The 1065000-nt window shown below is 39.6% G+C and overlaps 1 protein-coding gene and 1 pseudogene across 4 annotated transcripts; both read right to left on the reverse strand.

Annotated features, from left to right (window-relative positions):
* Window positions 1-1509: 1509 nt before the first annotated feature.
* On the reverse strand, window positions 1510-2462 carry LOC149152831 (thioredoxin-like protein YLS8; annotated as a pseudogene). Its single transcript, XR_016262469.1, has 2 exons — window positions 2198-2462; window positions 1510-2096 (listed from the first exon to the last, which is right to left on the reverse strand). The product of XR_016262469.1 is annotated as a thioredoxin-like protein YLS8 (transcript).
* Window positions 2463-403993: 401531 nt separating this feature from the next.
* Window positions 403994-923362, reverse strand: LOC149152832 (Leucine-rich repeat (LRR) family protein). Of its 3 annotated transcripts, XR_016262186.1 has the most exons (22): window positions 922769-923362; window positions 837627-837690; window positions 837285-837421; window positions 837038-837124; window positions 770909-770984; window positions 676223-676297; window positions 676017-676086; window positions 675787-675864; window positions 675530-675590; window positions 675168-675246; window positions 606199-606289; window positions 584835-584895; window positions 584668-584735; window positions 584253-584347; window positions 583978-584115; window positions 521137-521241; window positions 459562-459686; window positions 459341-459437; window positions 459099-459173; window positions 418966-419109; window positions 404417-404472; window positions 404191-404333 (listed from the first exon to the last, which is right to left on the reverse strand). XR_016262186.1 is itself a non-coding variant. In XM_089437807.1 (21 exons), the coding sequence occupies exons 1-21, from the start codon at window positions 922831-922833 to the stop codon at window positions 404261-404263; spliced, it is 1776 nt and encodes a 591-aa protein (XP_089293933.1). In that variant the 5' UTR covers window positions 922834-923360; the 3' UTR covers window positions 403994-404260. The 3 variants fall into 3 exon arrangements, 2 of the variants coding, with proteins under 2 accessions (XP_089293933.1, XP_089293934.1); XM_089437807.1 differs by lacking the exon at window positions 418966-419109 and having other exon boundaries at window positions 403994-404333; window positions 922769-923360; XM_089437808.1 differs by lacking the exons at window positions 418966-419109; window positions 837038-837124 and having other exon boundaries at window positions 403994-404333.
* Between the last annotated feature and the right edge of the window lie 141638 nt (window positions 923363-1065000).

The raw sequence follows: 1065000 nt of genomic DNA on the forward strand, positions 1-1065000 counted from the left end.
GGGAAGCTTCTTCAAACACAAGTTCAACACTACTCCATTCTAAGGGACCTTCCACATAAAGAACAAATCTAATAATGATAATCATCAAACCCAACTCTATATTAAACTCTGAACAACATCTTTATATAAAAGAAAAAGAAGAGTTACAAACAACGTGCAAGAGAGATGTTTAGTTCTTGATTGAGCTGAAAGGCTCATTCTACAGCCCAGTATGATGTGAGGGTGTCCATCCGTCATCAAAATTGAATTTTTGCTCATGTCAGCCCAATTAAAAAAATTTAAAAATCTATAAAAAAAAATTGAATAACTATACAAAACATTTAAATAATATCGGCTCATAAAAAAACTTGCAGGTGAAAAAAATTGGATCCCTTCCAGCTCATGTTAGATCCGTATTTAAGATGGATCTATGCTGGTTGTATGTACAGAGAACAATTATATGAAGATTAGGTGAAACCTGAAATACATAATTGATTAATTGGTTTGTATACCTTATGTGTTTCTTGTTAATTCTTACACTTTTACCCTTGTGCTGAATCCTAATATCTCAAGAGCATGAAAGAGAGAGGCATGTGGAAGAGGATCCAACATTGGCATCATAGCAACCTAGGGGCCCAGAAGACTAGAGGAAGATGAGATCAGAGATGTTGTTTAGGAGGTTTGTGCAGAGGCTTCCCTTCACTTACATCATTTTTCTTAAAATGGAGTCAATTATTTCAAAATGGTTAGCTGCTTGCCAACTTTTAGAACTTCTGGTCAAATTAACATATAGATTCAACTCTATGTTAAATGGGAAATTCAAATTATCCATTGATGCGGAATTCCTCTCCTACTGGTGCTGTTGATGGATCTGGGTATACTTGTATTTTTAGGGATGAAATGTGCATCACGCATGATGAAAAGTAGATTCGGCAAATCAGGTATGTCCTATAAAATAAGGAAATTGGATGATAATCAGACTCAACAGACACTTTCAAATTCCAATTCCCTTTGGATTTCGGTTAAACATTTCCAGAATTTGACATTGAACTTATACAGGGATGTATCATTAAATGTGAACAAGAACAAAAAAAAAAGCCATTTTCTACCGCCCAGAATCAATAGTCTATCTGTCTACATATCCAAGCTGGTAGAAATATGCCGAAGAGAGTTTACCTGCCCAACCTGTCGGACACAATGACTGAGGTAGATAATTTTGCCCTACTAAAAAAAGTGCTATTACAAATGCTGCCCAACCTGTCGGGCAGGATGATTGAGGTGGATAATTTTGCCCTACTGAAAAAGGTGTCATTACAATTTCCTCAGGATTTGTTCTAAATATTTCCAGAATTTAGATTGAACTTATACAAGATTGTATCATAAAATGTGAACAAGAACTTAAATAAAAAGCCATTTTATATCGCCGGGAAACCATGGCCTATCTCTCTACATATCCACGATAGTAGAAATATGCCATAGGGAGCTTAGTACTTATTATAATTTATCAGAATTTCGTGACCCAATGCATAATTGGATTATAAGCATAATAAACCATTACAACAAACAATAGTATGCTACACATTAAATAAAATTCTAGCAATGAACCATTTCATAGGCCAAACACAAATAACCAGACTATTTCAACAATTTATGTGTCTATAACAGCATATCTACTTAGCTTTACGGGTTCATTTTGACTCAGCGGGGTTCGGTCCCAAAGAAACCCGACCCGCTTTGTTCCATCCATCCATAAAATTAAAGAAAACCCAGTTCAGCATATGAAATAGAATACAATTGCTGCTCTCTGCCTAGTATCGGTACTTGGTAGAATAAACCTTTGGGGCAATGACCAGACCCCTGCCCTTCCTGGCCCCTCTGTACACGGTATCGACAATATCAATAAACTACTGCTTGTCCTTCATAGCCCAGTTGATCTTATTGTTGTTCCCCGTCCCCAAATCTATCATTATATGCTAATTGCGGAAGAAAAACATTACAGTAGACGGGTCATACAACTCGTACATCGTGTTGAAATCAGGCACCTCCGTTATGTCCACCAGGTATATCACTGCGAAATTCTTGATGGTTTCTGCAACAGATGACAGCACTTCGTCCATCTGCATTGAAAAATCATTCCAGCACTTATAATTAATTACAGCACAAGTTATTCGAACGCTGTGCACATGATATATTTAGAAAAAAAATAATAAGTACCCACCTGCATACATGTTTCGTCCCAGTCATGGCCGAAGCGAATGACAACGAGACGCTCCTCCTCGGCTAGAATGGCCTGATCCACTGCCCACCCGGAGTGCAAATGGGGTAGCAAGTACGACATTTTTGCCTCGCTCGATCCTCTGCCCGGCGTCCCTCTTTGAGCCGTTAGGGTATGCCCGCTCTAATTTTATAGACATGAAAGTAAAGTTTTCAGATTGGCCGACCAATGAATAGTGTTCGGAACTTTTGCTCGGGGTTAAATCGGCGAAGAGGCGAAGTTAGTTAAGACGGGGAAGCGCTAGAATGAAAGGAAGACCATTATGAGAGGATAACTTATAACACTCAGAGTATCAAAGGTATCGAGAAGGTTTTTATACCTTTCGTCTAACTCAACTAAAACTCAAAGGAAAGAGCTAACCAGCCATATATTGGGTATTTAATGCCCTCAGTAGCACGCGACTTAACGCGATAACACGAGAGCGGGCAAATTCGGCATTAAATAATATTTGCCCGCTCCCGTGTTATCGGGCTAAGCGGCGTGCTGCTCTGAGGGCATTAAATACCCAATGTATGGCTGGTTAGCTCCAGCCAAACTCAAACCCATCGCAATATTCCCTGAACAAGAGAGGGGGTGGCCGGAGGGGTGGGATTTTCAGCAATCTCAAAGGAATAATAGTCGAAAAGTATGTTTGAGGATTAGGAAGAAAGTTCAATAATCAAGTAGAGGTATATAGTTGTAGAGGTATATAGTTTTTACATGGGGCTCCTCTTAGCGCACAAGAGGGGAATTAGAGATATCTTAATTTTAGGAGATTATTTTCTTATCATAAGGCATTTGCGAGCAAGTTCCATTGCTCAGGGTAACAAGCTAAATCAAATGCTTCAACGAGCCCAAGGTATCCTCCTCTCATTCGCTAGCTCTCAGTCCTTTCATATCCTAAGGAACCTAAATTTGGAGGTTGATCTTCTAGCAAACAAGGCTTGTCAAATGAAAGAAGGTCAAACAGAAATTAATGGTGTCGAGGGTTTCTCCCCTATCCCCTAATGGTTATCATAAAATTGGATCTCATTTACAATTCCCTATCTAGTCCCATTCCCAAAAGGAAGAATAATAACATTACCCGTATTCCCCACATGATCTCCCCTTACCCCTCCAACTCTTTGCTCCACAAGTTATTGGAATCGAAGTATAGTACCTCTCCACTTAAGCACATAATCATCCCCTCCCTCTTCATCATGAAGTGGGGCGTTCTTAGTCATCCCCATATGACATTCATCTGGCTAAATTTGTACGAAAGTGTGGGAAAATTCTTGTCTTCCTCATCGATCAAGGCTCATCCCAAGCGACATCAATTTCTCTTCATGTGAATTCCCTCAACTGGCGAGTTGCATTTACTCCCTCTGGAAAAGATTAGACCGCTTAACTAATTGAGGTTCAGGATGAGCGCAGAAGGAGTCCCCTCAATCACCAGGCTGATGATGGAGGTGTATTGGGATCTGGTGGCTCGGATTCCATATTTCATCTCCACATGAGTGTAATGTCCCAAATATAAAATTTGCAGAAAATAGCTTCAGAAATTTAAGCTGTCAACACCATAAACAATTTGCACAAATTAAACCACAAAAATGGGAAATAGAATCTGCAACTGAATAATAGACAATATAAACATGCAAAAGATCTCAGCCTTATTTTATTAATATGTAAATAAGTTGGTACAAGAGCAGGAATATGGCTGAGATGATGGCCCCAAATAGATCTACAATAATGTCGCAACTAGCCTCCAAAACAAACTGAAAATCATTAAGTTGCAACTTATGAATCCTGAATGGATTCACCAAGGGAAGAGATGGGTGTTCGCCCACTCTCACTGAATCACCCAAGGGTTTCCATCCTGGGGCTATTGTTGAAGTAGAGATTTGTTTTCTCAAAACCTCACCACAAAGACAATACACAAAATCCAAGATGTCTCCAAATGACTTCCTCCTCCTCCTTTATAGATATGATGGATGGATCTCAAAGCACTTTATTTTATTTTATTATTATTATTCTAGAAGCTCTTCCATTGACTTTATCTTGAGTGACTTTTTAATTTTATTTTATTTCACTTAAGTCGTTTTTTAGTCTTTTCCTCCAATTAATTATTTTTCCTTAATTAGATGGCTAATTAAAGTCACTTTTAATTAAGAAAAATGGTAAATTGTCCACCATACTCTTTTCGGCCACTAGAAGTCACTTCTCAACATCTCATCCTACAGATATTCTCATTCCAGTTCCAACAAGCTATTACATTGAGGTATTCTATCAAATAATCTTCCCGGAATGCCACCTCGAGCAGAATTAATTAAGTTAGGGCCCATAATAATGCTAGTTTTTTAAAGTTGTCAGAATGCAACAAAACGAAAGACAAGTTGTGCAAATGATGGAATATGTCAAGCGAATGTCATCGGATCCCATAAAAACTCCTCAAAACTCCTCTGGGACCCCAATGATTTATACTCTTGCAGCCTGACCATCACATACCCTAGAAACCCATCTTGGTTGTACTATAGAAGAAATAAAAATGGTGACATGACAAATCCTCCCGCCCCAAGATTACTTGCCCTCAAGCAATCCACACGTGTCCATTGTAGATGCATTTGCAAACTATTACCAGGATCCCATATGAACCATTGGTCCACTTCATGCCTCCAAGCAATCCAAACATGACTGAATCACTCAATACCTAGATCCCAAGCCCATCGTTGACTCATCCTGCTACCAGTAGATCCGCCTAGTTCCCAATGCCACCATGGCCAATCATCGCCAAATCCCATGACCTTGATTGTGCTTTGTCTTTGGCCATAGATGATACTCCACCAATAGAATACCAACTCATCACCTTTCTTCAGTCCAATCCTTGGCATAGACCAAGGTCAACGCCACTATGTTAATGTTGTGACGGAATGCTGATGGACGACCAACTGGGGCATATAGTGTCCCCTATATCTAAGGGCCCCTATTATACCACACTCCTAACTAAGAATGACACTCCATCAATAGGATACCAACTCATGATCTCCCAATCTACCTCGTGGAAAGAATCAAATGCATGGATACCTATGTAGGGAACAAAACTACTATGATCTCCATGGTCCATGCTCAACTCATGTTGCTCTATCCCGTCCATCAACAAGATCTATCCAATAAATTCTACCCCTCTCCCTATAATGGGCCAAAGTGGGTGAGTTATGTTGCAAGCCTCGTCTATGTCCACTTCGAGCGCATTGCTGCCTAAAAATGTTGCAGCTTTACTAGCTGATGCAGCATCTATTTGCACCTCATCAATGGGTAGACCCAAATATGGATGCACCACCATATCCCTCATTTGACAAGGATCTCCATGCTCCTCCAGTCTACCAACCTCCTGCAAAACTATCATGTCAAACTCTAGCACCCCCTGACGATAAGTGTCTGCAAATAATACAACCATGTTGGTTGTCTGTGCTTTTTTTTGCTCCTCATCAATGCCTGGTGCAAAATATGGTTTCTCATCCTCCTCTATCATGGGATAAACATGAACTTCCAACTAGCACTCCACAAAATGCTCATCATGCATATTGTGCATATCATCCTCCTCAACCGACTCATGCTCCACCATATGTTGCTCATGTTAAACCGTCACTGGTGACTCATCACCTTGAATGTCTCCCATAGGATCCACTGACAACCCACCATACACACCAAAATATAAATATGGCCTGTTGTCAACAACTCCACATGACTGCTCAAGCTCCTCAGAGGCATCCTCATATGAACTCATGGACTCATCCTGGAGGTTAGAAAAACTCTTCTCATGCTCTACCCCTGTCATCTCCTTTGCATCACTCAAGCATGAGTGGTCAGGTCCCTAAGGTTCCTTGCAGATGAAGCAAAGACCCTTCCTCCTCAAGTCATTCCTGATGCATGGTTGGTCACCACTCATCCTCCGCAACTCATCTTGGGTCAATCGTCTCCTAAACAGACTAATGTTTTGCTTAACCAACCTTTCGACTAGTTCATAGCAGTAGGTGAGGCCAATTGTTCTCTCCTCCAAATGTTTAACAATATAGACTGCAACCTCTTGCAAATGGCATCATAACCTCCCATACAAGAGGAAAAAATGGATTGCATGTGTGTTATGACTGTGTCAAGATGATGTTTCCTAATATTGAAGAAGCATTGGAACATTTGCAAGATCAAGTTGTCACACTCCAGCGCAAACATGAGGTCATAAGATCTAACCAAGGCCATGACTTCTAGAATCTCAATCTTCTTTCCAAAGGTAGGACCCTCACTATTATCCAAATCCTGAAAATTTTCCACTATCAATCTGAAGACTCTCTTCATTATATCATCATTGTACTAAGGAGGTACAGGTGCGATCAACATCGTGATACTATTGAGACAAGAAGAAATTGGAAGTTTGACCCGTACAAAAGGATGCTCCAAAAACTTGTGTTTTACGAGAGTAAGCATAGCTAGTTTTAGAGCCCAAATCAAGCTCTTCCCATCTGACTGATGCACCTTGGAGAGGAGTGAAGCAATTTCTTCTAGTTTGAGAAGGGATTTTGTTGTAACCCCCATACATCTTAAATTTGTTCCAAGTGCATAAATTTTGGGCCCCAATTCATGTTTTTTTTGTGGTTGCTCTTGCTGTAGCAAAGTAAGTATCCCCTTAGAAAGGGATCTGTTGATTTTTGCTGCTAATTTATAAAGGGAATTTATGAAGTTTTGATCCATGTTTTAGCTAAAGAATGACAAGTACATCAAGCTATTTTATGCATGACTTTGACTGACAACAACAACAAAAGTACATAATAGTAGTTGACTCAATACAAAGGCCTCTCACTTCAAGAAATACTCAACAATTAGATAGAGGTTCATGGATGTGGTTGGTGAGGGCATTGGTGGTGTGACGATCTAGTGACTGAGCATCCACACACTTTCAAATCTCCACCAGCATTTGTGACAAGTTGGGTTGACATGGGAGCAGGTAGGCTTCACGAGTTGTTTGAGCATGTTAGTTGTGCATAGAGTCATAGGATGATCAATATACTTTGGTAGGAGTTTTTTAGAGGAAGTGGAATTGGCAGGGCACCAGATAGTGCCTTGTATGGAGCCGAGGGTTCTCCCCAGTTATGTGGGGCACAGTGGTCATGGAGGAGCAACACAGTGGTGGCATCGCCACTAGTACATAAGGGGATTCACCTCTTGTGTCTCTTAGGGAGGTTTTGGAGGCGAGTCCCATACAACAGAGGGTATGGTGATGCGATATTGGAGGCAGTGATACCAGTAGGGTGTCGGGCAATGCATGTTGTCTCAACTTTAGATCATGGCATCCAATGGTGTGTAGGAGCATGCAACGTCGAGCAGTGGTTTGCAAGTGAGCATGTAGATGCATGGCGGTGTGTTGTGGTGCATGGATTTGCACCATGGAGTGGGAGGAGCAACTTACACCACATCGAGTTTGCTAGTGGAGTGATAGATGCATTGACACATATGGGATTCCATATGGTACAGGGTGGTACGACAATGAGCATTGATATCTAGTGGTGCACAGAGTTGTGCCTCAAAGTTCAGTGCTATGCAGAGGAGTGCAGGGGTGCGTATTTATGTACAATAGAGCATGATGATGCACAACAGTTTGTTGGAGTGTTGCCACCAGAGAGATCTCCTAATGAGGACATCAGACACACCATTGGATTTGGCACACCCAAATTTGGAGAGAAAGTTCATCATGGGGCTGACCGTGAGCTTCCATTTATCACTCTCCAACATTACACACTAACACATGGGACTTGATTAGTGTCTCATGATTCTCTCATCACCAGCAACAAGACCCACAAGGCTCATTTGAGACAGTTGGACATGACAGAGTACATCAGGAGAGAGGCTTTCCAGCCGTGGCATATAGTGAGGGTGTGAGTTGGTAGGTGCAGGCTTATGGATCGTTCGATCTACTGCAGGGGTAACACGTGATCCACCCTTGAGCCCACATTTAGGGAGATGCATGTCACTTATTGGGCAAGACATTCTGAGATGTCTCAGGAGCATATATAGTGGTTGGTGGTGTTGACACCTAATCCTCAGCGGTTGGGTGTACCCGGAATGTGAACAGTCATCAAGAAGATGAACTGATCAGTCACATTCATGTATATAAACAATAGTTACCTAATGAAATAAATCAATCAGTTTTTTCTGCCAAGTCTGGAGTTACCCTGGCCTGACATGGTATCAGAGCACAGGTCCCAGATTCCTTTTTTTCTGGCGTGCCTTGTAACTCCTCTGTTCCATACTCTGCCATAACGCATCTGCCTGGCCTGAACGTTTGTCTGGCCTGTACGTTTGACTCTTTGCACGCATAAAGATTCCATGCTCCTGCGCAGGCCGATTTCTTCTGCCTAAACGGCTTTAATGCCCTCTGCGTGATAACGCTTTGCATACCCATCGAATATCAATGCTTTAGCATTGATCTCTTTGTTTTTACCGTTTACTGTATATGCATTAAGCCTAACCTGTGTGAAAGATTGGGATCCGCCAGAACATCACCGTCCGGAGCTGGAAATGTCAAGGACGAGACGTTCATCGAGTTACAAGTAGGAGTGAGACCCCAAACCATCACAGTATTCGCGCCCTAGCCCGAGAGCCATTACTCATCTTCTGAGCCCGAGAGCCATTGCTCATCTTCTGAGCCCGAGAGCCATTGCTCATCCTCTGGTTGCTATTCCAGGTTCAATCCTTGTGTGAATAGCATTGAACGTTGGCCACTCCGCATACGTTGTGTGAAGCATTGAACGCTGGCCTATTATTTGCGTGACTGTTTAACCTGGTATGTGTATTCCCACCCTGCTAAAAGTTGAGCGAACCACCTCGTCAGATTTTGCTGCATCTAAAGTTTTTCATGGTTTGACGTTAGCGTGTCAGCTACGCTTCTCCCTCCCAACTTTGTGTGCATTGTCACAAGAGAATGTCGGTCGCCGAACGCAAGAAGAAGCACTGATCCCGGAGTGAATTAACTGTGTGATTCGCCACAGGTCCCAGGATCTCTTCCGCCATGGATTTATGATTATGGGCCTGTTTTTTTTTTGGCCATCGAATGTTAGTTCTCATTCTGGTTGAGTCTGCACAAGTTTCTGAGAAGTGCATACATTTGGATTGTATACATGGACTCCTTTAGGACCGGCATTATGTGTGGATTTTGAAATCAATGTGTATTGCTACACACTCTTCAGGATAGTCAAATTCCTACTAATTTGTTAGTTTTTTTTTAAGGAATTTGAGAAGAAGGGACTTGTCTGGCTTGTCTACACATCGTTTGTTTCAGAGGATTATAGTTTTTAAGACTTGGAGATGCTGATGAAAGGATTTAAAATCATCAGCCTTTGATTTGAATGCCTATGATATTACACAGTTTTGTTCATTCAAGGCAGTTGTAATATTGCACAGTTTTTTTTTTATCATTTCAATGGTAATGTTGCTTTGAAAAGTTAAAGCATTAAAGTGATATTGAAGTGAGGAAGTTTTTTTTTTATCAGCAGAAGTATTTTTTACAGAATGCATTCAATCATCTCTATGGTAGGGATAGTTCTCACTGGCAAGGATAACTATCCTGAATGGTCCAGGATGATAAAACACACTCTCATCTTCAATGAGTTGTGGAAAGGAGTGTGTGTCGAAGAAGGAGACAATGACCCAGTGCAGCCTACATCAGACAAAGAGCTCGTCATTTGGGAAAACAAGAACAACAAAGCCTATGCATTAATCGCAGCATCTGTAAATGAAGAAGTAAGTCGCCATATTTCATCATATTCAACTGCCTTTGAAGCTTTTCAAAAGTTGAAAGAACTTTATGACTCACATTCTGCACTTGAAGTTGTTCAGCTCATGATTAAACTCTTCACTCTTGAACTGAAAAATAATGATCCTCTTGCTCTTGCATCTGAAGTAAAATCCATAATGCATGATATCAAATCCACTAAGGTTGAGCTGGATATCCCTCTTATTTCTTTTCTCAAGGCACTCTATCCTACTTACTCCAATTATCTTGAGTCTTTACAAGCAAATGGAAATCTTAAAGATATAACCTTTGATTCTCTTGTGAAAAAGTTTGCTGAAAGAGAGAAAGCCTTTGGAAAGAAGACAGTCCCTGAATCTTCTGAAGAGACTGTTTGCCTTGCTCATAAAGAAAAGCATCCTGCTCAAGATTCTACAAGAGGAAGAGGTGGACGAAGAGGAAGAGGAAGATATTTCAGAGGCAAGGGGGGCAGACATTCTCAAGGAGAAAAGGCAGATCTGCATTGCATTCGCTGCAAACGAAATGGATCACATGATGCTTCTACATGCAAGTTACCATGGGACAAAATTGAGCAGAAAAGAAACCAGCAGAAAGGTAAAACTGATGATACAGACAAAGGTAAAGCACCTGAATCCGCTCACTATATTGAGGCACAATGCAACATTGGAGTAAATGAAGATTTGTTTAATGCTTCACTTGCTTCTTCGAAAAATGATTGGTTGCTTGATTCAGGAGCAACCTGTCATTTGACTCATAGGAAATATTTTTTTGAAGATTTCACTGACAATGTTGATGGAGCAGTATACTTTGCAGATCAGTCAAAAATCAAGCCATCAGGGCTTGGCACAATCAGGCTTATACTGCCTGGTCTTCCAGACTTTCTTCTGGATCATGTTCTATATCTCCCACAGCTCAAGAGAAACTTGTTGTCCTTGGTCCACATCCGTCAGCAAGGTCACTCCATTCATATGTTTGATGGCAAGCTTGAGGTAAGAAAAGCATCTAACCACTCACTTGTCATGAGGGGAATAGAAGAAGAAAGACTTCTCAAACTCCAAGGAACCTCTGCTCATGCACAACATTTCTCATATATTTCTCATCATGAAGAAGGTACACTTCCATCAAGTTTATTATGGCATGCTAGATTTGGACATTTAAACTGTGACAGTCTCCGCTTATTGAAGAAAAATGGTGTTGCTGGTTTGCCTACAATTCCTAGAAAACATAAGCAATGTGATGCTTGCATTCTAGGAAAGCATAGCAAACAGTCCTTTCATGATTCACATTCAAGAGCACATAGGAAGCTTGAACTCATTCATTCAGATTTATTTGGTCCAATGCATGTTCATTCTGCAAATGGAAATAAATATATCATGACATTTATTGATGATTACACCAGAATGTGTTGGGTTTATTTATTGAAGAACAAATCCGATGCTTTTCAAACATTCAAGAATTTTCATAAATGGATTGAAAATGATGCACAATCTCATATTGGGTCTATTCGCACTGATAATGGAAAAGAATATACATCAAATGAATTTGACAACTATCTTCGCCAACATGGAATCAAACATCAAACAACTGTACCTTATAATCCCCAACAGAATGGTGTAGCAGAAAGAATGAATAGAACAATCTTGAATATGGTACGATCCATGCTTTTCTTCAAAAATGTAAAGATAATGTTTTGGGCTGATGTTGTTCTATGTGCTGCATATATAAAGAATAGATGTCCATCTAGTGCTATAAGAAACAAGACTCCTTATGAATTGTGGTATGGACATGTTCCTTCGGTAAAACATCTCAGGATCTTTGGTTCCACCTATTATGCTTTAATACCAAAGGTACATAGAAAAAAACTTGGTGCTAGAAGTCGTAAGTGTATCTTCCTGGGGTATTCAAACACCTCTAAAGCATACCGTCTCTATGATGAAGTAAATAAAAAGTTTGTTGTATCTAGAGATGTCATTTTTCTTGAATCATCCAAATCTGACAGTGTTGTTGAGCGACAACTTGATCGCTTGGATAGATTCACAAAAACGAAATCATTTCAAGAGTTTGATAATCAGATTCCACATCTTGAAGGGGGGATTCCTATACTAGATCAACATGTGGAATCTTCTTCTGAAGAACAATCTCCCCTGCATGAAAATCCAACACCGGATGATCCTTTAAGTGATGTAATTGATAGAATTGGGAGACTCAATCTTGATTCAGTCCCAACTCAATCAACAGAGCAGCCTGGACCATCTCAGAAAGGTCCCCCAAAGTGGCTGACAAAGACACTTGAAAGTGTTCATCCTGATGAAATTGGAAAAACAAGAACCAGAAATTCAAACCGACAAAATGGAGGTGATGTAGATGACTCTAATTCACCTGTTGATATGGATGTTACTTATGATTGTGAATTGAACTTGTCTACAGATTTTGAACCAACCTCCTTCAAAGAAGCTGCTTCTCATGATGAATGGAAAGAAGCGATGCAAAAGGAGTATGATGCCCTCATAAAGAATGGCACTTGGAAGCTGGTTGATCCTCCATTTGGAACCAAACCAATTGGCTGCAAGTGGGTCTACAAGAACAAATACAAAGCTGATGGCTCACTTGAAAAGCACAAAGCTAGGCTTGTGGCAAAAGGTTTTGCACAGAAGGGAGGGGTCGATTATGAGGAAACTTTTGCCCCCACAGCAAAATGGGCCACCATCCAGACACTCTTTGCACTAGCTGCTCAGAACAGTTGGAAAGTCCATCAAATGGATGTAAAAACTGCATTCTTGAATGGAGATCTAAAAGAGAATGTTTTTATGTCCCAGCCTGAAGGATTTGCTGTGAAAGGACATGAACATAAAGTATGCAAACTTGTGAAGTCCTTGTATGGCCTCAAACAAGAACCACGAGCCTGGTATGAAAAACTAACAGAGCATCTTCTGAAACTCAACTTCAATCATTTTGATCTTGATGATGCAACTTTATTTGTCAAGAAAGTTGGCAAAACAGTTGTATATCTTGTGGTATATGTAGATGATCTTTTAATGATAGGGAACAATGAAAGCTATATTGCATCCATAAAGAAAGAATTAGGAAAAAGTTTTGAAATGACTGATTTGGGCTATGTTCATTATTATCTTGGCATTGAAGTAACCCAACATCCAAAATCCATATTTCTTTCTCAAAAGAAATACATTGGAGATTTGTTAAACAAATTTGGCATGACAGAGTGCAATCCTCTTTCTACTCCAATGGAACAAAACTTAAAGCTCACATCTATTGAAGGAAAGGAATTTGAGGATGCAACAAAGTATAGACAGCTTGTAGGAAGTCTCATCTACCTCACTACTACCAGACCAAACATTTCATTTGTTGTTGGAATCCTCTCCAGGTTTATGCAAAAGCCTTGTGAGGGACATTGGTCTGCTGCAAAAAGAGTTCTAAGGTACTTGAAGGGAACTCAAGACCTTGGAATCAAGTATACACAGGTGGACGACTTCAGCTTGATTGGATACTCTGATTCAGACTTCGATGGAGACAAAGAAACTGGGGTATCTACTTCAGGATATGCTATGAGTCTTGGATCAGGAGATGTCTCCTGGAGATCACGCAAACAATTAGTTCCAGCAGATTCCACAACAGAAGCTGAATACGTAGCAGCAGCTGAAGCAACGAAAGAAATTGTGTGGCTTAGGAAAATTCTTGAAGATTTGCAGGTAAAACAAGTACAATCAACTCCACTCATGATTGATAACACCTCTGCAATAAAGTTGGCCAAGAACCCAAAGTTCCATGATCGTACTAAGCACATCAATACTAAATATCATCTGATCCGACATCATGTTGAGGCCAAAACAATCCATCTCCGTCATTGTTCCACAAATGAGCAAATTGCAGACATCTTCACCAAAGCGCTTGGAAGAGAAAAGCTTGAAAGATTCAGAACGATGCTTGGACTCACCAACATCCCTTCAGATTAAGGGGGGGAATTGTTGACACCTAATCCTCAGCGGTTGGGTGTACCCGGAATGTGAACAGTCATCAAGAAGATGAACTGATCAGTCACATTCATGTATATAAACAATAGTTACCTAATGAAATAAATCAATCAGTTTTTTCTGCCAACTCTGGAGTTACCCTGGCTTGACAGGTGGACCTAGCTTATAGGCAAACGTTTAGACTCCAGGAAGTTTTTGGCAGCACATACAGGAGGTAGGATAGAAGATCTCACATTATGGTATGACAGGTGCATGGCAGTCTTGCACGCACTAGACTGATTCAGGATGTATGGAGTACCTATATTGATTGCATGCAGGGACCCAAGATGGGGTATGAGTTGGTGCTAGCAGTTGTCAAGACTATGCCACAGTCGATATGGATATAGGCTCCAGGGATTTAATTGGATGATTAGTCACTTTATTTCGTGACGAGAAGGATTAAGGTAGAGAGTGACCCAGCTCACTCTTGGTTTGACATATGGGGGGGCACCAAGGCCTTAGTCGCATGGCAAGGTCGATTTTCCTTGTTACTGCTCTGGACCGAGATTGGCAGTAGATGGTTAGACATTGATATTATGGAGATGTTAGGGCAATATGAGCTTGGCCTTCACATATTTTTCACCATCAAGTTCCAAGAGAGGAGGATACAATCTGCGCACTATGGGAAGTTTTTCATAGTTATAGTGGCACGACGTTAACATGGTGTCAACCTTCTAAGACTGGCTTGGGATTCAAGCATCACACGATTTCGTGGTTCAACTACCCTCAAGAGTGATCTGGTTCCTATAGGGGGGATCATTCAGATCTTCCATTAGGTTTTATTGGTTTGTTGCTGGCATGGGGGACTTCACCAGCATGGTGGCATGATCAACAAGAGGAGATCAGGGGGAGCTCATGTGGGCGATAATTCATCTCCACAGGGGTTGGATTGTATCTTTAGGAGACTACTCCCAATGTACATGAGATTGACTACTTAGTAGGGAAGCTTCATGATGAATTGCTCAAGATTATTTATTATCTTGATGCTCTACTCATGGATAATATGCAGAGGGATTCCGGGCTTATACCTGGTTGGAAAATGGGTGGAGAAAGGGGTGTTTCACGTTGATTAAGATGGCTTGGGATCCTAGTATCGAGAGACTCATTTATGATAGGATAGTGCATGAGACAGGGATGACCCAATGGCACATTTGGGACCCTGGTATTGTTTACAATGACCATTTGGGCCAACAAATAGTGGGGGGCCACTTGTTGAGGCATTGCTTAAGGAAAAGCAATTTTTGGCGGGGAGGACTGCCATGTCCCAAATTAAAATTTTGTCAAGGGAATTCTTGATTTTATAATTTTGGTGATTAATATAGTATTAGATAAATAAAACTTAGGAGAAATAAGTTGTGGATATGTTAAAAATATTTTGGAGAAAAGGAAAAGGTTGGAACTTAGGAAAAGAAGAAAATTAAAGTGAAGATAAGTTGTGGAGATTACCAAAAAGGGAAATTGAGTCATGGGAAAAATCAAACCATGGTATCAAAGCATAGTGTGAGAGAAATCAAACCATGGTATGAGGAAGGGAAAGAAATAATAAAATGAAAATATAGAGCCTCATTTTGATCATATTCTATTTGGAATTTCATTTCAAAATTGAAGAGTTTTCTTGATATGCTTAGCCAAGTCAATCAGTGTTGTTTAGCACAAGAATTTCCAAGCAGAAATTCAACCCTCATTTTAGAGAACTTCAAGTGTCTCCCTAATGAGGTAATTTGGGGAGTCTAATTTAGGATTTCCATAGAGCTTTATTGCAAGTATTCACTCAGTTTTCCACTCCTTGGGCACAAAGGCAATTTGAGTTTCTCATTGGGGAATCAACTATTGTGAGTTGAAGTTCCGGCTATTTTGCAGGTGATTTTCCCTGTTGATTTTGGTGATTTTGTAGAGGATTTGCGAGGCAAATATCAGCATTATTTGTGGGCCTTAATTTCTATTTTTTGGGTTGTGCTGGGGTTTATTGGGTATTCTCTATGCAGCGGTTGAGCAGTAACGTTTTTCCGGATATTGGAGCTTATTTTGGCTAGTATTTTGAGGAAGGAATTTGTTGGGATTTGGAGGAGTTTCCCTTTGGGGAAATTTCACATTCTTGCAATAGTTCAATTTTTGTAGGTCACTATCAAACACTGAAGGGCCACACACTGATTCTGGGGTTTCAATGACTAGTGGATTCAACTTGAGAATTTTCTAGGTGATATTTGAGCTTGAAATCCTCATTCTTATAGCAAGACAAATTACTGGTTTAGCTGGGATTTTCGCACTATTTTTGGCATTCTAGGTCAGCTCAAATTAGCTCAAAAGATTTATGGGTTTTATTGGTTAGGGTGTGAGGAGCCTCTCTCTCTAATTTTTCATAAATTTTGGAGCAGTTTTGAGGGTTCATTTTACTGTTTGCCAACAACGACAATAACAACAAATTTCTGGCCAGTGTGTTTGGATAGATTGAGCCATTTCAGTTGGAGATTTCACTCAGTTTCTCATCTGGGTATTGCATGCTTGCAGTCACAAGCTCGGGTCCTATCTATTCACTCCATTATATTCAGTTCCAACTTTAAAATCAATAAAATGGCTCAGTTTTATGGATGTTATTCTATGGCTCTCTAACCTATTTCTATTTGTGTATATTTGTGCATGCATGTGTGAAATTCTTGGCTGCAATTTAGTACATGTTTTGATATTCATTCTATTTTCTAGTTTGGAACATTACCTTGGGGTTGTTTAAATTTTATCGCCGAGGTAAGTTTTATAAATAACCTTGGGGTCGTTTAAATTTTTACATTTTGTTGGTTGTTGACATGTCTGGTCAGAAGTTAGAAAGGGTATGGATTTTTAATCTCTCTGTGGTGAAGGCGGGTGCATCTTAGCTTAGGGAGACTCCTCTATTTTCTCTAGGGTGTGCCTCACCTTCAAGAAAAATTGGCTCAATGAAGAGAATTTCGATAGTTGAAGCAACTTTCTCAGACTCCAAACCACCTTAGGGTCAATTAAATTTCTCCATTTTGTTGGTTGTCGACAAGTTTGGCTGAAAGATAGTAAGGGTGTGGCTTTTTAATTTCTTTGTGGTGAAGGTGGGTGCATATTAGTCTAGCGAGACTCTCCTGTTTGGACTAGGCAGTGCCTCCCTTTTCAGAAAAATTGGCTCTGTGAAGAGAATCCTGACGGGTGAAGAGAATTCCTCCGACTTTGTTTGGGGATCAATTAAGACCCTCAGTCTCTCCCTTCAATTTTTTGTCTTTTCTCCGTGGCATTATTTCTCCATGGATATCAGTTCTTGGGGTCGTGGGCAAGCACACTCAGGCAAGGTGGCAAGAAGCAACTTCAAATTTTGGCTATAGAAAGGACTTATCCTAATTCTACATCCCCAGTCCCCTCTATCTGTAAACAATGCGACAAAGAGCATGCCAAATTGAGAGTGAAAATATATGACCTGCAGGTATTGTTGCATCAACAAAGTGAATCGACATGCGAGAATTTAGACACCATGGAAAATCAAAGCAAATAGATAGCCCGCTTAGAGGATGAGGTTGGGGCATTAAGAAGTATGATAGAGGACCTCCAGTTGTAGATGGCCAAGTCGAGCACCCCTCCAGAAGCAACGAGCTTGGGATTTGACTTAAACTGCCTAACTAATCTTAATATCTAATCTGCAATTGTAATGACTGGTTTCTACTGCATTTCCCTTCTGTCACAGTTTTGTCGTGTTTACACTAGTAGAATAACAAGAGTATTGTTACTTTTTATAGTTAGTAGTGACAACTGGGCATGGCTAGATAGTTTGCAAATGTCAAAATTGATGCCCATTGATGTAGTTGAAATGTAAATTCCTTGATTATTTGTCGTGTCAGGGCGTAGATTTAATAGACAAAATACTCATTATTGTTTATATATATATATATATATATATATATATATATATATATATATATATATATATATATATATATATATATATATATATATATATATATATATATATATATATAAGGTGAATTAGAGTACGCTCTCACCTGTGAAGGAAATGGGTTTAATTAGAAAAGAAACCCTTCCTTCGTAGTTACGAAATAAACGAAAGAAGATCATGGTAAACAAAACCTTCGTTACCTGAACCAGATGTGAAATCCTGAAGTCTCTTTAATTAACATTTCAACTCAATAAAATCAATATCAGGATACATTGAACATGTTGCGCAAACCACGTGCAAAAATATAAAGGAAATAACCATAGAAAGGAAAGAAGCCATAGAATTTCAATACTGAGTAATGAATACAAACTAGCACAACCACATTAATGCATGCGGTTGATATATGACGATATTAAGTAAGCACAAAAATATTAAATTGTCCAGGTGAGGCATCCCAGTTGGCAACACTCAAGTTAGCAAGGACATTGGTCCCCCGAGATTCTGAGTTCAAGTCCTCCCTAGGTGAAAGATGTAATCAAAGGTGAACAAAAGTGAACAATAAAAATATACAAAAAAAGCACAAACATATTAAATTAAATTATTAAAATAATATATTATATAAAACATTTACTTAAAATAAATTAAATTGTAACATTTATTAGATTAAACTATTATATATCATTTACTTAATTATGCCTATATTATATAACATTTACATTTATTAAACATTTATATAACATTATGCAGATACTATATAACATTTACTAAATTAACCATAAGTGCAATATTAAATAATAAGTGCAATTTAACCATAGATTGTGGAGGTGGAAGTAGATCTAGCCTCTACTTAATTTCAACGACACTTTTAGTAAAATTTGAAGATGGAAGTAGAAAATTGAAAGTTGAGGTAGGACTCTGCTTCGAAAGTGAAAGTGAAGATACTAATAACCTCATAAATTGCTAAAATACCTAGGTAATCTCTATATAAAGCTCACATTGTGCAATACATGTTGTTTGGAAAGCAAATCTTCTTACATATCAAAATATGGCTTGAAACCTACATGAATGTGTGGAAGAGCAATGGAATAGTAGTCTATGATGGGCCTTTCAAGGTGACATCACTTCACCCATTGGTTTCATACTCTTGCCTCGAGTGTACCTAGCAAAAAGGAAAAGGGGAGCTTGGATCAATGTGATAAACTCAAGTTGTCATGCCCAAAACTGCCAAAACTTGTCCAAACTGAATTCTTCCTCATTTGGGTCTAGATGGTGGTGTCATATTGCCACTAGGTTCATCATTCCTTAGGATTGTTTCTTCCAAGCTCATTTTCCTATAGAATATCATGATACTTACCCTTCATCATGTTTAGGCTTTCAACTATAAGAGAAAAGTATTAATGACTTGATTGTGGTTCTGTTGTAGCGGCTACAAGCACCCTCCAAAATTTTTCCTTAGCCTCGTTTTGGAGCCTCCCTACCAACCATCCTCAGCAACATGTCTTGCATCATCAAGCACATAGGCTTCAGTTGTTTCATAGAGTCTTGTCAGCTTGTGCAGGAAAGTTTGTTCCACCTCCTTCACACGTTGCTTTTGAGACTTAGTGTCAGTTTTTGGTTTGCTGGATGGACTACTTTTCCCAAGGCAGCATGCAAAAGAATTCTTAGATTTAGGGATCTATTTTAAGCAGCTGGAGGTTACATGCGAGGATCATTTCAGAAACCTCCCGCTAAGTGTCGCTTTTCCTAGATTTGTGGCATGCGCGTCATAACCTCAATTTTATAAAAAAATATGAACTGAATGTTGTAGAGCTCATTCCTCGCATCGATATTGCAGTGTTGACATCTCACATCGCATCTAGGAGTTGTCAGCACATTCAGCTCAACTGTTTTGGGGTAAGCCCGTTGCACATGTCTTGTGCTGTGTTTCTGTCACTTTTTGTGTTTCGGCTCGTGTGAATGTTGTCTTCTTGAGTTCTATGAACGCTTATTGTCGTTTTCATGCATGTTAGCTTGTACAAGCGTTGTTTCAGTTTTCGTTTGCATCTCACTGCTGTCGCGTGCATGACATTGTTTTTGCACCGACGGTTGTTGCCGCGGCGACCAGCTTCACACACATGCATGCGTCCCATTTTCAGAATCCTCACTTATTGTTTGCATGCATAATCATTCACTCTTGTTTGCACTCATCTCATCATGCATTCAGAATTCTCATGTTTTCAGTCACCCATCGGCTGGTCTGGGTTGCCTTGGCTCGGACTGTGCCTTGGCCGGCTAACACTGCACATTTACGGAAGCGAAGGCTCTGCCTTCCCTCCAAAAATTGCGCAAGCCTAGCCCAGCACTGACCTTGAGGCTTGCATTGCACAATTCTTGGAGGCAGTGTCTTGTTGGCCCCAGAAAATGCGCAACGCAGTTTGCTGGTTGCATGTCACTACTGACTGAAATTGCACAGTTTCAGTCCTCAGCAGGCTAGGTTGGACTGTGCATTGCGCAGTTCTATCAGTTAGTTAGCCTTCTGACAGCCCGAACTATGCCTTGCGCAGTTTTGGCAGTTAGTCTCATGACATCCCTGCGGAAATTGTGCAACCTTCACGATCAATCACACATGTATGTTGCAAGTCAATCCTCAAGTTTTTTTTGGTTTTCGACTGATAGATTGCTTGCCATGAGTGTTGCTATGTCTCCAAGCATCACAGGTGTTCGTCTGTCTCTTAGCAACACAACTACAATGGATTTTAGGAGAGCAGAGTCAAAGGGAATTGTTGAAATCACAACGGGGTTTGTAGCCAAGCAAGTGTCTATGAGCTTGCCTACCTATGAAGACATCAAGTTGTTCGTAGACAAGGACATCAAGATAATATGGCAGCATCATCAAAACAAGAAGCACCATCAGTAGCAGCAGAAGGCAACACACCTGCGCGTGACGAATACAAGAGGAAGGTTGTTGACAACACAGAGGTAGAGCAAAGCTGCGATTTCAAAGCATATCCACTCGTGATGAAAGCATCTTTGGAGATTGAAGCTATGAGGTGACAGCGCGACACAAAGATCACGCGAAGGCAGAGAGAGAAACATAGAAGGAGTTGCACGTGCTGAAGCAACAGCTCAAGGAAAAACAGGTTTGCACAGATGATAGAATGAGTTGTAGCAGGAATAGGTACAATAGGGGGCGCAACATGCACAAATGGACGAAATTGCGCCCGTACAAGTTATAGATCCAGCCCAACAGTTGGCACGGAGTAGACAAGGTGAGCAGTGCTATTGATCACATACAAGGGAATTCAGCATCATGCATGTTATTGTGCACACACATGCGATCCCACCCATTTGACACACTCACCGAGGTGAAGATAAGAAGCAAGTCTGACTGGAGCTAAACATATATTCCGAAAAGTTGATGCACATGGCCACCAGCACATGCTTGGAGATCAGCGCAAACACTATGCATTAGTATGTTGTCGGTCCAGTCGCACCCAAGATGACCATGTGCATGCTATCAGATGAGTTGGATAGAGGAGCCATATCAGTGTACTAGGACGCAATGGAGGCAAGAGTTCGCTTTCAGCAAGATGTCACCATTGAGCACGTGGACACCACAACGGACCACCAAGCTTGGCATCAGTTTGCCACGGTCGACCACCATGAGGATGTCGAAGAGTTGGTCATCCCACATATGTCTGAGTCTTAGTGATGTCTTGCATGGCTTGCTCAAGCCTATGTCATCCCACATGGGTACATGTGCATTGTAATGTAACATCTTGTAAAGTGGAAGTCCAAGTGTCGATAGTTGGACGTAACAGTCATGTAGTAGGTGAAGAGTCATGAGGGTAGGTGAAGAGTCACAAAGGGGAATGTCAAGGGTCAACCCACCCTTTGCTATAAATAGAACCTCATAACTCATTGTAGAGGCTTTTGGTCAGCCAAGCTTCCGATAGGATTATCTTGGAGAAAGCTTGGAGAGTATTGTAACGAGCCTTGGCTTCTCCACTCTGTAGAGCTAGTATATCTATTTGGAGGAGCAGGCGGTAATGAATGTAACATTTTGTTGTCGGAACTAGTGGTTGGTCATGGTTGTATTGTATGACTGGAACTTTCACTTCTTAATATAACAGAACCAACACATTTCATGCATATGTCGTATTGTATTTAAGTTATCTTGTTTACTCTAAATGATATATGTATTTGTTTTCTTACGCATGTGTGTATAGACTCTTTCTATATATGTATGTATGATCTTACTGAAATGTGTTTTTGGTTTAACCATTACTTTGGATTATCAACTTACTTTCTTTCCAGTTTGTGATGCATCTTTGCCCGTGTGCTCCCTCCTTAGCCACGTGCTTTCATAGGTTTTGAAGGGGCGAACTCACATCACCCTCTGTGTGTTAGTACCATTCATGCACCTTCCTTGACTTGCTGCATATGTCACACCCTTGCTACCAATAGGGACATCTTACTTGCCTCTACGCGCAACCGCAGTCAAGGCGATACCATATGACCCACTGTTGGGACTCCTACACCAAATGATATGAGGCCTAGTTGGGACTTCTTACCTGGGAGATCCCCTGACATGTTGGCGGGTCCAGCAGCATCAACTTTTTGATGCTAGAAGGAGGGCCAGATGATAATCTGAGCCCTCACATTTGTTTTGAATCTCTGCATATCTATAATGACTAACTACATATTTTCTCTTCTGGAGTGTATGTCCTATGGAAATGACTTCATTATCTCAGAAAAGCTCTTGGATAACTTGTCACATAAAAAAAACAACGATGGTGTTGTTGGGAAAAGTATCCAATACGGAATGACCCTATCCCACTCTAAGGGTGATAGTACCTCAGCAACAACTGAATGCAAAGCTATTCAAGATTACTTCTTTATGAGATGAGAGAGAGAAAAGAAGGATGATCTACTAACCGTTATCTTGCGCTAATAGTCGATCCAATCCTCACTCCTTGCTGCTTGCTCCTAGCTCTTTGCTCTTTCACCGGCCCAGCTACACAAAGATCCTGTAAAAGCACAAAGAAAGGAAACTACAAGAAGCATACATCCATAACTGATTCAAGGATTAGAATAAATCAAATATACAAGCATCAATTCGCCATAGAGACACATGCATATAGAAGAACCTCAAATACTTTATTAATAGAAGAAGTAAAGTTCTGAGAGTGTTACAACCATAATAGGCCTAATCCAGCAACACCTCCCAGCAGAAAGAAATCTCCTCTTCACCTCCTTCAAAGCAATCACCCAATAGTTCTATACACAAACCAACAACACTTCCTTACTTGCACAAAATTCCAACCTCCCTAGACCTCATGAGAGAGCTCTATATATAGGAGATTTGGAGAAAGGATGAGTCAGCTTGAGACTGACATGAAGCTGACTAGTGTCCTCTCCCACTTTAGTTAAACTTCAGTTCTTGAGTCCACTTGGAGATTCTTGCTTCCACTTGGAGATCAAGACCCTCTTACTCATCACAAGGCGAATTCCTTGACCCAAGTGTCAGTTTGGAAGCTTCCTGGGCAATTGACACTTTGCAGAATGACTGTGCCACTTGGCCAATCTCGCCCAGCGCAGGTAGCCTTCATTAGTTTTGACATTCAGTGCAGGTACAGAGTGGAGCAGTTGACATTCAGCGCAGATGCTCAATGGAGCAGTTGACATGATCCAAAAACAGCTTGTTTTTGAGTGTTTTCAGGTGGAGAACTGATTTTCAGTGCTGTGGTTTGCTGACCTTGTTCCTCTAAGGGTAAGAACAACATGTTTAGGGACTTTGGATCCCTCAGATTATTGACATTTCATGCTCCATGCTGTTAGGCACAAAAATGTCTATAACAGATGGAGGCTATGTAGCCTTCGTTAGGCACGTAGTCAGTGTTGTAGGCTCATGCGAAAGACATGGAATCTTTGAAGATTACATGACCTGTGCATTGTTCGTCTACACACTTTGAGGGCACCCAATGCACTGGTGTGCCACGCTGCCCGAAAAATCTATTCATTCTCTCTCTCATCTGGTCGCAAAGATAGACCGTGCTTTCAATCATTTTGACTATAAAGCACTCAACAAAGAAATTGTGGAATTACAAAAAGCACTCAATGAATACGTTGAATAGTTTTACACACGCTTTTGTAATCTTGCATACCAATAACCCGAAGATGAAATTGAATGGGGATTTCTCAATGGAAGGTTTGAGTATCTTCTTCACATATCCGAAAATCTGCAATTTTTGAAATCATCTGAACCCCGCTCAACGCACTTCGGTGATGGATCTGCGCAATCACATCCAGGCACAGTTGTTATCACAAGTGACTGTCTGACTTCACCTCATCATACAACTCCACCACTGCAGAGTGATGTGGGAGAACATGCACACACATCTGTTGAACTGTCACATCCTCCCACCCCACCTTCTCTTGATATCTGCGCATATTTGGCTTTGCAAGCCTGCTGGTTGTCACGTGGATTCATTCCCTCAACCTCCATCCCCATATTTTGTTGATCCTCCAGATTGTATTGTCTTGTGTTCTTCCATTTCGGACTCCTCACCTGTTGTGAACGAGGATCAAGTTGTTGACAGAGTTAGTGTTGTGCAGCCAACCTGCGCCATCATTCATGATGAGTGTGTGTGGGAATCTAAAGAAGAACCCGCAGTGAAGGATGACTCCCTTCCAACCACGCCTCATCTGCTTTATCTTAACATCCCTTGTGATTCTGCCACTACTAATTTCCCCTGTGAAAACTCATTTCCGGATGTTTCTACTTCAGATCATTCACAGGACACGTCGAATGTCATTCTGTCATTACATTGGGGAGAGGACACATTTTCCTCCAAAAATCTATCCAATCTGTCATATGTCATTTCTGAAAACATAGAGGGTGAACATCCTTGCTTCTCATCTACCCCTCTGCATGATTCATCAAATCATGAGGATGCCGACAAACATCCTGGATTTTCTAATCTTGGTTGTTGTGATCTCTCTACTTCTTCATCCAATCACGATGTTGATTCACTCATTGTTAATCCGTCTAAGCCACTGGTCTACGATGATCTATCTGTCGATGAAGAAGAAACCCCGCAAACTGTCAAGGCACTTCAGCTCGAGTTGATGGTTATTCAAGCCCTCGCTATCCTGAGGTTGGTTTCGCTTCTGATCAGGAAATTTATCAAACATGCAAGGTGTTAGTGTTAGTCTTTACAGCCTTCCTCCAGTGATCAAACATGCTCTTACAAAGTGATTTTAAGGTGTCAAAGTCAAATTTTGTCATTTCAGTGAGTCTTCAAACAAAATTTGGTCACTAGGCATTAGGTCTAGGGTTTGCTTTCACTCCTTTCAAAGTTGCCCAAATGACAGTCTATGTCACTATTCAGCTGAGTCTATCATCATTCAGAGGGTTTTCATCATCATGTCAAGTTCCATTGGGTCATTTTACACCTTGTTCATGCTTCAGTTGCGCCTAAGCAAGGTTCATTTCCCTCTCCTAGGGTTTTGAAGGCAATTTCTCTTGAATGGTCAAATCATTAGCAAAACTTGTATCCAGATGTTCATACACCTTCCCCTATCCTTCATGTACCTTCTTGTTACACAAAAATATCGTCACCATGATTATTTGCAGTCAGTATGGGTCTATCATCACTTGTACTGTCCTCCTAAGCAAGTCTCGGACCTCAGTTCTTCAAATCAAGCTTTGGAAATGAGAGAAAGACTTTAAAAATCAATGTAACTCTGGTTCTGCACTTTCTCTCATGGTCACCTGCGGCCCCGCACCTTCTGTGTGCAAAAGCTGCGGACCTGCCCGCTCTGTCCCTAACGGTGTAGGTGCGGACCCCTGTGAAAGTCAAAAGGCGCAAGTTTTATCTTATAAAACTCACTTTGGGTTAATTCTAGAGGTTTCTAGAAGGAATTTTGACGTGGATTGTTCGCTCTGAGGTGGTTCATGCATCCCAAAAGAGAAGGAGCTAATCCCTTGATGAGAGGAGCTATCCCTTTGAAGGAGGGCTTTATCCCTTTGAAGGAGGACCTAGTAACCTCCCTCCATTGCACTATAAATACAGGCATTGGGCTGGTTGCTAGGGAGGTTAGAAGCTGAACATTTTTTAGGGTAAATGCTGGTGAAATCAAGACTTCCTAGTTGAGCTTAAGAGGAGAGATCACACATCTTTTGGGCTTCATTGGGGAGTGAGTGAAACTTGTCAAAGTAGAGGAGACTTCTTGCTGGACCCTGGGAGGAGCTTGTACAACGTCAAGGCAAAGGTTGTAAAGTTCTTCTTCTTTTGAATTAATACAATCAAACTCATTTTTCTCAACAAGTATCTCATGTTATTTGTTTCATGGACTCCTTGACTTTCATGTTAAATATGTTTTATGCAATTAGATTTTCAGGTGCTATTTAATTTGTTTGCCTTGTTTGTGTTTGCAGATTCGGGAAAAGGAGCTCATTTGGATTGAAGAAGCGAGGGCATCCACAAGCTTGCGTTGGACCTAAGGTAGGCCCTAAAAACATTTGTTTGCTATTGTTTATTAAAGCATATTTAGAGAAAGATAGTGTCTGGTTGGTTTGCTTGTCATTAGGTCTTCTTTAGATTCTAGGAAGGTCTATCTTGTCCGCAAGATCGACTTATTCCGCGTGACAAAATGGCGACCCCGCTGGGGACTTGATTGTTTTCCTTGTTTTTACTTTGACCTGAGAAACTCTATTTATGTTTCTATTTTTGGCTTGTTGTGTGTAAAATTGGGTAGAGTTTGTAGATCCAGGGTTATTTCTCGTTTTTCATAGCTTTGGGAGAGGACCACACCCCAGCCGTTTGACACAGTGTGTACTTACCCGCAACTTGGCTTTTAGCACAGAGCGGGACCGCACCTGTGCCAACTGTAGGCCTGTGGACCCTGTCAAAATTTTGAAAACCCTAAAATTTTCTCTGTTAGTCAGCTTAGTTTGTCTTTAGAAATTGTTATCCACTGCCCAGACCTGCATATAACTTGTCAGAAGCTTTCCTTGGATTGATTTCGTTAGTGTTAGGGTTTTAGGTGAAATTCCTAGGAGTTTTGCTTGTTGGGTTTGTTTTTCATTTTGGTTGTGTAGTGGCTCTGAGCTTAGAAGCTATAGGGACTTCAGATCACCTTAGTGTCTACCAGCCTTCTTATGAGTCTGACCATTTATGAAATCTCCCCTTGTTTGAGGAATCCGCTTTGAGTTTTCTCTTTACAAAACTTCAAAAAGCTTGTGTTTGAGAGTTTGGATTTTCATTTTCAAAAAGAAAACGAAATTGGTTGTTCTTGACTGATTTGTGATTCTGCATAAATTAGTCCTTAGCTTGCATCTAGCTGAGTAAAACATCCTTAAAAAAGACTTTTAGTAGGCTTTGACTTCAAATAGGTTTTTATAGTTTGTAGCTCTCAAAGTTAGTCATTTTCATTAGTTTTGAGTGTTTTATTAAAAAATATAAAAAATCTCTTTTGAAAAAAAAAGTTTGTTTTTTGTAGTGATTGAGTGCTTTGAAACGAAAAGGGAATTTTTTGTGAAATAACTAGTTGTCTCGTTTTGAGTGCTTTGGAAAGGAAAAGCTCTTCTTTTAATTTGTTTAATTGAGAAAGATTTGTGTTTACAAAGTATTTGCATTCTCAAACTCTTTCTTAGTTTAGAAGTTCATCGAAGAGAAAAAGATTGTTTAGATCATCTTAGGTGCATTTTTAGTGATTTTGAGTCGAGTCTTCATACCACGAGTTTCATCTCCGCACCTTTGGACTTAAACAAAAACCACTAAAATTAACGCTTAAAGTAAAATTCACCTAGTAACATTTTTATTTCTAGGGCTCTGATACACCAACTTAGCTTAGGCTAGTGCCTTGGAGTAGGAGAGTAATTAACTCTCCAAGACAGTAAAAACAAACAAGTAGCTGTATCTTGTGGTAGGGAAGAAATCCAATTGTTGCATTTATGCTCTGGGAAAGCTCCTCTTAAAGGAGAAGCACGAGATCGTGTCCGAACCAGTGTGGGAATCAATCCTTCCTCATTGGGAACGACGCTAGATATTCACGTATTAAAAACGGTAAACCTCGGATTAACCATTGTCGAGGAGCCTGGGGTCACTTGTTGGTAAACCTTGGATTATGTCAAGGAGCCTTCAAGGGGATTGAGCTTGCTACTCTGCCCTTGCGTGTGTATCGGATCGTAGACTGTTCCCCCAGGTGTATTTGTCTCAGTTGGTAACCTTAGTGGCCATATTCTTTGGGACTCTTCCTAAGGTGACAGTGGTGGGAAGATCTCGCTGTACCTGGAGCAGATGTCGGCTAGACTCACTTGGATTTTCTGGGGGGTTCACTTCACTCAAGACGGTTAAGTGGAGGAACTTGTGCCAGTCTATTCATTAAGCAGGTTGCCGGGGTAACTGTTCCAACCGCCATTTCTGTACTGAACTCTGCGACGTTGGATTTCATCACCAACTAGTGTTTTCAGTCCGGAAAGTTACTGTTTGTGTGTGTTTGATCTCCTAGATTCTTTAGGCGTGTGATTCAAATTTGTTTGGTTCTTTAGAGACCTTAGGTGCTTTTTATTGAGATTTTACTTTTTTTGCGTATGAAGTAGTTAAAATTCTTTAACTGTGGCTGAATTACCAAGGCAGTCCCCTAGACTTCGGGGCCAATCTCCTGAGTTAGTAAACGTGGCTGAGTTACTGAGGAGGTCTCGTAGACTTCGGGGCCAACCTCTTGAGGAAGTACCGAGCCAGCTCGAAGGCTTGAAAGTCCTCGTAACTCCGAGAGATAGTAGAGTTGGGTCACCTGAGGAAGGAGAACCTTCTTTGATAGTACATCCTGACTTTCAAACGCCAGTAGCAGAGTATAATCCGCAGTCAGTGTCTGTTTCCAAAATTGCTGGTAGCTTTTCATCTACTAGTGATATAGGTGAAGAACCTGAAATATCCGAGCCTGAAAGTGAATTTGCTGCTACTCCGACATCGGGGTTTGTTTCTCCAACTTTTAGTGGTCCTGGTTCACCTAGGGTAGAAAGAGTAATCACCCAAGATCTTCCTTCTGGACTTATTTCTATTGAAGAACTTGCTCCGGAAGAAGAAGTAGGCATCCCTATCCCTGAAAATCAACCTGTTATTGAACTAAGGGAGCGTGAATCAATTTTTTACAGTCCTCCTAGGAGTAGTTCTTGGTATCTTTCTTTGACTAATTATTTAGAAAACTTAGGGTTAAGTTTTTCACCACCTCGTGCTCCTTATCACTCAACACCTAGAGGTTTTTATACTCGTGTCAATATGGCAGGACAATCATCCATGTTTACTCAATCGCTCGAATATTTTTTGTACGGAGGTCCTTATGTTCCCTCCGGGTATTAGTCACTTTCTGGTACTTTTTCGGGGAGCATCTCCTCAACCCATTGATCAAGGGTTATTAACTGGAAGCAATGGTACTAAGCCGTTGAGCGTAGAAGACATTCTTATGATGTCAGGTTCTATTCCCAATCCTCAACCTCAAGGTGGCCAGTTACCGCCTGGGGGGCAGCCTCAATTAACGCCTGGGGGCAACCTCAAGGTACACAATTTTCATCTGGGGGGCAACCTCAAGGACAGTACATACCTATGGGACAGTACGTTCCTCAAGGTCAACCCCAGACTCAATATGTACCCTAAGGTCAACCCCAGTATCAATTCATACCTCAAGGTCAACCCCAGTATCAGTATGTGCTTCAAGGGTATCAACCCCAAGGTCAATACTCGAACCAAGGTTTCCAACCACCCCAAGGTCAAACGTTTGTTCAAGGAACGGGAAATGTACCTTTCAATTATCAATCCTACCCTCAATCCGGTTATGTTCCTCAGTATTCTCAACCAGTTATGGGTCAGTACCCCGAAATGAATATAGTGTGGGATCCATCGCAAACCCAATAGGTGTTGCAGCCAAGTGTACAGTTGTCATCTCAAACTGGACAACCCTTAGTTTCTGGTACACCCCAGCAACCAGTCCAGTCTAACATTCAAACTTCTGTACCTTCGGTAGTTTCTCAACCTGGGCCTAGTACACCTCGTACTCCGCCTCAAACGACTGCTACAACTGCTGCAACATCTGTTCAATCTACCCCACCTACTTCTGGAGTATCGACAACTCCGGTTTCTACTATTCCTGTATCTACTCCTCAGACATCTTTACCACCGTCTGGATCTACGATTCAAACTTCGGTTCAGATGCCTGTAGGACAACCTGGTTTAAGTACGATTGTCACAAGTCAACCACAATTCACCTATCAACTGTACCAGGGATAGTACCAATTCGGTCCTGCTGTCCAGTAGCCAGTCTATCAGTATCAACCATATCTTGGGTACACTTATCAACAACCTCAACAACCCCAGTACGGTCCGGTTAATCCTGGTTTTCCGGGAGGATACAATATCCTGAACGCGATTCCTATTCCTAGTTATCCTGGATATCCTCCTCCTGGGGCTGGTCTCATGACCCAGAGTTTTAGGGATCCTAATCGGCAGTTACCGTTTATCGCAACTTTGGACTTACCTGACTTGTCGCGCCTAACGAACGATCCCATTAATTATCTTCCGTTTTGGCCGCCAATGCCGAATAAGTTGCCCAGTGACATTCCCAAGTTCGAAGGTAAATCAGGAGAGGACCCGTCGAACCATGTGATGACTTACCACCTCTGGTGTGCGTCTAACTCCATCAAAGATGATTCAATCTGTCTTAGACTTTTCCAGCGCACTCTAATTGGTCTCGCGGCCAAGTGGTACATTGAGTTACCGCGAGGCACTTTTTATAATTTTAGTCAGTTAGCTACCTCGTTTTTAACTCATTTTCAGTTTCCAGTCCGATATGACAATGGCACGGAATTGTTAACTTCACTAAAACAATTGACATCCACTTACATTTCAGATCATATTCATGAGTGGAGACGTCGACGACGTTTAGTGAAGGTATTTATTCCGGATCAAATCTTGGCTGAGTGGTTTGTAAAATCTTTGTTGCCAAAGATCACTGAAGATGTTGCTAAAGCCGGAGTTGTTATTGAGGAGCAAGTCATTGCTCAAGCATAGTACCTTGACTTTGTCTATACTCAGTTGGGTACGTTACACGAAAAGATCCCCGATCTTCCCAAGCAAAATCAAATCGCTGCAGCTCCTTCGGGATCTCATGCCGCTGATGGTATGATTGGTACGGTTAACACTAAAAGTAAGAAGAAGTCTTCCAAGAATTCTTCTCCCATTATAACCTTGCCTGATTCCCCAACAGGAGATTCTTCTGCAGATATTTCCGCCGATATTCACGTTGTAGAGTCATCTACAGCCAAATCAAAATCCGGTGGGAAGAAGAAAGGAAAGAAGAAGAATAAAACGGACAAAATTTCAAAGGAGAAACCTGAAAAGGTGGAATCCAATGATGAAAAGCGCAAACCTCGTTATCCTTGTCTCATTTGTGACGATGAACATTTTACAAGAGACTGCCCTCATCGTGCAGAGGTTGCGAAAATTGTCAAGGGTTCCCAAACTCCTGCTGTTTTGAAGGATCCTTTTCCGGCTCAAGACAGTAAGATGATAGGTTCATCCTCGAGTGCCAATGAAGAACCCATATTGATGATGTCCCATGTTAGGATTGCGACTCGATCGCAAGATTATGGTAGTAAAAGTCATGTTGATGGTAAAGAAGCAAAATCTTCTCATTCTAATCCATCAACCTCAGCTCCCGGTTCCAATCCACTACAGATCGAGAAACCTAATCCAGACTTTGTAATCAAACCGCCCGCCAAGGGTATACTTCGAAAGTTAGCTTTCAATCCACATGCGAGAGCGGCTTAGAATTATAACATTGTTGAGGATTTAACTATTTCACCCTTAGCAATGTCGGCTTTGGAAGTGCTGCAATCATGCCCAGCACAACGCAAATTACTTTTGTCAGCTATAGGAGCTGTTGATGTTCAGGACCCGAACCTAATAATTTTCGATCTAGAAAATAGTACACCTGCGTTTGCCTCATCAAATGGCTTTCCAAATTCCAGTGATAGTCAAAAACAGGCCTATTCATTGGACTGTAATTGATGAGGGAGCCTCTACATGTATTATGTCGATACAGTGTTGGAGATCGCTTGGTTCTCCTTCGCTAAATCAATCCCGACAATTCTAAAGGCATTTGATGGCCATGGGTTTCATCCTTTTGGCATTCTACAAGATTTGCCTATAGGGGTTGAAGGAAAAACCGTTAGTCTAGATGTGGAAGTGGTTGATGCCCCTCTAGATTACAACCTTCTCTTGGGTCGAAGTTGGTCGTACGCTATGACAGCGGTCGTTTCATCGGTCTTTCGAGTGATAAAGTTTCCACACAATGGAAAGATCGTAACTATAGACCAGCTGGCTTAATTTTCATCCGACCCAGCCTCTTCGGAGAGTATTCAGCATGTTGGTAAAACGACTATCCCATATAAGGATGTTGGAGTAGGATTAGTTAAAGATGTCGGTTTACTGGGAACTTTTCCTTTTCCTCCAATCAACGCATCGTCTTCATTTGCAACCATTCATATGATCACATCAGACACCATTATTTATGATGATCCTTGGATCGTCCCTTCTGAATCTGAGATAGACTCATTTGGTAATTCCATGCCTTTGAGTCCATATGAAATTGCCTATGAAGCCGTGCAGTCGTTTGCTGACTCGTGTTCAACCAAAAATGACTTAATGAATGTGGTCCGTGAGGAATCACTTTTCACATCAACTTCGGATTTAACTACGTTTTCTGAACTTGTTCACTCTGATGAGCAAATTCGTGAAATCCTATGTGTAGATGATTTACCTGAGGATGATTGTTTTGAAAATGATTTCTCATCAGTTTTTACAACTGAATATGTCAAGGAACCTCAGAATCCAATGAAGCATCCCGATTCAGAGTTAAATTTGGGAAACATTTCTTGAACTATTCCTATTGACATTTCGGTTAAGCCCAGAATTGTTGAGAACATTCATATAGGTACCTCGTGTACAAATGACAAAATTCAATTATATAAGGCCCTATTTCAAGAATTCCGCGACGTGTTTGCCTGGTCCTATGAGGAAATGCCAGGAATTGATCCCGCGATTGTTGTTCATGAGATCAAGACTTACCCGGACGCTAAACCCATCCGGCAACGTTTGCGTCAGATTCACCCACGAAAAGCAGCTGCAATTAAAGCAGAAGCCGAAAAACTGTTGAAAGCAGGTTTCATTTATCCGATCCCGTTAACGGATTGGGTATCGAATATTGTTCCGGTTAACAAAAAGCAGGGAACAATAAGAATATGCATCGACTATAGGGACATTAATCGAGCCTGTCCAAAGGACAATTACCCAACTCCCTATATCGATCAAATCATTGATGATTGTGTCGACAAAAAAATATTCTCCTTTATGGATGGTTTTTCCGGATACAATCAAATCAATATTCTACCTGCCGATCAAACAAAGACGGCTTTCATTTGTCCATGGGGGACATTTGCTTATTGTAAATTACCTTTTGGGCTTAAGAATGCCGGAGCAACTTTTCAAAGGGAGATGTCTTATGTGTTTCATGACATCAAGCACATTGTGCAACCTTATCTCGATGACTTGCCTGCTCATTCATTACATCGAGCTGATCACCTCGTCCATTTACGAGCAATCTTTATGAGGTGTAGGCATTATCGGATTTGGTTGAACCCACACAAATGTGTATTCTGTATAGAAACGGGTCGATTGCTGGGATTTGTAGTTTCGAAAGCCGGCATTCGCGTTGATCCCTCGAAGGTTGAAGCTATCATCAAATTGCCTCCTCCTTCGAGTCTTCGCCAACTCCAAAGTTTGCAGGGGAAAGCAAACTTTTTACGATGATTCATTCCTAACTACGCCAAGGTTACAAAGGGTTTTACCCGGTTGTTGAAATAGAACACTCAATTCTATTGGGATGAGATAGCTCAGAAATCTTTTGATGCACTCAAACACGCGTTGACCCATGCACCGTTGTTGCATCCTCCCAACTACAACCATGATTACTTCTTGTATCTCGCTCCTTCTCATTCCACCATTGGAATGGTCTTAGTTCAGTAAGATGAATCAGGAACTGAACATGTGATATATTACCTTAGTCGAACGTTAAATCCAACTGAGCTAAAATACTCACATGTGGAGAAATTGGCATTGGCAGCCATTCAAGTTGTCCAACGTTTTCGTCACTACATTCTACTACGTAAAACTACAGTCATTTCGGATTGCAACCCTATGATCTACATTTTGACCAAGCAATTGCTAGGGGGCAAGTACTCTAAATGGATCGTTATCCTGCAAGAGTTCGACTTGGAATTTGAGAAATCTAAGTCTAATAAATCTTTAATTTTTGCGGAGTTAATGTGTGACTTGCCGCGTGCTGACACAGAAACTGTGGCAGAGGAGCCCATTGCGGACGAATCCTTGTTTCTAATCAGCACTTTAGATCCGTGGTATGGGGATATCATCGTTTATCTCCAGACCCAATCCTTTCGGCCAGAAATTTCAAGGTCAGAACGTCGGAAGATTCGATTCCAGTCCCAACAATTCAGAATTATTGGAGATACTCTTTATCGCCGTGGGGCGGACTCTGTTTTTCGACGTTGCTTAACTCACGAGGAAGCTAAAAGGGTTCTAAATGACTGTCACTCTGGAGCGTGTGGCGGTCATATGTCTGGGTTTGCCACAGCCCAAAAGATATTGCGCGCTGGTTACTTCTGGCTGTCCTTGTTTAAAGATTGTATTACGGCGGTCCGAAAATGCCACAACTGCCAGATTTTTGATCGTAAGATGTGTGCTCCACCTGCTCCTCTCCACCCTATAATTTCCATTGGTCCTTTTGCCAAATGGGGTATAGATTTTATTACATGTAACCCTCACTCGTCCGGGGGGCATGCATATATCATCCTTGCGGTAGATTATTTTACTAAGTGGGCCGAGGTGATGCCTACATTTGAGGCAGACGGCAAGACAGCTGCAATTTTTGTGTTCAATCATATAATTGCTAGGTTTGGTGTCCCGCAAGCGATAATCACTGATCATGGGCGTCATTTTCGAAACGTTATGATGACTGAACTTACAAGCCAGTTTGGTTTACGTCACGATAGTTCAACCCCTTATTATCGACAAGCAAATGGTCTGGTTGAATCCATCAACAAAGTTTTAGTTATCATGATCCGACGAATCATTGGGATTCATCGGTCGAATTGGCACAACATGCTATTTTCAGCGCTTTTTGCGTACCGAACTTCAGTAAAAACATCAACAGGGTTCACTCCTTTCCAACTAGTTTATGGTTTGGAAGCCGTGTTACCCATTGAATGCGAAATCCCGTCACTGCAAATGGCCATCGAGTTACTTCCAGCCACTTCCAAAGAGGAAAAGCATTTGTTATACTTGGTTCAATTAGATGAGAAACGACGTGATGTTGCATTGGCGATCGAGACTCACGCAAAACGAATGAAAGCTCAGTATGATCGAAATGTGACCCCTCGAAATTTTTCGGAAGGAGATCTAGTCTTAGTTTATGATCAAGCTAATGATAAATTAGGCGCTGGAAAATTTGTTCCTATGTGGCATGGTTCCTATGTTGTCAAGCGAAAGCTAGCCAAAGGGGCTTATGAATTGGTAGACTTTGATGGGGACTCTTTGGGTAAACCTAGAAATGGCCTTTACTTGAAGAGGTATTATGCTTAAAAGAATGGGTATGGAGATTTTTAGTTAGGATAGTTTTTCTTTCTAGCTGGTGTGTTTTAGTTTAAACAATGTGCCTAGCTTAGAGAGTGTTTTTTCGTCATTATTCCTGCTTATCTTGGTTTTACTCTTGATATCGCAGATGTCGATGCCTCTCCAAACATACATTGGTTTCACTGATGGTGCTTGTCGTAATACACGGAACATCTCTTCCGCAGCTTGGGTTATCTATTCGCCCTCTGACGAGTTAGTATCTATGCATGGGGTAAGCCTCGGTCAAGCAACGAACAACATTGCCGAGTATAGTGCAGTGATTGAGTTATTATTTGAATCTATTTCATTTGGGATTCGGAGTTTGATAGTGAGGTTAGATTCTAAACTCGTTGTATTACAACTTAATAGAATGTATGCCATCAGAAATCCGGTGTTATTAAGATTATTTTTGAGAGTGTGTCTCTTGGAACGTGAATTTGATTATATTGAATATTAGCATATTCTAAGGTCTTTAAATACATTAGCAGATGCAATTGCTTCTCGAACGTTAAATAGGCATTTGCAATAATCATACATGTAAATTTAAAACCATTCCATAACATGATTTACAAGATAAGTCGGTAATAGTGATATATATATAGGAGTGTGTCAAAAATACATCGTCCTCGATCATAGGTTGAAAAACACCTTATGATCGGCAAAAATGATAAGTACAAAAAACAAAAATGTCATATGTGCCCACAATAGGCGATCATCCTATCACTGGTGATGATCTCTATAAGAAACCACTGCACGGGCCACCTTGCAAAGGAACCTCCTAAAGGGTCCCGGGACTCCAATCACATAGCGCTGAAGTCGACGAGGAATGTCGTCTATAGTGGTCTCAGGAATATCTCCTGTCAAGCGCTCGAGATGACCCTCCAACTCGGCCAAAACCTCTGCTGATTCGTCCTGTGGGGCTGGCGCGGGTGCAATTGGTTGTTTCCTCTCGAAAGGCCGGAGAGCGGCTGGTTGCTGTGGACCCACATCTACATTTTAAAATTTTTACTATCTGTTTTGAGACGATGGAAAAATAAAAAAATTAAAATAGGAAAAATGTTGAAAAGGATTTTACCTGACTCGTCCCACTGCTCTCCTGGTGGAAGAACCATGTCTGGGTCACCACGAAAATCTATCCCAGCGTAAGGGAGTTCCTGAATGGAAAAGACCTGGTTTTCCAGCCATTGGAAATAATAAGGTTTGAATCGAGCAACCTCTGTCCTCTCGTCCGGGTGACGGGCCATGACTGCGACCCATTGCATCAGTTTGGGCTCTTGAGGAAGCCCAGCTCCAACAGTAAGGTGCTGTGGGATCAACATAGGAACCCTCTCCAGGCCAAAACTCACGACCATCATAGGTTGAAAAACAACTTATGATCGGAAAAAATGATAAGTACAAAAAACAAAAATGTCATATGTGCCCACAATAGGCGATCATCCTATCATTGGTGATGATCTCTATAAGAAACCATTGCACGGGCCACCTTGCAAAGGAACCTCCTAAAGGGTCCCGAGACTCCAATCACATAGCGCTGAAGTCGATGAGGAATGTCGTCTATAGTGGTCTCAGGAATATCTCCTGTCAAGCGCTCGAGATGACCCTCCAACTCGGCCAAAACCTCTGCTGATTTGTCCTGTGGGGTTGGCGCGAGTGCAACTGGTTGTTTCCTCTCGAAAGGCCGGAGAGCGGCTGGTCGCTGTGGACCCACATCTGCATTTTAAAATTTTTACTATCAGTTTTGAGACGATGGAAAAATAAAAAAACTAAAATAGGAAAAATGTTGAAAAGGATTTTACCTAATTCGTCCCACTTCTTTCCTGGTGGAAGAACCATGTCTGGGTCACCACGAAAATCTATCCCAGCGTAAGGGAAGTCCTGAATGAAAAAGACCTGGTTTTCCAGCCATTGGAAATACTCAGGTTTGAATCGAGCAACCTCTGTCCTCTCGTCCGGGTGACGGGCCATGACTGCGACCCATCGCATCAGTTTGGGTTCTCGAGGAAGCCCAGCTCCAACAGTAAGGTGCTGTGGGATCAGCATAGGAACCCTCTCCAGGCTAAAACTCACGACCAAATCCCCATAACCAAAGGTCTTTAGTCGTCCGTTCTTGGCCCTGGTCAGTTGGCCTTTCACATTGGCCAACACAGCATCGCACCAGTTGAAAATGGTGCCTCGAAAGCAATCAATTGCCATACGCATCTGGGATCCGGTGGCAATATGTAATGCGGCAGCTCCGCAAAGTCTGGTAATAGTGAATGCAATCACCATGAGCTCAGGACGAGATATCATCTTTATGTCTATCCCTTTGTCTCTAGCCTGGCTGTTGCAGTACTCTAGCCGGAGGCTATCGACAGACTGGCCACCTGGCCTAGTCCCGTGCAGAGTCAAGTCTTCGCCTCTCTTAGGCAAACCAGTCAAGAAATAAATGTCCGCCGACTCGATTTCGAGCTGGTGGCCGTCAATGAAGAAGCACTGGTCCTGTATGCTCCATCTATCAACCAGCCACTGTAAGAAATCCACTTGAGCCCTCATGCCAGGAATGGCCCAGAATTTGTACAGTCCGCACGCCCTCAAAGCATCAAGTGAAGGCTGATGATTCCATGCGGCAGCATCCACGTCCTCATGCTCTCGTTCATGCCAATCTAGCATGATGTATTCTATGCATCAAGTATAAAGATTAATTAAATTGCTAGAAATTATTTTGATTGGTCCATTTTTGAGAATTTTTGGGTTCAAAACCCTTGCGGCGGGGTACGCACCCTCCAGGTTAGACACAGTGCATGGGACCGCACTTTGTCTACACGGAAGGTGCGGACCCCGAGCTTTTTCCCAATGGAGAAAAAGTCGGGGTCCGCAGGCCCGCAATGGTAAACCTGCGGGCCCCGCGCGCGGGTTTTGCGCCTAAAAACCCTCCCAAAAATGAAATGAAGGACTAAAACAAAAAACTAAACGGTTGAAAATGAAGAGTGGGATGATGTGGATTACCTGGAGAAGACCGCGTTCGATTCCGACAGTTGGATTTTCCGCAATCTTCACGGGAAGTTTTCTGAGCAAAAGCACTATTTTCTCACCCAAACTCAAATGGTAAAAATGAATTGACAAAGGCCCTTTTTATAAGTTTTTTGAGTAAATAAATTGCAAATTTGTTTATGTTTCACTTTGAAAAGGTATTTTTGCGACATTTTTATCCATCTCAAACAGGTATGAGTAATGTTTGTGTTTTTGTGCAGAATAAAGGATTATTCAGGCGAAATCTATCATTTTCGACGAAAAACATGTAGAGTCATCTTTAAGCTCTTTTTTGACTCCTAAAACATGAAAAGATTGCCGAGTGTTTCTTTCAAACTCGTTAAAACGGAATTAAAAGACGGTCCCCTTACAGCTCTTTTCCGACTGTAAAAACATGAAAAGATTGCTGGATTTTTGTCGTTTCAAATTCGATATTGGTTATAAAACGACGTGTCATTGATCGCTTTTTTACCTTTTCGGGTCAAGGGCTTGACGAAAAGTACTCCTTGGTTGTAAAAGATCAAGCGGTTCTCTCAAGTATTATTTTATACTTTTTCGGGCTTGGGAGACACAAATTTACGAAAAAGGTCAACCCTAGAGTCTTCTTAAGTTTTTTCAGACTCTCTAAAATTGAAAAACGTCGAGTTTCTCCTATACTAGACTCGTTAAAATTTCACAGTAAAGGGCCTGTTCAATTACAAACAGGAACGAACCACTCCTTCTTAGGGTTTGAATTTAAACTAAGTTGGACTCATCCGAAGGATGAGCTTATAATCAAGCAAATGTTATCCTCCTCAAGCTTGTCAAAAATAAAGAGGTACTTACCAGAAATGGTGGGGGAAAAGAGAGAAAAATGAGCCTGTTTGTCATACTTTGTAACCACTCTTGAACACGACACTTTCACTCCCCTGGGTTGGGAAATCCTTTGCCTAACAGTTGATCAAACCACATTGAAAGTCTTCAGCCGGTTTTTGGGTATTAACTTTGGGTCAATTATCACCAAACCATCTGTCGTGTCATTATGTGTTCAAGAGGTCACTGCCAATAAGCCATTCATTTGCAAAATATCTGTCATCCATCTTGACCATCCCTGAGTCAGTCCTTGCAACTAAATTTCTTCAACTTGATCTATGATTTCGTGTTGTGGGCTTGCCTACGACGGATCGCTTTCTATCGACATCAACTCATTATCTAGAAAGATGATCTAGTAATCGTCAGTACCTTGAGATCTGCATGCCTCAATGGCAGGTTTCTCGCCTTTGACGACAGTTTACATCATTGACTTTCGATCAAAGGATTCCGTGACATGTTCGACATCAACACATTTATTCGCATCTCATGGATTGTGCTGGGTACTTTGAGAGCCATTGACATCACTGGTGGTTTCTCTCACACTTGTTAACAGTTTACATCATTGACTGGTAATCAAGTGGTTTCTACCATGTTCGACATCAACACATTCATTCGCATGGATAGAATCGTACTGTTTCGGGAAGTAGAAATGAAGACCCTGGATCTAGTTTCCACAATCCACGCTGCAAGGAATTTTGTATTCATTATATAATGGACTATTCATAAACAGATGGCTGCATCCATACTGTGTCCACATTTGTCTATATTTGTGATGTTTTACAAGATCATTCCTGTATCAGAGCAGTAGTTAGTTTTTCTAGTCAGTTTTGATCTGAGCATGGGAATGCCTACCTCAGCGATGATATGATCTCATATATATATCTTGCATTGAATGTTTTTACAGGTTCCAACCGGGCTCTCCACAAGATGATCCTTGAAATGATAAAGTACTTCACTTTTCCTAAATGATAAGAAATCCTCATCTACTACAGACTTCACACTTTAGGGGGAAATCTGTTACACAAAAATATTGTCACCATGATTATTTGCAGTCAGTATGGGTCTATCATCACTTTTACTGTCCTCCTAAGCAAGTCTCAGACCTCAGTTCTTCAAATCAAGCTTTGGAAATGAGAGAAAGACTTTAAAAAGCAATGTAACTCTGGTTCCGCACTTTCTCTCATGGTCACCTGCGGTCCCGCACCTTCTGTGTGCAAAAGCTGCGGACCTGCCCGCTCTGTCCCTAACGGTGTAGGTGCGGACCCCTGTGAAAGTCAAAAGGCGCAAGTTTTATCTTGAAAAACTCACTTTGGGTTAATTCTAGAGGTTTCTAGAAGGAATTTTGACGTGGATTGTTCGCTCTGAGGTGGTTCATGCTTCCCAAAAGAGAAGGAGCTAATCCCTTGATGAGAGGAGCTATCCCTTTGAAGGAGGTCTTTATCCCTTTGAAGGAGGACCTAGTAACCTACTTCCATTGCACTATAAATACAGGCATTGGGTTGGTTGCTAGGGAGGTTAGAAGCTGAACATTTTTGAGGGTAAATGCTGGTGAAATCAGGACTTCCTAGTTGAGCTTAAGAGGAGAGATCACACATCTTTTGGGCTTCATTGGGGAGTGAGTGAAACTTGTCAAAGTAGAGGAGACTTCTTGCTGGACCCTGGGAGGAGCTTGTACAATGTCAAGGCAAAGGTTGTAATGTTCTTCTTCTTTTGAATTAATACAATCAAACTCATTTTTCTCAACAAGTATCTCATGTTATTTGTTTCATGGACTCCTTGACTTTCATGTTAAATATGTTTTATGCAATTGGCTTTTCAAGTGCTATTTAATTTGTTTGCCTTGTTTGTGTTTGCAGATTCGCGAAAAGGAGCTCATTTGGATTGAAGAAGCGAGGGCATCCACAAGCTTGTGTTGGACCTAAGGTAGGCCCTAAAAACACTTGTTTGCTATTGTTTATCAAAGCATATTTAGAGAAAGATAGTGTCTGGTTGGTTTGCTTGTCATTAGGTCTTCTTTAGATTCTAGGAAGGTCTATATTGTCCGCAAGATCGACTTATTCTGCGTGACACTTCTCAAACGCTTCCCATCACTGAGATCCCCCAAATTCCTCATTTTCGCACAAACCCTAGTTTCTTGCTACAACCTGGCAATTTTCTAGGTTGGGCTTGTGTTTTACCCTTTTGGACCCCTTCCCCTCACTCAATCTCTAAGATTCCACTTTCCCCTGCTTCCTAACATCCCTCCCTACTTCCCAAAATTTCCTCAAGAATTTAGAAGCCCCCTATCCCCTTCATTCCGCTTCATTTAGACAAATCTCTTGTTCCGCACATCGGGGTAGGTTTTACTCAAATGATGTTTCTGAGCCATAAAAGATGAATTGGGAAAACCGAGAGAGGTTTTGTCCAAATCAGGCCAAGGAAGAAAAACCTCCTTCACTTTTTACACAGGTGTCATGGTTTTAGAGAAATGTCAAAAATATCGTTGCCTCGGGAGAATTGATGCACCCCTGAAGTGACTTTAGGAAAATCAAGTTTTCTCTTAGCGTGGTTGGCAAAATGACTTGCTTGTTGAGTCAAACGCTAACTAGAGACAAATATCTTTCCAATGAGCTATCATGAGCTCAATTTGGAGTTGAGGAACACCTTCAAAGGTTGACTGTAACAGCACTCTGCCTTTGGGAAGCCTCATTTGGCACATTTTGACCAGTCTTGGAAGATTTGATTTTTGACAAGGCAAATGAACTCCAAATTGAAAAATTCCAATTTGTTTGGAAAGTAGACTCAAATAACTTTCCAACGAGCTATCCCGCGCTCGAATTTGACACCGGGAAGGCTTCCTAAAGTCTCCTACAAAAAGGTGATACACACAGAGAAGGCGCGTTACGCATTGGGCGCGCGCTACGCATTGGGCTTCATCAGCCTGTGTAAAATTACATGCGCGCTACGCATTGGGAGCGCGCTACCCATACAAACTCAGAGCCAAAATTTTTTTCTCCTTCGTCCAGATTCATGCCAAATTGCCTCCAACTACTTGCAAGTAGGTTCTTTATGTTTGCTCAGTGAATTTTAGACATGATTATGGTGCTTTGAAAGTGGAGAAACAAGTGTGAAATGTAAAACCCTATGTTTATTTCCAAATTCACTTCTTAGGGTTTGAAACAAATATTAGGAACTGTGTGGGTTAATATATGCCTATGCCATCTATTTTCAATGGTGTCCATGCTCATTATTAACCTTAGCCTCACACTCTCTTTTTGCCATTAAATCCCTGCTGTCATTATTATGGCCATTGTCATTTCCACCTCTTTTCTACACACTTGTCAAATCCCTTCATAATCAAAGGAATGACTGTTTTTTCATGCAAACTCATTTGAAAAAACTATTCTCATTGGGGGTTTCTTATGATACTTTGATGCACATGTTACACATTTGGAAATTGTGCCAAACTCTCATTCTTCATCTCATTGAAAGCCAAACAGACTTTGAAACACCATGAAGGTAGATAGACAATGACTTTACAACTGAAACTACATGCACCAAAAGGACACTAAAACGTTGAAAAAGGGAGGATAAACTTTGGATTTTGGCTGAGGCTTCGGTGGCTGAGCATGATACATGATGGAGGGTCTTCGCTTTTGTCATTTTGAAATTTTTGGCTTGCAAAATAGATTTTTCAGCCCAACGCGTAGCGTGTCGACACACTCGCTTATGATTGGGACACTTGCTGGAGGAAAACTTTATAGTTTTAGATTTTTCATGGTAAGTTATGCATGCTCTAGTATGGCCGAGGCATTTCATCAAGTTCTGGATGATCAAAAGGGTCAAATACACCATGAAAATCACCTTTCTGCCACCTTTTGCACCAGCAAGAAGAACTTGTGGGAGAATGAAATTTTGAAGGGGAAAATGAGATCCAAATTGGGAAATTCCACTTGGGCTGGATAGCAGACATCCAGGGCTTTCCAACCAGCTATTATGAGTTTGATTTCGATGTCGGGAAGCGCCCCAAAAATAGGCTGAAAAGTGCGCTACGCATAGAGCTCAGGTGCGCTACGCATAGAGGTTTTTGGTCAAATTTTCATCCTCCAGCTCAGGAATTCAGCCAGTTTTCACCAATTTCACCTTCTGATGTAGTATGTGACTTATTTTGATGTAATTTGATGTATATGATGTAACTTTGGCACTTATTTACCTATTCTAGATGATTCATTCACAAAATAGCAAAAATTTAATGTAATGAATAAGTTCCCCTTCTTTTAGAGGCAGGTTGTTTGGATGCCTAGTTTTCAGCTCTATGTTTGGAATGAGTTCAAATTGCTCCTAGAAGGAGGAGCTCGACCCCTAGAGGCTAGGAGATAGGTTGGAATGGTCTATATTATGTAGATTTTCAGTCAATAGCAAGGGTTGGACCTTTGGGAAAATTTTGGCACACTATTGTACATATTTTTCATATTTTGGCTAAGGAAAGATCAGAGGTTTTGCAGCACTTGTTGGGATTCTTGTGGCTTTCAGTTCTTGATGGTGTTATCTCTCAGTTTATTGTAAGTTCATTCATGTTTAATGTATGCCATTCCCTTCTTATGCTTCTGAAACTAAATGAATGAGTAAATAAGGTTGAATCCGTTGTTTACAGTGCTCTGCCTTTAAATTTGTTTAGTTTTACATGTTTTCGCCAGTTTGGAGAGGATCCATGTTCTCCCTTGCCCTCTTCAGCTCCTTTTCATTCTGATCCATCCATACACCTGATCAAAGGCATCAAGACTACTACCTACCTCGCCCCAACTCGAATTCTGCAAAGATCTGGCCTTATCCCCGCGCCCAAATTTATTTTTTCCCGTTTCTCCAACAAAAACCCAAAAAAATCTAAATCAAACTTTCCTATCTCTTTACTAGCCTAAAATCCGTATTAATTTTGAGTCATCTCAGCCCTTTTGAAGACCTTTTGCCGAGATAGACCCGGAGAGAGCCCTCTCCTGTCCTCGTAGGGCTAGCTACGAGGCTGAGCGTGGTTTGATTTGGCCTCGAGTTTTGCCCTCCTCAGCCTGAGGCAGATTTGAGCGCTAACAAAAGGCTCCTCATCACTCATCTGTATGCATTGAAGATCAATCTAACACTCGTATTTCACTTCCTCCACTCAAACTACACGATTCCATCGCTCATGCATTGGAGGAATCTTACACAACAAGAACACTTGTGCAACGTAAGTGGTCTACCTTTCTCACGTTTCCTTGCATGTCACAGTCAAGAGAATGCATACACTCAACATCTACACGTAGTGTAGCACAACACCATGGCAAGCCCACAGAGTGCATGACATGCGCTTTCACTCATTTTTGTTCTCTGGACACTTGTAAGCTCGAAGTGTGTACATCTTCATCGTTATGTCTTTCATGCTTGCTGGTTTGCGCAACTGCGATATTTCTGAACCATGCATTCACTAACATGGGTCGGCCAATGCGTCGATGGATGCATTGGAAGTATCACTTCACGTGAGATGACCCATGCACTGTTAGCTTAGGAGTAGGAGTAGTATTTGCTTTGAGTTGTTTTCTTGCATGCATGTTTGCTTCTTCCTTTGGTTGTTTTCTTGCTTGCTTGTTTGTTTTCTTACACGCTTTGCATATGCATTTTATTCTGCTTCTTGCTTTGCATTTTGTTTTGTTTGCTTTTTTTCGTTTGTAGGTTAGTTTCACATGGACCATGTGTGACTCTTGAAACAAGCCTGGGTAAAGTACAAGAGGACTTGTATAACTATTAACATTTGGTTATCTGTTGTCCACTCTCTCATGAAGAACTTGTTGCTTTCAATCCATGATACATCAATGGAAAATACGTACTCTTCGAAGTGAACCTTGGTGAAAACATAACGCTTGCACGTGAACTAGTATCACCTACTCTAGTCAGTTGTTTTTGGGTTAATCCTTGTCAGCTCAGTCAAGTAGAGTAAGGTGAGGGGGAAAACCTTAACAAGCACGTTAGAGGTATATATAAACTACTTCTCTGAAGGAACAACCTCTTATGTTCTTAATAAGTCAGGACCCCTCTTCCGCCTCTGAAATGAATAAGTGCTATGCACAATTATGAAAAAATGAAAAAAATGAAAATGTGAAAAAAGTTTGAAAAAAAAGAAAAATGAATAAGGCGAAAGAAGAGAAAGGCTTCTTGTGCAGAGAGGTGATACAAGTAACTCCGCTGGGGTACTGACCTGGCTTGCTGGCAGCAAAGCGATGCTTGTGTTCCTACGTGACTTTGTCAGGGTACTATTCATACTTGCTGGTAGTGGGGCAATAACAGAGATGAAACTTAAACTCTAACGACCAATACGCTTGTGCAACAATATACCCCTCATCCCCAATCGAAACACCTGTGTTGGCTTGGCTTGGAATGTGTGTCAACCGACCAAGAGCTTGACAGATGCTACATATTACAATCAAGCAAGTTTGGAAACCAAGATGAATAGAGAACTGAACAATACTTCTAGAGGTGTTAAACTTGCTTTTCACGAACAAGGTCCATTCGGAGAGCTAAAGTTTTACCATTGTGTCACCAAGTGTTGTAGCGTCTACAAGCACCCTCCAAAATTTTGCCTTAGCTTCGTTTTGGAGCCTCCCTACCAACCATCCCCAGAAACATGTCTTGCATCGTCAAGCACATAGGCTTCAACTATTTCATAGAGTCTTGTCAGCATGTGCATGCAAGTTTGTTCCACCTCCTTCACAGGATGCTTTCCAAATTTAGTGTTAGTTGCTGGTTGAGCAGCTCCCTCTGGCAATTACGCAATTCTAGAGGGGAACCAACTTTCCCTCCACATATTGTGCAAACTCAACTAGGCTCCAGAATTGCGCAATTCTTCCTAACAGTCTTCCTCTAAAAAATTGCGCAATTCATCCCATGACAACTGCTCAACCCAGAAATTGCGCAATGCAGTCAGACAAACTTCCTTGAGAAAATTGCGCAATCTGACCCAGGACAACTGCTCAACCCAAAAATTGCGCAATCTTAGGAGACAGTCAATTGTTCCTCCCATAAATTGTGCAATCCCTCTGGGACAGCCTGCTCTGCTCAGCCTAGGAACAACACAAATTTTCATCCAGGCTCGAAGACCGATGCATGTGCCTTTAAGTTGACCAGTTCCCTCCAGGACCGAGAAAAATTGATTTGCATGCATGGACTTCTTTTCTTAAGGCAGCATGCAAATACATCCCTAGATTTATGGATCTATTTTTAGAAGCTAGAGGTTACATGCAAGGATCATTTCAGAAACCTCCCGCTAAGTGTCTCTTTTCCTAGATTTGTGGCATGCACATCATAACCTTGATTTTATCAAAACTTATGAACTGGACGTTGCAGATCTCATTCATCACATTGATCTTGCAGCTCTGACATCCCACATCGCATCTAGGAGTCGTCGGCACATTCAGCTCAGTTGTTTTGGGGTAAGCCCACTTCGCATGTCTTTCACTGTGTTTCTGTCACTTTTTATGTTTCAACTCGTGTAAATGTTGTCTGCTTTATTTATGCGAATGCTTGTTATTGTTTGCATGCATATTAGCTTGTACAAGCGTCGTTTCAGTTTTCGTTCTCATCTCATTGCTTTCGCATGCATGACACTGTTTTTGTAGCGACGGTCGTCGTCGTGGCGACCCGCTTCACACACATGCATGCGTCCCATTTTCTGAATCCTGCACTTATTTTTTGCATGCATAATCATTCACTCTTGTTTGCACTCATCTCATCATGCATTCAGAATTCTCATGTTTTCAGTCACCAGTCAGCCGGTCTATACTGCCTTGGCCTGGACCGTGTTTTACCCAACTAGCACAACGCATTTTTGGAAGCGAAGGCTCTGCCTCCCCTCCATAAATTGCACAAGTATGACCCAACACTGACCTCGAGGCTTGCATTGCACAATTCTTGGAGGCAGTGTCTCGCTGGCCCCAGAAACTGCGCAATGCAGTTTGCTGGTTGCATTTCGCTGTTGATTGAAATTACACAGTTTTAGTCCTCAGTAGGCTAGGCTAGACTATGCATTTCGCAATTCCAGCAGTCAGTCAGCCTCCTGACAGCTCGGACTATGCCTTGCGCAATTTTGGTAGTAAGTCTCCCAACCTCCCGGCAGAAATTGCGCAACCTTCACGATCAATCACACAGGTATGTTGCAATTCAGTCCTCAAGTTTGTTTTGATTTTCGACTAATAGATTTCTTTCCATGAGTGTTGCTATGTATCCAGGCATCACAGGTTTTCGTCTGTCTCTCAGTAGCACAAGTACAATGGCTTTCAAGAGAGCAGAGTCAAAGGACATCGTTGAGAGCGTAGAAAATCTGTGATAGGTTAACCCGATATTGCAATATAAATCAAAGCATAATACTATGAACTACTTCTACTATCAATTTACGGAAGCTTAAAGTCAAAGCTGAACAATATGGCCAGAAGAAGAAGAATCAATGGCACAATATACATGAAAATACTTTGGGGAAAGTCTCAGATAAAAACCCCACACTATTGTATTATCATACATGGTGGAAATACATAGGAATTATACAAAGCCTTAGCTCTCACATCTAGCCAACTCTTAGTAAAATCCTCACAAATGCTCACAGGCAATATTGGCTTCTCTCCAGCCTTCCTCTCTGCCCTCCAAGCTCCTATTTCCTTGCACCGTTCCTTGTGGATGATTAGCCTATTACCAAGTTGAAAAACAAACCTTCAAAATTGCACAATCCTCAAGGATGAATCCTTGACTGCGTGCATGAGTTTTCTCCATGAGAAAACACATGCAACTGATAGTACACTATCCTTGAATGTTAATCTCAACTGGGTCTTTCTCATAATAGACATGCATGAGTTTCTGATGAGGGAATCTTCAGTTAACTGGAGTAGCACTAGTTGAGTGCATTAATGCATCAACTGACTGTGAACTCACTATTAGTTCCTCAGACAATTTGGAACTAATTTAACTGGACTTAACTCAGTAAACTGAGTTAACTAATTACAACTCAAATATAACTCAATCTTATCTCCTTAATTTAATGGATAACTCTTGCATGACTTCAGAAAGACTTCTAACTTGAATTTCTCCAACTAATTAATTTAAAATAAATTAATTAACTATTTCCAAGTAGCTATTAAGACTAAATTCGATTTAATTCACAATTTAATTCAAGGAGAAATTAAATTGGAATATTCTTGTTGCCATATTTCAACACTCCCTCTCAACAAGAAAGGGATTATCTGCCACCCTGTTCCTGCCTCTATGGAACTTGAATTTACACTTTGACATTGCCTTTGTCAAAATGTCAGCATCTTGCTCCTCTGTCGAAATATACTGCAGCAACATGATCCTCCTCGCTACACAGTCTTTGATATGATAATACTGGATGTCAATGTGCTTGGACCTATCATGAAATTTGGATTCTCAGAGAGTTTGATACAACTCTAATTATCACTGTTGGATCCATCCTCTGATCAAAAAAACCAACTAGGATTTTCTGCATCCGGATGGTCTCACATGCTGCCTGACTTGCAGCCATGTATTCTGCCTCTGCTGAGCTGAGTGCAACCAACCTCTGTTTCCTGCTGTACCAAGAAACTGTCGCTGACCCAAGGTTCAAAATCCCTTTTGTTGTGCTCTTCCGATCTGATGGACTCCCTGTCCAATCTGCATCAGTGAATCCCTGTCGCTGCACTCCCTCTGTCCGTCTGTACCATAATCCATACTGAGATGTGCCTCTGAGGTATCTCAATACATGCTTTGCCGCCTTCCAAAACATCTTGGTAGGTTGAACCATCACTTGACTCAGCTGGTTCACCGCATAGCACAAATCTGGTCGTGTGTTCATTAAGTACATCAGTGAACCCACAAGCTATCTGTACACAATAGCCTCTACCACTTCTCTTGAAGTAGCAACCTCCTTCCTCCAGTTACCTGCTAGAGGAGTTTGCATGGGTTTGCACTTCTCCATGTGGAATCTCCTAAGTATCTCGTTGGCATACTTGCCTTGAGACACAAACAACTCCCCATCCTTCTGCCACACTTCCATGCCAAGGAAGTAATGCATGAGACCCATGTCTTTCATCTCGAATTCTCTTGCAAGGTCCTCCTTGCAAGACACGATCAACTGATCATCACCAGTCAATATGAGATCATCAACATAAAGTATGATGATCAATAGCTTACCTTTCACCACGATGTGGTACAGGTTCGCATCTGCTTCACTCTTTGTGAAGCCCAACCCGGTGAAGTAGTTGTCTATCCTGGTGTACCAAGCACAAGGTGCTTGCTTCAGCCCATACAACTCTCTCTTGAGTCGGCACACATGCGACTCACGATTGAAGGTCTCAAAACCTTCTGGTTGCTCTATGTACACCTCTTCCTCAATCTGGCCATTGAGGAATGTAGTCTTCACATCCATCTGATGGATCTTCCAACCCATCTGTGCTGATAGTGCCAACATAGATCTGATAGATGAGTACCTTGTGACAGGAGAAAAAGTCTCATCATAGTCAATCCCCTCGACCTGTGAAAAGCCACGAGCAACAAATCTTGCCTTATGCTTCTCCACACTACCATCAACAACTTGTTTTACCTTGTAAAGCCAACAGGAACTCACAACTGACTTGTTCTCCGGTCTTGGAACCACGTCCCAAACACTATTACGAACTATGAAGTCATGTTCCTCCACCATAGCATCAACCCAAATTGGATGTTGCACTGCTTCCTCAAAGGAAGATGGCTTGGTCTCAACACATTCCCCAACAAGGGCCATGTATCCAGTGTACCTCTCAGGTGACCTCCTCTGTCTGCGCTGAGAAGATGGTGCTCCCACATTATCTCTCGCATCCTCTAACAATCTGTCAGCTTCTCTTATGTGCTTCCATCCATCTCTGGAAGACTCTGCTTGAGTGGATGTCTCCGCTCCTAAAACCTCTGCATGTGGTTGCTCCGAATCAATTTGAGGATCCTCCTCCTTAGGAACCAACAGTTCCTCCATAACCTATATTTGGAGCTCCCTCTCAAGGGAACCTTGCATGGCCTTCCGGTCATCAAACTTGAGACCTCTACGAACCACTCTCCTCCAATTGGTAGGCAAGTACACCCGATAGTTGTGAGGTGTATGAGTGTACCCCACAAATATCCCCAACTCTGTTGTCGGCTCAAGCTTCTTCCGTGCATCCTTTGTCACATGACAATATACCGATGAGCCAAAGATCCCGAAGTGACCCACATCTGGTCTCTTACCAGAGAAAGCTTTCTCTGGTGTCTTCATCCCAAGTATGTGATGCGAGCTTCTATTCTACAAATAGACTGCTGTGTTGCATGCCTCAGCCCACAAGTGAAGTGGTAGGCCTTGGTCATGCAACATTGCTCGTGCTGCCCCTATAATAGTTTTGTTCTTCCTCTCGTCCACCCCATTCTACTGTGGGTTATGCAGTGCCGTCAACTCTCGTTTAATTCCTTCCGCTGCACAAAAGTCCTTAAACTCTTCAGAGACATATTCTCCACTATTGTCTCTTCTCAAGGCCTTGATCTTCTTCCCTGACTCTTTCTCGACCAAAGCTTTGAACTCACAAAACTTTGTGAAAGTTTGGTCCTTCTTCCGCATGAAATAAATCCAGCATGGAGAATAGTCATCAATGAATATCACATAATACCTTTGCTTCGCCGTGGATGTCGTCGAGAATGGTCCACACAAATCAGTATGAACTCACTCTAAGATAGCCTCTGCTCGACTGTCTCGATCATGAAAGGAAGACTTGGTGTACTTTCCCAAGGTACAACCTTTGCATGTGTCAACTTGCTCAAGTTTACCTTTGGGAAGTCCTGTAGATATCTGTTGCATTATCTTCAAAGCCCCATGATGAAAATGACCCAACCGCCTGTGCCACAACTCGCCAATTTCTTGGCTTTGCACCAATTCTGCTTTCGTACTCAATGCTGCACAATCATCTACCTCTAGTTTATAGAGATTCTTCACCCGAATCCCTATCCTCTTGGTCTGACTCGTGGCTATGTGTCTTAGGAACGCCTTTCCTTTACTGAAGACAACATCGTAGCCTTTGTCCTCCAACATTGTAACTGATACCAAGTTCCTCTTTAGTCCAGGCACATACATCACATCTGTCAAGGTGAGAGGAGGTCCATGCTCCCTCTGAAAAGCAACCGTACCTACTCTTGGAACACTATACCTTTCGTCGTCACCCATCTCTATGCGCATCTTGAGGTCTTTCTCCTCCAAGGCACTGAATAAATTTTTATCACTGGTCATGTGGAATGAAGATCCACTGTCAAGATACCAGACACAACCCATCATTGATGACACCATGCATGTGATGAGGGTAAAGTCTGTTGAGTCTTGAAAATGTCATTCATTTCCATTACACTTTCACTATTATGTCCATTATATCACCTCCATTTCACCTCCATTTCACTACTATGTCACCACATTCATCCCACTTTCATTATCATTGGGCCACCTTTATGTTTTTCCAATATTTATTATTTCTAAGCCTTTTAAGTGAATTTGTGGTTAAACATTAGAAAATAATGTGCATATGCTTATACCTAACAAATGGGTTGAGATTGTTGACATGTGTAGGTTGAAAGGAGGCTTCTAGAAGACCCTTATGTGGCACTCTAAGGCCAAATTCGAATTTGGTTGGAAAGAATCATGAGATCATGAGGATATGTGTCACATCTCCTAATTGTATTGTAACTCTAAAAAGACATGTGTCTTATCAGTTCCTATTTTGATTAGGACTCTAGAGGTAGAGGGAGAGATTCATGGACTATCATTAATGAGATGGCTCTCATCTTTTTGTATAAATAGGAGATCTCTCTCCTTCATTTGCTAGTCTTTCCTTTAGTCTTTTCTTAGTCCTTTTAGCTTGTTAGTCCCATGGCTTTTGAAAGCTTTTGTACTTTGTACTTTTGAAGAAATTGAATAAAGCTTTGATGTTCTCAACATGGAAGGAGATGTGAAGTAGATGTCATGGAGCATATTAGGATGTAAGTAGAGTAGATTTCATTTTGTAAATATTGCTTTGTAGAATTTAAGGTAGATTAGATTTTCATTCATGCAATTTTAATTTATGCAAGTGTGTTTAATTTTGCTTTGATTTCATAGGTGGTAGGGGGCCCCTGCCTTGTACAGATGTCTTTGTTGTATTTGCTTTATCTCTAATGGTATTTTCAGTTGTCATATTCATAAGTTGCTGCCTTTATTTTATTTTTCTAGCTTGATTTCTAAGTTTAGTTTCTCAAGTTGTATGCTAACATATTGATAGTCTCCTTATCATAAGTTGTTCATCTTTATGAGATCAGAATACTAATAAATCACAGCTTGCTTTGAGTAGTTTTTGACTTATATCACTAACTCTTTCTTCACTTGTTACACATTACAATGTATGTTGGAAGCAGAATGTTGGAGAAAGGCAAAGTGGTGTTATAATTTGTCATCTTAGAGCTTGATTACTTTTTAGACTTATATCTAACTACTTTTTAATCGTGTTTCACATAGTACTATATGTTGGAAGCAGAGTGTTAGGAAGAGATGAACATTATAATTGGTCTTTAAAGTGGTTTTTCTTACCTTTTTATTGCAGCAGCATGAGTAGTGACTAGTGCCATTAGAAAGTGGTTTTTATGCTTTGCTTTCAGTTTCATTTCAAGTTATTTCTTTCAAGCTCTTTCTTTGCAAGTTTAGAAGGTAGTTAGAAACCACCAGTTACACACACTCACTCATTTAGAAACCACCATGCACACACAAATCACTCATTTGTTTATAAAACCATTACTATAAACAAAATAAACTATAAAACAACGAAGTAAGAAAAATGTTAACTAAGCACATATAGTGCACCACACTTCATCAGTTTACGATACCCGGATTGATAATTTATGTAGAGCAATTTAAGACGTTAAATTGACTAGACATTTTGGTGCCGTTGCCGGGGAAGTGTAATTAGGAGACCTTATTTCTTACATCTGAAAAAAAAGGTTAATAATTCTTGAGTATGCTCTCCTCTTGCACTTTGTGTGATCTAGAGGATCAGAAAAAGGATTGTTAAGTAAAAAAAAAATAATAATTCTTGAGTATGCTCTCCTCTTGCACTTTGTGTGATCTGGAGGATCAGAAAAAGAATTGTTAAAAAAAAAAGAAAAAAAATAAAAGGAGACAAAATAAACTTAAACATTTCAATTGATTCAAAAAAAAAAATAAAAAAAAATGATGAAAAAATAAAACTCAACTGCTTTGATAGGTTCAAATTGTCCAAAATTGTCTGGTTTTGCTTTGTAGTGGTCTTCAAAACACTGTATCCTGTTTAAATAAGGTTTTGCAACTTAGCTGCAGAAACTGCCCTGATTCCGCAGCTAGCTGACAATTCCGCAGCTGTTTCAAGGTTTAGCAGGTTACAGGCATCCAATGAAAAAACCAACCACATGGGCATCTCCAGAATTGTCCCGACATGGATCCTATCCTAGTCACCCAGCTCAGATCGATGAAAAACCAGCCTAGGACCTCAGTCAAAGTCTTGCTTTTAACATATTTTTCTTGAAGTATTTGCTACCTGAAATTGAAAATCATTAATCCTTTTTATAAAATTTTACAATTTCAGAGAAGAAAAAATGAGAAAAGCAATCTATGGCTGTCTCCATTCCTAGTTTTCATTGTGGCTTCAATAAAAAAATCTGCCTCCTTGATCAAGCTTTGGCCTGAAATAAACATGCAACATAAAAAAAATGCACTGTATATATGAGAAAAAAAGAGGACCGAATTGTGCAGTTTTGGAGGTTGGTTCCTGTATGAGGCATTCATCATTTAGTGGCATATTTTTGAGTTGATTTCACCCTTGGATAACTACATTATCAGTGAGAAACAGAGAGTTGCTTACATCCCTGTGCTTGTCCTTCAGCCATGACCAGTTTTCTAGCTCGGAGTAGCTTTTCCTGAAACCACAACCATCTGAACCTCTGCATTGACATTGTGTCTCCGCTTCCTTCAATTATCGGTTGCAGTTGTGTTGGCTGCAGAGCAGATTTACGTGAAATCCACCTAGCCACCCAATTCAAATGATTTTTAATCTTCTGAGTGTTTTCTGTTGCGAGCAATTCAATTTGATATACCCGATCACTATGTTGAATACTGCAACCAATTTGGTGGAGTCAGAGGCTTATGAAGACCAATCAGATTCACTTTTAAGAAAGTACGCAATGGAACAACCAATTTTGTGGTTCACATCTGTGATTGCTGGCATCGCTTTGTGTAAGATTTTTACGATATACTTCAAAGGCTACTGCTGCTAATCAGGATCCTAGCCTTCCTTCTGTGACTCCATTCAGGCCGAATGCAAATTCATAAAAGGCGGAACAGAGAATGTTAACTCAGGAAAAACGTAAACAGCCAGAAAAAAACGTCAAACTTCACACCTTCGATTCTCCCAAACAGAGACGAATTTAGAAAAACTAAAACATGGGTTTTTTTGCCAGGTGGGTTAATTAGATAACCCAGAAACCGTTTGAGGAAATTCGTGGCGGTCTGGGAGAAATTCTCGGTTCTTTGGAGCCTCTTTTTTGCCGCCGCGTGAAAAAATTGAGTTATTAACTGACAGTTTGATTAACTCCGCGTGCCTGAGGGAATGAATTCTAATTGGATTAATTACATGCTGGCATATAAAACCAATTACATGCCTTTGCACGCCTTCCCTCTTATTCAATTCAAACCTGTTTGGAGACGTGTTCCAATTGAACACGTCTCTCTTCCATTAAATTCCATGAAGTCGTTGTCGGTTAGATGTTGGGAGAAAATCATGTTTGACGGATCCCCTGCTTAAGGATAATACCCTGCAGGCCTTGACATCTCTGCGCTTGGCTCTTAAACATGTTGTGGAGACCCTCAAGTTTGGCCACGAGAGCAGCAAGCTGTTCATAGCAAGCCGCAGGCAAATTTCACAATGTAACTCCTCAGTTGGAGCAGGCTTTAAGTGAATTGGCTTATGTAGAACTTGAATTGTCAAATGAAGTTCGAGAACAGGTTGAACTTGTACATGCCGTCATTTGTAACCATCTTATAGCCACTTCACATGAATTTTTTTTGGTTATGGCTCTGCTACATATGGGCAACCTGTTTAGGGCTATCCTACTAAATTAATCTTGCATCAATATTATTGACGAAAAGCCATGTCCATAATGCCTGCCTCTTCACCATGTGCTGCTGCTTTTGCTGCCCTTGAGAGATATACTCTGTTGTTGCTGCCCTTGAGAGAGCAGAGAATGATGCAGTCATCTTCCCATACAAGAAATTCATGTCACAAAGAAAAAAAAAAAAAAAAAAAAAACAACAACAACAACAAAACATTAAGATTTGGACTCCAAAGGATCAAAATAATTTTGCTATGGACTTTTTGTCATATGATCCCCTGATATGATCTGAGGTTTTTGTTGTAATTACTACACTCTGTTTCAAGCCACTCCATTTCACAGTACTTTCTACACTTTGCACTTTCCGCAGCCAATACAACATTTCCGCAGCCAATACAACGTCTCCGCAGCCAATCCCAGATTCCGCAGCTGTTTTGTTAAACTCTAGGTTGTAGGTGTCATCAGGCAAAACAGGTCACATGGGTAGCTAGGAAACGTCAGTACATGGATGGTGTCCTATTCATTCGGTCAAATTTGATGAAAAAGACCCCGGTCAAAGGGAAGTCAAATTGGGTGTTATCACAAAGTCGCCACACTGAGTCGCTGCATGTCAAGAAAAAAAATAATAATTTTGAATCAATGAAATGAACAAGTTATTTTCTCACTTTTTTGAAGGTATTGATTAATTTTGGACTGATAATGAAAGATGAATGGCTAACTTTTTATTCAAGATTTTTAGCTACAGAGCTGTTCCCCAATTCCGCAGCCAGAAAAACCTCATTGTTCAAATCAGCCTATCTTTCTCATACAAAATCAGATTTTGATGATTTAATTACCATTGGAAAGATCTCAACAAGATCTATACAATGAGAAATATATCATTAGAGTTTGAAATGGAAAATAATGAAATAAATTGCTGAAAAGAAGCAACATCAACTTGAGGCACTAATTCCAAAGCAGGTATAAATTCCTTTGATTTTTCCTTTGAGAACTTGTTTCATTAATACAAATTCTTAGTTTTGTGTGTAAATATCATAACTAGAGAGATTGGCCACCTCTCTCCTTTGATAATTTTACATTCCATTGCAGAAGAAGTATTAGTTTTTTTGCAGGTTCCAGGAGGAAGGACAAATGACTACAAGGGAATGGTGTCTCTCTAAGAGACCAATTTGTTTCATAAGAGGATGATCAGCAACAAAGAGGAAATATGCTGATGTAAAATCAGATCCAAACACTTGAAAAACTTTCAGATACTATTGTCTCCATCACATCCATCACATCCATACTTCATAATAAACCATTCATCTCACTTTCTTCCATATCTTCCATTTTCATTCACATACACTTTCCATCTCTTTTTGTCCATTCATAACCCACAAATAAAAGCAAGAGGCCCATTCACATGCTTATTGCCATTGTCATTTCTGTTCTCCATTGCCATTTTCCATTTTCATTTTCCATTCCTTGTCATTTTCATTCCGCAAATAAGCCTTGCTTCAATGCAAATTATTGAGTCCATAGTCCTTTGAGTCTAATTTCTTTGTAAAAACACCTTGAGGCTTGCATGCCTTAATGGCAAGTCCTCATGCTGACAAACAATGGGAATACATAAATGTCCCTTGTTCGTTAGATCTTCTAGGTGACTCGACATCAGCAAATTCATTCGTACCTAGCAAGATGTGTTTGGGCATCTTGACTCTCATTGACATCAATGGTGAGAGTGCTCGTGTTGACTAGTGGCATCCATTAATGGCCACTAAGCCAACAATTTCCTACTATGTTCGACATCAGAACATCTTTTCACATAGTAGGAATTGTGCCAATGAGTTTTGAAGACATGAAGACTATTATTTTCAGCATTTTGGAGCAGATTCAGCAAGTTTTAGTAGAAGCAATAAAAAGTCATCTTATCTCTCTATCCATGACTCCTCTTGATCAGCCACTTGAAGAAGAAAATGATCAGAAGTTTTCAGCCACTACACATACAACTCATCCATTCCAAAGGGTAAGTGAAGGTACGACATTTTCTAACTTTTAACCATAGAATTCCATAAAAATCTAGAATGATAATTGTTGGAAAAACATTTCTCTTCCTCATTTCATAAAATTGCCAATACCATCAGTTGGGGGGGGGAATACATTCATATTCATATCTTGCCATGTCCATATCATATTCAAGAGCTCACATACTTCCAACATATATTAAATATTACATTGCTATTATGAGCATACAATGGCTTTTGAAAAAGTGCTTAAAGGATAAATTGGATACAAACAAAATCATGGTTGTCACACAAGAACCAACCATCATGCAATCCAATAAAGATATACTTTGCAACAATAATCAAAATATCATTATGCAAAGTTCAAAGATCAAAATAGAAGGCAACAAAAGAAAAAAAATGGTTGTAACACAAGAACCAACCATGTTGCAATTCAAGTGAAACACTTTGCAAAAATATGAAGTTATCAAATGATATCATGCAAAGTTAAGCCAAAGCTTAAGGATCAAAAGAGTTAATGTAATATATATTGCATGAGGACATGCAATAGCTTCAGTTGGGGGGTATGTTGAGTCTTGAAAATGTCATTCATTTCCATTACACTTTCACTATTATGTCCATTATATCACCTCCATTTCACTACTATGTCACCAAATTCATCCCACTTTCATTATCATTGGGCCACCTTTATGTTTTTCCAATATTTATTATTTCTAAGCCTTTTAAGTGAATTTGTGGTTAAACATTAGAAAATAATGTGCATATGCTTATACCTAACAAATGGGTTGAGATTGTTGACATGTGTAGGTTGAAAGGAGGCTTCTAGAAGACCCTTATGTGGCACTCTAAGGCCAAATTCGAATTTGGTTGGAAAGAATCATGGGATCATGAGGATATGTGTCACATCTCCTAATTGTATTGTAACTCTAAAAAGACATGTGTCTTATCAGTTCCTATTTTGATTAGGACTCTAGAGGTAGAGGGAGAGATTCATGGACTATCATTAATGAGATGGCTCTCATCTTTTTGTATAAATAGGAGATCTCTCTCCTTCATTTGCTAGTCTTTCCTTTAGTCTTTTCTTAGTCCTTTTAGCTTGTTAGTCCCATGGCTTTTGAAAGCTTTTGCACTTTGTACTTTTGAAGAAATTGAATAAAGCTTTGATGTTCTCAACATGGAAGGAGATGTGAAGTAGATGTCATGGAGCATATTAGGATGTAAGTAGAGTAGATTTCATTTTGTAAATATTGCTTTGTAGAATTTAAGGTAGATTAGATTTTCATTCATGCAATTTTAATTTATGCAAGTGTGTTTAATTTTGCTTTGATTTCATAGGTGGTAGGGGGCCCCTGCCTTGTACAGATGTCTTTGTTGTATTTGCTTTATCTCTAATGGTATTTTCAGTTGTCATATTCATAAGTTGCTGCCTTTATTTTATTTTTCTAGCTTGATTTCTAAGTTTAGTTTCTCAAGTTGTATGCTAACATATTGATGGTCTCCTTATCATAAGTTGTTCATCTTTATGAGATCAGAATACTAATAAATCACAGCTTGCTTTGAGTAGTTTTTGACTTATATCACTAACTCTTTCTTCACTTGTTACACATTACAATGTATGTTGGAAGCAGAATGTTGGAGAAAGGCAAAGTGGTGTTATAATTTGTCATCTTAGAGCTTGATTACTTTTTAGACTTATATCTAACTACTTCTTAATCGTGTTTCACATAGTACTATATGTTGGAAGCAGAGTGTTAGGAAGAGATGAACATTATAATTGGTCTTTAAAGTGGTTTTTCTTACCTTTTTATTGCAGCAGCATGAGTAGTGACTAGTGCCATTAGAAAGTGGTTTTTATGCTTTGCTTTCAGTTTCATTTCAAGTTATTTCTTTCAAGCTCTTTCTTTGCAAGTTTAGAAGGTAGTTAGAAACCACCAGTTACACACACTCACTCATTTAGAAACCACCATGCACACACAAATCACTCATTTGTTTATAAAACCATTACTATAAACAAAATAAACTATAAAACAACGAAGTAAGAAAAATGTTAACTAAGCACATATAGTGCACCACACTTCATCAGTTTACGATACCCGGATTGATAATTTATGTAGAGCAATTTAAGACGTTAAATTGACTAGACAAAGTCCATTTCGAACTGAGAGGCTAATGCCTCACCTTTCGATCCTTCTGAGGATCCCTTCTTGGACTTCTTCGATGGGCAATTAGTCGCATAATGTCCCATCTTATGACAATTAAAGCATCATAATTTAGACATGTCACCCTTCTTCTCTCCATGAGAAGAATTTGATTTGAAATGGGAAGCCTTCCCCTTCCCTTTCCTTGCCTTACTTGCTAAGGCTAGATTTTATTCATCATCATTCTTGGATGAAGAACCATCTCGTGTGCTCCTCCTGATCTCCTCCTGCATAAGATCTGACCACAGTCATTCCCAATCCGGCAGTTTCTCCCTTCCATTCACAAAGTTTTGGTAGCTATTCCAACTCTTTGGAAAGCCAAGGAGAGAAAGGCTCACCATATCATCATCGACAGTAGTTATTCCCACACTGCCAAGCTCATCCCTGTAGGTGGTGAGCTTGTTCAGATAGTGGAAATAGTACCACCCTTCTCCATCTTGATTCTTCGAAGCTTATCCTTGAGCACCAATTTCCTTTGGTCGCTACTGTTCTGGTAGAGGTCCTTCAATGTCTTCCACATTGAAAATGGAGTATCCTTCCCATGGAGACTCGAGACAGAACTCCCTCAAGGATGATCCTTCTCGCCTTCGCCACACACTTCTTCCACTCAGCCAACTCTTGTGCATTAGTTGAAGCTGGCTTTGGGATTTCTTGATCAATGAATTCCTTCAAGCCATTGTCTCTAATACAACTTCCATTCTACCTTTCCGTGCTATGTAATCTGAGCTACCTTCCAAGGCATACTCGAGTCTCAAGCCATAGAACACCACTGGGCAACCTTGAAGTATGATATGAATTTGATTTGCATCTGCAACCCGGAACTTCAAACTTCGAATTCTCTTCTCAGTATATTGTTCACAGCTCTGATACCATGTAGAAAATGTGTGATAGGTTAACCTGATAATGCAATATAAATCAAAGCAGAATACTATAACCTAGTTCTACTATCAATTTGCAGAAGCTTAAAGATCAAGCTAAACAATATAACCAGAAGAAGAAGAATCAATGGCACAATACACATGAAAATACTTTGGGGAAAGTCTCAGATAAAAACCCCACACTATTGTATTATCATACATGGTGGAAATACATAGGAATTATACAAAGCCTTAGCTCTCGTAGCTAGCCAACTCTCATTACAATCCTCACGGATGCTCACAAGCAATCTTGGCTTCTCTCCAACCTTCCTCTCTGCCCTCCAAGCTCCTATTTCCTTGTGATGTTCCTTGTGGATGATAAGCTTATTACCAAGTGGAAAAACAAATCTTCAAAACTGCGTAATCCTCAAGGATGAATCCTTGACTGCATGCATGAGTTTTCTCCATGAGAAAACACATGCAACTGATAGTACACTGTGCTTGAACATTAATCTCAACTGGGTATTTCTCATAATAGACATGCATGAGTTTCTAATGAGGGAATCTTTAGTTAACTGGAGTAGCACTAGTTGAGTGCATTAATACATCAACTGACTGTTAACTCACTATTAGTTCCTCAAACATTTTGGAACCAATTTAACTAGGTTTAATTTAGTAAACTGAGTTAACTAATTTCAACTCAAATATAACTCAATCTTATCTCCTTAATTTAAGGGATAACTCTTGCATGACTTCAGAAAGATTTCTAACTTGAATTTCTCCAACTAATTAATTTAAAATAAATTAATTAACTATTTCCAAGTAGCTGTTAAGATTAAATTCAATTTTAATTCACAATTTAATTCAAGGACAGATTAAATTGGAATATTCTTATTGCCATATTTGAACAGAGAGCACAACGAGGTTTGTAGCCAAGCAAGTGTCTATGAGCTTGCCTACCTATGAAGACATCAATTTGTTCATAGACAAGGACATCAAGATAATATGGCAACAACATCATAGTGAGCAACACCATCAACAACAACAGAAGGCAGCACACCCGCACGCGACGAATGCAAGAGGAAGGTTGTTGACAAAACAGAGGTGGAGCAAAGCTGCGAGTTCAAAGCAGTTCCGCTCATGATGAAAGCAGCTTTGGAGATTAAAGCTATGAGGGGATGGCGTGACATGAAGATCACACGAAGGCAGAGAGAGAAACAGAGAAGGAGTTGCATGTGCTGAAGTGGAAACTCAAGGAAGAAAAGGAGTTGCATAGACGAGAGAATGAGTTGCAATAGGAATAGGTACAACAAGGGGCGCAACATGCAAATATGGACGAAATTACGCTCGTACAAGTTATAGATCCATCCCAACAGCTGTCACGACGCATATAATGTGAGTAATGTTGTTGATCGCATGTAAGGGAATTCAACAGTATGCATGTCATTATGCGCATGCATGCGGTCCAACCCATTTGGCACACTCACCGAGGCGAAGACAAGAAGCAAGTCCAACTGGAGCTGAACATGTATTCCAACAAGTTGATGACCACAACCACCAACACATGCTTGGAGATCAGTGCAGACACTATGCATTAGTATGTTGTCAGTTCGGTCGCACCCAAGACGACCATGCACATGCTGTCAGATGAGTTTGACAGAGGATCCATATCAGTGTACTAGGACGCAACGAAGGCAAGAGTTCACTTTCAATAGGATGTCACCATTGAGCGTGCGGACACCACAACAGACCACAAAGCTTGGCATCAGTTCGCCATGGTCGACCACCATGAGGATGTCGAAGAGTTGGTCATCCCACATATGTCCGAGTCTTAGTGATGTCTTGCATGGCTTGCTCAAGCCTATGCCGTCCCACATGGGTACATGTGCATTGTAATGTAATGTCTTGTTAAGTGGAATTTTGAGTGTCGATAATTGGACGTAACAATCATGTAGTAGGTGAAGAGTCATGAGGGAAGGTGAAGATTCATAAAGGGGAATGTCAAGGGTCACCTCACTCTTTGCTATAAATATAACCTCATAACTCATTGTAAAGGCTTTTGGTCAACCAAGATTCCGATAGGAGTATATTAGAGAAAGCTTGGAGAGTATTGTAACGAGCCTTGGTTTCTCCACTGTGCAGAGCTAGTATATCTCTTTGGAGGAGCAGGTGGCAGTGACTGTAACGTTCTACTGTCAGATCTAGTGGTTGGTCATGGTTGTATTGTATGTCTGGAACTTTCACTTCTTAATATAACAGAGCCAACATGTGTCATGCATATGTCGTATTGTATTTTAGCTATCTTATTTACTCTAAATGATATATGTATCTGTTTGCTTACGCATGTGTGAATAAACTCTTTCTATATATGTATGTATGATGTTACTGAAATGTGTTGTTGGTTTAACCATCACTTTGGATTGTCAGCTTACTTGCTTTCCAGTTTGTGATGCATCTTTGCTCGTGTGCTCCCTTTTTAACAACGTGATTTCACAGGTTTCCAAGGGGCGCACTCAGATCACCCTCCGTGTGTTAGAATAGTTTATGCACCTTGCTTGACTTGCTGCATATGTCACACCCTTGCTACCAACAGGGAAATCTTACTTGCCTCCACGCGCAACCATGGTCAAGGTGATACCTTACGACCCACTGCTGGGACTCCTACACCAAACAGTCTGAGGTCTAGTTGCGACTTCTTAGCGGGGAGATCCCCTGACATGTTGGCGGGTCCAGTATTGTCAACAGGTTCCCTCTGAATCCCTGTTTTTCCTTATTCATTTATAAATCCAGGAGGTTATTTTCTCTTTCTACCTTTATTTTGGCCTTGAGCTTCTCATTAACTATATGCATCTCTTGTATTTGTTTTAACTGATCAACCCCAACTAACTCCTTATTTTGACTAGCTTTTCTCTATTCATCTTCTAGTTTCTCCATTGTTAGTGTGTGTGTCTATTGTCCTATGATAATATTTGCTTTGAGCTCTTCATATTTTGTAATATTTCTATCAAAATCACTTTATAGAGTTTCCATGTGTAATTATTGTTCGCTGAGAGCAAGGCTACATGATTTGTGGGTGTGGCTCAAGATCAACAAAAGGATTGGGTGTGGGTGTGGAAGCCATCTTAAATTTAGGAATTGATGGTGTTGAGAAATCAATGCATGTAGGAATTAGGGTTTGATTCCTCTTTTCCTGATAATTACTTGTGATTTATGTTGGCTTATTTTACTTATGTATTATGTTATCTTTCATCAATCAATTACCAAATTGAACTGTATTAAGATCACGAGAACATTGAACACAAGATATAAGCACTTAGCCAGGGAAAAACCCCTATCTAAGGAAAACCTAGTCCAACTCTTCCACTAGTAGATTCAAATAAAAATGAGACAATCCAAGACTTTTTGACCCTAACAAAGACCTCCTCCAATCACCAATTCATTACTTCCTTCAAGTAGATGATCTATGCCAAAACCTCCAAGAGTCATCTCTCCAAATACAACTTCAATCTACAATTTCATCCTCCCCACTATAGAATTTCAGACCTATAGTTACTTAAGAATTTTGGCCCTAGCTACTCATCTATAAACCCTAGAAAACTTCACACATGTGAGAGTGAGATGCCCAAGAACTATGATTTTGTCTTTACCAACATCTTTCTTCCTTCTCATTGCTCTTCGCTCTTCTTTTCTAGTCTTTAAGTTGCAGAACGAACTTGTGTGTAAGATGATGCCAAATAGGTCAAATTGCACTTCTATTTATATTGATTCTACTGGGTTGAATAGCCCTAATCTAGGGCGACTTCATCAGGGCAGGGCCAACTTGGTGTGGAGGTGATAAGTGACATTTTTTACTCAAAAATAATACTTTTTACATGATACAAAATCCCACGAAGGGTCTAATAATTGTGACAGTGACTCTTTTGAGTCTTGACAAAACCTAGAAGACTTGAATCAAGGATTTGATATAGAAAATAGATGTAAGAGCATGAAACCCATGCTTCAAAAATAATTTTTCTTTCATAATAAAATTTATTTTTATAAATATATTACATCATGACTCAAATACAATTATGAAGACCAACACTAGTCACATTCTTCAACACTCCCTCTTAACTAGGGAGGTATTCATAATTACATATATACATAGGTACATGGAACATCTCAAATGATATGATCTATGAAGAGTCACAACACACATAGTGCTACATATTAAATACTTGACCAAGGTATGTAGCTAGGTGGGACTAAGGTGTGTTTCAAGATTTTAGCCACTCTAGGTACCATAAGGCTTCAGTTCTAACACCAACCCAGAGATCTAGGTGTGTATCCAAGGTCTGAGCTCCAAGACCAATGCCACATGTCCTGCTTCGGGATCTAGACATAATTAAGGGGTGGCCAAATGTCCTCCCAAGCATCTTGTCACCCCAATATGCTTCTCTCTCCATATCTACTAAATTTGTAATGTCAACCAATCCAAGCATGCTTTTGAAATATTCGAACTTCTTATTTGGAAGAGACTTTGTCAACACATCAGCTACTTGTTCATTTTTTGGAATATATTATAGCTTCATGACCCCATCCTTCACCAAACTTCTAATGTCATGGTACTTGTTATTGATATGCTTCGTCTTGGCATGAAACACATGTTCTTCATACATCTTGATGTTGCTTTGACTATTACAATTTATCACTGTAGGATCAAGTGGCCCTCCAAGCAAATATGACAAGAGTTTTCTTAACCAAACTGCTTATTTTCCTACTTTACATGCAACAACATATTTGGCTTCAACACTACTTAAAGCAACATGATCTTATTTTCTACTCATCCACAAAATCATTGTGGATCCCAAACTAAAACAACCACTGATAGTACTTCTTCCATCTGTCTCACTGCCACCCCAATCAGAGTTGGTAAACCTAGTTAGTTTAACTTCCTTTCCATCATATTTCAGGCAATGATGAATTTTTCTATGTAGGTATCTCAAAATGTGCTTGGAAGCTATCCAATGGTCATGACGAGGCTCTAACTGAAATTGACTAAGAACGTTCACAACAAAACATATATCAGGTCTCGTGTTTACCAAGAACATCAAAGATCCCACCAACTTACAATAACTTATAGGATTAGTAAGACATCTTGATTACATACTTTCCTTCACCAAGATATATCTCACCAGGATTTTTCCAAACTTCCAAGCCCAAATAATAGTGCATAAGTCCCAGATCTTTCATTTCAAATTCAACTGCTAGCAACTTCTTACATTCTAGAGTTCTACGCTCCACACTTGTAATGAAAAAATCATCCACATATAAAGTATAATAACTAGTTCATCCTTCATTATATTGATGTAGAGGTTTGCATCAACAAAGCTTTTGAAAAATCCATTCCTTAAATTAAGATAGGAATCCATTCTTGCATATTCAAGCCATATAGAGCTTTCTTTAGTTTGCAAACATGAGTTTCCCTACTGTTTATCTCAAAGCCTTCTGGTTGTTCAATATATACTTCTTTATCAATGGCTCCATTTAGAAAGGTTATTTTAACATCCATTTGATGTATATTCCATCCCATAATCACAACTAGTGAAACTAAATATCTAATAGTAAAGTACTTGGTAGTGGGAACACATGTTTATTCATAATATATTCCTTCCTTTTGAGAGAAACCCCTTGAAACAAATATTGTTTTGTATTTGTCTATGCTTCCATCAATGACATGTTTTATCTTGTAAATCCATTTAGAAGTGACAACAAGTTTGTCACTAGATCTAGGAACAATTTCCCAAACCCCCTTTTTCATGACAGATTGGTATTCTTCCTTCATTGCTTTCTTCCATTCTTCTTGATTAGAAACTTCTTCAAATGTAGTTGGTTTCTCTTTGATTAAATTTTCCATGTATGTTGCACAACCTAAGTATATTTTTGGTATTTTTCTTTCTTTGAAAGTTCCTTTTGCTGCTTCATGTCCTTCAACATCTTCAAGTGTAGTTTTTAACCAATTTGGCCTCTTATTCGTTTAAGGAATGATAGCAAGTTGGATAGGTTCACTTGGTCCTTCTTCCTCTAGGTTTGTAGGTGACTCGTTATGTTGCTTTTTTTCTTCAAATAGTGGTACATCTTCTTCATCATAGTCGATGGGTATATCCTTGGATCTTTTGTAGGCATGATTTTCATCAAATATAACATATTTGCTAACTCCAGTTATTCTTTCTTCTTTGATGTATATTCTATAAGCCTTTGATGAAAGGTTATAACCAACGAAAATACCTTTTATACTTGTAGAGGCTAACTTCTTTTTCTTGTCTTTTGAAAGATGAATGTATGCAGGACATCCAAATATTTGGAGATGGTCTACACATGGCTTCTCCCCTAAGAATGCTTCTTTTGGTGTCATATTATCAAGGATTCTATGAGGACTTCTATTTTGTATGTACATTGTTGTCATGGTTGCTTCTCCCCATATAAATTTTGGTAGGTCTTTATTAATATCATAGTCCTCATGTATTATTCAATGGTTCTATTCTTCCTTTCTACTACTCCATTCTATTCGGGGTTGTATGGAATAATGAGCTACCTCTTAATGCTTGCTTCTTTGCAATATGCTATAAGTTATTTTGAAGTGTATTCACCTCCATTACCAGATCTTAGAGTTTTTATCTTTCTTTTGGTCAAGGTATCAACTTCATATCTAAAATCCTTGAACTTCTCAAATAGTTCATCCTTTTCCTTGAGAACACAGAGTCATGTCTTTCTAGAGTGATCATTAATGAAGGTGACACAATATTGGTGGCCTCCAAGAGATTTATTAGACATGGTCCCACTTACATCAGAATGAATTAGGTCTAATATCTCCTTAGACCTTGTATCACTACTTGTAAATGGTTTCTTAGTATTCTTTCCCAAGGCACACCCCTTGCATACTCCTTCATGGTCCTCTTTGATGTTGGGGAGAGAGGGTATTATCTTGTAGTGAATGTGTCCATATCTTCTATGCCAAAGTTCGTTGGGATTAATTTCCATATGAACAAGGGCTTGAGGAGATGGAGTTATAAATCTATATAATCTCCCTTCACGAATCCCAATAACCCTTGCCTTTTAAAAACTTGAATCATTTCCCCAAACCAAAACTCTACCATCTACAAAAGAAACTCTATCTCATTTATCTTCTAAACAAGAAATAGGAAGGAAATTCTTTTTCAAACCTGAGACATAGAGGATGTTGTTAAGGTGTACCTTTGCTTCACTTTTTAGCTTTAATGATGTAGATCCAAGGCCACTAACTGCATAGTTGTTGTTGTCTCCAAGTTCCATCGCATGTGATGATGATACTTTGATAGAGTATGAAGTTTTCCACTTACTCCTATCATGTGTCTTGAGGCTCCTCTATCAATAATCCATGCATTGTTATCATCAAGTGTACATGTAAGTGCAATCAAGAATCCTCCACTCTTGACTCTCCTAGATATATTGTAGATGATCCTTCCAACCAAGTTTCCTGCAATTTTTATGAGATTGAGTCCCATCTTCAAATAATTTTCCATTGAGAGAGTGATATTTTCTTCCAAGATTTCTTTTCTTTCCTTCAAATGATAGCTAACAAAGGGATCTTCAAATAGTCCTTCTTTCACCTTAGCTATGATAACCATATTGAGAAAACATTGCATGTAGGAATTAGGGTTTGATTCCTATTTTCTTGATAATTACTTGTGATTTATGTTGGATTATTTTACTTCTTTATTATGTTATACTTCATCAAGAAATTACCAAATTAAAATGTACGAATATCACGAGAATAAGGAACACACGATATAAGCACTTAGCCAGGGAAAAACCCATATGTAGGGGAAACGAGTCCAACTCTTCCACTATTAGATTCAAATAAAAATGAGACAATCCAAGACCTTTTTGAACCTAATAAAGACCTCCGCCATCACCAAGTCAACTCTTCCTTCATGTAGATGATCTCTGCCAAAAATCCTCCAAGTGTCAGCTCTCCAAATACAACTTCAATCCAAAATTTTGGCCTCCCAGCTATAGGATTTTGGACCTGTAGTTACTTCAAAATTTCAGCCCCAACTACTTGTCTAGAAACACTAGAAGACTTTGCACGTGTGAGAGAGAGATGCCCAAAAACTTTGATTTTGTCTTTCCCAACTTCTTTCTTCCTTCTCCTTGCTCTTCGCTCTTCTTTTCTAGTCTTCGAGTTGTATATCAAACTTGTGAGTGAGATGATGCCAAATAGTTCAAATCACACTTCTATTTATACTTCTTATGTTGGGTCGAATAACCCTAATCCAGGCCGAATTCATCAGGACAAGGCCGACTTGGTGTGGAGGTGACAAGTGACATTTTTGACTAAAAATAATTATTTTTACATGATACAAAAGCCCAAGAAGGGTCTAATAATTGTGACAATGACTCTTTTGACTCTTGACAAAACCTAGAAGCCTTCAATGGAGGCTTTGAACTAGAAAATAAATGTAAGAGCATGAAACCCATGCTTCAAAAAAAAAATTTCTTTCATAATAAAATTTCTTTTGATAAATATATTACATCATGACTCAAATACAATTATGAAGACTGACACTAGTTACATTCTTCAACACAAGGTGAGGTAACCCAATTTTTTATAAAATATGCAAAGAAAAGGTCAAATATTTTAGGGAAAAGACGAAAAATTCAAAATTATACATTCTCAACATGTAGATCCCAGATGCCATCATATCAAATGCCTTATTCTACAAAAAAAAATATAAATAAAAATTCTAAATTTAGAAATTATACATTCCATGATTCTAATAAAACCAGAAAACTCAGAATTTAGAATTCACAAATCTACATTGTAAAAGAATTATAAATTTGGAATTTCAAAATTCTACATTCTAAACCTTCATGATTCACAACCCATTAACTCAAAAATATGTGGAAATATATGAATATAATACTTTAAAATGTCAAAATTACTAGGATACCAATAAAAGTTACATAATATAGAGATCCTAAAAAATATTTTACTCGCATTAGACCACATACATCACAATAGACTTGATGTAGGAACAAGCCCGCCTGCCCTTCACATCCACATCCCCATAAAATGCAGCATAAAATATAGACTCAATCTCACACAACAAAAGAAGAAAGGCAACAAAATTTGCTTTATGATTCCCCCGTAGGGGAAATCTATATTAATCACACTTATGCACTCAACAACTTTACAAAATATTACAAATTTTCTCGTTATATACTATAAGGGAACTACAACTACCATAGTCAAACTTAGTAACTAATTCCTTAACAATATCCTAAAATCTCTTAAGAAATATCCACCAAATCCTCTACCTATATCCATGAATCTCTCCTCAAGATCTCCATGATTATCTCAACAATACTCATCCCTATTATCTCTCATTTCTTCCTCTCTTGTTGACATGTAGATTTCTAGATAAAACCCACATTATCACATTTCTCCATATAATTCATTAAGGGATACAACTGTACATTATTCTCTCTATTTCTTATCCCTACATAGACTTTTAGAATAAGTCTACATTATTAATACATTTTCATAATATCACTCACAAATATAAATCATTCCTTAATGTACCCTTTTTAATGAGTATTAAATTGGTCCCTTTTTTCCTTTCTCTTGTTGTCCTTTGGTATTCTCCATTTTTTCTTTTGTACCTGCAAACACAAACATAAGTTGATGTCTATACAAAAGAGTGTTCATCCACCGGAATACATGGGTCGCCAACCACTATATTAGTCGGTTCTCTAGGAAACTCCTTCTCGTACATGGTTCATCAACCATTTTTTGTGTCACAAATATCATTTACCTATACCTATTTTTCCCTTTTCCATCTCTATCATCATCTTTCACCTATGTTTCTGGCTCACCCATAAGCCTATTGTCGATGCTCATGCATCAGGACTAGATCTAGGATTTTCTTAGATATACTTTCATTGCTTGGAAAAGGTTTCTTGAAATTATTCCCAAGAAAACATAAGTTTACAAAATTCCTCATGTTCTACTTGAAAATTTGGAACACTTGAGACCATTTGTTTTAAAGAAGTTCAAGCACTATAATGAAGATGTTGATATCTAATATGCCAAATCTCACATGGATTAATTTCATTATGTACAGGTGCTTGAGCAGGTTGTTTCAAAAGTATATACAATCTTCCTTCATGAAATCCAATTACTCTAAAGGAATCTATAGTGGAGCCCTTGGGCCATAAAATAACTTTTCCATCAACAAATGCCACTCTATCTCCCTTATGTTCCAAGCATGAAATGGAAACCAATTTTTTTTTCAAACCTAGTACATTAATATGTTGTTGAGATGAACATTTTCACCTAATTCTAGCTCACTAGAAGTCTTCCCAATGTCTTTTATTGCATAACTGTTATTGAATCCAAGTTATACCTTTTGAGATTTCCTTATTTTCATTATGCTTGTGAGGTTCTCACGATCTCATGTCATGTGTCTTGAGGCATGACTGTCTACTAGCCATAAATCATTTTTGTCTACAATAGAATGTGTAAAAGAAGAGAAATAAAATAAATCTTTGTTACTTGGATCTTCAGTCTTAGGTTTCTTTGGAAGTTCATCCATGTTTGTTGTGATAGCATGCTTCTTTCCCTTTATTTTTCTATTATTTGATCTTTTAGGAAAATCACTTCTATAATGACCAAATCTATGACAATGATAGTATTGAACTTTTGACATGTCTCTCTTCCCTTGAGGAGCGAATCTTATTCCTTCATTTCTTCTATATGGAATCCAAAATTCTTTCTTTCTTTAGCCTTCTTGAAACGTGTTGCATAAGGTTGAGAGTCACCTATGTCAGATATCTGAATCTTTTCTTTCAATATGAGCCTTGACTCTCCTTGAGTACATGTAGTCCATAGTTCATCAAACTTTGGAGCTTCTTTTCTGGCACATATCCTTGACACAAATGAGTCCCACAATTCAAGTAAACCATTAAGTGCCATAGTCACTAGTTCCTTTTCAGAAATGATTTCATCAGTTGCTTGAAGTTGATCTCTCAATTGAGAAATCCTCATGAAATATGAGGCTATAGTGTCATTTCTTGTAATTCTAACATCACAAAGCTCATTCTTCAAACTCAATGCTTGACCAATATTATTGATAGTGTATAATAAAATTAGAGCACCATACATCTTCTTTGAAGAGTTAAGATTTGATACATATGGGATCATATGATCTCTAATGAAATATACAATGATACCTCTAGTTGTAATAAAATCTTTATGATTTTTTTTTTTTTTTTTTTTTTTTTTTTTTTTTTTTCAGGTTTAGTGACCTTGCCCTTCACAATACCGAAGAGATCATTATTGGAAAGGATAAGATCAATCCTTGTCTTCCAAGCCCTAAAATTTGTAACTCCTTCCAATTTGTTCTTAGAATTCATAAAGGAACCCATGATCACAGATAAGCAAGTAGATTGTAGATATATGTCTTCTTCAAGGGCGATCTCTTACCAAAGCTTCTTCAAGCTGAGTGATCTTAATGTCCTTTTTGTCACCAAAGCTTTGATACCATGTTGAATTTTTCAGTGCAATAGATACAAGCATAATTTTTTGAAATACTGCTAATTACTTCTAATGATATATATCTTCTTTTAACAATTGCAATTTATCATTAAGCAATTACACTTCAGATATTCAACCATAAAACCATAAGGAAAATAGAGATCACAATACATAAAGAGAACACAATATTTACCCTGGGAAAACCCACTTGGGGGAAAATCCCAATAACCTTTTCCTTAGAGAAATTATTTAGTTCAATGAGAGATACATCGAATGTTATTAGTCAACTATGAGATCACAGTGATCAACAAGCTATGGTCAAACCTAGTTAAGCAACCCTCTAGCCAAGTCAAGTCAAAATTCTACCCTTCAAACTTTGGCTCTCTCTGATCTGCCCTAGGAAAAATTTCAACCTCCAGAATATGCCTAGAAAATTGGATTGCCCAAAATATGTTTCCTAGAAACTGCCCAAAAACACACGTGTGAGCTAGAAGAGAGAGAAAATGAGTTAGAAAGAGAGAGGGAGAGATGATCTTCGTCCTTCTTTTCCTTCACTTGGATGACCAAAAATTGTCTTGCTTGTGTGTGATTGAATGTTTCCTTTGAGGAAGAGGTTGAATGCTTCTATATAGTGTTATGTCTTCACAAATGGATGTGTCTCTTCATTGGAGTCAACTTGACTTGAGGGAGGGCCAACTTATCTATTTTGGAGCCAAAATTTCAAAATTTTCTCTTCTAAATCCTACATGAAGAACACATCTTATAACAATGAAATTACATGTACATTATACATTACAAAGGATACGATATAAATTATGAAGACCAACCATATCTACAAAATTCAATAGGAGAGACCAAAAGTCAGCCAAAATAAGAGCAAGAGAGACCAAAGCAACAAATGAAAAACATAAGACCACTGAAAATAAAATAAAAAATAATAATAAGCAAAAAAAATGCTAAAAACCCTAAAATATAATCAAGAGACCAAAGAATAAAAAATAATATATTATATATAATATGTTAATAAAGTAATTAATATATAATAGTATAATAATAACTAAAATACATTATATTTCATATTAATAAATAATAATATTATTATTATGTAATATTAATAAAGTAAGTGTATAAGAATAAATAACTAATTACATATATTAATTAGAGGGAAACTCATATGATATGGTGGATATGAAAATAAAATCACGAATTATGGTAGGATATTGTATAGATATTATTATGGTAGATTAGGGGAAACTCATATGATATGGTGGATATGAAAATAAAATCACGAATTATGGTAGGATATTGTATAGATATTATTATGGTAGATTAGGATAGAAACTTATATAGTAATAATAATGATAGGATAAGATATTATGATAGTGAATTAATAATAATAGTATAGAAGTGTAGAATAGTAAAGATACATTAATATAAAGTATGAAGAGACAAAAAAAAAAAATAGAAGAATAATAATAGAGAGGAAAAAAAATCAAATACAATGATTAAGTAAGACAAGAAGGGCTGCACGATAGCTAGTCCTTGTTTTAAGCGTAGGAGCAGGTGGTTGAGGACTGCATGGTTGTCAGGTTTAGACACACGTCCTAGCAAGTCGGCAAGCAAGCCCTTGCTCGGTTTCTCTCGACCAGCCCACCAAGCGATCTAATTAATCCCATCTAGGCCGGCCAACTAGCTAGGATTTCCCTTATCAGATTTGCCCTGCCCCATTCAGTGGCTTAAAGCCTAAAGATAATACGTGTGAGCTTTAACTAGAAGCATGAAGCTAGGGCCAAAGGGCCATCTTGACCGGAAGGGCAAGAAAGAGAAGATTTAACTAGAAGCCTATCCCGCTAGAGCTTGAAGCTTGAAGCGGAAAAGTGGAAAAGTATCTGTCGGAGCGGAGCCTAGGCCCTAGACAAAGGAAGGGAATTAACAAATGAATTTAGTTATCGATTGCAATGCCCCTCGAGAAAGTGACCTTACCTTTAAAGGCAATTTGTATTTGTTTCATGGCCCACTCACAAGGTATAGAAACAATTATTTGTTGGGGGGGGTGTTACTATGTATCCTCCGCTTGTTGTTATACGCCCTTGCCCACCTAAACTAGTTAGTCCTGCCTGCCTCGAGTGAAAGGAAGGGTTCGAAGGAAGTTGCCCTTTGCTTCCATTCCACACTCAACTGTCATATTCGCTAACCACCTGAACCACCTGATGGCTCCTTAGCAATAGCTGGACGCAATGACTAGAACACCACAGAGACGTGGTTCAACATAACAAGAGATGTGGTTGAACATAACACATCATAATGCATGATCGTAATGTGGCTGAAGAGAAGGACAACGTTGACAGGTACCATTCTGTGTTAATCTTGTGTTTGGATAGCTGAGCGAAAAAGCTTAGAAGCTTGGTTAATAATTGCAGTAGCAACAAGCATGAGCCGAGGTTCCCTTCTATAGAACCATTGCAATTGAGCTGTTCAAACCCACGGCTAGGGAATTATAGGTATTTCTTAGTCGGGCTGAAGAATGAGCCTTAGGGAAAGCAAAATAACATCGGGCTTGAATGAACCTAGGGCCTTCCTTCCGAGCAATCTGTCTGCGACCTCCTTATCAGTAATGCACCACATCTCAAATGATCCTTCTCAGGTTGTATTGCTGTTGTGATGATGTTGCACAGAGGTGGCCAAGGGGTGCTGTCGAAAAGCTACTACAGAATCAAAGTTGATGTAGCGTATTAGATGGGCACTGGAGGAATTGAAACAAGGTTGCTACATTCTGTAGCAGACTTCAAACAACTTCTATGGCAATGGAAGGGATGGATCCAAAGCATGAAGACACTGCAAAACAGGGATGGAGTCGCTCGACCATAAGGGCCGCCATCGATTTCTCGCTCATCCATCATAAGGGTGAGGGCCTTCAATTGCTTAATAGAAGAGCATCTTTAGATACTATGAATGGTTGCACAATGATGAATTTGGATGCAAATTTAGTTTATAACTGGCGACCCTATCGATTTTTAATCTAGTCGGCAACTGATTGGATATGGAGTTTTTTCCAGGTCTTCCATGGGAAATAGGGCAAGAATGTCTGCTGAGAGTCTCTTAAAAATCCCACCGCAATCTCATGGACGTTTGCAGAGGCTGGGAGGCTGCAGTGAACAACCTTCAGTTCTATCGAGACAAGAGAAAGCTTGGAAGGTGCGAGCGAAAGAGGCTGCCCAGTTCTCACATAACAGGTTCGACTTGTTTGGGTTATTTTTCTTTCTTCACAAAGTAAGACTCAAACTATGTCTAATGCTCACTCTCCTGGGTTATCCCTATTCTCGTTCACTGTAATATCACTGAAAACTATGGTAGCACCGAAAGTGTCCATTGAACCTGTCTAGCGAGATCATCTATGTAATTAACTCAAGCTCAAAAATTCAAATTCAAGACTAAGATACAGAAATAGAGAAATTCATACCATTTTAACAATATCTGGATAATCTTTTTTGTGGCTTGAATTTTGTCCAGTCACCAGCCTAGCCATGAAAAATAGAACCGAAAAAGAGAACCAGGAACTCACCATGAAAAAAAACCATGAGCTTAGAATAAAACAAGGTTAGAGTGTAGACTAGGTCATTGTTCGTCTTCAGATTAGCTTCAGATATGGGAGTTTGAAAAGTGAAGGCCACCGAAGTTTTCCATGGCGGTGAAGGCCACCGAACACACGAAATTTTTATGGGTGTGTAGGTGGCAGTGGGATGGGTGTGTAGGTGGAAGTGGGATGGGTGTGCTACTGGCAGTAGGATGCAATGGAATTGGGAATAACAATGGAAGTGGGAATAAGAAGTATAAGCGTTGCTATCGAAATATTATAACTTAACATTTAATACTGTAGATTAATGTTAGCATTAGTCTGTTAACATTTCTCTACACTATGAACATATGACCAAAAAACACACATAATATATGGTCAGCCTCGAGAAGAGGCCAAATATGATGGCGAAATCTTTTGCGCCTAAAAATTTTGCTTAAACTTCGTTTATACGTGATGGGGAAGATGAACAAGCAGCTAGACAAATGTTTAGGATCGCTTTATCAATTACTATAGTCCCATGCCATTGCTAGATGGCAGGGACTAATAATAAGAAAAGGGGAAGAAATTAAACAAAACCAAAACAAATAAGAAGAAAATTGGGGTTTAATGCCCTAAAAACAAAGAGAAAAGTTAGGGTAAAACCCAAAAACAAGGAAATCCAAACTCTAAAATAATTAGAGAACAAACATTGACAAAAAAACAACAAATAAGCTCAAAGAGAATAAAAGAAGGAAACAAGGAGAAAAAAATTAAGAGAAAAAGTAAATGAGAAGGAATCAATTTTTAGGAAAGGTAAGAAGGAGCCAATTTTCATTAATATCTAAACCTCCAATTGATGTCACTAGGGTGCTTTCTGATGTATCTCTAGGGCCTCTCTGATTCTACATTTGAAATAATCATTTTCTTTAGCTACTATCTTCATGTTTTCCAAATCCATCTAGTGTTTGGTGTTGAGGGAGTGTTCATTTAGATCATAGCCTAGGTTGCTCAGTTTTACATTTTGGTTTTTAATTGTTTTGCTGATTTTTTTCAAACTTTGTGTGGACGTTGCCAAAACTATGATTTTATCACGAGTCTAATTTTCCAAATGAAAATCAAAACAAATATCCAACTGTTGTAATGCTTTTCTTTGAAACATGGAATATACATATTTTCTTTAAAAATGTATATACTTTGAGAACAAAATTTTCAAAAAAAATTATAATATACATAAATATACCTTAAGTAGTAATAATATATTTCATAATGAAAATAACAAATAAATAACAAGGTTTTATAACTCTTTACCCTCATCACTAGTTGTTCAATATCTAAGAAGGATTGTTAATCACTAAAATTATTTAAATATAACCATTTTTTTAAAACCAGGACGAGAATTTATGGAGAATCGGTAATTTTGAAAGATTTACTGCAACTATTACATTACATACAACTATTTATAATACCACAAACAGACCAATTACATGTCCCCAAAGAATTGAATCCACACAGTTGGGAAAACACATTGTTTACCAAACCAGTTGGGCTAAGATCCTTTGAAAAATATAAACATATATTTTATTTATTCTTTATGGATTCTTTTTTTGGTTTTCTATTTGGTTGGAATGTTTTATTATTAAGAAACACATTCTTTATAACAATGATCATGAAGATGAATATAATTTAATTGAAAAAATGAATTAGAATTAAAAGATTTATCTTTAAAGAAATATCCTTATATTCTAGATGATGAATATAGAATATAGAAATCATTATAAAAAGGATAGAATCCTTTACAAATATATACTCATTATGAACTCAACATGTTGTTGGAATCATGATTGTTGTTAGACCAAATTCTGTAGGCATTAGTCTCTGATGCAATCTCCAGATTTAGGATCCATAAGAGGCAGTTAGTCCATATCGTGAAACATATGGGGAGCAATGAACCCAATGTCCGACAATCTCACTCCCAACACGAGCCAGGTGATTTTTAAACTCGAGAATTGTGGCTTTGATACCACCTTTTGGAATCGTTATTGTCATTAGACCAAAACTTGCAGACATTAGTCTCCACTACAATCTCCAGAGTTAGGATCCACACGAGGCGGTTAGTCCATGTCGCGAAACACACAAGGAAAATTGAACCCAATATCCAACAATCTCCCCCCAGTGTGAGTTGCATGAATTTCAAGCTGTGTGAGTGTTGTCATTGATGCAAATGTCAGTCCTTGAACACTCTTAAAATTTGTCTAATTTTCATTGGTTGGAAGCTCCAAATGCCAAGAGGCTAGACGCCATGCACTTATTGAGGAAAATAGATGTAAAGAACAATAACTTTGCTTGCATGACCATCATCAATTGATAGTGCTCGTCATGCTGATTTCGACAATAAATTACATGCCACGTGGATCCTCTTGGTTGAGGAGATATGGCTTTTTGAAATAGAAACTCAAAAATCATGGTCAAGGTGCCCTGAACAAATAATCATTTTCCTTTTTAAATGTGCTATGTGAAGTTTAAGTAGTAAGTCTAAAAGTTTCTTCCATTGGTCACCTAATGCCACTTATTCATCATTTTATAAAAGGTCATTGACTTAGGTTTTATGGTTGATTTAATTTATGTTCAATTATATGGTGGACCACTTTGCACAAATTCAATTGGTTTAAATTTGTCGACCCTTCTCAAGGTTAACGCTCCGGTGTCAGGATGACCCCTCCAAAAGTCTCATGCAAATTCATATGCATGCCACTTAGGAGAAATTAGTAACTTATATGGCAAAGACATACTAATATACATGTTCCTTGTATTAAAAAATATATTAAAATCTTTGACCATTCAGATAAATCGTATTTGCCGGCCAACAATCTACTTTCTTGCTTTGTGCCGAGAAGTTATGGCTTCAATTTCAACAAAGGTATAAATAGTTGAATGTGTTTTGGATTGGTTTTTTTACAGTCAAGCTCATCTCATTCAAATGCAATGGATATATGTTCTAGTTGACAAAGGTCGAAATTTAGTCTGGCCTAAGTGTGTTAGCTGTGCATATATATATATTGCAAACAAAGTTTGATTTGACGGAGCTGCCTATGGCGAGATTGGATTTATGATTGGAAAGTTCTGAGTTTGAGCTACGTTGAGAAATTTTTATCAAAGCCAATACATTGAAATAGTGTGGATAATAAAATGTATACATGCTTTGTGGTGAACAACAATCGTGATTCTGAATTACTAATAGCCACCAGTTTCAGTTTTTGAATGTGGCATTGGCAAGCACAAGTGCATATGATTGACTAAAAAATGCCATTTGCTATCCTGCCATTTTATAATAGATTACATTCTAAATAAAAATCTATCTTCCATCTCTAAGAGCGCAAAAGTTTTTGGTACACGCGTACTCTCCAGGTGAGGAAGCGAGATTAGTTTGTCCAGATGATCAATGTTAGATCTGGTGTGTTCAATGTTATGAACTAGTGCAAGAATTTAATCCAATGTTGGATTAATGTGATGCGTCCTGGTGGTGAGTCACATTGTTGGATCTTTATTTTATTTTGGCTAATATAATCATGATTATGTGGATAGATTTGTCGATGTATTCTTTTGGCATAACTCTGGTGAATGGCTCACATAAACACATGTTTGGTTGAAAATGATCTTTTTCATTTGTTCGAGAGTGATCTCATGCTCTGTTTTGGTGAATGTGAAATGCCATCTGATATAACATTAATTTGAATTATTTTGATTGAGGTTGCCACTAGCGGGATTACATATATAATGATGGGAAAAAGTGATTATGATAATCAAATATATTGTTGAAGGTAATATTTCAGCAATATTGTTTATGTTGAGAATGTGTCGCAGGCCCAATTGAAGTTGTTGCAAAGAATTGTTGATGGTTGAAGGTGTGTAACAACATTTTGTAGATCATTGTGTGATAATAATATTGCTAAGGTTTTTCTAGAGCCTTAGTCTCAGGGTTTTGCTATGTTAATGGGAAAGTGATGGTTACTTCCTGAGCTATTTATTATTATTCAGAGTCGATGTTGGTGTGTGTTGTAGTTTGACAAACCCATGTATGTTATAAGAAGAATTGTTGAATATGTATGCTGTTGACCATTACTAGTGAGAATATTGAAGTTGGTTCCTATTGTTTGACACTGGATTTGAGAACAGTTGATTGTACTGCTACAAGACATAGTGAGGTTGTTGTTAGGATTTGACAGTGTTGGGCAATTAGAGTGAATCAATGCATGAATATATGTTGATGGTTTCATTATTGGTTTGAGATCCATTACGCTGATTGCTAGGGTTTGGTAGTATTTGTGTTATGGACATAAAGGATGATGTGGTTGCTAGTACAATTCTGAAGCATATTCTATTAATGTCAGGGTTTATCAAGTTATTGGAAAACTAATGAATGTTATGGTTTTCAATGTTTCTAACTTTCTTGTTGAACCAAGGGTATATGGTTGGATTTTTTTATGATACGTCGATATAGCTTGAGCAGAGGTTGACTAAAGTTTATGAAGCCAGGATTTGATGCACATAAGCATATTTGATTAAGCATAGATTGTATCACAATTTGTTTATGGTATTTTTTTATAGCACAAATGGATCTAGTATGAAAATTGTGAAACGTGGTCCTACATGGTGAATTGAAGGGTGGTAGGGTGGTGTTAGGGCGGGTTGGATGTTGTGCATGGGTTTGGAGCATTTTTCCAGTCGGAGCTAATTAAATCGCGGTGTTGGAGCATCCTTCCTGTTGGAAATGGTAAATCAAGGCGTTGGAGTGTCCTTCCCATAGCAACTGGAAAATTAGGGCGTTGGAGCATCCTTCTAGTTGGAGTTGGCAAATTAGGGCATCAGAGTGTCCTTCATGTTGGAGCTTATAAATCAGGAGGTTGGAGCCACCTTCAGTTGATGAGTTGATGCTGAAAATATTGGAAGTTGGAGCATCCTATTAATGTAAATTTTGAAGACCTATATAAAGAAGCGTTTGGTGGTTTTTCTCTCGGAAGGGTTTCCACCTAAAAATCTCTTGTATACTATCTTAGATGTTGTGCATTGTTGAATTGTGCTATTATTTTCTCATGTGATGTGATGCTAATTTATGCTTTTAATATATTTCTAATGTTTATCAATGCTCTGTGAAGTTAAAATTAACTAATTGAAGTGAAATACTAGTTCATCTTGTTAGAATCCTATAAATATAGTGATCAAGGCATGATTATCTAGCTATTTATCCCAATGGAATGTTGTAACATATTTTTCACATTCAACTTGTTTTTAGTTTTTGAAAAGAAAAGAGAAAAATTGATATATATATATATATATATATATATATATATATATATATATATATATATATAAAGAAAGAAAGAAAGAAAAATAGAGAAAAATGAAGAGAGGAATAAAAAAAAGTATTTAAAAAATATAAATGAAATAAAATCCTCAAAAGGACGCGCCAGCCAAAAAGTCGCCTAAATAGTTTTGTTTATTATCCTTAAATCTTGGTTAAATTAGCAAACAATGGTTTAAATAGTGAATAAAAAATTGACATGATGCTTTATCGTTTTGTAATAACATACTGGTGCTTTTGGACAATTGAGATTGTCCATGCCAAAATAAACGGCAGGGAACGAAGTTCGCCCCCCGACCTCTCGAAGGTTAATGAGGAGGGGGGGTCTGAAAAGTGGTTTGATTGAAACCACCAACGACCACGTGGTAGCCTCACAGGCATTTTGAGGGTCTCACCTCCCTTACTACTTACCGTTCAACCCCCCCCCGAAAAACATCTCCCGCTTCCACTTACTCCCGCTCTCGCTGACTGCTGCTCCATTCACAACACGCCACCACATCCATCCACGTCACCTCACCCCCTTATGTTACATTACCGCTTGCCAAATTTCCCACAAATATTCATATAGACGTTGTTCATTAACTCCCAACAATGTTTACAACTTTAATTGTGACACTCCAAAAATGGTAATTTTGTCGTTATTTTTCTTTCCTTTTCACTTTAAAAATCTCGCATTTCCCAACATTTCTCCCTTTTCTATTTCATTGTATCAGTGCAGGTCCACACCCAAAGATTGTTTCAGTGCACTAGTTCCTTCTGCAATCGCCATCCTCTTTAATTATCAATCAAGTACAAATCGAGTAATTTCCCTTGTGTTATCGGGAAAACTAGTGTCTATGCAGAACTGCTAGTCCCACTAAGGCTGGTAGCTACCTTAGAAACAAACAAACTAAAACTACTTTCATTTTCCTTTATGAGAAATAGATAAGAGGGGAATAAAGGAGACCAACCTCTGTCTTTCGCTTGGTTCCTTGCTTGATTCCTCTCCCTTCTGATAGATCCTTGCCACTAGCTTCCTCGTCTACCCAGCTTCAAAGAGCACTTGTAGAATCAAAGCAGCATAACACTATCCAAGAACATAGATCTATTATCATAAACAATATAGGACTAGATATATATTGACCACACAAATGCATATATCATCAATCATACAAGAATGTGGAGGAAAACTTGAATAACTTTATTGATAATCAAGAAATAGCAAAGAGGATTACAACCAATTGTTCTGACCCAGCATCATCTTCTCAGCAAGAAAGCCCTTCTTCACTCATGAAAATCTTAGATCACCCAACACTATGATATTGCACCAAGAAACCAGTAGCACTTTCTTACAAGATACAAAATTCCAGCCTCTGGATCTCTGGGATGAGGGATCCATATATAGATGTTTGCAAGGGGGGTGAGTCAGCTTTTGAGATTTGATTAGTGTCCTCTCTCTGATAGTTCTTGATTCCACTTGGAGATTGATGATCTCTTACTCATCCTTGGGCGAATGCAGAGAGGCAAGTGTCACAGGAGAAGTTTCTAGAAGATTCCATGATCCTCCACCTTGCAGATTGACCCTGCCATTTGTCCACTCTCACCCATCGCACCCCATAGAAGGGATTTTCAAGATGCATCGCACCTCCTGTGTGTATTTAGGTGGGATGCAATGCAGTTTGACCATGGAGCAGGTGAGATGGCCCAATTTTGACCAGTTCTGGGCAGTTTTTCATGGAGAACTTCTGGGAGAAGATGTAATCAGTTGACCTTGTTCTTTTAGAGGTTGGAACAACACTTTTAGGGACTTAAGAGCCCTTGGCTTATGGACATTTATGATTGGGGTTGCAGTGCCCAAAAATGTCTATAACGGTTGCCCCCTAAAGCATGAGGTCGTTAATCTGTTGATGTCGGGTGAAATGCTTTATCATGAGGATCTGAATTTCTTTCAAGCTGGAAGGCGACCTATAATAAGATACAATACAATACAATATCTTCATAATATTTTCATGATCTAGCTGACGCGGGCATTCCCATGCTCAGCTTTATAAATTCATTTTCATGTACATAAGACAGACAACCATCTGAGTGTAGACTGATGATTCTGGTAGAGCCATCATCCCTTAGGTTGGATGATTATCTATGCAGTAATGATGTACATTTGATGTCTTTATTTTCCTGAATATATATCACAACCCAGATGGATGAAACTAGATCTGGGGTCTTCAATCTCGTTCGATCTTCACTCAAAGTACAAGTCAATCCATGTGAGAGATGTTCTGGAGTCGAACATGGAAAGACATCGCCTGATTACCAGGCAATGATGTAAGCTGTTAACAGGCGCGAGAGGAATCAACGATAATGATGATGACCCTCAAGGTACTACAGTACAATTCACATGGTGTGAATAAGGGACTTGGCGTTGAACACCACGCAAAATATTTTGGTCGAAGGCCATTGATGTAAACCTGTCGCCGGAAGTGAGAAACTTGCCATTGAGGCATGCAAGCTTCAAAGTACTAAAGGGTTGTTCGTAGATCGACTTCTTGGATAATGAGCTGATGTCGACAAGAAGTGATCTGTCATAGAAGGGCCTTGGTGAATCCCACATCAATGACACGGAACGGAGCAAATGATTTTAATGGAGGTGAAAACGATCTGGTGATATAAGGTTCAGGGTGGCAGTCATGAAAGAATGGAGCATAAATGTATTGCAGTGGGTGAGACACAAGGGAATTCTTTGAGCGACTTCTCTTGAACATATCGGTGACACTGACATGATGGATCGGTAGCATTAACCCCAAATATGGATGGTGTGACGGAACCATGGTGATGTGACCAGTGAATGGAACAACCCAACCCGACTCGGATGCGGAGTGAAAGTGTCATGTTCAAGAGCGACTTGCTACCGATAAAGTTTCTTCAAGTTTTCTTCCCAATTTTTCCCCAGTCATTGCTGACCAATACCTTTTTATTTTTGTCAAGCTTGAGGAGGATAACATATGCTTGTTCTATAATTTTCCCTTCGGGAAAACCCATCGCTATGTTTAAATGAGCCTAGCAATAGTGAAACTCATTCTTGTCTGTATGGACAAGTTTGTCGCTATTCGGTTTTAACAAGTTTAACGACAAGGATAACTCGGTCCTTTTCAATTTTAGAGAGTTTGAAAAAGTGACGTAAAGAAGACTCCAATAATCCTTTTTCTTCATATGATCCCTTGAGTTCGAAAAAGTATAAAACAATACAAAAGGGATGAATTTTCGGTACTTTTAACGAGCCGAACAAAACAAGCGCTCGATCTTTTTGTGTAATAATCCCTCAAGTCCAAAAAGATTAAAATCTAAAGGAGGGATAGCACTTCCGGTCCCTTTAACGAGCTGGAGAGGCCAATTTCTCGGTAATCTTTTCATATTTTACGAGTCAGTTGAAAAGAGCTTAAAGGAGACTCGTTTTTTGAGGAACGAGTGATAAATTCGGGTAGCAGCTGATTCCAGGTATGGTTTGGAATTTTCCAATCACGGTAGTGTCACAAGGATGGCTAACAGGATCACTCTTTGCAGTTGTTCCTCAAAAAGGGTAAACAATCAAATGGAGGTGAATGATCGGCCAATATAGAGTGGAGGTGATGATGAGAACACAACCAAGGCTTCAAAGGCTGGTGATAATACATTCACGATGGTTATTTACCGGAAAATGGTTCATTTTTTAATGAGCTTAAACTCTGGGGGAACATTTGCTCATTGCTTATGTTTATTTTTTAACGAGCTTGAATTCTGTGTTAAAACTACTCGATAAAATGGTCATTGATTGTCTTGATTTTACCATTGACAACTTTGTTCTTTCAAAGGTTGTACTGCCTGTTCAATTGCTTCATCAAACTAGTTAGAAACGAACAATATATGTTTGAAAAATGAGTTAAAACACTAATATTTTACTTGAATTACGTGAAAAGTAATTTAAAAGTGCTTTTTACCTCTCATTTTACCATTTCATTTGAACTTTGGTTTGTTGGAGCTTTGGAGGTGCTTTCCCCTTTGATTTTCACTAGCTGATTCCGAGAGATTCTGTGGACGATTCTTGGCATCGTCTAGACTAGGTAGGAGCTAAACCTGAGCTCTTTAATTTCATCCTTTCCTTTTTGCATTATGAGCATGTTTTCTGGTTTTTCTGAGCCTCTGAGGTTTGAAAAACTCGCCCTGGCTCCATTGCACCTCTTCTACATCGAAAGGTGCGATGCATGCTGGCTTGACCATTGACCAGTCAGCATGCATCCCACTTAGAACACTGCTGGGGGTGCAATGGGCGCAAAGAGGGCCATTTATGCACAATTTTTATGGAAATTTTTGCCTGTTTTTCACCAAATCAGGATCTTGACTCTTCTCTTGTTTGTTTCAGAGATTCATTGGAGCAAAATGCCTGTTACATGGCGAGAACATGAGCATGAAGAAGAGGACATGCTTGCTTTACATGATCCGGTTACGGTAAATGCACTGCAGAACTGTGGCCTATTCAAGTTTTTCCGCATCTCTTGCATGAGGCAACAAATCAACCTGTTGCAATATTTTCTCGATGCATGGGATCCTACCACCCAGGTGTTCCAGATTAGGGGAAAATCTATCCCCTTGACTGTCATGGACATCTATTTTTTGACTGGCTTATTGAGGCGGGGTGCCCCTATCTCATTATCAGGTTTGGCCCGTGGGGGTGAATCTGTGAGAGATTACATTCGCAGGTATTGCAGAGAGGGATCTCAGTCGAGTAAGGACGTCAAGATCATTATCCGAGATGTCACTGATAGGTACCTGAGGACATTCTGTTCAATTTTGCTAGACTGGCTGGTAGTGCGGCACTTCACGTGACCAACAAGTCTTATATGCAGTACGCCTTGGAATGCCTTGAACCAAAGGTGTTCAACTGGTGTGATGCAGTACTCTCTGTGATGAAAGAACAACTGACCAAGGTGAAAAATGGAAGATTGAAGAACTTTGGATATGGTTCTATCTTGACAGCTTTCGCCTTGGAAAAGATCTCGCTGATGCAGCCGCAGTATGTTTAACTTGGTTTACCTCCACCGACTGAGCCACTGATGCAGAGATGGGTCAACCTTATGGCCAGACATGCTGGCCAGTCCCATATTTCCTTTTCTGATACCTTTTTCGAGTGGTTCAACCGTCAGGAGATGGTTTTTTTCGAGTATCCATATGCCGGTATGGATTTCCAGGGTGATCCGGATTTGGTACTGCCTGCTGGCGAGCAGTGGGGTGTCATCGGTAAATTCTCTAACCATATCTCTGTTTATCGTTTCTCTTTATAATGTTCTTGTGCTTTCTTCTATCAGGACTAATCAAAACTCATGTGCTCATGCAGATGTTGGACCAGTTCGACCAGTAGTACGCCTGAGAGTGCCAGCTGCCGCTCCAGCAGGAGAGGGTGCAGGAAGGGCTATCCTTCGTGACCTTGATGTGGTCGAGACTCTTTCAGCATTGCAGGATAAAGTCGAAGGCCTTACTCTTGGTATTCTGGACGTGAGGATCGACGCGCTGCCCCTGAGGCTGCAGCGACATACTGCTGGTGTGCCGAGTCGGTGGACTAGGCTTTTACGCATGATTGCATGGGCGGTGACTTGTTATCACCAACATCATTAGACTAGGGTGCTCCCTAGCGTTTTGAGTTTTGGGTCATTTGACCAATTTTGTCTTGGTTACAGAACATTATGTGTAAACCATAAACAATTATATATATATTTTTGATTTTTGGAGTTTTATTTTGGTTAAGTTACATGATCCTAATGCAAATACTGATGAAATGCTTCTTTTTATAAATGTTGCAAATGTCTATATAACACATAATTTGCCAATGAGTCTGTTAATGTGTTTAAGTTTCTGGAAATATGCTGATATTGAATAAAATCAAATTGTCTTTCCAAAATCTTGACCCTTAGGAACATGCGATAGATAGCTGGATTTCAGACGGAGTAGATACCGGTGAGTTGTAGTATGATGAGCTGTGAGTCTAGCCTAACGGCAAGTCGGCTTATGCCATGTGTGATGGCATCAGAGAGAAGTTCTATCAACGCACTATATTCAACGATGTTATTTGTTGACTGACCAATACATACCCCTCTGAAACTTACTAACTCGCCGCTTGGATAAAAAATGGCCCAGGTCGCAGAAGATAGGTTCCACGAACTACGACTCGCTCTGTCGGTATATCCAATGAAAGATTCCAATGGGTCCGACATCTGCAACAAATGTAAAAAGTGGATTACTTGACCAAAACAATTACTCTTAGCAAAAACAAAAATGTAACAAAAGCATATAGGTTACCACACTGAATCATGCGTAGTAATGCTTAAGGTACAACCCGTTACGGGGTTGCGCCAGTGGAATCCCGTCATAATCCATTAACTCGTAGGCACCTTTTGCTAACACTCGCTTAAAATATAGGGGCCCATCCATAAAGACTTGAACTTACCTGCTCCCAATTTATCGGATTCCTGGTCATAAAGTAAGACCAAGTCACCTTCTGAGAAGACACGGGGTTTGAAATTCTTGTCGAACTGCGCCTTGACTCGTTTCTTATGGGCTTCGTTAGCCAAAGCGGCATCACGACGGGTTTCATCCAATTGGATTAGTTCCAAGAAACGAGCCTCCTCTTCTGAAGTTCTGGGGAGAAGGTCGACTGCGAGTTTGAGGGACGAGATTTCACACTAAATTGGTAAGATTGCTTCTAGGCCATACACCAGTTGAAAAGGTGTAAACCCGGTTGCATTTCTTACCGATGTTCGGTATGCCCACAAGGCTGAGTACAGGATCAGGTGCCAACTCCTTTTGTGGACTCTAATCATCCTTTGCAGCATCTGCTTCAGGACTTTGTTGATTGCTTCAACTTGTCCATTGGCCTGCGGGTAATATGGAGTAGAGCTGTCGTGGGACAACCCTAATTTGGCAGCCAATTCGACCATCATGTGATTGCAAAAATGTGATCCATGATCTGTGACTATAGCCTGTGGAACGCCGAATCTGGCAACTACATGATTGAAAAAGAAAAGGGCAGCTGTTTCACCAGTGTTATCTAATGTAGGCATCGCCTCAGCCCATTTGGTAAAATAGTCTACTACGACTATGATATACCCATGCCCCCCGGTCGAGGTGGGGTTACATGTCATGAAATCAATGCCCCATTTGGCGAAAGGTCCAACAGAAACTATTGGTTGCAGAGGTGCGGGTGTTTTTCTGGTTTTGCTGTCGAAAATTTGACATGCATGGCAACTTCTGACTGCGGTTATGCAATCTTTGAACATTGTTGGCCAGAAGTATCCTGCTCGTAAATTTTTTTGCGCTGTAGTGTAGCCAGATTGATTCCCCCCACACACGCCTAAATGGCAATCATTCAGGACTTTTTCGGCCTCCTCGTGGGTGAGGCACCTCCTCAGAACTGTATCAACACCACGACGGTAAAGCGTATCACCGACAATCATGTAGTCTTTCGATTGGTATCGAATACATTTTTGTTTCGAGCGAGAGGTATTAAACCTATATTTTTGGGTTTGGAGATAGATGATTATATCTCCATACCACGGATTGCTTGAAGATATCAGAAACAAAGATTTATCCACGATGGTTTCTTCGGATGTTTCATCGTTGGACGACGATGGGAGATCGCATAGTAATTCCGCGAAAACCAGGGATTTCTTTGATTTGGATTTTACGAATTGCAGATCAAACTCTTGGAGAATTGCTATCCATTTTGAATATTCCCCCCCCCAGCAACTGTCGCGACAATATATAAGTCATGGGGTTGCAATCTGACAAAATGGTAGTTTTTCGAAAGAGGACATAGTGTCGAAATCTCTGTATCGCTTGAACAACTACAAGAGCCAACTTTTCAAAATAGGAATACTTGCTTTCTATATCATTTAAGTTCCTACTCAAATAATATATAGGATGTTCAATTCTGTTGTCTTCTTGAACTAAAACCATTGCGATGGTTGTATCCGCTGCAGCCAGATACAGGTTAAAGTATTTTTGATAATCAGGAGCGTACATTAATGATGCTTTGATTAGGGATTCTTTTAAAGCATCAAAGGAAGCTTGTGCGACCTGATCCCAGATGAAGGGTACTTCCTTTTTCAATAGACGTGTATAACCTTTAGCAAGTTCGGCATAATTTGGAATGAACCTCCTCAGAAAGTTTGCTTTCCCTTGGAGTTTTTGAATTTGAAGCAAATTTGAAGGTGGAGGCAAATTTATGATTGCTTGAACCTTACATGGGTCGAGACAAATCCCGTCTTTTGAGACTACAAAGCTAAGCAAACGACCAGAACTGACACAAAACACACATTTGTGTGGATTGAGTCATATCTTGTAGTGTCGGCAACTAGAAATATCGCTCTCAAATGCTACGGATGATCAGTCCGCTTTCGCGCATGAGCCGGAAGGTCGTCGAGATATGGTTGAACGATGTTTTTGATGTCATGGAAGGCATAATTCATTGCCCTCTGAAATGTTGCCCCTGCGTTCTTTAAACCAAAGGGTAATTTGCGATATGCAAATGTGCCCCACGGACAAATAAATGTAGTTTTTGACTGGTTCTGTGGGCGGATATTTATTTTATTATACCCAGAGAATCCATCCATAAACGAAAAGATTTCACATCCAGTGCATTCATCAATTATCTGGTCAATAAAGGGTGTAGGGTAGTTGTCTTTCGGACAAGCTTGATTTACATCCCTATAATCGACGCACACTCTAATTGTTCCTTGTTTTTTCATCACAGGAACAATGTTCGATACCCAATCGGTTAGAGGAATCGGGTAAATAAAACCAGCATGGAGAAGTTTCTCAACTTCTGCCTTGATAGCAGCGGCTTTCTTGGGGTGCACCTGCCGTAGCCATTGTCGTACCGGTTTGACATCTGGATACATCTTGATTTCGTGTTCAACTATACTCGAGTCAATGCCTGGCATTTCATCGTATGACCAAGCAAAGATATCTCTGGATTCGCGAAAAAGAGCGTTATATATTTCCAGCTCTGAAGGAGAACAACATTTTCCAACATAAATATTTTCTACAACATCCGTTTTGGTCGAGATATTCATGGCGATAGTCTCTTCAATATTGGACAAGTTTCGCTCGGAATCCACCGTGTTTACAATATTTGATAGGAAATCAAAAACTGAAGGATGATGAAGGTCATAAGGAGTATCTTCTTGACAATCCGAAATATGGGAACGATGGTGGTAATCTTCCCATGGTGCTCCTTCAATTATCATTGACTGAATAATTCCTTCGTCGGTGTAATGCACTTGCAACCAAGGATCTGAAGGGGTGCCATATTCCTTAGACCTATCTATCTAAATGCTCGATGAGCGTTGATTCGGGTCTGCCTCCCATGCAGAAAACATTGATTGCTACAATATTTCTATTGGGCTTGGAGGCAATACCTGCGGATGATCCATGTTAATATCGTTTTCTGAGATATTTTGAGTCGAAGATATCATATTGCAGGTTCCTACCGTCGCAACTTCTGCTAGATTGATTAGAGGCGGGAGGGCAAAAGTCCCCATTAATATAGGGTGTCGTAATAGGCCTACTCTGATATTTTGAAGCAAATGGGGGCTTCCATGGATCATCGAAATGCTTCCCGTAACTTGGGAACTATTCGGGAGAAAGTTTGTTGGTCAACGATTGTAATTCCTTCTTGAAAAGGAAATGAAATCTTCCTAAAGTAGGTCGACACAACCGCAGCCATAGCATATATACATGGTATTCCCAGTAGGATGTTGTAATCGAGGTTTCTGTCGATTACTTCGACATCTATTTCTACTGTTTCCCCCCCTAGTTCAACTTGCAAGTTACTTAGAATACCATATGGGGTATATGTTCGTCCATCAAATGCTTTTAATGTCGTCGAAGATCGTGACAAGGTTGGAGATCCTAAAGTTTTCCAGCAACTCATCGACATAATACATGTAGATGCCCCCTCATCAATAATTGTTCTATGAACAGTTTTGTTGAGGGCTTTCACCTGAATGAGGAAAGCTAGTTGAGCTGGTAACTGAGGATCATATCCTTTGTGATTAAAGGACACAAGATTAGAATCCTTTGGGTCTATCCCACCTATAGCTGATAATAAAGCCTGCTTTTGGGATGGGAAATTTTGTAGTACTTCAAGTGTCGACATAGCGGATGGCGATTGGGCCAGATCTTCCACTATGTTATAATGCTGTGCTGCTCTGGCACGAGGATTAAATGTCGACTTGTGTACTACTCCCTTTGGCGGTCTTATTGGTAGCTCTGGAATGATGGGCAGCGCAACTTCTGTCGAAGTTGTTGTCGAACTACTAGGTTGATCCTTATCCTTGTTGTTCGACAGCTGCGGTTTCCCATAATCTTTATTCCTTGTCGATATCAAAGCATCATTTTGCTGTTTCGAAACCGACAACATCAGTACTTGGGACGGGGAAGCATTTTCACTAGCAACCAGATTTGTTCCTGGATTTGGAAATAGATCAGTCAATACTGCCGAGGTTATTGAATTCTTGAAGAATCTTTTAAGCTCAACTTTATGTGGACAATCTCTTGTCCAATGATCCTCATCACATATTAAGCATGGAATTTTGGGTTCCTATCTCCAGGAGGGTTTGCATAAGAATTTTCAGGTGATGATTCCTCCTGTTTCTTTTTCTTCCCTTTGTTTTTCGTCTTGCCTCCTAGTTGCTTGGTTTCTTTGCCTTTGTCAGTCGAGACGGCATTTACTTCCGAGGAAAGAAGTTCTTCTTTTGCATTTTGACTGGAAATCTTACGGGCCTTTTTAGATGTAGCCTTTGTCGATTTTGTGTCTGTCATACCAATCACGCCATTGCCGGCATGAGAGTCATTATTCGATTTAGGAGGAGGAGGAACGGAAAATTCTGGTCTGGGAGTGTCAGGGATTTTATTGTAGAGCGTGCTAGACTGGGTATAAATCAAGTCTAAATATTGCGCACGAGCAATGACTTGCTCTTCAGTGACGACTCCTCCTTTTGACACATCTTATGTAATGGAAGGTAATAATGACTTAATAAACCATTCAGCTAAAAGCTGATCAGGAACATACGTTTTTACCATTCTACGATGACGTCGCCACTCATGAATATGAACGGATATGTGAGTGGTCATTGTTTACTTGAAATTGGTAAGAAGTTCTGTTCCTGTTTTGTACCTTATCGGTAACTGAAAATGGGTTAAAAAGGTTGTGGCTAGGGCACTGAAGTTGTCAAACGAAGCTCTGGGTAACTCGATATACCACTTTGCTGTCGGACCAACGAACGTCCTCTAAAAAAGGCGAAGCCTAATCGAATCATTGTTTAAGGTGTTTGATGAACACCATAGATGAAATGTCATCACATGATTTGACGGGTCTTCACCCGGATTTCCATTAAATTTAGGAATATCTGACGGAAGTTTATGCGGAATCGCTGGCCACCAAGGGGCGTAAGCAATTGGATCGTTCGTTAGCCGATTTAGATCTGGTAACTCTAAAGTTGCCACGAAGGGTAACTGTTGATTCAGGTTTGGCGAAGCATACCCACGATAGGATGGAATGGCCTAAGCAGTTGGTCTTTGCATACCAGCATAATGCATTTGATGCCGGTAACTTTGGTAAGGTTGATGGGCATAACCATTGTAGAATGGTTGATTTTGACAGTTTTGAATATACGGCTGCCCATTATTTCAAAATATTTGTTGCTCAGATCCTTGGTATACTTGTTGGAATTGCGGTTGTTGGTATTGCACCAGCCATGGTTGCGAAGCCATGTGCTGTTGTCCAATACTGACTGTTTGACCAAGATGAGGGGTAATTGTACCCGTTTGGGCCTATGTCATTCCACTAGTTGTCGATTGTGGTTGAGTCGCAGGGACAAGAGGCTGTTGCATTACAACCTGAGAAACCTGAGGTTGGCATACAACAGGCAACGCTTGTACTTGCGACATCGTCACAATAGCTGGAGTAGTTGGTATATTTGACATAGGTAAACATTGTTGCATCAAATATATAACTCTTGGTTGTTGAGGCAGTATTGGCACCCAACCGCTAGACGTAATTCCAACATAACCTGAATTTTGTTGTGAACTCTCATATGGTTGTCCTCCTGGAGGAGACAATGAAAGGGTATACTGCCCCCCATATGGCAGTAATCCAGTACTCAAAGGAATTGTTTGTCCTTGAGAACCGGACTGCCCAAATTGACACTCTAAAGGATCAATTTGCTAAGATTCAACATAAGAGTTCCCAGATACTATTCTGGATGAACAAACAGGAACAGACCATACTGTTGAAATAGTCCCTGAGTGGGCCCCTTCTAGCGATTGAGAGATAGTTGGGATAGATGGTATGCCGACGAACATTGTTGGAGTGACAACAGGAATTTCTACCATCGTTGTGTCGGATGAAACAGTTCTAGATGTCGACGGTTGTTCAGACATTTCTAGTCTATCCAAAAGATTGCCTAGCAATTCTACAGGAGCTTTCGATGACGATAGAATAATTTATGATGAAGAAGGATATAGAGTGACCCCGACTCCAAATCGCGATGGAGTACTAGATGGAGGATCCTCCACAATCTCTTCTATAACAATCAGACCAGGTGGAAGAGGTAGACCGTCAGGTGCGTAAAATATTTCTGGTGCTGAAGAAGGTATAGAATCTGCAACGACAAATGTTTGGGGAATAACACCTTCTGAATCAACTGTCGATGGAGCTGGTTCAGTAATACAAGTATTTACCTTCACACTAGGATCAGTTCTACTGTCCTTTGGTGGCTGCTGAACTTCTTCTGTAAAGGCAGGGATACTAGAAATGTTTGGAGTAACCAGAGTCTCCGATGGTGTTGGAACACTTGTTTTAACTTTACCAGGGGATTTGGAACCGGTTAAACGAGTTCGCTTTGTCCGTAACAATTTCTATTCTGGAGACAAAGACGGTTGACTCGTAAGCCTTCGTGAACGATGGGGTTTCAATTGACTTTCTTCCATGATTGCGGATTACTCGATCAACTAAAAATCAAGGGGAAGTATGTTTCTGAATTAGATGAATTTTAGATGCTTTGACACAACTTGATTTTTCAATTTTTAAGAGTCGAGAAAAAACAAAAGATGACTCTAGTCGCCTTCGATTTTTAATGAGCCTGAATTGACAAGTGCTCAGATGGACCTTTTCCTTTAAGGAGTATGAAAAGGAACGAAAGAGACTGCTCTGGAAATCTAGACAGAGGGATTACCAAACCAATTGCAAAACTGCAGAATACTTTTTACGGTACGAGAGTCAATCTTCCCGAATGCTGTGTTCAGTGCGTCATGATCGATAGGGCGGAAGACATGGCTTCCTATGGTTAAAGGATAAAGCCTATTGTGGTCTCCCAATATATACTCGACGGTACGTGGGAGCACAATTTCGTACTGGCACTTATCGTCTCAAAGTGGAGGAATCACCCAACCAACAATGAAAACAACAGTTACCAGGCTTTACGACACCGGAATACGTCTCTAGCCTAGACTTCTAGATGTTGTGCGTTAGGTTCCAAAGCGTTTTTAGATTCATTAAATTTATTTTACAGTTGATCTTGCTTAAGAAATTTGCCTTTCAGGTTCACCGCATGATGTAGATGTACAATTCCTAAAATGCAATCTAAGATGATAAACAGTCGTTTAATCTTCTTTTTGCAATGAAAATCCTAGCTACTAAGGAAAGAGAGATGACATGCATTCAACATAGAGCAGAGAGCACACACTATATGCACTATCCTAAATCAAACCAACAAACAATCTAAATGCAAATGCACGTGCATGTATTTGTTTTCAGCCTTCTTAATGTGTGAATGATAAAAGAAAGCTAAGCGCAAATCTGAATTATTTTTCAAAGCGACATTACTAGCAAGTTTCTTTTCAAGACAAAATGAGGACAATGATGACACTTTGCGATTTGGAATTGAAAACTTGCTTTCGACACTTGAAAAACTACTAATTCAAATCAAATACAAGAGTAACAATGTAATCAACTATCAAGATAAATTGGATTCTCTTCTATGACTGAAAACGACACTTGCGACACTTTCAAATCAAGAATCGACAGTATAATTACGCTACTTATTTGTAAAAGAGAACTGAAAATGGCTCAAAATACATAAAAACATTTACAGTTCTTTGCACAATGGAAGCAGAATAATGGCAAGGAAGGGGGTTTCAACAGAGGTGTACTGACTACAGGCAGGAAAACTCTTGAATAGAGCTGAAAAGAGTGAACACAGAAACCAAAATCTAGGAGCAGGAAAGGCCTTGTCTGATCAGCGCACCTGTAACACAGTGAAAAAGAGATGTAGCGCACCTACTACACTCGGGAAGTGCGATGCATCCAGAATTCACAGAAGAGACAGTGCACTAGACCAGAGACGAGACTTTAACTGGGTTTCGGGTCACAATTTGCAGCTCAGTTCAGGGATTTTAGGCCGAGCAAGTGGTGATCAGTAAATCAATCACAAGGGTAGATCTAAAGAGGTTACTAGAGCCACCACAAGGGCAATTAGAGAGCTTGTAAATCAATTGTTCATTTCATAAAAAAAACCGGAAGATAGACTGAAGCAACATTGATCTACTTTGCACTTGCATAGAAAATGCAGTTCGAAGGCTAGCTAGCTTAACTTCAGGCTCCGTCTGTGAGTTTATAAAGCAAACAAATGTAGATAAACAAACAATCTGTCCACTCCCCAGTGGAGTCGCCACTTTGTTATCAGGAAAACTAGTGTCTATGCAGAACTGCTAGTCCCACTAAGGCTGGTAGCTACCTTAGAAACAAACAAATTAAAACTACTTTCGTTTTCCTTTATGAGAAATAGATAAGAGGGGAATAAAGGAGACCAACCTTTGTCTTGCACTTGGTTCCTTGCTTGATTCCTCTCCCTTCTGATAGATCCTTGCCACTAGCTTCCTCGTCTACCCAGCTTCAAAGAGCACCTGTAGAATCAAAGCAGCATAACACTATCCAAGAACATAGATCTATTATCATAAACAATATAGGACCAGATATATATTGACCACACAAATGCATATATCATCAATCATACAAGAATGTGGAGGAAAAATTGAATAGCTTTATTGATAATCAATAAATAGCAAAGAGGATTACAACCAATTGTTCTGACCCAGCATCATCCTCTCAGCAAGAAAGCCCTTCTTCACCTCATGAAAAGCTTAGATCACCCAACACTATGATATTGCACCAAGAAACCAACAGCACTTCCTTACAAGATACAAAATTACAGCCTCTGGATCTCTCGGATGAGGGACCCATATATAGATGTTTGCAAGGGGGGTGAGTCAGCTTTTGAGATTTGATTAGTGTCCTCTCTCTGATAGTTCTTGATTCCACTTGGAGATTGATGATCTCTTACTCATCCTTGGGCGAATGTAGAGAGGCAAGTGTCACAGGAGAAGTTTCTAGAAGATTCCATGATCCTCCACCTTGCAGATTGACCCTGCCATTTGTCTACTCTCGCCCATCGCACCCCATAGAAGGGCTTTTCAAGATGCATCGCACCTCCTGTGTGTATTTAGGTGGGATGCAACGCACTTTGACCATGGAGTAGGTGAGATGGCCCAGTTTTGACTAGTTTTGGGTAGTTTTTCATGGAGAACTTCTGGGAGAAGATGTAACTAGTTGACCTTATTCTTTTAGAGGTTGGAACAACACTTTTAGGGACTTAAGAGCCCTTGGCTTGTGGGCATTTATGATTGGGGTTGCAGTGCCCAAAAATGTCTATAACACCTTGAGCCTCTTTAAAATACGAAATGTCATCACATAAGGGAAAAGCAAAATTTTCCATCGAGTGTCCTGTATTACCCTCTGTTCCCAATTTAAATGAGACGCCTTTGGCTGACACATAGTATAAGATAGCAGAAACTTGGTGTGAATTTGATTTATATGAGCTTCATAATTGGGCGAATCAAAAGTTTTTAGATAATGGTGATGATTTAAGTATCTTGGAATCATTTTTACCACAATTTACCTTTCCCTAGACTCATTTTTGCCCATAGTTCGTTACATGATGTCATCTTAGGTACCTCCCCATCCAGAAAGCGATAATTTCCCAAAATAATGAAATCTTATTCTCAATTACCCCAGAAGCTATCTGTTAAGCCCTTCAGATTAATTCCCAAACTTATTTACACTCATTTTCCACGGATGCACTCATGGAAATATACCAAAATTTTACCTTCCCCCAGCGAGCCTATACTTTTGAATGTTTTCTGCCCGAGAATTACGAATTGCCTAGAAATAATCCTCCATACTCTGCTTCTCTTTCCCCTTAAATGTCAAGGCAAGTTATTTCCATGATTACTTTCCTATTAGGTTATCCTACATACCAATGGGTAGATGAAGTAGTGTTAGGGTTTTTGTCAGTATTTTGAATTGGTCTGAAGCCATCAGTCATTTTCAACTATAGTCAATGCTTATCAGATGTTATTCATGAGCAATTTCTTAAATTTAAAGTTGAAGTTGCATTCAAACACCAGTCAATCCTAATATATTTGATGTTGTTTTATTAAGAAAATATGTTCAAGTTCTAGTTACAGAAGGTGGATGAATAGGGAATTCCACTATTAATCATTCATTGGACTTCCTTGGTGAGAAAGAATTCAGAGGATTATTCATTCAGTAATTTTATAGATCAGTTTTTACATGCGTCCTTGTGTCTTCTTAGCAACAATATTATACCAATAATTTCACAAGAGATAAACTTTTTTTTGCATCTTACAGAACAAGTTGAGGTTGGAGACTGGTATCTTTACGAGAATTATACAAAAATTCGAATCTATGGGTGTGAACTTCCTCCCTACAGATTCCCAGTATTTGTACCAGTGAGAATTTTTGCCTTGGAATACATTAGACATATGTTAAATATGGATGACCAACATTTGTATCAAGCAAAAATAAGGCACAATTTAAATTTAAGGCACATGTTGGGCCTTACATTGTAAATACCAGAGCAACATCAAAGGAAGTGGATGAATTACTAAAGCGAATTAAATTTAATCTAAGCTTCACATGGTCTTATGATCCATTAGGGATAATTTCAAGGCTAAGAGTCGAGCAAAAAACCACACCATATGCAAATAAACTTAGACCAGAAATAGAGTAGTATGCCAATCAGGAGAAGTGGACAGAGAACACACTACAGGAGAATGAAGAGAAAATTGTCAGTCAAACATCTCTACAAATTCCTATTCCAAAAGACAAGGAAGCCAAAAGAGTAAGGGAAAGTATGTCTCCTACAGATTTAGAATCTCAATATTTTCATGTTTTCAAGCGAAGAAAAAATACATATCCTAAGGCCAATACTATTATTGATGTTAAAAATGACAGAAGAGGAGTCACAAGAACAATCTATAGTTGTTTTGACATGTCTCCCTACCTCTTTCTCAAAAGTTGAATATATAACACAGTCACCGGTATCTTCTACATCCTAGATTGTAACACAACAAAACATTTTTGCGAGATATAGAGAGATTAAGAAGAAGAATGAAGCATTGAAGGCTACAACATATTCAGAGTTTTGGAAGCAAACTACTACTACTAAACACAAGTTATTTTATGCACTTGATACATAGAAGGGGCAGTTCCAATTGGCCTTCTTGGAACCTACAGTTCCAGTCCCCAAAAGTGTAGAAGACTACAAAGCCTCGGTATTTTCTTTTGATACCAAAAGGTTCATGCAATCGATCAAATTGATTTGCATAAACAGGTAGGTGAAATGATATATTCAACACTAACAAGTTCAGCCATGGTTGCCTCAAAACTGTAGGCCTCTTTGAATAATATGTATTCACAACTAAAGATAGAGCGAATGTCATCATTGGCCAAAAACACTAGAACCAAATCTTTAGAATATTTAGTGATTAAAATAGGATATGATGCTAGTACCATCAAAGTAGCTGAGGAGATGATTAAAAATAAAGATGCAGGTATTCAAGATCTGAGGAAATAACTCAAGCTTCCAACCATAGAGCACCCTTAGGCCAAAGAAATAACTAATCTGGAGATAGAGAAGGAAAAGTTGTTCAAATTAATAGTTGAACATAACATTCAAATTCAGAAAATGGAGACAAACATAGAGGCATTGTTAAAAGAAAAGGAATAATTAGAAGCTACAGGTACATCAGCATAACAAGAAGTACAACAAATAATAGAAACATCACTGCAGATTATTCTGAAAAGCTAGTCAAATATTTGGGAGAACTATCATTAACAAACAAGGAGAACCAGAAGTTAAGGGAAACACTAAAAAATATGGAGGAAAAAAAATCAAAGCTGATAATGCATATCTAGCAAAGGTGTAGAGAAACTTCAAACTGACTCAACAAATTGAAAAATATGAGAATCAGTCTTTAACAACTCAAATGTTGGCAGAGGCCAAGAAGAGCATATGGCATAATATAAATGCAAATATTACAGAGTTATGGTCATAAATTTAGATCATATTTGAGTAGGAGGAACTAGTGTAGAATGTCAGGGTAGCAGTTGAGCAAACAAAGATTGCGATTGAACATAGACCAACAAAATCACACAAAACTATTAAAATGTTGAATTCCAAAACTAAGGATGGGATTGAAGAACTCCACATTCAAGACACAATAGACACAATCATGGAAGTGAAGAGAGTCCTAGCAAAGAAGAACCTCATGATACAACTGGAGAACAAATTAAAATAATTAGAACTTCAAGTGAAAAGATTTAACAAAAAATTGGTTTATTGTAGGATAAAGGACTCCCAATCCTAAGAGCTTCTAATGGAAAATTGATTCCATTACAAGATTATCAAGATCGGTTGTGTAATATAGCTGCAGACACATTCGAGTTCATTAAAGTAAAAGGAATAATAAGTGGAGAAGATTTCATGGAAGGACTACAATATGATCTCTTCATTAAGCGTGAAATCCATCGTCTATTTCTAAACAAACCAACTTTTCAAACATATACAGAAGTAGATGAGAGATTTCAGAGTATGGTAAATTTCTCCATTCCTAGTGAAGAGACGAGATAAATTGCTGGAGCTCATTGAATAAGGGTAAACATAAATCCTATAGTTTGGGGAGCAGGCAAATGGAAGAAGTAGAAATCTAGCTACAATCAACAACAACTCTCCTTTAAGTGTGAATAGAACATCTGAATTGGTCAAGATTTCGTATTTTTTAGTTCTATTTTTGAAATATCTACATCTTCTGGTAGATATTAGTTTGTAATTAATTTGTTTTGAGGTCCTAATCAGTTTAAGAGGAATTCTGTAAATACTTTGTAAAGAGATTTAGAAAGGGTTGGATGATGTTTTCATTGTAAGTTGTGAACTTTATTTTTAAGCAATCAATCCATAAATACATAGGCAATATTGTTTCAGGATTCTTGTGTCAAATAAATGGTGATGTTTTGCTCTTTGTAAACTTGTTTTTCTTTCTATGTTTTCATATGAATGTTCTTCCTTGGTTGTTGCAAGAAGATTAAGCGCTGAATTTACTTGCAGTACTCTTCTTTGACTTGTTAAACAATATCAATGTTTTCCATCATAAATTAAATATAAAATTCATTTTAGTAGGCTTTATATTTAATTTATTCTCAACTCATATTCATCTTATTCATACTACACATACTTCACGAGATCTGGGAGTTTGCCTACCTCACCCTGTTTCAACTACTTTGTTTATTTGTGATTGATTACTGCAAATTTTATGACTCCATGCCCAAAGGAATTTTCTTTCATTCTACAACCAAAACTAAAAAAAAACCTATGATGACCTTTCATACCTAGCCTAAGATCTAAACATTAAGATTAAAATCATACACAGAGAGCCCTCTCTGAATCTGGAATGGCTAGATCCCAACTTTAAAAGTGGTTTGTGGTTACCTCAACAATTTCCCTTTTAGCCTAGGAAAATTATGGAGTGTTAAAATTCTGGCAACCATACGGGGGAAACTTCTATTCCTTGGTGAACTTTGATTTCAAAAGCTTAGACCTATTTCCTATGGGTGATAGTGAATTAGGAAACCTTTAGGTTGAATTCTTCACCCAGAAGTTGTGGTTTTTACCTAGCTGTGACAAGTTCCTTTTGAAATCTGGCTCCTAGAAATATTTATACAAGATCACATCCAAATCCTCCTAAAGTTGTGAATGATCTTGAGAGATTGATTAGGAAAAAGAACCTAGAAGAAGGTCGAGTGAGCAATCGTCCTTTGCTTTGATATCACTCACTCCCAGGAAGTTTTTTTACAGTTGAAGATTTTGAGTTTGATTTACCTTTAGAACATAGTCTTTTTAAAACTAAATAAAAAAGTTTTGTTCCTGAAACAGTTATTAATGAAGCCAAATTGAAACCATATATCTCAGAACAAAATCCTGTTTTTTATAATTTGATAAAGACATTTTACAACAGTTTGAAAAGCTTGAAGACTTGGGAACCCAATTGAATTAGGCTTCTCAATAGGCATTCATAATTCAATAGACTGTCATTTCTTCTTCTTCTCCATCATTGAATTCCCATTTGATTTCCCCTTTTTCTACTATCCCCATTACACCTCTCATTCATACTCCTTTTATAGAAACTCAACAGATCACAATCCCACCAACTTTTCCACCTCTAACATCAAGCATAGCTACAATTTCATCTACCTCTCATATTCTAATTATGGTATCCCGTTATGCCCCTTTATTTATGCAACAACCATTGAATGTTATGCCACTGAATTATTCAGAGCGTATACCTCAATTTGACGTCACTAGGCCTACTACAACTCAACAACACATTGATAAGATGAATGATTTTGCAGACCTAGAAGAAGTTGATGATGATGATGATGTTCGAATAAGATTATTTGCTTAAAGTTTGACAGGTGAAGTGAGAAAATGGTATAGGGGATTGGCAGTAGGTAGTATTGCTAATTTACAACAATTTCATCAAGTTTTTCTTTCTCATTGGGAGGTTAAAAATAATACACTTTAAATTCTTGCAGAATATGAAAGTTTAAGGAGAGCTCCAGGAGATTCAGTTCAATATTATTCAGATAGATTCAATAACCTTTACAATTCTATTCTAGCATAAATAAAGCCTCCACTAGGATTGGCCTTACTTCGATATCCAGATGGTTTTGACGCTGTTATGGCGTATCAGTTGAGAGAAAGAGATCCAACTAGTTTAGAGGAGATGAAAAAAATGTTGTTAATGTAAAGGCCAATCTGTTGGCCAAGAAATCTAAGTTGAGGTCTGAAAAAAGAGTGATTATTAAAGAAGAACCTTCCTCATCATCAGATGTAAGACTAGACACTTTGATTGAAACTATGGAGAGAATGATGGAAAGAATGACTTTGACATACAAAGCTGCACCAAAAGAACCACAAGGGGGTCCTTAGATTAGGAATCCAAATTTCAGAAGACAGTAGCCCCAAATCAAGTAGAGAGAACCAATAAATCTAGTAGAACAACAACAAATTAAACCTCCTCTTCAGCAGAATTATGCAAAAGAAGGACAAGATCCAATTGATGAACAAGAAACAAACCAGATTAATCTCTTTGGTGAAGGAGAAGAAGATGATATTTTCTTAACAAAGGAGGAACAAGATTTGCTTTTATTATCACAAAAAGACGGAATGCCTACAAAATCAGAGGATTAAAAAAAGGGCTATCAAAATGCCATTATTGAAGTGCATAAGCAATATAATTTGAGAAGTAAGAAAGTTGCAACAAACCCTCCTAAAAAGATCCAAATTGATACACCTTCTAAAAGTCAAGCAAAGGTTGATCCTCCAAAGAAAGTCCCTGAAAAACAAGATACAAATGTGCAAGTGGTAGAAAAGCCTCAACATTCTTTTAACATTGAAAATGAGTTGTCAAAGGTTAAAATTTTTGTTCCTCTAACTGAGTTAATGAAAAAGGATGTATATAGAAGTCAAATTATAAAAACATTAAAGATAGAAGAAGGAACAAATATTGTGAATACAAGTGATGACTAACCTAGATTACTATTTGGACTAGAAGTGGAGGGAAATTCACAAGATGGTAATGTGCCACCCTTTTATGTTAGTATTTACATTCATGATTTCATTTTACATAATGCTATGCTGGATTTGGGTGCTTCACACAATCTTATACCAAAAGTGATTATGGAGAAAATCAGATTATATATAACCATGCCATATAAAGATATTTTCTCTTTTGATTCAAGTAGAGTAATACATTTAGTTTTGATCAAGGATTTGTGTGTAACCCTTGCTCAATTCCCAGCAAAAAGTATAGTGATGGATGTTGTGGTGGTTGATATTCCTCCAAAATATGGAATGCTCTTATCAAGGTCTTGGGGAGAAAAGTTGTAGGGCATCTTGCAGATGGATATGACATATGCAACTATTCCTATTTCCAGGCAACAAAGGAGGTTGTACAGGGAGACAGTGATGAAATACATGGTAGGCAGCCAGGACAAACCCAATCATTATCCACTTTATTCAATACATTCGGACATGGATTCTTTCATTTTATATAATGACATATGTTTAGAAGAGGAAATGTCAGACATTGAAAGTCAATCAAAGAAAAAAGGAGATGTGAAGTCAAAGGTTGAAATTGAAGATGAAAATGATGAGGAAGTTTTATGGCATACGGATTTTGATGGGGCAGTCAACAAGGAAAGAGCATGGGTTTGTGTGTGGATCTTAGACACAAAATCAGGTAGATCAAAAAAGTATTCCTATAAGCTTTCTTTCTAATGCACCAATAATATGAGGCACTTATTTTGGGCCTACAACTATTGAAAATATCAGGAGCCAAAAGAATTTCAATCCATGGAGATTTAGAACTCATCATAAATCAAATCAAAGGTGAGTATTCAACTAAGCATCCTAGATTGAGGGCATACATAGATGTTGGCTTGGATTTTTTGCAGTGGTTTCCAGCGTATCAGTTGTGTTTGATTCCTAGAAATCAAAATGTGTTTGTTGATGCATTGACTACCTCAAAAAGTAAATGTAAAATTCCTTTCCACCCAACTAAAAAATATGAGATTGAGGTAAAACATAGACCTATTGTCCTAGATAACATAAATACTGGAAAGTGTTTGACAATGACAAACAGTCAGACAATTTTTTGCAATTAAAGGGGGAGTTTGAATATTTTCATATTGATGTAGAAAATAATGTTGATGATGATAGACAGGAAACTATTTTGAATTAGATCAGTGAGAACTCAGATGGCCATGAATCAGAGAATGAAATCCTATAGTTGAAGGACAATGTGATACCAAGAGGTTTGGTACCACTTGAAGAATTATTTGATTTCAATGATGTGGCTCAAAATCCCAAAATAAAACCTACTGGGATTCAGGGAGAGGATTGTAATATAGGTACTAATGACTGTTGAAAATGCAACAAGATGATGGAGCTTATTGAAAAGAAGTCGCCTTCACTAAGTGGGTTCGCAGGCTATTTTTGGCGCAAAGTCTATTTTTAGACTATGTCTATTTTTAGACATATGGATCATGGTCTATGAGTTGCAGGATGCTATTTATGGATGATTGGTCATGTTGGTAAAAATAGATGGACCTCTATTTTTATACATATGGGCGGAGTCTATTTTTAGACTGCTAGTCTAAAAATAGAACAGTCGAATATTATTAGCTCTTAATAATATTTGGACTATAAACATTATCTTATCCTCTTGCAGCACTTCAGTCCGAGCTACGGATGTGGCACATGCAATTGCCAGAAGGAAATACGCTTTTCCTATGGGTTAGTTGAGCTATTTCATGATGGACTTCAGTTAGAACTCAAGTGATTGAGTTTGGTGGAGTTGATTGAGGAGTTGATGGATTTGTGTTCAGTTTGACTTAGTTGAACTAGTTGTATTTAGTCTAACTGCCAAATACACTAGTGATGAGTGATGTGAATTAATTATTAATTAATTCACTAATTATTAACTCATAAATCAACTAAAGAATACATCAGTTAACTCAGTGCATGGACAGTTCAGTGGAGACAAGTGTTAAGGTGGGTGAAAGGGTGAGACTACTATCAGTTGTGACTATAGCTGTGCATGAGATTTGCACAATCATTGATTGAGATTTCCAATGAGGATTGCGTAGTACAAGCCAAGAGAATTCGAACTTGGATCTGATCTATTCTCAACTTGGATTGCGCAGTAGAGGCAGGCAAACAATGGAGGAGATTTGAACCTGTGACTTGTTCAGATCTGGGCTAGTTTGTGTGTAGCAGGTGGAGATAGTACTGAGCACTTGTGAGGAGTATTGTACTATGTATTGTTACATGTTCTCTATCATTATAATATACAGATAGTTGGGGGTTTTTAGCTGTATGCTTTCCCCATTACATACTGTGTTGATATGTGTGATTGATATTTCAATGTGCGCATGCGATTGTTTCTTAATTCTGCAAATTGATGATCAATGGTAGAGGAGGTTATGTATTATGCATGCATTCCACAAATAGTGTATAATCAGGATAATCTCTGTGAATAAGTGTTATATTATTCAAATTTCTACAATGACTGTGCAAATATTATGAAGCTTTCTAAGTCCTTACCTTTGGAAGAGAAGCGAAAATACATTGATTTATTGAGAGAGTACTGTGATGTTTTTTCATGGGGATACAAAGACTTGAAATCCTATGGCACAAGCATTATTCAACATACTATTCCTATCAAAGAATATCATAAACCTTTTAACTAGAAACTAAGGAGAGTGAACCCTGTTCTATTACCCTTAATTGAGAAAGAGGTAAGGAAGCTTTTCGATGCCAAAATTATTATACCTTTGATACTTTATAAATGGTTTTCAAATCTAGTACTAGTGAGGAAAAAGACTGGGTAAATAAGGTTATGTGTAGATTTAAGAACCTCAATAAATTTTCTCTCAAAGACAATTACCCCTTGGTAAAGATGGATCATATTCTGCAGAGGGTAGTTGGTTCTAACATAATTTCATTACTCGATGGTTTTTCTGGTTACAACCAGATTTTAGTGCATCTAGATGATTAAGACAAGACAACCTTCACAACACCATGGGGAACTTTCATGTATGTGAATATGCCTTTTGGGCTTATGAATGTAGGGGAAACTTTTTAGAGAGCAATGGACATTGCTTTTGCAGATGAAAAGGACAAATTTATTATGATATATCTGGATGACATCACTATATTTTCTAAAACTGATGAAGATTATTTGTTTCAATTAAAAATTGTCTTTGATAAATGTAGAAAATTTGGTATTTCCTTGAATCCTAAAAAGTCTATTTTTGGTCTGGAAGAAGGTAAACTGCTAGGTCATATAATTTCCAAGTTTGGTATCAGAATTTACCCAAGTAGAATTGAAGCTATCATAAAAATTGATCCCCCAAGAAATAAAAAGGAAGTACAATCTTTCATTAGTAGAATTAATTTTATGAGGAGGTTTATCCCAAATTTAGTTGAAATTTTACGAGTTGTCACCAACATGTTGAGAAAGGACAATGAAATAAAATGGAATGTTGAAGAAAAAGGTCATTCAGTGAGGTAAAGTCAAGCTTGACTCATGCTCTTGTTTAGCCAGTCCTGATTACACTAAGGATTTCATTATTTTTTCTTTTTCTTCAGAGCACATTATTGCAACAGTCCCAACGTAGAAGAACAAGGAGGGATATGAGTAGGCTATAGATTTTTTTGGTAGGGGGTTAAGAGATGCTTCTTTGAAATATAATATTATGGAAAAGCAAGATTTTGCCTTGGTAAAAGCCTTGAAAGATTTCAAAGTGTATATTTTACATTCTCACATAATTTCTTTTGTTCCTAGTGCAGTAGTAAAACACATCCTCACTCACAATGATCCAGAAGGAAAGAGAGGTAAGTGGATAGTTGTTATTTTAGAATATTATATTGAGGTTAAACCCACAAAAGTCATTAAGGGTCAGGGGTTGGCCAAATTGACGGTTGAATCAAATTTGCATATAGCGGACATCAATTTTATTACTGCTCTAGATGGTGAAGAAGAGTCCATCCAACATATATCAGAAAATTTTGTTACTTCCCCTTGGTATTCATAAATTGTTTATGTTTTACAACATTTGCTAGCTCCACCAGGTCTGACAAAGACTAAAGCAATATTTCTCAAATTAAAGGTTGTCAATTTTTGCATTTAGGATTAATATTTATATTGGAAGGATGATAGAGGAATACTATTAAATTGTTTATTAGAGGATGAATCAGATAAGATAATGGAAGAGTTTCATAAAGGTGACTATTGAGGGAATATTTTATTGAATACTACAACAAATAAAATCTTGAGAGATGGTTTCTACTGGCATACTTTGTTTGATGATGTTCACAAAAGGGTTTCTACTTGTCATCAATGTCATATTTTTGAAGGAAAAAACAAAATCTTACCTTTTCCTTTGAAGCCTATTTCAATAGAAGTACCTTTTCAGCAGGGGGTTTAGATTCGATTGGAGAGATTCATCCAAGTTCTTCGGCCCAAAACAAGTGGTTTTGATAGCCACAAATTACTTCACCAAATGGATAGAAGTAGTTCCAACTAGGCAGGCCACAAATTCAGTAATTATTCAATTCATGGAAGGTAATATTCTTTCTAGGTTTGGTTGTCCTCACAAAATCATCACTGATAATGTTGTTGCTTTTAAATCTAAAAAGATGGTAGATTTCTACAATAAATATCATATAGTTCTAGGACATTATACTGCCTATTATCCTCAAGGAAATGGGTTAGCAGAGTCTTCTAACAAGAGCTTGGTCAATATAATAAAGAAGTTGTTATAGGAAAATAAAAAATCTTGGCACAAAAAGTTGATAAATGCTCTATGGGTTGATAGGGTAGCACTAAGAAATCAATTGGAATGTCCCCTTTCCAATTGGTTTATGGAGTTGATGTAGTTTTCCCTACCTCCCTAGGAATTCTAGTATTGAAATTATTGCAGGAATTAGAAGTTAAAATAAATGATTTGCATACAAGGATAAATCAAATGGTACAATTACAACAAAACCAAGAAGAAGTCTACAACAACACCCAGATAATATAGGACAAGATCAAAAGAATTCATGATAGGAGGGTGAAAGGAGATGATTTTCAGCTTAATGACCTTGTTTTAAAATGGGATGCCAAAAATGAGGAAAAGGGAAAAGATGGAAAATTGTATAGTTTGTGGAAAGGCCCTTACAAGATTGAAGCTTTCCGTGGAACCAATGCATTTATGTTAAAGGATATAACAAGAGAAACACTTGTTGGAGGGCCTGTTAATGGTAGGTTACTCAAGCATTACTTCACCTAAGTTCAATTGGTTACAAACAAAACATTGTATATATCATTTTATCTTTTTAGATACTTCAGGTGTAGGTGGTTTCCCTCAGAAATTGAAGCCTAGAGTGAAGGCCTTAAGTTTCTAATGAGTTTTCTATGATATGTAAAGTTTCAATTGGTCAAGTCAGTTTCAGTTGATGGAAGGTCAAATAAAATCCCAATGGAAAAGGCTACTAGTTTACAGAGTTCTTGGCACCTCACAGGGAGGATGTCATCCCCATTGGAGCCGCTGTTAGAATCCTATAAATATAGTGATCAAGGTATGATTATCTAGCTATTTATCCCAATGGGATGTTGTAACTTATTTTTCACATTTTTTTTTTAAGTTTTTGAAAAGAAAAGAGAAAAATTGAAAATAGAAAGAAAAACAATTACACACACACACACACACACATATAAAGAAAGAAAAATAGAGAAAAATGAAGACACGAATAAAAGAAAAGTATTTACAAAAAAATATAAATGAAACAAAATCCTAAAAAGGGCACACCAGCCAAAAACCTACCTAAATCGTTTTGTTTATTATCCTTAAATCTTGGTTAAATTAGCAAAAGAATGGTTTAAATAGTGAATGAAAAATTGACATGATGTTTTGTCGTTTTGTAATAAAATACTAGTGCTTTTGGAAGAATGAGATCGTACCCACTATTATAGCATCCGTTATCACCCTTGTATACCCTATGCTCTGAGTCATGGCCTTGGGCAACCCTTTCCCTTCAGACTTGGTCCATTTACTAAAAACCATTATTTTAAATTCCATACGCGACTCTGCCCTTCAAAAAGCATGCGCACACATGGGTCCAGCTATACCCAACCTGCGTATATAATTTGAAATATTAAAAAAATATAAAATCCCTATTTTATGGGCGGGGTTTACGAGTTACACCGGAAGCCCACCTACAGGAGCCTGTGGCCTAACTGTATCCCAACTGAAACAACTGTTTTGGGGTGATATAAATACACCTCATGGGAAGGCCTAAGGGGAGAGAAAGATAGGATATTGATATTATATCCAATTGGTCCCTGATCAAGTTTGATTTATCCATGTGCCTCCTGCACTCCCAGCTATAGGAAACCCTTGTTTCCTCATAGAGATGTCCATCTCCTTTATATGGCATCTATGTGTATGCATTTGAAAGAGGATTGTTGAGGCTTGGGCTGGATGGATCCGGAGGAAGGTTTCACTTGGAGCCATGGTCGAATTAGGTTGTATTCTTCCACATTATTTGTAGACATCAATAAAGAAGCTTTGTCTTGTTCCTGATGTGATGATCTTTATGCTTTAACTCATGCTATGATCAAATTATGTATGATCTCATGTTTTATATCTATATAATTATATGATCTAACATTCATATCATGAACATGCTTTGAACTACTACTATTATATATTCTTTTATGGAATGAGTTGCAAGTTTTGAAGCATTGGAGGAAGTAGAGGGTTTGGACCCTACGGGAACATCCTCAAATGTAGGACCTACGGGTACTATCTCTTCATCCCACTTTAGTATTTTAAGCATTAGGACTGCTTGTTTTCTTTCTTCTTGTTGGTGTATGCCCTTCGATCTATTGGGGTTCTCAACCTAGAACCTAGGTTGTTTTATCCTGTAACAGAATTGGCGACTCAGCTAGGGAATACAATCTTGTATTTCCTTCTTTGGGTTGTTTCTCTCTTGATCTAGGCCTTCTTGTTTTGTTTCTTAGTTTTTCCAGTATCTTTGACTTATTTTCAATCTGGGAAAAAAGTCTGATCTTCTGGATTAGGTCTGAATTTTTACTTTTTCTTTGTTGGTTTTTGTATACATGGTTTTCAGTTCACATAGTCGCATACACACGCGCTTTTGTCCAAAGAAGCACACGTATATGCGGGTTTCCTTGAGTACAGTTGTGTATACACACATGTATGTCACTGAATAGTCATGTATGCTTGGTTTTGAATGGATTTTTCAGATTTTGAGTCCAGTAAAGGGTTTTGCTTGATTTTTATTGCTTCTGTTTAGTCATTAATTGTCTAGGAGAGTCTTGCTTCTTGTATATTTTTGTTTGCTATATCTCTTTGTGAAAAAACCTAGTCAACCTAGGGTTTGCTTTTTGGTGAAGTGTTAGTTTTTGTGTTTGGGTTCAAGGCTTCTTAGTGAAGTTCTTGGCTGTTATGAGCTTTTGGAACAGGGAATTAGTCTCAATTCACTTATAGCCCAGACTTTACATTTCTTTGCCTTGATTTATTGAAAGTTGACATATTTGGTTTTTGAGAAAGTCCTTCTTGCAATCTTAAAAAGTTTTTCTTGGTTTTCTTAAAATATTTCTTGTTTGCGGGAGTTTGTATGCTGCTGTTCAGATTAATTTGTTTGAGTTTGCAACCTCTTTTCACATTAATTCTTATCATGTTAATGATTCCTATGGCTTGTGAAATTTGAGGTTCTTTATGCTTGAATATTGATCTTGAAGTCTTTAGTAGTTTTTGTTTTCTCAAGAACTCTTTGTGCCCTTAAAAAGAAAAAAGATAAAAAATATTTTTGTTGCCTTTCTTTTTCTCTTTGGTTTTATTTATGGTCTTCTTATCATTTTGAGCAAGTGTGAAGTCTTTTCATTAGGTTGAATTTGCTTGATTTTGGGGAAAAGTTTTTGATTGAATTTGTTCCTCATTTTTGTCAAGTTTTGGCCTCTTGATCCTTTGAGAAACAAATTTTCTTGCTTTAAGAGAAATCTTTAGGATAGATGCATAGAAAGAATTTTTAGTCTTTTTGTAGATTTTGAGTGTGTGAGCATGTGTTTTGAAAAAGAAAAAAAAATTGTGCTTTCTTAGTTTGTTCGTAGAACCTTTTGTAGAAATCTCTTTCATCGAAGACAAAGAGTTGCATATGTGTGTAGCCAAGTTTTCTATTGGTTTTTTCTTGAATAAAATAAAATCATAAGTTGCACTTCCATTTTTCCTTGACTTAAGAACAACCATTAAATCAAGCGCTTAACCTAAAATGAACTAGAATTTTTTGATTTGTCATAATTACATCAACTAGTCTAGGTCATTTAGGGCCTTGGAATAGGTGTGTGGAGAGTTAACTCTCTAAGGCCACTCTAAATTTAAACATAGGAGTTGATTAAAAGAGTGAAATGCGGTGCCATTAAGTTGTCTGGGAAATCTTTTCTCTTCTTGGAGTTAAGCACGAGGGTGAGTGAAGGCAGGCAAGAGAGATACCCCCTCTCCTACTTGTTGGATCTCTACCAAAGATTGTTCTGTCTGGCTTCTGATACGAAATGGTGACCTTAGTTGCCATTCCTAGGGCCCACATAGGTGATTGCGGGGGGGAATACGCATGGTACCTGAGGCATACATTTTATCACTCTCATTAGTACTTATGGAGGGTGCCCTTGCGAAGATCGGGTACTTGCACAAATAAAGGCTTTTGTCTAGGGGTCAGCGTAACTATTTCTGTTACCTTCGTTGGTAGGTTTGGGCTGTAATTATCCCAAACTATCTTTGAAAGGTCCTTTACTTCACTTTCTTGTATTTTGGTGTCTGGTCCTCATCACCTAGAGCGGAAATACTTGGAAGTTTCTTGATTGGTTGCATCTTTAGGGACTTTATAGTGGAGTGCTCTTTGCTCTTTGTATTTAGTTGGCTTTAGGTGGATTTGTCTTGTCATTTTTGGACCTTAGATTCTGAGTGACTGACCAACCACTCCACTGGTCTTGAAAGGATTTTGATATTTCTTTTGAAAGTTGTGGAGTTTCCTCCTTAAGGGAAAAGGTTTGATTGTGCATCTCTCTTCCTTGGAAAGTCATTTGTACGATATCGTAAGGAAAGGATCTGTCTATAAGTTGGGTATGGCCAATATTCCTATGGAGGCTAATCAAGGGACCCTTGCAAAATGGGATCATTGTGCTTTTCCTTTCTTTGGAAACGTTGTTACCCCCTTGATGGCCACTTTGAATATTCCTCAATTGAATGTTGGAATACTAGTTTGGCTGTGGTCCACTCCAAATATTCCAAATTTTCTTGAAGCTTCTCAGCTGAATGCATTATTTAAAGGGCATCAAATGGGTGTTAATTGTTCATCTTTTTCAAAGGAGAAATCTAGGATTCCTCTTTCTCCTCCCTCTTATAATAAGATATCTAAAAATAAGAGAAAGAGGATGATGAAGAAGAAGAGTATTTCTATCCATGAATCATCACCAACCCCTGCAAGTCATGTTGGAGATGAGATTTCAGCCACTGTAAGTCATGTTGGTGGCATAAGTCTAGTCACTATAAGTCATATTAGCAATGGGTCACCACTTGTGTGCATCATATTTCTGTTGACTCACTTGCTTATGTGAGTAGGAATGGGGGCACAAGTCCTATCTCTCTTGGGAAAGAGTCACTAACCTGTGCGAGTCATGTTGGGGACTCTCCACCAACCACTACTAGTAATGTTGGCAGAATTGATGTTGATTAGAAACCTAGGCATAGAAGATTTAAACCAAATTTCCCTTGTAAGCTATGTTACACAGTAATTTGTCACCATCCCTGTTACTCCTCTTGTCGTACCTTGGAGGACTCATCCTGGGAGTTATAAGAAGTGACAAAGTCTAAAAACACTTGCATTATGTTCCCCTGAGTATGTACTTCATGTTCCCTGAAGACACCTTCTACAGATTATCCCTGAAAAGTCCTCTTTTTCCATTGGCGCAGGTCCACAGTATCTTACCCGCGCCAATCATGGAGATCCTCAAAAGAGGGCGCGACCATTGGCGCTCTGTCTTAGAGCAACAGTCGCGCCAACCAAGTTTGGTCATGCTTTTTGCCTTAACGCACGCCCGACTGTTGTTTCCTTCATTACATGGAGCTTTTTGAGGATAAAAAATCAGTCTTTTGTCGAGTTTTATCCTATCTCCATCTTTAATGGCTTTTGGGGATAATGTTAATCCACAATAGGTGTCCCGGTTCATCGTATCCTCCTCCCTTCTTCATCTATATAAGCTTGTCCTTATGCATTTGACAAGCTAGTGATACTAGTGATAATCGTTAGTCATGGAGTGTTAGATGTTGAGTTCTTGAGTTCTTGGAGGAATGCTAGGGAATGCTGGAGAGGTTATGCTGCCGGAGAGGAGATGCATTGCAAGACACATATAGTTACTCACCCAGCCAGGAGAGGTTCAACGTCATAACCATGGTTGTAACTTTTCCTGTTTATTATTAATTAATGAGCGACTGCTATTATAGTTCCAATCTCATTGTCTATTATGGTGATGTGTTGATTTATTTCCTTTCTGACTGAAATATAGTTGTGCCTTGGTAGATGTTATGTTGGTCTGTCTCTTCCTTTACATGTGCAGGTGTTTGTTTATGATCTGCTGGAGCGAGGGAGTGGGAATATCAACTCTGCTTCAATCATAGCGTTGGACTCCAGGTTGGTCTTCTTAATTCACCTTTGATGCATAACTAGGAACTTGCGTAGCAGCGTGGTTTGATTGTGGCTAGTTCTGTTTTAGGCTAGTGGGATCGCCTCTGTCCGCAGAGGGGATTTACCTGACCAACAATTTGGCGACTCCACTGGGGAGAAGCTATTTAGAATTTGTCTTGCATGTTAATTTTCTTCTGCTTGCTTGAGTGAATGAGCTTCCTGAGTTAGTTTTGAGTTTATTCTTTACTGTTTGACCCATCTGAGCACTGTCAACCCGACCTGAGGTCGTATCATTTATTTTTCTAGCCGGCAAGCTTAATTGGCGCGGTTATTTCTCTGACAGTCGCGCCAGTTGGCGCATGTTGCTCAAAAGCAACTCGCGCCAATCCTGTGGTAGCGCAAGTTGCAGGCTGATAGTCGCGCCAGCTCTGTAAATTTTGCCTGTGTGTGGGTGGAAAGCTCTTTCAGTCTCTTTTTATATCTCTTACAGCCTCTGGAAGTGTGTTGAACCTCTGCTTGACTGGTCTTAGCCTTTATCCTTCAGCTGTTTGCTTATTTCTATTGATTTTCGTCTCAGCCCTAGAACATCTAGTGACTTTGCATGTCTAGCCTTCTGTGGGAAGTTTCGATCTCTTGATTATCCAGTCAGCTTGTTGGTTGTGTTCTGCACCTATCCAATGATTTGTTAAAACTTGATCTTCTATACTCTGAGTGCTTCACTTCTAGCCTCTTTGGATTTCACTTGACTTCATTCGAACTTAGATTACATGGTTCAGTGAAAGTCTTTTGTGTTTTTCCTTGCTTGCATGGTTCATTTTGGTGTTTCAGAATTGGTTCTATTTCATTGAGTGAACTTGGATTGTGCATATCTCTTAAAATTTGTTTACATGCATCATGCCATCTTAAAGGAAAGAAAAACAAAAAATCTTTTGCATCATATTAGTTAGCATTTATTGTTATTTGTTGCTATTAAAAAGAAAAAGAAAAAATTTCATTTCTTGTTATTAGCTGCATTAGGATCTTTGTTGTTTGTTGAGTGATCACTTCGTTTGTGTAAAAATCTCAACCCTCCTGTAGATAGAATTCATCGAATCAAGTGATATAATTTTGGCATATAGTTTGCATTTAAGAAGTTTTTGAGATATCACATACGGTAGGACCAAAAACTGAAACATAATCAAAGATAAACTTTAAAATAAACTCAATGAACATAACAACGCATTGGAACATAACGCAAATACTCTAGAGGTCTAGTTTAGAGACGTGTTCCAGCGTCTTTAAACCTGGTAGTTTATCGTCGAGTGGTTGGGTGATTCCTCCACGGTGAAACGATAGGTGCCAATACGGACTGTGCTCCCACGTACCGTCGAGTATATATTGGGAGACCCCTATAGGAATAAAGCCTTTATCCATAGGAAGCCGTGTCAGCCGCCCTATGATTCGCAATGCAGTGAACACAGCATTCACGAAGATTGACCACCCGTACCCTAAAAAGTATTCTGTGGTTTTGCGAAAAGTTTGGCACACCCTCTACCTAGAATTCCAGAGCAGTCACTTTTGATCCTTTTCGGACTCCTTAAATGAAGAGGTGCCTGTGAGCGTCTTGTCACTTCGTGCTCATTAAATATTCGAAGGAGACTAGAGTCATCTTTTATCCTTTTCTCGACTCTTAAAAAATGAAAAGGTTAAGTTCAGTGTCTTAAAATTTATTGGCCACGATAACATCTACCCAATTAGATTTTGTTTGCGTTAGCTTGAGTAGGATTATTTCTCGTTCAATGGCAGCCTTCCCGGCGCCCACCGACCAAGGTGTTCCTCCTGATGGGAACCCTCGTCCATTTCCTTCTGTTGGAAATGTCGGTGTTCAGTATATCGCAACATTGTCTTTGCCTGGGTTGACCATTGGTTTACCCGTATGGTTGTTTTCAAACTCGGTGGTCTCAAGTGTGATGACTCCTGTTCCGCCACCACCTCCTCCACTCGAACAACACCATGTTGATTCTAAGGTGGACCCCTTCCCTTCTTCGCCCATTGCTGCATCATCATCGTCTACTTCGCCTGGTGAAACCTTGGATTTCAGTAACCAGGTGGCTAAGAAGAAGAAGAAGAAGACCAAAAAGAAGAAGTCTCCTAAGGGAAAGGTCGCATCTACCACGAAAATATCTGAAGTGGAACCACCTTCTGCTCCTCCGCGGAAGGCTAGGTCTCCTTGTCGATTATGCAAGGAGGACCATTTTCTTTCTGATTGTCTTGGTATTCCCCGGATCCTAGATATATGGTCCCGTGACCCGACTCACTCCTTGTCGTCGCCAATCGATGATACCTTGTCAGTTGGTAAGAGAAAAGGGAAGGTTCGTTTCCCTTGTCGACTTTGTGAAGGTAATCATCTCCTTCGCCTTTTTCCACTTATGGATGAAGCCTCCCGTCTTTTGGCAAGTCTGTCGGCTCCCTTACCCCAACTACCCGCTGGATATCAGCGTCTTTTTGCGACTGCAGATCATCTCTCCACTAACCAAGTGATCAAACATGATTCCTCTTTGGTCCAGTCCTCTCTTCCTGAACCTACCTGTGCTCCGCCTGCTCCAGACCAGTCCCTGGTCGGAACGAGTGTTGATTTACATTCATCATCTACACACCACTCTATCATCAAAGATGAACCATCTGAGTCCAAACCAAACGAAAGTCCACAGTTCCATATTACAGTTGACCCGGTCTTTCAAAAGGTCCAGATTACAAGTGACCCGATTTTGCCTACAGAGGTTCCATCTTTAGATGATCTTACACCTGAATCTAAACCAGACAAAAGTCAAAAGGTCCAGATTACAAGTGACCCGGTTTTGCTTTCAGAAATTCCAGCCTTAGATGATCTTACATCTGAATCCAAACCAGACAAAAGTCAAACGGTCCGGCTTACAAGTGACCCGGTTTTGCCTTCATAAGTTACCTCCTCAGATGATGTTATCACTGCAAAGAATGAAGATCCCACCGTCCAAATTCTATTCATCAACATAGACTCTAATGATCAAGTGAGCATCCCTCTCATTCCTTCGCACCAGGAAGAAAGTCCATCAGAATCATATCCGGCTGTCTATCTAGTCCCACCTCCAAGCAACCTAGTTGTTTCCTTCAATTGGGATCAACTAGTCAATCCTCGATTACCAGCCTCCATACCATTTCGAATTATAGTCCAAGTCTACCGCATGGTTATGGCCGGTACAATTATTGATGAGGGATCTCCTGTGAGTATCCTTTCTTCAACAGCTTGGGAAGCACTTGGTTCCCCACTGCTTCTGCCTGAGATGAGAAACCTTACAGGTTTCCATCGAGAAATCACTCGACCTTTAGGAATTCTTCCCAATGTACCTATCACATTAGAAGGGAAGACTATTCAAATGGGTGTCATGGTAGTCCAAGGTCCGTTAGATTACAATTTACTCCTTGGACGAGACTATGTTTATCGCATACGTGCTATTGTGTCCTCACTCTTTAGAGTGATGTGTTTTCCGCATGAAGGAAGAACGATCAAAGTCGTAGACCAACTTTCCTTCCCCGGTTCACACTTCACATATAGTCATCTACCATTCCTAAATGGTCTTATTTCCACAGGAAATTCCCCAGCATCCACCCCGTCATTCTGATGACGGCAGCTAACCCGGGTGCGTGACTGAAGCCCGGGGGGCATGCATCCTCCTTCAAAATCGAGTCTTTCCAAGTAAACCTTCATTCCATCCACTCCGTGAATGCCATGAAGCTTGGGGGGCATGTACCTCGATTTTGCATCTTCATGCTGGGGGCATGCAACAATTTTTTTTTTTTAACAAGCAAAGTTCTCCATGGTTCAAGCTTGTGTAAAAATGAACCCATACCTGATTTACATCCCGTGATTGCCTTTTATCTGCTAAATTCTGCTAGATGAGCCTTGGTTGTTTCATTCCATCGCCACCATCTCTTTGGCCGATCATATGCTTTCACTTGGTTGTTTCTCTTTTCCTAAGGAACCGCAGCGATGAGTGGTTTTATTAGCCAGCCTCTTAACCTTTACATGTTTCGAGTAAGTTCCACCATTACCGGAACCAGTTGCTACCCTTTATACCACTCGTTCCTTCAGGATGAGTCGCCTTTACACTCTTTTCTGACTCGTAAAATATGAAAAGATTGCCGAGTATTTTTCCTTTTTGACTCGTTAAAGAAAATAAAAATGGAGGTCCGCTTTCAGCTCTTTTCTGACCATTTAAAGAGGAAAAGATTGCCGAGTCGCTCCTCTTGACTCATTAAATGGTAATAAGGGGCGGTCGTTTTAAGTTCTTTTTGTCGACCGTTAAAACATAAAAAGATTACCAGGTTTTTGTCGTTTCAAACTCGTTAATGGTTACGAAACGACGTGGTTTTGACCACTTTTTTACTTTTTCGGGTCGAAATCACTAATTATGAAAAGTACTCCTCGATCGTAATGATCGGGCGGTTCTTTCGGGTATTATTTTATACTTTTTCGGGCCCGAGAGACACAACTTTACGAAAAAGGACATCCCTGGAGTTTCCTTTTCTGCTGTCTTTTCAAACTCTCTAAACATGAAAAGACGCCGAATTCTTCCTTTGTCAGACTCGTTAAAACTTAATGACATCAGATTTTGTCACAACACAAGCATATGCTATCCCCATCAAGCTTGTTAAAAATAACTGGGGTACTCGCCAGAAATGGCGGGGGGAAAAGAAAATTTTTGAACCATAATTATTACCGTGACGACAGTATGTCGCTCTTGAACATGGCACTTTTCTGCTTTCGCGTCCGGGGTGGGGATATCTCATCTCATATCTTTCGCTTGCTTCCATGGACTTGGGTACCTTATTTGACCTCTCATCCACTCATTGACTCGTCATTATGACCTTTGATACATTGATGTCAAATACTTCCGATTCCATTAATGTGCCGCCGATGTGTTCAAGAGAAGTTGACCTCTGCAAAGAAACAACCTCCCTCTGATAGTTCGCACAATCTTGATTCACAACATTATTTCTCTGTCTCGTGTCGATGATGTGGGAAACATTATGGCCCACCTTCGATCAAGGTCACTTCCTGTCGACTTCAACTCATTATCCAGGAAGTTGATCTAGAGACTCCTTTCCGGTGCCTTGGAGCCTGCATGCCTCAATGGCAGGTTCTTCGTGTTCGACGTGAGGTTTTCATCATTGGCCTCCGATCGAATGATTCTACGGACGTTCGACTTCAGATCATTAATTCACGCGCCGTAGATTGTACCTATAGTACCTTGAGGACCATTGTCATTATTGGTGGTACCTCTCACGTCTGTTAACAGTTTCCACTATTGACTGGTAATCAGACGATGTTCATGCATGTTCGACTTCAGCTCATATATTCACATGCTTGAACTTGTACTCTTGTTTGGGTCGAGATGGAGCGCAAGACCCTGGATTGTGTCTGTTGTAATCCAGGCGTGATTCTTGGTACTTGACTCATTCACTGGATGGCTGCGACCATACCTGAGTCAATTCATTGATCCTAACCAGATGGCTGCGTCCATACTATGGATCTAGATTATTTATGTACTCTCTTATGGATGGCTGCGACCATACCACGTACATCATGTAATTGAACTATCAGTCATGTCTCTTAATACAGATCCTCGGCGGCAGTAACTATATGTGTTCTTGTGTGTTCTTGTAAAGCATTTCACCCCTCTCCACCTCTCGGACTTCATGCTTTAGGGGGCATCTGTTACACAGTAATTTGTCACCATCCCTGTTACTCCTCTTGTCGTACCTTGGAGGACTCATCCCGGGAGTTATAAGAAGTGACAAAGTCTAAAAACACTTGCATTATGTTCCCCTGAGTATGTACTTCATGTTCCCTGAAGACACCTTCTACAGATTATCCCTGAAAAGTCCTCTTTTTCCATTGGCGCAGGTCCACAGTATCTTACCCACGCCAATCATGGAGATCCTCAAAAGAGGGCGCGACCATTGGCGCTCTGTCTTAGAGCAACAGTCGCGCCAACCAAGTTTGGTCATGCTTTTTGCCTTAACGCACGCCCGACTGTTGTTTCCTTCATTACATGGAGCTTTTTGAGGATAAAAAATCAGTCTTTTGTCGAGTTTTATCCTATCTCCATCTTTAATGGCTTTTGGGGATAATGTTAATCCACAATAGGTGTCCCGGTTCATCGTATCCTCCTCCCTTCTTCATCTATATAAGCTTGTCCTTATGCATTTGACAAGCTAGTGATAATCGTTAGTCATGGAGTGTTAGATGTTGAGTTCTTGAGTTCTTGGAGGAATGCTAGGGAATGCTGGAGAGGTTATGCTGCCGGAGAGGAGATGCATTGCAAGACACATATAGTTACTCGCCCAGCCAGGAGAGGTTCAACGTCAGAACCATGGTTGTAACTTTTCCTGTTTATTATTAATTAATGAGCGACTGCTATTATAGTTCCAATCTCATTGTCTATTATGGTGATGTGTTGATTTATTTCCTTTCTGACTGAAATATAGTTGTGCCTTGGTAGATGTTATGTTGGTCTGTCTCTTCCTTTGCATGTGCAGGTGTTCGTTTATGATCTGCTGGAGCGAGGGAGTGGGAATATCAACTCTGCTTCAATCATAGCGTTGGACTCCAGGTTGGTCTTCTTAATTCACCTTTGATGCATAACTAGGAACTTGCGTAGCAGCGTGGTTTGATTGTGGCTAGTTCTGTTTTAGGCTAGTGGGATCGCCTCTGTCCGCAGAGGGGATTTACCTGACCAACAAGCTATGTAAGGGAGACCATCTTACTCATTTGTGCCCTGGTATTTCAGTGGTACAAAGGTTATGGTTCGAGTCTGATGGTTCTTCTACTCCTGAATCTGTTATGATTTCTCAACAGTCTAATCAACCAATGGTTGATGAAGTGGTCTAGCCAGTGCAATCTCTGGCTGATTCCACTCCTCTTTTGAGGGGTGAAGTTCCTAACAACAAAGTCTTTTTGATTTCTACTATGAGTCTTCTAGTCTAGGGGGCATTCTGGTCTCTTCGAGTGTACCCCCTCCAAGTTCTAGGAGTGTATCCTTTGATTGGGATAATCTTGTCGAGCCTCATCTTCCTTCTGCTGCACCTTTCCAAATAAGGGTTAGAGTTAATTCCACAAACGTCTATCGATGTATGGTGGATGAAGGATCCTCTGCAAGTATTATATCCTCCTTGACTTGGAAAGATTTGGGTTCTCCAAAGTTTTTGGTCGCTGATAGGTAGTTGTTAACCTATGATAGAAGACCTGGTGAATCTATGGGTGTTCTTCCTCAATTGCCTATTACTTTAGATGGGAAGACTATCTTAATCGATATGATGGTGGTTGATCGCCCTTTAGACTTTAATATGCTACTTGAGAGTTATTTTGTTTATGCTATGAATGTTTTGATGTCTTACTCTTTCGAGTGATGTATTTTCCTCATAGGGGAAATATTGTCACTATTGATCAGCTTGCATCTGATAATCACCCCCCAATTCAAATTTACTACAAAATACCCCTTGGTATGTTCCAAGTGTTTAGGTAGACTCTACCCGGCCATGAGTCAACTATGTGGCATTATATCCTCAATGTTCAATTGCCTCTGAGAAGGATCCTTTGAAATATTATTTTCCTTCTTGAGACTTGGTCAGGAAAGTTGATCGAGTGATTTCTCCTATGGGGACATGGGACTCCTTAATTCCCTCTTTTCATCCTTCTAGTTCTCATGATTACTTGGAATTTGAGTTGCCTTCACGAGAGGAATTTTTGGAAGCCATGAGTTTTAACTACCAAACGAGTCCTTAACCTGAGCCTCGCAAGGGGTTTGTCTTGAAGAACTATTATGCGTAAGCCGCAAGGCTGCGTGGTTCCCTGTACCATATTGTACATATAAGGTAAGAATTTTAAAGTTTTGTATTTTATAAGACAAGCTTTTATCTAAAGTTTATATATGGGATGTATTAACTTCTTGTCTAGTGTTCCTTATTATTTCTACAAAACTTGGAAGGCTTCTCCTTTGTGCATTTTTATGGTTGATCCTCTCTAACAGGTATTGGTTCTCGAAACTGGCATATAGGTTAGGTTTTTCACCCGCATTGTGTATTTTTCAGTTTCCTTTTCCATTTTGGCCTTAGGATCGACCCCACCAAGATATGATGCAAAACCGCTTAGAAGTGTCATCACTTGTGTGGTAAATCCTTCCTTATCATGGGCACCCTAGATAGTACCTTGTTGTCACTTGACACCCATGCTGAAATTTTGTTCTTAGGCTCGAGAGTCCTCTTTAGTCCCTCCATGACTTTGCGATGAAGCCTCATTCCTCTTCTTCTTCACTATTTTTCTAGCTTTATACCCTAGAGGCTCCCACATGTTGAGTTGTACTGCTGCATTGCATGTTTACTATTTGTACCTTTTGGCCTTAAACCGTCTTCACTTGGACTCGTGTATAAGCCACTTTTTGACCATGTATTTTTGCAATCACTTAGCCTCTGCAACTTGACACCTTATTCCTGTGGAAAGAACACTCCTTTGAGTGTCATTGACCAATTTTGTAATTTTTTTTTTTAAATTTTAAATTTTAATTTTTTTTTAATTTTTAATTTAATTAATTAATTAATTAATTAATTTTTAGTTATTTATTTTATTTTTATTTATTTATTTATTTGTTTATTTATTTATTTATTTTATTTTATTATTTATTTTATTTTATTATTTATTATTTATTTATTTTTTATTATTATTATTATTTTTTTTCAGGTTTTTTTTTTAAATATGAAAAAGACAAAAAAATTATATATTTCAAAAAAGAGCGAGAATGGGACTTTACTTCCATAATTGATGGCAATCAGAGTCAGTTGTGTCTTCCTTGAACAAAGCACTCAAAGCAAATCTTTCCTCCATTGGGATGGGCTTTAATTTGACTTAGGAGAGTCATAACCTTGTCATTGAGTCAGTACACCTCCGGTTGGTTACCTCTTCCAATCATCTGGAGAGTTTGTTTATGCCTCCTACATTACAAACTTATCAAAGTTATCATATGCTGCCATACAGACACATTTGAGTTGTGATTTTGTTCAAGGGAAGTAAACTTGAGTTAGCCTTTTTACAGTGTCTGTTGACTCATTTTCAGTCAGCCATACCCGGTATGTCAGAGTTATGTTCAATATCACGTCAACTATTTGGTCCTTTTCTCATGCTAGTTAAGAAGGTCTGCATTGAATTCTTGTTGGCGGGTTTGCTCTTATCAACTTCCACAATTTTCTCTAAGAGTAGGCCTAGAGCCGCACCTTGGACCTATTTCCGTCATTGATAGGTGACCTTGTACTCAACATTGATTAGTATCATCGGTATTTAACTGAGTGGTTTCCATTGTGTTCAACGTCATCTTACATTATCACACATTGGGATTCGTGCAGTACTTGGGTTTCCATTTGGCCCTATTGGTGGATTCCTCGCCTCCATGTCAGCTTTCATTATTGGTTGGTTCAGAGGGTTTCTGTCATGTGCTAGCCACATCTTGTGTACGTCGAAAATGTGCTTCGATATGGTTACTTCATCTTTCTTTGTCTGATTCCTTCCAAATTATTGGCTTGCGGGTTACACTCGTGCTGGATTGATGTGGGATGCCTTAATTCCTTCCTTCCAACAGATCTTTTCCCATCGACTCCAACTCATTTCTCTGGGAATAAGGTCTAGAGTCCTTTTTCAGTACCTTAGGGTTTGCAGTCATCAGTGGCAGACTCCTTTGCTATCGACAATGAGAATACATCAATGTCTCCTGATTGATATATTCTCTCAAGTGTTCAACTTCAACTCATTTATTCGCACTTGTTAGATTGTATTGGGGTACCTTGACTCTCATCATCATTATCGGTGACTTGTGTCGTGTTTGTTAATGATATACATCAATGACCGGTAATCAAACGATTTCTCACATGGTCGACTTCAGCTCATTTATTCCCATAGTGTAGAAATGTACCATGGCGGTCGGTGAAGACCTCAGGTTGCATCAACATTTTTTGGTTCACTTGTCAGTTCCTCCAGTTTTCTGCCAGTGACACCATCCACCTTATATGTTGCAATTCATCACAAGAACATTTTATATGTTGGCACCCGAGTTGCATGGAGTACCATTATTCCACTTTTTGACTTGGTACTTTGAGGATCAGTTATGTGACATCAATGATCAAATATCTCCTTCAGCATCATTGATTAGTTATTTTATATGTGATATTGTGAGATGGCCTTGATATGTACTTTTATGGCTATGTTCAGATGATCCACTATGTATTTCTTAGTTTCCTTTGTACTTGTATATATATTGGATCCGCTCTACACTTGATATTCGGATATGCTTTACTATCTCTGAGCATGGGTATGCCCACCTTAGACATGAGCTTTCTTTCTGATCTCTTCCACTGGTTTGGCAAGCTGGTGGTGATATCCTCCCAAGTACTCGCATGATTCTTTCGATACAATTAATACATTTCACCCATCATGTACCCTTTCTAACCTCATATATTAGGGGGCATCTATTATAACATCATTTATCACCCTTGTATAATTGATGCTTTCAGTCATGGCCTTGGGCAACCCTTTCCCTTCAGACTTGGTCCATTTACTAAAAAACATTATTTTAAATTCCATACGTGACTCTGCCCTTCAAAAAGCATGTGCACACGCAGGTCCATCTATACCCAACCCGCGTATATAATTTGAAATATTAAAAAAATAAAAGACCCCTATTTTATTGGCGGGGTTTACAAGTTACATAGAAAGCCCACCTACAGGAGCCTGTGGTCTAACTGTATCCCAAATGAAATAATTTTTTTGGGGTGATATAAATACACCACATGGGAAGGCCTAAGGGGAGAGAAGGATATGATAATGATATTATATCCAATTGGTCCTTGATCAAGTCTGATTTATCCATGTGCCTCCTTAAATCCCAGCTATAGGAAACCCTTGTTTCCTCATAGATATGTCCATCTCCTTTATATGGCATCTATGTGTATGCATTTGTAATAGGATTGTTGAAGCTTGGGCTGGATAGATCAGGAGGAAGGTTTCACTTGGAGCCGTGGTAGAATAAGGTTGTATTCTGCCACAATATTTGCAGACATCAATAAAGAAGCTCTGTCTTGTTCTTGATGTGATTATCTTTATGCTTTAACTCATGTTATGATCTAATTATGTATGATCTCATGTTTTATACCTAGATGGTTACGTGATCTAACATTCATATCTTGAACATGCTTTGAATTACTGCTAGTAAATATGCTTTTCTGGAATGCGTTGCAGGTTTTGAAGCATTGGAGGAAGTAGAGGGTTTGGACCCTACGGGAACATCCTTAAATGTAGGACCTATGGGTACTATCTCTTAATCCCACTTTAGTAGTTTAAGCATTAGGACTGCTTGTTTGCTTGCTTCTTGTTGGTGTATGCCTTTTGATCTGTTGGGGTTCTCAACCTAGACCCTAAGGTATTTTATCCCGTAAAACCACCAAAATCAACAACAGAGAATGATTCTCAGGCCCCCCTACCTCCCGTAGTTTAATGAGGAGGGGGGGTTTGAAAAGCGGTTTGATTGAAACCACCAGCGGCCCCATGGTGGCCCCACAGGAATTTCGAGGGCCTCTCCTCCCTTACTGCTTACCATTGAACACCCCCCCCCTTCCACTTGCTCCCACTCTTGCTGACTCCCACTCCATTCATAGCACACCACCACATCCATCCACTTCACCTCACCCCCTTACATCACATTACCGTTTGCCAATTTTCCCACAAACATTCATATGGACATTGTTCATTAACTCCCGCCAACGTTTACACCTTTAATTCTGACACTCAAAAAACGATACTTTTGTTGTTATTTTTCTTTCCTTTTCACTTTAAAAATCCCGCATTGCCCAAAATTTCCCCCCTTTTCCATTTCATTGTATAAGTGCAGGTCCACGCCTAGAGATTTTTTCGGTGCACCAGTGCCCTCTGTAATTGCCATCCTCTTCTATTATCAATCAAGTACAAATCAGGTAATTTCCCTTGAGCCTCTTTACAATCTGAAATGTCATCACATAAGGGAAAATAAAAAAATTTCGTTGAGAGATGTCTTACCCTCTATTCCCAATTTAAATGAGCTTCCTTTGGTTGACATATAGTATAAGATAATGGAAACTCAGTGTGAATTTGATTTATATGAGCTTCATAATTGGGTGAATCAAATTTTTTTAGATAATAGTGATGATTTAAGTATCTGGGAATCATTTTTACCTCAGTTTACCTTTCCCCAGACTCATATTTTCCCAGAGTTTGTTACATGGTGTCATCTTAGGTACCTCCCCAGCCAAAAAGTGATAATTGCCCAAAATAATGAAATCCTATTCTCAATTACCCTAGAAGCTATCTGTCAAGCCCTTCAGATTAATTCCCAAACTTCTTTACACCCATTTTCCACTGATGCACTCATGGAAATATACCAAAAGCTTACCTTCCCCCAGTGAGCCCATATTTTTGAATGTTTTCTGCTTGAGAATTCCAAATTGCCTAGAAATAATCCCCCATACTCTACTTCTATTTTCCTTGAAATGTCAAGGAAAGTTATTTCCATGGTTACTTGCCTATTATGTTATCCCACATACCAATGGGTAGATTAAGTAGTGTTATGTTTTTGTCAGTATTTTCAATTGGTCATAAGACATCAGTCATTTTCAACTATAGTCAATACCTATCAGATGTTATTCATGAGAAATTTCTGAAATTTAAAGTTGAAGGTGCATTCAAACACCAGTCAATCCTAGTATATTTGATGTTATTCTATCAAGCAGATAGGTTCAAGTTCTAGTTACAGAAGGTGGATGAACAAGGAAGTCCACTATCAGTGATTCACTGGACTTCCTTGGTGAGAAATAATTCATAGGATTATTCATTTAGTAATTTTATAAATCAGTTTTTACATGTGCCTTTGTGTCTTCTTAGCAATAGTGTTATACCAATAATTTCACCAAAGATAAAAAAAAGTTTTGCATCTTACATAACAAGCTAAGGTTGGAGACTAGTATCTTTACCAGAATTATACAGAAATTCGAATCTATAGGTGTGAAATTCCTCCCTACAGATTGAAAATATTTGTATTAGTGAGAATTTTTTCCTTGGAATACATTAGACAAATGTTAAATATGTATGACCTAAATTTTGTATCAAGAAAAAAGAAGGCACAATTTAAATTGAAGGCACATGTTGGGCCTTACATTGTAAATACCAGAGCAAAAACAAAGGAAGTGGATGAATTAATAAAGAAAATGGAATCTAAGCTAAGATTCACATGGTCTTATGATCCATTCGGATAATTTCAAGACTAAGAGTCGAGCAGAAAACCACAACACATGCACATACACCTAGACCAGAAATAGAGCAGTATGCTAATTAGGAGCAATGGATAGGGAACACACTACAAGAGGCTAAAGAGAAAATTTTTAGTCAAACATCTCTACAAACTCCTATTCCAAAAGGCAAGGAAGCCAAAAGAGTAAGGTAAAGCATGTCTCATACAAATTTAGAATCTCCATATTTTCGTGTTTTCAAGCGTAGAAAAAAGACAGATCCTAAGGCCAAGACTATTATTGATGTTAAAAATGATACATAGACAACCATTCAAGAAGAATAATTGTAAGAGGAGGAGTCACAAGAAAAAACTACAGTTGTTTTGACAGGTCTCCCTACCTCTTTCTCAAATGTTGAAGATATAACACAATCACCTATATCTTCTACATCCCAGATTGCAACATAGCATAACATTGTTTGCAATATACAATGAGATTAAGAGTAAGAATGAAGAATTGAAGGCTACAACATATTCATAGTTTTGGAAGCAAACTGTTACTACTCAACACATGTTGTTTTCTGCACTTGACACTGAGAAGGGAAAGTTCCAATTGGGCTTCATGGAATCCACAGTTCCAATCCCCAAAAGTATAGAAGACTACAAAGCCTCAGTATTTTCTTTTGATACAAAAAAGGTTCATGCAATTGATCAAATTGATTTGCATAAACAAAGAGGTGAAATGATATATTCAACACTGAAAAATTCAACCTGGATGCCTCCAAACTGCAGGCCTCTTTGAATAATATGCATTCACAACTAAATATAGAGTGAATGTCATCCTTGGCCAAAGAAACTAGAACCAAATCTTTAGAATATTTAGTGATTAAACTTGGATACGATCTTAGTACCATCAAAGCAGCTGGGGAGATGATTAAAAATAAAGATGCAGATATTCAAGCTCTGAGGAAACAACACAAGCTTCCAACCACAAAGCATCCTCAAGCCAAAGAAATAACTAATCCGAAGATAGAAAAGGAAAATATGTTCAAATTAATAGTTGAACAGAACATTAAAATTCAAAAAATGGAGATGGACATGGAGGCATTGTTAAAAGAAAAGGAACAATTAGCAGCTACAGGTACATCAACACAACAGGAAGTACAAAAAACAACATAAACATCCACTACAAATTCTTTTGAAAATATAGTTAAAGATTTGGGAGAACTATCATTAACAAACAAGGAGAACGAGAACTTAATGGCAACATTGAAAAAGATGGAGGAAAGAAAATTAAAGTTGATAATGCATATCTAGCAGAGGTGTTGAGAAACTTCAAATTGACTCAACAAATTGAAAAATAAGAGAATCAATCTTTAACAACTCAAATGTTGTCAGAGGCCGAGCATAACATATTGCATAATATAAATGCAAATATTACAGAGTTATGGTCATTAATTTAGATCATATTTTGGCAGGAGAAACTAGTGCAGAATGCTAGGGCACCAGTTAAGCAAATGAAGTTTGATACTGAACATAGGCTAGCAGAAGCACACAAAATTATTAAAATGTTGAATTCCAAAACTAAGGATGAGCTTGAAGAACTCCACATTCAAGACAGAATAGGCACAATCATGGAAGTGAAGAGAGTCCTAACAAAGAAGAACCTCATGATACAACTGGAGAAAAAATGCAAAGAATTAGAACTTCAAGTGAAAAGATTTAACATAAAATTTGGTTTATTTCAAGATAAAGGACTCCCAGCCCTAAGAGCTTCTAATGGAAAATTGATTCCATTAGAAAATTATCAAGATCAGTTGTGTAATATAGCTGCAGACACATCCAAGTTCACTAAAGTAAGAGGAACAATAAGTGGAGAAGCTTTCATGGAAGGACTGCAATATGATCTCTTCATTCAACATGAAATCCATCATTTGTTTCTAAACAAACCAACTTTTCAAACATATATAGAAGTAGATGAGATATTTCAGATTATCATAAATTTCTCCATTCCTAGTGAAGAGTGGTGGGATAAATTGTTGGAGCTCATCGAATAAGGGTAAACATAAATCCTACAGATTGGGGAGCTAGAAAATGGAAGAAACATAAATGTAGCTACAATTAGCAACAACTCTCCTCAAAGTGTGAACAGAACATCCGAATTAGTCTAGATTTCCTATTACTTAGTTCTATTTTTGAAATATCGACATCTTCTGGTAGATATTATTTTGTAATTAGTTTGTTTTTAGGTCTGAATTAGTTTAAGAGGAACTTTATAAATATTTTGTAAAGAGATTTAGAAAGGGTTGGACTATGTAAAAGAGAATATATTTTAATTGTAAGTTGTGAACTTTATTTTTAAGCAATCAATTTAAGAAATACAGAGGCAAAATTGTTTCAGGATTCTTGTTTCAAATAAATGGTGATGTTTCCCTCTTTGTAAACTTGTTCTTCTTTCTAAGTTTTCATATGGATGTTCTTCCTTGGTTTTTGCAAGAAGATTAAGAGTTGAATTTACTTGCAGTACTCTGCTCTGGCTTGTTAAACAATCTCAATGTTTTCCATCTGAAATTAAATATAAAATTCATTTAAGTATGCTTTATATTTAATTTATTCTCACCTCATATTCATCTTATTCATACTGCACATGCTTCATGAGATCCAGGAGTTTTCCTAGCTCACCCTGTTTCAGCTACTTTGTTTATTTGTGATTGATTACTGCAGATTTTATGACTCCATTCCCAATGGACTTTTCTTTCATTCTACAACCAAAACTTAAAAAAACCCTATCATGACCTTTCATACCTAGCCTAAGATCTAAACAATAAGATTAAAATCATACAGAGGGAGCCCTTTGAAGCTGGAAGGGCTAGATCCTAGCTTTAAAAGTGGTTTGTGGTTACCTCTGCAATTTCATTTTCAGCCTAGGAAAACTACAAAGTGCTAACACATCCCCTTATCAGTATTTTGAAAAATTGGTATAAGAGCAGGTTCCTTTAGTTGCAGCCTAACATCTGGAAGACATATCTCAAAATTGTAGAGATGGGAAAGTCAAATAAGCACACATTCAAATGATCAAAGGAAGTATTTGGTATTGCAGTAGCCTCCAAATATATTATAGCTAATGAAGAGAGTCAAGTTGGTTATCCATCTCTTGAGTTCGATGAAGTAAAATATGAAATATGGGAATGTAGAAAGGAAGTCTACTTGAAAGCTCATGGAAGTGATGTTTAGCACTCTATTTTTTCTAGAGACACATCTACTAATGAATTTAGAAGGTACAATACAAAATCAATGAATGTAATTCTTAGTTCTCTTCCCAATTCTACAAAAGCCAATGTTGATCAATGCTCATTAGCCAAAATTATTTGGAAGAAACTCCATCATCTCTACTCAAAGAAGCATGCAGGTCAAGATGAATATGATGATGATGATTGTGAAGTATATGAAGAAGTAGCGGTAGAAATGGAGGGGAATTGATCAGGTCCTTATGCGATATTAATAATGCGAGGAAGTGAAATTAGGTACTTGAAGAAATGTTTCCCTTCTAATACTTCAAGTGTAGGAAGCTCAAAACAATGAGAAAAACTTGACAAGCTAGTTTGAGGAATTTGTAGCAGAAGTTGGTCAAAAGAGAAAGAAATTTGATGCATCTCTAGCATAAATAAATAAGATCAAAAAGGAAAGCGAAAGGTAGAAGGAAAATGCAAGATTTTAACAAAGCAACAAAAAAGGTCACCCTTCTAAAACTGCAAGTAGAGGAGGTAGAAGAAAGAAGAAAAATATTGAAAATACAGTTTTAGGAAGATGTTTCTTTAAAAAAAGACAAATTAATGTTTCCCTAACTGAAATATACAACCTTAGGAAATGGCAGAAGGAGAAATTGTTGGATAATGAAAGGAAGAATAATGTCATTACTCAATTAAAGATGAAACCAAAAAAGTAGATGAAGCCCCATGCAATGAAGGCACAAAATCCAAGCCCCCGCAAAGCAAGATTGACGAGAATCCTAAAAACAAGATCCTTCAAAGGCCAAATTAATGTCAACATAAGATTAAAGGTAATTTTTCTCCAAGAAGTAATAATGAAGTAATAAAGGACAACGATCAACAAAGGGTTGTACCTCCTCTAAGAAATAATGTTTATAGAAGATCACCAAGACAAGACATCTCATCTAGGTGCCTTAGTATGTTTAATTGTTATTGTTTCTCATGTTTAATGGATTGCAAACATTATCAAAACCATAGATGCAAGTTTGGAGGACCGTGGGGTAGATTTAAAAAGGACATTACCACCAGAAAGTATATGGAAATTGCTTTGTCATTCAAGTACCATACAGACTGCTTCAAATGCCATAACTATGGACATATATCTCATGACTACAAATGCAAGGAGAACTATAATATTAGGTACAAGAAGTTATGGAGAAGAAAAAAAAGCAAGAAGATCAAGTGAATAAAGAAATCTCAATAGCGATGTTCTCGGGATTTTTGAAGTAGCAAGGTCATGATCATGATGATCCAGATGCAGAGCTATTTCATGCATTATTTTGAAGAATTCAACTTGATGGAAACCTATCCCATGAATATTAAAGAGGGGGAGCCTAAGAAGTGGTGGTTGAATATCTATCCTACGACGATTTGACATATGAAAGAAGTGACTCAAGTCATCAGAGCAGTAGTCAACATTGTCGACAGATTAATTAGCTTGCGAAGTAGCAAAACTCAACCTTCAAGATTAAAATTTTCAAAAGGACTCGACGTTGATGCATATTGACAGGTAGATTCAGCTGCGGAAAGCATGAGAGGCATAACATGTCAGGGGGGTAGAATTTAAAAGAATAAAGATATATTGCATGAAGTCAAAGGAAGATATTCCATCACGGGGAGTAACTCTTTGCCACTGATGTCAAAGGGGGAGAGAAATTAGGAAAGGAAGATTGTTTTGGGAATATTTAGTGTTCTTGGACAAACGCCTAACCCTCTAGACTTAGTAGCAGGCCTAGAAATAACAGAAAAAGTAATCTCAACCTTTTCTATAATCAATAGATAAAACAAGAGAGAAGAGAAACCTACTTGTAGTTTTCGCTAGCTCCTTGTCTCCCTTGACCGATCTTGCTGCTCCTTTTCGTACTTAAGCCGCTTGTAAAGTACCTGTACAAAAACAGAAAAAAAAAACCCATCAAGGTAAATGATAATGATCTATTTCTTATAAATAACATGGAATTGAGAACATGATATACATATGAAAGCATTAGCATATAACACAAGCATAAGGAAAAAGTCTTGAAAACTTTATTATAAGAGGAAAGATTACAACCCATATGTGCTCAATATAGTGACACTCTTCCAATTCAATCCTTCTTCACCTCATGACAAGCAAGACACTCCAACAATATTACAATACTTGCACTCAATTCTAATCTCATATCACCAGCATCTCCTTACAACTCAATATTTTTCAGCCCCTGATCTCTTAGATGAGTGATCTTTATATAGGTGAGTGAAGGAGGTTATGCCATCAATGGTGATAATGAATGCCTTTATAAATTTAGAAATCAGTTCCATGGAAGAAGGGATAGGGGATTAATGTTTCCTAATTCCCTTCCTCATCCAAATCCAAACTCAAAGGAGTAGGTGGCATTGAGAAACTTCTAGAGGCTTCCAATGGATAAGGAATCTTCAAACCCTCATGGAAATTCGCTCAAATTCACCCAGCACAGGCCAAAGAGGGACCAAGTGCGCTGCAATGCACACTGACAGTGTATTGGCTGCACTGCAGTGCACCTTGGTAGTGTATCTACTTGCGCTGATCCACCCTGGTAGTGTATTGGGCTGCACTACAGTGCACCCTGCTAGTGTACTGGGCTGCACTACAGTGCACCCTAATGAAGGCCTACCTATGCTGATCTTCTTAGAGGCAGTTTTTGGATGTTTTCAGTGATGGAACTTCTTGGGAAGTGAGGCATTTTGATGTTTAAATTCTTTTAGGGCATGTAACAACTGCATTAGGGGTTGATGGGCCCTAATAATATCAATCTGCAACTTGGGGTTGATGTGCCCAAATGGATCTGTAACAGTTTCCCCCTAAAGCATGAAGTCTTAAAAATATATGTCGAGTGAAATGCTTTATCATGAGGAGAGGAGGTTTCGAAATGGAAGGTGACTTGCATCAATTACAATACATATATCATGATAATTTGATTTTTCTCATGAACAAGCTGAGGGAAGGCATACCCATGCTCAACTTATAAACTTTCATTACATGTACAAATATAGTCATCTACAGATATAGACCAATGAATGGTTGACCATGAATGTAAAGCCATTGTACATTCCTAAAAATATCGCAGTCCGGATGGATGAAACTGGATTCGGGGTCTTCAATCTTGTTCAATATTTTGCTCAAGTACAAGTCTAACCATGTGAATAGATTTTCTGAAGTCAAACATGGAAAGACATCGTCTGATTACCAGCCAATGATGTAAGCCATTAACAGACGCGAGAGGAATCACTGATAATGATAATGACCCTCAAGGTACTACAGTGCATTTTTCATGGTGTGAATAAATGATTTGATGTTGAACACCATACAAATTTTTTCGGTCGAAGGCCATTGATGTCAACCTATCGCCGAAAGCGAGAAACCTGCCATTGATGTATGCAAGCTTTAAGGTACTGAAGGGGTGTTTCTAAGTCAACTTCTTGGATGATGTGTTGATGTCGACAAGAAGCAAATCATTGCAGGAGGGCCTTGATGTATCCCACATCTCTAACATGAAACGAGATAAATGATTTTGGAGATGAAAAAATGATTGACGACACAAGGTTCAGGAATGGCGGTCATGAAAATGAAGGTTTACGGTATTGCAAAGGATGAAGTTTGAACTGAATGACTTCTCTTGAACATGTCGGCGACACTTAGATGAATTGGTAGCATGGACCCAAAACAAAAGTGATGGATGGTGTGATAGACCATGAGTATGATAACCGTCAAGCAGATAACCCAACCCAAATAGTCACGGAGATGAAGTGAAAGTGTCATGTTCAAGAGCGACTTGCTACCATAAAGTTTTCTCGACGTTTTCCCATTTCCCCAGTCATTGCTGACTAGTACCTCTTTATTTTAATCAAGCTTGAGGAGGATAACATATGCTTGTTGTATACTTTCACCCTTTGGGTGAATCCATTGCTATTTGATGCTTTAATGAGTCTAGCGAAGGTGAAACTCGGCCTTGTCTAGATGGACAAGTTTGTCGCTATTTGATGTTTTTAACGAGTTTAACGACAAAGACAACTCAGCCCTTTTCATTTTTAGAGAGTTTGAAAAGGGACGAAAAGGAAACTCAACCAGTTCTTTTTTCATAAAATAATATCTCAATTCCGAAAAAGCGTAAAATAATACAAGAGAGATATCTTTTCCAAACCGTTAACGAGCTGGAAAGGGCAAGCACTCGACAATCTTTTCATATTTAACGAGTCTAAAAAGAGCTTAAAGAGGACTCCATTTTGAGGAACGATTGGTGTCTAGGGTAGCAACTAGTTTCGATGATGTTGGAACTTCTCAAAACACGTTGATTTATGTGAAGAGACTGGGTAATAAGACCACTCATTGCAACTGTTCCTCAAAAAAAGGTAAAACAACCAAGTGAAAGCGTATGATCGCCCAAAGAGATGGTGGTGATGGAATGAAACAACCAAGGCTCATCTGATAGAAAAGGCCAATAGAATGGCAATCATAAGGGTTAAAAATGGAAATGAATTCATTTTTACACAAGCTTGAACCATAGGGAACTATGCTTGGATTCAGTTTCATGTTTACACAAGCTTGAAACGAAAAACTATGCTTGGATTTAGTTTCATTTTTACACAAGCTTAAAACGAAAAACTATGCTTGAGATTGGTTTACATGCCCCCAACATGATGAAAGGGAGAGTCCCCTGTAACTAGATGGAAGTCGCTGCGGTGACGCAGGATGGTTATCCAACACTTTTTTGGCTTCGTCCAGATAGGGACAAAGGTGAATGGGGTGATTCCCTTCACATAACCTACAAGAAAACTTAACTTTACACAAGACCAGGAACTATCCTCATGGGAGTTGTTCCATTTTTTTTAATGAGGTTGACACAATAAAAGAACTATCCTCATACTCCTTGTTTCATTTTTTAACGAGGTTGACACAAGACAAGGAACTATCCTTGTTGGCCTGTTTCATTTTTTAACGAGGTTGACACAGTAAAAGAAGTATCCTCATACCCTTGGTTTCATTTTTTAACGAGGTTGACACAGTAAAAGAACTATCCTCATAGACCCTTGTTTCATTTTTAACGAGGTTGACATAAGACAACGAACTATCCTTGGATTCAATCACAACTCATAAGAGGTCATGAAGGAGAGATCTGGTTCCAATGGCCCCAGTACATGATGTACAACATCACTGAATTGATCGTTAGTTGATGTAGGTATGGAATAGGTTGCCACATAATTAACCCGTGGTGGGGATGATACCATTGTTACAAAAGGACCATTTAAGGAAGATGGTTGACTAGGAGCCATATTTGGACCAGGAAATGAAAGCTAGTCAACGGTGACAATTTTGCCTTCATGCGGGAAACAAATCACTCGAAAGAGTGTTGAAACAATAGCTCCCATGTCATAAACATAGTCGCGCCCTAGAAGTAAATTGTAATCTAATGGGCCTTGGACTACCATCACGTTCAGATAAACAATTTTTACTCCCGAAGTAATAGGTAACTGAGGGAGGATCCCTAATGGTTGACTGGTTCCTCTATTAAAACCCAACAGATTATGTGTAACTGGCACAAGTGGCGGCGAATCGAATGCTTGCCAAACAATTGAGGAAAGGATACTCACTGATGCACCTTCATCTATAATAGTGCCTGATATCATATTACAAACTTGTACTATGATTCGGAAAGGAACATAAGAAGGAAGGTGGAATCCTACCAGTCGATTCCAATCAAAAGAAGTGACTAGACTACTTGGAGGGGGTACCGTAGAAACCCCTTGAGTTACGAAAGCGGGAGGATATTCCTCCTGTCTAGATGGAATAGGAGGACTGCCCTCAAGATTATTAGAATTTGAAGAAACAAAAAGAACTTGAGTGGTATCATATTCACTCTCTTCATGAAAGGTATGATTAGCTGAAGGTGAAATTGAGTCAACTGTTACCTTGACCTGTTGATTTGGGTCGGGTATAGACTCATAGGATTCACTTTCAGAGAGAGTGGGTTCGACCGATGATTGATTTTGGTCAGTCAATTCATCAACTAATGAAGGATTTAGGGAGAGTTTCATGTAACTAGATGGAAGTCGCTGCGGTGAAGCAGGACGGTTATCCAACACTCTTTTGGCTTCATTTATATAGGGAAAAAGGTGATTGGGGTGATTCCCTTCACATAACCTATAAGGAAACTTAACTTTACCCTTGTTTCCATGAACTTTACTACCACTAGTTGATGGTGTGTCAATAGCATGATCTCCAGAAGTTGATGACATAGGATGATGTGAACGGGAAGACCATTCTTCTAAGATCTAAGGAATATCAGGAGAATTTCAAAGAAGATGGTCTCCTACACAAAGTTTGCATGGATATCGAACTTTGTGAGGCTTGAAGGACGGTTTCTCATCAAATGTTGCATTCAAAGCAATGGTTGCTTGGTTGCCCCTTTGCTGAATTTGCTTCTTCTTCTTCTTCTTCCCTTTCTTCTTCTTCTTAGCCACCTGGTTACTAGTACCAATGCTTTCACCAGGTGAAGAGGAAGAAACAACCGAGGAAGAAGGCAAAGGGTTGACTTTAGGATCAACTGGAGGTTGATTTTGTCCAGTTGGAGGTGTACTCGATTGTAGAGAAATCATGACATTTTGAACTAAGGTTGAAAACAACCATACTGGAAAGCCAATGGTAAATCCCAGAAGGGACAATGTAGCCATATAAGGAGCACCAATATTTCCGAAAGGAGGAAAAGGACTAAGATTCCCATCAAAAGGAATTCCTTGATTGGTGGACTACGAATTTGTCACCATATGTTTCAACCTAAGATCAACTAAGGAGCAAGCGAGGAGGATGTTATCCGCTTTCAATTAATTTTATTTTAATCAAAGTAACATAACAAAACAAAAAAGGGATAATCTAGGCAAAAGGGTTTACCAAGCAACTGTGAACTGCAGAATACCTCCTAGTGAACCAAGAAGTACGGGCAGACAATCTCCCCGAATGCTGTGTTCGGTGTATCATAGTTGCAAGGCGGCCGAATTGGTTACTTAAGGATGGATAGCAACCTCGTGTTGTTCTCCCTTATATACCCGAAGGTACATAGAGGCCCAGTCTGTATAAGCGCTGTCTAATGAAAAACCGCACAGTGAGATCATTCCCATATACTTTACGTATTGTAACACCGCCCTATATACTCGAAGGTTTGTGGACGAGCTACGATATACTCACGTACGAGGAATGAGGTATCACACTCGGGATGTATTGTAGACAAGTTAGCGACAACTGCTTTGTTTTACGACGCCAGTACACGTCTCTAGCCTAGACCTCTAAATGTTTTTCGTTAGGTGACAATGCTCCATTAGGTAAATTCAGATAAATTTTAAGCTGATCTTCTTTAGAATTTGCCTTTCAAGGTTCACCACGTGATGTATGTTTGCAAATCCTAAAATGCAACTAACATGATAAGCATTCTTTCCATTGAATTTAACAATGAAATTCCTTAGCTAGTAGGGATAGAGCAATCAAGTCTTTGACAAAGAGCAAAGAGCACATCTAATGCAATTTCCTTAGCTATTCCTATCAAGCATTCAAAAAATTTAATATGCACAATGCAAGATGCATGTATTTCTTTTCAATTTCCCTTAATGTGAATGATTCAAAAAAGAAAACTAATGCACAAATGATCAGCAAGCTCTTTCATAAAAAATGACAATTTGCGACAATTTCTTTTCATGGAAAGAAAGACTCTACGACACTTTTGTTTTCAAAGAAATGAGGAATTACGACACTTTCAACGAAAAAACTAATCATATGCACACACAAACCAATTGATCTTTCATGAATGAATATTTGACAACAATTCAACTGTTGAAGGAAAAGACGACTTTACAACACTTTCTTTCGACAAAGATCAATCGACCAAAAACTAACTTTGACTATAGACTGATAATGACAAAGAAAACATTAAAGAAACATTAATCAATCCAATCAAAGTAGGGCTGGCTAAGGAGATGAAAAGACTATTTTAAGAGATAAGACATCATTGATATTTAGCAAGCAAGCAATCAGAAGAATTTTAGCAAAACTCAATCCAAAGGTGGAAATTTAACCTAAGGTTGATTGGTGCAGGTCAAAGAGGGGCTAACTGCGCTACAAAGCACCATCTCTCACTAAAACCTGCGCTAATTTCAATGATTTCAAGATTGATCAGCATAGGTCAAAGAGGGCTTATCTTCACTGATTAGCGCAGGACAAAGAGGGACAAACCGCGCTGATTAAAATATTCCAATTTTAATCAGCGTAGGTCAAAGAAAGCTTAACTGTGTTGTAGCGCACTGTCTCTAAGGCTAGCTGTAGCTGATTCCTGTGAGGCCACTCAAGAGTCATCTAACCTCAATTTTTTACCAAAATTCAATGCAAAAGGCTGAATTACAACAAGTAAAGTATGTCAATGTGTCTAAGGAGGTGGATAAGCTATTAGGAAAGGTGATTTCTCCCCAGCGGAGTCGCCAATTTGTTTCGGGAATATTTAGTGTTCTTGGACAAATGCCTAACCCTCTAGACTTAGTAGCAGGTCTAGAAACAACAGAAAAAGTAATCTCAACCTTTTCTATAATCAACAGATAAAACAAGAGAGAAGAGAAACCTACTTGTAGTTTTCGCTAGCTCCTTGTCTCCATTGACCGATCTTGCTGCTCCTTTCTGTACTTAAGCCGCTTGGAAAGTTCCTGTACAAACACAGAAACAAAAACCCATCAAGGCAAATGATAATGATCTATTGCTTATAAATAACATGGAATAGAGAACATGATATACATATGAAAGCATTAGCATATAACACAAGCATAAGGAAAAAGTCTTGAAAACTTTATTGATAAGAGGAAATATTACAACCCATATGTGCTCAATCTGGTGACACTCTTCCAATTCAATCCTTCTTCACCTCATGACAAGCAAGACACTCCAACACTATTACTATAATTGCACTCAATTCTAATCTCATATCACCAGCATCTCCTTACAACTCAATATTTTTCATCCCCTGATCTCTTAGATGAGTGATCTTTATATAGGTGAGTGAAGGAGGTTATGCCATCAATGGTGATAATGAATTCCTTTCTAAATTTAGAAATCAGTTCCATGGAAGAAGGGATAGGGGATTGATGTTTCCTAATTACCTTCCTCATCCAAATGTGAACTAAAAAAAGTAGGTGGCATTGAGAAACTTCTAGAGGCTTCCAATTGATAAGGAATCTTCAAACCCTCACGGAAATTTGCTCAAATTCACCCAGCGCAGGCCAAAGAGGGACCAAGTTCGCTGCAATGCACACTGATAGTGTATTGGATGCATTGCAATGCACCCTTGTAGTGTATCTACCTGCGTTTATCAACCCTGGTAGTGTACTGGGCTGCACTACAGTGCACCTTGTTAGTGTACTGGGTTGCATTACAGCACACCCTAATGAAGGCCTACCTACGCTGATCTTCTTAGAGGATGTTTTTGGATGTTTTCAGTGATGGAACTTCTTGGGAAGTGAGGCATTATGATGTTTAACTTCTTTTAGGGCATGTAACAACTGCATTAGGGGTTGATGGCCCTAATAGTATCGATCTGCAAGTTGGGGTTGATGCGCTCAAATGGATTTGTAACAAAGATCAAAGGCATGCAGTTAGGGGGAGAAATATTCATAGGGGGAGTATGTGTGTTTCCATCAATGAAAATGGGAAATATTGTTGAATGGTGTTACATTGATGCTAACGTCAGTTGTTGAATGCTCTTAATATTTTTCTAGTTTGCATTGATTAGAAGATCTAAATAACAAGAGGCCCTGGGAAGCCTGAGACGCCCCACACTTGTAGAGGAAAATGTGTTCAAAATTGGCAGTTGAGGGAGAAATTACCTTCATAGAGAAGCCAAACAAAACCTAAGGATACCCCTCTCGCACTTGAAAAATATACAATTTTCACATGGAAAAATATTATTTTTATTACTAGTCCAAGTCAATTTGAAAAGTACAAGTCAACCTAGAGAGAGAAATTAAACCTCCAAGATCACATATAAATTTATCTTCATTGTCTTCACTTGGAGGCATCACATCGCACATGAAATCATATTCTATTGGTGCACACAATTATGAAATTTTAGGACCGATTTCACATGTGCGAGGGAGAGAGAGGAGACTTCTGTTGATTGCGTTGACTCTTTGATTTTCAACCTTCTTTGACTAGAGTTGATTTTGACTTGCTTTGAAAGATTTCTGATATATTCTTGGCAGCCACATTGGCTAGGATGTTGACAAAATTCTTATAGGTGCTTTGACCATTTTTTATTTTAGATATGAGCAGGGTTTGACCGTAAGTCGACTTTGTGAGTTGATTGAATCTAAGGACATATTTCTGGATTGTTTTTATTGAGTTTGACTAATCAAGGAAGGTCAAGTTTATTATTGCTTTGGTCAAAATTTTATGAGAAAAATTACTTGTTGACTTTGACTAGTTAGGGATTTTGTCTTTGACCTAAATATTTGTGTCTCATTGATCTTTGCTATCTTCTATTATGCATACTATTTATAGTTATATCCACAATTTCTTACTATTAGTGGGTGATTGAAAATAATTTGGAAAAGTGTTTTCTAATGAAAGAAGAAATTGTTTAAGTGATTATTACAACATAAAACATTGTCAAAAATTAATATGGTATCAGAGTTGAGGTGAAGACAAGCCCAAGGAGACCAGATAAGTCACCCATTTGAAGAGATACTATTTGTTGTTGGAAGATCATTTGACTTGTCCAAGATGTCTACCTCATATTTCAAGATTGAGGAGAAGTTAAATGACTCCAACTTTTCTCCATGGTGGGCTAGGTTAGATCTGACTTTGGAAGAAAATGATGATATGGAATATGTTGAAGGAAAGGTACCCGAGCCTCCATAAAATGCAACTGCTACTTCCAAGTCCAAGTATAAGAAAAGTGAGATCAAAGATAATAAAATCATTATTTATTCTTTGAGAGATCATTTGATCACTTATGTTTCAAAATTAAATAAGTCCAAGGAAATGTATGATAAGATGATTGGGATGTATGAAGTCAACAACTTGATCCAAATTCTTTCTTTGAAGAATCAAATCAAGGACATCAATATGAAAAAGGGTGAGACATTCAAGTATTTTTCATGAGGATATCTCAAATCAAGGATCAAATTTTGTAGGTAGGTGAAATTATATCTGACAGAGAGATGGTGCTTAATACACTTGGAGACCTCCCTATGAATTGGGAGACATTTATGACAACCATTAGCAACAATGACAAGTTTCCCACTTTTGATGAGCTTTTAGGAAATCACATTCAAGAGGAGACCGAGATGATCTCTAAAGGAAGAATTCAAAAGCATGAAGGAGGAGAACCTATTGCATTTGTTGCTCAAGCCAAGAAGAAGAAAGAGAAAGGAAGGACCTCAAATTGGAAGTCAAGAAATCAAGGTCAAGGATTCAAGAACAAAAATCAAGGATTCAAAAACAACAATAAAGGATTCAAGAAGGATATGTCCAACATCTAATACTACAATTGTCACAAGCACATTAGTATGCTCGAGATTTTCTAGAAGAAATAAGTGCTCCAATTAACAATCGAAGAATGAAGAGAGGAGGACCCCTGACCCAAGAAGAGACTCGTCATCCTCCCAAGAGATCAAGGAATTCAAGGTATGAAAATAATGAAACAAAAGCTCAATCTAAATACTTTCTTTTTTATGCTCTTTCTAGTTCCTCTCCTACAAATTATTTTGATAGTTGGTTGGTAGATAGTGGGGCGTCTAGACATTTCATTAGTCATAGAGAATTCCTCCCAAATTTGATTGAAAGGGAGTCTGATTTGAAGATAATACTTGGATATAATTCTACAATTCTTCATATCTTGTGAAAGGGTTTAGATCTGTTTCTTTTCATTTGAATTATGGTCAAACTATACATCTACATGATGTATTATATGTGCTGGGATTGAAGAAGAACCTTGTCCCAATTTATGCCATGGAAGACAAGGGGATAAATCTTGCATTCATTAATGGGAACATCCTTAATTGGCCAAGGAGAACTAGTATGAGAGATGCCTTCATGCTTGGGACCATAAATGAAGGCCTGTAATAAGTTTGTGGGAGCCCTATGTGAACCTTGGTTCATGATGATTCAACTCAATGTGAGTTCTGGAACTGAAGATTCACACATCTTCACTATAAATCCTTTCCTAATGTAAGAAAGATGGTTTCTAGAATCCTTGAGATTCAAGTAAATCATGATGGATTTTGTCAAGGATGTGAAAGTGAAAAACATGTGAATGGATCATTCCCTTCTAGTAGAAGTGAGACTAGTGGAATATTTCAACTTATACATTCTAATCTATGTGGACCCATGTTGGTGACCGCTCTTGGTGACTACTTGTAATATATAATATTTGTAGATGAATTCTCTCACGAGACATGGATTTTATTTTAAATAATTAGGAGCAAGCATTTGACATGTTCAAGGAATTCAAGGCACTTGTGGAAAACAAATCGGAAAAAAAGATCATAATTTTGAGGACTGACAATGGAGGAGAATTCACTTCAAATGAATTCATTAAATTTTGCAAGGAAGATGGATTTAAGAAGGAGACCATAATACCTTATAACCCTGAACAAAATTTTGTAGCCGAAAGGAAGAACAAGAATATCATGGTAGTTTCCAGATCTATGTTGCATGATAAAAATCTGCCAAAGTTTATATGGGGAGAATATTCTAACAATGTTATCTATGTTCAAAATAGAACTCCTCACCGAGTCTTAGGTGACATGACTACTGAAGAATTCTTCACAGGTATGAATCCTGAAGTTGGAAACTTGAGGATCTTTGGCTGCCCCATTTACTTTCATGTGCCGAAGGAGAAGAGGACCAAGCTGGAAGTTTCATGAAATAAAGGTACTTTTGTTGGTTATTGTGAAAATTATAAATCTTATAGAATATATGTACTTGGTCAAAGGAATATAAATTTTAGCAGGGATGTGACATTTGATGAAGATGTTTCTCTTAGGAAAGTATGGGACATTCGCCCCCCCTTCCAATGTTGAGAGAAAGGATGATTCCATGGATGTACAAGAAGAGTCACCTGTGCCTGAGCCTAAACCTAAATTTTCTAATGATTCCATGGCACCCATGGATACCTTGGATCCCCTTCCATGTGATCCCCCCTCTACTAGAAAGAGACATTTATGGATCTGTGACACCTTACAAGATGATGAGAGACATGCTGTCGCAAGAGGAACATTCATGGAAAGAAAGAAGCCATGTCGATACCAGGGATACGTTGTGGCTATAAGCAACATTATATAGATTGAATCATGCTCATTTGAAGAAGTGGTAAAAGAAAAAATGTGGAAGGATGCTATGGCTAAATAATATGAGTCCATAATGAAGAATGATATGTGGGAAGTGGTTTTGAGACCTAAAGGGAAGTCTGTTGTGACTTCCAAATGGATATATAAAATTAAGCATGGTACGAATGGAAGTATCAAGAAGCAAGATTTGTTGCTAGAGGATTTTCCTAGAAAGAGGGGAGGACTATGATGAGATTTTTTCACTTGTTTCCCAATATAATACCATATGACCTATCATTTCTCTTACTGCTAGTCAAGGGTGGACCCTTCACTAGATGGATGTGAATAATGCATTTCTACATGGAATTCTCAAGGAAGAGGTATACTTGGAGAAACCATAGGGGTTTGAGGAGCGTGATAGGAAGACTCATGTTTGTAGGATCAAAAAGTCTCTTTATGGATTGAAGCAATCCCCTAGGGTTTGGTATGCCCACATTGACAACGATCTAATGAAGATTGGATTTACTACAAGCAATGATGATTTGAATCTATACTTCAAATTCATAGGTATGCCTTTGATTATGGTATTATTTGTTGATGATTTATTCTTTATAGGTGGAGAGCCTCTTATTCTCCAGTGTAAGAGGGAGATGGCCTAAGAGTTTGAGATGAAAGACCTTGGTTTTATGCATTACTTACTAGGTCTAGAGGTGTGGCAGAGACATGGTGAGATTTTCCTTTCTCAAGGGAAATATGTTATCAAGCTACTGGAAAGATTTGGGATGGTGGAGTGCAAGTCTATGGACACTCCGATGGAAATAAAATTCAAGAAGATATGTGTGAAGATATTGGTCCTGATTTCAAAAATCCTTCTAAATATCGTTCATTGATTGGGGCACTAATGTTCTTAGTGAACATTAGACCAGACATATGTTTTGTTGTCAACACCTTGAGTCAATTTATGGTGGATGCCTTACATGCACACTGGTTTTATACTAAGAATGTGCGGAGATACCTTCGTGGGATTATCAATAATGGATTGAGATACATTGTGAGAGACTTGAGAGTTCATGGATGCATTGATGTTGATTGGGATGGATCTGTTGTTAAGAGGAAGAGCACATTTGGGTTTTATTTTAGCTTGGCATTTGCCATGATATCTTGGATAAGTAGGAAGAAAAATTTTGTTTCCCTTAGTATGGTTAAGGATGAGTATAATACTGATAGCATGGTTAGTTATGAGGTAGTGTGGTTGGAAAGATCTTTGGAGAATTATTTAAGCAAGTAATGGATATGGCTGTGACATACTGCGACAATAATGGGGTTCGACTCTCATAGAATCCCATGTTCCACGACAAGTTCAAGCACATTGAGATCATATATCACTATATTTGGGATATAGTGTAGAGAGGATCTATATGGCTCCATCACATCTCGACTGATGAGCAGATAAATGACATTTTTACCAAGAATTTGTCGAAATGGAAGTTGTTGGTCTTCAAAGGGAAGCTTGGATTGGTAGAGGTGACCCTTCTGGGAAGGGATCAAAGTTGATCACGAACACTAAGCTCTGGGAGCTCCTGGGGTCATGCGGTACTCCTTTAGAGATATAGAGTTGAAAGATCCTTATCTTTTGATAAATTTGGTCTCCCCTAGTTAAGTCTAGGACTTGACATAGTACATACCCCATCATGCATCCTACCCATAAGACAGGCTTGTTGGGATTGCCACTCATCTAGCCAATGAGTGAGGAGACTTAGGTTGGAATATATTTACCCATGGTGGACGTGTCTAGTAAATTAATTTCCCTAAGTTTAGAATGCATGGTGTTCAACCACTTGATCATTAAGGATCAAGATGGGTGACATAGGGTTGGAATATCCTTTTCATTTTGATAAGTCTATCTCCCCTATTGTCAAAGATATAGGGTTCGAAGATATTTACCCTAGTGGTAAATTGAATCTCACTTATTATCTAGATGGATTGTCGATTGCCTGGTTGAACATGGGGTTGGAAGATCTTTGCCACATATGGAAAATCAAATCTCCCATATTATCCTTGATATAGGGTTCAAATATATTTACCCTAGTGGTAAATTGATCTCCCTGATGACGATTCTTCTTCTTTAGATTGAGACATTATTGTTCTGAGATGAGCATAACTGAGATGAAACATATGATGCAGTAGGAAATTCCTCCCTAGTTGAGAGGGAGTGTTGAAAATTTGCAGCTGACGGAGAAATCCCCTCCTTGGAGAAGCCTAAAAAACCCTAAGGATAACCCTCTTGAACTTGGAACAAATCAAATTTTCACATGGAAAAATATTATTTTTATTACTAGTCCAAGTCAACTTGAAAGGTACAAGTTGGCCTAGAGAGAGTAATTGATTTCAGGAAAAATATTGGGGGGGGGGGGGGTGAATTAGTATTTTAAAACTTGCTTGACCTTCTGATTTTCTATTCATATTTCAGTACACGACTTTAATGAAATAAACCTGCATATGTACGATAATGTTATGCGGACAACCAACGTATATTCAATTAACTATCTTTTCAATTAACTCTTCATCATTTTAACTTGAACCAATGTATTAGTCCTTCATTAGGTATTAATTAAACAGTAAAAAAGTGCAGTAAGAATAAAATAAAGCATCACACATAGTCAACACATATGAACACCAAGATTTTTAGGTGGAAACCCAATGTGGGAAAAAAACATAGTTGTTGTCATCTTTATCTTCTTAAGAAAAAAATTAATTACAATATTGTATTGCCGTAGAATTATACCAACACGTAGGCACCCACCTGCAAAAGGCTACAACCTTCTCTCATTCTTTAGCACCTACTAGAAGGGAGCTACAACACCCTTAACTTCAATTCCATGTGGATCACTTTTTAGAATGTTTTAGATTGGAACCACTTGATCAACCTATAAGCCACCTTTCATCAAATTTTCATAATGGAGCCATTACCATCATCAAATCACTAAATCGAATAAAACAAATCAATCACTGAATCTTATTGCAACCAATCAGTGTAAACTAGAATAGATCATGTGAATGTACTGTCAATCATTAATCCATACATTATTACTGGAACCAAATGATGCCACTACAAAACCTAATCAATAATATTCAAAAATATATGCATTATTGTTCTTAATCATATCCGTGTATATACACGCTTTCAATGAAGCATACCTGCGTACAAATCTCAAAAACATTGAACCCTCAAACTGAATCACTGCATTGGTGAAATCAATTACAAACACATATATCCTTCATCAAATATTTCTGAGCTACTTACAGATCATTCATACCAGTTCAATATTTCATTCACAAACCATTCAACTTCATCAACACTATCACATACAGATTATTATGAAGAAGACATTATCAACAAACATCAATAATCACATCAAGACTAATTAGACATCATTAACTGTACATACTTCAAAAACCCTAGCATATGTGTGCAACCCTTACAAAATACATTCACGTGTGTACATGCATTTCATGAAGCATATCCATGTACAGATCTGTTCATCCTGTAGAATCGATACACGATTATACAAAGGCAGACCCATGTATGTACGCGCATTTTTTGAGACAAACTTACGTATAGATATGTAGTTATTGAATCATTCCTTCATTGCACAACACAAATTTCCCAAATCTCGACAAACCTAGTAAGAAACATACGTTAGAACATTGTTATCACAAATCAAACCATAAGAAAATCATGTAGTCATTTTAGATCTACAAGATATGATCCCACATCACATTCCTTGTGCAACCTTATTTCAGATTAAACAATTCATCAATAGCGCATTACTTGCACACCAAACACTTTTCTATTCATCTTCTTATATAGTTTAGGCTTATCCAATACCACAGGTCAAATCCTTAGTAATGTTGATTGTATTATTAGACGGGAACAAATATCTAATGCCGCTCTCATTACTATGGGCCAATACCATAGTAAAGATCCCTAGTATTTACGATACCATGGTGTGGAAACTGTACGCGCTTTTTCTGCTCCATACCTCCATATGTACACATCTTTTCTTCACAAAACCTGCGTGTATTTATCAAAACACCACCTTCATAATTATTCTATCTTTGGATTGCTATGCCTTTGTCCAAACTCTATGTCACATGTGTACTAGCCTATAAAAACATCCCGTTAGCATCATGTTGACGAACTTCATCAAGTAGGTTTCCATCAAGGACAACAAATTTGTCATAATGCCAACAGTATCCCCCTTTGGAATTGATGGAAACCATTGTGGTGCTTGGTCACCAATCATTTGTAAATACCTATAGATATACCAAGATGCTCTCCAAGGAAGCTTTCTCTAAACACCAAGCTACTCTCCCCCTTTGGCATCAAGGGAAAAGGGTTGAATAATGCTAAATGAATAACGATATATCATGGAATTAAGTGTTGATGAATTCTAATAATTGAATGCAGACCATGCTCCCCCTTAGCACATGCCATATTTTATTAAGCTATACAAAGAAGTAACCAGACATGACCTTTCCTATCACCAACAATGGATATTGACCAAACTCCCAACGTAGTGGGGTTACATATTTGACTCATCACTACATCAAATCCCCAACATGGGATGACATACATAATTGACTTGACCCCAATAGTCCCTTCATGACCGAATATTATAATTATTACAACATAGGTCTTTACATGACCTTTACATCAAAAGACATATATGACATTTATAACCAAGACCAAATACCTCAATAATGAGGTAGCAATACTAGGATAGTCTTTAGTATTATATACCATATAGGATCTGTACTATAAGCATTGGACACCAACACCATGAAACTCATCAAAAAGTGAGTCAAGAACATGTTCTTCTTCAACAACATAATCAAGAAATCATAATGCCAATAATGTACTATAAGAAGCAAGGAAATATGCTCCCCCTGAACCTGTGCCAATTGTTCTCTGTAAGATCTTCTTATAGCAACTTATTAATCAGTAAGGACATCAAAGAAACTTCATCAATCAGTAAATTCATGTCATATTGTAGCAACTCATAAACCATTATAAGACAATACTATTTCTAAGTAGTATCCACTAATTGTAACCAACAAAATCAAAATAAGAAAGCCAAATAATAACTATCTAGAGCATATCAGAGCCTTTCCCTGATCTGTCCTATTGTTTCTTCATCTTCGGTAAACATATGCGACTATCTGTGTCAGAAATCACGTGTATATGCGACTATCCTTCATAAAATTTGCGTACAAACAGTAAACTACAATAAATTTTACTTTCAGCTCCCCGTGAACTTGAAGGATTGGTCAGAATGATTAACAAAGTGATGAAGTAGAGACTAATCCTAAATTATGTCTGAGATATTCAAAGGAATCACGTGGAAGAGGCTTTGTAAATATATCTGCAACTTGTTATTTGCTTTTGTAAGTTAGATAAATCTACTTACAAGAGAAAAGGTTATTATCTAAAGTACAATTCTAAGCGCAGAAGGATCATATTCAGGAAAAGAGAAAAACCTTCTAAGAAAGTTACTTTCTTTATCTTTGGAAAAGAAGGACATTTTGCTAATAATTGCAAAGAGAAGAAGAACAAAAAATAGGTAAATATCATGGATATATTCTCCAATATCCACAATCCCCAAGATTGGGATCTCATATCCCATTCAGATGGAGAATACTTTGAAATATCTAGCAGCTCGGCTTCTTCAGATGATGATTTACCTGAGGTCAGGAAGATAAGTTTAAATTCTGACTCTTCTGATTTTGATGAACCATTCATTCCTGATATTAAGATGCTTCATTTCAGTTCTTCAGATACATTGCAGGCACAAATAGAAAAGGTAAAAACTCAGCTGTCACAGCTGGATCCCACTCAGCTGATAGTGAAAAGAAGATTGACAGAAAAACTTGAAGGCTTAGAAAAACAATTGCCTTCAACCGGAAATAAAGTTGTTTTTAAGAATGAAGAATTTATCCATAAGGAGTTTGATTCAATGTTCCAGCCTATGAAGATCAAAGAAGATATCTATGATTTAGGTATGGAAGAAATCAATACTCTCAAAAAAGATATTGCAAAAATAGAATCATCAATACAACATACCAGAAATGAAATGATTCAGTTATCTTCCAGATTGCAATATTTACTTGCTGAATATGATGATTACAATTCTAAATTGGCAAACCTATTGCTGAAAGAAGTTTCAGAGGAAGAAATGCCTATGAAATCAAAGGATGTTGATTTGGTAAATATTTTAGGCATTGATGATAGAGTAGTTATTCCTATAAAAATTAAGTTGCCAAAAATAAAGGAATACACTCTTGATTCTCAGATAGACTCAGGCGCCATGAGCAATTGTTGTAAGTATGGAGCTATTCCTGCATATTATTGGCAGCCCACAAAGATTGCTTTTAGAGCTGTTAATAAAGAGCTAATGGAAATAAATCATGTAGCTCCTGATTTTCCGATATATTTAGGTGATTTTCCTGCATATGTCACCTTGTACAGTTATGATACAGGTTCTGATATTTTATTGGGCCAAGATTTTCTAAAAATATTTCTCCCAGTAACATTTGCAAAAGATTCTGTTATCGTGAATACCTATGAAGGTCCAACTACAATCCCAGCTAAAAGTGATTATAAAGTTAATGTTCAACCCAATGAAGAAGATCATCTCCAAAATAGTCTGCAAGATCTTTCAAAAATCCAAAAGATAATTAAGAATGCAGATCTACATGGTCAGAAAATCCTCCAAGGTATTTCTGAAAAACTTAGAGATGATTGTACAGTTAATAGACTAGATGCATTTTGGACCAGAGAGAAATATTTCGTAGCCTTGCCTTATAAAGAAGGATATTTTCCTTGTCCCCAAAAAGCAAGTGCTAATTATATGAGTCCTAAGGAGCAAGAATTGTGCAAGCAGGAAATTACTCAACTTTTAGCACAGAAGCTTATTGAACCATGCAAAAGTCCGTGGGCATGTCCAACATTTTATGTCAACAAGCACAATGAGCAGAAAAGAGGGAAAAAGAGGCTAGTTATCAACTACAAAGCTTTAAATGAAGCACTCATGCCAATAAGGTATCCCCTTCCAAACAAAGAACTCTTACTTGCTAAAATATCAAATGCAAATGTATTTAGTAAGTTTGATCTTAAGAGTGGATTTTGGAAAATTGGCATTCTCCAAGAAGATACATATAAAACAGCCTTTACAGTCCCACATGGTCAATATCAGTGGACAGTTATGCCATTTGGATTAAAAAATTCCCCATCAGAGTTTCAGAAGCGCATGGAAGATATTTTCGGGTAGGAAGAGTATATAATTGTATATATTGATGACCTTCTTGTGTATAGTAGAGATGTAAATACTCATAAGATTCATTTAGTAGAGATGTAAATACTCATAAGATTCATTTATAAAAGTTCTATAATCTGGTGTATAAGCATGGATTGGTCCTCTCAGACACAGAAGAAAAATTTTAGATTGGAAAAGTCAAAATTGATTACTTAGGTTTACACATTGAGCAAGGACATATTCAGCTTTTGCCTCATGTCCTCTTGAATCTTCTCAAATTTCCAGACATCATTCCAGATATCAAGACACTGCAAAGATTCTTAGGTTGCTTAAACTATATCAGACAGTTTTATGAAAAGCAATCTGATGATACCAAGATATTACAACAAAGACTCAAAAAACGAAAGGTTGAATGGAGTCAGCAAATGACAGTTGTAGTGAAAAATATCAAGAATAAAATCCAGGAATTGCCAAATTTAAAACTTCCAGACACTAATCTGCCTTTTATTCTTGAAACAGATGCTTCAGATCATACTTGGGCAGCAGCCTTATTGCAAAAACATGGCAGGAAAGAATTAGTGTGTGCATATGCTTCAGGATCCTTTGATGATACTGAAATCAAATATTCCTCTTCTCACAGAGAGATTCTAGCAGTAAAGAAAGGAATTAAAAGGTTTCATTTGTTTTTGAAAAGCGTCAAATTTATTGTAAGAACAGATCTTAAGCATATGAAAGGCATACTATCTAACAAAAGATTGCTTGAGCAAGGAAACATAAGGGTGTTGAGATGGGCACTCTGGTTAGAAGGATTTGATTTTGACATTGTTTACAAGTCTAGAGCAGAAAACTATGTAGCAGATATGCTCACCAGAGAAGGAGCTACAAATGTCAAAGAAATCAAAATGTTCAGACCTCTGCATTAAGGAGAAGCATCAATAAGCAAAAGTCCTAAAGAGTCCAGTCCAGTCATAGTATGTCATCAATGTAAATATGAGTTTTGTTGGGGTTGTTTTGTTTTAAGAGTCAAGTCATTACCTATAGAAGTTTTACAAATTGTGTTACAGAAATGGTTTGATTCAGAGTCATGCATGTTAGGATACGGTAGTGAATTTCCTTATAGAGATAGGCCTTGCAGAGTCTTTTATTCATTATCCCGTGAACCTGTTCCCATTTATTTTGGCTTTGTCCAAAGTACATATTGGACCTGGCAAGATTATTTTACAATTCATCAAAGGGCTAGGATACATGGTTATGTCAGAGTCATTTTTTATGCTACACAGGTAGATAGTGCTGTAAATTGGTGGAGTCCTTGGTTTAAATTGTTTTTGTTCAAATATATGCCTAGGGTTACTTGGATGTGTGATAGTGATTTTCCAGACACAATCAACACACTCGTTTGGGAAATCCACATTGCTGCACAAAATGATTATACTGTAGAGTTTGAATTCATTCATGAAGACACAGTAGTAGTCCAGAATGACAGCAATCACCACGAACTAGAATTTAATCTATTCATCAATTTTCGAGGAGAAATTTCTATGGATCCAAGGCACCAACCTTCAAACGTTTTCTCATTTCCTTTCTGCTGTTGTTTTCGAGAAGAAGCACCACCATGGTTAGATGATTCATTGGCACCAGAAATATTTGCTCCTGACATTGAGCAATTATTAGAAAGAGAACAGATAGACATATATGAACAAGATCATGGTGATTCTGATGAAGAATGGGATAATAGTGACTAATGTATATGATCAATCTTTTGATATCATATACACTTTATGTAAATATTTAAGTTTTCGTGGGTTTACTTAAAATATCCTCTTTGTAATTATAATTCGATGTCCTAGATTCTGACCATCTCATCTTTGGATTGCATTATCTTGCTTTTTAGACTGTGTTGGATTTGGTCCCCATATGGCTCTACCTTTTAAGGATGAGATAACAAGTGGTAGTACCCACTTGCCCAAATCCTTTTATTTTACGTACACATACTTTTACTATTTGTCCTTTCGATAAGACTTCTTGCATGATGTTCTTACCGAAAGTAGATTCTCTCTGTTTCAAGTTACCGGTAAAAGTTTTGACTGGTTAACTGGCTAGGATATTATAAATACTAGCTTTGTAAAGATGTAATTCATTCGAGAAATTAAGATCTGTGAGTATTGTGGAAGTTCTTGTGCTGTGTTCTCTAATCGAGTGCCTCTCCTGCTCTACATTTGCGGACTTTCAGTCTGATCTGCTTGCATCACGAGAATAACTCTAGTTTGCTCTCCAGCTTGGTATCAAAGCCATCTGGTTCTTTGTCCTTGAGCTATTTTTCTTATCTGGTTCTCCCATTTTGATTGTATAAGAGTTTGTGTATCTGTGTTGGAGTTATAAGTTGGCGGTAAGGCTTCTATCGAAGACGTTGAGGCGAAGGGTAGCCGTGTTTGTCATCTGGGAGCAAAAAAGCTTAAATCGTTTAGCCAGGTGCATACTTATATTTTCAAATGGTTGGTAATATGGATGGATATGAATTTATTTATGAAAAACCCGAAGATAGAAAATTAGCTAGACAAAAGAGATGGTCTTTTATGAATAAATATTTGAATAAGTCTATTGAAGAGAAATTATATGATGAAAAAGTGCTTGTTCAAGAATTCAAACCACAGCCAAATTGGACACTGCCAGAGATCAAAGTTAATAAGTTATATAGCCTTCCAGTGTTTCAGTTTAAAGCTGCACATTTTTTTAGATTTACTTCCACAAACATTCCTATTTCTACTGGACAAAAAGTTTATCAGTTTCCTTTGATTAATAAAGAAGATATTGAATGGGGAATTGAGCATGGATATAAATATATACATACTGGAATGGTTCAGTTCGGGATAAATCCTCTTGTTAGGCCAGGATTCAATACTTCATGCCTTACTTGTGTTTTGGATTCTAGGATGAATGATTTTCATGATGCCTTGCTAGGTGGTTTCCAGAGCCCTTTAAACAATGGCCCTGTTTGGTCTTCAGTCATTCCTAGATACCAAGTTGCTTTGAATGATCCATATATCAATGAATTCCTGAATGCATACATCCAGTTCAATGGGTTTAATGTAGCCCCACAATCATTAATTTCTCAGTTACATTCTTCAGTTTTCTTAAGATTTGTATCTACTACTATTCCACCTTTAAATTCGAAACTTAACAAAAGAGCAATGAAAGGGTGTGATAGTTGGACGCGGAAACATTGTTCCTCTTCAAGTGGGATTCTCAGAATGTACGCTTCCAGAGGAGTGGAATAGTACATACATCCCTCTATCTCAGAAGTACCCTTAGCTGAAAGTTGTAAAAGAACCTCAACAGTTATCTCTAATAAAACATTCTGATGGATCTTCAGGACTCAAGTTTACAAGTCCTAGTTTGACTAGATCTAAGTCTACATTGGCTAGAAATAAAGCTGTACTTCCTCCAGTTTATCCAGCACAACCAAAGATAACACCTAGAAGATCTTTATCCTCTAGATTGGATGATTGCCAGTTCTGTGTATCAACTCCTCCATCTTCCTCCTCTGCCTCAAAGTTCCAAATAGAAAAATCCCCTGAACATAATGGACAACACCAAGATTGTCAAGAATGTGTAAAACAATTGTTGCCAGATATTAAGAGTTTTACACTTCCAAGAGCTCAAAGTGAAATAATTGCCAAAGTAAATGAAAGGCATTTAGAACCGAGAAATTCCAGGAGAACATTTAAGAATGGTACATTAAAATCAGACTTCTAGTGGATTCAAATGAGGAATTTGACAGATCTAGAACAAAGTGAATCAAAGAAAATGTAGAATTTCACAAACTATCAGATAGTTTGTTTGTTACAAAATATTGATGATATAGCCAAAGATGTCCTTGAAATCAAAGAACATATTAAGAAATTACATGTTGGCTATAATGAAATATTAGGAGTACAAAATGAGCACAAGCAGTCATTGAATGATATATAGTCCATTATGGGGATAATTTCAAAATCCCTAGATCATCTGCAGAATGCTATTTTGAAATCTCATTCACCTCCCAGGTATAGAGAAGTTGATTTGACTAGCTCAAAGTTTTCTACAGCCTCAAGCTCTAATCAACCTCAACATGGTATTAGAAGCTTACTTTTCAAAGGAATAGAAAATGTCAGCATCCCAAAATTTGAAAAGATCAGTAAAGGAATACTTTTAGCTAAAGAAAAAACAGATTTGATGAAAGAAAGACTGAAAGGATTTCCCTCTGTTGAAAGTCTAAGATTACCAAAGAATTATGTTAGTCTTAAGACTTTGATAGAAAATGGCCAACCATCTACTCCTAAAATTCTGGCCATGTCAGGTGTTACTTCCAGGACACTAGGAGATCCGACCCAAGGGGAATCTAGTTCAAAAAGAGAAAGGACTAAATCCATTTTATTTCAAAATAAAGGAACCAAAAATCCTAATGATACATCTGCACATGAAGTAGCAGCAACTAGTCCATTTTCAATATAAAGAGAAAATTTGCAGTCGGTTAATGTCAGATTCGATAATCCTAGTACAAAAGGATATGGTAATACTTTATTGGTAAATATTGATTGTTTATCACATGATGAAGTTATTACTACTCTTCATAATTTACATGCATGGGCATTGCAAAGGAAAGTAGAAACAAAGGCACACTAGTCAAATATAGTCACACAAATTGTTTGGTCTTTCACTGGAATTTTGAAACAATGGTGGGAAAAGTTATCAGAAACAGACAAAAATCAGACAATTGAGCATATTGATGATCCATTAAAAGCATTATGTGATGCCTTAGCACACAAATTTTTAGGTGTTGCTCTTGAAGATTCTGCCCATCATTCTCAACTATTCTTGTCCCAGAGGTTATGCAATATAGATCATCTGCATGATTACTACTGTGTGATGCAAAAGTTGCTATACCAAGCATCTGATCCTCATAACGTTGCATATTTACGATACTATATTGCATCCATGCCAGGAAAGATTCCAGATTTGATTGATCATTATTTTCAATTAAATAAAATCCAGATTGAAAACATATCTTTTGCTGCTTTACATCAGTTGATTGTTACTATATTACAAAAGGAATGTGCTGCAGAAAAGGCAAAGAAAAATTTCAAGAAACAAATGCATTTCAGCACCAAATTATGTAACAATTTTGCAGAAACATATGACTTTGGATGTCACAGTAAGATGAAAAGAAAAGTTGCTAAGAAACATTGCTTTTGTAAGTCAGATAAATCTACTTACAAGAGAAAAGGTTATTATCCAAAGTACAATTCTAAGCGCAGAAGGATCGTATTCAGGAAAAGAGAAAAACCTTCTAAGAAAGTTACTTGCTTTATCTGTGGAAAAGAAGGACATTTTGCTAATAATTGCAAAGAGAAGAAGAACAAAAAACAGGTAAAGATCATGGATATATTCTCCAATATCCACAATCCCCAAGATTGGGATCTCATATCCCATTCGGATGGAGAATACTTTGAAATATCTAGCAGCTCAGATTCTTCAGATGATGATTTACCTGATGTCAGGAAGATAAGTTTAAATTCTGACTCTTCTGATTCTGATGAAACATTCATTCCTGATATTAAGATGCTTCATTTCAGTTCTTCAGATACATTGCAGGCACAAATAGAAAAGGTAAAAACTCAGCTGTCATAGCTCGGTCCCACTCAGTTGACAGTGAAAAGAAGATTGACAGAAAAACTTGAAGGCTTAGAAAAACAGCTGCCTTCAACCAGAAATAAAGTTGTTTTTAAGAATGAAGAATTTATCCATAAGGAGTTTGATTCAATGTTCCAGCCTTTGAAGATCAAAGAAGATATCTATGATTCGAATATGGAAGAAATCAGTACTCCCAAAAAAGAGATTGCAAAAATAGAATCATCAATACAACATAACAGAAATGAAATGATTCAGTTATCTTCCAGATTGCAATATTTACTTGATAAATATGATGATTACAATTCTAAATTGGCAAACCTAGTGTTGAAAGAAGTTTCAGAGGAAGAAATGCCTATGAATCAAAGGATGTTGATTTGGTAAATATTTTAGGCATTGATGATAGAGTAGTTGTTCCTATAAAAATTAAGTTGCCAAAAATAAAGGAATACACTCTTGATGCTCAGATAGACTCAGGCACCATGAGCAGTTGTTGTAGGTATGGAGCTATTCCTGCATATTATTGGCAGCCCACAAAGATTGCTTTTAGAGCTGTTAATAAAGAGCTAATGGAAATAAATCATATAGCTCCTGATTTTACGATATATTTAGGTGATGTTCCTTCATATGCCACCTTGTACAGGTATGATACAGGTTCTGATATTTTATTGGGCCAAGATTTTCTAAAAGGATTCTCCCAGTAACATTTGCAAAAGATTCCGTTGTCGTGACTACCTATGAAGGTCCAGTTACAATCATAGCTAAAAGTGATTATAAAGTTAATGTTCAGCCCAATGAAGAAGATCATCTCCAAAATAGTCTGCAAGATCTTTCAAAAGTCCAAAAGATAATTAAGAATGCCGATCTACATGGTTAGAAAATCCTCCAAGGTATTTTTGAAAAACTTAGAGATGATTGTACAACTAATAGACCAGATGCATTTTGGACCAGAGAGAAATATTTCGTAGCCTTGCCTTATAAAGAAGGATATGTTCCTTGTCCCCAAAAAGCAAGTGCTAATTATATGAGTCCTAAGGAGCAAGAATTGTGCAAGTAGGAAATTACTCAAATTTTAGCACAGAAGCTTATTGAGCCATGCAAAAGTCCGTGGGCATGTCCAACATTTTATGTCAACAAGCACAATGAGCAGAAAAAAGGGAAAAAGAGGCTAGTTATCAACTACAAAGCTTTAAATGAAGCACTCATGCCAATAAGGTATCCACTTCCAAACAAAGAATTCTTACTTCCTAAAATATCAAATATCAAATGTATTTAGTAAGTTTGATCTTAAGAGTGGATTTTGGCAAATTGGCATTCTCCAAGAAGATAGATATAAAACAGCCTTTACAGTCCCACATGGTCAATATCAGTGGACAGTTATGCCATTCAGATTAGAAAATGCCCCATCAGAGTTTTAGAAGCACATGGAAGATATTTTCGGGCAGGAAGAGTATATAATTGTATATATTGATGACCTTCTTGTGTATAGTAGAGATGTAAATACTCATAAGATTCATTTAGAAAAGTTCTATAATTTGGTGTACAAGCATGGCTTGTTCCTCTCAGAGACAGAAGAAAAATTCTAGATTGGAAAAGTCAAAATTGACTACTTAGGTTTACACATTGGGCAAGGAAATATTTAGCTTCAACCTCATGTCCTCTTGAATCTTCTCAAATTTCCAAACATCATTCTAGATATCAAGACACTGCAAAAATTCGTAGGTTGCTTAAACTATATCAGACAGTTTTATGAAAAGCAATCTGATGATACCAAGATATTACAACAAAGACTCAAAAAACGAAAGGTTGAATGGAGTCAGCAAATGATAGTTGCAGTGAAAAATATCAAGAATAAAATCCAGGAATTGCCAAATTTAAAACTTCCAGACACTAATCTGCCTTTTATTCTTGAAACAGATGCTTCAGATCATACTTGGGTAGCAGTCTTATTGCAAAAACATGGCAGGAAAGAATTAGTGTGTGCATATGCTTCAGGATCCTTTGATGATATTGAAATCAAATATCCCTCTTCTCACAGAGAGATTCTAGCAGTAAAGAAAGGAATCAAAAGGTTTCATTTGTTTTTGAAAAGCATCAAATTTGTTGTAAGAACAGATCTTAAGCATATGAAGGGCATACTATCTAACAAAAGATTGCTTGAGCAAGGAAACACAAGGGTGTTGAGATGGGCACTCTAGTTAGAAGGCTTTGATTTTGACATTGTTTACAAGTCTGGAGCAGAAAACTATGTAGCAGATATGCTCACCAGAGAAGGAGCTACAGATGTCAAAGAAATCAAAATGTTTAGACCTCTGCATGAAGGATAAGCATCAACAAGCAAAAGTCCTAAAGAGTCCAGTCCAGTCATAGTATGTCATCAATGTAAATATGAGTTTTGTTGGGATTGTTTTGTTTTAAGAGTCAAGTCATTACCTATAGAAGTTTTGCAAATTATGTTGCAGAAATGGTTTGATTCAGAGTCATGCATGTTAGCATACAGTAGTGAATTGCCTTATAGAGATAGGCCTTGGAGAGTCTTTTATGCATTATCCCGTGAACCTGTTCCCATATATTTTGGTTTTTTCCAAAGTACAGATTAGACCTGGCAAGATTATTTTACCATTCATCAAAGGGCTTGGATACATGGTTATGTCAGAGTCATTTTTTATGCTACACAGGTAGATAGTGCTGTAAATTGGTGGAGTCCTTGGTTTAAATTGTTTATGTTTAAATATATGCCTAGGGTCACTTGGATGTGTGAAAGTGATTTTCCAGACACGATCAACACACTTGTTTGGGAAATCCACATTGCTGCACAAAATGATTACACTGTAGAAAATACTGAAAGATGCTTACAATTAGAAATGGAAAGAAACCAGCTAGGGCGATGGTAGCTTATCTCTTAGAAGAGATGTGGCGGCTACATGCTTCTAAACTGTGTTACAATGAGGTTAGAAGACCTATTTATTGTTGAGAAAAAATGGAAAACCCTAAACATCCAAAAACCTAACCCTAGAAGATGAAATGCCAAACTGTGGGCCTCGTTTGGGTAAATTGGTACATCAACTTCCTAGGGTCGTAACTTTGGCATACGATCTTCGTTTGATGTGCATAATATCTCGTTAGAAAGATCTATTTGAGAACTACAACTTTGGGAAGAGCAACATTGGTCCATATGTTGCTCCCAATTTTCCAAAAAAATGTCGTTTAGAGCCTCAAAATGGCTCTGGAAGTTCAGGACCTGAAAAACTGCTAAAAATAGTAAATTGTGCTACAATTAAGGAAATTGAAAAGCTGAAAGAAACAATGGTGGGAGTCCAAGTGGACTTGGTGGGTGGCCACCAATATCCACCTGGATCATTCCTTCCCCCTTAGGAAGTAATGGTCCCCATTGCATTGAGTTCCTCCATGAGATGAGGAAACTTCTGTTGAACTTGGTCCCTGGTGAGCCACTTGCCCCGATGAAGGAGTTGGCCTGCTTTGACAACTCGATACAGTTGGATATTTTGTTGGTGAGTGTGCTTGATCTGTGTGTCCATGATCCGATCAGTTGCATCTTGTTCCATGCAATTTGGATTTAACTTTGTGGGTGTGAGCTGTTCTGCAATTTCGGTTGTGTCTAGTAATGGTGGAAAGTATGGCCGAAGGCAGTCCACATTGAACACTGGGTGCAGGCTAAGGAATGGGGGAATGCTGATCTCAAATTCATTGTCTCCCACAACCTTGGTAATGGTGTAAGGACCATATCGAAGTGGTCTGAGTTTCCGATAGGCTTCGGTAAGGCGTTCCTTTTGCAAATGCTACTAGACTTTGTCGCCCACCTGAAACTTGTGTGGCACTCAATGTTGATCATTTCTTTGCTTGTACTTGGCATCTAATTTCTCCAAAATGTCATGGACCTACTAGCTAATATGTTGGATGTGCTCAATGAAGCTGTTTGCCTTATCGGTTTCGGACTGGACATGAGCCGAATCTATTTGAGTAGCTGCAAATGGCATGGCCACATCAATGGGACATAGTGGCTGGAATCCCAAGCCCACCTGAAAAGGGTTGTGGCCAATCGAGCTGTGGAGAGCCCAGTTATAGCTGTGTTGAACATAGGGGAGGCTCTCGTCCCATGTGCGTGGATGCTTTGAGTTGTACATGTGCAGAATGTGTACAATCATCCTGTTGACAACCTCTGTTTGGCCATCAGTTTGAGGATGGAAGGCCGTGGATTTAGTGAGTTTGGTGTCCAGCATCGACCAGAGACTGGACCAAAATGTACTGAGGAACCTGCTATCCTGATTTGAGATGATAGACTGTGGGATCCCAAAGTGTACCCACACTCGTTCAAATAAGAGTTTAGTAGTGGCTTCTACTATGATATTCTTCTTGCAGGCCGCCATAATGGCCATCTTTGAGAACCTGTCGACGACCACAAAAACACAATGGTTTCCATGCTTAGTGGAAGGAAGGCTTGACATGTAAACCAAGGAGATGGATTCCCAAGGTCGACTAGGGGTAGGCAGCAGGGTATAGAGGCCTTGCTTCTTGATGGTCGGTTTGGCAATGGCATAGGCAGTGCATGATCTGATGTACTTCCTAACATCCTGTCGAAGATTCGGCCAATAGAAATACTTCTATAGTACTGCCACCATTTTCTTGACCCCAAAATGCCCAACAACCCGGCTGTAGTGTGCTTCCCAAATCATCTTGGCACGCTCGCATGAAGGAACACAAAGGTGACCCAGGTGGCATAACAGGGCATCTTGGAGGTGAAAATCTAGAACATGCTGAACCTCCAAGAGTGTCTAGTATGTGTGGGCGAATTCTGGGTCGCTTTTATAGAGAAGTGGCCATTCATAAGTCTCGTGCCCACAAGAGTTGAACACGGTGGTTAATGCCATGATCGGTGGTCGACTGAGGCAATCTGCGACATAATTGGTGCTGCCCTTCTTATACTTGATATTCAAATGTAACTATTGCAGGTATTTGGACCACTTCTGATGGCGAACATTCTACAATTCCCCTTGGGTCTGTATGAACTGGAGTGGTCGGTTGTCTGTGTGGATGACCGTTTCCTTCCCCAAAATGAAATGTTTCCATTGCCGGTAGGCCTGCATAATGGAATACATCTCTTTGTCATAAGTGGGATACTTCCGGACTGTGTCTGAAAGTGTCTCACTATGATATGCCACTGGATGCCTGTGTTGAGTAAGGACTGCCCCAATAGCATAGTCAGAGGCATCTGTCTTGACCTCAAATGGTTGTTGCAAGTCTGGTAATGCGAGCACTGGTGCTGAGCAGGGGAAATCTTTCAACTCTGTGAATGCCTTCTGTTGAGATTCAGACCAAAATAATTTTGCTTTCGCTCCTCCCTTGGTGACTTGACTCAAGGGCCAAGTGATATGAGAAAATCCCAACACGAACCTGTGGTAGAAGTTGGCAAGACCTAGAAAGTTGCGAAGCTCTGTTAGAGTGGTTGGAGAGGGCCAATCTCGAATGACTTGGATCTTGAATTAATCCACATGCACCCCCTGTCCATCAATAATGTATCTCAGCTACTGAACCTTGGTCATGCCAAAAGTGTATTTCTCCAAATTGGCACATAACTTGTGTTGCCGCAGTGTTTGGAGAACCTGTCGGATGTGGTGGAGGTGCTCTTCCCAGCTCTGGCTGAAGATTAGGATGTCATCCAAGTATACCACTACAAATGAGTTGGTGAATGGCCGCAAGATGTCATCCATTAGCCTCATGAAGGTTGCTGGAGCATTCGTCAATCCGAAAGGCATAACCAACCATTCAAAAAGGCCCTTCTTGGCTTTTAAGGCAGTCTTCCACACATTGGAGGGATCGATTAGTACCTGGTGATATCCTAATTTCAAATCGATCTTGCTGAAATATTTTCCCCCCTTCAATTGGTCCAGAAGGTCATCAATCCGTGGGATCAGGTACCTATTACGGACAATGATCTTGTTCAGTGCCTGATAGTCAATACAGAGTTTCCAAGTCCCATCCTTCTTCTGTACCAACACGATCAGGCTTCCACAAGGCGATGAACTCGGATGAATGTGACCTTTCTGTAGTAGATCCTAAATCTGCCTCTTGATTTCATTGTTATCCAAAACGGAGCACCGGTAGATTGGTCCATTGGGCAGCGACGCACCTGGGGTCAGATCGATGGAGTGCTTGACCTGACAGTGCAGAGGAACCCTTGCGGGGGAGGTGAAGATGTCCTTGTACTCCTCCACGACCTTGTCCATCTATAGTTTTCGTGCGAAGGGGCCTTGTCTGGAGGTTGTGGCCATCATCTTCTTCTTTCCTTGAGGGTGTATCATCAGGAAAACAAATTTCCCGGTTTTGGAAATGAGCTTACTGCATTGTTTTACAGTAACCAAAGAGATGGCGGTAGGCGGTGCTACCTCCGGTATCCTGTACAACTTATTTCCCAAAGTACTAATAACAACACGGGGCCTTGATTCATACACAACATGTCACTTCCACAAATATGGTTGTCCTAATAGTACATCACAAACTTCAAGGGGATCAATGTCAGACAATACCTCATCCGTGAATGGTTTGATGTTGTATGGAAGGCGACACTGCCGGCTCACGCGAAGATCCTGTCCTTGGTGAAGCAACCTGGTGGTGTACGGTTGTGGATGTGCTGTGGTTGGTAAGCCCAACCGCTTCATGACCTCTGCGAAAATGAGGTTATTTTGGCTCTCGCTATTGACAATGAACTGTAGCGGGGATCCCTTCACCCACATACAGGAGTGGAAGAGATGCCCCTCCTCCTCTGGATCTTCGGGTTCCTCCTTTTGGATCTTTGTGGTGGCAACGATGGCGTTGGGCTCCACATTGATAATCTACTTCCCTTTGTCATTCCCCTTGTCGGGTTCTGACTTAGAGTCGGAACATGCATATGATACTGAAACCTTTAGCTCAGCCACCAGTGGTTGCTTGGCCAGACACTCACTTGTGTTGTGAGTGGAGCTCTTATGGAACTCACACAATTTCCCCGTGTCCTTTTTCGGCTTTGCGACACTATTCTTTCCTTGCAGCTTTGGCGGGTTGTCTTGGGCCACCCCACCTTGGCTTTGTCCTTTGTTCTGCAGTTTGGGGGCACCTTTCGCTTGCTTCGAATTCGAAAATCCAAAGTCTCGCTTCTTCTGTTTAAACTTTTGCTCGACCTTGATGGCATATCAGTATGCCATGCTGAGCGAGGAGATGTTCAAGAATTCTATTTCTTCCTGGATGTACTTGTGCAGGAAACCGCAATATTTGAGTATCAAATGCTGCTCCGAATACTTGATACCCAACTTTGTACGAAGGGTATGGAAAATATTGGTAAACTCCAGCACATCTTGGTCCCTTCCCTGCTGCAGCGTGGTCCACTTTATGTATTGATCCTCATAGCTTCCGACAGGGTAGTAATGCTCCTTGATGGCATCCCGAAATGAATTCTAGGTGGGTGTGGTTGAAAATAGTGAGTCGATATTTTCATCCTTCTGCTTGTAGTAGGTTTCCCACTAGTCCTTGATGTGGGGGGCTGCTTTGAGAAGAGCGAAAACAAGCTTTTACCGACTCGAAAATTCATGAACAGAAAAACAACCCTCTAGCAGATTTAACCATTTATCTATGGCATCTGTGTCTATCTAACCCTCGAATATGGGGATTTCAAAATTAACTTGTACCTTAAAGGGCGTGGCATTTCCAGAGTAGCTGCTGGAAGCCGATGCGCCTCTAGGTAGTTGCTGAAGGATATGCGCAAATTTGTCCATCATTGTGTTCCTTTGTCGCTCGAGGGCTTCTTCGAGCAAAATTTTGATAGGATCTCCTGCCCCCTTGTCTTTCTTCTCATCCGCCATGGGAGGCCGTCGGGATTTGCGAGGCTGGTCTTGCAAAGGTTCGACCAGTTCAAGCCCTAACTCCTTATATCTCGGCCTCGTTGGGGACATGCAAAGAAAAACAAAGAAAGAAGCAGACTGCTCTGATACCATTGATCCAGATTTAAATAGGAACGCAACAAATTACAAAGATAACCATAAATACAGATATGCAGCAGAAATAATACTTCATTTCATTACTGTAAAATACTGAAATATGCTTACAAACAGAAATGGAAAGAAACTAGCTAGGGCGATGGTAACTTATCTCTGAGAAGAGATGTGGCGGCTACATGCCTCTGAACTGTGTTACAATGAGGCTCGAAGGCCTATTTATTGTTTAGAAACAATGGAAAACCCTAAACATCCAAAAACCTAACCCTAGAAGATGAAACACCAAACCGTGGGCCCCGTTTGGGTAAATTGGTACATCAACTTCCTGGGGTCGTAACTTTGGCATAAAATCTCCGTTTGACGCGCATAATATCTCGTTAGAAAGATCTATCCGAGAAATACAACTTGGGGAAGAGCAACATTGGTCCATATGTTGCTCCCAGTTTTCCCAAAAAACGTCGTTTAGGGCCTCAAAACAACTTCGGAAGTTCAGGACCCGAAAAGCTGCAAAAAATAGTAAATTGTGCTACAATTAAGGAAACTAAAAAGCTAAAAGAAACAATGGTGGGGGTCCAAGTGGACTTGGTGGGTGGACACCAATATCCACCTGGATCAAGACTTCTTCTAGGTCACCATTTAGAAATGTAGATTTAAGATCCATTTGATAGACTTTGAAATTATGAAAGCTTGAAAAGAAAGAAACATTCTTATGGCTTCAAGTCTTGCCATAGGTGCAAATGTTTCTTCAAAGTCTCTTCCTTCTTGTTGTGCATAGCCTTTGTATACAAGTGTTTCTTTGTTTCTAATTACCTCTCCATTTTCATTTAATTTGTTTTTGAATACCCATTTTGTCCCAATAACATTTTTATCATGAGGTCTTGGTACTAATTCCCATGTATGGTTCTTTTCTATTTGGTCAAGTTCTTCATCCATAGCCTTAACACAACATTCATATTTTCTAGCTTGATTTACATTTTGTGGTTCCATTGTGGATAGTAAGGCTAGATAAATAGGAGTTTCAACAAGAGTTCTTCTAGTTTGTACTCTTGCCTCCTTATCACCTAGAATTTGAGATTCTGGATGATTTTTCTAAACATACCTTGATGGAGTCTTTTCTGATGCTTATGTAATGTCACTTCTTTTGATGCTTCATTGATTCTTTCTCCAACATTCTTTTGGCTTTTTGTAGGAGTATCTTCGTCATTTGCTAGTGCTTCCTTTTTGGTACATGTGGATGCTTCATCAATCACAACATCAATGCATTCAAAAATATTTTGAATTATTTTATTGTAGCATTTGTATCATTTTCTTCTAGAGGAGTATCCAATGATAATTCCTTCGTCAACTCTAGCTTCAAACTTTCCAAGTTTATCATCATTATTCTTTATGTAACATTTCCTTCCAAAAACTATAAAATGATTAACAATTGGAGGTTTACCAAACCATAGTTCATGAGGAGTTTTGTCACTGTTTACCCGACCATGAGCTTTGTTCAAGATAATTACTGTTGTATGTGCTACTTCCCCCCAGAAGGTATGAGGTGTTCCAGATTCATCAAGCATGACACGTGCCATTTTTTGGATTGTTTTATTCATTCTTTTTGCCACTCTATTTTGTTGAGGAGTTTTAGCTATAGAAAACTTCCTCTTGATGCCATCTTGTTCACAAAATTCGAAAAAAACACCTAATATAAATTCTCCTCCTCTATTAGATCTAAGACATTTGATTTTCAAATCTAACTCATTTTCTACTAGGGCTTTGAAGACTTTAAATTTATCAAATGCTTCATCTTTATGCTTTAATAAGCCAATCCAACACATGAGAGTAAAATAATCAATGAATAACATGAAGTATTGTTCCCCTCGAGGAGACTTCTTTCTCATAGGACCACACAAATCAATATGAATAAGTTAAAGTGGCTTAATTGAAGTACCTTATTTGGCATTAAACTGCACCTTGGGCTGCTTACCAAATTGACATTATTTTCATATGGTACCTTCTGGTAGAGAGATGTTAGGAAAGTCGCGAACTTCTCCCATTCTGTTTGACTTTTATAGTTGACTGAAGCTTAGGTGTCCCAATATTTTGTGCAGAGCCAACTTTCTTCTTATTTTCTCAAGTAACAATGTTCTAAACTGCCTTCCAGGACATAGACATTACATGGAGTTCTCGTCCCTTTATTATGATTTTAACTGCATCGAGATTCTGAACCATACAGTTCTTTGATATGAAAATAACCTCATGCCCTTGGTAACACATATGACTAACACTCAACAAGTTATTTTTTAATCCATCAACAAAAAAAACATTCCCATCTTTAAATTTTTCTTTCAGCAAAACAATTCCTTTTCCTTTGATAGCAGCAGGTGAATTATTTCCAAAGGTTACGTTATTTTCTTTCTTTATTTCATTAAAGGACATAAACATACTTGTATCACCTATCATATGCTTTGAGCATCCACTCTCAATGTACCACATATTTTCTTTATCTCCTGCATATAAAGCTAGACCACAACTTTTAGATTCAATGGTCTTCTTTTTCCATACCTTAGATGTTGTTTCCTCGTGTTCATTTTGAGGTGTTGATTGCATTTTTCTAATGCATTAAGATTCTTTATACGCAAAGTTATTGAAAATAGAACATTAATTTTCATCTTGAAGAGGTGAGAAAGTATTGTAAGAGTATTTATTTACCCCAATCTCATTCTTTTTCTTTCTAGCTTCTCTAGTCATGATAGTGTAAGAAACACACTGAGTAGCCTTATGACCAAAATTATGACAAGTGAAGCATTAAACATTAAAGTAGAAGTTTCTAGGAGTATAGTACCTTCTTGTGTAGTTTTCCCTTTTATTTTAGTAAGGGAGATTTACTTGAGAAGTGTTTGATCCTTTATTCTTTTCTTGAAGGTTGGAGTTTTGTTGACTCCTTCCTTTTACTGCATTGAGATAGTTTCTTGTACCTGTTTCAGAACGATTTACAGTCTTTGATGATTTTCCAGTGTATCCATGACTTGTTTTTATGAGAGGAGAGCATTGCATTTTTATGATTTCATCTAAGGTTTCAGATCCTTTAGCAAACCTAAGATTTAGACCCTTTGTTTTCTCAATTTCCTTCCTTAGACTTACTATTTCTAGTTCTAACTTTTCATTATGCTTCTCCTTTTCTAGGATTTGTTTCTTTAGAGTTTCTTCTACTAGTTTAGCTTCTTCCAAACGAATTTTAAGCTGAATTATTTCTTCAATAAAATTATCCTTATCTTCTAGGGAATCCATAAAAACATCATCAGTCTCATCAATACATTTATCTTCAAATGCCATAAGTAATTGATATTCTTGATCAGACTCACCTTCTTCGTCATTTGAAATACCATCACTATCTTCGTGAGTGTAGAAGCTTCTTTTGTTTTTGATATTTCCTCTAAAATTTTATTTTTCTGAATTATTCCCTTTCTCATGATTTTCTTTATAAGGAAATTTGGTAGCATAGTGACCAACTCTTCCGCAAGAAAAACATTTGAAACGAAGCTTACCTCCGAATCTGCCAGTACCTAGTTGAAGTTTCTTCATGAAATTTGCCTCTTATTCATCTGATACGTAACATGGTTCCTTGGATTCCTCATTTTATTTTCCTTTAGAAGTAGCATTGGGTGCAACTTCTCTAAAATCTAAGGGATCCCCTTTATCATTTCATAGGCTGTTAGAATCCCATGAAATTTTTCAATAATAAGGTTCTTCAAATCCTGCATTTCTTCAATGGAAAATACTTTTGAATTGAATTTTGGAGTTAGAGTTCTTAATATTTTCTCAACCATAGATGATTCTTTTACTTCGTCACCAATATTTTTCATTGAATTAACGATCTCATCTACTCTAAGAAATAAACTTTCAATGCTTCCGTCATTATGCATTCTCAAAGTTTCATATTGAATTCTAAATGTTTGAAGTTTGGCACTCTTTACCTTGGGGTTGCCTTCATAACTTTGGATGATCTTATCCCATATAACCTTTGCTATATTTAGCTGCATGAATTTGACAAATTCTAATTCTTCCAATCTTCCTAACAGCACATTAACAACTTTTGCATTGGTCTCATAATTTTCTTTTCTGCTTCATCTGTGGGAATGGCAGATGGATATTGATACCCTCCTTCACAAATTCCCTAAACATCAGCTCCAAGTAGCTGTATGTAACCTCTTGTTATGACCTTCTAGAAAACCAAATTGGATCCATTAAACAATGGTGGCCAGATGGATTCTGCACCCTCTTGATTTCTCATCTTGATGAATATTCCTTCAAGCGATCAAGCTTTTTTTGAAGGGCCTACTCTGATTCCTATTGTTAGGAAAAATACTGGGGGGGTGAATCAATATTTTAAAACTTACTTGACCTTCTGATTTTCTGTTCATATTTCTATACGCGAATTTAATGAATTAAACCTATGTATGTACACTACTATTATGCAGACAACCAACGTAAATCCAGTTAACTATGTTTTCAATTACTTCTTCATCATTTTAACTTGAACCAGTGTATCAGTCCTGCATTAGGTATTAATTAAACAGTAAACAAGTGTAGTAAGACTATAATAAATAATCACACATAGCCAACACATATGAACACCATGATTTTTAGGTGGAAACCCAATGTGGAAAAAAGCCACCATTATTGTTGTCTCTGTCTTCTTCTTAAAAAAAAATTCTTTACAATATTGTATTGGTGCATAATTATACCAGCATGCAAGAACCCACCCGTAGAAGGCTACAACCTTCTCTCATTCTCCAGCACCTACTGGAAGAAAGCTACAAGCCCCTTAACTTCAATTCCTCATGGATCACTTTTCAAAATGTTTCAGATTGGATCCACCTAATCAACCTGTTGGCCACCTTTCATCAAATTTTCATACTGGACCCATTACCATCATCAAATCACTGAATCAAATAATTCATATCAATCACTGAATCTTATTTCAACCAATCAATTTAAACCAGAACAAATCATGCGAATGTACTGTCAATCATCAAACAATACATTGTTATTGAAACCAATTGGTGCCACTGCAAACCCTGATCAACAATGTGTCAAAATATATACGCTACTATTCTTAAGCATATTTACATATATACGCACTTTCAATGAAACATACATGTGTACATATCTTAAAAACACTGAACCCTCAAACTGAATCACTGCACTGTTGAAATCAATCACAAACACATATATCCTTCATCACAAATTTCTGAGCTACTTACAGATGATTCATACAAGTTCAATATTTCATTCACAAACCATTCAACTTCATCAACACTATCACATACAAATTATTATGAAGAAGACCTTATCAACAGACAATAGTAATAATAGAAAGACTAATTAGACATCATTAACTGCACATACTTCAAAAACCATATCATATGTATGTGACCCTTACAAAATGCATCTGCATGTGTACACACATTTCACGAAGCATATCCATGTACATATCTGTTCATCTTGTAGAATCAATACACGACTATACATAGGTAAACCTGCGTATGCATGTGCCTTTTTTGAGATAAACTTGTGTATATATATGTAATTATTGACTCATTCCTTCGCTGCACAACAAAACTTTAGTCAAACCCAAATATCGGCCAACCCATTAACAAACATACATTAGAACATTGTTATCAAAAACCAACCCATAAGAAAATCATGTAGTCATTTCAGATCTACAAGATCTTATCCCAAAACACATTTCTTGTGCCACCTTATTTCAGATTAAACAATTCATCAATATCCCATTACTTTCACAGCAAACACTTTCATCTTCATCTCCATATATAATTTAGGCCTTAGCCAATACCACAGGTCAAATCCTTAGTAATGCCGATGGTATTTTTATACATGATCAAATATTCATGGTCGCGCTCATTACTATGGGCCAATACAATGGTAAAGATCCCTGGTATTTAGGATACCATGGTGTGGAAACTATACGCGCGTTTTCTGCTCCATACTCGTGTATGTACATGAATTTGCTTCACAGAACCTGTGTGTATTTATCAAAACATCCTCTTCATCATTCTAGTGTCTTTGGATTGTTATGCCTTTGTTTAAACTCTCTGCCACACGTGTGCTAGCTTGTAAAAACATCCTGTTATCATCATGTTGACGAACTTCATCAAGTAGGTTTCCATCAAGGACAACACATTCTTCATAATGCCAACAATTGACCCTCCAAGATCACATATAAATTGACCTTCATTGACTTCACTTGGAGGAATCACATAACACATCAATTCATCTTCTATTGGTTTGTAAACTTCTGAAATTGCAGGGTCGATTTCACATGTACGAAGGAGAGAGAGGACTGTTCTTTTGACTATGGTGACTTTTTAATTTTTAGCCTTCTTTGACCAACATTGAATTGGGGTGACTTTGACTTGGTTTGGTTGATTTTCTGATAAAAAATTGCCTCATTCTTATGTGTTGTTTGCATGAAATGTCAATGTCTTTGAATTTGTTGCAACTCCACGTAAAGATTGTTCCAACTCCACCAAAATTATTGTTAAAAGAATACTTTTGAAGGTATTCTAGTTGTGGGAATTGAACATAATAATGATAAGTTGATCCTAGTAATCGTGGATTGAAACATCATAAGTTAGATCACTTGTTTTTCTTGTTCATGATTGGTTAATGGAGACATGTGTTTTAAGAAGGCCTTTCAAATGAAAAATGCAATTTTGACAAAATGGGAAAACCATTGTTTGAATTTTTTTAAGGTGATATTGGGAAAGAGTTATTGTCTTTTATAAGTAGAGTAAGCATAGAGGTGTTAACAAGTGGTGTTGATTACTATGCATTAAAAGGTGGAAGCATCAATATTTATTAACCTATGTGCTCTACACTATGTATTTTATGGGGAACTTAATAGATCAACACAAGAAGCATATTATAATAGCATGTATGTATACCCAACATATGTCGCAAATTCCCAAGAGAATATCAACATTGCCGCAGAAGAATCAATGTTGAACATAACAGAAAATGAATCAACGTTGCCACACAAGAACCAACATAGTTGCTCCACAAGAACCTATTATGGGAATAAGAGAAATGATTTAGGTCATCAACATTATTTTGGTAAAATCATTAATGGAGGGAAAATGGAAAGGCAACAATAAAATCATTCAAGGTAAAGGGTAGATTCTTGGCAGAGGTATTTGGTTGCGTCATACTTGGTTTTTTTTAAATAAACAAGAAAGTTTGATGCACTTATTCCTAACTGGTAGTCCTAAAGAAATGTGGACAAGATTTTTTTTTAGGGGTAGAATGAAAATGGTGAGAGTTCCATGGGAGATGGTGTTCATGAAACTAAGCAAAATAGAGTGAGGATGGAAAATTACATTCTGCTACAATTGTTGTCAATGAGATGTCTGGTACAATAATGCAGGTTGGGCGCTTTTGAAAAGTTAGATGACTCTTTATTGTCAACTCTATCTTGTTTGTATGAGGACATGCAATATTGCAGGTGTGGGGGAGACGTTGAGTCACCAAATTGTCACCCTTTTCACCATTCTAGACACCCATTTTTAATCATTTTACCCCACTTCGTTTCTTGTCTATTACCCATCTTGTCGTGTTTCTCAGTGAATGTGCCACAATAATATTATGAATGTTAAAGTAGTTAATTATCATTATTTTCCTTTATTTTTAATGAAATATAAAGGATTATTGTTGGTTTTACTAATGATGGTTTTCCTAGTGCTGTTCAAGTGGTTCCTGTGCACTTACTATAACCAACCTCATGCTTTGTTATAGACATTTTTGTGCCTTACAGCATGAAGCATGAAATGTCAATAATCTAAGGGATCCAAAGTCCCTAAACATGTTGTTCCTACCCCTAGAGGAACAAGGTCAGCAAACCACAGCACTAAATATCAGTTCTCCACCTGAAAACACTCAAAAACAAGCTAATTCTGGATCATGTCAACTGCTCCACTGAGCATCTGCGCTGAATGTTAACTGCTCCACTCTGTACCTGCGCTGAATGTCAAAAGCAATGAAGGCTACCTGCGCTGGGCGAGATTGGCCAATTGGCACAGTCATTCCTCAAGGTGTCAAATGCCCAGGAAGCTTCCAAAATGACACTTGGATCAAGGAATTCACCTTGTGATGAGTAAGAGGATCTAGATCTCCAAGTGGAAGCAAGAAACTCCAAGTGGACTCAAGAACTGAAGAATAACTGAAGTGGGAGAGGACACTAGTCAGCTTCATGCCAGCCTCAAGCTGACTCATCCTTTCTCCAAAACTCCTATATATAGAGCTCTCTCATGAGGTCTAAGGAGGCTGGAATCTTGTGAATGTAAGGAAGTGCTGTTGGTTTGAATATAGAACTATTGGGTGGTTTGATTGAAGGAGGTGAAGAGGAGATTTCTTTCTGCTGGGAGGTGTTGCTGGATTGGGCCTTTTATGGTTGTAACACTCTCAAAACTTTACTTCTTCCATTAATAAAGCATTTGAGGTTATTCTATATGCATGTGTCTCAATGGCTTTTTGATACTTGCGTATTTGATTTATTCTAATCCTTGAATCAGTTATGAATGTATGCTTCTTGTAGTTTCCCTCTCTTGCTATTTTGCAGGATCTTTGTGTAACTGGGCCAGTGAAAGAGCAAGGAGCTGGGAGCAAGCAGCAACGAGAGAAGATTGGATCAATCATTAGCGAAAGACAACGGTTAGTGGATCTCTTTCTCCCCTCTCTCACATCTCATAAAGAAGTAATCTTGAATAGCTTTGCATTCAGTTGTTGCTGAGGTACTATCACCCTTAGACTGGGATAGGGTCATTCCGTATTGGATACTTTTCCCCACAACAAATTGGCGACTCCGCTGGGGACCGTATCTTGTTGGTTGTTTGTGTTTTTTCTATTCATTTTATAAACACAGGTAGTGCCAAATCGAACTGCATTTGGATCTTTCAAATGCAAAGTAGAGGGCAGCTACTCTAGCTCAGTTTCTGGGCAAGTTTATGATTTGAAGAAGCTGATCCACAAGGACTCTAATAAGCTCTTAGTGATAGCTTTTCATCCTCCTTGTCATCCCTTAGTGTGTACTTGACTGATAGCTTCTGATTTGACCAAAAACTGTGAATTTTTGAGCAATCCGTGACCCGGAAACCAAGAGAAACGAAAGTTTCGTTCTTCAGTGCAGGATGTGTGAAGGCTGTCTGCATTTCAACGCAGTTCCCGAAGGGGCTACCTGCGCTGAAGGTCAAACTGCCTGTGTCCCACCTGCGCTGAACCAGTCTTGCCTTGTGCTACTGGGGTTTCCTGTTGTTTCTTGCCCTGTTTTCACTCTTGTTTTGCTGCCTGTTACCAGTCAATGTACCTATCTGAAACCAACTTTCCTTGCCACTATTCCGCCTCGGTTGTATAAAGAAACTGTGTTTGTTCTTTGTGTATTTCTTGTATCATTTACAGTTTCCCATAACGAAAGTGAACTAGTCTTGCTGTGGCCTCTTAGATCTAGACCTGTGAAAAAGTGTCGTTTTGATCCTAAGAGTTAGTTTGTTTGCTGTTCATAGCTGATTGAGCTTTTGCTTTCGTCATATGGTTTGAATTTATGTATTTCTAGTGTCGAAACAAGTAAATCTTAAGGTGTCTTTTGATTTTGGACAAGCTTGTTTGCTTTCACTTGAAATTGAATTTGAAATTATACAACAGCTTTCTTTTTGTGTCGCACAAACATTAAGGAAGAGAAAAGAAATACCTGCATTTTGCATTTTGCATGTAAGTTTGCTTGTTGATTTAGGAAAAAGTGCATTAGTGTGTGCTCTTTGATCTGTGTGAAAAGATTTTGTCTCTCTTTTCCCTCAGTAGTTAAGATTTTCATAAGTCGAAAAGATTGAAAAAGCTTGCTTCTCATCTTAGACTGCATTTAGGAATTTGTATCAAAACATCTCGTGGTGAACCTTGAAAGGCAAACTTTAAAAAGATCAACTTAAAATATATTGAATGAACCTAACAACGCTTTGAAACATAACACAAACACATAGAGGTCTAAGCTAGAGACGTGTTCCGGCGTCGTTAAACGTAGTGACTATCGATCTCGACGAAGGTGGGTGATTCCTCCTGAGAGTCGGTGGCACTAATACGGACTTGTGCTCCCACGTACCGTCACGTATATATTGGGAGACCCCTATAGGAACAAAGCCTTTATCCATAGGAAACCGTGTCGGCCGCCCTACTGATCGCAATGCAGTGAACACAGCATTCACGAAGATCGACCACCCGTACCGTAAAACGTATTCTGTGGTTTTGTGAAAGGTTTGGCACACCCTCTGCCTAGATCTCCAGAGAAGTTTCTTTTGGCCTTTTTCAAACTCTATAACTGAAAAAGTCCAACCGAGCATTTGTCACTTCGGGCTCGTTAATACATCGAAGGAGACTAGAGTCATCTTTAGCTTTTTCTCGACTCTTAAAAAGTGAAAAAGCAAGTTGTGTCTAAAAGCGTCTAATAAAATTCATTCAATTCGGAAACACAAATTTCCCCTTTTAATATTTTGGTTGATCGAGTAATCCGCAATCATGGAAGAAAGTCAATTGAAACCCCGTCGTTCGCGGAGGCTTACGAGTCAACCGTCTTTGTCTGAGGAATCGAAAACAGTACGGACAAAGCGAACTCGTTTAACCGGTTCAAAATCTCCTATAAAAGTTAGAACTAGTGTTCCAACTACATCTGAGGTTCCGGTTACTCCTAACATTTCTGGAAACCCTGCCTCTATAGAAGAAGCTCAACAGCCACAGAAGGACAGTAATACTGATCCTAGTTTGGGGGCAAATACTTGTGTAACTGAACCAGTTCCATCTGTAACCGGTCCAGAGAGTTTTGTTCCTCAAACAACTGTCGCTGTCGAAGCAACCACTTCTTCGGCACCAGAAATATTTTACGGACCTGACGGTCTTCCTCTTCCACCAGGTTTGATTGCGATAGAGGAAATTGCAGAGGATCCACAAGCAAGTACTCCAACTTATTTTGGAGTCGGGGTCACTCTTTTTCCTTCATCAGAAGTTAATCCACCACAAGTGGAAGTCCCTGTAGAATCGCTAGGAAATCTATTGGATAGACTTAAGATGTCTGAACAACCGTCATCATCTAGGACTGTGTCAAATGACACAGCGACAGCAGAAGTTCCTGCCGTCACTCCGACGATGTTTGCCGGCATACCAGCTGTCCCAACTAGCTCTCCACAGCTAGAAGGAGTCCACCAAGGGACTATTTCGACAGTATGGTCTATTCCAGTTTGTTCGTCCGGAGTAATATCCGGCAACTCTTATGTTGAAACTCGCCAAATTGATCCGTTTGGAGGTCAATCTGGGCCATCGACCCCTTTGAGTTCGGGATTGATACCGTATGGGGGGCAATATGCCCTTTCATTACCCCCTCTGGGAGGGTACCCATACGTGAGTTCGCAACAATATTCAGGTTATACTGGAATTGCATCAAGTAGTTGGGTACCTATGCTACCTCAACAACCAAGGGTTGTATATTCTATGCAACAGTGTGTACCTGTGACGAACATCCCAACCACACCGGCTATTGTAACAGTGTCACAAGTTCAAGCGATACCTGTTGCATGCCAACCTCAGATTTCTCAGGTTGTAATGCAACAGCCACTTGATCATGGGTCACAACCACAATCGCCAACTGGTGGGGCGACACAGGTCCAAACGGGTACAATTACCCCACACCTCGGTCCAACGGTTAGCATAGCACAACAGAACGTGGCGTCACAACCATGGCTTGTGCAATACCAACAACCGCAATTCCAGCAGGTGTACCAAGGTTCTGAGCAGCAGATCTTTGCGAATAGTGGACAACCGTATATCCAAAACGGTCAAAACCAACCACTTTACAGTGGTCAAGTCCACCAACCGTATCAGTCATACCAACATCAATTGCATTATGCTGGTATGCAAAGGCCCACTGCTCAAGCGATTCCATCGTACCCTGGTTACGCTTCGCCTAACCTGAATCAACAGTTACCATTCGTGGCAACTTTAGAGTTACCTGATTTACATCGGTTAACCAACGATCCGATTGCTTATGCCCCTTGGTGGCCAGCGATTCCTCATAAACTTCCATCTGACATTCCTAAATTCAATGGAAATCCAGGAGAAGACCCATTGAATCACGTGATGACTTTTCATCTGTGGTGTTCGTCGAACACCCTTAATGATGATTCGATAAGGCTTCGCCTTTTTCAGAGGACATTGACAGGTCCAGCAGCTAAATGGTACATTGAATTTCCAAGAGCCTCTTTCGACAATTTTAGTTCCCTAGCCACGACTTTCTTAACCCATTTTCAATTACCAATAAGGTACGAAACGGGAACATAAATATTAACCAACTTCAAACAGACAACTGCTACCCATATATCTGATCATATACATGAGTGGCGTCGTCGTCGTAGGATGGTGAAAACATATGTTCCCGATCAGCTATTAGCTGAATGGTTTATAAATTCGTTACTTTCGGCTATTACGGAAGATGTGGCCAAGGGGGGAGTCGTAACAGAGGAGCAAGTAATTGCTCGTGCACAGTATTTGGACTTAGTTTATACTCAGTCCGGCACACTCTATGACAAAATACCTGACGCCCCTAGACCGGAATTTTCAATTCCTCCCCCTCCTAAATCAAATAGTGACTCTCATGCCGGTGATGGCGTGATTGGCACAACAAACACGAAATCGATAAAGGCTTCGTCAAAGAAAGCCCGTAAGAATTCAGACCAAAATGCAAAAGAAGAAATTCTTGCTTCGGAAGTAAATGCCGTATCGGAAGATAAAGGCAAAGAAACCAATCAACCAGGAAGCAAGAAGAAGCAAAACAAAGGGAAGAAGAAGAAACAAGGTGAATCATCTCCTCGGAAAAATTCTTCAAACCCTCCTGGGAAAGGGAAACAAAATTATCCATGTCAAATATGTGATGATGAGGATCATTACACAAAGAATTGCCCATTCAAAGCTGAGTTAAAGAGGTTCTTTAAAAGTTCCCAAACCTCAGCTGTGTTAACTGATCCATTTCCCAACCCAGGTCAAAATCTGGTTGATAGTGGAAATGCTTCCCCGTCTCAAGTACTTATGTTGTCGGTTTCAAAACAGCAGAATGATGCTTTGATTTCGACAAGGAACAAAGATTATGGGAATCCTCAGCTGTCGAACGAAAAAGGTAAAGATCAACCAAGTAGTTCGACAACAACTTCGACAGAAGTTGTAACGCCCACCATTCCTGAATTAACAATAAAACCGCCAAAGGGTGTAGTACACAAGTCGACATTTAATCCTCGTGCCAGAGCGGCACAACATTATAATATAGTGGAAGATTTGGCCCAATCGCCATCCGCTATGTCGACTCTTGAAGTGCTGCAAAATTGTCCAACCCAAAGGCAGGCGTTGTTATCAGCAATTGGTGGGGTTGATCCCAAGGATTCCTTTGATCACAAAGGATATGATCCTCAGTTACCAGCTCAGCTAGCTTTCCTTATTCAAGTGAAAGCGCTCAACAAAACTGTTCACAGAACAATAATTGATGAGGGAGCCTCGACATGTATTATGTCGATGAGTTGCTGGAAAACTTTAGGATCTCCAACCTTGTCGCGATCTTCGACGACATTAAAACTTTCGACGGAAGGACTTATACCCCATACGGTATCCTTAATAATTTGAAAGTTGAACTAGGAGGAAAGACAGTAGAAATTGATGTTGAGGTCATTGATGGAAATCTTGACTATAACATCCTACTGGGTAGACCATGGATTTATGCCATGGCGACTGTCGTGTCGACTTATTTTAGGAAGATCGCATTCCCGTTTGAAGGAGGGATTACGATCGTCGACCAACAGAATTTCCTCCCTAATGGTTCACAAGTTAAAGGAAGCATTCCCATGATCCATGAGAGTAACCATTCAATTCAAGATATCGGAGTAGGATTATTGAAAGACCCCACATTGATGGGAACTTTCGCGCTACCACCTCCTATTTATATAGGAAATGTACCGTTTGTAGCAACCTGCAACATGATATCTTCCGCGAAGGTCGACATGGATCGTTCAATGGTTTTGCCCCCAAGCCCTTTAGAAATATTGTAGCAATCAATGTTTCAAGCATGGGAGGCGAGCCCAAATCAACGCTCGTCAAGCGTTTGGGTAGATCGGTCTAGAGAATATGGAACCCCATTAGATCCTTGGTCGAAAGTACATGGAACTGACGAAGGAATCTTACAATCAATGATGATTGAGGGGACACCATGGAATGATCACCACCATCGTTCCCTTCTTCTGGAATACGAAGAAGATACTCAAAGTGACCTTTATCACCCTTCAGTATTCGAATTCCTAACGAATACTGTAAATACGGTGGATTCCGAGCGAAACCTATCCAATATTGAAGAGACTATAGCCATAAATATCTCGACTAAAAAAGATGTTGTAGAGAATATTTATGTCGGCAAAGGTTGTTCCCCTTCAGAACTGGAAATATATAACGCTCTTTTTCGCGAATTTAGAGATGTCTTTGCTTGGTCATATGATGAAATGCCAGGCATTGACTCGAGCATCGTTGAACATGAAATTAAAATGTATCCTGATGTCAAACTAGTAAGACAACGGCTTCGGCAAGTGCACCCGAAGAAAGCCGCTACCATTAAGGCGGAAGTTGAAAAACTTCTCCATGCTGGATTCATCTACCCGGTTCCTCTAACCGATTGGGTATCGAATATTGTCCCTGTTATGAAAAAACAAGGGACGATTAGAGTGTGTGTTGATTATAGGGATGTAAACCAAGCTTGTCCGAAGGACAACTACCCTACGCCCTTCATCGACCAGATAATTGATGAATGCGCCGGATGTGAAATCTTTTCATTTATGGATGGATTTTCCGGGTATAATCAAATAAATATCCGCCCACAGGACCAGTCAAAGGCTGCATTTATTTGTCCGTGGGGCACATTCGCTTATCGAAAATTACCCTTTGGTTTAAAGAACGCAGGGGCGACGTTTCAGAGGGCAATGAATTATGCCTTCCATGACATCAAGAACATTGTTCAACCTTATCTCGACGATCTTCCGGCTCATTCGCGAAAGCGGACTGATCATCCGCAACATTTACGAGCGATATTTCTACGTTGCCGACACTACAAAATAAGACTCAATCCGCACAAAATGTGTGTTTTGCGTCGGTTCTGGTCGTTTACTTGGCTTTGTAGTCTCTAAGGATGGGATTCGTCTCGACCCCTGTAAGGTTCAGGCAATCATTAATTTGCCTCCACCTTCAAATTTGCTTCAGATTCAGAAACTCCAAGGGAAAGCGAACTTTCTGAGGAGGTTCATTCCAAATTACGCAGAACTTGCTAAGGGTTATACTCGTCTTTTGAAAAAGGATGTACCTTTTGTCTGGGACCAGGTGGCGCAAGCTTCCTTTGATGCTCTGAAAGATTGTCTAGTAAAAGCATCATTAATGTACGCCCCAGACTATCAAAGAGATTTTAACCTGTATCTGGCTGCAGCGGATACGACCATTGCAATGGTTTTAGTTCAAGAGGTCGATGGAATTGAACATCCTATCTATTATTTAAGTAAAAACTTAAACGATACAGAAAGAAAATATTCTTATGTTGAAAAACTAGCGCTTGCAGCTGTTCAAGTGATTCAAAGGTTTCGACATTATGTCCTCTTTCGGAAAACTACCATCTTGTCAGATTGCAACCCCATGACTTATATACTGTCGCGACAGTTGCTGGGGGGCAAATATTCAAAATGGATAGCAATCCTTCAAGAGTTTGATCTGGAATTTGTAAAATCCAAATCAAAGAAAGCTCTAGTTTTTGCAGAATTATTGTGTGATCTCCCATTGTCGTCCAACGATGAAACATCGGAAGAGTCAATCGTGGACGAAAGTTTGTTTCTGATATCTGTAAGCGATGAGTGGTATGGAGATATCATAGTTTATCTCCAAACCCAAAAGTTCAGGCCTAACACCTCTCGCTCCGAACAAAAGCGTATACGATACCAATCAAAAGACTACATGATCGTCGGTGATACACTTTACCGTCGTGGGGTCGATACAGTTCTGAGGAGGTGCCTTACCCATGAGGAGGCCGAAAAAGCCCTGAATGATTGTCATTCAGGCACGTGTGGGGGGCATCAGTCTGGATATGCAACAGCACAAAGAATCTTACGAGCAGGATACTTCTGGCCAACCATGTTCAAAGATTGCATAACTGCAGTCAGAAGTTGCCATGCTTGTCAAATTTTTGATAGCAAAACCAGACGACCACCCGCACCTTTGCAGCCGATAGTTGCTGTTGGGCCCTTCACCAAGTGGGGCATCGATTTCATGCAATGTAAGCCCACCTCGACCGGGGGGCATGGGTATATTATAGTCACTGTTGACTATTTTACCAAATGGGCCGAGGCGATGCCTACATTGGATAACACTGGTGAAACAGCTGCCCTTTTCTTTTTCAATCATGTAGTCGCCAGGTTCGGCGTACCACAGGCTATAGTGACATATCATGGGTCGCATTTTCGCAATCACATGATGGTCGAATTAGCTGCCAAGCTAGGGCTATCTCACGACAGCTCTACCCCGTATTATCCGCAAGCCAACGGACAAGTTGAAGCAATCAACAAGGTCCTGAAGCGTATGTTGCAAAGGATGATCGGTGTTCATAAAAGAAGGTGGCACCTAATCCTGTACTCAGCCTTATGGGCTTACCGAACGTCGGTAAAGAACACAACCGGGTTCACACCTTTTCAACTGGTGTATGGCCTGGAAGCAGTCTTGCCAATCCAGTGCGAAATTTCGTCGCTTAAACTCGCGATCGATCTTCTCCCCAGAACTTCAGAAGAAGAGGCTCGTCTCTTGGAACTAATCCAATTGGATGAAACCCGTCGTGATGCCGCTTTGGCTAACGAAGCTCATAAGAAACGAGTCAAGGCTCAGTTTGACAAAAATGTCAAACCCCGTGTCTTCTCAGAAGGTGATTTGGTCTTGCTTTATGACCAAGAATCCGATAAATTGGGAGCAGGTAAATTCAAGTCCTTATGGATGGGCCCCTATATTGTTAAAAGGGTGTTAGCAAAAGGAGCCTACGAGTTAATGGACTACGACGGAATTCCACTGGCGCAGCCCCGCAACGGGCTGTACCTCAAGCGTTACTATGCTTAAATAGTAACCTGCATGCTTTTGTTGTATTTTGTTTTCGCTAAAGTGTTTGTTCTGGTCGAGTGATCCACCTTTTCATTTGTTGCAGATGTCGAACCTTCTGGAGACATGTGTTGGATATGCCGACGGATCGAGTCGTAGTTCGCGGAACCTATCCTCCGCAGCCTAGGCCATTTTTGATCCAAGCGGCGAGTTAGTAAGTTTCAAAGGTGTATGTATTGGGCAATCAATGAATAACATCGCTGAGTATAGCGCGTTGATAGAACTACTCTCTGATGCCATCACACGTGGCATACGCCGACTAATTGTCAGGCTAGACTCACAGCTCGTAATACTACAACTCAATGGTATATATTCTGTTCGCAATCCAACTATTTATCGCATGTTCCTAAGGGTTAAGATCTTGGAAAGACGATTTGATTCAATTCAATATCAACATATTTCAAGAAACTTAAACACATTAACTGACTCATTAGCAAACTATGTGTTAGATAGACATTTGCAGCATTTATAAAAGGGACACATCATCAAAGATTGTATAAATGGATCACATAGATCAACCAGAATAAAACTCGAAAATCAAAATATATATAAGCTGTTTATATAAGTTTATACATAATGTTCTGTAACCAAGACAAAATTGGTCATATGACCTAAGACTCAAAAAGATGCTAGGGGGCACCCTAGCCTAGTGGTGCTCATGATAGTACGTCACGGCCTGTGCAATCATGCGCAAGAGACGAGTCCATCGTCTAGGGACACCAATAGTGTGCCGCTGCAGCTAACTCGTCAATCTGTACATCCGGAAGACCGCGAGTAAGGCTCTCAACCTGCTCCTGCACAGCTGTAAGGGTCTCAGTATCGTCAAGATTGCGAATAACAACTCTCCTAGCAGGCTCCACTGCCGGGGCAGCAACTGGCGATCTCGGACGAACTGCTGGACGAACAGGACCAATATCTGCATGCACCCAAGAGCACAATTAAAAGTCTTGATAGAATAAAGCACAACAACATTATGAAAAAGAACATTAAACAGTAATATGGTCAAGGAGTTTACCAATGGCGCCCCACTGTTTGCCATCCGGTAGCACCAAATCCGGATCACCTCGGAAATCCATACCCACATATGGATACTCGGAAAACGCCATCTCCTGGCGTTAGAACCACCTGAAGAAGGCCTCAGTAAAAGTAATCTGAGGTTGACCAGCATGCCTAGACATGTGGTCGACCCACCTCTGCATGCGTGGCTCGGTCGGAGAAGGCAGGTCGAGTATGATGTACTGAGGCTGCATCAGTGGGATTTTCTCCAAGGCGAAGGCAATCAGAATAGAACCAAATCCAAAGTTCTTCAGCTTCCCGTCCTTTACCTTGGTCAATTGACTTTTCATCTGAACAAGTACTGCATCACACCAGTTGAATACTTTCGGTTGGAGACACTCCAAGGCGTGCTGCATATAAGACCTGTTGGCAACATGTAGAGCTGCGCTGCCGGCCATCCTACCAATAGTGAACAGAATGGACCTGAGAGCCCGATCAGTAATCTCACGGATAACAATCTTGCCGTCTCTGCTCGGCTGAGAACCTTCCCTGCAATACTGGCGGACATAATCTCTGGTGGAATCAGTCCCCCTGGGCCGTACCTGACAAGGAAATGGGGGCACCTCGTCTTGACAGTCCAGTCAAGAAGTACATGTCCTCTATGGTCAAGGGGATGGCCTTTCCCCTAATCTAGAACACTTGGTTAACAGGATCCCAAGCATCAAGCATGTACTGCAGCAAAGAAATCTGTGCTCTCATGCTAGAGATACGGAAGAACTTCAGCAGGCCACAGTTTCGCAGCGCGTTCACCGTGACCGGATCATGGAGGGCAATCATGTCCTCCTCTTCATGTTCTCATTCTCGCCATGTAAGGGACATTTTGTTCAAAGTTCCCTGCAAAGCAAACAAGAGAAGGAGTAAGTTCCTGATTTTGATGAAAAACTGGCGGAAAAATCATCAAAAAATGACCTTGAAAACTCAGTTTTTGAGCCCAGCGCAGGCAGAGAGTCTCCCACTTGCGCTGAGGGTCAGGCTGCCTTAAGGCAGCTTGACCTTCAGCGCAGGTTTCGAAAGGGGAACCTGCGCTGAAACTAGGGCGATTTTGCAAAACCCCTGGGGCTCAGAAATACTGGGAAACAGGCCTAAAACAGAGAAATGAAACCATGAAAAGAAAGAGCTAGGGTTTAGCTCCTACCTGGTCCAGACGGCGCCGAAAATCGTCCGCAGAATCTCCCGGAATCAGCTGGTGAAAATCAAGGGGGAAGAGGCACCTCCAGAGCTCCAACAAACCAAATGCAAATGAAATGGTAAATGAGAGGTAAAAACACCTTTTAATGGCTTTTTACGTAGTTCAAAGTGAAACATTAGGGTTATAATCTCATTTTTATGCGAATATTATCCATTTCTAACAAAGTTTGTTGCAACAATTGAAAATGCAGTACTATACTTGAAAAGAGAAAAGCTAATAATGGTAAAGAATCAAAATTTGACCATAAAACCGAGCAGTTTTAGCACATAGTTCATGCTCGTTAAAAAATAAACATAAGATCGAGCAGTTTTACCACGGAATTTATGCTCGTTTAAAAATAGAAAAGCGTGAGCAAGAGTTTCCTCCAGAGTTTAAGCTCATTAAAAAATGAACCTACCCCGGTAAATAACCATTGTGATCATAAATTTATTAACCATAAAAAGCCTTGGTCGTGTTTTGCACCTGCCACCTCCATTCCATTTGGCCGATCGTTCACCCCCATATGATTGTTTACCTATTTTGAGGAACAGCTGCGAAGAGCGATTTCACCTAGCCATCCTTGTGACACTGCCGTGATTGGAAAATTCCAACCTGTACCTGGAATCTGTTGCTATCCCTGTTTATCACTCGTTCCTCAAAAGACGAGTCTTCTTTGAGCTCTTTTCATCTGACTCGTAAAATATGAAAAGTTTGCCGAGTTTTGGCCTTCCAGCTCGTTAAAGTGACCGGAAAAGCTATCCCTCCTCTAGATTTTAATCTTTTTGGACCTGAGGGATTATTACACAAAAAGATCGAGCGCTTGTTTTATTCGGCTCGTTAAAGTTATCGAAAACTCATCCCTTCTGTATTGTTTTATACTTTTTCGGACTTAAGGGATTAGATGAAGAAAAAGGAATTTTGGAGTTAACTTTCTGTACCTTTTCAGACTCTCTAAAAATGAAAAGGACCGAGTTTTCCTTGTCGTTAGACTCGTTAAAATGATTAAATAGCGACAAACTTGTCTTTAGACGAGAACGAGTTTCCCTATCGCTAAGCTCGTTAAAACATAGCGATGGGCTTGCCCGAAGGGCAGGTTATAGAACAAGCATATGTTATCCTCCTCAAGCTTGACAAAAATAAAGAGGTACTGGTCAGAAATGACTGGGGAAAAATTGGGAGAACCTCAAAGCTTTAATGGTAGCAAGTCGCTCTTGAACATGACACTTTGTCCTCCGTATCACATCGGGTTGGGTTGTTTCATTCACCGGTCTCACCACCATGGTCTTCGCCAAACCATCCACATTTGGGGTAATGCTACCGATCCATCACATCAGTGTCGTTATATGTTCAAGAGATGTTGTTCAGAAAGAGTCAACCGTGTCCCATCCACTGCCATACATTATCCTTCATCCACCCATGATCGCCACCCTGAATCATATCTCACAGATTGTTTTCACCTCCACTAAAATCATTAGCTCCGTTCCGTGTCACTGATGTGGGATTCATTAAGGCCCTCCTTTGACGGATCGCTTCTTGTCGACTTCAGCTCATTATCCAAGAAGTTGATCTAGGGACAAACCCCCCCAGTACTTTGAAGCTTGCATGCCTCAATGGCAAGTTTCTCACTTCCGGCGACAGGTATACATCAATGACCTTCGACCAGAAGATTTTGCGTGGTGTTCGACGCCAAGTCCTTTATTCACACCACGTGAATTGTACTGCAGTACCTTGAGGGTCATTATCATTATCAGTGATTCCTCTCGCGCTTGTTAACGGTTTACATTATTGACCGGTAATCAAGCGATGTCTTTCCATGTTCGACTTCAGCGCAATTCTCACATGGATCGACTTGTACTTAGAGTGAAGATCGAACGAGTTTGAAGACCCCGGATCTAGTTTCATCCATCCGGGCTGCGATATATATTCAGGAAATATAAAGACATTTGATATGTACATCATTGCAGCAGATGATCATCCTACTCAAAGGATGATAATTTCAGCAGAGAATTATCAGTCTACCATCGGACGATCGTCTGTTCTATGTACCAAAATGAATTTATAAAGCTGAGCATGGGAATTCCCGCCTCAGCTAGATCATGAAAGCAGAATGAAAAATAATGTATTGTATTGTATTTATTACAGGTCACCTCTCAGCGATTGAATGAACTTCGGATCCTCCTGATAAAGCATTTCACCCGATAAACGACCTCATACTTTAGGGGGCAACTGTTATAGACATTTTTGTGCCTGACAGCATGAAGCATGAAATGTCAATAATCTAAGGGATCCAAAGTCCCTAAACATGTTGTTCCTACCCCTAGAGGAACAAGGTCAGCGAACCACAGCACTAAATATCAGTTCTCCACCTGAAAACACTCAAAAACAAGCTAATTCTGGATCATGTCAACTGCTCCACTGAGCATCTGTACTGAATGTCAACTGCTCCACTCTGTACCTGCGCTGAATGTCAAAAGCAATGAAGGCTACCTGCACTGGGCGAGCTTGGCCAAGTGGCACAGTCATTCCTCAGGGTGTCAAATGCCCAGGAAGCTTCCAAAATGACACTTGGATCAAGGAATTCGCCTTGTGATGAGTAAGAGGATCTAGATCTCCAAGTGGAAGCAAGAAACTCCAAGTGGACTCAAGAACTGAAGAATAACTGAAGTGGGAGAGGACACTAGTCAGCTTCATGCCAGCCTCAAGCTGACTCATCCTTTCTCCAAAACTCCTATATATAGAGCTCTCTCATGAGGTCTAAGGAGGCTGGAATCTTGTGAATGTAAGGAAGTGTTGTTGGTTTGAATATAGAACTATTGGGTGGTTTGCTTGAAGGAGGTGAAGAGGAGATTTCTTTCTGCTGGGAGGTGTTGCTGGATTGGGCCTTTTATGGTTGTAACACTCTCAGAACTTTACTTCTTCCATTAATAAAGCATTTGAGGTTCTTCTATATGCATGTGTCTCAATGGCTTTTTGATACTTGCGTATTTGATTTATTCTAATCCTTGAATCAGTTATGAATGTATGCTTCTTGTAGTTTCCCTCTCTTGCTATTTTGCAGGATCTTTGTGTAGCTGGGCCAGTGAAAGAGCAAGGAGCTGGGAGCAAGCAGCAACGAGAGAAGATTGGATCAATCATTAGCGGAAGACAACGGTTAGTGGATCTCTTTCTCCCCTCTCTCACATCTCATAAAGAAGTAATCTTGAATAGCTTTGCATTCAGTTGTTGCTGAGGTACTATCACCCTTAGAGTGGGATAGGGTCATTCCGTATTGGATACTTTTCCCCACAACATGCTTGGCCTATCTACTTTTCTCTAGGGGAAATTCTAGAACGTGGGTTTGTTCCTAAGGATCTTGACATGAACTTATATTACCTAATTCATACCTAGGTCAAATCCATAAAGCTACATCTCTTATTCTCCAACTCAAATAATTTATGTAAGAAAGAATCAAATAACTAACTCCGGGTGGGATTTATGGATAAAGAAAGAAAAATATGGAAAATATGCGACATGGGTTTTTTTCATAACATCCTTAATTAGGTGACTCACGGTTGATTTCTCAAAAAAGTTTATGGATTTGGAGATACACACATTTCTTTTTGTTGATTTTTCAAGTGCAATAGATATAAGGAAAATATTTATGAAAAACTGGCGATTACTTCTAATGATGTTGGTCTTCTTTTAATTTTACCAGTATATCATTAAGTAATTATACTTTAGAATTTCAACCATAGAAAAATCAGTGGAATAATAGAGATAGCAACCCTGGGAAAATCCAGTAAGGGGAAAAACCCATCAACCTTTTTCAATAGATAATTTCTTCCATTCAATAAGAGACAGACCTCGACCTACTAGCCATCAACTAGGTCAAATTGACCTTCAACAAATATATGGTAAATCCCTCTAATTCAAACCTTCCAATATGATCCAACAACACTTCCTTCTGATCTGCCCTAGGGTGAATTTTGACCTCCTTGTTATTCCCAAAAACCCATAATTTCAGCCCCCTGCAGTTGCCCAAAATTTCGGCCCCTACAATAGAAAATGCCCAAAAAATATGTAAACCAAGAGAGAGAGATTCCTTCCACATGTGCTAGTTTAAGAGAGATCAAAATAGATGTATTTCGTCATTCTTTTCGTCCTCCTTGTCCTTCTTGTTTTCCCATAAGAAACTTGCTTGAGAGAGATGCAAATTGATACCTTAAGGAGGAGATTGAACTGGCTTTATATAGTGATTAGCTAGGTAGAATGGGTGTGACTCTGCTTGGGACGTCTTGATTTGGAGGGAGGTTGACTTGACAAACTTGGAGCCAAAAATTTCAATTTCAATTTTTCTTCTTTTAAAAGTCTAAAAGGACATGAATCAAAAATGTAATTTTTCTCTTGACTCTAGAATGAAGAGCATGCTTTACAATAATATATATAAATACATCAAGGGAAAAAAATATACATTATGAAGACCGGCCATAGTTACAAAATTCAACACTCCCTCTTAACTAGGGAGGTATTCCTAATGACTATATAGGTGTTCTTAAGTTGGCACATTTCTTTATGAAAAGGTTATAGAATCATCATCAAGGTCAACATCAAGAAGTTACCATAATATTCAGGTCACCAACAGTGACACATGGTACATATTTAACATCAACTAGTCACCTTGATTCTGGTCGGTTCACCATCATCCTGGTCAACAACTATGAATCATGGTGAAAACCTAGGGACACACTCAGTCCATTTTACTAATATTGTCCCAAGTCCAAAGGCCACAGTCTACTTGATTAAATATTCTAGGCCATGATGCTAAATGAGCTCACTCATCCTACATTGAGAGTAATCTAATCCCGATGCTGAAAGACAACTAGTCAAATAAGTGATACTAGGCCTGTAGGAACATTCTTCCTAATTTTGTCAACAAATATGACACGGGAAGAATGATTGTCCTCTGTTGATCCATTCTTCCTAATCTGGTCATACTTGACATAGGGATAATGATTTTCCATGATTATATCAAATCAACACTCCCTCTTGTTGAAATTGTAACTAGATTCAACCTTCATATTGTATATTTTTATCATGTTGTAAAGAATAAAAAATAATTTATTTAAGTCAAAATATTTTTTTTTATCATGTCCCATTTGAACATTTTAAAAGAAAGAAAATTGAAATTTTAAAAGTATGTTTTTATGTTTCCAAGTAGACCAAGTCAGCGCTCCAGAAGTCAAGTAGGCTCAACCTTTAGAGGAAACTTTTCAGATAAGGATACCAATATATATTGATGTTAATACTCCACCATTTGGCACCAATTCAAATCTCTCTTTTGTGGAAGAAATTTGGGTCTGTAGCATGCGAAATTTGAGGTTTGGAAGCACCCTACGAAGGTCTGAAATCAATGCGAATTTGAGGCACAATATGAGGCATACAAAGATATGTTATGAGACTCCACTTTTGAGGAAATGTGTGAAGTTTTTGTGGGTATATTTGTGGTATAGTGAAGGTTTCAGTAGAGGACAAAGTTTACACCATATCAAGGATTAATAGATGTCATCTCATGAATTTTTCTATGGACAGTTATGTGGCCATCTTATGGATATAGTTGTGAAAAAACTCATGTGGACAACTGTTGCTTGGTGGAGGGAAGACTTGGCACTTGGGTGACTTTCTTCTATACTGGTCAGTTTTTCAATCACTTGGATATCTCGTTTTTTGACAATGATTTTATAAGGAAAGGATTTTTGGGGTTTTCCCTAGGTAAAAATTGTCTCTTTTCTCTTGTGCATTGTGATATCTATTTTCTTGTACTTGAATGATTAAATTACTAAAGTATAATTTCTTAATGAAGGATAAGGAGAGGCTAAAAAGAACAATAATATCTTCACAAGTAATTATCAAGATCATAAATTCATCACTGCAATTGAATTTCCAACACCTCTCAATGAGAGGAGTAATCTCCACAAGAACAACTTGTCCCTAAAGTACAAAAACTTCTCTCTAGACAAAGGTTTCATCAAGATATCAGTTGTGTGCTCATCAAATGAGATGTACTCAAGCCTTAATACTCTTCTTTAAAACATGTCACAAATGTAGTGGTACTTGATCTTGATATGTTTCAACCTCTCATGGAACTTGAGATTCTATGAAAGCTTCACACAACTTTGATTGTCACAATATATCATTGTCGGTTCTAGCTCTTGGTCAAACAATCCCTTAAATAAATTTTGAAGCCACATTTCTCCAATACAAGCTTCATTGGTTGTGATATACTCTATGTTTGCAATCCTGAGTGCAATCGATCTATGCTTCTTTCTCATCCAAGATATCATAGCGGAGCTCAAACTAAATCATACCCCTGAAGTACCCTTTCTATCATCTGCACTCCTTGCCTAGTCAGAATATGCATATCCTTGAAGTTGTACATCAATGTTTGAAACATATCTCAAACCATAGTTCACAATACCACATAGATATCTCAAAATATGCTTTGCTAGAATCCAATTCTCATGTCTTGGTTTCAACTGGAACTAGCTCAATGTGTTTAAAGCAAAGAAAATGTTCGGCCTGGTGTTAACCAAATACATCAATGAACCAATCAACTGCCAGTACATAGATGGATCTACCAAGTTGGAGTCAAAGCCTCTCAAGTTATTCAATTTAGTTACCATGGGAGTTGACATGGGTTTACAGTCCATCATACCAAATCTCTGAAGGATATCAATGTCATACTTTCCTTGAAAAAGAAGACTTTTCCAGGATTCCAATACCTCTAGTCCTAAATAATAATTCATCAAACCAAGATCCTTCACGTTAAACTCAGAAGACAATTGCTTCTTACATTGAAATATGAGAGACTCAACCCCTATTAGAAACAAATCGTCAACATATAACAATAAAATCACAAGTACATACCTCACAACCTTGAAGTATAAGTTTGGATCAACATCACTCTTTGTAATCCAAGTCTCTTCAGGTAACTATCAATTTGAGCATACCAAGCTCTTAGAGATTGCTTGAGTCCATACAAGGCCTTTTTAACTTGCAAACGTGAGATTCATTTCAATGCACCTCAAACCCTTGAGGTTGTTCTATGTACACCTCTTCCTCAATTACAACATTAAGGAAAACAATATTTACACTGATTTGATGTAAGTTCCAACCCAATGAAGCAACAATATAAATAATGAATCTAATGGAGGCATATTTGAAAATTGGAGAAAAGGTCTCATCATAGTCTTCTCCCTCTTTTTGGGAGAATCATGTAGCCACAAATCATGCCTTCTATTTTTCAATGCTTCCATATACAACATTCTTAATCTTATATATCCACTTAGGAGTCACCACTGAGTTTCCTTGAGGTCTTGACACAATCTCCAAGACATCATTCTTCATGATGTATTGATATTCTTCATCCATGGCCTCCTTCCACACTTGTTGGCTAGTTGCTTCTTCATGAATGGAAGGTTATGAATTAATAAGGTTAGTCATAAGAGGTGGATAAATAGAAAACCTTTTAGGTTTCTTACTTTCACTAGATGTTCCATTTGGATTTGCATGTCCTTTTTCTTCTTCCAAGGTAGATCTAAGCCATGTTAGTCTCTTTCTGATTTCAAGAACAACTAGTTCTGCCAGTTCATAAGGCCCTTCTGGCTCTTTCAGACATTATGTAGAACTTGAACATTCTTCCTTAGAAGCCTCATGTTTTACTTCATCATGGAGTCCATGGAAACTTCCTTAGACTTATAATATGAAACCTTCTCATCAAAGGTGACAACTTGACTCACCTCAATCCTTTACTAGTCTGGAATGTAGATTCTATATGCCTTCGATGATTCACTATAACCGAAAAATATTCCTTTCTTTCCTGAAGGTAAAATATTCTTCCTTTTATCCTTAGGAACATGGATGTAAAAATGAAAACCAAATATTCTCATATGGCCACCCTCTGGCTTTCATCTAGTTAAAACTTCTTCATGAGTCACATCTTCTAGAATTCAATGAGGACTTATATTATGAATGTATACAACTATTAAGGATGCTTATCCCCATAAGAACATAGGTAATTATTGGTCATGCATCATAGCCTTGAAAAATTCTTCAAGGGACATGTTCTTTCTCCCACACCATTATTTTGAGGATTATAGAGAACAATAATATCCCTCTTAATCCAAGATTTCCTATAGAAATTGACAAGTTATTTCAAGGTGTATTCTCCTCCATTGTTAGATCTCAAAATCTTGATCTTCTTACTTGCCAAGTTTTTCACTCCAACTTTGAACTCTTGAAACTTGGTGAAGACTTCATCCCTGGTATTCATGAGATAGATCCATGTATTATGATAGAAGTCATCAATAAACGTCAAATAATATGAAAAAACTCCAAGTGATCTCACATGCATAGGAAAAAATATATCATAGTGAATCAAATCCAAAAGTTATTTAGATCTATTGTCACTACTTGGAAATGGCTTCTTGATATCATTTCCAAGTGCACAACCTTTGCATACACCTTTATGATCTATAAGTAATTTAGGAACACCTAAACTATTTGACTCAACTTAGGCAATGCTCTATAATGAAGGTGACCATATCTATTATGTTATAATTCACATGGATTAATTTCATTATGTACTAGAGCTTGAGTTGGTTGGCCCATGAGCCTATACAATCTTCCTTCATGAATTCCAAAACTCCAGCATCATTTATACTAGAGCCCTTGGACCATAAAAGTAATCTTCCATCTAAGAAATCTACTCTATATCCTTTATCTTCTAAGCATGAAATATAGACTAGATTATCTCTCAAACCTGGGACATATATTACATTGTTGCTAGATTCCAACTCAATGAATGCCTTTCCAACTACTTTGACTGCATAGTTGTGGTTTTCTCCAAGCTCTACTCTTTGAGATAGTATTCTTTCCATCATTGCTAGTGATATTTCCATGATATACTGCCATATGTCTTGAAGCACCACTATCCACAAGCCACGCAATAGAACCTATTAGAGTAGAAAAGTAAAATAAATATTTATAACCTCTAGATTTCTTTGGATGTTCATCATCAATGTGAGTTGTGGAAGCATGTTGTTTTCCTTTCTCCTTCTATCATTATATCTTTTAGGACGTTGGTTCTTATAGCGACTAAATATATTAAAGGATAACATTCAATTTTTGACATATCCTTCTTCCCTTATGTGTTGAGAAATTTAGGGTATAAAAATTATGTGATTTCTCTTCTAACGATAACTGTTTGTGAATATTTTTACTTATTTAGATTAGGATCTTAGATTTACTTAGATTATTATAGATTTCTTCTTCATCAAACAATTACCAATGCATAAAAAATAAACATACAAGATACAAAAAATGTAGGTGATCAACCAGGTCCAAAACCTCTCCAGTTTGAGAGGAAAACCCAAATGAATTCTTATTCTTATAGAGACTTCAATTGATGAATACCAAGACCAAGACCCTTGAACAAGATTCCTCCAAGACCAAGTCACCTTTATCATTAAGTTAGGGAAGCTTCTTCCTAGACTTCAATTTCAACCTCAACAACCCTCTTAGTGCAACTTCATCCTTCCTTACTGCAATTTGGATCACCTGCAATTTCTGCAACTTTTTTGACCTTCCCTTCAGAAACCCTAGGTCACATGCGAGAGGAGATCATGGAGAGATTTATCCTTATATGCATTCGCTATGCCTTCCTTGCTTTCTTAGTGAACTTTGGCCTTCAAAGTAGACCTTCTTGACACCAACCTTTGATACTTTTGGTGTGACTGTAATTCATCCTTTTTGCAGTAGATCAAAACCATAGGTCTCTTCACACATGTGAAGACAGGTAACCCAAAACTACCCCAAAAACTTCAATCCTTTTGTCTTATTTTTTCCTCCTTTATTTCACACTTACTTCCTCTTTTTGTTGCTTGAATTTAAAGTGTAGAGTGTGTCTTTGAAGGAGACTGAATGCTTCCTTATATAGGCTTCTTGATCATGATTTTAGGCTGACTTGACATTGACCCTAGGATGAATTGATCATATTGAACGAATATTGATTCATTGGAGGCCGACTTGTTGGAGGTGCTTGGACTTGGTCTTGGAGGATATTTAGACTCTTTACAATAACTCAAAGTACATATGTAACATGCCCAAATGGGCCTTTAATACATGACATTGACTCTCTAGACTTTATGAATTGATGAGCAACCCTAAAGGCTCCCAATGGGAGTGTTAACTAAAAATAAAATTCCTTGCTCATGAAACCCATGAGTCAAGCATTACAAAAATAATTTTATTTTCTTCTTTACATTAATTGCATAAAATCATAATTACAAATGCCATTATGAAGACTGAACCTAGTTACATTTTTCAACACTCCCTCTTAACTAGGGAGGTACTCATAATCTACATAAGGTACTTGGACATTCTCAATCTGAAGAATTATCATAAGAATAGTCAGATTGGTAACCCATCTATATAGTGTCATATCAACCATCATTGTCACATATCAAGGCCTTGACTAGCACCTCTATCTCTAGACAAGATCAGAGCTCAATTTTGGCAAGACCAATGATGTATAGACACCCTCAACATTATCTCTATCAGAACATACCCTACCTGGGTTCTCTCAGAGTATGTTCCACCAGGACTATTATTATCTTGGATTCAAATTCCTAAAAGAATATCGGTCCTCTACGACTACTCTTCTCTTAGATTCCCAACTCATCCTCAAAGAGTATCAGATGCCAGATATTTACCCAATCCTCCCTTTTATCTTCCCAAGTGAAGACAATAATGATGTGTTTATCTCTCCCTCTCAACATATGGAGCACATACCCATTCCTATAAAAGGAATGTTGTTATGCTCTTGACTTGTGAGAAGATGCCAGAATACCAAATATACGAAGAAACACAACCCAGAACACAGAACAAAATGAGAAATAACAACATGCATTTTATTATTCAGAGATGAAAGCAATGTTCACTTTCCTCTTCGAGGGGGAAACCTCCAATAGAGCAGGGCTCGATTACAAAATAAGACAAGGCGCTCCTCAATGGGGAGTATTTATTCTTTATATAGTATTCATACATGCAATACCATGGTTCTCTTAATACCATCTATCTAATACCATGGCCCGTTTGCAACTAACTGTGGTCCCTTTATTTAAATGCGGGTCAACCACTTACAATTATTAATATGGGTTTTATTGAATCTTTAACTAACTATAACTATGACTCGACCCTATTACATAAATAAGGGGGTTAGGCTTGGACCCTAACATGCACTTCCCATAAAAACAACCTTTTCCTCAAGGTTGAAGCTGCGGAAACTGCTGAAGAATAGTGGCTGGTTCCCTGGTCACATCTTCTGGAGAGGTGTCTTTCCACTTGACGAGGACTTCCTTGATCGTGCGGCCGTGTAGATGCCGTTCTCATGTGTTAAGGACCTGTTTAGGTTAGAGCCAGATTGAACCTTCTTCATCCAATTTAGGTAGACTGGTCTAAATTATGCAATTGTTCCCCACCACTTTCTTGAGGCATGATATATGGAAGACGGGATGGATTTTTGTAGTGGGTGGCAAGGCTAGCTTGTAGGCTACTTCTCCAATGCGCTGAAGTATTTGATAAGGTCCATAGAATTTTGGAGATAATTTCTGATGGCCCTTGTCTTTAAGTGATGTTTTCTTGTATGGTTGCAGCCTCAAGAATACCTAATCCACTTCTTGAAATATGCGCTCTGAACAATGTTGGTCTACCTGTTGCTTCATGCAATTCTAAGCTTGATGGAGATTATCTTTGAGATGGGCTAGCATGGTTGCATGATTTTGTAGGAGTTGATCCACTGCTTGCACCTTAGAGCATCCAGGGATATAAGAAGTGGGTGAAGGGGGGAGTTGACCATAAGCTGCTTCATATGGAGTCATCTTGGTGGTAGCATGATAGCTAGTATTATATCACCATTCAGCTAGAGGTAACCACTGTACCCATTGATGTTGCTTTTTTGAAGTGAAGCACCTGAGGTAGGTCTCTAGACATTTTTTTACTACTTCAGCTTGACCATCAGTTTGGGGATGATAGGAAGTACTTAGTTGGATTTGGGTGCCTTATAGCTTGAAAAGTTCCTCCTAAAAGTTACTAGTGAAGATCGGGTCACGATCAGATACAATGGAAGTGGGCATGCCATGTAGTTTGAAGATTTGGCCCATGAAATATTGATCCACCAAAGTGGGGGTAAATGGGTGGGATAGGGTGCAAAAATGAGCATACTTAGAAATTTTGTCCACAACCACCATGATGATTGACTTATAGCCTGACTTTGGAAAACCAGTAATGAAATCCATAGAAACATCCGTCTAGTTTGAGGCAGGGATGGGAAATGGTTGTAAAGTGCCTGGGGACTTGACTGTTTCTCCTTTGTGGTGCTGACAAATTATCACTTTCAACTACAAAAGTAAGAATGTCAGTTTTCATGCCTGTCCAAAAGAAGGAACGGCGAGTGCGAGCGTAAGTCATCTGAAAGCCTGCATGGCCTGCAGTGGGAGCTGAGTGTAAATATGCTAAAATGCATGTTTTGATGGTGGATGTTAGTGATATCACTACTCTATCCTTATAGTGAAGAATCTCATCCTTCCAAGAGTAGCCCACTGTGGAATTAGGATCTTATAAAAAGTTATTAATGAGTTGTTCGCTGTTGAAGGCCAAGGATCGACCTTCCTGCATTAAGACAGCTTCAATACCTGTGCCTGAAGCATCACATTCAATCACAAAAGATTTGGTGAAGTCGGACAATGCCAATACGAGAGTGCAACACATGACATGTTTGAGAGCCATAAACGCCTGTTGTGCTTCATCAGTCCAGAGGAATGAATTTTTCTTGAGAAGGTGAGTGAGGGGTCTAGAAATGTGACCATAATTGTGGAAAAAATTGTGATAGTAGCCAGTGAGACCTAAGAATCCTCTCAAACTCTTTAAGGTCTTTGGTTGGGGCCAATCCTGCATTGCTTGGATCTTTTTGGGATCCACACTGACACCTTCACGCCCCACAATGTGGCCCAAATACTCGACTTCTTCCATGCCAAAAGAGCACTGGGACAATTTGACAAATAATTTATGTTTCCAGAGTAGTTGCAAGAGCAAGTCTACATGCTGAAGATGTTTTTCCCAGGTGAGTTTGTAGATGAGAATGTCATCAAAGAAAACGAGGACAATTTTTTTGAGATATAGTTTGAGCAGGTGATTCATGAGGCTCTAAAAAGTGGATGGGGCATTACAAAGACCAAATGGCATGACCAGGAATGGCCTTCATGAGTTCAGAAAGCGGTCTTGGGAATGCCGACTTCTTTCATGCGTATTTGGTGATAGCTCGAGCGAAGATCTAGCTTAGTAAAGAATTGAGCACCATTTAGTTCATCGAGCAAATCATCAACAACCAGGATAGGGAATTTATCTTTGACCATAAGCTTGTTGAGGGCCCTAAAGTCTGGAAACATGCACCATTCCCCATCTTTCTTGAGCACCATGAGCACAAGTGATGAATAAGGACTGATGCTAGGACGAATGACACCAACTTCCACGAGTTCCTTGATGATTTTTTCAATTTCATTCTTTTTAGCGAGGGTATCTATATGGGTGCACATTCGGTGGTTGTGCCTCTGGGACCAAAGTGATGCTATGATCATGTTCCCCTCTAGAGGGTGGAAGCTCGTGAGGTTTGTCAAAGACCTGCGGGTGGCTGTTTAAGACCTATTGCATCTTAGGATGCATATGAAGAGTAGTGGGCTCGATGGCCTGGATGGAATTAAATTGGGCGATAACTCCATGATGGCCTTTTTTAAACATTTTTTCCATTCGATGCGCGCTGATGATAGAAGGAGTACCTTCCTAAAGTCCGTGGATGGTATGCATGTGGTCATTCTGCTTAAAGCTCATATATAACTCCTGGAAATCCATTGTGATTGGGCCTAGTGTGCGAAGCCATTCATCACCCAAGACAATTTCACAACCACCCTTGTTGATGGAAAACATGTGGGACTTTAGGTGGTAATCTCCCATCTGAAGTTTGATATTTTCACAGTGGCCTTCACATTTCATTGTCCCCCCATCAGCAATCTGGACCTGGAAATTAGAGACTGCTATGACAAAACAATGAACAACTTCTATGTTAACTTGTATTCTTTATGAAGCATAGTCTCTTAGAAGTTAGTTAGACAATGGTGTGATTTTAGCATTGAATTTTAGTATTTTTCCTTATTGCAGTAGACAAGCTTTCTCTTTCCCTCATCAGTAATCAAGCTTCTTATGAATCCATAGAAGTTTGGCTTGAAAATCCGCAGTGGTCTCTCGCCAGCTGAACAATGACAAAGGTCAGAACCATCACTTTTACTTGTGTATACAACATTGTCACCTCCAAGTTTGTACGAACCCTCGGTTGATAAAGTAAAGTTGGTAGCCCCAAGAGTTGTAACATTCATGCTACAATACTGGTGCTCATCACTTTTTGGCACCGTTTCCAGAGAGGTTTCTGAGTAATATGTGATTACTGCTTTCTTTCTTCCATTTCTTGTTTCTAATATTTTGCTATTAGTTTCAGTTTTGCAAGAGTAATTTAGTTGCTTTCTTTTCCATTCCGCATTCTTTGCTTTCCTTTCCATTCTGCAAGTAAGATTTCATTCAAATATTTAGTTTTCATTCAGTCAGTTAATTTTCATTCAGTCTGCAATTTCAATTCTGCAATCACTTTCTAAGTTTGAAAAAAATCAGAACAAAATTATAGTGGCCAATTTCTAGAAAAGTTAATCCTGCCCAACGTCCTGCGAGAATCGCCCCAGGGTATAGGAGCCACAAGCCTCCTGCACAATTGGTTAGATATGTCTGCGAAACCCTCAACTGCTGAATATGAGTTGGACTACAGCGGTGACAGAAACCCAACTGCTAGATCTGAATGGTACTGTGGTGGTAGACCCTTAACTGGTTGATCTGATTGTTGCGGTGGCGACAGAATCCCAACTGCTATATCTGATCTGGAAAACTAGATAATGGGAAATCTTCAGAGAGACAAGGGAACTATGGTCTCAAGGAGTTTCAGGTCCTATAGATTGCAATATACATAAGGGTCCAACAGTAGTACTTGGCCCAATATTTCAGGGCACTAACAAAGGAGGATCAACCGTACCCTTAATCGTACTACTCGACTACCCTATTGTACGCGCGAGTAATCTCCCCGAGTGCTATTCTCGGTGTATTATAGTAGCAAGATGACCGATGGTTTATCTACCATGAGGTTTCAGGTGAGCCTAAGGGGCTTCTCATATACCCAGAGGACACGTGGAAGACAGCCTGTGCGCGGTTCTGTCTAATTCGCTACTACTTGAAGGGGTACCCACAGGGGTTAGAAGGGAGTCCAAAAAGCATGACCACCTCTTGTATTTCCTATGTGCATGCCTCTCCAAATCCACAGGTTTATGTACTCAACGACAGATCCCGTGGTTTAAAGATGCCAGAACACATCTCTAGCCAAAAAAAATTCTGCTAAAAATGGAGATACCACCGGCCCTAGAAAGTGCTCTGATACCACTTGTTATGCTATTGACCTGTGAGAAGATGCCAGAATACCAAATATGTGAATAAATACAACCTAGAACACAGGAAAAAAATGAGAAATAACAACATGTATTTTATTATTTAGAGATGAAAGCAATGTTCACTTGCCTCTTCGAGGGGGCAACCTCCAATAGAGCAGGGCTTGATTACAAAATAAGACAAGACGCTCCTCAATGCAGAGTCTCTATCCTTTATATAGAATTTATACATGCAATACCATGGCTCAGTACCATGGTTCTCTTAATACCATGGCCCATTTGCAACTAATTGTTTTCCCTTTCTTTAAATGTGAGTCAACCACTTACAATGATTAATTTGGGCTTTATTGACTCATTAAATAACTATAACTATGGCTCAACCATATTACATAAATAAGGGGGTTAGGGTTGGACCCTAACAAATGTACCCAAGCTCCCTCTTAACTAGGGACTTGACCAAGCTCCCTTTTGACCAAGGAATTTGATGAGCCTCATCATTGGGTAACTATATGGACCTTAATTCACCTCCTATCTTAGTCAAATAAACTTTTCTCACAATTTATTACATGTTTTGATTATATTTTGTTTAATGAGATGAGTCAAAGTGAGATATTATGCCTAGTGGACTAATGTGCATTGAACGCAAGTTTGTGAGTGAAAATCAAGGATTTTGGAAAGATTAAAGGCTAAAACTCGAATGGGACAAGGAAGAGAGATTGTAGGAGGTAAATCCTCCTCATTTACTCCTCCCTCATTCGAATATTCCTCCATCATTCACACTAGCTCGGAGTAAAAGCAACTAAGTCATGAAGATAAAAAGGTAGCCGAGCAAGTGACAGTCAAAGAGTTAGTTTATCTCAAGTTTTGGAGCTGAGCCTCCCTAGATTTAAGGAAGTCATTGGGGACTTCAATTGTATAAATAAAGAGTCCTAGAGCCTCATTAAGATTCGATTTTTTGTTGTAAAAAACATTAGTTATTTCAGAGCTCAAGACTTGTGGAAGACATTGCTATGTAATTTTATTGATTCAGCACTGAGTTAACTCAGAGGGCTGAAGCTCTTGGGTTAGGGCCCAACCCTAGCAGCAAAGGCTCCTCTTATTGTATCTGTATGCTTAGATTGATTTCATAGATTCATGGTTAAATTGTCCTTAGAAGTATTTCATTGCAAGTGGTGTAGATTTGATTAGTTTGTTTATTAGTTTGCTTCCATTTGTGCTTTACTTCAGTAGTAGTTTAGAAGAGATAAAGGAACATCAAAAAGTTGTCAATAGGTGTTTTGGCCTCACTTCTTCCTTCAGGGATCATGATTTGAGGAAAGGACTCGTATGTAGCCCCAAGAAGACAAATTCTATTTTCTCATAGAATTTAGAGTTTTCCATACTTAAGCCAACATTTGATTAGTTTGCAAAAGTAGGATCTAGTTATCATTTCTTCCATATTTAGTCCTACAGTAGATCTCATCAATGATTCCATCTTATTCTGCAAGTTTTCCTCATGCATGAAGTAGACAACTAGCTCATTAAACTCTGTTTTCCTAGCTTATTGAAATTCTCCTTGTTTACATGATTTTTGGGAAAATATCAATGTTTGATGCAGTGCAGGTGTTCAAAAGTAAAGAGATATATCATATACAACAACCTCCTTCAAACTTCATCCATCCATGATCATTCCTTGCTTTCACTAAGACCCTCACCAATTTCATCATTTTATAAGGAAACTTCTCCAAGCATGTTGAGCAAATCCAACCATCTCCCAACCTTGGTTTTGAGTTCTGAGTGATCATAAGCATTTTCTTGCTTCATTCCATCCACCAAACACCTTCCCTAAGCCTTCCATCACCTTTAGCACCCATCATTTTTCTCTCGGCTATATCCTATAGAAATATAGGGAATCTTGTAGGTTTTTAGGACATCTTGTAGGTTTTCCTGTAGTGGCCTGTTTTAAGGCCGAATTGAGGGAAAATCCTCTAGGAAGCTAGACAAGGTCACCTAAGGGTTTTCCAAACCTTCCAACCATCCACCAACATTCCTAATCCACCTACCACATCACCAAAAGAGATTAACTTTCACACTTTTCCATAAAAAAGGACAAAAGGAAAAACATATTTATTTTCAGTCACTTACATGCCCAGTAGTAGCATGTTTGATGTTTTGAATTTACATGCTTAAGACAATAGAATTTCATACATGTTAACCTAACATTCTTTCTGAAACATAGTATCTTAGTAGTTAGTTAGAAAATGGTGTGATTTTAGCATTGAATTTCAGTATTTTTCCTTATTGTAGTAGACAAGCTTTCTCTTAGAGTAGATTTCTCTTTCTCTCATTAGTAATCAGGCTTCTTATGAATCCATAGAAGTATGGCTTGAAAAACCCCAGTGGTCTCTTGCCAGCTGAACAATGACAAAGGGAGGAACCATCACTTTTACTTGTGCATATAACATTGTCACCTCCAAGTTTGTATGAACCTCCGGCTGATAAAGTAAAGTTGGTACCCCCAGGAGTTGCAACATTCTTGCTGCAATACTGGTGCTCATCACTTTTTAGCATTGTTGCCGGGGAGGTGTCTAAGTAATATGTGATTACTGCTTTCTTTCTTCCATTTCTTGTTTCTGATATTCTGTTATTAGTTTTAGTTCTGCAAGAGTAATTTAGTTGCTTTCTTTTCTATTATGCATTCTTTGCTTTCCTTTCCATTCTACAAGTAAGATTTCATTCAAATAATTAGTTTTCGTTCAATCTGTTAATTTTCATTCAGTCTGCAATTTCAATTCTGCAATCACTTCAAAGTTTGAAAAAACTCAGAACAAGACAAAAACATTTTTTTCATTCCTTGTAGGAATAGGGATAACTTAGGGAAATTTTTGCCAAATACCCCCACTGCTTCAAATAGCCAACCTTCCCTCTTCTTCGGTGGCTGTGAATTGGAGGAACCCTTATGTGAGAAACCTGAAATATTTGAAGAACCTACAGGGGAAGAAGATGAAGGAGAACCCATTCCTACTGATCCAATGGTTGAAAATAGAAATGACAGAGGAAATAGAGAAAGAGTTGAGGGTGCCTTCCCCATAAGGGAAACCAATGGTGATAATAAGATGAAGAATATAAGATCCTTTGCCCTTCCCCATTTCCATGGCCTGACCACAGAAGATCCAGACACTTTCTTATTTGAATTTGTTGTCATATGTCAAACCTATGACTACACCAATGATGAGAAGAAGTTGAAACTATTCCCATCCACTCTCAAAGATGCAACTTTACGCTGGTTCATGGTTTACCTGGGGATAACATCACCACTTGGGCTCAGATGAAACAAGCCTTCAACAAAAAGTATCGAGACTACTGTAGGTCTAATGACACTAAAGAGGTAATTTTAGGATGACCTTAGGGCATGATGAATCCCTAGAGGATTATGAAGAAAGATTCCAGCTTAGCTAGAAAAGGGCAAGGTGCACACTTGACCCTGAGCCACTGAAGCTAGTCCTGCTTAGAGGAGTAAGGGAAGATCTTATGGATACCCTAAACTTGTTATCTGGAGGGGACATCTACTAGTTACCCTATGAGGATATCAATATTGTCTTTAAAAACCATTCTGGGGTAGTTAGAGAAAAGGGTAGGGGTGGTCAACCTATGGTGAGTCCATCCTCTTCCAATTCATCCATCAAGGGTGAAATTGAAAACATGCTGGAGGATTCCAAGAGTGAGATGCTGCAAACCCTCGCCCTACAGATGGACACTCTGCACATTAAGAGAAAACAAGAGGAAGTAGAGAGAGTCTTAGCCATTTCGTGCCCTAGATGCACCAAGAGGCACCCTAGGAATGAATGTCCATTGAATTCGATTGAAATCTGTTGACTCTGTGAAGAAAAGCACTCCACGAACAAGTTCCCTTCTCTACCTGGACTAAAAGCTATATATCAAGGAGATGAAGGGGTAACTGAACAACTCTGCTACATAAAACAAAGGAGACCTCATGGGCATAGGCGATACCAGCAGGGCATGCAAGGGTCATCCCATGCATATTACAACTCGAACGAGACCGCATCCATTCCCTCTTGGGGACCCCTGCTCATCCTTGCTGGTCTACACCTCCTCCTTGGTCCTTTGCACCTCAGTATCATTCCCAGCCAACCAGCCAGTCATTTCAACCATATGCTCCACCACAACCTTAGTGGAATGCACCGCCCTAGGGGTGGAGGCCCCCATACAACAATGTTGTAGCTTTATTGCCTTCACCACCTGCTCAACCACAACTTTTACACTCTACTCCACCTAAACAACCCTAGATTCCTGCCTAGCCAAATCTGAACCCGAAAAATAGACAGGCACAACAAGTATACAATGGAGAGACATCCTATCTAGCTTATGCTATGGAAATTCAGGAAATCAACCTGAGATCTGGGAGAGTACTCCCAGACAACCAACCTATACCTCCACCTAGGGAGGTTGAGGAAGAAAGAGAGGAAATCATGCCTAAAGTAAATCCACCACCCTTTCCTGAGAGATTAACCCAACCACTCCAGCCTACCCCAGAAGAGACTGAACTTCTAGGAGAATTGAAAAATCTATGTGTAAAAATTCCACTTCTCCAAGCTATAAAAGATGTGCCTATTTACAATAAGTTGATCAAGGAGAAGTGCTTCAAGCATCCAGGGAGGTGAAGAAGAGATACCCCTACCATTAATGTCATTGGACAACTGTCTGACTTAATGCTGGGGTAGGTAATCCGTCCAAAGTATTTGGACCCTGAAAGCCCTGTAGTAGATGTGCACATCAATGGAACCATTGTCCCACACAATTTGATTGATCTTTGGGCTACCATTAATGTGATGACCAAGGACACCATGCTCAAGCTCAACCTCCAGGGTTCATTGAGAAAGACCACAACAGTCTTGCAACTTGCAGACCGCTCCACAGTGACCCCTGAGGGGATTGTGGAGGATGTGATGGTCTCCATTGAATCTTGGGAATACCCTGTAGATTTCCTAGTTCTCCAACCTAAGGCCAAGCTTACTAGTTACCCTCTCATCCTTGGGAGGCCTTGGCTAGCCACTATCGATGCCTACATTAGCTGCAGGGCTGGAAATATGACTATCAAGAATGGGCATATGTCCAAGCAGTTAGTCCTATATCCTCCTACTCAGCCATCTCTAGAACATGACTTACCTTTATGGCTGGAAGAGGAGGAAGAAGATGAATTTTATTATTCCCAAATATATACCTTAGAAACAACCATGGGAGGGGGACAACTGGATGAAGATGATTTGGTTGAACACATAATCCAATTTCCAACTCCCAGTACATTGTCCTTAGAAGAAGTAGTAAAGGAAACCCAAAAAAACCATCAAATTGATCTGTGCTTAGCTAATTCCAACCCTATCTGTGTCAAAACCATAGAATTCAGCCCTGAGAGAACTTTGAAAATCAACCCATCTCTTTCTATTCACCAAGAAGAAAAGTTATGCAACATGCTAAAGGAACACCTGGATGCCTTTGCTTGGAGTTACAAAGAAATGATGGGAGTGCACCCCTCAGTGTGTACTCACCACATTTATATCAAAGAAGGGTGCAAACGAGTTCGACAACCCCAAAGGAGGATGAATCCAGCTCTCAGGATATAGTCAAAGAAGAACTGCAAAAACTACTAGATGCAGGATTCATTTACCTTATCTCAGATAATGAGTGGGTCTCTCCTTTGGTGTTGGTACCAAAGAAAAATGGTAAGTGGAGGATTTGTGTTGACTACATAGAGTTAAACAAAGCCACAAAGAAGGACCATTTCCCTCTACCTTTCATCAACCAAGTGCTAGATGGCCTGGAAGGTTAAAAGTTTTTCTCTTTCCTAGATGGATTCAACGGTTACAACCAAATCCAAATCAGCCTAGAAGGCCAGGATAAAACCACCTTCACTTGTCCTTGGGGTACTTTCGCCTATAGGGTCCTTCCCTTTGGCTTATGTAATGCTCTTGCCACTTTCCAGAGAGAAGTACTGAGTATCTTTGTTGAGTTAGTCCATGATGTAGTAGAGCTTTATATGGATGATTTTACACCTTATGGTTGTGATTTCTAGGAGGCTCTGTACAACTTAGGTACGGCGCTGAAAAAATGCATTGAAATGAACTTGTCTCTTAGTTCGGAAAAATGTGAGTTCTTGATGACTGCAGGGACTATGCTAGGTCATTCAATATCCCAGCAAGGACTGTAGGTGGACCCAAACAAAATAGCTATCATCCAAAGGGTCCCACCTCCACAAAAGCAGAGAGATGTCAGAAGTTTCCTAGGGTTAGCTGGATACTATCAAAGGTTTATAAAAGACTTCAGCAAGTTAGCTTCTCCTTTATTTGGGTTGTTGGCCAAAGACTTTGAGTTTGTATGGTCAAAACGCTGTTAAGAGGCCCTGGACACCCTAAAGGACAAGTTGACCACTGCACTGATTCTCTGAGGCCCAAATTGGGCCCTTCCTTTTCATATACATGTTGATGCCTCACACAAAGCCATAGGAGCAGCTCTAGGCCATATAGATGAAAAATTGCCTTATGCCATTTACTTTATTAGTAAGAATCTGTCAAAGGATGAATTGAACTACACATCGACTAAAAAGGAGCTCCTAGCTATTTTGCATTCATTGAACACATTTAGGAATTACATTACAGGTTATCAAACATTTGTACATACTTACCATGCTGCAATCAAATATTTAATGAATAAACCTGATGTGAACTCCAGGATTATTAGATGGTTACTTTTATTACAACAGTTTGATCTAACCATTGTTGATAAGTCTGGCAAGGAAAATGTTGTTGTAGATTTTTTGTCGAGATTAAATTTGCCTGCAAGTGAGGAAGGAATGGTTGATGATCAGTTACCAGATGAACACTTATTGACCATTTCAATTCTCTCTCCATGGTTTGCTGACATAGAAAACTATTTGGTATCTGCATAGTTCCCACCGAATTTGTCCTCCAAAGAGAAAAGCAAGATTGTGAGGAAGAGCACCCCATTCACTTGGATTGGGGGCAACCTCTTCAAACTAGGCATGGATCAAATTCTGAGAAGATGTGTCAGGGAAGAGGAAGTCTTTGACATCCTTCTGACCTGTCATGATGGGCCTTGTGGAGGTCACTTTATAGTAAAGAGGATAGCATTCAAGGTGTTACAAGCTCATTATTATTGGCCCACTCTTCATCAGGATGTGAAAAGATATACTAGTCAGTGTGATTGGTGCCAAAGGATGGGAAAGCCTACTCCAAAGGATGAAATGCCTCTGCAACCTCAAGTGAATTTCATGCCATTTGAAAAGTGGGGCATGGATTTCATTGGACCTATTGACCCTATTTCCAAGAAAAAGCATTACATCATTATGTGCACTAACTATCTGACTAAGTGGGCTGAAACCAAGGCAACCAAGGCAACAACAAAGGAGAAGGTGGCTGAGTTCTTAAGGGAAAATGATCTGAAATCACTCGTGAATGATCTCAGTTAATTAATGAAGGTATTACAGACCCATGTGCTGGGGTGTGTCTATGTTATTTTGAGCAACAGATCGATAAGATTGCGAAATACACAAACACTTGAATCAGTAAGAGAAACACAGTAAGAAAATATAAAAACACAACAAATTTAATAAGGAGTTCACCCAATCCTCCTAGTCTACATCTCCTGGTCCAGCCTTCAGTGGTGGCCTTTTCTATTGTGTCTTAAAGCAGAGATTTTACAATAAAGAGCTCAATTTGAGTCTCACTTAACAGATGATGATTAGTAGCGTGGTACTTGGATTCCCCAAGCCTCTAGAGTACATAGACTCTCCCTTACTGGATCTCGACCTCAACTAGTCTCAATGGTATGAGCCCAATTTGGTACTCAATACCGGACATGTATACATAGAGGAGTTGCTTGAACCTCTCAAACCCTCTCTGGAGTTCACAGACTCTCGGACTCTCTTTATCTCTGTTTACTCGATGCTGCCTTTGCTCTGCAGGTCAACTCAATTTTTTTATTTTTATTTTTCCTGTTCTTTGTTTGTTCGTTGCTTAAAGCCAATCTTCTCCCTGACTGTTCGTTTCCTCTTCCCGGTTCTTTGGATCGCCTGCCTCTGTTTGCTGGAATTCCCCTGCTCTACGTCGTCATTGTTGCGTAATGTTGTACATAGATGTGGCTGCTTGTTGCCTTACGGACTGAGTGTCAATTTTCTTTTGAACGGGTGTTATTGCCATTACTCCAAGATTTGCCCGCAAAACTGATCCTTCTGCCAGCTCATCGGTCATGCTGGACCTCAAATATTTATGTGCCTCAGTCTATTTTCAAATCGAACCCAGTCATCCATCAGGTTAATTCTCCACCGTTGATCTGGAGCCTCCAGATCCTATGGTCTTTGTCTATATCGCGCGGGTAAGTTGCTCGACCATTACTCACGCGATGTAAGCGGTTTTCTCTCTCATCCGCTAGACAAGCGTCGCTCGGTGTATTGCATCGCGCTGAACTCGGCCAAACCCTCTTACTGCTCGAAGTGCACGCGATATCCTACCAGTTTTGGGCGCGGGACCCGCCTTCTGACGTTTTCCACACGGTTTCCTGTTTTCCCTCGTGACCGAGTGCTTGGGGCTTTCCTTCTATGAGGTTTTTTTCCTACGCTACACAATTAGCACTTTGGAGACCGCGTATCAGAAACTTCCTCTGTTTCTGGATCTAGGATTTTGATTGCCAATTTGCGTCCATGCGCAGTCTCCATGGGCCAACAGTCAGCGCGCTTTGACCAAGGGTCCTCGTTGTTTCGTGCAGGCCACAATTGCCATTGTCCAAAGGTCATTTCTGATACTTGTTATTCATAAGATTTGATTTGACATAATTTTGAATCAGTCATGAGAAATGTTTAAGGATCCAATTTGGATCACGACCTTCCCACTGAAAAAGCTTTTGGACCACCAAAAGTTGGTTTTCAAGCATTGACTAAGTGAGGATATAACTGTCTAACTTGTCCAATCTCTATCCATTTTGCACTGCTTGGAACCCTTGAGTCCAATCTTGAGGTAATCAACATCTCCCCTGCGCGTCGTCCTCACCTTCCTGTCCAGAACTATGTCTTCCTGCAATTCATCCAGATATTCAGGTAATAGATCATCAATAATAGGCAATTGACTGTGCTCTTTGGGATCTTCAATTAATGAAGGTTCAAATAGTCTCAAGCTGTCTGCATTAACGACTGAGTAGATGTGCATGTAAGCTGGTAAATCAAGGTGAAAAACATTCTCACCAATTTTCTCAAGTATCTTGAAAGGTCCATACCTTATTGGCTTTAGCTTTTTACCTTCACCTTGCATTCTATCTTTGCTGATATACAGCCAGACTTGATCACCAACTTGGAAACTATGCTCCATCTGATGCTTGTCATGCCTTGCCTTGTATTTGGCTTGGCTCTTTTCCAGCTATTCCTGTACTTCCTAGTGAATCTCTTGGATTTTTTCAATGAACATGGTTGCCTTGTCCACATCACTGTGTCCATCAACTACTATGTCTTTACCAAAGACAAAATCCAAGGGAGACCTTGGTGTGAAACCAAAACAGGTCTCAAAAGGAGATCTTTGTGTAGAAGAATGTTTTGCTCGGTTGTAAGCATGCTGCACATAACACAAATGTTCATCCCAAAGTTTAGTATGCTTGCTGCAATAGCCTCTGAGCAACTAGATCACTGTCCCATTGACCACTTCTGTATGGCCATCTATCTGTGGATGAAAGGCTGTGCTTTTCTTCAGTCTGGTGTCCATCAGTTCCCACAGACTCAACCAAAACTTCCCAACAAATCGGGTGTCTCGATCAGATACAATGGAAGTGGGTAATCCAAAATGAACCCATACATGCTGAAAGAACAACTTTGCAGTTTGTTCAGCTGTAATCTGCTTGTTACAAGGTATCAAAATACACATTTTGCTGAACCTATCCACAAAAACATATAAACAGTCATGACCTTTCCTAGATTTAGGCAGTCCTCCAACAAATTCCATGGAAATACTTTCCCAAGGATGAGAAGGAACTAGCAGTGGAGTGTACAAGCCTAGTTTTCTATTGTTGGGCTTGCTTTTAGCACACATGGTACACCATCTTACATATCTAGAAACTGTCTCATTCATTTTTGGCCAATAACAAAATCTTTGCAGCTGTGCAACCGTTTTACTTACCCCAAAGTGACCTGATATTAGAGAAGTGTGTGCTTCCCGAATTATCATTACTCTTTCAGTTTGAAGAATACATAACTTCCCACAATGATACAAGAGTTGGTCCTTAATGTGATAATCCAATTCTTCTACTCGTTTTCCTTGACTTAAAGTTGCATATACATCTTTGAAATCTATATCTTGAGCATATTGTTCAATGTAGCTCTCATGTAGTACTAAATTATGCTGAAGTATAGTGGATGCATTTATAATAGGTCTAGACAACATATCTGCAACTTTATTGTGTATCCCCTTTTTATCTCTGATGACTAAATGAAATTGTTGTATAAAACCCATCCACCTATAGTGTCTTGATTGCTGCAACTTAGTTTGGGAGTGTAGATATTGAAGTGGTTTATGATTAATATGTATGATTGTCTCTTTGCCCATTAAGTAATGTTTCCACTTTTTCACACTCTTTACTAGTGCATACAATTCTTTATCATATGTTGGATAGTTAACTACTGTAGAATTAAATGTCTCAGAATGATAACATATGGGTTTACCATGCTGTATCAACACTGATCCCATGGCATAGTCATTGACATCTATTTGGATCTCAAATGGTCTTTGAAGATCTGGCAGTACTGGTGCTGTACTAATCTTTTCTTTCAAGGTGTCGAAGGTTTTCTGCTATTTGCCTCCCCACTGAAACACCTTGTTCAATCCTGTCAAAGCATGTAAGGGAGTTGCAATTAAGGAAAAGTTAGAAATGAACTTTCTCCAATATTGTGCTGCTCCTAAGAAACTTCTCACTTCTGTAGCAGATTTGGGTTTAGGCCAGTTTATAATGGCTGCAACTTTAGATGGATCTATCTTCAATTCACCACCCCCTACTATATGTCCCAAATAATTCAAATATGTTTTGCCAAATTCACATTTTGAGAGTTTAACATAAAGTTTTTCTCTTTTCAAAACATCTAGTGTCTGCTTAACATGCTTTAAATGTTCTTCCTATGTTTTGCTAAATATAAGAATGTCATCTAGATATACAGTAACAAAATCATCAAGAAAAGGTCTGAGTACATCATTCATTATTCTCATGAAAGTAGTAGGAGCATTATTTAAACCAAAAGGCATAACCAGCCACTCATACAATCCCTGCTTTGTTTTGAAAGTAATCTTCCATGCATCTTGTTCTGCAACTCTGACCTGATGATATCCACTATGCAAGTCTAACTTGGAAAAATAAACAGCTTCCTTTAACTGATCTAGTAGATCATCTATGCGAGGAAGGGGATAACGATTTTTAATCATTATCTTATTCAGTTCTCGGTAATCAATGCAAATTCTCCACGAGCCATCTTTCTTTCTCACCAAAATGTTTGGTGACCCACATGGTGATGTGCTAGGTCTGATGAACCCATTCTCGAGCAACTCCCTGCTTCTTGATTTCTGCATTCTCTAAAGCGGACAACCTGTACAACCCAATGTTAGGCAACGGAGTATCTTGCTACAAATTAATATCATGCACTATTTCCTTCTTGGGTGGCAGACCTTTAGGTTCTTGAAACAATTTATCATACTCTGAAACAACTTTTTCTAAATCAGCTTGCTATTTAGCATCACAACCCTGAAATACATTGGTTTTATCAGGTTTCTTTTCCTTTACGACCATCAATAAAAATTGTTTGCATGAATTTACAATTCGTTTCATCTGCCCTAAGTTTATGAGAGTATAATTATTCTTGAGCTTATGAGCTCTTACAAAGTATTCGATTCCATCTTTAACGAGTAGATACTTGTTCTCAGCTCTATAGAAAATAGCCTTTCTATCATACAAGTAAGGACTTCCTAAAACAATTCCACATATATCTAGAGGAATTATATCTAACTCAACCTCATTTACAAATGCTGACCCAAAAGAAAACTTTAGTTTACATTGTCTAGTCACTTGTAGTTTTGCTTTATCACTTAACCAACCTAATGGGTATGGTTTCTTGTGAGGTGTAGTCAGTAATCCCAACTTCTTTACAATTGCTTCAGAAATTAAATTTACTTGTGAGCCACTATCAAACAAAGTATCAATCTTTTAATGTTTGGAAACAACTTGAATATAGAAAAGCTCATGTCTTTTTCTCTCATTTTCTTCATCATTAATAGAGTGTGCAGAATTACTAGTAGATGCTTCAGAATTTTTACCTCTTATACCTGTGGTTGCAATGGTTGTTTCATCTCCTGAGTCCAACCCCAAATCTTTCTGAATAGCTGCAGCAGTCTTCTTCTTCTTGCCCTCGAACTTCTTAGGTCTTAGCTCTGGATGCAGAATCCAACAGTGCTCATCATCATGCCCATCCTTTTTATAGTGAGTGCGTGAAGACTTTGTCCGTTGTGTAGTATTGGCCTTCCTTTCTTTCCATTTTTGTTTTCTTTTCTCCTTATTCTTGCTTGCAATGGGTTTGGATGATCCCCCAACTTCTGGGTTCCCATTCTTTCCTCTAGCTTCTAGATGCGTAGCTTGAACAGATACCTCATCTATACTAGTGGGATTAAACATGAGGATAGTGTGCCTCATGTAGCTATGTAGACCCCCCTATGTACTTCAATAGAGTCTCAGGAAAGTCTAATGAAATTCCTAGAATCAAAGCTCTCTTCCTAAATTATTGAGTGTAACCCTATACACTTTTCCCTTTCAATTGGCGAAGAGTTTGCCAGCTCATTATGGCTTGCTGCATGTAAGCTAGTGGATAGAACTGTTTTTTGATTGCAGAAACAAATTCACTCCAAACATAAGAATCTTACCATGTTTATTCATGTCAGCTTGTGTCCTGCCTTCCCACCATACCAAGGCAGTGCCTCCGAGGTGTAGGCTGGCCAGCTGAATCTTACTCTTGTCTGAATTGATACTCTGCACTCTACAATACACATCAATTTTTCTGATCCAATTATCCAGCTTCTCTGCATTCAGCTCTCCATCATATATTGGTAAATCAAATTTAACATCTAATTTAATCAAAGATGCCTTCTTTTTATGTTCAGGGCTATTAGGAGGTGTGAGAAAGCTTTCTTCTTTCCCTTTGCCTTTTGAGTGGTCATGGAGGAGAGATTCTTCTTCTCCTTTATCTTCTTTGGAGCCTGATGAATCCTCATCTTTATGTTTCCTAAAGTCCTTATAAATTTCCTCTACCATGGACATCATGGCCATGAAACTATCTATAAATTAAGGGTTTGGCCCCAAGGGACTTTCTTTTGACATTTTCTTCCAAGGATAGACTCTTCCAATCTCTGGGCTAGTTTTGACCAGCTCTCCTTATCCTAATTTAAGCTTTGATCTAGTTAGCATTCAACAACAAAATCCAGCACAAGCTTGTCTAACCTTAAACAACCTAGGAGCTCTGATACCACTTGATTTGAAATCACTTGTGAATGATCTCAGTTAATTAATGAAGGTATTATAGACCCATGTGCTGGGGTGTGTCTATGTTATTTTAAGCAACGGATCGATAAGATTTCGAAATACACAGACACTTGAATTAGTAAGAGAAACACAGTAAGCAAATATAAAAACACAACAAATTTAATAAGGAGTTCACCCAATCCTCTTGGGCTACGTCTCCTGGTCCAGTCTTCAGTGGTGGCCTTTTCTATTGGGTCTTAAAGCAGAGATTTTATAATAAGGAGCTTAATTTGAGTCTCACTTAACAGATGATGATCAGTAGGGTGGTACTTGGATTCCCCAAGCCTCTAGAGTACACAGACTCCCCCTTACTGGATCTCAACCTGAACTGGTCTCAATGGTATGAACCCAATTTGGTACTCAATACTCGACAGTTATACATAGAGGAGTTGCTTGAACCTCTCAATCCCTCTCTGGAGTTCACGGACTCTCAGACTCTCTCTGTCTCTGTCTGATCGATGCTTCCTTTGCTCTGCAGGTCAGCTCGACTTCTCTGTTCTCTACAATTCGCTTCTTTCTCTACTTCTGTTTTTTTTTTTGTTCATGGCTTAAAGCCAATCTAATCCCTGACTGTTCATTTCCTCTTCCCGGCTCTCTGGATCACCTACCTTTATCCGTTGGAATTCCCCTGCTCTACGTTATCATCGCTACGTAACGCTGTACAAAGAGGTGGCCACTTGTCGCCTTACGAACTAAGTGTCAGTTTTCTTTTGAACGGTCGTTATTTCTGTTACTCCAAGATTTTCCCACGAAACTGATCCTTCTGCCAGCTCATCGGTCATGTCGAACCTCAAATCTTTATGTGCCCCAGTCTATTTTCTCGTCGAATTCGGTCATCCATTGGGTTAATTCTCCACCATTGATCTGGAGCCTCCAGATCCTATGGTCTCCATCTATATCACGCGGGTAAGTTGCTCGACCGTTACTCACGCGATGTAAGCGATTTTCTCTCCCATCCACTGGATACGCGTCGTCCGGTGTATGGCATCATGCTGAACTCGGCCAAACCCGCTTATCGCTCGAAGTGCACATGATATCCTGTCAGTTTTGGGTGCGGGACTGCCTTCTGACGTTTTCTGCACAGTTTCCTGTTTTCTCTCATGACCGAGCACTCGGGGCTTTCCTTCTCTGAGGGTTTTGTCCTGTTATACACAATTAGTGCTTTGCTCTTTGCGCTAATCGCGTATCATAAACTGCCTCTGTTTCTAGATCTGGGCTTCCAATTACCAATTTGCGTCCATGCACGGTCTTCATGGGCCAACGGTTAGCGTGCTTTGACCGAGGGTCCTCGTTGTTCCGTGTAGGCCAGAATTGCCTTTGTCCAGAGGTCATTTCTGATACTTGTTATTCATAAGATTTGATCTGGCATAATTTTGAAACAGTCATGAGAAATGTTTAAGGATCCAATTCGGATCAGAAAATGTCTTTTACAAGTTTGGGTACCCTAGAGAACTGGTCACTAATCAAGGCAGCCAGTTTACATCCAAAATGATTGAAGACTTGTTGAGCTAGCACAATATCAAGCATAAAACCTCCATTCCCTATCACCCACAAGCTAATGGGCAAGTGGAGATGATAAACAGAGCGCTGGAGGGCATTCTGACCAAAGTGGTTAGCATCGGAAGAAAATATTGGGCAGATAGACTAGTTGAAGCCACCTGGGCCTACAATACCACCTGGAAGACCACCACTAGATTCACACCTTATGAGTTGGTCTATGGGAAAAATGCCTTGTTTTCCATTGAATTTGAGTACAATACATTGAGGATGGAAACCCAACTAGATCTAGATCTCAATAGTGCACAAAAAGAGATATTTCTCCAGTTGAATGGGTTAGATGAGTTTAGAATGTAGACCCTCCTACACACAGAGGTAACTCAAATTTAGAGGAAGATCTGGCATGACAAGAAAATCAAGGACAAACAATTTCAAGAAGATGATTGGGCTTTGTTATATGATTCCAGTTATAAATACTTTAAGGGCAAGTTAAGGAATAGATGGTTAGGGCCTTATGTCATAGATAAATGTCATGATAATGGTTCAGTGTAGATGAGAACCATAGATGTAGAGGCCATTCCTTTACTTATTAATGGGCACTGATTGAAAGTTTACAAAAGGCCATTGTCAAAGCAAGAGTTCATTGATGGTACCAACAAAACAATGATGGTGGTGGAGCAAGTCTCAACTCCTACCTCATCAAGTCACTGAGAAAAAAGAAAAGAAAAAGAAAGAAAAATAAGGAAACTTAAGTGAAAACCTCCATGAGGCGCCTAAGCCCCACTGTTGGGTTGAAAACCTCTTGAGGCGGCCTAATGGTGTAAAAAAAAAAAGAGAAATAGAAAGATCTCTGGGTGAAAACCTCTCTTGAGGTGCCAAGGGCAAGTAGCTAGGATGAAAACCTCTTGGAGGCAGACTAGTTGTTTTTAAAAAAAAATAAAAAAGAGAAAAGAAAAATTATGAAAATATTGTTTGCAGGTCAGCAGGAGGACGATCAGAGCAACAATGGAGAATCAAAAGGGACCTATTCAACTCATTTATTTTATTTCTCCATTCATTATCCTTCATCATTCCACCATTCCTTTTATTTTTTCACTCATTTGCCTCAGTTTGCAAGGGTTCTGTGTTTTCTACAGGATTCCCTATAAACCTACAGGATCCCCTGAAAACCTACAGGATCCCCTGCAAAACTACAGGATGACCTTGTAGGAATTACAGTGGCTTGGGAATCCTAAAGGAAGTGAACCTAGAGCAAGGAAATGGCCTATTCATGTCAAAGAAATAAATTCCTACGTCACCATCTCATTACCATACCTCTCTCCACCATGATCACCCCTGCATTCATAAAAAAAATTCAGTTTCCAAAAAACCTACAGTTTTCAAGAAAAAACACAGAGAAAAAAATGAAGATAGAGAGCAAGGGGACAACACCTGAAGGTTATTTTTCATCATTCAAAAACCCCTAGACCTCCTCTCTACCCATGCTAATCATCCTCAGGTCCCAACAGTAGAATATGATTAAAATTTTTGAGGGAGAAGCAGCTACAGGACATCCTGTAGTAGCCTATCCCACAAAACAGAAATCATAGGTTGCAACAAGTTTCGAGCATGGAGATCCAAAGGTAGTGTTAGCGCTTGAAATTTCACCTCAGGCTGAGAAAGGTAAACCTCAAGGCAACATCAAACCACTTAGCCTCGTAGCTAGCCCTACGGGGCTGGAGAGGGCTCTCTCCGGTCTATCTCGGTGAAATCTTCAATGGATGAGATGACCAATAGGATAACACTGATTTTAGGCTAGTAAACTGATCAAAAAGGTTGATTTGGGGTTTTTAGGGTGTTTGGTGGCAAATTGAGGGGATGGCAATTTTGGGTGCGGGGATTGGACACAGTTTCTGCAGGGAGTTTTTTGGGGCAAGATAGGATACAGTATTGATGCCTTAGATTGAGGTGAATGGATGAGAAAGACAGGTGAGGAATTAAGGAGAGCAAACAATAACTTTGAATTCTCCTTAAACAATAGAAAACATTGAAATTAAACAAACTTAAAAGCAGAGCATGACAATCATGAATTCTACTTTAACACTTCATTTGTTTAATGTGCAGAAGGAAAAGAAAGGAAATGATTCACATAACACACTTACAAGTACATAGAGAAACACACCATCAATACATGTAACCACAAGAATCCCAAAAAGGACTGCAAAACCCTGGTCTTCCTTAGCCAAAAATTGCAGAGATACAGTGAATAATACAATGATAGCTTATCCCTCAAGAGTCCAACCTTCCAACCTCTGAAAATGACTAAGAAAATACATAATATAGGCAAGCTAACACCTTTCCTTGCCTCTAGGGGTCGAGCTCATCCTTCTAGGAGCTGTTTCAACCAATTCTAAACTGAGCACTAAAATTTAGGCAGTCAAAACAACTTGCCTCTATAAACTAGGAAACCAATTCATTCATTTAATTTTCACCTATTTCATGAATAAATCTTCTAGAAGAGGTAAATAAGTGTAAAAGTGTCATAAAAGTACATTAATTACATCAAAGAGGATAATAATCCACCCCAAAAAGTCAAACAAGGTCAAACTGCGTTTTTCTAAGCTGTACACTGGAATTTGGAGAAATTTGCCTGACGGGTCGCGCGCCTCTGCCTGACGGGTCGCGCGCCTCTGCCTGACGGGTCGCGCGCCTTTGGGACCACTTTTGGGGCACTTCCAGGTGTCCAAATTGAGCAAGAGTAGGCTTGTTGGAAAGGTCTGTGAGTCTACTTTCCAACCCAACTGGAATTTATGAATGTGGTGGTAATTATCCCCTCCAAAAGTGCAATCTCCCAAGACTACTTTCTGTGTCTCAAAAATGTGGCAGAAAGTCATTTTTTGCTTGTTTTTTGACTTCCTGGAGGCCCAAAACTTCATAAAATCTCTTGTCCATGGATGAGCATATGTAACTTCTCATGAAAAATCTGGAAATTCTGAGTTTTTGCAAAATGGAGTTGCCAAGATGAAGGGTCGCGCGAGGGGTGAGACCTGTTAATGGAGAAAACCTGTAAATTGCCTGAAAAAACCAAAATTTACCCAAAATGCTCAAAATTTCTTGGGATTTGTGCTGTGGCTAGGCTATTTAGTGCCTTGGTCCTTCAGTGAAGCCTCGGCCAAGATATGGAGGGGATCAGGCCTCTTTCTCCTTTTTTGTGCCTTGGCCAACCGCCTTCGGAACATCTTCATCTTTGCCTTGCACACGTGCATTCTTGCCCAATAATGGTTCTTCATGTTCCTCAACAATTTCTTCTCTTGGTTGGCCCTAGCCAACAGCCTCTCCAAGTGTGCATTTACCCGGATGAGCATGGACTCTTGCTCAGCGGGCAATAGATCACCGGGTCTTCTCCAGTTCAAATTGCGGTCACTACGAATCCTCCACAACTCATCAAGAGCTTGTTCATCCTCCAACTGTTTGTTGTGCTGCTCCAGGTATGAGATTGTCCATTGTGCCCCCTCTAATCTCCTCTGCAAGGCATCATTTTCAGCTCTAAGGTGCTGAATGATCTCCTTTGACTCTCGGCTAGGAGAACTGACATCAAGATCAATAAGCTCTATATCCGGAACACCTGATGGTCCCTCATCAATCTTGGGCTGTTTGTCCCTCCCTGGTACCTGTGCTGCTGAAGAAAGTAAGGCCCCTTCCACCTGAGGTGGAGATAACACTCGCTGAGCCGATGAAGAAGGTGAGACCCCTTCCACATGTTGTGGAGAAAGTACTCGCCGAGCTGCTGCAAATAAGGCCCTCTGGCCTCTCTGATAAGTAACCAAAGCTGAGGAGCTGACATGTCTAGTGACGGGGATGTCATGCTACTGTGATGGTCCTCCCTCCTCGTGAATAACCTCAGGATGTGGCGGTGGTGGTGCTGTGAAAATCTCACGAGAGATGAACTCCTCCCATGAGATGCCCTGCTGAGCCAACTGATGTAATACCACAAGCTGAATCAAACCATAATGGTAAAGGCTCCTATACTGCTGTGCCGGGCTCTTCCTCTGCATCATGGACACCATCCTCTCAATGTTCTGATAGAATAAAACAGGGATGTTCATCATCCGTACCCGTGTGAAGTGCATCAATAGGCGAATATGGTACGAATATACCTGTGAAAATCTGCCCTCACAGGTAAAATAGAGCATGATGAGCCTCATCATGGGAGCATACTCACTCCTGAGAAATCTGAAGGGAAACACTCCTGTCAAGTGCCTCATGAGTGCTGGTCTAACGAAAGGCTCAAAATGAACGCTATCCAACACCTTGCGCTTATTCCATACCTCTCCGACATTAGGTATCCCTGTGGCCTGTGCAATCATCTCGGGTGTCAATGTAAAGTCCACCCCGGCAAGGTTGACATGTCCATCATGCAAATGTAAAACAAATAGGCGAGCCAACTCTCTGTGGTGCTGAATCCGAGAGATCCTCTCACAAAACTCATAGCAAGACATATACTGGAAACATGAGACTGCCATAGGACAAGCTTGTAAATCTGTCAAAGAGGTGGGCTCCTCTCACCTATGATGACCACCCTTTCCACCCTTATGAGGCCTCCTCTGTATCTCAATCTCTGAAGCTGATGCCTGGTCATCACTCTGCTCATAGGTTTCGGTTTCTGACATTGTTTAAGGAGCAGAGTGGCCAAAATGTACTGCTGTTTCTGCCTTGTAAAATGCTGATTTATATGCTGTTTCAAGGGGACAAGGAGCACGGGGGAAATGTTAGGGGAGGGACACTTTTAAAGGGAAAATGGGAATAAATATATAAAACAGGGATTCAAGGGAAAAAACATTGCAAAAATCATTTCATATGCATCATTATATACATTGTTTACATGGGTAATGAGAGGTAGGGTTAGGGCTTAATTTTTCATTTTTTAGGGAAGAGGGGTAGGGTTTGGATTTTTCTTTACAAATAAAAGGGAAATTTATATAGAAAGACAAGGAAAATGACATGGGAAATGGGGAAAATGATTACAAGGGGAATACCTTTCAAACAGCATAAAACCCTAGGCATATTTTACAAATTTAAAATGCAGCAACATGGAGCTTTTCTCTTGCACATGGAGATCCTTTAAAAATGCAATTAAGATTCCCATTGACCATAAAAAGCAACCATTCTTAAGTTGGAGAGCCTACCTTTGGAAATTTGGGGATTTCTGAGGGTCCTTGGATAAATTTGCAGTCGGTTTGGTAAGCAGGGCACTGACGGGTCACGCGCCACTGACGGGTCACGCACCTGGTCTGACGGGTCGCGCGCCTGTCCAGCTCTCAAATTCGCTCAAACACTCGCCCAATATCTCTTGCAAGTGAGTTAGATGCACAATGAGGGTGAAGGGAGGGAGATTGGGCTTTTATAGCTTTGATTTGAAATAATTTCATGCCCAAACCCACTTTCTAATGTTTTTCTTTGACACTTTATAAAATTGACCATTTTGGTTTCCTTTGTCCTGAAATTGACTCATTTAATGCTTTTGCTCGATACTTTTTGCAGGGATATCATCTGAGGGATCTTGGCAAGGGAACCAGGGTTACATGCTGTCCTTGGAAGCTTTTTGAAATTTCATCACTTTTACAAAAATTTGAAAAATGACCTTGGCTTTAAAAACAGGGTTTTTAAATCCAAGGTGAAAGTTAACTGTACAAGATAGAATTTTTTGAAGAAACACTTTGAAAAACATCCCTCTGGCTTGCTGGGCACCTATTGACCTTAAGAGACATGACCTTGTAAACAAACTTGACCAAAACCCTAGACCTAGGAATTTGACCTCAAGACAAGACAAGACAAGCTTGAAAGTGACTAAGGACTGAAATGACTTGATCCAGCAATGCCAAGAGGGGGACAAAGACACCAGCTCCTCCATCAGGGTTATGGAATGCCTAATGGGATGCAAAAATGGACACTGATGAGACACCTACTTATGCAAATGCAAAGAGCTTTGATCACTGATGGAGGGCGACAAGACCGACTCTAACATTGGCTCCAATGGGGATGGTAGCTCCTTGGAGGTACCAAGAACCTTAGACCTCTGGGAGAGCAGACCAATGCTTTATCATCATTGGGCAATGGAGTCAATATTTACACATGTGACCCAAAGTTGGACAACTTTATTGATTTTGACAATTGACTGAAATTTAAATTAACTTTGACACAAACCGACTCACTTTATGCAGAAAAAAGACTGACTAAAACAACTTGAAAAACTCACACCAACTAATCACCATCTTCAGAATTATAGCCTTCACCGCGGGCCCCAGACTAAAGATGGGAGATCAGTTCACACTTGCTGCAGAATAAAAGTAAAATGGTAATTACAATGAGAGTGATTAGAGCAGAAAATGCTCAAGCATGATACCTTTTGAGCAGCCGGCCATTCACCGACCCACCGAGACAATCATCACCATTCATTTCTTTGAGAAGGAAGGCATTTGGACCATGGTATGCTGCAATTTTGTAGGGACCTTTCCACAAGTTGTCGAATTTTCCATGTTTCCCTTTGTCTTCGTTTCGGGCATCCCATCTCAAAACAACATCATCTATCTGAAAATCATCCGGTTTGGCCTTTTTGTCATAGATTTTCTTTATGCGCTCCTGCAACTTAAGGGAATTTTGAAGAACCTCCTCTCGTGTCTGCTGTAAATGAATCATTTGACTAATCCGCCACTGCATAGGATCCTCCTCGCCACCAGCTTCTTGAAACAACTTTGCTACTGGAACACTAAGTGAAGTAGGAAACACTGCATCTACCCCATAAACCAGTTCAAAGGGTGACATACCAATTGACTTCTTTTGACTTACCCGATCAGCCCATAATGCATTTACTAACTTTTTGTGCCAGCTCTTCTTATTAATTTCCAGCAATTTCTTTATGATGTTCACTAGAGATTTGTTCGAAGATTCGGCCAGCCCATTTCCTTGCGGATGGTAGGCGGTCGAATGCCCCAAACTGATGTTATATTTGTAGCAAAAATCAACCATTTTCTTCGACTTAAAGGCTGCTGCATTATCTGTAATCAACTTATGTGGACAGCCGAAACGTGACAATATGTTATTCTCAAGAAAATAAATAATTACCGAGTCCGTGGCCTTCCGGGTGGGAATGCCTTCAATCCACTTTGTGAAATAATCTGTGGCGATCAAGATCCATCGATGCTGCCCGGAAGATGCTGGGTGGATTTCGCCAATAAAATCCAAGCCCCATTGCTGAAATGGTGCACTGATTTCAATGGGCTTGAGAGGTAACGGCTGTAATTTCTGCTTTCCTTGAAAAAGTTGACATTCATGACAACTCTTAACTGCATTATATACATCAGAAAATAAAGAAGGCCAATAGAAACCAGCTCTTAAGATCTTATTGGCCGTGGTCTTCCAAAACAAGTGACCCCCACAGTCACCTTTATGAAAATCCTCTACTGCTGTCTTAGCTTCATCTTCGACTAAACAATTCAGCAATATGCCACCGGGGTCTTTCCAATAAAGTGCAGATTTGATAATGCAAAATTTGGCAGCCTTTAATTTCAATGTTCTAGCTTTGTTTCTAGGCATCCCGGGGGGTGAAGACACATTTTGAAGCACATATACAATATCAGCATACCAAGGAGAAGAAACAAAGATATCTGATACCTGTAGAGCTGAATTTTCTTCGTCTTCATCGGATAATGTAACAATCAAATTGATGTCTAAGACATGAAGATTTGTTTCAGCCATCAACTTAGCAAGTCCCTGACCTTTAATCAACTTGGTAGGCTTAATTTCCACATCATACTCTAATAGTGCAGCAATCCACTTACCCCTTCTTCCTTCCGGTTTTGTTTGTACTAAAACATCCTTAACAGCTGCATTGGGAACATATGCCAAAATATGAGAATTCAGTATGTATACCCGGAAATCTTTCAAAGCTTTTATCAGCGCCAATGCTTGCTTCTCAATGATATTATAATTCAGCGCTCCGTCCCTTATGATGCGGCTGAAAAAAGCTATGGGCTTCTCAACTCCATCTCTCTTTTGCATAAACACGGCTGCCAATGTATGCTCAGAAGCAAATGAAAATAAAATAAAATCTTGTGTATAATCCGGGCTGATCAAAGTTGGGGCTGAAGATAAGATCAACTTTACCAAGTTGAAAGACTTTACCGCCTCTTCGGTCCATTTGAGCTCGCTGTCCTTTTTGAGCATATTGGTTATCTCTCTAAGATGTTCGGCAAGATTGGGAATGAAGCGACGCAGAAAATTCAATTTTCCATTGAAGGACTGAATCTCTTTCTTGCTTCGGGGCTGCTCTAATTGCTGAATTGCTTCCACCCGTTGGCCTCAAAGTTGGTTTACGGGCCACATCATCTTGATCGAACAATTCTTCTAAAGGAATTAATCCTTTAGGAATGTAATTGTCCTTGAGCTGCAACACATCCATCTGATTTACTCCTTCAGCTTCTGTGTCTATTGAGATGTCTTCGAATTTACCCTCAATTTGCAGAAAATCTTTGATTTCTTCGTCATCTTGGAAAACTTGCCAACACCTTTGATTATCTGCAACTGTAGGACGATGCTTCACATATATCTCAAACTTATTGCTGGAATTCATGGGTATTTTCAGATTACTTGCTGCCTTAGCCAATGCATCCGCAACACCATTTTGAATCTGGGGTACACATGTCAAAGTATGTTCTGAAAACAGTTTTAAGATATCTAGGACAACATTCCGATATGCTCGCATACGAGGATGTTTGGCCTGAAATTCACCTTTCACTTGCTTTATAACCAACTCGGAGTCGCCATATACAGCTATCTTCTTTGCCTTCAACTTCCGAAGGATTTTCAGACCAGCAATAAGAGCCTCGTATTCCGCCTCATTATTTGAACAATCAAATGCCAATTTATATGAACATACCCGTACCTTGCTTGGAACTTGGTTTCGAACTGAAAATGGGCTTTGAATCCACACACCTATACCAGCACCATCGCTGCCCACCGCGCCATCAAAATCCATGGTCCAAAGACCATCCTCATCATCTTCTAAGTGCTGAAAATGTGATGTCGATGCATTCTCTGTTTGCTGCCCATTTATTTCAGCTGTTGGCTATATGACAGCAGACCTTTCTTCACCTTCCTTTCTCAAAACTTCTTTGAAATTTTCTGAAATGTTTGGTATATCTTCTGCTTGAACTAACTGACTATCTATCTCATTGAAATTATCTGCAAACAAAACAAAAGATTCTAAATATGTCTGTACATAATTTACAGGATGATTGACGGGCTTTTCCTTACTAGTGATCATGTATTTCATCTTTTGCTCCCGATATAACTTCCTCATCTGACCAAAAACCGGAATTGTAGCATAGGAAAAATCGAGCTGAAGTGTACCTTTGAGCTTGGCTCCCCATGATCTCGAAAGCAACATGCCAAATCGCGGAGGAATATCCGCCACTACCACGTCCATCAAAACATTCTTTGTTGGGATTTGATCTAGACTCACCACCAAGTCCTTGATCAAACCAATACATTTCACCCGGCTAGAATCAAACGAATACAAATCATGATACTTCCTTGTGATGTCAAGTCCCAGCTTCTCCATAATCGCTTTGGGCATCAAATTATGTGAATCTCCCGAATCAAACATGGCATTGTGTAGCACATACTCATGTAATCGCAAACTGATATAGAATGGAGGAATATCACTCTCGGGAGACTCACCATCTAAAGCGGGCCCAAAAATCAGCTCAGGCCGATCATCTTCTACATTCACCGTGTCTAGCATTGGATCGAAATTCAGCATTTTGGAAATCTGACCTCGGTAAGTGCTGTTCTTCATAATTTCCGTCAAGGGAATAGACACCTTCAACTTTGCAATCTCATTCTCCAAACTGAAAGCTGAAATCTTCTCACCTTCTTTAGCTAGATTGTCTCTTTTTTCACCTCTATCTCTTGGTGCGTTTGATGGCTGATCTATCTTGGCTGCTGATGGTGATTGACTTGCTGAAGGACCAACTATGTCTTTGGCTGTTGTGTGTGGGGGAGCCGAATCATTCTTTGCTGATGTATCTTTCCTTTTCTGAATGGGATTTATAGGAACAACTCGGTTTCTCAATTGCCTTTGCTGACCTTGCTGAGTTGATAAAGCATGCAAATACCCTCTTTGATACTCTTCAGATTCTTCTTGAAGTGCTGCATCGTTTGACAGAATATAATGCTCATCTTGGGGAATGATGGAATTACTCACCAACTCTTCCTCTTCTATAATATAAGTGGGCAGATCATCAGGAGTGAAGAAATGATTTTCCTCTCCAACATTATCACCTTCATCCTCTGATTCTTGGCTAACAAAATTTTGCTGAAAAGGAGGTTTCATTTGCTGCTGAATTGCTGCTTCTTGTGCCTTTGTTTCACGCTGCTTGATTCTATATTGTTGCTGCTGTGCACCTCGGAAATTAGGATTACAGATCTGCGGTTCCGGCTTGTCAATACGAACATTTTCAAGTGCCCTCTTTATCTGTTCAACATCACGAAGTAGCTGATTTGAGGTGGATGCTTCCTCTTTGATTGTGACTCACTTTTCTGCCTTCATTCTTGCCCTTTTATCATTTAAGTTTGCCTCAACGCTAACAACAATTTTCTGCATATCCTCCAAGGTAGGAGGATCTCTGTCTCGTAATGAATAAGCCATCTCTGGATCAAAACCATCTGGGAACTTAAGAAGTGCTGATTTTCTAGATGGCCTCAAATCATCTGGAATAACATTATAAACTGTATTGAATCTGATTATGTAATCTTGAATGGACCCACCCGGATTACGCTTGAGGTTGTTGTATTCGGCATTAATCTGAAGCGGATCTTTTCTGATTTCCCATCGATCTAAAAACTGATTCTGAAGTGCTTCCAAGGTGGCAATGCTGTTAGCTGTCAACCCTCTGAACCACTTTCTAACTTCTCCCCCAAATGTTTGCACGAACAATCGCATGGTAACATCTTCTTCATCTATCTCATATAGATCAAAGAAAGTGGTCATTTTGTCAATATGTTGCTGAGCAGAAATACTTTGTGGAGTGCCATCAAACATAGGGATTTTACTTTGATAATCGGCTGGCATATCATGAAGATTTTGGGGAAGAGAAAGTGGGGCAAACCAGGCAGCCATTGCTTTAGGAGGGGGAGTAGGATGAGTATGAGGAGGAGGAGCTGTGATAGTAGGGACTATAATAAGAGGAGTTGTAGTTTGTGGAGTTGGGGGAGTCGGAGGGGTAGGATAAGTAGGAGGGGTATGGGGTGTAGAAGGAGAACCGACTGTGGATTCGGGATAGGTGATTATAGGCGAAACTGAAACATAAGGAGGATAAGATTCTTCGTGAGCCGTGATAGTGGATCCAATATGATCAAAGATATTCTTAACAAAATCAGCAAGGGTAGTAGCTTGAATATGTGTCTGGAGATGTCTCAAGATGAAATTTTCGACCAATTTGTTATGTCTCTCAAATTCAATAGCAGCTGAAAAATCAGGGTCAAGGACTAGAGAATCGAGTGCACTTTCGGACTTAGCTTTAAACAAGGAAAGCTCAAAGCTTTCGTCAAAATCTAGATCTTCGAGATAATAAAAAATAGCTGGGCATGAATGAGATTTGAAAATGGGTCTAGGATCTGTAGCCAGCTTGTTTTTCTCAAAAAGACTAGGAAAGAAGAACCATTCAGCCTGTGAAAACTCTCAACCTATCATCAATGGCTCAAAGGTAACAATTATACTGGGATAAAGTGCCAATGAAGCGCTATGTTCACAAGCTCACGGAGATTGACTGAAGCAGCGTTTATCTACTAATGCTGATGTAAAACAAGAGCGTTTTTGAAGTCTACCTGACGTAACTTCAGGCTCCGTCTAAGACTTATGAAATAACACGTCAATGAGAAAACGATTAATTTGTTCTCCCCAGTATGGTCGCCAATATGTTAGCGCTTGAAATTTCACCTCAGGCTGAGAAAGGTAAACCTCAAGGCAACATCAAACCACTTGGCCTCGTAGCTAGCCCTATGGAGCTGGAGAGGGCTCTCTCCGGTCTATCTCGGTGAAATCTTCAATGGATGAGATGACCAATAGGATAACACTGATTTTAGGCTAGTAAAATGATCAAAAAGGTTGATTTGGGGTTTTTAAGGTTTTTGGTGGCAAATTGAGGGGATGGCAATTTTGGGTGCGGGGATTGGACACAGTTTCTGCAGGGAGTTCTTTGGGGCGAGATAGGATACAGTATTGATGCCTTAGATTGAGGTGAATAGATGAGAAAGACAGGTGAGGAATTAAGGAGAGCAAACAATAACTTTGAATTCTCCTTAAACAGTAGAAAACATTGAAATTAAACAAACTTAAAAGCAGAGCATGACAATCATGAATTCTAATTTAACACTTCATTTGTTTAATGTGCAGAAGGAAAAGAAAGGAAATGATTCACATAACACACTTACAATTACATAGAGAAACACACCATCAATACATGTAACCACAAGAATCCCAAAAAGGACTGCAAAACCCTGGTCTTCCTTAGCCAAAAATTGCAGAGATATAGTGAATAATACAATGATAGCTTATCCCTCAAGATTCCAACCTTCCAACCTCTGAAAATGACTAAGAAAATACATAATATAGGCAAGTTAACACCTTTCCTTGCCTCTAGGGGTCGAGCTCATCCTTCTAGGAGCTGTTTCAACCAATTCTAAACTGAGCACTAAAATTTAGGCAGTCAAAACAACTTGCCTCTATAAACTAGGAAACCAATTCATTCATTTAATTTTCACCTATTTCATGAATGAATCTTCTAGAAGAGGTACATAAGTGTAAAAATGTCATAAAAGTACATTAATTACATCAAAGAGGATAATAATCCACCCCAAAAAATCAAACAGGGTCAAACTGCGTTTTTCTGAGCTGTACACTGAAATTTGCCTGACGGGTCGCGCGCCTCTGCCTGACGGGTCGTGTGCCTTTGGGACCACTTTTGGGGCACTTCCAGGTGTTCAAATTGAGCAAGAGTAGGCTTGTTGGAAAGGTCTGTGAGTCTAATTTCCAACCCAACTGGAATTTCTGAATTTGGTGGCCATTTGCCCCTCCAAAAGTGCAATCTCCCAAGACTGCTTTATGTGTCTCAAAAATGTGGCAGAAAGTCATTTTTTGCTTGTTTTTTGACTTTCTGGAGGCCCAAAACTTCATAAAATCTCTTGTACATGGATGAGAATATGTAAATTCTCATGAAAAATCTGGAAATGCTGAGTTTTTGCAAAATGGAGTTGCCAAGATGAAGGGTCGCGCGGGGGGTGAGACCCGTTAATGGAGAAAACCTGTAAATTGCCTAAAAAACCAAAATTTACCCCAAATGCTCAAAATTTCTTGGGATTTGTGCTGTGGCTAGGCTATTTAGTGCCTTGGTCCTTCAATGAAGCCTCGGCCAAGATATGGAGGGGATCGGGCCTCTTTCTCCTTTTTTGTGCCTTGGCCAACCGCCTTTGGAACATCTTCATCTTTGCCTTGCACACGTGCATTCTTGCCCAATAATGGTTCTTCATGTTCCTCAACAATTTCTTCTCTTGGTTGGCCCTAGCCAACAGCCTCTCCAAGTGTGCATTTACCCGAATGAGCATGGACTCTCGCTCAGCGGGCAATAGATCACCGGGTCTTCTCCGGTTCAAATTGCGGTCACTACGAATCCTCCACAACTTATCAAGAGCTTGTTCATCCTCCAACTGTTTGTTGTGCTGCTCCAGGTATGAGGTTTTCCATTATGCCCCCTCTAATCTCTTCTGCAAGGCATCATTTTCAGCTCTAAGGTGCTGAATGATCTCCTTTGACTCTCGGCTAGGAGAACTGACATCAAGATCAATAAGCTCTATATCCGGAACACCTGATGGTCCCTCATCAATCTTGGGCTGTTTGCCCCTCCCTGGTACCTGTGCTGCTGAAGAAAGCGAGGACCCTTCCACCTGAGGTGGAGATAACACTCGCTGAGCCGATGAAGAAGGTGAGACCCCTTCCACATGCTGTGGAGAAAGTACTCGCCGAGCTGCTGCAAATAAGGCCCTCTGGCCTCTCTGATAAGTAACCAAAGCTGAGGAGCTGACATGTCTAGTGACGGGGATGTCATGCTGCTGTGATGGTCCTCCCTCCTCGTGAATAACCTCAGGATGTGGCGGTGGTGGTGCTGTGAAAAGCTCACGAGAGATGAACTCCTCCCATGAGATGCCCTGCTGAGCCAACTGATGTAATACCACAAGCTGAATCAAACCATAATGGTAAAGGCTCCTATACTGCTGTTCCGGGCTCTTCCTCTGCATCATGGACACCATCCTCTCAATGTTCTGATAGAAGAAAACAGGGATGTTCATCATCCGTACCCGTGTGAAGTGCATCAATAGGCGAATATGGTACGAATATACCTGTGAAAATCTGCCCTCACAGGTAAAATAGAGCATGATGAGCCTCATCATGGGAGCATACTCACTCCTGAGAAATCTGAAGGGAAACACTCCTGTCAAGTGCCTCATGAGTGCTGGTCTAACGAAAGGCTCAAAATGAACGATGTCCAACACTTTGCGCTTATTCCATACCTCTCCGACATTAGGTAACCCTGTGGCCTGTGCAATCATCTCGGGTGTCAATGCAAAGTCCACCCCAGCAAGGTTGACATGTCCATCATGCAAATTTAAAACAAATAGGCGAGCCAACTCTCTGTGGTGCTGAATCCGAGAGATCCTCTCACAAAAATCATAGCAAGACATGTACTGGAAACATGAGACTGCCATAGGAAAAGCTTGTAAATCTGTCAAAGAGGTGGGCTCCTCTCACCTATGATGACCACCCTTTCCACCCTTATGAGGCCTCCTCTGTATCTCAATCTCTGAAGCTGATGCCTGGTCATCACTCTGTTCATAGGTTTCGGTTTCTGACATTGTTTAAGGAGCAGAGTGGCCAAAATGTACTGCTGTTTCTGCCTTGTAAAATGCTGATTTATATGTTGTTTCAAGGGGACAAGGAGCATGGGGGAAATGTTAGGGGAGGGACACTTTTAAAGGGAAAATGGGAATAAATATATAAAACAGGGATTCAAGGGAAAAAACATTGCAAAAATCATTGCATATGCATCATTATATACATTGTTTACATGGGTAATGAGAGGTAGGGTTAGGGCTTAATTTTTCATTTTTTAGGGAAGAGGGGTAGGGTTTGGATTTTTCTTTACAAATAAAAGGGAAATTTATATAGAAAGACAAGGAAAATGACATGGGAAATGGGGAAAATGATTACAAGGGGAATACCTTTCAAACAGCATAAAACCCTAGGCATATTTTACAAATTTAAAATGTAGCAACATGGAGCTTTTCTCTTGCACATGGAGATCCTTTAAAAATGCAATTAAGATTCCCATTGACCATAACAAGCAACCATTCTTAAGTTGGAGAGCCTACCTTAGGAAATTTGGCGATTTCTGAGGGTCCTTGGATAAATTTGCAGTCTGTTTGGTAAGCAGGGCGCTGACGGGTCGCGCGCCACTGACGGGTCACACACCTGGTTTGACGGGTCGCGCACCTGTCCAGCTCTCAAATTCGCTCAAACACTCGCCCAATCTCTCTTGCAAGTGAGTTAGATACACAATGAGGGTGAATGGAGGGAGATTGGGCTTTTATAGCTTTGATTTGAAATAATTTCATGCCCAAACCCACTTTCTAATGTTTTTCTTTAACACTTTATAAAATTGACCATTTTGGTTTCCTTTGTCCTGAAATTGACTCATTTAATGCTTTTGCTCGATACTTTTTGCAGGGATATCATCTGAGGGATCTTGGCAAGGGAACCAGGGTTACATGCTGTCCTTGGAAGCTTTTTGAAATTTCATCACTTTTACAAAAATTTGAAAAATGACCTTGGCTTTAAAAATAGGCTTTTTAAATCCAAGGTGAAAATTAAATGTACAAGAATTTTCGAAGAAACACTTTGAAAAACATCCCTCTGGCTTGCTGGGCACCTATTGACCTTAAGAGACATGACCTTGTAAACAAACTTGACCAAAACCCTAGACCTAGGAATTTGACCTCAAGACAAGACAAGACAAGCTTGAAAGTGACTAAGGACTGAAATGACTTGATCCAACAATGCCAAGAGGGGGACAAAGACACCAGCTCCTCCATCAGGGTTTTGGCATGCCTAATGGGATGCAAAAATTGACACTGATGAGACACCTACTTATGCAAATGCAAAGAGCTTTGATCGCTGATGGAGGGCGACAAGACCGACTCTAACATTGGCTTCAATGGGGATGGTAGCTCCTTGGAGGTACCAAGAACCTTAGACCTCTGGGAGAGCAGACCAGTGCTTTATCATCATTGGGCAATGGAGTCAATATTTACACATGTGACCCAAAGTTGGAAAACTTTATTGATTTTGACAATTGACTGAAATTTAAATTAACTTTGAAACAAACCGACTCACTTTATGCAGAAAAAAGACTGACTAAAACAACTTGAAAAATTCACACCAACTAATCACCATCTTCAGAATTATAGCCTTCACCACGGGCCCCAGACTAAAGATGGGAGATCAGTTCACACTTGCTGCAGAATAAAAGTAAAATGGTAATTACAATGAGAGTGATTAGAGCAGAAAATGCTCAAGCATGATACCTTTTGAGCAGCCGGCCATTCACCGACCCACTGAGACAATCATCACTGTTCATTTCTTTGAGAAGGAAGGCATTTGGACCACGGTATGCTACAATTTTGTAGGGACCTTTCCACAAGTTGTCAAATTTTCCATGTTTCCCTTTGTCTTCGTTTCGGGCATCCCATCTCAAAACAACATCATCTATCTGAAAATCATCCGGTTTGGCCTTTTTGTCATAGATTTTCTTTATGCGCTCCTGCAACTTAAGGGAATTTTGAAGAACCTCCTCTCGTGTCTGCTGTAAATGAATCATTTGACTAATCCGCCACTGCATAGGATCCTCCTCGCCACCAGCTTCTTGAAACAACTTTGCTACTGGAACACTAAGTGAAGTAGGAAACACTGCATCTACCCCATAAACCAGTTCAAAGGGTGACATACCAATTGACTTCTTTTGACTTACCCGATCAGCCCATAATGCATTTACTAACTTTTTGTGCCAGCTCTTCTTATTAATTTCCAGCAATTTCTTTATGATGTTCACTAGAGATTTGTTCGAAGATTCGGCCAGCCCATTTCCTTGCGGATGGTAGGCGGTCGAATGCCCCAAACTGATGTTATATTTGTAGCAAAAATCAACCATTTTCTTCGACTTAAAGGCTGCTGCATTATCTGTAATCAACTTATGTGGACAGCCGAAACGTGACAGTATGTTATTCTCAAGAAAAGAAATATTTTGCTCTCTCTCCCTCATTCCACTGACTAGGACCCATGCCGCTATTGTGGTGAGAGGCCTCTCCATCGATCTCACCCCTGAACTCATAAGCAAAATTACCACACTCCCCTTTGGAGTGCGTTGGAGAAAGGAAGACAAGGGAAATAGCCAAACTACAAAGAAGAAATTCTTTTTAGAGGGAGAGGATGCCATGGAAGACAAAAATGGAGTAAGAAGAGGAAGCCTACTTGGAATGAAATAATCTACCACCTTATAAAATATATATCATGTGAAGGTAGGTACAGTGTGGTATATGGATACCACTTTAGGCTTCTTGAAGAATTGAGGTTTGGAGTAGATACACCTCCTCACCATAGACTCAGCATACCCTACTTCCTTCTTCAATCACTGATAGATATGAGCATGAAGGTGTAGGAAGGAAACCACCAATAGCTAGCCCATCATGGGTTAATTAGACTCATCATAGAAGATGCCCTCCAAAACCTTAGAATTCCTATCACATGGGCAATTTTCAGAGACATGTAGACAGAGGAGGATATAAAAGCCCTCGAATATGACAAGAGACCTACTGCTAGTGAAAGGGATGAAGAAGAAACTGAAACAGATGAAGGAGAAGCAGAGAGGGATGAAGAGGAAATAGATGAGGAAGAAGAGGAAGAGAAAGAGAAGGAAAGTGGTGAAGAAACAAAAGAAGATGCCAAGGAGGAAACTAATGAACAAGGTGAGGAACTAGAGGGAGAAGAAGAGGAGAAAGACAAAGATGAAAAGGGCAATGGAAAAGAGGAGGCAGAAGACAAGGAGGAGTCACCCAGGGTGTCTCTAGAACCCACTGAGAAAGAGGCAGCAGCTGCCCTCACTGCCCTTAGCACCCCTATCAAACAAAAAGGAAAAAGATAGAGACAAACTCCTTTGTACTTTAGAACAAGAAAAAGTACAAGAATAAGGCAGGGAAAACCTCAAACTCCCACCAAGGTTCCTATTGTTATTGAAGACTCGCCTAAACAGCAAGAGAAGATGGCTCCTCTTATAAAAACTCAAGGAGAAGGATCCTTAGGACAAACCTCCCCTAAGTCTCCTATCACTTATGTGAGAAGGCCTGTGACTAGATCTGCCTCATCCAAGGGAAAAGACATCCTACAGGATACACAACAAGACCTACAGGAAGCAAAGGAAATCCTACAGGAAACTCTGCTAAACCTACAAGAAACTCAAAAATTGGATAAGGAAGGGAGTATGCAGTAAGAAACAAAGAAGGAGGACCCAAAGCTAAGGGAACCTAGCCATCAACATAACCTTGACTCCTACTACAAATTTATTGAAGGGGGTAGGGTCATTCCACAAAAAATTTCCATCCCATTATTCTTTGAGCTTGAGAAAGAAAGAGAAAGAACACATAGATGGATGCAGATTGCCAAGTCCAAGGGAGTGGAGGACATAGGTCACATGGAGGAAAAGCTAAAAGAGATGGGCAGAGAACTAAGTAGCCTGAGGGACAGAGAGGCCATAATGAAAGCTCAGTTGGAGGTAGAAAATGCATGGTTGAAAGGACAACTGCAAGAAAGAGAGAATCAATTGGCAACCATGGCCAGTCTATCCCTAGAGGCAATCTAGTGTAGGATGCCAGCTAAGTCCTATGCATTATACCTTAAGGAACAATGGATTCAGTACCAAATCAAGACCCTAGCACAGAGAGGCACTATGGAATTCTAGGATTATAGACAGTTCATTGATCTTTGTGATCAAAGAACATTGGAGGATAGGGCTAAGATGTTTGAGTTCTACTTGCATAACATGGCCTTGAAAGATTTGAATGTATGGGACCCTAATGCAAAACTAGGGGATTTACAGTTGATGGCTTTGGCATCATGGATGAACCATGAAAAAATAGAGCCTCTCATGATAAGAGCTGAGTAGTCAAATCCAATGGCTGTCATCAACACACAAAATTTAATTGCAAATGATCCTCAACTTGCACCCAGGTATCTTGCTTCCCAAGAGCAAACAATTACACATTTTGAGGATATGTTCATGCTGTTAGGGATGACAACATGCAAGCTTTCCAAAGGAGATGGAATACTTTGCCATACAGTTTGAAAATTAGAGTATCATTCTCCTCAAAGAATGAGAGAAGCACTGAAAAAGACACCCATGTACAAGAAAACCATCCAAAGGCTCAAATTCAATTGGATTGGCTTGAGACTTAGTCCACCACTGCTCTTGGGAATGTTAGAAGGACAGAAGGAAGAGGAAGTAAGAAAGCAGTGGGAGGAGATAGAAAGGAAGGCATGATTCTATGCTCAAGAAGAGGAAACCACAACAAAAGCATGGGATGCCAGGGAGGCCACTAGCGATATGGAAGATATGGATATTGATTGAGTTGCTAAGAGGATGAGCAACACTTTCAGTAGGGGGGTGATGATGAGCCTCATCATTGGGTAACTATATGGACCTTAATTCACCTCCTAGCTTAGTAAAACCAACTCTTCTCACAATTTATTACATTTTGTTTAATGATATGAGTCAAAGTGAGATATTATGCCTAGTGGACTAATGTGCATTGAATGGAGGTTTGTGAGAGAAAATCAGGGATTTTGGCAATATTAAAGGCTGAAACTCAAATGGGACAAGGAAGAGAGATTGTAGGAGGTAAATCCTCCTCATTTACTCCTCCCTCATTTGAATATTTCTCCATCAATCACAATAGCTCGGAGTACAAGCAACCAAGTCATGAAGATCAAAAGGCAGTCGAGCAAGTGACAGTCAAAGAGTTAGTTTATCTCAAGTTTGGGAGCCAAGCCTCCCTAGATTTAAGGAAGTTGTTGGAGGCTTCAGTTGTATAAATAAAGAGGCCTAGAACCTCATTAGGATTCAATTTTTTGTTGTAAAAAACACAAGTTATTTTGGAGCTCAAGACTTGTGGAAGACATTGCTATGTAGTTTTCTATTTTGATAATGAGAATGATATTTTTCTTGATCCATCACTGAGTTAACTCAGAGGGCAAAAGATCTTGGGTTAGGGCTCAACCCTAGCAGTAAAGGATCCTATTCTTCTATCTGTATGCTTAGATTGATTTCATAGGTTCATGGTTAAATTGTCCTTAGAAGTATTTCATTGCAAGTGGTGTAGATTTGATTAGTTTGTTTCTTAGTTTTCTTCCATTTGTGATTTACTTCACTAGTGGTTTAGAAGAGATAAAGGAACATCAAAAAGCTATTTGAATAGGTTTTTTGGCCTCAGTTATTCCTTCAGGGATCATGATTTGAGGAAAGGACTCCATGCATCCCCAAAAAGACAAAATTCTACTTTCTCATAGAATTTAGAGTTTTCTGTACTTAAGCCAAAATTTGATCAGTTTGAAAAAGTAGGATCTAGTTATAATTTCTTCCATATTTATTCCCACAATATATTCATCAATGGTTCCATCTTATTATGAAATGTTTCCTCATGCATGAAGTAGAGAACTAGCTCATTAAACTCTGTTTTCCTAGCTTATTGAAATTCTCCTTGTTTACATGATTTTTGGGCAAATATCAATGTTTGATGTAGTGCAAGTGTTTCAAATGTAAAGAGAGATCTCATAGATAGCAACCTCCTTCAAAATTCATCCACCCATGACCATTCCTTTCTTTCACTAAGACCCTCACTAATTTCATCATTTTACAAGGAAACTTCTCCAAGCATTTTGAGCAAATCCAACCATTTCCCAACCTTGGTTTTGAGTTCTGAGTGATACTAGGCATTTTATTGCTTCATTCCATCCACCAACAACCTTCCCTAAGCCTTCCATCACCTTTAGCACTCATCATTTTTCTCTTGGCCGTATCCTGTAGAAATACAGGGAATCCTGTAGGTTTTTAGGACATCTTGTAGGCTTTCCTGTAGTGGCCTGTTTTGAGGCTGAATTGAGGGAAAAGCCTCTAGGAAGCCAGACAAGGTCACCTAAGGGTCTCCCAAATATTCCAACCATCCACCAACATTCCTAAGCCACCTGCCACATCACCAAAAGAGATTTTCTTTCACACTTTTCCATAAAAAAAGACTAAAGGAAAAACAAATTTATTTTCAGTCATTTACATGCCCAACAATAACATGTTTGATGTTTTGAATTTACATGCTTAAGATAGTAGAATTTCATACATGTTAACCTAGCATTCTTTCTTAAGCATAGTATCTTAGCAGTTAGTTAGAAAATGGTGTTATTTTAGCATTGCGTTTCAGTCTTTTTCCTTATTGTAGTAGAAAAGCTTTATGTTAGAGTAGATTTCTCTTTCCCTCATCAGTAATCAAGCTTCTTCTGAATCCATATAAGTCTGGCTTGAAAAAACCTAGTGGTCTTTCACCAATTGAAAAATGACAAAGGGCAGAATCATCACTTTTACTTGTGTATACAACACTGTCACCTCCAAGTTTGTACGAACCCCGGGTTGATAAAGTAAAGCCGGTAGCCCCAAGAGTTGCAACATTCTTGCTGCAATATTGGTGCTCATCAGAATTTCTTTCAGTAGCTCTTCAGGTGGAGATCATGGGAAAACCAACTTCTTGTAGAACTCCTTCCTTTGATTTCATGAATTTATTCTTTGTAATAGAGTCTACATATCCTAGGACTTATTCGTAGGGCACATGCCATCTATCACTTTCATCCATGAGTCAGTCATGTCTTAATTCCTTTCATTGTAAAGTGATCCATTAGTTCATATATGGTCCTACTTTATTCTTTGCTGCGTTCTTTATGCCATGTTTCCTTAAGGATATTTCATCTAGCTACATGGTCATTAGTGGTGGAATACATCCCCAGCTCGTCCCTTGGTAGCCTTGCATAAGCCCATCCATATATTGTTCAAAAGTAAGAAATGAACATTAAATCAAAGTTACCTTTGTGATGGTCTTTCACCATGACATATTGTAATTTGCATCAACATCCTGCATACACATTGACACATTTCCAAAATACATATGTTGTCAATGGTCTCTTTCCTTTTCGTACTTCATCAGAGTCTTCATATCTTTCATGGAGATATCCTAGTCAAATATTTCAGTCCTTGGATGTTGATTGCCTTCTTCATAGTTTCATTTTTCATGATCTCTTCCCTTATTTCTTCACACAATTTTCTTCCCAGGAACTTTTAATCAGATTTCCTCCTATTACTGTCAACCACCTCATATTTCATATGAGGACATATTATGTTGATTTTATCTAGTTAATGTGTGACCCATGCCTTCCTGCATCCCTTCAAAGGAGGATATCCTTTCTTTTGATCATGCTCTCGAGATAGAGAATTTATCTATGTTACCTGCAACCATATGACATGAATCTAGTTTATCAAATACAAACATACATACCACATTTTCAGTTAGGTTATCTAAACTTCCTTCAACAACTTCATTGATTGAAGGATCTTCAATTCCTTGATCTGCTTCACCAGTTTTGTCATCATACCATCATCCTATGAATTCCACAAGTTGGAGTTCTTGATGAAACACTTGCTTCCATTTTGATTGGTGAATCTCTCGATAAAGATTCCAATAGAGGATCTTAAGTATCCTCATTCAACAAATGTTTCCTTTTGAATGATGTATGATGATATTTGTACTAGATAAATCTTTCCTTTTCCCATAAGTACTACTTATGCTTCTAATGAGGTTACCAATAGCTATATCCTTCCATGGGTGAATTCCATAGACTTCTATTTCATCCATGCTTCTCTATTATAATTTCATGAAATCTTTCTTTCAATGCTTCTATGATGCCATTATGCATCCTATCATTTTCCTTAGTGATTCGTGATAGCCGTATCTTACAACAAAAAACTTGAAAATAGGAAAAGAACTAGGCGAGGAAGACTATCTCAATCATAGTAGAGATATTTTACTTCCTCTTTCTTGGACTTCTTGTTTTCAAATTCCTCCACTTCTTCGGTGATATGAGCTTCTTCTCTACCTCTTTTGTTATTGTGTTTCTTAATCTTAGTACAATCTCTCTTATAATGCCCAAATTCTTGACATCCATAGCATTGAATCTTAGCCATGTTCTTCTTCTTTTTCTGAGGACTGAATTTCCCAAACTTTCCTTTTCTCTTTGCCATTACAACATGTGCTTGATTTTTTCACTTGATCCCGCATTAGTCTTTGACTTTAGTCTGGTTTCTTCAATTTTGAATAGAGACCATAGATCCTGGAATGGAGTAGCTTCTTTCTTCCCATAAATACTTGAAGTAAATTTACCCCACTCCTCTGGTAGTGCATTTAGTACTATAGTGGTCATCTCCTTATTATACATTATTTTAGTTAGATCTTCAAGTTGATCCCTTATTTCAGATATCCTCATGAAGTATGAGGTTATCCCTTCTTCTTTTGATATCTTTAGCTTGTATATTTCTTTCCTTAGAAAGATAACTTCTCTTGTAGTGCTTACAAAAAACAACTCTACTAATTTGTCATATATTTCTTTTGAAGTGTCCAGTTTAGATACATATGTAATGAGGGGATCCTTGATGGATTCTATGAGAATCCTTTGAGCCCTTACTCCCCCTTTCATAAACTTAGCAATTTCTTGAGCATCTTCTTTCAATGGTTTGGTGATAAAGCCTTTGACATGATCAAAAAACTCATTTTCAATGAGATTCATATTCTTCCATGCAAGATAGTTTGATGCCCCAACCAATTTGTTGCTTTCGTTGCAAAAAGACATTTTGACAAATTCAAACATAAATATACTTAATTGTGAAGATGCTTCTTCCACTTGATACCTTCTTGAATTTGATGATGATATATTTAATAGAAACCTTCTCCTTGATGAAGATAGTTCTATTTAGGAATGATCCTTGACTCCACAAGGAGGGAGATCACTTTTGATCCTTTGATGGTTATTTCCTTGTTGATGATGATCAATTATGACTTCTTGAAGACGATCAATGGTAAGGGTCTTGCTTCAACGAGAGGGACATTTCCTTAGAACCTTTTGAAGATGATGTAATTGTCCTTGATATTACTTCTCTAGGATTATTAGTCTTCAAGAAACTTTGATTTGTGGGTCCCTTTAACTTGAGTAGGGTCTTTGTGGTTTTTTGAGGATCCCAAGGCTTCTTCTGGTGTAGATTTATTCCTCGATCTATGATTTTGACACTTCTTTGTAGATATTTACTTTTGCTTTGATATTCTTCGAGTTTGATACTTGAGTTCTTGTGTTTCCCTTGATGATATGCCCTTTCCTTGATTTGTCACCTTAGCTCTGATACCAAGTTGAGAAATCTAGGGCATAACAATTAAGTGATTTATTTTCTAATGAAAATTTCTTGTGAATGCTTTTTACTTTTTTTTTTTTTTAATATTAGGATCTTATCTTTCCTTAGCTTTGATACCATGTTGAGAAATCTAGGGCATAACAATTCAATGATTTATTTTCTAATGATAATTGCTTGTGAATGCTTTTTACTTCTTTTTTTTTTAATATTAGGATCTTCTCTTTACTTAGATTATTATAGAGTTCTCCTTCACCAAAAAACTATTAAGGCATAAATAATAAAGAGACAAGAGACACAGAATGTAGGCGATCAGTGAGAGCCAAAACCTCTCCAACTTGAGAGGAAAAACCAAAAAAATTCTTCTTCTTATAGAGACTTCAGTTGACAAATACCAAGACCAAGACCCTTGACCAAGATTCCTCCAAGACCAAGTGACCTTTATCCTTAAGTTAGGGCATCTTCTTTCTAGACTTTAATTTTGACCTCAAATACTCTCTTACTATAAATTCATCCTTCCTTACTATAATTTGGCTCACCTACAATTTTTGCAACTTTTTTAGCCTTCCCTTCATAAACCCTAGGTCACATGAGAGAGGCAATCATGGAGAGATTTATCCTTCCATGCCTTCACTATGCCTTCCTTGCTCTCTTAGTGAACTCGACCTTCAAAGCAGACCTTCTTTACATCAACCTTTGATACTTTTGGTATGACTATAATTCATCCTTTCTGTAGCAGATTGATACCCTAGGTATCTTCGTACGTTTGAACATAGGTAACCCAAAGCTACCCAAAAAACTTCTATCCTTTTGTCTTCTTATTTTTCTCCTTTATTTCACACTTACTTCCTCTTGTTTATGATTTAATTGCAAGTGTAAAGTGTGTCTTTGAAGGATACAAAATGATTCCTTATATAGGTTGCTTGATCATGATTTGAGGCCGACTTGACATTGACCCTAGGCTGACTTGATCTTGTTGAAGGAAGATTGCTTCATTGGAGGCCGACTTGTTGGAGGTGCTTGGAACTGGTCTTGGAGGATCTTTAGATTCTTTACAATGACTCAAAGTACATATGTAACATGCCCAAATTAGTCTTTCATACATGACATTGACTCTCTAGACTTTATGACTTGATGACCAACCCTAAAGGCTCACAATGGGAGTCTTAACTAAAAGTAAAATTCCTTGCTCATGAAACCCATGAATCAAGCATTACAAAAATAATTTTATTTTATTCTTTACATCAATTACTTAAAATCATAATTACATATGTCATTATGAAGACCGAACCTATTTACATTTTTCAACATTATGGAGCAAGTCTTCCTTTTGGTTTTCAATTATGGAAACCAAACTTCTTCTTTCCTCCATTTTTATTTTTAAAATGAGCTGAAAATGATTGAACTTATTCTTCATTTCTATATACTGATATAAACCTTGAATTTTCTTGAGCATAAGAGGTCCATAATTCTTCAAATGAAATAGCTTCCTTGTTGTTACTTATACCTTCTGCACATGCATCCCATGATATAGGTAGACCATTGAGTGTTGTAGTCACAAGTTCCTTCTCAAATATAGTTTCATCAATTTCTTGAATTTGGTCCCTTATTTGAGAGATTCTTCCAAAATATGAAGCCATAGTGTCATCACTTTTCATCTTTATATCATGAAGCTCATTCTCCAAACTCATGGCTTGACTAATGTTTCTAACAGTAAACATATTAGTTAGGGCATCACACATCTTCTTGGAAGTATTAAGCTTTGAAATATAGAGAATTAGATGATCTCTAATGGAATCCACAATAAGGCTCATGGTAGTGATTCCATCTTCTTTGAACTTGTTTTTTATTACAATTTTTGTTGGTTCTACGACTTTACCTGTCACAATATCCAAAACTTTGTTCCTTGCAAGAATATGATCAATCCTAGTTTTCCAAGCTCTGAAATTTGAGGGTCCTTCTAACCTAATCTATAATTTCATAGAGGAAGCCATGAATGTATATCAACAATAAGTACTCAAAAATAGTGACTTCAATGTAGGGTTTATTCATGAGTGGTCTTAGTGTTCCCTTCTTCACCAAAGCTCTCATACCATGTTGATTTTTCAAGTGCTATATATATAAGCACAAAATTTCTAAAAGGATGACAATTATTTCTAATGATGTTGATCTTCTTTTAATTTTTCCAGTATATCATTATGCAATTATACTCCAGAAATTCAACCATACAAAATGCAATGGAATAGTAGAGACTATAATGCACAAAGAGAGCACAAGATTTACCCTGGGAAAACCCACTAAGGGGGAAAACGCAACAACCTTTTTCAATAGAGAAATTCTTTCGTTTAGGAAGAGACACGCCTAGACATTCTATTCATCAACTAGGTCAAATTGGCTTTTAACAAATTTGTGGTCAAACCTGGTCAAACTCTCCAATTCAAGCCTTCCAATATGATCCAACAACACGGCCTTTTGATCTACCCTAGGACGAATTTCAACCTCCTTTTTCTACCTAAAAAACCCTGAATTTCGACCCCTTGTAGTTGCCCAGAATTTTGATCCCTCCAACAGAAAATGCCCAGAAAATATGAAAACCAGGAGAGAGAGAGAGTCCTTCAACACATGCGAGCTTGAGAGAGAGAGATAAATAAATGTATTTCATCCTTCTTTTCATCCTCCTTGTCCTTCACTTGCTTTCACAGAAGAAACTTTCTTGAGAGAGATGTGAATTGCTACCTTGAGGAGGAGATCGAACAAATTTTAAATAGTGACTAGATGGGTTGAATGGGTGTGACTCTACTTGGGCCAACTTGACTTGGAGGGAGGCCAACTTGAAAAACTTGGAGCCAAAAATTTCAATTTCAAATTTTCTTCTTTTAAAAGTTCGAAAGGACATGACTCAAAAATATAATTTTTCCTTTGACTCTAGCATGAAGAACATGCTTTACAATAAAAAATATAAATACATCAAGGGCCAAAAATATACAGTATGAAGACTAATCATAGTTACAAAATTCAACACTTTCAGGAAGACCTATCTTGTTGCAGTCATTAGCTAACAACAATCTAGACAAAGCAACCAATTAGCAAATGAAATAGATCCAACCTATCCTTAGATGGTTTCATGATAGATCAATCTAATATAATTAGACATTTATTTGTGTTCCAAATAATATTTTCCAAAAACAAGAAAACGTCTTGTAAATCTTTCCATAAGTTTGATAGTCCATATTTGGGGGAATTGGTTCCAATTCATCCCCTTGTCTATTTGTATAAAATGTATGGACTGAGGGTAGGTTGGGGTGGAAAAATCATTATTTTCATAGTGTGCATCTCCCTATTTCATTTTTAGAGCTAATCCAGTATTCTATCAGCTTGTGGTCCATTTATGGTTCGTTCTACTATTCCACGAGCTATGATTTTACTAGCTCCCTGCTAAGGAGGAAGGGACCTCCTCTTTAGTAGGGATTGTTGTGTCTGTAGAGGTAGCATAGATGTTTTATTTTAAATTACTTGCAGGTTTTGTTAATTCAATCATTTTTATAATTTCAATTATTATTGTTACAATTTCTTGTTATACATTTCTATTACTGTTGGTTAAACTATATTGCAGAATATTTGATATAAATTGCTCATGTGTCAGCATAGTTACTCCTAGATCAATCCCTAGTAATGTGTGTTGTTGTTTAATTGTTGCTACGACTTTATAATAATTCATTTCCAATAAAAATTTAATTGGTTGTTGTTACATATTTTACAAAGTATTATACAATTAATGAATGCATTGATTTTGATTGACTTAATGGTTGTGATCAAATGGTTTTGTGCAATTCATTTTGAGGAATGTTATTTCCTTTCCTTGCAAAAGTGATCTTAGAATAGATGAGTGCCATTTTATTTTTCAAGTGTGATTTCATTTACAACATTGTGTGAAGATTGTTATTTTTATGCAAGTGAGGGTATGGTAGTGAGACTTTATTGAATTTATTTTTATTCCTACAAGTGTGAAGAGCTATAACAACTTTTGGTTTGATTGAGTGCCATGTTCTTGTAGAAGAAGCCTTAGTGATAATTAGAAACTAATCAATGTCAGTTAGTAATTGTTGCTTGGATATACTGTGCATGATAATCTTGAAATAAACAAACCTACCCTGGTTGATAATTTATGTGTGAGTGAATGAATTGTCCAACATTGGCGTGTAGGATTGTGCACTTTGTGTCAAAATTTTGGGATTTCGTAGAACGTTGTAGCACATTATTTGGGGTTGATAGTGATTGTGTTGCAGAGTAAAGGGAATTTCTCGGGGGCACTAGAAATTTGAAGCTAATCCATAGCCATGATTTTTTTGAGAGTATGGGATATGGAAGATGTGATGGATTAACTGAGTTTGGTCACCATGCCTAATAGGGGGGAATTCAGGTGCAATATCAATGGTTGTTATGGAGAAGGGGTGCACTTTGACATCAAATTTTGGTACCAAAGTAGGGTTAAAGACTACTTATTTAAGTGATTGTGAGAAGTTAAAGTTAATGGAAACACTAGAAGAAGATTAGTGCAAGACATCAATAGAATGTTTGAAACATTGAAGGGAAATTTACAGGCACGAAAACATTTGAAGGAGATACGAGGTAATATATTTATTTTGTTTAATAACAAATTTGAGTATGCGTTGACAGGTGATGATCCAAAAGTTACCTCTACAAGAATGGAGGTTAAGGAGACAAAGCACAAAGGATTTGGTATAAATAACAAGACAATTCTAGCCAAGGAGTAGAAATGGGAAGAATTGCCAATGGAAACTTGGAGAAAGCTTAGAGAAGACTGATAGTAGTAGTCTTGCAGCAGCATAGAGAAAAGAACTAAGAAAAGTTTTTGAAAAGTGTAGATATGATGATATTTGATAGGTAAATAATGGAATTTATGATTTATAGTTGACAATTAGACAAAGTATTTGTCGATTGCAGGTAGCGGCAAAGAGAGAAAAGGAAAATTTATGGTAACCCTTGCAATAACGATTGCATAACAGAGACAAGAACAACTTCTATATGAGTTTGGGCATAAATTGTTGAGACAACTCCATAGTTGCAAATGTGGTTATAATTGTACAAAGAAGAGATCAAGTGAAGCACTTGAAAGTGAGTAGAGTGTAGAAGCCTATAAGAGTAGAGGAAGCTCAAAAGGTTCCATAAAAAAGAAAACTAGTGTTACAAAAAGGCCAAGTTCAAAAGAGAGAAGATTAGTGAGGTACTTGTAGTAGGATGAAACAAAATTTCTATTACAGAGGCTTAGTGCAACTCACAATTGAACAATGAAATTTCATAGAGGAAGAGTAAATATGAATACTGATGGTCATGACAAGGGCTCAAGTGTAAGCCATAATAGAATGGAGGAGAATTCCAAAGTAAATGACATAAGGATGAAAAGGATGAGTCAAGAGGAATTTGACAAAGAAATGACTGAAATGAAGGAACAATGTAGTATAGTGATGATGTTGTTATAAGAAAGTGAAAAGGACCAAAGATGTGGATGGAGAATGAAGATGCATGTTACATGGAATGTTAATAAAATATTTGCAAGGAAGGTGAGTAATATGTTGAAGCACATAATGAGTGGTTGGTTGAAGGAAAAGGATCTCAAAGTAGCTAAGGATAAGGAAGAGGAAGTTCACTATTATGAACTGGAGAAAAGATCATTCCCTTGGGTAGGATGATCATGAGGATGATGATGTGAGGCTTCATGAGAGTCTTATGAATTTCTTGAAAGGTTCATATCAACATGTTGTAGCAGCTACAACCACCCTCCAAAATTTTTCCTTAGCTTCGTTTTGGAGCCTCCCTACCAACCATCCTTAACAGCATGTCTTGCACTATCAAGCACGTAGGCTTCAACTGAGTTTCAAAGGCTTGCCATCATGCGCATGTATACTTTCTTGTTTCCCATCACAGGCTACCATTCCAAACTTAGGAAAATTTCTGGCTGAGATGTTCACTCAGAAAAATTGCGCAATTTTGGAGGGGAAACAACCTTCCCTCCAGAAATTGCGTAATCCTAGTGGACTATCTGATGGGCTCCAGAATTGTGCAATCTAGCCAGGAAGCCCTCCCTCAGAGAACTGCGCAATCTAGCTAGTCACTGGGCTTCAACCCAGAAATTGTGCAATTATGGGAGGCAATGACCTGCTGACCCCAGAAATTGTGCAATACCTGAGGGACAACTAACCTTTCTCAACTAAAAAACTACACAAATCCATTTCCCAGGCTTGCAGACTGTTGCAGGTGCCTTTAGGTTGACCGGTTCCCTTCGGGACTGAGCAATCTTGATTTTCATGCATGGGCTAATTTTTCCTAAAATAATAAAAGCAACATGAAAAAAGCATCCCTAAAGTTTAGGGATCTATTTTTAGCAGCTGGGGGTTACATGCAAATATTGTTTTAGAAGATTCCCTCCGTTTTTTCCCAAATTTGTGGCATCCACATCATGAGCCTCAAAATTATTTATTCGACGCTGCAAATCTCATTCCTTACATCGATCGTGGAGCTCTAACATCCCACATTCCATCTAGGAGTCTTTGACAAATTCAGCTCATATTTTTCCAGGTAATTTTGTTTTTCACGTAATTTGCTGCTTTTCTGTCGCTTTGCATATTTCGCTTTGTACGAATGTTGTTTTCTTGGTTTTTTTGAGTGTCTGTTTTTGTTTTAATGCATTTTAGCTTCTAGAAGCATTGTTTGAGTTTTTGTTTGCATCTCACTATTATCGCATGAATGGCACTGTTTTTGCACTAACAACTGTCGTTGCAACGACTCGTTTCACACACACACATGCGTTCCTATTTTCTAAATCATGCATTCACTGTTTGCATGCATGATCATTCACTCTTGCTTACATTCAGTCTCGCAATGCATTCAAACATTTTCATCTTTTCAGTTGCCCGTCGGCGGGTGTGGGCTGCCTTGGCCCAAAACTTGCCTCACTCGGACAGAAATGCACATGTATTGAAGTCAAGGTTCTACCTTCCCTCTAGAAATTGCACAAACCTGGGCAAAACTGACCTCCAGGATTTCATTGTGTAATTCCGGGAGGTAGTGCCCAACTAACCTAGAAAATTAAGCAATGCAGTCTCTGGGTATGCATGACCTTGCTGACTCAAATTACACATTGTGCAGTTTCACCCCCCAGCAGGTAAACTGGACTGTGCATTGTGCAGTTCCAACAATTAGTCAACCTCCTGACGTCCCAGACTATGCCTTGCATAATTTTAGCAGTCAGTCTCCTAGCCTCTGAGTGAAAATCTCACAATCTTTACTGCCAATCACCCAGGTAAGTTGCATGTTAGTACTCAAATTTGTTTTGGTTTTTAATTAACATATTTCTTGCCATGAGAGTCATTATGTCTCGAGGTATAGCAGGTGAGTGTTCTCCCCTCAGCAATATAGGTACAATGGCCTCTAAGAGCGCAAGGTCAAAGGACAACATTAGAAGTGAAACTGGAGATGCAGTTAAACAAGTGTCTATGGGCTTGCCCATTTACGAAGATACCAAGCTGGTCATACATAGAGACATCAAGTTGAAATGGCAGGACATCAATGATACATTCTTAGGCACATTTGAGGAAGATCTGGAAGATCACAGGGTCTATGTCAACATCCATAAGTCTGGCATGTACCAGATTACATGCAGGTATCCCGCGTTTCCATGCACGAACATGATACATTGGATTGTCTCGCACATTGATCCTAAGACGATGATGTTGAACAGTGTCAGCGGGACAGAGCTTGCTACCTTTAGGGTGAAGGACTATCAAAAGATGTATCAATTGCTATAGCCGGTGATCACAATGGAGAAACCCTTCAGAACACGCAACAACGCAAACTCTAGAGATATCTTGAAGAGTTGGGTGAAAGAGCCAGCCAAGTTTAGGACAACACCCAGCCTGGTTTACAAGACAAAGATATTATGGAAGGAATATAAGTATTTAGCCATATTTTCATGCCGCTTATAGGGCCAAGAGATCACAGAGACCTTCCTGTAGAGATGGGTGATTGCGTTGGACCAACTGGTCAGTGAAGGAAGGCCAGGCAACTGGTTTGACTTGTTGGATCTCAGGTTGAAGGAACAAGTGACAGGAGCCCGACATCTACCCAAAGGTTAGTAAGCACATATATACATGTCTGCATACATACTAGATGCAATATGTTCCTGTTAGAAGTTACCAAGCTTGAAGTGGGCATGGACACCTTCGGAAACTACTATGCAAACTTATTGTAGATTGTTATCAGAATGCAGCTTCTGCGGAGTAACCACACAGTTGTCAAACCAGTTTTTCACCCCGGTGCACAAAATGATATTTGAGCTAGATCCACCTTGCATGTCACAGGAAAGAATGGAGGTTTTAATCGACATAGAAGATTGGTATGCCTCACCCCTTGGGACCTTCATACATATGTACGGTATGAAGAAGCTTCCGCATATTTTACCGAAGTTTTCCATGGACAAGCTCGTCATGCAAGAAGTGTCGTATCACATCTCGACAGGGTTGTCAGCTAGACTACATAGGAAGAAGAAGGCACCTTGGCTCGCTCTTCCTTTGTGGATCGGGTTGTACGAGATACAAAATCTCAAGCATGCTAATGCCGAGATGAAAGAGTTCAAAAGATTTACTTTTGGCACCAGAAGTTTCAATCTGTATGACCCGCATTGCTTTGTAAAGGACCATTGTCCGAGAGTGAAATTTCCTTGGATCCACGAGGCATGTCATTGGGTCGAGGAAGACCCATGGAGATATTGTCACAGCTTCTCCAGGCTCAATGAACCGGTCAACATAGCTATGGAATGGTTAGCAAAACAATGTGAAGCAACATCTAGGAGAGGATCATCATCAACAACAGTAGAAGGTAACAAACTTGCGCACGGAAAATGAAAGAGAAAGGTTGATGACATCTCAGAGGCAAAATAAAGCCACAAGTTCAAAGAAAATCCACTAGTAATGCAAGAAACTTTGGAGATTGAGGCTAAGAGGTTACAACGAAAAAAGAGGAATGCGCAAAGGCAAAGAGATAAATGGAGGATGGAGGAAGTAGAAAAGAAGTTGCAAGAGTTGAAGAAGCAACTTCGGGAAGAATAGGAGCTGCCCAGAAAAGAGAAGGAAGCGTAGCAGGGAAATACATAGCAGGATGCGCAACATGCATAGATTGACGAAACTGCACCCATACAGGTTATAGACTCATCAGAGTAGCTGGCACAAAGCAGACAGGGTGAGCAGTCGTAGGAGTAGGACTTAGCTCAAGAGATTGAACAAATGCTAGAGAAGATGGATATGGATGTTGTGCAACCATAATTAGATCAAGATACAGACCTCATGCCTCATAACCAATAGGAAACCCCACCAGCTTCACCATATCTGGAAGTAGAGAATTCCCAAGTGATCAATGAGATAGATATCCTTGAAGGCAATCCAGAAGCAGAAATGTACAACATGTCTTTCGACGAGTCGCAACACAAAGTTGTGAAATCGTGTAGAGTGCCTACTCTGGACGTCACACATCTCCTGTGTATTTTGCAGAACAAGTGATTGTATCTGATGTGCACAAGCATCCAACAACATTGGCTAATGCTACCAGAGCATATACCAAAGCCACCATCTCGAGTCTCTGATTCTTGATAGCAAAGAATGAGTGCATGGCTAAGGAATTACAAGCAGCCAAGGAACGAGGAGAACATGTCACATCATCCACCATAGCAAAGTTGAAGAGAGCGATACTGGATGAAGTATCATCCCTTCAGGAAGTCATGCAGATGTTGTATTCCAGATTTAGTACCATGCATAAGGCATTTGTCCATCTCAACGGTTGGAAGCAACATTGTGCCAGGAGAGCACACATCTTGTCAAATCTGCATACTACTGTCGACTGCATGCAAATAGGATAATGAGATACAAAGGAGCCCCATTACATTTTCGAAAGCTGATGAAGCCCAAGGCGGTAGAGTTGAAGGCATGCATCTACAGTCAGATCCAGAACTATGAGGAACTCCCGCATCTCATCACCAGTTTGCAGGCTTCACATGCATGGGTGTTCAGAATATTGGATGTCATTGTGTGCATGCATGTGATCCATCTATTGATACACTCACCGAAGCGAAGTCAAAGAACCAAGTTCGAACGGATCTGGACATGTACATCGATGAGTTGATGCATGTAGCCATAAGCACAGACTTGGAAATTAGCGCAGACACTATGCATAAGTATGTTGCTAGTCCGGTTGCACTCAAGACCATGATGCACATGTTAGCAGACGAGATGGAAATAGGTGCCAGATCAGTGTACCTAGATGCAATGGAGGCAAGAGTTCACTTTCAGTAAGATTTCACCATTGAGCACGCAGACACCATCACGAACTACCAAGCTTAGCATCAGTGCACCACCATCGATCATCACGAGGATGTGGAAGAGTTGGTTTTCCCACAGTTGTTGGAGTCATAGTAGTGTCTTGCATGGCTTGCTCAAGCCTATTTTGTCTTGCATGAGTACATGCACAGATTGTAATGTAACATCTTGTAAAAGTGAAAGACTAAGTGTCGATGGTCAAATGTAACAGTCGTGTAGTAGTTGAAGAGTCATGAGGGTAGGTGAAGAGTCCCAAAGGGGAATGTCAAGGGTCACCCCACCCTTTTCTATTTATAGAACCTCATAACTCATTGAACAAGCTTTTGGTGGCCAAGCTTCCGATAGGAGTATCTTAGAGAAAGCTTGGAGTGTATTGTAACGAGCCTTGGCTTGTCCACAGTGCTGAGCTAGTACATCTATGTGGAGGAGCAGAAGACAGTGACTGTAACTTTCTTCTGTTGGAACTAGTGGTTGGTCATGGTTGTATTGTATGATTGGATCTTTCACTCTTAATATAAGAGAGCCAACACATTTCATGCATATGTTGTGATTGTATTTTAGTTGTCTTGGTTACACTAACGATATATGTATCTGTTTGCTTACACTTGTATGTATGGACTCTTTCTATATATGTATGTACAAATTTTATTGAGATGCACTATTGGTTTAACCATCACTTTGGATTGTTGGTTCACTTCCCTTCTAGCTTGTGATGTATCTTTGCTCGTGTGTTCCCTTCCAAGCTACGTGTTTCCACAAGTTTCCAAGGGGCGCACTCATTCCACCTTCCGTGTGTTAGAACCCTTCATGCACCTTCCTTGGCTTGTTGCACTGGTCACACCCTTGCTACCAACAAGGACATCCTACTTGCCTCTACGCGCAACCGCGGTCAAGGTGATACTGTACGACCCACTGTTGGGACTCCTACACCAAATGGTCTGAGGTCTAGTTGGGACTTCTTACTGGGGAGATCCCTTGACATGTTGGCGGGTCCAACACCGTCAAAATTTCTAGCGCTAGAAAGAGGGATATATGACAAGTTGAGCCCTTAAATCCTATTTTGAAACTTCACATATCCGTCATGGATATCATTAGACTCATCCCTCCGTGATGTTTCTCTTATGTCGAACATCTCGACATCACGAGGGAGTTTTTTGATCTCTTGTCAGAATTCACGTATGATGGTGAAGACGAAGTGGCCTGGCCCGGGGACTTACAAGACTTCTATGCATTTATTGATAATTCAAACGAATTCTCTCATGAAGATGTCAGTTTCTTTCTTTCACGCACACATGCAAATCCCCACAACAATGGTGCCACAACCTGCCTCCCGGCAGCAGGCACTCACTTGAGCAGTTATGTGATCTCATTGAATCTAGTTTCCATCATTTTGGTATGGAACCTCTTGACAAAAAAATGTTAAAACAACAAAAGACTCTACAAGAATCACCTATGGATTTTTGGCAGCACTTCCATGTATTGCAGTTTGAAGCTCTGAAAAGTCAGATGAAATTCCAATATCTCATGTACAGATTTGAATATTGCCTTACCAAATCTATCAATCCCAAGATGAAGTTGAATTTCAAACCTTGCTCAGCATACTTCAATGATGGAGTTGTGCAATCACAAACAGACAAAGTTGTTGTCACAAGTGAATGTCCATCGTCCCCTCAACAAATACCTTCACCACCACAGAGTGATGTGGAAGAACATGCACACAAATGTATTCAACTATCATATCCTCCCAGCATCACTTCTCTGAATTTTCATGCAGATTTGGTTGTGAAGCCCATGGGTTGTCACATGCATTTTGTTACCTTAGACTCTGTCTTCGTCTTCTGCTGATCCTCTGGATTGGATTGTCTTGTGTTCTTTCATTCTGGACTCTACACCTATTGTGAACGAGGATCAAGCCATCGACAGAGTTGGTGTTGCACAACCAACCTGCTCTGCCATTCATGATGAGTATGAACAAGAACCTGAACATCAACCTGCGAAGAAGTATGATCTCCTTCTGTCCATTCCTCCTCTGCTTTTCCTTGACATCTTTGGTGATTCTACCATCACTAATTTTTCTTGTGTAAATCCACCAATGGATCCACCCATTTTTTATCATTCGTAGAATACACTGGATGTCAGTCCATCATTCAACAATGGAGAAGAAAAGTGCTTCATTGAAAATCCAATTGATTTTTCATCTACTTTTTCCAGAAACATAGAGGGTGAAAATTATTGCTTCTCATCTACCCCTCTATTTGATTTGTCTGATCATGAGGATGCCGATGAAATCATTGATTTTTCTAATCGTAGCTGTCGTGATCTCTTTACTCCTGTATTCGATCACAATGTTGAATCTATCATTGTTGATCTTTCAAAGCCACCTATTTATGATGATCTATCTGTCGACGAAGTTGAAACCCCGCAAACTGTCGAGGCACTTCAGTCGAAGCTGATGGTTATGTCAGGTTGTCGCTGTCCTGAGGTTGGTTTCACTTCCGATCAGGAAATTTTTGAAAGACCCAAGGCTCCTCATCACTCATTTATATGCATTGAAGATCAGTCTTGCACACAGATTTCACTACTTCCACTCAAACTACATGATCCCATCACTTATACATTGGAGGAATCTTACACAGTAAGCACATGCGCATGATGCAATTTGTCTTTGTTTATTTCATTTGCTTACATGTCACAGTCAAGAGAATGTGTATGCTTAACATCTACTTACAGTGTCGCACAAGACCATGGGAAGTCCATGGATTGCATGTCACGCGCCTACACTCATCTATGTTTTGTGGACTCATTTAATCTCGAAGTGTGTTCGTCTTCATTGTTATATCTTTAATGTTTGTTGGTTTGCACGACTGCAATGTTCGCGAACAATGCCTTCACCAACATGGGTCGACCAATGTGCCAATGGATGCATTGGAAATATCACTTCACGTGATGAGGCTATTGTACCATTAGCTTAGGAGTAGGAGTAGTGTTTGTTTTACCCTTTTTGCTTGCATGCATGTTTTCTTTCTTAATTTGTGTGTTTGTTTGCTTGCCTTCCTGTTTTCTTACGCGTGTTGATTTCACTTTTTTTGTTCTACTCTTCGCTCTTAAGTTGTTTGTTTTCTTGTTTACATTTGTAGGTTAGTTTCAATTGAACCGTGTACGACTCTTGAAACAAGCACAGGCAAAATACAAGAGGACTTGTGCAGTTATAAATTCTTGGTTATATGTTGTCCTATCTCTATATGTAGAACTTGTTATCTTCAGTCCATAATATGACAATGGAAAATATGTTTTGTTCGAAGTGAACATTGATGAAAACACAATTCTTGCATGCTAAATAGTACCACCTACTCTAGTAAGTTGTTTTGGGTTAACCCTTGTCAGCTTAGTCAAGTAGAGTAAGGTGAGGGGGAAAACCTTAACAAGTATGTCAGAGGTATATACAAAATACTTCTCTGAAGGAACAACCTTTTCTTCTCTCAATAAGTCAGGATCCCTCTTCCGCCTCTTAAATGAATATGTGTTATACACAGTTATGAAAAATGAAAAATGAAAAAATGAAAATGTGATATTTTTTATGAAATGAAAACTGAATAAGGTGAAATAAGAGAAAGGATTCCTGCACAAAGAGGTGATGAAAGTAACTCCATAGGGGTATTGACCAGGCTCGCTAGAAGGAGAGCAACATTTATGTTTCTGCATGACTCCACTAGGGTGCTATCCAGGCCTATTGGCAGTGGAACAACACCAGAGATGAAAATTAAGACTTTGACTATCATTTTTCTTGTATACCAATATACCCCTCATCCCAATCGAAACAATTGTGTTGACTTGGCTTGGAATGCATGCCGACTGACGAAGAGCATGGCAGATGCTACATATTTTAATAAAGCTAGTGGGAGAGTCAAGATGATCAGATAACTGAACAATACTTCTGGAGGTGTTAGACTTGCTTTTCTTGAAACAAGTTCCATGTAGAAAGTTGAAGTTCTACTAGTGTGTCATCAAGTATTGTAGCAACTACAACCACCCTCCAAAATTTTTCCTTAGCTTCATTTTGGAGCCTCCCTACCAACCATCCTTAGAAGCATGTATTGCACTGTCAAGTACATAGGCTTAAGCTAAGTTTCAAAGGATTTCCAGCATGTGCATGTCTACTTGCTTGTTTCCCTTCACACGCTGCCATTTCGGACTTAGGCAAATTTCTGGCTGAGATGTTCACTAAGAAAATTGCGCAATTTTGGAGGGGAACCAACCTTCCCTGCAAAAATTGCTCAATCCTGCTCGACTACCTGCTGGGCTCCAGAATCGCATAATCCAGCCCAACAACCCTCCCTCAGAAAATTGCACAATCTAGCCAGTCCCTAGGATTTAGCCCATAAATTGTGCAATTCTGGAAGGCAGTGACCTGCTAACCCTAGAAATTGTGCAATGCCTGAGGGGCATCCAACCTTGCTTAGCTCAGGAACTATGCAAATCCATTTCCCAGGTTTGTAGGCTGTCGCATGTGCCTTCAGATTGACCAGTTCCCTCTAGGACTGAGCAATCTTGATTTGCATGCAATGGCTGCTTTTTCCCGAAATAGCAAAAGAAACATGCAAAAAGCATCCCTAAATTTTAGGGATCTATTTTTAGCAGCTGGGTGTTACATGCAAAGATCATTATAGAAACTTCCCTCCAAGTGTCGCTTTTTCCTAGATTTGTGGCATGCGCATCATGAGCCTCAAACTTATTTCTTCGACGCTGCAGATCTCATTCCTTACATTGATTGTGGAGCTCTAACATCCCACATTACATCTAGGAGTCTTCGGCACATTCAGCTCAGCTTTTTCAAGGTAAGTTTTCTTTTCATTTCATTGGCTTCTTTTCTGTCACTTTGCATATTTTTCTTTGTAATAATGTTGTGTGCTTGGTTTTGTTGAACATTTGTTCTCATTTTAATTTATATTAGCTTATAGAAGCATCATTTTAGTTTTTGTTTGCATCTCACTATTGTTATATGCATGACACTGTTTTTGCACTAATGGTCTCCGTTGCGGAAACTCGTTTCACACACATGTATGCGTTCCCATTTTCTGAATCTTGCATTCACTATTTGCATGCATGATCATTCACTCTTAATTACATTAAATCTCACCATGCATTCAAACCTCTTCATGTTTTCACTCGTCCATTGGCGGGTCTGGGCTGCCTTAGCCCAGACCTTGCCTCACCCGGATAGAAATGCGCATTTCTGGAAGTTAAGGCTCTGCCTTCCCTCCATAAATTGCACAAACCTTTTCAACATTGACCTCTAGTATTTCATTGCGCAATTCTCAGAGGCAGTGCCCTGTTGACCCAAAAAATTGCGCAAAGCAGTCTCTGGGCATGCATGACCTTGCTGACTGAAATTGGGCATTGTGCAATTTCAACCCTCAACAGGTAGACTGGACTATGCATTGCGCAGTTCCAGCAGTCAGTCAACCTCCTTACAACTCGAACTATGCCTTGTGAAGTTCCAGCAATCAACATCCCAACCTCCTGGTGAAAATTGTGCAATCTTTATTGATAGTCACCCAAGTATGTTGCATGCCAACACTCAAATTTGTTTTGGTTTTTAATTGACAAATTGCTTGCCATGAGTGTCACTATATCTCCAGGTATAGCAGGTGTTCATCTATCCCTCAGCAGTACAGGTACAATGGCCTCCAAGAGAGCAAGGTCAAAGGACACCATTGGAAGTGAAACTGGAGATGCAATTGAAAAGTGTCTATGGGCTTGCCCATTTAAGAAGACACAAAGTTGGTGATAGACAGATACATCAAGTTGAAATTGAAGGACATCAACGATGCATTCTCAGGAACATTTGAGGAATATATGGAAGACTACAGGGTCTATGTCAACATCCAAAAGTCTGGGATGTACCAGATTGCATGCAGGTATCCCACGTTTCCATGCACAGACATGATACATAGGATTGTCTCGCACACTAATCCTGAGATGATGATGTTAAATAGTGTCAGTGGGATAGAGCTTGATACCTTCAGGGTGAAGTATTATTAGGAGATGTAACACTTGCCGCAGCTAGTGGTCACAATGGAGAACCTTCAGCACACACATCAACACAAACTCCAGAGATATCTTGAAGAGTTGGGTAAAAGAGCCAACCAAGTTCACGACAACACCCAACCTAGTTTACAAGATGAAGATACTGCGGAAGGTGTTAGAGTCGGTCTAGTCATACCTCCGTCAAAGATCATTTCTCTTATTGCATTTCATTTTTAGGTGTCTCATTCATCTCTTTCATTTGCATTCCATTAGGGTCATACCAATGTCTGACGGAAGGGTTTCTTCACCTGTTTCCCTCATGGTTGCACCTACTAGGTTGGTCAAAATTTATCAAAGATCATCAAAGTTGATTTCAGTCATTTACAGTCATAGATGATGTTTTGGTCAAAATAGAGTCTTTCAGTTTCTAGGTCTAGGGTTTGGTCTTCAGAATGTCAAATAATGCCCACAGGTCATGAGGATGTCTTCAAATAGTTTTCATTTCAAATATTTTCATCATCATATGCTCGACTATGACTTTTCTTCAAAACTCTGTTTTGAAGAAAATTCGTTATTTCGTTTTGTAATAAACTGCCATGTAATTGTCAAAAGTTTTTCAGTGGTTGAATTCTCCAGGCGCAGCCCTGGTCTTCCTTTGTCAAGACATGCCACTATCCCTGCAAAAATAGCCAAAAGAAAACATCATTCAAGCCAAAAAATCAAGGAGGAAACAAAAAGACAGAGTTGTATTAATTGTGAAAAATGTGCCAAGTCAAAACATTACAAAGTGGGTTTGTGAGAAACAAAAATCAAATCCATCACTATAAGATATTATCATTGTTTAGAAACATTCATTTGCATCCAAGAGATCAAAGAAGGTCGAAGTTTAGTGGTGAGAGGGCGAAACTATAGTTTTCCAAGTCAAAACTGTGTTTAGAGTGCGTGCGGCGCACTGGGAAGAAGGCGCGGCGCACTGAGGAGGCGCGACGCACTAGGAGCGAACACACAATGCAATTTTGAATGGGCGTGGTGCATTGGGAAGGCGTGGCGCATACAACTGAGCGGCTCGAAAAGTTCCAGAATGGCCTCCAAACGCCAAAAATGTACAAATTTCCTTTGTTTCAAGTAGGTTGAGCTCCAATTCTCCTGTTCATCAAAGTTTGGTAGTTATGCTATGATGGTTGATGTGTTGAGTGTCTAAACAAATGATCAAACCCTATCATCTTAAATTCCTCAAATAAAAGTTGCTGCCTAGGGTTTGACAACTATTTGCTTCCAAGTCTATTCTCTTCCCATCATTTCCTTTTCTCCCTTATTCCATTTTCCCCTGATTTCATTGTTCCCTACCCCCTAGAATCACTAAACCCCTATCCCAAATTCCCTTTCCCAAATTTCTAAATGTAAAACCCTAAACCTTATTCCTATACATAAAATCCCAAACCCTCCCATATTTTCCTAACCAAATCTATCCCAATACCCCCTAATCCCTCACTATTTTCCTCCCTCCTAACAGTCCCTTGTTCTATTTTCCCCTTGGTGGCAGAGGTTAGGCACATTACTAAAGAGCAGTCCAACACAGTTTTCATACATCAGCAATCAGTTTTCTCCAAGGCATTTTGTACAACAGTCATGGCATCTGAGCATTCATCTGATTATGAAATGGAAACCCAAAGTGACTCACCCATGGAGGAACATGCACCCTGGAGGCCTCATAGAGGTGGCAGACATATCAGAGAAGAACCAATCACCCTCATTGAATTACAAGCCTGCCCTCTAGCCATCTCCTGTTTTCAGCATTAGTCATGTTATGAGTTTTGTTAGAAGGTTGCTAATGTTCAATTTCATCATGAGTTGGCTCACTTGTTTGTACTACATTTACATGGTGATCAGGCTACTTTAGCTGGTGTCACCTTCACACTTAAACCAGAATCTATCTCACTAGCTACCGGCATACCAAACATTGGAGAACCATGGAATAGGAGGAAGAAGATTGACCAACATCATTATGAGCCATATATTAAAACCGGTTTCTTGAGGCAGCTCAAGAGAGTGTTTCCATTTAGATATCTTAAATATGAATATGCTCCACTAATGAAATTAATCATGAAGTATTTTAGCTGTGAGGGACGGTTCTCTCGTTTATATGCTTATCACGTCAGGTTGCTCATGCATTTCACCTGGGTACAGATGATGAAATTCCTTAATTCATATGCTGGAACATAGAGAGGATGACCGCCCTTGTGCAACACAAAACCCCTCAGTAGCAACTTAACAATGTTTATCATTTTGCTCTCATTAAGATTATGGTGGTTCATCAGCTTGGATTGCAGGGCATCACTTGGGATGAATTCATCTCACGTGAGTTTTTTAGAGCTTCACAGGGATTATCAGAGGTTAAGCATGAGACAAGTGGACCTTCTCATAAGTATGAGCGCCATGAGACCGTTAGTGTGCCCTTATTCATCACATATCAGAGGGGCACTAGACATTTGTTTGCAGTAGTGAAGCGAGTGTTATCTCCACCCGGGGAGGAAGGGGCCTCGCTTCCTCCATCAGCACCACAGGTATAGGACAAAGGTAAGATACCAATGCAGGATGAGGGGCCTTCAGGTGAACGAGAGACCGATTTCGTTCTCATTCAGGATGACGATACAGACATGGGCTCGCAAAGTGCCAACCTTAGAGATATCATCCAGGAGTAGCAGATACAGATCAAAGCCTTGTCCCTCGATAGGAGAGGGCTAAGTGGAATATAAAATACTTGGAGCAAAGGAATAAGCAGCTTGAAGATCAACAGGCGATTATGGAATTACAAAACATCAGGGAGAATTGTCAAGTTGCCCAAAGGAGGAGGATTGAACTCACTTCATTAGAGCAAGAGATTAATGATGATCGGGAGTCTTGGCTCGAAAGAGTCAACATCCACTTAGAGGGACTGCTGGACAAGGCCGACAAGGACAAAGCATTGCTGAGATACATGGCTTTCCACTACATGGCGCGGAACAAGGTTTGCAAGGCACGAATAAGGAATCTAAAGGCAAAATTAAAGAAGGCAATAAGGAAGCAAAAGAGGCAAAAGGAGCTTGATCATCTTCAGATATTGGCTGAAGCCTCTTTAGCCCAACATGAAACTTGATAGAGAAGGTCCAGCCCAAATATAAGAAATTTGGAGCAAATTTTGCATTTTGAAAATTTTTTCACTAAAAAAACAGGTTTTGTCTCCCTATGTGCCGCGCCATGTGGCGCTCGCTTTTGCTAGAGGTCTCCAAATCCAAAAAAAATTGCATTTCTAGATTTTTCATGATAAATTATGGTTTCTTGTGCATGGCCAAGAAATTTGGGCAGGTTTTGAGCCCTCAAGTGGTCAAAAACACTCAAAAAATGACCTCATTGCCCCTTTTTTGACACACAGGAAGCAGTCTTGGGAGATTGAAGTTTTGGAGGGGAAAATGACATCCAAATTAAGAAATTCCACTTGGGTTGGAAAGTAGACAGGTAGGGCTTTCTAACAAGCTATCTTGAGCTCAATTTGGACTTCAGGAAGTGCCTCAAATTCATCTCCAAAGTGGCGCGATTCATAGAGAATCAGGCGTGACGCGTAGAGGATTTTTGCCTATTTTTCACTGTTCAGCTCAGGGATTCGCCCAGTTTTGACTAGTTTTGCTTTTTGATGTTACTCTTGATATTTCATGATGTAATTTGATAACCATGATGTAATAGTGGCACATTTTTACTTGTTCTATAGGATTCATTCACTAAGAAGTGAAAATTAAATGAATGAATTAGTTTCCTAGCATATAGGGGTAAGTTGTTTGACTACCTAGATTTCAGTTCCTTATTTAGAATTGGTTCAAACAGCTCCTAGAATGATGAGCTCGACCCCTAGAGGCATGGGAAGGAGTTATTCTTGTCTATATCATGTAATATCTCAGTCATTTTCAGGGTTCGACACTTGGGATTGCTTGGCACTCCATTGTACATTTGATTTCTGCATTTTTGGCTAAGGAAAGACCAGAGTTTTGCAGCACTTGTTGGGATCCTTGTGGCTCTATGTTTTGATGGTGTGTTTCTTCATGTTAATGTAAGTTCATTGATATTTTATGTGTATCATTTTCCCTTCTCTTTTCTTCTGCAATTACACAAAGGAGTGATTGAGGTAGAATTCATTGGATTGTTGTGCTTTGCCTTGAAATTTGTTTAATTCTACATGTTTTCATCTGTTTGAGGAGGACTCTTGAGACTTTCTTGCCTCCTTATCCCCTCAACGGTATGATCCATCCATTAATTCAATCCAAAGCATCAAAATGATTACCTTCCTTGCCCTAATCAGAACTCTGCAAAAACTAGGCCTCATCCTCGGACCCAAATTTGCCTTTCCCTTTTTTCCAAGAAAACCCTCAAAAACTCAAAAAAAATCCTTGCACTTCATACCTAGCCTAATATCAGCTTTTAAATCAGTCATCTCAAGCCCCATCAATTATCTTTTGCTGAGATTGACTAGGAGAGATCCCTCTCCTGTCCTCGTAGGGCTAGCTACGAGGCTGAGCGTGGTTTGATGTGGACCTAGAACCTTGCCTTTTCAGCCTGAGGCAAATCTAGGCTCTAACAGAAGGAATATCTATACTTTGTCATTTTTTCATGCTGCTAATATGGACAAGAGAGCACAGAGACCTTCCTGCAGAGCTGGGTGATTGTGTTGGACCAACTGGCCATCGAAGGAAGGCCACGCAACTGGTCTAACATGTTGGCTCTCAAGTTGAAGGAACAAGTGACAGGAGTCGAGCATCCGCCCAAAGGTCAGTGAGCACAGATATACATGTTCGCATACATATTGGATGCAATCTATGCCCGTTAGTGGTTCCCAGGCTTGAAGTGGTCATGGACACCTTCGAAAACCACTATGCACACTTACTGCTGATTGTTCTTCGAATGCAGCTTCCGTGGAGTCATCACACAGTTTTCAGAACACTTTATCACCCTAGTGTACAAAATGATATTTGAGCAGGATACACCTTGCATGTCGCAAGAAGTGATGGAGGCATTAATCGACATAGCATATTGGTATGCCTCATCCCTTGGCACCTTCAAACAGATGTACAATGCGGAGAAGCCTCTACATGTTTTAACGAAGTTTTCCATGGACAAGCTTGTCATGCAAGAAGTGTCATATCACATCTCGACAGGGTTGTTAGCTAGACGACACAGGAAGAAGAAGGCACCTTAGCCTGCTCTTCCTTTGCAGATCAGGTTGTACGAGATACGCAATCTCAAGCATGTTGATGCTGAGACGGAAGAGTTAAAAAGATTTACTTTCGGCACCAGAAGTTTCAATCCATATGACCCACATTGCTTTGTAAAGCACCACTGTGTGAGAGTGAAATTTCCTTGGATCCACGGGGCGTATCATTGGGCTGAGGAAGAACCATGGAGATATTATCACACCTTCTCTAGGCTCAATGAACTGGTCGACATAGTTGTGGAATGGTTAGTGAAACAACGCGAAGCAACATCTAGGAGAGCACCATCATCAGAAGCAGTAGAAGGTAACAAACCTGTGCACGAAAAAGGCAAGAGAAAGGTTGATGACAACACAGAGGAAGAACAAAGCCACAAGTTCAAAGAAGATACACTAGTAATTTAAGCAACTTTGGAGATTGAGGCTAATAGGCGACAATGTGAAAAGAGGAATGCATAAAGGCAAAGAGATAAACAGAGGATGGAGGAAGCAGAAAAGGAGTTGCAAGAGTTGAAGTAGCAACTCCGAGAAGAACAAGAGATGCATAGAAAAGAGAAGGAAGAGAAACAGGGACAAAGACAGAAGGAGGTGCAACATGCACAGATTAATGAAACTGCACCAATACAGGTTATAGACTCATCCAAGAAACTGGCACAAAGTAGACAGGGTGAGTAGTTGCAGGAGCAGGACTTAGCTCAAGAGATTGAACAGATGCTAGAGCAGATGGATATGGATGTGGTGCAAACATAGTTAGATCAGGATACAAACCTCATGCCACATAACCAAGAGGTCACCCCACTGGCTTCACCAGATCTGGAAGTAGAGAAAGTTCCAAGCAATCAAGGAGGCAGAGAGATCCTTGAAGACAATTCGGAAGTGGAAATGCACACCATATCTTTCGACGAGTCGCAACACAGAGTTGTGCAATCACCTAGAGTGCCTACTCCATATGTCCACACATCTCCTATGTAGTTTGCAGAATGAGTGATCGTATTTGATGTGCGCAAGTATCCAACAACATTGGCTGATGCTACCAAAGCATATGCTGAAGCCACCAGCTCGAGTGTCTGATTATTGATAATAGAGAACGAGCGAAGGGATAAGGAATTACAAGCGACCAAGTTGGGAGGAGAACAGGTCCAATAATCTGCCAGAGCAGAGTTGAAGAGGGAAATACTGGATGAAATAATGTCACTTGAGATAGTCATGCAAATGTTGTGTTCAAGATTTGGTACTATGCATAAGGAAGTTGTCCATCTCAACAATTGGTAGTAGCGTTGTGCTAGGAGAGCACACATCTTTTCAAATATGCATACTGTTGTTGACCGCATGTATACATGGATAATGAGATACAAAGGCGCCCCATTGCATTTTCCATATATGATGAAGCCCAAGGCGGTAGAGTTGAAGGCACGCATCCGGAGTTAGATTCAGAACTATGAGGAACTCCCACATCTCATCACCAGTTTTCAGGCTTCACATGCATGGGTGTTCAAAAGCTTGGATGTCATTGTGCGCATGCACGTGATCCCATCTATTGGTATGCTCATCGAAGCGAAGTCAAAGAACCAAGTCCGAATGGAGCTGGACATGTACTTCAACGAGTTGATGCGTGTAGCCACCAACACAGACTTGGAAATTAGCATAGACACTTTGCATAAGTATGTTGCTGGTCCGACTACACTCAAGACCATGATGTGCACATTAGTAAACAAGTTGGACAGAGGTGCCAAATCAGTGTATTCGGATACAACAGAGGAAAGAGTTCGCTTTCGGCAAGATGTCACCATTGAGTAGGCAGACACCATCACGGACTACCAATCTTGGCATCAGTTCACCACCGTCAATCATCGCGATGATGTTGAAGAGTTGGTGTTCCCATAGTTGTTCAAGTCATAGTAGTGTCTTGCATGGATTGCTCAAGCCTATTTTGTGTCTCATGGGTACATGCACAGATCGTAATGTAACATCTTGTAAAAGTGAAAGACCAAGTGGCGATGGTCGAATGTAACAGTCATGTAGTAGTTGAAGAGTCATGAGGGTAGGTGAAGAGTCACAAAGGGGAATGTCAAGGGTCACCCCACCCTTTGCTATTTATAGAACCTCATAACTCATAGAATGGGATTTTGGTGGCCAAGCTTTTCATAGGAGTATCTAAGAGAAAGCTTGGAGTGTAGTGTAACTAGCATTGGCTTCTCCACAGTGCAGAGCTAGTACATCTCTTTGGAGGAGTAGGCTGTAGTGACTGTAGTGTTCCGCTGTTGGAACTAGTGGTTGTTCATGGTTGTATTGTATGATTGGATCTTTCACTCTTAATATAACAGAGCCAACACATTTCATGCATATGTTTTTATTGTATTTCAACTATCTTGGTTACACTAACAATAAATGTATCTCTTTTCTTACGCATGTATGTATGGAGTTTTTCTGTATATGTATGTACGAATCTTGTTGAGATGCGCTGTTGGTTTAACCATCACTTTGGATTGTTGGGTCACTTCCCTTCCAGCTTGTGATGTATCTTTTCTCATGTGTTCCCTTCCAAGCTACATGCTTCCACAGGTTTCCAAGTGGCACACTCATTCCACTTTCCATGTGTAAGAACCCTTCATGCACCTTCTTTGGCTTGCTGTGCTGGTCACACCCTTGCTACCAACAAGGACATCCTACTTCCCTCAACATAGAACTGCAGTTAAGGCGATACTGTACAACCCACTGCTAGGGCTCTTACACCAAACAGTTTGAGGTCTAGTTGGGACTTCATACCTGGGAGATCCCTTGACATGTTGGTGGGTCGAGCACCGTTAACATTTTTGGTGCTAAAAAGAGAGCCAAATGACAAGCTGAGCCATTACATCCTATTTTGAATCTTCACATATTCATCATGGATATCATTAGACTCATCCCTCCACGATGTTTCTCTTATGCCAAACATCTCGACATCACGAGGGAGTTTTTTATCTCTTGTCAAAATTAACGTATGATGGTGAAGGCGAAGTGGCCTGGCCAGAGTACTTACAATACTTCTATGAATTTATTGATAATGAAGACAACTTATTTGATGATTAGGCCAGTTTCTTGCTTTCATGCACATTTCGTGAATACCCACAACGACGGTGCCACAACCTACATCCCAGTAGCGTGCACTCACTTGAGTAGTTCTGTGATCTCATTGGATCTACTTTCCATCATTTTGATCCAGAACATCTTGAAAAAAAACTGTTAAAACAAGGGAAGACTCCACAAGAATTGCCTATGGATTTTTGGCAGCACTTCCGTGTATTGTAGTTTGAAGCTCTGAAAAGTCATATGAAATTCCAGTATCTCATGGATAGATTTGAATATTGCCTTACCAAACCTGTCAATCCCAAGATGAAGTTGAAGTTCAAACCTCGCTCAACATATTTCAGTGATGGAGCTACGGAATCACAGATGGACACAGTCGCTATCACAAGTGACTATCCACCAACCCCTCATCAAAAAACTTCACCATCGTAGGGTGATGTGGGAGAATATGCACACACATCTATTCAACTATCATATCCTCCCAGCATCACTTCTCTCAATTTTCACGCAGATTTTGTTGTGAATCCCATGGTTTGTTGCGTGCCTTTGTTACCTCAGCCTCCATATTCATGTTCTCCTGATCCTCCAGATTGCACTATCTTGTGTTCTTCCATTTCGGACTCTACACCTGTTGTGAACGAGGATCAAGCCATCGTGGAGTTGGTGTTGCAAAACCAACCTGTGCTGCCATTCATGATGAGTAGGATTGGGAACCTAAACATCAACCTGTAGAGAAGGATGATCTCCTTCTGTCTGCGCCTCCTCATCTTTTCCCTGACATCTTTGGTGATTCCGCCATCACTGATTTTTCTTGTGTAAATCCACCAACGGATCCACCCATTGTTGATCATTCGCAGAATACACCAGATGTCAGTCCATCAGTCGAAAATGGAGAAGACAAGTGGTTCACTTAAAATCGTTTTTTCATCTGCTTTATCTGGAAATGCAGAGGGTGAACATTATTGCTTCTCATCTACCCCTCTGTTTGATTTGTCTGATCATGAGGACGCCGACGAAATCATTGAATTTTCTGATCGTAGCTATCGTGATCTCTTTACTCGTATATTCGATCACGAAGTTGACTCTATCGCTGTTGATTTTTCAAAGCCACCTGTTTATGATGATCTATCTATCCATGAAGTCGAAACCCCAAATACCATTGAGGCACTTCAACCCAAGATGATGGTTATGTTAGGCCCTCACTATCCTGAGGTTGGTTTCACTTCTGGTCAGGAAATTGTTGAAACACCCAAGGCTCCTCATCACTCATTTGTATGCATTGAAGATTAGTCTCACACACAGATTTCACTTCCTCCACTCAAACTACATGATCCCATTGCTCATGCATTAGAGGAATCTTACACAACAAGCACATGTGTGCGTGCAAGTTTCCTTTGTTTCTCTCGTTCGCTTTCATGTCACAGTCAAGAGAATGCGTATGCTTAACATCTGCACGCAGTGTCGCACAACACCATGGTAATTCCACGGATTGCATGTCACACACCTACACTCTTCTATGTTATGTGGACACATTTAAGTTCAGAGTGTGTTTGTCTTCATTGTTATATCTTTCATGTTTTCTGGTTTGTGTGATTGCGATGTTCATGAACCATGCCTTCACCAACATGGTTCAACCAATCAGCCAATGGGTACATTGGAAATATCACTTCACGTGTTCAGGTCCATGCATTATTAGCTTAGGAGTAGGAGTAGTGTTTGTTTTACCTTGTTTGCTTGCATGCATGTTTGATTTCTTACTTTGTGTGTTTGTTTGCTTGTCTGCTTGTTTGCTTATTCACGTTTCTTTCACATTTTTTCTTATGCTCTTTTCTCTTTAGTTGTTTGTTTGCTTTTTTACGTTTTTAGGCTAGTTTCGCATGAACCATATATGACTCTTGAAACAAGCAAGGGTAAAATACAAGAGGACTTGTGCAGTTAGAAATTCTTGGTTATTTCTTGTCTTTTCTCTATATGTATAAATGGTTATCTTTAGTCCATGATACGCCAATGGAAAATACGTGTTGTTCGAAGTGAACCTTGATGAAAAAAAAATGCTTGCGCGCTAACTAGTATCGCCTACTCTAGTCGGTTTTTTTGGGTTAACCCTTGTCAGCTCAGTCAAGTAGAGTAAGGTGAGGGGAAAAACCTTAACAAGTATGTCAGAGGTATATACAAAATACTTCTCTGAAGGAAAAACCTTTTCTGCTCTCAATAATTTAGTATCCCTCTTCTGCCTCTTAAATGAATAAGTGTTGTACATAGTTATGAAAAATGAAAAATGAAAAAATGAGAATGTGAAAAATTTTGAAAAATGAATAACGCGAAATAAGAGAAAGGCTTCCTGCATAGAGAGGTGATAAAAGTAACTTCGCCAGGGTACTAACCAGGCTTGCTGGCAGTGGAGCAATGCTTGTTTTCTGTCGTGACTCCGTCAGAGTACTGTCCAGGTATGCTGGTAGCAGAGAAACACCAGAGATGAAACTTAAGACTCTAACTATAATTTTGCTTGTATACCAATATACCCCTCATCCCAATCAAAACAATTGTGTTGACTTGGCTTGGAATGTGTGCCAACCGACCAAGAGCATGGAAGATGCTACATCTTTCAATCAAGCTAGTGTGGGAGTCAAGATGATCTGAGAACTAAACAATAATTCTGGAGGTGTTAGATTTTCTTTTCACGAAACAAGTTCCGCGTAGAGAGTTGGAGTTCTACTAGTGTGTCACCAAGTGTTGTAGCAGATGCAACCACCCTCCAAAATTTTGCCTTAGCTTCGTTTTGGAGCCTCCCTACCAACCATCCTTAGCAACATGTTTTTCACTATCAAGTACATAGGCTTCAACTGAGTTTCAAAGGCTTTCCAACCTTTGCATGTCTACTCGCTTGTTTCCTATTGCAGGCTGCCATTTCGAACTTAGGAAAATTTCTCGCTGAGATGTTCACTCAAAAAATTGTGCAATTATGGAGGGGAACCAACGTTCCCTTAAGAAATTGCACAGTCATACTGGACTTCCTGCTGGGCTCCAGAATTGCACAATCCAACCAATCTAGCCAGAGAACCCTCCCTCAGAAAACTGTGCAATCTAGCCAGTCAGAGGGCTTCAACCCAGAAATTGTACAATTCTGGGAGGCAGTGACCTGCAGACCCCAGAAATTGTGCAATGCCTGAGGGACAACCTACCCTGCTCAGCTCAGAAACTACGCAAATCCATTTTCCAGGCTTGTAGACTATTGCATGTACCTTTAGGTTGACTGGTTCCCTCCAAGACTGAGCAATCTTGATTTGCATGCATGGGTTGCTTTTTCTCGAAATAGCAAAAGCAACATGCAAAAAGCATCACTAAATTTTAGGGATCTATTTTTAGCAGCTAGGGGTTACATGCAAAGATCTTTTTAGAAACTTCCCTCCAAGTGTCGCTTTTAACCAAATTTGTGGCATGCGCGTCATGAACCTCAAACTTATTTATTCGATGCTGCAGAGCTTATTCCTTACATCTATCATGGAGCTCTGACATCTCACATTGCATCTACGAGTCTTCGTCACATTCAACTTAGCTTTTTCCGGGTAAGTTTACTTTTGATGTCATTTGCTACTGTTCTATCGCTTTGCGTATTTCACTTTGTACGAATGTTGTTTGCTTGGTTTTGTTGAACGCCTATTGAGGTTTTAATGTATATTAGCTTGTAGAAGCACCATTTCAGTTTTTGTTTGCATCTCACTACTGTCGCATGCATGGCACTGTTTTTGCACTAATGATCATCCTTGCAAAGACTCATTTGACACACATGCATGCATTCCCATTTTTTGAATCTTGCATTCACTATTTGCATGCATGATCATTCACTCTTGCTTACATTCAGTTTCGCCATGCATTCAAACCTCTTCATGTTTTCAGTTGCCTGTCGACGGGTCTAGGCTGCCTTGGCCCAGACCTTGCCTCACCCAGACATAAATGCACATTTATGGAAGTGAAGGCTCTACCTTCCCTCTAGAAATTGTGCAAACTTGGCCAGCACTGACCTCCAGGCTTGCATTACACAATTCTGGGAGGCAGTGCCCTGTTGACCCAGAAAATTGTGCAATGCAGTCTCTGGGCATGCATGACCTTGCTGACTGAAATTACACATTGTGCAGTTTCAGCCCTCAGTAGGTAGACTAGACTGTGCATTGCGTAGTTTGAGAAGTCAGACAGCCTCCTTACAGCCTGGACTATGCCTTGCATAGTTTTGGAAGTCAGTCTCCTAGCCTCCCGGTGACAATTGTGCAATCTTTACTACCAGTCACACAAGTATGTTGCATGTTAGTACTCAAATTTGTTTTGGTTTTTAACTGACAGATTGTTTTCCATGAGTGGCTTTATGTCTCAAGGTATATCAGGTGTTCATCCCTCAACAGTACAGGTACAATGGCCTACAAGAGAGCAGGGTCAAAGGACACCGTTGGAAGTGAAACTGGAGATGCAGTTGAACACGTGTCTATGGGCTTTCCCGTTTATGAAGACACCAAGCTGGTCATAGACAGAGACATCAAGTTGAAATGGCAGGACATCAACGATACATTCCCAGGCAAATTTGAGGAATATTTGGAAGATCAGAGGGTCTATTTCAACATCCACAAGTCTGGCTTGTACTGGATTACATGCAGGTATCTCGCGTTTCAATGCACAGGCATGATACATTAGATTGTTTCGCACACTGATACTGAGATGATGATGTTGAATAGTGTCAGTGGACAGAGCTTTCTACTTTAGGGTGAAGGACTATTAGGAGGTGTATCACTTGCCACAACTAGTGATCATAGTGGAGAAACCATTCAACACACGCAACAACACAAACTCAAGAGATATCTTGAAGAGTTGGGTGAAAGAGCCAGCGAAGTTCAGGACAACACCCAGCCTGGTTTACAAGGCGAAGATACTGCGGAAGGCATATCAGTATTTGGTCATCTTTTCATTGCGCTTATATGACAAATAGAGGACATTGACCTTCCCGCAGAGCTGGGTGATTGCGTTGGGCCAATTGGCCAGCGAAGGAAGGCCATGCAACTGGTCCGACATGTTGGCTCTCAGGTTTAAGGAATAGTGATAGGAGCCCAACATCTGCCCAAAGGTCAGCAAGTACATATATACATGTTTGCATACATACTGGATGCAATCTATTCCCGTCAGCAGTTCCCAGGCTTGAAATGGGCATGGACACCTTCGGAAACTGTTGTGCAAACCTACTGCAGATTGTTCTCCGAATGTTGCTTCCGCAGAGCCATCACATAGTTGTCAGACCACTTTGTCACCCCGGTGTACAAAAATATATTTGAGCAGGATCCACCTTGCATGTCGCAGGCAGTGATAGAGGCATTAATCGACATAACAGATTAGTATGCCTCACCCTTTGTCATATTCATACAGATGTACAACACGGAGAAGCCTTCGCATGTTTTACCGAAGTTTTCCATGGACAAGCTCATTGATCTAGATTTATACTGAAACACAACAAATTACAAATATAACCATAAAGACAGAGATGCAGCAGAAATAATAGTTCATTTCATTAATGTAAAATACTTAAATATTCCTACAAACATAAATGAAAATAAACCAGCTAGGGCGATGGTAGCTTTATCTCTGAGAAGAGATGTGGTGGCTACATGCCTCTGAACTGTCTTACAATGAGGCTCGCAGGCCTATTTATTGTTGAGAATTAATGGAAAACCCTAAACATCCAAAAACCTAACCCTAGGAGATGAAACGAAAAATTGTGGGCCTTGCTTTGGGTAAATTGGTACATCAACTTCCCAGGGTCATAACTTTGGCATACGATCTTCGTTTGACGTGCACAATAGCTCGTTAGAAATATCTATCTAAGAGCTACAACTTTGGGAAGAGAAACATTGGTCTATGGACCCATGTTCCTCCCATATTTCCCAAAAAACGCCATTTAGGGCCTTAAAACGATTCCGGAAGTTCAGGAACCGAAAAATTGCTAAAAATAGTAAACTGTGCTACAATTAAGGAAGCTGAAAAACTGAAAGAGATAGTTGTGGGGGTCCAAGTGGGATAGGTGGGTGGCCACCAACATCCACCTGAATCATTCCTCCTTCCTTAGGAAGCAATGGTCCCCATTGTGTTGAGTTCCTCCATAAGATGAGGAAACTTATGCTGAACTTGGTCCTTGGTGAGTTGTCCTGCAAACTCTATTGTGTCTAGTAATGGTGTGAAGCATGGTCAACGACGGTCCACATTGAACACTCAGTGCAAGTAAAGGAATGGGGGAATGTGGTGCTCCAAAGCATTGCTTCCCACAACCTTGGTAATGGTGTAAGGACCATGCCAGAGTGGTCAGAGCTTCTGATGGGCTCTTGTAAGGCGTTCTTTCCGCAGATGCAACTAGACTTTGTCGTCCACTTGAAACTTGTGTGGTACCCCTGTGGGTGAGGAGAAGTTGTTCCTATGTTCTGTCATGACCATATCCCTCTGCTGCTACTACTGCGTGGAGGAACCCTTCGTGGGGGTCATGGATGTGGAAACGATATTCCCCTTACTTTAGGAGTGAACCAGACAGAAAATGAATTTCCTAGTCTGGGAGATGAGCTTGCTGCATTTCTTAGCAGTGATCAAAGAGGTGGCAGTAGGTGGGGCTACCTCCGGTATCCTATATAATGAATTACACAAAGAAATAATGACAACACGAGGCCTTGACTCATACATATCATGTCGCCTCCACAAGTATGGCTAGACTAATAATACATCACAAACATCCAGAGGTGCAACATCACACAATACCTCGTTTGTGAAGGGTTTGATGCTGTAGGGAAGGCGACACTGCTGGCGAACTTGGAGACCTCGTCCTTGTTGAAGCTACTCGATACTGTACAGATACGGGTGTGGTGTATTCAGTAGGCCCAACTGCTTCACGACCTTTGCTGAAATGAGGTTATTTTGGCTCCCACAGTCCAAAATGAATTGAAGCGGCGAACCCTTCAACCACATCTATGAGTGGAAAAGATGCTCCCCCTCCTCTGTATCTTCGGGATCATTCTTCTAGATCTTAGCGGTGGCAACAGTGGCACTAGGCTCTGCGTCAATGATTTGCTTCCCTTTGTCATTCCCCTTGTTGGGTTTTGACTCAGGGTCAGAACATGCATCTGATTCTAAAGCCTTCAACTCAGCCACTAGTGACTGCTTGGTTCGACACTCACTTGTGTTATGAGTGGGGCTCTTATGGAACTCACACCACTTTCCTGTATCCTTCTTTGACTTCATGGTGTTGTTATTTTCTTATGGCTTCGACGAGTTGTCTTGGGTTGCCCCGTCTTGGATTTGTCCTTGGTTCTGTGATTTGGGGAAGCCTTTCCCTTGCTTCGGATTTGCAAGGAGATGTTCAAGAAATCCATCTCATCCTAGTTGTACCTATGTAGGCAGCCGTGGTACTTGAGTACCAAATGTAGCTCAAAGTCCTTGATACCCAACTGTGTGCGAAGGGTATGAAAAATGTTTGTGAACTCCAGCACATCTTGGTCCCTTCCCTGTCGTAGCATGGTCCAGTTTATGTATTTGTCCTCATAGCTTTTGACACGGTAGTACTACTCCTTGATGCATCTTGGAAGGAATTCCAAGTGGGTGCGGCTGAAATAGTGAGCCTGTACTTTCATCCTTCTGCTCACAGTAGGTTTCCCACCAGTCCTTGATGTGGGGGGCTACTTTGAGAAGAGCGAAAATAATATTTTCCCGACTGGAAAAATCATGAACAAAAAAATACCCTTCTAGCATATTTAACCATTTATCTACAACATCTACATCTATTTGACCCTTGAATATGGGTATTCAAAATTAAATTGTACCTTAAAGGGTGTGGTGTTTCCAGAGTAGCTATTGGAAGCCGAAGCGTCGCCTATGGGTAGCTGCTGAAGGATCTGGGAAAAGTTTTCCATCATCGCGTTCCTTTGTCTCTCGAGGGCTTCTTCAAGCAAGATTTTGGTAGGATCTCCTTCCCCCTCGTCTTTCTTTTCATCCGCCATGGGAGGCCGTCGGGATTTGTGAGGCTAATCTTCCAAAGGTTCAACCAGATCGAGCCCTAGCTCCTTATATCCCGATCTCGTGGGGGACATGCAAAGAAAAACAGAGAAAAAGCATACTGCTCTGATACCACTGACCCAAATTTATACAGGAAAGCAAAAAATTACAAATATAATCATAAACATAGAGATGCAACAGAAATAATACTTCATTTCATTAATGTAAAATACTGAATATGCTTACAAACAGAAATGGAAATAAACCAGCTATGACGATTGTAGCTTTATCTCTGAGAAGAGATGTGGCGGCTACATGCCTTTGAACTATATTCAATGAGGCTTGCAGGCCCATTTATTGTTGAAAAACAATGGAAAACCCTAAACATCCAAAAACCTAACCCTAGGAGATGAAACGCCAAACTGTGGGCCCTGTTTCGGGTAAATTGGTACATCAATTTCCCAAGGTTGTAACTTTGGCATACGATCTCTGTTTGACGTGCACAATAGCTCGTTAGAAAGATCTATCCAAGAACTACAACTTTGGGAAGGGCAACAATGGTCCATAGACCTATGTTGCTCCCAGATTTCCCAAAAAACGTCGTTTAGGGCCTCAAAACGGCTCTGGAAGTTTAGGACCCAAAAAACTGCTAAAATTAGTAAACTGTGCTACAATTAAGGAAGTTGAAAAACTGAAAGAGACAGTTGTGGGGGTCCAAGTGGGATAGGTGGGTGGCCACCAACATCCACTTGGATCATTAAAGAATTTTTCTTTCGCTCCTCCCTTGGTGACTTGACTCAAGGACCAAGTGATATGAGAAAATCCCAACATAAACCTACGGTAGAAGTTGGCAAGACCTAGAAAGCTGCGGAGATCTGTCAGAGTGGTTGGAGATGGCCAATCCCGAATGACTTGGATCTTGGCTGGATCCACATGCACCTCCCGTTCATCAATAATGTATCCAAGATACTGATCCAGATTTAAACAGGAATGCAACAAATTACTGAGATAACCATAAATACAGATATGCAGTGGAAATAATACTTCATTTCATTAATGTAAAATACTGAAATATGCTTACAAAAAGAAATGGAAATAAACCAGCTAGGGTGATGGTAGCATATCTCTGAGAAGCGATGTGGCAGATACATGCCTATGAACCTTGTCTTACAATGAGGCTCGAAGGCCTATTTATTGTTGAGAAACAATGGAAAGCCCTAAACATCCAAAAACCTAACCCTGGAAGATGAAATGCCAAACAATGGGCCCCGTTTGGGTAAATTGGTACATCTACTTCCCAGGGTCGTAACTTTGGCATACGATCTCTATTTGACACGCACAATATCTTGTTAGAAATATCTGTCCAAGAACTACAAATTTGGGAAGAGAAACATCGGTCCATGGACCCATGTTTCTCCCAAATTTCCCAAAAAACGTCACATAGGGCCTCAAAACGGCTCCGGAAGTTCAGGACCCGAAAAACTGCTAAAAATAGTAAATTGTGCTACAATTAAGGAAACTGAAAGAGACAGTTGTGGGGGTCAAAGTGGGATAGGTGGGTGGCCTTCAACATCCACCTCCCCTTAGGAAGCAATAGTCCCCATTGCATTGAGTTCCTCCATGAGATGAAGAAACTTCTGTTGAACTTGGTCCCTGGTGATCCACTTGCCCTGGTGAAGGAGTTGGCCTGCTTTACCAACTCAATACAGTTGGATATTCTGCTAGCGAGTGTGCTTGATTTGTGTGTCCATGATCTGAGCAGTTGCAGCTTGTTCCATGCGATCTAGATTTAACTCTGTGGGTGTGAGCTGTTCTGCAATGTCAGATGTGTCTAGTAATGGTGGAAAGTATGGTCAAAGGCGGTCCACATTGAACACTTGGTGCAGGCCAAGGAATGGGAAAATTCTGAGCTCAAATGCATTATCTCCCATAGCCTTGGTAATGCTGTAATGACCATATCAGAGTGGTCTGAGTTTCTGATAGGCTCTAGTAAGGCGTTCCTTTTGCAAATGCAACCAGACTTTGTTGCCCACCTGAAACTTGTGTGGAAACTGATGTTGATCATGTCGCTACATGTACTTGGAATTTGATTTCTCCAGAATTTCGTGGACCTGCTGGAAAATATGTTGGATGTGCTCAATGAAGCTGTTTTCCTTATCTATTTCAGACTGGACATGAGCCGAATCTACATGAGTAGCTACAAATGGCATGGCCACATCAATGGGACGTAGTGGCTGGAATTCCAAGCCCACCTGAAAAGGGTTGTGGCCAGTCAAGCTGTGGAGAGCCCGGTTGTAGTTGCGCTAAACATAGGGGAGGCTCTCATCCCATGTGCATGGATGCTTTGAGTTGTACATGCGCATAATGTGTACGATCATCCAGTTGAAAACCTCTGTCTAGCCATCAATTTGAGGATGGAAGGCTATGGACTTAGTGAGTTTGGTGTCCATCATCGACCAGAGACTGGACCAAAATGTATTTAGGAACCTACTATCCCGATCTGAGATGATAGACTGTGGGATCCCAAAGTGTACCCACACTTTTTCAAAGAAGAGTTTAGCAGTGGCTTTTGCTGTGATATTATTCTTGCAGACCACCATAATGACCATCTTCGAGAACCTGTCGACGACCACAAAAACATAGTCGTTTCCATGCTTAGTAGAAGGAAGGCCCAACATGTAATCCATGGAGATGGATTCCCAAGGTCAATTAGGGGTAGGCAACGAGGTATAGAGGACTTGCTTCTTGATGGTCAGTTTGGCAATGGCGCAGGGAGTGCATGATCTGATGTACTTCCCGACATCCTGTCGAAGATTCAGCCAATAGAAATACTTTTGTAGTACTGCTACCGTTTTCTCAACCCCAAAATGCCCAACAACCCGACTGTATTGTGCTTCCCAAATCATCTTGGCACGCTTGCTTGAAGGAACACAAAGGTGACCTAGGTGGCATAATAGGGCATCCTAGAGGTGAAAATATGGAACATGCTGACCCTCCAAGGGTGTCTGGTATGTGTGGCTAAATTCTGGGTCTCTTTTGTAGAGAAGTGGCCAATCAGAAGTCTCGTGCCCACAAGAGTTGAGAATAGTGGTTAACGCCGTGATCGGTGGTCGACTGAGGCAATCTGCAACATTATTGGTGCTGCCCTTCTTATACTTGATATTCAAATGGAACTGTTGCAGGTATGTGGACCACTTCTGATGGTGATCATTCTGCAATTTCCCTTGGGTCTGTATGAATTGCAGGGGTTGGTGGTCTGTGTGGATGACCGTTTCCTTCCCCAAAATGTAATGCTTCCATTGTCGACAGGCCTGCACAATGGAATACATCTCTTTGTCATAAGTGGGATACTTCCGGTCTGTGTTTGAAAGTGTCTCACTGTGATATGCCACTGGATGCCCATGTTGAGTAAGGACGGCCCCAATAGCATAGTCAGAGGCATCTGTCTCAACCTCAAATGGTTGTTGCAAGTCTAGTAATGCTAGCACCGGTTCTGAGCTGAGGCGATATTTCAACTCTGTGAATTCCTTCTGTTGAGATTTAGACCAAAAGAATTTTTCTTTCACTCCCCCCTTGGTGACTTGGCTCAAGGGCCAAGTGATATGAGAAAATCCCAACACGAACTTGCAGTAGAAGTTGGAAAGACCTAGAAACCTGCAGAGCTCTGTCAGAGTGGTTGGAGATGGCCAATCCTGAATGACTTGGATCTTGGTTGGATCCACATGCACCCCTCGTTCATTAGTAATGTATCCCAGATACTGAACCTGGGTCATGCCAAAAGTGCAAATAGAGGACATAGACCTTCCCGCAGAGCTGGGTGATTGCGTTGGACCAACTAGCCAGGAAAGGAAGGCCATGCAACTGGTTTTACATGTTGGATCTCAGGTTGAAGGAACACGTGATAGGAGCCCGACATCTTCCCAAAAGTCAACAAGCACATATATACATGTCTGCATACATACTAGATGCAATCTCTTCCTGTCAAAAATTCCCAAGCTTGAAGTGGGCATGGACGCCTTCAGAAACCATTGTGCAAAATTACTGCAGATTCTTCTTTGAATGCAGCTTCCACGGAGTCATCACACAGTTTTCAGAACACTTTTTCACCCCGGTGTACAAAATTATATTTTAGCAGGATCCACCTTGCATGTCGCAGGTAGTGATGGAGGAATTAATCGACATAGTATATTAGTATGCCTCTGACCCCTTGGCATCTTCATACAAATGTACAACATGGAGAAGCCTTTGCATGTTTTACCGAATTTTTCCACGGACAATCTCGTCATGCAAGAAGTGTCGTATCACATCTCGATAGGGTTGTCAGCTAGACTGCACAGGAAGAAGAAGGCACCTTGGCTTGCTCTTCCTTTGTGGATCAGGTTGTACGAGATACAAAATCTCAAGCATGTTGATGCTAAGATGGAAGAGTTCAAAAGATTTACTTTCGGCACCAGAAGTTTCAATCTGTATGACCTGCATTGCTTTGTAAAGGACCACTATGCGACAGTGAAATTTCCTTGGATCCATAGGGCATGTCATTGGGCTGAGGAAGACCCATGGAGATATTATCACAGCTTCTCCAGGCTCAATGAAGTGACCGACATAGCTGTGGAATGGTTAGTGAAACAACACAAAGAAACATCTAGGAGAGCACCATCATTAGCAGTAGTAGAAGGTAACAAACTTGTGCACGACAAAGGCAAGAGAAAGTTTGATGACAATGCAGAGGTAGAACAAAGCTGCAAGTTCAAAGAAAATCCACTAGTAATGCAAGAAGCTTTGGAGATTGAGGCTAAGAGGCGACATTGCGACAAGAGGAACACACAAAGGCAAAGAGATAAATGGAGGATGGAGGAAGTAGAAAAGGAGTTGCAAGAGTTGAAGAAACAACTCGGGAAGAACAGGAGCTATGCAAAAAAGAGAAGGAAGCATGAAAGGGACAGACACAACAACAGGCGCAACATGCACAGATTGACAAAACTGCACCCAGAAAGGTTATAGACTCATATGAGAAACAGGCACAAAGAAGACTGGGTGACGCAGTCATAGGAACAGGACTTAGCTCAAGAGATTGAATAGATGCTAGAGAAGATGGATATGGATGTGGTGCAGCCATAGTTAGATCACGATACAGACCTCATGCCTCATAACCAAGAGGTCACCCCACCAGCTGTTGTGGGGAAAAGTGCCTATGCAGGACGATCCTATCCACCTAAGGTGTGACAGTGCCTTAGCAACAAACGAGTACAACTATTCTGGTTTCTTCCTTTATGAAATGTGAAAGAAGAGAGATCAATAGACTTACCGGTGTCTTCCGTTTGTCCCTCAATCCGGTCTCTCTTCTCCTTGGGTGTTCACAGCTACTTGCCTTCTTGCTTATCCAGCTTCAACTTCCTGCAATATCACAAGAGAACAGCTACTTGCGACAAGAGGAGAACACTACACAAAGACAGATGTTCACATTCATAACTAGTTTAGGATTATAAATAAACCAAATACACTAATGCAATCATACATCAAGAATACATCAGAATATAGGAGAAACCAAGATAACTTTATTGATGAATAACAAGGTTCAGGAAGAGATACAACCCAGAGGGCTCCAATCCAGCATCTCCTTCCCAGCAAATGGAATTCCTCTCTTTTCCCCCTTCAAAGCATTAAGCACCCAATGATTCCACTCTCAAACCAACAACAATTCTTTGCAATAACAAAATTCCAGCCTCTAGATCTCATGGAGGAGAGATCCATATATAGATGTTTGGAGAGAGGATGATTCAGCTTGAGATCTGACTAGTGTCCTCTCCCTCTATCAGTTCTTGAGTCCATTTGGAGGTTCTTTCTTCCACTTGGAGATTTGGAACCTCTTACTCATCACCAGTCGAATTCCCTGAGGCAAGTGTCATTTTGGAAGCTTCCTGGGTTTTGACACCTTGAGAAATGAGCCTGCCACTTGTCCACTCTCGTTCAGCGCAGGTAGCCTTTGTTCCAGTTGACATTCAACGCAGGTAGCCAGTGTTGGCTTTGACATTCAGCGCAAACAGCTAGTGTAGCCACTGAAATGATCCTGAATTGACTTGTATCGAGCAGTTTTTTGGTGGAGAACTTCTGTGAATTGCTGTGGTTTGTTAGCCTTGTTCCTCTAGGGGTAGGAACAACATGTTTAGGGACTTTGGATCCCTTAGATTATGGACATTTCATGCTCAATGCTGTAAGGCACAAAAATGTCTATAACAGTTGCCCCCTAAAGTATGAGGCTGTTTATCGGGAAAATGCTTTATCAGGGGGATCCGAAGTTCATCCAATGCTGGGAGGAGACCTGTAATAAGATACAATACAATACATTATTTTTCATACTGCTTTCATGATCTAGCTGAGGCAGGAATTCTCATGCTCAGCTTTATAAATTCATTTTTCTGTACATAGAACAGACAATCGTCTGATGGTAGACTGATAATTTTGATGAAATTATCATCCTTTGAGTAGGATGATTATCTGCTGCAACGATGTACATGTCAATGTCTTTATCTTTCCTGAATATATATCGCAGCCCGGATGGATGAAACTAGATCCGGGGTCTTCAAACTCGTTCGATCTTCACTCTAAGTACAAGTCGATCCATGTGAGAAATGTTCTGAAGTCGAACATGGAAAGACATCGCTTGATTACCGGTCAATGATGTAAATCGTTAACAAGAGCGAGAGGAATCACCGATAATGATAATGACCCTCAAGGTACTACAGTACAATTCACGTGGTGTGAATAAAGGACTTGGCGTCGAACACCACGCAAAATCTTTCGGTCGAAGGTCATTGATGTATACCTGTCGCCGGAAGTGAGAAACTTGCCATTGTGGCATGCAAGCTTCAAAGTACTGAAGGGGTTGTTCCTAGATCAACTTCTTGGATAATGAGCTGATGTCGACAAGAGGCGATCCGTCAAAGGAGGGCCTTAATGAATCCCACATCAGTGACATGGAACGGAGCTAGTGATTTAATGGAGGTGAAAACGATCTGTGACATATGATTTAGGGTGGCGGTCATGAAAGGATGAAGGATAATGTATGGCAGTGGATGGGACATGGTTGACTTTTTCTGAACGACTTCTCTTGAACATATGGCGACACTGATGCGATGGATTAGTAGCATTACCCCAAATATGGATGGTATGGCGAGACCATGGATGTGACCGGTGAATGAAACAACCCAACCCGATTGTGGCACGGAGGAAAAGTGTCATGTTCAAGAGCGACTTGCTACCATCAAAGTTTTCTTTAGTTTCTCCCAATTTTTCCCCAGTCATTGCTGACCAGTACCTCTTTATTTTTGTCAAGCTTGAGGAGGATAACATATGCTTGTTCTATAACCTGCCCTTCGGGCAAGCCCATCGCTATGTTTTAATGAGCCTAGCGATAGTGAAACTCGTTCTCGTCTAAAGACAAGTTTGTCGCTATTTAATGATTTTAACGAGTCTAACGACAAGGATAACTCGGTCCTTTTCATTTTTAGAGAGTCTGAAAAGGTACATAAAGTCAACTCCAAAATTCCTTTTTCGTCATCTAATCCTTTAAGTCCGAAAAAGTATAAAACAATACAGAAGGGATGAGTTTTTGATAGTTTTAACGAGCCGAATAAAGCAAGCGCTCGATCCTTTTGTGCAATAATCCCTCAGGTCCAAAAAGATTAAAATCTAGAGGAGGGATAGCTCTTCCTGTCCCTTTAACGAGCTGGAAGGCCAAGGACTCAGCAATCTTTTCATATTTTACGAGTCAGATGAAAAGAGCTTAAAGAAGACTCGTCTTTGGAGGAACGAGTGATAAACAGGGTTAGCAGCTGATTCCAGGTACAGGTTGGAATTTTCCAATCACGGCAGTGTCACAAGGATGGCTAGGTGAAATCACTCTTCGCAGCTGTTCCTCAAAATGGATAAACAATCATATGGAGGTGAACGATCGGCCAAATGAAAAGTGGAGGTGACGGTGCAAACACGACCAAGGCTTTACTGGCTGATGATATTACATTCACAGTGGTTATTTACTGGGATAGTTCATTTTTTAACGAGCTTAAACGCGGGTGGAAACATTTTCTCGAACTTATGTTTATTTTTTAACGAGCATGAACTATGTGCTAAAACTGCTCAGATCTTGCGTTTATTTTTTAACGAGCATGAAATTTGTGCTAAAACTGCTCGATTACCTAGTCATATGATAAGAGTGTCTCATCAAGATTCTATTTTTTATGGAGCTTCATCTCACTAAGCTTTGCTCCGCATCCTTTCTTTATGCAAGTTAGGAAACGGCTAACCCAAAAAATAGATAAATAACCGCTCTTTGCTTGCACTCCAAAAGGTTTGCATGCCCCCAGGTATAAAGTACGATTTCAAGGTTACCTCTACTTCTCTTCCTTCAAAACAATTGTTTTAAAGAGAGAGACTTCACCTCTTTCAGGTTACCCAAAGATTGTCTCGTTAACCTTTCAAACAAAACACTTCCTTAGCAATGTCTACCAAAATAGAAAAAGGTGAGCGACGATGCCCGCCCTCTCACATAACTTTGACAGGAGAATCTTATTCTAGAATAACCCTCTTCCTAGACGGAAGGGGTACAGACTAGTCATATTCTCCCGCAGAAACCTACTCTATACCCAAAGTTTCACTGCTGAAGCAGACCAGGACGCATGCCCCCTGGGTTCCAGTCATATCCTCTTGGATTACTCGCGCTCATCACGAGGACGGACCGTGGGTTGAGACACTTCTTGCGTGAATAGACCATTTAGGGATGGTATGTGACTATTTGCGATGCGTGATCCGGGAAATGAAGGTTGGTCCACGAGCTTGACCATTCTTCCTTCATGCGGAAAACACATTACTCTAAAGAGTGAGGAGACTATAGCTCTCATGCAATATATATAGTCTCGTCCAAGGAGTAGGTTATAATCCAAGGGTCCTTGAACGACCATCACGTTCATTTGAACGGTCTTCCCTTTCAATGTTATAGGCACATTGGGGAGGATCCCTAAAGGTCGACTGGTTCCTTTATCAAAACCTGATAGATTTCTCATTTCAGGCAAAAGCGCTGGCGAACCAAGCGCTTTCCAAGCAATAGAGGAAAGGATACTCACAGATGCCCCCTCGTCAATGATAGTGCCAACCATTACCATTCTGTATATTTGAACGATAATTTTGAATGGTATGCTTGCTGGCAACCGGGGTCTGCCTAGTTGGTTCCAGTTAAAGGACACAACCAGGTTGCTTGGTGGTGGGACCGAATAAACGGCCGGATATCACTCTGACGAACTTCCTTCCTGCGATAAAGGAATGGGGGCATTGCCCCCTTGTTCATCAGAGTCAGTGTTGATGAAGAGAACTTGGACGGTGTCGTCTTTATTCTCCTCTGTGATGGTATCATTCGAAGGTAGAGCCTCTGAAGGCAAAACCGGGTCAACTGCCATATCAACCTTTTGACTTTCGTCAGGCATGGATCCAGACGGTTCATCTTCAATGATAGGTGCTTCGGCTGACCACTTGGGTGGGCTAGCCAGGTTCTCAACTAGTGAAGGACTTGGCAGGAGTTTTTGATATCCAGGAGGAAGTTGCGCTCGTAAAATTGGGCGATCTTCCAGAACTCTTTTAGCCTCGTCTAAGAAGGGACAACGATGGATGGCGTGATCACCTTCACACAGTTTGCAGGGAAATCTAGCTTTCCCTCTCTGTCCTGGGACTTCACTTTCACTAGTCGACGGTGAGCAGTCAACATGGCTATCAGAGGTTGATGCTACCGAATTGTGCAAACGGGGAGACCAGTCCCTTAGTATTCGAGGGATACAGGGAAAATCTCTGTGGAAATGGTCTCCCTTGCATATGGCACATGGTGATTTAGGCCTTGTCAGTGCTGTGTGTGGATTTTTGTCAGACGACACTTGTTTGCCCCCAGTCGCCTTTGGCTCCTTATTCTTCTTCTCTTTCTTCTTCTTTTCCTTCTTCTCCTTAGGAACCTGGTTTTTTGTTTTACCAGCTCCGTCAAGCGAAGAGGAAGGAGGAGAGGAAGAGTTAGATGAAGTAGAAGGCTGGTTGGCAATTCTTGTCTGGTTTAACTGTTGACTCGACTGTTCAGGAATGGTGGTGTTCTGAACGACATTGGTTGAAAAGAGCCAAACTGGCAGGCCAATTGTCAGTCCTGGAAGCGACAATGTGGCCATGTGGGGCGCACCAACATCTCCCCAAGAGGAGAAGGGACTAGGATTTACACCAAGGGGAATTCCTTGGTTGGTGTGCTCCATCTTTCAACCTAAAGATCAACGCAGGAATTAAAGGGTGATTGTTCCGTTTAAAATAAATTTTTAATGACGCTTAGACACAACTTGCTTTTTCAGTTTTAAAGAGTCGAGAAAAAGCTAAAGATGACTCTAGTGTCCTTCGATGTTTTAACGAGCCCGAAGTGACAAATGATCAAATGGACTTTTTCCGTTATAGAGTCTGAAAAAGGCCAAAAGGAACTGCTCTGGAGTTCTAGGCAGAGGGTGTGCCAAACTTTTCGCAAAACCGCAGAATACTTTTTAGGGTACGGGCAGTCGATCTTCCTGAATGCTGTGTTCAGTGCATTGCGATCAGTAGGGCGGCCGACACGGCTTCCTAAGGATAAAGGTTTTATGCCTATAGGGGTCTCCCAATATATACACAACGGTACGTGGGAGCACAATCCGTACTGCCGCTGTCGTCTCTCAGGAGGAATCACCCACCTTCCACGAGATCGACAGTCACCAGGCTTAACGACGCCGGAACACGTCTCTAGCCTAGACCTCTATGTTGTGCGTTATGTTGCAAAGCGTTGTTAAGTTCATTCAATTTATTTTAGGTTGATCTTTTTAAAGTTTGCCTTTCAAGGTTCACCACGAGATGTATGATACAAATTCCTAAATGCAGTCTAAAGATGATAAGCAAGCTTTATATCTTTTCAACTTTGAAAATCCTAGCTACTAAGGGAAAAGAAAGACACCATCTTTTCTCAAAGAGCAATCAGCACACTCTAATGCACTTTTCCTAAATCCAACATGCAAACTATCAAATGCAAATGCACAATGCAGGTGTTTGTTTTCCGCTTTCTTAGTATTGATGCCTACAAAGAAAGCTTTTTGTACAACTTTGAATTTGCTTTTAAATGATCACTACGAACAAGTTTACTTTTTCGAAATCAGAGAGGGTAGAAGAGATTACAACACTTAACGATTTTCGAAATAAAGACTTGTTTCGACACTTAAAAGAGACAAATTCAAACCAATAAGCAAAAGTAAATGTATAATCAATATGCAAACAGCCAATGAACTCTCTTCTAAGATCACAATCAATCAGATCTGAATCAAAGGCTACAGGATGACTATTTCACTCATGCAAAGGAAAACTGGAAATGACGCCACAAACACATAAAAACACTTACAGTATTTTTGTACAAAAGGAGGCAGAATCTAAGCAGAGAAAAGGAGTTCTCAGACTGGTACCTATGCTAGTTACAGGCTGCAAAAATAAGAGATCAAAACAAGGCAAAACAGAGCAGAGGACCCCAGCTGCACAAGAGCAAACTGGTTCAGTGCAACCTCAACACAGGGGTTTTGACATTCAACGCAGGTAGCCTTCACGGGACCTGCGTTGAAATGCAGAATCCCTTCACTGGGTCTGCGCTGAAGGAGAAACTCTCATTTCCCTCAGGTTCTGGGTCACAGATTGCTATTTAATTCACTGTTTCAGGCCAAATAAAAGCAACAAGCAAGGTGTAATCAAAGGGATGCTTTGATGGGCTACTAAGATCTATCACAAGGATCATCAAATCATTTGTGAATCCATTGTTCAGGTCATAGACAAGTCCAGCAACTGGATCAAAGCAGCAACTGTCTACTTTGCATCCGGGAGAGATGCAGTTCGATTGTTGCTGTCAAGTCTATGAAACAAACAACGATAGAAACACAAATAAAATGACTAAACAAATGTCCCCAACAGAGTCGCCAATTTGTTGTGGGGAAAAATGCCTATGCAGGACGATCCTATCCACCTAAGGTGTGACAGTGCCTTAGCAACAAACGAGTACAACTATTCTGGTTTCTTCCTTTATGAAATGTGAAAGAAGAGAGATCAATAGACTTACCGGTGTCTTCCGTTTGTCCCTCGATCCGGTCTCTCTTCTCCTTGGGTGTTCACAGCTACTTGCCTTCTTGCTTATCCAGCTTCAACTTCCTGCAATATCACAAGAGAACAACTACTTGCGATAAGAGGAGAACACTACACAAAGACAGATGTTCACATTCATAACTAGTTTAGGATTAGAAATAAACCAAATACACTAATGCAATCATACATCAAGAATACATCAGAATATAGGAGAAACCAAGATAACTTTATTGATGAATAACAAGGTTCAGGAAGAGATACAACCCAGAGGGCTCCAATCCAGCATCTCCTTCCCAGCAAATGGAATTCCTCTCTTTTCCCCATTCAAAGCATTAAGCACCCAATGATTCCACTCTCAAACCAACAGCAATTCTTTGCAATAACAAAATTCCAGCCTCTAGATCTCATGGAGGAGAGATCCATATATAGATGTTTGGAGAGAGGATGAGTCAGCTTGAGATCTGACTAGTGTCCTCTCCCTCTGTCAGTTCTTGAGTCCACTTGGAGATTCTTGCTTCCACTTGGAGATTTGGAACCTCTTACTCATCACCAGTCGAATTCCCTGAGGCAAGTGTCATTTTGGAAGCTTCCTAGGTTTTGACACCTTGAGAAATGAGCCTGCCACTTTTCCACTCTCGTTCAACGTAGGTAGCCTTTGTTCCAGTTGACATTCAACGCAGGTAGCCAGCGTTGGCTTTGACATTCAGCGCAAACAGCTAGTGTAACCACTGAAATGATCCTGAATTGACTTGTATCGAGTAGTTTTTTGGTGGAGAACTTCTGTGAATTGCTGTGGTTTGTTAGCCTTGTTCCTCTAGGGGTAGGAACAACATGTTTAGGGACTTTGGATCCCTTAGATTATGGACATTTCATGCTCAATGTTGTAAGGCACAAAAATGTCTATAACACCAGCTTCACTAGATCTGGAAGCAGAGCAAGTCCCAAGTGATCAAGGAGATACATAGATCCTTGAAGACAATCCCAAAGTGAAAATGCACAACATATCTTTCAACGAGTCGCAACACAGAGTTGTGCAATCGCGCAGAGTGCCTACTCTGGATGTCCACACATCTCCTGTGCAGTTTGTAAAATGAGTGGTCATATCTAATGTGTGCAAGCATCCAACAACATTGGCTGATGCTACCAGAGCATATGTCGAAGCTACCAGCTCGAGTTCCCGATTTTTGATAGTAGAGAACGAGCGAATGACTAAGGAATTACAAGCGACCAAGTAGGGAGGAGAAAATGTCACATCATATGCTAAATCAAGGTTGAAGAGGGCAATATTGGATGAAGTATCGTCCCTTGAGACAATCCTGTGGATGTTGTTTTATAGATTTGGTACCATGCATAAGGCAACTGTCCATCTCAACAGTTGGCAGCAACGCTGTGCTAGGAGAGCACACATTTTGTCAAATCTGCTTACTGTTGTTGACTGCATGAAAACATGGAAAATGAGATACAAAGGAGCCCCATTTCATTTTCCAAAGCTAATGAAGCCCAAGACGGTAGAGTTGAAGGCACACATCTGGAATCAAATCCGAAATTATGAGGAACTCCCACAACTGATCACTAGTTTGTAGGCTTCAAATGCACGGGTGTTCAGAAGCTAGGATGTCATTGTGCAAACACACATGATACCATCTATTGGTACGCTCATTGAAGCAAAGTCAAAGAACCAAGTCCGAATGAAGCTGGACATGTACTTCGATGAGTTGATGCATGTAGCCACTAGCATAGACCTGGAAATCAGCGCAGACACTATGCATAAGTATGTTGCTGGTCTGGTTGCACTCAAGGCCATGATGCACATGTTAGAAGATGAGTTGGTCATAGGTGCCAGATTAGTGTACCTGGATGCAATGAAGGCAAGAGTTCGCTTTCAACAAGATGTCACCATTTAGCACGTGGACACCATCACAAACTACCAAGCTTGGCATCATTTCACCACCATCGATCATCATGAGGATGTTAAAGATTTGGTATTCCCATAGTTGTTGGAGTCATAGTAGTCTCTTGGATGGCTTTCTCAAGCCTATTTTGTCTCGCATGGGTACATGCACAGATTGTAATGTAACATATTGTAAAAGTGAAAGACCAAGTGTCGATGGTTGAATGTAACAGTCATGTAGTAGTTGAAGAGTCATGAGGTTAGGTGAAGAGTCACAAAGGGGAATGTTAAGGGTCACCCCACCCTTTGCTATTTATAGAATCTCATAACTCATTGAACATGCTTTTGATGGCCAAGCTTCCGATTGGAGTATCTTAGAGAAAGTTTGGAGTGTATTGTAATGAGCCTTGGCTTCTCCACAGTGCAAAGCTAGTACATCTCTTTGGAGGAGCAGGCGGTAGTGACTGTAATGTTTCACTGTTGGAACTAGTGGTTGGTCATCGTTGTATTGTATGATCAGATCTTTCACTCTTAATATAATAGACCCAACACGTTTCATGCATGTGTTGTTATCGTATTTTAGGTGTCTTGGTTACACTAACGATATATGTATCTATTTGCTTACGCAGGTATGTATGGACTCTTTCTATATATGTATGTATGAATCTTGTTGAGATGCGCTCTCGGTTTAACCATCACTTTGGATTGTTGGTTCACTCCCCTTCCATATTGTTATGTATCTTTGCTTGTGTGTTCCCTTCGAAGCTACGTGTTTCCACATGTTTCCAAGGGGCACACTCATTCCACTTTTCATGTGTTAGAACCCTTCATGCACCTTCCTTGGCTTGTTGCGGTAGTCACACCCTTGCTACCAACAAGGAAATCCTACTTGCTTCTGTGCACAACAATGGTCAAGGCGATACTGTACGACCCATTGCTAGGACTCCTACACCAAACATTGTGAGGTCTAGTTGGGACTTCTTAATGGGGAGATCCCATGACATGTTGGCGGGTCCAACACCGTCAACACAAAATGAAGATCTGATAATAGAGACATCAAAGGAGGCTAGAGAGCCTTATGTTTTTAAAACTAATTATTTGTGTGTGATTGCACATTTTGTAGGTCTCAAGGATGATGGATAGTTTCCAGACATTGTCATGAGGATAGAAGAAAAACATAATTAGAATTCTATTAAGAGAGAGGGAAAGAAAAAATTGTCTTATAAAGGAAATAAGGGTGGAGATCATACAAAATTGGAAAATGAAACTATGGGAAAAAAATTACAAGAACTTGTTATTGTAGTAAAGGAAGTCAAGATGGATTATGAAGACAATCATAAAGAGGATGAAGGAGATGAAGGGAAATATTCAGATGTAACGAAGACTGATAAATACAAATATTGAAGAGGCTGTTGAGAGAAACCGAGAATGAAATTTTATTTCATTCAGAGAAGATGGATGTGAAAAAAACAAGAAAATTCCAACATGTGGAATGATGGATGGAAACCTTATAGACACATATTTTAATGTAGATTTTAGGATGTTATAAGAATGGATAGTTAATCTGAGGATTGAGGAGGACTACATAGAGATTGAAATCAAGAAATACGAAGCGAAAGATGTTGAAAAGTAACTAGGTTCGGTTTTCATAATGACATGTGTAATTGTGATTTTATGTAATTGATAAAAATAAGAAAAATATTGTAATGCTTGTCTCATGGGTTTCATGAGCAAGGAATTTTATTTTAGTAATGGCTCCCATTGAGCCTTTAGAATTTTTCATCTAGTCATAAAAGTCAATTTGAGTCTATGTCATGTATGATGGACCCTTCTTGGGCATATTACATTTTGTATGATTCATTAGATAAGTATAATCAGCCCTCCAAGACCAAGAAAATTATCCTCAAGGTTGGCTTCAAAAGGAATAATAAAGTCTCTACAAAAGACACGTTGGCTTATCCTCTTGTCATGTAGGCTTATTATGATGACAAAAAACTATAAATAGGGTTGTTCGCACTCCATTACAGAGCATAATTTCAGAGAGATTTTGGAGGAGGATTATGATATGGTCTGTTGTTGGAGGAAGTGCGAGAAGGGGAAATGGAAGCCTAATCATTAGCGAGGGAAGAAGGAAGAAAATTGAATCTCTTATCTTTATTTTCTTTGGCCTATTTTAAGGGTGTTTTTGTTGTCACATGTGCGTAGAAGGAGATCACCTATTATAGTAAGTTCGAGAGGAATTACAATCCTCTTAGATATACGATTTGGAAGAAGAACAAGTATAAGAGGAAGTTGAGGAAAGATAGAAGGAGTCCCTATGCAAAGGAGCCCAAAACTAATAAAGGACTAGGAAGGTGAAGTTGAAGGGTAGCCAAAAAGAAGGAAGGAGCATAAGTTTGACTAGTGTTGACTTGGGCTTGGAAGAGAAGTAGAGAAAGAAGACTTGTGTCTTGGTCTTGGAGAGGAAAATAGGTCAAGGGTCTTGGTCTTGGTATATCTAAAAAGAAGGAAGGAGCAAAAGTTTGACTAGTGTTGACTTAGGCTTGGAAGAGAAGCAGAGAAAGAGGACTTGTGTCTTGTTCTTCGAGAGGAAAATAGGTCAAGGGTCTTGGTCTTGGTATTCGTCAATTGGAATCTCTATAAGAAGAAGAATTTGTTCGGGTTTTTCTCTCAAAGATTGAGTGGTTTTGGACCTGGCTGATAGCTTATATTTTGTGTCTCATGTCTCTTTATGGTTTATACATTGGTCACTATTTGATGAAGAAGAACACTAACAACCTAAGTAAAAAATCATCCTAATCTAAAGAAGTAAAAAGTGCTCACAAGTAGTTACTAATAGAAGAGAAATCACTTAACCTTTATGCCCTACATTTCTCAACATGGTTTCAGAGCTAAGGTGTTAAGTCAATAAGGTAGGGCATCTTAAAGAAGGAAACTCATAACCGAATCACTCAAGAGCTAAGGTAAATATTAGAAAAAATAGTTTAAAGAGAGGCATCAAAAGGAGTATCAATAAAAGTCAAGGCATAGAAGAAAAAGGATGAATCTTAAAGTATGCTTAAGCACCAAGTTAAAAAGGAAATTATTGGCACAAATATTCGCAAGATGTGATCTCAATTTAGGAAGAAAGAGGTAGTGATCTTAATCTCTCTATACTGAATCAAACTCTCTCCAAAGTCAAGAAATTTTTTAGGCTACAATATTAGCTTTTCGATTAAATGAGTAGATCCTCCATCCATGTACTTAAAGGAATAACTTTTGAATATCACCATATTAATATCTCGAAATATTGAAAGCCTAATGACATCAAAAGTGACCCTCTGGACATTGAGGAAAAAGTACTGTTCAAAAGACAAAAAAAATCTCAAAACCAAATTTTTAAACAACCTCAAAGAAAGATCGAGCTCCTAAAGAAGATAAAAAAACATAATGTTTTAATCTTTGTGGCAAAAAGAGTGTAGGCACCAATCATTCTTGTTCTCCATAACATGATTAGTCTTTTAAGAAGATCATACTCATTTATATATTCTGAAAAATATGGTGGAGCCAAGAAACTACAGGCAGAAGAATCTCTACATTGAAATTCTATGGAAAAGAAGTTTCATAAGCAATCATACTAGATCTTGAAGGAACACATGAAGGAGCAAGTCCCATCATAAGAACGACAATATCTCTGAAGACTCATTAAAAGGAATGTCATGAAGATGAAAAAGAATCAATGAAAAAATACAATACCGTTGTGAAGAATCATGGCAGTCAAATTACTGAGCACTACAGGTAGGTATACATAAGGTATGTATGATAATTTTTATTTTCAAGGGTCCATCATAAGATATAGTAGGGTTGAAGTTATGGGTTTGTATGTTAAGAAAACCCTAGTATTTAGAAATCCTAATTCTAAGGTATTTGTTCCCTATGATTTGATTTCTAGGGTTTGTTAGATTTCTAGGGCATGAGAAAACTCTAGAATAACATAAAGGAAAAAGAGTATGATCTAAGGTTTGAATTTAAGAAACCCTAGAATGACCTCTTGATTGCATAAAACCCTAGAAAGGTAACTTAACATCATGTTTTGGTATCATATTTTTCTTGGGGTACTTGCTAAATAGTATTGCAGGTACAAGAAGTAAAAGATGGATGGGCTAATATTTTGAAAGGCATGATGAAAGAAGGGAACTATACAGACCCTTAGACACTACTCATAATATAGATGGATAGCACGAAGAAAGTAAAAGATGAGAGACCTCTACCATGGTTGAATGCATCTTAGTAAGAAGGCATCATGGTAAACATACAAATGAAGCAAGAGCTCGAACATCATCATAGAGAAGCACGAAAGGTGGTTAGAATCTATGAAAGTCAAGGATATAGCTCTTGGGAATCTCATTGAAAACACTAGTGGCAAGATCATCTAGTACAAGGTTCATCATACATCTGTCAAAAGGAAACATCTGTTGATGGGGATACTTTAGATCCTAAAAATTCTTTGATGGAATCTACATTGAAAGGTTCACTGATCATGAGGGGAAGCAAGGTTTTCATCAAGAATTCCAAACTTGTGGAATTCATGGGATGATGGTATGATGACATAAAAGTGAATAATATAAAGGGATTGAAGCTCTTTCAATCAAGGAAGCTATTGTAGAAAGTCTGGATGAATCAAAAGAAAAATGAGGTATGTATGCTTACATTTGATATTATAGAAGTCATGTCATATGGTTGTAGGTAACATGGATCAATGCTCTATCTTGAGAGCATGATAAAAATAAAGGATCTCCTCTCTCAAAGGAATTTAGGAATGCACGGGTCACACATTCACTAGATGAAATCAACATAATATGTCCTCATATGAAGTATGATGTGGCTGACTACAATTGAGGAACTTTTATTGGAAGCTCCTGGAAATGAAATGTGCGAAGAAAATAAGGAAGATATCATGGAATATGAAACCATGGTAAAGGAAATAAACATTCGAAAGACCAAGAAGATTTGATTAGGATATCTCCATGAAAGATATGAAGACTCTGATGAAGTCTGAAAAAGAAAGAGACCCTTGACAATATATATCTTTGGTAAATGTGTCGATATGTATGAAAGATGTTGATACAAACTAAAAGATGTCATGATGAAATACCATCACAAAGGTAATGTTGATTTTAATGTTCATTCCTTTATTTTTGAGTATTTGGATAGGTTTGTTATCACTCAAAATTTTCCTTAGAAGTTATCAGAAGAAGGAAGAGACCGAGGTAACCAAAAAACAATCTTTTAACTATAGGCTCTAGCCAACCTATGACTCAAAGAGGGCTCTCTCTATATAATTTAGCTTTGTTTTACTGGGATTTTAGGCTAGTTCTTAATGTTCATGGGGTTTTGGATTTGAATTGAAGGTTGGGTGGTGGAATTCTTGTAACAGATGGATAGAGCAAGGTCTTTAAGCCATTGGGCTATGGATTCAACAAATGGATAGCAGAACTGGATCAATTCATTAAAGGGGATGTTCATAGGGCAGGCTACCAAAGTAAAGTGCAAATCTTTAGGTCGAATGGGTGAAATGATCTTAACCAGGGTGAGAGAGCACTTAAGAATTCTTAGACCAGGATTAAAATGAAGAACAAAGGATAATCATGAACAAAGGGAAATTAAGAATCCTTTGCTATAGATCATAAGGAACTACCTAAACTAAGGATCAATCAAGAATTACTTAACTTAGATTTGTGAAGAAAACATTCAGTATGCATAATAGTCAAAACAGAGTGCAACTGAGACATTTATGAGATATAATTCCATGTTATAACATTCATATTTTTTAGAGATACAAGTAAGACCGTGGAAAAACTTAAAGAAAATAACATTGAACATGAGAAATACTTATTTGAACTTTGATTTACATAAGAATCCGGTGAAATATCTGATCTTTATTCCTTGATCTAGCTAGCTGATCTAGTCATTGATATAATAGAATTTCAGACTTAAGAAAAAGAAGTCTATAGAAATGTTTTGGTATCCACCTTACATACTTTGATTTTTGAAGTATTTATACAAAAAATTATTACAAAATATCTCAAAACAACATGAGATTTAATCTAGGAAATACAAATATCTTCTTGCAAGAAGATAGAGACAACTATTGAACTGTTTCATGTTGTCCCCTTTATTATGGTTGTACTGGCCTTTATGGTTGGATTTGTATCCCTTTATGCTGGCTTGCAGTTGTGGTGTTTCACACTGGAAACCTTTTTGACCTTTACCTTTCAGCTGATACTCTTTGACCTTGATGTGTTATTTTCACCTGTTTACCTGGCTGTTTTGTTTATACTGTGCAGTAACTTTTGCTGTCAATTTATCACAGTAAATAAGTCATTGTCTCCCACCATTCTACATCAGGTGATTTTACATTCATCATTCTCCTATAGAGTTCATCGACTTCAGTATACTTGGCAAAATTGGGCTTGGTGAGGAATAAATGTTTGATCTCATGCTCTAGGAAAAACAAGTTTTCAAATGTGTTGTACAAAACTTTGTCTGTTGGAAATGCTTTTATGGATGAAGAGCTAGCTTGTTCCTTAGCCAATTGTCTGAGTTTATTACCATAGTCCAATTGTGTCATGAGTTTGTCATTGATAACCATAGGACTAGGCAGACCTTTCTCCCTCAAAATCTGAAATTTAGCCATGAACCTATCATTGGCTACTTGCATATTGTGGCACTTTTCTTCTAAATTAAGCATAAAGTTCCTTTTGGAAAGGACCTTCCTTATTTCTAAGATAGTCACAGTCCTATCGTCTATATTTAGCTCATGGAGCTCATATCTATTCTTGCTGTTGAGGAAGTGGATGAGTCTTTTGGCATCCTTAGGCTTATCTCCCAACTCCTCCTTTACTTTCTGGATAGCTTCTGTAGCTACCTTTACTAACTCTGTTTCTTCAACAATAACCTGGATTAATGGTCAATGATATTGGCCCACAAAATTTCCTTGGTTTGCCCAAGTGGTTTCTCCAATGTTAAGTCTCTCTCTAAGACTTTGATTCTTTCAATCATTCTTTGGGCCTTCTGTGCTTCTTCTTTTTGCTTAAGTTGGGTAAGTTTGCAGTCAGTTTCCAAACTTGCAACCTTTTCTCTTAACCTGTTCATTTCAGTAGCCTGGATAGACAACTCTTCCATGGCTTTGACTAGTTCTTCTGCTTTCTCCCCTGATGCACCTGCTGCTAATGTAGATTTTGTTGTTGCTGGCAAGGTTGTTGCAAGTGGAGCTATAGGCGCCAAAGATGCTACTAGTGTGGATGGAACTACTATGAAGACTGTAGGGATAACATTTGTTGAAGAAGTGGCCACATCCACCTGTTTTAATTGGATTAAAGCATTCAATTACTTTTCTGTCTCTTTTAGTTGATCATTCAGATTTAAGACTAAGTCCATGAGTTCTTCATGCCTCTGTTGGGATTCTAGGACTTCCAATGTTTGTGGATGTTGCAGCTAAGGTATTTTTAGCTATTTCTTCAATGCAGCTATATCATCGTTCTTCTTTTTAATAAGCTTCTCTATGGCTTTTATATCCTTGGGATCGTGTCCCAATTCAATTACTAAGTCCTTTAAGGAATTGATCCTGGTATCCTTGGCCTGTGAGGAGGCCTTCTCTAACTGGAATTGTGTTGAAATGTTGTTTAAAGAGTTTTGTAGCTGATGGGCAGCTATGGCTTTACCAGTTAGGGTGGAGTATATCATTTCTCTAACCTATTTGTGCAGTTCAATCTAGTCTATGGGATGAATATCCCTTGCCAACACTTCAAGGTCTACCTTTTTGAAATCAGATGTTGTCTTTGGCTGTTGGGCTGTAGGTTTGATGAATGACATCTGCAGCTTCCCCTCTTTAATGTCAAAGGCTGACATTAGCCTTGTTTGATTGGTAGGAGTCAGCTTTAGGTATTGAGCATAGGTTTGGGCCTTGAGCCTTTCGTTTCTTGCTTTGATTTCCTTGTATCTTTCCTTGATGTCCTAGTCTCTGTCAGTAGGCCTGCTGAATGAGGGCACTTCCACACTAAGCTGTCTTTTCAACATCTGAGTCTGTGATGTGGAAGGCTCTTGCATGGCTTCATATGGAGTGGTAGGCCTGATTTTGTTTCCTTCTGTGTTAGTGACCTCGGCTGAGCCCTCTGTATCCTCCTGTTCAGGGACATGATTCATTTTCTGCCTTTTTGCTTGGCTTGTTTCTGGCTGATCGTATGAGGTTTCTCTTGAGGGGTACTCATGGTTATCTCTGGTTGGTCTGATTGCTCTGATACCTGTAGGAAAGAACCCTCATCAAGTTGTATTTCTAGATCAATGAGAGTATTCTCTATGTCTACTCTAGTGCTGTCTTGGTCTACTAGGGTACCTTCCACCCATTCTGTTTGATTGGCATAGGTTTCTATTTTAGGTATGGGATGGTGAATGAAAGGTCCTAGCTTGACCTTTTGTCTCTTCTTGGTAATGAATTCCAAAGTGTAGTATCTCCAAACAAAGCTTCTTTGGAACTTCATGTTCTACAATATCAAATCTGCTTCTTTGCCTGCCTCCCTGGAATTGAAAATGAAGGGACCTAATTGATCTTTGATTTTTAAATTGGCTTTCTTATTGGCATTGATGAAGTTTATTTCATCTGCATTGATGATTTGTCTATAATATTCTAAGGCAAACAACCTCATGGGGAGGTATCTTGGAAATTTATATGGTGCTAACATGAAACCATATATTCTGATTTATGTATGGTTCTGATAAAGGTACCAGTCAGCCACTTTGGTCTGCTTGGATAGTTGGAGGACTCTCTTTATTTCTAGACTGATTCTAGGAGGAGGGATTCCAATCAACATTGCCATGACTAGGTGTACAAATAAATCAATGAAATCAGAATAAGAGTAGGGAGACTAATATTGGTGGATCAATGGGGTCTAAAAAATGACTGACCTGGGCTAACCCTTGGTGTCCAGCTTCTGAAGGGTGAATGGGAACTTATCAGGTTGATAATACAAGAACATATGGTATAAGACTAAGGAATGATTGAAAAATCTTTCATTGCACATTCTAAGAAATTGTTCATGCATCCTATCAAATATAAATTGGGCATAGTCATAAATGACAACAGGAGGATTTCCTGGAGTGTAGATGGAAATGAAGGCAAGGATTAACTCATCATTGTATTCAATAGTGGTGTACCCCAAAACATAGGATATCATGGATACAATATTCTGGTCCCATGGAGAGAAGATGATTGATACATATGGAGGGGAGTCCTTAAGGATGTGTTTCTACTCCCTTATGAAGGTTTGGGCCAATTATATAGGGCTAAGCTTGGGATACAGGTCCAAAAAGTCTCCAATTAAGAGTGGAGTTAGGTTTGGCCCTAGTTGGAGTTGCAACATTTCGTTTATGGACTCAGCAGTGATGGTGAAAAGTATGGTTTGGTTTGGGAACATGACTGCTCTCTGACTAGGGATGTAATTGCATGATAGTAGTGGACAATCTCTGGGAAAATGTGGACTTGGGGGAACTAGATTTTGGGCAAATTTGACTCCCAAAGGCCAATATCATCAACATGGTTGAGGTATATTTCCCTACTTTGGAAATGTACTTTGAGCAGGGGCTCTAGGGCAGTGGTATCTTTTATTTGGAAATCTTTATAAGCTAAAGGAAGGTGGTCTAGGTCTAAATGACGTGTAGAGATGGGCCTTGCATCCATTGCAATTGGGGCAACCATGCTCAGTTCTTGTGGATTTGAGTGTGGGGGGTAATTCAGAGTTTTTAGGGCAACGACGATTTTGTAGATGGTTATGGCTCAGAGTGTAAAAAATCAAAGTAAATTTGATATTTTTTACTTAATTAACAGTGTTATGAGGGTGAATTTACATGGAATTTGACAATGGAGTTGGTTTTCCACGATTAAATACCTGTAATTGGGCGAAATTGACTGTAATTGGTGGTTGATGGAGGCTGTAGAGGTCCGTATGGTTCTGGTACGGACTGATGAATGAGCTGGACTGTCTGTTGTGTCTGTGGAGCAATGGCGAAGGCATGTGAGCGAATTCTCAGTTGGCAAGGGTCGCGACGACTTTCTGAGTTCTCAATAGCAAATGCGCAAAAAGAGAGAAAAGAGGGATAATGGGGTTTTTATAGAAAAAAGGTTAATTTTTGGCATGTTCATTGATTGATAAACAGTGGCAGTTTTTTGGTTAAATGGGTGAAGTGGTTTAGGAGGGCCATCGCACCAATTTTGTGGTGTGGGTGGTATTTGGGAGAGGTCGTCCGATTCCGTTCATCGTTTGACACGTAGCGTCGGGGGTCAAGGGGAAAACTGCCTTATCGGGCAGGTAAAGGACGGTCATCAGGTGCGGCTGATATGATCACAAGCCATTGGATTAGGGGGAGGGATGATCAACAGTGGTCAGGAGATGGATTTGCATGGTGATTTACACATAAAGTTTTCGGGGGCCCCATGGGTCTAATCACAGATTATATAGGATTAAATTAACACTTAATCTCATTGGGGGCACCTTAATACATGATTAAGGACTGAGGGTGGGATTTTAATATATTTTGTGGGATATGGGGTAGTCATATAGTTTATAACTAAACTAAGGTGTGGGGTTATTTTATATAAATGAGTTAAATATATACGGGCTAATGGGTTTTTTTGGGAATTTTATATATTTAATTAAAAAGTTAATATGAAGTGAAATGAGTGGAAGGGGTATTGTACTTAGGTATAGAAAATATTATACGCTTCCATACATTTAGTACTTAGGATAAATGTAATTTGGTGGGTTTTTTGCATAAAATATGTTTATCATGGGGTTTTCCTAGGCAAAAAGAATTTAACCTTTAGGAAAAGGGGTTTTGTGAGGGGGGTGAATGAATTGCAAGGGAATTTAACACCTTTCCCTCTTAAGTCATCAAGTCGAGGGTCCGGTCCTACCAGAAGTCAAAGAAATGCTCTGATCCTTTTTTGACTTAAAGAACTATAGGTATTAATATTTTTATTATGAAAGGGAAGTTAGTGAGTGTCATAGGGGTTAAAATGAATGATGGGGATGTTAACTAAATCATATTGTGAACCATTGCCTTTTTTTTTTTACCACTTATGCATATTTAAAAGATGCATTTGGAACAATGAAATAAGTGTTTTTTATGTAATCACATGGTATTTCTGCAACCTTTCTACTACTTACCCATCTACTTACCCTACCATTTTCTCTTCACTTTATTTGGGTGCATTTAGGCTAGCAAATCCTTACCAATATTTTTCTTTTCTTTACATAGCAAACTATCTAAATCTAACCTTATATCGTCCAAGGGCTCAGATTAAACTGATGAGCTCCTTTTATTCACTCTACCTATCTAATGGTCTGCCAAGATTATACTGTTTGGTCAGATTTTATTCTCTAACTATAAACATAAAATTCAAAACATGAAATAGTGAAGTTTAAACAATTTGACTATCATGGATTGTGGCATGAGTAACAAGTTGCTCAAAATCATTTATTATGCATAAAAAATAAATAGTAGTGGCATTTTGACTTGCACACTTTCATGGTATCTTTTTATCTTTTGGGGTTCATATATTTTCATTATTTTCATTTTTTTTTTACCTTTTCATTCCTTTTATCATTTGATTGTTCTTTTAGGACATACCCTCTTTACATTTTTTTATTTTTTAATATGGAAAACATTTGCAGAAAGCAAAGGTATGTACAATATTACAAGGCTTAGCCTTATTCATTCAAAATTATGACTCCTATCGGTATAGGAACCTAACAGTGGCTCCACTTGGGGATGACATTTCCTGGTGAAATGTCAAGAACTTTGTAGATCAGTAGCCTTTGAATTGCTATTGATGTTACCTTGCAATATCTCTCTCCATGTCTCTGCATTATTGATACTTATGATAGTAAATCCTTAAAGCTTAGGGCCTTCTCTTCAAGCTTCAACTTCAAAAATCACCATCCAATCCATCCAATTCAAAAAAAATGAAATATGTACAATGGGAAATAAAAATCAGTAGTTAGGTTCAAAATAGTGTTTGAGCATTCGACCATTCACTGGTCCACCTTCTACTTCTGTACCATCCATTTCCCTTAGGAAGAAAGCATTATTACCTCTTAAAGCATAAATGACATATAGGCCTTTCCATAGGAAATCAAATTTCCATGTTTACCTTTATCTTCCCTCCTTGAATCCTCCTTTAGGACTTTGTCACCAAGATAGAAATATTCAGCCTTGGTTCTCTTATCAAAAATCTTTTAATCCTTTCCTACACAACCTGAGATATGATATATACTTCCTCCCTAGTTTGTTGAAGATGAATTGTTTGGTTGATTCTTCTTTGGATACTATTCGGTTTAACCTGCAATTCTTGAAGCAACTTCATCACTGGTGTTCCCAAGGAGGATGGAAAAATAGCTTCCATCCCATAAACGAGTTGGTAGGGAGAGGTACCAATTGATTTTTTAGCGGTTAGTCTGTCTGCCCATAAGGCATTGACTAGCTTTTTGTTCCATGTTTTCTTATTGTCCTCTAACAAATTTTTGATGATGTTTAGCAGACTTTTGTTTGAGGATTCTTCCAATCCATTTCCTTGAGGATAATAGGCTGTGGAATGGCCCAGGGTTATATGATACTTGTTGCAGAAATCTATCATTCTTTTGGATTTAAAGGCTGCTACATTATCAGTAATGAGCTTAGTTGGACATCCAAATCTTGATACAATGTTGGTTTCAAGGAAGGTTATGATAATAGTGTCAGTGTCTTGCCTTGAAGGTATGGCCTCTATCCATTTTGTAAAGTAGTTGGTGGCAGTGAGGATCCATTTGTGTTGGGTAGAGGAAGGTGGGTGAATTTCACCAATGAAGTCTAGACCCCATTGTTGAAAATTTGTTTCAGCAGAGATTGGCTTGAGGGGTAAAGGTAGAAGCTTTTTCTTTCCCTCAAAAATTTTACATTTGTGACAGGAGGTCACATATTTCTTTACATCAGAAAACAAGATAGGCCAGTAGAAACCAGCTCTAAGAATTTTATCTGTAGTGGTTTCCTAGTAAAGGTGTCCTCCATAGTCACTTGCATGAAATTATTGTAAAACTTTGTCAAATTCATCTTTTAATAAGTAGTTGAGAAGAATACCTTCATGATTTCTCCAAAACAGGCAATGTTTAATATACAAAATTTTAAGGATTTCATCTTCAAAAATCTGCTTTTGGTCCTAGATAATTCAGGAGGAGCTTGTAAATTCAGTAAAATGTAAATGATATCAGCGTACCATGGTGATTCAACAAAGGCCTGGCTGATTAGTGGAGTTGCCATGTCCTCTTCATTATCTATTTGTGCAATAAAGTTTATATCCAGGGCCTGACAGTTTGATTCAGCCATGAGCTTGGATAAACCTTGGCCCTTGATTAACTTAGTTGGTTTGATTTCTATATCATATTCTAGAATAGTAGCAATCCATTTTCCCCTCTTTCCATCTGGACCATCCTAAGTTAGGATGTCTTTGACTACTGAATTAGGAACATAGGCTACTATATGAGAATATAAAATGTATACCCTAAAATCCTTGATAGCTTTGAGTAAAGGCTTGTTTTTCCATTATGTTATATTTTAGGGGGGCGTATATCAGGGATTTTCTAAAGAAAGAAATAGGTTGTTCATAGCCTTGGTCGTTTTTCTGCAGTAGAACTGTAGCAATTTTGTGCTCAGAAGCAAAGGAAAATAAGATGAAATCTCTGTCAAATTTTGCATTGATCAATACTGGTGTTTTAGTTAAGGCTAGTTTAATGTCTTCAAAGGATTTCTTAGCCTCAACGGTCCATTTTATAGTCGAATCTTTTTTCAACATATTGTTCATTGATCTAATTAATTCTACCAGGTTAGAAATAAATCTTCTAAAAAAGTTAATTTTCCCTAAGAAATCTTGTAATTCCCTAACGTTCCTTGGATGTTGTATCTATAAGATGACTTCTATTCTTGCAGGGTCTATTCGGATACCATCTTTTGAGATTATATGACCTAATACCTTTCCTTCTCCTAACACAAACAAAGACTTTTTGGGGTTCAAAGAAATTCCATACTTCCTGCATTTAGTAAAAACCTGCCTTAGATGATCCAAATGTTGACTATCAGATTTTGAACACACAGTAATGTCATCTAGATATATCACAAGGAAATCTTGAATTTCTTTGGCAAAGGCTATGTCCACAACCCTCTGGAAAGTGGCTCCTACATTCATTAGTCCAAAAAGAATTTTCACATACATGAATGTGCCCCAAGAAGTAGTGAAGGCAGTCTTGGCTTGGTCATCAGGAGGAATTAAGATCTAATTGTAACCAGAAAACCCATCCAATAATGAGATTCTGGTTGATCCAACTACCCTTTGTAAAATGTGATCCATTTTGGGGAGAGGGTAATTGTCTTTAAGTGATACTTTGTTGAGGTTCCTAAGGTCCACGCAGAGTCCGATCTCGCTTGTTTTCTTCCTAGTTGGCACCAAGTTTGAAACCCATTCAGAAAATCTGATTGGTGCAATTATCTTAGCATCATACATTCTCTGGATTTCCTTTTCAATTGAAGGTAATAGGACAGGATTAATCCTTCTAAGTTTTTGTCTGAAAGGTTTCTGGTTTTCTTTTATAGGGATTGTGTGTTGTATGATGTTGGTGTCATAGGATTTTAGGTCCTCATAACTCCAAGCAAAGACATCTTGAAATTATTTTAATAACTCAATGTATTTCACTTTTTCAGTTAGAGGTAGTGATTTCGAAAGTTTGATCAATTTTGGATTTTCATCAGTCCCTATATTACACTCCTCTATATTAGATTTCAAAGGTTCCATTTTAGGCTTCCTAGGAACATAATTTGAATCAAACAAATCTTCCAAAGGGGTTAATCCCTTAGGTAAGAAATTATCTTTGAGATTAATTACTTTAGTGTCTTCGTTAATTATCTCATCAATCTCAACTTGCTTTAGGTTTTCTACATCTGATTTTGTAAATTTAGTGGGATGAAATCTATCTATCTCTTCACCTTCTATCCCATTTATTTCTATTTCCTATTTAGTGTTAGAATCTATTGATGTATCAGTATCTATATTGCTATTTACAAACTCTTCTTCTCAGATTAAAAAGTTGTTTATCTGTTTGTCATTAGAAAATATTTGCCAGTTCTTCAAATTATCTGGGATTGCAAGTCTGTGCCTAACTTCAGCAGTGTACTGATGGTTAGGTTGAAAAGGTAACTTGCAAGTGGTGGCAAACATTGCTAAACTATGAGGCTGCATATTATGTTTTCTAGGAATTACAACAAGCTTGGTTTCTAAGAAAGTGTTTAGTATTTCTACAATGGTTCCTCTATAACAACTTAATCTAGGGTCTTTGGTCATATATACATAATCAATCTGTTTTATCACTAGTTCAGGGTCTCCCATGACAAAAACTCTTTTAGCTCCTAGATTCCTAACTAATTTAAGGCCTAAAATTAGTGCTTCATACTCGACCATATTATTAGTGCATTTAAAATTTGTTTGTATGCATGGTCTTCTGAGTGATTATTCTCTAGATTGTATATCCAAACTCTTGCTCCTACTTCAAACTTATTTACTGATCCATCAAATTCAAGATGACATAATATCTCATGTTCATAATTTTCATCATCTGGGGCAACAAACTTTTCCTCATTTATAGCAATTTGGCTACCTTGTTTAGTGGAAAGTTCTAAAGTTTGGATAGTTTCTTCTTGTTTTGAAACTGCAATTTCTTTTGGTTCTGTATCAATACTATCTAAAATAGTTTCTTGTGTTTGATCAGCATTATACAGGATAAAGGAATCAATTTCTGAATGTACGGAGTAGATAGGAAAGTTTTGAGGCCGATCCTGGCTACTTACCATGTATTTCATTAAAGTTTCTTGGTACAGCTTCTTGGGTTGTCCAAAAACAGAGATTGTTGCATATGACATATCAAGTTGTAAATATCCCTGAAGTTTGGCTCCCCATGATCTGGATAACAACATGCCATACTTTGGTGGGATGTCAGCAACCACAATATCCATAAGGATGCTCTTGGCAGGATATTGAACTAAGGTAACACATAGGTCTTTAATCAATCCTAGACACTTTACTTGACTTGAGTAAAATGAGAATAAGTCCTTGTAAGGCCTTTTAATGTCTAGGTTCAATTTCTCCATTATTGATTTGGACATTAAGTCGTGGGAGGCCCCAGAATCCAACATTGCATTGTGTATAATTTTGTCATGGATGCTAAGGCTAATGTAGAAAGGTGGTATTCCTCCTTCTAGTGGTTTACCATTAACATCCGAACCAAATATGAGTTCTGGTTGGTCATCAAACAGGTTGACTGAATCCTCATTTTCAATAATGTTTAAAGTCTGTTTTATCTGTGTCTTGTAGGTTTCGTTCTTAATTAGTTATGTTAAAGGGACTGAAATCTTTAGCTTAGCTACCTTTGCTCCCAAATTGAATGGCAAAGGGCCTTTTTCTATTTGAGGGTTTTGAATTTTCACAGCAGGGATTTGAGTGGGATGGTATTCTTTTCCCCTATTGGGGACCTATTTTTGCTGGTTTTCAAGTCTGGTGTTTTGAGGTGTGTCCACTGATTTTTTAGGGGGAATTGAAATGGAGTGCTAATCATTAGAAGGTCAATTAGGGGTTATATATACAATGGTAGGGCCAGAAGGATTTTGGTTTTGTCTGGGGAGAATCTGGAGGATTTTATAAACTAGGGCTTCTTTGATTTTCTTGGGTTGATTTTACACTATTTTCTTGGTTTGATCAGGGATATCAAGGTTCTTTTTACTCCTTAGGTTATACTGTTTATGCACTTCAAAAATGGCAGAATCATATCCTTGTTTATAATCAAACGACTCTCCAGACTGGATTTGCAATTGCTGCAGCATATGCAATCCCTGCTCATCTTAGGTTAGGAAAACAATATCCTCATTATCTAATCCCATTAGATTAATCTGGGCATCTTGTTCTTGATCATCTGGCTAAGATGTTTCTGCATAATTTTCTTGAAAAGGAGGCCTAATATTCTGATCAGGTCCATTTTTTCCAGTGTTTTGGTTTTGGTTTTTCCTAAAATTTGGGTTTCTAACTGGAGGTGCTTGTTGGTTGTCCCATTAATGTTTCCTCTCCATATTGTGTATTCTATCCACGAATTTCTCCATACTTTTGGCTAAAATATCTATTTTGAGTCAGATGGTGAAGATTCATCTTTAGAAGTTCCTCTTCTTTCATTCCTAACTCTGGCTCTTTTAGCTAACAAATTAACTTCTACACTAACTGCTACACTTTTCATTTCCTCTAAGGTTGGGGGGTTTCGTTCCCTGAGTCGGTATGCCATGTCCATCTATATAAAAGTTGTTGATAAAACACATCTAAACTATCAATACTATCAGCAGGTAATGCTCTAAACCATTTCCTAACATCACCAGCTAAAGTCTAAGCAAAGAGTCTCATCTGAACATCACCTATATCAATCTCATGTAATTCAAAGTAATCTGTCATTTTATTGACATTGTGTTCTACAATGTAGGGTCCTATGCCATCAAATTGTACAATTTTGCTTTGGTAGTCTGCTGGCATAGCACCAAGTGGGGCAGGTAAAACAAGAGGAGCATATCTATTTTCCATGGCTATAAGCTGGGAGGGGCTAAGATGTGGGGTTGAGGTACTAGGAGATGATGCAGTAGTGGAGGATGAACTAGGGTTGGTAAGTGATGAATGAGCAGTGCTAAGTTGGTAAGGGAGTGATGGTATGAATGGTGGTAGGGAATGGACTTTAGAAGTTGAAGGGAATAATGGTGAACTAAGAGTAGTGGACAATTGTTCAGAAAGCTCAGGGATCTTGGAAGTACTAAGGGATGATTGTGGTGAATTCAGAATGTACTCATCAATTGATTTGTTGGCTTTTTGGACTTCAAGGTCCGCAATAAACTTAGGATCTAGGACAGTATCATATATTTCACTTTCAAACTTTGATTTAAATAATGACAAATCAAATTTCTCATCAAAGGGAAGATCCTCTAAAAAAAACCGCTCATCAGGACATGCATTAGCTTTAACTAAAGGTGTGTGACTAGTTGAACTTTCTTCTTTTTTGGATTTTCTTGAAATCAAGTTGGGATTATCAACTACTGGGGCAAGGTTTGGATCTGGGTTAGCCATAGTATAATGAGTTCTCATTGAAGCCAGAATTTCAAAAAATTTCTAATTGTTTTCTTTTTGTGAGATTTTTAAAAATAACTTCTAATAAATTACTTTAAGAGGCTCAAAATACAGATTTAAAAATTTCTTAAAGTTTTATTAGGACTGAGGATTTGAGTCCCCAGTGGAGTGGCCACTATGTTATCACTCAGAATTTTCCTTAGAAGTTATCAGAAGAAGGAAGAGACCGAGGTAACCACAAACCAATATTTTAAGTATAGGCTCTAGCCAACCTATGACTCAGAGAGGGCTCTCTCTATATAATTTAGCTTTGTTTTACTGGGATTTTAGGCTAGTTATTAATGTTCATGGGGTTTTGGATTTGAATTGAAGGTTGGGTGGTGAAATTCTTGGAATAAATGGATAGAGCAAGGTATTTAATCCATTTGGATATGGAGTCAACAAATGGATAGCAAAATTGGATCAATTCATTAAAGGGAATGTTCACAGGGCAGGTTAGCAAAGTAAAGTGCAAATCTTTAGGTCGAATGGGTGCAATGATCTTAACCAGGGTGAGGAAGCACTTAAGAATTCTCAGACCATGATTAAAATGAAGAACAAAGGATAATCATGAACAAAGGGTAATTAAGAATCACTTTCTATAGATCACAAGGAACTACCTAAACTAAGGAGCAGTCAAGAATTCCTTAACTTAGATTTGTGAAGAAAACATTCAGTATGCATAACAGTCAAAACAAAGTGCAACTAAGCAATTTCTGAGATATCATTCCATGTTATAACATTCATATTTTCTAGACATACAAGTAAGGCTATGGAAAAACTTAAAGAAAATAACAATGAACATGGGAGAATATGTATTTGAACTTTTCTTTACACAAGAATCCGGTGAAATATCTGATCTTTATTCCTTGATCTAGCTAGTTGATCCAGTCATTGATACAATAGAATTTCAGACTTAAGAACAAGAAGTCTATAGAAATGTTTTGGAATCCACCCACATACTTTGATTTGTGAAGTATTTATACAAAAAATTATTACAAAATATCTCAAAACATGAGATTTAATCTAGGAAATACAAATATCTTCTTGCAAGAAGATAGAGCAACTATTGAACTGTTTCATGTTGTCCCCTTTATTATGGTTATGCTAGCCTTTATGGTTGGATTTGTAGCCCTTTATGTTGTCTTGCAATTGTGGTGTTTGACGTTGGAACCCTTTTCAACCTTTACCTTTCAGCTGATACTCTTTGACCCTGATACTCTTTGACCTTGATGTGTTGTTTTCCCTTGTTTACCTGGCTGTTCTGTTTTTACTATGCTGTAACTTTTGCTGTCAATTTATCACAGTAAATAAGTCATTGTCTCCCACCATTCGCATCAGGTAATTTTACATGCATCATTCTCCTGTAGATTTCATTGGCTTCAGTATACTTGGAAAAATTGGGCTTGGTGAGGAATAAATGTTTGATCTCATGCTAAAGGAAAAACAAGTTTTCAAATGTGTTATGCAAAACTTTGCCTATTGGCAATGCTTTCATGGATGAAGAGTTGGCTTGTTCCTTACCCAACTTTCTGAGTCTATTACCATAGTCCAATTGTGTCATGAGTTTTTCATTGATAACCATAGTACTGGGCATACCTTTCTCCCTCAAAATCTGGAATTTAGCCATGAACCTATCAATGGCTACCTGCATATTGTGGAACTTTTCTTCTAAATTAAGCATAAGGTTCCTTTTGGAAAGGACCTTCCTTATTTCTAAAATAGTCTCAGTACTATCGTCTATATTTATCTCATGGAGCTCATATATATTCTTGTTGTTGAGGAAGTGGATGAGTCTATTGGCATCCTCAAGCTTATCTCCCAACTACCCCTTTACTTTATGGATAGCTTCTGTAGCTACCTTTACTAACTCTTTTTGTTCAAAAATAACCTAGATTGATGGCCAAATATCATTGACAGAGTCAATGATATTGGCCCACAGCATTTCCTTGGTTTTCCCAAGTGGTGTCTGTAGTGTTAAGTCTTTCGCTAAGATTTTGATTCTTTCACTCATTCTTTGGGCCTTCTGTGCTTCTTCTTTTTGCTTAAGTTGGGAAAGTTTGCAGTCAGTTTCCAAACTTGCAACCTTTTCTCTTAATCTATTCATTTCAGTAGCCTAGATAGACATATCTTCCATGACTTTGACTAGTTCTGCTGCTTTCTCTCTTGATGCACCTGCTGCTGATGTAGATTTTGTTGTTGCTGGCAAGGCTGTTACAAGTGGAGCTGTAGGTGCCAAAGATGCTCCTAGTGTGGATGACACTACTGTGGAGACTCTAGGGATAAAATTTGTTGAAAAAGTGGCCACATCTACTTGTTTTAATTGGATTAAAGCATCCAATTCCTTTTCTGTCTCTTTTAGTTGATCATTAAGCTTTAAGACTAAGTCCATGAGTTATTCATGCCCCTGCTGTGCTTCTAGGACTTCCAATGTTTGCGGATGCTACAACTGATGTATTTTTAGTTGTTTCTTTGATCCAGGTGGATATTGGGAAGTAGATTATCAATGCATAGCCCAATGCCACCATTTCCACCACGAAGATCTAGAAGGAGGAACTCAACGCAATGGGGACCATTGCTTCCTAAGGGGGGAGGAATGATCCAGGTGGATATTGGTGGCCACCGACCAAGTCCACTTGGACCCTCACCATAGTTTCTTTCAGCTTTTCAGTTTCCTTAATTGTAGCACAATTTACTATTTTTAGCATTTTTTTGGGTCCTGAACTTCTGGAGCCTTTTTGAGGCCCTAAACGATGTTTTTTGGGAAAACTGGGAGCAACATGGATCCATGGACTGATGTTTCTCTTCCCAAAGTTGTAGTTCTTGAATAGATCTTTCTAACAAGATATTGTATGTGTCAAATGGAGATTGTATGCCAAAGTTACGACCCCGGGAAGTTGATGTACCAATTTACCCAAATGGGGCCCACAATTTGGTGTTTCATCTTCTAGGGTTAGGATTTTGGATGTTTAGGGTTTTCCTATGTTTCTCAACAATAAATAGGCCTTCGAGCCTCATTGTAACACAGTTCAGAGGCATGTAGCCTCTACATCTCTTCTCAGAGATAAGCTACCATCGCCCTAGCTGGTTTATTTCCATTGCTATTTGTAAGCATATTTCATTATTTTACATTAATGAAATGAAGTATTATTTCCGCTGCATATCTGTGTTTATGGTTATCTCTGTAATTTATTGTGTTCCTGTTTAAATCTGGATCATTCTTCAATGCAGATATATCATCGTTCTTCTTTTTAATAAGTAGCTCTGTGGCTTTTATATCCTTGGGATCGTGTGCCAATTCAATTACTAAGTCCTCTAAGGACTTGATCCTGGTATCCTTGGCTTGTGAGGAGGCCTTCTCTAATTGGAATTATGCTAAAATTTTGTTTAAAGAGTTTTGTAGCTGATGGGCAGCTATGGCTTTACCTGTCAGGGTGGAGTATATCATTTCTCCAGCCTGTTTGTGTAGTTCAATCTAGTATATGGGATGAATATCCCTTGCCAACACTTCAAAGTCTACCTTTTTGAAATCAAATGCTGTCTTTGGCTGTTGGGCTGTAGGTTTGATGAATGACATTAGCAGCTTCCCCTCTTTAATGTCAAAGGCTAACATTAGCCTTGTTTGATTGGTAGGAGTCAGATTTAGGCACTGTGCATAGGTTTGGGCCTTGAGCCTTTCGTTTCTTGCTTTGATTTCCTTGTATCTTTCCTTGATGTCCTGGTCTCTATCAGTAGGCCTGCTGAATGAAGACACTTCCACACTAAGCTGCCTTTCAAACATTTGAGTCTATGATGTGGAAGGCTCTTGCATGCCTTCAGATGGAGTGATAGGCCTGCCTCTGTTTCCTTCTGTGTTAGTGACCTCAGTTGAGCCCTCTGTATCCTCCTGTTCAGAGACAAGATTCATTTTCTTCCTTTTTTCTTAGCTTGTTCCTCGCTGAGCGTATGAGGTTTCTCTTGCTGATGTAGTGGCCTCCTCCCTACTTCTCTTTAGGTTCTTCTACTCATTTTGAGGAGTCTGCATAACTGAAGTGGTACTTATGGTTGGTCTAATTGCTCTGATACCTGCAGGAAAGAACCCTCATCAAGTTGTCTTTCTAGATCAATAAGAGTATTCTCTATGTCTACTCTGGTGCTGTCTTGGTCTACTAGGGTACCTTCGACCCATTCTGTTTGATTGGCATAGGCTTCTATTTCAGGGATGGGATGGTGAATGAAAGGTCCTAGCTTGACCTTTTGTCTCTTCTTGGTAATGAATTCCAAAGGGTCATATCTCCAAACAAAATTTCTTTGGAACTTCATGTTTGGCAATATCAAATATGCTTATTTGCCTACCTCACTGGGATTGCAAATGAAGGGACCTAATTGATATTTGATTTTGAAATTGGATTTCTTCTTGGCATTGACGAATTTTATTTCATCTACATTGATGATTTGTCTATAATATTCTAAGGCAAACAACCTCATGGGGAGGTATCTTGGCAATTTATATGGTGCTAGCATGAAACCATATACTCTGATTTCTATATGGTTCTGATAAAGGTACCAGTCACCCAATTTGGTTTGCTTGGACAGTTGGAGGAATCTCTTTATTTATGGACTGATTCTAGGAGGAGGGCTTTGAGTCAACATTGCCATGATTGGGTGTACAAATAAATCAATGAAACCAAAATAAGAGTATGGAGACTGATATTGGTGGATCAATGGGGTCCAAAAAATGACTGACCTGGGCTAACCCTTGGTGTCCAGCTTCTGAAGGGTGAATGGGAACTTATCAGGTTGATAATACAAGAAAATATGGTATAATACTGAGCAATACTTGAAAACTCTTTCATTTCTCATTCTAAGAAATTGTTCATGCATCCTATCAGCTATAAATTGGGCATAGTCATAAATGACAGCAGGAGGCTATCCTGGAGTGTATATGGACATGAAGGCAAGTATTAACTCATCAATGTATTCATTAGTGGTGTACCCCAAAACACAGGATATCATGGATACAATATTCTGGCCCCATGGAGAGAAGATGACTGATGACATATGGAGGGGAGTCCTTAGGGATGTGTTTCTCCTCCCTTATGAAGGTTTGGAACAACTAGGCCAATTTTGTAGGGCTAAGCCTGGGATACAGGCCCAATAGGTCTCCAATTGAGAGTGGAGTTAGTTTTGGCCCTGGTTGGAGCTACAACATTTCGTTTATGGACTCAAACGTGATGGTGAAAAGTATGGTTTGGTTTGGGGACATGACTGCTCTCTGACTAGGGATGTAATTGGCATGACAATAGTGGACAATCTTTGGGAAAATGTGGACTTGGAGGAACTGGTATTTGGGAAAATTTGACTCCCAAAGGCCAATATCATTAGCATGGTTGAGGTATATTTCCCTACTTTGGAAATGTACTTTGAGCAGGGGCTCTAGGGCAGTGGTATATTTTATTTGGAAATATTTATCAACTAAAGGAAGGTGGTCCAGTTCTAAATGAGGTGTAGAGAAGGGCCTTACATCCATTGCAATTGGGGCAACCATACTTAGTTCTTATGGATTTGAGTGTGGGAGGTAATTCAGAGTTTTTAGGGCAACGACAGTTTTGCGGATGGTTATGGCTCAGAGTGTAAAAAATCAAAGTAAATTTGATATTTTTTACTTAATTAACAATGTTATGAGGGTGAATTTACTTGGAATTTGACAATGGAGTTGGTTTTCCACGGTTAAATACCTGGAATTGGGCGAAATTGACTGTAACTGGTGGTTGATGGAGGCTACAGAGGTTTGTACAGTTCTGGTATGGATTGATGAATGAGCTGGACTGTCTGCAGCGTCTGTGGAGCAATGGCGAAGATCTGTGAGAGAATTCTCAATTTGCAAGGGTCGCAACGACTTTCTGAGTTCTCAACAGCAAATGCGCGAAAAGAGCGAAAAGAGGGATAATGGGGCTTTTATAGAAAAAAGGCTAATTTTTGGCGGGTTCATTGATTGATGAATAATGGTGGTTTTTCAGTTAAATGGGGGAAGCGGTTTAGGAGGGCCATTGCACCGCTTTTGTGGTGCGGGCGGTATTTGGGAGAGGTCGCCTGATTCCATTCATCGTTTGACATGTAGCATCGGGGATCAGGGGGAAAACTGCCTTATTGAACGGGTCAAGGACGGTCATCGGGCATGACCGATATGATCACAGGCCATTGGATGAGGGGGAGGGATGATCAACGGTGGTCGGGAGATGGAGTTGCACGGTGATTTACACATAAAGTTTTCGGGGGGCCCATGGGTCTAATCACTGGCAGTATAGGATTAAATTAACACTTAATCTCATCAGGGGCGCCTTAATACAGGATTAAGGACTGAGGGTGGGATTTTAATATATTTTGTGGGATATGGGGTAGTCATATAGTTTATAACTAAACTAAGGGGTGGGGTTATTTTATATAAATGAGTTAAATATATACGGGATAATGGGTTTTTTCAGGAATTTTGTATATTTAATTAAAAAGTTAATATGAGGTGAAATGAGTGGAAGCGGTATTGTACTTAGGTATAGAAAATATTATACGCTTTCCATACATTTATTGCTTAGGATAAACGTAATTTGGTGGGGTTTTTGCGTAAAATATGTTTATCATGGGGTTTTCCTAGGCAAAAAGAACTTAACCTTTAGGAAAAGGGGTTTTGTGAGGGGGATGAATGAATTGCAAGGGAATTTAACACCTTTCCTTCTTAAGTCATCAAGCCAAGGGTCCGGTCCCACCAGCAGTTGGAGAAATTCTCTGAGCTTTTTTGACTTAAAGAACTATAGGTATTAATATTTTTATTATGAAAGGGAAGTTAGTGAGTGTCATAGGGGTTAAAATGAATGATGGGGATGTTAAATAAATGATATTGTGAACCATTGCCTTTGCTTTGTTTACCACTTATGCATATTTAAAAGATGCATTTGGAACAATGACGTAAGTTTTTTTTAATGTAATCACATGATATTTCTGCAACCTTTCTACTACTTACCCATCTACTTACCCTACCATTTTTTCTTCACTTTATTTGGGTGCATTTAGGCTAGCAAACCCTTATCAATATTTTTCTTTTCTTTACATAGCAAACTATCTAAATCTAACCTTATATCGTCCAAGGGCTCATATTAAACTGATGAGCTCCTTTTATTCACTCTACCTATCTAATGATCTGCCAAGATTATACTGTTTGGTCAGATTTTATTCTCTAACTATAAACATAAAATTCAAAACATGAAATAGCTAAGTTTAAACAATTTGACTATCATGGATTGTGGCATTTGTAACAAGTTGTACACAATCATTTATTATGCATAAAAAGTAAATAATAGTGGCATTTTGACTTGCACACTTTCATGGTCTCTTTTTATCTTTTGGGGTTCATATATTTTCATTTTTTTTTGACCTTTTTATTCTTTTTGTCCTTTGATTGTTCTTTTAGGACATACCCTCTTTACAATTTTTAATTTTTTAATATGGAAAACATTTGTAGAAAGCAAAGGTATGTACAATATTACAAGGTTTAGCCTTAGTCATTCAAAATTATGACTCCTATTGTTATAGGAACCTAACAAGGTTTATGCAGCGCTACCAAGGGAAGATCTATGGATGTCTTCCACCACCGATGCACATGTAGTAGGATGAAAGATCCTTAAGTAAACATGGCACGAAGAAAGTAGCATGGCATGAAGGATGGCTATATATGGAATGATGGGTAACTTTCTCATGATGACATGGATGACTCATGGATGAAAGCGATGGATGGTCTGTTCCCTATGTAGAAGTCCCAAACATGAAGACTACTAGATAACGAAAATAAATTCATGACATTGTGAAGAGGAGTTCTTCAAGCAGTGGGTTGTCCCATCATCCCCACCTAAGAAGCTATTGTAGGTCACTAATTAAGAGGGAGCCTGGAAACAAGTTTCTTACTTGGAAGAAACTTGGAAATTCCTAAGCCAAGAAGGAGCTGAGGTACATTCCTTCTATAGGAATGAGTACATTCCTTTATTGGAATAGATATGTCCTCCCTAATTAAGAGGGATACATAAACACATCATTATTGTCTTCACTTTGGAAGATATAATGGAGGATTGGTTAAGCATCTGGCATCTGATGTTCTTTGAGTATTTATTAGGGCATCCAAGATAAGAGTAGTCATAGAGGATCGATATTATTTGAGGAATGGGAATCCAAGATAATAATAGTCCTGGGGGAATACACCCTGAGAACATGGGTGCGGTATGTTCTGAGAGATACAATGATGAGGGTGTCTATACATCATTGGTCTCGCCCACATTGTGCTCATATCTCATGGAGAGATAGAGTTGTTATTCAAGGTCTTGCTATGTAACAATGTTGGTTGACATGATGCTACATATATGGGTTACGAATCTGACTCTTCTTATGAGAAATTATTTAGATTTGGAATGACCAAGTACCATTATGAATACCTCCCTAATTAAGAGGGAGTGTTGAAAAGTAACTAGGCTCGGTATTCATAATGACACATGTAATTGTGGTTTTATGTAATTGATGAAAAGGAGAAAAATAAAATTATTATTGTAATGCTTTTCTCATGGGTTTCATGATCAAGGAATTTTATTTTATTAATGGCTCCCATTGTGAGCCTTTAGGATTTTTCATCTAGTTATAAAAGTCAATTTGAGTCTATGTCATATATGAAGGACCCTTCTTGGGAATATTACATTTTGTATGAGTCATTATATAAGTATAATTATCCCTCCAGGACCAAGCAAAGTCTCCTCCTCAAGGCCAACTTCAAAAGGAATAATAAAGTCTCTACAAAAGACACGTCGGCTCATCCTGCTACTATGCCTGCTTATTATGATGACAAATAACTATAAATAGGGTTGTTCGTACTCCATTATAGAGAAGAATTTCATAGAGATTTTGGTGAAGGATTTTTTTATGGTTTGTTGTTGGAGGAAGTGCAATAAGGGGAAATGGAAGCCTAATCATTAGCGAGGGAAGAAGGAAAAAAAGAAAATCTCTTAGCTTCATTTTATTGGGTTTGTTTTAAGGGTGTTTTTTCTATCACATATGCGTACAAGGAGATCACCTGTTGCTGTATTGTTGAGAGGAATTACATTATTCTCATATAGACAAGTTGGAATAATAACAAGTCTATGAGGAAATCGAGGCAAGCTAGAAGGAGTCCCTATATAAAGGAGGTTGAAATTAATAAAGGAATAGGAAGTCAAAGTTGAAGCATAGCCGAAAAGAAGGAAGGAGCAGAAGTTTGACTAGTGTTGACTTGGGCTCAGAAGAGAGGTAGAGAAAGAAGACTTGTGTATTGGTCTTGGAGAGGTAAATAGGTCAAGGGTCTTGGTTTTGGCATTTGTCAATTGGAATATCTATAAGAAGAAGAATTTGTGTCGGTTTTCCTCTCAAAGAGTGAGAGGTTTTGGCCCCCGCTGATAGCCTATATTTCGTATCTCTTGTCTCTTTATGGTTTATACATTGGTATCTATTTTATGAAGAAGAACACTAATAACCTAAGTAAAAGAGGATCCTAATCTAAAGAAGTAAGAAGTACTCACAAGAAGTTACTAATAGAAGAGAAATCACTTAATCTCTATGCCCTAGATTTCTCAACAAAAGAACGCAGTCAATGTCACCAACAAGCTGTAAAAGATGAATTAGAAGTTAAAGGAGGAAGTAATGCGTGTGGAGGAACAAAAAACTACATATTTTTGGACAATAGTGAAGAAAAAATAGTTATTCTTATGACTGATGGTGATTTTTGGAGATTTAATATCTATTGTAATAAATTTATTTCAGGTGCAAATGCAGGTAAAATCGAGATTTTGGAAGATGAAAGTCAACCTTTCATAAAGAAACCATGGCGGAGGCAAAAAATTCTTTAAAATTTTCTGCGAAGATGTCAAATGATGAAGAATGAAATCTAGAATCTTACGAAATGACAATGAAATCCATACAATTTTTAAATTATGAAGTACATCTGCAATTAAACAATTCTAATACCATGTATCAGCAAAGCAATAAGTTGGAAATTGAAATTAATGAGTTATGTATGTTGATAAAGAAAGTTCCTAAGAAGACACGTATTAAAGTAATGAGAACAAAAAACACCAAAAACCAATTGACTGTAAGAGAGTACATCAGTAAGGAAAGTGGGGCATTGAAAAATAAAGTATTGAAACCCATAAAATTGAGAACAACAACAACAAATCAACAACAAGAAGAAGAAAAGAGGACAATGGTAATGAGAAAGTTCAACATTAGAACACATTTTTCTAGAAATACTTGTGGTAGCAAAGCAAGTGGAAAACAACACAATAGAGTTTGGTATACAGAGCAGGATAAAAAGCAGTATATGAATGTAGAATTGGAAAAGGTCAGACAACAACATGCAATATACGACTAACATAAGCAGTCATAAGACTCATGGAAAAGAGTCCATGAATTATTTTTTACCTTGGGATTCTGATGCAGGAGCGTTTCTACAAGTCAACAAGACCTAATATATCTTGCCACATTTACTTAAGGGGAGGGGTTCCCTTAATTTAATTTAATTCAAATTTATGTAATTAAAGATATGAATTTGATTTTCTAGTCTAAATAGAGACTACTTAGGAAATGAGGAATTATTGCCTCATCAACATGTAATGTATTATTTAAGGAGGGTTGCTGAGGAGTTAGAGGTTTTAGGCTTAGATTTGATATTTTCCTTATATGGAAGATTAAATCCACCTTTAGTGGATCTCAACAAAAACATTATATTATGTATAGAAAAATATATAATGATTAAAAGATAAAAGAGAATAGAAGAAAGAATAAGAGATAGGAAAGAGAGGCTAATGGACCAAAATAGATCCAAGAGGAAGAGAGGAAAGGACCAATTATTGTGTAATCAGGCCAAGTCTGTAAAGCTAGTGTGAATACAGTTCTGGAATTACCCTTCACTTGTGTAATTGATACCTGGGTTTTTAGTTAGTACTCAATACTTACTTATTGAATCCTTTGTGTCTATAGTCTCGATGTATGCGTGTTAATTTTACGTTGAATGTAACCAAGTCATCTTTCCTATTTATCTCGAGGTTGGAGTTGCATATTAATTAACAAATATAGTTTGCATACATCATGGAGTCAAGACCTGAGATATAGTGCTCTCAATTATACTGAAACTTATCTATTTTAACCAAGCTTTGGTGTGAGGTGTCAACTACATAATTTCATCGTAAGAACAACAATTAATGGAAATGACAATTATATTGCAAATTGGCATAAAGACAACATTATAACATGGGGACTTAGTGAACAAAACATGTAAAGGTTCCAGTCTGTTGCAGTTGAAATTGTTGTTTGGAGTTAGGGTTCTGCCCTCACATGGTTCCAACCCAAGCTTTGTTTTCTCAACCAAATCCTTTGTATCTCGTAGTCTGACTACTTGGGTCGAATAGTAGTGCGATCGCAAGGCTCAAGATGGATCCCAAATTTCTCAATCGAAGAGCAAGTGTAATGAGATATCGATGTGGTACCCATAGATAAAAGTCATATGAGTATAACCACATCTAGGTCGTGGAGCATTCGATAGTTCGATTGAGTGTGAAGTCAGTTAAAGGGAGGATCTTCGAATCCCCAAATCAATACGCTAGTGCAAGGAAATCTGGGTGTGTAGAGTTATCTGGTTCCATAAATGGGTAAGTTAGTTGGATTTGATTGGTATCTCCTGGTTTGACATGCTATCATAGTACAGGTCCCAACCACTATTTTTGACTTCCTTCCTACCCTTGTAACTCCTTCCTACCTCAATTCTGCATTTCTGCAAACTGACATATCCATGCCAAATTCTGTGCATTCTATTCTAACCGTTGAAGATTCGATTTGCTGCATTGCGGCATTGGTTTGCCTCCTATGAATATTGGAGCAAGTTGTTGCATCAAATGGTGTGCTACCCAGAGGTGTTGTGGATGGTGTATTGAAGCCAGAGGTGTTGTGGTTGAAGCTGTGTTTCCTGGAGGTGTTGTGCTGAGGTCGAGAGTTCAACTCTTATCTTCAACGCATATGATCACTTGGATACCTGGATCACTTGGAGAGTGTAGCATATTCAGATCACTTGGATACCCCAATTACCTAGATAGAAAATGTATGAGTTAGAGGTTGAAAACATATCTAGTCCATGGAAGTATTCAGATCAACAAAGTAATCAGAGCGCGTAGTAAGTTAATACCATTCAGATTATTTGGACCTTGGATGATTGGATCAAGATAAGAAACAATGATATGCATATTTGAGTTTTAACATTTTCATGTTATAATGTGAATATATTTAGTGGAAGAGGCCTGGAAGGCCTTAGTTCCTTCAGGTTAAGCCCTGGGTTAAAATCACATGGTCATATGAATGGTGTTGTAATCCTTGGGGCTAAGATCTTATGAATTTGAGGTTTGCGTGTAGGATTATGCAATTGTGTGATGTTGACACCTAATCTTTGGGACTAGGTAAATCCATGTAAAATAGTGTAAATATAAAATAAGGAGAATTGGAATATGAAGAGACACTCAGATATGAAGCCCAAGAGTCTCTCCCTCCATGTATATATCTATGATCAGCCTTAATGCAAAATCACAATTTGTTTTGAGGAGTTATCTCCTGGTTTGACATGGTATCAGAGTACAGGTCCCAACCACTATTTTTGACTTCCTTCCTACCTCAGTTCTGCATTTCTGCAAACTGACATATCCATGCCAAATTTCGTGCATTCTATTCTAACTGTTGAAGATTCGATTTACTGCATTGCGACATTGGTTTGCCTCCTATGAATATTGGAGCAAGTTTTTGCGTCGAATGGTGTGCTACCCAGAGGTGTTGTGGATGGTGCATTGAAGCCAGAGGTGTTGTGGCTGAAGGTGTGTTTCCTGGAGGTGTTGTGCCAAGGTCGAGAGTTCAACTCTTATCTTCAATGCATACAATGCAATGGAGATGGACATGATGCATCCACATGTAAGTTTCCCTGGGACAGAATTGAGAAGGAAAGAAATGAAGGAAAAGTTAAAACCAATGACAAAGGGAAAGGTAAAGCACCCAAATATGCTCACTATGTTGTGGCACATTGTAATAGTGGAGTAACTGAAGACTTGTTTAATTCTTCCCTTGATTCTTGGAAAATTGTTTGGTTGCTTGATTCAGGAGCAACTTGCCAAATGACTTTTAGAAGAGTTTTTTTGAAGAATTTACTGACAATGTTGATGGAGTAATATACTTTGCAGAAAAGTCAAAACTCAAGCCATTAGGGCTTGGCACCATCAGGTTCAAACTGCCTGGTCTTCCAGACTTTATTCTACATGATGTTCTATATCTCCTGGAGCTTAGGAGAAACTTGTTGTATTTGGTCCACATCTGCCAGCAAGGACACTCCATTCATATATTTGATGGCAAGGTCGAGGTCAAAAAAGCATCAGATCAGTCACTTTTCATGACGGGGATAGAAGGAGAAAGACTACCAAATCTACAAGGTATATCTACTCGTGAAAAAAAAAAATTCATACAGTTCTCATTATGCTGAAGGTACATTTCCATCAAGTCTCTTATGGCATCCTATATTTGGACACTTGAATTATGTCAACCTTCGTATGTTGAAGAAAAATGGTGTTACTGGTTTGCTTACAATTACTGGGAAACTTATGCAATGTGATGTTTGTATATTAGGAAAGCACAACAAATAGTATTTTCATGATTCACATTCTAGAGCACATAGAAAACTTGAACTTATTCATTCAGACTTATCTGGCCCAATGCATGTTCCTTCTGCAAATGGAAATAAATATATGATGCCATTTATTGATGACTACACTAGAATGTGTTGGTTTATTTATTGAAGAACAAATCTGATGTTATGAAACATTCAATAATTTTCATGTATGGATTGAAAATGATGCACATTCTCATATTGGCTATATTCACACTGATAATGGAAAATAATACACTTCAAATGAATTTGAAAGCTATCTTTGCCATCATGGGATCAAACATCAAACAACTATGCCTTATAATCCCCAACATAATGGTGCCGAAATAATAAACAAGACAATCTTAAATATGGTATGTTCCATGATGTTTTTTAGGAATGTTAAATTGATTCTTTGGGGCGATGCAGTTCTATGTGCTGTGTATATAAAGAATAGGTGTCCATCTATTGATATTAGAAACAAGACTCCCTATGAAATGTGGTATGGCCACATTCCTTTGGTGAAGCATCTCATGATCTTTGGTTCCACCTGTTATGCCTTGACACCTAAGGAACCAAGAAACAAACTTGGTGCAAGTAGTCATAAGTGTTTCTTCTTGGGGTACGCAAATACCTCCAAAGCATATTGTCACTATGATGAAGTTAATAATCAGTTTATAGTGTCTAGGGATGTGATATTTCTTGAATCTTCCAAGACTGACAATGTTGTTGAGAAGTAGCTTGATCGCTTAGATAGATTCAGACATACAAAGTCTTTTCAAGAATTTGATAATGAGATTCCACATATTGAAGGGGGGATTCCTATAATGGATCAATTTGTGTAATCTTCTTCTGAAGCATTCTCTCCCCCACATGAAGCTCCAGCCATTAATGACACTTTGAGTGATGTGATTGATAGAATTGGGAGACTAAATATTGATTCAACCCCAACTCAGTCAACTGAGAAGCCTGGGCCATCTCATAAAGGTCATCCAAAATGGCTGACAAAGACACTTGAAATTTTTCATCCTGGTGAGGTTAGAAATATAGGAACAATAAGTTTAACGAGACAAAATGGAGGTGATGTAGACAATTCTAATTCACTTGTTGATATGGATGTTTCTTATGATTGTGAACTGAATTTGTTCACAAATTTTGAATCAACTTGCTTCAAAGAAGCCAATTCTCATGATGAATTGGAAAGAAGTGATGAAAAAAGAGTATGATGCCTTGATAAAGAATGGAACTTGGAAGATGGTTGATCCTCCATTGGGAACCAAACCAATAGGCTGCAAGTGGGTCTACAAGAACAAATATAAAGTTGATGGCTCACTTGAAAAACACAAAGCTAGGATTGTGGCAAAAGGTTTTTCACAGAAGGAAGGGGTCGACTATGAGGAGACCTTTTCCCCCACAGCAAAATGAGCTACAATCTGGACACTCTTTTCCTTAGTAGCACAGAATGGTTGGAAATTCCATCAAATGGATGTAAACACTACTTTCTTAAATGGATATATGAAAGAGAATGATTTTATGCCCCAACTAGAAATATTTGTTATAAAGCGTTAGGAACATAAAATATGCAATCTTGTAAAATCCTTGTATGGCCTCAAGCAAGCACTGCAAGCCTGGTACGAGAAGTACACTGAGCATCTTTTGAAACTCAACTTCAAACATTACGATCTTGATGATGCAACTTGTTTGTCAAGAAAGTTGGAAAAACAATTTCATATCTTGTGGTGTATGCAGATCATATTTTGATGACAAGGAACAATGATAGATATATTGCATCCACAAATAAGGAATTGAGGAAAGGTTTTGAAATGACAGACTTGGGATATGTTCACTAATATCTTGGTATTTAAGTAACTCAATTTCCGAAGTTTATATTCCTCTCCCAGAAGAAGTACATTGGATATTTGTTGAACAAGTTTGGCATGGATAAGTACAATCTTTGACTACTCCAATGGAGCATAACTTAAACCTCACATCCATTGAAAGAAAATAATTTGAGGATGCAACAAAGTATAAATAGCTTGTAGGAAGTCTCAAATACCTTACTACTACCAGACCATACATTTCATTTGATGTTGGAATCCTTTCCAGGTTTATGCAAAATCCTTTTGAGGGGTATTGGTCTGCTGCGAAAAGAGTTTTAAAGTACTTGAAGAGAACTCAAGACTTTAGACTTAAGTATACACAGGTGGGCGACTTCAACTTGATTGGATACTTTGATTCATACTTCGACGGATATAAAGAAACTGGGGTATCTACTTCAGGTTATGCTATGAGTCTTAGATCAGGAGTTGTCTCTTGGAGGTCACGCAAACAATTAGTTCCAGTAGATTCCACAACTGAGGAAGAATATGTGGTAGCAGCTGAAACAACAAAGGAAATTGTGTGGCTTAGGAAAATTCTGGAAGATTTGTAGGAGAAACAAGTGCATTCAACTCCTCTCATGATTGATGACACTTCTGCAATAAATTTGGCCAAGAGCCCAAAGTTCCATGATCGAACAAAGCATATCAATAAAAAATACCATTTGATTTGACATCATGTTGAGGCCAAGACAATTCACCTACAACGTTGTTCCAAAAATGAGAATACTACATACATATTCACCAAAGCTCTTGGAAGAGAAAAGTTCGAAAGATTCAGAACAATCCTTAGACTCACCAACATCCCTTCAGATATAGGGGGGAATGTTGACACTTAATTGCTAGGATTAGGTAAATCCATGTAAAATAGTGTAAATAGAAAATAAGGAGAATTGGAATATGAAGAGACAATGGGAGATGAAGACCAAGAGTCTCTCCCTCCATGCATATTTCTATGATCATCCTTAATGAAAAATCAAAATTTGTTTCGAGGAGTTACCTCTTGGTCTGACATGTGAAATTTGGGGATTGCGTAGAATGTTGTAGTGCACTGTTTGGGGTTGAATGTGGTTTGTTTCAAAGTAAAGGGAACCACTCAAGGGTGCTAGAAAGTTGAATCCAATCCGTAGTCATGACTATTACAAGAGTATGGGATCTGGAAAAGGTGTTGGATTAACTTAGTTCATTCACCACATGGAATAGAGGGCAAATTTGGTTGCAATCTCCATGGTTGTTATGGAGAAGGGGTGTATTTTGGCATAAGAAACCCTTCTCAATTTTAATGCATCCTTCTAGTTTAAAGAAGACATTGTTTTATCATGCCAAAAATTATGCACTAGATCCCTTAACTACTTCAGTTAACTTCATGTCATAATGAAACAATCTACCAATGAAGATTGAAAATGTCTCTACTTTCTTGTTTCAAGATGTTCTCTTCTAATAGAATATACATTCACTTTAGTGAGCTTAGATGTTGGATTGAAAGAATAAATATTTCTTTCGTTATTTTCTATGATTGCTTGTGAAAATACAAAATGAACCACATTATGATCTTTCGAATGAGTTTAAATACTAATATTTCTAAAATCATTTACCAAGCTTCTAATAATATCATTACTTAGTTCCAAATTATTTATCATCTTTATGCCTCATTGTTTTATAACAATAGAAAAACAAATATTAAAAAAAAATGGCATTTATCTGCAACACATTTTAATTCAAATAAGTTTCTAATTACTTCTTTAGTTTAATAAGCAATAGACTGTATAGATAACTTACTTTCAAGTTAACTCATGAGAATTTCATCCACCTAGATAAGTTATGGATTTCTTCACCGTTCTTAGGGGCAATGGAGTAAGGGAGTTAAAATTGTAGTATACACATTAACCTTAGGGAAGTGGCAACTCAATGAGAGTTTATAGCCCTTGATTCCCTTGTTGGTGAAAATGTGCTAGTGAATGGACATCCTCATAGATAGTATCAAGAATACCTGTTTTTTCAACAAGGGTTTGGAACCCAAGAATGTGTTCATCATAAATTTATACACCTTGCCTCTCTAATTTCATCATCTATATAATTACAATAGGCTAAAAATGATTGTTTTTCCTGATCCACTTCATAGTTACACAATTATATATTTATTTGAGTTTAACTTGATGTTGAAATTGAAACAATCCCTATTAGGCACCTTTTCCATTCACTTGTCAAATAGGGCTACAAGGCGTTTTTTCAACCAATTTTGTAGAAACTGAAGCCCGAATGAATTTTGGCATTGGTTATGATTGGAATTGATGTAGTTCTGATTGAGTACCTTAAGTGACTCGCTATGTCTATCTTCTTATATAATTTGAAGAGACTTCTTTTCCCAATCGATCTTATTGCTAAATTATGTAAGTTTCCCATTATCCCAAGGATAAATATAGATAACTTGTAAAAGGTGCCACTTCAAACATTAACTAGATGATGTATAAATCTTGACATCATATTCCCAACAATTTATTGTAGCTTTGCATTTTTCTAACAGGTTTTTGGACAAAAGTGATGTTGGGAAGTGTGCATTTTTTTATTATAAACAAATATCTCATGCATGTTTCTATTCAATAAAAACAAATTTTGTAGTTCCATAGCCTAGAAATACACATGCATTATGGAGAAAATAAGAAAAATAGTGGTTTTCCTACAACTTTTGACCTATTAACAATTTGCATGAAATGCATTAACCATTGTTGTGTGACATAAGTTATATCATTCTTTAAGATCATATACTATAGGGCATAATATAATCATATTTTTGAATTCATGTATTTTCATTTTTTTTTGTTGTGGATCTACTCAAAAGTATATAGAGTGGGTACTTGTTGTATGCATAATTAAATTCCACATCCAAGTAAACTAATAAGGGGATAAGTTGAAAATATAATTAAATTTTTATTTTTGTTATTTTCCATCTAAATGTATTTAACCTTGGGGATGACTTCAGCGTCTTGAATCTTAATGGTTCTTTTAAAGTTGATTTTCTTAGTACATTTTTTGTTTTAAATCTCATTTTTGACCTCAAAATTCCTCTAATGCAGGTTATCTTGGAATTTTTGCTATATCTATTTTTGGGAAAATTCCTAGACTATTTTTTTTGAAATCCTAAGGAGACATAGTGAAATATGCATGGACATTTTTTTGGACTTTTTATCATTATACTTTAAGAGATATATCTTGTGAAAGTTATGGTTTTTTTATTATCCCTAAAATTAGCTTGAAACAAATCATTTGAGAATTTTCACTATAACATTTTAAGTGAAGTTTCAGGTTGTGAAAATTTTCATGAGTTTAAGAAGAAATATCATTGTACTACAAGAAATATTTTTAGATTGAGAAGGGATTAAATTTCAAAGATACGTTAAAATAAATTTCATCCATTTAGACAATCTCCAAATTAGGGTTTGAAAGGTATGCAATTTACAATTGGCATAAATTTTGATAATAAGATATATTATTTGATGATTAAAAAATTGCGATGAAGAGAAAAAATATTATTAATATGATTATTATTATTCCACATGGAAAAGGGTGCTCAAAAAAATACAACACCAATTAAACCTCTATAAGTTTATTCATGATAAATGAAGAAAATGAAGAAATGCATAACTAGTTGTCCAATGGAGAACTGATTTAAGGGAGTGTGAAAGGTTCATTTGTCCCATGTGCAAGAAGTAGTTAAAAGAGTATGGATCAAAAGATGGAAAAGTTACAAATTTTCATGGAATGGAAGATGGATGAAAAATTGGAATAATTGGAACAACATATGAAAGAAAAGTTGGAATATATGGAGATAAGATCAAACACGCTCCAGATGGGAGACACCTTCAAATTTATAATGTGATTGAAGGGACTCATGAAAATAAAACTTGTACTTAGGTTGAACAACTTTCTAATAGTAAGAATTAATTAGGTGGATTTAACTCTAATATGGAGTTTCTTATGGATGGTTTTCTATAAGTATCAACTTTCTTAATGTTGAATTAAAGAAGTTTGATGGGACGTTAAGTCTTTACATGGGTAAACTAAATTGAGAAATACTTTGAATTGCATAATAATATGGATGATAAGAAAATGGTTTCCTCAAAAAAATTGTAATTTAAGATAAAACTCTATCAATGGATCAATGAGTAGTTAAAAGGAAGCCCTATTCTTATCATCATACTTATGGATTATTTACAAGGGAGTGAAAAAAAATCTGAAAAAGTTTGGGAACAAGACTAATTTAGTCAATTGACACGAATCAAACAATTATGTGACACTGAAGACTATAATTCAAAATTTCAAGTATGGGCCACAAGGGTGGAAAACATAAGCTATTAACATTTTTTGAAATCTTACATGGGTGGATTAAAATAAGACATTAATCATGAGCTTTTCTTAAAACATTTTGAAAATATTATGGAACCTATGCAATTTGCTTATCATATTCAATCCAAGAATAAGGATAGACACAAGTCTATCATTGGAATATATGCAGGAAGTAAGATCGTTTTGGGTTCACAAGATAACCCTATCTTAGCCTACTAAAAAATGACAAAAGGAAATGGAGGAAAGGAGAGAAAAAGGGCCATGGTTTGATTGTAATAATAAATAGTCAAAAGGACATAAATGTAAACTAATAAAAATATTCACCTCGAAAAATAATGATGAAGAGGAAACAAATGCATCCGCACAAGGGGATGAGGGAGAACTTGTGAACTTAAAAGAGCAAGAAATAGATGTTAAAATGGTGCGCAACATTGATTCATATAAATGTGAAATATTCGTTCATGCATTGGAAGTTTTGTTAGAAATCCAAACCCTTAAGATTGCAAGATCCATTAAGAAACAAAATGTTATAGTGCTTGTTGACTCAGAAAATACCCACATCTTCATTGATAAAAGATTAGCAAAGAAACTCAATTGGTGTGCACATATAGTGGAAAATTTTTGAATTTTGGTAGCTAAAGGGGGGAGTATTAATTATGTAGGAAAATGCCACAACATTAAACTGATTATGGGAGAATATAATCTAGAAATCTAATGTAGGTCATTCCCATTGGAGGAGTATATGTTGTTCTAGGGATTCAATGGTTGAGAATATTAGCTGCAAAGTCTACAAACTGTAAGGAATTATTCCTGAAGTTTCGATGGGAAGGGATTCATATGAACTCGAAGGCTTAAAATGTGCACATTTTCCAGTCATCAACTCACATAGAATGAAAAAGCTCCTACAAAGGGGTAGCAAGGGATTTCTGGTTATAGACTTTATTCTATCAAAGTAAAGGAGAAGATGAAAATATTCCAAAGGAATTCAATTGTCCAGATTTAAACAGGAACGCAAAAAATTACAGATATAACCATACATATAGAGATGCAGTAGAAATAATACTTCATTTCAGTACTGTAAAATACTAAAATATGCTTACAAACATAAATGGAAATAAACTAGCTAGGGCAATGATAGCTTATCTCTAAGAAGAGATGCAGCGGCTACATGCCTTTGAACTGTGTTACAATGAGGTTCGAAGGCCTATTTATTTTTGAGAAACAATGGAGAACCCTAAACATCCAAAAACCTAATCCTAGAAGATGAAACGCCAAACTGTGGGCCTCGTTTGGGTAAATTGGTACATCAACTTCCCGGGTTGTAACTTTGGCATATGATCTCCGTTTGACACGCAAAATATCTCGTTAGAAAGATCTATCTGAGAACTACAACTTTGGGAAGAGAAATATTGGTCCATAGACACATGTTGCTCCCATTTTCCCCAAAAAACGTCATTTAGGTCCTCAAAACGGCTCCGGAAGTTCAGGACCCAAAAAATTGCTAAAAATAGTAAATTGTGCTACAATTAAGGAACTGAAAAGCTGAAAGAAATAATGGTGGGGGTCCAAGTGGACTTGGTGGTTGGCCACCAATATCCACCTGGATCATTCCTCCCCCCTTAGGAAGCAATGGTCCCCATTGTGTTGAGTTCCTCCATGAGATGAGGAAACTCTACTGAACTTGGTCCTTGGTGAGCCACTTGCCCTAGTGAAGGAGTTGGCCTACTTTGACAATTTGATACAGTTGGATATTTTGTTGGCGAGTGTGCTTCATCTGTGTGTCCATGATCTGATCAGTTGCAGCTTGTTCCATGCAATCTGGATTTAATTCTATGGGTGTGAGCTGTTTTGCAATGTCGAATGTGTCTAGTAATGGTGAAAAGTATGGCCGAAGACGGTCCACATTAAACACCGAGTGCAGGCCAAGGAATGGGGGAATGTTGAGCTCAAATGCATTATCTCCCACAGCCTTGGTAATGGTGTAAGGACCATATCAGAGTGGTCTGAGTTTTCGATAGGCTCCCGTAAGGCGTTCCTTTTGCAAATGAAACCAGACTTTGTCGCCCACCAGAAACTTGTGTGGCACCCGATGTTGATCATGTCGCTGCTTGTACTTGGCATTTGATTTCTCCATAATGTCATGGACCTGCTGGTGAATATGTTGGATGTGCTCAATGAAGCTGTTTGCCTTATCTATTTCAGACTTGACATGACCCGAATCTGTGTGAGTAGCTGCAATTGGCATGGCTACATCAATGGGACATAGTGGCTGGAATCCGAAGCGCACCTGAAAAGGGTTGTGGCCAATCGAGCTGTGGAGCACTCGGTTGTAGCTGTGTTGAACAAAGGGGAGGCTCTCATACCATGTGTGTGGATGCTTTGAGTTGTACATGCGTAGAATGTGTATGATCATCCTGTTCGCAACCTCAGTCTGGTCATCAATTTGAGGATGGAAGGTTGTGGACTTAGTAATTTTGGTGTCCAACATTGTCCAGAGACTAGACCAAAATTTACTGAGGAACATGCCGTCCCAATCTGAGATGATAGACTGTGGGATCCAAAAGTGTACCCACACTCGTTCAAAGAAGAGTTTAGCAGTGGCTTCTGCTGTGATATTCTTCTTGTAGGCCGCCTTAATGGCCATCTTCGAGAACCTGACGACAACCAAAAAAACATAGTCATTTCCATGCTAGTTAGTAGAAGGCAGGCCTGACATGTAATCCATGGATATGGATTCCCAAGGTCGACCAGGGGTAGACAGCGAGGTATAGAGCCTTCCTTCTTAATGGTCAGTTTGGCAATGATGCAGGCAGTGCATGATCTGATGTACTTCCATACATCGTGTTGAAGATTCGGCCAATAGAAATACTTCTGCATTACTGCCACTTATTCTCGACCCCGAAATTCTTAGCAACCCGACTGTAGTGTGCTTCCCAAATCTTCTTGGCACGCTCGCTTGAAGGAACACAAAGGTGACCCAGGTGGAATAATAGGGCATCTTGGAGGTGAAAATCTGGAACATGTTGACCCTCCAAGAGTGTCTGGTATGTGTGGTCGAATTCTGGGTCGCTTTTGTAGAGAAGTGACCAATCGGAAGTCTCGTGCCCATAAGAGTTGAGCACGGTGGTTAACGCCATGATCGGTGGTAGACTGAGACAATCTGCAACATTATTGGTGTTGCCCTTCTTATACTTGATATTCAAATGGAATTGTTGTAGGTATGTGGACCACTTCTGATGGTGATCATTCTACAATTTCCCTTTGGTCTGTATGAACTACAGGGGTCGGTGGTCTGTGTGGATGATCGTTTCCTTCCCCAAAATGTAATACTTCCATTGTCGGTAGGCTTGCACAATGGAATATATCTCTTTGTCATAAGTGGGATACTTTCGAACTGTGTCTGATAGTGTCTCACCGTGATATGCCAGTGGATGCTCGTGTTGAGTAAGGACTGCCCCAATAGCATAGTCAGAGGCATCAGTCTCGACCTCAAATGGTTGTTGCAAGTCTAGTAATGCGAGCACTAGTGCCGTGCAGAGGTGATATTTCAACTCTGTGAATGCCTTCTGTTGAGATTCAGACCAAAAGAATTTTTCTTTCGCTCCTCCCTTGGCGACTTAACTCAAGGGCCAAGTGATATGAGAAAATCCCACCACGAACCTGCGGTAGAAGTTGGCAAGACCTAGAAAGCTGTGGAGCTATGTCAGAGTGGTTGGAGATGGCCAATCCTGAATGACTTGGATTTTGGTTGGATCCACATGCACCTATCGTTCATCAATAATGTATCTCAGATACTGAACTTGGTTCATGCCAAAAGTGTGTTTCTCCAAATTGGCACATAACTTGTGTTTTCGCAGTGTTTGGAGAACCTATCGGATGTGGTGGAGGTGCTCTTCCCAACTCTAGTTGAAGATCAGGATGTCATCCAAGTATACCACTACAAATGAGTTGGTGAATGGCCGCAAGATATCATCCATTAGCCTCATGAAGGTTGCAGGAGCATTCGTCAATCCAAAAGGCATAACCAACCATTCGAAAAGGCCCTCCTTGGCTTTGAAGATAATCTTCCACACATCCGAGGGTTCGATTGGTACCTGGTGATATCCTGACTTCAAATCGATCTTGCTTAAATATTCCCCCCCCTTTAGTTGGTCCAGGAGGTCATCAATCCGTGGGATCGAGTACCTATTACGGATAGTGATCTTGTTCAGCGCCCGATAGCCAATACTAAGTCTCCAAGTCCCATCCTTCTTCTGTACCAACACGATCGGGATCCCACAATGAGATGAACTCGAACATATGTGACCTTTTTGCAATAGCTCCTGAATCTACCTCTTGATTTCATCGTTCTCCAGTATGGAGCGTTGATAGATTGGTCCATTAGGTAGCGGCGCACCTAGGGTCATATCGATGGAGTGCTTGACCTGACAGTGCAGAGGAACCCCTGCGGGGGAGGTGAAGATGTCCTCGTACTCTTCCACGACCTTGTCCATATGTAGTTGTCGTGCAGAGGGGCCCTGTCTAGAGGTCATGGCCACCGTCTTCTTCTTTCCTTGAGGGTGTATCACCAGGAAAACAAATTTCCCGGTTTTGGAAATGAGCTTACTGCATTGTTTTGCAGTAACCAAAGAGATGGCGGTAGGTGGTGCTACCTCCAGTGTCCTGTACAACTTATTTCCAAAAGTAACAATAATAGCACAGGGCCTTGATTCATACACAAGATGTTGCCTCCACAAGTATGGTTGTCCTAATAATACATCACAAACATCAAGGGGAGAAACATCACACAATACCTCATCCGTGAAGGGCTTGATGTTGTATGGAAGGCAACACTGTTGGCTTATGCGAAGATCCCGTCCTTGGTGAATCCACTCAATGGTTTACAGTTGTGGGTGTGCTATGGTCGGTAAGCCCAGTCGCTTCACAACCTCTGCTGAAATGAGGTTCTTTTGGTTCCCACTGTCGACTATGAACTATAGCAAGGAGCCCTCTACCCACATCTGGGAGTGGAAGAGACGCTCCTCCTCCTTTGGATCTTCGGGTTCCTCCTGTTAGCGCTTGAAATTTCACCTCAGGCTGAGAAAGGTAAACCTCAAGGCAACATCAAACCACTTAGCCTCGTAGCTAGCCCTACGGCGCTGGAGAGGGCTCTCTCCGGTCTATCTCGGTGAAATCTTCAATGGATGAGATGACCAATAGGGTAACACTGATTTTAGGCTAGTAAACTGATCAAAAAGGTTGATTTGGGGTTTTTAGGGTTTTTGGTGGCAAATTGAGGGGATGGCAATTTTGGGTGCGGGGATTGGACACAGTTTCTGCAGGGGGTTCTTTGGGGCGAGGTAGGAGACAGTATTTATGCCTTTAATTGAGGTGGATGGTCAGGAATGACAGGTGAGGAGCTAAGGAGAGCAAACAATAACTTTAAATTCTCCTTAAACAGTAGAAAACATTGAAATTAAACAAACTTAAAAGCAGAGCATGACAGTCATGAATTCTTACTTTAACACTTCGTTTGTTTAATGTGAAGAAGGAAAAGAAAGGAAATGATTCACATAACACACTTACAGGTACATAGAGAAACACACCATCAATACATGTAACCACAAGAATCCCAAAAAGGACTGCAAAACCCTGGTCTTCCTTAGCCAAAAATTGCAGAGATACAGTGAATAATACAATGATAGCTTCTCCCTCAAGATTCCAACCTTCCAACCCAACTGGAATTTTTCAATTTGGAGTTCATTTGCCCTGTCAAAAATCAAATCTCCCAAGACTGGTCAAAAAGTGCCAAATGAGGCTGCCTCAAGGAAGAGTGTTGTTGCAGTCAACTTTTGAATGCCTTCCTAAACCCCAAATTTAGCTCATGATAGCTCATTGGAAATCTCTTTGTGTCTAGTTATCATTTTACCCATCAAGAAAATCATTTGGCCAACCAAGCTAGGAGAAAACTTGATTTTCCCAAGGTCACTTCAGAGGTGTCTTTGATTCTCCTGAGGCAATGGTATTCTTGACATTTCTCTCAAACCATGACACCTGTGCAAAAAGTGAAGGAGATTTTTCTTCTTGGGCATGTTTTGGACAAAAAACTCTCTCAGTTTCGCAAAATTCATCTTTTATTTCTCTAAAACATCTTTTGAGTGAAACTTGTCCCGATGTGTGAAACAAGGAATTTTGTCGAAATGAAGCGAAATGAAGGGGATAAGGGGCTTCTAAATTCTTGGGGAAATTTTTGGAAGTAGGGAGGGATGTTAGGAAGTAGGGGAAAGTGGAATCTCAGAGATTGAGCGAGGGGAAGGGGTCCAAAAGGGCAAAACACAGGCCAAACCTAGAAAATTGCCAAGTTGTAGCTAGAAACTAGGGTTTGTGCGAAAATGAGGAATTTGGGGGATATAAGGGATGGGAAGCATTTGATAGGGTATTTTAAGGATAGGGGAAGGTGTATGAACATCTGGATACAAGTTTTGCCGATGACTTGACCGTCCAAGAGAAATTGGATTTCAAAACCCTAGGAGAGGGAAATGACCTTGCCAAGGCACAACTGAAGCATGAACAAGGTGTAAAATGACTCATTAGACACTGACATGATAATTATAACCCTATGAATGGTGATAGACTCAGCTGAATGATGACATGGACTAACATTTGGACAACTTTAGAAGGAGTGAAAGAAAACCCTAGACCTAATGCCTAGTGACCAAATTTTGCTTGAAAACTCTTTGAAATGACAAAATTTGACCTTGAAACTCTGAGATCACTTTGTAAGAGCATATTTGATCACTGGAGGAAGGCTGGAAAGAATGACACTAACACCTCCTTTTGGATCTTCATGGTGGCAATGGTGGCGTTGGGCTCCGCATCAATAATCTACTTCCCTTTGTCATTCCCCTTCTCAGGTTCTGACTCAGAGTCCAAACATGCATCTGATTCTGAAACCCTTAGCTCGGCCACTAGTGACTGCTTGGCCCGATACTCACTTGTGTTGTGAGTGGAGCTCTTATGGAACTCACATCACTTTCCTGTGTCCTTTTTCGGCTTCACGGCATTGTTCTTTTCTTGCAGCTTTGGTGGGTTGTCTTGGGCGGCCTTGGCTTTGTCCTTTGTTCTGCGGTTTGGGGACACCTTTCCCTTGCTTCGGATTCACAGATCCAAAGTCTCGCTTCTTTTATTTAAACTTTTGCTCGATCTTGATGACATATCAGTATGTCATGCCGAGCGAGGAGATGTTCAGGAATTATATTTCTTCATGGATGTACTTTTGCAGGTAGCCGCAATATTTGATTACCAAATGCTGCTCCAAATCCTTGATACCCAACTTTATGCGAAGGGTATGGAAAATATTGGTAAACTCCGACATGTCTTGGTCCCTTCCCTACCACAGCGTGGTCCACTTTATGTATTGATCCTCATAGCTTCCGACAAGGTAGTACTACTCCTTGATGGTAGTCTAAAATGAATCCCAAGTGGGTGGGGCTGAAAACAGTGAGGTTGTACTTTCATCCTTCTTCTCGCAGTAGGTTTCCCACCAGTACTTGACGTGGGGGGTGACTTTGAGAAGAGCGAAGGTAATCTTTTCTCGGATGGAAAAATTATGAACAGAAAAATACCCGTCTAGCATATTTAACCATTTATCTATGGCATCTGCATCTATCCGACCCTCAAATATGGGAATGTTAAAGTTAACTTGTACCCTAAAGGGTGTGGAGCTTCCAAAGTAGCTGCTGGAAGTAGATGTGTCGCCATTGGGTAGCCGTAGAAGGATCTGGGCAAAGTTGTCCATCATCGCATTCCTTTGTCGCTTAAGGGCCTCTTCGAGCAATATTTTGATAGGACCTCCTACCCCCTCGTCTTTCTTTTCATCTGCCATGGGAGGCCGTCAAGATTTGCAAGGCTGGTCTTGCAAAGGTTCGACCAGTTCAAACCTAACTCCTTATATCCCGACCTCATTGGGGACATGCAAGGAAAGACAGAGAAAGAGCAGACTGCTCTGATACCACTGATCCAAATTTAAACAGGAACGCAACAAATTACATATATAACCATACATATAGAGATACAATAGAAATAATACTTCATTTCATTACTGTAAAATACTGAAATATGCTTACAAACAGAAATGGAAATAAACTAGCTAGGGCAATGGTAGCTTATCTCTGAGAAGAGATGTGTGGCTACATGCCTCTGAACTATGTTACAATGAGGCTTGAAGGCCTATTTATTGTTGAGAAACAATGGAGAACCCTAAACATCCAAAAACCTAACCCTAGAAGATGAAACGCCAAACTGTGGGCCCCGTCTGGGTAAATTGGTACATCAACTTCCTGGGGTCGTAACTTTGGCATATGATCTCCGTTTGACGCACACAATATCTCGTTAGAAAGATCTATTTGAGAAATACAACTTTGGGAAGAGAAACATCAGTCCATGGATCCATGTTTCTCCTAGTTTTCCCAAAAAACGTCGTTTAGGGCCTCAAAACGGCTCCGAAAGTTCAGGACCTGAAAAACTGCTAAAAATAGTAAATTGTGCTACAATTAAGGAAACTAAAAAGCTTAAAGAAACAATGGTGTGGGACAAAGTGGACTTGGCGAGTGGTCACCAATATCCACCTAGATCATAAATGCACCTTGGAAAAGCACTATAAGGTCTTACAAAAAATTCCTAAATGGAGACCTTTATTTAGAGACCATGACCATCAAATTGAACATCGACTTGGAAGTAATCCTAATAATACATGTCCTTATAGGTATCCTCATCAACAAAAGGGGTAGTTTGAGAAAATGGTACAAAATGTTAATTTTCCAATGCTCTATGCTTAATACAAGCACTTAGCCTAATTATTTCTTCAATTAACAATCTCTTTCAAACAAAATTAATCTTTCAATGACAAAGGTAAATTGTAGATAGAACAATAAATCCAAGATGCAATAGAAGACAATCAAGATCAATGACAAGAGACAAAAGATTTGGTCAAATACCAGGGAAAAACCCCACAAGGGGAAAACCCTTTCAAATTCTTCTTCTATTAGATTGGCATCAAATGTTCAATAGAGAGATACAATATTTCAATCAATCAATGAGTCAAAGAACAACTTTGACCAACCAATTTAACGAAAAAATATACAATGAGAGATGAGCCCAAAAATCAAATCTAACCCAAAGTTAAAGGTTGCAATTTGGTCAAAGTCAACAATAGTCAAAGATTCTCTAACCAGTCAATGTTCAAAAAACAAGTCAGCTCCAAATCATCTTGGTCAAGATTCAAATAATTTAACCTTCCTTGTTGGTCAAATTCAATTCAAAATAGTCCCAAAAATAATATGGTCAAAGGAGAGAGAATTTGCGGTCAAACTACAGTCAAGGGTATGCAGTCAAACCCAATCAAATAACCCATAAAAATTCAGCTCCTCCAAAGAAAAAAGTGGCCTTCAAAGATCAAAATTTTCCAAGTCAAAGAGAGTCAAAATGCTAAGTCAAAATTGGTCAACAATTGCCCAAACAAAAGTCAGCACAAAAGTTTTAGAATTAGCCTCTTTCCTTCTCATGTGTGAGTGCAGCTTCCTTGATTGCAAATCTGTACGAACCAATCACAAGAGGAGAGAAGCAAATATGTGTTGATGTGACATCCAAATGAGGTTGCCTTTATGTGTATTTATATGCTTCTTTAGAGACCCAATTATGACTTTAGGTTGATTTGTACTTTTTTGTACTTGTGGGTTTTCGATTAAAAATAATATATTTCCTTGACTAAATTAAATTCTTCCAAGGGAAAAAGGGTCTTCTCTTGATGAGGAAGGTTGTCCCAAAGGAGGTAATTTGTCCCTAAGCTTCCAAATTAACACTCCCTCTTAGCTAGGGAGAAATGTTTGACTGCATCATGAATCTCATCTCAACAGTCTTGACATCGTCATCATTGAACCAAGTCATATCTCATCTAAGCTAATCTCTACTCATTTTTGCTCATTTTTTTTCATCTATGCTCATCTATTGAACACTCTCGAATATAAAGAATAAGAATCATCATAGGGGAGCTTCAACTATGACCTTATATCCACAAAGAATAGGAGGGATGCCACTTACCATGAGAGGTAAGGATCACGCATATCCTAATGTCTGGTGGCAATAGGCAGGATACACTTAGATTGGCATCAAATGTTCAATATAGAGATACAATATTTCAATCAATCAATGAGTCAAAGGACAACTTTGACCAACCAATTTAACGAAAAAATATACAATGAGAGATGAGCCCAAAAGTCAAATCTAACCCAAAGTTAAAGGTTGCAATTTGGTCAAAGTCAACAATAGTCAAAGATTCTCTAACCAGTCAATGTTCAAAAAACAAGTCAGCTCCAAATCATCTTGGTCAAGATTCAAATAATTTAACCTTCCTTGCTGGTCAAATTCAATTCAAAATAGTCCCAAAAATAATATGGTCAAAGGAGAGAGAAATTGCGGTCAAACTACAGTCAAGGGTATGCAGTCAACCCCAATCAAATAACCCATAAAAATTCAGCTCCTCCACAGAAAAATGTGGCCTTCAAAGATCAAAATTTTCCAAGTCAAAGAGAGTCAAAATGCTAAGTCAAAATTGGTCAACAATTGCCCAAACAAAAGTCAGCACAAAAGTTTTAGAATTAGCCTCTTTCCTTCTCATGTGCGAGTGCAGCTTCCTTGATTGCAAATCTGTACGAACCAATCACAAGAGGAGAGAAGAAAATATGTGTTGATGTGACATCCAAATGAGGTTGCCTTTATGTGTATTTATATGCTTCTTTAGAGACCCAATTATGACTTTAGGTTGATTTGTACTTTTTTGTACTTGTGGGTTTTCGATTAAAAATAATATATTTCCTTGACTAAATTAAATTCTTCCAAGGGAAAAAAGGGTCTTCTCTTGATGAGGAAGGTTGTCCCAAAGGAGGTAATTTGTCCCTAAGCTTCCAAATTAACACTCCCTCTTAGCTAGGGAGAAATATTTGACTGCATCATGAATCTCATCTCAACAGTCTCGACATCGTCATCATTGAACCAAGTCATATCTCATCTAAGCTAATCTCTACTCATATTTGCTCATTTTTTTTCATCTATTCTCATCTATTGAACACTCTCGAATATAAAGAATAAGAATCAGCATAGGGGAGCTTCAACTATGACCTTATATCCACAAAGAATAGGAGGGATGCCACTTACCATGAGAGGTAAGGATCGCGCATATCCTAATGTCTGGTGGCAATAGGCAGGATACACTTACCACAAAGGGTAAGGATCAAACTCTATCCTATTGTCTGTTGATATTCCAAACTTGACCCTGAAGAGTCAACGGTAGAACACATACATCCCATCCCTTGAGCAAGATACCACTTACTATGAATGGCAAGGATCACAAACTATCTTAGGTATGCTCACAAATTGGCCATGTTACCCACCACCTGTGGGTAGTGTATATAAGTGAAAAAAATTCCCCTAGATGGTCCTCAGCTAGTAACTAGCAACCCCTTGCAACCACCAGATAGCTCGATGTGCCATTTTTTCCACCACCTAAGCCAACCATGTGGTCCCTCGCCAGTCTGTTATGAGTGTATGTTTGAAGGTGGGCCTTCGACCCAAAGGTGTGAATTTTCATTAGTTTTGTTAAGTAATTTGTTTTCTTTTTTATGGACACTTTTGAGGATGGATTGGTGGGGGATTCAGTGGAAAGAGTGGGAAAGGTCTATGCTCTTGTCTCCTCTACCTGATTTTGGTGTTTAGCCTTTTATCCTAGTCTCGTAGGACCTCCTTTACTGGCCACTAGATTTAAGGTTGAAACTACATGGGAAATCCAGATATTGGTTGGGTGGTCCTGTTTCTCGGCACCATATACATCGCTCCCTTTCATTCATTTGACCCCATTAATCATTTTTCCCATTCGGGTACACATGTGTCCACTAGGTCCCCATAGGGTTAACCTCCCCCTCCCCTTGCCCACATCTCGGGTCAGGCCTAGAACGATGCCCCAAAGATTGATGAAGCTAAAAAGAAAATAAAAAGCATAATTTGGCTGCTTTCAACAAGAAATGTACCACAAAATGCAAAAGATGGCAGAGACATACAAATTTAGCACGTGGGAAAAAGCCAAAACATGAGTTCTCCCCTTTCCTATGGCCATCACCCTAGTTCCTATGGGCCCTAGATGAGTCCCCTCCATCATTAAGGAACCCATGATTGTCGCAACCCCTGGTAGGTGATGATCTGCCCCACATAGAGGGGGTATCCACTGCTATATATCATACTCTCATCCCTTGGAGCCCCGAGCAGTTATGAAGAAAAATCAATCAAAGGAAAAAGGAATATGAATAAGGGCGAAAAAGAAAAGGCTAGGGTAACTCATCTACCATGATTTTCTCCTTCCTACACTCATATACCTAGGTACGGGCTTCCTTTATTATAGCTACCATTGTACCATAAAATATGGTCTCGATGATTTCCATGATCCCCACTCAGTTCCATTACTTTATCATTTTCCACCTACCATTTGAGGGATGTACCATGGGCATGTCACCCCCTTCAAAGGATGAAACCACCTAATAGGATCCTTGGTTAACCCCCTTATTGAGCTTGGAGACACTTGTACATGCCAAAGCCTATTATGGAAGGGCATGCCACCATGAAGTGCCCCATTGATTCCATGACTTGTAAGCTCTTTTACTTGATTATTCTAATGGTTTGTTGAACTGGAGGGCGAGGGTAAACGTTGGATCCTATGCAGGATTGCAGATGGGTTTCCATTTGGGGCTTGGTCTCCCTATACGAGGTCCTAGCCCTCTAGAGGGCCACATTGGCACTTATAGGGTGAGAGTTGAGAGTCATGGGCCTCCACCATAACAGAGATTACTTCATGGATTCCTAGCACCGATCATTGATTGCTCATGTTCCACCTTGTTGGATGAGGATGATGCACCTGGTTCACTATGCCCAACCGACTTCACACTTGCACCATACACTTGGAAAATGTTCCAGGGACCATAAAATGTCTCCTACTATAGAGGGAGAGATTATGTTGTCATGCTACCCCTTATAAATAGTATACAGGAATTTTTGGTCTAGTTGGAGACTCATGAGGATGTCCTTGTGCCCCCACCCCCACTCGGGAGTACCACGGGTTCTTACTTGCAAAACAAGGGTCCAGCCCCTTGTACACTATCTTGGGAGTCCATTTTCACATCATGGCACCCCTTGGACTTAATTGGGCCTCTTCAAAGGCCCAAAGACTGATTATGTTGATCATTATTCCATTTGGAGAGGCTTATCTTTATGTTATTGAGCTATTTGGTGGGATTGTCACTAAAAGTATTGTTATTATGCACATTATTTTATTTTAGGGGCATTATTAGTCTAAATTAGGCCATTCAAATTCATTGGAGATTGTATAGATATATGAGAGGTGATTCATTCTCTCATCATCACTTGGATTGGGTTATTAGCTCTCGTGAGATTTTCGTTATCCCTTTTGGAGGATCAGTTTGGATGATATGGATGAATTTTAATGTTTGCATCTCTCTCTCTTGTCTTGGAACTTCATTATTGACATAATTTTATGATTGGATATACTTTTTTGTACATGCAAGTGATATTTTCATGCTTATTCTTGTTATTTATTTTTTTCACATGAATGTCGCTAGGATTTTTGCTATACATGTATGAAATTTATTGTTGTTCTATATGAATTGGTGGAAATTGTGATCTTTTATAGCGTTGCATCATTTCATAGGGCCATGTATGAATGGGTGAATGTTCCTAGAGATAATTTTTGCTAAACACATCTCGATAAGTCATTAGTTACTATAAATCAAAGTATAAATCCCTTGAAGAAGCTACTCTCATGCCCTAATTCCATTCAAAGTTGTTGGAATGCCTCCTTGAAAGGGTGAATTGTTTCTGAACATTAAAATATCCTTGAATCCATCTCTCCCAAAGGACAAGGCACTAATCCTCCATAGGTGGTCACTTTCAAAGCTTGTTTCTTTCACCTCTCCTTCTCTCTCTAGGCCTAGCCTCCATAGGTCACCTAGGGCATCAATTATCTCATGTTATAGCATAAAAAGACTTTGATATCTTGTCCTATACTGCGTTATGGTTTTCTCTAGAGGCTCTCCAAATTTCACGAAATTGCGACAATGAGATCTTAAGATATTGCAGACCCTACCAAAAGAATCGTCTCTTGCCCTAGGTTTCCCTTGGTTAGTGACCTCTTTTGGATCATTGCATTCTATTCTAAGAATATTTATCCATTGATCTTCTTCTCTTCCACAATTAGGTCAAGCCCCTCCTTGAGTGATCAATTCCACTTTATTGACCTAATTCTGGGTCCACTTGGTCCCGTGTGGTCCCACAACTTTATAACTCCAAAATCCAAAAAGATCACACAAAGACCAAGTCTCCATAAGGTTTTATGGCTTAGGAATCATCTTTTAAGAAACATTCCCAAAACCTAGCCTTAACAATCCTTCTATCCCTTCTTAGAGAGCCCATGACCTTGCTTCCTAAGCAAAAAATACATACAATTGAATCTCTCTTGATAATAGGCATGGCTCATCCTCTTATTAACCTATTCATCTAGTGATTCCTCTTTATATCGGGTCTCCTCCCATAGGTGAAAGTCCATAAAGAGAAGGGAGCCTTAGATGAGGTGACAGTGGGCTATCGCTCCATTTTTTCCCTTGACCTAGTAGTTTCCCTTTAGGATCCCCTCCTAGGACCCATGCTAGATTGAGTGCTAACAAGCGATATGGGGAGAAAAAATCCCAAGAAGCCCAACTTTTAGGTACGATGCCAATTGGGGTATACTCTGTCAAAACCAATCAGTGAAGATAAGAAGGATATGACTTACCATGGAAGGTAAGGATCACATACTATACTATTTCTTGACAATAGGCAGGATACGACTTCCCATGGAAGGTAAGGATCACAAACTATATTATTGTTCAGAGCTCCCTCAACCCCAAGAGCTCTTACACTCAATTCATGTCCTTATGAGCTTAAACAAGGGGAAAGAGAATTGCTCATTGTCCTCGATCAGTTGGGACCCTTACCCAAGAGGGTCACATCCATCAGTCCAAGCTTCTCTCTGAAGACCAAGAACTTCCCTTTCGGCAAATCCTTGGTGAGTATATATGTTATCTTCTCATCAGTCGAAATGTGATGAAGTATCACTGCTCCTCTCTACACCATATATTGAATGTAATGATACATGATATCAATATTCTTGGACTTGTCATGGAACATATGATTCTCTACTGATCAGATCCCACTCTTATTGTTGTAATATATAATTGTCGTGTCTAGGACCTACTAAAATAGACCTCCAAAGAGATTCCTCAACCATACAACCTCGCAACTCACCATGCTAGTAGCAATGTACTCAACCTCGACAGTACTATGGGAAACAAACTTTTGTTTCCTTCTCTTCCAAGATATCATTGTATATCTCAAAGTAAAGCAACACCATATTGTTATGTTCTTGCCAGTTACATTTATGGCCTAGTCAACATCAGTGTACCCATGAAGTCTTACATCTCCGACAATTTATCCTATACCAAGGTTAATAGTCCCATGAAAATATCTTAGCACATGCTTGGAAACAGCCCAGTGTACATGAGGAGGCCCAGTCATGAATTGACTCAAAATGTTCACCACAAAACATATGTCTGGATGGGTTTTCACTAAGAACAACAATGCCCCAATCAACTATTGATACTCAGTGGGGTTATCCAAGTCAGGTCCAACAACATCTCCACATAACTTCTTGAATTTCATCTCCATTAGTGTGGTGACATAATTGCACTCTACCATTCCAAATCATTCCAACAATTTCTCAACATTGTTTCCTTGTGAAAGGAAAATCTCATCAGGTCTTTGCCACACTTCTAATCCCAAGAAATAGTTCATATCTTTCATTTTGAATTTCAAGGCCAAATCCCTCTTACACTCAAGTATCAAAGTCTCACTACCTATTAAGAATAGATCATCAACATATAAAACCAAAATGAGAGACATACGTTGGACCACTTTGAAGTAGAGGTTCGAGTCACATTGTTGAAAATGAAGCAAGAAAATCTACTTTTGACTTTGCCTTGGTCAAACTAGGTTAAAATTCGAATTTCTATTTCAACATAATACTTGGAGGTAGTTAACTAAGGTGACATGGCTCTCGTCACTCAGTTAACTTAGTAAATTCGAGTTGGAGACACTTGAGTTCATTTCTACATGATTGATTGATAATTTTTAGAAATCTATATGAGTTAATTTGAGTTATTGTTAGTTTAACTAGTTCTAACTATAAGAAAAACTAATGGAGGTAACTTCAAACATGCTCAATGATCAACCGGTTAACTGATCAATCAGCCCAAAATAATTGTTACATGCAAATAATTTGAGTTACCCAGTTGAGATGGAGATTCCAAGGTAGTGTACTACTAGTTGTAGCATATTCCTGTTGAAAAGTGTGCAACAAGAAATGCTTGTTGAGAGTGCAACAAGATGATGGATCTTAGTGAAAAGAGTCACCTTCACTAAGTGGGCCCGCAGGCTATTTTTGGCGCAAGTCTATTTTTAGACTATGTCTATTTTTAGACATATGGATCATGTCTATGGATTGCAGGTTGTTGTTTATGGATGATTGGTCAAGTTGGGAAAAATAGATGGACTTCTATTTTTTATCAAAGTGTGAGTGATCACAGTGTGAGTGATCAAAGTCTATTTTTAGACTGGCTGTCAAAAATGGAAAAGTCAAATATTATTATCTCATAATAATATTTGGACTATAAACTTGATCTTATTCTCTTAGAGCACTTCAGTTTGAGCTACAGAGGTGGCACATGCAGCTGTCAGAAGGAAATACGCTTTTCTTATGAGTCAGTTGAGTTGTTGCATGCATGACTTCAGTTAGAACTCAATCAGTTGAGTTTGGTGGAGTTGATTGTGGAGTTGATGGAGTTGTGTTCAGTTTAGCTTTGTTAAACTAGTTGTATTTAGTCTAACTGATCAATAGACTAGAGATGAGTTGGGTGAATTAGTTATTAATTAATTTACAAGTTATTAACTCATAATGCAACTATAGAATACATCAGTTAACTCAGTTGCATGTCAGTGCATGTTCAGTTCAACAGGGACAGGTGGTAGAGAATCAAATTGCTATCAGTTGTGACTATAGTTGTGCACCAGATCTTGCACAATCAAGGGATTGAGTATGCCAATGAGTTTTCTCACGTCCAACAAAGTGTGAGTGATTATTTTGAGGTGAAATACGAGTTTGGGAAGCCATTCTCATCAATTCTTGAGCAGGTATTGAGCTGTGGAGGCAGGCAAGCAGCGGGGGAGATTTGGAGATCAGATCTTAGCTGTATTGTGTGTAACATGTGGAGATGGTACTGGATTGCTTGTGATAAGAATTGTACTTTGTAATGTTACATGATTCAATCAATATAATATACAGATAGTGTGGGGTTTTTAGCGAGATGCTTTCCTCGTGATACATACTGTGTTTATGAGTTTGATTGATGCTTCTATGTGTGCCTGTGAATGTTTCTGCTTCTGTAAATTGATGATCAACGTAGAGGAGATTATGTATTATACATGTTCCGCTTATAATTGTTATGATCAGGATAATCTCTATGAATATGTGTTAAATTATTCAAAATTTCTACATGGTATCAGAGCTAGATGATTTGTAGAAAAAGTTTCTACATGGTATCGGAGCTAGATGATTTGTAGAAAAATTTTCTACATGGTATCAGAGCTGCTTGATTTGTAGAAGAGATTTTTACAGGATATCAAGCGAGGATTGATCATCAGATCTACTATTCAGGAAGTGTTTACATTCTCTTTCTTCAGGCAGAGTCTGTAATCGGGCCAGGTAGCCTCTGGATTCATCCTTCCCTTGGAAGGTGAGATATCCAGTAAATGCCCAGACAGTCAATCTCTGTACAAGAAATACTTTGTTCTCACGAATTCTAGATCGGAAGTGGTTGAGTTTTGAGCTGGTGGAATTCGAATTTAATTCCAAAGCAAGAGTGAAACTCAGAAACATTCAGTGTGAGAATGGAGACAGTATGCCTCAGTATCTCACGAAGTTCACCCAATGCCAGGATGAGCTGGGAAGTGTGGGGGTGGCTGTCGGATGAGGATGGTGAGTCTAGCACTCCTTGACCTTCCTAAGAGTTGGCATAGCTACCAGGACTCGGTGAATGGAAGGGAGAAACTGCCAGGATGGGAGAGACTTTGGTCGAATCTTGTGCAGGAGGAGATTAGACGGAGCACCAGAGATGGTTCTTCATCCATGCAGGATGAGGAGAGCTGTGCCTTAGAGAGTAAGGCGAAGAAGGGGAAGGGGAAGGTTTCTCTTTCCGAATCCAGTTCTTCCAATGATGGGAAGAAGGTTGACAAGGCGAAGGTGAGATGCTTTCGTTGTCATGAGTTGGGTCATTATGATACTAATTGCCCAAAGAAGAAGTCCAAGAAGGGATTCGGGGAAGGATCTAAAGGTGAGGCAGCCTCACTTGCTTCACAGTTTGAGTTGGACTTCACACTCTTCGCATGCATGGTTTCATCCATGGTGGGAAGTGGTTGGTTTCTTGACAGTGGAGCTTCTTTCCACATGACCGGTGACAAAAGTTTTTTCAGTACTTTGGAGGAGAAAGATCTCCAGATACTCATAGGGATGGGTAATGATGAGAAGTATAGTGTCTCAGGTGTAGGCACGGTTATTTTTCGGAGGGAGCATGGAGCTCGCCTTACCTTGACCGATGTCAAGTATGTACCAGGACTGAAGAGAAACTTGGTGTCGACCGCGATGTTGGAAGACAGAAGCTATGATGTGGTCTTTAGTAAGGGAAAGGTTTTCCTTAGACACATCATCACTAGACAGGTGAAGCATATTGGTTCACGGGTCAAGAACCTGTATGCTATTGAGGTTCAAGATGCATGCAAAGCCTTGAGTAGCGAGGCAACTGATGGAGACTTGGTGGTTGAGAGGGAGGGTATATTACCTCTCAACATGCATAGCCAAAAGAAGTCTCAGACGATTGTGGAGGAGCCACGATTGGTGCAGCAGTTTCAGGAGGTTGTGGAGGAGCCAAAACAAGGGAAGCTGAGAGGAGATCGAGTAGAGACATCTACTCATCCAGAGACCTCCAGTAGCGGGAAACTTCGAGCCAGATGGGCTGAAGGATCACATGCAGGCATACCTCCAGGTAGGAGGTGGGGTGATGTGGATTGATTGTCCCAAGGAGGAGGGGCAGGATCCTTGAGGTACCCAACCTCTTGGATGAGACCTTACTACGGGAGCCCCGATGTGTAGTAGCAGGAACTGACTGATTGGGTAGAGACAGATGCGGATGGAGCGGCAGAGAGAGCGACAGTGCAGGGAATCCCAGGACAGCGCATAGCTAGCAGGCTGTAGCAATGCGAGAGGCACAAGTGTTTTTCACAGTGCTAGGTGGCACAGAGAGGTGTGCAATGGTGCGAGATGCATGGAGATGTTGCAGTAGCGCAGATGTCAGAGAGGGATCACTTGTCAACAGCAGGTAGAGCTTCAAAATCAGAGGATGTTTCTATCCCAACAGGGAGGTCAGTTGGGAGGTGCTGTGCGGATGCAATGCTGGGAGATAGAACCAGCAGCAGCACGGATGCAGTCAGAGATCAAAGTGACAGAGGCTAGAGCAGTCAGATACTGAAGAGCACAGAGATGCAGAGTTTCAGTCGACAGAGGCAATAGCAGTCAGAGACTTTGATGACAGAGCAAGTGGACCGACCATATGTGTTGCATGGAGAACATTCCAGAGTTACAGGATCGGGTTTGAGAGGAAGCCTTTCTTGTTGAGATGGAGTGTTGAAAAGTGTGCAACAAGAAATGCTTGTTGAGAGTGCAACAAGATGATGGAGCTTAGTGAAAAGAGTCGCCTTCACTAAGTGGGCCCACAGGCTATTTTTGGCGCAAGTCTATTTTTAGACATATGGATCATGTCTATGGATTGCAGGTTGCTGTTTATGGATGATTGGTCAAGTTGGGAAAAATAGATGGACTTCTATTTTTGATCAAAGTGTGAGTGATCAAAGTCTATTTTTAGACTGGCTGTCAAAAATAGAAAAGTCAAATATTATTATCTCATAATAATATTTGGACTATAAACTTGATCTTATTCTCTTGGAGCACTTCAGTTTGAGCTACAGAGGTGGCACATGCAGCTGTCAGAAGGAAATACGCTTTTCTTATGAGTCAGTTGAGTTGTTGCATGCATGACTTCAGTTAGAACTCAATCAGTTGAGTTTGGTGGAGTTGATTGTGGAGTTGATGGAGTTGTGTTCAGTTTAGCTTTGTTAAACTAGTTGTATTTAGTCTAACTGATCAATAGACTAGAGATGAGTTGGGTGAATTAGTTATTAATTAATTCACAAGTTATTAAATCATAATGCAACTATAGAATACATCAGTTAACTCAATTGCATGTCAGTGCATGTTCAGTTCAACAGGGACAAGTGGTAGAGAATCAGATTGCTATCAGTTGTGACTATAGTTGTGCACCAGATCTTGCACAATCAAGGGATTGAGTATGCCAATGAGTTTGCTCACGTATTTGCCCAGTATTGTAGCCTTTGCTCACGTCCAGCAAAGTGTGAGTGATTATTTTGAGGTGAAATACGAGTTTGGGAAGCCATTCTCATCAATTCTTGAGCAGGTATTGAGCTGTGGAGGCAGACAAGCAGCGGGGGAGATTTGGAGATCAGATCTTAGCTGTATTGTGTGTAACAGGTGGAGCTGGTACTGGATTGCTTGTGATAAGCATTGTACTTTTTAATGTTACATGATTCAATCAATATAATATACAGATAGTGTGGGGTTTTTAGCGAGATGCTTTCCCCGGGATACATACTGTGTTTATGAGTTTGATTGATGCTTCTATGTGTGCCTGTGAATGTTTCTGATTCTGTAAATTGATGATCAACGTAGAGGAGATTATGTATTATACATGTTCCGCTTATAATTGTATGATCAGGATAATCTCTGTGAATATGTGTTAAATTATTCAAAATTTCTACAATTCCCATGTGTACAGATGGTGCATGTAGTCATAGATTGAACTAAGTCTATTGCACAATTCCTCGGTGTGAAATTCTAAAAAATAGGGGCAATTTCACAAGGGAGAAACACAAGGAAATAAGAGCTTGGGAAGGTTTGAAATTGGGTAAGTGTTGGGCTAGGTTCAGTCAGTCAAGCAAAGGGATAGAATATACTATTGCAGGGTGTGCTTAAGCTTGAGTAAGCATTGCATTTCTTTTCTATTCTTTGATTAATGCAATACAAATAGCAAGGGGTTTTGAGTAGTTTCTTTCCCCTAGATAAATATTTGTGTATTTGTGATGTTTCCTTTTGCGTGTCAATGATTCTTGTTTTATATGGTGAATTAACTTCCACATATCAGTAGAGTAAGTTCAAGTCTTGTGATTAATAAAATTTCATGAGAAATATTGAATCTACACATAAATTTATACATGGTATCAGAGCTAGAATCACCATACAGAAGAGATTTCGAAGTCGTCATTGTAGGAGATTTGAATTTGAAGATCAATGTTGTAGGTTTTCTTCAAGACTGAGCAAACGACTTTCAGTGGACTGAGGCTTGAGTATGCCTTGGAAGGCACCTCAAACTTTTTTGAATGGAAGGACTAGATGGAGGAAATATTGGATGATAATGGGCTGCTAGTAGATGCAAAAAAACCCTAAGCATTTGATGCTCATAACCTCACTCAGTGGAAGAAGGATTTGGCCAAAGCGAGGAGAATCATATTGGAGGGAGTTTGAGATCATACTGTCTCGAATATCCACATAAAAGAGACTCCATTCGCAATGTCGAAATTATTGACCAAATTTTTCGATAACAATAGTGACCACAGGAAGTTGGCACTCAAGGACAAGCTTCAAAGTATCAATATGTAAAAGAATGACATAATTCTGCAGTAACTAAGCAGGTTTACACAATTTCGTGATGAAATTTGTGGGGTTAGTGTGACTATCCCTAAAGAAGACTTGGTAGCTCTAGCCATTTTGGGCCTTCCCAAGAGTTCAATTATCAAGGTTCGGTAAATGGTAGAGAAAAGCTATTGAGTTGGGAGTGGTTAATGTCTGATTTAGTGTAGGAAGAAATAAGGCGGAACACCAGAGATGGGACCTCATCCAAGGGAGAGGATGAGGAGAACTATGCCTTGGATGGAAAGGAAAAGAAAGGAAAGGGGAAAAAATGCCAATCCAAAGCAGATTCGAGTCAATGGGGCAAGAAGAAAGACTTGTCCAGAATCAAGTGCGTTCACTGTCATGAATTCGGGCACTACAAAACAAAGTGTCCACACAAGAAATTAAGCAATAAGACCATAGGAGGAACAATGGGTGAAGCCTTGGCTTCATAGTTTGAACTTGATTTTACCCTCATTGCATGCATGGAAAGCACAATGATGGGTGGTGTGTGGTATGTCGACAACGGTGCCTCATTCCACATGACGAACAACAAAGAATTTTTCAATGAGTTGGAGGAGAAGTATCTCTAGATGCACATCGAGATGGGAGATGATGTAAGGTACAACATGAAAAGTATTGGTATAGTTACTTTTTAGATGGAGTCTAGCTCCCTCTTAGGCTCAATAATGTGTCAGGTTTGAAGAAAAATCTAGTTTCCATATCTGTGTTGGACTAATGTGGCTACAATGTGATATTCGACAAAGAGAAGGATTTCCTGAGAAAAATTTCCACGGGACAAGTGAAATGGATCGATGTTTGAGTGAAGAACCTATACAAATTAGATGTGGAATATTGTGTAGCACTGAGCACAAAAGCAAAGAAGGTGCAGGGCCAAGATGTCGATGAATTATGGCACAGAAGACTTAGCCATTTGCATCATGGCAATTTCAAGATTATGTAGCAGATTTATACATGCCTACCCAAAGGAGCACTAGAGAAACGAGATACATGAAAAAGGTGTATGATGGGGAAGTACACAAAATCCACCTTCAATGATCAGGAAAACAAGGTGCATGCAGTCCTTGAAAGGATCCACTATGATGTCTATGGACCTTTCTCGATAACCTCCACTGCCAAGCACATGTATTATGTTATATTTGTAGATTATTTATCACAAAAGCGGTGGATGTAATTCATGTAGAAGAAATACCAGACATTCTCCAATTTGTTGAGTTTAAAGCATTTGTTGAGAAAGAAACTAGAAGGAAAGTGAAGGCTCTCAGGAGCGATAACAATGGTGAGTACGTGTCGAATGAGTTTAAAAATTTCTGTACAAAGGAAGGCATTCGACAAGAGTTGACAACACCCCATAACCCACAACAAAATGGGGTGGCTGAGAGGAAGAATACAAGTATTGTGGGAGAAAAACGGGCGACATTTCATAACCAAAGCCTACCACTGCACTTGTGGGCTAAAGCACTCAACACAATGAACTATTTACAGAACAAGAGTCCTCACAGGATTCTTGGCATGAGTACACCAAAGGAAGATTTTATAGGGAAGGAAAAAGATGTGTCACACTTCAAGTTCTTTGGATCATCAATTTACTTTCATGTTTCAAAGGAAGAAAGGAAAATTCTAGAGCTGACAATAGAGTTGGGCACATTTGTGGGGTACACATATACACCTCACAACTATTTTGTGTACTTTCCATCCCTTAGGATGACAGTGGTTAGACTAGATGTGGAGTTTGATGAGGAGAAGGAAATGAGGTGTTATCTTGAGAGGGAGCTTTAGTTGCAACCTAATCAGCAACTTTTGGCTCCAAAGGAAGAAACTTAGGAAGTTTTGGAGCAGCCACAAGCAGAGGAGCAGAGAGTGGAGACATCTAGAGATGGAAGGAAGCGAACCATGGAAGATGACAAATTATTGCAAGATTCTAGAGAGAATGTGGGAGCACCAACATTGTTGGGGCTTCATTTTGCCCAATTTTGACACCCTTTCCAGACTTTACCTCTCCCATTTTGAACTATCTTTAACCCCTATTATGCCTATTTCGATTATAATACCTAGGTTTTTTGCCAAAAGGTTGTTGTATGCTGAAGGTATGCAAAATAACATGAAAAAGCATCTTATACCTTAACCTTAAGCATTCCTTAAAGCTAGATGTTCTTTATTTAATTATCATGCCAAGTAATCTAGAGTTCTTGTGCAAATTTGTTTTGATTTGAAACAGGCCCACATTTCCTGTAGACAGCTTGTGTGATCCTATTTCTTGCAGATGCTTCGGAATTCCTGCAGACACGGATTTCCTGCAACCGCCCAGATTTTCAGATCTTCTCTCGTTGGCCATATGGAGGAAAGCTACAACCGTGTAATGATTTTGTCTAATCCATGCTTTCAGTCATGGATCGGACTAAGTATGGCTAAATTTGATATTTTGTAACAAGGCTGTGTTGTGGTAAAAACACAACCCCTCCATTGTTGATGTTTCAAATAATAGGGACCCTTTCTATAAAATTCTAGCTAAACACCTTTTAAGATTTTTATTTAGTTGATTATCCTATGTTTTTGTTAATTTTTCATTTTCTTTGGATTCTTGTTTTGATTGCTTTGTTAGAATCGATTTTTTATAAGTTTCTTATTGACATTTGTTTCGCCTCATTTGGTCAACTGGTTTGAAAATGGTACTCCTTTGAAGTCTCATCATTTATCTAGACTCAGTTAAAAATGCATAAAATGTACAATATTGCATTTTGTAAATAAATTAGTTCAATAATGCATTTATTTTAAATATTAACCCCTAGTGAGTTTTTATTAACATTTTTATTTATTTACTTATACAGCGAAATCATTAAGCAGCGAAATTTTAGAAATTTACTCCAATTTCCCAAATTGATTACTAATCTCGAAAACTTAGAAATGGCTATAGTTTACTTTTCATTTTTTTTCAAAGTGGTTGTAGTTTAATTTTCATTTCTTATTAAAGTGACTGTAGTTTATGAACTAAACTTCATTAAAATAAAACTAAAATAAAAAATATTTTATCGCATCGGGAAAATCGGTCTGATCGCATCAGATTTTTTTTTATTGCAAGTTTAACAAACCCCCAATACCTCCATTCTCTCGATTGCCGATTTCCCCATCACAAAAAGTCAAAAAGGCAATAAGCATGGATATTATTCAATGAAAAATTAATAAAAGGAAGATCGCTTCGAAGATTTTACACGTAACAATTACAAAGACCTCGAGAATGCCCGATCTCCGATTATTCAAAAGGTTTGGAAGTTTTATTATAAGCTTTATGATTTGGGTTTCAAATATCACTCATACATATGAGTGAAATAATTATGGTGAGGATAGTTGTAATAAAATATTAGATTAAATATTAATAATTTTAAATAAATAGTTTTAAATGAATTAATATATAAAATATATAATTACTTTAATTAAATTATAATTAGTTATTGATTAGATTAAATTTGTTTATAAATATTTAATTATATTAGTTAGTTAGATTAATAAATAAGATGTTAAATAATTAGTTTAGTTTATAATTAACAATTAAAGTAGAATTAATTATTAGATAATTAGAATTCTAATTTAGGATTAAATTTTTAATTAAAACTCTGATTTTTAATCTAGCAACAGAATTTCCAAATTTACGTCAAATTTGATCCATCAACTTTGGAAGCTCATAGATTGAGTTATACTTGGCCAAATCGGGCGGCTCATTGGAAAGATAAAATCAAGGAGAACATTTCTGAGGAAGTTTCACTAACAGATTTAGTCATTTATTGGGTCAAAAATCAGGCAGAAGATCAAGCTCCGAATTTCTAAAACAAAATCAATTTTCTGAGTTATTTTCTGCATTTTCATTTGTCCAAGCCTCTTCTAATTGCAGATCCATTTGTCAATAATATCCTTGGCCAATTAAACCATCCCAGATATCAATAGAGAGCTTATATTTTATTTTCAATTATTTATTTAAATAGAATTTGATTGGATTTGATTTAATTGCCAGAAATGATATTTTGATTTTATTGATTGCATTTTAATTTATTTTGATTTCTTTTTGCAGGAAAACAGTGGAAGAAACATGAAGAAAATGATCTCAATAAATGAGAATGCTCCAACAATTGAAGATTAGAATTTTTGAGCAAATAAAATTGGATTTTACAGATTTACCTTCAACGAACTTTCCTCTCAATAATTCATTTGCAAATAGTATAAATAATAGATTGCAGAATGTAATAAAGGGCTTCTCTCTTCTGCAATTTTAGACTTCTAAAAGCACTACTGTGATAGGAATTTAGAGTTGTAGGAGGGAGGAGAGAAAATCTCAGATCTGGGGATTATTGAGGATTTTTTCCTTTGTATCTTGAATTATGTATGAGGGGCAGAGTTTGCACTATTGTGGCTATAGTTTGGAAAGCAGAAGTTTAAGCAATGTAAAGGACTGATGGAAACTAAGGTCAGAAAAATGGATGCAATAAATTAGTATTTCTAATACTACTGTTTCACATATCAGTTTCATTTTTATGATAACAGGTATGTGTCATTTTATTCATGTTTGTGCACTTTTGTCAATATGGGTAATTTGTCTCAATGTTGTTATTATGTATCTCCGATTTTATAGATTAAATTTTGATTTCTGACTAACTATTTACTCAGAATTCTGCCTTATAAAACTGATTTATTGAATGGTAATATGTTGTGAACTATTTCCGCATATTATTGTTTAGTTATTGGATTTACTGATTTGATAATCAATATCATTTTTGTGAACTACTTCCTGAGTGTTGTTGAGTTATTATTTCAGTTAAGAGGTCTCAATAGGATGTGTTTTGGTATCCATAATGTCAGTTAATTGAACTGCTTCATTAACTTGATATTCATTATACACAAGACATATTTAAATCCCAATATTTTAAATATCTTTCTCTTGGTTGGGTTAGATCTATATCTTCCTAATTAAGATAGGATTAAGATTAGTTTCTTTTGCTTGCATTATAGAATAAGTTTGCATTTAGATTAATTTCTACATTCTTTTAAGTACTCTTCTCGAAAGAGGCAAAATTTTAGTTGTAGCTTGGCTGAACCCAAATCAACTTAATGGTCATTCTCTTGCCTGATCAGCAAGATGAAGTGATCTGATATATTTGTCTATTGGTAGTTAAAGGTACATCATAAACCAATAGCGATAGGGAAAAGGTAACTGGACCTAGTTAAACCAGTCAGAGCTATTAATTCAAACGGAAAAGGAGCTACTTTAAGGTTCAGACCGGGTGGTTATCCCCCATTGTTGCTGCAGTGATTTTCGAGGCATCAACATTTTTGCGCTAGAAGGAGGGCCTGCGACTTTTTGTCAATTGGAGTCTTTTCAATTTTAACATTTTATTTAAATCATAATGGCTCCTCTTAAGCTTCCAATTTGGAGTTGTATCCATGGACATGCATCTTCCAATACTCCACCCGAAGTGGTAAGACTCTTATCTCAGGCAAAGTTTAATGGTAAGAAAAATTCTTCTGCTTTTAATCATGTCTTTTAATTTATTCAAAATGTTTCAAATTATGATTTTCAAGGAATTGATGAAGGCATTTTATGCAGAATTTTTACTTTCACATTTGCGGCAAAAGCTAGACACTGGTGTAGATTTCTTCGGGTTGCCTCAATCCACAACTGGGATCAATTTGTTACAATTTTCATTTCTAAATTCGATGCCTACGATTATGAACAGGTATGTGATGAAATTGAATATCTATGAAAATTTGAAAATGAGTCCGTTAAAGATTTTAATATTTGATTTCATTTAAATTGCTTAAGATTTAAGGCTGAAGATAAACCTACGGAAGAAGAATTATTAGATTGGTTTGAATATATTCGTTCTCTTCCACTCATTCCCAATCCATATGAAATTAATTCAAGCTTTGTTCCATCCCCTTTCAATATAAATGAGAATTCCAATATGGATGTCCAAATAAATTGTGATGAAGTGGTTTCACAAAGCGTGGAAAATATTTCTATTCAAATGCAAGAAGACAACAACAGCAATTTTGAAGAAAGAGCCGCCTTGAAATCTGAAAGCTACTATGCAGTGAATTTAAAAAATCAAATTTCGAATCATCAAGTACAAGCAACGATCAAAGTAAATAATAACATGCAAATTGCTATACAAATTTCTAAATTTTTCCATGATGAACAAATGCCAAAATCAGAGTAGCAAAGCAGTCTTCTTCAAGAAAGCATGAGCACACAAAGGAATGATTTAGAATCTGAAATTTATAATCAGCATAATGTACGGGAGTTATCAAACTGAGACATTTTTAATTGTATTATTTCAGATTCATATTTTTCCCTTTATCCTGATATTTTTAATGATGGTAGGTTTTCCTCTCTTGGTATTAATGATGTTTCAGAAGATAAAGAGGATGATCTAAATGAAATACCAATTAATTTTTATCAAGATAGATAAACAATGATTAATCATTCTTTTGCCATTAATGAACATGAAATTTTTGTTCCTCCTTGTTTTGGTATATTAGATGAGATCGAAGGGAATTCTAGACAATCTTGTGAAGTCGTTTATGATAATTACTCTGACATTGAGGATGTTGATTTCTATTCTTCTCAAGAGAATCCTCATGATAAAATTCAAAAAACATCTGAGAATGAGGAACGCTTCAATTTATAAATTATCCCATCCAATCCTCATTTTAGAGTAGCAAATTATCTTCATGATTTCACTATTCGAGAAAACATTCCAATTTATGATTCATATCATGATAAAACTCTCATTCCCATTCATAATCATAATTCCATTTCTAATTCACAAGTTGGAATTCAAAATTACTCAAATTCCATAATTCTAGCCAATCCTTGTGAAAAGAAATTATTTCAAAACGATCCCAATTGTGCTGTAACATTAGTTGTACAAATAGTGATTTCATTTTATTTTTGCTTCCTCACTTATTTTGTTTAAATTTAGATTTATTTTTTGATTTTATTTTTTAGAATTTTGACACTTTACGCTGCCATATTGAGCACTTTACTATCAAACACTCAATTGATGAATTGCCCTATTGTGAAATTAAAGTTTCATGTTATAACCATGAACATCATAAGCTGTTAACATGTCAATGTCAATCGATGTTCATTTCTTATCAAAAGCTTCTATCTTCTCAAAGGCAATGTCAACAAGAGAATGTATTTTTACAATCCAGCCAGAGATCTAATTCAATCAATAAATTTCCATTTTATTTGAAAGATTTCCATCCATTTTTCATTAACTTATTTGAAAACTGTTTGGAAATTTTTCCTTCAAAGAAGATTGTTAATAATTTAACATTTGTACATAACACTAACAATTTTTTTTCAGGCCTTTGAATGTAAAAGTTCATATCCACAATCTAGCCTTTTATCTCCTCTTTTGAACATTTATCAATTATTAATAGAAATCCATCCAGATTTTTATGATCCAATTGGTATTCAATTGAAAAGGAAATTTCAAGAGAAAGAGATTTTCATTAAGTTGCTAACAATAACTGTGAATTCTATTTACAAATTTAATTTTCTTAGTTCAATAAGATTTCTATTTTTATTACTAACATTTGAATTGTACATACATGCAGGGATTAAAATGAGAAAATGGTTACACTGGAAATATGACTATACCTAGTCATTTTCATGTATATGGTTAGAATAGCAGTAGAATTAATTTAGTTTGTTTGTTTTATGTAGTTAATTTATTCTGCGGATTAAAAATAAAGGAAGCAATCAACCCTTCTCATATCATATACATGTTCAAGGAAATATTTACCTCTCATCAGAAAATTTCTAATTCTTCCTTCCCATTTTTAAATCAAAATCTATTGCAACAATACCTCTACCCATGAATACATCTCTGCCTATTTTTGAATAATGTATTGACAGAATTTAATTGAGTATGCACCTGGCACACATTTAAATCTGTATTGATATTCTCCACGACCAGTGGCTTTATCCCATTTAGACCTTTAGTTTATTATTTGATGCTGCAATATACATCATATTCATTTACTATAGGCATTATTGAACAGCCACTGTAACAATACAAATTCTTCTCAAGTTATTTAGAATAAACAGAGGTAATAAATTGTTGTTTCAATTCAAAAGGGAAGACTATTTTCATATTTATTTCTGGTAAATTTTATATTTCTTGAACATAAATAAACAGATTTTATTTAGGCTGATTGCACATTCCAATTTGAAATAAATAATGAGATGATTTTGAACAAAGTCAAAATTTTGATAAATCGAAGGAAAAATTTGAAGATTTATGAGGTAAAATCTATAAACAATTTCCTTCCAGGTATGCATTTACAAGTTCATTCTCATCTATTATTAGTTTCTATTTTCCTTAGTTTATTTTTTATTCTTGTTTTGTTTTAATTACAGGTTTTTATTTGTTTTTAAAACTTGAAGTAAGCAGCAAACCCAGTTCAAATTTGCAACAGGTTCATGGAAATTTTATTTGTGATTCATTAGAATTTGAGAATTATTTAACTTTGTTTTTATGCATTTAGGAAACCCAATTGAAATTAAAAACAGTGTTATAAGATTTCATCAAAAGTAGCTCGTAGCAGTTTTGATAACAAATTGTTCATAAAAGATCTCTGATGTATTACCTCACTCATATGCCATATCGCATTTCGCATATTGGAGGTTTGCAGTTGAATATAATTCCATTATCATGAATCGCCAATCTCTGATAAATGACTTTACCATATTGCGATGACCACATAGTTCCAGATCCGATATGAAATTCAAATCAAGTTCATAAAATATCGCGTCCATTTAATCGCAATAAAAGTAGGGGCATAATTTTAAAGGGCCGATATCTCGGATCCGATATGTTATTGAAATCTCATCATAAAGTTATCGGGTCCACTCTTTATCGCATATCGGCGTATCAAGAAGTGTTACATCATGTGCTTAAAAATTTCCGATCGTCGATTAGCCACGTCATTCATCGCATATCGGCATTGCAAGAATCATATTGTGTTTCATTCAGTACTTAAAGTTTGTCGATCACTGATTAGCTACGTCATCCATTGCATCACCAATATTGGCATTTCCAACATGTTTATGCTCCGATATTCCTATACGCTGATATCGCAAACACTTCATCGCATTTTTATTTATGGCCATACCACTATGCCGAATCTGCAATGCACGATGTGTTATGTGCAAAGTATAAATCACGAGATGCAATGTGCGATGTGCGATTTTCGACATGACTGTCTCTGATCCTAAATATAATATTTCTTCAATGATGTGATCGCTCCATCTTATCGCATGTCTTCTCATTGTATGTTTTCATATCGGCAATTTTCCATTACAATCTCTGATGCGATAGCTTCCAATGCATGCCTCTGAGCCATTAACATTTAATCAATATATGGCATAGCAACAAAGGTGAAGTCTTGAAAACTAAACTTGAAACATGGTGAAGAAACAAGTGATGCGAATCATCCGATATGGCGATGTGTTATTTTAAAAGCGAGCTTGGGTAACCACTATGATAAGAAAACAGTTAATGACAAATTTGCAGCGTATTCAAATCATTTTGATTTCTCATATATTTCAGTTTTAAATATATAATTCCATAATTAAAAAAAGAAAGTCAAGACCTCTCTATTTTCACATTTAAATTTTATTATCTTGGATATGGCCTTGATTCTGGACGATTTATAAAATCATGGAGTTTATATGAAACTTATAATATTTTGAGAAACAACCATTACTGCAAATTTTCATTCTCATTTTTGATGCATTTGTTTTCTTTGAACATTAAACATTCCATTTTTGCATTTTACTGCTTGCTTTAGTTTAGATAAAATAAATAATGATTTTGGGTTATATGATTTTGGTTAGTTTGACTTCTTCATGTTGTTAATGTTAATTAACACAAGAAGTCAACTAGTTTGGAGAAACTGATACCTTTCAGGTAAGATCAAAAGCAATTATCCAATGGTTAGATTCATGTACCCACTTTCATTAATTTCCATTTCGTTACTTTAAGTTTCAGTTTTGTTATTCTGATATGCAAATCTGTTTTGTAGTTCTCCATTTGAAGCTTTCAATCCTTTGCCGGATTGTATTTTCGAAGTATTATACTCTTCTCTTGGCTTTATTTCAATAAGCAACGATAATCTTCATCGAAACAACTACACCAGGAAGTTTCTGAACCTTTAGTTTGTTTGTTTAAGCATTCATTTTTTTTTTATAATTAGAAAATGATTAAGATGATGCTTGGAAACAAGAAGATTGATATCAGACAGAAAGTTTTCATTGTGGCTGAATTTTATCGTCACTGCTATCCAAAAAGCCTAAAACGCTTACAATCTTGCAAGGTATGATTTTTCCAAATCTTGACATAAGAAGAAATGTTTACACGATTATTTTCTTTTTTTTCATATTGTTGAGACAATGGTATAACCATTCTTGTTAGAGTTTGTATTTCAAAACTTGGATCTTCCTTTCACTTTTCAATTTTTTCATTTTTGTTTGCTGATTTCTTTTCTCACTTTAGCATAAGAATTATTTTCCTTTGGTTTTCAGTTTTGATTTTGGTGACTTTCCCATGATTTATATGGAAGGCCTACTTGTTACCTAACAATGGTTAACATACATGGAGAAAAATTGTTAATAGTTACCTATTTGCTTTTTCTTAAATCTCTTAGTAAAATTTGATTTTCTTATTATAAAGGTAGACATATTTAAGGAAGAGATTACCAATTTAGAGAAGTTAACAAAGTATTATAAAATCTGAAAAAATTTCTTTTTCATCGAAATTGTAATCATTTTGAGATTTCAAAATTTTATTAGGATCTTTCAAAGTTCTATTGTCAGTCAAGAAAAGTTATTTTTAACCAAGTAAAGACACTTACAGCAAAGCACCTTTAACTCTGAAACTGTCATTCTTAACTCTCAAGGAGTCAATGATTCTCCTTGTCCTAGAAAATCTTATTTTTCTAGAGTGTGATCAAGAAGTATATTTAAACTTAAAAGATAAGAGGTCTCATCACGAGCCTGCTTATTATGATCATAGGGGAAAAATAGGCTGACATTACCAACATTGCTAAGCAAACTAGGGTAATGGCTTATGATTGCAAACAATTATAAGACAAGGGGTCTCATCACGAGCCAACTTGTTCAGTCTAATTATAACCAGTGAATGGCATTGTCAACTATCTCGCTACCAAACCAGGATAATGACTTTTAAGAACTAAAAAATAAAAATAAAAAAGTAAACATATATAAATGGATTTATCTCTAGGTCAATAATTCTTAAATAGATGAGATTCTGAATTATTGATGATTAAATGGTAACACTATCGAGACTATAAATGTTTGCTGGCAGCAATGGCTTTACCCGTGACAAATGAGTATATTTTAAAAAGCTAAGTTGTAAAGTGACCACTGCTTTATCTCTACAACTAATTAAGCACTGATATAGAGTTTTGAAATATTTTAATGTATGAGGAATTTTACGAAAAATTATAGTTAGATGATTCTTGCTTTTATTCAGACTAATGAACCTAGTCAAACATTCCAAAAAAATAATATTTTCTTCTTTAATTATTTTTACTTTAATTTTAGGAAAATCTCATTTATATCAAACAGAGATAACTGGTTCTTCTCCCATGTGTCACCATTGTTGTGGTAAAAACACAACCCCCCCATTATTGATGTGTTCACTTCAAATAATGGGGATCCTTTCTATAAAATTTTGGCTAAACACCTTTTAGGATTTTTATTTAGTTGATTATCCTACGTTTTTGTTAATTTTTTATTTTCTTTGGATTCTTGTTTTGATTGCTTTGTTAGAATCGATTTTTTATAAGCTTCCCATTGACATTTGTTTCACCTCATTTGGTCAACTGGTTTGAAAATGGTACTCCTTTGAAGTCTCATCATTTATCTAGATTGTGTTAAAAATGCATAAAATGTACAATATTATATTTTGTAAATAAATTAGTTCAATAATGCATTTATTTTAAATATTAACCCCTAGTGAGTTTTTATTAACATTTTTATTTATTTATTTTTTTTATTTATACAGCGAAATCATTAAGCAGCGAAATTTTGGAAATTTACTCCAATTTCCCAAATTGATTACTAATCTCGAAAACTCAGAAATGGCTATAATTTACTTTTCATTTTTTTTTCGAAACAGTTATAGTTTAATTTTCATTTTTATTAAAATAACTGTAGTTTATGAACTAAACTTCATTAAAATAAAACTAAAATAAAACAATAAAAAATAAAAAATATTTTATCGCATCAGACAGAATATATTTATATTGCAAGTTTAACAAACCCCGATACCTCCATTCTCCCAATTGCCCATTTCCCATCATAAAAAGTCAAAAGGCAATAAGCATGAATATTATTAAATGAAAAATTAATAAAAGGATGATCGCTTCGGAGATTTTACACGTAACAATTACAAAGACCTCGAGAATGCCCGATATCCGATTATTCAAAAGGTTTGGAAGTTTTATTATAAGTTTTATGATTTGGGTTTCAAATATCACTCATACGTATGAGTGAAATAATTATGGTGAGGGTAGTTGTAATAAAATATTAAATTAAAATAATTATGATGAGGATAGTTGTAATAAAATATTAGATTAAATATTAATAATTTTAAATAATTAATTTTAAATTAATTAATATATAAAATATAAAATTAATTTAATTTAATTATAATTAGTTATTGATTAGATTAAATTTGTTTATAAATATTTAATTATATTAGTTAGTTAATTAATAAATAGGATGTTAAATAATTAGTTTAGTTTATAATTAACAATTAAAATAGAATTAATTATTAGATAATTAGAATTTTAATTTAGGATTAAATTTTTAATTAAAATTCTGATTTTTAGTTCAGCAATAGAATTTTTAGATTTACGTGATTTGATCCATCAACTTTGAAAGCTCATAGATTGAGTTATATTTGGCCAAATCAGGTCCAGGACGGCTCATTGGAAAGATAAAATCAAGAACATTTCCGATGAGGTTTCACTAACAGATTTAGTCATTTATTGGGTCAAAAATCAGGCAGAAGATCAAGCTTCGAATTTCTAAAACAAAATCAATTTTCTGAGTTATTTTCTGCATTTTGATTTGTCCAAGCCTCTTTTAATTGCAGATCTATTCGTCAATAATATTCTTAGCCAATTAAACCATCACAGATATCAATAGAGAGCTTATATTTTATTTTCAATTATTTATTTAAATAGAATTTAATTGGATTTTATTTAATTGTCAGAAATGATATTTTGATTTTATTGATTGCATTTTAATTTATTTTGATTTATTTTTGCAGGAAAGCAATGGAAGAAATATGAAGAAAAGGATCTCAATCAATGAGAATGTTCCAGCAATTGAAGATTAGAATTTTTGAGCAAATAAAATTGGATTTGACAGATTTACCTTCAACAAACTTTCCTCTCAAGAATTCCTTTGCAAATAGTATAAATAATAGATTGCAGAATGTAATAAAGGGCTTCTCTCCTCTGCAATTTTAGACTTCTAAAAGCACTAATGTAATAGGAATTTAGAGTTGTAGGAGGGAGGAGAGAAAATCTCAGATCTGGGGATTATTGAGGATTCTTTCCTTTGTATCTTGAATTATGTATGAGGGGCAGAGTTTGCACTATTGTGGCTCTAGTTTGGAAAGCAGAAGTTTAAGCAATGTAAAGGACTGATGGAGACCAAGGTTAGAGAAATGGATGCAATAAATTGGTATTTCTGATACCACTGTTTCACATATCAGTTTCATTTTTATGATAACAGGAATGTGTCATTTTATTCATGTTTGTGAATTTTTGTCAATATGGGTAATTTGTCTCAATGTTGTTATTATGTATCTCTGATCTTATGGATTAAAATTCTGATTTCTGACTAACTATCTACTCAGAAATCTGTCTTATAAAACTGATTTATTGAATGGTAATGTGTTGTGAACTATTTCCGCATATTATTGTTTAATTATTGGATTTACTGATTTGATAATCAATATCATTTTTGTGAACTACTTCCTGAGTGTTGTTGATTTATTATTTCAGTTAAGAGGTCTCAATAGGATGTGTTTTGGTATCCATAATGTCAGTTAATTGAACTACTTCATTAACTTGATATTCATTATAAACAAGACATATTTAAATCTCAATATTTTAAATATCTTGCTCTTGGTTGGGTTAGATCTATATCTGCCTAATTAAGATAAGATTAAGATTAGTTTCTTTTGCTTGCATTATAGAATAAGTTTGCATTTAGATTAATTTCTACATTCTTTTAAGTCCTCTTCTCGAAAGAGGGAAAATCTTAGTTGTGGCTTGGTTGAATCCAAATCAGCTTAAGGGTCATTCTCTTGCCTGATCAGCAAGATGAAGTGATCTGATATCTCTGTCTATTGGTAGTTAAAGATACATCATAAACCAATAGCGATAGGGAAAAGGTAACTGGACCTAGTTAAACCAGTCTGAGCCACTAATTCAAACGGAAAATGAGCTACTTTAAGGTCCAGACCGAGTGGTTATCCCCCATTGTTGTTGCAGCGATTTTCGAGGCATCAACAAGCTGTTAGCTAATGGCTTAGATTAGAATATTTCCTTACTTCGAGCCACATATGGGCTTTTGTATTTGTATAAATTATGTTATAGTTTATATGGTAGGGGTTGCTGGGTTGGTTTCAGCTGGCATTGTATATCATATTGTACTCGATTGTTATCTTTTCAGATTAATACAATATTATATGTTCTGTCTATTTCATTGAGCAAGATTTTCTAATTTGAAGGGGTTGTGAGTAAGGGAGGGCCCCCTTTGCTCACAAATCCCGTAGTTTAGTGTGTATGCATTTTATTTATGTTATGTAGTAATAATATGTTCTTACAGCTAATGTACTCTTTTTGATATATGAGAAACAAATGATTGAATGAATGAGTTTCATGTTAATGTGTGGATTTCATTTAATCAAGATTTGATTTATAATGTTGAGTGAATTTCTGAGTTTGTTGTAAGTTTGATTTTTGTATCTTTTCCTAATCAACATCAACAATACTAAGAGCTGTAGAGGGATGTTTCAATCCACTCCATAGCCTTTGCTGCTAAATGATTGATGCAGGAAAGAGGCATTAGTTTTGTATGATTGACTAGTTAGATTAGTCAGCACTCACAGTGTTAAGCCTGCATATATTTTGCGCAACATCTCACAAGCTTACATGCACTGGGTTGATGATTTATGTTAATCAAATTATAAGTTTATAATTTGACTCAACATTTTGGCGCCGTTGCCAGGGAGGTGCTAAGGGATAATACTGAAGTGTTTTTGTATTACATGTATTGTTTGGAATTTTTAGGACTGGGGGAGTCGAAGTGGTAAGACAAAGGGAAAAGCCTACGCACCTGAGGAGGTTAGAAATTCGCCAAAGCCGTGTCCTGATTATTTGGTAGGTAATTTTCTTTGAAATTGTTTGCATAGTAAATGGTAGGTTCCAACATCTACAAATGTATTTTGTGGTTGTGTGAGCACCACTTCATTTACTAATACACTGGCAAGGAAAATGAAGCCTACAACATATAAGGCAACAAGGGAAGAAGAGTTTGGACAAGAGGTTTGTGGTCCTAAAAAGAGCCCAGAACGTATTCCTACTTCTACAATAGCAGCTTCTGCAGGAAAATCTTCTGTTGCTGCCCATTTTGAATCTCCCCTCACAAAGAAGACAACATCTTTTCTTAGTGGTTAGCCTGAAAAGGGATTCCTTGTCAATCCTATTCAAGAACCAGAATTTCAAACCATTGATTCCACAAAATCTATAGTTTACAAAGCCCCCACTTCCTTTTGGTCTAGAATGGCTCATGAAGAGGGGACTGGTCACACAGATGGATATGATGAGAAGGAAGAAGAACTGGTCACATTTGAATTCCCTATCAGGGAGGCTGGTGGAGCTACTCAAATGAAGAATATTCCTCCCTTAGCCTTGCCTAACTTTTGTGGGGTTCCCAGTGAAGATCCTGATGCCTTTTTGTTCGAGTTCGATGTGTTATGTAGGAGCTATGACTATTTTGCTAATGCTCAGAAGCTGAAGTTGTTTACTGCAAAATTGAAGGATGCGACTCTCAGGTGGTTTATGGGGTTGGATTCAAACTCCATTACAACTTGGGATGAAATGAAAAAGGTATTCTTGAAGAAATATCACAATTATTGCAAGACTAGAGACCTCAGAGAAGAAATTTTTGGCATGAATCAGGAGGGGGAGAGTCTTAAGGAATTGGTGGAGAGATTTCAATATAATCTACAGAGGTCCAAGAGGAATAAATTAAGCAAGGATACTAAAAGAACAATTTTTCTCAAAGCAATCATACCAGAATCTCTTGATATTTTGAACTTAATGGGAGGAGGTGACATATCAAAACTGGACTATGATGAGGTATGTGAGATATGTTGACAATATTCAAGAGGAAATTCTAAAGTTGGAGGAGGAACAAGAGATAATTCTTCCAGGCTTGTTAAGTCAGTTGTTGGAGCTAAATTAACCAGAGCTGAAATAGGTGATTTATTTGAAATTTTTAAAACTGATATTCTTAACACATTATCTTCTCAATTAGATGTTTTGTAGGCTAAGAAGAAACAGGAAAAAAACGAGGAACTGGAGAAAGCCCTGGCCGTGTTCTGTTCAAAATGAAGGAAGAAGCACGCCTTAAGGGAATTTCCTACAGATAGTATAAAGGTATGCCGAATTTGTGAAGCTAAGAATTCCACTGATCAATGCCCTTCACTTGCTAAAATTAAAGCAGCATATCTAATAGATCAAGGAGCTGCCAATGCACTTTATGCAATGGCACCTCAAAGACCATGGCAACCACGTGCTACAGGTATGTCTCAACCGCATTATCAAGTTCCTTATACTCAAAATCAGATGTGGAATATTCCAATGCCCTGGAAGCCTTGGCCTCCACAACAACCTTGGTAGGGGAACTTTTCTTACCCTACCACACAAAATTTTCCTTCTCAAAACTTTTATCCACCGCAGCCCACACAACAACAAATGATTCAACCTCAACAAAAGCAACTTCAGTTTCCTACCCCACCAAATCAACCTCGTCCTACGCAACTTCCTACCCAGCCAGTGTCTAACCCCAACAATAAAACCATCCAATCTGTTCACAACATTGGATTGGTCACTTATCCCACTTTTCCTACCTATTGTATTGCACCATAGTCGCTGCAAGAAATTTCTATTCCTATGTTACAGAAATTTTCTGTGTCGCTGCAGGAAATCCAGCTTAGATCCGGAAATGTGGTGACTCAGCCCAGAAGAATTGAAGATATTGTGGAGGAAGATACACTAGAAATGATTGAAGTTGAAACCACAATTGAACCAATAGAACAACCTACTTCAAGGCCATAAGAACCTTCCTCATCCCATACGATCCAGCCTCCTTTTCCATAGAGGTTGGAAATGAAACTAAAACAACCTGAGTTTGATCTTGTGTCTGAATTGACAAATGTATGCATTAAGATCCCATTGCTACAAGAAATTAAAGATATCCTGATCTATGCCAAAGCAGTAAGGGAGCTATGTACCAAGAGACCAGGAAGACCCCGCATCCCCCTGATCCCGGGTCGAGTCAGTCTTTGAGTGACATCTACTCTTTTTCATATACCAAAATATGTGTCCAAATCTTCCATATTACTCAAGAAGATTTCCTAAGCTCATTAATCCTGAAGTTGACCCCTTTTTAGCCATGTTTCAAAATCGTCTCAGGTCATCAGTGTCCCGCCTGCGATGATAGCCCAGAATGAACTAATGCCTCGCGAAGATGTCTCTGAAAATAGGTGTACTCTTGCGACTGTCTCTGAGTCTTAGTGTTTGACCTGCGACAACCCAGATATGGCGAATTAGTTCAAACATAATGCTTCTGGGTGGTTTGGAGTTGGTTGTTGGGTTAAGGAATTTCGCCTTTACTCATTTGAGATGGTGGTTCTGCCTTTTGAGTAACCTACCATGAAGATAAGCTTCCTCTCCCCTCCTTTATGGAGGCTCCTCCTCTTATAAAAGCATCCTCCATGGCTATGATCAACTAGTTCGGAGTTCTTAGCAGGTTCGTAGTAGTTAGCAAATTAGCTAGTTCTTGGTGTTGGATTGATAGCTTACAGTTTGGATTGCTAATAGCCTAGCTTTATGTTGTGGATAGTGTGAAATGGTATTGTAAGAAGGAAGCCTTATTTTGATTGCCTTAGTTTCATACTTGTGCTTTTGGGTGAGAGAGAGATTCATCAGTCTTTCTGGAGACCTTTGAGAGTGAATGCTTATGGAGACAAACTGATCGAACCCTTCAAGGAAGCTTGCGACGTCAAGGCGTGGTTGTAAGCTTTATTGTTGTTTACATTAATACAATCAATGGTTATTTCCTATATCGTGTATTAAATGTATGTTGATAGCTTATGGTTCCTTGACTCTATAAGTATATAGTTCATTGTTGTGCTCTATTATGTGTTTTGTCGTTTTCATATGTTGTTTCATGTGACTCATTCATTAAGGAGAAGAAAGCAATAACTGGAGCGACGTGACGAAGACTTCATCAAACATCGGTATAAGGTACGCCTCTTCAACGAAAACTATTTAAGGAATTAGCTATTGTCTTTGTCTTGCTATGACTAGACCCACTCTAGGGCTAGAGGGGTTGTCTCTGTCCGCAGAGGGAACTTACCTGCATCACAAGTTGGCGACTCCACTGGGGAGTCCTTTGTGTGTCGTCTCTTTTTTTTCTCTTGATTTGTTTTTGATTGAATTACATAGTGTATCCTTGTTTGGGACTGAACCATCAGTGTTTTGGATCACTTGAGTCGATCTGGTAGTCCACCTCACTGTCTGAGTAATAAGCCTAGTGCCTTTCAACTATTTTTTGTGTTGTTTTCCCTCTTTATTGAGATCATCACTGTTTAATTCCTAACAATTGCGACGAATTGTTCCTATTCTCTTTACCCTCGCTATACATCGCAGATATCCCGTCATACAGTTGCAACGATTCCTGAAATCGGATCGTCTCTAAAAACAGGTGTACTCTTGCGACACCATCTCTGAAAGTAGGTATACTATTGCGACTGTCTCAGGTTGTCAGTGTTGCGCCTGCGACGATTTCTGTAGGGTTAATTTTACAGCCCTACCTCCTGAATAAACTAGTGTAGCTTGTCCTTTGCTATTTCTTTCACCTTGTTAAGCTTGTTTTGACTGTGTTTGCTAAGGCATATCCTTCTTGGTTCCGTTTGTATGAGTTTTGGTTTTTGGGCTGTGTGACCTAAGTCTTTTAAGGTTTCATCAAGAATTCACTTGTTTTGGGTTGCTTGTCCTTCCAAGATTCTGAACTACATCCACAACCATTTTATTGACTTGTTTAACGTTGTTCCCTTGCTGCTTGTCTATTCTTTCTGATTGGTCTGTAGTGATTGGTCATCAAACTAGTTTGTTGTGTTGATTTGATTTTCGTTCACTATTGAAACATAGATTAAATTTGTTTTGATCAGTCAGGCTTGCATTTTCTTGTTTGTTATTAATTCCAAAAATCAAATACATTGTACTCATATAACATACGAAAATGAAAGCATGTTTGCATTAGTGGATTCTTCATGATTAAGAATTGAAAGGAAAATTTCAAATCTTCCATTTTTCATCATTTTAGGTTGCGAGATAAGCAGAAATTGACGCATTGTGTTTCCTACTAATTGCATTACTTGCTTGCACTGTTGTTCTTGCATTTGCTTGTTATTGTATTCGTTTGCTTGGAAATGAACTCCTTACCCTCATTTAGGTAGTCATTCATCGAAAGGAATGGTTTTTTTCTCATTGTAGTTGCATACTAGAGATTGTTGAAATACATTCCGTAGGGCCTTGAAATCGAGACTTAATTCAAGATTAACTCTTAAAATCTATTGAATGAACTTAAAAACGCATTGGAATCTAATGCTCACAGATCTAGAGGTCTAGGCTAGAGACGTGTTCTGGCGTCATTAAACCTAGTTACTATTGTTTTCGCTAAGGTTAGGTGATTCCTCCTTTTGTGATTCAATAGGTACTAGTACGGATTTGTGCTCCCCGTACTGTCACGTATATATTGGGAGACCCCACTAGGTTATCATCCTATTATCTATAGGAAGCCGAGTCTACCACCTTACGAATCGTAACGCACCGAACACAACATTCGGGAAGATTGACTGTCGTACGGAAAGTCCTTGGTCATTTCTTTTTCATTTGATTACCAAGGTGTATATGCAGTTTTACAATTTCTCCGGTAAACCTCTTATCTAGTACTCCACAGCAGTCACTTTTGTTCCTTTTTTACTCTTTAAAAGTAAAAGGATCATCTGAGCACTTTTCCTTTCAGGCTCATTAAACTTCGAAAGTGATAGAGTCACCTTTCGTCCTTTTCTCGACTCTTAAAATATGAAAAGGCAAAGTTTTGTTTCAATGTTGTAAAATTTAACTACCCACGAAATATTCCTAGTTATAGTTAGTGTTTCTTTCAAAGTCAATTCTAATGGCAACATTTCCAGAGTCTACTAGTCAAGGTCTCCCCCCGAATGAGAATCCTGGTCATTTTCCTTCTTTTGAAAATGTTGGTGCTCCTTATATGGCAACGTTGTCCCTGCCTGGGTTAACCATTGGCCTACATGTTTGCTTGTTTTCAACCTCGGTGATCCCGAGCATCCCGACTCATACTCCATCATCTCCTTCATTTGAATCACGTCATGATGATTCTAGGGTTGACCCTTCACGTTCTTCCCCTATTTCTTCACCCTCCTTTTCTACTTTGCCTAGTGAAAGTTCCAAATCCAGTAACCAGGAGGCTAAGAAGAAGTAGTTAGATAAGCGAGAGGCCAACCATGCAACTATTGCTCTGAGTGCACCTCCGGTAGGAAAACCTTCTGATCCTCCACGAAAGGTCAAATTTCCTTGTAAGTTGTGCAAGGGTGACCATTTCCTTCGAGATTGTCCTGGTATTCCCAGGATCTTAGAAGTATGGTCTCGAGATATAATTCGACCATCCTTATCAACCTCTAAAGATCATGTCGATGTTACACCTTCAGCTAGCGATGGTAAGAAGAAAGGGAAGATTAGATTTCCCTGTAGGTTATGTGAAGGCGAACATCTTCTTCACCTTTGTCCTCTCATGGATAAAGCTTCCAAAGTTTTGGAAAACCTGGCAGTTCCTCAACCCCAACTTCTTGTTGGTTATCAGAGGCTTTCTTCTAACCCTCCCCAGATTGGTAAAGAGATTGACTTGGATTCATCTCTTGCCCATCCTACTCTTCCTGAGCCTGACTGTGTTATGTCTGTTCCCGACCAACCATTGGTCGAAGAGAGTGACGGCTTGGTTTCGCCACTAGTTGTTCATTCTGTTCTGGAAGAGCATAATGATCATACTGCTCATGTTCTTCTAGTTTCTTCAAATTCTCATGAATCCAAAAGTGACCCTCCTATCCCTACTGCTCCGGAGAATCCTTCTTCTATTCCTGCAGAGCATGGGGGCAATCATATGATAACCCCACCAAGTAGTTCTATCGTTTCCTTTGATTGGAGTCACTTGATTGCTTTCCGCTTATGGCAGTACCTGACACTCTCTTGGATGAAGGTACGCCTGTTAGCCTCATGTCTTCCACTACTTGGCAAGCTTTGGGTTCCCCCAAGCTTGTGCCTGTCACCCAAAATCTGTTGGCTTTCGACGAAGGAACCAGTCAACACTTAGGGATCCTTTCGAAGTTCCTGTTAGCGCTTGAAATTTCACCTCAGGCTGAGAAAGGTAAACCTCAAGGCATCATCAAACCATTTAGCCTCGTAGCTAGCCCTACGGGGCAGGAGAAGGCTCTCTCCGGTCTATCTCGTGAAATCTTCAATAAAAGAGATGACCAATAAGGTAACACTGATATTAGGCTAGTAAACTGATTAAAAAGGTTGATTTGGGTTTTTTAGTAAAATGACGAGGTTTTTCTGGGCTGCATGGGCAAAATCACAGCTTGAAACAGAGACATATAATGAACAACACAGGTTATCGACTGAGGCAAGGTAGGCAAGAAATTTAGCATCAAATCTAGATTTTAAATGGGATGGCAAGACTGGTGAGGAGCTGACAAGGGCATAGGAGATGAATCCTTGTCAAACAGAGGAAAACATTAAACATGAACAAACTTATAGGCAGAGCATGGCAGGCATGAATTCTTACCTAAACACTTCATTTGTTCAGTTAGAAATGATCATGTAGTGAAATGAAACATAACAGATTACATATGAAACAAGAGAAAAACTTATGCTAAATTATCATACCACAGGAATCTCAGAAGTCAGAGCTGTGAAATTTCATTAAAAATCCCTGCCAAAAACTGTACATTGAAAGCTCTGTTCTCCACCAGCTCTCAGCACTCAGAACTCTCCCCTCTCTCAATCTCTTTTACAAAAAATTATTTTTATAAACTATTCTAAAACAAAAACAACAGATCGACCCAACAATCAGGGCGCTGTTTGAACTGCAATTACAATAATAGGAAAAAGCGTTTTCTTCTATTCTAAAACAGAACCGTGTCCCTAAAAATCCTCTGATCATTGGCTAATTAAAAGATAAATACTGGAGCGCATATCTCCACAGGATCAGAACTGAAGACATTAGTAAAGGATCGATTGCTATATTTGGACCCATTACTTCAGTGACAAGCTGTCCATTGCTTGTATTGATGAAATCAATTGGATGCAGAGTGATGCCTTTGAAATTATCATTTATGTAACAACCAATGAATGCAAGGCACTCGGATGGAGCCTTTGGATCCCATTCGGCACGAAAGCAGGTCAAGTGACCATTAAAATCATGGCTATCGATGATCTCATGGCTTGTACAGCGCAAATCACCAAAGATAGAATCCTGAATGAGGAATAGCACATGCGCAAACAGGGTCTGCATAGGATTCTTCCAGTGTCATATTTGATCGAACCATTTTCCAACTGCTATCACTCCAGCTAGCAGAGTCATTATGAGGAAAAAGTTAACCTTGTTGCGGCGCATACTCCACATTCAGCGAATCTAGCTCATACAAAGGTGATCCTTTCATAAAATAAACGTCTTCAAACATTCCAACACAACCTGAACATTGCAAACCAACAATGCAAACCTGTTGTCGGCCATCTAATTGGTACATCGTGACACCTTTCATAACGCTCAACTTCTTATGACCTGAGCAATTTTTAGACTGTGTATACCTCAGCGCCAATCCAAATTGACTGATTGAGCGCCAGTGGGAGAGGGATATCACAACAAAGCAGGTTCAAGGGTTCGAACATCCAGAAGGCCCATTTGGCTTTACAACTTCTTCAGCCGTGGAAGCCCTTGATCCCCATGCAGATGTTCATTCCGATTCCGAAGATGTTCATTCCGATTCCGAGGAAGAGGACGACCAGTGCGAGGATCCATCATTTGAATTGCCCCAAGGCCAAATATCCGATGATGATGAAAGCGGAGAAACAAGCGATGGTGTATTGGAAGATCCAGATGTGCAAACATCAGCTCTCCAAAAGCATGGGCTAAGAGTAACAGGTCGAAAGTCAGTTCTTCTTGAACGAATTCAGGAGCACATTTTCCTTGTAGGAACTTGCGCCATTTCTGGGGTGATACAAATTACTCGAATTGCAGCTATAAAGGATAATCTGATGTCATCTTGTTCCTTAACACCAATACCATCCAGAAGCGCCATGATATTTTCCTCAGGCAATTGTTGTGGTCTAGATCTGGTACCATTTAGATATCCCTTTGCTTCTCGATTTCATCCTAATGACCGGAAAATGTTTTGATAGGGTGATTTTCCCTGAATTTACAAACATATATCATCTTGTCTGTGGAGCATGTGGCAAAAGAGACATCATTGCAGCAATCAACATCAATAATGGGTCCTGAATGAAACTCAAACTGTTGCGTTGATACCCCTATCTTGGCATCCCATATAATCGCAGTTTTATCTGCGCATCCAGTAAGAATGACGGTCTCCTTTCTGGAAATGGGTTCCCCATGCTTGTAAAATGTGTTCCTCGATCCCCACACGACCTGCATAAATCCAGTACCGAACTAAACTCATTAAGTATGAGCTGCCAACCATAGATTTCTTGAGCTGAGCTTTTCCTGCATGGGCTAGAACTATAGCTGTGTGAACGAGCACTGTAAGATTGTTTGATTGACGAATCATGCTAGGCATGCTCGGTTGTATAAAACCATAGCAACACTTCGCAGGCTGATATTAGAGATTATTTGTCCTCTCATACAAAGTCACCTGGCGCCTTGAAAAATGGTAAAGTGCCTTGACTAATAACAAATCCATTTTTACATAATGACACAGACCACATTCCTCCAAGAATATGCCTTCTTTCCAAAGTAGAATTATGTTGGGAAACACCTATCCCATACATCCTTCCAGAATTAGATGCACCCAAAAGCACCCGTAGCATCTTGTGCAAGTTCAGCCCTTCGGTTTCATCACAGCTGCCTTCTAGCTGGCTTTTCACCTTTATTCTTAGGTTTCACAAGCATAGTTTGAAACTTATTAACTGTACTTTGTAGAGAGCAGAAGATCATCTCAAGGAACACCTTGAGCTTAGTAAAAGCGAGAGAAAAAGTATATGCCGGTTTCTAGATTGCAGATGATGTTTTGTTTTCTTTTGTTTGAGCAGGGATAGGAGCTTGAAGTCGCTGCTGCCTTTTGAAGAGATGGAGCATAAATTACATAATTTAAAACAACACATTTAACGATTCTTGTTCAAAACAGGCAGGAGAAGGCTCTCTCCTGCCCCATAGGGCTAGCTACGAGGCTAAATGGTTTGATGTTGCCTTGAGGTTTACCTTTCTCAGCCTGAGGTGAAATTTCAAGCACTAACAGTTCCCTCTTACTTTGGGAGCTAAAACCATCTATATAGACGTGATGGTCGTCCAAGGTGCGTTGGATTTCAATCTTCTCCTTGGCCATGACTATATTTATGCGATGGGAGCTCTTGTTTCTTTGCTTTTCCTTGTGGTTTGTTTCCCGCACGACGGATAATTGTGACTCTTGATCAATTGTCATTCATTAGTCACCAGATACCTCCTTTTTAACCATCAACCCCTATTGGCTCTTGTTTGCAAGCAGTACCTTCCCCGCCACAAGTCAATTATGTGGCTACCCGTTCCATCTCCGCATCTGTTGATGATCATGCAGATGGTCTCGTACATCATGTACTGGGGGCATTGGGACCTGATCTTTCGTTGGTGCCCCATGACATGTATTCCTCCCGGAGCATGATTCTTCCATCCAGTGACGACCTCTTGGGAGTCATGTTCTCATATGGCCCAGGAACAGTTTCCTTGAGGAGAGTTCTTGATATTGTGTCAACCTCATTAAAAAATGAAACAAATGTCTTGAGGATAGTTCTTTTCTTATGTCGACCTCGTTAAAAAATGAAACAAGGAGTCTTGAGGAGAGTTCTTGATCTTGTGTCAACCTCGTTAAAAAATGAAACAAGGGTTATGAAACCCTTGTTCTTTTACTATGTCAACCTCATTAAAAAATGAAACAACTCCCTTTTCCAAATCGAGTCTTTGATTAAGATCTCGTAAAATCCAAGTCGAGTCTTTCCAAGATCCCGAAAGTGAACCTTCATTCCATCCACCTAGTTGCACGCAATGAAGCTTGGGGGGGCATGTACCTCGATTTGAGTCATTATGTTGGGGGCATGCAAACTTATTCAAGCATAGTTTTCCGTTTCAAGCTTGTGTAAACATGAAACTGAATCCAAGTAGAGTTCTCCATGCTTCAAGCTTGTGTAAAAATGAACCCACATCTGATTTACATCTTGTGATTGCCGTTTTTATTAGCTAATTTATGCTAGATGAGCCTTGGTTGTTTCATTCCATCATCACCATCTCTTTGGCCGATCATATGCTTTCACTTGGTTGTTTTCCTTTCTTGAGGGACCGCAACGATGAGTGGTTTTTATTAGCCAACCTCTTGACCATTACATGTTTTAAGCAGTTCCACCATTGCCGGAACTAGTTACTACCCTTTCTACCACTCGTTCCTCTAAGGCAAGTCACCTTTAAGCTCTTTTCTAACTTGTAAAAGATGAAAAGATTGCCGAATATTTATTCCATTTTTGACTCATCAAAGAGAATAAAAACGGGGGGTCCGCTTTCAATTCTTTTCCAACCCTTTAAAAGCGAAAAGATGGCCGAGCCCTTGTCGTTTCAAACTCGTTAATGGTTGCGAAACGTCATGTATCTAGTAAGTTTTTTACTTTTTCATACTGGAGGCACTATTTACGAAAATTACTCCTTGACTAAAATAGTCAAGCGGTTCTCTCGAGTATCGTTTTCTACCTTTTCGGGCTTGAGAGACACAAACATACGAAAAGGGCACCTTTGGAGTTTTTTTTTCCGTGTCTTTTTCAAACTCTCTAAATATGAAAAAGACTCTGAGTTTTACCTATGTCAGACTCGTTAAACCCTGATGACATTGGACTCATCACCATGATGAGACCCGAGCTTCTCCTCCCTAGGGCTCGTTAAAATTTCACTGGGTTGGATTTGTCCGAAGGACAAACTTATATTGCAAGCATATGCTATCCCCTTCAAGATTTTGTTTCAAAAATAATTGGGGTACTCGCCAACAATGGTGGGGGAAATTTGGAAATATTCTATTGATTACCTACGGCAGCTTGTCGCTCTTGAACATCGACACTTTTTTGCTTCTCGCCGGGTTTGGGATATCCTCACTTCATCATTGGCCTTTTGGGATTTGGGTTCTTCATTTTGCCTCATTCCATTCGATCCCTGCTGTCTCTACATGACCTTCGATCCCTTGGTACCAAAATGCTGCCACATTCCGAAGTCGTGTCGCCGATATGTTCAAGAGCTTAATCCTTCTGCAGTTTGCACCCTTACATCCTCCTCTGATTCTCTGTTTCATCCATCTACATCTTGTTCCTTTGTCTCACGTCGTTGATGTGGGAAATATTATGGCCCTCCTGTGACAGATCGCTTCTTGTCGACATCAACTCATTATCTAAGAAGTTGAACTAGAGACTTTTTTCCGGTATCTTAGAACTTTCATGCCTTAATGGCAAGTTCTTCGCACTCGACGACAAACTTGCATCATTGGTCTTCGATCGGGTGATTTCACAAGTGTTCAACTTCAGATCATTCTTCACACTTTGTGGATTGTACTAGCGGTACCTTGAGAACCATTGACATTATTGGTGGTCTCTCTTACACTTGTTAAGGGTTCACATCATTGGCCAGTAACCAAGTGATTTTCTAGTATGCTCGACTTCAACACATTTATTCGCATATTAGAAATTGTACGATGGACAGGTTGGGATTTAAGACCCCAAGCTCAGATTACACAAGTCTAGGTTGCGTGGATTATTTATACATGAATCTTTTGATTGGATGGCTACGTCCATGCCACAGACCAATTCTATTTGTCTTTTGGATGGCTACGCCCATACCTCGACTAAATGTATTTCTTTCATTATCAGAGATATCATTTGTACTTGCATCTGTAGGTTCTTCGCGATGGTGTTCCGGTTCAGTTATGGTTTCGTAAAGCATTTCACCCCTCCCACTCTCTTGGCCTTCATGCTTTAGGGGGCATCTATTACACAGTATTTTGTCACCGACCCCGCATCCCCCTGATCCCGGGTCGAGTCGGTCTCTGAGTGACATCTACTCTTTGTCATATACCAAAATATGTGTCCAAATCTTCCATATTACTCAAGAATATTGCCTAAGCTCATTAATCCTGAAGTTGACCCCTTTTTACCCATGTTTCAAAATCGTCTCAGGTCATCAGTGTCCTGCCTGCGACGATAGCCCAGAATGAACTAATGCTTCATGATGAGGTCTCTGAAAACAGGTGTACTCTTGTGAATGTCTCTGAGTCTCAATGTTTGACTTGCGACGACCCAGATATGGCGAATTAGTTCAAATAGAATGCTTTTGGGTGGTTCTAGAGCTGGTTGTTGGGTCAAGGAAGTTCGCCTTTCCTCATTTGAGATGGTGGTTCCGCCTTTTGAGTAACCTCCCATGAAGATAAGTTTCCTCTCCCCTAATTTATGGAGGCTCCTCCTCTTATAAAAACATCCTCCATGGATATGATCAGCTAGTTCGGAGTTCTTAGTAGGTTAGGAGTAGTTAGCAAATTAGCTAGTTCTTGGTGTTGGATTGATAGCTTAAAGTTTGGATCGCTGATAACCTGGCTTTATGTTGTGGATAGTGTGAAATGGTATTGTAATAAGGAAGCCTTATTGTGATTGCCTTAGTTTCATACTTGTGCTTTTGGGTGAGAGAGAGAGTCATCAGTCTTTCTGGGAGACCTTTGAGAGTGAATGCTTAGGAGACATACTGATCGGACCCTTCAAGTAAGCTTGCGACGTCAAGGCGTGGTTGTAAGCTTTAATGTTGTTTACATTAATACAATCAATGGTTATTTCCTATATCATGTATGAAATGTATGTTGATAGCTTATGGTTCCTTGGCTCTATAAATAGATATTTTGTTGTTGTGCTCTATTATGTGTTTTGTCGTTTTCATATGTTGTTTCAGGTGACTCATTCATTAAGGAGAAGAAAGCAATAGCTAGAGCGACGTGACGAAGACTTCATCAAACACTGGTATAAGGTAGGCCTCTTCAATGAAAACTATTTAAGGAATTAGCTATTGTCTTTGTCTTGTTGTGACTAGACCCACTCTAGGGCTAGAGGGGTTGTCTCTGTCTACAGAGGGAACTTACCTGCATCACATGAACCAACAGAAAAACCTACTTCAAGGCCACAAGAACCTTCCTCATCCCTTACAATCCAACCTCCTTTTCCATAGAGGTTGGAAATGAAACTAAAATAGCCCAAGTTTGATCTTGTGTCTAAACTGAGAAATGTATGCACTAAGATCCCGTTGCTACAAGAAATTAAAGATATCCTGATCTATGCCAAAGCAGTAAGGGAGCTATGTACCAAGAGACCAGGAAGACAAAAGAGATAACTCTCTACAATTCAAGTAGGTGGAAAGCTTGCAAGTTTAATGTCTAGCAGATTTGTTACTGAAAATTATGCAGACCCTGGAATCCCTGTGGTTAACGCCTTTATCAATGGATAGCCTATAAAGAACACTTTAATTGATTTGGGTTCAACTATTAATGTGCTGACTATGGAAACCTTATCTCAAATAGGAACCTTTGACTTATTGCCTACTCCTACCATGTTAGAGCTAGCGGACAGGTCTAAGGTAAAGCGAGAGGGGGTATTAGAAGACATTGTCATCTCATTAGATTCTTGGAAGTACCCTGCATATTTTTATCTTCTTCAACCCAAAAATAACTTAGGAGGGCATCCTTTGATCTTGTGGAGACTGTGGTTAGCCATGACAGATGCTTATATAGGGTGTAGGTTCGAAAACATGACCATCACTGATGGGGCTGAAACAAAACACATTAATTTGTATCCCCCTGCTCAACCCCTCTTAAGATCAGAAAATACACATTGGGTTGAGGAAGAAGAGCATGATTCAGAATGTACCTGACCAGTTTTGACAATAGCCCAAGATATGAGCCTTAAAGAAAATTCATAAGAAAATTTGATAAATTGTTGTATTTGTAATCCTAATTTTTCGTAGCAAGAAGAAGGGCAGTCTAGTCATAATTTAGATTTCATTACTAATCTGTAGGATTTTCATGAGCATAGTACAACAGCCGAATTACATTCAGCCCTATTATCTGCATTTCCTGCATATTCCATGACTGAATGGGGGAGTAAGGTAGTTGAGATCTTTCCTGAAAACCTTTGAATATTAATTCTGCCTTAACCCCTGAACAGGAAAAACAATTAATTCAAGCATTGAAAATTTTTTCAGACACTTTTGCTTGGGAATACACAGATATGAGAGGCATTCACCCAGACACATGCATTCATCATATTTATATAGAAGAGAAAGCTAGGCTTGTGAGATAGCCACAAAGGAGGATGAACCCCACTTTAAGGGAAATTGTGAAAGATGAATTGCAGAAATTGCTAAATGTAGGGTTCATCTATCCTATCTCAGATAGCTAGTGGGTATCTCCATTGGTTATTGTCCCAAAAAATAATGGTAAATGGTGAGTGTGTGTGGATTACAGGGAACTAAATAAGGCTACCTTGAAATATCACTTTCCCTTGCCTTTTATAGACCAAGTACTAGACACTTTAGCAGGAAAAAATTATTTTTCCTTCCTAGATGGGTTCAGTGGGTACAATCAGATTAGGATAAATCTAGAAGACCAGGAAAAGACTACATTCACATGTCCCTGGGGCACCTATGCATATAGGATATTACCATTTGGTCTATGCAACACACCAGCCACATTCGAGCGAGCAGTCCTTGGTATTTTTTCTGATCTTTTGCATGATTGCGTAGAGGTTTATATGGATGATTTTACAGTTATGGGTGATACTTTTGAAGAGGCTTTACATAATCTTGAGAAAGTTTTGCAGAGATGTAGAGAAACTAATCTCTCATTAAGTAATGAATTTTTTTTTATGATTATGAATGATAGTATTGTTTTGGTTCATCATGTTTCTGCTACAGGAATTAAAGTTGATCCAACAAAGATTGAAGTCCTTGCAAAGCTGCCCCCACCAACCAATCAAAAGGGAGTCTGAAGTTTCCTTGGACATGCAGACTACTATAGAAGATTTGTTGAAAAATTACAAAGGTAACCTCTCCATTATTTAAATTATTGACTAAAGAAGCTGAATTTCATTGGGATGATGAGTGTCAAGCTGCATTTGATACACTCAAGGAAAAATTTTCTTCAGTGCCGGTCTTGAGAGGCCCAAATTGGAAATTTCCTTTTCATATTTCCACTGATGCCTCTGATTCAGCCATAGGAGCAGTATTGGGTCAAAAGGAGGATCCTGTAACCCATGTTATTTATTATGTTAGTAAAAATTTAACTCTTGCAGAACTGAATTACACGGTAACTGAAAAAGAATTCCTTGCTATGATTTATGCTATTAATAAGTTTAGACATTACATCACAGGCTATGAAGTTTTTGTACACACCGATCACTCTGCCATTCGATATCTCATGAATAAACCAATTACTAATGGCAGGATTACTAGGTGGCTTTTGTTGCTACAGGAATTTGACATCACAATATTGGATAGGCCTAGAAAGGAACATCAAGTAGTTGATTTCTTATTTAGACCCAACCATACAGGTGAGGATGTTCCTATTAATGATAGATTTCCTGATGAAAATTTGTTTGTTATTTCTGTTAAAACACCTTGGTTTGCAGACATGACCAATTACCTTGCTATAGGAAAGTTTCCCCCTTATTTTTCATCTAATTAGAAAAAGATAATTACTAGGAAAAGTGTTGATTACTCTTGGATTAGGGGAGAGCTTTTTTTCGCTGAACCTAATATGATTATCCGCAGGTGTGTCAGGGAAGATGAGATCTATGAAATTTTGAGAGACTCTCATGATGAACTTTGTGGATGACACTTTGTAGAAAAATGGACAACTTACAAGATCCTTCGCTCAGGTTATAATTGGCCAACTCTTTTTAAAGATGCAAGAGAATATGTCTGGAAGTGTGATAGTTGCTAGAGAATGGGGCGGTCTATACAACCAAATGAGATGCCTTTGCAGCCACAAGTTCTCATAGAACCTTTTGAGAGGTGGGATCTTGATTTTGTAGGTCCCATCAACCCTATGTCCAAAGGTAAGAAGTATATTTTAGTTTGTACTGATTATGTTACAAAGTGGGTGGAGGTAAGACCACTACCTAGAGAAATAGAGAAAGCAGTGGTAGATTTTTTTATTTTTATTTATTTATTTATTTATTTTAATTTTTTATTTTATTTATTTATTTATTATTTATTTTTTATATTTTTGTAAGATTTGGGGTAGCTAGGGAGATAGTCAATGATCAAGGTAGTCAGTTTGTGTCAAAGATTATGTAGGGAGTTGTGTAGAAATATCAGATTACTCATTGGAAGTCCACCCCTTATCATCCACATGCCAATGGGCAGGTGGAATACACAAATAAGGTATTGGAGACAATCCTTACCAAGACAATGCAATTACATAAGAAGGATTGGACTGATCGACTTCTTCAAGCATTATGGGCCTACAGGATCACATGGAGAAATACCACTAGCTTTTCTCCTTATGAATTGGTGTATGGAAATAAAGTTTTATTGCCCATTGAATTTCAGATCATGGCTTTTAAGATGGCAGCAAATTTGGGTATAGACCTTGACGAAGCTCAACAACAGAGAATCTTGCAACTCAATGAGTTGGATGAGATTAGGTAATATTATTTTCAGCATATTGACTTGATTCAAAAACAACGGGCTAAATGGAATGACAGATACATTAAAAAGAAACAGTTCAAAGAGGGAGACTGGGAATTGTTGTATGATTCAAAATTTAAGAACTTTAAAGGAAAATTTAACACACATTGGCTAGGCCCCTATGAAATTGAGAAAGTTTTTGATAATGGATCTGTTCGGGTTAAAACCATTGATGATGGGAATGTTACCTTCTTGGTGAATGGGCACAGACTCAAGTTATATCAAAAACCCTAATCCAAGGAGGAATTTGTGAAAGAAATTGTGAAGAAAAGAGAGTTGGAGATGGTGAGAGAAGGAGTCATTCCTTCCACTATCTCTTCCTGATTTCCTGCTGACACAATGAGCTCACTTTGTTCCTCGTGCTTGGTAAACCATGAGACAAATTTCTATTGGGTATAGGTTTATTCCTTTCTTTTGGGCCTAATGGACTAGTTACGGAAAAGGAGCCCCCTCAGAGTCTTCTTTTCCAAGTGTTTCAGACACTCTAAAAATGAAATCTGGCGAGCATGGACTGCCCTGGGCTCACTAAAATTACAAGTCAGTGGGTCATTTAAGATCCTCTTAATAAATTTGTTTTCAGTTAATTCTGGATTGCTCGTGTTGGACTGATGGGGGATTTCTTAAGACCCTCCTTCCAACAATCTTGGCCCATCGACATCAGCAAGTTATCTGGGTGCAAGATCAAAGTCTTATGATGCCTTGAAGCTTGTATGCCCTAATGACATGCTATCTCACCAGCAACAATGGGGAATCACTATGGCTCCTTGATTGTTGGATCCTATAGGGGGGTTTGACAACAACTCATTAATTCACACCCAATAGGATGCATCAGGGTACCTTGGTCCTCGCTCTCATCAAAGGTGATGGGCCTCACATTGGTTAACAATTGACCTCAATGGCTAGTAATCCAATGAGGTCATTTCACATTCGACATCAACACATTTATTCATGTGCAATGAACTGTACACAAACAAGGGAGAAGTGTTGTTTCATGGTCCGGTTTCCTGCAGAAGTTCTGCAAGTCATGGTCCGATTCCCTACAGAAGTTACGCAAGTCACGGTATGATTTCCTATAGAAGGCTCAGCAGTCACAGTTCCATTTCTTGCAGAAGGCTCAACAGTCACGGTTCCATTTCCTGCAGCGACACCTTGATTTTCTAAAAAATAAAAACCATAGACAAAACATTAATTTAAATTATTTAAAGTACTGACAGATTTTAATTACTAGTTGAGGTCATGAATTATGAGGTCATACATCTGATTTAACTATTAAGTTGGTTATCATCTCAAGGACAGGCACACGTCATCCAAGGACTAGACCATTGGAAGGTAAGAATGGTAAAGTACAGTCGGCGACAAGACACTTGAGGTAAGGGGTAATTGATGCTTTAATTTTTAACATTTGTATGATTTTTTTAGCTATGGTTACCCTTGCAGCAAAACACAGCCATAACCCGGTGCATCATAACTCCAGCTCCATGCCCAATTGCCATGATTCTGACACAACTAGTGGACATACTCTCCATATCTTTCTGCAGGTTAGATCATGATGATAATCATTATCATGACCTGTCTCTTGAAAATCCTATGCTTTTTGATAATTTTCCATATTAATCCCTCCCTTGTCACGTGAATCCTTTACAAAAGCTTAGCACGATATTCTGAAGAAGTGCATGCGTCCTGTCTTCCCGTTTTTCACCATGTCAAAATTGCGTGCCCCCATCCACTTTGAGCCACAAGGCCTTGAGTTGCTGGAAGCCGACCCTCACCGTAAGGCGAGACTGGAAAACGCAAGGTGGCTGCCATTTTTTCAATGATTTAGTGGCCACAAATCGGAGGTAATGAAGTCTTTCGCCCTGAATCTGAATGGTGACAAGGCTCAAGTTGGGGATGTCCAGTTTAGGTTCAATGAGGGTTTTGTGGCGAAAGCATGTAGAATTCCACAGTTGGGAGAACGCTGGTTTAAAAACCAACGTTTCAACAAGAGCTTGTGTGCATATTTTCCCCAGAAAGAGCATTTGGACCCTGACTGGAGTAAGGGGATTTCACCAGATATCTTGAAAAGTAAGTATCGTAACTTGTTGTTTTTGATGTAGAAATAAATAACGTTTGAAGGTCACTTTGGGCTCGCATTCTTGTTTCACATTTGGCTCCTCGCCCATTTTCATGACATGCCATTAAATTTGTTGTACTATTTGAGAATGTCTCTGATGAAGATGTTGACGAACGCCAAGGAGAGGGGGGCCAATTTAGAGGAAAACCTCTATCACCATGGGCTGGTGAAAATAATCTTGGTGGAGGTTTTGAAAGACAAGAAGTAGACATGGGAGGAGTTCCTGATCGAAAATTACTTTCCAGAGAATGAAGACTCTGATCCCTCGGATTCCATGGAGGAAGTGCCAACAGAAAAACCGAAGAAAAAGCCATGGACACGTGGGCTACAGATAAAGGAAAAAGAGGAAGATAAAGACTTTGACCCTTTAGAGTCTACAAAGGAAAAACCAGTAGAAAAATCGAAGAAGAAGCCACAGACTCATGGGCCACTGGTAAATAAGGAAGGAAAAGATGACCTTGATTCTCTGGAACCCACTGAGAAGAAGCTTGTAGGAAAACCAAAGAAGAAGAAGCCTCAGACCCTTGGGCTACAGACGAAGGAAGAAGAAAAGGATGAAGAAGTGGTGGTGATAGGGGAGACTGTGGGTGAAAAGCCTAAGTCGAAGAATGGCACTTCAAGCTATGTTAAGAGATTTACCACGATCTAGTTGTTCAACTGACTATAAAGGATATTGCGGAAGCAGAAGTGTTGCCCGAGACACCTGACAAAAAAGAAGGAGAAACATCATGGACCACCCAAAGGTAAAGAGAATATAGAGTCAGCTAAGTTCATTGGAGAAGAAGCAATGTCCTTCCATGACTCCCCACTGCATGGAAGTGGGAATGACACAACAGGAGAACAACAAGCAGAGGAGGACCTTGGTTCGCCTCAATCCCTCCAAGGACATCAAGAAGGGGAAGTAACCCCCAGAAGAGGAGGTCTCTATAGGAATTGGAAGAAATCATCACCGAGTTCACCATTAGATCATTGAGAAAGGAAAACAAGACCCTAAAAGAGAAAAACCTATGTATACAAAAGAACATGAGGAATGGGTTTAGAAAGTGGCTTGAATAATGAAAAAGAAGTAGGCTCGGATTGACTTTCTGAAAAAGAAGAATGAATTATACAAGGGTCAAATTCCTGCAGAATCTAGTGGTAACCAGTTAGACCAGATGGTAGAGGTAGCAATTCTATTGGCTACAGTAGCTACAACTCATGGCAAGGAATGATTTCCTTTTTATTTTTCTTTTTGTGGAAGATGCAACATTTTTGATGCATAAGGGGCATGCAAGAAGCTAGGTGTGGGGGAGGTGTTGGGGCTTGGTTTTTCCCAATTTTGACACCCTTTCTAGACTTTACCTCTCCCATTTTGAACTATCTTTAACCCCTATTATGCCTATTTCGATTATAATACCTAGGTTTTTTCCAAAAGGGTGTAGTATGCTGAAGGTATGCAAAATAACATGAAAAAGTGTCTTTTACCTTAACCTTAAGCATTCCTTAAAGCTAGTTGTTATTTATTTAATTATCATGCCAACTAATCTAGAGTTCTTGTGCAGATTTGTTTTGATTCGAAACAAGCCCGCATTTCCTGTAGACAACTTGTTGGATCTTATTTCCTGCAGACACTCCAGAATTCCTGCAGACACGAATTTCCTGCAACCGCCTAGATTTCTTGTAGCAAAAGCGGCGGTTAGCTATGTTCCATGAATTTCTAAATCAAATGGGAACATGGGTTTTGTGGGGATTCTATCACATATGGATGCTATCGTATTGGCCGTTTTAGATCCGCTAACAAAACTGCCCAGATTTACAGACCTTCTCTCGTTGGATGTATGGAGGAAAGCTACAACCATGTAACGAATTTCGTCTAATCCATGCTTTTAGTAATGGGTTAGACTCAATATGGCTAAATTTGATATTTTGTAATAGGACTGTTAGCCAATGGCTTCGATTAGAAGATTTCCTTACTTCGAGCCACATATGGGCTTTTGTATTTGTATAAATTCAATTCTCGTTTATATGGTAGGGGGTTTCTGGGTTGGTTTCAGCTAGTACTGTATATCAGATTGTACTCCACTGTTATCTTTTCAAATTAATACAATATTATATGTTCTGTCTATTTCATTGAGCAAGCTCTTCTAATTTGAAGGGGTTGTGAGTAATGGAGGGCCCCCTTTGCTCACAACTCCTGTAGTTTAGTGTGTATGCATTTTATTTCTGTTATGTAGTAATAATTTGTTCTTACAGCTAATGTACTCTTTTTGATATATCAGCAGCAAATGATTGAATGAATGAGTTTCATGTTAATGTGTGGATTTCATTTAATCAAGATTTGATTTATAATGTTGAGTGAATTTCTGAGTTTGTTGTAAGTTTGATTTTTATATCTTTTCCTAATCAACATAAACAATACTAAGAGTTGTAGAGGAATGTTTCAATCCACTCCATAGCCTTTGCTGCTAAATGATTGATGCAGGAAAGAGGCATTAATTTGGTATGATTGACTAGTTAGATTAGTTAGCACCCACAGTGTTAAGTCTGAATATATTTTGCGCAACATTTCACAAGCTTACCTGCCTTGGGTTGATGATTTATGTTAATCAAATTATAAGTTTATAATTTGACTCAACACACATCATAGTGCAGGAAGAGGAGGTCACCATATTGGTTCACTAGCTACATGTCTTTAATGAGTGATATGGTAGGGACAGAGCCATTCTCATTTGAGGAAGCTATAAAGAAACTAGTATGGGTTGATGCTATGGTAGAGGAATATGATTCCATTGTTTGAAACAATGTTTGGGAAGTGGTTCCAAGACCAGCAGACAAATCAGTGGTTGGTTCGAGATGTATTTAAAAGCTAAAGCATGCAACAAACAAGAGCATAGAGAAACACAAGGCCAAATTTGTGGCCAAGGGGTTCTCTCAGGTGGAGGGAATTAAATATGAGGAGACCTTTTCTCTAGTAGCAAGGTACTCATACATTAGGTCAATTCTAGCACTGTTAGCGTAGATGGGGTGGAAAATACACCAGATGGATGTGAAGACAACATTCCTCAATGGAGGTATCGAGGAGGTGTATATTGAGAAACCATAGGGGTTTGAGACCTTCGATAGAGAGTCTCATGTATGCAGACTCAAGCGAGCATTGTATGGACTCAAGCAAGCACCCCTTGCTTGGTATGCTAGGATCGATAACTATCTCACCAGTTTGGGCTTCACCAAAATTGAAGCAGATGAAAACCTTTATCACATTGTAGTAGAAGGTAAACTATTGATTATTGTCTTATATGTTGATGAATTAATCCTTACTAGTGATGAGAAGCTGATCAGATCTTGCAAGGAAGACATTGAAAGAGAGTTCAAGATGAAGGACATGGGCCTCATGCACTATTTCCTTGGATTGAAAGTATGGAAAGTATATGGGGATCTGTTTGTCTCTCAGGGAAAGTATGGAAATGAGATACTTCAGAGGTTCTACATGGACAGGTGAAAACCCATGGAGACTCTTCTAGTAGGAAACTGGAGGAAAGAGGATGCTAGTTCAGATGAAGTAGTGGAGGATACCATTTATAGGAAGCTTGTAGGTTCACTCATGTATTTGGTGAACACATGACTGGACATGTGTTATGCAGCTAACCAACTTAGTCAAGGAATGTTTAAGCCTACCAAACTATATTGGAAGGCAACAAAGAATTTGCTGAGATACCTCAAAGGCACTACTCAGTTTGGTCTTTGGGACAGACAGATAGAGGAAGTGAAGCTGCAAGGATTCACAGATGCAGATTGGGTGGGGAGTCCATCGGATAGGAAGAGCACATCAGGAGGAATTTTCAGTGTTTGGTCAGCAGCAGTTTCTTGGTACAGTGGGAAGTAGAGATCTGTGGTACTCATCTCTACAGAAGCAGAGTACATCGCTGCAAGTCAAGAAGCATGTGAGGCTATCTAGATGAGAAAGATTCTTATTGGGCTATTTGGTCAGAAGATGGATCCTACTGTGAATTACTATTACAATCAGAGTTGCATCAAACTCTCTGAGAATCTAGTATGTCATGATCAATCCAAGCATATCGACATCCGGTATCACCATCTATGAGATTATGTGCAGAGGCGAATTATGTTGTTGCACTAAATTCCTACAAAGGAATAAGATGCATATATTTTGACAAATGCCTTGTGATCCAGGTGGATGTTGGTGGCCACCCACCTATTCCACTGGGACCCCCACCACTATCTCTTTCAGTTTTTCAGTTTTGTTAATTGTAGCACAGTTTATTATATTTGGCAGTTTTTCGGGTCTTGAACTTCTGGATCCGTTTTGAGGCCTTAAAGACATTTTTTGGAAAACCGAGGCCAACAAACATCATACCCTCTTGTTGTCTATTCGGAATTTACAGTCCTCAGATAAATATTTCTAGTGAGGTATTGTGTGCGTCAAACAGAGATCGTATGCCAAAGTTACGACTCTGGGAAGTTGATGTACAATTTTGGCGCTTCATCTCCTAGGGTTAGGTTTTTGGATGTTTAGGGGTTTCCATTGTTTCTCAATAATAAATAGGCCTCTGAGCATAATTGTAATAGAGTTCAGAGGCATGTAGCCGCTACATCTCTTCTTAAAGATAAGATACCATTGCCCGAGGTAGTCTTATTTCCATTCTGTTTGTAAGCATATTTCAATATTTGACATTCATGAAATGAAGTATTATTTCTGTTGCATCTTTGCATTTTTGGTTATATCTATAATTTTTTACAATCCTGTTTAAGTTGGGATAAGTGGTATCAGAGCGGTCTGCTCTTTCTCTGTTTTTCTTTGCATGTCCCCAATGAGGTCGAGATATAAGGAGTTAGGGCTTGAACTGGTCGAACCTTTGCAAGACCAGCCTCAAAAATCCTGACGGCCTCTCATGGTAGAAGAGAAGAAAGACAAGGGGGCAGGAGACCCTTTTAAAATCTTACTCGAAGAAGCCCTCAAGCGTAGAGGAATGTGATCATGATGGACAACTTTGCCCAGATCCTTCAGCGGCTACCCAAGGGTGACACATCTCCTTTCACTAGCTACTCTGGAAGGGCCAAACCCTTTAAGGTAGAAGTTAACTTTGACATTCCCATATTTGAGGGTCAGATAGATGCGGACACTGTAGATAAATGGTTGAATCTACTAGAAGGATATCTTTTTGTTCATGATTTTTCCAACTGGAAATATATTACATTTGCACTTCTCAAAGTCACCCCCCACGTCAAGGACTAGTGGTAATCCTACTATGAGTAGAAGGAAAAGAGTGAACTCTCACTATTTTCAACTGTACCCACTTGGAATTCATTCCGGGATGCCATCAAGGAGAAATACTACCATGTCGGTAGCTATGAGTTTAAATACATAAAGTGGACCATGCTGCGGCAGGGAAGGGACCAAGATGTGCCAAAGTTTACCAATATCTGTCATACCTTGGCACGAAGCTGGGTATCAAGGATTTTGAGTGGAATTTGGTACTCAAATACCATAGCTGCCTACAAAAGTACATCCAAGATGAGATTGATTTCTTGGAAATATCCTCGCTCGGCACAACGTACTGATACGCTGTCAAGATCGAGCAAAAGTTTAACAAAATAAGCGAGACTTTGGATCTGTGAATCTGAATCAAGGGAAAGGTGCCCCCAAACTAGAGAACAAAGGACAAAGCGAAGGCAGGATGACCCAAGACAACTCATTGAAGCTGTAAGAAAAGAACAACACCACGAACTTAAAGAAGGACACATGAAAGTGGTGTGAGTTGCATAAGAGCTCCACTCACAATGAAAGTGAGTGTCGGGCCAAGCAACCATTGGTGGTCGAGTTGAAGGCTTCAGAATTAGATGCATGTTTCAACTCTCAGTCAGAACCTGACAAGAGGAATGAAAAAGGGAAGCAAATTATTGATGCAGAGCCCAACGCCACTATTTCCACCACCAAGTTGCAAAAGAATGCCCGAAGATCCAGAGGATGGGGAGCGTCTCTTCCACTCACAGATGTGGGTGAAGGGTTTCTCGCTGCAATTCATTGTCGATAGTGGGAGCCAAAATAATCTCATTTCGGTAGAGGTTGTGAAGCGATTGGGCCTACTGACCACACCACACTCGCAATCGTACATCATCGGGTGGCTTCACCAAGGACAGGATCTCCAAGTTAGCCAACAATGTCACCTTCCCTACAACATCAAGCCATTCATAGGTGAGGTATTGTGTGATGTTGCTCCTCTTGAAATTTGTGATGTATTATTAGGATAACCATACTTGTGGAAGAGACATGTTGTATATGAGTCGAGACCTTACTCTATTATTATTTCTTTGGGCAATACGTTATACCGGATATTGTAGGTCACTCCGCCTATTACCATCTCTTTGATCTCTGCTAATAAATGCAGTAAGATCATCTCCCAGACTAGGAAATTTGTTTTCTTCCTGATTCACTTGCAAAATAAGGGGAAGAGCGTAGCCACATCCATGGCCCCTAGGAAGGGTTCCTCCACGTAGCAGAAGTAGGTGGATACAATCGTGGAAGAATACAAGGACATCTTCTCCTCACCCACAGGGGTACCCTTGCACTATCAAGTCAAGCATTTGTTCGATCTGACTCATGGAGCACCTCTACCCAATGGGCTGATATATCACTACTACATTAAGTCAAATGCCAAATACAATTAGTGACATGATCAACATCGGGTGCCACACAAGTTTCAGATGGGCAACGAAGTTTGGTTGCATTTGCAGAAAGAATGCCTTACTGGAGCCGATCGAAATCTCATACCACTCTGATATGGTCCTTACACCATTACCAAGGCTATGGGAGAAAATGATTTTGAGCTCATCATTCCTCCATTCCTTGGCCTACACCCATTGTTCAATGTGGACCGCCTTCGACCATACTTCCCACCATTACTGGACACATCAGACATTGCAGAACAACTCACACCAACAGAGTTAAACCCAGACTGCATGGAACATGCCAAAACTAATCGGATTATGGACACACAGGTCAAGAACACTCACCAACAAAAGATCCAACTATATCGGGTTGTCAAAGCTGGCCAACTCCTGCACCAAGGCAAGTGGCTCACTAGGGACCAAGTTCAGCAGAAGTTTCCCCATCTCATGGAGGCACTCAACACAATGGGGACCATTGCTTCCTAAGGGGGGAGGACTAATCCAGGTGGATATTGATGTCCACCCGCCTATTCCACTAGGACCCCCACCACTGTCTCTTTCAGTTTTTCTAGTTTCCTTAATTGTAGCATAATTTACTATTTTTGGCAGTTTTTTGGGTCCTAAACTTCCGGATCTATTTTGAGGCCCTAGATGATGTTTTTTTGGAAAACTTGAGGCCAATAAAATTTTTTGACTAGTGTTGAATTGTTGGAAGTTATAGTCCTCAAATAGATATTTCTAACAAGGTATTGTGTGCGTCAAATGAAGATTGTATGCCAAAGTTACGATCTCGGGAAGTTGATGTACCAATTTACCCAAACAGGGCCCATAGTTTTGGTGCTTCATCTCATAGGGTTAGGTTTTTGGATGTTTATGGTTTTCCATTGTTTCTCAATAATAAATAGGCCTTCAAGCCTCATTGTAACAAAGTTCAGAGGCATGTAGCTGCCACATCTCTTCTCAAAGATAAGCTACCATCACCCGAGCTAGTCTTATTTCCATTCTGTTTGTAAGCATATTTTAGTATTTGACATTAATGAAATGAAGTGTTATTTCTGTTGCATATTTGTATTTCTGGTTATATCTGTAATTTGTTGCATTCATGTTTAACTGAGTTCAGATCACCTTGTCAAGAGGAAAATTCGAGTTCCATAGAAGCAGGATTGGGGTATCTAATAATCCCTTTATTGCTGAGAGGGAGTGTTGAAAATGCAACAAGAAAACCTAGTTTTAACTTTGCCTTGGTTCAAATACATTAAAATTTGAATTTCTATTTCAGCAGAATACTTGGAGGTAGTTAACTAAGGTGACATGGATCTTGTCACTTAATTAACTCAGTAAATTCGAGTTGGAAACGCTTGAATTCAGTTTTGTATGATTGATTGCTAATTTGTATCAATCTATTTCAGTTAATTTGAGTTATTTTCAGTCTAACTAGTTCTAACTGTCAAAAGAACTAGTGGAGGTCAAGTTGTGGATATGTAACTTCAACTACACTCAGTGATCAACTAGTTAACTGATCAATCAAACCAAAATAATTGTTGCATGCAGAGAATTTAGGTTACCTAGTTGAAATGGAGATTCCAAGGCAGTGTACTATTAGTTGTAGCACATTCCCATGTGTACAAGTGGTACATGCAGTCAAAGATTTACCTAAGGCTATTGCACAATCCCTTGGTGTAAAATTCCTAAAAAATAGGGGCAATTTCCCAAGGGAACGACGCAAGGAAATAAGAGCTTAGGAAGGCTTGAAATTGGCTAAGTGTTGGGCAAAGTTCAGTCAGTCAGGCAAAGGGATAGACTATACTATTGTAGGGTGTGCTTAGGCTTGAGCAAGCATTGTATTTCTTCTCTATTCCCTAAATTAATGCAATACAAATAGTAAGGGGTTTTGAGAAGTTGTGTTCCCATAGATAAATCTTTGTGTATGTGTGATGTTTCCTTTTGCATGTCAATGATTCTTATTTTATATGGTGAATTAACTTTTGTGGATCAATAGAGTAGCTTCAAGTCTTGTGATTTAGAAAAATTCATGAGCAGTATTTAATCTACACATAAATTTCTAAAAACATTGCTTCTCATGAATCCAAGCTTCACTAGGTAACTATCAATACGGGAATACCAGGATCTGGGGGCTTTCTTCAAACCATATAGTGCTTTCTTCAACCTACAAACATGAATCTTCTTGTCCTTCACTTCAAATCCCTATGGTTGTTCAACATATAATTCTTCCTGGAGTATGACATGAAGAAACATAGTCTTTACATCCATCTAGTGAAGAGTCCATCCTTGACTTGCAACAAGGGATACAATAGAATAGATAGTAGTATATCAGGAAACTGGTGCAAATATGTCATCATAATCTTCTCCTTATTTCTAAGAAAACCCTCTAGCCATGAACCTCGCCTTATTTTTCTCAATATTTCCATCATCTCCATGTTTAATCTTGTACAACCATTTAGAAGTCACAACAAAATCCCCTCTGGCTCTTGGAACACCTTCCCACACATCATTCTTCATAATGGATTCATACTCTTCAACTATGACATCCTTCCAAACCTGATATTTCACTGCTTCTTCAAAAGTGGGAGGTTCAACCTGAATGACGGAGCTCATAGCTACAACATACCCCTAGTATCGACAAGGCTTCTTACTTTCTCTAAAGGTACATCTTGAAACATCATGTCTTTAAGCATCATGTAGTGTATCACGAAGCCAAAGGGGTCTCTTCCTAGTAGGGGGATCGCATGGAGGAGGATCTAAGGGGTCCATAGGCTCCATGGGATCATCAACAACATCCTTCTCCAGCTTGGGCACAAAAGGGTCATCTAGAAGGTCCACATCATCATCCTTATCCTTAATAGGAGGAGGAGGAATATCCCTTGCTTTAAGGGAAACATCTTCATTGAATTTCACATCCCTGATAAACTATATAGTCCTTTGACCATGAACATATTTCTAAAATCTTTAGAATTATCACAGTATCCAACAAACATACCTTTCTTTTCAGTGGATTCTAACTTGTTCCTCTTGCCTTTGGCACATGAAAGTATACAGGGTAGCGAAAGACTCTTAGATGACCAACATCACGCTTCACACTACTAAACGCTTCTTTGGGAGTCTTTTCTATTGGCATTATGATACAAGTGTTGTCCTTGATGGAAACTCACTCACAGGTCAATTCAATTTTGGTAAAAGGCAACTCATAGTACAGCAGGTTTATTCAAAGGTTACAGGGCAATGGTACAGAAGAACAGGAAGATGGAACTAAGGTCTACTAATCAGAATAAAGAAGGTAAAGGAAAAAGTTGATACACATTGGTCCACTTAGTCAAAACAACATATACACGTTGTTCCACATAACAAAAAGAGTGTATACGTATACACGCATTCCCACACAAAGAAAAGTGCGTACATGATTGGAAAACCTAGGTTTTGGTCCGAGGTATTTGGTTCGTGTTATTGACCCTAGGTATTTGGTTTGTGGTATTGACCCTAGGTATTTGGTCCAAGGTATTGGTCCTAAGTGGTTTTGGTCCAAGGTATTGACAAAGGGCCTAAAGCTATATAAGGAGGAGAAGATCATAAGGCCAAGGGTGCAAGTGTATGGGTTTCTAAGGAATACTTCTATTTGAAGTATATTTTATGTTGCAGGGGCTATGTTTGTGATTTGATCTAAAATACTTTGTGCACCTTGAATTCAATGTTGGATCAGGATCATGAGACCTGAAGTGACTTATTATTGGATGATCTGATATTGGTTGGGCTAGATCTAACTGTGTACACCTGTTTTATTCTTTAAATGTTGTGATCTGGGTTTGTCTGAAGTTCAGAAGTGTAGCAAAGTTATGAGTTGATATTTGCATATATGTATGCTGGTTCGTCTATTCAAAAGAGTGTGTACATGCAGCTTATACTCTTCAAAATAGAGTGTACAAAAGAAAAGCCTCTTTTTCAGATTTGACTAATCTATCTGATCAAATTCTGTTGTTTTACTGTTGTCTGTCAATGAACTCTTCTTCGATCTGAATGTAAAATTGAATGCATAAGGAGGCTGGTATTTGATTGATTAATAGTATAAGTGAGAAGAAGTGATCTCTTTCACTGCTTGTGTAAATCTCTGTAAGTTGATAGTAGATATTTAATATATTGCTGGTTGGTACAGACTTGGTTCAAAAGTTTATGTTTGCAGTAGTTTTGAAGGTATACGCAAGTTTGATTACTGGAAGTAGCGTATACACGTAGTTTGGGTTCAACCAAGTAGCGTATACACTCTAATGCATGGTTTTTGAGGTTACAGCTAGTTCTGAATGATGATGCAGGTTTCTAGGTTTAGCACAGTGTTCTGGTGTCAGTGATCTGATTGTTTAGATTAACTGAATGTTGGTTGATGCAGTTTAAGTTTAAAAGTTTTTGATGGGTCCAGTATGAAAATTGGATGAAATGTGGCCTTCATATTGTGGTGTTGTGATCCAGGAGTATCCAATTTGAAAAATTCATGAAACGTGGTCCCTGGAGGAAGAAAGAAGGTCGTAGCCTTCTGTAGGTCAGTGCCTACGTACTAGTAAACAAATTGGCTTGTACAAGAGCTAGGGGGTTGCAGCTCCCTTCCAGTAGAAGCTGGAAAACAAGAGAAGGTTGTAGCCTTCTGCAAGTGGGTGCCTACGTACTGGTATGAGTATGCACCAGTACAAGATTGTAAATAGATTTTCTTATTATTAAAATAAGATAGAGATGACAACAACAGGTGGTTTTCACCCACACTGGGTTTCCACCTTAAATCTTGGTGTTCATGTGTGTTGCTTATGTGTGATGCTTTATTTTGCTTTTACTGCATTGTCTAATAAGTTACTGATGTACTGGTTTAAGATCAACACATGATAAATTGTCTAAATCACAAGTTATCTGGATATACGTTGGTTTCTCTAATCACAATTGCGTGTACACGCTAGTTCACTTCACTGAAGTAGAGTATATAAATCCATTTGGGAAATAAAATTATTGATTTGATAATACTGATTCACCCCCCTCTTAGTATTATTTTCAACATTTTCACCCAAGGCTTGATGAGGAATCCTGTTTTGAACATAGATCATTGTATTAGTGGCTTCTCCCCAAAGGAACTTTGGCAGGTTTTGATCATGTAGAATAGCTAGGGAAACTTTTATGAAGGACCCATTCTTTGCTTCATCTAAACATTTTGCTCGGGATTATACAGTACAATAGTCTCTTTATTAACTCCAATGTTCTTGCAAAACTCAACGAATGCATTTGAAGTATATTCTCCACCATTGTCAGACCTGAAAATTTTGATTCTCTTCCCTTTTTAATTCTTTATCAATTCCTTGAAGTCCTTAAACATGTCAAATTATTTGTCCTTATGCTTCAAATAGAATATCCATGTTTTCCTCTAGAAGTCATCAACAAAGATGATATAATAAAGGTAGCCACCAAGGAAGTGCATTGACATAAGTCCACATAGGTTAGAGTGAATGAGTCGAAGAATATCATTGGTCCTGCTTTTGCTAGAGGGGAATGGTCCCCTTGTCTTTTTTCCACTGGCACATCCTAGACATACCCCATCATGACTAGCTTTAACATCAAGCATCCAAAAAACCATCTTTCTTAGTTTAGGCAAGGCTTCATAATTTAGATGTGTCAACCTTCGGTGCATAGCTCACTTTGATGATTATTATCATGAACTAATGCTTGTAGTGGTCTTCCATTGAATCTATAGAGTTCTTCAATTTTAGATCCCAAGGTGGAAGCATCCCTCATGCGATATTCCATAGGCCAAGTAAGGACCTTTCCTCTTATGAAGACTACTCTCATCTCTTTGTCTTCTAAGGAAGATATATATACTAGGTTCTTTAGTCTAGGTACATACATAACATCTTGAAGAAGTATAGTTTCCCCATCATCAAAGTGAAATTTGACAGATTCAAAATCCCTCACAGGGTGACTAGAGTTGTCCCCAAAGATGATCTTTATATTGTCTCCCTCTCAACCAAATTTGAGAGGACTTCCTGGTACCTATAGAAATGTCTAGGAGCCCCACCATCTACCAACCAACTATCACACGAATCTGGAGGAGAAAAACTAGAAAGAGAAGCAATAAGAATAAATTAAGATTGAGTAGAAACTACATTATTTCCATACCTGGAGTTCCTTGATCTCTTTTGAGGATGATGGCCTTCTTCATGATCATTAGGAGCATATCTTCTTCTTGTATCATCTCTTATACTTTTATCATCTCCTCTTATTCTATCATTGAACCTATTATTGTTGTTGAAGACATGACTATTGTAGTTGGATCTTGGAGCATCTCCCTTTTCCAGAAAATCTCAGGCATAATGGCCATGCTTATGAAAATTGTAGAATTAAATGTTCATTACTATTCTATTGGAGTCATTTGATTCAAGGATGAGATTTCTTGAGCCAGAAGGTCTTCCTCTTCCTTTCCTCTTCTTGTCTTGAGCAATAAAAGCAAAGGGTTCTCCTTATTCATGCTTTTAAATCCTACTTCTAGAGATCATCCTGGATTCTTCTTGAGTACATTTGCCAACCAACTCATCAAATTTCAGGAACTTATCATTGTTGCTTATAGTAGTAATGAAGGTTTCCCATACAGGAGGAGGGCCTTGAAGAGTGACCAACACCAACTCTTTGTTAGATATAGGCTCTCCAATAGTATGCAATTGATCCCCTAGTTGGGATATCCTCATGAAATAGGATTGCACATATCCCCCCTTGTTCATCTTAAGGTCCTTGAGTTGATTCTTCAAGGAGAGAATGTGATTCAAATTATTTACCTCGTACATACCAACAAACTTGTCATAGATATCCTTAGACTTATTCAATTTTCCACCATAAGTAAATGCTCTTTCAAAGAATCAATAAGAACTTTCTTGGCTTTGATATCACCTTTCTTCTACTTGGTCTTGGAAATAGCAAGAGCATTTTTCGGTGGCTTAGGCACTTTTCCTTCCACATATTCCAAAACGCCATTTTCATCTAATATCACTTCCAACGTGATATTCCAAGAAACAAAGTTTGATGAGTCACCCAACTTCTTTGTATCCTTAAAGTAAGAGGTAGACATTTTGACCAAGTAGCTTCTTCCATAAAGATTCCTTCAAAGGTGATTTCTTGTCTCTTGTCTCCTTGGACTTGTCTTCACCTCAACTTTGATACTGTATTAATTTTCCATTGCTCTATGCTTAGTACAATCACTTAGCCCAATTCTTTCTTCAATTAGAAATATATTTCAAACACAATTAATCTTTCAATGACAAAGAGAAATTGTAGATAGAACAATAAATCCAAGATGCAATAGAAGACAATCAAGATCAATGACAAGATACACAAGAATTGGTCAAAACGCAGGGAAAACCCTACTAAGGGGGAAAACCCTTTCAAATTCTTCTTCTATTAGATTTTCATCACATGTTCAACAAAGATACGATATTTCAATCAATCAATGAGTCAAAGGACCACAAATTTGACCAACCAATTCAACTAACCAATATGCAATGAGAGATGAGCCCAAAAGTCAAACCTGATCCAAAGTCAAAGTATGCAATTTTGGTCACAGTCAACATTAGTCAACTGCAGTCAAATATGCCCTAACCAGTTAACATTCAATAGTAAAATCAACTTCAAATCACCTTGGTCAATAGTCAAAGAATTAAGCCTTCCTTGCTAGTCAAATTCAAGTCAAAACAGTCCCAAAAACAACTCGGTCAAAGGAGAGAAAAATATGTTGACAAACCTGAGGTCAAGTTGTAGTCAAGGGTCTGTAGTCAACTCTAGTCAAACAACCCAAAAAAATTCAATTCCTCCACAAAAAAATGCGACCTCCCAAGATCGAAATTTTCCAAGTCAAAGAGAGTCAAAATGCCAAGTCAAACTTGGTCAACAACTGCCCAAACAAAAGTTAATGTAGGAATTTCAGAATTAGCCTCTTTGCTTCACACGTGTGAGCTAGGCTTCCTTGATTGCAGACCTGTACGAACCAATCATAAGAGGAGAGAGAAGAGAATATGTGTTGATGTGATGTCCAAATGAGGTTGTCTTGATGTGTATTTATAAGCTTCTTTGGAGACCCAATTATAACTTTACGCCGATCTGTACTTTTCTGTACTTGTGGGTTTTCCATTAAAAATAATATTTTTCCTTGACAAAATTAAATTCTTCCAAGGGAAACAATGGTCTTCTCTAGATGAGGATGGTGTCCAAAGAAGGGTATTTGTCTCTAAGCTGCCAAATTAACACAAAATATGTTGGATTTAGTTATTATTCAACCAAATAGGAGTTCTCCAATATTGAGGATGAGAAAAAAAAAGATAATGCTTGGACGATGTGTCTGATTTTGAAATACTATACAAAAAGGGGGAGGATAATGTAGTAGCAAATGCCCTTTTCTAGAATACAATAAGCCTCAAGTTTATATTCTATTGCATCTTTTATTCATATGTTAGTTCTCAATATAAAATACAATGTGTAAAGGGACATATGAGTTTTATGGAACATTGGGAGTGGAAGAGAGATATACCTTGCTACGATGGTAAAAAAATGCTATGCCATCAATCAAAGTTGAAGAAACAAATATTAACAGAGTCTCATGACTCTACAATGTCAAGATATTTAGGGCTCCTTAGAACATTTCAAAGGATAAAAAAAACATGAAGGAATGAAGAAATATATTTAGAATTTTGTAAGAGAGTCAAGTTTGCCAAAGAAATAGAGGAGAAATTCTCCAAGGTTATTTTAACCATTTTACATACCAAACCAATTATGGGAACAAATATCAATGGACTTCATTACATGTTTTACCAAAATCTAAAGGTAAGGATGTAATTTTTGTAGTCATGGATAGACATGTAAGGAGATCACTAAAGAAATTTCAATAATTCTTAAAGAAAACCATCAAATCACACAAAATAGGATGAAGCAACAAGGAGGTCAGCGCCGAAGTGAAAGAAAATTTGGGGAAGGTGATTGGGTAATTCTGAGACTACAACCTTATAAGAAATCTACCCTCAAACAAAAGGTTACATCATGTTCACTTTATCTCCTATTTTTAATAAATGGAATTCATTTGTATAGGCATCTTGTCTTGTGCATTGAATGCGTTGTAGAAGGAGGCTCCCCTTAATTTGGATTGTTATTCATTGACTTTTATCGATATCAAGGCATCAAGATTCTTATTCTATCTATTCATATAATCAATGTGGAATCAATTTGTAACATAGACTTTTGGAAGGATTTTAACTTAGTTTTGAGGGCATTGCTATTCTAAACATTTTAGGATATCCATTTACATGAGTCCATCATTGTGGCCATCTTGAATCTCTATGAGATAATTGTAGTACAAATCTACACACAATATGGATTTTGAAACAAAATCAAGGGCATTGTTGGGGTTAAATTGAGTTATTCCCTATCTCCCACACTATTTTGAGTGTACATTGACAAGATAGAGAAGTTTCTTAAGGAGAATACTCATTACATAATGATTGTAGCATAGTCCTTTTCTTTATTTCCATACTCATTTGTGGATGTTGTGGTCTATTTTTCTTCTTAAGTGGATGGTGATTAGCCACAACAAAAATGGTACCATGGTTTTCGCAACCTTCAAGAAATCTTTGGAATTTTCTATTTCTTCTTCTATAGGGCTTAAGTGTAGGTTGCCAAAACCTACACATTTAAGCGCCTATGTCACGGGTCCTCGTTTTAGCACAAGGCTCATTTTGTAAGCCCAAATGTGCAAAGAGAATGCTTCCTTGGCCTTTCTCAAGTGCCAATGTTCCCAATTACATTTTTAGGACATCCCTACAAAGATGTTCCTTTATGAGATCATCATCAAATCCATTGTTATAAACATTAATAATATAAATAAATATAAATAGTAATTCATAAGTCATAATTAATGAGGAGACATATGAAAAACATAACTTCTTATGAAAGGGCACTTCCACCTAGTATTTATAACGAGGCCCTCATTTTTAAATAATATAATATGTCAATTTTACACATACACACACATATTCCAAGTATTTTGGATATTTTAATTGGTGAATCATATTTGGTTATCACATTTGGAAAAAAGGCAAGTGCAATATAAGATTGTCAAGGAAAAATAAATTATTATCAAGGGTATATATATATATATATATATATATATATATATATGGGGAGAGAAATTCATATACACACATACTCAAGCGAAAATAATTGAGTTATAAAAAGTTGACGACTAAATGAATTTCACAAAGAATCTTGGGTTTTTCCAAAGTGTCCCTTTTATGTGGAGGAATATTCTAATTATCAAGTCATTCATAAATCAAAATTTCATTTGCACAAAGTATTACAAAACATTTATTCTAACATAGTATCAAGATGACACACAATTACAATCTAATATACATGAAGGATTAGAACAAATCTTGACAGAAATTGAGCAATTTATAGATAACAAGAAAGAACATGTATCTCAAGAACCAAAGAAAACAAAATTCAACTTGCAAGTTGAACAACAAACACCGCTCCCACAAGGCACCACAAATCAATGTAACCAAAGATTGCTATTGGAAGATCAAGATAACTCACATATAAAAAATTAGAAAACAAAATAGCAAAAATTCAACAAAAATGAAGGAATCTCAACATAAATATAACAATATCGAGGAATATGTTTTACAAGGAAGTAATGGAAAAGGACAAGAACATTTCTTGCATAAAATATCACACACGATTTTTACTTGCACATGTCAAGAAGTCCATGGCCGCGAAGTAGAGTAATCAAAGATCAGATAAGAAAATGAAGAGATAGAGAATGAATTCAAGAAGAACATATCAACTAAAGATAAATACAATTCTTGCTTGAAGAGCACTTATCAGAAGGTTGTTAAAACGAATTAGAAAGTTAAAAATGGAGAACTTGGCAACCCAAACATCAACCATGTTGACAAATCATAAGTTGAGGAATTTTAACATTTCAAGAATAATAATTGAAATATTATTACACAAATTAAGAAACCCAAGAATGATAAGAAGATGCTAACAAATAGAACATAAATTATCTAGAATGAATCGTCATGGTCCTTAGATAAAAAAAAATCCATACTGAAGAAAAGAGAACAAACATAGATCCCTTAAATATTATGACCCCAAAAGATGCCAATCCAATTGAATTGAAGGCATACTCAGATGTTGTGGTACAAATGTTACATATTTTAAGTAAATATCCAACGACCAACCAAGAAACATTAGTGCGTGAAGAAAATTATATAATAAAGGTAAACCGAGAAAGTGCTACGAGGAAAAATTATGTCACAAAACTCCTTTTCAACATCCAAATGATAAGAGAAAACATCTCAACTAGTCAATAAACATAAACAACTAATTTGTGTTTTGAAATATATTGATGCCAATACAATTAATCCGCATAATAATAATAATTCACCATTCAAATCCTATAAGGGATCAAATTAATATGGTAAAATCATTTTACAATTCAACAATTATGATCAACACTTAGAAGTTTATACCATCTCATTTAATCAACCATGACAACATCAAAATCATGGATGGAAAGACTTCCAAAATAACTGCATCCATAATTATTTTACTCAACGTTTCAAACCTAACAATTGAGGTCCATTATTTTAGTCCGCAAGCTAATTAGGAGAGGATTTTCTCATACCAACATAGCTCTAAGGATTTCTTCCACACACATTTCGAATAGAAATTTACTTAGCCTTTGCAGATATAAATCGCTAGATTCTCAACAACGTTGACTCCTCCACACTGCACCCTCTTTCTTTTGCTGTGATTTCTCCATGTCATTGAATTGACAGTGATTTCTATCGAATGGCACAACAACTTCCATGAACAAATTTGTTCAGGATCGATGCATTCGTTCTTGATGCCTACAGGGCCACTTGTGGCCTTCTAATCTGGCCTCACGGTTGTTCCCAAACCAACACTAGGATGCAGAAGCATTACAGAAGCGGAAGCATTAAGGGAAAAATATGGCGTAGTGAACAAACAAACTTTCAATACTCCTCTTGTCAGACACTCTTCAACAATGGAAAATACATACTTGGCCACTACCACACAAAACACTAACTTTTTAACTCTAATTTAATTACACAACAAATAACTCTCACATTTTTCTCACATATATGTGGCCCCTCCTTTAAGGAGTTAACATACCAATTTATAAAATAGATTGCACACCAAAACTTACCTTTACATTAGATTAATCACACATATAATACATCAATCATTGGTAAAAGATAGATCTTAACAATACAATCACTTAGTTGAGCAAATCTCTCAACCAAACACTAATCTAAGAAATATTTTAGTTGGACTAAATATCTTATATCCAACTAATTAACAAATACATTTAATGATGAGGAACATCAATTAACATAGACAAGACAAGTAGGAGTTAAATCTCCAAGTAAGATTATTGGTGTGCCTTTCTAATTTGCCTCTAGATAGCACATTATTGCTTAAATCATTAGCTAGTGAACGAGTTCGATTGGTTTGACACTAGATTAGTATTTCCATTATATGAATTGTTTATTACCAAATCACACATTATTAAACGAAATAAATTAAATCTAAAATGTTGGCAAGAGGGTATTATATGTGGGAATTTGAATTTCATAGGATTGCACTTCCGTTTTTTTATCAATTAAATTGTCCCTTGTCATCTATTACGCATAATCTCTTATCATATGTGTTTACTTTGAACCTAAGCAAGCCAATGATATGTGATGTACAAATCATATATAATTTAACATTTTCCCCCTTTTTCGATAAGTTAATGTTTCATGAAGTGCTACTATACATTCAAAATTTTCAACATAATCATGGATGATGAAATTGCACATATACAAAGAATTGTGTTTGCAAATTCCAAATATATAATCTTTTTAAAATTTATTTATTTTTCTATTTTTCTTGTGACCCTACTCATTAGCTCCAAAAATATATTGTTAATGTTTCTCAACCATTATGGGTAGAAAAAAAAAGTTATTGCATTGCTAGAGACTAGCAACTAGTGTCTACATGCTTCTAAAAAAGGAAAAAAATCATTATATTAAGACCATCATATGTTACAGTAACACTTCACATATTTATTTCAAGGTTTGAAGACTAACTAACTAACTATATATATATATATATATATATATATATATATATGATAGATAGATAATCTCAACATTTTTGGAAAAAATAACCCCACAATAGTGCTACTTTTCCTATGCCATACTGCCCAAACATGTAGATATAACTCATACTTTCCACAAAAAATAAAATGTTAATATTAGAAAAAATGAAATTGACATAATTATGGAAAAACTCAAATAAATAAAAAATGTATATTAAAAAAGGTTTTATTTACCACATTTCATTTTCTTACCTGAAATCATTTATTGTGAAAGTATCTCAAAATACCCATGCAAGTAAGGGGGTCTATTTTTTCAGATTTCCATTGCATCTAACATGTCAAGAAATACCATTATTAGATTACACTCACCCATACCCATTTACACTATTGTCCATCCTTCATCACATGCATTGATGATTGGTTACTATTATTTGCTCTATGACATATCGATCCCTAGGCATTAGTAGGTTGAGTTTCCTATGTGCATTTTTTCCAAACTCATTGAATCTCTCCCAATCCTACTTTGTAATGTACTAATTCCCATCACTTGATCACTACCAATTCACTTTTCAAAATGTAGTAGGATGAGATTTCAAAGAGAAATCCATTTAGTGGACTTTTGTATCACCATAGTTCTCACACCAAAGTCTATAACAACTATCATCCAATGGATTTCTACAAAAAAATTTAAGCACCATATCTATCACTTCAACGTCAAATACCTATATAAACCCATCTATAGTATTATCTCTCCTTCACATGCATTGTTGACCAAATGTTACTGGGTTTGGATTTGCTCTATGTAATTTTATTGAAGGTTCATGGATGTATTGTTTTATTTTAAATTTCTTTGTTGAGTATTGTACATATTTTATTGGTACATACTTATTAGTTTAAATTTTAAATGGTTAAAATTTTTGCAGATTTTATTTATGTTGGTTGAAAGTGTTCTATATTTGCAATTTAGTAGCCATTGATATTGTAATTCTTTTATTTGATACTTAGGCTTTGATTGTGGTTTCAAATAGGATTCAATGTAATATAGTATTTGGTGACTTGTTTCAAACATGCAAGGCTGTCGAAAGGAGTTAGGGATATTTGGTGACTTGTTTCAAACATATAAGGCAATTAAAATGAGTTAAGGATTTTAAGTACCTTGTGAATTGTTATAGGCAATTGGAAGGAGTCAGGTATTTGTTTTTTTATGGATTTAAATTTTTTCTTCCTACCAAATTGCCTTCCCTATCTTAGTTGCTTGTTGTTTTTAAGGAAAGAAAAAGCCAAAAAATTTCCATTAAATAAAAAGATGTTTAGAGATAGCATGCATATAACATATGCATTGGTATATTCCCCATTTACATTTGAAAGATATCAAGATACAAGGTGCGCAGACCCCTCAAAGAAACCTCGTAGGGGGGACCAAGTATAGCCCAATAACAGACAACCACTCATCATTCTAGCAACGTTGGAAGATACTTTGATCTGCATGACAACATGTCAGAAGATGCTCTGACTGATAAGATAAGCAACATCAGAAGATAATCTGATTGACAAGAACACATTATCGTCAAAAGATACTCTGACCAGCAAGAAAAGCCTAGAGATACTCTGACATGCTTGAAAAAAATCCAGGCATGTAGGCCTGCAGAAAAAAACCCCTAAAAGAACTTTATATACTTTTAAATCCCAGGGTCTGCAGAAAACAAAAACCCTAGGGCACGGAAAATAAACCCCGCAAAGCATAAATCAACAGGGTCGATAACCACTAATAACCAAAGGACCATAAACAGTCTAGAAACTCACAAAGTGGTGCAAAAACCTGCATACATTAACCAAAAAAGGCTCATAAGACCCATACAAAAACCCCTAAAAAAGGGTAGCAACATGAATGATCACTGGACCGACAAACCCCAACAGCTTGTGAAGCCTGTAAGTAGCATCCAAACTGGTGGCAATAGAAAACGTCACCAGAGAAGAACAATAACAACGATAAAAATATATAGACGGAAACAACACACCATCCCCGCACCACCCCAAGTGACATCTTAGTTGTTTGTTTATCATATGCTTTTATCCATACATGCATTGTATCCAGACTTGATTTTCTATAGATTTCAAATTTATCTTCCTACCAAATTTCCTTCCTTTTCTTGGTTGTTTTTTTATTATTTATATTTTTTATTCTTACCTGCACTGTATCTATGCTACATGTGTCTGTGTATCTCTCTAAGTTTCCTATCACTTGATGTTAGTAAGCTTTTTCTTACACTTATTGGAATAATCACTCCTTCAATGTTGTTTTTTTATTATTTATATTTTTTATTCTTACCTGCACTGTATCTATGCTACATGTGTTTGTGTATCTCTCTAAGTTTCCTATCACTTGATGTTAGTAGGTTTTTTCTTACACTTATTGGAATAATCACTCCTTCAATATTGTATGTTATTAATTTTAGGTTTTAAGTGCAAGGTTATAAGAGTAATATTATTGCTCATTTAAGACTAATGAAAATTGTTAATACATACTGTTTTAAGGAAGTTTGAACAGATAGTTGTGAACCTTGTTTGCTTCTTTGTAAATGATAACCACACACCTCAATCTGATTAATGAAGATGCCCATTTATTATTACAGCCCTTTGTTTTCGCTTTCACTGAGTAGTAATATGGAAACTGAATAGATGTTGTGTTGGTGCCTTCTCTGAGTTGTATTATGAATACAAAGTAAATGAAGGTGATCCATTCATTTATGTTTAGAACCAGCATTGTGTTTATTTAGTTGTGTTTCCATGCATTGTGATCTACTACTTCACACGAACCTTATCACTATTGCCATTTCAGGTTTTACTTTTGAATGTATATCTTTTAAATTTTAAAATATTTATGTTTTCTATTAATTAATTTATAATTTTCTAAACTACAGACAGAGACATTCTATAGTTTTAGTTTTCTAATGTTAACGGCCAGAACACGTAGTTTTGTTGCTAATCGGATCTTCCATATTGCAGTTACATGCATCTACCAATGGTGTTAGAGCAATTAAAATATGCATAATGCTAATATAAAAAGCCAAACCGAAACAATGATAAAAGCGTTTCAAACACTAAACAAAATGTTGATTACAAATTTGGCTACCATGAGAAGCAATTAAAAACCCAATTAATGTTTTAATTATTTCTCCTTTTATAATGTAGCAGATTCAAACCCCGAAAAGGGCATATTTACATGTTTGAAACAAGGTTAGCATGCAAAACTCTAATAAAATACAAGGCCACCTGCGCTTTGTTTCGTTGCTAATGCAAAAATATATTCATCAATCCAAAGACATCCTAAGCTGGAAGTTTGTCCTTTAAATACTGTAACACGGCTTTTGTCCCACGATCTAAAATAGACCGTCGAATGCTGCCACAATATGTAAAATCATTGTCAGGGAAGTTTCAAAACAAAAATGAAAATGACCATAAGGGATATGCAGATGCCATTACCTTCTTAATGGGTTTCCATCGAGTTTCAAAGTCTTCAAGGTTGGGTCCATAAGTCCCTATCATAAAAACACTGTCGTGAGAACATCTTATTCATTGATAGTATTTTGCCTGTGCAAGTGTGTCTGTGTGGAAATTTACGATGAACAATCTGAACCATATCTATAATGATGCGACCGGTGTTGGAACATAGTTCTGCCAATAAAGAAAATGTGTGCAATAACAGGTAAACTAGAATGATTTCATTACAAATGGCATCACTGTATAAATGTCTCTTCTGAAGCAAAGCATCTATTTTAAAAGGCAGAGAGAACGGGATCTCAATATAGTAATTGTGAAGACAGCATAACTTTTGTCAAATACAAAAGGCATGCGGTTTTTGGAAATGTTTTTTTATGTAATTTATTCTATTAAATAAACAAAGAGATTTTTAACCTTTCCGAGTAGGCTTCAGAGTGTCGGCAGTATACCGTTGACCAATGCTCAATTCCCATAGGCTTCTGTGCAACTTTGAGGTAACGACGAGGGCACCCAAAGGTAGGGGAGGATAGAGTGGTCAAACACTTTGATGATGTGGATCCATTTAAATGTTAATTTTCCCTAACCGCAGCCAACGGCAATTTATTAACCTAGCAGATACCTTGTTGCAATTTTTTTTTTCAATTGAAGAAATTGTTCTCAGGCATACATAATAGTCCTGCCCAAGATTGGACGATGAGACCTGTCGGGACCAAACCTCCCCACCCAACCATTGGACCACATCCACGGGAATTGATTTATTATTGCAAATCTACTAAATAAAAAAATACTGAAATTTTAACATCTAAAAAAAACAGTGGAAGCAAAATAATCACACCAATCTCATACAGAGCACACAGATTTCTGACCTTCAAATCTGCTGATTCTTTAATAATTATTTTCAGCATACAAGGGCTTCCATCTTGGGAAAATCACCCTTTGGGATAAAATACAAACAACAAAACCTAGAGATATTTCAATTTTCAGCTGATCAAACCCTCTGCAGATCTGTCCTTGGATCATGCTGGCTGATCTGGATCCTTTTTATTTGCTGCCCCTTTACACTCCTCCATGGAATCTACACACTTGGATGAATGTTCTTCTCCACCCATTCACCAAGATCTCACTATTTCATTGTGTCTTGTGCTCAAAAGATGTGTCTTTTCCCTTAGCCTGGCCATTCTTTTAGCAGTGCGCTGTCTCTCCTGTGAGGTTCCATCTGAGGTATGGCAAAGAGATGATCTTCAGGGTGTAAGGTCTGAAGGCACTTCGAAGGATTGATTTAGTTGGAGTTCCGGAAAGGAATCCGTTAATTATCCCTGCTCTCCCAGCATGCGCGCTAATGAAGCCCTTGCGTGTCGCCGTGGGAGTGTTGAGGAGGGATGTATGGGTGAAGGTGGAGGAGTGACAGTGCGCTGTATTCTTGTGAAGCCCTCATCTAGGTGGGGAATGGAACGAAAGCTAATGGCATCCGACAACTGGATGAATGTTCTTCTCCACCCATTCACCAAGATCTCACTATTTCATTGTGTCTTGTGCTCAAAAGATGTGTCTTTTCCCTTAGCTTGGCCATTCTTTTAGCAGAGTTATTGACCAAATCCACCCAAATCCACAACCCTAATCTCCAAAGTGATTGATTGTTGAGATTCACTTGAGATCAATGGTTGATATTTACCTAATTCACTAATGCAAATAACCTTTGCATTTCATTAGATTAACTCAGTTTTCTTATAAAAGTCAATTACTTCAATAATTCCATTAATTAAGTAATTGCTATGGTCAAGGGTTCTTTGAACAAATTCCACACGCCTAGGCACTTAGACCTATGTGGAAGTACTTTTCTGATGCTACTATCATCAACACTCCCTTTAAAATCTGACTTTCCCTCCGATCCTAGCACAATGTCCCATGCATCATCCTTCACCACGACTTTCCTCCAAAACCTCCCGGTCTATTGCCTCCTCAATGATGTTAGTCATTAATGCCATGTGGATTGGAAACTTCTTCGGTATCCTACCCTTCTTGAATGTGCTCCTAGGAGCCTCAACATACTTTTGAGCATCCCTCAATGCCCGCTCAAACCACCTTGGCCTTCTGAAAAAATTGGAAGGAGTTATTGACTCCTCCCCACCTGAACATTGACTCCTCGAACTCTAAGTCTTTGCAAGCTACTCTTCCTTCGCAACTTCCTCCTCCTCGTCCTCTATCAATGTTGGTGGCAACTCATGAGACTTCTTAGATGCACACTTCTCCTCAAACTTAACATCTCTACTCACAACTCTCTTCCTTTGTGCTAGCATGAAGATCCTATAATCTTTTGAGGTCCCATTGTACCCAACAAACAACCCCTTCTATCTTGAAGGCTCCAACTTCATCCTTTTCTCCACAGGGACATGGATGTAAACTAGATGACCAAAGATTCTCAAGCATCTTATCTCTGGCTTCACCTGAGTGAATACTTCCTCTGGAGTCTTGTCCCTGTTGGAAAATTAGAAAGACAGTAAAGATTTTCTAGATCTTGATAATTACTTGTGATGTTTCTTATTATTGCAATTCTTTATATCTTCTTTCTTTAGTTCATCAAGTAATTACCAAAAGCAACAACACATAAAACAATGAACACAAGATGTAAGCACATGCCAGGGCAAAACCCCTTCGAGGGGAAAACCTAGTCAAAGTAATTCTTCCTTTCAATAGTATTCTTTGAGACTCTTCACCCTAGACCAAGACCAAACCTTCCCTCCACAACAAGTCAGCCTCTAGAAGATTGACCTCTTCCCAACAACTTCGACTATGCAGTAACTTGCAGTGGTTAACAGCTTTTGGCAGCAGGCCAACTTGGAAGACTTCGATCTCCCAATCCAGAGCATAAAACAGAGAGAGACCACCACCAAAATTTCGATTTTCCTTGACTCCTTAGATTCACCCAAACTCGCATTCACTTCAACTTCCTAGCAACAAACTTTCCCAGCTACCCACTTTGCACTTCTGCCTAGCAACAAGATTTTCGCACTTCTGCCCAGCAACAAGATTTTCACACTTGATGAGAAGTGATGCTACAAATGAATTCGATGTGCTTCCTTTTATAGGCTTCTTGTGGGGTTGAATAGGGTCTTAGGCCAACTTGATCTTCCCTTAGGCCGACATGGTGTGGAGGTTCCATAATTCATATTTGACTCAATACTAAACCTTTTTACATGATTCAAAAGCCCAAGAAGGGTCTCTTTAAATGTACAATAATTCTGTAGACTCAGAATAAATCTTAGAAGTCCTCAATGGGGACTTTGACCTAAAACATGGTGACCCAAGCATGAAACCCATGCTTTAATAAGTCACAATAATAACAATAAAAATTCTTTTCTTTATTCTTTTGACAAGTACATTACATAATGACTCAAGTACATTATTAAAGACCAAACATAGTTACATTTTCCAACACTCCCACTTAACTAGGGAGGTATTCATAATGTACATATATAGTGGAAGATCTCAAACTATATGAACCATGAAGAATTTTAGGCATCGCAATGCCATGGACTAGATTCCTGACCAGGGCAATCTATCCAACCAGTCACTCAACAGTTTAGGCACCGCAATGCCAAGGACTAGATTCCTGACCAAGGCAATCTATCCAGGTGGGACTAAGATGGACTCAAGATTTCAACCCCTTTAGGTACCCTTAGGCTTACTTGCTAACCATCAATCCAAAAACCCAGGGGTGTATCCAAAACAAAGCTCAATAATCAACACCACATTTTCAACTTCGAGACTTAGACATCAACACAAAGTGTCAGCCAGATGTCTTCCCAAGCAATGCTTCACTCACAAAGCCTCAACACCCCTTGATCCAACATATCAAGAATGACCAATCTCTCCCAATCAAATTGGTTGGTAACCAACATGCTTTTAAATCCTTCGAGAGATTCACCTGCACAAACACAACCCCAATTAATAATATACTTTCACGTGTATATAATCAGATACAAACCTCTGGGGCCTTACAAACAATTTGATGTTGCTTTTCATCTTTCCGTAGTAGGACTATCAACTGAATCTTAGACAGAAGATTCCTCAATCATATGTTTTACTTCCTACTTCTCATGCAGCAACATATCCTCCTGTTGTTGCACAATGTGTCTAGGCACTGCAACAACGCTCAGAGTAAGTGCTGTTACTCTTGATCCTTACTCCGTTTAGATTCTCTCCTAGACAAGTCAAAGGGGGTAGTCCCTGAGGTAAATTGATGAGAAAGCCTATGGAAAACGGGTTCTAGGAGATTTTAATGATGGATAACTTGTTGAATTTAAAGCAAGTCTTGGTCAATTACGATATATGGATTAAGATAAGACACAATTACAAGATATAAATAACTACAGACCAATGTCTTTTATGCTCAATTAACTGTAGATTAAGTAAGAAAACAAGTTATCTAGAACAATTTTCCAATATGTGACGAATAGTGACAATCACGTATGATCAATATAAACGATCCACACTGTATCATGCAAGAGATTCTAGAAAAATGATTTTCAATTAATGGCCCAGATCTAGAATTTAATTAATTTTTTCCTATAACCAATATAAATTAAAATGGTTATTGCACCTTGACCATAGAAAAATTACTTACCATGAAAAGAAACCAAAGAATACTTACAATGAAAAGAAACCAAGGAACTTTAGATAAACAGTGTAATTATTCCTTAGACAAATTGAATAAGTAAAATAAATCAAAAGGGTTAATAAAATAAAAATTTTAATGGGCCATAGGCCACATTAATTTTTTTTTAATGTGAAAGCGCAAATCCCTCTAATTTAATTCCTTAGTAATTCTCAGGTCACCAAGAACTTTAAAACTCAAAATTTTTAAATGTTTTTAAAATTTATAGATTTAATTTTTTTTTTAGATTTTAGATTTTTATGATTTTTTATTATGATTTTTAATGATTTTTTTAAATGAAAACAAAAAAATAAAAAATTCGAAATCATAAATCAAAGATAAAAAAGGTAATAAAATCAAAACAAATAAAAAAATAAAAAATAGAAGTCAAGACAACCCATCGAAAATTTAAAAAAAATGAATCTAAGGAAAAAAAAAGAAAAAGAAAATCGAAAGGATTAAAATCTAAACGAACTCTAACCCTAAAAGAAAATACAAAACCAAATAAAAGAAATCGAAGAAATAAAAAAATAGAACTAAACGAAACCAAATCATACACATACAAAGCCCAAATGAAAAAAGTCGAAGTGCTTTGTGTGTTTGCTGTGCAGGTCAGAGGAATGGAAGAACTCAACAGCAGAAAGGGAATCTGCACGACGAGTTTGCTTGGTTTTGCAGGTTGAAAGAAGCTCGAAGGCAGAAAGGGTTCGATTGAGGGTTGACTGCTAGGAGACTCCAGGACGTTGGGGACAGCAGCTCGACGGGGATGGCTATGGATGGCTGCGGATTAGGGAGAGGAAGCCACAGAGTGACGGGAAGATGCGAACAGGAATGCGTGGAAGGGAAAAAGGGATGGAGCAAGGAAGAAGACGGGTTGGGCAGCGTGATGGACATACAACACACAATAGAAAGTGTACAGGTTTATGAGCAAAGGTATGAGGGTTTAGCAGGTTTGGACAGGCGGCGGATTTGAAGGGATAAGGAGAATGGGGGATGCGGACTGGGCTGCAGAGGGATCTGAGGAATAACGCAGATGGGTGAGCTGGAAAGAAAAGAAGGATTTTTCATAGGTAGGAACTATGGCTAGAACGCGTGAGAAGGCAAGTTGAATAGCAACAATCTAGCAACAGATGAAATCGTAGGGAATGGCCGTTGTGGGCAATGTATGAAACACAGATTTTCCAGAAAACCTAAAAAACACAAAGAAAAATTTGAGACTTTGCAGGAAACCCCAAAAAAGGGACAACAGAACAATGATCTCGAAGATTTTTCAAAGAAAAAGAAATTCTGGATCAGTGAATGATAGCTCAAAGAACCCTTAAAAACTTTCCAAGAAACTTTTGATTTGTTGATATATTCTGCTTTAGATTTATCAATAAAACCCTTAAAAATTTTCTCTCGATTTAAAAAAAATAAATTTAAACCCCTGGACTGCAAAAGGATGAATAGTATTTCTGCAAAATGATGCAAACAAACCCTAGAGATCTAGATCTTACCTTCCAAGGCTTAGATCTGTACTCTATACAGATTTTTTCCTCAGATTTGTAGCTACAAGGCAACAATAAAACACCCAAACGACATATACAAAAACCCAGAGAAACCCAAGTCAGAAAACCAAAAATAATTACAGGTATATGTACATGAATGGCAGATCTATCAGATCTAGGGAGTGTGAGTCCAACTTTTCTTCCAGATCTGATAATCTGAGGCTCTCAACAGTGAGATCTATCGATTTAGCACAGAAAAAATTAAATTTTTTGAGTTTTAAAGAAGGTGCTGAGTTCAAAACCCTTCATGCATCACCTATAAAAATATCTTATGATAAGCCCGGGATCAAATTAAGTTGGGCTCTTCAGAAAACACAGATCGGGAGTTGGCTGGTCCAACTGAAAACTTCCTCAAACGTCCAATGATCTAAAAATCAAGACTTTCCTGCAAAACTCAATTCAACCATCAACATAGAGCGAGAAAACAATAATAAAATTCAGACAAATATAGATACCTGCTATTACGTTCAGAATTTATATTATTATTCAAACCCCAGCGACTGAGCAAGATACCTGTACTCAAATCACTCTTTAGAAGCTATTATCAATGGCTAAAAAAAAAATTACACATGAAAAACGACACATCTTACAGTGTTTCCACGAAGAGTAACACGCGAAGAGTCTTTCTTTATAATCCAAAAAGGTTACACGAGAGCTTTTCGCTTAGCACACAATCAAAAGATCGGATGGAACAACTGATAAATGACCTCCTATTTAAAGATAAATCTTCCAACAGCTAGGTCGAGTGATCCTTGTCAAAGTAATCTCGACCGTCGATGAGAATTAAAATTTCTTTTAATCTCATCCGTCGAAATATTAAATTCTTGAAGAAATTCGAATTTTTCAATTAAATGCATTTTAATTAACTCAAAAATAAAAAATTTGAGTTAATTTCCAGAAAATTTGACTTTGACTTAAACCCTAGGGACCAAAGACTTAAAATTTAGCAAAATAATTAATTTACCTTAGTCCTGTGACCTTTTAAAATTTGAATTTTAAGGACCAATGAATTTTGCTTTTGGAAAATTTAAATTTACCTAGAACCTAGAATTAATTAAATTTCTGGGTTAGGATTTTAGTTAATTTTTGGTCAGAAAATTCAATTAATTAACCTATGAGGGGATAAATTATTTTTCTAACCCTCAAGACACTTTACATCATAATTTTCATATCTTTTACATCACAAGAGGGAAACCCATCTAAAATAGACCCTCACAGACTATCCATTTCTGCGACACAAATATAATCCAACAGACCAAGCAATTTGTAATAAAATAACCTAACTAAATAGTTAGGATTATTCCCAAATCACTTTTACATAGACTCGATCTATAACACTAGGACTTGCCTAAGATCCTAGTGACAAAATCCATTTCGGCTTTGGGGTAAGGCTGAAGGAAAACTCTGCCGACCATCCAAGAATGGATTGGTGACACAAAAAACTTCCTGGAATGTAGATCGTCACCAAAAAAGTAGGTTTACCTAGGTAATTACATACACGACACAGATCTGCTAAGATTATTTACATTATACACATGCAGAATGGGTTTACATTTTAAGACGATGATCAAGCTAATGATGATAGTTGGATGACGCGAACACATCAATTAGGCGCTATCCCTTTTTGCGAAAAAAGGAGGTGTTCTGCTATGGGTTGTTGACACGTAGTGGTCAACATCTGGCTCTACTTGGGGACACGTTGCTACACCAGAGAAATGTGAGAATCTAGAATTTGCATCCACGCAACACACAACATAAGTAGCGTCCATCCAAAAAATCACCATATAATGTTAAGCACAGGAAAGATATAAGCTCTTCATTTATTAACTATCCTAATAACATGGAAAACATAAATCTAACTACAAAATGAAATATTGAAATAACATGGCATAAGGTTAGAAATACAATACAAAGATGCCCCATGGCATCAGATGCGTTCAATAATTTGCATACTGAGCATTTCCCTGCATTCAGGAAAATCTGTCGACTGTTTCTCAGATGTGCCATGTCCAATCCTGCATATGGTAGGACCTTTTCCTATGCGAAAATCAAGCTGCTTTCGACCATTTGATGCATCAAACCGCTTTCTCATTCTCTTTCTCTTGCACTTTTTCTTTGTGGCAGGCTATATCACTGATGATGTGGAACATTCTGCTTCAAAACTCTCAGATGAAGTATGTAAGATATGCATGACATGTCTTTCTTCATTCTGCATCTACTTTGTTAAGAATGATGGATCAGTCTCACAGGTGTCATGAGTTATAACTTCATCTTTTATGACCACTGGATCAAACATGCAAGCATCAACCTGATTCTTATTAATTTCCATTTTATTCGAGTCACCTTCAATTAGCCACTTTTCAATGGAACAAATGACCTCACAATAAGATGGAGCTTGTTGCAGCAAATAGGGAGGCTTATGATTTGTTGACGTTTCCTTGTCACTTTCATCCTCTGACTGATGCTGAAGTTTCTATACTTGTATGGTTATGGAATCCATCTGGGTAGAGTGTTCAACCTTCATAGCACTGACTTCTTTGGCATGGTTTTCCTCCATGGTCAATAACTTATTCTGAAGACATATCTAACCAGCTTCCATATTTTTTATTACTTTGTCATTATTTGCTTTTATGGTCATCAAACAACGTTGCATAGAGTTTATCTCTTTCTCATGATTTGCTTGTATGATAGCTAACTGATTATTATACTTGAATCTCATGATGGTCATTTCTTCATCCATAGTTGACAATCTATTTTGAATCAGACTTATTTCTTCTTGATAACTTGTTTCCATGGCAGTCACGTGATTTGAATGATTAAATTCCATGATCGTCATATTTTCCTCTAGGGTTAATAACTTGCTTTGCATAGAATTAATTTCCCTGTCATGATTAGCTTTCATGGTTTCCATTTCCTTTGCATGCTGACTCTTCATGTTGGTCCTCATATCCTCCATATTCTGAGCACACTTTTCTACTACGGTGGCTACGTGATCGAAGTGTTTAATTTTCATGATTTCCATCTCCTCATCACGTTTTCCCAGTTGAGTGTACAAAGTTCTCATATCTTCGACGTAATCAGTTATAATTTTTCTTGATTAAGCTCCATATTTTTTACCCGCTGTGTTTGACTGAAATGCATGTCTTTAACCAACTACTTTAATTCTTCTATAAGATGCTTATTGTTCTCCCTTTCACTGTCGACACTGATTTGATAACTTGTTCCCGCTTTTCCACTATCATAGATTCGTCTTGCATCGGTACAAGTGGATGGCACATTCTAATATGGAGAATTGTCTTGAAATCTTTCACTGACAGTTGGATCCTTTACAAAATTATTTTCATCCTGTTGCATAATGTTAGGGGCACAAGGGGAGCTACCTTGATCACCATATCTATCTGTAAAAGCATTGACGATGTCTTGTAAAGAAGCGAAATAATCTTCAGGACAATTATTAAACCAATTCAAGGCATCACCCTCTAAAGAAAAGGCAAATAGATGCATTTTGACATCTTCATGTTTATATTGGGGAGAACTACAATATTTGATTATTGTATGAGTAAACCTGCATAGATGCTTTCGAACAGCGACTGAATCACCACCCGAGATCAAAGGCAATTTACGAATGGCCTCTTTCGACATATCATGGAGAAAATAAATAAAATGACATGGGGTAAACGAATCATCCATGATGACCTGCTTGAAGGGATAAGGAGGGACCAAATGGATGCTAGAGAGAGACCCCTGCTCAAGAAAATCAAGAGATCCACAAGAAGCGAGCTTCTAGTAGAAATTTGTAAGAAATGAAACAAGTGGAGTTGCCACTTGAACATGAATCTAGCTCTAGGATCCAAAAGGCAAAAACAACTGGATATAAGGGAGGGCTTCTTGTCTGAGAAATAATAAATGAAAGAAGTGGAGTCGCCACTCAAACAAGGAACGAACCGAAATGTCCAGGTGTTAAAAGTGCAGATGAAATGATTAATGAGATGATGAAAGATGAAGAGATGAAAAGATCAAATGACACCAAAAAATGCTGTGTCGCTGACTAAAACGAATGATAGAACGATGAAAGATGAATGTCGTCGTAGAGCCAAGGCCTAACAAATTGGTCCCCAGCAACGACACTAAAAAATGTTGTCGTTGTCGGCTCAAATGAAAAGACGAGAAATGAGAAGAATGATGACGAAATGTCGTTGAAGTGCCGAGAATAAAATATCCCTGGAAACGGTGCCAAAAATGTTGTTGCACAAAATGTCTAGGCACCACGACAACGGCTCAGATTGGGGGCTGTCACCCTCACCTTCAAATCTGCACCCGTGGCTTTCTCCATCGCTGCCAAGCATTCTCGTAAACCTCTCCTTAACCCTTGCAGCCTCTCAAACTGTGTCTAAACCCGCCGTCGAGTCTCCTCGTCCTCCCTCACCCTTCCATGCCATCAAACCCTTGCTCCCTGTGGTCGACCTGCACTCATAAAAAGAAAAATCATGATTTCTTTTTTCGATTTTGCTTGTGTTAGTAGGGTTAGGTAGGTATAACTTAGTTTTTTTTGTGTAAGTTCGATTTATGATTCTTTTTAGTTTTGATTCATTTTGATTTTAGTTTTGATTTTTTTTTGGTTTATAACATAAATAACAAATAAATAAATAAAATTGACTTCGATTTCTTTTCTTTTTTTTTGATGTTTCATTTTAATTTTATTTGATTACAACTTTGCTTAAAAATAAAAAAATAAAAAATATACATCCAAAACCCTAAAAGATCTTAAAAAATAAAACTAAAAAAAATAAAAGGCTTACTTTGAGACTATCCAAAACTTAAATCAAAAGTAAATATTTAGTGTTAAATGATTTTAAATTTTTTTATGTGGCCACTAGCCCATTAATTTTATTTTATTTTATTTTCTTAAATCTTTTGATTTATTTTGGTCCCATTTTTTATTTGCCACATTAGTCCTACTTCATAAAACTTAGCACATTGAAGAATTTTCCTAAGGACAAATTCAATCGTCAATTTTAAAATTCCTTCTTGGTGTCTTTTTGTGCTAAGAATAAAATCTAAAAGAGAACTTTTGTGGTATTAACTTTTTTTTATTTTCTATAATTAAACATAAATTTTTTATCTAAATATTAACTATAGAAAGGTGATAAATTTTCCTAGATTTGGGTCACTAAGAATAAATCATTTTAATTCTAGGATTGGAATTGATTAGCATTTAAATTTCATGGTTTTTAAAAGTATTTGGATGTCTAGAAATTTAATTGCTAGAATATTGTGCATCTATTGAAATTGATCGTCATTGCTTGAATTATTTAATGTGTGTTACATGTTAGATATATTGCGAATATTTTCAAGTAATTGTTAAAGTGCTCTGTCATGGAATTATAATAGATCGCATATCTTTGTTTCCTAAGCTGAGTATTTGTGAACATCTATTGACATTGATATTAAATTGCAAAGAATTTTTTGTTCTCTTTGAGCTATAATTGTATTAGAAAGATTTGAAATAAGCTTGTGGTTTAATTGTAATATCTTCAGGGGTTTATTTTTTAAGTCTTCATCCAGTAAAGCAAACATTTAATTTTGGTGATTGAGGGCTTTTGTGACACAAGTGTTTCTGATCCTCGAGTCTAACTTCATCCCATCATCTGGTGCATTCGCATATAAGTTAGCTTTGCATAAATAAAATTTACTTCCAAGCATAAGCTTGGTCGATAGAGAGATAGGTATCCATCCATCTTTGCTTGAGAAGCCTGCTTTTAATAGTACTTAAAACGGTGACCTTACAGTCGTCAGAGCCACAACTCTTTGCAGTGCCGGAGGCACCGAGTATGTTAGATTTTCAGGAGAGGTATCGCTAATCACACCTTAGTGTGCTTCGCCTTATCTTCTCTATGCCAATTACTACGAAATCAGGCTCAACACAAAAATGATCGAAGGATTCACATTTAGATAGGTATTTAACTAAAATTTATAAATATTCTTGCATCTCACATTAGCTTTAGGATCTGCATTTCATATAAGATAGTCATTCATCTAAGCAACAGTTGCTAATCGGTTACTTAGTCTTAATTTCACTAGCAAGATCGTTGACTCCATAAGGCATTGGTATCAATTGTTTAAAATCTAATAAAATCCTAAGTCTTGCTAAATCTTAATCAAGTACTTGATCGCTTCACTTTGTCTTCCAAATTGGTTGGTTCCCAACTAGTTCTTCTTCATTCCATTTTTCCATAGGGTCTGCCCCCCTTAGCCTGTTGTAGGGAGACAACTTAAATGGAGAGATTAGGATCAGGGTGACAGCTGCCGATCTGAGCCGTTGTCGTGGTGCCTAGATATTCTGTGCGACAACACCTCCGAAATTCATTCTTCAATTAAAACCAAGCTAAGCCCTCCCTCTCAACTAGGAAGCACCTCTTTATCTGGACTCCCTCTTAATCTTAGGGAGGTCTCTTCTATTCATGCTTCTCCCGGGAGGTCAACTTCCTTTTTGACATCGGAGAATCTTTTGTGGCTTCCAACCATTTCATCAGAGATATTATCATCCCCATAATGCTTATCACATCAATGAACATCTTCACCAAGTTGAAGGTTGTGTACCTACACAACTTCAATAGCAAGTACAACCAAAACTATAGAAGCATGATGTTAGCCATATCAAAAACACAGAAGCATTTCATATATATATCAGATACCTAGACTTAATTATAAACAAGAGACATATACTCTTCAACATCTTGCTAGGGACTTTGTAATACACCCTAAACTACTTCAACTTTCATTCCATCTAGGATTTCAATGTGTCTTCCAAAGGTATGACATACCTTACTACAACATATGGAAAACCATAGAAACAATTCAGACAAATATAGATCTACAAAGCATCTATCATCCTTTCAAAATACATATGTTAGACTTCTCACTAGGGATTCATACAAATCCTAGATTTTGTACAGAATCAATCAAATTCAATCACAACATAGTCATTAACCTGACCTACTTTCACTAGGGTTAGTTCCAACCCCTAGATTTTTCAATCAACCATCAATCAGTCAATAACATGACCAACTACCACTAGGGTTAGTTTGCAAACCCTAGATTTCTGAGAAATCATTAAACTCAACCAAAAATTCAGATTTCAACAATCTCTTCACAAATCTCAAATTATCATATAGTCAATACTCATAAGAGTTTTCTACTTCAACTAAGGTTTAACTCCAAAACCCTAGAAATCCATTTCCACAATCTCAACAATCATTACACGCATAGATCTCAGTTTGCTACATTTCATACTAGATAATGTCACTACTCGGATTTAACTGCAAAACCCTAGGATCTTCATTTTCAACAATTGTCTAATAGATTTCAGATTGTTATATCACACATACTAGACAATTAGCTTCACTAGGGTTTAGCTACAACACCCTAGATTTCCAGATAACATCATCCTAGAATCTCAGACAAGGACTTCCACTAAATCGTACGACTCATGACCATCAATGACTAGGTCAACACACATAACTAGGAATTCATAACCATACATAAGCATATCATATGACCAATAACATAAATACATCTCACCTAGACCAAGCTAGGGTTTCAATCAAAAGAACATATCTATACATGCTTAGATTTCATCATCATGCAAATACATTTCATATCATGTGTTAGTCAAACCCAACTTCATAACAATATCAAATAAGAGTTAGACACACAATCATTATGATTACACTAGGGTTTGATCAGACAAACACACATACAAAGAAAACCATTTCTAAGACAATGTAAGGGCCTTGCTCACACATTCCACCAAACCCTAATGAGCTAGGGTTCCAATGTAGAACACACATTCCACCAAACCCCAACGAGCTAGGGTTCCAATGCAGAAACATATATTCCACCAAACCCTAATGTGTTAGGGTTCCAATGTAGAAACATAACAAACCCTATATTACCAAATTTTCAAAGGTTCCTGCATTTTAGACCTTATAACTCAATCCTAACAAGTTAGGATTTCCCGATCACACCAAAATCCCAAACATGATTTCATCAATAAGACTTCAACTAGCATTTCACAATATCCCTAAGCAGTTTAGGATTTCAAACATTCACATTAGCATACCCTTCGGTTAGGGTTTTCTAGAACCTGTCTAGGGTTCTATATAGTCAATCAAAAATATGAGTGGGGTGGGTAGATTTATCAAGAGATGAATCACCCAAACAAGAATCATTAAGATTCAATACATCTAGTCATAGCAGAGTTAGTAACAGATCATCAAATGAATAATTCAATCAATGTATTTAAAGCATACCTTTGTTTCTTGACTAACCTTGTCTTGAGAGATCCTCCTTGCAGATGTTTTTCCTTTGTTTCTTGACTAACCTTGTCTTGAGAGAACCTCCTTCTTGCAAATGTTTTTCCTAAGTTTCTTAACTAACCTTGTCTTAAGAGATCCTCCTTGTAGATGTTTTTCCTAACCAAGACAACAGAGGGAGAAAGGTGATTAGTATTTAATATAATCAAAACTAAATGAGTACATGAACCCAAAACTGAAAAGACATGAGATACTTATCTTTGAGATTTTTTAGGAGTTCTCTCCAAAGCTTGAGGGAAACCTATAAACTTAAAACAATACAAAAATGTCTTTTCCAAAATATGTTAAAACCCTACAAATTCTAAAACATATAAAACAAGATATGTAAACCTATAAGCAAAGGAATTAATAGTGTAAGTCCCTAATGTCGGGTTCTTTGGGCTTGACTTTCTTTGAGTCTCCTTCAGCAAAGTTGGCTTGATTTCTTCTTCTCTTCTTATTCTTTGGATTCTCGGGACATTGATTTTTGTTGTGACCCTTCTTATGACATTGATAACACTCTATCTTAGACATGTCAACTTTGTTCCTTGGTCCCTTCGATCTCTTGAGCATGATTGAGGTTAGCTATGAAAGGGGCAAGACTGCCATCAGAGTCATAGCCACCAATTCTAAATCCTTAAATTTCGCTTTGTCGGCATCACTGGCTTCTTCTATAGCTTTCTTTACATTTCCTCTTACCAAATCCAATACCTTGTTCTTCTCGAAGATTAGGTCAATCCTCTTCTTCTAGGATCTGAAGTTGGATGCTCCCTCAAGTTTGTTCTCACCCTTGATTGAGTTAGACATCTTCCTTGAATATAATAGACTCCTTCCCTAAGATAGTGCCTGTGAATGGATCTGCCTTTTTCTTCCTTCTTCACCAAAGCTCTAATTCCATGTTGGAAAATCAGAAAGGAAGTAAAGATTTTCTAGATCTTGATAATTACTTGTGATGTTTCTTATTATTACGATTCTTTATATCTTCTTTCTTTAGTTCATCAAGCAATTACCAAAAGCAACAACACATAAAACAATGAACACAAGATGTAGGCACATGCCAATTTCGCTTTGTCGGCATCACTGGCTTCTTCTGTAGGTTTCTTTACATTTCCTCTTACCAAATCCAGTGCCTTGTTCTTCTCGAAGATTAGGTCAATCCTCTTCTTCCAGGATCTGAAGTTGGATGCTCCTTCAAGTTTGTTCTCACCCTTGATTGAGTTAGACATCTTCCTTGGATATAATAGACTCCTTCCCTGAGATAGTACCTATGAATGGATCTGCTTTTTTCTTCCTTCTTCACCAAAGCTTTGATTCCATGTTGGAAAATCAGAAAGGAAGTAAAGATTTTCTAGATCTTGATAATTACTTGTGATGTCTCTTATTATTACATTTCTTTATATCTTCTTTCTTTAGTTCAAGTAATTACCAAAAGCAGCAACACATAAAACAATGAACACAAGATGTAGGCACATGCCAGGGCAAAGCCCCCTCGAGGGGAAAACTAAGTCAAAGTAATTTGTCCTTTCGCACATGCCAGGGCAAAGCCCCCTCGAGGGGAAAACTAAGTCAAAGTAATTCGTCCTTTCAATAGTATTCTTTGAGACTCTTCACCCTAGACCAAGACCAAACCTTCCCTCCACACCAAGTCAGCCTCCAGAAGATTGACCTCTTCCAAGCAACTTCGACTATGCAACAACTTGCAGTGGTTAATAGCTTTTGGCAGTAGTCCAACTTGGAAGACTTTGATCTCCCAATCCAGAGCACGAAACAGAGAGAGACCACCATCAAAATTTTGATTTTCCTTGACTCCTTAGATTCACCCAGACTGGCATTCACTTCGGCTTCCCAGCAACAAACTTTCCTAGCTACCCACTTCGCACTTCTGCCCAACAACAAGATTTTCAAACTTCTACCCAACAGAGAGAATTCGAACTTGATGAGAAGTGATGCTGCAAATGAATTCGATGTCCTTCCATTTATAGGCTTCTTGTGGGGTCAAATAGGGTCTTAGGCCGACTTGATCTTCCCTTAGGCCGACATGGTGTGGAGGTTCCATAATTCATATTTGACTCAATACTAAACCTTTTTACTGTTGATTTTTGGGTAGCATCGGATGTGCTCTAGCTCCGAAATTTTGTGGAGGGGCTAGAACACATGAGATCTCCAAGACCCAAAATCGTTTAGAGAAATTCCACCCAGAGTGCATGTTATTCAAATAATTAATTATTTTTAATGGTGCCTAAGTTGAAACTTAGGAAATTAAAATAATTAAAGTGAATTAATATGGGTGAGAAGCTTCTAAGTGACGAGGATAAAGTTTAATTTAATCTTAGCTGTTGATTAGAGATTAAATCACGACTGTTGATTTCTCAAAAGGAAAGGTATAAAGGAAGGCTTGGGGTCACTTGGAGAAACACAGACAGGGAGAGCAGTACTTGAGCTAGATCGAAATTCTGGGGCGTGATTTGCTGAGAATTTCAGAGTAAGCTTCTAGTGCAGAGAGGGGTAGTTCGGCAGCAGGACTTTCATCCAGGGTTGCGAATACATAACAGAGAGGCAGTGCAGCACCAGGGAGAGACAACATAGCTCCAGGAGGGTGACATAGAGGCTAGAGGGCTGACGCAGTCACGCAGAGGCAGCGCTGGGGTTTCTGTGAGGCAGATTGGGCATCAATTCAATAGATCGATTTCTGTGCCAGGAAGGCTCACCGGGAGGGTGACGTAACTCCTAGAGGAGGTGACGTAGTCCTAGTGTAGAGCTGGGAGTAGCCATCGCTGCACAACACTGGGGACAATGTAGTCACCTGTGGAGTTTGTTCATCCAGTTGCTGGATCCGCCAAAATATCTGTTTCCGGATAGAGGTACTTGTTAAAATTGGCAACTAGGGCCAAACTCCATGTGGATCACCTTATTTATGGTTTATGATATTTTTCCTAGATTCCTCTCATTGAGAAGTGTAGGATTGATCTAAAGATCATCTGATTCTGATAAGTATTTGTGGAGATATGAATTTATTTTGATTATGGACAAATTGTCAAGGTCGGCCAGCGAACTTATGTAGGCTCAGAAGCCCAATAGTCATGTCTATTCAACCTCAACTTTTGCATATAAATACAAGGAGCATTCTACTCATTTGGACAATTCAATTCACTCATCTTCTCTTTGTCTCCTACGCATAAAAGGAGACTCTCTCTCTCTCACACGTGTGGCTAGAAGGAAGACGTCCTAGGGCAAGGAAGACGCAGAAAGAAGGATGCTAGGGCAGTAGGTCATCTCTTTGACCAGTGTTGACCAAGCGTTGACCTTCCAGAAGTGTGGATTGGGTGTGGTTGCCTCTCCTAGGCAGGCCGCAAATTTTGGCATGATAATCGAGGTGATCTAACCTCTGGTTTGACCGGTGTTGACTGCCCTAGTTTAGGGCTGCAAGTTGACTTCAGAAATCTGCAAATTGACTAAACTTTTGGGGCTGTTCAAGGGTTGTTTCTTTAGGCTGTTCGAGGACAAGTTGACCGGAAATTGACAAAGTATTTTAGAGGTCAATTTCAGCGAGTTTGACCAAGTTTGACTTTGCTGATCTAGGGTTTGCTACTACTGATATAAAATTACAGAATTCAGGTTTTGTACTATTTCTCTCTGCTGAACTATTGAAGAGAAAATAAGATTTGATCAAAGGGTTTCCCCGCATTGGGGTTTGTCCCTGGCTAGCTGCCACATCTTGTCTCTCTTGTCTTGGCTTGTTTTCTGTTGATCATTTAATGTTCTATTTGCACTTTACTTAATGTATATGTGATTGCTAATCTGTGGCTAATAAGAAGAAAAATAAGTAAACTGCTCTAAGCATAGAACATACCATAATTTAACATGGTATCGGAGCTGAGGTGAAGATAAAGCCCAAGCAAGAGCAAGAGCAAGAGCAATCACCGAAGAGAAGGTTGGAAAGGGTATCTGAAAGAAATCATGGGGTCCTCAACGCACTTCCCTGCTGAAGACAAACCTCGTGAGAAGTCTAAATATCACGGATGGAAGATGTCTCTCGATCTAACATTAGAAGAGCAGGAAGTGTTGGATCATGTGAGAGGCGGGATTATTGAGCCTCCATCAAATGCATCCACTACTGCTAGGAACAAATGTACCAAGGGAGAAGTCAAAGCAAGGAAGATCATTCGGGACTCTATCGACAAACGCTTGGTAGCCTATGTTTTCGAGCTGAACACCTCCAAGGAAATCTACGATAGACTGGTGAGTTTATTTAAAGTTAATGATGCAAATTAAGTTTTGTTTCTTAGAAATAAGCTGAAGGAAATTAAGAAGGGCAAAGATGAGAGTATGCGAGCATATTTCTTAAGGATCACCGAGATCAAGAACGATCACCTATCTATTGGGGAAGTAATTCTTGACAGGGAAATGACACTCACAACTTTTGGAGGACTGCCATCTGAATGGTATATATTCAGGACTACTCTTCTCAACAATAACGTAATTCCTGGATTTGAGGAATTAATGGCCAGATGCATTCAAGAATAAACGAGGATGGAAGAGCAAGAAATGCCCATACTTAAAGGTCATCCCTCTGCCTTTTCTTCTCATACTAAAAGAAGAAACAATTCTGGGGCTACATTCAAAGGAAAGGCTAGACCAAAGGGTGGAAGAAAAGGGCGATGTTACAATTGCAATAAAACAGGTCACTATGCTAGGGAGCGCCCTGATAAAAGGGACTCACACCAGGATGATGATCAAAATCCCTCTCAAGGCAATCAAAGGAATGGCAGGTCAAATGGCAGAGATAAAAGAAGTGTCGGAAATCAAGGAAGAGGACAACCATTCAAGAAGGCAAGAAATTCCAGGTATGAATCTAACACTGTTAACAATAAGCAAGATGAATATTATCCACTAGTAGCTCTATCTACCACTGCTCCCTCGGACTCGCCGGGAAATTGGCTTATTAATAGTGGTGCCTCAAGGCACTTCACTAGTTACAAAGAAGCTCTCTATAATCTGATAGAGAAGGAAACCAACCTGGAAATTGTTCTTGGAGATAATTCAAAATATCCCATGAAAGGCGTAGGAAATGTCATTCTTCAATTGAATAAGGGTAATACCATCCACTTACAAGATGTATTATATGTACCTGATCTCAATAAGAACTTGGTGTCCATTTCGGCAATGGAAGACAAAGGCTACAAGGTGGATTTCAGCGATGGCAAGGTATGTGTATGGAAAAAGAACTTTAAAGATGCTTTTGCTCTTGGGTTTCGAGTTGATTCATTATATCAGGTCGGTGGAAGTCTGCTGGGTGTCATGTCTTGTGACACATCTCTTCAGTCTGAACTATGGCATCGGAGGTTTGCTCACCTTCATTATAAAGCTGTACCCAATGTAAGAAAAATGGTGACCGGGATGCCCGAGTTCAAATTAGAGCCAGAAGGTGTATATCCAAGATGTGCCGAAGGGAAGCTCAAAAGGGGACCATTCCCCTCAAGCCAAAGTAAGACCTCCGATATATTGCAGTTGGTTCACTCAGACATATCCAGTATGATGCTTGTGAACTCCTTGGGAGGATATTTATATTACCTCACTTTTATAGATGATTATTCTCGCAAGACTTGGATATACTTCTTGAAAAACAAGGATGAGGTGTTCTCCTGGTTTTAGCACTTCAAAGCCTTGATCGAGAATCAAACCGAAAATAAGATCAAGATCTTAAGGACTGATAATGTGACTGAATATGAATCCAATGAGTTTCATGACTTTTGCAAAGAGGCTGGTATTAAGAGGGAGACTACTACGCCATATACTCCTGAACAGAATGGTGTGGCAGAAAGGAAGAATCATACAATTGTGGAAGCTGTCGGTGCTATGCTCCATGATCAAAGACTTCCGAAGTTTCTATGGGCCAAAGCTGCAAATACTGCCGTATATGTACAAAACTGATGCCCTCATCAAGCATTGGGTTCCAAGACTCCTGAAGAAATGTTCACCGGTAAGAAACCTAATGTATCTCATTTTAGAATTTTTGGAAGCCCTGTATATTTTCATGTGCCTAAAGAAAAAAAGGAATAAATTGGGTGCATCTGGAAAGAAAGGAATCTTCGTGGGCTATAATGAAAATACTAAGGGCTATAGAATCTATGTAGCTGGTCAAAGGGAAGTCGAGATTAGTCATGATGTCACATTTGACGAAGATATGGCTCTTAGCAAGGTAGACAATCTTCCTACTTTAAGGGGATCTAAAGAAGCTAACACTGGGGAACTGAAGGAAAAAGAAGATGAGACGATGCCGATGTGGAAGAACCTATGGATCCTATTGATCCTCCTCCGCAAGAGCCTTCCTCTTCTAGGAAGAGGCCTTCATGGCTTAGGGGGACACTTGATGATGCTGAAGGACACATTGCACCCCGAGGAACCTTTCGTGAAAGTAAGAAGCTGAACAGGTATCAGGGATACTTGACCATCATGAGCATGATCATCCAAAATGAGCCTGTCATTCACAGATGCTGTCAAGCATCAAGTATGGAAGGATGCTATGACCGAGGAATATGAGTCCATTATGAAAAACGATGTTTAGGATGTGGTCCCCAGACCCTAGGACAAAGCAGTTGTCACTTCAAAATGGCTTTACAAGATAAAGCATGCAGTTGATGGAAGTGCGGAAAAGTATAAGGCTCGTTTTGTCGCTCGTGGCTTCTCCCAAAAGGAAGGTATAAACTATGACGAGATATTTGCACCTGTTGCCCGATATACCACCATCCGCTTGATCATAGCCCTCGCTGCTTCGCAAGGATGGAACCTACATCAGATGGATGTCAAGATTGCGTTCTTACATGGTTTGATCAAAGAGGAGGTCTATGTGGAGCAACCCGAAGGATTTGAGATTTATGATCGAGAATCTCATGTGTGCAGGTTGAAGAAGGCCCTCTATGGGCTAAAGCAAGCACCCCAAGCATGGTATGAGAGGATTGATAGCTACTTGATGAAGCTGGGATTCACTAGGAGTGAAGCCGACCCTAACCTTTACTTTAAGGTTATAGATGACAAGCCTCTCATACTGGTGCTATATGTTGACGACCTCTTTCTAATAGGTGCAGACCCTCTCATTCACGAATGTAATAGGGAGCTGGCTTCTGAGTTCGAGATGAAAGACCTACGACTTATGCACTATTTCCTAGGACTGGAAGTTTGGTAGAAACCAGGGGAGATTTTCCTATCTCAAAGAAAATATGTGGTGAACATATTGGAGAGATTCGGCGTGGTGGACTGCAAGCCCGTAACTACCCCAATGGAGCTTGACTTCAACAAGTTAAATGGTAGTGTTGCTGGACCTGTTTTACGAAATGCTACCGAGTATCGTCAACTCGTTGAAGCATTAATGTTCTTGGTGAACTCCCGTCTGGATATATGCTTTGCAATCAACACATTGAGTCAACATATGGTTGAACCTCACCACTCACATTGGATTAGTGCCAAGAATCTGTTGAGATATCTTCATAGCACAATCACTCATGGGTTGAGATACACTGCCGGAGATGTGAGACTACTTGGGTATATTGATGCTGATTGGGTAGGCAGTGTGGTGGACCGAAAGAGCACTTCTGGGTGCTATTTCTCTTTGGGATTTGCCTCGATATCCTAGATGAGCAGGAAGCAGAAGTCAGTGGCTTTGAGCACCGCCGAGGCAGAGTACACTGCTGCTAGCATGGCCTCCTATGAGGCAGTCTGGTTGCGAAAGCTCTTCAGTGAGCTGTTTGGATTTACATTGGATACCACCATGATTCTGTGTGACAACCAGAGCGGGATTTGCTTATCAGAGAATCCCGTATTTCATGATCACTCCAAGCATATTGATATCAGGTACCACTATATTCAAGATATGGTGCAGCGAGGAGCAGTAAGGCTTCAACATATCGGTACAGATGAACAGGTCGTCAAAATTTTGGCAAAGCCCCTGGGAAAGGTCAAATTCCTGACTTTCCGAGAATGACTTGGTGTCGTTCAGAGACCCTCTTATGAGGGTCGAGTTTGATGTATTGAGCTTTGGGATCTCCAGGGGGGTGCAGGGTACTTCTTGGAGAGACATGTGACCACAGGGCGACTCACCATCCCCTCGTGGTGCACTGTGTACAGGGTAAAGGTTTAACCTTCCCCTGTGACACCTCGTGGTGACTGTGAACAGGATGATTAGTTCTCTTGTGGACCAGGATGATTCGTTGTCTGTGGCGACTGTGGAGAAGGATGATTAGTTCTCCTGTAGGCCAGGATGATTCGTTCTCCTATGGACAGGATGATTAGTTCTCTTGTCGAGGCATCCTACCCATGCAGTCTGGGACTCATGGGAAGTACCTCTCATCTAATCAATGAGCAGGGAAATGAGGATAGGGACCATAGTAGTACTATCGATGGACGCATCGCTGTATCTACCGTACTCCCTATGCTAGGATGACCTCCATTGATCTGGGATCAATGACACTGATCTGGGATTAGTGAGAGTGGTTCACACTCTGAGACTGACTTCGGGTCAGTGGAGGATGGTATGATACATCCTCGATCATTTCTTCTTCTTCATAGTTCAAGCAGAGCAGAGCAGAGTGGGGTCAAGCTGTACAGGACAGTGCATTTGATGGATGGATAGTAGCGACGGTCTGACAGATTGCAGATGAAGTTCTCCCTAGTTGAGAGGGAGTGTTAAAATTGGCAACTAGGGCCAAACTCCATGTGGATCACGTTATTTATGGCTTCTGATATTTTTTCCAGATTCTTCTCATCGAGAGGTGTAGGATTGATCTAAAGATCATTCGATTCTGATAAGTATTTGTGGAGATATGAATTTATTTTGATTATGGACAAATTGTCGAGGTTGGCCAGCAAACTTATGTAGGCTCAGAAGCCCAACAATCATGTCTATTCAACCTCAACGTTTGCATATAAATACAAGGAGCATTCTCCTCATTTGGACAATTCAATTCACTCATCTTCTCTCTCTCTCTCTCCTACGCATAAAAGGAGCCTCTCTCTCTCTCTCTCTCCTACGCGTAAAAGGAGCCTCTCTCTCTCTCACACGTGTGGCTGAAAGGAAGACGTCCTAGGGCAAGGAAAACACAAAAAGAAGAACGCTAGGGCAGCAGGTCATCTCTTTGACCAGCGTTGACCAAGCGTTGACCTTCTAGAAGTGCAGATTGGGTGTGGTTGCCTCTTCTAGGCAGGCCGCAATTTTTGGCACAAAAATCGAGGTGATCTGACCTCTGGTTTGGCCAGTGTTGACTGCCCTAGTTTAGGGCTGCAAGTTGACTTCAGAAATCTGCAAATTGACTGAATTTTTGGGGTTGTTCAAGGCATTGTTTTACAACCAGGCCGAGTCAACTCGGAAACGGCCGGGTCAAACCGAGCCATTAAAAAAATTTGCGACCAGGCCAGCAAACCGGCTCGGTTGACCGAGTCAACTATGACTCGGCCTAGTCATCCAATGACCAGGCCGAGTCATAGTTGACTCGGTCAACCAGGCCGAGTCCGTATTGACCAGGCCGAGTCAATGAAAACCCGCTGAGTAGCGTAAATCATGATTTTTTTTCACTTTTTTTTGGATTTGTGGTAAAGTTAAAATCAGTTTATGGATTCCAAAGGGTTTAGGTAAATTGTTAAGTGCTTTTGGGGTCCATTTCCCCCTCCCAAACCCTATTTAAGATAGCCAAATGCTCTCATTCACTCACAGCAGTCTTATGCATTTGAGTGAGAGTCTTCTTTGAGAATTAGTGAGCAGTTCTTGAGCTTGTTTTGGAGCAGCAGTGAGGAGTCTTGGAGGAGCATTGTAGCTGGAGTGAGGAGCTTCTTGGGCAGCCATTTGGAGCAGCATTGAGGAGCTGATTTTTGGAGCAAGCTTGAGGAGGCAGTTTGTGCCTGGAGGTATTTTTTTTCACCCTTACAAATCTGTTTTTGCTTAGTAAATTTTAGGTGCATATCAAGAAAGCTTAGAGAGTGTTTTTTGTCAAATAAATGAACATTGAATCAATTTTTTTTTTTTTTTTTTTCATTTTCAGATTGTTTTCCTAGTCAAAAAATGGCACCTAGAGCAAAAGATCCTGCTTGGGCATATGTTGAAATGGTTGATAGTCAGATGTGTTGCAAGTTTTGCCATAAGAAAATTAAGGCAGGTCCTGGGGGGAATTATATATAGGTGGTACACATATAAATGCCCCAACTGGTATATTTATTATATCTTGGTGAGTTCAAAGACTTATTTCGATAATCAATTCATCAAAATTTTTAATATTAGCCAGTGGGTATTGTAGTGCAATACATGTAGTTCATGCATATGTAGCTATCATATGTTGATTTGGGGTAGCATCGGATGTGCTCTACCCACGAAATTTGGTGGAGAGGTTGGGGCACATGAAATCTCCAATACCCAGAAAGGGTTTGGGCAGATTCTAAACAGATCAGGAGATATTAAAATAATTAATATTTTTAATGGAGTCCCTAAGTCTAAACTTAGGGAAAATAAAATATTTATGTGTATTAATATGAATCTGTGTTAGGATGGTCCAAAAGATATGGATCAAGCTAGATCTAATCTTAGCCGTTGAGATGTCAATAGGAATAGTATAAGAGGAGTCATAGATGATCAGGAGGCTAAGAGAGATAGAATCAGTGATCGGGAGAGCAACTGAGGGGCATTGAGTACAGAGCTATGTTGCGGGGAAGTGCTCCACCCCCTTCGATCCCGCTCCCAATCCACGCTCCGAGCGGGAGCGGGTCGGGAGCGCGCTCCCGAAATCGCTCCCGACCTAAAAATTTTTCGCTTCCTGCCTTTTCAGGAGCGTTTTCGGGAGGGTTTTGCCTTTTTTTGCAATTTTTTTTTTTGTAGTAATGTTCGAAATGCAGTTTTTTTTGAAAGAAGCAAATAATTTTTGAGTGGGACAGCTTAATGATCAAATCTAGGCCCTAGTATTGATATGTTATTCATGGTAATGTTAAATTCTTAAAGTAAAAGTGACATTTTCCTTAATCTTCATTTTCATCCTTTTACTTAAATTTTTAACATTACCATGAAATGACTCAGGATGTTTGAGAGTGGTTTCGGCCTCATTGGATTTCATATGGAGAAAGTAGAATTTTAGATTTCATTCAAAATCTAGCAGACTTATCAGTTTTTCAGGATTTCAGGATTGGGGGATTGCAATGTTTCCATTGAATTTTGTCATGTATTAGGGTATGGAACTCGTATTTAATCAAGAGCACCAATCCCTCTATGTACCTTCATGTTAGTGACATTGGTTGTCCAACTCCTCTATCATGACCCTCCTAAAATTGTACGCATCACTCAAACAAAATCTTGACTTGACATGCTATGCTTTTTCTATCTTATGTTAATTCTTAGAGGGTGATATTAATGACAAAGATCCAATACAGATGTAGAGGTAATGACAAAGATACTTCTGGATATTAATGCTTAGAGGGTGATATTAATGACAAAGATCCTGATTTTCCAACAAGACTAAAAAATTAGACATTTCTCGTGGTGGCAAGAGGCCCAAGCATAAGAAATAGATAATAAATTTACTTCTCTTTTCTAGTTTCTAGTAGCTTTTATAACTATTGACTCTTTCATATTTATTATGATATTTTTTTAAATAATATATGACAATTTATGTTTGAAGTTGGCAATTATAACTCATTAGTAATGAATTATGAATATGATGCTTCATGAAAGTTGAAAGTTGTTTCATTTCATTTCATTTTATAACATTTCATTTCATGTTAGATATTATTTGTTGTAATGGTTACACTTAGCTTACAAGTACAACTTTGGTGATCAATGATGATAAATGTTATATATTGAATTTTGAAAGCTTGAAACTTTAAGATTGATGAATCGTGAGACTCAATATGTTGTATGTTACTATGTTACTAACTTGTGGACGTGGTTGATGAAGATTATAACTTCTAGATGATTGTTGTTATATGGTTCAATCAATGTTTTTTTTGTTTTTTATATCTAATTCATTATTCTACTTGTTTTTGTTGACATATATGTATCAAAATATAAAAAATATATATATTATATAAAAAACGCTCTGGGATTCGCTCCCAAACCGGGAGCTTCTGAAAATGTCGCTCCTGCTCCCAAGTAACATAGGTACAGAGAAACAGAGCAGGCAGAGATTGTGCCGGGAGAGCAGCGCTGCAGCCGAGGAGGGTGACACAGAGCTAGCAAGGGCTCACGCAGGGCCACGCAGAGGCAGCCGAGTGCTGCACAAAGCACCAGAGGGGCCAACATAGCTGACGCAGAGGCTCAGAGAGCTGATGTAGGGCCTCCTGGGGCTGACACAGGCCTAGAAAGGCCGACGCAGGGCCAGCGTGAGACAGAGGGGTTGATGCAGTCCAGTTTGGACAGACACTGGGGTTGTAGAGCAGTGTTGTGCTGAGGAGCTGCTAGAATGTTTTTCCGAGGTTTCAACCAGGAGATTTCTCTCAAATTGTGAGGTATAGCTACTAAGGAAATTCTCTGTTGGGTAGGCCAGTTTCGGCACCCAAATTGTACTCTGAAATTGCTTAATAAGAAAACCCTCAGATAGTTGCACCGGTTTTCCCGCATTGGGTTTTTCCGGGGACATTGGTCCAAAAATAATGGTGTCATGTGGTGTGTTTGTTCTTGTTTCTTTTAGTTGTTGATCTATAATATGTTGAGCATGCACTGGTGTTTATTTTCAATACTTACTTTGTAAATAACTTGTTAAAGAATAATAACAAGTAGGTAGGAATAAATCAGAAAAAGTGCATGAAAGGTTTCTAAACTAAGTAAATTTAGAAACTTCAACATCATATGGATGTCCCATATGTATGCTAATATTCACATTCTGTTTGTAATTGTAGGCGGGTCATTACATACTAATCCAATCCAAGTGATGATGAATGAGAGAGAATGCCTTTCTTCTATTTATACAATCCTCTAAGGGATTCAAATGGCCTAATTTGGATTAATAATGCCCCTAAAATAAAATAATGTGCATAATAACAAGACCTTTGGTGACAAGCCCACCAAATAACTCAATAACATAAAAATAAGCCTCTCAAGAGGGCAAAATGATCAACATAATGGGTCGTTGGGCCATTGAGAAGGCCAAATGAAGTCCAAAGTGTGCCATTGTGAGAAAATGGACTCCAAACATAATGGACAAGGGGTTGGCCCCTTGTTTTTCCAAGCAAGTCACTGTGGTTCTCCCAAGTGGGTGTGGGGGCATAATGACATCCTCATGGCTCTCCAAGTGGATAGATAATCCCTATAAACCATTTGTAAGGGCTAGGATGATGACATAAGCCCTCCCTTTGTCTCCTGCGGTGAGACACATCCTCATCTGGACCCTGGAACCTCTTCTAAGTGTGTGGTGCAAGTGTCAAGATGGCTGGGCATGGGATCCAAGTGCATCATCCTCATCCAAAAACGTGGAACACGAGCAATTTCTAAAGGGTACTGAGGATCCATGAAGTACTCTCTGCTATGGTGGAGGCCCATGGCTCTCAATGCTCCCCTACAAGGGCCAATGTGGCCCTCTAGAGGGCTTGGACCCTGTATAGGGAGACCAAACCCCAAATGATGACCCACCTACAATTCTGCATAAGATCCAATGCGTCCCCTTGCCCTCCAATATAACAAATAATTAGAATAATCAAGTAAAAGAGTTTACAAATCATGGATTCAAATGGGCACTTCATGGTGGCATGCCCTTCCATGGAGAGCTTTGGCATGTACAAGTGTCTCCAAGCTTGATAAGGGGGTTAACCAAGGACCCTATTAGGTGGTTTCAACCTTTAGAGGGGGTGACATGTCCATGGTAGTCCATCAAATGGTGGGTGGCATGTGATATAATGATGAGATGGAGTGGGGTCAAGGGAAAAACTCCAAGCCACATGTTAGGGAACAAGGGTAGCTATAATAGGGGAAGCCCACACTTGGGTATATAAGTGCAGGGGGGAGCAATCGTGGTACATAAGTTACCCCAACCTTTGTTTTCCACCCTTCTTCATATGCCATTTGCCTTTTTTGATTTTTTTTCATAATTGCACAAGGCTCCAGGGAATGAGAGCATGATGTGTGATATATAGTAGTAGGTATCCCCCTTTTAAAGTGGGTCATTTCATTTCCCACTAGAGGTTGGGACAATCATGAGTTCCTCAATGTGGAGGGGGCTCATCTAGAGCCCATAAGAACTAGGGTGATGGCCATAGATAAGGGGTAGAGCTTATGTTTGGTTTTTCCCCACATGCTAAATTCGTATGTCCCGACCATCTTTTTCATTTTATGGTATATTTCCTATTGTGAGTGGCCAAATTATGTTTTTTCTTTTATTTTTAGTTGCACCAACCTTCGGGGCATCGTTTGAGGCCCAACCCAAAGTGTGGACAAGGGGAGGAGGAGGTTAACCCTTTGTGGACCCAGTGGACACATGTAAACCTAGATGGGAAATATGATGAATGGGGTTATAATAAGCAGAGGGGAGTGATGTATATGGTATCGGGAAGTGGGACCACACAACCAAAATGGGGATTTCCCATGTAGTGCCAGCCCTAAAGCCAATAGCTAGTAAAGGAGATCCCACGGGAATAGGATACAAGGCTAACCATCAAATTGGGCAGAGGAGACGAGTACAGACCTAGCCCAATCTTTCCGCCGAATCACTATAATGTCTCTTCCTAAATTATTTTGAACATGATTTATTCCTACATTTTGGGGCCAATTTTGGAGGAGATGGGGCCCATTCGATTTTATTAGGAGACTTAGGAGTTAGAAGCAAGTTATTTTGGTTTTGTTCACACAAGGAAAATAAGCACTTCATAAGCCAATGGTTCGAATTGCATGAGAGGGAAAATCAATGGCTTAGTGACGGACCCATGAACCAGGGAAAATGGAGGGAAAAACACCCCACGAAATCTATAAAAGGAAGACAACACTCCTCATTTCATCATTCTTGGCTTATTGAATTTGATTCTGTTGCTCGAGCTGTTTAGCCGGGTCACTTGTTGTTTAGCAAGAGTTTTCCAAGCGGAGAACTCACCCTTTCTTCGGGGGACTTCGAGTGCCACCCTAGAGAGGTTCATCCATTATCATCCAAAGGAGATTTGTAGAGAAATTTCCAGCATTTGCATATAGCTCACCCCAACAGTGCGTGTTTCTGGAGGACGTAGTAGTATATCTAGTGTGACCATTGAAACATTCTATCGGAGGACTATTTCTTGCCAGGAGAAATAAGGGAAGTATCAGTGGAGTTGATTGCTACATTTCCGAAGTCTTTGAGGAGGATTTTTCTAGTGTATTTGCAGGCATTGTGTTTCAGTAGATTTGGAGGGCATAAGGCCTTTTGGGGGTCGAATTTGGAAGGTCAAAACCAGACCAAACAATTTCTAGGTTTTTTTGGGTTTTTAACAAGGACGCCAGATATAAATTTGCAGAATTTTCTGAGCACTAGAGGTGGGGTTTTCAGCCATATCTTTGCAACAAACATTGCAGAATTGCTCGGGATTGCACAGTGCCTTTGGAGGCCAGATTTGGAAGGTCAAAATCCTGCCAAACCATTTCTGGGTTTTGGACAAGGATCCCAGATATAAAGTTTCAGAATTTTCTGAGCATCAGAAGTGGGGTTTTCAGCCATATCTTTGCAGTAGACAGTGCAAAATTGCTGGGGATTGCACAGTGCCTTTGGGGGTCGATTTTGGGAGGTCAAAATCAGGCCAAACCATTTCTGGGTTTTTGTGGGTTTTGGTCAAGGAGCTTGGGGCTGAATTTGTAGCATTTTCCGAGTAGCAGAAGTCGGGTTTCTTGAAGTTCCTTTCCAACCAGTAGTGTAGTTTTAACTTTTCTAGGTAGCGCAGAGCATTAGAGGAGCAGACATTCCGGTACTTGATATCATTATCTCATCACCTGGATTCTGTCATGCTTGCCATTGAGGCAAGCCCATGTGCATTCATCCATACTATTGTATTGTTCCATTGATTAATAAAATGGCTCAGTTGGTTCTTACTTCTGGAGTTTTAATAAGCATTTGTTGATTGTTTTTATTTCCTGTGTCACAAATCGATTTTGTTTTGCATATCGTTGTTTATTTAAGTTTGCCATGCTCAAAAGTGTCCATGAAAAGTAAACCAAATTTCTCAACTATACCAATGAGAAGTCATACCTTTAGGGTCAGGAGGCCCACCTTCAAACATACGATCATAACAGATGGGCGAGGGGCTACATGGCTGGCTCAAGTGGCAGAGAAATGGCACATTGAGCTATCTGGAGGCTGCAAGGGGTTGCTGGCGCCGACTAAGGACCATCTAGGAGAAAATTTTCTCCTATGGGTGTCACCCACAAAATGGTGGGTAACACCTATTTGTGCCCCTCCTGGACAATGGAAAGAAAGGCCTTAAGGAAGGTCACACTGGACTAAGGACAAGGGATAACCACCAAGGTGAAGAATGAGAACAAAAATACAACCAAAAGCGGTCTATCATTCACTTTGACATGTGTTCCATACTAGAATGCCCTTAAACATTAAATGAAAACACTTGATAACAAAAATGGTTAATGTACCTTATAATAGATGATCCACATTCATCTAATGAGTAAGCTAGATGAAATAAAGCACTAAGCGAAGCATGGATGGAAGGCCTTTGATGCTAGATATCTTTGGATCACATAAGGCTGCTGACTGGCAAGTTGAACAAATAGGAGAAATATTTTCTTCTAGGGGTTACCCCACATGGGTGGGTAATAGGGCCCATTAACAATCACGGGAATAGCATCGTACCCAGGTAAGCTGTGTCTAAATACACAACTTACCTCACTGCATTATCATCTTGACCTATTGCTATCTTTATACAATGATTTATTCTTTAGCCAATGGACCCCATATCTAGTGTTTGGCACTCTTCCTATATGGTTGTGATATTCTCTCTCTGGTGCACATACCATTCAACTCTAGTATTCTTGGGTGATTTCTTTCTAGGGTGCACTTGTTATGTTTTCTATGCTACCCTGCCTTAGTGCAGTTTTCTCCTTGTTTACTGCAGGATATAAGGCTTGCTTGTTGGTTCCATTCAATCCCCTCTCTCTTGAATATGAATTTCAACATAGTCATCTACTGAGGATGACCAACAAAAGCTCATTTCGCAAGAAGTGGCTTCACAGATGACCAATGTCCAATTTGTGGTAAAACGAAGTCTCTTAAGAACATTTTGTGGGAATGTCAAATAGTGTAATATTACTAATTAGCCATGGCTAATTGGAATATTCGATTTTGCCTTCTATAATTATTTATAACTAAAAAGGTGAGGAAAGGGGGGCATAACTCACTTTTTGAATAAAGTCACTCCCTAGTAGCACAATGTTGTAACTTAAAAGGGGAGCCAAGGGGGCCAAAGGACCACGTAGAGAAAGGGGCCCATGTAGACACTTGGAGGGACTGCGCAGATGGAGAAGGAGCACGTGGCAAGAGAGAGACTACGTTGGAGGAGGTGGGTCTTAGGGTTTTGAGAGAGGCAAACACTATAAAGGAGAGAGCAGCTGGTGGGCTCTAGTATTGCAGCAATAATGCTGCAACTCCAGGGACTCCCTTCTTTACTTTTATCAACCCGGTAGTTCGTAACAAACTTGGAAGCGACGGTGCTGTATGCACAAGTACTAGCTCTTGCCGCAGTTGTCACTTGGTCAGCTGGCACAAGTCCGCTAGGGGCTTAAGCCAACTTCTATGAGCTCTTAGAAGAAGCTTTTTAAGTGATGGATGAAAGCTAACTCAAAGGAAGCTAATCTACTTGCGGGAAGAAAGTGAAAGCCAAAAAGTAATGCAAACCCTAATTCTACCAGCTAGTCTTACTGATGCAAAGGAGAGAATGCAAACTACTGGAAGGGATGCCATTACTTCTATGAAGGTAAAATACATGTGTCTAGACTACCTCTACCTGAAGAAAACATCTTTTTGTATTTTTGAATAAGTTATTAGAATTATCATGCATGTGCTTTTAACTAGCTTTTTACTGTGCAGGGGTGGATCACGGAGGAGAAATGCTTGGAAAAGGTTGGGAAGGTTCAGAGAGGGTCTAAGGAGTCCCTAACACCCTTCCAGAGAGTTTCACAAAGTTTGGCTATCAAGAAACCTCATTTGTGAGCTTCTACAGGAAGTCTGCAGGGGTTCTACAGGATGTTCAGGGATTTCTACAGGATGTTCAGAAATTTCTACAGGATGTTTAAAAAGTGGATTTTAGAGGATGGGTGAGTGAGGGAAGATGCATGAATGGATAGGGAGGTAGGATAGGGGCCTGGAGTGACCCAGGGACTAGTGGATGGAGTGGTGAGAGGGTGTAGAAGGCTGACTTGGCTTAAAAAAGGCTATGACAATGATGGAGCAAGAAGGTAGGGTTACGTGGGCAAAAGGACAAGTGTGAGACGAGGAACCTAGCTAGGAGATGGAACAGCTGGCTCTGATGAAGCTTAGGCGGATGAGAGAGTGGTAGAGATGCCCTGCATGGTGTACATTTAACCGAATCAACAAAGTCTTACAAATAATCAAAGTCCTAGCTAATCTAATCTAACTGTCAATAAAACGAATGAACAACAGCTTTATTTGGAAAGAAAACAATGCACATCAATCATGCAAAGAAACATTTCAGAGATCTGAACCCATAACTAACTTCTGCAAATGAAAACAATACACTAAGGATTGCATGGTCAAGCAAACTAGTGCTTTTGTTGGGGCAGCACCGTTTCTTCAATTCCAGCCCCTGATCCAATAAGGATGAGGTGAAACTGAGAGTGTTGTTGACCCTTTTCTTGGAGCTTTTTTCCTGTTATTATCCTACCAATCTATTTTAAACATCTGAAGCAATTCTATTCATAAACAGTGACCTATTTAACCAACACAACTAAATCTGCCTAACAGAAATACGTTTCAAATGCATAAAAGGAAAACAACGATGCATAAGGGAAAGTTAACAATACAAAAAGGAAGTCCTAGGCTCTCAGGTTGGGCCCAACCCTGAGAGCTATGGCTCCTATAGAAAACTCAGAGTTGATATAAAATCGGACTGCTTCTCATTATCAAAAAATAGTCATAAGTCAAGAGTTATGCCAAAATGGCTACAAGAGAACAAAGTAAAGCTAACAACACGGTAGTGGAAAATATGCAATGGTTTCAAAAGTCCCTTACGAAGGCTGAGGCCTTAACATTTATACACCACGAGGGCCCTAGCTGGCCTCCTAAATCTATGGGACTTGGCTGTCCAAACTGTGAGTAGACAGCCCCTTCCAAAATCTGCTTGGCTGCCTTCTAGATCCGATTTTGGTGGCCTTTGGAGCTTAGAGTTGGGGGTGAAGATCCCGAAGAAGGGCTATTTAATGCCATAGACAACCCCCCTACGAATCCTCACCTCAAGCTTGGCTGTCTTCTAGCCCATGATTGCTCGGTTTTGCTCCAACATGTGTCAAAAAACCTGAAATGAGCACGTGTTAGCCACCTAGGAGGAGTGACTACCCTTATTCGTACAAATGTCATAAACATATTGAAAAATAATGCATAAGCTATGAAAAATGAAGGATTGAACAAGGACTGAACAAAGATAATTAGGCCAAATGAGCCCAACAAGTTACCAAATTTGTGGCTCATCATCACCCCCTGCTAAAAGGGTTGCTCATCCTCTGAGCAACTAGTCCAGCTCCTCGTCTTTCATTGCTTTAATTGCCACCCTCACATCCCAGGCTTCTGAAGTAGTATCCTCCTCACTGTCATGGAATCCGGCCTTCCTTTCCACCTCTTCCCACTGCTTATGCTCTTCTTCTTCTGTGCCTCCTTCTAACAATCCCAAAAGCAAAGGTGGACTTAGCTTGAGGCCTATCCAGCTGGCCTGGAGGTTCTGCATAGACTTCTTGTAGAGAGGCACTCGTGCCAAGGCCTCCCTCATTCTAGTTGGAGTGTGATATTCCCTGATTTTGAGGCTGTGGGACAATGTGTTCCACCTATGGGTGCAAGCATGAACACAATTGTCCCCTAATAATCGCTCCATATCCTCGAAGTGTGCTATGGCCTGAGCCTGCCGATCCATGTACTCTAATAAAGCCTGAGAGTTGGTTGCTAGGTGCTGGTGAGCGGATATCAATGCTGTGGGGTCCCCTAGCTCTGCTCTAATCAGCAGTGGCTCATGTAGTTCTCGGTCCATGACATTTCTGACCTCTGTCGCTCTCTTTTCTTCGTGGTTTAATCATGAGGTCATTGCCATCAGTTGCATGTCCCCTACTGCTGTGTTGGGGTCCCACGAGGTTATGTTTGGAAGGGCCAAATTATGAAGGTAAAACTCTGAAAGCTTAGCCTTATCTTCCAATGAACTGCTGTTACATAAATCCATGAACTGTTGGGGGTTTTGGATTTGGGAGATACCCCTTTGTGCCAATGTGTTGATTTGGAATTGCAGCCACTAATCCCTTAGGTATAGGCCATAGGATTTGGCCGACTGCCTACATCGCAGAGCTTCCATTGCCCAACTGGCCATGCAAGCCAGTTGTGCCTCCTTTTCTTGCATCTGCTGTTTTAGAGATTGTATCTCTATGCCTGCCTGCAATTCCCTTTCCTGTAGTTGCCAGTTTAGTTCCTCAAGATCAGCTTGCATTCCTTCTTTTTCTTGAGGTTCTACTGTGGTGTCCTTGGCTGTTGTGTCCTCTTCTTTCCTTTGTCCCTGTAGCTGTAGCTGCTGTCTAAGCAACTCATTCTCTTCTCTTAACTTGGCCTGTTGGGAGCTTTCCACATGCCGTACTCTTGCCAACTCCCTTTGTGTTTCCTTGAGCCTTTCCTCTAGAGGCCCTATATCTACTACCCCCTTGGATTTAGCGATCCTCATCCAAGTGTGGGTTCGTACTCTTTCTTCCTCTAGTGCTAGAAACAGTGGCACTATGAATTTTTGAGGAATAATTTTGCCGGCCTCTTAAAAGTTATAATAAGAGCCCAGGCTGGGCTGGGGGCTTGGTTCCATGATGACATCGGTCTTCTCCTCCTCCTGTGGTGACTTGGCTGCTCTTTCCTCCATCTGCTCAGTTTCCTTCAGCCTAGCCAAAGTTTCCTGTAGAACCACCTCGGCATCCTGTAGAGAGGCTTCCGAGTTCAATTTCTCCATCCTTTCCCTCCATGAGGATGTTTTCGGGCTCCCCCGCTCATAAGTAATGGATGCCTTGGAGGGGGACCTATCCCTTGGTGTGGTAGGGGTATCCACAATTGTGATTGGCTCTTTTGATGGAGGCTGGGGTTTGCCAGTCTTAATTCTCACACACCTTCTTGCTTTAAAATACAGAGGAGTCTCCCTCTTTCATTTTTCCTTTGGCTTAGGAGAGGTACCTAGGGTGGCCAACACAGCTGCTGCCTCCCTAGCTAGAATTTCGGCCGATTTCTCCTTCTGCTGTCCTTTTTTCGGACTTCCTGTAGAAAGTCCTGTAGTGGCTGGTTTCTGGCTTCCTATAGAAGCCGTTTTTAAACTTCCTATAGAAATAGCCTTCTGTAGAAGCAGATGGCACCGTTTTAGCCTGCTTGGCTGAGGGTGCTTTTTCCTTTAGCTTGGCTGACGCTGCCTTAGGGGTGCCCTCACTGGCTTGGACTTTCTCAGTCCTTTCTACCCTGCTCTATAGTCTTTTCTCCCTGGGTGTTGGTGTAATTTTACCACCCCCTGTTTTGGCAGCTTGGCCTTTTTCTTGTGTTCCTTTCTATTCTTTCTTTGGTGTTTTGCCTGGGGTTTCTTGTCCTTTAGCTTTCTTCTCTGCTTGAGTGTGCTCCTTCTCCTCGCTGCTGGAGGAAGTGAGCTCCTCGGCCAAAATTCGGATGTCATCATCCTTAGACATATTCCGAAAAATTTCCCAGGAAAGAGGGACAGTATAAGTGTGGAGTGCATCTTCCACGAGGAGCTTGATAAGCCCATGATGGGCTAGCTGGTTTGGTGTCCCCTCTCTCAGTTTGGTGGCACACTCAATCATGGATTGCAGGAGGAAGTAAGGAATGCTCAATTTTTGTTCTGAGGGTAGGTCCATTTGGTGCTTGAGTTCTGTGAGCAACCGGAAATGATAGCCATACACGATGTTAAATCGCCCCTCACACGTAATATACTTCATAATTTGGAGGCTGACTTCACTCGAAAATAGTTGTAGGCTAGTTCTTCGAACTCCATTCTTGTCCTCTGAAAATTGCTCCTCTGGCAAGAAGAACTCCTTTTTAGCTTTCTGACCCAATTTTCTCTCCTCCTTATCCCAGGGTACTCCCATCGGTAGATCAATTACTCTGCTAATGAGCTGTGGGGTGAGTCTGAGGGTCAATCCTCTAAAGTTGACAACGGCCAATGTCTTTGACTTCGACTTCAAGGACCTTAGGAATTCTTCTGTAATTTCGTTATCGTGACCTTGAAGCTTGTCACAGAATGACATCCAGTGTGTACGGGAAAACAAGTCCACCACCTCAGGGGTTTCCCGTAATTTCTTGGAGTTCGAAGGTTCTTTTCTAATGAACCCTCCCGGCATGGTAAAAAACTCTGTTTTGTTGTTCTGAACTTGCCTGCTTGTGTACAGAAGGAGGACTTTGGGATTTCTTCACACAAAGCGCAGAGCTACGTCTCCGTTATGCACACAGTCATATAAAGTTCACAATCTTTCACCGGTGAGCCTTGACAGTGTCTCAATTTTTCTACAGGAGGGAATTTAATTCAAGACCCTGGAGAAAATCTTGCATGCAGACTACGAAGACAATTTCATGCAGCGATAAGAAAACGGCTTTTGAATTCATAGACAGACTTGCATTCACATTTTCCCTACCCCCTCAACACGTCGAATTCACCACCTTTTGAATTATTTGCATGGGAAAGTTATGTTCAGGCCTACCTCACTGAGAATTGCCACCCTCGACGTGAACAGTCCAAGCTTCTTCGTAATGCCGGGCTCCCTGTAGCGCAGCTTCCTGTAGAAATCGTGCACGGCTTCTGGAGGACGTTACGGTGGTTCTGGATGAGTCTGAGCAGCAGCAGGACATTGGAACAGATCGAGAACTCGGGCTAACAACTTGCAGAGGAGGAGGACGCGTACTCGGCTGCAAAACGGTTGTGAGTGTAAATGACTGCAGTGTATCATAAGTTATTCAACCGGCCGATTTTGAATTGCTGCGGAATTCATGGCACGAGGGTGAGCTGTCCCGGTCGATCCGTTGGCCGACGTCACAGCCATCATTCCTTGGCGTGTCCCTGACCGCCGAATTCTTCCCTCTACATTCACCGCCGCCATTCCTGTCATACTGCCGCTTCTCCCCGACTAGACACCTCCCACGTGTCAATTGCCCGTCTTTTTGGCATAACCAAGCCCATTCGGATCCTACGAGGCCGTCTGATTGGTTGTGGTGGCCAGTTGAATGGATGCCAGACTTGTTCAATCCGTCCATTCTCACAGTCATGCACATTTAGAGTATAACTTATGTAATTTGACGAAATAAGGTTAGGCACTTACCTGTGCGGCCGTGGACGTGGTTTTTTCAGGTTTCGGGACGAGGAATGCTGGATCTGCTTGCTGTTGCTTCGTGCACGGGTGCTGGAGCTCCTTTTCATTGGCTGCTGCTGGCTACGAGACCTTGAGACCCGGTTTCTTGGTGGTGAATGCTGCATGCACCGGCTTCATGAGCTGCTGGTGTCTCCATGGTTTGTGCTCCAGCCGGATCAGCTGCTGTAGGACATCCTGTAGCTGTTTCTCCTCCTGGGGTGCATGCTGAAATAAATGAGTCGCGTTCACAGGTGCAGGGTCCTGAGGTCGCCTTGACAGGTAAAGTGTGCGAGCCTCTGCATGCTTTATTTCCCACTTAATTTTTTTTTTTTAATCTGAGAAAACAGGGTTCTGGTATGACTGTGCAGGTATATTCGACCAGATGGCAGCAATGGTGGTGAAAGGAGGTGAAACAAGTGGAGGATGGAAGAAAAGAGTGGTTGCATGCCTCCTCAACGGACTTCAAGCTTCAAATCCTTCTCCAAAATCGATCCTGGCCCGCCCAAAGGCTCTACAGGATGTTTCCTGTAGAAATACAGAACTTCCTGTAGAAAGTCCTGTAGCTTCCTGTAGAAGGCTAAACCATGACCAGATTGTGTCCAAACCTTGGAAAAAATGAGTGTTCATGGAGGGAGTGTATGTGAGGTTGCCTGGTAGCTTGGTAGGGACCCTTGTCCTTGAGTTGAGAGGCCTCCTTTTTGCATTGTGTTCCTGCAACCTGCAACAATTTCCAGAGATTAAACTTGTTTTTTTCTGTTTCTTCCTTCTTCTTTTTTCTTTTTCTTTTTTTTGTTTTTTTTTTATTTTTGTTTTTTTTTAAGAGACAGCAGGGGCGCCTCAATGAGGTTTTCACCCCTACTATCTACCTTGGGCGCCTCAAAGAGGTTTTCACCCAAGGATCTTTTTATTACAATTCTTCTTTCAGAGAGACAACAGGGGCGCCTCAATGAGGTTTTCACCCCTACCATCTGCCTTGGGCGCCTCAGAAAGGTTTTCACCCAAGGATCTTTTTTATTGCATTTTTTTATTTATTTTTTTATATATATAATGATGCTCAGGGTGTGCCCAAAACAGAGGCAAAACCCTTCTCTATGACCAGCACTGATTTTTCCATAGTTTTGATGAACTCTTGCCTCGAAAGAGGTTTCCTGTAGATCTTTAGTCGATGCCCATTGACGAGCATGGGGATGGCTTCTTCATCAATGGTCCGGATAAGGACAGAACCATTGTCATTACACTTCTCCACTGCATATGGTCCTAGCCATCTTGTCCTCAGCTTCCCCTTGAAATCCTTATGTTTGGAATCATACAGTAACGCCCAATCTCCCGGCTGGAATTGTTTGTCATTAAGGTGCCGGTCATGCCATATCTTCCTCTGAAGTTGAACCACTTCTAAGTGGAGGAGGGCCTGCATTCGGTGTTCATCTAACCCATTCAGCTGCAATAACCTTTCTTGTTGAGCATGGCTGAGATCTAGGTCCATCTGAGCTGCCATCCTCAATGTGTTGTACTCAAACTCGATTGACAACAAAGCTCTCTTCCCATAGACCAGCTCATAAGGTGTGAAACTGGTTGTGGTCTTCCAAGTGGTGTTGTAGGCCCAAGTGGCCTCAACTAGGCGATCTGCCCAATCCTTTCTGCTGCTGCTCACCACCTTAGTCAAAATCCCTTCTAATGCTCTATTGGTGACTTCCACCTGCCCATTTGCTTGAGGATGATATGGGGTGGAAGTCCTATGCTTGATCTTGTGATGAGCGAGAAAGTCTTCAATTAAGTTGGAGGTGAACTGGCTTCCTTGATCGGTGACTAACTCTCTTGGGTAGCCAAATTTGTAGAAGATGTTTTCTCTTAAAAACTCAACCACCTTTTCTTCTGTTGCTGCTTTGATTGCCTTGGTTTCCGCCCACTTTGTCAGATAGTCTGTGCACACAATGATGTAAGACCTTTGCCTTGAAGGAGGGTTGATAGGACCCACAAAATCCATACCCCACTTCTCAAATGGCTCAAGAGTCACTTGAGGTTGGAGAGGCATTTCGTCCCTTGGAGTCGGTTTCCCCATCCTTTGGCATTGGTCACATTGGCTGATATATCTTCTGACATCTTGATGAAGAGTGGGCCAATAGTAGCCTGCTTGTAGAATTTTGAAGGCAGTCCTCTTGGCTGCAAAATGTCCTCCACAAGGCCCATCTTGACAGGTTAGGAGGATGTCAAAGACTTCCTCCTCCCTTACACAACGCCTTAAGATCTGATCGGGGCCAAGTTTGAACAAGTTGCCCCCGATCCAAGTGAATGAGGCACTCTTCCTCACGATTCTGCTCTTCTCCTTTAAGGATAGATGCGAAGGGAACTGTGCCGAGACCAGATAGTTTGCTATATCAGCAAACCACGGAGAGAGTACCGAGATAGCAAACAGATGTTCATCTGGCATCTGGTCATCCACTGTTCCTTCTTCACCTGCAGGAAATCCAATTTAGACAAGAAGTCAGCAACAACATTTTCTTTACCTGGTTTGTCAATGATAGTCAAATCAAACTGCTGCAACAAAAGTAACCATCTAATAATACGAGCATTCACATCAGGCTTATTCATTAAATATCTAATTGTAGCATGGTCAGTATGTACAAATGTTTGATAGCCAGTGATGTAGTGTCGGAACTTGTTCAGGGAATGGACCACGGCCAGGAACTCTTTCTCAGTTACAGTATAATTCATTTCTGCCTTGGATAAGTTTTTGCTGACAAAGTATATGGCATATGGAAGTTTTTCTTCAACTTGTCCTAAGGCTGCCCCTATGGCTTTGTTCGAGGCATCAGTGTGGATGTGGAAAGATAGGGCCCAGTTTGGGCCTCTCAAAATTGGGGCGGACACCAACTTATCCTTTAATTCATTCAGAGCCCTCTGACAATTGTCAGTCCATTTAAACTCAACATCTTTTGTTAAGAGGCCAAACAATGGCGAGGCTAGCTTACTGAAGTCTTTAATGAATCTTCTATAATATCCCGCTAAGCCTAAGAAACTCCGAACATCTCTTACCTTTTGAGGAGGTGGAACCTTTTTGATGATAGCAATTTTATTAGGATCCACCTGTAATCCTTGGCGAGAAATGGTATGACCTAACACAGTCCCTTCAGTCATCAGGAATTCACATTTTTCAGGGCTGAGGGACAGGTTCATCTCAATGCACTTGCTTAAAACTTTTCCCAGGTTGGACAAGGCTTCTTGGACGCTAGACCCATAAGGAGTAAAGTCATCCATATAGATTTCCACCGAATCATGAACCAACTCGGCAAAAATGCTCAATATAGCTCTCTGGAAAGTGGCAGGGGCATTGCATAGCCCAAAGGGAAGGACTCGGTAGGCAAAGGTACCCCATGGACAAGTGAAGGTGGTCTTATCTTGGTCCTCCGGGCTAATTTGGATCTGATTATACCCGCTGAACCCATCTAGGAAAGAGAAAAACTTCTTTCCTGCCAGTCCATCCAACACTTGATCTATGAAAGGCAGAGGGAAGTGGTCTTTCTTAGTGGCTTTGTTCAGTTCTCTGTAGTCCACACAGATTCTCCACTTCCCATTTTTCTTGGGTACCAACACCAGAGGGGAAACCCATTCGCTGTCCGATATGGGGTAGATGAATCCTGCATCCAACAATTTTTGCACTTCTTCTTTAACAATGTCCTTAAGGGCTGGATTCATTCTCCTTTGAGGTTGCCTGACTGGTTTGCAGTCCTCCTTAATGTAAATATGATGGGTACAGACCGAGGGATGGATTCCTTTCTTTTCCTTGTAGCTCCAGGCAAAAGCCTCCAAATGGTGGGTCAAGAGGCTACATAGCTCCTTTTCCTGAGAGGGAGAGAGAGAGGAGCTGATATTTAAAGTTCTTTTAGGGCCAAACTCCACATTCTTAACTTTGGGAGTGGTCGGATCAGTCGCACATAGGTCCACTAAAGCATTGGCTTGGGTATCTTCCACCAACTCTTCCAAGGATAGTGCACCAGGGGGAGGATTTTGGATTAAGTTCTCAATCAAATCATCCTCGGTTTGACGACCTCCCCTGGTGGCCTCTACTGTGCATAATGGTGCAGAGTAGACCTCATCCTCTTCTCCTTCTTCCAACCAGAGGGGTAAGTCATGTTCTAACAGAGGTTGGGCAGGAGGGTATAGGACCAACTGTTTGGACATAGGCCCATTTTTGATGGTCGTGCTTCCTGCTCGACAGCTGATGTAAGCATCCGCAGTAGCCAGCTAAGGCCTTCCCAAAATGAGGGGATATCCCATGAGTTTTGCCTTTGGCTGAAGGACCAAAAAGTCCGCAGGGTACTCCCAGGAGTCAACAGAGACCAAGACATCTTCCACAATCCCTTCGGGAGTCACGGTGGAGCGGTCTGCCAATTGCAGCACTGTCGAAGTCTTTCTTAAGGAACTTTTAAGGTTGAGCTTAAGCATGGTGTCCCTGGTCATCACGTTAATGGCGGCTCCTAGATCAATCAAGGTGTGGGGTATGATGGTGCCATTGATGTGGACATCAACTACAGGACTCCCAGGGTCCAAATACTTTGGACAGATTACTTGCCCCAACATGAGATCAGACAGTTGTTCTATGACATTGATGGTTGAGGCATCTCTCTTTCGCCTGCCTGGGTGCCTGAAACACTTCTCCTTAATCAATTTGTTGTATATCGGTACATCTTTTATGGCCTGGAGAAGTGGTATTTTCACACACAACTGCTTGAGTTCTCCTAGAAGCTCATTCTCTTCTGGGTTGGGTTGTGTGGTTACTGTGAGTCGCTCAGGAAAGGGTGGAATGGCTTGGGGTTCACTTTCCTGTTTCTCTTCCTCCTCTAGGGGAGGAGGTTGGCGCTCTGGAAGGACCTTCCCAGATCGCAGGTTGATCTCCTGGATCTCCACAGCATAGGTAGGGCATGTTGTCTCCCCAATATATACCTGCTGGGCCTGTCTGTTGGGTTGAGCAGGCATCTGGGGTTGTCTTGGAGGAGCAGGAGGTAATGGTTGTGGTTGAGCCGGTGGTGGAGGAAAAATGGCGGGAGGAGTGTTGTACTAGGGCCTCCACCCCAGTTGAGGTGCATTCCACTGAGGTTGTGGCTGGGCATGTGAGTGAAACAAATGAGAAGGAGGTTGAGTATGGTATGGAGATGGATAAGACCACGGAGGAGGTGTGGACCAGGAAGGATGAGCAGGGGGCCCCAAGAAGGTATATGAGCGGATTGGTTGGGGTTATAATAAGCTTGGGATGTCCCTTGCATCCCCTGTTGGTAAGGTCTGGGTCCATGTGGCCTCCTCTGGTTGAGGAAGTAGAGAGGTTCAGTAGCCACCTTAGCCCCTAGATACATGGCTTTAAATCCAAGCAAGGTAGGGCATTGGTTGGTGGGGTGGTCTTCCTCACAAACGAAACATACCTCTACTGAGTGCAATGGGCACTCATTCTTGGGATGCTTCCTCGTGCATCTAGGACAAAAAATGGCCAAAGCCCTCTCAGCTTCTTTCTTTTGCTGAATTCGGAAGGTATCAAGTTGCATGGCAATAGTCTGTCTCATCTCACTCTTGAGGTCTTCCATCTGGTTAGCAAACTCATGCTTGGAGAAGGTGGTACTAGCTGAAAGATGATTCCCCCTACCTCTCTTCCGGGCCGCCCTAGAATGGTTTCTAAACACAGTCTTTATGTCCTCATAAGGTAGTTGGTAGATGTCTCCTCCAGTCACCATGTTAAGGGTGTCCAGAAGGTCTTCTGGGACTCCTCGGAGTAGAACCAACTTCAGAGATTCCGGGTCAAGTGTGCACCTGGCCCATTTATAACTGAGTTGGAACCTTTCCTCGTAGTCTTCTAAAGATTCATCGCTTCCCATGGTCATCTGGAAGATTTCTCCCTTAGTTTCCTTGGATCTACAGTAGTCTCAGTATTTGGCATTGAAAGCTTGCTGCATCTGAGCCCAAGTGGTGATACTGTTTCCAGGTAACCCCATGAACTAGCGTAATGCTGCGTCCTTGAGGGTAGAGGGAAAGAGTTTCAACTTTTGCTCATCCTCAGCATAGTCATAAGTTCGATAAAGGACAACAAACTCAAACAGGAAGGTATCAGGGTCTTCAGTAGTCAATCCATGGAAGTGAGGTAAAGCGGAGGGGCTTATGTTTTTCATTTTCATGTCTCCATTGGTCTCCCGGATGGGAAAGGCACCTTCTATTCTCTCATCTTCTCTTCTATCGTTTTAGTTTTCAGCCATGGCTTCAGATGGAGTGTTCTCTAACTCTTCTTCTGTTATAGGATCTTCATATATCTCAGGAAGTTCACCTATAGGTTCTTCTGGCTCACTGTCACCAGAGAAGAGAGAAGGTTGACTCAGTGATGTGGTGGGGGTGTTGGGTAAGAATTTGCCGGTTTTATCTCTGTTCCTACGAGGCATGAAATGGAAAGACTTTTGATTGATTCTTTTTTTTTCTAGTACCTGCAAAACTAAAATAGATTGAACTGCAACTAACTATCCTGCTGAAATGAAAATGCGGAATTGAAATGAAAGCACGCAAGGACTAATCTATCTTGCTCAAATGAAATTGCAGGAATTAAATGCTAGTCTACGCTTGCTGAATTGAAACGCTAATCTACACTTGCAGAATTGAAATTGTGGAATTGAAATGCTAATCTATGAAAGCAGGAAATATCTACTCTACTTTTGCGGAAATGAAATGAAATAAACTACTTAGCAGAAGGTTGTAGGAGAAAATAGAAGAAAAGCAACAATCACCAATACTCTGACGCTTCCTCGGCAACGGCGCCAAAAAGATGGTGGGCTCCAGTATTGCAGCAATAATGCTGCAACTCCTGGGACTCCCTTCTTTACTTTTATCAACCCAGTAGTTCGTAACAAACTTGGAAGCGACGGTGTTGTATGCACAAGTACTAGCTCTTGCCGCAGCTGTCACTTGGTCAGTTGGCACAAGTCCGCTAGGGGCTTAAGCCAACTTCTATGAGCTCTTAGAAGAAGCTTTTTAACTGATGGATGAAAGCTAACTCAAAGGAAGCTAATCTACTTGCGGGAAGAAACTGAAAGCCAAAAAGTAACGCAAACCCTAATTCTACCAGCTAGTCCTACTGATGCAAAGGAGAAAATGCAAACTATTGGAAGGGATGCCATTACTTCTATGAAGGTAAAATACATGTGTCTAGACTACCTCTACCTGAAGAAAACATCTTTTTGTATTTTTGAATAAGTTATTAGAATTATCATGCATGTGCTTTTAACTGGCCTTTTACTATGCAGGGGTGGATCACAGAGGAGAAATGCTTGGAAAAGGTTGGGAAGGTTCAAAGAGGGTCTAAGGAGTCCCTAACACCCTTCCATAGAGTTTCACAAAGTTTGGCTATCAAGCAACCTCATTTGTGAGCTTCTACAGGAAGTCTACAGGGGTTCTACAAGATGTTCAGGGATTTCTATAGGATGTTCAGAAATTTCTACAGGATGTTTAAAAAGTGGATTTTAGAGGATGGGTGAGTGAGGGAAGATGCATGAATGGATAGGGAGGTAGGATAGGGGCCTGGAGTGACCCAGGGACTGGTGGATGGAGTGGTGAGACGGTGTAGAAGGCTGACTTGGCTTAAAGAAGGCTAAGACAATGATGGAGCAAGAAGGTAGGGTTACGTGGGCAAAAGGACATGTGTGAGACGAGGAACCTAGCTAGGAGATGGAATAGCTGGCTCTGATGAAGCTTAGGCAGATGAGAGAGTGGTAGAGATGCCTTGCACGGTGTACATTTAACCGAATCAACAAAGTCTTACAAATAATCAAAGTCCTAGCTAATCTAATATAACTGTCAATAAAACGAATGAACAACAACTTTATTTAGATAGAAAACCATGTACATCTATCATGCAAAGAAACATTTAAGAGATATGAACCCATAACTAACTTCTGCAAATGAAAACAGTACACTAAGGATTGCATGGTCAAGAAAACTAGTGTTTTTGTTGGGGCAGCACTGTTTCTTCAATTCCAGCCCCTGATCCAATAAGGATGAGGTGAAACTAAGAGTGTTGTTGACCCTTTTCTTGGAGATTTTTTCCTGTTATTATCCTACCAATCTATTTTAAACATCTGAAGCAATTCTATTCATAAACAGTGACCTATTTAACCAACACAACTAAATCTGCTCAACAGAAATACGTTTCAAATGCATAAAAGGAAAACAACAATGCATAAGGGAAAGGTAACAGTACAAAAAAGAAGCCCTAGGCTCTCAGGTTGGGCCCAACCCTGAGAGCTATGGCTCCTATAGAAAACTCAGAGTTGATATAAAATCGGACTGCTTCTCATTATCAAAAAATAGTCATAAGTCAAGAGTTATGCCAAAATGGCTACAAGAGAACAAAGTAAAGCTAACAACACTGTAGTGCAGAATATGCAATGGTTTCAAAAGTCCCTTACAAAGGCTGAGGCCTTAACATTTATACACCACGAGGGCCCTAGCTGGCCTCCTAAATCTATGGGACTTGGCTGTCCAAACTGTGAGTAGACAGCCCCTTCCAAAATCTGCTTGGCTGCCTTCTAGATCCGGTTTTGGTGGCCTTTGGAGCTCAGAGTTGGAGGTGAAGATCCCGAGGAAGGGCTATTTAATGCCATAGACAACCCCCCTACGAATCCTCACCTCAAGCTTGGCTGTCTTCTAGTCCATGATTGCTCAGTTTTGCTCCAACATGTGTCAAAAAACCTGAAATGAGTACATGTTAGCCACCTAGGAAGAGTGACTACCCTTATTCGTACAAATGACATAAACATACTGAAAAATAATGCATAAGCTATGAAAAATGAAGGATTGAACAAGGACGGAACAAGGATAATTAGGCTAAATGAGCCCAACAAGTTACCAAATTTGGGGCTCATTAGCAGCCTCCTCATTTTGGCATTCGATTATGTTGCATTTGAGCTAGTCACTTTGACTTAGAGCATGCTGGCTGTTTAGCTTGTCTGCAGCACTATTTAGTGCATCGAGTGTCTCCGTTCGGAGATCTCACCCTTAGCCCCGGGGGGCTTCGAGTGCCTGCTCGGGCAAGGTAGTTTCATCAGTATTTTGCAGGAGGAGCGATTTCTGGAGTTGAGGAGGAGCTGAGTATTTTGATGACTGTGCAGTCTTGAGAGGGGAGGACGCAGTTTCTTTTGGTAGGAGCTCCAGATTGGGTTTATGTGGAGGATTTGAGCTGGGAGATTGAGCAAGGGATCAGCCCTTGCATATTGGAGGATTTTGGCAGAGTTTTGGGTAGAGTTTTGGAGGATTCTCTTCAGGGGCAGCGCAAAACCTTGAGGGATTGCGTAGATCCCCAAGGGGGTGATTTTCGGGGGTCAGCTATTTTAGAAAAGCTTTCTGGGCTTTTCTGGGTTTATTGAGGAGAGACTGATTCCATAGTTTCAACATTTTCTGAGGAGGAGAATAGCCCCAAATCCTCATTTGATTCCAGCAGTAGCAGCAACACAACAGTTCTTCGGCAGTTTGGACGCAGTTCAGAGAGAGGCCATTTCCTTACCATTCTGAGTGTATTTCTTCACTTGCCTTGTGTAAGTCGAGGTGCTATCTTTCTGATCACCTCTTGTACTCTTTCCATTACTCAGTATAATAATATGGCTTAGCATTTCTCTCTGCATTTATCGAGTATTTGCTTATATTCCATGTATACATTATTGTATGTTGCACTACTGTTATTTCTCGGGTTGGAGTTTGCTTGTGTTTGAGGGATATCTTTGATAAGGGATACTACAGTGGTATCAAAGCATAGATCTAGCTCAGCCTGTGGAGCTAGCATTCTATGACACCGAGGGAGAAGCCCTACATCTGTTACAGAGGTAGGAAATACAAAGATATTAAGTGTAGGTTGGAGAACACCTACGGAGAGGGAGACTGTGTTCGAGTGGTGGACACAGAATAGGAGGAGCCTGTGGTGAACACAGAACAGGAGGAGCTTGTGGTGGACGCAGAGCAGGAGGATCCGATGGCAGATGAGGACGGGAAGAGATTTGCGGACATGCTCCTCAAATCAGTGCAGGATCTGTCGAGGCAGATCGAGGTGATGGGGCAGAGATTCACGGCGGTGGAGGCTAGACAGCATGAGAACCCACGGGTTTTCCAGGTTGGTGAGGGATCGGGTACATCCCACAATTTGCCAAAGCAGGGTGCCACTCAGCGTGATACTACTCAGGGAATGGCCTCACATGCCCCTACATGTTTTACCATGCCCACTTTCCTAGGAGCAGACACGGGGGCTAGAGCCCAGCACGAGGCAGACCCTGGTCATATGGGCGATTATTTTGCAGACTACCAGGCCTATGGGTAGGAGTTCAGGGATGCTCTCTCATTCAAAGACTTTGTTAAGCTCTAATGGGATAGTAGACCCCGCGACCATCACAGAGGATACCGACATTATCATGATGGAGACACCCATCGCACAGCTAGTAGATTCCACTTGCCTACGTTTGATGGCTCATCAAACAATTCGACAAAGTCTTGGGTGGAGAAGCTGGACATCTATTTCCATCTTAATTAGATGTCGGAGACAGAGGCCATCAAGGTGGCGACATTACATTTGGATGGTGAGGCCCAGGACTGGTGGTTCCATGGGATGGTTACACTCGGACACTCCACAGTGACGACATATGCCAAGTTCACCAGGAGATTGATAGAGAGGTTTGACCAGGGGGATCCGGAACAACACTTTGTTGAGCTGACGAGGCTCAAAAAAACCGAGAACCCAGAGACCTACATTGCAGACTTCTTGAGGGTTTCAGTGATGGTGCCAGATCTATTCGTGGCATGGAGGATCTACATGTTTGTTGAGGGGTTAGCAGAGCCACTTCGGGGTCTAGTCAGATCCACTAGATCAACCACACTCCAGGATGCTATTAGTAGGACTCGGGACTTACAGGATGCCTTACCCAGGACCCGGACACCTTACCCCCAGAGATCGGCTTTCCAGCCTAAGGGGAAGGATGTGAGGATTCCGCCTCCAAAGGGGAATCCAGGATGAGCACAGATTGATGATGATGCCAGAAGGGAGCTGAGGAAGAAGTGGTTGTGCTTTACCTGTCAGGAGCCGTGGGCATCGGGACATAGATGTGCTACTGGCAAAGCACATTTTATTGAGGTCTTCTCCGAGAGCAGCAGGGAAGAGGATGAGGAGGATGATGTGGAGGTAGGAGAGAGTCATGCCGCGCAGGATCCTTTACCACCTCCACCAGCAGCAGCAGGTGGTGCAGCTTTTGTACCTACCGGAGGGGCCCTTGCAGCATTGCGAGGAGTACCCAATTATTTGACACTGCGCATACGGGGGACAGTACGTGGCCAACGAGTATCAGTTTTGGTTGACAGTGGGGCAACCCACAACTTCATCGATGCACAGATGGTTAAGCGGAGAGGTATACAGACAGAGAGCTTCGATGGCTTTTCAGTTTTGGTTCCAGGAGATCAGACCATGGTGTGTGTTCGTTATGTCCCAGAGTTATCAGTGATGATGGGCACCTACACATTGACTGACCACTTTTTCGTGGTCAATATTCCGGACACCAACATGATACTGGGTGTTCAGTGGCTTATCACTCTAAGGAAGGTCACGACAGATTGGAAGGCCCTAGAGATGGAGTGGGATGATGAGAAGACAGGGAGGCATGAGAAGATACAAGGACAACACACATATCCGCCTTAGATTGTTTCGGCTCATTGGATGGAGTCAGTCTTCCGGAAGGGAGATGTAGAGTGGGCAGTGGAGCTGTGTGCATCAGAGGCAGGGACTACAGGGCAAACGGTGCACCCAGATATACAGTCCATCCTTGACCAGTATGCCACAGTGTTTGGGGAGATTCCATCAGGATAGCCACCGGACTGGGGGTTTGAGCACACCATTGAGCTTGAGCAGGGCATACAGGCAGTGATTACTACCCACTATAGGCATCCTAAGGCCTATCGGGATGAGATTGAGAGGGCCATTCAGAAGTTGTTGGCTCTTGGGCACATTCGGCCAAGGACAAGTCCTTTTGCTTCTTCTGTGGTGTTGGTGAAGAAGAAGGACGACACATTGAGGATGTGCATTGACTACAGGGCCTTGAACAAGAAGACCCTGAAGAACAGGTACCCCATACCCATGATCGATGAGTTGATGGATGAGTTGAGAGGAGCATGGTTCTTCTCAAAGATTGATTTGAGATCTGGGTACCATCAGATTCGCGTGAGGGAGCAAGACATTCCCAAGACCACCTTCAGGTGTCACTATGGGCACTTCAGGTTTTTGGTGATGCCCTTGGGGCTAACCAACGCCCCAGCTACATTCTAGTCCTGCATGAATCACATCTTCCGCAGTCACTTAAGGAAGTTTGTGTTGGTGTTCTTTGATGATATTCTCATTTACAACAAGACTTGGGAGGAGCATCTCCAACACATTGAGACAGTGTTGCGCATCTTGGAGGAGCAGTAGTTCTATGCCAAGCTCTCCAAGTGTGAGTTTGGGTTGACGAAGATGTTGTACTTGGGACACATCATAGGGGTGGACGGAGTGAGAGTCCACGAGGGGAAGATCAGGGCCATCAGAGATTGGCCGAAGCCGAGGAACGTGACAGAACTTCGGGGATTCATTGGCATTTGTACTTACTACCCGAAGTTCGTCAAGATTTTCTCACAGCTTGCTGCACCCCTGACAAATCTGACGAGGAAGGGGGCATTCAGTTAGACGGATACAGTGCAACGAGCCTTTGACATGCTCAAGGAGGTTATGAGCCGTTGCCCAGTGCTTGCATTGCCGGATTTTTCGCAGCCATTTGTTTTGGAGTGTGATGCGTCGGGAGAGGGGATCGACGCAGTGTTGATGCAGGGAGGTCACCCTATAGCCTTTGAGAGCCGGAAGCTCCTTCCGCATGAGAGGTTGTATTCTATATACGACAAGGAGATGCTGGCCATTATGCATGCATTGGCCAAATTCCGGCAGTATTTAGTGGGTAACAGGTTCAGGGTGAGGACTGATCACAACAACCTCAAGTTCTTTTTGGAGCAGAAACAGCTACAGGAGAGGCAGCAGAAGTGGATTAGTAAGATCCAAACGTATGACTTTGACATTGAGTATGTCAAGGGTAAGAACAACGTGGTAGCAGATGCCCTTTCACGTAGACCAGCCACATTGTCTCTTATAAGCTTGGACATAGACTGGAGCACTCGACTCTTACTAGAGTACTCCAAGGACAGATTTGCATGTGAGGTTCTAGATGGGCAGGTGGCAGATGACAGGTACACGGTAATTGATGAGATCATCTACTATAGGGACAGGATCTTCTTGACTGAGGGATCTTAGCCCAAGAAGAAGATACTTCAGGCATCACATGATTCACCATTGGCCGACCATCAGGAGTTTACCAAAACCTACAGGGCCATTAGAGAGAGGTTCTCATGGAAGGGCCTCAAGGAGGATGTACTCCAGCATATCCGGGAGTGCGACATTGCTAGAGGAACAAGGGGGAGATGAGCCATCCTGCAGGATTATTGCAGCCTCTTCCCATTCCGGAGGGGAAATGGGAGAGTATTTCGATGGACTTCATCACAGGGTTGCCCATGGTGCAGGGCAAGGAATGTATCTTTGTCGTTGTTGATCGACTGACAAAGTATGCACACTTTTTCGCCATATTCGCACACTACACAGCAATGCAGGTGGCCGAGTTGTTCTTCAGAGAGGTCTTCAGGCTACATGGTCTTCCTAAGACCATCATTAGTGACAGGGACAGCCGTTTCATGGGCGGGTTTTGGCAGGATCTTTTCCGGTTGGTGGGGACGGAGTTGACACCGAGTACCAGTTATCATCCACAGATGGACAGCCAAACAGAGATAGTTAACAAGTGGCTGGAGGACTACTTGCATAACTATGTCAGTGGGCAGCAATGAACATGGCTGAAGTGGCTGCATCTGGGGGAGTACTTCTACAACACTACACGTCACATGTCCATTGGTATGTCACCATTCTATGCTTTGTATGGATATCATCCTTTATCTTTTGCTGATGTGATGTTTGGTGCTAGCAAGGCTCCGAGAGCCAAGATTTGGATCGAAGAGAGTCAGGATATCCTCCAAGCTCTCAAGGATAATATGGCTACAACGCAGAACCAACAGAAGCTGTATGCTGATAGGGGTCGGGTGGAGAGACAGTCTGAGGTAGGGGACTTGGTCTACCTACGATTACAGCCATATCGACAGTCGTCACTGAAGCAGAAGGGAGCTAATAAGCTCAAGCCCCGCTTTTATGGGCCATATAGGGTGATACGCATGATTGGACAGGTTGCGTATGAATTGGAGCTGCCAAGGTAGCAAGATTCATAACGTTTTTAATGTATCATGCCTGAAAAAGGCATTGGGGCAGCAGGTGACAGTGACAAATGAGCTACCACCCACGGATGATAAGAGGCATTTGGTGTTGCAGCCAGAGGTTATTATTGATACCAGGGAGAGGCAGTTGCAGAGCAGGATGGTCCGGGAATTCTTGGTGAGGTGGAAGAATTTATCGGATGAGGATGCCACTTGGGAGAGTGAGAAAATTTTGCAGCATCCATCACTTCAGTTGCTTGAGGGAAAGCGACATTTTGCCAGGGGAGACTGTAATATTCCTAATTAGCCATGGCTAATTGGAATATTCGATTTTGCTCAATTTTGCCTTCTATAGTTATTTATAAATAAAAAGGTGAGGAAACGGGGACATAACTCACTTTTTGAATAAAGTCACTCCCTAGTAGCACAATGTTGTAACTTAAAAGGGGAGCCAAGGGGGCCAAAGGACCACGTAGAGAAAGGTGCCCACGTAGAGACTTGGAGGAACTGCGTAGATGGAGAAGGAGCACGTGGCAAGAGAGAGGCTACGTTGGAGGAGGTGGGCCTTAGGGTTTTGAGAGAGGCCAACACTATAAAGGAGAGAGGAGCCTCCTCGTTTTGGCATTTGATTATGTTGCATTTGAGCTAGTCACTTCGAGTTAGAGCACGCTGGCTGTTTAGCCTATCTGCAGCACTATTTAGTGCATTGAGTGTCTCCGTTCGGAGATCTCACGCTTAGCCCCGGGGGACTTCGAGTGCCTGCTCGGGCAAGGTAGTTTCATCAGTATTTTGCAGGAGAAGCAATTTCTGGAGTTGAGGAGCAGAGTATTTTGATGACTGTGCAGTCTTGAGAGGGGAGGAAACAATTTCTTTTGGTAGGAGCTCTGGATTGGGTTTATGTGGAAGATTTGAGCTGGGAGATTGAGCAAGGGATCAGCCTTTGCATATTGGAGAATTTTGGTAGAATTTCGGGTGGCGTTTTGGAGGATTCTCTTCAGGGGCAGCATAGAACCTTGAGGGATTGCATAGATCCCCAAGGGGGTGATTTTCGGGGGTCAGCGATTTTAGAAAAGCTTCTGGGCTTTTCTGGGTTTATTGGGCAGAGGCTGGTTCCAAAGTTTCAATGTTTTCTGAGGAGGGGAACAGCCCCAAATCCTCATTTGATTCCAACAGTAGCAGCAGCACAACAGTTCTCTGACAGTTTGGACGCAGTTTAGAGAGAGGCCATTTCCTTACCATTTTGAGTGTATTTCTTCACTTGCCTTGTGTAAGTCGAGGTGCTATCTTTCTGATCACCTCTTGTACTCTTTCCATTACTCAGTATAATAAAATGGCTTAGCATTTCTCTCACATTTCTCGAGTATCTGCTTATATTCCATGTATACATTATTGTATGTTGCACTACTGTTATTTCTTGGGTTGGAGTTTGCTTGTGTTTGAGGGATATCTCTGATAAGGGATACTACAAATAGCCAAAGGCTGTTGCTTGCAGGTTCAGACACAAGTACCCTGTATTTTCCAAGGTTCTATTCATTGGAGGGCTGCACTGTTCAGTTACTCCAGTGTTCACAAAGTTGACTCTTTTTATGAGCCCTTGGAACTGTCTCAGAGTCACTACTTTGTTATCTATCTGGGCATTAAGATGTATTTTTGACAATGGTGTTAGTTTTATTACACCATTATGAAGGATATGGTGTGAAGAGGTATGTACTCAGCTTCAGGGTAAGGGATCTCTCCTTATTAGAGATGCCGAGGTTGTAGATGCTTTTGATATTCTAATTTGACTTCAGTTCTAGTAGTGCTTTTTCCTGAGGATCAGTTCTAGTAGTGCTAATGAATAGTTTTTGAATTTTGTTCCTTCTTGTACATACTCTGATTTATGTAAATATTCCTTTGAACGTAAGGCATTTTTCCAAAAGAGAGTAAAATAGCATAAATTTCAGACATACATCACATTGAAAAACAACCTTTGAGATGGATGTAAGACTGAGTGGTCATTTTGAAAATTTAGAAGTACTTTAAAATTCTGAATATAATAATTGCTATTGATATTGTCCACTAACAATACTTGTTCTTAACTTTCATGGGAAATTTCTCTTAGTAATATAAAAAGAACATAGAGAAAATAAAATATACAAGGCTACACAGGAGGGATTAGAAGTTTACTGCATGTGTGTCTACACAATATAATTTGTATTTTCTTAATAAAAATTACAGGTTTTTTTTTTCTACGGAAAAAAAAAAGGAGGGATTAGGACAAAAAAGTAACCAGCTCTGGTGGAAGCATTGAAATGTTGTTGTCAGATAAATCAAGTTCTTCAAGGCATGTTAAATGCTGCAAACTCTGCCAAACAATTATAAACATTAAAAAAAATTGATATGCAATTGCTGGTGACAGATGCATACCATGTATTAGGAACAATGTACAATCAAACATTATACTAACAATATTTTTATGTAGATACGTAAATATCCTAGATGTATTATATGCAATTGCGTAAATTTGTGTACCTCTGGAACTGCAGAAAGAGAGTTCTGGCTTAGATCAAGGATACGCAGTTGACGTAAGTTCATTAAATCAAAAGGCACTTCTCTCAAACGCATCCGCCTGGATTTTGAAATAAACCAAATTAATATAAACAAGCAGAAACATGAATTGCACATATAATTAGACATTTGAGTTTTATTTCAGCCAAATTTTTGAAATGAGCTGGAACAACAATGAACTGGACCTTAAATATAACTCTTGCAACTCTGGCATATCAGATAATGTAGGAGGTTCTGGTAATGAAGCTGAGATGCCACTGAAATCAAAAACACGAAGCTTTGATAATGCTGCAAAGGCACCTTGCGGAACCTGTCAACAGTGTAATGTATATCATAATCATTCAGAGTCACTATTATTTACAGAGCACAAAGAATATTACCATCCCATCTATTTACCTTGTAACATTAAGCGTTGAAGATGAGTTAGCCATTGTAATGTTTATTCAGGAGTAAGTTAGTAACAAATGTTACATACAAAAGTAATAATGTCATAAAGTGAAACAAATTATATATAATAAATGATGTTTATGTTAATGTATTCATGAAATTAGTTGATTGGTACTTAACAGGAATAATGGAACTTGCTAGATATATAACACCACAAGTAATTTAGTAGCACATTGATATATAATACTTATCTCTCATTTAGTCTCAATTGCTTGTCTCTTGCATATATTTAACATGGTATTAAAGTCATGTTGATTGTGGCATAGGGAAATTTCAAAGATTCATGCCAAGAAAAGGTTTGTCACAGTCACAGACATGGAGAAAGAGACAAGTTCAAATTGAAGGCAAATTAATGCATGGAGTATAGTGGCTGTAATTCATACAGTGATGGCTCAATAATTTGACAATTCGAATTCATGTGGTGGTGGAAAATTAATGCAAAATATGACGACTGTAATTTGTCCAGCGGTGACAGCTGTGATTCATACAGCAGCAGCAGATCAGTGATTTCATAGAGACAGCACAGCAATTACAGCAGAAGGTACACACTACACAGTCATCTGGATTTTTTGGGGTAATCTGAAGGAAATATTCTGCATCTATAAGTTATTCAAATTCTCTGCAATTGTTGAACTATTTGTCAGACTCTGTTTTTCAGAACCAGTTCAGAATTATAAATCTAATAGGAGTTATCAGGGTCTCTTATTTTGTTCTAAGGGTTGTAAGGATTTTTTTTTTGGAGGTATAAAGGTTTTCCAAATTATATTGAACTTATAGGAAGATTTTTGTGTAGATATAGGAAAACAAATATGGCCAATATTAATAATTTCATGATGCATGCGCTACATAAATTAAATGGCAAAAATTATCCCACCTAGAAACAAAAAATGGTGCAAATTTCATATCATGACCTTTTGGAAATAGTTATAAGGAAATTCCAAAACCAAATCCCATAACTAATGACTATAAGTAGAAAATTAAAAATGCTTTACTTCTTACCTTCTTTATGGAGCATGTTACGAATAAAGTTCGTACACACATGAATTAAAACCTCCATAACACTTGGAATATGAAGACATCCATTATGGATAGATATATATATTGAATGGTATATAAAAGAATTCATATGAGATGATGTGGTTACAAATGAGGGCCTGCTTGTATGCCTAGGCAGGTGCCCCTTCATGACTGGTCATGTCTTTAGAGACATGTCTCTTCAATGACTAATTATTATTTAATTAATTATTATTATGATTTTTTTTAATGAAACAATTACTTTCTATTATAAAACCTAGATTACACACTAGAACTGTTTACATAAAAAATGGCAAAACTTGCTTTAGTAGTATCAGTTGCTTCGATACTCCAATACAACCAGAGTAAAACTTTCTTACCTTGACAGGCCCTATGAGCTAAGATTTTACATTGATATTTCCCATTTGACCTGCAAAATTGTCCCAAAAGCAAAATATATTTGTAATACATAAACGAACATAGTTAATCAGTCTTTGATGGACCGAATTCCTCGATGATGGCTTCTTTCCCTTTACTTGTCCCTACACCAGCTGCGCCGTCATCGAAGGCCCTTTGCTGCTCAGTGGGATCGGGGTCTGACATTGCAGCCATAATCTCGTAGGTTTCTTCAAATAAGCTGCCACAAACGAGCTCAAAATTACTAGGCAGGAGGTCAGCTTCCATCTTAATTACGTTCCTATCCATCCTCGCCTCCATACTTTCCAACTTGGCATCAGTGCGTTCCGCATTGGCTGCCCTGTCCCACTTTGACATCTCAACTCTGGGCGAGAGGAGATCTATCCCCCCCATGAGCAATTCGAACAAGAATTCCACAAACTTCTTCCACCACTCCTGCTTAGCCTATAGTGGCTGCCCTCCCGTCGATGCCATCACCAGGCCTTTCAATAGGACACAATTGCAAGAAGAACACTCAGAAGGCAGGAATACAAGTGCCCCTATATGTGATGTAGTCGGCATAAATAGGCCATCATTTTCCCGACACCCTCGATTGCTCTCCCCTGCCACCATTAATGCCTGCAATTCATCAATCTTCATGCTGATCAAGAATTTGTATTGCCCAAGGCGTCGCATTAATATTCCTTCCAACCAATTTGCAATGGCGCAGGGTGAAAATTGCCTCCATCAATTCACCATTAATATTGGCGAATGGAATGCCATCATCCTAGGGATGGAATTTACCCAACTGTCCAGAGTTATAGCCACAAGGCACTTGGGAGGTAATGGAGATCTCATCAAGGTACCATGTACTACCAGGCTTCGTCCAAGTGGATTCTTAATGCCTCCCTCTGCCCACTTGTCTGGCATGTGAGGAATTATTAATCGAAGGTAGGGGGCATGTCTATGCCATCATTGTTGGCCCGAATCTCCAGATTGTATTCATTCTGCTATGGAATGGGAGAAAATCCCTTGTTTCTGTTCAATTCGAGGTTGCCAACCGCTAATTCCATTTCCTGGTTCACCATTCCGTCAACCTCGCAGTTTAGATGATGCAAAACATGGAATAGGGATTTTTTTTCAAATTATTTTAATTGAAGATTGATCCTTTTCATCTTGTAGAGCTCAAGTGATTCACTACATGATTGGAATTTGAGAACGTCCTGATCATTAGCATAGAGTCCCCAAGGAAAAAAATTTCCTTGATGCCATGATTCTGGGGAATATCCAAACCTTTCCATAGTGCTAGAAATTCTGTCTTATTATTAGTGGTTGAACCTAATCCCTAATTGTATTTGATCGCATCTTGTTCATCAGGGCAAAATATCACCCCTCACGCTCCTGCCACCCGTAATTATTATTATTATTATTTATAAATTTTATATTATTTTATTCATAACATTGCCTTCCCCTTTGGAGGAGCTTTGTCCTCAAACCTTATTGATGACAATGCTTGATATCTTTTAATGTCTCGTCAGGTCATAACATCTTCTCAATTCTCGAATTGTCTTCTTCAATGATACAAAACGATATGAACTTTTGAGTGTGATATAAAATTGTCTTACTATGAAATGATCTAACCATCCAAAATTAATCTTTTGTGGAATCTTGCAATTACTGGAAACTTGAGATGAATTGTTATCATAAGCAATGCTTGATATCTTTTAATGTCTCGTCAGGTCATAACATCTTCTCAATTCTCGAATTGTCTTCTTTGATGATACAAAACGATACGAACTTCTGAGTGTGATATAAAATTGTCTTACTATGAAATGATCTAACCATCCCAAATTAACCTTCTGTGGAATCTTGCAATTACTGGATACTTGAGATGAATTGTTATCATAAGACTAGATTATGATGACATTGATGTTCTTGAGAACATTAGCAATTTGTTTCTTGTCTGAGTGATTTTGTTATATACCCAAGCAAAAATTCATGCAAATTTTCCACAATTTTGAAACTTTCTCTTTGACACCTTTCAAGTTTCTACAATCAGTTAACATGCAAACTCTGGAAAAACACCTTCAACAAAATAATTCTGACTTTCGTCAAACATTTCATGAACAAAATAAGATGAATAACAACAATCGATATCTGGGGCAAATCTAAACTTTATTGAGATTGATATTCAATGGTTACAATTCAAAACTTAGTATAGAACCTGGAACTCACTCCAGCTGGCAAGAAGGCAAATGAATTCATACACCCATTGATAATACAATGTCTGGAGTGTTGATATTTCTAGGGCAAACAAGCTAAAACAATTTTCTTCCACAGATAACTAGTTCCAATGATCAATTAGATTATCATTAAGCAATTATATAGAAGAAAATTTCAACCAATAAACATGAAAGAGCAGTAGAAAATAACCATGAAACAATGAGACAAGAGACAAAAATTAGGCTTGAGGCCAAGGCAAAACCCACAAGGGGAAAACCCAAAAATCTTTCCTTATGAGAGAGAGAGTTCAATGTTCATCAATACATCTAGAAATAAGACATCAAGATAACATCTAACCAAAAATTAAGAGCATCCACAAGTGCTAAGCTTCCCTTTTGAAATACAACATCCTCCATCTCCTTCCTTCGCTAGAACAGAGAAAATCACATCACAAGTCAATGTGCCAAATGAGGAGAAGTGGTCTCCTTTATATAGTCTTCTAAGCGGGTCGAAAGGGTGCCTCCAAGGGGTCTCGCTAACTTTAATAATAGGAGGCTGACTTTAGCCATTTAGGAGGCATAATATAAATGTAACAACCCTGGGTTAAAATTCCATGTAAAAGATATATAGCAAATTACACATCCTTTGGGAAATGAACATTCCCATTGAAGTTAGTTGGGCAGGCCATAACTTGAAAAGTTGAAAATTCATGATATGGGCTGGTCACAATTTGAAACTTCAAAGAATCTAGAATGACCAAATTATATTTTAAAAAGTTATATAATTTGGTCCTTACTAACCTCACCCCACTTATATTTTCTTGCTCAATCATGCATGATGGCGCGCAATGCTTCTTCCCCTGCCTGAACGAACAAATAGGGCGGGTTCTGCAGCCGATCATTTTAGGTCAAATCAATCTCACGTCGCCATATCTATCATGCATGGCCTGACCCTACAATAAATAGGCATTATAAAATAAAAAATAAGACCAAGGTCATGGGACACGTATTCCAAGTTAAATGAGGGGAAAAACATTACATTGGGAATCACTTGCGGATAATTAGTTATTTATTGGCTTTGGAAATTGACATTGGCATTTGCAAGAGGAAAAAGGCAATATATGGCAAATCAATTATAACAAGCTAGCAAGGACATGTGGCAAAGTGCAAAAGAAATAAAAGAAAATGAAGGAAATTCCACTTCAGCAGGTGGGGAAGAGGAAGAGACAAGAAAAGGAGAAAATAGTAAAAGAAAATGCATGGAAGGGAAAATGAAGGAAAAGGAAAAGAAAAGAAGAGAGGAGAGAGAACATTCTAGCAATATTGACTTGGAGGAAAAAAGGAGAGAACAACTACAACAAGGGAGAGAGAACTTGGACTCAACGAGAGACAAGGCAGGTGTGGAAAATTCTAAGTCTGACACATTAGAAATCCCTACTGCATTATCTGGTTTATTATCTCCTACTTGTTCATTCCATTAACAAGTTATTTATTAATATAAACACTGAAATAAACACAAATGCAGCCTTCACACATATACAGATCAACAATTGAAATAACAGAGACAATCATACAAGGGATACTGTTATTTTTGGACAATCATCCCCAGAAAAACCCAATGTGGGAAAACTGGTGCAACAGATAAGAGGGTTTTATTATCATGTCGTTTCTGAATACAACTAGGGTGCTAGAAATGGCTCACCCTTCAGAGATTTTCCTAGGCAAAAGTACCTCTCTTTGGAGACAGATATTTTGGCTGATCAACAAGTGGATGATTGATCCCACAACAATTTAGACAGTTCCTTAGCTGGACAGCGAAAGCTGCTCAATGCTTCCTTCCGAAACCGCATCACCCTCCAGGGATTGCGTCACCCTCTACGCCTCTACGTCTGCCTCTCAGTGCCCAGTCTGCCCGATGAAAATTCCTCAGTGTTGCCTCTGCAGCCTAGCGTCAGCTCTGCTAGCCTCTGCGCAGCCTTTGCTGCCTCTGCGTCACCTTCGCTGGCCTCCTCAGCCTTTGTGTCAGCCTTCCAAGGCTCTGTGCTATCTCTCCGACACTTTCTCTGCCTCTCTGATATGTATTCTCGGCCTTCTGCCAAACTTCCACTCGCTGCAACAGATCACTAACTCGATTTCTCAACAAACCCTACCCAGAAAATCGAATTCTTGATCAACTTGGTGTATCTCCAACTAACCCTCAAGCCTCTTCTTATACTTTTCCTGTTGACGATTCAATGACAGAGATTAAGTCTCTAATCAACGACTAAGATTAGATTTGGCTTGATCCTCGTCATTTAGAACTTTCTCACCCATTTTATATTAATACACATTAATATTTTAATTTTCCTAAGTTTAGACTTAGGAACCCATTAAAATATTAATTATTTTAATATCTCTCCATCCGGGTGGAATTTACCCAAACGATTTCCAGGTCTTGAAGATGTCATGTGTCTTAGCCTCTCCACCAATTTTCATGGCTAGAGCACATCCAATGATACCAAAAATAAACACTCCCTCTTAGCGAGGAATGTGCTCTAGTAATGCTTCACTATAGAAACATCATACTGATCCTTCGCATCAGTAACTATGTTGATGCTTGGCCTGTAGCCTCACATCATCTGCACTGCTACTTCCTGTACTGTTGCCCATGACACTGCCATTGCCACTGCTACATCTATACTACAGCTCCCTCTCAATATGCTGCCCCTAGCACTACCACTACTAAGTTCTAATTTTCTGAGTTAGTAACTGGAGAACCAACAGTAATACCCATATTCCATCAACATTTCAAATCCCAACAGGGATCCATCATCAGGACTATTTTCGAATGTTGATATTAGAAGAGCTAAATTGTGAGAAGGTCTGAAGCTCTTCTTGCTATCTTCACTCTAAATTTTTCGAGTAAAATAATTTCACTCCATGTATCCCCTCCATACAGGGAAATGATTCTGGATTTTAGAAGCCCCGTACAGGGAAATGATTCTAATTGCTGCACTGCAACTCAGTTATTGAGAAGTAAGTAACTAACTTCTCCCAAATACCAACATCTTGGTCAGTTTGGAAGCCTTGTGATGCTGAAGTTGCCTCTGCTGCTCTCTTGTGCTCCCTCTGTTGCTGCTGCATACACATCTGTGCCTCTCGCACTGCTGCAACCTCCACTTCGCTACCTCAGATTTCTGCACTCAAGCACTGCCTTGCTGCTCCACTACACCTTGCTCCACCCGACACCTATCATCATGCTATTGTCGTTAAGGGCTCCCATAACCGGATGTGATCCAAGAGTTTGGACACCTCAAGGATCCTGCCCCTAGTATGTAGTCTTCCTGACTACAACTCGATGTCTCCCCACCTCTTCTCTAGAGGTGCATGAGCAGTCATGGCACAATCGTCATCAGTATCGACCTCTTTCTCCGCCTTAACTGGAGCTGCCTTTGAATCGAAAGCCTCTCCCTTGTTTTTCTTCCCGGGACACTGGGATGCATAATGTCCCAACTCCCCACAATGGAAGCACTTAACCATGGAGATGCCCTTTTTCTTCCTCTTCCCTTGTTGTCCCACAAATGCTAGAGCCGCATCCTCCTCCTCCTCTTTCTTGACTCGAGCTCCCTTACCACTACTCCCCACCTTGGTCATCCTCTTGATCTCTTCCTGTCGAAGAGCTGCCCACATCTCCTCCCAACCGGGAAGAGTAGCCCTACCCAAAATACTTTGGACAAATGTCTCCCACTCCTCGGAGACTGCATTCAGGGCAGTCCTGACAATAAATTCTGGATCTGCTGTAGACCCCACAAAAGTAAGTTGGTCGCGAATCTCCTACAACCTGAGAAGGAATGGATCTATCTACTCTCCCTTCTGCATCTGATATGACCACAACTGATTCTCCAATAGCATCTTCCGCTGCACGGAAGAGCCCTGGTATAAGGTGGTCAGGGTGTCCCACATCTCCTTTGTTGTGTTCTTCTCAACAATATGTGGTATGACATGATCTTTGACCCCTGTCTAGGATCATGCACTTCGCCCTTGCCATTGCATCCTCATACTTCTCGTTCTTAGCTGGGTCAACTGGGATAGCCACGGTTTTCAAGGCATAGTCCTTGATGCAATGTCGATCCAAGACTGTTAGGATCCTAGCCTTCCAGATGACAAAGTTGGAAGCCTCGTCCAACCTGTCTTGATCCCTTAGTCCATTCACTGCCATTTCAACTCCTCTTTTGGACTCCCTCCGAGTCTTGACTCCCCTCCTAGAAATCTCCCTCTAAGTCCTGATTTCCCTTCTGGAAATCCTCTGGCCAATTGTCAAACCGCTCCTCTCCAATCCTCCTTGCAACTGCAACTCAAATATGGATTCCTTGGCTAGAAATCTGTTGAGGTAGTGACTCCCTCTACCTTGATCCCGCCTCCTTAGACATTGTTTTGCTTCGACAGAAACAATATCCCACTAGCTCCTCAAATCACAATCTTTCCACATCTCTCCAAGCCCTGACAACCGAAGAAACTGAGCCTTTCAGGCTCTGCGCAATCTCGACAAAGGCTGAATCCGATACTCCTGGCCACAACGTTGATCCTTCCTAGCTAAGAAAGATGACCGGGCACTGCGTAGGTTTGATCTGCCCCTCTGCCTTTGCGTTGACCCTCCTCCTCGCTCGAAATGATGATGCAGGCTCTGTGTCACTTCCTCTCTTGCTGCTTCTGCTCTAGAACAACGCTGTCTCTTGGGACAACTGCTTCTACTACAAATTCTTCAAATTTCTCTTGTTGGCATCTTCAGTTCTCCTGTGATCTGCAACGCTCTGATACCATGTGGAAATTTCTAAGTCTGACACATTAATCCCTACTGCATTATTTGGTATATTATCTCCTACTTGTTCATTCCATTAACAAGTTATTTATTAATATAGATACTGAAATAAACACAAATGCAGCCTTCACACAGATACAGATCAACAATTGAAATAACTTAGACAATCACACAAGGGATACCGTTATTTTTGGACAATCGTCCTCGGAAAAACCCAATGCGGGAAAACCGCTGCAACAGATATGAGGGTTTTATTATTATGCAGTTTTTGAATACAACTAGGGTGCAAGAAATGGCTCAACCTTCAGAGATTTTCCTAGGCAAAGTACCTCTCTTTGGAGACAGATATTTCGGCTGATCACCAATCGATGATTGATCCCACAACAACTTAGACAGTTCCTTAGTTGGATAGTGAAAGCTACTCCAAGCTTCCTTCCGAAACCACGTCACCCTCCAGGGACTGTGTCATCCTCTACGGCTCTGCGTCTGCTTCTCAGCTCCGAGTCCGCCCCACGAAAATTCCTCAACACTACCTCTTCAGCCTAGCGTCAACTCTGCTAGCCTCTGTGCAACCTTTGCTGCCTCTGCATCAGCCTCTTGGTCCTTTGCGTCACTTGCGCTGGCCTCCTCAGCCTCTGCATCAGCCTTCCAAGGCTCTGCGTTGTCTCTCCGACACTTTCTCTGCCTCTCTGATATGTATTCTCGGCCTTCTGCCGAACTGCCCCTCACTGCAACATATCACTAACTCGATTTCTCAGCAGACACTGCTCCAAAAAATCGAATTCTTGATCAACTTGGTGTATCTTCAACTGACCCTCAAGCCTCCTCTTATACTTTTCCTGTCGACGATTCAATGACAGAGATTAAGTCCCTAATCAACGGCTAAGATTAGATTTGGCTTGATCCTCGTCATTTCGAACTTTCTCACCCATTTTATATTAATACACATTAATATTTTAATTTTCTTAAGTTTAGACTTAGGAACCCATTAAAAATATTAATTATTTTAATATCTCTCCATCCGGGTGGAATTTCCCCAAACGATTTTTGGGTCTTGAAGACCTCATGTGCCTTAGCCTCTCCACCAATTTTCATGGCTAGAGCACATCCAATGCTACAAAAACTCAACAGTAGGAAGCACGCAGCGAAAGAGGAATTCATGTGGCAGCGAAGAGGAAGATTGGATCAACAGAAAGCAAGGGCAGAAATCAAGCAAGGAAAAGAGCAACCAACAAAAGGATTCTTGTAGGTAACAGTGTGCATGTGTTATTTATCATGGTGGGATTTGAATGCATGGTTCATGCATTGGTTTATCATTGGCATGGTATTTTCCCGGAGTGACAGTCATGTACAACCTTGCTTATGCCATTTCTTGGATAGCCATGATGTAGTGGGTAACCTGTTTGGTTGAGCTTTGGATTGCTGGTAGATTTTGGATCCTGGTTGAGGTGCTGTCAAGAAAATCCCAAGGGTTGAGGGTGGAGATGGTTTTCTCCTGAAAGCTCTTGATAGGTGGGTGGAGACAAGAAAATTCCTCAAGGTATGGTGAAGAAATTCTGAGGCATCCAAGCTTGTATTTGTTTGGGTGATTTTTGGACCTTGTATTGGGTGAAATTACTGTGGTATGAGGGTGAATATGGTTTTCCCTGGATTCCCTGTATAGTTATGTTTTGGTTTATCCCATGTGATTCCACATTCATGCTTGGAATATGGCACGGGGGTGATTGGCTGCAAGAAAGATTTGGTTCAGCCCGAACTATGGTTGAGTGGTATGTGGAAGTCCCTGACTTGGTTGGCACTATGCATATGTTATTATGTGTTATTATTTAATGAGATCAATGAGCACAAGTTTTGGTTTATTGCATGATTATGTGACTAGTTTGTCATGGTTTCATTATGGTTAAATGCTAGTTACATGCATGGTATATTTCTTATGATGTGAAGAGCTCTTGTTATAGATCTTGCTCATGGTTGATAGGCTCTTGAATATTTTATATGGATGCATGTGCTAATCTTTGTTGTTACAACCAACAAACCTTCTTGATGAACACCTGAAGAAACTAACGAAACAATGAACAAATTATGCATTTATGACCTACAGGTACTATGTTTACAAATAGTTTGTCTAAATGGTTTACATGTGTTGGGCAAGTTTTGAACAAGAACAGAGTCTGGGATAGAGTATATAGACACTCGGACATTGTTGATAGAGTTCTGGAGAATTTTGGGCAATTGGCTTGTTGGCAAGCCATAAAATTCCGGAATTGAGTCTGTAGACGCATTCACAAAACTTAGAAAATTTGGTTGTAGCCGCATGAAGGATGGGTTATGTGTGCACCTGGAGACCTCTGGATGCATTAACAAGACTGCATGCATACAGTCGGGCTTTAAAGCTTGGTTGAAAGTGGTTTCAACTCAGATAAAAGGCAACCAGTGGAAAGTGTTTGACATCTGGGTGATCATGTGTCTCTGGATGGTGCAATAAGTTTTGGATAAGTGGATCCCATTTCCATAACTGAATCTTGGAGATTAGGTCATGCATAAGTAACTCTCAGCTCATGTTTACCCTGGTGAGCTTGTACAAGTGGGTAAATGGGGGGTGGGGTGTTATAGAGTGGTATCAGAGTAGGTTCACAACACTGGAACTCAGGGTAAATGTAGATGGTTATGTTGATTTATTTGTTTACCATGCAAGCATGGCAGTTATTATATTCTTAATGTTGTTCTAGTATCTTGATTCATGCATGTACTAATATGATCTTGATATTATTATTATGTATCATGCTAATCTGGATTGACCTGTGCAGATGCAATAGCCTCACCAATAGTAAGTTGAGGTAATGCTTTTGATTATGCCTTTTATTTTATTTAATAGTGATATGTTGCAAGAAATAGAAGGCCAAGAGATGAAGAGAAAAATGGTTGAGTACAGTTCATATGACTCCCTATACAGGCCAGAAGAGAAATCAGTGGGATGGGAGAAATCAGTTGGGCAACAGGGAGAGAGACTTTCCTGATCTAGCAAATACATTGAAAAGATTGAAGGCTGAGGTCATAAGTTGCAAAGCAGATAATGAGAGGTTGATTGAAGCATAGGAAAGGCTTGCAAAAGCTCAAGAAAAGCAAGCTGAGGTTAATGCGGTTATTCTTCAAAGCCTTTCAAATTTACAGAAGCAGGGATAGCTGGGGACTAGTCATAGAGATATATAGGAAGAGAAAACTAATGGAGCAGACGAAAGCAGGTTTTAGAAAAGGTACATGATGGACTGGGATGATACAGTAAAGAGTGGCACACTCTTGGATACACTTGGGAGGAGGGCTAGTATGCATGGATTTTATTCTAGCTCCAATTCTAGGAGACATCATTGCCATCACCACCAACATCATTATAGGAGCGAGAAGGGGTATTTGCCAAAGAAATTCAAGAAAGCCATGCCTCCTATTTTTGACGGTGAGAACCCACGGGTTTTCCAGGTTGGTGAGGGATCGGGTACATCCCACCATTTGCAAGAGTAGGGTGCCACTCAGCATGATACTACTCAGGGGATGGCCTCACATGCCCCTACACGTTCTATCATGCCCACTTTCCTAGGAGCAGACACGGGGGCCGAAGCCTAGTAGGAGACAGAGCCCGGTCACATGGGCGATTATTTTGCAGAGTACCAGGCCTATGGGTAGGAGTTCAGGGATGCTCTCTCATTCAGAGACTTTGTTCAACTCCAGCGGGATAGTAGACCCCGTGACCATCACAGAGGATACTGGCATTATCATGATGGAGACACCCACCGCACAGCTAGTAGATTCCACTTGCCTATGTTTGATGGCTCATCAAACAGTTCGGCAAAGTCTTGGGTGGAAAAGCTGGACATCTATTTCCAGCTTAACCAGATGTCGGAGACAGAGGCCATCAAGGTGGCGACATTACATTTGGATGGTGAGGCCCAGGACTGGTGGTTCCATGGGATGGTTACACTCGGACACTCCATAGTGACAACATATGCTGAGTTCATGTTAAAATTGGCAACCAGGGCAAAACTTCATGTAGGTCATCTTATTCATGGATGATAATATTTTTATTAGATTCCTCTCGTCGAGAGGTGTAGGATTGATATAAAGATCATCCGATTCCGATAAGTATTCATGGAGATATGAATTTATTTTGATTATGGAATTATTATCAAGCCGACCTACAACTCATGTAGGCTCAGAAGCCCAACAGTCACATCTATTCACCCACCAACGTTGTGTATAAATATAAGAGGACTTTTCCTCATTTGGACTCACTCATCTCATCACATCTCTCTCTCTCTACTGCGCAGATATGAGTCTCCTCTCTACTGCGCTGAAATGGGTCTCTCTCTCTCACACATGTGTAGCCGGAAGCTGTTGAATTTGAAGCTGCAACTGCAGAAGTAAAGATTGACTTGCGTGGCCTAGAAGATCTCCTCTTTGGAACTGCGCTGTAGGTTCATCTGAACCTCCTCTGAAAGCCACAACTTTTGGTGGTGGAATGAAGTTAATCCGATGAACGGTTTGCAAGATATCGACTGCCCTAGTTTGAAGCCAGAAATTGCTGAAACTGAAGCTACAACTGCAGAAGTAAAGATTGACTTGCGTGGCCTAGAAGATCTCCTCATCTGAACTGCGCTGTAGGTTCATCTGAACCTCCTTGGAAGCCGAAACTTTTGGTGGTGGAATGAAGTCAATCCGACGGTCGGTTTGTGAGATATGGTCTACCCTAGTTTGATAATGAAGCCACTAATGCTGATGCTACTGATCTAGGGTTTGCTACTGCTGATATGAATCAGATTTATTGTACTATTTTTCTCTGCTGAATTTTTTTTTTTACAACATGGTGAATCGGTAATTGCCTGGCCTAATCTAAGGGAGACCCAGGATCAAAGGGTTTCCCCACACATTGTGGGGTTTGTCCCTGGCTAGTCGCCACATCTTGTGTCTTTTGTCTTGGCTTGTTTTCTGTCGATCGTTTAATGTTCTATCTGCACTTTACTTTATGTACATGTGATTGCTAATCGGTGGAATATAATAAGAAAAAGAAGTAAACTGTTATAAGCATAGAACATACCATAACTTAACATGGTATCAGAGCTGAGGTGAAGACAAAGCCCGAGCAAGAGCAGGAGCAACCATCGAAGAGAATATTGGCAAGGCTATCCTAAAAGAACTATGGGGTCCTCAACACTCTTTCCTGCTGAAACAAGCTCCGTGAGAAAGCTGACTATCACGGATGGAAGATGTCTATCGATCTAACCCTTGAGAATCAAGGAGTGTTGGATCATGTGAGAGGCAATATTGTTGAGCCTCCATCAAATGCATCCGCTGCTACCTAGAACAAATGAAAAAATGGAGAAATCAAAACAATAGAAGATCATCCGGGACTCTATCGACAAGCACTTGGTGGCCTACATCTCTGAACTGGACACCTCCAAGGAAATCTACAATAGATTGGTGAGTTTATTTAAAGTTAATGATGCAAATCAAGTTTTGTTTCTTAGAAATAAGCTGAGGGAAATCAAGAAGGGTAAAGATGAAAGTATGCAAACATGCTTCTTAAGAATCACCGAGATCAAGAACGATCTCCTATCTATTGGGGAAACTATTACTGACAGAGAAATGGCACTCACAACTCTTGGAGGATTGCCATTTGAATGGTATGTGTTCAGGACTATTCTTTTGAACTATAATGTAATTCCTGGTTTCGAGGAATTAATGGCTAGATGCATTCAAAAAGAAACAAAGGAAGAAGTGCAAGAAATGCCCATGCCTAAAGGTCCTCCTGCTGCCTTTTCTTCTCATGCAAAGAAAAGAAATAATTCCGGGACTAAATCAAAAGGAAAGGCTGGACCTAAGGCTAGAAGAAAATGACGATGTTACATTTGCGATAAAGCAAGTCACCATGTATGAGATCATGATCATCATGAGGAATGAGATCATGGACATAAAGGGCAACATGAGATCATGGACATATAGGATAGCATGATGATGATGCACACTAGTTTGAGCAGCATTATGATGGATAAAATCATGGACATAGCAATGGCAAGGTATGTATATGGAAAAATAATGTTAAAGATGTCTTTACTCTTGGGTTTAGTGTTGATTCATTATATCAGGTCGATGGAAGTCCGCTAGGTGTCATGTCTTGTGACACAACTCTTTAGTCCGAACTTTGGCATCGGAGGTTTGCCCACCTTCATTACAAAGCTCTACCCGATGTAAGACAAATGGTAACAGGGATGCCTGAATTCCAAGTAGAGAAAGAAGGTGTATGTCCGGGATGTGCCAAAGGAAAGGTCAAAAGGGGACCATTCCCCTCAAGCCAAAGCAAGACCTCCGATATATTACAATTGGTTTACTCAGGCATACCTGAGGTTGGCATTAAGAGGGAGACTACTACACCACATACTCCTGAGCAGAATGGTGTGGTGGGAAGGAAGAACCACATGATGATGGAAGCTGTCCGGGCCATGCTACATGATCAAAGACTTCCAAAGTTTCTATGGGCTGAAACTACAATCACCGTCGTAGATGTACAAAATTGATGCCCTCATCAAGCATTGGGTTCCTAAACTCCTGAAGAAATGTTCACCACCGGTCAAAGGGAAGTTGTGATTAGTCATGATGTCACCTTTGACAAAGATATGGCTCTCAGCAAGGTGGACAATCTGCTGACTTTGAGTAGCTCTCAAGAAGACGACACCAGGGAACCGAAAGAAAAGGATGATGAATCAATGCCTGATGTAGAAGAACCCATGGATCTGATTGATCCTCATCCACATGAGCCTTCCTCTTCTAGGAAGAGGCCTTCATGGCTTAGGGGATACTTGATGATGCTGAAGGACATGATGCACCTTAAGAAACCTTCCATCAAAGTAAGAAACTTAACAGGTATCAGGGATACCTGACCATCATGAGCACGATCATACAAAATGAACCTTCATCATTCTCAGATGTCATCAAGTATTAACTATGGAAGGATGCTATGACCATAGAATATGAGTCTATTATGAAGAATGATGTCTGGGAAGTAGTTCCCAGACCCTAGACAAGACAATTGTTATTTCAAAATGGCTTTACAAGATAAAGCATGCAGCAAATGGAAGTATGGAAAAGTATAAGGTTCATTTTGTTGCTCGTGGTTTATCCCAGAAGGGAGGTATAGACTATGATATTTGCACCTGTTGCCAGATATATGACCATCCGCTTGATCATAGCCCTTGTGGCTTCACAAGGATGGAACCTACATCAGATGGATGTTAAGACCGCGTTCTTGCATGGTTCTATCAAAGAAGAGGTCTATGTGGAGTAACCTGAAGGATTTGAGATTTATGATTGAAAATCTCATGTATGCAGGTTGAAGAAGGCTCTCTATGGGCTGAAGCAAGCACCCCGAGCATGGTATGAGAGGATCGATAGCTACTTGATGAAGCTGGGATTCACTAGGAGTGAAGCTGATCCTAACCTTTACTTTAAGGTTGAAGATGACAAGCCTCTCATACTGGTGTTGTATGTGGATGACCTCTTTCTAACAAGTGCAAACCCTCTCATTCACAAATGTAAGAGGGAGATGGATTCTGAATTTGAAATGAAGGACCAAGGACTTGAAGTGTGGCAGAAGCCAAGGGAAATTTTCCTATCTCAAGGAAAATATGTGGTAAATATATTGGAAAGATTCGGTATGATGGACTGCAAGCCTGTGACTACCTCGAGGATCTTAACTTTTAGAAGTTATATGGTAGTGATGTCGGACCAGACTTGGGAAATGCCTCTGAGTTTCGAAAACTCATTCGCATTGATGTTCTTGGTGAACCTCCGTCCGAACATATGTTTTGCAGTTAGCATTGTGAGCTCATATTTGGTTGAGCCTCACTGGATTGATGCCAGGAATCTTCTGAGATGTCTTCAGGACACAATCTCTCATGGATTAAGATACACTACCGGAGATGTGAGACTATTTGGATACACAGATGCTGACTGGGCAGGCAGTGTGGAGGACCGTAAGAGCACTTCCGGGTGTTGTTTCTCCTTGGGATCTGCTTCGATATCCTGGATGAGCAGGAAACAAATGTCGGTGGCTTTGAGCACCACCGAAGCAGGATATATTGTTGCTAGCATAACCTTGTGTGAGGCAGTCTGGTTGCGAAAGCTCTTCAGTGAGCTGTTTGGATTTACATTGGATACCACTGTGATTCTCTGTAACAACCAGAGGTGGGATTCGATTATTTTGGAATCCCGTATTCGTCAATTGCTCCAACAGATAGACATCATCTGGGATATGGTAAGTCGATGAGCAAGGAAGCTCCATCACATTAAGATGATGTACAGGTTGATACACCTTGTCAAAGCCCCGAGGAAAGATCTAATCTGTGATTTTCCCAAACGAATTGGACTCGACAAGAAACCCTTGTACAAGGGTCCTGCATGTTGCATACATTGAGCTCTAGGAGCTCTAAGGGCTTGCGGTTCCTACTGGAGCAACATATGACCACAGGGTGACTCACCCTCCCCTGGTGGTGCACACTGGAACAAGATGATTCGCTCTCTTGTGGGACAAGATGATTCGCTCTCTTGTGGGACAGGATGATTCGCTCTCCTGTGTAGCAGGATTGATGTGTTCTCCTGTGAGGCCTGGATTGATGTGTTCTCCATGGCAGCCTGGATTGATGTGTTCTCCATGGCAATTGTAGCAGGATTGATGTGTTCTCCTGTGAGGCTTGGATTGATGTGTTCTCCATGGCAATTGTAGCAGGATTGATGTGTTCTCCTGTGAGGACAGGATTGATTAGTTCTCCTGTCGAGGCATCCTACCCATGCAGTCTGGGACTCATGGGAAGTACCTCTCATCTGATCAATGAGCAGGGAAATGAAGTTAGGGACCATAATAGTACCGATAGACGCATCGTTGTAACTACCGTACTCCCTACGCTAGGATGACTTCCATTGATCTGGGATCAATGATACTGGTCTGGGACCAGTGGTAGGAGTGGTACTTACTATGAAGCTGACTTCGGGTCGGCTGAGACTGGTCTGGGACCAGTGGTACACACTCTGAGACTGACTTGGAGTCAGTGGAGGATGATACTGGTCTAGGACCAGTGGAGTTGTACTCACTATGACGCTGACTTCGGGTTGGTTGAGACTGGTCTGGGACCAGTGGTACATACTCTGAGACTGACTTTGAGTCAGTATGATACATCCTCGATCATTTCTTCTTCTTCATAATTCAGACAAAAGCAGAGCAGAACAGAACAATGCAAGAGCAGAGCAGAACAGAACAATGCAAGAGCAGAGCAGAAAAGAGCAAAACAGTACAGATCAGTGCAGGGCAGAACAAGACAAAGCAGAACAGGCAAAATAGAGCAGAGCAGGGCAAGGGTCAGGTCGTACAAGGCAGTGCATTTGATGGATGAATAGTAACGACCGATAGACAGATTGCAGATGAAGTTCTCCATGGTTGAGAGGGAGTGTTAAAATTGGCAACCAAGGCAAAACTTCATGTGGGTCATCTTATTCATGGATGATAATATTTTTATTAGATTCCTCTCGTCGAGAGGTGTAGGATTGATATAAAGATCATCCGATTCCGATAAGTATTCATGGAGATATGAATTTATTTTGATTATGGAATTATTATCAAGCCGACCTACAACTCATGTAGGCTCAGAAGCCCAACAGTCGCATCTATTCACCCACCAACGTTGTGTATAAATATAAGAGGACTTTTCCTCATTTGGACTCACTCATCTCATCACATCTCTCTCTCTCTACTGCGCAGATATGAGTCTCTTCTCTACTGCGCTGAAATGGGTCTCTCTCTCTCACACATGTGTAGCCGGAAGCTGTTGAATTTGAAGCTGCAACTGCAGAAGTAAAGATTGACTTGCGTGGCCTAGAAGATCTCCTCTTTGGAACTGCGCTGTAGGTTCCTCTGAACCTCCTCTGAAAGCCACAATTTTTGGTGGTGGAATGAAGTCAATCCGACGAACGGTTTGCAAGATTTCAACTGCCCTAGTTTGAATCCAGAAATTGCTGAAACTGAAGCTGCAACTGCAAAAGTAAAGATTGACTTGCGTGGCCTAGAAGATCTCCTCATCTGGACTGCACTGTAGGTTCATCTGAACCTCCTCTGGAAGCCGAAACTTTTGGTGGTGGAATGAAGTCAATCCGACGGTCGGTTTGTGAGATATGGTCTGCCCTAGTTTGATAATGAAGCCGCTAATGCGGATGCTACTGATCTAGGGTTTGCTACTGCTGATATGAATCAGATTTATTGTACTATTTCTCTCTACTGAATTATTTTTTTTACAACATGGTGAATCGGTAACTGCCTGGCCTAATCTAAGGGAGACCCAGGATCAAAGGGTTTCCCCACACATTGTGGGGTTTGTCCCTGGCTAGCCGCCACATCTTGTGTCTCTTGTCTTGGCTTGTTTTCTGTCGATCGTTTAATGTTCTATCTGCACTTTACTTTATGTACATGTGATTGCTAATCGGTGGAATATAATAAGAAAAAGAAGTAAACTGTTATAAGCATAGAACATACCATAACTTAACAGTTCACCAGGAGATTGATAGAGAGGTTTGACAGAAGGGATCCAGAACAGCACTTTGTTGAGCTGACGAGGCTCAAACAAACCAAGAACCCGGAGACCTGCATTGCAGACTTCTTGAGGGTTTCAGTGATGGTGCCAGATCTATTCGTGGCACGAAGGATCTACATGTTTGTTGAGGGGTTAGCATAGCCACTTCGGGGTCTAGTCAGATCCACTAGACCAACCACACTCCAGGGTGCTATTAGCAGGACTCGGGACTTACAAGATGCCTTACCCAAGACTCGGACACCTTAACCCCAGAGACAGGCATTCCAGTCTAAGGGGAAGGATGTGAGGATTCCGCCTCCAAAGGGGAATCTAGGACGAGCACAGATTGATGATGATGCCAGGAGGGATCTGAAGAAGAAGCGGTTGTGCTTTACCTGTTAGGAGTCGTGGGCACCAGGACATAGATGTGCTGCTAGCAAAGCACATTTTATTGAGGTCTTCTCTGAGAGCAGCGGGGAAGAGGATGAGGAGGATGACGTGGAGGCAAGAGATAGTCATGCCGCGCAGGATCCTTTGCCACCTCCACCACCAACAGCAGGTGGTGCAGCTTTTGCACTTACTGGAGGGGCCCTTGCAGCATTGCGAGGAGTTCCCAAGTATTTGACGCTGTGTGTACGGGGGACAGTACGTGGCCAACGAGTATCAGTTTCGGTTGACAGTGGGGCAACCCACAACTTCATCGATGCACAGATGGTTGAGCGGAGAGGTATACAGACCAGTGTTTTAAAAACCGTTTTTAAAAACCGGTTACCGGTCTAACCGGTCGGTTAGCAAGCCCGCCGGTCTAAACCGGCCAAAAAACCCGGTTTAAATGCTGATTTCTCCATTTTTTTGCCCTAACCGTTGAAAACTGGCCAGTTTAGGACGGAACCGGCCGGTTTTAGGCACACCCACCATAAAGTTAAAAAAGCATATTTTTGACTGTGTTTGAGGGATTTGGGGGGGAACTAAGGGTGTTTCAACCCTAACAATGTTGGCAATTAATGGTAATGTTAAATTCTTAAAGTAAAAGTGACATTTCCTTTAATTTTCATTTTCATCCTTTTACTTAAATTTTTAACATTACCATGAAATGACTTAGGATGTTTGAGAGTGGTTTCGACTTCATTGGATTTCATATGGAGAAACTAGAATTTTAGATTTCACTCAAAATTCAGCAGAGTTAATGGTTTTCAGGATTTCATGGTTTGGGGGTAAACAATAAATGCAATTAGAGCTCCAAATGATGAGAAAAACTCCTGATCTAGATCCCATTGCGTTGGACGATATTGATCCAACATCAGAATGGGTGGAGACTGAAGAACCTTTGTTTGAGGATGATTTTGATATCGACATGGCTTTGGCAAGGGATGAAGCAGATTATGTGGTGGCATCAGAACCAGGATCAATAGCGACATCAAGGAAAGGCAAAGAACCAATGGAAGGCACTAGTCATGCAGGTCGACAAACTCGTGCTTCCATTAGGTCCACTTCTATTGTCATTGGTGGCATTGATATTAAGGTTGCAGATCAGGCTGAAGCATCCTCAGACTCTGAACCAGATGATGTCTATGTAGCTCCTGATGGTGATCTTGTGTCTAGTAGTGGTGATGAACTTGATGATTGATCATGTGTACACTGTAGACTTGTAGTAGGCCAATGGCCTCATAGCTTGCAGCATTGTTTTTGGACTTTATAGGCCATTTAGAGCCTCATTTCTTATGTATTTTGCTATTTTGTTGATGATATGTATTGCACTCGGTGCCATTTTGATATATTCACCTTTACATGGTATATAAATGAGCAAACATTGCATATTTTGTCTCTATTGGCTTGGAATCATGGTTTTACATCTTAAAAATAGTTTTGTTTCATTAAAAATTAATCATTTAATGTATTTTTTTAAAACCGGTTCGTTTAGACCAAACCAGTCCCGGTTAGACCGCTTCCGGTCGGTAAACCGGTTCATTAGGTGGACCGGTCCGGTCACCGGTTCCGATTTAAAAACATTGGATATGACACACTCTCTTCAGATGAAACTGACTTCGGGTCAGTAGAGAATGGTATGAGACATTCTCAATCAATTCTTCTTCTTCATGGCTTAGCAGAGCTCAATAGAGCAGAGCAGAATAGAGCAGTGTACTAATGGCAGAGATAGTACAGTCGGACATATGGATCAACAGATGGAGTTCTCCCTAGTTGAGAGGGAGTGTTAAAATTGGCAACTAGGGCCAAACTCCATGTGGGTCATCTTATTAATGGCAACTAATATTTTTCTTGGACCCCTCTCATCGAGAGGTGTAGGACTGATCTAAAGATCATCCGATTCCGATAAGTATTCATGAAGATATGAACTTATTTGTGTTATGGGGCAATTTGTCAAGGTCGGCCAACAACCAAATAAACCCCGCTTGTGCTCAATGTTTTAGTATAAATAGAGGTGCCTTGAAAGTCATTTAGATACACATCCTCTTGGTGATCTCTTCCTCTTCACTTGTCTTTGGGTTTTGGTGGGAGGAGAAATCTAAAGAGGATACGCTGCCCTAGATCCTAATGCTATCATGGAGGAGATTTTAATGCAGTGAAGGAAGGGTTCTACGCAGCTAGTCAAGGTGCCTTCTACGCAGCCCTAAAGGAAGAATCTTGGAGAAGCCCTAGCCGCAGGTATACATGCCCTAGCCACAGTCAAGGAAGGAAGTAAAGTATAAGCCCTCAACATTGTCAAGAAAAGGCTCTCTAGTCTAAGGAGTTTCAACGCAGATCTAAGGAGTACTAGAGGGAGCCCTAGCCACAGTGAAAAGAAGCCTACACATAGCTGAAGGATAAGCCCTCATACGCTGCCCTAAATACCCTAACTGCAGGTCATGATTTGCTGTCACAAGTAATCCTCAAAACACAACAAAAGAGAACCTTGATCTGATGTCTGAGTAGCTCCTAAACCGTTGTCCATATGAATCCTAATTTGCTATCACAATGGAGACTCTAGCCACTGCATTGAGAAGAGTTCTATATGCTGTCTAGTGGAAGGTCATGAAGCCCTAGTAGTAGTGAGGAGATCTGAAAGGAAGATGTATTACGTTGTCAATCTAGAGACCTAATTGGCAGCCCTCATCTAGCTCCTATTTGCCATCATGAAAAAGGTCTTATATGCAACTCTATTAGCAGCAATAGAAGAGGCCCTAATTAGCGGCATACAAAGACCTAAGACACAGCAAGAAGAAGTGGTCTTATGCCACAGCTAAAGGAAGTATTTCATCAGCATTAAAGTCACATTGTTGTAGGTGACAACGTGACACATTTGAGATCTGTTATGGGTATACTGTGTAGCAATAAGGCTGATTGGTAGACATTGTTCTTCAAGGGTAATAGTTGGGTATTGTATGATAACCTTGCTTGCTGTTGGGCTAGGTCGCAAGCCATAGCCAACAACATATTGAGTTAAGGGTTGTACAAGGATAAGGACTGAAGGTTGATGTGACTGCTGTGTGGTCAGCGTGTTAGACAACTTGGTTAGATGTAGCATGGTATTAGAGACAACAGTGAAGTGCAGCATAGTAGTCATTGAGTGCAAATTAGTGAATAGTGCAGCATTAAGTGCAGATCCGTGATGAGAGCAGCTCAGTGATTGGAGCAACACAGTGACAGGAGCAGCAACATGAAGTGCCTAGCATGGTCATTAGGTCCAGCACTGTGATGATGAGTGTAGCATGGTGCTACACGGTGAGGTGTAGCATATGGACGAGATGCAGCACAATGATAGGTGAAGGAGTCACCTTAGAGAATCAATTGAAGCAGCATGTCTTCAACTGATCTCATGTAGAGATGATCTATTCTCTTATCTTGAAAGTCGAAGTGTTGACTTCTGTTGTAAATGTACTCTCTCTCTCTCTCTATGCTGAACTATTGAAGAACATATAAGAAGAATTGATCAAGGGTTTCCCCACATTGGGGTTTGCCCCTGGCTAGTGCCAAATCTTGTGCTCTCTTGTCTTCTGCGATTTATATTTATGTTCTATCTGCAGTATACTTTAATGCTGATGTGATTGCTAATTTGGAAAAGATATTGAGCTAATTGTGAAAATTGAAATAAATTGCTCTAGCATAGAACATACCTAAAATTAACACAAAAGGACAACAACAGAAGGAGTTGTGGATGGTATCTTGTATGATGATTTGATGGTGTCCTAGGTGAGGATATATTGATGAGCCTAGATTTGTGCAATAGCTCCTCTTAGCTCTATTGCAGAAATAAAGGGCAGATTGCAAAAGTTTGTTGGTAGCCGTATGTAAGGTCCCCTAAGTGTGGGGATGCCCTAACTAGGTGCAGATGCTACAATGTGGACTTGGTCATTCATGCACTGTTGGAGGGCAATGTGCGAGTGGACCAAGTGTGAATGTAGATTGGGCACTTATAATCTGTTGGAGGACAACGTGATAGTATCCAAGTTGAAGCCCAATGAGCAACATCTTGATGGATAAAGGTAGTTGCGAGGGAGACAATTGTTGAGCTCAAGGGTCTGATTAACCAAGAGCAGTTTGTGGAGCTCGAGACGTGTGTGTGCAGGACTTCTACAATAGATAATGGGCAATACTCCTAGCCCGTGTTCATTGTGGGAGATGGACATCTTGCAGCGATAGGTGACAACCCTTCGTGCCCTATGTTGGTCTTCATTGGAGCAGTGCAAGAAGACCATAGTGGGTTGAAGTCTCTGAGTCACTGAGGAGCAACAATGGGCAATTGAGAGTTGTTCGCAAGTGGAGCTTGCGAACAACTCGACAGGAGTCTCAATGTGTTGTGGCCTTGATGGGCTAAGGCACAACTAGAGAGCAGACTAACAATTGAGATTCAGTGGCCAGATGGACTTGGAGCATTTATAGAGGCAGGAGCTGCAAATCAGGAGTCGAAGGACCGAGCAGGTACAGGGTACGACCGAGAGGAACTGAGAGAGTCAACTACATCAGCTAGATGGTCATAATATGTTGTTGAGGGCAAAGTGGTTGTAAATGGACTGACACCAAGCCCTAGTTTTGTATCTTGTACTAGTGGATGTATGCAGGCCATTGTCCCTAGTACGAGAGCCCTAGATTGTTGTATTATATGTTGTTTAATATAATGAAGTTAGGTTGAAATTATAAAGTTGTCCATATTCTGTGCATGTGTGATTAACTCTTGTTTATATTCCATTGTGCAAAGTAGTATCATTGAGATTCTTGGTTTGGTAGCGTCAGAGATTTTAAGATTCTATCCTAGATCCAAGATCGTGGAAATTCAACACTGGATGCCCCCAAGATGGCTGAAATATTCGCAAAACTCCTCTTGGGACTCCTCCACAAATCTTAGCCCCAAATTCCTCTTCTCCTTGTGACCCATGTGCGGCACGAAAAAGAGCTACGTAGACCCCACACAGTGACTGCTGAACCCACTCCACACACACACTGCAATGCTCCCGTATCGATCTGAAAATGATGGAAATTACCTCCTAGGGCTGGCACACGAAGTCCATTGAAGCAAGGGTGAGATTCTCACTTGAAAATCTTGAGCTCAACAACACATGTAGACCTGACCTCCAGCTCAAGCATGCTAGTCAAGGTGAATGCTCAAATGATCAAATATGCCCAAAATGAGTGCTTCCTCCTATTTTGTAATTGTGCCTCCCAATTGCCCATGTGGGGCCCAATCATCGAACCTCTCATCTTTTCCCTCCAAGGAATGCGTATTTCCAAGGGGGGTCATATTTCCTCCTTGGAGTGGTCCCCGCCATCCACTAGCATTTCAATTTTCTCTTTTCTCCTAAGTTGGGCCTTTCATTAGCTCCAAAAACTCAAGTGGGGTCCTGCAACCCACTTTTCCTAACTATAAGTGCAAAATATGACAAAATTGGCAAAATTGATATTTCCCCTTAGCAATATCACAAAGTGTAATCCATCTATGAACTGAAAATACATCAACAAATAGGCTCTAGATGGCCTCTAACATCCAAAAAAATCATGCCACAACAAATAGCTACATATCATCAAAATCATTGCCTATCTTTGGATCTTTGTCATTAATATCACCCTCTAAGCAATTAACATAAGATAGAAAAATTGCAAGATTTTGTTTGAGTGATGGGTACATTTTTAGTAGGGTCATGATAGGGGAGTTTGACAACCAATGTCACTAACATGAAGATACATAGAGAGCTTGGTGCTCTTGATTAAATACGAGTCCCATACCCTAGTACATGACAAAATCCAATGGAAAAATTGCAATCCCCCAATCCTGAAATCCCGAAAAACTAATAAGTCCGCTGGATTCTGAGTGAGATCTAAAATTCTACTTTCTCCATATGAAATCCAATGAGGTTGGAACCACTCTCAAACATCCTGAGCCATTTCATGGTAATGTTAAAAATCTATGTAAAAGTGAAAGTCTCTTTTATCTTTCATTAGTGAAAGTCTCCTTTATCTTTCATTTTTATCCTTTTACTTTAAGAATTTAACATTACCATGAATTTCATATCAATACTAAGGATATAAGCTTAAATATTAGGTTGCCCTACTAAAAAAAATTGATTCTTTGAAAAAAATTGCGTTTGGAACATCTTTGTGACAAAAGAATTGTGAAAAAAAACAGGGAACGAATATTTTTTGCGGGAGCGAATTGTAAATAACTTGTTAAGGAAAAATAACAAGTAGATAGGAATAAATCAGATAAAGTGCATGGAGGGTTTCTAACTAAGTATACTTAGAAACTTCAACATGGTATTAGAGTGTGATTGCAGATCACAAGAGGAATAAAAGACATCAGCCGAGCGGAGCAATAGCAGTAGAAAACAGTTGTTCTGAGGTGATAAAAGTTGTTTCTAGCAACATAGAAGCTAAGGAGTGTGATGCAGAGCCATCCAGGGCCATGCAGAAGAAGCTGGGAGCTGCGCAGAGCCCCAGAATGGCTTGTGTTGCTGACATAGAGGGCCAGAGGGCTAACACAGACCCATCTGGGGTGACGCAGAGCTAGCGTGAGGCAGAGAGGGGTTGACGAAGTTCACAGAGAGGCAGTTGCTGGGGTCTAGAAGGCTGCAGGAATATTGCAAAGTGGAGCTGGTGAGGTGCTATAGTCAGAACAGTACCTGACAGAGCAGGGCCAGAGGAGTTGTTACCGAGGGTTTCTAGCCAAGGAACTCGGATCAGAAGTGCAGCTGCACAAGTCAATTAGAGTAGGGGGCATCTCGACAAGCGACAAAAGGATTTCTAAGAGGGAAATCAGGACCCAAAGGGAGTCCAAAAGAGAACTTCCAAATGAGAAGTAGAGACTCAGAGGAGTTGAACAAAGAACTTGCAAGAGGGAAGTAGAGGAGCATCATGGCACTACACGGGGTAAGAGACCAGGATAGACTGGACGGAGCATCAAACTTCGCAGTCTGGAAGGCCAGAATCTTATCAGTGCTTGACAGGAACCGTGTCAAGGAATTCGCCTTAAAGTTAATAGTTGTCCTAGTCTACCCCAATGATAATGACAGGTACAAAGAGGTGATGGCGAGGGCCAAGTGCATTATCCTTGACGGGGTCAAAGATCATGTGGTACCACATATAACCGAGAAGGAAACATCATTTGAGATGTGGGAGGCTCTCAAGAAGCTGTACCAGCATACTTCTGTGCCAAGAAGAATGTTGCTTGAGAACTAGATGAGGTCGTATCAGATGAAGAAGGGTAAATCGATTGACACCTTCCTTAGAGGACTGAATGAGATTCGAGACCAATTGACTGCTATAGGAGTGACATCGGATCAGGAGCTTATGGTGAGGATAGCCCTGAATGTTGTCTCAGAAGATTGGGAAGTATTTGTCCAAAGTATACTGGGCAGAGGGACTCTCCCACCTTGGGACGAGATGTGGGCAGCTCTTCGCCAGGAAGAGATCAGAGGACAATCGAAGACAGGTAGCAACAGCAAAGGGATCAAGGTCAAGCAGGAGGAGGAAGATGTGGCCCTAGCATCTGAGGGAAAGCAAGAGAAACAAAAGAAGAAAGATGTCTCCAAGATCAAGTGCTTCCACTGTGGGAGCTGGGTCATTATGCGACCCAGTGTCCAAGGAAGAAGAGTAAGGGGGAGAGTCTTCCGAGACTAAGGCAGTGCCAGCACGGGCAAAGAAGAAAGTTTTGATGGATGATGATTGTGCCATGGGTACACACACGCCACTTAAGCGGAAGTGGGGAGACATCGAGCTGTAGTTAGGCGGACTACAGGCGATGAGGGGTAGGATCCTCAAGGTACCCAGCCTCTTGGATTAGACCTTGCTACGGGAGCCCCGACGAGGAGTAGCAGGATTGGTTGGGTGGGTAGAGACGGATGCGGATGCAACAGCAAAGAGAGCTACAATGCAGGAGTCCCAAGACAACGTAGAGCTAGTAGGCTGCAACAGTGCGAGAGGCACAGGAGTGTTGCAACAATGCCGGAAGGCACAACGAGGTGTGAAACGGTGCGAGATGCAGAGAGTTCTTGCAGGATCACAGAGGTCAGAGAGAGGGAGCACTTGTCATCGGCAGACGGAGCTTCAACATCAGTGGGTGTTTCTAGCCCAACAGGGAGGTCAATTGGGAGATCAGTTACTTACTTCTCAGTAACTGAGTTGCAGTGCAGCAATGGGCAACATGATGAGAGGAGGTGCAGTGCGGATGCAGTGCTGGGAGAAAGGACCAGCAGCAGCACAGATGTAGAGGGAGCTGCCGTACAGATGCAACAATGACAGTGGCAGAACCATGGGCAGCAGTACAGGTTGCAGTAGTGCAAAGGATGTTGGGCAGGAAGGCCTAGCATCAGCACAGGTATCAATGCCGGATGATCAGAATAATACTTAGTAAGGAGTATTGCTAGAGCACAGTGCTCGCTAAGAAGGAGTGTTGATTTGGGGTAGCATCGGATGTGCTATAGCCACGAAATTTGGTGGAGAGGTTGGGGCACATGAGATCTCCAATACCCATAAAAAGTTTGGACAAATTCTAAACAGATCAAGAGATATTAAAATAATTAATATTTTTAATGGAGTCCCTAAGTCTAAACTTAGGGAAAATAAAATATTAATGTGTATTAATATGAATCTGTGTTAGAATGGTCCAAAAGACATGGATCAAGCCAGATCTAATCTTAGCCGTTGATTAGGGACTTAATCTCGGTCGTTGATATGTCAACAGGAAAAGTATAAGATGAGGCTTAAGGGTCGCTTGGAGAGGACACCAGAGTGATCAGTCATTCTATTCTCTAGAGCGGGGTTTTCTAAGAGAGATAGAATCACTGATCGGGAGAGCAGCTGAGGGGCATTGAGTACAGAGAGACAGAGAGGCAGAGATAGTGCCGGTATAGCAGCAAAGCAGCCAAAGAGAGAGACATAGGAGCAGCCAATGCTCATGCAGGGCCACGCAGAGGCAGCTGAGTGCTGCGCAAAGCACCGAAGGGGCCAACGTAGCTGACGTAGAAGCTCAGAGAGCTGACGCAGGGCCTCCTGGGGCTGATGCGGGCCAAGATAGGCTAATGCAGTGCCAGCGCTGGGCTAGGAGAGGCTGATGCAGTTCAGATTGGGCAGACTCTGGGGTTTCTGGGGCAGATTGGTGCTGAGTAGCTGCCGGAAGGATTATCTGGGGTTTCAACCAGAAGATTTGTCAAAAACCAAGAGGTATTACTACTAAGGAAATTCTCTATTGGGTAGGCCAGTTTCGGCACCCAGATTGTACTCTGATACTTCTTAATAAGGAAATCCTCAGATAGCTGCACCAGTTTTCCCGCATTGGGTTTTCTGGGGACATTAGTCCAAAAATAATGGTGTCATATGGTGTGTTTGTTCTTGTTTCTTTTAGTTTCTGATCTGTAATATGTTGAGCATGCACTAGTGTTTATTTTCAGTATTTACATTGTAAAGGAAAAATAACAAGTATGTAGGAATAAATCAGATAAAGTGCATGGAGGGTTTCTAACTGAGTAAACTTAGAAACTTCAACAAGAAGGAGTGCGTATTTCTGGCTAGCTGGAGAATACGCAGGGGGAGCTTGGAGCTATCAGTGATCAAGCATTTGTCGGGAGAGTTAGAGGATTGGGAGAGCAACAAAGGGCTAAACTTTCTTGTGAGTTTTGGAGCCAACAGAGCTAGCATCCCAGCAGTTTGATTTACAATTACAGAGGGCCTGCGTAGAGAGCCACCACTAGGCTCACATGGGAGTTGGAGGAAGGAATTGTAGAGTTGGAGCTGGCTGGGAGAAGTAAGAGATTACTTGGAGGGCCATTTGAGGAGGATTCTTGGAGTTGGGAGAGCAGAGATTGACAGGATCAATCACAGCAACAAAATTCGAAATTGGAGGAGGGCCAAGCTGTGAAAGGTCAATTTTTGAAGGTTGGAATCAAGGGAAGTACTTTCTGGGTTTTTCTAGGTTTTGGGCAAGGATCACACTCCTGATTTTATAGAATTTTCTAGGCAGATCTAAGGGATCAAACAGGGGTCTCAACTCAGCCAACAACTAGAGGAGCTAAGGGGAATTTGGGCCAAAATTCTAAGGTCATCATTTGGCAAATTCCTTCGTGGGTTTTCCAGTGTTTAGAACAAGGAGCAAGGAGCTGAAATCTCATAATTTTCTGAGCACGGGATGCAGTGATTCCAACCCTTTGAATTCAGCAGACAGAGCAGTTTTCTGGGGCAGCGCATGTCAGTTTGGTGCAGCAGTTGTAGCAGCCTTCAATTCAACATTTTCTCACCTGCGGTTTCTCACACTTGTCCATTGAGACAAGCCCAGGTGCACCATTCTATTTTACCATTGTATTTTTCTCCTGAAGAAGTAATAAAATGGCTCAATAGTTCTCTATTTCCAGTGTTTCCATGGGTGCTTAATGTATATTTCGTTTTTCTGATTGCTGGATTGTTTGCATGCTTTGTATATCACTTACATTCCTATTTAGGATCATTACAAACCTCCTTAATCCATTATGTTTTTGCCTCATCTCTTCTAAAATCATATTCAAATTGTGGACAATGCAAGGAGTCCAAAATATGTGATTGTATCTATTCTCAACAATCAAGGCTGCAACTTTCCAAACAGGTGCATTATCTGTGATAGCTTGCACCACATTTTCTGGTCCTACTTGTTCACTAGCAGAAATTCAAATATCAGCAATGAACTTACTATCCTTTATATCACCTGAACAATCTTCTGCTTTGATGAACACGGCTCTTTTTGGTGATGATGCAATGACATTAATCAAAGGCCTACGTCTTGTATCAGTCCAACCATCTGAGATAATAGAAACCCCTGTACTACCCCATGAGCTATGAATTGGTTTGAGAACATCATCAAGATGTTGCCTCTCTTTCTTTAGCAAAATTGTTCTAACTTTTTCATAGTTTGGGCCCTTGTAACCTTGAGGAGCTTTGTTAATCGCTCTCACCAAATCCTGCCAATATGGGGATCAAACCACATTAAAGGGGATGCCACAAGCAAAGATGGCCCTTGCCATTCTTGAGTTGTTGATTTTTGTAGCATCAGATGTGTTCTAGCCACAAAACTTTGTGGAGGGGCTAGAACACATGTATTCTCCAAAACCTAGAAATCCTTTGGGAAAATTCCACCTAGAGATGGCTTAATTAAAATAATTAAGCATTTTTAATGTATTCCTAAGTCTAAACTTAGGAAATGTGATTAATTAAAGGGTATTAATTAAATCTGGTGCGAATCCTCTAGATAAATATGAGGATCAACTCCTAGTTAATCTTAGCCTTTGATTATATTTTAATCTTGGCCATTGGTGCTCCAACGAGAGATTATAAGAAGGAGCTTGATGGGCACATGGAGAATATACCGAGATATTGAAATCTAGAGATAGAATTCTCAAGAATAGCAGCACTGAGTTGCCGGAGAGAGATCGAGTGATCTTCTTGCAGTGAGGAGTAGGGATAGTAGATAGGACGGGATTTTTCCAGTCCCGATGAGTGCAAGGCAGAGAAGGCATCGAGAGGTCCAGAGAGGCAATGCAATGCTTCAGAGGGAGTCTGCAACTTTGTTGAGGAGCAGTCGAGATCTAGTGCTAGAAGTTGGGGTGTGAGTCCAGAGGGCTAGAGGGTCGAGTTTCCAGTCGGCAGAAGGTCAAAAGGAGGAGGTGACGCAGTCTCTTGAGCTGTGACGTAGTGACTGCATGAGTCCACGTAGAGACTACATAGAGATAGTGTAGGGCAGCTCATCCAAAGCTCGGATCGGTGTCGGATCTTCAGTGATAATGTGAGATATTTTCTCACTACCTCTTTGCCAGTTTATTCTCTGTATCGGATAGCCAGTTTGGGCATCCAATGATTTGTACTCAGAAAAGTATTGCTTAATAATAAAACCCTTAGTTGTTGCACTGATTTCCTGTATTGGGTTTTTCTAGGGATGTTTGTCCAAAAGTAACGATGTACGTGTGTGTGTTTATTTATTTCCTGAGCAGTGTTTTGTTTCCGCAGTATTTTATGTTGTGAAGGCTGTAGTAGATTTTATTCGATGTTTACTGTGTAACACTGTAAATAACTTGATTCAAAAACTAACAAGTAGGAGAAATTTAATCAATTGTTGCAGTAGGGATTCGGGGTCATCGAATTTTCACATGCTATCAGAGCACAGATCGTAAGCTGGAGAGCTCAGAGCAAGAGAGGAGAAGGAGGTTCAAATTTCTGCGTAGGAAGCAATTCAAAACCCTAGAGGCAGCGCAATCCTTGGGCCAAGAGGATTGAGTTTTGAGGAAAAGTCTATTTCTCTGAGTGAGTCGACCAAGAAATTAGTTTTCCAGATCAAATCCTACCAGAGGCAGAAGGGAGCAATATTATTTTTCCTTGTAGAGCAGATCTTCAACTAGGACGCAGATTTTGCAGCAATTTTCTAGTGCAAATAGCGTCAAGAGGAAGGAAGTGCACACATTGAGGGAATTCTTTCCTTGGGGGACTTCTAGACAAGAAGTTCAAATTTTCCTAGCAAAGCAACAGTAGTTGTATGCAGAATTTCTCACTCTAGAAGGGAGTGTGAATAGCTAGGCTGCAACTGCGCAGAGGAGGAGGAGGAATTCGACATTTTTTGAGAGATGGCATCAGCTGGGTTGAGAGATCAAGATCGATTGGAGGGAGACTCCAACTATGTTATCTGGAAGGCTAGAATTCCCTGCTTTCTAGATGAACATGATCTCAAGGATTATATTGATTGTGTGGTAGTTGTACCCACTGATGCAGATCCGCTTAAGAAGTACGAGAAGGAGATGGCGAAAGCTAAGAGGTCGATTCTCGATGGGGTTTGAGATCACGTGGTATCTCACATAGTTGGCAAAGATACAACCCAACAGATGTGGGAGGCACTAGCTACGTTGTACAAAGCATCTTCCGAGAAATGAAAGATGTATCTTGAGGAGAAGCTAAGATGCACAAGGATGCAGAAAGGGGAGCTTATAGACCCCTTCCTTACTAGGCTTCAGGATGTCTGGGACCAGCTATCTTCAGTAGGGTCAGTGCCCCAGCATACAAAGTTGGTGTGATTAGCTCTGAATAGCATTTCCGAAGAATGCCAAGTTTTCGTCCAGAGTATCTTAGGCAGAGAAAAACTGCCAAATTGGGATCGTATGTGGGCTGATCTGCAGCAGGAGGGGATGAGGCAAGCACCATTAGTGGTAGCAGCAGCAGTAGTGGGATGAAGCAAGTAAAGGAAGAGGAGAATGCAACCCTTGCATCACAGGTGTAGTAGAAGTAGCGCAGGAAGAAGAAGGACATTTCCAAGATCAAGTGATTTAGATGTGGTGAGCCTGGCCAATACAGCGGTCAATGTCCTTTCAGAAAGAAGGACAAGGAGAGGAAGCAAGAATAGCAAGCTGCATCCGCTAAGATCGACAGGTTGTCCTCCAGATTGGAGGAAGAGTTTGCCATGATCACTGAATTACCTCTAGGGGTGAGGTGGGGTGATTTGGTTTTGTAGCCCCAAAGAGCTACAAGATGGGCAGGATTCTTGAGGAGGTCCACCTCATGAATCAATACCTTGCTACAAGAGCTCATAGTAAAAAGTAGCAGGATGGACCAGTGACAGTTGGTGCAGTTAGGTGCCAGAGTGACAGATGCAGTAGCTAGTAGTAGTCAGATATAAGGAAATGCAGTGCTATTGGCACAGAGCAGAGTCAGCAGCAACGTAGAAGCTTTAGTGACAGTGCAAAGTCTAGCAGCAGTCAGGACTCGGGTGACAGATGCATCATACAGAGTCCAGACCATAATTGGTTCAGTATTTTGGATGCTTTTCCGTGCAGTTATTGTAGTTGCAGCAACAACAGTTGGAGAAGGTTGCAGTGCAAATGCAGTGTTGGCAGCAGTTCAGTAGGGCTAGCAACAACACGGATGTAAAAATCAGAGTTGCGCAGTAGTTGGTGGGCAGTAGAGCCAGACATTAGCAGCGTAACAGGAAGTGTTACAGAGACAGGGTGTTGCTTCAATGGGTTGCAGCACTAGAACACATTCCTCGCTAAGAGGAACTGTTTATTTTTGTAGCATCGAATGTGTTCTAGCCACAAAACTTTGTGGAGAGGCTAGAATACATGTATTCTCCAAAACCCAAAAATCATTTGGGAAAATTCCAACTAGAGATGGTTTAATTAAAATTATTAATCATTTTTATTGTATTCATAAGTCTAAACTTAGGAAATGTGATTAATTAAAGGGTATTAATTAAATCTGGTGTGAATCTTCTAGATAAAGACGAGGATCAACTCCCAATTAGTCTTAGACTTTGATTATATTTTAATCTTGGCCATTGTTGCTCCAACGAGAGATTATAAGGAGGAGCTTGATGGGCACTTGGAGAATATACTGAGATATTGAGATCTAGAGATCGAATTTTCAAGAGTAGTAGTGCTGAATTGCCAAAGAGAGATCGAGTGTTCTTCTTGTAGTGAGGGGTAGGGATAGTAGATCGAAGGGGGAATTTTCAGTCCATGTGAATGCAAGGCAGAGAAGGCATCGAGAAGTCTAGAGAGGTAGTGTAGTGCTTCAGAGGGAGTTCGCAATTTTGCTGAGGAGCAGTCGAGATCCATGCCAGAAGGCGAGGTGTGACTCGTGAGTCTAGAGGGCCATAAAGTCTAATTTCTAGTCAGCAAAAGGTTAGAAGGAGGAGGTGACACAGTCTCTTGAGTTGTGACGCAGTGACTGCGTGAGCCCATGCAGAGACTACGCATCTTTACCAAGTTATTCTATGTATCGGATAGCCAGTTTGGGCATCCAATGATTTGTACTTAGAAAACTACTGCTTAATAATAAAACCCTCAACTGTTGCACCAGTTTTCCCGTATTAGGTATTTCCGGGGATGTTTGTCCAAAAATAACGGCGTATGTGTGTGTGTTTATTTCTTTCGTGAGAAGCATTTTGTTTCCGCAATATTTTATGTTGTGAAGGCTGCAATAGATTTTATTTCGATGTTTACTATGTAACACTGTAAATAACTTGATTCAGAAATTAACAAGTAGGAGAAATTTAATCAGTTGTTGCAGTAGGGATTCGGGGTCACCGAATTTTCAGATGAGTCAGCTTCTCCTCTCCCTTGACTATCAAGCATTTTCACCAATATACTGTCTTGAATTTGAGTTGATGGCTTTCATAGCTCTGCTTCTACTTCTAGTGCCCTCCTCTTTCTTGTTTCCTGAACAATCGTCGGTTCAATGCTATCAGACATGCAAGGATTGGTAGTGCCCATGTTGTTTTTGCTTCTTTGGTGCTTCAACCCTTGAGCATCATCGCTCTCTTTCTTGAATTTAGCCCTCACCTCTACATTTTTTGTATGTGCCCACACATCAATACCCTTTATCTCTTCATGCAAAATGTGAGCCTTCACTCTTGTGTAACCCCTTGAAGGTCTTTTCATTTTTGCACAAATTGCACTTCCATTCCCATGTACCATCGGAACCCATCTGCTTCACTTTGGTAACATAGTTCCATAGAGGATAATATTCTTGTTGCCTGCTTGCTTGAGTGGATTTAGGGGCACTTGAAACCAGTGTTGATAATATCGGTATCGGGAAAATATCGGCGAGGGTCCGGAAAATATCTTATCGGCAATATCGGCGCAAATATCGGCAAATATCGGCAAGCATAAAAAATGCATAATATATTCATTTTTTTCAGATTTCTAAACATATAAAGCAATAACAACATGAACTAAACACATTGGCACATAAATATGAAGAAGGCATTGATATATATGATGTCAAATAGAAATGATACATCAAACTTCAAAGGCGATACCAAATCCTGCTGATCCCTGATAATTGTCCAATCAAGGACTCAAACAAAATAACATCACATATCCTACTGATCCCTGATAGTGATAAATTGATAATTGTCCAATCAAGGACTCAATCAGAACATTCTATGCTTCCTTTATAAATATGCTGTAGTTCGTCTCTCATTAATATTTTTTCACAATTGAAAGTTATTAGGCACACGTTCTCACTAGGGCTTGGGAAGTCTGCACCGGTTGTGACCAAGCCTACTTCAGTTGAAGGTAATTATGCAAAGCTGACTCTGTTATTAACTTATTATTTTGCCTACAAAAAGCAGGACGTCTTGACTCTTGACTGTAATGGACATTTGGAAAACAAGGTTCCAATTTCTATTCCTTTGAAGAAACCTGCTATCGGTATGTTGACTTAATGAGATGCAAGCTGAGGGACCTGTCAGGTTTTCAGAAGGCCAGGCAAGAAAATAACTTTACATATAAACTGCTCACTTATCATGGAGTATTCTACCAGAAATTGCTGTGAAATGCAATCATTGGTAAAAGCGAAATGTTAGGGTGAATTTAATCTTATCTACCACCACTGCAGCAGAGGAAGTGCACCCTATAAAAGAAAAGCCACCAACAGCATCCAAAACAGATTCCAAAAATAAAGCTGTTGTTAGGCATCATCTGGTCCATCTTTAATCTTATCATCCATCAAATAAAACTGTATGTAAAATGTTTTTACAAGTATGAAACCATACAGTTGAAAAAAAACAAATTAATCCTTGGATTTGTTAAAAACAGAGACTGAATGCCATTTATATTTCTTCTCTAGCTAGCTTTAATGCCATTGTGCATAGAAATATTAGAAAACCACAGTGAAATTTCTCTACAGACATTTCCTGTTCTGGTGTATCAGTGCTCTAGAATACATGTGAAGTTTATTTCACAGGATTTTAATACTCTCAGTTAATACTTATATGGTTTCTGTCTACACTGACAGTTCAGCTTCAAAAAACGAAATGTAACACTGGCAACGCAGACAGACTCTCAGCATTCATTCCATACGCAGTCACATACTTGATGGCCACTACCTCAAACATCGTCACAGTCCAGGCATCGTTGTGAGGAGAAAAGTCATAGTGATACAGTCTCGACATGATTGTAACAAGTAAAAGGGTTTGGATCTGTCTCTAAGCAACCCCGACATAATCTCTAAGCACTGCTACAGTCTCGAGTCCAGATAATGGACGTGCGGGCAGCCAAATAATGGACGGGCAGACAGATAATGGACGTGCGGGTTGGTGTCGGATTCATACCTATTCTTGGCAGCCAAACCCTCCTTCGCAGCCAAACCCTTTTTCGCAGCGTCTCCAGCTCTCACAAAAACGAAATGACGTGAAACAAAAAACTAAAAAACCAATTTATACAGGCCGCCGGCGATATTTTCCATCGTCTCGCGATATTTTAGAAAATATCGCCGAAATATCGCAAATCTTGCGCGAAATTCAAAACAGGCAAATATCGCGATTTTTTGGGGGCGATATTTCGGCTCGCCGAAAATATCGCGATATTTGCGAATATCGCCGAAATTTCGGCGATATTATCAACACTGCTTGAAACACAACTTTGACAAGCCATGATTGTTGCAAAATTGCAATAATACAAAATGAAAAACTCAACCAATTTAGGGGCACTTGAAACACTACTTTGAGATGCCACGAATGATGCAAAATTAGGAAATGAAAACTCATCCAACTAGTTGCTTCCCACACTCTTCCTCTTGTTGCCGACACTCGAAAACACAAGTAAACTCTTGTTGCTGCTATAGGAAGCTCTTCTTGCAAAACAATGTGTGAGAAATAAGTGAATGAAGTGCCTTTTTAAAGAAAAGAAGAGGCTCATAGGGTTTCTAGAGAATTCTATTCTTCTCATCTCCTAGAGAATTCCATTTGTAATTTTTTTTATTAAATTTAGCAAACAACCACATAAAAATTAGTTTATTAGTGCGTTTTAGTGTTAGATGGGACCAACGCCCTCTTTCCACTTGTTTAGATGGCCGAAAAAGGCTTAAAAAAATGTTTATGTTTCTTTTTGGCCACCAAAACTCAGACTGTTGCGGCTAAAAATTCATCGAAACTTCGTCGGTTGTATCATCCGACATTTCGAAATGGCGAAACGTTGTACGATATGGCTGGCGACATTTTAGCGGCGTGTCAAGCCCATTTCAGCGTTTTGAGCCGTCCCGGGTACCAGTACACCACTAAAACCGACTTTTCCTACAACATAGATTCTGGCGTTTAGATGGCTAAAGTATATTTAACTCCTATGCTTTTATTTTCTTAAAAATAGCATTATATATTTCTGATATGGTATGACTATGGGCTGATGCATTTCACTGATTTCTAAGTCTGAAGTAACATTTTAGGTGTCACAACTACATTGGCAGTTTCCTACTTGCAGCATTTGCATAGCTTCTTTTAGCTTGTCATTCTTGCATTACATTCCTTGCGCTCTCTACATCTCAATTCCAAAGTTGTGCATTGTCATTTGCATCGCATTCTTGCATATCATAAGTTCACCATTGGCAATTATCATCTTTTGTGCTCCTGACATAAGTAACAAGCAGATTGTGTTCTCTAATTAGCTTTTACAAGATTGACAAGTTTCTAAAGGGTAAAGTTAATGAGCTCATAAGATCTCCAAGACTCAGAAATCGTTTAGGGAAATTCCACCCAGTTGGAGAGATACTAAAAGAATTAATATTTTTAATGGGGTTCCTAAGCCCAAACTTAGGAAAATTAAAATATTAATGCGTATTAATATAAAACTGGGTGAGAATGTTCTAAACGACATCGATCAAGCCAAATCTAATCTTAGTTGTTGATAAGGGACTTAATCTCGACCGTTGAAGACTCAACAAGAAAAGTATAATAGGAGGCTTGAGGGTCAGTTGGAGATACACCAAATCGATCAGTCAGTTCAATATTTTGGAGCGGGGTTCGCTGAGAGAATCGAACTAGTGATCTGCTGTAGCGAGGGGCAGTTGGGCATGACGTTGAGAATACATAGCAAAGAGGCTGAGACAGTGCCAAAGAGACAACGCAGAGCTTGGAGAGGCTGACGAAGAGGCAGCTAGGACTTATGCATAGGCTGAGGAGGCCAGCGTGGGTGATGCAGAGGGCCAGAAGGCTGACGCAAAGAGACAAGTGGCTGGCGCAAAGGCATCAGTAGTTGCGCAGAGGCTAGCAGAGCTAAGGTAGGGCCAAGAGGCAGCGTTGGGTGATTTTCATGGGGCAGATTGATTGTTGGTGGGCTGAGAGGATGATGCAAACCCTAGTAGAGTGACGCAAAACAGCTGTGAAGCTTGGAGCAACTTTCATTGTCCATCTAAGAAGCTATTGTAGTTGCTGTGGGATTGATCATTTAGTGACTGATTAACCAAAATATTTGTCTCCTAGTAGAGGTACTACTGCCGAGGGCATTCTTTGTTGGGTGAGCCATTTCTGGCACCCTAGTTGTATTCAAAAACTGCATAATAATAAAACCCTCATATCTGCTGCACCGGTTTTCTCGCATTGGGTTTTTCCGGGGACGATTGTCCAAAAATAACGGTGTCCCTTGTGTGTTTGTCTCAGTTATTTCAGTTGTTGATTTGTATATGTGTTAAGGCTGCATTTGTGTTTATTTTCGGTATTTATATTTATAAATAACTTGTTAATGAAAAGAACACGTAGGAGAAAACATAATGCAGTAGGGATTTTTGACATGTCAGACTTAGAAATTTCAACATGGTATCAGAGCATTGCAAATCACAGGAGGACTGAAGGCACCAGCAGAAATTTGAAGAATTTGCAGCAGTAACAGATGTCCCAAGAGACAACGTTGTTCCAGAGCGGAAGCAGCAGAGAAGAAGTGACGCAGAGGGCTTGCGTCATCATTTTGAGCCAGGAAGAGGGTCACCGCAGAGGCAGAGGGGCAGATCAAACCCACGCAGTGCCCGTTCATCTTTCTCAGCCAGGAAGGATCGATGTTGTGGCCAAGAGGAGTAAATTCTGTCGTTGCCGGGATTTCGCAGAGCTTAAAAGGCTCAGTTTCTTCAGTTGTCAGGGCTTGGGGAGCTGTGGGTAGATTGTGATTGAGAAGATGGTGGGTTGTTGGTTCTATCAGAATAGAACAATACCTAAGGAGACGGAACCAAGGTAGAGGGAGTCGCTACCTTGACGGATTTCTATCCAAGAAATCCAGATCCGAGTTTTAGTTGCAAGGAGGATTGGAGAGGAGCAATTCGATAGTTGGCCAGAGGATTTCCAAGAGGGAAATCATGACTTAGAGGGAGATTTCTAGGAAGGAAGTCGAAATTCAGAGGGGGTCCAAAAGAGGAGTTGAAATGGCAGTGAACGGACTGACGGATCAGGACCGGTTGGATGGGGCTTCCAACTTTGTCATCTAGAAGGCCAGGATCTTGGCAAGTCTTGGATCGACATCGTATCAAGGACTATGCCTTGAAAACCGTGGCTATCCCACTTGACCTAGTTGAGAATGAGAAGTATGAGGATGCAATGGCAAGGGCAAAGTACATGATCCTAGACTAGTTCAAAGATCATGTCATACCACATATTGCTGAGAAGAACACAACAAAGGAGATGTGGGACACCCTGACCACCTTACACTAGGGCTCTTCCATGAAGGGGAAGATGGTATTAGAGAATCAATTGTGGTCATATCAGATGCAGAAGGGAGAGCAGATAGATCCACTCCTTCTTAGGTTGTAGGATATTCGCGACCAACTTACTTTCCTGGGGTCTACATTGGATCCAGAATTTATGGTCAGGAATGCCCTGAATGCATTCTCCGAGGAGTGGGAGAAATTTGTCCAAAGTATTTTGGGTAGGGCTACTCTTCCTGGTTGGGAGGAGATGTGGGCAGCTCTTCGACAGGAAGAGATTAGTTGGATGAGCAAGGCGGGGAGTAGTGGTAAGGGAGCTCGAGTCAAGAAAGAGGAGGAGGATGCGGCTCTAGCATTTGCGAGACAACAAGGGAAGAGGAAGAAAAAGGACATCTCCAAGGTTAAGTGCTTCCATTGTGGGGAGATGGGACATTATGCATCCCAGTGTCCCAGGAAGAAAAACAAGGGAGAGGATTCTGATTCAAAGGCAGCTCCAACTAAGGCGAAGAAAGAGGTCGAGACTGATGATGACTGTGCCATGAGTGCTCATACACCTCTAGAGAAGAGGTGGGGAGACATCAAGTTGTAGTCAGGAGGACTACATACCAGGGGCAAGATCCTTGAGGTGCCTAAACTCTTGGATCATACCCGACTACGGGAGCCCTTAATGACAGTAGCATGATGACAGATGTCGGGTGGCGCAGCAAGGCAGTGCTTGGGTGTAGAATTCTGAGGCAACGCAGTGGAGGTTGCAGCAGTGCGAGAGGCACAGAGATGTATGCAGCAACGCAACATCAGCAGCAACAGAGGGAGCAAAGAATAGCAGCAGAGGCAGCTTTCGTTTCACAAGGCTTCTAAACTGACTGGGATGTCATTATTTGGGAGAAGTCAATTACCTACTTCTCAGTAACTGAGTTGCAGTGCAGCAGTTAGCAGTGGCAGTGGTATGGGCAGCATATTGAGAGGGAGCTGTAATCAAGATATAGTAGTGGCAATGGCGGTGTCATGGGCAGCAGTACAGGAAGTAATAGTGCAGATGATGTGAGGAAGCAAGCCAAACATCAACACACATACCGGTGTGGAGTATCAGTGTGATGTTTCCATGTTGAAACATTACTAGAGCACATTCCTCGCTTAGAGGGAGTGTTGATTTGTGGTAGCATCGGATGTGCTCTAGCCATAAAAATTGGTGGAGAGGCTAAGGCACATAAGATCTCCAAGACGCAGAAATCGTTTGGGGAAATTCCACCTGGTTGGAGAGATATTAAAATAATTAATATTTTTAATGGGGTTCTTAAGTCCAAACTTAGGAAAATTAAAATATTAATGGGTATTAATATAAAACTGGGTGAGAATGTTCTATATGACATGGATCAAGCTAAATCTAATCTTAGCCGTTAATTAGGGGCTTAATCTCGGCCTTTGAAAACTCAACAGGAAAAGTAAAAGAGGAGGCTTGAGGGTCAGTTGGAGATACACCAAATTGATCAGTCAGTTCGATTTTCTAGAGCGGGGTTTGCTGAGAGAATCGAATTAGTGATCTATTGCAGCGAGGGGCAGTTCGGCATGAGGCTGAGAATACATAGCAGAGAGGCAGAGACATTTCCAAAGAGACAATGCAAAGCCTGGAGAGGCTGACATAGAGGCTGAGGAGGCCGACGTGAGTAACGCAGAGGGCTAGAAGGTTGACGCAGGGAGCCAAGGGGCTGACGCAGAGGCATCAGTAGCTACACATAGGCTAGCAGAGCTGACACAGGGCCAAGAGGCAATGTTGGGTGATTTTCGTGGGGTAGACTGAGTCCTGGTGAGCTAAGAGGGTGACACGGTCTCTAGCAGAGTGACGCAAAGCAGTTGAGAGGCTTGGAGCAGCTTTCACTGTCCATCTAAGGAGATGTCGTAGTTGTTGTGGGATCAATCATCCAGTGACTAATCAGCCAGAATATCTATCTCCAAGGAAAGGTACTACTGCTGAGGGAATTCTTTGTTGGGTGAACCATTTCTAGCACCCTACTTGTATTCAGAAACTACATAATAATAAAACCCTCATATTTGCTGCACCGATTTTCCCGCATTGGGTTTTTCCAGGGACGATTGTCCAAAAATAACGGTGTCCCTTGTGTGTTTGTCTCAGTTATTTCAGTTGTTGATCTGTATATGTGTTAAGGCTGCATTTGTGTTTGTATTTGGTATTTATATTTATAAATAACTTGTTAATGAAAAGAACAAGTAGGAGAAAATATACCAAATAATGCAGTAGGGATTTCTGATGTGTCAGACTTAGAAATTTCAACACTCTCTGCCTCTAGCACTGCTACAACATCCACTGCACTGCCTCAGACTTTGGCACTCTAAAAATTCCATTATCGCTCCATCGCACCTCGCTCCAACCGACACCTGCCATTTTTCTACTGTCATTAAGGGCTCCCGTAGCCGTATGTGATCCAAGAGTTTGGGTACCTCCAAGATCTTGCCCCTACATGTAGTCCACATCGCCTCCCAACTAGGGAGAGTCACTCTGCCCAGGATACTTTGGACAAATGTCTCCTAGTCCTCGATGACTGTATTTAGGGCAGTCCTGATCATGAACTTTGGATCTGCTGTAGACCCCACGGAAGTCAGTTGGTCGTGAATCCCTTGCAACCTGATAAGGAAGGGATCTATCTCCTCTCCTTTCTACATCCAGTATTGTCTCAGCTGATTTTCTAATAGCATCTTCCGTTGCACGGAAGAGCCCTGGTACAAGGTGGTCAGGGTCTCCCACATCTCTCTTGTTGTGTCCTTCTCAGCAATGTGTGGTACTACATGATCTTTGACCCCATCTAGGATCATGCACTTGGCCTTCACCTAGGCCTCCTTATACTTTTGTGCCGCATCAACGTCAACCGGAACAGCAACCACCTTCAAGGCATAGTCCTTGATGCGATGTTTATCTAGGATTGCCAAGATCCTAGCCTTCTAGATGAGAAAATTGGAAGCTCCGTCCAATCTGTCCTAATCCCTCAACCCATTCATTGCCATCTTTGCTCAAAAATAGAACTGGTTCTCTTCTCCCTCTCCTGTTGTCAATCTAGCAAGACTTGGATTTGGATTCCTTGGGTGAAAGAAACCCTCTAAGGAACAAATCCTCTCTAGACTCCCTCTGAGTCTTGATTTCCCTCTCAGAAATCCTCCGACCACTGTCGAATCGCTCCTCTCCAATCCTCCTTTGCTGCTGCAACCCGGGTCTAGATTTCTTGGCTAGAAATATGTCAAGGAAGTGATTCTGTCCACCTTGGTTTAGTCTCCTTAGACACTATTCTGCACCAACTAAAACAGCGTCCCACCAGCTCCTCAAACAGAAAATCTGCTCAGCTTCTTTAGCCCCCACAACTTGAAGAATCAGAGCCCTTCAGGCTCTGCGCAACCACTGCGTGGGCTGGATCAGCTCCTCCTTGCCAACTGCGTCAATCCTTCTTGGTTCAGAGAGATGACATGGCTATGCATGAGCCTGATTTGCCCCCCCTCTGTCTCTACACTGGCCTTGACGGCTAACGCAACAAGTACGTGGGCTCCTCCTAGCTACTACGTCACCTCCACCTGGCTCAGAGTGCTGACATAGGCACTACGTGAGCCTCTAAATCACTTTCTCTGCACTGCGTCACTCCTTCTGTGTCTCTCGCTTTGGAACAACGCTATTACTCTGGACAACTTCTTTTTTGCTGCAAATTCTCATGATTTCTTGGCTAGTGTCTTCAGTCGCCTATGATTTGCAATTGCTCTAATACCATGTGAAAATTTCTGAATCTACACATCAGAAACCCCTACTGCAATTACTGATTTAACATCTCCTACTTGTTCTTTGCATTAACAAGTTATTTAATTACATAAATATCGATGTAAAACACTATTGCAGCCTACACATACATATAGATCATGAACTGAAATACACTGAGACAATCACACAAGGGACATTGTTATTTTTGGACAATCGTCCCCGAAAAAACCCAATTCGGGAAAATTGGTGCAACATATAGAGGGTTTTTATTATTAAGCAGATTCTTGAATACAACTAGGGTGCCAGATATGGCTCACCCAATAGAGAAAAATCCTGGTAGAAGTACCTCTATCCGGAGACAGATATTCCGGCAAATTCAGCTACTGGATGATCAAACCCCACAAATGACCCGAATATTCCCAGTGCTGAGTAGCGATGGCTACTCCAAGCTTTGCGCTGGAACTGCGTCACCTCCACAGTGAGCCTCCCTTACTCAGAAAGTCGATTTGATGAACTGCTCCCTCTCTGCCCCACAGAATCTCCCCAACGCTGCCTCTAAGGGCCTGCGTCAACCCCTAAGGCTTCGTCGTCAACCTCTATGGCCTCTGCATCACCCTGTCCAGGGCTGCGTTGTCTCTCCCGGTGCTACTCTTCCTCTCTGCTATGTATTCCTTGGCCTCAGACTGAAGTTCCCTTGCCAAACTGCCCCTCACTGCAACTCAGATCACTAGTTCGATTTTTTCAGCAAACCTTGCCCCAAAAAAATCGAACTCTTTGATCAATTTGGTGTATCTCCAACTGACCCTCAAGCCTCCTCTTATACTTTTCTTATTGATGAATCAACAACCGTCATCTAATCTCTAATCAACGACAAAGATTAAAACAGGCTTGATCCTCGTCACTTAGAACCTTCTCACCCATATTCTCATTAATACACATTAATATTTTTATTTTCCTAAGTTTAGATTGAGGAACCCATTAAAAATATTAATTATTTTAAAAACTCCTCATCCAGGTGGAATTTCTCCAAACGATTTCTGGGTTCTGGAGATCTCATGTGTTCTAGTCCCTCCACCAAATTTCAAAGCCAGACCACATCTGATGCTACCCAAAATCAACAGTATAAACTCTAGAATAACCTTTCTCATCTAGCTTGCGAAGTCTAGACTCTCTTTAGTGGTTAACATGGTGACCTTGTAGTCGTCAAAGCCACAATCTCTACAGCGCTGGAGGCATCGAGTGGTTAAAACCCAAGGGGAGGTATCATTAACCAAGTGTTTGCTTGCTTCCCCTTGGCTTCTCTCTCACAACCTACTCTAGACTTTAGAGACTAGCTTCAAAACAGTTACGAGGAACGATACATTTAGAGTAGGCATCTAAATAAAATAAACCAAGATTTTTCATTTCACCTAGATTGTAGGATTTGCATCTCATTTAGGATAGTGAAGCATCTTCACGTAACAATTGTTCATCTGGTGACTTGGTAAAAGATCTATCTTAAGTGAGTCTATTTAAGGCATTGATCTTCATAATAAATCTAATCAAATCAGTTTAATTGATAATTCAACCAAGTTGCTAGGCCATTCAGTTGAGTCTCTTGGATTTTTTGGTTGCCAAATAGTCTTCCATCTTCACATTTCGTAGGGACTACCCCCTATAGATTGTTGTAGGGAGAAAACTAGAATAGAGAGGGTGGGGATTAGAGTGGAAACCCCCATCCTAAGCGTTGTCACATCTTTCCTGTACAGTTTGACGACAACATGGCGAGGGATCTTACTATCAGACTTCTTGTCAATTTTACTTTGCAAGGTCTTGGACGTTGCAACTCCCTTGAATGAAGTTTTACCTATATAACCGATACCTATTTTAATGCATGGAGATCTTTGGCAACTGAGAATATTGTTCAAAGTATGTGAGGTTTGCAACTTTGTATTCAACTTGTCAATTTCAGCCTTTAATTATACGATTTATTCTTCTTGTTTCATGCAATGTTCTTTGTCCTTCTGAATTTGACATTTCTGTTCGTCTTCAACTCTTTTGGCTTCTTCAACTTGCGTCTTCATATAGATGTTCTCTTCTTCTAGCTTTCTCACTTAATGACTGAAGTGTATTTCAATGATTTGATCCTTCTTTTCAACATCCTACAAATGCTCCTCAAACTTGTTTATTTCTGCAATAGCTGCATCAAGTTCCTTTTGCTTTTGACTAAATTCCGCTTGGTACTTCTGAACAAAATCCTCTAATTGGCTTGTCAAGTTTTCCTCTTTATTTTCAGCTTCCTCCACTTGAATTCTTAGAAAGGCAACTTTAAAATTTCAAGAGCCAAATTTTCCCACCCATTTTAGGACCGTATTTTAAAATGGATACATTAATAATATTTACTATTGACCTCAAAAGTTAAATTTAACCCCTCAATAAAACATGTCCTTATCCTCATGACTTAGCCAATTGTATGTTGTCACATCATCTCCCTTTTGGGGACTTTGACCACAAGATGGAGGGAACCAACTTTGATTAAGCAAATCTCTCAAACAGTGAGGGATCTCTTGACAAGCTATATACTGCTGGAATCAACATGACAAGGACTATCCAATGATGATGATCATGGGCCCAAGAGACTTGATTTTCCCTATCATTTTTCTCCTTGAAAGAGGGGCTCCTACTAGCTATTGCTTGGGTTAACATCAACGACAACCATAGATCATAAAAAACATCAGCTAAAGATAATTACAATTACATATCATAATAATCCTCATCCTCACCAATAAAAATAGAACAAGACGCTTGTTCAGTGGAACTATAGTGTGGATTGGAAGAAGAGGCAGCTCCACTTCCAGTTGCATCGCCAACAACATCAAGAGAAGCAAAAGAGAGCTCCAAGTCTAGGTATTCTGCTTCCACATCACAATCATTAGTTTGAGGAATGAATTAAAGTTAAATTTAATGATAAATTTACTATTTTTCGGCCATTTAAGGGTGCACCCTTCTTGGCCACTTGAGTTGGGCAACAAAAGTAAAAAACAACACTGAAATGCTACAGAATTGGCCCGAAACAGTCCTTAAATGCCACCATCCATACAATATACCATAGATCATTTCCAAATTGTGGAGTGTCGTAAGGTACTATTGGCAGTGTTTTGGGGCCATTTCGGGCAAGTTTCCACATTTCATGGAATTTCAAGTACCGGTGCAACCCCTGGGGTGGCATTCCTGCAACATAACTATGCAGGTACACCTCTATGTAAATCTGAAACATACCAACAAATGTTACCTCCATGTTCTTTTCATCCCAAGGCACACACACACACACATATATATGTATGTATGTACATATGTAATTGCACAAAATTGGAAAATGGTACCATTTTCATTAACAGGAATGTCGGGAAACACTTCTTTTAGCGACACATTATTTTGCAAGAAAATAAGAATGATAGGTTAATTTGTAGGTAGACTCAGAAACGAATTCAAGGTTAACTTGTCTCCATCTTTGATTGATTAGGGGGTTTAAGACTTCCTAAGGGTCCCACACCCCCTGGAAACTTGGGTAGGCCTTGGGAACTTAAAAAATGGTTCGGAACACATGGTTTTCATGCCAAAATGCCTTGAGCCATACCATACAGTGTTTCCAAATCATAAAATGCCGTACATTATAGCTCAAGAAGTTTTATAAGGCATTTCAAACCCATTTTGGCATTTCAACAAGTTTCTAGCTATGTTGCAAGAAACGTTGCCCCTAGGTCTGTTTCAACCAGGGAACGAAACTGAAATGCTAAAATGCATACCGTACGGCCTGGAAACTCATTTTCAGCCGTATTGGCATGTTTCACGCTAGGGAAATGTGGCTCGTACGACTGGAAACGAGTTTCCAGGCCATACAACGACATTCCCACTTCATATTACAATTTTTTATTTTTAATTTTTTTAATTTTTTTTTTTGCTTCTAATATTTGATTGGGTGAATAAAATATCTTGTGGATGCTTCTAGACGCCTCTTTCAAGTTATAAAGTCTCTAGGCTCGTTCCCTCATCACACAATTGAGCAAGTCGTTTCATTTGGAGACTAGCGATTTTAGCAAGGAGAAAAGAGGAAGAGAGCAGTGGTTTTAGCTAGGGCGTTTTCAATAGTGAGCAAAGGTTATTTCAGTAGCAAGAGAAAGAAATTTCAGCAGCGGATTTGGAGTGCAGAGTTTCTGGGTATGGCATTCTTGGCTTTTGGCTCAGCTACAACCATATTTCTCATCTTTTTTGGCATTTTGGGGTAGCTTCAGCTACAAAAAATTAATTTGGTTAAGAAGCATTCATTTTCCTTGTTTTTCCCTACTATTTCTTCATTTTTTCGAGGGTTTATGCTTCCAAATATATGAAAAACGTCTTTTCTTTACAAATTTGTTTTTTTTATTTTTTTGGCAGCAATGGCTTCCAACCAAGGTGCAGCTGCAAGTTCAAGCCCCAGGTCCAACCTGTTGTCACACAGATTGTCACGACAATGCTCAGACCGGGGGTTGTCACCCTGATCCCCGATCTCTCCGTTTAAGCCGTCTCCCGCGGCTAAGGAGGGTAGACCCTATGGGATGAATGAAGACCAATTGTGGACTAGTTGGGTTGGGAGACAGAACAAGGTGATTTAGCACTTGATTGATTTAGCAATTAATGTACCAGTGCCTTATGGAGTCAACGATTAAATGATTATTTATTAAATGTTGCAGAAGTATAAACCATGTAAAACAATCACTTATTATCAAATGACCCAAACGATGTAAGATATTCAACAAATGCATAATGCCTTAATGATGATTCAGCAATTAAACTTCAAGAAAAATTAAATGCTGACTAGTTACCACTTTCACATAGCTAACTTCAGATGAACATTTAAGTGCATTTAGCTATAGAAAAATACCACAAAAAGACACCAAAATGATTTTTCAATTTTTAGCTAAGCTTTTTCAATTTTTATTTTTTATTTTTTATACATTTTTATATAATTCTAAGCTAAAAAAATCAAAATAGAACAAAATTAAAATCCTAAATAAAATCTAGTCTAAACTAAAGTCTAAAAAAAAAAAAAAAACTTTTTTTACTTTTTATGAATTTTTTTTTTTTTAATATAAACAAAATTCTAAAACAAGACTAACTAAAAACCTAAGAACTAAACATTTTATGCTTTTGGTATTTTTTTGTTTTTTTTGTTTTTTAAATCAAAGTCAAAACAAAACTAAACTTAAAAATGCCCAATTCTAAGACTAGAACCTAAGCTAAATAAAAGTAAATAACACAAAAAATAACAAATTAAAAAAAAAAAAAATTACTAACACCTAATAGCAAAAATGAAAATTGGAATTCTTTTATATATATTTTTTTTAATTTAGATTCTAAACTAAATGAAATCGAATTTGAAACTAACTCACCAAAATAAAATGGAAAAATGAAACTTAGAATAAACTTAAACTAAAATCTACTCTAATTCTAAAGCTTAAATTTATAAACATGAAAATTGAATTTTAATTTTTTTTTTTTTTGAAAGTTCTACATTTAAAAATTTAAATGGAACAAAATTGAAATAAATCTAAAACTAAAACAAAATAAAACATAAAACCTAACGTAATATATATATGAAATATAAACTAATCGAAGTCAAAGAATCAACTATGTTTTGCTTTGCAGCTGTAGGTTTACGGGAGGAGAAATGACGGCTAAGGGAAACAAGGGGTGCTGGAATGAGGGTCAAGCTGCGGGCAGGTTTGAAGCTTGTTTTGCTTGCTGCAACGTGCAGATATAACAACGATGAGCATGGATCTGTGGGCAGCAAAATAAGGAACAACGTGGAAAAGGTTGGGGAGAAAAGGGCTGCGTGGGAGCTGGGATTGACGCAGGTTTGGGCCAGTGATGAAGAGTTTCGCAGGGATGTTAGAGATGGAAATAATTTTGCAGGTTGCGTGGAATGGCGAAGGGTTGGTGTGCCAGAAGAAGTCTGCAGCAGAAGAGCGAATGTGATTTATTTTAAATTTTATATATATATATATATATATATATATATATATATATATATATATATATATATATTTAAGATTTACACATTTCATGAAAACAAAAATTTAAGCTACCTAAAAAAACAACGAACACACAAATGAAAATCAGAGATTAAAAAAAATGAAATCTAATGACTTACGATTATACAAATTGAAAAAATCTACCGTAACCTAAATGAAATATATATATAAAAAAAACTAAGCGTATTGTTGTTGTTTTATTGTTGTGAATGCATGTGCAGGTTTGCGGCGGCTGGAGTGATGGCAGCTTAAGAATGTGGATTGAAGAGGAAGCTGCTGCGTTGCAAATTAGGTGATAGTCAAAAAAGAGGCAACAGTTCTGAAGGAGCTGAGCAGAAAAATAGCAGTGAAAAGACTGAAGATTTTTTGCAGGCCCAGGGCAGCACATAAAAAGAAATTTCTAACAAATTTCCCGTGAATAATGAAACCCCAAACAACAAATACATGGATCGGAAAACCCTCTTAAGATTTACCAGGGCTTTTAAAATTTTGAACCAGCTACTTCAGATTGTCTGTTGAAAACCCCACAAAATTTTGAAATCTGTACCCACAACCTGCAATGGCAAAAAACAAACAGAAAACCCAGAAGTAAAATGTGCCAGAAACAAAACCGGAACCCTAAATCAGCTAAATAATTACAACATTTACAGATTTAAGACTCTTAAACAGCCAGATTTGTCAATAATCACAGTAACATTATCAGAATTTAATTTTAATGTGAGATACTTCAGAAAACCCTGCATGCATTCATAAAAATTTCAGATGATAAGCCTGGAATTAAAACTAGCTGGGCTCTTTCAGAAAACGCAATCCGGGAGTTGGCTGGTTCAGCCGAGAACTTCCCCTAACGCCCGGTAAACTCAAAACTAAGATTTCCTGCACAGCTTAAAATCAACCATTAACATAGAGGGAAAAACGATAGTGAAATCCAGATCAAATGGAGATACCTGCCATTATATTTCAGAATCTAAACTATCATTCAAACCCTAGAGATCAGACAAGATACCTGTGCCTGAATCAATCTTCATCAAGCTAAAATCAATGACTGAAAATAAAATTATGCAGAAAAATAAAAGATCTTACAACATTTCCAGAAGAGTAACACCAGCAAGATTTTTAACCCCAAAGTCTTTCTTTATTGCACAAAAAATAACTACAAGAGAGCTTTCTTTAGCACCAGACTCTCAGATCCAATCTGATCTCAAATGACCCCTAGCACCCTATTTAAAGGAAAAATTCCCAACAGCTAGTTCGAGTGATCCATGTCAAACTAATCTCGACCGTCGATGAGGATCAAGATTTCTTTTAATCTCATCAGTCGAATTTTTATATGCATTTTAATATATTAAAAAATTAAAATTCTGCATTTATTTACTCAAAAATTTGACTTATTATTATTTTTTAATTTTTTAATTTATTTTTTAAATTTTATTTTATTTTTAATTATTTTTAAAATTATATTATTATTTTTATCTATTTTTTAAATAATTATTTTTTTTTTAATTTTTATTTTTGGATCCTCGAACTTAGCCTTTGGAAAATCACCTAGGACCTAGGACTTAGGACTTATGATGGGATTAAAACATTTTCTAACCCTAGAGACACTTTATATCATGAATTTTACAATTTTACATCTCAAGGGGGAAAACCCATTTGACATAGACCCTCATAGACCACCCAGTTCTGCGACCAAATATAATCTAGCAGATCAATGCACTAGGATTCCCCTAAGATTCTAATGACAAAATTCATTCCGGATTTGGGGTTAGGCTGAAGGAAAACTCTGCCGATCATGGATCGGTGAGACAAAAAACCTTTCGGAACATAGATTATCACTAGAAAATTAGGTCCACCTAGGAAATTTAAATACATGACACAACTCTACTAAGATTATTTACAATTCACACATGCAGACTGGGTTTACAAAACAATATGATCGAGTCGATGATGACTGTCGAATGGCACAGACATGTCGATCAAGCGTTATGCCTTTTGCGAAGAAAAAGGGGGTGTACTGCGATGGGTAGTTGACAGTGGACACGTAGTGGTCAACATCTGGCTCTACTTGGCGACACGTTGTTGCACTGCAGGAATGTGAGAATCCAGAATCTGCATCTATGCAACACAACAAAATATAAGTAGCGTCCATCCAAAAATCATCATATAACATTAAGCACATGAAAGATATAAGCTCTTCATTTATTAACTATCTAGAAAAGTAAATCTAATCCTAAAACAGAAATGAAAATGCTGAAAAAAAAGAAGGTTAGAAATACAAAGGATGCCCCATGGCATCAGATGTGTTCAATATAGTGTATACTGAGCATTTGCCTGCTTTCAGGCAAATCTGTCGGCTGCTTGTCGGGTGTGCCATGTTCAATTCTGCATATGGTAGGACTTTTTCCTATCCGAAAATCAAGCTGCTCACGACCGTCTGATGCATCAAATCTTCTCATTTTCTTTCTCTTGCGCTTTTTCTTTGTGGCAGGCTGTATTACTGATGACATGGAACTTTCTATTTCAAAGCTCTTAAATGAAGTATGTAAGACATGTGTGACATGTCTTTCTTCATCTTGCATTTGATCTTTATCGTTTTAAATTTTATCTAGATCACCTTCAATTAACCACCTTTCAATCGAACCAATGACCCGCTCATAATAAAATGGAGCTTGTTGCAGCAAATGAGAAGGCTCCTGATCTATTGATGTTTCCTGGTTTCTTTCATCCTTAATCTGCTGTTGAAATTTATGTACCTGTATTGTAATGGCATTTATCTGGCTAGAGTGTTCAACTTTCATAGCACTGATTTCCCTGGCATGATCTTCTTCCATGGTCAATAACTTTTTCTGAAGACATATCTGATTAGCTTCCATATCTTTTATTACTTTATCGTCTTTTTCCTTTATGGTCATCAAGCAATGCTGCATAGAGTTTATCTCTTCCTTATGATTTGCTTGCATGGTAGCTAACTGATTATTATGATCGAATGTCATGATAGTCATTTCTTCATCCATAGTTAATAACTTGTTTTGCATAGAATTAATTTCCCTATCATGATTAGCTTTCATGGTCGTCATATTTTCCTCTAAGCCTGATAACTTGCTTTGCATAAAACTAATTTCTGTGTCGTGATTAATCTTCATGGCCTCAATTTCCTTAGCATGTTGATTTTGCATGATCTCCATCTCCCTATTACGTTTTTCCAGGTGGGTGCATAAAGTTCTCACATCATTGGCGTAATTAGTTTGATTAATCTCCATATTTTTTACCAGCAACATTAGTTCTTGTATAATTTGCTTTTGATCTTCCTTTTCATTGTCATTTGTCCCTGCTTTTCCACTATCATGGATTTGATCTGCAATGGCACAAGTGGATGGCACATTCTGATATGAAGAATTGTCTTGGAATCTTTCACCGACAGCTGGACCTTTTATAAGATTACTTTCATTCTGTTGCACAATTTTAGGGGCACAAGGCGAGCTATCTGGATAACCATATCTATCTTTAAAAGCATTGACAATGTCTTGTAAAGAAGTGAAAGAATCTTCAGGACAATTATTAAACCAATTCAAAGCATCACCCTCTAAAGAAAGGACAAAAAGACGCATTTTGACATCTTCATGATTATACTGAGGGGTCTACAATATATGATCATTATACGAGTAAACAAGCCTAGATGTTTTTTAATAGCGACTGAATCACCACTTGAGAACAACAGTAATTTAGAAATGGCCACTTCCGGAATATCATGGAGATCATCAGTAAAATGACATGGTTTAAACGAATAATCCATGATGGATAATGAGGGACCAATTGGATGATAGAAAGAGATCTCTGCTCAAGAAAATTAATAAATGAAAGAAGTGGAGTCACCACTTGAACAATGAATCTAATTCTGGGATCCAAAAAGCAACCAACCAGTAGATATGAGGGAGGCTTCTTGTGTAGAAAAAATAAGAAAATGGAGTCGCCACCCAAACAAGAAACAAACCGAAGAGAAGCTGCTGATATGACGAAAGATAAGGTGATGAAAAGATCAAAAGACGCCAAAGAATGTTGAATCTGCCAACTCAAATGAGAGATGAGAAAGATGAAAGAATGATGAGAAACAAGAAGATGAATGTCGAATAAACCAAGGACAGAAAAAACTCTATCCCCGGCAACGACGCCAAAAAATGTTGTCACACAGATTGTCACAACAACATAAGGTGATGAAAAGATCAAAAGACACCAAAGAATGTTGAATCTGCCAACTCAAATGAGAGATGAGAAAGATGAAAGAATGATGAGAAACAAGAAGATGAATGTCGAATAAACCAAGGACAGAAAAAACTCTGTCCCCGGCAACGGTGCCAAAAAATGTTGTCGCACAGATTGTCACGACAACGCTCAGACCGGGGGCTGTCACCCTGATCCCTGATCTCTCCGTTTAAGTCGTCTCCCGCGGCTAAGGGGGGTAGACCCTATGGGATGAATGAAGACCAATTATGGACCAGTTGGGTTGGGAGACAGAACAAGGCGATTTAGCACTTGATTGATTTAGCAATTACTGTACCAGTGCCTTATGGAGTCAATGATTAAATGATTATTTATTAAATGTTGCAGAAGTATAAACCATGTAAAACAATCACTTCTTATCAAATGACCCAAACGATGTAAGATATTCAACAAATGCATAATGCCTTAACGATGATTCAGCAATTAAACTTCCAGAAAAATTAAATGCTTTAAATGATCATAAAATTTAAATGCTGACTAGTTACCACTTTCACATAGCTGACTTCAGATGAACATTTAAGTGCATTTAGCTATAGAAAAATACCACAAAAAGACACCAAAATGATTTTTCAATTTTTAGCTAAGCTTTTTCAAATTTTTTTTTTTTTAATTTTTTTTTAATTTTTATATAAGTCTAAGCTAAAAAAATCAAAATAGAACAAAATTAAAATCCTAAATAAAATCTAGTCTAAACTAAAGTCTAAAAAAATAAAAAAATAAACTTTTTTTAATTTTTTGTGAATTTTTTTTTTTTTTTTAAATATAAACTAAATTCTAAAACAAGACTAACTAAAAACCTAAGAATTAAACATTTTATGCTTTTGGTATTTTTTTTGTTTTTTTTTAATCAAAGTCAAAACTAAACTAAACTTAAAATTACCCAATTCTAAGACTAGAACCTAAGATAAATAAAAGTAAATAACACAAAAAAAAAAACAAATTAAAAAAAAGTACTAACACCTAATAGCAAAAATGAAAATTGGAGTTCTTTTATATATATTTTTTTTAATTTAGATTCTAAACTAAATGAAATCGAATTTGAAACTAACTCACCATAAAAAATGGAAAAATGAAACTTAAATTAAACTTAAACTAAAATCTACTCTAATTCTAAAGCTTAAATATATAAACATGAAAATTGAATTTTTTTTTTTTTTTTGAAAATTCTACATTTAAAAATTTAAATAAAACAAAATTGAAATAAATCTAAAACTAAAACAAAATAAAAATAAAATAAAACATAAAACCTAACGTAATATACATATGAAATATAAACTAATCAAAGTCAAAGAATCAACTACGTTTTGCTTTGCAGCTGCAGATTTACGGGAGGAGAAATGACGGCTAAGGGAAACAAGGGATGCTGGAATGAGGGTCAAGCTGTGGTCAGGTTTGAAGCTTGTTCTGCTTGCCGCAGCGTGCAGATATAACAGCGATGAGCACGGATCTGTGGGCAGCAGAATGAGGAACAACGTGGAAAAGGTTGGGGAGAAAAGGGCTGCGTGGGAGCTAGGATTGACGCAGGTTTGGGCCAGCGATGAAGAGTTTCGCAGGGATGCTAGAGATGGCAATAATTTTGCAGGTTGCGTGGAATGGCGAAGGGTTGGCATGCCAGAAGAATTCTGCAGCAGAAGAGCGAATGTGATTTGTTTTAAATTTTTTATATTTTCATATATATATTTTTAAGATTTACACATTTCATGAAAACAAAAATATAAGCTACCTAAAAAAAACGAACACACAAATGAAAATCAGAGATTAAAAAAAATGAAATCTAATGACTTACGATTATATAAATTGAAAAAAATATCTACCGTAACCTAAATGAAATATATATATAAAAAAAACTAAGCATATTGTTGTTGCTTTATTGTTGTGAATGCATGTGCAGGTTTGTGGCGGCTGGAGTGATGGCAACTTAAGAATGTGGATTGAAGAGGACGTTGCTGCGTTGCAGATCAGGTGACGGTCAAAAAAGAGGCAACAGTTCTGAAGGAGCTGAGCAGAAAAATAGCAGTGAAAAGACTGAAGATTTTTTGCAAGCCGAGGGCAACACATAAAAAGAAATTTTGAACGAATTTCCTGCGAATAATGAAATCCCAAACAGCAAATACATGGATCGGAAAACCCTCTTAAGATTTACCAGGGCTTTTAAAATTTTGAACCAGCTACTTCAGATTGTTTGTTGAAAACCCCACAAAATTTTGAAATTTGTACCCGCAACCTGCAATGGCAAAAAACAAACAGAAAACCTAGAAGTAAAATGTGCCAGAAACAAAACTAAAACCCTAAATCAGCTAAATAATTATAGCATTTACAGATTTAAGACTCTTAAGCAGCCAGATTTGTCAATAATCACAGTAAAATTATCAGAATTTAATTTTAATGTGAGATACTTCAGAAAACCCTGCATGCTTTCATAAAAAATTTCAGATGATAAGCTTGGAATTAAAACTAGCTAGGCTCTTTCAGAAAACGCAATCCGGGAGTTGGCTGGTTCAGCAGAGAACTTCCCCTAACGCCCGGTAAACTCAAAACTAAGATTTCCTGCACAGCTTAAAATCAATCATTAACATAGAGAGAAAAAACGATAGTGAAATCCAGATCAAATGGAGATACCTGCCATTATATTTCAAAATCTAAACTATCATTCAAACCCTAGAGATCAGACAAGATACCTATGCCTGAATCAATATTCATCAAGCTAAAATCAATGACTGAAAATAAAATTATGCAGAAAAATAAAAGATCTTACAGCATTTCCAGAAGAGTAACACCAACAAGACTTTTAACCCCAAAGTCTTTCTTTATTGAACAAAAAATAACTACAATAGAGCTTTCTTTAGCACCAGACTCTCAGATCCAATCTGATCTCAAATGACCCCCTAGCACTCTATTTAAAGGAAAAATTCCCAACAGCTAGTTCGAGTGATCCATGTCAAACTAATCTCGACTGTCGATGAGGATCAAGATTTCTTTTAATCTCATCCGTCGAATTTTTAAATGCATTTTAATATATTAAAAAATTAAAATTTTGCATTTATTTACTCAAAAATTTGACTTGTTATTATTTTTTATTTTTTTTTATTTATTTTTTAAATTTTATTTTATTTTTTATTTTTTAATTATTTTTAAAATTTTATTATTATTTTTATCTATTTTTTAATTAATTAATTTTTTTTAATTTTTATTTTTGGATCTTCGAACTTAGCCTTTGGAAAATCACCTAGGACCTAGGACTTAGGACTTATGAGGGGATTAAAACATTTTCTAACCCTCAAGACACTTTAGATCATGACTTTTACAATTTTAAATCTCAAGGGGGAAAACCTATTTGACATAGACCCTCATAGACCACCCAGTTCTGCGACCAAATATAATCTAGCAGATCAACGCACTAGGATTCCCCTAAGATTCTAATGACAAAATTCATTCCGGCTTTGGGGTTAGGCTGAAGGAAAACTCTGCCAATCATGGATCGGTGAGACAAAAAACCTTCCAGAACGTAGATTATCACTAGAAAATTAGGTCCACCTAGGCAATTTACATACATGACACAACTCTACTAAGGTTATTTACAATTCACACATGCAGACTGGGTTTACAAAAAAATATGATTGGGTCGATGATGACTGTCGAATGGCACAGACATGTTGATCAAGCGCTATCCCTTTTGCGAAGAAAAAGGGGGTGTACTGCTATGCGTAGTTGACACGTAGTGGTCAACACAACCCAAGGGCTGAATATTATCCTCTTTGGAGGCATGTTCAGAAGCTTCAAAAATGTGGTGGTGGCTCATGGGAATGGTGATATAATCTTTGCAGTGATTCGTACAAGGGCTCCTACCCAAAAGTGAAGGCACATCTTTTGCATGGAGGAGGAGGGGATTGCAGGTTGCACAAAAACAACAGACCCATTGGTAAGGAGGGCATATCAAAGAAGGCAAGATGAGGTGGATGGAAAGAAAAGAGGGCTTGATCAGCTTAGTCAAGCTACTCCTCAAGCTCCACCTAACATTGCGCCAAGGATTGTAGTTGAAGCAAGGAAGAGGAGAGCCAATGCCATTCAGCAACATGAACAACTAACATCCAAAAATACCATAGGGGCATCCCCTTCAGTTCAGGATAGCAGAATTGCTAAATTGGTGAATGTGCAAGCGAGAAGAAACATATTCCAGAGTGGCTAGGTGCATCTATGCATGTGATATCCCATTCAATGTTGTTCGTTCTCCTTACTAGCAAGATATGATAAGGGCAATTAACAAAGCTCCTCAAGGGTAGTACAAGGGGCCCAACTATGAAAAATTCAAAACTTAGCTTCTCAAAAATGAGAAGGAGCCTGTGGAGGATATCTTATCACCAATTCGTTCTTCCTAGAGTAGCTCTAGGGTTACCATAGTCTTAGATGGATGGACAAATACAAAGCGCAGACCATTGATAAATATCATTGCCACTTCCCCCAAAGGAGCAACGTTTTTAAAGGTGGAACATTGCTCAGGAGAGGTAAAAGATGCATAGTTCATTGTCGATGTTATTATAAAATCTATTGAACAAATGGGGCCAAACAGGGTGGTGCAAGTTATCACGGATAATACACCATTTTGCAAAGTTGTAGGTTTAATTAATGAGGGGAGGTATGACCACATCTTTTGGACACCTTGCATTGTCCATAATTTGAATCTGATCTTTAGAGGAGGTCGACAATAAAGTTCCATGGATAAAGGAAATCACAGGGGAAGCAAGGGAGATTGTTAAATTCATCAACAACCACCACCAATCTCAGGCAATATTTCGAGAGTACTCCAAATTGGAGTTGTTAAAAATTGTTGAGACAAGATATGCCTCAAACTTCCTGATGTTGTGCCGCCTTGTTGAGGTTAAGCAAGCATTAGTTTCTATGGTGGTGAGTCAACTTTGGGTTGAGTGGAGACAAGCAAATTCAAAGTGGGGATATATGGCGCGTAGATTGTGCCTTGATGAGGACTAGTGAAGAAAGGTAGATTTCTTGCTAAAGTTCACAACCCCTGCATTTGAGCTTCTTTGGAATGCTGATACTAACCAATCTTTCTTAGGAGAGGTATATGATGACATGGATTCCATGGTTGAGAAAACTATGGAAATCATTTCACAACAGTCTCCACAACTTTTGTTTGTTGGTGATCATTTTGCTAATTTAGTCAAGAAAATCATTGTTGATAGGTGGAACAATTTCAACACTCCATTGCACACTTTAGCACATGCCTTGAACCCCAAATTTTATGATGGGGAGTTTATTGCTCAAAGCAATGGGAAGAGGAAGGCACCCCATAAGGATAAGGAGGTGGCTAATGGGGTGAAAAAAACCCTTATGAGAATATTTCCATTTCATCTACACAAGGAGGTAAAGGAAGAATTTGCCAGTTTTTCTGCAAGATTAGATGATTATTCAGATATATCAGCTTTGGAGGAGAAAAGCACCATGAATCCAATTAGGTGGTGGATATGTCATGGAGCAAATGGTGTACATTTGCAAAAACTTGCCATTTGTGTTGTTTCACAAGTGGCAAGCTCTTCATCAGCAGAAAGGATTTGGAGCACCTATGGTTTTATTCATTCTGTGAAGCGCAATAAGTTGGGCTCACAGAAGGCAAAGAATCTTATTTATGTGCACTCCAACTTTCGCCTTGCATGTCGTAGGGGTCCAAAATACAACAGTGGTCCTTCTAAAGAATGAGATGTAGATTAGAAAGTTCTAATTTCGATCTCTCTCTTGCTCCCCGAATATTGAGGTCTAGCCTGGAAGTGGAATTGGCCCATCATCTTCTTCAACACCACCATCCACTGTTGAGCATGCTTCTACTTCTATTATTTATGAGGATTAGTCTTTTGTCTTTATAGTTCTTGCAACCTCATAGTCTTTATTGTACTTGCAGCCTCATATATATAATAAAGGCTGATTTTAAGATTTGGATATATAATAAAATTTGATTTTGGATATTCCAATATTGTTATTTTCATTATGTGATCATTCATGAGTAAATGTGATGTAAATTTAATCATAATGTTTAAACTTTAAATGTAATAAATCAGTGTTGAAAATATCGGTATCGGCAAAATATCGGCGAGGGTCCAGAAAATATCTTATCGGCAATATCGGCGAAAATATCGGCAAAATATCGGCAAATATCGGCAAGCATAAAAAATAATTTTTTCAAAATTTTAAATATAACCGATATTTTGCCGATATTTTCAAAATATCGCGATATTTTGCCGATATTTTCTGATATTTGCCGATATTTTGAAAATATCGCGATATTTTCTCGGCGATATATCGTTTTGCCGAAAATATCGCGATATTTCCGAATATTGCCGATATTATCAACAGTGTAATAAATTATAAATTATAATGTATCATGTATGGTTTATGATTGCACATAACATTTCATAAATGTGATAAATTCTAAAATATATATATATATATATATATATATATCGTGTTTCCCCATTTCCAAAATTTGGGGGGTTCACGTTTCATACCCGTGCCCGTTTCGGAAACTCATACCCGTTTCCCCGTTTCATGCAACTTAGGTTTTCAGTAATGCTATGTGTGTGAGTTAGGCATTTCCTGCAACTCAGATATAAGTAGGTATATAGTATATATGCCTTTTTTTGCAATTACTGGCTGAATTATATGTTGAACAGGTGATCCAGATTCTATATAATATTATAATCATTACAACCTTGAGGCTAGAAAAGAGTATAATGGTTTCTTTCAAGAGTAATACCAACACATTAAGTAATATTGTTTAAGATATAAATAGGAATAGCCCAAAGGATTAGCTCAACCAGTTGCCACCAATGTTGCTGGGAATTTGACTAGTTCCATGCCAACAAGTACCCAGCGCAAATCCCTGAATTAGGGGTAGTGGTCTATGTCGACAGATTTACTAGGGATGCCATCCACGAAATGTGGAAAAACATCCATTGGGTTGCCTCAAGAAGTTTTTATTGGAAAAAAGATATAAATAAGAATAATATTGAGCCACATTAACATTATGATTATGGTAATTTAATTCTTTGCAGTTGATGGAAATGACAAGATACATAATAAAACTCATAGATCTAAGTTCTAACACATTACAAATGCTGAAATTACAGTCAAAATAATTAAAAGGACAAAATTATGATGCAATTAAGTTTTAACAATCATATTTAAAAGTATTTGCAGAAAGTAAGAGATGTACTCCAGGATCCCATAATAAACGTAAAACATAATTTACAAAATTTTCTTATTGAACTTAAGTGCATTTAAAGATTGGATGCTCACCTGGTGAAGTGGATTTTTGTCGAGCTTTAGACATCGAAGATTGGAAAGAGATGCAAACACTGCACCAGGCCACTCTTCGATCTTATTATCTGACAGAAGCAATGTCTGCCATTTAAAGAAAGATTAGTAGCTGAAAAGCATACTTGATAACTCTGAACAGTTAACTGTACTATCTATTTCTAGCTTGACCCTCTTGGAAAATAGACAGTTCATCCCACACAACTAAGATGGCAATTTTTATAAACATAGCACAAACCTATACATTCATCAGATAGCACAAAAAACATAAGACATTTACCCTATAAGGGTGCATTAAGAAAATAGTAATGTATTAAATCTAAAACAATAACTGCAGATGATATTTCCAATTCCACCCTTGAATTTTGTTCACACAAATCCCAAAAAACACAAATAACAAAAAATCATACCAAAAAGTGAGTGAATAATTATACCAGAACTCTGTACAAAAACTCACTGGGTTCAATGTAGACTCACCAAACAAAGCCAGCTCACCATGTCTACTGGGCTGAGTTGACTTAAGCCAGCAAAAACTCACCAACAGTGAGTCAGACCTACAAGTACTTGCATGTCCAATCCAGACCCATGCCTTGTTGGTTTTTCAGACCCAATAAGTGTATATAAACTTCAAAGCAAACCAAAAGAAACCGACATTTAGACAGATTTTTCTGTTGTAATTTCCAGCTCTGCTCCTAGTGACTGGAGAATGTTTTCAGGCATACAATGATGACACATGAACCACATTTAAACATTGAACAGAAGTGAATACAGTGGCAGCAGCAGTTCAGTACTCTTCTGAATTTTTCCAGCAGATGAATTTTTACATATTCAAGCTGCTTGTTGGGTGTAGAATCTTAGATACCCTTTGCATTGTAATAAATATTAACAACCTTTATTTTCAGGTAATGCAATTTAATTTTGCTCAACATAAGCAAAATTAGAGCACTTGCCCTAGTCATCAGGTTGACTTGATCATGAGAGCATCAAGTATAAATAGAAGATCAGGGTAGAGAGTTAGGTTACCGCACTTTACATTTTGAGCAAATCCTAAGCAAATAAAAGGTTTGAAATGTTATCAGCAATCCAGGGAATGATCAGTGTGCTATCACTTGGAATATTGCGCAGCAAAGTCTGCCACTAACTCTGGTGGAAGTCATCTGGATGACCAGCAAGTGAAAGTACCAATGCCACCTCACACAGTCCCTCTCTTTCAAACTGGTGTTTTCTACCCCTTAGAGAGGTATCTAAGGTGTAAATTCATGATTTTCTTTTAAAACAGATTGTGATTGCTGACCGGTTTCTTTTTCATAGTGGGCAATGGAGTCAAGTCAATCCTACAAGAATAATGAAGAATATATTTAGGGCAAGCCAAACGTTGAATCCTACAAATATGAGAGTTCAGATTTCCAATCTTATGAAGTAAGGAGCAACCATAAGAAGGAATTCCTATTTATCAAACGTGTGTCATGAGTCGGATACAACCAATATTTTTCTTCATTCAATTAGAGCTGCAACTACAAAGCCAGAAAGACTCAGTGTCAGAGGGTAATCAACTACAGCCAAAGGCCAAAAGGGAGATACTATCCAACCTTGTGAACTTCAATCAACACAATACACAAAGACTAGATATGTTCATGAATGAAATATCCAACATACGAAGGACAAAGAGTCTGTTATGAATAAAATATTCATAACAAGCATCAATTAATAAATAAATCTTAAAAGTATTAATAATAATAATTAATTAGTTAAATTAATTAATGTCCCTTTAATTATGAAGGGACATTGGTCAAAAGATGTGACCACCTATCTTTGTGGCCCGTCAATGCCTACATAGGCACATTGCCACAAAGAATTGTAATCGACATTCAATTTTTATCAATAACAACATCTTACTTACGACAAATACAGTCTACACACTTATTCGCTCTTGCATACAAGTTTACTTTATGTATCAGTGGTATCAGATCTTCTCGCCTGGCAACACACCCCGCGTTCACCAGTCTCTGTCATTGTCTCCAACTTGTCCCCATTGTTCAACGTAACTATATCCCCATCATTTTTCCACTGTCCATCGCCTGTTCCCTCTGCCCACGCGCTATACATTCTGCTGCTAGACAACCCTGTCTACAATCAACTATCGGTCCACACTCCGTGCTCCCTGCCCGCTGTATCATTGCTTCCTCCTGTCCGCTGCCGACCATTTTTCATACACCCCAGTCATTGCGTCCTCCTCTCTATCGCACCATGACCCACGGATACCCAATTGTGTTGTCCAGCCACACGACCATTCTGTCATCCCCGACACTGCCTGCCTCCTCTGCCCACGCACTGAACCTTCTTGCTGCCAAACAAACAATGACACAATCCTTCCACTGCACCACTCAGTGATCGATCAACCATTCGACATAGCGTTTATTTCCGAGGGTCAATCGACCAAACCTCCGGTCAAATGGTGTATCGTTACGCTTTTCGAGCCTTCAGAGTTATATATGAGCCATCAAGAGTTATATAACTAGAGTTACAACATTACGTTATATAATTAAATTAATTTGATTATTTAAAAATAATATTAATTATAATAATAATAATAATAGCATTATTATTATTTAATTAATTATATATATAAAACAAAAAAAATTATAATAATAATAATAATATTATTATTATATAATTAAAAAAAATGGGGTGTACGAAGAAAAAGAAGAACAAAATGGGAAGTAGCCATGACGATGCAAATTCACGGAAATTTCAAGAGGAAATCAATAAAATGTGTCAACGCCTTGACAAAGTCGAAAAAAACAAGAGGAATTCGGAAAAAACCAAGAGAGGATAATTATTAATTAGCACTCAAGACCAAATGGCAATTAATATAAAAAAAGTAGAGAACATGATGAGCCAATTTATGGGAGGAGTCAATCCACCCTTTAATCCCTTAAGCACATAAGAGTCATGACAAAGTCTCAAGACTCTAGAAAGCGAAGTTTTTCCAAGTCATGAATTCCCATCGATGTACGAAGTCCCACAAATAATGCATATACAATTCCAAGGAAGTTAGTACGATACAAAATTCCCCGAAAGAGACTACCACAAAATTAAAAGTGAATTACCAATGTATGATGGTAAGGACTGTAAGGGCGCCATTGTGTTGGTAAATAAAATGGACGCCATCTTCGAAGCAAACCCGCCAATAGGTGAACAAGAGAAGGTCATGACCGCATCTAACAACCTAGAAGTTGAAGCATGTGATTGGTTCCTATGGAGGTCCAACAGATGTGAAGCTCATTCGTTCAATTGGAAAAATTTTAAGACGCCCTGCTCAAAAGGTTCCATGACGAAGAAGACGATGTTTACCAAAAAATCGTTCAGCTCAAACAAAAAGGATCTGTAAGTGAATACACCCACGAGTGGGAAGTATTAGCTATAAGACAAAGGGGGTTCTCAGACGAAGAACTGCTAAAAGTGTATAGATGTGGGCTTAAAGAGTTCATTCAAGAAGAATTAAAACTATATAAACACAAAACCATTGAAGAAGCTAGACATGCAGCGATAATTATTGAGAGAAAACATAAGTTCAAAATGTCATCATTCAAGGAATATGAAGACCAACAACAACACTTGTGAAACAAAATAGAAACTGACAAATGTAGGTATTGTGGAGACAAATGGACATGAGGACACAGATGCCTTAACAAGAAGTTATATACTTATGAAGTCGAGAAGGAATCAGACACTTCAAGTAATGAGTCAGAAAAAAAGAAAAAAATAAAAATAAAAAATAAAAAATAAAATAAAATAAATAAATAAATTGTCACAAATGTGGAGAAAACTAGATGCCACACATAAATGTGAAGATGCTTCCTTGCATTACTATAAAATAGTAGATGGGAAGCAAGTTGAAGTACAGGAACGTTATGAAGGAATAGTTGTCACACACAGTGAAGATGCAGATTCTGAGGAACTGCCATTAATTGCAATCTCATGTGACAGGAAAAACCATGATGAAAATAGTAACTCTCCCAGAGATCAAGAACAATAAGCAACTGCAAAATACGTTCAACCACATCTTCGAAAGAAGAGAAACCAATCTCCAAGAAGGAACATTAAGTTTACTACATCATCAACAGACAAATGTAGGTATTGTGGAGACAAATCGACATCAGGACACAGTGCCTTAACAAGAAGTTATATAATTATGAAGTCGAGAAGGAATCAGAGACTTCAAGTAATGAGTCAGAAAAAAAAAAAAAAAAAAAAAAAAAGATAAAAAAGAAAAATAATTGTGGCAAATGTGGAGAAAACTAGATGGCATGACATAAATGTGAAGATACATCCTTGCGTTACTATAAAATAGTAGATGGAAGCAAGTTGAAGTACAGGAACATTATGAAGGAATCGTTGTCACACAGTGGAGATTCAGATTCTGAGGAACTGTCATTAGTTGCAATCTCATATGACTAGAAAAACCATGATGAAAATAGTAACTCTCCCACAGATCAAGAACAACAAGCAACTGCAAAATATGTTCAACCACATCCTCGAAAGAAGAGAAACCAATCTCCAAGAAGGAACATTAAGCTTACTACATCATCAACAGACATGAGGAGGAGATTATGTCCTAAAATGTAAGAACCTTGATTTCAAATTAATTTTAAATACCAGAACATGAAATTTGAATACTAAATTTGAAAGATTAATCTAATGAATTGAAAGATTAATCTGATGAATACCAACCTATATGCTCTACTGCAAATTTGTCTGCTCTGCTATAATTCTTGTCTGACTATGTCACCAAAGCGGCCAAAACCTCCCTGTCAAACTGGGTACAACCTAGGTATTCAGCCTCAGAAAGCTTTCCAATTGAAACAATCTGATTCCCATGTGCCCAAAAACTCCAGTATAATCAAGACTCAAGTTCCCTTCCTAGCTGTACCACTGTATTCCTAAATTGTTCTCATCTCTGCTCCCTCCATAAAAATGGTTTTTTTTTTCATTCCCCCTTTCAAGATTTCCTTCCTTCTTTTATTTCCTCATCCACTGCCTTCTTCTCATCTCTGTGCCAATATTTTGGTTACGTGTAACTTTCATGAAATGAAATCTCATTTGATTTTGTTGATTTTATTTGGATACGAAATTTTGATTTAATAAAGTTTATTTATTATTTTAATGAATTAATTAAATTTATTTAATTTATAATTTTAATTATTTTATATTATTATTTTATTAATTTTAAATTGTAAATTGAAATTAACATTTTCCACTGGTTTTAAGGATTTATCATATATATGATACTCTGGTGAGGTATTAATTCATTACCTTAATTTATATCTTCTCTTGTAGTAACTAGTTTATATATAGTGCGATACACGCAGGTCCATGCATACATAGCTATCGTATGGAGGTCTCATATGTATGCTAATACTCGTATTTTATTTATAGGTGGGTCATTACATAAAACCCTAAAGCTCAAGGGACTCATAAGAGGTAGAAATGTCAATATACTTGTAGACACAGATCCCATTGTGTTGGAAGATATTGATCCAACATTAGATTGGGTAGTGGAGATTCATCTGGCAGAGTTTGATTATGATGAGGATATTGGTATTGATTTGGATTTACAGATGGAGGTAGCAGTTGAACATCATGTTCAGTTAAATGCATATCCACTAGTACCAAGCCCAGCTCCAAGTCCTCCAGTTGTAGGCACTTCCTCTACTCAACCACGATAGAAGCGCATAGCTCGCATATCTCAACATGCAACTGTTGCACTTGCTAGTGCTACTACTTCTATAGTTGCAGTTGGAGATGGTAATCAGGAGGAGGAGCCATGGGTTTCCCTGTCTGACTTTGATTTAGAGTCCAAGCCAAATGATGTTGGCTTTTTTAGCAATAGCCAGTAGTACTAGTGACTAATGACTAGTGATTTTTTACTTTCGATATAGAGGGTCGAAGGTCATTTAGAGCCTCTTTCATTATGTGTTTTTGTTTTGATCTCTATATCATGGATGTATTGGACATTGCACTGGGTGCCATTTTGATATAATGGATATATTCACGAGTCTACTTTGATCATATGTTGTCTTCTCTCTATATTCTAATGCTTTGTGTTTGGAAACATGAATGAAAATCTTTAAAGTTATGTTTTTTCATAAAAAAAAAAAAATATTTAATGTATTTTTTATAATAACTGAGTCATTGAAATCAAACCGGCCGAGTCGATACTGAGTCGGAGTCAGAGTCAGAGTCGACCCTCGGTCGGTTCCGAACCCGAGTCAGAATTTTAAAACATTGAGTTTTACTGTGGCAACACAGGGCATCATTGTAGCAGTTGATTCTACCATCTGGGTTTGTCATTTTATCACTTGGGCTTTGTCACGCTTGCCATTGAGCCAAGCCCAGGTGCACTTCTTCCACACTATTGTACTATTGCTCCCATTTCTTAATAAAACGGTTCAGCTGGTTATCATTTCTGGTTTTTACATGGGTGTGCACTGAATGTTTAAATTTTCTGGTGTTCTATTTATTGTTTCTTTGCATATCATTGTTTTCATAGGTTGGAACATTACACCCTAATTAGAGTTCAATGAGCGAATCAAAATGTTAGATGATGAGAAGATAGGGAATCAAAATCTCAAAAATAAATTCAACAAGAGAGAAAATGATGAAGAACCTTCTTGCCTAATGAATTATAATCAATGTTTGCTTGCGCAAATAGCCAATCTTTCCCCATCCACTAACCGCAACACCTTAACTAGTGGCTTAACAACCTTCACAATCTCTGCTGCCTTTTTCCAAAATATTTCTTCATTAACTCTCTTTCTCACATCTTTGCCATCCTGTTTACGAGACCATTGACATTCATTTCATTCATCACTGGAAAACAACCTTTGCAGGTTTCTATGTTGGGAAAGCATAGATTGCAATGTTAAAAAATGAGTTGCAAACCTAGTGATGGTAGGCCTAATAATATCCCTACCCCCTATGTGTTTCCTCATCAGATTCAAAATCCATAATTGATTGTAGATATATTTTGTTATGCATTTGGCATGCTCTATAGTGTTCTTGATCCAATCTATTTTACCAATATCTTCAAGCATGAGGTCTACGCAATGTGCAGCACATGGGGTCCAAAAAATGGTTTTGTGTTTTTCCTCTAACATTTTACCAACAAGAACATAGTTATAGGCATTATTTGTGATGATTTGAACAACATTAGCCACCCCCACCTCTTCAACAACCTCATCCAAAAGCTGAAACAACAAGTGTGAATCTTTCACCCTATCAAATGCATCAACTAATTTTAAAAACATGGTTCCCTGTGGGCAAAAGATAAGAAAGTTTATGATGGTACAATTCCTTGATTAGTCCATCCATCTGACATGGTGGTACATCCTATTTTTTCCCATGAGTTTTTGAAATCTTTCAAATATTCATCAATGGAAAAAACCTCTTTTTGCAAAATGTTGATTTTGGTAGCATCAGAGGTGCTCTAGCGATGAAAATTGGTGGAGAGGCTAAGGCACATGAGAGCTCCAAGACCCAACAACCATTTGGGGAAATTCCACCTGGATGGAGAGATATTAAAATAATTAATATTTTTAATGAGACCTTAAATCTAAACTTAGGAAAATTAAAATATTAATGTGTATTAATATAACAAGGGTGAGAAAGCTCTAAATAACGAGGATCGAGCCAGATCTAATCTTAGCCATTGATTAGGGACTTAATTTCGGCCGTTGAATCGTCAACAGGAAAAGTATAAGAGGAGGCTTGAGGGTTAGTTGGAGACACACCAAGACACCAAGAGGGATCAAGAATTCGATTTTTTGGGGCAAGGTTTGTTGAGGAAATCGAGTGAGTGATCAATTGTAGCGAAGGCCAATTCAGCAAGGGATTTTGATCCAAGGCTGAAGGATACATATCAGAGAGGCAACAGAGTGTCGGAAGAGGCAGCACAAAACCTAGGAGGGCTAATGCAAAGGCAACAAGGGTTGACGCAAAAGCTAAGGAGGCCAACACAAAGGACGCAGAGGGCCAAAGAAGCTGACACACAAGCCATAGATGATCCAGGTGGATGTTGGTGGCCACCCACCTATCCCACTTGGACCCCCACAACTATCTCTTTCAGTTTTTCAGTTTCCTTAATTGTAGCACAGTTTACTATTTTTAGCAATTTTTCGGGTCATGAATTTCCAGAGCCATTTTGAGGCCCTAAACGGATTTTTTGGGAAATCTGGGAGCAATATGGATTCATGGACCGATGTTTCTCTTCCCAAAGTTGTAGTGCTCGGATAGATCTTTCTAACGAGCTAATGTACCTGTCAAACGAAGATCAGGTGCCAAAGTTACGACCCCGGGAAGTTGACGTACCAACTTACCCAAAATGGGGGCCACAATTTGGCGTTTCATCTTCTAGGGTTAGGTTTTGGGATGTTAAGGGTTTTCCATTGTTTCTCAGCAATAAATAGGCCTTTGAGCCTCATTGTAACACAGTTTAGAAGCATGTAGCCGTCACATCTCTTCTCAGAGATAAAGCTACCATCGCCCTAGCTGGTTTATTTCCATTTCTATTTGTAAGCATATTTCAGTATTTTACATTAATGAAATGAAGCATTATTTCTACTGCATCTCTGTGTTTATGGTGATCTCTGTAATTTGTTGCGTTCCTGTTTAAATTTGGATCAATGGTATTAAAGCGGTCTGCTTTTTCTCTGTTTTTCTTTGCATCTCCCCAACGAGGTCGGGATATAAGGAGTTAGGGCTTGAACTGGTCGAACCTTTGCAAGACCAGCCTCGCAAATCCCAACAGCCTCCCATCGCGAATGAAAAGAAAGACGAGGGGGCAGAAGATTCTATCAAAATCTTGCTCAAAGAAGCCCTCGAGCAACAAAGGAACGTGATGATGGAAAGCGTTGCGCAGATCCTTCAGCGGCTACCTAGAGGCGACGCATCAGCTTCCAACAACTACTCTGGAAACGCCACACCTTTTAAGGTACAAGTTAATTTTGAAATCCCCATCTTCGAGGGTCAGATAGATGCAAATGTCGTAGATAAATGGTTAAATGTGCTAGAGGGTTATTTCTTTATTCATGATTTTTCTAGTCAGGAAAAAATTATTTTCGCTCTTCTCAAAGTAGCCCCCCACGTCAAGGATTGGTGGAAAACCTACTGCAAGCAGAAGGATGAAAGCACGGGCTCACTATTTTCAGCCACACCCACTTGGAATTCATTCCGAGATGCCATCAAGGAGCAGTATTACCCTGTCAAAAGCTATGAGGACAAGTACATAAAGTGGACCACTATGCGGAAGGGAAGGGACCAAGATGTGCCGGAGTTCACAAACATTTTTCATACCCTTCGCATACAATTGGGTATCAGGGATTTTGAGCTACATTTGGTACTCAAATACCGCGATTGCCTACATAGATACATTCAGGAAGAGATGGAGTTCCTGAACATCTCCTCGCTCGACACGGCATACTGATACACTGTCAAAATCAAGCAGAAGTTTAAACAAAAGAAGTGAGACTTTAGATCTGCAAATCCGAAGACCAAAGGACAAAGCCAAGGCGGGGTGACCCAAGACAACCCGTCGAAGCTGCAAGAAAAGAACAACACCATGAAGTCGAAGAAGGACACAGGAAAGTGGTGTGAGTTACACAAGAGCCCTACTCACAACACAAGTGAGTGCCGGACCAAGCAGACGCTAGTGGCCGAGTTGAAGGCTTCAGAATCATATGCATGTTCCGACCCTAAGTCAGAACCCAACAAGGGGAATGGAAAAGGGAAGCAGATCATTGATGCAGAGCCCAACGCCATTGTTGCCACTGCCAAGATCCAGAAGAATGAGTCCGAAGATCCAGAGGAGGGGGGAACAACTTTTCCACTCACAAATGTAGGTGAAGGGTTCGCCGCTACACTTCATTGTTGACAGTGGGAGCCAAAAAAAACTCATTTCAGCAGAGGTCGTGAAGCGGTTGGGCCTACTGGCTACACCACACCCGCAACCGTACAGTGTCGGGTCGCTTCATGAAGGACGAGATCTCTGAGTCCGCCAGCAATGCCACCTTCCCTACAACATCAAGCCCTTCACAGATGAGATATTGTGTGATGTTACACCTCTGGATGTTTGTGATGTTTTATTGGGCCAACCATACTTGTGGAGGCGACATGCTATGTATGAGTCAAGGCCTCGCGCTATTATTATTTCTTTAGGTAATTCATTATACCGGATACCAGAGGTAGCCCCACCTACTACCACCTCTTTGATTGCTGCTAAGAAAGGCAGCAAGCTCATCTCATAGACTAGCAAATTTATTTTCTGCATGGTTCGCTCCCAAAGTAAGGGGAAGATCATTGCCACATCCATGATCCCCGCGAAGGGTTCCTCCACACAGCAGCAACAACAAAGGGATACGGTCATGGAACAACACAAGAACAACTTCTCCTCACCCACAGGGGTACCACACAAGTTTCAGGTGGGCAACTAAGTTTGGTTACATCTGCAAAAAGAACGCCTTACAAGAGCCCATCAGAAGCTCAGACGACTTCGACATGGTCCTTACAATAGTACCAAGGTTATGGGAAACAATGCTTTGGAGCACAGCATTCCTCCATTCCTTCGCCTGCACCAAGTGTTCAATGTGGACCGTCGTCGACCATGCTTCCCACCGTTACTAAACACATCAAAGATTGCAGAACAAGTTCAGCAAATGGAGGAACTCAATGCAATGGGGACCATTGCTTCCTAAGGGGGGAGGAATGATCCAAGTGGATGTTGGTGGTCACCTATCCCACTTGGACCCCCACAACTGTCTCTTTCAGTTTTTCAATTTCCTTAATTGTAGCACAATTTACTATTTTTAGCAGTTTTTCGGGTCCTGAACTTCCGAAGCTGTTCTGAGGCCCTAAACGACATTTTTTGGGAAATCTAGGAGCAACATGCATCTATGGACCGAGGTTGCTCTTTCCAAAGTTGTAGTACTCGGATAAATCTTTCTAATGAGTTATTGTACGCGTCAAATGAAGATCGGGTGCCAAAGTTACGACCCCGGGAAGTTGATGTACCAACTTACTCAAAACGGGGCGCACAATTTGGCATTGCATCTTCTAGGCTTAGGTTTTGGGATGTTAAGGGTTTTCCATTGTTTCTCAACAATAAATAGGCCTTCAAGCCTCATTGTAACACAGTTCAGAGGCATGTAGTTGCCACATCTCTTCTCAGAGATAAAGCTACCATCTCCCTAGCTGGTTTATTTCCATTTCTGTTTGTAAGCATATTTCAGTATTTTACATTAATTAAATGAAGTATTATTTCTATTGCATCTCTGTGTTTATGGCGATCTCTGTAATTTGTTGCATTCCTGTTTAAATCTGGATCAATAGAGGCTGACGCAGAGGATGCAGAGAGCTTTTGTGGCTGTGTTGCGGTGATTCAGTGGGATAGACTAAGAGCTGATTGGCTGATGCAGAGCCAAAGAGGATGACACAGTTCCAAAGAGGGTGATGCAGTTCCAGAGGAGTGCATGGAGCAACTTTCATTGTCCAACACAAGGAACAACCAGAGTCACTGTGGGATTGTTCATTCGGTTGCTGATCAGCTGGGATATCCGTTTCCGGGTAGAGGTATTGCTACCAAGGATATTCTTTGAAGGGTGAGCCATTTCTGGCACCCTAGTTGTATTCAAAATCTGCTTAATAATAAAACCCTCATATATGCTGCAACGATTTTCCCGCATTAGGTTTTTCCGAGGACGATTGTCCAAAAATAACGATGTCCCTTGTGTTGTCTCAGTGTATTTCAATTGTTGATCTATATATTTGTGAAGGTTGCATTTGTGTTTACTTCAATATTTATGCATTTAAATAACTTGTTAATGCAAAAAACAAGTAGGAGATAGTAAACCAGAAAATGCAGTAGGGGTTTTTGATGTGTTAGATTCAAAAAATTTCACATTGTATCAGAGCAATTACAGATCAAGGAGGGTTGAAGACACCAACAAGAGAAATCTGAGGATTTGTAGCAGTGAAGTAGCTGTCTCGAGAGACAACGTTGTTTCAGAGTTGAGGAGGCAAGAGGAGTGACACAGCGCTAAGAGGGTGATGTAGAGGCTCACGCAGGGCCTGCGTCAGCATTCTGATCCAGGAGGAGAGCCAGCGCAGAGGCAAAGGAGGGGCAAATCAGGCCTACGCAGTGCCTCGTCATCTTTCTCAATCAGGAAAGGATTGAGGCTGAGGCCAAAAGGAGTTGATCGAGCTCTCACTGTGATTGCGCAGAGCCGGAAGGGCTCAGATTCTTCAATTGTCGGGGCTAACGGAGCTGTGCAGATTGTGATTTGAGGAGCTAGTGGGACGATGTTTCTGTGTAAGCATAACAGTGTCTAAGGAGATGGAACCAAGATAGAGAGAAGCACTACCTTGACGGATTTCTAGCCAAGAAATCAAGATCTGAGTTGCAGCAACAAAGGGGAACTGGAGAGGAATGATTCAACAATTGGCAAGAGGATTTCCAGTAGGGAAGTCATGACTCAAAGGGAGTCTAGAAGAGGAGCAGAGATGGCAGTAAATGGATTAAGGGATAAGGACAGATTGAAAGGGGCTTCCAATTCTGTCATCTGGAAAGCCAAGATTCTGGCAATCCTGGATAAATATCGCATCAAGGACTATGCCTTGAAAACCGTAGCTATCCTAGTTGACCCGAATGCTAATGAGAAGTACGAGGAGGTTGAGGCGAAGGTGAAATGCATGATCCTAGATGGGGTCAAAGATCATGTCATACCACATATTGTTAAGAAGAACACAGCGAGGGAGATGTGGGAGGCGTTGACCACCTTATACCAGGGCTCTTCCGTGCAGTGGAAGATGTTATTGGAAAATTAGCTGAGGTCATATCAAATGCAGAAAGGGGAGGAGATAGATAACTTCCTCCTCAAGTTGCAAGGAATTCACGACCAACTTACTTACATGGGGTCTACACTGGATCCAGAGTTTATGGTCAGGACTGCTCTGAATGCAGTCGCCGAGGACTGGGAGATGTTTGTCCAAAGCATTTTGGGCAGAGCGACTCTCCCCAGTTGGAAGAGATGTGGGAAACTCTTCGACAGGAAGAGATCAGGAAGTTGACCAAGGCGGGGAGTAGTGGGAAGGGAGTTCAAGTCAAGAAAGAGGAGGAGGATGCGACTCTAGCATCTACGGGACAGCAAGGGAAGAGGAAGAAGAAGGACATCTCCAAGGTCAAGTGCTTCAACTGTAGGGAGCTGGGACATTATGCATCTCAGTGCCCTAGGAAGAAAGAAAAGGGAGAAGCTTTCGACTCAAAAGCAGCTCCAGCAAATGTAGAGAAGGATTTTGAGACTGACGACGATTGTGCCATGAGTGCTCATGCACCTCTAGAGAAGAGGTGGGGTGACATCAAGTTGTAATCAAGAGGACTACATGCAGGGGCATGATCCTTGAGGTTCCCAAACTCTTATATCACATCTGGCTACGGGAGCCCTTAACGAAAGTAGCATGATGACAGGTGTTGGGTGGAGCAAAGTGTGGTGGAGCGACAAGGCAGTGTTAAAGTGCAGAAGTCTGTAGCAGCACAGTGGAGGTTGCAGAAGTGCGAGAGGCACAAGGGTGTTTGCAGCAGGGCAATGGCAGTAGAGGGAGCACGGGATAGCAACTAAGGTAGCTTCAGCATCACGAGGCTTCCAGACTGACCGGGATGTCAGTGGTTGGGAGAAGTCAGTTACTTACTTCTCGGTAACTGAGTTGCAATGCAGCAGTTAGCAATGGTAGTGCTATGGGCAGCATGATGCAGCATGTTGAGAGAGAGTTGCAGTACAGATGTAGTAGTGGTAGTGGCAGTGTCATGGGCAATAGTATAGGAAGCAACAGTGCAGGGGATGTGAGGCAGCAGGCCAAGCATCAGCACAGGTACCGATGTGGAGGATCAGTGTGATGTTTCTATGATGAAGCATTACTAGAGCACATTCCTCACTAAGAGGGAGTGTTGATTTTTGGTAGCATCGGATGTGCTCTAGCCATGAAAATTGGTGGAGAGGCTAAGGCACATGAGATCTCCAAGACCTAGAAATCATTTGGGGAAATTCCACCCGGATGGAGAGATATTAAAATAATTAATATTTTTAATGAGACCCTAAGTCTAAACTTAGGAAAATTAAAATATTAATGTGTATTAATATAATATGGGTGAGAAAGTTCTAAATAACGAGGATCAAGCCAGATCTAATCTTAGCCATTGATTAGGGACTTAATCTTGGTCGTTGAATCGTCAATAGGAAAAGTATAAGAGGCTTGAGGGTCAATTGGAGACACCAAGACAAGAGAGATCAAGAATTTGATTTTCCAGGGCGTGGTTTGCTGAGGAAATCGAGTCAGTGTTTAGTTATAGCGAGGGGTAGTTTAGAAAGGTATTTCAATCCAAGGCTGAAGGATACATATCAGAGAGGCAACAGAGTGCCAAAAGAGGCAGCGCAAAGCCTAGGAGGCATGACACAGACACAGCAAGGTTTGACGGAGAGGTTAAGGAGGCCAGCGCAGAGGATGCAGAGGGCCAAAGAAGCTAACGCAAAGGCCATAGAGGCTGACGCAGAGGATGCAGAGAGCTTCTGGGTTTGCGCTGAGGTGATTCAGTGGGACACACTGAGAGCTGATTGGTTGTCGCAAAGCCAAAGAGGGTGACACAGTTCTGAAGAGGGTGATGCAGTTCCAGAGGACTGCATGGAACAACTATTGCTGTCCAACACAAGGAACAACCAGAGTCACTGTGGGATTGTTCATCCGGTTTCTGATTAGCCAAAATATCTGTCTCCAGATAGAGGTATTGTTGCCAAGGATATTCTCTAAAGGGTGAGCCATTTCTAGCACCCTAGTTGTATTCAGAATCTGCTTAATAATAAAACCCTCATATATGTTGCACTAGTTTTCCCGCATTGAGTTTTTCCGGGGACGATTGTCCAAAAATAACAGTGTCCCTTGTGTTGTCTCAGTTATTTTAGTTGTTGATTTGTATATTTGTGAAGGTTGCATTTGTGTTTACTTCGATATTTACGCATTTAAATAATTTGTTAACGCAAAGAACAAGTAGCAGATTATAAACTAGAAAATGCAGTAGGGGTTTCTGATGTGTTAGATTCAGAAATTTTCACACAGAAGAAATCCATTTAACTTATGCATAGTAGGGCCTTTGAAGCTCTTTCCACCAGCAAATATGGCATCAAACATAGGTTCATAATATGGTGAATGAGAAGCATTGAAGGCGATATCAACATTATACTGTTAATTTTTGGTAGCATCAGATGTGCTCTAGCCATGAAAATTAGTGGAGAGGCTAAGGTACATGAGATCTCCAAGACCCAGAAAGCGTTTGGAGAAATTCCACCGGATGAAGAGATATTAAAAATTTAAAATACTTAATATTTTTAATGGGGTTCCTAAGTCTAAACTTAGGAAAACTATAAATTTAATGTGTATTAATATAATATGTGTGAGAAAGTTCTAAATAACGAGGATCAAGCCAGATCTAATATTATTCGTTGATTAGGACTTAATCTCATCTCGGCCGTTGAATCGTCAACAAGGAAACTATAAGAGCAGTCTTAAGGGTTAGTTGGAGACACACCAAGACACCAAGAGAGATCAGTCAGTTCGATTTTCTGGGGCGAGGTTTGCTCAAGAAATCGAATAAGTGATCAATTGCAGTGAGGGGCAGTTTGGCAGGAGGCCGAATAATACATATCAGAGAGGTAGCAAAGAGTTGGAAGAGGCCACGCAGAGCCTACGAGGGTTGACACAGAGGTTAAGGAGGCTAGCGCAGAGGACGTAGAAGTTGACGCAAAAAGTCGTAGAGGCTGGCACAAACAGCGCGGAGGCTGTAGAGGCTGAAGCTGGGCTGAAGAGGCTATGCTAAGGAGGTTCTGTGGGACAGACTGAGAGCCGATTAGCCGGGAGAGGGTGACGCAGTTCCAAAGGAGTGCTTGGAGCAATTTTCATTGTCCAACACAAGGAACAGTGAGAGTCACTGTGGGGTTGTTCAAATAGCTGCTGATTTGCTGGACTATGTCTCCGGAGAGTGGTTCTGCTGCCAAGGAAATTCTATAAAGGGTGAGCCATTTATGGTGCCCTAGTTGTATTCAGAATCTGCTTAATAATAAAACCCCCTATATGCTGCACCGATTTTCCCGCATTGGGTTTTTCCGAGGACAATTGTCCAAAAATAACGGTGTCCCTTGTGTTGTTTCAGTTTATTTCAGTTGTTGATCCGTATATTTGTGAAGGCTGCAATTGTGTTTACTTCGATGTTTATGTTAATAAATAACTTGTTAATGTAAAGAACAAGTAGGAGATAGTAAACCAGATATTGCAGTAGGGATTTCTGATGTGTTATATTTTAGAATTTTCACATGGTATCGGAGCGATTGCAGATCAAGGAGGACTGAAGACACCAGCAAGAGAAATCTGAGGATTTGCAGCAGTGAAGCAGTTGTCCCAAGAGACAACATTATTCCAGAGATGAAGAGGTAAGAGGAGGAGTGAAGCAGTGCTAAGAGGGTGATGCAGAGGCTCACGCAGAGCCTGCGTTAGCATTCTGAGCCAGGAGGAGAGCCAGCACAGAGGAAGAGGAGGGGCAAATTAGGCCTACGCAGTGTCCATTCATCTTTCTCAATTAGGAAGGATTGGCGCTGAGGCCAGGAGGAGCTGATCGAACTCTCACTCTGATTGCGCAGAGCCAGAAGGGCTCACATTCTTTAGTTGTCGGGGCTAAGGGAGTTGTGCAGATTGTAATTTGAGGAGTTGGTGGGATGCTGTTTCTATCTGAGAAGAACAATGTCTAAGGAAACAGAACCAAAGTAGAGGGAAGCACTACCTTGACGGATTTCTAGCCAAGAAATCCAGAACCGAGTTGCAGCAGGAAAGGGGGATTGGAGAGAAGTGATTCGATAGTTGGCAAGAGGACTTCTAGGAGGGCAGTCGAGACTCAAAGGGAGTCTAGAAGAGGAGCAGAGTTGGCAGTAAACGAATTGAGAGATCAGGATAGATTGGACAAGGCTTCCAAATTTGTCATCTGGAAGGCCAGGATCCTAGCAATCCTGGATAAACATCGCATCAAGGACTATTCCCTGAAAACCATAGTTGTCCTAGTTGACCTGAATGCTAATGAGAAGTACGAGGAGGTCAAGGCAAACGCAAAATGCATGATCCTAGACGAGGTCAAAGATCATGTCATAACACATATTGCTGAGAAGAACACAACAAGAGAGATGTGGGAGATGTTGACCAACTTATACCAGGGTTCTTCCATGCAACGGAAGATGTTATTGGAAAATCAGTTGAGGTCATATCAGATGCAGAAAGGAGAGGAGATAGATAACTTCCTCCTCAGGTTGGAAGGAATTCGTGACCATTTTACTTCCGTGGGGTCTTCACCGAATCCAAATTTTATGGTCAGGACTGCTCTAAATGCAGTCTCCGAGGATTGGGGGACGTTTGTCCAAAGCATTTTGGGTAGAGTGACTCTCTCCAGTTGGGAAGAGATGTGGGTAGCTCTTCAACAGGAAGAGATCAAGAGGTTGACCAAGGTGGGGAGTAGTGGTAAGGGAGTTCAAGTCAAGAAAGAGGAGGAGGATGCAGCTCTAGCATCTACGAGACAAGGGAAGAGGAAGAAGAAGGACATCTCCAAGGTCAAGTGCTTCAACTGTGGGGAGCTGGGATATTATACATCTCAGTGCCCTAGGAAGAAAGGCAAGGTAGAAGCTTCCGATTCAAAGGCAGCTCTAGTGAAGGCAAAGAAGCATGTCGAGACTGATAATGATTGTGCCATGAGTGCTCATGCACCTCTACAGAAGAGGTGGGGTGACATCAAGTTGTAGTCAGGAGGATTACATATGGAGGCAGGATCCTTGAGGTTCCCAAACTTTTGGATCACATCTAGCTACGGGAGCCCTTAATGACAGTAGCATGATGATAGGTGTCTGGTGGAGCAAAGTGTGGTGGAGCAACAAGGCAAAGCTAGAGTGCATAAGTCTGTAGCAAAGCAGTAGAGGTTGCAGCAGTGCGAGAGGCACAGGAGAGGTCGCAGTAGCCCAGTGGCAGCAGAGGAAGCACAGGATAGCAGTAGAGGTAGCTTCAGCATCACGTGGCTTCCAAACTAATCAGGATGTTAGTGGTTGGGTGAAGTCAGTTACCTACTTTTCTGTAACTGAGTTGCAGTGCAGCAGTTAGAAGTGGCAGTGCTATGGGCCGCATGATGCAGCGTGTTGAGAGGGAGCTGCAATACATATGTAGTAGTGGCAGTGGCAGTGTCATGGGCAGCAGTACAGGAAGTAGCAATGCAGGGGATGTGAGGAAGCAAGCCAAGCATCAGCACAGGTACCAATCCAAAGGATCAGTGTGATGTTTCTATGGTGAAGCATTACTAGAGCACATTTCTCTCTAAGAGGGAGTGTTGATTTTTGGTAGCATCGGATGTGCTCTAGCCATGAAAATTGGTGGAGAGCCTAAGGCACATGACATATCCAAGGCCCAGAAATCGTTTGGAGAAATTCTATCGGGATGAAGAGATATTAAAATAATTAATATTTTTAATGGGGTTCCTAAGTCTAAACTTACGAAAATTAAAATATTAATGTGTATTAATATAATATGGGTGAGAAAGTTCTAAATAATGAGGATCAATTCAGATCTAATCTTAGCGTTGATTAGGGACTTAATCTCGGTCGTTGAATCATCAACGGTGAAAGTATAAGAGGAGGCTTGAGGGTCAGTTGGAGACACACCAAGACACCAAGAGAGATTAGTCAATTCGATTTTTTAGGGCGAGGTTTGCTGAGGAAATCGAACAAGTGATCAGTTGCAGTGAGGGGCAGTTCGGCAGGAGGCCAAAGAATACATATTAGAGAGGCAGCAAAGAGCGGGAAGAGGCAACGCAGAGCCTAGGAGGGCTGACACAGAAGCTAAGGATGCTAGCGTAGAGGATCCAGAAGTTGCAGAGGCAGACGTAGAGGGCACAGAAGCTGACACAGAAAGTCGTAGAGGTTGATGTAGACATCGCAAAGGCTATAGAGGCTAACACTGGGCTGAAGAGGCTGTTTTGAGGAGGCTCTGTGGGACAGACTGAGAGCAGATTAGTCGGGAGATGGTGACGTAGTTCCAGAGGAGTTCTTGGAGTAGCTTTCGCTGTCCAGCACAAGGAACAGTCAGAGTCACTGTGGGGTTGTTCATCCAGTTGTTGATTTACCGGAATATCTCTCTCCAAAGAGTGGTTCTACTGCTAAGGAAATTCTCTGAAGGGTGAGCCATTTATGGCACCCTAGTTGTATTCAGAATCTGCTTAATAATAAAACCCTCTATATGCTGCACCAGTTTTCCCGCATTGGGTTTTTTTAGGGACAATTATCCAAAAATAACGGTGTCCCTTGTGTTGTCTCAGTTTATTTCAGTTGTTGATCTGTATATTTTTGAAGGCTGCAATTGTGTTTACTTCGATGTTTATGTTAATAAATAACTTGTTAATGTAAAGAACAAGTAGGAGATAGTAAACCAGATATTGTAGTAGGGGTTTCTGATATGTTAGATTCAGGAATTTTCACACATACCACCATCTAGCTATGTAATCACAAGCATTTTCTCTCAATAGTTTCTTCCAATGGTCATCTAAAGTGGGTAGCATTTGACCTCTATTAGCTTGAGGACCATGTGCAGTATCAAAGAGAGAGGAGGGTGTGAAATAACTTTCGATATCACCCTTCTTTTTCATTTTACCCTTACCCTTTTCTTGAATAGACTCCAAAGAGGAAGGAACCTAGCGAAAGGAATTGGATGCATCAGTGCAAGGGATAGATGAAGAGCCCTCATATTCAAAATTGGGGTTGGCAGTCATCATGTATTTTATACTCCGCTTCCTCCCAATTTCAGCCTCTACTTCTTTTTGCCTAGCTTTTTCTTCCTCAAACTTCTCAATTTTTTCCATCGACTCCTTCCTAATCTCCCCAATTTGTTCTGCTAGTGTTACACATGGAGCACTTTGGCCTCTAATACTAGCCAAGTTTTGTTTCAACCTATGAATGCCCCTCCACCTCCCTTAATTTTTCTAACACATTGCAATGCATTTGATTATCAATCATCTCAACATATGCCCAAGCAACATCTTTCATTCTAGGAGCCATTTTCTAATATTTGGACTTGGAAATGAAAGGAAACAAATCTGAAAATGAAAAGAAAAAAAACAACTCTTCAATGTTCATTTCTTTTACAAAATTTACCCTTTTCAATTTCCAAATTTACAAAAAAAAGACACAAGCAAAGGCAGATTTTAGAAGTGAAAAAAAAATACCTCTAGGCTCTAGCCTCCTTGATGTTGCTCCAACAAATTAACTCCTCAATGCTGCCCTAATGGCTGCCCAAGAAGCTCCTCACTATTGCTCCAATGATTGCCCAAGACTCCTCATTGCTACTCCAAAAACCAACTCCATAACTCTTCACAAACTCCTCACAAATTCTCACACAAATGCAATGAGATAGCTATGAGGAAATGTGAGGGGGTTGGGTAGCTTTTATAGGCTTGGGAGAGGTTAGATGGGCAAACAGAAAACCTAAAACCAAAAAATAAGTGAGTTTGGGGTCCACATTCCCTCCAAAACACGTCGCTGACCAAGTTTGACTGCCTCGATTGGTTTAAGTCGGACTCAGCTGAGTCAGTCGGTCTGTTACTGAACCGACCGAGTTGGTGACTGGCTCGGCCAGTTCGGTAATGGACCGGCCAATGAATTGGTTTTTGTACCGAGCCGGCCCGGGAAAGGGTCCGACTCTGTCAGCTCAGCCAAATTTTAAAGCACTGGTAAAATTGCATTTTCTGCTAGACACCCTACTTGCGGTGCTCAGAAAATTCCACAAAATTAACCCCAAGCTCCTCAAACAAAACCCACCAAAACCCAGAAAGCGTTTGGCCTAGTTTTGACTATGGAAAGTCAGCCCCCCAATTACCACATCCTCCTCCTGCTGCTAGAAAATACAGTCTGCCTGCAAGTCTAGTAAAAGCCCTCCCAAATCACTCCAAAAATGCTGAGATACTCTCCCCCAAGGTTCTCCTTATTTCTCCCAGCAAATTCTTGCCCCACAACTTAAAGCACAAACTCCCATGTATGCCTAGTGAGAGGCTCCTGCACTGGCCTTGGATGCCACAATTCGTACTGCTCTCAAGAAGCCATCTCCTGCTCCCAAAGGCTAATATCCCATTGAAGCTCCTTTACCAAAACTCTCCCCGCAATTGCACCTCGGAAGACCCCTTAAACAACTCCCGCATATTCCCTTCCTGCGTCCTCCTCGAGTATGCACTAGCTGGGTAAATGGCTAAGTGTTAAGCTCTGAATCCCCTCCATCTCCTCTCCAAAATGGTAGGATGGAACCTCTCTAGGGTAGCACCTGTAGTCCACCGAAGAAAGGGTGAGTTCTCCGCTTAGAAAAATCGATGCTAAATAGCAAGTGACCTGGCTAAGCAACTCAAGCAACTAGGCTGAGTTCGATAGGCAAAAAGATACCAAATTAGGGTAAGCCTCTCCAATTTATAACTTGTGGGCCTTCTTTCCCACGTGGGCCCCTCCATCTAGCCTTTTAACTTCCCTCCTTGGCTATTCGAACTTTTCCCTTAGGCGAGTGCATTTTTCCTTCATGTGGGTGGCCCCAATGCTCCATCAACAAAACATTACGGCCTCCCTTTTCCTCCTAAGTCTTTTTCCCAAAATTTTGCGGGTCCCATAGCCTCGAAAAATGGCAAAATTGTGGAAAATGAACCTGTGACAAATTGATTTAAGAAGGGACATTACAATCATCCCTTCCCAAATGTTGTTTGTCCCCAAGCAATTTCAGCGCTGGATGCTCAAGTATGTGTTCACCCTCCCAAGTGGCATCTTCATCCAGTAACCTCCTCCAACGCATCAAATACTCTCTGAAGTTTTGCTCCTCAACTTCCTTTCCCTAGTCTCTAGAATGGCTTCCGGCTCCAAAATGAAATGCCCCTCATCATCAAGTGGTGGCAACTCCACAGTTATCATCACCAACTGCCACAACACATTCTTGAGGCACTATTGCATTCAAATTGTCAAAGTTCCAAGGAAGCAGAAGTGCCATTTTTTTCCAATAGGATCAGATCACCTATCAGCAGTCCATGTATCATGGTTATCTCATTCTGCAAGTTATATATTGTAAATGATCGTAGTAAAACCTCGAGTCTATGTAAAAACCTAGGTAAGCCTATAATTTGATGATGAATTTCATCCTAGGAGGTTTTTTAACCTCGCTGATTACCTGTGTTTTTCGACATGGCTAATCAAAGGAGCTTTTTCTCTCCAGGTTAAAGTGGTTTGGGAATAATTTAAACTAATTGGATTAATTATTTTATTACAAATCACTTGGTTTACTAGATCATATTTTGTCGTAGTTGGTTATGTGTCTTGAGGGTCTAAGACGAATGTGTATTCCCTCTTTGATTCTTGTAAATGAAAAATCATATGTATTAGAGGGTTGGAAGAATAATTAATCCCCTCATGTAAATTAATTAATTTTTCTGGCAAAATAAAATTAAATCTTGAGCCAAAAAATTAATTAATTAGAGTCAAATTAAATTGTCTTAGGAAAAAAAATTCTCCAAATGGAAAAATTCGTGGGTCTTAAAAGAGTCAATTTTTAAAGGTCCTCCACAAAGGGAATATTGTATATTTCAAGAAAATTTGGACCCTTGACCTTGGTGGTTAAGCCAAAGTCAAATTTTTGAAGAAATTAACTCAAAATAATTAATTTTGAACTAATTAAAATGGAATTAAATATTAAATTCGAAAATTCCTCAAAAATAAAAAATCAAAAGCTAAGATTGAAAGATCTTGAAGTGTTTATCAATGGCCAAGATTATTTTGACAATGATCAAAGAAATTAGCCATTATTTTTCCATTTGGAGGATGCATCTATAAATTAGAGAGTCAGTTGAGTCTCTAGTCATCTTGATCTCTGGCTAGAATTACTATTGAAGCATTTTGTAAATTATTGTCCCGCTCGGAACTATTTTTTCTGCTATAATAAAAGACTTTGGGGTGCAACTCGAAGTGTTCTTGTTCGTTGATCTGTGATATGTATTGACTACGAGCTTCCTATATGATGTTTTACTTGATATATTTTGAGATAATACATAGTGTTTGCTGGTACTCAATCATTGGTTTCCAAGTTCACAGACTATGCGCAAGGATCATCTTGCATGGATTCCTAGTTTTTATATGGTGGATTAAATCTTTGTTAGGGCTATAGTAAGCAATAAATTTTCTAAAGTGTTTTAGCCATTCTTTCAAGAAAAAATATTATAAAAATTATTTTCTCAAAATTTATTTAAAACACATTTACAATTTGTAAAAGAATTTTGTAATTTCAAGTGTAAATTATTTTTCTAACTTGGGTTGGGGTTTTAGATCTATTTTGTATATATTTGCGGTTTGGGTGATTTCATTTTCATTTTTGCAGGTCGGATCAAGGGATCAAGTAAGAGAAGAGCTAGATCTAGGCCCTTCTCTTGAAGTTTCTAAGTCTACTTAGTTAGAAACCCTCCATGCACTTTATCTGATTTATTCCTACCTACTTGTTCTGTTACTTAACAAATTATTTACAATGTAAATACTGAAAATAAACACTAATGCATGCTCAACATAATACAGATCAACAATTGAAGGAAACAGAAACAATCACACCAAATGACACCATCATTTTTGGACCAATGTCCCCGGAAAACCCAATGTGGGAAAACTATTGAAGTTTCTAATTTTCCATAGTTAGAAACCCTTCATGCACTTTTTCTAATTTATTTCTACCTACTTGTTATTTTTTCTTTAACAAGTTATTTACAAATTCAATACTCAAAATAAACACCAGTGCATGCTCAAGATATTACAGATCAACAACTAAAAGAAACAAGAACAAACACACAACATGACACCATTATTTTTGGAACAATGTCCCCGAAGAAACCCAATGCGGGAAAACCGGTCCAACTATCTGAGGGTTTTCTTATTAAGCAATATCAGAGTACAATCTGGGTGCCGAAACTAGCCTACCCAAGAGAATTTCATTAACAGCTATATCTCACAATTTGAGAGAAATCTCTTGGCTGAAACCCGGGAAAATCCTTTCGGCAGCTCCTCAGCACAAAACTGCTCCTGCAACCCTAGTGTCTGCCCAATCTGGACTGTGCCAGCCCCTCTCTGTCTCACGCTAGCCCTACGTTAGCCTTTCTTGGCCTGCGTCAGCCCCAGGAAGCCCTGCGTCAGCTTTAGGAGTCTCTGCAGCAGCTACACTGGCCCCTCTGGTGCTTTGCACAGCCAAGTGTGTGGCCCTGCATGAGCCCTTGCTGGCTCTGTGTCACCCTCCTTGGTTGTTGTGCTGCTCTCCCGGCACAATCTCTACCTTCTTTGTTTCTCTGTACTCAATGCCCCTCAGCTTCTCTCCTGATCACTGATTCTATCTCTCTTAGCAAACCCCGCTCTAGAGAATAGAATGACTGATCATCTGGGGTATACTCTCCAAGTGACCCCCAAGCCTCCTCTTATACTTTTCCTGTTGACATCTCAATGGTCGAGATTAAGTCCCTAAGCAACGGTTAAGATTAGATCTAGCTTGATCTATGTCTTTTGGACCACTCTAACACAAATTCATATTAATACACATTAATATTTTATTTTCCTTAAGTTTAGACTTAGGGACTCCATTAAAAATATTAATTATTTTAAAATCTCCTTATCTGTTTAGAATCTGCCCAAACCCTTTCTAGATATTGGAGATCTCATGTGCCCCAACCTCTCCACCAAATTTCGTGGCTAGAACACATCTAATGCTACCCCAAATCAACACTCCCTCTTAGCGATGACTGTGCTCTAGCAATACTCCTCACTGAGTATTACTTGATCATCCGACATCGGTACCTGCGCTAATGCCAGACCTTCCTGCCCAACATCCTCTGCACTGCTGCCTCTTGTACTCCTGCCCATGGTTCTACCACTGCCACTACTGCATCTGTACGACAGCTCCCTCTACATCTGTGTTGCTCCTAGTCCTTTCTCCCAGCACTGCAACCAGTGTTTTAAAAGTCGACCGGCTCAGAACCGACTCGGCCGAGTTGGTCCGAGCCGGTAAAAAAATTTGCAACTCGGCCATCAAACCAGTTCAGTCGGCTAAGTTAAGACTGACCCGGCCGAGTCATGGCATGACTCGGCCGGGTCAGTCTTAACTCGGTCGACTCGGCCGAGTCCGTATCAACTTGGTCGGGTCACTTCGTGCGGCCAGTAAACCCCAAAAACGCAATTTTTTTTTATGTTTTTTGAGTGTAGGGGACTCCAAATGGTTTTATTAATTGGTTTTTTGGTCGTCGGGTTCCATTCCCCTCTCCTAGTATTGATATGCTATTCAAATTTCATGGTAATGTTAAATTCTTAAAGTAAAAGTGTCATTCTCCTTAATCTTCATTTTCATCATTTTACTTAAATTTTTAACATTACCATGAAATGACTCAGGATGTTTGAGAGTGGTTCTAGCCTCATTGGATTTCATATGGAGAAAGTATAATTTTAGATTTCATTCAAAATCCAGCAGACTTATCAATTTTTCAGGATTTCGAGATTGGGGGATTGCAATGTTTCCATTGAATTTTGTCATGTATTAGGGTATGGAACTCGTATTTAATCAAGAACACCAATCCCTCTATGTACCTTGATGTTAGTGACATTGGTTATCGAACTCCTCCGAGATTCGCTCCAAAACCGGGAGCTTCTGAAAATGTCACTCCCACTCCAGTTTTCCCTCTCGCTCCCCACTTTCACTCTCGCTCCCAAGTAACACTAAGCTAGATGATGTTGGCAACTCTAGTAGTAGCCACTAGTACTGGTCATAGGCTTTTGTTGTAGAGGCCATTTATAGCCTCCTTGGTTATGTGTTTTTGTTTTGATCTCTATATCATCATCGTGTATGTATTGGACAGTGCACTGGGTGCCATTTTGATATAAAGGATATATTCATGAGCCTACTTTGATCATATGTTGTCTTCTATCTATATTCTAATGCTGTGTGTTTGGAAACATGAATGAAAATCTTTAAAATTATGTGGTTTTATAAAAAATAAATATTTAATGTATTTTTTACAACGATCGAGTCATTGAAATTGAGCCAGCCGAGTCGATACCGAGTCGGAGTCGACCCTCAGCCGAGTCGTAGTCGGAGTCGGAGTCAGAGTTTTAAAACATTGACTACAACTCCTCTCATCATGGTGCATCGTGTTGCCCACTGCTGCACTGCAACTCAGTTACTGAGAAGTAAGTAACTGATCTTCCAACTGACCTACCTGCTGGGCTAGAAACACCCACTGATGCTGAAGCTCCCTCTGTCGCTGACAAGTGCTCCCTCTATCTGACCTCTGCGCTGCTGCAACAACTCCCTGCATCTCGCACTGTTGCACACCTCTGTGCCCTCCTGCATTGGTGCAATACACCTGTGCCTCTCGCACTGCTACAGCCTGCTAGCTCTGCGCTATCTTAGGACTCCTGCACTATAGTTGCCGCTCCATCCGCATTTGTCTCTACCCGACTCAGCCAGTCCTACTACTCCTCTTTAGGGCTCATGTAGCAAGGTCTAATCCAAGAGGCTGAGTACCTCAAGGATCTTGCCCCTCATCGCCTGTAGTCCTCTTGACTACAGCTCGATGTCTCCCCACTTCCGCTCAAGTGGTGCGTGTACACTAATGGCACAGTCATTGTCTATCAAAACTTCCTTCTATGCCCGTGTTGGCGCTGCCTTAGACTTAGTAGACTCTCCCTTACTCTTCTTCCTTGGGAATTGGGTCGCATAATGACCCATCTCCCCACAAAGTGGAAGCACTTGATCTTAGAGAGTTCTTTCTTCTTCCGCTTCTCCCGCTTTCCCTCAGATGCTAGGGCCACATCCTCCTCCTCCTGCTGAAATTTGATACCTTTGTCGTTGCTACCTATCTTCGACTGTCGTTTGATCTCTTCCTAGTGAAGAGCAACCCACATCTCGTCCCAAGGTAGGAGAGTCCCTCTACCCAGGATACTCTGGACAAACACTTCCCAATCTTCTCAGACAGCATTTAGGGTTGTTCTCACCATAAGCTCCTGATCCGATGTCGCTCCTATAGCAATCAACTAGTCTCGGATCTCATTCAGTCCTCCGAGGAAGGTGTCAATCGATTAACCCTTCATCTGATACGACCTCATCTGGTTCTCGAGCAACATTCTTCTCTACACAGAAGTATGTTGGTATAGGTTCTTGAGAGCCTCCCACATCTCAATTGCCATTTCCTTCTCGACAATATGTGGTACCACATGATCCCTGACCCTGTCAAGGATAATGCGCTTGGCCCTTGCTATCGCCTCTTCGTACTTGTCGTTATCATTGGGGTCGACTGGTATAGCTATAACCTTTAAGGCAAAGTTCTTGACATGATTCTTGTTAAGCACTGAAAGGATTCTGGCCTTCCAGACTGCGAAGTTTGATGCTCCGTCCAGTCTATCCTAGTCTCTTACCCCGAGTAGTGCCATGACGCTCCTCAACTTCCCTCCTGGAAGTTCTCTGTTCGACTCCTCTGAGTCTCTACTTCCCATCTGGAAGTTCTTTTCTGGACTCCCTCTGAGTCCCGATTTCCCTCCTGGATATCCTTCTGCCACTTGTCGAGATGCCCCCTACTCTGATCGTCTTGTGCAACTACACTACTGATCCGGGTTCTTCAACTAGAAACCCTCGGTAACAACTCCTCTGGCCCTGCTCTGTCAGGTACTGTTCTGACTACAGTACCTCACCAGCTCCACTCTACAATATTCCTGCAGCCTTCTAGACCCCAGCAATTGCCTCTGTGAACTGCGTCAGCCCCTCTTTGCCCCATGTTGGCTCTCTGTCACCCCGGATGGGTCTGCATCAGCCATTTGGCCCTCTACATCAGCAACGCTGGCCTCTCTGACGCTCTATGCAGCTCCTGACTTCTTCTGCGTGGTTCTGGTTAGCTTTGTGTCACACTTCTTTAGCTTCTGCGCTACTAGAAACAACTTCTGTCCCCTCGGGACAACTATTTTCTGTTGCTATTGCTCCACTCGACTGATGTCTTTTAGTCCTCTGTGATCTGCAATCACGCTCTGATACCATGTTGAAGTTTCTAATTTTCCTTAGTTAGAAACCCTTCATGCACTTTTTATGATTTATTCCTACCTACTTGTTATTTTTTCTTTAACAAGTTATTTACAATTAAATACTGAAAATCAACACCAGTGCATGATGAACATATTACGAAGCAGCAACTAAAAGAAACAAGAACAAACACACCACATGACACCATTCTTTTTGGACCAATGTCCCCGAAAAAACCCAATGCGGGAAAATCGGTGCAGCTATCTAAGAGTTTTCTTATTAAGCAATATCAGAGTACAATCTGGGTGTCGAAACTGGCCTTCCCAACAGAGAATTTCCTTAGTAACTACAGCTCACAGTTTGAGAGAAATATCCTGGCTAAAACCCCGGAAAATTCTTCTGGCAGCACCTTGGTACAAAACTGCTCCTGCAACCCCAACGTCTACCCAATCTGCACTGCGTCAGCCCCTCTTTGTCTCACGCTAGCCCTGCGTCAGCCTTTCTTGGCTTGCGTCAACTTTGGGAGCCTCCGCGTCAACTGTGCTGGCCCCTCTGGTGCTCTGTGTAGCAATTGGCTGCCTCTGCGTGACCCTGTGTGAGCCCTTGCTGGCTCTACATCACCCTCCTTGGCTGTTGCGCTGCTCTCCCTGCACAATCTCTACCTTCTATGTTTCTCTATACTCAATGCCCCTCAGCTACTCTCCCGATCACTGATTCTATCTCTCTTAGCAAACCCTGCTCTAAAGAATAGAATGATTGATTATCTAGTGTACTCTCCAAGTGACCCTCAAGCCTCCTCTTATACTTTTCCTGTTGACATCTCAAAGGCCGAGATTAAGTCCCTAATCAACAGCTAAGATTAGATCCGGCTTGATCCATGTCTTTTGGACCACTCTAACACAGATTCATATTAATACACATTAATATATTATTTTCCCTAAGTTTAGACTTAGGGACTCCATTAAAAATATTAATTATTTTAATATCTCCTGATCCTTTTAGAATCTGCCCAAACCCTTTTTGGGTATTGGAGATCCCATGTGCCCCAACCTCTCCATCAAATTTCGTGGATAGAGCACATCCGATGCTACCCCAAATCAACAAAAACCGGTGCAACTATCTGAGAGTTTTCTTATTAAGCAATATCAGAGTATAATTTGGGTGTCGAAACTGGCCTACCCAACAGAGAATTTCCTTGGCAGTAATACCTCTTAGTTTGAGACAAATTTCCCGGCTAAAACCCCGGATAATCCTTCCGGCAGCTCCTCAGCTACAATTTGCCCCAGAAATCCCAGCATCTGCTTTTTTGGACTGCGTCAACCGCTCTCTGCCCAACGTTGGCCCTACATCACCCCGGATGGGTCTGCATCAGCCTTTTGGCCCTCTACGTTAGCAACCCTGGCCTCTCTGAATCTCTGCGCAGCTCCCGATTGCCTCTGCGTGGCCCTGCATGAGCTCTGGTTGCTTCTGCGTCACTCTCCCCGGATACTGCGCCTTGCGCCACTCTCCCGCGTCAGCCCCAGGAGGCCTTACGTCAGCTCTCTGAGCCTTTGCATCAGCTACGTTGGCCTCTCTGGCGCTCTACGCAGCACTTAGTTGCCTCTGCGTGAGCACTGGCTATTCCTGTGTCTCTCTCTCTGGCTGCTCTGCTACTCTCCCGACACTATCTCTGCCTCTCTGTCTCTCCGCACTCAATGCCCCTCAGCTGCAACTCCGATCACTAATTCTATCTCTCTTAGCAAACCCCGCTCTAGAGAATAGAATGACTGATCACTCTGGTGTGTTCTCCAAGTGACCCTCAAGCCTCCTCTTATACTTTTCTCGTTGACATATCAACGACCGAGATTAAGTCCCTAATCAATGGCTATGATTAGATTTGGCTTGATCCATGTCTTTTGGACCATTCTAACACAGTTTCATATTAATACACATTAATATTTTATTTTCCCTAAATTTAGACTTAGGGACTCCATTAAAAATATTAATTATTTTAATATCTCCTAAACAGTTTAGAATCTACCCAAACCCTTTTTGGGTATTGGAGATCTCATGTGCCCCAACTTCACCAAATCTCGTGGCTAGAGCACATCCGATGCTACCCTAAATCAACACTCTCTCTTAGTGAGGACTGTGCTCTAGCAACACTCCTCACTGAGTATTACTCTGATCATCCGGCATCAGTCGCTGTGTTGATGCTAGGCCTGCTGCCCAAACCATCCTCTGCACTACTGTATCCTGTAATGTTGCCCATGGTTATGCCACTTCCACTGATACATATGTACGATAGCTCCCTCTGCATCCGTGCTGTTGCTAGTCCTTTCTCCGAGCACTGCATCTGCACTGCACCTCCTCTCATCATGTTGCATCGTGCTGCCCACTGCTACACTGCAACTCAGTTACTGAGAAGTAAGTAATTGATCTCCCAACTTTGACCTCTCTGTTGGGCTAGAGACCCTCCTGATGCTGAAGCTCCCTCTGCCACTGACAAGTGCTCCCTCTCTGACCTCTGCACTGCTGCAACAACTCCCTGCATCTCGCATCGTTGCACACCTCTCTGTGTCATCCTGCACCGGTGCAACATTTCTGTGCCTCTCGCACTACTGCAGCCTGCTAGCCTCGCGTTGTCCCGGGACTCTTGCACTGTAGCTCTCTCTGCCGCTCCATCTGCATCCGTCTCTACCCGACTCAATCAGTCCTGCTACTCCTCTTTGGGGCTCCTGTAGCAAAGTCTAATCCAAGAGGTTGGGTACCTCGAGTATCTTGCCTGTCATCGCCTGTAGTCCGCTTGACTACAACTCGATGTCTCCCCACTTCTGCTCAAGTGGTGCGTGTGCACTCATGGCACAATCATCGTCTGTCAAAACTTTCTTCTCTGCCCTTGCTAGCGCTGCCTTAGTCTCGGAAGACTCTCCCTTACTCTTCTTCCTTGGACACTGGGTCGCATAATGACCCTGCTCCCCACAATGGAAGCACTTGATCTTGGAGAGATCCTTCTTCTTCCTCTCTTTCTGCTTTCCCTCATATGCTAGGTCAACATCTTCCTCCTCCTGCTTGCCTTTGATCCCCTTGCTGCTACTACCCGTCTTCGATTATCATCCGATCTCTTCCTAGCAAAGAGCAACCCACATCTTATCCCAAGGTGGAAGAGTCCCTCTGCCCAGTATACTCTGGACAAATACCTCCCAGTCTTCTGAGACTACATTCAGGGTCATCCTCACCATCAATTCCTGATCCGGCGTGGCTTCTATAGCCGTCAACTGATCTCGGATCTCGTTCAATCCTCCGAGGAAGGTGTCAATTCGTTCTCCCTTCTTCATCTGATATGACCTCAACTAATTCTCTAGTAACATTCTTCTCTACACAGAAGTATGCCAGTACAATTTGTTGAGGGCCTCCCACATCTCATATGCCATTTCCTTCTTGTCAAGGATGATGCTCTTGGCCCTTGCAATTGCCTCCTCGTACATGTCGTTATCATTGGCGTTGAATGGAATAGCTATAACCTTTAAGGCAAAATTCTTGACACAATTTCTATCAAGTACGGATAAGATTATGGCCTTCCAAACTCCGAAGTTCGACGCTCCGTCCAATCTATCCTAGTCTCTTACTTCGTGTAGTGCCATGATGCTCTTCTACTTCCCTCCTGGAAGTTCTTGATCTGATTTCCTCTGAGTCTCGATTTCCCTCCTGGAAATCCTCCTGCCGATGCCGAGATGCCCCCTTCTCTGATCGTCTGTGCAACCGCACCACTAATCTGGGTTTCTCGGCTAGAAACCCTCAGTAGCAACTCCCTTCTCTTGGCCTTGACTATCAGGTACTGTTCTGACTACAGGACCTCACCAGCTCCACTTTGCAATATTCCCACAGCCTTCTAAACCCCAGCAACTTGAAGGTGAGAGCTCCTAGGCTCTGCGCAATCCCAGTACTAGCAACCCGGCCTCATCAGCCAACTGTGTCAGCCCTCCTAGCTTTTGCGTGGCTCTGCATGAGTTTCCCTTTGCCTTCCTTAGCCTCTGCGCTGCCTCTTCCTGGCTCACCCTTGATGATGCAGGCACTACGTCACCCTTCCCTTGTCGCTGTCCTGCTAAAAACAACTTTTGTCACCTCGGGACAACTGTTTTCTGCTGTTATTGCTCCGCTCGGCTAATGTCCTTAGTCCTCCTGTGATTTTCAATTACGCTCTGATACCATGTTGAAGTTTCTAAGTCTAGCAAGTTAGAAACCCTCCATGCACTTTATCTGATTTATTCCTAGCTACTTGTTCTGTTACTTAACAAGTTATTTACAATGTAAACACTAAAATAAACACTAGTGCATGCTCAACATATTACAAATCAACAACTGAAGGAAACATAAACAATCACACCAAATGACACCTTGTTTTTGGACCAATGTCCCCGGAAAAACAGAATGTGGGAAAACCAGTGCAGCTATCTGAGGGTTTTCTTATTAAGCAATATCAAAGTACAATCTGTGTGTCGAAACTGGCCTACCCAACAGAGAATTTCCTTGGCAATAATACCTCTCAGTTTGAGACAAATTTCCCAGCTAAAACCCCAAATAATCCTTCCGGCAGCTCCTCAGCTACAATCTGCCCTAGAAACCCCACCGTTTGCTTTTCTGGACTGCGTCAGCCCCTCTATGCCTAGTGTTGGCCCTACATCACCCCGGATGGGTCTGCATCAGCCTTAGGAGGCCCTACGTTAGCTTTCTGGCCCTCTGTGACAGCAACATTGGCCTCTCTAAAGCTCTGCGCAGCTCCCGGCTACCTTTGTGTGGCCCTGCGTGAGCTCTGGCTGCTACTGTGTCACTCTCCCCAACAAATGGGCTGCTCTCCTGGCACTATCTTTGCCTCTCTGTCTCTTTGCACTCAATGCCCCTCAGCCGCAACTCCGATCACTGATTCTATCTCTCTTAGCAAACCCTGCTCTCGAGAATAGAATGACTAATCACTCTGGTGTGTTCTCCAAGTGACCCTCAAACCTCCTCTTATATTTTTTTCATCGACATATCAACGGCCGAGATTAAATCCCTAATCAATGGCTAAGATTAGATCTGGCTTGATCCATGTCTTTTAGACCATTCTAACACAGTTTCATATTAATACACATTAATATTTTATTTTTCCTAAGTTTAGACTTAGGGACTCCATTAAAAATATTAATTATTTTAATATCTCCCGAACTGTTTAGAATTTGCCCAAACCCTCTTTGGGTATTGGAGATCTCATGTGCCCAACCTGTCCGCCAAATTGCGTGGCTAGAGCACATTCAATGCTAGCCTAAATCAACACCTTGAGGGTAAGATCTAGCCTCTAAACAACTTTGCAAGGACATTTACTAAAAATTTGACATCAAAATTCAGATCCGGAAGAAAAAAAAAATGAGACACAAGTTTTTAGTTTTTGGCCTCCTCTTGCCATTTCAGCCCCCGATCTATCATTTCAGTCCTTTTATCCCCACAAATTGGCTTTCCTTGGCCTTGCTTTGTCTTTTCTTGGCCTCTTTTGCCTTAATCTGCCCTAAACCTTTATCTGAAATTTTTTAAGGCTAAATACTCGATGGCTTTTGTTGATTTGGGTAGCATTAGATGTGCTCTAGCCACGAAAATTGGTGGAAAGGCTAAAGTACATGAGATCTCCAATACCCAGAAATGGTTTGGGCAGGTTCTAAACAATATGAGAGATATTAAAACAAATATTTTTAATGGAGTCCCTAAGTCTAAACTTAGGGAAAATAAAATATTATTGTGAATTAATATAAAACTGTGTTAGAAGGGTCCAAAAGTCATGGATCAAGCCAGAGTTAATCTTAGCTGTTGATTAGGGACTTAATCTCGGCCGTTGAATTGTCAACGAGAAAAGTATAAGACAAGGCTTGAGGGTCACTTGGAGAACACACCGAGTTGATCAAAATTTCGATTTTCTAGGGCAGGGTTTGTTGAGGAAGTCGAAGGAGTGATTAGAGCTGCAGCTGAGGGGAAGTGAATACAGAAGAAGGGAGGCAGAGATAGTACTTGGAGGGTCAGCGCAAAAGCCGAGAGAGAGGGACGCATAGCCAACCAGAGGTTCACGCAGAGCTAGCCAGGGCTCACACAGAGGCAACCAAGAGCTACACAATGCCTCAGAGAGCCAGCGTGGGTGACGTAGAGGCTCTAAGGGTTGATGTAGTGCCTCCAAAGGCTGACGCAGGGTGAGCCAGGGTGACGTTGGGCCAAAAAGAGCTAACGCAATCCCTAGAGGCTGATGCTAGGGTTTTTCGTTGGGCAGATTGGACCTGGGAGCTGTCGGAGTGTTGATATGGGGTTTCAACCGGAATATCTGTCTCCGAAGGAGAGGTACTACTGCCGAGATTATTCTTTGTTGGATGAGCCGATTTTGGCACCCAAATTGTATTCTGAAACTACTTAATAATAAAACCCTCAGAGAGTTGCATCGATTTTCCCACATTGGGTTTCTTCGGGGACATTGGTCCAAATACAACGATGTCACTTGTGTGCTTGTTTTGTTTCCTTCAGTTCATGATTTGTAATGTGTTGAGCATGTACTTGTATTTATTTTCAGTATTTACATAGTAAATAACTTGTTAATTAATCAGAACAAGTAGGCAAAAATAAATCAGAAAAGTACATGAAGGGTTTCTAACGGGTTAGACTTAGAAATTCCAACATGGTATCAGAGCGTGGTTGCAGATCACAGGAGAACTAAGGACATCAGCCGAGCAGAGCAGCAGCAGCAGAAAACAACTCTCCCGAGTGACAAAAGTTGTTCCTAGCAGAGAAGCAGCGAGGAAGGGGTGACGCAATGCCTGCGTCATCAAGTTTTTGCCGAGTAGAGGATCAACGTAGTGGTAGAGGGGAGCAAACTCGACCTACACAGTGCCCAATCATCTTTCTCAGTCAGCAAGGATTGATGCTCGTGGCTAGGAGGTGTGGATTTTGATAGTGCCGGGATTGTGCAGAGCCTAGAAGCTCTAACCATCAGTTTGCTGGGGATTAAGAGGTTGTGGGTAAGTTGCAAAGTGAAGCTGTTGGGGTACTGTAGTCAGTACAGTACCTAATAGGTCAAGACCAAGGAGGAGGGAGTTGATACCGAGGATTTCTAGCCAAGAAATCCAGATCAGTGGTGCAGCTACACTAAGGATCAGAGTGGGGCCATCTCGACATTGGCAGAGGGGTTTCCAGGAGGGAAATCGAGGCTCAGAGGGAGTCACACGGAGAACTTCCAGAAAGGAAGTAGAGGAGCAGCGAGATGGCAGTGAACGGGGTAAGAGACCAGGACAGACTGGACGAAGCCTCAAACTTCATAGTCTAGAAGGCCAAAATCTTATTCGTTCTAGATAGGAACCGTCTCAAGCAATTCGCCTTGAGGACAATAGCAGTACCAGTTGACCCGACTGATAACAATAAGTATGAGGATGTAATGGCGAGGGCTAAGAGCATCATCCTTGACGAGGTCAAGGACCATGTAGTACCACACATTGCCAAGAAGAATACGACAAATGAGATGTGGGAGGCCCTAAAGAAGTTGTATCAGCATACTTCCGTGCAGAGGAAGATGCTACTAGAAAATAAACTGTGGTCATACCAGATGCAAAAGGGACAGCAGATCGACCCTTTCCTCGGTCGATTGAATGAGATCCGAGATCAGCTGACTTCCATAGGAGCCACAACGGACCAAGAATTGATGGTGAGAACAACCCTGAACGCAGTCTCAGAAGACTGGGAAGTGCTTGTCTAGAGCATACTGGGCAAGGTGACCCTTCCAGATTGGGAGGAAATGTGGGTGGCTCTTCGCCAAGAAGAGATCAGAAGGCTAAGCAAGGTGGGAAGCAGTGGCAAGGGGATTAGAATCAAGAAGGAGGAAGAGGAGGATGCTGCCCTAGCATCTGAGGAAAAGCAAGAGAAATGGAAGAAGAAGGACCTCTCCAAGGTGAAATGCTTCAATTGTGGGGAATTGGGTCACTATGCGAGCCAGTGTTCGAGGAAGAAGAGCGAGGGACAGGCTTGTGAGACCAAGGTTGCGCCAGCAAGGGCGGAGAATGAATTGGAGACAAATGATGATTGTGCCATGAGTGCTCACACGCCACTTGAGCAGAAGTGGGGAGACATCGCGCTGTAGTCAAACGAACTACAGGCGATGAGGGGAAAGATCCTCGAGGTACCCAACCTCTTGGATTATACCTTGCTATGGGAGCCCCGAAGAGGAGTAGTAGGACTGGTAGATGTCGGTAGAGACAGATGCGAATGTAGTGACAAAGAGAGCTACAGTGCAGGAGTCCTAGGATAGCGTAAGGCAACAGTGCAAGATGCACATAGTTGTTGCAACAACGCAAAGGTCAGAGAGGGGGCACATGTCAGTGATAGAGGGAGCTTCAGCGTCGGGAGTGTTTCTAACCTGACGCAGATGTCAGAGTTGAGAGATCAGTTACTTACTTCTCAATAACTGAGTTGCAGTGCAGCAATTAGCAGTGGCAGTGCTATTGGCAGCACAATGCAGCATGATGAGAGGGGCTGCAGTGTAGATGCAGCAGTGGCAGTGGCAGGGCCATGGGCAGCAACATGGATGCAGAGGGAGCTGCCGTATAGATGCAACAGTGGCAGTGGCAGGGCCATGGGTAGCAGTACATGATGCAGCATTGCAGAGGATGTTGGGCAGCAGGCCTAGCATCAGCACAAGGACCGATGTTGAATGATCAAGGTTACTTAGTGAGGAGTATTACTAGAGCACAATGCTCGCTAAGAGGGAGTGTTGATTTGGGGTAGCATCAGATGTGCTCTAGCCACGAAAATTGGTGGAGGGGCTAAGCACATGAGATTTCCAATACCCATAAATGGTTTGGGCAGATTCTAAACAGTTTGAGAGATATTAAAATAATTAATATTTTTAATGGAGTCCCTAAGTCTAAACTTAGGGAAAATAAAATATTAATGTGAATTAATATAAAATTGTGTTAGAAGGGTCCAAAAGTCATGGATCAAGCCAGAGTTAATCTTAGCCGTTGATTAGGGACTTAATCTCAGTCGTTAAATTGCCAATGAGAAAAGTATAAGAGGAGGCTTGAGGGTCACTTGGAGAACACACCGAGTTGATCAAGATTTCAATTTTCTAGGGTAGGGTTTGCTAAGGAAGTCGAAGGAGTAGTCAGAGTTGCAGCTGAGGGGCAGTGAATACAGAAGCAGAGAAGCAGAGATAGTATCGGGAGGATCAACGCAGAAACCAAGAGAGAGGGATGTAGAGCCAGCCAGAGGTTCACGCAAAGCCAACTAGGGCTCACGCAGAGGCAGCCAGGAACTGCGCAGTGCCTCGGAGAGCCAGCGTGGGTGACACAGAGGCTCTAAGGGTTGACGCAGTGCCTCCAGAGGCTGACACAGGGCACGCCAGGGTGATGTTGGGCAGATGCTAGGTCAGAAAGGGCTAACGCAGTCCCTAGAGGTTGACGTTGGGGTTTTTCGTGGGGAAGATAGGAGCTGGGAGCTGTCAGAGTGTTTACTTGGGGTTTCAGCTAGAATATTCGTCTCCGAAGTAGAGGTACTACTGCCGAGATTATTCTCTATTAGGTGAACCAGTTTTGGCACCCAGATTGTATTCTGAAACTGCTTAATAATAAAACCCTCAGATAGCTGCACCAGTTTTCCCACATTGGGTTTTCCCGGGGACATTGGTCCAAAAACAACGGTGTCACTTGTATGCTTGTTTTGTTTCCTTCAGTTGATGATCTGTAATGTGTTGAGCATGTACTTGTATTTATTTTCAGCATTTACATGGTAAATAACTTGTTAATTAATCAGAACAAGTAGGCAGAAATAAATCAGAAAAGTACATGAAGGGTTTCTAACGAGTTAGACTTAGAAATTCCAACAGTTTTGCAGCTTTTGAAGCTCAAAAATTCTGATTTTCAAATGGCATCTTCATCCAAAATTTTGGGTCACTTGGGCAAGTGTTTGTACAAGGCCTTGTGCCTAGGGTTTGACCTCTAAACCCTTGTTTTACTTCAATTTTATTACAACAGCCAAATCAACAACAATTTAGCCCTAAAATCACATATTTAACAATCAAAATCACGTAAAATTGTAAAATCTTAATTTTTAGGAGTTTTGGCCACTTGGGCATTTTGGATTTAACCTAGATCTAAATTTTTGTTTATTGGAATTTTCTGCGTAAATTGTTGAATCAAACCTGCAAAATTTTCTAAATCAAATACTTAAAGAGGGCAAAAAATTTTGAATTTCAATTTCCAACAACATTTTACTATTTTTTGATAGATTGGGGATTGTATTGAGCATTGTTGGGTTGCTGATTTGTCATTTGTTCACTGCTGTAATAAATAGATTAGATCCGAAAATTTTGAATCACATCTTTTAAATAGGCCTAAAAATTATTTTTTTCAGGTTTTGGTGAAATTTTACTATTTTTGGACATCTTGAGCACTGTTTTAGGTCTCATTAGTTTGCTGATCTATGATCTATTTACTGTTTTTATAAATATATCGGATCTGAAATATCACTGAATACTTCATCATAAAGTGGGCTAAACAAGTTAATTTACATTTGTTGGTCATTGGAAATTTTTATGTTTCATGGTTGAGCAAAATTTCATGGTTTAAAGTGGTTTCCTCATTGTTGTCATGACACTAATAAAGTCTATAATTTCTGACTTACTACTGATGATATAGACTATCATAAATCTGAAATTGTCTTATCTCATCTTGGTCTTAGAGGTTGTCTAACTTTGCACTCAAAATCTGAAGTTAATCTTGTTGATAGAGTTATCTTGGGCTTCTAAGTTTGAATTGGCATAATATCTTGTGTTGATAATCATTGGTGGATAAGTTGATTTAATTAAACATCTTGTGCATTGACCTATAGTTAAATTTTGCACTTGTATCTTTAAGCACTCATCTTGTATTAAGATCGTTTTTTCCATTGTTGTTAAGTACTATTGGCATAAAGAGTAATCATAAGTTTGGTACTCAAGAAACTCAAACAATCTTAATTCAAGATAACCTCACTCATCATCTTGCATTCAACGTCCTAGATCTAGCTTGCATTAATAATTTATTTTCTGGCATAAGCTAGCTTGATAGAGATATAGTGCAACCCTTTTCTGTTAAAATTGGCAACTAGGGCCAAACTCCATGTGGGTCATATTATTTATGGCAGCTAATATTTTTATTGGATCCCTCTCATTGAGAGATGTAGGATTGATCTAAAAATCATCCGATTTCGATAAGTATTTATGAAGTTATGAATTTATTTATGTTATGGACAAATTGTTAAGTCGGAAAACAACTTATGTAGGCTCAGAAGCCCAACAGTCATGTCTATTCAACCTCTACATTTTAGTATAAATAGAAGAGGACTTCAAGTCATTTCTACACACACTTGGATCTCTTCCTCTCTCTACTTGTCTTTGGGTTTTAGTTGGAGAGATCCTAGGGAAAAACCGGAAAAGCCAGAACTGCCGGAAAAGTCGGAAATATCGAAAAAGCCAGTGAAGCCAATGATGTTGGTGATGCCGATGATGCTAGTGAAGCCAATGATGATGATGCCGGTATGCCGATGATGCCGGTGATACCGGTGAAGCCAGTGATGCCGATGATGCCGGTGATGCCGGTGATACTAGTGAAGCTGGTGATGCCGATGATGCACCAATGATGCCGGTGAAGCCGATGACGCCGGTGATGCCAATGATACTGATGCTGATGATGTTGATGTAGCTGATCTAGGGTTTGCTGCTGCTGATGTAAATCATATTTATGTATTATTTCTCTCTGCTGAATTATTGAAGATAAAAGAAGATTTGATGAAAGGGTTTCCCCATATTGGGGTTTGTCCCTAGCTAGCTGCCACATCTTGTGTCTCTTGTCTTGGCTTGTTTCCTGTTGATTGTTTAATGTTCTATCTGCAATTTACTTATGTACATGCAATTGCTAATCTGTGGATAATAATAAGAAAGATAAGTAAACTACTCTAAGCATAGAACATACCTAAAATTAACATGGTATCAGAGGTGAGGTGAAGACAATGCCCAAGCAAGAGTGAAAGAGCAATCACCAAAGACAATAGGGACAAGAAAAAAGGATCAATGGGTTCCACATCTCTCTTCTAAGTTCACAAAGGGTGAAGTCGAAGTAGAACATATTATCAGAATGGCGTAGCAGAAGTTTCTGATGGCCCATCTAAAGATCACTTCATTGGGAAGTTCGGATCTAAGGGTGGAAGGAAAGGCGGATGCCTTGGTTGCAATAAGTTCGGCCATTATGCAAAGGAGTGTCCAAAGATAATGCGGGTCATCAAGGAAATGGTTGACTCTTCAAAGAAAGCAAGGAACTCAGAATCACTTTTATGTACCTGATCGCAAGAAGAACCTGGTGTCCATCTCGGAAATGGAAGTCAAAGGTTTCAGGGTGGCACTCATCGATGGAAAGGTACGTGTTTGGAAATAAAATTTTCAAAGATGTTTTTGAGTTTAGGGTTGTATCAAATTGCAGGAAGTCCACTAGGGACCATGTCCATTGTCACATAGCACCGAAGGTCTGTGAGTCAGATGGTGACAGGGATTCCTAAATTCGAAAGGAGCATGAAAGTACATGTCTGAAATGTACCGAAGGAAAATCTTACAAGGGGACCATTCCCCTCATGTAGCAGGTCCACAGGTCTGGAACAACCCAAGGGGTCTGAGATTGATAATCAGGAATCTCGCATATGCAAGTGGAAGAAAGCCCTCTATGGCTTGAAGTAAAACACCCCGGGTATAGTATGAGAGGATCGATAGCTGTCTGATAAAGCTGAGATTCACTAGGAGTGAAACGGATCCAAACCATCTGAAGGTTGTGGATGATAGACCTCTCATACCAGCACCTTATGAGGACAACCTACTTCTAACAGGTGCAAACCCTCTCATTTGCAGAAGTAAGAGGGAGTTGGATTCCAGATGTGGAATGGTGAACTGCAAGCATGTGACTACCTCGAGGATCTTAACTTTCAGAAGTTATATGGTAGTGATGTCGGACCAGATTTGGGAAATGCCTCTAAATCTCATAAACTCATTCGCGTTGATGTTCTTGGTGAACTTCCGTTCGGACATATGTTTTGCAGTTTACCATGGTGAGCTCATATTTGGTTGAACCTCACTAGATTGGTGCCAAGAATCTTCTGAGATGTCTTCGGGACACAATCTCTCATGGATTTAGATACACTGCCAGAAATATGAAACTGCATGATTATTCGAATGCTGATTGGGCAAGCAGTGTGGAGGATCACTAGAGCACTTCTTAGTGCTGTTTCTCTTTGGATTCTGCTTCGATATCATCAATGAGTAGGAAGCAGAAGTCGGTTGTTATAAGCACCGCTGAGACCAGATACATGTCTACGAGTATGATCTCGTATGAAGCTGCCTGGTTGGGGAAACTCTTCAAGTGAGCTGTTTGTACCACTGTGATTTTCTGTGACAACCAGAGGTGGGATTCGATTATTGAGGAATCCTGTATTCGATGATTGCTCCAGCAGATAGACAACAGATACTACCTTATCTGGGATATGGTAAGTCTATGAGCAAGGAAGCCCCATCACTATGAGATGATGTACAGGTCGCTACGCTTTGTCTAAGCCCCAGGGGAAAGATCAAATCTGTGATTTTCCCGAACGACTTGGAGTCGTCAAGAGACCCTTCTACAAGGGTCCTGCATGTTGTATACATTGAGCTCTAGAGCTCTAGGGGCTTGTGGTTCTTACTGAAGCAACATACAACCACAGGGTGACTCACCCTCCCCTGGTGGTGCACACTGGGACAGGATGATTCACTCTCCTGTGGACAAGATGATTCGCTCTCTTGTGGCACAAGATGATTCGCTCTCTTGTGGGACATGATGATTCACTCTCCTATGTAGCAGGATGATTAATTCTCCTGTGAGGTCTGGATGATGTGTTCTCCATGACGATTGTGTAGTAGGATGATTAATTCTCCCATGAGGTTTGGATGATGTGTTCTCCATGACAATTGTGTAGCAGGATGATTAGTTCTCCTGTGAGGTCTGGATGATGTGTTCTCCATGACGATTGTGTAGTAGGATGATTAGTTCTCCTGTGAGGCCTGGATGATGTGTTCTCCATGGCGATTGTGTAGCAGGATGATTAGTTCTCCTGTGAGGATAGGATTGATTAAGTTCTCTTGTCAAGGCATCCTACCCATGCAGTCTAGGACTCATGGGAAGTACCTCTCATCTAATCAATGAGCAAGGAAATGAGGATAGGGGCCATAATAGTACCGATGGACGCATCACTGTATCTACCGTACTCCCTGTGCTAGGATGACCTGCATTGATCTGTGATCAATGATACTGGTCTAGGACCAGTGGTAGGAGTTGTACCTACTATGACACTGACTTCGGGTCAGTTGAGGACTAGTCTGGGACTAGTGGTACACAGTCTGAGACTGACTTCGGGTCAGTGGAGAATGGTATGACACATTCTCGATCAATTCTTCTTCTTCATGGTTCAGCAGAGCTAAGTTGAGTAGAGCAGAGCCAGCAAAGCTAAGCAAAGGAAAGCAAAGCCAGCAGAGCAAAACAGAGCTAGCAGAGCTGAGCAGAGCCAACAGAGCTTAGCAAAGAAAATCAGAGCTGAGCAGAGCTTATCAGAGCAGTGTAGGGCACTGATAGCAGAGATAGTACAGTTGGACATATGGATCAGCGGATTGAGTTCTCCCTAGTTGAGAGGGAGTGTTAAAATTGACAACTAGGGCCAAACTCCATGTGGGTCATGTTATTTATGGCAGCTAATATTTTTATTGGATCCCTCTCATTTAGAGGTGTAGGATTGATCTAAAGATCATCTGATTCCGATAAGTATTTATGAAGTTATGAATTTATTTATGTTATGGACAAATTGTTAAGTCGACCAACAACTTATGTAGGCTTAGAAGCCCAACAGTCATGTCTATTCAACCTCTACATTTTAGAATAAATAGAAGAGGACTTCAAGTCATTTCTACACACACCTGGATCTCTTCCTCTCTATACTTGTCTTTGGGTTTTAGTAGGAGGAGAGATCCTAAGGAAAAGCCGGAAAAACCGAAAAAGCCGAAACTGCCGGAAAAGCTGGAAATATTAGAAAAGCTAGTGAAGCCGATGATGCCGGTGAAGTCGATGATGCCGGTGATGCTGATGATGATGATGCCGGTGAAGCCAGTGATGCCGGTGAAGTCGGTGAAGTCGGTGATGTTGATGATGCCGATGATGCCGGTGAAGCCGATGATGCCGGTGATGCCGGTGATGCCGATGATGCCAATGATGTCGGTGATGCTGATGATACTGATGCCGCTGATGCTGATGCCGCTGATCTAGGGTTTGTTGCTGTTGATGTAAATCAGATTTATGTATTATTTCTCTCTGTTGAATTATTGAAGATAAAAGAAGATTTGATCAAAGGGTTTCCCCATATTGGGGTTTGTCCCTGGCTAGCCGCCACATCTTGTGTCTCTTGTCTTGGCTTGTTTTCTATTGATCGTTTAATGTTCTATATGCACTTTACTTATGTACATGTGATTGCTAATCTGTGGATAATAATAAGAAAGATAAATAAACTGCTCTAAGCATAGAACATACCATAAATTAACATTTTCACACTAGCTTGAGAGATTCAGTTTCTCCTAGTAGTTAACACAGTGAACTTACATTCGTAAGAGCCACAGTCTGAGTAGCGCTGGAGGCACTGGGTGAGTGGAACACAGGGGAAGGTATCGTTAATCAAGTCATTCCCTGCTTCCTATTGGCTTCCATTTCACAACTTACTTTGAGAATTGTTTCTCAAAATAGTTGAGGAAAAGGTTACATTTAGACTAGGCATCTAATTAAAATTTACCAAAATCATTGCATTTCACATAGGTCCTAGGTCTTGCATATCATATAGGTTAGTCAAGCATTCAAGAAGCAGGTGTCCATCCGGTCATTTGGTTCAAATTTATAGAAAGCAAGAATTTGTGACTCCATTAAGGCACTAGTCTCATAATAGAAAATCTAAATTTAATCAATAATCTTGCTTAATTTCAACCAAGTGGCTAAGCCACTCATCCATGTCTCCCAAACAAGTTGGTTCCCAACTTGTCTTCCTTCGCCCCCATAGCTTGGGAGACAACTAGAACGGAGTGGGCAGGGATCAAAGTGACGGCCCCCGTCCTAAGCGTTGTCACCGTGTCTGTACAATTCGAGCAACAATAGGCACGAAACATGAAAGACGTTGTGGATTTTACTCCCCGGGGGAAGCTCTAGCTCATAGGCCACTTGCTCAACTCTCTTAATCACCTTGTACATGTTGATTTCTGGTAGCATCGGATGTGCTCTATGTCTCAAAAATTGCAGGGAGGCTTAGGCACATGCATTGTCCAATACCCAAAAATCATTTTGGGAAATTCCACCCAGAGACGGTTTCATTAAAATAATTAATTATTTTTAATGGGACCCTAAGTCCAAACTTAGGAAATTAAAATAATTAATGGGTATTAATCTAAATTGTGGGTGAAACCTTTAGAAGAAGATAGAGATCAGGTCAATATGATCCTAGCCATTGATTAGGATCTAATCTAGGTCATTGATTGATCAACGAGAGGATTATAAGAGGAGGCTTCATGGGCACTTGGAGGATACACCAGAGGCAAATACTCAGCTACCCGAGTAAGATCGATTTTCTCAATGGTCGAAGTTTGGCAAGAGAAAATCGAATCAGAGGGAGAGTTGCACGTGAGAGAAAGAGAGGGCATCAGCATCCGTCGGGAGTAAAAGGCAATAAAAAGCAGAGCAGGGAGAGCCAGCGCAGAAGTGTGACGCAAAAAGACGCAGCGCAGGGTAGGTTGACGCTGGGACTGCATGAGCAGTTGGACACTGGGCCAGCGTGAGGAAAAGTGACGCAGGAAGATGCAGAGGGATTTAGAGGGTTGAGGAGCACTTCTCCCAAATCAAAGATTTGTCAAGAAGCGTCTGTAAATTTTCTCACTTCTGTTCTATTGGTTTTGTTTTGTACAAGGGATTTTTGCTAAAGAATAATAAAGAAACCCTCATTTTTTGCTCCGGTTTTCCCACATTGGGTTTTTCCAGGGACGATTGTCCAAAAATAACTATCATTGTGGTTATTCTTGTGTTGTTATTGCATTCTCTTTCAGAATTTTGTTTCTGAACACTGCAGTAGAATTTATTTTGATATTCACCGTAGGAACACTGTGAATAACTTATTTCTAAGTTAATAAGTAAAGAAATAATATTATCACTGTAGTAGGATTTCTATTTTGAAATTTTCACAGTACATGTGAAAATTTCTGAATCTACACACCAAAATCCCATATGTAATAACTGGTTTAACATCTCCTACTTGTTCTTTGCATTAACAAGTTATTTAACTACATAAATATCGATGTAAAACACTATTGCAGCCTACACATACATATAGATCATGAACTGAAATACACTGAGACAATCAGACAAGGGACACCATTATTTTTGGACAATCATCCCCAGAAAAACCCAATTCGAGAAAATCAGTGCAGCATATAGAGGGTTTGTATTATTAACCAGATTCTTGAATACAACTAGGGTGCCAGATATGGCTCACCCAACAAAGAAAAATCCTGGCAAAAGTATCTCTATTCAGAGACAGATATTCCGGCAAATTCAGCAACTGGATGATCAAACCCCACAAATGACCCAACTGTTCCCAGTGCTGGGCAGCGATGGCTGCTCTAAGCTCTGCACTGGAACTGCATCACCTCCTTTAAGAGTTGTGTCACCCCCACAGTGAGCCTCCCTTACTCAGAAAGTCAATTTGTTGAACTACTTCCTCTCTGCCCCATAGAATCTCCCCAATGCTGCCTCTAAGGGCCTGCGTCAACCCCTACAGTGTGTGTGTCACCTGCGTTGGTCCCTACGACCTCTGTGTCACCCTCCCTGGGACTGCGATGTCTCTCCCGGTGCTACTCTGCCTCTCTGCTATGTATTCTTCGACCTCAGACTGAAGTTCCCTTGCCGAACTGCCCCTCACTGCAACTCGAATCACTAGCTCGATTTTCTCAGCAAACCCCGCCCCAGAAAAATCGAACTCTTTGATCAATTCAGTGTCTCCAATTGACCCTCAAGCTTCTCTTATACTTTTCTTGTTGATGAATCAACGGCCGAGATTAAGTCCCTAATCAACAACTAATATTAAAACAAGCTTGATCCTCGTCACTTAGAACGTTCTCACTCATATTCTTATTAATACACATTAATATTTTTACTTTCCTAAGTTTAGACTTAGGAACCCATTAAAAATATTAATTATTTTAATAACTCCCCAACTGGGTGGAATTTCTCCAAACGATTTCTGGGTTCTGGATATGTCATGTGTTCTAGATCTTCCACCAAATTTCGAAGTTAGAGCACATCCGATGCTACCCAAAATCAACACTCCCTCTTAGCGAGGAATGTGCTTTAAGTTTTAACAATACTTCCCCATAGAAGCATTACACTGATCCACTGCATCGGTCCTCTGTGCTGTTGATGCTTGGCCTACTACCCTTCACCCACTACACCGCTACTTCCTATACATTTGCCCATGACTCTGCCACTGCCACTGCTACATCTGTACTGCAGCTCCCTCTCAAAATGTTGCAGCATGTTGCCCATAGCACTGCCACTGCTAACTGCTGCAATGCAACTCAGTTGATGAGAAGTAAGCAATTGAAAACTCACCCAAACAGCGGACATGCTAGTCACTCTGGATGCCTCGAGATGCTGAAGCTACCTCTGCTACTAATCTGTGCTGACCCTCTGTTGCAATCTGCTTTGTGCCTCCTGCGCTGTTGCAATCTAGTCTGTGCCTCCCGCACTGCTGCAATCTGGTCTGTGCCTCCCGCACTACTACAACCTCCATTGCGCTGCTTCAGACTCTGGCACTCTAGCTCTGCCACTGTTGCTCCATCATCCCTAGCACCAACGGACTCCCGTCATTTTGTTACTGTCATTAAGGGCTCCCGTAGACGTATGTGATCCAAGAGTTTTGGCACCTCAAGGATCCTGCCCTTATGTAGTCCTATCGACTACAACTCCATGTCGCCCCACCTCTTCTCCAAAGGCGCATGAGCACTCATGGCACAATCGTCATCCTCGACATCCTTGTCTGCCTTTGCTGGAGCAGCCTTTGAGTCAAAAGCCTCCCCCTTGCCTTTCTTCCTGGGGCATTGAGTGGCATAATGTCCCAACTCCCCACAGTTGAAGCATCTAACCTTGGTGATGTCCTTCTTCCTCTTTTGTTGCCCCTGTTGTCCCGCTGATGTGAGAGTTGCATCCTCCTCCTCCTCCTTCTTGACTTGGGCTCCCTTGCCACTACTTCCTGCCTTGGTCAACCTCCTGAGCTCTTCTTGTCGAAGAGTTGCCCACATCTCCTCCCAACTAGGGAGAGTCGCTCTACCCAAGATACTTTGGACAAATGTCTCCCAGTCCTCAGCGACTACATTCAGGGTAGTCCTGACCATGAACTCTAGATCTAGTGTCGACCCCACGGAAGTCAGTTGATCGTGAATCCCTTGCAACCTGAGAAGGAAGGGATATATCTCCTCCCCTTTCCTCATATGGTACTGTCTCAGCTAATTTTCTAAGCATCTTTCGTTGCACGGAAGAGCCCTGGTACAAGGTGGTCAAGGTCTCCCACATCTCTCTGGTTGTGTCCTTCTCAGAAATGTGTGGTACTACATGATCTTTGACCCCATCTAGGATCATGCACTTGGACTTTGCTTGGGCCTCCTCATACTTTTGTGCCACATCATTGCCAACTGGAACAACAACCACCTTCAAGGATTGTCAGGATCCTAGCCTTCCAGATGGCAAAATTGGAAGCTCCATCCAATCTGTCCTAATCCCTCAACCCATTCATTGCCATCTTTGCTAAAAACTAGAACTGGTTCTCTTCTCCCTTTCCTGTTGTCAATCTAGCAAGACTTGGTTCTGGATTCCTTGGGCACAAGAAACCCTCTAAGGAACAGCTTCTCTCTAGACTCCCTCTGAGTCTTGATTTCCCTCTCGGAAATCCTTCAGCAAACTGTCGAATCACTCCTCTCCAATCCTCCTTTACTGCTGCAACCCGGATCTAGATTTCTTGGCTAGAAATCTGTCAAGGCAGTGATTCCCTCTACCTTGGTTCAGTCTCCTTAGACATTGTTCTACACCAACAGAAATAGCGTCCCACCAGCTCCTCAAACCGAAAATCTTCTCAGCTTCCTTAGCCCTGACAACTTGAAGAATCTAAGCCCTTCAGGCTCTGCGCAACCACTGTGTGGGTTGGATCAGCTCCTCCTGGCCAACTGCGTCAATCCTTCCTGGCTCAAAAAGATGACGTGGCTCTGTGTGAGCTTGATCTGCCCCCCTTTGCCTTTGCGCTGGCCTTGACAGCTGACGCAGCTACTGCGTGGGCTCCTCCCAGCTACTGTCACCTCCACCTGGCTCAGAGTGTTGACACAATCACTACGTGAGCCTCTATGTCACTTCTTTGCACTGGGTCACTCCTTTTGTGTCTCTAACTCTGGAACAACGTTGTCACTCAGGACAGCTGCTTTTCCGTTGCAAATTCTCTGGATTTCTTGGTTGGTGTCTTCGATCGCCTATGATTTGCAATCCCTTTGATACCATGTGAAAATTTATGAATCTACACATCAAAAACCCCTACTACAATTACTAGTTTAACATCTCCTACTTGTTCTTTGCATTAACAAGTTATTTCATTACATAAATATTGATGTAAAACACTATTGCAGCCTACACATACATATAGAACATGAACTGAAATATACTGAGACAATCACACCAATGTTTTAAAACTCCGACTCCGACTCCGACTCGGCCGAGGGTTGACTCCGACTCCGACTCCGACTCGGTATCGACTCGGCCGGCTCGATTTCAATGACTCGGTCCTTGTAAAAAATACATTAAATATTTATTTTTTATAAAAACACATAATTTTAAAGATTTTCATTCATGTTTCCAAACACACAGCATTAGAATATAGATAGAAGACAACATATGATCAAAGTAGGCTCATGAATATATCCATTATATCAAAATGGCACCCAGTACATTGTCCAATACATACACGATGATGATATAGAGATCAAAACAAAAACACATAACCAAGGAGGCTATAAATGGCCTCTACAACAAAACTCTGTGACCAGTACTACTGGCTACTGCTAGAGTTGCCAACATCATCTAGCTCAGTGTTACTTGGGAGCAGGAGCGAAAGTGGGGCGCAAGAGCGAAAACGGGAGCGGGAGCGACAATTTGAGAAGCTCTTGGTTTGGGAGCGAATCCCAGAGGAGTTCGACAACCAATGTCACCAACATCAAGGTACATATAGGGATTGGTGATCTTGATTAAATACGAGTTCCAGAATCCATACCCTAATACATGACAAAATTCAATGGAAACATTGCAATCCTCCAATCCTGAAACCCTGAAAAACTGATAAGTCTGCTGGATTTTGAATGAAATCTAAAATTCTACTTTCTCCATATGAAATCCAATGAGGCCGAAACCACTCTCAAACATCTTGAGTCATTTCATGGTAATGTTAAAAATTTAAGTAAAAGGATGAAAATGAAGATTAAGGAGAATGTCACTTTTACTTTAAGAATTTAACATTACCATGAAAATTTATAACTGCTTGGAGTCCAAACCAACCAAAAAACAATTTAAAAATCCATTAAAATTTTATTAAATCGCAGTTTGACATGATGTTGGGCGTTTTTTTGTGACTCGGCCGAGTCATAACGGAAACGGCCGAGTTGGCCGAGTCAGCCATGACTCGGCCGAGTCATTCAATGACTCGGCCGAGTCATGGCTGACTCGGCCAGTCGAACCGTTCCAAAGGCCGGGTCATAGAAAAAGGTATTGGCTCGGATCAACCCGGCCGTTTCTTAAAACAATGAATCACACAAGGGACACCATTATTTTTGGAAAATCGTCCCTGGAACCAATTCGGGAAAACTGGTGCAGCATATAGACGATTTGTACTATTAAGCAAATTCTTGAATACAACTAGGGTGCTAGATATGAGCCATGGCTCACCCAACAAAGAAAAATCTTGGCAGAAGTACCTCAATCCGGAGACAGATATTCTGACAAATTCAACAACTGGATGATCAAACCCCACAGATGACCCGATTGTTCCCAGTGCTGGGCAGCAATGGCTACCCCAAGCTCTACACTAGAACTGCGTCACCTCCTCTACGAGCTGCGTCACCCCCACAGTGAGCCTCCCTTGTTCAGAAAGTCAATTTGTTGAACTGCTTCCTCTCTGCCCCACAGAATCTCCCTAGTGTTGCCTCTAAGGGCCCGCGTCAGCCCCTACGGCCTCTGCGTCACCCTCTCTGGGACTATGATGTATCTCCCAGTGCTGCTTTTCCTCTCTGCTATGTATTCTTCGGCCTCTGACTGAAGTTCCCTTGCCGAACTACCCCTCACTGCAACTCAGATCACTAGCTCGATTTTCTCAGCAAACCTCGCCTCAGAAAAATTGAACTCTTTGATCAATTTGGTGTGTCTCCAACTGACCCTCAAGCCTCCTCTTATACTTTTCCTGTTGATGAATCAACGGCTAAGATTAAAACAGGCTTGATCCTTGTCACTTAAAACCTTCTCACCCATATTCTTATTTATACACATTAATATTTTTATTTTCCTAAGTTGACTTAGGAACCCATTAAAAATATTAACTATTTTAATAACTCCTCATTTGGGTGGAATTTCTCCAAACGATTTCTAGGTTCTGGAGATGTCATGTGTTCTAGCCCCTCGACCAAATTTTGGAGCTAAAGCACATTTGATACTACCCAAAATCAACAATGTAGCCCATAGAAACGCAGTTGTAGCTTCTCGCCCCTTTCTGCTTCAATGGGGATTGGCGATATGGTTGTAATCACAAGTAACCCAAGTCCCCCTTCTCAAACTACCTTTGAATCATGTGCCTATTTGCATACATATTTTGCTGAATTTGAGTTGTCAATATGTTATCCTTGAGAGCCTTAAGGATGTCTTGGCTCTCTTGGATCCAATCCTTGGCCTTTGGGGTCCAGTTGTCTCGAAAACCGATGTCAGCAAAAGACAGAGCATCATAACCATACAAGGCACGGAAGGGTGACATACTGATGGATATGTGATGGGTGGTGTTGTAACAGTACTTGTTTAGGTGTAGCCACCTAATCCACGCTCTATGTTGCCCGCTCACGTAGTTTGGAAGATAACCCTCCAACCATTAGTTAACCCTCTCAGTTTGACCGACAGTCTAAATGGTAACTCGTGCTCGAGCTGAGTTCAGTACCCACTAATCTGAAAATCTCCTGCCAAAATGCCCCCATGAATCGACTATCTCTCTCACTGACTATAGTCTTAAGGAGTCCATGCAAACGAAAGACCTCCCTAAAGAATAACTCGACCTCCTGTGATGTTGTATACCGGGTCGATATGGCGAATATGTGGGGCATATTTGGTCATCCGGTCTACCACCACATATATACAATCCTTCCCTTGCACCACTGGAAGCCCCGTGATGAAATCCATGGAGATACTCTCCCATTTCCCCTCAGGAATGGGAAGTGGCTGCAACAACCCAGTTGGATGAGCCAACTCCCCCTTGTTCCTCTAGCAAGCCTCACACTCCTACACATATCTCAATTCGTCCCCCTGGAGGATTTTCCATGTGAAATGCTCTTTGACTATCATGTATGTCTTTTGAAACCCTTGGTGTCCCGATAGTGGGGATTCATGAGCTACATGGAAGATCCTCTCCTTTAGTTGCAAACCCGACACGAAGAATATACACGCCTTGTAGTAAATGACCTCAGCCATCACCCTATAGCACTCATCAGCATGAATGCCCTGCAATATCTCACATGCCCGCCGGGCCTTGGAGTACTCCACCAACAACTGCGCCTTCCAGTGATGGCAAATGCTCATGAGTGAAAGTGTCGCAGGCCTCTTGGACAATGCATCTGCTACTATATTGTGCATACCATTGACATACTCAATGTCGAAATCATAGGCCTACACCTTGCTCACCCACCTCTATTGCCTGTCACTGAGGCCCTACTCCCCCATAAAATGGCAAAGACTATTGTGGTCAGTCTTCACTAGGCACAAGTCAATACATAAAAACAAAAGCACATGCATACCTTCAACATTCTTGAAGTGGGGTAGGATCCACATCGTTATTGCCAGCTACAAAAAGAATTTCTATCAGACCACATCAGCCAAGCCTTGAGGCTTGCTTGAGACTAAAGTCATCAAGTCAAAGGGCAGCTACACTTTACTGTCATACTGTCATCATTGACATGTCATATTACTATTCATATATAGCACTGTCATATAGGCACAATATACATTATTTTCAAGTCCATATCAACGGATCACATCTTTAAAGCCATCATAGCAATATACATATCAAGGTATTGTAGTCTCCTCACAATCTTCTCCTTACTTCCACTAGGTGGCATCCATCATTGTAGCTCCCTCCATCACAAAAGCTTTTGTACAGAAGCATATCCACCCAACTGATATGGTTCTTTCATCAAGGAATAATATCTCCGCGCATCCCATCTAGCTGCTACATCTCATACTACAAAGGATCTTCCGTTTCGTTAGACAATTAGCTCCTTCTGAATAGGAAGCCTTATTAATCATCAACAACTTTTTCTTTACAGGTCACTTCAAAATTTGAGTTCTTGTTCATCTTCCTGTGCTACTCTGATCAAGAGGTTGCGCTACTTCTTCCTCAATGTTCCCATTTAGGGCTTTGGTCCTTACATCTGATTGATGTACCTGTTGGTCCCAAAACAAGAACAATAACAAGAGAAATAATATGCATAGAGTACTTGATGGAGAGGAAAGACTTTAAGAAGATCGTTCCTTCTTTTCAGAAGACCCCATCAAATTCACTTTGAACTTCTTCCTATCATCTTTAGTTGCATGCTTCATCCGAGAGGCACTGTTGTCTTTCTTTTCTACATGTGAGGGGCTACTTCAATCTCCTTGAATTGCTCCCTCTTGGACTTCAGCTCTTCCTATTTTCTTCTTTATTTTTGGCATCCTTCAAGAAGACCTGCCTTCCTAGGTCACCACTGTTCAAGAAATCAAGGAAGGAAACATTTGCTAGCCAAGCTCCTTAGCAAGAAGAATAAACAATAATCTAAGGAGATGAAGTAATTTAAACAAAAGGACAAGCAAGGAAATAGCATAAATATAGAAACACTTATATTTTAAAGTTATTAGCTCCCTCTAGATCATGTGTCCTTGTGAGGCGTCAAGGATCAATGTCCTTCAACCATATACCAATGTTTGCAAGGAGAAGTTCTTTCTCTTAAGCAACACCTAGTCTTCTCAACTAATCAAGCTAGGGCAATTAAGCCCAACTATCCATGTATAAGATGACCATTGGATCTTCATAGCATCATCTCCTCATTATTGGAATCTAGGTGTACACGATATAGGGCTCTCAATGATTGAAACCCTAATTCTCATAGAGTGGGTTGGTTGATCCAATCACACTAACAACTAAGCTACCAAATCTACCAGAGGGACTTCCAAGCTACTATAACACCAATGGCCATATGATCAAAGGCCCATCTAGGTTTTTTCAACCCTTCAAGAAGATTGCACATCATCCATGCTACAAGTGCAAGGACTCGCCTAGGCTTTCAAACCCTAACCTTCACATGCAGGAACAAGGACTCCTAGGGTTTCCTTCAAACCCTAGTCTTCTTTTAGGTTTCTATCATCTTTTTCTCTTTCATTTTTCTTTGACCATGAAACCATTGACAGGTGACTTCAACGGGGTGATCTCATGACTTTTCTTTAGCCCAACTCTGATACCATTGTTAATTTTTCTTAGGGATAGTGTTTTATGCTGAAGATTGTTGCATTTTTCACATTATCAAACATTTCCATATTGCATTCAACCCACATCATTAACAACAATGTAGAAAGAACATTAGCATCAATAATGCAATAGAACTGAAAGGATCGATAGAAGAAAAGCATACACAATAGAGACACCATGAATTTTGGTCAGAGACCAAGGAAAACCACACATGGGGGAAAACCCTTTCCAAATTCTTCTTTTATTATATTTTCATCAATACTTCAACAGAGAGATACATAGTACAATACATCAAGCCACCAAGGCCAACATTAGATAGCAACAACATATACATGAAGGAAACAAAGCCTTCAACACAAGGCTGAGAACACAGGTAGTTGACTTCCAGTCACTATCATCATAGACTAATTATATGAAATAGGGAGATATGACAACCTTTACAATGGTTGTCATATCGCAACCACTACAATCTGCCATCATACAACTATAATCACTATCTCATGGAAATTGACCATATCATGTCACTGTCATTACAAAGTGTTGTCGCACAAAGTGTTTAGGGACCGCGACAACGCTCAAAGTAGGGGTTGTCACTTTTAATCCTTACTCCGTTTAGACTCTCTCCTAGACAAGTTAAGGGGAGTAGTCCCTTAGGTAAATGGATGAGGATAGCCTATGAAACACAAGCTCTAGGAGATTTTAATGATAAACAACTTATGAATCTAAAGCGAGCCTCGGTCAATGAATAGGACACGATCACAAGATAAAAAGGACTACAGACCAGTGCCTTTAATTTGAGTTAACCATAGACTAAATAATAACAAGTCATCCAAAGAAAACTTATAGATGTGGCAAAGCGACGATCATGAACAATTAATGTAAATGCCCAAAACTTTAACATGCAAGAGATTCCAGATTTAAAATGATTTTCATTAACTGCCCAGATCTAGATTCAATTAACTTTCTCCAACAGTGAATATGATTTAAAATGTTTATCGCAACTTGACAGTAGAGAAATATCAAAAACACATCTAATCACCAAATAACACTAAGGAACTTCAAATTTAAATCTTAATTATTCCTTAGACAATCTGCTTTAATGTGAAAAATGAAGAAGCAAAGTAAATCAAAGGGTTAATGAATCGAAATTTTAATGGCCCATAGGCCACATTAAAATACTTGATGTAAAAGTGAAAATCCCTTAAATATAGATTTTTGGATTTTTGGAAAATTTTTAATGTTTTAGAAATTTTTTATTTTTAGAAAATAAATAAAATCAAATTCAAAAAATAAAATAAAATTGAAAATAAAAGGGAAATCATAAATCATAAATAAAAAGAAATGTGAAGTCAAAAAATAAAAATAAAAATGAAATCAAAATAAAACAACGAATCAAAAAATCAAAATAAAATGAATTTGAAATAATCTAATCCTAACCTAACTAACATAAACAATAGAATTTCAAAACTAACTAAACTAATGCATATATAATACAAATATGAAAAAGAAAAGAAAAGGAAAACGAATATGCCAACGGGAACTAAACAAAACCCAAAAGTAATTATAAACAAACCAAACAAAACCTAAAAATAGATATAAACAAATGAAACTCAACTAAACAAATCGAATGCGTGATTTCTTTTGGTGCAAGTTAGATGGCGGCTGGAGCAGAATGGAGGAATCAACGCGTAAAGGATGAGGGCAGATGGAGGAGCGATGAGGAGCAACGCAGGCTGGCAGCAGAGGGAAAGGTAGCAGAAAGAGCAGCTGGAGGAGGCAACACGCAGGAGGGAAGCCGCGGACAGTGATGATGAATGCGTGGGAGCTTGCAGAAGGGAGCCACGGGGATGAAGGCCGAGGGAGCGAGGGAATGAGGGTTCTGTAAGTCAACAGACAGGGTGTGGGCAGCGTGGAGAGTGGAGCAGAAGATCCGCGAGTATGGAGGAGAAGAAGAATACGCAAGAGGCAGCACATAGTTGAGGGATCCGAGGAAGACAGACTGTGGGCTAGATGGAATTTGGAGGGGTTATGGCAGGTGGGAAGAGGATGCGGATGCAGATTTGAAGAGTGTTGAGGTGCAGAAGATGGAGTTGCTTGCGAATGGAGGAAGGAGCAGTCGAGGGTTTGATGGACGTAGGAAATAGCGAATGAGGGTTTTGATACAACGAAAGGGCTGGATTGGATAACGCTGAGAGCTAGATGGAATGTAGATCGGGTGAATGGGACTGTTGGATATGAAGAAGAATGGCAGCAAACAGCCAAGAGAGAACGCAAACAAGGGTTTGATGGCTGAGAGGATAAGAAAAAAAATCGAATTTGCACAATGAAACCCAAAAACCAAGCAACAAATCACAAAAATCAAACAAATGGTAGCCCAGAAACCCTTTAAATCCACCAAAACTTGTTTAAGAATTTTCCAGAAATCTTAATTTAAAATTTTGAATCAATTTGTTTCAAATTTAACCCTGAAACCCTCACGAAATTTCTAGATTTGAAATTAAATTTAAACCCCTGGACTGCAAAATGTCTGAATAATATCCATGGAAAACGCTTTTAATGAACCCTAGAGATCCAAATCTTACCCTCCAGGGCCTAGATCTGGACTCTACACAGCTTTCTCCTTGCAAGACAACAAGAAACACTCAAACGATATATAAAATTACCTAAAAAACTAAAACCCAAAAAACCCAAGTCAGAAAACTGGCAATAATTACAGATCTAGGGAGTGTGAGTCCAACTCCGCTCCCAGATCTGATAATCTGAGGCTCTCATCAGCTAGATCTATCAATTTAGCACAGAAAAAATTAAATTTTTTTGAAGTGTAGAGGTGTTGAGCTTAAAACCCTTCATGCATCACCCATAAAAAATATCTTATGATAAGCCTGGGATCAAATTACGTTGGGCTCTCCAGAAAACACGGATCAAGAGTTGGTTGATCCAATTGAAAACTTCCCTAAACGCCCGATGATCTAAAATTGAAGACTTTCCTGCAAAACTCAATTCAACCATCAACATAGAGCGAGAAACAATAATAAAACTCAAACAAATATAGATACTTGCTATTACGTTCAGAATTTAGATTATTATTCAAACCCCAGCGACTGAGCAAGATATCTGTACTCAAATCACTCTTCAGAAGCTATAATCAATGGCTAAGAAAAAAATTTACGCATGAAAAACAATACATCTTATAGTATTTCCATGAAGAGTAACATTGGTGAAAATTAACCCCAAAGTCTTTCTTTATTATTCGAAAAAGTTTACACAAGAGCTTTTCGCTTAGCACATGATCAAAAGATCGGATGAACTAACTGACAAATGACCTCCTAGTTAAAGATAAATCCTCCAACGGCTAGTTCGACTGATCCTCGTTAAAGCAATCTCAATCGTTGATGAGGATCAAAATTTCTTTTACTCTCATTCGTTGAAATTTTAAATTCGTGAGGAAATTCGAATTTTTCAATTAAATGTATTTTAATTAATTCCAAAATTAAATTTTTGAATTAATTTCTTCAAATTTTTGACTTTGACTTAACCCCAAGGACCAAAAGCTTAAAATTTAGCAAAATAATTAATTTACCTTAGTCCTTGGACCTCTTAAAATTTAATTTTTACGGACCAACGAATTTTGCCTTCGAAGAATTTAAATTTACCTAGGACCTAGAATTAATTAAATTTCTGGCTTAGGATTTTAATTAATTTTGGCCAGAAAATTTAATTACTTAACCTATGAAGGGATAAATTATTTTTGCAACCCTCAAGACACTTTACATCATGATTTTTACATCTCAAGGGGGAAAACTCATTTGCAAAAGACCCTCATAGACTACCCAATTTTGCGACGCAAACATAATCTAGCAGACCAAGCAATTTGTAATAAAATAACCTAACCAAATAGTTAGGATTATTCCCAAATCACTTTTACATTGTAACGACCTATCTACAAAGTACTTTAATCTTAATATTGAAAGTACTTTAACAAATCATAAAAAAATATAATTAATTAAATTATAAATGAAATACATATATATATGACCATAACAGAGTTATAGATGATACGTGACATGGAAGGTGTCACCAGAGGGTTAAGCGGTGGGTTGTTGGTGGAAGAGCAGCCACCGCCAAGAAACTTGATAAAAACTACCGAGCAGAATTTTAGAGGGGGGGAAGGAAGGTAAAGAAGGGAGGAAAGGAAAACTGAAGGAGGAAGAACATCATAAACTGAAATTATCCACAAGAAGAGCGCGGATTGTTCTGAGGTTCTGGGCATGGGAGAACAGTCTGCTTCGACTCAGAAGCTTACTGGACTGAGTAGACAGGTTCTGCTCAGTTTGGCTGGGTGGATTCGGTCTTTTGGTAACTGAAGCAGGGAGCTGGAGGCATCATCAACCGCAAGTGCACAGGTAGGTACCTCAACAGTTCTGTTAGTTGATTTTGTAAGATTTTAGAAAATTATTTACAGGTTCATGATATAAACTCCTTTATTGTATTTACATCTGTTTTACGGTCTTTACATACATAGACTCGATCTAGAACACTAGGACTTCCCTAAGATCCCAGTGACAAAATCCATTCTAGCTTTAGGGCAGTGTTTTAAAAAACAGCCGCCTCGGAACCGACTCAGCCAAATTGGTCCGAGCCAGCATTGGATTTTGTGACCCGGCCATTGAACCGGTTCGTCCGGCCGGGTTAATACTGAGTCGGCCGAGTTGTTACACAAGTCGGCCGACTCGGTATTAATCCGACCGGCTCGGCCGAGTCCTTATCAACCCGGTCGGGTTATGTACAGCGGCCAGTGAACCCTAAAAAAATTCTTTTTATTTTTTATTTTTGGGGACTCCCTGGGCTTCCCTGTCTGACTCATGGGTTTCCCTGTCTGACTCTGATCCCTAGTATTGATATGCTATTCATGGTAATGTTAAATTCTTAAAGTAAAAGTGACATTCTCCTTAATCTTCATTTTCATCCTTTTACTGAAATTTTTAACATTACCATGAAATGACTCGAGATGTTTGAGAGTGGTTCCGACCTCATTGGATTTCATATGGATAAAGTAGAATTTTAGATTTCATTCAAAATCCAGCAGACTTATCAGTTTTTCAGGATTTCAAGATTGGGGGATTGCAATGTTTCCATTGAATTTTGTCATGTATTAGGGTATGGAACTCTTATTTAATCAAGAGCACCAATCCCTCTATGTACCTTAATGTTAGTGACATTGGTTGTCGAACTCCTCCAGGATTCGCTCCCAAACCAGGAGCTTCTGAAAATGTCACTCCCGCTCCCATTTTCGCTCTCGCTCCCCGCTTTCACTCCCGCTCCCAAGTAACACTGAGCCAGATGATGTTGGCAACACTAGTAGTAGCCAGTAGTACTGGTTACAGACTTTTGTTGTAGAGGCCATCTCTAGCCTCCTTGGTTATATGTTTTTGTTTTGATCTCTATATCATCATCGTGTATGTATTGGACAGTAGACTGGGTTCCATTTTGATATAATGGATATATTCATGAGCCTACTTTGATCATATGTTGTCTTCTATCTATATTCTAATGTTGTGTTTGGAAACATGAATGAAAATCTTTAAAATTATGTGCTTTTATAAAAAATAAATATTTAACGTATTTTTTACAACGACCAAGTCATTGAAATAGAGTTGGTCGAGTCGATACCGAGTCGGAGTCGGAGTCGGAGTCAACCCTCGGCCGAGTTGGAGTCGGAGTCGGAGTTTTAAAACATTGCTTTCGGGTAAGGCTGAAGGAAAACTCTGCCGACCATCCAAGAATGGATCGGTGAGACAAAAAACCTCCCGGAATGTAGATCGTCACCAGAAAAGTAGGTTTACCTAGGTAATTACATACACGACACAGATCTACTGATATTATTTACATTATACACATGCGAATGGGTTTACATTATAAGATGATGATCAAGCTGATGATGATAGCTGGACAACACGAACACATCGATCGGGCACTATTCCTTTTGCGAAAAAAGACATTGTACTGCTATGGGTCGTTGACAAGTAGTGGTCAACACAAAGCAATTGTCATCATATCATAGTCATCACAATCATATTCCAATTGTCATCATGGGAGCAAGACTTCATACTACAGTCTGATCACTAGGGCATGGTCACTGTAACATCAAGATTATTGTTATACATCATTCATCATCATCGAGGTAAGTCATAGAGCATCAAGCTGTCACTGCCAAGTCTACCTTATCAAGATCATTGCCATGACTAATATATAGAGATCACTGCCATGCAACAAAGTCACTGCCATCAAGAGTTGTCAAGGTCACTATTACACATCACTTCCAAGTCACAATTGTTACACATCAAGCGCCATTGTTATACATTAATATTATTGGCATCAGAGTTTCTACTGCAGGGTTACAGTCATCAAATTCATTGTCTATTTATCATTTTTCATATATCATTGTGCCACATGAGATATAGGTTGTGAGCTACCGAAATAAGAAGAGTTGTCTATACCGCAAAGTGTAGTGTGAGCTACCAAATGAATAAGAGCCATAACATGAATCACAATATAAGCGAAACATATGTGAGCCCCATAGTCATTACAAAGCGAGCCATAAAATGAGCTTCAAAATGCGATCATATATGAACCATAAAGTATTGTATGCAAGAGGTGCAAGCTGAGAGATGTGAAACAGAATATGAGCCACTGTGTAATGTGAGTCCATACCACAACAAAATCATAGAGCAACTACAAATGCGAGTCCATACCACAATGTGATCTAACCCATAGAGTGACTGTAATTTGAGCCATAGATCATAGAACGAGCGACCATGAAGTATAGACGAGCCACTACAATTTTGATTTGAACCACAGAGAGGAAATTGACGAGCTATTGTATGCGAGCTTCATCACAAAGATATGCAATATGGGTATAGAGAGACTTTACTGAATTTGTCATGCGAGCACTGAGATGAACTTGTTAAGTGAGCACATAGATTTGCTAATACAAGCCACAAAGATCCGCATCACTTTAGGTAGAGTTATAATCACAAATCATTTTGCTAAAACGAATCCCAAAAACCATCACATAAATCCCAATGAAAAACCATTTATGATTAGCTTCAGATCTTCAGTTTATTCTTCCACAGGAGGATGAGTCATTTTAGATCATTGTAGTGAGGAATCGGTGAGATAATGAGCCTCCAATGTCATACACGGATATATATATATATATATATATTAGATGGGTGGGTGCCAAAGGGTGGTACTATAAAGCAATGTTACCAGACTCGGAATCGACAATAAATTGGCGAGGCAAAAGAGGAAGAGTTTTAATTGGATTGGGGAAAAATCGGGAAAATATTGATAAATTCAATAAACTAAGATATACACATAAATTGAATTATATAAAAAAAAAAAAAAAATTCATTGATATTCAATAAAGCCATGTCCAAACAATGAATAATATCAATAGATCTCCAAAATATCATGAATGAATAAGTATCTCATATATTTATGAGTCCAAACACAATCCAAAGTATTGAGTCTTGACTCCTAACCTGTGACTACATAGAACATGTGATTGCATAGAACCAGAAGCATCTGCTTCTAAAAGTTTATAAAATACTGCATACTAATCAGTAAAAAAGAAGTATCTGAAATCTCTTGATTGTTGCTGAAATGATACGATAATGGTTTTCTATTGAAATCTCTAACAGAGCACACATTGAAGCTACACTAGAGCATGTTGAAGCTACACTGGAGCACACTGCACACTACGCCTCTATTACACTACGACTCTATTACGTGGAGTAAATTGAAATTGAAACCATGCCTCTATTACCTTCTAGACGTATGAGTTGTAGGCTTGAGCAGTGAGAAGTCGGTTACCAATCGACTTTTAATTTTTAACCTAACTAAAGTACGCAGTGAAAAATGTGGGAACCGTAAAAGGTAAAACCCGTGCTGACTGAATTGAGGGCTGAAAATCACCTCAATCGTAATTAATCGGTGAGTCGCAAGTAAAGCTTGTGTTGACTACAAGTCAAACTCGGTCAACGCGAGTTTAACTCGCCCAAAGTTGGATCAAATCGTTTGAGGGAAGAGTAGAGTTTCACTCGTGATTAATCGTGAGTGATCAGAGATTCATGTTTCACTGCTATAAAGTGAGCCAACCTGACATTTCCACAATAATAATAATATTATTATTTATATTAATATTGGGCTGACTTGTATTTATAATTTAGTTGCAAATTGATTGTTGTCACATGGATGTTGGAGCCAACATGAGGATTTATCCTAAAAATAATTTCCTTTTCCATTTAATTTTTTCTTTGGATCCTTGTTGGGGCAAGGTGGTTTCCCCTTGGAGAAATTCATCCCAAAGCTGCCCCAATTTTCATCAGGTTGACCAAAGTAAATCCATATTGACTTATTTTCCAAATTTGTTATCTGAAAATATCATTTAACTCTCTATAGCTTTGACACTTTTTACACACATAGCCTACGCAAGAACTATGATTTATGGGAAACAAAAGATATAAAGCAATACTAAGCTTTCTTCTAGGTATTGAATTGTTGAATTTTGATTTAGTGCCTCTAGACACTTTAATAGTCAAATGATGACTTAGTTCTGAGAATCGAAAATCACTCAAATTGCATGTTAAGACTATGTTACATGTTTTACGATAAAATAAAGCAACAGATATAACTGAATATTAAGTAGTCGTATAGCAACTTCACACTACACACCACAATGTTCTCCTGGAAATTTTCTAAAATTCTTACCTCAAGTGAAACACATAATGAAAGCTCATTTGGCAACTCTTTGATTTTGTTCTTGCAAAGATCCAAGCTCACGACTTCATTTGATTCCCATGCAACGGCTGGTATGGTTTCTAGGCCCAGTCCACTCAATGATAATGCCTGGTGAAGAAGAAATGACCCAAAAACACCAACATATTCAACATGCATTGTTCTGATTTAGTATAAACTCTCATCAGATATTCCAAAGTGGATATTATAGAATCCTTACGCAAACCAAAATAATCGCATTCCCATACCTTTGAGGATGTTGCATTTCGAGATGCCATGACAATGCGATCATGCACATCAGCACCAAACACATTCCCCGATGATGCTGCTGTGGGTTCAGCTTCTGTATCATAAAAGATCGCCTGTATTACTAAAACATTTAATTGGAATGATATCAGGAGCAAGATGTAAATGCAAGAAATGTGTATTTCAATATTTTCTTCAGAGTTCAAGGCCACCTACTAAGTTTGCCCCAGTTGAATTAAAAACAATATGCCGTGGAGGAAACTATTTATAGAGCTCAATCCTATCATTATATTCCTTAAGTTGTAAAAAGAAAACACAAATCTGTTGATAATTGGTTAGAATGGACAAAAGCATCTAGGAATCTGGTAATGTAAAACCATGTGAATGGAAAAAATCAATTTGAAAAAAAAATCTCACCTTCATCTGCAGGAAGTCTACTACGAAGATACTTGAGCAATGACTGAGTAGGACCCAAAACCAATGAGCTGCAATAGAAAATATTCAGTAGATAATCTTTATGATATATATATGCAAGTTAAATGATTAGAAGTAAAACGTTCAAGCTAGTGCAAAGATCCACGAACCTCCGTAGGGTCCGCAGAGGATTCCCAGCCAATAGAAGCTTCCTCAACGTGGTCATTTTCCCTAAAACATTATAACTTGAATCAGTCACAGGCACAGTATAATAACTAAATTTGAAAAAACTATGTGGACAGAATCACAGATGATCAATCTCGCAGAAACATGATATCCTTGGTAAAATAAAAATAAATTACAACAAACATCACAAATTGTCACCTCACAATTTAACACAAACTAATCATCCAATCTGTACCTAGAAATAATGCCTGAAATCTGAGAACGTAAGTAATTTTATTGAAGTTGCTAATAACCAAAAATTTATCAACACGGCTGTTATTTACATGCATATTAAAAACAGCAGCAAGAAGTTGTCTGTCTAGCTTTGTTCTACAAGCAAGGAAGAGTAAATGTTGCGTAAGCAACCTAGGTTTGATTCACCAATGACATGGCTTAAATTTCATATTGCAGGTTAGAGTCTGAGACTCTGTAAAAGTTCAAGAGAACTTGACAGCAAATAGATGCAGTGTTTCTTAAAAATAAACTAGGTCCAGTGCACATTCTAGATGTTCTTGACGACAGATACCCATTATTGCAGCCTCTAAGTCAAAGTTAGATATCAGTTGAGGAAAAATGTGATGTTTCCACTTAGCAAGTTTTGCTAAGTAATACATTTTTGCACAATTTTGATATTTTGGCATGTATTGACTTAGGAGAAGTAGGATAGGCGGACCTCACTTGACATTTTGATGAAAGAAGGCCCCAAATATAGGAGGAGAAGAAAAATTAAGAATTGGAATGTGGGGGTCACACCAAGAGGGAATTCACACCCCTTAGGAGAATTCGCACTTGTGAGAATGAAGAGAGAAGGGGGTTCGATTTGTGGAGCCCACATGGAGAGAGGAGGGCCAGCAAGGGTAAATAGAGGTGGAGCGCCTCATTTTGGGACTTTTTCCAAATTCAGAATTGAACTCTTGTGTAAATCCCAAACGGGATATTTGACTAATTTTGCAGAAATCTAACTCCACCAGAATTACTTTATAAAAAATATTACCATTCGTTTAACAAAACATTGCCATGTACAATATAACCAATAGAACACGACAAAATAACAACAAGATGAACAGGAGCAATCTCAGCTTTTATTATAATATATAAACTAGGGTTTACATGTTGATACAACCAAATATAACTGAGATGGAAAGTTGGCCTCAAGAATCTACTCCAATATTGTACTGGCCCTCCAAACTGATCTGAAATCAATCACTGCAACTGTGAATTCTGGTTGAATCCACCAAGGAGATGAGGTGGGTTTCCGTCCACTCTCACCAAAATTACCCGACCTGGGGCTACTGAAGTAGAGAACCAGGTTCTCAAACCTCTCACACAAGACAATGCTCAAATCCAAGATGTCCTCTAATGGCCTCCTCCTCCTCTTTTTTATAGATCTAAGTTCCTATTTTATTATTATTTTAATCATTGAGCACATTTCCATATTTTTATTTTAATTAAAATATCCTTTTAATGTGGGAAAATGGTAAATTGGCCACCATACCTCCTTAGACCACTAAAAATCAGTTCTAACCATCCCATTGTATAGATCTTCTCGTTCTGATTCCAACGAGCTATTACACTAAGGTGTTCCGTCAAGTATTCCTCTCGGAATGCCACCTTAAGAGTAATTAATTGAGTTCAGCAGAATAATAACCCCGTTTTACGGGAATTATTAGAATTCAATGGAACGACAAGCAAGTTGTGTGGAATCAATCCTGATGATGGAATATAGCAAGTGAACTCCTCCAGACAACATGAAACATCTCCAAAAATCCATGGGCCCGCTGATGAAGTAAACCTGCACTTGTGACCTGACTGCCTCCAACCCTGAAAGTCCATCCTAACCATGCCATAAGGAACACCAGAAAAAGGGCCATCACATCTTGTTTGCTTGAATTGTTTAGCTAAGTGAACTCGTAGAGAGGGGTTTTGTCGTGGCTGAGAGCCTACGTCCATCAATTGTTTAAAGGAAAGCAAAGTTCACCTTCCATCCATCTTCCAAGACACTTTCCTTCGACCTTAACGAACGAATCACTTCTTTTTTGGTTTTCTGAAGCAGCAGGGATGGAAGCAAGAGAAGCCATTTACTCAGTTTAAGTTTAACCCGTAAGCACAAAAGCTTGTTCTTATAGCACAGGTATAGCACAGGCAGAGGTGGTTGTTTCATCCGTTTATTTAATCGATCCCACAGAACCAGAAGAAGAGGAAGTTGTGTCCTTGTTGTTTTGATCTTCATGCATTTATGTTTTGGTAGTTGCTCAATGATAAGAAGATAAAAGAAGACATAACAAAAGATAATAAGAATACAAAGAAATCACAAGTAATTATCAAGATAAGAAATATTTCTACTTTTTTTATTTTCTAACAATTTTGATATATTTACCCTTTAGTGGAAGGGTTGTTTTGGGAGGAACTTTAGTTTTAGGTATTGCATCATTCATGTCTCGTGCTTTTCCTGCGGCCTCCTACAAGGTAGTAGGTTTGTTGGCTCGAACCCATCCAAGTAGAGGCTCAACCAACCCCTTTACGAATAGCATGACTAATTGGGTAGTCGAAATGTCTTATCACCATCACAACCAATCCCTGAAACTCTAATATGAAGGCCTCCAAACCACTTGTCTACCTCAATTGTATCAATTCCTGGAAATATATTTCGAGATCCTTCCTGTCAAATCGCTCTATCACCCTTTGTGTGAAGTCCTCATAAGAGGTCACACTCATACGCCCCAAGGTAGATAACCCATGGCACCACCAATCATGTGCTTCTCCTTCTAGGTGTAGAGTGGCTAATTTAATAGCATCTGCCTCTACCATTGTGTTCAACAGGAAATAGGTGTCAAGTTTCTGGACCCATGTTGTCATTGTGCATCTAGTAGAGCCATCAAAATTCGGGAGATTCAACTTCCCAACAGTGCGCTGCCACTTTCTGCTTTTTGTGGGTGCTCCACTAAAACCCTTGTTTTTGTTACCGTTCTTCAAATGAAAAAACATCTTTGAAGGTTATTGCAACTTGGAAATTAGCCCCCGTTGACTGATACTCCTAAAAATAGTCTCCCAATGGCATATCATCTTTGATCTATTGGTCCCGTTACTGAAAATTTAGTAGGGATCCTAGGAGGGGTTCCAAAGGGACTACTACTTGACCAACTGGCACCAACATGACAAGGACCCATTGTCACCTTAGTCGATGTCCCTTGCTCTTTATGGACTTTCACCAATGGGAGGAGTCCCGGTATGGTGAAAATCACTAGAATGATGAGGTCAACAATAATGTACAATGTGATTTCCAAAGCCGATTAAAAGGAGAGGCTCAAATAATAGGTTGATTGTTTTAGAAGCAAAAGAAGGGCTTTCCAAGAAAGGCTGGAGGGAAGGAGGCCTAAACCTAGGTGAAAGAATATTCAATAAAAGAGTTATGCCTAGGTCAAGGTTTCCTAGAAAGGGAGGAGGACCTCTCTTAAGGTTTTGTGAGATATACATCATACAAAGGTTGGAACCACAATAGAGACATAGGGGATCCAAGCGAGGCCTAGGGTTTGGAGTGATCATTAACAATATGACTAGGTCAATCTAGGATTAGAAGGAAGGGTCAAAGAAAGGTGAACTTCCGATGACATTTTGAGAGCAAATGACCCTAGAAATGCCTCTAACCAAGGAAGGTGAAGAGTAGAAATGGTTTTGGAGCTAGGGCTTGATATTTCTCTCAAAATAGCCACGGGAATTGTTTGAAACTTTGAGGGAACTTAAAGAAAAGGACAGCACAGTAGTGTACCAATTTTTACCCAAGGAGATGTCTCTAATGCAATTCGTACTAGGCCCTAGTTGGCCTTCTACAGTTAGGGCGAAAAAATAAGAAAAGGGTGAAATTAAAATATTTTAGAGTTGATCATCATGGATCTAGAACCAGTGCTTGGCTATTGGGAAGATTGGAGTCAAAATGATCAAGATTTGGGAATTTCACTCTTCAAGGAGGCCTAAAGAAGCAGCTTCACTACTAATGGATGCAGCTACACGACAACTTTAGACTTTTATACTTCGATATGCAAGATTTGATGGAGTTTCAAGGTAAAAGGTGCACAACCTACCCCTAGGAAAATTCGTTCTTCTTGCCAAGATGAATAACATATGCAATGAGCCAAGATTACAAGTGTTTCATAAATTCGCATTAATTTTAGGGCACAAGCAAAATCAAAGCATAGCGTTCCATACATTAGACATAAATTATCAAGAAATTTGCATGAAAAGAGCACTTACATGACAAGAGAGTATATCCATCCATCACATTTGCAAAATAGAAGCTCCAAGAGAGATAACGAAAATATTCCACACATCAAAATGTATTTAATCATCTAAATCATTCCACAAATTTTTGAAATCCTTAGAAAGATATATCCCAAATCCAAGTGATGATGAGGAATGAAATGAACCTCTCATTAAATTATATGATCCTCTAAGGGATTCGAATTGCCTAATTAGGCCTAACGATGCCCCTAATAATAAAATAATGTACAAATAACAACATTTTGGTGACAAGCCCACCAAATAGCTCCATAATATGAAAAAAAAGCCTCACAAGAGGACCGAAATGATAGACAAGTCTCTAGGAGGGTCATTGGGAAGCCAAATGGAGTCCAACATGTGCCAAAATGAATAGAAGGGCTCCAAAAATAGGGATGAAGGGGGTGGCCCCTTGATCTCCAAGAAAATGACCCGTGGTGCCCCGAAGTGGTTGTGGGGGGCAAAAATCATCCTCATGGGTCTCCAACAGAAGCAAACAAGCATGTATCCCATCTACAAGGGCTAGAACAATGATCCAAGCCCTCCCTTTGCCTCCCATGGTCAAGCGCAAACACATCTGGGCCTTGGATCAACCGTTAACTGTGTGGTGCAAGAGTGTAACCAGTTGGGCAAGGTGGTCCAGGTGCACAATCATCATCAAATAAGTTGGACACGAGCGAGCAATGAATGGTGCTGAGGGATCCCATGGCATGACTATCTGCTCTCTACTATAGTGGACACCCATGGCTCTCAATGCACACCCTATAAATGCCAATATGACCCTCTGGAAGTCCTGAACCCTGTATACGGAGACCAAACCCCAAGATGAAGACCCACCTGCAATCCTGCATAAGATCCAATGTGTCTCCTCACCTTCCAGTACAACAAATCATTAGTGCAATTAAGCAAATGGGCTTACAAGTCATGGAACCAAGTGTTGTTTTGGGATAGCATCAGATGTGATCTAGCCACGAAAATTGGTGGAGAGCCTAAGGCACATGAGATCTCCAATACCCAGAAAGGGTTTGGGCAGATTCTAAACAGTTTGGGAGATATTAAAATAATTAATATTTTTAATGGAGTCCCTAAGTCTAAACTTAGGGAAAATAAAATATTAATGTGTATTAATATAAAACCATGTTAGAATGGTCCAAAAGTCATGGATCAAGCCAGATCTAATCTTAGCCGTTGATTAGAGACTTAATCTCGGTCGTTGATTTGTCAATGAAAAAAGTATAAGAGGAGGCTTGAGAGTCACTTAGAAAACACACTGAGGGAGACCAGTCAGTTCAATTTCTGGAGCGGGGTTAGCCGAGAAATTGAACTACTGGTCTGGTGAGCAGTCAGGAGACAGCAAGCACAGAGCAGAGAGGTGGGATCAGCGATTGGAGATCAGCGTTGAGCCAGGAGAGGCAGACGCAGGGCTTTTTAGGAAAACACAAAGGCAGCAAAAGACTGCATAGTCACTTGTTGGGCCTACGTGAGTGACGTAGAGAGACCCAAAGCTGACGCAGTCAAGCAGGGGCTGACGCAGAGGTTTTGATAGCCACGCAGAGGTTAGTCGGGCTGACGCTAGGATTGGGAGAAGTGCTGGAGAATTATTTCTCTCTGTGGGTAAGCCAATTTGGAACCCTATTGTACAGAAGAATTGCTGAATAATAAAATCATTTCTTGCTGCACCGGTTTTCCCACATTGGGTTTTTCCAGGGATTGTTGTCCAAAATATCTGTGTCATTGAGTTAATGATTGTGCATATGTTTGTTTCTATATTACGGTGTGATATCTGCAGCAGTATTTCTTTTAATGTTTATTGAAGTAATTTCATAAATAACTTATTGTGGAATAAGTAGGAAAAATAAATCAGTTGTTGCAGTGATAGAATTTTCACACCAAGTGGGCATTTCATAGTGGCATGCCCTTCCATAATGGGCTTTAGAGTGTAAAAAAGTCTCCAAGTTCATAAAGGAGGTTAATAAAGGACCCTATTAAGTGGTTTCAACCTCTAGGGGGGTGACAGGTCCATGGTACATCCGTCATATGGCAAGTTTCATGTGATATAATGATGGAGCGGTGTGCGACATCAGTGGAAGGCTCCAAGCCACATGCCATGGTACAAGGGCATCTATGATGAGGGAGGCCCACACTTGGGTGTATAGATGTAGGAGGAAGAAATCATGGTACACGAGTTACCCCGACCTTTGTTTTTCCACCCTTCTTCATATGCCTTTTTCCTTTTATTGATTTTTCTTTTATAACTGCTCGAGGCTCCAAGGGATGAGAGTATGAAGCGAATGATATAGCAATGAATAGCCCCTTTAAGGTTGGTTAGTTCATTGCCCACCAGGGGTTGGAGCAATCATGGGTTCCTTAGTGATGCAAATGGCCAATATAGGGGCCCTAGGAACCAGGGTGATGGCCATGATGATAGGGGTAGAGATCATGTTGGATTTTGCCCATGTACTAAATTCGTATGTCCCGGCCATATTTTGCATTTTATGGTACATTTCCTATTGAGAGTGGCCAAATTATGCTTTTTACTTTCTTTTTAGCTGCATCAACCTCCGAGGGATCGTTCCAGGCCCGACACAAAGTGTGGACAAGGGAAGGGGGAGGCTAACGCCTTGTGGACCCTATTGTCGCCCAAAGTGTACACCTAAGGCGCAATGCTCAGAGTAGGGGTTGTCACCCTGATCCCTACTCACTATGTTCTAGCTCTCTCCTAGACAAGCTAACGGGGGTAGTCCCTAAAGATAGATGAAAGGGGAAACTTATTGGAACAACAAGTTCTAGGGGATTTGAGGCAAGGCAATTACTTCTCTATGCAGCTTGAATTAAGATTAGAGGGCATGTTATGTTAACAAATTGAACAATGTGAGATCGATAACCTCAACTAAAATAATATGACACTTAAGATAAGACCATAAAAGACTAGTGCCTAGATACAATTCTCAAATAAATTAGAGAAATTGCTCAATGATGAAATATTCCTCAAGCCACAAGGTAGGCAATATGTTAATTTTACGTATGTTATATGCTTAGAGAAATTTTTTTCAATTTTCACAATTAGATCAATATCTTTCCCAGATTAGCAATCACATCAGCATAATATTAAATTGCAAATAGAACATAAACATAAATCACAGAAGACAAGCCAAAACAAGAGGACACAAGATGTGGCGCTAGCCAGGGACAAACCCCAATGTGGGGAAACCATTGATCAATTCTTCTTATATGTTCTTCAATAGTTCAGCACACAGAGAGAGAGAGAGAGAGAGAGATAGTACATTTACAACAGAAGTCAACACTTTGACTTATCTAAGTAAGAGCATAGATCATCTCTAAGTAGATGATACATGAGGTAGCTGAACTCAGTTGAAGACATGCTGCTTCAACTGATTCTCCCAGGTGACTCCATCACCATGTTGCACCTATCATTGTGCTGCTCCTCATCATCATGTTGCACCTCACTATGCTGCACCATGTTGCACCCATCATCACTATGATGCATCCCATCATGCTTCATCAACCATGACTGTACCCATCACTATATTGCATCATGTGCCATTGCTGCACTATGTTTGCCATACTGTCCCATGTGCTTGCTACACCATGCTTGCCACCATGTGCTTACTACACCTTGCTTACCATACCATCATTTCATTGTAAGCATGCCTTTGTTGTTGTCCCATTGTTAGCATGCCTTTGTTGTTGTCCCATTGTGACATTGTTGTCCCATGTCATCATTGTAACATTGCTGCTATCAGGTTGTTATTGCTATCATGCTGCCCATGCATCTTGCTTACCGTACAGCTGTCCCAATTGGCTATTGTTGTTGTCCCATCACAGTTGCTATCCCAATTGTGCCATGACATAACTGTTGTCCTGATTGTATCGTTGTCGTCCCATCAATTGTGCCATGCCATAACTATTGTCCCAATTGTATGTTGTTGTCCCATCAATTGTGTCATGCCATAACTGCTTGTTGAAGTTTCTAAGTTTACTTAGTTTAGAAACCCTTCATGCACTTTTGTGATTTATTCCTACCTACTTGTTATTTTTCTTTAACAAGCTATTTACAAAGTAAATATTGAAAATAAACACCAATGCATGCTCAACATATTATAGATCAAAAACTAAAAGAAACAAGAACAAACACACCACATGACACCATTATTTTTGGACCAATGTCCCCGGAAAAACCCAATGTGGGAAAATCAGTGCAGCTATCTGAGGGTTTTCTTATTAAGCAATATCAAAGTACAATCTAGGTACGGAAACTAGCCTACCCAACAGAGAATTTCCTTAGCAGCTATACCTCACAGTTTGAGAGAAATCTCCTGGCTGAAACCCCGGAAAATCCTTCTAGCAGCTCCTCAGCGCAAAACTGCTCTGCAACCCCAACATCTACCCAAACTGGACTGCATCAGCCCCTCTCTGTCTCATGTTGGCCTTGCGTCAGCCTTTCTTGGCCTGCATCAGCCCCAGGAGGCCCAGCGTCAACTACGCTGGCCCATCTGTTGCTCTGCGCAGCACTTGGCTACCTCTGCGTGGCTCTGCGTCACCCTCCTTGGCTGTTGCGCTTCTCTCCTGGCACAATCTCTACCTTCTCTATTTCTCTGTACTCAATTCCCCTCGACTGCTCTCCCAATCACTGATTCTATCTCTCTTAGCAAACCCCGCTCTAGAGAATAGAATGGCTAATCATCTGGTGTGTTCTCCAAGTGACCCTCAAGCCTCCTCTTATACTTTTCCTGTTGACATCTCAACAGCCGCGCTTAAGTCCCTAATCAACAGCTAAGATTAGATCTGGCTTGATCCATGACTTTTGGACCATTCTAACACAGATTCATATTAATACACATTAATATTTTATTTTCCCTAAGTTTAGACTTAGGGACTCTATAAAAAATATTAATTATTTTAATATCTCCTGATCTGTTTAGAATTTGCCCAAACCCTTTCTCGGTATTGGAGATATCATGTGCCCCAACCTCTCCACCAAATTTCATGGCTAGAGCACACTCGATGCTACCCCAAATCAACACTGATGTCCCATCAATTGTGTCATGCCATAACTACTGTCCCAATTGTATGTTGTTGTCCCATCAATTGTGCCATGCCATAACTATTGTCCCAATTGTATGTTGTTGTCCCATCAATTGTGCTATGTCATAACTATTGTCCCATCAATTGTGCAAAGTCATAACTACTAACCCAATTGTATGTTGTTGTCCCATCAATTGTTTTGTTGCCAACACACCATACAAATGCTGCTATTCGTCACTTCATTACTGTTGTAATTTCTGGGATTGGTTAAGGCACACAACAGTCCCTAACCATCCTCCAATCTGGCCCAAAATTTCCCTTATGAAATGCGGCCTACCCTAGTGTTGACCTCATTTAGATGACTGCGTCTAGGGTATTCTAGGACTACGGCTAGGGATTCCTTAGGACTGCGGCTAGGGCTTCCTTCAATAGCTTCGTTGACCTATCTTCTTTGCTGCAGCTAGGGCAGCCTCCTTTCCTCCAACGTCTAGGGCTTCCACTCCTAGATTTCTCTTCCACTAAAACCCAAAGCGAGTGGAGAGAAATCAAGAGAGAAGTGTGTGTAAAATGACTCTCAATTCATCTCCTTTTATACTAAAACATTGAGCACATATGGGTGTTATTTAGTTGCTGGCCAACCTTGACGAATTGTCTAATTACACAAATAAATTCATAACTCCATGAATACTTATCGAAATCGGATGATCTTTAGATCAATCCTACACCTCTCGATAAGAGTGATGCAAGAAAAATATCATCTGCCATAAATAAGATGACCCACATGGAGTTTGGTCCTAGTTGCCAATTTTAACACAACACTGCAAGGAGAAATTAGAACAAGATGCAAGACTAATATGCAATGAAAATGCTCTAATGAGACAATATAGATCAAGAGAAATGAATAACCTACTATCCAATTTGCAAAAGTAACACTTGCTATACAAGATTACAAAAAACCTCTTCCAATGAATCAATGAGTCACAACAAAATTATATACCTTTAATCATGTGACTCATTTAGAATTTCGCTTTGTTATATGGTTGTAATGAAATCTAAAGTGTACAAGCACAAGTAGCTAGAGATAAACAAGTTGTCCACAGATATGTGAGCAACAGCTTGAATTAATAAACTTTTAGATTAGTGAAGCACTGTCACACCTTTAACTACTGTAGTTGATCATAGCATTGTTCATTTCATGAAACAGCATTTAGAAAATGGTAAGAGGATGCAAGCACAAACAACTCAAGAAAATGAGATTTCTATCATAAGTGATTTTACCATGCAATGAGATTCTAATGAGAGCAGAGAACCACAAAGTAAAAGGCTGGTATCCAAACCAAAGAAGAAATAAGAAAGGAGGCTCATTCCAATACTAATGCAAATATCAATCTGTGGTCTATAAAATGGCACAATGATGCATGCGAAAACCAATGAGGGACTAATGAATGCCCCAAACTTTAAGATATACCAACGTTACTCTGCTGTCAAGAAATCCGACTATTGTAACTTATTGCCAAGAATATATCAGTCCTTAGATACCGAAATTCAATAACCAATTAAAGCAAAAGAGCAATATGATGTGAGTCACTAGATGATCCAATCAGTCCACCAAATCACTTCTCAAATGATCACTGAATGCAGGATAAGGAGTACTAATGATCTAGATTCAAGCTTAGTGCCAAATGCAAAGGTAATATATCACTGTCATGTCAAGATCATACCTATATCAAACCTTTGAAGAAAAGGTATATCAGATTTCTAACAGTGAACTCAAGTCACCCGCATATGCATGCAATGATAGCCAAACACTTACACTTGATCCTCCAAAACAAATGGTGAGACCTCTGGAATTTCAGATCTCACTTCCACAATTTAATATCAGACTTTTGTAATGATTCTACTGTAAGATCAAAGAAATAAGCTGGTTGTAGCTTGTTTAACAAGTATATCAGTCTACCAAATCCAGATCAGTTATCAAAATCTGAAGAGAAAGGAAGTTCATGAACTATAAAAAACAAAAGAAGGTTGATGTACAGACCTTGTACGCTCAGAAAACACCACTGGAACAATACTACCAGTTACTCAATATCAAGATTTATCACTGAAGAAGCATAAAATAAGAGCCAATATACTTAGATTATTGTTGTGATAATTATGCAGTGAATTTTTTAGGGTGTTTTCAGACTTATTATTATATGTTTAAACATGAAATTAAAGTCTGTGATGATACTGTCTTAGATCTGAAGTATGGGCAACCAAAAGGCTACAATAGAGAGCAACATAAGGCAGATCTGGCAGCAGCAGGGATTAAATGGAAGGCTTAAAGGAAAACGACAGGGGAAAGAGGTTGCTACAGGCAGCTTTAAGGCTAGGAGGCACCGTGAAGGTTTTAGATGCTCAAATCCTCAAAACTTTTAATGAATAAAACTCCTCTTCAAATCTTTGATTCAATCAAACTTTTACTGAATAATCGATTGTTATGGCCCTGTAAAAAAAATTCCTGAGTCCAGATCTTACCCTCCAAGGTCTAAATCTGGCTCATATCTGAAGATCTCTTTGGTTGATTTCTCAGATCTATACCTGCAAACAATCTTTGAACCTAGATCTTTCCCTCCAAGGTCTAGATCTGGCTCAGATCTAAAGATTTCCTTGGCTGATTTCTCAGAGCTATTCCTGCACAAGTAAAAAGAGAAAAACCCAATACCCAATATGTACAAAAATAGAGAAAATCCCAAAAACCAAAGTGTTAAAATCAGTGTTACTTGGGAGCGGGAGCGAAAGCTTGGAGCAAGAGTGAAAACAGGTGTAGGAGTGACATTTTCAAAAGCTCCCAGTTTGGAAGCAAATCCCAAAGCGTTTTTTATATAATATATATATTTTTTATATTTTGATACATATATGTCAACAAAAACATGTATAATGATGAATTAGATATAAAAAACATAAAAAAACATAGATTGATCATTGAACCATATAACAACAATCATCTAGAAGTTATGATCTTCATCAACCACGTCCACAAGTTAGTAACATTCAACATATTGACTCTCATGAATCATGATTCATCAATCTTAAAGTTTCAACTCCAAGCTTTCAAAAATGAAAATTCAATATATAACATTTATCATCATTGATCACCAAAGTTGTACTTGTAAGCTAAGTTTAACCATTACAAGAAATAATATCTAACATGAAATGAAACGTTATAAAATGAAATGAAATGAAACAACTTTCACAAAGCATCATATTCATAGTTCAGAATCATTACCAATGAGTTATAATTGCCAACTTCAAACTTAAATTGTCATATATTGTTTACAAAAAATATTATAATAAATATGAAAGAGTCAACAGTTATGAAAACTACTAGAAACTAGAAAAGACAAGTAAACTAAACTATAAATCTATTATCTACTACTTATGTGGCCCTTGCCACGAGAAGTGTCTGATGTATGAGCAGGTCATGGTGGTCTTCTAGGAGTCTCCTTACGCACAGACCGACGACTAGAACCAGAAGGCATATGCCCTCCATGTGAAGGTGTAGATGGAGGTAGTGACAGCAAAGGAACAAGACTCGGAACTCGAGCACTGCTACTGGATGGTGGAGGTGGCATGGTTGTTGCTTCATCTTCCTCTCTCATAAGTTTCGCTTCCAATTCTTCAAGATGTATAGTGCCATCCTCCAAATTATCATCCTCTGGATGGTTGTCCCAAATTTTATATGTTGGATCCTCATAAGCCCAATCACAGTAATGACTCAACAACCTCAAGTTGTAATGCACATAAACCAAGCTTTATGCCCGATTTTCATTGAGTCTGTTTCTTTTCACATTATGAATGAAGATGTAGGTGCTCCAACACCTCTCTGCAGAAGAAGTATTTACAACCTGAGAGAGAACTCTTTTTTGCCAATTTTGGCAAAAGTCCTTGGTTGCCATATGCTTCCCACCATGTGAGAGCATCAAATCTGTCTCTATCTTCCATTACATGGAAGGTACACCAAACAAACGAGTGCAACTAAAGTATCTACCTAATTCAAGACACAGACTAGCACATTCCTCCCTGTCAGGTATCAACTTGTCTAATGCTTGCAAATATCCTATAGATACCTCTTCATCCATATGGGGTTTGACCCTAACCCCACCCCCTGGTGCAGGTTGGCCCAACCAAGATGCAGAGTAGTATTTTGGCGTAAGGATATACACTAAGGCATGTAGTGGAACATTAAGTTTATCCCACCATATACACACACAATCGTGAATCAGTTTATACAAGTTGGGATCATTTTTATGAACAATATCTTTTATTTGCCCCAACATGGTATCCATCTGCTCATACACCTCGACAATCAGTGGTTTATCTATATCTGCAAACTGAATCATATGATAAACGGGCTTGGTGAAATCCAATACTTGCCTCACACATGCCCCAAACATACCATCAAGAGCGGTCTCCTCCACTTGTTCAAAACCTTGTCTGTCAGCTGCATTTATAGCCCTTTCCTTTAATACCTGCCAGTGTGGACTTGATACCATGCTAGCCAATGACTCTCTTACCTTCAAAAGGTGTCTGAAGGTGAGGTAATAGCTACCAAATCTAGTCCTCACAATCTTCAACAACTCCAATCTTGAGTGACTGCGGAAATGGCCATGGGTATTGCTATGATTTGTAATAAATTTTATCATTTCATTGCCTCTCTTATACAAGTCACCAATCCATTTGTGTTGTTCATTTTTGTTCTTAACAATATCATGCATCAAAAGGTTCATTGTGTGAACCAAACACCCAAACCAAAATATGTTAGGGTATTTATCCTCAATAATTGCTCCCACTGCCTTACAATTAAGAGCATTATCAGTGATGACTTGGATGACATTGTATGGCCCAATACATTGAATTGTTTCAAGTAATGGTTCTGCAATGTTGATGTCGGTCTTGAACTTGTCTGAGTAATCATATGCTGAAAGAAAGATGGCACAACTAACAGACACAGCAAGAACACTTATCAATGGCTTGCCTTTTACATTTTTCCATCCATCAGATACAATGAACACCCCATGGTCAGTCCAAGAACTTTTCATTCTACTCAAAGAATGTGACATTTTTGCTTTTTCATGATCAAGTCCAACGGTTCTAGCCTTGTCATACCTAGGGCTCTTGTATCCTTTAGGGGCATCATTTATGGCAGAAACCATTTCATGCCAATAACATAAGCAAAGAACATTGAATGGAATCCCACATGCATAGAGAAACCTGTAAACATTTGAATCCACATCATTCCTACACCCTTCATCATGGAAATCTGATATGCTTCTACGCCTTAAACTTGGTGACCCTGTGCCTCCATATCCACTGCCTTGGGAGGATGCTGAAGGAGTTCCTTGTGTATGTGATTGTGAGCTTGGTTCAAAGAAACCCTTTGATTTTTTAGATTTGTATTGGGCTTCCTCCTCTTCCCTTATGTATTTGGCTCTATCTGTTGCTGACACACCTGTACAAGTTTTGATTCCTATTTGTTTATCTCCATCCCATGGCCCTTTCCCGCAGAGGTGCTTTCTGGCACGGGTGTATGAACCTGTGTAGTTATTATTGCCATGGGGCAATGAAATTTAGTGGTTCCACCCCCTTTCCTTGCTTCAGGCCTATTAACATATTTCCACAATGGAGTTTGGTCTTGTTTATTTTTTGAGACTCATGTTCACTCTCCTTCAGCTCCTCCTCTCTGGGGTTTTCAACAAATCCACTATGACACACTTCATCCACTTCTTCATTTTCAGCCCTCCTTTTTCTATTCTCCAACACCATAATAACCAAAAAAAGAACCAAGAAAAAGAAAATGCCAATAAATATAACCATGATGTTTGAAATTTGAAGTTTTGAATCTGCAAAAAAATGGAATGGGAATGGGAAAAAAAATTATTTATTTATTTATTTAGTAATGAACATTAAAAAAAATTGCTAGAATAGAGCCTACCTCTTTGGCCTCCAATCTTCCCTTGCTCCTTGCTCCTTTCTTTCTCTTGCTCCTTGCTCCTTGGCACTTGCTCTCTCCTTGCTCCTTTCTCCTTGCTCTCACTCTCGCTCTCTCTTGCCCCTCGCTCTCTCTTTCTCCTCACTCTCTCTTACTCTCCCTTTCTCTCATTTTCACTCTCATTCACACAATTTCTAAAATAATGAAATTCATTGGAGGGAGAGTTTATTTATATTCCCTCCTTTTCCTCCCTTCTCTCCCTTTTTTTTCCCAATAGGCGCCTTTTTTTTTGGCGTAATTTATTTTTTTCCGCGCAATTTTTTTGGGCATCACTCACACCGTTGGGAGCTCCCGGGCTATAAAAATCGCTCTCGGAGCAATGCTCCCCAATTCGATCCGGCAATAGGCAAGGAGCGAATTTTTTTTCCCGGAAGCGCATTGTTGACCCGCTCCCAAGTCGCTCCCGCCCGGAGCGCGGATTGGGAGCGAGATCAAGGGGGGGCACTCCCCTGCAACACTGGTTAAAATTCAAAATTATGTTACAAAATTTTAGATCTACACAAGTAAATAACAAATCTATACAAATAATTTATAGATCTATACAAATAATTTACAGATCTATCAAATTTTCCACAAAAAATTAGATTTTTTAAATTTTAAAAGGAGGTGTTAACTCGAAACACTCTATGTATCACCAACAAAATCTTATGATAAGCACAGAGCTAATTTAGCTTGGCTCTTTAGAAAACACAGATCGAGAGTTCACTGGTTCAACTGAAAACTTCCCCTAATGCTCGAAGATCTAAAATCAAGATTTCCCTGCAAAACTCAATCCAACCATCAAAAATAGAACGAGAAAATAATAATAAAATTCATACAAATAGAGATACCTGCTATTACGTTCAAAATTTAAATTATTATTCAAACCCCAGCGACTGAGCAAGATACCTGTACTCAAATCACTCTTGAGAAGCTATCATCAATGGAGTTATAAAAATTTATGCATGAAAACAACACATCTTACCGTATTCCCATGAAGAGTAACACTAGCGGAATTTAACCTCGAAGCCCTTCTTTATTATCTAGAAAAAAAGATTACACCAGAGCTTCTTGCTAAGCACACGATCAAAAGATCAGATGGATCAACTGACAAATGACTTCCTATTTAAAGATAAATCCTCCAACGGCTAGTTTGAGTGATCCTCGTCAAAGCAATCTCGACCATTGATGAAAATTAAAATTTCTTTTAATCTCTTCCATCGAAATATTTAAATATTTAGGGAAATTCGAAATTTTTAATTAAATGCATTTTAATTAACTCAAAAATAGAATTTTTGAGTTAATTTCCCCAAAAAAATTGACTTTGACTTAATCCCCAGGGATCAAAGGTTTAAAATTTAGCAAAATAATTAATTTACCTTAGTCCCGAGACCTTTTAAAATTTAATTTTTTAGGACCCACGAATTTTGCATTTGGAAAATTTAAATCTACCTAGGACCTAGAATTAACTAAATTTCTAGCTTAGGATTTTAATTAATGTTTTGCCAGAAAATTTAATTAATTAACCTATGAGGGGATAAATTATTTTTCCAACCCTCAAAACACTTTACATCATGATTTTCATATTTTTACATTATAAGGGGGAAAACCCATTTGTAATAGACCCTCACAGACCACCCATTTCTGCGACACAAATATAATCCAACAGACCAAGCAATTTGTAATAAAATAACCTAACCAAATAGTTAAGATTATTCCCAAATCACTTTTACATAGACTCAATCTAGAACACTAGGACTCGCCTAAGATCCTAGCGACAAAATCCATTCCAACTTTGGGGTAAGATTGGAGGGGAAAACTCTACCGACCATCCGAAAATGGATCGGTGAGACAAAAAACCTCCCAGAATGGAGATCATCACTAGAAAGGTAGGTTTACCTAGGTTGTTACATACATGACATGGTTCTGCTGAGATTATTTACATCATATACATGAAGAATGCGTTTACATTATAACATGATGATCACGTTGATGATGATCACGTTGATGATAATCGCTAGATGACACAGACACATTGATCAGGCGTTATTCCTTTTGCGAAAAAATGGGGTATATTGTTATGGGTCGTTGACACATAGTGGTCAACGGACCCAATGGACAAATGTGGACTAATATGGAAAATATGTGAAAAGGGGTTAAAATGAGAGAAGGAGAGTGATGTACATGGTATTGAGAAGTGGGACCACACAACCAAAATCGAGCTTTTCCATGTAGTGACACTCCCAAAGCTAATAGCCAATAAAGGAGATCCCATGGAACTAGGATACAAAGGTAACCACCAAGTTGGACAAGGGGACAAGAGTACAAACCAAGCCCATTCTTTCCACTAAATCCCCCCATTAATCCATGCCCAGAAATATCCATGATAAGTAAGCAAAAAAACCCAACTACAAAATGAAATCCATACCTTCGGGGTTGGAAGGCCCACCTTCAAATATACGATCATGACATATGGGCAAGGGTGCATAATGGCTGGCTCAGGTGGCATAGATGTTGCCACATCGAGCTATTTGGGGGCTGCAAGGGGTTGCAAGCTACTGGCTAAAAATAATCTACGAGAAATATTTCCCCTATTGGTGTCACCCACAAGTGGTGGGTAATAGGTCCCACTATACTAGCAAGAAAAAACTTGGGCATAATAGATCAAGGAAACCCACTGTAAAATGATGACTCTGGGGATTAGTTGTAGCAATATTCTAGATGTTCCTGCCCCTTCACCAGCATTTGACTCTTCATTACTACCCCTATTGCGATTTTGTTGCCTCATTTCATCTACTACTTCCCTTTATCCCTTTGTCAAATTATTCAAAGCCTTTAGAAGGCTCCAGAAATCCGCTTCCCCTCTATCTTGTTCCCCCAGGTGTTTGGTATTAATATCTTCTTCTCTATGTTTGAGAGATTCTTATTCTGGATCAATCTACAATTTTCTTTCCTCGCTCCTATATCTTTGCCTTACATATGTCACATTTTGTTTGTCTCCAAGGGTTATATGCACTACTTCCACAACTAGCCAAGATCATGCTCTATTGCCATTGTAATGTACCGAAACTATGTGCTATTTTATTTCAAAAAAAAATCAAAATTTTCTTCGAGGACTTTTGTCAAACATTTAGTGGACAAACATTTTCACAAACACTTGGCGAGCAAAGTAAACAACATGTATAGCAAGAATATTCCAAGGGAAAACCAATACTTATATTAGTTGTAGGAGAAGATTTACATGCAAACATAAACCTCAATATTACTCTGGCAATGGTTGAACCAATTCGGCCTCCCAAAAGATGAGAACTTCTACACTCTGGGACTAAACTTGATCCACAAAGAATTCAGCATGAATACAACAGTTTGATCAAATAAGGATGAAGTCGGCCTCAGCAATAAATTTGGCAAACTCTTGCTCAGCCCAGTAGGGAAGACAAGAAACTCGATCCCCAAGCAATAAGCAACTAAACCTCTAGATAAATTATCAATTTGGCCTCGATTTAACTGACCAATTCGGCCCTTGGATAAATGAACAACTCTGCCTCTTGTAGCAACTAATTTGGCCTCTAGAAATGACCAACAATTCGACCCCCTAGAGATACTAAACCTCCTCCAACAACACAATTCGGCTTCTTCTAGGAAGGGCAATACAAATTCGATCCCCCAGTAGGAACAACTCAGCCTCCCTGTAGAAGTGATTTTCGGCCTCCTCAAAATTGATATGACTCCTAGTAATGAGATCCTCGGCAATAAACTCAGTGACAGTAATTAATTCATCCTCCAATAGGAAATGATCACGACCCTCCAGCAATCAATACAAGTGAACTTGGCCTCCCTACATAATGTAATTCGGCCTTCTTGAGAAGATAAGTCGGCCTTCGCAAATACAACTCAGCCCAACAGATAAACTCAATCTTCTCTAAGAATGTGCTCTCGGCCTCCTTTAGAATTATGCTCACGACCCTATAAACTGCTTGAACTCGGCTTCAATAATTTCGCTGAACATGACCACAATAAATTCACTGAACTTAGCCTCCTCGGAATTCCTCCAACAAATATAGAAAACCCTATTCATGGATTTATCCTCCAAATCAAAGGTTTGTCTTCAGGGAATTCTAGCTCCAACACATACAATAAGCACAAATATTTTGATTTGGGGTAGCATCGGATGTGCTCTAGCCTTGAAAATTGGTGGAGAAGCTAAAGCACATGAGATCTCCAAGACCCAGAAATGGTTTGGGCAGAATCTAACCAGTTTGGGAGATATTAAAATAATTAATATTTTTAATGGAGTCACTAACTCTAAACTTAGGGAAAATAAAATATTAATGTGAATTAAAATAAAACTGAGTTAGAATGGTCCAAAAGTCATGGAACAAGCCAAATCTAATCTTAGTTGTTAATTAGGGACTTAATCTCGGCCGTTAAATTGTCAACGAGAGAAGTATAAAAAGAGGCTTGAGGGTCAGTTAGAGAACACACCAAGTTGATCAAAAATTCGATTTTTTGGGGCAGGGCTTGCTGAAGAAATCAAAGGAGTGATCAAAGTTGCAGCTGAGGGGCAGTGAATGTAGTAGTAGAGAGGTAGAAATAGTACCGGGAGCATCAGCGCAGAAGCCGGGAGAGGGTTGACGCAAAGCCAGCTAGAGGCCACGCAGAAGCAGCCAGAGGCCACACAAAAGCAGCCAGAGGCCACGCAGAGGTAGCCAAGAGCTACGCATAGCCTGAGGAGGGCTAGCGTGGGAGATGCATAGGCTCCAGAGGCTGATGCAGAGCTCAGAGAGGCTAATGTTGGGTAGACATTGGGCCAGAGTGGCTGACGCAGACCCTAGAGGTTGACACTGGGAGATTTCGTGGGGCAGATTGGGGTTGATATCTATCTCCGACTGAGAGGTACTACTATCGAGGGCATTCTCTGTTGGGTGAGCCATTTCTGGCACCCAAATTGTATTCTGAAACTGCTTAATAATAAAACCCTCAGATAGCTGCACTAGTTTTCCCGCATTGGGTTTTTCCGGGGACATTAGTCTAAAAATAACGGTGTCACTTGTGTGCTTGTTTGTCCTTCAGTTGATGATTTGTATGTGTTGAGACTGTACTTGTATTTATTTTCAGTATTTACATGGTAAATAACTTGTTAATTAACATAACAAGTAAAAAGAATTAAATCAGAAAGTACAGGAAGGATTTATAACAGTTAGACTTAGAAATTCGAACAAAATAGAAGACTTGAAACGATCTCCTCCAAGAGCCAACTAGGGTGGCAATGGATGTCCACCAAAATCAGCTGAGTACCAACTAGGGTGGCAAGTGATGTCCATGGAAAACAGTTTGATAATTTCTCCTAAAATCTTTGAGCTAGACTCGCTTGATAATCACAAGATAGAATGAATCAGGAATGACCTTCTTTCCCTTTTTAAAAGACTTGTCAGATCTTCTCCAATCTTCTAGAACTCTCTTTTCTTAATATTTTATTGATAATGTCACTTATTTCCTCCAAGTGACCTTTTCCCCTTTTATTAAAAATAATTTTTCCCCTTCTATTAATAATAATTTTCCCCTTTTTATTTATAACAACAAAATCAAAGTGAGTTGGGAAAAACTTCCTTAGTCTCCTTGACAATTTTCCCCTCTTGCTAGCCCAAAGGAGACAGACAAGCAGGAATGATAACTCCATGCCCAAGTAATCGAGGACATTACATTTTAGATCAATATTATGAATGATACCAAAAACCACCCAAACACTCCAATCATCTTTCAATTTCCAAAGAACCAGGAATGTTACGAACAGATATTTCCAATAAAAATGTCAATAGTTTTGAGTGTAATGATAGTCTCTAATTTATGACTAATTTTATTTGAATTGATTTGTATATTTATTACACTGGAGAAAAAACAGCTGAGAAAACAAAAAAATATTATAAATGGAAAGAATAGAATAAGAAACAAATACATTTGGGAAGCTGGAGTTCCCTTACCGAGCTCTGCTGGAAACCCTGTAATGTCATTGTTTGATAAGTCCAAGACAGAAAGGCGAAGCTTGCATGCCTCCTTTGGAATCTCTTTAAGCTGCAATTCATGACATGATTCCACATTTCAGTCTCTGTTTTCAGCATCATCAAGCTTCTAGTAAGCATTTATTAGAAAAAAAGGGTATCTTGTCCATGTATATTGTAATATGTCGTGGAAAATACAGACAGTTTACCAAATCTACAATATTTGATGCATTAAAAACATCAGGAACAAATTGTTTGCAAGGAAAAACCACCAATGCAGTCTTAATAATTAATCAAGTCAAAAGATGGCAACCATCTTGGCTAAAAAACCATATTACTGTCCAGGGATGACCAAAATCATTCAATGGAATTGGTGAGTACATCCATGCTCGATTATAGTAGGCAGTCAGTGCGTAAGGTATGAACATCATGTTCTAACTCATGATCCAACAATGCAATTATGCCATAAAAAATTCCTTCACAATCAATTAATAACAATCACTGCATCATTCATGGCATTTAAGAATCATTAACCAAAGCTCTTATTCAATACATAGTTTTTACAATATATACATGCAATCAATAGAGATATGGGTGATTCACAATACATTAGAACTTCCTCTACTCACGATGATAACTTCAATCAAGAGAGGGGCTTCCTTTATGCACATAGAGTGTCACAATGAAATACTTGCAAATAATATTTATTACTGCTAAATAAAAATATGAGTTGATGGTACAATAACTCTCGTGACAGTTTGCTATATAGCATTCACTGGCCATGAGGTGAAAGGGTATGTGCCCCTTGAGTATTCATTTTAATTAATCAATTTATTACTATGTATTATGTTTATAACATTGGACTCTAAATTCAGCCCTCTTTGCCCAGGAAAAGTCAGTAAGGATGTGGATTCCTGCCCACATCCCAAGACATACAAGGAAGTGACGAGGCATTCGTCACCTGACCATTCATGAGCTTGGGGTATTTTGTGAATGAATCGCTTTTGCACATTGTTTAGTGCACCTAATTTTAATCAATGTTCCACCGAGTTTATGGGACAGGGAAACGCAGGAGAGGGCATATGCACAAGGGGGGCATATATAAGCAAACCCAAAATTTAGGGAATTTTCGGGAAATGGGGGGACATCAAAGCCATAAAAATTATAAAATTATAAATTATTAAAATTTTAATATATAAAAATAAAAAAATAAAATCCCAAAAATATGTCAATAACTAAATAGAAAATCTTAATAATTATAAAATGTACATCTAAATACTAATTATGATCATCATTACATATAAGACTATTATCATTTATGAATGATCATTTGACATTTTTGCATTGTAAATCTAAAAGTAAATTACTAAATTGAATCCATCATTTGACATTATGCAATGTTCCATCTAAATTCATAATTTGGCATAATGCAAGGTACATCTAAATTAAATTAATAAATTCATAATTTGACAATTGAAATTATGCAATGCACATCAAATTTTCAAAACCGATAAAAGGTAAATTCATCATATGACAATGACAATGACATTATGTTGAAGTCTAAAATAGTCATAAAATACTAAACTAAAAGTAAACATAGAAAGCACTGAGCAGTGAAATACTAGTAAATTTCTCAAAAAGTACTAAATAATATTAATAAATACTAAGTTTTAATATACTTTATTTTTTATTTTTATTTTTGTTTTTAATTTTTTTTCAAGTTTTAAATTTTAATATAACTTAATTTTTATTTTTTTTTAAATCACATTTTGACAAATTTTAAGTTTGAATATAGTTTCATTTTTTTTGTTTTTTTTATATATTTAAATTTGTATTTTTTTTTTTAATTTTAATGTTTTATAAAATTTATTAGACAAAAAAATGGGGGGTCACATATGCATCCCCCCAGCGTCCGCCTTGTGTCCCCCCTGCAAAGGAGTCACGTTTCATCACCAAAAAAACGTCTCCCTGGAGTTTTCCCAAGTTTCCCCAAAAAGGGGACGTGGGGGAAACGTTTCCCCAGGAGTTTCCCCATCCCTGGAGTGTAGGGGAGCATCGAGGCGCATCCCCCACCCTGGGGGACGCACGGGGGACGGGTCCCTGTGGAACTGATTTTAATGAAGTTGAATCTTATGTCATGGAGTGTGAGAGGGATGACAATCCCTCCTAGAATAGTGCTCATCAAATAAGATAATTTAATTAATGTCTAGCAGGTGACCACATAGTTGGTCAATAGTACCCAAAAGTATAGTGAATGTTAATAAGCAATGGAAGTGCAAAAGCAATTCGTTTCACTACTCTACTAAGAGCAAAGAAAGATCTAACTAACTAGTCAATAGAAATCCAAGTAGTGCAGTTACAAAATTAAGAATGAAACCAATGTCCAGCATACGTAGTTGTTGTTGAGGACCGTTGAGGTGAGAAGCAGAGTGGGAAGATGAAGAGGATGCCTCTCAATCTAAGTCATTGATCACCATGAGGGGACCAATTACCTACCTGATGAAGTTGTCCAAAATTAAAATATCCTAGATCAGGGGGCCAAGTTGTAAAATCTTGAGGTGAGCCCTAGATCACTGAGGTTTATGCCCCCTATTATCCAAGGTTGTTACAAAGAAATACTTCCAAATAATATTTATTATTGTTGAATAAAAATATGAACTGATGGTGCAATAACCCTCCTGGTGGTTTGTTATATAGCATTAACTAGTCACGAGGTGAAAGCGTACATGCCCCTTGACTATTCATATTAATTAATTTACTTATTAATATTTATTGTGTTTATAACTTTGCCAACACCTTCAAAATTGCTTTGTCCTCAAGGGTAATTAGGGGTATTGTTCGCGAAAATTTTTTGTTTCCATGATGCATCTTCTCTTGGATGTTTTTCCATTTGACAAGGTTTTCTTTGATGGTTCTAGAATGTAACACTCTTTCCTTAGTTGCAAGAATTCCTTTTCGTTCTAAAATAATTCTTCCTTCGTTGTCAAAGTCAAGAATCTTTGTTTGAACAAGTTGGGCTTGTCTCAATACCATCTTGAAACAAGATACATGGAAGACATTGTGGATGCTACAATTATCTGATAACTTAACCCATAGGCTACTTCGCTAACTTTTTTGTTAATTTGAAAAGGCCCAGAGGAATTTTGGAGCCAATTTGTTTTCTCCTTGTTGTTTAAGTGATAAATGCTTAAAAGGTTCGAGTCTTACAAACACCCAATCGCCTTCTTTGAACCTTCTTTCTAATTTATGTTGGTTTTCTCATTTCATTCTATTACAAGTTGTAGCTAAATTTTCTTTTACCATTTTGATGATCTCTGCACTTCGTCAAGACAATTCTTCAATACTTGGACCTTAGTGTGAATTAGTGCAAATTCCTTCCATTGTGGTGGTTCATAACCATCTAAGACTTGGAAGGGAACCATTTTGGCAGATGTTTAGTAGGTAGAATTATACCACCATTCGCCTAAATGCAACCATTTCTTAACATTCACAAAACAACGGAGGTAAGTTTCCAAGCATTTATTTACAATTTTTGTTTGTCCATCTGTTTACAGATGGTGAGCTAAACTCGTATTAAGGGATATTCCAGTTTTCTGGCAAAATCTCATGAAGCACCCCAAGCATGGTATAAATGCTTTTAGAGTAACCCGAAAGTTAACACTACCTCTTTACCAGCAAAGTGTTTACACTGACATCTATTGACTCCATCTAGAACTCCTCCAAATTTACTGTCCACAAACTTGTATGTCGTGCAATCCCAAAATCAACCACAACGATCTCTAAAGAACCTATCACCCATGCTATCACTACATCTCAATCTTCCAATGAATGGCAAGCACCTTTGAATATGGAGGAATATCTCTCTATACCAAAAGCAACATGCCAAACTCCATCATCTTCCAACTTCCAAGTCAACATCATGAGGCAAAATCAACAAGCACCACATCATGAGTTGTCCACGAAATCCTATAGAGAATATCACATCTCTGTACAAGATCAAGATAAATGCATCACATCTATCAAAGTTAGAAAGATAGAGATCCATACAAATCAACTCCTTGATCCTAGAATACAAAGATCATGATATAGGCAACAATCCATGCAAGCTCATCACCATCCTATGAACATGAGACTCCCTCTCATGCACCACAAATCCTCTAGCAACTAGACCAACCTGAACTAGGTCAACGTTGAATTTTCTTTATATCCCAGGTCTGGTCTATGTCTAGACTAGATCATAAACACACTGAAGATACTCAACTATAAAAGCACTTTGCACAACGGAAATGTAACAACAGTGAACCAATACAACATAAGATATAGATATAGCCCAAAAAACTTCTTATTAGTCCATCACCAATAAATTCATAGTGCTCCTCTACCATGGATCATGGCCCTTTTACATCTTGATACAAGACTAGTATACAACTAGGGCCTCAACTCCCTTTGACCTTCAATCTGCCTAACAAAACAATGATAAAATCATAAAACAAACTTATTTGCCGATGTAGCCCTTCACAGCAACCCTTTTAGTGTTTATTTGCCATTAATACCTGGTTGTCCTTTGCCTCCTTCATACAAAGATTTGTCTCATTTCAGACCTTTGTACAAGTAGTTGCTCACAATGGTCAAATCCTTCAAACCACTTGCATTTATCAGTTCCAAACACTTCAACTACTCATAGTCAATTTCTCCTTCAATTTACTGCATAATTAGCCTCTAATATTGTTGTCCAACCCTTCCTTGGATGAACAGGTTTCAAGATGAATACTCAACAACCTTTTCTTCACAGAATACCACCTTCGCTTGCCTTTCTCTTAGGCTGAGATACCTCGGCCTATCCTCCTTAAGGGTCTAAGGTTGTAATATCTCAAACGGTATATTATGCTACATTTGCAGAAAACGGACTCAACCCAAATTTTACCATTAAATTATCATTCATTTAACAGAAGATTGCCATGTAAAATAAAACAAGATAATGCATGCAATTCAATCATACAATGAGCAGAAATAATCTCAGCTTTCATTATAATAAATAATTGAAAGAGTGTGCATGATGATAAAGCTTAAATAGTTGAGATAGACAATTTGGTCTCCAAAACTGATATGCTCTAATGCTGAAATTGGCCCCCCCGAAACTGAATTGAAATCAATCACTGCGCCTGTGAATTCTGGCTGAATTCACCAAGGAGATGAGGTGGGTTTTCGTCCACTCTCACCAAGATCACCTGAGGACTTCCGTCCTGGGACTACTGCTGAAGTAGAGAACCGAGTTCTCAAACCTCTCCACAAGAAGAAATCACAAATCCAAGATGTCCTGTTAGGGTCCCACCATAACCCCCTTGTTTATGTAGTGGGATCGAGTCATAGTAAAGAGTCAATAAAGCCCATATTAATAATCATAAGTGGTTAACCCGCAATTAATGACGGGACCACAGTTAGTTGCAAATGGGCCATGGTATTAGATAGATGGTATTAATAAAACCCATGGTATTGATCCATGGTATTGCATGTATGAGTCATATATAAAGGATAGAGACTCCCTGCGAGGAGCATCGTGTCTTATTTCTATATCAAGCTCTGCTCTATTGGAGGTTGCCCCCTCGAAGAGGCCAGTGAACATTGCTTTCTGAATAATAAAATATTCGCTGTTGTCTCTCACTATTCTATGTTCTGGGTATCCTTCTTCGCATATTCTGTATTTGGGTATCTTTTGCAGGTTAAGAGCATAACAAGTGGTATCAGAGCACTTTCCAGGGCCAGTGGGATCTCCATTTCTTAGCAAAAAAAAAATTTTGGCCAGAGACGTGTTCCGGCGTCTTTAAACCACGGGATCTGTTGTTGAGCACATAAACCTGCAGATTTGGGGAGGCATGCACGCAGGAAGTACAAGAGGTGGTCACGCTTGTTGGACTCCCTTGTAACCCCTGTAGGTACCCCTTCGAGTAGTAGCACATTAGACAGAACCGCGTACTGACTGTCTTCCAAGTACCTTCTGGGTATATCGGAAGCCCCTTAGCTCCTCTGCAACCTCGCCATAGATAAGGCCGTCTTGCTGCTACAGTACACCGAGAACAGCACTCGGAGAGATTACTTGCCCGTACGATAAGGTAGTCGAGTTGTACGGCTAAGGGTACGGTTGATCCTCCTTAGTTAGAGCCCTGAAACATTGGGCCAAGTACTACTGTCAGACCCTTGTGTATATTGCGATCTGTAGCACCTGACACTCCTCGAGACCATAGTTCCCTTTTCTATCTGGGGATCACGCATTATCTCTGCCAGATCAATGCGCAAAGGGGTGCAGCAGCAACAGACATCAGTCCCGCAGTTACGAGTTAGCAGACCAGCCATTCCGATCTATTAGATCCATCAGATCCGCAGCAGCAATCTGTTCCGCTGCTCAGAGCTATCCAATTCGCCATTCAGATCTCTCAGATCCACCTGATCTGAGTAGCTGTGTGGGGTTCCTATACCGGGCCATGGTTTTCGCAGGACTTTTGGTAGCATTGACATTTTGAGGATTCGGCTACTGCAGTATTCCTAAGGAAGGAGTAAAACTCCGTTAGGAGTTTTCAGAAAGAGAAAAAAAAAAACAAAAAAGGTCTGAGATCTCCCGAGGCGCTTATTGGTGATCTAGCCCATCAGAATCAGGACGACGAGCTGAGCACGGTGGTACCATTCAATTCTTAGTGAAAAAAAAAAATTTGGGCGGTCCCAATTTTCAAGAACATCAGGTCGGTGCATGGTAGAAACTAGAGCTCAAGCTATGGCCAATGAAAGGATGGACAAACTTGAAGAATCCTTGCAATCCCTCCAAATTTAGCTTGACCGACTAAATAGCATGATCCCGAGCATAATTCCGACGGGCAAGGAGGAAGCCCATGAGGAGGCGTATATTGGCAATGGACACAGTGAGGGTGAGTCTAGCCACTCTCTTCACCTCGGGGGCCCCCACCAACAATCCTGTCCGCAACCTCCCAAGTTGGATATGCATAAATTTGATGGTTCTCACCCGGCAGCATGGATAGCACAAATGGAGCAGTATTTCAATCTGAATAACATCTTAGATAATGAGACTGAGCTTATGGTGGGGAGCATGTACTTGGACAATGAAAGGTGGCAATGGTGGGAATGACATCAACGTTGCAATGGACCTTTTAGGACTTGGAACTCCTTCAAAAAAGCTCTTACAGAACGCTTTGACCAGGAATCTTCTTTTTTGGGTCGTCTTACTAAGCTCCGACAGACTGGCACAGTGGATGAATATATTACAGCCTTTGAAGCCTTAGCCTTCCACACTAGGGGTCTCTCAGATGTGTTCTACACGGAATGTTTTATCAGCGGTCTTAAAGAAGCCATAAAAGCCCACGTCTTACTGCACCACCCTCCCACATGGACGGAGGCTTGTAAGGTAGCTCGTAACGTGGAACGTGCGTTAGCAGCCCAGTACAGTCGCCCAAATTTCACCGCTAAGGGTCGCCCCCCACAGGCTCACAACACGACTCAAACACTTAAGGTTCAAAAGGTGTCACCTGCAGAAATGGCCGAAAGAAGAAAGCAAGGATTATGTTACTACTGTGATGAAAAATACTCCCCAGGTCATAAATGCAAGGAGCCCAAATTTTTTCAAATTGATGCCATTGATTACAGCTCATCGGAGGAAGATCCACCACTGGAGGAACATGAGGCGGTAGAAGAGGACAACCAAAAGGACAATGTCCCTGACGAACCAGTTATTTCGCTGCATGCTTTGGCAGGGATTTCTTCACCTCAAACTCTCAAAATCAGAGGTTTTATTAAACATCGCCCAGTAGTAGTCTTGATTGATAATGGAAGTACACATAATTTCATCCATCAAAAAGTCGCGGAAGTAGTGCATTGTTTTGTACGAGCAGTTTCTAACTTCCAAGTCCAAATTGCAGATGGGGGCACAATCAAATGTGAAGGCCGCTGTGAAAATGTCAAACTTCAAATGGGGGATTATCAGTTGAAGACCCACATGTTTGCCATACACATGGGAGGGTGAGACATTGTCCTCGGTGCTGTATGGCTTCGCACTTTTGGGCCAATCACAATGGATTTCCAGGAGTTATATATGAGTTTTAAGCAAAACAACTCCACACATACCCTCCGTGGACTCCAGGCGGGAGCTCCCTCTATCATCAGCTCGCATAGGATGGAAAAATTGCTAAAAAAGGGCCATCATGGAGTTATAGCTCAATTTAATGCCATCCAGGCAATCGAAACCAAGTCTCTGCCAATTCATCCTAAGATGCAACAGATTTTAAATAACCATTTGCCGGTCTTTAACAAGCCTCATGAGCTTCCACCCTCGAGAGGGGAACATGATTATAGCATCACCTTGGTTCCAGGGGCCCAACCCCCAAATGTGCGCCCATACAGATATCCGTTCACCCAAAAGAATGAAATAGAAAAAATAATCAAGGAACTTTTGGAAGCAGGTGTCATTCGTCCCAGCATTAGTCCTTATTCATCACCGGTGGTCATGGTGCTCAAGAAAGATGGGGAGTGGCGGATGTGTCCAGACTTCAGGGCCCTCAATAAGTTGACAGTCAAAGATAAATTTCCCATCCCGGTGGCTGATGATTTGCTGGATGAACTCAATGGGGCTCAATTCTTCACTAAGTTGGATCTTCGCTCGGACTACCACCAAATTCGCATGAAGGAAGTCGACACTCCAAAGACTGCTTTCAGAACTCATGAAGGCCATTATGAGTTCTTGGTCATGCCATTCGGTCTTTGTAATGCCCCCTCTACTTTTCAGAGCCTTATGAACCACCTTCTCAAACCATATCTCAGGAAATTTGTCCTTGTCTTCTTCGTGACATCCTCATCTATAGTTGCACCTGGGCTGCACATCTTCAGCATGTAGATCTACTCTTGCAACTGCTCCGCAAGCATAAATTATTTGTCAAGATGTCCAAGTGTTCGTTTGGCATGGAAGAAGTTGAGTATTTGGGCCACATTGTGGGGCGTGAAGGTGTCAAGGTGGACCCCAAAAAGATCCAGGCAATGCAGGATTGGCCTCAACCTAAGACCTTGAAGAGCTTGAGAGGATTTTTGGGTCTCACAGGCTATTATCATAAATTTGTCCGCAATTATGGTTGCATAGCGAAGCCCCTCACTCAAATCCTGAAGAAAAATTCATTCTTCTGGAATGAGGACACACAATAGGCATTTACAGCTCTCAAAAATGCCATGTGTTCCACTCTAGTCTTAGCACTCCCTGACTTCACCAAATCTTTTGTCATTGAATGTGATGCTTCGGGTACGGGTATTGGGGCGGTCTTAATGCAGGAAGGGCGACCTTTGGCCTTCACAAGCCAACAACTAAGTGGGAAGAATCTGGGCCAATCTACCTATGAGAAGGAAATGATGGCCATTTTACATGCAGTAGAGACCTGGCGACCTTACTTATTGGAGCGACGTTTCCAAATCCGCACAAACCATCACAGTCTTAAATATTTTTTGGAGCAACGCCTATCCTCCCCACAACAAAATAAATGGCTCGCCAAAATGCTGGGATATGATTATGAGATCATTTACAAGAAAGGGCAAGAAAATAGTGTAGCAGATGCATTATCTCGCCAATTTGAGGAGGGAAGTACCCTACTAGCAATTTCCCTTCCCATTCCAGAATGGATTGAAGAAGCTCGCAGGGAATGGTTTTCACATCTCGGGCTCTCCCAACTCATTTCTCAATTGCAGGCGGATCCAAATTCCACCAAGGGCTACTCGTGGCAGGATGAGATTCTTCGCTACAGGGACAGAGTCGTAATATCACCAACATCCACCCTCAAAAGTCGCATTTTGGCAAAATTGCACTCATCCCCCATTGCAGGACATTCAGGCTTTCAGAAGACGTATGCTCGCACCAGAAGATCATTTTTTTGGACAGGCATGAAAAAGGACATCCTCACTTTTGTAGCAGAATGTGATGTCTGTCAACGCCACAAAGGGGAGATTGTCAAAGCACCAGGCACATTACAACCGTTGCCCATCCCGGCAGCAATATGGACGGAGGTTTCTATGGATTTCATTACAGGTCTTCCAAAGTCAGGAAACAAGTCAGTCATCATGGTGGTTGTGGACAGACTTTCGAAGTATGCTCATTTCTGCGCCCTACCCCACCCGTTTACACCGACTTTGGTCGCTCAATCTTTCATGGATCAGATCTTCAAATTGCATGGCATGCCCACTTCTATTGTGTCCGATCGCGACCCGATCTTCACCAGTAATTTTTGGCAGGAACTCTTCAGGCTATAAGGCACCCAACTAAAACTCAGTACTTCTTATCATCCACAAACGGATGGTCAAACGAAAGCTGTCAACAAATGTTTGGAAACCTACCTTAGGTGTTTCACTTCAGAAAAGCAACATCTTTGGGTACAATGGTTACCTCTGGCTGAATGGTGGTTGTTGTCGCCCGGATTGACACGACAACCTTCAGACCGGGGGCTATCACTCTGATCCCCGATCCCTCCGTTTAAGCCTATCTCCCGCGGCTAAGGGGGGTAGTCCCTGTGAGATGATGAGGCCAACTGTCGACCAGTTGGTTAGGAGACACGAGATACGATTAAGATAAGCACTAAAAAGATTTAATTAATTTAGCAAACCAGTGCCTTAAGAGATTATGGTTAAGATGATTACTTGTTAGATGATATAGAAACGTAAATCGTGAACAGCAATCATTTGTCATCGAAAGGTATCAGCTAAATCTCGATGACCAAAACGATATCCAGCAACTGAAATTTTTTTTAAAAAAATGAATGCTTTAAACCACCACGAATCATAAACCATTAACCAGATATCATATTCGTATCTCGACTTGAAAATTCAGCATGAAAGATATAACATGATAAACAACTGAAACTGGATCCGAAAAAAGAAAATTTTCCCAAAATTTTTTTATATTTTTCAAGATTTTAAAAGAAAACGAAATTTTAAAACCTAAATCTAAACTAAAACCCTAAAAATCCTTTTAAATTTTTTTTTTTATAAAAATGAAAAAAATCTAAAATAAAAATTTAAAATCTAAAACATTAACTATACAAAAATATAAACCTAAGCCTAAATTTTTTTTTTTTTTAAATAAAATATTTTTTACTATTTTTTATTTTTTTTATTTTTTTTTTATTTTTTATTTTTTTATATAATTGAAATTATTTAAAATCTAAACAAATATAAAGTCCTAAACTAAAATAATAAATATTAAATCAAAAATTTAAATGATTAAAATATAACAAAACCTTAACGCATTTCTTTTGTTTTTTTTTAATTTTAAATCTTTATAAAACTAAAACAAATAAAAGGTCGAAGCTTTATCTGAAAACTATTAAAATAAACGCAAACCGTAAAAAAAATTTGAGCTGCACGTTAGGATGAAATACGTAACCCTAGACCAAAGGTTAATCACGCAGAATGACCTCAACAAGCTCGATTTACCTGCTACGGATGTAGACCCAAGCCGCTGAGAAAATTCTGAATAGGCACAGGTGACGGCAAGGCTTGAAATACGATTCTTGAACACGCAGACATATGAAGACCGCAGAGGCTGATAGCAGCGAAAATTGGTTTGATACTTACCTGATAACACGCACGCAGCAACGGCGATCAAAACGCATACGCTCAGAACGTTTTCTCTTGCTGTCTTGCAGGTATCTAACAGTAGCAAGGATCCACAGCCTTCTTCCCCAGCCAAACTTGATAACCGAGATGTTTTCCTCAGACCTCAAGAAAGTGATACGCAGATTTCTGGGAGCAATGACTTGGGCAGACGGTGACTATGGCGGAATACCTCCGCGCACGACGCTTGCAATGGTAAATTCAACGCATGAAACCTCTTACCAGAACCCTGACTGCGAGGAAACGAAAATCCGTTGATTCCTTTGGAGGATTTCACGCTAGTCGTGGTGACAATCACGTCTGGAAAAACAGTTGCAGAGACCACTGCACAATTACGCTGTTTCTTTCAGAACCGTCCTTCCAGAGAGAGATCAATGCGTGAGAAGTTGTTTACTGCAGTTTAGCGATGCTTGAAACAGCTGATGCACGTAGCAGAATGATGCGATCCTCCGAGAGATAGAAAGTCTCAATTGATTTTGAAACAGTAAGGCTTCTCACAGACTTATGCTTGGCAAACCCTTGAAGAAAAACCCGGCTCCTGCAAGTTGCAAGGAAACAAAGCACTGATGATATATGCCTCAGACCAAAAACTGAAAACCCCAATGAAAAAAATGAATAAAGCTAAAATTTGAAACCCTAGAACAGCAAATTTAATTTACAAATTTGGTCCCTTAACAGCCAGATTCAGCAATAAGCACGAAAATATTTTAAAGAACAGAAATTTCAGATTGTCACTGTGAAGAACTTCAGAAAATCTCTCATGCAAATTAGAAAAATAAACCGAATGATAGACCCAGGATCAAATCCAACTGGGCTCAGCAAAAAATGCTTGCGGGAGTTGGTTGGTTCAGCCGAGAACTTCCCCGAACGCCCACAAATTTCCTTCAATAAGGGTTTTCTGCACAGCTCAGAACAACCATCAGTAAAGAGGGCAAAAATGTTGCTAGGTCTCAGAAAGTAATGGAGATACCTACCATTACTTCAGAAACCCTAACAACACTCAAACCCCAGCAAGTGAACAAGATACCTGTGCTCACAAGACTCTACAATAAGCTATTATTAATGGCTGAAAAGAAAATATGCAGAAAATTAAACAATCTCACAGCATTTCAAGAGAGTAACACTAGCAAGATATGGACCCCAAAGTCTTTTTTATTAACCAGAAAACAGATTACAAGAGAGCTTCTTCAGTGCCAGACTCACAGATCCTCTTCCATTTGAAATGACCCCTAGCACCCTATTTAAAGGAAATGATCCCAACGGCTAGTTCGAGTGATCCATGTCGAAATGATCTCGACCATCGATGAGGATCAAGACATCTCTTAATCTCATCCGTTGATTTATTAAAAAAAAGATATTTTGCATGCATTCACAAAAAATATTATTATTTTATTATTTAGGGTTTTTGCTCTATTTTTTAATTTTTTATTATTTTATAATTTTTCTAATTTTTTAATTTTTATTTTTTTTAATTTTTTATTTATTTTATTATTTTAGTATTTTATTTATTTTCTTAAATGGATCATTCGAACTAAGCCTTTGGAAACATCACCTAGGACCTAGGACTTAGGACTCATGAGGGGTTTTAAAACATTTTCCAACCCTCAAGACACATTTCATCATGACTTTTACAATTTACATCTTAAGGGGACAAACCCACTTAATACAGACCCTCACAAATCACCTAGTTTCTGCGACACAACTATAATCTAGCAGATTAACACACTAGGATTCTCCTAAAATTCGAATGACAAAATCAATCCCGGCTTTGGGGTCAGGCTGAACGAAAACACTGCCGATCGTAGATCGGTGAGACGAAAAACCTTCCAAGACGTAGATTATCATTAGAAAGTTAGGTCCACCTAGGCAATTTTACATACATGACTCTGATCTGCTAAGATTATTTACAATTCATACATGCAGACTGGGATTACAATTAAAATGATCAAGCTGCTGATGACTGCAGGCTGGCGCGGACACATCGTTCAGGTGCTACCCCTTTCTGCCAAGAAAAGAGGGGGTGTACTGCATGGGTAGTTGACCGGTAGTGGTCAACAGTGGTATAACACCAACTATCATGCCACCACCAGAATGACTCCCTATGAAGCAGTATATGGTTAACTCCCTCCTTCCCCTACTTCTTATATCAAAGGGGGCTCAAAGGTACAAGCAGTGGATCAACTCCTACAAAACCGCGCAACCATGCTCGCCCATCTTAGAGAGAATCTTCATCAAGCTCAAAACCGCATGAAGCAACAGGTAGACCAGCATCGCTTAGAGCGCCAATTTCAAGAAGGGGATCAGGTCTTTTTGAGGCTGCAACCATATAAGCAAACATCACTCAAAGACAAGGGTTGTCAGAAACTATCTCCAAAATTCTATGAACCATATCAAGTACTTCAGCGCATTGGAGAAGTCGCCTACAAGCTGGCTTTGCCGCCTACTGCAAAAATCCATCCAGTTTTCCATGTCTCATGCCTCAAGAAAGTGATTGGGAACAATTGCAGAATTCAAACCAGTCTACCTGAATTGGACGAGGAAGGGTCAATCTGGCTCCAACCTGAACAGGTCCTAGACACACGAGAAAGGCATTTGCGTCGCCGCATGATTCGAGAAGTTCTCGTCAAGTGGAAAGACACCTCACCGGAAGATGCAACTTGGGAACCAGCCACTATTCTTCAGCAGTTTCCGCAACTTCAGCCTTGAGGACAAGGCTATTCTTAAGGGGGAGGGCATGTTAGGGTCCCACCCTAACCCCCTTATTTATGTAGTGGGATCGAGTCATAGTAAAGAGTCAATAAGGCCCATATTAATAATTGTAAGTGGTTAACCCGCAATTAATGACGGGACCACAGTTAGTTGCAAATGGGCCATGGTATTAGATAGATGGTATTAATAAAACCCATGGTATTGCATGTATGAGTCATATATAAAGGATAGAGACTCCCTGCAAGGAGCATCGTGTCTTATTTCTGTATCGAGCTCTGCTCTATTGGAGGTTGCCCCCTCGAAGAGGCCAGTGAACATTGCTTTCTGAATAATAAAATATTTGCTGTTGTCTCTCACTATTCTATGTTCTAGGTATCTTTCTTCGCATATTCTGTATTTGGGTATCTTTTGCAGGTTAAGAGCATAACATGTCCTCTAATGGCCTCCTCCTCCTCCTTTATAGATCTGATGGACCCCTCTAAAGACTCCTATTTTACTATTATTTTAATCATGGAGCACTTTTCGCTCTTTTATTTTAATTAAAATATTCTTTTTAATGCGTGAAAAGGGTAAATTGGCCACCATGTCTCCTCAACTCACTGAAACTCATATCTAACCATCCCATCACATAGATCTTCTCATTCCCATTCCAACGAGCTATTACACTAAGCTGTTATGTCAAGTCCTTTTAGAATGCCACCTTAAGCATAATTAATTAAGTCAAGCCCAATAATAACTTTGTTTTCTGAAAGTTGTCGGAATGTGCCGGAACAAAAGGCAAATTGTGCGGATGAGGGAATATACTAAGCGAATGCCATTGGACCTCATAAAAACTCCTCAAAACCCCTCCAAAAGCCCCTGGGCTCACTAATGAGACCAACCTACACCTGTGACCTGTCTACCACCAAATCTGAATGTCCATCCTAACCATGTCATAAGGAACACCAAAAAAAGGAACATTACAAATGCCTCTCGGCATGTTCTCCTTTGCCTATGGCCTAGTATAGACACGTTGAGGCTTGTTCCAAGGTCCTGTATAGCACCCTAAGGCCTTTCAACCTATCTAAAACAACTTCTAGGGCTTCAGTCCCCTGGTCCAGACAAACTGAAGCTCAACCACTTCCAAAAATAATAAACAAAACCCTATTTCAGCAACCTTTATCCTCCGCATCTAGCAAAAAGAAACTCAACCTCCCTAGGGCACAATCCCAAAACAGAAACAGACCATAAACTTGCTCTCATTTTAGGTGCAACTACCCTTGAGGATATGCGGCTCTCTTTCTCTTGGCTTGTATTCACACAAGAATGGATTGTTATGTTGTGGTTAGACCTCTCCTGGTCTCACATATTAATAGCTCTCTAATTATTGTCTTAGGAACCCCCTTTTCTCCATCAAAGGTGCCCTTCACAACAATTAGAATAAACAAGTAATTTCTTTGTGTCTCAAGCCCACAACTTTGGGTGCAAGACCCGATGCGTGCGTACTTAGCCCACAAAGTAGGTTTCCTCTCACAAGTCAACTACCCTAGACTTGTGGGAGTATGTCCCAAGCTACACTTTTCAACACTCCCTCTTAGCGTGCAATATCACTAAGGGAAAATTAACAGTAAATAATCAAAGAAACATACACGACAAATCACAAAAATCGAAACAGACAATCGGACCACGAAAATGCTTCCACAACAACGTTGCCTACTCATTTTATTAAATGGAAAGGTGTACAATCAAGGTGTTGTAATGTAACGTTCCTAACTAGGAAATTCAGTGATAAACAAAGCAAGCAGACAAACCAACAACCAGAAATGAGATACAAACACTAAACACCCATGAAAGTGTTGGAAATAAATAACTTTTGAGCCATTTTATTAAATCATCATGGGGCAAATACAACAATGAATGGAATGGTGCACCTAGCCTTGTCTTCAAGGACAAGCGTGACAAAACCCAGGTGAGCAAATGACGATCTGAGGGCTACCCAACTGCTACTCCAGAAGTGATCTATGCTGCCCAGAAAACTGCGATGTCTGCTGGAAAGGATGTGTTGGAACCACTGCTTCCCTTGCATAGAAAATTGTGAAACTTCAGCTCTCAAATCCTCAACAAAGACCCACCTAAACCCGAGAAGGGTTTGGCCTAGTTCAGGCCCCTGAAAATCGACCCCCAAGGAGCCCGTCCTCGTCCTCATGCTGGCAAACTCGGCCTATCTAAAATGTGTCGGGAAAGCTCTCTAGAACTGCCCCAAATCACTGAGATGTTATCCCTCCTGAATTTCCACCCTTCTCCAATCTAGTCCAAGTGTTGTGACTCTCTCCCTCAATACCCACATGAGCCCAGTCTGGCCCTCTGCACAATCCTCCAAGGCTGAGTTTCGCAATGCCCAAATGTTGCACCTACGTGCTCCAAAACTCCTCCCAAAGGTTGATCTCTTGTTATACTCCAACTCCCCAAGTCTCTCCGACAAGTGCTGCCCCAATCAACCCCTGATCACAGTTGTGTGTTCCCCTCTCTGCGTGGTCCAGAAATACGCTCTGCTAGTCTATGTGCTGAGTGAAATGGCTATGAATCTTCCCCGATGCTCCTCAAGGTAATCTGAAAATGCCTTCCTAGGGTGGTACTCGTAGTCCCCTAAAGGTAAGGTTGAACCTCCCGCCTGAGAGATTCGTTGTTAAAAAGCCAGTTGACTCAACTAAGCAGCTCAAGCAAACATACAAGTGAATTCCATGTGCAAGTATGAATGAATGATCAATTGAGGAGCTCTTCCTCTTTATAACTTCGTGGGCCTCCCTTTTCCTCATGTGGGCCCCTCCACAAGCCATATGATTTCCCCTCCAAGGCAATTCGAATTGCCCAATGCGTTTTCCCACGTGGGTGGGCCCCATCTTCCACTAGCAAACTAATCCAACCTTCACTTCTCCTAGGTCCCTAAGTCAAAATTACTTGGATCCTTTACTTAACAAAATTTTATATAAAATTGGGGAGAGACCAAAACCTGTTACAAACCCATTTGGGAAGGGACATGACAGTCCTCCCCTCCCAAATGTTGCTTGCCCTCAAGCAACTTCAACGGTGGGTTCCCTAGAATGTGCTCACCTTCCCATGTGGCATCCTCATCCAGCAGGTTCTTCCAACGCACCAAAAACTCCCTAATGGTCCTGCTCCTCAGCTTCCTCTCCCGTCTCTCCAAAATGGCCTTAAGCTCCAAAACCAAATGGCTCTCATCATCTAGTGGGAGTAACTCAGATGTTATTGTCACCTATTGTCCTAGCACCTTTTTGAGGCATGAGACATGGAATATGTTGTGAATCCTGCTCCCTGGAGGCAGCTTCAGCTCGTAGGCCACCTCCCAAACTCGTCTGACTACCCTATACGGCCCATAAAACTTGGTTGTAGCTTCTCAGCTCCCTTTTGCTTCAATGTGGATTGTCTGTATGGCTGTAACTGGAGGTACACCAAATCCCCCTCCTCAAAATGCCTCTCAGTTCGGTGCCTATCTACGTACATCTTCTGTTGATTCTGCATTGTCACTAAGTTATCCTTGAGAGATGTCTTGGCTCTCTAGGATACAATCTTTCGCCTTTGGGGCCCGATTGTCTCCAAAAACAACGTCAGCAAAAAATAATGCATCATAACCATACAAGGCACAAAAAGGAGTCATACCAATGGATGTGTGATGGGTGGTGTTGTAACAATACTCGCCCAAGTGTGCCATCGAATCCAAGCCCTCTGCTGCCCAGTCACGTAGTTCCTCACGTAGCCCTCCAGCCACTGATTAACTCGCTTGGTCTGGCCATCTGTCTGGGGGGTGGTAGCTCGTGCTAGGGGTGAGCTCAGTACCAACCAACCTAAAGAGCTCCTGCCAGAATCCTCCCATGAACTTGATGTCCCGGTCACTCACTATGTTCTCAGGAAGCCCGTGTAACCGAAAGACTTCCCTAAAGAACAGCTCTGCAACCTGTGAAAACGAATATCGTGTCGAGATGGCAAAAAAGTGGACATACTTGGTCAACCAGACAACTACTACATAGATGCAATCATTGCCCTATATTGTGGGAAGCCCAGTGATGAAGTCCATGGAGATACTCTCCCACTTCTCCTCAGGGATGGGGAGCGGTCGTAATAACCCGGCGGGATGAATCAACTCCCCTTTGTTCCTCTAACATGCCTCACATTGTTGTACGTGCCTCAACACGTCCCCCTTGAGGCCCTTCCATGTGAAACACTCCTTGACAGCCATGCATGTTTTCTTGAACCCTTGATTCCCTGACAATGGTGAGTCATGTGTTGCCTGGAGCACTCTCTCCCTCAACTATGAGTTGGGAACAAGAAATATGCGCCCCTTGTAGTAGATGCCCTCGTCCATCACCTGGTAGCGCTCATCTACGTGGGTACCCTCCAAAATCTCGCATGCCCTCCTGTCCTTAGAATACTCAACCAATAACTGGGCCTTCTAATCATGGCAAATGCTCATGAGTGATAGGCTTGTGAGTCTCCTGGATAGGGCATCAGCCACCACATTGTGTTTCCCCCGCACATACTCTATGTTGAAATCATAGGCCAGCACCTTGCTTACCCATCTCTATTGTCTATCGCTGAGGCCCTACTACCTCATGAAGTGACGAAGATTGTTGTGATCAGTGTTCACCCGGAACCTGTTACCCACCAAACAGTGTCGAAACTTGGCCAAGGCATGCATAATGGCCAACTGCAACATCTCCTTGTCATATATAGAATATGACCTCTCATGGGGTAAAAGCTTCCGACTCTCGAAACAATGGGGTGCCCATCCTGAGATAATACTGCCCCAATTCCCTCCCCAGATGCACCACACTCCACGATGAAGGGCTGGGAGAAGTTTGGAAGTGCCAATACTGGACAGCTGCTCATCACCTCCTTAAGGCGGTCAAAAGTTGTCTGTGCCCATCTGTCCATGTGAAAGCCTCTCTTTGTCAAATCCGTGAGGGGAGGTGCTAACTGCGAAAATCCCTTAACGAACTTCCCGTAATATGTGCAGATGCCCAAGAAGCCCCTCAGCGTTGTCACATCTCTGGGTACCAGTCAACCATGGATAGCTCGTATCTTCTCCTCATGGACCTTCATCCCATCTACGCCAATGATATGCCCCAAGTAGAGCATCTCGGTCAGACCAAACTCACACTTGGACAACTTGGCATAGAACTGTAGTTCTTCCAAAATATGCAGCACCTCCTCCAAGTGCTAGAGATGCTCCTCCCAAGTCCTGTTGTATATCAATATGTCATCAAAGAAAACCAATACAAACCTCCTCTACTGCCTCCGGAACACACGGTTCATACATCACTGAAAGGTAGTCGGGGCATTGGTCAACCCAAAGGGCATGACCAGGAATTCGAAGTGCCCACAATGGCATCGAAAAGTTGTCTTGGGGATATTCTGATCGCTCACTTTGATCTGATGGGACCCCGGACGTAGATCTATCTTAAAGAAGTACTTGGCTCCTCTAAGCTCATCCATCAACTCAACAATGCAAGGTATGGGGTACCGGTTCTTCAATGTCTTCCTGTTGAGGGCCCGGTAGTCAATGCACATGTGTAAGGTTCCATCCTTCTGCTTCACTAGCACCACTGAGAAGCAAAGGGATTGGAACATGGCCTGATGTGGCGCAATGACAACAATTCCTTCATGGCCCGCTCAATCTCATCCTTATAGGCCTTAGGATGCTTATAAGGGATGAGCCATCAAACGTAGGCAAGTGGAATCTACTAGCTGTGCGGTGGGTGTCTCCATCATGATAATGCCAGTATCCTCTGTGATGGTTGCAGGGTCTACTATCCCGCTGGAGCTGAAAAAAGTCTCTGAATGAGAGAGCATCCCTGAACTCCTACCTATAGGCCTGGTACTCTACAAAATAATCGCCCATATGGTCGGACTCTACCTCCTGCTGGGCTCCGGCCCCCATGTCTGCTCCTAGAAAAGTGGGCATGGTAGAACGTGTAGGGGCATGTGAGGCCATCTGCTGAGTAGTATCACGCTGAGTGGCACCCTGCTCTGGCAAATGGTGGGATGTACCCGATCCCTCACCAACCTGGAAAACCCGTGGGTTCTCACGCTATCTAGCCTCCACCGCCATGAATCTCTGCCCCATCACCTCGATCTGCCTCGACAAATCCTGCACTGATTTGAGGAGCATGTCCGCAAATCTCTTCCCGTCCTCATCTGCCATCGGATCCTCCTGCTCTATGCCCACCACAGGCTCCTCCTATTATGTGTTCACCACAGGCTCCTCCTGTTCTGTGTCCACCACCCGAACACAGTCTCCCTCTCCGTAGGTGTTCTCCAACCTACGCTCAAGATCTTTGTATTTCCTACCTCTGTAACAGATGTAAGGTTTCTCCCTCGGTGTCATATACTGCTAGCTCCACAGGCTGAGCCAAATCTATGCTCTGATACCACTGTAATATCCCTTATTAGGGGAATCCCTCAAACACAAGCAAACTCCAACCAGAGAAATAACAATAGAGCAACATACAATAATGTATACATGGAATATAAGCAGATACTCGAAAAATGCAGAGAGAAATGCTAAGCCATTTTATTATATTGAGCAATGGAAAGAGTACAAGAGGTGATTAGAAAGATAGCACCTCGACTTGCATAAGGCAAGTGAAGAAATACACTTAGAATGGTAAGGAAATGGCCTCTCTCTGAACTGCGTCCAAGCTGCCAGAGAACTACAGTGCTGCTGCTACTGCTGGAATCAAGTGAGGATTTGGGGCTATTCCCCTCCTCAGAAAATGCCGAAACTCTGGAATCAACCTCTACTCAATAAACCCAGCAAAGCCTAGAAAGCTTTTCTAAAATGGCTAGCCCCCGAAAATCACCCCCTTGAGGATCTACGCTATCCCTCAAGTCTCTGCGCTGCTCCTGAAGAGAACCCTCCAAAACTCTACCTGAAACTCTGCCAAAATCCTCCAATATGCAACGGTTGATCCCTTGCTCAATCTCCCAGCTCAAATCCTCCACATAAACCCAATCCGGAGCTCCCACCAAAAAAGACTGCGTCCTCCCCTCTCAAGACTGCGCAGTCATCAAAATGCTCAGTTCCTCCTCAACTCCAGAAATCCCTCCTCCTGCAAAATACTGCTGAAACTACCTTGCCCAAGCAAGCACTCGAAGTCCCTCGGGGCTAAGGGTGAGATCTTCGAACGGAGACACTCGATGCACTAAACAGTGTTGCAGACAGGCTAAACAGCCAGCGTGCTCTAAGTCGAAGTGATTAGCTCAAATGCAACGTAATCGAATGATCAAAATGAGGTGGCTCCTCTCTCCTTCAGCATTGGCCTCTCTCAAAACCCTAAGGCCCACCTCCTCCAACGTAGCCTCTCTCTTGCCACGTGTTCCTTCTCCATCTGCGTAGTCCCTCCAAGTGTCTACGTGGGACCCTTCTCTACGTGGTCCTAGGGCCCCTTTGGCTACCCTTTTAAGTTACAATGTTGTGCTACTAGGGAGTGACTTTATTCATAAAGTGAGTTATGTCCCCCTTTCCTCACCTTTTTATCTATAAATAACTATAGAAGGCAAAATTGAGCAAAATCGAATATTCCAATTAGCCATGGCTAATTAGGAATATTACAAACTCAATGTGCCCATAGTGGCACCGGAATGTTGTCTTTGGGACATCTTGGTCCCTCACCTAGAGCTGATGGTACCCCGACCTCAGATCAATCTTCGTGAAGAACTTCGCTCCCCTCAACTCATCCATCAGCTCATCTATACAGGGAATAGGGTAGTGGTTCTTCAATGTTTTCTTGTTCAGAGCCCTGTAGTCAATGCACATCCGTAAGGACCCATCCTTTTTCACCAGCATCATTGATGAAGCAAAAGGGCTAGAGTTGGGTCAATGTGCCCTAGTGCCAATAGCTCATGGATGGCCCTCTCAATATCATCCCGGTAAACCTTGGGATGTCGATAAGGGGTGGTGATGATGGCCTGCACCCTTGGCTCCAGCTCGATGGTGTGCTCAAATCCTCTGTCAGGAGGTTGTCCCGGTGGTATGTCCCCTAACACCACTGGATACCTGTCAAGAATAGCATGTATCTCCGGATGTGGTGGCTTGGACATTCCCCTAGCCTCTAAGATCCTCAACTCCACAGCCCACTCGATGTCTCCATGTCTTAAGTCAACCTCCATCCCGTGGGCCGAGACAGTCTGTGGGGGGTATGAGTGCATCCCCCGATGCAGCACGATCTTGCCATTTGGCCCTAAGAACTCCATCTCAAGCTTCTGCCAATCTGTCGTGACTCTGCCCACTGTATAGAGCCACTAGACTCCCATCACAACATTGGTGTTTGGTACATCCACCACAAAAAAATGATTTTTCATGGAGTAATTCCCCATGGTCACTGTCAAAGCCGACACATAGCAAGTGCACTGCATGGTACTATCCCTAGGCGCAAGAATTGAGAATCCCTCGAACTCCTCAGTTATGATGCCCCTCCTCTGAGCCAATTGTGCATCAATGAAGTTGTGGGTAGCCCCACTGTCGACCAATATTGAGACACGCTGCCCCTGAACAGTCCTTGGATCCTCATAGTCAAAAAATTGGGTACCGCTCGCAGCGATGCAAGTACCCCTCCAGTAGGTGCGAAAAAAACTCCCCCTGGTGGTGGTGGTGGTGGTGGTCCTACTCCTCTTGGTGGTGTTGCAATTTCCTCTCCCAACATCTCAAAATAAGTCTCCTCCTCTGCATCACTATCAGAAAAGACCTCTATATAGTGAGCCTTGCCCGTTGCACACTTGTGGCCTGGGGCCCATGACTCCTAACAACTGAAGCACAACTTCCTCCACTTGAGGTCTCTTCTGGTCTCATCATCCAGCTGTGCACGCCCCTAATTGGCCCTCGATGGTGGGGCCTTGCTGTCCTTCCCCTTCTACTGGAAGCCCTGTCTAGGGGGAAATGGTGCCCTTGTCCTGGGTAGGGCATCCTATAGGTCTCGGGCTCTCCCTATCGCATCCTGCAATGTCATGGGCCTATGACCAAAGCACGCAATGGCTCTGCTAGCCCATCGATAAACATGAAAATCCTCCTTAGACTCTGACAAGTCTGGGACCATCATCAACAAACGTAGAAACTCTGAGATGTAGGTTTCTGCACTCCCGGCCTGCCTGAGCTTAGTTGGTTCCCCAAAATACTCCTCTGAATCCTTCCTCTCAAACCCCTCCAACACCCTCTGGGTGAACTCATCATAGTCAGTCACTCTAGCATGCCCCAACGTGGTCAATCCATCAACCACGAGTCGTGGGCTTCCCCTTCCATGTGCAATGTGGCAATCTTGATTGCCTCACCCTCTGTCATTTGGTTCAGCTGGAAATAGACATCCAGATTCTTGACCAACGCCTTGGCTGAGCTCTTGGAGGACCCATCGAAAGTTGGGAGAAATAGCCTCCCCACCGTGCGTTGCAAGTCTGTCGCCTACACATACTTCCTCCATTTTGTCCCTTGGACTTGTTGTTGCCTTTCAGCTGACAGAAATCTCTGAAAGTAATGGCCCTCCCAAATTCAGACCCGTAACACTGATACTCCAAGAAGTAGTCTCCATAGGGTGCTTCCTCCTGCTCTGGTTGCCCTCCTGCTCCAGATTTAGGAACATGGGAATGGTGGATCTAGGGGGGTGTGTTTTGGACCAATGGCATGTTGGCATGGAGAGATGCATGGTGTTGTGATGTGTCAGACCCTTCTCCATAGTGGAAATCCCCTTGGACTCCTTTGCCCTTGTTGCCATTGTTATTTCACTGCCCCATCCCTTCAATGTTCCAAGACAAATCCCGCACTGCCTTCAGTAGCAGTTGGGCAAACTCCTTCTCCTCATCCCTTTTGTCTCCTTCATTATCCCCCATGTTGGGTTCCTCTACCTCTAGTTTTGTTGCCACAAGATCAAGGGTGATCTCTAGTTGTCGCTCTTTGCTCCTGTACATCTGTCTTCAGTATGTCATGTTCTGCCTATCCTCCGATGTCATAGACTAGGTTGCTCCAACAAGCTTAGCCAAGTCTATAGCTCTGATACCACAGTAATAACCCTAAGGGTAAATTAACTGTAATAATCAAAGCAAAATAGAAAACACATCATAAAAATCGAAACAGATAATCAGACCACGAAAATTCTTCCATAACAACATTGTCTACTGTAATGTCCCAAATGAAATAAATTTGGAACAACTCAAATTTTAACTCAGAAAATCTCCAGATAAAAGTTCTATTCATAAACAAAAGATTGCCATCAAAATAGAACATATAAAATGCATGCAATTCTACAACACGATAAGCAGAAACAATTTCAGCTATATTATAATATATGAACTAGGGTTTTATATGCTGGAATAGCAAAATAGTTGAGATAGCTGGCCTCAACAGATCTACAATAATACCACAATGGGCCTCCCAAAACACTCTAAAAAACAAATAATTGCAATCTATGAACCCTAAATGGATCCACCAAGGGAAGATGGGTGCGCGCCTAATCTCTCTAAATCACTAGAGGGTTTTCGTCCTGGGGCTACCAATAGAGTAGAGAATCGAGTTCTCAACTTCATATACAAGAAACAATACTCAATCCAAGATGTCCTCCAATTGTCTCCTCCTCTTTTATAGATCTAATGGACCCCTCTAGAATCTTGCTCTTTTATTATTATTTTAATCATGGGGCGCTTTTCCCTATTTTATTTTAATTAAAATATTCTTTTTTTAATCCGAAAAAAAGGTATATTGGCCACCATGTTTCCTTAGGTCACTGAAACTCCTATCCAAAAGTCCCATCATGTAGATCTTGTTTCAGTTACAACAAGCTATTACACTGAGGTGTTCGATCAATTAATCTCCCCGGAATGCCAGCTCGAGCATAATTAATTAAGTTATGCCCAATAATAATGCTGGTTTTTTAAAGTTGTCGAAATGCAACAGAAAGAAAGGCAAGTTGTGCTGATGATCGAACATGCCAAGCGAATGTCGTCAAATCCCATATAAACTCAAAACTCCATCGAGACCCCAGATGACATAAACCTGCTCCACTTACCTGGCCATTCGCTATCCTGGAAATCCACTCTGGTTGTACTATGAAGAAGAATAAAAATGGGAACATGACAGTTCTCCCGCCCCAAGATTGCTTGCCCTCAACCAATCCAAATATGTGGACCAATCTGGTGGCCCAACGCCACTGAGACCCAATGCCCGAATCCCATAAGAACTACTGGTCTATGTCACGTCTCCAAGCTATCAGAACATGACTAGATCCTCCAATACCTGGATCCCATGTCCATCTCTGACTCAACCAGCTGCTAGTAGATCCACCTGGATCCCAATGCCACCAAGAAGGAGCATTAATGCTACATGGCTCCTGCTATGTTGTAGCTCTAGCCGTGAATGTTGCCCTACCAACTGTGTACCAGCTCATCACCTCTCTCCAATCCAATCCTTGGCATACCCCAAGGTCAGTCTCACCATATTGATGTTGTGATGAGATACTGATGAGTGGCAACCCACATTCTACTGGCGAATGGAGTATGTAATATCACCCACCTCTATAAGAGCTCCTACAGTACACTACTTCCAACTAAGAATGATAGTCCATCAATAGGATACCAACTCATGATCTCCTGCCAATCTAAGTCATGGACTCCTGTGTAAGGAACAAGTCTACTACACTGATGCTGGTCCATGCTCAACTCATGCTGCCCTATCTGGTTGGCCAATAATATCCATCGAGAAAGTCCTGCCTCTCTCCCTATAATGGGTACAAGTAGCCAAACTGTGCTGCAAGCCCTGTCTATGTACTCCTGGAGAGGGCTACTCCCTAAAAATGTTGCAGCTCGGCTAGCTACCACTATACCTATTTGCACCTCATCAATGGGTAGAGCTAAAGATGGATGCATTGCCATCTCCCTCACCTGGTAGGAAACTCCACGCTCTCCCAATCCACCAATCTCCTGCCAAACTGTCCTATCATACTCCAGTATCTCCTGAGGACAAGTGTCAGCAAACATCGTCACCCTGCCAATTGTTTGTACATCAATCTGCTCCTCATCAACGACTGACCCCAAGGGTGGTTGCTCATCCTCCATCATCACAGGTTCGATATGAACCTCCAACTGGCTCTCCCAAAAAGGCTCATCATGCTTATTGTGCGCCTCATCCTCCTCAGCTGACTCACGCTCCCCATCATATGCTGCTCACGCTGACTCATTATTGGTGACACAATATCCTGAATGTTTCTCCTAGGACCCACGGACTGCTCATCATATGAATCTAGCCTAATATCAATTACTCACCATGACTCACGCTCCTCTATGTGCTCTCTATGTTGAATCATCAGTTGCTCATCTGCTCCCTGATCTGTTTCCCACATGGGAACAATCAGTTGCTCCTCGTACTCCTCCACCACACATGGATGCATATCTGGGCTACAGTAATCAACTCCATATGACCACTCGTCCTCCTTTAAGGTATCATCATATGAACCCATGGACTCGTCCAACAAAGCTAGTCTCATTCAACAATATGGAGGCAGTTTTAAGGCGATGTGATATTGACTAGACAGTAGAGTGCCTTATTACAGATAACAGGCAGTCGGAGCAGCCACGACAACACTGAGATGACATTCAGGTATTACTTTGTAAACACCGTAAAGCTTTTGTTGACATTCCTCCATGTAGACCACTAGATAGAGGTTTTGAACATGTCATAGAGCTTGAGGAGGGTGTGCAAGCTATAATAACCACTCCTTATTGACATCCCAAGATTTATAAAAATGAGATAGAGAAGGCCATAAAGGAGTTGTCGAGGTTGGGCCATATCCACCCAAGCTCTAGTCCGTTCGCTGTGAGAATTTCTGAATCTACTCATCAAAAATCCTACTGCAATCATTGGTTTATCATCTCCTACTTGTTCTTTACATTCAACAAGTTATTTAATTATTTAAACAACGATGAAAACACTATTGCAGACTACACATACATACAAATCATGCACTAAAATAAAATGAGACAATCACACAAGGGACACCATCATTTTTGGACAATCGTCCACAGAAAAACCCAATTCAGGAAAACCGGTGCAGCATATAGAGGGTTTGTAATATGTATTACTAAGCAAATTTCTGAATACAACTAGGGTGCCAAATCCGGCTCACCCAACAGAGAATAAACCGGGCAGAAGTACCTCTATCTGGAGACAGATATTTTGGTAAATCCAACAACTGGATGATCAAACCCCACAGATGACAATGATGTTCCCAGTGTTGGGCAGCGATGGCTGCTCCAACCTCTGTGTTGGAACTGCGTCACCTCCTCCAAGAGTTGTGTCACCCTCCCAATAAGCCTTCCTTGCTCAGAAATCGATATGCTGAACTGTTGCTCTCTTTGCCTCACAGAAACTCCAGCGTTGCCTCTAAATTACTGCTTCAGCCCCTCTGGTTTTTGCTTCACCCTCTCTGGACCTGCATTGTCTCTCCTGGTGCTACTCTGCCTCTCTGCTATGTAATCTTGGCCTTGGATTGAAGTCCCTCTACTGAACTGCCCCTCCCTACAACTCAGATCACTAGCTCGATTTTCTCAACAAACCTCACCCCAAAAAAATCGAACTGACTGATCTCTCAAGTGTATCTCCAACTGACCCTCAAGCCTCCTCTTATACTTTTCCTGTTGATAAATCAACGGTCGAGATTAAGTCCCTAATCGACGGCTAAGATTAGAACAGACTTGATCCTCGTCACTTAGAAGTTTCTCACCCATATTCTTATTAATACCCATTAATATTTTTATCTTCCTAAGTTTAGACTTAGGAACCCATTAAAAATATTAATTATTTTAACAACTCCTCATTCATGTGGAATTTCTCCAAACGATTTCTAGGTTTTGGAGATCCAATGTGTTCTAGGCCCTCCACAAAATTTTCAATCTAGAGCACATCCAATGCTACCCAAAATCAACACTCCCTCTTAGCGAGGAATGTGCTCTAGTAACACTTCTCATCAAAAGTACTACACTGATCTACAGCATCGGTCCTTTGTGTTGCTGATGCTTGCCCTGATGCCCTTCATCAACTGCACCGTTGTATCCTGTACTGCTGCCCATGACTCAACCACTGTCGCTGCTACATTTCTACTAAAACTCCCTCTCAAAATGTTGCATCATGTTTACCATAGCACTACCGTTGCTAACTACTACACTGCAACTCAATTACTGAGAAGTAAGTAACTGAAACTTCACCCAAAAAATGACATGCTGTGATCTGAAATGGGGCACTAAAGGCTTCTTGTCAGCTTACAAGAACCTCTCCGACTCCAAAGCTTATATATGTTCCCAAGATCTATGCTTATGATTGACAACTGTAGAATTAAAAGTGCTTGAAATAGGTGTATGCTTTGTGTTTGTCTTTAAATGTTTATGTGCTTTAAGTTCATTTGCTTATGCTAAAATAAAACTCATAATAGTAAGCAACCAGCAAATAAGAAAACCACATAGACAGCAAGTTTAATACGGAGTTCACCCTGATATCTTGGGCTACGTCTCCTTGAGCTCTTGTCAACTCGACTAGGCTCTTTGGGATTATGGTAATGCTTCTCTTACAAGTTCCACACTCAAATCCATAGGTTTACAACAGTACCTATGGGCTTAGAATACCATCTTACCCCTGGTTGTCCTTACTCTGTAGACAGATCTAGGCTTCTCTGGACTAGACTCCTTCAATTAGTGCTCTGAGCTATCTTGAGCTTTAGCTTGCACCAACTCCCTCAAGTTCTGTTAACTGTCTCTGGAACTCCTTTTGTCTTCAACACACATCGGACATCAGCAATAGCTTGATCATTTTGATCTTTTTGTTGTTCTCTAGCTCAATCTGCCCTTTAGCTCTCTAGCTCTCAGGCCTTCTGCGCTCTTGCTGCTGAGTCCTTCCTCACTCTGCAGACTGCCCTCCTGGCATACACTGAGCTTCTAATGGATTCCTCAGCATTTAAACATCTCTGGGTTTCTCTGAGCTTCTCCGAGCTTCCCCTAAGCATTCCTTTGTCTGCGCCCCCCGAGAATCCACTACTCTCTGTTTTATCTGTGTTTCCCTCGGCCTCCTTTGTTAACTGTGTTTTCTTTGTTTTTGTAACCATCTGGTTACAGTCGCCTAACGCATGGAAGACTGATCGTTCCATAAAAGAAGTAGTTTTACAATTGAAAGTAACGGCGGGCATGGTAACTCTATCATTCAGCCTTCCTCCAATATAATTCCCGAATTAGAACACATAACGGAAATACACAGGAAACTCACGAAAACACCATCATGAGCGTTACAGCCGAAACTCAAATAGAAATCAATCACATCTATATTAGAATATATCTCTATTTAGTAATGCTCAGTCTTTTAGCTGTTTCTATTTTTATTCTTTTAGCAGTTTCTTAGATGAAACTGTTTGTTCTATATTCTACATAGAAACCTGATGTTTCTATTATTGTAAATATCTTTGTATTATCATTGAGCTGTTTGCTCCAGGTTAATCAATTCATTCAATATTCTTTTACATGCGTGTTTCGCACTGTTTTATGGTATCAGAGCACAGGTGTCTTTCGAAATAATTTTTCACTGTTTGAAAAATTTTGTTTCATTTCGAAATTGCTCTTTAGGGATCTGGATTTTTTTTGTTATCGTGGCCACATTCGAAATTTTTTTTCTCTCCAAGGGTTAGCGTCTCCATTTACAAAGAACGCTTGTTCATGGTCTTAGATCTGAAAGCTATTGTGAATCCGGGGGCAGCAGTCTTCTTCTGTCACGATATCTGGTGCATAAAGCTGGAAGCGGTAGCAGAAATCAAAGTTAATACAGTTTTTGTTTGAATATTTTCGCTCACGTGTTCGACAGAACCACGGCACTTTCCAGCGGCTTTGGGTATCCGCGTCAACATTTGTTTGAGTATTCTCGCTCTCGTATTCTACAGAACCACGCAACGGCATTTTTTTTAAGTTCAGATTCTAGTGAAGGTTTTTTTATGTGACGGTGATACATTGAAGAACGACAGAATCCTGTTGAAGAACATTGATACAGTTAAAAAAAAATTTCTCTCGCGTATATTTGCTCACGATTTCAACAAATCGATATACTGCAGAGATCCTCCAGATTTTATGGTATAAAACCCGTGGATATATATGTCAAACCCGTGGATCTATATCTGAAATCCGTGGTTCATTATTTCACGCGTTATACTTCTGATATTTTTCAAACCCGTGTATATTGCAAACGCCGATATATCTCAGTCATTCGCGTGTTATCAAAGCGTATTCACCTGTGGCTTTTATTTATATACACATATAAACGTAGCTGAGAAGTGACGTGAAGCTTTGATAGCTCACGTGGTCCAATTTCAAGCGTATACACCTGTATATTTCAAGCATATACACCTGTAGCTGAGACGTGACCTGTAGCTAGCTGAGACAGCACATGTGGGTCCATTTTTCAATATTTGTATTTGCTGTATTTGTGGTTCACGGGTCTTCCAGATTCACGGCTACAGTGACGGCAAACACATAAAGGTATTTTCAGATCCACGTATTTTCCAGTTTATAGTGACGGGTTTGATTAGAATTTGGATTAAAAAATATTGTGATTATATTTGAAACGGTGGGACCAGAAATAGCATCACAGTTATTTTTTTGAAGTGGGATCAGAACAGCGTCGCAGTTTATCATCAGTACAAGTGATCAAACCAGCATCACAGTTATCCTTTGGTCTAGTTTTTTTTTTTTTATCTGGTGCACTGATACAGATCTGAGAAATTTTTTTTTGTATGCAAGTCTATTGTTTTTCAAAACAGAATTTGTTAAGATTTGCTACAGTCATCTTGAAAGAAGATTTTTAAGCAGGCAGCATTGTATTCAGTAGTTCATTTCGAAACTGCGCTCAGGGAGTGTTCTTGATCAGCTAGCTTCTTTGCATCCTAATCTCTTGAGTTCTTTCATTCCTTTCTAAGGTCGAGCCCTCTGTAAGCCAGGTAGCCTTCACTGAGTCTTAGCCCCGGCTTTGCTCACTGTGATAAAAGCTTACAGTCGTCTATCTCGATACAGAAATGAACCCTTCTCTGTCTTGTGAGATCTCCACAATTTATTGATTCTTCCTATCTAGTGTTTGTTTGTGTTTCTTACAGTAAATCAGTCTTCTTTGGGAATCTTTTCATACTTATATCAGCATCTGTCAATTTCTGTCTGGATCAGCCTGCATCCTCGTTTGAAATCCGTGCAGGATTTTTTGTATTTTTCCATATCTTGGGAAACGTGCAGATGGCTTCGCTAACCAATCTCATGTTGGAAGGCAGTCAGGAATATTCCGAGCAGACAGAATCTGTTTTTTATGCCTTTATGGCTAAAAGGTCGTCAGATCATGTACCGTCTTCTGCTTGGTATATTGACTCTGGTGCATCACGCCATTTCTCTCACAGGCGTGACTGGTTTATTGACTTCTCACCTTTCAGTGATTCCGTGGTATTTGGCGGAGGTGAAAAGTACACAGTAGCTGGCAGAGGTACAGTTCAAATTCAGTCTGGTGGGCGCACACTCATATTTCTGAATGTATACTATGTTCCTGGTATGGAAATTAATCTGCTGTCTGTCAGCCAGATTATGAGGAATTCTCCTCAACTTGATGTTGTGTTCAGTGCACACAAGTGCTCTATTATTGACAGGGAGACTAGTATAACAGTTGCTGTTGGCCTAGAGGACCATGGTCTATATAGGCTACTTGACACCGGTGACTCTCCAGAAGTGGCTCTAGCAGCACGTGTCTCTCCCATCAGTACTCTTTGGCATCAGCGATATGGGCATCTAAATATGCAGTATCTCTCTCAGCTCTCCCGGGAGGGACTTGTGTCAGGATTCCCTGATATTCAGACTCAGCAGTTGGGGGTATGCGGCGCCTGTCAAGCGGGAAAGCAACATCGGTCTTCATTCAAGAATGGAGAATCTTGGCGTGCATCTAAGGTACTCCAGTTACTTCACGCTGATATTTGTGGTCCTATGAATACAGCTTCTATCACTGCTTGCAAATATTTTTTACTTATTGTCGATGATTTCAGTAGAAAGATGTGGGTGTATTTTCTAAAAAATAAATCTGATGCACTTAGTACCTTTCAGAAGTTTAAAACTTTAGTTGAAAAAGAGTCTGGCTGTAACATCATGACTCTTAGGACCGACAATGGGGGGGAATTTTGTTCTTCAGCTTTTGCCAATTTCTGTGATATTCATGGCATCAAACATCAGTTAACTGCACCCTACACTCCTCAGCAGAACAGTGTTGTCGAGCGCCGCAACCGCACGGTTGTTGAAATGGCTCGTTCCATGTTACAACACAGGAGTGTTCCAAACAGATTCTGGGCTGAAGCAGTATTTACTGCTGTTTACCTTCTTAACAGATCACCCACTCAGGCTGTTACAGGGAAGACTCCTGAAGAGGTTTGGTCTGGCCGTAAGCCTAAGATCAGTCATCTCAAAGTATTTGGCTCAGTTGCATATGTTTGGATTCCAGCTGCTAAGCGCTCTAAGTTGGATTCCAAAAGCCAGAAACTCATGATGACAGGGTACAGTGATCATCACAAAGCCTATAGGCTGATAGATATAGCCACTGGTCGTCTTAGCTTCAGTCGGGATGTAGTCTTTGATGAGGACAGAGGATTCTTTCAGCAATGTTCTGAGGATCAGCCTCACAGTGTTCTTCTTCCAGTCGGTCCACCTGATGGGAGGGATGATGTAGCATCAGTATTTGATAATACTCTATCTGAGCTTCCTCCAGAAGCCAACCCTCCTCTTGCTGTCCCTATTGCTCTTGAGCCTTCTCCACCTCCTTCTGATATTGGTTCCTCTGCTCCTGATATTGGTTCTTCTTCTCTTCGGCCTAAATGGTGGGCTAAAACCATAGGTGATCTCCGGGATGATGAGCTCCTTGAAGGTAGAACTTCTAGACATAAGAACAGACAACAGTCTACAGTCAATTTTTCTCTTATGGCTAACATACACAGTATTTTTGAGCCTCAAACCTATTCAGAGGCTAAGGGTACATCTGAGTGGGAACAGGCTATGGAAGCCGAATTCCAAAGTCTTCAGAAGAATCATACATGGACACTTTCTGATCTTCCTGCAGAGAAAAAACCCATAGGCTGCAAATGGGTGTATAAAGTGAAATACAAAGCTGATGGAACCATAGATAAGTATAAAGCTCGTCTTGTGGCTCGAGGGTTCTCACAGAAGGAAGGCATTGACTATGAGGAGACTTTTGCTCCTACAGCCAAGATGAGTACCATAAGGCTTGTGCTTGCCCTAGCAGCTCAGTTCAATTGGAAAGTTCATCAGATGGATGTAAAGAGTGCTTTCCTAAATGGTGATCTCCAAGAAGAAGTCTACATGACGCAGCCTCCAGGATTCAAGGTTGCTGGTCAAGAACAGAAAGTGTGTCGGTTAGTTAAAGCAATCTATGGATTGAAACAAGCTCCTCGGGCTTGGTACATGAAAATTGATCAGTACCTGACAGATCAGGGTTTTCAGCGGAGTCCATCTGATGGAAACCTGTATATCAAGCATACTGGTGATGATATCTTGTTTGTAGTTGTCTATGTGGATGATCTTATCATTACTGGCAGCTCTGCACATTTGATCCATGGGATCAAACAAGATCTATGCAGAACTTTTGAGATGACAGACTTGGGACTTCTTCATTACTGTCTGGGGGTTGAAGTGTGGCAGACTGAAAATCAGATCTTTCTTTCTCAGTCCAAGTATGCCAAAAATCTTGTGGAAAGGTTCAGAATGCAGGATTGCAAACCGGCCACGACTCCTATGGAACCAGGGCTCAAACTTTCAGCACAGTCATCCTCTCCTCTTGTGGATGAAACTTTATTCAGGCAATTAGTGGGCAGTCTCATCTATCTTACTGCTACCAGACCTGACATCAGTTTTGCAGTAAGCTACATTTCTCGCTTTATGTCAGCTCCTAAAGCTGATCATTGGATAGCAGCAAAGCGGGTGCTACGATATGTGCGTGGTACTTCTGATTATGGCCTCTTATATACTCGCAGCTCCAATCCTATTCTCAGTGGCTACACTGACTCTGACTGGGCCGGTTCGGTTGATGACCGTAAATCTACAGCTGGGTATGTGTTTAGTCTAGGATCTGGTGCTGTTACTTGGACTAGTAAGAAGCAACAGGCAGTGGCTCTCTCCTCAACAGAAGCAGAGTATCGGGGAGCAGTTAAGGCAGCCTGTGAGGCAATTTGGCTTCGTCGTATGCTTGCAGATATGCATGTTTTTCAGACAGGGCCTACTTCTTTGTTTTGTGATAATCAGGGAGTGCTCAAACTTGCCAAGAATCCAGTCTTTCATGAACGAACAAAGCATGTGGAAACTCACTGCCACTACATTCGACAGCTGGTTGAAGACGGCTCAGTTCTGTTGCACTATGTTCCCACAACAGAGCAGCCCGCCGATATTTTCACCAAGCCTCTTGGTCCTGATAAATTTGTAAAATTTCGCGGGTCTATTGGTGTTGTAAATAGATTGAGCATTAAGGGAGGGTATTAGAATATATCTCTATTTAGTAATGCTCAGTCTTTTAGCTGTTTCTATTTTTATTCTTTTAGCAGTTTCTTAGATGAAACTGTTTGTTCTATATTCTACATAGAAACCTGATGTTTCTATTATTGTAAATATCTTTGTATTATCATTGAGCTGTTTGCTCCAGGTTAATCAATTCATTCAATATTCTTTTACATGCGTGTTTCGCACTGTTTTAATCTATAATATTTCGGGTTCGTAAAACAGCTCGTTCATCGTCCACCGTCCGATCAATGATCGAAGATCAACGGCTGACGATCATTTCGTGCGGCCCACTTGCACAGGAAAACCCACCCGAAATGAGTGGTTTTCTTTCTCCTGTGCCGTGCCACGTGTCGGCTAGTGTATGGATTCGGGAGGAGCCTCTCCAATACTGCTTACTGCCTGAAGCCCATCAGAAATACCGTTTACCTCGGAAATACAAAGAAATACATTGTTTGACGGCCAAAACCGGATTTCAAATGAAATGAAATCGCGTCCATAAAACCTTTCGAGTCCGTGCCTTTATCACAATATCGCTTATCGGCGGTCACTACTTCCATGATCCACGGCCCTTAAGCTTCCCCGATCAACGATCTCCGATCAGATCCTGATCGCTGATTCCTTTTGATCCGACAATGCTCATCGCAATCGTCCCATCTTAAGTCTTCACGCCTTTGGTTAAGTCCTCTCTTTGGCTTTTTGCGATGTGATAAAACGATAATCGCATATCGCAATGCCTTAAGGCCTATGGTTAAGTCCTCCCTTTGAATCCTTTCCGATGCGATTTTCTTTAAGAGCCCTTAAGTCCATTTTTATAAGAAATTGCCTCATTTTCTAAGGATAATGGGCAATCTTCTTTTTGCAATAACTCCTTCGTCCGGAGTCCATTCTGGTCCATTCAAATTGCAGTAGATTCAGATTGAAAAGATCTACGCAATGAGACTATTCCCAAGAGCATCCTTTGACTTTCATTTTCCTCTATGAGGAATATTTTTAGACTTAGAAGTCTATACTAGATCCATTTTGGATCACGCCTTCCCACTAAAAAGCTTTTGGACTCCAAAAGACTGATATACTGATCTGAACAGTAAATGAGAGTACATCACCCTCTTCTTTCAGCCTCCATACACTTGCCTTGCATAGTGCCTCTGAACCAAAGCCTTTGAACACTTTCCTTCCTAGATGTGCTTGTCCTCCTAGGAAGAATTGTTTTCCTCCTTGACTTCATGCAGAACTCCTGCTGAGAAGGTTACAGAAGGTAGTTTGAACTTCTCTTCCTTGATCATTGATCCAAGGTGGCTCAAACAAATGTGAAGTTACATCTTCTTCACAAAAATTTACATTTGTATCTGTTTGACATATTGTCAACAACAACAGAAATACAGACAACAACTAGATGGCCTAAACTCTTGCTTCATCAAAAGAAACAGATTTCACATCTTGTGAACACCTCCATGTCTTTACATCTGCATACAAATGATTGACTAGATAACAAGCCAACAAAACATGCCTTTAAAACAATTGACCCTTCAAGTCAAGCATGTAGAAAAAGAACTTTAGGATTCTTTTTCAAAGATGAAACACTTCATCATCATCTCCATCTTGGAAACCAAATCAACTTTTTCCAAGTCAACATCAACATTACATGCATGGTTAAAAACAGAGCAATCAACCCTTCAAGTTAATTACACATACATGTTCCAATACAAGGAAATCATCAACATCCTTGTGTTCATGCACATCATTCTCATGCATGCACTTCATCCTTCAACTTTCGCTTAAGTACACTATACTTTCGAAGCTGAAATGAGTATAATGTTGCAGCAATAAAGCGAGGCTCCTACACAACTTTTCCATTCACCTTCTTGGTAGAATCCTACAACTTGCATCTCATTAACAAAGAAATGCAAATAGATGCATTACATCAATAGACATGCAATCTTAATTGGATAAGAATTCTAACCATTTCTTACCAATCCATTTCAAAGGTGCTACCTTTGTCTGCACATCAGCATCAACTTGTGAATCATCCTGAAACACATAATCATAGAATCTTTCTTTCCATTCCTGCCATCTTCTCTTTCCACCCTCTTCAACTTTTGTGGAAGCATTGTTGGATTCAGAGTCCAACATTTTGCATCAATATGTCCTTTCTTATGGTAGTAACTTAGTAAGTGTAATGCTTGTGCATCTCCTTGACAGCATGATTTGCCTTGTCCAGTGAACCTTTGGCTTTTTGCTTTCTTTCCTTCAAAAGTTTCTTGTATGTGGCCATTCTCTTCCAACATCTAGAAACACTATGGTTATCCAAACCACAAAAGGAACATGCAATTCTTCTCCAATGCTTATATAGAAATTTACCATGTTGATCATAATCAAAAGGAATATGGTTAAAACCACATTTATACCTTGCTCTTTCGCCTTTATTACCTTCATGAGGAGGTGATTTAAACGAAGAAGTAGCTCCCTTTGGAACACCATCAATCTCTTCATTGCTTTCAGAGTTTCCACAACTCTCTGGTTCAAGTGTATGCTTATGAACACCTTCTTCCTGAAAATGATGTTTCAAGTTATTGCATTCCCCATGAATACAATCTTTACACTCTTGAGGTAGAAGACCTGAAATGAAACCCCTTCTTGGAACTGTTTCAATTGTCTTCATGGCAGCTTTGGAACTTTCTCCATAAGATTGTCCATAGCCAAGACCCAAATACTTAGGCCTTTCCTCAACCATTATTGGTTCAACTATACCCTATGCATATTTGCCCAAGCCTTTTCCTTCATAACCCATCTTGGACATTAACTTGGACCCTATGTCTCGGGTATGTTTTTCAAAAGAACCAATATAAACATTCTTAGAGGAAATTGAAGACAAACTGGAATTATTTACCTCTTCTTCAAGCTGATACTTGACTAAGGCTTCTTTGGCAACAAAGAGTTGTGTCTCCAACTCATGCATCCTTTCCAGGTTCATATTTGCAATATGAAGTTGGCCTTCCACTTCCTGCAATTTGTTAGAAAGCAACCTCTACTCTTCCTTCATGGAATTCAACTGCTCTCGAAGTATGATGCTCTTCCTTCCATCCTCATACATTTCTCTCACCATATCCATCATGGTGAACGAGTCTTGCTTCATGTCTTCATCAAAGAATCTTGTGATGAAGGAGGATTTTGAGGACTCACTTGTAGAAGTGGTCATTATGAAAATGAACAAAAGAACTTCAAACAAGATTAACAAAGAGCTTATTCAAGCAACCTTTTGCAACAAACCTCTCATGCTTCAAGGATTTCTTTGAGATCCTTTGGGATAAGAAGAATGCCTTCAGCCCTTCTTCCTTCTTGTCCTCTCCTGGACTTAGCTAACAGCAGCTTTCCCTAAACCTTTGCAAACTCAAACAACAGCCAGTTTACAAACAATCAAACAATCAATCCTTGACTGTTTAAACACCTTTCAAGTTAAACAAGCAAACAGATTGCTCTGTCAATCAAGGATCCTGCTTTGATCAATCAAGCATCATGATACCACCTGCTCTGGCACAACTTAGCTGGTATAACCTTGCTCTGATACCACCTTCTTTGAAGGTGGGGTTAATCAACCTGAAGCTCTGATACCACCTGATCTGAAATGGGGCACTAAAGGCTTCTTGTCAGCCTACAAGAACCTCTCCCACTCCAAAGCTTATATATGTTCCCAAGATCTATGCTTACGATTGATAATTGTGGAATTAAAAGTGCTGGAAATAGGTGTATGCTTGTATTTGTCTTTAAATGTTTATGTGCTTTAAGTTCATTTGCTTATGCTGAAATAAAACTCATAATAGTAAGCAATGCAGCAAATAAGCAAACCACATAGTGAGCAAGTTTAATATGGAGTTCAACCTAATATCTTGGGCTACGTCTCCTTGAGCTCTTGTCAACTCGACTAGGCTCTTTGGGATTATGGTAATGCTTCTTTTACAAGTTCCACACTCAACTCCATAGGCTTACAACTGTACCTATGGGCTTAGAATACCATCTTACCCATGGTTGTCCTTTGCAGACAGATCTAGGCTTCTCTGGACTAGACTCCTTCAATTAGTGCTCTGAGCTATCTTGAGCTCTAGCTTGCACCAACTCCCTCAGAGTTCTGTTAACTGTCTCTGGAACTCCTTGTTCTATCTTCAGCACACATCAGACATCAGCAATAGCTTGATCATTTTGATCTCTTTGTTGTTCTCTGGCTCAGTCTGCCCTTTGACTCTCTGGCTCTCAGGCCTTCTGCGCTCTTGCTGCTGAGTCCTTCCTCACTCTGCAAACTGCCCTCCTGGCATACACTGAGCTTCCAATGGATTCATCAGCATTTAAACATCTATGGGTTTCTCTGAGCTTCTCCGAGCTTCCCATGAGCATTCCTCTATCTGCACCCCCCGAGAATCCACTGGTCTTTGTTTTATCTATGTTTCCCTCGACCTCCTTTGTTAACTGTGTTTTCATTGTTTTTGTAACCATCTGGTTACAATCGCCTAACACATGGAAGACCGATTGTTCCATAAAAGAAGCAGTTTTACAATTGAAAGTAACGTCGAGTGTGGGTAACCCGATCGTTCGGCCTTCCTCCTGTATAATTCCTGAATTAGAACACATACCGGAAATACACAGGAAACTCACGAAAACACCATCATGAGCATTACAGCAGAAACTCAAATAGAATTCAATCGCATATATAATATTTTGGGTTCGTAAAACAGCTCGTTCATTGTCCACCGTCCGATCAGTGATCGATGATCAACGGTTGATGATCATTTCGGGCAGCCCACTTGCACGGGGAAAACCCACCCGAAATGAGAAGTTTTCCCTCTCCTGCGTCGTGCCACGTGTGGGCCATTGTATGGATTTGGGCGGAGCCTCTCCAATACTGCTTACAGCTTGAAGCCCGTCTGAAATACCGTTTACCTCGGAGATACAAAGAAATACATTGTTTCACTGCCAACACTGGATTTCAAATGAAATGAAATCGCGTCCATAAAACCTTTCGGGTCCGCGCCTTTATCACAATATCATTTATCGACAGTCGCTACTTCCATGATCCGCAGCCCTTAAGCTTCCCCGATCAGCGATCTCCAATCAAATCCTGACCGTTGATTCCTTTTGATCCGACGGCTAACATGCTCATCGCTCATCGCAAGTCTTCACGCCTTTGGTTAAGTCCTCCCTTTGACTTTTTGCGATGCGATAAAGCAGTAATCGCATATCGCAATGCCTTAAGGCCTATGGTTAAGTCCTCCCCTTGAACCCTTTCCGATTTGATTTTCTTTAAGAGCCCTTAAGTCCATTTTTATAAGAAATTGCCTCCTTTTCTAAGGATAATGGGCAATCTTCTTTTTGCAATAACTCCTTCGTCCAGAGTCCATTTTGGTCCACTCAAATTGCAGTAGATTCAGATTGAAAAGACCTACGCAATGAGACCATTCCCAAAAGCATCTTTTGACTTTCATTTTCCTCTGTGAGGAATATTTTTAGACTTAGAAGTCTATACTAGATCCATTTTGGATCATGTTGGTCAATCTGGACACGTCGTGATGCTGAAGTTACCTCTGCTGCTAATTTGTGCTGACCCTCTGCTACTACTGCGTTTCTGCAAACTGCTTTGTGCCTCTCGGACTACTACAACATCCATTGTGTTGCCTCAAACTTTGGCACTCTAGCTTCTACCACTGTCCCTCCATTACACCTCGCTCCCACTGACACCCGACATTTTGCTACAGTCATTAAGGGATCCCATAGCTGTATTTGATCCAAGAGTTTGGGCACCTCAAGGATCCTGCCCGCCATGTAGTCCTCTCGACTACAACTCCTTGTCGCCCCACCTCTTCTCCAAAGGCACATGAGCACTCATGGCACAATCGTCATCCTCGCTTTTCTTGTCAGCTTTTGCTGGAGCAACCTTTGAGTCAGAAGCCTCCCCCTTGCACTTCTTCCAAGGGCACTGAGCGGCATAATGTTCCAGTTCCCCACAATTGAAGCATCTGACCTTGGATATGTCCTTCTTCTTTCTCTTTTGTTTCCCTTGTTGTCCCAATGATGCAAGAGCTGCATCCTCCGCCTCTTCCTTCTTGCCCCGAGCTCCCTTCCTGCTATTCCCTGTCTTAGTCAACCTCCTGAGCTCTTCTTGTCAAAGAGTTGCCCACATCTCCTCCCAACTGGGGAGAGTTGCTTTGCCCAAGATACTTTGGACAAAAGTCTCCCAGTCCTTGGTGACTGCATTTAGGGAAGTCCTGACCATGAACTCAGGATCTGGTGTAGACCCCACGGAAGTCAACTGGTCGTGAATCCCTTGCAACCTAAGAAGGAAGGGATCGATCTCCTCTCCCTTCTGCATCTAGTACTGTCTCAGCTGATTTTCTAATAACATCTTCCATTGGACAGAAGAGCCCTGGTACAAGGTGGTCAGTGCCTCCCACATCTCCCTTGTTGTTTCCTTCTCAGCAATATGTGGTACTACATGATCTTTGACCCCGTATAGGATCATGCAGTTGGCCTTCGCCTGGGCCTCCTCATACTTCTTTAGCAGATCAGCGTCAACCGGAACAACAACTACTTTCAGGGCATAGTCCTTGATCCAATGTTTGTTTAGGATTACCAGGATCTTGGCCTTCCAAATGACAAAATTGGATGCTCCATCCAATCTGTCCTGATCCCTCAACCCATTCACTGCCATCTCTGCTCAAAAAATAGGACTAGTTCTCTTCTCCCTCTCCTGTTGTCAATCTAACAAGACTTGGATCTGGATTTCTTTGGCGTAAGAAACACTCTAAGGAACAAGCTCCTCTATACTCCTTCTAAATCCTAATTTCCTTCACGGAAATCCTCCGCCAAATGTCGACTCACTCCTTTCCAATCCTCCTTTGTTGCTGCAACCCAGATCTAGATTTATTTAGCTAGAAATTTGTCAAGGTAGTGACTCCCTCTACCTCGGCTTGTCTCCACAAACATTGTTTTGCACCAATAGAAAAAACGTCCCACCATCTCCTTAAATCGAATCTACTCTGCTCCTCAAGCCCCGACAACTGGCTGATTCGATCCTTTCAGGCTATGCGTTGGACCAGAGAGCTGACACAGTCACTACATGGGCTCCTCTCTGGCTCTACATCATCCTCTGCAGGCTCATAATGCTGACGCAGGCACTGCGTGAGCCTCTGCATCACTCCTGCAGCTTCTCCTCTGCCTCTGAAAGAGCGTTGTCACTCGGGACAGTTGCTTCTCTACAACAAATTCTGTGGATCTCTCGACTGGTGTCTTCAGTGTCCTATGATCTGCAATGCTCTGATACTATGTGAGAATTTATGAATGTACTCATCAAAAATCCTACTGCAATCACTGGTTTATCATCTCCTACTTGTTCTTTACATTCAACAAGTTATTTAATTATTTAAACAGCGATGAAAACACTATTGCAGGCTACACATACATACAAATCATGAACTGAAATAAAATGAGACAATCACACAAGGGACACAGTTATTTTTGGACAATCGTCCCCGGAAAAACCCAATTCGGGAAAATCGGTGCAGCATATAGAGGGTTTTTATTATTAAGCAGATTTCTGAATACAACTTGGGTGCCAAATCCGACTCACCCAACAGAGAATAAGCCTGGCAAAAGTACCTCTATCCAAAGACAGATATTTTGGCAAATCCAGCAACCAGATGATCAAAGCCCACAGATGACAATGTTGTTCATAGTGCTGGGCAGCAATGGCTACTCCAAGCTCTGCGTTGGAACTGTGTCACATCCTCCAGCAGTTACATCACCCTCTCAGTGAGCCTTCCTTGCTGAGAAATCGATATGTTGAACTGCTGCTCTCTCTGCCTCACAGAAGCTCCAGTGTTGTGTTGATTTGAGGTAGCATCGGATGTGCTCTAGCCATGAAAATTGGTGGAGAGGCTAAAGCACATGAGATCTCCAAGACCTAGAAATGGTTTGGACAAATTGTACTCGATTTTAATGGAGTTCCTAAGTCTAAACTTAGGAAAAATAAAATATCATTGGGTATTAATATAAAACTGGGTTAGAAGGTTCCAAAAGTCATGGATCAAGCCAAATCTAATCTTAATCATTGATTAGAGACTTAATCTCGGCTGTTGAAGTACCAACGAGAAAAGTATAAGAAGAGGCTTGAGGGTCAGTTGGAGAACACACCAGAGTGATCAATCATTCATTTTGCTAGAGCAAGGTTGCTAAGTAAAGTTGAATCAGTGATCAGCAGCGAGGGGCAGTGCGTACGAGGCAGAGAGGCAGAGACAGTACTGAGAGGCTGCAACAGAAGCAGAGAGAGCGAGAGCAGCAACCAGTCCAGCCTACGCAGAGCCCAGCGGAGTCAGCGCAAAGGCCAGAGGGACTGCGTCATCCATGCAGAGGCTACTAGAGGGACGCAGAGGGTCCCAGAGGTTGCGCAGTGCCTCAGAGGGCTGATGCAAAGGGTCCTGGGGCTGACGCAGGTCAGCAGGAGGTTGACGCAGAGGCTAGAAGGGCCAGTGTTGAGCTTTAGTTTTGTCGGAGAGGGTTTCGTGGGACAGGTTTTCTGAATACCTGTTTTCGAATATAGAGGTATTGTTGCCATGTATTTTTCTCTGTTGGGTGAGCTGGTTAGGCACTCAGTTGTAATCGAGGACATATGTCCAAAAATAACGGTGTCACTTGTGTTTTTTTTTCTTTCAGTTGATGATCTGTAGATGTTGAGACTGTACTTGTATTTATTTTCAGTATTTATATGGTTAAATAACAAATTAAGTAATTAAACAAGTAAGTGAAATATACCAGATAGTGCAGGAAGAATTTCTAATGGGTTAGAATTAGAAATTCCAACATGGTATCAGAACGTGTGTTGGTATCATCCCAAGACCCCTTTTTCCTCCTAAAAACATATCATTTACCCATTCCTTTTCATCATATATCCCTTAGAATCCTTGAAAATTAATTATTAATAGTCTTATAGTTATTAAAATGCATTGAAATTGATTTAGGAATTTTATGTTGAAGAATTAGAAGTTTTTGGTGAAACGGTTGCAGGAAGTTCCAACATCCTGTAATTAGCTCATTGTTTGACATGTGGCACAACAGTTGGGCTAGGACGAAAGGCATGGATGAAAAGTAGAATGTCCAAGCATGGACAAACACCTATCCTACAACCGGATCGACTCTCCTACATGCGCGGTCAACTCAGGTCAAAGCATGGCACACTGGCGACAAAGGCAGAAACAGCAGCTCATTCTATTTTGATTTAGCTTTTGTTCTTTTTGAAATCAGTTAGGATAGAAACATTTTGAAAAGCTCGATGTAATAAAAGCGGCAACAGCCAAATTCCGAATGTACATTCATTATCGAAATGACATGGTTGTGCAAAACATATGTAAATACAGTCCGAGTAATGGATGTAATGGTTAATCGTTGTATCATTCTGAAACAGAGTTTTGAAACTTAATACTAAGAACCCAGTTGCAGTTACGACTTGTGTCTCGTGCATTGATTTGATAGCCGGTCGAATATAGTCCAGTGTACCTCTGGAACGCGGACGGGCCCTGCGTTCAACCGGTATACTGTTCTTTTCATTTTATTTGCACTTAGGTTATCGTATGGTTTGCACAGTAGTTACGATTGATTGGATTTCGATTTCAATAGGTATTATATGGTTTGCACAGCAGTTACAATTAATTGATTTCGATTTCCATAGCTCTTGATTTCCATCGAATGTATATGGTTTGCGTTTATGGTAATGCTGAACAGTCATCACTGAGATCTGGAAGTGCGTCCTGTAAGGGATTCGATCCCTGTGTTGTCTTTTAAAAGCACTGTCATAAACTTTGTTTTCATTTCACAATCCATTTATGATCTCTGTATATTTTGATGTTGTATAAATATTAGCGAATGCTGGGTGTTTACTGAACAAGGGTTTTATGTGTAATGTCTTTGTAAGGAGATTGAGATCGTTGTTGCAGTGATACACAGTGTTTAGTTTCAGTGTGTAATTTGGTAAATGCATTTAATGATAGCATTGTAATCAGGTATATTAGCAGAGTGACCTGTGTGTTTGATGATAGGTGACATACCCCAGTCTTCCGTAAAGAAGCCCTGTGACCTACATCATAACCACTTAGCCAACAATCCTTTATGTCTATATACTTTAGACGCATGCCTCTAAGCTTACGCATCCTGGTCGATAATTAATATAGTCTAGTCTAGTACCCTAGCTAGAACACTACATTTTGGCGCCGTTGCCGGGGAGGCGTACTTAAAGGATTCAGACAAAAAAGAAAAAAATTTCAACACACAAAAATAAACAAAAACACAGTTAGAAATCATGTTCATTTATGCCTAGATTTAGAGACAGTCAAGGGAGATTTGTAAAAACCCCCCACCATCTAAAAACTAACCCATCATCATCAGGAGCAGACTCTCTAGGGAATACAACACCAGTTGAGGAAGTTATCCAAACATTGGCAGAAAAATTTTATTCAGAACAGGAACTTACTCTTATTGAGAGGGAAACTTTATTCACACATAAATCGCAGAAGAAGCACTTTCCTAGACCTTCTACACAAGGAGAAAGTAATACAGTTACCGAACAATCTTCCTTCCTCCTTTTTCCACCAAGTGACACTGACACAGAGAGACCAATTAGAATGGCTGAGGAAGGATCTGGATCAGTACCACGCCAAGGAGATGAAGAGGAGTCAACTTTTAAGTTCCCTATACATGAACCACAGGAGGATGAGGAGATCAAAATGAAAAACATACCCCCATCCGTGCTACCAAATTTCTATGGTATGGCTTCGGAGGATCCGGACTCATTCTTGTTCGAGTTTGACATTGTATGTCGAACATATGGCTATACAGATGATGCCCATAGGCTTAGATTGTTCCCAGCCACATTAAAGGCATCAGCCTTAAAATGGTTCATGGGGCTTGGTGAGCATGCTATAGTTGATTGGGATGGTATGAGGAGAATATTTCTTAGGAAATATCAGCCTTATTGCAGATCCAAAGACTCTAAAGATGGTATCTTTAGAATGAGTCAGCAAGAGGATGAAACCTTAGAGGAATATTTAGAACGGTTTTTCTACAACTTACAAAAATCTAAACACCGAACTATGCCTCCTGATCTGGTCCGCACAATATTCTTGAAAGGTATTCGAGAGGAATACATGGATGATCTCAACTTGATGGGCAAAGGTGACATTTCTGCCTTACCCTTTGAAGAAATCGCTGAGTTGTGCGAAAAGTATTCAAGGAGTAAAGCTAAAATGGGAAAGAGAAGCCTGTCATCAAGGGTCACAAAATCTGCCTCTGCAAGTGTTACAAGGGCCGAAATAGGGAATCTTTTAGAAGAGTTTAAAACAGATTTGTTAAGCACTCTAGGGAACCAAATTGACACTTTAAAAGCCAAAAAGAAACAAGAAGATGAAGATCATATCATGGCTATCTTCTGCCCAAAGTGCCGAAAGAAACATGCATTAAAAGATTGCCCTCTAGAGAACATCCAAGTTTGTTCTTTCTGTACTGAACATCATGATATGTTTAACTGTCCTAAAGTTAAAGTTTTGCAGAACTGTAATATGGCAGCCAATACAGAGATGGAAAACGTGTATTACATGGGCACAAAGCGACCATGGCAGCCAAGGCCAGCAACCCAAGGTATGTTTCCAAATCAAAATCTGCAATTTCCTATGAATGATCAAATGTATGCATAAAACTCATGGAATGTACCCATGCCATGGCAGCACCAAAACCAACCACAACACCAATGGAGACCGTCTCAACAGTACTCCCAATCTTATCATACATATCCTCAATCATACCCACCTTACTCACAACCATATCAACAATACCAACAGCCGTATCCATCACATTCTCAACCATATCAGCAGTATCCTCAGCAAGTTGTCTATCAGCCCCAACCTCCTCAACAAGCTCTGCCTGCTCCTCCACCAATAAATGCACCACAACTCCAATTTCCAGCTAACTCACAACCTCCCAGACCCACTCAAATTCCTGCTCAAACTGTCCCAAATCCGAATAATAGAGCAGAGAGGCCAGCCTACAATGTAGAAGAAGGAACCTCATATTCCACACTGCCTTTGCAAAACATTAATTTGAGGTCTGGTAGGGTGCTCCACAAAGATTCTCCAATAACAAATAAGCAAGAAGAAAACTCAGAAAAGGAAAATGAAATGACAAATCCTACAAAACCAATCAATGATACCAAAGATAAACAGATGCAACCACTGCATCCACCTTTTCCAGACCGATTGGTCCAAGTAAAACCACCACTGTCTATACCACAATTTGATGTCTTAGATGAACTTAAAAATGTCTACATAAAAATCCCACTGCTGCAAGCTATAAAAGACATTCCTATCTATACCAAAGCCATCAAAGACATGTGCCTCAAGAAGCCTGCTAGGAAAAGGATTGATCCTCAAACCATTCATGTTTTAGGAAATTTAGCAGGCCTTATGACCAATACCATCTCCATGGAGAAGTATGTTGATCCTGGCATTCCCAAAGTAACCACCATCATTAACAACATACGGATTCCAAACACTTTGATAGATCTTGGAGCCGCAATCAATGTCATGACTCTTGAAACCATGAGAACACTCCAGCTCATGAATTTGCAACATACCACGATTGTTCTAGAACTAGCTGATAGGTCCAAAGTCATTCCTGAAGGGATTTTGGAAGACATCATTGTCTCACTGGACTCTTGGGAGTATCCAGTGGATTTCCTAGTCCTTCAACCCAAATCCAATTTAGGAGGACACCCTATCATCCTAGGTAGACCATGGTTAGCGACTGCTGATGCATTTATAGGATGTCGATCAGGCAACATGATCATTTCAAGGGGGACCGAAAGAAAACAACTCACCCTTTATCCATCGGCACAATCACCAGCAGTAACACATAATTTGTGGCTTGATGATAAATTTAATGATAAAGAAGAAGTACAATCTGTTTTTAGCATTGACCAAATCTATGATTTCCAGGACCAAGACAATAATGATTTGGTAGAATTATTCCTTTCTCAACTTGATATGTCTGAAAATTTGAGAAGTGAACAATATCATGCTGCAGATGTACTTCTGGCCAAAGCTTTCAGGAAACATGCACCATCCAATCTTTGCAAACTACATTTCACGACATTTTTCCAGTTCAATCCATCACCAATACACAGAGTCAGATCATAGAGATTAGTCCAGGGAAAACTCTGAACATAGGCAATCACCTAGACTCATCTCAACAAGAGAAATTGATTAAACTCTTGAGAAAATACCAAAAAGCCTTTGCTTGGGACTACACCGATATGCATGGGATTCACCCCGACACATGCACTCACCATATCTATACAGATAGCACCATTAAACCAGTGAGGCAACCACAGAGAAGAATGAACCCCATGCTCCAAGATATTGTCAGAGAGGAATTGCAAAAACTTTTGAGAGTTAATTTTATATATCCTATTTCTGACAGTCAGTGGGTATCCCCATTGGTTATAGTGCCCAAGAAAAATGGTAAGTGGCGCATTTGTGTTGATTACAGACAGCTGAACAAAGCAACGCTCAAAGATTACTTCCCACTGCCATTTATTGACCAAGTGTTAGACACCCTAGCTGGCAAATCATCATTTTCTTTTCTTGATGGTTTCAGTGGCTACAACCAGATCAGGATAGCCTCTGAAGACCAGGACAAAACCACATTCACCTGTCCTTGGGGCACCTATGCCTACAATGTTTTGCCATTTGGACTTTGTAACGCTCCAGCTACATTTCAGAGAGATGTGTTAGCTATTTTCGCTGATTTAATTCATGATTGTGTTGAAGTCTACATGGATGATTTTTCAGTATATGGCAATTCATTTGAACATGCATTAGAAAATCTTGAGAGAGTTTTGAAAAGATGTATTGAAGCTAACCTGTCCCTCAGCAATGAAAAGTGCTTTATGATGTTAAACGAAGGGATAGTGTTAGGCCACTATATTTCTTTTCAAGGCATCCAGGTTGACCCAGCCAAGATCCAGATCATTGCTGATTTGCCAATTCCACAGAATCAAAGAGAGGTAAGAAGTTTCCTTGGGTATGCAAGCTATTACCGCAGATTTATTGAAAATTTTAGTAAGATAGCTTTACCTTTGTTTAAACTTCTAACCAAAGATGTACTTTTCAACTGGAATGAGAACTGCCAACAAGCATTCGAACAACTCAAAAAGAAACTATCTACCGCACCTGTCTTGAGAGGGCCTAATTGGAGCCTACCATTTCATATCTTTACAGATGCATCCGACACTACAGTAGGTGCATCCTTAGGCCAAAAAGAGGAATCTTGTACTTATGCCATTTATTTCATCAGTAAAAATCTAACACCTGCAGAGTTAAACTACACAGTGACAGAAAAGGAAACACTTGCCATCATTTATGCTGTGAATAAATTCCGACATTACATAACTGGTTATGAGGTCTTTGTACATACTGATCATTCGGCCATTAGACATTTAATGAATAAACCAATAACTAGTGGCAGAGTTACCAGATGGCTACTATTGTTACAGGAATTTAACATCACAGTGTTAGATAGACCAGGCAAAGAGAACCAGGTGGCAGATTTTCTCTCTAGACTGCAGAATCCAGGTGAGGTTGTTCCAATTGAAGATTCTTTTCCAGATGAAAACTTATTTGCAATTTCCATAGTAACTCCTTGGTATGCTGATTTGGCCAATTATTTGTCTACAAGAAGGACACCTCCACACTTTACTGCAAAGGAACGGAAGAGACTAGTCAAACAAAGTGCTAGATATTCATGGCTTAATGGCGATTTATTTTACACCGGTTATGATATGATTATTAGGAGATGTGTAAGAAATGATGAGGTAATTGATATTTTAAAATCTTGCCATGATGAACCGTGTGGTGGGCATTTTGCAGCGAAGCGGACAGCCTTCAAAGTTCTTACTCTTGGATACTACTGGCCATCCATTTTCAAGGATGCCAAGAAGTATGTAAAGAGTTGTGACAGCTGCCAAAGAATGGGCAGGCCCACAGCTACCGATGAGATGCCCCTTCAGCCCCAAGTTCACTTAGAGCCATTTGATAAGTGGGCTCTAGACTTTATAGGACCCATTAACCCAACCTCCAATGGTAAGAAGTACATCTTAGTATGTACTGATTACGTCACAAAGTGGGCTGAAGCAAAAGCACTGGTTAGAGCAACCGAACACACAGTAGTCAATTTCCTTTTTGAGGAGATTTTTGTGAGGTATGGAGTACCAAGGGAAATTGTGACTGATCAAGGTACCCAATTCACCTCAAAGTTAGTGAAGGACATCACAAACAAATACCAAATCAAGCATAGGAAAAGTACCCCTTACCATCCACAAGCCAATGGGTAGGTGGAATCCACAAACAAAACCTTGGAAGGCATCATTACTAAAACTGTTGCAATGAACAGGAAAAACTGGGAAGAGAAGCTCAAAGATGCACTCTGGGCTTACAGGATTACCTGGAAAGATACTACAGGATTTACACCATATCAGTTGGTGTACGGCAAAGAGGTAATGCTTCCTATTGAGTTCCAAATACATACTTTTAAACTCGCTGCAGATTTACAAATTGATTTGGACCAAGCACAAAAAGAAAGAATTCAGCAGTTGAACCAGCTGGATGAGATGAGGCAGCAAGCAGAGGAAACCACAATCCTCATGCAAAAACAAAGGAAGCAGTGGCATGATGCACATATTAAGAAGAAGCAGTTCAAGGAAGGTGACTGGGCTTTACTTTTTGACTCAAAATTCAAAGATCATAAAGCCAAGTTCACCACCCATTGGATGGGCCCCTATGAAATTGTTCAGGCTTATGACAATGGTTCAGTCAAGCTCAAAACTATTGATGGAGAAGGTCACTCCTTCACAGTCAATGGTCATCGCCTGAAACTATACACCAAGCCCATCAGCAAGCAAGATTTTCTCCATACACTATCTCAGCAAAGAGAGGTTGAGGTACTGCAGCCCTCAGCTGCAGTGTCACTGCCTTAGTTTCATTTCCTTTCAATTTCAAAGTCAAAAAGAAATAATAAAATTTAATATAAAACAAAAACTAAAAAAATATATATAAAAAAATATATATATATAAAAAAAAAAATTAATAATGGGTTAGATGTGAAAACCAGTCTCTGGCACACTCTAACCTCGAATTCCTACTTGAAAACCAATTCGTTGGCGGGTATGAATTCTCTTTCTTTTGTTTACTATTTGATTTATCAGCTGAATCATGACTTGAGGACAAGTCAAACTTTTAGTCGGGGAGAGAGGCATCAGCACTTTGTTCTTTTATCTCTCCATTGTAAATTCTTAAAGATTTCTTATCCTATATCTTCACTGTAAATTTCCAAAGCAGCTTGTTCCAGCATTCCAGACTTCAATAAATAAGTTGTTTTGTCATTGTTTTATCTCAGAGGGACCTGGTTATAAACATTATGCAGGGGGACCTGTTCTGTCCAGACAACTATGCTACCAACACCAGCAGTAATGGGACCTGTTTAAGACATTCAGAAAATTTCCAAAGCAGCTTGTTCCAGCATTCCAGACTTCAATAAATAAGTTGTTTTGTCATTGTTTTATCTCAGAGGGACCTGGTTATAAACATTATGCAGGGGGACCTGTTCTGTCCAGACAACTATGCTACCAACACCAGCAGTAATGGGACCTGTTTAAGACATTCAGAAGGGACCTGTTAAAGAAATTGACACCAAGGGCTACTTCAACAAAGTTTCATCAAGTTTCTACAAGGATTTGGGCACCAAGACTCCATCAAATGCCCAAGCTCAGTGAACCTGTATCAATATAAGGAGATGCATGAACATTTTCAAATTTTTCTCAAGGGACTTGTTACATTCAAACTTTCTCAAGGGACCTGTTACATCTTCAAATTTTTCTCAAAGGACCTGTGCATTCAATCTTCCTTAGAGGACCTGTTACAACAAGCAAAAGAACAGTCAAAAAGGGACTAGCTACTCAGCATGTCAATACAACAATGACCAACAAAAGAGTAATATGTTTCTTGTTCTTAAACATTTAATTTCTTAGATTGATTTTTAATGTAACTTTGATGACTGTAAACTGTTATGATTGATTTCAAGGACACCTACATTTCCTATCATCTCTTATTCCACCGATTCTCATCATTCTCATACATCAACCTATTCATACTTCTAAAACCCATTACCAACACATCAACCTTGTCATACATCCTACAGTCATACCAACATCCTCCATCCGACCGAATACCAACTGAAATAGGACACGTGGCGGATTGTGTTTTTAAATACAAGGGAAAGAGACAAATGTAAAGCGGCCTATCCATTTCATTCCACACAGCCAAATCATAACTCCACCACCCGACGTACCCAATGATTCAAGGGACTCCCTGAAATCATACCCAGTATTATATATACATGCTCCCAGCGCTCTTGTGGTGACATCTATGTAAGCGTACAGCACTCCTCTGTTTTAAAATGAATGGATACGTTGTGAAGTGAGTACAGCCGGTTATCCCACCATCATTTTCGCATTTGATTTCCCATAACTTTCAAAGTAGAATCAGAAGCAGTGAGCGCCGAAAAGAGTATTATCATTTGGGGTCGATTTACACAGTGAGGATTGGAGGCAGTGAGCGCCGAAAGAGGGAAGTATCACCACTCTGTTTCGATTCCCACCACAGTCATAAGACAATCGACGGGTCGAGCATCATATTGAAGACTAAGGGAAGCGATACACCAGGTAACCAGTTTGAAATTTCTTTGTTAAAATTGTAAGAACATAAACAGAGAAGGGTTAGAAGCACGACCCTCTGTCACTATGACTAATAGGGTCGAACCGAGTGTGTTCGACAGTTCACAATATCATGTGGATTGCATTGAAATTCTTAGAGAAATACAGTGGTTACCATTTCTAGAGAAATTTCATGGAAGCAATGAGGAGGTTACCAAGCAATTTGCTTTCACCTTCAATGGAGAAAAAGCCCTTATAGGTAACTTCTCATTCAGGGTTTCAGAGGATACTATAGCTCAGGCAATAGGGATTAGTCCAGAAGGGGAGAAATATTTTAAAACCAAGCAATTTAAAGAGAAATCGTGGACACAGTTTACGTCTAGATCTAGAGTCTCATCAGTGAACTGGAAGAAGGGTGTTCCAAGAAGTTGGTTGATGCATCCCTGGGATAAGATGGTCTACATCCTTCAAAAATTCATAACCTGTGAAGGCCGTTACAGTATTGTCTATCTATACCACATTAAACTACTCCTCCACTTGAAGAAACAATGTGTTATCAGTATACCATATTTTCTGTTACAAAGCTTAACCAAGATGTCCAAGACTATCCAGAAGCAGAAGGGGAATGAAGACAAGAGCCTGTATCACTTTGGCTTAATTAAAATCCTTATTGAGCATGAATTGCAGAGAAGAGGGAAACCATGGAAAGAATTCCTAGTTGTTAATCAAATTAGAGATGAGGAAGATAAAGAAGCAGTGCAAGAGGACTCAGGGTTCATGAAGGACATAGATGAAGAAATCCCAGTATCCAAAGCCAGCAAGGCACCTCTACCTGTGGGCAGCATAAGGACCAGGAACATGAGAAAGGAAGATGCTAAGAGGGCCGAAAAAGATAAAATTTTCACCACTTACTCACGAAGAACAAGGAGGACACCAAAAGCCTAGTTACAAGAGGACCAGCTTGAATCTAATGCACCTGCACAAATGGATGTTGAGAGTGGTGACCACTCACTACCAGGACCAGAAATTGATATAGACGTAGAAAGCAATAACAAGCAGGAAAAATGTTCACCACCTCCCATTAAGAGACAGAAGAAACTGGAAAAACAAATTGAAGAATTAAAGGAAGAGCTCATGGAGGCTAATATGCTAGAAAAAGTTATCAAGAGAGAAAATGAAATGCTCTGGGCGCAGAGTAAAGAAACTCAGAAGAAGAATGAAAAGTTGAGGGAAAGAATCAGTGAACTGGAGGCTGAGCAAACTGAGATCTCTAACTGGGCCACTAAGTGGTACAATCAGAAGAAGACCCTCAAAGAAAAATACAAACGGTTAAAGCAGGAGCTCAAGGGTCAGAAAGATAACCAGGTGAAAAAGAATGTGGACACATTGCTCAAGGCAGCAGAGATCCAGGCAGGGACAGAGTTCAAGGGAAGCACTTCGGGGATAGCATGAGGACATGCTAATTCCTTAAGTCGGGGAGAGATGTTGGTATCATCCCAAGACCCCTTTTTCCTCCTAAAAACATATCATTTACCCATTCCTTTTCATCATATATCCCTTAGAATCCTTGAAAATTAATTATTAATAGTCTTATAGTTATTAAAATGCATTGAAATTGATTTAGGAATTTTATGTTGAAGAATTAGAAGTTTTTGGTGAAACGGTTACAGGAAGTTCCAACATCCTGTAATTAGCTCATTGTTTGACATGTGGCACAACAGCTGGGCTAGGACGAAAGGCATGGATGAAAAGTAGAATGTCCAAGCATGGACAAACACCTATCCTACAGCCGGATCGACTCTCCTACATGCGCGGTCAACTCAGGTCAAAGCATGGCACACTGGCGACAAAGGCAGAAACAGCAGCTCATTCTATTTTGATTTAGTTTTTGTTCTTTTTGAAATCAGTTAGGATAGAAACATTTTGAAAAGCTCGATGTAATAAAAGCGGCAACAGCCAAATTCCGAATGTACATTCATTATCGAAATGACATGGTTGTGCAAAACATATGTAAATACAGTCCGAGTAATGGATGTAATGGTTAATCGTTGTATCATTCTGAAACAGAGTTTTGAAACTTAATACTAAGAACCCAGTTGCAGTTACGACTTGTGTCTCGTGCATTGATTTGATAGCCGGTCGAATATAGTCCAGTGTACCTCTGGAACGTGGACGGGCCCTGCGTTCAATCGGTATACTGTTCTTTTCACTTTATTTGCACTTAGGTTATCGTATGGTTTGCACAGTAGTTACGATTGATTGGATTTCGATTTCAATAGGTATTATATGGTTTGCACAGCAGTTACAATTAATCGATTTCGATTTCCATAGCTCTTGATTTCCATCGAATGTATATGGTTTGCGTTTATGGTAATGCTGAACAGACATCACTGAGATCTGGAAGTGCGTCCTGTAAGGGATTATATCCCTGTGTTGTCTTTTAAAAGCACTGTCATAAACTTTGTTTTCATTTCACAATCCATTTATGATCTCTGTATATTTTGATGTTGTATAAATATTAGCGAATGCTGGGTGTTTACTGAACAAGGGTTTTATGTGTAATGTCTTTGTAAGGAGATTGAGATCGTTGTTGCAGTGATACACAGTGTTTAGTTTCAGTGTGTAATTTGGTAAATGCATTTAATGATAGCATTGTAATCAGGTATATTAGCAGAGTGACCTGCGTGTTTGATGATAGGTGACATACCCCAGTCTTCCGTAAAGAAGCCCTGTGACCTACATCATAACCACTTAGCCAACAATCCTTTATGTCTATATACTTTAGACGCATGCCTCTAAGCTTACGCATCCTGGTCGATAATTAATATAGTCTAGTCTAGTACCCTAGCTAGAACACTACAACGTGGTTGCAAATCAAAGAAGAGCTGAAGGCATCACCTGAGCAGAGCATTTGCAGCAAAATCAGTTGTCCCGAGTGACAGTAGTTGATCTTTGCAGAAGCAACAAAGGAAGGGTTGACGCAAAGGGACTACGTCATCAATGTGGGCCAAAGAGAGGCCAACGAAGAGGCTGAGGAGGGCAGAGAGAGGCTCACACAGAGTCCAAGGGCTGAGGCAGTTGGCTGAGGGATTTGTTTTGCTGGTGCTGGATTGCACAAAGCCAAGAGGCTCAATCCATCAACTGTGGGGGCAAAGGAAGCTATGGGCAGTTTGTGGGAGCGAAGCTGGTGGGGTATTGTGGTTAGAACAGTACCTAATAGGGCAATACCAAGGTAGAGGAAGTTGCTACGTAGGCGGATTTCTAGCAAAGTAATCTGGATCAGTGTTGCAGTTGCACAGACGATTGGAGAGGGGCAACTTGACAGTTGGTAGAACGATTTCCACGAGGGAAATCGGGATTCAGAGGGAGTCTAGAAGAGAACATCCAGACAGGAAGTAGAAAGACTCGGAGGAGTTGAACCGAGAACTTCCAGACAGGAAGTAGAGAGACTCAACAGGAGTCGAACCAAGAACTTCCAGACGAGAAGTAGAGAGATTCAGCAGGAGTCGAACTGAGAACTTCCAGGCGGGAAGTAGAGAGAATTGGAGGAGTCGACAGAAAGAGTAGAGAGATGGTCGTGAATGGGCTGAGAGATCAAGACAGGCTGGACAAAGCGTCCAACTTTGTGGTCTGGAAAGCCAAGATCTTGTCCATTCTAGACAGACATCATATCAAGGGCTTCACCCTAAGAGTAATGGCTCTCCCAGTTGACCCGATAGTTAATGTGTTATGTTGTGTTATATTCTTTCCACGACTAACCCACGTAGTTAACCGGGGGGTTAGAAGGGGGTCAGAGCCCCCCCTTCACTACGCTGATTGTGTAGCGGGGGGAGTCACAGGGGGTTCGAGGGGTGACCCCACTCTATGGGGTCCGAGGTAGCGCCCTGGAAAATTTTGTTTTTGGACCCTATATTAGGTTCGGCAGACCTACCTATGGTTTTGTGCATGTTTATCGCACATGGTTTTAGATGCGATGGTTTTCGGTCTATGGTTTTGGATGCGATGGTTTTCGGTCCATGGTATTGGATGCTTTGGCATGTATAAATATGTATTGTAACATTGAAAGGAACATAATGAAAAATCAAGTTGGTAGTCCCGGTTTTGGGATCTAGGGGAAAATCTGTGTATATGTGTTTTATGTGTTATGCTCTCGCATTGTTTATTTTCTGTGTTTTAGAATTCGTATGCAGGTAATTTCTGTACAGGGTTAAAACCTACATTTGGTATCAGAGTTGTTTTGGCTTCAAGGAAACGCCTTTGTTGCTGAGGGGTTTCGCTCGAGCCTATGTTAGACCCTGTTCAATGGGTGATCTGTGAGATCGATTCTGGTGGTGAAAGAAGATGGCAAGCAGTGGAAAGATAGAGATCAAGAAATTTAATGGTCAGAGTTTTGAGTTGTGGAAACTCAAGATGGAGTATCTGTTGGTGGATAAAGATCAGTGGATCGCGGTAGATCCGGGTACTAAACCAACGGGAGTGTCCGATGAAGAATGGAAGAAGTTGGATCGGAAGGCAAAGAGCACAATACGATTGTGTGTCTCAGATTCAGTGTTGCTGAATGTATCAAGGGAAGCTACAGCGAAGGCTTTGTGGGACAAGTTAGGGACTTTGTACCAATCTAAGTCTCTGGTGAATAAACTGTTCCTACGGAAAAAGATGTATAAGCTAAGGATGAAAGATGGAGACTCGATAACAGAGCATCTGAATGCGTTTAATACTATGGTAAGTCAGTTATCGTTTGTCGATATTAAAATTTCAGATGAAGATAAGTGCATCAGTTTGTTGTGTTCTCTACCAAATTCATGGGATAGTCTGGTTATCGCAATAGGTAGCAATACAACTACCTTGCAGTTTGATGAAATAGTCTCATCCTTGCTGATAGAGGAGATGAGACGAAAAAATAGGGAGAGCCAGAATGGTGGTGCCTTGTCTGTACGAGGACGGTCCCAGAATAGAAACAAAAATAAGTCATCGAGTGGGAGATCTAAATCTCCAAGAAAACCTGTAAAGGTGGTGTGCTGGAAATGCGAAAAGGAAGGGCACTACAAAAAGGACTGTAAATCTAAAGCTCCTGATAAAGGAAATGGATCTAATGATGCTCTTTCTGCAGAGGCAAAAACAAACTCAGATAAGGTGGGGATGTGTACTTGGCTTCTTCAAGTACACATGTAGATCACGAAGCATGGTTGATTGACTCAGGTGCATCCTTTCACTTCACTCCCCATAGAGAGTGGTTCTATGAGTATGAAAAATATGATGGTGGTGATGTCTTCTTGGGAGATGATAGGAAGTCTAGAATCATTGGTCGTAGAAAAGTTAAGATGAAGTTGCAAAGTGGAAAGGTTAGAACACTTCCGAGTGTTCTGCACATTCATGCATTAGCCAGAAATCTGATTTCTATAAGCAAACTGTATGATGCAGGTGTAAAAACAGTGTTCGAGAAGGATACCTGCAAGATGGTTCGAGGGGGCATTGGTATTGATGCTGGGAGTTCGAATTGGAACTCTGTACAAGCTGCAAAGTAGCACTGTTTTTGATGGGTGCAACAGTTCTGTGGTTCCAGAAAGTGGAGTAGAAAATCTAGCGGTCTCTGGAGAGAAGACCATGTTGTGGAATCAAAGGCTTGGACATATTGGAGAGAAGGGCCTTCGAATACTTCATGGTAAAAATATGGTAGAAGGTATGAGTAATAGCTTTCTAGATTTTGATTTCTGTGAAAATTGTGCATATGGGAAGCAAAATCGGGTGAGTTTCCCCTTTGGTTGTAAGAGGGCGAAACAGATATTAGAGCTTGTGCACAGTGATGTGTTTGGACCTGTGAAGGTTCCATCACTAGGTAAGTCTGTGTACTATGTATCATTTATAGATGACTTCTCAAGGAAGACATGGATATATTTCCTTAAGAAGAAATCTGAATTCCTTGACAGGTTTAAAGAATTTAAGGCTCTGGTGGAAAACCAGACAAAGAAGAAGATAAAGGTGCTGAGGACAGATAATGGTGGAGAGTTTTGCAGTAAGGAATTTGAAGAAATTTGTAACAAGTGTGGTATAGCACGGCAGAAGACTACTCCATATACACCTCAGCAAAATGGAGTTGCAGAAAGAATGAACAAGACATTGATGGAAAGGTCAAGAAGCATGCTCAGTGGTGCCAGGTTAGGACAATAATTTTGGGCAGAGGCAGTGGAGACAGCATGTTACCTTGTCAACAGATCACCTTCATCAACATTGGAGAATAAGACTCCACAAGAGGTATGGACTGGTAAGAAACCCTCTCTTTCACATCTAAGGGGATTTGGATGTGATGCATATGTACATGTTCCAAATGAGAAACGAACCAAGTTGGATAGTAAATCTAAAAAGTGCATCTTTATTGGGTATAAGGATGGTTTAAAGGGTTATAAGCTTTGGAATCCAATAACAAGGAAGGTTGTGTACAGCCGAGATGTGGTGTTCAGAGAGGTAAAAGATGTTATTAAACATGAAGTCCAACCAAAGGAACCTAAGAAGATAGAGTTTGAGCTTAAGGAGGAAGAATCGGAAGATGAAGAGCCACAAACTCCGGGTGTGAGAAGATCAGTTCGAGAAAGAAGGCAGCCAGAAAGGTATAGTCCATCTGCTTTCTGTTCAAATTTTGCTTTATCTATTACTAATGATGATCCCAGAACTGTGAAAGAAGCAGTCGATTCAGAGGATGGAAAATTCAGGAAAGAGGCCATGGTTGATGAAATGGCATCTTTGCACAAAAATGAGGCTTGGAATCTGGTGGAGTTGATGGCTGGAAGGAAACCCATTGGCAGCAAATGGTTGTTCAAGAAGAAGACAAATGCAGAAGGAAAGGTGGAGAAATACAAAGCTCGGTTGGTAGCAAAAGGTTATTCCCAGGTGCCAGGAATTGATTTTGGTGATATTTTTTCTCTTGTTGCCAAGATAACTTCTATTAGATTACTTTTATCTGTTGCTGCTGCTTTTGATTTTGAGGTAGAACAGATGGATGTGAAGACAGCATTTCTTCACGGGGATCTAGAAGAGGAGATCTACATGAAGCAACCTGAAGGCTTTGAGGTGAAGAGTAAGAAAGAACTGGTATGCAAGTTAAAGAAGTCTCTGTATGGGTTAAAACAGCCACCAAGGATGTGGTATCAGAAATTTGATACATTTATATGGGGACTTGGCTTCACCAGAAGCAAAGCAGATCACTATGTGTATTTTAAATTAATTGGTGACCATGTTATTTATCTTATCTTGTATGTGGATGATATGTTGTTGATTGGAAATGACAAAGAAATTATCCAGGATTTGAAGACCCATTTGTCCTCCAAATTCGACATGAAAGATCTTGGTGCTACAAACTATATTTTGGGCATTGAAATTAAAAGGGATCGGACAAAGAGGAAGCTCTGGTTAAACCAGAGGAAGTATGTCGATACAATATTGCAGAGGTTTAATATGCAGGATAGTAAACCGGTGAAGGTTCCTATTCCTGTAGGTGTAAAGTTATCTGTTGAACAAATTTATCTGTTGAACAGTGTCCCAAAGCACAAGAAGAGGAAGAAGACATGTCTCATGTTCCATATGCAAGTGCAGTCAATAGTATGATGTATGCGATGGTTTGTACTAGACCAGACATTGCACATGCAGTGGAAGTATTGAGCAGGTTTATGTCAAAACCAGGGAAGGAGCACTGGACAGAAATGAAGCGGGTTTTCAGGTATTTGTGTGGCACACTAGTGATTATGGTTTGTGCTACCAAGGAAGACCAGGATTGGACAGAGTGTTGGATATTCGTGGCTTTGTTGATGCAGTCTGGGCTGGAAATCTGGATCAGAGAAGATCTACAAGTGGGTATGTGTTTAACCTATTTGGAGGTGCAGTGAGTTGGATGAGTAAGAAACAATCTGTAGTGGCACTATCAACTACAGAGGCAGAATACATGGCAGCAAGTCATGCAAGCAAGGAAGCAGTTTGGTTGCAGAGATTGTGTTCAAGTATGGGGTTAGTACTGGGAGCTATAAGAATAAACTGTGACAGCCAAAGTGCAATTTTCTTGGCAAAGAACCCTACATATCATTCAAAGACAAAGCACATTGATGTTCAGTATCACTTTGTGAGGGATATGATAGAAGACAAAAAGGTGTTGCTGGTAAAAGTGGACACTTTGAAGAATATTGCAGATGCATTGATAGAATATGTGAGCTATGAGAAGTTCTCTTGGTGTAGAGAAACAATGGGCGTTGCAAGGCTAGATAAATGACTAAGCTCTCTTGTGGCCCCCTGTGGAAAGAAAACAACAAGTGGGAGAATGTTGGGTTCTGTTATATTCTTTCCACGACTAACCCACGTAGTTAACTAGGCGGTTATAAGGGGGGCAGAGCCCCCCCTTCGTTGTGTCGATTGTGTAGCGGGGGAGTCACACATATTGCCGAGAATGAAACGGCAAAGGAGATATAGGACACTTTGAAGACATTGTACCAGCATACTTCCGTGCAAAGGAAGATGCTCCTGGAGAATTAGCTAAGGTCATACCAGATGCAGAAGGGAGAGCACATAAATGTCTTCCTCAGTCGGTTGAAGGAAATCCGTGACCAACTGACTTCCATAGGGGCCACGGCGGATCAGGAGTTGATGGTAAGGACTGCACGTAATGCAGTCTCCGAGGATTGGGAGACATTTGTCTAGAGCATACTCGGTAGGGCGAGTCTTCCAGATTGGGAAGAACTGTGGGCGGCTCTTTGTCAAGAAAAGATCAGACGGCTGACCAAGACAGGAAGTAGCAGCAAAGGGGTCAGGATCAAGAAGGAAGAGGAAGTGGATGCGACTCTGGCATCTGTAGGAAAGTAGGAGAAGAGAAAGAAGGACCTCTCTAAGGTCAAGTGCTTCCATTGTGGGGAACTGGGTCACTATGGGAACCAAAGTCCGAGGAACAAGAGTAAGGGAGACGTTTCTGACTCGAAGGTAGCACCAGCAAAGGCGGAGAAAGAAGTCGAGGAAGATGATGATTGTGCCATGAGTGCTCATGTGCCACTTAAGAAGAAGTGGGGAGACATCGAGCTGTAGTCAGGAGGACTATAGGCGATGAGGGTCAGGATCCTTGAGGTACCCAACCTCTTGGATTATACCTTGCTATAGAAGCCCCGAAGAGGAGTAGCAGGATCGGCGGATGTCAGTAGAGACAGATGCGGATGAAGCGGAAGAAAGTGCTACAATGCAAGAGCCCCCGGGCAGCACGAGGCTTGCAGGCTGCAACAGTGTGAGAGGCACGGGAGTGTTGCAACGGTGCAGGATGGCACGAAAGGTGTGCAATGGTGCGAGATGCATGTTGGAATTTCTAAGTCTAACCCGTTAGAAACCCTTCATGTACTTTCTGATTTATTCCTACCATAGTTTTAAAAAACGGCCGTTTCGAAATGGAAACGGCCAAGTTGGTCCGTTCCATTGCCCTCCGGAGTGACTCGGTACAAAAAACGGCTCGGTTGGCCGAGTCATGGCTGACTCAGCCAACTCGGCCGTTTCCTGTACTGACTCAGCCGAGTCACAAACATCGGCCCGTAACCCACTAAAACAACAATTTAACATTATTTTAATGAAATTTTAAAGGGTTTGCTGATTAGTTTGGACTTCAAGGTGTTTTATGAATTAGCTAAATGTTATTTGGGGTCCATTTCCCCCTCCCAAACCCTATTTAACACACTCAAATGCTCTCTACTATTGATATGCTATTCAAATTTCATGGTAACGTTAAATTCTTAAAGTAAAAGTGACATTCTCCTTAATCTTCATTTTCATCCTTTTACTTAAATTTTTAACATTACCATGAAATGACTCAGGATGTTTGAAAGTGGCTTCCGCCTCATTGGATTTCATATGGGGAAAGTAGAATTTTAGATTTCATTCAAAATCCAGCAAACTTATCAGTTTTTCAGGATTTCAAGATTGGAGGATTGCAATGTTTCCATTGAATTTTGGCACGTATTAGGGTATGGAACTCGTATTTAATCAAGAGCACTGATCCCTCTATGTACCTTGATGTTAGTGACATTGGTTGTCGAACTCCTCTGGGATTCGCTCCCAAACCAGGAGCTTCTAAAAATGTCGCTACTGCTCCCGTTTTCGCTCCTTCTCCCAAGTAACACAAAGAAGAGAAACTGTTTGGATCAAAAACGGTTAAATGATCTAGTTTATGTCCAATACAACCTTCGGCTCAGACGAAACCATTTGCTGAACAAAAGACCTGATTCAGATGCCATTATGTTGGAAGACATTGATCCAACATCAGATTCGGTAGTGGAGAGTCGTCCAGCAGAGTTTGATCCTGATGAGGATCTTGATTTAGATTTAGATATCGAGACATCAGTTGAACTTGAACATGCTGTTCAGTTGAATGCAGATCCCAATCCACCAGCCTCAGTCTCACAGCCAGCAAGGACTCCAGTTGTAGGTGCTTCCTCTACTCAGCCACGACAAAAGCGCAGCCACATCTCTACTCTATCTTAGCTTGCATCTGCTACAGTTGCACAGCCTGCTAGTGGTACCACTTCTACCGCTGCAGTTGGAGATGATGATGATGAGGAGGAGCCATGGGGCCCCCTATCTAACTTTGATGATGATCCAGAGATTGATCGACATGATCTTGGCTCCTCTGGCAGTAGCTACTAGCCAGTAGCTGTAGTACTAGTACTGGAGTCTGGTCACAGTTTACTTTTGTTGTAGAGGCCATTTCTAGACTCCTTGGTTATGTGTTTTTTGTTCTGGGTCTTTGATCATGTACGAAAGTTGACTATGTATTGCCATTGGGTACCATTTTGATATAATGGATTGGTTCATGAGCCTACTTTGATCATATGTTGTCTTCCATCTATATTATAATGTTGTGTGTTTGGAAACATGAATAAAAATCTTTAAAATTATGTTTAAAATCTTTAAATTTTTTTTTTTAAATATATATATATATATATATATATATATATATATATATATAATGTATTTTTTACAACGACCGAGTCATTAAAATCGAGTCGGTCGAGTCATTACCGTTTCGGAGTCGGAGTTGGAGTTGATCCTCGGCCGAGTCGGATTCGGAGTCGAAGTTTTAAAACTATGATTCCTACCTACTTGTTCTGTTAATTAACAAGTTATTTTCCATGTAAATACTGGAAATAAATACAAATAAATACTCAACACATTACAGATCATCAACTGAAGGAAACAAAACAAGAACACAAGTGACACCATTGTTTTTGGACCAATGTCCCCAGAAAATCCCAATGCGGGAAAATTGGTGCAGCTATATGAGGGTTTGATTTATTAAGCAATTTCAGAATACAATCTGGGTGCCAAATCCAGCTCACCCAACAGAGAAAAATCTCGGCAGTAGTACCTCTCCTTCAGAGACAGATGCTCTGGCTGAAACCCCGGATAAACACTCCGGCAACTCCTTAGCTCCAATCTACCCCACAAAAAACCCCAGTGTCAGCCTCTAGGGATTGCGTCAGCCTCCTCTACCCTATGCGTCAACTTTCCCGACAGTTCTGAATTCTGCCCTCTGCGTCAGCCTCCTCCCCTCTGCGTCAGCCTCCTCTGCCCTTTGCGTCAACTTTCCCAACAGTTCCGGCTTCTAACCCTTGCCTCAACTTTCCCGACAATTCCGGCTTCTGCCCTCTGCATCAGCTTTCCCAGCAGTTCCGGCAATTCCCGGTAGTTCTAGCTGTTCCCGATAGTTCTGGCTTCTATCCTCTGCATCAGCTTTCCCGGCAGTTCTGGCAATTCCCAACAGTTCCAGTTGTTCCCGGTAGTTCCGGCTTTTGCCCTCTGCGTCAGCTTTCCCGACTGCTGCGTTGATCCTCCAGGCACTATCTTTGCCTCTCTGCTTCTATATTCACTGCCCCTCAACTGCAACTCCAGATCACTCTCTCAACTTTCTCAGCAAACCCAGCCCCAGAAAGTCGAAATCTTGATCTCTTGGTCTGTTCTCCAAGTGACCCTCAAACCTCCTCTTATACTTTTCTCGTTGACAAATCAACGGCCGAGATTAAGTCCCTAATCAACGGCTAAGATTAAATCTCGCTTGATCCATGACTTTTGGACCATTCTAACACAGTTTTATATTAATTCGCATTAATATTTTAATTTCCCGAAGTTTAGAGTTAGGGACTCCATTAAAAATATTAATTATTTTAATATCTCCCAAACTGTTTATAATCTGCCCAAACCCTTTCTGGGTATTGGAGATATCATGTGCCTTAGCCTCTCCACCAAATTTCGTGGCTAGAGCACATATGATGCTACCCCAAATCAACACTCCCTCTTAGCGAGGATTGTGCTCTAGCAATACTCCTTACTGAGTATTACTCTGATCATCCGGCATCGGTCCCTAATGCTAAGCCTGCTGCCCATCATCTATATTGCTGCATCTCGTACTGCCACCCATGGCTCTGCCACTACCACTGTTGCATCTGTACGACAGCTCCCTCTGCATCCGTGCTGCTGCCCATGGCCCTGCCACTGCCACTGCTGCATCTGCACTGCATCCCCTCTCATCATGTTGCATCATGCTGCCCATAGCACTGCCACTGCTAACTACTGCACTACTACTTAGTTACTGAGAAGTAAGTAACTGATCTCCCAACTCTGACATCTCTGTCAAGCTAGAGACACTCTCGATGTTGAAGCTCCCTCTGTCGCTGACAAGTGCTCCATCTCTGACCTCTGCACTGCTGCAACAACTCCCTGCATCTATCACCGTTGCACAGTTCTCTGTGCCATCCTGCACTGGTGCAACACTCCCGTGCCTCTCGCATTTTTGCAGCCTCGCGTTGTCCTAGGAATCCTGCACTGTTGCTCCATCCTCATTCGTCTCTACCGACATCTACCAGTACTGCTACTCATCGGGGCTCCCATAGCAAGGTATAATCCAAGAGGTTGGGTACCTCAAGGATCCTGCCCCTCATCGCCTATAGTCTGCCTGACTACAACTCGATGTCTCCCTGCTTCTTCTAAAGTGGCACATGAGTACTCATGGCACAATCGTCATCCCTTAAGGCGAAGGCCTTGATATGATGTTTATCTAGAAGGGATAGGATCCTGACCTTCCAGACCACAAAGTTGGACACTTCGTCCATCCTATCCTGATCCCTCATCCCATTCATGGCCATCTCTCTACTCTTCTCTCTCAACTCCTCCAAGTCTCTCTACTTCCCACCTAGAAGTTCTTGGTTCGACTCCTGCTGAGTCTCTCTACTTCCCATCTAGAAGTTCTCTGTTCGACTCCTCTGAGTCTCTCTACTTCCCGTCTGGAAGTTCTCTTCTGGACTCCCTCTGAGTCTCGATTTCCCTCCTGGAAATCCTTCTGCCAACCGTCAAGTTGCCCCTCTCCGATTGTCTGTGCAACTACACCATTGATCTGGATTCCTTGGCTAGAAATCCACCTTGGCAGCAACTCCCTCCCCTTGGTCTTGCCCTGTTAACTACTTTTCTGACTACAGTACCCCGCCAGCTTCACTCTGCAAATTACCCACAACCTCCTATACCCCAACAAATGAAGGATTGAACCACTTGGCTCTACGCAATCCCACCACCGGCAAATCAACTCCCCTAGCCAACTGCGTTAGCCCTCCTGGCCTCTGCGTGACCTGATTCTGCCTCCCTTAGCCTCTACGTTGTCTTTCTCTGGCCCAAAATGATGACGCAGTCCCTCTGCGTCACTCCTTCCTCTATTGCTTTCTGCAAGGATCAACTCTGTCACTCGGAACAGCTGATTTCTACTGTTACTGCTCTGCTCAGCTCATGTCCTCAGCTCTCCTATGATTTGCAACCACACTCTGATACCATGTTGGAATTTCTAAGTCTAACCCGTTAGAAACCCTTCATGTACTTTCTGATTTATTCCTACCTACTTGTTCTGTTAATTAACAAGTTATTTACCATGTAAATACTGGAAATAAATACAAGTAAATGCTCAACACATTACAGATCATCAACGGAAGGAAACAAAACAAGCACACAAGTGACACCGTTGTTTTTGGACCAATGTCCCTGGAAAAACCCAATGCGGGAAAACCGGTGCAGCTATCTAAGGGTTTGATTTATTAAGCAGTTTCATAATACAATCTGGGTGCCAAATCTGGCTCACCCAATAGAGAAAAATCTCAGTTGTAGTACCTCTCCTTCGGAGACAGATGCTCCGGCTGAAACTCCGGATAAACACTCTGGAAACTCCTCAACTCCAATCTGCCCCACAAAAAACCCCAGCGTCAGCCTCTAGGGATTGTGTCAGCCTCTTCTGCCCTCTGCGTCAGCTTTCCCAGCAGTTCCGGCTTCTGCCCTCTGCGTCAAATTTCCCGGCAGTTCCCAGTAGTTCCAGTTGTTCCCGGCAGTTCCAACTTCTGTCCTATGCGTCAGCTTTCCCGACAGTTCTGGCAGTTCCCAGTAGTTCCGATTGTTCCCGACAGTTCCGGCTTCTGCCCTCAGCGTCAACTTTCCCGGCAGTTCCGGTTGTTCCTGATAGTTCTGTCTTCTGCCCTCTGTGTCAGCTTTCCCAGCTGTTTCAACAGTTCCAGTTGTTCCCAGCAGTTCTGGCTTCTGCCCTTTGCATCAGCTTTTCCGCCTATTCCGGCAATTCCGACTGTTCCTGGCAATTTTGGCTTCTGCCCTCTCCGTCAGCTTTCTCGGCTGTAACGCTAATCTTCCTGGCACTATCTTTGCCTCTCTACTTCTATATTCACTACCCCTCAGCTGCAACTCCAGATCACTCTCTCAACTTTCTCAACAAACCCAGCCCCAGAAAGTCGAAATCTTGATTTCTTGGTCTGTTCTCCAAGTGACCCTCAAGCCTCCTCTTATACTTTTGTCGTTGACAAATCAATGGCCGAGATTAAGTCCCTAATCAATGGCTAAGATTAGATCTCACTTGATCCATGACTTTTGAACCATTCTAGCACATTTTTATATTAATTCACAGCAAATATGGAAGTTCTGTGAATGAGAAGAGGGACCATTAAAATTTGCAGAGGCCAACTCTCAAGGAGAATGAGTTTCATCATTTACAAGCCATGATTCTCACTGTTCTGAAGTTCGAATCTGAGGAAGGCCCAGCTCAAGTTTCTTTGAGTTCTAGTGCTGGAGATGTGGTTACTGTTAAGTCGATTTGTATCTTTGAAGGAGCAGCTCAAGCTCCTGGTCAAAATCACAAGTTCCTTTACAGCTGGACAAGTCATTATTTTCATGGGATGTGTATAGGTGGCTGAGTTAAGCATATCATTTCTGGTGCCTATTCTCTGTGGTAACTGGACCCCACACTCATCTGCTGGACGTGGGGCCTGCACCTTGTACGTGGATGTCAATTAATCAGATTCTGATGGTTCATGGACCTTATTTGAGACTTTGGTAAGTCATATTACCAATTTACCACTGCTGGACATAGCTGTGACTTTACACTATTGCATGGAGGATATACGGTTCCTGTAGGCTGTGGGATGAATTGGTATAAGGAATAGGTGTGAAGAATTGGTGTGTCAGTCCGTAGCCCAGGACGAGTTTCATTGCTTGCTGTGTGTGTAACCTTGAAGGCTGTAGCAGTGAGCTAATTCATGGTATCATTGGAAACTGTCACTTGGGAAGTTACCTTGCTGTAAGTCACTTTGGAAGTGAACCATAGTTTGAAGAAGTGTTTCCAGCCAGTATACCAGGTTCTATCCTTCTATTTTTTCTTATAAATCTTGGTGCTGTCAATTACCAAAAAATCTGTGTGCTTCCAGAATCTATTTCTTTGTGATGTGGTGTTGAGTTGGTGGTCAAAATTATATGTATCAGCTGCATGTAAATTTCTGAAATTAATGAATATATCAGATTGAACCCTTTGGGACTTCAACGGATGTTATTTGTTCACTGTGTGTGCTCCCTGAAGTTGAAATCGTAAGATAACACCAACAGCAGCGTCTATGTGACGTGTTTGATAAAATTCCTAGCTGAACTATTCACTGAAAAACTCAGAAACTTTAAAGAAACTTAGAAGTTTGACAAGGTAGAAACCTACAATGTACTTTAGAAAAAAAATGTTTAGATTTAAATATTCGCCATTGCTACATGAAACCTCCATTTGAACTATCAGAGATTTAATCATGATAAATGGTCGAAGCTCCTAATGTCCTGAGAACATGACCACCAAGCCTTACGAAGAGAACAAAATGAAAATTTGCATAATGAGAGGAAATTATTTTACTACCTGATTTGAATGGAAGTCTAGCGTCCCTAGTGATGAAAGAGCTCCAATCTCCACAGGAATTGAAGATAGAAGATTGTTTCTAAGCATCAAATAAAAAGAATTATGGTTAAATGATAGATAACAGCTATTGAGAAAAAGTAATTTCTCCATTTACTGAAGATTCAAAGATAATAAATCATAAGTACCCAAACAAAACTACTTTAGCAAAAATAATATTAAAATCTACTTATCTTTTGAAATACACCAAATTACAATGAAAATTTCCATCACACCAACATTTACCAGAGAATACATAAAAATAATAATAAGGAATTAAAAAAATGAAATAAAAAAATTATATATATTGACCAATGGAAGCTGACCCTAGATAAAGCTCTGCGAGTGAAGAGCATCCAGCAATTGATGAGGGTATTGCTGAAATTCCTGCAAGAATCGATTTCAAAACCTTACAAAAAGATCAATGCAACTGTGACACTAAAATTGCAACAGGTAGAAGATGAAATGAATTTAAATAACATAACTAACATGTATCTGAAACTGTCACTGAGTTGTATACTTATTTGACTAATTTTCTGCAAATAACACGAATTTAAAAAATAAGAATGATGCATTTTCTTACGGTTTTGATGAAGATCAAGACGGACAATTCGAGAAAGTTTTCCAACAGATTCAGGTATCTCACTGACAAAGTTGTTGGCTGTCATGTAAAATATTCCGTTAATAATATTTGAAACTTAAAGTAGCAATTGATAAATAATATAGGGAACTAATGATTGTATTAGATGTATATCTATTATTAGAATGACTTGAAATTTTGCATAAATAAAAGGCGTTACAAGTATTAAGTACCAGCATTCAGCTCAGTAAGCATGGCGCAGGAGCTCAGCAAATGGTCAGGCAATACTGCGATTTTATTATCCTAAGTACAATAAGGACGAAAGCCTTTATCAATTTCCTTGTGCAATCAAATTATTCCTCAATGCATAGACAGTTGTGAGTAATAACGATTCATTTTACATGTCGTGACAAGAAATTTAGCCCTTAGAAGACCATACCCTGACATCCAAGTTCATCAACTTTGTACAGAGCATCAATTCATCTGGTAATGCTGTCAGTTTATTGCCCGATGCCTGCATGGAAAACATTATTACAGCAACACTTCAGCTTATCATACCGCAACTCTGTTAATAGTGCATATGCATCTGTATCAGCACAAAAACACTTATGTAGGACGAATAATCCAGAGGAAGAGAAGGCTATCGGGATTAGAAAAAACAAAGAAAAAGCTCTCTGCAGAAATTTCGGTTCTTTTACAATTAATAAAAGATTCAGAAGTTTCACCTCAACCTTAGATTCATTTCATATGAACTTTCAGCCTTAAGGATGAGTCAGAAATATTAATTAACAGCAGCAAATACCTCACTTCTCTTCAACCCAATTCACAAGGAAGCTCATGAAAATACATACCACTCAAGTGTATTTCAATGTAACAATGTTATAGCCCTTGAGGCACACTTCCAAAATAAATTACAGATCCAAAAATTACTTATTACAGCAGTAAATCTGCCCTTTTGCCTTCTAGACCCCTAACAAATTCTGTTCAATGTTATGTCAAATCAGCACACATAAGCAGCACTAGAATCTACTCAATCATGAAGATGACATCAGCAAAAAGTCAAATCTGCAAGTACACAGTTTCGACAGCTGAAACACTTCATATATAGATTAAGGATGAATACATAGGACAGCTTGGTACAAGCTGGTACAGGTCAATCTCTCTAAACCCTACCTAGGAAAAAAAAAAATCCTAGCCACCAGTTTCTCTTAGCTAGAAGTTTGTAATGTCCTCTACAAATTGAGGACAGATGGGATGAAATAGCCTATCCATCCCCGTAGGTTATAGTCGTCTGTAAAGTGAAAACCCCAAAATTCCCACTGTTGGACAAGTTTTGGGGCAGCTGGGCAAAGAAACCGAAAGTTGGGGCTCCGAGTGAAGTTTACTCAATCATTTTAGAAGAAGAGACCCCTCTAGGAAATCTATAAATATGAATAATGAGAGGGATGAATGCATTTTGGAGCATCATGTGGATCATTTAATTGGTTTCTTGAGCATTAGCTCTGAGGGTTTTAAGACCCCATTTTTCTGTTGTCAATTTCGGTGGTGAAAGATTCAACCCTAGATGCCATCCTCTTATTATTCCTCTTTGTTTTTGTTAAACACACATGGACAGCACAAAAGATATGAAGGATAAATCATGCAATGCAATTTTTATTAACAATTGATTTACATTTATAGTACAATATCTGACTCTTGGGTTTCAGATCCCAAGGTCTCTTGGACTGCTTAGTCTTTTTGGCTTCCACACTAACCCTTTAGGATTAGGTGTCCAACATTCCCCCCCTTAATCCGAAAGGTTATGTATGAGCCCAAGAAGAGAGCTGAAATACAAAATGTGCAAAAAAATGCATGGCAGCACTAGGCTAAATGTGCTCTCTGAAATGTTGGTATAAAGGGCGGTGGTTTAAGGATGACCACCAACACTGGAACGCTTAGTGCAGTTCCCGGAACTCTTCCAAAACTGGCAAGAAACTGAAGTTTTCTGCTAGAGGAAGTGATCCTATTGTTTTAAAGAGGGAAACCTTCAACCATAAAAGGGAGGTCTCACCCCGCATAAAAGGTAAAACTTCAACCTGAAAAGGGAAGTCTCAACCTGTGATGGTTTAAGGATAACCAACAACTCTGGAATGCTTAATGCAATTCCTGGAACTCTTCCAAAACTGGCAAGGAGCTGGTGTCTTCTGCTAGAGGAAGTGTTCTCAATTTTGTTCCCGGAAATCTTCCAAAACTGGCAAGAAGCTAAACTCTTCTGCTAGAGGAAGTGTCCCAGATTGCCAACTGAAGGCATGTTCACGGGCATCTTTGTCTCTGGCTGCAACTCTGAAACTGGTGTGGCAGGTTGTGGCTCAGGCTCGCTTGATGTGACTTTGAAGCTTGTAGATGACCATCATTTCCCCCCCTGTCAGATACAAGGTGAGAAGATGGAGAAAACTCAACTGCAAGACTGTTCAATATTCTGGAACAAGTTCTGACATGTGTTTGGAATATCTTCTTAGCTGTTGATGCCCATTGCCAAGAAGCGATCCATCCAAGATGAATCTTTGTTCTTGCAGGACGTTTGTTTCTGAAGCATCTGTGTGAAGAATGACTGGTTTTATGACAGTGCTTACATGGATGAAGATCAAAACAGTGATCTTTCAAATGGCCAACTCGGTCACAGTGTTGGCATTTCACGATCTGTTGTTTTTGTTGTTGTTGTTGCTGTGGAAGAGGGGCAGAATCTGGAACAGCTGGAGGTGAGCTGTCATGAGGAGCAGGTGAACTGTCATAAATGAATCCAGCACTCTGAAACTGAATGGGCTTGGCATAGTCTGGAATATGAAAGGACAAGTCCTTGTCATATCCAAGACCAGTTCTGTGCTTGTTGTGGACAAGCTGTTCCCAAGGTCTGATGATGGGCTTGGGAAGTGCAGACTGAGTTTCTGCATCTGCATATACAACTGCTGCTTTATTTGAATGAACTGTAACATTATTAACATGCTGCTGATGGGTGGTTGTCTCAATGTTCTGAACAAAAACAGGTTCAGAATGGTGTCTATTTTGATGTAGCTCTTCTTGCTGTAGTTGTGATTCAAGCTGCAAAAAATCGATCTTTTCCTGTGCATTTTGTAGACATGTCTGAATTTCTGAGAGAGATCCTTTGCTGATTTGTAATGTGTCATCAACAGTAGATAATATCAGAGTTTTAAGGAACTGTAATACTTCACTGGTTCTGGCCATTTTTTCTTCAATGTCTGTTTTACACCTTAAAAAACTGATCACAACTACTACTCAATGCAGAAAAGTAATATCTACTCACAGTACACAGCAATATCCTTTATAAATGTCAGCGAATGATCAGTGTGCAATATAAAGGATTACAATCAGCGTACTAAAATCTTTATGCAGCAGTGGAATCAAGGAATCAATGCACTATAATGAGTTTTAACTACAATGCCACAATTGGGGCAGCAGCAACTGCAAACTTGTTTGGATCCTTCAAATACTCCTTCACTCTTCAACGTATATCAACACTTTAGTATCAGCTAATGAGAAGAATATACAGCCACACAAATAGTCTCTAAATGGCATCTAAATTGTGACAAACTCATTCTGGTATGGTAGAAATTGACCCAGAATACCAACAGCCAGCAGCAATATATTAAGTAACTAGATAACTGTGTTTTGAGCTCCTCCAAATTTTTTTTTTTGAATGGTATCAATACTTGAATGTATATTTTTTTTTTTTGCAGAGAATCATCCACAAGAACACCTTTTTTTTTTTTTTTTTTTTTTGCAGGTAGCATTCACACCATATGCATACACGGGTTTAATCAACACACAATTCTCATGAATCTTAGACCAAGGTACGAGCAACATTCAACAATGGACTTTGTAATGCACTAATTCACTACAACATCATTCCGACCTCTTCACACTATTCACACTATTCAACATTGAGACTTAGCTGTTAAAAATGTCGTTGAATACTGCAATACAAGTCTTTTATGTCTGCTAATCCTGGAGTGCACTAGGCCTTCAACGTGCAGGAAGATCTTGACACATTCTCTCACTTGTCAGAGAAGATTATCTCGCACCTTTTCCTCCTCGTTTGAAAATGAGAGAAAGGGTGTCGATATGATTCTACTCCAGTCAATAGAGTAAGATACAAAGAATTTTTTTTTTCTGAATAAAACCCGTTGGCTATGCAAATCCTTGAGAACGATACACCATGCCTATGTCGAGAATCAAGGCAGTGTCCACACTACATTAAATAGTCAAGTTCGCTCACGTTCTATGAATCCAAATGTTTCATAGCTTGAGTGCTTTGCCCACTAACTTTTCAACTTCAATGTCATGACAATAGATGAAGATGGAAGAATAAACATATACTGTGCTCTTATTTCCCATGAGCACCCACGGACAACTGTTTGTATTCCTTCTTACATGCCACCTAGAAGATATATACAAGGATCATGACATACAATGAATCACATGATGCAATAGATTTATACATTTAAAACAACTTGCAAGAGCTCATAAATTCAGGGCAAGTAATCCACTACTTAGGCAGAGGAATCCTGGGCACAGTAATAATCAGAATCCATATACCACAGACTGCGTATATAAACTGCGTATATAACAAACTGCTCAACGATACATAGAAACCGCCATAAAAAATTAACTGCATAATACTAAAGCCCGTGCAGTCTTTATAATATCCAGTATTATGGCAAATGTTGCGTTCTGCGAAAAGGTCTTTGATTGTCGGCGTCGAACCACTCAGGTGGTATCCAATGCTTTTGATGACTTGGAACGCTAACTCCACACTTTGCCGGCGGAAATTTTCATCACACTGATCGCTGATTAATCTTAGAAGATGGATTATGTTGATGAGCTTGCGCCCAAGGCTTGGGGTTCCAGTTTCAACTCGAGGGAGCAGAGGTCAAGATCGAAGTTTCTGTCAAATGAACGGCGGCCAATTCCAGCGACTCAACTTGGACTGGACTGTGATAGCCAAGCGTAGAGATTGTGAAAGGGTTGCTATCTGGACATCAGCAACAAGGTCAAATTCGCTTGGAAAATCCAGCGTGATATGGCCGAACGTGGGCACAGCCTAGAAAGTATCAAAGCAAGTATCGAAGCCCGCAAACCAGATTTTGATGCCTATATCGATCCACAGAAACAATACGCAGACGTTGTGATTCAGGTTTTACCTACAGAGCTGATAACGAAGGGAAGGTACTGCGTGTTCATGCTCAGAGGGACAGTAGGAGAACGCTCAGGAAAAAAACTGATGCGCAGATAATGGGCAGCGATACATTCAAAGATTCATGCTCAGAGGGACAGTAGGAGAACGCTCAGGAAAAAACTGATGCGCAGATAATGGGCAGCGATACATTCAAAGATTCATGCTCAGAGGGACAGTAGGAGAACGCTCAGGAAAAAACTGATGCGCAGATAATGGGCAGCGATACATTCAAAGATTCATGCTCAGAGGGACAGTAGGAGAACGCTCAGGAAAAAACTGATGCGCAGATAATGGGCAGCGATACATTCAAAGATTCATGCTCAGAGGGACAGTAGGAGAACGCTCAGGAAAAAACTGATGCGCAGATAGTGTCAGAGGGCGATAGACTCAGCAGTGGCAGCGCTATGTCAGGCATATGCGCAGAGAATATTGTGGACAGATGCGTTTATGCAGACAAAGGGCCAGGACTGCCAGGCACATAACAGGCCACAGAAACACAAGTGGCTCTGATACCATGTTAAACACACATGGACAGCACAAAAGATATGAAGGATAAATCATGCAATGCAATTTTTATTAACAATTGATTTACATTTATAGTACAATATCTGACTCTTGGGTTTCAGATCCCAAGGTCTCTTGGACTGCTTAGTCTTTTTGGCTTCCACACTAACCCTTTAGGATTAGGTGTCCAACAGTTTTTGGCAAAGGTTCTATCTGAGTGTAATATTTCTACTAGGAAATTAACAGTAATAATCAAGCAAAATCACAACATGCAACACAAAATCCAAACATGCAATTAGACAACCATAAATTTCCCAAAATTTGTGCCATGCTGAGCCATTTTATTATCAAATCAAGGAGAGTACAATATATGTATGGAGTATGTGCACTGGGGCTTGCTAAAGAAAGCTAGACAAGTCCCAGGTGAGAAAAGGTGTTGCCCAGATGCTAGGAAGTACTTCTCCTTCAACCCCTGCACTGGCCCAGAAATTCTATTGTTGCTGGCTGGAAAGGAACTGGTGTTTGACCCCTCTAGAATGCTCAGAAAATTTTGTAAAATTAACTGTAGGCTCTCCTCACAAAACCCACAAAGACCCAGAAAGGGTTAGGCCTCGTTCCAACCTCCCGGGAAAGCCCCAAATAATGTGAGTTCCTCCTCCAACTAGCTATTCGCACCACCTATGAATCTGCTACCAAAAAGGCCTCCAAAATATTGAGAAATCCCTCCAAAATTCCCCTTATGACTCTTGGCAAATCTCACCCTAAGCCCCTGGTCAAACCTCTTACACCTTCGCTCCTCAAGGGACTATGCAGGCCAAGCCAGTCCACCTTTGCGCATGCCCAGAAATAGAGAAATTTACCCTGAGAAATGGCCACCAAGTCAACCCTCCAAACCACTGCAAATATGCTGCAAAACACCAAGGAAGTGTTGTGATATTCCCACCTAGCAATATTGCTAAGGGTAAATATCAATTTTGCCAATTTTGTCTTAATTTGCATTTGTACTTAGGAAAAGTGGGTCATGGGGCCCCAAATGAATTTTGAAGCTAAGGGGAGGCCAAAACATTAGAGAAAAGGAAGAAAATCGAAGTATCGGTGGAAAGTGGGGGCCACTCATGGAGAAATACGTCCCCCCTAGGAAATATGCACTCCTTGGAGGGAAAATGATGGGGAGTTCGATGGTTGGGCCCACATGGGCAATTGGGAGGCACATTGACAAAAGATGAGGGACTCATTTTTGTCATTCTTGATCATTTGAGCATTCACCTTGACTAGCACGCTTGAGCTGGAGACCAAGTTTGCATGTGCTGTTGAGCACACGAGATTTTCAGGCGAGAATCTCACCCCTTGCTTCGGTGGACTTCGAATGCCATCCCAAGGAAGGAATTCCATCAGTTTCAGATCAATCCAGGGGCATTTTAGCGTGTCCTTGGAGCAGCTTCAACAGAGACAACGTCGACCTGCGCAGTCTCTTTCCTTGCCACACATGGGACACATAGAGGAGTCGAATTTGGGGCTGAGATTGTGGGAGCATCCCAGATGGGTGTTTTGCTGAGTTTCTTAGCCATTTTGGGAGGAATTGGCAGCATTATTTGCAAGTGAGTCGAAATACCTAGCAATTGGAGGAGCTAAGGGAAATAGGACCAAAATTCCAAGGTCAACATTTGGCCAATTCCTTAGTGGGTTTTTGTGGGTTATTGGTGGAGAGCCTGGGTTAATTTCTCTGAATTTTCTGAGCACCGAAGGAGGCCCTAGTAGCCATTGTTTGCAACCAGCAGTGCAATTTTCACTGGGATAGCGCAGAGCTTGTTGGGGACAGCCACATTGCATGTTAGAGCAGCTGATTTCACCACTTGGACATTGTTAGCTTGCCTTGGGCAAGCTCAGGTGCATGCTTCCTGATCCTATTTTGTACCCAACAATTATATCAATAAAATGGCTCAGCTCAACGCAGTTTATGGAGATTTCTAGGTGTTTAATGTGTTTTAAATTTTTGTGTGTGTATTTGTTATGTTTGCTTTGTTTATCATTGTAAATTTCCATTAGGAATATTACAAGTGTGCCCCTAAAAGACCTTAACCGGGTCTGCACTGAAGTTATTTATCCCCAAGAGTGTGTGTGCCCTTTTGTGCCCAGTTTGCTCCAGGAATGGCTCGAATTCCCCTATAGAATCTCCTAGAACAACTCCAAAGTGCAGCAATAGCTCCCCTAGAGTGGCACTCGAATTCCACCGAAGATGGAGGTGAGATCTCCCTTAAAAATCTCGTGTGTTGAACAGCATTGTGTAGACTTGGCTCAACAGCTCAAGTGCACAAGAGAGTTCAATTGTCAGATGATCAAAAACCCCAAAATGATGCATTCTCGTCCTATTTATCATTCAGCTCCTTCTCTCTCCAAGCAGGTCCCATACATCGACCACCTCTTGTCTCTCTCTCTCCACAAGTGCGTGTTGCTCTAAGGGGTGTGTATTCCTCTTGGGGTGGTCCCCACCATCCACTATGATTTCGATTTGCTTCCCTTTCTCCTATGTTGGAGCCTCCCTTAGCCAAAATTGCAAAGTGGGGTCCTCATAACCCACTTTTCCTAAGTCCATCATAGCAAAACTCAAAATTGTGCAAAATTGTAATTAGCAAAATTTCTAAGTAGGAACATCACAATCCTCCCCGCCTAGATGTTGCTTGTCCTCAAGCAACTGTAGTGATGGATGTTGGAGTACCTATTCCCCCTCCCAAGTGGCATCCTCTAGCAAACCTTTCCACTTCACCAGAAACTCCCGAACAGTGTTGTTTCTGAGGCTTCTCTCTCACCTCTAAAATGGCCTCTGGCACCAACACCAAATGCCCCTCATCATCCAAAAGGGGTAAATCAATAGCTGCTATCACCTATTGTCCCAATGCTTTTTTCAGGCATGAGACATGAAATATATTGTGCACCTTGCTCCCAAGTGGGAGCTCCAACTCACAAGCGACTTCTCCAACCTGCCTAGTCACCCTGTAAGGCCCATAGAAATGAGGTTTGAGCTTCTCAACTCCCTTCTGCTTCAAAGTGGATTGCCTCTATGGTTGGAGCCTCAGAAAGACTAAGTCCCCAACCTCAAAATGTTTCTCAGGCCTGTGCCTATCTACATAGATCTTTTGTTGATTTTGGATTGTATGTAAGTTATCCTTGAGAGCCCTAAGGATGTCATGGCTCTCTTGTATCAAGTCTTTGGCCCCTAGGGCCCTGCTGTCTCCAAACACCATATCAGCAAAGGTTAGAGCATCATAACCATATAAAGCACGAAATGGAGACATACCTATTGACATGTGGAACATGGTGTTGTAGCAGTACTCTCCAAGGTGAAGCCACTTCACCCATACGTGTTATTTCCTGGTCACGTAGTTGCACAAGTACCCCTCCAACCACTTGTTCACGATCTCAGTCTGACCATCAATTTGTGGGTGGTAGCTAGTACTGAGTGTGAGCTTCATCCCCACTAACCGAAACAACTCGTGCCAGAATCCCCCCATAAATTTGTTGTCCCTATCACTCACTATGGTCTTGGGGAGACCATGCAACCTGAACACCTCCCTGAAAAACAACTTGGCCACCTGTGAAGCTGATGACCGGGAAGGTATGGCAAAGAAATGGGCATACTTGGTCAGTCTGTCGACCACCACATATATGCAATCCCACCCCTGTGCTGCTAGCATCCCTATAATAAAATCCATAGATATACTCTCCCATTTCCTCTCAGGAATAGGGAGGGGTTGCAATAAACCCGCGGGGTGTGTTTGCTCTGTTAGGTTCCTATAGCCTATGAATCATAGTGTTTGATTATCTTACTATTCCATTTTTTAGCCCTGTTTGTAAATTCTAGCCTATGAATCATTAGGTGTCATAACCTAAAGGTTTCTATGTGAAAAGGTTCGTGGGTGTCATAGGCTGTCATCCCCCATTTAAAAGGCTTGTGTTATAGAGGGGCCTTTGAAACTAAACTTGAATTTTGTAAAGTCTAAAGTCTAAATCCATGTGAAGGTTATAAGGTCATAATTTCCAAATGTGTAATCATGGAGGGGCAAAGAAATTATTGAGGGTTCAAGGGGCCAGTTCATGGGGTTTCATCCATCATTAGTTAAAGTCATGTTAATTAGAATTGTTATGGGTCTGGTTATTGGTATTTACTTCTCGTTATTAATCATCAATGAAAGTTATCCCCATGTCATTTCACTTTTCCTCCACTCAATCATTCATCCTCATGACATGAAAACAAGGCATATGGAGGCACTAAATTCAAATTTTTTTTGAAGCTACACACATTCCCACTCCATTGAAACCCACACTTTGAAAAGTTTTGGAAGCTTGCAAAAGGTAAAAAGTTAGTGTTTAGAAATCAGAAGGAAAGAGGTCGTTGCACAACTGCTATGCAAATTGCCCATGACTACGCAACTGTTGCGCACGACGTTCAGTCTTCACGGGGGTCTGTGTAAGCCTTTTGTTCCATATCCTCATGTTTTTATGGCGTCTGAGATAGGAAATATACTCTCCAATCATTGTTTTTGTTAGAGAATCGATCAACCATGGTTATAGATCAATTGTGTTTAAATTTGCTCTTTATTTGCTACGCACGATTTGTGTGTTGTTAGTCATTGCAAAGTTCGTACTTCGTGGCTCTGTGGGTTTTGTATGTGTTCGATCATCTAACTTTTGGCTCATATTTCATATGCAAATTCGTGTTTTATCCTACAACTTCGCCATATAAGGTTGATGGTGTTTGTCTTTCCCCAAAGTCCAAAGTCATTTCCATCTTATTGAAATAGTTGTCAATTGCATAAATTTGCCACATTTCATCATGTTGACACTCACTTACCTATTCATTGTGTTGTCACCCTGTGCATTGCGTTGTCGTTTAATCCTTTGTCCACATACATTTGTGTCTTGCACGCAAGTGGATTTGTAAAGGTGTTCAGCAAATCTACATAACCAGATGGAAAACCCTGGGAACAAAAGGAAAACCAAGGGAGGAGAAGTGGTCCGATTTGAACCCAAAAGTTTAGAGATGATCAATGCTGACCCAACTATTCGAGCAGCATTTGAACAAACAGGATGTATGGTGTTTTGTGAAAAAATTCAAACCTATGGTTACCATTTCCAAGTGGCCAGCTTATTTGCCCTCAGTCTCAAAGGAAACCAGGTGAAGTTTGGGGATTTGGAGTTTATAGTTTCAGAGGAAACCATCTCCCAAGCCACAGGGATACCATTACTAGGTGAAAGTTGGTTTAAAGGCATGGAACTTGATCCATCACACTACAAAGACTTTGTGAAACCTCAGTACAAAGGCAAATATGGGCCTACATTTCCAAGAAGTTATCTATTGAACCACCACAGCAAACTCCTGAAAGTAATACAAAGGTATTTCACTTGTGAAGGCCAATTTAGCAGAGTATACCAATACCATATCAAGTTGCTCATGCACTTCACTAGCAAAAGGAGCCTTAACTTACCTCATTACCTCTTCAAAAGCTTGGGCAAAATGGCAGAAAAGGTTCAGTCTAAGGGAGAGAAACATTTGCCTAGTTTGTTCCACTTTTCACTAATTAAATTGTTGGTCTTGAATGAGTTAGAGAAGAGGAAGAGGTCTTGGGAGGCTTTCTTGTCAGCCTCAGGTTTGTTGGCCCATTCAAACAGCTCCAAAAGCCAAGAAGGCCTTCCCTCAGTAGGCACAAATGAAGAAACACCTGTAGTTGAAGAATCTGTCAGTAGGCCTGAAGTTGAAAAGATAGAGAATTCATTGAAGGATAAGAGAGCAGTAGTCAAAAGGAAAGGTAGGGTGCCACAAGCTGACCAAGAAGAAACATAGTTTCTCCACAAACAAAGAACCAGGTCAGCTACAAAGAAGATGTTTGAGGAACCAGCTTCTAAGAAGACAATTGAGCCACATGATGATGCACCAGAGCAATTAGAGGAAGGTGGTTAAGAATTTGGAGAAGATAGCCAGGAGGCTCCCATGGAGGACAAGGATCTGAAAATCATAGAGCTACAGGACAGCCTTGACAAAGCTCATCTCATGGTGGCTTATTTACAAAAGGAAAATAGGGAGCTTAGACACAAAGCAGCGAAGGTAACTATGTATAGTGAGGTGAATCATCTAGGAAAAGTTCTAAACCTATAGCCCAAGACAAAGGCAAGCAAGTGATTGAGGTAGAGGAGTTAAATGCTCCAGAACAGTCAAGGAGACCCAAGACGATATCAGCAGCTAAGAGGGAAGAAAAAATGAAAGAGACCCTTCTAGCAACATAAAAGCCAAAGTTTGATGAATGGAAAGAGTATCAGAAACTGTTTGAGCAAATTGAAGATTGACAACATCAAATTGATCAAGCACTAGAAAGGAATGAAAGGTATAAAGAGGAACTTTATGCTGAAGTGTTGGAAGCCCTTGATGCGCTTGACAAAGCCAAGGTGGTTTTGAAGTGGATTCTGCTTGTACACAGACAGGTGAAGAGCTACTACACAAGGAATTTGATCATGAGAAGGAGATTAAGACTGACGAGACAAAATCTAGCCAAGACTGGAAAACAACTCTAGAAAAACAAGCAGTCATCCAAGCAAGTCGAGCAGTCATCTAGTAAGCAAGCCACAGTTACAAAGCAACCCAAGGAAGCCAAACCATCACCCAGCAAGAAGAGAAGGAGGTAGCCTTGGCATCTTCGCTGAGGCTGCCCAAAACTGAGGTGGCATAAGGAGGTCTTGTTCAGGTTGCCATTTTTTAAATTTTTGAAGTGATAGGCTTTGTTTCTTTTTGCTGAAGGCTAAATTTGTATGACTAAGAATTTGTCATGTAGTGACATAATGTCATATTTTGATGAAAATGTGGAGATTTTGGTTGATTGGAAGTTTGTTAGCTACTATAAGGTTGGATGAGATGATTGGGTAATCACTACAATCAGTTTGGAGCAAGAGCTGCTAATACAACTTCAGAATATTTTTTTCTGTTGCGCAAATGGTAAGCATTCAGTTGGGACGTCTGCAAAGGCTAAAGAGGATATCTCGGGGATTCTACACCAAGCACAACACCATTCCAAGTGCACCCATTCGTTTAGTTTCGTCTAGGACGATCTGCAACCATGTCAACCTTGAAGGCCTATTTCACACTGAAGCGAACAAAGTCTCTCGGAACAATCATCTTCGTCGATACAAGCCGATATGATCTTCTAAGTGACAAAAAAAATTGTCGCACTAGGAAGGGATCAGACCATCCTAGATTAATCTTCTGTGTAGTATTCTGATCGCTGGAATTTTTTAACGACTTGTCATCGTAGGACTGGATTGAGGTTACATTTCTCTTCTCTGGAACATCAGTTTGTTGCTTCTGTTCTAAATGGTCACGATACGTAGCATGGTTGATTTGTCTATTCTCATGATTTGGATGCCTATATGGAACTTTTTTGGTTTGATTTTCCCTTATCGGGCATGCGGCAATTTTTATATTTTCTTCTGGCGAAGATGTTGTAGAGTTGGTTATAAAACATTCATTGGGGGTGTTTATTGTCTGAACTACAACATCTAAGTGTGTCCTTTCTTCCACTGACTTGTCTTCTTGAGTTTTCATATTCATTGGGTCGGTATTTGTTCCCTTATTTTCAACTTGAACTGTTGCGACTGGAGACTTTGATACTTCTTGAGTGAATTGTTCCAACTTATCTTTTAATGCTTTCTTATCATCCTTAAGCTTCTTAATTTGAGTGAGTAGACTTTGATTATGGTTTCTCAGATGTAAAAGTTCTTTGATTTATGATTTAAAACTTTATTTTCAGTGTTTTGAAATTTAAGCTTTTCATCTTTTAGATCTTTGATTTGTTCTAATAAATTTTTATTAAGGTTCTTTAAACGCAAAGTTTCCTCTTCTTGTTCTGATAAGTGCTTCTTGAGTTCTTTTTTTTTGACCTTAGTGTTCTTCATTTGCGCCAGTAATTTTTCGACGTGGTCCTTGAGACGAGAAATTTCTTCGTCCTTTTCCATTATTTCTTTGTAATGCATATCCACAAGATCTTTATGTTCATGTTCTAACGCTTTCTTGTTTTGCTGGATTTTGACTATTTTGCCATTCTCTTGATATTCTTGCACTTTCTCGGTACACTGGATTACATCATTCTGTGGGAGTGATGATGGATGTAGAGAATGGAATAGGGATTCCCTTCTCTCTTTCTCCTCGGCATATTGTCGCTTAAGTATTGTGATTACTTGTTCTACATCTCTTTGGAATTGTTTTTGTTTATTACTTAGAGATTTCATTTTTTCACTTCTTTTATCTCTAAGTTGCACGAAACGGGGAAACGGGTACGAGTTTCCGAAACGGGAAGCGATACGAAACGCGACCTCCCCAAATTTTGGAAACGGGGAAACGCGAATATATATATATATGTGTGTGTGTGTGTGTGTGTGTGTGTGCAATCATAAAGCATAAATGATACATTATAATTTATTACACTTAAACATTAAGATTTAATTTACATCACATTTACTCATGAATGATCACATAATGAAAATAAAAATATCGGAATATGCAAAACCAACGTTTATTATATATCCAAATCTCAAAATCAGCCTTTATTTATATTAATATATGAGGCTGCAAGTACAATAAAGACTATAAGGCTGCAAGAGAGAGATCCAAATCAGGATTTTCTGCATCCACATCCCATTCTTTAGAAGGACCACTGTTGTATTGGGAGTCTCCTCCTACATAGTCGAACGACCTTAGTGCTCTTGATTAAATACACGTTTCATACCCTAGTACCCTACATGATCTTGATTATTGGGAGTTTCCCCTGCATAGAGGGCTTGATTCTCTTGATTAAATACAAGTTCCATACCTTAGTACATGATAAAATCCAATGGAAACATTGCAATCCCCCAATCCTGAAATCCTAAAAAACAAATAAGTCTGCTGGATTTTGAGTGAGATCTAAAATTCTACTTTCTCCATATGAAATCCAATGAGGGCGAAACCACTCTCAAACATCCTAAGTCATTTCATGGTAATGTTAAAAATTTAAGTAAAAGGATGAAAATGAAAAATAAAGGAGAATATCACTTTTACTTTAAGAATTTAACATTACCATGAACTGCATATCAACACTAGGGAAAAAATTCACTTTTATAACTTTAGACACACATCTAGAAGTCACTAACATACCCTAAAAGTAAATTAAAAAACAAATTAAAAAAAAAAATTTAAAAAAACACAAGTTAATGAGGAAACGTGGGTTGTACGGCCCTGAAACGCGTTTCCGGCCGTACTGGCCACGTTTCCGTTTCGGGAAACGTGGCAGTACGGCCGGAAACGCGTTTCACGGCCATACCAAACGCGTTTCGTACCCGTTTCCGTACAGAAACGGACCTCTATGCCACGTTTCCTGCAACATAGTTTTATCTCCTTTTTTTTTCAACAATTTTTTTTTTATGATATATTCTTTTTTTTTTCTCAAATTTTTTTTTTATGAATACCTTGATACTTCCCTTAATCTATTACGCTTTATGTAGTGTAATATTTTTAATGATATTGTATATATATTAATAGATATGAAGTTCCTTCACTCCATATGCAACTTCCTTCCACTTTTTAACACCCCACCTTATATAACCTTGATATATATGTCAAGTAATTTTATTTTATTTTTTAATAAACACCTTTTTTTTTGTAATATATATATACTCTTTTAATTTTTTAATGCTTTTAATATAATAGATTTTCCTCAAAACTTTAATGGAAAATAAGAAGGCACGACTTTCTTGATGGGTCACGTTCCACACAACGGTTGGAATGGATCGGTTTGGCTAGTGTTGGTTGCAGATTCGTAATAGTCTTTATGGACGGGGGAAGAGGGAGAATGCATCAGCTGACAAAGCAACAAGGAACAAATGGAACGAACAAAGCGATAATGACAGATGGTTGGGTGTCAACGATGGCGGTCACGGAGGAGGACAAAGGTGGTTGCGGTAGGTTGCAATGTCAACACACGACTGGAACCAGATTTTCTTTCCCTCGGATGCCTTGCACTCAAATCTCTCAGGAATCCGTTGGATCAGCGAGTGACTCTGGACTAGCCCTGTAGAAAGCGAGGTCGTGTTTCTCTTTCCCTGTATTTGACGTTGGTCGCCCTCTTTGAATCTCTCGCGCTTTGAGGAATTGCACTGTAACTGTATAGCTTGACAACCCTACAACTACGGATTAATGGAAGGTTTTATTAATTTCAATGGAAGCCAACAACTAATTTCACCAACAAGGCACTATGGCAATTTTATTGGTTATGTTGGCGACACTTCGTCAATTTGTCGGGCTACGTGGCCAGCCTACTCTGTCGACTATAGGAGATGAGGTCGTGTTGGTTGACAGATAGGGTCACCGTGTCAGTGCGCTTGGTGTTTAGAAAGCTACGACGAAGATGCGGGTCTTTTTTCTTATTTATATTTTTATTTCATCTTTTGTTGTTATTGTTTTTTTTAATATATATATGTATATATATATATATATTATTCTTTTATTAATTTCTCTCTTTATAATTTTCTATTTTTTTTCCTTTTAAATGGCCAAAGGCCTGACAGTAGTATGGAGAATCTCCAGAAACTGGTAGCGAGATACTTTAACGGCAAAACGTTGACGAATTTGATGGTCAAGGATCTGGATCGGAGAACGAGCTCTGTGCACCGGTTAAGCAACCTAGAGGACCGAACTCCTCTGATACCAATGAAGCGAACAAAGTTCCTTCTATAGATTAATTGCTCCATAAGACTTGGAATATAAAGATATCCATGAGGATACAAATATTATATATTAAATGTGTGAATAAGAATGATTGATTACAATGAGAACAAGAGGCTTGCTTATATACCAAGCAAGTGTCTCTTCATGAAGAGCCATGTCTCATTTAGACATGCCTCTTCAACCTAACTACTAATTATAATTAAATAATCATTATTACAATTATCTATGTTACTTATATTTATTTATATATATATTTTATTCGTAACACACACTGTTGCACAAGTTTATCAGTTAGGGCTATTTTTACAAACTTCTATTTTGGGACATTCCAGAAGTGTTTTTCTTGGTTGGATAAGCATAGATAAGTTGTTTTAATTGATAAGTATGGACATGATGTATCTAAATTTTTGTAAGCTTTAAAATAGTGATGTTTCCAAATTATGATAGCATCTATATGGTAGGTTTCTTCTTTTCTACAAATACATTGTATCTAGCCTACTAGATTTTTGTGAAATGAAATTCAACCACTTATTCGAATTCCTGATTGTATTTAATGAGGTAAAGACTGTGGAAATTTCTAAGTCTAACACATTAGAAATCCCTACTGCATTATCTGGTTTATTATCTCCTACTTGTTCATTCCATTAACAAGTTATTTATTAATATAAATACCGAAATAAACACAAATGCAGCCTTCACACATATACAGATCAACAACTGAAATAACTGAGACAATCACACAAGGGACACCGTTATTTTTGGACAATCGTCCCCGGAAAAACCCAATGCGGAAAAACTGGTGCAACAAATATGAGGGTTTTATTATTATGCAGTTTCTGAATACAACTAGGGTGCCAAAAATGGCTCACCCTTCAGAGATTTTCCTTGCCAAAAATACCTCTCTTCGGAGACAGATATTCCGACTGATCAACAATTGAATGATTGATCCCACAGCAACTTAGACAATTCCTTAGCTGGACAACGAAAGTTGCTCCAAGCTTCCTTCCGGAACTGCATCACCCTCTAAAGACTGCATCACCCTCTACGGCTCTGCGTCTGCCTCTCATCTCCAAGTCTGCCCCACGAAAATTCCTCAACACTGCGTCTTCAGCCCAACGTCAACTCTACTAGCCTCTGCACAGCCTCTGCGTCAGCCTTCCAAGGCTCTGCGTTGTCTCTCCAACACTTTCTCTTCCTCTTTGATATGCATTCTCGGCCTTCTGACGAACTGCCCCTCGCTGCAACAGATCACTAACTCGATTTCTCAGAAAAAACCTACCCCAGAAAATTGAGTTCTTGATCTACTTGGTGTATCCTAGCTGACCCTCGAGCCTCCTCTTATACTTTTCCTGTTGACAATTCAACGGCCGAGATTAAGTCCCTAATCATCGGCTAAGACTAGATTTGCCTTGATCCTCGTCATTGAGAACTTTCTCACCCATTTTATATTAATACACATTAATATTTTCTTTTTCCTAAGTTTAGACTTAGGAACCCATTAAAAATATTAATTATTTTAATATCTCTCCATACGGGTGGAATTTCCCCAAACAATTTCTAGGTCTTGAAGATCTCATGTGCCTTAGCTTCTCCACCAATTTTCATGGTTAGAGCACATTCGATGCTACCAAAAATCAACACTCCCTCTTAGCGAGGAATGTGCTCTAGTAATGCTTCACTATAGAAACATCACACTGATCCTCCACATCAGTACCTGTGTTGATGCTTGGCCTGCTGCCTCACATCATCTACACTGTTGCTACACATGACATTGCCACTGCCAACTACTACATCTGTACTACAGCTCACTCTCAATATGCTGCCCATGTTGCCCCTAGCACTACCACTGCTAACTGTTGCACTGCAACTCAATTGCTGAGAAGTAAGTAACTGACTTCTCCCAAATATCGACATCCCGTTCGGTCTGGAAACCTCGTGATGTTGAAGCTACCTCTATTGCACTCTTGTGCTCCCTCTGCTGGTACTGCGTTGTTGCATACACCTCGGTGCCTCTCGCACTGCTGCAACCTCCACTGCGTTGCATCAGATTTCTACACTCAAGCACTACCTTGCTACTCCACTACACTTTGCTCCACCCGACACCTGTCATCATGCTACTGTCGTTAAGGGCTCCCATAGCCGGATGTGATCCAAGAGTTTGGGCACCTCAAGGATCCTGCCCCTAGTGTGTAGTTTTCCTGACTACAACTCGATGTCTCCCCACCTCTTCTCTAGAGGTGCATGAGCACTCATGGCACAATCGTCATCAATCTCGACCTCTTTCTACACCTTAGCTGGAGTTGCCTTTGAATCAGAAGCCTCTCCCTTGTTTTTCTTCCTAGGACACTAGAATGCATAATGTCCCAGCTCCCCACAATGGAAGCACTTAACCTTGGAGATGTCATTTTTCTTCCTCTTCCCTTGTCGTCCCATAGATGCTAGAACCGCATCCTCCTCCTCCTCTTTCTTGACTCGAGCTCCCTTACCACTACTCCCTTCCTTGGTCATCCTCCTGATCTCTTCCTGTCGAAGAGCTACCCACATCTCATCCCAACCGGGAAGAGTAGCCCTACCCAAAATACTTTGGACGAATGTCTCCCACTCCTTGGAGACTGCATTCAGGGCAGTCCTGACCATAAATTCTAGATATAGTGTAGACCCCACAGAAGTAGGCTAGTCGCTGCGTTAGCTGTTAAGGCCAACGCAGAGGCAGAGGGGGGCAGATCAAGCTCACGCATAGCCATGTCATCTCTCTAAACCAGGAAGGATTGACGCAGTTGGCGAGGAGGAGCTGATCCAGCCCATGCAGTGGTTGCGTAGAGCCTGAAGGGCTCAAATTCTTCAAGTTGTCGAGGCTAAGGAAGCTGAGCAGATTTTCGGTTTGAGGAGCTGGTGGGGCGCTGTTTTTGTTGGTGCTCATCAGTGTCTAAGGAGACTCAACCAAGGTGGACGGAATCACTTCCTTGACAGATTTCTAGCCAAGAAATCTAGATCCGGGTTGCAGCAGCAAAGGAGGATTGGAGAGGAGTGATTCGACAGTTGGCCAGAGGATTTCCGAGAGGGAAATCAAGACTCAGAGGGAGTCTAGAGAGGAGTTGTTCCTTAGAGGGTTTCTTGCACCCAAGGAATCCAAATCCAAGTCTTGCTAGATTGACAGCAGGAGAGGGAGAAGAGAACCAGTTCTATTTTTGAGCAAAGATGGCAATGAATGGGTTGAGGGATCAGGACAAATTGGACGGAGCTTCCAATTTTTTCATCTGGAAGGCCAAGATCCTGGCAATCCTAGATAAACATCGCATCAAGGACTATGCCTTGAAGGTGGTTGTTGTTCCGGTTGACGCTGATGCAGCACAAAAGTACGAGGAGGCTTAGGCGAAGGCCAAGTGCATGATCCTAGACAGGGTCAAAGATCATGTAGTACCACACATTGTTGAGGACACAACAAAAGAGATGTGGGAGACCCTGACGACCTTGTACCAGGGCTCTTCCGTGCAACGGAAGATGCTATTAGATAATCAGCTGAGACAATACCAGATGCAAAAAGGAGAGGAGATAGATCCCTTCCTTCTCAGGTTGCAAGGGATTCAAGGCCTGACTTCCGTGGGGTCTATACCAAATCCAGAGTTCATGTTCAAATAGTCACCAAGGATTGGGAGACATTTGTCCAAAGTATCTTAAGCAGAGCGACTCTCCCCAGTTAGGAGCAGATGTGGGAAGCTCTTTTATAGGAAGAGCTCAGGAGGTTGACCAAGGCAAGAAGTAGTGGCAATGGAGCCCGAATCAAGAGGGAGGAGGAGGATGTAGCTCTCGCATCAACGGGAAAGAAGGGGCAGCAGAAGAGGAAGAAGAAGGACATCACCAAGGTCAAATGCTTCAATTGTGGGGAGTTGGGACATTATGCCACTGAGTGCCCTAGGAAGAAAGGTAAAGGGGAGGCTTCTGACCCAAAGGTTGCTCCAGCAAAAGCAAACCAAGATGTCGAGGATGATGATTGTGCCATGAGTGCTCATGCACCTCTAGAGAAAAGGTGGGGCAATATGGAGTTGTAGTCGAGAGGACTACATGTAGGGGCAAGATGCTGGAGGTACCCAAACTCTTGGATCACATATGGCTACAAGAGCACTTAATGACAGTAGCAAAATGACGGGTGTAGGTTGGAGCGAGGTGCGATGGAGCGACAATGGCATTGCTAGAGTGCCAAAGTCTGAGGCAGGCAGTGGATGTTGTAGCAGTGCTAGAGGCACAAAGTGTTGAAATTTCTAAGTCTGACACGCCAGAAATCCCTACTACATTATCTAGCATATTTTCTCCTACTTGTTCTCCTCATTAACAAGTTATTTGTAAATATAAATATCGAAAATAAACACAAATGGAGCCTTAACACATATACAAATCAGCGACTGAAATAACTGAGACAAACACACGAGGGACACCGTTATTTTTGGACAATCCTCCCCAGAAAAACATGATGCGGGAAACCGGTGCAGAAAATATGAGGGTTTTATTATTATGCAGTTTCTGAATACAACTAAGGTTCCAGAAATGGCTCACCCAACAAATAATGTCCTCGGTAGTAGTACCTCTCCTCGGAGACAGAGATTTTGGCTGATCAGTCACCGGATGATCGATCCCACAACAACTACGACAACTCCTTAGCTAGAGAGCGCAAGCTGCTCCAAGCTTCTCAATTGCTCTGCATCACTCTGTTATGGACTATGTCACCCTCTCAGCTCACCAGCACTCAGTTTGCCCCACGAAAATCACCCAGCGCTGCCTCTTGGCCCTAATGTCAGCTCTGCTAGCCTCTGCATAGCTACTAATGCCTCTGCATCAGCTCCTTGGCTCTCTGCGTCAGTGTTCTGGCCCTCTGCATTACCCACGCTTACCTCCTCAACGTCTGCGTTAGTCCCAGCTGCCTCTGCGTCAGCCTCTTTAGGCTCTACGTTGTCTCTCTGGCACGGTCTCTGCCTCTCTGCTATGTATTCTCAGCCTCGTGTCGAACTACCCCTCGCTGCAACAAATCACTAGTTCGATTCTCTCAGCAAACCCTGCTCCAAAAAATCGAACTGACTAATCAATTTGGTGTATCTCCCACTGACCCTCAAGCCTCCTCTTATACTTTTCCTGTTGAGTCTTCAACAGCCAAGATTAAGTCCCTAATCAACGTCTAAGATTAGATTTGGCTTGATCCATGTCATTTATAACATTCTCACCCAATTTAATATTAATACCCATTAATATTTTAATTTTCCCAAGTTTGGACTTATGAACCCCATTAAAACTATTAACTATTTTAATATCTTTCTACCCAGGTGGAATTTCCCCAAACGATTTTTGGGTCTTGGAGATCTTATGTGATTTAGCCTCTCCACCAATTTTTATGGCTAAAGCACATCCGATGCTACCACAAATCAACACTCCCTCTGAGCGAGGAATGTGCTCTTGTAATGTTTCACCATGGAAACATCACACTAATCCTCCACACCGGTACCTGTGTTGATTCTTGGCCTGCTGCCTCACATCATCTGCATTGTTGCTTCCTGTATTGTTGCCCATGACACTGCCAATGCCACTACTACATTTGTACTGCAGCTCCCTCTCAATATGCTGCCCATGCTGCCCCTACCACTGCCACTGCTAAGTTGCTAACTGCTGCATTGCAACTCAATTACCGAGAAATAAGTAATTGACTTCTCCCAAATACTGACATCCCAGTCAGTTTGGAAGCCTCGTGAAACTGACGTTGCCTCTGCTACTATTCTTTGCTCCCTCTGGTGTTGCATATACCTCTATGCCTCTTGCACTGCTGCAACCTCCACCGCGCTGCCTCAAAATTCCGCACCCAAGCACGGTCTTGCTGCTCCACCCGACATCTGTCATCATGCTATTGTCATTAAGGGCTCCCATAGCTGGATATGATCCAAGAGTTTGGGCACCTCAAGGATCCTACCCCTAGTATGTAGTCCTCCTGACTACAACTCGATGTCTCCCCACCTCTTCTCTAGAGGTGCATGAGCACTCATGGCACAGTCGTCATCAGTCTCGACCTCTTTCTCCGCCTTAGCTAGAGCTGCCTTTGAATCAGAAGCCTCTCCCTTATTTTTCTTCCTGGGGCACTAGGATGCATAATGTCCCAGCTCCCCACAAAGGAAGCACTTAACCTTGGAGATGTCCTTTTTCTTCCTCTTCTCTTGTTGTCTCGCAGATGCTAGAGCCACATCTTCTTCCTCCCCTTTCTTGACTCGAGCTCCCTTACCACTACTCCCCGCCTTGCTCATCCTCCTGATCTCTTCCTGTCAAAGGGCTGCCCAGATCTCCTCCCAACCGGGAAGAGTAGCCCTACCCAAAATACTTTGGACAAATGTCCCCCACCCCTCGGAGACTGCATTCAAGGCAATCCTGACCATAAATTCTGGATCTGGTGTAGACCGCACAGAAGTAAGCTGGTTGTGAATATCCTGCAACCTAAGAAGGAATGGATCTATCTGCTCTCCCTTCTGCATCTGATATGAAGGCAGTTGATTCTCTGATAGCATCTTTCGCTGCACGGAAAAGCCCTAGTATAAGGTGGTCAGGGTATCCCACATCTCCTTTGTTGTGTTCTTCTCAACAATATGTGGTATGACATGATCTTTGACCCCGTCTAGGATCATGCACGTCGCCCTTGCCATCTCATCCTCATACTTCACGTTCTCATATGGGTCAACTGGGATAGCCACGGCTTTCAAGGCATAGTCCTTGATGTGATGTCGATCCAGGACTGCCAAGATTCTGGCCTTCTAGATGACAAAGTTGGAAACCCCGTCCAACCTGTCCTGATCCCTTAGTTTGTTCACTGCCATTTCAACTCCTCTTCTGGACTCCCTCTAAGTCTCAACTCCCCTCCTGGAAATTTCCCTCTAAGTCATGATTTCCCTTCTGGAAATCCGCTAACCAACTGTCGAACCGCTCCTCTCCAATCCTCCTTGCAACTCCAACTCGGATTTTGATTCCTTGGCTAGAAATCCATTGAGGTAGTGACTCCCTCTACCTTAGTCTCGCCTCCTTAGACATTGTTCTGTATCAACAGAAACAACGTCCCACCAGCTCCTCAAATCACAATCTGCCCACACCTCCCCAAACCCCGACAGCTGAAGAAACTGAGTCTCTCAGGCTTTGCGCAATCCCGGCAAAGACTGAATCTGCCCCTCTGGCCAACTGCATCAATCCTACCTCGCTGAGCAAGATCACTTGGCACTTCGTGAGCCTCTTCTGCCTCTCTCTGTCTCTTCACTGGCCTTTCCCTTGGCTCAAAATGATGACGCAGGCTCTATGTTACTTCTTCTCTAGATGCTTCTGCTTTGGAACAGCGCTGTCTCTCGGGGTAGTTGTGTTAATCTAGGTTGTCATTGATGTCAATATGGCAGTGTTTGTGATGGAAAATTCTTTGATACATGATTGCCCATTGATGCACATTGATCATAATACTCATAGTGATGAAAGTCTGATATATGATGATATGATGAGATGGAGGAGCCAAGTGGATTGAATATATATATATATACAGACAGAATAGAAGCAGTAGACCCAAGAAGGAAAGCCGTTGAAAGTCAAGAACAGGAGCAGTCAAAGAAGAGCTATCAGAAGAATTATCGGAGGTCACAGGAAGATAAGCCACAAGAGCAACAACTATTGGAAGAGCGGAAGAGTGACGAGAAGTCATAGGAGCAAGAACCCAAGAATAAAACCATGTAATAACACTGCATCGGAGAATTTATATCGGAGGAACTTTATCGGCATTTCCATTATATTCAGTTATGCAACATCGCCCAAAACCTTTGATGTGCGATATAAGGTGTGAACCTGACGTGATTATATAACAATTAATATAACACCGCATCCGCCACATCGCAAGTCCTTTTAAAAGTATTTCTCATGTTGGAGTTCTAATTGCGATATCATTGCGGACCTGCTGCACCATTGTAATATAACTCAATATAATAACGCATCTGTTGCATAATCGCAAACCATAAAATTTATGATGTATCACCGCCCAAATCTGCAATTGTGATATATATACGGACCCGCGGGACCATTACAATTCACCTTAAAAAAACATCGCATCCACCTATCAGAATTGTCATATCGCAAAGTCTTAAAGGATGTCACACCGCTGATGGCGATAAGGGTGTGGACCCCAGACCGTTGATTGCGATAAACTGGACGGACCGCCGATTGTGAAGGAGTTGTGGACCCGAACAATCTATTGTCGATTGCGATAAACTCGATGGACTGCCGATTGCGATAAACTCGACGGACCGCCGATTGCGATGGAGTTGTGGACCCAAAGAATCTATTGTCGATTGCGATAAACTCGACAAACTGTCGATTGCGATGGAGTTGTGGACCTGAAGAATCTATTGACGACTATTTAATATTATATTTCATCCACTTCATCGGCAGTATGAGTATCGGCTATGTTACATCAGTAATTTTAAAGGTTGTGATTGCAAGACCTCCAAAAGTTGCGATTGTGATTGATGACATGGCATGTGGGACCCCCATGTTGGTATAACATCTCTTATATGGTTTCTGTGAATAATCAAATCTATGGATGAAAGACTCTCCGATATATATTTTTAATATACAAATCGGCCTCCCTCCAATAGACGTGTCCTTTGCTCATTGATGAAACTCGTATAAAAACGAGTTAAAACGCTTCACTTCAAAGTGTGGATCTCGTTCATCGATTACAGAGTAGAAGAAAAAGTTTAGAACTCATAAACTTGAAGGAGCAGAGGAAGTCGAAGGTCGAGCAGGAAAAAGAAGCCGAAGGTCGAGTGAGTGAAGAAGGAAACTGGAGGTCCAAAGGTCAAGCTTCTGTTGACTGGGTTATCCATTAAAAGGATCAGACCTCTGAAGAATCCGTTAAAGCACAGCCCATGATTTGTTCAAGGACTGCATAGACAGCATTGTTTCTAATTGAACGCACAACGTGAAGCCATGATATTCACACATCTAAAGTAGTCCTAAAGCGTACTCCTGAAGCAGATACCACGACAGTCACTCCTGAAGCAATTACTCCTGAAGCAGTTATCGTGACAATAAGAATAAAGGCTTGAAACAAAGAATCGTTTTTGTGCAAACATTAAGGCTTAGCGCAGATATCTTGTTGAAAAACTTCAACAAATCTTGCAGACATTATTGTAGATCATGATGCCTATTTGAAATCATCATGAGGTAACTTTGCAGACTCTGTTTGGGCAATATGAAGAATTGTGAAGACTCCTTCATATGAAGACAGTTTGTCATTGATGTAGCAGTGAAGCTATAGATTGATAGAACACAGTGAAGAAGATTTTGAGATCAATGTAATACAATCAAAACATTTCTTGACAAAGAAAAACTATAGGGTCAGAGCGCTTGGGGTTGGTGTCTCATAATTGGAAGGATTGGTGTCCTTGGAGTTGGTGCTCCTAAATCCAAGGTTGGTGCCTTGACAAGATAGGGTCGGATCACTTGGGGTTGGTGCCTCAAAATTGGAAGGATTGGTATCCTTGGAGTTTGTGCTCCTAAATCCAAGGTTGGTGCCTTGACAAGATAGGGTTGGTGCCCTAGAGGTTGGAGCCTCACAAAAGACCAAGTTGGTGCTTGGTAACGGGTTGGAGCCCTATATATATTGTACCTGATTTATTGTAAAGATTATATTAATAAAAGCATTTATTCCTATTATTCATTTTGTGTTCTAAATATAATTGATTTAACTGGTAAAAGTAACAATTGAAAACAAAAACTAATTCACCCCCCCTCTCAGTATTTCCAACAAGCTACTACTGCTGCAAATTTTAGATTTCTGTTGGTGCATTCAGTCCTCCTGTGATCTACAATCGCTCTGATACCATGTGGAAATTTCTAGGTCTGACACATTATAAATTCCTACTGGATTATCTGGTTTATTATCTCCTACTTGTTAATTCCATCAACAAGTTATTTATTAATATAAATACCAAAATAAACACAAATCCAACCTTCACACATATACAGATCAACAACTGAAATAACTAAGACAATCAAATAAGGGACACGGTTATTTTTGGACAATCATCCCCGGAAAAACCCAATGTGGAAAAACCGGTGCAGCAGATATGAGGGTTTTATTATTATGCAGTTTCTGAATACAACTAGGGTGCCAGAAATGGCTCACCATTCAGAGATTTTCCTTGGCAAAAGTACCTCTCTTCGGAGACAGATATTTCGATTGATCAGCGATCGAATGATAGATCCCATAACAACTTAGACAGTTCCTTAGCTAGACAGTGAAAGTTGCTCCAAGCTTCCTTCCAGAACTGCATCACCCTCCAGGGACTGTGTCACCCTCTACAGCTCTGCGTCTGCCTCTCAGCTCCCAGTCTATCCCATGAAAATTCCTCAGTGTTGCCTCTTCAGCCCAGCGTCAGCTTTGCTAGCCTCCGTGTTAGCCGCATGGCCCTCTGCATCACCTGTGTTGGCCTCCTCAGCCTCTGCGTCAGTCCTGGTTGCCTCTACGCTAGCCTTCCAAGGCTCTGTGTTGTCTCTCCAGCACTTTCTCTAACTCTCTGATATGTATTCTCGGCCTACTGCCGAACTGCCCCTCGCTGCAACAAATCACTAACTCGATTTCTCAGCAAACCCTGCCCCAGAAAATCGATTTCTTCATCAACTTGGTGTATCTCCAACTAACCCTCAAGCCTCCTCTTATACTTTTCTTGTTGATGATTCAACGGCCAAGATTAAGTCCCTAATCAACGGCTAAGATTAGATTTGGCTTGATCCTCATCATTTAGAACTTTCTCACACATTTTATATTAATACACTTAATATTTTAATTTTCCTAAGTTTAGACTTAGGAACCCATTAAAAATATTAATTATTTTAATATCTCTCCATACGGGTGGAATTTCCCCAAACAATTTCTGGGACTTGAAGATCTCGTGTGCCTTAGCCTCTCCACCAATTTTCATGGCTAGAGCACATCCGATGCTACCAAAAATCAATAAAGACATGTAAAAGGGGTTCCTATTGGGCAGTGGTATTTTGAGAGAAGACTATTGGCATTTTCTATAGTTTTTCTGAGAAGATTGATACAAATCTAGTTGCAGAAGTACAAATACGTTTTTACCAGAGATTCAAAAAACATAGTGCTTTGATGTATGTCCCTTTTCCTATGAGAATGCGCATTTTTTCTTTGTTTACCATATTATCACTAAAATCTTCTAAATGTCTGAACTGTATTGTTGGGAATTCATCCATTGTAAGGTGCTCCATCACATGCAGTTTAAGTATTATTCCATGTTGTTATGATTATATATTCAAAATAATCCTCATCTCATTCTTTCGGGCTAAAGTTATATCAAAGTTATATCCTCTATTAGATGCCTTTGGTATAATGGACTGTTAGTTTTATTCTTCCCAGATACCTTAATAATCATCTTTTTCACTAATAAGCGCTATTAATCTCGCCTCTGCTTTCTAAACATAATTACCAGTCACTGGTTTGATCGTAAGCACTCAAAGTTTGTCTTCATTCCCAATGGTACTCCTTTCGAAACCCTACCAGCACAAACTTTAATCAATAAAATTCATCCTTTGCCCAAGATCTAGCCATTGTTCTTCACTGAAACCAGTCTTATGTGACTAAGTTGGAAAAGAGAACCCTCTCTGGAGTTGGAAGGATTAGTTTCCAATTCCGCAAGTAGTTTGTGGTTACCCATGTGATCCTTCTTTCAACCTAGAGGTTAATCACAGGGTGCTAACATGCTCTCCCTTGTTCCTCTAGCAAGTATCACACTATTGCATGTGCCTCAAAACATCCCCCTTGAGGGCCCTCCACATGAAACACTATCGGATAGCTCGGAATGTCTTGAGGAACCCTTGATGTCCTGCTAATGGAGAATCATGCGCAACCTGCATGATCCTCTCCCTCAACTGTGAACCAAGTACCAAATAGATCCTCCCCTTGTAATAAATCACCTCATCCATCACCTAGTACCTGTCATCCCCATGAGTGCCATCTAAGATCTCACAAGCCTGTCTGTCCTTAGAGTACTCCACCAGCAACTGCGCCCTCCAATCTTGGCAGATACTCATAAGCAATAATCTCACGGGGATCCTAGATAATGCATCAGCTACTATATTCTGAGTGTCGTTGACATATTCTATAACAAAATCGTAGGCTTGGATCTTGCTGACCAACTTTTGCTGCCTCTTGTTAAGCTCTCTTTGCTCCAAAAAGAATCGAAGACGATTGTGATCGGTCTTCACTCTGACCCTGTTGCCCACCAAATATTGTCAAAATTTGGCCAACGTGTGCATGATGGCCAACATCTCCTTGTCATATATGAAATAGTTCCTCTCATGACTAAGGAGTTTTCGACTCTCAAACACTATGGGGTACACCCTGCATAAAAACAGCTCCAACACCCTCATTGGATACATCACACTGCAAAACAAAAGGTTGTGTGAAATCTTGCAGTCCTAGCAATTAACAATTGCTCATGACCCTCTTAAGGCACTCAAAGGCCTGCTACGCTACATCAGTCCACTCAAATGCACCTTTCTTGGACATAATGGTGAGGGTTGTTGCCCGTTGTGAAAACCCTTTCACAAACTCCCTGTAATAGGTGAAAATGCCCAATAATCCACGTAGCTCGATCACACTCCAAGGAGTAGGGCCAATCCAATATGGCCCCGATCTTCTCCTGGTGCACTCGCACCCCATCCTCCCCAATCACGTGGCCAAGGTACATGTAATGATCCTAAATAGGAATACAAGTGATATAAAGCAAATAACCTGTGCAACATAATATAAAAACGAAATACACATTAAACACCCATGGAAATGTTGCAAATAACGAACTACTGAGCCATTTTATTACTTTTCTGAAGGCAAAATACAATGGATAATAAAATGGTGCACCTGGGCTTGTCTCAAAGGACAAGCATGACCAAACTCAGGTGGTTGAACTGAAGGTTGTCCAACTGTTGCACTAATCTACACTGAGCTGCCCCGAAAAACTGTCTTTCTACTAAAGTTCGAATGGCTGAAAGGTCCACTTCCAATGCCCAGAAAATTATCTGCTTTTAGCCCCGGACTCCTTGGCCTAAGCCCAGAAAAACCCACGAAGTATTTTGGTTGGTTTACACTTCTGAAGTTTGACCCCCTTGGAACCCAACTTCAGCTATAACTGCAAAACTCGGCCTGCTGGAAATTGCCTATAAATCCTCTCGGAAATGGTCCCAAAGTGTCGGGATGACCCCTACTATCAAATCCCTGACTTCCCAAATAGGCTTTTGGTCTATGGCACCTGCTCCTAAGCTCCACGAAAACCACTGGAATGGCCTCTGTGCTGTCCCCAAGCCCAGCAATTTGAACTGCTAGAAAGTTGGCTCTGCTGGCGCAAGAACTCACATAGAATGTTGGCATATTACTGCTCTCTCAGTCCACTAGCTCACCCGGCAAATGCTTGATCTCTAATGGCTCCAAACTCCCCCTACGTAATCTCCAACTACCTAGAAATACGCACTCCCTGTTCTGCGTTGAGTGGAAGTGTTGTAACACACCCCCGGAACTCCTGGAATACCAGTGGAACTGCCTCTCTAGGGCAGGCACAGAAGGTCCCCCGAAGTAGAGAGGTTCAATCTCTCGCTTGAGAGATTCATGGCTAAACAGTCGATTGACTGAGCTAAACAGCAGAGCAAACAGTCAAGTAATTTTGTTTGCAAGATGTAAGAATGAATCCAAATGAGAGTTGCTTCCTCCTTATAACTCCTTGGGCCTCCCTTACCTCATGTGGGCCCCTCCATCCACCAATTTGACTTCCCTCCAAGCCATTCGAATGGCCCAATCTGAATTCTCATGTGGGTGGCCCCCACATTCCACTAGCAACCAAATAAAGTCGAATTGCCTCCTAAGTCCCTAAGTCGAAAATGATGGGCTTTCTTCCTCAGCCAAAATTGTGCAAAATTATGTAGCAACACGCTGTTACAAATGTATTTGAGAAGGGACATGGCAGTGCTCCCCTCCCAAATGTTGCTTGCCCTCAAGCAACCTCAAAGCTGGGTGCTCCAAGATGTGCTCACCCTCCCAGGTGGCATCCTCATCTCGCAAGTTCTTCCAACGCACCAAGAACTCCTTGATGATCCTACTACTCAGTGTCCTTTCCCTACTCTCCAAGATCGCCTTAGGTTCCAAAACCAAGTGGCCCTCATCATCAAATGGGGCTAGATCAGCTGTTGCTGTCACCTGTTGTCCCAACACCTTTTTAAGGCATGAGACATGAAAGACATTGTGGATCCTGCTCCCCTGAGGCAGCTCTAGCTCATAGGCCACCTCTCCAACTCGTCTAATCACCTGATAGGGCCCATAGAAGCGTGGTTGTAGCTTCTCAGCCCCCTTCTGCTTCAGCGTGGACTGCCTGTAAGGCTGTAACCGGAGGCATACCAAGTCCCCCTCCTCGAAATGCCTCTCCGTGCGGTGCCAGTCTGCATATACCTTGTGCTAATTTTGGGTTGTCACCAAGTTATCCTAGAGAGCCTTGAGGATATCTTGGCTCTCTTAGACTCAGTCTTTGGCCTTCGGGGCCTAGTTGTCTCTAAAAACAATGTCAGCAAAAGATAATGCATCATATCCATATAAAACACGGAAAGGAGTCATACCAATGGACATGTGGTGGGTGGTGTTGTAGTCGTACTCGCCCAGATGCAACCACCGAATCCAAGCCCTCTGTTGGTCGGTCACGTAGTTCCTCAAGTAACCCTCCAGCCACTGATTAATCCTCTCGGTTTGGCAATCTGTCTGAGGATGGTAGTTGGTGCTAGGAGTGAGCTCGGTCCCGACCAATCTGAAAAGTTTCTGCAAGAAGCCCCCCATGAACCTGTTGTCCCTGTCACTCACAATATTCTTGGGGAGCCCATGCAATCTGAAAAGCTCCCGAAAGAACAATTTTGCAACTTATGCAGTCATGTATCTGGTGGGGATGGCGAAAAAGTGGGCATATTTGGTCAATCTATTGACCACTACGTAGATGCAGTCCTTCCCCCGCACTGTGGGGAGCCCTATGATGAAATCCATAAAGATACTTTCCCATTTCCCCTCCAGGATGGGAAGTGGTTGTAGCAATCCTACAGGGTGGATCAATTCCCCCTTGTTCCTCTGACATGCCTCACACTCCCATATGTGCTTCAGCACGTCCCCCTTGAGGCCCTTCCACGTGAATCACTCCCTAACTGCCATATATGTTTTCCGAAACCCCTGGTGCCCAGATAATGGTGAATCATGTATTGCCTGGAGCACCCTTTCCCTCAACTGTAAGTTGGGTACTAAGAAAATGCACTCCTCGTAATACATGACCTCATCCATCACTCGGTAACGCTCATCTGCATGGGTACCCTCCAATACCTTGCATGCCCTCCTGTCCTTGGAGTACTCCACCAATAGTTGAGCCTTCCAATCATGGCAAATGCTCATGAGGAATAACCCAGCTGGTCTTCGAGATAGAGCATCGGCCACCACATTATGCCTTCACCGCACATACTCTATGTCGAAGTCATAGGCCTGCACCTTGCTGACCCGTCTATGTTGCTCGTCGTTGAGGCCTTGCTGCCCCATGAAGTGACGAACACTGTTGTGATCAGTCTTCACTCGAAACCTATTGCCCACCAAGTACTGTCGGAATTTGGCCAATGCATGCATGATGGCTAGCATCTCTTTGTCATATATGGAATATGACAGCTCATGTGGTAGGAGCTTCCGACACTCTAAAGCAATGGGATGCCCCTCCTATGACAATATTACTTCAACTCCCACCCCAGATGCATCACACTCCACAGTGAATGGCTGGGAAAAATTTGGAAGTGCCAAGACCGGGAAACTGCTCATCGCCTCCTTAAGGCGGTCGAAGGCAACCTGTGCTCCATCAGTCCATGCGAAAACCCCCTCTCTTTGTCAAATTGGCCAAAGGTGTTGCCAGCTGTGAGAAACCCTTGACAAACTCCGTGTAATAGGTACAAATGCCCAAGAAGCCCCTCAGCGCAGTCACATCTCGGGGTACTGGCCAATCTCGGATGGCCTAAATCTTCTCCTCACAGACCTTCACCCCATTAGCACCAATGATATGCCCTATGTAGAGCATCTCTATCAAACCAAACTCGCACTTGGAGAGCTTGGCATAAAACTGTTGCTCCTCCATAATGCGTAGTACCTCCTCCAAGTGTTGGAGGTGCTCCTCCCATGTCCGGCTGTAAATCAAAATGTCATCGAAGAAAACTAGCACGAACCTCCTCAACTGTCCCCGGAAGACATGGTTCATGCATGACTGGAAGGTGGTCGAAGCATTGGTCAACCCAAATGGCATGACCAGGAACTCGAAGTGCCCATAGTGGCATCGAAAAGTTGTCTTAGGGATATCTTGATCCCTCACCCTGATCTGGTGGTACCCTGAATGCAGATCGATCTTAGAGAAGTACTTGGCTCCTCTAAGCTCATCCATCGCTCGTCTATGCGGGGAATGGGGTATGGGTTCTTCAGTGTCTTCCGGTTGAGGGCCTAGTAGTCAATGCACATACAAAGGGTTCCATCCTTCTTCTTCACCAGTACTACTACAAAAGCGAAGGGATTGGAACTTGGCCTGATATGGCCCAATGCTAGCAACTCCTGAATGGCCTTCTCTATCTCGTCCTTATAGGCCTTGGGATGCCTATAAGGGGTGGTGATCATTGCCTGCACACCCAACTCCAACTCAATAGTGTGCCCATATCCCTTGTCTAGTGGTTGCCCTAAAGGAATGTCCCCAAACACCACTACGTATCTGTCCGACAAAGCCTGTATGTCCGGTGGTGGTGGCTGAGCTTGTCCCCCAACCTCTAAAATCTTCAGCTCAACTGCCCATGCAATGTCCCCATGTCGCAAATCTACCTCCATCCTGTGAGCCGAAACTGTCTGAGGTGGATAACACTACATGCCTCTCAAAACTACCAATTTTCCATCCGGCCCAATGAACTCCATCTCTGGCTTCCTCCAATTTGTCGTGACTCGCCCAAGGGAATACAGCGACTAGAAACCCATCACCATGTTGGTTTTCCCACATTGGGTTTTTCTGGGGACGATTGTCCAAAAATAACGATGTTCCTTGTGTGTTTGTCTCAGTTATTTCAATTGTTGATTTGTGTATGTGTTGAGGTTGCATTTGTGTTTATTTCGGTATTTATATTTATAAATAACTTGTTAATGAAAAGAACAAGTAGGAGAAAATAAACCAGATAATGCAATGGGGATTTCTAATGTGTCAAACTTAGAAATTTCAACAAGTACAATATGAAATATTCACTTGCCCAATCAAAGTGAAATCTGACCAGTCAAACAACAACCACAGAAAGCCCTAATGAGAAAGTCAACATTGGTCAACACGGCAGATTCTGACCTCCAAAACAACTCGATCAAACTCGGTTAACTCGACCTCCAAAAGCAAATCAAATCAGCCCAAAAATAGTCCAAAAATATTCAGTCAACGAAAGTCAACGCTACAGTCAGACCCTTCTACAGTCAATGTTGGTCAAACAGTACGGTCTACCTCTATTTCTATGCCCAGAAATGTTTCCTGCCCAAACAGAGATATCCCTCACAAAACGCAGTCAAATAGGTCAACGTTGGTCAAAACCCTTCCTACAACTTCGATCAACATTGGTCAACGTAGGAACAGAAAAGAACTGTCCTTCTTCGCACGTGTGGAGAGCTGCCTCAGAAATCCGTACCCAATCATGAAAGGAGAGAGAGATATGTGAGTGAAGTGAAGTGTCTAAATGAGGAGGAGACTCCTTCTATTTATATGCAATGTTGTGGGCTTGAGGGTCTAAATTAGATGGCTGGCTGACCTTGACAATTTGTCCATAATAGAAATAAATTCATAATTCCATTTGTACATGTCAGAATGAGATGATCTTTAGATCAATCCTACACCTCTCGAAAATAGGAATCCAATAAAAATATCAGTTGTCTCATATGAGCTGTCCAAGGTGGAGTTTGGCCCTAGATGCCAAATTTGATACTAACTCTCAACTAGGAGGAACTCCACCTGCGAAACCATCTGACAATCTGTACCATCCCTACTCTGCTTTGCTGAACCATGAAGAAATAATGAAGAAAATGTATCATACCATTCTCCAGTAACCTGAAGTCAGTCTCCAATACCACTCTTCACTGACCCGAAGTCAGTCTCCAATCATCCCAGATCAATATCAAACATCCTAGCATAGGGAGTATGGTAGTACACGATGTGATCATCGGTAGTACAATGGTCCCTATCCTCATTTCCCTACTCATTGGCTAGATGAAAGGTACTTCCCATGAGTCCCGGACTGCATGGGTTGGATGTGCAGGCAGGAGAAGGTGAACCACTCATCCTGCTCATATGCCATAGGAGAAGGTGAACCACTCATCCTATGCATATATCAACATGGGGTATCACAGGGGAAGGTGAACCACTCACCCTGTACACAGGGCACCACTAGGGGACGATGAACCACTCACCCTGTACATAGCGCACCACTAGGGGATGGTGAACCACTCACCCTATGGTCGCTCATCACTCCAAGAAACACCCCAAGCCCCCAAGATCTCCCAGAGCTCAACATCCATCTCATACGGGACCCTCATAAGAGGGTCTCTCCATGACTCCAAATCATTCACGAAAGGTTAAGAATTTGACCTTCCCCAGGGGTTTCGTAAGAATATCTGCGACCTAATCATCAGTCCCAATATGACGGAGCCTTATTGCTCCTCTTTGTACCATATCCCGGATAAAGTGGTACCTGATATCAATATGCTTGGAGCAGTCATGAAACATGGGATTCTCAAAAAGACGAAGCCCACTTTGGTTGTCACAATAGATCATGGTGATATCTAGCACATGCCCAAACAGCTCACTAAGGAGCTTCCTCTACCAAACAACTTCACATGAGGTCATACTAGCAGCAATATATTCAGCATCGACGGTGCTCAAAGCAACCGACTTCTGCTTATTGCTCATTCAGGATATCGAAACAAAAACTAGAGAGAAGCAACATTCAGATGTGCTTTTGCGATCCACCACACTGCTAGCGCAGTCTGCATCAGAGTAACCATGGAGCCTCAAATTCCCCGCAGTTTATCTCAGTCCATAAGTGATTGTGCCCCAGAGATATCTCAAGGGATTCTTAGCAGCAATCCAGTGTATGTGATGATGCCCGACCATAAACTGGCTCAATGTGTTCACTGCAAAACATACATCCGAATGAGAGTTCACTAAGAACATCAGGGGCCCCACAAGTTGTCGATACTCAGAAGGATTTCCCAAATCGGGCTCAGCAGTACTTCTGCATAACTTCTTGAAGTTAAGTTCCATCGAAGTAGTCACGAGCATGCAGTCCACCATCCCAAATCTTTCAAGTAGCTTCACAATGTATTTTCCTTGAGAGAGGAAAATCTCACCTAGCTTTTGCCAGACCTCCAACCCTAGGAAGCAATGCATCAACCCTAGGTCCTTCATTTCAAACTCAAAAGCCAACTCCCTCTTACATTGATGAATAAGAGGGTCTGCACCTTTCAAAAAGAGATCGTCTACATAAAGTACCAGGATGAGAGGTCTGACATTCTCAACCTTAAAGTAAAGGTTCGGATCAACTTCACTTCTTGTAAATCCCAGCTTCATCAAATCGCTGTCGATCCTCTCATACCAAGCTTGGGGTGCTTGCTTCAACCCATAGAGGGCTTTCTTCAATTTGCATACATGTGTCTGACGATCTTGAACTTTGAACCCCTCGGGTTGTTTTAATAAACTTCCTCCTTAAGACCATGCAAGAAGGCAGTCTTGACATCCATCTGGTGTACATTCCATCCTTGCGAGGTAGCAAGGGCTATAATCGAACGGATGGTGGTGAAGTGCGCAAGTGGTGCAAATATCTCATTATAATCTACACCTTCCTTTTGAGAGAAACCTCGACCAACAAATCTAGCCTTAAACTTTTCAGCACTTCCATCAGCTCCATGCTTGATCTTATAGAGTGTTAAAATTGGCAACTGGGGCCAAACTCCATGTGGGTCATCCTATTTATGGTAGCTGATATTTTTCTTGGATCCCTCTCATCAAGAGTTATAGGATTGATCTAAAGGTTGTCCGATTCCGATAAGTATTCATGGAGATATGAATTTATTTGTATTATGGGATAATTCGTCAAGGTCGACCAGCAACCAAATAACCCCCACATGTGCTCAACGTTTTGATATAAAAGGAGATAACATGAGAGTCATTTCAACCTCACTTCACTCTTGATTTCTCTCCACTCGCTTTGGGTTTAAGTGGAAGAGAAATCTAGGAGAGGAAGCCCTAAATGCAGGAGGAAAGAAGCCTAAGCGTGAAGGTCATAACGCAGTCCTAGCACAACCCTAGCCTGTGACAGCTCTACGCATGATATAGAGGACGCAGTCATCTTAGGAAGAAGAGAAGCCCTAACGCTATCAAGGAAGACAGCCCTAATCTATACGCTGTTTGAGACAGCCCTTAAATGCTAAGAAGGAGATGCCCTCACTGCAGTAAAGAAGACCCTCAAACGCTACCCTAACCTGGTTGATCTAAAGCCTATTCATGCTACCCCATACGTCGGAGTATGATGCCCTAGCCACAGGTCCATGATGCCCTCGTCACAGGCCACTTCAACTGATCGAATTGTTGGATGGAGGGCCAAGGATCTAGGGCCGAGAGGGCAGGCTACTAGGCTGAGTAGAGGAGGAGCTAAATGCTAGAAATTAAGTGATTGTTTGGGCATGTTAAGGAGACCAAAAGCTACAAGAAGCTAGGTCGTAGGCCATAGCAAGTTGTTGAAGTTATTCTAGGGCTGCGTTGAGGTGGACAAACCCTCAAGAGGACAACGTGGTATGGAGGAGCATCTCTTAGGTTAGCCGCAACACTAGAGAGCTAGTTTTGCTGACTAACAGTGGGACAACAGTGCTAGTAGTGTGACAGCGTGGTGCAGCAATGTCACAAGGCATAGCAATGCCACATAGGAGCAGCAATGCCACATTGGGACAACAGTAGCAAGCACATGGGACAGCAGCGGCAAGCATGGTGCTGCAAGTACATTGGGACAGCAGTATGGCTAGCATGGTGCAACAAGCACATTGGGACAGCAGTATGGCTAGCATGGTGCAGCAAGCACAATGGGACAGTAGTATGGCTAGCATGGTGCAGCAAGCACATGGGACAGCAGTGGCAAGCATGGTGCTGCAAGCACATTGGGACAACAGTATGGCAAGCATGGTGCAGCAAGCAAATGGGACAACAGTATGGCAACATGGTACAGCATGCACATGGGACAGCAGTGTGGCAACATGGTGTAGCAATGGCGCATGGGACAACAATGGTACATGATGCAGTACAGTGATGGCTACAGTCATGATTGGTGAAGCATGATCAGATGCAGCATAGTGATGATGCGTACAACATGGTTCAGCTATCTCACGTATCATCTACTTAGCGATGATTTATGCTCTTACATAGATAAGTCAAAGTGTTGACTTCTGTTGTATATGTACTATCACTCTTTCTTTGCTGAACTATTGAAGAACATATAAGAAGAATTGAACAAGGGTTTCCGCACATTGGGGTTTGTCCCTGGCTAGCGCCACATCTTGTGTCCTCTTGTCTTGGCTTGTCTTCTGCAATTTATGTTTATGTTCTATCTGCAATTTTACTATTATGCTGATGTGATTGCTAATCTAGAAAAGATATTGAGCTAACTGTGAAAATTGAAATAAATTGCTCTAAGCATAGAACAAACCTAAAATTAACATGGTATCAGAGTTGAGGTGAAGACAAAGCCCAAGCAAGAGCGAAAGATCAATCACCGAAGACAGTAGGACAAGATCAAAGGCTCAATGGATTCCTCATCCCTCTTCAAATTCACCAAGGGTGAAGTCGAAGCGGAGAACATTATCAAAATGGCACCGCGGAAGCTACTGATGACCTACTTAAAGATCACTTCAATGGGAAGTCCAGATCTAAGGGTGGAAGGAAAGGCATATGCCTTGTTTGTAATAAGTTTGACCATTAAGCGAAGAAGTGTCTGAATGGTAAGGACAAATCACTTGATAATGATAACAATCATTCTAGGTACATATTCAATGATCGGAGGAATGATAGGTAATGTAGGTCATCAAGGAAACGACCGACTCTTCAAAGAAAGCAAGGAACTCCAAGTATGTAGAATCAAATGTCGTCTTTGGTCAAATAAAGCAGCATTATCTTATATTGGCCTTCTCCTCCAGACTCTTTGGGAATCTGGTTTATTGATTGTACTGCTTCAAGGCACTTTATCGAATAAAAGGGTGCTCTCTCTAATTTGGTAGAGATGGAAACAATCATGGGATTATACTTGGAGACAATGCCACCTATCCCAGAAAGGGTGTAGGGAATGTTACCCCTCAATTGAATGAGGGTAACTCGATTCATTTATGAGAATCTCTTTATGTACCTGATCGCAAGAAGAACCTGGTGTCCATTTCGGCAATGGACATAAAAGGTTTCAGGGTGGCATTCATCGATGGAAAGGTATGTGTTTGAAAATAGAATTTTCAAAGATGCTTTTACTCATGGATTCAAGGTTGGCAATTTGTATCAAGTTGTAGTATGGTCCATTGTGGACCATGTCAGTTGACACATCTCATCTATAGCACCGGAGGTCTACTTATTACGAGGCCCTACCCAATGTGAGTCAAGTGGTGACAAGGATTCCTGAATTCAAGAAGAGCATAAAGGTACATGTCCGAGATGTACCAAAGGAAAATATTACAAGGGAACATTCCCCACATATAGCAAGTCCACAAGTTGGGAACAACCCAAGGGGTTTGATATTCATGATCAGGAATCTCATGTATGCAGGTAGAAGAAAGCCCTTTATGGCTTGAAGCAAAACAACCCCGGGCTTAATATGAGAGGATTGATAGTTGTCTGATGAAGCTGAGATTCACTAGGAGTGAAGTCAATCCAAACCATTGCTTGAAGGTTGTGGATGATAGACCTCTCATACTGGCACCTTCTGAGGACGACCTCTTTCTGACAGGTGCAGACCCTTTCATTTGCAAAAGTAAGAGGGAGTTGGAATGGTGAACTGCATGCCCATGACTACCTTGATAGAGCTTAACTCTCAGAAGTTATGCGGTAGTGATGTCGGACCAGATCTGGGAAATGCCTCTGAGTTTCATAAAGTCATTGAAGTTCTTGGCGAACTTCCGTCTGGATATATGTTTTGCAGTTAGCATGTTGGGCTCATATTTGGTTGAGCCTCACTAATTGGTGTCAAGAACCATTTGAGATATCTTCAGGGCACAATCTCTCATAGATTGAGATACACTACCGGAAATATGAAGCTGCATGAATTCGAATGCTGACTAGGCTAGCAGTGTGGAGGATCACAAGAGCACTTTTGAGTGTTGGTTCTCTTTGGGTTCTACTTCAATATCCTGGATGAGCACGAAGCAGAAGTCGGTTGCTATAAGCACCGCTGGGACCGAATACATAGCTACGAGTATGACCTCGTGTGAAGTTGCCTGGTTGTGGAAGCTCTTCAGTGAGTTGTTTACCACCGTGATCTTCTGTGACAACCAAAGGGGGATTCGATTATTGAGGAATCTCGTATTCTATGATTGCTCCAAGATATAGACATTAGGTACCACTTTATCTGGGATATGGTACATCGATGATCGAGAAGGCTCCATCGCATTGGAATTGATGTCCAGGTCGCAAACATTCTGTCGAAGCCTCGAGGAACGACTTGGAGTCGTTGAGAGACCCTCTTATGAGGGTCTTGTATGATGCATGCATTGAGCTCTGGGAGCTCCGGGGGGGTGGGGGGGCTTGGGGTACTTCTTGGAGCAACAAGTAGCCACAGGACGACTCACCCTCCCCTTGTGGTGCGCTGTGTATAGGGTGAATGGTTCAGCCTTCCCCTGTGATACCCCGTGGCGACTTATGGACAGGATGAGTGATTCTCGTGTCGAGGCATCCTACCCATGCACTCTGGGACTCATGGAAAGTACCTCTCATTTGGCCAATGAGTAGGGAAATGGGGTTAGGGACCATAGTAGTAATATCGATGGATGCATCGTTGTATCTACCGTACTCCCTATGCTAGGATGACCTCCATTGATCTGGGATCAATTGGAACTGACTTCGGGTCAATAAGAGTGATATAGCTCACTCTCTCTTGGAACTGATCTGGGATCAGTATGAGTGGTTTGAGACACTCTCTTTTGATATTGATCTGAGATCAATGAAACTGACTTCGAGTCAATAAGAGTGACATAACTCACTCTCTTTTGGAACTGATCTAGGATTAGTAAGAGTGGTATGACACACTCTTCATATGGAACTGACTTCGGGTCAGTAGAGAATGGTATGAGACATTCTCAATCAATTCTTCTTCTTCGTGGTTCAGCAAAGCAGAGCAGTGCAAGGCACTGTTAGCAGAGATAGTACATTCTAGCAGATGGATAAGCGGATGGAGTTCTCCCTAGTTGAGAGGGAGTGTTAATATTGGCAACTAGGGCCAAACTCCATGTGGGTCATCTTATTTATGGCAACTGATATTTTTCTTGGATCCCTCTCATCGAGAGGTATAGGCTTGATCTAAAGATCATCTGATTCCGATAAGTATTCATGGAGATATGAATTTATTTGTATTATGGGATAATTCGTCAAGGTCGGCCAGCAACCAAATAAACCCCACATGTGCTCAATGTTTTAGTATAAAAGGAGATGACTTGAGAGTCATTTCAAACTCACTTCACTCTTGATTTCTCTCCACTCGCTTTGGGTTTTAGTGGAAGAGAAATCTAGGAGAGGAAGCCCTAAACGCAGGAGGAAAGAAGCCTAAGCATGAAGGCCATAACGCAGTCCTAGCATAGCCCTAGCCTATGACAGCTCTACGCATGATCTAGAGGACGCAATCATGTTAGGAAGAAGAGAAGCCCTAACACTATCAAGGAAGACAACCCTAATCTATATGCTGTTTGAGGCAGCCCTTAGATGCTGACAAGGAGATGCCCTCACCGCAGTAAAGAAGACCCTCATACGCTGCCCTAACCTAGATGATCTAAAGCCTATTCACGCTGCCCCATACGCAGGCCTATGATGCCCTAGCCGCAGGTCCATGATGCCCTAGCCGCAAGCCACTTCAAGTGACCGAATTGTTGGATGGAGGGCCAAGGATCTAGGGCCGAGAGGGCAGGCTGCTAGGTCGAGTAGAGGAGGAGCTAAATGCTGGAAATTAAGTGACTGTTTGGGCACGTTGAGGAGACCGAAAGCTACAGCAAGCTAGGCCGCAGGCCATAGCAAGTTGTTGAAGTTATTCTAGGGTTGCGTTGAGGTGGACAGACCCTCAAGAGGACAACGTGGTATGGAGGAGCCTCTCCTAGGTTGGCCGCAGCACTAGAGGGCTAGTCTTGCTGAATAACAGTGGGACAACAGTGCTAGTAGTGTGACAGCGTGGTGCAGCAATGTCACAAGGCATAGCAATGCCACATTGGGACAATAGTAGCAAGCACATGGGACAGCAGTGGCAAGCATGGTGTTGCAAGCACATTGGGACAGCAGTATGGCAAGCATGGTGATGCAAGTACATTGGGATAGCAATATGGCTAGCATGGTGCAACAAGCACATTGGAATAGCAGTATGGCTAGCATGGTGCAGCAAGCACATGGGATAGCAGTGGAAAGCATGGTGTTGCAGGCACATTGGGAGAGAAATATGGCAAGCACGGTGCAACAAGCACATGGGACAGCAGTATGGCAACATGGTGCAGCATGCCACATGGGACAGCAGTGTGGCAACATGGTGCAGCAATGGCACATGGGACAGCAATGGTACATGATGCAGTACAGTGATGGGTACAGTCATGATTGGCGAAGCATGATGAGATGCAGCATAGTGATGATGGGTGGAGCATGGTTCAGCGATCTCATGTATCATCTACTTAGAGATGATCTATGCTCTTACTTAGATAAGCCAAAGTGTTGACTTTTGTTGTATATGTACTATCTTTCTCTCTCTTTGCTAGACTATTGAAGAACATATAAGAAGAATTGATCAAGGGTTTCCCCAGATTAGGGTTTGTCCCTGGCTAGCACCACATCTTGTGTCCGCTTGTCTTCTACGATTTATGTTTATGTTCTATCTGCAATTTACTATTATGCTGATGTGATTGTTAATCTAGAAAAGATATTGAACTAATTGTGAAAACTGAAATAAATTGCTCTAAGCATAGAACATACCTAAAATTAACATAGAGCCATTTCAAGGTGACAACAGATTTGTCCTTGGGTCTAAGGACCACATCCCAAACATCATTCTTCATAATTGACTCATACTCTTCGTTCTTAGCATCCTTCCAAACTTGGTGCTTCATAGCTTCTTCAAATGTACAAGGCTCAAATTGAACAATGGTGCTCATGGCAGTTAAGTACCCTCGGTACCTATTCGGCTTCTCACTTTCACAAAATGTCCCCCTTGGTGCAACATGTCTCTCGACATCTTCGAGAGTTTCCCTAAGCCATGAGGGTCTCCTTTTTTAGGAGGAAGGCCCATGAGGGGGTGGATCAATGGGATCCAATGGTCGTTCAGCATCAGGCATTGACTCATCCTGCGGTTCTCCCTACTTTCCTGAATCTGCTTCTTTGTTCTTCCTTGGAATAGGAAGGTTACTAATCTTTCCAATGGCAGCATCTTCATCGAAGGTGATATCGTGACTTATCTCCACTTCTCTTTGACCAGGCACATAGATTCTATATGCCTTAGAATTTTCACTGTAGCCCACAAATATTCCTTTCTTCCCAGAAGCATCCAATTTGCTTCTCCTTTCTTTCGGCACATGAAAATATACGGGGCTACCAAAAATTCTAAAGGGAGAAACATCAGGTTTCTTACAGGTAAGCTTCTTCGGGAGTTTTGGAGTCTAACAAATGATGAGGGCATCCATTTTGAATATACACGGCAGTGTTTGCAGCTTCGGCCCATAAGAACTTCAGAAGGCTTTGATCGTGAAGCATGGCACAATTGGCTTCTATAATAGAACAATTCTTCCTTTCAGCAACACTATTTTGTTCAAGAGTATATGCGGTAGTAGTCTCCCTCTTAATGCCAGCTTCTCTACAATAGTCATTGAACTCGTTTGATTCATAATCGGTTGCATTATCAGTCCTTAATATTTTGATCTTCTTCCTTGTTTGATTTTCGACCAAAGCTTCGAAAGAACGGAAGCATGAGAATACTTCGTCCTTTTTCTTCAAGAAATAAATCCAAGTCTTGCGAGAGAAATCATCCACAAAGATAGCATAATATAAATATCATCTGAAAGAGTTAACGAGCATCATATCAGATAGATCAGAATGAACCAATTGCAATATGTTGGTAGTCTTATAATGAATCCATACAGGTAAGGATAATTTTAAATAGAGGAGGAATGACCTGTTATAGAGTTTTATGAACCCTTGCAAGTAGCAAATTTGGGAATGAGATTGTTATCTCTACAATTTTTAAGAAAAATTAGATTGGAAATCATTTTTGCTCTAGATAATCTTAATTTCTCGAATTCTGATGCGTTGTCCATCATGTGCCTTCCATGGTAGGACTTGATGTTGTTAAATAATGAATCCATACAGGGGAGGATAGTTTTAAATAGAGGAGGAATGACCTATTATAGAGTTTTATGAACCCAGAGGATGTTTGCAGGTAGCGAATTTGGGAATGAGATTGTTATCTCTGCAATTTTTAAGAAAATTTAGATTGGAAATCATTTTGGCTCTAGATAATCTTAATTTCTCGAATTTTGATGCATTGTCCATCATGTCCCTTCCAAGGTAGGACTTGATGTTGTTAAATAATGAATCCATACATGTGAGGATAGTTTTAAATAGAGAAGGAATGACATGTTATAGAGTTTTATGAACCCAGAGGATGTTTGCAGGTAGCGAATTTAGGAATGAGATTGTTATCTCTGCAATTTTTAAGAAAATTTAGATTGGAAATCATTTTCGCTCTGGATAATCTTAATTTCTCGAATTCTGATGCGTTGTCCATCATGTCCCTTCCATGGTAGGACTTGATGTTGTTAAATAATGAATCCATACAGGTGAGGATAGTTTTAAATAGAGGAGGAATGACTTATTATAGAGTTTTATGAACCCTTGCAGGTAGTGAATTTGGGAATGAGATTGTTATCTCTACAATTTTTAAGAAAACTTAGATTGGAAATCATTTTCGCTCTAGATAATCTTAATTTCTCGAATTCTAATGCGCTGTCCATCATGTCCCTTCCATGGTAGGACTTGATGTTGTTAAATAATGAATCCATATAGGTGAGGATAGTTTTAAATAAAGGAGGAATGACCTGTTATAGAGTTTTATGAACCCTTGCAGGTAACGAATTTGGGAATGAGATTATTATCTCTACGATTTTTAAGAAAATTTAGATTGGAAATCATTTTCGCTCTGGATAATCTTAATTTCTCGAATTCTGATGCGCTGTCCATCATGTCCCTTCCATGGTAGTACTTGATGTTGTTAAATAATGAATCCATACAGATGTTATCACTAGAGGGGAATGGTCCCCTTGTATGCTTTCCTTAGACACACCCCTGACAAACACCTTCATGTTCTACTTTAAATTCGGGCATACCTATGACCATCTTCCTCACATCGGGTAGAGCCTTATAATGTAGATAGGCAAACCTCCGGTGGCATAATTCGGATTGAAGAGATGTGTCGCAAGACATAGGTCCCAATGGACTTCCTCCAACTTGATATATGCCATCAACCCTGAATCCAAGTGTAAATGCATCTTTGAAATTTTTATTCCACGCGTACCTTTCCATCAATGAATGCCACCTTGAATCCTTTGTCCTCCATTGCCGAGATAGATACCAGGTTCTTCTTTAGATTAGATACATGTAGTACTTCTTGTAGATGAATGTTGTTACCTTGATTCAATTGAAGAGTAACATTCCCAACTCCCTTCACAAGATAGGTGGCATTGTCTCCAAGTACAATTTCCAAATTCGTATCCTTTTCAATCAAATTTGAAAGAGCTTCCTTATACCCAGTGAAGTGCCTTGAGGCACCACTATCAATCAACCAGTTTCCCAAGGTGTCCAGAGGAGATGCAGTAGAGAGGGTAGATATAAGATAAAATTCATTTTGCTTGTTATCAACAACATTAGATTCATCATACCTGTAGTTTCTTGATCCCTTGCGAGGGTGACCATTTCCATGTTGAGTGGCAAGAGCATTCCTTTTTCCTCAATTGTTGAATTTGCCATTCCTTTGATTATCGTTGCCCCTGAAATTGTTGTTGTTGTGGTTGTCATCATCATGAGGTGTCTCCCTTCTATTAGGACACTCCCTAGCATAGTGGCCAAATTTATTGCAAATGAAGCATCTTCCCTTCCTTCCATTCTTGAAACCCAGTCTTCCTTGACATTGCTTCTTTGAACCTGCATTGTTCTTCTTTTTAGCATGAGTGGAGAATGCAGTAGGATCATTCCTATTTGAAGGCATATCTAGTTCCATCATCCTTGTTTCTTCTTGAGAACATCTGGTCAGCAATTCTTCAAAACCTGGAATCCTATCGTTGTTAAGAATAGTAGTGTTGAACACGTGCCATTCACGAGGGAGTCCTCCAAGGGCAATGAGAGTAAGCTCCCTATCAACAATAGCTTCTCCAATCGAAAGAAGATCATTTTTTATCTCAGTAATCCTCATGAAGTAGGATTGAATGTCTTCACCTCTTCCCTTCTTTATATCCTTCAGCTTGTTTTTGAGAAAGAGAACTTGGTTTGCATTGCTAGCTTTGAACATGCCAACCAACCTATCATATATCTCCTTTGATGTGTTCAAATCAAAGACATAAACAACTAAATGCTTATGAATAGAATGCATGATGATCTTTTTTGCTTTGACTTCACCCTTATTGTACTTTGTCATAGCAACAGTGGGTGCATTAGAAGGAGGTTCTGAAATCTTTCCCTGCACATAGTCCATAACATCTTGCAATTCTAAAGTCAAATCAAGAGATATCTTCCATGCATGATAATCAGACTTATCATGAAGCTTATCATTAGACTTGAAGTAGGATGTGGAGGCCATTAAATCTTGTCCTTGATCAAAGGATCTCAGTGGTCGTTCTTCTTAGTGATTGCTCTTTTTACTCTTGCTTGGGCTTTATCTTCACCTCAGCTCGGCCTTGAACAACAAATCAAATCAGCCCAAAAACAATCCAAAAATATTTAGTCAAACCTGGTCAACGAAAGTCAACGCTGCAGTCAAACCCTTCTGCAGTCAACACTAGTCAAACAGTACGATCTGCCTCAATTTCTGTGCCCAAAAATACGGCTTTCCCAAACAGAGATATCCCTCACAAAAACGCAGTCAAACAAGTCAACGTTGTTGGTCAACGTTGGTCAAAACCCTTCCTGCAACTTCGATCAATGTTGGTCAACGCAAGAACAAAAAAGAATTGTCCTTCTTCGCACGTGTGGAGAGCTGCCTCAGAAATCCATACCCAATCATGAAAGGAGAGAGACATATGAGTGAAGTGAAGTGTCTAAATGAGGAGGAGGCTCCTATTTATATGCAACGTTGTGGGCTTGAGGGTCTAAATTAGATGGCTGGCCGACCTTGACAATTTGTCCATAATAGAAATAAATTCATAATTCCATTTGTACATGTCAGAATGAGATGATCTTTAGATCAATCCTACACCTCTCGGAAAGAGGAATCCAATAAAAATATCAGCTACCTCATATGAGTTGTCCAAGGTGGAGTTTGGCCCTAGATGCCAAATTTAACAAGGAGAAAAGGGAAGTAAAGAGGGCTCATCATTCAGCCCTAGTTCACTATGCAGAGGAGGACTTCTTTAGTGAAAGTGGGCAGCCTCCTAGCCCTAGACATGTCATCATTGTAGGAGCAGAAAAAGGCAGAAGTGGGCAAACCAAAAAGATTTTCACAAACAGAGTTGTGAACAGCTAATCGAAGACACTATGTTTTGCATTCTTGATGGAATAAGGAGCAGCTAGAGGGTAGAAGTGTTTGAGCCAAGTTCAGTGACCTAAAGGAGTTATGCTCACTGATAGAGGTAGATTGAGCTACAGATTGGGAAGCAAAAGGACTAACAAAAGCGTTCAAGGTATGTGGATCGAAAGGACTGTGGATGTGCACTAACAGGAGTACGTCAGTTGTGTGTTGTTTAGGGCAGTTTTGTCATTATAGTTGTTGATACATAGCCCTAGCTGTCTTGTATCATAGCAGATTGTATGAAGGCCATTATCCCTAGTATGGGAGCCCCAGACTATTGTATTAAACATTGTTAACATAACAAAGTTGGGTTGAAAAAGATAAAAATTGTGTATTGTGTACTTATTGATTCACTATTGTGTCTATTCCGCTATGCAAAGTACGATTGACGTGGAATTTGAGTGTGTTTGCGTCAAAGATTCTAAGACCAAACCCAAATTCTTGACTGCCATGGAAATTCAACATGGTATCAAAGCTACTTTGAAGGGCTAGTGAATAAAAGTGTGCACAACGAGTACAGATCAAGAGGAAGTTGGTTCCATTGTTGTTGAAGGACTAATAGCAATGGTGAAGTTGTCAGTTGGTCTACGATATGAGGACAGGTTGGATGGATTGTCTAACTGTAGTCTGTGGAAGGAAAGGATCAAGTTGGTCATGATGGTCAACAAGATCTGGGACTTTTCCGACAAGGATATCAAGAAACCGACTGACCCTAATGATCAGGAAGTGTACAAGGAGTTGGATACGAACTTGACACCTCGTGTCTGGGAAGAACACTGCCCATGCAATGTGGAAAGCTCTTCAGGATCAGTTCTAGAACACGAAGAACAGTCGGTTGTTGGTATTGAGGGATAAGTTGAAGATGAACAAGATGATGGATGGAGAAGCAGTAGTGCCATATTTGACGACATTGTCTCAGGTTCGAGATGATCTTGTCACCATCATTGACACTGTTACAGATTCTGAGATGGTGAGGATTGCTTTGAAGGGGTTTACCGAGGAATGGAAGTCGTTTAACAAAGGGATCGTTTCCAGAGAAAAGCTACCAGATTGGAGCATGTTGTGGGATGACTTCATTCAAGAGGAATTGCGGGACGAGGACCTTCACTAGAAGAAGAAGTCTTATGATGATAACATTGCTCTTGTAAGGAGGATGAAGGAAAAGCCAAAGAAGGACTTGAGTAAACTGAAGTGTTTCACTTGCAGCAAGTATGCTCATTATTCGACGAAGTGTCCTACGAAGAAGCAGGGAGATAACGAGATGAAGGGGAAGGAAGTAGCAGGTGTCGCCACTTCTACTGAGCTTGATGATCTCTATAGAAGATTGGAGAGCGAAGATTTTTCTCTAGTATCTCATTTCTCTGAGGGTGCCATCAACGAGACTCCATGGTACTCGGATAGTGGTGCGTAGAAGCATATGGAAGGTTCGCGTGATGTGTTTGAGACTCTAGTTGAGTAGGGCTTGAAGTTGCACATGATGGTGGGCAAAAAGAGTCAGAAAGAGATCATTGGATCAGGTGTCATGCCGTTCAGGAAGGTGTCAATTCAATTGATGCGAGTTCAAGATGTATTGTATGTACCAAATCTTAGATATAATGTGTTGCATGTCTCAGTGATCGAGCAAAAGGCGTTTGATGTGATTTTCCAGGATGGGAAAGCGAAGCTCAAGCCCAAAGGCTCTAACTTTGTTGGAGTGGTCATCAGAGTTAGGAAGCATGGTCTATATCGGCTGACAGGGAAACCTATAGATCATGAGAAGCAGAAGTAGAAGCTAGTGTAGGTTCCAAAGGTTCAGAGGGAAAATGTGCAGCTCAAGAAGAGCGCATGGTCAATGGGGAACTAGGGTGCTTCTAAAGCTGGCAAGAAGGAACTGTGGGATGGCTTGAAAGCATTTCAGGAGAAGAAGGAGCAAGTGGCTTCTCATAGTAGAGATACTACCGAGAAGGGCAAGACTTATTCTACAGGGTATGCTACAGTAGTGAACGCCACGAGTTGGGCTAGTATTGCCAGCAATAATGATGATGAAAAGTTACTTCCTAGTGGTGGAAGTATCTCCCTCGCTAAGAGGGAGAGTTGGGACTTGTAGCTTGGGAGGTACTCCATAGCCCTAGTATTGGGCTTATGTGAGTTGGCACCACAAAAGTCAATTGTGGGCTTACCCAAGAAGTGGGCATTGTACCCAAGATTGTGGGCACAATACCAAGATGAATTTTGATGGTTTGACCCTTGTAGAATGTGTGGCAACCTTAATGGAGAAAGGAGCTACTAAGAAAATCAAGGGAGGCTTTGTCAAATGAGCGAAATGAATTTTTGTTTATGTGTGTGGGCTAAAGAACCTAAGTTTCAAGTCAGCTAGCTTGAATAGGTGCCCTAGAACGGCTATTAGTTGCACCCAAGAGAGCATGTAAATAAAAATTAGAGGAGATCTCATTTGGCATCCAACATTGCATCATTTTCTCAAGAGAAAATTGATCTAGGATGTTGAGTACTTCAGGTAGCTGAGCTGAACAGAAGCAGGATGAGTTTGTCTTTGTGTTTATGGTTTGGTACAGGTACAAGGAGGAGAATAGGCCATGAAGGAGGGGGCAGATTTTGGGCATGAGCAAGAGGAGAATAGACCGAATTGCTAAGGTTAGATTTTGGGCATAAATAGGAGCAGAGTTTTTGTGAAACAAGCTGATATTTTCTGTTGTGATTACAGGTACACGAAAGCCTTGTTTTGGGAGGCAGAGTAGCCTAGAAGGCTGCCAAAACTAGGTCGCATTCCTCTGAGGCAACAACGCAGGAGTTAGGGTCTGTTGGAGAGGGTTTTCAAGTTGTTTGGTGCTGCTACAAGATAACACTGCCACCAATAACAATATAAGTGTTCCTAATAGAAGCACGAGTTGGTCGAGTTGCACGCCTAGTGCCTTCCATTGGTTGTTTGTCTTTCCTTGATGCGGCTACTGATCGTGGTTCTGATGACGCCACCAAATCTGCTTCATCCCCCGCTAATGCCATGTCAATATCAAAATCAACATCAAACACAGGATCTTCAGTCTCCTCCGCCCATTCTGATGTTGGTTCAATATCGTCCAACACAATGGGATCTAGATCAAGTGTTTGGTTCATCATTTGGTTCTGCCTTAGTTGAAGTTTGTATTGCACGAAGACAATATCATTTAACCGTTTTTGTTCCAAACAATTTATCATCTTCTTGTGTATGCACTCAAATACAGACCAATTGCGCTCACAACCTGAAGCACTACAAGTTTGGCTAAGGACTCTAATTGCAAACTTTTGTAATTGAGGACATTGGCCACAAAATGACTCCCACCAATGTGCTGCAAAGAAAAAGACATTAATTAGTAACTTAGTTCCTTTCATTACTTATTTACAAATTACAAGTATTTATAGATAATTTGAATTGTAAATTTGTAAACAATTCAACTTGAAAAGAAAAACAAATTGGAAATTGGAATTGCTTACTTGGTTGATCCACATCTCTTGCCATCTTTGCCAAGTTTTTGCCAAAGGTACCTATTGACCACTGGAGTGGCATCTGATGATTATATGAAGACTCCATGCCCAAGGATGATCCATAGGACACTTGTACCATCAAATATCATCAGTCAACATAGTTTTCAAACTCTACTTCTATTTCTCATCATCTTTCTTGTACCCCAGATTCCACATCTTGCGGGGAATTGTAATAAGCGATACTAGTAATGAGGAGTTTTGAGTCTGTAACAAGCCTAGGATGTTGGGACTCGATCAGCAAACGAATACACCTTGAAGTGTTTTTTTTATCTGGTTAATTATCCCTTATGTTTTAGAGGATAATTTATTGGTTTTTTCACTCACTTTTTACCCCAAAGTCAGAGTGACGGTTTGAAGGTTGAGCCCCTAACACATCTTAGTGTCTAGAGTCAATGTATATTACCATAATAGATCACACAAAAAAATCGTGGAATTTGGCTAGGTCTAAGTAGGATTTTTTAATAATTAAAAATTTCCCGCAAAACTAGATTTTTTAATTATTTTCTATGTAATGATGTAAATAAGTGACCTTGGGAAAAATCTTCGGCATGTGACTACTTGAAATTCATCTTCAGAAGCTCAGCATTATCTTAAGACTCACTTTGAGGGTCAAAAATGACTTATAGTCCCTCAAAAGCCGATTTTTCTAATGTTAATGGCAAAAATGAGGAAAAATTTAAAAAAAATGAATAATTGAAAAAATTTAGAAATTTTTCCATAGTCAAAATAAGTCAAATTTTGACATGAAGATTAAGTGAAGGTCAAAGGTGATGTAGCAACCATGTGGAGCCCACCCACATGAAGCACAAGTCAAAAATCAAAGTTCCAAATGCAAGTCAAAGGGAGTCAAAAGGGTCCATGTTGAGTTAAAAAGGCAAAGTTGAAATATTACATATGGCTAAAGTTTAAACTTTAAATATTTTGATTTACTTCAACATGTTGGTTCACATTAAAGTTAGTGGGGAACAAACAGTGACATGGCAGCCACATTGGAGAATCATACAAACCAAGTCAACAAGCAGTCCAAAGAGTCTTGAATTATCCACTCAGCAGGTGTAAAAATCAGTTTAAGAGAATTTGTTAACGTTGAAAAGATTGAGAAAGTTGAAGGGGGACAAGACTGCCACATAGGACAGACCTTGCCTCCCACTTGTCCCCCACTAAAACTCAAGGAACAATTAAGTTCATACGCAGCAGTTTGGGCGTATTTTAGGCTCACGAATTTGGAAAAGTTTGAGTGGGGACAGAACTGCCACATGGGACAGTTCTTGGCCCCCACTTGTGGCACACACTGTAACTAAACTACAGCACTCACAACCAATCAACTAGCAGCCTACAGTAGTGTACGCGGGCCTAGATCAGTGGTGTATAACAGCAATCAAAACTTTGGTTTGGTGGTAGTTTACAAGAGCGAATAGTGCGATATGCTCCTCTTTATCTCCACACAGCAATACACTTGTCTCACCTAACTCATACGCTGTCATCTATAGAAGAATACACAGGCCAGCAAGGGAACTTGTGATCTTTGGGATATCAGTCAACTACAGTTGTCTATTGCCACTTGTGAAATTTGAATTTCATGGGGATTCTCATCTCATGCCACTTGTTGATGCATTTTTCGTTGGGATTTCCTCCCAAATTTGTATAAAGAGATCCATTGGGCTCTCATTCTAAGAATTGAAAATGAGCTATTGTGCTTGGGGAATCACTGCTCTTATGTACACTTATGTTCTATTGCAATAAAAGACTTTGGGGTTTCACATATGAGGTGTTGTTCTTCTTAAGCAAGGTAATATTTTGATCATTGTGTTTCATTTTCTACTTATACTATCATGTTCATTAGTTTCCATTATGCTTTTAGAGATTTGTTAATGTGCAGCTATCTCACATTGGCATTTGATTTTGAGAGTTTGCTCTAGATAAAGTTTTAGTTTATTTTCCAATAAATCTCTAAGATTTCTTTATCATTGTATTTCTTTTAACCCATATGGATCTAATGTTTATTCGAAGTTGTGTAGAGACATCTCTTGGATCAAGCCTCAAGCGTGAGGGGAAATTCTTGGAGGAATCATTCCACTCTTAAGCAAGTTCATTGAAAACTCCGCATTTGTCATCTCCCAAGGCCTCATCTCATGATTTTGTATTGCAGGGATCTTTGATTTTTAGCTTGTGTTTCAATTTCCAATTTCAAGTAAAATCATTTGTCTCAATTTCTTGTGCCAATTACAATTTTATTTCGCCACTGAAGAGCATGTCGAAAATTAGGCAAAAATTGGAATTTCGCTCAAATTCCTTAGTCTAAATTTTGTAGAATATTTGTAAATTATATTTGCTAACTTTCCTCTTTGTTTTACACTAAGTTTGAGTGTGGGTTTTGCAGAAAATTCAGATCTATTTATGGACTATGCTCACCTTTTGTGTTGACAGGATTGAGGAAGCTAAAGTTTGAAACTCTAACTATTTGTTGTAGGACCCCAAGAGCACTTGAGGATCAACTTTAGGGAGGTTGTGGGCAATCTTGGATAACAGCAAATTAGCTTGGCCGTGGGCCTTTGTGCACTTGTAATTTTCAGGTTTCAAGAGTTGTTTCTTTGGCCATTATAGTTGCCACTTCTTGGAATGAGATCTTGGTTGCTATAAACTCCTATTTTGTAATGGTCTCTTCCATATTTTGCGCAGCCCATTAAGGGGCCTTCTACTCATTGTAAAAAACTAATAAAAGATCTATTTTTCTTGTGGGAGCTTGGATTTTACCCATGGAATCCCTTCTCTCCAATTAGGGAGGGAAACATGTGGGTGAATTAACTTTTGCATCTTCTCATTTTCCATTTTAATTGCATGCTTAAAATTTACACAACCTCACTCATCACATTTTTATTTTGTTCAAATAAGTTTGCAACAATTCAACTTAAGGTTTTGTATTAGGGAGGGAAACATGTGGGTGAATTAACTTTTGCATCTTCTCGTTTTCCATTTTAATTGCATGCTTAAAATTTAAACAACCTCACTCATCACATTTTTATTTTGTTCAAATAAGTTTGCAACAATTCAACTTAAGGTTTTGCATTTTCCATTTATATGTTGATTTGAGCTACAAGCACTTTACTTCGAACAAACTACTATTCACATGTTTTTTAACTTAATTTTCTATAATTCATTTTAATTTCATATTGCAAATTCAAGTCCATTTCTTTTGCAAAGTTAATCAATCTTGAATAAACTTAATCACAAGCATTGTTATTTACTTACATGCAAGGCATCTCTCAAGTTTTATTTGCTTTTGGGTAAGTCACAAAACTATCATAAGGAAAAGCAAGTAATTTTCACAAATCCTACATGTGTAAACAATCTTGTGTTTAAGGCAATTTCTATCATTTACTTAACTTTAGCAAATTTACTTACATGACATAGTAGGCATATTAAATTAGTTGCATTTTACAAGCTTCCAAAGCCTCATTCAAAATTAACCTCCAACTTAAGTTGGCTGTATAGACATTTAGGGACCCTCCACCTCTATTGATGCCTCACTGTGAAATCTGAATTTTCAGGTGAGGGTGAGGTCTAAGGATTGGAGTTAATTGAAATCTTGCTTAATTAATGGGGGAATTCGGCTGAAAGAATGGGCTAGGTCTGTGCTCTTGTCCCCTAGTCCCCTTTGGATGATTATCCTTGGATTCTAGTCCTATGGGATCTCTTTTACTGACCATTTGGGTTTATGAATGGTATTTCACGGGAAACCCTAATTTTGGTTGTGTGGTCTCACTCTCTTATCTGCATATATTACCACCTTTCCACTCATTATTACCCCATTCATCATTTCTCCCAACTAGTTCCACATTCCTCGACTGGGTCCACATAGGGTTAGCTTTCCCCTTCCCATTGCCCACACCTTGGGCCAGCCTTGGAATAGTGCCCTAGAGGTTGATGCAGCTAAAAATAAAAGAAAAAACATAATTGGCCACATTCAACAGTAAAATGCACCACAAAATGCAAAAGATGGTCGGCACAAACACATTTAGCACATGGGCAAAAGTCAATACATGAGCTTTACTCCATCACAGTGATGCGGGGGAGCGCCCCCCCCCCCCCCTTCGAACCCGCTCCCGAAGCGCGCTCCGGGCGGGAGCGGGTCGGGAGCGCGCTCCCCAAATCGCTCTCGGACGGGAGCGATTTTCGGGAGCGCGCTCCCGTAAAAAAATTTGCGCTCCCTGGTCTGTGAGGGAGCGCTTCAGGGAGCGATCGCTCCCGCGCTCCCGGAGCGCTTTTTAATGCCCGGGAGCGATCGGGGAGCGATCGCTCCCTGATCGCTCCCGGGCATTAAAAAACGCTCCGGGAGCGAATTTTAGTGAACCGGGAGCGGTTCGGCGGAAAAAAATTCCGCGGACCCGAAAAAAACAAAAAATTTAACTAATTTTTTTGGGTTTATAAGCCCAATGGGCCAAAACAAAATCATTTCAATGAGATTGAGCTTGAGTTTGAGAGCAAAGGAGCAAGGAGCAAGAGCTGAGGAGCAAGGAGCCAGAGCTGAGGAGCGAGGAGCAAGTGCCAAGGAGCGAGGAGCAAGCTTGCAGAGGTAAGTAACTTAATCATTTAGTTAGTTTAGTTGGTTAGGTAGTTAGTTTGTTTAGTTTAATTTACCTGTTTGAGTTTAAAGATCATTAATTTAAATTAAATTAATAAATTAAATGAATTAATCCCAATAAACTAAATTAATTTGCAGATTCAAGACTCAAACCCTACAAACATCAAACACGATGGACCTGGGGATTTTTATTGGCATTTTCCTCTTCCTGGTCCCTTTTCTGGTTATTATGGTGGTGGAGAGTAGGAAACGGAGGGGGCCTGAAACTGAAGAGGTGGATGAAGAAGCCGGAGGAAGTCAAATAGGTGAAAACCCCAGTGAGGAGGATGTGGAGGGTGAACATGAGGGTCAAAAAACTAAACAAGACCAAACTCCATTGTGGAAATATGTTCAGAGGCCTGAAACAGGGAGAGGGGGTGGAACCACTAAATTTCATTGCCCCCATTGCAACAATGATTTCACAGGCTCATACACCCGTTTGAGAAGACACCTTTGCGGGAAAAGGGCATGGGATGGAGAGAAACAAATAGGAGTCAGAACTTGCGACGCGGTGTCAACAGCAGATAGAGCCAAATACATAAAGGAAGAGGAGGACGCCCAATACAAAGCAAAAAGATCAAGGGGTTTCTTTGAAAGCTCACAAAGAACTCCTTCAGCATCCTCCCAAGGCAGTGGATATGGACATGGAGGCTCAGGGTCATCATCTTTACGCCGTAGAACCATATCAGATTTCCTTGATGAGGGGTGTAGGAATGATGTGGATTCAAAAATTTACAGGTTCCTCTATGCAAATGGGATACCATTCAATGTTCTACGCTCACCTTATTGGCACGAAATGGTTTCTGCCATAAATGATGCCCCTAAAGGATACAAGAGCCCTGGGTATGACAAGGCAAGAACAGTTGGCCTTGATCATGAAAAAGCAAAAATATCACATTCTTTGAATAAAAAGACAAGTTCTTGGACTGACAATGGGGTGTCCATTGTATCTGATGGATGGACAAATGTAAAAGGCAAGCCATTGATAAGTGTTCTTGCTGTGTCCCGAAGTGGTCCCATTTTTCTAGCTGCACATGATTACTCAGACAAGTTCAAGACCGCTATCAACATTGCAGAAGCATTGCTTGAAACAATTGAGCGTATTGGCCCATACAATGTCATCCAAGTCATCACTGATAATGCTCCTAATTGTAAGGCAGGAGCAATTATTGAGGATAGATACCCGAAGATATTTTGGTCTGGATGTTTGGTTCACACATTGAACCTTCTGTTGCATGATATTGTCAAAAACAAAAATGAACAATACCAATGGATTGGTGATTTGTACAAGAGAGGAAAAAAAATGATAACATTTATTACAAATCATAGCAATACCCATGGCCTTTTCCGCAGTCACTCGAGATTGGAGTTGCTGAAGATTGCGAGGACTAGATTTGGTAGCTATTACCTCACCTTCAGGCGCCTTTTGAAGGTAAGAGAGGGTTTAGCTAGCATGGTATCAAGTCCAAATTGGCAGGTGTTAAAGGAAAGGGCTACAAATGTAGCTGACATTGCAGGTTTTGAAACGGTGGAGGAGGCCGCTCTTGATGGGCAGTTTTGGACAACTGTGAGACAGGTATTGGATTTCACCAAGCCAATTTATAACATGATTCGGTTTGCAGATACAGACAAACCAGTGATTGGCGAGGTGTATGAGCAAATGGATACCATGTTGGGGGAAATAAAAGACATTGTTAATAACAGAGATCCCGACTTGTACAATCTGATTCACGATTGTGTGTGTGAACGGTGGAAAAGGCTTAACCTTCCACTACATTGCTTGGCGTATATCCTTATGCCAAAATACTACTCAGATTCTTGGTTGGGCAAACCTGCAGCAGGGGGTGGTGTTAGGACCAAACCCCATTTAGATCGAGAGGTAACTAAAGGATATCTGGATGCATTAGAAAAGTTGGTGCCTGACAGGGAGGAATGTGCAGCTGTGCGCCTTGAAATAGGCAGATACTTCACTGGCAGTGGTTTGTATGGTAACTTCCATGCAATGGACGACAAAGATAAATTTGATTCTCTCACATGGTGGGAAACATATGGCGGCGACGAACTTTTGCGAAAATTGCCATTGAAAGTTCTTGCACAGGTTGTAAATTCTTCTTCTGCAGAGAGGTGTTGGAGCACCTACAGTTATATACATAATGTGAAAAGAAACAGGCTCAACGAAAACCGAGCAGAAAGCTTGGTTTATGTGCACTACAATTTGAGGTTGTTGAGCCATTACTGTGATCGGGCTAATGAAGATCCCACATATAAAATTTGGGACAATCACCCTGAGGACGACAATTTGGAGGATGGCATTGTACATATGGAAGAACTAGAAGATGAGCTTGTACGGGATGAAGCTGAAGCAGCTGCAACAGCCATGCCACCTCCACCTCCACCATCCAGTAGCAGTTCTCGGGGCCCGAGTCTTGTTCCATTGCTGTCGCCACCTCCATCGACACCCTCGCGTGGAGGCTCTAGTTCTGGTCGTCGGTCTGGGCGGGAGACTCCTAGAAGACCGCCAAGACCTACTTATACTCCTGGAGACTCTCGTGGCAAGGGCCACTTGTAGATTTACAGTTTACTTGTCTTTTTTAGTTTCTATTAGACTTGTCACTTTAGTTTTCATAACTGTTCAGTGTTGAGTTTTGAGTCCTTGACTCTTGACTCTTGACTCTTTCATATCATTATGACATTATGATATTTTTTGTAAACATTATATCACTGTGACAATGAAAATTTGAAGTTTGAAGTTGGGCCTTGGCAATTATAACTCATTGGTAATGATTGTGAATTATGAATATGATGCTTTGTGAAAGACTAAAGTTGTTTCATTTCATCTCATTATTCATGTTTCATTTTATAAATTTTTAACATTTCATATCATGTTAACAGTTAGAAGTTAGGACTTAGAAATATCTTCGATATTACTTCTTGTAATGGTTAAACTTGGCTTACAAGTACAACTTGTTACTTTGGTGATCAATGATGATAAATGTTATTGAATTGAATGTTATTTTAATTTATTATTTTACTAAGGTTGATGACGATTATAATTTCTAGATGATTGATGTGATATGGTTCAATGATCAATTTATGTTTTTTTATGTTTTTTATGTCTATTTCATCATTCTACATGTTTTTGTTGACATATATGTATCAAAAATTAAAAAATATAAAAAATATATATATTTTTAAAAAATCGCTCCGGGATTCGCTCCCAAACCGGGAGCTTCTGAAAATGGTCGCTCCCGCTCCCGCTTCCGCTCCCGCTCCCCGCTCCCGCTCCCAAGTAACACTGCTCCATCATCATGGCCATCACCCCGGTTCCTACAGGTCTGGGAGCCTCATTCATCATATAGGAACCCATAAGTGTCCAAACCCCTGGTGGGCAATGAACCACCCTACCTTGAAGGAGGGATCCACTGTTACATCTCACATATCATGCTCTTACCCTTTGAGCTCCAAGCAGTTATTCAAAGAAAAATCATAAAAAGACAAAAGGCAATAAAGAAAGGTGGAAAAATCAAGGCCGAGGCATCTCATGTACCACGATTGCTCCCTCCTATACATTATATACCCAAGTGTGGGCTTCCCTTTTATTAACTACCCTTGTACCCCAGCATGTGGCCTAGGGATGCCCCTTCCATCCCACTTCATTCACATCTCTATCACATACCACCACCTTTAAAGGATGTACCTTGAACCTATTACCCACTTTAGAAGTAGAAACCACCTAATAGGATACTTGGATAACCCCATTTGGAGCTTGGAAACATTAACACATGCCAAACCCCATTATGGGAGGGCTTTGAGAAATCCAAAGTATGGCAGTTAATCGATTTCTCTTATTGTGACATTATCTTGTGATGGTTTTCATTAATATTATTTGTTCTTTTGAATTATTTTTTCTTATCATCAAGACTAATGCCAAGCAACAAATAGGAGAAAACACAAAATGTTGGCACGATGCCAAGGCAAAACCCCACTCTAGGGGAAAACCCAGTCAAAATTCTTCCTTCAGTAGACTCAAGATGAGACCACCAAGACCCTCACAACATAGACTCACGACTACCTCCATCCATCAAGTCAACCTTGTTAGTTCTATCATTATTTGCTTCTGGAGCAGTCATCCTTCCTCACACTTCAATCCTTGCCATGGCACCGAACTTGCATCTTGAGATAGCAACAAACATTGAACCATCCTTGTTGTGATAACACTGAGTTTGCTCACTGAGCTAGCACTGAAACCATATCACTGTACTAGCACCGAAATCATTCACTGTGGTAGCACCGAAATCATTGGCTATGGTAACATCGAAATATCTCCACTGAAATAGCACTGAACCATTCACTAACATATCATTGAATTTCTGTCTTTATTCTCCACTATAATCCGCATTTGTATCACAGAAGGTATACTGAAAATGTCACTGTGATTTACCTGACTTGTCTCTAAAATTTGAGCTCCTTCACCAAACCTATCTTTTGAAATTATATCCAAGTTATATGTCCGAACTGTGGAGCGATATACCCTCCTATTTATAGTTGTTTCCATATTGAACTGAGTTGACATGAGACTTTGAAGAGCAGTGTCTTTTTATTGAGCCGACATGTGTTCTTTTAAGGGTCACCGACTTGATGATGATTCTTTCGACAGCAAGGAGACTTTGATGAATGGAGGAGTCTTCAAACAAAATTGACTTTGACAATCCCAAAGCCTACAATGGAGGCTTAACCTATAACAATTGACCCAAGCATGAAACCCATGCTTTAACAAATCAACTAAATTAATAATAAAAAATTATTTTGATTTCTTTTGACAAATATTACATTCTGACTCAAGTATAATTTATGAAAACTGAACCTAGTTACATTCTTCAACACTCCCTCTTAACTAGGGTGGTATTCATATTTACATATAACCATAGATGTACATGGAAGATCTCAAAACACATCATCTACGAAGAAGTTTAGGCATCGCAATGCCATGGACTAGATTCTTAACCATCAACCCAAGGATCTAGGTGTGTAACTGAGGTGAGAGCTCTATGACCAACACCACCCTCCCAACTTTGGGACCTAGACGTCAACACAAAGTGTCGGCCAGATGTCCTTCCAGGCAATGTTTCACTCACAAAGCCTCAACTGTAATGTTCTAAACTTAAATAAATAGGGATATGCAAAGCAAAAACGATCTACAGCACAAAAATTTTAACAAACAACACTTGCTCATAAAAAATCCAGAAGTAGAATCACCTGAGCCATTTTATTAATCAATGGAGTAGTACAATAGTATGGATGAATGCACCTAGGCTTCTCTCAATGTAAAGCATGACAGCATCAAAGTGATGAGACAATGATATCAAGTACTGGAAAATGTCTGCTCCTCTAATGCTCCGCGCTGCCCAGAACACTACACTACTAGTTGGAAAAGGACTGCAAGAAACTCCACTTCTACTACTCGGAAAATGCTACAAATTCAACCCCAAGCTCCTTGGACCTTAACCAAAACCCACAAAAACCCAGAAATAGTTTGGCCCGATTTTGACCTCCCAAAATCGACCCCAAATGCACTATGCAATCCCCAACAATTTTGCACTGTCTACTGCAAAGATACAGCTGAAAACCCCACTTCCGGTGCTCAGAAAATTTTAAAACTTTATATTTGGGATCCTTGTCAAAAACCTAGAAAGGATTTTGGCTGGTTTAGACTTCTGAAATTCGACACCCTTGGAGCCCAACCTCAGCTGCAACTGAAAAACTTGGCCTACTGAAAACTGCCTATAAATCCTCCTCGAAATGCCCCCAAAGTGTTGGGTTGACCCTTGCTATTCAATCCCTGACTTCCCGAGTGAGCTCTTGGCCTGAGACACTTGCTCCTAAGCTCCACGAAAAACTGTTGAGTGGCCTCTGCGCTATCCCCTAGCCCATCAATTTGAACTGTTGGAATGCTGGCTCTGTTGGCTGTAAAACTCAGCAAGAATGATGGTCTATTGTTGTTATCTCAGCTCTCTAACTCTCCAGCAACCAATATGATCTCTGTTGGCCTCTATCTCCCTCTGTGTATTCTCTGGCTGCCCAGAAATGCACACTCCCTGCTTTGTGCTGTTTGTTGGTGTTGCTATGTCACTGCCACGAAACTCCTGAAATCCTTGTAGAAATGCCTCTCTAGGGCGAGTATGGATGGTCCCCCGAAGTAGAGGTTGAATCTCCCGCTTGAGAGATTCGTGGCTAAATAGCCATTTGACTCAGCTAAACAGCAGAGTGAATAGTTAAGTGATTTTGTTTGCAAGATGTATGAATGAATCCCAAAATGAGAGTTGCTCCCTCCTTATAACTCCTTGGGCCTCCCTTGCCTCATGTGCACCCCTCCATCCACATATTCGACTTTCCCTCCAAGCTATTCGAATGGGCCAATTTGAATTCCCATGTGGGTGAGCCCCACATTACACAAGCAACCAAATTAAGTCGAATTGCCTCCTAAGTCCCTAAGTCGAAAATGATGGGTTCTCTTCCTTAGCCAAAATTGTGCAAAATTGTGTAGTAGCACCCAGTTACAAACGTGTTTGAGAAGGGACAGGACAGGCCTCCCCTCCCAAATGTTGTTTTTTCTCAAGCAACCTCAAAGTTGGGTGCTCCAATATGTGATCACCCTCCCAGGTGGCATCCTCATCCAGCAAGTTCTTCCAACGCTCCAAAAATCGCTTGCCCTCAAGCAATGCCTGAAGGATCATCCTCTCTAACTGTTGCTCCCCATTGTCACTGCAACATGTGCCAGGGTCCCAAATGTGCCACTGAATCGTCCCTGACCTCAGCACTGTATTGATATGAAAGAATCCTTCAATATTGGGATCCTAGGCCATCCTGTCCAACATGAAGCTCCCCTCGCTCCACTCACTATCCTGCTCGTGCAAGTACCAGAAGTCCCTTGCTCCATCAATGACTCACTAAAGCCCAATGGAAGATCTGTATGATCTCCCCTAACAGTAGCCGGCACATCCCTAGAGGCTTTTGAGTTGTGAAGAGTTGTGCACCCCAGTTCACTGCTAGTCCTAGAGTGGTGCCACCATGCTAACGTTGCACTACTCTGACTATGTCATACTCCCATCGTGCGTAGACAGTATCCTCCTCTCCCGGAACTCAAGGGTGGAATATTGAAAGAGGCGAGACACATCCTACCTAGGCATCTCCATGGCACCAAGGCCAACCCATCCAAATCTAACTCCAAACCTGTGCAGCAATGAAGAATGTCTGCCTCCCCATATGATGAAACCCTCTGTGAACCCCCATGTGTCATCCCAAGAGCGAACTATATCACTCTTTGCCACAGCTCCGCTCATCACGAGTGATCTATCAATCAATTGAATCCCTGCATCCCATAGGCAGACTTGCTGCGACATAGCCCTGACAACCGATGGAATCCCGTTGACCCTCATCTCTAGTCCCTACATGCCACCCATATATAGGCTCCATACATCATGAACTAATCTAAGGCATGTTAAATTGTCCGGTGCCTGCCATTGTGTAGTACTGATGACAACTGGAAACCACGTGTGCCAAATAGCTACCCCTTGAATGCAACCAATAGATGGGTATCTGATACGCGCAATCGAGCCATTGTATGTGGATCCATCCTGCTCCTGCCAACCATTGCCACTGGATCGGCTACTCGCCCCCTGGAGAATGTGTCGATACAATGTTGGGAACCCAGATACATACTGAACAACTATCGCAGCCGTACATGGTATCCTTTGCTCATGCATGGTCCAAACATGCCCTGTGGAAAGAGTGAAACATGTCTCCCATGTGACCAGCTCCCCATGCATAGGATTAGTGATGAATGATATGCCATCCCTGTCAATGATCACCTCATCCCTCGACCTGTGGCTGTCAACTCGCGCATTGACTCGATGCCCCCACTGAGAAGTCTCCCCTCTATCGCACCAAGCGTCATCCAAATATCTTGGGTGAGCTCCCCATCCCCTGCTACTCGTGCCCAGAGTATCAAAGGACAGCAACTAAATCGCTCTTTCTTGTAAGTAACCTAGAAGATGGTGGATACCATCAAGTATCGCTCATTTGTGTCCCCATCAATCTTGGATGAACTACACCCAAAGGTATGCCCAGTATCTCCATCCATGGGTGTCCTTGGAGGCAACGCTCCAAGACCTCATTATGCAGCACCATACGCCTCTGCATACCACCGATCATCCCAGTACTCCTAGACATGCCACTGTACACCGCGGCCCATCCCTGTACACTTTTGGATACCCTCAGCAGCAGCTATGCCATCCTATACTGTCCCGCTTCCTACCTGTGTCACTGCACCTGTCACTCCCCACATGTACTCACTGCGATGTGAGGCAATCCCACTCCGCAACGCAGTCCAACACACTACAACACACCACCATGCATCTCCACGCCCACCTGTAGACCACTTCTCAACACTAGATGCTCCCACACATCCCTGGATATGATGGCCTCGAGTTATGTCTCTACGTGCCAGGCCACACCTGATCAGTATCATCACCTCCACCATCGCATCATTATCCCCGTCGATGAATGGATCTTCCCTCCAAATCCCCCGTGAGGGATCTCAGAAGTGACTCTCCCTGTGTCAGTAGTGATGCCACCACTTCTCTGCTCCTTTGCGTCCTTTGTGCACCACACAAAAGTGAAGAGCCCTCAACTCCATGCAAGGCACCGTCTAGTCGCCTGCCAATGCCACCTCCTCCGACAAACGCCTGCCAGAGTATGTTGATCACCCAATGCTCCCATGTACAAATGCCATACCAAGAAAACCAAAAGAGTCTGTCCATAAATTAGTTGGCCACTAGTGTTGACCGACTTCCCTAGCGAAAGTGCATGCTCAACTGCTAGGTCAACTGCACCACCTCGATTGTAGTCAACCGGCATACATGGAAAATGATAGGGTGTCCCTCCTGGATCAAAATTCCAGTCGGGCCTTCCAACATCCCCAGTGCTTGGAAACCCCTGCTGAGCTCCACCTTGGTCCACTACCATCTCCATAGTCCACTCCACCGAGTACCAACTCAGAATCTCTCGCCATCCAACCCTAAGAGAGGGACCGAATGCACAAACTCCCACACATAAAAAAACCCCAGCACGCGAGTGTTGCACCCTATGCAACTCAGGACGTCTCATCTCGCTATCCCGGTCAATACATACAATCTTACTAGGTAGCTCTGTCTCCCTTTGTCTAATGGGCCAAGGTAACCTAACAGTGCTTCCAACCCTATCTATGTATGCCCGAAGAGGGCTACTCTCATGCTCCAACGTGCACTCTAACTGCACCAGTAGGGAATCCAATTGCTCCCCAACATGAGCCAATTTGGCTGTGGACTCGGCACAAACCTCTCTCATGCCCTCTAGCTCCTCGTTCTGCTACAGAATTGCCTCTCGCACTAATGCGACCTTCCTTTTTAATGCTAGAAGGTCGGCCTGAAACTGATGGAACTGCCGTGGGAATCTATCACTTGTAAACTCGGTCATGGCTCCAGATACCTCAGCAATTGTTGGCATCTCGTCCAGGGGTGGCACCCCCTCAACAAATGGCTCTATGCGAGTAGGCTCTATCCTTTCCACTAGGGTGTCAACTGGAGCTATCAAAGAGGTCCCTAATAAAGGTGACTCTTGCCCCACACCGGGTATATCAATGTGGTCCTCACCATCCTGTGGGCTCTTAGCATCATGCTCAACCTCCTCCTCAGGCTCCTGATATCTAAAGCCAGGTCTCCACCAGCAAAAGCGCCCCCTGGTCTCACCCTCTAACTGTCTTTGTCCTGTCTGCTCCTTTTCAGGAGATCTGGTGCCCTGATCTGGTTGACTTTCCCCACACGATGTAGATGGTTGCACCCCCACGGCCTGCTCACCTCTAACGTCTTTGTTGTAAGGGTGAGGATGGGTTTGGTCTGTCACCCTCCTCAACTGGGCCAACCTCTCATCGTCCCAATGAATTCTACCCCAGAATTTCTGCATACTGGATTTCCCTTGAGCCATGGGTTTGTCTCTGGTTTCACCCATCACTGTGCACTCATACCCAAAGCTTCCATGATCTTCTAGCTAATTTCCCACAGCTGGGCCAAGATCATGCTTTGATACCACTGTAATGTTCCAAACTTAAATAAATAGTGATATGCAAAGAAAAAACAATTTACAACACAAAAAGTTTAACAAACAACACATGCTCATAAAAAATCTGGAAATAGAGCCACCTTAGCCATTTTATTAATCAATGGAGCAGTACAATAGTATGGATGAATGCACCTGGGCTTCCCTCAATGGCAAGCATGACAAAATCTAGGTGATGAGACAATGATATCAAGTACTGGAAAATGTTTGCTCCTCTAATGCTTTGCGCTACCCAGAAAACTACACTGTTGATTGGAAAAGAACTGCAAGAAACTCCACTTCTGCTACTCAAAAAATGCTACAAATTCAGCCCCAAGCTCCTTGACCAAAACCCAAAAATGGTTTGGCCCGATTTTGACCTCCCAAAATCAACCCCCAAAGGCACTGTGCAATCCCCAGCAATTCTGCACTGTCTACTGCAAAGATACAGCTTAAAACCCCACTTCCCAAGCTCAGAAAATTTTGAAACTTTATATCTAGGATCCTTGTCAAAAACCCAAAAAGGAGTTTGGTTCGTTTAGACTTCTGAAATTCGACCCCCTTGGAGCCCAACCTCAGCTGCAACTGCGAAAGTCGGCCTGCTGGAAACTGCCTGTAAATCCTCCTAGAAATGCCCCAAAGGGTTGAGTTGACTCTTGCTATCCAATCCCTGACTTCTCAAGTGAGCTCTTGACCTAAGACACCTACTCCTAAGCTCCATCAAAAACTATTGAGTGACCTTTGCGCTGTCCCCTAGCCCAGCAATTCGAACTGCTGGAATGTTCATTCTGTTGGTTGTAAAACTCAGCAAGAATGTTGGTCTATTGTTGCTATCTCAACTCTCTAACTCTCCGTTGTTTGTTGGTGCTATATCACTTCCACGGAACTCTTGAAATCCTTGTAGACCTGCCTCTCAAGGGCGAGCACGGAAGGTCCCCCGATGTACAGGTTGAATCTCTCGCCTGAGAGATCCGTGGCTAAACAGTCGATTGACTCAGCTAAACAACAGAGTGAACAGTCAAATGATCTTGTTTGCAAGATGTATGAATGAATTCCAAAATGAGAGTTGCTCCTTCCTTATAACTCCTTGGGCCTCCTTTGCCTCATGTGGGCCCCTCCATCCACATATTCGACTTTCCCTCCAAGTTATTCGAATGGGCCAATTCGAATACCCATTTGGGTGGCCCACACATTCCACTAACAACCAAATTAAGTCGAATTGCCTCCTAAGTCCCTAAGTCGAAAATGATGGGTTCTCTTCCTTAGTCAAAATTATGCAAAATTGTGTAGTAGCACCCTGTTACAAATGTGTTTGAGAAGGGACATGACAATCCTCCCCTCCCAAATTTTGTTTGCCCTCAAGCAACCTAAAAGTTGGGTGCTCCAATATGTGCTCACCCTCTCAGATGGCATCCTCATCTGGCAAGTTTTTCCAATGCTCCAAAAATTGCTTGTCCTCAAGCAATGCCTGAACAGGCATCCTCTCTAACTGTTGCTCCTCACTGTCACTAAATCATCCCTGACCTCAACGCTGTCCTGATATGAAAGAATCCTTCAATACCAGGATCCCAGGCAATCCTGTCCAACATGAAGCTCCCCTCACTCCACTCACTATCCTGCCCAGTGCAAGTACCAAAAGTCCCTTGCTCCATCAGTGACTTGCTAAAGCCCAATGCAATATCTGTATGATCTCCTCTTGCAGTAGCCGGCGCATCCCTAAGAGTTATTGAGTTGTGAAGAGGTGTGACGCCCCAGTTCCCTGCTAGTCCCAGATGACAAGACTGTGAAAACAGGTGTAAAAACAGTAAAGGAGATTTTATGTTGAACCTATAATTATGTTCCTGAACTCTTACAAAATTAATTAACAGATTATCTAATAGAACTGTTGAGGGTACCTACCTGTGCCCTTGCGGTTGATGATGACTCCAACTCCCTGCTTCGGTTACCAAAAGACCAAATCCACCCAGCCAAACTGAGCAGAACCTGGCTACTCAATCCAGTAAGCTTCTTAGTAGAAGCCGACTGTTCCCCCGTGCCCAGAACCTCAGAACAACTCAGGCTTTTCCTGTGGATGATTTCCGTAGATGATGTTCCTCCTCCTTCAAATTTTCTTCCCTCCGTCCCCCTTCTAAATCTCTGTTCCGTGGTTTTTATCCGGTTTCTTGGCGGTGGCCGCTCTTCCATCAGCAGCCCACCGCTTAGTTTGCTGGTGACACGCTCCCATGTCACGTATCATCTCCCTTATCTCTTTTAAAGGTCATGTATATATATGTTTTATGATTTAATAAATCACATTATGTTTTATTAAAGTACTCCTTTTAATATAAACATTATAACTTTATACTTAGTACCCCTTTTTAATTAATTTCTTATATATATCTTTAATTATTTTATTAATTTATTAATATAATTTTTATTAATAATCTGAAATATATAATTTATATAGTCCTCTTTTAGTATTTACCCATACATTAAGCAATATGGGTGTTGATGGATGAGTAGAACCTCTATTCGAAGAAGTGTCATGGTATTTAGTACTTATAGTTAATTTAGTATATAAATACTAGTGCGGTGTATGTGACACATGCTTATGTAGCTATCATATGCATGCATCGTATGCCTGCTATTATTCTTGCGTTCTCTATATTTATAGATAGGTCGTTACACCAGAGGTGTGCCACCATGCTGACGATGTGCTACTCTGACTATGCCTGACTATGTCATACTCCCCATCGTGCACAGACAGGATCCTCCTCACTTGGAACTTGATAGTGGAATACTGAAAGAGGCGAGACACATCCTGCCTGGGCATCTCCATGGCACCAAGGCCTACCCATCCAAATCTAACTTTGAACCTGTGCAACGGTAGAGAATGTTTGCCTCCCCATATGTTGAAACCCTCTGTGAACCCTCATGTGTCATCCCAAGAGCGAACTATATCACTCTCTGCCACGACTCCGCTCATCACGCGTGATTCAACAGATCAAGGACCACAATCTCTCTCGATCAAACTGATAAATAACCATCATGCTATCAAAACTTCAAGAGATTTACATGTACAAACACAACCCTAATCAATAATGTGTTTTCACATGTTCATAAACAAATACAAACCTTTGGGGTCATCCAGACAACTTGATGTTGCTTCTCAACTTTCCATAGTAGGACTTCGAGCTTTCCCAATGAATCTTGACAAAAGATTCCATAACCATACAGCTTCCTTTCCTACTTCTCATGCAGCAACATATTTCATAAATCGATCCAGTTTTTCTTAACTCATGGCCTTCACTAAAACTTACGATTGTTAGTCCTAATCTAGTGCATGACACATGAAGGAGAGAACCATATCTGCCACTCCCTCTTAATCAGAGAGGATCTAATCTGAATATGGTGAAGATGTTCGTTGATGTGATAAGCATGATGGGAATGATGATAACTCTGACGAAATGGTTGGAAGCCACGAAAGATTCTCCGATGACGAAAAGAAGAAGCTAATTTCCTTGAGGAATCTTGAATAGAAGAGATCTCCCTAAGATTAAGAGGGAGTCTGGATAAAAAGATGCTCTTTGGTTAAGAGGGAGGGCATAGCTTAGTTTTGATTGAAGAATGAATTTCGGAGGATATGTTATTGCATGGGAAGTAGGAGTGTATGATCGAGGAATCTTCTATCAGAGATTCAGAGATTCAGTTGAAAAGTTGAGAAGCAACATCAAGTTGTCTGGAAGACCCTAGAGGTTTTTATTTGATTATGTACATATGAAAGTATATTATTGATTGGGGTTGTGTTTGTACAAGTGAATCTCTCGAAGGTTTTGATAGCATTCTGGTTACCAATCAATTTGATTGGGAGAGATTGGTTATCCTTGATCTGCTGGATCTAGGAGTGTTGAGGATTTGTGAATGAAGCATTGCCTGGGAGGACACCTAGCTAACACTTTGTGTGATGCCTAGGTCCCGAAGTTGGAAAAGGTGGTGTTGATTATAGAGCTCTCTTTTTGATACACGCCTAGATTTTTGAGTTGGTGGCTAGCAAGTAAGCCTGATGGTACCTAGAGGGGTTGAAAGCTCGAGTCCACCTTATTCCCACTTAGATAGATTGCCATGGTCAGGGATCTAGTCTATGGCATTGCGGTGTCTAAATTGTTGAGAGACCAAAGGATGGATTACCCTGGTCAGGAATCTAGTCTGTGGCATTGTGGTGTCTAAATTGTTGAAAGACCAAAGGATAGATTACCCTGTTGGCATGGCGGTGTCTAAAGTTCTTCATATAGTTTGAAATCTTCCATTCTACTCGTATATGATGAAAACCTCCCTAGTTAAAAGGGAATGTTAGAAAATGTAACTAGGTTCGGTCTTCATTTAATGTATTTGAGTCATCTTGTAATGTACTTGTCAAAAGAATAAATAAAAGAATTTTTATTATTGTTATTGTGACTTATTAAAGCATGGATTTCATGCTTGGGTCACCATGTTTTAGGTCAAAGTCCCCATTGACGACTTCTAGGATTTATTATGAGTCAATAGAGTCATTGTACTTTTAAAGAGACCCTTCTTGGGCCTTTGAATCATGTAAAAATGTTAACTATTGAGTCAAATATAATTTACATATCCTCCACACCAAGTCGGCCTATAGAAGAGATCAAGTTAGCCTAAGGACGCTAATTCGACCTCACATGAAGCCTATAAATACAAGCAAATCGAATTCATTTGGAGCACACTCTATCACAAGAAGTTCGATATCTTTTGTAGCTGGAAAAAGCGCGAAGTTTGTTGTCGGGAAGCCAAAGTAAGTGAAAGTTTGGGGAAGTCTAAGGAGAAGGGAAAAATCAAAATTTTGGTGCCTCTCGCTGTCTTTGTTTCGTGCCCTAGATTGGGAGATCGAAGTCTTCCAAGTTTCATTGTTGTCGGAAGCTACCTATTGCTGGAAGCCCCTGCCTAGTCAAAGTTGCTTGAGCAGTGAGCCAAGTCTACATGTGTTGTTCAGCACACCAAATGTTTCCAAGCGGAGATCCCAGCCCTTGCTTCGGTGGACTTCGAGTGCCACCCCGAGGAGGGAGTTCTACTTAGTCCCAAATCATACCAGCAGCAATGAGGTCGTACCACAGCAGAGAGGAAGCTACAACAACGTAGGTACTACTTAGTCTTGGGTGGAGATACTTTGGGAGGTTGAGGAGTGAGTGGAGTTTGAGGTTGAAACTTGGAGGGAAGGCCTCGGGAGCATTCTAACAGGGATTGTGGACATTTTTGAAGCATTTAGTAGCAGATTCTACAGATGGGTCGATTTGCCCAACAGCAAAGCAACTCAAGCCAAAGAGGGTCGAATTTTCGGGGTCAAACTTTGGCCAAACCCTTCGTGGGTTATTCTGGGTATATTGAGGAGAGGTTGGGGTTAATTTCCCAAAATTTTCTAAGCAATGGAGAGGGCCCTAGCAGCAGATCCTTTTAGGCAACAACACATTTCTGGGCATCTACAGTGCAGTGCTTGGGCAGCATAGCAACAGTTTTTGAGGAGGGTGTCTCACTTGTCTTTTTGAGCTTTAATAGCTTGCCTAGAGCAATCCTAGGTGCACTCGTTCCAACACCTATTTGTACACCTCTTTCCATTAATAAAAAGAGTACACAGCGCAATTTTTGGGTGTCAATTTGTGGCCTAATTGCTTGTTATTGTTTCATGGTGTTTTTGTCTATTTTGCTTTGCAAATTTACAGTTAATTTTCCTTAGGGATATTACATTCAGCTAAAACATGGACCAAACTTTCATAAATTCTCTTTATAAAATAGTAGCAATGATTGATAAAACCCTTTCCAAGGGGATACTCTCTATGCTACAACGAAGACAGCAACAAGAAGAACATGAGATGGGACACAAAATCTTTAAACTTGGGGCAGATTTGAAACACATGAGGGTCACAGTGAAACCTCTTTTCAAACTAGAAGAACTAGATGCACTCCTTTCCAAAGTAGACCAGTTTGAGGGGAAGAAGCTAATTTGGGCCCTAAAACCAACTATGCTTGCCCTAATACAAACCAAGTTCTTGGAGTACCCTTATGAAGGGGTCACACTTCCAGTTGCATCTTGTCTCAGTAGCATTATGAGGTTGACTACACCTATACCTCCTAACAATGATGACATAATGAGGAGAGTCTTCAAACTGATAGTAGAGACCTTTTGGGATTTGGATAATAGTGAAGGTCCTACTTTTGGGAAGAAGCTTGAGATTCTAAAATCCATGGCCCTGGTTAGATCTTATGACATTGTGCTTGACTTGGGGTGTGATGATTTGATCCATCAGATGTTCCAATGTTTCTTTAGCATTAAGAAACATCACCCTGACACGGTCAAAGCAAACATGTTGTCCATTTTGTCTTCAATTATGGGAGATCGTGATGCCATTTGCAGGGAGTTGCAGGCTAGACTGTTGACCATTTAGAGGAGAGAACAATTGGTTTCACCTGTTGCTTATGAACTAGGTGCAAGGTTGGTTGAGCAAAATATTGGGCAATTCAGGAGACAGTTGACCAGGGAGGAACTGCTTAGGTTTGATGGATCATGCAGCAAGAATGAGCTGAGGAGGAAGGGTCTCTGCGTCGTTTGCAAGGGACCTTGGGGACCAGATCACTCATGCTTGAGTGACACTGAGGAGATGATAGAGGTAGAGCGGGAGGAGATTCCTTCTGACCCTTAGGGTGAGGATTCTTCTTTAGACAAGTCCATGGGTTCATTCGAGGATGCCTCTCAGGAGCATGAGTCATGTGGAGTTGTTGACAGCAAGGAAGATTTATATTCAGGTATGTATGGTGAGAAGTCAGTGGACCCTATGGGATACATTCAGGATGATGAGTCGTCAGTGATGATTCAACATGAGCAGCATATGGTGGAGCATGAGTCAGCTATGGGTGATGATGTGCACAGTGTGCATGATGAGCCTTTTAGGGAGAGCTAGTTGGAGGTTCATATTGAGCCCATGATGGAGGAGGATGAGCAGACACCCTTGGGGCCAACCATTGGAAGGGAGCAAGCAGATGTGCAGGCAACCACCAGGGAGGTAGTGTTTGCAGATATTGGTCATCAGGAGGCATTGGGACCTGACAGGACAGTTTTGCAGGTGACAAGTAGACCAGAGGAGTATGGAGCTTTCAAACAGATGAGAGAGGATCTTCTAGAGATGGTGGTGCACCCATCTTTGGGCCTACCCACTGATGAGGTGTCGATAGGTGCAGTGGCAGCCAACAGAGCTACAGTGTTTCTAGGCAGCAACCCTCTCCAGGAGTACATAGATAGGGCGTGCAACACAGTTTGGCCACTCGTACCCATTGTAGGGAGAGAGGTAGGGTTCTCTCAGTGGATATTATCGATTGATCAGGTAGAGCAGCATGAGTTGAGCATGGAACAACATCAGCATAGTAGAATTATTCCTTACGCCGGAGTCCATGCCTTAGATTGGCGAGAGATCATGAGTTGGTATCCTTTTGATGGAGTATCAACCTTATCCGAGGCATAGTACATCAGGGGCGCTTCAATGAGGGGTTACTAAATGTGCTTGAGTGAGTGCTCTTCAAATGAGGTCGATGGCTCTATAAATAGACTTCTTAACACATCCTTTTAGGCAGACTTGAAGTCTCCCTAGGCCGACTTGTTGCTTCATGAGGCTGACTTGATGCTTGCACATTTCACATGGTCTTGGAGGGTATTTTGGCTCTAATTTGACTCAACTAATTTTTCTTACAATATGTAACATGCCCAAATGGGCCATTCCAATGTTGCACGAAGCGCCCCCCCCCCCCCATGGTTCCAAGCCCCGAAGCGTGTCCCGTACGGAAGCGCCTAGGAAGCTTGGCCGGAAGCGCCGCTTCCGAATTTTTTGCCGCTTCCCAGAAATTTGGAAGCGTGGTACGGAAGCACTGCTTCCAAAGCGCGCTTCGGAGGAGGAAGCGTACGCTTCCGAAAAAGCGTTTAGAAAATCGTTTTTTTTTTTCAATTTTTTTTTATTTTAGGTGAGTTTGCTTGTTGGGGGTGGGTGCACCTTGGGTTAGGGTGAGGAATGAAGGCAAAAAAAAATATAAATATAGCAGATGCTCTCTCATGGTAATGTTAAATTCTTATATTAAAAGTGACATTCTCCTTTATTTTTCATTTTCATCCTTTCACTTAAATTTTTAACATTACCATGAAATGACTCAGGATGTTTGAGAGTGGTTCCAGCCTCATTGGACTTCATATGGAGAAAATAGAATTTCATATCCTATTCAAAATTCAGCAGACTTAACAGTTTTCAGGAATTCAGGATCAATGGGATTGTGGCATTTCATTAGATTATATCAAGTAAGAAGGTATGCAATTAGCATTTAATCAAGAGCACCAAGCCCTATATGTACCCTAGTGTTGGTGGTGTTAATTGTTGAACTCCTTTGTCACGCGGCACGCCCTTAGCAAAAAATTACCTTTCAATCAAGTCAAAATCATCGATCAAGCATGTTAAGCTTTTTCTACCATATTTTAAGTCTTGAATTAGGTAGTTTGATCAAAATTGGGCAATGTTGACTAATATCCCTAGACAATCGAGGTAGAGGCAAAGGCTAGACAAGAGGAGAAGAATCTAGATTCTAGATGGTTGATGCATCTAAATGGTTGATGCTCGAATAATTAATCATTAATGTACAATGGATGTTATATCTATCTTGATTTATGCAAAAATATGCATGTTTTCATGTCTTCTACAACTAATTTGGTATTTGGGATGTTTGTTTTGAGTATAAATACAAATATATATATATCTATATAGCAGACGCTTCGCTTCCTAGATTTTTGGAAAATGACGCTTCCACGTCCCCGCTTCCAAAAAACGCTTCCGCTTCGCCCCCGCTTCTTGCAACATTGGGCCATTCATATATGACAATGACTCAATGAATTTATGACAAACCTAGAAGCACTCAATGGGTGCTTTGACCTATAAAAATAAATTCACTTGAGCATGAAACCCATGCCTCAAGGCTCACAATAATACATTTATTTTTCTCTTTTCATTAGATACATAAATTCAAGATTACATTTGTCATTATGAAGACCGAACGTAGTTACATATTTCAATAGATTGCTCCACCCCCTACATATTCCAAATAGGAAATGGGAAGAAATATCACTAGATTTCATTAATGGGCTACCCATGTCAAATGGGAAAAACAAAATCCTTGTGGTAGTAGATCGACTCGCTAAATACACACACTTCATGGGCATAAAGAGATCAGACTCGGCAAAACAAATTGCCAACATATTTTGCAAAAATATTTACAAATTGCATGGGTTCCCGAAAATCATTATTAGTGACAGGCATGCCAAATTTAAGGGAAACTTCAGGAAGGAGTTCTCCAAACAAATTGGCAAATCCCTCAACATGAGCTCAACTTATTACCCCCTAAAAGATGGCCAAACTGAAATTGTCAATAAATGTTTGGAAGCTTATCTTCATTGTTTTGTAACAGACAAGCAAAACAAATAATTTGAATGGTTACATCTAGCAGAATGGTGGTACAATTCCACTTATCACACTTCAGCAAAAATGACGCCATTTCAAGCTCTCTATAGTTATGAACCTCCTAAATGGAAGGAGTTAGCCATAAATGATATAAAAGTTCCAGTAGTAAAAGATCAACTGGAGGAGAACCAAAAAGTTGTTCAAACACTAAAGGAGAATCTAAATATTGCAAGGAACCGTATGAAACAGCAAGTTGACCAACATAGATCAGAAAGAGAATTTAGCGAAGGAGATTGGGTATATGTCAAGCTCCAACCTTACAAACAGCTATCATTAAAACAACAAGGAAAAAACAAGCTAGCTCCTAAGTTCTATGGACCATATCAAATCATCAAGAAAATCAATCAAGTAGCTTATGATTTGCAATTACCTTTAAAAAGGATGTTAGGGAAACATCAAATAGCACAAACAACACTTTCTACATTGAATAATGAAGGAGATGTTGTATTAGAACCAGAATGTATCATTGCTACCAAAGAAAAGTGATTACGTTTCTGAATAATTAGAACCAGAAGTTATCATTGCTACCAAAGAAAAGTGATTGCGTTTCTGAATAATTAAAGAATATCTTATCAAGCAGAAGAGTCTACCAAAAGAAGATGTTTCTTGGGAAACAGAGTATTTTCGTCAACATCTCACGTTACCTATGCTTTGAGGACAAAGCATTTCATGAGGGGAAGGCAATGTTATGTATAAAAAATAATGAACATTAATTATGATTAATTAGGTAGAGGGGGCACGATCAAAAGATCACTACCTCTCGCGTAAAGGTACCTGAGGCTATATTTAAGCCAAGGGCCTTTATTGTAAACGTCATCATACATTTATATATATATATATATATATATATATATATATCTGCTTCATACTCCAAGAGAGTGGAGATTGGTTGACAACATCATAAGGGAGAAGTTTCTCCATCTCTAGTAAGTACAATAGCTTTTAGGATTGGTTTCTTATTATAGTTCTTTTCAACACCCAACCTGAAATATATGTGAATTTGGCTAATCAATCTAACATTGCCAGTTTGTTGTTTGACCTTGCTTTAGACCCCAAGGACTCAAGAAGAGTTAGAACAAACTTGGAAATCTCTCATTAGAGATATATACAAGATAAAAAGAATTAGGCTAGCCCAAAGAGTCCTTTCCAGCCAAGGTCGTGGCCCTAGCCTACAAATGAGACAATCCCTAAGATTAAAAGGAGAATTCCTCTAATTTGAGTCTAATCCTTTCTTTAACATTAGGAGAAGGCAAAGAGTCCTTTCCAGCCAAGGTCATGGCCCTAGCCTACATATGAGACAATCCCTAAGATTAAAAGGAGAATTCCTCTAATTTGAGTTTAATCCTTTCTTTAACATTAGGAGAAGACAAAGTGTTACACCAAAAATTGAATGTACAATAAATATAAACGTATTTATACATATTGAATAATATTTAACAGATGATTTTTACAATGTTTGGACCTAGCTTAAATATAGCCTAGGGCACCTTTTCCCGAACAATCATGACCTAAAGTAGTGACTCTCTAATTAATTATTATTTATTTATAACATTGTCTTCCCCTCAAAAGAAATATTGCCCTCAAAGCATAGCTAACGAAGGGTGTTGTTAACAAAAATGTTCTATCTCCCAAGTGGTTTCTTCTTTCAATAAGTTCTTCCACTTAATAAGATACTATCGTTCGTGATCATAATTTTTTTCTTTGGTCATAATGACGTTGTTTGGTTCTAAAACAATCTTCCCTTCATCATCTGACATGGCAAGTGTTCTCTATGTTGTTTGGTAATTACCTAGTACTCTCTTGAGGCTAGAGGCATGGAAAACATTATGAATGTGGCTTTTATCAGGGAGGCTCAAGTTGTATGCTACTGGGTTGATCTTTTTATTGATCTGATATGGTCCATAGAACCTCGGTATTAGTTTGTTCTTTCCTTCTTGTTTCAGGGATAAATATTTGTAAGGTTGAAGTTTCACAAACACCCAATCTCCAATCTCAAATTATCTTTCTGTTTTGTGTTGGTCGGCTTCTTGTTTCATACAATTTCTCGTTGTATTTGGATTTTTCTTGAGTGTTTGGACAACCTTTTCATTTTCTTCTAATTGATCATTTACTGCTGGAAATTTTGTTTCCTTTCCAGTAAATTCCTTCCATTTAGGGGGCTCATAACCATAAAGAGCTTGAAATGGAGTCATTTTGGCTGAAGTATGATAAGTAGAGTTGTACCACCATTCAACAAGGTGTAACCATTGAAACCACTTAATCTGTTTTTCTTTTACGTAACAATGAAGGTAAGTTTCCAAACATTAATTGACAATTTTCGATTGACCATTTGTTTGGGGATGATAAGCAAAACTCATGTTGAGATACATTTTGATTTGTCTCAAAAATTCCCTTCAAAAGTTCCCCTTGAATTTGGCATCTTTATCACTAACAATCATTTTTGGAAATCCATGCAATTTGTAGACATTTTTGCAAAATGTTTCAGCGATTTGCAAGAGTCTGATTTTTTTACTCCCATAAAGTGTGCATATTTTTTGAGTTTGGCAACTACTACAAGGATTTTTTCCTTTCCATCTAATATAGGTAGTCCTTCAATAAAATCCATTAGTATTTCTTCCCACTTTTGGTTTGGAATATATAGGGGGTGGAGCAATCTGAGAGTTATAATGTTCTCAATTTTATTTCTCTGGCATGAATCACACTCTGCTACATAATTTTGAATATCTTTACGCATCCCTTTCCAAAAAAAATAATGTGTGCATTATAGTAGGTTTTAAAGAACCCCACATGTCTTGTTGTTGGTGAGTCATGAGACTCCTTGAGAACCTTTGATTTAAATCTTGAAGATGGGCTTGGTTGAATTATTTCTTTATACCAAAGGATGTCATTTTTCAATTTGAATTTGTAGTATTGGATAGGATTATTGATTATGGTGTAGGTTTCCAAATTCTTTGCATATTCGCTTCAAATTTCATTGAACCACTACGGAATTACAATTGAAACTACAAGTGATAGTGACTCTTCGTTGTTTCATGAGAGAGCATCGGCTACTATGTTGTCCTTTCCTTTTTTGTGTAGTATTTCCATATCAAAAATGGCAAGCTTTTTTTTGTTTTGTAGGGAGTGACTTTTGTTGGAGAAGGCATTAAAGACTATTATAATTTGTTCGTATCAAAAACTTGTTTCCCAGAAGATATTGTTTCCATTTGGCTAAAGCGTGCATAATGGCAAGCATTTCTTTGTCATATTAGATTTTAGACTCCCATACTTTCAAATGCTATAGGGTGGCCATCCTACATCAACACTGCCCATATTATGAAACCTGAAGCATCATAGTCGATTACAAAAGGTTTTGAAAAATCTAAAGTTGCTAATACAGGGGTAGTGGGTATCATCTCCTTTAATATTTCAAAACATTTCTCTACTATATCCAATGTTCCACCAAGACTCTGGTGCGGGGAGACGCGGGTGCGCGGAGACGCACAGGGGGGACGTGTGGGAGTACCCTCAAATTTTAGGGAAATTTCGGGGTGCGGGGAGTCGTCGAGGTGTATATATATATATATATATATATATATATATATATATATATATAATTCAAGTTCATATTCATTGTTCACTGTTCAATAATGAAAGCATAAAAATATTAAATAGACTGAAATTTGAATCATTGATCCATCCTCATCATTCATTTTGATACATACATCATTCATATGACATACTCAAGTGACAAGTCTCATTATTGAATTAATTATTATTCATACATACCATGAGATTCGAAAAACAAAAATAAAAATCAATAATTAAATATTCAAATACATTGATCGATATCATTCATCATTCAATGGTTCATCATTCTACAATCTACATTGATTTAAAAACTAAATTCATCATCCATCATTCTAGAATCTAAATTGAAAGCAAAACATACTAGTATATTTTCAAAGTTTGAACACTAAATCTATATAACTCAAAGTTTCAAAGTTCAAACTCAAAAATAGTTAAGAGTGAAATGGAAATGACTTTGGGTTGAAATGAAATGAGCTTTTAACTTTAAGGTTTAGGCTTTTAAGTTTTAGTTATTTAGTTTTAATTTTAATTTTTTTTTAGACTTTTAACTTTTAGTTATTTAATTTTAAAAAAAAAAATTAATGGTTTTGAGTTTTGAATTTTTAATTTTGAATTTTGAATTTTTAAGTCTTATTAGACAAATTTAAAGGGGGACGCCCAGGCGCACCCTTTTTGGGGAGTCTAGACTCCCATACTGAAGGGGGACGCCCAAAAGCACCCTTTTTGGGGAGTCTTGGGGAGTCTAGACTCCCACACTAGGGAAACGCACCCCCTTGCGTCTCCCCAAGACTCCCCAAAAAGGGTGCGTGGGGAAACGCACCCCCAAGAGACTCCTCGTCCCGGGTGCGTGGGGTGCGAGGGGTGCGCGCACCCGACCCTGGGGGACGCGTCCCCGTGGAACACTGACTATATCATCCCATTGGAATGATTTCCTTTTTAAAAGGTTTGTTAGGGAGGCGGTTTCATGAGCATAATTTCGAATAAACCTTTGATAACATCCAGTTAAACCCAAAAATCCTCTTAACTTGGAAAATATTAGTTGGCTTGGGCCATTGTGTTTGCCTTAATTTTGTTGGGATCCACCTTCACTCCTTCCTTTGATATCACATGTCCCAAATAATCTATTTCTTTTTTCCAAAAGTACATTTTGACATCTTTGAATAAAATTGGGTTTTTTCTAGATGAGAGAGAAACTCAAAGTGCTTCAAACAATCATCCCATGTTTTACTATGTATAGGAATGTCATCAAAGAAGACCAACACAAATTTCCTTAGGTAGGAGCAAAATACTTCATTCATGGTTGCTTGGAAGGTGGTGAGAGCATTAGTTAATCTGAAGGGCATAACTTTGAATTCATAATGCCCGTCATGAGTTGGGAAAGCGATTTTCACCACATCTTCTAATCTTATCCTAATTTGCTAGTATCCTAATCTCAAATCCAACTTAGAAAAATACTTAGCTTCATGAACCCCATCCAACATTTCATCTATAAAGGGAATGGGAAACTTGTTTTTTATTGTCATCTTATTCAATCCTCTATAATCTATGCATAGCCTGAACGACCTATCCTTCTTTCAAACAAGGACTATAAGAGCTACATAAGGGCATCTAATTTTTGTGATAATACCGGATCTCAGTAGATCTTGGACAATTCTCAATTTCCCTTTTTTATGATGTGGATACCAATATCGTTTAATGTTGACAAGATTAACTTCGATGATGTGATCAATATCTCTTTCAAGAGGCATTTCCAATGGCAAATCTTGGAATACATTTATGCACTTTTGAATTAATTCTTGAATCTTTAGAGGTTCAATGTTGAATAGTTCTGAGGCCAATATTTCTATTTGATGACATTGTACTATATATGTCGATGCCCCTTTTCAGATTAACTTCACCATCTAATGGGAGTATACAATTTGATTTTGAGGAGGTTGAAACCCATGTAACTTATACTTTTCTCCTTGCCATCGAAACTTTATAAAGTGTTTTTGATGGTTGGCAGAGTAAGTGTCCAATGTTTGTAGCCATTGGACACCTAGGACTACATCCACTCCTCCCAGAGGTACGATGTAAAACTGGGATTCTAAATTGTAGTCTTGAATTTGTAATTTAACCTTATGACATTTTCCTACACCTTCAATTTTTTTTCCCATCTACTACCATAACTTTCATATTGGGCATTGGGTATACGAAAAGATTCAACCTTTTTGCAAGATTTGTGTCAACAAAATTATGAGTGCTTCCCGTATTTATCAAGACCATTACGTTGCTCTTCTTGATGTGCCCTTTTAATTTTAAGATAAGGGGCAAAGTTATTCTTGTCATGGCCAATAGTGGTATTTGCAGTGCATTCTCATTATCTGAATGTGGGGAGAAATGTTGAGGATCTTCAACTTTTTCTTCGACCAAGTCCTCACTATCTGAATCCTCTTTTGCTTCACATTTATATAAATTCTTGGCATTACTTCCTTTATGTCTAGGGTCCCATTTTTCGCCACAATGTTTGCATTTTCCTTCTTTTGTTCGTTGGGCTTCCAAATTAGGTTTGCTTCCTTCTCTCAACTGCGATGGAAGGTATTTTGGATTTTGTATTTCTGTAGTTCGGGGAATCCTTCGTCTTGAATAGACTCTTAAATCTAGGTAATGACATTCTTTCGAATTTTTTCTCTGCAGCTTTTGCTTTCTCTATTACATCTTCCATATGTAATGAACTAGGGCAATTGTACCTAGGGTATTCTAGGATGCCATGGGTTTAGTAGAATTTCTCTTTCCAAACGATAGTTAACTCGATACCCAATATTGCATTCTTCAACGAAACAACAACAAATTCAATAGATTGAATAGAGTAATGTAGCGTTCAATAAATTCAACCTTCAAGCAACAATTGCAATAAATTCCACAATTTAGTATTTCATTCATCAATTTGAACAATCTGGCACAATACTAAAAATTCATTCACAATATGGTTCACGTTCAAGGGTGATGGACCAAACCAGCTTGATAACTAAATGCTAACCTAACCAAAGATTTTGCCTCTTGATTCAGAGCCTCGGATTTGTGGATTGGGCCTCAAAACCCTTTGATTCTCCACAGGGATTGCAAATGGAATAACTCTACGTACAAAGCATGATTGTCTGTTGCAGGAACCATAGAAATCATTTCCAAGAGACCTTGAGTCGGCTTCAAAATACCTTTATTATCAATTCGGGCGATATCGTTCCCTGCCACAATCAGATTTGTATTCCATCTGATTCACATCGAGTGCATGGGATCACTCAGGAATTTTGTAAGACGACTGGAGCCACAAATTGTGTTGGAAGACCGACTGAAAAAACACTTTTAGTAATAAAATCGATTTTGTCCAGTCCCACGAGCCTTTTAGCAAGTGACGAGCCGCCCTGTTGTAGTAGATTTTCACGCAGCATGTAGTCGATTACACATGCCTCAGAGGGTCTGTTGGCTCAACTATCACACGAAATATAGACTCGTGTGCATTCTGAAAGGATCTGAATTGTTGTAGAACCTCAAGTCTGCTACAGGTTCACCACAAGTCTACGACAAAATTCCACCCTTGTGCATGGAACCCGACCTTGAATGCAATGAATTATGGATTCTGTTAGACTCTGTCTCATGTCAGAGATTGATTCTTCTTCAAAACCCTGTTTTGAAGAAGAAATCATTAATGTGTTGTTTAAATTTGTGTAATTTATTCTCTAGCTCTTCAAAAGGCAGCAGCAAACTTCAAAGCTCCTAGCCCTGCACAAGCACAATTTGAAACATTATCAGCAACCAAAGTCTGGCAATTTATTTCTGTATATTATGCTGCCCTTCTTGTTGTTATCCTCTCTTGGAGGCCTCCATTAAATCCAGTTCAACTTCTCACAGTGCTGCAAAGGCCTTTGTTTTGAAGCGCCTTGATTACACTTTGCTCTGAGAAATAACGAAAGTATTGTTTCTGGTGGTTCTTCATCCTATCAAGATGAGATCTTAGATACCATGGTCAACATAATATATCCGAGTTTGTTGGAAACCACAGCAAAGGTGATGACCGAATTGAAACTGTAAACATTTCATGTAATGTTGTTGGGTCGGCTTCTTGGGTTCCAAATCTGACATGCAGCAAAAAGGATAAGGGTGAAATTATGGTAGAAATAGTAGTTGAAACAGATGAAGTGAAGCAACATGGCGATGCATAGAAAATTGTCCTTGATGCATGCTTACCTTTTATAGATTTACTAGACGACAGTTGATGCTAACGTTATTTGTTTCAGTTCGATAACAGAGCATCTGGTAAGATTATTCCCCTTTGCAGTTGGAGATCATGTTATATATGGGCCATGGTTGGGAAGGGTTGAAGATGTGGTCCAAAATGTAACAGTCCAGTTTGATGACAACGCAAAGTGCAAGATAAAGAGGGCTGATCCCGGAGGTCTAATCTCTATATGTCATAATCTAATAGAAGATGAGGACTATCCTTATTATCCAGGTCAGCGTGTCCGTGGCAGTACATCTGCAGTTTTCAGGGATGCTCAATGGTTGCAAGGAACACACAAAGCAGGGCGTACAGAAGCTACAATAAGTAATGTGGAAATCAAATCTCTAGTTGTAACCTGGATTGCTGCAGCTGGTCCAGACGGTGGTTCCCAATCACCAACTACACCTGCAGAGCAGCAAGACCTTAAAAAATTGACACTTTTGTCTCACTCATGCTAATTGGCAACTTGGTGACTGGTGTTTGCTTCCCGCCTATGCAAAAATTTCCACATCAGTACCTATTAAGATGGAAGACTTTGCATCAGATAGAGAGGAAAAAACAAAGTAATGTTCTCAGCACTTGTTACGGCTATTCTGGAGAGTGTGGAACAAAGAAAAGCAAGCAAACATATGCGATGGTTGTGACAGTTTTGACAATCATGATTCCGAGGCTAGTGTATCTGCCCATATAAATTTGAATGGAGGCACCCGTGATCAAGACGCTCGACTTGATTGGCAAGGAGAGTCTATGCTAGGTTGTCTCCCATATGATCCTTGTGACCGTCTCCAGCTTGGGCATGATTCACGGCATGTGGTATTGGATCGTGCATTCGCAGCGTAACTGTAATCAATTCAATCCAAATATTAGACCGAACTATCACCGGCTTGCGCACAATGAACGAGTGTTTTGTGAAGGACAAGAGGAGCGAATAAATTGTTGCTTCAGGAGTGGAGAACTACAGGTTTCAAGATGCGGCAGTGATGAATTTGCAGGATGTGGTCGTGAGAGGTTCACAAAAATTGCAGCACAATGGACACACTGATGTCAATTTACTTTGGCATCGAAAGTATGGTCATTCGAGCTTTCAACTTCTTTTATCTTTTAGAAGGTTGGAAATGGTAGTCGGTATGCTTTTTATTCAAGAGAAGAAAGAGTGTGTGCAACATGTTTGCGAGGCTTGTATATGGTTTAGATTACAAGGGAAAAGTCGTGCAAACAATACATGGGAGTCTCCGCGAGGCTGTCTTATTTTCTCTTTTACCTTACAGATGGATAATGGTCGCATTTTACCCCTTCTGCAATATGTTGTCTCTCTTGCAGCAATTTGTAAGGCCTTTGAAGAAATTGGTGTTATTATTATGCATATCGAAATTCAATATCGCCAAAGGGAAGATCAACCGTTTGCATATGAATTACAGATACATGAACGTGGCAGTGGTTGCAATATTTAAGGCAGAAAATCTGGACCGAGACCATTAATAGCATTGCAGTGACATGGTAGTGCTCATCATCCGGATTCTCTTGAGGAAGAAGACGCGGAAGAGGCATTCAACATCATGATTTGGCTAAATAAATACTTAACTCAAAACAGAATTTTCCCATTTATTTTTAGATCGTATTTTTAATACGTGAATTGTTTTTGCCCCCAAGCTCAACTGTATCATCGCGTTTTAAAGACATCTGTCACAGCAGAAGACGGGTCAATGCGCCTACTTCTATCCTCAGTCCCGATTCAAAAGGGCCAGCGCTCCATATGTCAAGCCATCAGAGGATTTTTTCTATTATTGAAAATGGCAGTTCAAACAGCGCGCTGAATTTGGGAGACCGATTCATTTTTTCCTTTACAGATTTCTTTTAATGTATAAAAAACAAAATCATTTGAAAGGGAGACGGGGGAGAGATTTTTTCTGAGTGCTGAGTGCTGGAACAGAGCTTTCATTGTACAGTTTTTGGCAGAGAATTTAATGGAATTTCACAGCTCTGTTTGCTGAGATTCATGTGGTATGTTGATTTAGCATAAGTTTTCCCTTTGTCTCATATGTAAACTGTTATGTTTCATTCACCTCATGATCATATCTAATTGAGCAAATGAAGTGTTTAGGTAGGAATTCATAGTATTGTATGCTCCTCCTATAAATTTTCTCATATTCAATGTTTTCTCCTGTTTAAGGAGGATTCAAAGTATTATTTGCCCTCCTTAGCTCCTCACCAGTCTTGCCATCCCATTTAAAATCTAGATTTGGTGTTAAATTGCTTGCCTACCTTGCCTCAGTTGATAATCTGTGTAGTCATTATATTTCTCTGTTCAAGCTGTGATTTTGCCCATGCAGCCCAGAAAAGCCCCGTCATTTAATTAAAAACCCCAAGCAAACCTTCCTATATCAATTTACTAGCCTAAGATCTTTATTCCTAATTGGGTCAGCTCATCCTATTGAAAGATCTACCGAATCTGACCCGAGAGAGCCTTCTCATACCTCGTAGGGCTAGCTACGAGGTGAAATGGTTTGATGTAGCCTTGAGAGTTTGTCTATCTCAGCCTAGGTGAATTCCAAGCGCTAACAGATTCCTCCCCGAACTCTGCTTCAGGTACAAAACTCCTCAGCTCTAGGATTTGTCAAGGATTTCTACAATAGTTTGCGCTGCTAGAATTATAACAAGCGGATCTTCGTTTTATCGTTCATAGAATGTTATTCGAGAATCTTCAAGGCAAATGTGCTGCTTTTTTTTATTTCGAGTTCTCGGACAATTATGTGGCCACAAAACTCTACGCACCCTATCGCTTCAAGATTTTCGGCCCACTAGCCTTAGGTACCACTGCGGCTACCTCAGAATTGACACCCGCATGAATTCTAGCCTCAAGGATCCAATTTAATTTAAGTACATTCTTTGTCCTACCTAAGCCAATATGTCTTATAGCCTCAGTAGAATTTGATCTCATTTCAAGGAATTAACTTTTTGTTTATGCTTGAGGAGGATTTGATCAACTTCAAATTTGGGCTTCAGAACTTCAATCTATTCCAGGGATGTAGCCTTAGACGATTCAACCACTTTAAAGTGACTTGATTAGTCTTGCCACCAAAAAGCTTTGTTGCTCCTTCAGATGATTCAATGCATGTTTCCAAAACAAAAAATAGAAAAGATAAAACAGAATTACTAACTAGGGTGGAATCCTTCACCATCGAAATTAGTAGGGAGAAAAGGGGCCTTAAAACCCTCAGAACCTCAGGCTCAAAAAAAAGAGAGAAAAATGATCCAATCCAATGATGATCAATTGAAATAAACCCTCTTATATTTATAGATTTCCTTGAGGGGATTTTTCTTCTTAATTGATTAAGTAAATTTTACTCCAAATCCAATTTTGGATTTCTTTGCCCAGCTGCCCCAAAACTTGCTCAACATACGATGTTTTGGGGTTTTTCCCCTTCATCAATGATTATAGCCTATGGGGATCGATAGGATACTTTGTCTCTTGGACAATTAATTTCTCAAGAACATTACACCTATAATATCATGTAGCTTTAGCTCATTTTGGATGTGTGGTTTCATTCTGGTGATGTAAGATCACATTAAACATCCTATCTACAATCCAAGTACTCTTGTAGCAAGTGCCTCCCATTCACGTGTAAATTCATGCACATATGCTTGTTGTTGAAGCCTAGTAAGTTCTATGAAAAAATCCTCTTCGTTGATACCTTGGAATCGTTTAAAGAATTTGTCTTTGAATTTATTCGAATTTATTGAGTATTATGATTATTTCCACCACATATACTAGTTATACGCATCTCCTTCCAATTGCATGGATGTGTATCGGACTTTTCAATGACATTATAAATACCATATATCTCAAAATATTCCTCCGCTTTGTTGAACCAAGCCACACATTTTTTTCATTTCCCTTGAATTTCGACAAATCCAATTTTGTTTGAGGAGGATATGTAAAGATTGGTTGGTTGTATGGTGGGTATTGGTTTTGGATCATTATATCATTAGTAGGTGTATTTAACTATGAATTTGGAATATTCGACAGGCTTTGAGGTATATTTATTTGGGGATTTGATCTATTAGGCGAGTTTGGTGAATTGGAAGTCTGAAGTATTTTGTTCGGGATTGGTTGTGTTTTGTGATGGAACAAGGTTATTTATGAGGTTTCCTAATGAAGAAAAATTCTTGTAATTAATTCAACATGATTTTTTCCCACCGATACCTTTAATTGTGCTTGATCTTATCATATCACATTGCGAATTTGATTGATCCATGCTTCTAACTACACGTGCTTCTCCATTAAGTCCTTTTGGAGTGCCTCGTCTCATTCCTCCATCTTGGTGAGCTTCGTACTAAATTCACTCATAGTCATTGTCCTTGTAACCATTGGAGTTTTTCAATCTATTTTGATTGAATTTTCAAAACCCTTTCTTTCTCAATATCTCACGTTGTTTGTTTAATGATAATCAAAACAAGAGCAAAAATTCTACTTTACAGCTCGAAGCACTAGTTTATAATATATATCAATTTCCTCTCATCAGTTGTGTCTGTTCACATTCAAAATTATCATGAGATAAATTGCTTCAGATTCATGCCTTCTTAAATTCGTTGGTCACAAAATTTAATATGCAGCACCAAGCTTCAACAACACTGAAACGCTTAATTTTTGTTTGAAGAGGTCAAGACATTAATTTTTTTCCAAACACTAGATTCCTTAAAATTCCATCAGGTCTGCACTTTGTCATTCTATGCGCAATTTTTCCAGGAGGCCTCGACCTAAGATACCCCTGAATTATCAATCGTAAACACTATGATCCAAATATCTAAAACCTTTTCTAAATTCATGTTCTCTCCGGATTACTTGTAAACCCAGATACATGGATAAGCCGGATATTGGTGTTTTTGGTGAGTTACAATTCGAAATGGGGACCACACAACTACATCTAATTCTATTCTTCGCATGTACCCCTGGATATCTTGGAGAGTCGGATGGTTTAACTTGATGAATACAGATCCGATTCATTTGAATGATTCAAAGTGTGCACACCTTCCCAGATGTTTCGGATTTCAGAATATTCCAAATGTCCCAGACCTTCTGTTGTTTTCGGAGATGCTTTCCCTTGATTTCTGCCATTTTGGCTGGAACTAAATACACTAAAAACCTTCATCAAACTAGCCCCTAGCATGAATCCCAAGGATCTGCCACATCACTTTGTTGATGTCCAAAATTGTCTTATTGCTTATGCTACCGGATCTATGAGTGCCAGTGGTTGGATCCGCAAATCCTCGAATCAGAGACGGATTTGGATCCAGATCCGCAAAGATTCATTCATGACAATGCAAAATTCAAAGCAGACATCAACATAAACTTCCAAAACAAAATGGTCAGCAACGAGTCATCTGGAATTGGATAACCCGATAATATGAGATAAGTAATGGAATACTCAAGTCGCATTAGTGAAAATGGAAAAAACCGCAGAGAGAATAAAAAACTAGGGAGTTGGCTGGTGAATTATCTTTTACTTAGTTGACCATATGTCATGACCCCATTTTTATTTCTTCTTCATAGTACAGCCAGGATGGATTTCCAGGGCAGGGGATGGCTAGGTCTGTGGAGCAGGTTATGTCATAAGGGGTCCCGATGGAGTTTTGAGGAGTTTCTATGAGGTTTGATCGCATTCACTTGGTATATTCCAACATCCGCACAGTTTGCCTTTCACTCTGGCACATTCCGACAACTTTGAGAAAACTAAGTTATTAGTGGGCTTAACTCAATTAATTACGCTTAAGGTCGCATTCTGGGAGGAATATGTGGCAAAACCAGCGTTGCGGGGGAGCGCCCTCCCCCCCAATCCCGCTCCCAATCTGCGCTCCAGGCGGGAGCGGGTCGAGAGCGCGCTCCCTAAAAAAAATTTCGCTCCCTGCCTTTTCAGGAGCATTTTGCCTTTTTTGCAATTTTTTTTTTGTAGTAATGTTCGAAATGCAATTTTTTTTAAAGAAATAAATCATTTCTGAGTGGGGCAGTTTAATGATCAAGTCTGGGCCTTAGTAAAAGTGACATTCTCCGTAATCTTCATTTTCATCCTTTTACTTAAATTTTTAACACTACCATGAAATGACTCAGGATGTTTGAGAGTGGTTCCGGCCTTATTGGATTTCATATGGAGAAAGTAGAATTTTAGATTTCATTCAAAATCCAGCAGACTTATCAGTTTTTCAGGATTTCAAGATTGGGGGATTGCAATGTTTCCATTGAATTTTGTCATGTATTAGGGTATGGAACTCGTATTTAATCAAGAGCACCAATCCCTCTATGTACCTTGATGTTAGTGACATTGGTTGTTGAACTCCTCTATCATGACCCTCCTAAAAATGTACGCATCACTGAAACAAAATCTTGACTTGACATGCTATGCTTTTTCTATCTTATGTTAATGCTTAGAGGGTGATATTAATGACAAAGATCCCTATACAAATACAGAGGTAATGACAAAGATACCTCTAGATATTAATGCTTAGAGGGTGATATTAATGACAAAGATCCTGATTTTCCAACAAGACTAAAAAATTAGACATTTCTCGTGGTGGCAAGAGGTCCAAGCATAAGAAATAGATAATAGATTTACTTTTCTTTTCTAGTTTCTAGTAGCTTTTATAACTATTGACTCTTTCATATTTATTATGATATTTTTTAAACAATATATGACAATTTAAGTTTGAAGTTGGAAATTATAACTCATTAGTAATGAATTATGAATATGATGCTTCATGAAAGTTGAAAGTTGTTTCATTTCATTTGATTTTATAACATTTCATTCCATGATAGATATTATTTGTTGTAATGGTTACACTTAGCTTACAAGTACAACTTTGGTGATCAATGATGATAAATGTTATATATTGAATTTTGAAAGCTTGAAACTTTAAGATTGATGAATCATGAGACTCAATATGTTGTATGTTACTATGTTGCTAACTTGTGGACGTGGTTGATGAAGATTTTAACTTCTAGATGATTGTTGTTATATGGTTCAATCTATGTTTTTTAATGTTTTTATATCTAATTCATTTTCTACATGTTTTTGTTGACATATATGTATCAAAATATAAAAAATATAACAATATATATATTATATAAAAAACGCTCCAGGATTCACTCCCAAACCGGGAGCTTCTGAAAATGTCGCTCCCGCTCCCAAGTAACACTGGGCAAAACACCTTAGTGTAATAGCTCGTTGCAACTGGAACGAGAAGATCTACATGATGGGATGGTTAGATGAGATTTTCAGTGACCTGGGGAGACATGATGGCCAATTTACCATTTTCCCGCATTAAAAAGAATATTTTAATTGAAATAAAAGACGGAAAAGTGCTCATGATTAAAATAATAATAAAATATAAGGTTCTAGAGTAGTCCATCAATCTATAAAAGAGGAGGAGACCATTGGAGGACATCTTGGATTTGAGTATTGTTTTTTAGGAGAGGTTTGAGAACGTGGTTCTCTACTTTAGCAGTAGCCCCAGGACGGAAACCCTCAGTGATTCAGTGAAAGTGGGCGAGCACCCATCTCTTCCCTTGGTGGATCCATTCAGGGTTCACAAGTTGCAGTGATTTGATTTTCAGTTTGTTTTGGGAGGCCCATTGTGGCATTATTGTAGATCTATTCAGGCCAGCTATCTCAGCTATTTTGTTATTCCAGCATGTAAAACCCAGTTCTTATATTATAATAAAGCTGAGATTGTTTCAACTTATCGTGTTATAGAATTGCATGCATCTCATATGTTATATTTTACATGGCAATCTTTTGTTTATGAGTAGAAATTTTATGTGAAGAGGGTGGTTCCAAATTTTCCTCGTTTGGGACAATACAGTGGTATCAGAGCATTGTTCTTGACTCAACCTGTGGGTTTTCAGTTTTAATTGCAGATTGTCGGAAGTCTATCCTAAAGGTGCCAAAACCATCATTTTGTTGACAAAAAAAAATTATCTATTCTAGAAAATTTCTGCTCAAAGTGGAGGTCAAACTTCATATTTGATTTTGAGGTCGATTTATTATTTTTGGGCATCAAGATTCAAACCCAACCAAACATGTCAAGGTCAAAGTACGGTGATTAGTTGGGCCAAAATTTTATAGCCATTTCAGGTGGCCGTCACATATTTTTAAAATGGCCAACACCAAATTTTAATAAAGTGCCAAATATAATTTGTTGGGTGGTGATTATTTATCTTTGAATTTCAAAGGGTCGTGGAGTTTTTTTTTTTTTTGAGGTCGCATTGTAAAACTATTTAGAAGCCGGTTCAACGCCTGGAACCGATTAGGTGCTTGGTGGAACGAATTGCAAGCCGTATTAAATCAACAAAGTCGAGGGCATCATTTTCTGGGCGTATTTCTTCTTTCACAAGGGACCGGGTGCCGCCTGTTGCTGAGCGGGTCTTTGTGGGCCGAGCTCTGATTCAGGGGCAACGAATTTTGAGTTTGACAACAATCCAGTGAGCCGAAATTTGGTGGACGAAATTTGAGGGAGAATTGAGATGAAATTTTCCAAGGGCTGAGTTTTGCCGAGAAAGGCCCAGAATCTGCCATCTAAGTAACAGTGTAGGGATACTCACTGATCTATTTTCGAGGAGAATATTGTTATGGAATTCAGGAGTCGACTATTCAGCTAGCTGACCATCTCAGAAAACCAAGCTCCAAGCGCATAATCCAAACGACAACATTTAATTCTTTTAAGGGAGGTCATAAAAAAATTGGCCATCATGTCTCCCCAGGTCATTGAAACTCTCATCTAACCATCCCATCATGTAGATCTTCTCGTTCCAGTTCCAACGAGCTATTACACTAAGGTGTTCTACAACATATTCCTCTCGGAATGCCACCTTAAGCATAATTAATTGAGTCAAGCCCACTAATAACATAGTTTTCTCGAAGTTATCGGAATACACCAGAACGAAAGGCAAATTGTGCGAATGATGGAATATACCAAGCGAATGTCGTCAGACCTCATAGAAACTCCTCAAAACTCCATCGGGACCCCTGATGACATACCCTGCTCCACGGACCTGGCCATCCCCTACCTTGGAAATCCATCCTGGCTGCACTATGAAGAAGAAATAAAAATGGGGACATGACACCATAATAGACCTACAGACCTACGGTGATTCAAGATCTGCGGTTCTACGGTGATTCAAGACCGGTTCTTCGGTGAGATCTGCGGTGATACCAGTGAGATCAAGACCAGTTCTTCAGTGAGATCAAGACCAGTGATACGGTGATTCAAGACCGGTTCTTCGGTGAGATCATATTTACTTTCATACTTTTATTTTTAATCTGCGGTTCTCCGTTTGGATCTGCGGTTCTTCGGTGAGATCTGCGGTTCTTCGGTGATCTGCGGTGATACCAGTGCCCTACGGTTCTACGGTGATTCAAGACCGGTTCTACGGTGATTCAAGATCTGCGGTTCTACGGTGATTCAAGACATCCACATTAACCCTTATGATCTGCGGTTCTTCGGTGAATTCTTTGTTCAGAATCTAGATCTAGATCTAAATGATCTGCAGTTCTTCGGTGATCTGCGGTTCTTCGGTCAAGATCTAGATCTAATCTTATCTTCTGTCTTATTTGTCTGCGGCTGGGTTCTACAAGCAAGTAAAATATGGCTCCGAGCTTCGCAAAAATAACTGGTGGCTCATCCGCCTCTGGAGGGCAATCTCCTGCCCATATCGTGAGTGAAGCCCCAACTCCCACTATCCAAGTGGTCCAGGACTCACTCGATGAAGCTTTGAAGTTCTCCGAAAGTGCCCTAATTTGCCGGTTCAATGGTTTTTGGCCGCGGCTGATAGCACTTCACAATTGGATCTCGGAGGTATGGAAGCCTATCATTTCTGATGAAATTAATATCTACCCCTGTGCTAGAGGTTTCTTTATAGTAGATTTCGAAAATCCTGAAAGCAGACAATGTATTCTAGATTCCGGCCCTTGGTTTTGGGAAAAATCAGGCCTATTCATGAAGCCATGGAACCCATCATTCGATCCCTCTACAGCAGTGATAACCTCAGCACCAGTTTGGGTGAGATTGCCAAGCCTACCCTTGCATCTCTGGAATCTCTCCTCGCTAAAAGCCATCGGAAATACAATTGGGAAATTTTACTGCAGGTGCCCAGAAACAGAGGAATATGCCAGAACCACCTATGCACGCATCTGTGTGGAAATGGATTTCAGCGCCGGATTCCCAGCTGAAATAAACCTCACAAGTAAAGACTATGTGTGGAACCAGAAGCTTGATTATGAAAGTGTCCTCTTCAGATGTCGATCGTGCTTTGAGACGGGGCATCTAGCCAAAAATTGCCCAAAAGCCTCTGAGAAAAATTTTGCTAGAAAAAACCACCACAGATCTACATGGTGGGAAGGAGCACAAAAAGAACACTACACTGTCATCAAAGAAGAAGAATATTCTGGAGAAAATGAGTCACAAGAAATCAAGGAAGAAGGAAACAACTCTCAAAACAAGCAAGGAGAAAGCCCGCCCCAACAAATCAACAGTTATGAGGATTTGAATACCGCGGAAAATAAATCTTCATTTAACAGCAAAGCAGATCTCCTAAACCAAACTTCTTCTCCGGCTATTTTCAAAAGAACGAACACAATAGATCGCGAAGCTAAGACACCAATGTCCCAAGAACCAGAAGAGATGAAGGAGATGCAAGACAAAGGAAGTTGGAAGACCGTAGAGAAAAGAAAGAAAGCTACAACACCAATCTCGCCAAGAAAGACGAGGAGCCAGACAAGTAAAAATTAAGAAAATTGTAGGTCCGATAGACCAATTTGGTCTCAGTGGACGTTAACCATCATCATCATCATCATCATAAACTTTAATGCCCATTGATGATGAAATGTAGTAAATATGAACAGTATTGGCATCATTCATCTGAGGGGGGCAGAAGGATAAGAGTTGTTGGAAGCGAACTCATGCTCATCCCTCATGTTTCAATCTGCAATTCGAGGTAACGATTATAAGTCGTCGACATTTATTTAGATATTTTAATTAATTTTTAAGTTGATTCTTAAGTGTAAAAAAGTAAGTTTTAAGAAATAAGTTTGATAGCCACTTAATATTAATATAAAAACTAATAATTGACGTTGAAATATTTATAAATGATGCATTAATTTTAATATTATTAAATTAATAATTGTTTTTAAACATATTATATAGAAGCTATATATTTAAAAAATTACGTATGTTTTTCTATATAAATTTAATTAATGCTTAATTGATATTTATAAATGGTATATTAATTGTGATATTATTCATCTAATACTTATTTTTATAAGTATTAGATTTAAAAATTAGTATATGTTTTTATTTTTATTTTTATACAAATTTATTTTATATTTGTTTGTACTTATCGTTTCCTTGCCATATCCGGATCCTGGCTTTTCAAAAAACAGGTGGATCTGTATCTGAATCTGTATCCATGTCTTGATCCAATTCCTGGTGACTTAGCTTATCGCAGATTTGATTTTCAGCCATCTTTATCTTCACGGTTTGGTAATTTTTATATTTGTCGCTATCCTTATCTTGATCTTCAGCCATCTTGTATTCTTCATAGTTTGAAAAAGTTTGCATATAGAGTATTTATATAATCATCCAAAATAGTACAAGAATAAAATAGAGATCAATGCATGGGGTAGCTTTCAACTTGTTTTGGTTCTACCCTGCTTTACTCTGTAAACTTTAAAGCACTACACACATTTCATGCAGTACAAAATAGGTAAAACTTAGAGCATCAGAATTACAATTTAGATAGAATTTTGCACTATAGTTTTTGAATGCAATTTTACATACACATGCCTCGTGGGTAAAATAATTGGAGGAACAACACATTGAAGTTTCATTTTGTATATATGTATGGAAAAGTTACCTTCAGTTCTGTTAGCTCTGAACATCTCCCAAGACTCCTAGGTAGGGCAGTTAGTTTATTGCTCGCACAGTGCAATCTGCAACCAAAGCAATTCCTAAAATATTAGAAATTGAAGGCACACAAAGGTTAAGTCTCTAACAAGTAAATGAAAACCATGGATGTGATTTACACTGCCCCAATGAAAATGATGGGATGCCAAGATAAATTACAGCAATCACTACTTGAAAAAATAATTAACAGTTGCAAGGAAAAGGAACTTATAAGGTTATCAATTTTCCAGAAGGAAAAATACTCATATCCTAAGTTTTTCTGATTAAGTTACCAGCCAACAAAAGGAAAATGAGACAGATTTAACGTCCCATCCCTCAGAAATCACATATGCTCATAACATCCCTCATGACTTAACTGAGATGCCGCACTCGTGTCTGAACAACTGGCTTATGCACTCTGGAGGGCCACAATGACATTAAGTAAGAACCAGAAACAATGGGAAGTGTGGGACAAAAGTCACACAACACAAACTCAGGAATGACTCAAGCAGCCAAAGAATAAGAGTCAACTTGCAACTTAGCAAAAATTAGGCAAAAGAGGGCATACTACAAACTATAAAATAAACACTTAACCATAAAACTCATTCTCTCATTCTCTCATTTGATAAAGAACATGGCAGCCAAATCATTAAGGCATTGACTATCTTTCTGGATTGGAAGGTATAGACGGAATAAAGATTGCTGGTAATTTCATGGAGATCCCATCTACAATACTGTTGTGAGAGTTTTAGGGCCTAAGATTCAGATTTGATGTCTATTGGACAGACAAACAACATGGAGGTATCTCATACATTGAATTCCATGGATCAGCATCCATACATCTTCAGCTAAGAGGTTAAGTTTGTTGTTACATAAGGAGGGCATTCATCATAAATTAATGGTCCATAAAGAAAAATTCCAGCATTTTACATCTTCAGTTTCTACTCTTATATTGCACATAAATCAATGGAGGAAAACATTTTTGGAGTTCCCATACATATGGCACAGCAGCTTACCCATTAAATCAAGGGAAATGGGCTTCAGTCATTAAATCAAGGGCAACAAACCCTATTGTCAAATCTGGCTCTTTTTTTAGACAAATTTTGCATTTTTGAGAGACAAACTCAGTTTGATGTTGGTACTATGGGACAATCAGTTAAGTCCATGTTTAGCTTGGAGCTTCCCTCTAATAATTTGTGGCTTGAAGCCATGAGGAGTAAATTTTATGGCAGCAAGGGGAGAAAGACATTGGAACTTTGAAGTCAGACTCTGGTGATGTTTCATGGGTTCCTGTTATGATGGTTTGCTAGATAGGGGACTGTCCTATTCTTCAAGAGATCACTTTTATATCAGCCTTATCCAACCGTGTATTGCATGCGCTGATATAAATCAACCATGGCATGGGTTTGGTATTTTACTTTGAGATCAGCCTTCATCCACACTTTTTATCATCAGAGATTCAGAGTTTCCAGCATGTATGTGGAGGCAGCCCACAGTCTCTGTAATGTCCCCAATTAAATTAATTTTGCTAAGATGAATTTCTAGTTTTGCAATTGGGTGTTGGGAAATATTTTGGCATGTAAACTTAGGAAAAGTGGGTGGATGGACTCTCCACTTAATTGTTGGAGACATGGAGGCCACCAACATTAGAGAAAAGGAAAGATTAAATTGGTAGTGGGATGTGGGGCCACCCAAAAAGGGGAATTCGAACCCTTAGGAAAATCGAGCTAGGGAGAAGGAGGTCGAATTGGTGGGACCCACAAGGAGAGAAAGGGGGCAGCCAAGATAAATAGGAGGAGGCATCATTTTGGGGGCTTTTGACAATTTGAATTTTTGAATTAGAGTACTCTTGAGCTGCTTAGCCAAGACTACCAGTGTTGCTTAGCACAAGGAGATTTCCAGGCGGAAATCTCAGCTCTTTCTTCGGTGGACTTAGAGTGCCACCCTAGGAGAGAATTTCAGGACTTAGTGGGAAGAGATTTGTTGGAGTTCGTGGGTCATATCAACTCTTGCTTCAGCTAATTTGAGCTTACAAGAGGACGCAGTAGCAGAAATCGTACCACTGAGTTGAGGGAGTTTCAAGGGGTATTTTGGCTGGAGGATTTAGGAAAAATTTCACTAAGGGTGGACCAGCAATTGTGGAGAATTTCAAGGCTGGAAGTTGCTGCTCTTGAGAGAGCCAAATTTGCCATTCTAGGGCCTGCGCAGAAGTGTCACTGGGCAAAATTCGTGGGGCTGGATTCATCTCTCTTGTGCTGGATTTTGGAAGGAAATCCTCACTTCTTCCGGAGGAAATTTTCAGGGCAGTTCTACAACGGATTGAGGAAGGATAAGTGTCATATTTAGCAGTTGTGGTTGTGGAGGACACAGCTTCTGCTAAGGAGGGCGCAACACCAATTTTAGGTAATTTCGGGAGGTCGGAAATAGCCCAAAACATTTCTAGGTTTTTCTAGGTTTGTGGTAGAGAGCTCAAGATTAATTTGGCAGAATTTTCTAAGCACTTTTGGAGGCTCAAACAGGTTTTTCTTCCCGCCAGCAATTGTAGAAATTCCAGGGCCAGCACAGTACATTGAGGAGAAGTCTTCCCTTTGCATCCGAGCAGCATTTTTCTCACCTGGGATTGTCTAGCTTGCTTTTGCAAGCCCGGGTGCATATTATAAGGCTCTGAGTCATTTAACCAGAAATGTAAAGCTCTAAAACATAATATGTGTTCTCTTCAAATTTCTTTGCAGCTTAAATGACTTAACCAACATTCATATAACTAAATTACTCAATTTGGTATGTAGTACCAACCGTATTCCTGCGGTTGATGATGCCTCAAGCTGCTCCCACTTCTGTTACCAAAAGACCAAAACCACCCAGCCAAACTGAGCATAACCTCGATACTCAGTCCAGTAAGCTTCTCAATTGAAGCAAATTGTTTCCCCGTGCCCAGAAACCTCAGAACAACAAGGCTCTCCTTCTGTTGGTAACTCCGATTTATAAATTTCGCCCCTCTTCAATATATCTCTTCCCTTGGTTCTTTCTTCTACTCCCGATGCCCCTCCAACACTGTTCCCTACCCCCTATATGTTGTTTCTCGGCAGTGGTCACCCCCTCCACCAACAACCCACCGCTTCTCCTTATGGTGACACCCTTACCATGTCACGTGATATGTATTTCTTTTTAAAGGTATATTGATACGTATTATGAGTTTTGGTTTAATATTCTTTTTTGTTTGTTTTTAATATAAAGGTCCTAGGTTCATACTAGGTAACTTATCTTTAATTTATTTTTTATCATTTCATTAATTTATTAAGATAATTTATTAATATTCTAAGATATATAATTATATAACCATCTTTTAAGATTAGCTTAATTTTTAACATCTATCTCTTTATAATTATTTTTACGTTATACATTTTAAATTTATATCATTGGTATTTGCCCATTAATCATGATGCATTAAGCAATATGGGTGTTGATGGGTGAATATAACTTCTATTTGAAGGAATGTCATGATATTTAATACTTATAGTTAATTTATTATATAAATACTAGTGCGGTGCATGCAATACATGCATATGTAGCTATCATATGCATGCTAATATTCTTGTGTTCTATATATTATAGATAGGTCGTTACACATACATTACATGAATTGTACTCTCCTTTTGATAATGGCTCAATTTGGTGCAATTATGGAGTAATTTTATGGGCGTTTAATTGTTGTTTGATTTTTTTTGTTTTGCATGTGTATTTTGCTTAATATCGTTGTTAATTTTCCAATTGGAATATTACAATCTCCTTGTTTTGGTTCTTAACCAAAGACAAAGGAAGATTGTATATATCGAATGAGCTCGTGGCATGGCTACGTTAGCTCTTTGACTATAATTAGCATTTATCTTCCTATTTGTAGAGTACATTAGGAAGATTAAGCTCAATTGTTTGCAAACATTAGCTTTTCTTTATGTTTCCTTTGACATCTTGGCTCATGCCTTATTTGTAGAGCCTCTTCAGAATGAGCAATTAGAGATGAACACTCTCAAGTTTCTTTCTAGTAAATCTGAATTGGATATTTGTACTGGGGCTGACGAAGATATTAAGGTTTAGATCCAACACGTCACTTGTTTCTAGCCTTTCAATCTTGTTGGCAAGCACATCAACAGCCCTCAAATGTAGTACCCCAATTTTGATCCCAAGATCAATATTGTGGATGTATATGATGAATGGCTAAAAGCCCAACAATGCAATATGTAAGATTGTACATTGAATGATAATGAACAAAAATTACAAGTTGCAAAAGGAGAAGGGCAAGAGAATAGGGGGCTAAGACTCCACAAGAGGAGAAAGAAAGAGGACTTAAGGGACACAAGGGGGATAGAGAAAAATAATATTATTTTAGTTATAAGCCTAAGTCCTTAACCTTGCTTAATTAGTATTCCTTAATCCTTGGGATTAGTGATAAGAGACAAAAAATGTGCACTTTCCATGAATTGTTTCTCACTCACATGCAATTTTACCTATCTCTTTTTTGGCCATGCAATGGAGAGAGACAATTCGAAGGTTTTTGGGGCAATTCAAATTACCCAAGAGTCTGAATTATTAGGGGGTTCGAAGTATCAAGGGCTCAAGTGACCATTTTGTTCAAACTAACATTTCTATTTGGATCTTCATGCTATTTGAGTTACCATTCAATGGAAAAATTTGAGTTACCAAATGTTGGGAGATTTTGAGTTTCCATTCAGCAAGGAAATTTGGGAGAGCTCAAGTTTTCATTCTATTGGGGAACTTTGAGAGAGTCACTCCCTGAGCTAACCATAGACTTACTAAAATTGAATTATGGAAAGCTACAGCTACAATTGATAATCCCAACAGTGAGATTTCCTAGTCAGCATGTGTTGGATCCCTAGAGGGAACTAGGATAGCCTAAGGGACTATTGAGCAAAGAAGGAGATCCCATTCTTTGGGCTGTGTAGGCTGATGGAAAAAGAAGGCTCTAGATTGGGACTCTTGTAGGTGGAAAATTGGTTATGAACCTAGGAATTAGGCTATATGAAGAGTGTTAGAGCCAACCATAGGTAAATTCAACCTTTTAGATTCATAGCCTCAACTCAAGGATGACCTTTATTGTAGAGAGAATTGGTACAACAAGGAGCCTATGGTTGGGTTGAACATTCTTCTACTGCCACATGGTGAGCAATTTCCAAACAAATAAGTGTTCATGGATGTCACTATGAATTTTTAATTTTCTAATGCTAGATTTGATTTTATTTTCCTAGCAATTTATTTTTTACACAAAAATGCTTCACCCTATAAAATCTTTTTTAGGAAATTGTTGAAAATAAATAAACTATGTATTTTAACTTGAAATAAAATTTTCAACGGAAAAGTCCCAGAGGGCAGCTCAATTGGTGATCAAAGTGATGTGAAATCGTGCAAGCTAAGAGATCCAAGGTTCAAACCCCCGGTCTACGAAGAGGAGGATAGGTCGTAGGCCCCCAGAGGTATAATGGCAGTGGCCAAAATTGACCCTGTGCCACGCGAATATGAGACTGACCCAGTTATCTATTCCTCTGGGTTACAAAAAAAAACGAAAATCAGTAACAAAACATAGCTAAAAATTACGCCCAACAAATTCTCCTTCACTTTCTATTACTCAAGAAAATTAGGGCCTTCGTTTCACAAGGAAATCAACAAACAAAGAATACACAAAAAAATACATCAATGGAACCTAGAAACTCAATCCCCTTAGAAATTCGGCTTGCAGCTGTGCTAGGTGTTTTTCACAACTTCAACCCTATAGCAATTCGACCTCCTCCCAAGTATGGTATAAACCCTCACAGCGTCCCCAAACTCACGACCAACTCACTAGTACTCAGCCTTCCTCTTTCGCGCTCAACTGACAAACCTGTGCTCCAAAATTCCTATAGTTGTGCACTTTTCAGCGTTCACCACTCTTCAATCTTTAGTCTCTCATTCGCTTGAGAAAATCACTCTCCCAAGAATAATGTGTCTCCACCTCTCCCTTAGGCTTCTTTTATAATTTCTCATTGAACTAGATCTCAAACCCTAGATCTCCAAAGTGATGAATGGCTAGGATTAGATCCTATGATCCTAAGCCACAATTGAGATCAACAGTTGAGATCAAATCTAGATCACTTAAATAATTAAATTATTTATCCTGAAAATGTTGCATCTTTGTTGCCTACCACTACATTTGTTTACACCTTATCAATGGGTAGACCCAAAGATGGATGCACTGCCACCTCCCTCGTCAGATAGGAAACTCCATGCTCCTCCAGTCCACCAATCTCCTGGAAAATTGTCCTGTCATACTCCAACACCTCCTAAGGACATATGTCTGCAAATACTACCACCCTACTAGCTGTCTATACATCTGCCTGCTCCTCATCAATGGCTGGCCCCAAGGATGGTTGCTCATCCTCCTCCATCATGGGCTCAACATGAACCTCCAACTGGCTCTCCCCAAAAGGCTCATCATGCATACTGTGCATATCATCCTCCTGAGTTGACTCATGCTCCACCATATGTTGCTCATGTTGAATCATCATTGGTGACTCATCATCCTGAATGTCTCCCATAGGGTCCACTAACTACTCACCATACACACTAAAATATAAATCTGGCCTATTGTCAACAACTCCACATGACTGCTCATGCTCCCCAGAGACATCCTCATATGACCCCACAAACTCATCCAAAGAAGAGTCCTCATCCTGAAAGACAGAAGGAATATCTCCCTTCTCTACCTCTGCCATCTCCTCTGCATCTCTCAAGCATGAGTGGTCAGGTCCCCAAGGTTCTTTACAGACAAAGCAAAGTCCCTTCCTCCTCAGCTCATTCTTGCTGCATGATCCCCCAAACCTGAGCAGCTCCTCCCTGGTCAACTGTCTCCTGAACATCCCAATGTTCTGCTCAACCAACCTTTCGACTAGCTCATAAGCAGTCAGTGAGACAAACTTCTCTCTCCTCCAAATAGACAACAATCGAGACTGCAACTCCTGGAAAATGGCATCACGACCTCTCATACATAATGACAATATGGACTGCATGTGTGCTATGATTGTATTAGGATGATGTTTCCTAATGTTGAAGAAGCATTAGAACATTTGCAGGATCAAACCATCGCACTCTAGATCAAACATGATTTCATAAGTCCTAGTCATGGCCATAACTTCTAAAATCTCAAGCTTCTTCCCAAAGGTAAAACCTGCACTATTGTCCAAGTCCTGGAAAGTTTCTACTACCAGTCTGAAAACTATCCTCATAACATCATCATTGTAAGGAGCTATAGGGGTGGTTAGTCTCATGATGTTACTGAGACAAGATGCAACTGGAAGTCTGACCCCTTCACAAGGTTCCTCCAAGAACTTGAGTTGTATGAGAGCAAGCATAGCTGGTTTTAGTGCCCAAATTAGTTTTCTCCCTTCTAACTAGTTCACTTCAGAAAGGAGTGCATCCAGTTCATCTAGTTTGAAAAGGACTTTCCATGTGACCCTCATGTGTTTCAAATTTGTTCCAAGTGCAAGGATTTTGTATCCAATCTTTGGCTCCTTCTGCAAATCTCTTGGTTGCTCATGGGTAAGAATGGCATGGATCTCTTTCGAGAAAAGTTTGTTGGCCAATTTTGTTTTCTAATCTATATTGCATTCCATGGAGGGACTGTTGTGTTGGTGCATGAGACATTTTAAATACTCCATTATTACAAGGCTTATGGCAATAGTGGCACACAAGACAGCTTACCGTAATGCAAGACTGGACATTTCCAATGGCAATTTTACAAGGTCCAGCAAGGTATCTTATAGGATTCAGCTACAAGTGAACACCAACTCATCCTTTTTATTCTCTACTAAAGTAAACAGATTGAGTTGTAACATTCCCTTTCGAAATAATCCCCTAATTCTCAAAAAAGTTACTAAGTTTGTCTTATGGGTTTCACCAAGACTTTTGTCAAACAGTTGTCTGGAAGTTGCTGTAGATGGAATCTTGTTTTATTTAACTCAAAATTTACATGCTAGCCATAAACAGAAACATTTCTCTTCAACACATTAGATTACTGAGGTGGTCAAGAATGCACGTATAATTGTGTTCAATGTTGTTACAAAGACAGAGACATCTTTCTGGAAATGGAAAGAGTTAAAAAATTACTTTATCACAAATTTAAACAGTGTATGAGAGAGATGGAACCTAGAACTGCCATTCACGTTGGCTGGTAACTTAGTCTTCTTCAGAACAAGGGAGATGGAGGCACATACACGGTCAACATAATCCTTCAGTTGCACTTTCCCATCGTTTAGTTCAGCGAATCGTTCCTCCTAAGTTTGCCTTAGGAATACCCACACGAACAAGATTGTGTGTAATAGTTAATACCACCAGCAAGTATGGGGCCACGACCTATCCATGGCAGTCACCTGCAATGCTTTTACCCAGACGATAGAAACCTCCAAAATCCAGCGTCTTAAAGAGACTCAATGCATACTCGTCACTGCGACTCCCAAACAAAGGTAAAGGTGTTCCAAAATAACCACAACTCGTTCCTAGAAAAGGTAATCTCTCGTTCAACAATAGCGATGAAGGAATCGATGCACTTGTTCCACAGGGAACTCGTTTATTTTGGCCACTTGCCCAGCAAATAAAAGAGTGTGATTCACCCCCTTGCAACATATGAATGTCCAATGTGATACTTTGATCCTTGGTCTTACTAACTCTGCAACAGCAATCTACAGGAAGTGCACACAGCCTTCAATTTGATCCTCATATTGACCATTCGCACTAGAATCTGCTCCCCATGCACGCATCTCAAGCTGTCAACGTTCTACAGGCTCACAATCTCTATAAAGGATATACAGCCAAGGAAATCGATCTGGTGTGGATAACACACTTAGCCACAACTTGATGAACCCATCCTTTATTTTATGGCTGTAGCAATTAGAGGACATGGAAATTTCATGCACACAAATTACAACTCTGCTCTCTATAGTGAATGCGGCCACTAATAGATTTTGAGTTTCGCTACGTCCAATACAGTTTCCTTCAACGATTTGCTGCCTGAAAGAAAATGAGTTGTTTCTCCTTAAAGCAAAACGTCCTTCGATAGGTGAATTCGGCTCTTTCTCAGAGCAGGTCCATGCAGCTGCAAATTTATTGCACCATACCTGTTGTCTCCGATTGCACCAGCAATTATAGACGGGATTCGACCTTTCTTATCTCGGCTAGTTAACTGCAATGTTCCACCAAGACTCCAGGACGGGGAGACACGGGTGTGGGGAGACGCACAAAGGGTATGTGTGGGAGTACCCTCAAATTTGAGGGAAATTTAGGGGGGATGGGGGGAGGTTGGGGTATATAATTTTTTTCCTTTTTAATATATATATAAATATATATATATATATATATATATATATATATCAAATTCATATTCTATAATGAAAGCATAAATACAATAATACATACATATTTGAATTAAATAATGAAATACATTGATCCATAATCACCATCCTTACTAATACATACATGAGTCATCCATAGACCACGAGATTCAATAATGAAATACTTTGATCCATACTCATTATTCATTATTCACCATTCTAGAATCTAAATTGATTTAAAAATTAAATTTATCATTATAGATTCTAAATTGATTTAAAATTTAAATTCATCATTCTAGAATCTAATTAGTACTAAAAGAAATAGACTATAATAGATACTAAAATCTAGAGTCTGGAATAGTAAATTGATATAGCTAAAACTCAAAAATAGTGGAGTGATGAGTCTAAAAGTCACTCTAAAATACACAGAGGGCTTGGTTCTCTTGATTAAATACTAATTCCATACCCCCTTGTACATGACAAAATGCAATGGAAACATTGCAATCCATCGAATTCTGAATTCCTGAAAAACTGTTAAGTCTGTTGGATTTTGAGTTAGATCTAAAATTCTACTTTCTCCATATGAGATCCAATGAGGTCGGAACCACTCTCAAACATCCTGAGTCATTTCATGGTAATGTTAAAAATTTAAGTAAAAGGATGAAAATGAAAAATAAAGGAGAATGTCACTTTTACTTTAAGAATTTAACATTACCATGAATTCCATAGCATTAGTAGGGAAATATGATCAAATACTAGGTTTTCCATATCATAAATCATTGTTTACAAGCAAATTTAAGGGGGGACGCATAGCCCATTTGAGGGACCTTTTGGGGAGTCGCGTCCCCTACCCTAGGGAAACGTCCCCCCCTACTTCTCCCCACGTCTCCCCAAAAGGGGGACGTGGGAAAATGTTTCCCCAGGCATCCCCCCGTCCCAGGTGCGTGGGGTGCGAGGGGTGCGTGCACCGACCCTGGGGGACGCGTCCCCGTGGAACACTAGTTAACTGTGCCCCCACCGACAGCTTCAGCAACTTGCAACGAATTTTGATTGTTTGACCACTTAAAATCTAATTGACCGCCTAAGATTATTGCACCAGTTAACCACGCTATCTGCATGCACGACTTGGTATTTGCTTACTTGATTATGCATAGCATTCCACATAGCTTTGATGTAGTCCCATGTTCTGCGTTTTGGCAGAGAATAAATCTAGGCATGAGATGTATTCAACTTCTAATGATGATTAAACTTGCCTTCCAATTAACTGATGATATTTGCATTCAAACATGGACCACGTGCCATATTTGTCAATCTTTGACTACTGGAGTTTTGGTGATTTGACACAGCTACGGATTCCCCATTGGTTTCCCTGTGAATTGGAGAGTCTAGCATGAATTTAGCTCACATATGACTTAATACAACCCTTGGGACTGCTGGTGTAATCCTCTTTCTAGAATGTGCACTTGATCTCACGTCCTGACAAGCGATTTTGAGATCAACCCTGAAGGATTGATGATGAAACCTGGCACTATGAGAAATTTGGCAATTATCTCAGCAATAAATAACCCAAATAATAGAAATTTCGAGCTCTACAAACACTTCGTACTTAACTCCCATTTGATCTGCAAATGAAAAACCCTCAAGCTGGCAAGAAAACTAGCTCTCATAAAACTGTAATGTCCCAAATGGGAAATTTTCCTAATTTTGCAAAAATCTAAATTAATTAAAAATTCTTCATAAAATAACCATTCAACTAACAAAAGATTGCCATGTAAAATATAACAGATAGAATGCATGCAATTCCATAACATGATAAGCAGAAAATAATCTCAGCTTTATTATAATATAAACTGGAGTTTACATGATGACACAATAAAATGGTTCAAATGGGAAACTGGTCTCAAGAATCTGCTCCAATGTTGTGCTGGCCCTCCAAACTGAATTGAAATGTCACTGTTGAGCTCTCCTGTGAATTTTGGATGAATTCACCAAGGGGAGATGGGTACTCGCCCAATCCCGCTAAATCACCCGAAGGTTTCCGTCCTGGGGCTACCACTGAAGTAGAGAATCGGGTTCTCAACCTCTCATACAAGAAGAAATATCAAATCCCAAATGACCTCTAATGGCCTCCTCCTCCTCTTTTTATAGATCTGACGGACCCTTCTAGAAGCTACTGTTTTATTATTATTTTAATCATCGAGCACATTTCCCTTAATTAAAATAATCTTTTTAATGTGGGGAAATCGTAAATTGGCAACCATGCCTCCTCAAGCCACCGAAAATCACTTCTAGCCATCCCATCCTGTAGATCTTTTCGTTCCAGTTCCAAGAGCTATTACACTAAGGTGTTATGCCAAGTATTCCTGCCAAAATGCCAAATTAAGCGTAATAAATTAAGTCAGGCCCATTAATAACTCAATTTTTTGAAAGTTGTCAGAACGCAACACAACGAACAGAAAACTATGCGGATGATGGAATATACCAAGCGAATGCCATCAGACCTCATAAAAACTCCTCAAAACCTCATGAAACACCTCCAGAAGCCCCAAGGTCTATTGATGAAGCAAACCTGTGCCTGTGACCTGTCTGCCCCAACCCTAAAAGTCCATCCTAACCATGCCATGAGGAACACCAAAAAAATGAACATTACATCGGAATCTGTGCCCAAGGATCATGACTAAAACAAGAAATGACGAAATCTGCAAAATAAGTTGTAAAGATTCGTTCGAATCTTCCAATATATGACACCTATGAAGAAATTGAAGGAGGTGTTTGTTATTCAGCTCATGTTTGACAAAAACCTCTTTGGTTTTTCAAAATCCATTTCCAGTTGTTTAGAATCCGATTTTGAAGTTAACTGCTAAAACAATGAAAAACGCAGCAAATCCCTTGCAACAAAAGCGCAGCGACTGAGCACAACGAACTCATCTTCTGCATACTTTTGATCATCCCCTGTACTTGATGTGACAAGCAAGTAGAAGACAACTCCCAAATCATCAGACACCCATTGGAAAACACCTGTCTAAACTGTAAACTTCCATTCATAAAGATCATCACCTACAACAGAAGCGCAGTGCCAAAGCGCAGTGAATTTCATTTGCATATGTTTGATTAGATGTTGGGGCCTTTGACTGAGTAAAACAGTTGGTAGATGATGTTGTCAGCCTTAAAAACTTCCTTTGAACCCTCACATGTGAAAAGAAGAGCAATAACACTACTATTCCTTCCATTTAATATCCTTTGACAGTAGCGCAGCAAGTTAAAGGTTATGAGGGTTGCAAGCTTTACTAGGTGCTCTCCTCAATTGCTAAAGATGAATCTATCAGTAGATAACATGAATTATACTAGAAAAGAGAAATTTGGAACCTGAGGATGGTCGTGGTAGCAAGAAAACCTTTGATTTGCAGAAGCGCAACGTAAAGGGAAAGCGCAGCAACAACTTGTAATGATGATGATTTGATGATTTGACCTTGCAACTGACTTGAAAAGACACCACTTGATTCGACTCAATGATGAAAAACCCAAATCCGTTATTATCTTCACTCAAAAGACTAATAACTTGATCTCTAAGAGATCATAGCAAGACTTTACAAAATGACCAAAATAATAAAAAGACTAAGCTTGACTTTGATTACTATAACATAGGACACTAACACACCCTATATGCCTTGGAAGTCTAATTGCACACCACAAAAATTATGTAAAGGGTGCACTCTTGGCAAGTGTTCAAATTTGTGGCAGCTTCGGGATGAATTTCCCCAAGAGAAATCCAATTACCCCAAAAGAAGCCCATCTTGCCCCAAGGAAGAATTCAAATTGGTTAAAGGAAAATATTATTATTGATGTGTTCTTGGCACTCCTCTTTGACGTGACAAATTTATCTAGGCAAGCAATTTGGTAAATTTATTTAAATATATTTAAGTGTAAATTGAAAGGGTTTTCATCAAGTCAGCTTTACTAATTGAAAAGTCTCATTGGCATTAAGACACCCCCTTGACTTCTCCAACACCTAATATAAATTAGAGGCCTTGTGACTCATTTGGAAGTTTGGAACACATGAAGAGCATCACAACGATGGAAATAGATTTTTGAGGTAGTCGCAGTCCCAAGAAGCCCTAGCCAAGTTGCAGAAAGAACTCTAGTCTTGGTCTTTTCTTGTGTTTTGGTCTAGACGGATTCGAGGAGAAGATGGCCGAGTTTATGAGGTGATTTCTGGGCTTTGTTCTGATGCATATCTCTCTGTCATCTTGGCCGCAGATGTATGGCTTCTTTGTAAAGGACCGAGCCCTAGAAGGAGGCCCTAATGAGCCTCAGACTATTGGTAAGGCCACATGATCTTAAGGAATGCACGAAAATCTATATGGGAAAACCGAGACCTAAAAGAGGCCTAATTAGACCTCTAGTTTGCATCAATGTTTTAAAACTCCGACTCCGACTCCGACTCGGCCGAGGGTCGACTCCGACTCCGACTCCGACTCGGTATCGACTCGGCGGGCTCAATTTCAATGACTCGGTCATTGTAAAAAATACATTAAATATTTATTTTTTATAAAAACACATAATTTTAAAGATTTTCATTCATGTTTCCAAACAGACAACATTAGAATATAGATAGAACCATAGTTTTAAAATTCGGCCGATTCGAAACGGAAACGGCCGAGTTGATCCGTTTCATTGCCCAGAAATGTGACTCGGTGGAGGAAACGGTTCAGTAGGCCGAGTCAGCGATGACTCAGCCGAGTCATGGCTGACTCGGCCAACTCGGCCGTTTTTGTATTGACTCGGCCGAGTCATAACCAGTGGCCTGTAACCCCATCAAAACAGCGATTTGACATTTTTTTTTAATGAAATTTTGAAGTGTTTGCTGATTGGTTTGAACTCCAAACCCTATTTAAGACACTCAAATGCTCTCTACTATTCATATGCTATTAAATTTCATGGTAAGTGACATTCTCCTTAATCTTCATTTTCATCCTTTTACTTAAATTTTTAACATTACCATGAAATGACTCAGGATGTTTGAGAGTGGTTTCGGCCTCATTGGATTTCATATGGAGAAAGTAGAATTTTAGATTTCATTCAAAATCCAACAAACTTATCAGTTTTTTAGGATTTCAGGATTGGAGGATTGCAATGTTTCCATTGAATTTTGTCATGTATTAGGGTATGGAACTCATATTTAATCAAGAGCACCAATCCCTCTATGTACCTTGATGTTAGTGACATTGCTTGTCGAACTCCTCTGGGATTCGCTCCCAAACCAGGAGCTTCTAAAAATGTCGCTCCCGCTCCCGTTTTCGCTCTCGCTCCCCACTTTCGCTCCTTCTCCCAACTTCCAAGTAACACTAAGCCAGATGATGTTGGCAACTCTAGCAGTAGCCAATAGTACTGGTCACAGACTTTTGTTGTAGAGGCCATTTATAGCCTCCTTGGTTATGTGTTTTTGTTTTGATCTCTATATCATCATCATGTATGTATTGGACAATGCATTGGGTGCCATTTTGATATAATGGATATATTCATGAGCCTACTTTGATCATATGTTGTCTTCTATCTATATTCTAATGCTGTGTGTTTGGAAACATGAATGAAAATCTTTAAAATTATGTGTTTTTATAAAAAATAAACATTTAATGTACTTTGGATGTGACTTGGTAATATGTTGGTCAAGTTTTTGAGTAGTTCTAAGCTTCTTTGTGACAAAAGTTTGTGTGTACAAGGCCGCACTTTGACCTGTGGTATTGAAAGGAGGCCAAGCTCTTGCTTGAACGCTAGATGGTGGTTGTTAGTGTCAGTCTTTCCAGCCTTCCTCCAGTGAACAAATATGCTCTTACAAAGTGGTCTCAGAGTGTCAAGGTCAAATTTTGTCATTTCAAAGAGTCTTCAAGCAAAATTTGGTCACTAGGCATTAGGTCTAGGGTTTGCTTTCACTTCTAAAGTTGTCCAAATGTCGGTCCATGTCATCATTCAGCTGAGTCTATCATCATTCATAGGGTTTTCATTATCATGTCAGTGTCTAATGAGTCATTTTACACCTTGTTCATGCTTCAGTTGAGCCTAGGTAAGGTCATTTCCCTCTCCTAGGGTTTTGAAGGCAATTTCTCTTGGACGGTCAAATCATCAGCAAAACTTATATCCTGATGTTCATACACCTTCCCCTATCCTTAAAGTACCTTATCAAACACTTCCCATCCCTGAGATTCCCCAAATTCCACATTTTTGCACAAACCCTAGTTTCTTGGCACAACGTGGCAATTTTCTAGGCTAGGCCTGTGTTTTGCCCTTTTGGACCCCTTCCCCTCGCTCGATCTCTGAGATTCCACTTTCCCCTGCTTCCTAACATCCCTCCCTACTTCTAAAAATTTCCCCAAGAATTTAGAAGCCCCTTATCTCCTTCATTTCGCTTCATTTCGACAAAATCCCTTGTTCCACACATCGGGATAAGTTTCACTCAAATGATGTTTCAGAGCAATAAAAGATGAATTTTGGAAAACTGAGAGAGGTTTTTGTCCAAAACATGCCAAGGAAGAAAAACCTCCTTCATTTTTTACACAGGTGTCATGGTTTTAGAGAAATGTCAAAAATACCGTTGCCTCAGGAGAATTGAATGCACCTCTGAAGTGACCTTGGGAAAATCAAGTTTTCTCCTAGCTTGGTTGGCCAAATAACTTTCTTGGTGAGTCAAAGGACAACTAGACAAAAATATCTTTCCAATGACCTATCATGAGCTCAATTTGGAGTTGAGGAAGGCATTCAAAAGTTGACTGCAACAGCACTCTGCCTTGAGGCAGTCTCATTTGGCACATTTTGACCAGTCTTTGGAGATTTGATTTTTGATAGGGCAAATGAACTCCAAATTGAAAAATTACAGTTGTGTTGGAAAGTAGACTCAAAGACCTTTCCAACAAGCTATCCTGCGCCCGATTTCGACACCGAGAAGGCCTCCAAAAGCCTCCTTCAAAATGCACTATGTAGCTGGGTGCGCGCTACGCATCAGGCAACATTTCTCAGTGCAATTTTACATGTGCGCTACGCACCAGGGGCGCGCTACGCGTTGGGTGAGGCGCGCTACGCGTTGGGATTTTTGTCCAGAAATTCGCCAGAACGCACTCCAACTCCTCTTCTCAAGCATCAAAACACAGCATTTTGAGAAAAAGAAGAATCTACAGTAAATTGTGTACACAGTTGTATATCAGCATATATATTCCAGCCATCTTGTCTTCAACAATATGTCAGAGACCGAGTCAGCTTATGAGCAGGATTATGACAGTGATTCTACACCGGAAATAAGTGTGCCAAGGAGGTATCACAAAGGTGGCAAAGGTGGTCGGCATGTCAGGGAGGAGCCTACTTCTTTGGCTCATTTGCAAGCTTGTCCACTTGCAATGAACTGTTTTCGGTATCAATCATGTTTTGAATACTGTGAGCGGATCTCACAAATCCAGCATCACCGAGAACTAGTTCGTTTATTTGTTCTACATTTGCAGGATGGTCATGTAAACCTTGCCGGAGTGAATTTCACCTTGTCACCCGAGATTATTGCTCAAAGCCACCAGGATACCAAATGTTGGGGAGGAGTGGAACAAGTGCCAGCAACTAGACAGATTTCATTATGAACCATATATCAAACCCGGGTGTATGAGACACCTAACAGCTGTTTTTCCCTTCAGATTCCTAAGGGATGAGTATGCACCCTTGATGAGGCTCATTATGTGCTATTTCACTTGTGAGGGCAGATTTTCACGTTTATATTTGTACCATATCCGTTTGTTAATGCATTTCACCCGGGTACGAATGATGAACATTCCATTTTTCATGTGCCGAAATATAGAGAGGATGGTGCCCTTAGTGCAAAGGAAGAACCCCGCACAGCAACACAAGAGTATATATCATTATGCACTGATCGAGATCATAGTGATGCATCAGTTGGCACAGCAGGGTATTGCTTGCGAGGATTTCATCTCTCGCGACTTCTTCACGGTGCCACACCCACCCCCTGAGATTGTCCATGATGAGGGAGGGCCTTCACATCAGTTTCACATTCCAGAGCCCGAGCATGTCAGCACTCCAGCATGTGTTACATATCAGAGAGGCCACAGGGCCTTATTTGCATCTGCACGGCGAGTATTATCTCCACACCAGGTGGAAGGGGTCTCGCCTTCTTCGTCAGCACAGCGAGTGTTATCTCCACATCAGGTGGAAGGGGCCTCGCTTTCGACAGCAGCACAGGTACAGGAGAGAGGCAAGCAGCCCATGATTGATGAGGGACCATCAGGTGATCCAGACATAGACATTATTGACTTTGACATTAGTTCTCCTAGCTCGGAGCTAAAGGAGATCATTCAGCAACAAAAGGCTGAAAATCACTTGTTGCAGCAGAAGTTGGAAATGGCAAATTGGACAATCAACTACTTAGAGCAGCGCAACAAACAGTTAGAGGATGAACACACTCTTGATGAGTTGCGGAGGATCCGAGAAGACCGGAACTTGGCTCGCAAGAGACCCGGTGATTTGACACCTATTGAGCAAGGGTCTATGCTCATTCGAGTGAACACTCATTTAGAGAAGTTGCTAGCCAAGGCAAACAGGGACAAAGATATGCTCCGCCACATGAAGAATCATTATTGGGCTCGCATGCATGTGTGCAAAGCGAAAATGAAGGTACTCAAAGGACGATTGGCCAAGGCACTAAAACGGAGGAAAATGCCCGATCCACTTCAGATTTTGGCTTAAGCCTCCTTGAAGGAGCATGGTGCTCAATGATACACCACCAGCTCAAAATTCAGAAAATTTGGAGCAATTTTGGTCAATTTTGAATTTTTTTTTGCTAAAAACAGGTTTTTGCCCTCAACGCGTAGCGCGCCGCACGCTACCCTGAAGATGGGGAGGTCCATTTCACAAAAACTCTGCATTTTTGGATTTGTCATGACAAATTACACTTGCTCAGCCACTGCCAAGACATTTCATTGAGGTTTGGGCCCCCAAAAGGTCAAAAAACAAGCAAAAAATGACCTTCTGCCACTTTTTGGACACACAGGAAGCAGTCTTGGGAGATTGCATTTTTGGAGGGGCAAATGGGCACCAAATTGAGAAATTCCACTTGGGCTGGAGAGTAGACATCCAAACCTTTCCAACAAGCCCACTTGAGGCTCATTTGGATGCCGGGAAGTGCCCCAAAAGTGAGCTCAAAGGCGCGCTACGCGTTGAGAAATGGCGCGCTACGCATCAGGGAAATTTGCCAGTTTTTCATCTACAGCTCAGGACAACGCAGCTTTTGACTAGTTTTGACTTTTCATGGGATTTTTCACCCTCTTTGATGTAACTAATGTATTTTCATGATGACATGACACTTTTTTACCTATTCTAGAAGATTCATTCATAAAATAGTAAAAAATTAATGAATGAATTGGTTTCCTAACTTATAGAGGCAAGTTGTTTTGATTGCCTAGATTGTAGTGCTCAGTTTAGAATTGGTTGAAACAGCTCCTAGGATGATGAGCTCGACCCCTAGAGGCAAGGAAATGTGTTAGCTTGCCTATATTATGTACTTTCTTAGTCATTTTCATGGTTGGACTCTTGAGGGATAAACTTAGATTGTATTACTCTTTGTATCTCTGCAATTTTGGCAAAGGAAAGACCAGGGTTTTGCAGCACTATTTGGGATTCCTGTGGTGATTTGTGTTGATGGTGTGTTTCTCTCATGTACTTGTAAGTTTGCTATGTGTATCATTTCCCTACTCTTCTCTTCTGCAAATTAAGTAAATGAAGTGTTAAGGTAGAATTCATGGTTTCTATGCTCTGCCTTTAAGTTTGCTTAATATCTATGTTTTCATCTGTTTAAGGAGAACTCCTGATGGTTTTTTGCTCTCCTTAGCTCCTCACCAGTCATACCTATCCATTCACTTCCTTCAAAGGCATCAAGACAATCTCCTACCTTGCCCCAAAAAGACCTCTGCAAAAATTGTGTCTCATCCCCGCACCCAAAATTGTTGTGCTCAGGTTTCCAACAAAACCCTAAAAATTTGAAATCAAACTTTCCCTATTAGTTTACTAGCCTAAAATCAGTGTTCTTTATTGGTCATCTCAGCCCTTTGAAAACCTCTTGCCGAGATAGACTCGGAGAGAGCCCTCTCCTGTTCTCGTAGGGCTAGCTACGAGGCTAAGTGGTTTGATGTTGCCTTGGATTCTGCCTTCCTCAGCCTGAGGCAAATTCGAGCGCTAACAGTGGTTATAAGGTCTATGGGAGAGCTGTAACAACAGGCTGAGATTCCTTAGCTAATATCGCAGGAGATAAAGGTCACATGGAGAGAATTGTTGCTGATATGTGGCAGTTCAGATGCCCTAAAAGAGGGCTGAAATTCTTAGGAAAGAAAGTGCACAAGACCGAACTATCAAGGCTGCTAGAAGATGTGTTGAAGAGTTGTGTATGATTGTCTCTTCTACGTAAGGTTTGCTAAGGTAATGCAGTAGGGTATGATTGGTTTTGGACAGTGCTTGGGCCAGCCTCAGATGGACTATTATTGACTGAAAATGTGAGCCCTAGAACAGTGATATATCACTGTGATGTATGGCAGAGTGTTCTCATGGTAGTGATGTATGACTATGATGCATGGCAAAGATATTAGTCCATGACAATAACATATGACAGTGATACCTATGCCTGTGACAATGATATTTGGCAGTGTTTCCTATGCTTATGACGATGTAATGTATGGCAGTGACACTAGCTCTTGTGACAGTTATGTGTAGCAGTGATGTATGACAGAGATGCATGGCAGTGACACTTGCTCTTGTGTCAGTTATAAATGGCAATGATATTTGTTCTCTTGACATTGATGAATGGCAATAACACTTGTTACTCTTGACAGTAGTTTGGAGGCAGCTCTCTTGAGTTCATTTGTTGAGTACTATCAGAGGTTTTGTGGAAGGCTTATGAATGACCCTTTAACAAATTTGTGTGCTGCCATCTCATGAGGATCTTGTGTAATCCAACGTTGGCCCTAGGAGACCTAAAGTGAGATGTCGAAAGACTTGTGTGTCATTGTAATTGTACATTGTATCTCAGCCGAACATTTGATGAATATCTAATAGAAGAAGAAGAATTGATTTTGGGTTTTCCCCCTTGTGGGGTCTTTCCCTGGTCTCTAACCAAAATCTTGGTGTCTCTATTGTCTACGAATATTCTAGACCTATTACTTTCAAATGCTTATGGACCAACGTCAGTAGCATCAATAACAAGAAGCATGTACTATGTTTCGTTTATTGATGATTTCTCTCGCAACACTCAAATCTACTTCTTAAAAGACCAAGAATGAGGTATTTAGTAGATTTTAGGAGTTCAAAGCTCTAGTTGCAAACCAAACAGGGGAGAAGATCAAAGTATTGAGATCGGATAATGGGGGAGAGTATACCTCCAAGGAGTTTGAAGTATTTTGCAAGGAGGCAGGAATCAAGAGGGTGCTAACAATTTCATACAACCCACGGCAGAATTGAGTTGTAGAGCGAAATAATTGATCCATCATAGGGGCTACTAAGGCCATGATACATGACTAGGAATTGTCAATGTTTCTTTGAGTAGAGGCATGCAACACAACAGCCTCCATTCAAAATCAGTATCCTCACAGGATCTTCAAGGACAAGACACCAGAGGAGGCATAAATTGGTGTGAAGCCAAAGTTGAGTCATTTCTACATCTTTGGTTGTCTAGTTTATATCCATGTACAAAGAAAGAAGAGAACCAAATTGGAGCCCTCCAGCATGAAAGACTTATTTGTGGGTTGCAATGAGACTTCAAAGGTTTACAAGATCTATATTCGAAAGCAAAGGAAGATAGTAGTGAGTCAGATTGTAAAGTTTGAGGAAGACTTTGCAATCAAGAAGTCCCACAATCCTATTCCAATGATATAGGATGAGGATCAAGAAGCTCCAAAGGTTGGCCTAGAGTCAATAGTGATTTCCAAGGCAGTACAGCAATCTTCAAGTGAAGAGGGGAAGATAGGGAACCTCTTCTACTTATGTCATATACTTCAATGGTTCAATTAGAGAGTGAGGGATGCTTAGGATTGAGAATCCTACAAGCACTTTTCGAGAGAGCAAAGCTCCAAAGAAGTTTCCAAACTATATGGCATTGACGAGTAGCATTCTAGATTTCACACCTCCCAATTTTCTAGAGGTAGTGAACCAATAGATATGGAAAGATGCCATGGTGAACAAGTACACCTTCATCATGAAGAATGATGTTTGGCACATAGTGCCAAGACCAAAGGGGAAGTCAGTTGTGAGTTCCAGGAGACTTTACAAGATCAAGCATGCTACAATTGGCAGGATTAAGAAGTTCAAAGAGAAGTTTGTGACAAGAGGGTTCTCCCAAAGAGAGGGAATAGACTGTGAAGAAACATTTGCTCTAGTCGCCAAGTACACTTCTATTAGAGTTATTATGTCCATGGTTATTATGTCTTTGGTTTCATTTATGGGATGGAGGATGCATCAGATGGATATGAAACCAACATTCTTTAATGAAAACATTGAGGAAATAAGTGTACATAGAGCAACCTCAAGGCTTTGAGGTAAATGGGAAAGAGTCATATGTGTGAAACCTTAAGAAAGCCTTGTGTGGATTCAGGCAGGCATCAAAAGCATGGTATTCTAGGATTTGATGGATATCTGCAGAATATTGGCTTCACCAAAAGCAAAGTAGATTCTAACTTATATTATATATTTGTTCAAACGGATTTGCTTATTTTGGGGTTGTATGTAGCTGACTTGCTTTTGAAAATGTAGAGACGCTCATTACAGGGTCCCAAATAGACATGGCACCTAAGTTCAAAAAGGGCAACAACTTGATGTATTACTTCTTGGAGTTGGAAATATGGTAGGGACTAGGGGAGATTTTCCTTGGGCGAGGTAAGTATGCAATTCAAATCCTAAAGAGGCTTTAGATGGAGGATCACAATCCTATGGCCACACCCATGATCAATCTAAAGAAGGTGACAACTTCATATTTATAGTTAGTGGATCCCACAATGTACAAGCAATTGATAGGTTCCTTAACGTATTCGGTCAACACTATGTCAGATATATGTTTTGCAATGAACACCTTGAGCCAGCTCATGGTGGGGCCGAGGCAAGAGCATTGGGTAGTGTTCACCCTCATATTAACCCCTTACAAACCGAAGGGGTGAAATCCATCCAATTTTTACCACACTAGTGTTCAAAGTCAGTTTTCCCTCAAATTCAACTTCCACGTAGGTCAGAGATACTTCTAATAGAGATCAGATGCAAGATTCTTCAGTAATTTGAGTGTAGTATAGAGTCAATGACATTTTACAACCACTTTCATCAATTTTGGAGGATATTTCTATTTTTAGCAGTTGAGGTTCTAGAGGTTCCATGGTGATTTTAGACACATTCAAATTCTTTGCAAAAAAAATTGATTCCAATGAGCCTAACTTCATTGACATGTGAGGACTTTGTATTTTTAAAAGTGCGTGTCTTTAGGTATGCTATATTTAGAAGGGCTCCCCAAGCAGTTCTAGATATTTGTCATCTTTCCCCATTTTTTAAGGAGATTGATATGTTTGGCATTTTTATTTGTAGTAGGTCTATAGCAGGTGGTCGCCAAGTAGTTTGATAAGTGGCAACAAGGGAATGTGTTGAAGTTTCTAAGTCTACTAGTTAGAAACCATCCATGCACTTTACTGATTTATTCCGACCTACTTGTTCAGTTACTTAACAAGTTATTTACAATGTAAATACTGAAAATAAACACTAGTGCATACTCAACATATTACAGATCAACAACTGAAGGAAACAGAAACAATCACACCAAATGACACCGTTATTTTTGGACCAATGTCCCCAGAAAAACCCAATGCGGGAAAACCAGTGCAGCTATCTGAGGGTTTTCTTATTAAGCAATTTCAAAGTACAATCTAGGTGCCAAATCCAGCTTACCCAACAGAGAATTTCCTTAGCAGTAATACCTCTCAGTCTGAGACAAATGTCCTAGTTGAAACCCCGGATAAACCTTCCGGCAACTCCTCAGCTCCAATCTGCCCCAGAAACCCCAGCGTCTGCCTTTCTAGACTGCGTCAGCCTCTCTCTGCCCAGCGCTGGCCCTGCGTCACCCTGAATGGGCCTGCGTCAACCTTAGGAGGCCCTGCGTCAGCCTTCTGGCCCTCTACGTCAGCAACGCTGGCCTCTCTGAAGCACTATGCAGCTCCCGGTTGCCTCTGCGTGGCCGTGTGTGAGCCCTGGATACTACTGCATCACTCTCTCTGGCTCCTACGCTGCTCTCCCGGCACTATCTTTGCCTCTTTGTCTCTCTGTACTCAATGCCCCTCAGCTGCAACTCCGATCACTGATTCTATCTCTCTTAGCAAACCCCTCTCTAGAGAATAGAATGATTGATCACCCTGGTGTCCTCTCCAAGTGACCCTCAAGGCCCCTCTTATACTTTTCTCGTTGACATATCAACGGCTGAGATTAAGTCCCTAATCAACGACTAAGATTAGATCTAGCTTGATCCATGTCTTTTGGAACATTCTAACACAGTTTCATATTAATTCACATTAATATTTTAATTTCCCTAAGTTTAGACTTAGGGACTCCATTAAAAATATTAATTATTTTAATATCTCCTGAACTATTTAAAATCTGCCCAAACCCTTTCTAGGTATTGGAGATCTCATGTGCCCCAACCTGTCCACTAAATTTCGTGGCTAGAGCACATCCGATGAAACCCCAAATCAACAGAATGTGCCATGTGAAAGTGACACTAATGATGTGGCACATGCCTTCATCATCTCTGAGCGCCTTGGACTAGACTTCATTCAGCCTCAATCCAATTCAATTCACTTCAGTTTAATGCATATGAGGTTACCTTGTTGAGTTATCATTAGTTAAGTGGAGAAAGCACATGTCTAATGTCCACTTCACTCCACCTAACTCAAAGTGCATGGGGAGTTGAACTAGAACATATGGACCCATCTCTCTCTTCACTGCACTTCACGGAAGAAAATACATGAAGTCACCTCTCTTCATTCCACTTCACTCAAGGTGCATGGAAAAGTTTGACTTGGACTTGTTTGGGTTCACTTCGCTGCTCATCGCTTCTAACAAGGTGCATGGGTTAGGCACAATAGAACTTCTCCACTTCCACTCACTTCACCACAAGTTAACCAAGGCATATTGCATGAGAGATGTCTTCTTTAGGAGAAGGAAAATTATATAAAGTGGGGTTGAATGGCCATTGTTTCGCGGAGCTTTCTTGAGAGTATTCAAGACAGCTTTTTCTCAATCATTTCTTTCTTCCTTTCTCTCCATCTAAACTCTATGCAGGGTGATTTTATCATGATTTATCTCGTCTCTTGTCTCTATGATGTAACTAGTCTTTTGGAAAATACAAAGACAAAGTTTGACCATGCTTTTCTTCTAGCTTCTCAACTTGTGGACATGATATTTCATGTTATATACGATGATATAGATAGTTTTACCTCTACTTTGATTTTATCACTCAGAGCACATTCTCTTTTTTATTTTTCTTCCACACTTTGTTGAATACTCATTAAAATTCTCACATTCATTTCCAATTAACCAACCATTTTTATCATTGAGTGTCTAATTGCATCAGTGTTGCGAAAGTCATCCCACCTCCCCCCCACCCCAACAATGCACCAAACCCTAAAACCACGAACTACGCGACACTGTGGTCGAAGTGTCCCCAGAACCCCACTCACAAAAGAAAAACTACACTTTAAGCTTAATTTGCATGGTTCCTACAAATTCAAAACCATCATGTGTCAAACCGTTCTCCCATATGTTGAATTATGCTTCTATCATGCTTCCTCATCACTCTCTAGGTGCTCCTTGGATGCTCTCTAGACGCTTCCTAGATGCTCCCTAATGGTAATGTTAAATTCTTAATCCAAAAGTGCATCTTACTTAAATTTTTAGCATTACCATTAATTGACTCAGGATGTTTGAGAGTGGTTCCAACCTTATTGGATTTCATATGGAGAAAGTAGAATTTTAGATCCCACTCAAAATCCAGCAAAATTTAATAGTTCTCAAGATTTCAGGATCAATGGAATTGCAACATTTCATTACATCCTATCATGTATGAGGGTATGTGATTGGCATTTAATCACGAGCACCAAGCCATATATGTACCCTAGAATTGGTGGTGTTGATTGTTGAACTCTTTTGTCATGACCTTAGCAAAAATGTACCCTTCACTCAAACCAAAATCATTGATCAGGCACGTTAATCTTTTTCTACCATATTTTAAGGATTGCATTAGGAGTTTGATCGAAATTGGGCGGTGTTGATTGATGTCCCTAGAGAATCAAGGTTGAGACAGACAAGACAAGAGGAGATGAATGAAGGGTGATACTAGTGATGAGGAACCCAAAATAAGTGATGGTGGAACATTGTTTGTCAAGGAGTGGTGGAACATGCATGGTAGTGCTACCCCACAGCTACAACATTTGGCAACATGGGTGCTTTCACAATTGGTGAACACTTCTTCTGTAGAGAGGTGTTTAGCAACTAGCTCAATTTATTGTTTTAGATCTTTTTGTCTTCCTATTTTGGTGCGTAGTGTTGATTTTTCAAGTGCAATATAGACTAGCACTTATTTTTGAACATCGATAATTACTTCTAATGATTATATGTCTTCTTTTAGCATTTACAACTTCTTCAAGCAATTATACTTCAGAAATTCAACCATACAAGAATAAGAAAGGCACAAATCACAATTCACATAATCAACACAATGTTTACCCTGGGAAAACCCACTTGGGGTAAAAACAGAGCAATTCCTTCCTCAGAAAATCAATTCAACAAGAGATGTCAAAATCACAGAAAAATTGACCAAGATGATAGTCCAATAAGTACCAAGATGACCCTCCATAAAATTCCAAATCAGAACATCCACAAGTTTTCCACAAATGCTCTTGGCCAAGGTTTGCTTCAAGTCTGAACTAGGGCCTAATTTCAGCTTCTTTATCTGCCAAAGGGAGCTCGCAATTTACCTTAGAAATAGGTCTATTATAGGACTATACTAGGGCCAAATTTTGACCTCTTTCTCTGCCGCAAGGAGCTTGAACTGATCACATAATCTACCATAGAAAAACTTCGGATCCGCCTCAAAAAGATACCACAAAAACTCGGACTGAACTTGGCATCATGTAATCACTTGAGCAAGGGCAGAAAGATAATTGTTCTTCTTCTTTTTGGCCTCCTTACTTTCTTCTCTTCCTTCGTTGATTGCAGAGACATACCTTTTAATGTAGTGATGCAAAGTTCCTTGAGGGAGGACAATTTACTTTAATATATAGTATTCTTAAGGACCGAATGGGAGTGTCCTTGGGCAGGTCGACGTGCTCATAGTAGGAGGGCCAACTTGGACACTTGTTGGAGACATATATCTTCAACAATAAATTTAATTTTTCTTTTCATAAGGTCATGAAGAATCATGCTTTTTACATTTGACAAATACATGAGCAAGAAAAACATGCTCGACAAATAATAATTTGTATTGCTTCAAGTACATTAATAATAAAAAAATAATTTATGAAGACCAACCACAGCTACAAACTTCAACACTCCCTCTTAGCTAGGGAGGTATTCATAATGACTATCAAGATGATCTCAAGTTGACAAATTCTTCAAGGAAAGATCAAGATTAAGATAGACATCTTCATTAATATCATAATCACCAGCATCAATTATACATAATCATGGTTCACCATCAACCAACTATAGACATACTGTAGGTGAAACCTAGAGGCCTCATCAATGATAAACAAGCTCACTCTAAAAAGAGATCAAAGCATGATGATGGGAGGGTCCTCCTCATCTAAGCGGCCTCTAGGACTATTCTCCAAACAAGGTCAAATTAACACAAGGAGAATATCCTTTGTTGGACCATTCTTCAAAACCAGGTCAAAGTGACACACGAAGAATGTCTTCTTGTTAAGTTGGCAGCTCAGTGACAAATTCCAACCATCGGATAAGATTCCTCTTTTCGAGAGGACCAATTTTGACCATTGAAGTGCTCAATTTGAAGAAGGGAAAGTGTAATTTTTGAATTAAAGCCCACATGTGCATATTTGATCAAGTCAGCCCTAAAACAAATTGGACACCCTTGGAAGGCTATAAATACAAGTGACCTCAACCTCATTTGGACATGATCATGAGACATTCTTCTATTCTCTTCTTTGGTTTGGCTCGCACAGGTCTGAGGCAAGTTCGCAAAGATTGGTTGGCACAAGTCTGAAATTGCAGGGTTTGAAGCTCGCATCTCTATTTTTAGGGTTTTGGGTCTCAACCGCAAGCATGTCATGGAGAAATTTCAACCGAAGCCTTTCAGCCACATGCATGACACATCTTCCTTGCAACTGGAACCTAAAGGTTGAATTTTTCAGCTGACCGAAGTTTTCGCCCAATGACCGCAGACTTCGACAGTTGACTACAGACAATAACAGTTGACTAAAGGTTCCTGAATTAGGGTTTTTTTGGATTATTAGCATGGTTGGGTTCATCTTATGGATATTGTTTAGTTGATTTTACTAGATAGTTGTATGGATGAAGATATGGATCATTGTACTCTCTTTTGTTGAATCATTCAATAACAATCTAATAAGAAGAAGAATTTGAAAGGGTTTTCCATGTAGTGGGTTTTAAACTGGTCTCCGACCAATCCCGCATTCTTTATGTGTGAATGCAGCTCTTCTATTCTTATTTTATGTACCGTTGTATTGATGATGATATTGTTCTTTCTACATAGTTGCATTTGTTGTTGAGTAATGATATAAATATGAACAATGATATGCTGCTATGGGATGAATTTAAATATGGAAACAATGAAATGCAATCATCAAAGCAAAGAACAATATAGCCCTAAGAAAAATTAACATGGTATCAGAGTTGGGCAGAACAAAAATCATTACAATCACCCCTATGAAGACACCTTTGATGGAAGCATGAGAAGATGGAGGAGACCTAAAAGAATACTACGATTTGAAGGAAACCCTGGGCAATTTGGTTATTAGGGTTTGATGGATATCATAAGGTTAGGGTTTGAAAGAAACACTGCATTATGACAAAGATTGGAGATATGCACTTTAAAAACCCTAGCATGATCAATGTGAAGATGTTCAAGAACTTGTCACAAATTTTATGTATGCTTGATGAGATAGTCTCAATTAGGCCTTGGTTATTGACGAAGTTGATGAGTATATTGAAGGCAACAATGTTATATGGTCAATGGACAGTCATGACTCTTGAAGGTTGGTTCAAGAGGGAGTTGATCTCCTCTCGTTAAAAGATAAGTACCTTTTAGATTTATGTTACCTCTTTGTGATTCTATTCCTATTTGAGTTTATTGCTTTGATTATTACTTATACTTCCTGCATGTATATTTGAGTATTTGGATACCTCTAACCTCTTGATGAGATGTGATAAGTGGATCCTTCTTGAGGATCATCTGAGATGCTAGGAAAGATGGCTAGTGCAGGAAGAGAAGAGCTAGTGCTGGAAAAAAAAAAGAAGGAAAGGAGGCACCTGATGAAAAAGTTGACAAAGTGCTCCAGCTGCCATTATCAAGGTGCACAGGTATCTGAATACTACAAGGTATATATGATACATTGTTTCAATGTTATGTTTTAGCTACAACATTGGATGGCTAGGTAAGCCCTAAGGTATGATGAATATCACCTTCACAAATGGCTCATGCATGCATATGAAAGTAAGTTTGATTCATGGTACTTATGATGAGATGATGCACTTAGTATTGAACAAGTATCCTACATTTTATGAAGTCATGGTAAAACTACATAGAAACATTGATTATTGATATATTGGTGCTCCTGATATTTGGCAAGCATATTTCATTTTAGACATGATCGATTTCTTGATCCCATAAAGAAGGCTAGCACATTGATTCTTCTATATGGTAGCTTGATATTATTGATAGTGTTTTTGATAAGCATGATAACCATGATGATGGAAGTATAACAATAAGATTATTGCTCAAGACCTCCTTGTTGACCTTGGCTTAGTAATAATGACATATTGTAAAATTGGATGCCCTAACTTGATGGATTGAGTTATGCGATTAAAAAGGGATGTTGAAATCATGAATCTTGAAGTATACTCCCATTAGTTATTTGACACTAACCCTTGTTGAAAGAGTGATGTCATGATGAATATATGTTTTAGAATCTGATATAATTTGATGATCTAACAGTTCTGCTAATGCATAACAGTATTATATATAGGTCGATGTCTTGAATGATGATGACTGAAGTGGTTTCCCATCAGAGGGAGAATCTCTCCATAAGACCCCTACACCTATTATCATTTGCAATAGATGTATAGAAGATTCTTTATTATTGAAGTTTTCTGACATTAATAGACAAATATTTGATGTTGGTGGTCTGCAGCAAGTCCTGATCTGAGAAGAGAGGGTTTTCCTTAGTCTAAGCCCCAACTGCACGGAAGCAAGCTTATCAGTGTGGTTATAAGCCTCACAACCACATGGAAGCAAGCCTATGGGTGCGGTTATGCCTATAGGTCACAAAAATTGAAGCTTTATGCATAAAATCAGGAATGCACCAGGATTATGAGTCCTACAAATATGAAGTAGACATCTGAAAGTTCTATGAACAGGAAAGTTTGAATGTTTGACTTACTATAGAGTAAGTGAATGTGTTGACTACACGTGTATGTTATTTTGATTTGATCATTGAAGTTAGTACACGAAAGTATCTGATTACAATTGCAAACGTTTGACAAGATTTGGCTTATTGGCTTGGATGATTGATAATGTTTTAGAACCTTGACATAATGCTTGATGGTCCAAAGATATATGTCTTATGGATTGTTTGAATTCACAGTGATAAAAAAATAAGGTTTTGACTTGATAATTGATGATTGGCCTTGATGATAGTTCTATGAAGGCATAATGACTTCCAGTTCTTGATATTGGCATTGATTTTATATTGACTTCATTAGCTTCGGCACATTGGTTGAAGTATAAACAATTATGACTTATCCTTGGTATATGCATCCGCATCTAGTGACAAAAATAATTCATATTATGATTATGTGAATGGCCTAATGGAATTTGATATTGCTTAATAACAATTTGTTGATATGACAATAGATGAAGTCATAACAATAGTATTTGGATGTGAGCTCTACCTGACACCTAATCGGAAGAGCGTGTCACAATAATATTGGCAAAAACTTTTATGATTTTGATATTAGTTTTGATCTGACATCTGAGGCTTGATAATCTGAGTTAGTTGATTTGATTGCACATCATTGATTTGTGTAAGGCTAAGCATATTGGTTTGGTCAAGTGTTATGTTTGTAGAAAGCATTGTATGAAGCAAGCTCCTCGAGCCTGGTAATGAGTCTCGGATGATCAAAGTAAGAGGGATTTGGCCTCTAAAGTTCAAAATGAATAATCATGGCATGATGAATTACTTTCCAAAGTTTGGGAAAGAAAATCTATCTCGTGAAGCTATTGAAGAGTTTTTGGAAAGTGGAAATGAAAATCCTTGGACACTTCGATTGAATTTCAAGAAGTTATGAAGAGATATTGTTGAACCTGCCTTGGCAACCAACAGTCGATTAAAGCATTGATGTTCCGTGTGAACACTCGTCCGTATATATATGTCTTACATAGATCAACTTGAGTGAATTCATGATTAATCCTCTTCATACACATTGATTTGTCACTGAGCACACTTCGAGATATTTGCATGGGATGATCAATTTTTGGTCTGAGACATTCTTCCTGTGATATGTGATTGCATGGATATACTGATGTTGTTTGGGATCATTATTGATGAGATGAGCACATTTGGGTGTTGCCTTAGTATGATATTTGCCATGATATTTTTGATGAGAAGTTCGTAGCTATAAGCACAACCAAGGTTGAATATGATGTTGTTGGCATAGCTAGCTATGAGGCAGGTTGAAGAAGCTATTTGAGCAGGTTCTGGATATGACAAGGGATACATTGTGATAATATTGAGTGGGATCCGATTGGCAGAGAATCCCATATATAGTTGGGACTAAGATCTCTTCATATATTGAGTAGCATTGTCATACGAGACAAGCTTCGGCTTGTGGTTACCGCCTCCGTGAGAGGGAGGATGAATAAAGTATCATTTTTGTGATATATATATATATATATGATATTTGATCTGATTGTGACATGATGATTAAACAAGTACCAAATATGAGCACAATAATATGTTTCTGATATAGAGAGAGCAGGACTGATCGAGAACATTGAGCCAGCTCTTCCCCCCTGTCTGAGCTCCAAGCGTGAGGAATTGAGATGGACAACTCTTGGGGATAAGGGAAGTCTAGACAATAGGTGTGCGTGATCCTTACTCTTGCAGTAGGTTGAGTATCTCCCCTATTGTCACCCATAGGAGGTGTGTGATCCTTGTCTATTTTGATAAGTCGAGTATCTCCCCCTATCTTGGTCTATGCACAAAGTATACCCCAGATAGCATAATACCTATTACCGCTCAAACTAGAAAGGGGCCTAAAAGGGGATCCATGAAGGGATACCACTAGGTCAATGGCAACAATGGAGCAATAGCCCACTATCACCTCGACTAAGGCTCCCTACTCTTTACGACCTTTCACCGATGGGAGGAGACCCATTATAATAATGATCACGAAATTGAATGGATCAATGATAGGATGAGAGATGATCCTAAAAGCCTATTCACAAGACAGGCTCAAATATATGGATTGCGTACCTTGAAAGCAAAATGAAAGGCTCTCTAGGAAGGGCTTAGGGGAATTCTAAGAGTTAGGGTTTGAGTATATGACTTGTCAAGAAGATTTTTAGCTCCTAAAATCCCTGTGGAAACATGGCTTCTAAGAGGTCTTTGTGAAATTGGCTTCAATAAGTTGTGGGACCATACAAGACCAAGTGGACAGGGGTTAGGTCAAGTGGGTAGGGTTTAGCAACCAATGATATACATTACCTAATCAGGGGGAGAAAGGGACCAAGGACGGAAATTTCAATGAAAGATAATGCACTTATCCCAGTGAGGTTTCTAGCCTAAGGAAACTAGGGTAAAAGATCAGTCTTGAAGCTAGGGCTTGTGATATCTCAAGATCCCATCGTCGGAATCTCAAGAAATTTGGGGGGCTTCTTTAGGGCACACCAGCGCAGTTGCGGACCAAAAATTGAAGTGTTTGGATGGCTAGATTGTGAGATAATTAATGCCCTAGGTGACCTATGTAGGCTAGGCCTAGAAAGAGGGGAAGGTGAAAGAAATAAGCTTTGAGGTGATCTCCATCCTTTGGGGAAATTGGAGTCAGGTAGAATTATGACTATGGACCTTTAAATTTTCTAGGTCAAGGAGGCCTCAAGGAAAACTTCGCTTAGCACTAGGGCAGCAGCAAAAGCAACTTCAAAGACTTTATACTTCGTTTTGCAAGGTATATGGCTTATCGAGAAGAATTTTAGCAATGAAACATCCCTAGGAACATTCATTCATTATACATGTCCCATACATGAAGCATTCACTATCCAAAAACAAAATTTCCACAACTTCGCATAAGAGATGCAGCCAATAAGCCCCAGTATAGCGAAATCCCAACAACAATGTATGTGACAAAATTAGAAAAAATAATAGCATTAAAATGTACTTACATGTATAAGAATATATCCAACCATCTAAAAACTTGCCATCAAGAAGCTCCAAAACATGCAAATTATCCAAACATCAAAATTCAATCCATGCTCCAAAAATTCGTCCTCCAAGAAGGATAGCGAGAATCTCTAAAGAGATACAAATTCCAAATCCAAGTGATAATGCTAAAATGAATTGACATCAATTGCATTTATACACTCCTAGTGAGTTTGATTTAGCTAATTAGGCCTACATTAGCCTTTAGAATAAAATGATGTGCAAAATAACTAACTTTTGGTGACAAGCCCACCAAACTAGCTCATAAACAAAAGAATAAGCCTCTCAAGAGGTTGAATGATCAATAGTACATGTCATTGGACCATCTAAGAGTCCTCGTGAAATCCATAGGTGCCATAATGAGAAATAGGACTCGCAAAAGTAGTGGACAAGGGGTTGGGCCCTTGTTCTCCAAATAATAAACCTATGGTGCTCCCAATGGGTGTGAGGGCACACAAGTAACCTCATGGGTTTCCAAGTAGATCGACGATGTTTGTAGACCATCTGTAAGGGCTCAGATAATGGTGTAAGTGATGCGACATCAACATACAAGTCCTGGGTCATCTGCCAAGTGCATGGTACAACTATGGGGTCGGCTAGGCATGGTCAACTAGGTGCATCTTCCTCATCCAATAGGTGAATCTTGAGCAATCTCTGAACATCTGTGGGATCCAAGGAGTGTTGTCTACTACTGTGGAGGCCCATGCCTCTCCACACACACCCTACATGTGCCAGTGTAGCCTTCTGGAGGGTTAGGACCCTGTATAGGGAGACCAAACCCAAAATGGAGACATAAGGGCAACATGTTGATGCCTCCCATAGGCTACAATACAAATTGATCCAACTAGCAATCTTTCTCAACACAAAACCATATTAACCTCTACTTATGGGCTGATGTGTACTACTAAATGTCTACACTACTAGTTAGGGTTGAATCAGATCCTGCTACAGCACCATTCTCCACATCCAGTCATCTTCCTTGACTGCGGCTTCCCTTTAGATACCTCAAGCCACTTCCTGCTGTAATTCTGGGCTACAAATCAGTGTGGAAAAAGTCGGCCAACTTTTTGCCAAATTTTTCACTGACGAAAAAATCAAGAGTAGATCGAATTAATCCCGATTTTATCAGGAGTTGACCGAAAAAATCGTCCCTCTTTCCCAGGTTGCGGATGAGAGGCTGAAAAGGGGGAAAAACACATTTGTTTGTTGTTTTTGCTCCCATTCGTCCCTGTGGAGAGAGTAGTTGTTTGTCATTGCCCAAGAGGACGATATTTGCTAGTTTTTGGTGGGGATTTGGAGATTTGTCCACTGCTCAACGTGAGAGATACAAAGTGCCGAATTGTTGTTGCCAGGTATGTATTTTAATTTCTGTCTTAATCTTTGTTATACAAATGCCTTCTTAATTTTTTCTATAATTCTATTAGTTTGTTTTTATCTTATTTTTGCCTAGAAGTTTGAATCAAAACATTGTTTGAAATCTAGATTGAAGCAAAACTTCAACTTTCAAGAATCAAATAACAAAAATTCAAACCCTTGTTTACTGAAACTAAGTGTGTTCAAGTGAGTGAGAAGAGGCATTTAAAATCTAAAATCAACAAGTGCATTTTTGTTTGCTTCTTATGTGATGGGAAATTTTTAATTTTTTTCAATTTTTTTTGTGCCCAGGTTCAAATTCAAGTTCAAAATTTAAAACAAAATGCCAAGGCTTTTGGATGTTGTGTGGGAATATGGTGAACCTGATACTATACCCGAATCTGGGGGGATCAATAGAATGTATTTGACTTACAAGTTGTGTGGCAAGCATATGCCAGGAGGTATCAACAGATTAAAATACCATTTGGGGCAAATTCCGGGGCAAAATGTAGACCTTGGCCCAAATCCATCTCCAGAAATCATCTGACAGGCCATTCAATCGTTGATGGATAAAGAGGAGCGCAAAGACACCAAGGCAACACTAAAAATCCAACTTGTAGGGGCCTCAAGGGTGGGGGGAAGTGAGTAATTCTTCAGCATCACCTTCCGCACCCATATGTCCCAACCCCTCAGCTTTCTCATATTTTTTTGTTCCTAGAACCACACCTGGTGCACAACCTGGCATCAAATCGGCACTTAAAAAAAGGAAAAGGCAGAAGTTGACAGGTTGGTCAATATGTGTCTTCTATGGAGCGATGTTCCTTTGACATTGCCAAGACAAACCCATTCTACCAACCTATGTTTGATGTTGTTGTTGTTGGCCCGGGGTACAAAGCCCCCACCTTTGCAAAATTGAGAGGGCCTCTTCTACAAGATGAAAAGACTAATTGCACTTCTGGATTGGAGGAGTTTAGGGCATCATGGGAACACACTGGATGCACAGTCATGTCAGAGGGTTAGACCAACCAGAAGGGTAGGACCCTTCTTAACTTCTTGGTTAGTTGTCCTAAGGGGACAATGTTTATGAAATTTGTTGATGTATCTGCACACATTAAAGATGCATGTTTATTATGTGAGTTGTTGGACATCTTCATTCAGGAAGTAGGTCCAAGCCATGTTGTCCAAGTCATAACAGGCAACGCTGCAAATTATGTTACAGCTGGCAAGTTGCTTATGGAGAGGTATCCTAACTTGTTTTGGACACCTTGTGCTGCTCATTGCATTGACTTGATGTTGGAGGATATAGGTAAGATTCCTATAGTGAGGGATATTGTTGAATCATCCAGGAGCATAACAAAATGTATATATAATCATGCATCTGGTCTTAGCTTGATGTGAAGATTCACCAACAACAAAGAGTTGGTGCGTCCTTCCATTACACGATTTGCCACTACTTTCATATCTCTTCAGTCTCTGTTGAATTCTATGTGGGATGTGAAGAGCATGTTTCTTTCACTGGATTGGTGTGCTTTATCTATTAGCCGCAAACCAAAGGGAGAGGGCATATGCAGACTAGTTTCATATGATCAGAGCTTTTGGGCAGGAGTAGAGGAGGTGTGTGCCATTTCAGAACCTTTGGTAAGGGTTTTTCGGTTGGTTGATGGAGACAAGCCCGCAATGGGCTACTTGTATGAGGCCATGGATAGGGCCAAAGAAGCCATTCGTGCTTATTATGAAGATACGGGAGACGAGGGGTTAGAGAAACAACAGGTCATATGGAGAGTGATTGATGAGCAATGGAAGTTGGAACAATAGTAGTAAATACCCTCCATCGCCCCATTCATGCTGCAGGTATCTACCTCAACCCCGTATTTGCTTACGCTTGTGGTTTCAGATTTGATGCCGAGGTGATGGATGGATTCTTCACTTGTGTTGAGAGGATGGTCGCATCTGAGCAACAACGTGAAGATATTTCTAAAGAAATGGAAGTATATAAGATGGGAGGTGGCACATTTGGTTTTACCATGGATATTAAGAATAGGAAGACCAAAATACGAGGTAAGCTTCAGTTTGTTTCAAACTTTCAAGTTTAGAATTTCAATGTTTTTCATGTTTTTCATTTTTCTTTTAACTTGTAGATGCTTGGTGGACAAGCTATGGTGGCAGAGTACCCCATCTCCAAAATATTGCCATTCGAGTGCTCAGCCAAACATGCAGTTCCTCTGGGTGTGAGCGCAACTGGAGTGTATTTGACAAAATACACAGCAAAAAGCGCAACAAGTAAAAAATTTCAAATTAAATTTTTTGAATTCATTTGATTATTTTTAATATTTAAATTTTCTAAGTACTAATTTACAATCTATGACCCTAATATAGATTGGAGTCCCAACACCTTAATGACATGGTGTACGTCTATTACAATCTTCGATTGTGGGTGAGACAACTTCAAAAACCTCTTGATGTGGAAGCCATCTCATTAGACAATATTGATACCACTGCTGCATGGAGGGTCAAGACTGAGAGGCCAACCATGGACTCGATCCTGGATTGGTTAGATGTGGATCCAAAGGAGGTAGCAGTTGCAGGGGAGGGAGAGCCAGAGGTAGAGGAGGAGGAGCAGCATCAGGGTCAGGAGGCAGAGCTGGATGAGGATGATGAGGAGGAGGTGACACCATCTAGGATGGGCAACAGCAACATAGGATAGAGGCCACCTCTTTCATCAACTTCTAGAGGACGCTTGACTCCATTTGTATTTCCAGGGGCTAGGCCTTCTTCCTAAAAGGCAAAGCCATTCCCTATTCCCGTAAAAGGGGCAAAGGATCCTAGTGACTGATTACTTTATGACATGTTGATTACTCATGATATACATTTATTATATTTTTTGTTGATATTTTGACTCTTGAGATTGAGACTCAGACAAGACTCAAGATTTAGTAGTTGATTCACTATTTTGATATGTGATATAGCACTAGACTTCATATACATATTATATATTAGATTTTTTTACATATTTATGTGGAAATGCATTTATTTGATGTTGTGGATACTCTAAATGCTAAAAAAAATTAAAAAAAAAGAATATTTTTGTGTTTTTTTAATTTTTCCGACACTTTCAAAAAACTCCCGACTTTAACAAGTTTTTCAACTTTTGGACCCTTACCGATTTAATCCCGACTTCGACTTTTTCCACATTGCTACAAATAGCTCTCCGACATGCCACCACACTTGCCAAAACAAAGGTATGGGTCTGTGGCTAGTGACAGCCTCTCGGGCTCCCTGTTTAGGACACTTAGGACCTACATCTTACCAGAATTAACCTCCAAAATTGCAACCCATTCAACAAGGGTAAACCCTCCTTAAATCACAACAAACCACACCATAAATCTGTCCAAGCCTGTGGCTGCCTCTCTAGCTTGAAACTCGGACCTGTGGGAGAGAGTAAACCCATACAAACACACCCCACACTTTGCTTTGTTGCTCCTCTAATCCGCGACTGCCTTAGAGATAGTTTTCTATGAGAAGATGCACATTTGGATGAGAGAAATGACTCTCACACACCTCTTATTTATACACATAAGAGGGCTCCACAAATTAGATGAAGAGACATGACTTTTGGACCAAGCCAACATGACTTGTCTATCCAAAAATTAATTGTCAACTTCAAAAATTCATAACTCAAGTTGTAAAGCTCTGATTTGAGTGATCTTCTAAGCGTTAGAACCGCAACACGAAGCTCTATCACCTAAAATTTTCTCATGCTCAAATTATTCATGGTTTTGGCCTAATTACCGATGGGTGCAACACCCCATGCTTTGGTTCCAAGCCCATAAGTGACTCTTGTGGAGCTTTGCCCTCCAAACCCCGAACCCTAGGGCTTGGAGTACCTCCTAAGCTACTCAAAAATCAACACTCCCTCTTAGCGAGGGAGGTACTTCCAACTCTTCATCATCACTAAGAAGTAACTCGTCATCATCATCACTACTCGCAACAGTCGCCCAACTCTTGGTGCTCATCGTTGCAGCAATCCTTTAAGCAAGAACTACACCTCTCTCGGAAATGTCAGTTTCACTGGAAGCATCATGTTTCTTCTTCTTCTTCTATATCACTTTCCAATCCCTCCATGATTCATTCTTGCCAAATGTGGAAGCACCCTTGCTTCCCACTGACCACACACTCTTCTTGGGTTGCAAAGTCTCCCTCTGAATCTGCAAGCTCCCACTAGAACTCGACTCCCTCTGAGTCTTTGGAACCTGGACCTTCTTCTCGGGAACCTGTACCTATACCTCTGAAGCCTGCACCTACAACTGCTTCTCTGGAACTTGCACCTGCTCCACCTGCTTCTTCCCATGATCCATAGGCTTGCTTGTCAGCCTATATAGACCATGCACTCTAACTCCAAGTACAATCCCATCAAAGCTAGAGCCTCTAGGCCTAAGTCTTGCTTTCCCATCCTGGAACAATACCTCAAACCCCTTCTTCTCAATCATTGAGACAGAAATCACGCTATATCTAAGTCTTGGTACAAACAGTACATCTTGGACTCGCATCACTCGTCATGTCTCCATTCTGAATGGCACAACTCCCGATCCTCAAATCTCCTTTTGACTCTTATCACTCAACACCATGTGCAACTTCGAGTCCCATTCAGCTAGAGTCTCGAAAACCTCCTGTGACCCTGTCATATGTTTCATTACACCACTATCCACGTACCATCCATCGTCATCGATAGTAGTCTGCGAGAAATGAGAGATCATGGCAAATTCCTCCGCCAATCTCCTAGTGAGCTCATATATCTCAACAGAAGTGGCAACACTTGCGACCTGCTTTCCTTTCTTCTTCTCATCATCTCCCTTCTTCATCGGACATCTCAACGAAAAATGACCCATCTCGCCACAGTTAAAACACTTGACCTTACTCAAGTCCTTCTTGTGCTTACCCTTTGTTAACCACTGGAGTGGCACCTGATGATTATATGAAGACTCCATACCCAAGGATGAATCTAGAGGACACTTGTACCATCAAATATCATTAGTCAACAGAGTTTTTTAATACTACTATTTTCTCATCATCTTTTTGGTACCCAGATTCCACACCCTGCGGGGAATTGTAATAAGTGATACTAGTAATGATGAGTTTTGAGTATGTAACAGGCCTAGGATGTTGGGACTCGATCAGCAAATGAGTACACCTTGGAGTGTTTTTTTATTTCGTTAATTATTCTTTTTTTTTCAAAGGCGGATAATTTTCTGGGTTTTCTCACTCACTTTTTACCCCAAAGCAGGGGTGACGTTTGAAGGTTAAGCCCCTAACACATCTTAGTGTCTAGCGTCAATGTATATTACCATACTAGATCACACAAAAAATTTCGTGGAATTTGGTTAGGTCTAGGTAGTCATTTTTTAATTTTTTAGATTTCCCGCAAGTCAAAAATTGCAAATAAAATTGTACTTGTAATGTAATAAGTGATGTATAGAGAAGTTGTATGGGGTATGAGTAATGAAACTTACACCTCTCACCCTCAATTTTCTACTATGATACACTTTGATGGGTTAAAAATGTGTTTTGAACCCTCAAAACCCACTTTTCCTAAGTTTAGTGGGAAATCTGGCAATTAATTAAGCCAAAAATTAAATAAATGGAGAAAAATAAATATCCACACATGCTAAATGTTGTGGAAATGCGCTGAAAAATTATGGGGGAGTTACAGTGAAGTCCCAAGGTGATGTGGACTCCTAAAATCAAGGAAAGGACATGTGCTAAAATAAAAAAAATTTTTGGCATTAAAGGAGAAAGTTGCTTACTTGGAAATTCGAATTTGTAAAGTTAATGCACATTTGGGAAGAGTTGGGAGAATATTTGGTGGAGATTTTTGTGGGAAATTGTCCCCACATGGGTTACCACCCATATACACTTGTCATCCTATTATAAAATTCGAATTTGGCACATAAGGGAAGAAGAAAATGATATCCACTTGCCAGAATTCGATTTTTACACTTGGGATTGGAGCTCCATTTAACAAATTCGAATTTTTCTTTGGAATTGTCACCTCATTCCACTTGTTTAATCACCTTCTACATTAGGATTGGCTCCAATGCCATTTGTCATTGTCATTCTTCATTGGGATCTGCTCCCAACTCTATATAATAGAGCCATGGGCTCTCACATGGTATCATGTAATACGAGCTATTGTGCTTGAGGAGACTCTGCGGGATTGTATTCACTACTTGCAATATAATACAACAGTCTTTCGGGTAAAGCGTGGTGGTGTTCTTCTCCTTGCATGTGTGGTAAATTCTTGACTTCTCGTTATGCTTCTATTTATTTCCTCATGTCATTATTTCTTTCATGCTTGTTTCAAGTTATGTTAGTATGCAACTATCTCATATTAGCATAAGAATAAATTATTTGCTTTAGGAAAATAAATCTTCTAGTGTATAATAGATGGATCTCTAGGAATTCTTTTCACTGCACTTATTTAATTTCATGTCGATTTAATGATTTGTGGTGAAGTTTTGTAGATGAATAATTATTTGGTCAAGATTTTCAAAAGTGAGGGGAAATTCTCAAAGGAATCAACCCATTTTTGAAAAATATTCAAGGAGAACCCGCATGTTTTGAATCTCAAAGTCTCATCTATATCTTATTTGTGTCTTGCAGGGATTCTTTCAAGTTTCTTAAAGCTTTTATTTCTTGCATCAAAATATCAAACTTGGAAAAAAATATTTTTTACGTATTGTACTTCATTTATCAATATCTGGTTATTTCAAAGAGCTAAGTCATGGCTAATCAAAGAAGAGAGTTTGCTCATACTCTTTGGCCTAGCCTCTTGTAGATTATTTTTGTAACATACTTTCTTGTCATCTTGGTCTAACATTTGAGTTATTTTTGTATCCTTTTGAGCAAGATAGTTTCCATGCTTTGATTTGTAGACTTATTCATCTTGAACGCGTTTATAATATCTTGTGCTAACAATTTAGTGTTTCACTTTTCAAGGTTATTTTGGCTTTCCATTTGAAAGCATTTCACTTGGAAGGCACTGGTTGTTTATGTATTTCATACTTATCTTATGATGATTATTGCTCATATCAATTTTTTGTTTATAAATCTTAAAGAGATAATCTATTTAACTCTAATAATTTTCCTAGAAACTCACATCCTTTTTAACTTAACTTTTCATTAGCGACCACCCCCCTTAGCTAACCTAGGAGATAGCTCAAACAGAGAGAGTCGGGATTAGTGTGACAACCCTTTCTCTGAGTTCCCTGCCACCAACCACACCTTGTGGGGTTGAAGGCTTTTCTCACTAACTTGTAGATAGGTGTAGGCGACAGGGTCAACACCCTTCATCCGTGCTACAAGTGCCATGTCATCATCGAAAGTCTTCTTCTTTGCATGAAGATCCTCGTCTCACAACTCTTCCTGACTGAAGTCGTCCCATAGCCTATTCCAGTCTGACAACTTCTCTCTGGCAACAATCCCTTTGATGAAGGGCCCCTTTCAAAGCAATCCTCACCATATCAAAATCTAAAATAGTCACACGACGACAGCGAGCTCATCGTTGACTTGAGACAATCTCCTCAAATAGGAAATCACTCCTTCAGCCTTTATCATCTTGGTGGACTACAACTTATCCTCCAATACCAATACCCGGTTCTCATTCTTATTCTGGAACGAATTCTGAAGAGTCGTCCACATCTCACGTGCAGTGTTCTTCTCAGACAAATGAGGTATTAGGGAATTCTTCACACCATCAAGGATGATCAATCTCGCCCTCGTATCCAAATCTTCGTACACTTCCAGCTCCTTTGGGCCAGTTGGCTTCTTGATGGCTTTCTCAACGAACTCGCAGATCTTGTTGACCTGCAAGACCAACTTGATCCTTCCCTTCCATGGACTATAGTTGGACAACCCTTCCAACCTATCCTGATACCAGATACTAGCCTGCAACTTCAACATTGTCACCTATAATGTGACCAACTCCCTCTTAAGTTGTACTTCATTGTGCACAACTTTAATTCACTAACTTCCAAAGTAGCTCAGACACGCTCTAATACCATGTTGAATTTCCACGATCTTGGGTCTAAGTTAGAATCTTAAAATCTCTGATGCTACCAAACCAATAATCTCAACAAGAACTACTTTGCACAGCGGAAAATATAAAGCATTAAATCACATATGCACAAGTATACACAATTTTTAACAAATATTGTACAATAATGTACAACCCAATCTTCGTTATATTAAACCAATCTGAATAATACAACAGTCTATGGTACACAAGATACAATACAAACATGTTGCGCAAACCCTATGTCGTATCTTGTCCTGTCGGTTCTTCGCTTTCGTTCTGCTTTCTAGCTGCCCCTTAGTCCTTCAAAGGACAAGACATAGAGACTCCAGGAGAGTTGCCACATAACACTGTTGTAAGTCGCTTTTGCTGCAATGAACATGAGCTCATCCAATCTATTCTCTAGGCTAGGCAATACCTGAGCTCTCCAATCTACCTACAAGTAGCCTCTTTAGTCCATCAAATAGCTACACATAAGGCTCAATCCTTCACCCAACCTTCAGTTGTCAATGTCTCGTTTTGACTGCTTGTCTAGGGCTACTTTGGGCCATCAACACGCTGCCCTCCACCAGTCCAAGGATGCCCAACACTCCACTGTGAAATCTGCTCCTAGTTGGGGTTTTTTAACAACACAAGTCACCCCAACAAATGGCTCCCACGGGATGCAATACAAACTGATCCAACTAGCAACCTTTCTCAACACAAAACCATACTAACCTTTGCTTATGGGTTGTGTGTACTACTAAATGCTTGCACTACTGGTTAGGGTTGAATCACATTCTGCTACAGCACCATTCTCCACATCCAATCCTCTTCCTTGACTGCAGCTTCCCTTTACATATCTTAGGCCACTTCCTGCTATAATTTTGGGCTACAAATAGCTCTCCAACATGCCACCACACTTGCCAAAATAAAGGTATGGATCTATGGCTAGTTCTGCTCCTCAGAACAGCTTCTCAGCCTCCCTATTTAGGACACTTAGGGCCTGTGGCTTACCAGAATTAACCTCCAGAATTGCAACCCATTCAACAAGGGTAAACCCTCCTCAAATCACAACAAAACCACACCATAAATCTGCCCAGACCTGTGGCTGCTTCTCTGGCTTGAAAATCAAACCTGTGGGACAGAGGAAACCCATACAAACACACCCCACACTTGTCTTTGTTGCTCCTCTAATTTGTGGTTGCCTCAGAGATAGTTTTCTATGAGAAGATGCACATTTGGATGAGAGAAATGTCTCTCACACACCTCTTATTTATACACATAAGAGGGCTCCACGAATTAGATGAAGAGACATGACTTTTGGACCAAGCTAACATGACTTGTCTGTCCAACAATTAATTATCAACTTCAAATATTCATAACTCAAGTTCTAGAGCTCTGATTTGAGTGATCTTCGAAGCGTTGGAATCGCCACGCCAAGCTCTATCACTTCAAATTTTCTCATGCTCAAATTCTTCATGGTTTTGGCCCAAATCCCGATGGGTGCAACACCCTATGCTTGGGTTCCAGGCCCACAAGTGACTCTTGTGGAGCTTTTCCCTCCAAACCCCGAACCCTAGGCCTTGGAGTACCTCCCAAGCTACTCAAAAATCATTATTGTAGACAATCTACAGGGCTCAGATGATAGTGCAAGTGATGCCACATCAACGTGCAAGCCCTGGGTCATCTTCCAAGTGCATGGTACAACTATAGGGCCAACTGGGCATGGTGAACTAGGTGCATCTTCCTCGTCCAATAGGTGAATCTCAAGCAATCTCTGAACACCTCTGGGGATCCATGGAGTGTTGTCTACTGTTGTGGAGGCCCATGGCTCTCTACACACACACTACATTTGCCAATGTAGCCCTCTAGAAGTTTAGGACCCCGTATAGGGAAACCAAACCCAAAATGGAGATCATTTGCAATCCTGCATAAGATCCAATGCATCCCCTAGCCTTCTAGTACAACAAATCATCAAAGGAAATCGAGTTAAAGAACTTACAAACCCTAGATGACGGGTGGGCACTTCATAATGGCATGCCCTTCCATGGTGGGCCTTGGCATGTGCTAATGTTTCCAAGCTCCCAATGGGGTTAACCAAGTTTCCTATTAGGTGGTTTCTACCTTTAAAGGGGATAGTATGTCCAAAGTAGATCCTTCAAAGGGTGGTGGCATGTGATAAAGAGATGAATGGAGCAGGGAATGAAAGGGGCGGCGCTAGGCCACATGTTGGGGTACAAGGGTAGCTAATAAAAGGGAAGCCCACACTTGGGTATAGAATGTATAGGAGGGAGCAATCGTGGTGCTTAAGGTGCCTCAACCTTGAATTTTTCCACCCTTCATTATATGCCTTTTACCTTTTATGATTTTTCTTTTATTAACTGCTCGGGGCTCAAAGGATAAGAGTATGATGTGTAAGGTATAGCAGTGGATATCCCCTTTAAGGTAGGGAGTTCATTGCCCACCAGGGGTTGGGTCAATCATGGGTTCCTGAATGATAAAGGAGGTTCATCTAGGGCCTAGAGGAACCAGGGTGATGGCCATGATAATGGGGTAGAGCTCATGTATTGACTTTTTCCCATGTGCTAAATGAGTTTGTCCCGACCATCTTTTGCATTTTTAGTACATTTTCTCGTTGACTGTGGCCAATTATGCTTTTATTTTTCTTTTTAGCTCCATCAACCTCCGGGGCATCATTCCAACCTCGACCCAAAGTGTGGGCAAGGGGAGCGGGAAGGCTAACCCTATGTGGATCTAGAGGAGGAATGTGGACCCAGGAGGGGGAAATGATGAATGGGGTTATAATGAGTGGAAGGGGAGTGATATATGTGGATGAGGGAGCAGGACCACACAACCATAATCAAGGTTTCCCATGTAGTACCATCCCTAAAGCCTAAAGGTCAATTAAAGAGATCCCACGGGACTAGGTTCCAAGGTTAACATCCAAAAGAGGTCTAGGGGACGAGCACAAACCTAGCCCACTCTTTCTGCCGAATCCCCCCATTAATCTAGGCCCAGAAGTATCCATGATAAGCAAACTACAATACTCAATTACCAAATGACAAGGCATACCTTTAGGTTCAGAGACCCACCTTCAAACATACGATCATGATAGATGGGTGAGGGACCACATGGTTGGCTCAGGTGGCAGAGAAATGGCACAAGCTAGTTGGTGGCTGCAAGGCGTTGCTTGTTGTCAGCTGAGGACTATCTTGAAGAAAAAATTTCTCCTAGGGATAATCACCCACAAAATGGTAGGTAACATTTGGCTCCAACAGGGACGTGATCTCTTGAAAAAGTGGACGAAGCTACTTGAACGGGAGGTCACGAGAACTCTAGCAATCTCTTGGTTACTGTAGACCTATTATCTGCACATATAATAGATGAAAAACACAGGGAAACATGCTTTCACGATGTCTCATGATCACACACGCTTGGATTAGACCAAAAAAATCGACTCATAAAAGTAAACTTTCAAATGTAGTTTTTAAATCTAAATGCAGCTAATATATCATGAGAAATATCATATGACATTAGTTCTAATACAAGAATCATCATGCGATGCATCCTACTCTAACATGCATATAATACAATGTCAGGCTAAGTGTAATCATAAAGCCAATGCAACCAACATATAATAAAATCAATATACACATGCCTGCCTATATGATTACTTGTGTAGCAAATCCCAATGTGAATGCAGACACAAACATATGGAGGATGAAGCGGGTGGGAGGTGGGAAAATCTTATTTCCATGTGAGATAAGAGGAAGTCATAGGAGAAGGAGAATAAGTCAATCCAGAAGTGTGTGGCTTTCCTTCTAAGAACACAATGGTGGAATGAATGATCACCTTTAGGAACTCCCTATCACAATCACTACTCATGATATTATGCTTTGTAGATGTCGGAAAATGACAACCTATTGGTTGCTCAATGGATTCTGGAATGATTGTATTCATAACCCTGAGGGTAAAAGGGGGAAGGAGGGATGCATCAAGTGGATGGTTCTTCCTTAGCATCATGCCTAGGGAGATGAAAGGGCCCATGGTCTTTGGAGATCATACTAAAAGGAGTGAATGAAACACTTGTGGAAGACTCAAAATGATGAACAAGAGAAAAGGGCAAAGAGGAGGGTGAAGTCTCACATTCAACAAGCTTTTCCTTCTCAAAATCATAATTTGAATGCTCGAGTGATTTGAATGTAGAATCACAAGGAGGATAGGTGGGAGCTTTGTCGATTTCATCATTATTAGTATCAAAGATTGGGTCTTTCCTAAAAGGAGAATCGATTACTTCCATTTCCCCTCTTCATGCAAGGGAAAATAATAATTCTCCTTCCCAAGGGTATCGATAGATATGTCATCATAAATAATGCCCGAGAGGAGCAAAAGACCAATCTCAACATCATCCTCTTTGTCAGTATCATAAATGGGAGCAAGGTCAAATTGCGGGCCCACAATTTCCCATTTCCCCTTTTCAATGCGAAAGTAATCTTCAATGTAATATTCCACGGAGCTAATGGGATCACCTTCCCCAGGGTTCTCAAGAGGAGAGTCGTCAAGAGTTATATCCTTGAGAAATGTAAGGTTAACCTCAACTTCACTTTCCATAGCCTCATCTTCCTAAACACGTGTTCTCAAAATCATCTTGTTCATCATGTGGACCCAATGAGGACTCTTCTTCCTGCTCATCACTTAAATCCTCAAGGTTATCTCCAACCTCTTCATATTGACTATTGAAACCTTCCCTTCAGAGGGCTTCCTCTAGGCTCTCACAAGCAGCTTCATTAGATTGGAATTTCGGTCCCTTATACTCCACGAATTTGTTGAACAACTCGATAAAAGATGAAATGCTTTCAGGCTCACACGAGCCAAGCCAATCTCAGTGCTTGTATTGAATAGAGGCAATAAATAACTCCATGAGGTTGTCTAGATGAACCACATTAACCTTGGAAGCATGCTTAATAAACTTTGCTACGTGGTCAATTGTTGTGGATGGACCACCCTCAAATTGTGGCATATTTCGCATGAACTCCCAATCCAGGCCATTTGGGTATCCTGGAACCCATGTGATATCCAAAGCAAGATACCACTTATGAAGCCTAAAATCCATTGATCTTTATATATTGATATCATGGGAGTAGCCAAGGTAAACTAAAATTGCCTTAACAAATGCTTGCGTCACCCTACAAGCATTGACTTTGAAGTTCAATGAAGAACTAGGGCTTCGTTCTTCCAATGGAGTCGCAAAAATGATATGTCAATAATGTCGTATGAGGAACAAGACACACGTCTCGAGTTCCCGGACAACGGCGCCAAAAATGTTACTGCTCAAACTAGCAAGGGTCCTAAAAGGGGTTCCTTGAAGGGCTACCACTAGGTCAAGGGCAACAATGGAGCAATAGCCCACTGTCACCTCGGCTAAGGCTCCGTACTCTTTATTTCCTTTCACCAATGGGAGGAGACCTATTATAATAAGGATAACGAAATTGAATGGACCAATGATAGGATGAGAGGTGATCCTAAAAGCCTATTCACAAGATAGCCTCAAATATATGGATTGTTTACCTTGAAAGCAAGATGAAAGGCTCTCTAGGAAGGGGTTAGGGGAATTCTAAGAGCTAGGGTTTGAGTTTATGAGTTGTCAAGCAGATTCTTAGCTCCTAAAATCCTTGTGTAAACTTGGCTTCCAAGTGGTCTTTGTGAAATTGGCTTCAATAAGTTGTGGGACCACGCGGGACCAAGTGGATCGGGGTTAGGTCAAGGGGTTAGGATTTAACAACCAATGATATACTTGACCTAATCAGGGGGGAGAAGGGGACCAAGGAAGGAATTTGCAATGAAAGATAATGCAATGATCCCAGTGAGGTTTCTAGCCTAAGGAAACCAAGGGCAAAAATCGGTCTTGAAGCTAAGGCTTGCGATATCTCAAGATGCCACAGTCGAAATCTCATGAAATTTGGAGGGCTTCTTTAAGACACAGCAGCGCAGTTGTGGACCAAAAACCTATAGTGCTTGGTTGGCTAGATTGTGAGATAATTGATGCCCTAAGTGACCTATGTAGGTTAGGCCTACAAAGAGGGGAAGGTGAAAGAAATAAGCTTTGAGGTGATCACCTCTGGATGGACCAGTGCCTAATCCTTTAGGGAGATTGGAGTCAGGTAGAATTATGACTATGGACCTTTGAATTTTCTAGGTCAAGGAGGCCTCAAAGACAACTTTGCTTAGCACTAGGGCGGCAGCAAAAGCAACTTCAAAGACGTTATACTTTGTTTTGCAAGTTAGATAGCTTATCGGGATGAATTTCAGCAATGAAACATCCCTAGTAACATTCATTCATTATACATGGCCCATACATGAATCATTCACTATCCAAAAACAAAATCTCCACAACTTCACATAAGTGATGCAGCAAATAAGCCCCAGTATAGTGAAATCCCAGCAACAATGTATGTGACAAAATTAGAAAGAAAGAATATTAAAATGTACTTACATGTATAAGAATATATCCAACCATCCAAAAACTTGACATCAAGAAGCTCCAAGACATAAAAATTATCCAAACATCAAAATTCATTCCATGCTCCAAAAATTCGTCCTCCAAGAAGGATAGTGAAAATCTCTAAAGAGATATAAATTTCAAATCCAAGTGATAATGCTAAAATGAATTGACATCTCTTGTATTTAGACACTCCTAATGAGTTTGATTTAGCTAATTAGGCCTACATTAGCCCTTAGAATAAAATAATGTGCAAAATAATTAACTTTTGGTGACAAGCCCACCAATCTAGCTCATAAACAAAAGAATAAGCCTCTCAAGAGGTTAAATGATCAAATAGTACATGTCATTGGGCCAGTGTTACTTGGGAGCAGGAGCGAAAGTGGGGAGCGGGAGCGAAAACAAGTGCGGGAGCGACATTTTCAAAAGCTCCCAGTTTGGGAGCGAATCCCGGAGCATTTTTTATATAATATATATATATATATATATATATATATATATATATATTATTTTTTATATTTTGATACATATATGTCAACAAAACATGTAGAATGATGAATTAGATATAAAAAAACATAGATTGATCATTGAACCATATAACAACAATCATCTAGAAGTTATAATCTTCATCAACCACGTCCACAAGTTAGTAACATACAACATATTGAGTCTCATGAATCATGATTCATCAATCTTAAAGTTTCAACTTCAAGCTTTCAAAATTGAAAATTCAATATATAACATTTATCATCATTGATCACCAAAGTTGTACTTGTAAGCTAAGTTTAACCATTACAAGAAATAATATCTAACATGAAATGAAATGTTATAAAATGAAATGAAATGAAACAACTTTCACGAAGCATCATATTCATAATTCAAAATCATTACCAATGAGTTATAATTGCCAACTTCAAACTTCAAACTTAAATTGTCATATATTGTTTACAAAAATATCATAATAAATATGAAAGAGTCAACAGTTATGAAAACTACTAGAAACTAAAAAAGACAAGCAAACTGTAAATCTATTATCTACTACTTCATTTGGCCCTTTCCACGAGAAGTGTCTGATGTATGAGCAGGTCGTGGTGATCTTCTAGGAGTCTCCTCCCACACAGAACGGTGACTAGAACCAGAAGGCACATGCCCTCCACGTGAGGGTGTAAATGGAGGCGGTGACAGCAAAAGAACAGCTCGGAACTCAAGCACTGCTTCTGGATGGTGGAGGTGGCATGGTTGTTGCTTCATCTTCCTCTCTCATAAGTTCTGCTTCCAATTCTTCAAGATGTATAGTGCCATCCCCCAAATTATCATCCTTAGGCTGGTTGTCCCAAATTTTATATGTTGGATCCTCATAAGCCCGATCACAGTAATGACTCAACAACCTTAAGTTGTAGTGCACATAAACCAAGCTTTCTGCCCAGTTTTCATTGAGTCTGTTTCTTTTCACATTATGTATGACGTTGTAGGTGCTCCAACACCTCTCTGCAGAAGAAGTATTTACAACCTGTGAGAGAACTTTTTTTGCCAATTTTGGCAAAAGTCCCTAGCCGCCATATGCTTCCCACCATGTGAGAGCATCAAATCTGTCTCTATCTTCCATTGCATGGAAGGTACCAAACAAACCAGTGCAACTGAAGTATCTGCCTAATTCAAGACGCAGACTAGCACATTCCTCCCTGTCAGGTATCAACTTGTCTAATGCTTGCAAATATCCTGTAGATACCTCTTCATCTATATGGGGTTTGACCCTAACCCCACCCCCTGGTGCAAGTTGGCCCAACCAAGATGCAGAGTAGTATTTTGGCGTAAGGATATACACCAAGGCATGTAGTGCAATATTGAGTTTATCCCACCATATACAAACACAATCGTGAATCAGTTTATACAAGTTCGGATCATTTTTATGAACAATATCTTTTATTTGCCCCAACATGGTATCTATCTGCTCATACACCTCGCCAATCACTGGTTTATTTGTATCTGCAAACCGAATCATGTGATAAACGGGCTTGGTCAAATCCAATACTTGCCTCACACGTGCCCAAAACATACCATCAAGAGCGATCTCCTCCACCTATTCAAAACCTTGCCTATCAGGTGCATTTGTAGCCCTTTCCTTTAATACCTGCCAGTGTGGACTTGATACCATGCTAGCCAATGACTCTCTTACCTTCAAAAGGCGCCCGAAGGTGAGGTAATAGCTACCAAATCTAGTCCTCGCAATCTTCAACAACTCCAATCTTGAGTGACTACGGAAAAGGCCATGGGTATTGCTATGATTTGTAATAAATTTTATCATTTCTTTGCCTCTCGTGTACAAATCACCAATCCATTTGTATTGTTCGTTTTTGTTCTTAACAATATCATGCATCAAAAGGTTCAGTGTGTGAACTAAACACCCAGACCAAAATATGTTGGGGTATTTATCCTCAATAATTGCTCCCGCTGCCTTACAATTAGGAGCATTATTAGTGATGACTTGGATGACATTGTATGGCCCAATATGGTCAATTGTTTCAAGTAATGGTTCTACAATGTTGATGCCGGTCTTAAACTTGTCTGAGTAATCATATGTTGAAAGAAAGATGGCACCACTAACAGACACAACAAGAACACTTATCAATGGCTTGCCTTTTACATTTGTCCATCCATCAGATACAATGGACACCCCATGGTCAGTCCAAGAACTTGTCATTCTACTCAAAGAATGTGATATTTTTTCTTTTTCATGATCAAATCCAATGGTTCTAGCCTTGTCATACCCAGGGCTCTTGTATCCTTTAGGGGCATCATTTATGGTAGAAACCATTTCGTGCCAATAAGGTGAGCGAAGAACATTGAACGGTATCCCACATGCATAGAGAAACCTGTAAACTTTTGAATCCACATCATTCCTACACCCTTCATCAAGGAAATCTGATATGCTTCTACGCCTTAAACTTGGTGAACCTATGCCTCCATATCCACTGCCTCGGGAGGATGCTGAAGGAGTTCTTTGTGCATGTGATTGTGAGCTTGGTTCAAAGAAACCCTTTGATTTTTTAGATTTGTATTGGGCTTCCTTCTCTTCCCTTATGTATTTGGCTCTCTCTGTTGCTGAAACACCTGTACAAGTTTTGATACCTATTTGTTTATCTCCATCCCATGGCCTTTTCCTGCAGAGGTGCTTTCTGACACGAGTGTATGAACCTGTGTAATTATTGTTGCAATGGGGGCAATGAAATTTAGTGGTTCCACCCCCTTTCCCTGCTTCAGGCCTATTAACATATTTCCACAATGGAGTTTGGTCTTGTTTATGTTTTTGAGACTCATGTTCACTCTCCTCTAGCTCCTCCTCTCTGGGGTTTTCATCAAATCCACTATGACCCACTTCTTCATCCCCTTCATTTTCAACCCTCCTTTTTCTATTCTCCAACACCATAATAACCAAAAACGGAACCAAGAAGAAGAAAATGCCAAGAAATATAACCATGATGTTTGAATCTGCAACAAAATGGAATGGGAATAGGAATGGGAATGGGAGAAACAAATTTATTTATTTATTTAGTAATGAACATTCAAAAAAAATTGCTAGAATAAAGCCTACCTCTTTGGCCTCCAATCTCCCCTTACTCCTTGCTTTCTCTTGCTCCTTGCTCCTTGCTCCTTGCTCCTTGGCACTTGCTCTCTCCTTGCTTTCTCTTGCTCCTTGCTCCTTGCTCCTTGGCACTTGCTCTCTCCTTGCTCCTTGCTCCTTGGCACTTGCTCTCTCCTTGCTCCTTGCTCTCACTCTCACTTGCTCGCTCTTGCCCCTCACTCTCTCTTGCTCTCACTCTCGCTCTCTCTTGCCCCTCACTCTCTCTTGCTCTCACTCTCATTCTCACTCACACAATTTCTAAAATAATGAAGTTCATTGGAGGGAGGGTTTATTTATATTCCCTTCCTCTCTCCCTTTCCTCCCTTCCCTCCCTTTTTTTCCCAACGGGCGCCTTTTTTTCCGGCGTAATTTATTTTTTCCAAGCGATTTTTTGGGCGTCGCTCACGCCGCCAGGAGCGTTTTTCTATAGCCCGGGAGCGGCCGGGAGCTATCACTCCCCGACTGTTCTCAGGCCATAAAAATTGCTCCCAGAGCGACGGTCCCCAAATCAGTCCGACAATAGGCAGGGAGCGAAAAATAAATTTCGGGAGCATGCTCCTACCCGGAGCGCGGATTGGCAACGAGATCAAGGGGGGGCGCTCCCCCGCAACACTGCATTGGGCCATCTAAGAGTCCTCATGAAGTCCAAAGGTGCCATAATGAGAAATAGGACTCCCAAAAGTAGTGGACAAGGGGTTGCTCCCTTGTTCTCCAAATAATAAACCTGTGGTGCTCTCAATGGGTGTGAGGGCACACAAGTAACCTGATGGGTCTCCAAGTAGATGAGAATATGTTTGTAAACCATATGTAAGGGCTCAAATGATGGTATAAGTGATGCGACATCAAGATACAAGTCTTGGGTCATCTACCTTTGGATTATCACCCACAAAATGGTAGGTAACAACACCCACAAGTTGGGCTTGTTGGGATTGTCCCTCCTCGTCTAGCCAATGGGTTGAGGAGGCTTGGAGGTGTGTTATCCTTACCTTTGGTAAGTCAAGTCTCTCACCCAAGCTCGGATTATGATGCAGGTGTTCTACCACATGACTCTTGAGGGTCATTGTTGGGAAGATCAATGAGAAACAGGATGGGTTGAGATGTGCTCCCCTATATCAAAGGGTTTGGAATTCCTCCACTGCTGGGTATTTTTGGGTATGAGTGGAGGCCGTGGCTGCAATTTCAAGGTGATCTAGGCATTCTTCAGAGCAGAATCTTCAATCCCATTCTAGCAGCAGCAATAGTAATTTCCTGGGTAGTGCACAGTTCTAGTTTGGGCTAGTATTTCCTCCATATCAGAGTTGTCTCACCTGGGTTTTGCATAGCTTGCAGTAGCAACCCCAGGGTCCATTTTCCTTACTCATTGTACTCATCATTCCCGAGATTAATAAAATGCCTCAGTTATTTTGCTTATTTTCTATAGTTTTCTGATTTGGGTGCTTGGATTTTAATTTTAATTGTTGTTCCTAGTTCATGGTTTTAGTATTTATTGTTATTTTCCAATAGGAATATTATAGTGGTATTAGAGCCATGATCTTGGCCAAGTTGTGGGCCTTAAATCAAGTGATGACAAGGCCAGAATAAAAAGCTAAGAAATCATGGGATCGACAGAAAAATTAAAATCAAACAACATGGCAGTAACCTTGAATGAGCTGATTAGGATGCAACAAATGATGATTGATGTGGGGGAGTAGCTAATTCACACCAGAATTGGGAATCGAGACCATTCTCAATTATACAACAAATCCACTATGCCCAAAATTATGGATAATGCATCAAGATGGCAAGACATGATTGCAACTGATGTGGAGTTATTGGCAGCAAGTGTCCCTCTCTTTTTGGGAGTTTTGTGAACTAAGAGATCTGCACAAATCAGTGGGAATTCAGTGGAATTATGCAAGGATGGTGAGGAGGATCAAGGCAAAAAATGAAAAGGCAATTGAAGGGGCCATGGTTGGCAAGGAGACAGTTGAGCATACACCTGTTGATGAGATGCCGACAGTTGATGAAGTACCCAGTGTTGTGACCAAGTTTTCAAGTGACAGCAGCACATCACAGATTGATGAGGTGTCGGGAAACATCTCCATTGTTGATGAGGAGCCGATAGGTATAGAGACATCCAAGTCTATCACAGAGCTTCAGGAAGACAGCCATCTACAATTGATTGGTGAGCATGTCTTGCATGTCGGGTTGTCTATGGAAGAACAGTTGGAGGCTCATGTTGAGCCCATGATGAAGGACGAGCAGTCATCTTTTGGGCCAGCCATCAATTTAGAGCAGACAGATGCACAAAATGTCAGCAGAGTTGCAGTACTTCCAAACAGTGGCTCTCTTTGGGCTCATATAGATGGGGCTTGCAACATTGCTAAGCTACCTTTGCAAAGTGGAGAGAGATGCAGAGTCACCTTGACAGATTTTATGTGTCGACTAGGATGGTCAGATGAGGCGACATGAGTTGCGCAGGGTGCAACACTCGCAAATTGGAGGGCTTGTTCTGTGTGGGTGTTCGTGCATTCGATCCCCTCTCTTGAGGTTGGATGGCGAGAGATTCTGAGTTGGTACCCGGTGGAGTGGGCTGGACTCATGGAGATGGTCATAGTATGGAGTAAAGCTCAGTAGGAGCTCTCACACACCGAGGGTACTGGAGGACCAGGTTGGCATTGGAATCCAGGTGGGGCTTCCTATCCCATATCAGACATGCAGGATGGTTATGGCATTGATGAGGTAATCGACCCAGTGACTAAACACATGCATTCCTTAAGGGAGTTCTAGTTGGCACTAGGGGCCAGGGGGTTTGTGAGCAGATTCCATGGGTTGTTTTGGCATGTTGGTTGCACATGGGGTCGTAGGATGATTAGCATTCTCTCGCAGGAGATGGTTGGAGGAGGTGGCATGGGGAGGCCGCCAGACCAGGTGTTGTATGGAGATAATGTTCTCCCATTGAGGTATTGGGCACAGGAGTCACCAAGGATTGGCACAGTGGAGATATCCCCTCCAGTAGGAGCGGAGTTAGGCCACTCAGGTCTACTAGGACAGACGACGAGATATGACGCGTATCATGGTGGGCTCATTAGCAGAGTGGCAGATACTTTTGCACATACAAGATACCATGTGTTACAGGGTAGTGCGACGGTAGGTTGTACACAGGATTGCACAGAGTTATGACTTAGGGTCCAGTGTTATGTACAGGGATGCAAATTGATGTGTACAGACCCAATTTTAGGCCATAGCATCTAATGGTGTGCAAGGCTATGCACTGAGGAACGGTGGCCTATAGAGGAGCATGGAGGTGCATGGTGGTGTGCGGTAGCATGTCAGTTTACACTGTGAAGTAGGAGTGACTCGCATCACATTAAATACCCACAGGGAGTGTCAGTTACAATGGCACTGGAAGGACACGAGATGATGCAGGATGGCGCAACAGTAGCAAGGGGTATCCAGTAGTGCATAGGGGTAGGTCGTGATGTACAATGGCATGTCGAGGAGTACAAGGATGCTCGGTGGTATGCATGGGTGTATGGTGTTGCACAGCGGGGTCTTGGAGGGTTGCCTCTAGGGAGACTTATGGACAGAGAGATAGGGCATACCTTTGGGTGTAGTTCACTCAAGATTGATAGAGACGCAGATGTGCGATACTCAATGGTATCCATGGGGACTCACATGCCTGTCCTTCTTCTACATCACTTACAGGCACAAAGGATTTGGTTGTTGTCCTTTGACACTGTAGGCTCGAAGAGCAAGGGACAGGGAGCTCACCTGACATATTTGGATGACACTCAGCATACTAGGGGAGAGACCTCTCAGCAGTGGCACTGGGTCGGTGTGTGAGTTGACAGTGATAGGTTAGGGGATGAGGTGATCATCTACAAGGGTGGCATATCATTCATCACTAAGCCTACGCCTAGGGAACTGGTCACGAGGGAGACATGTGTTGCTTTTTGTGTAGCTTGGGAAGTACTCCAAGCCCTATTGTTTGAGAGTTGGAGGTCAACGCACCACAAGTAGGCTTGTGTGCTTAGAACCCAAGCTTGGGGTTTTGCACCCATAGATATTTGGGCCAAAACCGTGACGAGTCTTCCACATGTGATGGATGAGGATGAAAGCTCTCAGCGAGACGATTCTAGCGCACTGCGAATCATCCAATTTTGAGTTGTCATTGAGGAGTTATGAATTTTTGAAGTCATATGTTGGTGTTGTGACTTATGTTTAAGGTCGGCCTAAGGATATTTTAGGCATGTGACAGTTGGACAGCCCCTAGAATGTGACATTTTGGAGCCCTCTTATTGTGTATAAATAAGAGGTGAGTATGAGGCTTGTAACTCATCCATTGGTGCAACACAAACACAAGAGGACAGTTCATTGGAGAGAAGGACATTCTCTGTTTTGGGTCACAGCAAAGGAGGGCATGACAGCACAGCAACAAGGGATTGTTTCAGGGCTATGATAAGGTGACCGAATTATTGGGAGGTAGGTTGAGGATCCTTGCTAGAGGGCCGAGGAAGAGTTGTGTTCCAAGTCTGTTAGGGGTGCGTTTAAGGGACAGGCATCTTTGTTTGTTTAGGTCGCAAACCCTTGAAGACTAGTGTAGTAGCCAGTACGCCTTAACACCTCATGACATGGCATGTGAAGGGTTGTTTGAGGGGTATTTAGTGCCTAGAACTTCAGCGTAGAGGCTGAGTAAGCTTGTGAAGGGAAGTCGCAACATATCAAGGGATTGTTTGAGTATTTTGTGAGGTTTGTTGAAGAATGCTTGCTGCCCTAACCAGGTACAATCATAACAGCAGTGATATATCAGTATTGAAGCAGTTTTGTCTTGTGTTGGATCCTTGTCATGGATCAGTTTTAGATCATTTTATGAGCAGCCTATGACAAACAAGGAGGGAGGGCTGACGTGGAGGTCAGAAGCCCTAATCAAGTGGGCAATTTCCACAATGAAGATTGGTGATTTGGATCACATTGATGGTCAGCATGAGGAAACCATAGGATTTGTTTGGAGGAGCCCACGTGGACTGTTGGGAAGTCTACCAAGCAACCAAGGTGATAGCAGGCACATCAGATTGGAAGACAAGAGGCCAGTGGCAAGGAGAGTTGCACATGGTCTCTTGTATGACAGTTGGATAGATGTCGTAGGCGAGGACATGATTGGTGCCCAAATTTGTGCAATAGCTCCTCTATTGCAGAGCAAAGGGCAGATTGGTGGAGTCTGTGGGCAGCCATGTGGAAGGGTCTACTAAGTGTGGGGCTGCCCTAACTAGGTGCAGCTGCTACAGCATGGACTTGGTCACCCGTGGTATGTTGGAGAGCAGGGTGAGAGTGGACCAAGTGAGGACATGATTGGGCACTTATCGTCTGTTGGAGGACAACGTGATAGTGTCCAAGTTGGAGCCCCATGAGCAACACCTTGATGGACAAAGGTGGTTGCAAGAGAGGTAGTTGATGAGCTCAAGGGTCTGATCAATCAGGAGCAGTTTGTGGAGCCCAAGACTTGTGTGTGGAGAAAGAATTCTAGAGGAGATGATGGTCAGTCCTCCTAGCCCGTGTTCATTGTCGGAGATGAACATAGCAGTGATAGGTGGCAGCCCTTTGTGCCCTATGTTGGTCTTCATTGGAGCAGCGCAGGAAGACCATAGTGGGCTGAAGTCCCTGAGTAGCTTAGGAGTAGCAGTGGGCAGTTGAGACTTGTTCACAAGTGGAGCTGTAAACAACTCGACTGGAGTCTTGATGTGTTGTGGCCTTGATTGACTAAGGCACAACTAGAGAAAACATTGACAGCCGAGATTTAGTGACCAGATGGTCAGAGTATCTTGTTGAGGGCAGATTGGTTGTCGATGGAATGACACCAAGCCCCAATTTTGTATCGTATACTAGTGGATGTATGAGGGCCATTATCCCTGGTAAGGGAGCCCTAGACTATTGTATTATATGTTGTTTAATATAATGAAGTTGGGTTGAAAAATTGTAATAAGTGGTCTATATTTTGTGCATGTGTGATTTATTGTTGTTTATATTCCGCTGTGCAAAGTAGTATCGTTGAATTTCTTGGTTTGGTAGCATTAGAGATTTTAAGACTCTATCCTAAACCCAAGGTCGTGGAAATTCAACATGATATTAGAGGGTATCTGAGCTACTTTGAGAGACAGTGAATCAGAGTGTGCACATCGAAACAACTCAAAGGGATTTGTCGGTGTCTAGATCATGAAACAGAAACTTCAGTTGAAGACATGGAGATGTGGCCCTGACTAGCTTGGCAGCGAGATTGCTTTGGAGTTACGGTGTATTGGTGGTGAGCCTGGTGAACAACAGTTTGTTGTAGGGCAATTGTTGATCATGGACTTCCATTGATTTGTCATGGATGGTTGGGACAGCTCGAGGATTGCTTTGGCATGGACGAGATCAGGTTGATCAAGATGGCTTCATGTGATGGACTACAGGTTAGCAGGCTAGAGTCTTCATCGGATGTTGATGTGGCATATCAGAGATTGGCGGGATTTGCACAAGTGGTATTTGATCCAAGAGGATGAGTGCTTCCACGAATGAGCCATTGGATATTGTGTAGGCTCAGAGAGAGTCTAGCCTCAAAGAGAGCAACCCTATAGAGATTCGCGATCTTCAAGTTCGGATATGATGAGGCTGAGGCACTACCGCGATTGTTGGATTCATTCTACAGGGCATGCTGCAGTGATGGATGCCAGATGTGCTAGTGTCGTCGTCGGATGATGATGGTTACTTCCTAGTCTTTTAAGTACCTCCCTCACTAAGAGGGAGTGTTGATTTTTGTGTAGCTCGGGAGGTACTCCAAGCCCTAGTGTTTGAGGGTTGGAGGTCAAACCACCAAAAGTAGGCTTATGGGCTTAGAACCCAAGCTTGAGGTTTTGCACCCATAGATGTTTGGGCCAAAACCGTGACGAGTCTTCGACATGTGATGGATGAGGATGATAGTTCTCAGCGAGCCGATTCCGAGTTGTTATTGAGGAGTTATGAATTTTTGAAGTCATATGTTGGGGTTGTGACTTATGTTTAAGGTCAGCCTAAGGATATTTTAGGCATGTCACGGTTGGACAACCCCTAGAATGTGACGTTTTGGAGCCCTCTTATTGTGTACAAATAAGAGGTGAGTATGAGGCTTGTAACTCATCCATTGGTGCAACACAAACACAAGAGGACAGCTCGTTGGAGAGGAGGACATTCTCTGTTTTAGACCACAACAAAGGAGGGCTTGACAGTGCATCAACAAGGGATTGTTTCAGGGCTATGATAGGGTGACCGAATTGCTGGGAGGTAGGCTAAGGATCCTTGCTAGAGGGCCGAGGAAGAGGAGTTGTGTTCCAAGTCTGTTTGGGGTGCACTTAAGGGACAGATATCTCCGTTTGTGGAGGCCACAAACCCTTGAAGACTGGTGTAGTAGGACGCGAGCCTTAACACCTCGTGACAAGGCATGCAAAGGGTTATTTGAGGGGTATTTAGTGCCCAGAACTTCAGCATAGAGGCAGACTAAGCTTGTGAAGGGAAGCTGCAACATATCAAGGGATTGTTTGAGAATTTTGTGAGGGTTGTTGCAGCATGCTTGGTGCCCTAACCAAGTACAATCATAACAACAGTGATATATCAGCCTTGGAGGAGTTTTGTCTTGTTTTGGATCCTTGTCATGGATCAATTTTAGATCATTTTATGAGCAGGCTGTGACAACCAAGGAGGGCTGACGTGGAGGTCAGAAGCCCTAACCAGTGGACAATTTCCACAGTGAAGATTGGTGATTTGGATCAGCTTGATGGGAAACTTAAGGAAACCTTAGCAGCTATTTGGAGGAGCCCACGTGGACTATTGGGACATCTACCAAGCAGTCAAGTTGACAGCAGGCACATCAAATTGGAAGACAAGAGGACAGCGGCAAAGAGAGTTGCAGATGGTCTCTTGTATGACAGTTGGATAGATGTCCTAGGTGAGGACATGATTGATGCCCAGATTTGTGCAATAGCTCCTCTAGTGTAGAGCAAAGGGCAGATTGGTGCAGTCTGTGGGTAGCCATGTGTAAGGGTCTCATAAGTGTGGGGATGCCCTAACTAGGTGCAGATGCTACAACGTAAACTTGGTCACTCATGGTACGTTGGAGGGCAGCGTGAGAGTGGACCAAGTGAGGACGTGATTGGGCATTTATGATCTATTGGAGGACAGCGTGATAGTGTCCAATTTGGAGCTCGATGAGTAACACCTTGATGGACAAAGGTGGTTGCAAGAAAGGCAATTGATGAGCTCAAGGGTCTGATCAACTAGGAGAAGTTTGTGGAGCCCGAGACTTGTGTGTCGAGAAGCACATCTACAACAGATGATGAGTAGTCCTCCTAGCCCATGTTCATTGTGGGAGATGGACATCATGCAGTGATAGGTAGCAACCCTCTATGCCTTATGTTGGTCTTCATCGGAGCAGCGCAGGAAGACCATAGTGGGATGAAATCCCTGAGTAGCTGAGGAGCAACAACAGGCAGTTGAGAGTTGTTCTAAAGTGGAGTTGTGAACAACTCGACTAGAGTCTCGATGTTTCGTGGCCCTCATGGATTAGGGCACAACTAGAGAGCAAATTGACAGCCAAGATTTTGTGGTCAAATGGACTTGGAGCATTGATAGGGCAGGAGTTGCAAATTGGGAGCCAAAGGACCAGGCAGGTAGAGGGTACGACCAAGACGAGCTGACAGAACATGCGACAACCAGATGGTCAGAGTATCTTGTTGAGGGTAGATTGGTTGTCGATGGCCTAACACCAAACCCCATTTTTGTATCTTGTACTAGTGGATGTATGAGGGCCATTATCCCTGGTACGGGAGCCCTAGACTGTTGTATTATATGTTGTTTAATATAACGAAGTTGGGTTAAAAAATTGTAAAACGTGGTATATATTTTGTGCATGTGTGATTTACTATCGTTTATATTCTGTTGTGCAAAGTAGTATCGTTGAGATTCTTGGTTTGGTAGCGTCACAAATTTTAATACTCTATCCCATAACCAAGGTCGTGGAAACTCAACATGGTATCAGAGGGTATTTGAGCTATTGTGAATCAGAATGTGCACAGCGAAGCAACTCAAAGCGAGTTGTCGGTGTCTAGATCATGGAGCATAAGGTTCAGCTGAAGGCATGGAGACGTGTTCTTGTCTAGATTGGCAGCGAGATTAGTTCCAAGTTTGGGTGGATTGGTGGTGAGCATGGTGAACAACAGTTTTTTGTAGGGCAAATTGTTGATCATAGACTTTTGTTGATTTGTCATGGATGGTTGGGACAGCTCGAGGATTTCTTTGGCATGGACAAGATCAGGTTGATCGAGATGGCTTCATGTGATGGACTATATGTTGGCAAGCTAGAGTCTTCATCGGATCGTGATATTGCATATCCGAGATTGGTGGGATTTGCATGAGTGGTATTTGATCCAGGAGGATGAGTGCTTGCAGGATTGAGCCAGTGGAGATTGTGTAGGCTCAAAGGGAGTCTAGCCTCAAAGGGAGCAGCCCTATGGAGGTTTGGGATATTCAGGTTTGGATATGATGAGGCAGAGGCACTACCGAGATTGTCGGATTCATCCTACAAGGTATGCTGCAGTGATGGATGCCAGATGGGCTAGTGTCGTCGTCGAATGATGATGGTTACTTCCTAGTCTTGGAAGTACCTCCCTCGCTAAGAGGGAGTGTTGATTTTTGTGTAGCTTGGGAGGCACTCCAAGCCCTAGTGTTCGAGGGTTGGAGGTCAAACCACCACAAGTAGGCTTGTGGGCTTTAGAACCCAACCCTGGGGTTTTGCACCCATAGATGTTTGGGCCAAAACCACGACGAGTCTTCGACATGTAATGGATGAGGATAATAGCTCTCGGCGAGACGATTCTAACGCAACGAGAATCATCCGATTTCGAGTTGTCGTTGAGGAGTTATGAATTTTTTAAGTCATATGTTGGGGTTGTGACTTATGTTTAAGGTCAGCCTAACGATATTTTAGGCATGTGACAGTTGGACAGCCCCTAGAATGTGATGTTTTGGAGCCCTCTTATTGTGTATAAATAAGAGGTGAGTATGAGGCTTGTAACTCATCCATTAGTGCAACACAAACACAAGAGTACAGTTAGTTGGAGAGAAAGGCATTCTTTGTTTTGGGCCATAGCAAAGGAGGGCATGACAACGCAACAACAAGGGATTGTTTCAGGGCTATGATAGAGTGACTGAATTGCTGGGAGGTAGGTCGAGGATCCTTTGCTAGAGGGCCGAGGAAGAGGAATTGTGTTCCAAGTCTGTTTGGGGTACATTTAAGGACAGGCATCTCCGTTTGTGCAGGTCGCAAACCCTTGAAGACTGGCATAGTAGGCCGCAAGCCTTAACACCTCATGACCAGGCATGCGATGGGTTGTTTGAGGGGTATTTAGTGCCCAGAACTTCAGCGTAGAGGCAGAGTAAGCTTGTGAAGGGAAGCCACAGCATATCAGGGGATTGTTTGAGTATTTTGTGAGGGTATTTGCAGCATGCTTGCTGCCCTAACCAGGTACAATCATAACAGCAGTGATATATCAGTCTTGGAGCAGTTTTGTCTTGTGTTGGATCCTTGTCATGGATCAGTTTTGGAACATTTTATGAGCAACCTGTGGAAGCCAAGGAGGGAGGGATGACGTGGAGATCAGATGCCCTAACCAATGGGCAATTTCCACAGTGAAGATTGGTGATTTGGATCAGCTTGAGGAAACCTTAGTAGTTGTTTGGAGGAGCCCACATGGACTGTTGGGAAGTCTACCAAGCAGCCAAGGTGATAGTGGGCACATCAAATTGGAAGACAAGAGGACAACGGCAAGGAGACTTGCAGATGGACTCTTGTATGACAGTTGGATAGATGTCCTAGGTAGGATAGATGTCTTAGGTGAAGACATGATTGGTGCCCAGATTTGTGCAATAGCTCCTCTAGTGCAGAGCAAAGGGCAGATTGGTGGAGTCTATGGGCAGCCATGTGTAAGGGTCTCCTAAGTGTGGGATGCCCTAACTAGGTGCAGATGCTATAGCATGGACTTGGTCACTTGTGGTATGTTGGGGGCAGCGTGAGAGCGAACCAAGTGAGGACGTGATTAGGCACTTATGGTCTGTTGGAGGACAGCATGATAGTGTCCAAGTTGGAGCCCGGTGAGCAACACCTTGATGGACAAAGGTGGTTGCAAGAGAGGCAATTGATGAGCTCAAGGTCTGATCAACCAGGAGTAGTTTGTGGAGCCCGAGACTTGTGTGTGGACAAGGACTTCTACAGCAGATGATGGGCAGTCCTCCTAGCCCGTGTTCATTGTGGGAGATGGACATCTTGTAGTGATAGGTGGCAGCCCTCTATGCCCTATGTTGGTATTCATTGGAGCAGCGCAGGAAGACCATAGTGGGTTGAAGTCCCTAAGTAGCTGAGGAGCAGCAGTGGGTAGTTGAGAGTTGTTCACAAGTGGAGTTGTGAACAACTTGACTGGAGTCTCGATGTGTTGTGGCCTTGATGGACTAAGGCACAACTAAGAGTAGATTGACAGCCAAGATTCAGTGGCCAAATGGAGATGGAGCATTGATAGAGGCAAGAGCTGATCGGGAGCCGAAGGACCGGGCAGGTACAGGGTACGACCGAGAGGAGCAAAGAGAGCACGCGACAGCCAGATAGTCAAAGTATCTTGTTGAGGGCAAATTGGTTGATGGACTGACACCAAGCCCCAGTTTTGTATCTTGAACTAGTGGATCTATGAGGGCCATTATCCCTGGTATGAAAGCCCTAGACTGTTGTATTATATGTTGTTTAATATAACGAAGTTGGGTTGAAAGATTATAAAAAGTGGTCTATATTATGTGCATGTGTGATTTACTGTTTTTTATATTCCGTTGTGCAAAGTAGTATCGTTGAGATTCTTGGTTTGGTAGCGTCAGAGATTTTAAGACTATCCTATACCCAAGGTTGTGGAAATTCAACATGTGTCACTCTTTCCATAAGGCATGTCAGGACCATGCATGAGCAGAGGATACCGTGTACGGCTGAGGTAGTTTTCCAGTATGTGTTCGAGCTCCAGACATTGTATTAGCACATTATCGAGAGGAAGGGTGACAGACTTAGTGGTGGTGGTTGGCAGGAGCAGGATGGATCCACATACACTGAGTCGATTGCAAGTATCAGATACCCATCTATTGGCTTGTGATATTCCCACTCAGCAACATTGCTAAGCGAAATATCAATTTGCCCAGTTTTGAATAAATTCACATTAGCACTTAGGAAGTGTGGGTTTAGAGGCCCCACATGTATTTTTGATCAAAAGTGAGCCCAAACATTAGAAGATGGAGGAAAATCGAGCCTCTAGTGGAACATGGGGGCTACCCATAGAGAAATGCGGCCCACAATGGAAACACGCACCCATTGGAGCAAAGTTGGTGGGGGAAATTCGAGTTGAGCCCACATGGGTATTTTGGAGGCTTTTGGACAAAAGGAGCAAGAGGCGCTTATTTTGGTCATCCGTGAATATTTGAGAAATTGTCTTTGACATCGCACGCTTGAGCTGAAGCCAAGTCTGCAAGTATTATTTAGCGCAAGACTGTTTCTGAGCGGAAATCTCAACCCTTGCTTCGGTGGACTTCGAGTGGGATAATGTCGGACACAAGGGGAGTAAAGAGGAGGAGTTTTCCCAATCCCTTCTCAAGGTCGTACAAGATTTGTCCAGGGTATTGAGGCGCTGAGTCAACAAAACTGCAGCAACAACAAGGGCAAAGGGATTCAAGGGGAATACCATATTGGTGAGAGCTTGGGTATTTGGCATCACCAAGGGGGTCATGGCCCCAACGCACCCCTCATTCCCAACACACCACCCAGGTCCACCATTCCTACATTCATAGCATCCGGCACTAGAGGGCCGCAAGGGCAAGAGGAGATGCCCATGGGGGACTACTTTATAGAATATCAGTCATATGGACCTGACTTTAGAGAGGCCATTACCTTCAGGGACTTTTGTCAGCTGAAAGGTACAAGGGAACGGACAAGGTGGAGGAAGCTACTCTCATGGCACCGATCCACGTCGCACCATGGGGAGACTATTCCTCCCAACTTTCGATGGGGCTTCCATGAGTTCAGCAAGAGCGTGGGTGGATAAGCTGGTCAATCAGCTGGGTTTGTCACATCCCCCACCAAGGTCCAATTTCTCTTACATCATCTGGCCATTTGTCCAAAGGGGTCAGCACACCCCTGCAAGACGATCGTTGTTTGTTCCACAGTTGAGCCATCAATGCCTTTCATTCAGGTGAGGTGGTATAGACAGACAACATAAACACCATTCCACTTCTTGATAGGTGGTTGATGCTCATCGCCTAAAAAAAGTATAAAAGAAGCATCGGTCTTCAGACCAATGCCAATCCTCTATGAAAAAACAGTGAGTTCTAAGTCAAATATTTAAATTTTAAATAATTGTATAAAACTCAAACATCTGTTCACAAATAACAGAAGTAAAAACCCACTTGACCAATGCAGTCGTTGAACCAATCTCTTCAGGGATTTCGCTTAATGAATTGAAAGAGACATCTAATAGTTTGAGCATGGTAAGCCTGTCATCAGCATTAAAATAATCATATTAGGAGGGTATTCTAAAGCACATAACAATTGTTACCAGTCAAACTAGTAAGATTTTTCACTAAAATTAAATCATATATCTGTAACTATCTTATCACAACTTTGCAATTGAACATAGAGGGAAAAAATAGATACCGGCCAACCGCAGCTGGAAGACAAGTCAGTTGATTATGGCTAATGTTCAAAACCGTCAGGGAGGAGAGCTTTCCTAGTTCCTCTGACAAGGCCTTGATGCTGTTGTGAGCTAATATAAGCTTTTGTAACTCCACAGCCTACAGAGAAACAAACTCAATTATCCACAATCTCTTAAACTAACTGAAAGTGGTGAATTCTCCTTTCTTAGAAAAACTTTATGCACGAACTACTTACAGAACCTGGAACTAGCACAACTTCAGGATCATCAATAATTTCTTTAAGTAAATTTCACCATTATATAAAACAATTTCAGATCTTAGTGTAAACAATTCTGAGCCATACCTCCCACCACTTCTCTCCTTCTCCCAATGCATCTAAATCATTGTAAATCTGATTTGGCACCTCCCTTCAACCACATAAGGAAAACAGTAAGTTTAAAATTTGCAGCTTGATGGCATTTTGCATAGTCAAAATCACATTGACAAAGAAAATAAGTTATGCACTTCCCACCACGCAAGTAAAGAAGTCAATAGCACTTTTAATGGTTCCAGATCAAGCAAATAAGCTACATACTATCTGGATTCTAGACATATATAAACAAGGCACTCTGGTTAAATCCTTTGGCAGCACACTGCAACCATCCATACATCTATGTCTAGATTGCCACCATCTGAACATGTATGTCTAGTTTGACACCATCTATACATAAATAAAATTTAACTCCAAATTGCCATCATCTATACATGTATGTCTAGTTTCTTTCTAGGTGTCAACGCAGGGAAAGAAAAACAGCTTTCCTTTTCCTTTCTTAGGCATTGGATTTATGTCTGCTAAAAGCCACAACAACATCATCAAAAGTTAAAACACAAGCTTCCTAAGTAGTCAAAATTATATGATGTAAAGAGTGAAATGTAAAATTCTCACTGGACCACTACAATTGAGATTCAAGGCAGGAAAAATATGAAACCCAGAATTTCTCCCCTTTATAAATAATTAAAAGAATAGCTTACAATTACATTAACAAGTCCAATAAAGATAGACAATCCTGAACGAGTTCTCTAGAATGGGTTAATATTTATTTACATAAGGGATCACCTTTTTTTAACTAAGTAAACTGAACCTAAACAAGAATTCTAATGTTCTATCTTCACCATATTGCATAGCAAAGAGAACATTCTACTCATGCTAAGTCATTACCAAGATAACAAGTTAGGAGGCATGGTCCTGTTAATCATTTAATCGCACTTCAGAAAATAAAGCACTTAACCAGTTTTTCAGGTATGGATTAAGATCAGTCATTTACAACCGATATCACCTCATTTCTTATAGATTTAAACAGAAAAATATTGAACAATCAGGATAACTAAAAATTCAAACATCCCTCTTTGATTCAGAATGTTAATAATGCAATAGTTAAAGATCATAGCCCAAGAAGATGCATTTCCATTTACACACTTATAAAGCAGTTGTTGCCAGTTTGGTAGAAGTAAGAATGAGTAGCTTCCAGGCAACTTATAAATTAAAGAGAGAGAATGAACTTGCAAGGAAAAAGGATGCGTTAAGATACTAAGAATTGGAAGTGTGATAGTGAATCTGTTTGATAAAAGAAAGGCGATGCATCAAGGACCAAGGTACAAACGAAATAGAAGTCTGCTTATTCCTCTGAAGTGGGACTTTCTCTAAACCAGGGTTGAATGTTCAAATTGTTCAATATGAAGTAGATAGAAATCTCCTTTAGACAGATCAAAGGATATGGAGGATAAGTATCAAGATGCATAAGGAAGCGTAAGGCTTGAAATCCAAATTGAATAGACTTAATAAAAGCGCAAATAACACATACAAGTCTGCAGCTGAAGTCTATGCTCCTTGAGAATAAAGTGAGTTAACATAAATGTTCTAATCCTATATTTAAAGAAGCTATGTTTGAAAATTCCAAAAAGGTGATGCATCAGGGTACAAACAAATTACAAGTCTGCTAATTCTTCTGAAGTGGGACTTTCTCTAGACCAGGGTTGAATGTTCAAATTGTTCAATTTGAAGTAGATAGGAATCTCCTTAGACAGATCAAAAGAAATTGAGGATAAGTATCAAGATGCGTATGGAAACACAAACCTTAAAATCCAAATTCAATAGACTGAACAAAAGCACAAATAACACATAGAAGTCTGCAGCTGAAGTCTATGCTCTTTGAGAATAAAGTGAGTTAACGTAAATGTTCTAATCCTGTTTCAGTCTATACTTAGAGAAGCTATGTTTGAAAATTCCATAATTGATAAGCTACAAGCACTTTAAGCTGAGTTGTATAACAACAGGCAGGGTCTGAAAACCAGTTAAGACAAGAAAATACAGCTTTATTATATTTGTATTGGTCAGTATTTATCATATTTAATTCAAGTTATTACATAGCTTAACTATGGTTTAAGTGGTTGGTAGGAGGACCTTAACAAATAGGATATGTACAGTTACATGTGATAGAACTGGAGCAGACTCTTGAATTACCATAGTACATAACTTCCTTCTGAAGCTCAAATAATTTGTCACAGAACATATGTTAAAATTGGCAACTAGGGCCAAACTCCATGTGGGTCATCTTATTTATGGCAGCTGATATTTTTCTTGGATTCCTCTCATCGAGAGGTGTAGGATTGATCTAAATATCATCCAATTCCGATAAGTATTCATGGAGATATGAATTTATTTGTGTTATGGGACAATTTGTCAAGGTTGGCCAGCAACCAAATTGCCCCCACTTATGCTCAACGATTTAGTATAAATAAAGGTGCCTTGAAAGTCATTTAGAAACACACTCTTGTGATCTCTCCTCTCCACTCATCTGGGTTTTGGTGGAAGGAGACATCACCAAGAATCTACACTGCCCTAATGTAAAGAAGCTCTACGCTAAAGGAAATACCCTAACCCTTAATGCTGTCATGGTGAAGAAGGCCTTAATGCAGTGAAGGCTTCTATAACACTGATCTAGAAGAGACCCTGAGCTGCCCTAAATGCAGGTCTAGAAGAGACCTACAATGCTGATCTATGAGGCCCTAAGTCAGCTGTCACAATGTGCCCTAGCTGCAGACTTATGACAAGATCTATGGTGCATAAAGAGCTTTGTTTTGGCTGCAGAAGAGAGGAGCCCAGCGAAGTTGAAGGAAAGCATAGTTTATGCCTCCTAGACTGTTTGGGAGCCGAGTTACTACACGCAGGAGGCCGAGGCCATGGTGGGAAATTCCGGGCAGAAATAAAAGAAACCTCACAGGTAAACAGGTCGAGTTTCCTTGGGTAATTACAGGTAGGAAGGGAGGCTTGTTTTGGAGGCTGAGATGAGTATTAGGCCCTCCAAAACAAGGCCGCATATTCCTGTAGCAGCAGCGAAGGAAAGGGAGCCTTGTTGAGGGTTTCTGAAGTGTTCTTGTAGGCAGAATGATGCCCTAGACAGGGTCGAGCAAGTGTAGTAGGCAGCCGCATTGAAGAAGGACAAACCTAGGTGGTTTGTGGAGCAACTTGTGCATGGAATGATGGGTATTCTCTCTGGTTGGTTGGTTAACTGTGGAGTATGTTTAGGGCTGCGTAAGTGCCCTAACCAGGTCAGCAGCAAACAACAGCATGCAAACATAAATGACAGCTGTGTTTTGTTTAGGAGGGTTGTTAGATAGGACTGTCTTGATGCTCCAATCAGTCCATGATGAAGGCTTCCCTATCTGCTGTTAGAATGCCATTCAATGCAGCAAATAGAGATCCTAACAGTGAACTAATGTAGTGCATGATAAGGTGCAACATGATGTTGAATGTTGCTGCATGATGATGGGCATATTGATGAAGTGTAGGGTAGCATGATGTGTGCAGCACAAGTGTATCAAAGTGCAGCACTGTGATAATGAATGCTGCAATGAGATGCAGCATGATGGGCACAGTAAGGTACAGCTTGATGATGCAGCACAGGGAGGTGCAGCATGATGATAAGGTGCAGCATGGTAATGAGGTCCAGCATGATGATTGGGTGTAGCACAATGAGGTACAGCATGGTGATGGAGTCACATTGGATCAATGGAAGCAGTATGCCTTCAACTCAGCTCAGATCAGCTACCTCATATGCTATCTTCTTAGAGAAGATCTCTGCTCTTATTTTGATAAGTCAAGATACTGACTTCTAATGTATATCATTATATGTACTATCTCTCTCTCTGCTGAACTATTGAAAAACATATAAAAGAATTGATCAAGGGTTTCCCCACATTGGGGTTTGTCCCTGGCTAGAGCCACATCTTGTGTCCTCTTGTCTTGGCTTGTCTTCTGCGATTTATGTTTATATTCTATCTGCGTCTTACTATCATGTTAAATGTGATTGCTAATTTAGAATTGATATTATGTGAAAAATTGAAGTAAATTGCTCTCAGCGTAGAACATACCTAAAATTAACATGGTATCGGAGCTGAGGCGAAGACAAAACCCAAGCAAGAGTGAAAGAGCAATCACCGAAGACAGTTGGAAAGGACAAAAGGCTCAATGGGTTCCTCATCCCTCTTCAAATTCACTGGGGGTGAAGTCGAAGCAGAGAATATTATCCGAGTGGCGCAACAGAAGCATCTGATGGCCTACCTAAAGATCACTTCAATGGGAAGTCTGGATCCAAGGGTGGAATGAAAGGCAGATGCCTTGCTGGCAATAAGTTCGGCCATTATGTGAAGGAGTGTCCGAATGGTAGGGACACATCACTTGATGATGATAACAATCATTCCAGGGACATCTTCAATGATCGGAGGAATGACTAGTAATGAAGGTCATCAAGGAAATGGCCGACTCTTCGAAGAAAGCAAGGAACCCCAAGTATGAAGAATCAAATGTTTTTTCTGATAAGCTAAAAGAGTGTTATCCTATATTGGCCCTCTCCACTACTCCTCCAGACTCTTTGGGAATCTGGCTTATTGAATGTAGTGCTTCAAGGCACTTCATTAAATAGAAGGGTGCTCTCTCTAATTTGGTACAGATGAAAACAATCATGGGATATGGTACGAATCTGGCTTATTGAATGTAGTGCTTCAAGGCACTTCATTAAATAGAAGGGTGCTCTCTTTAATTTGGTACAGATGAAAACAATCATGGGATATGGTACATCGAGGAGCAAGAAGGCTCCATCGCATTGGGACTGATGTGTAGGTCGCCGATATTCTGTCAAAGCCCTTGGGAAAGGTCAAATTCTTGACTTTCCAAGAACGACTAGGAGTCGTGGAGAGACTCTCTCCTAAGGGTCCTGTATGATATGGACATTGAGCTCTAGGAGCTTTGGGGGCTTGGGGATACATATTGGAATGATGAGCAACCATAGGGTGAGTGGTTCAGCCTTCCCCTAGTGATTTGTTGTGTACAGGGTGAGTGGTTTAGCCTTCTCCTAAGATACCCCTGGTGACATGTAGGCAGGATGAGTGGTTCATCCTTCTCTTGTTGAGACATCCTACCCATGCAGTCTGGGATTCATGGGAAGTAACTCTCATCTAGCCAATGAGTAGGGAAATGAGGATAGGGACCATAGTAGTACTGATGGACGCATTGTGTAACTACCGTACTCCCTATGTTAGGATGATATTGATGTGGGATCAATGAAACTGACTTCGAGTCAGTATGAATGGTTTGAGACACTCTCTTTTGGAACTGACTTCAGGTCAGTAAGAGTGATATAACTCAATCTCTTTTGGAACTAATTTCGGATCAATAAGAGTAGTATGAGACACTCTCTTCATATGGGACTGACTTCGGGTTAGTAGAGAATGGTATGAGACATTCTCGATCAATTCTTCTTCTTCATGGTTCAGCAGAGCAGAGCAAAGCAGTGCAGGGCACTGATGGCAGAGATAACAGAGTCTGGCAAATGGATCAGCGGATGGAGCTCTCCATGGTTGAGAGGGAGTGTTAAAATTGGAAACTAGGGCCAAACTCCATGTGGGTCATCTTATTTATGGCAGCTGATATTTTTCTTGCATTCCTCTCATCGAGAGGTGTAGGATTGATCTAAAGATCATCCAATTCCGATAAGTATTCATGGAGATATGAATTTATTTGTGTTATGGGACAATTCGTCAAGGTCGGCCAGCAACCAAATTGCCCCCACTTATGCTCAACGTTTTAGTATAAATAAAGGTGCCTTGAAAGTCATTTAGACACACACTCTTGTGATCTCTCCTCTCCACTCGTCTGGGTTTTGGTGGAAGGAGACATCACCAAGAATCTATGCTGCCCTAATGTAAAGAAGCTCTACGCTAAAGGAGATACCCTAACCCTTAACGTTGTCATGGTGAAGAAGGCCTTAACGCAGTGGAGAAGGCTTCTATAACGCTGGTCTAGAAGAGACCCTGAGCTGCCCTAAACGCAGGTCTAGAAAAGACCTACAATGTTGATTGGCCCTAAGTTGTCACAATGTGCCCTAGCCGCAGACTTATGACAAGATCTATGGTGCATAAAGAGCTTTGTTTTGGCTGCAGAAGAGAGGAGCCCAGCGATGGTGAAGGAAGGCATAGTTTATGCCTCCTTCTAGACTGTTTGGGAGCCGAGTTACCACAGGCAGGAGGCCAAGGTCATGGTGGGAAATTTTGGGCAAAAATAAAAGAAACCTCACAGGTAAACAGGTCGAGTTTCCTTGGGTAATTACAAGTAGGAAGGGAGGCTTGTTTTGGAGGTTGAGATGAGTATTAGGCCCTCCAAAACAAGGCTGCATATTCCTGTAGCAGCAGCGAAGGAAAGGGAACCTTTTTGAGGGTTTATAAAGTGTTCTTGTAGGCAGAATGATGCCCTAGATAGGGCCGAACAAGTGTAGTAGGCAGCCACATTGAAGAAGGACAAACCTAGGTGTTTTGTGGAGCAACTTGTGCATGGAATGATGGGTATTCTCTCTAGTTGGTTTGTTAACTATGGAGTATGTTTAGGGCGGCGTAAGTGCCCCAACCAGATCAGCAGCAAACAACAGCGTGCAAACATAAATGACAGTTGTGTCTTGTTTAGGAGGGTTGTTAGATAGGACTGTCTTGATGCTCCAATCGGTCCATGATTAAGGCTTCCCTATTTGCTGTTAGAATGCCATTCAATGCAGCAAATAGAGATCCTAACAGTGAACTAATGTAGTGCATGATAAGGTGCAGCATGATGTTGAATGTTGTCGCATGATGATGGGCATATTGATGAAGTGTAGGGTAGCGTGATGTGTGCAGCGCAAGTGTATCAAAGTGCAGCACTGTGATAATGAATGTTGCAATGAGATGCAGCATGATGGGCACAGTAAGGTACAGCTTGATGATGCAACACAGAGAGGTGCAGCAGTATGATGTGCAGCATGGTAATGAGGTCCATCATGATGATTGGGTGTAGCACAATGAGGTGCAGCATCGTGATGGAGTCACCTTGGATCAGTGGAAGCAGTATGCCTTCAACTCAACTCAGATCAGCTACCTCATATGCTATCTTCTTAGAGAAGATCTCTGCTCTTATTTTGATAAGTCAAGACACTGACTTCTGATGTATATGTACTATCTCTCTCTCTTTGTTGAACTATTGAAGAACATATAAGAAGAATTGATCAAGGGTTTCCCCACATTAGGATTTGTCCTTGGCTAGCGCCACATCTTCTGTCCTCTTGTCTTGGCTTGTCTTCTGCGATTTATGTTTATGTTCTATCTACATTTTACTATCATGTTAAATGTGAATGCTAATCTTGAATTGATATTGAGTTAATGTGAAAAATTGAAGTAAATTGCTCTCAGCATAGAACATACCTAAAATTAACAACCTAATAGCCATTCATACCATTGCTCCTTAATAGCAATACATTCATGAGATGTCACATGTCTAGCCACCATCAATAGTGCATAACTTCACCTTGTGAAGCTCAATACTATGTGCCAGAATAAATAACCTACCAGCGATTCATACTATTATTCTCTTTACAGCAATCTATTTATGATGTGTCACGTGCATAGTTTTAAAAACTGGAACCGGGCATCAAACCAGTCTCCTATCTAACTTTGATTAGAACCGTAACCGGATCAAACCGGATTCAATAAACCAGAATTGAAAAAAATACATAAAATATTTATTTTTTAATGAAAAACCTTATTTTTAAGATTACAAACCATGATTCCAAACCATTAGACGCAAAATATGGAAATTTTTCTCATCTATATACCATGTAAGGGTGCATATATCAAAATGGCACTGAGTGCAATACATATCATGTTGAAATTATGATGTTCTATACTGTTACAATCAATTAAATCCAAAACTTTTTTATGTTGCAAAATAAGTTAAGTAATTGTAGATAGAACATAAACCCTATAAATCATATGCACAATGGAAGACAACCAAGAAGTCAATGAGACACAGAGAAGTTAGGTCAATGATCAGGGGAAAACCCAACCAGATTCTTCTATTACAAATCAATTGTTCAGCAGAGATACAAAGTACAATGAGAGAATGAAGAATTTCACCCAAATCTAAAGAATATCTTTGATAGCAGTAGCTGATGCAAACACTAAATCACTTTGGCTCTCCAAGATCTGCTTTTGCTCTTCAAGATTCTCTCTCTCTCTCAATATTCCTCTAGACTTTTAAACTTTCTCTTTCTCAAGTTCGAATTCTCCTTCCACAAGCACAAGTAAGCGTATCAAGTGAGGATGAGAGGCACAAATATATAGAGAGAGCAAGGAGGTCGAATTCATGAGGGAGTAACTCCTATGCCTTGAGGAGGAGTTACATATGCCAAAATAGGAGTGTAACTTATGCCATAAAGGAGAGGAGTGTAACTTATGCATTTAGGAGAGAAGTGTAACTTATGCATTAAAGACGTGTAAGAGAAATCCTTTTATGACGAGTCATTAAAGTGTGTAAGAGAGTGTAAGAGGTGCGTAAGATCATTAAAGAGAGAAAGAGGAATGAATCCATTAAGAGAGAGAAACATATGCATTATTTAAGGGGAGTTACATATGACATGATTGAGTCTCATTATTAAGAGACTTGAATTTCTTTTTAATAATAATATAATAATATCATAAGAATAATAATAATAATAATATTAATGATAATATTGATAATTAAGTCGAAATTGAACTATTAGGATTGATTGATGATCAGAAAGGAATTTTCATCAACAATACTTGATTACCAATGATGCAAGGTGATTTACTATTTTTGGAAAGTCATACTTGAGACTCTATTTTTAGACTTTCTATTTTTAGAAACTCTATTTTTAGACTTTCTATTTTTTTAAATTCTATTTTTAGACTTTTATTTTTAGAAATTCATCCCTAAGGTGTCAATTTTCAATATATCAATGATATCGTCAACAAAATATATAACCAATGAGGCTCTAAATGGCCTCTAGAGTCCAAAAACAATGCTAAAACTCAAGCTGCTAGGCCACTAGCCTACTATAAATCATTGATCAACATGAACACTCATCAAACTCACCACCACTACTAGACATGGGATCATCTGCAAGAGCTACATAAATATCATCTGGCTCAGAGTCTGAGGACTCCTCACACTCCTCTCCAACCTCAATAGCAATATGAGGCTTAGCAGAACTAGAAGCACAAGTTGGTCGAGTTGCACAACTACTGCTCCCTTCACGAATACCATGTGCCAAGCTTGGCCTTGGTGGTTTGCTTCCTCTAGCTACTTGTTCAACTACCAAATCTGCATTGGGATGAACATTCGCCAACTCCATGGCATCAATATCAAAATCAGCATCAAACTCAGTTGGATAAGTCTCCTCCACCAATTATGAAGTTGGATCAATATCATCCAACAAAATGGGATTTGTATCAGGTCTTTTGTTCAACAACTGGTTGCGCCTTAGTCGAAGGTTGTACTGCACGAAGACAAGATCATTCAATCGTTTTTGTTCCAAACGATTTCTCTTCTTCATGCGAATCCGTTAAAAAATAGACCAATTGTGCTCACACCCAGAAGCACTGCAAGTTTGAACTTTGGCTGAGAACTCTAACTACAAAACTTTGCAGTTGAGAACATTGGCTTCCAAACGAATCCCACCAATGTACTACAAAGATGAGGACTAAAGTTAGTTCATTGTTTGACAATTTAGATGGTAAGTTTGAACAATTTACAAAATGCAAATTACAGCTTCAATTTTAAACAATTGAAATTTACTAAAAAAAACCAAAATTTCTTACCTGGTTGATCCACATCTCTTGCAATCTTTGCCAGGGCTTTTACAAATGTGTCTGTGGCCCTTGAGAAAGCAAAGAGTTGTTGATATATTTCCAACTGTTGTGACTCATCAGGTACCCATGCGCACTCCAAGCACTCATACAACCCATCTCTAACCTCCCCAGTATGATCTTCTCCTAGCTTAGCTTTATAATGATACTTTGGGTTCAGGAAATACCCAGTTGCATGTATAGGATAATGGAGTTGATTGTTCCATCTGTTATCAATGATCTCCCAAATAGGCCCATATTTACCTACTTTGTCCTTGTAGGTTGCCTGTATATGTTCCTATGCCTTATCCATAGCCTCATAGATGTAGCCCATGGCCAATTTTTCCCCATCCACCAACCGTAACACCTTAACAAGGGGCTCACCAATTTTCACAACCTCTACTGCTTTTTTCCAAAAAGTGTTGTCAAAAACTTTCTTTTTGGTGTCTTTTCCATCTGCTCTGCAAGCCCACCGAGATGAATTCCAATCATCACTGGAAAACATTTTCTGCAAGTTTTGTTGTTGGGAAGTGAGAGATTGCAATGTGAGGAAGTGAGTTGCAAATCTCGTGATGGTAAGCCTAACAAGCTCCTTGCCCCTAGTGCTTTTCCTCATTAGGCTCAATATGCATCAGTGGTTATAGATGTATTTTGTGATACGCTTGGCCTACTCTACAATGTTCTTCACCCACTCCACTTTTCCTATGTCCTCAAGCATGAGGTCTATCCAATGTGCAGCACATGGGGTCCAAAATATGGTCCTATATTTGACCTCTAGCATCTTTCTAGCAAGAACATAATTTGAGGCATTATTAGTGATGACCTACACAAATTTTTGTTCCCCCACTGTTGTAACCATCTCAATCAAAAGCTCAAATAATAGGTTGCCATATTTCACCTTATCAGATGCATCAACCGATCTCAAAAACATGGTTCCTTGAGGGCAAGAGACAAGGAAATTTATGATACTGCAGCTTTTTCCATCAATCCATCCATCTGACATGATGGAACAACCTGTTTTGGTCTCGTTACCCACCAAAAGCGGGTGACCCCATAGGATAATTTTTTTCTCATAGACATCTCTTCAGTCAATAGCGAGCAGCCCCTAACAACCACCGATGTAGCCAATGTATTGTGCCATTTGATCTCTACTCCCTGAATCAATCATATGTCCCCTTTCCCATTTGTCAACAACATATGTTCGAAGGTGGGCATTCCAACACAATGGGTATGTTTTTTATTGTGCAATCGGGTGCTTATGCTTGTTTTTCATTGGGCATTCTAGGCATGGATTATTGGGTGACCTGGAAGAAGGAAGGGTTTTGACCAAGGTCTTGTTCCCTCACCTTAAATGGGGGGTTAATCCTCAATCCTAGTCTCGTGGGATCTCCCCTATTGGCCTATAGCTTTAGGAAGGGCACTACTTGGGAAACCTCGATTTTGGTAGCGCAATCTTGTTTTCTTGTTCCACATTTCTCACTCCCCTCCGCACATTACAAGCCCTATTTCATCATCTTCCCTCTCTGGGCCCACATGACCAATGAGTCCACAAGGCAGCGGCACAGCCCCTCCCCTTGTCCACAAGTTTGGGTTAGACTTGGAAACATTGACCCAAAGGTTGACGCAGCTAAAAGAAAGTTAAAAGCATATCATGGCCACAAGCAAGAAACAAAAGAAAATATTATTATAAAATGCAAAAGATGGTCGAAACATTAAAAATAGCACGTGGGGAAAAGCTAAACATGAGCTCTACCCTTATCATTATGGTCATCACCCTGGTTCTTTGGGCCCATGAGTTCCCCACATCATTAAGGAACCCATGAATGTCCCAACCCCTGGTGGGCGATGAACTGCTCCACCTTAAGGGGGTAATAACTTCTTACATCATACACAGCATACTCTCATTTCTTAGAGCCCCGAGTAGTAATACAAAGAAAAATCAAAAAAAGGCAAAAGGCAAATGATGAAGGGTGGAAAAAAAGAGTCAGGGTAACTCGTGTATCCATAATTGCTCCCTCCATCTATATGTCCAAATATGTGGACATTCCTCGTCATTGCCACACTTGTACCCATGGCATTTGGCCTTGAGACCCTTGTGTCCCCATCCATCTCATCATTATTCACATGAACCCTATCACTTGAAGGATGTACTTTGGGCCTATCTTTCCTTTAGGGGTTGGGAACACCTAATAGGGTCGTTTATTAACCACTCCAACCTAGGGAAGTAACACTACTTTGAGCTTAAAGCCCAAAATTTGGAAGGGAAGCCCTATATGAAGTCTCAATGTGCCCTTGATAAACAAGCTTGTTTCACTTAGATGCACTAATGAATTATTGTACCTAAAGGTGAGGAGGCGCAGTGGACATGATATGTAATTGGCAAGTCATTTCATCATGCGTTGGGCAACTTAATTGGGGCCCAAGTCCACCAAAGGATCAGATGTGTTGAGAGCCATGGAACTCCATCGTGTGTAGAGCATCATTTCACACCATGGGCAGCCTCGGCAACTTCAACAGTTTGTTTATTACCCCACATTATTCACGAGATGATGCACTTGGACCAGTGTGCCCAATCGGTGTACCATATGGAGCAGTAGTTGATCTGTGGCCCAGAGGAGGTTTGCCTCACCCTTGAGACATGGGAAGGAAGGCATCATCATCAGAGCCCTCATTTGGAGCATTATACAGGCTTATCTATCATCAAGAGACCCATGAGATCAGCATTTGTGCCCCAAAACCATTTTGGGGCCCCACATGATGACTTGCATGGAGAATGAAGTGAGAAAATTCGCTTGAAATGCAACAACTGGAAATTATTCTTCTAATTGGTTAATTATTAAGCAGTTTATTTGCTATGACAAACAATGAATAATTCACACTGCGATTTCTTCACAAATAAAACGTTGCAGAAAATAAAATGTTGGAAACTGAGAAATATAGAGCACACACACAAAAATATGACAGTTATTTTTGAACAATTGTCCCTGTAAAAACCCAATGCGAGAAAATCAGTACAACAAATGATTGTTTTACTATTATGCAACAGTGTGAAATTCCGAGTACAATTTTAGAATGCCCAACTGGCTATCCAACCAGCAAATATTTGACAAAAATAATTAGAGAGAAAAAAATCTCTCCATAAGCAATCCCGACACTTGGCTCCCTTTGAAAACTGGTTGTCCAAACCCTGTGCAGGCCCTTTTGCGTTGCCTCTGCGCAGACCCTCACACGTGTGGCTGGAAAACCTTCTCTGATCAAGTCGACCTGCATGTCCCTATTGCTAGAAGTGACTCTTCGGACCTTTGGAAGACTTTTCCAATCTCTGGAAGCTGAATCGATCTCCCTCTTAGCTAAATAGAACTACTCAATGAAGCATTTGCGTAGTCCCTGCGCAACTTCTACTATGGAATACCTTTGTCACTTGTTGTTGCCTCTCTGGATCTGGAAATCCTCCTTCGGACTCACTATCTATGCCCCTCACTATCTCTACGACCCCTCCCTAGCTCGAACCCTCCTTTGTTGAATCACTACAACTGGGAAGCTCGATCTTTGCCAAGGAACTCGACCTCAAGCGTATTCTTCTCCAACCCCATCGACCTCCTCTTATAATCTCTAGTTGGCTCACCAACAGCCATGATTTCCTTCTCGATGGCTGAGATTATTTCTAAGTCAATCCATTTGAGTTTCTAATGAATTGTCACCTTTTTCAATTAATTCCCATTAATTAATCGATTTCCCTAAGTTAGACTTAGACATTTTTCAATTATCAACCAATTAATTTAATTGAGTTGTGCCTAGGTGGAATTTCCATAAACAATTTCTGGGTTCTGGAGATCTCATGTGTTTTAGCCTCTCCACAAAGTTTAAGACTAGAACACCATTTGATGCTGCAAAAACTAACATTAGGGGCCATCCCTAATTAGTGATTTATGGAACCCTCTCTCTCATCTTGACACCTAGAGTGTTGAAATTTGGGCAGCTATGGGACGAATTTCCCATAGGAACCCAACTACCCTAACAAAAGCCCTAAAGAAGATTTATATTGGTCAAAAGGAAAATTTAATTGAACAAAAGAGAAAATTCGAAATTGGATTTATTATTGATTAATGTAGAAAATCAATTTGGGCAAGCACTCAATAAAGCACGTGAAAAAAATATTTAAAGGAGCAAATTTGAATTTAAGAGTTTCCCTCCTAATTCTACAAGTCAGCGAGCGCCATTAGATACGTCCCTTAGTAGTATGAATCAACTATAAATGGGCATTTGTTCTCTTGTATTGATACACATGGATTTGGCACTTCTGTGGAAGCTCGAATTCTTTTGTAGCTCGCATCTTTCATGTGGTTCGGATGTTCATCTCTCTGGCACGCAATTCTCTGTGTTGGCTCACATCAGTTTCTCTGTGGACCATAATAATTGTCTATGGCTCACATCTATTATGGCTAGCATCCAATCTGAGGTGTTTCAGATAGTATGGTTCGCTTGTATTATAATGTTTTGCATTTGAATGGCTTGTGCATATTCTTCTGGCTCGCATCTATTCTTTCTGAGGGTCATATTCATGGCTCGCATTTCCTATTCTCTGCAGCTAATCCTTCCCTTATGGCTCGTACTTGATTTCTCTGCGGTTAGCAATTTTCTATGGCTCAATTTTTTAACAATTGCTCGCATATTAGTTACAACTCATACATACTCTTATGGCTCGATGTGATGGCTCGCATATGTTCTAACAGTGACCTGAAGACATATTACAGTGTCTCGCATTAACTTACCAATGGTTCATTTATAATATACTGCCATTTGTTCATAATCTTTGTAGGTCATTTATAATTTACTGTGGCTCGTTCATGATCTTTGTGGTTCGTTTACAATCTATTGTGGCTCGCTATATCTTTCCTGAGACTCGCATAATTCCATGGCTCACACCTTTTCCTGTGGATCGAATGTTTCAGTGACACGATTTGTCTTTAAGTCTCAGTGTTACAGTGTGGTTCGTGTTGTCTCTATTGTCTCTACAGCATTACTCTCTAAGGCATCTCGTGTAATTCAAATGAAAACTTCCCTATGACTATGGCTTGAGTATTGGATAATAATGATGAATGACAATTAGTCATAGCACTGATACATATGGAAGTGACAGTGATGCTCATAACGATGAATGACATGGCAATGACTTTGACGAATGAAACCTTGATATATGACATGGCTCTGATGAATGAAACCCTAATGAATGATATAGCAGTGCCCTGGTTGTAGGACAGTAACCTTGCAATTATTATATATGATGATGACAGTGAGATATATGATGTCAAAGACCATGATCTTATGATGACAGTGACCTTGCTCTATATGACAGTAATGATGGGACTTGACAGCGGTGATGTTCCTTAATAGTGAAGACTCCTAATATTGATGACACTTATTGCAGTAGTAATATGATAGTAGCTCTCTTAGACTTGTTTGATTATCAAAGATCATGGTGCTCAGTTCACAAACGAAGTTGTGAATTGACTTGGGTTGGCCTAGGAGGCCTGATGTGATCAATGCATCTCATTCATATTGTACTCTGTAGCTGAACATTTGATGAATATCTAATAGAAGAAGAATCTAGTTGGGTTTTCCCCCTCGTTGGGTTTTGCCTGCTCTCTAGCCTAAATCTTGGTGTCTCTATTGTGCATGTTTTTCTTATGTTGCTCTTTATTATTCTGCTGCATTGTCGAATTTTATTGTTCTCTCCAGGGTTGCGAGGGTGCACCCCCCACCCCCCAGGAACTACCTCCCAAAGCACGCTCTAGCGGGAGCGCATCAGGAGCAACCCCAGGAGCGCGATCCCTAAAAGAAATCGCTCCCTGCCAATTCAAGAGTGATAGAGGGAGCTATTGAAGATTGGAAACAAGAATTTGGCCCTACTGTTGATATGCAGTTCATGGTAATGTTAAAATCTTCAAGTAAAAGTGACATTCTCCTTTATCTTTCATTTTCAGCCTTTCACTTAATTATTTAACATTACCATGAAATGAGTCGAGATGTTTGAAAGTGGTTCCGGCGTCATCAGATTTCATATGGAGAAAGTAGAATTTTAGATCTCACTCAAAATCCAACAAACTTATCATTTTTTCAGGATTTAAGGATTGGGAGGATTGCAATGTTTCCATTGGAATTTGTCATTTACTAGGGTATGGAACTTGTATCTAATCAAGAGTACCAAGCCCTCTATGCAGGGGAAACTCCCAATAATCGAGAGCACTTAGGGTACTAGGGTAGGGAACTTGTATTTAATCAGGAGAACCAAAGTCATTCGACTATGCAGGAGGAAACTCCCAATAAAGCACGAGACAAGAAATTAGAAATTTCTTGTGGCAAGAGGGTCAAGCAATAAATAATAGATTTACTTGTCTTTTCTAGTTTCTAGTACTTTTTATAACTATTCACTCTTTCATATTTATTATGGTATTTTTTGTAAACAATATAGGACAATTTAAATTTGAAGTTTGAAGTTGGCATTTATAACTCACTCGTAATGAATTATGAATATGATGCTTCGTGAAAATTGAAAGCTGAAACATTTCATTTCATGTTAGATATTCTTTGTTATCGTTCGGTTACTTGGCACTGGTAATGGTTACAAGTACAAGTTACAACTTTTGTGATCAATGATGATAAATGTTATATATCGAATTTTGAAAGCTTGAAACTTTAAGATTGATGAATCATGAGACTCGATATGTTGTATATTACTAACTTGTGGACATGGTTGATGAAGATTATAACTTCTAGATGATTGATGTTATATGGTTCAATCCATGTTTTTATGCTTTTTATTGTTGAGAAATCTAGGGCATCAATATTAAGTGATTTATCTTCTTTATATTACTGCTTGTGAATGCTTTTTACTTCTTGGATTAGGATCTTCTTTTACTTATGTTATTATAGTGTTCTCCTTCATCAAAAAGTGTTAAAATTGGCAACTAGGGCCAAACTCCATGTGGGTCATCTTATTTATGGCGACTGATATTTTTCTTGGATCCCTCTCATCGAGAGGTGTAGGATTGATCTAAAGATCATCCAATTCCGATAAGTATTCATGAAGATATGATTTTATTTGTGTTGTGGGACAATTCGTCAAGGTCGGCCAGCAACCAAATAACCCCCACATGTGCTCAACGTTTTAGTATAAAAGGAGGTGACTTGAGAATCATTTTTACACACTTCACTCTTGATTTCTCTCCACTTGTTTTGGGTTTTAGTGGAAGAGAAGTCTAAGAGGAAGAAGCCCTAGACACTATCTAAAGGGACCTAAATGTAGGCACTATGGATGCAGTCTTGAAGGATGATTATCATTGAAGGGAGGCACCTACACTGCACTTAAGGAGGCTCCCCTATGCTGTCCTAGAAGAGGCCTTATCACAGATAAGGAGACGTCCTAATTGCAATCAAGAAGGAGAAACCTTTCACAGTCATAGAGACCTTAACGTAGTCCCTTAACATTGTCTTAAAGGAGAAGCTGTAACGTTGTGAAGGAGGCTTTATCTATGTTGCTAGGAGAAGCCTTCTATAGGCTAAGGAAGACTCATACGTTGTCCCTAGCTGCAGTCAAGGAGGGTTAACCGCATCATCTAAAGGTGCCCTAGGCCGCAGTTAATGAGGGATGTTACACAACAAGAGGATCCTTTTGCGCTATTTAGAGGCCTTTACAAGCCCTAGCCGCAATCCAAACAAGTGCCACAAGCTTGTAGGAATTTACAGGGTAAGTTCCTCACACAGAACACCAAAGGACACCTCTCACAAACAGATCACAGATCAATACACCAGTATTTTTGACGTGGTTAAAACCCTCAAAGAGGGAAACAGTCCACGGCCTGAGCCAACGCGGCCACTTCAGGCAATATATTAATAAAAGAATGAAAATTTACATAAGCTTCTCTCATGAACGGGTTAAATATCCTAACATCCCCCCTTAAGAACAACTTGGGATAGGATTGAAGGATTTACAAATATGACACAATAGGAGAAGGAAGGAGGCACTAGAGCCTATCCCCCCTTAGTGACAACCTCCTGAACTCCAATCACAAATCGAAGTTTAGTAAACTTTGCCTCTATGAGAGCCTTTGTAAAGATGTCTGCAACTTGATCATCTGTTGAACAATATTGCACTTCAAGAACATGGTTGTGAATGAGCTTTCTGATGAAGTGCATGTGCAGTTCAATGTGTTTGTTGCGCTGATGTTGGACTGGATCTTTGCATAGTTGAATGGCACTTTGATTATCACACCAAAGTGTAGTCGGATGCTGTTGCTGAAAGCCAAACTCTAACAGGATCTGACGAAGCCACAAGGCTTCCTTACTAGCTTCTATGGCACCACGATACTCTGCTTCTGCTGAAGAAAGAGAAATGTCACCTTGTTTCTTGCAAGCCCATGTAATAGGTCCTGAACCAAGAGTGAACACATAACCTGCAGTAGACTTCCAATCATCAGGGTCACCAGCCCAATCGGAATCAATGAAACCAACCAATAGAGGAGCTGCTTCGGCACTGTAATGAATCCCAAACTGAACTGTACCTCGAACATAACGTAGTATTCTTTTCGCTGCTTTCCAATGACTTTCATGTGGGTTTTGCATAAACCGAGCAACAAGGCCAATGGCAAAGGAAAGGTCAGGACGAGTATGGGTTAGTTACAAAAGTTTTCCTACAAGTTGATGGTATAAGGTAGCATCAACTTCAGGAGAAGTACAAGTGACTGAAAGTTTGACTCCAGACTGAAAGGGAGAAGGGGCTGGCTTACAGTCTTCCATGTGAAAATGGCGTAGAATATCACAGGCATACTTGGACTGGGAAAGGGAAATACCTTCCTTGGATTGCAAGACTTGAAGACCAAGAAAATAATGTAAGTATCCTAATTTTGTCATTTCAAACTTCCTTTTAAGGCTAGACTTCACATGTTTTATAAGGTTGGGATCACTACCAGTCAGGATAAGATCATCAACATAAAGAACAAGAATGATAAGAGACTTCAACTTTCTTGGTGTAGACAGTATTGTCAGAATGACACCTAGAAAAGACAGATTCTAAAAGAAAGCTATCCATTTTGGCATACCAAGCTCGAGAAGCTTGCTTGAGACCATAAAGGGATTTCTTAAGCCGACATACAAGACTGGAGTTTGTTTGTATAAAGCCAATAGGTTGTTCCATATAGATTTCTTCATGCAAGTCCCCATGCAAGAAGGCAGATTTAACATCCATCTGATGGACTTCCCATTTGAAAGAGGGAGCAAGGGAAAGAACAAGGCGGATGGAGTTCATTTTGGCAACAGGGGAGAAGGTTTCGGTATAGTCAATGCCTTCAACTTGTGAAAAACCCTTAGCAACAAGACAAGCTTTATGTTTATCAACGTTGCCATCTGGTCCATACTTGGTTCTGTAAACCCATTCGCATCTAACAAGTTTTCGTCCCTTTGGTAGAGGAACAAGATCCCATGTATCATTTGCTAATAATGAATGATATTCTTCATTCACAGCTGCTTCCCAATCTGGATGGCCTGAAGCTTCTGCAAAGGTGTCAGGATCATAATTCACCGAAGCTTGCGCCAGTAAAGAAGAGGCTCTATCGAATTGAGAACGTGTACGTCGTTGATCTGTAGGATCACTGGCAAGATCACCTGCTGCATCCCGAGTAGCACGGACCCATTTTGGAAGCTGAGGAGCTGAAGGAGGATCCTGAGAAGGTGGGGGATGATTGTCATCCTCGCTTTCATCATCTGAAGAAGAAATATTTTCAAAAGTAGAAGAGATAGGGAGAGGTGGCACATCCGCCGAACTAGGCTCGTAGGCCGATATATTTTCAGCAAACTTTACATCTCTTCTAATGATAACATTTTTGGACTTAAGTGGAATAAGTCTATATCCTTTGACATCTTCAGAATATCCAACAAAAATACATTTTTCACTCTTAGGTTCTAAAGCTTTATGTTTCTCATCTGGAATATGGGCCCATGCTTCACTTCCAAAAACACGAAAGTGACTTACATCTGGTTTAATTGAGCTCCATGCTTCTTCTGGAGTGATATTCTTTAAAACCTTAGTAGGAGTGCGATTTATTATGTATTTGCACAGTTAATTGCTTCTGCCCAAAAATTAAGACCAAGTCCTTTAGATTGAAGCATACAATTAGCCATTTCCTTTAATGTGTGATTCTTCCTTTCAGCTACACCATTTTGTTGTGGAGTATATGGAATAGTATGTTGCATTTGAATTCCATTCTTAGTGCAAAATTTGCTGAATTTGTTGTTAACATATTCTCCGCCATTATCAGATATTAGCTTAAGAATTTGGTGTCCAGATTGTTTTTCAACAAAGGCCTTAAAGGCCAAGAACATGTTAAATACTTCACTCTTGAGTTTTAAGAAGTAAACCCAAATGCGTCTGGAGAAATCATCAATGAAAGTTGAGAAATACTTGTAGCCAGAGAATGAAACAACTAGAAGTGGACCACATAAATCACTATGCACAAGCTGTAAAGGGGCTGAGGCGTGCCAAGAGGCACGTTTTTCAAAACTATCCCAATAATGTTTTCTGAGTACACATCCGGAACAAACACCATCTCTGCAATATACCATTGGAATACCTGTCACCATATTTTCTTTACATAGATTCTGAAGGGAGCGATAGTTTAAGTGACCAAATCGCTCATGCCAAAGTTTGCTCACTTCATCGTTATGAGTAAAAGATATCGAAGGAAGACTTGATGACCCAAAGTTGTGAAACTTATACAACCTTGTAGAATCATCAACAATGCCAGTAGCTAAAATCTGTCTAGGATCTCTTAGGTCCTTAATTACAACATCGTGAGGTGAAAATTCAACGATTTTACCTTCACCTGAATGAGTTATCTGATATATAGATAGAAGGTTGCAGGATAAGGTTGGAACACATAATACATCATTAAATTGACCATTGTCTATATGAACAGTTCCAGTCCCTACAACACTAAGAGATCTATCATCACCAACATATATATTTTTGGTGTTACAATCATTTAAAGAAGAAAACACGGCTTTGTTTTTGGCCATGTGATAAGAAGCTCCAGAATCAATGAGCCACTCATGAGAATGAGAAGAAGAAGATACATTTAGTGCATAGCCAGGCCGAGATGCTTGACAACCACATGCAGAAAGTACTATTCCTGAAGATGAAGTTGAAGTTGAAGAGTGTTCCAAATGGATGTTATGCTTCTTCATTGTTGCTTCCAAGGCTTCCATCTTCTTAAAGCATTTGGATTCTAAGTGGCCATCTCGATTACAAAAGTTGCAATGTCTATCAGTGTTCTTCCCTTTGTTTTTATTTGTCTTATCATTTTGTTGAAATGATTTTTCATTTTGAGGCTAAAATTGCTTAGGACCCTTGTTTGGTTTAGGACGAGTCCTTTTAGGATACAACTTCTTAAGATTCTTTGAATTTGGTTGCTGCTGGGCGGCTAACGCTTTCTTAGAAGAATTTCCAAGATTAAGAAGACCAAGGTGTAAGAGTTTTTCTTGTTCTCTTATTAAAGAATCACAAAAGGAATCAAAGGAAGGGGACTTGTAGGCTTGTCCTTGAGAAATGAAGGCTTCTCTTGTAGAATGGAAGGTGGAAACAAACACAGAGTAGGCTGGTTCCAACTTAGTAAGAATGGAATAGATAAGGTTACTATCTTCTTTCTTAACCTTAACACCTTCCAAGAGAAGTCTAAGGGTCTTGAACTTGGACAAAAAATCTTCAATGCAAGAAAAATTATTGGGGTCCAATGTAAGCAACTCATTTTCGAGTTGATGGGCTTTAAGTTCATTTTTAATTCCAAAAACTTTAGTAATCTGTTTCATTGCTTCATCAGGAGTATCAAGTTCTGCAATATGGAATCTAAGATCTGGAGAAATAGACATCCCTATCAACCCTCGTGCTTGATCTTGCCTATTTTCCCATTTAGCTGTCTTATCTTCATCTTTCGGTTTGGTTTCTTGGCCTGAGGCTATTCTGTAGAGACCTTTACTTCTAAGTAAATCCACAATGTAGGACCACCATTGGAAGTAGTTGGTGCTGTCAAGAATAATTTGGCATGGACTTTCCATTTTAACAGAAACTAAAGCTATAGATGTTGAAACTAAGTGTTCCAATGGAAAGATCTCGAAAAATTAGGCTGGTTAAAAAAAAACGGCTCTGAAAACGGCTTCCGGATGAAGAAGTTATGGCTTTTTGAAGAAAATTTGATGAAGATGCCGACGAAGTGCGGGAATGTGTGGAAATGAATGATAATGTTAAAAAAAAAAAAAAATTCGTCCCCTTTCCAAACTTAATCTAATTAGCTCAACAAAAAGAAGACTTGAACTCAAGACCTCTACTCTCGTAAAGTAGCTTTGGACCAAGTGACTAAACTAAAAGTTTAGTAATTTTTGGAAAAGGAAGGGGTTTCTTTTTTTTTTTTTTAGTCGTTGAAGCTTTGGACTACGTGCTTACTTGAGAAATCTCTTTTTCCCTACAAAACAAAAAACACAAAACCCAACACGGACATACAAAAAAAAACGAACCTTACGGCTCGAAGTTAGCTTTAGCCAGAAACTAAATATTTTCCACAATGTTTCTGATTTTCCGAGATCACACTAAGGCGCAGCGGAAAAAAGCATACACATGAGAAAAATCCTTCCTTTCTGTTTCTGATTTGCCCAGATCGCATTGAGTCGCGGGGCAAAGAGCATACGCAGAAATGAAAGGTATAGATCCGGTAATAAAAAAACAAAAGGCTAAATAAACCGAAACTGAAATAAACAGAGAGAAAAAAACTGTAAACTGCAAATAAACACTGTATACCTCCAGATCTTAAAAATGACGTAACTAGGGCTACCGGAAACCTTTTCGCGTGAAACGAAAGGGGTTCCTCACTGGAACAGACGCTCCTAACACAATAGAGCAGTCCTCTCGGCCCGAAAGTAGTCAGAAACAGTAGATCTAGGAAACGACAGTCGGCTGCAGTTCTACTGGCTTCAGATTTGGATCAACAACAGATGCGGCCCTCAAATAGCTCTGATACCATGTAGAAATTTACAGGGTAAATTCCTCAGACATAACACCAAAGGACACCGCTCACAAACAGATCACAGATCAATACACCAGTATTTTTGACGTGGTTAAAACCCTCAAAGAGGGAAACAGTCCACGGCCTGAGCCAATGCGGCCACTTCAGGCAATATATTAATAAAAGAATGAAAATTTACATAAGCTTCTCTCATGAACAGGTTAACCTACAAATGACCCTCCATGCTCTTTAAATAGAGATCATGGACCAATTGGGTGTTAAGCCACGGATCAAGTGTCGGTAATACCGAGGAGAGAATGAACCGTCGGATCACTACATATCATGACCGTCAGATTGTAAGTTACAAAAGTACATAGTAAAGAAACACACTTTACCTAACTCTACACTAGACCAAGTTATACTTAACTATTTCCCATGTGTCGGAATATCCTAACAACGCTGGTGTTCTAATATAACCTCAACGCAGTCAAGGAGGAGGCCAAATACAAGCCCTAAACGCTGACAAAGAAGGGCTCCATCATGCAGTCAATGTATGTCTAATATGCACTTAAGGAGAGCCCTTATCCGCTGATGAATAAGGCTCTAAATCCGCAGACAAAAGGGAACTCTATCTGCTATCATGAATGCCCTTATTCACAGTTATGGAGAAGCCATATCCGCAGCAAAGGGAGGGTTGATCAGCAGTGGAATATAAGCTCTATATACAATTTGAAGGCAGCCCTAATCTGCTGTTAAGAGAGGCCCATTAGCAGTGTTGTGAAGACTCTTATTCACTACTCAAAGAGACCTAGTTGCAGTCACTTTAACTATTGTCATAATGCCACATTGTTGTAGGTGACATTGTGGCCTAATTGAAGACTATTTGGGCATATTGGTGTAGACTCTGTAGCTCAGTGTTGCTGGACATAGCATGGTACAGCAATGGGACAGCATGACAGAAGTAATGGTGCGGCATGGTGTTGATTGGTGCAGCACTGATACATGGTGCTATAATGCCACATGGGACAGCAATGTGGCAACATGGTGCAGCAATTGCCAATGGTACATTAGGACAGTAGCATGGCAGCATGGTGCAACAATGGCACATTAGGACAGCAGCATGGTGCAACAATGGCACATGGGACAACATGGTACATGATGCAGTATAGATGAGTGCAGCATGGTACAGCACAGTCAGGTGCAGCATGATGATGAGGAGCAGCACAATGATAGGTGCAGCGAGGTGATGGAGTCAACGTGGAGAATCAGTTGAAGCAGCATGTCTTCAACTGAGTTCAGCTACCTCGTGTATCATCTTCTTAGAGATGATCTATGCTCTTATTTAGATAAGTCAAAGTGTTGACGTCTGTTGTAAATGTATTCTCTCTCTCTCTGTTGAACTATTGAAGAACATAAAAGAAGAATTGATCAAGGGTTTCCCCACATTAGGATTTGTCACTGGCTAGCGCCACATCTTGTGTCCTCTTGTCTTGGCTTGTCTTCTGCGATTTATGTTTATGTTCTTTGTCCCTGGCTAGCGCCACATCTTGTGTCCTCTTGTCTTGGCTTGTTTTCTGCAATTTATGTTTATGTTCTATCTGCAATTTACTATTATGCTGATGTGATTGCTAATCTGGAAAAGATATTGAGCTAACTGTGAAAATTGAAAGAAATTGCTCTAAGCATAGAACATACCTAAAATTAACAAAAAGCTACCAATGCATAAACCATAAAGAGACAAGAGACACAGAATATAAGCGCTATCAGCCAGGGTCAAAACCTCTCCCACTTAAGAGGAAAACCCAAACAAATTCTTCTTCTTATAGAGACTTCAATTGACAAATACAAAGACCAAGACCCTTGACCTATTTGCCACTCCAAGACCAAGACACAAAGCTTCTTTGATGAGATCATTAGTCAACAATAGTCAACCTTCTACTCCTTCCTCCTTCTCGGCTTCTCTTCAACTTCGGCTTCCTTTTGCTTCATACCTTCGCTATATTTCGGCCTCCTTGAATTAGGTCTGCAATCTTTGACCCTAATTCAGAAACACTAGTTTCTCCTTATAGAAAAATGTCCTTGATACCTTCCTTTAGGATAGGGTCTCCTTCTAGCATGTCTCGGCTTCCTTTTGACTTGCCCCTCTTCCAATTCGGCTACCTAAGAGGACTGCAATTCCTCTCGGCTTCTTCTGCAGCAAATGACCTCTCTTCTTCGCACATGTGACCTAAAACAGACCCGAAAATACTCCTAGAGACTTCGCTCTTCCTTTGCTTTACTATCTTCCTTGACCTTTTCGCACTTCTTGTTTCAAACTGGATGATGACCGAAATTCTTGCTCTAAAATGAGGCTGAGTTGCCCTATTTATTATTGTTTCCAAGTCAATTAGGCCGACTTGAGTGTGGTGTGTCAACATGTCTTTTGGAGGAGACAATTTATTCCATCTTGAAGTCGACTTGAAGGAGGTGTCTTTGCTTGCTCTTGGAGGGCCTTCTTATACATTTAATGACTCGTACAAAAATGTAACATGCCCAAGAAGGGTCCTTCATACATGGCATTGACTCAATTTGACTTATATGGCAAAAACCTAAAGGTTCACAATGGGAACTGTTGTCGCACAAAGTGTCCAGGCACCGCGACAACGCTCAGAGTAAGGGTTGTCACTCCTATCCTTACTCTGTTTAGACTCTCTCCTAAACAAGTCAAGGGGGTAGTCCCTGAGGTGAATGGATGAACACAGTCTATGGAACACACGCTCTAGGAATTTTAAGGCTAAATCACTTAATGAAAATGAGACAAGTTCTTATTAACTGAGACAAAACCACAAAAATATAAATGATTTTTAGCCCAGTGCCTTAGATGTTCAATTAACAACAAACCTTGCTCAATTAATTATAAACCTAATTGAAGAAACAAAATCAAGCTATTAAGGAGAAACAACGATCTTAACATGTAAAATAGTATAGCAATTAAATTCCGAAAGATATAAATACCATGAAGAACCATGAAATTCAAATGCTAAGCAATTCACAATTCTAAAATTTAAATGATTTTTCTTTAATGACCCAGATCTAGAAAAATTTATCGATTTCCTATAGTCAATATGATGTTTAAAGCATTAATTGCACTTGACAATAGAGAAATCACTACCACAAAAATTTAAAATTTTACACTTAACACCAAAGACACCAAGGAACTTTAAATTAGAATTTTAATTATTTCTTAGGCAATTACTTTAATGTGGTAAATGAAGAAATTAAATTTTTTATGTGACAAAAGTAAAACAAATCAAAAGGGCTAATAAATTGAAATTTTAATGGGCCATAGGCCACATTAAAATTTTTAATGTGAAAGCGCAAATGCAAATCCCCTTTTGATCTAATTCTTTTAGGAATTTTAAAGTCACATAAATAAATTTTTTAATTTTTTTTAATGCTTTTTGAAAAAAATTAAAATGTTTAAAGCAAAAAAAAAAATCAAAATAAAAATAAAAAAAAAAATCAAAATCAAATCAAATCAAAATTAAACAAATCGAAAAGTAAAGAAAAACAAAATTGAATTAATTGAAAAACATAAGAAACCTAAACTAAAGTAAAATAAGAGAAATCAAAACAAAAACCTAAACCTAATGCATAAAGTAAAGAAACAAAAAAAAAAATCAAAAAAATCGAATGTTTGAGTTTTTGTATGCAGGTATGCTAGATGGCGGAGGATGGAGGAGAATGAGTAAAAGCGGGAAGAAATGCAGGTCGAGGGAGATGACGTGAGGCAAGAGGAATGGAATGGAGGGCCATTGGATACAGCGTTGGATGGAGGAAGGAGCTGTGGATCTGCGAGGGATAGCAAGAAAGGAAGGTACACGGGTGAGGAAGGATGCAGAGAGAGCGAGGGTTTAGGAAAGAATGAGGAAAAGGAAGACGCAAATGGCTCCGAGTGAGGAATAGCGTATGGGGAAAGGGAGTTGCGGAGAACTCGGGCAGGACAGAAACGATGGGAGAAGTTGCAAGGGAGCGGAGGAGAGGAATGATCAATGGATGAGGGTTTTGAAGGAGCTTGGGCAACGAAACTGCAGAGAAACGCGGGTAAATGGAGATAAGGCAACATTTAGCTGCGTGTAAGCTGGCAGAAACATCGAAAATGGCAGCAGAGGAGGGTAAAAAAAAAAAAAAAAACAGATTTTTCGAGAGAAAGGAAAAAAACGCAGCAGAAGAATCATAGCCAAAAAAAAACTCAAGATAAACCCATAAATTTATATTTTTTAAATAATATGTTCATGCTTCATATTTCCTTTCACAAAACTTACGAAATCCTCTGAGAATTTGAAACCCTTCAGACTGTAAAATCTTTTGAACAATATCCCTGCAAAATGGTATTGAGGCCAGATCTTACCCTCAAGGGCCTAGATCTGGTTTCAAATTAAATTCTTTCAGATCTGTACCCTGCACCTGCAAAAACGAAAAGAAAAACACCCAAAACCCTGATATACAAAAATAAATAAAACCCCAGAAAACCAAGAAAAATTATAGATCTATGCACAAAAAATGGTGATTTATCAAATCTAAGTAGTATGAGTCCAACTCCACTCCCAGATCTCATAATCTAAGACTCTCAACAACCAGATCTATCAATTTTCCACACAAAAATTAATTTTTTTAATTTTAAAGGAGGTGCTAACTCAAAACCCTTCGTGTATTACCAATAAAATCTTATGATAAGCCCGGAGCTAATTTAGCTAGGCTCTTCAGAAAACACAGATCGGGAGTTGGTTGGTCCAACTGAAAACTTCCCCTAACGCCCGATGATCTCACTCAAGATTTCCCTACAAAACTCGATCCAGCCATTAAAAATAGAGCGAGAAAATAATAATAAAACTTAGACAAATAGAGATACCTGTTATTATGTTCAAAATTTAAATTATTATTCAAACAACAGCAACTGAGTAAGATACCTGTACTCAAATCACTCTTCAGAAGCTATCATCAATGGCTTTAGAAAAAATTATGCATGAAAATAAAACATCTTACAGTATTCCCATGAAGAGTAACACCAGCAAAAATTAACCCCAAAGTCTTTCTTTATTATCTAGAAAAATATTACACAAGAGCTTTTTGCTTAGCACACGACTCAGAGATTGGATGGATCAACTGACAAATGACTTCCTATTTAAAGATAAATCCTCCAACGGCTAGTTCGAGTGATCCTCGTCAAAGCAATCTCGACTGTTGATGAAAATTAAAATTTCTTTTAATCTCATCCGTCGAAATATTTAAATATTTGGGGAAAATCGAAATTTTTAATTAAATGCATTTTAATTAACTCAAAAATAAAAAATTTGAGTTAATTTCCCCAAAAAATTGACTTTGACTCAACCCCCAGCTATCAAAGGTTTAAAATTTGGCAAAATAATTAATTCACCTTAGTCCCGGGACCTTTTAAAATTTAGTTTTTTAGGACCGACGAATTGTCTTTGGAGAATTTAAATTTACCTAGGACCTAGAATTAATTAAATTTCTGGCTTAAGATTTCAATTAATTTTTTGGCCAGAAAATTTAATTAATTAACCTATGAGGGGATAAATTATTTTTCCAACCCTCAAAACACTTTACATAATGATTTTCATATTTTTTACATCATAAGGGGGAAAACCCATTTGTAATAGACCCTCACAGACTACCCATTTCTGCAACACAAATATAATCCAGCAAACCAGACAATTTGCAATAAAATAATCTAACCAAATAGTTAGGATTATTCCCAAATCACTTTTACATAGACTCGATCTAAAACACTAGGACTCGGCTAAGATCCTAGCGACAAAATCGATTCCAGCTTTGGGGTAAGACTAGAGAAAAACTTTGTCGACCATTCGAGAATGGATCGGTAAGACAAAAAACCTCCTAGAATGTAGATCGTCATTAGAAAAGTAGGTTTACCTAGGTCGTTACATACATGACACTGATCTGCTGAGATTATTTATATCATATACATGCAGAATGGGTTTACATTATAACATCTTGGAATGAGGCTAATGATGATAGCTGATCGGCACGGACACATCGATCAGGCACTATCCCTTTTGCGAAAAAAAAGGGGGTTTACTGTTATGGGTCGTTGACACGTAGTGGTCAACATCTGGCTCTACTTGGGGACACAGTGTTGCACCTAAGGAATGTGAGAATCCAGACTCTGCGTCCACGCAATACACAAGATAACATAAGTAGTGTCCATCCAAAAATCATCATATAATATTAAGCACAGGAAAGATATAAGCTCTTCATTTATTAACTATCCTAATAACATGAAAAACATAAATCTGACATAACTACAAAATGAAATGTTGAAATGAAAGGGTGTAGGGTTAGGAATACAATACAAAGGATGCCCAGTGGCATCAGATGTCCTCTCTGAAGTACAATTTGAGCATTTGGCCATTCGCGGGTAAATCTAGTGGTTTGCCTTCCAACGTGCTCAAATGGAATGAGTTGGGTCCAACAATGCCTCGAATGATGTATGGTCCCAGCCACAAACTATCAAATTTGTTATGCTTTCCTGGTTTTTCATTCTTTCGATCCCACAACAAGACCATATCTCCAACCTACAAAGATCTAGGACGAGATTTTTTGTCAAAGCTTTTCTTGATGTTAGATTGATTCTTATACATATTATCAAAATCCTTCTTACAAGTTTCATCCAACTCTACAAGCTGATCAATTCTATTCTGGACCGCAGTTTTATCGTTAGTAAAGTGTTGAAGGAGTTGGTAAGCTGGCAATTTAAGGTGCACTGGCAAAGTTGCATCCAGGCCATATACTAATTCAAAGGGACTTTTACCAGTAGCTTTCTTTTTTGTTATCCTATCTGCCCACAAAGCATACTTGATTTTACTATCCCAAGATCGCTTGTTATCTCCCACTATTTTCTCGATAATGGTTATAAGATTTTTATTACTCGAATCATCCAGGCCATTACCCTGAGGATAATAGTTAGATGAATGAGATAACACAATGTTGTACTTAAAACAGAATGATGAAAGTTCCATAGAACTGAAAGCCTTAGCATTGTTAGTAGTGATCTTGGCAGGTACATCAAATCTAGTATCTATTTTATTTTCAAGAAAGTCCATAATAACCTTTTCAGTGACATTCCTAGTTGAAATGGCTTCTACCCATTTTGTAAAATAATCAGTAGAAGTCAAAATCCATGAGTAGCCATTGCTAGAATTTTCATGAAATTTCCCTATGAAATCCAGACCCCAATGCTGAAAAGGAGCCTCAACAACCACAGGTTGAAGGGGCAGGGCAGCTAGCTTCTGCTTCCTAGTGAATAGTTGACAGGACTAGCAACTTCTAACAAATTTGTGCACATCAGTAAAAATTGAAGGCCAGTAATATCCAACTCTAAGGATTTTGTGGGCGGTAGTTCTAGCAGCATAATGCCCTCCACAAAATCCAGAGTGAAACTCGGAAATCAACTTTTTAGACTCAATTTCATCAACACATCTAAGTATAATGCCCTCTGGATTTCACCACCCTAGGCCATCCTTCATGAGGCAATACTTAGAAGCCTTTAATCTAAGAGCCCTTCTTTTATGAGCAACTAAATGGCTAGGACATGTAAGATTCAATAGGTAATATATAATATCCTTGTACCATTCATGCTCTCCTAGCCTTTGCACCTCAGGTGAGGATGAATTGTTAAGACAAATCAAACTAAGAGCTTTCTCGTTATTTCAAGTTAACATCTCTGCTAAACCTTGACCTTTGACCAAATTGGTGGGTTTAATTTCCAAATCATATTCTCTAATTTTCATTACCCACCTAGCATGAGTTCCTAAGCAATCAGTTTAAGTTAATATATCTTTGATAGCGGAATGTGGGACTTAAGCTATGACTTTGGAATATCCCACATATGTCTTGAAATGCTTAAGAGATTTAACTAAGGCATAAGCTTGCTTTTCCATGGTAGTGTAATTGAACTCAGAATTCTGAAGCGCTCTACTCATGAAAGCAATAGGTTGTTCTTGCCCATCCTTATTTTTCTAAAGTAAGACACCAGCAATGGTATCCTCAGAAGCAAAAGAAAAATCATGAAATCCTTGGAATAATCAGGACTGATTAAAACAGGAGCTTTGGCTATAGCATTCTTTATTTCTTGAAAATCCTTTCTACTGTCTTCTTTCCACATAAATTTTGCGTCTTTTTTTAAAATACTTTGAATAGGCTTTGCTAATTCTGCATAATTCGGAATAAATCTTCTAAGGAAATTTATTTTTCCTAGGAAGGACTAGAGGGATTTTAGATTATGGGGCAGAGGAATCTTTTGAATTGCCTCAACCCTTTCAGGATCAATCTTGATCCCATCCTTTGAAATTATGTGACCAAGTAACTTCCCTTCAGTTACCCCAAAGATAGATTTAGCAGGATTTAAGGAAATGCCAAACTCCCTACATTTGTCAAAAACTTGCCTAAGATGACTTATATGATCAATATAATTCTTAGAAAAAACAATAAGGTCATCTTGATATATTTCAATGAATTTTCCAATTAAACCCTTAAAAGCATAGTCAATAGCCCTTTGGAAAGTAGCCCCAGCATTTGTTAAACCGAAAGGCATTCTTATGTATTCAAATGTTCCCCATGGTGTGGTGAAAGTCGTTTTATGTCGATCCTCCTTTTTTACCCAGACTTGATTATATCTGGAAAAACCATCTAACAATGACATCATCTCAGATCCCGTCACTCTTTGCAACATGGTCTCCATATTAGGCAAAGGGTAATTATCCTTTTTACAAGCTAAATTAAGGTTTCTGAAATCGACACACAATCTGATTGTACCGTTCTTTTTCCTAACGATCACCAAATTTGAGCACCATGTAGAATGCCTAGTTTGAGCAATAATGCCAGCAGCAAGCATCTTTGTGAGCTCCTTTTGGACTAAGGGGGCCAATTTACGATTTATTTGTCTAAGTTTCTGACGAAATGACTTAGCATTTTCATCCTTTAAGGGAATAGTATGTTCCATAACATCTTCCCTATAGCCTTTTAATTCATCGTAAGAAAAAGCTAAAACATCCCTATACTCGTGAAGTAAATTTATTAATTTCTTTCTTTCATCTTCATTAGTACCCTCACCAATTGTAATAATTCTAGGATCTTTAGATCAGTGTAACAGGAATCGCTGAGTACTCGCGAGTTAAAATCGGATCAACCTTCAAACGTGCAGAGTCAAAACTCTGTGCATCAAATCGCGTTGACCGAGTTTGACTAGTGGTCAACGCAAGTTTGACTCGCGAGTTTGCAATTGGGCCAATTTTCGTGGTTTTTTCCCGAGTCCCGCAGGTTTGGAATTGTCACTTTATCGGGCCGTCACTTCACTGCTGCTAGTTTCATTGTTCACTTCGTTGCCGCTAGTTTCATCGTTCACTTCGCTGCCGCAGAGAAACCGAATTCCACGACACCGTAGAGAGCTTTCCAGATAGACGCCACAAAGAAGCCGCATTCCACGACGTTGCAAAGAGCTTTCCAGATAGACGCCGCAGAGAGCTTTCCAGATAGATGCCGCAGAGAGCTTTCCAGACAGACGGGCAGAGAAGCCGCAGTTCACTTTGCAAGTTTGCTGACAGACGGGTTTTCCAGTTTCCACTGTGAACTGTGGGATAGCCCTAGTCTAGTAATCCTCCATCTTCGTGAGCAAACAACTTATCTGAAGCATGCACGCAGCACCACATAGGTTCTAGGCGAAGGAGTGGGCTTCAAAATGGAAATTTCCTGAGCGGTCCAGGAAGTCGCAGAAAATCCTCCGTCAACTCTATCTAGGTAACTTCTATTTCAAAGTGGGATATAGGTCTATAGGTTCTGTGGGTAGCTTCTTTGTTTTCATCCCTGTTGGGGGATCTACCCCTTCCTAGTCGAGTTACTAAGTAAAGTTGGGAACTTATCATAAAAGAGTGCCTTCCGAGTGTCCTTAAATGTGTTCACAAAGAGCCTGAAATACCTTCAGATAACATGGCATTGTGACCTTGAACACACCTCAATAAAACCTAGAGTAGACTGCAAATGTTCTCAGAGAGGGTCTCCAGTATTATGTAAAATAGACAAAGGAAACAATTAAATGCCTCACTGGTTTTTAATATAGACAAAGCACCCTCTTATAATTAAGCAAAAAGGGATTTCATTAAATTTTTTAGATTTCTAGCATATTTTAAATTTTTAGATCATTTTTAAATTTAATTTTTTATTGTCTTTCACAGGACCCACAAATTAAATAGAAGCCACGACTCCAAATCTTAATAGAAGCCACAAATTAAACACAAGTCCAAAACAACAACAATGTCGAGGGAGAAGGACTTTGCTTGGGCTTATTGTGACAAGATTCCCGGAGACCCCAAGCTCCTTTGTAAATTTTGCAAAGCGAAATGTAGTGGAGGCATTTATAGATTCAAGTTCCACCTTGCACAAATACCTGGCCATGATATAGGTCTTTGCAAAAGGTTGACGATAATGTCAAACACTAAGCAACCTTGGCCATTGATATGTTGCGTCAGCATAATGCCAAGAAAGCAAAGCAAAATACTGAAATAGGAACTCTTGGAGTTGACGGTTTTTCTTCCACTACCCCCTTGTCACCTCTCTTTGTTGAATCCTCAATGTCGTTCCCAAGTTTCCCGCACATGCCTCCAAGTCCAAGTCAAACTCAAGGCCAAATGAGTCCTTCCTTCAACACTGGAGGTGGAAACATAAACACCTTTTTTGCTCCCGGCACAAAACTCGGTTTCCAACCTACCTTGGATGCCACTAGTTGGAAAAAAAAAATATCCATAGTCAGGCAAGGAAGGCCATTGCTAACTTTTGGTACTATTCTAACATACCTTTCAATTGTGCCAGAAGTCCTTATTGGCAAGCTATGATTGATGCAGTTGTTGTTGCAGGTCCAGGGTTTAAAGCCCCTACATCAGAAAGCCTTAGGACAGATTTGTTGTTAGAGAGTGTTGAAGATGCCATGCTTGTGCTAGCTGAGTTTCGAGCATCATGGGTAGAAACAGAGTGCACCATCATGAGTGATGGATGGACAGATCAGAAGAATAGAACTTTAATAAATTTCCTTGTATCTTGTCCCGCAGGCACAATGTTTCTCAAATCAGTGGATGCTTCAGACAAGGTTAAGACTGCCCAACTTATCTGTGAAATGATGGGGCAAGCCGTTCAAGAAGTGGGAGAAGAACATGTTGTACAAATTGTCACTGATAATGCAACTAATTATATGGCTGCTGGTAGACTTTTTGAGATTACGCACCCCACTATTTTTTGGACCTCTTGTGCTGCCCATTGCATAGATTTAATGCTTGAGGACATTGGTAAGCTTCATTGGATACATGAGGTTGTGGAGAAGGCAAAATCCATAACCAAATACCTATACAACCACCCTATTGTGCTAAACACGATGAGAAAATACACTGAAGGTAAAGAAATTGTTCAACCTGCAGTGACTAGATTTGCAACAAATTTCATATCTTTGCAATCTTTGGTTGAGCAAAAGATAAATCTGAAGAGGATGTTCTTGGGACCTGAGTGGATGGCATCTAAACATTCCAAGACCCTTGAAGGCATTGAAATTTTTGCACTTGTGTTTAATGATGGTTTCTGGAAATATGCTAAAGGGATTATTGTTGTGATGAAGTCCCTTGTTAAAGTTCTCAGGTACTTCAAGTCTTTTAACTTTTTCATTTTTTAAATTTCATTTCAAGCTTCTTTTTATTTACAGTGTTTCATTCTTTAAATTTGAATGCTTGAACTTTCAGGATGGTTGATGGTGACAAACCCGCTATGGGTTACATTTATGAGGCAATGGATCTCGCAAAGGAGGCCATCAAAAGAAGATATGGGGATGATGAGACAAAGTATATGCCTATTTGGGACATTATAGATGCACGTTGGGATAGGCAATTGCATTCCCCCTTACATGCTGTTGGGTACTTCCTAAACCCACAATTTATGATAAGAGGAAATTTAAAGAGAATGGGGAGGTTGGCAGAGGACTTATGACATGCATGGAAAGGTGCTTCCCTGATCCAGAATTTCAAAGTCGTGTCTTTTCCAAACTACAAGATTATAGGGCGCCATCTAAAATGTTTGCCTATACCAGTGCTATAAGAGAAAGGTCTAAGATGTTGCTAGGTACCCAGCTTGAAGGCTTCATCAATTCATTAGATTTGCTTAAACTTTATTTTGTATGTTAAATGTTTTATTAAATTTTCTTGTCTTTTTAAGTTTTTGCTATTTAGTACTTCTACTCACAAACCCTTGCCAGTTGCTAGGTCTTTGGTGGCAAAACTTTGGTAGTGATACGCCAGATTTGAAGAGATTTGCCATTCGAATCTTAAACCAAGCATGCAGTGCTTTAGGTTGTGAGCACAACTGGAGCATATTTGAGAAAATACATTCTAAGAAGCGCAACCAATTGACACAAAAACGCTTAAATGACCTTGTATTTGTCCATTACAATCTATGACTTCGCAACAAACAAATACTAGGTGAGACTCGAGAGCTTGAATTTGAAGGTTTCATAATCTAATTCGTACTTTAAAGCAGTGTTGATAATATCGGTATCGGGAAAATATCGGCGAGGGTCCAGAAAATATCTTATCGGCAATATCGGCGAAAATATCGGCAAAATATCGGCAAATATCGGCAAGCATAAAAAATGCATAATATATTCATTTTTTTTCAGATTTTTAAACATATAAAGCAATAACAACATGAAATAAACACATTGGCACATAAATATGAAGAAAACATTGATATATATGATGTCAAATAGAAATGATATATCAAAGGCGATACCAAATCGTGCTAATCCCTGATAATTGTCCATTCAAGGACTCAAATGTGGAGAACCAATACAAAATAACATCACATATAATAATAAAAGTATCTCATCATCATGAGTTACATGTAGCATAACAAATAAAACTAGCAGCTATCTATCTACTGCCCTCTCCCCCTTTTACGGGAAAACATGATGGGTTGTTTGCTAGGCCTGCCCCTAGTAGTAGAAGGCCCTGACACTGCCTCTGCACCTAATGTCAAAGAATGAGTGCTAGGCATGGAGCTATGCTCTCCAGCCATAGAAATAAGTTGTTCTTTTTATTACTCCTTACTAGGAACAAAATTTCAAAGTTTTTCTCTCACTTGTCATTCCCTTAAGCTCATTTACCCATGATAATTCATAGATACTTCTATTTTACATTTTGTTCTATCAAGGTGTATTAAAATGACAATCATTTTCCAACGACCATTACCTCAGTAATAAAACAGAAACTATAGTGTCAGTGTGTCCGATGCTTTATCTGTTTGATAATGCAAGTAAGATACTTTAGATGTACTCTTTTCTCTCCTGCTAATTGAGATTTACTGTGGTATTTAATACCGCCAATTCTTCATTTTCTCATCCGATCATTATGATATTACAGGACATATGTTGGTCAGCTTGTATCTAAGGGAAGAGTCACTGTATGGGGAGCTAAGTTTAGTGGTTAAACCGTATAACGCAGGCCTAAAAACACTTGTACATGGAGCCTAGTCTCTGCTGTAAGGAGTGCAGAGAAGCCGCAGTTGTACAAGGGTATGGAAAGGGATTCAAGCCCAGACGTATAGCCTAGAGAAAGGAGATCACTTTGAGAGGAAGCCACAGCAAGTGAGGGTTCTGTGGGTGACTGTGTTAGGGATGTTGCAAGTTAAAAATACTAGCCATAAATCAGAAATTGATATTGCTACTGTTTCTCAACAAATTTCTATCATATAATTATAACTGTAATTTTATGCATTCAGGTTAACAGCCTGATCAAAGAAGGCCAGATATGGAGACTTGTAACTTCTTCATTTCTTCATGCAGACATCGTGCATCTCTTGGTTTGTGTTGCTTGGTTACTATCAGTCCTTTTACCAAAGAAAACGTGTGGTTGATCCTTTTGATGATTTTGCAAAATCGGATTTAATGGTGTTGGTCCGTTGGAGTTACGTATGTTGGATTCATACCTGTTCTTGGCAGCCAAACCCTCCTTCGCAGCCAAACCCTCCTTCGCATCGACCGCGTCCGTCTCCAGCTCTCACAAAAACAAAATGACGTGAAACCAAAAACCAAAAAATCAATTTATACAGGCGATTTCAACCTAACCGACGATATTTTCAATCGTCTCGCAATATTTTCTAAAATATCGCCGAAATATCGGAAATCGCGCGAGAAATTTAAAACAGGAAAATATCGCGATTTTTTGGGGGCGATATTTCGGCTCGCCGAAAATATCGCGATATTTGCGAATATCGCCGATATTTCGGCGATATTATCAACACTGCTTTAAAGTTCAAACTTCAAACTTCAAAGTGGAACTTTAATTCACATTTCAATGTCTCATGATAATGACAGGTTTGGATCATTCATCAGTCGACCTTGAAGAGATAGATTTGCAAACTACAAATGCGGCAGATTGGGTCCAATTAGAGGAGGCTCCTCTTTTAAGCCTTCATGACTTGGAGAACTTTGAGATTCAAGCAAGCGAAGGAGTGGGAGGAATCGCTTCTAGTTCTCACTCTTAAGAGTCTTAGACTCTTAGTTACTGATTTTTTTTCTTATTAGTATGCAGTTTTTTGTAAACTTTTAGAAGCATATGCTTCTGGTTCTATGTAGTCACTGGTTAGGACTCAGGAGTCAAGACTCAATACTTTGGATCATGTTTGGACTCATAACATATATGAGATACTTATTCATTCATGATATTTTGGACATCTATTGATATTATGCATTGTTTGGACATGCCTTTACCGAATATTAATGAAAAAATGTTTTTTTAATTCAATATATGTGTATATTTTTATTTAATGAGTTCGCCGATTTTTTGCCGATTTTTTGCCGATCAAATTAAAACTCTTCTTCGCTCTTTTGCCTTGCCGATTTATTGTCGATTCCGAGTCTGGTAACATTGCTTTAGATGTACTAATGTTTACTTCAACAAGCTCTCCAGAATCAATTTTATTTTCCTCTTTCTTCTTAACAACATCATGCCGATCAAAGTGTTGCTCAAGAGCAACAACATTCCGAGGAGTAGGATTTAAAATATCTTCATCGATATTAGGTCCATCCTCCTTATAATTTACTTGAAAACCCTGAAACTCATCCAAATTGTCTAAGAAGCGAATAATCTGTCTTTCATCATCAAAGACTTGCCAATGCTCAGAATTATCTGGGACAAAAGGTCTAAAAACAATTTCCATCATAATTTTATCTTCGATTAAATTATCAGATAATTGCATGGTAGAAGCAAGAATAGCTAACTCATCAGCCAAACTATTTTGATCCCTTGGGATAGCTTCAGGGTTAATGGCATCAAAATACTCCATGGTATCCAATACAGCGTTCCTATAATTTTTTAATCTCTGATTTTTACATGTGAATTTATTTTTAATTTGCATGATAACTAAATCTGAATCACCCTTGATACTTATCAATTTAACTTTTAAAGCTTTTGCCAATTCAATACCCAACAACAAGGCTTCATATTCAGCCACATTGTTGGTCGCTTCAAATTCTAACCGATAGGCAAATTTGAAAATATGACCAAGGGGAGATTTTAAGACAATCCCTGCACCTTTACCATGCCTAGATGTTGCACCATCAAAGTATAAATACCAAACCTTATCTTTTAAATTACCCACTTTTTCTTCAACCTTGGCCTCCAAGGGAATGATAGAGTTAGACAGGATAGCATGATTCCCTAGGCTAGGTTGTTCACTTATGATTTCATTGTGGGGACTTTTAGGATCTTCCACATGGAATCTCCTTTCAGGCTCTCTATTTAACTTAAGATATCTTTGACCATTAGGGGAAGGAATCATAGCATATGACCAGTTTATTTGTATGCTTCCTCCTAAATCAGAGGCCCATTTCCTAGACAACAGCATACCCCAAGCATCAGACACATCAACCACAAATATGTCCATGGCAATCATGATATCAGGGTAGATAGGCAGATGGACTTGTAAGTCTTTAATCAACCCATGAACTTCAATTTTCTTTGAATCCATGGCACATGTTAAAGTACGGCCTAGATATCCTTAAGTTAAGCTGCTCCATGACTCTCTTAGTCATCACACAAGCGGAAGCACCAGAGTCGAGCATGCAGTTATATAAGCGATAATTGTTCACAAGCAAAGTAATGAAAAACGGAGAGTGCTCTTTATTATCAGAATCCCTACTTTGAAAGTATATGGAAGCACCCTGATAGAAAGCCTCATGAGGTTCCTATTGAGTTGCATTTACCTGGATGCTACTAATAGCAATCAATAACTTAGTCCTTTAGGAGGGGATCTTTACTATTTCAGTGACAGGGACCAAAACTTTAGAGTTATTAAACCAACCTCCCAAATCAATCTTCATTTCAGAAGTTGATCCAAAATTAAGACTTTGAGAATTAACCAGATTATCATTTTGATTTCTCCTTTGATAAGTTAACCCCTTGTCCTTAGCGATTTCAAGGACTCACTCAGGCGGAGGTTTCTCACCAAAGAGTTTAACTAAGACATCAGTTTCTTGACCAAAATTATTGATACTATATGAAGATGTGAAAGGTCTGACAGATTGACTATTTCCCTTGACCTCTTCCCAATTTTCCTGCGACAAATGATATTCTTTACCAACCACATTTATCTAGTTGCTTGTCCCAAGCATCTCATGATGCATGATTCTCTTGATAATAGGACAAGTGGCTTCTTCATGAAGCTCATCACATGCTCTACAATAAGGCGGGGTCTCCTCCACAAGATTATTCGTTTCAAGAGGGTGAGGAGGCCTCTACTCACTAGACTGACCTTTCTTCTGCCAATTATTTCAATTATTATTATTATTATTTTGACCCCTAGGTTGATGCATTTGAGCTCTTTCCATTTGAATCAACCTAGACTGTAATGTAGTTATCTTCTTAGCATGATCTGCAATCATCCTAGCTTGATTTAACTCCATATTTTCTAACTTCTTAGGCAATTTTTGCATAGGTTCTTCTTCAGATTCCTTTTCTTTTCCTTTAGGTTCTTTTAATTTAATAGCAGAACTATCAAACCCGGGAATTTCAGATTTGCCAGAAGCCTTCTTATCTCTTTCCAAGAAACTCTTCTTCTGGTTGGGCATGAAACGCAATATCATTCAATTTGTTGCAAAATGTTTGAAATGTCAACAAGTAAAAGCAGATCATTGTCATCCAACGGGTCTCTTACAACCTCACGACATTCTTATGACCAAATGGGAGATCATTTCTATGGATTTCATCACTGGACTACCTCTTACTTCTCAAAGACACAATGTCATTCTGGTAGTAGTGGATAAGTTAACGAAAAGCGCACATTTCATTCCCGTAAGAGATACTTACGAAGTTGTTGACGTAGCTCGAGTATTCATAAATGAAATTATCAGATTTCATGGAGTACCTAAGAAGATTATATCCGATAGAGATTCACGATTCACTTCAAGATTCTGGACTTGCATGCAGTCAGCCTTAGGAACTCAACTAAATTTGAGCACAGCTTATCATCCTGAAACCGATGGGCAAACAGAAAGGGTAAATCAAGTACTTGAAGATATGTTGAGAATGTATGTTATGGATCAGCAATCACACTGGGAAAAGTACTTATCCTTAGTTGAATTCGCATACAATAACAGTTACCACAGTTCGATTGGAATGCCTCCATTTGAAGCATTATACGGCAGACCTTGCAGAACACCGTTAAGTTGGGATAGGTTAGAAGATCGAGTGATAATAGGACCAGAATTAATCCAAGAAATGGAAGAGCAGGTAAGACAAATTAGACAACGGTTAAAGGAAGCACAGGATAGACAAAAGAGTTATGCTGATGCTCACAGAACTGATAGGAAGTATGAAGTAGGGGATCAGGTTTTCATCCGCATCAAACCAAATAAGAGTACTATTCGATTTGGAAAAGGGACAAAGTTGTCACCCCGATTTATTGGACCATTTAAAGTCATGGAAAGAGTTGGACCTGTCGCCTATTGTCTTGCGTTGCCACCTCACTTGCATAAAATTCATAATGTATTTCATGTATCTGTATTAAGACATTATATAGCTGATCAATCTCATAACCTTCAATGGAAAGAACTGCAGGTATCGGACAAGGGAATCATATCGGTCGAACCATTACGTATACTAAAACGTAGAGTTCGACAACTCAGAATCGTCTAGTAAACCAAGTTAAGGTCTAGTGGGACAAGTATAGCCCTGGATCAGCTACTTGGGAAGATACAGAGAACATATGTCAAAAATACCCTAATCTGTGTCAATTTTGAAAAACTTTAAATTATGTTTTGTATATATTTACTTTACTATAAATCAGAGGCTCATAACCATTTTGAATGATCATATATAAACGTGAATTTTTATGACATAATATCTGTTTAAATTCCGCTGATACATGGATACCAAGACGAAATATGTTGTGATCTTACTAGATTATAGTTGTCATAGTAAGGTTTAAAATATTTAAGTGATTTTGCTTCTGATGGGAATTAAGATATTCTAATTATGTTTTATTTATGCGTATCAATATGATTGATGAGATAGAAATCAAAGAATAATTACATTTTAATATGAAAGTCAGTGACATGAATAGAATATGGCAAAGTATGTTATACTGTAGTTGACGTGTGAATTATACATCAGCTATTTGTTTTTGAATATGTTAATGCACATTTTATAAATGCATGGATAAGTGTTTTTGATTGCAGATAATATCCTTTACCAAAATGACCACGTGATGACAAAACCTCAGAACAATTAAGGCTCAAAGAGATTCTATGATAGGGTATTAACCCTAATTCTATTGGGAGGGGTGGAGGTGTTGCCCACCGTTTATCCTCTGAACCCTGGAGTCATGGGAGGACTGTGCGAATCACGCTCCCCTAGACGTGTGATGATGACTGCCGGATGCCTACTGGGAATCAGGTCGGTATAGCTGACGTTGTCATCCTTAGAGTTTATGAATGGTTAGGTCAATATAACTGACGCCATGGCATACTCTAGTAGAGGACGGATAGGATGGGAGCGGAAGAGATTAGGAAAGATAGGATGATTTTAGAATAGCTTGGGAACCTAATTAGGGCAAGGCACAACCATTAAAATCATAAACCTAAAAGTATTCAAAACACCAATTTTATAGTATCCTTACATTAAATAAAAATTTAAACTCGATTTACAATACTAAAAAAATGTACTAATTGCTATCATAAGTAATCAGATAAGATAAAAACTCTAACTTTGGGACGAAGTTTTCTGAAGGGGGAGTGTATGTAACGACCTATCTATAAATATAGAGAACGCAAGAATAATAGCAGGCATACGATGCATGCATATGATAGCTACATATGCATGTGTCGCATACCCCGCACTAGTATTTATATACTAAATTAACTATAAGTAGTAAATATCATGACACTTCTTCGAATAGAGGTTCTACTTATCCATCAATACCCATATTGCTTAATGTATCATGATTAATGGGTAAAAACTAAAAGAGGGCTATATAAATTATATATTTCAGATTATTAATAAAAAATATATTAATAAATTAATAAATTGATTAAAAATATATATATATATATAAGAAATTAATTAAAGGGGTACTTAGTATAATGTTATAATCTTAATATTAAAAGTACTTTAATCATAAAGAAAAATAATTAATCAAACTATAAATGAAATAAACATATTCGTGACCATAACAGAGATATGTGATACGTGACATGGGAGGTGTCACCAGAAGGTTGAGCGGTGGTCTGCTGGTGGAAGAGCGGCCACCGCCAAGAAATTAGATAAAACCACCGAACAGAAGTTTAGAAGGGGGCCGAGAGGAAGGTAAAGAACGGAAGAACTAAAGGAGGAGGAGGATCATGCACTGAAATTATCCACAGGAAGAAAAAGCACGGATTGTTCTGAGGTTTTGGGCACGGGGGAACAGTCTGCTTCGACTCAGAAGCTTACTGGACTGAGTAGCCAGGTTCTGTTCAGTTTGGCTAGGTGGATTCGGTCTTTTGGTAACCGTAGCAGAGCAGTTGGAGACATCAGCAATCGCAAGTGCACAGGTAAGTACCTTCATTAAATCTGTTAGTTAATTCTGCGAAAATAAAATCAAGAAATTAGTTACAGGTTCATTAATCTGCTTTAATGGCCTTTACATCTATGTAACGACCTATCTATAAATATAGAGAACGCAAGAATAATAGCAGGCATACGATTCATGCATATGATAGCTACATATGCATGTGTCACATACCCCGCATTAGTATTTATATACTAAATTAACTGTAAGTAGTAAACATCATGACACTTCTTTGAATAGAGGTTCTACTTATCCATCAATACCCATATTGCTTAATGTATCATGATTAATGGGTAAAAAACTAAAAGAGGGCTATATAAATTATATATTTCAAATTATTAATAAATTAATAAATTGATTAAATATATATATATAAGAAATTAATTAAAGGGATACATAGTATAATGTTATAATCTTAATATCAAAAGTACTTTAATCATAAAGAAAAATAATTAATCAAACTATAAATGAAATAAACATATTTGTGACCATAACAGAGGTATGTAATATGTGACATGGGAGGTGTCACCAGAAGGTTGAGCGGTGGTCTGCTGGTGGAAGAGCGGCCACCACCAAGAAATCAGATAAAACCACCGAACAGAAGTTTAGAAGGGGGCCGAGAGGAAGGTAAAGAACGGAAGAACTGAAGGAGGAGGAGGATCATGAACTGAAATTATCCACAGGAAGGAAGAGCGTGGATTGTTCTGAGGTTCTGGGCACGGGGGAACAGTCTGCTTCGACTCAGAAGCTTACTGGACTGAGTAGCCAGGTTCTGCTCAGTTTGGCTGGGTGGATTCGGTCTTTTGGTAACCGTAGCAGAGCAGCTGGAGACATCAGCAATCGCAAGTGCACAGGTAAGTACCTTCATTAAATCTGTTAGTTAATTCTGCAACAACAAAAAAATTCAAGAAATTAGTTACAGGTTCATTAATCTATTAGATATCATTTTGGGATTCAACTGCGTTAAGTAAGATCATTCACGTATGACCATTTCCATGAGAGGTAGTCGTAACTGACTAATTTCTCATGATTTTTGAATAGTTCACTTAGCACTCATTGCATCGGGTGATGCTCACAGGGGTGAAGAAGTGGGATTGAAACTAGTGAAATGTGGAGAACGAATCACATAGCATCAATCATCACTTCCGGGGCTTGCACCCGGTAACCAGGACTTCCCAGGAGGTCACCCATCCCAAAATGATATCTAATATAATGCACTGCGTAAAACCCCCATACTTAAATTCAAAAAGAGTCAAGGGATCTCTACTTGAATGGTTCATGAGGCACAATACTTGCTAAGGTTTTGCAAATGGGGTAGCAAGCTAAGTGGGCTTGATTGTGGGGAAAAACTCCACAGTTAAGCGCGCTTGAGCCAGAGGAGTTCTGGGATGGGTGACCTCCTGGGAAGTCCTGGTTACCGGGTGCAAGCCCCGGAAGTGATGATTGATGCTATGTGATTCGTTCTCCACATTTCACTAGTTTCAATCCCACTTCTTCACCCCTGTGAGCATCACCCGATGCAATGAGTGCTAAGTGAACTATTCAAAAATCATGAGAAATTAGTCAGTTACGACTACCTCTCATGGAAATGGTCATACGTGAATGATCTTACTTAACGCAGTTGAATCCCAAAATGATATCTAATATAATGCACTGCGTAAAACCCCCATACTTAAATTCATTAATCTACTTTAATGGCCTTTACAGTCCTTCTTAGCTCATAAGAAGTGTCAAGATTGAAAGCATCGAGATAATATTCTAGAAGCATTTTCTCAGTTAGTTTGTAATCAGTAGATATTTCTTTAAGCATACCATTAAACCTTTTATTAAATTCTTCACACGTCTCATTTTCTTTCTTTTTAATGACGCTAGTGGCTTTTGCTAGAAATCGATCTTCTTTCTTATCACCAAATTTCTCTCTAAAAGCATTAAGGAGGGAATCAAATGAATCAATGCTATGATCAAGCCTATCCCTAAACCAATCCATAGCATCCTGCTCAAGGGTCAAGACGAAGCATTTCATTTGCACATCCTCATAATTATGAGCATGAGCGAATTTAGCCACCAAGTCTGAAAAGCATATAAATGATTTTTATCAGTAATTGCATTATTTCCTTGGAAAGCAAGTAACTTGTCTAGACCATTATTAGGAAGGTTATGGGGATAACCCTAGATGTTAGCGAAGTTAAGATGCTCATAGATATCCATGATGTCTGGAAAGGGAGGATTCAAGAAGAGTGAATGGATGTCACAGAGAGCTTCCTGGCCGATATTGCCAAGGAGTGTATGAGAAGACAGTTTGTGTAATCTAGCTCTGAGAGCCCTTTCAAGATCTGGAGCAGGATTAGCCAAGCTACTTGGGTTCCTCCTAGTACACGCCCCTGTAGAAGATGATGGAAGTGGAGTCGCCACCCGGACAGAAATCTAATTTGGACAGAGGATGATATGATGAAAATGAGATGAAGATGAATGGGTGAAGATGAAAGGATCAAATGATGAGAAGAGATTGAGAGGACCAAGGACAAAAAACTTTGTCCCCGACAATAGCGCCAAAAAACGTTGTTGCACAAAGTGTCTAGGCACCACGACAACACTATAATAGTTGTCACTCCTATCCTTACTCACTCCGTTTAAACTCTCTCTTAGACAAGTCAAGGGGGGTAGTCCCTAAGGTGAATGGATGAAGATAGTCTGTGGAACACAGGCTCTAGGAGATTTAAGGTTGAATCGCTTAATGAAAATGAGACAAGCTCTGATTAACTGAGACACAACCACAAAAATATAAATGATTTTTAGACCAGTGCCTTAGATGTTCAATATACAATAAACCTTGCTCAATTAACCATAAACCTAATTGAAGAAACAAAATCAAGCTATTCAGGAGAAACAACGATCTGAACATGCAAAATACCATAGCAATTAAATTCTGAAAAATCTAAATACCGTGAAGAATCATGAAATTCAAATGCTAAGCAATTCACAATCCTAGAATTTAAATGATTTTTCTTTAATGACCCAGATCTAGAAAAATATATCGATTTCCTATAGTCTATGAAGTTCAAAGCATTAATCGTACTTGACAATAGAGAAATCACCACCACAAAAATTTAAAATTTTACACTTAACACCAAAGACACAAAGGAACTTTACATTAGAATTTTAATTATTCCTTAGGTGATTACTTTAATGTGGTAAATGAAAAAATTAAATTTTTAATGTGACAAAAGTAAAACAAATCAAAAAAATTAATAAATTAAAATTTTAATGGGCCATAGGCGACATTAAAAATTTTAATGTGAAAGCATAAATCCTCTTTTGATCTAATTCTTTTAGGAATTTTAAAGTCACATAAAAATAAATAAATAAATAAATAACGATTTTTTTAATGCTTTTTGAAAAAAAATTAAATGTTTAAAACAAAATCAAAATAAGAATTAAAAAATGAAAATAAAAGAAAAAGAAATCAAAATCAAATCAAATCAAAATTAAACAAATCGAAAAGTAAAGAAAAACAAAATTGAATTAATTGAAAAACTTAAGAAACCTAAACTAAACTGAAGTAAATAAGAGAAATCCAAAACAAAAACCTAAACCTAATGCATAAAGTAAAGAAACAAAATAAAATCAAAAATATCGAATGTTTGAGTTTTTGTATGCAAGTTTGCTCGACGATAGAGGATGGAGGAGAAGGAGTGACGGTGGGAAGAAATGCAGGTCAAGGGAGCTAACATGAGGCAGGAGGAATGGAAATGGAGGGCCATGGGATGCAGCGTTGGATGGAGGAAGGAGTTGCGGATCTGCGAGGGATAGCAACAAAAGGAAGGCACGCAGGTGAGGAAGGCCGCATAGAGAGTGAGGGTTTAGGAAAGAGTGAGGAAAGGGAAGACGCAGATGGTTGCGGGTGAGGAATAGCGTGTGGAGAAAGGGAACCGCGTAGAATTCGAGCAAGACAGAAACGATGGGAGAAGTTGCAACTTGCAAGGGAGCGGAGGAGAGGAATGATCAGCGGATGAGGGTTTCGAAGGAGCTTGGGCAGCGAAACAACAAAGAAACACGAGTAAAGGGAGATAAGGCAGCGTTTAGTTGCGTGTAAGCCGGTAGAGACAAGGAAAATGGCAACAGAGAGGAGGGTAAAAAAAACGGATTTTTCTAGAGAAAGGAAAAAAAATGGAGCAAAAGAATGGTAGCCAAAAAAAACTCAAAATGAACCCAAAAATTTATACTTTCCAAATGATATGTTCCTGCTTCAGATTTCCTTTCAAAAAACTTACGAAATCCTCTGAGAATTTGAAACCCTTCAGACCGTAAAATCTTTTGAACAATATCCCTGCAAAATGGTATTGAAGCCAGATCTTACCCTCCAAGGCCTAGATCTAGTTTCAAATTAAAATCCTCTTTCAAATCTGCACCCTATACCTGCAAAAACGAAGACAAAAACACCCAGAACCTAGATATACAAAAATAAATAAAACCCCATAAACCCAAGTCAAAAAACCAAGAAAAATTATTGATCTATGCACAAAAAATGGTATATCTATGAGGTCTGAGGAGTATGAGTGCTCCCAGATCTCATAATCTAAAGCTCTCAACAGCTAAATCTATTAATTTTCCACACAAAAATTAAATTTTTAAATTTTAAAGGATGCGCTAACTCGAAACCCTTTGTGTATCACCAATAAAATATTATGATAAGCCCGGAGCTAATTTAGCTAGGCTCTTCAGAAAACACAGATCAAGAGTTGGCTGTTCCAACTGAAAACTTCCCCTAACGCCCAATGATCTCACTCAAGATTTCCCTACAAAACTCGATCCAACCATTAAAAATAGAGCGAGAAAATAATAATAAAACTTAGACAAATAGAGATACCTGCTATTACGTTCAAAATTTAAATTATTATTCAAACCCCAATAACTAAGCAAGATACCTATACTCAAATCACTCTTCAGAAGCTATCATAAATGGCTTTAGAAAAAATTATGCATAAAAATAAAACATCTTACAGTATTCCCATGAAGAGTAACACCACTAGAAATTAACCCCAAAGTCTTTCTTTATTATCCAGAAAAAGATTACACAAGGGTTTTTTACTTAGCACGCGACTCAGAGATCGGATGGATCAACTGACAAATGATTTCCTATTTAAAGATAAATCCTCCAACGGCTAGTTCGAGTGATTCTCGTCAAAACAATCTTGACCGTTGATGAAGATTAAAATTTCTTTTAATCTTATCCGTCGAAATATTTAAATATTTGGGGAAAACCGAAATTTTTAATTAAATCAAAAATAAATAATAATAAAAAAATTGAGTAAATTTCTACAAAAAAATTGACTTTGACATAACCCCCAAGGATCAAAGGTTTAAAATTTGGCAAAATAATTAATTTACCTTAGTCCCGAGACCTTTTAAAATTTAATTTTTTAGGACCGACGAATTTTGCCTTTGGAGAATTTAAATTTACCTAGGACCTAGAATTAATTAAATTTCTGGCTTAGGATTTTAATTAATTTTTTAGCCATAAAATTTAATTAATTAACCTATAAGGGGATAAATTATTTTTCCAACCCTCGAGACACTTTACATAATGATTTTCATATTTTTTACATCGTAAGGAGGAAACCCATTTGTAATAGACCCTCACAGACTACCCATTTCTGCGACACAAATATAATCCAACAAACCAAGCAATTTGTAATAAAATAATATAACCAAATAGTTAGGATTATTCCCAAATCACTTTTACATAGACTCGATCTAGAACACTAGAACTCACCTGAGATCCTAAGGACAAAAACCATTTCAGCTTTAGGGTAAGACCATCCGAGAATGGATCGATGAGACAAAAAACCTCCCAAAATGTAGATCATCACTAAAAAAGTAGATTTACCTAGGTTGTTACATACATGACACGGATCTGCTGAGATTATTTACATCATATACATGCGGAATGGGTTTACAACTTTACACTATAACATCTTGAAAATCAGGCTGATGATGATAGCTGAACAACACAGACATATCGATCAGGCACTATCCCTTTTGCGAAAAAAAGGGGGTGTACTGCTATGGGTCGTTGACACGTAAGGGTCAACAGAGACCTTTAACTAAAATAAAATTCCTTGATCATGAAACCCATGAATCAAGTACTACAAAAATAATTTTATTTTCTTCTTTTTATCAGTTACATAAAATCACAATTGCATATGTCATTATGAAGACCGAACCTAGTTACACTTTTCAATACTCCCTCTTAACTAGGGAGGTATTCATAATGGTACTTGGTCATTCTCAATCTGAAGAATTCTCATAAGAAGAGTCGAATTGGTAACCCATCTTTTTAGCATCATATCAACCAGCATTGTCACATAGCAAGGCCTTGACTAACAGCTCTATCTCTCCACAAGATCTGAGCTCAATGTTGGCGAGACCAATGATGTATAGACACCCTCATCATTGTCTCTCTCAGAACATACCCCTCCCGGATTCTCAGGGCATGTTCCACCAGGACTATTCTTATCTTGGATTCCCAGCCCTCAAAGAAGATCGGTCCTCTACAACTACTCTTAACTTGGATGCCCTAACTCATCCTCAAAGAGCATCGGATGCCAGATGTTTACCCAATCCTTCATTTTGTCTTCCCAAGTGAAGACAAGAATGATGTGTCTATCTCTCCCTCTTAATTAGGGAGGACATATCTATTCCAACAAAGGAATGTACTCATTCCTACGAAAGGATTGTACCTAAGCTACCTCTTGGCTTAGGAATTTTGCTTCCAAGTTTCTTCCAAGTAAGAAACTTGTTTACAGGATCCCCCTTAATTAGGGACCTGCAGCAGCTCCTCAGGTGGAGATGATGGGACAACCAGCTGCTTGAATAACTCCTCACGATGTCATGAACTTCTTTTTGTTTATTTAGGAGTCTTCGTGTTTGGGACTTCTTCATAGGGAACAGACCATCCATCACATTTACCCGTGAGTTAGTCATGTCATCATCGGAAAGTGATCCATCAGTCCATATTTGGCCTTCCTTCATGACATGTTGCCTTCTTCATGCCATGTTTCCTTAAGGAGTTTTCGTCCTACTTCATGGGCATCGGTGGTGGAAGACATCCATAAATCTTCACTCGGCAGTCCTCCATAAGCCCATCAAGTTTTGTTCAAAAATAAGAAATGAAAACTTAAATTAAAATTACCTTTGAAATGGTCTTTCATCAAAACATCTTCTAGTTTGCATCAGCATCCTGCATACATATTGACACATATCTCAAAGATATACATTGTCAAGGGTCTCTTTCTTTTTCAAACTCCATCAAAGTCTTCATATCTTTCATGGAGATATCCTAGTCAAATCTTCTTGGTCTTTGGATGTTGATTGCCTTTTCCATGGTTGCATATCCCACAATCTCTTCCTTCCTTTCTTCACATATTTCATCCCTAGGAACTTCAAATCAAACTTCCTCCATTTAATGTCAACCACCTCAAATTTCACATGAGGACATATTATGTTGATTTCATCTAGACAATGTGTGACTCATGTTTTCCTGCATCCTTTCAAAGGAGAAGATTCCTTTCTTTTGATCATGCCCTCAAAATAGAGTATTGATCGTTGTTATCTGCAACCATATGACATGACTCTTCAATATCAAATACAAGCATACACACCTCATTTTCTTTTTCTTCAGCAGCTTCCTTGATTGAAAGAACTTCAATCCCTTGATCTGCTTCAGCGCTTATGTCATCATACCATCATCCCATGAATTCCATAATTATGGAATTCTTGATGAAACACTTGCTTCCCCTCTTGATCGATGAACCTTTCGATGAAGATTCCATCAGAGAATCTTGAGGATTTAGAGTATCCCCATCCAGCAGATGTTTCCTTTTGACAGATGTATGATGAGCCTTGTACTAGATGACCTTTTTCTTTCTATAAGTGCCACTTATGTTTCCAATGAGGTTCCCAAGAGCTATATCCTTCATAGTTGACTGCCATTGATTTCAATTTCAACCATCTTTCATGCTTCTCTATGATGACGTCCCGAACTCTTGCTTTCAATGCTTCTCTGACGCCATGATGCATCCCATCATTTGTTTTAGTGAATCATGATAGACATATCTTACAACAGAAGGCTTAAGAACTTGAAAATAACTTAGGTGAGGAAGACTATATCAATCATAATAGAGATCTCTTACCTCCTCATTCTTGGACTTCTTTTCAGCTTCCTCCACTTCTTCGGTGATATGAGTTTCTTCTCTTCCTCTTTTGTTATTGTCCTTCTTGATCTTAGGACAATCTCTTTTGTAGTGCCCATATTCTTGACACCCATAGCATTGAATCTTAGCCATGTCCCTTTTGAGAACCAAACTTTCCAAATTTTCCCTTTCTTCTTCTCATTGTAGCATAAGCTTGATTTTGCTCACCTGCTCTCACATCAGATTTGCCTTGTATGTTAAGATATTCCGATGCATAGGAAATAATTAAGTATAACTTGGTCTAGTGTATAGTTAGGTAAAGTGTGTTTCTTTAGTATGTACTTTTTGTAACTTACAATCCGACGTTCACGATATGTGCTAGACATGTAGTGATCCAACTATTCATTCTCTCCTTGGTATTACCGATACTTGATTCGTGGCTTAACACCTGATTGGTCCATGATCTCTATTTAAAGAGCATGGAGGGTCATTTGTCCGGTGACCGTTCATGAGAGAAGCTTATGTAAATTTTTTTTCTTTTACATTAATAAATTGCCTGAAGTGGTCGCGTTGGCTCAGGACGTGGACTGTTTCCCTCTTTGAGGATTTTGACCATGTCAAGAATACTGGTGTATTGATCTGTGTGTTGATCTAGATTGTCATTGATGTCAATATGCCAATATTCTAGAAACTAAATGATAATATGAAGCCAAGGAGAAGCAAAGAAGATCCGTGAAGAAACAGGAGCAAGAAGCCAAGGAGCAAAGCCATCAGGGAAGCCATTGGAAAGACATTGGAAGTCAAAAACAGGAGCAGTCAAAGAAGAGCTAATGGAAGAGTTCATCAGAAGCAATAGATCCGTGAAGTAACAGAAGCTATCAAAGAAGAGCTATCGGAAGTCCAAGGAAGACCTATTGGAGCAAGAGAAGCATATCGGAAAAGTTCATCGAAAGCCATCACGAAGCCAAAGTGTAAGAGCGGAAGAGTGAGGAGGAGCCACAGGAAAGCCAAGCCATGAGTAAGAGTAAAATATTCCATATGCTCAAGACTAAGAGCCATATCGGGAGTATCGCATGTAATATATGCCCAAGAAGTCCCGCAAAGAGGAACACACTGCAAGGAAAGAGCCAACAGGAACAACAGCTGTCGGAAGAGCGGGGGTAGGAAAGTATGACTCAAGTCCCACAAAGAGGAAGAATTCATCAGAAGGAGCAAAGAGGAACACGCAGTGAGGAAAGAGCCAACAGGAACAACAGCTGTCAGAAGAGCGGGGGTAGGAAAGTACTTGTGAAGTCCCACACTCGTGAAGTCCCGCACTTGGAATACCGCATCGCAAGTTATGAAAGGCTCGTCACATTGCAAAATAAGGTGCGGACCCGATCGCTCCATTATAAACCTCCCTATTGTAATATCGCATCCGCGTGTATCGGCACCTTCACATTGCAATTCATAAATGGATGTCACATTAAAAACTGCGATTGCGATATTATTGTGGACCCATTATACCATTACAACATGATTTAATGTTATATCGCATACGCATTTGAAGTCATGCATTAAAAAGGAATGCCATTTGAAATCTGCGATTGAGATATAAGTATGCGGACTTGTTGCACCATTATAATACACCCTAAAGAAATATCGCATCCGTCACATATCGCAAGTCTTGAAGAGATGTAACAATGGAAAACCGCCGATTGCGATAAGGTTATGGACCCGATGGGGTTATTAACAACTGCTTAAGATCACATCGCATCCACTCCATCAGCAGTAGCGGAATCACTGTGTTATGTGCGAACCTCCGAAAAACTACGATTGTGATTAAGGTGATGATGTGGCTGGTGGGACCACCCATTATATGTTTTGTTTTTAACTATGTTGATATATGAAGATTGATGATGTTGATATCGAAGGACAGAGTATGTTATGGGCACGACTTGTAAAAGACCTCCGGAAGCTGCGATTGCGATTAAAGGAATGACGCGGCATGTGGATCTCCAATATGGGTATAACCTCTCTTGTGATGCGATTTCCGTGAACAATTAATGTATATTGTATGAATATTAAAAAGGGCCTCTCTGATATAGTTTTTAATATGCAACACTTTTGTAATTCGGCCTCTCTTCCAAATGAACGCGTCCTTTGAGTATTGGTGAATTCGAAGAGACAGAGGAAGCCGAAGAGCGAGTGTAGAGGAAGTCGAAAGATCAAGCGAGCGAAAAGGAAGCAAGCGAAAAGGAAGCCAAAGGTCAGGGGTATCAGGCATATATAACAGAGAACAAGGAAAGTTTACTAGTTGGTGAAACTGTAAGAAACAGAGGAAGCCGAAGGTCTGGCAGACTTGGAAGAAATAGAGTATGTCGTAGGTCCAACAGAACAGTAAAAAGGAGGCTGAAGGCCCAGCAAGACAGAAGAAAGCCGAAGGTCCAGCAGGATAGAAGGAAGCTGAACGGCCCAGCGAAAGACAAAGATCTGTTTGACCTCGGACCAGTCAAGTAAGATTTCATCAGTCATCAGTTGAAGGGAGTAGTGGACAACACCAGCGTTGAAGTATTTGCAAGTATGTTCTTTGGAGGTAAGATACCGCGACAATCACTTCTAAAGCAGTTATTGCGACAATAAAAACAGAGGCTTGAAAACAGAGAATTGTTTTATGCATACATTGAGGCTTAGCCCAGATATCTTGTTGGAAAGCTTCAACAAATCTTGGAAACATTATTGAAGATCATGATGCCTATTTGAAATCATCATGAGGTAACTTTGCAGACTCTGTGTGGATAGTATGAAGAGTTGTGAAGACTCCTTCATATAAAGACAGGTTGTCATTGATGTTGTAGCATGGAGACTACAGTGAAGCTGTAAATTGACAGAATTCAGTAAAGAAGATTTTGGGAGCAGAAAATTACTATCTAACATGCCTTGACAAGATAGGGTCGAAGCCCTTGGGGTTGGTGCCTCAGAATTGGAAAGATTGATGTCCTTGGAGTCGATGCTCCTAAATCCAAGGTTGGTGACTTGACGAGACAGGGTTGGTGCCCTGGAGGTTGGAGCCTCACAAAAGACCAAGTTGGTGCTTGGCAACAGATTGAAGCCATATATATATTGTATCTGTTTTATTGTAAAGATTATATGAATAAAAGCATCTATTGCTATCGTTCATTTTTGTGTTCTAAATATACATGATTTAACTAGTAAAAATAACAATTGAAAAGAAATATTGATTCACCCCCCTCTCAGTGTTTCCAACATTGTGATCTGCTTGTGAGCAGTGTCCTTTGGTGTTCAATCTAAGGAACTTACCCTGTAAATTGCTACATGGTAATAGAGCTATTCGAGGACCGCATCCGTTGGTGATCCAAATTCGAAGCCGGTACAACTGCATCCGACTGTCGGTTCCTAGATCTATTGTTTCTGACCGCTTTTGGGCCTAGAGGACGGCTCTATTGTGTTAGAAGCATTTGTTCCAGTGAAGAACCCCTTTCATTTCATGCAAAAAGGTTTCAAGTAGCCCTAGCTAAGTCATTTTTAAGATTTGGAGGTATACAGTGTTTTTTTGCAGTTATAGTTAAACCTTTCATTTCTGTGTACGCTCTTTGCCCCACGACTCTGTGCGATCTGGACAAACCAAAAACAAAAAGAAAGGATTTTTCTCATGCGTATGCACTTTTCCGCTGCGCTTTAGTGTGATCTCAGAACATTAGAAACATTGAGGCAAATATCTAGTTTCTGGCCAAATCTAACTTTAAGCCATAAGACTTGGACACTTTTGCTTGTTCGTTTGGTTTGTGTGGTTGTTTTTTGTTTTTTAGGCAAAAAGGGGTTTTTCAAGTAAGCACGCACCCCAAAACTTCAGTGAGCATAAACAAAACAAAACAAAAACCCTTCCTCCTTACCAACAATTACTAAATCTTTTTACTAGTTCACTTGGTCTAAAGTTACTTTATGAGAATATAGGTCTTGGGTTCAAATCTTTCTTTTTATTAAATTATTTTTTCAAAAGCACATGTAACTTATGTTTTAAAGTTACTTTATGTAAAAGTGTTCTCACCCATTATAAAGAGTGAGTCACTTATAATTCTAAAGTCGCTTTATCTTTTATTTAAGTTACAATTTAGTGAATAGTTCATAAAGTACCATTGTAAATGTAACTCTCACTTATTTATAAAAGAGGGTCAGATAAAGTAATCTTTTTTAAAAAAGTGAGTTAATTAGATTAAGTTTGGAAAGGGGGGGGAATTTTTTTTTAAATCTAACATTATCATCAACTTCCCAACATTCACGTGGTCCGTTGGCATCTTCAACAACTTTTTTTCAAAAAGCCATAACTTTTTTCATCTGGAGCCGTTTTCAGAGCGGTTAATTTTTAATCGGCCTAATTTTTCGACATCCTTCCATTGAAACACTTAATTTCAGCATATACAGCTTTAGTTTCTTTTAAAATGGAAAGTCCATGCCTAGTTATTCTTGACAGCACCCACTACTTCCAATGGCTATCCTACATGGTGGATTTACTTAAAAGTAAAGGTATTCATAGAATAGCCTCAGGCCAAGAGGCTAAACTTCAAGATGAAGATAAGTCAGCCAAATGGGAAAATAAGCAAGATCAGGCACGTGGGTTGATAGGAATGTCTATTTCTCCAGACCTTAGATTCCATATCGCAAAAATTGATACCCTCGATGAAGCAATAAAAAAGCTCAGCATTTTTTTTGGAATTAAAAATGAAATTAGAGCCCATCAACTTGAAAATGAGTTGCCTACTTTGGACCCCAATAATTTTTCTTCCATTGAAGATTTTTTGTCCAAGTTCAAGACCTTTAGACTTCTCTTGGAAGGTGTTAAGGTTAAGAAGGAAGATGGCAGCCTTATTTATTCCATTCTTACTAAGTTAGGACTAGCCTACTCTGTGTTTGTTTCCACCTTCCATTCTACTAGAGAAGCCTTTATTTCTCAAGGACAAGACTACAAGTCCCCCTATTTTGGTGTGTTTTGTGATTCTTTAATAAGAGAACAAGAAAAACTCTTACATCTTGGTCTTCTTAATACTGGTAACTCTTCTAAGAAAGTCTTAGCAACCCAGCAGCAACCAAGTTCAAATAATCCTAAGCAACAGCATCCTAAAAAGAATGGTCCTAAACCAAACAAGAGTCATAAGCAATTTCAGTCTCAAAATGAAAAATCAATTCAACAAAATGATAAGGCAAATAAAAGCAAAGGGAAGAAGACTGATAGACATTGCAACTTTTGTAATCGTGATGGCCACTTATAATCTAAATGATTTAAGAAGATGGAAGCCTTGGAAGCAGCAATGAAAAAGCATAACATCCATTTGGAGCACTCTTCAACTTCAACTTCATCTTCAAAAATAGCACTTTTTGCATGGGTTGTCAAGCATCTCGATCTGGTTATGCACTAAATGTACCTTCTTCTACTTATTCTCATGAGTGGCTCATTGATTCTGGAGATTCTTATCACATGGCCAAAAACAAAGCCATGTTTTCTTCTTTAAATGATTGTAACACCAAAAAGATATATGTTGGTGATAATAGATCTCTTAGTGTTGTAGAGACTGGAACTATTCATCTAGACGATGGTCAATTTAATGATGTATTATGTGTTCCTACCTTATCCTGCAACCTTCTATCTGTATATATCAAATAACTCATTCAGGTGAAGATAAAACTATTGAATTTTCACCTCATGATGTTGTAATTAAGGACCTAAGAGATCCTAGACAGATTTTAGCTACTGGCATTGTTGATGATTCGACAAGGTTGTATAAGTTTAACAACTTTGGGTCACCAAATCTTCCCTCAGTATTTGTTGCTCATAATGATGAAGTGAGAAAACTTTGGCATGAGCGATTTGGTCACATAAACTATCGCTCCCTTCAAAATCTATGTAAAGAAAATATGGTGACAGGTCTTTCTATGGTATCTTGCAGAGATGATGTATGTTCCGAATGTGTACTCGGAAAACATCATCGAGATAGTTTTGAAAAACGTGCCTCTTGGCATGCCTCAGCCCCCTTACAGCTTGTGCATAGTGATTTATGTGGTCCACTTCCAGTTGTTTCATTGTCTAGTTACAAGTATTTTTTAACTTTCATTGATGATTTCTCCAGACGCACTTGGGTATACTTCTTAAAACTCAAGAGTGAAGTCTTTAACATGTTCTTGGCCTTAAAGGCCTTTGTTGAGAAGCAATCTGGACATCAAATTTTTAAGCTAAGATTTGATAATGGCAGAGAATATGTTAACAACAAATTCATCAGCTTTTGCACTGAGCATGGAATTAAATTGCAACATATTGTTCCATATACTCCACAGCAAAATGGTGTAGCTGAAAGGAAGAATCGCACCTTAAAAGTAATGGCTAATTGTATGCTTCAATCTAAAGGACTTAGTCTTAATTTTTGGGCAGAAGCAATTAATTGTGCAAGTTACATGGCAAATCGCACTCCTATTAAGGTTTTAAAGAATATCACTCCAAAAGAAGCATGGAGCTCAATTAAACCAGATGTAAGTCACTTTCGTATTTTTGGAAGTGAAGCATGGGCCCATAGTCCAGATGAGAAACATAAAGCCTTAGAACCTAAGAGTGAAAAATGTATTTTTGTTGGATATTCTGAAGATGTCAAAGGGTATAGACTTCTTCAACCTAAATCCAAAATATAATCATTAAAAGAGATGTAAAGTTTGTTGAAAATATATCGGCCTACGAGCCTAGTTCAGCGGATGTGCCACCTCTCTCTATCTCTTCCACTTCTGAAAATATTTCTTCTTCAAATGATGACAGCAAGGATGACAATCCTCCATCACCTTCTCGGGATCTTCCTTCAGCTCCTCAGCTTCTAAAATGGGTCTGCACTACTCGGGATGCAGCATGTGTTCTTGCAGGTGATCCTACAAATCAACGTTGTACACATTCTCAGTTCAATAGAGCCTCTTCTTTACTGGCTCAAGTTTTAGCAAATTATGATCTTGACACCTTGCAAAAGCTTCAGGCCATCCAAATTGGGACGCAACTATGAATGAAGAATATCGTTCATTATTGGCAAATGATACATGGGACCTTGTTCCTCTTCCAAAGGGACAAAAACTTGTTAGATGCAAATGGGTTTACAGAACCAAGTTTGGACCAGATATAAAAGTTAATAAACATAAAGCTCGTCTTGTTGCTAAGGGTTTTTCACAAGTTGAAGGCATTGACTATACTGAAACCTTCTCCCCTGTTTCCAAAACAAACTCTATCCGCCTTGTTCTTTCCCTTGCTGCCTCTTTCAAATGGGAAGTCCATAAGATGGATGTTAAATCTGCCTTCTTGCATGGGGACTTGCATGAAGAAATCTATATGGAACAACCTCCTGGCTTTATACAAAAAGACTCTAGCCTTGTATGTCGGCTTAAGAAATCCCTTTATGGTCTCAAGCAATCCCCTCGGACTTGGTGTGCCAATATGGATAGCTTTCTTTTAGATACCAGCTTTTCTAGGTGTCATTCTGACAATACTGTCTACACCAAGAAAGTGGGTAAGTCCCTAATCATTCTCGTTTTTTATGTTGATGATCTTATCCTTACTGGTAGTGATCCCAACCTTATAAACCATGTGAAGTCTAGCCTTAAAAAGAAGTTTGAAATGACAGACTTATGACACTTGCATTATTTTCTTAGTCTTCAAGTCTTGCAATCCAAAGAAGGTATTTCCTTTTCCCAATCCAAGTATGCCTGTGATCTTCTACGCCACTTTCACATGGAAGACTGTAAGCCAACCCCTTCTCCCTTTCAATTTGGAGTCAAACTTTCAGTCACTTGTATTTCCATTGAAGTTGATGCTACCTTATACCGCAGCTTGTGGGAAAACTTTTGTATCTAACCCATACTTGTCCTGACCTTTCCTTTGTTGTTGCCCTTGTTGCTCGATTTATGCACAAACCACATGAAAGTCATTGGAAAGCAACAAAAAGAATACTTTGTTATGTTTGAGGTACAGTTCAGTTTGGGATTCATTACTGTGCAGAAGCATCTCCTTTATTGGTTGGATTCACTGATTCTGATTAGGCTGATGACCCTAATGATCAGAAGCCTACTGCAGGTTATGTCTTCACTCTTGGTACTGGACCTATTACATGAGCTTGCAAGAAACAAAGTGTTATTTCTCTTTCTTGAGCAGAAGCAGAGTATCGTGGCGTCATTGAAGCTAGTAAGGAAGCCATGTGGCTTCGTCAAATCCTATCAGAGTTTGGTTTTCAACAGCAGCATCTGACTACACTTTGGGGTGATAATCAAACTGCCATTCAACTATGCAAAGATCCAGTCCAACATCAGCGCAGCAAACACATTGAACTACACATGCACTTCATCGGAAAGCTCATTCATGACCATGTTCTTGAAGTGCAATATTGTTTAACCAATGATCAAGTTGCAGACATCTTTACAAAGGCTCTCACAGAGGCGAAGTTTACTAAACTTTGATTTATGGTTGGAGTTCAGAAAGTTGTCACTAAGAGGGGATAGGCTCTAATGCCTCCTTCCTTCTCCTATTGTGTCATCTTTGTACATCCTTCAATCCTATCCCAAGTTGTTCTAAAGAGGGGATGTTAGGATATTCCGACACATAGGAAATAATTAAGTATAACTTGGTCTAGTGTATAGTTAGGTAAAGTGTGTTTCTTTAGTATGTACTTTTTGTAACTTACAATCTGACAGTTACGATATGTTCTAGACATGAAGTGATGTGACAGTTCATTCTCTCCTTGGAATTACCGATACTTGATTCGTGGCTTAACACCCGATTGGTCCATGATTTCTATTTAAAGAGCATGGAGGGTCATTTGTCTGGTGACAGTTCATGAGAGAGCTTATGTAAATTTTCTTTCTTTTACATTAATAAATTCCCTGAAGTGGCCTCGTTGGCTCAGGCCGTGGACTATTTCCCTCTTTGATGGTTTTAACCACGTCACAAATATTGGTGTGCCAATATGTGATTTGCTTGTGAGCAGTGTCCTTTGGTGTTCAATCTAAGGAACTTACCCTGTAAATTCCTACACTTTAATCTAGATTCTTCAATCCTGCACAATGACCATAGATCTTTTGAAGTCTCGAGTTTTGATACATATGGGATGAGAGGATCCTTGATGGATTCTATGAGAATCTTTTGAGCCCTGCCTTCCCCTTTCATATACTTTTCAAGAGCTTGAGCATCTTCCTTTCCTAGTTTAGTGATTGATCCTTTGACATGTTCCATAACCTCATTTTTAGTGAGATTCAGATTGGTTCTTTTCTTCCATGCAAGATAGTTTGAAGCCCCAACCAATTTGTTGCTTTCGTTGCAAAAAGACATTTTAACGGATTCAGATGTGGACATAAATAATAAATATACTTACTTGATAGGATGCTCCTTTTCCTTTTTGCTTCCTTGATGTTGATGATGATATAGAGAATAGAAAAACTTCTCCTTGATGAAGATAGTTTTCTTCAATAATGATCCTTGATCCCACAGAGAGGGAGATCCCTTTGGATCCTTTGATGGTGGAGTCTTTGTTAGTGAAGATTAATGATGACTTCTTGATGGTGTCTTCACTGGTGGGGACCTTGCTTCAATGAGAGAGAGATCGACTTAGAATCTCGAGGACAACATCCTTTGATCTAGCTTCCTTTGGATGAATAGTCTTCAAGATACTTCAACTTCAAAATGATTGAGACTGGATCCCAGGAATGCTTCTTTGATTGATGATGATATGATCTTGAGCTTGAAGTGCTTCTCTTAGATGAATAAACTTCAAGCCTACCTTGATTCGTAGATCTTGACTTTAAGGTGGTCTTCAAAATTCGCTTTGATGCCTTCCTCAAGATTCAACCCTTGAGTGTCCCTTGATAAGATGCCCTTCCTTGACTTTGTTACCTTAGCTCTAATACCATGTTGAGAAATCTAGAGCATCAATATTAAGTGATTTCTCTTCTTTAGATAACCGCTTGTGAATGTTTTTTACTTCTTAGATTAGGATCTTCTTTTACTTATGTTGTTATAGTGTTCTTCTTCATCAAATAGCTACCAAACAGCTACCAATGCATAAACCATAAAGAGACAAGAGACACATAATATAGGCTATCATCCAGGGCCAAAACCTCTCCCACTTGAGAGGAAAACCCGAACAAATTCTTCTTCTTATAGAGACTTCAATTGACAAATACCAAGACCAAGACCCTTGACTTATTTGCCACTCCAAGACCAAGACACAAAGCTTCCTTAATGAGATCCTTAGTCAACGATAGTCAACCTTCTACTCCTTCCTCCTTCTCGGCTTCTCTTCAACTTCGACTTCCTTTTGCTTCAGACCTTCGCTATAGGTCTGCAATCTTTGACCCTAATTCAGAAACCCTAGTATCTCCTTGTAGAAAAATGTCCTTGATACATTCACTTAGGATAGGGTCTCCTTCTAGCTTGTCGCGGCTTCCTTTTGACTAGCCCTCTTCCAATTCGGCTACCTAAGAGGACTGCAAATCCTCTCAACTTCTCCTACAGCAAATGACCTCTCTCTTCTTCGCATGTGTGACCTAAAACAAAACCAAAAATACTCCTAAAGACTTCGCCCTTCGTTTGCTTTACTTCACTGGCTATTGGACTATCTTCCTTGACCTTTTCACATTTCTTGTTTCAGACTGATGATGATCGAAATTCTTGCTCTAAAATGAGGTCGAGCTGCCCTATTTATAGTTGTTTCCCAGTCAATTATGCCGACTTGAGTGAGGGTGAGCCGACATGTCTTTTGGAGGAGATCATTTATTCCATCTTGAAGCTGACTTGAAGGAGGTGTCTTTGCTTGGTCTTGGAGGGCCTTCCTATACATTTAATGACTCAGGCAAAAATGTAACATGCCCGAGAAGGGTCCTTCATACATGACATTGACTCAATTTGACTTAGATGAAAAAAACCTAAAGGTTCACAATGGGAACCTTAACTAAAATAAAATTCCTTGATCATGAAACCCATGAATCAAGTACTACAAAAATTATTTAATTTTCTTCTTTTCATCAATAGCATAAAATCACAATTACATATGTCATTATGAAGACCGAACCTAGTTACACTTTTCAACATTTATATCTAATTCATCATTCTACATGCTTTTGTTGACATATATGCAACAAAATATATAAAATATATATTATATAAAAATTCTCTCCCGATTCACTCCCAAACCTGGAGCTTTTGGAAATGCCGCTCCCATGTAACCTTGGTTCTCTCTACATAATTGCTAATAATGATATGATGTTATGGGGGGGAATACAATGTGGAAATAATGTAAACGTTTGAAAATGCAATAATCTACAACAAAGAACATTCTAGTCCTAAAAATTAGCATAGAGGACTCAACATGGCCTTCCAACTGCCCTACATCAACATGACGTCATCATCTTGGCTAGCATTTGGAAGGCTAATTTATAATTTGAAAAAGCTACTTGGTCAAATTGTGGACAAGGCTCGTATTTTGAACATTTTTATAATGTTAGGGGGGCTTAGGCTAATAATTCGACCTCTAAGGTCTCATATAAATAGAACTCACTTTCATTTGTGGGAGATCATCATCACACTCGGGAATTTCGGCCTTCTTGGCAAATTCGCACTTTTTCTTTGGTTGGCTATTGGATCTCTTGGATGCATTTTGACATTTGGAGCTGAAATTTTCAATCTTCTTTGGAGCTAACTCATGAATTGTGGATGGATATATCATATTGTCATCTTTTAAGTGCTTTTTGTTGAAGATTTTCTTGGAATAATGTCTAATGTATGGAATTATTGCAACTAGGTTAATGCTATTGTGCCCTAATTTATTGAAGATCGATTTTTGAAAGCTATTTGGTTGACAATTGCATATGTTATTCATTGTATGGCAAATGACGAATGTTCGTAGTGGATGAAATTTTGTTTTTCCTCCATAAAACTTCATAATTCTTGAGTAGGTAAATGTTGAAGGTTGGTAGCTAGGGAATCAACTTTTGACCTCCTTAGAAACGATTTCGACCAATTTAAGCGCATCTAAGACTCCATAGCCCAAAGGAGAAGGCATTGGTCCAAGCCATTTAGTGATCAAACCTTTCTCTCTCCATAATTTGTCCTCTTAAAATTGGGTCTTTTAAGGCTAGGGCAAAAATCTAGGGCTTGCAGCGAAATTTTAGGGAGGTGATTTTTCGGGAATTCAAGAACCTAAACATCAAGCTTAGGGTCTCGGCCACCTATGCTCCAAAATTTGATGGGCATCCATTCGAGCTTCAATGTTCATCCATAAAATCTCTTTCCCTAGGTGTTGCTCCAAGAGGGAAACCCTAGTTTCTTCTCCCTCAACTTAAGGACTTCCTTGAAGGTTGTATGAGTTTAGTACTTGTTGAAATAAATTATAAGAAGCCTTTTCTTTCGAACCTTGACCTTGTGAATACCTATTACCATCGAAAAACCTCAAATCCATAGGTCTTGTGCCTTCTTGTCTAGGGCTTTTCTTAGAGAGCGATTTGCTTCTTTGAAGCCTTGTACCCTTATTGAGCCTCTCTTTCGAATGAGTTCTAGCTTGATCACTTTGTGCCCTATAACTAGCATATCTATTAAAGGTGATCATTATTCTACCGAGACTCCTCCCATCAGAGGAAGTCCGTAGAGAGCAAGGGACCTTGGTTGTGGTGACAATGGGTCATTATCCCATTGTTATCACTTGGTCTAGTTCTTTGTCCTTTAGGGTTTCCCTCTTTAGGCCCTGCTAGATTGTGTGGTAAGATTTTTGGCATCGTTGTCAAGGAGGAAGCAAGTCCACCTCCTTGGTCAAACATTTGAAGAGGTGATTCCTTTAATGACAATATAGATCCTCTTCTGGCGACTCCATTGGAAGAACGAAGCCCTTGTTCTTCATTGAACCTCAAAGTCAATGCTTGTAGGGTGAAGCAAGCATCTCTCAAGGCATTTTGAATTTACCCTGGTGACCCCTGCATGACTGATATATGTAACCTGGTAGAATATCTTACCTTGATGAGATCACTGCCTTGGACATTGCTAGCATTCCTGGGTACCTGAACCATGTGACCTTCAGCATGATATTTAGGGTGCCCAAGTTTGATGGTGATCCATCTTCTGCAGTTGGTCATGTGGCAAGATTCGCTACATATACTTCAAAAGTTGATGCAGTTCATCATGATGTTCTCACAATGTTGTTCCTAAGTTCCCTTCAAGTTCATGACTCATAGTGATATAATTGAAAGCAAGGGAGTATTTCATCATTTAAAGCACTCTTTGATAACTTTTTGGAGCATTATCAAACTATGAACCAGGGTTGCCCAACATTAGATATTGATTTTCAAAAGGAAGCCGTCATTGAACATGAGGAGGATCACGAGGAAGAAGAGGATCCCTTTCTCGATCACTAAGATGAGGTCATTGATGAAGATATTAAGGGAGACCTTGAATGGGAGCAAGATAAGGAGCTTGATGAAGAGGGTTCCTTAGAAAGTAGAATTGAGGATAGTCCCATCTTTTTCAAGGACGTTGTCTCTGATATTGTACATATCAAGGACCTTGAGAAAGATGACCCCATTAACCCCTTGGACGTTGACATTAGTGATTACTTGCACATTGAAGTAGGGAAGTGGGAGATCACGAGCTATCGTTTTGACAAGGACCCTATCTATGATACCGATGATAATATCAATAATAACCGTGTCCACTGTCATTCCATACCTTCCTTGTGATCTTGGAGGTATATTTGTGTCATCCATGGACCCTCTCATCGTTCCTTGATGCACAATCATTAATGATGATGAGCCTATGTCATTTCCCCCTTTTGAATATGGTCATGACAAAAGGCAGCTTATTTGTTGTGATCCTTTATGCCAACCATCCCTTCATCCTTCACATCATGTTCCTGAGGACCCCATCAAGCATTACAACACTTAAGAGAGCTTTGAGAAGGAACGCTTGAGCTTGGTCAATGATTTCTCCATATTTAGGGTCGAGGGAATGATCCGATGGGTCCAGTCTAATTCATGTTCTTCCCATTTTTCCATGGCCCGTTTGTATGATTCATGGTCGTATTATTTTCCCACCTCCCAACCTTGTTACCTAACATATAAGTGTCACTATTATCATTTGTGCTTTCAAATGTATATCATTATTGACAATAAGGGTAAGAAATATAATCTTGACATATAAAATGTTGGTTAAATTGCCTATACGACTATACTTAGCACTTGCATATTGTAGCATGCATGATAGAGTAGGATGCATTTCATATTGATTTTGCATAGCTACTATCACCATATCATGTCCTCATGCTAGAATAGATGCATTTAGATTAGAACTGCATCATAGAATAGATTTTCTTTTCTGAATGGTTTTATTATTTGATGAAAACATGGGCAATAAAAGTACGCTCAAAACACATGCTTCCAACATTGCTTGTGATGTGCAGGATATAGGTTTGCAATCCCAAAAGATTGTTGGTGTCCTCATGACCTCTCCGTTCAAGTACATTGATCATGCACTCTACTGAGAGCTCATGTCCCAGTTGGAACCAGATGTTACCCACCAAAAGTGGGTGACCCCATAGGAGAATTTTTTTCTCCTAGACATCTCTTTAACCGGCAGTCGGCAGCCCCTGTCAACCACCGATGTAGCCAGTGTATTGTTCCATTTGATCTTGACTCCCTAAATCAATCATATGTCCCCTCGTCCATTTTTCAAGAGCATATGTTCAAAGGTGGGCATTCCAACTAGGCAGGATGTTTTTCATTATGCAATCAAGTGCTTATGCTTGTTTTTCATTGGACATTCTGGGTATGGATTATTGGGTGACCTGGAGAAGGAAGGATTTTGACTGGGGTCTTGTTTCCTCACCTTAAATGGGGGTTAATCCTCAACCCTAGTCCCATGGGATCTCCCCTATTAACCTATAGCTTTAGAAAGGGAACTACTTGGAAAACCCCGATTTTGGTAGCGCGATCTCGTTTTCCTATTCCACATTAATCATTCCCCTCCACACATTACAAGCCCTATTTCATCATCTTCCCTCTCTAGGTCCACATGACCACTGGGTTCGCAAAGCAGTGGCACATCCCCTCCCCTTGTCCACATGTCTGGGTCGAGCCTAGAAACTTTGCTCCAAAGGTTGATGCAGCTAAAAGAAAGTCAAAAGGATGCCATGGCCACAAGCAAGAAACAAATGAAAAGATTATTATAAAATGCAAAAGATGGTCGGGATAATAAAAATATAATGTAGGCAAAATCCAAACACGGGCACAACCCTTATCATTATGGCCATCACCCTGGTTCATAGGGCCCATGAGTGCCCCACATCATTAAGGAACCCATGCACGTCCCAACCCCTAGTGGGCGATGAACTACTCCACCTTAAGGGGGTAATAACTGCTTAAATTATACAGAGCATGCTCTCATTTCTTGGAACCCCAAGCAGTAATACGAAGAAAAATCAAGAAAAGGCAAAAGGAAAATGATGAAGGGTGAAAAAACAAAGGCCAGTGTAACTCGTGTATCCACGATTTCTCCCTCCTACATCTGTATGCCCAAATATGTGGACATTCCTTATCATGGCCACCCTTGTGACCATGGCATTTGGCCTTGAGACCCCAGTGTCCCCATCCATCTCATCATTATTCACATGACCCTTATCACTTTAAGGATGTACCTTGAACCTTTCCTCTTAGGGATTGGGAACACCTAATAGGGTCATTTATTAACCACTCCTACCTAGGGAGGTAACACTACTTCAAGCTCAAAGCCCCAGATTTGGAGGGGAAACCCCATATGAAGTCTCAATATGCCCTTGATAAACAAGCTTGTTTCACTTAAATGCACTAATGAATTATTGTACCTAAAGGTGAGGGGGCGCATTGGATATTATATGTAATTGGTAGGTGATTTCATCATGGGCTAGGAAACTTAATTGGGGCCCAAGTCCACTAGAGGATCATATTAACACCAGAGGAGATGTGTTGAGAGCCATAGGACTCCATCATGTGCAGAGCATCATTTCACACCATGGGAAGCCTCAGCACCTTCAGCAGTTTGCTTATTACCCCACATTATTCACGAGATGATGCACTTAGACTAGTGTGCCCAGTCGGCATACCATATGGAGCGGCAACTGATCCGAGGCCCAGAGGAGGTTTGCCTCACTCTTGACACATGGGAGGGCAGACACCATCATTAGAGCCCTCATTTGGAGCATTGTACAGGTTTATCTATCATCAAGAGACCCATGGGACCAACATAAATGCGTTATACAGGCATATCTATCATCAAGAGACCCATGAGACCAACATTTGTGCCCCAAAACCATTTTGGGGCCCCACATGTTAACTTGCATGGAGAATTAGGGTCCATACCCAATTGGTGATTTATGGAGCCCATTTATGAGCCCTCTCTCTATCTTGACACCTAGAGGACTCAACATGGCCCTCCAATGGCCTACATCAACATGACATCATCAACTCAACTAACATTTGGAAGGCTAATTTATAATTTGAAAAAGCTACTTGATCGGCTTGTGACGAAGGCTTGTATTTTGCACATTCTTATAATGTTAGGGGGCCTTAGGCTAATAATTCGACCTCTAAGGTCTCATATAAATAGAACTCACTTTCATTTGTGAGAGATCATCATCACACTTGGGAATTTCGACCTTCTTGGCAAATTCACACTTTTTCTTTGGTTGTCTATTGGATCTCTTGGATGCATTTTAACATTTGGAGCTGAAATTTTCGATCTTCTTTAGAGCTATCCCATGAATTGTGGATGGATATATCATATTGTCATCTTGTAAGTGTTTTTTGTTGAATATTTTCTTGGAATAATATCTAATGTATGGAATTGTTGCAACTAGGGTAATGTTATTATGCCCTAATTTATTAAAGATCACTTTTTGAAAGCTATTTGGTTGACAATTGCATATGCTATTCATTGTATCGTAAATGATGTATGTTCCTAGTGGATGAAATTTTGTTTTTCCTTTCATAAAACTCCATAATTCTTGAGTGGGTAAATGTTGAAGGTTGGTAGCTAGGGAATCAACTTTTGACCTTAGAGACGATTTCAACCAATTTAAGAGCATCTAGGACTCCATAGCCCAAAGAAGAAGGCATTGGTCCAAGCCATTTGGTGATCAAACCTTTCTCTCTCCATAATTTCTCCTCTTAAAATTCGATCCTTGAAGGCTAGGGCAAAAATCTAAGGCTTGCAGCGAAATTTTAGGGAGGTGATTTTTCAAGAATTCGAAAGCCTAAACATCAAGCCTAGGATCTAGGCCACCTACGCACCAATTTTGTTGGGCATCCATTCGAGTTTCATCCATAAAATCTCTTGCCCTAGGTGTTGCTCCAAGAGGAAACCCTAGTTTCTTCTCCCTCAACTTGAGGACTTCCTTGAAGGTTGTATGAGCTTAGTACTTGTTGAAGTAAATCATAAGAAGCCTTTCTCTCTCGGGCCTTGACCTTGTGAATAACTATTACCATCGAAAAACCTCAAAACCATAAGTATAGTGCCTTCTTGTCTAGGGCTTTTCTTAGAGAGCGATTTGCTTCTTTGAAGCCTTGTACCTTTATTGAGCCTCTCTTTCGAATTAGTTCTAGCTTGATCACTTCGTGCCCTATACCTAGCATATTGTTGGCTTGGCGGGGCCTGACCCAAATTCAGCGTTAGTTAGCCAAACAAATCCCTACACTACTGGCCCTTTCGACATCAGCCCGCGGAGCGCAGACCGAAGTCTCACCCGAAGCAGTATGGGGGGATGCTGGAACCAAGTTTCCGCACCCTGAGATGGTCATGATGTCGATTTGTTCCTTCTATTCCTGCTTTCGCACAGGTCGGTAAGTTCTAAGGCTCTGTCTGCCTAGCCCCTTATTCCTCCCTTCAATAACTCTGTAAAAGGGTACGACTGACCTTCGCGCAGCCCTAACCTACGGTTCAGGTACTTTCGTGCTGTTAGGGCAGCGTACTGTGCAGATTCCCAAACTAGCTTAAGTATCTTACTTATCTAATTAAACAATCACAGTTAGCTCCGCGTAAACAGATGTTCTTACTTGCATTCAATTAACCAACGTAATTACATACATTCACGCATCACATAAGCATTATAAATGAAATTCATACACAATATGAAAAGATGCATTAACAGGAACAAAGACACAAAATTTGTAGAATGCTTCTCTTTATTGATATCTTCAAATGATTACAAAGTCTATCCGCCCTGCGCACACAGCTGTAGGAGTCTGCGGACTTCTACCCTAGGCCTCTGCACACTCAGCTGCAGAGCCTCTACCTACGCTACGACCCGAACTTAGATTTCTCTCTTTATCGCTCAAGACTTTTTACTACAATTCATAACTCGTTAAGACTACTTAGAGCTTACTTATTTATCTCTTTTTATACAATCCCATGGTCCGTGGACCATGGGTAGATCTTTACAACCGACTTTACTTTACAAAATTAAGGGCAGACAACCCTTTATGACTCATGACACCTTCGCGCTCCGTGACCACAAAATGCAGAGACTTTACAACTTTATTACAAAATTTGACCCAAAACATGGGCTTTTAGCCCCAAAACTGTCCTTGGGGGATCCCGTTCCCAACAGGCCCCCAACACAAACATCGTGACTTGCCCTCAAGTCACTCGACAGGCGCGGAGATCTTAGAGCGAAGACCTCCACCTTATGACTGCATCCTCAGCAGTGCATTGTGCGACCGCCTGCTTCGCGTCTTCAACCATTTTCTCGGTCACTGCTCCTGAACTATTGGCCTGAAGCTTTTGCTGAGTTGCTTGCAGAGTCGCAAGCTTTCCTTCAATAGAGGCTGTCACCGTGTAAGCCTCATCCAAACAGGGCTTCAATCGTGCTTTCAGCACTGCTTCCTTGTGCAGCACTGAATCCACCTGTTCCTTCAGTTGCTTAGCCTCCTGCAGCTTCGCCAATCTCTGTGTGAGCACGATGATTCGCGCTGTGCCTTTGACCTCATCATAGCGTTGTTGTAGCTCGCGCGCTTTTGTCTCCAGCCGTTGTACATTGGGGTCCTCCTGCAAGCTCGTCAAGACCTCGAACGATTGCTCAAAAAGTTGGGTGCAGTCCACTACTGCACTATCGACCGCCGCTATTGCTTCCATGATAGCGGTTGCACGCTGCTCCTTTATCTCTGGCGGAGTTGAAGGCTGGGCCTTCAACTGTAACTCGGTGATCTGCAGGTTCAACTCCAAATGAACCCTCACCATTTCCGTACGTGTGTCACGCACCCCCATAGCCAGCTTGCGGACACGCACCTCGACTGGTTCTTCCTCAGGAATGGCCAATTTTGGGACCATCGGCATGCCTCCTCGACGACCTACATTATACGCTTGTTCTGGTTGGTCGCCTCAGTCACAGCGGCAATGGCAAAGTCTCATTGTAGTGCCATCTGCTCGTTGTTAATCCGTTGTTCACTAATCACCTGGAGGGTGCGGTGCTCACGGGCCCTCAACTCTGCAATCACTCCATCCTGCAAGAGGTGGAGCGCTTCACCAGGGAGCGCTACCAGATTCAACCCTACTCCCTTGAGGGCGCTGACAGTGGGCCTGTCAGCTTCATTCTCCATGGTCAGTGCTCCATCAGGCAGCACTATCACGCTGGAGGCCTTCACGCGCAGCATCTCGGCAGCTTCTGAAGTGCCGATAACAAGGTTGGTAGACACCATGCCAGCCTGTGTCGCGTGGTTTTGCTACTCCTACAGACGTGTCTGGATAGCCCCCAATACTAGTTGTTGTTGCTGCTCAAACTATTGTAGGGCCTCCACGGTGACATCCCGCACCGTGTCACCGATGTCGTGCAGATCGCCCTCTGTTAGCGTGATTGGGTCCAATGATGTCTTAGTAGCCTTTGATTTCTTCTTGGACCCTCCTTTCTCCTGCTCCCTTGGACACTTGATGCGGGCGGACGTCGCCTGTGGGTCCGCGCTGTGTTGTTCTGTCTGCTCATCTATCTCCTCCTTTGTCTCAGGTGAAGGCGACCTCGCGCCTTTGTTAGAGCCTCGCTCTGTTCCACCCGTTTGCTTCTCTGTCTGCTGAGCGGCATCGCGCTCCGCCTGGGCCTTATCAGCGGCCTCCTTCTTTCTCTTTTCGGCCAGCTGCGTCATTTTTAGCTTGGCCTCCTCCTCCTTTCTCTTTTCGGCCAGCTGCGTCATTTTTAGCTTGGCCTCCTCCTTCTTTCTCTACGCGATGGACTTGCTCTCTCCCACTGCCAAGTCCGCTGTGGTGCGCCACTCTGTCGGCCATCGATCAAGTACTGCATCAATGTCATCATCCGTTGCCAAGTAAGGCAAGTCATACCACTTCTGCGCAGGGTCCTTCCGCGCCCTGATGACCACATGGTGAAAATTTGCTTTGAACTTTGTGTAGCCCTACAGGTTAGCAAACACTGTAGGCGACAACCGCGGTTTGCGATTGATGGCCATGCGGACGTTCATCTCCATCAAGATCTAGGAGATCTTGCTGTCTTTGATTCGTTGCGCGTCCTTGGTCGCCCACAGCGAAGCGTACTTCGCAGCTTCTGGTAGGTCTGGCGCAACCAAAGGGAATTGGCTGTCCTCTGGCAACTCGCATGCTACCAACACAATCGACAACAAGAGCCACGCGTAGTGGAACGTCTTGCTGAGCTCCTGTGCTTCGCAGCAGTTTGCTAGGAACTCTCTGCGAAAATAGTCCGACCAGTTGAACTGGACTCCTTCGGCACACTGGGCTACTAGTGCGACAACAAGCGTCGGCGCAACACTTCCTCATCACCTTCCCTGCTAAAATCTGCGTAGCCACCTTTACAGCAAGGTCACAAATGCTAGATATGGCATATCCACATGGCTTCTTTACCAACTTGAACTTTTCTTTCATGGCCTCTGCGAGGGCTTGCGCACCACTTTTTCCGCCAAATATCATGGCTGGATTTCCTCCTCTGTAAGGCAACCGCGTGATCCTGTGGATCAACCTGTCAGTGATTGGTATTGGCTCCTCCAGCTACAGACACCCATCATGCACCAAGCATAGCAGATGCTTGATGACCAATATTCTAACCGGGGTGCAGTTGTAGTGTGGCACCCAAAGCAAGTTAAGCAACCCTGCCTTGTCTACTCCTCTGAGCCACCTCCGCGGCTCCAATGCAATCATTCTAGTGGTTGTATTGATGATGCGACGCATCAGCTACTCGGTCGCCAGGTGTGGGAACTTCTCATGATCAGCCAAGTCCCAGTCTTCGAGTTTTAACAGAGGAACCCGCGCCAAGCGCGGTCCCTCAAAAACAATGTCATCCGGCAGCAGAGGGGTTTGCAAGGGGGTCTTGCTCTCATCGATATCCTTCGGTACCTTGGCCTTGCCCTTGTGTGGAGGGATGTATTCAGGCAACCAAGTGATAGGGTCAGCACCCTAGGCTTCAACTTCCTCCACATCTACTCCCACATCCTCATCATCCATCGGGATGTCTTCGAGTTCTTCCTCCTTTGGCTCTAAATTGATGGCTTTGCCCTTCTCCTATGCGGTAGGCTTCGATGGGTTTCTTCTTGGCGATGCGCGCACCAGTATTGCAGGCTGCTTGCCCTTTTTATCCTTCGCGGTCTCCTTGGTTGGGGTCAGCTTTGGTCTCGGCATCCTCGGTGATTTGGGGACTTCCGCTAATACTTCGACAACCTCTAGAGCAACTACTTCTGCCTCCATCTCAATTTCCGGCACCGACTCCTCTGCTTCGGTATCTATAGCTTCTGTGGACGCCGACATGATGTTCTGCAAGAACTCCTATGTCTCCTTCGACAATGTCTCAAATACTGAACTAGCTATCAGAAGTTCGTAGTGCTCACGATTCATGTGCGCCTGAGAGCTCAACAACTCAATTCTCAAAATGCCAAGTGTTTTTCGCTGGACATCCACTTGTAATTTATAGGGCATTTTGAATTCAAATCCGACCGTTCCCCCCAAATTTGGTTCATTAATGCCGGATTGGCGGCATATTTTCAAGGATCAACCCCATAAATTTCGTCTTAAATGCCGACCACCCACTCCATTTGGCTGCATTTCTACTGTCAAATCATGAACAGTGACTTTAACGGTCACTTTCTGGCCAACCTGTGCGATTTCTCCTTGAGTAGTGCAGCTCCCTTCGCGATGTCGCGAACCCTGTGACACTTCTTGCTTCGCACAATCTTCCAATCGCGCAGCTCCCCAACCCGGGCAATGTAGTTTATAGTCTTGCACCTCCTTTCAGTTGCGTGGAGCGCTAAGACTCTACTTGTTGGGTGGCCAACACAAGCTTATTGACTAGGTACTTCAACATGGAATGATCTGTATACATCTTAAAATGGCCACCCAGCAAGTAGTGTCTAAACTTCTGGAGCACGTATACCATGGCTAACCCTTCGCGCTCGGTGGTGGAATAGTTCCTCTCTGCCTTGGATAACCTTCTGTTTGTGAACGCTATAGGATGGTCGAAGTTTTCCGCGCCAGCCTGTGTCAGTACTGCTCCCAACGCTATACATGACGCGTTAACATGTACATGAAACTCCTTCCAATCCAGGAAGACTAGGATCGGCGCAATGACCATCTTTTATTTCAATACATCCAAGCTCTTCTTACGGTCCTCGTTCCAGCAAAATGTGACATCCTTTTTTAACAACTTCTCCATAGGTGCGGTGATCTGGGCATAGCCTTTGATAAACTTTCTGTAATATCATGTATGTCCTAGGGTAGCGCGAAGTTGTTTCACACTCCGCGATGCTTTCAAGTTAAGTATCACCGCGATCTTCGCGAGGTTTACCATCAGTCCCTGTCTACAAACCACATGACCCAGCAGGGTCCCAAAAGGAACACAAACAAGCACTTCTTCAGATTGAGCGCGATCTAGTATCTTCGACAAGTATCTAGCATCAGGCATAAACTGGCGACATGGCATTTCACCAGCCCAAACACAGTCCAGTCATCAAAGTACACTTCCAAGAACTTATGAATAAATTCCTTGAATGTCGCAACGACTACGCGCGAAAAAATTGTAGGCGCATTCTTCAATCCAAAAGGCATTACAGTGTACTGAAAACACCCCCACTCAGTTGCGAAGGTTGTCTTGCTCCTATCCTCCAGCGCGATTTTGATCTAATGGTACCCAGAGAACCCATCAGTGAAGGAATACGCTTCCTGGCCACCTACATTATCCAACACCTCATCAGTGAACGGCGCCGGGAAAGGATCATGTACGCAAGCGTCATTCAACTTCCTGAAATCTACGCATATCCTTATTTCATCCTTCTGCTTCTTTTCCTGTACCACCATTGGACTTACCCAATCAAATTCTTGTACAGGCTCAATGATGCCTGTTGCGAGCAACTTGTATAGCTCTAAGCGAACCTTCTCCTTATACTTCGGATTGAGACGGTAAGGTCTTTGCTTAACTGGCTTCGCGTCGGGCTTCAACATGATCTTCATAACACCTAGGTCCCCGATTATCCCTTTTAGATCCGTAAACTTGGTAGGGAATAAATCCTGGTATTTGCGGAGCAATTCAGCGACCTTATCCACCGTCGCGTCATCCTAATAATCTCCAATCTTCGCGAATTTGGGCTCTGCCTCTGTACCAATGTTTACCTGTTTCGTTTTCAGTGGCACGGTTATATCAGGATTCTCAATCTGCGGTCCTTCAACCTCGCGGTGACCTTCTGTTTCAGGGATGTTAACCTTTTGTGGATCCTCATCTTCTTCTTCAGCGGTTACGTTATAGCATTCCAATACGTGACTCAGTTGAGTAGCCCAATCAAGCTGAATCAAGTCCAAAAGATCCTACAGTATCTTAAAGACTGCTGCTTTTACTTCTTGTAGCGCTTCGTCAATACAGTCAAACCCGTCTTCAAAGCTGAATGTCATTATGAATCCTTCGCGCAGAATATCCCATTCACCTGTACCATGGCGGAGCTCTGTTTCTAAGTACCAGTTCATCGGGATGACATCTAGGGTGTGACAAAACAAGTGCACCCATTCAGATTGGGGCTTCACTCCATAAGCCCGAGCCCATTTGGCCAAGTGCGCGCGCGGATCACCCTACCCATCATATTTGTCCGTGATTCGTACCTTCAGCTTCCCAAAGCGTGTTCTCATCATCATCCTACATTCACGCAAATCATCAAAGCTACCCTTGTGCATACCCCACCACCTTGCGGGCGTAGCGCGCAGTGCCCAATCCAAACCCTGGAAGCGCTGCTTCTCTGGTACTTCCCTCTTGAATGCATCCAAAAAGATATCTACATCATTCAGGCCATCATAAGTGGGCATATTTCTTACCTCTGACGACACACAGCGCAGCGACCAGGTCATCATGTTACAGCTTAGTGTGGTTACTTCATGTAACCGATTCTGCCAGTGCTCTAATTCTTCATCAGAGTCTGAGGTGCAGGAACTCTCGCAATCCCATGTAATTCGTCCATCCGCTGTTGGATTCACCCAATCTTGGTCTCACGCTGTTATCTTATATATACAGTCCAAATCGTCATTGCTCTCATAATCGCAGATTGGTTCAGTATAGCGCGATCCTTCAGCAGGATCTAGGGGTACTATTACGCAGAGTGATTTCTTCTCAAATATCATCTTTCGCTTCTTTAGGTTGATTACCCTATTCATATCAGTAGCCCAATCAATGCCAAGGAGCGCAGGGTAGGGGTTGTTGTCATCCAAAAATTTATATTACTTCAAAGTCAGCCAGCGCGCTCGCGCCTTCAACATTTACGGTCACCCCTTGCAGCCGCCCCATGGGGATGATCTTCTGCTGATTTTCCATTCTAACTGAATCGAAACCACTGCAGCGCGGGTCTTCCCATCTGTTTCCAAGTTTGTTTCTGTAGGACGTTCGCATCTAACCCCAAATCCAAAATAACCTGATCCATTTCATACTCTCCTATCTGCATGGTCAGCCTCATCTCTCGTCTTATCCTTGTTTTATGCTTACCAATTTTTTAGAGTGTTTTTGGCACATCTATTTATAAGCTCCTGCAATCCTTTTACAGCCTTGCCATCGCATAGCAACTTCATGCAGATCTCTAGGAAGGTTGTAAGCATAGAAGGGTCCATCTCTTGATCAGGCTTATCCTTGCTTCCTGAGGTGGAGGCCTCAGCGAAGCTCTTCTTTGCTTCCATGAATGTTTCGCGTGTGCGCTCCAAATCGAATTCAGCCTCCTTCGCTGGAGCTTTGCGAACCCATGCGTTGTCTTTGGGTTGTTTCCCCTTATCATCCCCTATTGCAACTCCACTTCAGAGCACTATATTCACATTTGGATCCTCTTCACGAGGCTCAGACCTCATCATCTGCAAGTTCTGAGTCGGTTGAAGTGGTAGCGCCCCTTTGTCGCGTATCCTCGCTATCAGCCTAAGACAGTCCTTCGTCTCATGATCAAATAGAGTGCAATATTTGCACGACAGACGCATTGGGTTAGTGCAACCACGGGCATAGTGTCTTGGTCCTCCGCAATTGTAGAAAATCACCTGTCCCCAACCTCTGCCAGGTCCTCCTCTGCCTCGTCCTCATCCGTGCCCCTGAAAGCATGTCCGTGCCATCCCCGCGTTCTGGTCAGAGGGCCGCGTTTCTGCTTGAACCCTGTAGGCGGGCGTTATATCCATTATCAATTCATAGTTTCTGCAGTTGCGCTCATCATGCCCTACAAACCTACAAAAGTTGCAGAACAGTTGTTGTGACATTTTACAAACTTCTACAGCAAATGATAGTTATCCGTGGCATGTTTTCTTGCTACCTGACATATAGCGCACCACAATGCAGGCCCCGCGCTTGGTCCTGCTTGAGCTTCCAGCCTCAAAGGCATTGGTCCTCCTCCTGCCATGTAGTTCGCAAAGACCGGGCAATGGTCTTTGTCATGCCCCTGACCCTTGCATTTTAGGCACCATACCTCTTCGCACACCTCTAGTCGAACTATTCTGTCCTGCTTCAAACTTTGCATTTCCAGGCAAAGATTTTTCAACTGCGCATGGATCTGCTGAACCCCCAGATTTGGATCTTGCATCGGTGTTTCATGCAGTCTCATTGCAATCTCCAAGGCCTCTGCCTGAGTCGTTATCTTCTATTGTGACAGCGCAACCCTTAGGTGTGGCAAGAGCGAAGCCACAAACCACTCGCGATGTTGTCCGTCTGTTAAGTTCATATTAGCTTCGCGGATTTGACACTTCAACCTTTGATCTAATTCCCAAGGTGTCTCACCTAGCTTCATCGCGATTTCTTTGAACCCCACAATCGACTGTGCCTCAGATTTAGGCCTACTGAATTCTTTGTTCAACGCGGTCTGGATGTCTGCCACTCCAGCGTTTGGGTTATCATTAGAGTACTTAATGTACTAGGTTAGCGCGCAATCCTGCAACGCACTAACCAGTGTTGCCTTCTTCAAGTGATCATCTGTAATGCCTTGAGCTTCCCATACAGCTTTCACCACGAACCAGAACTAGTCTGAGTCCTCATTTCCCAAGCCTTTAAACAAAGGCAGCTTCATGAAATTTACCATGCTGAACAGCGGTGGAGGTGGAGATGGTACGAGTGAAGTCGTAGGTGACAGTGGTGAAGTGGGAGGTGGTATGGGTGGAGGTGGCAGTCGCAGAAATCCTTGTCTTATTAACTGAATAGCACTTCGCAGAGAAGCCTGCGCTACTCCCTCTTCGTCACCTCGTGGAGGTGAAATTAATGGACTATATTCAGGACCCTTTCTTCCTTCGTTCCTGTAAGTTATTCCGCTTTGCATAACCCGTTTTTCGCACAATAACATTTTAATCCAAGTATTCAAAGATTTCAAGTACTTACCTCGCGGACCTTTGAAAAAGCGTCGCTCCGCCTCGCTGTAGCTGACTGAGGTATCGACCATGAATTCAGTCACAAATCCTCCTATGATGCGATCAAGCCAATGATCGACAGCGCAAGCGATCTTATCCTCAGAGGCTTCCAATCTTTGTACTAACTCTGGGGTCCAAACAATAGGATTGTCAAGTCTCCACCTTCCTTGGCTATCTGCTAGCTTCACGATCCACTCGTATAGCTCAACCAGAAAGGAACAGAAAAAGATCTCATGTATTTCTGTATATAGGTACCTGTCCAGCCACTGTTCCTTTGTCAGTCGCGGATTTCTGTTCTCTTGTGCTGCGAATTCGTGGATCTTCCTATCCAACTAGTCTCTGATCTCTTTCTTAGTTGGATTCTAGTGATATGACATCACACATCTCTTATGCAGATTCCGATCCCGGCAATGGAACCATTTGTTGGCTTGGTGGGGCCTGACCCAGGTTCAGCGTTAGTTAGCCAAACAAATCCCTACACCACTAGCCCTTTCGGCATCAGCCCGCAGAGCGCAAACCAAAGTCTCACCCGAAGCAGTATGGGGGGGATGTTAGAACCAAGTTTCTGCACCCTGAGACGGTCGTGATGTCGGTTTATTCCTTCTATTCCTACTTTCGTGCAGGTCGTTAAGTTCTAGGGCTTTTTCTACCTAGCCCCTTATTCCTCCCTTCGATACCTCCGCGAAAGGGTACGATTGACCTTCGCGCAGCCCTAACCTGTGATTCAGGTACTTTCGCGCTGCTAGGGCAGCATGCTATGCAGATTCCCAAACCAACGTAAGTATCTTACTTATATTATTAAACAATCACAGTTAGCCCCGCGTAAACAGATGTTCTTACTTGCGTTCAATTAACCAACATAATTACATACATTCGCGCATCACATAAGCATTATAAATGAAATTCATACACAATATGACAAGATGCATTAACAGGAACAAAGACACAGAATTTGTAGAATGCTTCTCTTTATTGATATCTTCAGATGATTACAGACTCTATCTGCCCTGCGCACATAGCTACAGGGGTCCGCGCACTCAGCTGCGGACTTCTACCCTAGGCCTCTACGCACTTAGCTGTAGAGCCTCTACGCACGCTACGACCCGAACTTAGATTTCTCTCTTTATCGCTCAAGACTTCTTACTACAATTCATGACTCATTAAGACTACTTAGAGCTTACTTACTTAGCTCTTTTTATACAATCCCATGGTCCGCGGACCATGGGTAGATCTTTACAGCCAAATTTACTTTACAAAATTAAGGGCAGACAACCCTTTATGACTCATGACACCTTCGCGCTCCACGACCACAAAATGCGGAGACTTTACAACTTTATTACAAAATTTGACCCAAAACATGGGCTTTTAGCCCCAAAACTGTCCTTGGGGGATCCCATTCCCAACACATATCTATTAAAGGTTATCATTATTCTACCGGGACTCCTCCCATCACTAAAAGTCTGTAAAGAGCAGGGGACCTTGATTGTGGTGACAACGGGCCATTGTCCCATTGTTATCACTTAGTCTAGTTCTTTGTCCTTTAGGGTTTCCCTCTTTAGGCCTTGCTATATTGTGTGGTAAAAAGTCCATGACTCTTTAAATTCATTCAAATATTCTCCAATGGATGCAATCTCTCTTTGCAAAAGAGTTTCCCTCAAGTCATGCATAGTAGGGTCATGGAGACTGGTGGAAGGGATAGAGGAGGAGTCTTCAAGGTCAAAATCATCATACTTGCTTGCTTCTCTGCTAGCCATAACTTCTACAAGTTTCCTCTTCCTTGCAATTTCATCTTGTATAGCCTTTGCCTCCTGATACTTCTCAAACTTTTCAAGGTATTCTTTCCTAATAGGCCCTGTCACTTTATCTGGTGTATCACAGAGGGTTACTTGTCCTCTTATACCAGCCAAGTGTTGTTTCAACCTATAAATACCCCCTCCTCCCATTGGGTGCATCACAGTGAACCCATGTAGTGACTTTGGCTTTTGGGGCCATAATGGATGGTAAAATTTCAGATTTTGAAGGAAAAAGATCTGCAAAAAAATATAAAAATGCAAAACCTATAATCAACTACCATCCTTCTTCCTTGATGTTTTTTAACTTGAAAGAGGGGAAAAAAATTAAAACCAAAGACAACAATGAAATTTGGAATTTTTTCAGGGAAAAATCGTACCTAGAAGGTTAGAAATGAAAACTAGTTGATGAAGCCTCCTCCCAAAGATGCCAACTCCACTAGAAAGGTACTCCAAGATGAAAAAGAACCTCCAAAATTGTTGTTGCTGCTCCAAAACTCAAGGCTATTGCAGCACAGTCCAAGCTATCTGCCCCCTTAAACATACAAAAACAAGTCCAAGCTCTCATTTGCCTCACACATTTGATTTCTAGTGTTTGTGAGAGTTTGAGGCAAATGAGAGCTTGGACTTGCTTTTGTAAGTTTAAGGGGGCAGATTTGGAGGGAAATCTGCCATGGTTTGCTCAAAACCACCCAAAAATATCACCCACGAGCCCCATAAATCCGTCCAACAGCGCACCAACCGAACCAGCCAGTTTGAGTTGGAATCAGTCGGTTAGGACCAATTAATCCTAACCGGCCGGTTTGGCACCTAACTAATCCTGACCGGCCTATGGATTGGATTCGATGCATCGGTTCGGTCCCGAGCTTATCTAACCAGCCAGCTTAGCCGATTTGCGGTTTGAACCGACCAGTTTTTAAAACTATGGTCACATGTTTGACCACCATCATGAATACAAAACTAAACATTCACTTAATGAAAGTGGTGCATACAAAATTCTAACAGATTAACCTACATACAACAAGACTATATATTAGCCTATAGATCAGTGTTATAAAAAACTGACCAAAACCGATGGCACCAGTTGGTCCGACTAGTTTGGGGGTCAAACCGGTCAGGTTTGAGGTCTGGAATTAAGTTGGGCCGGTTCTGTACAATGTGACCAAGAATGTTCCAAATGCAATTTAAAAATAAGAATAAGAAGAAGAAGAATTTTTGAGTTGGGCAGCCTAATATTCAAGCCTATGGCCTTACTATTGCTATGCAATTAATGGTAATGTTAAAAATCTAAGTAAAAAGGATGAAAATGTCCTTTTACTGTGACAGTGGTGACTATCTTAGAGATTGCCTCTCAAATTGTACATTGTGGGTTAGGGATTTCACCGTTTGGTACAATTTGGGTGGTAACAGTGCTTCATGTATTCTTATATATATTATATACATAATACAAATAAGTCAACAACATGCATGAATAGTGTGTCAATCTATTTGTGTGCATTTACATAACATTGTTGCACTTGTGCTCATATCATCATGAACGAACAGCAACAGTGGCTTCACTCTCATCTAACCATGGGAAAGATCACTAGAAGCGAGAAGCTAGAAATTTCAAAAATCAATGGAAAATCCCTATGGACACCCTTGGAATCTTGGATGAGCCCTACATATATTGATTGTGGCAACGCATAAAAAATGGGACAAGAAGAAAAGACTAGTAAAGAAAAAGGTTGGAAAAGACATGGACATGGGAGAAGAGTATCAAAGTTGCATATAACACACACAAAAGTACTTGGAGAGAGAAGACGGAGAAAAGAAATATCGATTGACATTATTCCATGTGTGTAAATGCCAATACACAGAGATGTCTCATGAGAGAGATGATACCTAATACAACCACCTATTATTATGCTAAGCCATGACTTAGCATAATTAACACTTTATGACTTAATCTTAGCTTTGAAATGCGACATTGTTTAACTTAAGTCACTTTATTATATAACCCATATTCGAATTTCTAAGTATGCTACAATATGACATGAAAATCAGTTAATAGTAACTCTATCACCCTCCCATAATGGGCATACTGGAAACACTTGTCCCAAACACAAACTTATCTAGACCAGGTGCATCAAAGATATTTGTAGCCTGCCTCTGGATAGCACTACCAATTCACAACTGGACAAGATAATAATAGAAGTCCACCTACGGGAAATTCTCCAAACTGCTATCCATAATCTCACACCATAATGCCTTCCATCAACATCATATGGCCCTCTCAAATGCACTCCAAAGTCAGACTCTGAAGATGTGGCCAAATGAGAAGAAATGTTGACTGCATGACATACAACCAACTTGGTTGATGAAGAACATGTCAAGTCATCAACCATTTCTCTGAACCTTGACTTATCAAAAGAATGAGTGTTAGCTGAAAATTTCAACGTACTTACCACATATATAGAATTTAATTTCAACTCCAAGAAATTACCCTTTTCTACAACTCCGTTCCAAAATATATGGAGCTACGGGAACCAGGCCTAAACTTGTAAGAGTTTCATCCAACCTTGCAAACTAAAACTAATGTGGCTGATTTTTATCACTCATGACATCCATTCTACTAATCCCCTAGCAATATAACTCTTGTTTTCTTTCAAAACATAAGCAATTGAATCAAAGATTGTTAAATGTCTCACCTTTTGTTTCCTCTTGAACCATGCCTCCTCAAGTGACGCTTATCACTCTGATGGGAATTATACCCAAAAAATAGATTGTTGTATGAATCGCTTCCACCTAGTATATATCTAATTAAGAATTTCCCTATAGCATATGTTTTGCCATTTCTATAACTCCTATGCTCTCTTTCACCCCCCACTATTGCCTCTACATTCTAGCTTTCTTACAAAATTCCACAAACTCTTCTCCAGTGTTTGACTGGAGAACAATTATCTTTCTACTACATTCTTCTTCAACCGTTGACTTAAATTTCTTCAAAGCTCATAATGCACCTACCCTTTCTTTATGAAAGAAGACCCACGTGTTCTGTGGAAAATCATCAACAAGAAGCAAAAAGTCCCCGGCATCTAATAATAATGGTGTGTTTATTAGATCACAAACTTTGAATGATAATGTTTCAATCTTTATATGTTGTACTCTTTTGAATAATCAGGTGTCGATACTACTATTAGACCTTTTTTTAATTGGTACTCTAGAATAGGGAGGAGAATAAGCAGTGAACGACTTACCCCCTTTCTGATTTGCCTTTACCAATCCAACGATCCAATCCCTTGTGAAATTTACCATCAAATCAATTCAAATTGCAAAGATGGATTCAGCAACCTCAAAAACCCCTAATGCAAGCACTAGCAGATTATGCTGTCTATGGATTTGATGCGTGTAAGTTCATCAACAATAACATTTTTTGCCAGATTTCTGTCAAAAATATCCAGTTTGGCCTCCTGTTAATTTCTGTTTTTTTGTAAGCTTGATAGGATTATATCTTCATCATGTCCAACTTCTCACCCCGATCGAGGGGATAGCACAAGATTTGAACCCAAGACTTCCGGTCCAGTGAGACTTTATTTCCACGGCCGTTGCCAATTGAGCTACCCCAAGCAGATGGCCTCCTGTTAATTTCGCTCAACAGAGAAGGGCATAAATGTTAGCCCATTAACCTAATCCCTTTAGAATATTCAATATTCTATCAGATGTATTATTGAATATGGTTGGAATTGTTGTTCGTATTACTCAGCTTATTGATTTTGATGTTGAATTTATTGTTGTGACTGCTGATTTTTATTGTTGTTTACTACTATTTAGCACCCTAAGAGTTTAAGTTTACATATTAGTTTCCAAGTTCTAGTTTTCTGTTCTGAGTTTCTTTCAGTTTTAAAATCTGATTTTATATTACAGAGATTCTTCTTTAATGTTTTCGACGGGAGCAAGGGGAGAAAAGGGACCCATCGTTGGTTTACTAGGGCCCTTGCACGTTGGCCAGAAAGCATGAAGGATAAAGGGCTTTGCTAACAAATAAATGTGCTCTAGGGATTGTGTTAGCAGCAAAATGCATCATGGTAGATATTTGTCTGATATCTATCACATACCGAATGCTACACATGTAAAAGGTATCTCAAACCTTTATGGATTATGCAACATAGTTGACACGGCCAAAGCGTATCCATTTCATGTGTTCTTAAGAGGATCTGGAGAGCATGGTAGCTGGTTGGTTTCCGAAGTGATGTGTATGGAACTTTAGATTCTAAGGATTGTCATCAAGATTGGGGTTTGGACGCATAATCAATTTCAACTTCATCGAAGGAAAGAGGAAAGTTTGGCTTGATTCCTCCCAGTGATGAAACATAATTAATGAAAAAAGGTTTTCATGTGGGGAAACTTACAGGACAATGACATGAGTAAGTGGTTATCTTGGACCACTCTTAGTCGGTCCCAACGACTTTCAGCAATTGACCGCCCCAACTTTATTACAATTTGTCAAAGTGATATTGGATGCTTGCTTGTTTAAGTAAAGTATCGATGCTCGTGTACCTAGTTAGAAGGGTTGGAGATGGTCTTTTGGAAAGCCATTTATGGACCCTTGAACGAAGGAAATCAATAATGAAAAAATGAATTTGAAAGACAACTAAAAAGGGGATTAGGAGATCTCAAAATATTTGGAAGGGCCATTCTTTCTTTGAGTCTCCAGTACCTCGAATTTTTCACATTGTACAGTGGCCTGGTGGTAAAGGTTCGTAACTTAGCCAGGTGCCAAATTGATGTGTGAGGCCAATTGTTATTGTTTGTGGAATAAGGACCCTCCAAACAATGATTTGAATGCTTGGACTATCAAAGTGTACATACCCTGCCCAACCTATGATTTTAAGGGGATGATTAAAACCTGTGATCTTTAAGAGGATGTCCTTATCTGTTAGGCCAACTTAAATATTATAAACTTGAAACAGTGAAACATGTCATGTAGAATGGGAGAATGGCAAGGTTGTTTGGGCCTGGGATTGATGTAGTATATACAATACCGTTAAGCTTGCTCTAAGGCGTGACATTTTACAGAATTTATAATTAACAGCAAACAAGTGTTTTAGAGAAATGCTTAGTGTGTCTCACCTTCCATTAGCCTGACTGGCCTACTGACTTCAAACACAATTTAAAGGTAGCTTTACACATTTCCTTCGCAAAGAACAGTTAAAACATGCACCAAACTAAACAAGGTAAAGGGATTTGAAACCTACTCGAGCCCACGATTCGAGAGATTAAGAGATCCGGACGCCCTCGCAGCCTTCAGTGCACGATCCATCGTCTAGTCTCGGAAATTGTTTAAATCTGCTGCAGTATTCAACAGGACAGGACTTCGGCTCTTTTAAAGCAATGGAGCATTATTGACATAACAACACAGAAGAGTATTGGGGAAAGAACACCCACAGTCCTCTGCCGTATTACTTTTAATCCTCTTAGATTAATTTCTACGTTTTTTAAAATGTAATGTGGTGTAGCTAATGCATTCAATTGACGTTCACAAATAACTATCATGAATCTCCATGTGAGAGGACGTCGCTTTCGTTATAATGAGATCACCAGAGCAAGAACGGGGATAGGTAAGAACCCATTGGAATCAACTGGATGTCTCTCCGCCCTGAACCCACATACGAACGGAAAGAACTTATGCATTGGACATAACCAAATATAACTAATCACCAACAATTATGCTAAATGCACGGTTGGGAGGTTGTGTTTCACGCCCTTCGTTGAAGTTCCGAGCCCTGCGACAGCTCGGAAGTTTTGAGATTCACACCCATGGTTAAAGTTCCAAGGGTCTTATGAGGAAATTTGACCGAGAAATTGTATTTTGTTGCTCTCAAGTGAGTATGTTTAAATACGTTTTATTATAACATTGGTTGTGATGTTTATAAGAGTTTAATTATTATTTAATTTAATATCACCGATAAGCGAGATACCACATTGGTGTATTAGACTATTTTTTTATGGGACAAGGAACTCACTTTGTTTATGAGACAAGGAACCTACCTCCAAAGACTACTTTGTTTATGGGACAATGAACCCATCTTGTTTATGAGACAAGGAACCTACTTCCACACAGTGATTTGACTATTAAGTCTATGAATGCATACATACTCTACCCCCTCTGAATTTGAACCTGTGACTTTTTAGGAGGAAACACATGCTCTTAACCATTAGGCTCACTCAAGTTGTATTCTATGAGTATTGATTTAATTTCTATGATTAAGGATTATATTATTGAACACATATTGAGTTTATGTTTTTTTTCAAGGAAGTGGTTTGGGATTTTGGAGATAGAGGTGGAATGTATGATATTAAAGGTTAATAATTTATATATGTATCATATTATTAAAGTTTTTATTTTATCTTTTTATTAAATTAAATATTATTGACGAAAGTCAAGTTTACAAGTTTCACCTAGGTCTTTAAGGTGGTCGTGATGGCCACTAAAGATAAAAATTGAAGTTATAGCATTGAGGCATGATGAGCTACATGTACATATTATAGTCATGCCCACACTCATGTTCTCTATAAGCTAGGTATCATGGACTAAGTTTCTATCTCACAAATTCACATAATGCCTTAAGGTGGTCATGGAAGCACATTTAGGTAGAGGTTGAACTTATGGCACTGGGAAGTAAAGACTCACGTGACATATTATAGAACCAAGTATACCCCTACATTCTCTTTGAGGCAAATAACATTGATCAAGTTCTACTCCTATAGGTTGCATCTTATGTCATGAGATAGCCACAGGGGAACCTAGAGATGAGGGTTGAATTTATGTTACCAAGGGGTGATAACCCATGTACAAGTACTACAAACCATGCCCGCCCCAATGTTCTGTTGAGGCAAATATTGTTGATTAGGTTATATTCCCACAAGCCTTTTCCTAGCACCCTAAAAGGGGCCCTAATGGTAAGGGTTGAACTTATAGTACAAGGATTTCATGACTAATTTGAACATATGGCAGGCTTGTGCCCACTCTCGTGTTCTCCTTAAGGCTTACCAAAACAAATTCCAGTTTATTAAGTTATAGTATAATGGTTGAGATGGAGCATCACCACAATAATGACTAGATTCAAACCTTGACAAGTACAAAGTCGTAATCATCGGTATGAGTTGGTCAAGTTTGATGGCCCCATATTAAAGTGATTGTTTATTCTTCTAATCTAGAATTAGGATTCATAGATCCTTGTGATTCACCATTATAAAAACAATAAATAAAACATACTCATTATTTTACTCTTTTACGTCGAGAAGCGCTCTCCAATCTAGTATAGTAAAGATGTTGTAATGTAATGTAATGTAATGTCCTATAAACATTTTGACTAGGTGAAAATAAAATTAATTAATTAATTAAAATAGATTAATTAATAATTATAATCATGAATAAAACATTTTAACTCTACCAAATTACATAAAAATAAAAATACAAATCCATCATAAATATGTTTTACTCTAATATTTGATCCTTCTTAGTGCTTGATAGATATGGAGCTAAGATGGATCTAGGTTCGTTTATAGTAATTTAACTAAATTTTCCATTTTAAATCTGTATAAATATTTTTAATTGATGCATGGAAGTTACAAGCCTCGAAATTATGCATGCAGTGTAATAACCACTTTAACATGAAAGGAGGAAAGATCGAAACCTTACACCTTTATTGAGCAAGTGCAAGTCTTCCATTAAATTTACTCTCTTTTTTTCTTTATTTTTGAAGAAGAAATTGTAATTTTATTTAACCTAGAAACAAGGAACAAAATCACATTATGTAGATGTTATTAAGCATTATTTCATATCAACCTTTTGGCTAATGAGCAATAAAAAGAAAATGGTAAGAAATTATATAAATTCATCAGGGTTAAGTGTGATAATAATCCCATAACCTCCCCTTTTTGCCTTTCTTTTTATGAACCTTTTTCCAAACCCCATGGTTGGGATCAATTGTTACTATTTCCAATTGATTTCCAGCTACTTGGAGAGGGGCTTCTTTATCTTAATTTGAGCTCTCATATACATGGGTTCTTTGTATACCCCGTGCCCTTTTCGTTGAGTGTTTCCTTTTTTGTTGTTATGATGCTTTGATCTCTACTAATTCAATGCCCTTCTAGATATGGGTCACGGTTCCTGGTTGATCCACATCTCCTTCGTCTTCTTGGCTACCATGTTGTGCCTTATTCACTTGTTAATCCCTAAGGTTGCATAATTTCTCTTCCTAATACAATTTGGTTTTTTTCAAAATAAAAATGAAATTTTTTATATTAAAAAACACAATATCATATCAAATTTTTTGACTCATTGTGGAGGTTCCATGTGAAACTCATAACAACAAACAAAATGTTTTTATCACCACCCCTATCTACTAAATTCCCACCCAAATTTGTCTATTATCCATAAAATATGAGACAATGTTGCATTCTTTGTGTGAATATTAAGGCAAATATAATTTTCCTCAAAGCTTTCATAATTAAAAATCCTCTATTTCTATTAGCATGGCTATCAATCTTATGCTTTAGCGCTTCAAATTTTATCTCTCCCAATGATAGCTTTATGATGTGTCATTAGATAGAAGTCTATGAGAAACACCTAAATTCTCTCCAACTTATATTGCTTTGGAACTTCATTATTGTTCTTTCCCTCCACTTCCTTGTGATCCTTCAAGCAAGCTAGCTCAAAAGAGTACCTTAAAAAGAAGTACAACTTGAACCACATTGCGCTTATATGTCTTATTCTACCAAAATCTTTATTCTTCATTTGCTCTCTCCCTCTTCTAAATGCCCTCCGCTAGTTATAGATCAAAACTTTCTAGGTTGCCCTTGGACATTGATGATTGAAAAAGTATCCTCTACTTTATTATTTCCTCCCTTGTGATCATTTATACTAACTTGTTCAATGTGATCTAGGGTTTTCATCATTTGTCATAAGCTTAAGGTCAGACATTAGTGAATCCTATCAAGATTTGGCCTTTCAATCGTGGAAAATTTCTTTAAAAGGTGGATAATGGATTATGAATTCTCATCCACCTCTGGTGATAAAAAATCAAGCAGAGAGACCATATTTCCCCTTTATTTATTTTGTTTTTATCTATATTGAATTATTGGTACCAACACTTATATTGAATGCAAAAACTACCACGTGGTACCCTTCACTATCACATAAAATACCTTTTGTGTCATCCGTTCATATGTTTTCCCTCAAGGTCCCCTCTAAGTTGAATTTGATTAAAGGTTCTATTAGAGGTTTCCAGTGATCCATTACTTGATTTTGTCAAGACTAGGAATTCATTTTGACATAAAATATTTCCTTTTAAACCTCTAGTTCATCGAAGAGGTTTTCTTCATGATCCTAAAGATTAATATCATTCTCTATTTGATCCTTAGATAACATTGATTCTTGAACATTATCAACTATGTGATTAACAAAATATGGTTTGTTACTACATTCATTTATTTTGAGTTGGCATGTATCTCTGGATTTGTGTTGTGTTGACATTTCTTGGTTTAGAACACAAGTATCATTTATAGACTTGAATAATAATAAAACGACTACATGAAGGGAGTATATAATTGAATTATAAACTTATAATGGAATTACTCTAGTCACTCTCATAAACATAACACAAAATACATGCACATAATTACAAGATGCATCTTATTGCTTTACACTCACTCTTGGTCAACTCTCTACAACTCAAAAAAATTATCTACCATGATTAGTTAACCAACCCAACCTTCTTGGTTTCCATCATGTGTATTCTTGTACTAACCTAACCATTAATTTTCATGTGCATTTCGCTTCACCTTCCTTGTGCTTCTCACACTCATGTGCATTAGTATAGATGTTATTAAATTGTGTGCCTTACCTAGTTGCATGCATTTCTCACATGCCTAAATCATATGTTGTGCTTCCTTTTTCTTTATGCTTGTACCTTGTCATCCATCACATTTTCTCCTAGTGTGCCCAACTTCATTTGTACATTCTCATATCTTCCACTTTCCTCCATAACTTTTTCATGGATTATCCTAGATCATCTTCCACTTGAAGATAAAAAAGCACATCTACTTAACTTTTTCATGGATTCTCCTAGATCATATCCCACTTGCAGATAAAAAAGCACATCTTGATATTTCTACATCATGTTTTGCTTCTTCTACAACTATCTTCCCCAATAAAATTTGAGGTACTCCTATAGAATAATCATAGTAACATATCCACCCTTGTTTTTCCATTTAACTATGTATTGTATATATTCTACATTATGTGTCTTCATCACCTTTTCACCTTGTCCTTGCTTAATAGCATCTTGTTGCTTTCATGGCATTTATTTGTGCCATTCTACCTATGAGAATTCTTCATTTACTTCACATCTTCTACGAGAATCTCACCTTTTATGTTTAAGTACAAGTAAACAACAATGAGAATGACTATTATGTGAAACTCAACTTCACATGCGTTGTCACACAAGTTACTTTTTATTTTGTAGGGTTTAATATTCTTCACATTTTCTATTAACACACCTAGAATAATGCTCTTTCACAAGATATACCATGAGTGTATCACCAATTACAAATGTTTTAAATATTTTGTGTGCATCTGCATGCTTGTTGTGCTTTGCGCTTTTCTCTTTTAGCCATTTGTTGCACCCATGCATATATCTTATTTATCTTCTATATAATGCTTTTACATCATTGCTTATTTACATGTGAATTAGACAATCTACCAAGTCAACTAGTCCTCTCAAATTCTATCGATATGTAATCTTCAATGACAAAAGTCAAATGGACGTATTCATTGAACTAATCAATTAACATTAGTACTCTACAATCTTCTATAAATTGTACTAATAAATATTAATATAAATGTTGTTGTTATACTAGAAATCTCTATGTCCACAAGCTTGATGCTTTTAGGATTGTTGACCATACATAGGACCTAAACCACTACCTAGGTCCTATAAAAGAAATTTTAGGCGTGAGAGAGAGATATATAGGGTCAATTTCATTTATTATAGACATCATTGATAGATATCATGACCTGAAACATGAAATTGTGCCAAAACAAACACACTAGTTAGTGCCACATCAATTTTCGTAGGGCTTATGGACCTTGCACGAACTAAACCACTACAACATCCTTGTAAAAGGATATTTTGGCCTAAGATATGACTATGGATGTAATTACATCCATTGGGGGAAACAAAGATGGACCTCATGTCCTAAGACATGGTTCAAGGCCAAAAAACATGTACTTATCACCAAAATAATGTTCTTTGGGCTTGTGGACCACGCATGAGGCTACATATCAATACACATTCCTTACAATATGAATCTTTTGTTGGAAATACTAAGGGGGGGTGAATTAGTATTTCATTTTTCTTACAATTTAGTATCAAAACCATTAACTAATAAAAGAAAATCAAGGTAACACAAGATATATATGGACAATATATTTATATTACAAGGAATCTACAACTTCTAAATTTACTAGCAACAAGAAGGGACACAACCCAAGTTTACCAACTCCCACTAGAAGGAGGTGACAACCTCCCAAAGGAAGCTACAACTTCCTTCTCCAACACCACCCTACCACCCTATAGAAGAAAAGATAAAACAAAAACTTCTTGGGCTCCCGTACTAGGGACAATGACCCAATTACAACAATATAAATATTGTCAACTTCTATTAATACATGCTAATATTATAGTCAACAAAACTCTATCAAACTTGTCCAAGTATCACTGCCTTACTTCATAAATACAAATAACCTTTACAACTTTAGGTCTGCTCCTTTTTCACATGCAATTTGCAATGTGTTTCTTACTTATAAAGATCTTCAAAAATACATGATTCAATAAAAGAACAAATGTATTCCATACCTCAAAACATTAGTACTAGAGTGCCCTTACTTTGCCCCCTCATACATCCTTCCAGTCTCGTCTTCAATGGTAGCTTGGACAGGCTTAAGTCTATCTCTAATAGAAACCATAGCAAGCTTAAATATACCTTGGACAAGGTCTCTCAACACATGCTTGAACTAATTCACTATATAGTCTAGATATGCTTCATGAAGGACTACAACACTGCGTTAAATGCCTTGGATTGGCCTCAATAGAATATTTGGATATGCCTCAAAAGTGACTAGATTTTGTCCTCGAATTGTGCGACAAATATACCTCTGAGTTCAGCCTCAGGAAAAGGGAACAAAAGCAGTGTGAAATTAATTCACAAATTTGCTTCAGGACAGATGAAAGATTGCCTCGGGAAGAGCTCAAAATCTGCGTCAATACAAACTCTGAACCTATGCTTAGAAAACTTAGAAAATGATCTCTAACTAGCTTCGATATGCCTCTGCTTTAGGTTGAAATTAGGTTCAGATGGGCATCGAGATATTGCTTCAAGTATGCCCTAGATAGGGCCGAAATTAGCCACAAAAGGAGGCCTCATAAGAATTTTTAAACTGCTTTAGACTTAGATTTGTTGTATTGAAAACCACCACAAAAACACCTTAGACAAGGCCCGAACTCCAGCTGTCTTGAAATGTCTGCTACAAGGTTGAATTAGGGCCTCAAAATAAGCCTTAAAAGGATCCCTAGAATACTTGTTATAGAGCCTAATAGGACCTCAAAACATGCCTATATCTCTACCTCTAAAACTCAAATTATTGACAGAATACTCCATGAATCATGCTTCATAAGAGGTTCCAAAACTCAACCTTCTTTAGATGTTTCTTCTAGGGCGCTTCCAGAATAGAAGATTCTTTTTTTTCTCAAATAATCTGGGTTTTTTATGCTCTAGGAATTCCAACAAATATCATATTTATACATGATTGGAGGGTGGCCTAATTTGGGGCCTACCTGAACTTGAAAATAAGAATTTTCTTTTTAAAAAAGACATGACTATTCTTGGAGCTGACCTAAACCTTTATCAATCCCACCTGTACAAGGAGGCTTAGGCTTCTTTTGATAAATAATCCTTTTTTTGTCTTCCATGAAATATTCTTTCAAGTTTTATTGGATACATGGATATTGGTCAACTTAAATTATAATTTTGACCTTCTTCTAAGGAAGCAATGAAGCGTTAATGCCATAAACTTATGAGGCAAAGGTGTTGGTGCAAAAACCCATCCTTGGGGCATCAAACTTCAAAAAGAAATATCTATCCAACTACGAGGACACATAAGGCATGCCACCTATTAAACCAATTAGTGTGACAAGGACTACTAATCTAGAGGATCCTTGTAACACACCCCTCCCCACAATTTACCTGCTTTTACAAGCCCTCCGGGTAAATGTGAAGCAGAGTGCTACTATGACATGACCCGACCTCCAAGTTCCAGTTATGGAAGTGGGGCCGACAAACTGACAACTTTACTAACACCCCTTAAAGACCACATACCACTCAGAAGGTTGCAAACCACCCCAGGTGGTCAATCCCTAAGCTGGAACCCTTTTTCACTGACCTAACACCCCAATTGCATGCACAACAAGGAAAGGGTGCGTTTATAGACCTCCAACCACACGCATAGGCTTGCCTCCATGCGATTATGACCAAAACTCCTCAATTCAATGCCTCTGATCTCGTGATCTGAGCCACTTCTCCAGGCTAGCCTCCAGGCCATTGCCCAGAACTTCTTGTAAGTTTCCAGAATCATATTTAACATAGCAACAATGTTAAACCTTTAAACTTGAATCAGAAACTTGACCTAGAATGCCTAGAACATAGTAGAAATTTCATCAAATATATGGTAGACATGTAAGCTACAAGTCATGAATGCATATCTAAGTGTAAATCTAACGTTGTCTCATCCATGTGGACTATTCTGCTGGGCACTTGACAGATTCATTCTCGTAAACTTGTTATAACGATTGTCACACTCATATGGACTATTCCGTTGGGTGTTGTACATGCTATCTTTTCATTTTGTGTTTGTGATTGACACATTCGTGTGGACTACTCTGCCGGAAGTTGCGCATGTCCTGTTGTGTTGTGTCTCTCTAATAGAGTTGGGACTATTCCCTTTCGACTTGAGACTCACTCTCACCCTCTCCCTCTGCAGTGAAATAACCTTGACACAAGCGACACTAAGCACTCACCAGGCACACAAACCTCGTTGTTTGAAGACTAAGTAAACCACTCTCATGTGCTGACAAGCAAGAGCTAAGGCATATCTTTAAGATAATGGCAACCAGGCCATCGTACTAGATGGAACTCCTACACCAAATGGTGTGAGGTCTAGTTGGGACTTCACATCGGAGAGATCCCATGAATGTTGGTAGATCTAGCACCGTCAACAACACCCCAACCTCAATATCCACATACATACATATACAACACAGGGGTTGGGCAAGGGTATCACATTCCCCCCCCCCTATTTTATGCATTATCCTTGGTGCTTCATATATATATATATATATATATATATATATATATATATATATATATATATATTGTTGATGTAAAATGATTTGAGATCACACTCTGTAGCTGCAAGTCCATGTCCTCATACATGTCTTTATCGTGGGGCATCCTCCATGCTTTCAGTTCCAACAACACATCAACATGATATGGAGATCCTTGCCCCATGACGATGAGCGTGCACTTCCAACATCATCATCATTACACCTTGTTAACATCAAAACAGAATCAAAATTAGCAACAATTAAAGTTTTGTTCATATGCACATATTCTTACTTTTAGAGAGAGAAACAGCAATCATATGCATTCAAACATTCATCTGAACACACACACACACACGTGAATTTATAATTTTCATGCCATGTTGGCATTCATGTGCTTCGACTATGGAGCACTATTCATGCATGTCAACACTGTATACCATCCCTATACACATATTTTGTATTTGACTCTTTTATAGAATTATCTTGCAGTCTCACTAACTGGTGTTACTATAAACAATTCCTGCATGCAAGTCAACACTTTTATGGCGATTTCGGCCTCTATAGTTGCCAATATTTTTGTTGTTAAATATATATTTTAAATAAAAATTATTCTCTTCATCTGACACAACTATTATATATCCTTTCTTATCACCTTATTTCCCAATCATTTGTAATCTATCAAAATTTTCATTTTGTCATGTGTCCAACTTGGGTAAAACCCTAGGTTTAATTCCCTTTTCGCAATAGTCACGTACAAATTATGTTGTCCTCTTCCTTATTCAATCAATGTACCCTAGTGTACAGATACTTTGTACACCATGTGCATACATGCATTATATAATTCCAACGTGCATACCGACACATGCATATCTCAGCCATACTTACTCTTCGGTATTCTTAGCAATAAAATAGGCTTGGTCCTTGATTGGTTCCATAATCTATCCTACACCAATGTGTTATTATACACATGTTGTGACCTATCATAAGTTCTGCTATCCTATCATGACCTTTCCAAAAGACCTTTCATACCATATGAATTATCAGTTACCATCCCTTGATAGCAATTGTCATATTCTTGTATAACCTGTTATAAAACTTGTTACAAAAACTGTTGTAGACCTACTACAACATGCATACTATACCTTTCAGAAAACCTATTGTAGACCTGCTACAACTTGTTATAGCCTGCAATATACCTGTCAACTACCTGTGACCAATTCACTAGTTGTAACATGTGTACCTATTATGCGCTTGTCACCTACTTGTGACTACCTGATACAACATGTTACCTACCTGCATTCATATCACATGTTGTAACCCTGTTTAGAACCTGTCACTCACCTGTGACCAATTTATCAAAAGTATCCTATTATTTATGGTTATAAACCTGTCATATCTTCTGGGATCCATGACATCCGGGTGGTACCTGTGATCACCTCTTGTTATGATTGTATTATCCTTGTCACATGCATGTGGAAAACCTTTCAAACAACCTACAATATACTTGTAGGATATATAGGATACCATATTTGTGTCCCCAGTATATAACCTACACCTACTTATACCACTTGCATCTCTGCAACAAAAATTACATGTAAGGTTGTTACAACACCTGTCCCATCCTGTATTGAACCTATCATATTTTTACCATAATCCTACGCCTGTTTTGCATCCAACAGGTTGTTTTCCCATACTTAGCTTGTGTTATTACATAACCACATTCATTTCCCTATATATATATATATATATATATATATATATATATATATATATATATATATATATATATATATATATATATATATATATATATATATATATATATATATATATATATATATATATATACAGAATGGAATACCCGAGTTTCAATTCATACACATATATCTAAAATATACAAGAAGAAAGTATGTAACATAACTGATACTTATCTTATAGAGTGGATGGTCGGTCTGTTACATAGTCCAAGCTTTGGACTCAGTATCTCTTATCAAATAGAGTTCCCTCTATAAATCCATAGCTACTACAACTATAAACCATAGCCCCAAGATCTCGAAGCCACCTAGAAACCAGGATGCATTGAATCAAGTGTGATTAGATGAATAATCAGATTCCAGTCTAGGGCTCACTAATTGATTTAACCATGGAATCATTCACTTCCTTGTGATTCTCTAAAGTCTTAGTTCCTTAACATATGCTTATTTATAAGAGTTTATGAGTTGTCTTCATGGTCATCCACTTGCGCATCACAGGATACATATTCATTTCCCTTCACTGGCTAGTGTACCAAGCCACATCAACCTCCAAGCTGTTACATTTCCAGGGCCTCCAGGTAGCCTTCAAGTCTTTGAATAATCCTCTTTGCATTCCAACACATTACTTCATATTTTCTAGTTGTACTCTCCCTTCTAAGATCAAGCACCCTCTTCATTAACTAACAATGCCTTGGGTGATCCATCTTGCCAAGGTCTTCATGTGAAAGAAGAATGCATTTCTATTAGGTCTGCTCATCCGTAAGGTGGTTGTCCTGACAACTGCATCATCAACAACATAACAACCATGTTTAGCTTCCAATCATATATTGCATTAATACTACATCATACTGCTTTCAAAAATCATGTAATCATCAAGCACAAACTCACTAAATTACATGCATCCACTTTCATATATCACCTACCTATGTGCGTATACAACACATACACTTATACATCATATTCAATTTCATAAATAAAAAACAAGGGAAATGTTTAGAAAGATTCCCTTGCTCAATGGTTGTCCTTTTCAAATTTACCAACCACCTATGCCTCATATAACTGCTTCTCTTATAGTTGCACCTGTATCTTCTGCCCAGTTATATTGGCAACTATTTATCCAATCTTTTCCTATTTCAATCAACTTATTATTGTTAAAGTCATTAAGGCCTATAACTTTTTGGGATGTTTCTCCTACATTTCCTACTCAGATTTCAATTCTGGTTTCACCATCACGTTCTTAAAATCAATAGCTTTATATTAACTATTCACTTGCCATTTTTTGATTCCTCGAATGAAATATATGCCTTGCAAAAGCCTTAGGTGAACTACCCATTTTCCAACATATGTATTTTTATGGGAGTTTTTCCCCAAATTTCTCATTTGAATACAAATTTTGGGTTTTTCTGGATATTCTCCTCATCAATATCTCTCCATTGACTATTCATTTGCACCATTTTGACACCGTAGTAGAAAGTTAAGCCCTTCAAAATTCTATAACCTATTAGGTCATTTTTTGCCCCTTTAAGACTATTGGATTTTTTTTTAATTTTTTTTTTACGAATTTCTCATAATTATTGGTCCCAAATTAAATTATGGGTATATAATTTTAAAAAATCATTTCGTTTGACTGGTCATATGCCAAAATCTGATTTACAGGTTGAAAACTATGGCCCTCTAAAGTTCAGTTGGTTTTCCTAATTTCACACTTGTCCAAATTTTCAATTATGCTTGCTTTCAATTGGCCTATAACTACCATGTTCTTCCAGTTTATAACTAACTGTTCATGGAATATGGACTCATTTAGTTCCTCCAACAATTTCCTATCCTGCACAACTTCCCTCCAGTACCTCATTGGAGGGGAACTGGTTTATGGCTTCTTTTTTCCTTCCACATAGCCAATAGGCTAGTCACAAAAGATTAAGTTCCAAGCATAAGAATTTTTATAATATATGTATTCATGTAATGTATTATGGTTGTGCACCATAAGGTTGGGAAAGCCATATATGTTGCATAGTGCCATGTGGGTTAGGATTGCCCCAATTTTTATTTTTTTTTATTTTATTATTGTTATTTTTTTCTATAATATAAGGAATCCTCGAGGTAATCTTAGCCCACATGGCACTATGGCACATATGTGCCCCGCTCGACCCCATGGCACACACATATATATATATATATATATATATATATATATATATATATATATATATATATATATATTCGATTAAACCAGACATGGTATATCATCAAAGGAGTTGTCTTTAGTGCGACTTTTTGGACTTTCCAGTGCCGAAATCCAGCGGAAAAATTTGAGGTGAAATATTGATTTGTGTTATTTAAACTGGTTTTTTGACTATATATATGGATTCAACACCCTCAAAAACCTCTAGGGCACTTAGATTATGCAGGGGTTACCCATCAAACTTGTGATTTCAATAAACCCACCAAAAAAACTTCCAAAAAATCACACTAAAAACAACTCGTATCATCAAAACCCTTTGCAGTAACTATTTAACAACATATATACAAATATTAAAATAATATGGGTCTGCAACACCATGAACTTTCATATATATATATATATATATATATATATATATATATATATATATGATTAAACGAAACATGGTATATAATCAAACCCCCATGCAATAACCATTTAACAACATATATACAAGTAGTAAAATAATGTGGGTTTATTACACCATGGACATTCATACCTACATATAAACCATCGTACCAACCATTGAACCATCTGTCGGTTCAATGGTTTTTGGCTGCGGCTGACAGCTCTCCACAATTAGATCTCGGAGGTATGGAAGCCTGTCATTTCTGATGAAATTAATATCTACCTCTGTGCTAGGGGTTTCTTTATAGTAGACTTTGAAAATCCTGAACGCAGACAATGTATTCTAGATTCTAGCCCTTGGTTTTGGGAAAACTCGGGCCTATTCATGAAGCCATGGAACCCATCATTCGATCCCTCAACAACAGTCATAACCTTAGCACCAGTTTGGGTGAGATTGCCAAGCCTACCTTTGCATCTCTGGAATCTCTCCTCGCTAAAAGCCATTGGAAATGCAATTGGAAAATTTTACTGTAGGTGCCCAGAAACAAAGGAATATGCCAAAACCACCTATGCACGCATTTGTGTGGAAATGGACTTCAGCGTCGAATTCCCAGCTGAAATAAACCTAACAAGTAAAGACTATGTGCGGAACCAGAAACTCAATTATGAAAGTGTCTTCTTCCGATGTCGATCCTGCTTTGAGACAAGCCATCTAGCCAAAAATTACCCAAAAGCCTCCCAGAAAAATTCTGCTAGAAAAAACCACCACAGATCTACATGGTGGGAAGGAGCACAAAAAGAACATTACACTGTCATCAAAGAAGAATACTCTAGAGAAAACTCTGAATAACAAGAAATCGGGCAAGAAAGAAACAACTCTCAAGTCAAGCAGGGAGAAAGCCCCACCCAACAACAAAAAAGTGAACTCGACAACCCCTCAAGCATCAACAGATATGAGGATTCGAATACCGCACAAAATAAATCTTCATTTAACAGAAAAACAGATCTCCTTGACCAAACTTCTTTTCCGACTATCTTCAAAAGGACGAACACAATAGATCGTGAAGCTAAGACACCAATGTCCCAAGAACCAAAAGAGATAAAGGAGATGTAAGATAAAGGAAGCTGGAAGACCGTAGAGAAAAAAAAGAAAGCTACAACACCAATCTCACCAAGAAAGATGAGGAGCCAGACAATTAAAAACTAAGAAAATTATAGATTCGATAGACCAATTTAGTCTCGATAGACCAATTTAGTCTTGATAGACCAATTTAGTCTCAATAGTTAACCACCATCATCATCATCATAAAATAGTGTGAGATCTCCATATCCATCATCCAGGCCTGAACCACATCAAATACCATCCCATACATATTATATAAAACCACCACAGGCCCCATCTAACCTCTAACGTCATACATTATATAGCTCAAACATAAAATACATGATGGGCCCCATGATGCCTGATTGATCATTAGCAGAAAAAGGCCATACAAACAAATGGTTTCGATTTAAACACAAACCCGACCAACCACGTGCGATACTGATCAACGGTTGAGAGGTAGCAGATTAGATGGTTTTGATGCCATTGAGCCTTGGACTTGCACAAAAGTTAGCACCAAACTGCACTCCGACAGATCCGACGGCTTATATCAAACCCATCCAATGGCTAACATCGTCGTTGGATCTCAACTGGATATCCCGTTAAAAAGCTCCTCACGATGCGATGAGGTGGGGTTTCGTATCCAAGTCCCCATTGTGGACCCACGTCGCCATCATGGCCTATGGCCAGAGTCCACGTCATTTATTTATTGTATATAAATAAAATTTATTCATTTAAAATTTATTATCAATAAAATCCCTTTCGCCTTTCGAGCTTAACACCTTCGATTCGAAATATTAAATATATATGTTTATATATACATATATAAATTATACATATGTAATTTAAAGAAAAATTAACATTTAAAATGTTAAAATAAATCCCTTTTTAATGGTGGACTCATGAATTTCGATTCTATGAAGTCAAAATTAATCAGCCTTGCTTAATTAATCATGTAATTAACCTAATTAATCATTACTACGCCTTTCTTGGCCCCTGTAAACTGATTCTCAAGTCAATTTTTACCTTTCTTAACATTGGGACTTTTGTCAAACAATTGGAAGGAAACTTGTAATTCCTCCATTTGAATTCAAATTTGGTCCTATCAAGCCCAAAAACCATCAATTCTGACATGTAGTCCCTTTGAATCCCTGCTAGGTATCTTCCTGTGATTATCTTTTCTTAAGTTTATAGAGATTCTTATTAATTCTACCTTTGACACTTTCGTCAAACACTTAGGGGACAATCTGTAATTTCCAGCCAAATTTCGACCCAATATTGTAACTAGGCTCTAATACCACTTTGTAATGTCCCTAACTCCGAGCTAAGTTCACTCAAACAATGCTACGTAAATACCATTAATTTATCTTGCGAAAGCATAAATATACAAATTTGCCATAATTTCCAATAATGAACTTGAACTTGGAAATTTTAATTATCATGTGTACAATATTATACAGGCTATGCAAATCAATATTTTTCATCCCATAAACATATAAAAACACAAAACACAATGGAAGTAAATATTCTCCAACAACATATTAACACGACACATATACAACCATACATCATCACACACAACAAAAAATAACAGTTAAATATCCACATTCAAGCATAGTAGCTTCAAATCCTAAGTAGGGTTCACAGATACAATTTTATAAATAGATTTCGCACATCGCATTCTATAAATACAACATTGACCTAAATGAGAGTTCATCGTTAGAATTCATAACACACATAAATACACATATATCACATAGTGGGTACTTATCAAAATACATGGTATGATTGGTTGTGGGCTCTCCATGTTCCTCCCATCTATAAACCATGTGGCTCATAAGCTCAAGCACTAGCCACGCCCGAGTTGAGGAAACAACTATGAGAAACAATCAACAAAAACCTTGGTTGCGACACTAGCCCTAGCAGTAAGTCTCTAGCCACAGGCTCATGTCCCCGTGACCGACACCCAAGTGGCAACACCCAAGTCCCTCGACACTTCCCACCTTCTAGGGCAACTTACAGTTAGCTTGGGCAGTCTTTGCTTACAACTCTAGGAGCTCTATTGCTGCCCGGTTTCCATGTTCCAAACAATCGAACTGAAATAAACCCCTTAGTCGGTATCAGAGCCCAAACCAGGACTCTCAGACTATTTCTAAACCGAGTTCCCCACCAGATTTCCATGGCACCAAGCCATAAGCAGAGTACCAATCTCTCAGAGCCACCAAGTCCTGGAGCCACTAGGATCACACAAACAATGTTTATATGTTTTGGTATGATTAACTAAATAACTGCACCATCAACTAGTCCAAAGTACACTCCTCTAGACTCACTGACTCATCAATCTCTTGGATTGAATAATCAACAGAATGATTTGTTGAATCCATTCATCATGAATGAATCCATGAATGAATCATAATCCATTGATGCCCCCTCTATAATAATGATCATAAACACCTACACTTCCATTTATGCATGGCCTCGGCTGGCCATGTGGCACTCCTTGAAACAACGTGGGCCCCGTGGTGCACACCTCTAACTAGAAACAAAATTGTTGTCTTTTTATCTTTGGAGTTGCATCCCCCAATACTCTTTCAATGGGGTGGGCTCTACAACCAACCTTGTTTTATTATTATTATAATATTTGTACAAAATTATAAACTATATTCTGGCTTTCCGCCGACTTAGCCATTAAAGTCATATAAATCTAGGAACATTAGCCCCACAACCTATTTAATATGCCTACATGGGCATGTAGGTCTCATAATGTAAACTTCAACTCAATAACCTAAATATTACTATACATTATTTACATGGGAGCTCTAGGCTTATCGTGTTATACTCGGCCCACCGATCTAACCATGTGGATGCTTCCAAAAATAGCCCAACCTCAATATCCACATGCATACGTATGCAACACAGGGGTATACTCATGAAAAAATCCATGAATGAATCATAATACGTTGATGCCTCCTCCATAATAATAATCACAGGACCTACACTTCCTTTTTAAATGCATGGCCTTCACTAGCCATGTGGTACTCCTCGACTCCATGTGGGCCCTAGGGTGCACACCTCTAACTAAAAACCCAACTATTACCCTTTATCTCTAGAGTTGCACCCTCCAATATTCTTTTTTATGGAGCAAGCTCTGTAGCTAACCTTATTTTGTTATTATTATAATATTTGTAAAAAAATAACTACAATATGGCCCTCTACCCACTTAACCATTAAAGTCATATAAATCAGGGCCCGCTGGCCCCACAATCTATTTAATATGGCTACATGGGCAAACATGCCTCACAATGTAAACTTTGACTCAATAACCTAATGGTCCAAAGCATCTAGCTCACTAGCCTAAATATTACTATATATTATTTACATAAGTGCTATGGCCTTATCATGTTATAATCGACCCACCGATCTAACCATGTGGATACTTCCAATGACATCCCAACCTCAATATCCACATACATACATATACAACATAGCGGTTGATCTGTGAATGTATCATAATCCACTGATGCCCCCTCCATAGTAATAATAACAAGAACCTAAACTTTCTTTTAAATGCATGGCCTTCACTAGCCATGTGGCACTCCTTGAAGCCATGTGGGCCCTCGGGTGCACACCTCTAATCGAAAACCTACATGTTTCCTTTTATATCTAGAGTTACACCCCCCATACTCTTTTTGTGGAGTGGGCTTTGCAGACAACCTTATTTTATTAGTATTATAATATTTATACAAAATTAACTATAATCTAGCTCTCTGGCCACTTAGCCATTAAGGGCATATAAATCTTGGCACACTGAACCCATAACCTATTTAATATGGATACATGGGCGTACAGGCCTCATAATGTAAACTCCAACTCAATAACGTAAAATTCCAACGCATCTGGTCACTAGCCTAGATATTACTATACATTATTTACATAGGCGCTTTGGCCTTATCATGTTATACTCAACCCACAACCTAACCATGTGGATACTTCCATAGACACCCCAGCCTCAATATCCACATACATACATATACAACATAGGGGTTGGGCAGGGGTGTTACATGCCCCCTATTATACAATATCTACGACTATGCACAAAAGTATCTTCCCTAGACTTGATGACCTAGTCTAGAACAACATAAAGCAAAGAAACCAATGTTTTCCTTAAAGTAAATTGGCAACGAGATGAAGCCTAACTATAATCCGTCATAAGATTCACTCCTCTCTTGTCTTTTATGTTCCGATCACATAATTAGAACCTACACCATTAAACAACACAAGGAAACGATCTACATCATCTATGTAGTATCGTCCAGTCACTTTATTCAATGGATCAACACGAATTGAAATACATGAAATCATAACTTCACATATAGGAAAACAATGAACTCTTTGTATTAATAGAGATGGAGGGAGTTACAACCAAATATAGGAGTTGATCTTGTAGAAGAGCTCTCCAAATTGACTTGTCATTCCTTGTCACAAAGTGTACCTCTATGTCATTCTAATGCATGGAATAAATACTCTCACAACAACAAATGAGGGTAGAATCTATCTCCAAAATCCAACCCCTAGCTTGTGGATGGTAGTAAATATATAGGAGATGCTGGTAGTTTAAGAATTATTATCCATTTACCAATCTATGCTTGAGATCCACTCTTAATGGGAGGGTGAGCTCAAGGGATAAGGGATGAAAACTCCAAGGTAGGATAGGATAGGATTCGAGACTTTCATCCAAGAGGAAGCTTCAGGATTTTATTTTTTTCCCAAATTTCTAGAATTATCACACCCCCAGCACAGGGAAACCTGTTGGTGAACAACGTAGGTCTAGAGAAGGTCAACCTATTGGTGAACGTAATCTCCTAAGGAAACAGGGTGTGTTGGGCCTTAAAAGCACTGAAATGAAGCAGTTAAAGGCAAAAATTCAAGGATTAGGGAGAGTCATTCTTAGGGATTTGTGCAAGGGTGATGACAAGGGGTAAAAGTATGCTGATTGATCCAGCTAATAGGCCTATTGACTATACGTGACACAATGGCCTATAACAGATTGCCCCCTAAAGCGCAAAGTCAGAAATGGAAACTGATGACTGAAATGCTTTACCTTGTGACAAGTCAGGATCAAGAACAACCAATGAGAACATTATCTGTTACAATACATTGACATCATGATATGTCTGCTAAGGGAGGAATACACATGCTCAACATATAAGCTAACATGACATGTACAATGATCAAAAGACATGTCCACTGATGACAAAAGGTGGAACCATGACTGGATCATTGTTTGTGTGATCATAACCATCATACTGAAACCGTAGCCTGAAAGGATGAAACTAAATCTGGGGTCTTCTATCTCGTTCACATGATCGTCCAATATATGAGTCTAACCATATGAATAAAGGAGCTGAAGTCGAACATGGTAGACACCATCTAATTATCGACCAATGATGTAAGTCATTAATAGATGCGAGAGAAACCATCGATAATGTTAATGGATCTCAAGGTACTGCAGTACAATATGTATGGTGTGAATGAAAGAGTTGAAGTCAAACACCACACAAAATCTATTGGTCGAAGGACAATGATGTAAACCTATCGCTGAGAACGAGGAAACTTGTCATTGATGTATGCAAGCAGCAAGGTACCAAAGGGTTGTTCCTAAGTCAAATTCCTAGATAATGGGTTGATGTCGACAAGAAGCGACTCGTCGCAGGAGGGCCTTGATGTATCCCCCATCAACGACATGAAACATGTATCATGATTTGAGACAGAATGATGATGATACGAAATTGGATCAGGAATGAAAAACATGGAATGAAGGCTTAAGATTATTGTAGCAGATATTAACAGAATGTCTTCTCTTGAACACATTTGCGACACTAAATGGAGTTGGAAGCATTGACCCAAAACCGAAAGCGGAGGCTTTGAAAAGGTATGATGAACCAAAATACAAGAAGATTTCCCAACCCAACAGGCACAGAGATGAAGTGGAAGAGTGTCGTGTTCAAGAGCAACTCACTGCCATTAACAAGTGGAGTACCATGTTTTCCCAATTTCCTCAACCATTGTTGGTATGTGCCTCTTCATTTTTTAACGAGCCTGAGGAGGATAACATATGCTTGATTTGTAAGTTCATCCTTCGGATGAATCCCTTCGAATATATTTAACGAACCCTGAGAAGGAGTGGTTCAGTCCTGTCATGATGGACGAGTCCATCATTGTTTGATGTTTTAACGAGTCAAGTGAAGGTCTAACTCGAAATATTTTTCATGTTTAGAGATTTTGAAAAAGAGGTGAAAAAGGAAACTCCAAATGTTCATTTTCGTAGATAGTCCCTTGAGTCCAAAAATGTAGAAAATGATACCCAAGAGAACCTCTTAGTCATGGTTGACTAAGGTATTCCTTTTTCATAAATAGTTTATCTCAGTCCAGAAAAGGGTTAAACTTAAATTTAGTAGATGTTTTCTCATTTACTTTAACAAGTTCGAAAATAAAAGTGCTCAACAATATTTTTATGTTTAGGGAGTCTGAAAAGAGCTCAAAGAGGACTCCTCCTGAAGGAATGAGTGCTATAAATGATAGCAATTGGTTCCGGCCATGATGGAGGTGCTCAAAAAATTCAAAGGTGAAGAGGCTAACTAATAAGACCACTCATTGCAGTGGTTCTTAAGGAAAGGGTAAGATAACCAAGTGTAAGTGTACGAACAACTAAACAGATGGTGAAAATGGAATGAGAAAACCAAGGCTCATCTGGAAAAAATAGGCTGATAAAAATGGAAATCACGAGAGATAGGATGAGAATGGTTTCATTTTTACACAAGCTTGAAACACGAGAAACTATTCTTGAGAATACTTGAAGATGGTTTCATTTTTTCACAAGCTTGAAACATGAGAAAAATTGTGCTTGAGAGTGGTTTCATTTTTTCAAAAGCTTGAAACAGAGATAAACTATGCTTGAAATAAGTTTGCATGCCCCAAGCATAATGATTCAATTCTAGGTACATGCCCCCCAAGCTTCATTTCATTCACCTAAGTAGACTATCAGTTACTAACAGGTGGATGGAATGAAGGTTCATTTACGAGATCAAGTGAAAGACTTGACTGGGAATTTACATTATAGTTTATTCATTTTCCTTTTTGTTGTTTACCATTGATATTTTGGTTTCTTCTTAGCTACATGCATTCCACATCCGTTCAAATGTTGGCATATCCTTCCAACTGTTGGGTCCTAAATCGAAGACACCCCAAGATTTAGGTAGTCCTAGAAGGGCAATAATTACAAGCTCCTTTTCTAGGATAACTTCGTCTATTGCTTGGAGTTCATCCCTGGTTCTAGATATCCTTATAAAGTATGATGAAATAGTATCATCATTTGTCATCTTAACAGTTCTTAGTTCATTCTTGTGGCTTGTTATTTGACCTATTATCTTGATTGTGAATAACTTGGAGAGAGCCTCATACATTTCTTGAGTGGAATTTATGTTGGATATGTATGGAATTAAGTTATCCTTAACTCCATCCACAATTAGATTCATAGCCATGATTTTAAGTTCTCTAAAGTTCACTTTATCTGCATTACTTGATTCATTAGTAGGATTATTGGCTCTTCCTTGAACAAGATCTAAGACTTTATTCTTTTCGAGAATGAGATATATTCTCTTTTTCCATGTCCTATAGTTAGAGGCTACTTCTAGTTTGTTCTTCACCTTCATTCAGTTTGTCATGTTGATATATTCTATTTCTAACCTTGAAACTCCTTATTCTCCTTCCAATAGATCTTCAGGTTGCCTTTTTCCTTCCTTATTTCACCTTAGCTCTAATACCATGTTAGAAAATCAGAAAGGCATAAATATTTTCTTATGTTGAGAATTACTTGTGATATTCTTATGTTCTTCTTTTATCTTTGTTTCTTCAAGCAACTATCAAAAGAAAAACATGAATATTAGGAACACCAGATGTAGGTGGATAAATAGGGCTAAAACCCTTATATAGGGGAAAACCCAATCAATAACTCTTCCTTAAGTAATTAAAATTGAGATGGACCAAGACCCTAGACCAATAAACGTTTCTCCTCCACCAAGTCAACCTTCCAAGATGATGTAGTAGTCTTGTTCTTATCTACCAGTTTCTGCCCAACAACAATCTAGCAATTCAACTTTCAGTTATAGAATTTCAACCCCTAGCAACAGAATTTCAGCCTCCTCGTTACTGCAAAATTTCGGCTCCCTTCCAACAGCTACACAAATTCACATGTGTGGGAAAGAGAGAGAAAATTTTGACCTTTTATGCTTAAGAGAGAGCTTCTTATTTTCCGTTATCCTTCTCTTCTTCCTTAAAATTCACACCCTTTTCTAGCCCCCAAAGTTGCAGATCCAACTTGTTGTGTGAGAGTCCCAAATGAGGTCACGTTGTTTCCTTTATATAATGATTCTCCTACCCAGTTTATGTAGACTTGTCCAGTTTGAGGCCGACTTGGTGGAGGAGGCCTAATTGACCTATTTTACAATAAAATAATTTCTTCTTTGGTAAATAAATACAAAGAAGGGTTCTTTACATCATGACATGGACACAGACTCTTGACACAAACCCTAGAATCCTACAATGGAGGCTTTGACCTAAAAAGAATTGACCCAAGCATGAAACCCATGCTTTAATAAGTCAATTTTAATAATAATAAAATTTCATTTTCTTTCTTTTGAAAAATATAATATATTGTGACTTAAGTACATTTATGAAGACCAAACCTAGTTACAATCTTCAACATTTTCCACACCTCAAGGCCTAGAAAGTAATGCATGAGTCCAAGGTCCTTCTTCTCGAATTCAGAGGCTAGATCCCTCTTACACTCAATCATCAAGGGCTCACTACTCATTAAGAATAGATCATCAACATATAAAACCAAAATAAATGGCATACCTTGGACTAACTTGAAGTAGAGGTTGCGATCAACATTGCTTCTTGTGAATCCGAACTTCACCAAATAACTATCTATGCGGGCATACCATGCTCTGAGGGCTTACTTCAAACCATACAATGCTTTCTTCAACTTGCAAACGTGTGTTTTGATCCTCTACTTCGAATCCCCGTGGATGCTCAACATACACATCTTCTTGTAACATACCATGAAGGAATGCGGTCTTCACGTCCATATGATGAAGGGTCCATCCTTGACTTACATAAAGGGAAAACATTGAATGAATGGTTGTATATCGAGCCACAGGTGCAAATATATCATCATAATATTTTCCCTCTTTTTGGGAGAATCCTCGAGCCATGAACCTTGCCTTTTATTTCTCAATGTTATCATCAACTCCATGCTTGATCTTGAATAGCTAGTTTGAAGTCACCACATATTTCCTTTTCAGTCTCGACACAATACGCCATTCGTCGTTCTTCATAATTGATTCATATTCTTCGGCCATAACATCTTTCCAAACTTGTTGTTCTACGACTTCTTCGAATGTGGGAGGTTCGACTTTAATCAAAGTGCTCATGGCTGCAACATATCCCTAATGCCTACATGGCTTCTTCCTTTCTCTAAATGATCTTCGAATGGGAGCTCGTCTTTCATCATCTTGTAATGTGTCTTGAAGCCAAAGTGACCTATTCCTGGTAGGAGGATCACATGGAGGAAATCTAAGGGATCCATGGGATCATCAACAATATCTGTCTCAGATTCGGGTATGGAAGGACCATATAAAATATCCATATCATCATTCTTCCCAGGAGGAGGAGGCAAAGGAAGGTCCCTTACTTTTCCAAGGGAGATATCTTCATCGAATGTAACATCCCTGTTAATTTCAACTTTCCTTTAACCAAGAATGTATATTCTAAATGCTTTAGTATTTTCACAATATCCAACAAATGTAGCTTTTCTTCCCGAGGCTTCTAACTTGTTTCTTTTGTCCTTCGACACATGAAAGTATACGAGGAATCCAAATATACCGAGATGACCAACATTAGGTTTGACACCTGTGAACACTTCTTCAAGGGTCTTGTTGTCCAATGCTTGATGAGATACCCTTTTTTGAACATATACGATAACATTCGTTGCTTCTCCCCAAAGGAACTTCGAAAATTTTTGCTCATGGAGCATGGCACGTGCAACTTCTATAATGGTCTTGTTCTTTCTTTCAGCCACTCCATTTTGTTTGGGAGTATCGGACACAATTGTTTCTTTCTTGATACCTTCCTTCTTGAAAAAATCAATGAACTCATTTGATATGTACTCTCCACCATTGTCAAACCTGAATATTTTGATTTTTTTTCTTGTTTAATTTTCGATCAAAGCTTTGAAATCCTTGGAGATTTTGAAGGCTTCATCCTTGTGCTTCAAATAATATATCCATGCCTTTCTTGAGGAGTCAACAATGAAGGTGATATAGTAGAGATGGCCACCAATATAATGCACAGGAATTGGACCACATATATCGGAATGAATGAGATGGAGGATGTCATTTGCCTTATTCTCGCTAGAGGGGAATGGTCCCCTTGTCTTACTTCCACTGGCACAACCTGGACATACTCCATCATGATGGGATTGAACCTCGGGAATCCCTGAGACCAATTTCTCCAATTTCGGAAGAGCATCATAATGTAGATGAGACAATATTTGGTGCCATATCTTGCTTAGATGATTAGTTTCATGGACCAATGCTAGAAGTGGTCTCCTAGTAACCCTGTAGAGTCCTTCATACCTTGATCCCAATGTGAATTCATTTCTCATAGGTGATCCAAAAGGCCAAGTAAGAACCTTTCTCTTGATGACGGAAACCCTCATCCCTTTGTCTTCCAAAGCGGATATTGATACCAAATTCTTCTTCAATCCCGGAGAATCTTGACTTCTTTTGTGGATGACGATCTTCTTCATTATCACTTGGAGCATCTCTTCTTCTTCTTTCATCTCTTCCATTTTGATAATTCCTTCAGTCATCTCTCCTTCTTTGATCATTGAACATGTTGTTGTTGCTTCTAGTATTGTAGCGTGGTCCATTGTTCTTCTCGAGGCAATCTTGAGCATAGTGACCTTTCTTATGACAATTGTAGCATTCAATGTGCAATAGTTCCTTCCTTCTATTTGGATTTTGAGGAGGAGGCTTTCTTGAATTTGATGGACCTCCTTTTCCTTCTTTTTTTTTCATGAGTGATGAATGCAGTGGGCTCTCCTTCATGTTTTTGAATCCTTCCTCTTGATATCGTCCTTGATTCTTCTTGAGTGAGATTTCCAACAATTTCATCAAATGACAGGAGGGCACTGTTGTTGCTTATAGTAGTAATAAAGGTTTCCCAAATAGGAGGGAGACCTCTTAGAGTCACAATCACCAATTCCCTGTCAGGCACAAATTCCCCAACTCTTTGCAATTGATCTCTAAGACGAGATATCCTCATTATGTATGATTACATAGACTCTCCTTTTTTCATCTTCATGTCTTTGAGTTAATCTTTCAAGGAGATGATTTTATTCAAATTGTTGACTTCATACATGCCAACTATCTTATCATACATGTCCTTAAACTTCCTCAAATTTCCAACATACGCAAATAAATTATCTTTTAAACCATCAACTATAATTCTCTTTGATTTAAACTCACAATTCTTGTACTTGTTCTTGGGAGCAACGAAAGCATTCTCCGTAGGTTCAGGTACAAAATTGGATGAGTCACCCAACTTCTCGTTTTCCTTGAAGAAGGAAGACATCTTGACTTGACTAGATTGGCTCCTTCAACTTTACCAAAGATGCTTGCTTCAATACTTGTCTCCTTTTGGGCCTGTCCTTCACCTTAGCTCTGATACCAAGTTAAATTTTTAGATTGTTCTATGATGTATCAATTACTTTAGCCCAATTCAATACTTCAATTAGCAATCTTTTCAATAACAATTAGTCTTCCCATTCATCAACAATAATTAAAGATAGAAAAATAAATGCAATGACAAAGGAGACAATAAACACATCAACAAGAGGCACCAAGTTTGGTCAAAGACCAAGGAAAAACCCCACAAGGTGGAAAACCTTTTGAAATTCTTCTTCTATTAGATTGCCATAAAATGTTTAGCAGAGAGTACAATGGGCCCAATACAATATCATCTAGCAAAACAACCCAATAACATTTGGAAATATGTTTCCAGCATTAGAATATATCAGAGACAACTTTTCTTGTCTGCGGTCAACTTTGGTCAATGGTCAATTTCAGTCAAACTCCTCGGTTGCATGGAGGAGGGGCTATGCGAGCGACTGAAGGCTTCTAGTCACTCTATTGAGCATACAAGCCAACGAATGTGGTCTAATTTCTCCTGTGATAAGATAGCGATTGTAACTCAAAAACCCTAAAACAGATGTGAGCCTCAGACCCTGTAATTTCAGACCTTTGCGAACTTCTTTTGTCGTCCCAACCTCAGACCTGTGTGAACCAATCAATGAAGAAGAGAAGAAGAAGATGTTTGGTGATGTCCAAATGAGCTTGAGGTCACTTGTATTTATAGGCTTTCAAGGATGACCAATTTACCATTAGGGTTGGCTTGTTGAAATGTGCATATGTCGGCTTTCCTTCATAAGTACACTTACCCTTGTCTAAATTTGATGATCTTTAGGTTGATTTTTGCCCTCTCGAAAAGAGGAATTCAATGTAATCACCATCTCCATTAAATAAGTTGTCCAAAGTGGGATTTGATCGTAGTTGCATAATTTAACACCAGGCCCCCTCTAAGTTTGCATAGGATTGCATGCCTTTAGGATGTCTAGGATTCAAAACAAAATGATTGCGCCAAACTATGCATTGAAAGTTATGGAGTTTCACTAAATATAAACAACCTCTAGATAAACATGATACATGCTTATTAAGTATGTTAAAGATGACTTCCCTTTTAATCAATAAAAACTTTGACTATAAAACATTGTTCCTAAGGAATTTTAACTTTTTTGAAAATAAATTATTTTATTAAAATTAAAAAAATAAAAATAAATAAAAACATTTGTTTACCTCATAAAAAAATCTATTCATTATGGATTATTTAAATTTAAAATTTCCAACCTTTTTCCATTATTTATAACATTTTATTTCCAATAATATATAATTACGCCAAAAATAAAATATCCTATACTACGATACTTTAGTTATGTTAATGAAATAGTGAAGTTTTTTGAAAAATAATAATTCTTTTTATTTTTGGACGGTCATTGTGATTATGGTTATGATGGTTTTGTTTTCTGGTATGGTCTGAGACCTCTTTTCATCAGTATCTGTCTTATTATAGGCGCAGAGGCAGTCCCTCTTTCGTCATCTGGAATGTTTTTTGGCTGGCTTAATGTGCCTTTATATGTTTCAGCTCATTATATTTCCTTAATATAATATACATGTTGATTTTTCTCTCTGAAAAAAAAATAGTTAGGTGTTCTGCATTTGAAATTTGATATATATTCGCTTGACTTTTACCATTTCTTTAGTGAAACTCCCCGAAGTCGCAAAAGTAACAGCAATTGCTATTGATCGTGGGAACGTCAAATCATTCCGCAAGTCATTTTAGATTCCCTCCTTCCCGCCACATTTTCACACAAATCGGATAAGGCGGCCATGTTCTCCGTCATCCAACGACGGGATCGAGTATTTTTCACAGGGCCCTGTAGAATTTTCATGGTTATTCGCCTTGAAGAAACCTAGGCTTTCTATTAATTGAAATCTTAAAAATTTTAGAAGAAAAAAACCGAAACTAGATTTTATTATAGAGACAAAAAGACAGTTACATCATTAATACAGTATTGTCCTGATCGTCCAACAGAAGCCACCACATCTCTAAATATGATGATCACCTGATCGTCCAACAGAAGCCACCACATCTCTAAATATGATGATCACAATATTAGTTCAGAAACATTTATCTCTAAATATGATGATCACAATATTAGTTCATAAACATTTTGAAACAACATTTTATAAAGACAAAAAAACAACAGTTACATATTATGTCCATCATTAATACAGTATTGGCCTGATCATCCAACAGAAGCCACCACATCTCTAAATATAAGCCACCACATCTCTAAATATGATGATTACAATATTAGTACAGAAACATTTTGAAACAACATTTCCCAAAAATACTATTAAAAATAGAATCATCGGAAAAGTTTAAGATGATATACAAACAAAAAGAGGATTGAAACCCCTGCATATAAATTGAAAAATATTCATTTAGTATTTTAGACATGCCATTTTTTAAAAACCATTCGTATATGGTTGTTCAATTAATTGTGGGTTTACTGATTTTAAAGTTTTGTGATTCATTTTGTTTTGAGATTGTTTTTCCGGATTAATCACATTATTAGTATTTTGGTTGTTTAATTAATTGTGGGTTCATTGATTTCAAAATTCTATGATTTATTTTGTCTTTGAAATTGTTTTTCTAGGTTAATCATATTATCAATTTCGAACCAACTAATGTGATTCATTCTAATGTGATTAATCACATCGTCATTTCAAACCAATTAATGTAATTTATCTTATTTTTGAATTTATTTTTTTTAATTAATCATATTATCAATTTCGAACAAAATAATATAAATTATCCTAATATAATTAATCACATCATAATTTTCAAACCAATTAAACAATAATCAATACCATAAAAAAAATAAAAACAAATGAGATTTATTAATAAGCTTTTGACAAACAACTAAAGGCAATAAAAAGCTCCCTTCAAATACGCCAGAGAACAGGTGAAAATGATAAAATTAATTTTTCAAATTTTTTTACCTTCACAAATAATATTACAAAAATAATAAATTCCTCCCTCAAATTTTTTTACCTTAATTAATTCAAATATTATATATTTTATAATATTTGCTTCATCATAATTCGTCCAATTTATATTCTGCTCTTTGTTAATAGAAAGTATATGTGAACAACAGGGGTTTAAAAAAACCATTAAAAGAAAGAGACCTCAGGCTTAACGAAACTCGAACCATAGGTTGGTCACGAATAGCTTAAAATGATAGAAGGGTTCACTTGACATCAGGCGTGGAAAAGTAGATTTAAACCATGTTAAAAGTTATTTAGAAATATGAATTAAGATTTCCATTTAAAATTATGGGTTAGATTTCATATAAATTTAAATATAAATGTAATCATTTAACATTTAATATTTTTAATTTAATACCTATGCCTATCCTATTTAGAATTAATTTAATTATTATAATGTATAAATACAATATAAGAGATTTATAAACACTAAAAAAATAAGTATGGTAAATAAATAAAAATAAAAATAAAATGGTATAGTAAATAATTAAATTTTTTTTTATACTTACTCTAAAAGTATGGTAAATAAATAAAAATATAAATAAATTAGAGATATAGTAAATAAATAAAATTTCTTTTTATATTTAATCCATAAACTTCTTTATATTTACCAAGACTCAAAAAAAGGTTTTGTTTAGGTGAAGCCTATGGGCCAAATACCATTTTAATACCATGGGCTAAATACCATATTTATAAAAGAGGTATGGTAAATTAATAAAAATATAAATAAACCAGAGGTATGGTAAATAAATAATTTTTTTTTTGTACTCTATAATTCACTTTATATTTACGAGCACTCAAAAATGAAGTTTTATTTAGGTGAAGCCTATGTGCCAAATACCATGGGCCAAATTATTATTAATACCATGCAAAAAAATATTATTAACCCTAATATTAATATTAATAAAAATAAAGATGGCACATGGTACTGAGAACCAATGGTATTGACTCAAAATATTCACGTGGAATGTAGGCTATTTAAAGGGGAGAATTAAACCATCATAGATCTATCTTTACTCTGGATCTACTAAGCGCACAGAAAGATCAAATATCCTAATATGCAAACTAACATAAAGTAAAAAGAAATTAATCCCCTCGACTCTTGATAAATCCAAAGTAAAAATAAATTTATACTAGTTTAGACAAATAATTAAAAAAAAAATCGTGCAAATGTGATGTGTATAATTAACATTTTTCTTTAAAAATGTGTAGATCTATCCCAGGAATTATTATTGTATAAAAAATAATAATTAATGATATGAGGCGTTATTTGTTTCAAATTGAATTTCACTCATCGTCAAATGTAATCGTATAGCTTTCGAGACAAAATATAGTATACAAAAATTGTGACATTACCTAATTACAATATTTTAAAAATAAATAGGAATACAAAATTTTAAAGATTGAAATCTTGAATAGTAAGATCTAGGCATAGGCATGGTTTATAAGGGAGAATATATATATTTTTTAAATTTAAAAAGTGATTTATATTTAATAAAATAATAGTAAATGAGATATAGTTTAAGATATCTATTGATTTTAATTTTTTATTATTTATTTTTTTATTTTTTTAATTATTCGTTTTGTTTTGTTTTTTGTTTTTTGTTTTTTGTTTTTTTTTTTTTTTTAATATGGGAAATTTTATAAATCCAAATTAATTTGTTAAGAATTTCAATAAATTTGATGACACTGTGAGAAAGTGTGTCAATTTTTATTTTTTTTCGTAGAAAAAGTCGTAATTTCTATTAATCAAAAGAAATTACATTTTGTAGATGCTGAGCATATGCATATTGAAGCTGTTTGCCTCTCAAAAAACTTCCATCAAACACTGTTCATTGTTCCAGACAACTAAAAACAGATAATCTAGACAGTAGTCACTCCTCTCACCAAACTGTTTGTCCACGCAGGGAGTTTGGAGAGGTATATATCCAAAAAATAAACCAGCAGAGAAGATTTACATAAGATTACCATTGTTTCGGTCTTCACTGTGCAGCTGTAGCTTGCTGCCCAAAATAAACAAAAAATAGCTGTGTTTTACCACCATAGTCCATACTAGTCTTATAAACAGAATTATATATAAAAACATGTAACGTAAAAAAATAGTAAATTGTGCATGTTGGGACCCCTTTCAGTTGTGAGCATCCCTTTGAGCCTGATAGTCATCAAAGGGTCTGTGATAGTGCTTAAAATAGGTGCCATCCAGATCTTCTTGTATTAACCAGTCCTCTTCTTGCCTCTGCGCTGCTTGCTTGGATATGTAGTCCGCCCGAGTGTTGCGCTCCTTGTATATATGGCGACAGTCAAATTTTTCAAAAGCATCTGTTAGTCTGAGTGCCTCATCGAGGATGTGTCTCAAAGAGAAAGCAGTGCAAGATGATTTTCTGGTGAGCCAATTGCATACAATCATTGAATCTCCAAACAATTGTAGTTTTGTACAGCCCTTCTCAAGTGCAAAAGATATAAGGTGTTTTGCAGTGGTGAGCTTAGCAAAATTATTAGTGCCTCTTCCCAGGGGAATTTGGAGCGAGAAAGAGTGATTTTCTCGCAGAAAAAGGAGGCCTCCCCCCCCACAGCCATCCTCTTGGGCTGAGCCATCAAAATATGCCCAGGGGAAAGATTTGTCTATGAGTTCTGGGGTAATGGACTGAGGAGGAGCTGATGGAGGATCATCAGGAATGAGAGCAAGGTCTGCAATAATGTGGGCAATGGTGACAGGCCAATGGGGAATCTTTTGGTCGAAAATTGCTCGGTTCCTTGCAATCCAGATAGACCAACACATGAGGAGAGGAATGTTCCTGTCTCTTCCAGAGTGTTGTTCCAGCCAGTTTTTCCATGCCTCAATGGTAGATTGGCCATGCCATTGGTGGAGGGAAGGGGAGCGTGAAGAGAGAAGTGACCATAGATCTTGTATTGCCGGACAGGTAAGGAAAAGGTGTTCCGTATCTTCCTCATTACTTCTGCAAAGATGGCACCAGAAGGGTCCATGGAAGGATCTTTTTTCAAGTTTGCCCCAGTAGGAATCTTGTTGGAGAGAATAGCCCACATGAGAAGCCGCGTTCTGGGGGCTGCTTTTAGATGCCAAATTGTTTTCCACCATTGCTGAGAGTTGTCTGGCTGGTGATTTTGCATAAGCTGCATGTAACCCTCCTTTGGGGAGTATGTACCAGTTTTAGCAAGGGCCCAGACTATCTCATCTTCTCCCTCCGATATTCTGATGTGAGCTTGTGAGAGAGCCTCGGTGAATGATTCCCATTCTTGTCTCCATTGTTCCGGAATGTGGAGATCTTGTGAAGTCCTCCAGGCCTGATGGAGAAAACTGGAATTTCCTTGGTCTGCAATGTGAGCAATATGCGTGGCACCTTGATCCCTTAGGTGTGTTAGGAGCTGCTCTGATAGTCTTTGTATGTTTCCACAACCAATCCAGGGGTCGACGCCAATGCGGACAGAGTTCCCCTGTTTAATTCTCCATGTCAGTCCCTCCCGAATTAGGGGAAGAGAATTTAGGACTGCTTTCCAAATGATGGAGTGACTACCACTTCCCCTATGTTCCCTCCGAATCCAGCTGAAGATGCCTTCCGGGGCAATATATTTTTCCATAACTACTTTCTGCCAGAGACTATTTGATGTGAGGAGTTGCCATCCCAATTTTGCAGCTAGAGCATTTGCAAATAAATCTAATCTCTTAATTCCCCATCCTCCCCATTTTTTTGGTCTAGCTATGGTGTCCCATTTAACCCAGGCAAAGAGATTCCCTTGTTTTGATCCCTTCCATAAGAATCTGCAACAAATTTTTTGTAGCCTAGATAAGATCCCTCTTGGTATCCACGCCAGGGACATCCAGTATACCGGCGTTGCTTCCAGCACAGCTTTAATTAGAGTGAGTCTGCCTGCCCTTGTGAGGTATCTGTTATACCAGACATTGATCCTTTTCTCCACCTTAGAGATTAACCAAATCCAATCTGCAATTCTGTAACCTCCATGTTTTACCCTGAAACCCAAATACTTCAGCCCTTCCTCCATAGGGTGAATCTGAAATGGAAAGCGATTTTTTGTGTAGATGACTTCTTGTGGGGAGCAACTAATCGCTGTAAGGGTAGATTTTTGTACATTTATTACCATTCCAGTCGCTTTCTGAAAGAGATCAAAAACCTGATGTAAGGCCGATGAATCAGCCATACTTCCATTTAAGAAGATCAGAACATCATCCACAAACAGTAGATGTGTAAGGAAGCAGTTGTCCGTGATTTTGATTCCTCTTATTTGTCCTCTTCTGTGTTCAGCTGCAATCAATCTACTTAGCCCTTCCATGATGAGTAAAAATAGGAGGGGTGATAGGGGGCAGCCTTGCCTGAGACCTCTTTCGGCAGTGAAGAAAGGGGTGGGGGATCCATTAAGGAGGACACTGAAAGGTACATCAGTGATGCAGCTCATGATTCTTTTGATGAAGAGGAAAGGGAAACCCAGGTGAGTGAGGAGCATTCTGATGTATAGCAGATTTACCCTATCAAAGGCTTTTGAGAGGTCCACCTTGAGGATCATTCCTTTCAGATTTTTGCATTTCATAGAGTGAAGAAGTTCTTGTGCAGTACCAATAGCTTCATGGATCTGGCGCTTATGGAGGAAAGAAAATTGTTCAGAGGATATGTTGGCCGATAGAATGGGCTTGATCCCGTTTGCTAGGATTTTGGCCAAAATCTTATAGAGACAGTTGCAGAGCGAGATAGGCCTGAAGTCATTAAAAGATACTGGCTTATCAGATTTGGGGATGAGTGCAATGAAGGTGGCTTTGATGCTAGAGGGGATAGATCCATTGAGGCAGTAGTGGTTAATGGCTTTGAGAATGTCATTTCCTAATAGCTCGAAAAAAGCTGAAAATAACTCAATGGTCCAGCCATCTGGACCCGGGCTCTTGTCCTTTTGGAAGCTTTTGATAGTGGCTTCCAGTTCCTCCAAGGAGATATCTTTGGTTAGCTCCTCCGCGTCATCCTCATCCACAAATCTTGGGAAAAGTTCTGCGACCCTCATTATTTCTAAGAGATTTGCTTGACCTGGAGCTTTGTATATATTCTTGAAGTGCGAAGAGGCAAGATAAGCAAGTTCCCCTTGGCTACTGACCTGATGTCCTTGTTCATCTTGCAGCTCCCAAATAGTATTGATCGCCTGTCGTCCATTTGCAAAACGGTGGAAAAATTTAGAGTTCTCATCCCCCTCCTTGAGCCATAGGGCTCTGCTTCTTAGTCTCCAGGAGTCCTCCCTGTCTCTGAGAATCTGGGTCCTCCTTTTGATTAGGTCTTCATACAAGGACTTCTGATCAGGGGATATATAAGTTCCATCTGAATTTGCTTCAAGAGCCTCAATTGCTTGCTCCGCCAGAGATATAGTCTGATCATCCTGTTTTCTCTTAGATTTTGCCCATTCTCTTGATTTTCCTTTGATTTCTGAGAGGTTTCTAACCAAACCTTTGGCTGGGTCCATATTCTCTGTGATCGGATGTGTATTCCAGAAATCCGTTATCAATTTTATGTAAGAAGGATCCCGGAGCCAAGTGGTATTGAATTTGAAGGGGGCGTTTTGGGCCCGTTGTCTTGCTTCTAATTCCAGGAAAATGGGCCTATGGTTCGAGATCCCTCCACTTCCCACCCATTGACGAGATCTAGGATATTGGGAACAGAGCCCTTCCTTCATGATGAAACGATCCAGCCTTCTCGCTAGGCTTTGGTCCCCAGTTCTATTGTTCTTCCAAGTGTATTGGAGTTTTGCAGAAGGGAGATCAATCCACTGATGATCTTCAAGCAGTTGCCCAAAGAAATCAGAGAGGGGGTCAATTTGAGCCAGATGTCCCCAAGATTCAGAGAAACCTATTGAGAAATTTAAATCTCCTCCCAATATAATATTCTCAGCTTGGAGGAGTGGGGAACCAAGGAGCTTTTGCCAGAATAGCTCTCTGTTTAGGCAGGGACCATAAACATTTATAATTTTGAGATTTTCCTCCAAATCTCTCGAGTATATATCTGCCCCCAGAAAACCCCCTCCACCCCAGATGTTTTTTAGCAATATAGAATTGTTCTTGAAGCCCATAGCAATGCCTCCTGAACGGCCAGATACATCAATGGTTGTAAAGGTCCACCCAGGCAGCCATAAGCCCAGAATGGAGGATGCAGAGTCCGCTTTGCATAAAGTTTCTTGTAAAAAGATAATGTCCACAGGGTTTGAGAGGTAGAGTCGCTTCAGGGCCGCTTTTTTATCCGGGCTGGCCAACCCTCTACAGTTGAAGGACAAGATTATCATGGAGGGGGGTGGGGGAGGGTATCTTGCGCTCTAAGGGCCCTGTGAAGAGTTTGCTGCTTGCCAAGGAGGACTTCTTCCTCCGTTTGTTTTTGAGCTATCGACTTTGAGGAAGGTCGGCCACGCCCCTGCTTGGGCGAAAGGAGATGGGGTTCCACCGGCATCCCAATGGAGTCCGAGACTTTTAGCTTTGTGGTCGAACGGGTGGGGTATCTCAGGGACGAGTTTACAGAGGGGGACGACGAGGGGAAGAGGGGAAAGTGGATAATGATGGTGGGCCTGAAGGTCTAGGGATGGGGCAAGATACATATAGCGAGCCGAGAGGGGGCAGGGATGAGCAGGCCACCTTTACCAGGTCCAGGGCAGACGGGGATGAGGGAGGGGGGAGCCTGATAGGGGGGGGGGATGCCAGCGGAAGATAAACTCAAAGATGCAAAATGTGAAATAGAGGCAGACGAAGAAGTGGACATACTCGAGGAGAAGACCGCTCCCTTTGCAGCTTTTGAGCGCGTCAGAGGAGGAGATGGAGGCCGGGGCGCGTTTGAGGCTTGCTTCCTGCGACGAGGTGCTGGGGGCGCTTCCACCGTATCCGAGGTGATGATATGATCCGTTCTTGGTGCCATAGCAGCTGGAGGGTCTGGCATCCCTTCAGAGGAGGGTAAGTCCTGGCCCGTGGCTGTCTGCTGAGTCTTCTGGAGGAGGGGGCAGTCCTTATATAGATGTCCCACCTGGTGACACCTTCTGCATCTGTAGGGCATGCCCTCATAATCCAGCTTCTGCTTCCTAGAAGTGGCTTTCCATTGAATAGTGATATTTTCAGGCACTCCCCCTCTGGTATCCATATGTACAAGGATCCTAGCAAAAGCCATAGAGCCCGTCGAGATGTAGGATTTATCCGTTTCCATGAAAGTGCCGAGGGCATTCCCAATTCTTTTGAAAATATCTTCCGACCAGTACTGCAAGGGCAAGCCCGGAAGCCTAACCCAAACTGGTCCAATTCCTAAAAGCTCCGTCTCTGGGTCGAAGAGGGGCGTCCACCGTTTGAGGAGGACTGGGGCTTTCTCAAAATGCCAGAACGAGGAAAGAACCCAGCTCGTGTGGTCCGCCCTTGCGAATCTGAGCCAAAACCATCCTCGCACGAATGTCTGGACCGATGGGATATCCGCAAGGTATTGCCCCCAAATCTCGGTCGCCCATTGCTTAATTTTTGCTGCCATGGTGTGTCTGCCTCTAATCCGTCCCACAAGGACACAGTCCGCCAGATCCATGGCGTCTCCCCACTGAATATCCTCTTCCAGCCGCAGGAAGACGTCCTCCGCAGTGGATTTGAAACAACGCTGCTTCTTGGCAGGGCGGGAGGACATGCGGCCTGGATTAACAGTGGCCTGAGAGCCCGCAGGGGGGGGAACAGGGGGAGGGGGAAGGGGGTTAGTCCCAAAAGAGGGGATGGCTTCAAGGAGAGGGGCGACCGCGTGGTAACTACCAGAGGGTGCGGAGGGGCCCGAGGGAGGGTTTGAAATCGAGATGGGAGGGTTTGCTGCCGAGAGGGACGGGAGCTCCAAAGAGGTTACCGGGGGAAGGGGTTGGGAGGGTATAACCGGCGCTTGGGGGGAAACACCGACCGGGGAGGATTGTAAACAGTCTGCCAGGAAACCCAGTGAAGCCGGTGAGGGGACCGCAAAGGAGTTCCAGGAGGAGGGCTCTCCAGGGTAAAGGGAGGTGGGGAGCGACGGGTCGATAGTGGGCGACAGATGCTCAAAACTAGCAGATAAATTCCCACTGTGCAAACCCCCTGATGAAGTAAACGTGGAGCGCCAGATGGAGCTTTCCGCCAGCGGGGACTCCGAATAATCCACTTCCTCTGAGTCCATGTCGACAGCTGCAAGGTGCCCTCCTCGTAAAACAGGTAACCGCCCGAAAGAGTTCTCCTCGAAACCTGGTAACCGTTTAGCGTCGGCACCGACAGCGGGGGTAGCCATTTTGGGCTGTGCTTGTAGAAGATCTTGCTGCGGGTCACGTTCTCCGTTGGCAGTGAAAACGACGCCTTCGAGCTGTCGGCCGAGCAGTGGGGGGGCTCCGTTCCGATGCAGGGAGGGCAGTAAACTGAGGGGGAGAAAAAAACCAAGGTGAAAGTGCGGAAATGCGGGAGGAGCCAGGGTAAAAAGGGGAGGGGAGTCACGGGTCGCGGGGGACCAGAGTACCGACTCGTGGGCCAATAAAATAAACGGGAGATGGGTACAGGTGTGGGGGTTTACAGGGCCGTGGACCGCCCTGCAAACCCCGTCAGTAGGGTTTCATGGCTGTTCATGCAGAGCCACACCAGTCAAAAGTGTGTCAACTTAACAAAGAAGCGTATTTATTTTCAATCTAGCTAGGATGGTTTATTATAATTATTAATAACTTGTGAAGTAAAGTTTATAGAAGCCCTATACCCTCACTTGAGATCCTTGATAATGGAATTCTGAAGCATATTTATTTCCAACCTAGCTAGGATGGTTCATTATAATTATTAATAACTTGTGAAGTAAAGTTTATAGAAGCTATATACCGTCACTTGAGATCCTTGATAATGGAATTCTTGACATTGAAGCCAACAGTGTAACTAGGAAAAAATTCCTACAATGCCTCATGGTGCATCTCTACATACTTAAGTCAATGATGAGCCAAAAATTACCTACCATACCTAGCTTGAGAATTCCAATCTCCACACCATCAACTAGTATGGTTCCAAAAATGTTGTGTTATAAACATCCTTGAGTGGCAAGTTACCTAAGAGGCCTATTTGAGGGAAACTAGGCCCCTAGATCATGTCTAGGGATTTTAAAAGGGTCAGGCCCATGCCCTTGCACCAATCTAGATTTAAAAAATGCTCAATCATGTTGTCTCCCTCAAACCTTAAGATGGGAACCTTGCACCAATCTAGATTTAAAAAATGCTCAATCATGTTGTCTCCCTCAAACCTTAAGGTGGGAACAAAGGGAATATTGTTCAAGTTGCACCCAACCTTCTTTTCATCCTAACAATCCTTTGAATACTTGGGAGTAGTAACATCCATATAAAGAAATATGACATAGCTAGTAAGATTGGGGAAATAAATAACATATTAAAAAATGGTGTGGCATGGAATTAAAGTGAAGCAAAAAAATGCGTAGTCTGACCGACCTTGCCACAACAACGAGTTATTTGCTTCACCTCCAAAGTGAAGGCTAGGAGAGCATTGTTTGTGTCTGGCTATCCTTGGAAATTATAGCCTCAAAACTATTTGTAGTTGAATCAATGATTAATAAAACACAATTTCAACTTGCAACAACAGTTACATCTATGAGAACAACACTAGTTAAATTAAAGTAAAATGCAAGAAATGAATTTCAGTGTAACATAAGTTGAGAATATAAACCGTGAGGTACCATTGATCATGTTCTTAATGAAGTTGGGGAAACTAGGGGCCTTGATGGTAGTATACTAATACTCAATGGTCTCAATCTTCAAAAGGGAAATATCAATGGTGATACCACGTTGACACTTGGCCTTGAGCTTTTCAAGAACCTAAACATGCTTGGAATATCTATGAGCAAAATGCCAATAAAATTAAAGCACAATCCATGAAACAAATTCTAGTGTATGTAATTTAAGAATACAAACTCTGAGGTACTAGCGATCTTGTTCTTGATCAAATTGGGCTGACCAAGGGCATTGATGACAATATAGTAATACTCAAAGGTATCAAACTTTAAGAGGGAAATATTAGTGGTAATACCAAACTCATGTTTGACCTTGAGCTTGTCAAGAACCCAAGCATACTTAAAATATCTCTTGTTCAATTCCACGAAATCCTTCTCAAACTCCTTGATCAAATACACCATTCAGTTTGTATATAAAATGACCATTCGTTTTCAACTTCGTAGAGTTCAAATGGCCAAACATGGAAATGTTGATGTGCATCTTCTCTTTAACCATTGTAGCTACTACCTCTTCTCACAAGAACAACACACCACCTTCCTATAGATTACAATTTCCCTCTCATGGATCAACATACCATAATGATCCTAAATTCAATTAATTAAATAGCATGAAAATATTTAGAAAAGGAAACGAAGTCATCATCAAGGAATTATAACATTGAGCAACAAGCTACTTACCCCTTGAGCTTATAATAGAACCCCAAGAATGAAAAGGCATTTTCCCCAACTATTTGAAATCAATTTTTGATATTGCAATGGCTCTATGCAATTCACATCTAAAGCATTATCCACACTCTTTTAGGTCTCTCTTCAATGGAGTCCATCGAAATTTGGCTTGAGAGGATGAGGAGGAGAAATGATAAGATGAAAAGTGGAAAAAAATTGATGATATTTGGATGGTCATGATTAATAAGTTAGTGGCAAATGAATGACTTAGATTAAATATGCTAATTTTTCAAATTATTCTATGTTGTATCAATTACTTTAGCCCAATTCCACACTTCAATTAACAATATTTCCAATTACAATTAGTCTTTCCATTCATAAATAGTAATTGAAGAAGAACAATAAATGTAATGACAAAGGAGACAATCATCACATCAAAAAGAGACACCAAGTTTGGTCAAAGACCAGGGAAAAACCCCACAAGGGGGAAAACCCTTTGAGATTATTCTTCTATTAGATTGTCATAAAATATTCAGTAGGGAGTAAAATGAGCCCAATACAATATCTAACAAAATAACCCAATACAAATATGAAACATACTTTCAGAGTCACTGTAGTACATAGAGAAACCCTTTAGCTTTCGATTGATTGTGGTCAACTTCATTCAAATGTGAAACCCTTGCTCAAAACACCAGTCGCTCCCTTCAGGTTGACATGCGAGCGAATATAGCTTCCCAGATACTCTGTTGGCCTCTGTAAGTGTGTGACTATGGTCGATTTAGCCTAGTGACATGTGAGTGACCAAAAAATAGAAACCCTAATCCATACGAGCTGCAAACCTGAAACTTTGGACCCTGTGCGAGCTTCTTTTGCGGAACCTATGCAAGCAAATTCAAAAAGAAGAGAAAAAGATGCTTGGTTGGTGTCCAAATGAGCTCTAGGCCACTTGTATTTACAGTCTTTCATGGATAACCAATAATGTCCATTTGATGTTGAGGCCAACTTATCCAAATGTGCATGTGTGGGTACAAAAATTCAAAATCCAACTTCTTCTTGTCCAAATGAGGTGATATTTAGGTTGATTTTGGTCCTCTTGAAAAGAGGAACTCAATGCCATCATCATCTCCATAATATGAGCTATCCATGTGGAATTTGACCATAGTTGCATATTTTAACACCCTCTCAACAAGGGAGGATTCCACCTGTCAAAATATGTCCATCGATCAATATGTCATTCTGTCATTGTATGTCCCATCTTTGCTCAACTCTATCTGCTAAAAAATTCTTGAATATAAAGAAGAAGAGTCATCGACAAGCAAAAGCTACCACCCTTTATCCATCGAGCTACTACTCAGAATCCCTGTCAGCGGGCTACTACCCGAAATTTTTGTCAGCAGGCTACTACCCAGAATTTTTGTCAGTGGGATACTGCCCAAAATCTCATGGGGGAGCTACTACTACGACTCCATATTGAGCAATAGGTGATGTAGGAAGCTACTAATCAACCCACCCTATTGCCTACCGATCTTCCTAACAATGACCCTTAAGATTCATGTGGTAGAACACCTACATCATAATCCTAGCTTAGATAAGATACCCAACTTACCAAGAGGTAAGGATCACATGCCTCCAAGCCTCCTCAACCCATTGGTCAAACGGGGAGGGACAATCCCAACAAGCCTAGCTTGTGGATATGATGCAAACTGGGGTATACTCTACTAAGACCAACATAGGGTAGCTAATACTCCAACCCTATGGGTAACAAATAGGGGTAAAACCCTATTGTCCAGAGATCCCTCAACCCTAGGAGCCCTCTATCTTAATTCCTCACCCTGGGAGCTCAAACAGGGAGGAAGAGTTGGCTCAATGTCCTTGTCATGCGGAAAGAGTCAATTTTGCGGACAAAACCGACCTCCCTAGAAAGCAAGGCTTTTCTAGTGACAAACAAAACAATCAAGCACTATCTTTCCCTAAATATGCATTTAAAATAAAAGCAACCAGGTGTTTAAGGCTTACCTCTAGTCCAACGCTGTTTGTAGCAGCCAAGCCTCTTCGATCTAGATGAGCTCCTTCTCCTTGAAGCCTGCATTTACTAACAAGCAAACGATTACATAGCACCTGAATAACTCATATAATAAAACATATTCATCATAAATACCAAGGAGTTTATGAAACAAATTATATATAACAACTTGTTGAGAAAAATGAACTTAATTGTATTAATTGGAAACAAAAGAAACCATTATAACTAGTGCCTTGGTGTTGTGCAGGTCCCTCCCAGGGTCCAGCAAGAGTTCTCCTTTACTTTGATCAGCTCACCCACTTCCAAATGAAGATAAGAAAGGATTGGAATCTCTCCTCTCAAGCTCTAAAAGGGAGTCCTAATTTCAGCAGCATCTACCCTTAGGAATGTTCAGCTTTCAACCTCTCCTCTCTCTGGCCCAATGCCTATATTTATAGTGCTTTGGAGGAAGTTAATCAGGTCCACCATCAATGGGATAAGCCCCTCTTTCAATGGGATAGCTCCCCTCTTCATGGGATAAGTTCCTCTTTCATTGGGATGCATGAACCATCTGGAGGCACTCAATCCACGTCAAACCATCTTCTAGAATGCTCTAGAATCGACCACAAGTAAGTTTTTTGAAGTAAAACTTGCGCCTTTTTACCTTTACAGGAGTACGCACCCACCCCTTTACAGACAGAGTGTACAAGTACGCAGGTATTATGAACTTGAGGTGCGTACACGCAGGTAAGAGTAAGAGAAACTGTGTAACCAGAGTTATATTGAGTTTTAAAGACTTTCTCTCTTTTTTGGAGTTTGACATGAGGAGCAGAGGTATAAGACTTGCCAAGGAGGACAGTATGACTATTGATGGAGCCATACTGACTGCAAATAGTCATGGTGACAAATTTTAGTGTAACAGATTTCCCCCTAAAGTGCGAAGCCTGTAGTAGATTAGGGTTTCATATCATCTAGGAAGGGTGAAGCACTTTATCATTTCAAGGATTATCTTGTGGAGAGCTCAGTCGGAACCTGCAAATATTCAACACAGAATACATATATGAGATCATATCATCGCTGAGGTAGGCATTCCCATACTCAGATCAAAAACTTAACTAACAAACTAACTACTGCTTTGATACAGGAATGATTTCGCAGTACATCATAATCATAGACTCATGTAGACACAGTATGGACATAGCTATCTGTTTATAATTAGTCTACTATATAATGAATACAAAACTCCTCGCAGCCTGGATGGCGGAAACTAGATCCAGGGTCTTCATTTCTACTTCCCGAAATAGTACGATTCTATCCATGTGAACAAATGAGTTGATGTCGAACATGGTAGAAACCACTTGATTACCAACCAATGATGTAAACTGTTAACAAGTGTGAGAGAGACCACCAGTGATGTCAATGGTTCTCAAAGTACCCAGTACAATCCATGAGATGTGAATAGATGTGTTGATGTCGAACATGTCACGGAATCCTTTGATCGAAAGTCAATGATGTAAACTGTCGTCAAAGGCGAGAAACCTGCCATTGAGGCATGCAGATCCCAAGGTACTGATGATTCCTAGATCATCTTTCTAGATAATGTGCTGATGTCGATAGAAAGCGATCCTTTGCAGGCAAGCCCACAACACGAAATCATAGATCAAGTTGAAGAAATGTAGCTGTAAGGACTGACTCAGGGATGGTCAAGATGGATGACAGGTATTTTGCAGATGAATGGTTTATTTGCAGTGACCTCTTGAACACATAACGACACAACAGATGGCTTGGTGACAATTGACCCAAAGTTAATACCCAGAAAACGGTTGAAGACTTTCAATGTGGTTTGATCAACTGTTAGGCAAAGGATTTCCCAACCCAGGTGAATGAAAAGTGTCGTGTTCAAGAGTGGTGATAAGGTTTTTTCTGAGACAAAGGATAACAAATAGGCTCATTTTTCTCTCTTTTCCCCCACCATTTCTGGCAAGTACCTCTTTATTTTTTACAAGCTTGAGGAGGATAACATTTGTTTGATTATAAGCTCATCCTTCGGATGAGTCCAACTTAGTTTAGATTCGAACCCTAAGAAGGAGTGGTCCGTTCCTGTTTGTAATCGAACAGGTCCTTTACTGTGAAATTTTAACGAGTCCAGTATAGGAGAAACTCGGCGTTTTTCAATTTTAGAGAGTCTGAAAAACTTAAGAAGACTCCAGGGTTGACCTTTTTTGTAAATTTGTGTCTCCCAAGCCCGAAAAAGTATAAAATAATACTTGAGAGAATCGCTTGATCTTTACGACCAAGGAGTACTTTCATGATTAGTGTCTCTGATCTGAAAAGTAAAAAGCGATCAAAGACACGCCGTTTTATTTCCAATATCGAATTTGAAACGACAAAAATCCGGCAATTTTTTCATGTTTTTACGGTCATAAAAGGGTTGTAAGAGGACCGTCTTTTAATTCCGTTTTAACGAGTGTAAAAGAAACGCTCGACAATCTTTTCATATTTTAGGAGTCAGAAAAGGGCTTAAAGATGACTCTGATGTTTTTGTTTGTAAAAAATGACAATTTTCCCTGAAAATCCTTTATCCTGCACAAAAACCAACACATTACTCATACCTGTTGAAAATAGATAAAAATACTTTGAAAAATACCTTTTCATGGTGAAAAATAAACAAATTTACCATTTATTTACCCAAAAAACCTATAAAAAGGGCTTTTACCAATTCATTTTTACCATTTTACTGTTGAGGAGAGCAAAAGGGCTTTTGGCAAGAAACTTCCCGTGGACATTGCGGAGAATCCGACCGTCGAAACCGAACGCCGTCTCTTCCAGGTAATTTTCAACATCCTCCTCTTCAATTTCATCCGTTTAGAATTCTTTTTTAGGCCCTAGATTTCATTTTTTGGAGGCTTTGGGGTTTCAAAGACCGCCTCTCGGGGTACGCAGGTGCCACACTAGGGACCCGCGTACCCCGACATTTTTTCAGTTGGAAAAATGTCGGGCGTACGCACCTTGCCTTAAGGGAACCTGCGTACCCACGCTCTGTTCCTAAAGGCGGGGTGCGTACTCCGCGCAACAAGTTTTTAAACCCCAAATTCTCCAAAATGGACCAAAAACTTTTGATTTTATGGAATCTAATGGATGTTTTCTGGTGTGTAGATTGTTCACCATGCTTGATTGGCGCGAGAGAGAGCACGAAGATGTTGATTTGGCTGCCATTAATCATCAACCATCAATTGATGCTTTGAAGGCATGCAGCCTTTATAAATACTGGGCCATACCTGGCATGAGGGCCCAAGTGAGCTTTCTAGAGTGGCTGGTAGAAAGATGGAACGTTCAGGACCAGTGTTTATATATTGGAGGGAACCAGCTCGAGATGGAGCCCACAGATATCTATTTTCTCACTGGTTTGCCCAAGAGAGGCGAACACTTGACTCTGTTTGGGACTAGGCCGGGTGGCCAGTCCATTGCTAGTCTTCGACTATAGTGGTGTAACACTCAGACTCAGGAGAAGGGGATAGAGATCAAAACTATATCCCGACCTGAACTTAAGGTGATTTCCTTTACAGTTACCAGACTTTGCGGGGCTGCCACTTTACACATTGCCACTGGATCCCAGATGCGGATGGCGATTGATTGCTATCGAGGTACCATTTTCAACTGGTGTGATGTTGTGTTGGCCAATATAAAAGGCCAACTGACTAGAGCAAAAAACGGACAGCTAAAGACTTTTGGTTATGGGCCTTTAGTTGTGAGTTTTGGCTTAGAGAGGGTTCCGATGTTGATCCCACAACAGCTCACTGTTGGTGTTGGGCTTCCTCGAGAGCCCAAATTGATGCGATGGGTTGCGGTTATGGCCCGTCATCCTGATGAGGGAACAGAAGTTGTTCGATTTACTCCGGAGTACTTTCACTGGTTAGAAGACCAGGTCTTTTCTATACAGGATTTTCCTTATGCTGGAGTTGATTTTCGTGGAGATCCGGACATGGTTCTTCCACCGGGAGAACAATGGGATGATACAGGTAATTCATTTTCCACAAGTTTTTAAACTATCTATTTTTTTTTGTTTTATATCGTCTCAAAACTGATAGTAATAATTTTCAAAATGCAGATGTAGGCCCACGTCGTCCAGCCAATCTCCGGCCTTTTGAGAGGAGACTACCAGTTGCAGCGGCACCGGCCCCACAGGACGAGGCCACAGAGACTTTAGCTGAGTTGGAAAGTGACCTAGAGCGTCTTACAACAAATATACCGGAGACTACCATAGATGATATTCCTATCAGGCTTCAGCGCTATGTAGTCGGGGTCCCAGGACCTTTTAGGAGGTTCTTATGTAGGGTGGCTCGTGCAGTGGTGTCATATAGAGATCATCACCAGTGATTGGATGGTCATTTTTGTAGACACATGTGACATTTTGGTTTTTTGTACTTATCATTTTTGCCGATCATAAGGTGTTTTTCAACCTATGATCGAAGACGATGTATTTTTTGACACACTCCTATCTATATATATCATTATTACCGACTTATCTTGTAAATCATGTTATGGAATGGTTTTAAATTTACATGTATGATTATTGCAAATGTCTATTTAACATTCGAGAAGCAATTGCATCTGCTAATGTATTTAAAGACCTTGGAATATGTTGATATTCAATGTAATCAAACTCACGTTCCAAGAGACGCACTCTCAAAAATAACCTCAATAACACTGGATTTCTAATGGCATACACTCTATTAAGCTGTAATACAACGAGCTTAGAATCTAACCTCACTATCAAACTCCGAATCCCAAATGAAATAGATTCAGACAATAACTCAATCACTGCACTGTATTCGGCAATGTTGTTTGTTGTTTGACCGAGGCCCACCCCATGCATAGAAACTAACTCATCAGAGGGCGAATAGATAACCCAAGCTGCGGAAGAGATATCCCGTGTACTACGACAAGCACCATCAGCGAAACCAATGTATGTTTGGAGAGGCACCGACATCTGCATAATCAAGAGTAAAACCAAGATAAGCTAGAATAATGACGAAAAAACACACTCTCTAGGCTAAGCACACTGTCTAAACTAACAAACACACCCGCTAGAAAGAAAAACTAACCTAACTAAAAATCTCCATACCCATCTTTTAAGCATAATACCTCTTTAGGTAAAGTCCATTTCTGGGTTTACCCAAAGAGTCCCCGTCAAAGTCTACCAACTCATAGGCCCCTTTTGCTAGCTTTCGCTTGACAATATAGGGCCCATGCCACATAGGAACGAATTTTTCAGCACCTAATTTATCATTAGCACCTAATTTATCATTAGCTTGATCATATAATAACACTAGGTCTCCTTCCGAAAAATTTCGAGGGGTCACATTTCGATCATACTGAGCTTTCATACGTTTTGCGTGAGTCTCGATCGCCAATGCAGCATCACGTCGATTCTCATCTAATTGAGCTAAGTATAATAAACGCTTCTCCTCTTCGGAAGTAGCTGGAAGTAACTCGATAGCCATTTGCAGTGACGGGATTTCGCATTCAATGGGTAGCACAGCTTCCAAACCATAAACTAGTTGGAAAGGAGTGAACCCTGTTGATGTTTTCACTGAGGTTCGATACGCCCAAAGCGCTGAAAATAACATGTTGTGCCAATTTGACCGATGAATACCAATGATTCGTCGGATCATGATAACTAAAACTTTGTTGATGGACTCAACTAGACCATTTGCTTGTGGATAATAAGGAGTTGAACTATCGTGACGCAAACCAAGCTGGCCTGTAAGTTCTGTCATCATAACGTTTCGAAAATGGCGCCCATGGTCAGTGATTATCGCTTGTGGGACACCAAACCTAGCAATTATATGATTGAATACAAAAATTTCAGTTGTCTTGCCGTCTGCCTCAAATGTAGGCATCGCCTCGTCCCACTTAGTAAAATAATCTACCGCAAGGATGATATACGCATGCCCCCCGGCCGAGTGAGGGTTACATGTAATAAAATCGATACCCCATTTGGAAAAAGGACCAACGGCAATTATAGGGTGGAGAGGAGCAGGTGGAGCGCGCATCTTTCGATCAAACACTTGACAATTGTGGCATTTTCGGACCGCAGTAATACAATCTTTAAACAAGGACGCCCAAAAGTAGCCAGCGCGCAATATCTTTTGGGCTGTGGCATACCCAGACATATGACCACCACATGCTCTAGAGTGACAGTCATTTAGAACCCTTTCAGCCTCTTCGTGAGTTAAACAACGTCGAAAGATAGAGTCTGCCCCACGATGATAAAGAGTATCTCCAATAATTTTGTACTGTTGGGACTGGAATCGAATTTTCCGACGTTCCGAATTTGAAGCTTCGGGCCGAAAGGATTGGGTTTGGAGATAGACGATGATATCCCCATACCACGGATCTAAAGTGCTGATTAGAAACAAAGATTCGTCCGCAATGGGCTCCTCTGCCACAGTTTCCGTGTCAGCACGCGGGAAGTCACACATTAACTCTGCAAAGAGTAAAGATTTCTTAGACTTAGATTTCTCAAAATCTAAGTCGAACTCCTGCAGGATAACAATCCATTTAGAGTACTTGCCCCCTAGCAATTGTTTGGTCAAAATGTAGATCATAGGGTTGCAATCCGAAATGACTGTAGTTTTATGGAGTAAAATGTAGTGACGAAAACGTTGGACAGCTTGAACGGCTGCCAATGCCAATTTCTCCACATGTGAGTATTTTAGCTCAGTGGGATTTAATGTCCTACTAAGGTAATATATCACATGTTCCGTTCCGAATTCATCTTCCTGAACTAAGACCATCCCAATGGTGGAATGAGCGGCGACGAGGTACAAAAAGTAATCCTGGTTGTAGTTGGGAGGATGCAACAATGGTGCATGGGTCAACGCGTGTTTGAGTGCATCAAAAGATTTCTGAGCTATCTCATCCCAAGAGAATTGAGCGTCTTGTTTCAACAACCCTGTAAAACCCTTTGTAACCTCGGCGTAGTTAGGAATGAATCGTCGTAAAAAGTTTGCTTTCCCCTGCAAACTTTGGAGTTGGCGAAGACTCGAAGGAGGAGGCAATTTGATGATAGCTTCTACCTTCGAGGGATCGACGCTAATGCCGGCTTTCGAAACTACAAATCCTAGCAATCGTCCCACTTCTATACAGAAGACACATTTGTGTGGGTTCAACCGAATATGATAATGCCTACACCTCATGAAGATTGCTCGTAAATGGACAAGGTGGTTAGCTCGATGTAATGAATGAGCGGGCAAATCATCGAGATACGGTTGCACAATGTGTTTGATGTCATGAAACGCATAAGACATCGCCCTTTGAAAAGTTGCTCCGGCATTCTTTAGCCCAAAAGGCAATTTGCAATAAGAAAATGTCCCCCATGGACAAATGAAAGCCGTTTTTGGTTGATCGGCAGGTAGAATATTGATTTGATTGTATCCGGAAAAACCGTCCATAAAGGAAAATATTTCACTGCCGGCACAATCATCAATGATTTGATCGATATAGGGTGTTGGGTAGTTGTCCTTTGGACAAGCTCGATTAATGTCCCTATAATCGATGCATATTCTTATTGTTCCCTGTTTTTTGTTAACCGGAACAATATTCGATACCCAATCCGTTAACGGGATCGGATAAATGAAACCTGCTTTCAACAGTTTTTCAACTTCTGCTTTAATTGCAGCAGCTTTTCGTGGGTGAATCTGACGCAAACGTTGTCGGACGGGTTTAGCGTCCGGGTAAGTCTTGATCTCATGAACAACAATCGCGGGATCAATTCCTGGCATTTCCTCATAGGACCAGGCAAACACGTCGCGGAATTCTTGAAATAGGGCCTTGTATGTCTGAATTTCGTCATCTGTACACGAGGCACCTATATGAATGTTTTCAATAATTCCAGGCTTAACCGAAATGTCAATGGGAATAGTTCGAGAGATGTTCCCTAAATTCAGCTCTGAATCAGGATGTTTCATGGGATTCTGAGCTTCCTTGACATATTCAGCTGTAAAATTGATGAGAAATCATTTTCAAAACGATCATCCTCAGGTAAAAATGAAGATCTATGATGGAGATCCCCCCATGGTAAATCATCTATACACAGGACTTCACGAAGTTGCTCGTCAGATGACACAACTTCGGGAAACGCTATTAACTCCGATGTTGATGTGAAAAGTGATTCCTCACGGACCACATTCATTTGGTCGATTTTGGTTGAACACGGGTCGGTAAAAGACTGCACGGCTTCATAGGCAATTTCATATGGACTCAACGGCATAAAATTACCAAATGAGTCTATTTCAGATTCAGAAGGAACGATCCAAGGATCGTCATAAAAAATAGTGTCTGATGTAATCATATGAATAGTTGCAAATGAAGATGATGCGTTGAGTGGAGGAAAAGGAAAAGTTCCCAGTAAACCGACATCTTTAACTAATCCTACTCCAACATCCTTATATGGGATAGTCATTTTACCGACATGCTGAATACTCTTTGAAGAGGTCGGGTCGGATGAAAAGTAAGCCAGCTGGTCTATTGTTACGATCTTTCCATTATGTTGAAACTTTATTACTCGGAAAACCGATGAATCGACCGCTGTCATAGCGTAAGTCCAACTTCGACCCAAAAGAAGGTTGTAGTCTAGAGGGGCATCAACCACCTCCACATCTAGACTAACGGTTTTTCCTTCAACCCCTATAGGCAAATCCTGTAGAATGCCAAAAGGATGAAACCCACGGCCATCAAAGGCCTTAAGAATTGTCGGGGATTGATTTAGTGAAGGAGAACCAAGCGATCTCCAACACTGTATCGACATAATACACGTGGAAGCTCCCTCATCAATTACAGTCCGATGAATAGGCCTGCTTTTGACTATCACTGGGATCTGGAAAGCCATTTGATGAGGCAAACGCGGTGTACTATTTTCTAGATTAAAGATTATTAGGTTCGGGTCCTGAACATCAACAACTCCTATAGCCGACAAAAGTAATTTGCATTGTGCTGGGCATGATTGCAGCACTTCCAAAGCCGACATTGCTGAGGGTGAAACAGCTAAGTCCTCAACAATGTTGAAATTCTGGGCCGCTCTCGCATGTGGATTGAAAGCATACCTTCGAAGTACACCCTTGGCGGGCGTTTTGATTACTAAGTCTGGGTTAGGCTTCTCGATATGTAGTGGATCGGAACCGGGAGCTGAGGTTGATGGATTAGAATGAGAAGATTCTGCTTCTTTGCCATCAACAGGACTTTTACTACCATAATCTTGCGATCAAGTCGCAATCCTTACATGGGACATCATCAATATGGGTTCTTCATTGGCACTCGAGGAAGAACCTATCATTTTGCTATCTTTTGGAAATGGATCCTTCAAGACAGCAGAAATTTGGGAACCTTTGACGATCTTCGCAACCTCTGCTCGATGAGGGCAGTCTCTTGTAAAGTGTTCTTCTTCACAAATAAGACATGGATAACGAGGCTTGCGCTTTTCATCATTGGATTCCGCCTTTTCAGTTTTCTCCTTTGGAGTTTTGTCTGCTTTATTCTTCTTCTTCCCTTTCTTCTTTCCACCAGATTTTGATTTAGCTGTAGATGATTCTACAGCGTGAATATCGACGGAAACCTCAGCAGAAGAATCTCCTGTCGGGGAGTCTGGTAAGGTTATAATAGGAGAAGAATTCTTTGAGGATTTCTTCTTGCTTTTTGTGTTCACCGTACCAATCATGCCATCTGCGGCATGAGATCCCGAAGGAGCTGCAACGATTTGATTTGACTTTGGAAGATCTGGGATCTTTTCGTGTAACGTACCTGACTGAGTATAAACTAAGTCAAGGTACTGCGCTTGAGCAATCACTTGCTCCTCAGTAACTACTCCGGCCTTAGCTACGTCTTCAGTAATCTTCGGTAACAATGATTTAGCAAACCATTCAGCTAAGATCTGGTCTGGGATAAAAACTTTCACTAACCGCCTTCGACGTCTCCATTCATGAATATGATCGGAAATATAAGTAGACGTCGATTGCTTTAATGAAGTTAGTAACTCCGTGCCATTATCATACCTGACCGGCAACTGAAAATGAGTTAAAAACGAGGTAGTTAACTGGCTAAAATTATAAAAAGAGGCCCGTGGTAACTCAATATACCACTTGGCCGCAAGACTAACGAGAGTGCGCTGGAAAAGACGTAAGTGGATCGAATCATCCGAGATGGAATTAGAGGCACACCAGAGGTGGTAAGTCATCACATGATTCGACGGGTCCTCTCCAGACTTACCCTCGGACTTGGGAATGTCACTGGGCAACTTATTCGGCATTGGCTGCCAAAACGGAAGATAATTAATTGGATCGTTCGTTAGGCGCGACAAGTCTGGCAAATCCAAAGTTGCGATAAACGGTAGCTGCCGATTAGGATCCCTAAAACTCTGGGTCACTATACCAGCCCCAGGAGGAGGATATCCAGGATAACTAGGAATAGGAATCGCGTTCGGGATATTATATCCTCCTGGAAAACCAGGATTAATCGGACCGTACTGGGGTTGTTGTGGTTGTTGATAAGTATACCCAGGATACGGTTGATACTGGTAAACTGGCTGTTGGACAGCAGGACCGAGTTGGTACTGTCCCTGGTACAGTTGATAAGTGAATTGTGGTTGACTGGTGACAACCGTACTTAAACCAGGTTGTCCTACAGGAATCTGAACCGTAGTTTGAATCGTGGATCCAGACGATGGTAAAGATGTCTGAGGAGTAGATACAGGGACAGTAGAAACTGGAGCTGTCGATACTCCAGAAGTAAGTGGGGTAGATGGAACAGATGTTGCGGCAGTTGCAGCAGTCATTTGAGATGGAGTACGAGGTGAAATAGGCCCAGACTGAGAAACTACCAAAGGTACAGAAGTTTGAATATTAGACTGGACTGGTTGCTGGGGTGAACCAGAAACTAAGGGTTGTCCAGTTTGAGATGACAACTGTATATTTGGCTGCAACACCTGCTGAACTTGCGATGGATCCCACACTATGTTCATTCCGGGGTATTGACCCATAACAGGTTGAGGATATTGAGATCCATAACTGGGTTGAGGGTAGGATTGATAACTGAAAGGTACATTGCCCGTACCTTGAATATAAGATTGACCTTGGGGTGGTTGGAAACCTTGGTTCGAGTACTGACCTTGGGGCAGATACACTTGAGGCATGTACTGATACTGGGGTTGACCTTGAGGTATAAATTGATACTGGGGTTGACCTTGGGGTACATATTGAGTCTGGGGTTGACCTTGAGGAATGTAATGTACCGTAGGCATGTACTGTCCTTGAGGTTGCCCCCCAGATGCAAATTGTGTACCTTGAGGTTGCCCCCCAGGCGGTAACTGGCCACCTTGAGGTTGAGAAACGTGAATAGAACCTGACATCATAAGAATGTCTTCTACGCTCAACGGCTTTGCACCATTGCTTCCAGTGAATATCCTTTGTTCAATGGGTTGAGGAGATGCTCCCGAAAAAGTACCAGAAAGAGACTGATACCCAACGGGAACAGAAGGACCGCCGTACAAAAAATATTCAGGCGATTGAGTAAACATGGACGACTGACCTGACATATTTACGGGAGTATAAATACCCCTAGGTGGATAAGAAACACGAGGTGGTGAAAAACTCGACACTGAGTTGTCCAAATAATTAGTTAAAGAAAGATACCAAGTAGTACTTCTAGGTGGACTATAAAAAATGGATTCACGCTCCCTTAGATCAATAGTAGGTTGATTTTCAAGGATAGGGATGCCTATTTCTTCTTCCGGAGCAAGCTCTTCAATAGCTATCAAACCAGAAGGAAGATTTTCGGTGATTACTCTTTCTACCCTAGGTGAATTAGGAGCACTAGAAGTTGGAGAGACTAACCCCGATGTTGGAGTAACAGGTTCAGATATCTCAGGTTCTTCGCCTATATCACTAGTAGATGAAAAACTACCAGCAAGCTCGGAAACCGAAACAACTTCAGGATTATAACCTGTTTCTAGAGTTTGGTAATCAGGATGAACAACCAACGAAGACTCTCCTTCTTCAGGTGATCCTACTTTACTGCCACTAGGAGTTACGAGGACTTTCAAACCTTCGTAATGGCCCGGGACTTCTTCAGGAGGTTGGCCCCGAAGTCTACGGGACTTCCTCAACAAATCAGCCATGGTTACAACCTCAGGAGACTGGCCCCGAAGTCTATGGGACTATCTTGGTAATTCAGCCACAGCTAAAAACTTTTAACTACTGCACACGCAAACAAAGTAAAATCTCAAAGCAAACCGCCTAAAGTCTCTAAAGAACCAAACAAATTCGAATCACACGCCTAAAGAATCTAGGGTGTCAAACCACACACAAACAGTAACATTCCGGACCGAAAACACTAGTTGGTGATGAAATCCAACATCGAAGAATTCAGTACAGAAGTGGCGGGTGGAACAGTTACCCCGACAACCTGCTTAATGAATAGACTGGACCAAGTTCCTCCACTTTAACCGTCTCGAGTGAAGTGAACCCCCCAGAAAATCCAAGTGAGTCTAGCCGACGTCTGCTCCAGGTACAGTGGGATCTTCCCTTCATCGTCACCTTAGGAAGAATCCTAAAGATAATAGTCACTAAGGTCACTAACAGCAACAAATATACCTGGGGGAACAGTCTACGATCCGATAGCACGCAAGGGCAGAGTAACAAGCTCAATCCCCTTGACGGCTCCTTGACAATAATCCAAGGTTTACCGACAAGTGACCCCAGGCTCCTCGACAATGGTTAATCCGAGGTTTACCGTTTATAGTACGTGCATATTTGGCGTCGTTCCCAATGAAGGAGGATTGATTCCCTCGCTGGTTCGGACACGATCTCGTGATTCTCCTTTAAGAGGAGCTTTCCCAGAGTATAAATGAAACAGTTGGATTTATCCTACCGCAAGATAAGCTACTTGTTTGTTTTAACTGTCTTGGATAGTTAATTACTCTCCTACTCCAAGACACTAGCCTGATCTATATTGGTGTATCAAAGCCCTAGTAAATAAAAAGTTACTAAGTTGATTTTACTTTAAGCGTTAATTTTATGGCTTTTCTTTAGGACAAAAGGTAGTGGAGATGAAACTGATGGTGTGTAGACTCGACTCAAATCCACTAAAAAGATGCACCTAGGATGAAACAAAACAATCTTTCCTTTTCAATGAATTCCCTAGCTAAGAGAGTTGGAGAATGCAAAATTTATAAAGACAACTTTCTTGGCAATGAAAATCAAAGAAACAATCTCTTTATCTTTTCCAAAGCACACAACACATGACCACTAATTATTTCACGAAACTTCCTTTCTCTTTTCAAAGACTTCAAATGCTACTAAAACAAACTTCCTTCAAAAGAGATTTTGTATTTTTTCCTATTTTAACAAAGCACGTAAAACTACTTAACAAAAAATCAATTTTAAGATCTATGAAAATCTAAGAGAAATTTACCTAAAAGCAAATCTAAGAGAAATTTACCTAAAAGCAAATATAATGAGGTAAAAGCCTACAAAATATAATTCCAGGTTGTTTTACTCAGTTACAATTCAACCAAGGACTAATTCATGCAGAATCATAAATCAGTCAAAAACAAAAAACAAAAAGTTCTTGTTCTTTTTGTTAAGAATGAAATTCACAGCTTAACCAACAAGCCTTCTCGAAATTCCGCAAAGAGACAACACAAAGGTAGGTTTCTCAAACAAAGGTGGATTTTACGAAAGGTCCGACTCCTAAGAAGACTGAAAAGACCAGGGATATCCAAGGTTTTTACAACTTCTAAAGCCAGAGCCACTACAAGACCAATACAAAAATCAAACCTAGGGCTAGAACTTCTATGAATTTCACTAAAACCCTTGATGCTAATGAAACAAGCTTAGATGAAAACTTTTGACAGGTAACCAGTGGATCTGGGCAGCAATAAACAAACTATAAACAAAATCTTTTTCTAAACTTTTGACAGGGTACGCAGGCAACCTGTTTGCACAGGTGCGGCCACGCTCTGTGTACAAAGCAGAAGTGCGTACAGATACGCACTGTGCTTAACGCAGAGGGTGCGTACTGCTCTCAAAATCAAGAAAAATAAAAACTAACTCAACCCTAAGCTATTCCACCCAAATTCACAGTCAATCAGTAAAAAACTAGAAAGAAATCAGATTTTCTCAAATCAAAGTATCAATCAAAAGAGAAATCAATCAAATCCATGGATTCCCCAGCGGAGTCGCCATTTTGTCATGCGGAAAGAGTCAATTTTGCGAACAAAACCGACCTCCCTAGAAAGCAAGGCTTTTCTAGTGACAAACAAAACAATCAAGCACTATCTTTCCCTAAATATGCATTTAAAATAAAAGAAACCAGGTGTTTAAGGCTTACCTCTAGTCCAACGCTGTTTGTAGCAGCCAAGCCTCTTCGATCCAGATGAGCTCCTTCTCCTTGAAGCCTGCATTCACTAACAAGCAAACGATTACATAGCACCTGAATAACTCATATAATAAAACATATTCATCATAAAGACCAAGGAGTTTATGAAACAAATTATATATAACAACTTGTTGAGAAAAATGAACTTAATTGTATTAATTGGAAACAAAAGAAACCATTATAACTAGTGCCTTGGTGTTGTGCAGGTCCCTCCCAGGGTCCAGCAAGAGTTCTCCTTTACTTTGATCAGCTCACCCACTTCCAAATGAAGATAAGAAAGGATTGGAATCTCTCCTCTCAAGCTCTAAAAGGGAGTCCTAATTTCAGCAACATCTACCCTTAGGAATGTTCAGCTTTCAACCTCTCCTCCCTCTGGCCCAATGCCTGTATTTATAGTGCTTTGGAGGAAGTTAATCAGGTCCACCATCAATGGGATAAGCCCCTCTTTCAATGGGATAGCTCCCCTCTTCATGGGATAAGTTCCTCTTTCATTGGGATGCATGAACCATCTGGAGGCGCTCAATCCACGTCAAACCATCTTCTAGAATGCTCTAGAATCGACCACAAGTAAGTTTTTTGAAGTAAAACTTGCGCCTTTTGACCTTTACAGGAGTACGCACCCACCCCTTTACAGACAGAGCGTACAAGTACGCAGGTATTATGAACTTGAGGTGCGTACACGCAGGTAAGAGTAAGAGAAACTGCGTAACCAGAGTTATATTGATTTTTAAAGACTTTCTCTCTTTTTTGGAGTTTGACATGAGGAGCAGAGGTATAAGACTTGCCAAGGAGGACAGTATGACTATTGATGGAGCCATACTGACTGCAAATAGTCATGGTGACAAATTTTAGTGTAACAGTCCTCGATTAGCGATGCCCCTTAATAGGATGGGTCACATCCATCAGTCTGAGTTTCTCTCTGAAGACTAAGAACTTCCCTTTGATTAAAGCCTTGGTGAGAATATTTGCAATCTACTCATTTGTTGATATGTGATGAAGACGAACAAATCCTATGTGCACCATGTCTCAAATGAAGTGATACCAAATCTATATGTGCTTGGACTTGTCATGAGATATGAGATTCTATGCTAGACATATCCCACTCTTGTTGTCGCAATATATCACTATAGTGTCTAGAACCTGCTCAAATAGCTCTCCAAATATTTTTCTCAACCAAACTACTTTGCAGCTATCCATGCTAGTGGAAATAATACTCAGCCTCGACAGTACTCAATGCTACAAACTTCTGCTTCCTACTCATCCAATATATCATAACATATCCAAGATTAAAACAACATCTAGACGTACTTTTCCTGTCGATAACGTTTCTTGTCCAGTCAACATTGGTGTATCCATGAAGTCGAATGTATCCGATAAAATATCTCAGACTAAGTGTGATAGTCCCATGAAAATATCTCAAAATGTGTTTGGAAGTGGTCCAATGTGCATGGAGAGGCTCTCTCATGAATTGAATCAACACGTTCACTACATAGCATATGTCTGGAAGAGTGTTCACAAGGAACATCAAAGCCACAATCAATTATCTATACTCGGATGGATTCGCCAAATCAGATCCTGCAAATTCTCCACATAACTTCTTGAAGTTCATTTCCATCGCTGTGGCCATGTACTTGCATTATGTCATTCCAAATATCTATAATAACTTCACAACATATTTTCCTTGTGAAAGTAATATCTCTTCGAGTCTTTGCCACATTTCAAGGCCTATAAAGTAGTGCATGAGTCCAAGGTCCTTGATATAAAATTCAAAGGCTAGCTCTCTCTTACAATCGATTATTAGAGGCTCACTACCTTTCAATAATAGATCGTCAACATATAAAACCAAAACAAGCAACATACCTTGGAAAATCTTGAAGTAGTGATTGGGATCGACATTTCTTCTTGTGAATCCCAGCTTCACTAAATAACTATCTATGCAGGCATACCATGCTCTGGGGGCTTGCTTCAAACCATACAATGTCTTCTTTAATCTGAAAACATGTGTCTTTCGATCTTCTACTTCAAATCCATGTGGTTTCTCAACATACACTTCTTCTTGTAACATGCCATGGAGGAATGCAATCTTCACGTCCATCTGATTAAGGGTCCATCCTTGACTTGCGACAACGGAAACTATCGAACGAATGGTTGTATATTGACCCACAGGTGCAAATATATCATCATAATCTTCTCGCTCTTTTTAGGAGAAACCTCAAGCAACGAACCTTGCCTTGTATTTTTCAATGCGACCATCAACTCCATGTTTGATCTTGAATAGCCACTTCGAAGCCACAATAGATTTCCCCTTTGGTCTGGGTACAACATCCCATACATCATTCTTCATAATTGATTCATATTTTTCAGCCATAACATCTTTCCAAACTTGTCCTTTTATAGCTTCTTCGAAAGTGAAAGGTTTGACTTGAATCATAGTACTCATTATTGCAACATATCCCTAATACCTTCATGGTTTCTTCCTTTCCCTAAATGATCTTCGAACGAGAACCAGTTTCTTAGCATCTTGTAGAGTGTCACATAGCCAAAGTGGTCTATTCCTAGTAGGAGGATCACTTGGAGGAGGATATAAGGGATCCATAGGCTCCATGGGATCATCAACAATATCAGTCTTGGACTTGGGCATGGAAGGACCATCTGGAATATCTATATCATCATTCTTCTCAGGAGGAGAAGGTGGAGGAAGGTCCCTTGCTTTTCCAAGGGTGACATTTTCATCGAATGTAACATCCTTGCTAATTTCAACCTTCCTTTGACTAGAAATATATATTCTAAATGCTTTAGAGTTTTCACATTATCCAACAAACATACATTTTATTCCTGTAGCTCCTAATTTGTTCCTTTTGTCCTTTGGCACATGGAAATACACGAGACATCCAAATATGCGGAGATGACCAATGTCGGGTTTGGAACCTGTAAACACTTCTTCGGGGTCTTTTTTCCAAAACTTGATGAGGCATCCTATTTTGAACATATATGACAACATGTGAAGCTTCGGCCTAAGGGAACTTAGGTAACTTTTGATCATGGAGCATCGCTAGGGTAACTTCTACTATAGACCTGTTCTTCCTTTTAGCTAGACCATTTTGTTTGGGAGTATATGGCACAATTGTTTCCTCCTTGACACCTTCCTTCTTGCAAAATGTAAATGAACTTGTTTGACATGCATTATCCACCATTATTAGACCTCAATATTTTGATCTTCTTTCCTGTTTGTTTTTCAACCAATGCTTTGAACTACTCGAATGTTTTGAAGGATTTATCCTTATGCTTCAAATAGTATATCCATGTATTCCTTTAAAATTCATCAATGATTCTGATGTATTAGATATGGCCACCAATAGATTTCACGGGCATCAGACTACATATATCAGAATGAATGAGATGGAGGATGTTATTTGTCTTGTTCTCATTAGAGGGGACTGGTCCCATTTTTCTTCTTTCCACTCACAAAACCTGGACATACTCCATCATGTTGGGCTTGAACCTTTGGAATCCCTTAGACCAATTTCTCCAATTTTGTAAGAGCATCATAATGTAGATAAGCCAACCTTCAATGCCATAGTTCGCTTGAATGATTAGTATTATGAACCAATGCTAATAGTGGTCTTCCAATGATCCTGTAGAGTCCTTCATATCTCGATCCTAATGTGAATGCATATTTCATAAGTGATCTAACAGGCCAAGTAAGAACCTTTCGCTTGATGAAGGAAACCATCATCCCTTTGTATTCAAAAGCGGATATTGATACCAAATTATTCTTCAACCTGGACACATACATCACATCATGTAACAAAATAGATTCCCCATAATTCAAATGAAATTTGACGGACCCAAAACTTTTAACGGGATAAGTGGAGTTGTCTCCAAGAATGATTTTCAAATTTGACTCCCTCTCTACCAAATTAGAGAGAACTTCCTTATAACTAGAGAAGTGATGAGTGGCCCCACTATCAACCAACCAACTATCCCACGAATCCGAAGGAGATGAACTAGTAAGGGAAAAAATAAGAATATATTCAGATTGATTTGCAACATTACTTTCATACCTGGAAAATTTTGACTTCTTTTGAGGACAACGATCTTCTTCATGGTCACTTGGAGCATCTCTTCTTCTTCTTTCATCTCTTCCATTGCGGTCATTTCTTTGGTCATCTATTCTTATTTTATCATTGAACCCATTGTTGTTGATTCTAGTACTATAATTTGGTCCGTTTCTATTCTCGGGGAAATATCAAGCATAGTGGCCTTTCTTATGATAATTGTAGCATTCGATTTTCACGTATTCCTTTATTCTACTTGGATTTTGAGGAGGAAGCTTTCTTGAATTCGATGGAACTCCTTTCCCTTTCATATTATTTTTATCATGAGTGATGAATGCATCATCCTCTCCTTCTTCATGATTTTGAATCCTTCCTCTGGATATCATCTTTGACTCTTCTTGAGTGAGATTTCCAACAATTTCATCAAATGACGGGAGGAAATTATTGTTGCTTATTGCAATAATGAAGGTTTCCCAAATAGGAGGGATACCTCTTAGAGCCACAATCAGCAATTCCCTGTCAAGCATAGATTCTGTTGTAGTTTTTTCTATCTCCTGTCACACAAGTGTTTAAGAAGATATAGAAGCTTCCTAGAGACAACCCCCGGGTTGAGAGAAAGGGGTCAGTGCCTAGAGAATCTGAGAGGAGTTATTTTGAAGTTTATCAGTAGGGTTTTCTACTGCACTCCGTATGTCACATAATTTAAAAAAAGATAATTCAGGGGCTTGGTTCAGTAGTCCTTCATCAAGGTAAACTCAAGCAAAAACAGATCTAAATACCCAGGGGGTAAATATGGCTAATCTCAAAGAGAAATGTCTTAATTTTGGTAATGGACACACAAGTTACAATAGGCAGCTTAACAATGTTGTTGTGGTATAGATGAGCAATAGGAAGTAAATGAGGGGAATTAATGTAGAGGGCTGGATAGAACACATAATCCTAAGCAACAATATCCAACAAAAATATGGAAGAGTGAGGAGATGAAAACACAGAAAGAGTGGAGCGCGAATTAAGGTGTCAAACTCTATGCCTCATGAATACATTTATCACCAAACAATAATAACTAAATCTGTGCACATACATGTACTGTAGGCTATTAAATAACACAAGTAAATATGTAGTTAACATAGGTATTTTTTACTACTTAGCAACAAGCATAAAACCATAAGGAGAGTGATACCAACAACTTCACTACACCATTTTAGAGGAGGAAAGACATACATTAAGTGATAAACAAATGTGAAACGTATTGCGCATTTCTCTGAATGGAATCAACAAAACAATTTGATTAATCCTTAAAGATGGAGTCCAAATCACTAGTCCATTACATTTAGCAATTGTATTAGCCGAAGGACCTTGTGAACAAGCAAATTGAATCAAAGTGGAACCACAGAATTCGGGCCTCTTGGGTGTAGAATTCCGGAACCTCTACCAAGTGTTCTTTCCCTCTATTTATAAGGAGAGGGGGAGATTTGAACAATAGTTACAAAATATCTCAGCCGAGCTCCAGCTGTCTGATCGACTAGTTGTCTCTGCGTGTGATGGTTCTTCTGCCCAGAATGATTACAATTAGATTTGATTCCTTCTTTAAAATGAAACAAATTACAAAATATTAAAACATGGGAAAACTGAATGATGGTTGAGGAAAATATTTCCCTGCCCTTCCTATGAGGGCCTTTGATTTGACCACGTCTTTGCCATGAAGTTATTCTTCAGCTACCCGGCCGCCGAAATCATTGCAACAGATTTGATTCCTTTATTTAAAGTACACAAAATAACAAAAGTATCAAAACAGAACAACTAAATGATAGCCGAGGGAATATATCCATGCCATGCCTGTGATTGCCTCAGATCAGGCCACGTCTTTTCAATGATGCTCTTCTTCAGCTACTCGACCGATTCACTCGTCGCTTTCCTCTTAACTGCTTGAAATTCCCACTTTCTAGAGCTCAGAGCGATCAACTGTGGTGGCCTTGGTGGTGTTTAGGTATCATAGTTACCGACTGATCCATCTCTTACCTCTCTGCGTCACACCATCGGAGCCCAATATGTCCTATAATATTACCATAGTGCTATATCGAAGCTTTTCCTTATTAGAACTTTATTCTTAAAATACATTACGAAAACAACGAGTTTTGATGCCCTTGGCCCTTTTCCATTGCTCCTTGAAAAGTGTATCCCATAAGATCGAGGGACGTGACCTGCTGCTTAGCCTGAATGTGCTAAGCCTTCAGACTCTTATCGGGGGCCCTTATCCGTTTTTCAACTGCTCTGTACCCTTGGTTCATTGAGTCTTATGACCATGTGCCATCCCCAATATCGAAGCCCCCTTAGCAGAACTTTTTCAAGTGCTAGTTGTTATAAAGTGTCAACATCCTCAACCTTCGATATGCGATCTCTGATATGACGTAATCACTCCATGTGGAACCTCATGAGTGGCGACACGTGTAAACTAGATTTGTCCACTTAGGCCCCCTCAAAATGCCAAAACTACCTGCCACGCGTGCTTTCATACCACCATGTCATGCTGACGTCAGATGCTAATGTAGCTTTATTAGAACCAATCATATGCTGCCACATGTCATTATCAGAGCTAATCATATGATGCCATATGTAGCTTATCGGAACCAATCATATGCTGCCATGTGTCTTGCTAGAGGAGAGAGAAAAGGGCTCATCCACCTTTGGTTTTGCGATGAAATCCTTTGTTAATCCTTATCGGCGCTCCTTGGGGGTTTTTAATGCTATCAAGTTTTTTAACAATATCACAACTTTTAAAAGGTTTGGATTTTCAAAAGTTCTGATCCTCTGATTTCCGATGTTCCAATCTACCAATGCTCTGACGTTGTGATGTGTTGATCCCTGACCTCCAATATGCGATCGCCGATATACCTGATGCTTTGATGTTGCGATCACCGATATGCCTGATGCTTCGATGTGAGATCACTGATCTCTGATGTTGCTGGACCTCTGGTATGTGATCTCCGATATATCAGACCTCTGATATTCCTCCCTAAGGCTTTAATCCTTGAACTTCAACAACCATATCTTTTGATCCAGGAGTCCATTTTTGTACTTCCACATATCGTTGGAAAGATTTTTGAGAGAAATTTCCAATGGAGAGGGTCCGATGTAGGCTCTGAGTCCTTTTGTGGCTTGGAATATGAATACAAAATTCTCTGCTAATTTACTCTTTGTGCAACTGAAAACACATTTTGCAGTATGTGACAACATTGGATCCAATTAGGGACAGTGCCTTGTTGGCAAGGTGCGGAGAACCTATAGAATAAAATCCTTCACCATTGGGCATGGAGTCAAAAAATACATTGAACCTATAAAACCAGAAAATCTCCATGGAACTTTATTTTTTGGGAGTCCTTTCCTCATAATACTAAAATGTAAAACTATCACTTCTAGAAACTAGAAATTAAATGCTCACCTGGTGAGCTTATTTATGTACAACTCCTACTTATGTACAAGGCTCAATTCACCCAAGTGAAGTCAACCTTCCAATGATACCATCTCAACATCAGAGTACTAGACCTTATGCCATCGTTCTCTAGAAATTCAACAATTAAAACAGGCATGTACCACATAAAATATTTGGACAAAAATTTTGATATGTGCCCCCAACTTGATAGTTGATGCTCAACTCTTTTAATCTCCTCCATGAACCTTCTAATTGGGCTGTGTTCTTGAAAATCAATGACTAAAATAGGCATGCACCCCATAAGAACTTCAGACAAAAAATTTGACACATACCTTGGAATTGATGTATACTGTTGCAGGCCAAAGAAAGATGCCATGTAGTCACCTACTGGATCATGGAATTGATGAGAAAAAATTATAGTTGTCTCCCTTTATTGAACAGTTTTGAGGGAGGAATATTTTTGCAACAAGAAATTACAAACATTGCTTGGCTCTTTAACTTTGGGATCCTCTTGAAGAAGTTGTTGTTTGTCATATTCTCCCCACTTAATTATAAGAAAATTCCTTTGAAAGCCTGCAACCATCTTATACTCCTCTGAATAATATGAATCATAGATTGGAGAAGGTTCTTGAACTTGTTCTACAGGTGAAGGACATGAATTGTAAATGAGAGCCTCCTTGTTAACCTCATGGTGGGCCTCCTCTTTTTGTGCAGCTTCCCATGACCGAGACTATTGTGGTTCTACATCGCTCAACTCCCCATCAGAGTCATACATATCATACGAAGGAGAATCATTAAATTCGGCAGAATAAGATCTCTGTGGGTTTATTTGTAGCTTGATAATGTCTTCTTCTTCCCTTTCTTGATCGCTGGGTGATGCTTCTTGTTGCAAGTACATGTTTCCCTAGAGTTGAGCCCCACAAACATCTTCAACAACGTCATTAACCTCAAAAATATTTTCAACATTAAAATGTGCACAACAATCTTCAAACAGAGCACCTGGTTGGTATAATACTTTGCAAAAAAGATTAACTGCTATGTGAAAGCTCTTTAAGGAAGATGTGCTGCCATGAGGTATTGTTCTGTACCAAACTCTAGCATCTTCATCTAAAGAATACATGAACAATTTCATTTTCACATATTCAAAAACAATACCCAGTTGTTCCATGTATTCATGAAAATCCTTGAGGTGTTGGTCTGATCTTTTATCTATGTTTCCACTGAATCTAGGCAAATAGGTATACCATTGATGAAATTAAGGGACATGATGGGGATAACCAAGAATAGAAGAAAAATCCAATGGGGAAATTTGTTAGCCAGGAATGCAGAAATTTACATTTTGAAAACCTCTTTAGGTGAGTGATCTCAAGTTCAAATGTAGGGGAAGTCTTATGTTGTTTAACATTAGAGAGAGTATGAGGCCTCTTGAAGGCCAGGAAGACCAAATAAGGATATAAATAGTGGATTCTCTAGGGTTTTTAGAATAAGGTTCAAATAGTGGAGTTGCCAAGATGTTTACAATAAGATTCTAACAGTGGAGTCACCAAGGTGAGAGATCTTCAACCCACACTTCCCTTGCTCACTCGATAGAGGGAATGTAAAAATTGTCATACACAGGGAAAAATATTCTGATTCGTTCCCCTACAACGATGCAAAAAATATGTTGTATATTTTTATATCTCCTGTCACATAATTGCTTCAGAAGATGTAGAAGCCTCCTAGAGACAACCCCCGGGTTGAGAGAAAGGGGTCAGTGCCTAGGCATTTGAGAGGAGTGATTTTGAAGATTATTAGTAGGGATTTTTGCTGCACTCCATATGTCACGTAGTTTGAAAAGAGATAATTCAAGGGCTTGGTTCAATAGTCCTTCATCAAGGTAAACTCAAGCAAACACATAGATCTAAATACTTAGGGGGTAAATATGGCTAATCTCAAAGAGAAATGTCTTGGTTCTGGTGGCCGACACACAAAAATAGGCAGCTTAACATTGTTGTTGTAGTATATATGAACAAGAGGAAGGAAAGGAGGGGAATTGATGCAGAGGGTTGGACAAAACACAAAATCCTAAGCAACAATATCCAACAGAAATATGGAAGAGTGAGGAGATGAAAATGTAGAAAGAGTGGAGCACAAATTAAGGTCTCAAACTCTATGCCTCATGAATACATTTGTCACCAAACAACAATAAGTAAATCTATGCACATACAGGTACTGTAGGCTATTAAATAACACAAGTAAATCTATAGTTAACATATGTACTTTTTACTACTTAGCAGCAAACATACAACCATAAGGAGAGTGATACCAGTAACTTCATTACACTATTTCAGAGGAGGAAAGACATACATGAAGTGATAAACAAAGGGGAAACATACTGCGTTTTTCTATGATGTGAATCAAGAAAACAATTTCATTAATACTTGAAGATGGAGTTCAAATCACCAGTCCATTACATTTAGCAATTATATCAGCCCAAGGACCTCATGAACAAGCAAATTGAACCAAAGTGGAACCACATAATTCAGGCCTCTTGGGTGTAGAATTATGGAACCTCTGTTAAGTGTTTCTTCCCTCTATTTTTAAGGAGAGGGGGAGATTTGAAGTAAAGTTACAAAATAACTCAACCGAGATCCAGCTGTCTGACAGACTAGCTGTGTCGGTGTGCGATGGTTCTACTGCCCAAAATGATTACAATTAGATTTGATTCCTTCTTTAAAATGTAAAAAATTACAAAATATCAAAACATGGGAAAACTTAATGATGGTTGAGGAAAATATATCCCTGTCATTCCTATGATGGCCTCTGATCCGACCACGTCTTTGCCATGAAGTTCTTCTTTAGGTACCCGGATGCCCAAATCATTGCAACAAATTTGATTCCTTTCTTTATAGTGCACATAGTCACAAAAATATCAAAATGAAACAACTGAATGATGGCCAAGGGCATCTCTTCGATCCATACCTGTGATTTCCTCTGATAAGACCACGTCTTTACCATGATGCTCTTCTTCAGCTACTCGGCCGATTCACCCATCGTTTTCCTCTTAACAGCTTGAACTTCCCACTTTCTAGAGCTGGGAGGGAAATGTGTTTTCATCTACCCAAAGAGTAAATGAGAAGAGAATTTTGCAGTCATATTCCAAGTCATAGAAGGACTGAAAGCGTACATAGAACCCTATCCATTGGAAATTCTCTAAACAATCTTTCCAACTATATGTGGAAGTCTAAAAATGGACCCCTGGATCAAAAAATATGGTCTGCTGAAGTTCAAGGATTGAAGCCTTAGGAAGGAATATCGGAGGTCCGATATATCGAAGATCGGATATCGGAGGTCCAATGACATTGGATATCGACAATCGCACATCGAAGCATCAGGCATATCAGCGATCACAACATCAGAGCATTAGGAATATCAACGATCGCATATCGGAGGTCCGGTATCATCACATCGCAACGTCAGAGCATTGGTAGATTCGAACCTTGGCAATTGGAAGATCAGAACTTCTGAAAGTGAAAACCTTTAAAAAGTTGTGATATTGTTAAAAGTTTTGATAACGTTGAAAACTGTCAGGGAGCGCCGATAAGGATTAACAAAGGATTTCATCGCAAAACCGAAGGTGGACGATCCCTTTTCTCTCCCCTCTAGTAGGACACATGGCATCATATGGTGGGTTCCGATAAGCTACACGTGGTAGCATATGATTGGATCTGATAATGACACATGGTAGCATATGTGATCCGGATTTAAATAGGAACGCAACAAATTACAGAGATAACCATATACACAAAGATGCAACGGAAATAATACTTCATTTCATTAATGGAAAATACTGAAATATGCTTACAACGAGAAATGGAAATAAACTAGCTAGGGCGATGGTAGCTTATCTCTGAGAAGAGATGTGGTGGCTACATGCCTCTGAACTATGTTACAATGAGGCTCGAAGGCCTATTTATTGTTGAGAAACAATGGAAAACCCTTAACATTCCAAAACCTAACCCTAGAAGATGAAACGCCGAACTGTGGGCCCCGTTTGGGTAAATTGGTACACCAACTTCCCAGGGTCGTAACTTTGGCATACGATCTCCGTTTGACGCGTACAATAGCTCGTTAGAAAGATCTATCCGAGCACTGCCACTTTGGGAGGCAACATCGGTCCATGGACCCATGTTGCCCCAGATTTCCCAAAAAACGTTGTTTAGGGCCTCAAAACGGCTCCGGAAGTTCAGGACCCGAAAAACCGCTAAAAATAGTAAGTTGTGCTACAATTAAGGAAACTGAAAATGCTGAGAGAAACAATGGTGGGGGTCCAGGTGGACTTGGCAGGTGGCCACCAGTATCCACCTGGATCATTCCTCCCCCCTTAGGAAGCAATGGTCCCCATTGCGTTGAGTTCCTCCATGAGATGAGGAAACTTTTGCTGAACTTGTTCCCTGGTGAGCCACTTGCCCTGCTGAAGGAGTTGGCTTGCTTTGACAACTCGATACAGTTGGATATTCTGTTGGCGAGTGTTCTTGGTCTGTGTGTCCATGATCCAATCAGTTGCAGCTTGTTCCATGCAATCTGGATTTAATTCTGTGGGTGTGAGCTATTCTGCAATGTCGGATGTGTCTAGCAATGGTGGAAAGTATGGCCGAAGGCGGTCCACATTGAACACTGGGTGCAGGCCAAGGAATGGGGGAATGCTGAGCTCAAATGCATTGTCTCCCATAGCCTCAGTAATGGTGTAAGGACCATATCGGAGTGGTCTCAGTTTCCGATAGGCTCCAGTAAGGCGTTCCTTTTGCAAATGCAACCAGACTTTGTCGCCCACCTGAAACTTGTGTGGCACCCGATGTTGATCATGTCGCTACTTGTACTTGGCATTTGATTTCTCCAGAATGTCATGGACCTGCTGGCGAATATGTTGGATGCGCTCAATGAAGCTGGTGGCCTTATCTATTTCGGACTGGACATGCGCTGAATTTATGTGAGTAGCTGCAAGTGGCATGGCCACATCAATGGGGGATAGTGGCTGGAATCCCAAACCCACTTGAAAAGGGCTATGGCCAGTGGAGCTGTGAAGAGCTCGGTTGTAGCTGTGCTGAACGTAGGGGAGGCTCTCATCCCATGTGCGTGGATGCTTTGAGTTATACATGCGCAGAATGTGCACAATCTTCCTATTGACAACCTCTGTCTAGCCATCAGTTTGAGGATGGAAGGCTGTGGACTTCGTGAGTTTGGTGTCCAGCATTGACCAGAGACTCGACCAAAATGTGCTGAGAAACCGACTGTCCCGATCTGAGATGATAGACTGTGGGATCCCAAAGTGCACCCACACTCGTTCAAAGAAGAGTTTAGCAGTGGCTTCTGCTATGATATTCTTCTTGCAGGCCGCCATAATGGCCATCTTCGAGAACCTATCGACGACCACAAAAACACAGTCATTTCCATGCTTAGTGGAAGGAAGGCCTGACATGTAATCCATGGAGATGGATTCCCAAGGTCGACTAGGGGTAGGCAACGGGGTATAGAGGTCGTGCTTCTTAATGGTCGGTTTGGAAATGGCACAGGCAGTACATGATCTGATGTACTTCCCAACATCCTGTCGAAGATTCGGCCAATAGAAATAATTTTGCAGTACTGCCACTGTTTTCTCGACCCCGAAATGCCCAGCAGTCCAACTGTAGTGTGCTTCCCAAATCATCTTGGCACGCTCGCTTGAAGGAACACAAAGGTGACCCAGGTGGCATAACAGGGCATCCTGGAGGTGAAAATCTGGAACATGCCGACCCTCCAAGAGTGTCTGGTATGTGTGGCCAAATTCTGGGTCGCTTTTGTAGAGAAGTGGCCAATCAGAAATCTCGTGCCCACAAGAGTTGAGCACGGTGGTTAACGCCATTATCGGTGGTCGACTGAGGCAATCTGCAACATTATTGGTGCTGCCCTTCTTATACTTGATATTCAAGTGGAACTGTTGTAGGTATGTAGACCACTTCTGATGGCGATCATTCTGCAATTTCCCTTGGGTCTATATGAACTTCAGGGGTCGGTGGTATGTGTGGATGACCGTTTCCTTCCCCAAAATGTAATGCTTCCATTGTCGACAGGCCTGTACAATGGAATACATCTCTTTATCATAAGTGGGGTACTTCCGGACTGTGTCTGGAAGTGTTTCACTGTGATATGCCACTGGATGTCCATGTTGAGTAAGGACTGCCCCAATAGCATAGTCAGAGGCATCTGTCTCGACCTCAAATGGTTGTTGTAAATCTGGTAACATGAGCACTAGTGCCGTGCAAAGGTGATCCTTCAACTCCATGAATGCCTTCTGTTGAGATTCAGACCAAAAGAATTTTGCTTTCGCCCCTCCCTTGGTGACTTGACTCAAGGGCCAAGTAATATGAGAAAACCCCAACACGAACCTGCGGTAGAAGTTGGCAAGACCTAGAAAGCTGTGGAGCTCTGTTAGAGTGGTTGGAGATGGCCAATCCCGAATGACTTGGATCTTGGCTGGATCGACATGCACCCCCTGTTCATCAATGATGTATTCCAGATACTGAACCTGGGTCATGCCAAAAGTGCATTTCTCCAAATTGGCACATAGCTTGTGTTGCCGCAGTGTTTGGAGAACCTGCCGGATGTGGTGGAGGTGCTCTTCCCAACTCTGGCTGAAGATCAAAATGTCATCCAAGTATACTACTACAAAGGAGTTGGTGAATGGCCGCAAGATGTCATCCATTAGCCTCATGAAGGTTGCAGGAGCATTCGTCAATCCGAAAGGCATAACCAACCATTCGAAAAGGCCCTCCTTGGATTTGAAGGCAGTCTTCCACACATCAGAGGGTTCGATTGGTACCTAGTGATATACTGACTTCAGATCGATCTTGCTGAAATATTTCGCCCCCTTTAGTTGGTCCAGGAGATCATCAATCCGCGGGATCGGGTAACTATTACGGACAGTGATCTTGTTCAGCGCCGGATAGTCAATACAGATTCTCCACGTCCCATCCTTCTTCTGTACCAACACAATCGGGCTCCCACAAGGCGATGAACTTGGGCGGATGTGACCTTTTTGCAGGAGCTCTTGAATCTGCCTCTTGATTTCATTGTTCTCCAGAACGGAGCGCCGATAAATTGGTCCATTGGGTAGCGGCGCACCTGGGGTCAGATCGATGGAGTGCTTGACCTGACATTGCAGTGGAACCCCTGCAGGGGAGGTGAAGATGTCCTCGTACTCCTCCACAACCTTGTCCATCTGTAGTTGTCGTGTAGAGGGACCCCATCTGGAGGCCGCGACCACCGTCTTCTTCTTTCCTTGAGGGCATATCATCAGGAAAACAAATTTCCTAGTTTTGGAAATGATCTTACTGCATTGTTTTGCAGTAATCAAAGAGATGGCGTTAGGTGGTGCTACCTCTGGTATCCTGTACAAATTATTTCCCAATGTAATAATAACAACACGGGGCCTTGATTCATACACAGCATGTCGCTTCCACAAGTATGGCTGTCCTAATAATACATCACAAACTTCAAGGGGAGAAATGTCACACAATACCTCATCTGTGAAGGGCTTGATGTTGTATGGAAGGCCACACTGCTGGCTCACGTGAAGATCTCGTCCTTGGTGAAGCCACCCAATGGTGTATGGTTGTGGATGTGCTGTGGTCGGTAAGCCCAACCGCTTCCCGACCTCTGACGAAATGAGGTTCTTTTGACTCCCGCTATCAACAATGAACTGTATCGGGGAGCCCTTTACCCACATCTGGGAGTGGAAGAGATGCTCCTCCTCCTCTGGTTCTTCGGGTTCATTTTTCTGGATCTTGGCGGTAGCAACAGTGGCGTTGGGATCTTCATCAATGATCTGCTTCCCTTTGTCATTCCCCTTATCGGGTTCTGACTCAGAGTCGGAACATGCATCTGATTCTGAAACCTTTAGCTCAGCCACCAGTGACTGCTTGGCCCGACACTCACTTGTGTTGTGAGTGGAGCTCTTATGGAACTCACACCATTTTCCCGTGTCCTTTTTCGGCTTCGCGACGCTATTCTTTGCTTGCAGCTTCGGCGGGTTGTCTTGGGCTGTCCCACCTTGGCTTTGTCCTTTGTTCTGTGGTTTAGGGGCACCTTTCCCCTGCTTTGGATTCACAGATCCAAAGTCTCGCTTCTTTTGTTTAAACTTCTGCTCGACCTTGACGGCATATCGGTATGCTGCGCCGAGCGAGGAGATGTTAAGGAATTGTATTTCTTCCTGGATGTACTTGTGCAGGCAACCACGGTATTTGAGTATCAAATGTTGCTCCGAATCCTTGATACCCAACTTTGTGCGAAGGGTATGGAAAAGATTGGTGAACTCCGGCACATCTTGGTCCCTACCCTGACGCAGTGTGGTCCACTTTATGTATTCATCCTCATAGCTTTCGACAGGGTAGTACTGCTCCTTGATGGCATCTCGGAATGAATTCCAGGTGGGTGCGGCTGAAAATAGTGAGCCAATACTTTCATCCTTCTACTCGCAGTAGGTTTCCCACCAGTCCTTGACGTGGGGGGCTGCTTTGAGAAGAGCGAAAACAATCTTTTCCCGACTTGAAAATTCATGAATAGAAAAATAAACCTCTAGCAGATTTAACCATTTATCTACGACATCTGCATCTATCTGACCCTCGAATATGGGGATTTCAAAATTAACTTGTACCTTAAAGGGCGTGGCGTTTCTAGAGTAGCTGTTGGAAGCCGATGCGTCGCTTCTGGGTAGCCGCTGAAGGATCTGGGCAAAGCTGTCCATCATCGTGTTCCATTGTCGCTCGAGGGCTTCTTCGAGCAAGATTTTGATGGGATCTCCTGCCCCCTCTTCTTTCTTCTCATCCGCCATGGGAGGCCGTCGGGATTTGCGAGGCTGGTCTTGCAAAGGTTCGACCAGTTCAAGCCCTAACTCCTTATATCCCGACCTTGTTGGGGACATGCAAAGAAAAACAGAGAAAAAGCAGACCGCTCTGATACCACTGATCCGGATTTAAACAGGAATGCAATAAATTACAGAGATAACCATATACACAAAGATGCAACGGAAATAATACTTCATTTCATTAATGGAAAATACTGAAATATGCTTACAACCAGAAATGTAAATAAACCAGCTAGGGCAATGGTAGCTTATCTCTGAGAAGAGATGTGGTAGCTACATGCCTCTGAACTGTGTTACAATGAGGCTCGAAGGCCTATTTATTGTTGAGAAACAATGGAAAACCCTTAACATTCCAAAACCTAACCCTAGAAGATGAAACACTAAACTGTGGGCCCCGTTTGGGTAAATTGGTACACCAACTTCCTAGTGTCGTAACTTTGGCATACGATCTCCGTTTGACGCGTACAATAGCTCGTTAGAAAGATCTATCCGAGCACTGCCACTTTGGGAGGCAACATGTGTCAATGGACCCATGTTGCCCCAGATTTCCCAAAAAACGTCGTTTAGGGCCTCAAAATGGCTCCGGAAGTTCAGGACCCGAAAAACTGCTAAAAATAGTAAGTTGTGCTACAATTAAGGAAATTGAAAATGCTGAGAGAAACAATGGTGGGGGTCCAGGTGGACTTGGCAGGTGGCCACCGGTATCCACCTGGATCAATATGATTGGTTCTGATAAAGCTACAATAGCATCTAATGTCAGCATGATGTTGTGGTATAGAAGGACACGTGACATGAAGTTTAGGCATTTTGAGGGGGACTGAGGGGACAAATATGGGTGACACGTGTCACCACTCATGAGGTGCCACATGGATTGATGACATCATATCGGAGATAGCATATCGAAGGTTGAGGATGTCAACACTATATAACAGTCAGCACTTGAAAAAGTTACGATAAGGGAGCTCCGATATTGTGGTTAGCACATGGCCGTAAGAGCTCAACGAACCAAGTGTGCAAATTCGTTAACAAAGGGAGAAGGGCCCCCTGCAAGAGTTTGAAGGCTTGGCACCTTTAGGCTAAGCGGTAGGTTACGACCCTTGGCCTTATGGGATAAACTTTTCAAGGAGCAATGGAAAAGGGCCAAGGGCATTGGAACTCGCTATTTTCGTAATGTCTTTTAAGAATAAAGTTTCGATAAGGCAAAGCTCTGATATAAAACTATGGTCATATTACAGGACATATTGGGCTTCAATAGTGTGACGCAGAGAGGTAAGAGATGGATCAATCAACAACTATGATTCCTGAACACCACCAAGGCCACCACAGTTGATCGCTCCCATCTCTAGAAAGTGGGAAGTTTAAGCGGTTAAGAGGAAATCAACGGGAAAATCGGTCGAGTAGGTGAAGAAGAGAATCATGGAAAATATGTGGCCTGATTGGAGGCAATCATAGGCATGGCATGGAGATATTCCCTCGACCATCATTTAGTTGTTTTGTTTTGATATTTTTGTGATTATTTGTACTTTAAAGAAAGGAATCAAATTTGTTGCAATTATTTGGGTGACCGGGTAGCTAAAGAAGAACTTCATGGCAAAGACGTGGCTGGGTTAGAGGCTATCATAAGAAGGGAACATAGATGTTTTCCTTAGCCATCATTCAATTTTCCCATGTTTTGATATTTTGTAATTTGTTGCATTTTAAAGAAGGAATCAAATTCGATTGTAATCATTTTGGGTAGTAGAACCATTACACACCAAGTTAGCTAGTCGATCAGACAACTGTAGCTCAGCTGAGATATTTTGTAACTATTGTTCAAAGCTCCCCCTCTCCTTATAAGTAGAGGAAGAAACGCTTAACAGAGGTTCCAGAATTTTGCACCCAAAAGGCCCGAATTCTGTGGTTCCACTTTGATTCAATTTTCTTGTTCATGAGTTCCTTGGGATGATACAATTGCCAAATGTAATGGACTAGTGATTTGGACTCCATCTTCCAGGATTACTGAAATTGTTTTGTTGATTCCAATTAGAGCAATATGCAATATGTTTCCCCTTTGTTTATCACTTCATGTATGTCTTTCCTCCTCTGAAATAATGTAATGAAGTTGCTGGTATCACTCTCCTTATGGTTGTATGTTTGCTGCTAAGTAGTAAAAAGTACCTATGTTAACTACAAATTTACTTGTGTTATTTAATAGCCTACAATACCTGTATGTGCACATATTTACTTATTTTTGTTTGGTGACAAATGTATTCATGAGGCATAGAGTTTGAGATCTTAATTCACGATCCACTCTTTTTGCATTTTCATCTCCTCACTCTTCCACATTTATGTTGGGTATTGTTGCTTAGTATTATGTGTTCTGTCGAGACCTCTGCATCAATTCCCTTCCTTTCCTTCCTCTTGTTCATCTATACTACAACAACAATGTTAAGTTGCCTATTGTTGTGTGTCGGCCACTAGAACCAAGACATTTCTCTTTGAGATTAGCCATATTTACCCCCTGAGTATTTAGATCTATGTGTTTGCTTGAGTTTACCTTGATGAAGGACTACTGAACCAAGCCCCTGAATTATCTCTTTTCAAACTACGTGACATATGGAGTGCAACAAAAATCCATATTGATAATCTTCAAAAGAACCCCTCTCGGATTCCCTAGGCACTAGCCCCTTTCTCTCAACCCAGGGGTTGTCTCTAGGAGGCTTCTACATCTTCTAAAGCAATTGTGTGATAGGAGATAGAAAAAGATACAACATATTTCTAGCACCATTGTTGGGGAAAGAATCAAAATAATTTTCCCTGGGTACGAAAATTTTTACATTCCCTTTGTTGGGTGAGAAAGGAAAGTGTGGGTTGAAGATCTCTCACCTTGACGACTCCACTATTAGAATATTATTGTAAACATCTTGGCGACTCCACTGTTTGAACCTTATTGTAAAAACCTCGATGACTCCACTGTCTATATCATTAATTGGTAATCCTGACCTTCAAGAGGCCTCATACTCACTCTGATGCTAAACAACATAAAACTTCCCCTACATTTGAAATTGAGATTTCTCACCTGAAGGGGTTTTTAAAATGGCCGTTCCTGCATTCATGGCTAACAAATTTTCCCCACTGGATTTTTCTTCTATTGTTGGTTATCCCCATCATGTCCCTTCAGTTCATGAATGGTATATTTATTTTCCTAGATTCAGTCGAAACATAGATAGAAGGCTATACCAGCACCTCAAGGATTTTCATGAATTCATGGAACAACTGGGTATTGTTTTTGAAGATGTGAAAATGAAACTGTTCATGTATTCTTTAGATGAAGATGCTAGAGTTTGGTACAGAACAATACCTCATGGCAACATATCTTCCTTAAATAGCTTTCACATAGCATTTAATATTTTTTGCAAAAGATTATATCCACTGGGTCCTCTGTTTGAAGATCGTTGTGCACATTTTAATGTTGAAAATATTTCTAAGGTTAATGGCCCGGTTGAATATGTTTGTGGGGCTAAAATCCAAGAAAACATATACTTGCATCAAGAAGCATCACCCAACGATCAAGAAAGGGAAGAAGGATACATTATCAAGTTGCAAATAAACCCTCAGAGATATTATTCTGCCGAATTTGATGATTCTCCTTCTTATGATGTGTATGCATCCCATGGGGAGTTGAGCAATGCAGAACCAAAATAGTTTAAGTCATGGGAAGCTGCACAAAAAGAGGAGGCCCACCATGAGGTTAACAAAGAGGCTCTAGTTTACGATTCACATCCTTCACTTGGAGAACAAGTTCAAGAACCTTCTCTAATCTATGATTTAGATGATTCAGAGGAGTATAAGATGGTTGCAGACTTTCAAAGGGATTTTCTTACAAATAAGTGGGGAGAAGATGACCAACAACAACTTCTTCAAGAGGAGCCCAAAGTTGAAGAGCCAAGCAATGTCTGTGGCTGCCTATTGCAGAAAGATTCCTCCCTGGAAACTGTTCAAGAAAGGGAGACAACTATAAATTTTTCTCATCAATTCCATGATCCAGTAGCTGACTACATGGCATCTTTCTTTGGCCTGCAACAATATACATAAATTCCAAGGTATGTGTCAAATTTTTGGTCTGAAGTTCTTATGGGGTGCATGCCTATTTTAGTCACTGATTTTCAAGAACAAAACCCAATTAGAAGGTTCATGGAGGAGATTAAAAGAGTTGAGCATCAACTATCAAGTTGGGGGCACATATCAAAATTTTTGTCCAAAGATTTTATGTGGTACATGCCTGTTTTAATTTTTGAATTTCTAGAGAACGATGGCATAAGGTCCAGTACTCTGATGTTGAGATGGTATCATTATAAGGTTGAATTCACTTGGGTAAATTGAGCCTTGTACATAAGTAAGAGTTGTACATAAATAAGCTCACTAGGTGAACATTTAATTTCCAGTTTCTAGAAACTGTGAAAATTTCTGCAACTTTATCATCTATAAGGAAAAAGAGCACTTTAATAACTTGATGATTAATGAGATTTCTGATGAAGTGCATTTGTAGCTCAAAGTGTTTGTTGCATTGATGATGAACTATATATTTGGCGAGGTTGATGGCACTTTGATTGTCACACCGGAGGGTGGTCAGATGTTGTTAATGGAATCCAAACTCTAAAAGGGTATATCAAAGCCACAATAATTCTTGACATGCATTAACCACTACTCTATACACCGATTCTACTAAAGAAAGAGAAATTGTGTGATGTGTTTTAGAAGCCCAAGTGATAGGTTAGGAACTAAGATTGAAAACATAACTTGAAGTAGAATTTTGATCATTGGGGTCACTCCCAATTTGAATTAGTGAAACCAACCAACAAAGGAGCCCCCATTGAACTGTAATGTAGTCCAAACTAAATTATACCCCAAATATATACCGAAGAATCCTTTTTGTTGCTTTTCAATGAATTTCATGGTTGTTTACATATAGTGGGAAACAAAACGAACAACAAAAGAAATATCAGGATGGGTATGAGTCAAATATAAGAGGCTACTAAATAACCAACTAATGGTACAAAGTGGCATCAACTTTAGGTGTAGTGCAATTTGCAACAAGTTTTTTGCCAATTGAAAAGAGAAGGGGTTGGTTTACAATATTCCATGTGAAAATATGAAGGTCACATGCGAAAGAGAAACTCCTTTCTGAGTTTGTAGTACACAGAGGAAAAAAATGTAAAATAGCTTGTCTTTCATTTCAAACTTCTTCGTAATGCTTGATTTTACATGGTGTAAAATTTTGGGGTCACTACAAGTGAGGATAAGGTCATCAACATAAAGAACAAGGATTCTAAGATGGCTTCCCACTTTCCTGGTGTAGAAATTGGGGCTAGAATGACATCTTGAGAATACATTGTCAAGAAGAAAGTTATCCACTTTAGCATACCAAGCTCAAGTAGATTGTTTAAGACCATAGGGAGGTTTCTTAAGGAAAAAAAACAAGTTAAGAGTCACTCTAAACATAGCCATGAGGTTGATACATGTAGATTTATTATTGTATATCCCCATGCAAGAGGGCATTGTTAACATACATCTGATGAACCTCCCATCTATGTAAGGTAACAAGGCCAAAATAAGGTGGATCAAATTCATTTTGGCAACTGCAACAAATGTTTCATTGTAGTCATTTCCTTCAACTTCAGAGAATCCTTTTGCAACTAATGATGCCTTATGGCTTTCGACACTTCCATATGATGCATATTTAATTATATACACCCATTTACATCTAAAAAGTTTTCTTCCTTTTGGAATAGGTAGAAGTTCCCAAGTATTGTTTGCCCTCGAGGAATGATATTCTTCATACATTGTTTTTTCTCAATTTGCATGGCCGAAATCTTCTGTAAATGTTTCTAGATCACAAGTCTCTAAAACTTGATCCAAAAGAGAGGATGACCAATGGAATTGTCAACGAGTATGATGTCAATTTGTAGGATCACTAGAAAGGTCACCACATGCTTCTCATGTTGAACACACCCATAGATTAAGCGATGGCGCTAGTGCAGGTTCATGTTCAACGGGCTTATGCCTAGGAATGTGAGTAGGCAAACTTTAATTTTCATTCTCATTATCATCATTTGAAGAAGAAACCATAATAGGGATAGAAGGTGGCACAAACGTCGAAGATGGATCATAGGTTGAATAGTGTACAACCATTGAATTAAGCTCATAGGCCATGATATTATCATCAATTTAATTTATCTTCTAATCATTATTTTATTAGAGTGAGGTTGAAGAGGTCTATAACCTTTTACATCTTCAAAATATCCAACAAAATACACTTCTCCCTTTTAGGCCATAGAAATTTCCGTTTTTCATTAGGGATGTGAGCCTATGCTACACTACCAAATATATGGAAGTGGCATACATATGGCTTAATGTTAATCCATGCTTCTTTCATGTTATATTTTTAGAGCCTTTGTGAGAGTGTGATTTACTATGTCATTTGCATAGTTGATTTCTTTTGCCCAATAATGAAAACTTAATCCCGTAGATTGAATCATACAATTAGCCATTTCCTTTAATGCATGACTTTTTCTTTCAACAACACCATTTTGTTGTGGTGTATATGGAACAATATGTTGCATTTTAATTCACTATGCAATGGAGTAACTGATGGGCCTCTAAATTAAACATAAATTAAGGTCCATCTGACCATCCTTCAACACATTAAACCTCTCATTTTGTATTAGATAACGTATTTTTAACTTTAATACGTTCATTAGGAAGGTTTATGGATACTTACATATTTGTGCCTAATATTATTTACTTTTGTGGAATATTGTGAGAATATTGGGAAAATTATGGAGATTTGGAGGAGGAGATACTTTAGGGACAATATTAAATGATAAATCAAGAAGATATTATGAAATTATTGCATAGATTCTCGAGCTCCAATGATTGAGAAAATCTAGGAATGTGTTCCCTGTCATTTAATACAGATTCCTAATATTGGGAACCAAATCCACTATTTGAGGGATTTTGGTGGGGAAAGATTCCTCCTTTCATGGGGAATGCTTCCTAATCATTTTTTATAAGTACCAAGTCGAATTTTCCTCTAGGGGCGGATTTTTCTTAGTCTTCGTGTGGAGAGAACTTGTATTTTTACAGCTTCACTTTCATTTCTTGCAGGGATGTAATTGTATTGATGGAAATAATGAAGATTGGTGCCATGTTCAGCTTCTAAACACTAGTCTCCTTCATAGGACTCTGATTTTCCTTGGGCTTGGCCATCCTAGGAGCCTCAAAGGCCTTTTGTATCATTTACTCTTCTTCCTTTCACTTCTTATTCACATGCATCTCTTGTTCTTGTTTTTTCCTATTTCTGCATTTAGTATTGATGATTTATTGTCATAGGATTGGGTTAAATGGTTGAAGTAAGTTCTTTTGCAGGATCACAAGCATCATTTAATCCTTGGAACAACTTTGGAAGGTCATAGTAATAATTGAGCTACTTGGATTAGTTTGCTTATTCCCAAATGTAGATTTCTGGAAGTCCCTTGTGGCAAATAACAATGAATTTATGCTATTTTTAAGAGAATCCTAATGAGCTTCAATCGATTTGATTCCACTTGCATTAGATAAAAAAAGAATTCTATTTAATAACAAAATTTACGCCATTTCATTTTCACTTGATTAGGTTAGGCATTTGATAGATTTACCAGCTCACTAGTTCTCAAATTTCTAGATTTTAGACTAGTTATTTTCTGCTATTTTTAGCATGGGTTAACATAGGTATTTTTGAATGATTCCACTTGGAATGGAGACCTAATACATACTAGTCAATAAAAAAATTTGTCCCATCCAATTTGTATTTGATTTTCTTAGTCATTCGATGAATATATCTTCCTGTAGTAAATCTGTAACATCATGTAGTTTCACGTAGTACTCTTCCTGCGTGTATATACTTGCCCATATTTGCTAAAAAATATTGGTTTTGGTCCCTTAGGGTTGAATCATGACCCCTAGGATCTAAATAAATGGTTGAGGAGGGATAAACACCACTTAGGACTTTCCTTTTTACCCATGCAAAACATCTGAGCGATTTGGGTTAATGGACAAATTTATGAATTGGATAATACAATGATAATTTTCTTGATTGCCACATCCAATGAACTCTATTAATGGATATAAACTCTTTGAATGTAATGGTTGACATTTAATTCATGATATTTACTTTATGCAATTAGAATATGTTTATTTCCTTGTATTTTATTTCTTTCAATAGGTTAAGGTTTCTATTTCGAGCATTTCAGTTTTTGCAATTAGTTTAGGATTTGATTTCATTACATGGACTCCATTACATCATGACAAAAAAGGAATTACACATTGTATGTTGCACATATAGTTCCAATACCTCTTAATTTTGTATGAAACTCGGGTTGATAATTAAATTTGGTAGCCTTAGGAGTTGTAGCATTCTTGTTGCAAAACTGAGGCTCATCACTTTTTGGCGCCGTTGTCGGGGAGGTGTCAAAGTATGCATTGTTTTCTTCCCTAGTTGATTCATTTCTTTTACTTTATGCATAAACAAAAAAATTTCATTAGGTATATTTCATTTCAAGAACAAAAGATTGCATTGCATTAGCATTCTTATTCAAAATTTTTTTCTCCAACACCAACTCCCCCATTTGATCACGTGGTGCAGTAAGAGCGAAATCACCATTCATTTTTGCAGGTAGAAGAAGAAGAGGTGGTATATAAGGAAGAAGAAATGGATGGAAACTATGAAAATGAAGAAGATCCTCTTGGATTTCCCATTCAAGACACTGATGTCAGTGTGCATATGAAGAACATCCCTTTATCTTTTATTCCAAACTTTCATGGTCTAAGGTCAGAGGATCCATAAACCTTTCTCTTTGAATTTGAAATCCTTTGTAGATCTTATGGTTACTTGTTAAACACTCAAAAACTAAGATTGTTTCTGGAAACATTGTAGGACAAATATATTAAATGGTTCATGAGTTTAGGGTGGTTGAATAAGGTCATGGAATGGTACGAAAAAGATATTTCTAGAAAAATATAAAGATCATGATCTTAAAGAAGAAATATTTAGAATGAATAAAAAAGAAGATGAGAGCCTTGATGATCTAATAGAGAGGTTCATGTATAATGTTAAGAGGGAAAAATTACATCATTTAGGATCTGACACACTAAAAACCCTCTTACTTAGAACAATTAGGGATGAGTGGATTGATCTCCTTGATCTCATGAGTAGAGGTGATGTATACCAATTATCATTTGAAGAAATTTGTGAAACATGCAAACATATATCAAGAGGAAGGGCAAGAGTAAGTAAATCAACATCAAGATTGGTAAGTCAAACTAAACTTGGAAATTTCTTTGATGACTTTAAAACAAAAATTCTTAGCAATCTAAGAAAACAAGTAGAAATGTTAAGAATGCAAGATGAGGAAAAAAAGATGCCGATTTTTGTGTTGTCCATGCATAATCACATGATGTTAAATATTTCCCCTCATTACCAAGGTTGAAAGAAGTTTACCAAGAGGACAATGTAACAAGTCTATGTTATGTAGCTCCAAGAGGACCATGGAAACATATTCAACCTGATATGATGCAAGAACCTAATTCACAATTTCAAGCTTATGCATATCCATCTTAAAGTAATTGGACACACCCTTTCCTTAACAACTTTGGCCATCTCAACCCCAAAACCAATCTTGGCAACAAGGTTGGCAGGGAACTTATGGGAGCCATCCACAATATCCTTGATATTTTCCTCAATATCCTCCATACTCAATTCCATGTTATCCCTACCATCCACCTCCACCACAACCCCAACCCCAATCCCATCCATCTCAATATCCACTCCCACTCAACTACCTATACCACCATTTCCGAACCCACACAATGAAGCAACTCAACCCACTTACAATGCTGAGGAACAACACTTTCAAACATATCCTCTTGATCTAAATGGTATTCATCTTATCTCATGAAGAGTATGAAAAAAAAAGAGATCCTCTTGATATCATTGAAGGATAACATGCAGAAAAATAAGATTCAAATGAGAAAACCAAAGAATCATGGGTTGCACTTGACGAAGAGTAGACAACAGAATCAGAGAATGGGAAAGTGCCCTCATGTTTACCATCAGATCATCTATGTGTTCAAGAGAATAATCAGAAAAAAGAAGAAGATATGAATTTCATGGAAGAATAATACATCCAAGATGATCCAAATCAACAAGTGGACCAGGGGCATCACAACTATATTGAAATATGGTTCCAAACAGTCACTAAGTTGCAGCAATACTCTCTTCTTCAACTGTGCTTGATATCATCAAAGTCAAAGCATTTGGTCTCTTACATTAAGGTACATGTCAAAAAATATGTTTCGAGCCTATACATGATTTAATCTATCATCCAGTTATGCAAGTGTCTCCATTGGAAGTATTCCTACACTTGAAAATGATTTTGTTTTTTTAAGTAGAGTAGGATAGGAAAAGAAATAAAAAATGAAAAATAAGAGAAAAAATAAAATCTCAGGTGAAAACCTCCTTTGAGGCGCTTGATATTGGATCATTGATTGAAAACCTCCATGAGACAGTCAATGAGTTGGAAAAAATAGAAAAAAAATAGAAAAAGAAAATATCCTAGGTGAAAACCTCCCTTGAGGCGCCTAGGTAGACCTACTAGTTGAAAACCTCATTGAGGTGGCTAGTAGGCCTAGGAAAAAGAGAAGAAAAAAATAAAAGTCTTTGCTCCATGTATCTCTCTCATGAATGTAGGTGTTCTCCAACCTTTGCAAGCAACAAAAAAAAGCTAGCCACCAAAAGAAAAGTTGATCAAAAGCCTAGTCAAAGGAAGTCAAACTTGGACTTTCTCCTCCTTTTCTCAGATCCTCCAGAAGGATGAAAGCCATGCCAATCCATCACCATCATCTATTTCCACCATACACTCATCATTCCCAATATTTTATCACTCATTTTCCTTGCTGTCCTAAAATGCTACCGGAAGATCCTGTAGTTACTATAGGAAACAAAAATACATAGAGCAGAAAATTATTTTTGTCATATATTGAAAACCATGCATCTATTAGCCAAGATGTTTCAGGGGGAGATGGATATGGATGATAGTAACATGCCTGAGCAATTTCAGCAAATTCCAGTGCACACTTTTCAAGAAATTAACCCTCATCACCTACAACCATTTTTATTTTTTCTCGATATTCATACATCCATTTGCAAATTTGTTTCATGGGGAGATGCATATGGATGATGGTAACATGCCTAAGAAATTTCAGCAAATTCCAATGCACAATTTTCAAGAAATCGACCTCCATCACCTACAACCATTTTTTATTTTTTCTCGAGATCCATACATCCATTGGCCAAGTTTTGTTTATGGGGAGGTTCATAAGGATGATGAAAACATGCTCAATCTTTTTTAAGTCAATCCATTCTACCGTTTGAGAGATATGGACAAAACAAGTCTGCTACAAGAGGTTGTCTTGAATTACTACAGGAAGATCCTGTAGTACTACAGGATGGACAAGAAGAAGCTACATGAGTCAATATGATTGGAGAAAGGGGTAAAAAGGTCATGCATTATTTATGGAAGATGATATAGGTCCCCCAACACCACTTTCATCACTCATCCACTCCATCTAACCAAAATCCATCTTCAAATTCTACTCTGCCTTACATGAAAACAATCAGAAAAACTTTGTCATCAACTTTTCCACCACCTACACCACCTTTTTATGATTTTAACCATGTCCTTATACCTCCTATGAATTTCCATCAATCCCACATGCATCAATGAGGTCTCGAAGAGGAATTAAATGACTGCTATAGGAAGAGGATTCCTCTTGTAAGCAGCCTGCATAGTTACAACAAAACTCAACATCAATTCTTTTTTCACTCACACAACAGAAGATCTAGCCACCTTGAGCAGCATGAAGCCATTTTTGAAGATTGAAAAGGGGGCACACCCTCCTTAGGAAGAAATCCATCCACTCCACCAGCAAAAGATTGAACACTGGAAAGAAAATTTCACACAACAACCTTATCAGTCAAAGAATCAACAAGCTATGAAGACTTGTGTAGAAGCAAGCAAAGAAAATTATCACCTCCAGAGAAGCATGGATCAATCATCAAATCAGCAACAACATCCATGCCTCTCCAATAACCATCAGGTAGGTATAGGTATGCAATATTCTTGACCTCTTCTCTTGAGCATATTATAGTTAGAAATTGGTTGTAAATGCATGAGAAGTGAGGTCTTATAAAGCTAAGAATGGGTCAGCAATCTCAACCACCCTCAACTAGTTGATGACAACTAACTCCCTCACTCATGAAATGTGGAAAAACGAAATTTGGAAAGGTGATAATTTTTTAGGAGTGGGGACAAAAGTTATAAGAGGAAATTTGTGCAAAGTCCAAGTCCCCAAAGCACTCCAAACTCTCCATCCACTTCATATCCACTATCTATCCATCATTTATCCATCCCATTTCATAATAAAAAATTAACATTTTTCAAGAACAAACCCTACACTCTGTCTCACCCTGAAAATTTCTTGAAAAAAATGCACACAGCACATCCTCTCCATTTTCACAAACCTACATTACTCCCTCTGAGCCCTAGCATCATCCTCCAAACCCTCTACCTCATTTTTCATCACTCCCATACAGTTAGAAGACCCTGAAAGAGAGGGAATGACTGCTACAAGAAGGCAAAATGTTGCTACAATAAGGAAGAAAGGAACAAATTGGGCTAAAAACCAAAATGGCAGTGCCTAAGAGAGACCTAATCAAAATATAGAACTCCAAAGCCCATTAGTGAATCATCTATGCCAAAAAAGAGAAGAAGAAGACAAAAAAAGGCAAGAAGGAGTTCACCGTCAAAATAGAACTCAAACTGCAGTGATGAAAAGAGGCTTTCCAAGGGGTCTCTATTCTCTTTCTAGCTTTTGTCCAAGGCCTAAAAGATGCTATAGAAAGGGGAGAAAGGCATGGAAAATCCAGTCCAAAATGGCATTGAGGGGCATAGAAGTCAAGTTGAGAGCCTACCCTAGGCTCAGACTATCATTTCTGTTCAAAACAAGTTTAAACAGTCTGCTACAGGGTTTCACATAGTTACTACAAGATGTCCTAGTTTACTGCATGATCTCATCTAAGGGAATTTTGAGGGTTATAGAGGTGTCCAAATAGTGGAAAAAGGTAGAAGGAGAATGAAAAATGATATGGAATACCTTGTCAGACCGAAAAATCTTAAAGAATTCATCTTACATAAAGGGAAAAAGATAGGAATGTACAAGGGAGAGGCCACTCGGACCATGAATGAGGCAGGTCACTAAGTTTCTCAGAGGATGAGCAACAATTTTAGCAGGGGAGTATGACGGGCCTCCAAATCAGACATAAATTAAGACCCATATGACCAACCTTCAACACATTGAACCTCTTTTTTTGCATTAGATAACGTATTTTTAACTTTAATATGTTCATTATGAAGGTTTATGGATAGTTGCGTATTTGTGCCTAATATTATTTATTTTTGTGGAATATTCTGAGAATATTGGGAAAGTTGTGGAGATTTGGAGGAGGAGATAATTTAGGAACTTGCTCCCTACTACAGGAGGATCAATATTAAATAATACATCAAGAAGATATTATTAAATTATTTCATAGATTCTGGAGCTCCAATGATTGAGAAAATCTAGGGATGTGTTCCTTGTCATTTAATGCAAATTCCTAGTATTGGGAACCAGATCCACTATTTGAGAGATTTTGGTGGGGAAATATTCCTCCTTTCATGGGGAATGCTTCCTAATCATTTTGTATTGGTAGCAAGTTGAATTTTCCTCTAGGGGTGGATTTTTTTTAGTCTTCTTGCAGAGAGAACTCATATTTTTGCAGCTCCACTTTCATTTCTTGCAGGGATGTAATTGTATTGACGGAAATAATGAAGATTGGTGCCATGTTAAACTTCTAAATATTGGTCTCCTTCATAGGAATCTGAGTTTCCTTGGGCTTGGCCATCCTAGGAGCCTCAGATCCCTTTTGTATCATTTACTCTTCTTCCTTTCACTTCTTATTCACATGCATCTCTTGTTCTTGTTTTTTCCTATTTATGCATTTAGTATTGATGATTTCTTGTTGTAGGATTGGGTTAAAGGGCTGAAGTAAGTTTTTTTGTAGGATCACAAGTATCATTTCATCCTTGGAACAACTTTGGAAGGTCATAGTAATCATTGAGCTACTTGGATTAGTTTTCTTATTCTCAAATCAAAATTTCTGGAAGTCCCTTGTGGAAAATAACAATGAATTTCTACTATTTTTTAGAACATTATAATGAGCTTCAATCGAGTTGATTCCACTTGCATTATATCAAAAAAACATTCTATTTAAGAACAAAATTTACCCCATTGCATTTGCACCTCTTTAGGTTAGACATTTGATAGTTTTACTAGCTCATTAGTTCTCGAATTTCTAGATTTTAGACTAGTACATTTCTGCTATTTTTTAGCATGGGTTAACAAAATTCTTTTTGAGTGATTCCACTTGGAATGGGGACCTATACATCCTAGTCAATAACAAAATTTTTCCCATCTAATTTGGATTTGTTTTTCTTGGTCATTCGATGAATTATAACTTTCCTGTAGTAAATCTGTAGCATCTTGTAGTTTCCTGTAGTACCCTTAGGCTCTAGATCAATGGTTGAGGAGGGATAAAAACACTCACAACTTTCATTTTTACCCATGCAAAACATCTAGCAATTTGGGTTAATGGACAAATTTATGAATTGGATAATATAATGATGATTTTCTTGATTGCCACATCCAATGAATTCTGTTAGTGGATCTAAACTCTTTGATATGTAATGGTTAACATTTAGTTCAAGATATTTACTTTTTGTAATTAGAATATGTTTCTTTCCTTGTATTTTCTTTCTTGCAATAGTTTAAGGTTTCCATTTCGAGCATTTCATTTTTTGCAATTAGTTTAGGACTTAATTTGATTACATGCACTCCATTACATATGACAGCAAAGGGAGGACATATTGTAGGTTGCACATATAGTGTCGATACCTATTAAGTTTGTACGGACCCCAGGTTGATAATTAAAGTTGGTAGCCTTCGAGTTGCCGCATTCTTGTTGCAATACCAAGGTTCATCAGTAACTTGTGAATTTTTTGTTGACATATTCACTTGCATTATCTACTCTTAATATTTGTAGTTGATGTCTAGATTATTTTTCTATGGGGGCTTTGTAAGCTAAGAACAAGTCAAAAAATTCACTATTAAGTTTTAAGAAGTAAGTCCAAAATGTCTGGAGAAGTCATCAATGCAATTTAAGTAGTATTTGAACCTAGAGAAGGAAGGAGAAGTAAGTGTACCACACAAATCATTATGAACAAGATGCAAAGGGGTCGAGGGGTACTAAGAGGCACATTTGTCAAAATCGTCTTGATGATGTTTGTCGAGAACAAACCTTTTACAAACATCATATCTACAAGAAATGAAAGGAAGACCACTGACCATATTTTGAATGCATGGTTGTTGTAATGAGTGATATTTAAATGAAAAAATCAATCATGCCAAAGTTTGCTCGAGTCATTGTTGTGAGAAATAAAGAAAAAATGAAAAGGTGATGACCCAAAGTTGTCAAACTTATACAACCTAGTCATATCATCAACTACTTTAGTGACAAAAACATGCTTAGGATCCTTGAAATCCTTAACTATAATTTGGTAAGGTGAAAAACTTTATGTTTTTACCTTCAACTAAGTGATTGATAATATAATAACAGGTTGAAAGAAAAGCTAGGAACATATAATACATCATTGAATTGGCCATTATCTATTTTAATTGTTCCAAACCCTAAAATACTAAGAGATCTATCATCCTCAACAAATATTTGTTTGTTTTAACAATAATTAAGAGTAGAAAAAATGGTTTTATCCTTAACCATATAATAAGATTCTCTATAATTAATAAGCCACTCATCGCAAGAAGTAGAAGTTGCATTGAAGGAGAAACTAGAAGTTGAAAGTGCATGTCCATGAGAAGAAGTGTTGCGAGAAGAATTAATATTGATGTTGTGCTTCTTCATTATTGCTTTCAAGACCTTCATATTTCTAAAACATTTAGACTCCAGATGACAATATTTCCCACAATAATTGCAATGTTGAATACTCTTCTTACTCCTTGATTTTGGTCCTTTGTCACCATTGGGAGTAGAAGTTTTTAGAGAGAGTTTGGGACCCTTGTTTTTCTTGTTGTTGCAAGGATGCTAGTTCTTTGGATGCTTGATTTTATGTTTCTATTGGGCCACTAGGGCATTGTTAGATGTACCTGCATTGTTGATTATTCCAGTATGTAAAAGCTTGTCTTGCTCTTTAATCAAAGAGTCACAAAAGGATTCAAGAGAAGGTTTATGATATGTAGACCCTAGAGGTTCTATAGTGGATAAAATGTAGACAAAAATATAAAATATGTAGAACCAAGTTGGGAAAATTTAATATATATGTTGTGCTCATCATTTAGTTCCACTTCACAGTAATTAAACGTCTAAGTGTTTAAACTTATCTAAATACTTTTCAATGCAGGAGAAATTATTAGGATTTAAGGTCATGCTCTGATTTTCAAGTTGATGAGATTTGATCACATTTGGTTGACCAAATATATTTTTCAACTTTTCCCAAAATTCATCCTGGAAACTGATTCATTGAATATGAAATCTCAAATGAGGAGAAATGGACTTCCAATTAATCCATGTGCTTCGTAATTCCTATTCTCACATTCGACTCTCTTATCAACAACAATGAGGGCTTTTTCTTTTCCCAAGGTAATATGATACAATCTTTTACTACTTAGTGCATCCTCCACGTGGTATTTCCATGAAAAATAGTTGGTATCGGTAAGCAAATGTTCACTTGGAGTGTCCATATTGAAATATACAAATAATATGGTTTCAAAAGATAAAACTAACTATCTAGATGGAAATCTTTAAGAAAATATGATGTTTAAAAAAAAATGACATTGAAAATTGACTTTGGATGTGAAAGTTGTGCCATTTATTAAAAAAAATTTAACAGTAACAAAGAGCCTTGTGGAAGGTAGAAGTTCGCCCTCATGGCGATGGATGTAATCGGAAATAAATAAATAAAAATGTTTTTCTTAACTAGTTTTTCTTATAGACTCACTTTTACAAATAATTTACATTATGAACTGACCCACTTTTATAAAACAAGTAAACACGTTTACACTGTAGTTACTTTATAAATGAGAGTTGTATGCAAAAAAAATAAAAAAATTATATATATATATATATATTGAACTTATTGTCCAATTTTATAATATAAGTAAAATATATTTTACATTGATTATTAAATAACTTAAGTTTTATATTGCTATCAACCTATTTTTCTCCCTAGAGACAATACTCATGAGTCCTTTTACTGTTGACCATTTGCTTGATCTTTGACCTTTCTTTTGACCCCAATCACTATGATACTAGGGTCACTATGTTAGAAATTTGGTCCTAGCAACCATTAACAAAGCTAGGTCAAAAGAAAGGTCAAAGCTCGGGTAAGTGGTCAACAATAAAAGGACCCATGAGTATTGATTCTAGGGAGCAAGATAGGTTGATAAGATATATAAACTTTTTCAAGAAGTAATTTAAAAAACTAAAAAATATTAAAATTATTTTATAATGATTCAATTTTATAATATAAGTGAAATACACTTAGAATGAAGTTATGCAATAACTTAAGTTTGCATGAAATTTTCTGTATAGTAATTTGGAAAAAAAAAGATATTTGAATTCAAGACCTTTTAATAAATAAATTAACTTTTAAGTGATTTAGTGCAAAACACAACAATAATAGTGAAGGAAGATGGGGTTGTTATTGTTGAAGTGTTTCTTACCAAAAGAAGATGTTCATTCAAAGACAAACAATGATTTAAAGAAAATTTTCCAAAACTCAACAATAGTTGGCTAGATCTTAGTTAGCTTACCCAGAAAATGCAAGGACTCTCTCTATTTCTAATTTCCCAAGATCGCACAAAGTGCACATCAAAGTGCGTACATAATTAAGAGAAAATTTTCTAATATGTTTCTAGTTTTCCAAGATCGTACAAGGTGCAAGACCAAGAGCATATGGAGAACATAAAGAGTAGGAAATTGAGAATATAAATAAAAAACCTAAAAATGAACTATGTAAAAAAAACATTAAAGAAAAAGGCATATTTATACTATATACCTCCAAATATGACAAAACATATCTTGGGAAAATAAACATCTGTTCAAATGAAATGAAATACATTCTTAACTAAAAGTAACACTCCAAACACAATGCAACAATATGTTCAAAATAGAAATGTGACAACACGAGTTCAAGCTATCAATTAACAAGAAGATCAACTCTTCAAATGAGATATGATACCATATTCAGGAAAACAAGGTATTACGTACATGATGAACACCTTGAGTAACAACTCACATAACCATATGAAAGGTCGTAATACCAATTTTTTTACGTGGTTGAAACCCCCTAATAGTGAAATAGTCCAGGGCCCCAACCAATGTGGTGACTTGAGGCAATTTTATTAATGCAAAAGAAACAAATTACATAAGATATTTCTTACACTCAATCATCAATCACGACTCTCCATGTTCTTCATGTTAAAATTGTAGCAAGGAAGGGTTTCTTTTGACTTGTGCCTAGTCAAAGAAGTAGATTTGAATTTGGTCTCCTAGAAATTTGAATTAGCTTTCAGTTAACATGTGTGATGTGGCCTACCACTAGTTTATTGTCATTTAATTCGAGTTAGATGGCTTTTAGTGAGTTGTGTGTAGTTGATTGCTATAATTTAGCAATCTAATTGACTTAACTAATAGTGTGTGTCAATTTACTGATCTCTAGTCTAGAATAGAGATAATTTAGAGTCTAGTTGAGTAGTTTGACTTTTGTTAACTCAACTGACTCTTAGTTAACTAGTTCTAGTTGCTAAAATTATCTCTAGTTGGTCATGTAATTCGAATTGCCTATTGAGATTGGATGGAGCACAATTGTAATAATTATTGTACAATAGGTTTTGTATACAGGCTTGAGAATTAAGCAAGCCCATTTCTCTTGGGAATTGTGCAAGGAAATATGAGATTTTCCTATTTTTTAGGGGTCAGGAAATATGAGCTTCCTTGCAGGTTGATTTGACTAAGTGTTGGGAAGTTCTTCAGGAGGAGTTTATTAGTATTGCAGAGGCTTAAGGATTGAAGCATATTCTTTGTAATAGATCATATTACTTAGGTTATAATATAAGAAAGAGGGGTTTTTCCTAGTTGGGTTCCCCAAATAAATATTGTGTTGAGTGTGTGATTGATCTATTGTGATTGTGTTTCTATTCTTTGTTTTCATTTTGCAGAATTTTGAATAGAATAAAACTTGTCTCTTTTGTTATCAATTTGATTTCAATAATAGTTGCAAGAGTCTCAAGATTTTCTACATGGTATCAAAGCATAAAACAAGGTAGAGACCTCGTTCCTTGATAAGATCCAAAGTGAGTTGAAGAGGAGATCAATTGGTGTGGGAATTCTACAAGTGCAGGAATCATGCCAGTTTATGGTTTTAGGATAGAGCATGCCCTATAAGTAAATTCATTTTTTTGTGCATGGAAGGACATGATGGAGGTTGTGTTAGATGATAATGGAGTTTTGGAATACATCAAGACTGATATTCCTAAACCTCCTGCATCAGATGCTCAACAACTAACTCAATGGAGGAAGGATACTGCCAAAGCTAGGAGGATGATCCTAGAAGGAGTTAGAGACCATATTGTTCCAAATTTTCATGGGAAGGAGACAACATTCCAGATGTGGAAGGCCCTTACTGATCTTTTTGAAAGCAGTGGTGATGGAAGAAAACTTTCTTTGAAGAAAGAATTGAGGAGCATTCGAATGGGAAATGATGAGCCCATTGTTACATATCTATCTAGGTTAGCTCAATTGAGGGATATACTTGGATATGTTGGAGATACAGTTCCATCACCAGATGGCAAGCCTTATCTTCTTGGGCTTCCAGAATCTTGGCATAATTTCCAGGATGTTGTGAATGTTAGAGATAATCTCCCTGATTGGGAGAGATTGTGGTCAGATCTTGTGCAGGAAGAGATAAGGAGGAATACAAGAGATGAAGTCTCAACTAGAGATGATGAGGAGGAGAAATTTTCTTTAGATAGCAAATGGAAGAAAGCCAAGGGAAATAAGGCCCAAGGAAAGCTGAAATCTAGTAAGAATGGACGCAAGTAAAAGAAGGATCTTAGCAATATTAAATGTTTTCATTTCCATGAGTTTGGGAATTATGCTACAAAATCTCCAAACAAGAAATACAACAAGCATGTTGCAACACAAGCAAGAGGAGAGGTTCTCTCTTCTCAATTCAAATTGGATTTATCTCTAATAGTTTGCATGGAAAGATCAGTTCAAGTTGGTGTGTGGTATATTGACTCAAGGGTTTCATTCCCTATGATAGGGAATAAAGAGTTCTTCAGTAGATTGGAGGAGAAAGACATGCAACTCCATATTGAGCTTGGAGATGATGGGAGATATATGACCAAAGGAGTTGGAACAGTAACCTTTAAGAAGGAGTCTGGTTCCATTCTCCACCTCAATAATGCGATGTATGTCCATGAATTGAATAAAAACCTTGTCTCAGTTTCAGTCTCTTAAGACAAAGGGTATGATGTACTATTTGACAAAGACAAGGCCTATCTTAAGAATTCTGCTTTAGGTTAGGTCAAGAAGATTGGTGTTAGGATAAAAGAACTCTACAAGTTGGAGGTGGATGCATGCACAACCTTGAGTAGCAAGGCAGAGTTGGTTCAGGGCCAAGATGTTAAAGAGCTTAGGCATAGGTGCATGGGACACCTACATCATGGAGCATTGAAAATACTCAAGAAGATCAACACTAGCCTACCTCAGAGCATCCTTGAGCAACATGATGCGTTCAAGGGATGCACTCTTGGAAAATATGACAAATCTACCTTTTAGTGCTGAGATAGTAGAGCTAGAGATATTCTAGAGAGAGTCCATTCAAAGGTTTGTGGACCTTTCTCCATTGTTTCAATCGGTGAGCACAAGTATTATGTGATTTTTATTGATTATTTTTCCTGTAAGTGCTGGATATATTTCATGAAGAAAAAATATGAAGGATATTCCAAGTTTATTGAATTCGAGGCCTTAGTGGAGAAAGAGACAGGGAAGAAAATCAAGTCCCTAAGGAGTGATAATGGAGGAGAGTATATCTCAAATGCCTTCAAATATTTATGTTCCAAAGAGGGAATTAGGAGGGAGTTAATTTCACCCCGTAATCCTCAACAAAATCGGGTTGCAGAGAGGAAGAACATGAGTATTTTTGGGGTTTCTAGAGCAATGTTGCATGACTAGGTGTTGCCATTATACCTTTGGGAAGATACATGCAACACAACTATGACCTTGCAAAATAGGAGTCCTCACAAGATTCTTGGGATGATCACATCTGAGGAGGCTTTCATTGGTAGAATGGCATATGTCTCCTAGTTTCATATTTTTGGGTCCATGGTGGATAGTCATGTGTCCAAAGATGACATGAAGAAGTTGGAGCCTACTACAGAGCGGGGGAGCTTTGTGGGCTACACTCAGACATCACATATTTACATGGTGTACATTCCCTCTCCCAAAAGGACTATTTTGAGAAGGAATGTGATATTTTATGAGGAGAAAGCAATGGGGAGCTCTCTAGAGAGAGAGCTAAGCATGTGACCAGATGAGGAGCTTCTAGCTCCCAAGGAGGAGCCTTAGTCAGATTTACATAGTCTGTCTTTTCTAAAGGGAAAGAGAGCATTCTAGGAGGATGATGTGGAGAAACCACATGATGAGGAGAAGAGAACAAGCCTACTGGAGGCATCCACTCACCCAATGACTCCCAAATAGGAGAGGAAGAGGACCAGGTTGGTTGATAGATTGGTGTAGGAAGCTGAGGAGTAGGTTGGAGCTCCTAGTTCCTCACACATACAACGTAGATCACCATATAGAGACACATGACACATGGCACTCATGAAAAAATTGATAGATTCTAAGCCATCTTCTTTTGAATAGGTTGTTTCCCAGCAGGCGGGGTAGATTCCATGGTGGAGGAGTATGACTCCATCATGAAGAATGATGCTTAGGAGGTTTTTCCTAGACCTGAGGGAAAACCTGTTATTGGCTCTAGGTGGTTGTATAAGGTGAAACATGAAAAACATAGCAGTATTGAGAAGTTAAAGGCCAAATTTGTGGCCAAGGGCTTCCCTTAGATTGAGGGTATTGATTATGAGGAGAAATTTCCCCCAATGGCAAGGTACTCATCTATCAAGACCATACTTGCATTAGTTGCGCAGGTGCCGTGGAAAATCCACCAAATGGATGTCAAGGCAACTTTCCTCAATGGAATGGTTGAGGAGGAGATCTACATTGAGTAGCCTGAGGGGTTTGAGGTCTTCAACCAAGATACACATGTGTGCAAGCTGAAGAGACCTCTATATGGTCTCAAGCAGGCTCCCCGAGCCTAGTACACTTTTATAGATACTTATCTCATAGGATTGGGCTTCACCAAGAGTGAAGCAGATGCCAATCTCTACTATATTGTCGTGGATGGTAGTCTGCTTATCTTGGTACTCTATGTGGATGATTTGATTATGACATGAGATGAAAGTTTAATACAAGACTGCAAGGAGGACCTTACTAGAGAATTTCAGATGATGGATATGGGTTTGATGAACTACTTCCTTGGCTTGGAGGTTTGGCAGGGAATGGAGAGATATTTGTTGAACAAGGGAAGTACACCTCTGAGATCCTTTAGAGATTCCACATGCAAGATTGCAAACCCATGGATACTCCACTAGGTAATAAGAGGAGGGAGGAGTATGCTTCCACAACATAGGCAGTAGATGGTACTATCTACAATAAGCTGATTGGGTCCTTGATGTATGTGGTGAACAAAAGGCTTGATATATGTTTTGTTGTGAACTAGTTGAGTCAACATATGGTGGATCCTTCCAAGGTCCATTGGAAAGAAGAAAAACACGTTTTGAGATACTTGAGAGGCACAATAGACTTTGGATTGTGCTATAGATAGATTGATGGAGTGAAGCTTCAGGATTCATAGGTGTAGATTGGGCAGGGAGTCCCTAAGTTAGGAAGAGCACTTCAGGAGCAGTCTTTAATATTGGGTAAGGTGTAGTTTATTGGTATAGCAGGAAGCAGAGGTCAGTGGCACTCAATATTAAAAAGACTGAGTATATGGTTTCTAGTCAGGCAAGATGAGATGCCATTTGGATGAGGAAGATCCTGGTAGGACTCTTCAGTTAGGGGATGGATCCTACATTGATCCATTGTGATAATCAAAGTTGTATAAAACTCTCTAAGAATCCACTGTTTCATGATATGTCCAAGCATATAGACATCAGGTATCACCACCTTAGAGATTGTGTGCAAAGAAGGATTGTTATGATACAATACATTCCTAGATAGGAGTAGGATGCAAACATTTTGATCAAGGCCCTATCAAGGGGCAAGCTCGAGTTCCATAGAAGCAGGATTGGGGTTGTCCAAAATCCCTTCCTCGCTAAGAGGGAGTGTTAAAATTGTAGCAAGCAAGGGCTTATTTCGAATTGTGCCTAATTAAAGTAGTAGATTTGAATTAAGTCTCCTAGAAATTCAAATTAGTTGTTAGTTAACATGTGTGATGTGGCCCGTGGCTAGTTTATTGTCAGTTAATTCAAGTTAGATGGATTTCAGTGAGTTGTGTGCAATTGATTGCTATAATTTAGCAATATAATTGAGTTAACTAATAGTTTATGTCAGCTAATTGATCTCTAGTCTAGAATAGAGATAGTTTATGTCAGCTAACTGATCTCTAAAGGAACACATTGGAGTCATAAGATGAAACATAAGCATCCTCATAAAGGATCAACCTCCACTAAAAAAAAGTTCATGTACAATAGATAATCTCTTCTTGTGATTGTTTATGCATCAAATAAAATTTTGAAAAATGGATTTTTTTTATATGAAGTGTTAAACTTCTTGTGATTGTTTACGCATCAAATAAAATTTTAAAAAATGGAATTTTTTTATGAAGGGTAAACTAAGAAATAAATTCTCTGTTCCTCTAGGGTGTGAGTATACTTTGTAAGAGTTAAGTTTGGGTTATAGTAACTCCTTCGTTATGAAACTAGATTACAAATGATATATGGTTTAATAACCTATTCATTTTCAATGTTGTTAAGTTTTCTTTAGTTCTATATCAATACGTGTCTAATTCAAATTTCTTATAGTAATGTACATTAGTTATGCTAATAGATTTATCATATATCATATTTACAAATATGAGAAAGTATCTCTTTAAAATTGAAATCAACTTTATTCTTGTATTAAACTTATGGTATGGAAATGAATGAATTAAAATATTAAATTATATAGTATATAAAAGGGAATAGGGTGTCATTGCAATGTCTGTACAAATTAAACAAAAATATTTATCATACTATTTTCGAAATTAGATTAAAATTTCAATAAAATATTGTGTATTTTGATTCGAAATATATTATACATTATAAAGAAAATGAGTTAAGTGAAAGAAAATAAAATGGGTTATCAGCTAATCTTGACAAAATGTTAATAAAATACTTATAAAACCTCAAAACAAGTGTATATTGTTGAAGGAAATATAACTAGGTTCGGTCTTCACAAATGTATTTTTGATATTTGTATTTATTCAAGAAAAGAAATATTATTTTTATTATATTTGTCAGTGAGTTTCTTACTCATTGAAATAGGTCTAACACATGTGAAAGTGTTATAGGTGAGTCAAAGATTCAAAAGAATTATGTTGAAGACCTTAAGGGCATGTTACTCTAGGTATACTTATGTATTAGAGTAAAAAAAGACACCTCCAAGAAAAGTCAAGTCTCTTCCAAGTAATGGCACCATCAAAAGAAGGCATTCGAAGCAAATAAGTCAAGTTGGACTACAGTCAGCAAAGTCGGCCTTCAAGTTGGCCTAAAGGAGGGACAATCCTCTATACATAGAGGCTGTCCACTCCCCCATAATGAAAAGCACTCAACTCTGAAATCAGCGAAGAAGGACAACCGAGAAAAAGTGAAAATAAGACAAGTGTAAGGAGCCTCTAGTGCAATGAAGAAGGAGAAGTCTAGACCGAAGTCAAAAGGACTATTTCTACGGTGGAAAACAGTCACACATGCAAGAAACAAAGGCATCCCTACATTCATAACCGCATCAATATAACAGTCCCATATTTATCTTTGTTTGGGCTAGAAAGTTAGGTCTACAAGGCCTCCTACTAAAGCGAAGAAAACTCTCTCAAGTGAAGGTGAAAGGACCCTAATTCACAAGGATACCTTCCACACGTGTGAAGAACTAGGGCTGTTGTACAAGCACACCAAGTCTACATCTACATCTTTGTAAGATCCCTCGACTGCCAACTAGGTCTATAACTTAAGTTACCCAAAAGAGGTGAATTTTTTTCTTTCTCTTTTACAATTAATTTGTATATATATTCATAAGTACACCATATATATATATATATATATATATATATATAATTAATATATGTAAGTTTTCAATTAAATCATATAAATTCTTAAGAAATGTTTGAAGATATAATTAAATTGTCTCAAATCCAACTATAATATTAAATGTTAATTTTAAATCATAAAATATGACTTCACACATAAAACCCATCCATGTTTCATACAAACATTGAAAATAGATCCATATTATTTCTATATGTTAACAATACTCTATATAGGCTTTGTAGGTTTGGCCTTTCATAATACATGAAAACCAAAAAGATTAATCCTCACATAAATTATAAGTCTTCCAAAAATGAAGAAGAACTCATCATATCCAAAAAAATTCATTCCATGTAACATAAAGTTTAGATATTAACATTTGATCCATTCATTTGAAGAATCTTTCTTTGCAACAATACCCTATATTTTAAATATAAAATTATGTCATTTTAGAAATATTTGATACCATTATGAAACCATTAAATGATCACAACATGGGGATTCATTTCCATTTCCTCTTCTCAATAACTTAGTGAAATCATTGTCAGAGATTTTTAGTCGTGATGGAAATTCTTTGGCTCATATATTGTTGACCCCACTATAATACTTTCTTCTTAAATCTCCAGTATTATAACTTGAATAATCTTTCTAATTTCAAATCCATTTATCTTACTTCCCAATTAGTTTTCATATTTACCCCAAAAAACTAAAATTAATCTCTTTATGTGCTCTAAGAATCTTTCATCAATACCATAGCTTTACATGCAAAATAAGGCCTAATGGTTAAGAGCATATGTTTCCTCCTAAGAGGTCACGGGTTCAAAACTAGAGGGGGGTAGAGTATGTATGCCTTCTTAGACTTAGCAGTCAAATCGCTGCGCGGAGGTGGGTCCCTTGTCCCACAAACAAGGGGGTCTCATACATCAATTTGGTGTCTGGCTTGGCTGTGACCTTAATATATATATATATATATATATATATATTTATTTATTTATTTATATATTTATATAAAAAAGAAAAAATCCAACATAATTCTTATTTCGCTTTTTAAAAAGATACAATTTCCAATACTTAATAAATTACATACGATTTCAATTACTTAATAGTATGGTAATATTTATAGTACTTTAAAACCATGAAAAAGAAGACGATGTCATTGAATCTCAAGCTTAGTAAAATAAATCCAATTTAACATTAGAATAACATGCACATCTTTGTCAGGGAAGGATACCAGAGTATGGTTTCCATAAGTGATTGGACATAATTACCAAAATTTGTACTATTTCTCAAGCTTAGTAAAATAAATCCAATTTAATATTCGAATAACATCCACATCCCTGTTAGGGAAGGATACCAGAGTATGGTTTCCATGAGTGATTGGACATAGTTACCAAAATTTGTATTTTTTGAACTAAGGATTCTTATTGATGTTGCATGAAATAAAATCAAAGTATATCTTTCCAGCCTACCAAAAGATTTATAAGGATTCTTTTCAACAAGAGTCCAAAAAAACATAACAGAGTTTTCTTTCACATTGTCCAAACAAAATTACTCTGTGTGGAAGCTCATGTACTAAGATTTGGTGCCATGTAGAGTGCGACATTAAAATAATAATAAATGATTTAAAACCCATTCCAAATCAACTATTGGTAAAATAACCAAAGATCCCAGTGTATAAAACATTTAATAGTAAACATTATAAAATATTACAAGCTTATTTTCTTTCGAAATTATCGCAGTCTAATATTTTTGACAAAAATAAAACCTTTAAACTACATAATGAAAATGGATAAGGTTATAAAAGATTACCAACATTATAAAATATCACCAAGGTTAGAAACCAATACTTTTGGCAATAATGAAAACTTCAAACTATATATTGCAAAGGGAGGAATCATAAACCTTTTATAGTAAAAGTTACAAAACCACACTAATTTATCTCGTAACGTTTTCTAGTAAAAGTTGCAAAGATTACCACTCTAATTTATGTTTTCTAGTAAAAGTTACAAAGTTTACCGCACTAATTTATCTCACAAACTAGTAGGTATATCACACATTAACCAAGGTAAATGTAACACACCAAGTAACATCCATCAAACTAAAATCAGTATCCACCATTGCATTTAATGATAAGACGCTCTAAATTAGGACATTGACATTGGTAAACACAAAATTAATAATCAGAGATATATCTTTTTCTTTTCTGCAAAATGAATAAGCGTTATATTTCAAAGAATACTTTCTTTGCTATAAAAAGAATAAATGTTATATTTCAAGAGAACTTTCTTTCTTGCAAAAAGAATAAGTGTTATATTTCAAAGAAAACAAGCAGAAACAATGTGCATGGTGCCTTCAAAACGATGACTTCTAAACTCTGAACAAGACTTGTGGGGAACACTATTATTAGATAAAAAATAAACATATAACCTTTAAGGAAACCAACTAACCGAAGGAGGATGCCACATAATACTAATATGAACATCATCTCTTCCATTTATAATTTACATGACATGGTTTGTTTTTTTCTTCTACCTTTTTTTTGCTCGGACAGGTAAATTACAAGCTTAAATTGTAATCCTTCTTCTTTCTTTCTCAACAAAAATTAAAAAAATAATAACTCATCTTCAATATATGCTTTTATAAGCAAAAATGTACAATAAAGCAGAGAGCTGGAAACTCCAAATAAGAACGTTGCGCTTGTAATGGATAGAAGACATAGGGACTACAATTAACACTACCATGTTGTTGGCTCACAACCCATTTAAATGGAATAATTACTAATTGGAGGCACTATTCACCTATTACTTAAAACAAAACAACGATTAGATCTTTTAGAATGACAAGTACTATTTAAAAGGTAAACTAGCTGCATCTTCATCCAAGAAAAGTTAATTAAAGAAAAATATAACAAACTGGAAATTTTACCTGATACATAGTTACTTGATACTCACTCGTCTTTGTTCAGTAGTTCTACTTGCCAACTCCAACATACCAGCCAATTTTACCACCCAACCATATCCAAGGGAAGCATTTTTCCCTGGAACCCCCGAGCCTTATGAGCTCACAAATAGTACCAAATTTAGCAATAGTGAGAAACATTGGGAAAACTAAGGAAGTTGTCTTATCTTCCTCTCAAACCACTCAGTTTCCATTAACCATGAAAATTTATTGGGATTTTTAATTTAGGAATTTAGTATTCATTTTGGTAGCATCTCCCTATTCTTCCTAATATCCCCCTCCATGGGGAAAATTCTTTCAATATTTATAAGCATTGATTGGAGTGACACCTCACCATCTTCATGCAAAAATTAACTTATTTTTAATTTATTATAATTCATATTATTCACCACCCTACCTAAGGTGGCAACCTCTAGTTTTTTTCTTAATTATTTCATTACTTTAATTATTGAATATTCATCCCCCCATGTGTCCTTTCTAGAAAAAATTCTATTTTTTTTTTCAAAAATAGGTAATTAGTATTTTAAAATATTTTTCATTCAAATGACCCTCTAAAGTGGGTAAATTGGAATTAATTCAAGTGAAATTTGAACTTAGATTAACTCACCTTGTTGATGTAATCCCTTAAGTGGTATTTATATTCAGTAGAATAGGGATTCCAAACCCCTATTGTGCACCTCTCTCGACTTGTTAGGACTCCGCGCCTTTGCCTTGTACCTAGGACTCCACGTCTTAGTAGAATCAAGACTCCACACCTTGATATATTGCAAATATCCAAGACTCCACGCCTTGATCTTTCAGAAAGTTAGATTCTCGTCTATGCTTCTTTGAAGCTCCATGCTTTTCCTCAAGGTACTGGTTGTGAGATCATATGCATCTGATGATTTGTTGGCAAGGTCTTGTTTTCCCATACTTTCATGCATCATAACCTTGTTTATTAAACACAACTAAAATTCATAATGAATTAATTCAATCACATTTTAACCAACTGTATGCATGACCCCCACGATCATTTATTATTTGAGCATAATTGTATACATGACGTCCACGATAATTTATTATAGCATCCTTCTCGACAAGTAACTAAGTTCCCTCCCAATTCCTGCTAAATACATGGTTAAGCATACATAATCATATAATTCATAGATCATCAACAATATTATGGTCAGTTAACTACTCCACATAGTAACTTTTGTTCATGTGTTGCAATCATAGACCACCATTCATGTCATGCACCAAAGTCAAAATAGGATGCCAAAAGAGAAACATCGATAATATGCACTTAACCAAAATACACAACCATAGATATTATCATAAGCATGAAAAAACCATGTGACCCAAACCAAGTCTATAATGTACAAACATATACATAAGTCTGACATATATAATCTTTATACACTCCATCAAAATCACCCTCTAAGTGTCACCAAAACTAACTAACCAAGAAGGGACACTACATACTCCCCCTCTTGGGCTAAACTTGGCCCTAAGTTTTCCTATAGTTATAAGATACTTGGTTCTTTTTAATTCTCTTGTCATAAAGGTTTTAATCTTATGTGTAAGCGTTTGATATATTTTTCTTCATGCCAATTCATAACTCAATGATTTGCTAAAGCGAAAGAATCTCCATGAAAGCCAAAACATACCATTCTTAATCAAGTAGGAAATATATCCATACTATATTAGATATGTTTCAATATATAAAATGCCAAATATTTCTATATCAAAACCAACCGACAATTTATAATACCATAAAAATATAATATTTTGTGTAATTGATATGACATCTACTTAAGTTATCTATAATATCTTGACATCCCACATGTTTTTATTCTCATAGTTCTCATTAATCCTTCATGTGTCATCTTTTGAGTTCCATAGTATATTGAGCTTGCCAAACTATAAATAGCTCCTACATTATTTGTATAAAAAATATTGATAGTCCATCGTATCATATACTCAAAATTGCATGACAAGAGGTAGAAAATCATACATATACAATTGCATGTCAATCTAGTTACCAAACATGATGTTGTATTTATAAGTAATGACATATGTTTTCTCACTCTAAATTTACCCTTTTCATTTCACAAGAAATAGATGCAATCACAAATCTTAGGAACCAATTACTATTTTTACCAAAAGTTTAATCCTAAGAATAAAAACAATTTGAAGCTCAAAGCACAATTATTTTAACTTCTCAGGGTAAAGTGGCAACACCTACTTTGTACCACTGATTTTTCTTTGAATTCCACAACCATTGATGTTATTCACATTCATTACTTGAGAACCAATTCAATCTTGGTTTAGACGAATTTCATTCCAACATATCAATTTTCAATCTTTCAATCGAAGACAACTCATAAAGTAGGTTACCTATAACATTATATCAACACCCATTTCTCAATTACTCATGATTTCTATTCAATAGCTAGGTAATTCATTTGGTTTTAGCCCTTATTTCTTAACATTAATACATATAAAAAAAAACTTAAACAAAGCTATGAAAACCATACATTTCTCAAACTATGAATAATCATGTTGATTTTAAGTAAGATTTACACTATCACAATGGCATTTCTAGCGCAAGGCTAAGTTTCATTTTTTTATTTTTTATTTTTTATTTCTCTCTTTGTTTTTTTTATAAATAAGAATTAGTACCCTTTCAAAATATTACAACCTTTTGCAGGGCTACTCACTACTCATACAACTATACATCCCAACACAAATTCCTAAATCCAACAATTTCTTCCATTCCACATACAATACAATCATATTAGGTTTCTAAATCATGCAACAATTCCAATTCATCAAAAATGTGATCTCACTCTTCTTCAAATTTTCCCTCAAAAATATCACGAGCACATATTCTTGTAAAATAAGAACTCAAATCAACTTTTCATTAACCTCATACCTTATGCTTTAAGCTAAAATAAAAAAAAATCCAATCACAAAAAAGGTTTATCTCTAAACATGTTATTCTCTTAACAATTATGTGCTAATCAAATTTCAAGAAAGTAATTCATCATGTTCATAAACAACATGAATTTTAAATCTATCAACTAACTAAAAATAGGTTTGAGAAGTTCATGAGTTCAATCCTCATAATTTCTCTAATTAATTTAGTTAAATACAATTCAATCAATATGCAATCCTTAAATTCATTAAGGAGACTATTATGAATTTCCTAGGCACAACAATATGAAATCTTCTTTAAATATGCTAGACTTCATTTGTCTTAAGAAAACAAAAAATATATTTCATCAACTTATTACAATAATATCTTTCTACATTTTCAAGCATTTAAAAATCAATTTAACCCTACCTCAATCAAGCACATACAAAAATAATTACAATACTAGAGTATAAATACCTAGTCCACATTTGACTACATATATCAAGATAAGCTATTACAAACATTCTAAACCACCTAATGGTGTACACTATACCAATATTCTTTTCTTCATTTGTAATCGAAGGAAAATAATGCATTTAAATCTCAAACAAATTTTTGTTATGAACATTTATTCCAATCAATTCAAAGTATGCATAATCAACCCTTCTTAATCACGTCGAGGAGATTTCATCAAAATCAATTCTTCATTATATACACAATTATTTACTTACCTTACATATATAAGTTAATATAGATTCTACCTCATACATAACATAGAAAGTACATCCTTCAACTTTCCCTAAAATGGTTTCCATAACCATTCACACCTACAAGTCTTTTGAACCCCTTCTTTATTAGGCATGACATACCTCAACCTAGTCCTAGAATAATTTCAAGTTATCTCATGAAGAAAACCAACCCATAATCAACACTTAACAAGATCACAAATTAGATAAAAGAAACCACAAAAATTTCATTCTTAACCATTAAGAAGGTCTTCATAAAACATATTTTAACTCTTTAATGTTTGTGCATTAGTTATGCACCTACATTCATAGTTAAAAATGACTTGTTGGGGATAACTTACATTGAGTTCTAATTAGCGTGGATAATTTCATAATCAAGATTAGTATGATGAACTCAATCATTACACTAATGAAATTTCAGCCTCATACTTCTTACACAATACCAATCCATACACACTAAGTCTTCATTCCATACTAAGCCATGGTTTTTCTTGGCATGTGTGATTTCATCGAGAAAATGTGGTTTTTTTTTAATGGAGACTACACACAAATAGGTCTAAGATAGAATGGTATTTCAATTCTTTTGTAGCTGATCTCTTTACAACTTCTTATAGACTAGTATAAAAAATAGGAAGTGAATTTTATGGTTTTCATTTTTTTCTTTTAAACTAGCTAGAGCATATTAAGAGAAATTCACCATAACTAGCTCAAATTTAACTTCGAGGTTATTAGTATGAAGATTCCAAGCTTAAACTCAAGTGTGAATTTGCGGCAATTATTCTAAAACTTTAATGATTATCTATATTAATTCTCTGTAATAATTTCAATATTATGACTTTAATACAGAAACTACATGAAAAAAATACCATGCAGATTTGCCCATAAATATTTTTAGCAATAAACCTAAAGATATAGGACAAGAAATTGAATTTGCACTAATAATATTAAAATCATAGCATTGTACCTGAAAAAAATATATATATACGAAGTTTAAATCCAAACTAAGCTTCAACTCGAATCTTTCATAATAATCTCAAAATTATAACCTTTAAATGGAATAATAAGAAATGGAAAGAAACTCCAAATTTAGTCTCCCCATAATTTTACAAATTATTTCAAAAGTATATCCTTAAACCAAAAAACATGAAGATGAATTCCAAGCTAAATCTCCATGCAAATTGAAACTTAAACCATGAAAAGTACAACAAGATGAGGTACCAACTCAATGCTAAAGTACAACAAGATGAAGTACAAGCTTTGTGCTAAAGTGTTGTAATATTTTTAAAATTATAGCTTTTAAGCAGGATAAACTATGTGCTAGAGTGCCCTAACATTTTTTTTAAATTATTAAATTGGAGGGGATTATTAGTTTAGAAATTACCTATATATTTCCAAAATCTTAACAAAAAATAAACAAGAAAATTATTTCGGAGGTCTGTGTCAATTTTCTGTCTTTTTTCTCAAAATTTAGCCTCAAACTAGAAAGAGTCTAGAAACCAAAAATTAAAATAAAAAACAAAAAAATTTCAAAACTAAACAACAACATGAATTTTAGCCTTAAGCCTTAAAAATAAAATAAAAATAAAAATAGTAATCCAAATTACACTTATTCTAAGAACAAATAATCAAACACACACATAACAATTCAACATGGATCCAAAATCATCATTCATATATTAATACACTAGCAAGCATGTATGCCCATTAGGCCCTAGTGTTGTAGCTCGCTCTGATACCATATGTAAGATCCCTCGACTACCAACTAGGTCTATAACTTAAGTTACCCAAAATAGGTGATTTTTTTTTTCTCTTTTACAATTAATTTGTATATATATTCATAAGTACACCATATATATATATATCTAATTAATATATGTAAGTTTTCAATTAAATCATATAAATTCTTAAGAAATGTTTGAAGATATAATTAAATTGTCTCAAATCCAACTATAATATTAAATGTTAAAATATGACTTCACACATAAAACCCATCCATGTTTCATACAAACATTGAAAATAGATCCATATTATTTCTATATGTTAACAATACTCTATATAGACTTTGTATCATGCTTTTGGCCTTTCATATTACATGAAAATTAAAAACATTAATCCTCGCATAAATTATAACTCTTCAAAAAATGAAGAAGAACTCATCATATCCAAAAACATTCATTTCAAGTAACATAAAGTTTAGATATTAACATTTGATCCATTGATTTGAAGAATATTTCTTTGCAACAATATCCTATATTTTAAATACAAAATTTCGCCATTTTAGAAATATTTGATACCATTATGAAACCATTAAATGATCACAACATGGGGATTCATTTCCATGTCCTCTTCTCAAGATTTTTAGTCGTGATGGAAATTCTTTGGCCCACATATTGTTGACCCCACTATATTACTTTCTTCTTAAATCTCCACTATTATAACTTGAATAATCTTTCTAGTTTCAAATCCATTTATCTTACTTCTCAGTTAGTTTTCATATTTACCCCAAACAACTAAAATTAATCTCTTTATGTACTCTAAGAATCTTTTATCAATACCATAGATTTACATGCAAAATATTACAAGGGAATATAGATATATATATATATTAAAAGGAAAAATCTAACATAATTCTTATTTTAGTTTTTAAAAAGTAAGATACAATTTCCAATACTTAATAAATCACATACAATTTCAATTACTTAATAATATGGTAATATTTATATTAATTTAAAAGCATGAAAAAGAAGACGATGTCATTGAATCTCAAACTTAGTAAAATAAATCCAATTTAATATTCGAATAACATCCACATCCCTGTCAGGGAAGGATACAAGAGTATGGTTTCCATAAGTGATTAGTCATAATTACCAAAATTTGTACTATTTGAACTAAAGATTCTTATTAATGTTGCATGAAACAAAATCAAAATATATCTTGCCAACCTACAAAAAGATTTAGAAGGATTCTTTTCAACGAGACTCCAAACAAACAAAAAAAAGTTTCTTTCACATTGTCCAAACAAAATTACTTTGTGGGGAAGGTCACGTACTAATATTTAGTGCCATGTAGGGCGCAACATTAAAATAATAATACATGATTTAAAACCCATTCCAAAATCAACTATTGGTAAAATAACCAAAGATCACAATGTAGAAAATGTTTAATAATAAACGTTATAAAATATTACAAGCTTATCTTCTTTAAAAAATTACGGCAGTCTAATATTTTTGACAAAAATAAAACCTTTAAACTACATAATGCAAATAGGTAAGGTTATAAAAGATTACCAACATTATAAAAGATTATCAAGGTTAGAAACCAATACTTTTGGCAATAATGAAAACTTCAAACTATATATTGCAAAGGGAGAAATCATAAACTTTTTATAGTAAAAGTTACAGAAGATTACCACACTAATTTATCTCGTAATGTTTTCTAGTAAAAGTTACAAAGCTTACCACACTAATTTACGTTTTCTAGTAAAAGTTACAAAGTTTACCAATTTATCTCACAAACTAGTAGGTATATCACACATTAACCAAGGTAAATGTAACACACCAAAATATACACCCATCAAACTAAAAGCAATATCCACCATTGCATTTAATGATAAGACGCTCTAAGTTAACACATTGACATTGGTAAAAAAATATTAATAATCAGAGATATATGCTTTTCTTTTATGCAAAATGAATAAGCGTTATATTTCAAAGAATACTTTCTCTTCTACAAAAATAATAAATGCTATATTTCAAGATAACTTTCTTTTCTGCAAAAAGAATAAATGTTATATTTCAAAGAAAACAAGCAGAAACAATGTGCATGGTGCCTTCAAAACAATGACTTCTAAACTCTGAAACAAGACTTGTGCGGAACACTATTATTAGATAATAGATAAACATATAATCTTTAATGAAACCAACTAACCGAAGGAGGTTGCCATGGTGCCTTCAAAACAATGACTTCTAAACTCTGAAACAGGACTTGTGCGGAACACTATTATTAGATAATAGATAAACATATAATCTTTAATGAAACCAACTAACCTAAGGAGGTTGCCACAAAATACTAATATGAACATCATCTCTTCCATTTATAATTTACATGACATGGTTTGTTTTTTTCTTCTACCTTTTTTTTACTCGGATAGGTAAATTACAAGCTTAAATTGTAATCCCTTTTCTTTCTTTCTCAACAAAAATTAACAAATAATTACTAATTGGAGCCGCTATTCACCCATTACTTGAAACAAAAACAATGATGAGATATTTTAGAATGGCAAGTACTATTTAAAAGGTAAACTAGCTACTTATTCATCCAAGAAAGGTTAATTAAAGCAAAATATAACAAACTGGAAATTTTACCTCATACTCAATTACCTAATACTCAGTCATTTTTGTTCAGCAGTTCCGCTTGCCAACTCCAATAGACTAGTCAGTTTTACCACCCAACCATATCCAAGGGAAAAAATTTTCCATGGAACTCTCGAGCCACATTTTTCCATGGAGCCCCCGAGCCTTATGAGCTTACAAACAATACCAAATTCAGCAATAGTGAGAAACATTGGGCAAACTAAGGAAGTTGTCTTATCTTCCTCTCACACCACTCAGTTTCCATCAATCATGAAAATTATTGGGATTTTTAATTTAGGACTTTAGTAGTCATTTCACAAGCATCTCCCTACTCTTCCTGGTATCCCCCTCCATGGGGAAAATTCTTTTAATATTTATAAGCATTGAGTGGAGTGCCACCTCACCACCTTCATGTAAAAATTAACTTATTTTGAATTTATTATAATTCATATTATTCACCACTCTCTCTGAGGTGGAAACCTCTCATTTTTTTCTTAATTATTTAATTACTTTAATTATATAATATTCATGCCCCCATGTGTCCTTTCTAGAAAAAATTATATATATATATATATATATATATTTTCAAAAATAGGTAATTAATATTTTAAAATCATTTTTATTCAAATGACCCTCCAAAGTGATTAAATTGGAATTAATTCAAGTCAAAGTTTAACTTAGATTAATTCAACTGGTTGATTTAATCCCTTAAGTGGTGTTTATTTTTAGTCAGAGAATAGGGATTCCACACCCCTATTGTGCACCTCTCTCGACTTGTTAGGACTCCACGCCCTTTCCCTGTACCTAGGACTCCACGTCCTAGTAGAATCAAGACTCCACGCCTTGATCTATTGCAAAGATCCAAGACTCCACACCTTGATCTTTTAGAAAGTTAGGACTCTGCGCCCTAATATTTTCCATAGATTATCATCTATGCTTCTTTAAAGCTCCATGCTTTTCCTCAAGGTACTGGTTGTGAGATCACATGCATCTAATGATCTGTTGGAAAAGGACTTGTTTCCCTAGACCTGCATGCATCATAACCTTGTTTATTAAACACAACATCTAAAATTCATAATGAATTAATTCAATCACATTTTAACCAACTGTATGCATGATCTTCACTGTCATTTATTATCTGAGCATAATTGTATACATGACCTCCACGGTCATTTATTATAACATCCTTCTCGACAAGTGCCTAAGTTCCCTACCAATTCCTGCTAAATACATGGTTAAGCATACATAATCATGTAATTCATAGATCATCAACAACATTATGGTTAGTTAACTACTCCACATAGTAACTTTTGTTCATGTGTCACAATCATAGACCATCATTCATGTCATGCACCAAATTCAAAATAGGATACCAAAAGGGAAACATCGATAATATGCGCTTAACCAAAATACACAACCATAGATATTATCATAAGCATGGAAAAACCATGTGACACAAAATAGGTCTATAGTGTACAAATATATACATAAGTATGACATATATAATCTTTATACACTCCATCAAAATCACCCTCCAAGTGTCACCAAAACTAACTAACCAAGAAGGGACACTACAATCTCAAGAAGGATCTCGTTTGGTTGAAATAAGGAAGGTGGCTACATAAGTGAAGGATATCACTAAGTATAGAATAGAAGCATCTCATCTAGAGCTCACATAAACAATGTCTATCTCCAATCAAAGAACGAAGAAGGAATACGAAGTGCCAGGGAACAATGTGCCAGAAGAAGGAAGACTAAGTGCCAGGGAAAAAAGTGCAGAGAGGAAGGGCTTGACTTCTGCTTGGAGGACATTCTAGTCAAGGGTTTAGGGTTTGGAATTTAACAATATAAGCTTCAATAAGAGAAACTTACCAAAGGGTTTTCCTCTCAAGAGAAGAGAGGTTTTGGCCCTAGCAGAGAGCCAACATCTTGTGTTCTTGTTCTTATGTTTTTGGTAGTAGTTTTATGAAGTAAAAGAATATACACTAATAATAAGAAAAAGATCAAGCAAATATCATATTCTATCAGACTCCACAATAATCCTCAATCTGAGGCTTAGGGGAGGCGTGACGACACCCAATAATCCCAAAAATGCAAATGGGGGAGGGGGAAGCAACTCTGCAAAAGTCATAGGAACAAAACAGAAACCCACAAATGGGGGACCATCTTTCAAGAATATACTTCAAGGGAAAAAATCAGTCGCAGAACCAACCAAACAGATAGGGACTACTCCAAGTCCATACATAGTGGAGCAACTGAACCACACCCCAAAACTAAACTTAGGCATGCCAGAAACATGAGCATTGCGCCTCTTTCTAATCCCAAGCTATTATATGCCGTTTCAACTGCTTCTGGCCAAAACCAGTCGAACTTTTCCACTGGATCCTTACTAACTGGTCTCTATAGTGCGAAATACACCTATGTTCGCTTCTTCATTGTAAATTTCCCATCACTTGAGGCAAGAGATTCAATCCTTCAGGTAGGACCATGGTTCTGGGGTTCGATTGGCCCTTTCACAACTCCCTGGTTCCCTAAATTCGATGCAAATACCATGGTGGTCTCCAAAATTCCAGTTTGGGTTCAGATGCATAATCTTCCCCTCCATTTATGGGATGGCAGGGTCCTTGCAGGGATTGGCAATAGTTTTGGACAGTTTATCAAGACTGACTCCCAAAGAACAGAGGAAAGGGTATTCACTTATGCACGTATTTGTTTTGAAGTAGACCTAAGTAAAGGCCTACCGGACAACATCCGACTAATCCACAACAAGCAGAATTGGAATCAGATTTTAGATTACAAGAACACAACTTTTAGATGTAGGAATTGTAGGCAAACAGGGAACTTACACAACTTGTGTTCAGAAGCTAAAAAAGACACCCAAAGAAAGAAGAGCCTTGGAAAATAACCCAAAGGATGGCAATATTCCCCATCGGAACTTGAAGTGGAGGAGGATGAAGCCCATCGCCAATGGGGAATAATCAAACTCCAAAGGAACCTGAACCACAGGGGGAAATTCCATAAGACCCAACAGAATCTCGGAATCACCGGGTGCAAGCAGACTTGATTCCTGACGATGGGGACATCATTGGGAACAAGTATTTTCACTCATCCGATAATTTAGACTCAGACAAGGACAATGCCAAAATGGATGTAAAGAATCAACTTGCACTTGTCTCTTCGTTTCCATCCCGGCGAATGGTTGAGAAAAAGAAGGGGAGAAAAGTTTAGCTTTTTCCCATCATGTATATTATCTTGCATTTTTCTACTTGTTTCTGTTTATCATTTGGTCTTTGACTCGATGATGCGGCTCCTTAGCCAGTTCAACATGTTTTTTTTTTCATTAATAAAATTACGCCTTTTTCCTTGGAAAAAAAGAAGAAGATCAAGCTAACAAGAAAAAGTAAAAGTGCTTCACAAATTGTTATCAGGGCTAGAAGAATCCTATCTTAACTTTGATGCCATAGATTCTTCAACATGGTATCAGAGCTAAGGTGACATATCAAGGAAAGGGCATCTCAAGAACACTCATAAGGTGACTCATCAAGAAAGGAAATCTCAAGAACATCTACAAGGTTGAAGCATCAAGCCAAGAAGTCTCAATCACTTCAAGGAAAAGAAGGTCTACCATCTATCATTCATCAAGGAAGACTACAAAGAAAGAAGAAGAGCCTTATATAAAGGAACCTACAAGAAGAGAAAATCAAAGAAGGACCTACATCATCTACAAGCCATCAAGCAAATCTCATCATCAAGCAAGTCCACTTGGAGAAAGCAACTTGAAGAACATCAAGATCTAAGGAAGGCAAGCCATCAAGTCTTCAAGGAGAAAGAAAGTCCACTACATCTCAAAATCTATCAAGTAAGTATATGTCCCCTTCTGAATATAAATCAATGTCTTTTCGTAAGGAAAGAAACAAATTGGCAGGTACCCATAACTTTCTTGCATGGAAGAAGAGGATTGATTTACTTCTCAAGGAGAATGAACTTATAGAACACATCAAAGGGAATATCACTATCCCTGCTAAGGAACAAACTCAAGCCTTATCCAAGTACAGTAAGGATGAGACAAGAGTACAAAGGATTCTAATAGAATCCATCAAATACTCTCTCATTCCTTATGTCTCCAAACTTGAAACATCAAAAGAAACATATGACAAGCTAATAGAGCTATTCTCGGTAAGCACAGCTAGAGAAGTGATATCTCTTCGAAATGATTTATATAAGATGAAGATATCAAAGTAAGGAATAACTCCATACTTCATGAAGATATCTGAGATGAGGGATCAACTTCAAGAGCAAGGAGAAGTCATGTTTGACAAATAAATGATAACCGTAGTACTCAATGATCTACCTGAGGATTAGGGAAAATTCACATCAAGCATATATGCAAAGAGGGAATCTACCCCACTAAGTGAATTATGGTCTCTATGCAAGATAGAGGAAACTAGACTCAGAGAAAAAGAGGATGTGGAATCAAAGGATCAAGCCTTTGTAACCATGGCCAAGAAAAAGGGAAAATTTGGCAAATTTGGTCCACGAAAAACAAACAATAGAGATATGTTCAAAATCCAATGCTTTGGATGCCAAGAATATGGACACTACAAAAGGAATTGTCCAAAACATAAGAAGGGAAACAAAAACAACAACAAGAAAAGAAGCAAAAGAAGGAAGATCCTCCGGATCTCTATTATGACTAAGTCTACTTCTTTACTTAAAGTCTTCTTTCGAAGTTTCGAGTAGTATAGGAGCATGTAGGAATATAATAAAATTGCATGGCTAGAAACATATTCGAGAATATAGAAGCATGATGTACATAGAGTTCAAAATAATCATGTAGAAGGAGCATTTATAAATAGAACAAAATGCATGGTTAGAAATATCTTCTAGAATATAGGAGCATGGTAGATATATCTCAAGATAATCATGTAGAAGGAGCATACCTAGTATAGGACCTCATCCACAATGAAAGAAAAATGATCATGATTAAGAATATTAGAAGATCTCCATCATCAAAAGAAAGAAATATTTACAGGGTAAGGGTATTCAAGATCCTCTGATGGAATCTCCAAAAGAAGATTCATAAACAAAAGAAGATGTCTCATTAGGAGTCCCATTCATGGGATTCAAGAAAAGGATGATATGCAGGCAAGCTAAGATGAAGCAAGAAGGGCCACACCAAGGACAACCAAATGAAGCTAAGATGATCAAAGGAGAATCAAGATGAGGTATGTATGAATCAAAGTTAATTCATGTCATCATATTTATATTATTTAGTCATGGGAATAGTTCTATGACATGATCAAGTATGGAATAATCTCTTTCACCAACGACATGCTTGAAGGCATGTACTACAATGTAATGAAGGTCAACAAAAGGAAATACTCACATAAGGAGTATAAGATTGTTGACTAAGAAGCAAGAAGAAATGTTGACTAGTCCAAGAAGCAGGCAATGAAGAAGTGCTCCCACAAGGAGTAGAAGGTGGTTGACCAATCTATCCAAGAAGGAGTAAATGAAGAAAGAGATCAAGCATGAGAATAACACAAGGGTAAAAAAGAATCACTATCTGACAAAGATCCATTGAATACATTGCCCGAAAGAAAGAAGGACAAATCTGACAAAGGAAGGAAAAGATCAAAGGACCCTTGACACCTATGAAGGCCTTGGAGATATGAAAGGCGCAAATAACTGATTCTACCCTAAAAAGATGTCATGGTGAAGAATCCATCCAGAAAAATCTCCATTTAATGTTGAAGCAATATTAGGATGAAGTCATGAAGGGCTCCTAGATCGAAGTATGCAAACAAGCAAGTACAACGAAGCATCGATATGAAAAAGCATTCCGAAGCAGAGACAAGATGACAAAGGAGTAGTTAGATGACAAGAGAACCTGATATATTTCAAGAAGGCCACTTTCCATGAAGGAAGCAATGAAATGACAAACCAGAAAGGAAAGTGATCGATGGATGGTTCCCTACCAAGAAGAAGTTATAACAAAGACTTCATGACATCAAAGGAAAGAAGGAGATTAAGCAGCTGGAGGACCCACAAAGAAGAAGTTGTTGATGAATGGACAAGTCCCTAGCTAAGAGGGAGTTATAACAAGTTCCCAATTACAAAGGAAATTGGACAAGTACCTTGTTAGAGGATACTTGGGAATGTCTTTCCCAATTGAGAGGACGAGATAGACACAACATTATTGTCTTCACTGAGGAAGAAAGAATGGGAGGATTGGGTAATCGTCTGGCATCTGATACTCTTTGAGGATGCATAGGGCATCCAAGACAAGAGTAGGCAAGAGGACTGATATTCTTTGAGGGTTAGTAACCCAAGATAAGAATAATCCTAGAAGGTCATACTCAATGAACACCGAGGTGGGTATGTACCTTGAGAGACAATGACTAAGGTGTCTATAAGTCATTGGTATTGCCAAAATTGTGCTCTGATCTATTGAGATATAGAGCTGTTAGTCAAGGCTTTGACGTGGAAACAATGTTGGTTACTATGATGCTATAACAGATGGATTTCCAATCCGGTTTCTCTTATGTGAATTATTCAAGATTGAAAAATAGCCAAACACCTTGTAATGTTGTATGAATACCTTCCTAGTTAAGAGGGAGTGTTGAAGGAAATGTATCTAGGTTCGGTCTTCATAAATGTACTTTTGATATTTGTATTTATTCAAGAAAAGAAATATTATTTTTATTATATTTGTCAATGACTTTCTTCCTCATTGAAATAGGTCTAGCACATGTTAAAGTGCTATAGATGAGTCAAAGATTCAAAAGAATTATGTTGAATACCTTAAGGGCATGTTACTCTAGGTATACTTATGTATTTGAGCCAAATAAGACACCTCTAAGACAATTCAAGTCTCCTCCAAGCAGTGGCACCATCAAAAGAAGCCATTTGAAGAAAATAAGTCAAGTCGGCCTATAGTCAGCAAGTTGACCTTCAAGTTAGCCTAAAGGAGGGACAATCCTATATATATAGAGGTTGTCCACTCCCTCATAACAAAAAGCACTTAACTTTGAAATCAACAAAGAAGGACAACTGAGAAAAGGTGAAGGTAAGACAAGTGTAAGGAGCCTCTAGTGCAGCGAAGAAGGAGAAGTCTAGGCTGAAGTCAAAAGGATTGTTTCTATGGTGGAAAACAGTCACACGTGTGAGAAACAAAGGCGTCCCTAAAGTCATAACCACAACAATATAACAACCCCATATTTATCTTTGTTTGGACTAGAAAGTTAGGCCTACAAGGCCTCCTACTCAAGCGAAGAAAACTCTCTCTCAAGCGAAGGTGAAAGGACCCTAATTCACAAGGATACCTTCCACACGTGTGAAGAACTAGGGCTGTTGTACAGTCACACCAAGTCTACATCTACATCTCAAGAAGGATCTCGTTTGGTCGAAAGAAGGAAGGTGTCTACATAAGTGAAGGATATCACTAAGTATAGAAGAGAAGCATCTCATCTAGAGATCACATAAACAAGGTCTATCTCTAGTCAAAGGACGAAGAAGGAATACAAAGTTCCGCGGACAAAAGTGCCGGAAGAAGGAAGACTAAGTGTCGGGGAACAAAGTGCAGAAAGGACGAAGGACTTGACTTGTGCTTGGAGGACATTCTAGCCAAGGGTCTAGGGTTTGGAATTTATCAATAGAAGCTTAAATAAGAGAAACTTACCAAAGGGTTTTCCTCTCAAGAGAAGAAAGGTTTTGACCCTCATAGAGAGCCAACATCTTGTGTTCTTGTTCTTATGTTTTTGGTTGGAGTTTGATGAAGTAAAATAACATACACTAATAATAAGAAGATCAAGCTAACAAGAAAAAGTAAAAGTGCTTCACAAATTGTTATCATAACTAGAAGAATCCTATCTTAACTATGATGCCCTAGATTCTTCAACACATATCAATTCCTTAGGAATTTGAATAAGTATATTAAGTGAAGTTATAAGAAATTATTTAGACATTATAAAGTATTTCCAACCAGTATAAGAAGTGTATACTAATTTCTTAGAAAACTAAATAAACATATTAAATGAAGTTATAAAAAATTATTTAAACATCATAAAAGTATACTCATATTTATTAGTGAGATGCCAAATCAAAGATTACTAAAGTAATTAATAAATTTTACAAGTACAATCATACTTATATAAATAATTATGATGCATTTATATAAAAAAAACAAATAAGCCATTGTAGAAAAATAAAGGGAGAAACTAAAAAAATGACAACAATTAATGACTTCTTAGAAAATATCATTTTATAATGTGAAAAAATGTTTGTTGTGATAAACATTGATGAGTTAAAGGTGAGTAATAAAAAAAAGAAATGAATATCATGCTGACAAATTTAATATCTCAAGACTAAATTTGATAATGACTTACCAAAAAAATGAAGGAATTTGTGGCATATGGTATCATAGTAAAAGCTTATTTACATAGATTAAAAATTTAAAATTAGGAAAGGACGCAACATAATGTCAAAAACACCCATAGGCTAAGAAATGTTAACAAATCGAATTGAAAAAAAAACACTTAAAGAACTCAAGGTACAAATGATAATAGATAGGGAACTCTCATAATTGTAGCAAGTGAAGAGAAATCAACTAATGCTAATGAAAAATTATTTATTCTCAATAAAATCAATCCATGGAAAAAATAACGAGGGTTACAGATCCAATTATCGTTTAAGATCCATCCATAGTCATTAATGAAATTGCATCTCAACTTAAAGGCATCGAGACACAAATAAATAACAAATAATCAATTCATAATTCCTATATATAAGAAGGGATTTCAATCTCTCAACCTTATCAGCACCTTGATCATAAAATATCATAGGGAACAATCAACACACCCAGATCAATCCAAACAAAACTTCAATAAATATTCCTATATAATAGGATGTCAAGTTAACTAATTTTAATGAAAATTTATTTATTCTCAATAAAATAAAGCCATGGAAAAACATAACAAGGCTTACAAATCCAACTTTTTATTATTGAAAATTACAATTGAAGAAACCCTAATAAAACATTATATGATATAATTATGGAAAAATCAATTTAGGGTGGATCAACAAATGATTGTGTTAGGTTCCTATAATACTAGTGCATTCCCCTTATTGTCATTGTTAGTGTAGCCCATATTATTATTGTTATGTAGGCTTTGATTATATTGTGACCCCTTAGACTCCTATATATACGAAGGGGGATATTATCATTTGTATCATCTAAGAATTGTTCATTTATGTAATGAAAATGAGATGAAACCCTCTAAGAGGTTAACGTTTAAGTCGTTGATATATCTTTTCTTCTATTTTGTGAGCTGGTTGCAAAACATTTGGTATCAAATCTTTGGATTCTAGGGTTTCACTTCTTCAAATAGATCATCTTGGAATTTTCACTATAACTATTTTTGCAAGAGGCTTCAGATGCTGAAATTGCAACCACCTAGAGACGAGATATTGGTGAACTTCGTGTACAAATTTCATATCTTAGTTCACTATATTTTCAGAGATATGATCCGAGGAAGTTAGGGCTTTTGTAGGCTCTATAATCCAATCTCAAACAAGTGACATAGGGAAAATAACCATAACTTTCTCTCTGAGCATCATATTTGAATTTCGTAAAAAGTGACAGAAAATGCACAGACTGTAGTTTTTCTTGTATCATTTTTAGGGTCGAAGGTAAAAACAATGACATGTGGTACTCTATATAAGTTTTCTCTACTGAACCTGTCTATAATCAGGTCATAATGGGAGATTGGGAATAACTATTTATTGAAGAATCCAATCTCAGTCCGAATTGTGGGGTTGGAAATAAGACTAATAGGGATACAATAAGATAAAAGTGCAGACCTTGGAAATATGAAATTACAGAGATATAAGATCTTCAATATCAAGATCCTAAAAAGCAAGAAAAAGGAGTGTATTTTTTAAATTTTGCATAATTTTTGTTTGAAAAATCAGCTTGAAGTGATATAAAGGGCATATTGAGGCATATATATTAGTATTTGGTTCTAAAATTAATAAAGAAAAATTTATTATACACCCATTAAGCCCTTAGAAAGCTCTACTATGACTCATGAAAATGAAGAATTGAAACATAATATATCAAAATTACAAGACCAAGTGCAACAAATTTCGCTCTCACAAAGGGCAACCAAAGATGAACTAAAAGGGGACATGGATGGTTTAAAAAGGTACATGGATGGTTTAAAATCAGAAATAAAATTTGACATGAATTGTTTAAAAGCATACATGGAAGGTTTCACAAAGTTACTACAAGAATTCTTCCGAATGGCGAAAAGGTATTCCATGAAACTCATGAGGAGAACAAAATGAATATGAATGATCAGACCTCAATAGTAATAATGTAGTAGAACTCAAAGCCTTAGAAGTGGGCCTTTATATTTCCCAAGCTTAAGTCTTTCCAAAATTATTACTTGAAGGGGTCTCTCATGTTGTAATCAACATGATTACTAAAATCATCCATGGCATTGCACTAAATAAAGTCTCTAGTAGTTGGCATCTATAATGTAGCTTGGAAAGGGTAGCCACTCTTCTCCATTTGATTCTCGTGGTTATCCCCTCATATGTCTGACAATATGGAAACAAAATTGTAAAATTTCATGTTAATGAAGGTTATAAGTCTCAAGAATGGCTCCTTCGTCGCACCTACCACTCCCTACTTGATTCCCCTCTTAAACAAGGGTGCTTAGAATTAGTCTTCAAAACATTTCCTTCCTTGGATGGGGCGTTAGCATAACAACAAGTGAGGGGGCACATGGATTCCATCCCACCACATGTGCCTAGCCGAGGGTGGCACCATATTCCACCCCCAAGGCCACTATCAAGCTTCCAATGCACCTGCATGGAGGATCAAGTGATATAATAGATTCATGATGCTCATTCATACTAGTTTTTGTACTAAGTTTATGCTCAAGATTCAATGGAGTTTTATCATTTCAATGATGTGAGGGTCTAGATGTTTGTAACTTCCAGTGTGTCCAATATTTCCCAACCCAAACATGCATTAGCTGTTGGAGAATGTAGTAGGGAAACTATTAATTCAAATTCTCCTTAACCTTAATAATTGCTTGTTAATTTTACTTATCTGCTTATGTTTCTTTTTTAGATATTTTCATCAAACAATTATGAAGAGAAAAAACAATAAAGATAATGGACACAAGAAATAGGCTCTAAGTTAGGGAAAAATCCCTCCAAGGGGAAAACCCATAAATAATCTCTTCTCTTATAAAATTTACTTCAAATGGGAAAACCAAGACCCAAAACCCTAGACCAAGTCCTCCTCCAAGCACCAAGTTAGCCCTTCAAGGATCTCTTCCAAACAAGTCAAAGTTTTACCAAGTCAACAAAGGTCAACCATCTTCAAATCTATAGTAGAAATATTTTCTTTTGTCACATGTCAACCTTCCAGAAGTACTTCCTTCAAGTAAGTTAATGTCTCCAAAGTTTCAACAAGAATCAAACTAGGTCAAATCGATATTTCAACCTTCCTGCAACCATGACCTACAATATTCAGCTTCCTTGCAACTTTGGACGTGCACTTTTCAACTTCCTATAATTGTGACAAAAACCCTAATCCTCACATGTGTGAGAGAACAAGACTAAAAAATTAGACTCTTTTTGCTTCCTTCTTAGACATCCTCTTTCCTCATCCTTCGCTCTTCTTTTATTCCTCTTCTTGCTTTCGATCAAACTTGTCTTGCTTGTAGATCGAATGTGACTAAAGAGGTCAAAGTTTCTTCTATATATACACATATGTGGAGGTCGAATAACCTCTTCTAGGCTGACTTGTCACTAGTAGGTCCGACTTGTGCTTGGAGGATCATAAGGAATTTCTAGACTCAAAATAATATCTCTTACATGTTACAACTTGACCAATAGGGCCTTATACAAATGATACACACTCTTTTGACTCAAGAAACATATTCTTTTGAATTGAAAAAACCTATAAGCATGAAGAACATGCTTGACCTAGTTGACCAAAAAAATGGAGCATGAAACCCATGCTTAAAGTAATATTTCTCTTTTTTCTTTTTCCTGTAACATAAGATATACATGATAATGACATGAATACAATGACAATTATGAAGACCGAAACTAGTTACATTTTCCAACACTTCATCTTAACTAGGGAGGTATTCATAATTGTACAAACAGGTACAAGAATATTCTCAAATTTAAGAGTTCGCATAAGAAGAGTTAAATTGGTAAGCCATCTTTAAACATCAACATCTTGACCAACATTGTCAACATAGTAAGTCCTTAACTTGACAAGCTCTTCTCATATCAAAGCATAATGTTGAGAGGTTTACATGAGATACCACACTAGCTATTCAAAGTACATACACCATCTGGATGTTCACTAGGTATGTCCTTTTAGGACTATTCTTGTCTTGGATTCCCAATCCTCAAAGAATATCAGTCATCTTTGACCACTCTTGTCTTGGATACCTGTCGAATAGGTCAACAAGAATACTTCCTACCTTGGATTCTATATCCTCAAGGAGTATTAATCTCATATTCTTGTCCAATCCTCCATCCACCTTTCTCCCTCCATGGCCTTCACTTAGTCATACGATTGTTAGTCCTAGCCTAGTGCATGACACATGAAGAATAAAATACAAATGTGATGTCCATCATCACTCCCTCTCAACCAGAGAGGAGATCCTCATTCCCTCTTGATTAGGGAATTGATCCTTGCTCCTTTTTCATTTATTTAAGAAGAATTCCCACTCCCTCTAAATCATAGAGGATATTATTTCACTTCCTTTCAATTGGGAAGTCATAACCATAGGCTTTTTATCTTGTTATCATAAGTGTGTCAACTACTAGTTTTGCATGGAGATCTTCTAGTAGAAGTTGCACGGTTCCTCTTTGATTTTGCATCTCATCATATTGAGCTTCTTTTTTCCTGGATATTATAGAGCCATTCTCTTCATTCAATCTTGTGACATGGTTTAGACCATCAAACATTCATATCACTTTCCTTTAGTAAACATCAATGAAGGCATTATATTGAGCCTATCAAACTAGAGTTAATCTTAACTTCCTCTAAACATGAAAGCAATCTTTAATGAAACATGAACATTAGGTTATCCTCTTATATTGTGACCTTTCAATCCAAAGATGATAATGTAAACATATTGACTACATAATCCTTTAGGGATTATCAAAACCATTCACTCAATCCATATGTTCTTTGAATCAAGTTCAATACCAATAGTTGAACTTGCTTCAATTGCCGTTATGCATTTCTGCAGTATCCTTCCAAGTAGAAAAACTATATGTCAACCAGATAACCAATGCAAAAATATTAATATCAAACTTACCTTATGATGGCCCTTTCATCAAAGTATTTTCTTACTTGAATTCTTTGATATCAACATCCTTCCTCATGATCCATCTCCATATTGTACAAGAATATTTCTCCATGCATTCATTTTAATTAGGTTTCCCATGGATCGAACTTGATTACCAAGCTACAATATCTTCCTTAGAGTTTCCATTTTTAAATCCTTTTCTTTCTTCTAGATACTATACTTGATGTTGATCAATATTATCATATTTATTCCATGCAATCTTGTGTGAGAGTCTTGATCTCTAGCCATGTCAAATTTCTTCTTTCAAGCATCATGTAACCATATGGAAGGCTTACCAAGCACACTTTTATAACCAACTCTTTCTGCAAGATTCTACGGTAGATATGAATCCTACCCTAGAGGAGAATTACTTAAAATATGCATAGCTTTGCTTCCATACAACCATCTAGACATGCTTTCTTGAATAAGCCTGCTTCTTATACATGTCAAAGATAGGTTTCTTTCCTCGAGAGGAGAAATAATTTCACTATGCCTTTCATATTGCAACTTTTCCATTTGCATTCCTTCATCCTTCAGGAGTACTGTTTCCATATTAGATAGAACGTATACCAGTCATGTCAGAATTATCCTTCCAAGAACCTTCCAAAATGATGGTTCTTATAGGACCTTGATGATCCCTCTATGCAAAATAACTACCTCTAACATTATGTTAGAAAAAGTTTGGATGAACTATAATATGAAATATGGTCCAATCTTTTCATTCATTGACAACTAGATGAATTTTCAAGCAACTTAATTATGAATACTCTAAATCCTCTACTATCATATGCTTCTATCTATGATGCCATACTTTTACAAAAACCAAGGCTCTTCTAGAGAATGCAATAATCCAGGATAATCTACTTTCTACTCAATAAAATAAAGACAAATTGCATAAAGAACCTGGCAGACATGGAGCTCCCTTTAATAGTAAAGATCTTTGGGATCTTCCCCTTTTGACTTCTTCTCAAGTTATCCCTTTTATTTAGTTATGTGAGCTTCACTTATTTCCTTTCTTTTTTTGTTCATATCGTTCGAACAATCCCTCTTAAAGTGTCCATACTCATTGCGTCCAAAGTATTGAATCTTGGACATATTTGGCTTTCCTTTGGACTTTCCAAACTTTCCTTTCTTCTTCTTCTTGGATCTTGTAATAAAGGCTTGAGACTTTTCATTTGATTCAGTGTCATTCTTTACCTTTATCCTAGATTCTTCCAAGATATATTGAACCCATAACTCATAAAAAGGAGTAGTATCCTTCTTTGAGTGGATACTAGTTGAAAAACTGCTCCATTAAGGTGGTAAAGCATTTAATACACAAATATTCACTTTTGAATTGGAAACAACTTGTCCAAGCCCTTGAAATTGGTCCATTATTTGTGAGATATTCATAAGATAAGTGGAAATGTCTTCATGCTTTGATTTCCTTATTCTATATAGTTTATTCCTCAAGGAAATATTTTGACCCGTGGTTCTCATAGAGTACAACTTTACTAGCTTGTCATACATAGCCTTGGATGTATTCAAATCAACAACAAAGGGAACAAAGTGATCCTTAATGGATTAAAAAATGATTCATTGTGCCCTCACTTCTCCCTCCTTGTATTTTGATAACTCTTGAGTCTTCTCTTTGTATAGTTCAATAAATTCACAAAGAACATATTCCATGACTTCATTTTCCATGAGTTCCAAGTCAATCCTCTTCTTCCATGCTAGGAAGTTTGTTGATCCAACGAGCTTGTTTCTTTCCTTGCAAAATATAGCCTTATGATCTTCAAAGAGACTTCAAATATTCCCTAGAATGATGACTTTTAGGATCCCTTTAACAATAGTGTCTTGAAATAGCTTCAATGAGATGATGATGATGATCCTTTTCTTCAAGATGATGTAATAGAGAGTCTTATAACGAGAACTTGTCATTCCTTCCTTCAAGGAGAGCTCAATCTTTTTTGAGATGATAAGATATTTTGATGTAGTAACCTTCCTTCTAGTTCAATATGTCATCTTATTCTTTTCTTGTATCCTTTTTCAAATGATTCCCCCTGACAAGCAATCCCTTCTTATGTCAACAAGATGATATTTTAGTTGCCTTCTCTTTGTTCACCTTAGCTTTGATACCATGTTGGAGAATATAGTAGGGAAAATATTAATTTAAATTATCCTTAACCTTAATAATTTCTTGTGAATATTTTTTAGTTGATTATGTTTCTTTATTATATATTTTCATTAAACAATTATCAAGAGAAAAAAATTAAAGACAATGGACACAAGAAGTAGGTTCCAAGACAGGGCAAAACCCCTCCAAGGGGAAAACCAAGAAATAACCTCTGCGCTTCTTATAGAATCTCCTTCAAATGAGAAAACCAAGACCCAAAACCTTATATCAAGTCCTCCTCCAAGCACCAAGTCATCCCTTCAAGAATATCTTCCAAACAAGTCAAAGTTTGACCACGTCAACAAAGGTCAAACCTCTTCAAGTTTGGTTCACTTCGGAATTTGGCCCTCTACTTCAGATCTACAACTTCGATCCCTTGGAATAGTAGAAATCCTTCCTTTTGGCACATGTCAACCTTCCAATAAGTCCTTCTTTCAAGTAAATTAATGTCTCTAAAGTTTAAACAAGAGTCAAGCTAGGTAAAATCAATATTTTGGCCTTCCTTCAACCATGACTTGTAATCTTCGAACTCCTACAAATTTGGACCTGAACTTTTTGGCTTCTTGCAACTATGATAGAAACCCTAATCCTAGCACATGTGAGAGAACAAGGCTCAAAAATCAAATTTTCACTTCCTTCTTATATTTCCTCTTCCCTCCTTGTCCTTTACTCTTCTTTTCTTCCTGCTTTAGATTGAAATTGTCTTACTTGTAGATCGAATGTGAGTAAATAGGTCGAAGCTGCTTCTATATATACACATATGTGGAGCTCGAATAACCTCTTCTAGGAGGACTTATGACTGGTAGGGCTGACTTATGCTTGGAGGCTCATAAGGACTTTCCAGACTCAAAATAGTATATTTTACATGTTACAACTTGCTCAATAAGGTCTTATACAAATGATATAGACTCTTTTGACTCAAGCAAAATATTTTTTTGACTTGATAAACCCTAGAAGCATGAAGAACATGATTGAACTAGTTGACCAACAAAATGGAGCATGAAATCCATGCTTAAAATAATATTTGTCTTTCTTCTTTTTCTTGTAACATAATATATTTATAATGACGAGTGAAATGACAATGAAAAATAGTTACAATTTCCAACATCATCATCATTGCGCGTTGGGAAGGCCATTCATTTTGTGAGGTGGAATATTACAACATGAGGGAATGCTTATTTTGCAATATTAAGGAGAGCAATGTGGCACACTATCATTTTTCATGGAAACATTATGTTCATCCAACTTGCTCTCTTGAAGGTGCTCTTCTTGGATTCTTTTTCAGATATCTATGTTGTTGGATTTTTCCTTTACAACATGTCACTTTATTTTGTGCGTCCTATGGTACATGTTGCTTTTTCATCGCCTCCTCACTAGCTCTTCTCTCTAGTTTATGGTTTTGCCTCCAGATCATCAGGTCTTGGAAGAATTTATTTCAAATTTAGGTTCCTCTCACCTATCCTTTTTGTCGAATTGAAACCTTCCTATCTTATATACCCTTGGTCTCTCTTTTTGGTTTACAAATACGCTCTGTTCTGTCAACCCATTCTCTCTTCCATCTAGTGGTTCTCCTTTCAATTTAGGTTTCGAGAGATGTTGTTAGCCCTTGCTCAACATGGTGTACTAGGATGCTTATAGTAGAAATGAGGTAACTTATTTCAAGAAACAAGGGGGATCTTATGCCCAATAGAGGGTAGAGAGTTATGCTCAATGTTAGTGGGAAAATACTCCTGAGGTAATCCAAGAAGATACTCAGGTGAAATGTGAAATTGCTATATACCTAGGGGGGATAATATGGGGTACCAAGGGAGGTAACCAAGGTAATAATGTAATAATGGGATGGGCCATAGTAATAAATAAGGTGGTTAACCCATATCATGTAAGGGACCACAAGTAGTTAGTAATAATGTAATGGGCCCATGGTATTAGTCGATGGTATGAGGGAACCATGGTAATGATCCATGGTATTGTATGTATGAGGCCTATATAGAGGCTAGAGACCCCACACAGGAATAGAGTCAAGGATTATTGTATGAACATGCATATGGCTTGTGGAGTGTTCTCCTTCCTTAAGGAGTGAATGTATGGTGTTGCCCTACCTTAAGGGTTTGATCAATAAAGAAGCATTTCTATCTATTTCTCTCTTATTGTTTCTGGGTTTATTTCCATTATCTTATATTTTCATATCAGATCTATAATATTCCGGGTTAGATCTATAACAGAAATCATTTAAGAAACAGGCTACTTGACATATTCATAGGTTCTTGGTGAGACGATTAACTAGGTGTTGAATAGGGGGCACACCTAAGGGCACTATAGTCAGTATATGTGAATTATTGATATCTACTGGCACTTGAAGATCCTACTTGGTCATGTTATACTTGAATTAAATGAGGCCAAGGAGGAAATCCTTCTCATGTTGGATGACTTGTAGCTAACAATGAGGAGCCTATATTAGTGGCTTGATTGAGTTGAAGCTCATGAGCGAATTCCGCAAGACTTAGGCTGCTCCCTTGGCAGTAGGAATAAGCCTATAATTGTTGATGCCTATGATTTGTCCATATCCAAATGAATGGTTCTTATCAATGTAGTATTTTTAATTGTTTATGTCAAATTTTGTTTTGATTAATGTTTAGAAGATCCATAGTGTGATGAATTTATGTCCACGTTCAAGAGCTCAAAGTTGAGTCCATCTTCAAGACGTAGTCAAATGATAGAATGGAGGTAATACCCAATAAATAACAGAAGGAAGATAATCAAGGAGAGAGTTAGCCAAAATAAGATCAATGGAGGCCAATGCAACAAATGAAGAATAAAAGACCAAGGAAAAGAAAAGAAAAAGAAAAAGAAAAAGAAAAGGAAAGAAAACTCGAAAACCCTAAAAGATAATCCAAGAGACCAAAGAATAAAGAATAATAATTAATAAAATAGTAATATTGTATATCGTATGTTAATAAAGTGATTAATATATAATAGTATACTAGTATAATCATAATGGAAATACACAGTATTTAATAAAAATAAATATTGTTATTATTATTATGTACAATTAATAAAGTAAAAGTATAATAATAAATAAATAATTACATTATCATAATTATATAATAGTATCAATGGCTTAAGAATTAATTAGAGGGAACTAATATGATAATAAAATAGTGAATTATGGTAGGTTATTGTATGGATAATATAATAGTATATTAGGATAGAATAATATAATAATAATAATGATAGGATATCATATTATGATAGTAAATTATTAATAATAGTATAGTAATGTAGAATAGTAAAATTACTATTAAGGTTATGAAAAGAATATATATAAAAGAAAAATATAGGAGAAAATATAAAAGAAGAATAATAGGGACGAGAAAAATCAAACATAAAGGTCAAGTAAAACAATAAGAAAGGGGGGAGAAATGAAACAAAATCACAAAGAAGAAGAAGACAAAGGGGTCTAGAACCCTAAACCCAAAAAGAAAAGGGTAAAACCCAAAAACAAGGAAAGCCAAACCCTAAAATAAAGAGATAAAAGACATAGACAAAAAACAACAAAGAACCCCAAAAAGAATAAAGGAAGGAAACAAGGAGGAAAAAATAAGAGAGAGTAAATGAGAAGGGAGTCAATTCTTAGAAAAGGAAAGAGGGAGCCAATTTTCATTAATATCTAAACCTCCATTACTATTGATTTCATTGAGGTGATTTCTGATCTATATTTGGGGTTTCTTTGATCCTACGTTTGAAATAATGATATTCTTTGTTTAATACCTTCATGTTTTCCAAAGTCATCTAGTGTTTGGTGCTGAAGGAGAGTTCAATTAGATCATAACCTAGGTGGCTCATTTTTATATTTTGGTTTTTAGTTGTTTTGTTGAATTTGATCAAACTTTATGTTCATGTTGCCAATACTATGATTTTATCATTGGTCTATTTTTCTAAGTGGAAAATCAAAACAAATCTCCAACTTCATTAATGTCTTTCTTTGAAATGTGAAATAAAAATATATTTTTTAAAAATGTATATACTTTGAGAACAAATTTTCCAAAAAAAAATAATATACATAAGTATACCTTGTAGGAATTTGCAGGGTAAGTTCCTCAGATAGAACACCAAAGGACACCGCTCACAAACAGATCGCAGATCAATACACCAGTACTTTTGACGTGGTTAAAACCCTCAAAGAGGGAAACAGTCCACGGCCTGAGCCAACGCGGCCACTTCAGGCAATTTATTAATAAAAGAATGAAAATTTACATAAGCTTCTCTCATGAATGGTTAACCTACAAATGACCCTCCATGCTCTTTAAATAGAGATCATGGACCAATCGGGTGTTAAGCCACAGATCAAGTGTTGGTAATACCGATGAGAGAATGAACCGTCGGATCACTACATATCGTGATCGTCGGATTGTAAGTTACAAAATGTACATAGTAAAGAAACACACTTTACCTAACTCTATACTAGACCAAGTTGTACTTAACTATTTCCTATGTGTCGGAATATCCTAACATCCCCCCTTAAGAACAACTTGGGATAGGATTGAAGGATTTACAAATATGACACAATAGGAGAAGGAAGGAGGCACTAGAGCCTATCCCCCTAGTGACAACTTCCCGAACTCCAACCATAAATCGAAGTTTAGTGAACTTCGCCTCTGTGAGAGCCTTTGTAAAGATGTCTGCAACTTGATCATCTGTTGAACAATATTGCACTTCAAGAACATGGTCATGAATGAGCTTTCTGATGAAGTGCATGTGCAGTTCAATGTGTTTGCTGTGCTGATGTTGGACTGGATCTTTGCATAGTTGAATGGCACTTTGATTATCACACCAAAGTGTAGTCGGATGCTGCTGCTGAAAGCCAAACTCTGACAGGATCTAATGAAGCCACAAGGCTTCCTTACTAGCTTCTACGGCACCACGATACTCTGCTTCTGCTGAAGAAAGAGAAATGGCACCTTGTTTCTTGCAAGCCCATGTAATAGGTCCTGAACCAAGAGTGAACACATAACCTGCAGTAGACTTCCGCTCATCAGGGTCACCAGCCCAATCGGAATCAGTGAAACCAACCAATAGAGGAGGTGCTTCAGCACTGTAATGAATCCCAAACTGAACTGTACCTCGAACATAACGAAGTATTCTTTTAGCTGCTTTCCAATGACTTTCATGTGGGTTTTGCATAAATCGAGCAACAAGGCCAACGGCAAAGGAAAGGTCAGGACGAGTATGGGTTAGATACAAAATTTTTCCTACTAGTTGATGGTATAAGGTAGCATCAACTTCAGGAGAAGTACAAGTGATTGAAAGTTTGACTCCAGACTGAAAGGGAGAAGGGGCTGGCTTACAGTCTTCCATGTGAAAATGACATAGAATATCACAGGCATACTTGGATTGGGAAAGGGAAATACCTTCCTTGGATTGCAAGACTTGAAGACCAAGAAAATAATGTAAGTGTCCTAAGTCTGTCATTTCAAACTTCCTTTTAAGGCTAGACTTCACATGGTTTATAAGGTTGGGATCACTACCAGTCAGGATAAGATCATCAACATAAAGAACAAGAATGATAAGGGACTTGCCCACTTTCTTGGTGTAGACAGTATTGTCAGAATGACACCTAGAAAAACCATTTTCTAAAAGAAAGTTATCCATTTTGGCATACCAAGCTCGAGGAGCTTGCTTGAGACCATAAAGGGATTTCTTAAGCCGACATACAAGGCTGGAGTCTGTTTGTATAAAGCCAATAGGTTGTTCCATATAGATTTCTTCATGCAAGTCCCCATGCAAGAAGGCGGATTTAACATCCATCTGATGGACTTCCCATTTGAAAGAGGCAGCAAGGGAAAGAACAAGGTGGATAGAGTTCATTTTGGAAACAGGGGAGAAGGTTTCAGTATAGTCAATGCCTTCAACTTGTGAAAAACCCTTAGCAACAAGACGAGCTTTATGTTTATCAACTTTCCCATCCGGTCCATACTTGGTTCTGTAAACCCATTTGCATCTAACAAGTTTTCGTCCCTTTGGTAGAGGAATAAGATCCCATGTATCATTTTCAAATAATGAATGATATTCTTCATTCATAGCTGCTTCCCAATCTGGATGGCCTGAAGCTTCTGCAAAAGTGTCAGGATCATAATTCACTGAAGCTTGAGCCAGTAAAGAAGAGGCTCTCTCGAACTGAGAACGTGTACATCGCTGATATGTAGGATCACCTGCAAGATCACCTGCTGCATCCCGAGTAGCACGGACCCAATTTGGAAGATGAGGAGCTGAAGGAGGATCCTGAGAAGGTGGGGGAGGATTTTCATCCTCGCTTTCATCATCTGAAGAAGAAATATTTTCAAAAGTAGAAGAGATAGGGAGAGGTGGCACATCTGCCGAACTAGGCTCGCAGGCCGATATATTTTCAGCAAACTTTACATCTCTTCTAATGATAACATTTTTGGAATTAAGTGGAATAAGTCTATATCCTTTGACATCTTCAGAATATACAACAAAAATACATTTTTCACTCTTAGGTTCTAAAGCTTTATGTTTCTCATCTCGAATATGGGCCCATGCTTCACTTCCAAAAACACGAAAGTGACTTACATCTGGTTTGATTGAGCTCCATGCTTCTTCTGGAGCGATATTCTTTAAAACTTTAGTATGAGTGCGATTTATTATGTAATTTGCACAGTTAATTGCTTCTGCCCAATAATTAAGACTAAGTCCCTTAGATTGAAGCATACAATTAGCCATTTCCTTTAAGGTGCGATTCTTCCTTTCAGCTACACCATTTTGTTGTGGAGTATATGGAACAGTATGTTGCATTTGAATTCCATTCTCAGTGCAAAAGTTGATGAATGTGTTTTTAACATATTCTCCGCCATTATCAGATCTTAGCTTAAGAATTTGATGTCCAGATTGTTTTTCAACAAAGGCCTTAAAGGCCAAGAACATGTTAAATACTTCACTCTTGAGTTTTAAGAGGTATACCCAAGTGTGTCTGGAGAAATCATCAATGAAAGTTAAGAAATACTTGTAGCCAAAGAATGAAGCAACTGGAAGTGGACCACATAAATCACTATGCACGAGCTGTAAAGGGGCTGAGGCGTGCCAAGAGGCACGTTTTTCAAAACTATCCCAATGATGTTTTCCGAGTACACATCCAGAACAAACACCATCTCTGCAAGATACCATTGGAAGACCTGTCACCATATTTTGTTTACATAGATTCTGAAGAGAGCGAGTTTAAGTGACCAAATCGCTCATGCCAAAGTTTGCTCACTTCATCATTATGAGCAACAAATACTGAGGGAAGATTTGATGACCCAAAGTTGTGAAACTTATACAACCTTGTAGAATCATTAGCAATGCCAGTAGCTAAAATTTGTCTAGGATCTCTTAGGTCCTTAATTACAACATCGTGAGGTGAAAATTCAACGATTTTGCCTTCACCTGAATGGGTTATCTGATATACAGATAGAAGGTTGCAGGATAAGGTTGGAACACATAATACATCATTAAACTGACCATTGTCTAGATGAACAGTTCCAGTCCCTACAACACTAAGAGATCTATCATCACCAACATATATATTTTTGGTGTTACAATCATTTAAAGAAGAAAACATGGCTTTGTTTTTGGCCATGTGATAAGAAGCTCCAGAATCAATGAGCCACTCATGAGAATGAGAAGAAGAAGATACATTTAGTGCATAGCCAGACCGAGATGCTTGACAACCACATGCAGAAAGTGCCATTCCTGAAGATGAAGTTGAAGTTGAAGAGTGCTCCAAATGGATGTTATGCTTCTTCATTGCTGCTTCCAAGGCTTCCATCTTCTTAAAGCATTTGGATTCTAAGTGGCCATCTCGATTACAAAAGTTGCAATGTCTATTAGTCTTCTTCCCTTTGTTTTTATTTGTCTTATCATTTTGTTGAAATGATTTTTCATTTTGAGGCTGAAATTGCTTAGGACCCTTGTTTGGTTTAGGACCATTCTTTTAGGATACAACTTCTTAGGATTCTTTGGATTTGGTTGCCGCTGGGTGGCAAACGCTTTCTTAGAAGAGTTTCCAAGATGAAGAAGACCAAGGTGTAAGAGTTTTTCTTGTTCTCTTATTAAAGAATCACAAAAGGAATCAAAGGAAGGGGACTTGTAGGTTTGTCCTTGAGAAATGAAGGCTTCTCTTGTAGAATGGAAGGTGGAAACAAACACAGAATAGGCTGGTCCCAACTTAGTAAGAATGGAGTAGATAAGGCTACTATCTTCTTTCTTAACCTTAACACCTTCCAAGAGAAGTCTAAGGGTCTTGAACTTGGACAAAAAATCTTCAATGCAAGAAAAATTATTGGGGTCCAATGTAAGAAATTCATTTTCAAGTTGATGGGCTTTAAGTTCATTTTTAATTCCAAAGAATTTAGTCATCTGTTTAATTGCTTCATCAGGAGTATCAAGTTCTGCAATATGGAATCTAAGATTTGGAGAAATAGACATCCCTATCAACCCACGTGCTTGGTCTTGCCTATTTTCCCATTTAGCTGCCTTGTCTTCATCTTTCGGTTTGGTCTCTTGGCCTGTGGCTATTCTGTAAAGACCTTTACTTCTAAGTAAATCCACAATGTAGGACCACCATTGGAAGTAGTTGGTGCTTTCAAGAATAACTTGGCATGGACTTTCCATTTAAAAAAAAAAATAAAGCTATAGATGTTGAAACTAAGTGTTTCAATGGAAAGATCTCGAAAAATTAGGCTGTTTAAAAAAAAAACGGTTCTGAAAACGGCTTCCGGATGAAGAAGTTAAGGCTTTTTGAAGAAAATTTGATGAAGTCACCGACGAAGTGCGGGAATGTGCAGAAATGAAAAATCAGCCCCACCTCTACTCTCATAAATTAGCTTTGCACCAAGTGAGCTATACAAAAAGTTTTTGAGAGAGAGAGAGGGGGGGTTGATGCTTTGGGTTGCATGCTTGCTTTGAGAAAGCTCTTTTTCCCTACAAAACAAAAAACACAAAACCCAACACAGACATACAAAAAAAACGAACCTTGCAGCTCGAAGTTAGCTTTAGCCGGAAACTAAATATTTTAAAAAACGAACCTTGCGGCTCGAAGTTAGCTTTAGCCGGAAACTAAATATTTTCCTCAATGTTTCTGATTTTCTGAGATCACACTAAGGCGCAGCGGAAAAGAGCATACGCATGAGAAAAAATCCTTCCTTTCTGTTTCTGATTTTCCCAGATCGCACAGAGTCGCAGGGAAAAGAGCATACACAGAAATGAAAGGTATAGATCCGATAATAAAAAAAAGCTAAATAAACCGAAAACCGAAATAAACAGAGAGAAAATAACTGTAAACTGCAAATAAACATTGTATACCTCCAGATCTTAAAAATGACGCAGCTAGGGCTACTAGAAACCTTTTCGCATGAAACGAAAGGGGTTCCTCACTGGAATAGATGCTCCCAACACAACAGAGCCGTCCTCTTGGCCCGAAAGCAGTCAGAAACAGTAGATCTAGGAAACGGTAGTCGGATGCAGTTCTACCGGCTTCAGATTTGGATCACCAATAGACGCGGCCCTCAAATAGCTCTGATACCATGTAGGAATTTGCAGGGTAAGTTCCTCAGATAGAACACCAAAAGACACCGCTCACAAACAGATCGCAGATCAATACACTAATACTTTTGACGTGGTTAAAACCCTCAAAGTGGGAAAAAATCCACGGCTTGAGCCAACGCGTCCACTTCAGGCAATTTATTAATAAGAGAATGAAAATTTACATAAGCTTCTCTCATGAACAGTTAACCTACAAATGACCCTCCATGCTCTTTAAATAGAGATCATGGACCAATCGGGTGCTAAGCCATGGATCAAGTGTCGTTAATACCGAGGAGAGAATGAACCGTCGGATCACTACATATCGTGACCGTCGGATTGTAAGTTACAAAATGTACATAGTAAAGAAACACACTTTACCTAATTCTATACCTAACTCTATACTAGACCAAGTTGTACTTAACTATTTCCTATGTGTCGGAATATCCTAACATACCTTACATAATAATAATATATTTCAAAATAAAAATTGGAAATAAATCACAAGGTTTATAACTCTTCACCCTCCTCATTAGTTGATCAATATCTAATAGGGCATGTTAATCACCACTCAAATTGTTTAAATATAACCATATATATTTTTTATAGAACAAGAATTTATGAAGAATCGGTAATTTTGAAAGATCAATCGTCATTATTACATTAGATACAACTATTTATAATGCCACAAACAGACCAATTAGAAGATGTCTCCAAAGACTTGAACCCACACAACTAAGGAAACAAATTGGTTACCAAACCACTTGAGCTAAGATCCTTTGTCAAATATAACTATATATTTTATTTATTCTTTATGGATTCTTTTTCCATTTTCTATTTGGTTCAAATGTTATATTGTTAAAAAACACATTCTTCATAACAATGATCATGAAGATGGATATAATTTAATTGAAAAAAATGAATTAGAATTAGAAAAAATTTTGTTCGAAGAAATATATTGATATTCTAGATGAGGAATATAGAATAAAAAAGTTATTATGATAAGGCTCGAAGCCATTACAAAGATGCTCTCATTATGATATCAACATGCAACATTCAAGAATTGAACATGAGCGGAGAGGATAACAACATTTCTCACAACCACTCACGCGCGGCGCCAATTAACAAAGAATTATAATCTAATTGTGCTATATTTTACAATTAAAATATAGGAATGATGTCACACCCAAAGTGCATCTCAATTTCAACATTTTCCTCTCTTTTGTAACACAATGAGACACAATACTTTTATTATATAGTGTTGTGTTTTTAACACCTTGATTTATCCTATGTAATGGGTGCCTCATGGTTGTAGTAGAAAATTTCTTGTTTTTTATTTGGACTAATGTACATTGTATTTATTAATAATTAGGTTATTGAACCATGTTATCTACTTGATGAATAGTCTTTATAGTTATAATTTATTATAGCATTGCATTTAGTCATTTTGTTTACCCCGAATTGAAAAATGGTGCTTCTAAAATCACACCTTTTTAAAGGTTAAAATTACACCCTATTTAAAATTGCATCTTTGATAAGTGATACCATTATCAACCAAAACCTTAAAATCAACCCCTTAATTCAAAATTAATACTCCCAATAACACCCATTTTTTCCAAAGTTAAAATTATAACTAGTTTGAAATTATGATGGTAATACTAATACCATCTAACCAAAAACTTAAAAGAAATACGTTTTTTTTGTCAGTGAATTTTTCATTACCTCAACATTTCATATTACAAGAATCCAAACATCTTAGATCAACACAATTCATCTCAATTTTCCATGAGGGAAACTAGACCTATTGACCAATAATATAATAATATGAGTCAAAACAAAGTTTCTAATGTAGTAATCAACTAGAGCTAATAGTGATTGATTAACTTGAAGAAAAAAGACCAAAGCAAGTCATGTCAAGTGATTAAGAATTTGATGAGGCCACTAGAGAAAGATCTTGTGCACTGGTACTGACACGAGCAAAAGGCTTGATTTCACATTGAATATGGCTTTCCACATGAGCTAATCGAGCATCTAAGTTATCCAAACAATAATGTTGATGATGTTGCATATCCTTTATCTTATTCAGGGAAGAAATGATGTCATTCTGATCTTTGTGTTTCTCTTTCTGGACTTTGCCCAAAATAGTTTTCAACTGCTAATGGAATGTGATAAAATTCAAATATTGGTTATGTCTTCCCCTGGTATGACTAGGGTTAGGAATCCAATTGGCTACTTCCTCCATGATCTTAGATGCAGAGTATTCCTGGCAGTCATTAGTGGTATCAGTTTTGAGTTGGCCAATTTCTCCACATATATTCTGAGTAGTGGTAGAGTGAAAAATGGTTGTGGCTTGAATGTGGGCCTTGGCATGTGACCGACCTTGATGGCCTCTGTCCTCAACACTCCTACAACTATGCATGTGTTTTCAACACAATTTTCCCTAATAAGAAAAGAACCAAGGTAGACAATTGACCCACACCAGACCCAAGTGATGTAACAATTTAAATAGACTGAAATTGAAGTCAAGCCCAAAGGAACAGAGGAGTTGGGGTGACCCAAAAATGTAGGTAAATAAAGTCTCATACACTAGATACACATAAAACCACCTCTATATAGAGACCCCTCATGCCAGAGGACATCAAAGAGCAGTCCCAATGCACCCTGTAAAGAATTAAATGGAAATATCTAGAATTAAACCAATAGAACTTAGAACCATAACAATAAACAACATGAAAAGAAGGATTAGAGTGAAACTTTCTATCGCTATCCATTTTCACTATACCTAGTACAATCTCAGTCACTAAATACATGGTGGCTCCACCAGTAGTGATTATCCTCAATCCGGGTACAACCCACAATGTTTCTTGGTGTGAAAGCTCAACATAACACAGTTTTGGCATTGGACCTACATCCACCTTCTCACTTGATATACCACTCCTTCAAGACTCAGGGGATGAAATGAATTGCATGCATGTCTAGGTCCCTGACGCTCCAAAACTAGAGGCAAATGACCCAAACTCGGAAAAAAGCTGAATATCACACCATTTATCAGTGAAATTTCCTCCAAGTGTTGGTATTGTACTGATAATTTGTCGAGACATTAATCCCATCATTGACAGGCAGGGAATCCAGTCCCAACATAGATTCCAAATAAAAAAGTCTTGATGCACATGACGAATTGACTAAGGGAGACTATCCATCATATGGAATAAGGAGTTAAGTTCACATGTGCTACATGGATAAAGCGTGCCATGTCACCGACTATTAAATGTTGTGGGAGGCAGCAGGGTGGTGGGCACTCTCCAACCTCCATTGACACATTACTCATCACCACGATTGGGGGAGGTTTAAAAAAAACCAACAATAATATAAATAAAAAATAGCCAAAAAATACACTTTAAAATATCATCTGAGTTTAAAAAAGCATAAAAATAGAAAATAAATCATAAATAACAAAGAAAAACATTTTTAATTAAAAAAAACTTTGAAAATAAAAATTATTAAAAAAACAAAATTGAAAAAAAATTAAGATTCAAAATAAAGTTGTTTCTCTTCTCACCTGTCACCCCCATTCCACATTCCTAAATGTAACTTTTCTATGTGCACTCCTTAATCCCTCACTCCACCTCTTCAGTGGGTAATGGTTTAAGAATCTACCCCTTGTTCAAGGGGCACACCTCCCTTATAACTGATCTTTCCATTTGAATAAACCCATCACCCATTCAAGTGATATGGTTGGTTAGTCCTGATGGGTATCCCAATTGGTTGAATCCCCCCTGCCAAGTCATTGTCCCTCTGTTATGAGGCACAAGTTCATTTTTCCCTGGGTCCATTAGGGTTAGGATCCTTGTGGTAGAGTTGATTAGGTGGGAGTTAAGTCTATCTAGGGGTGTTACAAGGAGAAAAAAATAAAAGTAATATGATTGGTTATGGGAAGGGCACACCCTATCTTTATCCCTCTGCTCCTTGAATTGGGTAGGAAAGGTGAAGGAAGATGTTGGGGGTGAAAAGGCCAAAGTAATATCAAGAGTGTTGGGTGATTTGAAGAATCACCTCCTTTCAAATTTTAGATTTCTTTTCAATTTTTCAATAGTTTTTTTAATGAAATAGTTAGGATTTTTTATATTAATATCAAACTAGTTTCAAGGCTAGAACCTTTTACATCTTCAACTAAATATTCAACTACTAAGCACAAAAATGTCCAAAAAAGACTTTTTTCCCTATTACATTGCGTACATACTACAAATCTAAACTGGTATCTTCTAAAAACCTTCTAGAAAACCCCTAAAACTTGTATATATTTTTAATACATAATTTAAAACAAGTAGCAAACTATCCTACAATGATTGAGACGGATTCAGGGATAATCTCAACACTTTCCTCTTCATCTTGCCTTTGTTGCACAGGAATTGGGACCTTGGTTGATTTTTCCACCTCAAAATCATTCTTCAAGCATTGTAGAAACACAAGCTTATTCGCATTCATCGCCTCTCTCCTATCTTCTCTCAAGATGGCTTCTTCTGCACCTTTTCCACTCAAGGATTCAAGTATTGCGAGACATCAGTCCAGTAGATCAATATGTGACTACAATCTTCCAATTTTCGTTTGTAGCAGGACATTCTTTTGATTTAGGAGGAATAATTGGACCTGAACCTCCACAACCCCACTTTCCCCCTATCTGTTTAACAAAGAAAAAAAAATGCTTCATCGTTGCAGTGAGATAACCCAAATGATAGTTTAATTCCTCCTTCTCTGAGACAGGGGACATCTCCATGACTTCACCTGCGCAACGACCCTTTTTATCTGCTACACGCTTGGATTTCTATACACGAACTTCTATTGAGAGAGTGGTGACCAATCATGCCTTATAACCAGGCTTACTAGCCCCTAACAAGCCACAAATCCACTCACCATCTTCAATGCACCAACCTACAATGTAAATTCGACTAACCATACATTCATTATATATGCTAAAGCCATTGCAATTCTCTCCCTTTGCCATTAAAACCCTTTACCTTGAGAGTGTTTTCTTCTCCTCTTTAATGATAATGACATACCTAAGCTCCTTCATACATTTATTATAGGTGTAGTTGATCGTCCATCTATCCTAGACCACACTTGCAACCATATGTTTCAGCCAGATTTTTACATGGGCCCAGATCCTGATGATAATGAGGATTCACCAAATTGCTAGAGAATAAATTTGATGGTTCATGAAAAATGAATGTGGTCTTACATGAGGATGTAAGACTACTTTATTATTAAATCCTCCACTTTTTCCTCTTAATTCAATTAATACACTGATTCTCTGACCTTTGAGTGCAATTTTCATGGTAAATGAGTATAAGCACCACTACATTCATCCTTAGTCAATATCCCTTGTTCTAAGGACACTCCCTTATTTGCTAAGGTGTCCTCTTTAGATTTTAGATGCCCCTAGACATGATAAAACTCAAATGACTCAAATTTTCCTATTTATATTCTTATTCTTTGCAGAATTGGGCATTGAAACTAGTTAGGGTTCCCTTTGAGCTTAAACAATTGTTGAATGAAAATCATAGAGTCTTCATATACCATTAACTATTGAATTTTCCTTGAAATATCCAATTCTAATCCCTGTCACAAAGCTAAAAATTTGGCTTCATTATTAGTAGTGCTCCCCAAGCCCCATGCATATTGTATCTTTATTTCTTCATTGGGGTGATAGATAACCCCTCCCACTCCCACCTCCCCTAAAGTGTTATTTGATTCTAATATACATATTTTTAATTTAATTATCTTAATTATTTGGGGTGGATATGCATTCTTTTATAATAAAAAATGATTATATTGGTTTTGTTTATTTATTTAATTATTTAGTTTTCCTTTTATGTTTTTTTTCTTCTTGAAACTTTTTTTTTGAGTATTTATTTTGATGGTTTGGAAATTATGTATGTTTTATAGTTTTTTTTTTTTTATAGAATTATACATTTTTCATTTCAAATTTGTTTTTAAGAATCTCTCTCTCTCTCTCTCTCTCTCTCTCTCTTGTAGTAATGGTATTGATTGTCAAAATCACGGTTTTAAAAAAGCTGTAATTTTTATTGTAAAAAATAGGGGTACCAATATGAACACCATTATTAATTCGGGGTTGAATTTATATCTTGGTTAGAAATGGTACTAGTTTTCAAAACCATGGTTTTAATTAAGATGTAATTTTAACCCAGGAAAAAAGAGTAATCCTTAGAACATTTCTTTTTGATCCAAGAGTTGATTTTAGTGTTTTTAACACCAAAGTATAAATTTTAAATGCTAGAATTTTCATTTTATAATCAGAATGTTTGTTAAATCAAAATCAGATTATTGATAATTTCGAGAAGTCCCAATCTAATAGAGTAAGATATTAAGAACAAAATTACCCTTTACGATGTTGCATATGAGATATTGCAACATATTAGTAATGTTAGATATTAAGAACACTATGTTGAAAATATGTAATGTTGAATCGATGATTTGAGCTTAGAGGGTTCTTTGATGAGTGAAATGATCCATCATCTTAGCTATTATTTATAGGGGATTTATTTTATTTATTTATTTATTTTTTACTTTTAACACGAATGAGTAGTGATTGTATTAAAATCTATGCCTGGTCACAACAAATACATGAGAGATTTAGTACATTTCATATTCTTTCATAGGGTGCCTCCAAGGAGGCATTGTTTGATGTACAAAAAGGACTATGATGGAAACATACTACAAGAAAAAATTAACATACATAGATCTTACAAAATTTTTCTAGTAGAATGACATATTTACAATATTAAACCATTAATAAAGGAAAAAGAAAGCCTCCTTTGGAGGCTTGTTGAGATATAATTTCAAATTTCCTTTGGGAGTGCTTGAAGCAGTACTAGAGATATTCCGGTTCTTAGAGCTTGAGGCAATTTCTTTAGGTCTTCTACCTGCTACCAAAGTGTATCAAGTTCATCATTTTGACGAGAGAGTCTGTCATTTAGGGACTGAATTTCATCCATGAGAAAGATAAGAGAATTCGTTTGTTGATGAAGTTTCCATTTTATATCCATATTCTTTATTTAAAGGGCCTAAATTTGTTGACTACAGTCATTACAGGAACTGATTCCTCCAACAATAACTGATTTTCCTTTCCTAGTTAGCATGATTGATGATGAGGAAGGGGGAGCCCAAGTGATAAAGAAGGTTGGTCTTGGGGAATTCAAATGGGAGGTGATAGAATTGTCAAAGGGAGCACAAGAGACATCGACAAGCACAGAGTTGGAAATAATCACATAGATAGGAGGGGAAACATCAAGGGAGGCCTACCTAACTTCAATGCTTCCACAAGGATTCATAGGGCTAGGAATTGGGCAAATTAAGGCAAGGGAAGAGGGAAATTCTATAAAAGGATAATTGAAAACCAAGGGTGACGAAATTCCAGGGGAATTGGGGATTTTTCCCTAGGGAGATGAGGAAAACAAATAATAGTACAACTCAGGTAAATAAAATATACATGAGTATTTTTTCCATTGTCTCCGACATCTAGACTTTTGAGGCAACCAAAAACCCGACAACTACTGCTTCTCTACACATATTGGGGAATATCACAAGCCCCTGGGAGGAGATTTCTCCAATTGACATAGTTTCGAGAATGGGAGAGCCAATTGCGTATCCCATTGACATAGATAGAACATACATTCACAAAGAACCAATTACAAAACCCATTGTCACCAGGAGTAGCAAACCAAGCAATATTTTCAGAATGGATTGATGTAAAATGTGCTTACGAGTGATTGGGAGGATGCACCCATTGTTATTGCACCCTGACATATATTTGAGGGGGCAAAAAACACACCATGGATTTAATGTGGGAGCCATTGGACTCACATAGAGAGACCATCATATTTCCATTAATATTCATGATGCCCAAGTTCTTAGAATTCATCACAGGGGAAAGT

Source organism: Pinus tabuliformis, chromosome 9 (genome assembly GCF_031772625.1).
Source record: "Pinus tabuliformis cultivar Carrire ecotype Pingquan chromosome 9, CPIR1, whole genome shotgun sequence".
NCBI classification, from domain to species: domain Eukaryota; kingdom Viridiplantae; phylum Streptophyta; class Pinopsida; order Pinales; family Pinaceae; genus Pinus; species Pinus tabuliformis.

Coding starts and splice junctions, on each gene's coding strand:
- LOC149152832 (XM_089437807.1), bottom strand. CDS start 922,833: ATGGATCGTGCACTGAAGGCTGCGAGGGCGTCCGGATCTCTTAATCTC. Junction 584,896..606,198: donor AGGGTTTCCAGCAGAGCTCG/GTAAGGGAACTC, acceptor ATAATGTTTTAG/GGAAAATGACCACGTTGAGG. Junction 404,473..459,098: donor CAATGCTTCCACCAGAGCTG/GTTACTTTTTTG, acceptor TTTTTATGATAG/GGACTTATGGACCCAACCTT.